General features: G+C 44.5%; 7 protein-coding genes, 3 long non-coding RNA genes and 1 other non-coding gene across 24 annotated transcripts; 6 read left to right on the forward strand and 5 right to left on the reverse strand.

Annotated features, from left to right (window-relative positions):
• The first annotated feature begins 14872 nt into the window (after positions 1-14872).
• On the forward strand, positions 14873-41217 carry terf2ip (telomeric repeat binding factor 2, interacting protein). 3 transcript variants are annotated; one of them, XM_073072566.1, is made up of 4 exons: positions 14873-15519; positions 20315-20457; positions 28691-28975; positions 35673-41217. In XM_073072566.1, exons 1-4 carry the CDS (start codon positions 14922-14924, stop codon positions 35877-35879), a joined length of 1233 nt encoding a protein of 410 aa, XP_072928667.1. In that variant the 5' UTR covers positions 14873-14921; the 3' UTR covers positions 35880-41217. The 3 variants fall into 3 exon arrangements, with proteins under 3 accessions (XP_072928667.1, XP_072928668.1, XP_072928666.1); XM_073072567.1 differs by lacking the exon at positions 35673-41217 and adding an exon at positions 30609-33712; XM_073072565.1 differs by lacking the exon at positions 35673-41217 and having other exon boundaries at positions 28691-29495.
• A 4837-nt stretch (positions 41218-46054) lies between these two features.
• LOC140741965 (uncharacterized) lies at positions 46055-116991 on the reverse strand. 2 transcript variants are annotated; one of them, XR_012102176.1, is made up of 4 exons: positions 116729-116991; positions 116368-116501; positions 108616-108791; positions 46056-47236 (listed from the first exon to the last, which is right to left on the reverse strand). It is a non-coding gene; the product is annotated as an uncharacterized lncRNA (long non-coding RNA). The 2 variants fall into 2 exon arrangements; XR_012102175.1 differs by lacking the exon at positions 116368-116501 and having other exon boundaries at positions 46055-47236.
• Positions 69674-69837, reverse strand: LOC140742170 (U1 spliceosomal RNA). Its single transcript, XR_012102244.1, has one exon. It is a non-coding gene; the product is annotated as a U1 spliceosomal RNA (small nuclear RNA).
• On the forward strand, positions 77774-111946 carry abhd14b (abhydrolase domain containing 14B). Its single transcript, XM_073072588.1, has 4 exons — positions 77774-77874; positions 101839-102076; positions 107880-108121; positions 110111-111946. Exons 2-4 carry the CDS (start codon positions 101863-101865, stop codon positions 110291-110293), a joined length of 639 nt encoding a protein of 212 aa, XP_072928689.1. The 5' UTR covers positions 77774-77874; positions 101839-101862; the 3' UTR covers positions 110294-111946.
• Positions 116194-145988, forward strand: gmppb (GDP-mannose pyrophosphorylase B). Of its 11 annotated transcripts, none has more exons than XM_073072577.1 (11): positions 116194-116219; positions 118940-119025; positions 120039-120212; positions 121173-121253; positions 122118-122166; positions 122750-122892; positions 123756-123914; positions 132321-132399; positions 135620-135747; positions 140856-141038; positions 144791-145988. In XM_073072577.1, the coding sequence occupies exons 3-11, from the start codon at positions 120045-120047 to the stop codon at positions 144920-144922; spliced, it is 1122 nt and encodes a 373-aa protein (XP_072928678.1). In that variant the 5' UTR covers positions 116194-116219; positions 118940-119025; positions 120039-120044; the 3' UTR covers positions 144923-145988. The 11 variants fall into 11 exon arrangements, with proteins under 11 accessions (XP_072928678.1, XP_072928679.1, XP_072928677.1 ...); XM_073072578.1 differs by lacking the exon at positions 116194-116219 and adding an exon at positions 116246-116265; XM_073072576.1 differs by lacking the exon at positions 116194-116219 and adding an exon at positions 116403-116533.
• Positions 145989-148529: 2541 nt separating this feature from the next.
• Positions 148530-584031, reverse strand: rnf123 (ring finger protein 123). The gene is made up of 39 exons (XM_073072589.1): positions 583900-584031; positions 583228-583334; positions 578385-578469; positions 551908-551987; positions 532538-532635; positions 529299-529353; positions 525732-525817; positions 511209-511295; positions 510163-510230; positions 482663-482791; positions 479857-479968; positions 477717-477821; positions 476810-476935; positions 476214-476306; positions 475945-476018; positions 459774-459891; positions 459569-459659; positions 455161-455222; positions 442243-442314; positions 434969-435089; positions 432839-432940; positions 412546-412646; positions 408296-408488; positions 401723-401868; positions 396608-396691; positions 388161-388268; positions 387615-387792; positions 374076-374150; positions 369980-370067; positions 367933-368020; positions 357058-357142; positions 333317-333456; positions 323134-323322; positions 306752-306827; positions 284414-284498; positions 183834-183970; positions 171217-171311; positions 154623-154708; positions 148530-151296 (listed from the first exon to the last, which is right to left on the reverse strand). The coding sequence occupies exons 2-39, from the start codon at positions 583310-583312 to the stop codon at positions 151197-151199; spliced, it is 3903 nt and encodes a 1300-aa protein (XP_072928690.1). The 5' UTR covers positions 583313-583334; positions 583900-584031; the 3' UTR covers positions 148530-151196.
• amigo3 (adhesion molecule with Ig-like domain 3) lies at positions 222088-225103 on the forward strand. Its single transcript, XM_073072569.1, has one exon. The coding sequence runs from the start codon at positions 222683-222685 to the stop codon at positions 224183-224185; it is 1503 nt and encodes a 500-aa protein (XP_072928670.1). The 5' UTR covers positions 222088-222682; the 3' UTR covers positions 224186-225103.
• On the forward strand, positions 583305-600745 carry LOC140741966 (uncharacterized). Its single transcript, XR_012102177.1, has 5 exons — positions 583305-583439; positions 589115-589304; positions 590137-590252; positions 597868-598041; positions 599237-600745. It is a non-coding gene; the product is annotated as an uncharacterized lncRNA (long non-coding RNA).
• An 8911-nt stretch (positions 600746-609656) lies between these two features.
• On the reverse strand, positions 609657-722363 carry ip6k1 (inositol hexakisphosphate kinase 1). Its single transcript, XM_073072574.1, has 6 exons — positions 722230-722363; positions 692736-693117; positions 662573-662777; positions 643256-643437; positions 623891-624066; positions 609657-614484 (listed from the first exon to the last, which is right to left on the reverse strand). Exons 2-6 carry the CDS (start codon positions 692956-692958, stop codon positions 613978-613980), a joined length of 1293 nt encoding a protein of 430 aa, XP_072928675.1. The 5' UTR covers positions 692959-693117; positions 722230-722363; the 3' UTR covers positions 609657-613977.
• Positions 722364-747422: 25059 nt separating this feature from the next.
• LOC140741969 (uncharacterized) lies at positions 747423-772484 on the reverse strand. Its single transcript, XR_012102178.1, has 4 exons — positions 771903-772484; positions 752989-753091; positions 749609-749726; positions 747423-748346 (listed from the first exon to the last, which is right to left on the reverse strand). It is a non-coding gene; the product is annotated as an uncharacterized lncRNA (long non-coding RNA).
• Positions 771219-825509, forward strand: LOC140741968 (aminoacylase-1-like). The gene is made up of 15 exons (XM_073072590.1): positions 771219-771350; positions 771473-771564; positions 775068-775132; positions 786598-786702; positions 786787-786881; positions 788387-788463; positions 793316-793405; positions 795018-795074; positions 804581-804654; positions 805237-805286; positions 814156-814300; positions 814468-814536; positions 815755-815834; positions 816496-816556; positions 824534-825509. The coding sequence occupies exons 2-15, from the start codon at positions 771474-771476 to the stop codon at positions 824696-824698; spliced, it is 1224 nt and encodes a 407-aa protein (XP_072928691.1). The 5' UTR covers positions 771219-771350; position 771473; the 3' UTR covers positions 824699-825509.
• The last annotated feature ends 296671 nt before the right edge of the window (positions 825510-1122180 follow it).

A 1122180-nucleotide genomic window follows, 5' to 3' on the forward strand; every position in this document is an offset into this window, starting at 1 on the left:
TCGAAATCGACTTTCCTCGATCTTTTAGCTCCCGATCTCCGATCTTCACCCTCCACTGATTTTTAACTGGCAGTATTATAAAGAAACTGCCAGCAATGACCTTTTAAACTTTAGGCATTAAATAAAACTCCACCTTTCAACCAAACTGCATCATAATATTGGACCACGCAGTGACATGGAGTCAAAATGGCAAATCCAGCCACGAACTGCCCCTCCTCACAGGGAGGGGTCCTCCTTTTATACCCTGTAAAAAAAACCTGTCACATGACCTCTACTGGTGGGAAAATGACATCACTCCACCATCACAAGACCACTACCTTAAGTCCAGTATAGCTGCAACACCACTGTCACGTGACAAGTACAAGATACCCACGGGTACGTAACACCTCCCTCCAAAAAAAAAATTTGGTCTGTCACGAACAAAATTTTAACAATTATTTACATGAACAAAAAACAAATGTATAAATTTTATAACATACACAGTATACATAGTATCATCATATAACATCTTACAACTTACAATACAGTAGGAGTGTTACAATTGTAAAAAAACACTCCATAAAAAAATTACATTGTACATTCAACATCGAGATAGACAATCAGCAACCACATTATCTTTACCTTTAATATGAGTTATCACAATATTGTACTCTTGTAACATCAAATTCCAATTTAATAACCTTCTGTTTTTGTTTTTCATCTTACTCAGAAACACTAATGGATTATGATCAGTGTAAACAATAAGTGGTTTTTGAGTTGTACCAACATATACCTCAAAATGTTCTAAAGCTAAAACAAGAGATAACAATTCCTTCTCTATTGTTGAATAGTTTCTTTGATGCTTATTAAATTTCTTAGAAAAGTAAGCTACTGGATGATCAACCTCATCACCCACATTCCTTTGCATTAATACTGCTCCTGCAGCCTCATCACTAGCATCTACAGCTAATGAAAAAGGTTTTTCAAAGTCAGGTGCCTTGAGCACAGTTTTCAATTTTTCAAATGCTTCTTGACAAGGCACTGTCCACACAAACTTCACATTCTTCTGCAAAAGGTTAGTTAATGGAAGGGCAACATTAGCAAAATTCTTACAAAATTTTCGATAATATCCTACCATTCCCAAGAATCTCCTGAGAGTTTTTTTCCCCGTTGGGGTGGGAAACTCTAAAATTGCCCGAACTTTTGCCTGAACAGGAGCTACCTTACCTTGACCCACAACATAACCAAGGTAAGTCACAGTGGCATGTCCAAATTCACTCTTGGCTAAATTAATAGTCAAGTTAGCTTTTGAAAGCCTTTCAAACAATTTCTCCACCTCAATAATGTGTGCTTCCCAATATCATTTCCTGTCACCAAATCATCAATATAAGCATCTGTATCTTTTAATCCCTGAATCACAGAGTTAATCACCCTCTGGAAAGTACCTGGGGCATTCTTCATCCCAAATGGAAGAACATTATATTCATATAGCCCAGATGGAGTTACAAATGCAGAAATCTCTCTACTTCTGTCCGTTAATGGAACACATCAATACCCTTTCAATAAATCAATCTTTGTAAGGAACTTTGCTTTTCCAACTTTATCTACACAATCATCTACTCTAGGAATTGGATATGCATCTGTTTTCGTTACAGCATTCACCTTCCTATAGTCTGTACAAAACTTAATACTACCATCTGGTTTTGGCATCATAACACAGGGTGAACTCCAATTCAAGTTAGAAGGTCTAATAATATTATTCTCTAACATATATTTAATTTCTTTCTCAGCAAGTTCACATTTTTCTATGTTCATCCTATATGGGTGTTGTTTAATGGGTCTGGCATCTCCAACATCTACATCATGTGAAGCTATAGTAGTCCTTCTCGGAACGTCTGGAAACAAATCCTTATATTTAAAAATTAATTTTTTCATCTGCTGTTTCTGCTCTGGCTGTAAATGTGCTGGTTTCTCATCAATATTTTCCAGAATGGTTGAATTTGGTAACCTGACAGAAACAATGTTGGATTTAGAATGAAATTCAGATGAATCATTTATCATGTTCCTAGTTAAATCAAATTCATTATCATTAACCACAACAGTCACAGTATCAGATTGTTTCTCATAATATGGTTTTATCATATTTATATGGCAAAGTTGTATTGGCCTTCTACGATCTGGAGTTTTTATCATGTAATCTACATCATTGATTTTAGACACAATTTCATAAGGACCATGAAATCTAGCTTGTAAAGGATTCGTTTGCACTGGGAAAAGAACCAGCACCTTATCTCCAGGCTTAAACATCCTCATTCTAACTTCTTTATTGTACCAAGTTTTCATTTTCTCCTGAGCCAATTTTAAATTTTCCTTGGCTAAGCTACAAGCTTTATGTAACCTGTCCTTAAATTTCAAAACATAGTCCAACAAATTAGTGTGTACTTCCTTACTAATCCACTGTTCTTTTAATAAAGCTAAAGGTCCTCTAACTCTATGCCCAAATACAAGTTCAAATGGACTGAAACCTAAAGAATCTTGTACCGATTCCCTTACTGCAAATAAAAGTAAGTTTATACCCTCATCTCAATCACTTTCATTTTCCACACAATATGTCCTAATCATATTCTTGAGGGTAGAATGAAACCTCTCCAAGGCACCTTGCGATTCCGGATGGTATGCAGACTAAGTGATTTGCTTAGCTCTCAATTTATAAACTATCTGTTGAATCAATCCAGACATAAAATTACTGCCTTGATCAGTTTGTATTTCCTTAGGTAATCCAAAATAAGTAAATAATTTTATAAGAGCCTTTGTCACAGTTTTAGCTGTTATATTCCTAAGTGGTACTGCCTCTGGAAACCTAGACGAAGTACACATGATAGTCAATAAGTACTGATAACCAGTTTTTGTCTTTGGTAATGGACAGACATAATCTATAATAACTTTAGAAAACGGTTCACCAAATGCTGGAATAGGTTGTAATGGAGCCACTGGTGTAACTTGATTTGGTTTACCCACAATTTGACAAGTATGGTACGTTTTACAAAACATCGCCACATCTTTTCTTAGACCAGGCCAATAAAAATGTTTTAAAATCTTGTCCACAATTTTCCTTACCCCTTGATGTCCACCTAAGGGCACACTATGAGCTAAAGTCAAAATCTCATTTTGATAAATTTTAGGGACAACTACCTGGTAAACAATATTCCATTCCTCACTTGCAGGAATTGTAGGTGATCTCCACTTCCTCATCAACACTCTTTTTTCCAAGTAATATCCTACTGGCACCTTCTCAATTTCACTATCTGGTAGAGCTTGTTCTCTTAATTTTATAATCTCAGGGTCTCTATTCTGCTCTGCTATCATCTCCTTCCGAGACAGAGATAAATCTTCATAGTCAGACTTACTCCAAGAATCTTGTTCAAACAATGAAGGTAAGAAAGTCTCTGACACATCCTCAAAACTCGAATCCTGAGTTGAACAGTCATGAGTAACAACCTCATTCTGCGCATCAATCTTTTTAGCCATAGCTCTACTCACAACACAGGAAGAATCTGTGTTAGAATTCATCTCTGGTTCCTCTGACTCCATTGACAAATGCACTTCAGGAAAAACTTGTCCACCTGCCAAGTCATTACCTAACAATAAAGAAATATCCTTCACGGGTAAGCTAGGCTGTAATCCTACTTTAACAAATCCTGTAACTAACCCTGACTTTAAATTTACTTTATGCAAATGTACAGGCATAAAGGCACTCCCAACACCTCGTATATAATTTACCTCACCAGTATCAGACTCTTCATTAAACTTCAATACACTGTCTAACATCAGTGATTGAGAAGCTCCAGTATCCCTAAGGATTTTTATTTGCACCGGAGTAGATCCTTCTTTCAAGGATACAAACCCTTCAGTTATAAAATGATCATATCCCTTTTTAACTTGGTCAGACTCTAACAAAACCTCATTTGTGTTTATCGAACCCTGTAATTTTACAGGTGCTTCACTATGTTGCACACAAGCAACTGGGACTGCTTCCTTCTCTTTCTTTTTCAATCGGAAACAGTTAGCTATTACATGGCCAGGTTTCTTACAATAGTTACAAATAGGACTAAACTGTCTTTCCTTCACAGGTTTTCCTTCCTCCTTACCTTTCTCATTAACTTCTGATTTACCTTGAGTCTCTGTGTTATTTTTCCTCTTAAAAATTCTGTCCTGAGGAAATTTATTCTTATGGATTAAAACATGCTCATCAGCTAATCTAGCAGAGTCCTGCAATGTATCAGTATCCCTCTCATTTAAGTAGGTCCTTACTTCAACAGGGATGCTTCTTTTAAATTCCTCCATTAAAATCAGCTCTTTCAATGTATTATAGTCCCCATTTACATTTTTAGAAGAAACCCATCTCTCAAAACACACAGCTTTATCATAGGCAAATTCCACATGTTTTTTCCACAGACTTCTTCAAACTTCTGAATCTTTCTCTATACACTTCTAGGACCAATTCGTATGCTTTCAAAATCTGCTGTTTCACAATATCATAATCAAGTGCTTGCACAGCAGTTAAAGCTGTCTAAACATGTTGTGCTTTGCCTTTAATTACACTCTGTAACAACACTGACCATTTATCTTTCGGCCATTCTGAAATCTGAGCAATCGTTTCAAAATGTTGAAAATATCTTTCCACTTCTGTTTCACTAAATGGAGGGACCAATTTAATTTCTTGACTAGCAACAAACGGTTTTCTAGAACCAGAAGACTGATTCTCAGACCTTAATTCCACCATCGCATATTCAAATTCCCTCTGTTTACTTTCAGCTTCTAACCTACAATGCTCCAACTTCATTTGTTCGATTTGCAACTGCATCTCCAGATTACTTATTGGAAACGACTCTAAAATCGATTTATCAAAATCACCCAAATCTAAATAGTGTGACGCGATTTTTCTCTGTATTAGAGCCTTTGATGTAGACCTCAAAATACCTTTAAATTCCAATCTACTAGCTAGATAGATAGATAGATAGATAGATAGATAGATAGATAGATAGATAGATAGATAGATACTTTATTCATCCCCATGGGGAAATTCAACTTTTTTTTCCAATGTCCCATACACTTGTTGTAGCAAAACTAATTACATACAATACTTAACTCAGTAAAAAATATGATATACATCTAAATCACTATCTCAAAAAGCATTAATAATAGCTTTTAAAAAGTTCTTAAGTCCTGGCGGTAGAATTGTAAAGCCTAATGGCATTGGGGAGTATTGACCTCTTCATCCTGTCTGAGGCGCATTGCATCGATAGTAACCTGTCGCTGAAACTGCTTCTCTGTCTCTGGATGGTGCTATGTAGAGGATGTTCAGAGTTATCCATAATTGACCGTAGCCTACTCAGCGCCCTTCGCTCAGCTACCGATGTTAAACTCTACAGTACTTTGCCCACGACAGAGCCCGCCTTCCTTACCAGCTTATTAAGACGTGAGGCGTCCCTCTTCTTAATGCTTCCTCCCCAACTATCTCAGACACCTCAGTTTTTTTCGCCTTCGCTAACAACTCCATGTCTGGTGAAGCCAGAAACTCATCAATATTCATTGTTGCTGAATACCACTCATAAGCCAATCAAACAAAAGAATCGAGTATTCCCCTTTTCCAAAACACTGATTCAAAATTGAACAAGCATTTAAACTCAAAAATGGTTGATCCCGGATGAGCCCCCATATTTATGTTACGGATTCAGCAACAATAAATATGTAAGTGTGGCAGGGTTTTTTTATAACAAATAAAACATTTATTAAACACTGAAAAACAAACCCCCAAAAGTAAACAAACCACTAACGTATCCGGAAATCAGCTGCTGTGCGGCAGCTTAAACAGTTCTTAAAGAAATAAAGCGAAAACAGTTCTTAAAGCGATGTTGCAAAAACAGTTCTTCAAAGTAGTACTGCAAAAGTTCAAAATGCTTACAGTCCATTAAAGGAGAGACTTTTTAGACGATTTAAATTCTCTTTCACATCGTGTTGCTGCGGTTCCCAGTCGAACTATACTTTTCCCAGAGAATTTATGAAGATTAAAATGAAATGGCTTAAAGGCACTGACCTTTTCTTTACAAAACTGTACCCAACCCTTTCTGTTATTATTTGTAGGGGTTACCACAGGGACAGCCAACAAATTCCTTCCGAATGAGGATCAAACAAGGTCGAACCTGTTTCACCGTCGGAATCGACTTTCCTCAATCTTTTAGCTCCCGATCTCCGATCTTCACTCTCCACTGATTTTTAACTGGCAGTATTATAAAGAAACTGCCGGCAATGACCTTTTAAACTTTAGGCATTAAATAAAACTCCACCTTTCAACCAAACTGCGTCATAATATTGGACCACGCAGTGGCATGGAGTCAAAATGGCAAATCCGGCCACAAACTGCCCCTCCTCACAGGGAGGGGTCCTCCTTTTATACCCTGTAAAAAAAAACCTGTCACATAACCTCTACTGGTGGGAAAATGATGTCACTCCACCATCACAAGACCACTACCTTAAGTCCAGTATAGCTTCAACACCACTGTCACGTGACAAGTACAAGATACCCACAGGTACGTAACACAATAGAAACATGGATGGGAAGGGTTAGATTGATCTTAGAGTAGATTTAAAGGCCAGAACAACATTGTAGGCCAAAGGGCCTGTACTGTGCTGCAGTGTTCTATGTTATTGTACAGGTACTATTACATAAGATCCATCATATTTTGAGATACTAAACAATCTTGATCATTTTTTGCACCTGTCCCATTTTCCAGCAATATGGCCTCTTTAGACATGTTCAGCAGGATAGGTTACACGTAAAAGAAAAAAATACGGCAGATAAATATGGCCAGCTCTTTTACAACCAGAAGGAAATAATAAATAATCTAATGCTGGTTAATTTGTTATCAAGTCCTGCAGGCTGCAATAACATGATGCTATTTCTCAAGCATGCAATGAGTCTTGTTGTAATAGTACTGGAGGTCACAGACAGGCAGATCAGAGTGAGAGTGGAATAGTGAATTAAATTGGCAGGAAATCAGAAGCTCAGGGTCATCTGCCTGGACAGGCACTGATACTGCACAAAGCGACCATGCAGTCTACATTAAGTTCCTCCAATACAGACGAAGACCACATTGTGAACACCAAATGCATCGCACTAGATTGGAAGAAGTGCTAGCGAATCATTGCTTCACTTGGAAAACCTGTATGGGTCCCTGACTGATGAGAAGAGGTGAAAGGAAAGGTATCACACCTCCTGTGGTTATAATGATGTACAATGGGGAATGGCAGGCAGGGGTCAGAGTGTGAATTAGGGAATCACCAAAGGACCAATCCTTCTGAAATACTGAAAGAGGAGGACAAGAGACTATGTGTCTGAAGGTGGAATCCTGGAGCTGGTGGAAATTGCATAGGACATTCTATTGAATGTGGCAGATGGTTGAATGGAAAGTAAGGACCATGAGAACTCTATTCTTGTCCTTTATATGATGAATTCAATAAAGGTTTAAATACATTGGCAAATCAGTTTATTATTGTCACATGTTCTTAGGTACAGTGAAAAATCTGTCTTGCAATATCATCCATTCAGATAAATTCTTTACAATAGTGTATTAGGGTAAGCAATAAAAGGGTGCAGAATAAAGTATTATATTTCAGAGAAAATGCACTGTAAGGTGAAAGTTTATAACAAGTTAGATTGTGAAGTCAAGAGTCTATCTTGTCACACAAGGGAAACATTCAAGTCTTATAACAGCAGCACAGTACCTGGTTGTATGTGCTTTTAGGCTTTTGGATCTTCAGCCTAATGGGAGATGAGAGAAGATGTCCAGCAGGAGCTTTGATAATTCTAGCTGCTTTACTGAGGCAGGGCGATGTGTAGTCAGAATCCATGGGCGGGGGGGGGGGGGGGGGGGGTTGGAAGAAGCTGGTTTCCATGATGCACTGTGGCCACAACTCTGCAGTTTCTTGCAATCACACACAGAGCAGCTGCCATACCAAGCTGTGATGCATCCAGATAGGATGCATTCAATGGTGCAACAATGAAAATTGGTAAGAGTCAAAGGGAACATTTCTACTGGTCAGTCATTGCATTGCTACAAAATAAGGGGCTGATGATTTGTAACTGAGGTGCAGAGAAATTTCTTCTCACAGAAGGTGTTGATTTCTTTGACTCCAAGAATAGTAAAGGCCAAATTATTAGATATATTAAAATAGACATGGACATATAGTTGAGGGTTTGAGATATTAAGCATTAAAGGGAACTGGCACAGAAGAAGTATTGAGTGCAGCAGAGATAAGCCATAATCATATTGAATGGTGGATCAGGGTTGAGGGGCTTACTGGCCTAATACTGCTGTACTTTCTTATATTCTCATGTGCTTTAGCTGGAAACATAGTCAATTAATTGATTTCTGTATTCTGCTATAGACTTCTGTTCTTTGTAGTTCCAGAAATTTAAATGTTTTTCCAAACTGGCTTCCTTAGAACCTTCATTTGTTGGATGAAGAGGAACAGCAGAAATCAGAAGAACACCAGGCATCACAGGAAGTGCACCACATCTAATAACCAATGCTGAAATATACAAAAGTTACTAACCAACTTCCTGACGCAAGGAAATACAGCTGGTATGTCTCACTCGTTGCTCTCCTCTGAGAATATAAAGATCAATTCAGGACTATCTCAATTCACGTTATCTTACTTCACTCTTTCCTGGAGCTCACATAAATGGTCTCATTTTTAAGATATCTGACCATACCAAACCATCTTTCTAAGGCAGGTAGCCTTTACTCCCTGTTACCACTATGAAACACTTGACTCAAATCCAACTTCATAGTTTAGGGACAGAATCTAAGATGTCATTTGAAGTAGTGATGAGGGAGTGTTACACTGGCCCTTTGGGGGGGGGGGTATAAAATCCTATACCACCAACTAAAGAAGAGTGTGAGATTTCTTTTCAATTGATAATTAAATCAGATGGCCTTCTTATTTTTTTGTGTGTGGATGCTATGAATAACTTCAAGGCATGTGCTGCTGTCTGGACAACAAAAATGTATAAGTGCCTTCCTTCCATGTCTTCCCCTGCAGGTGTTTGACTACATGGCTCTTTATCTGCAGGAAAGCTAGCATTACTTGATCAATGACTTAATGGCTGTCCTTAATTATTCACTAATCAATGAGACAACCAAATCTTCTCTGTAGCTTGTAACCTTTAATGATAAAAGTTTAAACTTGTTCCCAAATGGCTAGAGCAGAATGTGCAAGACCAGAGTGGATGGTGAGCCTCAAGTAAAATCGGTCACAATAACCTTGTGGAGAGGTGCCAAGCAAAACGGGTCGCCGCAACAGCAAAGAAGGAAAGCTATAGCAGTGATTCCACTACCAGATCCAGGACAGCTTCTATGTCTTTATTGTGGATGTCAGTGTCATGTTGCTCATAACTTGAACTCAACAGTCACCTTTGAATACACAACAAAAAACCATGCAAATCTAACTGTCATAGTCATTGAATGGACAACCATTCAATCAGTGCAGTCATAATTAGAAAATGAAGTTACGTTGATAAACCTATAGTTGCCAATATGTTTTATGTCCTTTTCTGTAGCCACCAATCACTGATTACTACCAGTGTTCTTATCCCTCTCTTAGTTGATGCTGTGGGCTGCTCAGTTTGCATACTCTTGGCTCTGAGTCAGGGAACTGGGAAATTAAATGATTTAAGTGAGGGCCATACCTTGCAAATTAGCATCAGAGCTGTGGCCTCAGTTTCAGTAATCCAGATTTGTTCTTGACCTCTTGGGCTGTCTATGTGGAGTTTGCATGTTCTCCCTATGACTGTGAGTTTCCTTCATGTGCTGTGGTTTTCTCCCACATGAAAAGACATACGGACTCAGGTCGCTTTCGGTGTGTGCTGCGATGTGAGGCTGGTTTCGACGGAGCTTTCATTGTCTGCTGCGTCTGCGAGGCTGAGTCGGGTGGCGCCGTGCAAGTCCATAGCGGGGGTATTCCCTTCTGCCGCTGGCGTGGGATGGCGAGTCTATTGAGACCCTGGGGACTTGTGGAAACTGTGGTGATTTCTTTTGAACTTATAGTCCTTTAACATCATGGACTATTTTTACTGTGCCCATAGTCTGTTTTTTATCAATTATGCTATTGCTTGCACTGTTGTAACTATATGTTGTAATTATGTGGTTTTGTGCAGGTCTTGTAGCTTTAGTTTTTTGGTCTTGTTTTTGTCTAGTGGATTTGGAGCTCCTTTCTGGGGAACGCGCTAGACAGTAGTGTGATATTAATATGCAGCAGCCTCTCTGGACTCTGGATTGGGGATTGCCAAACGTTATGTGGATTTTCTGGTGTAGTCTGTTTTGTCATATGCTTTTGTGATATCATTCTGGGGGAACGTTGTCTCATTTTTTAACTGCATTGCATTTGTGGTTTCTAAATGACAATAAACTGAATCTGAAGCTGAATCTGAATACAAGTTGGTAAGAAATTGCCTGGTGTAGATTTCCTCTGGTGTGTAGGTGAGTGGTAGAATCTAGGGGAGTTGATGGGAATGTCATGGAAAGAGAAATGTTGCAGGGAAAGTTTGTGGTGAAATGGAATTGTTTTGTGAGCAGCATAGACTAAGTGGGTCAAATAAACCTCCACCTGTGCCAGAAAGGAAATAAGAGTAAATATGAAATATGTAAATAAAATTTAACTTAATCTACATTAGAGGTTTAACTAAACTTTTCTAATGTGCATCCATGAACATTTTTAGCATTGGAAGGTAAAGGTTTCAAACCGAACTCGAGACTTGATCAAAGAAACAAGGCCAACATTTCAGCACACTCAAATGCTGAGACACTCGTCCAATCCATAGATTCTACCTGACCTGCTGAGTTCCTCCAACATCTGTTTGTGTTACTGCAGAATCTCTTGTGTTTAACATTTCAGCACAGAAGTCAGGAAATATTGCACTAATGACCCAACTCTAGAAAGTCCCTCCACTTGGATTCCCTTCTGGCCTTATACTCTCGGTCATTTTTTGGCTGAGACCAAAGCAAGTCTTGTCTTCTCTCAGATGGACTTGAAAGATTCTAAAGAACTGTTTCAAAGAAGAATGTGAAAGTTATTCTCTGATAACCTACCATATTTAGTCTCTCAGTCAATATCAGCAACATAGCTCAACTGATATTCTCAATGCTATTTGTGGGAGCTTGTAATATACAAAATGGTAATTATATTATCTGGATCACAACAGAATTTAATGCAAAATGATAGACTTGGTGCCAAGAAATGAGTCATTATTCTGATTTTACAAGAGTGTAGAAAGGTAAAAATGATCTAGACAAGATCCAGTTTATGATGACAAGAGACTGCAGATGCTAGATTCCAGAACAAATAAGAATTCAGCAGGTCACATCTGTGGAGACAAAAGTCACATGGGGATGAGATGGGGGGGACAGATGTGTGGGATAGAGGCTGAAATGAAATAGAACCAATTGGGAAGAGGTGGGGAATGGAGAGATTTCTTGCATTCCAATACCCCACCCCATGCCCTCTATTCTCTTCCCCTCATCTGCTCTAAGCCCTGCTATGTTTTTAATCATCCCTACACCTTAGTGATGTCTTGGCCAGATGCTGAGCTCTTCTTCTATAGCATCTGTCTCCATGCTTACTTCTTCAGCAAGGAATCTCCTCCACCACTCCCTGCTTCAGTAATTACGCATCTTCTGTAATCCCCTCCAGTTGGACTCTATACATCTTTTGATCATTTCATTTCCAATAGATGATGAGGCATTGATTTCTCCAATGCCCTCACCCACTCTAATCTCACCTCCACTGAACACATACTACTCCTCTCACTTCATCCAACCCCAATCCCACAGAAGGCCGGTTCTGTTGTAATCTAGTGCATTAATCTTTACCATGCATAACTCCCTCTAGACCACAATCCTACTGTTATGAAGGATGAACAGTTCTGATGGGCAGAAGGGTGCAGAGTTGCCCATGTTCCCCCCCCCCCCCCCGGGAGAATCAAAAATCATTACTGTTGCTATGCTGCTCATGAGAGAGAGAGAGATGGAAAAGAAAATATGCAAGAACATCTGCTACTGATAAGAGAGGGGAGAGAGACTTGTTGATTCACCGAATTATGACTTCTGAGAGAGTTATTTATCTTGTACCATTCTGTTCATTAACATTCCTCAGTGGACAGCCGGAGTGGGCTGGTTTGATGGACACAGCCATTCAAAATTGATTGACAACTGAGACCCCATGAGTAGGGATAAAAGTGAGGTCTGGAGAGACACCCTTCAGACACACCAGGAGACACACTAGTGGACACTGATTGAGTGTTGGAACCCACGTGAAGGTATGGGGCATCGGAGACCGAACACGGAGATCGGTCAGTAAAACTCACAGTGTTATAGCAGGGCTGGTGGGGACTTGTGTGTGTGTCCACTCATGCCAGAGTGACGAGTCCACTACAGAAGAACGGTCTAGCTGAAGGACAGAGGGGTCATTAACTGAATGGCCACAACAATGACACGATGGATCAAGAACGCAAAGGAAGGTTTGCCTGACTGTAGCTGTTACTTCTCACTTACTCTCTCTCTCTCTCTCCAACGATTACAACACAACAACCAATATCTACCTCAGCACGTATGAACTGAACTTTATACTTTTCTATGACAATTCATTATCCCCTAGACATCGATAGAGCTTGTTTATTATTGCTTATTATTATTCCCACACTTTTAGGTTTATTATTGCTAATGTGTATTATCTATATATTTGCATTATTGATATTGATTTGCTTATTTTACTAATAAACACTTTTAAATATAGTACCACTAGACTCCAACGAATTCTTCTTTCTCTGCTGGTTAGACACCCAGTTACGGGGTACGTAACACTACTAATAAACATCAACCACTATCTACAGGCCGTTACAGATCTCATTACATCAGGATCTCCCTTCCACAAATTTGAATAACAACCTCACATATTCATGGGTGGCTTCCCAACTCAAATATATCATTGAATATAATATATATATAATATAATGTAATATATATTGAATTTTCCTATACCTTTGGTGCTCTTCTTTTACACACTTCCTTGTTCACCCTGTTTTCTTCTCTTTGTTTGTCCTCCGTCACCCTGGTTCCATTTGCCCATCATCTCCTTGCTATCTGGATCCAAGAAGCATTAATCAGTCTCTGTCCTACCGTCACTCCGCCATCAGGTTCCATCTGTCCATCAACTCTTCCCCATCTGGTTCCACCTATCACTCCCACACATTTCATACTGCTAATTACTGAAATTCTTTACTGTTCCCTCTGTTCTGATGCAACGTCAAAATGTAGGTTTATGCCTCTGATGCTGGTTCCCCTACTGTTTTTTGTTCAAGATTCAATTAGATAGATTTACGATGTGGTAATGAGTATCAAGAACATAACTATACATACTAAGCCTAGAAATTTATTTTGACATTGAAGCATAGAACATTGATTTGTATTCTGTTGTAACATGATTTTTTGCATGTTTTATATAATGTTGATAACTCAAATACCTAACAATTGGAGTAATAACATAAGGAATAGGAAAAGGTGCCGGAGTTTAATTCATTACAATAGTCCAAGATGCTCCTCACCTCTGCTCAATATCAATTTCCCCTGATCTCCAGTGAGAACTTTCCTCATCACCATTTTAAATGGTCAACCTCTTATTCTGACAGTATGTTCCCTAGTTCCAGGTACCTAGAAGAAATACCCTCTCATCACCATCCTGTCGATCTCCCTCAGAATCTCATATCATTTAAAAAATATTATCTGTCATATTGCTAAACACCAACATTTAGGCCAATTCTAATGAACCCTAACGTCACAAAAATGAACCTAGTGCAACTTCTATACATTGTGTTCCACTGTCCAAAGATAAGCCAGTTAGTAGGTTAATTAATCATTGTAAATTAGACTCAGGTTAAATTGGTGGGTTGCTGAGTGGCACAGCTTGAAGGGCCTGTTCTGCACTCTATCTCTAAATAAATAAAATAAAAAAGACTGGTGAATAGTAAGGCAAGTCAATACCATTGTAATTTTTTAATCTTTCTCACCTTAAGTTCACATCTCACCTCTGAAAAGTTTCTAGGTGGAGTGGAACTTACAGGAAAGTATCCAACTTACATCACGTCCACTACTGACCAGCTACAAATATGCAGGCAACGCTTATCTCTGGCCATTTTCAGTCGTTACCATCAGGGCGTACACCAGAACATGCAAGAGGACAACATTCAACATCTGCAAAACAAGATCTTCAACTGAACTGCCTCCACTGTGCAACACTGCCTGCTGACAGCAATGGTCCAAATCAAGACTTTGAGAATGTAGTCCATTTCCTGACTCTAGTACATTTCAGGAGCCATCTCTCTCAGCAGACTTTGGCCACTTTATCATAAGTGTTTGCAATTGTGCTTATGGCAAAGGTGTATGGGTATACAGGGAATTAAGGAAGACTTTTATTTTACTTAAGTATTTGGCACGCACTGCCCGAGAAAGTGGTCAAAAACAATCAAGTATCCAGAATTTGAATTGGTAGGGTTTAGGCTGTGGGAAGGTGGTGGCAGGCTTCTAGAACAATCTCAAGCAGATCATCAGTTTGAGACACTTATGCCCGAGAGGTAGCTCGCCTTCTACCATCACTCCGCGGCTAACTTGTTTACGTGCCCTGCTTCGCAGTTTCGTTTCCAGCATGGTTCGCCACCAACCGAAAGCCAGCCTCGGGGCATTATCCTATCAGGAGCTCCGTTCCTTTACACCGCTTTGGACTATCCAATGAAAAGTAGAATCCTTGTTCATCTCGGCCTATCATATGACAAGACAGCGTCACCATGTGAGCGCGCGTGTTTTCTGTTGATGGTGTCAAGCTCGAGCTAGATGGCTACTAGTGAGAAGGCCGGAACATCTGGCCTTTTGTCTCACTCCAGGACACTCTTCCTGAGAAGCGACGGCTTACCGCTGCGCTTTTATATCAGGCCAGGGGCTGCCAAGAGTTTGCTACTGCCGCTAATATTGCACGGGGGCGGGGTAATGTGTCGAGTGCAGGAGCCGGGCGCCATTCTATTAATGGAGTCGGTGGAAGGGGAGGAGATGCCGAGTGGCTACGTCCGGACACAGTACGTGTTAGACTGCGTGCAGAAGAACCAGCAGTTAGCCATAGAGGATTACATGGCAGTCGGGATACCACCGCAGCGAAAGCGGCAACCGAGCAGGGTTGCCTACTCCAAGTCGGAAGATGTGGCTATCCTGATGTACGTGCGCGACCACGGCGGCGCGAACTCGACGTGCGGCAACGCGCTCTGGCGCGAGATGGAGCACGTACAGCTGACACGTCATAGCTGGCAGTCCATGCGGGCCCGCTACCTGCAGCAGCTGCGCGGCCGCGAGCATCTCTACCAGATCGACAGCCGCTCCGTCATCCCCACCGTCGTCGTCCACCAAGTGCTCGACGGGCCGCCGCCCAACCCAGAAGCGGGTAAGGGAGAGGGCCGCCCCGAGTCTTGCTGTGTGACGGGGCGGGTGGTAGTTACAGCCTGCCGGTGGGGAGAGCGGCCACTGCGCAGCCTCCAAACTACACGATCTTGCGCGTGTGCAGATCCCTCCCGCATAGTAACACCAGTTTTTTCTGTTACCTTGGTCTTTTCTTAGTCACCATTATTCCTTTTTATTTTTAAAGAAAGCACTTAATGTCATTCTGTTCCATATTTGCTGTGAATTCCATAGTTTCAGACGATTGATTGAAGTGTCAATTCATAGGAGAGCAGAGTCTGAAAAATAGTGTGGAGGATCACTGTATTTTCTAATCACTAAATATTCTAACCTCTAACATAATTGTGCTAATGTGATTGTCTACCCTCTTCCAAAAAATACCGGTAGATCATTGGTTCTCTCAACCATTTATTGTAAGCTGGCTCAAAGTTTGAAAGGAAAATATCACTGGAAAGAAGACCTTGCTCAAGTCTTGTAAGGTCTGATGGTAATGGAAGCAATTAGCTGTTAAATTTTCTAAGTTCCTTGTATAAATTGCACGTTGCAAAGATAGTCTACTAAAAGCATATTCATGATGACGTTGGAGAGAAGAGACTATCTGTTGGGAGTCTGGAGCAACAATCATTCCCTTTCCTCCCATAAGTGCTGCTTAACCTGCTGAATTCCTGCAGCAGATTCTCACAGTGATATTGTCATTATAGTAGTAACATAAAAAACCTACAGCACAATACAGGCCCTTTGGCCCACAATGCTGTGCCAAACATGTCCTTATCTTAGAAATTACTTAGAGTTATCCATAGCCCTCTATTTTTATAAGCTTCATGTACCTATCCAGGAGGCTCTTAAAAGACCCAATCGTTTTCTCCTCCACCACTGCTTCTGGCAGCCCATTCCACGCTCTCACCACTCGCTGCATAAAAAAAACGTACCCCTGACATCTCCTCTGTACCTACTTCCAAGCACCTTAAAACTGTGCCCTCTCATGCTAGCCATTTCAACCCTGGGGGAAAAGCCTCTGACTATCAACACGATCAATGCCTCTCATCATCTTATACACCTCTATTAGGTCGCTTCTCATTCTCCTTCGCTCCAAGGAGAAAGGGCCAAGCTTACTCAACCTTATTCTCATAAGGCATGCTCCCCAAACCATGCAACATCCTTGTAAATCTCCCCTGCAGGAGGGATATGGTTTCCACATCCCTCCTGTAGTGAGATGACCAGAACTGATTATGATCTATGTAAGTTATTTCAAACTGAGTTGGTGATAGTTTGCAGATAAAAAAGTTTGTAGATAAAGGAACAGTTGATACTTTGGATCAAGATACAGGAGTGAGATGTGCTGACAGGTGGGAAGGAGGAAGTGATGGGGTGGAACTGGGAGACTGGTTGGTGAGTGATGGGTAGAGAAAGGTTATAGGTGAAGGAGATGGGAGAGGGAAGGTAGAGACAGAGCCTGGAAAGTGATTTGGAGGCAAGAGTCTGGAATCTGATGAGTGATAAGTGAATCGTGCTGATCTCAATCTTGTCTATTGCATTTGGTGTTCTCAGTGACATAGAGTAGAAACTGTTTTGCTGAACTCCTGTGCTTTGTCTATAATAGTCTAGTGAGCTGCAGTGGCATGCTGTTTCAACTTCCTTTCCTATTCTCGTACCAAATTCTACCGTCAGCCTTTGTCTTATTCAACATCAGATTCCAGCTTCCACCTGTTTACCTCCATCCCCCTCCCGTACTCCAATCTGGCTCCATCTGAGCCTTTTCCTCTCTCACCTGTCTCTACTTATTAAACACCTGCAACTGTGTCCTGATTCCAGCCCTTCTCATCTGGTTCCAGTTATTGTCTGCCAGCTCCCGACTTGCCCTTTCCTGTTTGTGTCTCTCCTTCACACTCGGTCTGATGCAGGGTCTCAGCCTGACCACCAGTTGTTTTTTTTCTCATTCTGAACTTCAGCATCTGCACTCTTGTATGTTGTGGGTATTGGATCATTTGTTCATGTTTCCAACTTTGGGGTCATATCCTGATATTAACTCCTATGTGATGAATGTTTGGAATTCTTACGACAGAAGGCATTTGAAGCCAAATGCTTAAACATATTAAAATAGTTACAAGTAGTTCTAGGGTTAAATGAATCAAAAAATATAGTGAGAAAGGGGAATCTGTATGATAAGCTAAAACATATTGAATTATGGAATGGGTTTGAAGGGACAAATGGCCTATCCCAGCTTCTGTATTTCTCCTCACCTCTTAGCTGTATATACAACTGGTTTCCTACATAGAGTGTTTGCAAAATTGAAAGTGAGAATCCCCCTCCCAGGACTTGAGACCCTCGTATCCTTAGTTCTGGATTTCCCCACCATGGGAACTCCTTGCATCTCTAGGCTGTCCAATTCTATTATAATTGTAAGTTTTAGTGAGGTCCCTTATCATTCTTCAAAAAGCTGGAGAATACAAAGTCATCGCAGTCTATATATGCTATGGATAATACATTATATATTGATATAGATAACATCACCTGAGTGCTTGCTTTCATTGGCTTTTCTTAATCCCTCGTTGCTCAGGGAATTTGTCTAGTTTTGTAAGCCACTGAGGTAGAAAGCTTCCATCATTTATCGGTTTTATATTGCATGTGTGCTGGAGCCTTTCTGCAACCTCCTTCCAACTCTCGTTTACAGTTTAATGCCATCTGGAGATAACTTCAATTAATTTGTTTTTGTAAATCAGTAATATATTGTAAAGAGCTCAATCCAAAAACCAAATGCTGTGGCACCTATTGATTACTGCTTTCCAACTTTTGCAGTACCTATGTCAAGCAAACTCATCTATTCCTTCAATTTCTGAAATACAGATGACACCTAGGAATAGTGTTTATCGGACATTCTGTTACACAAGCTGATTCTGGGCATACAGCTTGCAGGTTATGGAATTCTGAAACTAGAAGATTTTTAGTTACTCTAGCTCAGAGGCAAGTTCAGCCAGGGAAATGGGAAATTTATTTCAAAAAACTCATTATTAAAACAAGGTAGCTTTTCCTTTGTTACTGCACAGGTAGCATACTTCAACTAAAGAATCAACTAGAATATTTCAATTTAATACATTGACATTATTTTCTGTAAAATAATCCCAATCTCTTTGAAAGTCTTGTAATTGAAACAAGACTTATTTAGATTTTTGAATCAAATAAGTAAAACCGGAAAAATTGCAGTGATACTGCAGTTGATAATGATACATAAAAAAGACACGTACGTTCAAATGCTGGTGGAGAATCTCACCTGACCCCTCAACACCAGCTCCATAACCAAGAAAGCCCAGCAGTGTCTCTACTTTCTGCGAAGGCTGAGAAAAGTCCATCTCCCACCCCCCCCCCCATCCTCACCACATTCGACAGATAATGTATTGAGAGCATCCTGAGCAGCTGCATCACTGCCTGGTTTGGGAATTGCACCGTCTCGGATTGTAAGACTCTGCAGCATATAGTGAGGTCAGTTGAGAAGATCATCGGGGTCCCTCTTCCCGCCATTACAGATATTTACACCGCACGCTGCACCCACAAAGCTAACAGCATTGTGAAGGACCCCACGCACCCCTCATACAAACGCTTCTCCCTCCTGCCATCTGGCAAAAGCTACTGAAACATTCGGGCTGTCATGACCAGACTGTGCAACAGTTTCTTCCCCCCAAGCCATCAGATTCCTCAATACCCAGAGTCTAGACTGACATCTACATCACTTATTATTATATTGAAATGTCTGCTACCGTGCCTATTGTCTTGTTTATTATTTATTTGTTTGTTTATTATTGTACTGCACTGTTTTGTGCACTTTATGTAGTCCTGTGTAGGTCTGTAGTCTAGTGTAGTTTTGTGTTGCGTCATGTAGCACCATGGTCCTTGAGGAACATTGTTTAATTTTAACTGTGTACTGTACCAGCAGTTTATGGTCGAAATGACAATTAAGAGTGACTTGACTCGACTAATGGCTGACACTGGATTAAGTCACATGAATGTAGGCAGAAAAGAAAGTTTCCTTATTTACTTTCTATTGCTATTTGCTAGTCAATTAGAAGATGTTTTGTCAGTCTGAACCTTAGCATTGTCTCATCAAATACTCTTGTGTATTTCATTGAAGTTGCCTCTTTTAAATGCTAAAGATAGGCTCTCATTTATGACTTAATTAACCAGTTAATTATTCTTTGTGGAGCTGCAGGACCTACAGTTTAACATCTCATTCTAAAAGCACTACCTCTATACGGTTTCAACCTGAATTTTTTACCTTTGGATGGCCGAAGTGGGACTTGAAGAGTGCTTTACTAACAAACTGTGCTTATGCTTATCATCTCTATGCAATGGTTAGAGGCCACATTTCCTGCTCGCATTGGTTCATCCATGGTGGGAAGATTTATTAAAGATTGCCTTAGACTTGCTTGTTAAGCAACTGGAAACAGGCCCTTCAGTGTAACTTGATTTTGCTGAGCCCATGATGCCTACCTGAGCTAGTCCTAGTTGTTTGTGTTTGACTTAGTATATCCCTCTAAGCCATTTCTATTGGTGTACCTATGTATTTTAAACATTACTATTTACCTGCCTATTGCCTTTGGCAGCTCATTCCACATTTCACTATGTGTGTGCTTGCTTATAAGCATTAGATGCAACTTTATATTTGTCAAAAATTGCAGTGACTTCTAAAGATCTAAGTAACCTATTGAGGTGATATTTCAATGATTATTGAATTAGCATTATACCACTTGTCTTTAATAGTTTCTCCTGTGGTTAAATGCATCTGATAGGTAAAAAGAATACTGACAGTCTCCAACATGCTGACCCAAAGTCGGTTGAGGGTGCATCTTTCCCAGATGAGCAGGAATCTGATGGTGTAAATTCAGAGGAGGAATTCTTCAACATATTTCCAGTTGCTATTCGGGAATTTGAGGTAGGCTTGTTATCCTGTTAATGCATACTTTGTTCTTTTTGAGGTTTGAAAGCTTTTCTTAGGATGCAAAGCAACCAAGTATTCCAGGTTGAAGATTATGCTTCGTTTGTCTCCTATTTTTCATCATAAGACCATAGATAAAGGAGCAGAAATAGGCCATTCAGACTACCTTGTCTGGCTGATTTTTTTTCCACCCCGTTCTCCCACCTTTTCCCTGTAACTGTTAACCCCTTTACCAATCAAAAACCTATCAATCTCTGCCTAAACTACATCAAATGACTTGGCCTCCACAGCTCTGTGGCAATGAATTTCAGATTTATCATTCTCTTGCTGAAGAAATTCCTCTTCATCTCAGTTCTAAAGAGATGTCCCTTTATTGGGACATCCTCTCTTGGCCACTCTATTTAGGTTTGGAAGGTTTTAGTGAGACCTCCCCATTTTTTCTGAACGGGTACAGGACCAGAACCATCGCTTTTCTAAGAACAACACCTTTTTTTGTGGATATGGACTCCAGAACTGTTCACAGTATTCCACATGTGGCTTAACCAATGCCTTGTAAAACCTCAGCAGTATATCCTTGCTTTTATATTCTTGATCTCTCAAAATGAATGCATTTGTCTTCCTTAACAATCTGCAAGTAATCTTAAGGGAATCCTGAACTGAGACTCCTATGTCCCTTTGCACCTCTGATTTCTGAACTTTCTCCCCACTTAAGAAAAAATAGTTTACACCTTTATTCTTCCAATTAAAAAGCATAACCCAATATATTCTTCCAATTAAAAAGCATAACCCAATATATCCTATACTGTATTCCATCTGCCACTTCCTAAGCTGTTTAAGTCTGCAAGCCATATGAGATATCCTGCACCAAGCAGGCAACACAACTGTCGGGACTCTGTATTCTGGCTATTGATAACAGTGTCTATTCTCCTGACTATATTAAAACTCTCTTCCCCACCTCTTGAATAGCACACTGCACCCTGTTAGATTACTTGTATTTCTTACAGACAGTGTTCTAGTCCACATATAGAGCAAGAATCTCAAACCTGTTAGAAAAGCTCAAGAACTAAGGAGGCTCCTTCAACACTACCTTCTGGATCTCCCTAGCTGCTCAGTAATACTCATGCCCTTCTGTCCCTGAGCACTGACCAAGTTTGACATGGTTAATCTCAGAGGCTTTCTGAAACACATTGCACAGGTAATTCTCCTCCCTGATGGGTCACAGCACTTGAAGCTCATATTCCTGCTCATCAACTTGGAACTAGAGTTCCTCAAGAAACCAACAACAGGGACCACAATGGGGCCACCTGCTCCCACATCATGCAGCTGTAACACATTATCTGCATTTCCACTTAATTTAGTTATGATCTTTTTTAATATCAAAATACTTTGTTTTTATCTCATTGATATTATTTAAATTACAGTAAGAGGTTTGCTAAGTTCAGGAAAGGGAAGTTAATGAACCTCATGCACTCGTATACCCACCCTCTTCTTGCCAAACCTTCCCTGCTCAGTCAATATAACTGCTCTGCCTGATTCTGCCATTTATTGACTGTTTTGTCTCCCAATTAGCCAATCCTGTTGATGCAATGCTTTATCCCTTCTCACCGTACCCTTGTTCAGCCTCAAGCACTTCCTGTGAATTGAGTTCCTCATTCTCTCCACACTATAGTTTCTTGAGTTTCCTGTTAGTTTTTATTTTGTGATTGCACTATAACGATGGCCTTTGTTCTGCAAACATGCTTTTTGTATCCACTCCTTTCAGTCATTCACACTTACACAGGCCTCTTACTAGTCACCCTCTTTCTCTTTTAGAGAGAAGACCCAATATGTTTTATTTTCTTGATTATGGATAGCTGTTTATTTTTGGTATCATCATTGTTGGTCTTCTGTACATAATTATTGCCTCTTGCCTTGTATTGTGACAACCAGGACTGTATTCAGCATTGAAGAACAGTGTGCAAGTTTAGCAAAGTGAAATATTAACAAGCTCACACGGACCTCTGATGCTTTAACTTTGACATGTGTAAAACATTTGTAGAGTAGAAATGACATATCTCCTGCATTGTGGCCTCCTTCACCCTCAAAAGTGGCTAGAAAGAACCCATGTAATAAATGAATTTAAGTGATACTGAGATTGGGGAATGCAGGTGTAACCCTCTCACTATTGGGTCGTAAAGAGTTCACTATTACTGTGCATACATGCTAAATGCAACATAATTTGACAATGCATGGGAATAATGAGAAAGCCTTTTCCAATAAATAAACACGCCTAGGGTAAATACAAAACATAAAAGTTTGAATGTTCCTTTAAGGGAAAGTAGGATTGATACTTGTATGAACACTGACACGCCCATGCAAATTTGCTGTTCGCCTGAAAGCAATAATTTACACCAGTATAAGCTTAGATTAAAGTTGTATTGACAAAATATTTTAAACTAACAAAGTAAAGAAAAATGCCCACTACACACATGATAGCCTAAAGCGTGCACATAATTGTTGGAGCTCATTGTTGTGTAGTCAATCCAGATTTGCGTCACTCCATTCACTGCCTGAAACATGGTCCAAGTGGAACATAAATATCCAACAACAAGGTGTCTCAAACATTCTCCAAAGTCATGTGATAAGTAGCTAATTAAGAGTTATTTGTCCATTCTCCGTGAGACCATTGTCTGCATGAGGACTTTGCGACAGCAATATCTGTCCTTCCAAATGGGTTCTGTCCGCATTTCACCATGTTCTTCACTCATGTTTGTCATTTCTTTCCATTCTTTCATCTCCCTCTTGCTTTCTTCAGCTCTCCAGAAAAATGGCTAACTCTGATCCCTCTAGAATGTTCTGCAGCATCTTGTTGGACAAAGTGTTAGCAAAATAAATCCTACTGGCTATTATAACAAGCCTAACTTAATCAACTGAATTATTATTTTAAACAGGAAAAAAAACTTGTTTTTACAATGTAATTAGAGGAACACATTGCATTTTGAGAAAACCTTCAGAAATAAAATGCCCAACAGCATAACTGTATTGATACAATAAAGCACGGTTTAAATGAGGATATTACATAAGAAAAGTGCTTAACATTGTGGGCACAGGAACTGTCAGTATTTTGACTCGTGTAAAGATAAAACATTTTACACAAACTGTACATTTAATAATGTTGAGTACCTGAGCTATAAGGAAAGGTTGAATAGGTTAGGACTTTATTCTTTAGAGTATGGGAGAATGAGGGGCGATTTGATAGAGGTATAGATAAGGCTAATTGCAAGTAGGCTTTTTCACTGAAGTTTGTTGAGACTGCAACTGGAGGTCATGGGTTAAGGGTGAAAGATGAAATGTTTAAGGGGAACTTCTTCACTGAGGGTATGGAATGAACTGCCACTAGAAGTGGTGAATGCTGGTTCGATTTCAATATTTAATAGAAATCTGGATAGGTACGTGGATGGGAGGGGTATGGAGCTCCAGGTTCAGGGCGATGGAAATGGGTATATCAGTAGTTTGGCATGGACTAGATGGGCTGAAAGACCTAAATCTTGCTATAGTGCTCTGACTCAACGACTGACTAATGCTAGCCGCTGACTTTATTTTTTTTTTAAAAAGTAGGTGGCACCTTATTTAATGTAATTTGAAATTGCTATGTGTACGTAGCACACTTGGCCTAGATTGGGATTTTAACCAACAATTGTCTGAAGCAGGGTTTCCCAATCTTTTTTGTTTTGCCCAATGCCCCTCCAAAGCACCTTCGTGCTTGCCAATACACCTCTTGGGCTCAATATACTTTCTGGCACCCCCATACTGTAAAAACATGTCTACCATATGCTAACATGAAAAAAATTATTCTGCTTTATTTGTCGTTAAACATAGTTTACACAGTACCTGTGTACTGTACAGCAACTTCAGTACTCCACATCTTCTGACCTAGAAGCTGTATCACTAGCTCTATGATCTGACCGACAGTAAGAATGTTCAGATTGGGTGTCAATGGGGTGAGAGATTGCATGTCTGCTGTGACGTTCACCTGTTTTTCTTCCCTCTATTTTTGGACACTGCCTTCACCCATGTCCAGTTAGGCCACACCTGTAGCATATCAACTCCTTTACCCTCCCATGTATATTCCAGCAGTTCCTTGCATTGTGCCCTGGCTGCTGCAGATAAAACAAACCCTCAGGGACATCACAGCAGCTACATCCACTGTAGCCTTTCTATGATTTCTCTTGCACTTTCTTTGGTCTATCTCACTGGCCCATGAAAATATTGCAGGGTAGGTCGACCCCACCGTTATTCCTAAATCTAAAATTTCCTGGTGGGCTGAGCTCAGGCTTTCCTTTATCATTTTCAGGAAGACTGAACTGTCCCTCCCTGGATTATCCAACTCGGAATACTCCTCATGGGCTTGGTATTTATGTTCTACATAATCTGTGACTGCTTCATCGGCTCTGTGAAACACTGCCATTATCATTCCCCACTTAGTCTCACCCCTCCCCAGTCACTGCTTTACTTCCCCTTTAAAAGAGAGATATCTATCTTCATTCCTGGTGTTCCTGGTAGTTCCCCATGTGCCATCCTGCATCCCCAGGCCATTCCGTCCCGCATATTCCTTGGGCACTTTGCTATTACCAACACGTGTATATCTTTAGGGTGCATCAGATGAATTTCAACCATTTCCTTGAGCTAGTGCCAGAATTCTGAATTCCCACATGCAGCTGTAAGTGAGGGCAACTCTGATAAAATGCTTTGTTTCTCCCTGGGGGTGAAGGGCTTATGAATTGTTGTAATCAGTCATAGGCTGGCTTGGATCACCAGGGTTCTTAGCCTGATGTTGCCTTACTTCAAGAGGTGCCATCCTAACAGATGTATCTGGGTAAAACCTCTCCCTGAATTATCTCCACACTAATTCCTACACTACGCAAAATATAAATAATGGGTATGAGTTAAACAGCCCATACTTAAAGCTGCAGAGTATGTACTCTGCAGTCTTCCTCTTTTGAGCATCTGAACTCCTGATGCCTGTTGTATGCCTTTGCATCACACTCGCAAAACGCAAATGCTGGAATGCAGTTCCCTGAAGGAGTATACATGCTCCCACTGTGGTGTCCTGAACCATCAGAAACCACCCTTCACAAGTGGTGGCTCCGACTCACCAAATTAACACGCAAAGTTTTGTCTCACATAAACTCACATGCACACACCACTTTTGTATCTACCAGCTAAGCTCTCTGTGTTCGTGGTATCTTGTGTACTAATGACCTGAACAGATCCAAGTGTGAGTGCTAATTTTTAAAAAATACTCACCCACCTAGACTGCTAAGATGGCTGGCCACATGATGGGTCACAAAGGTATCCCACTCCTGACCCAAATGTAATTGGTGTGAATGAAGCCACCAGAGAAAAATACTGGTCGATACAAAGTAGCTGCGTTATTCGACAAAACAAGGCATGATATGGAGACACTTTCGGTCGAAAGGTCTTGCTGGCCCAGTGTGGGGCTCAGTATTTTATGTGCTAAGATTCAAAGTACAATTCCATATTTACAAAGTATGCACATTGCTTTCTTTCTTTGAATCTACACAGAAACTTCACACCTTCATATTCTCACATACACCACAGACATTCAAATGAATTTTATCAGCATTGTCTGGTTTGAATTTCATGACTTTTAGGAACCCATTGCTCAGAGTTGCATTCCAAATTAAATCCACAGTACGTATTCAGATATGAAGACTGGTAGACAAAGTGATTTGATGAAAGTGCTAAACCCAAAAATTGTTCTAACATTTTCTATGCAGGGAAACTGAGAACATTCTTCTCCCAGTGTTTTGCTTTATATGTTTTTAATTTTCCAATAAAAGTGGACACTACACTTTTTGCCTGAGTTAAATTGAAATTTGCAATCTGCAGTTTCATTTTTAGAATGTTCATTTTGTCATATGGTTCAGCTAGGTATGCTGCATAGAAGTTCAGTAAATTCAATCACACTGTCAAAAAGGTCGAAATGTTTTAAGCAGCAGCTTTTTGACAGCCTTCTTCAGTGTGAAGAAGCAACATTTCAAGCCTTCCATCGTTATCTTAACTGGCAAAATAATCCATTTAATGGATGAGCTTTAATTTTGTTGATAGCATATATTACAAGAATTATGCTTGAAATAAGTTGCTGGCTGAGGTTTTTGGCTGCAAGATGTTGATGATTAATTAAACAAGCAATTGCAAACAGGCTTGGAATTTCTTTTTTTCCTAAATGCCACTAAACCAGCATGGCGACCTGTCATATATGATGCTCCATCTGTTACAAAAGAAATCATGTTCCTAATCAGAATACTTTAATCCTCAGTATACATTTTGAGCTCATCGTAGACTGATTCTCCGTTGATAATTGTTTCTAACTTTTTACAAAAGAGAATCTCTTCATAAACTTTTTAATTTTTGATAAATGGTACATGCCATTAGCAGTGCCTTGTTTTGCACAGTTGGTGCATCCGAAGTCTGAGTTTTGTAGCTCTGTGCGTAGTTGATACTTGGTGTCTTCACTCATTTTGTTAATACGATGAGCTATAGAGTTACTACTCAGAGGAATTAATTTTAAAATACTGGTATCCATTTTGAAAACAGTGGTAAGCACTTATGATTCAGCAGGCATTATTACTCTTTAGCCAATTGTATCAGATTTTCCACACTTCGCTATCACTTTGGAAATGTTATAAGAAGCAATGAGACCACTATTAAGGTCACTTTTAGCTTTCTTGGCAAATGACTCAAGTGTGCAACGCTTTCCATATGTTTCTTTCATCTTCTGGAACTGAGTAAGATCATAAGTAGCTTGTTCAGGGTGTCTTTTAAGTATTCCTGCAATCTTGATGGCTTCATTGGACAGTGCAGTATTAGAAATGAGAGACATGGGGTGTCACTGCTCTGACAGGAATGAAATACATTCCAGGTATGACACATTGTATTGATACACTTTCTGTAGTTTGTTTCTTAGCAGTATTAAAATTCAAGGTTCACTGCCTGCAGACTCAGAAATTGCACTGTACATATTTATCCATCAATAATGGGGCTAAATTAAAATAAAGAATTAACACAAATTGGGAATGCCTATTGGATGTTGACGAGGGTAGCGAGTTGACATGGATGAAACAATGGTAGCAGCCCACAAAGGAACAGCAAGGTGAAGATGATGATTACAACAGTGAAAATCATGTTGACAAGGATTCAGATTGGAATCTGAATGTTAGTCGGAACAGAGCTGATGTTTGGCAAGCTACCTTTATTCCAGTTAATGTGATTGACCAATCACGTAAGGTCTCATAATCCCCAAAGATGGTTCTTGACAGCACATCTGAAGCCGGGGTCACTTTGAACACCTCAAGAGGAAACCTTGGGTTGGCAGGCTAGCTGGCTCTATTTCACCATTTGGTTCTGGCCAGTGCTGTATTGTTGCATGACTTGTTTTCCAAAGATCTGTAAAGAAAGTTGAGAGGGTGTACTTACCAACTGTTAAATTGCATGAACTGGTTCTGTGCCATGAGTCAAGGGGAACTGTTGGGCACCTTAGTTGCTAATTTGTGCATTCCCACTAATGTCTGCTTGGTTAAGATTGCCAAGTTTCAGACACATTGTGGTGATGAGTGCTCATTGCCTGCAGGGCTATGGCTCATCCTGTGTTCCAGTGCCTCATCCAAAAAAAAAGGACGTGCCTGTCTCATGTCTCAAGTTGGGTACCATTTACTGCCTCTCTTCTCTCTCCCCCCCCCCCCCCCCCAAGAATCTTGAATGCCCCCGATGACTTCTATTTCCCCTAATGCTCCCTTAGGAGATGTTACCATCCCCTTTGGGAATTACTGCGCTAGAGTGCTGTGAGTTGAGCCATGTAGATTGTTATCCAAATTGTTATGATTGTTACCATCAGCAAAGAACATTGTGATTTATATTTAGTAAGATTTTAATTGCTCATGTTGTTTCATACATACCTGACTCAGCTGAACATGCTTTGTTGTTCAGATGTGAGAGATGTTACTGGTCCTTGGAGGTAGTGAGTCTGAGTCCCATGGATCAAAATGGAATTGATGGGCACGAGAGAATATGGTGTCAGGGTGTAGGATAATAACCGGTTTTGTCCCTTGCAGCTGGTATGAACTGAATAGCTTATTCTTTGTCATTGTAAGTATAAAATGAGATTCTTGAACTGTCCTGTATACTTTTTACCCTTTTTTTTAAAGCATCTTAATTTTCTTAATCCTAGGTTGATGAGACCTCTGAACAGCTGAAGGAGACTAGTGATGTTTCAGAGGTAAAAAATATCTCACAAGAACAACAGATGGAAACGGACAAACCACCAGAAGTGAGCAGTGATGAAAATTATCCTAAAAGGAAAGGAACTGTGGAAGAATTAAGTGCAGACAGTGTCCAAATGGAAACAGACAAACCACAAGAAGTTACCCTTGATCAGCCTTGTACTAAAATGAAAAGACCTACAGCAAAATTAATTGTGGACAATAAGCAGATGGAAGCTGCCAATCCTCCACAGGTGAGCATTGAGGACCACTGTACTAAAAAGAAAGCATTGTCAGAATTTGTCATGAACAACAAGAAGCAGTCAGACTCAGGCGCTCAGGCATTAATAGATGAGTTGTCCTTGCCCACAGCTTCACAGGATGAAGTGGAATGTGCAACCATGGCTATCAGTACACTGATGCAGACTCATAATTTAGATCTCTCTACAGCCACACAGTTGCTATTGAAAAACAATGGAGAACTGGCAGCAGCATTACATTTCATGGAAACTGGCCACCGCCCAGATGGTTATCCTATCTGGACACACCAAGATGACCTTGACCTTGAGAATGTTGATAGAAAAGTGCAGGAGAAGCTAACCCAGAAGTTTGGCTCTGAGAACCTCGCAAAACGCATTGCCTTTAGAAAAAGTTAACAATAAAGGGAGATAGGATTTGAGGAGTGACTATCATTGAGTCCTGCCTCCTCTGTTTCCTAAGAATTGAATTTACAGTTGCTTTGCTGAATAAAAATCCATAAGCTATAAAAATCAATTAATTTGGAGTCTCTTCTTGTATTGGTATACAAAACTGATTCTAATTTGCCACAAATATGGACGGAAGGTCATGCTTGTATGAGAAATAGAAATGAGGGTTAAAGGCCATAGAATGCTTCCCATATTCCCATCAACTTCCTCCAGATTCTGCACTTGTACACCAGAGGCAACTTGCAGTGGCTAGCTTGTCTACCAAACTGTATATCTGTGATGTGGAAGGAAACCGGAGCACCTGAGGTCGCAGGGAGAAAAGCAGACTCCATGCAGCAACACCAGATGTTGAGCCTGAGGACAGATCATTGCAACTATGAGGTAGCACCACTGCTACCCCATATTAGCTATTTAGATGAAGTTTTGCTGAAATTTAAATTTACTGTGCCCAATCAAAAATGCAGTTTTGGAAAATAATCCCTGAACAAATTTTTTTAAAGCAGTGGGTTTGAGTGGAATAAGTGCTTATGACACAAGAAAGGGAAACATTTGGGGGGCATTGATTAAAATATCAATTACAGAAATAAGCTAAAATTTGCAAATCATTTATATGTATAACTCAGACACTGATCTCTACAACAATATCCAAATCTTTCTTTTGTAAATTTAGTGAGATGCTGAAATGTACTTGCATAATATTATTTTTGCCTTTTTTCAGTGAGTTCTCTGCATGTTGTTCACCCCCTACTGTTGCTATCTGATATAACACTTGTTCTGTTTTAACACTGTTTTGAAGTACTGATAATTTTCCTAGCTTGTAATTGGAATGTGGTCTTGATACAATGGACTGATAGGAGAAAAGTTTCAGTGCTTTCTAGTGATGCCTCATGAAAAGTGTGGCTTTTGATGTGGATAAGATTGCATTTGTCTCCATTTCCTTCCAGTCTTTATAATTATGCTAATTGGTGAGAATGTTGATAAAAAGTGTCTGAGAGGCTAATCCTAAAACTGGGAAAAATGAAGTAATACAGTGAAACTACCCCTGTTTATCTTAATGTCACAGAGGATTTGCATTCCTAGAAAACTGCCCGTATTGCTGCAGGATGTTTTTTATTCTCTGATATTAAGCCAATTTGTTGGCGAAGACAAAATGATTTTCTGCCATTATTTCATTGCTAAGGCTAACGTTAAATTTGGGATCTACAAGGCTCGTGGAAGATGCAACAAATTGTGCCCGTCACAGTCACTTAAGATTTGGATACCACGTCAACTGGATTGGCACGCAGCGCTGATTCCCTCCTTTGCCACACGCTCTTAGCCACATGTTTGAGTGCAAGTGGACTGGTATTTCTGCAGCACTGTTGTGCTCCTTATCTGCAAGGCATTTTGTCTTGACCTGCAAAGCTTGTAGATTCAGAAAAGATTGATGAAATGGGGATTCAAAGAAAAGAGTGGGATTTGAGATTGGGGTTCTATTATCACTGATGTATGTAGTAAAATCTGTTGTTTTGCAGTTGAATTACAGTGCAATACTTAAGCTCTACAGCACAATACAACAAGAAATATTTTTTTTAAAAATGCAAAAAGAGAGCAAAATAGTTCATGGACCATGCAGAAATCTGGTAGAGGTGAAGGAACATAAAAACATAAGAAATAGGAGCAGGAATAGGCCATCTGGCCTGTCAAGCCTGCTCTGCCATTCAGTAAGATCATGGCTGATCTGGCTATGGACTGATCTCCCTACCTGCCTTTTTCCCCATAGTCCTTAATTCCCCTACTATGCAAAATCTTCCAACGTTGTCTTAAATATACTTACTAAGGTAGCCTCCACTGCTTCACTGGGCAAAGAATTCCACAGATTCACCACTGGAAAAAGCAGTTCCTCCTCATCTCTGTCCTAAATCTACTCCCCCGAATCTTGAGGCTATGCCCCCGAGCTCTAGTCGAACCAACTTTCCTGCCTCTATCTTATCTATCCCTTTCATAATTTTATATATTTCTGTAAGATCTCCCCTCATTCTTCTGAATTCCAGCAAGTACAGTCCCGGTGACTCAATCTCCTTGTAGTCTAACCCCCCTCATCTCTGGAGTCAACCTAGTGAACCTCCTCTGCAACACCTCCAAAGGTAGTATATCCTTACTCAAGTAAGGAGAGAAGAACTGTATGCATTCTCCAGGTGCGGCCTCACCAGTGCCCTGTACAGTTGCAGCACAACTTCCCTGCTATTAAACTCAGTCCCTCTAGCAATGAATGTTAACGTTCCATTTGCCTTCTTGATAGCCTGCTGCACCTGCAAACCAATCTTTTATGATTAAGGCACAAGCACTCCCAAGTCCCTCTGCACAGCAGCATGCTGCAGTCTTTTACCATTTAAATAATAATCTGCTCTGTTTCCTTCCAAAGTGGATGGCCTCACATTTACCAACATTGTACTCCATCTGCCAAACCCTTGCCCACTCACTTAGCCTATTTATATCTCTCTGCACACTCTCTGTGTCTTCTGCACAATTTGCTTTTCCACTCAATTTAGTATCATCAGCAAACTTAGATGCATTACACTCGATCCCATCTTCTAGATCGTTAATATATATCATGAACAGTTGCGGGCCCAGCACCGATCCCTGAGCTCACTGCTCACCACTGATTGCCAACAAAAGTAACATCTATGTAACCCAACTCACTACTTTCTATTAGTTAACCAATCCTCTATCCATGCTACTACAACACCCCAACTGTTTGCATCCTTATCTTATGGATTAGTCTCTTGCGGCACCTTATCAAATGCCTTCTGAAAATCCAAGTAAATAATGTCCATCTGTTCCCCTCTATCTACTAGGCTCGTTATATAAAAACATACATAACAATACAGGCCCTTCGGCCTGCAAAGCTGTGCCAAGCATGTCCCTAGGCTTTACCCATAGCCCGCTATTTTTCTAAGCTCCATGTACCCATCCAGGAGTCTTTTAAAAGACTCTATCGTTTCTGCCTCCACCACTGCTGCGGGCAGCCCATTCCACGCACTCACCACTCTGAGTAACAATAAAACTTACCCCCTGACATCTCCTCTGTACCTACTTAAAACACCTAAAACTATGCCCTCTCATTCTAGTCATTTAAGCCCTGGGGAAAAGCCTCTGACTATCCACATGGTCATTGCCTCTCATTATCTTGTACACCTATCAAGCCATCTCTCATCCTCCATTGCTCCAAGGAGAAAAGGCCAAGTTCACTCAACCTATTCTCATAAGGCATGCTCCCCAATCCAGGCAATAGCCTTGTAAATTTCCTCTGCACACTTTCTATGGTTTCCCTGTCTTCTATAGTGAGGCAACCAGAATTGAGCACAGTACTCCAGTTGGGGTCTGACCAGGGTCCTACGTAGCTGCAACATTACTCTCGGCTCTTAAACTCAATCCCACAATTGATGAAGGCCTTCTTAACCACAGAGTCAACCTATGTAGCAGCTTTGAGTGTCCTATGGATTCGGACCCCAAAATCCCTCTGATCCTCCACACAGCCAAGAGTCTTACAATTAATACTATATTCTGCCATCATATTTGACCTACCAAAATAAACCACCTCACACTTACCTGGGTTGAACTCCATCTGCCACTTCTCAGCCCAGTTTTGCATCCTATCAATGTCCCACAGTAATCTCTGACAACCCTCCACACTATCCACAATACCCCTAATCTTTGTGCCATCAGCAAATTTACTAACCCATCCCTCCACTTCCTCATCCAGGTCACTTATAAAAATCACGAAGAGTAGGGGTCCCAGAACAGATCCCTGAGGCACACTACTGGTCATCGGCCTCCATGCAAAATATGACCAGTCTACAACCACTCTTTGCCTTCTGTGGGCAAGCCAGTTCTCGATCCACAAAGCAATGTCCCCTTGGATCCCATGCCTCCTTACTTTCTCAATAAACCTTGCATGGGGTATCATCCTTTATTGCTCCCTAGTACCTTAGAAGCAGAGGCAACCTTTGAATAGGAAGTTGTGGAGGATTGTTGTTCCGTACTGATGTGGAACCTTTATTCTTCAAAGTCTCACCGCAACTTTGGGCCCTCCTGCCAAATGAAACTGGTAAGATGCTCATAGCTGAGTCACAAAAAGTGACCATCAACCCAACTGCTCCACTGCCCTGCAGGGCACACTACCCTCTTTCCCTGGAGGCTGAAGAAGGGTTTGGTAGATTGTATAAATCAAACATGGTATGCCAATGGTTTACTGCAATCTGTAAATCAACTTTGTGAATAATGTATGATATGTATTTTACAAAATCCAGGGAAACTCATGAAGATGGAAGGAAGAAAACTAATGAAGATACACTACCCTCAAATGGATTGTTTGTGCATTTACAGCTGGATTTTATACAATTACCTTTATGTTGATATAAATATTTATTGATTTCCATGATGGGTTGAATCCTCAAAGAACTCCAGTAAGTTTGTCAAACAGGACCTGCCTTTGCTGAATCCATACTGCATCTGCCTGCTGGATCTATTTCTTTCCAGATGCCTTGCTATTTCTTTAATGATAGCTCAAGTATTTTCCCAACTACTAACTGGTTTTTAAACTAACCTGCCTTTTGTCTACATCCTTTTTTGAACAGTAGCGTGACAATTACCATCTTCCAATCCACTGGGACCTGCCCAGAGTCCAGAGAATTTTGGTAAATTATCACCAAAGCCTCAGCTATACCTCTATACCTCTGCCATTTCTTTCAGTACCCTGGGATGCATTCCATCAGGACCAGGGGACTTGTCTATCTTCAGGCCCACAAGTTTGCTCAGCACTACCTCTTTAGTGATAGCTATTGTATCAAGGTCCTCATCTCCCATCGCATCCTTAACATCTCTTTGGCATCATAGACATGTCCTCCACCATTAAGACTGACACAAAATAGTCATTCAAAGCCTCTGCCATTTCCTCATTACCCAATATCAATTCCCCCTTCTTGTCCTCCAAGGGACCTACATTCACTTTAGCTACCCTTTTCTGCTTTATATAATTATAAAAAATTTTTACTATCTGTTTTTGTATTTTGTGCTGCTTTATTTCCATAATCCAACTTGCCTTTCTTTATTGCTCACTTAGTGTTTTTTTTTTTTGCTTTTTTAAAGATTTCCCTATCTTCCAGTTTCCCTCTACTCTTGATGACTGTATGCGCATGCTTTTAGTTTGATGCCACCTTTTATTTCATAGAACGTAGAATAGTACAGCACATTACAGGCCCTTCGGCCCACAATGTTATGCCGACCCTCAAACCCTGCCTCCCATATAACCCCTCACCTTAAATTTCTCCATATACCTGTCTAGTAGTCTCTTAAACTTCACTAGTGTATCTGCCTCCACCACTGACTCAGGCAGTGCATTCCACGCACCAACCACTCTCTGAGTGAAAAACCTTCCTCTAATATCCCCCTTGAACTTCCCTCCCCTTACCTTAAAGCCATGTCCTCTTGTACTGAGCAGTGGTTCCCTGGGGAAGAGGCGCTGACTGTCCACTCTGTCTATTCCTCTTAATATCTTGTACACCTCTATCATGTCTCCTCTCATCCTCCTTCTCTCCAAAGAGTAAAGCCCTGGCTCCCTTAATCTCTGATCATAATCCATACTTTCTAAACCAGGCAGCATCCTGGTAAATCTCTGTACTCTTTCCAATGCTTCCACATCCTTCCTATAGTGAGGCAACCAGAACTGGACACAGTACTCCAAGTGTGGCCTATCTAGAGTTTTATAGAGCTGCATCATTACATCGCGTCTCCTAAACTCTATCCCTCGACTTATGAAAACTAACACCCCATAAGCTTTCTTAATTACCCTATCTACCTGTGAGGCAACTTTCAGGGATCTGTGGACATGTACCCCCAGATCCCTCTGCTCCTCCACACTACCAAGTATCCTGCCATTTACTTTGTACTCTGCCTTGGAGTTTGTCCTTCCAAAGTGTACCACCTCGCAGTAAGGCTGGCTCACCCCACCCTTACTGCCCTTGCTTTCAACTGGAATATACTTTTGTTGAGCGCCATGAAAAATGTCTTTGAAAGTCTCTCACCGTATAGCCTGTGTTCCCAGTCTACGTTACCAAAATCCTCCCTCTTCCCATTGCAGTCTCTTATTTCGGCATATTACACTATTATTGCACCCTCCATTTCTATGAGAAACTCTGACGTCACTCTTTCTAAGAGAATCCCTAACTACAAGATCACTAATTTTACTTGTCTCATTTCACAGGACCAGATCCAAGATATTGCATTCCCTTGTGCATTCACTAACATGCTGTTCAAGAAAGCCATTATGGATGCATTCGATGAAGTCCTCAAGACTGCCTCAACCAACTTGATTCACCCAATCTATGTGCCATTTGAAGTCCCTCATGATAACTGCTGTTCCATTCTTGTATGTCTCAAATATTTCTGTTTATTGCCTATGCCACTGTAATGTTATTATTCGGTGGCCAATAGACAACTCCACCAGTGATTTTTTTTCCTTTACTATTCCTAAGCTCATCCTAAATGGATTCAACATTCTGCTCCCTAGATCTTGTATTGTGTCTCACCATTGCCCTGATCTCATCTTTAATGCCTTGTCCCACCTATCTTAACTTTATAGAAACATAGAAAATCTACAGCACAATACAGGCCCTTCAGACCACAAAGCTGTGCCAAACGTGTCCTTACCTTAGAAATTTCTAAGGTTACCCATGTCCCTCTATTTTTCTAAGCTCCATGTACCTATCCAAGCGTCTCTTAAAAGACCCTATCATATCCGCCTCCACCAATGTCACTGGCAGCCTATTCCACGCACTCACCACTCTGTGTAAAAACAAACAAACTTACCCCTGGCATCTCTGTACCTACTTCCAAGCACCTTAAAACTGCCCCCTCATGCTAGCCATTTCAGCCCTGGGAAAAAGCCTCTGACTATCCGCACGATCAATGCCTCTCATCATCTTGTACACCTCTATCAGGTTACCTCTCATCCTCCATCGCTCCAAAGAGAAAAAGCCAAGTTTATTCAACCTGTTTTCATAAAGCATGCTCCACAATCCAGGCAACATCCTTGTAAATTTTCTCTGCACCCTTTCTATGTTTTCTACGTCCTTCCTATAGTGAGGTGACCAGAACTGAGCGCTGTACTCCAAATGGGATCTGACCATGGTCCTATATGGTTGCATCATTACCTCTTGCCTCTTAAATTCAATACCATGATTGATGAAGGCCAATATGCCTTCTTAACCATAGAGTCAACCTGCACAGAAGATTTGAGTGCCCTATGGACTCGGACCCCCAAGATCCCTCTGATCCTCCACATTGCCAAGAGATTTGCCATTAATACTATATTCTGCCATCAAGTTTGACCTACCAAAATGAACCACATCACACTTATCTGCATTGAACTCTGCCACTTCTCAGCCCAGTTTTGCATCCTATCAATGTCCTGTTGTAATCACTGACAACCCTCCACACTATCCACAACACCCCCAACCTTTGTGTCATCAGCAAATTTACTAACCCATCCCTTCACTTCCTCATCCAGGTCATTCATAAAAATCACGAAGAGTAGGGATACCAGAACAGATACCTGAGGCACACCACTGGTCACTGACCTCCATGCAGAATATGACCCATCTACAACCACTCTTTGCCTTCTGTGGGCAAGCCAGTTCTGGGTTTACAAAGCAAGGTCCCCCTGGATCTCATGCCTCCTTACTTTCTCAATAAACCTTACATGGGGTACCTTATCAAATGCCTTGCTAAAATCCATGTACGCTACATCTACTGCTCTTCCTTCATCAATATGTTTAGTCACATCCTCAAAAAATCCAATCAGGCTCATAAGGTACAACAGGCCCTTGACAAAGCCATGCTGACTACTCCTAATCATTATGCCTCTCCAAATGTTCATAAATCCTGCCTCTAAGGATCTTCTCCATCAACTTCCCAACCTCTGAAGTAAGACTCATTGGTCTAAAATTTCCTGTGCTATCTCTACTCCCTTTCTTGAATAAGCGAACAACATCCGCAGCCCTCCAATTCTCCGGAACCTCTCCCGTCCCTATTGATGATGAAAAGATCACCATCAGAGGCTCAGCAATTTCCTCCCTTGCCTCCTACAGTAGCCTGAGGTACATCTTGTCCAGTCCCACTGACTCATCCAACTTGATTCTTTCCAAAAGCTCCAGCACATCCTCTTCCTTAATATCTACATGCTCAAGCTTTTCAGTCTGCTGTAAGTCATCCCTGCAATTGCTAAGATCCTTTTCCATAGTGAATACTGAAGCAAAGTATTCATTAAGTACCCCGCTATCTCCTCCGGTTCCATACACGCTCTTCCACTGTCACACTTGATTGGTCCTATTCTTTCACGTTTTATCCTCTTGCTCTTCACATACGTGTAGAATGCCTTGGGGTTTTCCTTAATCCTGTCAGCCAATGCCTTCTCATGGCCCCTTCTGGCTGTCCTAATTTCATTCTTAAACTCCTTCCTGCTAGCCTTATAATCTATTAGATCACTCTCATTACCTAGTTCTTTGAATCTTTCATAAGCTCTTCTTCTTGATCTGATTTACAACAGCCTTTATATACCACAGTTCCTGTACTCACCATCCTTTTCCCTGTTGCATTGGAACGTACCAATGCAGAACCCCACGCAAATATCCTCTGAACATTTGCTACATTTCGTCCGTACTTTCCCCTGAGAACATCTGTTTCCAACTTATGCTTCCAAGTTCCTGCCTAATAGCCTCATATTTCCCCTTACTCCAATTAAACACTTTCTTAACTTGTCTGTTCCTATCCTACTCCAATTCTATGGTAAAGGAGATAGAATTGTGATTACGATCTGCAAAATGCTCTCCCTCTGAGAGACCTGATGCCTGACCAGGTTCATTTCCCAATACCAGATCAAGTACAGCCTCTCCTCTTGTAGACTTATCTACATATTGTGTCAAGGAACCTTCCTGAACACACCTAACAAACTCCACCCCATCCAAACACCTTGTTCTAGGGAGATGCCAATCGATATTTGGGAAATTAAAATCTCCACCACAACAACGCTGTTATTATTACACCTTTCCAGAATCTGTCCCCCTATCTGCTCCTCGATGTCCCTGTTGCAACTGGGTGGTCTATTTAAAAAAAACACTCAGTTGAGTTATTGACCCCTTCCTGTTCCTAACTTCCACCAACAGAGACTCTGTAGACAATCCCTCCATGTCCTCTTCCTTTTCTGCAGTCCTGACACTATCTCTGATCAGCAGTGCCACGTCCCCACCTCTTTTGCCTCCCTCCCTGTCCTTTCTGAAACATCTAAAGCCTGGCACTTGAAGTAGCCATTCCTGCCCCTGCATCATCCAAGTCTCTGTAATGGCCACAACATCATAGCTCCAAGTGCTGATCTGTACTCTAAGCTCATCCACTTTGTTCATGATACACCTTGCAATGAAATAGACATACCTCCAACCATCAGACTGAGCACATCCCTTCTCCATCACCTGCCTATCCTCCCTTTTGCACTGTCTCCAAGCTTTCTTTATTTGTGAGCCAACCTCCCTTTCCTCCATCACTTCAGTTCAGTTACTACCACCCCCCCCCCCAGCATTTCTACAAACCCCATTTCCAGAAAAGTTGGGATATTTTCCAAAATGCAATAAAAACAAAAATCTGTGATATGTTAATTCACATGAACCTTTAACTGACAAAAGTACAAAGAAAAGATTTTCAATAGTTTTACTGACCAACTTAATTGTATTTTGTAAATATACACAAATTTAGAATTTGATGGCTGCAACACACTCGACAAAAGTTGGGACAGAGACATGTGTACCATTGTGTTACATCACCTTTCCTTTTAATAACACTTTTTAATCGTTTTGGAACTGAGGATACTAATTGTAGTAGATTTGCAATTGGAAATTTTGTCCATTCTTGCTTGATATAAGACTTCAGCTGCTCAACAGTCCGTGGTCTCCATTGTCTGATTCTCCTCTTCATGATGCGCCATACATTTTCAATAGGAGATAGATCTGGACTGGCAGCAGGCCAGTCAAGCACACACACTCTGTGTCTACAAAGTCACGCTGTTGTAGCCCGTGCAGAATGTGGTCTGGCATTGTCCTGCTGAAATAAGCATGGACATCCCGGGAAGAGACGTCGCCTTGATGGCAACATATGTCTCTCTAAAGTCCTAATATATGCCTCAGAGCCAATGGTACCTTCACATACATGCAACTTACCCATGCCGTGGACACTGATGCACCCCCATACCATCACAGATGCTGGCTTTTGCACCTTTCGCTGATAACAATCAGGATGGTCGTTTTAATCTTTGGCACGGAGAACTCGACGCCTGTTTTTTCCCAAAAACTAGCTGAAATGTGGACTCATCTGACCACAGCACACGATTCCACAGTCTTTCAGTCCATCTGAGATGAGCTCGGGCCCAGAGAACTCGCCGGCGTTTCTGCATAGAGTTGATGTATGGCTTCCTCCTTGCGTAATACAATTTCCAGTTGCATTTCTGGATGCAGCAACGGCTGTGTTAAGTGACAATGGTTTTCCTAACAATCTATCAGTTCTTTGTATTTTCAAAATTTGTCTTCTAGCCATAGTTGCTTTAAGTTGAGTGGCCAACAATTTACCTGACTTATCTCCATGTATATAAAATTGACTTTTAGATTTCAAAAGTTGCTGCTCAATGGGAAAAGTCAAAAGCAGATCATGCTGTTTGAAGTTTCACCCTTATATAAATCTTCAACAGGTGATACTGAATAAACTTTTATCTATTTATTTAATCCTGTTAGTAATTACTAAAAGCTTCACTTTAGTTTTCCTTCTTAAAGCTACTGAATACGAGATTATCTGTCCCCTAAGAAAAGATTTCATCACATCCCAAATATCCAAATTTGACATACCCTCAGTTGTATTTAATTCAAAAAATAAAGAAATTTGCACTTTAATAAAACTTACAAATGTTGAATCATGCAGTAGTGTAGCATTAAATCTCCACTGAGATGCATTCCATATATTATCAGGAAACTTCATTATTAGTTTTGTGGGTGCATGATCCGACAACGCAATAGCGTCATACGCACAATCAGCAACAAAAGGCACCAATCGCATATCCAAGAGAAAATAATCAATTCTTGAATATTTATGATGTACATGTGGAAAAAAAAGAAAAATCCTTATCTTTAGGATGTAGAAATTTCCAAATATCGACCAAACCGTATTCTAGTAAAAAGGAATTAATACAGGACGCAGCCTTATAGAGAGCCAATCAATCGAAGGATTGAGACAACAGTTGCCCATAACAACTGCCCATAATCAACTTATGTTCACTTAAACCTGGCAGTGCAGAGAATAACCTCTTAAAAAATTCAGGGCTATCTACATTTGGTGCGTACACACACACCAAAGCCACCTTTTGACCACATAATAAACCAGTAACAATTAAGTATCTTCCAATTGAATCAGTGACAGTATTAAAATGTACAAAAGAGACTTCAAAATTAATAAAAATAGACACTCCTCTAATTTTAGTTACTGATGAAGAATGAATCCCCTCCAAAATTTTTAAAAAACGGTTTTCATCCTCCCTACGGATATGGGTCTCTTTTTTTTAATCGAATTTTCAAATGGTTACAGAAGGAAAAAAAAATTATCAACCCTTCCCCCTAACATATCCCTGTAGAGAGAGGAAAAAAAAGAAAGAAAGAAGAAAGAATGCCTGGATATCTGAAGATCCCCACATGCTCCACGGAGTTCATAATAGCTTTAAAATATATATATTTATTTCTTTCCCCAAATAAACAATAGTTTTATCTTCGGAGCACCTATATATTTAATCCTATCTTTTGTAAATAAGAGCACCAAATTTTCAGAAATATTTCGTATTTATCTCTTAAATTTAAGTAATTTTTTTCAAATGGAATGCAGCTAAAAGCTATATCTATTTTCATTTTCTTAATGTACGTTAAAATTCTTTTTCTTTTCACCGGTCCATTAAGCCCATTAACATTAAAACTTTAAAAATTCAGTAAATTAGTCATTATTTTTAACAGGATTACTCTAGTCTAACTTTTCAACTTTCGTAGTACCTTGGGGAATCTTCTTTAAAATTCTCCGTGTTGCTATGTGTCTCCCCCCGATTGTCCAGGCAAAGAAAGAAAGATTAAAGAAAAATAGATTATAAAGAAAAAAAAAACCAAAATACCCCCCTACTAATGTTGTGAATAAAGAAAAAACACAACATTACCCCCCTCCATTGAGTGGGTCATGGCAATAGCCATGATTACACACGTGAATCCCGTAGCAATTTATCTGAAGTTCTCCCAGCTCCCCGTAACATAAAAATGTATATATGAGAAGAAAAAAATCACTACTCTCGATTAATATTTCTCAATTTTTATCTTTCTCCCCCTGTATCATATAATTAAGAATATATTTAAATATTCTTCTGTCCTTAAACATCCATCAACTCCATTCACTGTCCCTGTTTTCATCTTTAATCCATTTCACTTTTAAATCTTTGGCTGTGGTTAGCGAATATTTGGGAGTTCTTGTGCAAATTCTTCTGCAACACGTAAGTCGTTTCGAGACTAGTTTATTCAAATTTCGCGGCGCTGGCATTTAATCCCTCTCCGGGCGGAAATGACATCAGAGGTGCATTACCAAAGTCTCCCCCCGTGCACTGGCTATTTGTGAGCCGGTTCGCCTGCGCAGAAGGTAGGTCGCCACATAACCCCCCTCCCCCAGAATCGATGATACACCCCCCCAATGTCCACAGTCTGGATCAGCCTCTGTTTAGGAGGTCTGTCTCTGTGCCGCGGTGCCTGAACCTTGACCGGCTGCGCCAAGTCCACATGAGTTGGTCCACCGTGAAAATCTCCTCTTTCCCCCCAATGTCCAGAATGTACGTGGACCCATTGTTGTTGATCACTTTGAACGGCCCCTCATACGGCCGCTGTAGCGGTGCCCGGTGTCCGCCCCTTCGTACAAACACAAACTTACAGTTCTTCAGGTCTTTGGGAACATGGGTCGGGGTCCGTCCGTGCTGTGAAGTCGGTACAGGGGCCAGGTTGCCGAGCCTCTCGCGTAGTCTGTCCAGGACTGCTGTGGGTTCTTCTTGCCCTCTTGGGGCTGATATGAACTCTCCTGGGACGGCCAGGGGTGTGCCGTACACCAACTCGGCCGACGAGGCATGCAGATCCTCTTTGGGTGCTGTGCGAATTCCAAGCAGGACCCAGGGAAGCTCGTCCACCCAGTTAGGCCCTCTCAGGCGGGCCATGACAGCCGACTTCAAGTGACGGTGGAAGCGTTCCACTAGTCCGTTCGACTGTGGGTGGTAGGCAGTTGTGTGGTGCAGCTGCGTTCCCAACAGGCTGGCCACAGCCGACCACAGGCTGGAGGTGAACTGGGTGCCTCTGTCGGAGGTAATGTGGGCTGGTACCCCGAAGCGTGCTACCCAGGTTGCAATCAGTGCTCGGGCGCAGGAATCGGCTGATGTGTTGGTGAGTGGGACCGCCTCTGGCCACCTCGTGAACCGGTCTACCATAGTTAGGAGGTACCGCGCTCTTTGGGACACTGGTAGGGGGCCCACGATATCCACATGAATGTGGCTGAACCTCCAGTGGGTGGGTTCGAACTGCTGCAGCAGGGCTTTAGTGTGCCGCTGCACCTTGGCTGTTTGGCACTACACGCACGTTCTGGCCCATTCACTGACCTGCTTGCGAAGTCCGTGCCGCGCGAACTTGCTGGAGACCAACCGGACGGTTGTCCTGATAGATGGGTGCGCCAAACCGTGTATGGAGCTGAAAACTCGCCGCCTCCAGGCTGCCGGGACGATGGGGCGAGGTTGGCTGGTAGCCACGTCGCACAGGAGGGTCCTATCACCTGGGCCTACAAGAAAGTCCTGCAGCTGCAAACCCGAGACTGCGGTCCTGTAGCTGGGCATCTCGTCGTCTGCCTGCTGCGCCTCCGCCAGTGCTGCATAGTCCACCCCCAGGGACAGGGCCTGGACAGCTGGTCTGGAGAGTGCGTCCGCCACGACGTTGTCCTTTCCCGAGACATGCTGGATGTCCGCCGTGTACTCGGAGATGTAGGACAGATGTCGCTGCTGGCGAGCCAACCAGGGATCGGACACCTTTGTGAACGCGAAGGTCAACGGTTTGTGGTCCGTGAACGTGGTGAACGGCCTGCCTTCTAAGAAGTACCTGAAATGCCGGATTGCCAGATACAGTGCCAACAGCTCCCGGTCGAAAGAACTGTACTTGAATTCAGGTGGTCGTAGGTGCTTGCTGGAGAACGCCAAGGGTTGCCAGCGCCCCTCGATGAGCTGCTCCAGCACCCCACTGACTGCTGTGTCGGATGCGTCCACTGTGAGGGCAGTCGGAACGTCCGTTCTGGGGTGCAACAGCATCACAGCATCTGCCAAGGCTTCCTTGGCTTCAACGAAAGCAGCCGCGACCTCCTCATCCCAAGTAATGTCCTTGCCTTTACCCGACATCAGGGTGTACAAAGGGCACATGATACACCCTTTGAGGGGAGGAAATGGTGTTAGAAGTTCACCATACTAACGAACTCCTGCAAGCCTTTGACCGTGTTGGGCTGGGCAAAGTGGTAGATCGCGTCTATCTTGGCGGGCAGAGGTGTTGCCCCGTCTTTGGTAATCCTGTGGCCCAGGAAGTCGATGGTATCGAGACCGAACTGGCATTTGGCCGGGTTGATTGTGAGGCCGAAATCACTCAGGCGGGAGTAGAGCTGGCAGAGGTGGGACAGATGCTCCTGAAGATTACTGCTGGCTATAAGGATGTCGTCCAAATAGATGAACACAAAGTCCAAGTCGCGTCCCACCACATCCATTAGCCGCTGGAACGTCTGTGCGGCATTCTTCAGGCCGAACAGCATTCGGAGGAACTCGAACAGGCCAAACGGCATTCGGAGGAACTCGAACAGGCCGAACGGGGTGATGAGTGCTGTTTTGGGGATGTCTTCAGGGTGCACCAGGATTTGATGGTATCCCCAGACAAGGTCTACTTTGGAAAAGATTCTTGTCCCATGCAGGTTTGCTGTAAAGTCCTGTTTGTGCGGCACAGGGTAGCGGTCTGGAGTTGTAGCCTCGTTCAGTCTGCGGTAGTCACCGCATGATCTCCAACCCCCGGCTGCTTTGGGCACCATGTGCAGTGGGGAGGCCCATGGGCTGTCAGACCTCCGTACGATCCCCAATTCCTCCATCCTCTTGAACTCCTCCGTCAGGCGCAGCTTTTCCAAGGGGAGCCTTTGTGCGCGGGTGTGGAGGGGTGGTCCCTGGGTCGGGATGTGGTGCTGTACCCCGTGTCTGGGCATGGCTGCCATGAACTACGGTGCCAGAATCGATGGAAAGTCCGTCAGGATTCTGGTGAATTCATTGTCCAACAGCGTGATGGAGTTCAGGTGTGGGGCTGGCAACTTGGCTTCACCCAGGGAGAACGTCTGGAAAGTCTCGACATGTACCAGTCTTTTCCCTTGCAAGTCGACCAGCAGGCTGTGAGCTCGCAAGAAGTCCATCCCCAGGAGTGGTTGGGCCACCACGGCCAGTGTGAAGTCCCACGTGAACCAGCTGGCGCCGAACTGCAGCTGCACTGTGCGGGTGCTGTAGGTCCATATCGTGCTGCCGTTTGTGGCCCTCAGGGTGGGTCCTGGCTTCCTGTTGCGGGTGTCGTACCCTGTTGGGGGCGAGACGCTGATTTCCGCTCCGGTGTCGACCAAGAAGCGGCGTCCTGACTGTTTGTCCCAGACGTATAAGAGGCTGTCTTGGTGGCCAGTCACCATAGTCATTAGCGGCAGCTGGCCCTGGCCCTGGCCCTTGCAGGGTGAGTGACAATGGCGGGCTTCTGTGCCCCACCGCTGGTGGTAGAAACACCACTGTTCACTGTCCTCCTCACTCCTGCCTCTGTGTTGTGTGCGCCCCCCTGCCGGGCCTGGTTTGGTCCGCTGTTGAACGCATGGCCTGGTAATCTGACCAACGGACGCCATGCTTTCCCTCTTGGCTTTCCACAGCACGTCTGCCCGGGCCACCACCTTCCGGGGGTCACTGAAATCTGCGTCGGCCAGCAGCAGATGTATGTCCTCGGGCAGTTGCTCTAGGAATGCTTGCTCGAACATGAGGCAGGGCCAGCATCTCATTCATCAATGCTGACGGCAGTCTGTCTCCCAAACCGTCCAGGTGAAGCAGGTGGGCACCCTGCTCACGCCGTGAGAGGCCAAAGGTCCCAATGAGCAGCGCTTTGAATGCTTCATATTTGCCTTCTTCCGGGGGCGACTGTATGAAATCCGCAACCTGGGTGGCCGTCTCCTGGTCAAGGGCGCTCACCACGTGGTAGTAACGTGTGGAATCAGAAGATATCTGCCGAATCTGGAACTGGGCTTCTGCTTGGCTAAACCACACGCGTGGTCGCAGCGTCCAGAAAGTCGGCAGTTCTAGCAAAACTGTGTGAACAGATGAAGAGTCGGTCATCTTTGGTCCAAATCCCATTTGGACCGTCGGGGTCACCAATGTAGCGATGTGCTACACACAGTGCTGAAATAACGACACGCAGTCGGTAAGTCGTTTCGAGACTAGTTTATTCAAACTTCGCTGTGCTGGCATTTAATCCCTAGCGCCCGCCCTCTCCGGGCGGAAATGATGTCAGAGGTGCATTACCAAAGCCTCCCCCCACGTGCTGGCTATTTGTGAGCCGGTTCACCTGCGCCGAAAGTGGGTCGCCACAAGCTTGGAGTGTTTTTAATTCCTTAAAGATTTTTCTACGCTTAATAGGTTGGTTCAAGCCATTCTGTTCCAAGAAAGAAATTATATTAATTTTATTAACATCCATAATAAGGCTTTAATTTAAAGTTTTATAAAATAAGTTGGTGCACCGACACAGACCAAACCCACAGGGAAGAACAAATTATGGATTCGATCAAAAAGAAAAAACAACCTGAATGACAGGTAAACTTCTCAGGACTGCCCAGTCGAAAAAGCCTAAACAAATAGCCCCACCCCTCTCCCCCCAAAGCCCGAAAAATACCATCCAATAGGCGGACAGCTTGCTAAACTAAACACCCTAAACCCTTTGTCTCTAATAGGCAGACTTTTTTTTTAAGTTATACTCTAATACCACTGACTAAAGACATAACAACAGATACATAAAGAAATAAACAAATTCCAAATATTTTGATATTATGTCTAACAGAGGTTGAAACGTAGTTAACAGTGGCCATCTTAAAATCATTTAATAAAAATTGATCATATATTCAAAAAAGATAGATTCAACCAAATAATATGTTACAAATGGTGTTAAACTCTTACAAGTCCTAAAGAAACAGTTTATTCAAGCTTTTCATTAGCGTTGGTCAGTTTTAGTGTCCACCATTCCGATTTTGGTGTTAATATCTTGCATCAAAGAAAACATTCTTTCTGAAGTAGAGACGTCCTCTGCCTCCTTTGTTTGTTCAGTTTCAGAAACAATTTTGTCACCTCTTAATTTGATTCCAGTTCGGGTTCCAGCCATCGTAATTAAATCATAAATCCTTCACTAAAAGTAATAAATCTTCAAAGTTTAAACAAAACTAGCAGTGGAAAGTAAGTTGCTAAAGGGAGGAGCAGAGCCAACACGCGTCTTACTCCATGAGCTGCCGAGAAGAGACTCACATATATATCCAACTGTGATTGACTAACTTGACTGCCAGAGACGATCATCCCAGAAGCATTTGCCATTTCAGTCTTTTATTATTGAAGCGTCTCCTGCATACTGTCCATGTTATCCATTTTGATAACTGTGTGAGAAATGGAGTGAAAAGTGAAAAGCAATTCTGTTTATTTAAGCAGGTCTTCAATGGCTTGCTGTATTGCCCAGTTCCTTTGTAATTTTCAGCTTCCCCTAAAAAGACTTCCCATCTCTTGGTCCTTGATTTTGTAATATAATGAAGCAAATTAGGTAGTTACTGAAAGTAAATAAGTTATTTCCAGTTACTGCCCTAACTCCAGCCCCCTCCCCCAGGCTCAGAAGAACTAACTGAGGGAATGACCCTTGATTAAAGGTTAATCACTATTTCACAAGCATATTTCACTATTTCAACAATACATGTGTTCCATCTTATGAAACATTGAGTATTATTTACTGGAATGAATATGTATTACAAAAACATTACCCCACTTATTTTTAAGATTAACTGAAACTTCTGGAAATCTAGATGGCAAAGTCCAAGGACAGAATAGGTGTTCATTCAATGTTTTATCTGTTATTAAATCCACATTTTGAAGCAGTGATGTCACTGGCTGTATTTTTTTCTGTTACAATTTAGAAGTACGAATCATTGTTACTTCTGCAATGGTGAGACAAAACAACCTTAAAGCTGGTGAAATTGCCTTTTGTTTAAAGAAAAAGCAATCTGTTTGTAAACTCGGTCTTTTAACCATTATGTAAATTTGTTTCTTGGGCAAATGATAAAGTGTGCATCCTTTATCAAAATAGAATTTAATGCAGACAAGTGAGGTTTTGCATTTTGGTAGGACCAACTGTGGTGAACTACATATACCTGTCTGGACTGCTCCTGTGGCTCCTCCCACAGACCCCTATATAAAGGTGATTGAGGCCTGAGCCCGGCCTCATTCTCCAGGATGTAGTGTTGTTCATTCTTCCAGTCAATAAAAGCCGATATCTCGCTTCTTACGTCTCAGAGTGAATTATTGATGGTGCATCACCAACCAGGGTAGGTTTTACAGTGAATGGTAGGGCACTGAGGAGTGTGGTAGAACAAAGGTATCTGGGAATACAGGTACATAATTTGGTAAAAGTGCTGTCACAGGTAGATAGGGTCATAAAGAAAGCTTCTGGCACATTGGCCTACATAAATCAATGTATTGAGTACAGGAGATGGGATGCTATGTTGAAGTTGTATAAGATGCTGGTGAGGCCTGATTTGGAACATTTGCTTACATCTTTCCAGTAGGTAGGTGACCAAGGTTGAAAGAGTACAGAGAAAATTCACAAGGATGTTGCCGGGTCTGGAGGACCTGAGTTATAAGGAAAAATTGAGTAGATTAGGACTGTATTCTTTAGAATGTAGAAGATTGACAGGACATTTGATAGAGGTATACAAAATTATGAGAGGTATAGAAAGGGTAAATGCAAGCAGGCTTTTTCCACTGAGGTTGGGTGGGACTACAACCAGCGGTCATGGGTTAAGAGTGAAAGGACAGAAATTTAAGGGGAAGATGAGGGGAAACTTCACTCAGGGTTATGAGTGTGGAATGAGCTGCCAGCTCAAGTGGTGCATGCGATTTCTTGAATCTGATCCTTAGTTCTAGGCTCTCTGGCCAAGGGAAACAACTTCAGTCCCTCAGAACTGTTTGTCCATAGGTAAGTTGGTTTGTTACTCTCACATTTACTGAGGTACTGTTCATACAGATCAATTCATTACAACAGTACATTGAGGTAGTACAAGAGAAAATAGTGTTACATTTACATAGAAAGTGCAGTTATGAGCAAGGTGCAAGGACATAATGAGGTAGATTGAGGTCAACAGTCAATCTCAGCCTTGGGGACTGCTCAGTATGATGGGGATTGAAGCTGTCCTTGAGCCTGTAGCTACGTGCTTTCAAGCTTTTGTATCTTTATATTTGGTAGTGGGGGGAATATTGTTGGTTATGCTGGCTGCTTTGATGCACCATCAATAACTCACTCTGAGACGTAAGAAGCGAGATATCGGCTTTTATTGACTGGAAGAATGAACAACACTACATCCTGGAGAATGAGGCCGGGCTCAGGCCTCAATCGCCTTTATACAGGGGTCTGTGGGAGGAGCCACAGGAGCAGTCAGCAGGGGTCTGTGGGAGGAGTCACAGGAGCAGTCAGCAGGGGTCTGTGGGAGGAGCCACAGGAGCAGTCAGCAGGGGTCTGTGGGAGGGGCCACAGGAGCAGTCAGCAGGGGTCTGTGGGAGGAGCCACAGGAGCAGTCAGCAGGGGTCTGTGGGAGGAGCCACAGGAGCAGTCAGCAGGGGTCTGTGGGAGGAGCCACAGGAGCAGTCAGCGGGGGTCTGTGGGAGGAGCCACAGGAGCAGTCAGCAGGGGTCTGTGGGAGGAGCCACAGGAGCCGTCAGCAGGGGGTCTGTGGGAGGAGCCACAGGAGCAGTCAGCAGGGGGTCTGTGGGAGGAGCCACAGGAGCAGTCAGCAGTGGGTCTGTGGGAGGAGCCACAGGAGCAGTCAGCAGGGGTCTGTGGGAGGAGCCACAGGAGCAGTCAGCAGGGGTCTGTGGGAGGAGCCACAGGAGCAGTCAGCAGGGGTCTGTGGGAGGAGCCACAGGAGCAGTCAGCAGGGGTCTGTGGGAGGAGCCACAGGAGCAGTCAGCAGGGGTCTGTGGGAGGAGCCACAGGAGCAGTCAGCAGGGGTCTGTGGGAGGAGCCACAGGAGCAGTCAGCAGGGGTCTGTGGGAGGAGCCACAGGAGCTGTCAGCAGGGGGTCAGTGGGAGGAGTCAGCAGGGGTCTGTGGGAGGAGCCACAGGAGCAGTCAGCAGGGGTCTGTGGGAGGAGCCACAGGAGCAGTCAGCAGGGGTCTGTGGGAGGGGCCACAGGAGCAGTCAGCAGGGGTCTGTGGGAGGAGCCACAGGAGCAGTCAGCAGGGGTCTGTGGGAGGAGCCACAGGAGCAGTCAGCAGGGGTCTGTGGGAGGAGCCACAGGAGCAGTCAGCAGGGGTCTGTGGGAGGAGCCACAGGAGCAGTCAGCAGGGGTCTGTGGGAGGAGCCACAGGAGCAGTCAGCAGGGGTCTGTGGGAGGGGCCACAGGAGCAGTCAGCAGGGGTCTGTGGGAGGAGCCACAGGAGCAGTCAGCAGGGGTCTGTGGGAGGAGCCACAGGAGCAGTCAGCAGGGGTCTGTGGGAGGAGCCACAGGAGCCGTCAGCAGGGGTCAGTGGGAGGAGTCAGCAGGGGTCTGTGGGAGGAGCCACAGGAGCAGTCAGCAGGGGTCTGTGGGAGGGGCCACAGGAGCTGTCAGCAGGGGTCAGTGGGAGGAGCCACAGGAGCAGTCAGCAGGGGTCTGTGGGAGGAGCCACAGGAGCAGTCAGCAGGGGTCTGTGGGAGGAGCCACAGGAGCAGTCAGCGAGGGGTCTGTGGGAGGAGCCACAGGAGCAGTCAGCAGGGGTCTGTGGGAGGAGCCACAGGAGCAGTCAGCAGGGGTCTGTGGGAGGAGCCACAGGAGCAGTCAGCAGGGGTCTGTGGGAGGAGTCACAGGAGCAGTCAGCGAGGGGTCTGTGGGAGGAGCCACAGGAGCAGTCAGCGAGGGGTCTGTGGGAGGAGCCACAGGAGCCGTCAGCAGGGGTCAGTGGGAGGAGTCACAGGAGCAGTCAGCAGGGGTCTGTGGGAGGAGTCAGCAGGGGTCTGTGGGAGGAGCCACAGGAGCAGTCCAGACAGGTATATGTAGTTCACCACATGCTTTTTGGAGAGAATCCAAGGAGGGGGAGGTCAATTTCTGTGATTTGCTGAGCTGCATCCAGAATTCTGCTGTTTCTTGTGGTTACAGATAGAGCAATTGCCATACCAAGGCATGATGCATCTGGATAGATGCTTTCTAGGGTTTGTGGGAGTCGTATTTATTTTCCATCTGTATTGTATTTTGTGGTGTTTTATTAAGGTAATCTGTCAAGTGGGTTGGGGCATGGTAGAAGTAAATGAGCAGAATTATGTATTCACACTTTGCTAATTGTTTAGTGAATAAGCCAGAAGGAATTATATTTCTTGTTGACCATTAATTGGAATGTTATTGAATAATTTAAAGATGCTAACTTCACTAATTGGAATGATAATTTAATTCACCACTAATTACACTTAATTATGTTGCTAATTAGAAGGCTTAGTTACACTACTTTGAGTGCTAAAATCGCTGTATTGTTAATCTAGTTTCATTAGTTTTTTTATTGCTACAAGATAGTTTGGCTTTGGTTTCATAATAAAGGGTTGAACATACCTTTCTCAATTTGGAAGCACATCATACAGTGTCAAGTACCCTGGCTTAGTCTCTCAGTGGTTTTGGTTTGTTTTCAAGTAACTGCCACATTTTGTCAACAAAAAAAAAGTTATACCAACACCAGTTAAGGATTGCCACGGACCTGTTGGCAAAATTAGAATTGCAACATTGACGACAACAACACGCAGAAACTCGAGCACTTTGTGGTAGCATAATCTCCAACCCTTTCTTTTATTCATGTGTGTTTGTGGTTTGAGCACAGTTTTGAATGCTCAGCCATGGGGGACTGTTTAGTGTTTGCCTAAGGTTTTGTTGCAGGTAGTGTTGAGGGAACAGAGAGCCTGCAGAAAGACTTAGACAGTTTAGGGGAATGGGCAAAGAAGTGGCAAATGAAATACAATGTTGGAAAGTGTATGGTCATGCACTTTGGTGGAAGAAATAAACGGGCAGCCAGATGAGGAGAGAATTCAAAACGCAGAGTTGCAAAGGGACTTGGGAGTCCTTGTGCAGGATACCCTAAAGGTTAACGTCCATGTTGAGTCTGAGGTGAAGAAGGCAAATGTAATGTTGACATTCATTTCTAGAGGTATAGAATATAAGAGCAGGGATGTGATCTTGAGGCTCTATAAGGCACTGGTGAGACCACACTTGCAGTATTGTATTGTTACGAATGTGCCACAACTCTGAGGGGCCGAAGGGTACAAAGTAGCCCCCTCCTTTTTGAGAATCGCAAGATCGCTATTAATTCGGGTCTGGGACCCAGGAAATGAGAGAGAGACGTCCAGAATACACAGGGTTTGGAATGTGTCCTGGCCTCAGCAAGACGGAACCACTGATAACGGCTATTGTCTCTTGGAGACGGAATTGTGTATTGAGTACTGTACTATTCATTGAAGCCCTCGGGATGACCAGAGGGGGCTGGTTGAGGGATTGCATCATCCCAACCTGATTGACATCTGAGACCCTGTGAGTAAGGATAAAAGAGGGTCTGGGGAACAACCCCTTTAGACACACCAGGAGAAACTCTAGAAATCCCGTGACAGCGTTTAATAGCGACAGCCGGTGGGGCTCGCGTGCATCCTTTTCCCTTGCCTGGGAATTGGCGGGCTTGCCACAGAAGAACGGCTTTGGCTAAAGAAGAGGCCACACCAACGGAACTCGGAATCATTAAAAGGAAAAGCTGGCAAGTTTCTAAAAATCTCTCTGTTGACTCCAACCAAAGGCTGCAGCCTGAATGAACTGAGTGACTTTTATATTTCCATCAGACAATACATTATCCCCTAGACAACGATAGAGCTTATTTCTTATTGATTATTATTATACCTGCACTTTTAGATTTAGTATTGACGACGTATATTATCTGTATGTTTGCATTGATAGTATTTTTGTGTATTTTTACTAATAAATACTGTTAAAAATAGTACCATCAGACTTCAACGGACCTCTCTATCTTTGCTGGTAAGTGACCCAGTTACGGGGTTCGTAACAACGTGGGGCCTCGTCTCGAGATTTGATACCAAATTGGAGGGCCAGTGAATCGGGCTTAAGTCCAAACGTGGGTCTGGGTGCGTGGGTAGCCAGACAGGAAACCAGCAAAGATGGACATGGAGGAATTTATAGAAAACCTGACTCTGGAGGCGCTAGAGGCGGCCACAAAGTCGGAATTGATAAATATTGCGAAAGGACTAAAGCTCGTAGAGGTGAGGTTGTCAATGAAAAAGCCGGAGGTGCGGAGGACCATAACTCAGTATTATATTGTGAAGAATGTGTTTTCAGCTGAGGTATTGGAAAATATCCCTGAAAAGGTACCAGCCAGTGGGACGGCTCAGCTAGAGTTGGAGAAATTAAGGTTGGAACATGAAATTCAGTTAAAACAGCTGTAAGCAGCTGAAAAAGAGTGGGGAGAGAGCTGAGAAAGAAAAGGAAAGAGCCGAGAAGGAGAGGGAGGCGGAGAAACAGAGGCAACATGACTTGGATATGGAGAAGTTAAGGCAAGAGCGAAGAGTTCAAGGGTCAGACCGAGAGGAGCGGTTTAATGTTAGTCGGGAGTTTAGGTTAGTACCTCCGTTCGAGGAAACGGATGTTGATAGTTATTTCTTGCATTTTGAAAAGGTGGCAGTGAATCAGAAGTGGCCCAAAGAGCAGTGGGTGGCGCTGTTACAAAGTGTGTTAAAAGGGAAGGCACAACGGGCATATGCGGCGTTGTCCATGGAGGAGGAAGAGTCGGAAAATTATGAGAAAGTAAAGGAGGCCATTCTTCGGACCTACAAATTGGTACCTGAAGCGTATAGACAAAAGTTCAGAAATTTAAAGAAAGGGTGGAATCAGACGTATACCGAGTTTGCCTATGAGAAGGGTGTGCTCTTGGATCGCTGGTGTGTAGCAGAAATAGTGGACGAAGATTTTTGGCGTCTCAGGGAGTTAATTCTGATTGAGGAATTTAAAGGTTGTGTTTCGGATGATATCCGGATGTATTTGAAAGAGAAGCCGAATAAGTCCATCTCCGAATTTGCTAGGTTCGCAGATGAATATGCCCTAACCCACAAGACAAAGTTTTCCTTGAATAAAAGTTACTAGAGAGACCGTGAGAATGGTAGAGAAAGCCCGCCGGCTGAGGCAGAGATCCCGCTGGGAGCTAGTGGTAAATTTGAGGAGGAGAGGCAAGATGGCAGGAGAGGTCCTGGCTTGACTTGTTTTAATTGTGGAAAGGTGGGTCATATTGCATCTAAGTGCCTTGCTCCGAGGAAGGAGACAGGAAAATGGAAAGCAGCAGTCCCTATAAGATGTGCTGTGGTGATCAGTAAATCGACGAGAGAACCCCAGGTAGACAGAGTACGAGAAGGGTCTGAGACATGTATTTCAGAAGGAACCGTGTCTGTGAGAGAGGAAGACACACCAGTTCCAGTGCGGATCTGGAGAGACACGGGAGCTGAACTGACATTGATTAGCAGTAAGGTACTAGATTTTGGTCGCCAGACTGGAATGGTAGCTTTGAGAGGAATAGGAAAAGGGACAGAAGCGGTGCCCTTGCGTAGGATCATTATAAATTGTGATCTGGTATCTGGACCAGTTGAAATAGGGATGCAATCAGAATTCCCGAGAACTGACGTGGACGTCCTTCTTGGTAACGATTTAGCCGGTGGTAAGGTTTGGTCAGCAATGAAGCTGACGAGCCAGCCTGTGAGTGTTGAGGTCCCGCCCCTAGATTCCAAGATCTATCCCGCATGCGCGATCACTTGCAGCATGTCGAGAAAGGCAGCTGAGAAAGAGACCAGTTTAAATCCGGCCAGTATCGATTTGGCCGAGACGTTTTTACCGACCCTGTGCCAAGAGGGGTTAGAGGGTGGTAAAATGGAGAATAGGAAAGTGAAAGAGAGTAAGGGTGAGGAGGTAGTCCTGCCCTTAGCCAGGAGGAAATTTATAGAGGCACAAAGTAAAGATGAGAAACAGATAAGGCTGTTAAAAGGTCCAGGGTTGGACATGGATGATCTGTCTGGTTTGGCAGAACTGTTCGAAAAAGTTGAAAATTCTAAAGGTGTTCCCGATAATGAAATGAGGGCAGTCCTAGATGAAAAGGATGCCATTACCTTGAAGAAGTCTGCTGGGTTGGCAGATGAGGTTGTTTCAGGCCGCGGGGTTGAGTTTACTCCGGAAGGGAGTTGCCCAGAGAGTAGCTGGGAGGATCAGGGGAATTTAGAATTTGAAAAAGGTACGGGTATTGAAAGCCTGGAAGAGGCAAATGTCCCGTTTGAGTGTGTTCAAGATGTGGATGCACGTAGTACTGAACCTAGTAATGGAGCTCAGAAAAAGTCTGAGGTATTTGATTCAGTTGAAAAGGAATGCAGTCCTTGTGGGTCAGATGGACTTGGTTTAGTGAAGGAAGGGTTAACCTTGGTAATAGTGGGAAGTGAGAATTCCCAGTTGTTTGTGTTCGAAGGTGTGTTAAAAGTTAGTGAGGAGATAAAAGGTGGTGATGTGAATCTTATTATTGAAGGAAAAGGGAAAAGTGTAGTTCCTAAATTGAATGAAGAAATTTTAAAGTCTGGATTGATGTCAGAAGCAGCAACCAGGCTACAGAGACAATGGCTTGGTAACACGTTGCCTGCGAATCAATTACAGGTTGAGTTGGAATGTAAAGGTGCCCCACACGCTATTGTTATTCAAGAGTGTGGTGTGAAAAAGCAGAATTCGAAATGCTGTTTGAACAAAGAGGGATCGCTTGCAGATCTTAAATTGAGAATTAATAGCATGAAGGGTCCTGAAGAGAAAACTAGCAACTTGCTTAAACTTAAAGAATTGTGTGGAAATTCAGAAAATGGTCTAAGTTTGGAACACATTGTTGATAAAATAACTCCAATGAAAGGTGCAGGCGAACGCCTATTCCACACTGGTACACAAGCTCACCACGTGAGAGTTAACTGGAAAAGGGGCGAGGGTTGATGGGATGCCATTTTAACTAACAGGATCCGGGTTTAAGGGATTTCAACAAAGCATGTGAATAATAAAGACAACCCCCATGGAAGATTGACTGTTAAGTTTGAAAGTAACATAAAGATTAGTATTTGCATGAACTTTTGTAGTATACACGTAAGCTAAGATCACAACTCTTTAGTTTTTGTTTGCTGAAGGAAAGGAATGAAAATAGGTGGTTATTAAATTGAAGTCTGATGCTACAAGACTTTAGTAAGGTACAAGATGTTAAGATATTAAAGGAAGTGACAATGTAATTGCTATCTGTTTAGATGCTGAATGGAATGTATAACTGTATTACTCTGTAGTGGAAAAAAAACTCTTTTGTATTGTGTTAGATTCTAAAATCCTGGAAGACTCTGTATTAATTCATTTTTACCAGTGGTAAAAAGGCTTTGAAGGAAGGGGGTGTTACAAATGTGCCACAACTCTGAGGGGCCGAAGGGTACAAAGTAGCCCCCTCCTTTTTGAGAATCTCAAGATCGCTATTAATTCGGGTCTGGGACCCAGGAAATGAGAGAGAGACTTCCAGAATACACAGGGTTTGGAATGTGTCCTGGCCTCAGCAAGACGGAACCACTGATAACGGCTATTGTCTCTTGGAGACGGAATTGTGTATTGAGTACTGTACTATTCATTGAAGCCCTCGGGATGACCAGAGGGGGCTGGTTGAGGGATTGCATCATCCCAACCTGATTGACATCTGAGACCCCGTGAGTAAGGATAAAAGAGGGTCTGGGGAACAACCCCTTTAGACACACCAGGAGAAACTCTAGAAATCCCGTGACAGCGTTTAATAGCGACAGCCAGTGGGGCTTGCGTGCGTCCTTTTCCCTTGCCTGGGAATTGGCGGCTTGCCACAGAAGAACGGCTTTGGCTAAAGAAGAGGCCACACCAACGGAACTCGGAATCATTAAAAGGAAAAGCTGGCAAGTTTCTAAAAATCTCTCTCTTGACTTCAACCAAAGGCTGCAGCCTGAATGAACTGAGTGACTTTTATATTTCCATCCGACAATACATTATCCCCCTAGACAACGATAGAGCTTATTTCTTATTATTATTATACCCGCACTTTTAGATTTAGTATTGACGACGTATATTATCTGTATGTTTGCATTGATAGTATTTTTGTGTATTTTTACTAATAAATACTGTTAAAAATAGTACCATCAGACTTCAACGGACCTCTCTATCTTTGCTGGTAAGTGACCCAGTTACGGGGTTCGTAACAGTATGCAGTTTTGGGTTCCTTATTTTAGAAAGGATATACAGACATTGGAGAGGGTTCAGAGAATGATTCCAGGAATGAAAGGGTTACCGTATGAGGACCATCTGGCAGCTCTTGGACTGTATTCTCTGGAGTTCAGGAGAATGGGGGGGCGGGGTGGGATCTCATAGAAATATTCCAAATTTTAAAAGACCTGAACAGATTAGATGTGGCAAAGTTATTTCCCATGGGGATTCTTGGACAAGAGGACACAACTTCAGGATTGAAGGACATCCATTTGGAACAGAGATGTGGAGAAATTACTTTAGTCAGAGGGTGGTAAATCTGGAATTAGTTGCCACGAGTGGCTGTGGAGGCCAAGTTATTGGGTGCATTTAAGGCAGAAATGGATAGGTTCCTGATTAGCCAAGACATCAAAGGGTATGGGGAGAAGACAGGGGAGTGGGTATGACTGGAAGAATCAAATCAGCCCATGACTGAAAGGTGGTGCATACTCGATGGGCCAAATGGCTTACATCTCCTATGTCTTATGGTATCAAAGTGTGCAATTGGTGCCTACAACCCCGCAGTTGGGGCTTGTAAAGCACAAATTAAAGCTAGAGCTAAGGCTAATCTAATTTTAAAAGTATGAAACAAATGTGAACAAAATTAAAGGTTTAATACCATTAATTCATGATCTTATGAAAGTTAAAAGGAAGTGCCTTATAAGTGCATATTCCCGGAAGATGGCACTGGGTACAGCAGCTGTGTAATATGTTCCAAATCGCCATTGTTGTTCTCTGCTTATTTCTCTATTTTTTCAGCACTTCTCCTACAAGAAGCTGAAAGTCACATCAGGTACAATTGCCTGTCTCTACTGAACATCTGAAAGACAGCATTCATTTACAACAAGCTGGCTTTCTTCCACAGGGACCCCCTGCTCTTACAAAGCATGGGAGGTTTATTCATTACAACGTCGCCACTTCCGTGGTAGTGTTGGAGGCAAGGAAGAAGAACCAGCAGGACTCTTGGGTTGAGACAATGTGCTAATCGGTCACTGCTCTCCTGGCTAATGTACAGTCCCTGGACAACAAGCTGTGTTGGCTGACAGCCAGAATCTCCTAGCAGCGGAAACAAAGGACTGCAACGTCTTATCCTTCACTGAGACCTGGTTATTGAAGGAGATGCTGGGCCAAACCATCAATCCTACTGGGCTCTCAGTGTTCAAAGCAGACAGGTCTAAAGACCCATCTGGGAAAAGGAAAGGGAAGGGGTATGTTTCATGGTCAACAATGCTTGATGCGACCCACATTTAACGTGCACACCCTCAAATCCTTCTGCTTCCTGGATCTGGAGTATCTTATGCTGTTATGTTGGCCATTCTGGCTACCTAGAAAATTCATGGCTGTCATTATCACAGCCTGTGTATATTCTGCCACAGGCCAATACAGACCTGGCTCTTGAACTATACAAGACCATTTGCCTCCAGGAAACTACACACCCGGAGGCTGCTTTCATCATCACCAGAGAATTTAATCAAGCATCGCTGTCTAAAGCTTATCCGAAGTTCTGCCAACACATCCAGGTGAACACACGGGGAGGAAGCGTACTCAACCACTGCTACTCTCCCTAACGCAACATCTACAAAGTGCTCCTCTGACATTTGGGAAGTCTGATCACTCCTCCAACTTGCTTCTGCCCATGTATAGGCCGAAGCCGTAGTGGTCTGACCAATCAGATTACGGGAATGCTTTGATGACATCAGCTGAGATGTGTTCTGAGCTGAGGATGTCTCCAGGTACATGGAAGTGGTCACAGGCTTCATCCAGAAGTGCATTGAGAACGTTGTTCCCAATAATTGGTCCAGGTCTACCCAAAGCGGAAACCTTGGATTGATAGTTCCGTGCATGTCTCACTGGGCAAGACAAAGCTGTCGCCACTGAAAACCAACGAGCTCAAGAAATGTCACTACGATTTATGAGGAGCCATCAAGACAGCAAAACATTAATACAGGGACAAAATTCAGACACAACTCTGCGTCAATGACACACACAGCATATGGCAAGGTCTGCACACCATTTTAGACTTCAAGGGGAAACACAGTGGTGCAGCCAACATCATTGCCTCTCTCCTGGATGAGCTAAATATTTTTTATGCTCATTTCGAAGTGGTTAACACTGAACCCCTGATGAGAGCTGCTAACACAACAGCACCTTGGTCATCTCTGTGGCCGAAGTGCATAGGTCATTCCAACGCGTCAATAGCCGCAAGGCAGCGGGTTCGAGCGGTATCCCAGGGTGAGTACTTAAAGTGTGCATGGCACAGCTGGCTGGTATGTTTGCAGACATTTTTAATCTCTCCCTCTCCCAGTTTGAAGTGCCCTCTTGCTTCAAAACATCCACCATTGTCCCTATAGCAAAGAAAACTGAAGTAACATGTCTGAACGATTGGCGTTCTGTAGCTTTCACCTCAATCATAAGCAAATGCTTTGAGAGACTGGTCAAGGGCTACTTCTGCAGCACGTTACCACCCACACTGGCCCCCCTACAATTCGACTACCAACACAACTGATCAACGGAGTGCCATAGCCACAATCCTCACTCACCTGAAGAAAGATGCTTGTGTTAGAATGCTGTTCTTCGACTACAGCTCAGCATTCAGCACTACACGCCTCCCCCCCCCCCCCCCCCCAGGCTTGACAAGAAGCTCAGAGACCTTGGCCTGCACTCCCCCTTGTGCAGCTGGATCCTGGACTTCCTGTCGGATTGCCAGCAGATGGGAAGGATGGGCTTTCTCACTTATGCCCCTCTGATCCTCAACACAGGAGCCTCCCCAGGGCTGTGTCCTGAGCCCTCTCCTCTACTCCCTATATACCCATGACTGTGTGGCCACGTACGGCTCCAATCAGCTGATCAAACTTGTGGATGACATGACATTGATAGTCCTCATTCCAACAATGATGAGACAGCCTACAAAGGAGAAGTCAACACCAAGAAAACAACCAAGAAAACAACCTCTCCCTCAATTTTGAAAAAATGAAGGAGTTGATCATGGATTACAGGATGAACAGAGACAGGCTAACCCCTATTGATGCCAATGGGACTGTAGTTGAGAGGGTGAGTAGTTCCAAGTTTCTTGGTATACACATCACCGAGGATCTCACCTGGACTGTACGTACCGGCTGTGTGGTGATAAAAGTACAACAGCACCTCTTTCACCTCAGATGGCTGAAGAAGTTCAACATGAGTCCCCATATCCTTGGGAATTTCTGCAGGGGCACCATCAAGAGCATCCTGACTGGCCGTGTCACCGCCTGGTATGGGAACTGTACTACCCTCAATTGCAAGGTACTACATAGAGTGGTGCAGACAGTCCAGTAGATCTATGGATGTGAACTTTCCTCTATTCAGGACATCTACAGCAGCAGGTGCATAAAAAGTTCCTGGAGGATCATCAGGGACTCCAGCCACCCCAACCACAAACTGTTTCAGCTGCTGCCATCTAGCAAATGGTACCACAACATTTAAGGCCAGGACCATCAGGACAGCTTCTTTCACCAGGCCATCAGATTTGTCAATATACATTGATCTGATTGTACATTGTATTTGACTGTGCATATATGTATACAAAACAATCATGTCCTCCCACATTTCCTCACTTTATTGCCTTCTCCCCATATCCTTTCATGCCCTGACTATTCAAGAACCTATCAACCTCTGCTTTAACTGCACCCAGTGACTTAGCCTCCCCTACTGCCTGTAGCAACAAAATCCACAGATTCACCACCCTCTGGTTAAAGAAATTACTCCTCATCTACATTCTAAATAGTCGTCCCTCTACTTTGAGGCTGTGCCCTTTGTTCCTAGACTCCCCCCACCAAAAGAAATATCACCTCCACATCCACTATCTAGGCCTTTCAATGAGATTCTCCCCCCTCCCATTCTTCTAAATTCTAGGGAGTGTAGCCCAGAGCCTTCAATCACTGCTCATATGATAGCCCTTTCATTCCCAGAATCATTCTCCTGAACCTCATCTGAACCCTTTCTTAAATAAGGAGCCCCAAACTGCTTACAATACTCCCAAGAGAGGTTTCACCAGTGACTTATACAGTCACAGCATTACATCCTTGCTTCCTCATCAGATTCAACCTGCAAATTAACCTTTAGGGAATCCTGCACAACGACTCCCAAATCCCTTTGCACCTTGGATTTTTTTCAACTTTTTTCCCCATTTAGAAAACAGCCTGTGCTTTTATTCCTTCTACCAAAGTACATGACCCTATCCTTCCTCACACTGTGTTTCATTTGCCACCTCTTTGCCAATTCTCCTGATTCATCTAAGTCCTGCAACCTCTCTGCTTCTTCATCACTACCTGCCCCTCTGTCTATTTTTGCATTGCCCACAAACTTGGTCACAAAGCCATCACTTCCAAAATCCAAATCATTAATATGGAATGTGAAAAGAACCAGTCCCAACACAGACCCCTGTAGAACACCACTAATCACTGGCGGCCAATCTGAAAAGGTTCCCTTTATTCCCACTCCTGCTGATCAGCCAATGCTCCATCCATGCTAGTATCTTTCCTGTGATACCCTGGGCTCTTATGTTGTTTAGCAGCCTCACGTGTGGCACCTTGTCAAAGTCCTTCTGAAAATCAGAGTACTCAACGTCCACCAATTCTCCTCTGTCTTTGAAGAATTCCAACAGATTGTCAGGTAAGATTTTTCTTTAAGGAAATCATGCTGACTTTGGCCTATTTGTATCTCCAAGTATCCCAAAACCACATCCTTAACAACTTACTTCAACATCTTCCAAAGCACTGAGATCAGGCTGATCGGCCTTTAATTTTCTTTTTTCTGCCTCCTTCCCTCCTTGAAGAGTGGAATTACATGAAGGATTGCTAAGGGTATTGGGGAGAATTTAAACTAGAATTACTGGGGGGTGGGAACTGAACTGAAAACATAGAAAACCTACAGCACAATACAGGCCCTTCGGCCCACAATGCTGTGCTGAACATGTACATACTTTAGAAATTACCTAGGGCTACCCATACCCCTCTAGCTGGCAGTCCATTCCATGCACTCACCACTCTCTGTGTAGAAAACTTACCCCTGAAATCTCCTCTGTACTTGCTTCCAAGGACCGTAAAACTGTGCCCTCTCATGTTAGCCATTTCAGCCCAGGGAAAAAGCCTCTGACTATCCACACGATCAATGCCTCTCATCATCTTAGGCACAGCCACTGTCACTTCCCCCGGGTAGGCTGTCCCCCCCAACAGTACTCAAACAGTACTGTTGACAAGAACTTATTGTCAAGGGGTTCAGCCACGGGGGTACTCTCTAGTACCTGTCTCTTCCCCTTCCCTCTCCTGACTGTGACCCATTTCTCTGTCCCCCGTGGCCCCGGAGTGACCACCTGCCTGTAACTCCTCTCTATCACCTCCTCACTCTTCCTGACCAGACGAAGGTCATTGAGTTGCATCTCCAGTACCCTAACACGGATGAAAGGGAGGTTGGCCCACAAATAGAGAAAGCTTGGAGACAGTGGAAAGGGAGGATAGGCAGGTGATGGAGAAGGGATGTGCTCAGTCCAATGGTTTGAGATGTGTCTATTTTATTGCGAGGAGTATCATGAATAAAGCAGATGAGCTTAGAATATGAATCAGCACTTGGAACTATGATGTTGTGGCCATTACAGAGACTTGGATGGTGCAGGAATGGCTACTTCAAGTGCCAGGCTTTAGATGTTTTAGGAAGGGTAGAAAAGGGAGGCAAAAGAGGTGGGAGCGTGGCACTGTTGATCAGAGGTAGTCACAGCTGCAGAAAATGAGTAAGTCATGGAGGGGTTGTTTACAGAGTCTCTGTGGGTGGAAGTTAGGAATAGGAAAGGGGTCAATAACTCTTCTGCTGTTTTTTAAGGACCACCCAATAGTAACAGGGACATTGAGGAGCAGATAGGGAGACAGATTCTGGAAAGGAGTAATAATAACAGGGTTGTTGTGGTGGGAGAATTTGATTTCCCAAATATTAATTGGCATCTCCCTAGAGTGAGGGGTTTAGATGGGGTAGAGTTTGTTAGGTGTGTTCAGAAAGGCTTCTTGACACAATATGTAGATAAGTCTACAAGAGGAGAGGCTGTACTTGATCTGGTATTGGGAAATGAACCTGGTCAGGTATCAGGTCTCTTAGAGGGAGAGCATTTTGGAGATAGTGATCACAATTCTATCTCTTTTACCATAACACTGGAGAGGGATAGGAACAGACAAATTAGGCAAATGTTTAATTCGAGTAAGGAGAAATATGAGGCTATCAGGCAGGAACTTGGAAGCATAAATCAGGAACAGACGTTCTCAGGGAAACGTACGGAAGAAATGTGGCAAACGTTCAGGGGATATTTGCAAGAGGTTCAGTGTAGGTAAGTTCCAATGAGACATGGAAAGGATGGTAGGGTACAAGATCCGTGGTGTACAAAGGCTGTTGTAAATCTAGTCAAGAAGAAAAGGAGAGCTTATGAAAGGTTCAAAAAAGTAGGTAATGATAGGAATCTAGAAAATTATAAGGCTAGCAGGAAGGAGCTTAAGAATGAAATTAGGAGAGCCAGAAGGCGCCATGAGAAGGCACTGGCAGAGAGGATTAAGGAAAACACCAAGGCATTCTACAAGTATGTGAAGAGCAAGAGGATAAGACGTGAGAGAATAGGACCAATCAAGTGCGACAGTAGAAAAGTGTGTATGGAACCGGAGGAAATAGCAGAGGTACTTAATGAATACTTTGCTTCAGTATTCACTACGGAAAGGGATCTTAGTGATTGTAAGGGTGACTTGCAGTGGACCGAAAAGCCTCAGAATGTAGATATTAAGGAAGAGGATGTGCTGGAGCTTTTGGAAAGCATCAAGTTGGATAAGTTACCGGGACCAGATGGGGTGTACCCCAGGCTATTGTGGGAAGTGAGGGAGGAGATTGCTGAGCCTCTGGTGATGATCTTTGCATCATCAATGAGGATGGGAGAGGTTCCGGAGGATTGGAGGGTTGCGGATGTTGTTCCCTTATTCAAGAAAGGGAGTAGGGATAGCCAGGAAATTATAGGCCAGTGTGTCTTACTTCAGTGGCTGGTAAGTTGATGGAGAAGATCCTGAGAGGCAGGATTTATGAATATTTGGAGAGGCATAATATGATTAAGAATAGTCAGCATGGCTTTGTCAAAGGCAGGTCATGACTTATATAACCATATAAGAATTACAGCACAGAAGTAGGCCATCTCGGTCCTGCTAGTCCTTGCTGAATGCTTATTCTCACTTAGTCCCACCGACCTGCACTCAGCCCATAACCCTCCATTCCTTTCCTGTCCATATATCTAACCAAATTTTTTTTAAATGACAATATTGAACCTGCTTCTACCACTTCTACTGGAAGCTTGTTCCACACAGCTACCACTCTCTGAGTAAAGAAGTTCCCCCTCGTGTTACCCCCAAACTTTTGCCCCTTAACTCTCAACTCATGTCCTCTTGTTTGAATCTCCCCCACTCTCAATGGAAAAAGCCTATCCACATCAACTCTATCTATCCCCCTCATACCCTCAACGCTCCAAAGAATAAAGACCTAACTTAATCAACCTTTCTCTGTAACTTAGGTGCTGAAACCCAGGTAACATTCTAGTAAATCTCCTCTGTACTCACTCTATTTTGTTGACATCTTTCCTATAATTTGGTGACCAGAACTGTACACAATACTCCAAATTTGGCCTCACCAATGCCTTGTAACAATTTTAACATTACATCCCAACTCCTATACTCAATGCTCTGATTTATAAAGGCCAGCATACCAAAAGCTTTCTTCACCGCCCTATCCACATGAGATTCCACCTTCGGGGAACAATGCACCATTATTCCTAGATCACTCTGTTCTACTGCATTCCTCAATGCCCTACCATTTACCATGTATGTCCTATTTTGATTAGTCCCACCAAAATGTAGCACCTTACTCTTATCAGCATTAAACTCCATCTGCCATCTTTCAGCCCACTCTTCTAACTGGCCTAAATCTCTCTGAAAACTTTGAAAACCTACTTCATTATCCACAATGCCACCTATCTTAGTATCATCTGCATCTTACTAATCCAATTTACCACCCCATCATCCAGATCATTAATGTATATGACAAACAACATTGAACCCAGTACAGATTCCTGAGGCACACCACTAGTCACCAGTCTCCAACCTGACAAACAGTTATCCACCACTACTCTTTGGTATCTCCCATCCAGCCACTGTTGAATCCATTTTACTATTTCAGTATTAATACCTAATGATTGAACCTTCCTAACTAACCTTCCATGTGGAACCTTGTCAAAGGCCTTACTGAAGTCCATATAGACAACATCCACTGCTTTACCCTCATCCACTTTCCTAGTAACCTCTTCAAAAAATTTGAACCTGTTCGAATTTTTTGAGGATGTGACTAAGCACATTGATGAAGGTAGAGCCATAGATATAGTGTATATGGATTTTAGCAAGGCATTTGATAAGGTAGCCTATGCAAGACTTATTGAGAAAGTAAGGAGGTATGGGATCCAAGGGGACATCCAGAACTGGCTTGCCCAAAGAAGGCAAAGAGTGGTTGTAAACACGAGGAAATATGCAGATGCTGGAAATTCAAGCAACTCACATAAAATGCTGGTAGAACACAGCAGGCCAGGCAGCATCTATAAGGAGAAACACTGTTGATGTCTTGGCCTGAAACATCGACAGTGCTTCTCCTTAAAGAGTGGTTGTAGATGGGTCATATTCTGCATGGAGGCTGGTGACCAGTGGAGTGCCTCAGGGATCTGTTCTGGGACCCCTACTCTTTGTGATTTTTATAAATGACCCAGATGAGGAAGTGAAGGGATGGGTTAGTAAATTTGCTGATGACGCAAAGGTTGGGGGTGTTGTGGATAGTGTGGAGGGTTGTCAGAGGTTACAGTGGGACATTGATAGGATGCAAAACTGGACTGAGAAGTGGCAGATGGAGTTCAACCCAGATAAGTGTAAAGTGGTTTATTTTGGTAGGTCAAATATGATGGCAGAATATAGTATTAATGGTAAAGACTCTTGGCAGTGTGGAGAATCAGAGGGATCTTGGGGTCCAATTTCTTAGGACGCTCAAAGCTGCTGTGCAGGTTGAGTCTGTGGTTAAGATGGCATACGGTGCATTGGCCTTCATCAATCATGGGATTGAGTTTAGGCGCCGAGAGATAATGTTGCAGCTATGTAGGACCCTGGTCAGACTCCACTTGGAGTACTGTGCTCAGTTCTGGTCGCCTCACTACGGGAAGGATGTGGAAACCATAGAGAGGGTGCAGAGGAGATTTACAAAGATGTTGCCTGGATTGGGGAGCATGCCTTATGAAAATAGTTTGAGTGAACTCGGCCTTTCCTCCTTGGAGCGACAGAGGATGAGAGGTGACCTGATAGAGGTGTACAAGATGATGATAGGCATTGATTGTGTGGATAGTCAGAGGCTATTTCCCAGGGCTGAAATGGCTAGCGTGAGAGGTCATAGTTTTAAGATGCTTGGAAGTAGGTACGGAGGAGATGTCAGGGGTAAGATTTTTATACAGAGAGTGGGGAGTGCATGGAATAGGCTGCCGGTGGCACTGGTGGAAGCAGGAACGATTAAAAGACTCCTGAATAGGTACATGGAGCTTAGGAAAATAGAGCGCCATGGGTATAGCCTAGGTAGTTCTAAGGTAGGGACATGCTCGGCACAGTTTTGTGGGCCGAAGGGCCTGTATTGTTCTGTATGTTTTCTATGTTCTATGTTTTCCAGTTCTCCAGAACCATGCTGGAATCTATTGATTCTTGAAAGATCATTACTAATGCCTGCACAGTCTTTTTAGTTATCTGTTTTAGAACGCTGGGATGTAAAGTCCAATGGAACCAGTATTATGTGTGTACTCCCTGTTACGTATCCCGTAACTAGATCACTTACCAGCAAAGATAGAGAGGTCCGCTGAAGTCTGATGGTACCATTTTTAAACGTTTTTATTTATAAAGGGGCACAAAAGTAAGGTTAATACAAACATTCAGATAACATACGTCGTCAATACTCATCTAAAGCGCAGGTATAGTAATGATCAATAAGAAATAAGCTCTGTCGTTGTCTAGGGGTAATATATATATCGTCCAATGTATATCTAAAAGTCTCTTGCGGTCACTGCAGTTCCACCAGCTGCCGTCTTTTGGGGTGTCGTGGTGGTGCACTTTGTTGGAGAGAGAGAGATAGAGATTGCATGGAACAGTTACCCGGCGGGTTTTTCCAACCTTTATGAGTTCGATCAGTCGGAGTCTCGTTGGGGAATGGCCGCTCACTTGTGGCCTCCCCTGTAGCTAAGCCGTTCTTCCATGGTGAGGTTGCCAATCCCAGGCAAGGAAAAGACGCACACGAACCCCCCCCCCCCCCACCGGCTGTCGCTATTAAACGCTGTCACAGGATTTCTAGCGTGTCTTCTGGTGCGTCTGGGGGGCCGTCTTTACAACCCCTCTTTTATCTGAACTCACGGGGTCTCAGATGTCAATCAGGTTGGGATGATGCAATCTCTCTCCGTCTCTCCACCCACGTTGCCCTGAGGGTATACACGTAGTACAGTTCCCAATTCACAAAGGTGTCTCCATGAGACAATGACCACAGTCGCCAGCTTTTGCCTCGCCGTGAAACGAGGGACACTGCACGTATCTCTCTCTTCTCTTGGGTCATTGACCCCCCCTTCACTAGGGCTCTTGCGATTCTCACAAAGGAGGGGGCTGGGGTCATAACATCCCTAAATTATAGAAGTTACATTCAGTAGTATGACCATTTGCACAGAATAGAGGTTTTGTGTTTACAGAGCAAAAGGCAAGGGATTACAGTTTCCAGGTAAATGCTATGAGTTAAGCTGTTGTAAGCAATGTTATTTTATGTATAGGTCCAGGTGACTTATCTACCTTCAGACCTTTGTTTCCCAAACACCATCTCCCTAGTAATAGCAATTGTACTGACTTCTGCTTCCTTGACACTCTTGTGCTTCTGGTATACTACTAGCATTTCCATAGTGAAAAGTGATGCAAAATAGTATTCAGTTTGTCTGCCATTTCCTTGTTCCCCATTACTTTTTCTAGCATCATTTTCTGCAGAAACTTTTGGCATCCTGTTTAATATTAGCTGACTTGCCTTCATATTTTGTCTTTTCACCCTATATGGCTTTTTAGTTGTCTTCTGTTGGTTTAAAACTTTATTCCCAATCCTCTAACTTCCTGCTAATATTTGCTTTATTATATGCCCTCCTGTTTAGCTTTTATGTTAGCTCTGACTTCCCTTGTCTGCCACAGCTACATCATTCTGCCTTTAAAATACTTCGTCTTCTTTGGGATGTATCCTTTGCCTTCTGAATTGCCCCAGAAACTCCAGCCACTGCTGCTCTGCCATCATATCTGTTGGTGTCCCCTTCCAATCAACTTTGGCCAGTTTCTCCCTCATGCCTCTGTAATTCCCTTTACTCCACTGTAATACTGATGCATCTAACTTTAGCTTCTCCCTCTCAAATTGCATGATGAATTCTAACATTATTATCACTGTTTCCTGAGGGTTCCATTACCTTGAGTTCCCAAGTCATGTCTCGTTCATTACACAACACCCATGCCAGAATAGTTGTTCCCTGAGAAGGTTCAAACAGAAGTTGGTCCGAGTAATCTCAGAGGCATTCCACAAATTTTCTCTTGGGATCCATCATCAACTTGATTTTCCCAATCTATCCCCCACGACTAATTTAACATTCTTTATAACTTTTTCTATCTTCTGCTGTAATTTGTAGACCACATTCTGGCTACTGTTTGGAGGCCTGTAATGACTCCCATCAGGGTCATCTTTGCAGTTTCTTACCCACAAGGATTCTATGTCTTCAATCCTATGTCACCTCTTTCTTAAGATTTAATTTCATTTTTTACTAACAAAGCCACTCTTCCTCCTCTGCTGAGCTGTCTGTCCTTTTGATAGATTGTCTATCCTTGGATAATAGGCTCCCAACTACAATAGTCATTCAGCCATGACTGTGATACCCACAACGTCATACCTGCCAATCTCCAACTGCGCTACAAGATAATCTAACGTCAATAGGTTTCAATAGGTATGTTTAATGTCAGAGAAATGTATACAATATACATCCTGAAAGTCTTTCTCTTTGCAAACATCCATGAAAATGATAGTTGAATGTTAGAACCCCAAAGTCCCCCCCCCAGCTCCCCCCCCCCCACGCACAAGCAGCAGCAAGGCAATGACACCCCCCCACCAGCAGAAAAACATCAGCGCCCTCCACCGAGGGCACAGTACATTTTATAAACAATAGACAATAGGTGCAGAAGTAGACCATTCGGCCCTTCGAGCCTGCACCGCCATTTTGAGATCATGGCTGATCAATTACTATCAATACTCGGTTCCTGCCTCGTCCCCATATCCCTTGATTCCCCTATCCATAAGATACCTATCTAGCTCCTTCTTGAAAGCATCCAGAGAATTGGCCTCCACTACCTTCTGAGGCAATGCATTCCAGACCCCCACAACTCTCTGGGAAAATAGCGAACGCAGTCCCCCACTACCACAAATTTTGCAGTCGAGTATCCCGCATTTGGGGACATCGCAGGCGTCAGCACACCCGAAGTGCAATGGGATAGCCTCGTCCTGGGAAAACCACCTTCATGATCACGGTCTCTCCCCTGCCAGGTAAGTATACTGCGTGCATTCAAATATAACACTTCCAGTCTTGCATTTGTCACTATCAATTTTACCCGAACTGCCTGTTTTTCCTGACAGTCTCGCCTCTGCCTGTAAACCAACAACCCATCCTCAGCCATATCACTCCAGTTCACATCCCCCTGGCAAATTAGTTTAAACCCTCCTGAAGAGCTCCTGCAAACCTGCCCAGAAGGATATTGGTCACCCTCGGGTTCAGATGTAGCCAGTCCGTTTTGTACAGGTTGTACCTCCCCCAGAAGAGATCCTAATGATCCATAAATCTGAAACCCTGGCCCTGGCACCAGTCCCTCAGCCATACATCTTCCAAATCATCCTGTTCTTGCTCTCACTGGCACATTGCACAGACAGCAATCCAGAGGTTGTTACCCTGGAGGTCCTGCTTTTCAGCTTTCTACCTAGCCCTCGAAATTCTCTTTAGGACCTCCTCTTTTCCTTCCTAAGTCATTGGTATCAATATGTATCAAGATGTCCAGCTGCTCACCTTCCCCCTTTAGAATGTCGTAGACATGTGAGATGCCCCTGATCCTGGCACCTGGGATGCAACATACCATCTGAGTCTCTCTCGTGTCCACAGACTCCTATCTACTCCTCTAACTGTGAAAGCTGCTATCACTACTACATTCCTCTGCCCCCCTTCCGTTCTGAGCCTCAGTGCCAGAGACTTGGTTGCTGTGGCTCCCCCCAGTAGGCCAGTTCCCCTTTGGAGTTGTTACAAGTAATTCAGTGTTAATAGTGGACCCTATGCAATTAGAACAATTTTGGGTTGGACTGTGAATGGACCACTGAAAGGAGTCCATGGTCATGGAAGATACTGTGCGCAGCCAGAGCCTACAGTTAATAGGATCTGTTTTGAGCTTAGATGAGCTTTGGCGGTGGTAGTTCAAAGCAGAGTTCCCTGAATGCAAACAGGATGATCGACCTAGTTTGTCAAGAGATCACAAGTTCATGGAGCTGGTTACCTATTTCACAGAACTGGTGGATGGTCACTGCCAGATTTGTTTACCTTTGAGAAAGAAAGAGATGGCAAATAACAGGAGGATTTCAGAACAGTGTGCTCTCAATCTAAGAAAGAGACTTAAGAAGGATTGGTCATTTTGCACTGACTATATAGCTTCATAAAGGATGTCATTTCCAAAGGTTATGTTAATAGAATGCTAGCAGAGGATCTGGAATGCAGTGATGGGCAAGTCTAGTATATTCCACATCATTGTGTTTATCACCCCGGAAAAGGGAAACTTTCTGTTGTGTTTGGCCATGGAGTGACTTTTCAGGAAATGTCACTTAATGCTCAGCTTTCACAGGGACCAGATCTTACGAGCTCACTGATTCAATATCTGCCATTGATTACCACTGGTTCTTTTCTAAATCTGGTTATGACTCCAATCAATGTTTCATCAGGCTAAAATGTAGATCTGCTGAGGTTTCTTTGCTGGCTTGATAGTGACCTCAGCCAAGATATGGTGGACTTTAGAATGGTGATACATCTCTCTGGAGCAACTTCACCACTGAGCTGTGCCAACTTCACTCAGGAAATATGCAGAAGGCAGTGAAGAATAGTTCAACCACAAGACAGTGGATAAGGTTTTGCATTGTTTCTGTGTTGATGACTGCCTTGTGACAGTGTCCTCTGAGGAAGAAGTGGTGTCTCTCTATCATGACCTTGTATCCATTTATGCTAAAGGTGGCTTTTGACTCACAAAATGGATAAGCAACAGAGATAGTATGTGAGCTGTGATACTAGAAGAGCAAAGAGAGAAATAAATGAAGGGTTTAGAACAAGATGTACCTTCAGTGGAGAAAGTACTGGGTGTGCAATGGTGCATTCAGTCTGATACTTCGTTTAAGACCATGATTCAAGACAGACCACTCACCAGAAGGGGGATCCTCTCCACAATTAGTTCCATGTATGATCCTTCGGGAATCTTGAGTCTTTGTCATTGATTGGTCAAATTAATGCTATTAGGATGATAGTATTACCCAAATATTTATACTTATTCCAAGCATTACCAATTTTTATTCCTAAATCTTTTTTTGATATTGATTCCAAAATATCCTCGTATGTGTGGCAGAATAAAAATCCTAGATTAAGTAAAACATATTTACAGAAGCCTAAGAAGGAAGGTGGTTTGGCTTTGCCAAACCTGAGATTTTACTATTGGGCAGTTAATATTCGATATTTAATATTTTGGACACAAGAATTGATTACACTTTGTCCACAATGGGTAAATTTGGAATGTAAATCTGTACAAGATTTTTCATTGTTTTCTGTTTTAGGATCTTCACTTCCTTTTGCTTTATCTAAATTGAATAAACAAATAACTAATCCTATAGTTAAACATACATTGCGAATATGGTTTCAATTTCATAAATTCTTTGGCTTGAATAAGTTTATCTTATCAAGCGCTATCATATCTAACTTTTTTTTCAGCCCTCTTTTATGGATCAAGCCTTTGTATTATGGAAAACAAAGGTATAACATGTTTTCGTGATCTATTTTTAGATAACAGTTTTATGTCCTTTGAACAGCTATCCAATAAATATAATTTGCCTAAAACTCATTTTTTAGATACTTGCAAGTTAGAAATTTCTTGAATAATATGTTAGTCTTTTCTTAAATTATGTCCAATGGACATTACAGAATTTTTTTTTAGCTCTGAATCCTTGCCAGAAGGGTTTAGTAGCCATCATTTAAAATATGATCATGAAAATACAGCCAGGAGTATCAGAAAAAATTAAGAAGGAATGGGAAAAAGAACTTCATTGTCTGAGCAGTGGGAGAAAATTTTACAATTAGTCAATTCTTCTTCTATTTGTGCTAAACATGCCCTAATACAATTTAAGGTTGTACATAGAGCTCACATGTCCAAGGATAAACTTGCTTGATTTTATTCTTATGTTAATCCAACCTGTGACAGATGTCATTCTGAAGTCGCTTCATTGACCCACATGTTTTGGTCTTGCCCTTGCTTGCAAAATTATTGGAAAGATATTTTCGGTACTATTTCAACAGTTCTGAATATCAAATTGCAACCGCATTCTATTACTGCAATTTTCGGTTTAACAATGGTGGATAATAGTTGTTTATCCCCCTCAGCCCGGCGGATGATTGCATTTGTTACATTAATGGCTAGAAGATCTATCCTATTGAACTGGAAAGAAATTAATCCTCCAACTATATTTCAGTGGTTTTCTCAAACTATTTCTTGTTTGAGTTTAGAAAAAATTAGAAGTTTTGTCTTTGATCCTTCAGTTAAATTTGAAGAAACTTGCAGACCATTTATTCAACATTTTCATATGAGCTAAACTGACTTTTCCTAAACCTTACTTTTATTATCCTTAATTATTTGGATGGAAGTGCAGAGTTATTGATGCTACGGTGTATATTTGACATAATGCAATGGCCCATGTTGGTTAGGTTTTTTTTTCTTTGTTTCGGAGGGGTTTTTCTTATTTACTCCATTTTTCATAATTACTATGAGTTTGGGAGGTTATTATATATGGATTATCATCTATTTGTATTTATACCTTAACCTTTTAATTATGTACTCTCAAGCTCTCTGTATTCATGTTTCATTTATGTTTGCTTAAAATTAATAAAAAGATTTAAAAAAGGAATCTTGAGTCCAATGGTGTTATCTGCTAAGAAGATCCTCCAAGATCTATGTAAGAAAGAGCTTGGTTAGGATGACACTATATCAACATCAGTTGCTCATAAGTGGACAAGCTAGCTGGAAGACTTCAAGGTTGTTAGATGTTTGAAACCCCTGGATTTTGTGGAAGTTACTGCTGCTTTACAGATGCAGTGGAGATGACTATGGAGCAGTGGCACAACACACATTCTCTGGTGCACAGTGCTTTTATCATGGGATAATCTAGGGTAGCTCCATTGAAGTCAGTTTCCATCCCTCGTATGGCAAGCCTTATGGACACAATGTGGAGGAAGGAGTTGCACATGCAGCTTCAGGACTCAGTGTTTTGTACTGATAGTACTTCTGTGCTGAAGTATATCAAAAATGAAACTTCCAGATTCCAAACCTTTGTTGCAAACAGTATTTCAGGAATTCTTAAGGTCTGACAAGCATCTTAATGGAGGTATGTAAACACTTCAAGCAACCTGGCAGATATGGCCTCTAGAGGTTTGAAGGTCAAAGCATTCCTGAAGAATGAGACATGGGTGACAGGCCTCAGTATCTTCAGCCTGGAAGCAAAAAGCCTGTGAACACCAATTGCTCTGGAGAACTTCTGCCAGGTGATTCTGAAGCAAGAGGAGTGTTGCAATGAATGCATGCTGATTGAAGAGGAAGTGGATATGGTAACACATACAGTCCCTCTCCTCTTGTTGTGGACCTGTTTGAGGAAGACAATGGCCTGGATTATTAGATTTAAGAACCTGTTCTTGTTTCTAGTCAAAAGAGAGGAAGCAAGTGAACATCACTCTTGCTCAGTCTGAATTGGGTGAAGAACAAGGGTGTTCTTTGGAGAGAGATGAGAAGACCAAAGGTCAGATCACTCTCAGTGGAGGAGCTCAGAAATGCTGAAATGGAGACCATTGGGTTTTGCCAGATAAAGATTTCTAGATGAATTCTCATTTGCAAAGGGGAGAAAGTGTGAAAAGGAACAGCCATATTTTCAAACTCAATCCAGTGCTTGAAGGTGGTGTCTTGAGAGCTGGTGGACTGCTTGGTAGGGTAGTCATTCCTGAAGAGTCAAAACTTTGTTATACTGGGAAATGATTTCTTATTTCAGACCTCATCCTGAGGCATGTACATCAAGAGGTGGGACCTGGTGGCCATAACCACGTTATTGAGGTAGCACCAAAATACTGGATTCCCAGTACTAGCACAGCCAAAAGAAGAATCCTGTCTACGTGAATTTTTTGTTGACATTGCATGCAATTTCAGGATACCAGTGCATGTCAGATCTACCTCTGGACAGGGTCTTTCCAGAAGAACCTCTGTTTACACATGTAGGAGTGGACTACCTTGGACCTCTTGGGATGAAGAGCAAAAGGAGTACAGTGAAAAGGTATGGGGGTCGTGTTTACCTGTCTATTTATACGAGCTGTTTACAGTAATGACATGCTGAATCTCCGCAGACTCCTGAAGAAGTAGAGGCGCTGTCCTGTTTTCTTTGCAATTATTTGTATGATGGGTCCAGGACACCCAGGAATTTAAAGTTTCTGACCCTCTCCGCCTCTGATCCTCTGATTACTGGCTCATGGTCCTCTGGTTTCCCTCTCCTGAAGTAATGTTTAGCTTCTCCAATAGTACCTCAGCTGAAGTTTTGGGATCTAAAAAGTATGACTGGAGGTCCTTTTGAATACAATCACTTCCTAAACCAATGAGTACAGTACGTAAAAACATACTCTGCGCTAAAACTGGATCATATTTCAGACCAGGCTCCACTTCCTGTGAGGCAAACAGTATTGTTTGCTTCAGACCAAGACTACGTACCAAGAAATTTATGTGGCGTCTCTGTGCCGCATTGGACTTCTGCTTTCAGCTGCCTGTACGGTTCAGTCGCCCCATTCTCCAGATGATGTGAGGAAACGATCTGTCTAAGGGTAGGTAAGTTCAAGTCCGATTGATAACTGTGCAACTGGAGCCCAGGCATAATCACTGATCACTGCATCGCTTATCTCCTCAAGATAGCCTTTACTTAGCCTTCCTATCTGGCGAACAAGGCTAGAAAATGACAACTTGTCTTTCTGACCGGGCTCACCAACCTGATATTTTAAAGTCTTTGTGCCATGCTGGTGGGACAATTTCCCTCTGAACTAACCGCTGTAGATCACTAGAGTTCATCCTGTTAGGAGCTGACCTTTATATTGAATTGTGGGTTATTGTAATTTCCCTGTTTTCTTCCTTCGTTGCATCAACAACAGCAGTTGTAGCAACCACTAACTTAGCTCTAACCTGCAGAAGTTCAGACATGCCACTCTTCTCCAGATCACCCAGTTCCTCTCTTCCCAGATGGTGACTGGTTAGGGATATGAGAGACAAACGTGCTTTCTTAGCCATGTCCTCTCCTGGGAGTTGAAGGAAGCTACTGAGATCTTTGAGTAATTCACACATTTTCTCACTAATTTCTTCTTGAAGATTCCTAAGCACCTCCATGTTCTTTTCCCTTGGCAGTGGTGCAAGCTATTGTGGTGGCTGTAAGATTACCTGCTGCTGCTGCTGGGATTCTGCAGCCTCTAGCATTCACTGTGCTTAAGTGCGTGTACTGCTCCATCAGCCCTCAGCCTCAGCCACACCTTCACCTCAATCAACCCTCACTCTGCTGCTGTTCGAAGTGATTAAGAAAAGGCTGGGTGTGGCCTGGGTGAACTCAATCTGGCAAGGAGATGGTCTACCTGCACACCCATCCCAGCGGCATGTAATATTGAATCAGGTTCGCAGGTCTGGCGAGTGAGACAGTAAATGCACTGACTTTGAATAGCAATATTAATCATTTATTTACAAACATTTAAAATTGGACCAAACATTCATGTTCCCCAAGTTAGAGACACTACAAAGTTGAATATTCAACAAACATACATGAACATTCAATGAACATACTTAGAAGAGCATACCTTCCCAATTGTCATGTGGATCCTTGCCTTAAATAAAGGAAGAGAGAGCAAGCTCCTTCCATGTGCTATTTTATGTACCCAGATACTTGAAACTGGAACTAGGCAACTACTCAATGACAAAAGAACTGCAGTTTCTAAACTAACCAATCACAATGGAAGCAATGTTCGACAATCAGAATAGACATTCCCCCACAAGATATTCCACCCCTTGAAAGTTGCAAATGTGATGATCCAACCCTCAGACTTGTATAACTCTCAAAAACTCCCAATTAAGTTGCCCATAACATACAAGAGTACTGTAAACCCAATAGTCACCTCCCAATATACTACAGTAGTCCACCAGCCCCCCCTTTGTCCCAAAAGGCCACGAGTCGCACCCTGGAATGTAATAGCCAAAAAGCTGGTCCTCCCCACTTAATCTATGATCAACCAGTCAGTGATGTTACCCGACCCATCAGGAATGTAGTTGTAGTTCACCCACCAGTGAACCAGAGCTGCAGCATTCCACGTTACCAGGGTCTTGCGATCACAAGAAAAACGACTAAGACAATCACTCACTGTTAGACTGCACACTGCATTCGGGCACCGCCTCTGACCCTTTCTGTAGCAGGCAGCAATACCATCACACTCAGTCTAGCTCTGCCACTATTGATGCGGTAGACCTGCAGTTCTTAATGTCCAGCAGCATCTTCTGATCATAAAAAGACAATATCATCTTTAGTTGGCTCCATAGAGGCCGCTGTGTCTGAGTGTACTTCCCACTGTATGGGAACTTCTCAAAATCACGGGAAGTTTGGAGTAGAGAGAACTATCCAAAATCATGAAAAGTTTGGAATAGGAAGAGTTTGTTTCCTGTGACTTGTGAATCAGAAAATATGGCAATTGCCAAATAAATATATTATTCTTCCAACAACACACACAAAATGCTGGTGGAACACAGCAGGCCAGGCAGCATCTATAGGGAGAAGTGATGTCCACGTTTCGGGCCGAGACCCTTCGTCAGGACTAACCAAAAGGAAAGATAGTAAGAGATTTCCTTTCGGTTAGTCCTGACGAAGGGTCTCAGCCTGAAACGTCGACAGCACTTCTCCCTATAGATGCTGCCTGGCCTGCTGTGTTCCACCAGCATTTTGTGTGTGTTGTTGTTTGAATTTCCAGCATCTGCAGATTTCCTTGTGTTTGCTATTATTCTTCCTGAGGCTTCTGAGATCTGGATCACACAGGATGAAGCGGTGGCTAAAATCTCTAAACAGTAAGTAAATTGCGTGGGAAGAGCAAATTGTTTCATTTGCAGGGTTAACCTAGCAGTGGTGCTCGCGAGCAGTAGAGGGCGCTGACAATGACTTTCTTCATTCCCGGTCCCGGAACGAGCTGGCGATCCTCAAGAACGCAGTCTATGCCGAGTGGGCGACTTCAACGCTTCGCCAAAAGGACTTAGGTTGGTGCAACCTCTTCCTCGTTACTCTAATCTCTCGTCACTTCAGCATTCCAAATAGTTCCTTTCCTTTGTCTTTTCGCTTTAAACTTGCAATTTGTGGGGATTTCGCATGCGTGTCGGCCCTCGGAGTTTGAACGGACGCTGCTGCAACCGATTCGCCCTATGCCTCATTGAAGCCTCGGTTTCTGAGAATTGTACCACGCCGCCCCGGGTCTAGACTGGTTATAGATAGGTAAACGTAATCCAGCTAGTCCCACTCCTATGCGCTGTCCCTAAAGTTCTCCAAATTCCTTCAGGTACTTTTCGGAATTACATATCTAACCTGTGTATGTGTGAACTTCATGCACTATCTAACCTGTGTGTGTGTGTGTGTGTGTGAACTTCATGCACTATCTAACCTGTGTGTGTGTGTGTGTGTGTGAACTTCATGCACTATCTAACCTGTGTGTGTGTGTGTGTGTGAACTTCATGCACTATCTAACCTGTGTGTGTGTGAACTTCATGCACTATCTAACCTGTGTGTGTGTGTGAACTTCATGCACTATCTAACCTGTGTGTGTGTGTGTGTGTGAACTTTATGCACTATCTAACCTGTGTGTGTGTGAACTTTATGCACTATCTAACCTCTGTGTGTGTGTGTGTGAACTTTATGCACTAACCTGTGTGTGTCTGTGTGTGTGAACTTTATGCACTATCTAACCTGTGTGTGTGTGTGTGTGTGTGTGTGAACTTTATGCACTATCTAACCTGTGTGTGTGTGTGAACTTCATGCACTATCTAACCTGTGTGTGTGTGTGAGAACTTCATGCACTATCTAACCTGTGTGTGTGTGTGTGAACTTTATGCACTAACCTGTGTGTGTCTGTGTGTGTGAACTTTATGCACTATCTAACCTGTGTGTGTGTGTGTGAACTTTATGCACTATCTAACCTGTGTGTGTGTGTGTGTGAACTTCATGCACTATCTAACCTCTGTGTGTGTGTGAACTTTATGCACTAACCTGTGTGTGTCTGTGTGTGTGAACTTTATGCACTATCTAACCTGTGTGTGTGTGTGTGAACTTTATGCACTATCTAACCTGTGTGTGTGTGTGAACTTCATGCACTATCTAACCTCTGTGTGTGTGTGAACTTCATGCACTATCTAACCTCTGTGTGTGTGTGAACTTTATGCACTAACCTGTGTGTGTCTGTGTGTGTGAACTTTATGCACTACCTAGCCTGTGTGTATGTGTAACTTTATGCACTTTCTAACTTGTGTGTGTAACTTTATGCAATAGCTAACCTGTGTGTGTGTATTAACATTTGCATAGGAGCACATTCAGCCCATCAGGTCTGCTCCACCATTCCATCATGGCTGATCCTGGATCCCACTCAACCCCATACACCTGTCTTCTCGCCGTATCCTTTGACGCCCTGACTGATCTGGAAACAATCAACTTTCGCCTTAAATATACTCACAGACTTGGCTTCCACCGCAGTCAAAGGCAGCGCAATCCACAGATTTGCAAACACGAGGAAATCTGCAGATGCTGGAAATTCAAGCAAAACACACAAAATGCTGGTGGAACACAGCAGGCCAGGCAGCATCTATAAGAAGAAGTACAGTCAATGTTTCGGGCAGAGACCCTTTGTCAGGACTCCTGATGAAGGGTCTCAGCCCGAAACATCGACTGTACTTTTTCTTATAGATGCTGCCTGGCCTGCTGTGTTCCACCAGCATTTTGTGTGTTGTATTCCACAGATTCACCACTTCTGGCTAAAAAAGTTACTCCTTACCTCTGTACTAAAGGGTCACTCCTCAATTTTGAGTCTGTGCTCTCTAGTTGTGGATACCCTGACCAGAGGAAACATCCTCTCCACATCCACCCTATTTTGTCCTTTCAACATTCAGTAGGTTTCAATGAGATCCCCATGCATTCTTTTAAATTCCAGTGAGTACAGGCTCAAAGCTGCCGAACACACTTAATATCCTAACCCCTTTATTCCCAGATTCATCCTTGTGAATCTCCTCTGGACTCTCTTCAATGACAACACATCCTTTTTGAGATATGGGGCCCAAAACTATTGACAATACTTCAAGTGTGGCCTAACTAGTGTCTTAAAAAGGCTCAGAATTATCTCCTTGCTTTTATATTCTATTCCCCTTAAAATAATTAACAACATTGTATTTGCCTTCTTTACCACAGAGTCAACCTGTAAATTAACCTTCTAGGAGTCTTGCACGAGGACTCCTAAGTTCCTCTGCACCTCTGATGTTTGAACCTTCTCCCCATCTAGATAATAGTCTGCACTGTTGTTTTTATTACCAAAATGCATTATCATACATTTCCCAACACTGTATTCCATCTGCCACTGATTTGCCCATTCTTTCAATTTGTCTAAGTCCTATCGTAGTCACATTGTTTCCTTAGCACTACCTCTCTGTCTATCTTCGTTTCACCTGCAAACTTTGCTACAAAGTCATCAATTCCATTATCTAAATCATTGACAAACAATGTGAAAAGCAACGTTCCCAATACTGACCTCTGAGAAACAACACTAGTCACCAGTGGCCAACCAGAAAAGGCCCCTTTTATTCCCACTCGCTGCCTCCTGTCTGTCAACCAATCAGCTATCCATGCCAGTACCTTTCCTGTAAGCAGCCTCATGTGTGGGACCTTATCAAACACTTTATGAAAATCCAAGTAAGTGACATCCACTGCTTCTTCTTTATCCACCCTGCTTGTTACTTCCTCAAAGAACTCTAATAGATTTGTCCGGCAAGATTTCCCTTGACAGAAACCATGCGGACTTTGACCGATTTTATCATTAGTCTCCAAGTACCCTGAAACCTCGTCCTTAATAATAGTCCAACCACTGAGCTTAGGCTAATTGTCCAATAATTTTCTTTTTTTTTGCCTTCTGAAAGAGTGGAATGATATTTGTAATCTTCCAGTCCTCCAGGACCATGCCAGAATCAAGGTATTCTAGAAAGATCATGACCAATGCATCCGTTATCTCTTCAGCAACCTCTCTCAGGACTCTGGGATGTAGTCCATCTGGTCCAGGTGACTTATCCACTTTGTAAGAGCAATGGCATTTACTCCTGATCCCTGACACTCACAGACCTCTGACATACTACTAGTGTCTTCCATAGTAAAGACAGATGCAAAGTTCATCTGCCATTTCTTTGTTCCCCATTACTACCTCACCGGCATCATTTTCCAGTGGTCCAATATCAACTCTCACTCTTTATATAACTAGAAAAACTTTTGGTATCTTGCTTTATATTATTGGCTCATCTGCCCTCGTATTTTAAAAGCTTCCCAATCATCCAGCTTCCCACTCACTCTTGCTTCAGGGGTCTTCAGGACTTCAAGGGTCCTTCCCCTGGCTTTTATACATTCCTTAATTTCCTTTGTCAGCCATGGTTGCCTACCTCTGCCATTTGAGATCTTCTTCCTCTGTGGGACATATCTATCCTGCATCTTGTGATGAGGTAAATCCTGGTGGCAAGGGTGAACCCAGGACAACTGGTCCCACATCTTGGCTGCAGGAGGCTGCTGGGTCCTTGGTCTGTTAAGGTCCGTCTATTGCGTGCCGCCAGCGCATTGCTTTTCTGTCAGGGTGTGTTCCCTCAGCCTTGTCTCAACAGACTTACCACAAGGCAGTGGGGCTATTTACCCACAGCTGGGACAGTGGTTGATGGCTGCCAGGGCATATCCACACAGTCTCTGGGGCCCACTGCTGCTCCGAGATCCCCTGTAGTTTAGCCTGTGTCCGTAAGATACCCAGTTTCTGCGTGTGGCCCCGAGGAGGCACTGCAGGAGTCTTGGTGGTGGAGAGGCTCTGGACTGGCAGGAGGAGGCTTACACACTCGGCTCCTCTTTATACCCTCTGTTGAGAAGGCTAGTCAGTGGCAATAGCTGTAAGCAGAGAGTAGCAAGCAGAGAGCGCCATACGTCATGCAACATGCACTAGCTACAGGCACTACGACACTACTGCACTCAACACTTCACACACACCCTGTGAGCAAATACTCCACCTACACACAAGGCCATCTGCGGCAATAGTAGGGGCATATCACTCCTTTCTGTTGCTGGAAAGGTCCTGGCTAAGGTGATGCTTCAGAGGCTCATCAGCAACATCACCGAGTCAATGCTGCCTGAATCACAGTGTGGATTTAGGAAGAACAGGAGCTCGATCAACATGATCTTCACAGCCCAGCAGCTTCAGGAAGAATGCCGGGAACAACAACAAGACCCGTTTATGGCCTTTGTCGACCTCTCCAAAGCATTCGACACCGGGCAAAGAGAGCTCTTATGGGATGTCCTCCTCAAGTTTGGCTGTCCCAATAAATTTGTTAACATCCTCCGCCAGTTCCACGATGGGATGACTGCTCAGGTGACCATGGGAGGACAAGAGTCCGAGCCCTTCCTTGTATACACAGGGGTGAGGCAGGGGTGTGTGCTAGCCCCAGTGCTCTTTAACATCTTCCTCTTGTGTGTTACCAAGCTTCTCCACAACGAGATTGAGGACAGCAGCGGTGTGGCAGTGGACGTCAAATTAGATGGCAACCTCTTTGACATCAGGAAGCTCCACGCAACCACCAAACTCCACAGAGAACGGGTCCTGGAGCTGCAGTATGCAGACGACTGTGCTCTTGTGGCCCATACTCCGGAGGATCTTCAGACTGTGGCAGTGCTGTGGCAGTCTGAAGATGCAGGATGGGGCTGACCGTCAATACCACCAAGACAGAAGTGGTTTGCCAATGGGGTACCAGTGTCCCACCCACCCTACCAGCCTTCACTTGGTGATGAAAAGCTGTCAGCAGTGCCATCTGTCAAATATCTGGGGAGCATTCTCTCTGAGGATAGCGGCATTGACAACAACATCCAGAGCCGCATTAAACAGGCATCAGCTGCCTTTGGGAGACTTCGGCGTAGAGTCTTTCAGAACAGGAGCCTTCGTCCCTCCACAAAGGTCACCGTATACCAAGTGGTCTGTGTCACCACCCTTCTTTATGGCTGTGAAGCTCGGGTAACCTACGGCCGTCACATCAAGTCCTTGGAGCGCTTCCACATAAGCTGCCTTCAGCGCATCCTGGGAATTACCTGGCGTGAGCGGGTGCCTCACAGTGAGATACTTGTAAAGACCAACTGCAGAAGGATTGAGGCCATGATCACCCAGCGTCAGTTACAGTGGCTGGGGCACATGATAAGGATGCCCCCATGTCGGCTACCCACAGAGTGTTATACGGCCAGCTACATCATGGTTGACGCTCAGCTGGAGGGCCGAAGAAGTGATATAAGGATCAGATGAAGAATGCTTTAAGGAAGTACAAGATCAGACCCGAGGACCTGGAGGACGTTGCTGGCTGACCGTAACACTTGGCAACAGCTGAGTAGGGACGGGGTTCGTATTCTGGAGATGGAAAGAACAACCAGAAGAGAGCCAGGAGAAATGCAGCCATGATTGCCATCACTACCACCACTACCACATATACATGTCCCACCTACAACAGAGCTTGTGGGTACAGGATAGGACTGTATAGTCATCAAAGATCTCACCGTTAAAGGAGTGGATGTCGTCATCGGATTCTGATGGACAACCGAAGAAGGAAGCATCTTGTGAACTATTCCCAGAAACTTCAGTCATCTCTGTTCTGCCGTCATTCCTGCCAGTATCCTCCCCCAATCCACTTGGGCAAACTCCTCTCTCATGCCTCTGTATTTCCCTTTATTCCATTGTGATACTGATACACGTTAGTTATGCTTCTCCCTCTCAAACTGCAGTATGAATTCAATCATTATGATCACTGTCTCCTCTGGGTTCCTTTATGTTCCTTATGGAAGTGCTTGATGTGGCAACGTAGAGGAAACTTTATTGGCATGGCACTCTGGGGAGTGCTTTAATCAGTATTCTCTGACCCTATGTCACCTCTTTCTAAACATATAATTCCATCTCTTACCAACAGAGCCACACCACTGCCTATGCCTTCCTGCCTGTCAGACAGACAGACATACTTTATTGATCCCGAGGGAAATTGTGTTTCGTTACCAAGAATAGTGTAGAAATATAGCAATATAAAATCATAAATAATTAAATAATAATAAGTTAATCGTGCCAAGTGGAAATAAGTCCAGGACCAGCCTACTGGCTCAGGGTGTCTGACACTCTGAGGGAGGAGTTGTAAAGTTTGATGGCCACAGGCAGGAATGACTTCCTATGACGCTCAGTGTTGCATCTCGGTGGAATGAGTCTCTGGCTGAATGTACTCCTGTGCCTAACCAATACATTATGGAGTGGATGGGAGTCATTGTCCAAGATGGCATGCAACTTGGACAGCATCCTCTTTTCAGACACCACCGTCAGAGAGTCCAATTCCACCCCCACATCATCACTGGCCTTACGAATGAGTTTGTTGATTCTGTTGGTGTCTGCTACCCTCAGCCTGCTGCCCCAGCACACAACAGCAAACATGATAGCACTGGCCACCACAGACTCGTAGAACATCCTCAGCATTGTCCGGCAGATGTTAAAGGACCTCAGTCTCCTCAGGAAGTAGAGACAGCTCTGACCCTTCTTGTAGACAGCCTCAGTGTTCTTTGACCAGTCCAGTTTATTTTCAATTCGTATCCCCAGGTATTTGTAATCCTCCACCATGTCCACACTTTCGATACAAAGTATATTCTTTGATATTAAGCTCCCAACTATGGCCTTTTTTCAACCATGACATCAACATCATACTGACCAGTCTCTAAATGCACCACGAGTTCATCCACCTTGTTCTGATTACTTATGGGCATTTAAATACAGCATCTTCAGGCCTACATTCTTCACCCTTTGAATTTTGCCTCTGTGGTACAATTTAACACTGTGCTCTGTCTACATTTGTACCCAATCATTGACTTCTTCCTTACATTCATGTTACACCCATCATCTATTTGTAAACCTGCTGGCTCATCCTCAGCTCTATCATCCTGGTTCCAATCCCCTGCCTTATTCTGCATCTAATCTATGTAAATATTTGAATTATTTAACTGGGTATATTGAAGGAGCTTTAGTAACTCTTACAAACAGGGCAGTATGGTAGCGTAGTGGTTAGCACAATGCTTTACGGTACAGGTGACCTGGGTTTCATTCCCGCTGCTCCCTGTTTGTACGTTCTCCCAGTGACCACATGGGTTTTCTCCCATAGTCTAAAGTGTACTGGTTAGTATGCTAATTGGTGATTGTAAACTGTCCTGTGACTAGGCTAGGACTAAATCAGGGGTTTGCTGGCTCAAAGGGCCAGAAGGGCTTTCTCCGCACTGTATCTCAATAAATAAATCCCAGGCGGATTTTAAATGGGAATGTAAATATGGATTAAATCTCTACTCAGCTTTGCTGCTTCAGGCTATGTTTGATCTTCTCTTTGATCCTGGTGCTTTTGCTATTCAAAGGCTCTTGGGAAGTCACGAATGGGGCATAAATCTTGTTGATAATTTTATTAAGTGTGTTACAAGAGTGGAAAATGAACAAGAACGAGGAGTGAGAAAACAAAGAAATGAAATAGGAGAAACAGCCGTTGCTATGTCATAATCAGACTAGAGATAACAAAATTTACAGTGATTACCATTAACCTGTTAAATACCCAGATTCAAGCGATGTGATACATGCCACAGAAAACTAAGAAGTTTCTAGAAAAGCAACTGTACAATAATTACTAGAAAATGCACTGAATAATTACATGTATAAAGGTGATTATATAAAAATACAAGCAAGTATTGAGAAGATAAAGTTGCTTAACTTCTACAGAAGCACAATTGAAACCACCCTGACCAACAGCGCCACAGTGTGGTATGCCAGCTGCACAGCCGCTGAGCAACAAGACCTGTATCGCGTGATAAAGGCGGCCGGCGAATTGTCAGGATTGAGCTCCCAGGACTGGACACCATCTATTCCAGCAGACTCAGGAGGAAAGCAATCAGCATAACCTGAGACACCACACGCCCCGGCCAGAACAAATAGACTGAGGAACAGGGGACACATAGCGCAGCATCCATCCATCTTAAGTTTGGCTGGGCAGGGGGTTATCACCCCCTATATTAAGCTGCTAGGCAAAGCAAGAATTACAGTTGCAAACAAGCTATTGCCCTTCTTAAAGCAATGGCTACATTTGAAACACAAGAAGCTCTGCAGATGCTGGAAATTCAGAACAATGCACACAAAATGCTGCAGGAACTCAGCAGGTCAGCAGTGTCATGGAGGGGAACCAAGAGTTGAGGTCTTCATCAGGACTGGAAAGGAAAGAAGCCAGAATAGGATGTGGTGGGAGAGGAAAGGAGTATTCACTGGCATGTGATAGGTGAAACCAGGTGAGGGGGAGGGTAGGTGGCTGGGGATGAAGTGAGAAGCCAGGAGGTGATGGATGGAGAATAGAGAGATAGATACTTTATTGATCCCAAAGGAAATTACAGTGTCATAGAAATCACAGTAGCATTATAAGTGCACAGATATAAATATTAGAAGAGAACATAGAACATAGAAGTCGACAGCACATTACAGGCCCTTTGGCCCACAATGTTGTGCTGACTGTGTAACCTACTCTACAAACTGCCTAGAATTGCCCTACTGCATGGCCCTCTATTTTTCTAAGCTCCATGTACCTATCTAAGAGTCTCTTAGAAGACCTTATTGTATCCACCACCAGTGCATTCCACACACTCGCAACTCTGTGTTAAACTTACCCCTGATCTGCCTTCTGTACGTACTTGCAAGTACCTTTAAACTATGCCCCCTCATGTTAGCCATTTCAGCCCTGAGAAAAAGCCTCTGGTTATCTACACGATCAATGCCTCTCACCATCTTATACACCTCTGTTAGGTCACCTCTCATCCTTCGTCACTCCAAGGAGAAAAGGCCAAGTTAGTTGAAAGAATAAAAAATAAGTTACTACAAATGGTCTAACAGGAGGGGGTCATCACTTCCCTGGCTATAGGTTGACACATTATAGAGCCTAATGTCTCTCTGGAGCAGCACAGTTGTCTTAGCCTATTACTGAAAATGCTGCTCTGTTCAGCCAAGGTGGCATGCAGAGGGTGAGAAGCATTGTTCAGATTTGCCAGGATTTTCTGTAGGGTCCTTTGTTCTACCACAGCCTCCAGTGTGTCCAGCTTGTCTCCTATAACAGAGCCAGTCTTTCTAATCAGTCTGTCATCCAGGTGCACCTCAGGTACTTGTAGGTCTTCACCAAATCCATGTCCTCACCATCAATAGTAACGGAGCAATGCAGGGTTAGTCTTCCTGAAGCCCATCACCATCTCCTTTGTCTTACTGATGTTGAGCTGCTGATGACTCAGCTTGTATCATTTGATAAAGTCCTTCACCAGGGCCCTGAATTCCTGTCCTCCCTTTATACACCCAACTATTGCTGAGTCATGAGAATTTCTGCAGATGATATGACCTCAGTGTTGTATCTAAAGTCCGAGGTACACAGAGTAAAACAGGAGGGGTGCCACTGTAGTTCCCTCGTGGGGCCCTGGTGCTGCTTATAGCCATATCTGTCACACAGCTCTGAAGCTGCACATACTGTGGTCTGCCAGTCGGGTAGTCTCCTACCCAGGATACAATGGAAGTGCCAACCTGAATTTAATGGAGCTTTCCCCCAACAATGAAGAAGAAATCTGATAGGAGAGGAGAGGGGGTTATATTTTCAAAAAATTGAAAAGTGTTTCATTGGTTGTGAAGTGTTTTGAGGTGATCTTTTACTGTTTCACTCTTAAGTTTCTAATCTTATAACCGCTATGGAGATGGGAGGAGTACCAGATAGCTAGCAGTCAAAGTTCACTTTACACTTCACCATTAGACGAGTGCAACCCAGGTTAAATACTGATTAAAGCACTCCTCAGAGTGCCATGCCAGTAAAGTTTCCTCTACGTTGCCACATCAAGCACTTCTGGCAATGGATGGCTGTAGTTAAAACAAAAATAGATGGACCTGCACTTACATGATGCCCTTCATGCAACATTCAGATCTTTTGCGTCAAATTAACTCAGTGAGGATTGTGCTGGCTATCGTGACTTGCAGAGTCGTGTCAAAATAGCATGCCCATGACTCTGCAAGTCATGATAGCCTTTCTCACTGTTCACAACATCCCCAATCTTGGTGTCATCAACAAATTTGCTGATCTGGTTAATCGCATTATCATCCAGATTATTGATAGACCTGTAGATGACAAACAAAAATGTAATGACACAGTTGTAATGGGGGACTTCAATATGCAAGGGGAAAATCAGGTTGCTGTTGGATCACAAGAGAGGAAATTTGATGAATGCCTATGAAATGACTTTTTGGAACATCTCGTGCTTGAGCCTACTTGGGAAAAGTCTATCCTAGATTGGGTGTTGTGTAATAACCCAAATCTTATAAGGGAGCTTAACGTAAAGGAACCCTTATGAGAAAGTGATCATAATATGATTGAATTCTTATTGCAATTTGAGAGGGAGAAGCATAACTCACATTTATCATTATCGCAGTGGAACAAAAAGAATTACAGGGGCATAGGTGAAGAGCTTGCCCAGGTGGATTGGAGCAGGATACTGGCAGGAATGACAGCAGAGCAGAGATGGCTGAAGTTTCTGGGAATAGTTCACAAGATGCAGGATAGGTATGTCCCACAGAGGAAGAAGTTCTCAAATGGCAGGGGTAGGTAACCATGGCTGATAAAGGAAGTTAAGGACTGTATAAAAGCCAAGGAAAGGGCATATAAGATAGCAAAAGTGAGTGGGAAGTTGGATGATTGGGAAACTTTTAAAATCCAACAAAAGGCAATTAAAAAAGCTATAAGGAGGGAAAAGAAATATGAGGGCAGACTAGCCAATAATATAAAGCAGGATACCAAATTTTTTTTTCAGTTATATAAAGAATAAAAGGGAGGTGAGAGTTGATATTGGTCCACTGGAAAAAGATAATGATGAGGTAGTAATGGGGGACAAAGAAATGGCAGATGAACTTAATGGATACTTTGCATTTGTCTCATTGTGGAAGACACTAGCAGTTTGCCAGAGGCCCATGAGTGTCAGCAGGAGTGAGTGCCATTCCTATTACAAAAGGAAAAAGTGCTCTTCAGGTGGGTAAGTCACCTAGGCCAGATGGACTACTTCCCAGAGTCCTGAGAGAGGTTGCTGAAGAGATCATGGATGCATTGGTCAAGATCTTTAAAGAATCGCTCGATTCTGGTATGGTCTCAGAGGACTGGAAGATTGCAAATGTCACTCCACTTTTCAAGAAGGGAGGAAGGGGGGACATCACGTGATGACGTAGGATCGAGACGCAGGGACCCAGCTCTCCCGTAAAAAGTTGATAAATTAATGTTTAAATGAAGAAAAGTTAGTCAATACTTTCTAAAAGTTACTTATAAACGACTCCAGACTGTGTCAAGCTATGCCTCAAGGAAGGAAGATGAAGAAAACTAATACCGGGAAGACTACGCAAGTTGGAACAAGAACAAGGCCCACGTCTACCGAGGAACCGCGGTCTCAGGTACATTATATCACCGGCGATACGGAACAGGAGACTGTGGCGACACTGGCCACTTCCAAAGGAAAAAACCATCGTGAACTGCGCAAACGCGAAGGATGGAGCATGCGCAAACGGGAGCAACAAGAACTACAAAGCCCAGCTACCACTGCAACTGAAAGTGATAATGAATCAGAGGGAGAGTCAAATCTCTCGGAAGGATCAGATGAAGAAAGAGGTAAAAGTCCTTCTAGAAATATAGAAAAGACTTTGAGGCAAATAATGCGTAAATTAGACACATTAAAAGTAATTAAAAATAATCAAAAAATACTCAAAAAAAAAGACCAATATGGAGATTATGCTTGATAAAATGACAAAGAGACAGGAAAAAATGGAAAAAAGAATTACGGACTTGGAAACTACAACGGAAGACATGGTTGAAAGAATGGACAAAATGGAAAAGGAAAATACTGCTTGGACATCAGAAAGAAAACAATTTATGGAAAAAATTGATAAGCTTGAAAATCTCAGTAGACGAAATAATATTAAAATTGTTGGACTTAAAGAAGATATAGAAGGAGAAGATCCAATAAATTTTTTTCAAAAATGGATTCCTGAAAAATTGGAAATGGAAAGAGTAACTCCAATTGAGATTGAAAGGGTGCATAGATCTTTAAGGTCAAGACTTCGAGCTGATAAAACCCACGATCAATTTTGATAAAATGCTTACGATACCAAGACAAAGAAAAGATCCTGAAGGCCGCTGCCCAAAGTGCCAAAAATAGAAACGGGCCACTGATGATAGCAGGGAAACCAATTCTTTTTTATCCTGATATAAGTTACAACCTGTTGAAGAGAAAGAAGGAATTTAACCCAGCGAAAAAAGCCTTATGGGAAAAGGGTTATAAATTTACAATGCGTCATCCAGCAACACTGATAATTTTTTTGGAGGAGGGAAAAATTTTTTTTTCCGATTATCGAAAAGCGGAGGAGTTTGTACAAGAACTTCCATCTATTCGTTAATTACACATAGAGGCTTCCAAACGTAATGGATTAAAGATGAAGATAGACCCAAGGAACAGAAGTGATGGACATTTATGGATATTATAGAAGAGAAAAGCAAAATTTTAGAAATACTAAATGAGAATAGTAATACATATACTTTTTTATGTTGCGGGGGGGCTGGGAGGCTGTGGATCGGTTACTGCGGGATTCACGTGTGTAATCATGGCGGTTGCCATGACCCGTACAGCAGAGGGGGGTAATGTTGTGTCTTTTTTCCACAACATTAGTAGGGGGGTATTTTTTTTTTCCTTTATATTTTAATTTTTTTTCTATCTTTTTGTTTGGATGATTGGTGGGGACACACATAGCAACATGGAGATTTTTATAAAGATTTCCCAGGATACCACGAAAGTGGAAAGATTAGGTATTATTATAGATTGGAGTAATATAATAAAAAAAAATGACTAATCTACTAAATTTTTTAAGTTTTAATGTTAATGGGCTTAATAGGCCAGTAAAAAGAAAAATAATTTTAACATATATTAAAAAAAATGAGAACTCCGTGGAGCATGTGGGGATCTTCCAACATCCAGGCATTCCTTTTTTTTTCTTTCTTATTTTTTTAATAGGGATGTTAGGGGGGAGGGGTTAAGGGGAGGGGGGCTGGGCAACACTTTTTTTTTCATGCACATTTATTCTGTAACTATTTGAAAACAATAAAAAAAGTTTAAAAAAAAAGAAGGGAGGAAGGCAAAAGAAAGGAAATTATAGGCCATTTAGCCCAACCTCAGTGGTTGGGAAAGTGTTGGAGTCTATTATTAATGATGAGGTTTTGAGGTACTTGGAGACTACTGATAAACTAAGTCAAAGGCAATATGGTTTCTGTAAAGTGAAATCTTGTCTGATGAATCTATTAAAGAGTTTTTCGAGGAAGTAACAGCAGGGTGGACAAAGGAGAGGTAGTGGATGTCATTTACTTGGATTTTCATAAGGTGTTTGACAAGGTGCCTCACATGAGGCTGCTTAATAAGATAAAATCCTAGGGCGTTACAGGAAAGATACTGGCATGGATAGAGGAATGGCTGACAGGAGGAGATAGTGAGTGGAAATAAAAGGGCCCTTTCTAGTTGACTGCCAATGACTAGTGGTGTTCCTCAAGGGTCAGTACTGGGACCACTACTTGTCACATTGTTTGTCATTGATTTAGTTAATTGAATCGATGGCTTTGTGGCAGAGTTTGTGGATGATTTGAAGATAGATGGAGGGGTAGGTAGTGCTGAGGAAGCAGGGTGTTGCAGCAGGACTTAGTCAAATTGGAAGAATGGGCAAAAAGTGGCAAATGGAATACAGTGTTGGGAAATGTATGATAATGCATTTTGGTAAAAGGAACAATAGTATGGACTATTATCTAAATGGGGAGAAGGTTCAAACATCAGAGGTGCAAAGGGATTTACGAGTCCTTGCGCAAAACTCCCCGAAGATTAATTTACAGGTTGAGTCTGTGGTGAAGAAGACAAATGCACGTTGGCATTTATTTCAAAGGGAATAGAATATAAAAGCAAGGAGATAATGCTGAGCCTTTACTAGTCTGAGCACTTAGAACATTGTCAACAGTTTTGGACCCCATATCTCAGAAAGGATGTGTTGTCATTGGAGAGAGTCCAGAGGAGGTTCACAAGGATGAATCTGGGAATAGTTTAACCTATGAGGAATGTTTGGCAGCTTTGGTCCTGAACTCACTAGAATTTAGAAGAATGTGGGGGTTTTCATTGAAACCTATCAAATATTGAAAGGACTAGATAGGTTGGATGTGGAGAGGATGTTTCCTATGGTGGGGGTATCCAGAACTAGAGGGCACAGCCTCAAAATTGAGGGGTGAACCTTTAGAACAGAAGTAAGAAGCAATTTTTTTAGCTGGAGGGTTGATGTCGATCCAGTTAATCCTGTACCATCCGTGCCGGGTTGATGTTAAGCTCGCAACTTGACCTCGTAAAAAAAAAACCACTGCCACCTCCAGTTTAAATTCCCATGCGGAATATTGTGGAGGATCAAATACCAAAACCCAGCACAGCCCCCACTTGTCCCATTTAACCTGTCTCAGTGCGGTGGTCCTTAGGAAATTGTACAAAAGGGATGGGTTGCACCTTAACAGGTGGGGGACCAGCATTCTGGCAGGCAGGTTTGCCACTGCAACACAGATGTGTTTATTCTAAGTAATGGGGGGAGGGGATGAACTGGAAATATAAAGATGGACTTAAAGGGAAAGTGAAAATAAGAAAAGTTAAGAAGGACAACAGAATCAATGGAGCAGTAAGCTCAAGAAGAGATCATACAGTATGGCCAAGTGAAATAGGAATTGATATGAAAGGTGAGGGGAGTAATGAATTAAAAGTATTATATATGAATGCACGAAGTATAAGGAATAAAGTAGATGAGCTTGAGGCTCAGTTGGAAATTGGCAAGTACGATGTTGTGGGAATAACAGACCTGGCTTCAGGCGGACAGGGCCTGAGAAATGAATATTCAAGGATATACGTCTTATCAAAAGGACAGACTGATGGGCAGAGGGGGTGGGGTCGCTCTGTTGGTGAGGAATGATATTCAGTCCCTTGTGAGGGGGGACATAGAATCAGGGGATGTAGAGTCAGTATGGATAGAACTGAGAAATTCTAAGGGTAGAAAGACCCTAATGGGAGTTATCTACAGGCCCCCAAACAGTAGTCTGGATGTAGGGTGTAAGTTGAATGAAGAGTTAAAATTGGCATGTCACAAAGGTAATGATACAGTTGTCATGGGGGATTTCAACATGCAGGTAGACTGGGAGAAACAGGGTGATACTGGACCCCAAGAAAGGGAGTTTGTGGAGTGCCTCCGAGATGGATTCTTAGAACAGCTTGTACTGGAGCCTACCAGGGAGAATGCAATTCTAGAATTAGTGTTGTGCAATGAACCGGATTTGATCAGGGACCTCGAAGTAAAGGAGCCATTAGGAGGTAGTGACCATAATATGATATGTTTAAACCTACAGTTTGAGAAGGAGAAGGGAAAATCGGATGTGTCAGTACTACAGTTGAACAAAGGGAACTATGGAGCTATGAGGGAGGAGCTGGCCAAAGTTCAATGGAACAATACCCTAGCAGGGAAGACAGTGGAACAACAATGGCAGGTTTTTCTGGGAATAATGTAGAAGGTGCAGGATCGGTTCATTCCAAAGAGGAAGTAAGATCCTAAGGGGAGTAAAGGGTGCCCATGGCTGACGAGGGAAGTAAAGGACAGTATAAAAATAAGAGAAGTATAACATAGCAAAGATAAGCAGGAAACCGGAGGACTGGGAAGCTTTTAAAGAGCAACAGAAGATAACAAAAAAGGCAATACGTGGAGAAAAAAATGAGGTACGATGGTAAACTAGCCAAGAATATAAAGGAGGATAGTAAAAGCTTCTTTAGGTATGTGAAAAGAAAAAAAAATAGTTAAGACCAAAATTGGGCCATTGAAGACAGAAACGGGTGAATTTGTTATGGGGAACAAGGAAATGACAGATGAGTTGAACAGGTACTTTGGATCTGCCTTCACTAGGGAAGACACAAACAATCTTCCAGATGTAATAGTGGCCAAAGGAACTAGGGTAATGGATGAACTGAAGGAAATTTATATTAGGCAAGAAACGGTGTTGGATGGACTGTTGGGTCTGAAGGCTGATAAGTCCCCGGGACCTGATCGTCTGCATCCCAGGGTACTTAAGGAGGTGGCTCTAGAAATCGTGGATGCATTGGTAATCATTTTCCAATGTTCTATAGATTCAGGATCAGTTCCTGCGGATTGGAGGGTGGCTAATGTTGTCCCACTTTTTAAGAAAGGAGGGAGAGAGAAAACAGGGAATTATAGACCAGTTAGCCTGACATCAGTGGTGGGAAAGATGCTGAAGTCAATTATAAAAGAGGAAATTACGACACATTTGGATAGCAGTAGAAGGATCAGTCCGAGTCAGCATGGATTTACGAAGGGAAAATCATGCTTGACTAATCTTCTGGAGTTTTTTTTGAGGATGTAACTATGAAAATGGACAAGGGAGAGCTAGTGGATGTAGTGTACCTGGATTTTCAGAAAGCCTTTGATAAAGTCCCACATAGGAGATTAGTGGGCAAAATTAGGGCACATGGTATTGGGGGCAGAGTACTGACATGGATTGAAAATTGGCTGGCTGACAGGAAACAAAGAGTAGCGATTAATGGGTCCCTTTCGGAATGGCAGGCTCTGACCAGTGGGGTACCGCAAGGTTCGGTGCTGGGACCGCAGCTGTTTACAATTTACATTAAGGATTTAGATGAAGGGATTAAAAATAACATTAGCAAATTTGCCGATGACACAAAGCTGGGTGGCAGTGTGAAATGTCAGGAGGATGTTATGAGAATGCAGGGTGACTTGGACAGGCTAGGTGAGTGGGCGAATGTATGGCAGATGCAGTTTAATGTGGATAAATGTGAGGTTATTCATTTTGGTGGCAAGAACAGAAGGCAGATTACTATCTAAATGGAGTCAAGTTAGGAAAAGGGGAAGTACAACGAGATCTAGGTGTTCTTGTACATCAGTCAATGAAAGCAAGCATGCAGGTACAGCAGGCAGTGAAGAAAGCTAATGGCATGCTGGCCTTTATAACAAGAGGAATTGAGTATAGGAGTAAAGAGGTCCTTTTGCAGCTGTACAGGGCCCTGGTGAGACCCCACCAGGAGTATTGTGTGCAGTTTTGGTCTCCAAATTTGAGGAAGGACATTCTTGCTATTGAGGGAGTGCAGCGTAGGTTCACAAGGTTAATTCCCGGAATGGCGGGACTGTCATATGTTGAAAGATTGGAGCGACTGGGCTTGTATACACTGGAATTTAGAAGGATGAGAGGGGATCTGATTGAAACATATAAGATTATTAAGGGATTGGATACGCTGGAGGCAGGAAGCATGTTCCTGCTGATGGGTGAGTCCAGAACTAGAGGCCACAGTTTAAGAATAAGGGGCAAGCCATTTAGAATAGTGATGCGGAAAAACTTTTTCACCCAGAGAGTGGTGGATATGTGGAATGCTCTGCCTCAGAAGGCAGTGGAGGCCAAGTCTCTGGATGCTTTCAAGAGAGAGTTAGATAGAGCTCTTATAGATAGCGGGGCCAAGGGATATGGGGAGAGGGCAGGAACGAGGTACTGATTGTGTATGATCAGCCATGATCACAGTGAATGGCGGTGCTGGCTAGAAGGGCCAAATGGCCTACTCCTGCACCTACTGTCTATTGTCTATTGACCCAGCGGACCTCGGGAGCCAGTGGAGCTTGGGACCTGCTGCTCACAGTGTTTCTGTTCCATTGACAGGAAGTGATCGCGATTGAAAATAAAGTGGAAATAATAAAGCGTTTGGAAAGAGTGTTGGAAAGAGTGGAAAAGCGTTAGGCTACAGTCGGTCAATGATTGGAACAATTTTAAAGGATAACGGATAAAGTGAGGATAATGGAGCATGTGAAAGGCCCTGCCCCAATGAAAGCTACAATTATTACTAAGCAATGCAGTGGTTTAATTAATGGAATACATACGTTTCTTAAGTGTTTTATATGCATAGAAAGGTAAAATATATACTATATACTAAGACAAACGTTTGACTAACTGATGCTAAATAATACCAGATATATTTGTTCTGACTTACGTACAAATCCGACTTAAAGATGGACTCAGGAACGGAACCTGTACGTAACCCGGGGACTGCCTGTATTTAAACATTTTAATTGTATCTGCCTGTACCAGCTCCTGTGATGCCTGTTTCAAATAACTACCTCCCTCTTTTGGAAAAACTTCTCTCAAATCTTATGTCTTCTGACCTTAGGTTAAGTGAGCTAAGGCTTTTCTCTTTGGTGCAAAAGAGGGCTTTTAGAATGGTATAAGATGATAAGAGGCATAGATTGAGCAGATAGGCAAAGAGTTTTTCCCAGGGTAGAAATGGCTAATACAAGGGTGAATAATTTTAAGGTGATTGGAGGTATAGTGGGGGATGTCAGAAGTAAATTATTTACATTGAGAGGGTGAGTGTATGGAACACCCTGCAGGGGTGGTGGTAGAGACAGATAAATTTGGGACATTTAAGAAACCCTTAGGCACATGGATAATAGAAAAATGGAGGGCTACGTAGAAGGGGAGGATTGGATTGTTCTGAGAGTGCTTTAAAAGGTCAATACAACATTGAGGGCTGAAGGGCTTGCCTGTGTTCTAGAACTATTTTACATTTCTTCCCTCTCATTTTAAACCTGTGCCCCCTGCCTATTTTTGGAAAAAGACTCTTGACTGTCTGACCAAGAGATTTAGTTTAGTTTGGCATTGTGTTCAGTACAGGCATTGTGGGTTGAAGGGCCTGTTCCTGTGAAGTGCTGCTTTTTACGTTCTGTGTAGTGCAGTGACGAGGATTGTGCCTAGTACTGTGGCCTAACCAATATTGTGTACTGCTGCAACAAGACATCCCAACTCAATGACTCGATCCATGAAGGAAAGCATGCCTGTTGCCATCGTCACTATCCCGCTAACCGTGTCACTATTTTCAGGAGCTATGACCTTGCACATTAAAATCTCTCTATATGATGTCCAAAAATGTATTTTCCTTGTATCCTGTTCAGGTTCAAGTTTATTGTCATTCAGCCATACACACATACATACACATATACAGCCATATACATACACATATACACAGCTAGACCAAACACTGTTTTGGGGTCAAGTTGCAAAACACGATCCAGCCACCAAATAATACTCATGCAAATCTCTGAATGGAATGGCCTGAAGATGGACAGGTTGACATAAAGTATGACGTGCTTTTTTAGTGTTACTTGCACTATTATAATAATGTCTAACAGGGTCTTGTATTCATAAGAAAATGTGTAAGACAAACATTTGCACCATTTGTGGGACCCAGAGAGCAACTAAGCACACAACTATTTAAAATTATCTTTATTAATTTTGATGATAATTATAGAGAGAGCTTAATTTTGCATCAAACCCATGATATTGCCTGACCTGAAACCATTCGAAGAGGATGTGTGGAAGGACGTTTCCATATTAACACTATCTGCTATGAACAGTTTAGCAGGAGCTGGAGAGTCTGTATCATGTCAGTACTCAATCTGCTCTAGGGTTGTCTGATGGTCCCATGATTTACTTGCATACTTCCCACAAAATCCTAGGATGTGCCCTTGATGACTTCCTTACTTCAACCAACTTTTCTAATCCTCTATTCTATCTATATTTATCATATGCAGTATCACAGCTGTTAATTTGGAAAGCACCGTCTCCCTGGTGAAGATGCACCAAGTACTCATTTAGTACCTGAACTCTGCCCTCAGTGTCCATGTGCAAGTTCCTGTCATGGTCTTGAGTGGGCTCACTCCTTCACATAGAAAGCTTTTATTATTTATATGTTGATCAAACAGCTTTGACTCTCCTCCTGCATTTCAGCTAATCTTCATTTGCTCCTCTCTTATTTTTGATTACTTCCAATCTGGATCTTTTGTGGTCCGCTTTGTTTTTGATGATATTGACAATCCAACATCTACATTATCTTACCTTGCTTTATCTTCTACCAGTTAATATCTCACATCAATGTGGAGGGAGTCTCTCTCTCTATTTCCATCTATAATCCATGCTATAATGAATTAATCCATGAACACTACCTCAGAATTTTGCTTTCTTTTTGCATGACTTATTTCATTTTTTAATATGTATTCCGTATTGTAATTTACAGTATTTTATGTATCGCGTTGTACTGCCGCAAAACAAGAAATGTTGGTGATATTAATTCTGATTCTGATTAAGATGGTGGAGACATGAGTGTTCTAGGGGACAATGCTGAAAGGAGAGGGGAGGAAAATGTTCCTGGTGATAGGATCTTGATGGAACTGCAAAAATGCAGGAGGATGATCTGTTAAATCCAGCAGCTGGTGTTATGGAGGGTGAGGACCAAGGGAACACTGCTTTCACCCTCCTCCTCCTGGACAGAGCAAGAACAGAGATACAGGAAATAGATGAGATGGGGTCAAGGGCTGTGTCCATCGTGGTAGAGGATGCCACATTCAGCTAGAAGGTCACCGAGGAACTGGAAGATCATCTCTGTTCCTCTCTTTGCAGATGCCACTTGACGTTCTGTAACATTTATATGTTTTTATTTCAAACAAGAGAAAATCTGCAGATGCTGGAAATCCAAGCAACATACACAAAATGCTGGAGGACTCTTCACGATGAAGGATCTTTGCATGAAACGTTGACTGCTTACTCTTCTCCATGGATGCTGCCTGGCCTGCTGAGTTCCTCCAGCATTTTGTGTGTTGCTTATTTTTATTTCATTCTGTTTGTAGCTGGTGCTATTGTTGCTGGGATGGATGGGTAGATGTGCAACACCTTGTGTATCAGCCCCATGAGAATGACAGACTAATGTAGTGGGTTCTTTACTCACCATCTAACCATGGCGTACCTGCTTGAAGATGTCTGAACTGATCTAGAGGGATCTGTGATGTTCTGGTTGAAGGCTGAGACGATGTAAGGGAAGCCATGCACTATGCGTAACTTCCACAAAGAGGCATGATGCAGCAGTGTAGACCTTTCCCTATATCTATATCTGCCCTGGAATAGTTGGTTGAGATATGGAAATTTTACCCATGTTACCCTCTCTTTAACATACCATGAAATTATTTGCTTAAAGAAAGTGAAGGGAGTTTTACTGTGCTAAAAGTTAGCTGCAGGGGGATCTCTGCACATCAGGTAGCATCTGTGGAGGGATAGGGATTGTTGATAGGTGAGACAGGAGCTGGCAAGTGATAGGCAGATCCAGCTGAGAAGGGATTGATGGGCCAGTGGGCCTCTCCTCACCTGGTTCCACCTATCAGCTCTGAGAATCTAAAGGAAGATTAGCTTTATTTGTTAGATGTACTTTTAACGTACAGTGGAATGTGTCATTTGTGCCAAAGAGGTGCTGGGGGGCAGCCCACAAGTGTCACCATGCCAACATAGCACGCCTATAACTTACTAACCCTAACCCGTATGTCTTTGGAACATGGGATGAGACTGGAGTATCCGGAGGAAACAGGGAGAAAGTGCAAACTCACCACAGACACCAATGGAGATTGGACCCCAATCTTTCGATCCCCTTCAATGAAAATTTGAATAATATAAAATCGTAATTACTGCCAAATGCATTGCTGGCTGGTAGCCCAATTTTCTGGATTACATATCCATTTATGCTTAAATGAGAAAAATTTGGTCCGGTTGTGGGTGTATGAATGTTGTTCAAGGTGGTCAAACCCAACCTGGCAGAGAGCAGATTGTGCTTCAGTCCCCCCCCTTTCATCTCTTTGTACTAGCTATCTCCACTTTGTTACCTCAGTCCTGATGCCTGCCCCGCTGAGCTCCTCAAGCAGTTTGACTTCTTGCTCCAAATTCCAGAATCCGCCATTTCTAGTGTCTCCATTGTACCGTGCTAAGCCCACTTAGAGCCTTTTGTTTAGAGTGTGGAGGAGCTTTTCTTTGCATTTACTTTCAGCCTTATTGTAGGAAGGATTCGGAAGCCGTAGAGAGGATGCAGAGGAGATTTACCAGCACACTGCCTGGATTGGAGAACGTGTCTTATGAGGATAGGTTGAGCGAGCTGGAGCGAAGGAGGATGAGAGGTGACTCAGTGGAGGGGTACAACATGATGATGGGTATAGACTCTGGATACTCAGAGCCAGGGTGGAAATGGCAAGTACGACGAGGCATCATTTTAAAGTGATTGGAGGAAAGTATAAGGGAGATGTCAGACGTAGGAGCATGGTGGGGTGTGGAACACCCTGGCAGGAGTGGTGGTAGAGGAAGATACATCAGGGGCATTTAATAAATTCTTAGGCACATGGCTGATTGAAAAATGGAGAGCTATGTAAAGGAAGGTTTAGATTCATCTTATAGCAGGTCCGTACGGTGCTCTATTTTGTGTTCTAGCCCTTGGGCTGTTTATGAGTGCAGTCCAGTTTAACAGAACTTTACTCTGTACCTAATAGAAGATACTCCTGTATGGGATGTACTGTGGTTTTCATAATTCGTCTACTGTGCTCCATCTGTCCTATGTGTTTGATGGGATATTTTGAGTGATGGGGAGATGCAGCATGGAACAGATTCTTCAGCCCATTATGTACCTACCAAGCACCCGTTTACACTGTTTATACAAATCCCATCTTATTTTCCCCAAGTTCCTACCATACAACTACACATCTAGGACAACTTACAGTGGCCAATTCGCCATAAAACTGACACAAGTCTGGATGTGGGAGCACCCAGGGAAACATGGAGAATGCAGCAAGTCCCCACAGACCAAACCTCCGTCACTGGATCTGTGAGGTAACCCCTCTCGTAACCTTGCAACTGTGTGGTTTATATATCCAAGTATTGTTGATGGGGAAATCCAGTTGATAGTACTCTGTATGTAACCTGCGCCCTACTTGTCCTGGGAGTGTTTGACCGAACAGTATAGAGGCATACCAAGGGCAAAACAACACCAAACTGCAGAGAAACTTTGCACATCTAGCAGCGTCTGTGGAGGCAAAGGGATAGTCATCATTTCAGGTTGAGGCCATGCATCAGGACTGAGTGTGTAAAGGGGTAAAATTAGTATCAAGAGTTGAGGGGTAGGGATGAAGCAGGAGCTTGCAAGCAATAGGTGGAGCCACAGTGAGGAGGGGTTGATGAGCAGGTAGAGGTTGTGAGGTGATTAGTAAGATAAAAGAGCTGGAGGAGAAAGTACTGAGGAAAGCCATGTGGTGGTGGTCGTGGGTTTGAGAGAACAAGGCTGAAGAGCTGTATAAATTATAGTGAGGGAACAATGTGAGGGAGTCTCACAGAACTCCCATCAGAGAGAGGAGGAACCTTCACTGAAATACCTAATCACACGTTGTTCTATCGTGGAGAGTGTTTCACTCAGTATCTGAGCTCTGTTATACCTAGCCTGCCATTATCTATTTCTGCAGTGAGAGGGGGATCTTTAATATTTAACCAGTGCTATAGCTGGCCCTGGAGTGGGTGGTGGGTCAGGATAGAGGTTATTGAATGTGCATGTCATCTATGCTGGGAGCGTTTGTTGAGAGATGTTGGAGATTACGAAGACCAGATCTTGCAGTCTGTCTGGAAGTTGAGGCCCAATGACTGAAGACTGGAGGGTGAGATGTTTGTGTCCTGCAGTTGGAGGACTATCCATAGGTGTGGGTGGGAGGGAGGAAAGCGGCTTGTTTTGTTGCTGAATGTGGGTTGCTGTGATCAATGTGGGTATGCTATGTTGGCATCAGAGTGTGTGGTAACACTTGCACATCCCTAGGTTGTGTTGGTTGTTAATGCAAATGACTAATTTCACTGTCTTTCAATGTACAAGTGAAAAATAAATGCGACTCCTTGGGTGTACTGGATGGGGAATTTACTCTGTGCCATTTCATCCTTCTGTAGGATCTGTGTGTGTAGCTGGTGATTATGGCTGCTGCTGCTGCTGAGATAAAGGAAGGCAAGCTGAAGCTTGAAGGACAGGAGCTGTTTTACAGATGGGCGAGCCCCACCGAACAGCTCCCCAGGTTGTCTGTCCTGTTGCTCCATGGCATCCGGTTCTCCTCTGAGACCTGGCTGAACCTTGGAACACTCCAGGAGCTGGCAGAGGCAGGGTACCAGGCAGTAGCCATCGATCTACCAGGTAAGGTGGCTGTTCACTGTTAAACAGGCACAGCATCAGAGGTTGGCTACATATTGGGGGGGGGCCTTTGGGGTTCTAACGTTTAACTGTCATTTGTTCCGGGGCACTCCTCTGTTTTTGTGGATGTTTGTGAAGAAAAGGAATTTCATGATGTATATTGTATACATTAAATGAACCTATTGAAACGGATTGCAACACCCACTGCCCACTGCCTTCACTTCCACAGACACTGGCAGCTTTTATCTCCTGATCAATTCTCAGGATGTTGACCGGTCCTCCTGTGTAACCATGTGGCCACTTCAGGGAGCAGTTGAGAGTCTGAATTGCATGAATAGTAGTTCTTCCCTGAAGGGCATTTATTCCCCAGATGAGTCGTTACTGTAAGCCACAAACGAGAAAATCTGTTCGAGCAACACACACAAAATGCCGGAGAAACTCAGCAAGCCAGGCAGCATTTATGCAAAAGAGTACAGTCAACGTTTCGGGCTGAAACCCTTTGGCAGGACTCAGCCCAAAACACTGACTGTTCTTTTCTATTGATGCTGCCTGGCCTGCTGAGTTCCTCCAGCATTTTGTTTGTGTTACTGTAAACTAGTGGTCGCCCACCCGTCAATCGTGACTGGTCGATCTTTGAGGCTTTCCCAGTAGATCCCGAAAATATGAAAAATAAATACACAAATACTGTTGAGAGATTGTTTCTGGGTTGTGGGGTTTTAGTTCCGTTCTTTCTGCCCAGTGCGCATGCATGTAGCTCCTCTGCATTACACAGTGTACTTCAGTGGTCCCCAGTGGAGGAAACGATATGAATCAGCTGCACCTTTCCTCATCCGGTCACACCCACTGTTGAACTTGAACGCATGCGAGGTCATCAGTCACTTAAACGCAGAGATACCCTTGTGCCAGGGATCACTGGTTGGCCTTGCGCGGCAGGCGGGAAGTGCCGTTGCTTCCGGCCTGGAGCGTGGACAGATGGGCACTGCCTCTAAACCTGTTTACCACACCGAATGTCTGTGGGGAACCCGGTGCTAAAATATTTGCAGACCTAATTGGGGCTCAGGGTTTCGTAAGTAGCAGAGCAGCTACCTCACTGCGATCTACTGAAACAAACTTTTGTCGGCCGATAGATCCTGCTGGGGGGGGCGGTCTGTTGGACTCCTCACTTGGTCAGTCGCTCTCTCCAGACTGCAACCGCCGTGGCCCCGGTACAGGGACCTCCGGCCCTACCTTGTCCTCTCCCCCCACCTACAACTAGCCGCACCTGGCCAAGGCGTCTGGTGGTGGGCAGGCGGGAGGGTGGAGTTCGGGCCTGGAGGCTGTCTAATGAGGCAATGAAGCACTCAAAACTGCTTCAGCACCTTGAGTCCAAGCACCCCGCACTTAAAGACAAACCCACTGAGTTTTTTCAGTGGAAAAAACGTGAGCAGCGCAGGACAGAAGCTAAGTGCTGAGAGTCGTGAAAACTAATTTGCTTAATAGACTGGACATAAGGAACCTCCTTCAAGTATCGCTGTATTCCCATTGTGTTTAACACACCCCCCCCCGCCGGCCAGTCCGCAAGAATATTGTCAATATTAAACCGGTCCGTGGTGCAAAAAAGGGCGGGTACCCCTGGTGTTTATACATTATTTCTACTTCTGGGTTGTGGGGTTTTACTTCTGGTCTTTTCTGCCCCGGTGCGCATGCGTGTAACTAATCGATCTGGGGTTGATCTTTCCTTTCACTAAGGCTGAGGTAGGGGATCTTGGGCTTAAAAAGGTTGGTGACCACTACTGTAAACCAATGGGTTTGCTATCACTCCTCATGACCCCAGATTATTAAACCAAATAAAGACTTTGAAATTGCTGTGGTGCTTTGAGAATTAATTCTTTTTGGATTATTAATCAGTAACATAATCATTATGTGTGTATTGTAGCTCCATTGTTCCTCCTAATGTCATCATGACAGAGCACAAGTTTAAATCCCAATGTGGCAATATTATCAGCAAATTGAATTACATTAAGAGTGAATGTAAAATGCTGATTGGCTCATAATTACTGTTCAGTCATGTTTTTTGTGACTGTTCCTTTTATAAAACATCCATCTGAATCATGAAAAACATTCCCCAAGGAATGGTTTTGTGGGGTTCAACTGTTAACTTTGGAGTACCTATAGTCCGTTCTGGATAGATTATATTGACCATAAGAATTGCCCTACGTGGGTTTCTTTGGAAGTCAACTCTGTAATGAAATTTTCCATTACTTCTTTACTTGGATCCTCACTTCCTCTATCTTTAAATAAACTAACTGACAATGTGGTGGTCAAACATACTGTGAGGATTTGGTTACAGTTTAGAAAACATTTTGGTTTATTGAGATTCTCCCTCTCGAGTCCCATCTTTTCTAATTGCTTTTTTAAACCATCTTTAATGGACCTATCTTTTAAAGAATGGGATAGATTGGGTATTAAGTGATTTCAGGATTTGTTTGATGGAGGGAATTTTTCTTCTTTTGTGCAACTTCCAACGAAATTTCACCTTTCCAATACTCATGTTTTTCGATATTTACAGATTAGAGATTTTTTAAGATCCCAACTACATACATTTCCTACAAGCCCAGATAAGAATATAATAGATACAATTTTTAATCTGAAACCCTTTGACAACAGTTCAATATCTTACATTTACGGTCTGCTGTTGGGACTGAAAAAGGCCTCTTTTAGATAAAATTAAAGGAGACTGGGAAAAGGATTTACAGATTCTCCTATCTGAAGAGAACTAGAAGACTATTTTAAAATTGATTAATTCTTCATCATTTTGTGCTCGTCATTCTTTATTACAATTCAAAGTGGTACATAGAGTTTATATGTCTAAAGACAAGCTCTCTTGTTTCTACACAGATATTTCCCCCTACTGTGATAAATGTACTAATAGAGTGGCCACACTAATTCATATGTTTTGGACATGTCTGAGCCTTGAAAAATTTTGGAAAGGTGTATTTCAAACTTTTTCTGTACTCTTCAATGTTAGTTTTAAGCCCAGTCCCTTGACTGCCATGTTTGGTATTGTTGAGGATAGTATTACAAAACTGAAGCCATCTAATTTGCGGGTATTGGCCTTTATGTCTCTTATGGCCAGGAGGGCAATCTTGCTCAAGTGGAAGGAGGCTGCCCCGCTCACTCATGTTGAATGGCTATCTGAAGTTATGTTGTGCCTTGATTTAGAGAAGATTCATTGTTCGATTTCTGATTCTAAACATGATTTTCTAATGTTATGGGGACCCTTTCTGGGTTATGTTCATAATCTTTGAACTTCTATTGAAGTATGGTTCTGAGCCATCATTATTATAATATTATACAGTAAGGTATTTTGTTTTCTCTTTTCTTTTTCACCAACCAGCTCATTTTGGTAGTGGGGGTAGATTTTTTTATAATAAAATATAATCATTCTACTTTATTTCATTTCATAATTCATTCTTTTTTCTACATGATTGATTTGGAATATGGGATACTGTGATCATATTATTGTGATTTAAATGTAATGTATTTCATATTGTATCCTTATGAACTTTGTATTTATATCCATTTAGTTTAAATAAAATTAATAAAAATATTGAAAGAGAGAGTATTTAGCCCCCATGACCACCTATTTAATTCTACTTCTGATTCCCATTCCAACATATTGTGTCCACGGCCTCCTCGATTGCCACGACGAGGCCACTCTCAGTTTGGAAGAGCAACACTTCATTTTCCATCTGGGTAGCCTCCAACAACCTGACAGCATGAACATTGCTGGTTGTTGGTAATTATTGGTAATTTCTTCCCCCTCTGCTTCTCCCTTTTTCAAGTTCCCATTTTTTGCTTCCTTCTTAATCCTTTCCTTCTCCTCACCTGCCCAACGCCTCCCTCTGGTGCCTCCTCCCCTTCCTCTCCTATTTCTATTCTAATCCTGTCAAAATGAATGCTAACATTGCATTTGCCTTCCTCACCACTGACTCAACCTGCAAATTTACCTTTAGGGAATCCTGTACAAGGACTCCCAAGTCCCTTTGCACCTCAAATTTTTCAATTTTCTCTCCATTTAGAAAATAGTTTATGCTTTTATTTCATCGACCAAAATGCATAACCATACACTTCCTGATACTGTATTCTATCTGTCACTTCTTTGTCCATTCTCCTAATCTGTCTAAGTCCTTCTGTAGCATCTCTGCTTCCTGCCCCTCCACCTATCTTTATAATGTTCTGCAAACTTGGCCACAAAGCCATCAATGCCTTCATCCAAATCATTGACATATAATGTAAAAAGCTGTTCCACCACAGATCTCTGTGGAACACCACTAGTCACTAGCACTCAACCAGAAAAGGCTCCTTTTATTCCCACTCTTTACCCCCTGCCAGTCAGCCAATGCTCTGTCCATGCTAATATCTTTCCTGTAATACCATAGTCTTCTGTTAGGCAGCCTCATGTCTAGCACCTTGTCAAAGGCCTTCTGAAGATTCAAGTACACAACTGATTCTTTTTTGTCTATCCTGCTTGTTGTTTCTTCAAAGAATTCCAACAGATCTTGTCAGACAAGATTTTCCCTTAAAGAAACCATGCTGACTTTGGCCTACTTTATCATTTGTGTCCAAGTATCCCGAAACCACATCCTTAAGAGTTGACTCCGACATCTTCCCAAATACTGAGGTCAGATTGACTGGCCTGTAATTTCTTTTCTTCTGCCTCTCTCCCTTCTTGAAGTGAGGAGTGATATTTGCAATTTTCCAGTGTTCTGGAACCATGCCAGAATTCATTGATTCTTGAAAAGTCATTACTAATATCTCTACAATCTCTTCAGCCACCTCCTTCCGAACCCTGGGTTGTAGATCATCTGGTCCAGGTGACTTATCTACCTTCAGACCTTTCAGTTTCTCAAGCACCTTCTCCCTGGTAATGGCAACTTCACTCACTTCTGCCCCCTGACACTCTCAAGCTTCTGACATACTGCTAATGTCTTCCACAGTGAAGAGTGACACAAAATACTTTCCTTGTCCCCCATTATTATCTTTCCAACATCATTTTCCAGCTGTCCGCCATCTACTCTCACCTCTCTTTTACATTTGAAGAAACTTTTGGTATCCTCTTTAGTGTTATTGGCCAGCTTACCTTTGTATTCCATCTTTCTTTCTTTCTTAACATTTTTAGTTGCCTTCTGTTGGTTTTTAAAAGCTTCCCAATCCTTTAACTTCCCACTACTTTTTGATTTATTATATGCTCTCCCTTTGGATTTTATGTTGGCTTTTACTTCTCTTGTCAACCACAGTTGTGACATCCTGCCTTTAGTATACTTTTCCTTTGGGATGTATCTATCCTGCACTTTATGAATTGCTCCCAGAAACTCCAGCCATTGCTGCTCTGCCATCATTCCTGCTAGTGTTCCCTTCCAGTCAATTATGTGCCAGTAGAAATGCTGGATGCAGGTTTGCTTTTCAACATTTAAGAGGAGTTTGGTTAAGTACTGGAGGGGAGGGGTATGAAGAGATATGGTTCATGTATAGGTTAATGGGATAAGGCAGAATAACAGTTTAGCACCGATGATGGGCTGAAGGGCCTGTTTTTGTGTTTTAGTGCTTTATGACTATTTCTAGATTGCAGAGATGCTGGGAATTAATCGACATCAGTGACACCTACAAAGGCTGGTAATTGAGCTGCATTATTCTGCTTTGTCTGATTGCACTGGCTGAGTTGTTACTAATGGAGCACTCTTAGTGTTCTGGTGCAATGTGGTTTACTGATGAATATTTTCAGAGCTCTGGCCAATTTTCCTTCTGCTGTTTCCTCCCCTCTTAGGCCTGGGTAACTCTAAAGAATTCACTGCTCCAGCCAAAGTGGGGGATCTTGCTCCCGACAGTTTCCTCTTGAATGTGCTGAAGGGTTTGCAGTTGGATGCAGTGGTGATAATCAGCCCATCACTGAGTGGAATGTATTCACTGCCGTTCCTGTTTAGCCACAGTGATATGGTAAAGGGGTTCATCCCTGTGGCCCCCATCTGCACCGAGAAGTTCTCCGCTGAGCAGTACAGGAACATACAGGTAACCTGGCTCTATCACACAGATTACAGCAGAGTGCTCTTAACATTCTCGGGACGCTCCAGCATGTGAGACAACCAATGAAACACTGAGAAAGTTGGCCATATTATGCCACTTGCTACCACTGATCAATGGTAGCATCCTCTCCAATGATACCAGCGATGACTGCTCCTCCTGCCCTTGTATCTTTATTATAACAGAGCTAACAGCTCTGTACTGAGCCCAATTCTTCTCACCCATATTACTCTTGGTAAAGACATCTACATTGAAGGGACTGACGCCACTCACTTTAAAACTCCACTCTACCTTTCTGCTTTATGTCTGTCTGGCACCCAGTTATCACGTATCTCTAACTAACTCCACTTTGGCTCCCTGTCACAGACTTATCACATGCCATCAGTAGCCTCCAAGGCAAATGCCTGGGGTTGAACTAAAACTTACCAGGAGGCCCCACACCACCAGGTTCAGGAACAGCCGACATGGATAAGTTCACTCACCTCAACACAACTGATTTCACAACCTTTGCACCCACTTTCAAGGAGTTTACGTATCATATTCTCAGTATTATTTATTTATTTGCACGATTTGTCATCTTTTCCATATTGGTTGTTTTTCAGTCTTTGTTGATTTCTAGCTTTTCATAAATTCTGTTTCTTTATCTTCCTGTAAATGTCTGCAAGAAAGTGAATCACAATATAGTATATGGTTACATTATATCTACTTTGATAATAGATTTACTTTGACTTAGATCTAATTTCACCCAAGCTGAGCTTTCAACTCTACTGAATCTCAAGGACAAGAATTTTACATCTAAGGGGTTGAGAGATGTTGGGAACCAAGCTTGGACAGCAAGCAGTCAGCTGGGTAGAGTTTGGGCAGTTAAACCTCTCAGAGCAGAGATGTCAGATAAAGCAATGATATTAACAACCTGGAGGCTCTTTCCACTGAGGTTGGGTGAGACTAGAACTATAGGTCATGGGTTAAGGATGAAGAGTGAAATGTTGAAGGGGAGCTTCTTCACTCAGAGGGTAGTGTGAGTGTGGAACGAGCTGCCAGCATATGCGGGTTTGATTTCAGCATTTAAGAGAAGTTTGGATGGGAGTTGTGGGGTCCAGGTGCAGGTCAATGGGAGTAATCAGATTACTAGTTCAGCATGGACTAGATGGTCGAAGAGCCTATAACCAAGATAGAAACATACTGCATTGCAGAGGTGGAACTGAGTAGTCTTCATGTTTAAAGATGACCAACTTCTCATATGTCATATTCTTATCCTTGTGTTTTAAATAATTTCACAACCCCCTTCCAAGCCACTTTCATTATTCCATTATTGCTGAAATCTCCAGTTCCACAGTTTGTCAATAATCTCTCTCCCTTTCTGACCCATATCTTTCCTTTACCTTCCCTTCACTCTAACCCTAACTTCTGAGATTCACTTTTAGAAAATCTCAGATTCAGATTCATATATTTGTTTATCACACGTACATTGAAGTTAACAACCAACACAACCTAGGGTATGCTGGGGCAGCCTGTTCGTGTTGACATACATTCCAGCGCCAACATAGCATGCCCACCATGCTCAGAACAACACAACAAAACAGCAGCAAAAATGATCACCTTTCCTCCCTTCTACCCACCCACTCACATCATTATATAGTCCTCCAAACCCAGTCTCTTGCCCTTCCTTGTATATCCCCACCTTAGAACTATTGTAATTAAGAATTTGCTCACTTGTTCCCACCATCTCTTGCTTTGAGTTAATCTTGTGAAATGCTTTGATGTGTTTCTACATTCAACACCCAATATGGACACAAGATGTTGACACTGGTCCTTGTGGCCCAGTGAGTCATGACCTCTTTATCAGCTTTTGGAAATTTTTGTAAAACTAAACAGTGGGCAACATATGAGTGATAGCAGATGCTGTGGTGGACTTCACCGGCACTTTAACTGAATGACTGCACTGATCCAGTTACTGATCCGTTTTGTTTTTCACAGACCCCGACGTTGATAGTGTATGGTAGCAATGATAAACCAATGGGAGAGGAGTCGTTTAACAATCTGAAACACCTTTCTAACAACAAGGTGCATGTAATGAATGGGGCACCACATGCCTGCTACCTCAGCAATCCCAAGGAGTGGCATCAGACAGTGTTGGAGTTTCTACAGAATCTGTCCTAAACCCCCTTGGACATGGATCACAGCAACAGAACATTTTATTATTGAATTAATCGTTAATGTCAACCATTTATTATTACAACAATCAGAATACAGCTTGTTTGATCCCTGATATCTTTCCCTTAAAAATAATATAGATTTGTTACAGCTTCAGACCTTCATGCCGAACTACCTGAGCTTCTCACCACTTTGGACATTCAGCTGTCCCGTGTGTATGTTCACACAGAGGACTTTGAACCTTCCACAGAACTTTGTTTTCATTTGTCTGCTCTGGTCAGATTATGTAAATTAATCAGGAAGAAATGTTTATTTTTCAGTCCAGAACTGGCCTGGATGAGAGGGGTATGTAGGTCATTACAGGGGAACACTAAGTCTATTTACAGTGGGAATCAACATTCTAATAACTTGCACATTTGATCCATCTGTTCTTTAATCACTTTTCAAATCACCCCACTTGATTGCTTTTTGGCATACGTCATCTAGAATAGAGTATTACATGCAGCTCTGGTCACCTTCCTACAGAAAGATATCATTAAGATTGAAAGGGTATAGATAAAATATACAAGTATCTTGCCGGGACTTGAAGTTATAGTGAAAGGTAGAATAGGTAAGGACTTTATTCCTTGGAGTTTAGCAGAATGAGGAGAGATTTGATAGAGATAGTATCTAGAGGGCATAAGTTTAAGGTGAGAGGGAAAAGATTAAAAATGAATTTGGACAACTTGTTCTTTTAAAGAGAGGAAGAGTGATATCTATGAGAAATGGGCTGCCAGAAGAAGTGGTTGTGGCAGGAACAACAGCCTTTAGAAGGTGGTTGGATGTACATGGATTGTAAAAAGGATTTAACCGTCTGGTCATTTCTGCTTGTCTTTGGCCTCATTCACAGCTCCAAAACTACCATAGGCTTGAGGCATGGGGCCTTGTATTCTATCTGGGCAAACTGGTAATTCAACAGTTTCATCTGCACAGTTCTGATAATAAACCCATAAGCTCATATTTTTCTTTCTTGGGAGATGCTAATTGGGCTGCTGAGTATTTCCATTATTCTCATTTATGTTAGGTAACCAAACAACTGCTGTACACTGCTTCTTAGTACAACATTTCCCCCATTCCTTCTATCCCTCCACTCAGCACATCCTTCAGAAGCGTGATTGACCAGTCCTCCCATGCTCTTTGACAACACTTATGTAATGCCCTGGTTCATATTTTACTGTTATGCTGTATGTATTTCATTTTGGCAGTTCTGTTAGAGCAGTCTGTTCTGTTTTCATGCTTGTTTGGGTTACTGTTGAAGATGAGGGAGAGGAGAAATGGGTGCCATCCATTTAAGATGGTTGGATTAATGGGAGGTTTCTCTGGTGAGGGACACTAAGGCTGGGCTTGGTGCTTTTGTTCGAGAGAAGACGCTGGGGAGAACCGGTCATAGCATACGATCTGGTGGGAGACCCGTTTGTTCAAGATGGATTGTGAGTGACGTTTGGAAGGTGGAGTGTGCTTTCACATTGACCGAGGGCCCAGCACATGAGTGACAGAGACGTTCAAGATGAGCTCCAACTTGTGCACATTTGACTGTTTAATTAGAATGGGCTGTTTTCTTTTTGTTATTCTTTACTAACCCTTTAGTTAAGATTCATAAATATAATTCCTTTAATTGTAGACAGTGTACTGTCTGTTATTTTGCGGCATTAATTTGTAACAGGGTAGTAAATGACACAGCATCCACACAAACCGGGGTTTGGGGTGGGATCGAGCATGTCTCAATCTCACGAGTTTGGCGGGGCCGGAGGTTGTCTTCCCTAGACTTAGCAGCCAAGGAAACCAGGGTGTTTCACTTATGTCACATGGATTCACCTGCTACTCATCTTTGACGTTCCCTTTGTTCTACCCACACCCTTCCTGCAACATTAAACACATTTAACCTCCTCCCTCACTCATTGTAGTTCTGAATGATGATCATCCACCCAAAACACAATATACAGTATCCTCTTTATAGATAGTCTGCTGTGTTTCCAGCATTACTCATTTTATTTCAGATTTGCAGATGATGGAAGATCTGTTTTGTGCTTTTAGAAAAATCACGATTTTCGTTAATTTTATAAGATGCTGGAAGTGTTTTTTACACTACAGTAATTTTTGTCTTGCAGTGTACTGCTGCTGCAACAAATTCCGTGATGTATATCAATGATATACCTGAATCCAATTCCAACAGTGTGCAAGCACAACTGCACACAATATTCCAGATGCAATCTATCAGTCATGTATAGATGTAACACAACATCCCAACTATTGGAAGTGATTAGGATCAGAACATGGGTTACATCGACCAACTTGATTCACTGGTGAAGGAATAAACCATTTATTCACTACATTTGTTCAAATCCAAATTCGTTGGCCAAAAGAACAGAAATAACAACAATATCAGGGGAAATGGCTGAGATGAGAATGAATAATGTTGTTAATAAGACCAAAGCTAGTTGAGCAGATTAAGAATATCCTTAACAGGGATCCAAGATCAGATTGTTGGGAACTTTCAACAAACTATGTACCTGTATTTCCAGATCTCTTTGTTTTACCACACTCCTCAGGGCCCTACCATTCACTCTGTAAGACCTACCCTAGTTGGTCCTACCAAAGTGCAAAACCTTGCACTTGTCTGCATTACATTCCATCTTTCATTTTTCTGTCTGATGCAGATCCCTCAGCAAACCATGATAGCCAATATAACCCAAATCTTGGTGTCATTCACAAATTTGCTGATCCAATTAATCACATTATCATCCAGACCATTGATATAGATGACAAACAACAATGGACCTAGCATCATTCCCTGCTGCACACTAGTCACAGGCCTCCAGTCAGAGAGGCAACCATCTACTACAACTCCCTGGCTTCTCCCACAAAGCCAATGTCTAATCCAATTTCCTACCTCATCCTGAATGCCGAGTGACTGAATCTTCTTGCCCAGACTCCCATGTGGGACCTTGTTAAATGTCTTACTAAAAGTCTACGTAGACAACATCCACTGCCTTGCCTTCATCCACTTTCCTGGTAACTTCCTCAAAAGATCAGTTAGATGTGATCTACCATGCAGATTATCCTTAATCAGTCCATGTCTGTCCAAATACTTGAATATGTGGTCCCTTGGAATACCTTCCAATGACTTTCCTACAAATGATATCACTCACCAGCCTATAATTTCCTGGTTTCTGTTAAGAGCCTCATTTAAACAGAGGAACAACATTGGCTATCCTCCAATCCTCTGGTACCTCTCCTGTCACTAAGGATGTTTTAAATATCTCTGCTAGGGCCTCAGCAGTTTCTGTGCTTGCCTCCGTAGAGTCCAAGAGGACACCTTATCTCCCTGATTTGCAAACACCTCCTCTGTAATCTGTACAGGGTTCATGAAGTTAATGCTGCTTTGCATCTCTTCTATAGACTTTATCCATGCACAGAATGCATTTAAGATCTCCCCCATCTGTTTTGGACCTCCACACATGGATTACTATTCTGGTCCAATTTTGTTCCTTGAAATACTTTGCTCTTAACAAACCTGTAGAATCCCTTTGGATTCTCCTTCACCTTGTCTGCTAGAGCAACTTCATGCCTTCTTCGAGACTTCCTGATTTCTTTCTTGTATTCCATAGGTAGCTCATTTGTTCCTACCTGCCTGTACTTGCTAGGCACCTCCATTTTTTCTCTTAACCAGCACCTCAATATCTCTTGAAAACCAAGGTTCCCTACACTTGTTATCTTGACAATTTATTCTGACAAGAACAAGCTTTGTACTCTCAAAATTTTGTTTTTGAAGGCCTCCCACTTTTCAAGTACACTTTTGCCACAAAACAACTTGTTCCAATCCACACATTTCTGACACCATCAAAACTGGCCTTTCTCCAATTCACAATCTCAACCCGCAGACCAGATCTAGCTTTTTGCATATTTACTTTGAAACTAACGGCATTGTGGTCACCAGATGCAAAGTGTTCCCCTACACAAACTTCTGTCACCTGTCCTGTCTCATTCCCTAATTGCAGATCCAGTATCACACACACTCTCTCATTGGGACCTCCACGTACTGATGAAGGAAACTTTCCTGAACATTTGACAAACACTATCCTTTTATAGTACGTGATTCCCAGTCAATATGTGGAAAGTTAAAATCATCTATTATAACAACCTTGTATTTCTTGCAACAGTCTGCAATCTCTTTACAATTTTGTTCCTCTAAATCCCAAAGACTGTTGGGTGGTCTGTAACATAGCCCCTATTACCTTTCTTACTTCTCAGTTTCACCCATAACATCTCACTAGTCAAATTCTCCAGTCTGTCCTGACAGAGCACTAGAGTGACCTTTTCCCCGACTAGTAATGTCACCCTTCCTCCTGCTCTGTTATGTCTAAAACCCCCCCCCAATACTGAGCTGCCAATACTGCAACCAAGTCTCACTAATGCCTACATCATCATAATTCTAGGAGTTGATCCATACCCTGTACAAGATTTGTGAGACTGCAATGAGAATATTGTGTACAGTTCTGGTTGCACACCTTTGGAGTGAGAATCAGGTTTATTATCATTAATATACATTGTCTCACAAAAGAACATATTTCACAAATTACTGTTATAAAAATAAATAGTACAAAAGACAAATAATAAGGTGGTGTTCATGGACTGTTCAGAAATCTGATGATAGAGGGAAAGGAGCTGTTCTTAAAATGTTGAGTGAAGATCTTCTGGGTCTGGAACCTCCTTACGGATTTTAGTGATGCATGTACCAGATGGTGAAGACACTTGGAAATGGATGCTGCTTCTTGAGGCACTACCTCCTGAAGATCACCTTGATGGTGTGGAGGGTGGAACCCACTGTCTGAGTTTACAACACTGCAGCCTCTAACAACTGTGAGCATTGGAGGCTCCATACCAGACTGATGCAACCAGTCAGAATGCTCTCTACAGTACACCTGTACAAACTTGCCAGAGTTATGGTGACCTACCAAATTTCCTCAAACTCCTAATGAAAGATGCTGCTGTGGTTTTGTATGATTGCATCAATGTGTTGGATACAAATTAGATCCTCAAAGATGTTGATACCCAGGAACTTCTCTATCCATTACCTCCTCCTGGTGGTCCTTCACCTGCTTTTTCCAATGGTCCACTGTCCTCTCCTACTAGATTCCTTCTTCAGTCCTTTAACACTTCCACCTCTCCTCTCCCACTAGTGTGTGTTCTGACTTGCTGAAGGATGCAACTAAACTAGAGAGGGGTGAAGAAAAGATTTACCATCTAAAATAGGAATAGGTTTAAGGTGAGAGGGGCTCAAGCAGAAGATTTCTCCCATACACAGGTGGTGGGTCCAATTATAAGGTTGAAAGATATTTAGACAGCTCCCTGAATAGGAAAAGTTTAGAGCAACACTTTTTATAGACCAATGCCATTAACCAGGGATTTTGTGAACCCTGGTTTAGAACATTTCAGAGGCCTTGATAAATAGACCAGGACTTAAAGCCAAGATTTTTAATCACAGGAAACTGGAAGAAATATAGTTGAAACAAGTTTAGTTCAACCTGAAAGGACAGCATAAACTGCAATTAAGTGGAAGTGTCATACACCATTCAGAGAAGAATCTGGGGTTAATGTTGTGCAAAAATTACTTCTGAATTAATTATTAACTATATAGAAACATAGGCACAAAGTAAACACATGTAAACCAAACTTACTGCTGTAACAAGGAGATACAGAAGTGAACTCTGGTCTCACCCAGTTATATCCCAAAATCATTTACCCTCAGTCTATTCCTCATGCCTGCTTTATTTTATAAAGAATTTTTGTAGAGCTGGTTTAAAGTTTTAGAAAGGGTGGGAGTGACTAGGGCAGCTGACGGGAGGCCCCGTTTCTCTTCCAGTATCATTAACTAGAAGAATGCTAAAATCAGGTGCCGTGGATCAAGTCTTCAATAACACCTCCTGGTTTCATTTCAGGTTTTCAGCATTAGCGGTTATTTTCTATCTTAAGTCACCGTCTCTGTAGGGAAATCTTAGGAGATTTATGGTCAGCAGCTGTCATGAGCTCCTCTCACGCACCATTAAAAGAGATTCTGCAGATGCTGGAAATCCAGAGCAACAGATGTAAAATGCTGGAGGAACTCAGCAGGTCAGGCAGCATCGATGGAGGCGAATAAAGAGTCGATATTTCGGACCGAGACCCTTCATCAGGACTGAAAAGGCAGAGGGAAAACATCATAATAAGGTGGGTGGTGGGAAAGGAGAACAAGCTGGTAGGTGATAGATGGAACCAAGTGAGCGAGCATAAAGTGAGAATCTGGGAGTGATAAGTAGCAGATATAAAGGGCTGAGAGAGAATCTAACATGGGAGAAAGGGAAGGAGAAGGGGCATCAGATGGAGGTGAGGGGGGAAGAGAGAGAGAGAAAGAAAGAAAATTACCGGAAGTTACAGAAATCAATATTTAAGCCATTAGGTTGGAGGCGACCCAGAGGGAGTAAGAGTAGCCAGAAACGGGACCAAGCTGCTGGATGAAGCGGGTCTACGTCGGATGTGACAATGTCGAGTAGGCCGCACCACAACATGATCGCCACAGGCTCCCAAGTGACTTCTTCCGCTACCTCGGGAGGCCAAGGCCTCCGAACTCCACTCCTGACCCCATCTTGTCTTCCGTGGCGTCACGTCCGAAAGCTGCTGTCGCTCCCTGATTGGTCGATGCAGCCGTTATCTTATTGGGCGCGGGGTGGGGAAAAGCTCACGCTCCGCTTCTCATTGGCCGGCTGACGTGGCCGTTGCCACGCTACGGCGCGGCGGCAGTGCCACGTCTCGTGTGTTTGGGAGGCCGCGGGTGGCGGCTGCCCTCGGGTATTGACTGTACTCGGTGTGCGTGAGTCAGCGGTCACGCGTGGGGCTTCGATCATCCGCAGGTGAGTGTGGGGGCATTGGGAGCAGTTCGAGGGTTGGGCCCCGACTCGAACTGACCGCTGCCGGGCACGGCCGCTGCTCTGTGCTTTGCTCCCAGGCCTTGACCCTCATTCCTGCTCCAGGTGTCGCTGGCCATCAGGAGGCTCGCGGGTGAATAATAAGAGACTGGAGGTGCTGTGATCTGGAGTCCATGAGTTCTAATAGTTTCGGTTGGGGGCGGGTTGAGGAATGAATGGGTGACCTCTCAGGTTGAGATTCTGATAGTGTAGGGGGGAGATAGCCTCTACTGAGATAGGGTGAAAGGGAGGAGTTAGGAGGTGGTAGGTGGAACCAGGTGAGGGTAGGATGGAGGTAGATAGGCTGGAAGGTGACTAGTGGAGACTTTAGAATCTAGATGCTGGAATCAGAGGAGGAATTTCATCAACCAAAGCCTGGTGAATCTGTGGAATTCTTTAGGAGAACCATTAAAGTGAGGGCTGCAATGGGAAGCTGGGTGCTCAACAGTTTAATGGGAAGGAGTTGAGGATATGTGTTCTTTGTGAGGCATCACTTGGTATATGGATAGTTATATTAGAGCATTGTGGAGGCCAAATCATTGGGTGTATTTGAGGCAAAGATTGATAGGTTCTTGACAGATTCTTGATCAGTCCTGATGAAGGGTTTTGGCTGAAATGCCGACTGTACTTGTTTCCATAGATGTTGCCTGGCCTGTTGAGTTCCTTCAGCACTTTGTATGTTTTGCTCTTGATTGATAAGGTGGTTATGGGGAGAAAGCTGGAAGTAGGGGTAAAAATAACAACCAGGTGGTGAAGACTTGATGGGCCAAATGTCCTATGAGGAATGAGATTCGTGAAGGATGATGGGCAGATGAAAGCAATGGTGGGGAGAAATAAAGGGCTGGGGCAACAGAAGGAGGGAGAAAAGAGCACAGGAAATATGGGTTACCTGAAGCTGGAAAATTACACATTCATGCCTTTTAGTTGCAGACTCCCCAGGCAGATTATTGCACTGACATCCTAACAGTGGAGAGGGGTGGCAGATACTGCTGCAGTTGAGTAGGTTGTGTCTAACCATGGCAGAATTTATATTCTGACATTGAGTTGCTGCTGGACAGCACAGATCTCTGAGAGCTTTGGCAGTTGGAAGTTGTTGCAGGTTAGAGTTCAGCCAGCTGAGTTTTGGAGATGAAGTCAAGATTATGGAGGTGTTGGAAAAGTTGAGTTTGGAGTGAAGGTAGGTTTGGAGATGGTTTGACTAATAGATGAGCTTGATTGGGAAAATGTGGTTCTGTCTTCCTCTTTGAATAATATAACACAGTGTTGTGAACATTCTTTGTGGGTTGGGGAGAGTATAGAGACATTGACTAGGAAGTGAGAGTTGTTGATGACAATACATTTGGTCTCCCTAGTGTTTATTTGGTGGAAATTATTGCCCATCCATCGTTCAAAGCTGGACAAGCAGTGTGACAGATGAAATCTCTCACTATCTTTTCTTTCAGTTAGTCCTGACGAAGGGTCTCAGCCCGAAACGTGGACTGTGCTTCTTCCTATAGATGCTGCCTGGCCTGTTGTGTTCCACCAGCATTTTGTGTGTGTATCGTATCGGTCATTTGAGATTTGGTTATGGTTCCCTTACGCTCTTAGCCGAGAGTCCTGCAGGTTGTTGCCTTTCAATGCTTTTTCTAATTTTGTGGTGAAATTATTAAATCATCTCCTAATACCTTTTCAGGGAATACATTCCAAGTCACAGCTTGCAAGTTATCCAGAAAACTGCCGTGATCTTTTATTGCCAGTTAATGCACCAGTTAAAATCAGGTTAGTCTCTGACTTGAGTTGGTTCTCTCATTTTTTTTTGTAGTGTAGGTTCTGATGCTTTCATCAAGGAGAACAGTAAATATGAGGTGCTAAGAATGGAATTCTCTAGAATGTAATTTGTGAGTCTGACACAGTATAGAAACTCTGCCTTATTAAGTCCATCAGCCACCCAGTTATACTAACCCTACATTCTTCTCATTCTCCATGCATTCTGTCAACTCCCTTCCGATCCAACCACTCACCTACAAATCAGGGGCATTGTGCAGAGGCTAATTAACCTCTGGGATGTAGCAGGGAACAGCACCTGGAAGAAGTCCACATGATTACAGAGAGAACATTCAGACTCCACGCCAGAGGTCAGGATTAGGTTCTGTTCAGTGTGGATAGACGTTCAATGATAGTAACTGTGACAGTTGTGGAAACCTCAGCAAAGTGTTTGCACATATGAAGAATGGGAAGCAACGTGTACAATGACTTGGCGCCACAGTAGCGTAGTGGATAGTATGACACCAGTACAGCTCAGGCCGTCAGAGCTTGGAGTTTAATTTCAACATCACCAGTAAGGAGTCTGTGTCCTGCTTGTGGACTGCGTGGGTTTTCTCTGGGTGTTTCGGTTTTGTCCCACGGTTCAAAACTACCTGTTAGTAGTTTAATTGGTTATTGTAAGTTGTCCTGTGATTAGGCTAGGGTTCGATCGCTGGATGGTGCAGCTGGAGGGATTATTCTTCACTGTCTCAGTAAATAGATAAAGGTGGGGTGAATGTTGATGAGTGTTTGTTTTTGTTAATAATGATAATGAAAGATTTGGTGGAGAGCCATTAACATGAAGGTCACAATTGGAAGTTGGGTGTCCAACAGTCTAATGGGAAGGGGTTGAGGATATGTATTCCTAGGCATCTTTGTGGGGCAACGCTTCATATATGGGTTGTCATACCTGTTGTTGCAGCTGTATTGCGTCACTGTTACCTCTGAAATAATGAGTGCGAGGTCAGATTTCCAATTTTGTTTTACAGGTGAAGATGAAAGCATTAATTTTGGTTGGAGGCTATGGTACACGGTTACGACCTTTGACGCTTAGTGTTCCAAAGCCACTGGTGGACTTTTGCAACAAGCCAATTCTCCTGCATCAAGTGGAGGCTTTAGTAAAGGTACACTCACCATCTCAATGGCAGGATGGAGACCCGAATGTGAGAGAACAGTGCACATTATTACCAAGGCATGAATTCAAGCATCCTGCGGAAATGTGAGAGTGTAAAGTGATTGGTTGTCTATAGGGGAATTGTTCCCCAATTATCCTTTCATCATTTACCTCTTTCTTGCACAACCTTGCAAGCTTTCAGCATTGTACAAGCTAATTCCCCTCTGTGGGTGCTAACACGTATCAGGGATTATTACAGATATATCAATATAATACAGTGTCAGATATTCCCATTTCAAATGTATTAACATCAACACTACAGGGACTGCTTAGAGTGACTGGTAACTTTGAATTGGAAATAGAGCAGCTCAGGCTGTCCCTTTTGAGGAGTAACACATGTGGTTGGTATGACTATGTCTTTGCATTATATATGCTGTATCCAGCAAAATCTGGAGTAATTGTGCAATTTTTAAAAACGGTGTAATATTCATGCCCCATTCACTTATTTAATGCCGTGCCAGAAGAAATGTAGGTAATAACTGATATTTGTTGCCATAATTGGTGCATGTGTTTATCATAAACACAAGAAATTCTGCAGATGCTGGAAATGATGAATGGTCTTAGCCTGAAATGTCGACTCTTTATTTCTTTCCGTAGATGCTGCCTGACCTGCTGAGTTCCTCCCGCCCGTATTTTGTGTGTGTGTGTTGCATGTGTATTTCAGGAGTTTGGTACAGGTCCTCCCCACATTACAAGCACCTGTCTTACAGACAGCCTGTACGCATGAGCAAGTGTTTGAAATGGGTTTTCCAGCTGCTGCAGAATTGCAGGCATCTGGTTCACAACCACATTTCCAGCCTGAGAATGGTCCAAGTTCAAATAGTTCACAGGAATGGAGCCTTCTTGTAACCTGGGGATGACCTATATTATTCAGCCAAAAATGCAACCAGTAAGAAGAATGTTTTTACAGTTCTTTCTTGTGTTTAACTGTGTGTTCTGCTTTGAATAGGCTGGAGTATCACATGTGATTCTTGCCGTCAGCTATATGTCCGAGATGCTGGAGAAGGAAATGAAAGAACAGGAACAGAGGGTAAGACCATGAAGATGAACAGGGATGCTTCGGTACATTAACAGTTATTCCTGTGGTTATGATGGGCAGAACTGAAATCCCCTGTTTCTTCAAAAACTATGTGACACAGCCTAATTCTATGCAGGATAAATGTGTCTATTTTGCTTTCAAATGTATTTGATTTGTTCTTCAGCCTAAATCTAGTGCATACTTTCAAACAAAGTGGGTAGAAAATATTTGAGTTCAAGAGAATGACCAAGAATCATGTCGAAAATTGCTCCAGTGAAAAGTATAATATTCCGCAGCTACAATCAATAAGGGAGCTGTGTTCCAATGAGTCACAAAACAGAAAAGGTTCTCTGTTTACTTTTGTGTGTAAAAGAGAATTCATGAGCTTGCAATCATAAATTGCCTGTCACAACCTCAGTGTGCATACCTATGAAGGACAGTCATGCTGTAACATAGGAAAAGCATTGGCCATGTGCCGTATCCACAAAACGGAATTGTGATATTTTCCGGGAAATCTTTTTGTAATGTTGTTAAAGGGATCAAATGTTGGACGGACTTCTCTGTAAGAAATATCTCAAGTCCAGCTGAGTCTACAAATGAGAACTCTGCTTAATACCTGAAATGAAGGAAGGAATTTTAATGGTGTAGCATGCTCCAAGTGTTACCCAGGAAGTGTTTGTATGCATAATGTTCCCATGTGCCTTCCACCACAGGTTGGATGAGCACCTGATCAGGTCAGATCACTGATCATGTGTCCAACCCACCCCTTCCAATTAGCTCTGTATAGACTAAATGGCTCTAACAAGGTAGCAATGAAGGATCAGAGTCTTACAAGAGAAAAGGTGAAGTAACTGTATACTTCATTATTTCCTTTAGCTGAATATTCGTATCTCACTGTCTCACGAAAAGGAGCCCTTGGGAACAGGTAAAATATCTCTCTACATGTCAGTGGCAGCAACTCATTTGTTTATGAGCACTATAATCTGGATTGAATTTATTATAGTTAGATCCAATCAAACAATTAACGTTCTCTTCTGGACTGAAGTATTTTGTTTCTTTTGTAGTTCTTAGTGTTTCATTTTGTCCACTAAATGTTTCAGGAAACAAGAATTTTCTGAAATTTCAATAATATTCCCTTCTATTCAGAGATACAGTTCAGTAAGAGATAAAATGTACCCCTTCAAAGGCTGTTTATATTGTGCTTGATTAGTTATAGCAACAGGTATGGGCAACTTAGACTCTTGTGCACATGATTAACTTAACTCCTTTCCTCTGGCATATTCTTTCTTCATGGAAAAAAGTGTTAGTCTCTTGTTTATAAATTCCAGTTGGAAACCTGGATCACAGATTAGCTGTTTGCTATGTTTGATGTTAGCCTGTCTGTAGCAAGGGGAGAGAATGTAGGGTTCAGATAAATTTTGAAAGAGGGTTGTTTTACAGGCTGAGTCATTGACTGTTCTCTCGTGGGTAGTAACACACTGCCATTCTTTCCTCACTCTTGTTTGTAGCTGGACCTCTGGCTCTGGCCCGTGAGTTGTTTGCTGACAGTTCGGAGCCTTTCTTTGTCCTAAATAGTGATGTCATCTGCGACTTTCCCTTCCAGGAGATGGTCCGCTTTCACAAGCATCATGGGAAGGAAGGTACCATTGTGGTAAGTATAACACCCAGTAACACTGGGTTGGTAAGTAGTACATCAATTTTGCATCACAGCAGGGGAATAACCATCTCCAAGAAGGGAGAGTCGATCATTTTAGAGTCACCCAGCTGGGGTGACTAGAAACTTGACTTGATGAACCACATAAATATTGCAAGAAATGGATAGAGGCTAGGTCTGCTACAGTAAGTGACTTGAACTCCTGACACAGGTCACTTGGGCAGACCTCCAGAACCAGTGACTTCTACCAGTAAGAAAAAGAAAGGCAGTGAGTGTCTGGGAGCACCAATACCTGCTGTTTCCCTGCAAACTCATGCATCATCCTGACTTCCAACTACAGCCCTGGTCTTTTATTACCGATGGATCTAGAACTCCCTCCCCAAACAGTACCTCGGAAGCACCTTCACCAGTTAGAGAAGTTGCTTCTAAAGGGCAGTTAAGAATGCCAATAAATGTTGCCTTTGACAAAGACGCCCAGTTCACAAAAGATGAATAAAACCAATAGGCTTTGTCTCATGGTGTAATGATTGCTATAATATCCATTGAGGAATGTACCTCCTCAATGTCGCCAAAGTTACTGCTTTAAGGCTAAGTATGTGTGTGTGTGTAATACAAGATTACAAGACTTCTTTCTCAGCCATCACTGCCACCAGTCCCATGACTGAGTGAGACTCCAATCTCCCTACCACCAATTCCAGAACTGAGGGAAACAGGGATCTTCTACCACGCATAGAGTAGTGTGAGCAATTGCAATTGTGACAAATGAACTGTGAAGACTGAGAGGAAAATTTGTCTTTTAAAGGTTCTTGCTGCCCTTGGAGTATTTTAATGAACATGTCATCTGCCCCTTTATTTGACAGGTTACTAAAGTGGAGGAACCTTCCAAATATGGGGTGGTCATATATGAAGCAGAGATTGGGCGGATACACCGATTTGTGGAGAAACCTCAGGTGTTTGTGTCAAATAAAATCAATGCGGGAATGTACATCTTCAGTCCCTCAGTTTTGAACAGGATACAGGTATGGTCATCTTCACCAGAAGGGAAATCTCTGGTTCAAAGTGCAGTGGAGACTACAATGCTTTGTGTTCAAAGTCATTTGTATGCTGAAGGTGATGTGAATTTGGGTCCTATTACTGTACCAGATGACCAGGACATCTGGGGAACCCGTGATTCATTGTGAGAAACTTAATGCTGATGAATGAACATCAAATCATATCAGGACTGATGTTGTCATGACGGAAGGTGGAGTAAGGCTTCCACTATTTTGTCCTGTGAAGATCCCAGGGGAGGTACAGCAAGAATTAGATACAGCAGTTCACCATACTTCCCCAACTGTGAACATTACCTCCACCAGCCTGTTTCTGCATGGTTAATGTGTGCTGAATGACTCGACACTGTTACAGAAAGCTGCGTATTATATCCTCAGTCTGAAAGCTGTCCTAGTGAACTTTCAGCGTGGTCTGGAGTGCACTGGGGCCTATAATGCTTTGGTGTAGTTGCTGCTGGATATCACTTCTGTTAAGTGTCTGTTTGGTGTTCCACCAAATGACCCAGCAATGGGAAGATGGATATGGTTTGATGTTGCATTTAGCATGTAACAGTTTGCCTACTGACTGGTTCTAGGTATTGGTTGACGTACTAGTACCTGAGATCCAAAGTTAGATTGGAATTGCTGGTATAAAGATGGTTAAGAGGAACTTTGATGGAGTTATACAAGACCGTGATGGATTTAGACAGTGTAGCCATATGGGATCTGCTCCCCATTGCAGGTAGTTCAGGGATCAGGTTTAAAGTGATTAAAGGCTAAAGGCAGATGCAAGGATAAATGTTTTTTTGGAGTATGATGATAATGTGGAACTCACTGCCTGTAAGAATGATGGCTACAGAGTCAATATGGCACTTCAAAAGGGAATTTTTCTGTGCTCTTGCAAAATAATGCAGGAGAATGAAAGTAACTGGGAGCTGGTGTGATATATTGGTTGTGATTGTAAGCTGCAATCTTAAAACTGGCATTTGTTCTCATGGATGAATAGCTGTCAAATGAAAATGTGTTCACAAGACGTGCAATGAGGATATTTGGACTCGTAGATAGATTAAGAGAGTGGTTAATTATTTGGAAATGTAGTTTAGTGTGGGTTAAGTGTGAGGAATCTAAAGCAGACTAAAGAGTGAGACTACAAATGAGTGGAGTACAGAGAGATCAAGGTGCTTTAATGTATGGAGTCACAAATCAGTTAGCAGGTTAGGAAGATAAGTTTGATGTTAGACGTTGGATGCGGGAATTTGGAAATAAGGAAATTCATTACACCAATGCAGAATATTGCTGGAATCACACCTTGGGTACAGTGTATAGTCTTAAGTCCATTATAAAGGCTGTCTAAAAGAGATTGACTAGGCTAGTTCCTGAGTTGAGAGGATTGTCTTGTCACAAACAGTAAATCATTTGGATTCTTTGGAGTTCGGAGGAATAAGGATGAAGGAATACTTGGTTCAGAGGAGTACTGAAGCATAAAGATCGTTAGAGGTATAAAAGGTTTTCACAAGTGGGAGAGCCTTTAATATGGGGACATAGTTTCAAGATTTGGGGGTCGTCATTTAAAGATGAGGTTTGGAGGAATTCCTTCCTTGCAGAGGGTGGTGAATCTCTAGTATTCACTACAATAGAGTGTTATGGATATGAGAAATTTGGAGGTTAGAAATAAGTTATCCAACGCTGAAACAGATTCTTCAGCTCAACAGGTCCATCCCAACCAAGATGCTCCACCCATTTGCCAGTGTTTGCCCCATAACTTTCTAAACCTTTCCTATCCATCTTGTCTTTTTAAAATAGTTATTGTACCTTTCTTAACCATTTCCTTTGGCAGTTCATTCCACATATAAACAAGAGAAAATCTGCAGATTCTGGAAATCCAAAGCAAAACACACAAAATGCTGGAGGAACTCAGCAGGCAAGGCAGCATCTCTGGAAAAGAGTACAGTTAATGTTTCGGGCCGAGACCCTTCAGCAGGACTGGGGGAAAGAAGCTGAGGAGTAGATTTAAAAGGTGCGGGGAGGGGAGAGAGAAACACAAGGTGATAGGTGAAACCCGGGGGGGAGGGGAATGAAGAAAATACATGCCACTCTTTGAGTAATAAAAAAGTTACCCCTCAAATTCTTGTTAAATCTTCCCCTCTCACCTTAAACCTATGCCCTCATGTTCTTGATACCCCAACCCAGGGATAAAGAACTGGTTACATTCACCTTATCTATGTACTTCATGATTTTAACACCACGATGAGATCGCCTTTCCATCTCCTACACTCCAAGGAATAAAGTCCTAGCCTGTCCAACTCTCCCTGTAGCTCAATCTCTCAACACCTGGCATCATGCTTGCAAGTCCTTTCTGCACTCTTTCCAGTTTAGTAACCTTGCTGTAGCAGGGTGACCAAAACTGAACATAATACTCCCAAGTGCAGCCTCACCACCACACCTGGGATAGTCACCTACAACTGCACCTGCCTCCCAACTTTTATACTCAATGCCCTTGACTGGGAGTGCCAGCGTGCCAATACCCTTCTTCATCACCCAATAACTCCACTTTTATTGAATCATGTACTTGTATTCTAGGCGCTTCCTCTTTACAACACCCTCTGATCCTTACTGTTCATTATGAAAGTTCCAGCTCAACTTTCAAAGTTAGGGCGTCTTGCACTTAACTGAATTAAACTCTATTTGCCATTTCTCTGCTCACTTGCTCAGCTGATCAAGATCCCCCTGTAATTTTTTATAACCTTCTTCATTGTCCACTGTACCACCAATTTTTGTGCCATCCGAAGTCTTACTAACCATTATTGTTATGAGCAGAGAGACAACATCTGCCGGAAGTAAATTCCTTGTATGTGCATAGGTACTTGGCGATTAAAGTCTGATTCTGATTCTGATTTTGTACGTTCTTCCAACAGTGGGCTCAGCACTGACACCTGATGAACACAGGCCTCTAATCCAAGCAGCAACCATCATCGCCCTCTGCTTCCTGTCACCAAGCCAACTGTGTATTCAATTAGCCATCTCTTTTTGGATTCCATGCCATCTAACCTTCTAGAGTAGCCTACCATGTGGAACCTTATTAGAAAGGCCTTACTGAATCCACATAAACCACATACATTGCCGTGTCCTCATTGACTTCCTTGGTCACATTACCAAAAGCTCGAATCAGGTGTTTAAGACCTGATCTCCTATGCACAAAGCTGTGCTAACTATCTCTAATCAACCTGTCTTTCCAGATACAGATTCCTTGGAATGCTCTAGTAACTTACCTACGACAGATATTATACTTATTGATCTATAGCTCCTAGGTTTCTCTGCAGCCCTTCTTAAATAAAAGCACAACGTTCACCAGCACTTCACCTGTGACTAAAGATGATGCAAGTATCTCAGCCAGTACTTCCTAATTTCCTTCTCCAGCCTCCCACAGTGTCCTCGGACAAACTTGGTAAAGCCCTAGAATTTGTCCACCTTTATATCTTTTAAGACAACTGGCTCTGCACCTCCTCTACTGTAATGCTTACTATCCCAAGACCTTTACATTTAACTTTTTCTGAAATGTTCATTGTCTTCTACAGTAAATAAAAGAAGAAATATTCTTTAATTATCTTGTGCAGCTCCACACAAAGGTGTTCTCTTTGGTCTTTGAGGGCCCCTGTTCTCTCTCTATGACAATCAGTATGGCTTTGTTCATGAGCAGTCATATCTAAAAGATCTCTTGTTCTTTGAGGAGAATGAGAGAAAATGAGGGTAGGGTGGTGGATGTTGACTGTATGGACTTTAGAAAAGCCTTTGGCGAGGTGCCTCATGGCATGCTGGTCTGGGAGGTAAGATCACATGGGATTCTGAGAAGATCATGGATTGGATTTATAATTGGCTCAGAAGCAGCAGAGGTGATGGTCAAGAATTGTTTCTCAGACTGGAGGCCTGTGTCCAGTGGTGTGCCACAGGGGTCAGAGCTGGGACCTTTTTTTTATATATAAGTTATTTAAAGGATTTGGATTTTTTTTTGGCAACCTGCAATTGGCACGAGTGGTTCGTTGGTGATATAGCGCGGTTTAAAAAGAGCTCTGGTGCTTTTGCGACTTTTCATCAGGCTGCAATCGTAATGATCTATCAAACAGCAGGAGCCAATAGAATGAAGTGAGGTGTGAGTGAGTGGTCAAATTTGGGCAAGCACAGCTGGAGGGTCTCAGTAAGTTTCTAGTTTTTCTTTCTGTAAGTATATAGCTAATGTGCTGAGAATGTGGGTCCAGAGTTAGTGGTATGTTCCTTATGTGAGATGTGGGAAGTTTAGAAGATTCCTAGTCTCCCTGATAACTCCATCTGCACGAAGTGCAACGAGCTGCAGCTCCTTTGGCTCATTCAGGAAAATGAGGGGATAGGTAGGAGCTACAGAGAGATAGTCACTCCGAGGTTGCAAAAAGCAGATACCTGTGTGACTGTCAGGGGAGGAAAAGGGAATACACAGCCATTGCAGAGTAGCACCGTGGCTGTCCCCCTCAATAGTAAGTATACTGCTTTGGATGCTGTTGGGGTTGGGGTGGGAGAGAAGAAGCAGCAACCTGATCTCCGGTACTGGGTCTGGCTCTGGCTCTGAGGCTGAGAAGGGAAGGGGGGAGAAGAGGAGTGCAATAGTGACAGGGGATTCCATAATCAGAGAACAGGCTGCAGATTCTGTGGATGTGAAAGAGATACCAGAATGGTATTTTACCTCCCAGATGCCAAGGTCAGGGATGTCTTGGATCGAGTTGGCATGGATTAATTGGACTGAAGGGCCTATTCTGTGCTGTATTGCTCTGTGATTCTATGAATGTGAGTTTCAGAGCTGTGGTCCCAACAGCTGATGATATATTCCATGATGGAGCTCTTAAAGTTGGGGGGGGGGGGGGGGGGGTTGCAATAGGACCGACATTTGTGGACATTATTGAGTTGATATGAAGTATCATTAGAGTGAATAAGATTGGGGAGGTGATGGACAGGTTTGAAAACATCAATAAACATTTTAAAAATGCTTAAGCAGTAGCCATATTGTGAATGAGCATTAAGATGATAAATGAACAGGACTCGTGTGTGCACAGATAGCAGAGTTTTGGATGATAAATTTGTCATGAATGTATTGGAATCATTAAGTCTAGAGGAAACAAAAGACAATATTAGGGAAGTGGAAAGTAATGGTATCAGTATGATTCTGGTCTTAATTTGAGGTGGGATGTCACACCAGTGTAGGCTGTTGTCTTGTCGGTCTCCGCCAAGAAGCTGAATATCCACTTGATGGGCAAGGAATGGATTCAAGTAAGGGTTGAAGCCTCTGGCTTTGGTTTTCCCAGTAATAACTAAAGAAAATTTCTGCATATTCAGAATTGAGAGTTGGAAAACTAATGTGATAACTCTGAGATGGTGGATGAATCATGAATTACTGGTGAGCTAGATTTGGTATCTTCAGCGTATGTTTGCGTATGGTGGTACAAAATATCAGATGATACCACAATATATCTGATGGTACAGAAAAAGAGCACACTAGTAGAACTCAGCAGGCTAAGTACATCTATGGAGACAAAAGGTGTAAGTCGACATATCAGGTCAAGAAAGTGCATCAGAACTGAGAGAGTGGGGGAAGGATTGTCAGTAAAAACAGTACGAGAGCTGCTGGGATTCAGGTTGTTAGATGACAGGTGGAACCTGATGGGCAGATGGAACCAAATGGAGGATGTGTTGGGACAGAGGCTGGTCGGTAATAGGTAGGCCTTTGCTTGTCATTTTTAATTCTATTTTCCTATCACCATAGCAACCTACCTATCCTTGGACAAATGTAAACTGGATGCGCCTTATCTTGTATTCTGCTTGGGTGATTGCATCCCAGTGATTGAATTTTCCATTTTCAAATAACCCACACCCAATATTCTCCTCCCACGCATACTCACCTGTCCATATAGTTTGGCATCTGCAGTCTCTCATGCCTTTGATAAAGTGCAGACATGGATATAAGAACAAGACATTCATAGATCCGTGGGGGATACCCAGTCTGGGTAGAAGCTGTTGCAACCTGGTTCTCTAGATTGGTAAGAATTGAATCAAGCGAGTTTGGTCCCATCACAGAGTAAGAATTGGAGGAGCACGGTCAACTATTGTATTTTGTGCCTCTGAAGTGAACCATTTTAGCACAGTCATAGAGCACTACAGCACAAAAAGAGGCACTTTGGCCTATCTAGTCCATGTCAACCTGGTCTTCGGCTTAATCCCATATGCCTGCACCTAAACTAGAGCCCTCCATACCCCTCCCACCCCTATATTATCCAAGTTTCTTTTAGATGTTGAAGTCGAACCCACATCCATCACTTCTGCTGGCAGCTGGTTCCACACTTGCACCACTCTCTGAGTGAAGAAGTTCCCCTTCAGATTTCCCATGTATACAGTAAACTAATACCTTTAACCTATGACTGCAGGTTCCAGTCTCACCCGACCTGAAAGTAAAGTGTCCTATTTATACCCCTCATAATTTAGTATGCCTCTAAAAGATCTCCCTTCATTATCCTGTGCTGCTAAGAATAAAATCCTAACCTTTTCAACCTTTTCCCTATAACTCAGGTCCTCAAGTCTCTGCTCCCTTTCAATTATTGGTATTTTTTCCATAGGTAGATGACTGGAACTGCACATAATACTTCATATTTGGCCTCACCAACATCTTGTACAACTTCAACATAACATCCCAGGTCCTGTACTCAGTACTCTGACTTATGAAGTAACTTTGTTTTACCACTCACCTCAGTGTGTAAATTTAACTCTGTTGGTTTTACCCTGGTTTGTCCTCCTGAAATGCAACATGTCAGACTTGTCGGTATTGAATTCTGTCTTCCATTTTGCAGCCTTTTTCTGAAGTTGGTCCAGATCACTCTGTAAGCTTTGACAGTCTTCCTTGCTGTCCACTATGTACCCAATCTTGGTGTCATCTGGCAAACTTGGTGATCATGTTTACCACATTATCAATAAATCATTAATATAAGTGTTAAATAGCAGCACTGATCCCTGCCTCCAGTCTGAGAGACAACCATCTACTACCACTCTTGCCACCTTCTGCTAAGTCAGTGTTGAGTCCAGTTGAATGTTCATCCTGTGTCGTTTTGGGTCAGTCTTCGTGGTAGAGGACGTGCCCAAATTGCCAGAGAGATGTAATGAATGCAATGGGAGGTGAGGAACTCAATACAATCACAGAAGAGATAGTGCTAAGCAAACAAATGTGCTTCAAGGTAGTTAAGTCTCCTGGTCCTGTTGGAATGTACATCTGGGTATTGAAAGAAATGGCGGAAGTTATATTAACGGTGTTTGTGATAATTACCAAAGTATGCAGGATTCTGGGCAGGTCCCAGAATATTGAAAGACAGTATATGCCACTGTCCGTGAAGAAGTGTGAGACAAATTTTAAAGTCAGTTGTTGAAAGTTATGGTTCCAATTGATTTCATCAGGTCCAAAGGTTTGTCTCATAAATGCAAGTATATTGAGACTGGAACTCTGAACTGGTTACCAGCTGCCAATCTGTACTGACCCAAGTATTGGTATTTCTGTATGTTCCCAGTATCACTATTCCACCTAACTCCAATTGTGTGAGCTTTTGTTGGTCTTTATCAGAAATTCTTTGATAGTCTAAATATGCCACTTCTACTGCTTATTCATTTGCTTTTGAGGTACTTTTTTGATGCAAAATCTTTGGCAACTCCAAATTCCCTTTAATTAGACCATATTGACTCTGTCTAATCAAGTTATGTTTTTCTAAGTGTGTTTATCACTTACTTCATAATTCTATTTATTTCATATTCAAATTCTTCATATTTCTTTGGAATGTAGAGGGGGTCACTTCATCTTGTTGTGTCCATGTCAAATAACAGAACAATCTTATTTTCCTGATGATATTCCCTATTTTCCCCACATTTCCATCAAATCCCCCATCCCGTGATTCTACCACTTGCTTTGCATATTTAGGCCAATTAATAGTGGAACATTAACTTACCAACTTCCATATCTTTGAGGAATCCAGGGCACCCACCATCTCAGACAGAACATGCAAACTTCACACAAACAGCACCAGAGGTCAGAATGGAATCTAAGTCACTGGGGCTTTTAGAAAGCACCTCTCTTTGCTACAGTAAGTGCCAGCAAATGCTGTTGGCCCCAGTTCTCTTTTCTTCCTTCATTCCCTTATTTCTTGAATAGGGTGCTATATTTGTTGTTTCCTTAAATTGCTGGGGTCATTGGAGAATCTTTTTAGATCTCCTACTTGCAGTTACTGTCTGCACAATCTGCTGCTTAGACATAGAAATTCAGGGAATTTGTTAGCTTTAAGCTGCATTCATGTGAGGTGAAGTCAGTGGCATTGACTCTGCATGTTGTTTATTTTTCTGCAGCTCAGGCCAACATCAATAGAGAAGGAGATTTTTCCTGTCATGGCACAGGACGGGCAGCTGTATGCCATGGAGTTGCAAGGTGAGGAATTTGCCCAGAACAGGTTTGAAGTATGGCATTCAGATTCTTTATCACAATGCAACATCACTGGGCTTCAAGTTGGGTCACTTTGTTCTGTTGTAATGATAATCCTTCTTTATTACCACTAGTCAAGCTCATTTTCTCTCTGAAGTTGAGTGGTGAATGTCTGTGAACTGTTTGGCTTGGCAGAGGTTGTCCTCCTCCACTCTTGGGCACTCTCTTACTAATTGGAGGACCCTAGAGGAGAGGACATTTGGGGCAGGCCTTTTACCAAATCTACCATTTTAGTAGCTGCATCTCAGGATTGGCCAGGGTTTGAACTGGTAACTTCAGTCATTTTTTTAAGCAAGCGTTGTTTCTGCTTCTACCTGTAGGGTTGATGTTCCTGAAGGATATTCATACATTGGTTTCATGGAATCCTAATTATCTCTGTCTCCCTCTTGCACTTTCCCTCCATTGATTCATTCATAACCTGCAAAGGAGTCACTTTCACTGTTACACTATCTTCTGTCATTTTCAGCAGCACACACATCAGTGATGCTTTGGTCCGGCTGTGGAAAGCAGCATGGGAAACAGGCTGAGATAGAAATCCAGAAGAAAGCTTTAACAGAGCCGAATCTGGAAGTCTCTTCTCAAAAAAAAAAAAGCTGAGCATGTTCATTAATTGGAGCTTTCTTTTGGAGATTGAATTTTGGAAAAGGACAATGAAAGATGTGAATTATTGGATTCAAACATGTATGAGCATGTATAAGATTCTTGGTGCAGATCTAAGCACCATAGGGAAGTTGTCAAGGTGGTGGTGAGGATGCAGGGGTTTGCTGAACTGAGAAGATTGACAGAAGCATTTAAATCTGTCCATTTTCAATCTCCACCCATAGGCACACAGGTTATTCAAACTTGTGAATATTTAGTCTTAAAGATAACAATTCTGTTCCCATCAGCTACAGCCAGTAAATTTGAGAAGGTCATGCCTGTGCATAACAGAGAATATGTTTCCCCTCATGACTGTATGTTTTGTCCATGATTTTTAATCTAAGCACTCTGGTTGAATAAGTGGTAGCAGTATCCCTTCTCGTACACCTCTCATCTGCTTTTGTGCCAGGTTCTCTGATCTAAGATTCCTCATCCATGGAACAATCCTGGTAAAGTTTTTCTGCATCCTCTCAAGGATCTTTGTAACCTTAGGGTTACTGGAACCGGATAAAGAGGACTAACCAGATATTAAACAGGCTTATCCTCAGTTCTCTGCGTTTGTACAGGTAGTTCTGCTATCATGTAAGTTACATTTCTGAGAACCCTCATGTTATAGAAAAATTGTGATACAGCAGAACAGGCAGTAGTTGCCTTCAAAGCACAAATTTAAACAGTTTATTCTTATTGCTGTTGCACTATAACCAATGTGGCACATTAGTGCAAATAGGTTTCCATAATCCATCAATCCCATTATAACCAACATGTGTTATAGCAGAACTCTTTGTCTGCACTTATCATTCTCATTGTCCTCTTTCCACCTGTCCTGCCTTTTTGCATAATTTAAACATAGTGACGCTCAAGTGTCTCTGTTCTTGAACACAGCTTGGATCTGTGTCACTTGATCAATGTTCTTTCTTATTCTACCTACCATCTACCTCATATCTCCATTAGATTTCATTTACCATTCCAACCACAGGTGAGATCCTGGTGTACTGGCGAGTAGCTAATTCTGTACCTCTATTTACTAAGGGAACAAAGGCAAATCCTGGGAACTATACACTGGTGAGTCTCCATCAGTTGTAGGGAAATTGCTGGAGAAGTTTCTTAGGGATTGGATGTATGAGCATTTGGAAATCCATGGCCTGATTAGGGACGAGTCGTGTCTTACCAACTTTATTTAAGTGCTTTGACAAGGTGACGAGAGATTAATGAGGTAGGACAGTGGATGTTGTCTAATGGATTTTAGTAAGATGTTTGACGAAGTCCCTCATGGGAGGTTAATCCAGAAGATTAAGATGCATGGGATTTGCAGTGAATTGGCTGTTTGGATCCAGAACTGGCTTGCACATGGAAGACACAGGGTAGTGGTCGAAGCTACTTAAGCTGGAGGTCTGTGATTAGTGGTGTTCCACAGGGTCTCTGCTGCTTGTGATGTATATAAATGATCTGGATGAAAATGTAGGTGGGTGGGTTAGTAAATTTGTGGATGATACCAAGATTGGTGGAGTTGTGGATAGTGTAGAAAACTGGCAAAGAACACAACGCGATATAGATCAGTTGCAGATATGGGCAGAGAAATGGCAGATGGAGATTAACCCAGATAAATGTGAGGTGTTGCACCTTGGTAGGGCACAAGGAGACAGTACACTGTTAAGGGCAAGAACAGTGTTGCTGAGCAGAGAGATCAAGTTCACAGCTCCATGAAAGTGGCTACATGGGTCAATAGAGTGGTTAAGAAGGCTTATGGAATGCTTGCTTTTGTTAGTCGAAGCATAGAGTTCAAAAGTCAAGAGGTTATATAGCAACTTTACAAACCTCTAGTTAGATACAGTTCAGGTCACCTCACCATAGGAAGGATATTGAGGCTTTTGAGAGGGTGCAGACGTGGTTTACTAGGATGTTGCCTGTTTTAGAAGGCATGTGCCTTCTAATGAGAGGCTGGATAAACTTGGGTTGTTTTCTCTGGAGCGGTGGAGGCTGAGGGGAGATCTGATGGAGGTTTAAAAGATTATGAAGGCATAGATGGAGTAGACAGGGGAGTATCTTTTTCCCAGGGTAGAAATATCTGTACCAGAATGCATACATTGAAAGTGAAAGGGAGATGTGAGGGTTAAGTTTTTTTTACGCAGAGAATGGTGGAGGCAAATATATTAGGCTTTTAAGAGACATTTAGATTGGTGCATGAATAGGAGGAAGATGGAGGGTTATTAGTTTTTGGAGATTTTCGATTTACTTTTTAGCTGGTTCGGCACAACATTGTGTGTTGAAGGGCTGTTCCTGTGTTGTACTGTGTGCTATGTTTTATCTTCTGTACCTGCTCATCTGCCAGCCTTTATGGCTTGTCACAGGCTCTCAGGAAGAAGGTGAGTGGAGAATGTTGACTGAGTGTTAGCACAGTCACAGTCACATAGGCTGTTCTGACTCAAATGTAATTCCCATGATTGATAAGTAATTCCTGCTGACCCCACTTGAAACTGGTCCTGAATCTCTGGCCTTGGCAGCTCACGCAAACATCTTTTGTGTCTAGGATTCTGGATGGATATCGGGCAGCCCAAAGACTTCCTGACTGGGATGTGCATGTATTTGCAGTCCCTCCGACATAAAGCACCGGACAGATTGCACCAAGGGCCTGGTATTGTTGGAAATGTGCTAGTGGTAAGTTGCAGTCCTGGTGGGTTTCACACCTTTCACTCACATTTGTGAGCTTTGTTTCCTGGTTCCTGTCCTGGGGGACTGGTCTCGTACAAGCTTTTGACTTGTACTTTGCTCCCTGTCCAGTCTTTACAGCAGCAGTCAGTGGTCTTGGCTTTTTGCAGCAGCATGTTTGTTACATTTTGGGTTGGGTCAGATGTGGCCCCCAGACAGAATACTGGACCTTGTGCAAGGCCCACTAAGTCCATACAGCTTTTGTCTCCGTTATTAGAATCTTGAACAGACCTCTTGCACCATAAAGATGACCTGTTGATCTCTCTGTCTACATGCTCATGGTCCTTCACCTTATTTGTCTACCTGTATTCTGTTATTACTTAGACATAGGAGCAGAATCAGGCCATTCAACCCATCAAGTCTGCTCCATCATTCCATCATGGCTGATTTATTTTCCCCCTCAACCCCATTTTCTTGCCTTCTATTGTAACCTTTGACACCTTTACTAGTCAAAAACCTATCAACCTCAGTTTTAAATAATAGCCAATGACTTGGCCTCCACAGCGATAAGCCACCCTCTGGCTAAAGAAATCCCACCCCATCTGTTTTAAAGGGACATCCTTCTACTCTGGTACTAGATTCCCACACTATTAGAAATATTCTCTCCACTTCCACTCTACCTTGGCCTTCATCTACAGATTCACTCGTGTTGCCTTTGAATTCACTACTGCGAAGCCTCTTCCAGTGATGCCTACACTGAAGAAGTTCAGATCTTCTCTCCGACGAGAGTTCAGTGAGAGCCTCTCTCTCTGCTCCCAACCTACTATTTCTTCGGCCCTGAAACTTTTGGACCACACGCTAACCCAGACCCGGTATTATAGTCACATATCCTTCCTTGGTGCGTGTCTCTCCACCTTCCCCCTACCCCATTTTCTTTCAGCCTATAACTTCCCAGCTCTCTAGTTCATCCCTCCTCCAACTTCTTATCCCCCCTCGACCATCCCATGTTACTTCACTCCTGATGAAGGGTTTCAGCCCGAAACGTCACTACCTCCTCCCATAGATGCTGTTTGGCCTGCTGAGTTTTGCCAGCATTTTGTGTTTTTATTTATTTCCAGCATCTGCAGATTCACTTGTGTTGCCTTTCAATTTTTGGTAGGTTTCAATGAGATCCCCTCTCATTCTTCTAAACTCCAGTGAGTACAGACCCAGAGCCATTGAACACTTCTTGGACATTAACCCTATTATTTCTCGTAAACCTCTCCCGGACCCTCTCCAATGCCAGCACATCCTTTCTTGGATGAGGAGCTCAAAACTACTCAAAACTCCCAAGTCTGTTCTGACCAATGCCTTAAAGTATTTACGTTTGGCATGATTCACTGTCTCTTGATACATGTGACAATAATAAACCAATTACCAATGATTTCAGTAAATGCACCACTGCTTGCTCTAACCCCAGGGCCTAGATCCCTCTAGCCTAGTCTTCATGAAGGAGAGTGAAGGGAGAACTGCCGGTTTGGTAGTGGGCTGATTTGAGAAGTCACACTGAAACAGACCACAGAAGCCACTGCTTTGAGCTTGTAACTGCACTCACAGTCATAGATCATCACAGCACAGAAACAGGCCCTTCAGTCCATCTAGTTCATGCTGCCTAGTCCTATTGATGTGCACCTGGACTTCCATACCCCTCCCATCCGTGTACCTACTGAAGTTTCTCTTAAGTTTTGAAATTACCCTCCCAAGGTGCAACATCTCACACTTACCTGTATTAAACTCCATCTGCCATTTTTTAGCTCATTCTTCCAGTTGGTCCAGATCCTGCTGCACGTTTTGATAGCCTTCCTCTTTGTCCAGTACGTCCCCATCTGCAAATTTACTTATCCTGTTTACCACATTATCATTCAGTTTGTCGATATAGATGACAAACAACAATGAACTCAGCACCGATCCCTATAGCACCCCACTAGCCGCAGGTCTCCAGTCAGAGAGGCAACCATCTACTACCACTCTCTGGCTTCTCCCACAAAGCCAATGTTGAATCCGGTTTACTACCACATCTGAATGCCAAGCGACTGAACCTTCTTGACCATCCTGCCATGTAGGATCTCGTCAAAGGCCTTGCTAAACTAACTGCACTCTTGGGAGGAGGAGCCTTTGCTGCAGAATACAAGTTCCAGGCTGCCCCAAGTTCGGTCACATACCTACTCCAATTAAGGGTTTCCTTTGTGAGCATGTGATCATAGTGATCAATTGTGATTGGCCAGAAAGCCTAAAGCTATTTGTATTCTCTGTAATTTCACTGCAATTTGATTAAGTTTGGTTAATTAACCTTCCCTGTACAATTATAACTAAATACATACAATAATGTTTCAGCCTGGGTCTTACTGGTTTTGCCCTGTTCTGTGTGATTTGTGTGTGTTTGAGATGCTGGTATTGTAAACATTGAGAGTAACAGGATGGGGTTACAGGTATTGGTTAATTGTTCCCTTCCCCAGCAGATGGCAGTATCTGACCAATTTTAATAATGTAATGAACTAAAGCTGCAGCCTGGCCTAGGGCATTTCTCAGGGTCCTCGAATTGTACGTATGTTTGTGGGACTTGAGCAGACAAGGTCAGTGATTTCTTCCTGTAGTGATAGCAATCAATTGGTTGGGTTTATAATCACAGTCTGAGTTTTGTGGTTCTATTGAGTGGTTGTGTTTCATGATGGTCATAGACACAGGCCTTTCAGCCCACCGTGTTTATGTTGACCATGAAGAACCCACTTATACTGATCCTGTTACCAGCTCTTTGTTCACAGTTCACTGTGACGATTCAATCCGGTCTGCCTCTGTGAGTTGAAGTTCTTCCTCGGATCCCTCTTAAGCCTTTTATTCCTTACCTAGGACATCTGCTTTTAGACACCTCTGCTACAGGGAAAAGTTTCGAGCTATTTACCCCATCTGTCCCTCTCATTACTTTGTTCACCTCTGGTTCACCCCCCCCCCCCCCCCCCCACTAGTCCAGTGAAAACAGACCCACTCAAGCAACATCTTTCCTGTGCCGTTACTTTCAGTTCATCTGCATTGGGGTAGGGTGGGGAATGTGAGGTTGGTTGAGGCAGGACTGCTGCATCTTCCAAAGACCAGAAGCGAGGGCCTCTGGAAGTTATATACAGTGACATTGGGCACCCCTGGTCAAAATTTTCAGTTACTGTGAATAGTTCAGTGAGTAGAAGATGAACTGATCTCCAAAAGTCATAAAGTTAAAGATGAAACTTTCTTTTCAACATTTTAAGCAAGATTAGTGTATTATTTTTGTTTTATACAATTTTAGAGTGAAAAAAAGGAAAGGAGCACCATGCAAAAGTTTGGAAAAAAATTGAGCTATCAGATAACTTTTACCAAGGTCTCAGACCTTAATTAGCTTGTTAGGGCTATGGCTTGTTCACAGTCATCATTAGGAAAGGCCAGGTGATGCAAATTTCAAAGCTTTATAAATACCCTGACTCCTCAAACCTTGTCCCAACAATCAGCAGCCATGGGCTCCTCTAAGCAGCTGCCTAGCACTCTAAAATTAAAATAAATGATGCCCACAAAGCAGGAGAAGGCTATAAGAAGATAACAAAGTGTTTTCAGGTCGCTGTTTCCTCAGTTTGTAATGTAATTAAGAAATAGCAGTTAACAGGAACGGTGGAGATCAAGTTGAGGTCTGGAAGACCGAGAAAACTTTTTGAGAGAACTGCTCGTAGGATTGCTAGAAAGGCAAATGAAAACCCCTGTTTGACTGCAAAAGACCTTCAGGAAAATTTAGCAGACTCTGGAGTGGTGGTGCACTGTTCTACTGTGCAATGACAGCTGCACAAATATGACCTTCATGGAAGAGTCATCAGAAGAAAACCTTTTCTGCGTCCTCACCATAAAGTTCAGCGTCAGAAGTTTGCAAAAGAACATCTAAACAAGCCTGATGCATTTTGAAAACATGTCCTGTGGACTGATGAAGTTAAAATAGAACTTTCTGGCTGCAAAGAACACCTCTCCAACTGTTAAGCACGGGGGTGGATCGATCATGCTTTGGGCTTGTGTTGCAGCCAGTGGCATGGGGAACATTTCACTGGTAGAGGGAAGAATGAATTCAATTAAATACCACAAATTCTGGAAGCAAACATCACACAGTCTGTAAAAAAGAAAAAAAGCTGAAGATGAAAAGAGGATGGCTTCTGCAACAGGATAATGATCCTAAACACACCTCAAAATCCAGAATGGACTACCTCAAGAGGTGCAAGCTGAAGGTTTTGCTATGGCCCTCACAGTCCCCTGACCTAAACATCATTGGAAAATCTGTGGATAGACCTCAAAAGAGCAGTGCATGCAAGACGGCCCAAGAATCTCACAGAACTAGAAGCCTTTTGCAAGGAAGAATGGGCGAAAATCCCTCAAAAAAGAACTGAAAGACTTAGCTGGCTACAGATACTTGCCAAAGGGAGTGTTACTAAGTACTGACCATGTAAGGTGCCCAAACTTTTGCTTTAGGCCCTTTTCTTTTTTTGCTATTTTGAAACTAAAGGATGGAAATAAAAAAAAAAGTAATCTTGCTTAAGATATTAAAGAAATGTGTCATCTTTAACTTTATGCCTTTTGGAAATCAGGTCATCTTTTACTTGCTTAGCTATTCACAGTAACAGAAATTTTGACCAGGGGTGCCCAAACTTTTGCATGCCACTGTAGATACATTCTTGCTTTTGGAGAACTACTTCAAATGCCAAACCCTTCCTAAGCTCGTATAGTTAAACTAGATGCAGTATTAAGCACCATCCTCCTGCCTAAACTATCTATCTTGTGCCTCAGCTATCCTCTGCCATATTCTCCCACATCCTCCTTGAGTCCCATTCAGGCCTCTCTGAGTGACATTGATATACTGACTTCAGGGTGAAGCAGAGTAGGAATAGAGTTGGGACAGACTAGTTATTTCACATAGATCTTTGAAGCCTTTAGACATGACAGTTGCATTGAGGTCTGATATATGCTAGATTTTCTGTGTGATCCAGCCCAATCTACATACTTCAGCCTTTGCAGTTTTTGATTTTGTCTGTCCCAGACTCTGAGACTCATCATCAATGTGTTATTCTCTCTCTCAGGACCCAAGTGCACAAATTGGAGAGAAATGCTCCATTGGTCCCAATGTGACCATCGGCCCTGGAGTGGTAATTGAGGATGGAGTACGGATAAAGCGCTGTACAGTGCTGAAGGGCTCACGGATTCGCTCCCATTCCTGGCTGGAGTCCTGTATCATTGGCTGGAACTCTGATGTGGGTCAGTGGGTAAGTTAGGGGAGGGGAAAGGGTGGGGAAGAAAGAGGATTGTGAGGAGCAATCGAGGAAAAACATGGGATTGAAGTGTTCTTCCCCTTCTCTGCCTGTGCTCACTGCCCGGTGTTTCAGGGCAATGTTCACTATTGTCCTTGGGAGAAGTGCTGTTCAGTCATGGACAGCTGGAGTACCTGGAGATGATGAACTACTTTTAAGAAAAGCTCTAAAAATAAACCAGGAAATCATTGGCCGGTGGGCCGGTCATCAGTAGAGGGAAAGTTATAATTATTTGGATAGGCGTGGACTGACTAGGTATAGTCAGCATGACTTTGTGCATGGTAGATGGTATCTAACCAACCTTATTGAGTTGATCAAGGAAGTTACCAGGAAAGTGGATGAAGGCAAGGCAGTGGATGTTGTCCACGTGGTCTTTAGCAATGAATTTGACAAGATCCCACATGGGAGGTAGGTCAAGAAGTTTCAGTCACTTCACATTCAAGATGAGGTAGTAAATTGGATTAGACAATGATTTTGTGGGAGAAACCAGAGAGTGGTAGTAGATGGCTGCCTCTCTGACTGGAGGCCTGTGACTAGTGGTGTGCAGCAGGGAACAGTGCTGGGCCTGTTGCTGATTGTCATTCATATCAAAGATCTGGATGATAATGTGGTTAACTGGATGGCATGGATTAGAAGGGCCGAGATGGCCTGTTTCCATGCTGTAATTGTTTATATGTTATATGGATCAGCAAATTTGCAGGTGACACCAAGACTGACGGTGTAGTGGACAGCAAAGCAAACTGTCAGAGCTTGCAGCAGGATCTAGACCAGCTGGAAAATGGCAGATGGAATTTAATTCAGACAAGTGTGAGATGTTGCACTTTGGTAGGACCAAATAGGGCAGGTCTTACACAATGAACAACAGGGCAGTGAGGATTGTGGTAGAACAAAGGTCTATAATTCATTGAAAGTGGTGTCACAGTTAGATAACGCTGTAAAGAAAGCTTTTGACACATTAGCCTTCAGAAATCAAAGTATTGAGTTCAGGAGATGGATTGTTACGTTGAAGTTGTATAAGACACTGGTAAGGCCTAATTTGGAGTATTGTGTGCAGTTTTGGTCAGCTACCTGCAGGAAAGATGAAAATAAGGTTGAAAGAGTATAGAGAAATTTCCAAGGATGTTGCCAGTTCTGGAGGAACTGAGTTATAAGAGAAGGTTGAATAGGTTAGGACTTTATTCCTTGGAACATAGAAGATTGAGGGGAAATCTAATAGAGGTATACAAAATTGAGGTGCATAGATAGGGTAAATGGGAGCAAGCTTTTTCCACTGAGGTTGGGTGGGACTGCAGTTGGATATCATAGGTTAAGGGTAAAAGTTGAGAAGTTTAAGGGGAACATGACGGTTGTGAGTGTGTGGAGAGGGCTGACAGTGCAAGTGGTGCACGCAAGCTTCATTTCAACGTTTAAGAGAAGTTTGGATAAGTGCATGGATGGCAGGGATGTGGAGGGCTATGGTCCCAGTACAGGCCAATAAGAGTAGATGGAAAATGGTTTGGCCCTATCTACCTGTGCCACCACTTTTAATGAATTACGTACCTGTATTCCCAGATCCCTTTGTTCTACTTCAATCCTCAGTGCCTTACTGAGTTAGACTTGCCCTAGTTGGTCCTACCGAAGTGCAACACCTTGCACTTGTTCTCAGTAAATTCCATCTGCCATTTTTCAGCTCATTTTTCCAGCTGTTCCAGATCCCACTGCAAACCCAGATAGCCTTCCTCGCTGTCTACTACACCCCAATCTTGGTGTAATCCGCAAATTTCCTATTCGTTATTTCCTTAATGTTCACCAGTGAAAGGGATCTTGTTGAATGTAAGGCTAATATGTTGGAACATGTTGATGTTAAGAAAGAAGTAGTGCTGGAAGTTTTGAAAAACAATAGGATAGATAAGACCCCAGGGCCAGATTAGATGCATCCCACGTTACTGTGGGAAGCAAGGGAAGAGATTGCTGGGCCTTTGGTGATGATCCTTATGTCCTCTGGCCATAAGAGTAGTACTAGATGATTGGAGGGTAGTAAATGTTATTCCTTTATTCAAAAAAGGGAGTGGGGATAACCCTAGGAATTATAGAGCAGTGAATCTTACTTCAATGATGCGTGAATTATTGAAGATTATTAGACTGGACTTGAGTATTTGGAGAGCATCGTCTGATTAAGCACATTGATGTAAGTAGAGCAATGGATGTGATGTATATGGATTTTTGTAAGTTGATAACCTTCCTCATGGTAAGCTCATTCAGAAAGTCAGGAGGCATGGGATCCAGGGAAACCTAGCTGCATGGATTCAGAATTGGTAGAGGCTGGTTGTAGTTGGAGCATTTTCTAACTGGAGTTTGGTGACCAGTGATATTGCACAGGAACTTGCTCTGGAATCCCTGTTCTTTGTAATTCTTATAAATGACTTTGATGAGGAAGTGGAACCGTGGGTTGTTAAATTTGCAGGTGACATGAATATTGATGGTGGTGTGGATGGTTTTCAAAGTTGTGACAGGATGCAGAGCTGGGCTGAGAAGTGGCAGATGGAGTTCAATCTGGAAAAGTGCGAAGTGATTCATTTTAGAAGGTTGAATTTGAAGACAGAATACAGGGTTAACAGCAAGATTCTTAGCCGGGTGGAGGCACAGTGAGATCTTAAGAGTCCATATACACAGATCCCTCAAAGTTGCTGTGTAAGTTGACAGGTTTGTTTAAAAAGGTGTATGGTGTGTTGGTCTTCATTAGTTGGGGGATTGAGTTCAAGGGCTGCAATGTTGCAGCTCTGGTTAGACCACAATTGAAATATTGTAATCCGTTCTGGTCACCTCATTATAGGAAGCATGTGGAACCTTTAGAGAGGGTGCAGAGGAGATATGCCAAAATGCTGCCTGAATTAGAGGACATGTCTTATAGGTTGAGCGAGCTAGGGCTTTTCTCTTTGGAGCAAAGGTTGAGTGGTGACTTGATTGAGGAATAGATCGAGTGGATAGTCAGAGACTATTTCCCATAGCAGAAATAGCTATTGCGAGGGGGCAGAATCTTAAGGTGTTTGGAGGAAAGTATAGGTGCTTGTTAGTGTTGAGGTTTTTTACATAATGTTGGGGGTGTGTGTGGAACATCTTGTGAGAGGGGTGTGATAGAGGCAGATACATTAGAGACATTTAAGAAACTCTTAGGCACATGGCTGATAGAACAATAAAGGGCAATGTGGAAGAAAAGGGTTAGAGTGACCTTAGAGTAGAGTAGGTTAGGGTCAGCATAAAATCGTGGGCTGAAGGGCCTGTACTGTATTGTCTCTATTTCTCACAAGGATGCCTCAAATGCATACATTACATTTTACATCAATAAAGAGTCCAATTGATATATTTTTTAAGGACTCCTGCCAGGAAATGGCAGCACTGGGCAGTCATCAGCTGGATGAGCCACTGCCGACAATCAATAACATTCTAATTAGGCACAGTCCAACAAAAGCTTTCAGTGATTTGGAGAGTTTGCTGGCTCAGGAAGTTAGAGCAGGGGTAATAGAAGGGCTAGTTATTAGTGCATAACACACTTAAACGTTGAATGAGAAGGTGTTACAGCTGTTTAGTGAGCTCTTTGCCTGTGCTCTGGGATGCCTTCATTTCTTCCATCATGATTGTGTTGTACCTGGTAAGGCTGTCACAGGTGGTGAGGTACAGGTTTGCCACCGGCATTGTTGGGTTTGACCGGTGTCTTTATTTGTCTCCAGGTGCGGATGGAGAACGTTGCAGTCCTGGGAGAGGATGTGATTGTAAAAGATGAACTGTACTTGAATGGAGCTAACGTCCTACCTCACAAGTCTATCGCTGACTCTGTGCCAGAGCCCAAGATCATCATGTAGGTTGTGGCTGTTACCCGCACCCAAGCTGAAGGGCAGAGCACTCTTAACTTGCCAATGGATGGATCAGAGTAACGAATAAGGGTTGGGTACTTGGACAACTCCCCTTGCAGCACCTGGATTCAGACTGACAAATCACTAAAGATGCTTTTATTTAGGCTGCTTCATCCTACCAACTGTGTCAGAGGAGTTCAGCTTAAAATATGATTTGCCTTGAAGTACTTGCAGCTTGTAATTATTTCAGATGGCTCTGTGAAGGGAGTAGCTCTTATGCAAGATTAGATCCAGTAAATCATTTCCTAGGGAGGGTAGCTTTTGAAATATTACATGGGAAAGATGGATCCTTAAAGGCAAAGCACTATGTTAATTCTACAACATCTTACTAACAGTATCAAAATAAACCAGGGTCTTTGGTCACTACGTGGGTAACTTATCGATGGGGTTCCACTCTTGTCCACTTGAAGAAATAGTGAGTCCTATAAAACAGCCTTGAAGTCTACAGCCTTCACATGTTACAGAATTAAAATCAAGAGTCACACCCAGTTTTCAAGCTGCTGTGGCTGCAGGTGACAGCCAGCACCTTAACTGTAGATCCACATGATGTGGGCTCTGACATTATTGCACTGTGCTGATTAATATGAGATTAATGCAGTTTACTTGGTACCCTGCAGTTTCCCTACATGCATGTGCCTGTACAGGCTAGAATGTTTAGAAATGTAAGCATTTACGCAATGTGGTAAAACAAAGACCAATACTAATTGTGGGAGTTCAAATTTAATTCCTGATGGGTTTCTTAATGTGAATTATTTTTATTAATTTGTACACAGTTTCTATACTATGTCATTTATTTGGAAATGGAAGATTTCTTGCTATCAGAAGGCAACATTTAATTTCTTTAGTTGGAGTAGTTGTGAAATTGGCCATTGAAGTGCCTGTAAATGATTGGGGCCTCTTGTTCTATTTTAACATGATAAATCCTGAATTTTTGTGCAAATATACTTTAAAAGAATCATACCGGCTCTAGCAGTACTCTATGTAGTCTCTGTTAAATGTAATCCAATCCAAAGGCTCTTAATGTGTTAGTCTCATCATTAATCATGGCCTATGGCCACAAATGTTGTACAAAACAGATTATTACAATATTTGAAAATTAATTGAAAGTAGTTAATGGATAATCACAATGAATGAATGCAACATGTCCTTCTTGTATATTCAAGAGGTAACATGATGACATTGTCATCGATTCCTGGTTGCACCAAATCATTTTTTAATCAAATACTTTTTGAATATTTTAAATGAAAAGTGGAAGTTATATCCACTTATTTGCTTTTGTCACATTTAATGGCTATTCAAAAAAAAAGACTATAGTGCCTATAGTGTTAATATTCCAAAACATTTAAACAATTAAATTGCAGTTAAAGTAATAATATTCATTTAATTCTGGAAAGGAATAATAATAACAGGGTTGTTGTGGTGGGAGATTTTAATTTCCCAAATAGTGATTGGCATCTCCTTAGAGCGAGGGGTTCAGATGGGGTGGAGTTTGTTAGTGTGTTCAGGAAGGTTTCCTGACACAATATGCAGATAAGCCAACAAGAGGGCAATAAATAAGTCACAGTGTGACAGTGGAAAAGTGTGTATGGAACTGAAGGAGATGGCAGAGGTACTTAATACTTTGCTTCAGTATTCAGTACGGAAAAGGATCGTGGCGATTGTAGGGATGACTTGCAGGAAAAATTTGAACATGTAGGTATTAAGAGGTTGTGCTGGAGTTTTTGGAAAGCATCAAGTTGGATAAGTTACCGGGTCGGGATGGGATGTACCCCAGGGTACTGTGGGAGGCGGAGGAGGAGATTGCTGAGCCTCTGGCAATGATCTTTGCATCATCGATGAGAATGGGAGAGGTTCCGGAGGATTGGAAGGTTGCAGATGTTGTTCCCTTATTCAAGAAAGGGATTAGGGATAGCTCAGGAAATTATAGACCAATGAGTCTTACTTCAGTGGTTGGTAAGCTGATGGAGAAGATCCTGAGAGGCAGGATTTATGAACATTTAGAGAGGCATAATATGATTAGGAATAGTCAGCATGGCTTTGTCAAGGGCAGGTTGTGCCGTACGAGCCTGATTGAATTTTTTGAGGATGTGACTAAACACATTGATGAAGGTAGAGCAGTAGATGTAGTGTATATGGATTTTAGCAAGGCATTTGATAAGGTACCCCATGCAAGGCTTATTGAGACAGTAAGGAGGCAGGGGATCCAAGGGGACATTTCTTTGTGGATCCAGAACTGACTTGCCACAGGAGGCAAAGGGTGGTTGTAGATGGGTCATATTCTGCATGGAGGCTGGTGACCAGTGGTGTGCCTCAGGGATCTGTTCTGGGACCCCTACTTTTGATATTTGACCTGGATGAGGAAGTGAAGGGATGAGTTAGTAAATTTGCTGATGACACAAAGGCTGGGAGTGTTGTGGATAGTGTGGAGGGCTGTCACAGGTTACAGCGGGTATTGATAGGATGCAAAACTGGGGTGAGAAGTGGCAGATGGAGTTGTATCCAGATAAGTGTGAGGTGGTTCATTTTGGTAGGTCAAATATGATGGCAGAATATAGTGTTAATGGTAAGACTCTTGGCAGTGTGAAGGATCAGAGGGATCTTGGGATTTGAGTCCATAGGACACTCCAAACTGCTACGCAGGTGGACTCTGTGGTTAAGAAGGCGCACCGTGGATTGGCCTTCATCAATCGTGGGATTCAGTTTATGAGCCAAGAGGTAATGTTGCAGGTATATAGGAGCCTGGTCAGACCCCACTTGGAGTACTGTGCTCAATTCTGGTCGCCCGCAATACCGGAAGGACGTGGAAACTATAAAAAGGGTGCAAAGGATATTTACAAGGATGTTGCCCAGATTGGGGAGCATGCCTTATGAGAATAGATTGAGTAAACTCAGTCTTTTCTCCTTGGAGTGACGGAGGATGAGAGGTGACCTGATAGAGGTGTACAAGATAATGAGAGGCATTGATCATATGGATGGATAGAGGCTTTTTCCAAGGGCTGAAATGGCTAGCATGAGAGGGCCTAGTTTTAAGGTGCTTGGCAGTAGGTACAGAGTAGATGCCAGGGTTAAGTTTTTTTACGCAGAGAGTGTTGAGTGCGTGGAATGGGCTGCTGGTGGCGGTGGTGGAGGCGGAAACGATAGGGTCTTTTAAGAGACTCCTGGACAGGTAAATGGAGCTTAGAAAAATAGATGGCTATGGGTAAGCCTAGGTAGTTCCAAGGTAAGGGCATGTTCGGCACAGCTTGTGCTGTAGGTTTTCTATGTTTCTAACTTCGGAGACCTCAAAGCTGTGACCAGAGCAAGATTTAATGGTGGGGTCTAAGGGTTGGTTGGAGATGAAGTCCTGTCCTGAATTTTAGCATGTTAGACTGACATCTGGTAACTATGTAGATAGAGGCAGCAGCTGCCTCTTGTGTTTGAGTGCTCTGAATGTCAGTTTACATTTTAATTTGGGACCTTTGATGGTATTTATTAAGTGCTGAGTTGGAGGTGGTGTTGCTAGTCGGGGTACTAGATCAGATGTTGTAGAAGAGTTTCATGAAACAGCCCTCAGATGTAATGGGTAACTCATTTTTATTGTTCACGTCTGCAAGTAAACTCGCATGTAAGAACAGTTTATCAAATTCAATAACACAAGCAGCAGTTTCTCACACGCACTCCATTGTCCCCAACAAAAGGGAATCCCAAAGAACTAAAAGCAGAAATTGGCAGCTCTCACTGCATGCAGCGTCCTGGTGGATAGACAAAGGTTCTCCACTGCTGCTAACCCCCTCACCTTTAACATAGGGAACAGGGTCCTAGTACTCTACCAACTGATTAGACCAGTCACTTATAATAATTGTGAAATACATTTTGTAAATATAAACCTGCAATTCCGAACCTCCTTGGCAGGGACTATAATGATCTATCAGGGCCAGAGAGCAAGTTACAATATTAATTTATAAATGCTAAATCTTCAGTTTTTAACATGTGTTAAGATACAAGATCAGATAGTGAAAAACCAGCATCTTCACACACTCTATAGCAGCCAAGGGTTCAACAGTAACTCAGGCAGCAGAGGTGAGTACTCAACAACCAGAACTGGTGTGGTTGTAAGAAGATGATGACGGCACTAACCAGGTCACTATGTTCCAGCTTTACACAAGCCCAGCAGCACTAGTTGCAATGCACATATGCTGGTGCACTGGCAGGTGACTGTTTTTTGGCAAAATGCATGTTGTGGACTGATCACCAAGAATGAACAGTACTCAGGTACTGAGTTTTATTACTGGAAAAGAAAAAAATATAATCGAAATGCAGGAAAATCAGCTCTCAAATGAAAATACATCTCACACAGAGCTGTAAGCAGAGAAAGGGACAAGTTAGCCAGTTCCTTGAGAACTGGATGCTAATTCTCTGTCTACTTTTCCCATGCCCTTTTTAAACTTTGGTAATTTGTTACTTCTCACTGGTTAAGTCTGATGGCCACCTCACAAACTCTGGACTCCTGCATCAAGCACCATTTTAGTGCAAGTCATATAGTAAAGCTTTGAATCGGTAGTGCCATGACAACTCACAAGTGGCATTAAATTGTGAGAAAGTGTATCTTCTCACTACCGATGACATTGTTCTGTAGTGTGGTTTATAGTGTCAATGACCAACACAGTAACATCAGGTTTTGAAAGTAGGATAGGAAATTGAAGACACAAAGGCACTAACTCATGCATTATGCAGTGTCATTACAGATAGAGACACATGCGATTCTGCCTGGCATGGACATGTTGGCTGATTCATGTTTCATTTGAGGTACAGACTCATGGGATACTGGCTCATATTACCAGATGGACAGTATGGTTTTGGGCAATATTCAGCACGCAACATTAGTACCATGTTAGCCAGTGCCAGTACAGCCATCAGCAAGTTCACACCTGGCATCCTGATATGACAACAGATTCACACCAAGCAGGTGTCATAGCATTGGAGGTCACATGGACTTGCTCTGCATGTATAGACTGATGTTATCCAAAGTCACAGAAGGACTGTCTCACAATATTGGTCAGGATGTGAATGTGAAACTCAGATTCACAAAGGGCCGGTGTTTAACTATGGACAATGAACCCTAATTCTGCCTTCTCCAGCATCAGGCATGTGGCATGTGGTATGTCTTCCAGTATTAAACCAGGTATGGACAAATATGATCTTGATTTGATTGTTATACAATGCTAATACCAATTAATGAATTAAGAGTTGGGAAAATTTCTTACTTAAAATTGAGGATTAGATAATTGGTAAGAAACACTCCTGATGCCTGGAGCTATTGGGTCAGAGGACATGAACCTGGCACGGGGGGAATTCGGGTATGGTTGAAGTACAACGAGTTATTGTTCTCACCACGATAAAGTGGAGTCACTCTATTCTTCATTCCAGCCTTCCATTGTCAGCGGCTGCACTAGTTGCTAGACATCAAGGGACATCAATTCAAGGGGGAAATGAAACCAGGCAATCAGACAGTAAGTGCACAAAAACACTGTTTCCAAGTAGGAGTCTTTAGAAAAGCTTTAGGACATTGGCAGGGCCTGTGGATTAGTAGAAAATGCTCCCATCATTTTGACATAGGTTGGTTTGTAAAAGTCATGTCAAGGTGTAGGGTATCAGACAATCTGGCACTGTTGAGTTCTGCTGTTGATTAAAACGTTCCCACTAAAAGTCTCAATGTATGGCAAAAAGGGATCCGGGTAGCTTTGAACAATTTCCACAGGGCCTTAATACCACCTGCCGAAGACAAGTAAGTATCTTCTCATGGGTCGCTCCAAGCTCCTGCCAGACTCTAGTTCAAACAGCTGGAGTTACACAGAAAAATACGCTTCCTTTCCCATTTCTGCAAAAAGATTTTAAATCTCACAATGTCAATTTGCAGTAAATAAAGGTAGGGATTAGGACCCAAGAAGGGAATCAAAGCCAAGACACTAGATTAGTGTGTCAGGGACAGGGTGAAATTCAATCTGTAAATTGCCCTTCAGAACATGTTTGCCTCAGTCTAGCAATCAATATATGAAATTAAATAGCAATGTAACAAGTGCATCATTGCTTGATGAAGCACCAAGGATCATTCCCTTTTGTAAACATTGGATATTGAACATTCCAATCTCTGCATGTACACAGTTGCTAATGTCCTGAAGAGTATCTTTTCCTTTACCCTATCTTTGGAAGCAGGGAAATTGCAAAGTTGGTGGATCAGTGACAACTAGGAGGAAGATGGTTTTGTGTAGTCATCCACAGCAGTGATGGTGGCCTTGCAGAAGAAGCAGTCCTTGTTGTTCATCAGGTGCTGGTTGATGCAGGCCCTGAAATGACAAGAGTAACAGTTAAGTCCTCAAGCACTGACTCAAGAAATATCTTTTTCTGCTTGTGAGAATAGCCAGTTAATTCCACAAACAGTATCCTAATTCACTAATAATAAAAAAAAATGAAAATGCTACAGCAGTTCAGGAACTGTCTGTGGAAAGAATTCTGACATGAAATATTAACGGTTTCTTTCTCCACAGATGTTGCCTGACTGGCTGAGTGTTTCCAACATTATTTACCACACAGCTATCTATATAGTGTATTAAAGTGAGCATCTTTCTGATCAGTTTATGTTGTTCCAACTGAAGGACTAGATACATCAATCAGTACTTGGCATTCAAAAGGTGAGGGGAGTAAAACAGATTGAATATCCTTAAGTGCTGTCAGTTGGGAGCTTGCACATTCTCTCTATGACCATGTGGGTTTCCACTGGGTGCTTCAGTTTCCCCCCACATCCCATCCACATCAGTTAACTGGTCACTAATTTTTGCCATGTAGAATACTGGTATAATCTGGGAAGGCATGAGCGAGTTGATGGAAATGTGGGAAGCATGTCTTATCAGGGTAGGATGGGTGAGCTAGGTCTTTTCTCTTTGGAGTGAAGGAGGATGAGAAGTGAGAAGGATAGAGGCGTACAAGACGATAAGAGACATGGATAGAGTAGACAGCCCTGGGGCAGAAATCCCCAGGGCAGAAATGGCAAATATGAGGGGACAGAATTTTAAGGTGATTGGAGGAAAGTACAAGAGGGATTGCAAGTTTTTTTTACACTGAGAGTGGTGAGTGTGTGGAATGCCCTGCTAGGGGTGGTGGTAGTGACAGATACATTAGGGGCATTTAAGAAACTCTTAAATAGGCACATAGATGATATAACATTTTAAAACAAAGTGAACCTGGAAAAGTGTGAGATACATTAACGGAGGTGTTAGACGTATCAATACAATGTGCAGGGGTCTGTCCGTGTTGGGACCGTTTCTTTTTACATTTTCTGGATGATGGCAGAATTGATGACTTTGTGGCCATGTTTGTGGATGGAGGAGCATGTAGTGTCGAGAAAGCAGGGAGACTGCAGAAAGGCAAACAGATCAGCAAAATGGGCAATGTATGGAAGTGTATGATGTTGCTCTTTGGTAGAAGGAATAAAGGTACAGGCTATTTTCTGAATGGAGAGAAAATCCAAAAATTAGAGCTGCCAAGGGACTTGTGAGTCCTTGTGCAGGATTCCCTAAAAGTTAACTTGTATGTTGAGTCCGTGTTGTGGAGATAAAGCATGACATCCAAAACTTTGTCAGACTTCAATAGTGGAGTGTAGTGGAGAGTATATTGACTGGCCGCAGCACAGCCTGGTATGGAAACATCAATGCCCTGGAACAGAAAATCCTTCAAAAAGTAGTGGATATGGATATGGCTCAGGCTATCATGGGTAAAGCCCTTCCAACCATTGAGCACATCCACATGAAATGCTGTTGCAGGAAACAGCAGGGACACCCGCCATCTAGGTCATACTCTCTTCTCGCTCCTGTCATCAGGAAGAAGGTACAGGAGCCTCAGGACTCACACCACCAAGCTCAGGAACAGTGACTGCCCCTCAACCATCAGACTCTTGAACCAAAGGGATATCTGCACTCAATTTCACTTGCTCCATCCACAATCACAGCCAATGGGCTCACTTTCAAGGATTCTTCATCTCATGCTCTCAATATTTATTGCTTGCATGCTTATTTATCTATATCTATTTATTCATTCATTCATTTTTTTAATATTTGCATTTTGTCTTCACTCTGCTTGAATGCTCTAGTTGGGCAAACTTCCATTGATTAATTCTGTTATGGTAATTTTTCTATAGATTTATGGAGTATGCCCACAAGAAACTGAACCTCAGGGTTGTGTATGGTGATACTTATGTACTTCAATAATAAAATTTATTTTGAACTTTGGTAAGGAAGGCAAGTGCAAAGTTAGCATTCATTTTGAATCAAATTGAATATAAAACCAAGGATATAATTCTGTGGCTTTATAAGACATTGGTCAGACTGCACTTGGAGTATTGTGAGCAATTTTGGACCCTTAACTAAGAACGGATGTGCTGGCATTGAAGAGGGTCCAGAGGAAGTTCATGAGAGTGATCCCCGGAATGACAGGGTTACTGTATGAGGAGTGTTCGATGGCTCTGGGACTGTACTCACTGAGGTTTAGAAGAATGGTGGGGGGGGGGGGGGATCTTATTGAAACCTATCTAATATTGAAAGGTCTAGATTGAGTAGATGTGTGCAGAGGATGTTTCCGAGTGAGGGAGTCTAGGACCAGAGGGTACAGCCTCAGAATACAAGGACATCCCTTTAGTAACAGAGGTGAAAAGTAATTTCTTTAGCGAGAGGGCGTTGAATCTGCGGAATGGAGACAGTCATTGGGTATAAAGCTATTATGTTCTTGATTACTAAGAGTGTCAATAGTTATGGGAAGAAAACAGCAGAATGGGGTTTAGTGTGAATGGTGAAGCAACATACAAGTACAAAAAAAAATTAAATAATAAATAAACAAACATGGAGAACATGAGATGAATGCTCCTTGATGGGCTGAATGGCCTAATTCTGCTCCTATGTCTTAAGGATGCAGTTCATAAGCTAACGATACTTTAGAGAGGAGCTTCAAGTTTGCAGAAAGTCTTGAAATGGAAAGGATTCTAATGAATGAGGCACAGACCAATGCAGAAAGACTGATAGTTTTAGTTAGGCTAATGAATACCAGACTTGATGAAAGCAGGCATTAAAGTTAAAACAGTCATAACCGCTTTAAACAAACAAAATATCCCAGAAGTGTTTCACAGGGATGATATCAAAGAGAAACTTAACACCGGGCATTTTAGTGAACATTTTAGTCAAAGTGAATGTTTATAATGTGCAAGTTCCAGTATAACTGAGGGTACAGCCATCCATAGGGAATCGAAAGAAACTGGGAATGCACAAACGAGCACAATTTGAACTCGTTTATAAATGGAGTTGGAGGAAATTACACAACAGTCAATAAACAAGTGAAATGAGCAAAATGGGATTACCATACCGTACTGTACTGAATGGGTATATTGTGGATCCACTGCAGGAGATATTAGTACATTATGTGAGCTGCGGGTTTCATGCATTTAGGAGAAATAGAGAAATGTTATATAGAGAAAGAGGGGTGACTAAGTTAACAGGAAATGCATAAGGGCAGCATGATTCTGAGACATTTGACTTGTTAATGAGCCGAATATTCTTGGTAAGGATTACAGACAAGACCAAGGCCACTGTGGCATAATGTGGTCAAGCATAAGTCAAGTTGGACTTACTTGCAAGATTTGTGAGAACACGGCATGAAGATGGCAGAGATTGGATGTGCGTAACAGATGGGGCACAGATCTTCCTCACTGGTGGGCTGCAAGAAAACAGAAAGATATTATAACAATCAGCTTGCAGCGGTGCATACAGTCCCCACCCCAACCCTCCTGGCAAAGCTTTTGCAACATTCGGGATGTAGTGAAGGATTTCCCTGGGAAAGATCTGCCAGTTCTGAGGAACCTCACTGTTAAAACTTGGTACTAACAAAAGAAACTATAATTTAAACATACCGACCAGAGAGGAGATGCTAAGGTGTGAGGTAAACACCTCAGTTCTTCCTTTAGGTTGATTTTTGAATTGCTACCAAACCATTTTCATCACATGAAAGGTTGGAAGCTGCCGTTTCTGATCAGGACCCAAGATAAAGGGCAATGTGCCAAGTTTTCTAGTCTTTGAGGCAAACAACAGTTACTGTCAACAAAAGAGTCTAACCACCTCCTTAATCTTCTACAGTAAGTGCTTTAACCGCTGCCTTCTATCCGGTGAAGATGCTGCTGGATAGGAAGTTCCAAAATTTAGATCCAGTCGCAATTTGTTTCCAAGACAGGAATCTGCACGAGTTGGTGTTTCCATGGGCGTGGCCCTTGTTGGTTGCATAGGTTGGTGTTTTTGGGAGGTGCTGTCAGAGTAGTCTGTGTGAGTAACCCCAGTACATTGTGTAGATGGTATACACTGCAGGCTCTGCTGGGCTAGGGTGGAAGGAATGAAAGTTTAGGATGGTTGTACAGGAGCCAATTAAGTGGGCTGATGTGTGCTGGATGATGTTAAGTTTCTTGAAAGTGGTTAGAGCTGGATTCATTGATCTTGTTCCTGGAATAGCCTGTAGTCAGTTCAAAGATTTTGGGAAATCAGAAAGTAAGTAATTTACTGCAGAATATCCCTGACCTGCTGTCATATTTATATCAGAGGCACCATCTTCACCCTGCCCCAGGTGTTGACACAAGGGCACTTAGTGATGGCAATAATGTCACGGGAAGGTGATTCCCATCTTGTTATCAACAGTCTCCAAATGTCTCACATTTTAGAAAAGTGAGACGGTCTCTCACTCTTGTGAGTACAGGCATTATTCAGCCTGATCAATCCAGGCCTGAATGTTTTTCACCTCCATCTCCTGAGGCATTCCAAGTAGGGTTAGTAATCTGACCTTGTGATGAAAGGATGCTCCTGAGTTTTGGAAACATTGAATTCAACACCCAAAGTAGTGAGGGCTTAGAATGCCCTTTCTGGAAAGGTGAATGAGCTAATAAAACCTTCAACAGAATGGAGCAGAATCCTGATAAGTACTCGCCTATCACTTGCTACAAGGTGACAGACTGACTGCCCAAGTTTGGGCTTGAGTCAGCAGTTATTTTCTTTGATTGGTCCAGGCAAGCTGATAGGGTAAATGGCCTCCTAGGTTTCTATTCTCCTTGTGACGCCACTTTCAAGGAATTATGGATCTGTATTCGCAGATCCTTCTGTTCTACCGCACTCCCCAGTACCCTACTGCTCACCATGCAAGATTTACCCTGGTTGGCCCTCCCAACATGCAATACCTCACCCTTTAGATTCTGCTGCAAGCTTTGACAACCAACCTTGCTGTCCATTAAGCCCCCAATCTTGATGTCAACCGCAAATTTGCTGATCCAGTTTACTATCAGTTTACTTATCTTGATCGTTGATATAGATGACAAACAACAACAGATCCAGCCCCGATCCCTGTGGCTTCCAGTCAGAAGGCAACCATCTACTACCACTCTCTGGCTTCTCCCACAAAGCCAATGTCTAATCCACTTTACTACCGGATCCTGAAAGCCAAGTGACTGAACCTTCTTGCCCAACCTCCCATGTGGGACCTTGCTAAAGTCCATGTAGACAATATCCACTGTCTTGCCTTCATCAACTTTCCTGGTAACTTCCTCAAAAAAACTCTATATGATTAGTTAATCTTATTAAGATTGGTATAAGATCTACAAATCAGTGAACAGGAATGAGGAAAGGACAATGGAAACAGACAAAACAAAAGTCTCTGTTCTTGTCACATGGTTGCAGGAATGGAGGCAGCCATTTTGTGAGACAGTCTGCAGCCGTCATTTTGCAAACTATTTGGTGAACTCTTTGCTGCTCAGGGATAGCTTAATCAGAGCAACTGAACATGGCCACAATGAGTTTTCTGCTGATGATTTTTATTATGTAAAATGGCAATAATTATGTAATTTTCCAATAATTTACACATTAATGAAGTCAGGCTCACTGGTCTATAACTTTCCAACATATTCTTACAGCCTTTCTTAAACAACAGAACATTAGCCATCTTCCATTCCTCTAGCCCCTCACCTATTTTTAAGGATGTTTTAAATATCTCTACTAGACCCCTGCGATTTCTAAACAAGGGGAACACCTTGTCAGGCCCTGGGGATATATCCACCTTAATGTGGATGCCCAGAGTTGTAATGGATTTAGTCAAGAAGAAAAAGTATGTAAAGCTTTGGAAGTTAGGATCAAATGAAACACGAGGAGTATAAAGAAGCCAGAAAAGGAAGGCAATCAAGTAAGTCAGGAGGGGCCATGAAAAGTGCCTGGCAAGTAGGCTTAAGGTGAATCCCAAGGCACTCAGTACATACATCAAGTGCAAGAGGATAACCGGTGAGTATGGGACCACTCAAAGATAAAGGGGGAACATTTGCTTGGTTGCAGAGATAATGAGTGAGGTACTTTATGAGTACTTTGGTTCAAGGAAAAGGACCTGGAGATGAGTGTCGAGTGCATAAATACATTAGGGCATTTAGAGATCAAGGAGGAGGAATTGTTGGGCCCCCTAATCAGTATCAAGGTGGGTAAGTCCCCAGGGCCTGATGGGATTTACCTCAGGTTACTGAAGGAGGCAAGAGAACAAGTTGCTGGGCCCTTCACCAGTATCTTCATCTCCTCTCTAGCCACAGGTGAGGGCCCAGAGGACTGGCTAGTGGCTAATGTTGGCCCTCTATTTAAGAAAGGTACAAGGGAAAATTTTAGACCAGTGAGTCTCATGTCAGTTGTAGGGAAATTGCTGGAGAAAATTCTTAGTGAAAGGATATATGAGCATATGGAAACTCATGGGCCAGAAGGGCCTGTTCTGTGCTGTATCTCTAAATAATAATATCTAAATAAATAATACCATCACCTGGGGTGCCTAGGGGCAGCTCGAGTAGCAGCAGTACTCTGATTCAGATTCTGATCAGAAAAACCAAGGAAAGAAAAACTTCAGAAAGAAGCAGCCAGAGATCCATGAGCCAGTCCTCATCAAGGGAACGGAGGTGGAGCAGATCAGTAACTTTAGATTCCTTGGCGTCAACATATCAGAGCATCTATCCCGGGACCAGCACATAAATATCATCACAAAGAAGATAGACTTTCTTAGAAGTTTGCGTAGATTCAGCATGACATGTAAAACTTTGACAAACTTCTATGGATGCACAGTGGAGAGTATCCAAACTGCTTGCATCATTGTCTGTTATGGAAACACCAATACCCAGGAATGGAAAAGGCTAGAAAAAGTGGTGTAATACAACCCATTCTATCAGCAAGTGAAGCCCTCACTACCATTGAGCACATCTACAACATGTGCTGAGTCCTGCCACAAGAAAGCAGCATCTGACATCAAACACAATCACCATGCAGGCTGTGCTCTCTTCTTACTACCACAATCTGGCAGGAGATACAGAAGCCAAACCATTAGGTTCAGAAACAATTACTACCCTACAACCATCAGATTTCTGAACTGGCATGGATAAGTTAACTCATTTCTGACTTGATTCTACAGCCTAAAGACTTACTATCAAGGTAGTACGTACATTATAACACATACATAGTTTGATAATAAACTTACTTTGAACTTTGAACATGGGACACCATTTTGCTCTAAATCTGCCAGCACATTCCCTGTACATACAGAGAGATACACTTTAACTAAAAAAATGCATTGGGCCAAACCCTGTTCCTTAGACACAGCTTACATGACACCCTCAACACTCCAGTCAGACTAACACCACCAACAGATACAAAGGAAAGCTGCTGCCTCACAATGTCAGAGAGCCAGTTGAACTGTGACTTTTGGTGCTGTCTGTAGAATTTGCACGTTCTCCCTACAACCCCAAGGGCTTTCCTTGAATGCTCCAGTTTCAGTAAGACTACAAAACATAGGAGCTGAACTGGGCCATTCGGCCCATTGAGCCTGCTCTGCCGTTGCATCATGGCTGATTTATTATCCCTCTCAACCCCACTTTCCTGCCTTCTCCCTGTAACCTTTGATGCCCTTACTAATCAAGAACATATCAACCTCCACTTTAAATGTACCCAATGACAGTCTCTACAGCCATTTGTGGCAATGAATTCCACAGACTCACCACCCTCTGGCTAAAGAAAGTTGTAACACTGAGGGCATTGGAAAGTGTTTAAGTAGCCTGCAGTCACATCTGAAGCTGAATGGGAAGTTTCCACTGCAGCAGAGTGTCCCTCTAAACAAAGACAACACAACAAAGTGGGGTGATGTGTTCCCGTTATGCTACAGCCTTGGATCCCAGGGCTCCGAAGTGTGCTGGTAGGGCCAGAAGAGAATGTGTGATCAGTGATATCATTCCGTACTGATACCGGAAGAACATGAATGACAACTACTTCAATCAGACATATCAAAATCAATAACTTGCATCGCTATTGTTTTACTGATGACATCAGTAAAGATTGAATAATATGAAACAATTATTAAAGGACATCTTAATGGAGAGAGATTTAAAAATAACCTGGCCTGCTGGACAAACAGGAAATCTAACGTTACAGAGAATGACCCCATTGAATAACCAGGAATTATGAGCACTCACACACAGTGTGTAATCCTTACCACACCAACTTATCAGAACGTTTGGCACAGTGAGTGACTCCTACCTTATACATTCACAATGAGTTAATTTGCAAAGGGCCTATAAACATAAGTCTGCCAAAACATAGTGGATTTGTGATGCCTTAGAACTCTGCTGACCTGGATTCAACCATACCGTTGGGTGCCGTCTGTGAGGAGTTGTCACATTCTCCCTGTGACTGCATCAGTTTTCTTTGGGTGCTCCACATCTCAGAGAAGGCCAGTGGGTTAAGAGGTTACTGTAAATGACGACTAGTGTAGGCCGGTGATGAAAAGGAATAAGTAAGCTTCAGGATGACAGTGATAAGGAGAGGAGGAATGGGAACGATGGGGTTGCTTCACTGGTGTGGACACATGGGACTTGTGCATTGTCATAAGTGTGAGATGAGCTGGTGACTCGGATCAGAGAGGTAATTAGGTTTTGCAGATGACAGTCTAGTAAATCCTGTTGCATTTTCTTTTTAATCAGATGATTAGGTAAGACTAAAATAGGAGCAGAAATCAGGCTGTATATGAGGGTAATGGCCAGGTCTAGGGGTTTAGGGAAGAGGAAGAATGTTCTCTAACCAGTCGTTAAATAATTTAACATTGTGTGTAAATATTATTATTGTCCATCATTATTCCATCTATGAATTCCATAAGATGGTGCCTGCATACAACACACTCATCTGGATAGACCAAAGAACTATTTATTTCATTTCTTTTATGTCTTTTAATTTAATTTGTTTTTCATCTTGAATGTGTTTCTGGAGCTGCTGGAGCCTGTGATTTGCAGTTTGGAGATCGTCTGGTGATCCAGTGCATTGCCGTCTCAGATAGGATTCTGGGAGGCAGTGAGCATGGGCCTCGAGGCGAGGAGACTGCAGTGGGTGGGAGTGATGTTCACCTCCGCTAAACTTCCCCTGTTCGCTGATTAAAGCGACAAGGGAGATTGAAACATCGAGGTGAACGTGGAAGGCAAAGTGCCTGCATTCTGATCGCTGGTGGGATCACTCTGTTGCCGAACAGGGGAGCCTGTGTGGCCTGCCGCTGTGCCCGGAGGACATTACCGAGGTTTTCTGCATTTGTGATATCGATGTGGATTTGGACTATAGTCTATGGACTTTTTTTTCCAGCCTTTCAGTTTTTTTTTGTATTCTGTGTTTTTCAGCTGTGCTTTCCAGTGTGGAGAGGGGGACTTAGATTTGGGGGTCGATATTCTTGTGGTGTGGGGAGAGGGGATGACTGGGTCTCGATTTTGTTTTTTTTGTTAGTTTCTTTGTGCAGAATAAGGAGGGTTTGGAGGCTGATGTTCTTTTTGCATTTTGTGTGGAGGAGGGGGTTTGGGGGCTGATCTTTTATTTCCTGGTTTCATGGCCATCTGGTGAAGACTCTCAGAGTTGAATGCTTTGATAAGAAATGAATCCTTTGAATCATTAAGGACCATCACCATCCAGAATCAGTCAGTTTTAACATCACCAGCATACGTCATGTGCCTTCAGACTTGTGTACCTCCTTCCTGATGGTAACAGTGAGAAGAGAGCAGGTCCTGAGTGGTGGGGGTCCTTAATGATGGATGCCACCTTTTTGAGGCACCATTTCTTGAAGATATCTTGAAGATGCTAGTACCTATGATGGAGCTGACTAATTTTGCAACTCTCTGCAGCTTACTTCAATCCTGTATAGGGATTAAGGTAGAAGGACAAGGGCACAATGCTAAGAGTTCTGAGTTGATGAGGAAGGACAGGCAGGGAACAGAACATAACTGTAGCCAGTTAAAGGGGTTGAAATGTGTCTATTTCAATGCTAGGAGTATTAGGAACAAGGAGGATGAACAAGAGCATGGATTAGTATGTGGAACTACGATGTTGTGGCTGTTACTGAAACTTGGTTGGAGGAAGGGCAGGATTGGATGATGCAGGTCCCAGGGTTCAGGTGTTTTAAAAGGAATAGGATGGGAGGTAGAAAAGTGGGGGGGGGGGGGGGAAGTGACATTGCTGGTCAGGGATAGTATCACGTTATAGAAAGGGAGGACGCTCCAGAGGGAGTGTCCACGGAGTCAGTCTGGGTGGAAGTCAGAAATAGGAAGGGATCAATCACTGTGCTGGGAGTAGTCTATAGGCCCCCAAATAGCCCTCGGGACACCGAGGAGCAGATAAGCAAGCAGATTTTAGAATGGAGCAGGAAATACAGGGTAGTATTTATGGGTGATTTCAATTTCCCTCATATTGACTGGCACCTCCTGAGTGCAAGGGGGATAGATGGAGCTGAATTTGTCAGGTGTGTCCAAGAAGGATTCCTGACACAGTATGTGGACTGGCCGACGAGAGGAGAGGCTATACTGGATCTAGTTCTGGGTAATGAACCTGGCCAGGTGACAGACCTCTTGGTGGGGGAGCATTTTGGTGAGAGTGACCACAACTCCCTTAGCTTCAGCATAGCTATGGAAAGGGATAAAATCAGATGAAATGGTGAAGTGCTTAACTGGGGAAGGGCTAACTTCGAAGGGATGTGGCAGGAACTAGCGAGAGTAAATTGGAAACAGATGTTCAAAGGGGAAAGAACAGAAGTAATGTGGGAGAAGTTTAGGGACCACTTGAGCTGGGTTCAGGATAGGTTTGTCCCACTGCGGCAAAGAAAAAATGGTAGGAAAAGGGAACCATGGTTGACGAAACATGTGAGGTAACTCGTCAAGAGGAAAAAGGAAGCACATGTTAGATATATGAAGCAGGAAGTAGGAGGGGCTTATGAGAAATATAGGGTAGCCAGGAAGGAGCTAAAGAAAGGACTTAGGAGAGCTCGAAGGGGGCATGAGAAGGCCTTGGCATGTAGGATTAAGGAGAACCCCAAGGCGTTCTATGCCTATGTGAAGAATAGGAGGATGACGAGAACAAAGGTGGGACCACTAAAGGATAAAGAGGGCAACATGTGCCTGGAGGCAGAGGAGGTTGGGGAGGTCCTAAATGAATACTTTGCTTCAGTATTCACTAGTGAAAAGGATCTTGATTAGGATGAGGTTGAAGTAGAGCAGGCCTATGTGCTGGACAATGTGAAGATTAAGGAAGAAGAAGTGCTGGATCTTCTTAAAAACATTAAGATTGATAAATCCCCAGGGCCGGATATGATACACCCCAGGTTGTTGTGGGAATTGAGGGAAGAGATCGCTGGAGCATTAGCCATGATCTTTGAATCCTCTTTGGCTGCAGGGGAAGTGCCAGAGGACTGGAGAATGGCAAATGTAGTTCCCTTGTTTAAAAAAAGTAATAGGGAGAAACCTGGGAACTATAGACCGGTGAGTCTTACGTCAGTGGTATGCAAACTACTGGAAAGGATTCTCAAGGATAGGATCTATGAGCATTTGGAGAAGTACAGTCTACTCATGGATAGTCAACATGGCTTTGTGAAGAGAAGATCGTGCCTCACGAGACTGATTGAGTTTTTTGAAGAGGTAACAAAAGAAATTGATGAGGGTAGGGCAGTGGATGTGGTCTACATGGACTTTAGCAAAACATTTGACAAGGTCCCTCATGAGAGACTCATCCAGAAAGTCATGAGGCATGGGATAAGTGGAACCTTGGCTGTTTGGATAAAAAATTGTCTTAAAGGAAGAAAGCAGAGGGTAGTTGTGGAAGGAAAGTATTCTGCCTGGAGGTCAGTGACTAGTGGAGTGCTGCAGGGATCTGTCCTGGGACCCCTGCTATTTGTGATTTTTATAAATGACCTGGATGTAGAGGTGGAAGGATGGGTGAGTAAGTTTGCGGATGACACGAAGATTGGAGGAGTTGTGGATGGAGCTGTAAGTGGTCGAAGGTTACAAGAGGATATCTACAGGCTGCAGAGTTGGGCAGAAAAATGGCAGATGGAGTTCAATCCGGATAAGTGTGAGGTGATGCATTTTGGAAGGACAAACCAGAAGACTGAGTACAGGATTAATGGTCAATTACTTAAGAGTGTGGATGAACAAAGGGACCTTGGGGTTCAAATCCATACATCCCTCAAGGTCGCTGCACAGGTTGATAGGGTAGTTAAGAAGGCCTGTGGGATGCTAGGCTTCATTAACAGGGGGATTGAGTTCACGAGTAGAGAGGTCATGTTGCAACTCTACAAATCTCTAGTGAGCCCACACTTAGAGTATTGTGTTCAATTCTGGTCACCTCATTATAGGAAGGATGTGGAAGCTATGGAGAGGGTGCAGAGGAGATTTACCAGGATGTTGCCTGGATTGGAGAACAAGTCATATGAAGCAAAGTTAGCAGAGCTGGGACTTTTCTCGTTGGAGCGTAGAAGAATGAGAGGGGACTTGATAGAGGTCTACAAGATTATGAGAGGCATAGATAGGGTGGATAGTCAGTACCTGTTTCCCAGGGCACCAATAGCAAACACCAGAGGGCATATGTACAAAATTAAGGGAGGTAGGTTTAGGGGAGACATCAGGGGTAAGTTTTTTTTACACAAAGGGTTGTGAGTGCCTGGAATGACTTGTCAGAGATGGTGGTGGAAGCTAAAACATTAGGGGTATTTAAGAGCCTCTTGGACAGGCACATGGATGAAAGAAAAATGGAAGGTTATGGGGTAGTGTGGGTTTAGTACTTTTTTTAAAGGATTATATGGGTCGGCACAACATGGAGGGCTGAAGGGCCTGTACTGTGCTGTAATGTTCTATGGTTCTACAGTAGCATTCCACCCCCCACCCCCCCCCCCACATACCAGACCATGACAGAGCCAGTCAGAATGCCCTCCCTGCTGCATTTGAATATGTTGATGAGTGTTTCAGGTGACAAACCAAATCTCCTCAAACTCCTAATGAAATATAGCCGCTGTCATGCCTTCTTTATAGCTGTATCGATATGTTAGGACCATGTTAGGTCCTCAGTGATATTAACACCCAGGAACTTGAAATTGCTCACCCTTTCCAATTCTGATTCCTCTATCATGATTGGTGTGTCTTCCCTCATCTTCCCCTTTCTAAAGACCACAATCAGCTCTTTGGTCTTAATGACATCGAGTGCAAGATTGTTGCTGCAACACCTCTGAACTGGCTGGCATATCTTGCACCCTCTTGTCACCATCTGAGATTCTACCAACAATCATCAGCAAATTTATAGATGGTATTTGAGCTAAGCCTAGCCACACAGTCATGCCCTCTTCTCATTATTAACATCAGGGAGGAGGTACAGGAGCCTGAAGGCGCACTTTCAACATTTTAGGAACAGCTTCATCCCCTCTGACTTCAGGCTTCTGTACCTCCTTCCTGATGGTAACAGTGACGCCAAATTTCTGAATGGTCTTGAATCAGAGTTAGGTTTATTATCACTGATACGTATCATGCAATTTGTTGTTTTGCAGCTGAAATATAGTGCAATACATAAAACATAATATAAGTTACAATAAGAAATATATAAAAAATAAATAAGAAGTTAAGAAAGGGAGCAAAACAGTGAGGTAGTGGTCATGGACTGCTCAGAAATCTGATGGCAAAGGGAAGAAGCTTTTCCTAAAGCATTGAGCGTGTGTCTTCAGGCACCTGTACCTCCTCCCTGATGATAGCAATGAGATGAGAGCACGAGCACTACCTCACTGTTTCACTCTCTTCTTGCGCTCTTTACTTATTGTTATATTTCCTATTGTAATCTATAGTAATTACTTTATGTATTACACTGTCCTGCTGGCAGAACACAAAAAAATTCATAACACACAGTATGTCAGTGATAAAAAGCCTGATTCTAATCTTTGTTGGAAGTTGATCAAGCATGGTCAACTGACATTGTACCGATCATTGATAGCAGGACATGTTAATGAAATCACTTGCTTGCACTTGAGGCATCAGTGCGAGCCCAAACTGTATCTTCACAGTAAGGCAGCCAGGACACAGGCTGCAGTGGGACTAAGACATGCTGACTCAGTTCCATTCAGAAATGTGGAAACCACTGAATGCCTGTTGTGCTGTCAATTATTCATCAAGCCAGCGTCCTTCTAGGTCAGGCACTGCGCAGTTTGTGTGCACATCACTTCAAACTGCACTATCACTTTCAGGCAAATCATGGGAAGGTGACTCACCTCTGTGCTATACAAAGACTGCGACATTCATCAAAAAAATTCAGCGTGCAAAACACTGCCATGATTCAAGTGAGGATCACGCAAATCAAGGCACCAGCTTAAAACAAAATTCACAGGAAAAACTGCTTCAACTACTGAATCAGATATTGTCAGATACCAAGACAAAATCCAAAATACACTCTATCAGGTACTAGGACACAGTGAGACACACTGCCTGTGTGAGGTAACCTGTGCCACACACTATGTGTCTGATGCCCACTGCAGTGTCCAGAGACTGTGAACTTCATTGAATAAGAGGATAATTCACTTGTTTAATTTAATTTGTTTTCCTTAACCTTGCAGTTTTCATTTGCAGTGATAAACAGATGTTAGAAATTGTTAAACAAGTAACTAGGAAATACCCAGCTAGAACCAGTTGACATCCCAAGGGCTTTGAAAGGGATGGTAATGAAGAGAGTTTGTCATCTTCCAAATGGTTCTAACAGAGTGGAGGGCAGTAAATTTATCGACACCCAGGAACTTGAAATTGCTGGATGAGGACTCCCAAGTGTCTTTGCACCTCAGATTTTTGAATTTTCTCTCCATTTAGAAAATAGTCTATGCTTTTTCTTCTTCTACCAAAGTGCATGATTATACATTTCCAAACACAGTATTCCATCTTCCACTTCTTTGCCTAGTCTCCCAATTTTTCCAAGTCCTTCTGTAGCCTCTTTGCTTCCTCAGTACTACTTGATCCTCCACCTTCACGTCACCTGCAAACTTGGCCACAAAGCCATCAATTCCATCATCACAATCACTGACATATAAAGTAAAAAGAAGTGGACCCAACAAAGAACCCTGTAGAACACCACTAGTCACCAGCAGTCAACCTGAAAAGGCCCCCTTTATTCCTATTCTTTGCTTCCTGCCAATAACCAATGCTCTATCCATGCTAGTATCTTTCCTGTAATACCATGGGCTCTTAACTGGTTAAGCAGCTTCATGTGTGGCACCTTGTCAAAGGCCTTCTGAAAATCCAAGTACACAACATCCACTGATTCTCCTTTGTCTATCTTGCTTGTTTATTTCTTCAAAGAATTCCAACAGATTTGTCAGGCAAGGAAACCATACTGACTACAGAGTAAACATGAGGAAATCTGCAGATGCTGGAAATTCAAACAACACACACAAAATGCTGGTAGAACACAGCAGGCCAGGCAGCATCAATAGGGAGAAGCGCTGTTGACGTTTCGGGCCGAGACCCTTCGTCAGGACTACAGAGTATTTATCCTGTACCTCCAAGTACTCTGACACCACATATTTAACAATCAGCTCCAACATTTTCCCAACCACTGAGGTTAGACTAACTGGTCTACAATTCCCTTTCTTCACCTCTGCCCCTTCTTGAAGAGTGGAGTGACATTTGCAATTTTCCAGTTCTCCGGAACTATGCCAGAATCCATTGATTCTTGAAAGATCATTATTAATGCCTCCACAATCTTTTCAGCTACCTCTTTCATAATCCTGGGGCGTAGACCATGACCAGGTGTCTTATCTACCTTCAGACCTTTCAGTTTCCCAAACATCTAGTAATGGCAACTTCACTCACCTCTGCCCCTTGACACTCTCAAACTTCCAGAACACTACTAGTCTTCCACAGTAAAGACTGCTGCAAAATACTTATTCAGTTCAGCTGCCATAATCTTGCACCCCACTAGTACCAAATTTTCTAAAGGTCCGATATTGACTCTCACCTCTCTTTTACACTTTGTATCTCTGAAGAAACTTTTGGTATCCTCTTTAATACTATTAGCTCACTTACTTTTGTATTCCATCTTTTCCTTCTTTACGACTTTTTTAATTGCTTTCTCTTGGTTTTTAAGTTTCTCAATCCCCTAACCTCCCTCTAATTTTTGCTCTATTGTATACCATCTCTTTGGCTTTTATGTTGGCATTGGGGTTGAAGGTCTAGGTAGAGGTGACATGGAGAGGTTGTTTCCTATAGTAAGGGAGTCTGGGACTAGAGGGCATATCCTCAGAATAAGGGACACCCATTTAGAACAAAGATGAGGAATTTCTTTGGCCAGAGGGTGGTGAACTTATGGAATTCATTACCACAGACATTGAGTATACTTAAAGCAGAGGCTGATAGGTTCTTGATTAGATAAGGTGAATGGGCTTGGAAGGAATAATAAATCAGCCGTAATAGAATGGCAAAATAGACTCAATAGGCCAACTGGCCTAATCCTGCTCTGAAGCCTTATGGTTTTATATGTGGTCAAGGGAGTGTGGTGAAAGTCCACTGGACTTGATGAGAGATTCAGCACACTAGGGCTTCCTTCAGTTTAGGTGATCTTATTGAAATTCTTATAGGGTAGGTGCAAATATTATTTGACCCAGGTTAGGATGTCTGGTAGCAGGGGTCACAGAAGGAGCTCGTCACTGGACTAATTTGAGATCAGAGGATAATGAGTTTTTGGAAATCTTTTTGCAGGCCTCTGAGTTCTGAAGAATTTTGGAAATCAGAATCAGAAACAAGTTTAATATCACTGACATACTGGATGTTGTAAATTTGTTGCAGCAGTACATTGCAATATGTAAGAATAAAACACTATAAATTACAATAAGAAGTACATATACAAATTAAATTATATAAGTAGTGCAAAAAGAGAACCAAATTGTGAGGTAGTGTCCTTTCCGGAAACTGATGGTGGAGTAGAAGCTGTTCCTGAATCGTTGAGTGTGTCTCCCCAGGTTCCTGTACCTCCTCCTTTATGGTAGCAATGAGAAGAGGGTATGCCCTTGGTGACGGGGGTCCTTAATGATGGAAGGTGCCTTTTGCTGGCTAGGTTAGGCCTGTGATGGAGCTGGCTGAGTTTGTAACTTACTACAGTTTTTTTCCAAACCTATGCAGTAGCCCCTCCATACCAGACGGAGATGTCCTCACGGTACATCAGTAGAAATTTGAAAGTTTGGTGACATATGAAGTCTCCTCTAACACCTAATGAAATATAGCCCCTGTTGTGCCTTCTTTGTAATTGCATCAATATGTTGGGCCCAGGATAGATCTTCTGAGATGCTGATACCCAGTAACTTGAAACTGTTCACCCTGTCCACAGCCGATCCCTCCATGAGAACTGGTGTGTGTTTCCTTGCCTTCCTCTTCCTGAAGTCCACAGTCAATTTCTTGGTCTTACCAGCATCGATTGCAAGTTTGTTGCTGTCTCATTCCTGAATCATCTGAAATTCTACGAAAATAGTTGAGTTGTTGGCAAATTTATAGGTTGTGTTGAGGTGTGCCTAGCTATACAATCGTAGGTATAGAGAGAATACAGCAATGGGCAAAGCATGCATCCCTGAGCTGCACTGGGAGGAGGAAATATTATTTCTGATCCACACAGACTGTGGTCTCCCGATGAGGAAGTCATGAATCCATTTGCAGAGGGAGGTACAAGAGGCACTGATCTTGGTGCGTGTTGATTAGAATTGAGGGTATGATTGTGTTGAATGATCAGCTATAGTCAATAAGCAGCAGCCTGAGTAGGTATTCCTTTGTCTAGGTGATCCAAGCCGAGTGAAGAGCCAGTGATATTGCATCCACTGTAGACCTATTATGATGAGAGGCAAATTGCAGTGAGTCCAGTCCTTGCTTAGACAGGAATTGATTCTGGCCATGACCGTCCTCTCAAAGCACTTCACCACAGTAGATGCGAGTGCAATGGGAAGGTATTTGTTGAGGCAGCTCACCCTGCTCTTGTTGGGCACTAGCATGATCGTAGCCCTTTTGAAGCAGGTGGGAACCAATGACTGCAACAATGAGAGAGTGACCATGTCTTGAACACACCTGCTAGTTGATCTTCACAGATTTCCAGTGCTCTACCAAGTACACCATCAGGATTTCAGCTGTGGTAGTCCTAAAAGGGAATATTTGAGGATTCCCATCGGAACTTCAAGCAGAGTGGCCACTCAGAGTGCCATTCTGATTGTAGAAGGATTGATGAAGGAACAAGTTTCATGACCTTCTGCTTACCAGACTCTAATTATGATAACTGGTCTAGAGAATTTCAGAGGTTCTTAGTACCTATCATCATTACGGTCCGAAGATAAGTTCAAGGGGTAAAGGGATTTGGGTCAGGAAAGTGACACTAAGGTAAAAGATTAGCCATAATACAACCTGTTGACCAATATTGCTTCTCAAAGTCCTTCAGATGCGCATTTGACCAGATATACTCCTGAAACATTACAACTAAAAAGACTCAAATTTAAGCTTTTCTATTCAGAAGACAGGAATGAAACAGAGGTGCAGGAAATGGAGAAGTCAAGCATCTGTGATACTAGCTCAGCATTTTTAAAAATTCTGTTTTCTCTCTCTAGGAGTGGAGAACACACCCAGCCTGACCTGCCAAGCCTGTCTTCCTGCTCTGTATATTGCAACTCCTCCATTCCTTTGTCTATGTTCTTGCCCTCAATAAGCTGGTTACATTTTGAGTTTCTGAATTTCTCCAGTCTGTGGTCAGGAATATAGAAGGCACAGCAACAATAATCTCTGCCTTTGCTATGAAGCAGATTTTTAAAAAACAGAATAAACTTCAATCATAATAAATGATTTATAATAATAAATCATTTTTACATTCATAGTTAATACTTTGAATACTGTTCTGTAACTTTCCTTGAAACCAAAAGGACTGTTGCCACTCATGTGGCCCCCTGGGGTGCTACACTACTACTTCCTCATCCAACCCAGTCCTTCCCTGTCCAGTGGCAGAAATATCCTATCCTGCACCAAGCCTTTGCAGTGGCTGCACCAAATTCGAGTGCGCCCATCAGCTTGTACTCCTGCAGCCTGCAATGGCAGCATTCCTCCACGGCCATCTAAAGCAGATACAGGTTGCGTATCCCTTATCTGAAAACTGCTGAAATAACATCACAAATGGAAATTTCCATAAGGCAAAGGTTCTCAGGCAATGCGCAGATCTCTGCGTACAACTGTCAATTCTGAGAAGTTACCTCACATATGAAGTGAACAGTTAATGAAAATAGAAAAACACTACATAAAGTGAAACTTATTGTGTATTGAAAGAGTGGATTCGTCAGCGTTGGAGTGAATATATATAGTATGCTGATCATGAAACAACGAAGGATCTATCACAACAAACTGAAAGTTGAAGGTAATTGTGAATATTCACCAGGCTAGTTGCAGAAAGGGCACGGCATTACATTTTTAAAGATTAAAAACATTTTAAAGATAAAGTATCTGCAAATCACGAAGCAACAGAGAAATTCATTGATGAGTTTGCTGATGAAAATCTAACACCAGAACAAGCCTACAATGCTGATTGTTTTTATACCTTACATAAAACCTAAAAAAGAGTAAAATACAAATACAGTGTACTGTAACCTTTAATCAGAACACAGGATTGTAGGTGGAGACTGAAAGCCTGCCATTGTTTGTTGTTCAAGAGCTGATTCGGGTATTCTCCCGATGTTGCTGTGCTGCTTCTGTTACCCTACACACATTAACTTTCATTACATTAATGGTATGTAATCTTTACTAAATACATATGAGTGATGAACAAGTGTAATACAAAGACTGCTTACAAATGTAAAGTTAATAAAGAAGAGCAATGCTGTGGTGTGCTGCTGTCTGTGGTACTCACCAGTGCAGTGGCAGCAGCCTGCTTCGACTCACGCGTAAGATGAGAGAGTAAATTTTCAACCTTCATTAGCTCTTCCAGGCTGATATAATCAGGGTCTTTACAGGAAGAATCAGAGGGACATACAGTTACACAAATAACCAAAATCAATTTATTTTAAATCAGCATCATTTTAATGTCATTGGAGGAAAGTATAGGTGGGTTGTCAGAGGTAAATTTTTATGCAGATCTCTGAATAGTCTATGAACCCATTAACATTACCTCACTATTTCTGCTCTTTTTTCACTACTAATTTTTAATATACACATTTCTTATTGTAATTAATGGTAATATCTTATGTATTGTACTGTACTGCTGTCACAACATGACAAACTTCATGACATATGTCAGAAATAGTAAACCTAATTCTGATTCAAGCACAGGAGGCAATGGTATGATCAGACTCTGGCATCCTCAGAGCTGAAAGGCTAACCACTGGAGATGATTTCACCTTCAGCAAAGAGAAACTGTTCATCCCAAGATATAAATGCAGGTCTCTTTGCACTAATAGAACCTTAAGCTCATACAGAGATTAAAAAAACACTCACTGCCGTTGTAACTTTGCTATCATATTTCAAAGAAGATAATCAGAGTAACTTTAACAGCAATGATGTTCCCAAGAAAGAACTTCAGTGATGACATAAACATACAGTGCACCTTGACTGAAAATAGCCAAGTATACATTGGTATAATAGGATGGTATAGCAGTAACCACCCTCAAAGCCAGTTTCACCACTTCCTATCACTCCATCACCCAATACACAATTAAATACCCTATTGAATACCTCTGTCAAGTGGGGGGTGGGGGTGCAAATAAGAAAGTTGATGTTGATCTAAACTTAGCAAAGAGAAAAGTAACTAGTATGTTACTACAACTAGTAACAGATACTAGTAATAGTATGCTCCACAGTATGCACCATGCTCCACATGGTGTCAATTTATTGATTCCACTCTTTCTACTTACAATCTCAAATATTTCTCACTGATTTGTCAGAAGTTTTGGTTTGTAAATCCACATTGACTTTGCAAAATGCTGTTAGTATTTTCTAAGCACACTTTCCCACTTCATTAATAACTGATCTAGTATTTTCCCTGCTGCTTGGTGTGGTTGTCTGCCTACTTCACTTTGCTCTCAAATTTTAACATTTAATCTTTTTCTAACACAATTGCTTCTTTCAGAATAATCATTGTTTCTTTCCTCTATTCATTTCATTATTCATTCTCCTTCTCCTTCTTGCTCCTTTGTCCCTATTCCATAAGATACAGGAGCAGAATTGGGTCATTTGACTCATTGAGCCTGCTCCGCCATTCTATCATGGCAGATTTATTATCCCTCTTAACTCCATTCTCCTGCCTTCTCCCATAACCTTTGACACCCTTACTAAACTAGAACATGTCAACCTCAACCTCATCTATTGAAAAGAGTACAGTCAATGTTTTGGGCTGAGACAGGAGAAAATAAAGTTGAGGAGTCAGCGTTAGAATGTGGGGGGAAGGGAGGGAGAAACACAAGGTGAGAGGTGAAAGTGGGATGGAAGGGGCGAGGGGAACACTCATCTGCCTTTCCCTCTCTCACCTTACCTCTTTGCCTGACCATCATCTCCCTCAGGTGCTCCTCCCCCTTTTCTTTCTTCCATGGCCTTCCATTGGATTCCCCCTTCCCCAGCCTATCTCCCCAGCTCTTTCACCAATCAACTTCCCAGCTCTTTACTTCACCCCAGTTTCATCTGGTAGCAATGAGAAGAGGGCGAGAACACAGACAAAGGAATGGAGGGCTGGCTGATGGGGGTCCTCAATAGTGGCCATAAGATGGAGCTGACTAATTTTACAACTTGCAGTACCTTCTTTCGATCCTGCCAGTAGCCCCCACCACACAGAGATGTATCCTGTCAGAAGGCTCTCCATGGTACATCTACAGAACCTCTTCAAACTCCTAATGAATTATAGCTGCTGTCTTGTCTTCTTTATAGCTGCATCATTATGTTAGGACCAGGGTTAGTTTCTTAGAGATCTTGACACCCAGGAACTTAAAATTGCTCACTCTCTCCACTTCTGATCCCTCTATGAGGATTGGTTTGTGTTCCCTTGTCTTACCCTCCCTGAAGTCCACAATCAGCTCTTTTGTCTTACCGAAACTTAATGCAAGGTTTCTACTGCAACACCACTCAACAAGCTGGTATATCTTGCCCCTGCACACCCGCTCATCTCCATCTGAGATGACCAGCAATTACCAGCAATGGTTGCAAATTGATAGATGGTATTTGAGCTATACTAGTCACACAGTCATGAGTACAGAGGGAGTAGAGCAGTGAGCTAAAAACACGTCCCTGAGGTGTGCCAGTGTTGATTGTCAGTAGAGAGGAGATATTATCACCAATCCGCTCAGACTGTGGTCTTCAGTCTAAACCAGGGGTGTTAAACTCATTTTAGGTCACGGGCCGGATTGAGCAAAATGCAGCTTCATGCGGGCCGGATCAGTCGGACGCGTGCAAATGCAGTTTTCGTTGCCTCTGTTTTTTCAGCCTGCTCTCATGTGTCTCAGTCTCTGCTATAACTACAAAGTGTTTCACTTTACAAATTCCGTTTCTTATGAAGAAGACTGCCGAATAAACACTAAAAACCCTGAAAACCTGGTACCTGAATAAACTCAGCATTAGCCATATCATATGCCATAGGCGCTTCGATTACTGGGGCCAGCTTTAATAGTAATTAGATATTATCTCGCGGGCCAAAGATAATTCCACTGCGGGCCTTGAGTTTGACATATATGGTCTAAACAATGATGAACAGTGCAGAATTGAAACACAGAAGAGATTTCATGGTAACAGGTTTAGCACGGGTAGAAACTCTTCTTTTAATTTCCACATCTGATGAATCAGTACTCCTTCATGCTGGATACCACTTGGAAATTGTTCTGAGCAAGGCGAGGGCACAGATGCATTGAGTGAGAAGACTTCAAAGATCATTACTGAGTGGTGCTTAGTGGGACAACAATGGGTTAAGCAGGCCAAATCCTTAAGGATAATTTTGTATACCTCTCTTAAGTCTACCCTCATTCTCCTATGCTCCAGGGCATTAAGTCCTAACTTATTCAGCCTTTTCATATAACTCAGGTCCTCAATTTGTGGCTTGTAAATTTTCCCTGTACTATTTCAATCTTATTGATATCTTTTCTGTAGGTAGGTGACCAGAAAGGCACAAAATATTTCAAATTAGGCCTCACCGTCTTATACAACTTCACAATAACATATCAACTCCTGTATTCAGCATTTTGATTTATGAAGGCCAATCTGGCAAAAGTTCTCTTTATGAGCCTCTCTACCTGTGACACCATTTTCAAGGAATTATGGATCTGTATTCCCTGTTCTACGCAGTCCTCAGCGTACCACCATTCACTGAAATCCCCACCATCATAGAAGCCCGTCTTCAACCTGTCCAGTTCACTCCATGTGAAATAAAGTAAGAGCTGGATGCAGCAAGGCCCATGAGACCAGACAACATGCCAGCTGCATTACAGAACACCGTAAACACTGAAATTGAAACTGCTTCCACTGGCAACTTGTTCCACACTCTCACCATCCTGCATCCAGGTGTGCCTTCAGCCAAGGTGTTCCAGTACAGTTATATCATGAGGATCTGCTGAACAATGTATCAGAATTTGGGTATGCTTTGTCTATTAAAGTAGGAAAAACTAAATCTGACACATTACCACCCAATCTGTATGTTTTTGAACACTGAAACAAATTCATACAAACTTGATACTAAATTCTTACAGGCTTGAACAGGCTAAGTGCAGGGAAGATGTTATCCTTGACTGAGGATTTTGGAGCTAACTTGGGTAGGCAACGTTTCTCACACCAAAAATAATGGTTATCTGGTGGTAGAGGCAAATATAATAAGTGTTTAAAACAAATTTGGACATATACTATACTTGGATATGAAAGTTAAAGAGGGATCCAAGTATAATGCGGGAAAATGGGATTAGCGTAGATTGGCAAAACCGTTGGCACAACACAGACAAAGGTCCATTCCTGAGCAGATTGATTCTAAGATTCTGTAGCTTTTTTCTCATTTAGCTGGATGAAAGTGATCTTCTTCCCTGGTTTATAGTGTTATCTGTCTGGTTTAACCACAGAATGACCTGCAATGGCATATCTTCACACATAACTGACTCTGGTGTCCCCAGAAATCTATACTCAGGCTTGTCCTATCACTTATCTAGATATGATTGCTCTGGAGCATTAGCTAGCATCCCAAATTGGACACTCTTTTTGCTGACATTAACTCCAAATGAACAGGAATTTTCTCCAAACACACTCTCCATTCCCTAACCGCTGGTTCCATCGCTGGCAACAGCCTGATGTGGAATTAGATTGTCTGTGACCTTGGTACCATAGCGGACCTGAGGTAAGCCTCCAGCCACAGATCCATTTCATTCCTCAGACTGCTTTCTGTCCTCCTCTGTAGCATCTCTCTACCCTGACCTTGCCTCAGCTTATCACTGCTGAAATGTTATCCATGCCTTTATTTCCTCTCCTCTGTTTCTGTACTCTCCTGGCTAGCCTCCCATCTTCCAAATTAGACAAACTGCTCTCCAAACTTTAACTGGCATAATTACTTATTCATCTTTGCTTTCTGACACACACTGGCTCCACTTTAAAATCGTCATCCTTATTTTCAAATACCTCTATGGCCCAATGACTACATTAAGCAGCCAATGTCTGACAAACTGTGGCGCCCTGATTAATCCTCTAGCACAGTCTTCTAGGCTTTTATTCCCAAGTGCTGGATTCCCAACATGCTCCTCCTGCCTCATTTATAGACAATAGACAATAGGTGCAGAAGTAGACCATTCGGCCCTTCGAGCCTGCACCGCCATTTTGAGATCATGGCTGATCAATTACTATCAATACCCGGTTCCTGCCTTGTCCCCATATCCCTTGATTCCCCTATCCATAAGATACCTATCTAGCTCCTTCTTGAAAGCATCCAGAGAATTGGCCTCCACTATCTTCCGAGGCAGTGCATTCCAGACCCCCACAACTCTCTGGGAGAAGAAGTTTTTCCTTAACTCTGTCCTAAATGACCTACCCCTTATTCTCAAACCATGCCCTCTGGTACTGGACTCTCCCAGCATCTGGAACATATTTCCTGCCTCTATCTTGTCCAATCCCTTAATAATCTTATATGTTTCAATCAGATCCCCTCTCAATCTCAATTCCAGCGTGTACAAGCCCAGTCTCTCTAACCTCTCTGCGTAAGACAGTCCAGACATCCCAGGAATTAACCTCGTGAATCTACGCTGCACTTCCTCTACAGCCAGGATGTCCTTCCTTAACCCTGAAGACCAAAACTGTACACAATACTCCAGGTGTGGTCTCACCAGGGCTCTGTACAAATGCAAGAGGATTTCCTTGCTCTTGTACTCAATTCCCTTTGTAATAAAGGCCAACATTCCATTAGCCTTCTTCACTGCCTGCTGCACTTGCTCATTCACCTTCAGTGACTGATGAACAAGGACTCCGAGATCTCTTTGTATTTCTCCCTTACCCAACTCTACACCGTTCAGATAATAATCTGCCTTCCTGTTCTTACTCCCAAAGTGGATAACCTCACACTTATTCACATTAAACGCCATCTGCCAAGTATCTGCCCACTCACCCAGCCTATCCAAGTCACCCTGAATTCTCCTAACATCCTCATCACGTCACATTGCCACCCAGCTTAGTATCATCAGCAAATTTGCTGATGTTATTTTCTATGCCTTCATCCAAATCGTTAACGATTTCCCGTTTTAAGATCCCACGCAAAGCCTAACTCTTTCACCACGCTTATGTTCAGCTTTCCTAACAGATCCCTGTGACTTGGCATCAATATTTGATTGGTAATACCCTTGATTAATGCCTTGCATTTCTGCTGCCTCCTAGCTGTCTTGTTGCAGTTATACAATTTGACCAATTTATTTTGTTCAGCTTTTGCCTCCTATCTTACCCTGATAAATCTTTAAACAGGTGAAAGAAGTTTACTGAGCTTGAGTGTTTCTTTTTATATAAATGTTCTGGCTCCTCCTTGCCCAATCTTGCTGGGCTCCAAGGTGGCTGTGAATCAGAGCGTCATGTGCAACATACAGCAATTCCTCCCGGAGCAAAAAATGCTGGGCATGGTTCTAATCCCAAACAAGAGAAAATCTGCAGGTGCTGGAAACCTGAGCAACACACACAAAATGTTGGAGGAACTTAGCAGGCTAGGCAGCATCTATGGAAAAGAGTACAGCCGACATTTCAGGCCAAAACCCTTCAGCGGGACTGGACTGTTCTAGAGACACAGTTCTAGGAGCATTTCCCAACAAAATTTAGAAAATAGTCAGCAGATACTGGCACATCCTATACCCCTGCATTTTCCTCACAACAAACTTAGAACACAGAACATTATAGCACAGCACAGGCATTTCAGCCCATGATGTTATACCAACCTTTTAGGATCAATCCAACCCTTCTCTCCTACATAACCCTCCATTATTCTATCATCTGTGTACCTGTCTAAGAGTTTATTGAATGTCCCTAATGTATCTGTCTCTACTCCCACCCCTGGCAGGACAGTTCACATATTCACCACTCTGTGCAAAAAAACTTACCTCTGACATCCCCCCTGTACTTTCCTCCAATCACCTTAAAATTATACTCCAGTTAATCATTTCCACCCTGGGAAAAGATCTCTGAATATTTACTTGATCTATAATATGCCTCTTATCATCTTGTACATGTCCATCAAGTCAGCTCTCATCCTTTTCACTCCAAAGAGAAAAACCCTGGCTTGCTCAACCTATTCCTGCCCATTGAACAACACACAGAGAAAACTGAATAACAAGTGGTTTCTAAGGAATTTCACAAGCTAGCAACAGCCAGTATGGACATTTCAAAGAAGCTGCACACCTTTCTTCTTGCTCAGATGATACATGCAACATTTTAAAATCATTTCTCATCTTTTCAAGACGTATGTCACAACAACAGGACATTCCAAACCATTCAAGTAAATTTTATGATCGTTACTGTGATACATGATAAAGCACCCAATTTGAACAGAGCTAGGCACCTTCAAAGAGAACTGAGAAAACTATCATTACACGTTTTAGGTATTCAATGAGGGGTATTAACCAGGATACATCTTGTTCTTCAATGGAATCCTTCATGGCTACCAAACTGGCCGAGCAACAGTGGTAGTACAGCACATCTGTAGATCCTGAAAGGGAGCGTGAATTTGGATAATGACTTCAAGTCTTAAGACTAACTCTACAAACTTCAGGGTGCTGTATCAGCCAGAGTGAGTTTGAGTATCTCAACAGGCACTGGGAGGGGAAGGAGAGAAATAGGAGGGGAGGGGGAGAGGGAGGTAAGGGGTAAGAGAGGATAGAAGGGGTAGAGGGTAGAGAGGGTACAGGGGGTAGAGGGGGAGTGGGGAGAGGGAGGAGAGGGGTAGAGAGGTTCTGGGTACAGAATAAGTAAATAATAATGTTTTGGAAACTGACATTTTGTGGAGGAGACTGCAAAGGCAGGAACTGATGAATGAAGTAACCAAGGAACAATGCTAGCAAGAATATTAGGAATCCTACGAAAAGTAGTGGATATGGCCCAGTTCATCATGGTTAAAGGCCTTCCCACCACTGAACACATCTACATGAAGTGCTGTCATGGGAAAGCAGCATCCAACATCAAGGACCCAGGCCACATTCTCTTCTCTCTGCCATCATCAGGAAGGTGGTACAGGAGCCTCAGGATCCACACCACCAGGTTCAGGAACAGTTATTACCCCTTAATCATCAGGCTCCTGAATCAGTGGGGATAACTTCACTTGCCCCATCATTGAAATGTTCCCAAAACCTGCAAATTCACTTTCAAGGACTCTCCATTGAATGTTGTCAATATTTATTATTTATTTATTATTATTACTTATTTTTTCTTTTATATTTGCACAATTTGTTGTCTTTTGCATATTTGCTGTTTGTCCGTCCTGTTTGGTGCTTCCTTTCATTAATTCTGTTAAGAGTCTTGGATTTACTGCATATGCTTGGAAGAAAATGAACCACAGGGTTGTATGTTGTGACATATATGTACTTTGATAATAATAAATTTATCTCACTTTTAGGCAGTTAGCAAAAGACAAATTTATATGCTTAAGAATAAAATTATAATTGTATGACTGGCTATAAAGATTTAAGCAATTCTGGAAGGTATGTGAGGAAATGTTTAAAAATCTGCTTTATGAGATAACAGTGACTCCAGAGATCAACCTCTCAGGAAGACCCAGAGTTAAAGACTTGGAGAAGAACTTGAAAAGACTGAGCCCTTGCCTGGCTCATCAAGAGTGAGTTATATCTGAATACAGGGAGTGAGTTTTGTAAAGAATTGTGTAACTATAAAGTTGAGTTTCAGGGTTCTCAAATGAAAGAGTTAAAGAACTGAACACCAGTGACTCATTGCGTTGTTTAATCTAATCACAATTATTAAAGTAGTATTGATACTAGGCAAAATGTGTTTTATCGTTGCTACATTTACATGGCAATAATGCCATAGGTGATCATTTGCCCCTACTTGGTCAGGACAGTGCAGACATATACGAGCAGTCAGGCCTAGGATGAATGTCTACAGGACACCGTTTGTCCCATAGACAACTGAGCAATGACAGACAGTTCACTTCTACCAGCCCACTGAAGAATAGCGCTGTGTCTGCAGTTGACTCCTCGAAGCAGGACTGGGGTGCAGGAGGTGGTGCAGAGGTCCCAAAAGCTGTGGTGGCTATGGAGTCGTACAGGCAGTGGTAGTGGCTTGTAGGAGAGCCTGGATGCATTTTCACTAGATTAGGTAATGGAATCCTGAAGATGGCAGTGGCAGGATTGTGTACTGAATTTGGTACTCATGCTGTCTACTGAGGGAGAGCATTTAAGAGAGGTTCACTACATTCTAGTCCAGTATCAGGTCAGGTTTAATGCAGTATTTCATAATCACAATGAATAAACATCCCTGTGTTGCCTTTTTGTTAATAGATAGAGCTGTTCTCAACTGCTGTAAAAAAAAGACTTGCATTTACATTGTGGTGCTGGTGGGGATGTGCAAGGGGCTGGAGACTGCTGCAGTAAGAACAGAAATCACAGGTTCCTTCATCAGCCAGCTCAGATCAACTGTAATTTCCTGCTTAAGTCTCCTGCCTGCTTTCATTAAGAGCTAAACTTTTACTTGCAAGAATAAATCACTTCTTATTAGAGAAAGCAGTCTAAACCAGGCTTGATCCTAAGGCAAAGGACCTTCCTGTTCTCACTACCTTCTATGTCAGAAAACCATCACATAGAGTCACAGTCATTGTGGTTCCTTTCCGTGCCTTGTGGCGCATTGGGTGGCCACCTTGCTGTTTCTGTAGCATTTTTGACACTCAACCCAGCACGGATGGAAAGCGTGCAAGGATCTGGCCGGATTCGAACCTGGGACCACGCCTTAAGTCTGGTGCGAGAGTCACAGTCATACAGCACAGAAACAGGTCCTTCAGCTCAATAGGTCCATATCCATCCAATCCAACCTACCCCCCCCCCCCCATTTGCTCATGTTTATCCCATAATCTTCTAAACCTTTTCCTATTCATGTACCTACCTAACTAAATTGTTATTGTACCTGCCTCAGCTGCTTTCTCCGGCGGTTCATTCCACATACATACCACCATTAGTATAAAAAAAGCTGTTCCACAAGTTCCTGCTGATTCCTATCCTTGGGAAAAAGACTGAGGGCACTCACCCTCTCCAGGCACCTCATGATTCTTATGGACCTCTGTAAAATCATCTCTCAACCTCCCAGAAAAAAATCCTATACACAAGGTTCAAACAAACCCTGCTTGTAAAACTGACTAGACAATGTTCTACATTGTTTTAAATTGTTTATGCCCCACTTTTCCTTGAAAAAGATAGTGACATAAGGGTGACAAAAGATTTTTCTAGTGGCTATCATTCCAACTTCGAGTGTTGGCAGTCATTCATCAAGCAAAGTGCTTGATTATGGAAAGGCTGAATCAGATGCTGTCGGACTCAAAATGCAGAGGGGAGATGCTGTCGGAGTGAGCAACATGATCCAATTTGTACCTGAGATACTCTTCAGCTATGGAGAACACTCGGTGGAATGAAGGTAGTAGATCAGGTGTCAATCAAGTGGGCTGTTCTGTGAGTGCTGCCAGAACTGTAAGTGGAGACCATTTCATCACAATACAACATAAGAATAGAAGCAGGACTATGCCATTCAGTCCCTCATGAATGCACTACCATTCTGTAAGATCATGGATGATGTTTTGCCTCAACAGCACTCCTCTTGCTAACCCCTTGTCTTATGATGATAGGTTGAGCAAGTTAGGAGGATGCGAAGTGACTTGATAGAGGTGTACAAGATGATAAGAGACACAGATCGAACAGATAGCCACAGACCTTTTTCCCAGGGTGGAAATGGCTAATACCAGGAGGCATAATGTTAAGCAGATTGGAGGAAAGAATAGGGGGGATGTCAGAGGTAAGATCTTTACACAGCAAGTGGTGTGTGTGTGGAACACCCTGCCAGGAGTGGTGGCATTGGCAGATAAATTCGGGGCATTTAAGAAATTCAGATAGGTTAAAAGGTCGGCCCATCATGGGCCAAGGTATCTGTACTATACTGTAATGTTCTATGTTCTATATAATCCTACATCTCTTGATACCTTAATACATAAACATCTTGGTATTGAATATGCATAGCCATTGAGCCTCCACAGCTGCGTTGGGTGGTGAATGCTAATTCACTATTCTTTAGGTTAAGTAATCTCCTTTTATCTCTGTTCTCAATGGCTTATCCCTAACTCTAAGAGTGAAGCCCTGGTTCTAGAATCACCACGTAGAGATACCTCAACTTCATATCTACTCTGTTAATCACCACGACAATTTTCTACATTTCAATGAGATTGTCTCCCATTCTTCGAAACTCCAGACAGCGTCATCACAGTCTGCTTACTCTCCACTGATATGACCAAGCCACCATCACTAGAATCAATCTGGTGAATCTTTAATGAGAGTAAATCCTTAGATAACAAGAACATGGCTATAAATAATATTCCAGATGTGATCTCTCCTGAGCTTTATGTATCTGGTGTTGAGATGCTCTGGTTTAGATATTTGAATCCTCTTGCAGTACAGACTGACATATTGTTTTCCCTCCTAACAAGATGCTATCTTTCAGAGATTGATATGTAAGAAAAGCAGGTCCCTCTGAACAGCAGCTTTCAATCTCCCACTATTTAAAATCTTTATAGTTTTCCGACAAAGTGATTTTTTCCCCCGAAATTATATCCCAAGTACCATTCCTGCCCATATTCCCCAGAAGCCTCTCAGTATCCATTTTGTAAGGTCATTTAGCTATGTTACATCTTACTCATTATTACTCTGATATAGCTGGTGAACAGTGCAAGCCCGAGCACAGATCCCCAATGCACGTGATTGGTCACAGACTCTTAATCCACAAAAAAAAGACCCATTACTAACTCATTTTATTATTACAAATTATTGCTAATTTGTTTTCAATGGATACCAATCCCACTTGTATTACCCCACTTGTGTGGCAAAGGTCTTTTGGAAGTCCAAAGGTATTGTGTCAACTGGTTTATTCTCGTCTATTCTGCTCATTACAACTAAATTAATAGGTTTGTCAGATGTGACTACCCTTTCATAAATTCATGTTGACCTTGCTTACTGTATTATTGTTGCTTTATAAATGCTCTGTAAACAATCTTTAATAATTGATTTCAACATTTTCCCTAGTCTTGATGTTGGGCTAGCTTCTGCTGGTCTCCATTTTCTCCCTTTTGTTTTTTAAAATCATAAGATAACATCTGCTTTTCTCCAATCTGTAGGAACTAATCCAAAATCAATGACATTTTGAAAGATGACAATCAGTGAATCCAATAAAAAAAATCCTTCAAAACCTGAGGATTCAGATCATCAGGTCTTGGGGATACAGCAACATTTAGTTCATTAACTTCTCCAGTGTTAATTTTTTTTTACTAGTGCTAAATTCTTTCATCTTCCATTCACTCTAAACCTGCAGTGCTTCATCAATTCTATTACATTTTCTGTGACACAAAATAATCATTTAATTTCTCTGGTATTACTTTATTTCTCAATATAATTTCTCCTACGGCAGTCAATAAGGGACCTATAACATAATTAGTTTTTTTTTGTGTTAACATATGCATTTGGTAAGCCTTCGTGTTTCTTTGCATGTTCTGACATTTTCTCCAATCAGAGGTTCACTGTTCAACTTTGGCAACTTCATATAACTTTGATCTAATATAATCCTCTGATAACCATCGATGGACCACTTCTGCTGCCAATTGGTGCCTTGATGGTGATAGAAAGGAGTTTGGAAATCAACATCAAATGAAAATGCAAAGAATTTCCACATATCCTCTCTCAAACAGATAAACTAGAAATACCTACAGATTCTCCAGAAGGATATATGGAGTAGAACTTCTACTTTCTATGTTGTAACAATTCTAGTCCTTAATGCGCAAGAACTCATACTCACATGCTTGGAGTGAGAAGTGTTTCTTCACAGTCGGTGTTGCTCCCAGAGCAGAGAGCTCATTTTCTCCGAGGAGGTACTGTATTGATCGCAACTGAAAGCAAGGGTCAGCCAGGAGCACAGCTGTTCCTCGTTGGACCCTGGAAAGAAGCAAGAGATGAAACATTGTACAAGACCTTGAAGTGATAAAAAAAAGGAACAGATATCAACTATATTAGACACATCACTCACCTTTCAAGCATTTCAGTTCAAACACATTAGCTGTCAAGTATGTAAAGGAAGCCAGCCAACAGGAGCATTTTAGCTCCTAAGTTGTCAGGGAGTATGTAATGGTCAGTATAGTGAGCTAAAATGTGAGGTAAAAATAGGATCAAAATCAATTAAATGTATTCCTGGAGGGAGAAGAGATATGAAAGTGCGATTGATGACTTGGGTTTAGTGGGGCTAATAGCTTCTCAAGTATCACCTATTTGTCATCAGCTCAAGGGAACGAGAGCCTTGTGCTGACAAGGTACTGTCGGATGCAGTGTAGAATTGTTACTTTTCCTATAGTTTAACTTTGCTATGCATGCTTATAATCACCTATATAAGAACATAAGAAATAGGAGCAGGAGTAGGCCATCCGGCCCATCGAGCCTGCCCTACTATTCAATAAGATCTTGGCTGATCTGTCCATAAACTCAACTCCATCTACCTGCCTTTTCCCCATAACCCTTAATTCTCCTACTATGTAAAAACCTAGCTAACTGTTTCTTAAATATATTTAATGAGGAAGCCTCAACTGCCTCCCTGGGCAGAGAATTCCACAGATTTACCACTCTCTGGGAAAAAACAGGTGGGAGGGGGTGTGTGTGTGTGTGTGTGTGGTCAATTTTTTAGTAATTATGGTACCTTTGCTTCTGTAGTTTTTTTTAGAAAGCTACTTGAATCTAGCTATTTTATAGATTAAGAGTAATCACTGGAATTTCTGTTATACGTATCTAGTCTGGTAGGAGAAGACCATGACTATTTTTAGTCTGGTCTTTTCTTTGTTCTCTCAATGCTTTTTCTTGTTCTTCTTTGCTCTTGTAACATTTAATAAAATGAACATAAGTAACAAGTTTTATGTTTCATTCTTGGCTTCTGAAGAATCTTTGGATCTCAAAAACATCAGGATCCAGCAGTAGTCAGTAAAGACCAAATTGAGCAGCCATCCAGCACTGGTGTCATAAAACTACCCTGGTATTAGGAGCAAAGGTATTGTGATAGGTTCAATTTATATTTATATTAATGTTGGGAATTGTTGAAAGTCCTCCAGTGATTTACAAGTGTCACTGACTATACTTCACACCAGCAAAGAAGCAAATCCTTGGGAATGAGAATGCAATTTTGGCCATTCATTTGCACAAAATACTATAGGACACACATCACTGCTGATTTTTATGTGGTGAATACTGAATATGAAGTTTAATGTCTATTCCTTCACTTAGGTTCATGACAGACAACCTCCTTATAACACTTAAATCATTAGAACACTCATCCAATGAAGTGAATGGTTACACACCAAATGGATATACTGTATGTTCCAAGTTTACTGATAAATTGTCTCTGGCTCATGGCCTGGGATCTGGCTCTTTGTCCAATAATATAATCAGCATATTATTGTACCACTACTATATTATACCGTATAAATTAAACCTGCAACATTTTTGTGCAATCCTGCCAAAGCGTCTCGGCCTGAAACATCAGCTGTATTTTTTTTCCATAGATGCTGCCTGGCCTGCTGAGTTCCTCCAGCATTTTGTGTGCATTGCTTGGATTTCCAGCATTTGCAGATTTTCTCATATATTTGTGTCAGAAGGCTTTAAGATCAGGGCTCTCTGAAACTTCAACAGTCTTGTAATTCAGACGAAGTGCTTGAGAGCAGAGGTGTCATCTTCTCACAGCTACTGTCAGGCAGCCTGAAGTCCCACAGGTTCAAGAACAGCTACTTCCCTTCAACCTCTCGGTTCTTGAACCAACTGATACAGCCATCATCACTAGAGTTTAGCAACACTGTTTTGTGTGTTAATTACCTTAACACATGAAAAATGCTGGAGGAACTGAGCAGGTCAGACAGCATCTATGGGAAAGAATAAAAAGTTGAGACCTTTGGCCCAAAACACCGACACATTATTTCTTTCCATTGATGATGGCTGACCTGCTGAGTACCTGCAGCACTTCGTGTGTGTTACTCTGGACTTCCAGCATCTGCAGAATCTTTTGTGACTATAACCACTTTGATTACTTTGCACAAATGGACATTTTTTGTTTTATTTGTGCTCTTTACTGTAAAAATTATATTTTGTTTTTCTTCTGGATGTTGCCTATATGATGCGCTGAGTCTGTGATAATGCTGCAAGTTAGACTTCATTGCACCTGTGCGCACATGTACTTTTGCATTTGACAGTAAACTCCATTTTGACTTTGAGAAGAAAGCCTAGGTAATGTATGGCTACTATAACACCACCTCCTCCCCCCCGCCACACACACACCTCCCATAATGGTAGATTTAACTTTTCAGGTAACAGATGTCTGTGCCAATGAAGCACATGATACAAAGATTGTGCATGGAATTGAGGGAGACCATGACCTCTGGGCTCCTACTATGTGCTGTGTCGTAAATCCTGAAGGCCTAAGGCAGGCCATGAAATGGATTGTTTCCAAAACTTCTTATCTACCACAACTTTTCTAAAGACTATGCCCTGTGAAAATTTTGCATTAGTCCCTCTGTGATCTTAGGTGCTCCCACAAGACATAAATGAGCAAAGCCATCCAACTTTAGTCAACTGTTTAAGGTACTAAATACAGTACCTTAATACACCATGGTCAAACATAGACACAAATGTCCATGAATTTATCTTCTAGTCAGTACGGACTTAAACTTTACAGTGGAAAAAACATGCAGCATCTTTAATAAAGCAGTTGTGTAAAGTCAGATTAATATACAAAATAACTGAAAATACCTATCGTTATGAGGTGGGAACAATAGAACACAGAGCTAGGTCATGCCTCAGAGTCTGTAATGACAATTCTCACAAATATATAAAAATATGAAAGCTTATTCTGGCAAAATTAACAAGCATTTTTGAAGGAAAGAATGAGCCACAAGAAACAAGAGTTAAAATCAATGCAGCAGTTTCCAGAATTAGAACAAAGGTTAAGTGCAATTGACTAACAACATAAGATATTGGAAAGGAGTATGCCCCATCATTCATTAAAATCATGCACTGTCATTCTATTGACATCCAGAGATCTAGCCAACTAGTTTGAATGACTTAGCCAGCCCTCAGGGTTAAAGAGTTCCATAGTTTCATCATCTTCTATGGGAAGAAATAGCTTCTCATTTCATTCCTAAAATGCCTACCTTATTTCAGAGACTGCAAACCCCAACTTTAGACTCTCCAGTGTGGAGATCTATACTCCCTGCATCCATATTGCCAAGCCCCATGAGAACTGTTCATGCTTCAAAGAAATCTCCTCTCATGTTTCTAAATGACAGAGAAAATAGGCCTATTCTGCTAAATCTCATTTCAAAATGCAATTTCTCCAACCTTGGAATGGGCACAGTGAAACTGATACTGAGCAAACCTAAATTCTACCTCCTCCCATAGAGGCTGTCTGGCCTGCGAGTTCTGCCAGCATTTTGTGTTTTTAAACCTAAATTCTATACTGTGTCCTTCAGCCACATTAAATCATTATTTTTATTCCTGTATTTACCTTCCTAACTACTTATTGTTTCTGCTTATTGGCTTTCAGTGATGTGTGTTCAATGATATCTTGCTTTTGACCCAGCCCCTCACCATTTAAAAATTATTGCACCCATGGATAGCTTCATACTTTTCCACTGTATGTTGCATCCACTCACTCATTTTGTCTATATCACCTAGAAAGTCAAAGTCATTTATTATCCAAGTATGTACACACTGTGGCCATTTTATTAAGTACCCCCTGTACTTGTTTTGATGTGTTGTGTGTTTAGAGATGACTGTCTGCACACCACTGTTGTAATGCATGGTTATTTGAGTTACTGTTGCCTTCCTGTCAACTTGAACCAGTCCTGCCATTAGACTGTTTAAACTCAAGATTAAACTCTAGAGACTAGTGTACATGAAAATCCCATGAAATCAGAAGTTTCTGAGATACTCAAACCACCATGTTTAGCACCACCAATTATTCCACAGTCAAAGTCACTTAGATCACATTTCTTGCCCTTTCTGATGTTGGGTCTGATCAACAACTGAACCTCTTGACCATATTTGCATGCTTTTATGCATTGAGTTGCTGCCACACCATTGGCCGATTAGATATTTGTATTAGCAAATCAGTGTACTGAATATATATGTTACCATATACTCCCTTAAGATTGATTTTCATGCAGGAAGTTGAATTTAACAAAATTTATGAAGAACTGTACAAAACAACCTAATGTGCAAATAAATAAATAACACTGAGAACATGAGTTGTAGGGTCCTTGAAAATGAGTCTATAGGTTGTGGAATAAGTTCAGAGTTGAGGTGAGTGAAATTATCTCACACCCTACTCTCTGCTGACAGTCCCACTTGGCTTTGCACCATCAGCATTCTTGGAAATTTGATACTTGCTGCCTTGGCCAAAATGATGACATTGATCATGAAAAGCCTCAGAGCTGAGCACTGATCCCTGTAGTATCATAATCATCTCCTGCCAACTGAAGAACCATCCACTTATTCCCACTCTTTGTTCTCTGTCCAATAATCAATTCTCTGTTACTGATAACCAACCTCTTGATCAAAACCCTCTAAAAATCCAGAGGTGAAATGGCACAATGATGTAGCTAGTAGAGCAGTTGCCTCACAGTGCAAGAGGCACATCTTCAATCCTAATCTCATGTTGCATGTTCTCCAGCGACTGTGTGCATTTGTTTTCCTTCGGGTGCTCCCGTTTCCCTCCACAACCCAAAGACTCAAAGCCATATGGGTTGGTAGATTAACTGGCCACTGTAAATTGCCCCCAGTGTGTGGGTTAGAGGTAGAAATTGGGGACTGGGTGAATGTGGGGAGAATGCAGCAAAACTAGAAAAAGGTGAGTGCATGTGAATTATACTACTGATATCCAGTCTCTTGCTTGGGTTGATTATAGTGTCACACAAAATATGATTTCTACAGCTTGGTAGTATTAAACTCTTCCATCAGAGCGCCCAGAGGAAACTCACATGATTATGGGGAGAATAAACACATTTTTTAAGGACAGCGGTGGGATTTGAACTCAAATTGGTAATTGCCAACACCGTAGCTACACTATGATACCACCCTCTAAAGGGGGTGGGGGAGGCGTGGGGTGACACCAATCACAAACAAGAGAAAATCTGTAGATGCTGATAATCCAAGCAACACACACAAAATGCTGGAGGAACTCAGCGGGACAGGAAGCGTCTATGATAAAGAGCAAACAGTCGACATTTTGGGCTGAGACCCTTCATTAGGACTGGAAAAAAGATGAGAAATCAGAGTAAGAAAGTGAGTAGGTGATGGTGAAATTGGGAGGGAGGAGGGGTTAAATAACAAACTGGGAAGTTGATTGGTGAAAGAGACACAGGGCTGGAGAAGGGGGAATCCGATAGGAGAGGTCAGAAGACCATGGAAGAAAGAAAAGGGGGAGGAGCACCAGAGGGAGGTGATGGACAGGTAAGGAAACAAGGCAAGAGAGGGAAACAGGAATGAAAAGTGATGAAGGTGGTGGGGGGGAGGGGGAGTGGCAATTACCATAAGTTAGAGAAATCGATATTCATGCCATCAGGTCGGAGGCTGCCCAGATGGAATACAAGGTGTTGCTCCTCCAACCTGAGTGTAGCCTCGTCACGACAGTAGAGGAGGCCATGGACTGACTTGTTAGAATGGAAATGAGAAGTAGAATTGAAATGGGTAGCCTCTGAGATATCCCGCTTTTTCTGGCAGACTTGGCAAAGTCTGCTTGGCAAAGCAAGCTCCTAATTTACGTCAGGTCTCTCCAATATACAGCTGACCACACCAAGAGCGCCAGAGGAAGTAAATGACCTCAACAGAATCACAGATGAAGTGTCACCTCATCTGGAAGGACTGTTTGAGGCCCTGAATGGTAGTGAGGGAGAAGTTGTAGGGGCAGGTGTGGCACTTGTTCTACTTTCAAGGTTAAGTACCAGAAGGGAGATCAGTGGGGAGGGATGAATGGAGAAGGGAGTCGCATAGATAGCAATCCTTTGGAAAGTGGAAAGTTGGGGGGGGGGGGGGGAGAGAAAAATGTGCTTGCTGGTGGGATCCTGTTGGAGATGGCAGAAGTTGCAAAGAATTATGTGCTGAATGTGGAGCTAGTGGGGTGGTAGGTGAGGACAAGAGAAACTCTATCCCTGGTGGGGTGGCGGGAGGATGGGGTGAAGGCAGATTGCATGAAATGGAAGAGATGCGGTTGACAACAACATTAATGGTGGAGGAAGGAAAGCCCCTTTCTTTGAAGAAGGAGGACATCTTATTAGCTCTGGAATAAAAGTTTCATCTTGAGAGCAGATGTGGGGAGTCAGAAGAACTGAGAGAAGTGGATGGCATTTTTACAATTGACAGGGTTGGAAGAGGTATAGTCCAGGAAGTTGTGAGAATCAGTGGGTTTATAAAAGATATCAGTAGATAAACAATCTCCAGAGAAAGAGACAGAGAGATCATGCAGGGGGAGGAAGGTGTCAGAAACAGACCAGGTAAATTTGAGGGGCAGGGTGGAAGTTGGAGACAAAGTGGATGAAATTGCCAAGCTCAGCATGGGTGCAGGAATCAGCACCAATGCAGTCACTGATGTAGCATAGGAGAAGTTAGGGAGTGATACTGGTGTAGGCTTGGAACATAGACTGCTCCACATAGCTGATAAAAAGGCAGGCAAAGCTGGAACCCATGTGAGTGCCCATGGTTACACTTTTGGTTTGAAGGAAGTGGGAAGAGCCGAAGGAGAAATTATTCAGAGTGAGGTCCAGTTCTGCCAGATGGAGGAGAGTGGTGATGGAGGGGAACAGATGGGGTCTGTTGTCCAGAAAGAAACAAGAACTTTATGGCCCACCTGATGGGGGATGGAGGTGTAAAGGGGATGGACATCCACGGTGAAAATGAGATGAGCAGGACCAGGGAACATGAAAGCATGAGAGAGAGAGAGAGAGAGAGAGAGAGAGAGAGAGAGAGAGAGAGCGAGAGGAGAGAGCGAGAGAGAGAGCGATGAGAGAGAGAGAGCGAGAGAGAGAGAGAGCGAGAGGAGAGAGAGAGCGAGAGAGAGAGAGAGCGAGAGAGAGCGAGAGAGAGCGAGAGAGAGCGAGAGAGAGCGAGAGAGAGAGCGAGAGAGAGAGAGAGAGAGAGTGTGTGTGGTGTGTGTGTTGTGTGTGTGTGTGTGTGTGTAGTGTCACAGATGTAGGTAGGAAGGGACTGAACCAGGAGGAATGAAAAAACAAAGTTGAGGTAGCAAGATATAAGTTCAGTGGAGCAAAAACAAGCAGAAACAATGGGTCCTACTGAACAGCAGGTTTGTGGATCTTGGGTTGGAAGTAGAAACAGGAGGTGCGGGGTAACGGAACTATGAGGTTGGTGGCAGTGAATGGGAGATCCCCAGAGTTATTAAGTCAGTGATGGTGTGGGTGATAATGGCTTGGTGCTCCTTAGTGGAGTCCTGCTCAAGGGGTACGAGAAGGTGTCTGAGAGTAGTTGCCTGGCCTCAGCAAGGTAGAGGTCAGTTGACCAGACTACTGCAGCACCCCTCTTTATCTATGGGTTTGATGGTGAGGTTAGGGTTAGTACTGAGAGTGGAGAGCACATAATGCTCTGCAACTTCTGCCATCTCCAATGGATCCCACCACCAAGCACATCTTTCCCTCCTCCCCCCTACTTTCCACTTTGCTCAGGAATCGCTCCCTTCTCCATTCATCCCTCCCCACTGATCTCCCTCCTGGTACCTATCCTTGCAAGCAGAATAAGTGCCACACCTGCCCTTACACCTCTTCCCTCACTACCATTTAGGGCCCCAAACAGTCCTTCCAGGTGAAGCAACACATCACCTGTGAGTCTCCTTGGGCCATTTATTGTATTTGATGTTCCCGGTGTAGCCTGTATATTGGTAAGACCTGACATAGATTGGTAGACTGCTTTCCCAAGCACCTGAACGAGAAATGGGAGATCATTTTTTGCCAGAAAAAGCAGGATCTCCCGGTAGCCACCCATTTCAATTCTACTTCCCATTCTGACATGTCATTCCATGCCCTCCTCTGCTGCTGCAATGTGGCCACACTCAGGTTGGAGGAGCAACAATTTATAAACTGTCTGGGTAGCCTCCAATCTGATAGCATGAATTCTGATAATTGCCGCCCTCCCCTTCATCATTCCTGTTTCTCTCTTACCTTATCTCCTTACCTGCCCATTGCCTCCCACTGGTGCCCATCCCCCTTCCCTTTCTTCCATTGTCTTCTACCCTCTCCTATCAGATTCCTCCTTTTCCAGTCCTTTATCTCTTTCACCAATCAACTTCCTAGCTCTTTACTTTACCTCACCTCCCCGAGTTTCACCTATCACCTACTTCTTCCTCCCATCCCCACCTTCTTACTGATGTCTTATCTTTTCTCCCAATCTTGATGAAGGATCTTGGCCCAAAACATTAACTGTTTGCTTTATTCCATAGATGCCGCCTGACCTCCTGAGTTCCTCCAGCATTTTGAATGTATGAGTAGAGTTTGATAACTCTGGGTCTGAACTTGCTGGAGTTTCAAAGAATAAGGAGGGATCTCATTGAAACCTATGAGTACTGCACAGGCATGGAGAGAATGCTTCCTATAGTGGGGACCCTAGGACCAGAGGGCACAGACTCAGGACAGAGAGATGTCCAATTAGAACAAAGATGAGGAGAAATTTCTTTAGCCAGAGGGTAGTGAACCTGTGGAATTCGTTGTCACAGATGGCTGTGGATGACAAGTCATTGGGTATATTTAAGCAGAGGTTGATAGGTTCTTAATTAGTCAGGGTGTCAAAGGTTACAGGGAGAAGGCAGGACAATGGGGTTGTGAGGAATAATAAATTAGCCACGAAGGAATGGCACAACCACACTGAGGATTCATAAATTCCATGGAACCAACAAGCTACTAATGCCAGTTAGAGTGACTTCCCTGTTCACTGTGAAGAGGAAGGTGGGAAAAGCAATTCAATATTGTCTTCTCCCAGTTTAATAAAACGTACCCTTGCTCAGTCATTACCGTGCAGGCAGCAGCTCCAGAAACATGGCCAAGTGTTGCACAGAGGGAACTGGAGCTGGGGTTGTTTTAAGATTAGAGGTAAGCTTCCACAGGGGCAAATGCTCATGGAGTTGGAATAGCATGTTTCAGCAAACTTAAACCTCAGTTCCAAATTCAAGAAGAGAGTTTTATAAGCTTTGATAAGACATGGTACACATTTATTATCGGTATAAAATAATTTCCTCTTATGAAATTGGTTGCACAAAGAACTCTGTCTTGATCTTTTATAAAGTAGATCATTATTTATGCAAGTAATATTGAATGAACATCAAAGTTGAAGTGAGTACTCTGCATCAAGTGTAAAGCTACTCAGGGTTGTTTTCAGTACTTCCTCAACAATCGCTACATCAATTATTCAAAGATCTGTTCCACAAATATTCAGACTATGCTGTACATTCTGTTATATTAAAATACAGATGCAATTAGCCTGTACGTGACTTCCCACCATCAGGATTATGAACAAGAAGCAACTCATAAGTCTGATATTATACTATGGTAACAACAGAATTCTCAGGTAAAATATATTAAAGATGAATGCTTGTGTTTAAAGCTAGAAAGTTGATTTGTTATTAATTCTAGGTCAAAAAGTAGAACATAGAACATTACAGCATAGATGTTTTGCCGACCTTTTAACCTACTCTAAGATCCAACTAACCATTCCCTCCTACATAGCTCTTCACTTTTTCCTATCATCCATGTACTTAAGAGTTTCTTAAATACCCTTATCTGTCTCTAGTACCCACTTCTCTGCGTAAAAAAATATACTTCTGATATCCCACCCCTATACTTTCCTCTAATCACCTTAAAATTACACCCCCTGTTTCTACCATATATTATTATTAAGTATATTCAGGTCCAGGAGAGAAATGGGATAAAGTTGGTACTTTTTCCTTGATTATAACACACGATGGTGTCTCAAGTGGACAAGTTTATTGCATTTATTTGCAACCAACAGAAAGATATGCCAATAGAATTATGTCCAGTGAAGTACAGAATATAGCATTTCTTACAACCTGTGTTGTTTCCTAACAACACACTTATTAATCTGGCTCATTTACTGCTTGATAATCCTCAAATACATAAATAAATTAGCAATTTTATTTAATTAAATTTGTTCCTCAAAATAATAAGTTTGTGGAATGACATGGATAAAGATTTGAAGACAAAAGGCAAATGGTCCTATGCACAAAGAGAGCACTCAACAAGCTGTCAACTGGGAATAAATAAAATTCCATTTGTTCAACTCTTTCTCTCTATCCAATATATCTAAAAAGCTTCTAATGAACTGTGGCTGCATAGCACTCAGTGTATTTTGTCAGTACTGTATTTATACCAATATGAAAATTGGTTTGCAGTTCAAGCACTAGTTCACAGAACAGAGAGCATCTGCATTAGCACCTGAACATTCCAAACTAATGCCATAAGACCATTAACACATAGGATCAGAATTAAGCCATTCAACCCATTGAGTTTGCTCTGCCATTGGCTGATTTTTTATTCCTCTCAACCCCTTTCTGCTGCCTTCTCCCATTAACCTTTGACACAGTACTAATCATGAACCTGTTAACCTTGTGCTTTAAATATGCCCAATGACTTGGCCTCCACAGCCGTCTGTGGCAAGGAGTACCACAGATTCACCACGCTCTCTGGTTAAAGAAAATTCTCCCCTTCTCTGTTCTAAAGGGATGTCCTTGTATTCCAAGTCTGTGCCATCATATTCTAGACCCTCCCACAATAGAAAACATCCTTTACATGTCCACTCTACATAGGTCTTTTAATAGGTTTCAAAGAGATCTCCCTCATTCTTTTAAACTCCAGCAAGACCAGGCCCAGAGCCATTAAACACACCTCATGTACTGACCCTTTCATTCCCAGGATCATTCTCATGAACCTCCTCTGGACCGTCTCCAATGCCAGCACATCCTTTTTTAGATAGGGGGCTATAAACTGCTCACAGTACTCCAAATGCGGCCTGACCAATGCCACATTACATCCTTGCTTTTATATTCTAGTCCTCTCAAAATGAATGCTAACATTGCATTGGCCTTCCTTACTACCAACTTAACCTGCAAGTTAGCCTTTAGGGAAATGTGCACAAGGCTCTCAAGTCCATTTGCACCTCCAATTTCTGTATTTGAGAAAATAATCTATGCCTTTATTGCTTCTATAAAGGTGCATGACCATATACTTCCCTATACTATATTTCATCTGCTATTTCCTTGCACATTCTCCTAATCTGCCTGTCCTTCTGCAGAGTCACTACTTCTTCAAAATTATCTACCCCTCCACCTATCTTTGTATCGTCCACAAACCTGACCACAAAGCCATCAATTCTATCATCCAGTTCATTGATATATAATGTGGTCCCAACACCAACTCCTGCGGAACACCATTAATCACTAGGAATTAACCAGAAAAGGCCCCCTTTATTCCCACTCTTAGACTCCTGCCAATCAGCCAATACTCGTATCTTTCCAGTAATAACATGGATTCTTATCTTGTTACGCAGCCTTAGACATGGCACCTTATCAAAGGCCTTCTTGAAATCCAAGTAGACAACATCCACTGACTCTGCTTTGTCAATCCTGCTTGTTATCTCCTGAAAGAATTCCAACAGATTTATTAGGCAAGATTTCTCATTAAGGAAATCATGCTGACTTCAGCCTATTTTATCATGTGCCCCCAAGTACCCCAGGGGGACCAATATCCTGGCGGGGAGGTTTGCTAAGGCTATTGGGGAGAGTTTAAACTAGGATTGCATGGGGGGGGGGGGGTGAGAACTGGACTGAAGAGACGGAGATTGGCTCACAAATAGAGAAAACGTAGAAACAGTGCGGGAGGGAGGTTAGGCAGGTGATAGAGAAGGGATGCACTCAAACCAATGGTTTGAGATGTGTCTATTTTAATGCAAGGAGTATTATGAACAAAGCGGATGAGCTTAGAGCGTGGATCAGTACTTGGAGCTATGATGTTGTGGCCATTACAGAGACTTGAATGGCTCAGGAGCAGGAATGGTTACTTCGCGTGCCAGGCTTCAAATGTTTCAGAAAGTATAGGGAGAGAGGCAAAAGAGATGAGGGTGTGGCACTGTTGATCAGAGATAGTGTCACGGCTGCAGAAAAGGAGGGAGACATGAAGGGATTGTCTACGGAATCTCTGTGGGTGTAGGTTAGGAACAGGAAGGGGTCAATAATTCTACTGGGTGTTTTTTTTATAGACCACCCAATAGCAACAGGGACATTGAGGAACAGATAGGGAGATAGATTCTGTTAGTGTAATAATAACAGGGTTGTCATTATGGGAGATTTTAATTTCCCAAATATCAACTAGCATATCACTAGAGCGAGGGGTTTAGATGGGGTGGAGTTTGTTAGGTGTGTTCAGGAAGGTTTCCTGACACAATATATAGATAAGCTTACAAGAGGAGAGGTTGTACTTCATCTGGTATTGGGAAATGAATCTGGTCAGATGTCAGATCTCTCAGTGAAAGAACACTTTGGAGATAGTGATCACAATTCTCTCTCCTTTGACATAGCATTGGAGAGGATAGGAATAGACAAGTTAGGAAAGCGTTTAATAGGAGTAAGTGGAAATAAGAGGCTATCAGGCAGGAACTTGGACGCATAAATTGGGACACATGTTCTCAGAGAAATGTAAGGCGGAAATGTGGTAAATGTTCACGAGATATTTGCATGGAGTTCAAGAAGAAAAGCTTACAAAAGGTAAGAGCTAGGTAATGATAGACATCTAGAAGATTATAAAGCTAGCAGGAAGGAGCTTAAGAATGAAATTAGGAGAGCCGGAAGGGACCATGAGAAGGCCGTGGTGGACAGGATTAAGGAAAACCTCCAAGGCATTCTACAAATATGTGAAGAGCAGGAGGATAAGACATGAGAGAATAGGACCAACTCAAGTGTAACAATGGAAAAGTGTGTATGGAACCGGAGGAGAGAGCAGAGGTACTTAATGAATACATTGTTTCAGTATTCAGTATGGAAAAGGATCTTGGCGATTGTAGGGATGACTTACAGTGGGCTGAAAAAATTGAGTATGTAGATATTAAGAAAGAGGATGTGCTGGATCTTTTGGAAAGCATCAAGTTGGATAAGTCACCAGGACTGGATGAGATGTAGCCCAGGCTACTTTGGGAGGTGAGGAAGGAAATTGATGCAACTCTAGTAATGATCTTTGCATCATCAATGGGGATGGGAGAGGTTCCAGAAGATTGGAGGGTTGTGGATGCTGTTCCGTCATTCAAGAAAGAGAGTAGAGATAGCCCAGGAAATTATAGACCAGTGAGTCATACTTCAGTGGTTGGTAAGTTGATGGAAATGATCCTAAGATGCAGGATTTACGAACATTTGGAGGGCATAATATGATTAGGAATAGTTGGCATGGCTTTGTGAAAGGCAGGTCGTGCCTTACAAGCCTGATTGAATTTTTTGAGGATGTGACTAAACACATTGATGAAGGTAGAGCAGTAGATGCAGTGTATATGAATTTCATCAGGGCATTTGATAAGGTACCCCTTGCAAGGCTTATTGAGAAAGTAAGGAGGCATGGGATTCAAGGGATATTGCTTTGAGGGCCCAGAACTGGCTTGCCCACAGAAGGCAAAAAGTCATTGTAGACAGGTCATATTCTGCATGGAGGTCGCTGACCAGTGGTGTGCGTCAGGGATCTGTTCTGGGACCCCCCCCCCCCCCCTTCATGATTTTTATAAATGACCTGGATGAGGAAGTGGAGGGATGGGTTTGTAAACCTGCTGATGACACAAAGGTTGGGGGTGTTGTGGATAGTATGGAGTGCAGTCAGAGGTTACAGCAGGACATCGATAGGATGCAAAACTGGGCTGAGAAGTGGCAGATGGAGTTCAACCCAGCTAAGTATGAGGTGGTTCATTTTGGTAGATCAAATATGTTCGCAGGATATAGTATTAATGGTAAGACTCTTGACAGTGTGGAGGATCAGAGGAATCTTGGGGTCTGAGTCCAGAGGACACTCAAAACTGACAATGTGGTTAAGAAGGCATACGTCACATTGGCCTTCTTCAACTGTGGAATTGAGAGGCAATGTTGCAGCTATATAGGACCTTGGTCAGACCCCATTTGGAGTACTGTGCTCAGTTCTGGTCACCTCACTACAGGAAGGATGTGAAAACCATAGAAAGGGTGCAGAGGAGATTTACAAGGATGTTGCCCAGATTGGGGAGCATGCCTTATGAGAATAGGTTCAGTGAACTCAGCCTTTTCTCCTTGGAGCGGTGGAGGATGAGAGGTGACCTGATAGAGGTGTATAAAATGATGACAGGCATTGATTGTGTGGATAGTCAAGAGGATTTTCCCCTGGGCTGAAATAGCTAACATGAGAGGGTACAGTTTTTACAATGTGTGGAAGTAGGTACAGAGGAGATGTCAGGGGTAAGTATTTTTATGCAGAGAGTGGTGAGTGCATGGAAGGGGCTGCCGGTGACAGTGGTGGAGGCAGATATGATAGGGTCTCTTAAGAGACTCCTGGATAGGTACATGGAGCTTAGGAAAATAGAGGGCTATGGGTAACCCTAGGTAATTTCTAAAATAAGTACATGTTCAGCACAGCATTCTGGGCCGAAGGGCCTATATTGTGCTGTAGATTTTCTATGTCTCTAATTACAGTATATGTATATTGAATAGATTAAAAATTGTGTAGACAGAAATAATATATGCTCAAAAAATGAGGTACTGTTCTTGGGTTCAATGTCCATTTAGGAATCGGATGGCAGAGGGGAAGAAGCTGTTCCTGAATCGCTGAGTGAGAGCCTTCAGGCTTCACTACCTCTGACTTGATGGCAACAATGAGGAAAGGGCTGGGGCTCCTTAATAATGGACACTGCCTTTCTGAGAGACCGCTCCTTGAAGATGTCCTGGATACTTTGTAGGCTAGTATCCAAGATGGAAATGTACGGAAGAAATGAGGGGATGTTCAAGGGGATATTTGCGTGGAGTTTTGCATAGGTACGTTCCAATGATACAGGGAAAGGATGGTAGGGTACAGGAACAGTGGTGTACAAAGGCTGCTGTAAATCTAGTCAAGGAGATCTGGAAGATTATAAGGCTAACAGGAAGTAGCTTAAGAAAGAAATTAGTAAAGTCAGAAGGGGCCATGAGAAGGCCTTGACCTACAGGATTAAGGAAAATCCCAAGGCTTTCTACTAGTATGTGAAGAGCAAGAGGATAAGACCTGAGAGAACAGGACCAATCAAGGGTGACAGTGGAAAAGAGTGTCTGGAACCAGAGGAGATAGCAGAGGTACTTAATGAGTACTTTGCTTCAGTATTCACTAAGGGAAAGGATCGTGGCGATTGTAAGGATGACTTAGAGCAGGTTGAAAAGTTTGAGTTTGTAGATATTAAGAAAGAGGATGTGCTGGAGATTTTGGAAAACATCAAGTTGGATAAGTCACCGGGACTGGATGAAATGTACCCCAGGCTACTGTGGGAGGCGAGGTAAGAGGCTGCTGAGCCTCTGGCAATGAACCTTGCATCATCAATGGGGACGGGAGAGGTTCCAGAGGATTGGAAGGTTGTGGAGGTTGTTCCATTATTCAAGAAAGGGAGCAGAGATATCCCAGGAAATTATAGACCTGTGAGTCTTACTTCAGTGGTTGGTAAGTTGATGAAGATCCTGAGAGGCAGGATTTATGAACATTTGGAGAGGCATAATATGATTAGGAATAGTTGGCATGGCTTTATGAAAGGCAGGTCGTGCCTTACAAGCCTGATTGAATTTTTTGAGGATGTGCCTAAACACATTGATGAAGGTAGAGCAGTAGATGTACTGTATATGGATTTCAGCAAGGCATTTGACAAGGTACCCCATGCAAGGCTTATTGAGAAAGTAAGGAGGCATGGGATCCAAGGGGTCATTACTTTGTGGATTGAGAACTGGCTTGCCCACAGAAGGCAAAGAGTGGTTGTAGAGAGATCATATTCTGCATGCAGGTTGGTCACCAGTGGTGTGCCTTGGGGATCTGTTCTGAGACCCTTACACTATGTGATCTTTATAAATGACCTGGATGATGAAGTGGAGGGATGGGTTAGTAAATTTGCTGATGACACAAAGGTTGGGGGTGTTGTGGATAGAGTGGAGGGCGGTCAGAGGTTACAGCGGGACAATGATAGGATGCAAAACTGGGCTGAGAAGTGGCAGATGGAGTTCAACCCAGATAAGTGTGAGGTGGTTCATTTTGATAGGTCAAATATGATGGCAGAATTTAGTATTAATGGTAAAGACTCTTGGCAGTGTGGAGGATCAGAGGGATCTTGGGGTCTGAGTCCATAAGATGCTCAAAGCAGCTGCGCAGGTTTACTCTGTGGTTAAGAAGGCATATGGTGCATTGGCCTTCATCCATCATGGGATTGAGTTTAGAGTCGAGAGGTAATGTTGCAGCTATATAGATTGGCCTGATCAGACCCCACTTGGAGTACTCTGGTTGCCTCACTACAAAAAGGATGTGGAAACTATAGAAAGGGTGCAGAGGAGATCTAAGGGATGTTGCCTCGATTGGAGAGCATGTCTTATGAGAATAGGGTGAGTGTTCTCGGTCTTTTCTCCTTGGAGCGATGGAGGATGAGAGGTGACCTGCATTTTGACATTTAACATAAGATGCATTTACAACACAAGTTTAAAAAGTAAATAGTATAACACTACTGGCACTTCAAAAGTGATGAGACCTGGGTGGTGATCAGTAGGCTGATGGCCTGGGGGAAGGAGTAATTTCCCATCCTAACATTCCTTGACCTAATGCTACAGTACCTCCTGTCTGATGGTAGAAGTTCAAAGAGATTGTAGGATGGGTGGGAGGGATCCTTGACAATGCAAAAGATCCTGCATATGAGCGCTCCTGATAAATATCTTGGGTGGGTGATGATCCTCTCACCAGTTCTCACAATCTTTTATTTTGTCTTGTGGTCAGATGTCTTGTAATTCCCGTATCAGACAGTCAGGGCACTCTCAATGGTGCTCCTCCAAAGTTGGTTAGAATGTGGGTAGGGGAGGGGAGGGAAAGAGGAGCCCTGCTCTCCTCAATCTTCTCAGGAATTAGAGACACTGCTGTACTTTCTTGACTCAAGAGAAGGTGTTGACGGGCCAGGTAATATTGCCTGTTATGTGCACTCCCAGAAACTTGGTGCTCCTAACTCTCTCCACAAAGAAGTCGTTTATGTGCAGTGAGTAGCTAGTTTGCACCTTCCTAAAGTCCACAATCAGCTCTTTAACCTTATCCACATTGAGACTCAAGTTGTTGTGCTTGCACCATTCTACAAGCTACTCTACCTCCTCTCAGTACGCAGTCTCGTCCTTGTTGTTGATTAGGCCAATGACAGTTGGGTCATCAATAAATTTAAAAGATTCGATTTGAGCTGAATCTAAGAGTAGTCAGCGTGATAGAGCTAGAGATGTTGCTGCCTACACAGACTGACTGTGGACTTTCTGTCAAGATATCCATGGTCCAGTTACAGAGAGACGTGCTGAGACTCTGAGGGTTCTGAGGGCTTATCGTAGTAAATGCTAAGATGAAATCAAAAAATAGCATCCTAGCATATGAGACACCATTTTCCAGTTGGGACAGGGCTGAGTGGAGGGCAGAGGCTGTGGCATTATCAGTGGACCGATAAGCGAACTGGAAAAGGCCTAATGTAGAAGTAAAATGGGATCTAATGCAGTCCATAACCAGCCACTCAAAGCACTGGTCAGTGCTACTAGATGGTAGTCTGGTGACTGAACAGCTGACTGAACTGAAGAGCAGTGGAATAATGGGTCAACAGCATAAATGTATATACTTGTAATACACACAAAACACTAGAGGAAGTCAGCAGGTCAGGCTGACAACCCTAATCTATGGAGGGAAATTAATAGTCCGAATGAAGGGTGTCAGCCTGAAACCTCAACTCTTTATTTCCCTCCACAGATGCTGTCTGACCTGCAGAGTTCCTCCAGCATTTTGTGCTACATCTGCAGAATCTCTTGATTATACATATTGTTCCATCCACAAAAAGTGTAATTTACTGGTGGTGAACCATTTTAATTCTTATCCCCACTCCCTTACCAACATGCCAGTCCATGACCTCCTCTTCTGCCATGATGAGGCCACTTTCAAGTTGGGGGAGCAATAACTCATGTTCTGACTAGATAGCCTCCAATCTGATAACATGAACATTGATTTCACCTTCCACTAATTTTATCCTCACCCTTCTTCTATTCTCCCCTCTGGCCTCCTGACTCTTCTCCTCACCTGCCTTTCACCTCCCCTGGTGCCCCTCCTCCTTCCTTTTCTCTCATGGTCCACTCTCCTCTCCTATCTGAATCCTTCTTCTCCAATCCTTTGCCTTTTTTACCTATCAACGTGCAGCTTCTTACTTCATTCCCCTCCCCACCCACCTGGCTTCATCTATCATCTTCTAGCTTGTCCTCCTTCCTCTCCCTTCACCTTCTTATTCTGGCATCTTCCAGTCCTGATGAATGGCCTCAATCCAAAACATTGACTGTTTATTCATTTATTCATATGCTGCATGACCTGATCTTTAGCATTTTGTGTGTTTCATTTCTCTGGATTTCCAGCATCTGCAGTCTCTTGCATTTATTATATTGCAGTTTAGGCTGTTACGTACGTACATACATTCTTGCTGCTGACAGAATCTCATAAAGTGTTTGTTCTGTGTTGTGATTAAGAGTAGGATTTAGGATTTAGCATTTAGGATGGCGGTGAGAAGAAATTTCTTCACAGGAGGGTGATCAAGCTTTGGAACTTTCTACTGCAAATGGTCATGGAGCTTTAGTTATTTAGTGCATTCAACTGATAAACTTCGAAGTATTAAGAAAATGGGGCTGTTCTGGAAAATAGAGATTGGGTTATAGGATAAGCCATCCTCTTGTTAAGTGGCAGAAAAGGCACGGGGAATTGAATCCTGAATCTACTCCTGAATGATTCAGCCTAGGTGCTCTGCCACATAGGTGCTTGGCCTAGGTGCAGGCCAAGTCCATGGGTATATTTAAGGTGGAAGCTGATTGCTTCCTGATTGGTCAGGGCATCAAAGGATATGGTGAGAAGGCAGGTGTATGGTGTTGAGTGGGATTGGGATCAGCCATGATGAAATGGTGTAGCAAATTCAATGGGCTGAATGGCCTCATTTGTTCCTATGTCTTATGGTCTGATGGCTATAATGAGCATCCAGTGCTTTCATTAAAGATTTGAATAACAACTCTTCTAACATTTGAATCTTGAAGTAAAGTCAAAATGTATTATCTTTGTACAGTTTCAGTTAATTATATCATCATATTTTTAATTTCCAAGATGAAGGACGATAAAACACAACCTTTGCTAACTGAATTTTGGGAAGTTTGCACTGCTGACAAATGCATGAGACCAGTGCTCAGCAGCACAGCATTCCAGTTGCCCAGGTGTAACCCAAATCAGCAAGAAGTAAATTTATAACTGCATTTCTCAAAGTTCAAGGAGGCACAGATAAAACCTAATATTACACACAGGCAATATCACATTTGCTACCTATATGTTTGAGTATAGCTTTCAGGTACAACCCACATATTAGACAGTGTGGCAGGACTACACTGAATGGAGTGTGGAACATTGAGATAGTAAGAGGCCAAATGGCTCTCAATGATCCCTTACGTCTTGACTCATTTGATCCTGGCCTCAACACTTCTTTGACAGATATGCATGATCCATTTGGACATATAACTTAAAAATCTGCCAAGCTTGGTCTTGAATCAATGACACTTTCTCTGCAACTGTCTGTGTTAGAGAATTCCAAAGAGTTGTAACTCTCTGAGAGAAGAAATTCCTCCATATCTCCATCTAAAATGGGCAAGCTCTTATTCTGAAACAATTTCCTTAAATGAGAAACACCCTCTCAGAATATCCACTTAAAATCAAAAGGCACCATTACATTATTCTAAACTCCCAATCTGCTCAACCTCTTCTCCTCATCAGACACCCTTTTAATCCCAGGAATAAGCTCCAGTGAACTTTCTCTGAATTCCTTCCAATGCAAATATATCCCTAATAGACCCTTCCTTAAATAAGGATACCAAAACTGTCCACAGTACTCTGGCCATAATTCCACTGACATCCCATACAGCTGCAGCAAAACTTCCTACCTTCACTCGCCATGTCCTTTGCAATGAAAGCAATGATCCATTTGCCCATGCAATTACTTGCCATATCTTTGTGCTACTTTTGACACTTCTTCCAGAGCAGCATTCTATAGATGCTCACCAATTAAATAGTGTTCTGCTTTTTATTCATCGTGCCAAAGTAGACAACGGTTATATAGAATAGGAACTAGTGTATCAAAAATATGCTGCCGTATAGGTTTTATTTGCTAATAGGATAAGGGATTTCTTTAGCCAGAGGGTAATGAATCTGTCACAGAATTCATTGCCACAGATGGCTGTGGATGCCAAGTCATTGCGTATATTTAAAGCAGAGGTTGATAAGTTCTTCATCAGTCAGGGTGGTTGAGAGAGATAATAAATCAGCTATGATGGAATGGCAGAGCAGAATCAATGGCCCAAATGGCCTAATTCTACTCCTATGGCTTATGGTTTTAATACTATTATTCTTTCCTCCTCCACAACCTCCCCATCATTCATTTGATTTGGCTAACTTCGTAACATATTAGCACCTCCTGCTTATCATTCATAAATTGATGGGCTTGCGTATGATGCCATGTTTCTGTATATTAGAACAAAAATACTAGTTAAAGGTCAACTGTATATATTGCCCATAAATTAAATGTATACGTCCAGTTTATTCATTCACTATCAAATAAGGAGCAGCAAGCAGGCGTGACCAGCATTACTATCATCTGTAGATGAATAAGAAACACAACCTTGGAAATGAATCTCAGTTTATATGTGAGCAAATACAATATATTCTAGATATATCATCAAACTGGTAAACTATTGGCTCAAAGAAAGTCTTTAATTAGACCAGGGCACTCTGATAAAAATGCAGCAGTGCAACATTCACAAAGCCACCAGATGCCTGTTTTAAATCTACTGTTTGAAGAAAATAAAATGTGCAATTATCTGGATGTGAAAGACAACATAGCATCATAGCATGATAGAGTAGTGGCTAATGAAAGGTCACGGTTCAATTCCCACTGTGTTCTGTATGGAGTTTGTATGTTCTCACATGACTGCGTGAGTTTCCTCCAGAAGCTTCCGTCTCCTCTCACATTTCAAAGATCTGCGGATTAGGGTTAGTGAGTTGTGGGTATGCTACGTTGGTGCTTGAAGTGCAGCATGAAACACAATCCTTGCAGAGTTGATTTGATGCAAACAACACATTTTGCTGTGTGTTTTCATGTATATGTAACAAAGAAAGCTAATCTCTCTTTATTACATTAGATTTCAACAAATGTTTATATTTTGGTGTCTTTTATCTCCAGACACAATGATTTACTCTTCCGTTTCCAATAATAATATACTCCATTCCCATAACACCTGCCTGTGCAACCACAGGAGTTACAAAAGCTGTCCTTTGGACTGCTCCCTTCCCACCAGCCAGGTACCCACACACTTTTTTCCAGATGAAGCAACTATGCCTCATCCAATTTAGCACACAGTATCTACTGTGCACAATGTGGTCCATTTCATATTGGGTGATTAACCTCAGATTTGGTGACTGCTGTATGCTATATTTTGGTTCATTCCTCAAGTGTGACTTCAAGCTTTCAATTCCCTGCCACTTTAAATCTCTGAATCAGGTTCAGCATCAGTGGCCTATGCTGTGAAATTTGTTGCTTTGCAGCAGCAGTACATTGCAAAACATAATAAAAAAAACTATAAGGTACAAAAGCATATATAAAAAATAAATTAAATAAGGAGTGCAAAAAGACAGGAAAAAATAGTGAGGTAGTGTACATGGGTTCATTGCCCATTCAGAAATCTGATGGCAGAAGCAATGAAGCGCTTCCTGAAACATTGAGTGTATGCCTTCAAGTTCAGTACATCCTCCATGATGATAGCAACGTGAAGAGAGCATGCCCTGGGTGATGGAGGTCCTCAATGATGGATTTCACCTTTTCAAGGCATCACTTTTTGAAGCAGTTCTTGATGCCGGGGAGGCTGGTGCCAATGATGGAGCTGGCTGAGTTTATTACTTTCAACAGCTTTTCCCAATCCTGGACAGATGGTGATACAACCAGTTAGAATGCTCTCCAGAGTACATCTGTAGAAATTTTTAAGTGTTTTTGGTGACATACCAATTCTCCTCAAACTTCTAACGAAATGTAGCCACTGTCATGCCTTCTTTGTAATTGCATCATTATGTTGGGCCCAGGTTAGTTCAGGAAATTGAAACTGCTCACACTTTCCACTGCAAATCCTGCAATGAGGACTGGTATGCATTCTCTTGGCTTCCCCTTCCTGAAGTCCACAATCAATTCCTTGATCTTACTGATGTTGAGTGCAAAGCTGTTGTTGCAATACCACTCAACCAGCTGATCTACCTTGTTCCTGAATGCCTCTTCATCACCATCAGAAATTTTGCCAACAATAGCTGTGTAATTGGCAAATTTATAGAAAGCATTTGAGTTGTGTTTTGTCACACAGTTATGGGTGTAGAAAGAGTACAGCGGTGGACTAAGCACACATCCTTGAGGTGAACCAGTGTTCACTGTCATTGAGGAGGAGTTGTTATTTCTGATACACATAGACTGTAGCTTCCTAGTGAGGAAGTCTAGGGTTCAGTTGCAGATGGAGGTGCAAAGGCCCAGGATTTGGAGCTTGCTGATTAGAACAAAGGGTATGATTGTGTTGAATACAGAACTGTAATCAATAAACAGCAGTCTGATGAAGGAATTACTTTTGTCCAGATGCTCTAACGCTGAGTGGAGAACCAGTGAGACTGCATCTGCTGTAGACACATTGTGGTGATAGAAAAACTGCAGTGGGTCCAGCTCCTTGCTTAGCCGGGAGTTGATACTAGCCAAGACCAACCTCTCAAAGCCCTTCATCAATGTCAATACAAGTGCCACTGGGCAAGAGTCATTGAGGCAGCACACTCAGCTCTTCTTGGGCACTGGTATGATTGTTGCCCTTTTGAAACAGGTGGAAACCTCTGAGTGCAGCAATGAGAAACTGAAGATGTCCTTGAACACTCCTGCCAGTTGGTTGGCACAGGTTTTCAGAGCACTACTAGGTACACCATCAGGGCCTGATGCCTTGCGACAGTTCACCCTCTTGAAAGATGTTCTGACGTTAGCCTCCGAGACAGAGATCACAGGGTCACCAGATGCTGCAAGGATTCGCATAGGTGTAGTTTTATTCTCCCTTTGAGCTCATCTGGAAATGAAGCATCATGGCCATTCACAATGTTAGGTTTCACTATGTAGGAAGTAATGGCCTGCAATGCCTGCCAAAGTTGACATGTATCTGAGTCACTCTCTAACCTCAATAGGAATTATTTTATTGCTTTTAAAATAGCATTTCATAGGTCGTACCTAGATTTCTTGTATAGTCCTGGATCATTGGTCTTGAATACCACAGACCTAGCCCTCAGCAGACTATGAATATCCTTGTTTATCCACGGCTTTTGGCTTGGTATGTCTGGTATGTTCTCAAAGGCACACACTCATCAACATAGGTCTTCGTGAAGTCGGTGACAACTGTGGCGTACTCAATCAGATTCAAAGATGAATCCCTGAATATTGCCCAGTCCTGTAAGTGCTCCTTTGCACCTCCCTTGACCATACCTTCTTGCTTCTCACCAGTGGTGTTGTGGTCTTTAGTCTCTGCCTATACATTGGGAGTAGAAGTACAGCCAGGTGTGCGCATTTATCAAAGTATGGGCAAGGGATGGCACAAAGCATTCTTGATGATGGTACAACAGTGGTCAAGTGTATTGGCTCCTCTGGTTTCAGGAACTTCTTCAAGGTATGAAGGTGGAGCTTAGGAGATTTAATGGTGCCTAACGGCAACTCTTTTACTTGCATCTTCAGAAACAGCTCTATTTCCATCTTTAATATCTCTACTTTTCTCTTTCAGGGTTCTTTTGAAGACCCTGACCTGGAGTTACATGCTGACTACGGTTCTTTGCGGTAATGGGACCTGCACAGGGGGTTCCACCACCGGCCATTGTTATTCAGCTGGCCTAAGCTGCCGACTTGGATTCGGAAGCCTAGGATCTCGGGGCTATGGAGACGGGCGGATCGAGGGTCGGTGTCACGACAGACCTGTGTTTCACCGGGAGAGTCAGAATACCTGCAGTTCTGTGCCCAGTATTTTGGGCACAGAGCTCGAAAAAAGCAATGTGGCAGACTTTTAACATTGTAAACTAGGAGTTGTTTGTTATGTCTCCTCGCTCACTGTGAAAATGGAGATGCCTCTTTCTCCCTTATTAGGGAGAGAGAGAACCTGTGGTATGTTGAATACTGTGTGAAAGGTGAAGTCTCCGGGGTAAATGCAAGTCTGTGTCTTTGCTATAGCTTTGCTCACACTTAAGTGCTCCGTAACTGTGCCGATGCTTTTTTTTGCCAGTGGTGGGGTGGGAGGGGTTGTTGCTCGTTGCTGTTTACACATGGCAGGGGGAAGCTTGGGGTTCTAACATTTAACTGTCGCTCATTGTTTGGGGCACTCCTCTGTTTTCATGGATGGTTGCAAAGAAAAAGCATTTCAGGATGTATATTGTATACATTTCTCTGACATTAAATTGTACTTTTGAACCTTCGAAGTCTGGCTGACGTTGGCCTGAGGTGGAATGTACCACTATCAGGATAATGGAGAAAATTTCCCTTAGCAGATAAAATGGATGACATTTGACTGTTCAATGCTCCAGGTCGGATTAGCTGGACTGAGGCAGAACTGCCACATCTGTGCACCATGATGAATTAATCATAAGGCATACCCATGTCCTCTGCCTTGAAGAGACTGAGCTGTCCTATATTTGTGGAGAATGGTGAAGCCATTGGGCTGCAGTGCTGTGTCTGAAATGGCAGGGGATAGCCATGTTTCCATGAAGCAAAGTACAAAGCAGCCCGAGGTCTCGCTGGAGCAGCAATCTTGCTCCAGGATCTTCAATTCTATTTTCCAAAGATATACATTCGCCAACAGGATAGTCAGGTGTGGGCAGCGGGGGAGCGGTGTGTCTAAGATGTTTCAATCATACCTGTAAACCAACACACTGTTCAAGCTTCCACTTTATTAAAGGGGAAATGCACTCGCAACCTGAGTCTGCAGGCCAGGATCCATCAATTTAAAGTATCAATAGACTTTAAAAATATCTTAAAAGATTGCTGCTTACTGAAGTACCCATGGTTCTAACTATGGACTTCAGCTGTAGTAATCCTAAACGGGAATACTTAATGATTCCCAGAGAGTCAACACTTATCAGCGCCATTTTAACCAGAAGATCAACAATTCTTTAACAATTCTCTTCCACTGTACCAAGAAAGCTCAATGTTAACTCAAGGAACAGCAGCTCATCTTCTAAAGAGGCAAACTGCCTTTTGGAAGCAGCAATAAATTAAATCATTTCAAGTAATTAGCATTCTAAATATTTTATTTTGAATTTCCAACATTCATAGAACTTTTTCTTGCTAATTTGGTTTGGATTCTCCTCTTTACACCCTAAAAGGTTTACTTTGTGAATAGTGATGGCAGGAGGCATACAGGAGCATGACAGATCACCTTCTGTATGCAACAACAACCTTGCACTCAACATCAGTAAGACCAAGGAATTGATCGTAGACATCAGGAAAGGGAAGTCAAAGGAACACAGACAAGTCCTCATTGAGTGATCAGCAGTGGAAAAGGTTGGCAGTTTCAAAGTCCTGAGTGTCAACAACTTTGAAGATCTATCCTGGGTCCAACATAATGATACAATTACAAAGAAAGCTCGGAGCAGCTATATTTCATTAGAAGTTTGAGAAGTCTTGGTATGTTGTCAAGGACACTCGCAAATTTCTACAGGTGCACCATGGAGAGCATTCTATCTGGTTGCATTACTGTCTGCTATGGAGGAGCCTCTGCACAGGATCAGAAAAAGCTGCAGAAAGTTGTAAATTTAGCCAGCTCCATCATGAGCACCAGCCTCTTCAGCATCAAGAGCACCTTCAACAGAATGTGCCTCATCATCGAGGACCCCCCATCATTCAGGACATGCCCATTGCTACCATGAAGGAGGAGGTACTGGAGCCTGAAGCCACACACTCAACACTTCAGGAACAGCTTCTTCTCCTCTGCCATCAGATTTTTTGAATGAACAATGAACCCATGAACACTACTTCAATATTTTATTTTGCAATCTTTTTGCACTACTTAAATTTAATTTTTAATATATATTTCTTATTGTAATTTATAGCCTTTTATTATTTTGTACTGCAATGTACTGCTGGCACAAAACAACAAATTTCATGAAATACAGTTTGTCAGGCTCTGTTGCATGGATACTAAATCAATGGCCCAAAACCTAAGCCCCACTCCAGAAAGCCAGGAACAGAGATGATTATCAAAGATAGAACAGCAGTCCACTCCGGCTGGAGTACTGCAGCTAGAAAACAAAGTCAAATACAAGGAAATAAAAACACAAAATGCTGGCAGAACTCAGCAGGCCAGACAGCATCTATGGGAGGAGGTAGTGACGACGTTTCAGGCCGAAACCCTTCATCAGGAAGGTTTCTGATGAAGGGTTCCGGCTCAAAACGCGGTCACTACCTCCTCCCATAGATGCTGTCTGGCCTGCTGAGTTCTGCCAGCATTTTGTGTTTTTATTTATTTCCAGCATCTGCAGATTCATTCGTGTTGCCTTCAAATACAAGGAGATTTCTTTTATTATTTAGATCAGGTTTAATGGCTGCAATTATGTACAACTTTGTAGCTATTGTTTTAATCAACACCCCATCTGTTGTTTTGAGGATCAGCCATTGCTTTTAAACAACCTGAAACTTGTACAGCATTTTAAATGATTTTTTAAAAATATGTGTACAACTTAGAATGAAAATTGAAAAATTACATACTTTTGATTTTATTTATTAATTGAAGGGTGTAATGAAAAACAGCACAACAAAGAAAACCTTTCAAGCTTCATGAACTTTTTCTGGCTACATCCAATTCCAGCTGTGTGTCAGCAAAGGCTTTGAGCACAGAAGCATTTCCGTTACTGCACAGCTATGCAGCTTAGAGGGAACAGTGGTTTTAAGATATTGATTTTTCATGTTTAAAAGCATTTACTGCATTTTAATAGTTTTTAAATCTCTCTAAGTATTCAATAATAATTCTAGGTTTTATAGCTGCAAAGTATAGGTGTAGCTCTGCCAGAGGTCAAAGCATTGCGGGACAGACTTGGTCAGTGTGCCACCAGAGACCCGACTTTTACTGAGCCTACATTCTGCAATACTTTGAGTTAGCAAAGTACATGTGTGGAAGATGACAGGCAGTGATCTCAGGCCAATAGTATTTGGCCTATTTTATTTAAAAGAAAATTTACAAATATATTGCCAGGACCTGAGGGCCCGAGTTACAGGGAAAGTTTGAATAAGTTAGGATTTCTTTCCCTGGAGCACAGGATAATGAAGTGAGATTTGATAGAGGTATACAAAATTATGAGGGGTATAGATAGGGTAAATGCCATCAGGTTTTTTCCATTGAGTTGTTTGAGACCAGAACCAGTGGTCATAGTTTAAGGTTCTAAGGTGAAATGCTTAAGGGGAACACAAGGGGGAATTTCTTTACTCTGAGGGTGGTGAGAGTGTGGAACAAGTTGCTGGTGGAAGTGGTGGATGCAAGTTTTATTTCAACATTTAAGATAAGTTTTGATAACTACATGGGTGAGAGGGGTGTGGAGGGCTATGGTCCGGGTGCAGGTCAATGGGACTAGTTTGGCATGGATTAGATGGGCTGAAGAGCCTCTAGGACTCCATGACTCAATACTGCTCAAACAAGCAAGAGAAAACAAACATTGATGAGATTCTATGGATGAATAATAACAACTTGCAACTCTAAAGCAAGTTACAATTATCCGAAGTCCGAGGGAATATAGCAAAAGCATAATCGAAATTTGAAACAAAACCAAAAGGGAACATTAGGGCACGCATCAAAGGCTTGATCAACGTGATAGAACTTAAGGGGATGAGAATGGTATGGAGGAAGATAGGTTTCAGAAGAGAAATTCACAGTTTCCAGTGTGCAAAACTAGGATTATGAAGATTTGGAGCTGATGAAAGAGCTAGCATTAAGTGAGTGCAGAGAAAATTTTAGGAATGTAGTGGCACAAAGCATTCAAAGCAGAACATTGAGTTTAAGGAAGGGGAATGGCAAGGGGAAGATCTGACTGAAATTTTACAGGTCTGGGTAAGGCCACAGCTGAGAGCACATGGACAGATCCACTCTCCCTACCCTAGGAAATTCAGACCTCGTGATAGAAGGAGTGCAATAAAGCAGATTGATTCTTGGGATAGGTTGGTGCCCTTTGAGGAGAGAATAAGCCGACCGGGACAATACACCCTGGAGTTAAGAGAAATGAAATGGAATAGTGTGGAATATTTGGCCGACTGCCCAGTCTCTGAACTGCTTATTTAATACTATATGAAGAACTAAGAAAAACTGTGAATGATAAAAAATCACAATCCTTACCCTGCTGAACAATCACCAGTTTGATGTTAAAGAGAGAACCACAGTCTCAGGACTATCTCTGTGACTACAGCACAATACTTGAAATAACTAAGAATGATTTCAACATTTAAGAGAAGTTTGGATAAGTACATAGATGGGAGGGTAAAGCCCAGGTGCTTTATGCAATGGAAATAGACAGAAAAATAGAACAGCATGGACTAGATGGGTCTGTTACTATATTGTAATGCTCTAACCCTTGAATTTTTAACAATTTGGAAATGCTGTTAATCCATCTGCCTTGAACTGTTTCTACTAAAGTTTGTGAAGCCCAATTTAGAGTATTCTATGCAATTCTGGTCACCTACTTGCATATCTTGCATTGAAAGAATACAAAGAAAATTTACATACAAGGGTGTTTTCTAGGGCTTAAGGACCTGAGTTATAGGGAAAGGTTCCCGAATTCTTGCTACTGCCATGGGGTGGGAGGTGCAATAGTCTTTGGTCCAACGCCACAAGGTTCAGGAACTGTCGTTGCTCTTCAACCATTGGGCTCCTGAACTGACATGGCTTCACTTGCTTCAGCGCTGAACGGACTCCGCAGCCTGTGGACACACTTTCAGAAACTCTGGAGCTCATGTTCACAGAATTAATTGTTTATTTTTTTCTTATTTGCATGATTTGTCCTTGTTTTACACATTTGAATGTTTGTTGGCCTTTGTTACTTCTGTTTCTTCATGGTCCTATTGCATTTCTTTATTTTCCTGTAGGTGTCTGCAAGAAAACGAATCTCAGGGTTGTATATGGTATAAGAGGAGTATATATAGGACAAATGCAAGCAGGCTTTTTCCACTATGGATGGGTGAGACTAGAACTAGATGCCACAGTGAAAGCTAAAATACTTAAGGAGAACCTAATGGGGAGCTTTTTCACTCAAAAGATGGTGGGAGCGTGCAATGAGTCAACAAGAGGAAGTGGATAAGTACATGGATGGGAGGACTACAGTCTAGGTTCAGGTCAATGAGAATAGGCAGAATAACAGTTTGGCATGGACAAGATAGGCTGAAGTGCTGCTGTGCTCTATTACTTCACAAAATCTTCAGACAGTTACATTCCTTTTTAAACATAGCTTTTTTTTTGTCAGCTGAGTAACTGCAAGGAAAAATAACTGCCTTATTCAAAAACCTCTTAACCAGTTTCCTAAAAAATGCACATACCAGGTAGGAAAGAAAACACTGCATTAGTATGACATGTTTTTTTCATGTCAGTATGGACTTTCATGAAACACTTTTGAAATGCAACCAGTTGGTTACATTGGAAACAAGGCCGCCAGCCTGCACACAGCCAGGTACCACACATCCCAAGAAAAAAGTGATAATGACATGATAGCTGCTTTAGTGTTAATAGCTGAGGGATACCAGGGAAAACTCCTCTGTTCCTCTGTGATCATTACATTCAAATGATTAATACAGATGGGACCTTTGTCCCTTACCTCAACCAGAAGTCAATGCAGTACTGAAATGTCAGCTTAGATGCTGCATTCAAAGCTCTAGATAAGGACCTGAATCAACAACTGCCTGATTTGAAGCTGGACCGCTACAAATTACACCTGACAGTTTGTCAGTGTAATGTGGAGTGTGCATGCTTGCTTCCCCTAAACAGTCATACAAATAAAAATAGCTAAGGATTATTGTTTGCTGCAGAAATATTACTGAGGTTTAACCATAGTTTCCCAGTTGATTCAATACAAGCAAACAAGTTCAGAGCAGAAGTAGGCTACTCAGCCCTTTATGCCTGCTCTGCTATTCAAAGAAAAATCTTGCCAGAGCTGACTATAATTTCAACTCGGTATTGCTTTCTGCCTGTGTGACCCCGAATGCCAGATTCTACTTAAAAAGTATTCATTGTCTATATCTAGATTGTCAAAACATCTCAGGATCTTAAATGTTTCAATGTTCTAAACCTCACTGAATATAGGTTCAACATTGTAACATTTCCTCATAATTTACTCCATCCACTCAACATTAATTTAATAAATCTTCTCTGAACTCCAAAGTAAAGTTTAGAAATAACTACGAGTTCAAGGTGTTAGTGAAGGCACACTGGAATATTGCACAGTTTCAGTCCCCTTGCCTAAGAAAGGATATATCGGCTTTGGAAGCAGTCCAAAGGATACTCACCAGATTAATTACAGGGAAAAGAAGAAAGGTTAAACAAATTTGGTCTGCATTCTTTTGAGCTTGAATGAATGGGGGAGGGGTGATCTTATGATCCTGTGGGACCTTGAGTGGGTAAATGCTAAGATGTTTAGTTAGGAGAATCTCAAAGGGAGATAGATTCTGGATTAGAAGTCATTCATTTAAAACCAGAATGCAGAGAAGTCATTTCCTTTTGGAGGTACTGAACCTCTGTAATTCTCTAACCAAGAGAATGGTGGAGGCTAAATTAGTAGAAATGTTTAAAGCAAAAGTAGATTAATATTTTAATGACCAGGGAACTAGCACAGAAGAGGAATTGAAGCCTGTACAGATGAGCCTAAATTATACTGATTGGTGAGACAGGATTGAGGGCCTAGTGACGTCCTCCTGCTCTATTTTATTGTGCATTAATGCTTATAATATTTGATATATAACTAACAACTTGTAGTTTTGTGCTTTTTGTCTTAGATTTTCTTTTTTCCAGTCTAATGGAACATTACCTGAATCATGGGAATCTCATGAGCTATATTTTTGATGGCAGGACAAAATCCACCTCAAGTCAGGGACCTGCCAGCCCACAGCTCCAAACATTTGCTCATTCTTACTGCCCTGGTGATTGCAATCCTCCTGAGCTCTTCTTTCTTTCAAAGGCCTTTCCACACCATTTCTAGGATGTTATTTGTAACACTGATGTGGTATTTCTGTTTAATTCAACTGCCATCTTCTTGTATTCTGTTACTAAGTCTCCAAACTCACCTTAAATACAATCAACACTTTCTTCAACCTGATAAGAACATAAAAACAAGCCACCCTATGAACCAGTGAAAATTCAACAGCATCTGTCTATCTTGGTGGAACATGGTCTCAGTAGGTCCTGGGTAAAAGAACATTTGCTTCTCAAATATTGCCTCCTGCTCCATCTTCAACAGATATTATTCCATGGCTTAGAACTTCCCCATTAAGGATGAAATAATGCCCAGGATTTCAGCTCTTTTGCAGGGCATCCCATAGCATATAACAAGCAAAAAGTTACTTTTGAAAATTCCCAGTGCAGCAGATGTGGCAGTTGATTTGTGCACAGTTAATATTATACTCAAAGCTTTAATGTGGGACATAAATCTAGAAACTTTTAATTCAGAGGTGAGAATGCTCTCAACCCTATTGTTAATAAAACTAAGCCATAAAAATTGTCATGTTGGCAGCACCTCTCTTTAAAAGTAAAAGTTTCTGAAAGGTTCTTAGGCCTGTTGTAACAGGCATAAAAGCCTTTTCAAGCTTGAATATAGCAATGGGGCTGGCATTCCTTAACAACTTAAAATCAAACAGTCTTTGCTTCGTTTTCTGTGCCTTGGAGAGCAGAGTCCAACTTCCAAGTTTCTATCCTCACTAACACCTCAGTTCTACTCCATTACAATTAGTTGCTAACCTCCTACTCAGATTCTAATCCCCTGCTTCTTCTTTCCAAATGTTTCCCATCATTATCCAGTTTCATTTCCTCATTTAATTCCAATCTTTATTCTTTGAAATCATTCCCAACTCCCTCTATACAACAATTGGCACATTTTTTTTTCAAACATCTGTTATGCATCTTTTCCCCCTCTCTGTTAAATTTTCTCCTTCCCTATAAAATTCTGAAGTGTGCTGTGCTTTCCCCTACTACACTTTCTTTCTGAGGTCCAGCTTCCATCCTATCCACAACACTGCAAGATTATCAAAACCTCACCATCCTTTAGCCGGAAGGTGGTAAATCTGTGGAATTCATTACCACAGATAGCAGTGGAAACCAAATCACTGGGAGAAGGCTGGAGCATGGGGTTAAGGGAGATAATAAATCAAATATGATGGATTGGTGGAGCAGACTTGACAGGTCAAATGGCCTAATTCTGCTCCTATGTCTTATGCTCTTCATCTTATAAACCCAAAGCCCCAATGCTAATGGTTGAGAAATGTCCGAAATAAATGTATTTATAAAGGCTGCATAATGGTCTGACAAACGGAAGAAATCTGCTTTTAGTTAAAGGTAAATTGTGAGTATCTACACTTTGAAAGGTTTGTTGAGTTTAACACGACTGATACCATGCAGGCAGACTTTCAAAAGACTTTGACAAACAACCCCAATCAACTGTCTGGCATGAGTGAAATTATGGGATTAAAGAGAAATAGGCTGCATGGATTATAAAAAGGGCCAAGGGATAGAAAGCAAATAGTAGTGGTGAACAACGCACTTTACACAAAGAAATGCAAGTTTCTTACCTTGTATTTATATATGTATCCAGTACAAAATTACTATTATCTCCAGTTGTTCACTTGGATGGAGTAATGAGGGGATATTTGTTTAAGAAAACCCCAAAAATGAGAGGAAGGACTGGTGGAAAGCACTGACATGTGTCAGATGACATTTAATACAAGTGGTATGTTTTGGCAGAATCAATGAGAAGCAGCAATGTGACCCAAGTGATACTATTTTACAGGAGGTGGAGAAATAAAGATCTGGAACACAAGCACATAAACCTTTGAAAGAACAGGTGAGAAGGTTGTTAAGAGTATCAACATGTTTATAAAACAGAAATTCTGAGATTCAGACACTAAGGATGTTATGTGGGTTTTATGAGGGCAACAAGCTGTTGGCAAACAGTTATTTTTCTCCTCACCACAATAATGTGTGGTCAGAGGAGGGACAGCCTTGGTCTCCATAACAAACTCTTGGTTCAGGAGCCTAAATAACTGTTCCTGAACCTGGTGGAGTCCAACTAAGGCTCCAGAACCTTATTCCGAATGGCAACAGCAAGCAGAGAACATGGCCAGATGGTGGCGGGCCTGGATGATGGATGCTGTTTTCGTGCGACAGTACTCTATGTAAATGAGTTCAATGGTGCAAGGGTTTTGCCGGTGTTAGACTGGGCTACATCCATCACTTTCTGTAGACTTCTGTATTCCTGGGCATTGGTGTTTCCAGGCTGCTGGTGAACTGGACCAGAGAGAGCAAGTGGGGTGGACGTTGTGTCAAGGGCAATGTTGAGGAGGTTTGGTTGGGAGCTGAAGAAAATTGTTTCTAACTTCTCATGGTAAAGTTAGATGAATTTTTCAGTCATCCAGCCCTTAATTTCAGATACACAATTTTGCTTTTGGATCTTCTCCGTACTAGCTAGCAAGCCATGAGAAACAGTTGCATGTGTGAAAGCAAATCTGAATGCTGTATTTGATCTTGACAGGGAAGCCATCTTTCCCGTCAAACTAACAAGAAGCTGAGTGGAAAGGTGTGAAGACCTGACATAACAGTGTCAGAACTTAAACATTGTTCAGTAATTTATTTGGTTAATTTTCTATGTTATAAGTTAGAATTTAAGAACATAATAAATTAAGAACCAAGAGACCGTGTCCTATTCAGGCTGACCTCCTTTGCCAAAGTGCTGATACAAGACCATATCCCGTCCTAGATCTGGGATACCACATTGGAAAGTACAATCAGTTACTGTAAGAAGTCACACTAAAATATTTGACTGCACAGTGTATGATGATACACCTAGATCTATCACTAAACATCAATAAATTGCAGATGCTGGAAATCTTCATCAGCATGGACCAGTTGGGCCTAAGGGCCTGTTTCCAAGATGCATGACTCTCTGAAATAAAAACAGAAAATTCTAGAAACACTCTGGAGGTTTTGCAGCATCTCTAGGAGCTACACTAGTTCTGATGAAGGGTCTCAGCCCAAAACATCAACTGTTTACTCTTTTCCATAGATGTTGCCCGGCCTGTTGAGTTCCTCCAGCATTTCGTGTTTGTTGCTTGGATTTCCAGCATCTGTATATTTTCTCATCTTTGATCTATCGCTGTTTAACAAGGTGGTACTCTAGTGTGGGTACAGATATAAGCATGATGCTGCATGAGCCCCAAACCTGTTAGCTTATCCAATGCTGGTGCCAAGAAGAAACATCAAAGTTAATATCAGATAAAAGAAAAGGGCTGTAGATATTGCTAAAAGAAGCTGAGGAGTGGGATTATTTCAGAATTCAATAAAGAAAGTCAAAAGCATTATTAAGGAGAACAGGCAGAATATGGGAGCAACTAACCATAAACAGAAACAGAAACAAAGAGTAAAAGTTTTTTATAGATATTTAAAACGAGTAAGTTAATCTGGGTCGCTAGCAGAATGAGACAAGCGATATTATATTGGGAAACAAGTAAGTAGCAAGGAAATGAAACAAATATTTTGTATCCAACTTCGTGGAAGATATATAAAACATTCAGAAAATAGAGGAAAATATGTGAAGAGTGAATAAGGAGTTCATAGTAAGAAATCCTAGTTCATTTGCATCCTCGAGGAGAATGATGATGAGTGGCTCTCATGTGCAGCATATGCTCAAAATCTCTTAATCTTCTCAAAATTAAATTCTGTTGTAGATTATTAATAAACAGGTGTCTAAATACTCAATGTAATACCACTGACAGAATCTTGTTGCTCTGTTTGCTTGAATTATTCATATAGGAGGCTATTTGGCCCATCAAATAAGTGGCTGACAGAGGGATCTGAATCCCCCACTTAATTTCCCTGTAACCTATTCTCCCCAAATTGTGAAACTCCACACAGATTCAACCAGTATGTGTAAGGGCAACTGACTTCATTCAATTAACCTACAATCAGCAGATTTTGTTTTGCAGGAGAAAATAATCACAGACAGAATGTGCAAACTTAGCGCAGACATTAAGATTAAACCCAGGTTGCTTGGAGCTATGAGGCAGCAGGTATACCAGCTGAATCACTATTAAAAAAAAAGTTAACTTAGTTATAACCCTTCCAGTTTTTCAGGACTCAGCCATGTATTATTGAGCTATTTGGACCACAAGATCCCTAGTGTAATCTGCACTCTCATTTGGGGCTCAGCTCCAATTGCATTCTTTAGAATTGCCTCTCCTAGTTCAAGTTTGCAGGAACCAGTGCTGGACCATGCAAATAATGGGCATTATAGCTAGAAGCCTGGAGATGAATATCCTGCTTGTACTGGGCTCACATGTGGCTGCAGTATGACAAGTCGAAGGGTACCTGTAGAACTGTGCACCAATAATAGCTTCTCCACAAATGATGCAAAGGTAAAAAAAAGAGCAGAAAAACTATTATCCTGCCTGTCCTTGCTGATGCCCCATTACATTCCTCTGAATGTCACTTGGAATGTATTATGTAGTGAGCAGACATAACATAGGCAGCAGAGGTTACTGCTGGTTTCATATTACGGGATACATTTCACTGATACAGTACAGAACTCAGCAATTGCTAGAGAGAATAACACAACTACAATGATATTTATAAGCCATTAAGATGGTAGGTAAATATATTTTCTCTTTCTCCACAGGAGAGGATCCATTTTGTATTGATTGGTAGTCAATCTAAATTACTCAACTAAACAATTCAATTCAATATGTAGGGACAGGCTCCTCATTATGTAATAACGTATTGCAAAGCTATGACTTGGGAATAAGCTTTTACACACATTAGGAACTTTCCTAATCCAATCCCACAGATAACTTCAGTAGTCAGACTGAAATAAAGTAGCATTGGAAATGAACAAGGCAAGTCAACAAGCAAATTGTTAATTGTTAAGTGGTGAAAGATGCAAAAGCCCCCTCTCATTAGGTGCCGATTACCTGCAGTGTTTGCACTGTGCAATTCCATTTGGGTTTCACATAATTGGATCAAGGGACATTTGTGCCCATACAAGTTTTCCAAATGCTTCATGTTAGCCCTTGGAGGGCAGCTTAAGTGTTTCTGAACTCCACCTTGTAACAACTATGACGAGAATTTTCCATTTTCTTGGCATTTCTATAAATAGAGGCCTAAGCTATGTTGAGGAAGAGTGTTGTATGCAGGCAGACCTGCCCATGAGTGCCATGTGTTACTTAATAAGCTAAATTCCCCAATGCAAAGAGGGCTCTCCAAATGCTTCACAGTCAATTAAGTTTTATTTTCAGGTACGGTTTCTGCTGCAAGGAGAAATCTTGGAACCAACATGTTTGTAACAAAATCCTAAGAACAACAATGTGATAATGATTTGATAATCCTGATAATGATTTTCCTGAGGGATACAGCTTTGACTGGCAAGACCTTCAAAATATTGCCACAGGAACATTTTATACAAACAAGCAGACTGGGCCTTATCTTGCCACTCACTTCAAAGACAGAAGTTTTATGTAAGAGAACACACCAGCAGCCTGCAACAAGCAGATCAAAGTCATTGCTGCAGCAGATGCCAATTTGCTGCAGTGGAATCCTGACTTGCTGAAACAACAGTTTTCCAGGGAAAGACAATAAATTCTGATGCAGAGGAACCAGATATGTCTCCTGGTGCCCTGGAGACAGCAGTGTCTAAACTTTTCATATCGCTGTGATCATTCTATCACCGGGGCAGATGTACATGCTATGTAATAAGCAGAAAATGCAACATATTACCAACCAGTAGAAGGACAGAAGGAGCTAATGCATTTATACTCCAGTGTGATGAATCAGGAAGAAAGGGGCTGGGATTTGAGCCAACAATATGAGCCCAACAGTACATTTGAAGCAATGTATTCCAGAGCGAGTGAACCAGAACTCAACAATGGTACCCCTCTCTGTTTCATTTGGGACCTGGATCAAGGACAGCATCGAAAGATATCTGAGGACTGTCTGCTCTGTCTGGGAGTTCTGCACAGCACAATCAGATGGTCACCCATTCAGTAAGAAGCACCGAGCACTGGATCTCACACCCAATGTTGTTTATAAGTCTTAATGGCAACACATCGTGGAAAAGTGTGCAAACAAACTCCACAATAATCGTCATGAAATAGGAAGCACGTTTCTACTTCTCTTGTTATGGTGCCTTCACAATGACTCTCTTTCATTCAGGAGTTAGTCTCAATCCTTTTTTGTCCTTGAACCTTTATACATTCCTATTCCTTTTAAATCCCAGGGTATTATAGCAGCTTTAGGCTGCCTTTGACTTTACATTGCTGAGAAAAATGGGTGCTGTTTGCAGCTCACTCCCACCGACTAGTGGTGCACAGTGGTTGTGCACCACTGCATTAAGACCTATTTAAAACATTGCCCCAACTACTGGCCACCAATCAGCATCAAGCCTCACTCTCAGCGAGCCTCCTATCCACGCCAGTTTAAATTGAGAGAGATCAATTATATACAGGCTGTGGGATCGCACGGAGCTTCATAGTCGTTATGAGCCAAAGCAGAAAGTTATGAATTGCTGCCGAGGGATGATGTGTCGAGGTTTAAAGATCCGTCCAGAGGGAAACAAATGACCGAAGCAAAAGCATCAAGGGATAAGAGACTTCATCCTTTATTTTGCGCTTGCTACCTGCATGTTCTGTGCAACTTCATTTGCCTGGAGACTACAGAGAAGGGAATTTAACACTTGATGACACTGTATATGTGCAGATGTGCTCCCGAGTCAACAGCAGTCACAACTCTGCCAAGATGAAATACGGATATTAACTGGTATGAAGAAAATTATCAGCTGTAAGTACTTTCATTAAAAGGCAATGCAGGAAAATGTCCTGTGTGAATTGATATTATGCCATCACATTAATATATCCACAGTCTGTGTAGTTAGACATGCAGCAACCGAACTCTAAAAACCAGCAGCCCCGCAATATGCGGATCCCTGTGTAGTTCGCGGTCCATTGTTCAATGCCGAACCTGATGTGAAATAAAAGAGTATGATTAACTCCTGGTAAACTTCATCACAGCTCTCAAGAGTGGACCACTGAAGTTACACCATGAGTAGCCCCGGATTGGTGATTCTGGCTCTGTGGTGGCTAATAGCAGAGTTGTTATCGGATTCAGTCTCCAAGGGAGTAGAAGCCAGCCTCCATGCTTGTCCTGGGGTATGCATTTGTGCCTCGGACCTACTGAGCTGTGTTAGTCGGAGTCTGTCCATGCTACCTCCTGGACTCCCCAACACTGCAACTAGCTTGGACCTAAGTCACAACAGCTTCCATCAGCTGCAGGACAGATGGCTGGCTCAGCTACCTCGTTTGCACACGCTCCGAGTTGGGAACAACCACATCAGTCACATTGCAGTAGGGGCCTTCCGTAATGCCTCCCGGCTTACCCACCTGGACCTGTCCTCCAACAGGTTGCACTCAGTGGAGAAACACTTCTTCCAGGAACTGACCAATCTGCAAGAGCTGCTGCTTTACAACAACAAGATACAGCGGGTGGACAGCGACGCCTTGCCTGCCCTCAGCAACGTGCAGAAGGTGTACCTTAGCTGGAACCAGCTGACCGATTTTCCTTTCAGTGCAATGCTGGACAACAGCCTGCCTCAGCTGAAGATAATGGACATCTCCTCCAACAAGCTCTCTTCCATTCCCATTGATGAGGTGATTGCATTGCCTCAGACTATTAAGAATGGACTCTACCTTCACAACAACCCTTTCACATGTGACTGTACTCTATACAGCATGTTCCTGCACTGGGAGAAAAGTGGATTTAACTCTGTTCAGGACTTCCGGGAGGAGCACACCTGCCTGGTCCTTAGGCGGCCCGCAGCCTCACTGCGCTTCCTGAAGCACCGCAAAATGTTTGAGAACTGTACCCTTGTTGGCAAAGGACTGATCAGCATGGGAGATGCCAACTTCGTGGGGGAGGTGGGGAAGCCAGTGTTGATCACCTGCGAGACCAGCCTGCGGGGTAAGCAGACAACTTACCTGTGGATTTCACCAAACAAAGAACTTATCACAAACAACTTCAACCAGATGATCAAACTCCACTCCAACGGGAGTCTGGAGATCCGCAAGGCCCGTAAAGAGGACTCTGGTATCTACACATGCATAGCAACCAACAAGTGGCTGATGCGCAATGACACCCATGAGGTCAATGTCACCGTGCACCATGGAAAGCACAATAGCGAAGGCTTCAACACAGGACTCACCACTCTCCTAGGGTGTGTAGTGAGCCTTGTCTTGGTGCTCATATATTTATTTCTGACTCCATGCCGTTGCCGCTGCAGGCCACCGCAGAACCCCACCCCGCCAAACGAGTGCAGTGCCCACTCCTCGATACTAAGTGCCACCCCGCCCTGCAATGATGAAGCTGGCCGCAAAGCTGGCGGAAAGCATGTGGTGTTCTTAGAGCCCATAAAGGACTGCCAGAACGGCAAGATACGGCTTGCTATCAGTGAGGATTTCCCAGACATCAAAAACCCAAAAATCCTCCAACTGAAATCAGACTCAGACTCCATCAGCTCAGTCTTTTCAGACACTCCCATTATGCCCTAGGTTCTTGCGAGGATAGAAAGGTTTTCCATGCACTGCTAGTAATTCCTGAGTAACCCAATCTACTCACTGAGCATTGCTGGTGTGAGTCAAGTACCCAAGTGATGTTGTGCACCAGTACTCGATATCATACACCAAAATGCACTTCAATAAGTTTACGAGTAGTTCTGCACAGGGCTTTTAACAGTGTCGGGAAATGTAGGTAACAGTATTGTGCAAATTACAGCTCTTTGCGCTCCTCACAGGGTTGGAGTGGATCTCACCGCTCATCCTGGTGCCTTGTGTTCGGCAGAAGTCTCCCTCCAGCCAGTGACGGGAACAACAACAGGAAAGATGTGGGATAAGGGAGGTCAGACACTGACCAGAACTTTTCAACTGATGCTAAATTAAGGAACTATATCAAATATATTGTCCTAATTGCATACATAAGAGTATTTAACAAAGCATTGTATTATATCATGTATTCCATGTCCTCTGCAATGATGTAATCCTTAATAGGGCCTGATTTATAATAAATAATATGATTTGTTTCTATCCCTGTATATCTCATAGATCAGATGAGTGGAAAGAGATTAACAAAGGATGCATGTTATTGGTGCTGCTGTTACAAAATATGGAGGCGATCTCAGCTTCATTTTAGCCTATCTTTAGAAAGGGAAAAGTTTAGAAAGAGCTGCAAAATTGATTTGTTATAATTTTCTATCAACTCTTCTATCTCTTTTTTTTGCTGAACCATTTTGTAAAATCACAGCTTGATGGAACTTATTGGAAGGGAAGAGGTCACCTCAGGCATCAGGTGTTCTCTGAACATGTTGTAAACTACTCACAGAAAGGTAGAAAAAAAAGAGGACATGGAAAATAGGGAAAGAAATAAACACAGGGTTTTCTGTTTTTAAAGACAGCAATATTATTAATAGTACTTGAAGGAAACACATCAGAACTTTGATACTGGTTTACAAGCAGACTGCTGCATCACTAACTATTTTCCAATATAATCTGATTTTAACTCTCGAAATATCATGTAACTCTAAGACAGCAACATGTTACATTGCACAGATGTGATGATCAGATTATAATGATATAGAATGATTAATATTAGTCCAGATACTAAAAATCTTCTGGATATCAGAAACAGAATCAGGTTTATTATCACTGACACATATTGGGAAACTTGTTGTTTTGCTATATATTAGTGTAAAAAGGGAGCAAAAATAGTGAGGCAGTGCTCATGAATTCATTGTCTATTCAGAAATTTGATGGTGGAGGGGAATTGAATTGAATTGACTTTATTTCTTACATGCTTCACATACATGAGGAGTAAAAATCTTTATGTTACATCTCCGTCTAAATGTGCAATCATAGTAATTTATATTAATTTATAAGAAATAGGACAATCAACTTAACATAGAAATATATTCAAATCAGTGTGTTAATGAGTCTGATGGCCTGGTGGAAGAAGCTGTCCAGGAGCCTGTTCTTGGCTTTTATACTGTGGTACTATTTCCCAGATGGTAGCAGTTGGAATAGATTGTTTTGGGGTGACTCGGGTCCCCAATGATCCTGTGCGCTCTTTTTACACACCTGTCTTTGTAAATGTCCTGAATCATGGGAAGTTCACAACTACAGTGTCTGCACTACTCTGCAGAGTCCTGCGATTAAGGGAAGTACAGTTCCCATACCAGGCAGTGATGCAGCCAGTCAGGATGCTCTCAATTGTACCCTGTAGAAAGTTTTTAGGATTTGGGGGCCCATACCAAACTTCCTCAACTGTCTATGGTGAAAGAGGCGCTGTTGTGCCTTTTTCACCACACAGCTGTTGTGTACAGACCACGTGATGTGGATGCTGAGGAACTTCAAGCTGTTTATCCTCTCAACCCCAGATCCACTGATGTCAACAGGAGTTAGCCTGTCTCCATTCCTCCTGTAATCCACAACCAGCAACTTTGTTTTTGTGATATTGAGGGAGAGGTTGTTTTCTTGACACCACTGTGTTGGAGAGATGACTTCTTCGCTGTAGGCCACCTCGTTATTGTTTGAGAGAACGCCAATCAATATAGTATTGTCCTAAATGGTAGAAACTTCCTAAATGCTATAGTGTGTCTCTTTAGGTTTCTGTACCTCCTCTCTAATTGTAGTAATGAGAAGGAGGTATGTCCTAAGTCATATATGTCAAACTCAAGGCCCGCGGGCCAAATCCGGCCCGCGATGGAATTCTCTTTGGCCCGCGAGATAATATCTAATTACTATTAAAGCTGGCCCCAGTAATTGAAGCGCCTATGGCGTATGATATGGCTAATGCGTCCGACTGATCCGACCCGCATGAAGCTGCATTTTGCTCAATCCGGCCCGTGACCTAAAACGAGTTTGACACCCCTGTGACCTAAGTGGTGTGGGTCCTTACTGATAGATGCTACCTTTTGGAGCCACTGTCGTTTGAAGATGTCCTTGATGGTGGGGAGGCTAGGGTCCATGATGGAGCTGGCTGAGTCTACAACCCTTTGCAGCTTTTTCCAATCCTGTGCAGTGGCGTTACAGGAAAGATATTGACATGGATAGCAGTATGGCTGACAGGCAGGAGGCAGTGAGTGGGAATAAAAGGGGCCTTTCTGGTTGGCAGCCGATGACTAGTGGTGTTCCTCAGGGACCACTGTTTTTCATATTGTTTGTCAATGATTTAGATAATGGAATTGATGGCTTTGTGACAAAGCTTGCGGATGATACGAAGATAGGTGGAGGGTTAGGTAGTGCTGAGGAAGCAAAACAATTGCAGTGGGTCAAACAACTTGGAAGAATGGGCAAAAAAGTAGCAGATGGAATATAGTTTTGGGAAATGTATGATAATGCATTTTGGTAAAAAGAATAATAGTGCGGACTATTATCTAAATGGGGAGAAGGTTCAAACATCAGGGACACAGAGGGACTTAGGAGTCCTCATGCAAGTCTCCCAGAAGGTTATTTTACAGGTTGAGTCTGTGGTAAAGAGGGCAAAAGCAATGTTGGAATTTATTTCAAGGGAAAAAGAACATAAAAGCAAGGAGATAATGTTGAGACTTTATAAGACACTAGTCAGGCTGCACTTGGAGTATTGTCAACAGTTTTGGGCCCCATATCTCAGAAAGGATGTGTTGTCATTGGAGAGAGTCGAGAAGAGGTTCACGAGGATGATTCCAGTAATGAATCAGTGGAATGCTCTGTCACAGACTGTGGTGGAGGCCAAGTCCGTGCATATATTTAAGGCGAAAGTTGATTGTTTCCTGATCCGTCAGGACAACAAAGGATATGGTGAGAAGGCAGGTGTATGGGGTTGAGTGAGATTCAGGATCAGCCATGATGGAACGGAGGAGCAGACTCGATGGGCTGAATGGCCTAATTCTGCTCCTATGTTTTATGGTCCAATGGCCCCTCCATACCAGATGGTGATGCAACTAGTTAGAATTCTACAGATATTGTTTTAGGATCAGTTACCCGTGTCTGAGAGGGAAGACATGGTTCTGGTTTGAAGATGGGAGCTCTGACCGTGCACCATGCCTTCAGTACTGGAATCTTAACTAGAATCTCTGTATTCAAATCTTTGAAATGTGACAAACTATTACTTTTTCCACTGGTGCACCTCAGGGGTGTGTGCTTAGCCCACTGCTCTACCTATGACTGTGTGGCTAAGCAGAGCTCAAATACCATCTATAAATTTGCTGATGATACACCCATTGTTGGTAGAATCTCAGATGCAGACAAGAGGGCGTACAGGAGTGAGATATGCCAACTACTGGAGTGGTGTCGCAGCAACAACCTTGCACTCAACATCAGTAAGACAAAAGAGCTGAATATGGACTTCAGGAAGGGCAAGACTAAGGAACACATACCAATTCTCATAGAGATATCAGAAATGGAGCGAGTGAGCAATTTCAGTTTCCTGGGTGTCAAGATAGCAACTATACTGCATTGGGAGTTTGAAGAGATCTGGTATGTCAACAAATACACTCAAAAACCTCTGTAGATGTACCATGGAGAACATTCTGACAGGCTGCATCACTGTCTGGTATGGGGGTGGGGGTGGGATGGCTGCTGCACAGGACCGAAAGAAGCTGCAGAGGATTATAAATTTAGACAGCTCCATTTGGGGGGGGGGGGGGGGTGGGGGGGTGTGTGTGTGTGTGTGTGTGTGTGTGTGTGTGTGTGTGTGTGTGTGTGTGTGTGTGTGTGTGTGTACACGTGTACACGCACGTGCCCTCAACTCCCAGTAGAATTTTTGCACTGATCTTTTTGGTGATTGATCATCATACAGTGTGTTTTGGGCACCTGAAACCTGGCAGAGCCCATCCCTCCCCAGGATTTTTTGGAGCCAGCTGGATTTGAACTCGGGAGCCTTCGCTCTGAAGAGCGCCACTATGCCACCAGCCGGCTGCTAGTACATCTTGGGTACTAGCCTACAAAGTACACAGGACATCTTCAAGGAGCAGTGCTTCAGAAAGGCAACATCCATTAGTAAAGCCCCCAGCATTCAGGGTATGCCCTTTTCTCATTGTTATCATCAGGTAGGAGATACAGAAGCCTGAAGGCACACACTGAGTGATTCAGGAACAGCTTCTTCCCCTCTGCCATCCAATTCCTAAATGGACATTGAACCCATGAACCCTACCTCACTTTTTAAATATATGTTATTTCTGTTTTTGCATGATTTTTAATCTATTCAGTATATGTAGACTGTAATTAGAAACACAGAAAATCTACAGCACAGTATAGGCCCTTTGGTCCACAAAGCTGTGCCGAACATATACTTAATCTAGAAATTACCTAGGGTTACCCATAGCCCTTTATTTTTCTAAGCTCCATGTACCTATCCAGGAGTCTCTTAAAAGAGCCTATTGTATCCACCTCCACCACCATTGCCGGCAGCCCATTCCACGCATTCACCACTCTCTGCTTCAAAAACTTTCCCGACATCTCCTCTGTACCTACTTCTAAGCACCTTAAAACTGTGCCCTCTCGTGTTAGCTATTTCAGCCCTGGGGAAAAGCCTCTGACTATCCACACAATCGATGCCTCTCATCATCTTATATACCTCTATCAGGTCACCTCTCATCCTCCGTCATTCCAAGGAGAAAAGGCCAAGTTCATTCAACCTATTCTCATAAAGCATGCTCCTCAATCCAGGCAACATCCTTGTAAATCTCCTCTGCACCCTTTCTATGGCTTCCACATCCTTCCTGTAGTGAGGTGACCAGAACTGAGCACAGTACTCCAAGTGGGGTCTGACCAGGTCCTATATAGCTGCAACATTACCTCTCGGCTCCTAAACTCAATCCCACAATTGATGAAGGCCATTGTACCATGTACTTTCTTAACCACAGAGTCAACCTGTGCAGCAGCTTTGAGTGTCCTATGGACTCAGACCCCAAGATCCTTTTGATCCTCCACACTGCCAAGAGTCTTACCATTAATACTCTATTCTGCCATCATACTTGACCTACCAAAATGAACCACCTCACACTTATCTGGTTTGAACTCCATCTGCCACTTCTCAACCCAGTTTTGCATCCTATCAATGTCCCACAGTAACCTCTGACAGCCCTCCACACTATCCACAACATCTCCAACCATGGTGTCATTAGCAAATTTACTAACCCATCCCTCCACTTCCTCATCCAGATCATTTATAAAAATCATGAAGAGTAAGGGTCCCAGAACAGATATCTGAGGCACACCACTGGTGAACAACCTCCATGCAGAATATGACCTGTCAACAACGACTCTTTGCCTCCTGTGGGCAAGCCAGTTCTCAATCCACAAAGTAATGTCCCCTTGGATCCCATGCATCCTTACTTTCTCAATAAGCCTTGCATGTGGTACCTTACCAAATGCCTTGCTGAAATCCATATACACTACATCTACTGTTCTACCTTCATCAATGTGTTTAGTCACATTCTCAAAAAATTCAGTCAGGCTCGTAAGGCACGACCAGCCTTTGACAAAGGCACGCTGATTATTCCTAATCATATTATGCCCCTCCAAATGTTCATAAATCCTGCCTCTCGGGATCTTTTCCATCAACTTACCAACCACTGAAGTAAGACTCACAGGTCTATAATTTCCTGGGCTAGTGCTAGTCCCTTTTTGAATAATGGAACAACATCCACAATCCTCCAATCTTCCGGAACCTCCCCCATCCCCAATGATGATGCAAAGATCATCGCCAGAGGCTCAGCAATCTCCTCCCTTGTCTCTCACAGTAGCCTGGGGCACATCTCATCCGGTCGCAGTAACTTATCCAATCTGATGCTTTCCAAAAGCTCCAGCACATCCAATTTCTTAATATCTATATGCTCAAGTTTTTCAGTTCTCTGTATGTCATTCCTACAATCACCAAGATCCTTTTCCATAGTGAATACTGAAGCAAAGTATTCATTAAGTACCTCTGCTATCTACTCTGGTTCCATACACACTTTTCCACTGTTACACATGATTTGGTCCTATTCTCTCACATCTTATCCTCTTGCTCTTCACATATTTGTAGAATGCCTTGGGATTTTCCTTAATCCTGCCCACCAAGGCCTTCTCATGGCCCCTTCTGGCTCTCCTAATTTCATTCTTAAGCTCCTTCCTGCTAGCCTTATAATCTTCTTGATCTCTATCATTACCTAGTTTTTTGTAAGCTTTCCTCATCTTCTTGACTAGAGTTACAACAATCTTTGTACACCACGGTTCCTGTACCCTATGATACCTAGTTTTTTGGACCTTTCATAAGCTTTTCTTTTCTTCTTGACTAGATTTACAACAGTCTTTGTACACCACAGTTCCTGTACCCTACCGTCCCTTCCCTGTCTCACTGGAACATACTTATGCAGAATGCCATGTAAATATCCCCTGAACATTTGCCACATTTCTGCCGTACATTTCCCTGAGAACATCTGTTCCCAATTTATGCTTCCAAGTTCCTGCTTGATAGCCTCATATTTCACCCTACTCCAATTAAACACTTTCCTAACTTGTCTGTTCCTATCCCTCTCTAATGCTATGGTGAAGGAGAGAGAATTGTGATCACTATTTCCAAAATGCTCTCCGACTGAGAGATCTGATACCTGACCAGGTTCATTTCCCAATACCAGATCAAGTACAGCCTCTCCTCTTGTAGGCTTATCTACATATTGTGTCAAGAAACCTTCCTGAACACACCTAATAAACTCCACCCCATCTAAACCCCATGCTCTAGGGACATGCCATTCAGTATTTGGGAAATTAAAATCTCGCACCATGTCAACTATTATTATTACACCTTTCCAGAATCTGTCTCCCTATCTGCTCCTCGATGTCCCTGTTACTACTGGGTGGTCTATAAAAAAACCCAGTAGAGCTATTGACCCCTTCCTCCTTTTCTACAGCCGTGACACTATCTCTGATCAGCAGTGCCACACCCCTGCCTCTTTTGCCCTTCTCCCTGTCCTTTCTGAAACATCTAAAGCCTGGCACTATAAGTAATCATTCCTGTCTCTGAACCATCCAAGTCTCTATAATGGCTGTAACATCATAGCTCCAAGTACTGATCCACGGTCTAAGCTCATCCGCTTTGTTCATTTACTTATTACTTTTCCCCCTCTTCTTCTATATTATGTATTGCATTGAACGACTGCTGCTAAGTTAACAAATTTCACAACACATTGGGGTGATAATAAACCTGATTCTGATTCTGAGTGGTAGATTTAGCCAACTTCAAGATTCACATGCAGAGTTCACTCACAGGCCTGGACACTGACATTACTGGCAATGAACACTCCTGCCTGATGGGGCACCTGACTTCCAGCCAATGCACAGGAGATGGAGATAATGCAGTGATATTATTTCTCTGTCTTCTTCCCCTTACCCTGCCCGGGTCTTTCTCCAGAAAGGAAAGCCTGTGCTCCTTCTCTGTCCCATTGTGGAAATTCCGGCTGTCAAACCGATCACAAGCATGAGTCAGAATGCTCAGGTGTTTAAGTAGGCATTAATGTCCACACCTCAAGATTAACACAGCAAAAAGGGGTGAAGAGAGGCTGCTAAACAATATGACAGATGGAACAGGAGGTCCAAAAGTCCTGTAACCAGTGTATGAGGCAACACGACAGCTCACATGATGCTCCAGATCATGACCCAGCTAAGTCAGCAATTTACTTTATCCCAATGCAGAAAAAGCTAATATAAGGCTGTGTAATTTGAAGAATTTGGGAGGAAAGTAAAGGGGGATGTCAGAGATAAGTTTTAACAGAGTGGTGGTGCAAGGAATGCCCTGCCAGGGGTGGTGTTAGAGGCAGGTATATTAGGGATATTTAAGAAAAATTTTGGCACATGGATGATAGAAAAATGGAGGGCTACATAGGAGAGAAGGGTTAGAATGTTCTTAGAGTAGGTTAGAAGGTCGGCACAACATGTGGGCAAAAGGGCCTGTACAGTGCTGTAATATTCTATGTTTTGATGTTGTAATCCCACTTGCGGTCATGACCTACAGCTTCAAAAGCTCTAAATTAGAGCCCCACAGAAACTCTGGTGTCCAATTACCCTTTTTAATGGTCTAATCATTTTTATACATATGATGAACCATTCATTTATCTTTCCTCCCATTTCAAATTGATCCTAGATACAACAATATTCTCAGTTATGTTTAGTAGGCAGTAATACTCTGTGCTCTAAAGGCAAAGGCACAGCACAGTTAAATTATACAAGCCTATTTCCACCAACCTCTGAATATTAACATCATTTAATCATAGGCAGCTGTCAACAGAGATAATAAGCAATTCTGACACAAACATCCATCAACACAGAAATCTGCAAATTAGATTAACCCTTTGCTCACCCAACTGGTTACTCATAAAAAGAATCCAAGTCAATTTTCTCCCAGTTTCTTCCTCACAGGTACTTACACAATGTAATGTGGACAGGAATTTTTCTACCAGACTTGATCTGTTGATGCACTAAAATTTAAAACACTCTCAGTTCCAAGTATTGTTTGCATTTGCAGCCAGTGTAACTCTAAACACTAGTTTCTCTGGAAGAATTATTATTTTGCAATGTGAAATTTAAGGAAAAGTGATTTAAATGTGTGTTATAGTATGGAAAATCTACTGGTTTTTAACCACCTAAGCCTTGAGTGTGTTTGTTTAATGGAGTTTTACTGTAGTGTGATTAGAGTCAACCGCACAGAATAAATCTCCACAGCAGTATTACCACAGAGTGAAATACACCGTCTCAATTAGCAATCAGAATTGGAAAGGAAGTTTCGGAGTCTCTATTATAACCAAGGGTGAACTGCACAATATCACACTGCCCTGTAGTATATTTGTAGTTCGCACTGAATAAAGTTATTGAGAGTGTGATGTACTGAGCGACACCAGACAATAACTTAATCAGAAACTGATTTGCTATGGTCCAGTAGGAGTGAGCCACATGGGCTCATGCCTCTTATTAATGGAATCAAAAAACATGCAGCACCAGGTGTAGGCATAACAAGGGAATGAACTTGAGGAGTGATTGTACACATGAATACAACCATAGGGAGAAAGCTCTCTGGCCACAGGTGTTACGGCACCAAGGTTATTCTAAATTGACAACTTGGCAGCAATGGCACCAGTAAATGAACCGTGCAGTCACATTGGTTATAAATAGGAGAAAGGTGTGTGTTTACAAAGTCACACTAAATATAAGTAAAATAATTATGTCCTTTACACCAAGTTAAGAATGCATCTGAGGATTGAGTTTGATGGAATCACACTGAAATGTGCCTTTGGAAACAAAACCAGGTAAGTGTCAAGGGAGTGCAGACAACAGAATCACCTGAACTTAAACAGTTCAAAGTTTAAAAAGTAAAAGTAAATGTCATCATATACTGCCCTGAGATCCATTTTCTTGCAGGCATTCACAGTGAAAAACTATACACAAAAAGACTGACAAGCAACCAAAGTGCAAAAGACAAACTATGCAAATAAATAAATAAATACCGACAATGTTGAGAACATTAGTTGTAGAGTCCTTCAAAGTGAATCCATAGATTGAGTTCAGTGATCAGTTCAGTGTTGAGGTGGGTGAAGTTATCCCCGCTGGTTCAGGAGCCTGATGGTTGAGGGGTAATAATTGTTCCTGAACCTAGTAATTTGGGACCTAAGGCTCCTGTATCTCCTTCCCAATGACAGCAGTGAGAAGACAGCATGGCTTGAATGGTGTGTGCCCTTTATAATAGATGATGCTTTCTTGTGGCAGCCCTCCTTGTCAATGGTGGGGAGGGTTTTTCCTGTGATGGACTGGGCTGTATCCACTACTTTCTCTAGGCTTTTCCATTCTTGGGGGTGGGTGCTTCCATACCAGGCTCTGATGCAACCAGTCAGGATATTCTCCACTGTACATCTATAGAAGAGAGTGTGAGAACCAGAGCTCCAGTGAGCAGGAAGGACGTGCAGGAAACATCACCTGCGGAGCCAGATGCTGAACCATTGAACCATCAGACCTACAAATATCTGGGTGTACAGTTAGATGAGAAGCTAGACTGGACTGCCAACACAGATGCCTTGTGCAGGAAGGCACAGAGTCGACTGTACTTCCTTAGAAAGTTGGTGTCATTCAATGTCTGTAGTGAGATGCTGAAGATGTTCTATAGGTCAGTTGTGGAGAGCGCCCTCTTCTTTGTGGTGGCGTGTTGGGGAGGAAGCATTAAGAAGAGGGACGCCTCACGTCTTAATAAGCTGGTAAGGAAGGCGGGCTCTGTCGTGGGCAAAGTACTGGAGAGTTTAACATCGGTAGCTGAGCGAAGGGCGCTGAGTAGGCTATGGTCAATTATGAATAACTCTGAACATCCTCTACGTAGCACCATCCAGAGACAGAGAAGCAGTTTCAGCGACAGGTTACTATCGATGCAATGCTCCTCAGACAGGATGAAGAGGTCAATACTCCCCAATGCCATTAGGCTTTACAATTCTACCGCCAGGACTTAAGAACTTTTTAAAAGCTATTATTAATGCTTTTTGAGATAGTGATTTAGATGCATATCATATTTTTTTTTACTGAGTTAAGTATTGTATGTAATTAGTTTTGCTACAACAAGTGTATGGGACATTGGAAAAAAAGTTGAATTTCCCCATGGGGATGAATAAAGTATCTATCTATCTATCTATCTAATGGCTGGCATCACTTATCTTGTAAAGACACTGCCCAGAAGGAGGCAATGGCAAATCACATCTGTAGAAAAAATTGCCAAGAACAACCATGGTCGCCCACATCATAACTGTTTCCATAATAATGTTGATGACGATTTATGTCATAATAGTGAGTTTGAAAAATTAATAGAACCACTTAACTTGAAAATAAGTTTTGGGGAGGAGAGTGATTCTGTGGAAGAGTTAAGATGTCTTTAATAAAGGCATCACCAGCACATGAGCAGCAGTCAAGAAACCTACCAGGCATACCGCTCAGATCAGTGCAACCTGGGATTTGCCAAAGGGAGTGAAATCTGAACCTAGGCATGCTATTCTCAGATACAAAGCTGGTGAGGTACAGTCAAGGTATTCCACAGTCTAACGTTACATGCCTGGTGTGACTCTGGGTACCTCACTACTCGCAATGTTTCTAGCCATCTCACGACGCATGGTATGACTGGGCATCTCACTACTCACTGTGATCATGGGGTGCTAACTATTCTATAGTTTTCCTCTCTCTATTACACCATTGTCTGTTGCAACTTTGTGAATGTCTTGCTACAAATTACATTTTGTAAGACACTAATAATTTATGTAAACTATACTAAGATCCTTGCAGAAATTACATGGAAGAATAACTCTCTCTCAACCAAAGTGGCTGAAAACATCAATGCTTTGTGAAGGACCTGGGAAATGCAAAGTCCTCTGTCAAAGATAGAGTCATGGTATACATGATTTCTCTATTGGCAACCATTTATCAGCTACTTTAACCTGTATGTCAAATCTAAAGCACAGAAAAGGACTCTCTAATGTATCTGGTCTGTGAGTGCTTATACTCCATGAGATTTCTCTCAGTTTAAATGCCTCATCCCAAAATATCTCCAGTATCCAACTTTTATCTTCTTTATGGCTGTACCAATCCTCTCACTGGGCGAATTAGCACCCTTTGCTTCAACAAACCCATACTGAACTAATTTGGCACTCACATCATATAAACAAATTGCCACTAAATGATTTACTTGTTCCATTTATATTTATATCCCCTTGTTCTGGATGAACCATCAAGAGGAGATAGTTCTGCTGCATCCATTTGATCAAATCCCTCCATAAGAGTAAAGAAATTTTCATTGTCTTTAAAACATTGTTCTAACTAAATCAGCTTTGGTTTTTCTAACATCAATGTGTCTGTTCCCTAGCTATAGCATTGAATCTTTTCTGCATAATCAGGCTGAGACCTACTTTCCAAAGTAGATGTGTATGTACACTCAGTGTTCACTTCACAAGGTACCTCGTGTTCATGGTCTTCTGCTGCTATAGCCTATTCACATCAAGGTTTGATGTGTTGTGCATTCAGAGATGCTCTGCTGCACACCATTGTTGTAATGCATGGTAATTTGAGTTACTGTCATCTTCCAGTCAGCTTGAACCAGTCTGGCCATTCTTCTGTCTTCTCTCATTAACAAGATATTTTTGCCCACTGAACTGCCACTAACTGGATGCCTTTTATTTTTTGCATCATTCTCTGTAAACTGTGGAGACTATTGTGCATGAAAATCCCAGGAGATCAGCAGATCCTGAGATACTCAAACCACCCATATGGCACCAATGACCATTCCACAGTCAGTCACTTAGATAAAATTTCTTCCTCATTCTGAGCTTCTTGGCCATGTCTGCATTCTTTTATGCTTTGAGTTGCTGCCACATGATTAGCTGATTAGATATTTGCATTGATGAGCAGGTATACCTAATAAAGTGAGTGTACATACATAGTGAGACACACAAAGAGTTTGTGTTCAATAATCTCTTTAGCATTTTGATTACACAAAAACCTACATAAAAAGTTATTAAACTTTTGCTTTGTTTAGTTTCTATAATGTTCCTTAGAAACTTTGCACCAGTATACACTGATTAACTCCTTTAAACAAATTCAGCAGAAATGATCTTCCACATACAATGTCTGATTCCATCTGTAGTTTGTAAGTTTTATTTACAGGATCAAATAACTGAGAGGCACCAGTTTGTGCAATGATACTCCTAGCTTTTATACCTATGGCCTGTTTGATAGTATACTCTTCACTCTTGGTGTTAACAGGCAAGGTTCAATTGAGGTAAGTTTGTCATTTAGCAGTAAAAGTGTTTTGATGTAATCATTCACAGACCTGGCTTCTCTTTTACACATATTGGAACACTTTCCCTCACACAGAAATGACATGACAATAGTCAGGTCCAAAAAGCTAAGAGACCAGCGGTGTTACTGCTGGAGAGTGCAATATCCCATTTCTGGAGAGGCGACTGATGAAGAACCTTGTGGATTTATGTGGAGCCACCACGGTTATTTATTTATTGCCTGGCAAATGGTTGTTCAAGTGCAAAGTGCAGCTGTAATAAATGCACAACTGTACTGCCTTGACTACTCTCATGCCGACATACAGTCATACCACATGGAAACAAGCCCTTCGGCCCAACTCATTCACGTCTATCAAGTAGTCCATCTAAGCTAGTCCCAATTGCTTGCATCTGGCCCCTGTCTAAACCTTTTCTATCCAAGTACCTGTCCAACTGTCCTTGAAATTTTTCTCACCACTTTCTCTGGTAGTTCGTTCCACATATGCACTTCTCTCTGCTTGAAGAAGTCACCCCTCAGGTCCCTTTTCAATCGTTTTCCCTCACCGTAAACCTAAGCCCTAGTTTTTGATTTCCTTTACTTGGGAAAAAGACAGTGTATTCACCTATCTATACTCCTCATGATTTTATATACCTCTGTAAGATCACCCCTCAGTCTCCTATCCTCTAGTATATAAAGTCCTAGCCTGCCCAACCTCTCCCTCAGGCCTACTAGTCTTGACAACACTGGTAAATCTTCTTTGCAGTCTTTTCAGCTTAATGACATCTTTTCTACAGAAGGGTGACCATAAGTATACACAATACTTCAAGTGCGGCTTCATCAATGTCTTATACTGAATAATTTGTGATCTGGGGGCAATTTAAGTTTGAACTCCAAAAACACCCTGTTGCAACACTTTAGTTCCTTGCACCTGATGTTAACAGAGGGTAAGGAAGGTCTTTAGTGTAACCCAATTCAGGGAAGGGCTGAGCTTAGGCTATAGATTCAGTGCATTTGCGTATTATTTTAATGATAAGAGTTTAATGTACGTAACTGGAGATGGACGATACAAGCTGTGATGCATCATTTCGAAATGTCATTTCTGTGTTTCTGTAATCTAAGCTGTAATAAGAACTTCAGAGTCATTGTGGAAGCATTGTCACTGATGTAACGCATGGCAGCTAAATTGTATTCAGGAAAACCTAGCATGATCAGGTTTGGTGAAGTTGATTTAGGATTTGTATTTGGCTTAAATTTTTCTTAGCAAGATTCACTCTGACCCCCCTTTTCCAGTCAGCACGGCCCCCACTTGTCCCATTTAACCTGTCTCAGTGCGGGTGGTCTTTAGGACCCGGGGCAGCTCAGCACCCGCCGCCCACAGCTGCTGCTGAATCCACAGTGTTTCTGTTCCATTGACGGAAAATGATTATGATTGAAAATAAAGGTCATTGGAAAAGCGTTAGGGTACAGTCGGTCAACGATTGGAACAATTTTAAAGGATAAAGGATAAAGTGAGAATAATGGAGCATGTGAAAGGCCCTGCCCCAGTGAAAGCTACAATTATTACTAAGCAACACAGTGGTTTAACTATTGAAATACTTAAGTTTCTTAAGTGTTTTATATGTGTAGAAAGGGAAAATATATACTATATACTAAGACAAACGTTTGACTAACTGATGCTAAATAATACCGGATGTACCTGTTCCAACTGACATACAAATCTAACTTAAAGACGGACTCAGGGACGGAACTCGTTCAGAACCCGGGGACTGCCTGTACTTAAAGAGGCAAGAACAGACCACTCGGCCCCCTTTGCCTATTTCATTAGTCCATAATCTCTGTTCTTTTCCTGTGGTGCCATTTTCCAGCACTGACCCTGTGATTCCCAGAATACCTAAAAATCAATCGGTCTGTATCTTGAATAAGCTTAGTAACTGATTCATATCAGCTTTTTTGGGTAAAGAATTCTTAGCACTGACCATCTCTGAGAGAAGAGATTTCTTCTTATACATGACCATAAGATATAAGAGTAGAATTAAGCTATTTGGCCCATCGAGCCTGCTCAGTCATTCCAATTCCTTTTCAGCCCCAATCCCCTGCTTCTCGCCATATCCCTTTATGCCCTGATTAATCAAAAATCTATCAACCTCTGCCTTAACTATACTCAATGAATCACCCTCAACAGCTGCTTGTGGCAACAAATTCCATAAGTTCACCACCCTCTGGCTAAAGAAATTCTTCCTCATCTCTGTTCTAAATGGACATCCCTCTATTCAGAGGCTGTGTCTACTGGTCTTAAGACTCCCCCATCAGATCAAATATCTTCTCCACATCCACTGTATCAAGGCCTTTCAACATTTGATAGGTTTCAATGAGATCTCCCCTCATTTTTCTGAATTCCAGTGAGTACATGTCCAGCGTTATCAAACAACTCCTCATATGATAAGCCTTTCAATCCCAGAATAATTTTTTGAGAGGGTTCAAAGAAAGTTCACAATGTCAGCACAAATTTTCTTAGATACGGGGCTCAATACTGCTCACAATGCTCCATGTGAGGCCTCACCATTGCCTTATAAAGCCTCAACATTACATCCCTGCTTTTATATTCTCGTCCCCTCAAAATGAATGCTAACATTGCATTTGACTTCCTCACCACAGACTCAACTGGCAAATTAACCTTTAGGGAGCCCTGCATGAGGACTCCCATGTCCCTTTGCACTGCAGATTTTTGAATTTTCTCAGCATTTAGAAAATAGTTGACACTTTTATTTCTTCTACTAAAGTGTATGACCATAAACTTCCCGACTGTATTCAATCTGCTACTTCTTTGCCATTCTCCTAATCCGTCTAAGTCCTTCTGTAGTCTCTCTGCTTCCTCAACATTACCTGCCCCTCCAATCTTCGTATTGTCCATACACTTGGCCACAAAGCCATCAATTCCATCTTCATATCATTGACGTATAACATAAAAACAAGCAGTCCCAACATCGATTGTGGAACACCACTGGTCACTGGCAGCTAAGTCGAAAAGGCTCCCTTTATTCCAAATCTTTGCATCCTGCCAACCCATGCTAGTATCCTTCCTGTAATATGAAGGGCTCTTAATGTGTGGCACCTTATCAAAGGCCTCCTGAAACTTTAAGTACAGAACAGTCATCGATTCTCCTTAGTCTATACTGCTTGTTATTTCCTCAAAGATTCCAACAGATTTGTCAGGCAAGATTTTTTCTTCAGGAAACATGCTGAACTTGGCCTATTTTATCATGTGCCTTTAAGTACCACAAAACAACATCCTTGACAATTGACTCCAACATTTTTCCAACCACTGAGATCAGACTAACTGGCCTATAATTTCCTTTCTTCTGCTTCTCTCAATTCTTTAAGTGTGGAGTGACATTTACAAATTTCTAGTCCTCCGGATCCATGCAGAATCCATTGATTCCTGAAAGATCATTACTAATGCCCCCACCATCTCTTCAGTCTCTCCCTAGTAATGGCAGCTTCACTCATTTCTGCCCCCTGACACTCTTGAACTTCCAGCATACTGCTGACATATTCAACAGTGAAGATAGATTAAAGTAAAATTAAAAAATTGATTAAAATAATATTCGCCATTACTACTTATCCAGCATCATTTTCCAGTAGTCTGATATCTTTTCTCGCCTCTCTTCTACACTAAATATATCTGAAGAAATTTTTTTATTGTCTTTAAATATTATTGGCTAACTTACCTTCATATACCATCTTTTCCTTCTTTATGACTTTTTTATGCCTTCTGTTGGTTTTTAAAAGCTTCCAAATCCTTTAACTTAATTTTTGCTCTATTATATGCCCTCTCTTTGGCATTTATGTTGGCTTTGATTTCTCTTGTCAGCCATGATTGTGACACTCTACCTTTAGAATACTACTTCTTCCTTGGGATATATCTATCTTTCATCTTCTAAATTGCTCCCAGAAACTCTAGCCATTGCCTCTTTGCTGTCATCCTTGCTAGTGTTTCTTTCCAATCAATTCTGGCTAGCTCCTCTCTCATGCCTCTGTAATTCCCTTTACTCCACTGATACATCTGACTTTAGCTTCTCCTTCCCAAATTATAGGGTGAATTCTATGAACATTGTCCCCTAATGCTTTGGGCAGCATCTGTTGAAATGAGTAGTCAACGTTTCGGGCCGAGACCCTTCATCAGGACTGAAGAAGGTAGGGGCAGGGGCTCTATAAAGAAGGTGGGGGGAGGGTGGAAGGTGCCAGGTGAAAAACCAATCAGAGGAAAGATCAAGGGGTGGGGGAGAGGAAGCAGGGAGGGGATAGGTGAAGAAGGAATGAAAGGGGAAAGCACTATGGATAAGGTGAAAGTGCTTCACCTGTCCCTACACCTCCTCCCTTACCAATATTCAGGACCCCAAACAGTCCTTCCAAGTGAGGCAACACTTCACTTGTGAGTCAGTTGGGGTAATCTATTGCAACCGGTGCTCCCCGTGCGGCCTCCTCTACATCAGTGAGACCTGATGCAGATTGGGAGACCGTTTCGTCAAGTACCTCCACTCCGTCTGCCACAACAGACAGGATCTCCTAGTTGCCATCCACTTCAACTCTACTTCACATTCCCATTCGGATATGTCCATACATGGCCTCCTCTACTGCCATGATGAGGCCAGACTCAGGTTGGAGGAGCAACACCTCATATACCGTCAGGGTAGCCTTCAGTCCTTTGGTATGAACATTGAATTCTCCAACTTCTGGTAATTCCCTCCCTCTCCCTTCCCCCATCCCACCTTCACTCTGTCTCCTCTTCTAGTTGCCTATCACCTCTCTCATGATTCTGCCTTCTTCTACTACCCATAGTGCTTTCCCCTTTCATTCCTTCTTCACCTCTCCGGCCTATCCCCTTCCCCACCCCTTGATCTCTCCTCTGATTGGTTTTTCACCTGGCACCTTCCACCTTCTTTATAGGGTCCCTGCCCCCTCCTTCTTCAGTCCTGACGAAGGGTCTTAGCCCAAAACATTGACTGCTCATTTCAATGGATGCTGCCCGACCTGCTGAGTTCATCCAGCTTGTTTGTACTTCTTGATTTGACCACAGCATCTGCAGTATACTCTGTGTCCCCTAATGGTTCCTTTACCTTATGCTCCATAATTAATTCTGATTCATTGTGCAACATCCAATCCAGAACAGCTGATCCCCTAGTAGGTTCTACCACAAGCTGCTCTATAAAGCCATCTCATAGGCATTCTACAGACTCCCCCTCTTGGGATCCAGCACCAACCTGATTTTCCCAATCTACCTGCATATTGAAATTCCTTCATACCTATTGTAACATTGCCCTTTTGACATAAATCTTCTATCTCCCATTGTAATTTGTAGGCCATATCTTTGCTACTGTTCGGAGGTCCTTGTAGCTCTCATCAAGGCCTCTCTACCCTAGAAGTTTCTTAGCTCTACCCACAATGATTTTACACCTTCTGATCCTATGTGTCCACTTTCGAGTGATTAGATTTTAGTTTTTACCAACAGAGCCACGCCATCCCTCTGCTTACTAGCCTGTCCCTTCGATACAATGTGTATCCTTGGACATGAAGCTTTCAGCTAAAATATTCTTTTAGCCATGATTCAGAGATGCCCAAGAGGTCATATATGCCAATCTGTAACTGAGTAACAGGACCTTCAGTCCTGTATTTACCCTTTTTGACTTTGTTCCCCTTTTACATTGCAACTCAGCCTGTTGACTGCACTTTTGCCCTATCATCAGCCTCTCCTAGCTAGAAGTCTCACTACTCATTGCCTCTGTTTGTAAACCAACCACCCCATACTTAGCCCTATCACACGAGTTTCCATCTCCCTGCCAAATTAACCATCTTGAACAGCTCTAGCAAACCTGCTAGAGGTTCAGGTGTAACCCTCCTTTTTGTATAGGTCGTACCTTCCCCAGAAGAGATCCTAATGATTCAGTAATCTGAACCCCTGCCCTCTGCACCAGTTCCTCAGCTAAGGATTCATCTGCCAGATTATCCTATTCTTACTCTCACTGGTACATGGCACAGATTACTACACTGGAGGTCCTGCTATTCAGTTTTCTACCAAGCTATCTAAAATCTCTCTTCAGGACCTCCTCATCTTTCCTATCTATATCACTGATGCCATTACGTACCAAGACTTCTGGCTGCTCACCCTTTCCCTTTAGAATGCCATGGATTCTATTTGAGACATCTCTGACCTTGGCTCCTGAGAGGCAACATACATTCCAGGTGTCCCTATCGTGCCCACAGAATTTTGTCCCTATTGCTTTATATTATCCTTAATAGAACCTCCAATCACTACTGCAGTCCCCTGTCTTAAGTAATCAGACCCTTTGTAACTGACATCCCAATGAGTAATCCCTCCCAATGATGCCTCCCTCCCAGATGCGCTGAATAACTTCTACGCCCGGTTTGAGGCGGAAAATGACGTGGCGGCGAGGAAGTCCACCCCTCCTACAAATGACCAAGTGCAGTGTCTCACCATGGCCGATGTGAGAAGAACCCTGTGCAGGGTCAACCCACGGAAGGCTGTTGGACCAGACAACATCCCCGGTAGAGTGCTCAGAGGATGTGCAGACCAGCTAGCAGATGTTTTCACTGACATCTTCAACATCTCCCTGAGCAGTGCCACCGTTCCACTGTGCTTCAAGGCCGCCACCATCCTCCCCGTGCTGAAGTAGTCTTCAGTGTCCTGCCTAAATGACTACCGCCCCGTTGCACTTACATCCATTCTCATGAAGTGTTTCGAGAGGCTCGTCATGAGGCATATCAAGACCCTGCTGCCCCCCTCACTGGACCCCCTGCAGTTCACTTACTTACTATTTAAAATATAATTCCACTTTCTAAAAGCTTTTCACTAAAGTGGATGAGCCCACTTTTCTCTCCCACATTATATCTATCATCCAATTTATTCTGTTCTGTTTGTTAACTCATTATCTATTCATGCCATTATATTAGACATGATACTAAGAACTTTAATTTTGTTTACTTTTGAAGATCATGTGAAAATCCAAATACACTATATAAAATCACTCATTGTTAGTCTACTTGCCAGCTGCAAGCTCACAGAATTCCATAGGATTTGCTAAACAGGAGCTCCATGCAGATGCTGCCCAACTGGATGCCATGGTACTGCAGCGGTTAGCATGACGCTATTACAGCTCAGGATTTCGGCGTTCAGAGATCAGTTCCGGCATTGTCTGTAAGGAGTTTCTTTATGTCTTCCCAGTGGAATATGTGGGGTTTGCTCAGGTGCTCCAGTTTCCTCCCACAGTCCAAAATGTACCAGGTAGGTTAATTGGTGATTGTAAATTGTCCTGTGATTAGGTTAGGGTTAAATTGGGGGTGGTTCACTCAAAGGGCCAGAAGAGCCCACTCCACGCTGTATCTCTACATAAATCCTATTCTTATTTTTAAGTGCCCTTATTTAACAGATTGCAGCTGATGTCAGGCTAAGTATTCCCTAATTTTTCTTACCCTGCTCTCTTAAATAATATGGTTACATTGCTACCTTGAAATCTGTAAGAACCATTTGAGAATGTTGTAGCAAATAAAAATTAATGCACTTACTTTTTCTGTAGCCTGTTCCTTCAAGGCCCTAGCACCCAGGTCTTCAGATCCTGCAGATGTATCAGCTTTCTGTCCAATCAATTAATTCATTGCATTTTAACTAAGGCCAATTTCTTTCAGCTGCTTGTTACTCTAAACATAGTTCTCCATTATTTCTGTGGGGTTTTCTGTATGATATATACATGCTTAGTTTCTGCACAACTAAAACAGTATAGGCATTGTACCGATCACTTGTGAGTCACCTAACCAACACAATATAGGCTTTGCAAATATTACCACTGAGCCATAAAATATAGGAGCAGAATTAGGCCATTTGCCCAACCAACAGAGTACAGGCATTTAGAAATAGTTGCACGTATCATGATCAGAGTGCAGCACCCAGCCCTCTGTCTCAGCATTGAGCAGTTGTACACTTTGAGTCAACTGACTCAATTCCAGCCCTCACAGGCATTCTGTCTGGGGCGGTGGGGTGCGGAGCATGCTTCATGGGCCTTTCATTAGTTCACAGGCACCACCAGAGAGCAGGCATTTACACTAATTTCTTGACAAAGAGGTACTTCTCTAATTGCTATAATGACCATTTATAGTGAAGTAGCATGTACATTAAAAACCATCTGCTGAACTTCAACAAAATGCTGGTGGAACGCAGCAGGCCAGGTAGCACTTATAGGAAGAAGAACAGTTGATGTTTTGTGCTGAGACCCTTCGTCAGGACTAACTGAAAGAAAAGATAGTAAGAGATTTGAAAGTGGGAGGGGGAGGGGGAGGGGGAGATCCAAAATGATAGGAGAAAACAGGAGGGGGAGGGATGAAGCCAAGAGCTGGAAATTTGATTGGCAAAAGGGATACACAGCTGGAAAAGGGAAAGTATCATGGACAGGAGGCCTAAAGAGAAAGAAAGGGGGAGGGGAGCACCAGAGGGAGACGGAGAGCAGGCAAGGAGTGATTGTGAGAGGGGCAAGAGAGAGAGGAAAAAAAGGGGGTGAATAAATAAATAAGGAATGGGGTAAGAAGGGAAAGTGGGGTGTTAACGGAAGTTAGAGAAATCAATGTTCATGCCATCAGGTTGGAGACTACCCAGACAGAATAGAAGGTGTCGTTCCTCTAACCCGAGTGTGGCCTTTGCCAATCAACTTTCGAGCTCATGGCTTCATCCCTCCCCCTCTTGTCTTCTCCTATCATTTCGGATCTCCCCCTCCCCTTCCCACTTTCAAATCTCTTACTATCTTTTCTTTCAGTTAGTCCTGACGAAGGGTCTCGGCCCGAAATGTCAACTGCACTTCTTCCTATAGATGCTGCTTGGCCTGCTGCGTTCCACCAGCATTTTGTGTGTGTTGCTTGAATTTCCAGCATCTGCAGATTTCCTCATATTTGCGTGCTGAACTTCAACTCTTGTTTCAAGAACTTTAGCTGGAAATGTACTTAAAAGTTGCTGAATAACAGTTTGCAATCCTTGCAAACTAAAGAATTTAGTATGAGCCATCTACCTGTTCTCTGATGCCCTCTTAATTGCTACTTTTTAATGACTAGAGAGTTTGAGTATGTTTAACACCACCAAGACTGAATTCTGTCCTAAATCTCCAGGGCAATTTTCCACATACGTACCTAATAAATAGAAAATTGAAATATTCTGATCCCATATTTATTTATGCAGCTCCCTGGCATTACCAGTTCTGGCAGAAGCTGTAACTATGCTGAGAAGCTCACCAAGGCAGTTCTCATTATAAATAGGAGGCTACAGATGCTCACACTGACACTTTCTGTCCCATGTGATATTGCATTAAGATCATCAGAAGACTCCAGGCCAGCAACCTTCCCTCATCTTTGAGGGCCACAAACAACAAAAAAATAGAAAATTCCCTGGGTTCAATCTTCCTCAGATTTTAAATAGTCACATCAGAAGCAATAAAAGCTCATAGATCACACAGAATGAAGATGATAACACTTTGAAAACATGGATGAATACAGTATTTGGCATTCTTACCCTGCGTAATACCTACAAGCCACACTCAAGTGGGGGTTGAGCTGTTTTGTCTGTTTTCATTGTAATGCAGCAGCCTGCCTGCCCAAGCAAGCTTGTTCAAGGAATGCAAGTGCCTAAGGATCCTTGACTATAAACACGAAGAGTCTAGACGGATAACAGAATCATTGTGCTGGCAGTCAGCTAGAGCTTGCGGCATCACTCTTTAAAGTTAGTTGTCACCATAGAGATCATAGAGTAAGTAATATGGTAGCCTTCAGCTTGCTGAGGGCCAACAATTTTTAAATGTACACTGCAGGTTCCTCAAATAAATGCTTACTCATAGAGTCATAGAAAAGTACAGCACAGGAACAGGACCTTTGGCCCATCTAGTTCGTGCCAAACCATTTAAACTGCCTAGTCCCATTGACCTGCACCCGGACCTCGGCTCTCTGTACCCCTCCCATCCATGCATCTATTCAAACTTCTCTTAAACATTAAAAATGAGCTCAGAAACACCACTTGTGCTGGCAGCTCACTCCACACTCATGACTCTCTGAATGAAGAAGTTTCCCCTCATGTTTCCCTTAAATATTTCACCTTTCACCCTTGACCCAAGACACCTAGTTGTAGTCCCATCCAACTTCCAATTCCTCCACCTCTGCTGCATCTGCTCTCAGGATGAGGCTTTTCATTTCAGAACTAAGGAGGTGTCCTCCTCCTTCAAAGAAAGGGGCTTCCATTCCTCCACCATCAATGCTGCCCTCAACTGCAACTCTTCCATTTCGCGCACACCTGCCCTCACCCCATCTTCCTTTCACCACCTTACCAGGGATAGGGTTCCTCTTGTCCTCACCCACCACCCCATCAGCCTCCAGGTCCAGCACATAACTCTCCATAACATCCACCATCTCCAACAGTACCCCACCACTAAGCACATTTTTCCCTCTTTCTCACTTTCTGCAGGGATTACTTCCTGCCCGACTCCGTTGTCCATTCATCCTTCCCCACTGATCTCCTTCCTGACACTTATCCTTGCAAATGGAACAAGTGCTACACCTGCCCCTACACCTCTTACCTCACTACCATTCAAAGCCCCAAACAGTCCTTCCAGGTGAGGTGACACTTTTATCTGTTGTGGTCATCTATTGTATCTGCTGTTCCTGGTGTGGTCTCCTGTATATAGGTGAAATCTGATGTAGATTGGGAGTCCACTTCATCGATCACCAGAGAAGACAGGATCTCCCAGTGGCCACCTATTTTAATTCCACTTCCCATTCACATTCTGATATGTCTATCCATGGCCTCCTCTACTGTTGCAATGAAGCCACACTCAGGTTGGAGGAGCAACACCTTATACTCTGTCTGGGTAGCCTCCAACCTGATGGTATGAACATTGATTTCTCAAACTTCTGGTAATGCCTTGCCCACATTCCCATTTCCCTCTCTCACCTGCCCATCACCTCCCTTTGGTGCTTCTCCCCCTTTTCATTCTTCCATGGCATTCCACCCTCTCCTATCAGATTCCCCCTTCCCCAACCCTATATTTCTTTCACCAATCAACTTCCCAGCTCTTTATTTCACCCCTCCCTCCCCTCCTGGTTTCACCTATCACCTTGTGTTTTTCCTCCCTTCCCCCTACTTTTTTTACTCTGACTCCACATCTTTTTTTCTCCAGTCATGACGAGGGTTTTGGCCTGAAAAGTCGACTGTACTTTTTTTAATAGATGCTGCCTGGACTGCTGAGTTCCTCCACCATTTTGTGCGTGTTACTTGTAAAAAGCCTGCTTGCATTAACTTATCCATACCACTCATAATTTTGTTTATCCCTATCAAATCACCTCTCAATCTTTTATGTTTCAAAGAATAAAGTCCTAACCTATTCAACCTTTCCTTATAACTCAGGTCCTCCAGCCCTGGCAACACCCTTGAAAATTTTCTCTGCATTTTTTCAACCTTATTTACATCTTTCCTGTAGGTAGATGACCAAAACTGCACAAAATACTCTAAATTACAAAGCAGGACTCACCAACATCCCATCTCCTGTACCCAATACTTTGAATTATGAAGGCCAATGTGTGAGAAGCTTTCTTTACAATCCTATCTACCTGTGCTGCCATGAACTATGGACCAGTATTCCCAGATTACTTTGTTCTACCACACTCCTCCATGCCCTATTTTTCAACCTACCCTGGTTGGCTCTACCAAAGTACAACACCTCACACTTGTCTGCACAAAATTCCATCTGGCACTTTTCAGCCGCTTTTCCAGTTGGTCCAGATCTCGTTGCAAGCTCTGTTAGTCTTTCTTCTCTGTCCACTACACCTTCAGCCTTGGTGTTATCTGCAAATTTGCTGTCTAGTTAACCACATTATCATCTAGATCATGGATATAGATGACAAACAACAATGGACCCAGCACCAATTGTTTAAAAAAGGCTCAAAAAGTAAGCCAGGAAATTATAGGCCGGTAAGTTTGACATCGGTAGTAGGTAAATTATTGGAAGGAATACTAAAAGATAGGATATACAAGTACCGTATTTGGATAGACAGGGACTTATTAGAAACAGTCAGCATGGCTTTGTGCATGGTAGATCATGTTTAACCAATCTATTAGAGTTTTTCGAGAAAGTTACCAGGAAAGTGGATGAAGGGAAGGCAGTGGATGTTGTATACATGGACTTCAGTAAGGCCTTTGACAAGGTCCTGCATGGGAGGTTAGTTAGGAAGATTCAGTTGCTAGGTATACATGGAGAGGTAGTAAATTGGATTAGACATTGGCTCAATGGAAGAAGCCAGAGAGTGGTAGTGGAGGATTGCTACTCTGAGTGGAGGCCTGTGACTAGTGGTGTGCCACAGGGATCAGTGCTGGGTCCATTGTTATTTGTCATCTATATCAATGATCTGGATGATAATGTGGCAAACTGGATCAGCAAATTTGCTGATGATACATAGACTGGAGGTGTAGTGGACAGTGAGGAAGGTTTTCAAAGCTTGCAGAAGGATTTGGACCAGTTGGAGGAATGGGCAGAAAAATGTCAGATGGAGTTTAATGCGGACAAGTGTGAGGTATTGCACTTCGGAAGGTCAAACCAAGGTAGAACATATAAGGTAAATGGCAGGACACTGAGGAGTGCAGTTGAACAGAGGGATCTGGGAGTACAGATACATAATTCCCTAAAAGTGGCATCACAAGTAGATAGGGTTGTAAAGAGAGCTTTTGGTACATTGGCCTTTATAAATCAAAGTATTGAGTATAAGAGTTGGAATGTAATGGTGAGGTTATATAAGACATTGGTGAGACCGAATTTGGAGTATTGTGTGCAGGTTTGGTCACCTAATTACAGGAAGGATATTAATAAGGTTGAAAGAGTGCAGAGAAGCTTTACAAGGATGTTGCCGGGACTTGAGAAGCTGAGTTACAGAGAAAGGTTGAATAGGTTAGGACTTTATTCCCTGGAGCGTAGGAGAATGAGGGGTGATTTGATAGAGGTGTACAAAATTATGATGGGTATAGATAGAGTGAATGCAAGCAGGCTTTTTCCACTGAGGCCAGGGAAGAAAAAAACCAGAGGTCATGGGTTAAGGGTGAAGGGGGAAAAGTTTAAAGGGAACATGGGGGGGGGGCTTATTCACGCAGAGAGTGGTGTGAGTGTGGAATGAGCTGCCAGATGAAGTGGTGAATGCGGGCTCACTTTTGACATTTAAGAAAAACTTGGACAGGTATATGGATAAAAGGGGTTTGGAGGGATATGGCCCAGGTGCAGGTCAGTGGAACTGGGCAGAAAAATGGTTCGGCACAGCCACGAAGGGCCAAAAGGCCTGTTTCTGTGCTGTAATGTTCTATGGTTCTATGGTTCAATCCCTGCAGCACTCCATGAGTCCCAGGCCTCCAGTCAGAGAGGCAACCACTCTCTGAGCTTCACCCACAAACCAATGTCTAATCCAATTTACTATCTCATCTTGAATGTCAAGCAACTGAATCTTCCAGATCAAACTCTCATGCGAGACCTTGTCAAATGCCTTCATAAAGTCCATGTAGACAACACCCACTGTCTGGTAACTTCCCCTAAAAACTCCATAAGATTGGTTAGGCACGACTTACCACGCACAAAGCCATGCTGGCTATCCCTAATATAGACAGACAGACAGACAGACACAAAGTACACTGCAGATGCAGTGGTCAAATCAAGACATACAAAAAAGCTGGATGAACTTAGCAGGTCGGGCAGCAACCGTTGAAAGAAGCAGTCAACATTTCGGGTTGAGACCCTTCGTCAGGACCCTTGACCTGAAACGTTGACTGTTTCTTTCAATGGATGCTGCCCGACCTGCTGAGTTCATCCAGCTTTTTTGTACGTCTTGACAGACATACTTTATTGATCCCGAGAGAAATTGGGTTTCGTTACAGTTGCACCAATCAAGAATAGTGTAGAAATATAGCAATATTAAAACATAAATAATTAAATAATAAGTAAATTATGCCAAGTGGAAATAAGTCCAGGACTAGCCTATTGGCTCAGGGTGTCTGACACTCTGAGGGAGGAGTTGTAAAGTTTGATGGCCACAGGCAGGAATGGCTTCCTATGACGCTCAGTGTTGCATCTCGGTGGAATGAGTCTCTGGCTGAATGTACTCCTGTGCCTAATCAGTACATTATGGAGTGGATGGGAGACATTGTCCAAGATGGCATGCAACTTGGACAGCATCCTCTTTTCAGACACCACCGTCAGAGAGTCCAGTTCCACCTCCACAACATCACTGGCCTTACGAATGAGTTTGTTGATTCTGTTCGTGTCTGCTACCCTCAGCGTGCTGCCCCAGCACACAACAGCAAACATGATAGCACTGGCCACCACAGCCTCGTAGCACATCCTCAGCATCATCCGGCAGATGTTAAAGGACCTCAGTCTCCTCAGGAAATAGAGACGGCTCTGACCCTTCTTGTAGACAGCCTCAATGTTCTTTGACATCCCTATCTATCCAAATACTCATATCTGGACCCGTGGAATACCTTCCAATTAATTTCCTACTGTAATGCTGTTATCCTCCAAACCTCCAGTACCTCACCTGCCACTAAGGATGATTTAAATGTCTCTGCTCAGGCCCCTGCAATTTCTCCACTGGCTACCCAGGGGATCTGAGGCAACACCTTGCCAGGCCTTGGACATTCATCCACCCTAATTTGCCTAAAGATAGCAAACACTTCCTCCTCTGTGATTTGTTGTGTCCATGACCTCACTGCTGCTTTGCCTCACTTCTATAGACTCTGTGTCTGCCTCCCAAGTAAATAAAGAAGCAAAAAATCCATTTTAGATCTTCCCCCATCTCTTTTGGCTCCATGCATAGATCACCTTTCTGATCTTCCAGAGGAACAATTCTGTCCCTTGCAATCCTTTTGCTGTTAATGTATCTGTAGAATCCCTTAGGGTTCTCCTTCACATTATTTCTTGGGCAACCTCATGCCATCTTTTAGCCTTCATGATTTCTTTCTTCAGTGTTCTCTTGCATCTCCTATACACCATAAGCACCTCTGACATGCTATGCACTTCCTCCTTTTTAACCAGGGCTTCAATATCTCTTGAAAACTATGGCACATAGTTATATCTTTATATATATTATATCTTTACCTTTTATGTAGGCATGTACAAGCTTTGTACTCTCAAAATTTCATTTCTGAAGGCCTCCCAATTACCAAGTACACCTTTGCCAGAAAACAGATTGCTCCAATTCACACATTTCAGATCCTTTCTGATACCAGCAAAATTGGCCTTTCTCCAATTTAGAATCTCAAACTACATACCAAACCTATCTTTTCCATAATTACCTTGAAATTAATGACATTATCATCACTAAATGTGAGGTGTTCCCCTACACAGACTTCTGTCACCTGCGCTCTCTCATTCCCCAATAGGTGATCAAGTATCTCACACTCTCTCATTGGAACTTCTATGTACTGATTAAGTAAACTTTCTTGAACACATCTGACAAACTCTTTCCCATCTAGTCCTTTTACAGTATGGGCATCTCAGTCGATACACGGAAAGTTAAAGTCACCAATTGCAACAACCTTGTGTTTCTTGCAACAGTCAGCAATCTCTCTATAAATTTGTTCCACTAAATCTCGCAATACTGTTGGTGCCATTAACATGGTTGTACCTTTTCTCCCATCCCAGTTCTGCCCACAAGGTCTCACTAGACAGGTTTTCCAGTCTGTCCTGATTGAGCCCTGCCGTGATACTTTCCCTGACTAGTAACACCACCCCGCTGCTCTGTTGCATCTAAAACAACTGAACTCTGGAACATTGAGCTTCTTGTCCTGCCCCTCCTGCAGCCAAGTCTCACTAGTGGCTACAACATCATAATTCCATATGTTGATCCATGCCCTGACCTCATCTGCCTTTTCTACAAGACTTCTTGCATTGAAATATACACAGCTCAGAGCATCATTCACATCGTACTCAACCTTTTGATTTCAGACTTTGCCTGAGGTTCCAACATCTGCCTCCACAACCTCTCCACTATCAGTTCTGGCACTCTGGTTCCCACACCCCTGCAATTCTAGTTTAAACTCCTCCCCATACAGCACAGGCAAACCTTCCTATTAAGATATTAGTCCCCCTCCAGTTCAGATGCAAGCTGTTTCTTCTGTACGGGTCCCACCTTCCCTGGAAGAGAGACCAATGATCCAAAAATCTGATGCCCTCCCTCTCTGTTTCACCAATTCCTTAGCCACGTGTTAAACTGTATGATCTTACTACTTCCAGCCTCACTAGCATGTGGCATGGGTAGCAATCCTGAGATCACAACCCTGGAGGTCCTGTTCTTTAACTTCGTACCTTACTCCCTGAACTCACTTTGCAGAACCTCTTAACTCTTTCTACCTATGTCACTGTTACCTACATGGACCACGATCTCTGGCTGCTCACCCTCCCAGTTAAGAATGCTGAAGACTCAATTTGATGTCCCGAACCTGGCACCCAGGAGGCAACATACCATCTGGGAATCTCGTTCACACCCACAGAACCTCCTTTCTGTTCCCTTAACTAACAAATCTCCTGTAACTACAGCTCGCCTCTTCTCCCCTGCTTTCCTTCTGAGCCAGAATTGGACTCAGTGCCAGAGACCTGGCCATTGTGACTTTCCTCTGCAAGGTCATTCCCCTCAACAGTATCCAAAGTATACCTGTTGTCGAAGGGAATAGCCACAGGGGTACCCTGTACTGGCTGTTTAACCTCTTTCCTTATCCTGACTGTCACCCAGTTTCCTGTGTCCTACGCCTTAGGTGTAACTATCTCTCTATATGTCCTATCTATCACCCCATCAGCCTCCTGAATGATCCAGAGTTCATCCAGTTCCAACTCCAAGTCCTGTTAGAAGCAGCAGCTGGATTCAGTTTTTGCAGGTGAAGTTGTCAGGGACTCTGGAAGTCTCTTAGCCTTCCCACAAACCAGAAGAGGAACATTCAGTTATCCTGCCTAGCATCCCTTCTGTTCTAATTGTGCAAATTAAAGGAAACAATAAATAAACTGGAAAAAATATTACCTACAGCTTTTTACTTTCCCTCACTCAAGCCTCTCCTCGCTGAAGCCTCAAAGAGCTGGTCTCAAGTAACTCTAACAGTGTCCACTCCAACAATGGCCAGTCTACTTGCCCCACCTTATTTTTATTTGTTTTTGCCAATCAATCCCAATTGCTGACACCAAATTGCTGCAAAATGATGCCTATGTACTGAATCAGCAAATCTGAGTGATCTGCATTTCCTCACTTTCCTGATTGCAGCTGTTCTAATATGCTGAACTGCCACAAATCGATGCCTTATGTACTCAATCGACAAACTTGTGAGAGCTACATATTTTCACACTCTGGATCACTGATTGGTCGCTGCTCGAAGAACTTTAGTTGAAAAATGAGGTGCATAGCTAAAGAGATTGATGAGGCTCTCTCTTCACATAAATTGTTCAGATGTTTTTCAGTACTAAGAATACAAGGCAAAAAGTGCAAAAATGTGCTGTTGCATTGTAGCATAAAAACAAGTTTCCAACTTGACATGCAACTAAATCCTATATTTGAAAATAGCAGTGGCAAAGCTATTGTCTTTCATTAATTAAAATCCATTACCATTAGTTGAAGACCAAAAAAAAATTGCAGATGAGTAATGGAAGATGATTCAATCTATTATTTTTTTCCACATCTGAAAAACTTTGCTGTGTTTCAGCATAGGCACAAAAACGAAAATAAGAAGTTGACCTGTTGTGGTTCCCTTGAAGTTCCTTTTTGAGTTTTGTAACATTCTGCAGCTGGGAATACCCATCGCCAGATTTTCTTGTCTATCGTCCAGGATGATGAATTGATCACACATAATTTGGTTGCAGAAGAAACAGGGCGGGGGAGAGTTGATGAGGATGCAAGAGGAAAAATGGCAATAATATAGGATTACATGGATGTTTAGGGTAGGTGTGGACGCAATGGGTCAAACACCCAGTTTCCTTGCCATATGACAAGAAATAAATGGGGAAATGGGACTTGTGGGAATTCTCCAAGGACCACATTAAGTCAAGTCAAGCTGAGACAATTGTTATATAAAGAAATATAACAAAACCTTCTTGCAGCAGCAGCACTGGTGCATTGCTTCAGAAGTCAGAACAGATTTCAAAGTTTAAAAGAAGTTTGGACAGGTACATGGATGGTAGGGGTTTGGAGGGCTATGGTCTCGGTGTAGGTTGATGGGAGTAGGCAGTTTGAATGGCTTAGTGTGGATTAGATGGGCCATAGGGCCTGTTCTGTGCTGTATTTTTATATGTATAGAAGTTGATAGGGTAAAGGGATTTTTCTATACTGTAAGAAAATGTGAAAAATTATGTCACGTTACTAAGTCAAGCCCTCCCCACGTTACGGTAAGGATATGGTCCTGTGAACTTGTTGTGTTGTGTTCCTGTGATGCATACATCAGGATGCTCTTTATCAATTACAGTGCAGTGTTTAAGACCATCACCCCTTCAAAACCTATCAGTAAACTCCAAGACCTGGGCCTTAATACCCCCTTGTGCAATTGAATCCTGGATTTCCTTATTTGTAGACCCCAGTCAGTCCGGATTAGCAAAAACATCTCCTCCACAATCTCCATCAACAAGGAGCACTGCAAGGATGTGTACTTATCCCCCTGCTCTACTTGCTTTGCACCTATGACTATGTGGCTAAATACAGCTCCAAAACCATTTACAAGTTTGCTGCTGACACCACTGTTGTGGGCTGTATCAGAAGTGGTGATGAATCAGCATACAGGAGGGAGATTGAAAATTTGACTGAGTGGTATAATAACAACAACCTCTCAATCAAAATTAGTAAGACCAAGGATCTGATTTTAGACCAGGAGAGGGAAACCTTGGCAAACTTCTATAGATATGTGATGGAAAGTGTGCTGACTGGCTGCATTACAGCCTGGTATGGGAACACTAATGCCTTTGAGCACAAAATCCTACAAACAGTAGTGGATTCTGCCCAGTACATCACAGGTAAAGCCCTCCAAACTATTGAGCACATCTACATGAAACATTGCCATAGAAAAGCAGCATCCATCATCAAAGATCCTCACCACCCAGGCCATGCTCTTTTCTCACTGATGCCATCAGGAAGAAGGTACAGGAAGCTCAGGACTTGTACCACCAGCTCAAGAACAGTTACTAACCCTCAGCTGTCAGGCTCTTGAAAAAAAGAGGATATCTGTACTCACTTAAGGACTCTTTTATCTGTTATTTGATACTTGTTATTTATGACTATTTCTTTGTATCTGTACTTGCAGTTTGCTGTCTATTGTTTATGGTTACATAGAAACACAGAAAAACTACAGCACACTATAGCCCTTTCTTGAATAAGGAAACAAAATCCAAAACCCTCCAATCCTCCAGAACCATTCCCGTCTGAATGGTAGGTACAGGAAAACAGATTATTATCTGAATGGTGGCCAATTAGGAAAAGGGGAGGTGCAACGAGACCGGAGTGTCATTGTACACCAGTCATTGAAAGTGGGCATGCAGGTACAGCAGGCGGTGAAAAAGGCGAATGGTATGTTGGCATTCATAGCAAGAGGATTCGAGTACAGGAGCAGGGAGGTTCTACTGCAGTTGTACGAGACCTTGGTGAGACCACACCCGGAGTATTGTGTGCAGTTTTGGTCCCCTAATCTGAGGAAAGGCATTCTTGCCATAGAGGGAGTACAAAGAAGGTTCACCAGATTGATTCCTGGGATGGCAGGACTTTCATATGAAGAAAGACTGGATCGACTAGGCTTATACTTGCTGGAATTTAGAAGATTGAGGGGGGATCTTATTGAAACGTATAAAATTCTAAAGGGATTGAACAGGCTAGATGCAGGAAGATTGTTCCTGATGTTGGGGAAGTCCAGAACGAGGGGTCACAACTTAGGGATAAAAGGGAAGCCTTTTAGGACCGAGATGAGGAAAAACTTCTTCACACAGAATTCACAGAAGTGAATCTGTGGAATTCTCTGCCACAGCAAACAGTTGAGGCCAGTTCATTGGCTATATTTAAGAGGGAGTTAGATATAGCCCTTGTGGCTAAAGGGATCGGGGGTATGGAGAGAAAGCAGGTACAGGGTTCTGAGTTGGATGATCAGCCATGATCATACTGAATGGTGGTGCAGGCTTGAAGGGCTGAATGGCCTACTCCTGCACCTATTTTCTATGTTTCTATGTCCCCACTTATGATGCAAAGATCATTGCCAGAGGCTCAGCAATCTCCTCCCTCGCCTCCCACAGTAGCCCGGGATACATCTCATCTGGTTCCAGTGACTTACCCAACTTGATGCTTTCCAAAAGCTCCAGCACATCCTCTTTCTTAATATCTATGTGCTCAAGTTTTTCAATCTGCTGCAAGTCATCCCTACAATTGCCAAGATCCTTTTCCGTAGCGAATACTGAAGCAAAGTACTCATTAAGTACCTCTGATATCTCCTCCAGTTCCACACACACTTTTCCACTGTCACACTTGATAGGTCCTATTCTCTCACATCTTATCCTCTTGCTCTTCACATACTTGTAGAATGTCTTGGGGTTTTCTTTAATCCTACTTGCCAAGGGCTGCTCATGGCCCCTTCTGGCTCTCCTAATTTCATTCTTAAGCTCCATCCTGCCAGCCTTATACAATCTTCTGGATCTCTATCATTACTAGTTTTTTGAACCTTTCGTAAGCTTTGCTTTTCTTCTTCACTGGATTTACAACAGCCTTTGTACACCATGGTTCCTGTACCCTACCATCCTTTCCCTGTCTCATTGGAATGTATATATGCAGAACGCCACGCAAATATCATCTGAACATTTGCCACATTTCTGCCGTACATTTCCCTGAGAACACCTGTTCCCAATTTATGCTTCCAAGTTCCTGCCTGATAGCCTCATATTTCCCCTTACTCCAATTAAACACTTTCCTAACTTGTCTGTTCCAATCCCTCTCCAATGCTATGGTAAAGGAGATAGAATTGTGATCACTATCTCCAAAATGCTCTCCCACTAAGAGACCCGACACCTGACCAGGTTCATTTCCCAACACCAGATCAAGTACAGCCTCTCCTCTTGTAGGTTTGTCTACATATTGTGTCAGGAAACCTTCCTGAACACACCTAACAAACTCCACCCCATTTAAACGTCTTGCTCCAGGGAGATGCCAATCAATATTTGGGAAATATTTGGGAAACAACAACCCTGTTATTATGACAACTTTCTAGAATCTGTCTCCCTATTTGCTCCTCAATGTCCCCGTTACTATTGGGTGGTCTATAAAACACACGCAGTAGAGTTATTGACCCCTTCCTGTTTCTAACTTCCACCCACAGAGACTCAGCAATCCCTCCATGACTTCTTCCTTTTCTACAACCATGACACCATCTCTGATCAGCAGTGCCACACCCCCACCTCTTTTGCCTCCCTTCCTTTCCTTTCTGAAACACCTACAGCCTGGCACTCTAAGTAACCATTCCTGCCCCTGAGCCATCCAAGTCTCTGTAATGGTCACAACATCATATCTCCAAGTACTGATCCACACTCTAAGCTCATCCACTTTGTTCATGATGCTTCTTGTATTAAAATAGACACATCTCAAACCATCGGTCTGAATGTATCCCTTCTCTATCACCTGCCTATCCTCCCTCTAGCATTGTCTCCAAACTTTCTCTATTTGTGAGCCAACCGCCTCTTTCTCCATCTCTTCAGTTCAGTTCCCACCCCCCCCCAGCAATTCTAGTTAAAACTCTCCCCAATAACCTTAGTAAACCTCCCTGCCAGGGTATTGGTCCCTCTCAGATTCAAGTGCAACCCATCCTTTTTGTACAGGTCACGCCTGCACCAAAAGAGGTACCAATGATCCAGAAATCTGAATTCCTGTCCTCTGCTCCAATCCCTTAGCCACACATTTATCCTCTACCTTACTCTATTCCTATACTCACTGTCACGTGGTACAGGCAGTAATCCTGAGATTACTACCTTTGAGGTCCTGCTTCTGAACTTCCTTCCTAACTACCTGTAGTCTTTTTTCAGGACCTCCTCCCTTTTCCTACCTATGTCGTTGGTACCAATATGTACCACAACCTCTGGCTGTTCACCCTCCCACTTCAGGATATCGTGGACGCGATCAGAAACATCCTGGACCCTGACACCTGGGAGAGTTACTGTTCTATAGATTTGCTAAGTATGCCTACAGAAAAAGAATCTCAGGGGTGTATGTGGTGACATGAATGTACTCTGATAATAATTTTTTATTTTAACTTTGAACTGTTTGTAACTAACCAAATAGTATGCAAGTTGTAAATACGGTTGCGAACCGAGTCTCCACGTGGCAGAAGACAATGGCAGTCCCACAGCAGCCAGCACATCCATCCCACCAGTCTTTCAAATGTTTTCTTATATGCAAGGTTCTGTACATAATTGGGTTCATAAGTTGCGGAGATCTGTATGATCACAGTTAACTTAATTCTCTTTAAAAGGGCTGGCATAGTAGTGTTCCAATCACAAACAAGAGAAAATCTGCAGATGCTGAAAATCTGAACAACACACACAAAATTCTGGAGGAACTCAACAGGCCAGGCAGCATCTAGGAAAAGAGTACAGCCAACGTTTCGGGCTGAACCCCTCCAGCATAGTAGTGTAGCAATTAGCATAACGCTATTACTGTGCCAGCAACATGGGTTCAATTGTCAAACTGTCTGTAAGGAGTTTGTACATTCACCCCATGATGGTGTGAGTCTCCTTCGGGTGCTCCAATTTCCTCCCACATTCCAAAGACGTACAGGTTAGTAGGTTAAATGGCACATTGGTGTAATCCAGTGCCACAGTCTCATTGGGACGAAGGGCTGCTTACCATCATGCATCTCCAAATATAAAAATAAATTAAATAAAAAATGTAAACAAAAAACAAAACTACAGATGCTGGAAATCTGAAATAATAGCTGTAAATATGGGAATATTCAACAGGACAGGCCGTATTTGCTGAACGAAGTGAAGAGTTAACACCTGAGGTCAAAGACTCTGCCTCTGACCTGAAACATTAACTCTGTTTCTCTTTCTACAAATACTGCCTGATCTCTGTTTTTTTATTTTCTATTAGTTTAGGTCTGTACACCTGCCTTTGGTAGCTATGAGCACTAAAGGATGATGAGGGAGGACTTGCTCAGGTTGTTTGGTCTGGTGGCTGGTGATACACCTTATTATCCTTCTGTTTATTGTTCTACAATTGGTGTTTTCTGTTACATTATAACAGAAAAACTTTGGACCTTCTTGCGCATCTTGGTGGCAGATTATTCATCCACCACCCCTTCAAAAAGTCACCTACCATAGTGCACTGCTTACCACACAGCCCTGGTGGCATTGCTCACAAGCTCGATTTCTTCATCCCTTCCTAAAGATTCCTTTAAATGTTTGCAATCTACATGCATCTTTCTTGAAAAGTGAAATTAACTTTGAATGACTCCTCATGTCTGTCCGGCTGTCTCAAGGCAACTCTATTGAGATAATTGGCTTTCATCAAATTTAAACTCTTGTATTTATTTACTACAGGTTGAAACTTCTGTGTTCTGGTTTTCCTGTGCTTCAGCATGCTCTCCATCTGTAAGTATAGATCTGTAAGTAAGTAACTAATAGCTAAAATCTAAAATGAGTTCATCTGTACAATCAATCGAACTAAACTTCCAGTGCCACTTCTACAAATTCAGCTGACTGCATTTCTGAGGTACAGAAATTTCAGATCACAGAGAGGTCAGGTCTTGAAACCCTGAGTGCAGTGTTCATACTAAAAAATAACTTCTCAAGGAAGATGATTACGGGGTAATGTCTGTGGTTTGGATTTCCTGTGGTCCAGCACCAGTCAGGTCCCAAGGGTGCTGTACTAGAAAGTTGCAATCTGTATTAGCATCAAAATCATTTCCTATTGCACCCACTATATAACCATCTTCTTCCTCCATAGCTCAACACATTTCTTAAGTTCATGAAACTCAAAATAACTTTAATTTATACATAATATTTAACAGAGGAAAGTGTTGCAAGTCACTTTATTATAAGCAACACAAAATGTAGCATCAGTTGTTATTTGTTTTTCGTACTTTCATGAATACACTGTTTTAAAAAAAAGGAACTGTAATAAATTATAACACTATTCAGTCCATCATGTACATGTTATCCAACATCAACTATTGTGATGTACCTTTTCACATATTTCGTAAGTCTTCCCCACACCCTCTGTGGTGAGATCACATTCTTGTTGTATGATTGTACATGATGCTGTAGCTGTGACCTAACTGGTGTTTTATACAGTTCTAGAATGACCTGCCTACTCAATTAGTTTACATCTTGGCCAATAAAGATAGGCATATGTATAGCTTCTCAACCATCTGATCTAACTGTCCCTCCAACTACAAGGTTGTGTGCACATGAACTTGAGAAGTCCTTGCTCCTCTGCACTAGGTACAATGCATTCCCTTGCCTTGCCAACATCCTGGGGCTGTAAGGAATGCTCAGTAAAATAAAATTCCTGAAGAGAATAGAACCCTGTTTGATATTCAATATTTACTGATTTTGATTTAATACTTGCAGGTACCACACATTCCTGGAATTTCTTGGAAGATAATTTTAAATCCTACAGATGATTGGGTACACCCTGATGGATATCCTAGCAGCTCTCCATTATAGTAGCCCTGTCGATATAGGGAAAACCTTAAAAACAGTCTAGTGAGACACACACACAGAAGAAGTACGTAAATACCAACATCTATATTCATTTAATGGACAATCCAAAGAAAGATCTGTACCCTCAGTGAAGCGATTATCTGCTTTACTTAATAAATTTCCATCCATTTCAAGTGGATAGATGGGTGCCTTTGAAATTGGGGTAGATTTTCTGTGAGAGTTCCCTTATCTCCAGCTGTAACTTCAGCCAGAACTCTGCAGAAACTATACCACCGCTGAAACTGAAGATGAGAACAGTTCCTACGAAAATTGTGATTTGTTGAACCCTGGTGTGTGCAAATTAGCTGGCTTGATTCCTACATTACACCAGTGAATACATTTCAAAAGTAATTAACCGGCTGTGAATTGCTTTGAGAGACTAGATATTCAGGAAAGATTCTATAAAAGTACACAATCTTTCTTATCGCAGAAAATGCCAGCTTGCTGGATCCCCAGAAGAGTGCGAGCCAGCCAAAGGCCACACTATAAAACCAATGAAGTGCTTCTTAAAGAGCTGTCATTGGTTTTGCAGAGAAAGATGGTGGACAATGTTTACACAGCATGGTCTCCCAAAAGACGATGAATAAAATGTCTAATTAAACTATTTTTGTACAGTTGGTTGAGGCATCAATAATATAGGACACAGAAGAGAGCAGCAGTCAGCCTTGAAACGAAAAGTTAGATCAGCAGTCACTGCATGAGCTAAGCGAACCAGTACAGGAATGGAAATTCAGTTATAATTCATTAATTTCTCTCAACATCCTCTTTCGTGATTTTTACAATTGAGTGATCAGCCGAAGTTCCAAGAAGTCTCTAAATCTGATAATGGAAAACACAGGGTTTTCAGTCACTTCTGACACTTATTAAAACACCAGGAGAGTAAATTTTTGTGCATGTGGACCATAGAGAAAGGCCAGATTATAGCCATGCACTAGTGGTGCTGGATAGCTAAAGAATTATTGAACAATTTTGTAAATTAATTTAGCTTTATTAAAAACAAACAAGCGCAGGAGTAGGTCACCCATGCCTTTCAGCCTGCTCCACCGTTCATCAAAACTATGATGAGTCAAACTCAGCTCCATTTCCCAACATTATCCGCATATCCCTCAATGTCCTCAATATTTCAAAATCCTACAACTTGTTTTGAATGATCTCGATGACCAGGTCTGGAGTAGAGAATTCCAAACTTTAACGACCCACTATGTGAAGAAATTTCTCTTCATCTCAAACCTGTAGAGATCCTTTTTTGTCTGAAACTGTGAAATCATTTCTTGGGCATTTCAGTCAGGAGAAATATCCTCCACACATTCACCCTGTGAAATCCTGTAACAATTATAAGACCTATAAGATATAGGACCAGAATTAGGCCATTTGGCCCATTGAGTCTATTCCATTTCATCATGGCTGATCCATTTTTCCTCTTAGCCCCAATCTCCTGCCTTCCCCCACCTCTATATCCCTTCGTACTCTTATCAATCAAGAATATATAAAATTCTGCCTTAAATATATATAAAGGGCCACCACAGTCAAGTCGTCATTTTTATTGTCATTTCGACCATAACTGCTGGTACAGTACATAGTAAAAATGAGACAACGTTTTTTTCAGGACCATGGTGTTACGTGATACAGTACAAAAACTAGATTGAACTATGTAAAAAACACAGAAAAAAACCTACACGACTACAGACCTATCCAGGAATGCATAAAGTGCACAAAACAGTGCTGGCATTACAATAAATAATAAACAGGACAATAGGGCAGTAAGGTGTCAGTCCAGGCTCTGGGTATTGAGGAGTCTGATAGCTTGGGGGAAGAAACTGTTACATAGTCTGGTTGTGAGAGCCCGAATGCTTCAGTGCCTTTTCCCAGACGGTAGCAGGAAGAAGAGTTTGTATGAGGGGCACGTGGGTCCTTCAAAATGCTGTTTGCTTTGCAGATACAGCGTGTAGTCTAAATGTCCATAATGGCGGGAAGAGAGACCCTGATGATCTTCTCAGCTGACCTCACTATCCGCTGCAGCATCTTGCAATTCCTAAATGATGCAATTTCTGAACCAGGCAGTGGCGCAGCTGCTCAGGATGCTCTCAATACAACCCCTGTAGAATGTGATGAGGATGGGGGGTGGGAGATGGACTTTCCTCAGCCTTCGCAGAAAGTAGAGACGCTGCTGGGCTTTCTTTGCTATGGAGCTGGTGTTGAGGGACCAGGTGAGATACTCCGTCAGGTGAACACCAAGAAATTTGGTGCTCTTAACAATCTCTACCGAGGAGCTGTCGATGTTCAGCAGAGAGTGGTTGCTCCATGCCCTCCTGAAGTCAACAACCATCTCTTTAGTTTACATTCAGAGACAGGTTGTTGGCCCTGCACCAGTCCGTTAGCCGCTGCACCTCCTCTCTGTAAGCTGATTCGTCGTTCCTGCTGATGAGACCCACCATGGTTGCGTAATCGGCGAACTTGATGATATGGTTCGAGCTGTGTGTTGCAGCACAGTCATGGGTCAGCAGAGTGAACAGCAGTGGACTGAGCACACAGCCCTGGGGGGCCCCCGTGCTCAGTGTGATGGTGTTGGAGATGCTGCTCCCAACCTAGACTGACTGAGGTCTCCCAGTCAGAAAGTCTAGGATCCAGTTGCAGAGGAAGGTGTTCAGGCCCAGTAGGCTCAGCTTTCCAGTCAGTTTCTGAGGGATGATTGTGTTGAATGCTGCACTGAAGTCTATGAACAGCATTCGAATGTATGTGGCTTTTTTGTCCAGGTGGGTTAGGGCCAGGTGGAGGGTGATGGCAATGGCATCGTCTGTTGAGTGGTTGGGACGGTACACAAACTGCAAGGGTCCAGTGAGGGGGGCAGCAGGGTCTTGATATGCCTCATGACAACCTCTCGAAACACTTCATGATGATGGATGAGAGTGCAATGGGACAGTAGTCATTTAGGCAGGACACTGAAGACTTCTTCAGCACGGGGACGATGGTGGCGGCCTTGAAGCATGTTGAAACGGTGGCGCTGCTCAAGGAGATGTTGAAGATGTCAGTGAGAACATCTGCTAGCTGGTCTGCACATCCTCTGAGCACTCTACCAGGAATATTGTCTGGTCCAGCAGCCTTCCACAGCTGCCTGTGGCATCGAATTCCACAGATTTACCACTTCTGGCTAAAGAAATTCCTCCTCATCTCCATTCTAAAAGGACACCCCTCTATTCTAAGGATGTGTCCTCTGGTCTTAGACACTCCCACCATTGGAAATATACTCTCCACATTCACTCTATGAAGGTCTTTCACCATTTGACTGGTTTCAATTAGGTCACCCCTCATTCTTCTGAATTCTGGTGAATATAGGCCCTGTATACGACAAACCATTTGATCCTGGAATTTTTTTCGTGAACCTCTTTCGAAACCTCTCCAATTATGCAAATGTCCACCTCTCATTCTTCTATACCCTGAATACACCATAAGACCATAAAATATAGGAGTAAATTAGGCTATTTGGCCAATTGAGTCTGCTCCACATTTGAGCTACTGCAAATCCTTTCTTCCCCTCCTCAACCTCATTCCCTGACCTATTCCCTGTAATCTTTGATGCTGTGTCCAATCAAGAACCTATCAATCTCTGCCTTAAATACACCCAATAACCTGGCATCCACAGCTGCATGTGGTACAAAATCCACAAATTCACCACCCTCTGGCTAAAGAAATTTCTCTGCATCTCTGTTTTAAATGGTAGCCCCTCTATCCTGAGGCTGTGACCTCTTGTCCTAGACTCCCCCAACATGGGAAACTTCCTTTCCACATCTACTCTGTCTAGGCCTTTCAACATTCAAAAGGTTTCAATGAAATCCCCCTCACCCTTCTAAATTTCCAGCAAGCAAAGCTGCCAGCAAAGAACTAATCTCCTATACCTTCATTGTACTCCTTCTACAATAAACATTTACTTTTTTATGCAAGGTGACCAAAACTGTATATTTTACTCCAAGTACAATCTCATCACAGCCCCATATAAATGCAGTAAGCTATGAAATTGTGTACTCAAAACATCGGAGCGGGTATAGGAACTGCTGATATTTCAGGTCGAAACCCCATTTCAGGATTGCTTGTTTGTTTGTTTGTCTTCTAAATTACTGGTCACAACTTCACGTTAGCATTTTTTGACTTGTATACAAGTACACCAGGTTAGTTCTGACAATCAACCTCTCCAAATAGGGTATTTTATAAAATACTGCCTTTCTGTTATATTCATCAAAATAAATAACCTCATAATTTTCTGCATTATATTCTATCTGCCAGACTCTTGCCTACCCTTTCTAAGAAGGGATGGAGACGAAAAGCTCATAACCATTGGGCAGCTAACCTATCATAGAACATAGAAATGCCAACCATGTAACCTACACTAGAAACTGCTTAGAATTACCCGATTGGACAGCCCTCTATTTTTCTAAGCTCAATGTACCTATCTAAAGGTCTCTTAAAATACCCTATTGTATCCACCTCTACCACCATTGCTGGCAGTGCGATTCATGCACCCACCACTCTGTGTGAAATACTTACCTCTGACATCCCCCCTGTACCTACATCCAAGCACCTTAAAACTATTTCAGCCCTGAGAAAAAGCCTCTGGCTATCCACACGATCAATGCTCCTCATTACACCTCCCACTGGAAAAACTCCTGATTTCATTATTAATAGCAGGACATCTAGAATATTGTGAAATATTTGGCAAAGTCAATTTGGGCTTTAGACAATTCTCTTAGTACTGTGACTAATACTTGATGCGTGCCTGCTCCAGGATTAGCAGTCTAAATAAAATTAACGACATCCTTAGAGCCACTGCTTTGGGTTTTGGAAATACAGACAGACAAGACAGATACACAGAGACACATCATGTGTGATAAATGCATCCATCATGCTGCAGCAACAGCTCAGTACACTGGGCATGTGATTAAATATACTTCCAACTGAATCAGGACTGAAGAGCAAACCCAGAGCAGCTTCTGGCTAATAGGCTTCCACCACCACCTAGTCTCTTTAAACCTACATTTAAACTATTCTCCAACTGAAACTGAACGTTGAACTAAATGATTGCCAACTAAGTTACATTCCACTAAAGAAAGTCAGTGGACTAACTCTGAACCCAGCAGTGGAGTGAAATCAGTAAACCCATTACAGAATACTTCTTATAGTTAAGAATGAAATCCTTCAAAAATAAGTCATTATCTTGAACAAAGCAATTGATTGGAATTGTGCTTCGTTGAAGTTCAAGTCACAGAACAGGCCCTTTGACCCACCTGCCAATCTATTATACTACTTTGCGTCACTCGCACCTAGACCATGGCCTTCCATAACACTCCCATCCATGTACTTATCCAACCTCTCTTAAATGTTGAAATTGAACCCGCACCCACCTCTTCCGCTGGCAGCTTGTTCCACACTCTCACCAACCTCTGTGAAGAAGTTCTCCCACATGTTCCCCTTAAACCTTTCACCCTTAATCTATGACCTCTGGCTCTAGTCTCACCCAACTTCAACGGAAAAAGCCTGCTTGCATTTACAATATCTATACTCCTTATACTTGAGAACTGAGGTGAGCAGCAATTGGACAGATAAGTAGATCAGCAAAAAGCTAAGTGTTTGAAATCTACAGCGTAATAATTGCTTAAATATTAGTAGCTGATATATTGGATGGGGCCATGAAAAAAGGCCCATTTCTGGATTTAGTCCAGTGCAATAAAGTAATTGCACTGTCACAATTAGAAAGCATCTTCAGAACAGTAATGAAAAATCTGGACTAATTATCGAGGACAAGGAACAGCCTACAATGTTCAACAGCCGGTGAACTTAATTTACTGAATTAAAAAGTGATATATCCTGGGAAAATTGTTACCATATACTGAGACAGGCTGGAACCATGAGCTGCTTTATAATCTAGATATTCTTTCTGGGGGAGAAACACAGGCAATCAATGCCTCCTGGATGGTAAACATTCCTGGACTGTTTCAATAGCTTGATGTTTTATATTCTATTTTTCACTCTGCGCAATTTTTTTTTGTACATTGGGTGTTTGATGTTTTCTTTGAACATGTTCTATGGTGTTTCTTTGTTTCGTGGCTGTCTGCAAGGGGAGCAAATCTCAGGGTTGTATACTGCATACATACTTTGATAATAAATCCACTTTTTGAAGCTTTGAATAAAGAGTTAAACAGTAGAATGAAACAAAAAAATCTCATCAGAAAATGCTCCTGTACACAGCAAAATTCCTCTGTCCTGATCCATTCAACACAACAAATAACAGATTCAGCAGCAGAATCTGCTGAATGTAAAAATGCATGGGATAAATGAAATTGCATTAAAAAGAAAGTAAGAGAAGCAAAGATACAGAGCAAAATAAACAGGCAGCTAAAAGTAAGGCAATCTGATGATCTTCTCCAGGATATCAAGAAGGCTGTCAGACAGTTATCAGAGCTGATAACAGACAAAAAAGCAACAGCAGGCATGGTAGAGGTATTAAATCAGCACTTTGAAATAAGTAGGCCACTGGAATATCCAATGAAATACAATTAGATAAAGGGGTATTGGCAGAAAGCTGATAGTACTTCAAGTGGATGTCACCCACCATAAGAAAAGGAGACATTTGTCTCCTTAAGACCATAAGACACAGGAGCAGAATTAGGCTATCGAGTCTGCTCTGCCATTCAATCATAGCAAATCCTTTTTCCCCCTCCTCAACCCCATTCCCTGGCCTTCTCCCTGTAACCTTTGATGCTCTGTCCAATCAAGAACTCTGCCTTAAATACAGCCAAAAACTTAGGCTCCACAGTTGCCTGTGGTAACAAAATCCACAAATTCACCACCCCTGGCTAAAGAAATTTCTCTGCATCTCTGTTGTAAATGGACGCCACTGTATCCTGAAGCAGTGCCCTCTTGTCGTAGATTCCCCAACCATGGGAAACATCCTTTCCACATCTACTCTGTTTAGGCCTTTCAGCATTCGAACAGTTTTAATGAGATATCCCTCATCCTTCTAAAATTTCAGCAAGTAAAGCTGCCATTAAATAACTAATCTCTTACATCTTCATTGTACTCCTTCTACCTACTTTCATATGCTTGGCATGAGGATTTCTTGTCGAACTGGTCAATGGGAATCATGGAGAGTACCTCATACAAAGGAAGAAGGTTTTGATCACTAATTGATTGTCTCAGCCGCAGAGCATCACTGCAGAAGTTCTTCATGACAGTGTCATGGGTACAACTACCTCAGCTGCTCCAACAACACTCAACCAGTGTAACACCATCTAATACAACACAGCTTGCTTAATTGGTACTCTATTCACCATTCTAAACTTTGACTCTTTTATCTACAAGTAACCCATGGCTGCACTGTATTTACTTGCCTAGGTTACTCTGGCAACTACTAGTTTTGCAGTAGCAGTACAGTGCAATACATAAAATATACTATAAATTACAATAAGAAATAGATGGAAAAAATTAAGCAAGTGGTACAAAAAGAGAGCAAAAACAGTGCAGTAGCATTCATGGGTTCATTGACTGTTCAGAAATCTGATGATAGAGGGGCAGAAGCTGTTTCTTTGGGCTCCTGTACTTCTTCCCTGATGATTGTACTGAAAAGAGGCCATGTCCTGGATGGTGGGGATCATCAAGGATTATTGCCACCTTTTTGAGGCATTGCCTTTTGATGATAAAGTGCATAAGATATTTACAGAGACAGTTGCAAGGAAGAAGGACTTTAGTTATGTGGACAGACTGGAAAAACAAGGGTTGTCCTCTTCGGAACAGAGCATTATTTAAATCAAGGGCATAGACAGTGTATTAGACAGAAACTTAACCAATTCGAAGAGGGCTCAAGAACAAAAGGGATATAGAATGAGAGTAATTGACTGAAGAATCAAAGGTCACAAATGAAAGTATTTTGTTTTAAACAGTGATACAGTGCCTAGAACTGCTAGGGAGAGTCATGCTTAAAAGGGAACTGGGCATGAGAATAGATAGCTTGATTGCTCTTGCATTAATCCAATGAATAATCAATGGGCTAAATGCACTTCTACATTATAAAAGTTCTGATTCATGATCATCATGTGCTTAACCCTACTGTGTTTCTAGAATACTTCAGGGAAAACTAACTGTGTAATGCTGTCCTGACAGTTTAAAAAATTGCTGTCATGCTTTATTATATTCCCACCGTACAGTTTCCCTCATTTTTACATCACAGATACTGTGGATTGACAGTGTTTAAGAAGTGTCGAGATAAGCACTTGAATCACCTTTGTACCAAGAACTGGGAATGGGGTATTTGGGAAGTGCCTAAAGATCAGAGTGGATATGTTGAGCCACATAGTGTACAATTCTATGATTCTCAAGGACAAGCTGCATTTCAGCAAGAATCATTCTTTGTGAACTGCTTAGTGTAGCTCACTCGGAAAAGACCTATATTTTCCATGATGTATTTTCAAGGGTAGCCTGGTTGGTAGCACACTTTGGCAACAGCTGATGCATGCACAGTTAACTGTCATAATGGCCCAGCCCAGACATTGCAGCGAGTAAACATTTCTCCTCTCACAGGATGTGTGGATCTGTCCTGACGCCACAGGCTCTGAGATAATACTCTCTCGCCTATACACCAGAGCTCACTTCTCAGTTGGGATGTTGTATTCTGCAGCTGCTGCATCAAGGGCAGAACTATATCATGGGGCATAAGCACCCACGGAAGACATCAAAAATTCCCAGTCTGGAGGAGACCAGCCTTCCAGCAATCTGACAACAGCCACAGGGGTAAGGCCATAAAATAGTAGGAGAGGATTTAATGAAAAGAGAGGCTTTAGCAAAGACTAAACTGTTATTCTGAAAATCACTTTGGAAATACAACAATCATATTCGTGCCACATCACACCACAATATATCAAACACTCCAACAATACATCATTCCTAATGCCTTCTCAGGGTTGAAATGTCTATTGTTGGTAGAATGGCTCACAGAAGGTTCCATTTACACTGCTGTCCGTAAGGAGTTTGCATGTTCTCCCCACGACCTCATGGGTTTCCTCCAAGTTCTCCGGTTTCCTCCTACATTCCAGACATATGGGTCAGTAGTTTAATTGGTCACATAGGTGTGATTGGATGGCATGAGCTCATGGGTCGGAGGGGCCTATTACTGTGAAGTATCTCTAAAGAAGACACATACATTCTTGAAGTACAAAGTTCAGAGCTACAATATCCACTCTTCCCCAGTATTGGTGTTGGGGCATTATTACCTATGTATTCAGTATCATGTGTTAACTTTCTTCTATGAACCTACAAACAGATTAATATTATAGGCTGAAAATTCTTCCACCACCTATAAATAATGTCACAAGGTTAATGAATATGAGCTTCGAACATATGGAACAATCAGCATTTGTTATGGTGCCTCACTATGGCATGACATCTCAATGAGTTACCAAATGCCACTATTTCAGACCTCACTAAGTAGCCCTGTTGTTTTGTGTTGCAGTCAGCCACAAGATCCATTAGGCATTTTCTTACAAGTTTTCTTAAGTGAGCTTTCTTATCAATCTGGGTTTTGCCAGGGCCACTTAGTTTCAGACCTCATCACAACCTTGGTCCAAGCATGAGTCGAAGTGCTGTGGGTGAGAGGGATCTCCCTTGACTTCAAGATAAGCACTGTCAGAGCATCAGGAAGCCTGGTAAAACTGATGCCACCAGGCAATTATAAAAGGGAGATCATTTCAATGGCTGGTGAAAAGCTCATATAAGTAAAATCTGATTGTGTTTTTTGTAGGCCAATCATCCTGGTCCCAGGACACTGTTGCAGGAGTTTTTCAGAGTATATTCAACATGAGGTTAGGACTTAAGACATTTGTTGATGATTGCGCAGTATTCAACTTCATTCACAACTTCTCAACAAATAAAGCAGTCCATGCCTGCAAGCAGCAAGACATAATTTGGCTGATGTTGATTTGTCACAAGCAATATTTCTGATGAGCAATATTTTTGACAAGTCATAAAAGTACCAGTCAATGGCCATCTCCAATGAGACATAGTGTAACCACCAACTCTTGACGTTATCAATGCTGAGTTCTCACCACATCAAGATCAGAGTTGGGGGAGGGGGAGGTGATTTACCATTGTCTAGAAGCTTAACTGAAGCAACCATGATGTTGCTAGAATGGGTCAGAGACGGGAGATATTGAGATGAGTAACACACAGATTTATTGGCTCACACTAAATATTCATTCCACCCATTATCAGTGCACAGGAGCACAGCATCAACAATCTATAAAATGAGATGTAGTTAAGTACTTAGGCTACTCCACCATTAGCACTTTAACCCATGACCTCCACCAGCGGCAATTACAAGGGCAGCAGGCATATGACATCACTCAGAACTGCAAACTCCACTCCAAATTATATATTGTCCAGACTTGTAAATGTTCTACTGGTTCATCTTTGCCACCGTGTCAAAATCTAAATTCCAGAATCTCTTACCTAACAGAAGAAACTGAAGTGATTCAAGAAGTAGCTCACTACCAGCTCATCACGATGAACTAGGTTTGGGCAAATACTGGCCTTGCCAGCAATGCCCACATCTATAAGTCAATTTTAAAAAGTAAGCGTTCTTCTCTCTGATGAGATTAATAATATAATCAGCAGGTGATGTGCACAACCTCGATGTGAGTGGATGGCTGTAATTTCAAATAACCTTTATGGAATTGGACACAGTCAGCTGAGATCAGAATAAGGACAACAAATCAATGCAGTGTAGTGTAGCTCCTCTGTCAGCTGGTTGTCAGAAAACGACAACTATGTAAGTGATTTAGTCGTTTATGTGCAAAAGAGAGAAACCTCCTGTGTGGGACCTTATCAAAAGCCTTCTGAAAATCAAAATACATCCTTTCTATGTAGCCCCTTGTCAAGACTACTCATTACATCCTCAAAGAGTTCCAGAAGATCTGTCAAATATGATTTTATTCCGTAAGTTCATGCTGACTCTGTTCAACTCATTTCAAAGGGTTCTGTTATAAATCCTTCATTACAGATTACAGCATTTTCCTCACCATTGACATTAGGCTGACAGGTTTCCTCTTTTTTTTCTTCAAGGGTAGGTTACATTTGTTGCCCTTCGATTTGTAGAAACTATCTCAGAATGTCTAGAATTTTAGAAGCTGATGTCCACAGTGTTTGCTATATATTCAGTGGCCACTTTATTAGCTACACCTGTACACCTTCTCCTTATTACAAATATCTAATCAGCCAATCATGTGGCACCAATACAGTTCATAAAAGCATGCAGACATGGTCAAGAGATTCAGTTGTTGTTGTTTCAACCAAAAATCATATTGGGGAAGAAATGTGATCTATGTGACTTTAACTGTGGAATGATCATTGTTGCCAAGACAGGGTGGTTTGACTATCTTAGAAACTGATCCCCTGGGATTTTCACACACAACAGTCTCTAGAGTTTACAGAGAATTGTGCAAAAAACAAAAAACAAACACCCAGTGGGGGCAGTTCTATGGGCAAACTCACCTTGTTAATGAGAAGTCAGAGGAGAATGGCTAGCTTAGTTCATGCTGTCAGTAACTCAAATAACCAAGTGTTACAACAGTGGGTGCAGAAGAGCATTGCTTAAAGCACAACATGTCAAACCTTGAAGTGATACCTAAAAAGGTGGCCATTGGGTGTATTTCTAACTATAAAGTCAAAACTTTGGGATGCATGCCATTATCGGAATTGTTGGCTTTTAGTCTTATCTACTTCCAGAGTACTATTTAGTTTACCAGTGCTTCTTCCTTATTCCCTCTAAACTTTTGATTATCTGACACTTTCGTGTCTTCTATGAAGACAGACACAAGGTAGTTGCCATTTCCTCATTCCATAATGAATCCTTCCTGGCTCTGTCATTAAGGCATTCACATTTCACATGGCATTGTTGTTTCCTCTTTATATAGCTATTGAGACTCTCGTAGCATGTTTTGTTTTGTTTCTTAACATAGTCTTATATTCCACCTTTCCTTTTGTCAATTTCCTGGTCTCACTTACAGAGTTCTAAAATTTTCCTCATCCACTGTGATTTTTGGTAACTGTATAATCCTCATCCTTTGATTTAGAACTCAGTCATGGATTGACCACCTGTCCTGTTGGTTTTTAGTGCTTTGACTTATTAGATCTTAACTGGAAATTAATATTGCTTTAAAATCTAGGCATTGTCTGTCCACAAATTTATCTGTAAATATTTGTCCAATCAACCAACAATGTTCCTCTCATGCCTTCAGTTTTCTTTTAGTTCCAGATTGAACTACATCACCTCAAACTTAATGCAAAATTCTATAATATTTTGATTATTCTTTTCAAAAGCAACAATTGACACACAAAAATGCAGAGAACTCAGTAGGAAATGCAGCATCTATGGAGGGGAATAGACAGGCAATGTTTTGAGCCAAGAACCTTTATCTGGTCTGCTTGAAATGTCGACTGTCCATTTCGCTCCATAGCGTTTTGTGGATTGCTTCAGGCTCCAGCATCTGCAGTCTCCTGTGTTTCCAGATCATCAACTGAACCTTTCTCACTGCACAAGATCTTCCCTACTTGGCTCCTTAACAAATTTATCAGAAAATAACCAGAAATATATTCAATTAATTTGAATTTCATTATACTACTAATTTGATTTGTCCAGTCTATATGTACATTAAAGTTCTGCATAATATTTATAAGGAACACTCTTTATAACTAAATGTAGTTATTTAAATTGCCCTTTACAACCAAGCTTACATCTGAAACATGCACATCTAATTTCTTGATTAGTACAGAGCACAACTATTTGGTTGTTTCTCATTAACTATTACCAATATTCACTGATCCTAACCTTGTTGTTTATCAGATAAAGGATAAAACACACAGTTCAACCCTAAATCTTAAAAAGCACCATCCAGCTTATGCTCTCTTCCCATTCCTGTCATTGGGAGTGAGGTACAGGAGCCTGAAGATCCAAAGTCAATGATTTTGGACCAGCTTCATCCACTCTGCCATCAGATTTCTGAACGGTCCATGAAAGCTACTTCATTATTTTACTCTCTTTTTCCACTATTCCTTTATACACGCTTGTTATTGCAACTTTTAGTAGTTTTGATGCATTTCACTGTACTGCTGCCACAAAATTACAAGTTCTATAATATACACCTGATTCCGATTCAGGTCCACGGGCGATCACCAACCACACATTTCTGGACCAATGTAGCTTAAAATTAAAACATATCAGCACGATTGTGGTAAGTACTGTTTGTCTTTTTGGTGCTGAAAATCTAAATTCTGACAGGAAGTCCCAGAACATGCTTGCAGTGTGCTGTGATGTGACCCAGGAAGAGTCACTTCAGTGCTCCACTCTAGGTTAAGCTAATTTTCACCTCCATTCTGCATTTCTTCAGTGCCATGCAATCAGATGTTTTGGGGCTTGAATTTAATAATTTGCTTATTTTCATGAATTTTGAGTCCAGGCTCTATATCTATACATGCACTATTAATGGAGAAAAAAACCTCTGAGTCTTTGATTGCCTTACAAGACTTAATGCATTTGTGTTTAAAAAGGAAGCCACATCTACCACTCTAATGACTTTGTATTCCTGTCAGAACAGCAATTTCAATGAGATATGTTTAATTTTTTTAAGCACATTCTTGAACCTTTTCCTCTGCTCACCAAGTAATCCATTTCTGTGACAAACCTTGGAATACAGTGCCTGTTTTGGGAGCATTAAGATTGTGAAAATCATCGCACACACAGCCATTGTGCACAAACACATCTGGATGCTTCAAGAATTGTCCCTGCTGTAGGTCAGGCAGTCTCACTGTCTTGCTGGAAGGAGTGTGCTCGAGCCAGAGACACAGGAGATTCACTGTCAGTAAAACACAGGCAGCATTTGCAAGTCACCGTGACAATTTCTCAAGTGCAGTTCCAGCTGCCAACAGTCTGCACCTGAGCTCATCAGCATACACTTACAATCTCAAGTGATTGTGTGCACTAATTTGTAAGGAAACAGAGTGTGGGACTTAAATCTACTTATTGTAAAGTCTCAGCTGTTGACGAATAAAGTCCTGCAGCAATAGGTAAGTGACGAAAGGGGCAGATGAGTCTCTCATTGAAAGTTCCCAGCTGACTGACAGCTCCAGTACGATGGTCATTTGCCTCTTCACCCCAGGTCAATGGAGTAAGTTTGTGTGCTACTGAAGTGACAGAGCAAACCTTTCCAGGATGCTGCCTCTCTCTCCACAAAAACAAAACATGAGAAAAAGATTCTTATTTATTGTTTGCTCAGTGTGCTAGTTGGTTGGTCATGGTTATGGTTATCTGCATATCCCAAAACTTAATAAAATGATAAATCTGAAAGGAGAGTTTAACTTAACACCCTGGAGCATGTATACAATTGTTAAACAGTGAAAAATCTGTAAATAACAATCAAAAGTGAGAGCAACGCACACAAAACATTGGAGGAACTCAGCAGGTCAGGCAGCATCTTTGGAGGGGAATAAAATCACAATGTTTCAGGCCGGGACCCTTCATCAGGATATCATTGATGGGAAATGTATCAACACTGCTGTATAAATTAAGATGAGAGCCTCTGATGTAATTTCAATTGTGGAGCATACCCTCATCTGTGCTGAACATCTGTGGATGAATTACAACAAGATTCACTGTCACATGTACTCTCACTCACAACCTTGTGGTATTACTCCTCTCCCAATGACATTGCAGCTAGAATTCTTATGCAGCACTTGTCACTGTTTATGCAGCTGGCTCCTGATAATGTGAAGGAGGTTCTTTATATAAGCTTTAATTACTGCTTTTTTCAATGCAGTCCCTAGTATCAAATATGTCTAGCTTCTGCTCTTTTTGTGCAAGATGATAAGAGGTGTAGATTGAGGAGACAGCCAGACACTTTCTTCCAGAGTGGAAATGGCTCATACAAGAGGGCATAATTTTAAGGTGACTGGAGAGAAGTATGGAGGATGTCAGAGGTAATTTTATTTTCTACAGAGTGGTAAGTGCATGGAGAGGTGGTAGAGGCAGATACATTAGGGACATTTAATAAACTCTTAGATAGGCACACAGATGACAGAAAAATGGAGGGATATGTAAGAAGGAAAGGGTGAGATTGATCTTGCACCTCACTCCTTTAATGATAACTATGTGCATTTTTTGGACAGGAGAACCGGTAGTTTGAAAGATGGGTTAAAGTAGCCATCTTTGTCAAACTGGAAAACCCATCCCTGAACAGAGACACCACCGATCAGCTACTTACAATGTGGTTCTAACACCTCTACCCCTGCATTTCCACTACAGTTCACAGCTCCATTCATGCAAAGGTAAGACTACATGACCCTCATCTTCCTCTATGACTCTTAACGACCCTGATGTGATTGCAATACCTTTAAACAACTCACAGGGTTTGTAAGCTGGAAAACTACCCATCATGGATCAGAGTTGAAGAAGCCTCTCGGTTGAGTGGCGAATTGTCTTCTAGACAACACAGCAAGTCCAGTTGCCTTGATTTACTACTGCTTGAGATACAATGACCTGGATGATTGAGAACCTTCATAGATATTTTCTCTAGATGGACAAAATGATTTAACCATTTTGCATTACTAGCTAAAGATAGCTGCAACTATTTCTGCCTTCATTTAGCACTCAAAAGTCCTATCAAGGTAGTGAATGGTGATTTCCTTAGATTCTCCTCTGTCCAGCTGACTCCCAAAACATCAACCATAAAATAACATGTACTGCTGCTCAGATACAATGATAAGAGTGGAGCAGATGTGCATTCTCATCTTTGGAATCCCAAAGCCTATTTATCACCAAGGCATACAGCAGGAGTGCAGTGAAATATCCCCAAAACACTTGCTTGAGCAGTACAGTTCCAACTACAGGTAGTCCCCGAGTTACGAATGTCCGACTTATGGACAACTCGTACTTACGAACCGAGGAAGGAGAACGCCATTTGCCATTTTAAGTTGGATTGCGACGCCGTCCACCATTTTAAGTTGTTGCCATTGACACTGTGTTGAGTGTTTAACTTTGTATTTGGCTGAAATTATTCTTGGTAAGATTCACCTTGACACCCTCCCCCCCCACCCCAGTTCGGGTCGGCTGGTGGCGCAGTGAGATCAGCGCCGTGCTGGAGAACGGAGGTTCCCGACTTCGATTCAGTGACAGACCGCTCCTGTGCCGGGTTGATGTCGATCCAGTGACTCTCGTACCATCCGTGCTGGATTGATGTTGAGCTCGCAACTTGACCTCATAAAAAGAAACACTGCCACCTCCAGTTTAAACTCCCACGCGGAATATTGAAGAGGATCAAATACCCAAACCCAGCACAGCCCCCACTTGTCCTATTTAGCCTGTCTCAGTGCGGTGGTCCTTAGGACCCAGCGGACCTTGGGAGCCGGCAGAGCTCGGGACCCGCCGCCCGCAGTGTTTCAGTTCCATTGACAGGAAGCGATCACGATTGAAAATTAAGTGGAAATAACAAAGTGTTTGGAAAGAGGTGAAACGCCATTGGTCATTGGAAAAGCATTAGGCTACAGTCGGTCAACGATCAGAACAATTTTAAAGGATAAAGGATAAAGTGAGAATAATGGAGCATGTGAAAGGCCCTGCCCCGATGAAAGCTACAATTATTACTAAGCAACGCTGTGGTTTAATTATTGGAATACATACGTTTCTTAAGTGTTTTATATGCATAGAAAGGTAAAATATATACTATATACTAAGACAAACATTTGACTAACTGACGCTAAATAATACTGGATGTACTTGTTCCGGCTTCGCACAAATCCGACAAAGACAGATTCAGGAATGGAACTGTACGTAACCTGGGGACTGTCTGTACACACAAGAAGCTGTGAGAGACTCAGGGCAAAGCAGCTAGTTTGACCATCATTCTCTGGATCACTTTAAAAGCTACCCTCCCTCCACACCCAACAAATACACTTTACAGCTGATTCCTCAACATTCAAAGTTTGAAGTAAATTTATTATTAAAGTATATATATATATATATATGTATGTCACCATATACTACCTTGAGATTCATTTTCTTGCAGGCATTTACAGGAAAATAAGAAATACAATAGAATTTAGGAAGAAGCATACGTTACAAAGATTGACAATCAATGTGCAAAAGATGACAAATCATAGAAATAGTAAATAAACAACACTGAGAACCAGAGCTGTAGAGCCTTTGAAAGTGAGTCAGTTCAGAAGTTGTGGAATCAGCTCAGAGTTGAGGTGAGTGAAGTTATCACACTGGTTCAGGAGTTTGATGGCTGTAAGATAATCATGGTGGCCCTCCACAGATTGGGGTTGACCATGGATGTTGTGAGCTAGTTGACAAAGTTGATATGCAAGCCAGGGCAGTACAATATGGAGAGCAAGCTGTTGCCCATACAGCAGGCTCTCTCCACTATGCAGAGGTTGAGTTCAAAGGAATGGCAGAGATTGATACAGTTTGGCACCAGTAGTGAGCAGGAGATGTCAGTCAGTGTTGAACTCATCTTAGGGTTCCATCTCCAGATTTTTCCTCTTACTCTTGAAGCTTTCCTCATGAGTGAGTATAGCCACAAGGCAACAGAGGTTTGAGATCAGAGTTCTCCTTTTCCTTGATGAGCTGCCAACCACAATGGTGTGGGACCTAAGGCTCCTGTAACTCCTGCCTAATGGTAGCAATAAGAAAAGAGCATGGCCTAGATGATGGGGGATTCTTGATAATAAATGCTGCTTTCTTGTGGCAGCGCTCCTTGTAAATGTAATCAATGATTGGGAGGGCTTTGTTGGATTGGACTTTATCCACCACTTTCTGCAGAATTTTCTGTTCCTCAGCATTGATGTTTCCATATCATTATGCTGACCACAGGAATGTACTTTTCACCCTTCTTTAAGGAGGGATGTGATGTTAGACAGATTAGTTATCTTTTTCATTCCTAAATTAATTTTAAAGTTTTCAATTACTTTGCAAAAGGTAATAGTATTTTATATAAATTTATTATACTTTAATTTTAAAGTAATTATGAACATTTTTAATTATTTAAGTGCATTTTAATTTTCTTTAAGCACCTCCAATCTTTGAAGTTGTTCAGAAGCAGCACTCTAACAGCACACTTCTCCAGGCAGCCAGGTAGTCTAGGGAAAACCCTGATGATTGAGCCAGATTGTTAGTGTAATGCTATTTCAGAGCCAGCTGTAAGATCAGGATTCAATTGCTGCCATTATTTGTTAGGAGTTTATATGTTCTTCTCATAACTGTGTGAGTTTCCTTCAGGCTCTCACTCCGGTTTCCTCCCACATTCCAAAGACATAGGATTAAGGATAGTGAGTTTTGGACATGCTGGAAGCGTGGAACCACTTGTGGGCTGCTCAGCAGAATCTTTGTTTTGATTTCATGCAATGATAAATTTCACTGTATGTTTCAATGTGCTTGTTACAAATAAAGCTAATCTTTATCTTTAAGTCCGGCAGCAAGACCTCAGCAGACTGGGTACTACATGGCTGCAGGTTAGTGCGGGCAATGCCACGTGCAGGCCAAGCACAATCAGACCCATACTACAGGCTGGTAAACCAAAGGCAGCAAATAGAGTTTGGTATGTTAATTATTCTGAAGACAGCCCCATATATGTCACCTTTGCTGCGAGATCCTGTTCAGCTGACTGGACAAAATTTTTACATATATTCAATGGTGCATTCAGCACTGTGTGCAGTAGTATGTCCAGAGATATATCCAAAACAGTGAATAAGGGAGAAGATTTGGAAAATAAATAAATGCAAATTGAGAGTATGTCATAGAATCATACAGTGAGGAAACAGGCCCTTTGGCCCATTGAGCTTACGCTGACCACCAACTACACATTTACATCTATCCCATTTATTTTCCAAATTCCCATCAACTCTGCCAAATCTACCACTCACCTACACACTAGGGACAATTTACAGTAACCAATTAACCTGGGAGGAAAGCAGAGGGCCCAGAGGAACTAATGGAGAATGTGCAAACTTCACACAGACTTCACCAGAGATCAGATTTGAACCTAGGTCACCAGATTTGTGATGCAGCAGCACTACCACTTTACAACACCCCACAATGTGACATGATAGAGTCCAAAGTTACTCTGATAATGCCTTGGGATGTGTGAGGCATTTAGCTGTCAGAACAATTCATGGCAGCGCCACTAACCTCAGGACAAGGAAATCACTTCAGCATGAAATGACATTCAAGTATAAAAATGGAAAACTGGGAAGAGTGTTTCACAATGCTCTCATGAGAGAGCATTCAGTCATTAAATCTACTGTTCTACTCCAATAAATAAACCAGCATGTAATGGAAACTGATGGCTCCGGGCCTGTTTTTATGGTCTCCCAGTGTTTGCTTGCTGATTTTCTCCTTTGAGAAAGGCATGTGCTGTTAATACTTTCCTGGGAGGATTTGCTACAAAGTGTTTCTAGACCACAAGAGATCATTCTCTTCACGAGTCTCTCCCCTTCCTGCAATGATGTATCTGTGTCGTTACACTGCCATCAGTTTTGCACTGTTTCCATACAACAGAGGAGGTCAATTTGTCCCATTAAATCTATGCCAGCTGACAGAACCCTCCTATTCGCTGCTAACTCTTCCCCTGGTAACCTATTGCTCCTCACAGTCAGAACAGCTGCAGGAAGATGGAAGATGGAGCAGGCAGAGTCCAGAAGGACAACGCCAAAGGTCAGTTTTAAACCAAGATCACTTGAATTGTTCTACCAGCTGTGCCGCTCCTTCCATTCACAGAGAGAGTGCAGCCCATTAGCCATTTCATGAATTGGTTTCTCAGCCTCAATTAGCAGAATTCTGTTTCTGCGCAGAACACCCAGGGACTGCTGGGCTGGTAATGCTATATTTTCCCCCCTCCACCTTCATCTGTTGTTTCTTATTGTGGTGTTTTTGCTTCTCTATATTTCTGCAGAGCTATCTTGAACCTCATGCATGAATGCTCTTGCAGCCCTCAAAACCCACTGTTAGTCTCAGTGCAGTGTTGAAATGGATCTGTGAACTTTTATATATTAATATTCACCTACATCTTTGCAGTTTGCTTCACGCCCCACAGAGGTCAGGAAGTCAGCTGTTAGATGCAGGTATAAGAACTGACTGACAGTTAACATGAGGCAGAAGACCATAAAACCACATAATAAAGAACACAATCAGGCCATTCCGTCCATCAATCCGCTCTGCCATCCAATCATGGCTGATTTATTATCCCTGTCAATTCCATTCTCCTGCTTTTCCCCTACAACTTTTGGTGCTCTGACTAATCAAAAACCTATTAACCTCTACTTTAAATATACCCAATGACTTGGCCTCCACAGCTGTCTGTGGCAATGAATTCAACAGATTCACCACCTTCAGAAGGCATAGCTGAAACATAAAATGCTTAATCTGTATCTACCTTGGTCAAAAAAGGCATTGCTGCTACAGTCTTAGCATAGATGGGATCAACATTGATTGGGAGGAAGTACCAGAAAACTGACTATACTTAGATATGAAAAATCACATGGTCAAGTTTGGATGCATCGCACTTTGCCAATCAACTGCAGATGGATATTTCAAAAATATTGTGTAGAATCTTGGAGTCTTCACTAGGGACAGGGTTGGTACCAAACATGGTTGAATGGGAAACATTACAATTTCGTTCACGACGACATAAATAAACTCAACAGGTGCAGGCTGGTCACTTAACTTCACGAATACATCAGCTTTTACAAATAATAACCAACAAGAAGAAAAATAACAGTAATTTGGAGAGGTGTGAATTATTAACGGAGAACAGAGAACCGTGTTTGACTAACTTAGTTGAATTTATTGACAAAGTAATGAAGGAGGCTAATGAGTATAATGCAGTAAATATCACAGAATTAACTTTCAAGTGGCATCCAAAAACATCTCTCAAAAGAGGTTGTTCTAAAACTGAAACTGATGGAAGTGAAGAATCACTGATGGCATTGGTAAGAGGTTGGCTCAAGGATTGTAAGCAGAGAACCATTGCAAATGGCTACTTCTCAAACTGGTAAGAGATAAACAATGGTGTGGGTTCTTACCAGACAAGCAGCCAGAGTTCTGGACTATTGTTCCATTGGCAATTTAAGGTAGCCAGGGAACTTAAACTAAATAAAAAAAAAGACCTTGAATTTAAAAAAAATCTCAGCAATAACTGTAGCCTCGTGAAAGGCAAAAAAGTTACTTAGAAACTTTATAAAACAAGAGTTTAACATCCCATTTTACTCATCACCATGTAAAAAGGAATATAAAATCCCAGAGAATATGAACAGAGAGATAATCAATGTCAATTGCAAGAACAAGGCTTATATTGTTCTTAAAGCTGAGCAGGTTAGGAAGACAATACCATGATGGGTTTAAGTACGCAAAAAGAGACAGGAACTGTTCCCATTTGTAAAAGGCCAAGGATACAGATTTAAAATAACTGCTAAAGATCCAGGCTAACAAGAATAAAATCTCCATGACACAGCAGGTAGTTATGATCTAGAATTCTGAAAATGTGGAGGGTATCTATTAAATTGAGGCTTACAAAAAGGAACAGATAAAATCATGAGGGACAAAGTATTAAAGTAGAGCAGGTAAATTAGACTGACGAGATGCCCTGGCAAAGCTGGTATGAACCTGCTGGGCTGACTGGTGTCTTTCAGTGTTGTAATGTTTCTGTGATTCTAACAAGTTTTGTAGCCAGTTAAAATGGAGGAATATAGCTGAACTTAACATTGCTTTTATTGGGGTTCTGTGCAGCTCTGAAGTTTGGATCGATCTTTAGAATTAATTCTAACCATATACTGTGAACAATAAATCCAAACCTGAGAACTGACACAATTCAAGTTATCCAAATGGTTCTTTAACCAAAACTTCACAGACTGTTTTGTTATCATGCTTGAATAAAGAACTAAGAAAAATGGTCAAAACTTTCTTTCAATCATGCACACTAATATTTATCTAACATTATATCACGGTGTAAAATGTACCTCCAAAAAGATACTTTACTCTGTTAAAACTAGCATTTTGTAATTTCCCACATCAAATACACTGTCTAACCAAGTGACAGCCAATATACAAACGTTTGTACATAAATCATTATATTATAGCCTAACAATCCTTCTATTCAACACTTAGCAAACAGTTTCTTACCCCTGAGCATCAGAGTCAACTAGGATGCGGACAAGAATTCCTGTCACAGCTACCAATATTGGATAATGGTCCACGCTTTCCAAACCTGAGGAAGTAGGAGTGAAGAAATAACATCACTAGTACATTGTTTTTTTATAATACAATTTCTAGCATGCCACATTGATCTACATTAAATCAAGTGTGCAATGAAGTATGAAATGTGTGTGTGTTTTCATAGCCAAGCTTTAGACTTTTGGATTTGAAGAGAATTAAGGAATATGGGGATTAAACAGGAATGTAGGGTTGAGTCATGACTTGAGTGCACACCATTTAGTTAATCTCTGCTTTTCTTGATATTGCAGGACTGGGGTATAAAACCCTCCAACCTATTGAACTACAATATAATCTTAGGCTACTCACATGCTTAGGTCACATGATATTTTCCAGAATTTTACTCATGCCTATCTATGGGTCAGTCTGACCACTTCCTCCACTGTGTTTTAAGTAGCACCTATGCACATGTACCACTAAGACATTAATGCAATCCACTTCAGCACTGGAATGTTCACTACAGCAAAAGAACACATTTTTGCCATAGAGAGCATTCTGGTGCTTATGACACCTACACACCGCAATAACAACACATGCACTTAAACATTGAGCTGAACAGCACTGAAATGGCCCATCATGTCCTTGCAGACCTTTCTGCATATCTACACTGATCCCATTTGCCTGCATTAGTACATAATCCTTTTATGCTTTGCCTTTCTAAGTGAATATAGCAAATGTAACCACTTCCTCCACTAGTGTGTTCCAGGTATCAATTACTCACTGTAATGTAATCACAGTAATATAATCAGATTAAATCTAACAATTAGCTATGTAGAGAAGAGACAGCCAAACACTGCTCAAAGTTAGACAATAAAGAGCATCTTAATGACAGGAAACAAAAAGGTTTAGGAAGGGATTTCCAGAGGTTATGCCCAAACACGCCAGGCAAGCTCATTAACACCAAGATGAACTGATACAGTAAAAAAATGATTTATAAACACAACTCATCAAAATAATTTGAGGGACTAAAAGAGATGAAAAATGTTAAATCTGAAGCATTAGCAAAACTGAAAGCTGGTGCAGCTGATGAGCATAGGTGAGAGGTGAGTGAGGCTCAGGAGGCAGGGATGGAGGCAACAAAATTCTGGATAATCTCAATGGAAAGCTGTTGAAAATTTGAAATAAAAACAGAAAATGCCGGAAACATTCAGCAAGTCAGACAGTGATTGTGAAAAGACAGGCCAGTTAATATTTCTGGGCCAAAAACCTTTGTCAGAACTGGGAAATGGGCTAGTTTTCAAAGTAAATTTATTATTAAAGTACACAGATGTCAGCATATACAATCCTGAGATTAATTTTCTTGTGGGCATACTCAGTAAATCCATAACAGAACAATAGCCATCAATGAATCAATGAAAGACCACACCAACTGGGTGTTCAACCAATGTGCAAAGTACAACTGTGCAAATACAAAAAGAAATAAATAATAATAATAAATAAATAAACAATAAATATCAAGAACATAAGATGAGTCCTTGAAAGTGAGTCCATGGGTTGTGGAACATTTCAGTGATGGGGTAAGTTAAGTTGAGAGAAGTTATCCTCTTTGGTTTAAGAGCCTGATGGTTTAAGAGTAGCAACTTCCTGAACCTTTTGGTGTGAGTCTTGAGGTTCCTGTACCTTCTTCCTGATAGCAGCAGAGAGGAAAAAAGCTTTACCTGGGGGGTGGGGGTCCCTGATGATGGATGTTGCTTCCTTGTGACAATGCTTCATGTAGATGTGCTCAATGGTGGGAAGGGCTTTACCTGTAATGGACTGGGCCATATCCACAACTTTTTGTAAGGTTTTCCATTCAAGGGGATTGGTGTTTCCATATCAGGCAGTGATGCATCCAGTCAATATGCTCTCCACCACACATCTTTAGAAGTTTGTCAAAGTTTTAGATGTCATGCTGAACCTTCACAAACTCCAAAGGAAGTAAGAGGTGCTGCCATGTTTTTTTCATAACTGCACTCGTGCCGGACCCACATACTAAAAGACTGCTAGTCTTGGGAATCAATTTCCCTCAGAGAAATGCAAATAATTACAGATGTTTGTAATCCAAGAATATGTGAGAATTAGAACGGAAAATGGAAGTGAGGTGGATTATCCGCCATGATCTTGATGAGTGGCAGACTAAACATGCCATTGACCGAACTGAGTGATAAGCAAACTGATTATTCTGAACATAGCTAGATTAGACAAATATATGGGGTTTCCGCTGTTGGAAACCACTGGTTTTTAATACATTAATTCATCTAATATCTTATAAAAAGTAAGACTAAAGTCGTAGTTTAATCATGATTTGTACTTTTTTAACGAACTCGTGTATTTTTCACAGAATATATGGTGGTTCGTCTCCACTTACTGGCAGAAAGTGGTATAGGAGTTACCCACACCTTTTAATTTTTCATTGGTTAAGTGTTAGCAACATTATCCACGTGATGTAATTGTGCAACCACTGATTGGTTTATTTTTATCTAAGGAATTTTCTCATCCTCACTGTAAAGTTGATGGAATTTTCAATGGTGCCATTGTTCTTCTCTTTGCCTTTTTCTTTTTTATCCTCGGCTTCTTTGCTTTTCATTGAATCTCTGTTTTGTTTGCCAGCTCTTCACTTAGTTTGCTTAGTATTTGTATGTTTGTTTAAACTTTAAAATAAATGATTGTTAAGAATCAGGATTGCTTGCCATTCTTAGCCCCTTAAGGATAACAAAAATAACTGAGCTCCAATGCCACATTGCCATACTAATTAATTAAATACAACAGAATCTGAATTATTTATACTTTTATAATAGTTGTCATTTACCTATTGCAATAACAGACACATTGATGCAAACAACACATTTCACTGAATGCTTCAATGTACATGGACAAGTAAAGCTAATCTTTGAAATCTTGCTAAGTTTTTTGCTGAGGCAGTTTCTATAACTGCTAATATTTTATTAGATCAATAACTCAGAGAAATCTACTAATGACAGAACTAAATATACAATAAAGATTATCATCAAAATACAACTAAGAGGCTACGAATGCTAGAATCTGGGGAAGAAATTCACCGGGTTTAGCATTATCTGCATCAGTAGCAGGAAGATAATATTTACTATTCACCCACTGTGAATTCAGGGTTTTGACCAAAAATGCTGACAATTCCTTTACCCCATCAGATTCTGCTCATCCCAGAGTTCCTCCAGCAAACTATATAATTTAATAGGAAGGGTGGGGGTTTGTTAAATTCTTGCTTTCTACAATTATCAGGGGTGCAGTTCCTAAAGAAAGTTCAGTTCTGATGCTGAGTTGGAATCTGAGATGCAGACATAACAATGTACTGGGCTGCTTGATCCAGGAGGGTGTCAAACCCTTCTAGTCAGGTAGAAGTTTAGAGACACAGAGACAGGTGGTATGACTACAAAGCAGAGAGAGACACACACACACAGACAAAGAGAAAGACAGACAGACATTAGCCACTGACTGTGCAGTATATCACAAACAACAAAGGTCACAACACTGATCATCGAAGAACACCACTGGTCACGGACGTCCAGCCAGAATAACAACCTTTCACTGCTACTGTCTATCTTCTACAGGTAAGGCAGTTTCAAAACCAACCTTGCAATTCACCCTGGATGCCATGCACCTTTATGCTTTGAATCAACTTACCATGAGGGACATTATCAAATGACTTACTAAAATCACTAAGACAACATCCACTGCCTTACCCTCATCAAGCTCCTTTGTCACATCCTCAAAAAAGTTGTTAAGGTATGACTGTTATGCTGACTGTTCCTAAGCAGGCCGTGTCTATCCAAATGCACATGGATCCCTAATCCTTAGCATCCTCTCCAATAGCTTCCCTACCACTAATACAAAGCCCATAATCACATGGATTATTCTTAATTTCCTTCTTAAGCAGAGGTACAACACTTGCTACTCTTCAGTTTTCTAGGACCTCAGTTGTTGCAAATGAGGACCCAAAGATCCTTGTCAAAGTTCCAGCAATCGCCTCACTTACTTCTTCCAGTATTATGGGATGCCATCCAGTCCTGGTGCAATATACCTGTCACAAATGGCTACAGTATCAAATGACAGTGCTGGTCACACACAGAATCTTAAAGACTAGTGGAACAAACAATCTGCCAAAGAAACTCAGAGGTCAAGTAGCATCTGTGGACAAAGGAATTTGGATGTTTTGTGTTAAACGCTAGTAACGGTTTCTACAGTTGCTCCAACTTAAATAGGAATTCGGTGGTTAATGTGTACAATCCTACACAGTGGTACAATGCTCCAAAAGCACTCATTCTCAAACACAGAAACCATTTAATTCCTCAGGCACTTTAACCTTAGATGTAGTTATGTAGAACAAGTAGAGGCCATTTCATAATATATATGTATTTCAATGCCTTTGACAGTAGTTTATCAATTTCAGTTAAATGACATCTTTCAGCCACTGGCATTTGTAGAGTAAGGATACTAGCCCTTCAGAAATCCTCTACTAGCTAGACCAATCTCTCTAGTCCTAGACTCGCCAATGAGTAGAAAATATTTCTCTCCAACCATCCAATCGGTTCCACTTAACACTTTCTAAAAGATTAAATCATCCTGAGCTTTCAAAGTTCCAAATCATAGCACTGAACTTTATGCACCTTCTCCTCAGACCTTAACTTTCAAATGTAGCATTATTCGACATCTCACTCCCTCCAAGAGCATCATGTGCTTCCTGAGCTATGATGCCCATAACTGTTGCCAATGCATTATCTGACCAAGACTTCGTAGAGTCTTCCTTGTACACCCATCCTTTGTGTAAAACAAGTTCAGCTTTTTTTCCATTATTTTCCTGCATTGATCCATAGAAGCCAAGATCTCCATGGTCAGTATATCTTTCCCAATGGGATCACCTGTGAGACGATAAGACACAGGAGCAGAATTAAACCATTTGGACCATCAAGTCTGCTTCTCCATTCAATCATGGCTAATACTTTTCTCCTCTCCTCAGACCCACTCCCTGCTCTTTTCCCCGTAACCTTCCATGGCATGTCCAACCAAAAATCAATCAAGCTCTGCCTTAAATGCACGCAACGACCTGGCCTCCACAGTTGCCTGTGGTAATAAATTCCACAAATTCACTACCCACTGGCTAAAGAAATTTCTCTGCACCTATTTTAAATTGATACCCCTCTATCCTGAGGCTGTGCTCTCTTGTCCTAGATTCCCCCACCTTAGGAAACACCCTTTCCACATCTTCTGACTTGGCCTTTCACCATTTGAAAGGTTTCAATGAGATCTCCCCCTCATCCTTCTAAATTCCAGCGAGTACAGACGAAGAGCTATCAAACATTCCTCGTATGATAACCCTTTCATTCCTGGATTATCCTTGTGAACTTCCTCTCAACACTCTCCATTGCCAGCACATCTTTTCTTAGATGAGGAGCCCAACACTGTTCACAATGCTCAAGGTGAGGACTCACTAGAGCCTTATAAACCCTCAGCATCACATCCCTGTTCTTGTATTCTAGACCTTTTGAAATTAATGCCAACATTGCATTTGCCTTCCTCACCACCGACTCTAGCTGCAAGTTAACCTTTTGGGTGTTCTACACAAGGACTCCAAGGTTCCTTCGCATCTCAGAATATTGGATTTTACCCCCCATTTAGAAAAATAGTCCACTCATCTATTTCTATTACCAAGGTGCATGTCCAGGTATTTTCCAACATTGTATTTCATTTGTCATTCTCTGGCCCATTCTCCTAATTTGTCTGACCTTCTGCAGCCTACCTATTTCCTCAACACTACCTGCCCCTCCACCAATCTTCTTATCATTTGCAAACTGGGCAACAAAGCCATCTACTCCATCATCTAAATCATTGATATACAGCATAAAAAGCAGTCCCAACACCAAACCCTATGGAACACCACTAGTCACTGGTAGTCAACCAGAAAAGGATCCTTTTATTCCCACTCCCAGCCTCCTACCAATCAGCCAATGCTCTAACCATCCCAGCAATTTAGATTTAAATCTAAGACTTTTACTGGAACAAGTTATTGGAATACAACTTCCACATAGCCCAACATTATTTTTATTAGGCGATATTGAAGGGATAATACCAAAACCTAAACTGAATAAATATCAGAATTTTTAAAAAAAAATTGCATTGGCAGTAGCCAAAAAAGCTATTGCAGTTACTTGGAAATCAGATTCATACTTAACTATGGACCGTTGGAATAATGAAATTATAGCTGCATTCCACTTGAAAAAATTACTTATAATTTAAGAAATGAATATGATATATTTTTGAAAATTTGGCACCCCATCTACAAAAGATAGGATTAAATATATAGGTCATTTGAAGATAAGATTATTAGTTATTTGGGGAAAAAAATAAAGATATATACTAAAGTTATTTTGAACCCCATGGAGCATGTGGGGATCCTCCGATATCCAGGCAATCCTTCTTTCTTTCTTTTTTTTCTTTTTTCTTTTTTTTAAGACAGGGATGTTAAAGGGGGAAGGGTTAAGGGGGGGAGGGCTAATATTAATTTTCATTACTCTATTATTCTATTATTGTATGTAATTCTCTTAAAAATTTAATAAAAAATATATTTTAAAAAAACCATCCTGTAATACCATGGGCTCATAACTTGGTAGTCAGCCTCATGTGTGGCACCTTGTCAAAGGATTTTTGAAAGTCCAAATATACATCACCCACTGCATGCCCTTTACCTACCCTGCGTATAATCTCCTCAAAGAATTCCAACGGGTTTGTCAGGCAAGATTTTCCCTTAAGGAAACCATGCTGAATTAGTCTTATCTTGTCCTCTGTCACCAAGTACTCCATAACCTCATCCTTAACAATTGACTCCAACTTCTTCCCAACCACTGAGATCAGGCTAACTGGTCTATAATTTCTTTTCTGCTGCCTTCCTCCTTTCTTAAAGAGTGGAGTGACATCTGCAATTTTCCAGTCCTCTGGCACTATGCCAGAGTCCAATGATTTTTAAAAGATCATTTCTAATGCCTCCATATTCTCTACCACTACATCTTTCAGAACCCTAGGGTGCAGTTCATCTGGTCCGGATGACTTATGTACCCTTGGGTCTTTCAGCTTTTTGAGCACCTTCTCCCTTGTAGTAGTAACTGCACTCATTTCTCTTCCCTCACACCCTTCAACATCTGGCACACTGCTAGTGCTTTCCAAAGTGAAGACTGATGCAAAATACGCATTTAATTCATTTGCCATCTCCTTGATCCCATTATTATTTCTCCAGTCTCATTTTCTAGCGGTCCTATATCCACTCCCATCTCTCTTTTATTTTTTTACATACTTGAAAAAGCTTTTACAATCTATCCACTTAGATGTGGTTTGCTAGCTTGGTTTCACATTTCATCTTTTCCTTCCTAATGATTCTTTTAGTTGCTGTCTGTAGAGTTTTACAAGATTTCCATTCCTTTGTCTTCCCATTAATCTTTGCTTTGTTGCATGGCCTCTGTTTTGCATTTACACTAGCTTTGCCTTCCCTGTCAGGCTGGGTTGAACTATTTTGCCACTTGAGTATTTCTTTGTTTTTGGAATACATCTTGTCACGTGCACATAACCCTGTAAAAGTATCAGCAACAATAGAACACACCTGGAGTCTGGTTTTGCTGTTAACAAAACACTATTTTATTAGTGACTACGTAATATAGTAACTTAAACCAGTTAAATCAAGAGTTAATGGTGTTATGCATATATAGGTGTAAATATATAAATCCCCAAACTTCTTCAAGCTTAGGTGGTAAGTGATACAGTCTTACGATGGTATGTAAGAAAAGTTCAGTTCAAATGCATAGTTTATTCAGTTTGAATGTGAAAGGGTTAAATCATCCTGTAAAATGGAATAAGATCTTTGCGTATATTAAAAAGTTAAGGGCCCCCATTATTTTTCTACAAGAACCGCATGTACGTAGTTGTGATAATTCACGCCTTTTTAATCTGTGGAAGGGTTTATAATTTCATTCTTCATTCAAAGCACAATCTCGTGGAGTCTCAATTTTTATAGATAATACAATTTCTTTTGTTCAGCATAAAGTTGTCTCTGACCCTAATGGGCGATTTGTTAGTGTCAAGGAAACTAGATAATAAATTAATTGTATTTGCCAATGTGTACCCAGGATTTTTTGAGCGTTTCTTTTCATTCTTGCCAGATTTGAGCTCTTATTCTTTAGTGATGGGAGGAGATTTTAATTGTTGTCTAGATCCAGTATTAGATTGTTCTTCTTTTAAATTAGCTATGCCTAATAAATCAGCTTAATTTATTCAATCTTTTCTAACAAAATGCGATATCGTTGATGTCTGGCGTTTTCTTCATCCAGCAGAAAGGGAGTATTCATTCTTCTCCCATGTCCATCATTCCTATAGTAGGATTGATTATTTTATTGATAGTCAATTGATTCTATTAGTTCGATCCATTGAATATAAAGAAATAGCTATATCCGACCACTCTCCTGTATTTTTATCTTTAAATCTTCCAGGTTTCACTCATATGAACAGATCATGCCATTTTAATTCAACTTTATTATCTGACAAGGACTTTCTAAAATTCCTGAAGAATCAAATTACTCTTTTCTCTGAAGAAAATGCGTTGGAAGAGACCTTTAGTCATATCATTTGGGACGCTTTTAAGGCCTATATCAGAGGACAAATTATCTCCTATACTGCATATATTAAGAAAAAGCTAATAAAGAGAGAACTGATTTAGTTAATCAATTAAAACAGTTAGACCAGAAATATGCTCTGGTACCAGACCCTGAATTATACAAAAGACATATTGAAATTAAAACTAAATATGATCTTCTTTTAAAGATAGAAGCCAATTTTATATACATGGAGAAAAAACCAGTAAATTACTGGCTAATCAATTGAAGACGTTTATAGCTAAACGGAAAAATAAAGAAATTTGCAAAACAAATGGCGACATGACAACTGACCGTTCTGAAATATATGACAATCTTAGAGAATTTTATTCTAAATTGTATAGTTCTGATTCTATTAAAGATACTAGAATTTGGAGAAGGAAGTCTGAGAATCTGAACTGGAGTGCTGCAGGAGCCATTTTGATTTTTTCTTCTCATCAGGGTTGAGAGAGGCGGGACTGTGCAGGCGTGTGACGTCGGGCAGTGAAGAATGGAAGATTTAAAAGGAACAGCCTTATACAGCGGGTATCATCCTTTGCGGGCAGCAGAGTGAGCTGGGAGCAGAGTGAAGGCTTAGGGGCTTTGGCTCAACGGGCTTAGGAGGAAACGGGCAAGGCAAGGTAGGTTTAGTTTTCAATTTTTCCTGTTATTTGAGGAAAGGGGGAATTATGAGTGTGAGCAACACACAAAATGCTGGTGGAACACAGCAGGCCAGGCAGCATCTATAGGGAGAAGCACTGTCAACTTTTTGGGCCGAGACCCTTCGTCAAGACTAAATGAAAGGAAAGATAGTAAGAGATTTGAAAGTAGGAGGGGGAGGGGGAAATGCAAAATGATAGGAGAAGAGCAGAGGGGTGGGGTGAAGCTGAGAGCCGGAAAGGTGATTGGCGAAAGTGATACAGAGCTGGAGAAGGGAAAGGATCATGGGACGGGAAGCCTAGGGAGAAAGAAAGGGGGAGGGAGCACCAGAAGGAGATGGAAAACAGGCAGAGTGATGGGCCGAGAGAGAGAAAAAAAAGAGGGGGGAAGAAAACTAAATATATCAGGGATGGGGTAAGAAGGGGAGGAGGAGCATTAATGAAAGTTAGAGAAGTCAATGTTCATGCCATCAGGTTGGAGGCTACCCATCCAGTATATAAGGTGGTGTTCCTCCAACCTGAGTGTGGCTTCATCTTGACAGTAGAGGAGGCCATGGATAGACATATCAGAATGTTGTTGCTCGGTAGCTTGTTGTTCTCGGTGTCAGTGTGGGAGGTCCTGGAGTCTTCTAGTCTCCCGGACGTCCACATCTGCGCCAGGTGCGCCGAGCAGCAGCTCCTAAGGGACCGTGTTAGGGAACTGGAGCTGCAGCTCGATGAACTTCGTCTGGTCAGGGAGAGTGAGGAGTTGATAGAGAGGAGTTACAGGCAGGTGGTCACACCAGTGCCACGGGAGGTAGACAAGTGGGTCACAGTTAGGAGAGTGAAAGGGAAGAGTCACCTCTTGACAATAAGTACTCCTGTTTGAGTACTGTTGGGGGGGAGGGGGAGGCCTACCTGAGGGAAGCGGCAGTGGCCATGTCTCTGACACAGAGTCTGGCCCTGTGGCTCAGAAGGGTAGGGAAAGGAAGAGAATGGCAGTAGTAATAGGGGACTCAATAGTTAGGGGGTCAGATAGGCGATTCTGTGGATGCAGTCAGGAGACCCGGATGGTAGTTTGCCTCCCTGATGACAGGGTCTGGGATGTTTCTGATCACGTCCAAGATACACTGAAGTGGGAGGGTGAAGAGCCAGAGGTCGTGGTACATATAGGCACCAATGACACAGGTAGGAAAAGGGAAGAGGTCCTGAAAGAAGAATATAGGGAGTTAGGAAGGGAGTTGAGAAGAAGGACCGCAAAGGTAGTAATCTCAGGATTACTGCTGGTGCCACGCGACAGTGAGAGTAGGAATGGAATGAGGTGGAGAATAAATGCGTAGCTGAGGGATTGGAGCAAGGGGCAAGGATTCAAGTTTCTGGATCATTGGGACCTCTTTTGGGGCATGTGTGACCTGTACAAAAAGGACAGGTTGCACTTGAATCCTAGGGGGACCAATATTCTGACGGGGAGATTTGCTAAGGCTACTGGAGAGAAGTTAAACTAGAATGGTTGGGGAGTGGGAATCAAATTGAAGAGACTAGGAGAGAGGAGGTTAGTTCACAAATAGAAAAAGCTTGTAGACAGTGTGTGAGGGAGGATAGGCAGGTGATAGAGAAGGGGAGCGCTCAGACCAAAGATGTAGGGGAGAAGGAAGAAAGAAAAGATAGTAAAGTTGTTTGCACCGTTAGGGATAAACAGAGAATAAGAGGTGGAGAATTTCTTAAATGCATTTATTTTAATGCTAGGAGCATTGTAAGAAAGGTGGATGAGCTTAGAGCATGGATTGATACCTGGAAATATGATGTTGTACCTATTAGTGAAACATGGTTGCAGGAGGGGTGTGATTGGCAACTAATCATTCCTGGATTTCGTTGCTTCAGGTGTGATAGAATTGCAGGGGCAAGAGGGGGAGGTGTTGCATTGCTTGTCAGAGAAAATACTACAGCGGTGCTCTGGCAGGATAGATTAGAGGGCTTGTCTAGGGAGGCTATTTGGGTGGAATTGAGGAATGGGAAAGGTGTAGTAACACTTATAGGGGTGTATTATAGACCACCTAATGGGGAGCGAAAATTGGAGGAGCAAATTTGTAAGGAGATAGCAGATACTTGTAGTAAGCACAGGGTTGTGATTGTGGGAGATTTTAATTTTCCACACATAGACTGGGAAGCCCATTCTGTAAAAGGGCTGGATGGTTTGGAATTTGTAAAATGTGTGCAGGATAGTTTTTTGCAGCAATACATAGAGGTACCGACTAGAGAAGGGACAGTGTTGGATCTTCTGTTAGGGAATGAAATATGTCAGGTGACGGAGGTATGTGTTGGGGAGCACTTCGGGTCCGGTGATCACAATGCCATTAGTTTCAATGTAATTATGGAGAAGGATAGGTCTGGACCCAGGATTGAGATTTTTGATTGAAGAAAGGCTAACTTTGAGGAGATGTGAAAGGATTTAGGAATGTATTGGGACAATTTGTTTTATGGGAAGGATGCAATAGAGAAATGGCGGTCAATTAAAGGTAAAATTTTGAGGGTACAGAATCTTTATGTTCCTGTTAGGTTGAAAGGAAAGGTTAAAAGTTTGAGAGAGCCATGGTTTTCAAGGGATATTGGAAACTTGGTTCAAAAAAAGAGAGAGATCTACAATAAATATAGGTAGCATGGAGTAAGTGAGGTGCTCGAGGAATATAAAGAATGTAAAAAGAATCTTAAGAAAGAAATTAGAAAAGCTAAAAGAAGATATGAGGTTGCTTTGGTAAGTAAGGTAAAAATAAATCCAAAGGGTTTCTACACTTTTATTAATAGCAAAAGGATAGTGAGGGATAAAATTGGTCCCTTAGAGAATCAGAGCGGAATCAGACAGCTATGTGTGGAGCCAAAAGAGATGGGGGAGATTTTGAATAATTTCTTTTCTTCAGTATTCATTAAGGAGAAGGGTATTGAATTGTGTAAGGTAAGGGAAACAAGTAGGGTAGTTATGGAAACTATGATGATTAAAGAAGAGGAAGTACTGGTGCTTTTAAAGAATATAAAAGTGGATAAGTCTCCAGTTCCTGACAGGATATTCCCTAGGACCTTGCGGGAAGTTAGTGTAGAAATAGCAGGGGCTCTGACAGAAATATTTCAAATGTCATTAGAAACGGGGATGGTGCCAGAGGATTGGTGAATTGCTCATGTGGTTCCATTGTTTAAAAAGGGTTCTAAGAGTAACCTAGCAATTATCGGCCTGTAAGTTTGATGTCAGTGGTGGGTAAATTAATGGAAAGTATTCTTAGAGATGGTATATATAATTATCTGGATAGACAGGGTCTGATTAGGAACAGTCAACATGATTTGTGCGTGGAAGGTCGTGTTTGACAAATCTTATTGAATTTTTTGAAGAGATTACTAGGAAAGTTGACGAGGGTAAAGCAATGGATGTTGTCTATATTGACTTCAGTAAGGCCTTTGACAAGGTTCCACATGGAAGGTTAGTTAGGAAGGTTCAATCGTTAGGTATTAATATTGAAGTAGTAAAATGGATTCAACAGTGGCTGGATGGGAGATGCCAGAGAGTAGTGGTGGATAACTGTTTGTCAGGTTGGAGGCCAGTGACTAGTGGTGTGCCTCAGGAATCTGTACTGGGTCCAATGTTGTTTGTCATATACATTAATGATCTGGATGATGGGGTGGTAAATTGGATTAGTAAGTATGCAGATGATACTAAGATAGGTGGCGTTGTGGATAATGAAGTAGATTTTCAAAGCTTGCAGAGAGATTTAGGCCAGTTAGAAGAGTGGGCTGAAAGATGGCAGATGGAGTTTAATGCTGATAAGTGTGAGGTGCTGCATTTTGGTAGGACTAATCAAAATAGGACATACGTGGTAAATGGTAGGGCATTGAGGAATGTAGTAGAACAGAGTGATCTAGGAATAATGGTGCATAGTTCCCTGAAGGTGGAATCTCATGTGGATAGGGTGGTGAAGAAAGATTTTGGTATGCTGGCCTTTATAAATCAGAGCATTGAGTATAGGAGTTGAGATGTAATGTTAAAATTGTACAAGGCATTGGTCAGACCAAATTTGGAGTATTGTGTACAGTTCTGGTCATCGAATTACAGGAAAGATGTCAACAAAATAGAGAGAGTACAGAGAAGATTTACTAGAATGTTACCTGGGTTTCAGCACCTAAGTTACAGAGAAAGGCTGAACAAGTTAGGTCTTTATTCTTTGGAGCGTAGAAGGTTGAGGGGGGACTTGATAGAGGTATTCAAAATTATGAGGGGGATAGACAGAGTTGATGTGGATAGGCTTTTTCCATTGAGAGTAGGGGAGATACAAACAAGAGGACATGAGTTGAGAGTTAGGGGGCAAAAGTTTACGGGTAACATGAGGGGGAACTTCTTTACTCAGAGAGTGGTAGCTGTGTGGAATGAGCTTCTAGTAGAAGTGGTAAAAGCAGGTTCTGTATTGTCATTTAAAGTAAAATTGGATAGGTATATGGACAGGAAAGGAATGGAGAGTTATGGGCTGAGTGCAGGTCGGTGGGACTAGGTGAGAGTAAGCGTTTGGCATGGACTAGAAGGGCCGAGATGGCCTGTTTCCGTGCTGTAATTGTTATATGGTTAATACTACAATGAACAATTTTTTAGATCAATTAAATATTCCGGGTCTTTTGGTTGATGATCGAAAGCAGTTGGATCAACCTATTTCGCAGGAGGAAATTACTGAGGCTATACGTTCATTTCATCCTGGGAAATCTCCAAGACCTGACAATTTCTCTGGAGAATTTTATAAGTCCTTCCCCTCATTGCTTATACCTTATTTATGTTCTACCCTCACTGAGTCTTGCAAGGTCGGTAGGTTGCCAGTCTTTTTATGAAGCTTCCATTTCGCTTATTCTTAAAAAGAATACAAATCCCACTGAATGCTCCTCATATAGACCAATCTCTTTACTCAATGTTGATGCTAAGATCCTATCTAAAGTTCTGGCCCATAGACTCAAATATATTGTACCTTCTATAATATCTGATGATCAGACAGGATCTATTAAAAATCGATATTTCCATTTTAATATACAGCAACTGTTAAATGTTATGCATTCTCCATCCAAGGAAATAACGGAATGTGTGATTTCTTTAGATGCGGAGAAGGCTTTTGATCGAGTCAAATGGAATTAATTATTTAAATCCTTAGAAAAATTTAATTTTGGGCCCAATTTTATTCATTGGATTAAATTACTTTATTTATCTCCCTCTGCTCAGGTCCTTACTAATTTTCAGACTTCTAAACCAAATAAACTTCAACATGGAACCAGACAAGGATGTATGTTGAGTCCTTTGCTTTTTGGTTTGGTGCTAGAACCTTTAGCAATTGCCTTTCGAGAGTCTAAAGCTATCACCAGTATCTTAAGGTACTATTAAGTCTCGCTTTATGCTGATGATCTATTGCTTTTTATATCTAATGTTACAACTTCTTTACCCTCTGTGTTTCGTTTACTAACTAATTTTAGTCAGTTTTCAGAATATAAATTGAATTTACATAAGAGTGAATTGTTTCCTTACCAACTGATATTAACCTTCCTTTCAAAATTGTAAGAAAACAATTTACATATTTGGGCATAACAATCATTAAGAATTACAAAGATTTATTTAAAGAAAATGTTTTAACTTTAATGAATTATGTGAAAAAGACACTCTAATTGGTCACCTCTCTCTTTATCACTAATTGATCGAATTAATTCTATTAAAATGAATATTTTACCTAAATTTATATACCTCTTTCAAGCCGTACCTGTTTTTATTACCAAGTCTTTTTTTGATTCTTTAGATTTGATTCTTTCTTCCTACATATGGAAGAACACAAAATCTCAATTAAATAAAGCCCACCTTCAAAATAGCAAAAAGAATGGTGGTTTTGCTTTACCTAACTTTAGGTAAATTATATTATATTAATCGTGAGGATTGTCCAATATGGGTCTTTTTGGAAGCCAATTCTGTTACCAAATTTTCTATTATTTCTCTTCTTGGATCCTCTCTTCCTTTATCTGTAAATAAATTAACTGACAGTTTGGTGGTTAAACACACTTTGAGGATCTGGCTACAGTTTAGAAAACATTTTGGTTTATTGAGATTTTCTCTTTCCAGTCCTATTTTTTCTAATTTTTTTTAGACCATCTACGACCGATCTGTGTTTTAGAGAATGGGATAGATTAGGCATTAAACGATTTCAGGATCTGTTTGTTGGAGGGAATCTTTCTTCTTTTGAACAGCTCTCAGTGAAATATAACCTATCTAATACCCAATTTTTTTTATATCTACAGATTAGAGATTTTTTTAAGATCTAAATTACACACATTTCCTACTAGCTCGGATAAGAACATAATAGTTGTAATTTTTAATTTGAAACCTTTTGAAAATGGCTGAATTTCTTATATTAATGGTCTGTTATTGGGATTGAGAATAGCTCCTTTAGATAAAATTTTTAAAAAATTGGGAAAAGGACTTACAGATCTCATTATCTGATGAGACCTGGAGGGTTATTTTCGAAATAGTTAATTCTTCATCATTACGAGCTTGTCATTCCCTTCTACAATTTAAAGTAGTACATAAGGCTCATATGTCTAAAGACAAGCTCTCTTGCTATATTGCAGATATATCTCCTTACTGTGACAGATGCAATAATGGAGAGGCTTCATTAATTCACATGTTTTGGTCATGTTCGAGCCTTGAAAAATATTGGAAAGATGTATTCCAAACTTTTTCTGTACTTTTTAAAGTTAGTTTTAAGCCCAATCCTTTAACTGCCTTATTTGGTATTGTTGAGGAAAGAACTTAATTTTTGAGCCTTCTCATTTGCGGGTACTGGCTTTTATTTCTCCTATGGCTAGGAGGGCAATCTTGCTTGAATGGAAGGAGATTGCCCCCCCACACATGCTCAATGGTTATGTGATGTTATGTCATGTTTAAATTTAGAGAAGATTCGTTGTTCGATTTCCGATTCTAACTAAGATTTTCAAACGTTATGGGGACCTTTTCTGAACTATTTTAAAAATCTTTGAATTGTTATTAAAATATAGATCTGGGCTATCACTATAAAATGCTATATGGTAAAGTACTCTTCTTTTTTTCTTATTTTTCTTTCTTCAACCAGCTTTGTCTTGGTAGGGGTATAGATTTTTAAAATAATATAATCAATCATACCAATGTATTTCATTACTCAATTTATTTTATTTGATAGATCATCAATATGGGATACTGTGATTGTATCACTATGATTTATATATAATGCATTTTGTGCTATCTTAGTTTGATATATAATAAGTATCCTTATGAACTCTGTATTTGGGTAGGTAGGTAGGTAGGTAGGTAGGTAGGTAGGAAGGAAGGAAGGAAGGAAGGAAGGAAGGAAGGAAGTTAATTAATGCGAGATGTTTGTAATCCAAAGGCGAATGTTGTGAGAAGGCAATTACGTCAATATTCCACGACAGCAATACAAAATAACAATAGCAGTAGGTTTTATCTCCGAAGTTGTTCCACTCCACACACGAAGTATCACCGACAGTGATCTTCAACAAATATCCTTTCAACACAAGTGGTACCACACCCAAATTCAGCTACGGAACATCTCAAAGTGATTGCCACAGGATACTCAAACAGAATTCACATATGGATTATCACGAAGGGGACCATCTTCAAGGGAACCACCACCCAGGCAAGGGTAGACACACCGGTAGATTCCACAATGTTACCCCAATCTCTCACAAGGTGATAGCCACTTATCCAGCTCCATGACATACGAAATAACTCCAACAGTGATTTACCACAGAGGTGCCTTTCTTCAGTGAACTACCACACCCAGACAAAGGGTAAACACACACGTGATATTCACAAAGGTTTTCACCTCACCAGAGAACTCACTCCTGCAGATTAACTAAGTGACAATCACACTTCCGTAGCTGAATGGAAACAAACTCACCCTCACGGGCTACTTGGAGAGAGAGTCCAAACAGTGAACTCTTTGTCACTAGGTTTCTTCTGTTTCAAACCTTCCTCTCCCCTCCTCTCTCTGCAAACTTGTTCTAGTTGCAGAAACCTGTGAAAGTCACTTATCAATACTCTGGATCTATCTCAACTTGCCCCTTTGGGCTACTGAAAGTTTAAACCAGCGACCGATTCACTGGTGCCTTCCACTGACCGAATCCAACTTGACTCTAACTGTGTAGTATGTGTCTGTGACTGTTCTTGTATATTCAAAACAAGCTGCAGAGAAACCATAACATCGATTGTCCATCAAATAATTCCACCTCTCTCTCGCTCTCTGAAGCAGCTCAAACAGTGTCCAAAAGTCAGTCTCATTCTCCTGGCGTTTTAAAGTGTCAGTCCACAGAAAATATGAACCTTAGGGGTACATAACAATCTATCCTACACTTTCCTCAGTTTTCACAGAAATTCATGCCATTGCTGTTCTGCTGTCATTCCAGCCAGCATCTCCTTCCAACTTACTTTGGCCAATTCCTCTCTCATACCACTGTAATTTCCTTTATTCCACTGAAATATTGCTACATCAGACTTTACTTTCTCCCTATCAAATTTCAAGTTGAACTCAATCATATCGTGATCACTGCCTCCTAAGGGTTCTTTTACCTTAAGCTCCCTAATCACCTCTGGTTCATTACACAACACCCAATCTAGTAAAACTGATCCTCTGGTAGTCTCAATGACAAACTGCTCTAAAAAGCCACCTCGCAGGCATTCAACAAACTCACTCTCTTGACATCTATTACCAACCTGATGTTCCCAATCAATCTGCATGCTGAAATCTCCCATGACTATCATAACATTGCCCTTTTGACATGCCTTTTCTATTTCCCATTTAATCTGTGGTCCACATCCCAGCCACTGTTGGGAGGCCTGCATTTAACTGCCATCACGGACTTTTTAATCTTACAGCTTCTTAACTCAACCTGCAAGGATTCAACATCCTATGTCACATCTTTCTACTGATTTGATGCCATTCTTTGCCAGCAGAGCCATGCCACTCTCTCTGTCTACCTTCCTATCGCTCTGACCTTGGACATCCAGCTCCCAACTGCTGATGGCCGAAACATCAACCCTGACAATCTGTAATAGTGCAACAAGTTCATCCACTTTATTTCTTATACTCCTTCCATTGAGGTATAACACTTTGAATACTGTATTTGCTCTCCTTTTTGATTCTGCATCCCCAATGTACTGATATTCACCCTGCTAGCTGCAATTACATCCTATCATCTGCCTGCCCTTCCTGACAGTCTGACTGCTCATTATCTTTACATTTTTACCATATGTCCTATCCTGAGTCCCTTCACGCAGATTCCCCCCCCTAACAAATTAGTTTAAACCTTCCCCAACAGCTGTCACATACCTGCCTGTGATAATATTAGTTCCCCTCAGATTCAGGTGCAATCTATCGCTTTTGAATAGGTCATACCACCTCCAGAAGAGATCCCAATGATCCAAGAACCTGAAGCCTTGCCCCTGCACCAGCTTCTGAGCCATGCATCAATCTGCCAAAACATCCTGTTTCTACCCTCACTGGTGTGTGGCACAGACCACAATCCAGAAATTACCACCCAGGAGGTTCTGCTTCTAGGCCTTCTACCTAGCTCTCTAAATTCTCTTTTCAGGACCTCTTTGCTTTTCGTCCCTATGTCATTGGTACCAATATGTACCAAGACATCTGGCTGCTCTCCCTCCCTCTCCAACATATTGTGGACCTGATCCCTGACCTTGGCACCTGGAGGCAACATACCATTCAGGTGTCCCATTCACATCTACAGAACCTCCTGTCTGATCCCCTGACTATTGAGTCCCCTATCACTATCACCTCCCTCTTCTTTCTCTTTCCCTTCTGCACCACACACCTATGTTCAGTGCCAGGAACCCGGTCTCCGTGGCATTCCCCTAGGAAGTTATCCCCCATAACAGTATCCAAAATAGTATTCATATTATTGAGGGGAATGGTCACAGGGGTGCTCTGCACTAATTGCCCATTCACATTTCCATTTCTCCTGACAGTTACCCAGCTACTCGCCTCCTGCAAATTTGACGTGTCTACTTCCCTGTAACTCTGATCAATTATCTCCTCAATCTCCCATACAAGCCGAAGGTCATTCAGCTATTGCTCCAGATCCCTAACAGGGTCTTCAAAGAGCTGCTGCTGGATGCACTTCACACAGACGTAGTTCCTGGGCTACTCTTCAAGCACTAGTTGATACAGAGGCTTCTTTACTCATTGACTAATTTTACAGCATGCTTGCCAACACTCCCCTCCAACCCAGTTTTGGACTACCAAACCAAGATAAAACCAGCCTTGTCAACATTCCCCAGAACTAAGCTGGAGAATTTCACCCCAGCTCCATGACCATATACACATACAAGGGATTTACAGGGCTTTGGATTCAGAGGCATATTAAGCTTTTTCTTTTCAATTGCTTCATAATAATTCAATAATTTTTTATTTTGCATTATATATTCTGAAATAGTCAGTCAAGAAACAGAAATCTTACTGTAGTAAGATTTCTCTGCTCTCTGCCACAGGGTAAACCTTGGTCAGGATCATTCTCAGTCACCTCCTATTGCAGGAGCTCCTCCTCTAAGTACGGCATGGACCCTGCATACCAGTCACATTGAACGTAACCTCCTCTGCAGTGTCAGTTTCAAGAGATATGCAGGCGGACAGCTTTCACCACTAAACCTGCCAATTTGGGCCCTGACAACAACAATTAAATCCACCATTGGAAAGAACTGTGGCACATCTTCCTAAATTTGCCTGTCTGAAAAATTTCATCACCATTTATAGCTATAACATAATGACATGCAAGCCATGATCTTAACACAGGCATGCCTTAAAGACGTGTACTTAGCTGACCGCTCTATTCTCTCTACACTCATGACTGTGTGGCTAAGCACAGCTCAAATGTCATCTCAGATGGCGATGAGGAGGCGTACTGAAGCAAATTGGTAAGCTGGCTGAATAGTGTCACACCAACAATCCTGCATTCAACTGATTGTGGATGTCAAGAAGGGCAAGTCAGGAGAACACACATCAGTCCTCATTGAGGGGTCAGCGATGGAAAGGGTGAGTGGTTTCAAGCTCCTGGGTGTCAACAGCTCAAGAGTATCTACCTGGGCTCACCATTTTGATGCAAACACAATAAAGGCACACCAGTGTCTATATGTCATTAGAATTTGAGGAGATTTGGTATGTCACCAAAGACTAGCAAATTTCTGTAGATGTACTGTGGGCATAATTCTGACTGATTGCATCACTGTCTAGTACTTGGGGGCCAATGCACAGGATTGTAAGAGATTTCTGAGGGTGGTAGACTCATCCAGCTCCATCAAGAGCACAAGCCTCGCCACCATTGAGGACGTCTTCAAAAGGCAGTGTGCCACAATAATGTGGCATCCATCATTTGGATGTTCACCATATGGACATGTGCTCTTCTCATTAATACCATCAGGGTGGAGGTACAGCAGCCAAAGACCCACACTCAACACTTATGAACAGCTTCTTTCCCTCTGCCATCAGCTTTCTGAATGGCACAGAAACATACCCTGCTATTCCTCTTTTGCACTATTCATTTATTTATTTTCTTATTGTAACTTATAGTGATTTGTTATGCCTGCGCTGTTATAGAATAAAAAATTTCATGACTGATGTCAGTGATAATAAACCTGATTCTGATTCCAACTAATGCATCAACAATAGACAGAATTTTGGTGCAGACCAGAGTCAAACAAGGCTGCATCATTGCCCTAAAACTTTTTTTTGCTATATAGCAACCCTTTTTGCTTAAAGTTGGCACTACATCTTAACAAGTTTCTCAATGGAAAAGAGTTAAACAACATATCAAATGGGAAGCTGTTCAACCCATATTGTCTTCACTACGAAACAAGGATATCTGAACTTCAGTCATTGAGTGTAGTGCATGCATAACGGTTATGTATTCCATTTTCCAAACCTTAACTCTAAATCATAGCTGATTAAATAATGGCCCTATGGATCATGCCTCTCCTGCTGTAGAACATCACCCAGCAACATCAATGGTTGACAATAAGAACGTTGAAAATATGGCCCATTTTCCAAGTCTCAACCAAAACAGATATTGAAGATGAAGATTGATCATCAGGTTTAGTGTATTAGTACAACCTTTAGCCTTCTGGGGAGAAGACTATTCAAAAGCAGAGACCTCAAACCTGGTACAAAGCTCACCATCCATTTGGTAACATTGCCCTCTGCTCTAATGTATTGAAAATTCCTGAGATATCAATATCGATATCTACAACAGGCAAGTCAAAGCACTGGAGAGATAACACCAATACTCCCTTTATAAAACTTTGAATCCACTGGCAGAATAAGTGAACTTTAACATCCTTTCCTATACCAGTATCCCCAACACAAGGTCTCTAGTTACACTCAGTCACCTCCAGCAGGCAGGTCACATCACTCTGCACCAGACCTGCAAGGAAGGCACATTGTTCCACATTGCTCTGTCATGGCCTGAGACCGCCTTGTGGATAAACAATTCAAGATATTCTCAAGGCTCCTTGAAAACTTGTGACAGCCATACTGATCTGTGGAAATCCTCTTCAGCTTGGCTGCTCAGAATGGAGAAGCATTCAAAATGGCACTGAGAACTTTTATAGCAAACAACACATCTCCCAAAGCACTCAGCTACCTGCCAAAGCACTTCCTGTTCCACTGCAGTTCCCACATTAGCTTCATCAGCCACTTCAGAACCCACAGCTGAATTGGAAACAAGTCATGGTTAGCTCCAAGGAAGAAACAGAGGAAGTATATGCTATGTATCATGCACAACTAGTTGTTAGATTTTGAAAGGTAGATTTACCTTCAAATTCTAACAAATTGAAGGTAGCTCACAAGTTGGCAGGCTACACAGGTATCCTTCATAGGTCTTACTAAAAGCATTTCTGAGAAAGGGTCAAGGAGGATACCACTCACCAGGCAAACGCAGATTAACCACACGATCAAAGAGATTCTTCTCTGCTGTCACTCGGTTCAGTACTTGGTTTATCAACTGAGGAAGAAACAAATGAGAATGGATCAGCAGGAAACAAACTCCTTTATTGAATGAAGTCAAGTGACTTCTATCACTTTTAACATTTCTTCGTGGCTCTGCTTCCCCAATTATTATGCAAGAATTAACACAAACCCATAATAATCCCCTAAACGTGCACTTATATTTAATACCTTCGTACCAAGATATCTTTTCAGGCTAGCTTGGAACATTTAAAGGCACAGCTGAAAACTACTGACAAACAATCAATGTGCAAAAGGCAACAAATTGTGCAAATGCAAAAAGAAAAAAAATAGAGGTAATAATTTAAAAAATAAACAATAAATATCGAGAACATGAGATGCAGAGTCCTTAAAAGTGAGTCCATAGGTTGTGGGAACAGATCAGTGATGGGGTGAGTGGTTGAATGAAGTTCTCCCCTCTAGTTCAAGAGCCTAATGGTTGAGGGGTAATAACTGTTCCTGGACTTGGTGGTGTGGGTCCTGAAACTCCTGTACCTTTCTTGCTGATGGCAGCACTGAGAAGGGAGCATGGCCTAGATGGTGGGGTCCTTGATGATGGATGCTGTTTTCCTTCATGTAGATGTGCTCAATAATGGGAAGTGTTTTACTCATGATGGACTGAACCGTATCCACTACTTTATCTAGGACTTTCCATTCAAGGGTTGTGCATTTTATATGATATGCATTTCCATATCAGGTCATGATGCAACCAGATAATATACTCTCCACCACACATCTATAGAAGTTCGCCAAAGTTTTAGATGTCATGCTGGATCCTTGCAAGCTTTTAAGGAACTAGAGCTGCTGCCAGCACTTTCTTCATAATAGCACTTGCATGCTGAGCCCAGGACACATCCTCTGAAACGATAACACCAAGGAATTTAAAATTGCTAACCCTCTCCACCTCTAATCCCCCAATAAGGACCAGCTCATCAATAATCAGCTCTTTGGTCTTGCTGACATTGAGTGAGAAGTGGTTGTTGTGGCTCCTCTCAGCCAGATTTTCAATCTCCCTCCTATATGCCGATTCATCATCACTGTTGATTCAGCAAAGTTAAATATGGCACTGGAGATGTGCTTAGCCTCACAGTCATAAGTATAAAGAAAGTACAGCATGGGAGCTAAGCACACAGTCTCATAATGCACCTGTCCTGATGGAGATTGTAGAGATGTTTTTGCCAATCTGAACTGGCTGGAGTCTGTAAGTGAAGAAACTGAGGTCTTGAAGCTTATGATTAGTTTTGATGGGATGATAGTACTGAATGCCAAGTTGTAGTCAATAAAAAGCATCCTGATATATGCATCTTTGCTGTCCAGATGTTCCAAGGTTGAGTGAAGAGCTATTGAAATGGCACCTGCTGTTGACCTGTTGTGACCATAGGCAAATTGGAGTGGATCCAAGTCACTTCTCAGAAAGGAATTGATATGTTTCATCACCAACTTCCGAAAACACTTCGTCACTGTGGACATAAATGCTACTGAACGATAGTCATTGAGGTAGGTTATCACGTTCTTCTTAAGCACGGATATAATTGAAGCCTGCTGGAAGCAGGTTGAAAGTGAGAGGTTACAAATATTGGTAAACACTCCAGCCAGTTGATCAGCACGGTCTTAAGTACTCGGCCAAGTACCGTAATCTGGGCTAGAAGTTTTCTGTGCGTTCACCCTCCCAAAAGGTGCTCATACATCGTCCTCAGACTGAAATCACAGGCTCATCAGAGACCATGGGAATTTGTGAAGATGCCTCCATGTTCTGTCGGTCAAAGCAAGCATAAAAGGCATTGAACTCTTTTGTGAGCAAAGTCTCATTGTCACCTATGTTGCTTGGTTTCACTCTGTAGGTGATAGCATTCGGTCCAGAATTGTCTTTTCACATGTGAGATGGCTTTCTGGAGATTGTACCTGGACCTCTTGTACTTTACTTAGTCACCAGACCTGAATGCCACTGATCTGACTCTCAGCAGACCGCAGTGTAATGGTTTATCCAGGACCTCTGGTTGGAGAAGATTCTTAATGATTTTGTGGGAACACATTCACGCTTGAATAAAGTCCATGACAACTGTGGCTTGTTCATTCAGATTATCTGATGAATACTTGAACACAGCGTGGTTTACCAACCCAAAGCCACTCCTCTGTCTCCCGCAACCACCTCTTTGTTGTTCTTACCTCTGGAACCTTGCTCTTTAGTCTCTGCCCGTAAGCAAGTAGGTGAAAGACAACCAAGTGATCAGATTTCCCGAAATCTGGGATGGAATGGTAGGCATTCCTAATTGTAGAACAGCAGTGGTCAAGTGTGTTGGGACCTCTGATGCTGCAGGTGTTATGATGATGATAATTGGGTAGAGATTTCTTCAGGCGAACCTGAATGAAGTTCCTGACAATCATTTGAAAGATGTTGCAGTAGGCTGGTTTGTTTAGCGATGGCAGCATTCAATATCGAGTGCCTGATTAATGTTGGCTTTTGGCAGTATATAAACTGTGGTCAGAATCAGAGAGGAAAACTCTCTAGGTAAGTAGAATAGTCAATATTTAAGTGTTAAAAGTTCCAAGTCAGGGAGAACAACAGAGTGACAAGCCCACTATATCCAAAACACGGACCCCTCCTTCCAACCCTTTTGCCTTCTCTGAATCAGCAGTCCACTCCATCTTGTGAATTGAGAAGCCTTCAGTCTTACCAACGTATCCAACCTGTCTGGAGTGAGCCATATTTCCATGAAAAACTGAAAGCAGCAAGTCCTCATTTCTCTCCATTACAGCAACCTTGACCTTAGGTCCTCAGTCTTGTTCTCCAGCGACTGTACATTTGCTAACAAGATGCTGGGTAGAGAAAGTTTTATTTCTTGGCTTTTTGGTCTGGCTTGGAGCCCTCCCCTTCCCCCTCTCTTTCGACCATGCCAATGTACCTTCCTCTGTTTAAAGGTGCTGTACCTGCATGCTTGAGAGTCCACCAAGTCCTTCAGGTTCTTTTTCATAACTGTTGCCTGACCCACTGAGTTCCTCCAGCATTTTGTGTATTTCTTTTGTGTTCATTGCTGTCTTCCTTTATAAATCCCCTCTCCTCAAAAAACCATGCTGTTTTTCATGGCCTTTCGATTCAGACGATAACTTGTTAGACTTCACTAACAAGGCAGAATCCAATATTTTTTTCCCACTCACCTCTTACTCCCCATCTCCAAACAAATCCAACTTTCAGTGTAGGTGCTTGCAAAATAACTCACCCAAATCCTTTGAAAATACAATTTCACCTTGCTGTTTACTTAGCCACTGATTTGTCATGATATTCTCTCCTCTCCCTAATTAAAACCATTACTTTTCTTTTACCCAGATCAAATTATTTTATTTAGAAATACAGGCCCTTCTGATTCAATAAGCCCACAGCACCAATTACATTCGTGCAACCAGTTTAACTTACTAACTTGTATAACCTTAGAATGTGGGAGATAGCCCAGATGGTCACATGGACAACATATAAACTCCTTACCAACAGTGGTGGAATTGAACTGCTACACTATCGTGCCACCCTTCTTAGCCCAAGCAAATGATTTTTCAAGATTTGGATATGGCAGCAAGGCTAGAATTGAGTTTCCATTTCTAACCGCCCACAAGAAGATGGCAAATCGCCTTCTTAAACACTGCAGATCCTGATGAAGGGACTTCCACAATGGTCCTGGATAAGGGTACTGGGATTTAGATGCAGCAGTGAAGGAGTGGGATAATTATATTTTAATGATCCACGGCCCTCATGGATGCCCAGAAATGACCTGCCAGGTCTGCTCTGAATCTTTACAATTAAACAGAACTGTAGTTCTGAGAAACACCTTCAAGGCTGTCCTCATTGTGAAAACAAAACCTTGTCTCCTCAAGGGCTGTGAAACAGTTACTTCTATCTTTGATGAAAATCATAGGCAGATGCATCAGTTGCAGGTAAATCTGTGAGTAAAAGTAAATATGCCACCACACCCCCCCCCCCACTACCTCCGTGTTCATTCAAACACTACCTGCGACAAACCCAGGCATGGAGCAGCCCTGACTCATCATCTGAGGGAGGGTGGCAGGTGGTACTCTTTGCTCACATTTCACCTATGCCACGAGTCTATGCACCAGGAGCTAATGCTGAAGATTCAGAGGAACACACTCTCATACAGCGGCATGTAAAAGCTTGGGCACCCCTGGTCAGAATTTCTGTTACTGTGTATAGTTAAGTGAGTAGAAGATAAACTGATCTCCAAAAGTTAAAGATGAAACATTCTTTTCAACATTTTAAACAAGATTAGTATATTATTTTTGTTTTGCACAATTTTAGAGTGGAAAAAAAGGAAAGGAGGACCATGCAAAGGTTTGGGCACCCCAAGGGATTTGAGCTCTCAAATAACTCTTACCAAGGTCTCAGACCTTAATTAGCTTGTAAGGGCTATGGCTTGTTCACAGTCATCATTAGGAAAGGCCAGGTGATGCAAATTTCAAAGCTTTATAAATACCGACTCCTCAAACCTTGTCCCAACAATCAGCAGCCATGGGCTCCTCTAAGCAGCTGCCTAGCACTCTGAAAATTAAAATAAATGATGGCCACAAAGCAGGAGAAGGCTATAAGAAGATAGCAAAGCATTTTCAGGTAGCCGTTTCCTCAGTTCGTAATGTAATTAAGAAATAGCAGTTAACAGGAATGGTAGAGATCAAGTTGAGGTCTGGAAGACCAAGAAAACTTTCCGAGAGAACTACTCATAGGATTGCTAGAAAGGCAAATCAAAACCTCTGTTTGACTGCAAAAGACCTTCAGGAAGATTTAGCAGACTCTGGAGTGGTGGTGCACTGTCCTACTGTGCAATGACACCTGCACAAATGTGACCTTCATGGAAGAGTCATCAGAAGAAAACCTTTCCTGTGTCCTCACCGCAAAATTCAGCATCAGAAGTTTGCAAAGGAACATCTGAACAAGCCTGATGCATTTTATAAACAAGTCCTGTGGACTGATGAAGTTAAAATAGAATTTTCTGGCTGCAAAGAACACCTCTCCAACTGTTAAGCATGGGGGTGGATCGATCATGCTTTGGGCTTGTGTTGCAGCCAGTGGCATGGGGAACATTTCACTGGTAGAGGGAAGAATGAATAAATACCAGCAAATTCTGGAAGCAAACGTCACACCGTCTGTAAAAGAGCTGAAGATGAAGAGGATGGCTTCTACAACAGAATAATAATCCTAAACACACATCAAAATCCACAATGGACTACCTTAAGTGGCGCAAGCTGAAGGTTTTGCCATGCCCCTCACAGTCCCCCGACCTAAACATCATTGAAAATCTTTGGTAGACCTCAAAAGAGCAGTACATACAAGACGGCCCAAGAATCTCACAGAACTAGAAGCCTTTTGCAAGGACAAATGGGCGAAAATCCTCCAAACAAGAATTGAAAGACTCTTAGCTGCCGGGGAGTCATGTGACACAATGGCAGAGATGGCTGCTTAGAACAGTGCTCTGCGCTGGCAGTATATAATTATTCTTTAAAAATTCACTTTCACAGTCTATTTAATCACTGTTGCAGCTCTAAAGTGTTACTGTCCATGTACGATGTCAGAACAACTTAAAACGAAGGCTTCCGGAGATATTAAGAGGCATTTGAGGTCGCAGTGCTCCAGGCTGACAGCGTCTGATCAAAATGGCTGAGGACCATTGTCTGAGGGAGACCAACAAGAGGTGAGGCATGACTTGGCTGACATATATGCGGCTTTGAAAATAATCTCGGACGGCCTGGTAGGCCTTGAAGATATATGCTGATCTATATCGTTATTGGAGTCAAAGCTGTCATCGCTGTTAGCCAGGCTCGCAGATGTCGAGAAGCGGGTTGACTATCTAGAAGCGGCAGATAGGAAACGAGAAATCAACCCATTGGCTTCCAAAGCAGATATTGACCAGCTAACAGATAAATTGGAGGACATGGAGAACCATAATTGGCACAACAATCTCTGATTCATTGGCATTTCAGAGGGAAAAGAGGGGCAGGATATTATTACGTTCATGGATAAACTAATCTTGGAGCTTGTCAGCAATTGGGAGGAAAAGTTTGAAATAGAACACACACACAGAGCACTGGGCCCTAGACCCAGTACCGGAGATAGGCCTCAGCCTATCCTCGCAAGGTTCCTCAGGTCAAAGGATTTGAGATTTTGTTCTGCGAGTGGCGAGGGTCAAGGGTAAGTTTTCCTGGGACAACAATCATGTTATGATCTTTCCTGACTTCTCCAGACCCACGCAAGTAAACCGAGGAAAGTTTAAAGAACGTAAGAAGATGCTTCGGGGGTGGAACGTGAGCTTTGCACTGCTTTACCCAGCCAAGCTAAGAATAGAGACTAAGGATGGTTTCAGGTTTTTTTTGAGTGCAAGAAAATTTATTGAGGAGAGGGGGTAGTTTAACTACACAAGTTAAATTGAGCAAGATGTGAGTTGGGTTGTGTTTGTTATTTTTTTTTAATCTTGCCAGATTGTATTGTACTGAAGCTACCTTATTCTCACTAGGGCTAACATGCTGTTAAGTGTGCTATGTTGATTGTGAAATTGCACTGTTGTTTCTGAGCAGTTAAAACTGGTCTGGGCTTTTCATGGAACATAATCCTTTGTGGAAGGGACGTTTGGTCGTGTTCTGTGGCCACTGTTGCGCGCGGGAGAGCTTTACGCGCCATTTTGTTACTTTTCAGTTTAAACGGGGGTTTATGAGTCAGTGTCAAAATGTTGCAGTGTATTTGTTTGATTGTCCTAACTATGAAATCTCTTAATTCAGATAAAATATGTTTCACCACATGGCATGTTAACGGACTGGGGAATCCTATAAAAAGGAGAAAAGTAATGAATAAGCCTAAGAGACAAAAATGGGATGTGGTATTTCTACAGGAAACACACTTATCAGCAGAGGAATCACTAAAGCTATTGGAGGGGTTTTACAGATCATGTTTTTTTTTACAGTGCAGGGTCAACTAAGAACAGGGGCGTTATAACTCTTACCAATAGGCGGCTGCAGTTTAGATGTGAGAAACAGATCAAAGATGAAGCAGGGAGAATTCTTATTATTTTGGCAGAAGTACAGAAGCAACATATTATTTTAGCAAACATATATATAGAAGATGCAGGATTTTTTGTTGATCTTGAATGAAAGTTACATTCTAATGGAGTTTATGATATCATACTTGGGGGAGATTTTAACTTGGTAATGGATCCAATCATCGACCGTAGTAAGATGTTGTCATATAGAACCTCAAAACTCACTGTGACGGTGCAAAAATATGTAAAGCCCTCGGGCTTGTGGATGTTTGGCGCCTTATGAATCCCAATGGGAGGGATTACACATTTTTTTCTGCAGTTCATAAAACGTACACAAGGATTGATTTCTTCCTAATATCCAAGTCACTTATTCACTCTGTCTCTCAATGTGCATAATATTGAGAGTGTGGTAATATTATAATATCAGTTCATGCTTGGGTTTGTCTAGAGACAATACCTCAGTATAAGGGAATGCAGTAACATAGATGGAAATTTAATTCTTCCTTGTTACAAGATCCAATATTTAGGCAAGCTATGAGACCACAAATCAAGGAGTATTTAGAGATAAATGCACCTACGGCACCTCAGCAGGGACTAACTGGGAAGCCCTGAAGGCAGTTTTGAGGGGATATACTATTCAACATACTTCTTATATAAAAAATAGAATAATCAGTAAATTACAAACTTAGAAAATAAAATCAAAGAGATTGAGACAAAATTGAAGCAGCGGATGTCATCCAAAGATTTCAGAGAACTAATATGGCTGAAATATCAATACAATCTAATATTAACCCAGAAAGTAGAATTTTGGCTTTTCACGGCAAGACAAAGGCAATTTGAATCGGGGGAGAAAGCTATAAAACAGTGAGAATCAATATCTATCATCCCAGCTATTAGATCAGCAACAGGGGATACTTTGACGACACCTAAAGATGTTAATGATGCATTCCAAGAGTTTTATAAGGACTTATAAAACAGCGAGGACAGAAGAGGACAGCGAGGCTTTGAGAAGAAGTGCGGCGGCGGCCATTTTCAAATTGCTTCTCAGATCGGAGTTCTGAGAGGCGGGACTGCGCAGGCGCGTGAAGGAGGGAAGATATAAAAAGGAGAGGAGTGAGGTAGTTCTCTTTTGGAAGAGGACAGCGAGGCTTTGAGAAGAAGTGCGGCGGTGGCCATTTTCAAATTGCTTCTCAGATCGGAGTTCTGAGAGGCGGGACTACGCAGGCGCGTGAAGGAGGCCTGGGAAGGAGGGAAGATATAAAAAGAACGCAACCTTAAGCAGCGGGCAGCTTCGTTTGCGGGCAGCGGAGTGTGCCGGGAGCAGAGTGTAGGGCTTGGGCTCAGAGGGCTTAGGCGGAAGAGGGCACAGTAGGCTTATCTTTTAGTTCGTGTTATTTTCAGTTATTCGGGAAGTATGAGTGTGAGGGCAGCTTGTTGTTCTCGGTGTCGGATGTGGGAGGTCCTGGAGTCTCCGAGCCTCCCAGACGTCCACATCTGCGCCAGGTGTGTCGAACTGCAGCTCCTGAGGGACCGAGTTAGGGAACTGGAGCTGCATCTCGATGACCTTCGCCTGGTCAGGGAGAGTGAGGAGGTGATAGAGAGGAGTTACAGGCAGGTGGTCACTCCGGGGCCACAGGAGGCAGATAGGTGGGTCACGGTCAGGAAGGGGAAGGGGCAGGTACTAGAGAGTACCCCAGTGGCTGTACCCCTTGACAATAAGTACTCATGTTTGAGTACTGTTGGGGGGGACAGCCTACCTGGAGGAAGTGACAGTGGCCGGGCCTCCGGCACAGAGGACGGCCCTGTAGCTCAGAAGGGTAGGGATAGAAGAAAGAGGACCATAGTAATAGGGGACTCGATAGTCAGGGGTTCAGACAGGCGGTTCTGTGGAGGTGATCGGGAGTCCCGGATGGTAGTTTGCCTCCCTGGTGCCAGGGTCCGGGACGTTTCTGATCGCGTCCAAGATATCCTGAAGTGGGAGGGTGAGGAGCCAGAAGTTGTGGTACATGTAGGTACCAATGACATAGATAGGAAAGGGGAAGAGGTCCTGAAATGAGAGTATAGGGAGTTAGGAAGGCAGTTAAGAAGAAGGACCGCAAAGGTAGTAATCTCGGGATTACTGCCTGTGCCACGCGACAGTGAGAGTAGGAATGGAATTAGGTGGAGGATGAATGTGTGGTTGAGGGATTGGAGCAGGGGGCAGGGATTCAAGTTTCTGGATCATTGGGACCTCTTCTGGGGCAGGCGTGACCTGTTCAAGAAGGACGGGTTACACTTGAATCCTGGGGGGACCAATATCCTAGCGGGGAGGTTTGCTAGGGCTACAGGGCAGACTTTAAACTAGTAAGATGGGGGGGCGGAAATCAATTTGAGGAAACTATGAGAGAGGAGGTTAGTTCACCAGTAGAGCAAGTAAGTAGACAGTGTGTGAGGGAGGAAAGGCAGGTGATGGAGAAGGGATGCGCTCAGCCCGAAGTTGTAGGGGAGAAGAAAGAAAAGGATAATAAATTTGAATGCATTGCTAGGGATGAAAAGAGAGGAGGAGGTGGAGAGTATCTTAAATGTATCTATTTTAATGCTAGGAGCATTGTAAGAAAGGTGGATGAGCTTAAAGTGTGGATTGATACCTGGAATTATGATGTTGTAGCTATTAGTGAAACATGGTTGCAGGAAGGGTGTGATTGGCAACTAAATATTCCTGGATTTAGTTGCTTCAGGTGTGATAGAGTAGGAGGGGCCAGAGGAGGAGGTGTTGCATTGCTTGTCCGAGAAAATCTTATGGCGGTGTTTTGGAAGGATAGATTACAGAGCTCCTCCAGGGAGACTATTTGGGTGGAATTGAGGAATGGGAAAGGTGTAGTAACACTGATAGGAGTGTATTATAGGCCACCTAATGGGGAGCGTGAGTTGGAAGAGCAAATGTGTAAGGAGATAGCAGATATTTGTAGTAAACACAAGGTGGTGATTGTGGGAGATTTTAATTTTCCACACATAGATTGGGAAGCTCATTCTGTAAAAGGGCTGGATGGTTTAGAGTTTGTGAAATGTGTGCAGGATAGTTTTTTGCAACAATACATAGAAGTACCGACTAGAGATGGGGCAGTGTTGGATCTCCTGTTAGGGAATGCGATAGGTCAGCTGACAGATGTATGTGTTGGGGAGCACTTCGGGTCCAGTGATCACAATAGCATTAGCTTCAATATAATTATGGAGAAGGACAGGACTGGACCTAGAGTTGAGATTTTTGATTGGAGAAAGGCTAACTTTGAGGAGATGCGCAGGGATTTAGAGAGAGTGGATTGGGTCAAGTTGTTTTATGGGAAGGATGTAATAGAGAAATGGAGGTCATTTAAGGGTGAAATTATGAGGGTACAGAATCTTTATGTTCCTGTTCGGTTGAAAGGAAAGGTTAAAGGTTTGAAAGCGCCATGGTTTTCAAGGGATATTAGAAACTTGGTTCGAAAAAAGAGGGATGTCTACAATAGATATAGGCATCATGGAGTAAAGGAATTGCTCGAGGAATATAAAGAATGTAAAAGGAAACTTAAGAAAGAGATTAGAAAAGCTAAAAGAAGTTACGAGTTTGGTTTGGCAAATAAGGTGGAAGTAAATCCAAAAGGCTTCTACAGTTATATTAAAAGCAAGAGGATAGTGAGGGATAAAATTGGTCCCTTAGAGAATCAGGGTGGTCAGCTATGTGTGGAGCCGAGGGAGATGGGAGAGATTTTGAATGATTTCTTCTCTTCGGTATTCACTAAGGAGAAGGATATTGAATGGTGTAAGGTGTGGGAAACAAGTAAGGAAGTTATGGAACCTATGACAATTAAAGAGGTGGAAGTACTGGCGCTTTTAAGAAATTTAAAAGTGGATAAATCTCCAGGTCCTGACCGGATATTCCCCAGGACCTTGAGGGAAGTTTGTGTAGAGATAGCAGGAGCTCTGACGGAGATCTTTCAGGTCATTAGAAACGGGGATTGTGCCGGAGGATTGGCGTATTGCTCATGTGGTTCCATTGTTTAAAAAGGGTTCTAGAAGTAAGCCTGGCAATTATAGACCTGTCAGTTTGACATCAGTGGTGGGTAAATTAATGGAAAGTATTCTTAGAGATAGTATTTATAATTATCTGGATAGACAGGATCTGATTAGGAGTAGCCAGCATGGATTTGTGCGTGGAAGGTCATGTTTGACAAACCTTATTGAATTTTTTGAAGTAGTTACGAGGAATGTTGAAGAGGGTAAGGCAGTGGATGTAGTCTATATGGACTTCAGCAAGGCCTTTGACAAAGTTCCACATGGAAGGTTAGTTAAGAAGGTTCAGTCGTTAGGTATTAATGCTGGAGTAATAAAATGGATTCAACAGTGGCTAGATGGGAGATGCCAGAGAGTAGTGGTGGATAATTGTTTATCGGGATGGAGGCCGGTGACTAGCGGGGTGCCTCAGGGATCTGTTTTGGGCCCAATGTTGTTTGTAATATACATAAATGATCTGGATGATGGGGTGGTAAATTGGATTAGTAAGTATGCCGATGATACTAAGGTAGGAGGTGTTGTGGATAATGAGGTGGGTTTTCAAAGCTTGCAGGGAGATTTATGCCGATTAGAAGAATGGGCTGAACGTTGGCAGATGGAGTTTAATGCTGAGAAGTGTGAGGTTCTACATTTTGGCAGGAATAATCCAAATAGAACATACAGGGTAAATGGTAGGGCATTGAGGAATGCAGTGGAACAGAGAGATCTAGGAATAACAGTGCATAGTTCCCTGAAGGTGGAGTCTCATGTAGATAGGGTGGTGAAGAAGGCTTTTGGAACGCTGGCCTTTATAAATCAGAGCATTGAGTACAGAAGTTGGGATGTAATGTTAAAATTGTACAAGGCATTGGTAAGGCCAAATTTGGAATATTGTGTACAGTTCTGGTCACCAAATTATAGGAAAGATATCAATAAATTAGAGAGAGTGCAGAGACGATTTACTAGGATGTTACCTGGGTTTCAGCACTTAAGTTACAGAGAAAGGTTGAACAAGTTAGGTCTCTATTCATTGGAGGTTGAGGGGGGATTTGATCAAGGTATTTAAAATGTTGAGAGGGATAGTTAGAGTTGACGTGAATAGGCTGTTTCCATTGAGAGTAGGGGAGATTCAAATGAGAGGACATGATTTGAGAGTTAGGGGGCAAAAGTTTAAGGGAAACACGAGGGGGTATTTCTTTACTCAGAGAGTGATAGCTGTGTGGAATGAGCTTCCTGTAGAAGTAGTAGAGGCCAGTTCAGTTGAGTCATTTAAGGTAAAATTGGATAGGTATATGGACAGGAAAGGAGTGGAGGGTTATGGGCTGAGTGCGGGTAGGTGGGACTAGGTGAGATTAAGAGTTCGGCACGGACTAGGAGGGCCGGAATGGCCTGTTTCCGTGCTGTGTTTGTTATATGGTTATATGGTTATATACATCAACATCCAATTCTGGTGAGGAAGAAATTGATAGCTTTCTGAGGCCATTAGGGTTACCAAAGTTGACGAAAGAACAACAACAATATCTTGATTCCGCTATAACATTGGAAAAAATTATATCAGTGATTAAGACTTTGCCTACTGGGATAGCTCCTGGCCCAGATGGGTTTACAGCAGAATTTTTTAAATGCTATGTGGAGGAGCTAGCTCCTGTACTGCTGAATATGTACAATGAGTCTATAGAGTGGGGTAATTTACCCCCTACTTTATCACAAGCGTTAATTACATTGACTCTGAAAGAGGGTAAAGATCCGTGTGAATGTAAGAATTATAGACCCTAATTCCAATAGATGTGAAAATTTTATCAAAGATCCTTGCAAACCGTTTAGATACAGTAATAACACGGTTGATACATAGTGATCAGGTGGGAGTTATCAGGGACAGCAGCTCATCTGATAACATAAGGCGTCTTGTGAATATTATGTGATTCGTGGCTGATAATCAGTCACCTATAGCAGCTATCTCACTGAATGCTAAAAAAGCATTTGATCAGGTGGAATAGGGCTATCTGTTCAAGATTCTTCAATTTTTTGGATTTGGACCCATCTTTTTAAAATGGATTAGATGGTTATATAATAACCCTGAAGAGCGGTTCAAACTAGTGCTTACATTTCACCTTACTTCTCTCTCAGAAGGGGTACCCGACAGGGCTCCCCACTTTCCCCAATGTTGTTCTGTCTGACTTTGGAGCCCCTGGCAGCAGCTATCAGAGAGAATGAGAACTTTATAGGGATATCTGTGGGAGGACAGGTTCATAAACTGATGCTTTATGCAGATATTTTAATATTTGTGTCGGACCCTAGTCGGTCGGTGCCATGTTTTTTTAACATTAAAAAGTCTTACTCTAGATTCTCAGGTTATAAGGTTATTGGACAAAATCAGAAGCACTACTGTTGACTGCATATTGCCCTGCACCTGCTTTTTACCCAGGCCACTTTCACTGGCGAAAGAAGGGTATACAATATTTAGGTATTAATTTTCCCTGTCAACTAAAGGATTTAGTAAAGGTAAATTTTGATCCATTATTGCAGAAAATTTCATGTGATGTAGACAGATGGTCATCATTTTATTTGTCAATGTCAGGAAAAGTAAATACCTTGAAGATGAATAGCATTCCAAAGATTAATTATCTGTTCCAATCGTTACCAGTTCAAATCCCATTAACATATTTTAAGCAATTTGATAAAATAATTAAGGCTTTCATTTGGAATGGTAAACGCCCACACCTAAACTTTAACAAATTACAACTGCCAGTTGAAAGGGGGGGGGGGGGGGCTTAGGTTTGCCAAAGTTAATATACTATTACTTTACTCTTAAGCATTTAGCACATTGGTCTCTCCCTCTAGAGAGAGCGCCTCCTTGGTATCGTATTGAGTGTTCTGCTCTTCCTCCTATCCCTCCATTACAGTGTTTGTCTATCAAGTTACCTCCTGAGGCAAAGTCTCACCCAATTATATTGCATATGCATTTGTTCCGGAATAAACTAGCCAGATTATTTAAATTTAATCTATATTTGAATAAAGCCTCGAGTATCTGGATGAACCCAAAGTGTTTGCCTTTCTTCTCGAAGGAATGGCACGGGAAAGGTATAATTAAATTGGGAGACCTCTATTAAATCTTTTAATCAATTAACCCAACAGTATGATATCTCTAGGTCACAATTTTGGAGATATCTTCAACTGCGTCATTTGCTACATACAACTTTTGGTTCTACTCAGCAACCCCCACAAGTTGCTACGATACTGTCTTCTGTACTGGCTGCAGATGGTAAAGGTCACAAAGCCTCAGCTTCTTATTCAGCTTTAACATAAATCTCCAGGGACAAATTTCCATTGGGTCTTAAAAGAGCATGGGAAAAATACCCGGGTGTGACTTTTGAGACAAAGGAGTGGGACAACATTTGCAAAAATGTCAAAACAATATCAAGAGACCTGAGGGTGCGCCTTATTCAGTTTAAGATTCTACACAGTTTTCATTGGACTCCAGCAAGGTTACATAGATTAGGGTTGAAAAACACCCCTGAATGTTGGTGTTGTGAGGCAGATAAAGGGGACTAAGTACATGCACTCCGATCCAATATAATAGTTATTATATTGATATTTATTTCTGCCATGTTTTTTATTTTATGGATAATTTTAAGTTTTGTAAGCTATGATTTACATAATTTCAACACTGACTCAAGGGTTTGGGGAAAATTTGTAAAAGAATTCAATAAAATTTAAATCATAAAAAAAAGAAAGACTCTTAGCTGGCTACAGAAAGCATTTAGAAGCTGTGATACTTGCCAAAGGGGGTGTTACTAAGTACTGACCATGCAGGGTGCCCAAACTTTTGCTTCGGGCCCTTTTCCTTTTTTGCTATATTGAAACTGTAGAAGATGGAAATAAAAAAGTAATCTTGCTTAAAATATTAAAGAAATGACTCATCTTTAACTTTATGCCTTTTGGAAATCAGGTCATCTTTTACTCACTTAGCTATTCACAGTAACAGAAATTTGACCAGGGTGCCCAAAATTTTGCATGCCACTGTATCTGTACAGAGGAACTGAGGCAGACTCTGACATGTGATTCTGTGAGCATGATAATGCCAAGTCTTTTGGCCACTAGTCCTCAGATGTAGAGAGGAGGTGACTGCATCTGAATTCAATGCTAGTGGTGCACACAATTTTATATTTTTGTGCCTTTTCATGCAATTTCTATATGACCAAGTGGCTTGCTTGGTCATTTCAGAGGAGATTGTGGAGTCAGCGAAGTACTGTGGGTCTGGAGTCACTGAGGAAAAACAGGGTTTTCTTTAGCAGCATCTTGCATACCTGTGATATCTACCACCTGGAGGGACAAGTACAGCAAGCACCATCTGATCACAAATACAATCTCATTCATTCAAGTATCAGAACACCATTGCAGAAATACCTTCATCACGGGTACTGCACAGGTGCAATAAAACTGCTGACCAATTTCCAATTGAAAGATTACAGACTGTCATTATGCTCGGTGCTTTGAGCAATGCACCAATCTGTATCTATAAGCTATTAAAGGCTCAGTAAAACTGAGTTGTGATACATCAGGAGGAAATGAAAAGATTATATAAGATTTCAAAGCCTTTAGGTTGTAGGGAGTATGAAAACTTGAGGGAGATGAAGAGTTCAACAACTGTGAAAGATAATTTTCACAGTACTGTGGAGCAAATTGGAGCAAACATTATTCCCAGTGGTGAAGACACAGTATAAGACTCCCTTGTTTCCTTGTACTAAAATGTTACCGAATGCAATTAAACATTACTGCAGTTTATAATTATTGCAAAAAACATTGAGTTATGATTTATTTTAGGAAACTTACTGATGGGCTATATCAAAGCCTATGTACAGGATTTGACTCTAAGGCACAACTTTATCACAAGCAGAAACATATTCTGCTCATAAGGTCTGGGTGAGTAACAAGCCCATATATTGAGACCTAGGGAGACAGTGATTCAAAATAAGCAGAAATGATTGTCTGGCTCACAAGAGACATGGAAATTAAGTCTACCATCAGAGACACACAGAACTAATCCCCAAGGTACTGAAAATGATCATCAGAAATATCAAATCATGATTGGTTCATGTACTGTAACAAAATTTAGTTCCATAATTTCTGGGCAAACAGATTTTCTGAAACCATAACAATTCTAAAAGCATAGAACTGAGAAAACGGACTTCAAGTTATTTTGAGTGAAATGCACATCAGTAACCAGCAAAGGTGAACGTACATGCGGGGAATAGGTCTGGAGCTTACCTGTGCAAGACGTCTCAACAGCAGTTCTGCAGACTGTCTGGTCCAGTTCAGAAAGATCTCGGGGACAAGAGTGACGGTCATTTCCAGAACTCTCAGCAGGCTTACAGAAAGGTCAAAGCAGGTAGCACAAACTTTCAGCTGGCGACTATCGACAAAGTTCCGTTCTGGTCGCTCAGCAGCCTGTTGTATCTGCCAGGGCAAGGAATAGGCAGCATGACCTAACACAGAAGGCTTCCTTATCAACAACAAAACTACAGTTAAACTGTTCTTACACCTGGCTGTGATAGGACAAGGAATTTACAGCAAAACTTAATAGAGGTGGAGGGATAAGTTAGTAAATTTGCTGATGACGCAAAGGTTGGAGATGTTGTGGATAGTGTGGAGGACTGTCAGAAGTTACAGCAGGACATTGATAGGATGCAAAACTGGGCTGAGAAGTGGCAGATGGAGTTCAACCCAGATAAGTGTGAGGTGGTTCATTTTGGTAGGTCAAATATGATGGCAGAATAGAGTATTAATGGTAAGACTCTTGGCAGTGTGGAGGAACAGAGGGATCTTGGGGTCCGAGTCCATAGGACACTCAAAGCAGCTGCTCAGGTTGACTCTGTTGTTAAAAAGGCATAGAGTGCATTGGCCTTTATTAATCATGGACTTGAATTTAGGAGCCAAAAGGTAATGTTGCAGCTATATAGGACCTTGGTCAGACCCCACTTGGAGTACTGTGCTCAGTTCTGGTTGCCTCACTACAGAAAAGATGTGGAAACCATAGAAAGGGTGCAGAGGAGATTTACAAGGATGTTGCCTGGATTGGGGAGCATGCCTTATGAAAACAGGTTAAGTGAACTCGGCTTTTTCTCCTTGGAGTAACGGATGATGAGAGGTGACCTGATAGAGGTGTACAAGATGATGAGAGGCATTGATCGTGTGGATAGTCAGAGGCTTTTTTCCAGGGCTGAAATGGTTGCCACAAGAGGACACAGGTTTAAGGTGCTGGGGAGTAGGTACAGAAGAGACGTCAGGGGTAAGTTTTTTATGCAGAGAATGGTGAGTGCGTGGAATGGGCTGCCAGCAATGGTGGTGGAGGCGGATATGATAGGGTCTTTTAAGAGGCTTTTGGATGGGTACATGGAGCTTAGAAAATAGAGGTGCTATAGGTAAGTAATTTCTAAGTTAGGGACATGTTCGACACAAATTTGTGGGCTGAAGGGCCTGTATTGTGTTGTAGGCTTTCTATGTTTCTAGAGACCATGCTATTTCAGCAAGGATCAAACTGGAAATACACATAATGATGATCCTAACAGTGCAAATTCATGCATACATAAGGTATGTGTTGACCACCTTAGAGAGGGTCATGAACCTTGCAAATAAAAGGCAGAGATTGAAAGGTGGCAAAATTATTAAATAATTGCCTATTTATCTGGGGAACAGATCTAGGATGCATATTGCACTAGAGGATGAGACTAAAAATGACTTAACCACATTTATAATTAAATATTAACTGGAGAATGTTAAACCCTTGTTTTAGAGATGGCAGGGCCACTATTATATTAATTTAATAATTTATAAAGTGCAAGTGATAGTACCAAAGGACAAATCAGAATCAAGTTTATTATCACAGTCTCACATGATGAGAAATCTGATGCTTTACATCACCAGTATTGTCAGAGATCACTATAAATTACTATTTAAGTACCGTTTAACATCCTACAGGTAACAACAACCTACTAACAACTGAGGAGAAGGTTGAGAAAGAATATCACCTGCCTATCATGGCCCCGTGGTGCTCTACCTTCTTCTCCTTCTCCCACGGTCCACCCTCTTCTCCTATCAGATTCCTTATTCTTCAGCCCATTACCTTTTCACCTATTACCTCCCAGCTTCTCACTTTATTTCTCCACCCCCTACCTTCTCCCTCACCTGGCTCCACCTATCGCCTGCCAGCTTGTACTCTTTCCCCTCTCCCCATCTTCTTATTCTGGTTTCTTCTCCCTTTCTTTCCAGTCCTGATGAAGGGTCGTGGCTCAAAATATTGACTGCTTATTTCTCTCCATAGATGCTGCCTGACCTGCCGAGATGCTCTAACATTTTGTGTGTGTTATTTTTAAGACATATGTTCAGGGATTCATAGACCAAAATGCAAAAATACACAATTAACAATAAATGCTGTTTTTTGTAGACAGGGCAGTGAGAATGAGTATTAATGTTGGCCTTAGTTAGTCTGAGTAGCTTGCCTGTGCTTATTCTCCATGTCCTTCCTTGCTATGTTATTGAAACCATACCAACATCCCACTTCTACTCCATCTTCCCCACAATGATTTTCTCGTTTCTTAGGCCTTTCTGTCCCTTTCACTCTCATGTACTGAACAAAACCGCGACACAAGTCTGCCTTTCTGCTCAACCTGAGTACTTTCCTCCCACTAACCCAGTGACCAATATCATGAAATACCTTCATCTCTTCTGCCATGCTTACAGCACCTATCAAGAGCAGTGGTCCCAACTCTCCCAGATCACTTCCTTGCCCACATTCACACTTGGTGCACATGCAGAAGTTGATTCATTTCAAAGTTCAGAAAACAAACTTGCTATCAAAGTACATAAATGTCCATATACAACCCTGAGATTTGTTTTCTTATGTACAATCTCAGTAACTACAAGAGGCACAACAGAATCCAAGAAAAACTGCACCAACAAGACAGACAAGCTATCAATGTGGAAAAAAACAGGCTGTGCAAATACAGAAGAAAAGAAAATAAATAAACATCAAGAAAATGAGTCGAAGAGTCCTTGAAAGTGAGTTCATAGCTTTTGGCAACAGTTCAGTGATGGGGCAAGTAAAGTTATTCCTTCTGGTTGAAGAGGCCAATGGCTGAGGGGTAATAACTGTTCCTGAACCTGGTGGTGTGGGTCTTGAGGCTCCTGTACATTCTTCCTGATGGCAGCAGTGAGAAGAGAGCATAGCCTGGTTGTTGGGGTGTCCTTGATGATGGATACTGCTTTCCTGTGATAGCACCTTTCTTCCTATTTCACTCGCCCTTTCCAACATTGATCTAATCAATGTCAGTATAAGACATAGGAGCAGAATTAGGCCATTTAGCCTATCAAGTCCGCTCCGCCATTTCACCATGGCTAATCCCGGATCCCATTCAACCCCATACACTTACCCTCATACCATATCTCTCGATGCCCTGACCAATCAGGAATCTATCAACTTCCACTTTAAATATACCCACAGATTTGGCCTCCGCCACAGTCTGTGGCAGAGCATTCCACAGATTCACCACTCTTTGGCTAAAAAATTCCTCCTTACCTCTGCTCTAAAAAGTCATCCCTCAATTTTGAGGCTGTGCCCTCTCGATCTGGATACCTCCACCAGAGGAAACATCCTCTCCACATCTAGTCCTTTCAACATTCAGTAGTTTTCAATGAGATCTCACTGCGCACTCTCCCTAATTCCAGTGAGTACAGGCCCAAAGCTGCCAAACGCTTCTCATATATTAACCCCACCATTCCCAGAATCATCCTCATGAACCTCCTCTGGACTTTCTTCAATGATACATCCTTTCTGATATAAGGGGCCCACAACTGTTGACAATACTCCAAGTGTGGCCTGACTAGTGTCTTATAAAGCTTCAGCATTATCTCCTTGTTTTTATATTCTATCCCCTTAAAATAAATGCTAAGTTGCATTTATCTTCTTTACCACAGACTCAACCTGTGAATTAACCTTCTAGGAGACTTACAATGAGGACTCCTAAGGCCCTTTGCACCTGTGATGGTTGAACCTTCTCCCCATTTAGATAATAGCCTGCACTGTTGTTCCTTTTATGAAAATGCATTATCATACATTTCCCAACACTGTATTCCATCTGCCATTTTTTGGTCCATTCTTCCAAGTTGTCTAGGCACTGCTGTAATTGCATTGCTTCCTCAGCACTATCTACCCCTCCACCTATCTTTGAATCATCTGCAAACTTTGCCATTAGGCTATCAACTCCACTATCTAAATCACTGACAAACAATGCTAAAAGGAGCAGTCCCATTACTGATCCCTGAGGGACACTGATTGTCACCAGCAGTCAACCAGAAAAGACCCCTTTTATTCCCACTCACTGCCTCCTGCCTGTCAGCCATTCCTCTATCCACAGCAGCATCTTGTTAAACAGGCTCATGTGTAGCACCTTATCAAATGCCATCTGAAAATCCAAGTAAATGACATCCACTGCCTCTCCTTTGTCCACTTTGCTTGTTACTTCCTCGAAGAACTCTAACAGATTTGTCAGGCAAGATTTCCCTTTACAGAAACCATGCTGACTTTGACTTATTTTATCATTAATCTCCAAGTACCCTGAAAACTCACCCTTAATAATAAATTCCAACACTTTCCCAGCTACTGAGGTTAGGCTAACTGGCCCATAATTTCCTTTCTTTCGTCTTCCTCCCTTCTTAAAGAAGGAAGTGACATTTGCAGTTTTCCAGTCCTCCGGGACCATGCCAGAATCAAGTGATTCTTGAAAGATCATGACCAACGCATCCGTTATCTCTTCAGCAAACTCTCTCAGAACTCTGGAATGTAGTCCATCTGCTCCGGGTGATTTATCCACCTTAAGACCTTTCAGGCAGGTTGCCTAGCACATTTTCCTTTGTAATAGCAATGGCACTCACTCCTGCCCCCTGATACTCACGGGCCTCTGGTATACAGCTAGTGTCTTCCACAGTAAAGACTGAAGCAAAGTATTTACTAAGTTCATCTGCCATTTCTTTGTCCCCCATTACTAACTCACCAGCATCATTTTCCAGTGGTTCAATACCAACTCTCAGCTCTCTTTTATTCTTTTTATGTAACAGAAAAAACTTCTGATATCCTGCTTTATATTATTGGCTAGTTTGCCCTCATATTTAATCTTTTTCCCTTCTTATGGTTTTTTTAGTTGCCTTTTGTTGCATTTTAAAAGCTTCCCAATCATCCAACTTCCTACTCACTTTTGCTACCTTATATGCCCTTATCTTGGCTTTTATGCAGTCCTTAACTTCCCTCGTCAGCCATTGCCATTTGAGAACTACCTCTTCTGTGGGACATATCTATCCTGCACATTGTGAATTATTCCCAGAAACTAGTCACTTCTGTTCTGCCATCATCTCCCTCCAATCGACCTGGGTAAGTTCCTCTCTCATGCCCCTGTAATTCCCTTGTTATGATACCAGCCCCCTCCTTCCTGAGAATCGTCAGATCGCTATTAATTCGGGCCTTGGACTCAGGAAATGAGAGACAATGCAACGGATTTTGACCATTGTTCTTAGAGACACCTGTGTGGATAGCGACTCTATACTACGTGCCAGCTATCATGGCTACATGGACACCCTCGGGCAATGTGGGGTGGGGATTGTATTACCCTACCTTGATTGACATCTACAACTCTGCAAGTCAAGATAAAAAGGGGGCTGCAGGAAGCAGTAGCCCAGCGACGCACCAGAAGGAGAGACCATCGCTCATCGCTCCCGTGATGACGGGAAGCTATTCGGGAGCCACGTGTGATTCGGTTCCCCTAACCTGGGGAACGAGTGGCTGATAACCCCGAAAAGAACTTCGAACTGACAACGGGGAACCCACGTTCCCGATTCAACGATTTGAGTCCAAAAGGCTGGCAAGTTTATTTTCTCACCAAAAATTCTCTCTCTCTCCAACATGTGAAACCCCAGCGGTCCCGAAAAGGCTAAAAGCCTGCATGAACTCCAGAGACTTTGATATTTCCATCGGACAATATTTTTACCCCTAGACAAACGATAGAGCTACTTCTTATTGTTGATTATTACTATACCCGCGCTTTAGATTGAGTATTGACGACGTATATTATTTGAATGTTTGTATTAACCTTACTTTTGTGCCCCTTTATAAATAAAAATGTTTAAAAATAGTACCATCAGACTTCAACGGACCTCTCTATCTTTGCTGCTAATTGACCCAGTTATGGGATTTCGTAACACCCTTTATTCCACTGTGATACAGATACATGTGCTTATGCTTCTCCTTCTCAACCATCACTTCACAAAATTTATTCCATACATTTCATATTTGCTTTGACTTAGGACAGCCTTTCAGGCTATTAAGTCCATGTCAGTTCCAAGACCAATCCCATTCACCACTCAATGAAGTAATCAATTGGGAGGGAACCAAAAAATATCCATCACAATGAAGATCATTGATTTCATAACTATACAAGAAAACCACTTAAAATCTGACAGCATTTGGACTGTGATTTTAGTAGTGCATTTGCACTGAGTAATGTGTGTTTTTAGAAGCAGCAGTGTTAGGTGTCTTGCACTCATCGGATTTTTTCTATCTCTTATTCTCAATTGGTCTTAATATACAAGATGGAACCAGAGCAAGGAAAGGGGTTGTTTGCTAAATGAAGATCTCAAAATGAAAAACAGATTTAGGAGCAAGGATAGACAATTACAAGAGTGGCTGCTGCCGAAGCCTCCCTCAACAATGGATAACTAATTACGCTGAAGTACATTCGGTTCAAAACAAAATAATTTGTTCTTATTGCAGAGCAAACACTAGGAAATCTGCAGATGCTGGAAATTCGAACAACACACACAAAATGCTGGTGGAACACAGCAGGCCAGACAGCAACTATAAGGAGAAGCACTGTCGACGTTTCGTGCCGAGACCCTTCGTCAGGACTAACTGAAAGGAAAGATACGAAGAGATTTGAAAGTAGTGGGGGGAGGGGGAAATGTGAAATGATAGGAGAAGACCGGAGGGGGTGGGATGAAGCTAAGAGCTGGAAAGGTGATTGGCGAAAGTGATACAGAGCTGGAGAAGGGAAAGGATCATGGGACGGGAGGCCTCGGGAGAAAGAAAGGTTGGGGGGGGGAGCACCAGAGGGAGATGGAGAACAGACAGTGATGGGCAGAGAGAGAGAGAAAAAAAATACAAACAAACAACTAAATATGCCAGGGATGGGGTAAGAAGGGAAGGAGGGGTATTAACGGAAGTTAAGGTTGTCTGGCGTACTGACCTCTACCTGGTCGAGGCACAGCGACAACTCTCCGATACCTCCTCTTATTTACCCCTTGATCATGACCCCACTAAGGAGCACCAGGCCACTATCTCCGATACCATCACCGACCTTATCAGCTCTGGGGATCTCCCATCCACTGCCACCAACCTCACAGTTCCCATACCCCACACTTCCCATTTCTACCTCCTACCCAAGATCCACAAACCTGCCTGTCCAGGTAGACCTATTGTCTCAGCTTGCTCCTGCCCCACCAAACTCATTTCTGCATACCTTGACACTGTCTTATCCCCCCTTGTTCAATCCCTTCCCACCTATGTTCATGACAATTCCCATGCTTTGAATTTTTTCAATGATTTTAAGTTCCCTGGCCCCCACCGCCTTATTTTCACCATGGACATCCAGTCCCTAAATACCTCCATCCCCCACCCAGACGGTCTCAAAGCTCTTCGCTTCTTTTTGGATTCCAGACCTAACCAATTCCCCTCTACCACCATTCTCCTCCGTCTAGCGAAATTAGTTCTTACTCTCAATAATTTCTCCTTTGGCTCCTCCCACTTCCTCCAAACCAAGGATGTAGCCATGGGCACCCGCATGGGTCCCAGTTATGCCTGCCTTTTTGTTGGCTTTGTGGAACAGTCCATGTTCCAAGTCTATACGGGTATCCGTTCCCCTCTTTTCCTTTGCTACATCGACAACTACATTGGTGCTGCCTCCTGCACGCGTGCTGAGCTCGTTGACTTTATTAACTTTGCTTCCAACTTTCACCCTGCCCTCAAATTTACCTGGTCCATTTCCGACACCTCCCTCCCCTTTCTTGATCTTTCTGTCTCCATCTCTGGAGACAGCTTATCTACTGATATCTACTATAAGCCTACAGACTCTCACAGCTACCTGGACTATTCCTCTTCCCACCCTGTCTCTTGCAAAAAGGCTATCCTCTTCTCACAATTCCTCCGTCTCCACCGCATCTGCTCTCAGGATGAGGCTTTTCATTCCAGGACAAAGGAGATGTCTTCCTTTTTTGAACAAAGGGGCTTCCCTTCTTCCACCATCAACTCTGCTCTCAAACGCATCTCTCCCATTTCCTGCACATCTGCCCTCACCCCATCCGCCCGCCACCCCTCTCGGGATAGGGTTCCCCTTGTCCTCACCTACCACCCCACCAGCCTCCAGGTCCAACGTATAATTCTCCGTAACTTCCACCACCTCCAACGGGATCCCACTACCAAGCACATCTTTCCCTCCCCCCCTTCCTGCTTTCCACAGGGATCGCTCCCTACGTGAATCCCTTGTTCACTCATCCCCCGCCAATCCCTTCCCACCGATCTACCTCCTGGCACTTATCCTTGTAAGTGGAACAAGTGCTACACCTGCCCTTACACTTCCTCCCTCACCACCATTCAGGGCCCCAGACAGTCCTTCCAGGTGAGGCGACACTTCACCTCTGAGTTGGCTGGTGTGGTATACTGTGTCCGGTGCGGCCTTTTATATATTGGTGAGACCCGACGCAGACTGGGAGACTGTTTCGCTGAACACCTATGCTCGGTCCGCCAGAGAAAGCAGGATCTCCCAGTGGCCAAACATTTTAATTCCACGTCCCATTCCCATTCTGATATGTCTATCCATGGCCTCCTCTACTGTCAAAATGAATCCAAACTCAAGCTGGAGGAACAACACCTTATATACTGGCTGGGTAGCCTCCAACCTGATGGCATGAACATTGACTTCTCGAACTTCCGTTAATGCCCCTCCTCCCCTACTTACCCCATCCCTGGCATATTTAGTTGTTTGTATTTTTTTCTCTCTCTCTGCCCATCACTCTGCCTGTTCTCCATCTCCCTCTGGTGCTCCCCCCCAACCTTTCTTTCTCCCAAGGCCTCCCGTCCCATGATCCTTTCCCTTCTCCAGCTCTGTATCACTTTCGCCAATTACCTTTCCAGCTCTCAGCTCCATCCCACCCCCTCCGGTCTTGTCCTATCATTTTGCATTTCCCCCTCCCCACACTACTTTCAAATCTCTTACTATCTTTCCTTTCAGTTAGTCCTGACGAAGGGTCTCAGCTCGAAACGTCAACAGTGCTCCTCCTTATAGATGCTGCCTGGCCTGCTGTGTTCCACCAGCATTTTGTGTGTGTTGTTTTTATTGCAGCATTGCCAGTCAGTTGTCCAGCTGAATTGTGTGCAACAATCACCAAAGTTTGCTGCTTCCCACTTCATAGGAGATAAAACACCTATCGAATACCCAGCAAGGGCTAATTGCTATAAGGTGAAATCATCAGTTGCATTATGAGAGCTATACGTATTAGCCTGATACACGTGGGGATCAGTGGATTTGCTGACTTCCCCCATCACGACAGGCAAATGTTGGTACTTTACATCAAAGGAGGTAAATGAAAATAGTCTGCTGCAACCTAAAGAGCTGGATCACAACCAGCTTACATCCACATTCTGTAAATACATACAAAAAAAAATCTGACTTGAAAGGAAGGAAATGAAATAACTTTCCTTTGCACAGGCCAGAGGAAGTATTTTGATTAAAGTGTTTTATTCACAAAACAAAAAACATCCAAAAGAAGAAATGTAGGTGTGTTTGATGAGACCAGTTAAATAGTAAAAATGGATGTGGTACATCTGGTAATATTTATTTGTCTTACAGTCAGGACTGCAGCACTGAAACTTTATCCTCAACTCAAGTCCATATCAGTCACTTGTCCAGCATTGTACTCTCAAAGTTCTGTCCTGCATTCTGTCACCAGAGAGATTACCAGGTGGACAGATGAATCAGTTCAAGGATGTGTCCAGAAAACTCCTTGACAAAAAATGCAACATTTCCACCAACCCCTGGTCCACAGCTGCTCAAAATAGAGAATAAATATTTGGATGGCAATGAGAATCTGGACCTGTGCATCAGGAACATACAGCAGCTCTGCATAAACTAAAGGAGTGTATCACCTCACAAGTTACCCATCCAACCACCAACTCTGTAGGCACCCTCCTGCCCCATCTGTGCAAGCATCTCCAGATCTCAGATTGGCAAATTAATTCCAAAGAGCAAGTCCTCCTCCATCCCAAAGAGCTGTTTAAGGAGAAGAATGAGCAGTTAAGAGTGGACAAGTGCACTGTTAGATTTTTTATTGCAAGGTTACCCCTGGTCCTTACCTCCTGGATCATGCCTATGAACTCGGAGAAGGCCCAGTTCAGCTGGTTGAGCACACTGTTGAGAAAACTGGCTGCCATTTCACAGTCAGATCGCAGCAGGTCCGCCATGTGTTGTTGTAGCAGACTAGAAGGACAAGGTTCTGAAAGGAAGCAGAACTACAAAGTTGGTAGTGAATATAAAGTTACTGAAGAAACAAACATAATCAGAGGATCAACAGCATTCACCCAAGCACAAGATCTCTGAGGGGGATGTTCCAGTAGTCACTTTGCCCAGCTCTTTGGGTACCCATGCTTCACTGACTCAGAAGGATGAAGTTGGGTGGACAGTTATGATTCAGAACAGGAAGACTTAATGTGGTAAACTGGCTCAGCAAACTTGACGATGGCACCAAGATTGTTGATGTAGGGGACAACAAGGAAGATTATCAAAGTTCTCTAGTGGGATCTGGACCTGCTGAGAAAAATGGGCTGAAAAGTGGCAGATGGAATTTAATGCAGACAAGTGTGAGGTTTTGTACTTTGGGAGGACAAACCAGGATAGGACTTAACACAGTGACCAGTAGGCCACTAAGGACTGTGTTAGAATAGAGATCTGAGAATACAGATCCATGTTTCCTTGAAAATGACGTCATAGGTAGATAGGTTCGTAAAGAGCACTTTTGGTACATTGGCCTTCATAAAACAAAGTACTGAGTACAGGAGTTGGGATGTTATATTGAAATTGTACTGTATAGGACGTTTGTAAGGCCAAATTTGGAGTATTATGAGCTGTTCTAGCCAGCTACCTACAGGAAAGATGTCAATAACATTGAAAGAGTGCAGAAAAAAGTTACAAGGGTGTGCTGGGACTTAAGGACCTGAGTTGTAGGGAAAGACTGAATAGATTAGGACTTTTATTCCCTAGTATGTAGAAGACCAACGTAATAAAGAATACAGAATTATGAGAGGTATAGATCGGATAAATGCAATCAGGCTTTTTCCACTGAGTTTGGGTGAGACTACAACTAAAGGTCAAAGGTTAAATGTAAAAAGTGAAATATTTACGGGGAACCTGAGGGGGAGCTTCTTCATTCAGAGCGTGGTGCAGGTGTGGAATGAGCTGCCAGCAGAAATGGTAAATGCAGGTTTGAGTGCAACATTTAAGGTTGGGTAAATACGTGAATGGGAGGGGTATTGAGGGCTAAGCTCTAGGTGCAGGTCATTGGGATTGGGAGAATAACAGTTCAGCATGGACTAGACAGGCCGAAGGGCCTATTTCTGTACTGTAGTGCTTTATGACTTTCCTCCCCTTCAGAAACACAAAATTCTCAACTACAGATAAAAAAGGTGGACTGTGAAATGAAAAATCTCTGCTCTTCTACTGGAACATACAATACTTGTGTTTCTGAATGAACACTTCTAAACCTAAGGATTTTGTATTGATAAACATTTTGATATACAGTAAAAGATAGATAGCTGTACACTACCCTTCTCCAATCTGATATCCATCAACAACATGCATAAAATATTTTTTGTGACTTCATGCAACAGTCTTGTTTCAGAACAAGAACAAATGAGTTCAATTATTACACCAGCATGCCACTACTTTTTGGAAATGCAGTGTCTTGTCTCTCTGAGCAAAAACGAATGCCTATTCAGCCAAAGTGTCACAACCTAACTCACCAATCTTTTATACTGGTGGTTTCAATGTGGGACATATGCCCCCCCCCCCCCCAGGAGGCCACACTGGATTTTGTACAGCCACAAGTAAAAAAAAAAGAAACTGGCAGCCACAGGAGTTTCTGAAAGTTTACAGGTAAAATAAAGTATTTTTAAATTAAAAAGAAATGAATACAGTATATGTATCGGAACCCTGAATGAAATGAGTGGGAAAATATGCCAGATGTTGCAAATGAGACAGCAGAACAGTTTAATCTTTATGAGGGTACTGCAGATTAGGCAGAGATGTCTGCAGCAAGGCTAATCAGCGAGTACTGAGCAGGAGGCAGGTTCTGCTTGCCTTCACTCACCCACGCATGTTATAATACTTACAAAACGTGACACAAAGGCTGCAGTTACTGCAGAGGGGTCACCTACCAGAAACGGCTACACTGTAGAGAGGCAAGACTCTACCACTGCAGCACTATCTATCACCACAATTTCCAGTAAATTCCTGATATTTATCTTAGTTTGAAAGGAAGTTCAATTCAATTTTCTTGCTGAGTACATGCTCTTTATTGCCACATGGAATTCGCTTATATAAAAACATTTTTAAAAGTATTTGCCTAAAAAAATTTATATTTAAAAAATACTGCCTAAAACCCTAGTTTTAATTTTTGAGGGAATGATTTTTGCCCAAAAGCTCAAGAAAGCTACCAAAAATGAAACTATTTTTGAAGTCAAGAGTTATTTCATGGAAAACAATATTCTGCTGGAAAATATAATGGTTTAAGCAACTGATGTTGCTACTTCAATGGTAGGAAGATACAGAGGGTTCATTCCTCATTTAAAAAATGCTGTTTCTGACATTTTTTCACATACACTATGACATCAGGTCAGCACTTGGTTGCAAAAAAAATTGGGAGGATTTTTGCATGACACCCTTCCTGCTGTACTAATGGCAGTCAACTTCAGCAAATCAAATGCACTTCAAGATAATCATCTTTAACAATTTTCTGAGGAAAACAAAGATGATTCTGAACAGCTACTAATGTATACAGAAGTCTGACAGCTATCAAAAGAAAATTGTCTTTGTCGCTTTGTTGCACTTTGAGATAGTATTGTAGCATTTCTAAGTGATAAGTAGCTTGTAGAACAAGCTGCAAGGACAAATTTTACCTGTCAGATATATTTGAGAATCTGTTTATTAAACAAACAGTTACAAGGAAAAAAGTGCAATCTCATATCACTCAAAGAGACCTTTACCACTTCCCTTAGATAACTCAAACTTTTCAGCAGCAATATTAGATGTCACGAGTTCACGCAATTTCCTTCTCTTACTTCTCTTAAAACAGAATTGCAAGATGATGATCTTGATCATGTGAAACAACTGCACACTGATATGGAATTTCAATTTTGAGACCTGCTGGAGATATATATTCCTGATTGGGTGGTGGATCCATCTGTGGTAAATGTGAATGATGCTGACACCACATTATAAGAATGTCATATTGAGATTGCAGTGATATAACCATTCAACCAAAACTCATGCACAGTAAGCAAACTTTCTGGATAACTAGTGATATTCAAAGTAAGTTTCCACAGCTCTTAGAGAAAGTAAAGTTGGTTTTAATTGGATTTCCCATCTCTTATCGAGTTGAATGTGGCTTTAGTCAAGCTCTTCAACTGCTATCAAAAGCTCATAATCATCCTGATATTGTGAAAAGAGGTGGTCTTTGATTATCTTTAACCTAGTTGCAATCAAATATTCAGTGTTTTTCCATTGCTGTTTGGAAGAATTTATACGTATTATAAATAAAGTATCCTATTCAAAGCTTTTCTATTTTTCCTATACACCTGTAATATTATATTTAAAATATAATACCTATTATCTGTTAAAACATAAGTATTGGCTGCATATTAGAATAATTAGTACAGTTGACCAAAAAAAAACTTTAGCAACAAATGGAGAAATTGAAGGGTGGGGCCCACAGAGTTAAATGAAAGTCACAAGTGGGCCATAAGCAGAAAAAGGTTAAGAACCACTGCTTTATAGTGCACATTAGGTTCTGCTGCTCATAAACTAACCTAGAGATATAATTAAAAAATTCAGTTAGCTTAAATTAATGGAAGAATTAAACAAGAGCAAAAGTGACCAAAAAGTGCAAAAAGAGGATATGTTTTCAGATACTCAACTCAGAACAATAAAATTGCTGAGACCATGCTGAGAAAGTGGAACCCATGGCAAGCGGAATATCCTCATTGACTAGTCACCCATGGCCCTCTTGGATAAGAGCATTCTCATTCCCACTCCACAGCTTTCAATATCACAAAACTGTGGTCAAAGATTTTGTGCAATAAATATGGGGTTAGGTCTAGAAAGTGGAGTTGTACAAATTCACCCACAGTGAATAACGGGGCAGGTTTGAGTTCTGTGTTCCTCAGACTGGGGGAGGGGGCACAGTGGTGCAGCCGCAGTGCCAGGGACCCGAGTTTAATCCTGACCTCAGGTACAGCAATTGTAAGGAAGATTGTTTAATGTCAATTCCTGTACACAAATGTAAAGAGAATGAAATAGTTGTTACTCTGGATCTGATGCAGCACAAAAAAAACATGAAAGATCAAGAACACAACAATAATAAGAAAAACACACAAAAATATAAGTATGTAAAATAGCTTACATACTTTGTACATAGATTACGTTCCATGAAATGACTCTGGGTTGTACATAAAGTGACCAGTGGGAAATAATAAACTAGTGGTGCAGTTAGTGGATGGAGGTGTTGATCAGCCTTACTGCTTGGGGAAAGTAACAGCTTTGGAGTCTAGTGGTCCTGGTGTGGATGCTACGTAGCCTTCTCCCTGATGGGAGTGGGGGAAATGGTCCATGAGGAGGGCGTTTCTGGCCATTTTCTGGCACCTTTCTGTATATATGTCCTTGATGGCAGATAGTCTGGTGCCAATAATGTATTGCTGTTTGCTTGGAGTTTGCATATTCTTCTATTGGGTGTTTGTTTTCTCCCACATCCCAAATATGTGTGGGTCCGTTGTCAGTCAACCACTGTAAATTGCCCAAGTGTAGGTGAGTGGTAGGGAGGCAGAAGGGAATTGATTACAATGTTGGAAGAAGAGCAAGTTAACCATAGAACCATAGAACACTACAGCACAGTACAGGCCCTTCAGCCCTCGATGTTGTGCCGACCCATATAATCCTTAAAAAAAAAGTACTAAACCCACACTACCCCATAACCCTCCATTTTTCTTTCATCCATGTGCCTGTCCAAGAGGCTCTTAAATATCCCTAATGTTTTAGCCTCCACCACCATCCCTGGCAAGTCATTCCAGGCCCTCACAACCCTTTGTGTAAAAAACTTACCCCTGATGTCTCCCCTAAACTTCCCTCCCTTAATTTTGTACATATGCCCTCTGGTGTTTGCTATTGGTGCCCTGGGAAACAGGTACTGACTATCCACCCTATCTATGCTTCTCATAATCTTGTAGACCTCTGTCAAGTCCCCTCTCATTCTTCTACGCTCCAAAAAGAAAAGTCCCAGCTCTGCTAACCTTGCTTCATATGACTTGTTCTTCAATCCAGGCAACATCCTGGTAAATCTCCTCTGCACCCTCTCCATAGCTTCCACATCCTTCCTATAATGAGGTGACCAGAATTGAACACAATACTCTAAGTACGGTCTCACCAGAGATTTGTAGAGTTGCAACATGACCTCTCTACTCTTGAACTCAATCCCCCTGTTAATGAAGCCTAGCATCTCACAGGCCTTCTTAACCACCCTATCAACCTGCGCAGCGACCTTGAGGGATGTATGGATTTGAACCCAAGGTCCCATTAATCCTGTACTCAGTCTTCTGGTTTATCCTTCCAAAATGCATCACCTCACACTTGTCCGGATTGAACTCCATCTGCCATTTTTCTGCCCAACTCTGCAGCCTGTCTATATCCTCTTCTAACCTTCAACAACCTACAGCTCCATCCACAACTCCTCCAATCTTCGTGTCATCCGCAAACTTACTCACCCATCCTTCCACCTCTACATCCAGGTCATTTATAAAAATCACAAATAGCAGGGGTCCCAGGACAGATCCCTGCAGCACTCCACTCGTCACCGACCTCCAGGCAGAATACTTTCCTTCCACAACTACACTCTGCTTTCTTCCTTTAAGTCAATTTTTTATCCAAACAGCCAAGGTTCCACTTATCCCATGCCTCATGACTTTCTGGATGAGTCTCTCATGAGGGACCTTGTCAAATGTTTTGCTAAAGTCCATGTAGACCACATCCACTGCCCTACCCTCATCAATTTATTTTGTTACCTCTTCAAAAAACTCAATCAGGCTCGTGAGGGACGATCTTCCCTTCACAAAGCTATGTTGACTATCCATCAGTAGACTGTACTTCTCCAAATGTTTGTAGATCCTATCCTTAAGAATCCTTTCCAGTAGTTTGCATACCACCGACATAAGACTCAACAGTCTATAGTTCCCAGGTTTCTCCCTATTATCTTTTTTAAACAAGGGAACTACATTTGCCATTCTCCAGTCCTCTGGCACTTCCCCTGCAGCCAAGGAGGATTCAAAGATCATGGCTAATGCCCCTGCGATCTCTTCTCTCAATTCCCACAACAACCTGGGGTGTATCATATCCGGCCCTGGGGATTTATCAATCTTAATGTTTTTAAGAAGATCCAGCACTTCTTCTTCTTTAATCTCCATGTTGTCCAGCACACAGGCCCGCTCTACTTCGACCTCATCCTGATCAAGATCCTGAAGCAAAGTATTCATTTAGGACCTCCCCAACCTCCTCCACTTCCAGGCACATGTTGCCCTCTTTATCCTTTAGTGGTCCCACCTTCGTTCTCGTCATCCTCCTATTCTTCACATACACATAGAACGCCTTGGGGTTCTCCTTAATCCTACATGCCAAGGCCTTCTCATGCCCCCTTCGAGCTCTCCTAAGTCCTTTCTTTAGCTCCTTCCTGGCTACCCTATATTTCTCATAAGCCCCTCCTACTTCCTGCTTCTTATATCTAACATATGCTTCCTTTTTCCTCTTGACGAGTTGCCTCACATGTTTCGTCAGCCACGGTTCCCTTTTCCTACCATTTTTTCCTTGCCTCAGTGGGACAAACCTATCCTGAAGCCAGCTCAAGTGGTCCCTAAACTTTCCCACATTACTTCTGTGCTTTCCCCTTTGAACATCTGTTTCCAATTTACTCTCGCTAGTTCCTGCCTCATCCCTTCAAAGTTAGCCCTTCCCCAGTTAAGCACTTCACCATTTTGTCTGATTTGATCCCTTTCCTTAGCTATGCTGAAGCTCTGGGAGTTGTGGTCACTCTCACCAAAATGCTCCCCCACCAAAAGGTCTGTCACCTGACCAGGTTCATTACCCAGAACTAGATCCAGTATAGCCTCTCCTCTCGTCGGCCGGTCGACATACTGTGTCAGGAATCCTTCTTGGACACACCTGACAAATTCAGCCCCATCTATCCCCCTTGCACTCAGGAGGTGCCAGTCAACATGAGGGAAGTTGAAATCACCCATAATTACTACCCAGCATTTCCTGCACCATTCTAAAATCTGCCTGCTTATCTGCTCCTTGGTGTCCCGAGGGCTATCTGGGGGCCTATAGACTACTCCCAGCACAGTGATTGATCCCTTCCTATTTCTGACTTCCACCCAGACTGACTCCGTGGACACTCCTTCTGCAGCGTCCTCCCTTTCTATAGCCGTGATACTATCCCTGACCTGCAGTGCCACTCCCACCCCCCACTTTTCTACCTCCTATCCTATTCCTTTAAAAACACCTGAACCCTGGGACCTGCATCATCCAACCCTGCCCTTCCTCCAACCAAGTTTCAGTAACGGCCACAACATCGTAGTTCCACGTACTAATCCATGCTCTAAGTTCATCCTCCTTGTTCCTAATACTCTTAGCATTGAAATAGACACATTTCAACCCCTTTAACTGGCTATAATTATGTTCTGTCCCCTGCCTGTCCTTCCTCATCAACTCAGAACTCTTAGCATCATGCTCTTGTCCTTCTACCTTAATCCCTGCACTCACATTCTGATTCCCACCCCCCTGCCAAACTAGTTTAAACCCTCCCCAACAGCTCTATCAAACCTGCCCGCCAGGATATTGGTCCCCCTGGGATTCAGGTGCAACCTGTCCTTTTTATACAGGTTACACCTGCTCCAAAAGAGGTCCCAATGATCCAGAAATCTGAATCCCTGCCCCCTGCTCCAATCCCTCAGCCACGCATTTATCCTCCACCTCATTCTATTCCTATTCTCACTGTCGTGAGGCACAGGCAGTAATCCCGAGATTACTACCTTTGAGCTCCTGCTTTTCAACTTCCTTTCTAACTCCCTGTAGTCTTCTTTCAGGACCTCTTCCCTTTTCCTATGTCATTGGTACCAATATGTACCACGACCTCTGGCTGTTCTCCCTCCCACCGCAGGATACCTTGGACGCGATCAGAAACACCCTGGACCCTGGCACCTGGGAGGCAAACTACCACTCGGGTTTCTTTCCTGCATCCACAGAATCGCCTGTCTGAACCCCTGACTATAGAGTCCCCTATCACTACTGCCTTCCTCTTCCTTTCCCTACCCTTCTGAGCCACAGGGCCAGACTCTGTGCCAGAGGCATGGCCACTGTCACTTCCCCCAGGTAGGCTGTCCCCCCAACAGTACTCAAACAGGAGTACTTATTGTCAAGGTGTACAGCCACAGGGGTACTCTCTAGTACCTGACTCTTCTCCTTCCCTCTCCTGACTGTAACCCATTTCTCTGTCCCCCGTGGCCCCGGAGTGGCCACCTGTCTATCACCTCCTCACTCTCCCTGACCAGACGAAGGTCATCAAGCTGCAGCTCCAGTTCCCTAACACGGTCCCTTAGTAGTTGCATCTTGATGCACTAGGTGCAGATGTGGCCGTCCGGGATGCCGGGAGACTCCAGGACCTCCCACATCTGACACCGACCACAGAAAACTGGCCTCACACACATACTACCTCCTTTTGCAATCAACAACTGCCTCACCTCGTCCCGTTACCGCCGAAGCCCGTGGAGGCAAAGCCCTTTCACTTTGCTGCCTCTCACTCCACTGCCCACTGAATATGGCTGCCTTCTTTTTAAACTGTTCACGCTCAACTGGCGGATGTCACGCGCCTGCGCAGTCTGGCCTCTCTCTTCCCCCGAGAACTCAAAATGTCTTCCCGCTGGAAATCCTTAGGTGCTCTCCCGCTGCCTCCTTGTTCCGAATCGACAAAAAGATTACCAACAAAAAGAACCACCAAAGGTAGCAGTAGAAAAGAGAGGAAATAGCTCTGGGAATGAGTTAACAATGACTCCAGTCTCTGAGAAATCCCACACCAACAGACTAAATAAGGACAAGAAAGCTTCCTGCTGATCACTCTGTTGCTTTGTCCCAACAGATGAATCAGTGGCCCTCTGCTTTACAACGTTTGCATGTTGCAGTGGGAATAGATAGGGGACAGAGGGGCAGTTTCAATGTCCAAAGATCAAGCAGCTCAGCAATACAAATGATCAAGCTGGACAAAGGACTTATCTGCAGAACTAGGTCTGTGGCAAGTGAGTGCATAAAGCAACACAAGAGACAAACCCACAATCCTCACCAATCTATTTATTTACATAACAGATTAACAGATTTACATAAATCTGTTCATGTCAGTTTAAAGGAGTGACCAACAAGGGCCCAAAGAAACAAAGCCACTCCTCACACTGAGGACACTGCCCATCCTACTGTGTGGGACCACCAGCAATGAAAGTTGGATGCACTCAGAACAGACTGGGCAGCTAAAACCTGTGGAGCCAGAATCACACACAAATACAATCTGCAGGCTCACGACCCAGGATATCCCTCATTCTGCAATCACTATCAAGCCAGGGAATCAACTTAGGTTCAGTGAGCAGTACAGGAGAAAAACAATAATAAATACTTAATGCAGTTACCATCGTTCCTGTGCTAAACAGCAAAATGCAGCTTTCAATATGCAATCCGTGAACTAATGGATCTTATTAATCATATGCAGCTATGCCAATCAGTTTAATCAGTTTAGAGTAAATATCCACACAATGTTCCATCTAGGCATAGCATGGCATTGTACAAACTTTATCAGAACATTACAACTATCCTTGAAAGATGCTGACACCACCACAAATAAAATGTTGAGTCCTCAAACCGTCAAGCAATTTTGTACAATGAATGATTAGGATGAAGGGAGATCAGACTGCACACTGCATTGACATGATGACATCTCTGCAGGATCACAGTGTGAAGAGCAGTGCAGTAGATCTGGGTATTCGTTTCACTTAACCCCTGATAAGCAAAATTTAACTACACATTGACATGGCACATACTTGGGCACCCTGCACTGAGTGTCACATCTTTCAAATGAATCTGGCAAATTAGGTCGAAGAAACCCCTTTATTTGAGGGCAGTGCAGCAATGTTAATGGTGAAAAGATGGATGTGATTTTCAATTACCTTGCTTTAACTGGTCGTTAATGCACTATGAACAAGAGTACAAACCAAACCTGTTGTCTACACGTGTTTTTTCAATTCGTCTTTATGACCTGGGCATCGCTGTGAAGGCCAATAATATTTACCCTCCCTAATCTTCCATGTTGTCTTGTAGGAGCCAAAGTTGTCAATTCACTGGAAAAGCATGGATAAAGATAAAGCTACAGTCAGTGGCCACTTTATTAGGTACAGGAGCTACCTAAAAAAAAAGCCACTGCGTATACTTTTGTATGTCTGTGGTCTTCTGCTGCTATAGCTCATTCCCTTCAAGGTTCAACATGCTGTGCATTCAGAGATGCTCTTCTGCACACCACTGTTGTACTATGCGGTTAGTTGAGTTACTGCCACTTTCCTGCCAGCTTGAACCAGTCTGGCCATTCTCCTCCGATCTCTCTCATTAACAAGGTGTTTTCGCCCATAGAACTGCCACTCACTGGATCTGCTTTTGTTATTTGCACCATTCTATGATCAAAATCACTTAGATCACATTTCTTCCCTATTCTGATGTTTGGTTTGAACAACAATTGAACCTCTAGACCATGCTTTTATGCATTGAGTTACTGCCACAGATTAGATGATTAGATATCTACATAAACAAGCAGGAGTACAGATATACATAATAAAGTGGCTACTGAGTGTAGTTCTGGACCATAAATCCTCAGTCCTTCTTCTGGGACGTTATTGAGTTCCACGGCTTTATTTTAATCTAGAATTCTCAGTTGTCACTTGATATTCTGTGCAGTGGTTCTCAGAAGGAGCCATGATAGATTATCCACTCTGTACATCTAGATGAACCTTCATCCTTGTTGATAAGATGCATGTGCTGCACCACAATCTGTTTATTATGAATAATTTCTTTCTACTCAAGGCAAGGTACAACTTTAGAAATTTGTAGCGATTCTGAGTGGCACAGTAGCACGGGAGGTAGCACCTATTACAGTGGCAGCTGTAAGATCAAGGTTCAATTCCCACTACTGTCTGTAAGGAGTTTGTACATTCTTTCCATGACTGTGTGAGTTTCCTCTGGGTGCTCTGGTTTTCTCCTACGTTCCATAGACATACCGGTTCGGGTTACTAAATTGTGAACATGCTTTGTTTGTGTCAGAAGCGTGGTGACACTTGCAGGCTGCTCAGCACAATCCTTGCTGATTTGATTTGACATTAACAATGCATTTCACTGTATGTTTTGATGGACGTGTCACAAATAAAGCTAATCTATAAATCTATATCTTTAAAATAATCAGTATTCCCACCCCATAACATCGAAGAAAGTGTCAGATAAGATCCAAGATGGCATGGAAAGAAAAAAATCTGCTCTTCATCCCAATGTGTCCCCTCCCTTCAACAGACCACTAATAACTTGCTCTGTAGTCTTGTCAATTTTCTGGAAGACACTAATAAGGCACAGAAGTCTCTGTAGCATCAACCTAACTCTTAGAAATTACCTGGTCTGCAGATGAAATGATTATGGGAAATTCACAAAAAATTTGATAAAATCCAAGAAAACTTCTTGATACCATTTAGTTAAATTTTCATGCCATATAATTCAACATCGTCAAAATTGGAATCTGGTGATCTGAGCCTTATATTACAGGAAAGTATGACAAGAGGACACATAAAATATTTCAAGTGGATGTGGTGAATTTGGGTTTTAGAAGGCCTTCAATAGAGAGCATATGAAATTAAAACACATGGGATCAGAGCTGACAGATTAGTATCTGGCTGACAAAAAAGGGCAGAAATAAATGGAGGTTTCTCAGGGCTCAAAGTTAAAAGTGCACACATTATCAAAGTACATAAATGTCACTTCATACAAGACTGAGATTTGTTTTCTTACAGGCATACTCGGTAAATCCAAGAATCGATGAAAAACTGTACCCAACAGGACAGACAAACAATAAAATGTGCAAATATAAAAGAGAAAAAAAATGATAATAAATGAATAAGCAATAAATATCAAGGACATGAGATAAAGAGTCCTTGAAAATGAGTACATAGGTTGTGGGAGCAGTTCAGTGATGGGGCAAGTGAAGTTGAGAGGTTATCCCCACTGATTCAAGAGCTTTATGGTTGAGGGGTAATAACTGTTCCTGAACCTGGTAGTGTGGGTCCTGAGGCTCCTGTATATTCTTCCTGATGGCAGCAGCAAGAAGAGAAATGGTGGGGAAGGCTTTACCCAAGATGGACTGGGCCATATTCACTACTTTTTGTAGGATTATACTTTGACGGGCATTGGTGTTTGGTGGTAAGTAGTAACTGGTGAGGTACTGCAGGAAATATTGCTTGGGCACTTGCTGCTCACAATATACATAAATGCATTGGGAAAAGGAATTCAATGTAATGTTACTAAGCTTGCCAGTGACACAAAACTACACAGGATTGAAAGCTGTGACAAGTATGCATAGAAACTTCAAAGCAACTTAGGCAAGTTATCACTTTTTTGGAGAAAGACTAAATAATACTCAAATGATAATAAATTGGGTAGTGTTGATGTATGAAGGGATCTGGATGTCTTGGTATACCACTCACTGAAAACAAACATGCAGGTATAGCATACCTGTTAAGAAGACTAATGGTATGTTGGCCTTCATTGCAAGTGCTTTTGAGCACAAATACAAGGATATCTTGTTACAATTCTGTAGTAGCTTGATGGAATCACACTTGGAGCATTGTATGTAGTTGGATCTCATTACTTTAAAAAACAGAGAGAATGCAGTGAAGATTCACCAGACCGATTCCTGGGACAGCAGGATTGTAGCACTGGTTCAACTAGTCCATAAGAGCTTGGAGACATAAAAAGGTATTTCACTGAAATGTACAAACGAGTAACAGATGTACAAGACTTGGTGAGGATGTTGCCCTGACCCAGGGGATTGGGGTTGGGGATGGGTGCAGGATAAAGAGTCATACTCTCAGGACCCAGGGCAAGACATAGACTAAGGCAACAATAAATTTCTTTATCCAGAAGGTAGTGAACTTATGAAATAGCATCCAAAGGATATACGGGAGGCCAAGTCACTGAATATATTTAAGGAGGATTTTAGCTTTGCAGACATAAAAGTAATGAAGGGCTACGGGAAGAAAACTGAAATAAGGTAGGGTTTTACCAAATGTCCAGACAGGCTTGAAAGCAGAATGAGCTTTTCTTCCACATCATTACAGCGATCAATTGGTGAGCTGGTAGTCTGCTTTAATAATGTGACGTTTGTTCTCCAAATATTCATTGTATGACCTTTTCTTCCAAAAGTGCAATAAGAATAGCGGATAAGTGTGATCTGTTAGCTGAACAGCTGTGCTTCTAACTTTGCTGGGACTGGAGATTTTTGCTATAAAATTGATTACAGTTCATTATATGATTCAAGAAATCAAAAATGTTTCATTGAATGGGGTACTGAGTCTGCACTAACAATCAACAAGGTCACTGAGTCAACCTTTACATGACCCAGTGAGCAGGGAATCTGTGAGACATGATACCCGAGGCATCACAACAGTATGGGGAATACTGAATGAACAACCCTGTATTTTCCTCTCCACTATTTTGTCTAACATACCACATGTTCACTGTGGTATTATAGGAAGGATGTGGAAGCTTTAGAGCGTGCAGAGGAGATTTACCAGGATGCTGCCTGGATTGGAGAGTATGCTTTAGGGGATAGGTTGAACAAGCTAGAGCTTTTCTCTTTGGAGCAAAGGAGAATGAGAGGTAACTTGATAGAGGTGTATAAGATGATAAAAAGGCATATATCAAATGGATAGACAAGATACTTTTTCCAAGGGTGAAAATGACTAATACAAGGGAGCATAATTTTAAGGTGATAGGAGGAAGGTTTAGGGAAATGTCAGATGTAAGTTTTAAAGAGAGTGGTGGGTGTGTGGACTGCTCTGACATGGGGTGGTGGTAAAGGCAGATACATTGGGGCATTTAAAAGACCCAGGCACAAAGATGACAGAAAAATGGCAGGTTATGTAGAATGGAAAGGTGAGTTTGATTTGGAAGTAGGTTAAGAGGTAGGCACATCATGGGCCAAAGGGCCTGTACTATGCTGTAATATTCTATGCTCTAACTATTTTCTATAGTACCTTGCCTAGCTTGACTTTGGACTAACAATCTATATGCCTGAAGGTACTTTGTCCAGGCTGTAATTTTAGAAACATTAAAATCCAAGGCCTCCTAGGAACAAAAAACTCAAATTCAGATCTGAGAGCTGTTTATGAAAATGGAGAAAAGATTTTCCCAATAAACCCACAGTAATTTTCTTAATACCACTAATTGCCCTGTTGATTGTGGTGTACTTATGTTCCTTAACCAGACTCAGTAACATTAAGCAGTTATCATGTGCAGACATAAACAATATGCAAGACAAGCAATTCACTGTATCTTGGTACATGTGACAGTAATAGATCATAAAAAAACAAAAAAAAGTATACAAGAGGTAAAACTCAGGTCACATTCTGTCAATGCTTCTGGGATTGGACATGAGTGGCCATATACTAAGCACAAGTGGGAAACCATTGGTTAACAGACAGCAAGTCAATATTTGGTGGAGACATAAGAGATGCAGATGCTGTAATCAAGTACAAAAAGAAAACAACTGCTAGAAGAACGCAGACCCTGCATCATATTTTCCTGGAGTTCATTCAACTCACAATATACCAGAAACAAGAGAAAATCTGCAGATGCTGTAAATTCAAGCAATGAAATGCTGGAGGAACTCAGCAGGCCAACATCTATGGAAAATATACCAGATTTTGAAGTGAGTTCAGGGCCATGATTACATTACAGAGATACAAAACGGAAACAGGCACTACAGCCCACCAACTCTGTGCCAAACAGCAACTATCCAACTACACACATTACACATAGATTGCATTTTTTATTCTCCCATCTGGCTGCTACAGCAGTATGATACCAAGGGAATGCTCCATTATCAGTGGAATTGTCATTCTAATGAGACTTGCATCCAAGCTCCCACCTGCCTATTAAAGTGGATAAAAAAGGTAGAAACATAGAAACACAGAAAATAGGTGCAGGGGTAGGCCATTCGGCCCTTCGAGCCTGCACCACCATTCAGTATGATCATGGCTGATCATCCAACTCAAAACCCTGTACCTGCTTTCTCTCCATACCCCCGATCCCTTTAGCCACAAGGGCCATATCTAACTTCCTCTTAAATATAGCCAATGAACCGGCCTCAACTGTTTCCTGTGGCAGAGAATTCCACAGATTCACCACTCTCTGTTTGAAGAAGTTTTTCCTCATCTCGGTCCTAAAAGGCTTCCCCTTTATCCTTAAACTGTGACCCCTCGTTCTGGACTTCCCCAACATTGGAAACAATCTTCCTGCATCTAGCCTGTCCAATCCCTTTAGAATTTTATATGTTTCAATAAGATCCCCCCTCAATCTTCTAAATTCCAGCAAGTATAAGCCTAGTCGATCCAGTCTTTCTTCATATGAAAGTCCTGCCATCCTAGGAATCAATCCGGTGAACCTTCTCTGTACTCCCTCCATGGCAAGAATGTCTTTCCTCAGATTAGGGGACCAAAACTGCACACAATACTCTAGGTGCGGTCTCACCAAGGGCTTGTACAACTGCAGTAGAACCTCCCTGCTCCTGTACTCAAATCCTTTTGCTATGAATGCCAACATACCATTTGCCTTTTTCACCGCCTGCTGTACCTGCATGCCCACCTTCAATGACTGGTGTACAATGACACCCAGGTCTCGTTACACATCCCCTTTTCCTAATCGGCCACCATTCAGATAATAATCTGTTTTCCTGTTCTTGCAACCAAAGTGGATAACCTCACATTTATCCACATTAAATTGCATCTGCCATGAATTTGCCCACTCACCTAACCTATCCAAGTCACCCTGCATCCACTTAGCATCCTCCTCACAGCTAACACCCAGCTTTGTGTCATCCACAAAGAAAGAGGTGAAATCATCGGACAAAGTCAGCATGGATTTGTGAAAGGAAAATCATGTCTGACGAATCTTATAGAATTTTTTGAAGATGTAACTAGTAGAGTGGTTAGGGGAGAGCCAGTGGGTGTGGTATATTTAGATTTTCAAAAGGCTTTTGACAAGGTCCCACACAGGAGATTAGTATGCAAACTTAATCTTTTTCTTTTCACATATCTATAAAAGCTTTTACAGTCAGTTTTTATGTTCCCTGCCAGCTTTCTCTCATAATCTTTTTTCCCTTTCCTAATTAAGCCCTTTGTCTTCCTCTGCTGCACTCTGAATTTCTCTCAGTCCTCAGGTGTGCCGCTTTTTTTTGGTAATTTATATGTTTCTTCTTTGGACTTGATACTATCCCTAATTTCCCTTGTCAGCCACGGGTGCACTATCTTCCCTGGTTTATTCTTTTGCCAAACTGGGATGAACAATTGTTGTAGTTCATCCATGCGATCTTTAAATGCTTGCCATTGCATATCCACCGTCAACCCTTTAAGTATCATTTGCCAGTCTATCTTAGCTAATTCACGTCTCATACCTTCAAAGTTACCCTTCTTTAAGTTCAGAACCTTTGTTTCTGAATTAACTATGTCACTCTCCATCTTAATGAAGAATTACAACATATTATGGTCACTCTTACCCAAGAGGCCTCGCACGACAAGATTGCTAACTAACCCTTCCTCATTGCTCAATACCCAATCTAGAATGGCCTGCTCTCTAGTTGGTTCCTCGACACGTTGGTTCAGAAAACCATCCCGCATACATTCCAAGAAATCCTCTTCCTCAGCACCCTTACCAATTTGGCTCACCCAATCTATATGTAGATTGAAGTCACTCATTATAACTACTGTTCCTTTATTGCACGCATTTCTAATTTCCTGTTTAATGCCATCCCCAACCTCACTACTACTGTTAGGTGGCCTGTACACAACTCCCACCAGTGTTTTCTGCCCCTTAGTATTATTCAGCTCTACCCATATCGATTCCAAATCCTCCAGGCTAATGTCCTTCCTTTCTATTGCGTTAATCTCCTCTCTAACCAGCAATGCTACCCCAACTCCTTTTCTTTCCTGTCTATCCCTCCTGAATATTGAATATCCCTGGATGTTGAGCTCCCATCCTTGGTCACCCTGGAGCCATGTCTCTGTGATCCCAACTATATCATATTCATTAATAACTATCTGCACATTCAATTCATCCACCTTGTTACGAATGCTCCTCGCATTGACACACAAAGCCTTCAGGCTTGTTTTTACAACACTCTTAGCCCTTATACAATTATGTTGAAAAGTGGCTCTTTTTGCTTTTTGCCCTGGATTTGCCTGCCTGCCACTTTTACTTTTCACCTTACTACTTTTTGCTTCTCCCCTCATTTTACACCCCTCTGTCTCTCTGCACTTGTTGCCATCCCCCTGCCACATTAGTTTAAATGTGTTTAAAAAGGTAGTTTAAAAGGTAAACACATTAGTTTAAATGTGTTTAAAAATTAGTTTAAAAGGTAAAAAGCTAGGAATTTCTCTTCAGATCATTAACTATTCACATTTTAATCAATATCTCAACAAAGAGTTAACCTAGTTATTTGCTGTGTGCATATTGGCTGGTCTGTTCACCAGAAGTAGTATTCATTGATAAGAGAACATGGTAATCATTAAAATAAGTAAAATTTATTTCCACTGCCTTCTCTGGTCTCCTCTCTTCCACTATCGATATCCCCTCACTGCCCAAAATATTTAACTTATTTGTAACCATCACTGCCCAAGCCCTGTCTTCTACACTCAAAGATTTCTTCAATGAGCACACGATCTTTTCTCCAACACGGACTCCAAATTCTAGTCCTTCAATAGCTGCTCTGGCATTTACCTGATGCTCAGATTTGTGAATTTTAAATTAAACGTATGTGTACTTTCCATTGTTATTCTACTGTGGTTGACTTAATATTTAGTTTCCCAACTTCGGCTACAACCTAGTCCAAGCTGAAAATGTCTCTGAGCTAAAATATCATTCTCCACAACCACCAACATTTTATTTTCTGCCATGCAACTTCAAATAGTGGTTCAGGCGTTCCAGATCATTCATGAAAATACTGATGGATGCTCATATTTTGTGTGAATTACACATCAATGTTCCACATGGTAGGCTTATTCAGAAAGTCAGAAGGCATGGGATCCAGGGAAGTTTGGCCAGATGGATTCAGAATTGGCTTACCTGCAGAAGGCAGAGGGTCATGGTGAAGAGAGTACATTCAGATTGGAGGGTTGTGACTAGTGGTGTCCCACAAGGATCTGTTCTGGGACCTCTACTTTTTGTGATTTTTATTAACGACCTGGATGTGGGGGTAGAAGGGTGGGTTGGCAAGTTTGCAGATGACACAAAGGTTGGTGGTGTTGTAGATAGTGTAGAGGATTGTCAAAGATTGCAGAGAGACATTGATAGGATGCAGAAGTGGGCTGAGAAGTAGCAGATGGAGTTCAATCTGGAGAAGTGTGAGGTGGTACACTTTGGAAGGACAAACTCCAAGGCAGAGTACAAAGTAAATGGCAGGATACTTGGTAGTGTAGAGGAGCAGAGGGATCTGGGGGTACATGTCCACAGATCCCTGAAAGTTGCCTCACAGGTAGATAGGGTAGTTAAGAAAGCTTATGGGGTGTTAGCTTTCATAAGTCGAGGGATTGAGTTTAGGAGACGCGAGGTAATGATGCAGCTCTATAAAACTCTAGATAGGCCATACTTGGAGTACTGTGTCCAGTTCTGGTCGCCTCACTATAGGAAGGATGTGGAAGCATTGGAAAGGGTACAAAGGAGATTTACCAGGATGCTGCCTGGTTTAGAGAGTATGGATTATGATCAGAGATTAAGGGAGCTAGGGCTTTACTCTTTGGAGAGGAGGAGGATGAGAGGAGACATGATAGAGGTGTACAAGATATTAAGAGGAATAGACAGAGTGGACAGCCAGCACCTCTTCCCCAGGGCACCACTGCTCAGTACAAGAGGACATGGCTTTAAGGTAAGGGGAGGGAAGTTCAAGGGGGATATTAGAGGAAGGTTTTTCACTCAGAGAGTGGTTGGTGCGTGGAATGCACTGCCTGAGTCAGTAGTGGAGGCAGATACACTAGTGAAGTTTAAGAGACTACTAGACAGGTATATGGAGGAATTTAAGGTGGGGGGTTATATTGGAGGCAGGGTTTGAGGGTCGGCACAACATTGTGGGCTGAAGGGCCTGTAATGTGCTGTACTATTCTATGTTCTATGTTTAATGTAGTCAGAAAGCCGTCTCTCCATATACATTCAGTGGTCACTTTATTAGATACCTCCTGTATCTAATAAAGTGGCCACTGAGTGTATGCTCATGGTTTTCTGCTGCTGTAGCCCACCCACTTCAAGATTCGATGTGCTGTGCATTCAGAGATGCTCTTTTACACACCACGGTTGTAATGTGTGGTTATTTTAGTTACTGTTATCTTCTTTTCAGTTGAACCAGCCTGGCCATTTTTCTCTGACCTCTCTCATTAACAAGACAATTTCACCCACAGAACTGCTGCTCACTGGATGTTTTTTATGTTTTTTGCACCATTCTCTGCAAACTCCAGAAAATGTGATGCATGCAAATCACAGATCAGCTATTTCTGAGATACTCGAATCACCTTGTCTGGCACCAACAATCATCTCACTGTCAAAGTCATTAAGATTACATTTCTTCCCTATTTTGACATTTGGTCTGAATAACAATTTGACTACGTCTGCATTCTTTTATGCATTGAGTTGCTGCTACATGATTGGCTGATTAGATATGAGCAGGTGTACAGGTGTACCTAATGAAGTGGCCACTGGTCAGAGTCTTTCTCCCAGCGTACAAATGCCATAGCTTTAAGGTGAGAGGAGTTTTAAGGATATTTATGATGCAAGTTTCTTTACACAGCAATAGATGCCTGGAAGTAGGAGAAGCAGAAATGATGGAGAAATCAAGCCAACATAAAAGTTAAAGAGAGGACATATAATAGAGCAAAAATTATTGGGAAGTTAGAGAATGTGGAAGCTTTTAAAAATCAACAGAAGGCAACTAAAAATGTCATAAAGAAGGAAAGGTGGAATACGAAAGTAAGCTAGCCAATAATATTAAAATGGATACCGGAAGTTTCTTCAGATACATAAAGTGTACAAGAGAGGCGAGAGTGAATATTGGACCTCCGGAAAATGATGCTGGAGAGGTAGTAATAGGGAACAAGGAAATGGCAGATGGATTGAATAAATATTTTGCATTAGTCTTCACTGTGAAAGACACTGGCAGTATGGTGGATGTTCCAAGAGTCGGGGTCATGAAATGTGTGAAGTTACTATTACTAGAGAGAAGGTTATTGGAAAACTGAAAGGACTACAGATAGATAAGCCACCTGTTCCAGATGGTGTACACCTCAGTGTTCTGAAAGAGGTGGCTGAAGAGATTGTGGAGACATCAGTAATGATCTTTCAAGAATCTTTTTTATTCAACATTCAAATGCTTATTAAATTGGAATACTGTTGTTGGGAAGGGTTCCACTTAAAATATTTCTAAGCCTTGTCTATTCCTCATAGCTGACTAGTTGTTTTATAGTTATTAATAAAACTCAGACAACCACTAGATTCTGGCATGGTTCCGAAGGACTGGAAAATTACAAATGTCACTTCGCTCTTCAAAAAGGAAGAGAGGCTGAAGAAAGGAAACTATTGGCTAGTTAGTCTGACAGTGTTTGGGAAGATGTTGGAGTCAATTATTAAGGATGAGGTCTCAGGATACTTGGAGGCACATGATAAAACAGGCTGTAGTCAGCACGGTTTCCTCAAGGGAAAATCTTGCCTGACAAATCTGTTGGAATTCTTTGAAAAAATAACCAACAGGATAGACAAAGGAGAATCAGTTGATGTTATGTACTTGGATTTTCAGAAGGTCTTTGACAAGGTGCCACACATGAGGCTGCTTAACAAGTTAAGAGTCTATGGTATTACAGGAAAGATACTAGCATGGAGATAGCATTGGCTGATTGGCAGGAGGCAGAGTGGGAATAAAGGGATCCTTTTCTGGTTGGCTTCCGATGACTAATGCTGTTCCACAGGCATCTGTGTTGGGACCGATCCTTTTTACATTATATGTCAATGATTTGGAAGATGGATAGATAGATAGATAGATAGATACTTTATTCATCCCCATGGGGAAATTCAACTTTTTTCCAATGTCCCATACACTTGTTGTAGCAAAACTAATTACATACAATACTTAACTCAGTAAAAAATATGATATGCATCTAAATCACTATCTCAAAAAGCATTAATAATAGCTTTTAAAAAGTTCTTAAGTCCTGGCGGTAGAATTGTAAAGCCTAATGGCATTGGGGAGTATTGACCTCTTCATCCTGTCTGAGGAGCATTGCATCGATAGTAACCTGTCGCTGAAACTGCTTCTCTGTCTCTGGATGGTGCTATGTAGAGGATGTTCAGAGTTATCCATAATTGACTGTAGCCTACTCAGCGCCCTTCGCTCAGCTACCGATGTTACACTCTCCAGTACTTTGCCCACGACAGAGCCCGCCTTCCTTACCAGCTTATTAAGACGTGAGGCGTCCCTCTTCTTAATGCTTCCTCCCCAACACGCCACCACAAAGAAGAGGGCGCTCTCCACAACTGACCTATAGAACATCTTCAGCATCTCACTACAGACATTGAATGACGCCAACCTTCTTAGGAAGTACAGTCGACTCTGTGCCTTCCTGCACAAGGCATCTGTGTTGGCAGTCCAGTCTAGCTTCTCGTCTAACTGTACTCCCAGATACTTGTAGGTCTTAACCTGCTCCACACATTCTCCATTAATGATCACTGGCTCCATATGAGGCCTAGATATCCTAAAGTCCACCACCATCTCCTTGGTCTTGGTGATATTGAGATGCAGGTAGTTTGAGTTGCACCATATCACAAAGTCCTGTATCAGTTTCCTATACTCCTCCTCCTGTTGATGGCTTTGTTGCAAAGTTTGCAAACGATATGAAGACAGGTGGAGGGGCTGGTAGTTTTGAGGAAGTAGAGAGGCTACGGAGGGACTTAGACAGATTAAGAGAACGGGCAAAGAAATGGCAGATGGAATACAGTATTGGGAAGTGTATGGTCATGCACTTTGGAGAAGAAATGGAATGGCTGACTATTTTCTAAATGGAGATATAATACAAAAAACTGATGTGCAAAGGGAGTTGGGAGTCCGTGTGCAGGATTCCTCAAATGTTAATTTGCAGATAGATTCGATGGTGAGGAAGGCAAGTACAATGTTAGCATTGATTTCAAGAGGACTAAAATGAAGGCTGTAATGCTGAAACTTTATAAAGCACTGGTCAGGTCTCAGATGGAGCACTGCAAGCAGTTTTGGGTCCCTTATCTTAGAAAGGATGTGCTGAAACTGGAGAGGGTTCAAGGTAGGTTCACAAAAATGATTCCAGGATTGAATGGCTTGTCATATTAAGAGCATTTGATACCTCTGGGCCTGTATTCACTAGAATTCAGAAAAATGAGGGGTGACCTCATTGAAATCTATTGAATGGTGAAAGGCCATGACAGAGTGAAGGTGGAGAGGATGTTTCCTATGGTGGGAGAGTCTAAGACCAGTGACACAGCCTCCGAATAGAGGGGTGTCCTTTTAGAATGGAGATGAGGAATTTCTTTAGCCAGAGAATAGTGAATCTGTGGAATTCTTTGCCACAGGCAGCTGTGGAGGCTAGGTCAGTATGTATACTTAAGGCAAAGGTTGATAGATTCTTGATTGGTCAGGGCACGTAGGGATACAGGCAGAAGGCCGGAGATTGGGGTGGAGAGGAAAATTGGATCAGCCATGATGAAATGGCAGAGCAGACTTGATGATCCAAATGGCCTAATTCTGCTCCTATATCTTACGTTCTTATGAAGTTTAAGAGGCACTTAGACATAAGCAAGTCAGGGAAATGAAGGATATGCGGCATGTGCAGCTTAAATTGGCATCATGGTCAGCGCAAATATAGTGGAACAAAGGATCTGTTCTTGTGTTTTACTGTTCTATGTTCTATTCCTACCGCAATTCACAAGCTGAAAACACATCTGTCTAAACTCCTCTACCACAGAAATCCTTAACCAATCTTTATTACCTCTAGATTCAATTATTCCAACCTACTCTTGACCTGCTCCTTTGTAAGATATTATCTAAACTCTACAACCATCGTTGACTCACACCAGCTCCAATTCATCCATTTATTCTGTCCCCAGAACAAAAAAAAACAATATATGTAAGAAATTTCCACTACTAGCTAGCTTAATAATAGCCATGGTTTTAAAGTTACCTTGCTGCAGTTAAGCACACTCATGTAAAGAAATGCAACTACAAACTAGTAAGACTACTGAGAGTATGGTGGACTAAAGGACGACTTTAAACTCAGAGAAAACCATTTTTTTAAAAGTAGAGTAAGGGAAGTAATTTTGCTTCACTTCATTTGTATGTAAAAGAAAAATAGGGAAACTGCTGGCTGGAGACAGTGTTAACAGATAAAACAGTCACAGAATAAGTTGCCAGTGAAGTTACAGTTTGGCTTATACTCACTCTGCAGGCTTGGCATGTTGGCATCTTCTGGTTTGCTTTTCAACAAGTGAGGGAGCCGTGTGTATCTGTATCCAAACCCACATCCCTAGAAATGAACAGATAATTACATCAAACCAAAGCCCCTAAGCATTTGTTTCACATCATTAGTCATGAACACCACATCGCTTCCAGCTTCAGTTATTACTCCACAACCATCAAGCTCCTGAACAAGCGAGGATAACTTCACTCACCACAACTCTGAACTGATTTCACAATCTACAGACTCACTTCCAAGAACTCTGCAATTCTGATTCTTAGTATTATTTATTTACTTTATTATTTGTATGATTTGTCTTCTTTTGCACATTGGATGGCTGGCACTCTTTGTTATCTAGTTTTTGTTCAATTCTATTGTATTTCTTCATTTTCCTGTAAATGTCTGCAACAAAACAAATCTGGTGTATGGTGACATTTATATACTTTGATAATAAATCTACTTTTAGCTTTCTTACTCAGGTATTTAAACTGATGACTACAATAAGGCTCCAAATTCACAGCAATCGTCTGTAGGGGTGAATGAGATTTTGCAGTTAGCCACTGCTTCATTAAACATGACAACTAATCTGCTTCTTTGCAGGCTGGCTCAATGTTTCGATCCCTCCAGACGATCAAAGTCATCTCAGTTCATGGCCAGTTAACCTCTAAATACTCTGTTTTGCATGGGAATAGTCCATGCTTCCTTGATTCAGAAACTGACATGTTGCTCAAACAAACAAAATGTCAGTCTTGTTAACATCAACCTACCTTCGTGTTGGCTACAAATTATATTGCAAAGAAAGTCAAAGAAAAATTACTAAATATTAAAGAAGGTTGACAACAGCTGGGCAAACACAAGGAATTCTGCAGATGACAGCAACACACAAAATGCTTGAGAAACTCAGCAGGTCAGGCAGCATCTGTGGAGGAGAACTAACAGTTGATATTTTAAGCCAAGACCCTTTATCGGGACACAGGTTACGTGCTCCAGAGTGGGAATACTGATGTGAATTCTATCACTCACCTACGTTAGCAGTATGGGATATGATATCACCTGACAGGATCTGAATGAGGCATGCACTCATGCCTTATCCTGCTTGAGAGATTAGCCTGGTAGAAAATGATTACATTATAAAATACCTTTAGCCACCTAAGTGCCAGTACTAATAATCAAATAAATGACACAAATATGTAAGCAAATTTATTATTAGACCTAAAAACCCTAAATCTAAATGTAAGATCGCCCCTTTTAAAATGTGAATAGGTCAGCTAGGAACTCATACTTTAAAAAGGCAATGGCAACTCTAAAAAACCAAAAACGAGAGTGGGAATGAATGACAGGACAATAAACAGACCAGACAACTCACCACCTATCCATCTTCTCCAGCTCACTGCCATCACCTCGAGTGTGCATCAACTTACAAACAATTAACTTCAATTTTAAAATTACTTCAAAATCAACAAAACAGGACAATTTAGTTACATTAAAATTCAAGAAATGGAAACTGCTTGAAATTATTAACAAGAATTCAAAGTACAGTAGTAACAATTTTGTTAAACAATGCAGTAGAATTTGTTTATAACTATCAGGGACAGATGTGTGCAGAAGTAGTTTTTAAATTTCAAAAGCATATTCCAATTAAATGAGCATGTGGTAAATTAATCAGTAATCAAACAATATTCCAAATTATAAAACACACATTTTAACATTCCTGTATCAACTAGAACTTAACAACTGGGAAGAGGAAGGAACTATTTGGCTCCTTGAGCCTGCTTCAATCCTTAAAAAGCACGTATCACTGTACAATTTACATTTCAGTTAATTCTTTCTGCAACCATCTATTGATCTCCAATTTGAATGCCATCAGTGCTTTACCTTTGGAGACACTCAGCTCTCACTTGTGGCCCCAAGTACCTGCTTACATATGACAGCACCCTGTTTCACCACTTCCGACACTTAGGATAAAGCAGGTGAGGGTAGCTGACGGGTCTCGTACCCTAGTGAAATACAGACAGGCCTGTCCTAACACGTGAAGTCAGCTCTGGCAGACTGGACAGATAAGTGAGATTTTACAGCTAAGAAGGCAGTTCTGCAACAAAGGGTATGGTATGGCACAGAAGAAGCCATGGTTATCCACTGCAACCAAGGAAGATTTCAGTTTGTGACTGCTTATACCACTGGACCTGGAGTTCCGAGGTGGAGAGAGTGAAACTGTATTAGTGCAATAGCTTTTTTACTTAAAAACTCTCCCATACAGGTTTCACTGTCATTATCAGGTACAACAGACAACCAAGACACTGCTGTGTTCTTTTGATTGACTGCAAATAAACAAATTTGGTTCAGCCACCTAGTGCAAATAATGGACTGTCTTCAAGCAACATTTTCAACATTGCATCCTCCAAATCTTCATTTTCATTGTAACCTTCAAGAAGATTGCTGATACCTTCAAATTCTTCGTAGTTATTAATTTGTTGAAACAAACATAGAAAACCCACAGCACAATACAAGCCCTTCGGCCCACAAAGTTGTGCAGAACATGTCCTTACCTTAGAAATTACAAGGCTTACCCATAGCCCTCTATTTTTCTAAGCTCCATGTACCTATCCAAAAGTCTCTTAAAAGACCTATCATATCTGCCTCCACCACCGTTGCCGGCAGCCCATTCCACACACTCACCACTCTCTGAGTAAAAAACTTACCCCTGACATCTCCTCTGTACCTACTCCCCAGCACCTTAAACCTGTGTCCTCTTGTAGCAACCATTTCAGCCCTGGGAAAAAGCCTCTGACTATCCACACGATCAAAGACTCTCATCATCTTATCTCACCTCTATCAGGTCACCTCTCATCCTCTGTCACTCCAAGGAGAAAAGGCCGAGTTCACTCAACCTATTCCCTTGAGGCACGCTCCCCAATCCAGGCAAATTCCTTGTAAATCTCCTCTACACCCTTTTTATGGCTTCCACATCCTTCCTGTAGTGAGGTGACCAGAACTGAGCACAGTACTCCAAGTGGGGTCTGACCAGGGTCTGATATAGTTGCAACATTACCTCTCGGCCCCTAAATTCAGTTCCACAATTGATGAAGGCCAATACATCGTACGCCTTCTTAACTACAGAGTCAACCTGCACAGCTGCTTTGAGTGTCCTATGGACTCGGACCCCAAGATCCCTCTGATCCTCCACACTGCCAAGAGTCTTTACCATTAATACTAAATTCTGCCATCATATTTTTCCTACCAAAATGAGCCACTTCACACTTATCTGGGTTGAACTCCATATGCCACTTCTCAGCCCAGTTTTGCATCCTATCAATGTCCCATTGTAACCTCTGACAGCCCTCCACACTATCCACAACACCTCCAACCTTTGTGTCATCAGCAAACTTACTAGCCCATCCCTCCACTTCTTCATCCAGGTCATTTATAAAAATCACGAAGAGTAAGGATCCCAGAACAGATCCCTGAGGCACTCCACTGGTGACCAGCCTCCATACAGAATATGACCCATTTACAACCACTCTTTGCCTTCTTTGGGCAAGCCAGTTCTAGATCCACAAAGCAATGTCCCCTTGGATCCCATGCCTCTTTATTATCTCAATACGCCTTGCATGGGGTACCTTATCAAATGCCTTGCTTAAATACATATACACTACATCTACTGCTCTACATCCGAAAACTTCGAACCTCCGACCAGCCCCTCCGATACAGCCTCCCGAGCGCCATCCTCTGCTGAGCGCCTTCGACCTCGTCCCGGCTGCCGAAACAAGCAAAACCGAGGTCTCAGAGGCCTTCTCCGAAGATTCCGGACCGCACAGTAGCAGCAGCAGCGAAGCGGGCATTTCAGAAGTTTCTCCAGATGTTCCTCCACGCTCTCACATCTGCCTCCATCAAATCAGGATTGCGCATGGATCCCTACTATTTTTCTCAATCTAGCCTGTAATTGTTTAGATGCTATACTGATGCTGTATTGATGAAAAGAAGTACAATTATTTGTGTTATTAGTTTAGGCAGATTGTGTTTGCCCATTATTGTGACTTAGATGAAGATTCAACCACATTTTCTGAGTAATTAATGCAGAAAACCAGGTAATTGCAAAGGGTTCACAAACTTTTTCTTGCAACTGTATAGCTCAAGTTTCCATTTTTTAATGAAACAATAAAGTTTATATTTCTGCTTTAGAAATATTATTTCTGAAGGTGAATGTGCATGAAAGTTTTGGAATAAAGGGCCGAAGGGAAGCCATTATTTTGATTTTCACCACAAGTAATCCACTATCCTCTAAGATTTTCACAGTCAAAATACTGAGAAAGAAATGGAATCTGGAGAATTTGTGCTTTTGAAGCGTAGTACACACTCTCCCTCCCTACATGCCATGGTCTTCTGCACTTATATGCTTGCAAAAGCAAAAACTGCAAATTCTAAAAATGTAAAATTAAAGCAGAAGACTGAGGAAACACTGTCAGACAGAAAATATGGAAAGAATAAAAACAGAATGATTCACATTGATGACCATTTGAAAAATTACTGTCTTGAAGTGTCCCACTTCTTCCTACACTGATTTGACAAATACCTCCAGCATTAGAGGCAAATTTCCTAAATGCACTCATGTGAGGTTGAAAGGAGCTGGAGATCACTAACTATGCAAAAGTATCCACAAGAAGACACCACAAAATAACAGGAGTAACCCTCCTACTTAACATCTTGTCAAAAGCTGTGAAGAGGTTATAATTTCACATCTCTGGACCACATCATACGAAAACCAGAGCAGTAAATACAGTTGTTAACTAAACAACCAGGATTATTTTAATGGCAATATGGTCACTTTTAGTGAGTCACTGAGTCAGTGCCCTTGTTTGCCAGATGATCAATTATGAGCTATCAATTAGTAAGTAAATTAGAAATCATCCTCTCAGATAGACAGAAACAATTCCAAACCTGAGGGGATGGGGAAGTTCTCAGATATGCTAACCAACTTTTACCTCTGTACTAACATTAATAAAATAAATTAATCTCCAAATAAAACTCATGCCATATTTATTCACTGCAAAGTACCTGACGACATCCTAAAAACACTATGTCATAACTATCCTTTAAACCACAACCAACAATTTTGGTATACATTGGATTTTGTGTATAAATTTACACCTATCTGTTCCCCTAATATAACTAATTGGCTATAAAGCACTTTGGTACATCTCAAGGATAAAAAAATGACTATGTTCATTTGTATTTACTTACATCTTTCATGCAGTGTTTAGCTAAATAAGTCTGAACTAAATAAGCACTATATATAGGACATCCAAAGATGCTCAGCTTCAATGAAAATGACATCACATCATTGAATCTCAAATCCGCAAAATAAAATAGAAAAGTTTACAATTTCAAATAAGAGGCTTAAAGGTTGTCAAAGAAAATAGTGGATTATAGATCAGAGACAAATATGGGTGGAGAAAGTGCAGGTGAAAATTAATCCAAGCAGGTGTTGCACTGTGAGAGGCCATATGTAAGGGGAGAGTACACGGATAGTGACAATACTTTAAAAACACACTGCTGTACTGAGAGATCTTGGAGTCCAAATATGTAGCTTACAGAAAGTGGTCACACCCAGCAAATAACAGAGGGATAAATAAGCCATATTTGCCTTCATTGGTTAGGGCATAAGAGTAATGAAGTCATGTTACAGCTACAGTGGCATGCAAAAGTTTGGGCACCCCTGGTCAAAATTTCTGTTACTGTGAATAGCTAAGTGAGTAGAAGATGAACTGATCTCCAAAAGTAAGAGTTAAAAATGAAACATTCTTTTCAACATTTTAAGCAAGATTAGTGTATTATTTTTGTTTCATACAATTTTAGAGTGTAAAAAGGAAAGGAGCACCATGCAAAGGTTTGGGCACCCCAAGTGATTTGAGCTCTCAGATAATTTTTACCAAGGTCTCAGATCTTAATTAGCTTGTAAAGGCTATGGCTTGTTCACAGTCATCATTAGGAAAGGCCAGGTGATGCAAATTTCAAAGCTTTATAAATACCGACTCCTCAAACCTTGTCCCAACAATCAGCAGCCATGGGCTCCTCTAAGCAGCTGCCTAGCACTCTAAAATTAAAATAAATGATGCCCACAAAGCAGGAGAAGGCTATAAGAAGATAGCAAAGCAGTTTCAAGTAGCCATTTCCTAAGTTTGTAATGTAATTAAGAAATGGCAGTTAACAGGAATGGTGGAGGTCAAGTTGAGGTCTGGAAGACCAAGAAAACTTTCCGAAAGAACTACTCGTAGGATTGCTAGAAAGGCAAATCAAAACCCCCGTTTGACTGCAAAAGACCTTCAGGAAGATTTAGCAGACTCTGGAGTGGTGGTGCACTGTTCTACAGTGCAGCGACACCTGCACAAATGTGACCTTCATGGAAGAGTCATCAGAAGAAAACCTTTCCTGCGTCCTCACTGAAAAATTCAGCGTCAGAAGTTTGCAAAGGAACATCTAAACAAGCCTGATGCATTTTGGAAACAAGTCCTGTAGACTGATGAAGTTAAAATAGAACTTTCTGGTTGCCAAGAACAGCTCTCCAACTGTTAAGCATGGGGGTGGATCAATCATGCTTTGGGCTTGTGTTGCAGCCAGTGGCATGGGGAACATTTCACTGGTAGAGGGAAGAATGAATTCAATTAAATACCAGCAAATTCTGGAAGCAAACGTCACACTGTCTATAAAAAAGCTGAAGATGAAAAGAGGATAACTTCTACAACAGGATAATAATCCTAAACACACCTCTAAATCCACAATGGACTACCTCAAGAGGCGCAAGCTGAAGGTTTTGCCATGGACCTCACAGTCCCCTGACCTAAACATCATCGAAAATCTGTGGATAGACCTCAAAAGAGCAGTGCATGCAAGATGGCCCAAGAATCTCACAGAACTAGAAGCCTTTTACAAGGAAGAATGGGCGAAAATCCCACAAAGAAGAATTGAAAGACTTAGCCGGCTACAGAAAGAGTTTACAAGCTGTGATACTTGCCAAAGGGGTGTTATTAAGGACTGACCATGCAGGTTTGGCCAAACTTTTGCTTCGGGCCCTTTTCCTTTTTTGTTATTTTGAAACTGTAAAGGATGGAAATAAAAAAGTAATCTTACTTAAAATATTAAAGAAATGTGTCATCTTTAACTTTAAGCCTTTTGGAAATCAGGTCAGCTTTTACTCGGTTAGTTATTCACAGTAACAGAAATTTTGACCGGGGTGCCCAAACTTTTGCATGCCACTGTATATAAAACTTTGGTTATGCCACACAGTATATTGTGTGCAATTCTGGTCACCTCATTACAGGAAGGATGAGGAACATTTGGAAAGGGTACAGAAGGGGTGTACTAGGATGCTGCCTGGATTAGAGGGTCAAGCACAGCAACAGATTAGATGAATTTGGGTTGTTTTCTCTGGAGCAGAGACTGAGAGGAGACTTGATATCAGTTTTAAAAAGGTATAGATAGCGTAAACAATTCAAATCCTTCTTTCCCAGGGTAGAAATGTCAAACACTAGAAAGTCATGCATTTAAGTTGAGAGGGGACAGCTTAAGGAAAATCTACAAGGCGAGTTGTTTCTTGTTTGCAACAGGTTGATAAATGCCTACAATGAGCTGCCTTGGGGAGCGGTGGAAGCACATATTATAGTGATATTTAAGAGGCTTTTACACAGAAACATGAATATGCAAAAAAATGGAGGGACATGGATTGTGTGTAGGCAGAGCAATTTAGTTTAAATCGGGATGGCGCTCTGCAGGGACATTGAGGGACGAAGGGCCTGTTCCTGTGCTGTAATGTACCACGTTCAATTCTCTACAAGATGGGATGCTCACTATTTTGCAAATATCCTCCAAAATGAATTTTTTCAAATTTCTGGTTCTCTGTTCATCCACTGTGACAGTAAATGAGGAGGCTATTCAGCTTATCAGGTTCATTCTGGCTCTTAACAGACAAACCAGCTCAGTACCATACCCACAGTTTATTCTTTCTCACACATACCCATCAACTCCCCTTTGATTCTTTTGCTTTATATCTACATTATGGTGTAAATTATAGTGGTCTTTGTATATTGGAAGGAAACTGGACCAACTGGAAGAGAAATACAGAGGTGCAGCTAGTGGAGATTCTGCCAGACTCCTGAGTTCAATACAACTTTGGTGTGCTGTCTGCATACAGTTTGCACATTCTCTCTATGAATGTATGCACTCTTCTCACATAGTGTAATGCTGTTACAGTGCCAGCAATCAAGGATCATTTTTGGCACTATCTGTAAGGAGTTTGTACATTCACTCATGACTACCGAGTTTCCTCTGGGTGATCTGGTTTCTCCCACATTCCAAAGATGCATGGGTTAGTAATATAGGTTAATTGGGCGGCGGAGGGTTGTTGGGCTGGAAAGGCCTGTTACTATGCTGCGTCGCTAAATAAACAAATAATTCCCAAAGATGTGATGCTTGGTAAGTTAATTACCCATTGTAATCATCACTAGTAAATAGGAATCTGCAAGGATTTGATAAGAATAAAATAGGTTAATATAGGGATTGTATAAATAGATGACTGACGGTCAACATGACTGCAAGTCTATTTCCATACTGCTTCTCTCTGTGAAATGTAGAATATGCAACTCCACTGATGGATAACCTGAGATTGGGACTGAAGTCAGGTCAGGTGGAATCAGAAGCACCAACTGTTGTTTTTCACCCATTACCATGTAACCAAAATAAGAATGAGACCAGTCAACACTGAATACCTCCCATGGGAGTCCCTAAGAGTCACATTCAGGCCAACGCCAGGAACAATGAATACAAACAAGAGACTGCAGATGCTGGAATCTGGAGCAACAAGCAATCTACTGGAGGAACTCATTACATCGAACAGCACCTGTAGAGGGACAGGAGATGTCAACATTTTGGGTCAAAGCCCTGCTATCAAGACTGCACTGGATGAAACTTTGTTGGGAAATTTGAATAGTTTCACATGGGTGGGTGTTCAGCTGGAATATAAAGAAACAATCATATATCCTACCATCCTGATTAAATTATACAGAAGAGTTATGCTGACTAATCATGGCAGTCAAACTCTGTCAATGTCTAATGGCAAAACTGGAGGTGATGCAACAGTAACTCATGCAAATAATCCGTTCCTCTCAAGTTCCCTACAATGACCACATGAATTCCAAGAGATGAAATTATTTCCATGTAACATGATTGAAATAAACAACGGACACAGTGAATTGCAATATCAACAATATCCAGATTATTTTGTCTGGAAACTCAACTCAGAATTTTCCAAAAGTCTTGGGAATGACATCTGCACATTCAATGTCATTGCCTGATAGAAATCAAACCCGGTTTTGAATGGATCAATACTGACTTCTTCCATCATCTTATTTAGGAGCCTCTCCTTTTGCTTACTCACTCACTGAATAAATTATGCTCTTACAGATCAGTTCTGAATTTACCTTTCTGCCTTTATTTCCAACACAGGCTATGTCCTTAACATCAAGGTGAAACAGTTTTTTATGATCCTTATCATCTGGTCTATTTAGGATTCTAACTGCAGCAAAACCAATACCATTCAAGTCTTTGCCTTTCTCGAGAGAATATGCTCCATTTACAGTTATTTCTCATACTTCAAAATCCTTCATGCCCGCCTCATTATGCATGCATTCTTCTATATTTTTTCAAAAGCTGCAACATTTATTGTACCATGATAATGGAAAATGCAGACAATACTCTGAGTAAGGCAGTACCACAATGGTGGTGCTGCAGTCCGAGAACAGAATACCTTACTCGGAGTTCAATATTGACCAGTTAATCTACCCTAACATCTGATCTTCTTTCCTTATCACTGAGTATCATTGTGACAGTTGCAAGATAATGCCAAACTCCAGATCCCTCTTGAAACAATTATGCATGACTTTGTCCACAGATGAGGCTCACCGCATTTAATGTCTGGGTACCACTGTTAGAAGTCACCACCTCCCTAGCTTTACACTGTCGATGAATTTAGCCATTGAGCAGATATGACAACAGCTCCAGATTAGACCAAAATAAGAGCAGAATTAGGCCATTTGGCCCATCAAGTCTGCTTCACCATTTCATCAAAGCTGATCCATTTTCCCTCAGTCCCAATCCCCCGCCTTCATCCTGCATCTTTCCATGCTTTGACTAATCAAGAATCTATCAATGTTTGCCTTAAATATGCTCAATAACTTGCACTCCACATCTGCCTGTGACAACGAGTTACACAGATTCACCACTCTCTGATTAAAGAAATCAGAATCAGAATCATGTTCCATGTTCTAAATGGACATCACTCTATTCTGAGACCGTGTCCTTTCCACATCCACTCTATTAAGGCCGTTCAACATACAACAGGTTTCACTGAGGTCTCCCAGTTCTTCTGAATTCCAGTGAGTACAGATACAGAGCTGTCAATCGGTCATTATATAGTAACCCTTTCATTCCCAGAGTCATTCTCCAACATCTTAGCAATCAACTCAAACATCTTCCCAACCACTGAAGTCAGACTAACTGGCCTACAATTTCCTTTCTTCTGTGTCTCTCCCTTTTTGAAGAGTGGAGTGCCATTTACAATTTTCCAGTCCTCCAGAACCATGCCAGAATCTAGTAATTGTCTGAGTTTTAATAATAACTATAAAACAACTGGGGAGCTATGAGGAAAAGGCAAGGCTTAGAAATATTTTTAATGGAACACTCTCCAACAACAATATTCCAATTTATTAAGTTGATTGTCAAATTGAAAACAGGAAAAATAAAAAAAACTTAATTGTATTGAGTTATTTTGCTTTAAAACTGTAAGTAAAATCTCTGTGCAATAAGCCTACCCGCCAGAGTCGCACAAGAATCCAGTTGGTCTGTGCCCATGGTCGCTGTTCATAGGGAGCCAAGAGATTCTTCATCATGGCTATACGTCTGTAAAAGCAAAGGCACAAGGCTCCAGAAGTAACAATATTTCTTAACAACTTGCAAAAACCGTCTTTGCCTTTGAACATGAGTGAATGTGACAATGTATTTGTAGAAATGAAAGGCTGCCGACTGCGCAATGTTTATAGAACAACAAACTCGTATTGCTAGTGTTACATCTTCATCCATCAGAAAGAAATCCCAATGGAAAATGTGGCATGTTTCTGGATCAGTGCTGCCTTCTGAACAGAAAGTAACAACAAACTAAAAAGCACAAACTGCAGCTAATAAACAAAAGAATAATATTTTAACAGATTCACCATACTTTCATGTACCAGCATAGTTATAAAACAACACATTAGAGTTTAGTATTCTTTGGGTCACTACTTCTATTCTTCAGGTTTCCAAAGTTCAGCTTGTGCTTCAGTTTGTTTTGGAATGAAACTTACCAGGTTTATTAAACAAAGGTTCACTACATGAGTGACTGTTACCTTCAAAGTTTGTAACAACTGAAGTTTCTAGCTCACACTATTAAAGTTTGCTATCTTAAGACTATGAAAGCTTACAGCAGGATCTGGACCATCTTGAAAATGGCAAGTGGAATTTAATGCAGAGAAGTGTAAGGTGTTGTACTTTGGGAGGTCCACCAGAGTACGTCTCGCATGATGAGCAATGGGGCACTGTGGAGTGCAGTAGAACAGAGGGATCTGGGAATAGAGGACCATAGTTCTTTGAAAGTGGCAGTGCAGATAGATAGGGTCATAAAGAAAGCTTTTGGTACACTGGCCTTCATAAATCAATATATTGAGTACAAGAGATGAGATGTTATATTGAAATTATACAAGATGTTGGTGAGGCCTAATTTGGAGTATTGTGTCCAGTTTTGGTCACCTACCTACAGGAAATGTGTAAATAAGATGAAAGAGTACAGAGAAAATTTAACAAGACTTGATGACCTAAGTTATAGGGAAAGGTTGAATAGGTTAGGACTTTATTTTCTAGAACTCAAAAGATTGAGGGGAGATTTGATAGAGGCAAAAAAAAATTAAGAAGGGTTTTGATATGGCAAATGCAAGCAGGCTTTATCCCCAGAAGTTGGATGACACTACAACTAGAAGCCATGGTCATCAATTAAGGGTGAAGGGGGAAATGTTTAAAGGAATATTTAATTTTCTTTTTAGGCCCAATCTCCTACCTTCTCCTCATATCCCTTCATGCCCAGTCCAATCAAGAATCTATCAAACTCTGTCTTAAATATACATAGATTTGGCCTTCATAACTGCCTGTGGCAACAAATTTCACAGATTCATCACTCTGGCTAAAGAAATACCTCTTCACCTCCATTCTAAATGGATGCCCCTCTATTTTGAAACTGTGTCTTCTTGTCTTAAGACTCTCCTACCATAGGAAAAATCTCCTACACATCAACTCTACCAAGGCCTTTCACCATTCGATAGTTTCAGTGAGATCACCCCTCATTCTTCTGAATTCTTGTGAATATAGGCCCAAAGCCATCAAACGCTCTTCATATGACAAGCCATTCAATCCTGGGATCATTTTCACAGACCTCCTTTGACCCTTATCCAGTTTCAGTACATCGTTTCTAAGATAAAGGACACAAAACTGCTTACAATACTCCAAGTGAGGCCTCATCGGTGCTTTACAAACTTTCAACACTACATCCTTGCTTTTATATTCTAGTCCTCTTGAAATGAATGCTAACATTGCATTTGCCTTTCTCATCGGACTTAACCCTAACCCTAATTTCTCTTTTACTCACACTGCAAGAGTGTGTCACCTTAGTCAAAAGCTCCCACCATATTGAAGTTAAATTGTTTTCCAGCGTCAGCAATACGAATTACAATTTCACCTGCACTAGACAACAACCAAGGCAAATCTATCCATTGGTCAGAATGTGTTCAGTGTGTGTCGATTGCAGATGCAGTAACCAATGGTGTTTGTACTTACTGATCCTCTGGGATGCGCTCAACAGCTCGCAGAGAGTGTGGATAGCAGACATAGCTGGCAAGAGCCTGCATCAGAGAATCCTTAATATCTAAACGGGGAGAGAAAGAGAATGAGAGAGGATCAAAGCTTTTTATTAACTTAATTAATGCGGTGAATAATTTCCACCAATGCATACAAAACTTACTCAGTACTGTACACTACATCCTTGGGAGGAGATGTCAATCTCATTAATCAGGGATGGATTGGCATAATTGAAGTAACTGATAGTAGAAGTTACAGATTAAGCCAAGAGGACATCATTCAATTCAACCTCCTCAGTACATGAGAACTGTTCAGTGTTTGTGGTTATCTACGCCGTCATGAAACACCAGTGGATTCCTGCTTATGGATGTATTGGTGAAAGCAGTGGAGATGGTAGCTTATTTGGTAGTCAAGGAGTTAAAACAGCCAGCCCCCAAATAGAGAAACATGCAATGTTTTAGTGTGAACCAAAGTTTCAAGGTTGCCACATGCAAGGAGTTAATGTCTTGTGAAGATCAGAAAATAAACACAAGGAGATTGATAACTTAATTAACAAAATTATCTTCAGGATTGATTAATTACTGGATGAACTAATCTGGCATGAGATAATGAACATACCCCAAAGTAACATTGTCTTCGCTCCACTAAGCTGCAGCTATAAATTGGGAAGACAGCTCACTTTATTAAAACCCAAGGACTAAAACGACTAATTAATTGGGAAGTGGACATCTGGTTGTAGTAAAATATAAAACAAAGTTTTTCTTCTAATGCATCCCTATTGGCATGAAGGGCCTAAATGACAGAAGAGCTGGCTGCTACTATAGTAACAATAAATAGCTAGAGGCCTAGGTACCCAGTCAAGATGGCTCCAGCAAACAAGGCTACCACGGGTGACATCTTCCAGACAGTAAACTGTTTCTTTTCTTTCTTTTACATCTTTTTCTTTTAAATGTGTTTCTGGTAATGTTGGAGCCTATGATCTACAGTTTTGATGGTAAGTTTTCAGGCCGACTGAATCAACTGGCATTTTGCTGTCTCCGAGAGATTCCAGGAGACAAGCGACCTTGGGGTCAAGACAATCGACTCCATTTCTTGCCGAACTCACGATTAAAGTGTTGAAGAAGACTGAAACATTTAAGGTGAGTGCAAAAGGCAAATGAATGTTCAATTCTGTCTACCAGCCTCACTCGCTGCTGCCAGAGAAATATGTCTGTGTGTGGTGGTCTCTCTCTCACCCGCGATGCTGTCGGAGGATGGTTTTGAAGTTCAGGGTCTACGGTTTGCAGATTGGACTGTAGTTTGATTTTGTGTTTTTATATTCTGTATTTTTGCTCATCCTTTCTTGTTGCCATTTGCATGATTTGTTTTTTTACGTGTGGGGGAGGTCAATGTTCTTGCTACCATTTTCGCAATTTGTTTTTTGCACATGGTTTGGTTAATGTTCTTATAACCATATAACAATTACAGCATGAAAACAGGCCATCTCGGCCCTTCTAGTCCATGCCAAACGCTTACTCTTACCTAGTCCCTGACCTGCACTCAGCCCATAACCCTCCATTCCTTTCCTGTCCACATACCTATCCAATTTTTTTTTAAATGACAATATCGAACCTGCCTCTACCACTTCTACCGGAAGCTCATTCCACACAGCTACCACTCTCTGAGTAAAGTTCCCCCTCGTGTTACCCCTAAAGTTTTTCCCCTTAACTCTCAACTTATGTCCTCTTGTTTGAATCTCCCCTACTCGCAATGGAAAAAGCCTATCCACGTCAACTCTATCTATCCCCCTCATAATTTTAAATACCTCTATCAAGTCCTCCCTTAACCTTCTACGCTCCAAAGAATAAAGACCTAACTTGTTCAACCTTTCTCTGTAACTTAGGTGCTGAAACCCAGGTAACATTCTGGTAAATCTCCTCTGTACTCTCTCTATTTTGTTTGCATCTTTCCTATAACTCAGTGACCAGAACTATACACGACACTCCAAATTTTGCCTTGTACAATTTTAACATTACATCCCAACTCCTATATTCAATGCTCTGATTTATAAAGGCCAGCAAAAGCTTTCTTCACCACCCTATCCACATGAAGTTCCAAAATTCTTGTTGCCTTTTGCACGAATTTGTTGTTTTTTGGTGGGGGACCAAGTTGATGTTTTTCTTTGAATGGACTCCATGGTATTCTTTGTTTCATGGTTGTGGAGAAGACAAACCTCAGGGTTTTATACTGAATACATGTATGTATGGCATCCATTAGTCTTGTGAGACCATGAATCTGTGCCTGGAAAGTCTTCTCCAGGGTGCAGGCCTGGGCAAAACCGCATACATACTTTGATAATAAATGTACTTTGAAGCAATTAGAACTGGTCAAGATACTGATGTGGGGAATGGGACCTTTATATGAACTTCCAGGAGCAATTGATTCCATGTTCTATACCTGACTTGGTTAGTACCAATAACTAGAGTGATACACAACTGGTGAAATCAGTAATGGGGTGGTACTGTGACAACTAACGTCCATCTGCAAAGGGACGATGGTGGACAAAAATGGCAAGAGTACCATCCAATTCACGAGGAACAGGAAGAGTAAGTGGGAGATGAGTCCTGGAAACCTAGAACAGTATGAGAATCTAAAACCAACACTCAGAAAGGTGAAGTGCTGAATATGGGATTCAGAGAAAGCTGGAAGTGATTGCCTTGCATCTTTATTTGTGAAGCAATTAAGAACGAATAATACAAAAAATACTTTTACTAGATGTTAGTGAATTCAGCACAACACAAGGTAATACCAGCAGCCTCAAAACAATGAACACCAAAACCACACTACACTACAAAACTTGTTCCACTGTGTACCCAGCTCAATCTTCTGCTGCTCATTTAGCTCCAAACACTGCAGCATAACTTGGAGCCTTGTGGCTGCTTCAACAAAAGTAGTCTGATGGACTCTGGAATGGCCTGGATAGAGAGGAATCTCTGTGTCCCCACCAGTCTGATGGACTCTGGAATGGCCTGGATAGAGAGGAGTCTCTGTGTCCCCACCAGTCTGATGGACTCTGGAATGGCCTGGATAGAGAGGAGTCTCTGTGTCCCCACCAGTCTGATGGACTCTGGAATGGCCTGGATAGAGAGGAGTCTCTGTGTCCCCACCAGTCTGATGGACTCTGGAATGGCCTGGATAGAGAGGAGTCTCTGTGTCCCCACCAGTCTGATGGACTGAAAAAGCTAACCATATGTTTGGGGAATGTTTAACATTCACAAATATTCAGTAACAATTGGATCATCTTACAAAACAAACTTCGTTTTAAATCAGAAATATTATGTATCCTTAAAATTACAGATACAATAATCAAATTAAATCATTAAAACAAACATAAATAAATAATAATGGAATGAACATAATGTTGTGTCAATCTTATAATCTACTCCGAGATCAATCTAACCCTTCCCTCCTACATAGCCCTCCATTTGACTAATATCCACATGCCCATCTAAGAATTTCTTAAAAGTCTAATATATCTGCCTGTACAACCACCCAAAGTATTGGTGAGTTCAAACTACCTGCACACAGACCTGGGACCTTCAACAATTTGTTCATCTCAACTGAATCAAAAGCTACACCCAATAGCAAACCTGTAGCTCCAAAATTTCCTAACTGTTGCTGAGTTGGAGCAACAGACATTGACCTTTAACTTCCAAGTCAAAACCCATAAAAGTCTACCTCATTACCTTAAAAAGATCATTTTTGCTTTAGAAGGTAAAGGGTGTACGGGCTGGGAAATGAAACACTATTCAATACAAGTAACTACTCGCATTTGAGCTGAGCAGAGCCACTCATTGTTCTCCTCCAAAGAAATGCCTTAGCAACATCCTCAGATGACCACAAGTTCCTCATCCCTCAGCCTGCAACCAGAGTAAAGCATTTCTAAATCTGCATCAAACATGTCATGTAGACAGAACATACTAGAAGACTAGGCAATTGGCTTGTACAACTTGATCACCTTCATTCCAGCAGCCATAGTGAACTTCACCCAAAAGACTGACCTGAATCAAGTAAGAGCTGACCCACAATGCCTCACCTGTTCCAATGATTCGAGAGTCAGCAAAGTGCTTGGCGAGGATTGCAGCTAATCGGCTCAGTGTCTCCTGATACCCTGTGGAGAAAGAAATTACTTTAGGCCTGTTGCATCTGAACAAAACCAGATTCTTCTAGCCAGACACATCACAAATATCAGCGAGAAATGTACAACTAACTAAAGACTCAACTCAAAACATTTGTTCTGTGCTGGTTTCTTATTTTGAAAATGCATTCCCCCCTCCTCCCCGGTATAGTTTTGGACATGCCAACTTGTGTCCTTGTTTACTTTTCATCTGAACAGTGTCGCCAGCCCTGTTCCCAGGTACTGGGCCAACCAATACAAAATATCAATGCCTCCAGAATGCTGGCGTGCCATCTCAATTGGGTAATTCCTCACTACAGCCTCACAGTGATATACTAGAAACTGGTGATACTATTCCTTCAATCTTGTATTGCTGAAACAGTAAAAATAAACAGGAAAGATATTTTCTCTCCTAATCTGACTGCTGATGCTGAGAAAACTCCCTCTGTTTGAAGACAGCCTTCTATCAGATCTCTGGCAACACTAGTTAAGGGCATCTCACATTAATAAGTATCACTGAAATAAGAGAGCTCCATTGGATTATTGTTTTTTTACAATATTTCTGTCAGGTTTGGTGTATGATCCTCTCACTATACAAAAACTACAGCTCACTTGACTGCAATCTACCATCACCACAGGACTTGTATGTGTCCAGGACAAAGAAGCAAGCAAAAAAAAACCCACTGTGAGCACCACCCACCCTGAAAAACTACATTTTCCAGAAGTTCCCTTCTGAAAAGCACTACAAAACTATTAAAACAAAAACTTAATGCAATCTTAAAGTTTTCTTCCACCAGGCAGCTAATCAACCATTCTAGTTAGCTCCATCCCAAACCTCTCTATTTTCCCCATCACTGCACTGCAAACACTTCAACCCAACTTCTATAACACTGTTTACATTGTAAATACATGCTGGTATTTATTACTTATGCACATTTTATTGCATATCTGAACTTTAAATTAAATTTATTTTTTATATAATTCTTTATTCTATATAATTGTTGAGGGTAGTTTTTTTGTTCTGTTTTATACCCCCAGGGTTAACTTTTTCTGTGGATTGGCACTTTAAAACGCCGAGAGAATGAGACTGGCTTTTGGACATTGTTGGATTTCTACTGACTACAAAATTGTTTGGTTACTATGCTGAGAGAGGTGGAGTTATTTGATGGACAATGAATGTTTACATTTTTTCTGCAGCTTGTTACAAGGACACAGAGACACACACAGTCTGAGTCGAGATGGATTTGGTCAATGAAAGACACCAGTGAGTGGGGTCGCTGGTTTAAACCTTCAGTAGCCCAAAGGGGTGAGTTCAGATCGATCCAGAGTATTGACAAATAACTCTCAGAAGTGCTGCAACTGGAAGAAGTTTGAAGAGAGGAGAGGAAGGCTTGAAACAGAGGAAACCTAGTGACAAAGAGATCACTGTTTGGACTCTCTCCAAGTAGCCCGTAAGTGTGAGTTTGGTTCCATTCAAATACGAAATGTCACATAGTTAATCCACAAGAATGGGTTCTCTGGTGAGGGGGAAACCTTTGTGAATACCACCTGTGTGTTTACCCTTTGTGTGAGTGTGGTATTTCACTGAAGAAGATACCCCTCTGGCAAATCACTGTTGGAGTTACTTCGCGTGTCGTGGAACTGGATCAGTGGCTGTCACAGTGTGTGTAAGGGTGACCCGATAGGAACCACTGGTGTGTTTAGCCCTTGCCTGGGTTGGTAGTTTTACCACTTGAAGACGGTAGCCTTAGTGGAGTCACATTTGGCTAACTTGAAGAATTCGGCAAACGGGAAAATCGACGACACCTGTTTATTTGGATTATAAACTTCTCTCTCTCACCTCAGTTTTGTGGATTGAACTGAACTTTCTTACATACCATCGTAAGATTGTAACTCTTGCCACCTGAGCTTGAATGATCTTGGGAACTTTATTTTTTACACCTATATATGCCGCTAACTCTTGGTTTGCTTGGTTTAAGTTTCTATATTTGGTAGTTACTAATAAAAGAGTGTTTTATTAACAGCAACACAGACTCCAGGTGTGTTCCATGGCTGCTGATACTTTTATAGGGTTGTGTGTACGTGACAGTTGCATGTTACGTTCTCACCAACTCACCACAGCAATTCCTAATATATGTAAGTGTACAGAATATGGCAAATAAAATAGACCCCTGATCCTTTCTGGAGAAAGACTGAAGCATCAGCTCAGCATTTGCCCCATCACAACCTCCTTTGGACACAGGGCATTACTAACTTTAACCTTCCGGCTCATTCTGGCAGCCTAACCAGTGGCAGGAGCATGCCACAGCGACAAGGTTTCTCACAGGTCAGTGATGCTTGTTTAAAAGCCGTTGATGAGGTGGCCATTGTTGGTTGTAGGCCAGCGGTTAGAGTAGGAGAGCTAGGCATTGGATCAAAGGAGGCTTCAGCTCGAAAAACACATTGGCTCTGGGTACGTTTCTGTTAAGGTTCCCTTTTGGCTTTCTCTTGCTGCACTTAGTGTAGTAAATGCCTGTTGTATGTTCTTCATGCCAGATGTTGGAGTCCTCGGAGACCCAGAGTCTCCCAGCAAACTGATCTGTGTCAAGTGCAAACAGCTGCAGCTGGATGACCTTTGGCTTGTATGGGAGAGTGAGGAGATAATCAATCAGAGTTACAGGGAAGTAGTCACCCCGAAGTGGCAGGAGGCAAGTAGCTGGGCGACTGCCATGAGAAATGGAAATTTGAATAAGCAGTTAGCGCAAGCACCCCTGTGGTCATTCCCTTCCAATAATAAGTATACCATTTTGGATACTGTTAAGGGGGATAACCTCTCAAGAGAATAGGACGGATGGTAAAAAAGCAGAGATACCATGCAATCAGACTATCAGCAAAGGCAGGCAGATGATAGAACATAATTGCAGCCAGCAGGGTGTGTATCAGTGCAACATGGATGCAGAATCAAAACGGTAGCAAATACAATACTCAGTGTTATATCTCAATGCACAGAGATATAAGAAATAAGGTGGATGATTTTGTTGCACTATTACAGATTGGCAGGTATGATGTTGTGGCCATCAGTAAATCATGGCTGAAGGATGGTTGTAGTTAGGAGCTGAATGTCCAAGGTTACACATTATATCAGAGGGATAGGAAGGTAGGCAGAAGGGCTGGCGTGGTTCTGTTGGTAAAGAATGGCATCAAATCAGTAGAAAGATGTGACATAGGATCAGAAGATTTGAATCCTTGTGGGTTGAGTTAAAAAACTGCAAGGGTAAAAGGACCCTGATGGCAGTTACATACAGGCCTCTCAACAGTAGCTAGATGTGAACCACAGATTCCAACAGGAAATAGAAAAGGCATGTCAAAAGGGCAATGTTATGTTGGTCATGGGAAATTTCAACATGCAGATTGATTGGAAAAATCAGGTTCGAAATGGATCTCAAGAAAGTGAATTTGTTGAATACCTATGTGATGGCTTTTTGAAGCAGTTCATCATTGAGTCTACTCAGGGATGAGCTATACTGGATTGGGTGTTATGTAATAAGCCGGAGGTGATTAAGGAACTTAAGGTAAAAGAACAGGCAGTGATCACAATATGATTGAGTTCAACTTGAAATTTGATAGGCAGAGAGTAAAGTCTGATGTAGCAGCATTTCAGTGGAGTAAAGGAAATTACAGTGGTATGAGAGAGGAGTTGGCCAAAGTAAATCAACAGGGATGACAGCAGAGAGCAACGATGTGAGCTTCTGGGAAAAGTGAGGAAGATGCAGGACAGATGTATTCCAAAAACAAAGAAATACTCCAACGACAAAATAGTATAACTGTGGCTGACAAGGGAAGTCAAACCTAATGTAAAAGCAAAAGAGAGGGTATATAAAAAAAAGGCAATATAGAGGTTTGGGAAGCTTTTAAAAACCTACAGAAAGAATCTAAAAGAATCAATAGGAGGGAAAAGCTGATATATGAAAGTAAGCTAGCAAACAATATCAAAGTGGATAGTAAAAGCTTTTTCAAGTATGTAAAAAAAGAGAGGAAAGATTGAAGAGGATATAGGATCACTGGAAAATGAGACCAGAGAAATAATAACAGGGGACAAGGAGATGGCAGATGAACTGAATGAGCATTTTGCATCAGTCTTTACTATGGAAGACATTAGCAGTGTGCCAGATATTGAAGGGTATGAGGGAAGAGAAGTGAGTTCAATTAGATAGATAGATAGATAGATAGATAGATAGATAGATAGATACTTTATTCATCCCCATGGGGAAATTCAACTTTTTTCCAATGTCCCATACACTTGTTGTAGCAAAACTAATTACATACAATACTTAACTCAGTAAAAATATGATATGCATCTAAATCACTATCTCAAAAAGCATTAATAATAGCTTTTAAAAAGTTCTTAAGTCCTGGCGGTTGAATTGTAAAGCCTAATGGCATTGGGGAGTATTGACCTCTTCATCCTGTCTGAGGAGCATTGCATCGATAGTAACCTGTCGCTGAAACTGCTTCTCTGTCTCTGGATGGTGCTATGTAGAGGATGTTCAGAGTTTTCCATAATTGACCGTAGCCTACTCAGCGCCCTTCACTCAGCTACCGATGTTAAACTCTCCAGTACTTTGCCCACGACAGAGCCCGCCTTCCTTACCAGCTTATTAAGACGTGAGGCGTCCCTCTTCTTAATGCTTCCTCCCCAACACGCCACCACAAAGAAGAGGGCGCTCTCCACAACTGACCTATAGAACATCTTCAGCATCTCACTACAGACATTGAATGACGCCAACCTTCTAAGGAAGTACAGTCAACTCTGTGCCTTCCTGCACAAGGCATCTGTGTTGGCAGTCCAGTCTAGCTTCTCGTCTAACTGTACTCCCAGATACTTGTAATTATTATTACAAGGGAGAAGATGCTCAAAAAGCTGAAAGACCTAAGGGTACGTAAGTCACCCAGACCAGATTAACTACACCCCAGGGTTCTGAAAGAAGTAGCTGTAGAGATTGTGGAGGCATTAGTAATGGTCTTCCAAAAGTCATTGAAATTTGGCATCATGCCATGGCACTGGAAAATTGCAAATCCCACTCCACTCTTTAAGAAAGGAGGAAGGCAGCAGAAAGGAAACTATAGACCAGTTAGCCTGATCTCAGTGGTTGGGAAAATGTTAAGAGTCAATTGTTAAAGATGAGGTGATGGAGTACTTGGTGACACAGGACAAGAAAGGACAATGTCAGCATGGTTTACTTAAGGGAAAATCTTGCCATATGTTCGAATTCTTTGAGGAGATTACAAGTAGGATAGATAAAGGGGATACAGTGGATGTTGTATATTTGGACTTTCAGAAGGCCTTATGACAAGGTGCCACATAAGAGACTGCTTACCAAGAGCCCATGGTATTACAGGAAAGTTACTAACATGGTTAGTACATTGGCTGATAGGTAGGAGGCAGTGAGAGGGAATAAAAGGATCCTTTTCTGGTTGTCTACCAGCGACTGGTGATGTTCCACAGGGTCAGTGTTGGGACCACTTCTTTTAATACTATATACCCTTTGTCAGCCACAGTTGCCTACTCCTGCCATTTGAGAACTTCTTCCTCTGTGGGTCATATCTATCCTGTCCCTTGTGAACTATTCCCAGAAACCAGCCATCTCTGCTCTGCCGTCAACCCTGCCAGTATCCTCCTGCAATCCACCTGGCAAATTCCTTTCTCATGCCTCTGTAATTCCTTTTATATCATTGTGATACTGATTCATGTGACTTAAGCTTCTCCCTCTCAAACTGCAGAATGAATTCAATCATTTGGGGAGAAAAACTTTATTCAGAATTGGTTAAGAGATGAAGCAAGTTAGTTTTATGATGCAAAGAGTGTGGTGGAGAGAGTTAAGGACTCTGGCTGCTGGGATAAACACAAAGTTATTTTATTGCTAGGTTACTTAGGGCCATTAGAAGGAGAGAACATAAAGTAATGTAAAAACTGTGAAATGCTGGTTGTAGGAAAGGCGCAGGTCAATCCATGCTAGTAAGAGAGAAAAAGTGAGCCAATGTTACAAATGGATGGCCTTTAGCAGAATTGCAGGATCTAATACAACTGAAAAGGCAAGTTATTTGAAACTCTTGAATTTGTTATTGTTTCTGGAGGTTTGGGTATCAAGCTCAGACAAAATTCAAGATGCTATCCTTCCAGCTTACATTGGACAGGAGGTCACAAAGGCATCAGAGGGCATATGGGGTGGAGATTTAAAGTGGTAACCACCAGGAAGTATTGGGTCATCCCAATGGATTGAAGAGGCATTCCAAAAAATCAGATGTCAAGTTTCACCAAATTGCAAAGGGTGATCCACTGAATCCAGAAGCTGAATGGTTGGAAAATGAGGCCCAAGGAACTCTTCTCTTACTCTGTCCAGTAGAGGGGATGAGAGCAGATGTGTGAGAATCAGATGAGATGCCATCTAGAATGCTATCAATCATATTATCCAGCTTAAAATCTGTTATTGAAGATATAACACTGACTGTCTTGATTTTTCCAGATCTTGCTCACTGTAACCTATCCTTATCCTTAAGGAGATTGAGAGGGGATTTGATTGCAACATATAAGATTATTATGGGATTGGACAAGATAGAGGCAAGAAATATGTTCCAGATGCTGGGAGAGTCCAGTACCAGAGGGCATGGTTTGAGAATAAGGGGTAGGTCATTTAGGACAGAGTTAAGGAAAAACTTCTTCTCCCAGAGAGTTGTGGGGGTCTGGAATGCGCTACCTCGGAAGGCAGTGGAGGCCAATTCTCTGGATGCTTTCAAGAAGGAGCTAGATAGGTATCTTATGGATAGGGGAATCAAGGGATATGGGGACAAGGCAGGAACCGGGTATTGATAGTAGATGATCAGCCATGATCTCAAAATGGTGGTGCAGGCTCGAAGGGCCGAATGGTCTACTTCTGCACCTATTGTCTATCTGAACAAGCAATACTCTGTTCACTATGAAGCAACTTTGATAACATCATCAAATTTCATCAGAATCAGGTTTATCAGCATAGAACCATAGAATATTACAGCACAGAAACAGGCCTTTTGGCCCTTCTTGGCTGTGCCGAACCATTTTTCTGCCTAGTCCCACTAACCTGCACCTGGGCCATATCCCTCCAAACCCCTCTCATCCATATACCTGTCAAAGTTTTTCTTAAATGTCCCGCATTCACTACTTCATCTGGCAGCTCATTCCACACTCCCACCACTTTCTGCATGAAGCCCCCCCAATGTTCCCTTTAAACTTTTCCCCCTGCACCCTTAACCCATGACCTCTGTTTTTTTTTCTCCCCTGGCCTCAGTGGAAAAAGCCTGCTTGCATTCACTCTATCTATACCCATCATAATTTTATATACCTTTATCAAATCACCCCTCATTCTCCTACGCTCCAGGGAATAAAGTCCTAACCTATTCAACCTTTCTCTGTAACTCAGCTTCTCAAGTCCCGGCAACATCCTTGTAAAGTTTCTCTGCACTCTTTCAACCTTATTAATATCCTTCCTGTAATTAGGTGACCAAAACTGCACACAATACTCCAAATTCGGTCTCACCAATGTCTTACACAACCTCATCATTACATTCCAACTCTTATACTCAATACTTTGATTTATAAAGGCCAATGTACCAAAAGCTCTCTTTACGACCCTATCCACCTGTGATGCCACTTTTAGGGAATTATGTACCTGTACTCCCAGATCCCTCTGTTCTACTGCACTCCTCAGTGTCCTACCATTTACCTTGTGTTCTACCTTGGTTTGACCTTCCGAAATTTAATACCTCACACTTGTCCGCATTAAACTCCGTCTGCCATTTTTCAGCCCATTCCTCCAACTGGTCCAAATCAATGACATGTTGTGAAATTTGTTGGTTTGTAGCTACAGTACAGCACAATACATAAAATATACTATAAATTACAATAAGATTATTATATATATGCAAAAATGAGCAAAAATATTGAGATATTGTCCATTGTCCATTCAGAAACCTTATTCAGGGGAAGAAACTGTTCTTAAACTGTGGAATGTCTGTCGCCAGGCTTCTGTACATCCTTCTCCTTGCTGGTAGTAATGAGAAGAGAGCATGGCCTGCGTGACCCATGTATTTCATACAATCAGCTGCTACACTTGACCAATATGAACATAATATACTGAACTTTCAATAGACAATAGGTGCAGAAGTAGACCATGTGGCCCTTCGAGCCTGCACCGCCATTCTGAGATCATGGCTGATCATCTACTATCAATACCCGGTTCCTGCCTTGTCCCCATATCCCTTGATTCCCCTATCCGTAAGATACCTATCTAGCTCCTTCTTGAAAGCATCCAGAGAATTGGCCTCCACTGCCTTCTGAGGCAGTGCATTCCACACCCCCACAACTCTCTGGGAGAAGAAGTTTTTCCTTAACTCTGTCCTAAATGACCTACCCCTTATTCTCAAACCATGCCCTCTGGTACTGGACTCTCCCAGCATCTGGAACATATTTCCTGCCTCTATCTTGTCCAATCCCTTAATAATCTTATGTTTCAATCAGATCCCCTCTCAATCTCCTTAATTCCAGCGTGTACAAGCCCAGTCTCTCTAACCTCTCTGCATAAGACAGTCCAGACATCCCAGGAATTAACCTTGTGAATCTACACTGCACTTCCTCTATAGCCAGGATGTCCTTCCTTAACCCTGGAGACCAAAACTGTACACAATACTCCAGGTGTGGTCTCAGGCCCTGTACAAATGCAAAAGGATTTCCTTGCTCTTGTACTCAATTCCCTTTGTAATACAGGCCAACATTCCATTAGCCTTCTTCACTGCCTGCTGCACTTGCTCATTCACCTTCAGTGACTGATGAACAAGGACTCCGAGATCTCTTTGTATTACTCCCTTACCTAACTCTACATTGTTCAGATAATAATCTGCCTTCCTGTTCTTACTCCCAAAGTGGATAATCTCACACTTATTCACATTAAACGTCATCTGCCAAGTATCTGCCCACTCACCCAGCCTATCCAAGTCACCCTGAATTCTCCTAACATCCTCATCACATATCACACTGTCACCCAGCTTAGTATCATCAGCAAACTTGCTGATGTTATTCTCAATGCCTTCATCTAAATCGTTGATGTAAATCGTAAACAGCTGTGGTTCCAACACCGAGCCCTGTGGCACTCCACTAGTCACCACCTGCCATTCCGAGAAACACCCATTCACTGCTACCCTTTGTTTTCTATCTGCCAACCAATTTTCTATCCATGTCAATATCTTCCCCCCAATGCCATGAGCTCTGATTTTACCTACCAATTCCTATGTGGGACCTTATCAAATGCCTTCTGAAAATCGAAGTACACTACATCCACTGGATCTCCCTTGTCTAACTTCCTGGTTACATCCTCAAAAAACTCCAATAGATTAGTCAAGCATGATTTGCCCTTGGTAAATCCATGCTGGCTCGGCCCAATCCTATCACTGCTATCTAGATATGCCACTATTTCATCTTTAATAATGGACTCTAGCATCTTCCCCACCACTGATGTTAGGCTGACAGCATGATAGTTCTCTGTTTTCTCCCTCCCTCCTTTCTTAAAAAGTGGGATAACATTAGCCATTCTCCAATCCTCAGGAACTGATCCTGAATCTAAGGAACATTGGAAAATGATTACCAATGCATCCGCAATTTCCAAAGCCACCGCCCTTAGTACCCTAGGATGCAGACCATCTGGACCTGGGGATTTGTTAGCCTTCAGTCCCATAGTCTACTCATCACCGTTTCCTTCCTAATGTCAATCTGTTTCATTTCCTCTGTGACCCTATGTCCTTGGCCCATCCAAACATCTGGGAGATTGCTTGTGTCTTCCCTAGTGAAGACAGATCTAAAGTACTTATTAAATTCTTCTGCCATTTCTCTGTTTCCCATAACAATTTCACCCAATTCATTCTTCAAGGGCCCAACATTGTTCTTAACTATCTTCTTTCTCTTCACATACCTAAAAAAGCTTTTGCTATCCTCCTTTATATTCCTGGCTAGCTTGCGTTCTTACCTCATTTTTTCTCCCCGTATTGCCTTTTTAGTTAAATTCTGTTGTTCCTTAAAAATTTCCCAATCATCTGTCTTCCCACTCACCTTAGCTCTGTCATACTTCTTTTTTTTTTAAATGCTATGCAATCTCTGACTTCCTTTGTCAACCACTGTGGCCCCTTTCCCCCCTTTGAATCTTTCCTTCTCCGGGGGATGAACTGATTTTGCACCTTGTGCATTATTCCCAAGAATACCTGCCATTGCTGTTCCACTGTCTTTTCTGCTAGGATATCCGTCCATTTAACTTTGGCCAGCTCCTCCCTCATGGCTCCATAGTCTCCTTTGCTCAACTGCAACACTGACACCTCCGATCTGCCCTTATCCTTCTCAAATTGCAGATAAAAACTTATCATATTATGGTCACTACCTCCTAATGGCTCCTTTACTTCAAGATCGCTTATCAAATCCTGTTCATTACACAACACTAAATCCAGAATAGCCTTGTCCCTGGTCGGCTCTCGTAGAAGCTGTTCCAAGAATGCATCCCGTAGGCACTCTACAAACTCCCTATCCTGGGGTCCAGCACCAACCTGATTCTCCCAGTTCACCTGCATGTTGAAATCCCCCATAACTACTGCGACATTACTTTTGCCACATGCCAATGTTAACTCCCTATTCAACTTGCACCCAATATCCATGCTACTGTTTGGGGGCCTGTAGACAACACCCATTAGGGTCTTTTTGCCCTTACTGTTCCTCAGTTCTATCCACACAGACTCTACTTCTCCTGATCCTATGTCCCCCCCCTTGCAAAGGACTGAATCTCATTCCTCACCAATAGGGCCACCCCACCCCCTCTGCCCACATTTCTGTCCCTATGATAGCATGTATACCCTTGTACATTCATTTCCCAGGTCTGATCTCCCTGCAGCCGTGTCTCCGTTATCCCAACAACATCATAGTTACCCATTCGCACCTGAGCTTCAAGCTCATCCGCCTTATTTCTGACACTTCGTACATTCAGATATAGAACTTTTAGCCCATTTCTCTTCTCTCTGTTTAAATCGCTGCCTATTGTGCTTAACCCAGCTCCCCGAACTCTCATCTGGCTATACGCCCCTTGAATTTTGTTGTCCTTCCTAAATTTACTTATTCTTTCTGCACATTTAACTCCATGTCCCGTCAGACCATCCCTCTGTACATGAGTCCTCCTTATCACTTGTTCCGCCTCACCTTTCTCTACTACACACTTAATATTCCGGAACCGTGTAGTCCCCACCTGTCCTTTATTCTTCATTTCGCTATCCTCTCTCACATTCTGGATCCCTGCCCCCTGCAAATTTAGTTTAAACCCTCCTCGAGCAGCACTAGCAAACTTTCCTGCAAGAATGTTAGTACCGCTCCAGTTCAGGTATAAACCGTCCCGTCGGAAAAGATCCCACCTTCCCTGGAACAAAGCCCAATTATCTAAAAACCTGAAGCCCTCCCTCCTGCACCATCCTCTCAGCCAGGTATTAATCTGTATAATCCTTCTGTTCCTTGCCTCACTCACACGTGGCACAGGTAGCAATCCTGAGATTGTTACCCTGGAGGTCCTGCCCTTCAGCTTCGCACCTAACTCCAAAAATACACATGGAATCTATGACTTATCTACACAAGTGTCTGGAATCTTGAGGTTTTCTCAGAAATGTGTTTGATGTACAAAGTTTGTACTTGTTGCTGTGCTTTGCTACCATGCATTGCCACTAAGTAGCATATGTAGACCAATGAGAAGCACTAGTATCCAGTATTGAACAGCACTGAGACTGGGGTACATGCTTTCTGAACTAGTATTGGATTACAGCTGCCTTATGTTCAGCAACTCCATTTAGTTTAATATGCAATGGCTGCAATGGAGAATGCAATGGAGTGCAAGACTCCCAGAAGGTTACGTTACAGGTTGAGTCTGTGGCAAAGAAGGCAAATGCAAGTTTGCCATTTATTTCAGGGGAATAGAATATAAAAGCAAGGAGATAATGCTGAGCCTTTATAAGACACCAGTCAGGCCACACCTGGACTATAGTCAACAGTTTTGACTATAGTAGGGACCTATGACAACTTTGGAGGAGTTACAAGGTTCAATGGCTGAGATGGGAGAGACTGCGCATACAACAACTGTTGCCCAGGTGCTTCATCAGTCGCAGCTTTATTGGAAAGTGGCAAAGAGAATCCAATATTGGAAAAAGTACACATGAAATCTCAGTTAGAGTTTGCCAGAAAGCATGTGGGAGATTCTGAAGTCAGCTAGAAGGTGAATCTATGGTCTGATGAAAACAAACTGGCCATCAGACCAAACACTGCACATCATCAAAACCACACCATCCCTACTGTGAAACACAGTGGTGGCTGCATCATGCTGTGCGGATGCTTCACTGCAGTCAGAAGGCTTGTGAAGGTAGAGGGTAAAATGAATGCAACAAATACAGGGAAATCCTGGCGGAAAACCTGATGCAGTCTACAGGAGAACGGCAACTTGGGAGAAGGCACGAGGAAATCTGCAGATGCTGGAAATTCAAACAACACACACAAAATGCTGGTGGAACACAGCAGGCCTGGCAGCATCTATAAGGAGAAGTACTGTCGACGTTTCGGGCCGAGACCCTTCGTCAGGACTAGGAAGATTTCTTTTCCAGCAAGACAATGACACCAAGCATAAAGTCAAAGCTATACAGGAATGGCTTAAAGACAACAATGTTAATGTCCTGGAATGGCCAAGTCATAGGCCAGACCTCAATCCAATTGAGAATTTGTGGCTGGACTTGAAAAGGGCTGTTCACTCATGATCCCCATGCAATCTGACAGAGAGTGAGTAGGTTTGTAAGAAAGAATGGGGAAAAATTGCAGATGTGCATAGCTGATAGAGACCTATCCACACAGACTCAAAACTGTAATTGCTGCCAAAGGTGCATCTACTAAACACTGACTTGAAGGGGATGAGTAATTATGCAATCGGTTATTTTGTGTTTAATAATTGTAATAAACTCAATTTGTAGAGATTTGTTTGAACACAAAAGTCTTTTCTGTTGATCAGTCTCAAAAAAGCCAAATTAAATCCACTGTGATTCGTATGTAAAACAGTAAAACAGGAAAATATCCAAGGTGGGGGGGGTTGGGGAATACTTTTTATAGGCACTGTAATAAACTCTTAGGCACATGGATGATCAAAATATAAAGGGCTATGTAGGAGGGAAGGGATGATTGATCTTAGAGTAGGTCAAAAGATGAAAAAGTTAACAACATTGTGAACTGAAGGGCTTGTACTGCGCTGTAGTATTTTATTTTCCATGTTCTAATGTCTGAAAAATATCCAACTGTGCAAGGAAGTTTATAGTGAACTTAGACAAATCCTCCAAGGACAGGCACTCTTTTCCAAATCGTAGAACAAAGCTAGTGGTGCTACCGACTGCACTTACCAGGCAGCTCATCCATGCTGTTGACTGGACTGAAGTAATTTTTCAGAGCACTGTAGCTGTTCATGGCAACATTCATGTAGAACTCTGGCATGAATGCAAATAATGTCTTAGTCCGGTCGCTGTGTTCAATTACTCTTATGCACACCTGCAGCAGCCAGTAGATGTCCAACATCTTCTCCTGAAACAAGTAATAATTTCATTCAACCATGGACAAAGAAAGTTAACGTTTTGAAAACTGCCTAAATTCTACCTAGCCTAATCTTTGGGTAAATTATTTGCTCGACCATTGTTTTAAATAAAACTATTAAAGTTAATGTGACTCATTTGGTGGTGACAATACACTGAAGATACGAGTGCTCCAGTGGGGTTCTCTTTCCCACTGACAGCACTTCCGCAAACAAAAAAATCATCCAGTTATGTGTAGTTGAGCATTTCACTCTGACCAACTCAAATCAAACCAGCGACTGGTGTTACCCAAGTCAAGACTTCATGCAAAAGGAGAATGGCTCTTTACATCAACATTCACAACTGTAAGACTCACTTTACCTTGGAGTAGATAGTGGCATTTATCCAAGCTAGCCGGCGGCTCAGATGATTCAGCTTCTCAGAGAAAACCTTCTGACTCTTTGTTAATTCATCTAGAATATCCTTCCTCTGAAAGGAAGCAAAAAAGGTACAAATTAATACTGGAATTGACTAACTGAATGGGATACAAAAGGAAAAAAAGCTCAAGGACATAAAAGGGATTTATAGATTGATAGATAGATAGATAGATAGATACTTTATTCATCCCCATGGGGAAATTCAACTTTTTTTCCAATGTCCCATACACTTGTTGTAGCAAAACTAATTACATACAATACTTAACTCAGTAAAAATATGATATGCATCTAAATCACTATCTCAAAAAGCATTAATAATAGCTTTTAAAAAGTTCTTAAGCCCTGGCGGTTGAATTGTAAAGCCTAATGGCATTGGGGAGTATTGACCTCTTCATCCTGTCTGAGGAGCATTGCATCGATAGTAACCTGTCGCTGAAACTGCTTCTCTGTCTCTGGATGGTGCTATGTAGAGGATGTTCAGAGTTTTCCATAATTGACCGTAGCCTACTCAGCGCCCTTCGCTCAGCTACCGATGTTAAACTCTCCAGTACTTTGCCCACGACAGAGCCCGCCTTCCTTACCAGCTTATTAAGACGTGAGGCGTCCCTCTTCTTAATGCTTCCTCCCCAACACGCCACCACAAAGAAGAGGGCGCTCTCCACAACTGACCTATAGAACATCTTCAGCATCTCACTACAGACATTGAATGACGCCAACCTTCTAAGGAAGTACAGTCGACTCTGTGCCTTCCTGCACAAGGCATCTGTGTTGGCAGTCCAGTCTAGCTTCTCATCTAACTGTACACCCAGATATTTGTAGGTCTGATGGTAGAATGGCTTCCTTCTGTGCTGAAGGTATTCTCTCCTGATGTCCCAATGAAGAGCCTCAGCCCAAAATGTCGAATCTTTATTCCTTTCAATAGATGCAGCCTGACCCGAGTTGTTCCTGCATTTTGTGTATATTTCTCTCCTTCTGATTCAACTTGTGATAAACCAACAGAACTAGTCTCCATTTTATAAGAAAGCCCAGATCTTCTGCAGAAAAAGCTTGCCATCCACACTCATTGATCGCTTGCCCACTAAATCCACCCTTAATATAGAGTGGGTCCACTGACACAAATCTCTACCTGACTTTCCAACCCTTGCATAACACAGCAACCTCACATGTACTAGAGCATATGAAGAATGAGCAACACCATGTCCAACATTTCTGCTCTGCCATTCAAAAGGATTATAACTGATATTATAATCTTATAATTATAACTGGGCTTTTCTCAGTGGTGCAGTCACAGTCAAATCTGTGCAGTAGTCTTCACACAGATCAGGGAGAAAAAGATTCAAATAAAGGAGCTTTTGGGGAATTTTGGCCTTTTTCAGCAGTGAAGTCATGATTTGTTAGCAACAGCAAATAAAAATAAGGCAGGAAAAAATAGAGGGGCCACTGTGTGAGTGGACCAGGGTTAGAGTGGGGAGGTTTTGGCACATCAAGCTTTGGTAGAAACAGGTTTGTGCAAGGTAAGTATCTGCTAAGTGTCTTCTTATTCATTCTTCAATCTTTGTCTGTCAGTACATAGTTCGAGCAGTAAGATTGGCTCCAGAGGCTGTATTATGTTTTTTTTTTCTGTGAGGTGTGGGAATTCTGGGAGATCTCCCAGACAACCACATCTGCAACAGGTGGACTGAGCTGCTACTCTTCAAGGAACTTGTTAAGGAACTGGAGCAGCAGCTCGATGACCTTTGGCTCATATAGGAAGCTGAGGAGATGACAGATAGTAGCTACAGTGAGTAACCTCAAAGTTACAGGAAGGCTGGAAAATGGGTGACTGTCAGGAGAGAGAAGGGAAATGGGCAACTAGTACTATGGCCATTCCCCTCAATAGTAAGTACACTGCTTTGGATACTGTTGAAGGGGATGACTTCCCTTGGGGGGGGGGGGGGGGGGAAGCGACTGGGTCTCTGGTACTGAGTCTGGTGCTGTGGCTCAGAAGTGGGGGGGGGGGAAGAGAGAGAAAAAGAGGACTACAGTAATGATAGGGGATTCCATAGGAGACATGGATGTGATAGAAACACCCAAATGGAATGTTGCCTCCCAGGTGCCAGGGACAGGAATGTCTCAGACTGTGTCCATGAAATTTTACTGACACCGATACGGAAAAGTGAGGAGGTCCTGAAGACAGAATTTAGGGAGCTAGGTAAGCGGTCAGTCAGAATGTTGGAGAAGAAGCCAGCCAAGGTATTGAAGAGACTGGCTGGGATGTTAGAGGGTGTTATGACCTCGGCCCCCTCCTTTGTGAGAATCGCAAGAGCCCTAGTCAAGGGGGGGGGTCAACTGACCCAAGAGGGGGAGAGACGTGCTGAATAGACACAGGAAATGGGAGAGAGAGAGGGAGACGTGCGGAAGACCACGTTCTCCCGAGAAGCAGAATAAAGGCGACATTGACTATTGTCTCATGGAGACCACGTGAAAAGCCCTCGGGCAAAGTGGGCTGGTTGAGAGAGAGATCACATCACCTGCAACCTGATTGACACCTGCGATCCCGTGAAGAAGTATAAAGGAGGGTCTGAGGGGGGGACAACCCTCAGACGCACCAAGGAAGCACGATACCGATTCCCGTGGGAGCGGGAAGCCATTTTGAAGGAAGCCACGTGCGTTAGATTCCGAATTTTGAATCTGTGGCTGGAACCAACGGAAGACCGCTTTTAGCTAACAACGGGGAAGCCTGCTCCCCTGATTCCAAGGATTTGCTCTGTAAAGACAACGGGCAAGTGTTTATCCTTTCTCAACCATCTCTCTCTCTCCACAACGTGAAACCCCAGCGGTTCCCAAAAGGGAAAAGCCTGCAGACTTCTGAGTGACTCTTTATATTTCAATTGGACTCAGTATTATCCCCTAGACAACTATAGAGCTTATTTCTGATTGATTATTATTACACCGGTGTTTTAGATTGAGTTCTGACGATGTATATGATCTGAATGTTTTGTATTAACCATACGTTTGTGCCCCTTTTTGAATAAAACGTTTGAAAATAGTAGCATCCGACTCAGCTGATCCCGCTATCTTTGCTGGTAAGTTACCTGGTTACGAGGTTACGTAACAAGGGATATCAGGAAAGGAGGTGGTCGGGATCTCGGAGAAGCTGGTTTGGGTTCAGAGGAGCTGACCTGGCTGCAGACAGTGTTGCTGTTCACTACTCAGAAACATCGGAGTTTGTGCAGAATAACCATGGGAGATTGTCTCGGACATTTCACTTGCTGCAGGCCTGTTACTCTTGTCTGGTAGAGGGACAGATCACATGGGAGCTGTGTAGCTTCGGTTCTAGTGAGGACTAAGCCTCAAGCCTCAGACTTGCCTGTTGCAGCAGACCAGGTGAGAAGATAGTGAAATGTTACAACATGGCATCCGCACTTGGCGGGGGCTGGCCTCGCCTGTTGGTGCTGCCCCCAGTGTTCGAGTGGTGGAATGACAGACTGGAGTGTGTGTACTGTGTCTGCACACTACTGGGAGACTGTACTATCAATTCTCGGACACTGGCACTCAGGGTCCTGGACTATATACATATTTTTTTTCCGAGTGAATACGTTTCTTTGCTCAGTATTTTGAATTGTGTTATTTTGAATATTTGCTTGCTATTTTGAATGTTTTGCACCTTTGCCCCAGAGAAACAGTGCCTCGTTCAGCTATATCTATGCATGGTTGAATGATAATTTAACATGATTTGATTTGACTTTACTTTGATTTGAGGGTGCATATAGATACATCCCAAAGAAGTGTTCTAAAGACAGGATGATGCAACTGTGGCTGACAAGGAAGTCAAAACCAACATAAAGCAAAAGAGAGGGCATATAAAAGAGCAAAAATTAAAGGGAAGTTAGAGGATTGAGAAACTTAAAAAAAAACATAAGGGGATTAAAAAACCCATAAGAGGGGAAAAGATAAGGTAAGGTAAACAAGAGAAAATCTGCAGATGTGGGAAATGCAAGCAACACACACAAAATGCTGGAGGAATTCAGCAGGCCAGGCAGCAACTAGAGGAGTACAGTCGATGTTTCGGCCGAAACCCTTTGGCGGGTCTGGAGAAAAAAACCTAAGGAGTAGATTTTTAAAAGGTGGGGGAAGGGGAAAGAGACAGACAAGGTGACAGGTTAAACCTGGAAGGGGAGGGATGAAGTAAAGAGCTGGGAAGTTGTTTGGTGAAAAAGACAGAAGGCCATGGAAGAAAAGGGGGGAGGTACACCAGACCACAGGGAGGCAATAGGCGGGCAAGTAGATAAAGAGGGTATGGGAAATGGTGAAGGGGGGGTGCAGGGGGGAGGGTGGGCAGCATTACTAGAAGTTTGAGAAATTAATGTTCATACCATCGGGTTGGAGGCCACCCTCCAGCCTAAGTACGGCTTCATCACGACAGGGGAGAAGGCCATGGATGGACATATCAGAATGGGAATGGGATGTGGAACTAAAATAAGTAGCCACTGGGAGAATCTGCTTTTTCTGGCAGAAGGAGTGTAGGTGCTTGGCAAAGTGATAGGGGTAGGAAGAAGTATAGTCCAGGTAGCTGTGGGAGTCTGTGGGTTTATAATAGACATCGGTGGATAAGCTGTCTCCGAAGATAGAGACAGTGAGATCGAGAAAGGGAGATATTGGAAATGGACTAGGTAAATTTTAGGGCAGGGTGGAAGTTGGTGGTAATGTGGATAAAGTCGACGAGTTTAGCCTGGGTGTGGGAAGCAACACCAACCCAGTCTTCGATAAAGCATAGGAAAAATGCGGGACGGTCACCAGTGTAGGCTTGGAACATAGACTGTTCCACGTAGCCAACAAACAGGCAGGCATAGCTGGGACTCAGACAAATACCCATGGCTACCCCTTTTGTTTGAAAGAAGTGGGAGGAGCCAATGAGAAATTATTTCAAGTCAAGTCACTTTTTATTGTCATTTCGACCATAACTGCTGGTACAGTACACAGTAAAAACGAGACCATGGACTATGGTGCTACATGAAACAATACAAAAACTACACTGAACTATGTAAAACACAGAAAAAACTACACTAGATTACAGACCCACCCAGGACTGCATAAAGTGCACAAAACAGTGCAGGCATTACAATAAATAATAAACAAGACAATAGGCACAGTAGAGGGCAGTAAGTTGGTGCCAGTCCAGGCTATGGGTATTGAGGAGTCTGATGGCTTGGGGGAAGAAACTGTTACATAGTCTGGTCGTAAGAGCCCGAATGCTTCAGTGCCTTTTCCCAGACAGCAGGAGGGAGAAGAGTTTGTATGAGGGGTGTGTGGGGTCCTTCATAATGCTGTTTGATTTGCGTATGCAGCGTGTAGTGTAAATGTCTGTAATGGTGGGAAGAGAGACCCCGATGATCTTCTCAGCTGACCTCACCATCCGCTGCAGGGTCTTGCGATCCAAGGTGGTGCAATTTCTAAACCAGGCAGTGATGCAGCTGCTCAGGATGCTCTCAACACAACCCCTTTAGAATGTGATGAGGATGGGGGGTGGGAGATGGACTCTCCTCTGCCTTCGCAGAAAGTAGAGACACTGCTGGGCTTTCTTTACTATGGAGCTGGTGTTGAGGGACCAGGTGAGATTCTCCGCCAGGTGAACACCAAGAAATCTGGTGCTCTTAACGATCTCTATGGAGGAGCCATCGATGTTCAGCGGAGAGTGGTCACTCCGTGCCCTCCTGAAGTCAAAAACCATCTCTTTTGTTTTGTTCACATTCAGAGACAGGTTGTTGGCTCTGCACCAGTCCGTTAGCCACTGCACCTACTTTCTGTATGCTGACTCGGCATTCTTACTGATGAAACCCACCACGGTCATGTCATCGGCGAACTTGATGATGTGTTTCGAGCTGTGTGTTGCAGCACAGTCGTGGGTCAGCAGAGTGAACAGCAGTGGACTGAGCACACAGCCCTGTGGGGCCCCCATGCTCAGTGTGATGGTGTTGGAGATGCTGCTCCCGATCCGGACTGACTGAGGTCTCCCAGTCAGGAAGTCTAAGATCCAGTTGCAGAGGGAGGTGTTCAGGTCCAGTAGGCTCAGCTTTCCAATCAGTTTCTGAGGGATAATTGTGTTGAATGCTGAACTGAAGTCTATGAACAGCATTCGAACGTACGTGTCTTTTTTGTCCAGGTGGGCTAGGGCCAGGTGGAGGGCGATGGCAATCGTCTGTTGAACGATTGGGACGGTACACAAACTTCCATCTTTCCAACGTGCTTCAAGGCCACCACCATCGTCCCCGTGCCAAAGAAGTCTTCAGTGTCCTGCCTAAATGACCTCTTCTGAACTGGTCTGGAGCGCCTGACAAGCAGTCTATATGCTGGGATTAGCATAACAGAGATGTGGTCTGAGTAACCGAGGTGGGGGCGGGGCTCCACCCGGTATGTGTCAGGGATGTTTGTGTAAACAAGGTCCAACACGTTCTCCCCTCTCGTTGCAAAGTCCACATATTGATGGAATTTGGGGAGCACTGACTTGAGGCTGGAGTGAGGAGAAGTTCTGCTACGCAGTGGAGTGTGGCGGCGGAGGGTAACTGATTAGGTCTGGTGTCCCGAAGAAAACGGAGAGCTTTGAGGCCATCCTGGTGGGGGATGGAGGTGTACAGGGCCTGGACATCAATAGTGAAAAAAAGATGATGGGGGCCAGGGAACCTGAAATCATTGAAAAGATCGAGAGCATGTGAAGTGTCACGGATGTAAGTAGAAAGGGACTGAACTAGGGGGTATAAAACAGAGTCAAAGTATGAAGATAAGCTAACCAATAATATCAAAGAGCATACCAAAAGTTTTTTCAAATGTATGAAGTGTAAAAAGAGAGGTGAGAGTAGATATTGGACCACTGGAAAATGACGTTGGCGAGATAGTAATTGAGGACACAGATGAACTGGCAGATGAACTGAATCAGTATTTTGCATTAGTCTTCACTGTAGAAGATACCAGTAGCGTGCCATAAGTTCGAGATTGTCAAGTGGCAGAAATGATTGCAGTTGCCATTACTCGAGAGAAGATGCCTTAGAAACTCAAAGGTCTGAAGGTAGATAAGTCACCTGGACCAGATGGTTCTGAAAGAGGCCGCTGAAGAGATTGTGGAGACATTAGTGATTCTCCTTCTAGAATCCATGGGTTCTGGAGGACTGTAAAATTGCAAATGTCACTCGACACTTCAAGAATTGAGAGAGGGAGAAGAAACAAAATTATAGGCTAGTTAGCCTGACTTTAGTGGTTGGGAAGAATTTGGAGTCAATTAAGGGTGTGGTTTCAGAGTACTTGGAGGCACATGACAAAATAGGCCAGTCAGCATGGCCTCTTTAAGGGAAAATTTTGCCTGACAAATCTGGAAGAATTCTTTGAGGGAATAACAAGCAGGATAGACAAAAGATAATGAGTGGATGTTTTGTACCTGGATTTTCAGAGGCCTTTGACAAGATGCCATACATGAGGCTGCATAGAGAGGATGAGAGCCCATGGTATTACAAGAAAGGTACTAGCATGGATAAAACATTTGCTGATTGACAGCAGGCAAAGAGGGGGAATAAAAGGAGCCTTTTCTGACTGGCTGTCAGTGATTAATGGTGTTCCACTGGGGTCAGTGTTGGGACCGCTTATTTTTAATTTGTATATCAATGATTTGGATGATGGGATAGATGGCTCTGTGACTAAGTTTACAGACAATACAAAGATAGGTGGAGGGGCTGGTAGTATTGAGGAAGCAGGGAAGCTATAGGAGGACTTGGACAGATTAGGAGAATGGGAAAAGAAGAAGCAAATGGAATTCAGTGTTAAGAAGTGTATGGTTATGCACTTTGTAGAAGGAATAAAAGCATAAGCCATTTTGTAAACGGGGAGAACAGGGTCTTGGGAGCTCTCTTGCAAGATTCCCTGACGTTAATTTGCAGGTTGAATTGGTGATGAGGAAGACAATGTTAGGATTCATTTCAAGAGACTAGTATATAGAAGCAAGGATGTAATGCTGAGGCTTTATAAGGCACTGGTGAGGCCTCACTTGGAGTATCGTGAGCAGTTTTGGGCCTCTTATTTAAGAAAGGATATGCTGACATGGAAGAGGTTTCAGAGGAGGTTCACAAGAATGATTCCAGAAATGAAAGGCTTATTGCATGAGGAGAGATTGATGAGTCTGGGTCTTTACTTGCTAGAATTAAGAATGAAAGATGATCTCATCAAAACCTATCAAATGTTGGAAGAACTAGATAGAGAGGATGTGGAGAGGATGTTTCCTATGTTGGGGAAGTCTAGGACCAGAGAGCACAGCCTCAGAATAGAGGGACATCCATTTAGAACAAATACGAGGAGGAATTTCTTTAGTTATATGTGCATCATCACAGATCACTGTGTGTCACTAGAAAAAACGGTTCATTTATTTACCTTTGCAGGGCAGCGTGCAATTTTATCTTCAGTGTCTTTCAAGGCCACTGCATATTCATGGACATCATCGGACACACCCACCATCTGCAAACAGAGAGAAAGTTGAGCTGAGCACGACTTATCCAACCAAGCAACAGACACAAAATCAAGGTTTGCATAAGAACATGCTACACCAAAAAAAAAATCACACCAAACTTAACAGGAGTTTAATTAATAAAAATCCCATTGTCTTTTTGACTCCAACCAGCTACTCATCAGTCAATTTTCGCTGAACCACATGGCAGAGCCTTGCTTGGTATTTGCTGAGCTTTGGATCTGATAGCCCCATTCACCATTCCATTTCATACTGTTCTCCAGTCCTTATAACTGATAGGTTCCTCTTGCACTTCATTCGAAGGAAGAAGTATCTCCTTGAACTTTCTACTTTGCAACTTCATTTCCTCCCTTAAAAAAACTTTCTATTACAAACATGTTTTGAGATATTGCCAAATTCTCTGCTTTCCTCTCTCTGTCTATTTGCAGGTACAATTTTAAGAGATTTTGCTGCATTAAAGATAAAGTAGGAAAGCAATAATTGATGAGCCTTGCATCACACAGCAGATAATGCCATAAATAACTAGATCATCTGCCTTATTCATCTTGACAGGATCACTTATTGAGGAATGGTTATATATCAGTGGTCACCAGGTTCAGGAGCAGTTGTTGGCCTGAAGCCACTGGATTCTTGGACCGGCTTCACTCACATCAGCACTGAACTGGCCCCATAACTGTGGACTTGCGTTCAGGGATTCTCTGTGTTATTTGTTTACTTTTTTATTGTCTGCATAATTTGTTCTTTTTTTCCACACATTGGGTGTTTGATGGTCTTTGCTATGTGGTTTTTTTTTAATGGGTTCTATTGTTCCTTTGTTTTCTGGCTGCCTGCAAGAAGACAAACCTCAAAGTTGTATCTAGTTTATATACTGATAATAAATGTACTTGGAACTTCAACAGTCCCTTCTGGCCCAATAAGATGCACTGTACTGCAACTTACCCACTTAATGCTAGCCTGATCACAGGACAATTTACAATAATCAACTAATCTACTAACTGGTACATCTTTGGACTGTAGGAGGAAACTAGAGTACCCAGGGGAACTCACATGATCACAGGGAGAACGTACCTCCAGTACCTAATGAAGTGGCCACTGAGTGTATGTTTGTGTTCTTGTGCTGCTGTAGCTCAGCCACTTCAAGATTCATTCTGTTGTAGTACACTATTGTAGCTCGTGGTTATTTGGGTTACTGTTGTCTTCCTGTCAGCTTAAACCAGTCTGGCCATTCTCCTCTGATCTCTCTCATTACAGCACCACCACTCACTGGATATATTTTGTTTTTCACACCACTCTCTAACTCTAGAGACTGTTGTGTGTGGAAAAGCCAAGAGATTAGCAGTTTGAGATACTCAAACCACCCCATCAAAAATCATTCCACAGTAAAAGTCACTTAGATCACATTTCTTCCCCATTCTGATATTTGGTCTGAACAACAAATGAACCTCTTGACCATGTCTACCTGATTGACCGATTATTTAAATTTGAATTAATAAGCAGGTGCAGATGTGTACCTATATGTTATGTTGTTTATCTGTACTTCATTGTTTAGAATGGAACTGAGCCTACAACTCCTGCACCATTCTGTGAGGAGTCTCTGCATGTCCTCCCTGTTGAATGCTTGGTTTTTCCCCGGTGCTCCGGTTTCCTCCCACAGTCCAAAGGCGTACTGGTTAGGCTAGTTAGTCATAGTAAATCAGATTAGGGTTAACCGGGGTTGTGAGGCTGCTGGGGCAGTGTGGCTCGAAGGGCCTGTTCCACACTGTATCGCTAAATTTTAAAAAAAAATCTTCTGATTAGTAAGGTCATAACAACACACAAGGAAGGAAACAGGTCCTTTGGTCCAACACATCCATTCTGTGTTGCTCAGGGAGCTAATCCCATCTGCCCACTTTTGGCCTATAGCCCTCTAAACCTCTCCTGTCCGTGTACTTACCTAGATGGCTTTTAAATATTCCCACCACCCACCCCCTGCCTATTTCTGGCAGCTCATTACAAATACTCAGCACACTTTGTGGGACGAAACTGCCCTAATGCCTCTTTTAAATCACATGCCTCTTATCTTACACCTATGCCTTCTTGTTTTTAGTAACACCTCACCGGGGAAAAGACTACATACTTTCACCCTGTATATGCCCCTCATGATCTTATTTACCACTATCAGATCACCCCATCATTCTGCTACGCTTCAGGAAATAAAGTTGCAGTCTACTCAAGCTTCCCATAACATCTCAGGCGGCCAAGTCCAGATAAAATTCTGATAAATCTTTTCTGCATTCTTTCTCTTATAACAACATCTTTCCTATAACAGGGTGACCAAACTGTACACAACACTGTAAGTGTGGCCTCACCAATGCCTTTATAAAACTGCAACATAACTCCCATCTACTATACTCAGTGATCTGACTGATGAAGGCCAGTCTTCACCACCCTATTTACCTGAGATACTGCTTTCAGCGAAACCTGCACTCCCACTCCCAGGTCCTCTGCTCCATAACACTCATATGTCCTAACCTGGTTTCATCTTCCAAAGCTCAAACCTCAGATATCTGGATTAAAAACTATTTTTCACTCCTCTGTCCACATACCCAGCAGATCAAAATCCCCTTGCAACTTCTCATAACCTCCTACGCTACCTACAACATCACCTATTTTACTTTCATCCACAAACTTACTAAATGCCTTGTATACTCACATCCAAATCATTTAAATTGCAAACAAAGGTCCCAGCACACTCCTATGACACACCACTAGTCACAGGCCTTCAGCCCGAGAAAGAATCCTTGACCACTGCCATCTGCTTCCTACCAGCAAGTCAATTATGAATCCAATCCAATCTATCTACCCATGGATTCCATGTGACCTAGCCTGCCATAAAGGAGGACCTTGTCAAAGGCCTTGTCAAGTTCATATAGATAACATCTACCACCTTACCCTCATCTATCCTGTTTGTTACCATCTGAAAAAAGCAGGAGATATGTCAAACACGACTTCCCACCATGCACAAAGTCATGCTGACTTTTCTGAATCAAACCCTGTCTCTCCAAATGTAGATCACGTCCCTCAGAATCCCCTCTAGCATATGATCAACCATTGATGTCAGTCTCAGTAGCCTTTAGATTCATAGCTTGTATTTGCTGCCCTTTTTAAACATTGGTACCATATTAGCCACTCTCCAGTCCTCTGGAACCTCATCAGAGTGACAGAAAAATCTCTGAAAGGGCCTCTGCAAACTCTTCTCTAGCTTCTAATAAAGCTTAATGCACTCTACGGCCTCCAATACCTCCTTTCAACTGATTCGTATGTGGCACAAGACAACACCACTCATTTCCTCAATTTCCATTGTTTATTCCATAGTAAAAATTTAAGAGAATTGTGCATTAAAAATCCTACTTATTTCCTTTGATTTCGAACTCAAGACAGCCATGCTGATCTTTAAGGGGGTCTATAACATGCAAAACTCTCTCCACCACTGAGCACATTTACATGGAGCACTGCCACGACAAAGCAGAATCCAAAAACAAAGATCTCCACCATCCAGCCCATACCCTCTTCTCTCTACTACCATCAGGCAAGAGGCACAGAAGCCTTAGGTCCCACACCACCAGCTTTAAGGACAGTTATTACCCTACAACCATCAAAGTTCCTGAACCAACATGGATACCTCCATTCACTATTACTTTGAACTCATTCTACAATCTAGACTCACTTTCAAGGACTCTTTGCAACTCATGTTCTCAGTATTATTTTTATTTGCACTGTTTGGAAGTCTTTGTTTATGTATACCTTTTTAATATAAAATTCTACTTATTTCTTTTTTCCCTGTAAATATTTGCAACAAAATGAATCTCTGTAATATGTTGATAGTAAATTTTCTTTGAACTTTGTTTCCTATTAAAAATATAACCCAATAATAACTGAAAATTGCAGTGATGCAGAGAAATTTCTCAATATTAGGAATCTTGTATCTGCATGCAGTTCCTACAAAATTTTTTAGGTTATATCTTGTTTGTTTCTATTAATAATGAAGTTGCATGTAACCATCAGTTGAAGATGGACCCACGATTCCAGTGAGGTTACCGGTGAGTGAGTGGGTGTTGTTACTGCTAATAATTTCACAAGGTCATTCCCACTAGACATGTAATAATAATATTGGTAATAATCAAAAAGTATGGTCTGAATAGCTTTAAAAATAGAGATTAAATTAAGTACATACAGTACATCTGGTGCCGGTATTCCCACCATCCAACTCCAGATCACTTTAGTACTACATACAGTTTTGATTCTATCATGACTAATTTCAAGGATAATCAACTAGCAAATAAATTAAAATTTAATTACTTGCAAAGAAGCTGCCAAGTCTCAGAATTACAAAACAACAAGGTTTCATTGTGCCATAGAGTGCTGAAGTGGTAACTATTCGAATTTGTTACTAAATGCAGTCCGTTTTCAACTAAATAGTTTTAATTTTAACTATCTGTATATTACAGAGCATGACACTGAAAGACAATCTCAAATCAATGTCAGGAGAAAAGTACGAGCAAAGAAAAAGAATAAAATCCTTGGACTGCTCACTGGATTGTAACACTTAATTTATTGTTAAAAGTAAAAGCTATGCAGGAATAATATAAAATTGTACAGAATTTGACACATCCACAATTTCAGAATGCCAAACAAGGTATTTCTAATATTTCTGTTAGCTTTTGGTAATACTTTGAATGCAGGCTGGCTTCAGCTCCTTCTACTTTTACTATAGAGTGAGAGATCTCAGGATTGCTTGAACCATAGCAGACAGTGATGCTTTGAAATCCCAGCATACGCTGGCTGAATGACAGGGAGAGAACAAATAAAGCATGGCTTCAGCTGAGTACTGGGACAGTGCTGTATGTTGGAAGTACTGGCTCTGGAAGAGTGCTGAATCAACCAATTTGCCTTCCAAGTGTTAAGTTAAATGATGATACTTTTAAGAGGAGCAGGACTGTTCTGGGCACTCACAACAATTCTCCAACTAACTATGGTGTTACCTTGCCAAGCTGCTGGTGCACACTGAGGTTGTACATCATGATAGCTCCATCTAGGATTTCCAGCAGCGATTTCTCTGTGATTGGGTGCTCTGGTTCATCAGGTGGGCGCCCTAATAACAACCCATCACTTCCGTGTGTTCCTTCAACTGCAATGAGAAGTTACCACATTACATCAAATCCCATCACTCTTGATGGAAAAGGTACCACCATCCATTTGAGTACAGATGCTGAAGAGACTCCAGCAAAATACAAAGTTACCTCTACAAGTGTTATATGGATGCTAACATGTCACTGTAACTCACCTGTAACTGCCTAAATATTTTAGATAACAATGTTACAAACATATTAATAATCATTCCATTGCTCAACTGCACAGAGTACAAAATATCACACGTATTATATTTATGGATGATGACTATATTGCAGCTACTTAAACATTCTCCTCAATCAATTGGCAATGACCTTGTGTCTTTAAATCCTTAAGGAGGTTTCCATACTGTAAAAATACAGTGCACAAGTATAGTTTTATGAAAGGATTTATTTAGATGGAGTTAGTGCAGGGATCACTGTAGGTATTCTGTAAGAAGGAAATGGCACACACTATTGTTGCAGCTTTAGATTCTGTAATTTATCCAGTGTCCGCTGAAACCACTTACATGGGATGGACCATTCTTCCCCTCATGTAGTCTAATACTGTCACTTCATGCCTTCTTCACCATTCCAGTTCTGATCTGTCTCATTGTAAGCCTTCCCCTATTGTCCCTTAATGCCCCAACCTCAAAGGTCATAAAGTCTTAAAGTGATAAAGAAATACAGATCAGTTCATGCCAAAACCGTTTAAGCTTCACATACCCAATGACCTGCATAGGGACCATAGCCTCCATATCCCTACTATCCATGTAGCTATCCAAACTTCTCACAAAGGTTGAAATCGAGCTCGCGTGGACCACTTGTGCTGGCAGCTCATCCCACACTCTCACAACCCTCTGAATGAAGACATTTCTCCTCATGTTCCCCTTAAACATTTCACCTTTCAACATTAAGCCATGACCTCTGCTTATAGTACCACAACCTCAGTGGAAAAAACCCGCTGGCATTTACCCTATCTATAATCCTCATAATTTTGTATACCTCTATTAAATCTCCTCTCAATCTTCTACGTTCTAAAGAATACAGTCCTAATCTATTCAACCTTTCCTTATAACTCAGGTCCTCCAGACCCAGCAACCCTTGTAAACTTCCTCTGTATTCTTTCAATTTTATTTACATCTTTCCTGTAGGTAGGTGACCAAAACTGTACAAAATACTCCAAATTAGGTCATAACAACATCTTTTACAACTTCAACATCACATCCATTGTACTCAACACATTGATGTATGATGGCCAATGTGCCAAAAGCTTTCTTTATGAATCTACCTGTGCTGCCACTTTCAATGAATTATAGTCCTGTATTCCCAGATCCCTTTGTTCTACCACACTCCACACTCTTACATTGCTCACTGTGTAAGACCTATCCTGGTTGGTCCTACCAAAGTGCAAAATCTCACACTTGTCAGTATTAAGTTCCATCTGCTATTTTTCAGTCTGTTTTTCCAGTTGGTGCAGCTCAGCTCTATCCCTCTGCAAGCCATGATGGTCTTCCTCACTGCTCACTACACACCTCAGGGTAGCAAACGCTTCTGTACAGGGTCCATGCAGTTGATGCCACTTTGCCTCACTTCCATAGAATCTGTATCAGTCTCCCGAGTAAATACAGATGCAAAGAATGCATTTAAGATCTCACCTGTTTTGGCTCCACACATAGATTACCATTCCGATCTTCCAGAGGACCAATTTTGTCTCTAGCAATCCTTTTGCTTTTCACATATTGCTCAGGATACTCCTTCACCTTGTCCACTTGAGCAACTTCACGCCTTCTTTTAGCCCAATTTGTTTCTTAAGTGATTTCTTGCACTCTAATCACCTCATTTGTTCCTACCTGCCTAGACTTGCTATGCTATTCTCTTAACCAGGGCCTCAACATCTCTTGAAAACCACGGTTCCCTATAGATGTTAACTTTGCTTTTTATGACAGGCATATACAAGCTTTGTACAGGCAGTCCCGAGTTACGAATGTCTGACTTACGAACAACTCGTACTTACGAATGGAGGGAGGAGAACGGCGTCCACCATTTTAAGTCGGATCATGACTCCATCCACCATTTTAAGTCAGATCACGACGCCGTCCACAATTTTAAGTTGTTGCCATTAACACTGTGTTGAGTGTGTAACTTTGTATTTGGCTTAAATATTTCTTAGCAAGATTCACCCTGACCCCCCCGCTTTTCCAGTCAGCACAGCCGCCCCTTGTCCCATTTAACCTGTCTCAGTGCGGGTGGACTTTAGGACCTGGGGGAGCAGAGGACCCACGGCTGCTGCTGAATCTGCAGTTTTCTGTTCTGTTGACAGAAAACGATCGCGATTGAAAATGAAGTGAAACAATAAAGCGATCGGAAAGAGGTGAAACGCCATCAGTCATTAGAAAAGCGTTAGGCTACAGTCAGTCAACGATCGGAACAATTTTAAAGGATACAGGTAAAGAACAATGGAGCATGTGAAAGGCCCTGCCCAGATGAAAGCTACAATTATTACTAAGCAAAGCAGTGGTTTAATTATTGAAATACATACGTTTCTTAAGTGTTTTATATGCATAGAAAAGTAAAATATATACTATATACTAAGACAAACATTTGACTAACTGACGCTAAATAATACCAGATGTACCTGTTCTGACTTGCGTACAAATCCGACTTAAAGACGGATTCAGGAACGGAACTCGTTCGTAACCCGGGGACTGCCTGTACTCTCAAAATTTCATTTTTGAAGGTCTTCCACTTTGAAAGTACACCTTTGCCAAGAAATGACTGGTCCCCATCCACACTTGCCAGATTATTTCTGATAACATTAAAATTGGCCTTTCTCCAATTTACAATCCCAACCCACAGACCAGACCTTTCTCTTAGTTTATTTACTTTGAAACTAATTGCATTGTGGTCATTCAATGCAAAGTGCTCCCCTACACAGACTTCTGTCACATGCTCTGTTTCATTCCCTAACAGCAGATCCAGTATCGCACACTCTCTTTTTGAGACTTCTACGAACCGATGAAGGAAACTTCCCTGAACACATAGAAACACAGAAAACCTACAACACAATCCAGGACCTTCGGCACAACTTTGTCCCAACCTCAGAAATTACTAGGCTTACCCATAGCCCTCTATTTTACTAAGCTCCATGAAACTGTCCAGGAGTCCCTTAAAAGGCCTTATCATATCCGCCTCCAACACTGTTGCTGGCAGCCTATTTCATGCACTCACCACTCTGCATAAAAAACTTACCCCAACATCTCCTCTGTACCTACTTACAAGCCCCTTAAAACTGTGTCCTCTCATGTTAACCATTTCAGCCCTGGGAAAAAGCCTCTGGCTGTCCACACGATCAATGCATCTCATCATTTTATACACTGATTAGGTCACCTGTCATCCTCCACCACTCCAAGGAGAAAAGGTCGAGTTCACTCAACCTATTCTCATAAGGCATGCTCCCCAATCCAGGCAACATTCTTGTAAATCTCCTCTGTACCCTTTCTATAGTTTTCACGTCCTTCCTGTAGTGAGGCAACCAGAACTGAGCACAGTACTCCAAGTGGGATCTGACCAGGGTCCTATGTAGCTGTAACATTACCTCTTGGCTCTTAAACTCATCCCACAGTTAATGAAGGCCAATGCACCATATGCCTTCTTAACCACAGAGTCAACCTGCGTAGCAGCTTTGAGTGTCCTAGGGACTCAGACCCCAAGATCCCACTGATCCTCCACACTGCCAAGAGTCTTACCATTAATATTATATTTTGCCATCATATTTGACCTACCAAAATGAACCACCTCACTCTTAACTGGGTTGAACTCCATCTGCCACTTCGCAGCCCAGTTTTGCATCCTATCAATATCCTGCTGTAACTTCTGATAGCCCTCCACACTATCCACAACACCCCAAACTTTGTGTCATCAGCAAATTTACTACCTATCCCACCACTTCCTCATCCAGGTCATTTATAAAAATCACGAAAAGCAGGGGTCCCAGAACAGATCCCTGAGGCACACCACTGGTCACTGACCTCCATGCAGAATATGACCCACCTTTGCCTTCTTTGGGCAAGCTAATTCTGGATCTACAAAGCAAGATTCCCATGGATCCCATGACTCCTTACTTACTCAATAAGCCTTGCATGGGATACCTTATCAAATGCCTTGCTGAAATCCATAAACACTACATCTACTGTTTTACCTTCATCAACATGTTTAGTCACATACTCAAAAAATTCAATCAGACTCCTAAGGCACGACCTGCCTTTGATAAAGCCATGCTGACTATTCCTAATCATATCATGCCTCTCCAAATGTTCAATAATCCTGCCTCTCAAGATCTTTTCCATCAACTTACCAACCACTGAAGTAAGACTCACTGGTCTATAATTTCCTGGGCTATCTCTACTCCCTTTCTTGAATAAGGGAACAACATCTGCAACTCTCCAATCCTCTGGAACCTCTCTTGTCCCATTGATAATGCAAAGATCATTGCCAGAGGCTCAGCAATCTCCTCCCTCACCTCTCACAGTAGCCTGGGGTACATCTCATCCGGACCTGGAGACTTATCTAACCTGATGCTTGGTCCTATTCTCTCATGTCCTATCCCTGTGCTCCTAACATGACTGTAGAATGCCTGGGGGTTTTCTTTAATCCTGCTTGCCAAGGCCTTCTCATGGCCCCTTCTGGCTCTCCTAGTTTCATTCTTAAGCTCCTTCCTGCTAGCCTTATAATCTTCTAGATCTCTAACATTACCTAGTTTTTTTGAACCTTTTGTAAGCTTTTTTCTTATTGATAGATTTACAACAGCCTTTGTACACCATGATTCCTGTACCCTACCATCCTTTCCCTGTCTCACTGGAACGAACTTATGTAGAACACCATGCAAATATCCCCTGAACATTTGCCCCATTTCTGCCGTATATTTCCCTGAGAACATCTGTTCCCAATTTATGTTCCAAGTTCCTGCCTGATAGCCTCATATTTCCCCTTACTCCAACTAAACGCTTTCCTAACTTGTCTGTTCCTATCCCTCTCCAATAGTATGGTAAATAAGAAAGAATTATGATCACTATCTCCAAAATGCTCTCCCACTGAGAGACCTAACACCTGACCAGGTTCATTTCCCAATACCAGATCAAGTACAGCCTCTCCTCTTGTAGGCTTATCTACATATTGTGTCAGGAAACCTTGCTGAACACACTTAACAAACCCTGCCCCATCTAAACCCTTTGCTCTAGGGAGATGCCAATCAATATCTGGGAAATATTTGGAAAACAACTACCCTGTTATTATTACACCTTTCCAGAATCTGTCTCTCTATCTGCTCCTCGATGCCCGTTACTATTGGGTGGTCTATAAAAAACACCCAGTAGAGTTATTAACCCCTTCCTGTTTCTAACTTCCACCCACAGAGACTCAGTAGACAATCCCTCCATGACTTCCTCCTTTACTGCAGACGTGACACTATCTCTGATCAACAGTGCCACGTCACCACCTCTTTTGCCTCTCTCCCTGTTCTTTTTGAAACATCTAAAGCCTGGTACTCGAAGTAACCATTGAGCCATCCAAGTCTCTGTAATGGCCACAATGTCATAGCTCCAAGTACTGATCCGCGCTCTAAGCTCATCCGCTTTGTTCATGATGCTTCATGCATTAAAATAGACACATCTCAAACCATCGTTCGGAGCATATCCCTTCTCTATCACCTGCCTATCCTCCCTCTCGCATTGTCTCCAAGCTTGCTCTATTTTTGAGCCAACCACCCTCTCCTCCATCTCTTTAATTCGGTTCCCACTCCCCAGCAATTCTAATTTAAACTCTCCCCAACAGCCTTAGCAAACCTACCTGCCAGGAGATTGGTCCCCCTCGGATTCAAGGGCAACCCATTCTTTTTGTACAGGTCATGCTTTCCCCAAAAGAGATCCCAATGATCCAGAAATCCGAATCCCTGACATGACATACACTATCCCATCTAGTCCTTTTCCCAGTCAATAGCTAGGAAGTTAAAATCACCTACTATAACAACCTTATGTTTCTTGCAACAGTCTGCGATCTCTTTACAAATTTGTTCCTCTGAATCCCATGGTCTGTTGGGTGGGGTCTATAATACATCCCTTTCTTATTTCTCAGTTCCACACATAACACCTCAGTAATCGATTTCTCCAGTTTGTCCTGACGGAGCTCTGCTGTGAAATTTTCCCTGACTAGTGACTTTAATCCCTCCCGCTCTGTCATCTTCAGAAAACTTTATTTATCCCGCTAGAAAACTGCCCAATCTAACAAATGTTTTACTGCATTTTGTAGTTTTATTCCCCAAAATCACTTACTTTTCACATGCTAATACTTTGCAGATTTAAAATCAATCAGGATATGTTATCATTTTGATGCAAAAACTACAGTTTTTCTATGTATATGCAACTAACTACCTACTGAATGAATACTTACTGTCTTCCTCTGTCCTCTGCTCCACACTCAGAGTACGAACCTTCACCTTTTCCACAGTAGCCAGGGATCGGCGGGGATTCATCAGACTCACTGCTGCTGTACTTAGGAACCTATTGGCTCGGCCTAATGTCGGAGAACTCAACCAGCTTGGCCTGGCAAGAGCTCCACCTCCAGCGGTAGCACCACCCAACCTCTGTCAAGGCAGAATCCAAATTCAAAAATGGAACAAGAGACTGAAGTTACATGTAAAGCATGACCCTCAACAACCACTGTATTAGGTACACCTGTACACCTGCTCATTAATGCAAATACATATAATTGGCCAATCATGTGGCAGCAACTCACTGCATAAAAAGCATGCAAACATGGTCAAGAGGTTCTGTTATTGTTCAGACCATACATCAGAATGGGGAAGAAAAGCGATTTAAGTGACTTTGACTGTGGAGCAATTGTGGTGGTGGTTTGAGTATCTCAGAAACTGCTGATCCCCTGGGGTTTTCACACACAACAGCCTCCAGAGTTTACAAAGAAGGGTGCAAAAAAAACCAAAGTCACTCAGATTGCTTTTCTTCCCCATTCTGATGTTTGGTCTGAACAAAAGTGAATTATTTGTGCGTTGATACTAGTATGATCACACAGTCCAGAAAATCTGGCAGTCACAAGGTTAATAGATTAATTCTTTGAAATCTTGTGAAAAGACCATGTAATCTCTGAACTCCTCTCTTCAATTCCATTAGTATCACTATTTTAAAATGTAACTAACTTTTATTGTCCAGAATCCAAGTCATTGGTTTATATGAGTTGTAGCAGTGGCCTCACAGTATGCCCAGATGACTTTAGAATCAGAATAAAAATCAGGCTTATTATCATGAAATTTGTTGTTTTGTAGCAGCAGTGCAAGGCATAAAATACACTATAAATTACAATAAAAATATGCTTCAAAATTTGTGCAAAAAGTAGTACAAAAAAAGAGCAAAAATAGTGAGGTAGTGTTCATGGACCATTCAGAAATCCGATGGCTGAAGGAAAGAAGCTGCTCCGAAAAAAGTTGATTAACTTCACAACTACAGATTTGCTGTTCATCCCCAAAATTTAAACTGGATTACCAAAGGGTTATTCTTACAGAAAACATACAAGTTTACTTATCATGAAATTCCATTAGTACAAATGGAATTGGAAGAAGACCAATGTTAATAGCTGTCTGGTTTTATTTAGTCTCCCATTCAGAATATGGATACCACAATGAACAGTTCTAATTAACAAATACCTCACTTCTATCCAGCACCTCACCTCACCAACATCCTTCTCAAAACTGCGTTGTATCAGACTACCACTGAAAAAAATATTTAGTTTGGTCAATTTAAGTAATCTAAGATTCTCATCTTAAAGAGATTGCCACTTTATTTACCTCTTCTTATTGCCTTCCCTAAAGAACATATGAACAACATTCAAAATATTTCTGATTTTGTTTTCATTTTGATTTAGTACTTTCACATTTTTCATAGCTTTCACTGTGAAATAGTTACACTTTTCCTCCATTCCTATGTACTTTTCTAGATTTATCATAGCTCTCCTCTTGTGTCTTACAACATATTTGTGGACACACCTGGATTTTCCTATCTTGTATGTGCTCCATGTGATTGTTGGTACTGTGTTTTGCACCTTGGCCCCAAAGTAACGCTGTCTCGTTTTGCTGTATTCAGGGGTATTCACGTACAGTTGAATGACAATTAATCTTGAATTGAATTGAATTCACCTTTGTTTTTGCCCTCACAGGATGTTTGAAAGTAATGTTTTCCTCTTTATATTGTTATTAAACCTCTAGAGTTACTCTTGTTTAGAATGAACTTACTGACTTTGTTTAAATGTCTGCCCTACATGCTTGGCAATGTTTCTTTTAAAAAGTGTTTCAATCACTTTCTTCTACTCTGGCTTATATGCTTTTGACATTCCCTTAATATTTTGTTTTTAGTTATTATTGGTCTTTGTTAAAATTGATAATTTAGTATTTCAACAACCAATAATATGAATCATGTATGTTTGAAATGTTCTTGCAAGATCTCTCCGGGCTTTCATGACTTGCTGGATCATGAAGATAGCATCTAGGTATTTCAGTTTGAATAGTGTTCATAAGGCTGGATTAATACTCTATGAGGTCTTCTTCCCTACAGAATCCTCCTAGAGTAGCAATAAACTACTTTAGGAGGTGGGAAGATGTGCCTGGAGGCTGTGGAAGTGAGTGAGGTCCTTAATGAATACTTATCTTCGGTATTCACCAATGAGAGGGAACTTGATGACAGTGAGGACAATATGAGTGAGGTTGATGTTCTGGAGCATGTTGATATTAAGGGAGAGGAGGTGTTGAGAGTTGTTAAAATACATTATGACGGATAAGTCCCCAGGGCCTGATGGAATATTCCCCAGGCTGCTCCATGAGGTGAGGGACGAGATTGTTGAGCCTTTGGCTAGGATCTTTATGCCCTACTTGTCCACGGGAATGGTACCAGAGGATTGGAGGGAGGCAAATGTTGTCCCCTTGTTCAAAAAAGGTAGTAGGGATAGTCCAAGTAATTATAGACAGTGAGTCTTACGTCTGTGATGGGAAAGCTGTTGGAAAAGATTCTTAGAGATAAGATCTATGGGCATTTAGAGAACCATGGCCTGATCAGGGAGATGGCTTTGTGAAGGGCAGATCATGTCCAGGCATATAGATGAGGGTAGTGCAGTGGATGTGATCTACATGGATTTTAGTAAGGCATCTGATGAGGTTCCACATGGTAGTCTTATTCAGAAAGTCAGAAGGCATGGGATCCAGGGAAGTTTGACCAGGTGGATTCAGAATTAGCTTGCCTGCAGAAAGCAGAGGGTTGTGGTGGGTGAAGTACATTCGGATTGGAGGGTTGTGAGTAGTGGTGTCCCACAAGGATCGGTTCTGGGACCTCTACTTTTTGTGATTTTTATTAACGACCTGAATGTGGGAGTAGAAGGATGGGTTGGCAAATTTTCAGACGACACAAAGGTTGGTGGTGTTGTGGATACTGTAACAGATTGTCGAAGATTGCAGAGAGATATTGATAGGATGCAGAAGTGGGCTGAGAAGTGGCAGATGCCGAATTCAACCCAGAGAAGTGCGAGGTGGTACACTTTGGAAGGACAAACTCCAAGGCAGAGTACAAAGTAAATGGCAGAATACTTGGTAGTGTGGAGGAGCAGAGGGATCTGGGGGTACATGTCCCAGATCCCTGAAAGTTGCCTCACAGGTAGATAGGGTAGTTAAGAAAGCTTATAGGGTGTTAGTTTTCATAAGTCAAGGGATAGAGTTTAGGAGTCACGAGGTACTGATGCAGCTCTATAAAATTCTGGTTAGGCCACATTTGGAGTACTGTGTCCAGTTCTGGTCGCCTCACTGTAGGAAGGATGTGGAAGCATTGGAAAGAGTACAGAGGAGATTTACCAGGATGCTGCCTGGTTTAGAGAGTATGCATTACGATCAGAGATTAAGGGATCTAGGGCTTTACTCTTCGGAGAGAAGGAGGATGAGAAGAGACATGATAGAGGTATACAAGATATTAAGAGGAATAGATAGAGTGGACAGCCAGCGCCTCTTACCCAGGGCACCACTGTTCAATACAAGAGGACATGGCTTTAAGGTAAGGGGTGGGAAGTGCAAGGGGGATATTAGAGGAAGGTTTTTTACTCAGAGAGTGGTTGGTGCATGGAATGCATTACCCGAGTCAGTGGTGGAGGCAGATACACTCATGAAATCTAAGAGACTACTAGACAGGTATATGGAGGAATTTAAGTTGAGGCTTATATGGGAGGCAGGGTTTAAGGGTCGGCACAACATTGTGGGCCGAAGGGTCTGTACTGTGCTGTACTATTCTATGTTCTATGTAAACATTGCACAGTATTAAAATATTCTTGTTATCACAAAGCTTAAGTGAAGCACAACCATATAAAGATAGCATAATTTCCAGAAAAAGCTACTTAACATGATGAGTGGCTTCAGATTCTGCAATCAATATAAGTCACAAAGAGTATTTGTGAATCTAAGAATAAGATGTTGCACTCACTAGAATATCAGCTAATGTATTACTTTTCAATCAGTTGATGTCAGAATATCAACAATAGATTGTCCACATTTTTTATGGTATTCTTAGTTAGTAGTAATTACATCAACACTTCCTTTGGAATCTAACAACTACAGCAAACTGTGCAAAATCAAACAAAGTTACACAATAGTTCTGTACCTGTTGAGTTAAACTCTCATCATCCTCATCCAAGTCATCCATTGAGATGGCGGAGATCTCTGCAGGATCAATGATAATGTTGGCCTTTGATGCAAGATCATCTATGAAAAATACAGCAAATGTTAGAGCCTTCAATGCCACACACGCGCTAATGTCCCAATAACAGACATTAGGCAATTGAAACTGCTGTGGTGCCTTATTATTATAGCTCATCATATCTCCCTTCCTCAACCATCTGTATCCCCTTCCTATTATTATGCTGAGAACCACTCTATCACTCCTTCTAAGTTTGCCGTATGATTAGAGCTGAGTCTGACTGAGCCCATGTGTCGAACACACTCAGGTGAATATATGCAAAACTATCTAAACAATAACACAACACATTCTTCATTTGTCATTTCCTTCCCCCAAGGCACAGAGCTCATCCCATCTCCCTGCCTCAAAAGAGGTCCCAATGATCCAGAAACCTGAATCCCTGACATGACATACTCCATCCCATCTAGTCCTTTTCCCAGTCAATATGTGCAAAGTTAAAATAACCTTATATGACAACCTTATGTTCGTTGCAACAGTCTGTGTCTGTACATGTTATTTTTTTATAACCCATATAACAATTACAGCATGGAAACAGGTCATCTCAGCCCTTCTAGTCTGTGCCGAACGCTTATTCTCACCTAGTCCCACTGACCCACACTCAGCCCATAACCCTCCATTCCTTTCCTGTCCATATACCTATCCAATTTTACTTTAAATGACAATACCGAACCTGCCTCTGCCACTTCTACTGGAAGCTCATTCCACACAGCTACCACTCTCTGAGTAAAGAAATTCCCCCTTGTGTTACCCTTAAACTTTTGCCCCCTAACTCTCAACTCATGTCCTCTTGTTTGAATCTCCCCTACTCTCAATGTTACCAAAATCCTACCTTAGCCTCCACCTCTCCTTGCCGAAGCCTTATGCTCTCCACGCTAACACTGACCATTTATACAATTGCCACAGAGCCAGACTCAGTGCCAGGGACCTGACTGCTGTGGCTTTCCTCTGCTTGATCACCAACCTCCCCCCCTCAACTGTATCCAAAGTGATATACTTGTTATTGAGGGGCACAACCTCAGGGTTATCCTGTACTGACTGCCTATCCACTTTCCTTCTCCTAATGGTCACCCTGTTACCCATATCTTGCACCATTAGGTGGAATTTGTAAGTTTGATCACTTTGTAGAGATCAGTTTTTACTTTGACATGAAAGAGTCTTTTTCTTTTGATCAGTCTCAAAAAAAAGCCGAATTAAATCCACTGTGATTCAATATTGCAAAACAATAAAACATAATAACTTACAAAGGGGGTGAATACTCTTTATAGGCACTGTATATGGAGTTCTTAACTAAAGAAAGTGTGTACTGGATCTCTTATTAGGGAACAAGAAAGAACAGGTGACAGAAGTTTGTGTAGGGGAACACTTGCATCTAGTGATCATAATGCCATTAGTTTCAAAGTTCAAAGTAAATTTATTATCAAAGTACATGTATGTCTTGTGGGTATAGTCAATTATGAAAAAGGAAATGCCTGATCCTTGGGTTGAAATTCTAAATTGGTGAATTGTGTGATGGTAAGTATGGATTGGGGTGGGTTGCTTTCTGTCAAACGAATGACTGATAGGTGGGAGTGAAATTTTGCGAGTAGAGTTTGTATGTTTTTGGCAGAATAAAAGATGAGGCTAACAGGTTAGGAAACCTTGGTTTTTGAGAGATATTGAGACCCTGGTTTAAAAAAAAGTGTATAGCTGGTATAGGCAGCAAGGAACAAATGAGGTACCTGAGCATAAAAAATGTAAGGGAACAGTTAATAAGGAAACCAGGAGGGCAAAAAGAGGCATGAGGTTGCTCTAGCAGAAAAGATGAAGGAGAATCTCGAGGGCTTCTACAGATATACTTAGAGCAAAAAAAGAGCAAAGAACAAAATTGGTCCTTCTGAAGATGAACATGGTCATCTATGCATGGAGCCGAAAGAGGTGGGGGAGATTTTAAACAGATTTTATTGCATGTGTAATTACTTGGGAGATGGACACAGAGTCTATACAACTGAAGCAAAACAGTATTGAGATCATGGATCATATGCAGATTACAGAGGAGGAAGCGCTTGTTGTCTTGAGGCAAACTAGGGTAGATAAATCCCCAAGGCCTGACAGGGTGCTATCTCAGACCTTGTGGAAGCCCCAGCAAAACATCCTTAGCTGTGGGTGAGGTCTAGAGGATTGGAGAATAACTAATGTTGTTCAAGAAAGGTTTTAAGAATAAGACAGGAAATTAGAGGCCAGTGAGACTGACATCAATAGTGGGTAAATTATTGGCAGGTATTCTAAGGGACAGGATATATAAGTATTTGGATATACAGGCCTGATGAAGGATAGTCTATTATAATTTTTCAAGGAGGTTGCCAGGAACATTAATGAAGAGAAGGCAATGAATGTTGTTCACATGGATTTTAGCAAGGCCTTTGACAAAACAGTACATGGTAATTGGTCTGTCACTTGGCATTCAGGATGCGATAGTAAATTAGATTTAACATTGGCTTTGTGGGGGAAGACAGAGTGATAGTAGATGGTTACAGTTCTGAATGGAGGCCTGTTTTGTGGTGTGCTGCAGGGATCAGTGTTTGCTACTCAGTATCCTGCATTTTTGTATTAATAGTGCAAGCCTTATGCTGAAGGTTCTTTGACTTCCATAGGTGATGCTTGAAGTAATGCACTGCAGTCCTGCAGGTTCTATATCCTGTAACTTTGTCGTCGTGGCTGTACTCAGGTCCAGATATTTAGATTAATTCTGAGCAAGTCTATGCATCTCTTCCACAGACTGACCTGACCTGCTTGTATTTGATGTAGTCAGTACATCATAATTGAGAAGCAAGTGAATGTTGGTGTAAAGAATCTGGTTCATGAAATGTAGGAACAGAAAACAATTAGGAAAACATGCTGTAAAGACATTGCAGTGTAGAAGGAACAAAATCTAACTTCAAGGACATTGATGAGGCTAGACCTGGAGCACTGGCTGTGTTTCAGCCTTGACCTGAAGACTATACTTGTGGGGAATCCACTGAGGCTTTACTAGATTGATTCCTAACTGATGTTCTAAAAGGAACATTGAACTACACTCACTGATGTTTCAAAGAATGAGACAATATTATTGAAATATCTGATTCTGAAAGGGACTGACAGTAAATGCTAAGAGTCTAGATTGGAGACAAGATCTCAAGAAGAGAGAGGAACATTTTTTGGATTAAGTAGAGCAGTTCCCCCACTCAGTGTTTAAATCATTGGAATTCCCTGCCTCTTTAGGTTCTGAATGTTTAACACAAGAACATGTTGCACCAAGATAGCGTAGTGTTTAGCATGACGCTGTTACAAGAGGAGTTTGCACGTTCTCCCCATGGAATGCTGAGGTTTTCTCTGCATTGTCTGGTTTCCTCCCACAGTCCAAAGATGTACCAGGTAGATTAACTGGTCGTTGTAAATTGTCTCGTGGTTAGGTTAGGGTTAAGTTGAGGTTGTCAGGTTTTCCTGGGCCAGATGGGCTGTATCACTAAATTAAAAATAGAACATTTGGCACGAATTCCAAGAGATAAGAAAGGAATGCTGGAGAATAAATCAATCAAGAGAGTGAGTTTGAAATTTCAGGTAATTTAAGATATTCAATGACAATACAGATTTAGAAGTTCATGTCTAACTCTATCATGTACTTTTAAAAGATTTCTACATTTCCATTCTGGCCTGTTCTGTGATGCCCGTTTGAAGTACTGCATTAGTGAATTTTTTTTTTACCTGCACTGAACTCTAGAAATCCCTGCTCAAGTATTTCTTCCTCTCATTTTCTACAATGTATCTATATAACCATATAACAATTACAGCACGGAAACAGGCCATCTCAGCCCTTCTAGTCCATGCCGACGCTTACACTCACCTAATCCCACTGGCCCGCACTCAGCCCATAACCCTCCATTCCTTTCCTATCCATGTACCTATCCAATTTTACTTTAAATGACAATACCGAACCTGCCTCTACCACTTCTACTGGAAGTTCGTTCCACACAGCTACTACTCTCTGAGTAAAGAAATTCCCCCTCATGTTACCCTTAAACTTTTGCCCCCTAACCCTCAACTCATGTCCTCTTGTTTGAATCTCCCCTACTCTCAATGAAAAAAGCCTATCCACGTCAACTCGATCTATCCCCCTCATTATTTTAAATATCTCTATCAAGTCCCCCCTCAACCTTCTACACTCCAAAGAATAAAGACCCAACTTGTTCAACCTTTCTCTGTAACTTAGGTGCTGAAATCCAGGTAACATTCTAGTAAATCTTCTCTGTACTCTCTCTATTTTGTTGATATCTTTCCTATAATTCGGTGACCAGAACTGTACACAATACTCCAAATTTGGCCTTACCAATGCCTTATACAATTTTAACATTACATCCCAACTCCTATACTCAATGCTCTGATTTATAAAGGCCAGCATACCAAAAGCTTTCTTCACCACCCTATCCACATGAAATTCCACCTTCAGGGAACTATGCACCATTATTCCTAGATAACTCTGTCCTACTGCAATGCCCTACCATTTACCATGTATGTCCTATTTGGATTATTCCTACCAAAATGTAGCACCTCACACTTATCAGCATTAAACTCCATCTGCCATCGTTCAGCCCACTCTTCTAACTGGCCTAAATCTCTCTGCAAGCTTTGAAAACCTACTTCATTATCCACTATGCCTCCTACCTTAGTATCATCTGCATACTTACTAATCCAATTTACCACCCCATCATCCAGATCATTAATGTATATGACAAACAACAGTGGACCCAATACAGATCCCTGAGGCACACCACTAGTCACCTGCCTCCAACCTGACAAACAGTTATCCACCACTACTCTCTGGCATCTCCCAACCAGCCACTGTTGAATCCATTTTACTACTTCAATATTAATACCTAACAAATGAACCTTCCTAACTAATATTCCGTGCTGAATCTTGTCAAAGGCCTTACTGAAGTCGATATAGACAACATCCACTGCTTTACCCTCGTCAACTTTCCTGGTAACCTCTTCAAAAAATTCAATTTTTGTGCATGTATTTGTGTGTGTGTGTGCTTTTCCACATGTGTGGGGTTGCGGAGAAAAGATGGTTAATGGTTAAGATGGAGGGCAAGCAACTAAAGAAAACATTGATAAAATTTCATTTGCAGCAGGTAAAAATTAGTGGAAGTCAGGTAGCCTAAGCAAAGTTCATCTTGCTCCATTGAAAAGCAGAGTGTATGTCAAAACATTACTTCATTTGCCTTTTAATTACCTCAAATTTATGGCTTATTTTGCAAAGTGCCTCTTATTCCCAAATGGACTCAAATATGTCAGCCTAATAAAATAAAAATAGGCTGTGAAATCTTTCCAAATTATACAGAGTTCCAGCAAAATAGCTGCAACTCGGCAAAATTAGATTCACTAATAGTCCAGCAGACTAAACGACTTAAAAGCTCAAATTCACCAGGGCACTTGCACTCCTAATCATCAATATTGGTAAACTGAACCAGAGCCAGGCAAATGCCAATGAGCCTGTTTATGGAGATAGTCATCAAATGTACTAGGGAAAAGTATCCCTTCAGAAGCAGGTTTATTGTCACTGACATACTGTACACCATGAAATTTGCTCTTTTGCGACACAAGTACAGTGCAATATATAAAAAATACTATAAATTACAGTAAGAAATATAGTATATATACATATATTGTGTGTGTGTGTGTGTGTGTGTATATATATATATATATATATATAAATAATCAAATAAGTAGTACCAAAAAAAAAATAGTGAGGTTCTGTTCATGAGTTCATTGTCCATTCAGAAGTCTGATAAGAGGGGAAGAAGCTGTTTCGAAAATGCTAACTGTGTGTCTACAGGCTCCTATACCCCCTCTCTAACGGTAATAATGAGGAAAGGATACAAAACTGGGTTGAGAAATGGTAGAGTTCAATCCAAAATTAAGTGGTTCATTTTGGTAGGTCAAATATGATGGTAGAATATATTATTAATGGTAAGACTCTTGGCAGTGTGGAGGATCAGAGGGATCTTGGGGTCCAAGTCCATAGGACACTCAAAGCACCTGCGCAGGTTGACTCTGTGGTTAAGAAGGCGTACGGTGTATTGGCCTTCATCAATTGTGGAATTGAATTTAGGACCCGAGAGGTAATGTTGCAGCTATATAGGACTCTGGTCAGGCCCCACTGTGCTCAGTTCTGGTCGCCTCACTACAGGAAGGATGTGGAAGCCATAGAAAGGGTGCAGAGGAGATTTACAAGGATGTTGCCTGGATTGGGGAGCATGCCTTATTGAGAACAGGTTGAGTGAATTTGGATTTTTCTCCTTGGAACGACGGACGACAGGTGATCTGATAGAGGTGTATAAGATGATGAGAGGCATTGATCGTGTGGATAGTCAGAGGCTTTTTCCCAGGGCTGAAATGGTTGCCACAAGAGGACACAGGTTTAAGGTGCTGGGGAGTAGGTACAGAGGAGATGTCAGGGGTAAGTTTTTTACTCAGAGAGTGGTGAGTACGTGGAATGGGCTGTCGGCAACAGTGGTGGAGGCGGATGATAGGGTCTTTTAGATAGGTACATGGCGCTTAGTAAAATAGAGGGCTATAGGTAAGCCTAGTAATTTCTAAGGTAGGGACATGTTCGGCACAACTTTGTGGGCTGAAAGACCTGTATTGTGCTGTAGGCTTTCTATGTTTCTATGTTTAACCTTTGTAGATAGTTTCGGCTTTGTAAAGGCAGCTGTTGGATTCTGGCAAGAACAGGGAGGTGACATTTTGTGTGTTGAGTTTGTGGGATAAGATTTAGAACAATGATAATGTGGTGTCATGATACAAAAGAAGACTTCATTGGAAAGAGGTAGAGATTTTCATGGTGAAAACAGTTGATCTTGATGACAGATTGGACATTGCTTTTTTTCAGATTGTATATCTAAGGCAGGAGTAAGGAACAGCATGTGGTAGAGATAGGCCTTCAGACTTGCCAACATCAAGACAAATAATTTACACATTTCAGAATTTAACTGTTCCACCAATAAAGGCTGTACCATCAGCTTCTTTGTTCCCTGTTTCTTCAGCTTCTCAGTACCACTATCTAAGTACCTACAACTTTAACCAAGCTCTTGGTCATCTACCCTGCTCTTATTTTCAGGGTTTAATATGAAGACAAATGGTTAAGTGCTTAGGAAAGTTTATTATAATAAACTTCCCAAGCATTATAATGTTCCCTAGATGTTATAATAAACTTCCCAATGGTCATATCCAATGACCATGCAACTTGAAACACCCCCAGAACCACTGAGGTTACTTAAATGGTCAGATTGACTGTATCTGCCACAATTATAACAATTTGCAATATTGGAAAAGTTGCTTGCCAGTCATATAAATCAGAATCAAGTTTATCATCACTGACATTTGTCCTGAAGTTTGTTGTTTTGCAGCAGCAGTACAGTGTAATACATAAAACATATAAGTTACGATAAGAAAATATATTAAAAATCATTTCATTTTTTTTCCATTTTCAATGTTTCTCTTGACTCGGGAGCCTTCTCTCAGTCTACCCTAAGTTAGCACTTATTAAGCTATTATTGTATCCTGCTGTCTATGCTGCATTGCCACAACTAAGGGTAAAATGCAGTAAAATACCACCACACCAAATTAGGTATTTATAATTTTTTAACAGATTTTCTATGAATATTTAGCCAAAAACAGAAACCATCAACAACATTGAATTTGTTATCCTCAAATGGAATAATTATTACATTAAAATTTAGAATACAGCTTGTACTGCTATTTTACCAAGGCTCATAATGCTCAAAAAGAAAAAATATATATAGCTGCTTGAAATCTGAAATAAAAAAAAGAAAATGTATATTTGAAAAGTCATATAGCATCCATGGAGAGGGAAACAGAGCAAACCTTTCATTACTCAGAGCTGTGCAGCTCTTTGGCTTGATTTGCCCACATCAACAACATTGCCCACCTGAGCTAGTCACAATTGCCTTCATTTGGCCAGTATCTTTCAAACCCTTCCTACCCATGCAGCTGTCCACATGCTCTTCAAACATTATAATTGTAACTGCCTCTAGCACTTCTTCTGGCAGCTCATTCCATATACCCATCTTCTGCTCTGTGGAAAAGTGCTTCCCCTCAGGTTCCTTTTACATTTTTCTCCTCTCACATTAAACATATGCTTCTTAGTCTTGGAATCCCCTACCTGGGGAAAAGACTGCAACATCCACCTTATCTATGCCCCTCATGGATTTATAAACTTCTAAAAGGTCACCCCTCAGTCTCCTTTGCTCCACTCCCTGCCTATCTAGTTTCTCCTTATAACTCAAGTCCTCCATTCTCAGTAACAGCTTTATGAATTTTTCTGCACTCTCTCCAGTTTAATCATATCCTCCCTATAACATGGCAACAAGAATTGCACAAAATACTCCAAATGTGGTTTCACCAACATCTTGTATAGCTGCAACATGACATCTCAACACTTGTACTCAGTGCACTGTCTGATAAAGGCAAGTATACTGTATGCCTTCTTTACCATTCTACCTAAACTATCATGTTCAGGGAACTATGTATTTGTACACCTAGATCTCTCTGTTCTGTGACACCTCCCAAGGCTCTGTGCAAATCCTGCCCTGTTTTAATTTCCCAACATGCAACACTTCACATGAGTCTAAGTTAAAATCTATTTGCTGTTCCTTTGTCCATTTTCCCAATTGATCGAGATTCCAAACCTTTACACAACTTTCTTCACTCACCACCAGATCACCAATTTTGGTGTCATCCACAAACTTACTAACCATTCACATCCACATCATTAACATAGATGACAAACAACAGGGACCCTGTACTGATCCCCAGCTGCACAATACTGGTCATAGACCTCCAATTTGTAAAATCCTCCACTACTATCCTCTGTCTCTTTCCATCAACTAATTTTCAATCCATGGATCTCATCTCATGTTACCTACCAGGCCAGTCTACCATGCAGGATCTTGTCAAAAGCCTTGTTACTGCTTTGTTCTCAGCAATCTCCTTGGTTACCTCTTCAAAAATCTCAATCAAATTGGTCAGACACAATTTCCCACACACAAAGGGCGTGCTGACTACCCGTAATTATTCCTTGCCTTTCCAAATGCAGGTAGATTTAGAACCATGTCTATTAACTCTTCCACCACTGATGTTAGGCTAACCAGCCTGTAGTTCTTTGGCTTGTCCTTGGAGCCTTTTCTAAATAAAGGCACAACATCAGCCACACTCCAGTCGCTAAAAAAGACACAAAAATCTCTCAACAGGCCCCTGGAATTTGTTCCTGTTTTTGCCACAACATCCAGTGATACACTTGGTCAAGTCTCATCCACATTTATATGCCTCAGACCACCAATAACTCCTTCAGAATATCAATACGTTTCAGAATATCACTGTTCTTTTCCCTGATTTCCATGCCTTCTTTTAGTCTAAATACAGACCAGAACTATTTATTTAAGATCTCACGCATCTTCCATGGCTCCACTCAGATGACCACAATGATCTTCAAGAGGGTCTATTCTCTCTCTGGTTATCCTTTTACTCTTAACATATAATTATAGAATCTTTTAAAATTCTCCTTTACCTTGTCTACCAAGGATATCTCTCATCTCCCTTTTGTATACCCTCCTGATTTCCTTCTTAAGTGTACTCCTACCTCTCTTATATTCCTTAGGGATTTCCTGCTGTTTCATTTCAAGTTGTTATGTGATGTGGACATTTAAAAGGAAGTTTACAGAGAAGCACTTAAGAATAGATAGCTTGTGTTGACATATTCACCACAGTTACGATAGCCTAAATGATCATCATGGTGCTGACATTCTTGTAAGAGGTTAAAACTTAAATAGCTGCTTTCTCTCACCAACTAGAAACTATTGTATATGTTTATTTCATTCTCCACAGATGCTGCCTAACCACAATTTCCAATAATTTTGGCTGTATCTTTTTTGAAATGCTAGAGGTTCAGCTTTAATAAACACTCCACTTTCTAATGTGCAGAGAATGCAACTAACAAAAGCAGAGATGCTAAAATATGGGAGGTGAAACACAGAGAACAGCTCCCAGGTGGTATGGAAAAGCATATTCCAGACATTCCCAGCACTGGTCTTGGCACTATACAGAGTTAGTTCAGCATATGCAGTTGCTACAGTATACTACTAAAAGTTGCATAGGAAGATGATGTAATTTTAGGTCCTGATTAAGAACTAATGATTCCCGAACCATGCATGAATATATACAGCATAGAAACTGGCTCGTTGGCCCAACTCATCTACCTTGCTAACCAAGGCACCATCTTGAGCTAGTCCCATTTGCTTGCACTTGGGCCATGTCCCTCCCTCCAAGCCACAAACCTATCCAAATGTCTTCTAAACATTTAATTGTGTCTGTCTCTACCATTCCCCTATGCCCTCCACCCTCAGTATGAAAACCTCAGCCCACAGGTTCTCCTTAAAACTTTCCTCTCACACAAACCTATGACCTCTAGTTTTGGAGACCCCCCTCTACCAGGAAAAAAAATACTGTCACCATTCACCTCTTCTACAGGGAAAACAGTCCCAGCCCAACTAGTTACTCTTTATAACTCAAACCCTCCAGTCCCAATAACATTCTTGTGAAGCTTTTCTGCCCCCTCTCTTCAAGATGGCGGCGCGACACAGTCCGCAGCGGCCTCTCCAGAGTTGATATCTGTTATATGTCAAGCGGAGTGCCGTGCACAATCCTAATCTGATGAAAAACAGACGTGGAAGCTCAGAGGAACATCTTGAAATCTGGAAATCTCCAGGAAGGCCTTCTTCGTTGCTGCTGCTGCTGTGAGGTCCGGGTCTCTACTGAGAAGAACAGGCCCCCAGTCCTCGGGGTCGCATTGCCAGTGGCTGGTGGCGGGGGCATCTTAATACGCTCGGCAGAGGATGGTGCTCGGAGAAGCTGTGCTGGAGGGGATGGTCGTCGGCTCGGAGGTTCGACGAACTCGGGAGTCCATTGTGGTCAGGTCGCTTTCAGTGTGTGCTGTGCCTGCAAGGCTGGGTTCGACAGAGCTTTCATTGTGTGCTGCATTTGCGAGGCTGAGTTGGGCAGCACCATGGAAGTCCATAGCGGGGGTATTCCCTTCTGCCGCCGGCGTGGAATGACGGGTCTGTCGGGACCCTGAGGACTTGTGGAAACTGTGTGGTGGCTTCTTTCGAACTTATAGTCTTTTAACATCTTTGGACTATTTTTACCGTGCCCATGATCTGTTTTTTTTTATCAATGATGGTATTGTTTGCACTGTTGTTACTATATGTTGTAACTATGTGGTTTATGTGCAGGTCTTGTAGCTTTAGATTTTGGTCTTGTTTGTCTGGTAGGTTTGGAGCTCCTTTCCGGGGAATGCGTTAAGATGGTAGCGCGATATTAATAAGCAGCAGCCCCTCCAGACTCTGGATCGGGGATTGCCAAACGTTATGTGGATTTTCTGGTGTAGTTTATTTTGTCATGTGCTTTGTTGATATCATTCTGGAGGAATGTTGTCTCATTTTTTTAAACTGCATTGCATTTGTGGTTTTTAAATGACAATAAACTGAATCTGAATCTAGCTTGATTCCCCCAATCTATGTGGATCTCACCAATGTAGAGGAAGCAGCATACAGTAGACGTACAAACCTAGACTGAGGGACTGCTTTGTTGAGTACCTCAGCTCCATCTGCAAAAGATGAATTTCCCAGTGTCCAACTATTTCAATTCCGATCCCCATTCCCGTTCCATCAGGTCAGTCCAGGACCTCCACTACTGCCATGATGAGGCCACTCTCAGGTTGGAGGAGCAACACTTTATATTCCGTCCAGGTAACACCCAAGCTGATGGCACCAACATTGATTTCTCCAACCCACTCCTCCTTTCCTCACTCTGGTCTCTTACCTTTTTCCCCTCACCTATCACCTCCACATGGTGTCTCTCATCCTTCCCTTACTCCCATGAAATACTCTCCTCTCCTATCAGATTCCTTTGTCTCTTGCTCTTTGCCTTTTCCACTTATCTCCCAGCTTCTTACTTCATCCCCCCCTTCCCCACCTACCGGGCTTCACCTATCACCCTCTAGCTTGTCCTCCTTCCCCTCCTTTCACCTTCTTATTTTGGCATCTTCCCCCTTCCACTTCAGTCCTGAAGAAGGTATCAACCCCAAACATCAACAGCTTGTTTCCATAGATGAGCTGCTGAACTCCTCCAGAATGTTATGTGTGTTGCTCCACATATCATCATTCACTCAGTGGCTACACAAAATTGCTACCATCATAAAAATCTGATTGTTTTAGCCATTCATATAATTTTATTTGAAGCATACATTTTAAAAGGCTTGGGACAGGTTTTAAACAGATATCCATCCTGTTAGGTGTGATCTTTCATTGATTCTATTCTGTTTCTTGTATTTAATGTGGATTTACTGCGATTGTCCGCAAGAAAATGAATCGCTAGGTTGTATATGGTGACATTAGTGTACTTTTGATAATAAATTTATTTTGAACTCAGTACTGAATATTATGGATTGCTCCCGCTGCTACAGTGGCCCCTACTGACAGTGGTGCAATTCATACGAGTTCAAAATCCACACACTAAATGGGGAAAAAGGTTGCTTTAAAATTCCCTTTGGGATTAATTGTGACAAAAATAATAAATAACTGTTGATGACTGTCTAGTGAGGCTATCAGCCTTCATAAAACAAAAATCAAAGAACTTTGCTTAGTTAAAATTGCCCCATTGAATCTAATGTTTTTAGATCAATCCAGTCTCAGTTTTTTTTAAATCACTAGAACCAGCTATTCCCATTCTTCAATTGTCAAGCAACTGTCTAAACTCATCTTAAAGCATTCAAAAAGCAATAAAAAAGTAAATGCTATAAATCTGAACCAAAAACAATGTTCCCAACAGGTGAAGCAATACCTGTGTCAAGAGAAGTGCAGTAACATTTCATCAGAACTATGAAAATTGGAAAAGAGGAATGTGTTCAGCTTCAGAGAAGTGGGAGGGATAGGGAGAACAGTGGGGACACACACACACACACAGAAAAACACACACACACACACACACACACACACACACACACACACACACACACACACACACACACACACACACACACACACACAGAGAAAAACACACACCTCAATCATTCTTCATATGACAATGCTTTAATTCCGGGAATCAATCCACTGCCTGTGTCCAAAGCAAGTGTATTGTCCCCTCCCCAGCCCCACAAACCAGAGACCAAAACTGTACATGCTCAAGACATGTTCTTATCAATGTCCTATAAAGTTGAAGCAAGATTTCATTGAATCATACAGCACAGAAACAAGTCCTTTCAGCCCAATGTTTGGTGTTGACAATATTGCTGAACTACAGATCCCATTTGCCTGTATTAGGCCCATATCCTTTTATTTTCTTATCTAAGTGCCCATCCAAATACCTTCTAAATACTGTAAATGTATCTACTATACCTCGCTGTTTGGCAGCTTGTTCAAAATAATCACCACCCACTATATGAAAAACTTACCTGTCAAATCTTTAATTTCTCTTCTCTTACATTAAACCTCTTTCTAGGCCCTCTGCCCTGGGGGAAAGAACTATCTATTCTAAAGACTCTAACTTCCTTCCTTTTATACTTCATCACTTATAATTCCATCTACTTTCCAATAGGAATTCAAAAGTAACTTAGTTTTCTTTCCCTTTTTAAAATGCAAGCCAACCTCTTCCACTGCCTACAAGAACAAGGAGCTCATGGACTTCTTTTGTATAAAGAATGGAATTACCGATGACCTCCATTCCCTTAGGCTAAAGGCACAACCCAAACTTCCCCCCAAAACTTCACAAAAACACTCACCTACTTCACAATTCCTTTCCCACTGAACTGACTACACAGCATCGGCCCCTGTACCCACATTAGTGAATATAAATATACACTCTTCACAAACTGTCACCCTTTTCTTTAAGGCAAACACAAGGAAATCTGCAGATGCTGGAAATACAAGCAATACACACAAAATGCTGGTGGAACACAGCAGGCCAGGCAGCATCTATAGGAAGAAGCACTGTCGATGTTTCAGGCCGAGACCCTTTGTCAGGACTAACTGAAAGGAAAGATAGTAAGGTTTTTGAAAGTAGGAGGGGGAGGGGAAATGCAAAATGATAGGAGAAGACCGGAGGGGGTGGGGTGAAGCTGAGAGCCAGAAACCATTTCGCTGAACACCTACGCTCTGTCCACCAGAGAAAGCAAGATCTCCCAGTGGCCACACATTTTAATTCCACATCCCATTCCCATTCTGATATGTCTATCCATGACCTCCTCTACTGTCAAGATGAAGCCACACTCAGGTTGGAGGAACACTACCTTATATACCGGCTGGGTAGCCTCCAACCTGATGGCATGAACACTGACTTCTCTAACTTCCGTTAATGCCCCTCCTCCCATTCTTACCCCATCCCTGATATATTTAGTTTTTTTTCTCTCTCTGCCCATCACTCTGCCTGTTCTCCATCTCCCTCTGGTGCTCTCCTCCCCCTTTCTTTCTCCCTAGGCCTCCTGTCCCATGATCCTTTCCCTTCTCTAGCTCTGTATCGGCCGGTGTGTGACTGGCTCAGGGTAGGCGTGGAGCTTTGAGGCTTTGGCTCGAGAGGCTTCGGTGAGCAGAGGCTGAGGACAAGCTTGCACCTGGTGAGGTAAGGCCGGGCAAGTTCCTTTAAATAATTTAATTAACTTAGGAGTAGGTAATGGAGGCAGCAGTTAGGGCAGTCGAGTGCTCTGTATGCAGTATGTGGGAAGTCAGGGACAGCACTGTTGTCCCTGATGACTACACCTGTAAAAGGTGCATCCAGCTGCAGCTCTAACAAACTGAGTTAAGGAACTGGAGCTGGAGCTGGATGAACTTCGGATCATTCGTGAGGCAGAGGCAGAAATAGAAATAGACAGGAGTTTCAGGGAGAAAAGTCAAGAGGCAGGTAGCTGGGTGACTGTCAGGACAGGGAAGGGGAATAGACAGAAAGAGCAGAGCACCCCATCAACAATAAGTATACCGTTTTGGATACTGTTGGTGGGGATGACCTACCAGGGACAAGTTGTAGTGGTCGTGTCTCTGGCACCGAGACTGGACCCTCAGCTCAGAAAGGAAGGAGGGAAAAGAGGAAAGTAGTAGTGATAGGGGATTCGATAGTTAGGGGGATAGATAAGAGGTTCTGTGGGAGAGATCGAGAATCTTGGATGGTCTGTTGCCTCCCTGGTGCCAGGGTCCGCGATATCTCAGATAGAGTTCTCGGTATTCTCAGGAGGGAGGGTGAGCAGCAAGAGTCGTGGTCCATGTAGGAACCAATGACATGGATAGGAAGGAGGAGGTGGTCCTGCAAAGAGAGTTTAGGGAGTTAGGTGCAAAGTTGAAGGACAAGACCTCCAGGGTTGCAATTTCAGGATTGCTACCCGTGCCACGTGCCAGTGAGGCTAGAAATAGGAAGATACTGCAGCTAAATACGTGGCTAAAGAGATGGTGCAGGAGTGAAGGCTTCATGTTTCTGGACAATTGGGCCTTCTTCCAGGGAAGGTGGGACCTGTTCCGACGGGGCGGTTTGCACCTGAACTGGAGGGGGACTGACATCCTTGCGGGTAGATTTGCTAGTGCTGCTCCAGGGGGTTTAAACTAGATTTGCAGGGAGAGGGGAACCAGAGTGTTAGAGCAGGTAGTGAGGTGGAGGAGCATAAAGGTCATGTGAGGACTGCATGTATAGACAGAAATCAAAGGTTTGTACATGATAAAAATGTTCTCAGGTGCATCTATTTCAATGCAAGGAGTATTGTAGGTAAGGCAGATGAGCTTAGGGTGTGGATTGGCACGTGGGATTACAACATTATTGCTATTAGTGAGACTTGGTTGCAGGAGGGGCAGTTTAATGTTCCGGGGTTCCACTGTTTCAGATGTGATAGAGGGGGAGGGATAAAAGGGAGAGGAATGGCATTACTAGTCAGGGAAAATATCACAGCTGTGCATACACAGGACAGCCTGGAGGGCTTGTCGACAGAGGTCATATGGGTGGAGCTGAGGAACGGGAAAGGTGGACCACACTAATAGAGTTGTATTATAGACTGCCCAATAGTCAGAGAGAATTGGAGGAGCAAAAATGTAGCGAGATAGCAGACCAATGTAAGAAACAGAAAGTTGTAATAGTAGGGGATTTTAACTTTCCACATATTGACTGGGACTCCCACACTGTGAAAGGGCTAGATGGCTTGGAGTTTGTCAAATGTGTTCAGGAAAGTCTTCTAAATCTATATATAGAGGTACCTACGAGAGAGGACGGAATACTTGATCTCCTATTAGGGAACCAGACAGTTCAGGTGACAGAAGTATGTGTAGGCGAACATTTTGGGTCCAGTGACCATAACGTCATTAGTTTCAAGTTAATTATGGATAAGGGTAGGTCTAGTGAGTTGAGGTTCTAAATTGGAGAAGGGCCAATTTTGTGGAAATGAAAAAGGATCGAGGAAGAGTGGATTGGGATAAGTTGTTTTCTGGCAAGGATGTGTTCAGTAAGTGGAAGGCCTTCAAAGGTGAAATTTTGAGAGTGCAGAGTTTTCATGTTCCTGCCAGGATTAAAGGCAAAGTTAACAGGTATAGGGAACCTTGGTTTTCAAGGGATATTGGCAACCTGGTTAAGAAAAAGATAAAGGTGTATAGCAGGTATAGGCAACAAGGAACAAGTGAGGTACTTGAAGAGTATAAAAAATGTAAGAAAATACTAAAGAAGGAAATCAGGAAGGCAAAAAGACATGAGGTTGCTTTGGCAGATAATGTGAAGATAAAGCCAAAGGGTTTCTACAAGTATATTAAGAGTAAAAAGATAGTAAGGGACAAAATTGGTCCCCTAGAAGATCAGACGATCACGTCTATGTGTGGAGCCTCACGAGATGGGGGAGATCTTAAACAGTTTTTTCGCATCAGTATTTACTCAGGAAACTGGCATAGCATATATGGAAGGAAGGGAAACAAACAGTAGTGTCATGGAACATATAGAGATTAAAGAGGAGGAGGTGCTTGCTGCCTTACAGCGAATAAAGGTAGATAAATCCCCCGGGCCTGACATGATATTTCCTCGGTCCTTAAGAGAGACTAGTGTAGAAACTGCAGGGGCCCTGGCAGAAATATTTAAAATGTCCTCAGCCACGGGTGCGGTGCCGGAGGATTGGAGGGTTGCTCATGTTGTTCCATTGTTTAAAAAAGGCACCAAAAGTAAACCAGGTAATTACAGGCTGGTGAGCCTGACATCAGTAGTAGGTAAATTATTGGACGGTGTTCTGAGAGATCGGATATACAAGTATTTGGACAGCCAAGGGGTGATTAAGGATAGTCAGCATGGCTTTGTGCATGGTAGATCAGGTTTAACAAATCTTGTAGAGTTTTTTGAGGTGGTTACCAAGAAAGTAGATGAAGGAAAGGCTGTAGATGTTGTATACATGGACTTTATTAAGGCATCTAACAAGGTCCCACATGGAAGGTTAGTTCAGAAGGTTCAGACACTAAGTATCCATGGAGAGGTTGTAAACTGGATTCAAAATTGGCTCTGTGGGAGAAGACAGAGAGCGGTAGTGGATGATTGTTTCTCAGACTGGAGGCCTGTGACTAGTGGTGTGCCTCAGGGATTTGTGCTGGGACCATTGTTGTTTGTTGTCTATATCAATGACCTAGATGATAATGTGGTAAATTGGATCAGCAAGCAAGGCTTTCAAAGCTTGCAGAGGGATCTGGACCAACTGGAAAAATAGGCCAGAAAATGGCATTTAATGCAGTCAAGTGTGAGGTGTTGTACTTTGGAAGGACAAATCAAGGTAGGACATACACAGTAAATGGTAGGGTACTGAAGAGTGCGGAGGAACAAAGGGATATAGGAGTTCAGATACATAATTCCCTGAAAGTGGCATCACAGGTAGACAGGGTTGTAAAGAAGGCTTTTGGCATCCTGGCATTCATAAATCAAAGTATTGAATATAGGAGTTGGGATGTTATGGTGAGGTTGTATAAGACATTGGTGAGGCCAAATTTGGACTATTGTGCGCAGTTCTGGTCACCTAACTATAGGAAGGATATCAGTAAGATTGAAAGAGTGTAACAAGATTTACTAAGATGTTGCTGGGTCTTCAGGAGTTGAGTTACAGGGAAAGATTGAACAGGTTAGGACTTTATTCTTTGGAGCGTAGAAGAATGAGGGGGGATTTGATAGAGATTTACAAAATTATGAGGGGTATAGACAGAGTACATGTGAGTAGGCTCTTTCCACTTAGATTAGGAGAGATAAATACAAGAGGACATGGCTTTAGGGTGAAAGGGAAAGGTTTCTAGGAATAACAGTGCATAGTTCCCTGAAGGTGGAGTCTCATGTAGATAGGGTGGTGAAGAAGGCTTTTGGAATGCTGGCCTTTATAAATCAGAGCATTGAGTACAGAAGTTGGGATGTAATGTTAAAATTGTACAAGGCATTGGTAAGGCCAAATTTGGAATATTGTGTACAGTTCTGGTCACCGAATTATAGGAAAGATATCAATAAATTAGAGAGAGTGCAGAGACGATTTACTAGGATGTTACCTGGGTTTCAGCACTTAAGTTACAGAGAAAGGTTGAACAAGTTAGGTCTCTATTCATTGGAGGTTGAGGGGGGATTTGATCAAGGTATTTAAAATGTTGAGAGGGATAGATAGAGTTGACGTGAATAGGCTGTTTCCATTGAGAGTAGGGGAGATTCAAACGAGAGGACATGATTTGAGAGTTAGGGGGCAAAAGTTTAAGGGAAACACGAGGGGGTATTTCTTTACTCAGAGAGTGATAGCTGTGTGGAATGAGCTTCCTGTAGAAGTAGTAGAGGCCAGTTCAGTTGTGTCATTTAAGGTAAAATTGGATAGGTATATGGACAGGAAAGGAGTGGAGGGTTATGGGCTGAGTGCAGGTAGGTGGGACTAGGTGAGATTAAGAGTTCAGCACGGACTAGGAGGGTCGAGATGGCCTGTTTCCGTGCTGTGATTGTTATATGGTTATATGGTTTGGGGGGACATAAGGGGGAACTTCTTCACTCAAGAAAGTGGTGGGAGTGTGGAACGAGCTGCAATCTGACGTAGAAATGCAGGCTCACTCTTAAGATTTAAGAGTAAATTAGATAGATACATGGATGGGAGAGGTCTGGAGAGTTATGGACTAGGTACAGGTCAATGGGATAGCAGAATAAAGCTTCGGCACAGACCAGAAGGGCCAAATGTCCTGTTTTATGTGCTGTAGTGTTCTATGGTTCTATCCTTTGAGATATGGGACCCAAAACTGTTGACAATACTTCATGTGCAGCCTGACTAGTGTCTTATAAAGGCTCAGCTTCACCTCCCAGCTTTTATATTCTATTTCCCTTGAAATAAATGCCAACATTGCATTTGCCTTCTTTACTACAGACTCAACCTGTAAATTAACCTTTTGGGAGTCTTGCATAAGGACTCCCAAGTCCTTCTGCACCTCTGATGTTTGAACCTTCTCCCCATTTAGATAACAGTAAACTATTGTTCTTTTTACCAAACTGCATTATCATATATTTCCCAACTCTGTATTTCATCTTCCACTCTGAAGGAAAAGTGGTTTGATATTTCTCTGATGAACTTGTTTTTTTCCAGCCCTCTTGCAAGCCATCAGTCACACTGCAGCATTTTACTGCCTCAGCTTATAGATCGGATAGAATTTATAGGTATTTAAGTAAATCCAGATGACTTGCCTCATCCCTATCCCTTCTTTGGTCTTTAGCTTTGGCTCATAACTTAGAACAGTTCATTTGATGTTGATATAAGGTGACATGGTGGCGAGCTTTTCCGAGCTTGCATTCAACAGTATTTGTGATCGTTTTGCACTCTCGTGCATGGCTATTTTGTTGTGCAAAGAACATTGAGAATTTATGCAGTAAAGGACAGGATTAACTTGTTGCAATACAAATACATCCAGTACATTCAACCTATCAACTAATTTGTTCAACAAAAGTACCATTGGAAGCTGGATAGATGTCCCATGTATAATAAATAAGAGATATCGTACTGCACCGAGCAGATATGATGTTTTTTAAACCATGATGAGTTCCATTTCTGATAAAGTATACGTTAGCACTGGTAACTGAATGCCAAGAAGGATGCAGACTGTTGCCTCACCTTTTAGAGTTTTCTTTAAATGGGAAAGAAGACCACCAAGTCTCTGCTGGTCGAAGTAATCCACCTTCCCATTGAAGAAGAGCTGAGGGGGGACATATGCATCTGCAAGCACAAAAACAGAGTAACCAACAACATGGATAACGGTTCACCTTGGAACAATGAAATGCCATTCCACACGCAGCCACAGTCAATGGATCATCACTGTATGTACACACACACACACACACACACACACACACACACACACACACACACACACACACACACACACACACACACACACACACACACACACACAAATGAATTATTGCTCCATACACACCCTGTCAACAGATCACCACTCCAGACACACAAGCACACACTCAGTAGATCTCATCTGAACAAACCCTGTCAATGGATCACTAATCATGGAAAAGGGGTCACAACTTATGGTTAATGGGTTACATCACACAAGGAAACAGCCATCTTCTGGTTTTGTGGTTGAGACTTTTTACTTCAATTAAGAGCATGAACAGTCTAGTGGACCCTTTATTTCAAACATTCCAATGTAAGTGGCAATAAAGCTACCTCAGTTTATCTTTCCATGGACACTAAAAGAACAGTTGACAAGTGTCTCATCTGCAATCTATAAACAAGAAATTTCCTAGCTGCTGAAACCTTGTACTCATGGTCTCCAAGGAGTTTAAACTGCTTAACCCACAACTCAATAAAGCAATTAAAAGTGTTCAGGAAAATTGAGCTGCTTTCCACTCCTATCAAACATCCCACCTCTGCAAAACAAAAGAGCATCAAACATCTCCAACTAGCTCAGCTAACTGCCCAATTCTCACACAGAGCTGGAAAATCTATTTATAATTAAAATTTTCTACGTATCAAACAAAGGATCAAGAATATTTGTTTGTGTACCCATAGTCAACGGGTCAGTGATTAGAACACACCCTCAATCAATGGGTCACTGCTCAGCACACACTCACAATCGATGGGCCAGTGCTCAGCACACAACCACATTCAATAACACATACCAAATGATAATTCAACACACTACCCAGTTAAATAGTTTCTGTTTATCACAGACGCCTCACTCAAGGGGTCACAAGTCATCATACACCCGTTTTTAGTGGATTGTCATTCAGCCAGCACACACCCCAGTCAATGGGACACTATTCATTTAACACGTGTAGTCAATGATTCAGGTCACCACTCAATGAAGTCATGGCTGGCTTGAACTTTGATTTCAGCTTCACGTTCCCACCCAGTTCCCATTGCACTTAATTCCCTTAAAATCCAATAATCCATCATATTCTTGAATACAAATTGTTAATCAGTGGTCACAGAACTCCAAGCTGGACAATTCCAAAAATTCGCAACAGTGTTAAATGACAACCCTCATTCTGAGAGTATACTCTAAAATTAGACACTCCCCACAAGAAATATATTCCTAGCAGCCAAATGGTCAACAGGTTCAGAACGTTATGCCCCTGTATAGTCACTCCCCACTCTTCCATACTCCAGTGAGAATAGGCTCATCTAGATCCATAAGACATAGGAGCAGAACTGGGTCATTCAGCCCATTGAGACTGCTCTTCCATTCCATCATGGCTGATGATTTATTGTCCCTATATCTCCGTCACCGTTGACATCTTTACAAATCAGAAACCTATCAACCTTGGCTATAAAAATACCTAATGACTTGCCCTCCATAGCTGTCTGTGACAATGAATTCCACAGTTGCACCACTTTATGGCTATAGAAATATCTCCTCATCTCTGTTCTAAAGAGATGTCCTTCTACTCTGAAGCTGTGCCCTCTGGTCCTACCTTCTCCAACTATAAGAAACATCCTCTCCACATCCACTCTCTCTAGACCATTCAATATTGGATAGGTTTCAATGAGATCCTCCCTCATTCTTCTAAACTCTATCAAGTGCAGGCCCAAACCTTTATATTTCTGGGACCATTCTCGAGAACCTTCTCTGGATCCTTTCATTATTCTTGTATCACAGAAGAAACATTTAACAGGTTTTAGGAGGAAGTTCATGCTTTGGGATAAATTTCAGTTGCGGGTCCTTATTTCCCACATATAAGTCAGTTACTGACCCAAATGCACACACAATTAAACACTGATCTATACCTTCACTGGGGATTGCTGATGAACTTCTCAATCTGTACTCATCCCAGTAACTTCGGAAAGCAGCAATTAGTCGGTGCAAGAAGCAGACCATATATTCAGGAGGGCAAAGAATTGTTGGATTCTGTAAAGGCAGAGAAGTGTTTCTGACTTAGTACAGTAGCATTTGAGCAACAAATGGTAGCTAGCAAAATAAAGGCAAGATGACCTCCTGAAGTGAAAATATTGCTACATTTTCTTCATAATGTTGGATCGCAAACAGAGATCCAGCAAGCCGTTCAAGATTGAGACCAAAGGTGGGCAGAGTAGGGCTTGGAGACAGACAGTAACATTCAGAATCAGATTTATTATCACTGATATGTGTCATGAAATTTGTAAACTTAGCAGCAGCAGTTCAACCAGAAGGCTGAGTACAGAGTTAATGGCTGGTTACTTAAAAGTGTGGATGAACAAAGGGACCTTGGGGTTCAAATCCATACATCCCTCAAGGTTGCTGCACAGCTTGATAAGATAGTTAAGAAGGTCTATGGAATGCGAGGCTTCATTAATAGGGGGATTGAGTTCAACAGTAGAGAGGTCATGTTGCAACTCTACAAATCTCTAGTGAGACCACACTGTGTTCAGTTCTGGTCACCTCATTGTAGGAAGGATGTGGAAGCTATGGAGAGGGTGCAGAGATTTACCAGGATGTTGCCTGGATTGGAAAACAAGTCTTATGAGGCAAGGTTAGCAGAGCTGGGACTTTTCTCTTTGGAGCGTAGATGGATGAGAGGGGACTTGATAGAGGTCTACAAGATTATGAGAGGCATAGATATGGTGGATAGCCAGTACCTGTTTCCCAAGGCATGAATAGCAAACACCAGAGGGCATATGTACAAAGTTAAGGGAGGGAAATTTAGGGGAGACATCAGGGGTAAGTTTGTTTTTGTTTTTTTACACAGAGGGTTGCGGGTGGCAGAGGCAGGGATGGTGGTGGAGGCTAAAACATTAGGGGTATTTAACAGCCTCTTGGACAGGCACATGGATGAAAGAAAAATAGAGAGTTACAGTGTAGTGTGGATTTAGTACTTTTTTTAAGGAATATATGGGTCAGCACAGCATCAAGGGCTGAAGGGCCTGTACTGTGCTGTAGTATTCTAGTGTCTTCTAGTGTATAAATAAATAAGTAAATCAATTACAGTATACAGGCAGTCCCCGGGTTACGAACGAGTTCCGTTCCTGAGTCCATCTTTAAGTCGGATTTGTACGTAAGTCAGAACAAGTACATCAGTATTATTTAGCGTCAGTTAGCATATAGTATATATTTAACCTTTCTATGCATATAAAACACTTAAGAAACGTATGTATTTCAATAATTAAACCACTGCATTGCTTAGTAATAATTGCAGCTTTCATCCGGGCAGGGCCTTTCACATGCTCCATTACTCTCACTTTATCCTTTAAAATTGTTCCGATCATTGACCGACTGCAGCCTAATGCTTTTTCAATGACCAATAACGTTTCATCTCTTTCCAAATGCTTTATTATTTCCACTTTTTTTTCAATCATGATCGCTTCCCGTCAATGGAACAGAAACACTGCAGGCAGCAGGTCCCAACCTCCGCCGACTTCCGAGGTCTGCTGGGTCCTAAGGACCACCACACTGAATTCCCCAGGTCCTAAACTCCACCACAGGTTAAGTGGGACAAGTGGGGCCCATGCTCAGTTTGGGTATTTGATCCTCCTCAATATTCCGCGTGGGAATTTAAACTGGAGGTGGCAGTGTTTTTAACGAGGTCCAGTTGCAAGCTCAACATCAACCCAGCACACTCAGGAGAAGTCTGTCACTGGATTGAACTCGGGAACCTCCTTCTCAAGCCCGGCGCTGATCTCACTGCGCCATCAGCCGACCATTAAAAGGGTGGGGGGGGGGGGGGGGGGAGGAAGGGTGAATCTTGCTAAGAAAAATTTAAGCCAAATACAAAGTTAAACACTTGACACAGTGTCAACAGCAATGGCTTAAAATGGCAGACGGCGTTGCGATCTGACTTAAAATGGCGGACAGTGTCACGATCCGACTTAAAATGGCGGACGGCGTTCTCCTTCCTCGGTTTGTAAGTACGAGTCGGACGTTCCTAACTCGGTGACTACCTGTATGTATATTGAATAGATTAAAAACCATGCAAAAACAGAAATAATATATATTAAAAAGTTCAGATTCAGTTTATTGTCATTTAGAAACCACAAATGCAATGCAGTTAAAAAATGAGACAACATTCCTCCAGAATGATATCACAAAAGCATATGACAAAACAGACTACACCAGAAAATCCACATAATGTTTGGCAATCCCCAATCCAGAGTCCGGAGAGGCTGCTGCGTATTAATATCGCGCTACCGTCTTAGCGCGTTTCCCGGAAAGGAGCTCCAAATCCACCAGACAAACAAGACCAAAAACTAAAGCTACAAGACCTGCACAAAACCACATAGTTACAACATATAGTTACAACAGTGCAAACAATAGCATAATGGATAAAAAACAGACCATGGGCACAGTAAAAATAGTCCAAAGATGTTAAAGGACTATAAGTTCAAAAGAAATCCACACAGTTTCCACAAGTCCCCAGGGTCCCGACAGACTCGCCATCCCACGCCGGCGGCAGAAGGGAATATCCCTGCTATGGACTTCCACGGCGCCGCCCGACTCAGCCTCGCAGACGCAGCACACAATGAAAGCTCCGTCGAACCCAGCCTCGCAGACGCAGCATACACAGAAAGCAACCTGACCGCAGCAGACTCTGAGTCCGTCGAACCTCCGAGCCGACAACCATCCCCTCCGGCACAGCTTCTCCGAGCACCATCCTCTGCCGAGCGTATTAAGACAGCACCACCAACGGCCTTCGGCAACACGACCCCGAGGACTGGGGGCCTGTACTTCCCAGCAGAGTCCTGGACCTCGCAGCAGCAACGAAGAAGGTCTTCCTGGAGATTTCTCGATGTTCCTCCATGCTCCCACATCCGTTTTCAATCGATTATGATTGCGCATGGCACCCCACTTCACAAATAACAGATAATCAGCTCCAGAGTGGCCGCTGCAAGCTGCGTCACGCCACCATCTTGGAAAAATGAGGTAGTGTTCAGGGGTTCAATGTCCATGTAGGAATTGGTTGGCATCAGGAAAGTGGTACAGGACCCTCAGGACCCAGACTACTAGGTTCAGAAACAGTTATTACCCACAATTGTCAGGCTCTTGAACTAGACGGGATAACTTCATTCAACTTCACTTGTCCCAGCATCGTATTGCTCCCACAACCTATGGACTCACTTTCAAGGACTCTGTAACTCACTTTCTCGAATTTACTGCATATTTATTTATTTACTCATTTTGTATTTGGATAGTTTTTTTGCTTTGGCACATTGATTGCTTGTCCGTTCTGTTGGGGCAACCTTTCATTGATTCTATTGCATTTCTTGTATTTACTGTGAATAAACTCAATCAGATGGAAGACCAGCTGGGTGGTGAAGGATTAAACAAAAGAGTAAAAGGTCCAGCCAAGGCAATGGAAGTGGGAGGTGAAGAAGAGTGTTGGCAGAAACCTTGACAGTTGAGTGACTGGGGACCAGGAGAGGAGAAACTTCCTTCCAACAGTAACTGCTGGTAACTTGAATTCCTTGCATGTCAAAGTGCAATACAAAACTAGATAAATAATTTACAACCAACTGGTAGGAAGTGTCTGATACCACAGTTTTCTCATTTAAGCCATCAATAATCCTACAACCCACTGATGCTCACCTTGGAAATGCAGTCATAATCCCTCAGTTTGCACTGAAGAAAGTACCATGAGCTTCTCTGTTAGTACCTCCTTTATGATGCATACCTTTCCCTGTCTATACTAATCTTAATAAATCTTCTTCTTATCTATCTCCCTCTGCTGTAAGACTCACACTCAACTAGCTGCTTCCACTCTACATTTGCAACTAATAGCCCCTTGAAGGTCACTCCCTACTCTTCCATACTCCAGTGAGAATAGGGCTCATCTATTCTACCTAAGCCTTTAATTATTCAATAGGCTTCAATAAGATCTCCCCCCTCATGCTTCTAAATTGAAAAGAGACACCCAACAACCTAATCTCCCTTTCCTCCACTCTTCATAATTCTGAGTTTCTAAGCGCGGTTCTCCAAGGGAATGACCGCTACATTACTTCTGCTTCTGGTTTCCTTCTATCCAGGTATCTTCATCCCCAACATTCTCTTCTTCCTTGAACTTCACCCATTACCACACACTCACCAGCCTACCAATGGTCTTATGAATTCAGATTCCGCCTTTACCCTAAAATTCCAGTTTTCAGTCATCAATTCATTAGCTTCCATCTTCCAACACCCCCAAATCTCCTCAGAATTTAAATACAAATAGTTCCTGGTTCATGTGAGAGTTCTTATCTGAGAACAGTCCTTGCCGATTTATCCATGGTAGAAACCTGATTTTTATGAATACCATATCATATAATTGCCAAAACTCTTTCTTTTCATTATAAACGCTATGCATGAGTAAACTAATACAGCATATACTATAACCATTCAGTAATGGACACTATGAAACCTTTTATCTTTATAACCTGGAGAGATTCTGTAAATTGCAAACTTTCATCCTCTCCAAACCCATAACTTTAAGCATATTGCATCATACTTCCCCGGTCCACACCACCACCAGCAGGAGTCCTGCAATCAAGCCCTCAATCAAATGTCCTGCAATATTTGACCTACCCATTCACTTGCCAGCTAAGTCTCAAACTCTGACCTCATATTCATGCTACCTTCTTTCAGTATATCCTACTCAGTCTGTCCCCTCCCCTGGGAATTGGATGTCTGTGTAGATGTAGGAAGGCTAATGCCAACAACACCTTAATATCACCCCCTTGAGCAAGAATGCACAGCAGCAGCACCACCACTTTCTAAGAAGATTGAGGCAAACGAGGCTTCCCCCACACTCCCCACCCACCCCATCTTAACTGTGTTGTAAAGGAGCACCATTGAGAGCATCCTGACAAGTTCCATCTCTATCTGGTAAGAGAGCAGTCGAGCATCGGACCAGAAGTTCCTCCAAAGGATTGTGAGTACAATTGAAAGGATCATAGGGTCACCCTACCATCCATCAGGGACATTTTTCAGGAGCGCTGTATACGCAGGGCCATTAGTACCATTAAGGATCCCAGCCATCCATCCAGCATCCTCTGACTTTCTACCATCAGGCAGGACAGTATAAATCATAGAAAACAAGAATGGTCAGGATGATAAATGGTTTCTTCCCCCAGGCCACTGGGGCTCTGAGCTCCCTGCACATCATATTCAAAGTATCACTGGTTAATCTGTTCCATGCCTTACAATATTTAATATTAATGGACTTCAGTTTGTTAATTATGTGTGATTCACCTGTAGATTTTATCTTTACCTTCATAAGTTATCGTGTGTTATGTGTACTACTATGCTGTACAACCTAGTTCAAAGAAATGTTGCCTCATTTCTATATACATTATATGGTTATATACATTATATACATGCATATGGTTAAATGACAATATATTTGACTTGACTTGAACTCCCCCATGATTCTACTACACTAGAACTTTACAGAGACCAATTAACCTACCAAGCACACACCTTTGAGATTTAGAGCAAAACCGAAGCAGCTGGAGGAAACTAAATCAGTCACGAGGAGAATGTACAGTCTCCATGTAGGCAGCACCCCAGGTCAGGAATGAACCCAAGCCTCTGGTGCTGCTAGGCAGGGACTCTACCAGCTATGCCATTGTGCTGCTGAAACTTGAATTTATTTAATACTTTCAGGACAAAAGAATGGTCGCAAGACACAAGACATTTGGATATATACATGCATATAAGTTTAGAGGGAAATGGGCGAATGTGACTCGCTTAAATGGACAGCTTGATCAGCTTGAATGAGTTAAGCTGAAGAGCCTGTTTCTGTGCTGTATTACGTTAGGACTCTCTGACTTTGCTGTAGACTCATTAAAGATGATCAACACTGAGAAACTTTAAGACAGGATAGCAGAACCTTGGTTTCAGAGGTAGATGAGAGTTCATAAAAATTGTTTGAAAGGGCAAGAAAGAGAGGCAGAAGAATTTAAAGAGGAAGTTTCAATGCTTTGGGTTTCCTATCTGCCTCTTGCAGTTTATTTTGGGCACTCACCACTCTGCGTAAAGATAATTGACCTGCACACCTTTGAACTCTCTCCTCTTGCTTTAAATGCACGCCCTCTAACTCTTCTCATCAGATACTCTGCTTTCCCATTTCTTATCAAAGTCATGATCCTTTGGTGAATTCTGGAATTCTTTTCTATCCGCAGGCTTCTTGTTCATTTTTAACCAGGTTCCTTTGATCTAATGTTATATTTCACCAATGCCTGATTATAGTTCTTAGCTCCACCCAAAACTAACTCTACTTTTTGATTTTCCAGGCAAAGATCTTCTTTCACAACTGTGTTTATTCCATTTGTCATTATCAATACCCTATCAAGACCAAATTTCCTCTTTTTATTTTTATAACATGCGTGAAAGCTAAGAGTCATGGAATATTTGTTTCCCAATTTGATCATTTACAACCTTGGCTAATAATGGCTCATATACATTCATTTCCACACACACAATTAATCCACTTACCCTGTATCAAATGCTGTATGGATTCAGATAAATAACCATGAATTTTCCTCTTTCCCTGATACTGTCATCAGCATCCTATGAATTGAAACCTAGGCACAGTCTTTGAACCATGGATTCAACTCCTTGATCTTACTCACCCCATGCCAACTAGAATGTGATTCTGAGATAAAGGAGCAACATTAGACTTGGTCAGTATTGTGGAGATGAATGTAGAATGATAAAGAGAATACATGGTCAGAACTTGGCTCAATGTTACATGGGGTACCAAGACTGTGAGTGGCCTGGTTCAGACCTAGATGTTAGCTTAGGATAACAATGCAGTAATATAGTGGCTAGAAACAGGACTTGTATTTCCCTTTGTCTTCCAGATGGTGGAAATTTGTGCTCATCCAATCTGAAACACCAAACAAGGAGCTTAGTAAAAAAAAACAGATGGCCAGTGGATTCAAAGCAAGTAATAAGTATTATTGATGCTGTGGAAGATCAGGATTTAAGATTAGAAACAGGAAGGATGGATCTTTAACGGACTCCAGAAGTAACACTAAAATATCACAGAACACCTTATACAGATTTGGTTAGAAATCTATCTCGGACAAACAACAAGGTGCTAATGAGTACTCACTCCCCGATTGCTGGCATTCTCCTGTAAAAATTTTCTGAATTTATTCAGAAAAATGTATCTGGATGCTTCGCCCTGAAATGAAAAGAGTTAAACATGTTTGAGTGTTGAATTTGTCATTTATCATTTGAACATTTGGCTATAGTCTCATCTTCCAATTAGATGGAACATCAGATTCTATGATGGGAGATTTTCATTGAAAGTTTCAGACTCAACCTGTTAACAATCACCACTAAAGCCTCTTTGCTTCTCTGCAACTTGTCCACCACCAGCACTTCCTACAACTGAGGTGGACTTTATTAACAGTCTTCAGTACAACCCTTGTGACCTGCATCCCACTAACAGCATGTACACACATTAAAAACTAGCGGCCAGATAGAAGAGACTAAGCTATTGTTGACCTGCATTGCAATAAGCTTAAATACGAGAATAAGACATGCTTCTGACACAAGCAGTTAAGGTACCAGACTTCAAGTGGGATATATTAAGTTTTTTGGTACAGTAAAGACTCTTAAGATTAATATCAGCTTTTTAAAAGGTTGAGGGGTTGTTGAATAACATTGTTTCAAACAAAATGTTTAAAATGAAGAAAATATTTAATAAGGAAGAGGGAATTGTTTTGACTGGAATAGGAATCCTTAATAATGTAGACAACACACAAAATGTTGGAGAAACTCATCAGGCCAGACATCATCCATGGAAAGGAGTACAGTCAACGTTTCAGGTTCATCAGGACTGGAGGGGAAAGAAATGAAGAGTCAGAGTAAGAAGGTGGGGGGGGGGAAGGGAAAGAAGAACGCAAGGTGATAGGTGAAACCAGGAGGAGAGGAGGGGTGAAGAAAAGAGCTGGAAAGTTGATTAGTGAAAGAAATAAAGGGCTGGGGAAGGGGGGAATCTGATAGGAGAGGATAGAAGGCCATGGAAAGAAAAGGTGGAGGAGCACCAGAGGGAGGCAGGTAAGGAGATAAGATGAGAGGGGATGGGGAATGTTGTAGAGTGGACAAGGGGGCATTATTGAAAGTTCCTGAAATCAATGTTCATGCCATTAGGTTGGAGGCTACCCAAACTGAATATAAGGTATTGCTCCTCCAATCTGAGTGTGGCCTCATCACAACAGTAAAGGAGGCCATGGACACTCACATAGGAATGGGAATGAGAAGTGGTATTAAAATAGGTGGCCACTGGGAGAATCCGCCTTTTCTGGTGGATGGAGCATAGGTGCTCGTCGAAGCAATCTCCCAATCTACGTTGGGTCTCACTGATATACAGGAGATCACACCGGGAGAACCAGATGCAGTGAGAAGAAGTAGAAGAAAGCCCTAACTCTAAATGGAGTCACTGAGACGCCGTCGTGACAGCGATTTTTTAGCAGGCTTTCTTGCTTTTACAAGGCCGAGTTGCTAGTTCAATGCTCAACCCAGCACTGATGGAAAGCGTGCAAGGGAGCCGGCTGGATTCGAACTCAGGAGCCTTTGCTCCGAAGTCTGGCGCTGATGCTGCTACGCCACCAGCCCACTCACCAGATGCATTAGATGACCCCAAAAGACTCACAAGTGAAGTGTCGCCTCACCTGGAAGGACTGCTTGGGGCCCTGAATGGTAGTGAGGAAGGTGGTGTAGAAGCAGGTGTAGCACTTGTTCCACTTGCATGGATAAGTGCCAGGAGGGAGATCAGTGGGGAGGGATGAATGGTCCAGGGAGATGCAAAGGGTGCAATCCCTGCAGAAAGCTGGGGGTGGGGGGCAGAGTGGAAGATGCGCTTGGTGGTGGGATCCCATTGGAGATGGTGGAGGTTGCGGAAAATTACGTGCTGGACACAGAGGTTGGTGGGATGATAGGTGAGGACAAGAAGAACCCTATCCCTAGGGACGTTGGTGGTGGGAAGATGGGGTGAGGGCAGACATGGACAAAATGGAAGAAATACGGTTGAAGGCAGCGTTGATGGTGGTGGAAGACAGGCCCCTTTAGAACCATAGAACACTACAGCACAGTACAGGCCCTTCAGCCCTCCATGTTGTGCTGCCCATATAATCCTTAAAAAAATGTACTAAACCCACACTACCCCATAACCCTCTATTTTTCTTCCATCCATGTGCCTGTCCAAGAGGCTCTTAAATACCCCTAATGTTTGAGCCTCCATCATCATCCCTGGCAAGTCATTCCAGGCACTCACAATCCTCTGTGTAAAAAACTTACCCCTGATGTCTCCCCTAAACTTACCTCCCTTAATTTTGTACATATGCCCTCTGGTGTTTGCTATTGGTGCCCTGGGAAACAGGTACTTACTATCCACCCTATCTATGCCTCTCATAATCTTGTAGACCTCTATCATGTCCCCTCTCATCCATCTATGCTCCAAAGAGGAAAGTCCCAGCTCTGCTAACTTTGCTTCATATGACTTGTTCTCCAATCCAGGCAATATCCTGGTAAATCTCCTCTGCACCCTCTCCATAGCTTCCACATCCTTCCTATAATGAGGTGACCAGAATTGAACACAATACTCTAAGTGCGGGCTCACCAGAGATTTGTAGAGTTGCAACATGACCTCTCTACTCTTGAACTCAATCCCCCTGTTAATGAAGCCTAGCATCCCATAGGCCTTCTTAACTACCCTATCAACCTGTGCAGTGACCTTGAAGGATGTATGGATTTGAACCCCAAGGTCCCTTTGTTCATCCACACTCTTAAGTAACTGACCATTAATCCTGTACTCAGTCTTTTGGTTTGTCCTTCCAAAATGCATCACCTCACACTTGTCTGGATTGAACTCCATCTGCCATTTTTCTGCCCAACTCTGCAGCCTGTCTATATCCTCTTCTAACCTTCGACCACCTAAAGCTCCATCCAAAACTCCTCCAATCTTCGTGTCATCCGTAAACGTACTCACCTATCCTTCTGCCTCTACATCCAGGTCATTTATAAAAATCACAAATAGCAGGGGTCCCAGGACAGATCCCTGCAGCACTCCACTAGTCACCGACCTCCAGACAGAATACTTTCCTTCCACAACTACACTCTGCTTTCTTCCTTTAAGCCAATTTTTTTTATCCAAACAGCCAAGGTTCCACTTATCCCATGCCTCATGACTTTCTGGATGAGTCTCTCATGAGGGACCTTGTCAAATGTTTTGCTAAAGTCCATGTAGACCACATCCACTGCCCTACCCTCATCAATTTCTTTTGTTACCTCTTCAAAAAACTCAATCAGGCTCGTGAGGCACGATCTTCCCTTCACAAAGCCATGTTGACTATCCATGAGTAGACTGTACTTCTCCAAATGCTCATACTTCCTATCCTTTCTTTGAAGAAGGAGGACATCTCCTTTGTTCCAGAATGAAAAGCTTCATCCTGAGAGCAGATGTGGCAAAGACAGAAGAATTGAGAGAAGGGGATGGCAGTTCTACAAATACCAGGGTGGGAAGAGGTATAGTTCAGGTAACGTCAGTAGATCTTTAATAGACATCAGTAGATATGCTGTCTCTAAAGAAAGAGACAGAGAGAACGAAAAAGAGGAGGGAAGTGTTAGAAAGGGACCAGGTAAATAAGAGGACAGGATGGAAGTTGGAAGCAATGTGGATGAAATCAATGAGCTCTGCATGGGTGCAGGAAGAAGCAACAATGCAGTCATTGATGTAGTGTAGGAAAAATGCAGGATGGTCACCAGTGTAGGCTTAAAACATGGACCGTTCCACATAGCTGACAAAAAGTCAGACATAGCTGGGACCCATGCGAGTGCCCATGGCTACACCTTTTGTTTAAAGGAAGTGGGAGGAACCAAAGGAGAAATCACTGAGAGTGAGGACAAGTTCTGGCAAATGTAGGAGAGTGGTAGTGGAGGAGAACTGGCTGGATCTGGTGTCTAGAAAGAAAGGAGAGCTTTGAGGCCACCCTGGAAATTGGGTGATTAAGGAAATGGCTGAGGCATTTAACAATTATTTTGTGTCGGTTTTCACAGTGGAGGACACGTCTAATATGCCAAAGAAAGATGTTATAGATGAAATGGGAGGTGAGAACCTTGATAAAATCACTGTCACTAAAGATATAGTGATGAGCAAACTAGAGGGCCTGAAGGTAGATAAGTTCCCTGGTCCTAATGGGATGCATCCAAGGGTGCTGAAGGAACTGGCGGAGGTTATAGTAGATGCGTTGGTAATCATTTATCAAAACTCTCTAGTCTCTGGGCAGGTCCCAGCAGATTCGATGACAGCAAATGTTACGCCACTTTTTAAAAAAGGATGTAGGCAAAAGACAGGCAACTATAGGCTTAACATCTGTAGTCGAAAAAATGCTTGAAGCTGTCATTAAGAAGGAAATAGCAAAACATTTAGAAAGGACTGGTTCCATTAGACAGACGCAGCATTGATTCAGAAAGGGCAGGTCCTGTTTGACAAACTTACTGGAGTTCTTTGAGGACATGATGAGTGCAGTAAATAGAGGGGAACAAGTGGATGTTGTATACTTGGATTTCCAGAAGGCATTCGATAAGGTGCTGCACAAGAGACTTATAAATAAGATACTGATGCATGGAGTCGGAGGAAGTTTATTGGCATGGATAGTGGATTGGTTAACCAATAGATGGCAGAGAGCTGGTATAAATGAGTGTTTCTCTGGTTGGCAGTCCGTGGTGAGTGGGGTGCCGCAGGGGTTGGTGCTGGGCCCGCAGCTGTTTACCATTTACATTGATGATTTGTGTAACGGGGGTTTTTTTCTTTTTCTTTGTTACTGTGTATGTAATCAAAATGGCGTCTTTGCTTTGTTAAAAGTAGGAATGCTGGCGCCTGTGTTAATAGTAGGAATGCTAGCGTCTTTGTTATGATAAGTGCTGGAAGCTTGTTTGGGACTGTAAACTGATTGTTGGCGGGATTTTGGGGAGTCGGGGCGATGGAGTGAGAGAGAGAGGACGGGATGCTGGAAGCTGGGCGATGGTCCCCGGCCCAAGGTTTTCGGTGATGAGAGAAGTCGGAGACAGAGGAGTGTGGAGCGTCTGGTCGACCACCGTGGGGGTCCCAGGAGGCGGGTCGAGGAATTCGGAGGGGATCGAATACCAGAAGACTTCAGTAATTGAGCTCCAACGGTTGTGCACGAAGTGGTTTGGACTTTGATAAGTTTGGCGCCTTTTCTTTTTTTTCTCTTATTCATATATACTGTATCATTAGTAATCGCTTAGTTATAGTAATCTTTATAAATTGTACTCATTTAATCGCATAAGGTGTACTGTCTGTTTGTTGGGCGAGGCGGGGACATCACACAGCATCCACACCAGCTGATTACCCAGTTTGGCGGGGCCGAAGGCTGCTCCCCCTAGACTAGAACGAGTTTGAGCGATGCCTGAGGCGACCCAGGGGTTACATTGTGGGGTGCTGGTCCGGGATTGATTTCTGTGGAAGCTGTGTGATCGCCCTCTTTGAATTGTGTCTGCGGTGAAGAGCTGGTGTGCCTTTGTGGGTGTGCGATTGCCGGTTATCTCGGCATGTGTGTTGGGTGGGGTGGCTGCTGTTGGTAGCCCGGAGGTCGTTGTTCGAGTTCCGACTAGCGCTGACGAAAAGGTGGTGGGGCTATGGGCTGTCCATGCTGTTAAGAGTGCGAGGAAGGTCTGGTTGGAATGTTTCAGCAGAGGTGGGCTCCGCCCGGCTGTTGGAATAATGTCCAGCCCTAAAGCGGCGGAGACGTGGGCGGAGCAGACCGCTCAGTTGTTGGGTGAGTGGCAGTGCTTGGCTGAGGGAAAGCGACAGGGATTGGTTGAAAGTTTGAGTAGGCGGGCTGGTAGCGTTGTTAGAACTGTCGGGCGCAATTATCTCGAAGTGACAGCTGCCAGTTCTGGGAAAGTGTGGGAAAATGTGTGTGGTTCGACTGGAAGTCAAATGCCGCAGCTGGGGGGCTTATCATATCCGTGGCAGGAGATTGGTGGGAAGTTTTTAGGGTATCCCTTTTGGTTAGGAGGGCAGATAAATTGCTTGCGGAGACAGGGGGATTTGTCGAGGGGATCAGTTGTTCCGTTGATCCGAGAGGTGTCGGGAAACTTAGAGGAGGCCCAGTGGGGGAACGGCTTGGGGTCTCTGGGGGAGCACGTTCCCAGCAATGTACCAAGGAACTCCCGCAAGGAACAGACCCTATTCCTGAAGGCTTAGAGGGACCACGCAGTCAGGTGTTGTTACGGATGGATGGAAGTCAAGTTAAAGCCATCCTCGGCACCGGGGCACCGGTTAAGTTGCTGTACAGTTTGTGTTATAACCGTTTTTGGAAGCCTTTACCCTTGATGACATTGACGGCACTGGAGATTTGGGGTACCAGTGCCGGTGATTATAAAGACGACGGTTGTTGGTCAGTGAAAATGGAGTTCTTAGAGGCAAATGTGGAGGTGACTGAGGTTCGTGAATCGTTAATGCTGATGTGTCCGGACACTGTTGAGACGGGCAGCGTTTCGGTTATGGAGAGAACCAATATCCTGTTGGTGCGCTTGGGGGCCTGCCCGGAGGAGGCAGGTGAGAGCTGTTTGGAGGCATTATCGATGCACCCAGAGTTTCAAGCTGCTTGTGCGGACGTGTGTAGCAGTATTGGGTCGATACCGAATTCAAACAAGAGCCATTGGTGGCATGGCCTGGAGGAGTATCTGAGGGTGAGACCCTCTTAGTGGACGCTGCGAAATACCACCAGGGAGGGGAGTTGACTGCTGAAGACACCTCGGTGAGGCAGAGGTTGCGGCGACTGGCCCCTACAGCGTGGCAGACGTAGGCAGCGTGTGTGTGGATTATATTGGGCCGTAGAGGCGATGGCCTATCTGAGTGGTGCGAAGAGGTTTAAGGTGCTGGATCTGAGGAGTGGATGTTGCCAGATCCCGATGAGCGAGGCCGCCAAGGAGAAGACGGCGGTTAAAAGTTTCCTAGGAGTCTTTCCGGTCCGAAAAGATACCACAGGGTATCTCAGGAGCCCTTGCAACCTTCCTGCAGGGCATGTGGAAGACCATGGGGTGTGGAGGCGTTTGGAATTTTGACGTATGTGGATGATCTCCTGGTATTTGGATTTGCCTCAGGAGAATATGAAGTGAGGTCGTTGCAGGAGCGGCTGAGAACTACAGAGTTAAAGTGTTTTCTGGACACGTGCCAGAGCTGGCGAAGGTCGCAGCTCGTGAGTGTCTGTCTCTACGGAATCAAGTTTGAAATGAAGACTGAGAGACCGGAGAGAGTGATCTGGAACCATTTGAAAGACTTACAAGTTGGAGAGAATGAAGAAAGTTGTTTGACTGAGGGCCACAGCAAACAGAGCCTGGAGAAGGGAGTTTGCGGAGGTGAAGAAATTGCGGACAAATCTTGGAAGGGGGAAGCGGTAGCTTGAAGGGAACCTGAAGATGACCATCGACAGTTCAAATGAAGTGCAAAACCTGAAGGTTGATCTGGAAGAAGTTATGAGGAGAAAAAAAGCTGGAGAGAAGTGCAGTGAATACTGAACTGGAGGGTGACCAATCTTTAACTGCTGCTTTTCAGGTCGGGGTGGAAGAAGCTGTTGGAGTAACTGCATTCCAGATTGAGATGGCCGGGATGCAGGAGTCAGAACTGCTGAGCCAGGGGCCAGAGAAGATGACAATCTCAATTGCAGGAAGCTGAAGAGACTGCAGGAGCAGTGCAGGTCACGTGTTTCCGTTTGAAAAAGATCAAACGGCAGCTACCGATCAAAGAAATGAGGAAGAATACGGATTCAAAGGCTGATGTGCTGGATGTGTGGTACATGCTGCCTTTTGCTGACTTTCCCTCGATTGAGGAAGAGACCTTTGGCCCTTCTTCCACTGAGTCAGGTGTAGTGGGGAGGGTTAGCTGTGTGCAGTGTGGGGCATGAGTGAGAGGTTGAAAGAGGAGTTGGTAGTGGACCCAAGGTATCCCCAGCTGTGTCCTAGCCTAAGGGTTTAGGTGAGGGGGGTACGGAGGTCTCAGAAGGGTTTGGGAACGCCCAGATAGTTGGCCTATATAGCGCCTAAGGAACAGGGCGTGAGGTTTACTGTGTGGGGAGGAGATGTCACTGCTGGTGTTTGGGTTATGGTGTGTTGGCAGGAAAGGTGACGAGTTATCTAATAGTCATGAGGACATGACTTTTATTTGGTGGGGGGAGAGTGTAACGGGGGTTTTTTTCTTTTTCTTTGTTACTGTGTATGTAATCAAAATGGCGTCTTTGCTTTGTTAAAAGTAGGAATGCTGGCGCCTGTGTTAATAGTAGGAATGCTAGCGTCTTTGTTATGATAAGTGCTGGAAGCTTGTTTGGGACTGTAAACTGATTGTTGGCGGGATTTTGGGGAGTCGGGGCGATGGAGTGAGAGAGAGAGGACGGGATGCTGGAAGCTGGGCGACGGTCCCCGGCCCAAGGTTTTCGGTGATGAGAGAAGACGGAGACAGAGGAGTGTGGAGCGTCTGGTCGACCACCGTGGGGGTCCCAGGAGGCGGGTCGAGGAATTCAGAGGGGATCGAATACCAGAAGACTTCAGTAATTGAGCTCCAACGGTTGTGCACGAAGTGGTTTGGACTTTGATAAGTTTGGCGCCTTTTCTTTTTTTTCTCTTATTCATATATACTGTATCATTAGTAATCGCTTAGTTATAATAATCTTTATAAATTGTACTCATTTAATCGCATAAGGTGTACTGTCTGTTTGTTGGGCGAGGCGGGGACATCACACAGCATCCACACCAGCTGATTACCCAGTTTGGCGGGGCCGAAGGCTGCTCTCCCTAGACTAGAACGAGTTTGAGCGATGCCTGAGGCGACCCAGGGGTTACATTGGGAAGAGGGGACTGAGTGTAGCGTAGCAAAATTTGCTGATGACACTAAACTGTGTGGAAAAGCAAATTGTACAAAGGATGTGGAGAGTCTGCAGAGGGATATAGATAGGTTAAGTGAGTGGCCAAGGTCTGGCAGATGGAATACAATGTTGGCAAATGTGAGATCATCCACTTTGGAAGGAATAATAGAAGAGCAGATTATTATTTAACTAGTGAAAAATTGCAGCATGCTGTTGCGCAGAGGCACTTGGGAGTGGTTCATGAATCGCAAAAGTTTGGCTTGCAGGTACAACAGGTTATTAAGAAGGCAAATGGAAGGTTGGCCTTCATTGCTAGAGGGGCTGAATTCAAGAGCAGGGAGGTCATGCTGCAACTATACAGGGTACTGGTAAGGCTGAACCTGGAGTACTGTGTGCAGTTCTGGTCTCCATACTTGAGGAAGGATATACTGGCTTTGGAGGCAGTGCTGTGGAGGTTCACCAGGTTGATACCACGGATGAAGGGGTCAACCTATGAGGAGAGATTGAGTCGCCTGGGACTATACTCTCTGGAGTTCAGAAGAATGAGAGGGGATCTTCTAGAAACATACAAAATTTTGAAAGGGATAGATAAGATAGAAGTAGGAAAGAACTAGTGGACATTGTCTCAAGATTCAGGGAAAAAGATTTAGGATAGAGATGAGGAGAAACTGTTTTTCCCAGAGAGTGGTGAATCTGTGGAATTCTCTGCCCAGGGAGGCCGTTGAGGCCTCCTCACTAAATATATTTAAGAAACAGTTAGATAGGTTTTTACGTAGTAAGGAATTAAGGGTTATGGGGAAAAGGCAGGTAGATGGAGCTGAGCTTACGGACAGATCAGCCATGATCTTATTGAATGGCGGGGCAGGCTCGATGGGCCAGATGGCCTACTCCTGCTCCTATTTCTTATGTTCTTATGTTCTGATGGGGATGGAGGTTCACAGGGACTAGACATCCATAGTGAAAATAAGATGCTCGGGGCCAGGGAGCTTGAAATCATTGAAAAGATCAAGAGCATGTGAAGTGAGACAGATGTAGGTAGAACGGGACTGAACCAGGGGGGATAAAACTGAGTCAGGGTATGCAGATTTGAGTTCAGTGAGACACAAACAAGCAGAAACAATGGGTCTACCTGGACAGGTAGGTTTGTGAATCTTGCGTAGGAGGTAGAAATGGGAGGTGCAGGGTGAGGGAACTATGAGGTTGGTAGCAATAGATGGGAGATCCCCAGAGTTAATAACATTTGTCCTTTCACTCAAACTCATTAATAAATTCTCCTCTTCTTTTAAAAATCTTTCATAAAGCAGCTCTCTGGAAAGTGACCTCACTGCTTTAGCCTCTTACCTTACTATTTTGCTCCCTTTTAGCACTGCTTTTTAAAAATATTTCTTATTGTAACATATAGTAGTTTTTATGTCTTCCACTGTACAGCTGCCACAAAGCAACAAAATTCATGACATATGTCAGTGATGATAAACTTGATTCTGATCTGATTCTGCATTTTGGTCACCTCACCCAATGCTTTTTCTGCTGCCAAGTGAAGTTCAACTTGGGCCTCTAGTACACTTTGCAGAATTTTACAGAGACAAAGGCAATTTAGCTGTCGGTTTAAGTGCTACAGTGCAAAACCAGGTACCAAAAATAAAAACGTAATGAACGTGCAACACTTAATCACAAACTCCTGAGGAGCATCAACAAAAAACAAGTAAACACAGCTTATTTAAATCAGAGAATACTGGCCATTCTAGCTCAAACACAGTGCAAACTCAAAGAAGAACATTCATAACACTAAGAACATTAACCTGTAACAAAGCACATAGCACTTAGAAAGCAATATTAAGATGCAAAGTACTAAACCATAATCTACCAAAATGGGAAAAGAATGAACAGAATCAAGAGTAATCAGTTCCAATTTGAGTTTACAGCAGAAGCTGGAAATGAATCTTAAATCATATGCATTTAGAGTAGGAATTGTCTACAGTCCTGCTTTTGCTACCACTATATCTACAGCAGGTACTTCACTGACATAGGATATAAAAGCAGAAGCTGCTGGAAATACTGAGCAGCTCAGGTAGCACCAGTCAGAAAGAAACAGTTAACTTTTCGGGTCAAATACCTTCCATCAAAAAAATAGTTTTAAGTTAACAGAAATTGGGGAGAGGCAGGAAGGTGTCCAATAGGTCAGCAGTCTAGAGAGATGAAATGAGAGAGGTGGCTATAAAAGCTAGCGCATTAACTAAGCTGTGTCTAAACCAGGTGCTATTTGGGAGGAGACAGAAGAAATCTGTATATTATAAAAGGGGAGAGGGAAGAAAAATATCATGCATGCAAAGAGTTGTGCTTAGAAAGAATAGAGATAGTACAGTGGATTCCAAATATAGTACTGACAGTGGTTGGCCTGTTCTACACACCAATATAAAAACAGTGCAGTGAGTTTCAGATAGGAATTTACAGAGCAGGCATTATGTTCTACACAGAAATATAGAATTTGAATCAGATTAAGTTGACAGTTGAAGTTGACAGTGATGCAGGTGGATGCTTCCCTGGTGTTATGGATTATTGATTACCTGACTGGCAGACCACAGTACGTGCGCTTGCAACATTGTGTGTCAGACAGAGTGGTCAGCAGCACTGGGGCTCCACAGAGGACTGTCCTGTCTCCCTTTCTCTTCACCATCTACACCTCGGACTTCAACTACAACACAGAGTCCTACCATCTTCAGAAGTTGGATGCATCAGCAAGGGAGATGAGGCTGAGTACAGGGCTACGGTGGGAAATTTTGTCACATGGTGCGAGCAGAATCATCTGCCGCTTAATGTGAAAAAGACCAAGGAGCTGGTGGTGGACCTGGGGAGGGTTAAGGCACCGGTGACCCCTGTTTCCATCCAAGGGGTCAGTGTGGACATAGTGGAGGATTACAAATAACTGGGGATACAAATGGACAATAAACTGGACTGGTTAAAGAACACTGAGGCTGTCTACAAGAAGGGTCAGAGCCGTCTCTATTTCCTGAGGAGACTGAGGTCCTTTAACATCTGCCGGACGATGCTGAGGATGTTCTACGAGGCTGTGGTGGCCAGTGCTATCATGTTTGCTGTTGTGTGCTGGGGCAGCAGGCTGAGGGCAGCAGACACCAACAGAATCAACAAACTCATTCGTAAAGCCAGTGATGTTGTGGGGGTGGAAACTGGACTCTCTGACGGTGGTGTCTGAAAAGAGGTTGCTGTCCAAGTTGCATGCCATCTTAGACAATGACTCCCATCCACTCCATAATGTACTGGTTAGGCACAGGAGTACATTCAGCCAGATACTCATTCCGCTGAGATGTAACACTGAGCGTCATAGGAAGTCATTCCTGCCTGTAGCCATCAAACTTTACAACTCCTCCCTCGGAGTGTCAGACACCCTGAGCCAATAGGCTGGTCCTGGACTTATTTCCACTTGGCATGATTAACTTATTATTATTTAATTATTTATAGTTTTATATTGCTATCTTTCTTCACTATTCTTTGTTGGTGCGGCTGTAACGAAACCCAATTTCCCTTGGGATCAATAAAGTCTGTCTGTCTGTCTGCCTGTAATATAACTGATACGTCTTGGAATTTGTTGTTTTGTGGCAGTAGTCCAGTGCAATACATTAAAAACTATAAATTACAATAAGAAATATATATTAAAAATTAAATTAAATAAGTAGTGTAAAAAGAGCAAAAGTAGTGAGGTAATGTTCATGGGTTGGTTGATCATCAGTTCAGAAATGGCAGGGGGGAGGGGAAAGTAGCTGTTTCTGAAATGGTGTGTGCATGTCTGTCTTTAGGCTCCTGTACCTCCTTTCTGATGGTTATAGTAAGAAGACAGATGTCTTGGGTGATGGGGGTCCTTAATGATAGATGGCACATTTTTGAGGCGTCACCTTTTGAAGAGCTGAAGAAAGCGAGATTCAGACGTAAATATAGATACCGTGCATGAAGTTCGAAACAAAAATGTGGAAGCATGCCGTGAGTTCTAGACAGTTCACAGTGAATCCGAAACTGTTAATGGGAAGTATGATTTTGCACTTAAAATAAGACCCTCTGTGGTGATTTCTTAATCAAGAATGTAGATAGTAGTCAGTAGTGTAAGCTCTTCCTGTAGGTTTACTCACCACTCCCCTGTCTCTGTTGTTGAGAAGTAATTTCAGTATTTGAATCTGTAGTTCTTCCACAACTACAAAACAAAACATTGCAGGTTATCAGTGATTTCTGCCCATCACAATGTAGTTCTATATTTCACACTAATCCTTCAATTGCATTCTCACAGAATTTCACAGCAAACTGCACAACATTAAACTTGTATCAAAAGGACATCAACTGACTGATGACATTGTCCATTACAAGGTACAAAGCCCGACTTGGTTTCAACTATATGCCAGACAGGGCAAAAATGGGCACAGAAACAGGTATAGAGTGAGCTAGCAAAGGCATCTCATAAATACAAGAGGTTTTGCAAATGCTGGAAGTCTTGAGGTACACATACAAAACGCTGGAGGAACTCAGCAGATCAGGCAGCATCACCAAAACTGATAAAGGGTCTCTACCAAAACACTCACTGTTCAATCCTTTCCACAGATGCTGCCTGATCTGCTGAGTTTCTCCAGCATTTCATGCGTGTTACTCAGGGAAAAGCCTCTGAGTGACACTCACCCGAATAGAACTTTATCACCATTTTTTTGTAGCAGAATCCTAAAGAAGAAACCATTCCTGAGGTAAAGATCAGAATGATCAGTGGCAGTAGATTTGTATCTTATCAGTTATCAACCTTTGTGGAGTTGTCCATCACCAACAGCCAGTGCAAGTGGCACTGAAGAAAAGTTCCTCATATTCTGCATCCCAATAGCATGGATACTGGGATTTCCGTGGATTATTTCCATCCTCCCTTCCCCCTTCTCCTTCTGATCTTCCTTCAGTCCTCCCCATTTTGCTCTCTTTTCCTCAAATCTTCCACCACCTCTACAGCTCCCCATCGCCTAGCTTTGTCCCCAATCCCCTCATGGTTTTACCCCACCAGACTCCCTCCCCTATCCGGATTTGGATTCACCTGCCATTCACTTCTCCCCTAATGATTTTCATGATCACCTCCTTGCTTTAAGAGTCCAACACTGGTAGCCCTTTGTACTCCTGCTTATCTTTCTCCAGCAGCTATCTCATATCTTCACATTCCTTTCCCCACACTTGCTCCCACTGCATCTCAAACATTTTTCTCTCTGTCTTTGTCTGCCTCCATCATCACCCACATGTCACGGTCTCCAAGCTCCACTCCCCTACCTGGCACAACCTGCCTGTCATCTATCACCACTCCTCAGTTTACCAGCCACCACTCCCTTCCCTTCTCCATGCTAACCATTTCACCTCTCCACCCTCAGTCCTGAGGAAGGGGAATGAAATATCGACAACTCCTTCCCCCCACCACCCCACAGATGCTGCTTAACTGCAGGGTTCTTGCAGCAGATTGTGTTTAACTCCAGATTCCAACATCTGCATTCTCTGGTGCCTCCAGCGGATACATATCTGAATGGTCCATGAGCCCTATGTCATCATTCCTTTATTTCACTTTGTTTATTTAGAAATGTATGTCTTTGCACTATACTACTATCACAAAACAATAAATTTCACATCTTAGAAGGCAATTATAATAAACCTGATTCTTATTCTCTCCATATCCAATATAAATGGAGCACATTGGAGCTGTACTTTACCAATAACCAGTGCCTAGCAAACTGAACTTAACCAATCACCAGTGCCAATATTAACTGTCCTTCAACAATATCCATTATCATTGGATCTGTGCCTCACCAATATCCAGTGTCCATGAATCTATCCCTCACCAATCTCGTGTCCATGGATCTATCCCTCACCAATATCCAGTGTCCATGGATCTGTCCCTAACTAATATCCAGGTTAGATCCTCAGAGATCTTGACACCCAGGAACTTGAAGCTGCTCACTCTTTCCACTTCTGATCCCTTTTTGAGGATTGGTATGTGTTCCTTTGTCTTACCCTTCCTGAAATCCACAATCAGCTCTTTCAGCTTACTGATGTTGAGTGCCAGGTTGTTGCTACGACACCACTCCACTAGTTGGCATATCTCACTCCTGTACGCCCTCTCGTCACCACCTGAGATTCTACCAACAATGGTTGTATCATCAGCAAGTTTATAGATGGTATTTGAGCTATGCCTAGCCATACAGTCACATATATATAGAGAGTGGGCTATGCACAAACCCGGGGTGCACCAGTGTTGATCATCAGCGAGAGGGAGATGTTATCACCAATCCACACAGATTGTGGTCTTCTGGTTAGGAAGTCGAGGATCCAACTGCAGAGGGAGATACAGAGGCCCAGGTTCTGCAATTTCTCAATCAGGATTGTGGGAATGATGGTATTAAATACTGAGCTATAGTCGATGAACAGCATCCTGACATAAGTGTTTGTGTTGTCCAGGTGGTCTAAAGCTGTGTGAAGAGTCATTGAGATTGCATCTGCCATTGACCTATTGTGGTGATAGAAAAATTGCAATAGGTCCAGGACCTTGCTGAGGCAGGAATTCAGTCTAGTCTAGTTGATGGGAATACGTGAAACAATAGGTTAAAGGGAAGAGGAGGAATGAAACTAATAGGGAGGCTTTGAGACTAACATTGAGACAATAGTCTGAATGATATCTTTCCATAACCCGAGAAAATATAAATAATATGAAAATGTAGTTGGAAGGGACAGACATTCTGTCAAGGAAACAGGAGAGGCTAATGACAAGCATGAGTTTTCAGAGCTGTAACAGCAATCTATAAACCCGACACTCAAGGCCCTACCCGACCAAGCTACGAGAGCGGAGGTGAACAGATCAGGAACAGTGACGCAGTTAAAAAATGCTGGAAAGAACATTTTGAAGACCTCAGGATCCCCTGCCCTTGAAGTGAGTACTCTTGACTCCATCCCAAAGCAACATACTCAGAGGTGAGAAGCTCCACTCACAAATCATCAGTTATGTCTAGGACAAGCAAAGCATACCAGGAAACCTTAGTGATGGTGTAATCATGATCATCTTCAAGCAAGAAAATATCAGGCTGTTATAACTAGAGTGAGTTATATCTATCTACCATAGCAAAGTCATCCCCAGGGTCCTTCTAAATCTTCCTGCCTCAGTGGCTGAATAACTACACCGTGTGAGTTCTATCCACCTGCAGGTTCAGTGGACATGATTTTCATTGAACAGCAACTCTTTAGAGTACAGGAATCACCGCCATGATCTCTTTCAAGCTCACCAAAGCCTTTGAGTCCATGAATCAGGAGAGACTGTAATATTTACAAACAGCTCTACGACAGAGGTACTCTCAGCAAAAACTGACTCTGTCATTACTGCATTGCAACTTAACCTTTTTGCTGCATTATTTTGCTTTGCCCCCAACATTCTAGCAGCACTGAAGACATTCAGAACTAATAGGAAGGTGTTCAACCTACAGCAACTACCTTCCAAAACCAAGGTCATCCAAACCTTAGTGAATGAGCTGCAGAATGCAGTCAATCCACATGCTTGCACAGACTGGAAGGCTGAGCTCCAGATCATTGTCAACTCATGGCTCCAAATGAATTTTGAAAGAACATTACTAATGTCTCCACAATCTCCACCACTACCTCTTTCAGAACCCAAGGGTACAGTTCATCTGGTCCAGGTGACTTATGTACACTTAGATCTTTCAGCTTTTTGAGCACCTTCTCCCTTCTAATAGTAACTGCACCCACTTCTCTTCCCTAACACCCCTCAACATTTGGCACACTGCTCATGCCTTCCACAGTGAAGAATAATGCAAAATATTCATTTAGTTCCTCTGCCATCTCCTTGTGCCCCATTATTATTTCTCTGCCCTTTTTTCTAGCCGTCCTACATCCACTCTCATCTCTCAAAGGTATTTCTCAAGTATTTTTACATGTTTGAAAAAGCTTTTACTATTCACTTTGATATTGTTTGGTAGCTTGCTTTCATATTTTATCTTTTCACTCCTAATGATTTCTTCAGTTGCTCTCTGTAGGTTTTTAAAATCTTCCAAAACCTCTATCTTCCTGCTAAATTTTGCTTTGTTGTATGCCCTCTCCTTTGCTTTTACATTTGCTTTGACTTCCCTTGTCAGCCATATTTGTACTATTTTGCCATTTGAGTATTTCTTTGTTTTTGGAACACATCTATCCTGCACCTTCATCATTTTTATCAGAAACTCACACCATTGCTGCCTTGCTGTCATCCCTGACAGCAGTTCCTTCCAATTTTCCTCTCTCATACCACTGTAATTCCCTTTACTCCACTGAAATACTGCTACATCAGACTTTACTTTCTCCCTATCACATTTCAAGTTGAACTCAATTATATTGTGATCACTGCCTTCTAAAGGCTTTTTTACCTTAAGCTCCCTAATCACCTCTGGTTCAATACGTAACACCCAATCCAGTATAGCTGATCCCCTAGCAGGCTCAATAAAGGATACAACTCCAGCCATCAGAATCCTTCAGCCAGTAAGTATTTACCTTCAATCCGCTTCTTCAATCGCTGACAACCACGTTCATAAGCACGTCGTCTCAGTCGCTCCTCAGCACTTTCTTCCTTTATCTCCTTGCCCTGAAGTGAAATAAATCCAGCTTCTGTTAAAATGATAAAATTATTTGGAAATTTCTGCTGTCCCCAACTTCTCCTCATTCACAAAGATCATGAAGGTTAAACAAAGGATCCTACCTCTTTATCAAACCTGGTTGGCCACCAAGTAGTGGGAATGAGCTCCTCTAATCCTGCTTCTTCCACTCGAAGAGGAGTTTTAATATAAAAAAACACAACTGATCGAAGCACATCAAATGTAGTTTCAAGTTAAGGGTCATTAAGACAATGATTATTACTTTAAAAATTCTCAACCATCTTCCCTATTGTTTACAATATCTCCAACTCCAATACCCCAAAATTTTCCTAATTTATTTCACTCATCTCAAACAGAAAAAGGGAAAGAATATTTCAGTCTTGCCAGGTTTTTAGAGACAAGGTTAAAAGCAAAGGGTCGATCTTTAAAAAGAACAAGAGCACAAAAAGAGCACTTGACCTCAGTTCTGCTACTCAGCTAGAACTGACTATGGAAGCATTTTCCAGTGGTGAGTTCATCTGTTGCTGAACATTACATCACAGCAAACAGACTATGAAGAATGACAAGAGTCTAGATCATTTCCAAATCCACAGCAGCCATACAACTGTTTGTCCAACTCCAAAAGACAAATGAAAGTTATTGAATGTTGTTTGCTTGGATTTTCAGAAGGCCTTTGACAAGGTACCACACATGAGACCGCCAAACAAGAATCCATCCTATTACTGGAAAAACACTAGCAGAGATAGAGAATTGGCTAACTGGCAGGAGGCAAACAAAGAGAATGAATAATGGGGGCTTTTCTGGTTGGCTTCCAGTGTCTAGTGGTATTCTGCAGGGGTTGGTGTTAGATCCATTAATTTTCCCGTGAAAGATTAATGATTTGGATGAATGAATTGATGGTTTTGTGGCCAAGTTTGTGGATGATATAAAAATAGTTGGTGGGTCAGGTAGTGTTGAGGAGGCAGGAAGTTGCAGAAGGACTTGTGTAAATTCAGACAATTGGCAGATGGAAACCAGTATAGGGAAGCGTATAGTCATGCACTTTGGTAGAAGGAATAAAAGTGTAGACTGTTTTCTAAATAGGAACCAAATTCAGAAATCAGAAGTGCAAAGGGACTTGAGAGTCCTAGTGCAGGATTCCTGAAAAGTTAACTAACAGGCTGAACTGTTAGTAAGGAAGGGCCAATGCAATGTTAATATTCATTTCGAAAGGACTAGAATATAAAAACAATGCTGTCATGCTGAGGCTTTGTAATTTTATTTATTTTCTTTTTAAGATACAGCATGGTAACCGACCCTTCTGACAAGCCAATGCTTGGATACAAATGCACACTGAGCAAAGAGTTAAATTGTACCACAGACGCAAAATTCAAAAGGGCAAAGAATGTAGGACTGAAGGTGCTGTATTTAAATGCGCATAGTATTTGGAATAAGATGGACAAACTCCTGGCGCAATTAGAGATTGACACTGTGGGCATCACTGAATCATGGCTGAAAGGAGGCCATATTTGGGGGTTTAACCTCAAAGGATATACTTTGGGTAGAAAGGACAGGCAGGAAGGAAGGCATAGGTGGTGATGTGGATCTGTTGATAAGAGATGGAATTACATCTTTAGAAAGAGGTGGCATAGGGTCAGAGAATGTTGAACCTTTGTGGGTAGAGTTAAGAAACTGCAAGCGTAAAAAAAATTATGGGAATCATATATAGGCCTCCAAATAGTAGCCAAGATGTGGGGTTGAGATTGCAAAGGTAGCTGCAAAAGGCATGCAATAACAGTAATGATACAATTGTAATGGGGGACTTCAATGTGCAAGGGGATTTCGAAAATCATAAGACCATAAGATATAGATAGATAGATACTTTATTCATCCCCATGGGGAAATTCAACTTTTTTCCAATGTCCCATACACTTGTTGTAGCAAAACTAATTACATACAATACTTAACTCAGTAAAAAATATGATATGCATCTAAATCACTATCTCAAAAAGCATTAATAATAGCTTTTAAAAAGTTCTTAAGTCCTGGCGGTAGAATTGTAAAGCCTAATGGCATTGGGGAGTATTGACCTCTTCATCCTGTCTGAGGAGCATTGCATCGATAGTAACCTGTCGCTGAAACTGCTTCTCTGTCTCTGGATGGTGCTATGTAGAGGATGTTCAGAGTTATCCATAATTGACCGTAGCCTACTCAGCGCCCTTCGCTCAGCTACCGATGTTAAACTCTCCAGTACTTTGCCCACGACAGAGCCCGCCTTCCTTACCAGCTTATTAAGACGTGAGGCGTCCCTCTTCTTAATGCTTCCTCCCCAACACGCCACCACAAAGAAGAAGGCGCTCTCCACAACTGACCTATAGAACATCTTCAGCATCTCACTACAGACATTGAATGACGCCAACCTTCTTAGGAAGTACAGTCGACTCTGTGCCTTCCTGCACAAGGCATCTGTGTTGGCAGTCCAGTCTAGCTTCTCGTCTAACTGAACTCCCAGATACTTGTAGGTCTTAACCTGCTCCACACATTCTCCATTAATGATCACTGGCTCCATATGAGGCCTAGATCTCCTAAAGTCCACCACCATCTCCTTGGTCTTGGTGATATTGAGACGCAGGTAGTTTGAGTTGCACCATATCACAAAGTCCTGTATCAGTTTCCTATACTCCTCCTCCTCCTCCTCCTCCTGTCCAAAAGGAGCAAAAGTAGGCTATTCAGCCCATCAAGTCTGCTCTGCCATTCAATCAATTCATCCAGTCATTCCCACTCCCCTAACTTCTCCCCATACCCTTTGGTGCCCTGGCTAAACAAGAACATATCTATCTCTGCCTTAAATGGCAAACTTGGCCTCCACAGCCACTCACGGCAACAAATTCCAGATTTACCACTCTCTGCCTAAAGTAATTTCTCTGCAACTCTGTTCTAAATGGACATCCTTCAATCCTGAAGTCATGCCCTCCCAGAGTTCCCACATTTCACACAAAAAACATACCACTACCTCCATTCTCAGTACACTAGCTACGTACTAACAAAAACAACTTTGCAGAAGTTTATTTAACCTCGGCCTGTGCTTGCCCAAGCTTGTCCTCGCCTAAGTCTGTTGAGCCACTAACACTATCCGCTCACACAATGGCCGGCCCACAATTATAGCCTGCTGAGAAAGAGTTAAAAAAGCACCTCATGCTGCGTCAACTACGGATGATGTCTCGTGTTGATTGCAACTCACCTAAAAAGTTGTCTCTCAAATAAATGTTGGCAAAATGGGGGCAATGGGGGCAAAAAAACAAATATTTGTAAAAACAATATGATTCTACTTGCTGTGTTCTGGGAAAAACTGGTCTATCTCTGAGCCTGATCTTGTGGAGGCAGCTGAATTCACATGCAGTGCAAACAGTAATACCCTCAGGAACAAATTGCATGGAGAGGGTTAAGGGAAAGCAATTCCTTACTAATAATGATGACTGAATTTAATTTATAGTGCTCATTGCCATCTCCAAGAACTCTGCATCTTGAACATGAAGATGCAACATTAAGCATTTTCCTAGATTCATTTGTTGGCAAGTCCTCTTCCCACCCTGTCTCTTGCAAAAATGCTATCCCTTTCTCATAATTCCTCTGTCTTCGCCACATCTGCTCTCAGGATGAGGCTTTTCATTCCAGGACAAAGGAGGTGTCTTCCTTTTTTAAACAAAGGGGCTTCCCTTCTTCCACCATCAACTTTGCTCTCAAACGCATCTCTCCCATTTCCCGCACATCTGCCCTCACCCCATCCGCCAGCCACCCCACTCGGGAGAGGGTTCCCCTTGTCCTCACCTACCACCCCACCAGCCTCCAGGTCCAACGTATAATTCTCCGTAACTTCCGCCACCTCCAACAGGATCCCACTACCAAGCACTCCCCCATCTTTCTGCTTTCTGCAGGGATCACTCCCTACGCGACTCCCTTGTCCACTCGTCTCCCCCATACCTTCCCACCGATCTCCCTCCTGGCACTTATCCTTGTAAGCAGAACAAGTGCTACATCTGCCCTTACACTTCCTCCCTCACCACCATTCAGGGCCCCAGACAGTCCTTCCAGGTGAGGCGACACTTCATCTGTGAGTCGGCTGGTGTGGTATACTGCGTCCGGTGCTCCCAGTGTGGCCTTTTATATATTGGTGAGACCCGATGCAGACTGGGAAACCGTTTCACTGAACACCTACGCTTGGTCCGCCAGAGAAAGCAGGATCTCCCAGTGGCCACACATTTTAATTCCACGTCCCATTCCCATTCTGATATGTCTATCCATGGCCTCCTCTACTGTTAAAATGAATCCAAACTCAGGTTGGAGGAACAACACCTTATATATCGGCTGAGTAGCCTCCAACCTGATGGCATGAACATTGACTTCTCTAACTTCCGTTAATGCCCCTCCTCCCCTTCTTACCCCATCCCTGACATATTTAGATGTTTGTTTTTTCTCTCTCTCTCTGCCCATCACTCTGCCTGTTCTCCATCTCCCTCTGGTGCTTCCCCCCCACCTTCTTTTCTCCCGAGGCCTCCCGTCCCATGATCCTTTCCCTTCTCCAGCTCTATATCACTTTCGCCAATCACCTCTCCAGCTCTCAGCTTCATCCCACCCCCTCCGGTCTTCTCCTATCATTTCGCATTTCCCCCTCCCCCCACTACTTTCAAATCTCTTACTATCTTTCCCTTCAGTTAGTCCTGATGAAGGGTCTTGGCCCGAAACATCAACAGTGGTTCTCCTTATAGATGCTGCCTTTCCTGCTGTGTTCCACCAGCATTTTGTGTGTGCTGTTTGAATTTCCAGCATCTGCAGATTTCCTCGTGTTTGCTTTACATGCTTGTTTGACTCTCTGCTATGTTTAATTACAAACTTTAAATAGCTGTCTTCTAATTTGTCATTGTTTATCGTCACCATTTTTGCAACCATCTGTAGTGAATGCTCATTTATGAATCACTTTTGCCCCATTGATTTCTTCAGACCATAAGATATAGGAGCAGAAGTAGGCGATTCGGTCCATTGAGTCTGCTCCGTCATTCAATCATGGGCTGATACAATTCTTCCAGTCGTCCCCACTCCCCTGCCTTTCCCCCATACCCTTTGATGCCTTGGCTAATCAAGAACCTATCTACCTCTGTCTTAAATGCACCCAATGACTTGGCTTCCACAGCTCCTCGTGGCAACAAATTCCACAGATTTATCACCCTCTGACCGAAGTAATTTCAACACATCTCTGTTCTAAATGGATGTCCTTCAATCCTGAAGTTGTGCCCTCTTGTCCTAGACTCCCCTAACATGGGAAATGTCATATCTAATCTGTTCAGGCCTTTTAACATTCAGAGTGTTTCTATGAGATCCCCCCTCATTCTCCTGAACTCCAGAGATTACAGCCCAAGAGCTGCCAGATGTTCCTCAAATGGTAACCCTTTCATTCCTGGAATCATTCTCATGAATCTTCTCCAATGTCAGTATATCCTTTCTAAAATAAGGAGCCCAAAACTGCACACAATATTCCAAGTCTGGTCTCACTAGTGCTTTCTTATATTTGCTGCTCTTATATTCTATACCTCTAGAAATGAATGCCAACATTGCATTTGCCTTCTTCACCACTGACTCAACCTGGAGGTTAACCTTTAGTGTATCTTTTAGAATGGAGGTAAGGAGGAATTTCTTTGGCCAGAGAATAGTCAATCTGTGGAATGCTCTGCACAGACTGTGGTGGAGGCCAAGTGCATGGATATATTTAAGGTGGAAATTGAAAATTTCCTGATCGGTCAGGGCATCAAAAGATATGGGGAAAAGGCAGGTGAATGGGGTTGAGTGGGATCCGAGATCATCCATAATGAAATGGTGGAGCAGACTCAATGGGCTGACTGGTCTAATCTGCTCCTATGTCTTATGCTTTTATAGAACCAATGAGTCCGTGTCGCCCAATTGCACTCACGTGACCAACTAACCTACTGAACTCTAAGTCTTTGGAATGTGGGAGGAAAGCGCGGAGCACCTGGAGAAAATACAAGTGGTTATGGGTATAGCATACAAACTCCTTGCAGACACCAGCAAGAATTGAATCCAAGTCATTAACACTGCAGTAGCATGATACTCACCACTACACTACCATGACACATTTGGTCAGAATGCATTTCATGCATTGTGAGCAGTTACAGGCCCCATATCTAAGAAAGGATGTGCTAGCATTGCAAAGGGTCAGAGGAGGCTTAGGGGAATGATCATAGAAATAAAAGGTTTAACCTGTGAAGAGTGTTTGATAACTCTGGGCATGTACCCATTGAAGTTTAAAAGAATGAGGGGCATTTCACTGAAACCTACCGAATATTGAAAGGCTAAGACAGAGCAGACATGGCCAAGATGTTTCCAATAATGGGAGAGTCTAGGCCCTGAGGGCACAGCCTCAGAATAGGAAATCCCTTTCAGCACAGTAGGGTGAATCTGTTATACAGATTGCTATGCAGGCCAAGTCATTGAGTATACTTAATGTGGAGGTGAACAAATTCTTGATTGGTAAGCGCATTAAAATTTACGGGAGAAGGCAGGAATAAGACAAATTAGCCAAATTAGTCCATTGGCACATTAAGTCTGCTCTGCCATTTCATCATGGCTGATTCATTTTCCCCTCAACTCCATTCTCCAGCCTTCTCCCAATAAACTTTCAAATCTGCTCATAGTACTCCAAGGTCTCACTAGTGCCTTATATAGCCTCAACATCACATCATTGCTCTTATATTCTAAACCTTTGAATGCTAACATTGCTTTCACCTTACTCACCACTGATTCAACCTGCAAATTAACCTTTTTTTTTTCTTTTTTTTTTAATTGGGTTTTTTTTAAAATGCATTTTCTACATCACTACAGATAGGAAAAAACCCCAAACCAAAATGAAGAAAATTAATACAGTGCAAAAATAAACATACAATAATAATATAATACAAAAAAGATAATTGAGAAAGCACCCAAATTGAAATCATGTAAAGTTAGTATCCTCCCCAAGCCCCGCAACAAAAAACTCCAGACCAACCACAACACAATATAGAGAATATAAATCAGGACATTCAAACCCCCAAAACTGTAAATACACTTGAAAACAGAAGATAATAATGCCTACTACCAAAAAAAAGAGCTGAAAGCAAGGGACCGAAAAAAAAACCTTAATTAAGAGGAAGGTTATGAAAGTACTCAATAAAAAGTCCCCAGACCTTATGGAAATTTATATCCGAATTAAGAACTGAATAATGAATTTTTTCAAGGTCTAAGCAGGACATAATATCATTAAGCCATTGAGCATGCATGGGCGGGGCAATATCTCTCCATCTAAGGAGGATTAAACGTCTAGCCAGGAGAGAAGCAAAAGATAATATTCGACACTTAGTCGAACTCAAACGTATATCTGTCTCACCCAAAAAAACAAACAAAGCAATTAAAGGGTTAGGTTCTAAGTGGTGATTCAGAATATAGGATAAAGTTATAAAGACATCTTTCCAAAATTTCTCTAAGCTAGGACAGGACCTGTACATATGAATAAGAGAGGCCTCGCCCCTTTTGCATTTATCACAAAGAGGACTAATATTAGGGTAAAATCGAGATAATTTAGATTTAGACATATGGGCTCTATGAACAATCTTAAACTGTAAAAGGCAATGGCGAGCACAAAGAGAGGTTGAATTAACTGATTTGAGAATCAAGTCCCAAGTCTCATCAGATAAAGAGATATTTAAATCATGCTCCCAAGCCATTCTAATTTTATCCACAGGGGCTAATTTAAGAATGCTAATTTATCACAAATAAATGATATTAAACCTTTACCCAGTGGATTAATAGAAAGAAATAAATCCATAACATTTTTCTCAGGCATTTCAGGGAAGTTAGGAATTAAAGGATTAAAGTGTCTAATTTGGAAATATCTAAAAAAATGGGCATTAGGCAGATTGAACTTAGCAGAGAGCTGTTGAAAAGATGCGAAGCGATTATCAATAAAAAGATCTTCAAAATGTCTAATGCCCTTCCTATACCAATCATGGAATGTTGAATCATACATAGTAGGTAAAAAAAAAGGTGATTATGTAAGATAGGACTAGAAGAGGAAAAACCATAGAAACCATAAAATTTCCTAAACAGAGCCCATATTCGCAAAGTGTGTCTAACAAGAGGATTAACAATTAACCTAGACAAACTACTAGGGAGTACAGAGCCAAGAAGTGCAGAAATAGATAAATCTTTAGTGGAACTCAACTCCATTGCCACCCAATTAGGGCACTCGGGTTGGCTATGGAAAAAAGACCAAAAGGTAGCACAACGTATATTGGCTGCCCAATAATATAAACGAAAGTTAGGTAAGGCCATGCCACCCTCTTTTTTAGATTTTTGGAGATAAACTTTATTAATTCTGGAACGTTTATTCTTCCACAGATATGACAAAATAATAGAGTCTAAGGAATCAAAAAAAGTTTTAGGAATAAAAATTGGGATTGATTGAAATAAATATAAAAATTTAGGGAGAACATACATTTTAACAACATTAATACGACCTACCAAAGACATAGATAGAGGTGACCATTGTGACAGACTCTGTTTTGTAGTATATAAAAGATTGGCAAAATTTTCACAAAAAAGATCTTTAAACTTCCTTGTAACTGTAATCCCAAGATAAGTAAATTGATTATGAACTACTTTAAAAGGGAGGTCACGAAATGCTAATTCTTGTGCTTCTTTATTACTTGGGAAAAGTTCACTCTCATGTAAATTAAGGTTATAGCCAGAAAACTGGCTAAACTGATCAAGAAGTGAAAACATTGGAGGTAAGGATGCAGACGGATTTGAAAGAAAAAGTAATAAGTCATCAGTATAAAGAGAAACTTTATGCTCAACACCCCCCCTCCAAATCCCGGTCAATTCAGGACAGCTTCGAAATGCTATCGCCAAAGGTTCTATAGCCAAATCAAAGAGAAAGGGACTTAAAGGGCATCCTTGACGGGTGCCACGTTTGAGGTTAAATAACTGGGATTTCTGAAAATTAGTCAAAACAGAGGCAGTAGGACACAGATACAGCAATTTGATCCAAGAGATAAAACTTCGACCGAAGTCAAATTTTTCTAAAACTGCAAAAAGGTAGTTCCACTCTATATGATCAAATGCTTTCTCCGCATCGAGGGAAATAACACATTCAGGAATCCCAGTTGAAGGTGAATATAAAATGTTAAATAAACGCCAAATATTAAAAAAAGGAAGACGGTTTTTAATAAAACCAGTTTGATCCTCAGAAATAATAGAGGGATTAACAGTTTCTAATCTATAAGCCAAAACTTTGGCCAAGATTTTAACATCAACATTAAGCAAAGAAATCGGCCTGTACGAGGAACACTCTGTTGGGTCTTTACCCTTTTTTAATAAAAGAATAATAGATGCCTCATTAAAAGAGGATGGCAATTTACCATAATTAAACGAGTCAGATAGTACTGAGAGTAACTGAGGAGAAAGAAGTGAAGAGAATGATTTATAAAATTCTACAGGGAACCCATCAGGTCCAGGAGATTTCCCTGAAGACAATGCAGAAATTGCAAAAGATATTTCTTCTGATGATATAGGCGCATTAAGTTTGGCTTTAAAATCAGATGAAAGTGAAGGAATATTCAGATTATTTAAAAAAAGATCAACAGAAATATTCTCATTCAGAGATTCAGAGGAATAAAGTCGAGAATAAAAAATTTTAAATACGTCATTAATTTCTAAGTGATCCGATGTAAAATCTCCATTTTCCTTCCGGATCTTTGTAATATGTTGTTTAGCTTTAGAACGCCTCAGCTGATTAACTAGAAATTTACCAGATTTGTCACCATGAATATAAAAGCGACTCTTACTTTCAAGAAGTTGGCGTTCAACAGGTTGAGTAGACAGAAGATTAAATTTAGTTTGAAGTTCTACATGCTTCTTGTATAATTCAGGATTCTTAGTTTGAGCATACAGTTGATCTAATTCTTTGATCTGATTAATGAGGTCTAATCGATCTGTACAGGACTTTCTATTAAGATTTGCTGTATAGGAGATTATTTGACCCCTCAAATATGCTTTCATGGCATCCCAGACAATCTGGGATGACATTTCAGATGACATATTGGTGTTAAAATAAAAGGTTATCTGATCCTTAATAAATTTTAGAAAATCATCATCCGATAATAAAGTCGAGTCAAGACGCCAGTGTTTATTCCTCTGAAGGAGACCAGGAAAATTTAAAGACAAAGTAATTGGGGCATGGTCAGAAATCAGTATACTCTGATAATCACAAGAATAGACAAATGGAATAAGTTGATTATCAAGTAAAAAATAGTCAATTCTATTAAAGGTATGGTGAACATGTGGAAAAAAAGAATAATCTCTCTCAGTGGGATGAAGGAAACGTCATATATCTGAGATACCATAATTAGAAAGAAAAGAGTGAATAGCTAAGGCAGATTTAGTAGGTGATCTAGTAACAGAGGACGATCGATCCAAATTAGGATCTAACCAACAATTAAAATCACCACCCTGTATAAGAGAATATGAGTTTAAATCCGGTAGTGAGGAGAAAAAACGTTCAAAAAAATTAACATCATCAAAATTGGGAGCATACAGGTTTGCTTGTACAACTTTAGCATTATATAATTTACCAGAAACAATAATAAAATGGCCATTTGTATCAGATATCTTATTATGGAGTTCAAAACGAATATTTGAATTAATAAGGATGGAAATCCCCCTAGCTTTGGCGGCAAAGGATGAATGAAAATGCTGACCCGCCCACTTTGACAAAAGCCGAGAATTATCAGAACTACGAATATGAGTTTCTTGAAGGAAAGCAATGTCAGGTTTGAGTTGTTTAATATGAGAGAAGACCTTCCTTCTTTTAACAGGATGATTCAATCCCTTTACATTCCAGCTCACAAATTTAAGTGTATTAACCATTATCGATTGTTAGTGCATAGAAGGTAGCAGACATATAAAAAATCAAGCAGTACAGTAACAGTCTGGGAGCAAAAATGTAAACATAAATCAGTAGAATCAAAACAGAGACATGTCCTGAATAACAAGGGAAAACAAAAGAAACAGTGAGTAGTGTTGGAACTGGAGAATCCACCCCATCCTCGCAACCCAAAACTAGACGGCTACCCGAAAAAGCAGCTAGCTCTACAAAAAAAATTAACCCAAAAATGACTTCCAGTTCTGTATCGTTAACAAAAGTTCTGTATAAATAATATAGCAAATAATAGCTAATTTATGCACTAGAGAGCAGAATTACAAATAGGAACAACTTCAACAGAAAAAATATAAAACTTAATACAAAAAAAATCAGAAAAGAAAACTAAAACTAACCTACCCGCGAAAAATTATAAAAGGTTGAAAGAAAAAAAAAGGGGGGGAAGGGGGAAATTATAAATTTAAAGAGAGTACTTATCAACCGTTTACAGAAAAAAAAAGCAAAACTTAAACTATAAATCAACCAACAGGGAGGCCTTCAATAAAAACTCCAAACCTCCAAAACAAGTTAAAATCAATTGTAGTTCTCTATAGATAAAGTTATACAGAAGTAAAATAGATTACACGAGTAAAATCTAAAAGTCTGCAGAGAAACATTAAACTTAAATCATCTATTTAGAAAAAACGCACCGTCCAGGGAGCGATTAACTACAGCCCTTAGAGTTTCAATAGTTAATGTCTGAATTATTCAAGTAAAGTCTGAGTTCAGAAAAAATAACTTTACTTCGAGAAGTACTTATCAACCATTTTAGAAGGTCAGACCGGTTCCGAAGAAGACGAGATGGCTGGAAGACTTCCAACAAATGCCTCAGCCTCCTTCACTGATTTAAACCACTTATATTCTCCAGTAGTAAGCGTAATTCGAAGATCGGCTGGATTTCGGAGAGAGGGCCTGAATCCGCGATCAAAAAGCACTTTCGTTACACCTTTAAACTCAGCACGCATCTTCAAATTAACCTTTAGTGAATCCCATATGAGGACTCCCAAGTCCTTTTCCACTTCAGATTTTGGAATTTTCACCCCATTTTGAAAATAGTCTATGCTTCTATTCCTTCTACTAAAGTGCATGATCATACACTTCCTGACACCGTATTCCATCTGCCAATTCTTTGTTTATTCTCCTAATCTCTTTGTCCTTCTGCAGCCTCTCTGCTTCCTCAATGCTACCTGCATATTGTCCTTAAACTTGGCTATAAAGCCATTAATATCATCCAAATCATTGACATACAACTTAAAAAGCAGTCCCAACACAGACCCCTGTGGAACACCACTAGTCATTGGCAGCCAATCCAAAACAGATCCCTTTATTCCCATCTTTGCCTCCTACCAATCAGCCAATGCTCCATCCTTGCTAGTATCTTTCCTGTAATACCCTGGACCCTTATCTTTTTTAGCAGTCTCATGTACAGCTCCTTGTCAAGGGCTTTCTGAAAATCCAATTACACAACATCCACCGGTTTTTCTTTGTCACACTAGATTTTTCCTTAAGGAAACCATGCTGACTTTGGCCTATTTTGTCATATGCCTCCAATTACCCTGAAATAGCATCCTTAACAATCGACTCCAACATCTTCCCAGGCACTGACATTTACAATTTTCCAGTCCTCATTACTAATGAAGATCATTACTAATGCCTCCACAACCTCTTCAGCTACCTCTTTAAAACGCAGAGCTCCATTTGATCCAGGTGACTTATCTACCTTCAGACCTTTCAGTTTCCCATGCAACATCTCTATAGTAATAGCAACAGCACTCACTTCTGCTGCATGACACTCATGAACTTCCACTATATTGCTAGTGTTTTCCACAGAGAAGACTGAGGCAAAATACTTATTCATTTCGTCCAACATTTCCTGGTCCCCCATTACTATCTCTCCAGCACCATTTTCCAATGGTCCAATAACTTCTCTCATCTTTCTTTTACACTGTAAATATCTGAAAGAAAAATTTTAGGATAAATTTTGATATTATTGGCAAGCTTACCTTCATATTTCATCTTGTCCCCACCCACTTATTGTTTTATTAGTTGCATTCTGTAGTTTTTAAACATTTTCCAATCCTCTAACTTCACCCTAATTCTTGCTCTATTATATGGCCTCTTTTGTGCTTTCATGGTGGCTTTGACTTCCCTTGTCAGACATAGCTGCAACATCTTGCCTTTAGGATACCTCTTTGAGATGTATCTATCCTGCAGCTTCCAAATTACTCCCAGAAACTCTAGCCATTACTATTCTGCGATCATCCCTCTAGTGTCTCCCTCCAATCTACTTTGGCCAGCTCCTCTCTCATGCCTCTGTAATACTGATACAGCTGACTTTAGCTTCTCCTTTTCTAATTTCTAATTTCCAATATTATGATCACTGTTTCCTAACGGTTCCTTTACCTTAAGCTCCTGAATCATATCCGGTTTATTACATAACACCCAATCCAGAATTGCTGATCCCCTAGCGGGCTCAACTACTCGAATCGACAAACAACAGCCTGAGACGATTTGCTGCTATCCAGGTGGTCCAAGGCCAAATGAAGAGCCAGTGAGATTGCATCCGCTGTAAACTTGTTGTGGCAGCAGGCAAAGGCCCGGGGTCATTGCTCAGGCAGGAGTTAATACTAGCTGTGACCAAACTCTCAAAGCACTTCATCACAATAGATGTGAGTGCTACAGGCCAATAGTCGTTGAGGCAGCTCACCCTGCTCTTCTTTTTTGAAGTAAATGGAATTGCAACAATGAGAGGTTAAAAATGTCCATGAACACCAGCCAATTAGTCAGCCCAGGTTTTCAGTACCCTACCGGGTACACCATCAGGGCCCGACAAGGATTCTCCTTTTTGAAGGATGTTCTGATGTTGGCTTCTGAAACAGAGCTCACAGTGGGGATTTGCACAGGCATAGTGTATTCTCTCTTTCAAAGTATGGATAAAGGAAGTAACAGCATGCATACACTCACAGCTGTTATGCATCTGATTGTGCATCTAACTTCACACGGAATTGCCCTTTTGTTTTCACATTGGCCTTGTTCTGGATCAGCAGTCTTGACACTACTGATCTAGCCATCAATAAGGCAGCATACTCTTATCCACACAGATCTTTATGAAGTCAATGACAATTGTGGTAGATTGATTCAAATCCCAAGATGCATCCCTGAATACAGTCCAGTTGACCAAATCAAAGCATTTTGTAAATGCTCCTCCACTGCCCTCACCATAAGTGCAGAATTACAGCCAGGTGATTTTCTTTCTTACCTTATGACATGGTAAGTGTTCTTGATCGAGCTTGTTGGCTCCTCTGATTCTGCAGGGGACATGTTGATGATAGTTTGCTACCCATTAGAATTCTCTCTTCTCCCCCATTCCCAATGGGCAAAAGATACAAAAACCTGAATGGACATACAATCAGGCTCAAGGATGGCTTCTATCCACTTGCACAAGACTATTGGACAGTTACAATGAGATGGACTCCTGACCTTACAATCTACCTTGTTATGACCTTTCACCACATTGTCTGTCCGCACTGCACTTTCTCTGTAACGATAACACTTTATTTTCCATTTTGTTATTGCTTTAACTTGTACTACCTCAGTGCACTATCGCAATGAATTGATCTGCGAGAAGTCTTTGACTGTACCTCTGTATATCTAACAATAATAAACCAGTTTACCAACTCGAACATTAATTTCCTCCAACACTGACATACTGTACATGCAGAATAATCCATCTGTAAAATGCAATTCAGTTACTCATCTAAGCAACTCCCAAATCACCTGCTTCAGTCACCAGAAAAGTATCAGAATCAGGTTTATTATCACCAGCACGAGACATGAAATTTGTTAACTTAGCAGCAGCAGTTCCATGCAATACATAATTTAGCAGAGTAAAAAAAAATATAATAATAAGTAAATCAATTATGGTGTGCACATATTGAATAGATTTTTAAAAAGTACAAAAACAGAAATACTGTATATTAAAAAAAGTGAGATAGTGTCCAAAGATTCGGTTCATTTAGGAATCAGATGGCAGAGGGGAAGAACCTCTTCCTGAATTGTTGAGTGTGTGCCTTCAGGCTTCTGTACCTCCTACCTGATAGTAACAGTGAGAAAAGGTCATGCCCTAGGTGCTGGAGGTCCTTAATAATGGATGCTGCCTTTCTGAGACACCACTCCCTGAAGATGTCCTGGGTACTTTGTAGGCTAGTACCCAAGATAGAGCTGACTAGATTTACAACCTTCTTCAGCTTCTTTCGGTCTTATGCAATAGTCCCTCCATACCAGACAGTGATGCAGCCTGTCAGAATTCTCTCCACGGTACTATAGAAGCTTTTGAGTGTATTTGTTGACATGCCAAATCTCTTCAAACTCCTAATAAAGTATATGACTACATCAATATGTTGGGACCAGGTTAGATCCTCAGAGATCTTGACAACCAGGAACTTGAAACGGGTGAAGAATAGTAAGTGCATGAAAACACCCCTACTCGCAGGTCCCACTCTCCACATTCTAATATTAAAAACAACAGCCACTGTGCCACCCTACCCCACCTTCATGGAGAGTAGTGGATTGTCAACAAGTCTAAAAATAAACAAATAATAAATCACGTCTAACCAATCCATTTATAATCCTGGGTTTACTCACATTTCCATCTATTGATGCTATACTGCAGTACTTCAATGTTGTTAGATCACAATTTAAGAACTCCTTACCCAAAAGTACTGTGGAAACACTTCTCCAGAACCATAACTGTTTGAGGTGGTAGGTCACTGTCTTCTCTGGGGCAATTACGGATGGGCAATAAATGCTTACCTTGCTAACAATACTCACGTTCTGAAAAAGGAATACATTTTAATTTTTTTCTAAGCATAACTTCTGATGGAAAGCTGCAATACTTTCAATGATCAACAGTTGCAGTGAACAATATAGAGGAATCAACGGAAGACAATTATATAAACTTTCTCCCCATCCTCGATAGACCCAAATCCCAGCAGCAGTTGCATGGCAATGCAGAAACATTAACTCACCACAATCAACACCACCAAATCCTCTCAGATTCGAATGGACTGTAGTCACTTCATTGGAGAGTAGCCAAACATTTCCTGAAAAAACAGGCAATGACATTGTACTTCTTCTATTTGCCATTATAACACGAGCAAAGGCCTGAATACAAGATAACCTTCCACTAGAACGATTAGACCTCACATCATGGGATAATTGAGCAGAGGTTCTAGCCTAGCACTTATTAACCACAGGAGATTTTCAAAGGATATAAGACATTGCTGAGCAAATATTTCCTGGTTTTCTCGTGCTTCAGAATAGCTATGGTAAGGCGCAAGTAGTGGATCTGAAAAGAAATACAAATGAAGAAAGTTAGCACAACAAAGTTCTTTTTATATCAAAATAAACTTTATTCATAATAAAAAGTTATTTTCAAGAATAAACCATGCAAGCCTTTTCATTTCTACATTCACAGTCAATGCAATCAGTAGTGTTCTATTAAGTTCAGATGGTATTGCCATACAGGACGGGAAGGCCTCACCTGCAGCCCTAAGTCAGGAATAATTGGAGAAAACCTGTAGGCACGAAGTAGTGACATCATCAGCTGTTTCAAACATTCCTGTACTTCATAGTCCTGCAACAGATGATAAAATATACTCAAAACTGGGTCCAGGCAACAAACAAGAAAGATGATGAATAAAACACATCACAATGATTTACCTCTTGAAAGAGCCCAAATACAGTCTATTAACTTAATGGTAGTTAAGACACAATACAGTCTCAGGAGTACCAAAAGCCAATGAAAAAGCAGCAGTATAGACCTAGCAATACACTACATGATTCAAATACAGACTGGTCAAACCACTAATTAGATAGAACAACACAGATTGGTACACTGATCTCATAGAGAACAGCAGATACAAACAAGGCAACTTACTAATGACAGGTGCATATATCCCCATGGTGAGTGAAATTGCATACTCTGTATTAATCCAACGCAGGCCACAAATTGTTACTGTGCACTTAGCGCAACAAAATGGACAAGCTGTATTCCACTCTGCTCCATACAGCCCATCCCATCTGCCCTCCCAACTTTTGTTTGAACCATTTGGTAAGTCTTTCATTATTCATACTCACCTCCATAAGAAGCCACATCAGGTCCAGCAAGCGTTGGATCAATGGGTGCTCATCTATTGACCCACCCTTCTCCAACATAGTCAGAAAATAGGACATCAGTACTTCTTCCACAAGGTAAACTTTACACTGTTTATAACAAGGAAATATGAATTAAAGAGAAAAAACACCTCTGACCTTGTCAGTACTATGAACATCTACTGTGAATTGTGAAAGTACTTCCAGAGACAGCAATGATAGATACAAGGAGGATAGAGATGGCAAAGTAAGAGATCAGTGGCCAAAGCGGGGATGGAAAAAAAAAGAATCAACAGTGAAAAATGGCAAGAATAATTTATATAACATAATTGCAGAAAATAAGCCAGGGTGGAAATGGCTAATACACAGTGGGGGGGGGGGGGGGGGGCGGAATTTTAAGGTGATTGGAGGGAAGTAAAGGGGGGATACCAAAGATAAGTTTTTGCACAGAGTGTGCTGGGTGCATGGAACACCAGCAAATACACCAGGGACTTTTAAGAGATTCTTAGATAGGTACGTGAACAATTGAAAAATCGAGGATTATGTAGGAGGGAAGGGTTAAAATTGATCTTACACTGTAGATTAAAAAGTCAGCACAATACCATTGGTCAAAGGGGCTGTATTGTGCCGTAATGTTCTATTCTATACTATGATTATATGTCAAAATCATCTTCACTCAAAGATCACTACACATTACTTTAATATTTGAAGAAAATATAGCGCAATCCCTGATTGACATCTGTGTTGGCAGGTTCTCTAGGTTTCTCTGAAATCTGGAGATACTATCCTTCAGCATATCATGCTAGAGTCAGTATGGTTGACCTTGGTCATCCAGGGGTTATTAACTCTCTCCAACACGTTTGACAGCTATGAATTCCTAACTGGTACTTGCCATTAGGGGTGCGAAGTAGTTGAAGATGTGTGCAAGAGTAACAAGCACAGTCGGTTCTCCCTCAGCTTGCCACGATGCAGGGTCCTTCTCCATCAGCTTTCCTTCCTTTAAATAAATGAGCAATGTTATCACCTCCTCCACTGTTGCTCCATGATGTATTAGCTGCTAGGTGCTCTGCAGCAATTCTATACTGAGCATCTTCCAAGCATTTACTCCCCCTCCAAGTCACTACCATATTCTCAACAGCAACTACAGATGAGCAATAATGATGGTCTTTCTATCAAAGCCCAGATCCCATGAATGAATGAAGTGTGGTTACTGCTCACAGGCTGGCAATATACCCAATTGTTTTCTCAAACTTAATTTTCCTTTGACTATCTCCAGGTTACAAATCTAACACACTAACTCAAAAGGTGAACGTGAAGCCCTTTTGCAAATACAGGCTAGCACCAGGAAGATTTACCAAATCCTCCACTAAGGATTATGCATCGGTCCCCCTCTTTTCCTTCGCTACATCGACGACTGCATTGGCGCTGCCTCCTGCACGCATGCTGAGCTCGTTGACTTCATTAACGTTGTCTCCAACTTTCATCCTGCCCTCAAATTTACCTGGTCCATTTCCGACACCTCCCTCCCCTTTCTTGATCTTTCTGTCTCCATCTCTGGAGACGGCTTATCTACTGATATCTACTATCAGCCTACAGACTCTCACAGCTACCTGGACTATTCCTCTTCCCACCCTGTCTCTTGCAAAAATGCTATCCCCTTCTCACAATTCCTCCGTCTTCGTCACATCTGCTCTCAGGATGAGGCTTTTCATTCCAGGACAAAGGAGATGTTTTCCTTTTTTAAACAAAGGGGCTTCCCTTCTTCCACCATCAACTCTACTCTCAAACGCATCTCTCCCATTTCCCGCACATCTGCCCTCACCCCACTCAGGATAGGGTTCCCCTTGTCCTCGCCTACCACCCCACCAGCCTCCAGGTCCAACGTATAATTCTCCGTAATTTCCGCCACCTCCAACAGGATCCCACTACCAAGCACATCATTCCCTCCCCCATCTTTCTGCTTTCCGCAGGGATCACTCCCTACGCGACTCCCTTGTCCACTCATCTCCCCCATACCTTCCCACCGATCTCCCTCCTGGCACTTATCCTTGTAAGCAGAACAAGTGCTACACCTGCCCTTACACTTCCTCCCTCACCACCATTCAGGGCCCCAGACAGTCCTTCCAGGTGAGGCGACATTTCACCTGTGAGTCGGCTGGTGTGGTATACTGCATCTGGTGCTCCCGGTGTGGCCTTTTATATATTGATGAGACCCGACGCAGACTGGGAGAACGTTTCACTGAACACCTACGCTCTGTCCGCCAGAGAAAGCAGGATCTCCCAGATGTCACACATTTTAATTCCACATCCCATTCTGATATGTCTATCTATGGCCTCCTCTACTGTCAAAATGAATCCAAACTCAGGTTGGAAGAACAACACCTTATATACCGGCTGGGTAGCCTCCAGCCTGATGACATGAACATTGACTTCTCTAACTTCCGTTAATGCCCCTCCTCCCCTTCTTACCCCATCCCTGACATATTTAGTTGTTTGTTTTTTTTCTCTCTCTCTCTGCCCATCACTCTGCCTGTTCTCCATCTCCCTCTGGTGCTTCCCCCTCCCCTTTCTTTCTCCCGAGGCCTCCCATCCCATGATCCTTTCCCTTCTCCAGCTCTGTATCACTTTCGCCAATCACCTTTCCAGCTCTTAGCTTCATCCCACCCCCTCCGGTCTTCTCCTATCATTTCACATTTCCCTTTCCCCCCACTACTTTCAAATCTCTTAGTATCTTTCCTTTTAGTTAGTCCTGACGAAGGGTCTCGGCCCAAAACGTCAACAGTGGTTCTCCTTATAGATGCTGCCTGGCCTGCTGTGTTCCACCAGCATTTTGTGTGTGTTGTTTGAATTTCCAGCATCTGCAGATTTCCTCGTGAAGGATTATGCATAGTGCATTCAAACACAGTGGAGATATCGTAATATCCATTCCGACACCTAACACACTGCCTTTCGAGGACTCCAGGCACATGGATAATCATGGCTCGCAGTGGTAACTAAGCAAAATATTAATGAAGTAAAACCAATTTCCTTACTTGGATATCTAAGCCGATTGTGAACACATTCTTCAGGTACCCCAAGAGCTTGTGTGCCTTCACAAGATCTGCCTCTGGTGGGTCTTGCATGGGGCGATAGCCTTCTACTGGGTATGTGTAAATAGGTTAAAAGAAAATAATGTGAATTTGTTCAAACAGTAAATGGTAGAGCTTTGGCAAACCGCAGGCTGCTGGCATGACTGATGGTAGAACCAGTGTGACATAATGCAATCTCAATTTGCTGTATCTGGATTAGTATGCGATTTCAAAAGCAATGAGTTAGTTAACCCAAGCAACAACTGGTTGAGTACTACAACAAAAATTACCTATTGAACAACTTCAGCAAAACTAAAGAGCTGATTATTAATTTTTGGATGGGGAAGGAAGACAAACGTATGCCATTCTACATTGGGGGATTGACAGTGGAGTCAGCAGTTTTAACATATCAGGTGATATGTCTTGGACTCAGCACAAGGAAATTGCACTAGCATCTTTACTTTACAATCATGCCAGTGTTCGAGAAGAGCAGGGTGAGCTGTCTTAATGACTCTCATCCAGTAACATTCACATGAGTAGAATGGTTACGGCTAGAGTCAACTCCTGCTTGATCAAGGACCTGGACCCACTGCATTTTGCCTGTCACCACAATATGTCGACAGTGGATGCAACTTCCATGGCTCTTCATGTGGCCTTGGATCACCTGGACAATATTAATACTTGTGTCAGGATGCTGTTTATTAACTACAGCTCAGCACTTAACACAATCATTCTTACAGGTCTGATCAGAACCCTGGGCTTCTGTACCTCCCTCTGCAAATCGATCCATGACTTCCTCACTGGAAGATCACAGTCTGTGCAAATTGTTAATAACGTCTCTACCTCTCTGATCAACACAGGCATGTGTGCCTGACCACCATTCTACTGACTCTATACCCACGTCTACGTGGCTAGATACAGTTCAAATGCCATCTATAAATTTGCTGATGACACAACTATAGTTGGCAGAATTTCAGAAGGTTACAAAAAGGCATACAGGAGCGAGATAGATCAGCTAGTAGAGTGATGTCGCAGCAATCACCTTGCTGCACTGGACTGAAATAAGCTGCAGAAAGTTGTGAACTCAGCCAGCTCCATCATGGGCACTAGTCTCTCCAGCATCCTGGACATCTTCAAGGAGCGGTGCCTCAAAAGGATGGCATGCATCATTAAGGACCCCCATCACCCAGGACATGCCCTCTTCTCATTGCTACCATCAGGAAAGAGGCACAGAAGCCTAAAGGCACACACTCAACAATTCAGGAATAGATTCTTCCCCTCTGTCATCAGATTTCTGAATGAACAATGGACCCATGAATACTACCTCACTACTTTTTTTTTCTCTTTTTGCACTATTTATTTAACTTGTTAAATATATATACTATGGCAATTTACATGTTTTATCATTATGTATTGCATTGTACTGCTGCATAACAACAAATTTCAAGACATATGCTAGTGATATCAAACCTGATTCTGATCCTTAGGCGGTTAAGGTGGTTCAGCTTGTCACTGAATACTAATACACTTCAATGGATGTACTGTTGAAAGCACCCTGAATGTTTTACATTATGGTGTGCTGCAAGCAATTCGAATGCGCAGGAACACAAGAAGTTGCAGAGTGTAGTGGACTCTCTGCCCAATACATCACAAGCACATCCCTCCCACCATCTGTAGCATGCATAGGAGGCATTGCCTCAGGGAAGCAAGATCTATCAAGGATCCCCATCATCTGGATCATACCATCTTCTTCTAGCTACCATCGGGCAGGAGGTACAGAAGCCTGAAGTCCCAGGTTCAAGAACAGCTACGCCCCATCAGGCATTCTGTTCTCGAACAAACTAGCATAACGTTAATCACTAAACTTTAGCAACACTATGACGACTCTAATCACTTTGCCATAAATTATTCCATTTAACAAATCTATGTTGAATTTGCATTTTGTGAATGCTGCTGATCTGATGCTCTGTGCCTGTGATGCTGCTGCAGATATTATTTTTGTCACACCTGTGCATATGGCAACAAATTCAACTTTGACCTTGAATCACAGAAATGAGGAACTTTGAAGTTGCACTGATTTGCACACCTCACTCTGGTCTGAACTGGCATATAGGAGGGAGTCTGAAAATCTGGTTCAATAGTGCCACATAAATAAACTCTCAATGTCAGCAAAACCAAGGAGCTGATTATTGAGGAAGAAATCAGAGGTCCATAAGCCAGTCCGTCTTAAGGGGATTGAAGGTGGAGAGCGTCAGTATCATTTCAGAGGTTCTGTCTCGGCTCCAGCAAGCAAGTGCGATTACACAGAAGGCGAGACAATGCCTGTACTGTCTCAGAAGTTTGCACAGATTCTGCATGTCATTTAAATCTTGCCAAACTTCTATAGATGTACAGTGGATGCATTATGTCCTAGCATGGAAACATCAAGCCCAAGAACAGAAAAGCCCACAAGAAGTGGTACAAACCAGTACAAAACAGGAAAAGCCCTCCCCATCATCAAGGACCCCCCCCCCCCCAAAGTTGAAGAGCCCTTGAAAGTGAGTCCAGAGGTCGTGGAACCAGCTTAGTATTGAGGTAAGTGTAGTTATCTGCAGTGGTTGAGGAGAATGATAGTTGAAGAATAATAACTCTACCTGAACCTGGTGGTGTGGGACCTAAAGCTCCTATACCTCCTTCTCAATGGTAGCAACAAGAAAAGATCGAGTTGTCACATTCCACACAGTTACCAATAATATGGGTTCTACACCTGTGTTGGACAACCTAAAAAGGATATCGAATAGGCCGGCTGCCAAAGTTGAAAGCCACTGACTCTTTGAAGGATAAGCTGATTGCTGGGAAGTAGGCTACACCAGGGCCTGATCTTATGTCTTCAAACGCAATTCCCAAGGATATTCCATTTCTGGAAAAGGAAAAACACTGATTATTCTCAGTGGGACGCCATTGATTCCATCTGATTAACATAACTTAATGTCGTGGTCTACAGTTATGAATTACACAAAGTTGCAGTCCATTTCAGAAAAATTAAGCAAACAAAATTTCCACAGCAATGCTCAAGAGGTTAAAATGATAACCTGTATTCCAATACCCACCACAATGGTGACCTAGGCAAACACATAGGCTGGTTTAAAATTGAAGTTAGATACATCAGTAACAGAGTAACATTGCAGAAGGTGAGAATATATCATGGGAAGGAGCATCTGGGAGAAACAGAGCAGAATGGGTGGTAGAGGAAGAGCAACCAGAGTGAGAAGGATCAATTATAAAATACTACAGCACAGTACAAGCCCCTCTTCCCACGATATTGTGCCGACCTTTAAACCTACTCCAAGATTAGTCCAATCCTTCCCTTTCACAAAGTCTTCCATTTCCTTCCATCCATGTGCTTATCTAAGAGTCTTTTAACTATTCCTAACATATCTGCCTTTACTATCACCCCAGGCACAGTGTTCCTCACACCCACCATTCTCTGTGTAAAAATCCTACCTCTGGACATCCTCCCCCTCATATTTTCCTCCAATCATCCAAAAATTATGCCGTCTGGCATTAGCCATTTCCGCCCTGGGAAAAAGGCACTGGCTATCCAATCTATTTATGCCTCATTATCTTATGCACCTCTATCAAGTCTCCTCTCATTCCCCTTCGCTCCAAAGAGAAAAGTCTTAACTTACTCAACCTTTCCTCAATAAATATGCTCTCTAATCCACTCAGCATCCTGATAAATCTCCTCTGCACCCTTTCTAAAGCTTCCACATCCTTCCTATAAATTAGAACACCAGAATTGAACTCAATACTCCAATTGTGGTCTCACCAGGCTTTTATAGTGTTGCAACATTACCTGGATAGGGGTATAGGGGCTCTGGATAGAGGTAGCACCCTTGATGTCTGGCATGCTACTCCCTACCAGACAGGGTGGACAGGCAGCACTGGTCCTCATCCATCCCCTAAATTTCTCACGTGTTGGCTCCAAGCGCCAGAGCCTGGTGAACCGCTTCAGCTGACGGGCTAAACCACGTGAGGGGGTGGTGCTAACATGACACCACTGGGCGAATAACTTCCATGATGAAGTCACCGGCCGGGGCGGAAAGGTTCTCAGATGAACTATAACGGCCACATGTTCATGACCAAGGTGAGCCACCTAGTTGGAGGAAATCGGCTGTGGTCAAACCTGGAGAGGGATGGGCTCCACCAGGTTTCAGATGCTCAAGACACGTCGCATAATGAGCACACCAGAAAGCTTGTCATGATGGCAGCCCGACAACTCCACCAGGAGTTAAGAGGGCAAGAAGAAGAACATTACCTCATGAGTCTTGAACTCAATTCACTGACTAATGAAGGCTAGTACATCATATGCCTTCTTAACAACATTGAGGGATCTATGCATGTAGACCCCAAGATCCCTCTGTTCCTCTAACTCTTCAGGACCCTGCACTCTGCCTTCCAAGCAATATCACTTCACACTTTTCTGGATTGAACATCTCCCACTTCTCTGTTCATCTCTGCATCCTATCAATTGAAACCTACGTAACGACCTGGGAAAGGTTTCACTGCTAATGTAACGGTTTCTCTGTAGCGCAGTGTTTGGGTTATGACTAGAGATACCGGGGACTTTGGAATGTGCACTGGCCAATGAGGAGAGGTATTTTTCTTTCTTGTGTGCCCAAAAGAAGGTTTCACGGTCTTTTGTTCAGCAGAAGATGGAGAGAGAAGATGCCAGAACGGGGAAGTCGTAGACTGCAGGACAGAGTGGACTTGGAATGGGGTCAGGAGTCGATGATGCCTGGGTGGGGTGGGGGGGGGGGGAGGGGGAGAAAATCGATGGAAGAACAAAGAGATGGGAAAACAGTGAGCTCCAACATTGTGCATTACAGTGTTTCATGAGAATGGGCCCTTTTTCTTTTTTGTTTTCCTTACTAACCCTATGGTCAAATTAACAATTGTAAAGCTCAATTGTTAATTGCATATTGTGTACTGTTTGTTATTTCGTGGTACTGATTTCTAACAGGGAAACACATCACGCAGCATCCACCCAAACAAAATTTCTCAAGTTGGGCCAGGCCAGAGGCGGTCTTCCCCTCGATTAAGCCACTAGCCGAACCTGAGGGTTACAATTGTGGGTGCACGTCTGGGATTGATTCTGTTGGATGCTGTGTGATTACCCTGAGCATTGAACCAGTGGGGTAGATACTCGTACTCCAGATGAAATGTTAAGTACTGTTAAAGTGGCAATTGCGAGGCGGAGGTTTGATAAAATGGCAGGCACAGGCACAGCTCTCGTTTTAATGTAGCGCTGATGTAGCGGCAGCAGGGCAGGCCTAATCACGTCGGGTTTCCCAAGGACAGGGTTCTATTGTTTCCGAGAAATGAGGGGAAGGAGTGGTTGGATCTGGAATGTCTAATTAGTCCCCATCTCCAGGGGAGAGTGAGAATTCTGAGGTAGTATACGCCCTTACCTCTTTGGCGAGTAAATGCAAAAATGCCCCAGTCCAAAGTCCCAGCTATGACAGGCTCCGCCTATTCTCTGGAATAATGCCACCCCTAAAGGGGACATGAGACTTGGGCGGAGCAGACCTCTCAGTTGTTAGATGAGTGGCAGTGCTCTGATGACATAAAGTGACAGAGACTGGTTGAAAGTTTGAGTGGACAGGCTGCTGACATTGTGAGAGCCGTCAGATTATGGAACCCCGTAGCTAAAGCTGTTGATTACATGAAAGCACTGGAAAATGCCATTGGCACGACTAGGAAGCACAATGGAGCTCATGGCAGGATTTCAGAACATACGTCAGGAGCAGGTGGAGTCAACATATTGGACATCTGTTCGACAGTTACAACTGTACCCGAAATGAAGCTATTGGGTACTTACCATACTATCTGATGTTTGGGTGTGAGGTGAGGTTGCCCAGTGACCTTTGTTTTGGGATTGACAAGGGTGACTTAATACCGAAGACTTATCTGAAGTACATGTCTGATTTGAGAACAGAGCTGAAAAGGGCTTATGAATTAACTGGGGTCACATCTGCCAAGCAGAATCAAGGAAATAAGAGGAGGTATGATCAAAAAGTGAGGTTCTCCCAACTCCTGCCGGGAGACTGAATCCTCATAAGTCATTTGGGGCTACCTGGGAAGCATAAGTTGGCTGATCAGAGGATGGGAATGGGCTTGTCAAGATTCTCCATCGGAACCACCTTCTGCCTCAGGGACAAGAGGTGCAGGTTGACCCAGAGCCCGACCTGGAGCCTACACCTAGTAAGAGAGCCCTGCGGCGATGCAGGGCGACTGCAGGACCAGCAGCAGGAGAGATTAGACCGCCCCCCGCCCCTGAGAGATATGCTTATTCGGAGGATGAGGACCTGGAGGAGCTGCCTTTTGCTAACTGCCCATTGATTGAAGAAGAGACTCCCAGCCCTTTTCCCGCTGAGTCACGTGAAATCAGGAGGGCTATCTGTGGACAGCCTGGGTTGCAGCGGGACCCTGCAAGGGATGAAGCGGGGTTAGCCAAGGGACAGAGGGATCCAAGTTGCAGGTGGGCAAGAGTGATGGACCAGGGGAGGCCTCGTCCAGTAGACCAGAAGTATCCCCAGTAGTGTCGGAACATGAAGAGGTAGATGAAGGGGTATGGAGGTCTCACAGAATCAGGAGACCACTTGATAGGCTGGCCTATGTAGCACTGGGGGAACAGAGTGTGTCCCCTACCATTTTGGGGTGCTATGTCACTGCCTTTTACACCTGGGTTGGACTTTGTGTTTTACGGGAAGGATTGGCAAATTATCTCAAAGTCATGAGGATATGACTAAGTTTGGTGGGGGGTGGGGGGGGGGAGAGTGTAATGACAAGATCCCTCTGTTCCTCTAACTCCTCAGAACCCTGCACTCTGCCTTCCAAGCAATATCACTTCACCCTTTTCTGGATTGAACATCTCCCACTTCTCAGTTCATCTCTGCATCCTATCAATTGAAACCTACATAACGACCTGGGAAAGGTTTCACTGCTAATGTAACGGTTTCCCTGTAGCGAAGTGTTTGGGTTATGACTAGAGATACCGGGGACTTTGGAATGTGCTTTGGCCAATGAGGGAAGATGGTTTTCTTTCTTGTGTGCCCAAAAGAAGGTTTCGCGGTCTTTTGTTTGGAGGAAGATGGAGAGAGAAAATGCCAGAACAGGGAAGTCGTAGACTGCAGGACAGAGTGGACTTGGAATGGGGTCAAGAGTTGATGACTCCTGGGGGGAAATCGATGGAGAACAAACAGACAGGGAAACAGTGAGCTCCAATATTGCGCATTACAGTGTTTCATGAGAATAGGCCCTTTTTCATTTTGTTTTATTACTAACCCTATAGTCAAACTAAGAATTATAAAGCTCAATCGTTTAATTGCATATCACGTACTGTTTGTTATTTCATGGTACTGATTAGTAACAGTGGAACACATCATGCAGCATCCACCCAAACAAGATTTCTCAAGTTTGGCCTGGCTGCAGGCCGTCTTCCCCTAGATTAAGCCATTAGCCGAAACTGAGGGTTACACCTACAATAACCTTCTATACTATCCACAATACCATCAACTTTCATGTCATCTGCAAACTTACTAATCATATAATCATATAACAATCACAGCACGGAAACAGGCCAACTCGGCCCTCCTAGTCCATGCTGAACTCTTAATCTCACCTAGTCCCACCTACCTGCACTCAGCCCATAACCCTCCACTCCTTTTCTGTCCATATACCTATCCAATTTTACCTTAAATGACACAACTGAACTGGCCTCTACTACTTCTACAGGAAGCTCATTCCACACAGCTATCACTCTCTGAGTAAAGAAATACCCCCTCGTGTTTCCCTTAAACTTTTGCCCCCTAACTCTCAAATCATGTCCTCTCGTTTGAATCTCCCCTACTCTCAATGGAAACAGCCTATTCGCGTCAACTCTATCTATCCCTCTCAAAATTTTAAATACCTCGATCAAATCCCCCCTCAACCTTCTACGCTCCAATGAATAGAGACCTAACTTGTTCAACCTTTCTCTGTAACTTAAGTGCTGAAACCCAGGTAACATCCTAGTAAATCGTCTCTGCACTCTCTCTAATTTATTGATATCTTTCCTATAATTCGGTGACCAGAACTGTACACAATATTCCAAATTTGGCCTTACCAATGCCTTGTACAATTTTAACATTACATCCCAACTTCTGTACTCAATGCTCTGATTTATAAAGGCCAGCGTTCCAAAAGCCTTCTTCACCACCCTATCTACATGAGACTCCACCTTCAGGGAACTATGCACTGTTATTCCTAGATCTCTCTGTTCCACTGCATTCCTCAATGCCCTACCATTTACCCTGTATGTTCTATTTGGATTATTCCTGCCAAAATGTAGAACCTCACACTTCTCAGCATTAAACTCCATCTGCCAACGTTCAGCCCATTCTTCTAACCGGCATAAATCTCCCTGCAAGCTTTGAAAACCCACCTCATTATCCACAACACCTCCTACCTTAGTATCATCGGCATACTTACTAATCCAATTTACCACCCCATCATCCAGATCATTTATGTATATTACAAACAACATTGGGCCCAAAACAGATCCCTGAGGCACCCCGCTAGTCACCGGCCTCCATCCCGATAAACAATTATCCACCACTACTCTCTGGCATCTCCCATCTAGCCACTGTTGAATCCATTTTATTATTCCAGCATTAATACCTAACGACTGAACCTTCTTAACTAACCTTCCATGTGGAACTTTGTCAAAGGCCTTGCTGAAGTCCATATAGACTACATCCACTGCCTTACCCTCTTCAACATTCCTCGTAACTTCTTCAAAAAATTCAATAAGGTTTGTCAAACATGACCTTCCACGCACAAATCCATGCTGGCTACTCCTAATCAGATCCTGTCTATCCAGATAATTATAAATACTATCTCTAAGAATACTTTCCATTAATTTACCCACCACTGATGTCAAACTGACAGGTCTATAATTGCTATGCTTACTTCTAGAACCCTTTTTAAACAATGGAACCACATGAGCAATACGCCAATCCTCCGGCACAATCCCCGTTTCTAATGACATCTGAAAGATCTCCGTCAGAGCTCCTACACAAACTTCCCTCAAGGTCCTGGGGAATATCCTGTCAGGATCCGGAGATTTATCCACTTTTAAATTTCTTAAAAGCGCCAGTACTTCCACCTCTTTAATTGTCATAGGTTCCATAACTTCCTTACTTGTTTCCCACACCTTACACAATTCAATATCCTTCTCCTTAGTGAATACCGAAGAGAAGAAATCGTTCAAAATCTCTCCCATCTCCCTCGGCTCCACACATAGCTGACCACCCTGATTCTCTAAGGGACCAATTTTATCCCTCACTATCCTCTTGCTTTTAATATAACTGTAGAAACCTTTCGGATTTACTTCCACCTTATTTGCCAAACCAAACTCGTATCTTCTTTTAGCTTTTCTAATCTCTTTCTTAGGATTCCTTTTACATTCTTTATATTCCTCGAGCAATTCCTTTACTCCATGATGCCTATATCTATTGTAGACATCCCTCTTTTTCCGAACCAAGTTTCTAATATCCCTTGAAAACCATGGCACTTTCAAACCTTTAACCTTTCCTTTCAACCGAACAGGAACATAAAGATTCTGTACCCTCATAATTTCACCCTTAAATGACCTCCATTTCTCTATTACATCCTTCCCATAAAACAACTTGACCCAATCCACTCTCTCTAAATCCCTTCGCATCTCCTCAAAGTTAGCCTTTCTTCAATCAAAAATCTCAACTCTAGGTCCAGTCCTGTCCTTCTCCATAATTATATTGAAGCTAATGCTATTGTGATCACTGGACCCGAAGTGCTCCCCAACACATACATCTGTCAGCTGACCTATCGCATTCCCTAACAGGAGATCCAACACTGCCCCATCTCTAATCAGTACTTCTATGTATTGTTGCAAAAAACTATCCTGCACACATTTCACAAACTCTAAACCATCCAGCCCTTTTACAGAATGAGCTTCCCAATCTATGTGTGGAAAATTAAAATCTCCCACAATCACCACCTTGTGTTTACTACAAATATCTGCTATCTCCTTACACATTTGCTCTTCCAACTCACGCTCCCCATTAGGTGGCCTATAATACACTCCTATCAGTGTTACTACACCTTTCCCATTCCTCAATTCCACCCAAATAGCCCCCCTAGAGGAGCTCTCTAATCTATCCTTCCAAAGCACCGCCAAATGCATCCTTCCACTTCCTAATACAAATCTTTTATAAAAGTTCCAAAGAGCAGGGTACCAGAACAGATCACAAACCTCCTGGAAAAAATATGCACCATCTAGTATGACTCTCTGCCTTCTGTGGGCAAGCCAAATCTGAATCCACGCAGTCATGTTTCCTTGGATCCCTCTGCTGAGATTATGAATGAGCCTAACTTGAGGGGATCTCGTCAAACATCTTACTAAAATCCATAAACTCCACCTCCATACGCTATCTTCAATTAGTTTTGTCACTTCCTCAAATAATTCAATTGGATTTGTGAGGCATGACCTGCCCCTAACAAATCCATGCTGATTATCCCTAATCAGACAATGTTTCTTCAAGTGCTCATTATCCTCTCCAGTAGTTAACCCACCACTGATGTAAGACTGACTGGTCTATAATTTTCAGGATTATCCCTGTTACATTTCTTGAACAAAGGTATACATTTGCCATCCTCCAATCTTCTGGTGCTACTCCTGCATCTAGTGCGGACACAATGACCATGCCAAAGGCACAGCAATCTCTTTCCTTGGTTCCCATAGTAACCTGGAATATATCCTGTCTGGTCCTGGGGACATATCTATCCTAATGTTGTGCAAAAGTTCAGCACATCTTCTTCCTTAATGTTGACATGTGCCAGCATATTAGCCTGTTTTTAGCTGTCCTCTCATTTGTCAAGGTCCCTCTCACTGATGAATACTGAAGCAAAGTATTCATTAAGGACCTCCCTATCTCCTCTGACTCCAGACACATTGTCATTAATCCAAATTGGTCCTACCCTCACTCAGTCATTCTCCTGTTCTTTATAAATGTTGAGATTGCCTTTTGGGGTTTTCCTTAATCTTATTTGCCATTGTTTTCTACTGCTGTATGTCTCAGCCCTAAGGCTGACAGAATTTACTCAAGGCTGGAAAAGACCTGAGGAATGGAAAGATGCAGTTGTCATATTCCACGCACATAGATAACAATAATATGAGTTGTCACGGAATTTATACAGATATGCATGAACATGAGTGTCTCCACAAAATTATTCAGAGTCCTCCCCAACCAGATGCCCTGGATGAACCAAAGGATTTACCATCTGCTGAGTGCTAGATTAGTGATGTTTAGGACTGCTGATGAAGTTCTAAGGGAATTGGGGGACGTAAGAAATGATTCTTGCACTCTTGTAAATAACAGGTTAAAATTAAGTGGCAGCTTGTGTGTGCTCTGTTCTGGATAGTGTGCAGAGTTTGTCCTTCGCTGAGAAATCTGCCTTCAGCTTGTTTAGATTAACGACTCACAGCTGCCCCTTTGGGAATGACATGAGGGCTGAGTTCACAAGGTCACTCTCACCATGTCTCACAGTTTGCACCACTGAACTAAGCTCCCTCCTTGTTTCTAACGAAAGGAAATAACTGATAAAGACTGGACAGAACATTCCTTTTTTAATTAAAGCTCTGATTTAGTGGACTCTCTTATCTAAGTAATTAAGTTTTGCGCCAACAGGCCTGGTGAAGAATACCAGTTTCTGTAAGTGCTTTTTGTTTCACTAGTTCTATAAATTAGGGAGAGAGAGGGGGAGAGAGAGAGAGAGGGGGGGGGGGGAGAGAGATTGGCAAATTTAAGTTTACACTGCGATACAGGATAGTACAAAAGGTCCAAGCATGATTTCTGGATCTCGCATGCTATTCCAGACTAAACTTGAATCATACAGATACGCTCAACAACTCTGGCAGGGCTTGAATGCCATCACCTCCTACAAAGCAAAACCAAGCAATATAAATGGCAACAAGGTTTCTCTCAAAGACTTTTATGCTCACATTGACCAACAGAACATTGAAGAATCCTCACGAACCCCCACAGCCCCAACAACCCTGTGATTGCGGTCTCTGAGGTGAAAGCATCCTTCAGGAGGGTGAATCCACAGAAAGCATCTAACCCAGACCGTGTACCTGGCCAAGTAGTGAAGACCTGTGCGAAACAACTTGTTGAGTTTACAGACATCTTCAATATCTCACTTCAGCATTAAGAGGTACCCAGCTGCTTCAAGCAGGCATCAAGCATACTGATGCCCAAGAAGAACGTGGTAACCTGCCTTAATGACTATTGTCTAGTAACACTTACTTCATCTTATATCAACTCCTACCTGAGGAGTGACCTGGATCCACTTTAATGTGCCTACCTTCACAATAAGTTAACAGCAGATGTGATTTCATATCCTTGTTTACATATGTCCTGCTGCTACCTAGAAGTGTTCCCCTTGCCAAGAGTAACTTTGTCACATTATCATTTCCTGTCAGTCACTTTATGATTAGATACTTTTACAGCTAACAAACCTATGTACATACAATCATTCTATGAATATAAGCTAACTTTATGAATATACAGCCAAACTTATCAGTTAATTGTACATAGTGTTTTATAGGATAGTTTTTACATTTATACTTAATATGTTTGTAATGCTTACTGTGCTTTTTTTATGCTGCATTGGATCCAGAGCAACAATCCTTTCCTTCTCCTTTACACTCGTGTACTGAAGACTGACATAAACAATCTTGGATCTTGAATTTGATTTGCTCTTCATTCAGTTCTGAAACACCTGGACAACGAAGATGCATTCACCAGGATGCTCCTCATTGTTTACAGCTCAGCATTTACCACTATAATCCAATCAAAACACATCACTGAGCTCCAAGTTCTAGGCTCGATACCTCCCTGTGCAACTGGATCCTCAATTTCCTTACTGGCAGACCCCAGTTAGAACAGATTGACAACATCTCCTTCACAATCACCATTAGCACAGGCTGTGTGCTTAGTCCCCTGCTGTACTCACTTAATACTTAAGACTGTGAATCTAAGTACAGCTTCAATGCCATATTTAAGTTTGCTGACAACACAAATGTTGTTGCCTGAATCAAGGCTGGTGACAAATGGCAAATAGGAGGAAGGTTGAAAATCTGGTTGAACGGTGCCACAACAACCTCTCACTCAACGTGAGCAAAACCAAAGGGTTGATCATCAATTACAGGATGAAGCTGCTAGAGATCCATGAGCCACCTTCATTAGGGGATCAGAAGTGGAGAGGGTCGATGGCTTTAAATTCTTGAAATTATTATATCAGAGGATCTGTCCTGGGACTAGCACATACAGTACTGTGCAAAAGTCTAAGGCACATATATGTAACGAAGGTGCCTAAGACTTTCACACAATACTGTAGTAATTTTATGTATTGTACTGTTCTGCTGCCACAAAATAAAACAAATTTTATGATGTGTGAGTGATGATAAACGTGATTCTGATATAGGTCTCTATTGTGGACTGACAGTGGGAGAGGGGAATCATGGTTGGGAAAAGAGGAAAGGAGAGGCATTGGGAGGTAGGAGGTGAGTTACTCACCACAGGATTCATAATCTCTAAACTGTTCTTGCAGCCATTTGTGTATATGGCTACTCCAGTCCAGTTTCCTACCCCAGCATATCAACGGTGAGGGAATTCAGTGTTAATGCCATTAAATGTCTGGGAATGATAGCTGGATTCTCTCTTATTGGATATTGTTATTGCCTGAGACTTGTGTGGTGTAATTTGCCTAAGCTGCTCCTAATATTCCTTGGAATGATATATACACCAATATACTTTTTCCTGGTTTGCCAAGAGTTAAACTTTATGAATGCCTGCATCTTATATTTTATACTACAGTTTATTTGAATGATGCTGCACTTTTAATGAGTATAGAGTACATCTCCAGTAAGGATTCTGTGCATCATTTATCTTATGGTTTCTCTGTTTTCCTTATTAACATGCAGTATATTTAATGAAAGTACTCCTGCACTATGCCATTTAAATCATAAAGATAATCAAATAACTTGCTTTAAATGGACCACAACCTAGGTATGACACTGAGGAAATGGCTTTCACATACATTCACCACTGATTGAAAAGCCAAAAATCATCCAGCTGCCACTGAAATTGTTTTAATCTTAATCCACAACTTCACTGCACTTTGAAACACCAAACATTACTTCACAGATGGTTGGTAAATAACTAGAAAGCGTCATTGTGGATTTACCTTTGGAACTAAACAAGTTACAAGATTTGTAATTTAAATCAAAATTTGGAAGCAGTTTAAGAACACGGGCAAAAATGGATGCTATTATTGACCATGAACTGAACATAAATAAGTGTTCATTCAGGTATTCTCATTCAACCAACAAAGGAAAAATAGGGCTAAAAGAAAAATGTTTTCTGATTAAATGGCAGAAACCATTGTGTTTGTTTCTCCTCATTTCTTTTGCTTGGTTGTCAGTCTTCATGTATAGTTTTTCATAAATTCTATTGTATTTCTTTATTTTCCTGTAAATGCCTGCAAGAAAATGAATCTCAATGGTGAAATTCACTGAAGTTACATATATAGGTGATTACATAAAAATACAAACGAACATAAGAAAGGTAAACTACAAGAAAAGTAATAATCCTACACTCTAATCCAACAATGGCTTGTCAAGAGTCCGTTTCTGTGCTATACGGTATGTCTCTGTGAGATTTTATAGATAAGGCCATCTTTGTCTGGAATTTAATGTTAATCTCTGGTACCTCCTGAAAACAGCTAAATAAGCGTCAGCCACAGTATATATTTAGAGTAACACGTAGATGATTCCTTCCCTGAAGAACATCAGTGAACCAATAACAATCCAGTAGCTTCACAGTCTCATACTGACTCACAATACACATTAGTTGCCACTGCAAGTTAGTGGTAATGCTGCTGCACATTGACAACAGCTGCTCTCTGAACCAGTATCTGAATGAATCTCCTCAAAGTAGACCATGGACAAACATTCATCTACCACTTCTTCCCAGATGGCCCCTCCCAAATATACAAGGACCTACCTCTCATATCACAATCACTATGCTGCCTCTTCACTTGTCATGTACTGCCAGCCACGGTGAACAGCAATTCTTCTAACAGGCATATTCTTCCACACGCAATGGAACAATGTCAGCATCCCATATAACAATTACAGCACGGAAACAGGCCATCTCGGCCCTTCTAGTCCTTGCCGAACGCTTACTCTCACCTAGTCCCACCGACCTGCACTCAGCCCATAACCCTCCATTCCTTTCCTGTCCACATACCTATCCAATTTGTTTTTAAATGACAATTTCGAACCTGCCTCTACCACTTCTACCAGAAGCTCATTCCACAAAGCTACCACTCTCTGAGTAAAGAAATTCCCCCTCATGTTACCCTTAAACTTTTGCCCCCTAACTCTCAACTCATGTCCTCTTGTTTGAATCTCCCCTACTCTCAATGGAAAAAGCCTATCCACGTCAACTCTATCTATCCCCCTCATACCTTCTACGCTCCGAAGAATAAAGACCTAACTTGTTCAACCTTTCTCTGTAACTTAGGTGCTGAAACCCAGGTAACATTCTAGTAAATCTCCTCTGTACTCTCTCTATTTTGTTGACATCTTTCCTATAATTTGGTAACCAGAACTGTACACAATACTCCAAATTCGGCCTTACCAATGACTTGTACAATTTTAACATTACATCCCAACTCCTATAGTCAATGTTCTGATTTAGTCCTGATTTATTTTGATTAGTCCTAAAATCCCAATGGTATTCCTTATGTTATATTTTCATTATGCAATTTTGCTATATATTATAACTAGATTGCCAGGAAGGTCTGCGTACCTCCCTGAATGGTTTTACACGTAAAGGAAAATAATCAAGATTTTCAGCTCTGTCGCACATACATTAATGTCTGAACTAAAAATACGAGACTATAAGATCAGAAGGCACAAGAGCAGAATCAGGCCATTTGGCCCAACAAGTCCACTCCTTCAATCAGAGATGATTTATTATTGCTCTCAAAACATTCTCCTGCCCTCTCCCCATAACCATTAACACCCCAACAAATCAAGAACCTATCAACCTCTGCTTTAAATATATACCAATGGCTTGGCCTCCCTCTCACTGCCATCTGCGGCAATGAATTCAACAGATTCACCACCCTCTGGCTAAAGAAATTCCTCCTCATCTCCATTCTAAAGGGATATTCTTCTATTCTGAGGCTGTGCCCTCTACACCTAGATTTACCCACAAAAGGAAACATCCACTCCACATCCAATCTAATTAGCATTTTCAATATTCAATATGTTTCAAGGAGATCGCCCCCCCCCCCATCATTCCTCCAAATTCCAGAGAGTACAGGCCCAGAGAAATCAAACACTCCTCAGGCATAAACCCTTTCATTCCTGAGATCATTCTCATGAACCTCCTCTGGATCCCTCCATTGCCAGCATATTCTTTCGTAGATACGGACACAAAATTGCTCAAAATGCAGTCAGACCAATACCTTATAAAGTCTCAGCATTATATCCTTGCAGTTATATTCAAATCCTCCCAAAATGAATGCTAACACTGCATTTGCCATCCTTAACACTGACCATACACTTCTATACACTATCTTCCATCTGCCACCTCTTTGTTCAGTGCCTAATCTGTCTAAATTATTCTGCAGACTCCTTGCTTCTTCAGCCATTCCTGCTCATCCACCTATTTTTGTATCATATGCAAACTTGGCCACAAAGCCATCATCCAAATCATTGACGAGTAACATGAAAAGAAGCAGTCTCAACACCAACCTCTACGACACACCGGCAGCCAACCAGAAAAGGCCCCCTTTATTCCCCCTCTCTCTCTCCTGCCGCTCAGCCAATCTTCTATCCATGTTAGTATCTTTCCTGCAAGATACTATGGGCTGTTATCTTGTTTAGCAACCTCATGTGAGGTACCTTGTCAAAGGTCTTTTGAAAATCCAAGTAAACAACATCCACTGACTTCCCTTTGTCAATCCCGTCTGTTATTTCCTCAAAGAATTCCAACAGATTTGTCAGGCAATTTGTCAGCATCATTCTCCTGAAATGATGACAACTTTGGCCTATTTTATTATGTGCCTTCAAGTACTCCAAAGCCTTATTCTTAATAATGGATTCCAACGTTTTCCAATAATTTCCTATCTTTGCCACCCTCCCTTTTAAAGAGTGGAGTGACATTTGCAATTTTCCAGTCCTCCGGAACCATTCCAGAATTTAGTGATTCTTAAAATATGACTGCTAATGCCTCCATAATCTCTTCAGCTACCACTTTCAGAACCCTGGGGTGTAAACCATCTGGTCCAAGTGATTTATCTACCTTTAGACCTTTCAGCTTCCTAAGTACTTTCTCCTTTGTAACAGCAACTACACTCACTTCTGCCCTGACACTTTCAAATTTCTAGCATACTACTGGTGTCTTCCACAGCAAACACCGAGTCAAAATAGTTATTGAGTTCGCTCACCATTTCTTTAATCCTCCATTACTACTTCTCCAGATTAATTTTCTAGTAGTCTGATATCCACTCTCAGCTGTCTTCTACTCTTTATGTACCTGAAAAAAATGCTGATATCCTTTTTTATATTGTTGGCTAGCTTACCTTCATATTTCATCTTTTTTCTCCTTATTGCATTTTCAGTTGCCTTCTGCTGTTTTTAAAAACTTCCCAATCGTCTAACTTCCCATTAATTTTTGCTATATTGCATGCCTTCTCCAAAGAATATACCTTACCTCATGATTCCATCATAATTTGTTCAAAATCAACTGATAATGGATTTTAAGAGAAAATTGTATTTACTGGTACTATATTTTCCATAACCTCTTGAAATGGTTTTAAAGACATTATACAAGAAACAGGCCTACAATACCAGCCATTACCCCCGGTGACTTTATAATCACTGGTTGTTTTTACTAATTGCACTTACTTGGAAATCTCTGAAAAAAGTTTAAAAAATTACAGAGGGTCTACAATTTACTGTCAGTCAATAAACTGTAAATAAAATGAACAAAGTGTATGTCTGGACACACAGTAAATAGCTGATTGTGTAAAGTCAATCTACTCATAAAACAAATTCTGTCTAAACACGTTGAGAACAAACAGCCTCTCCAAATGAGAAAGAATATAATTTACTTGGCTAATATCACCAGAAGCTTAGAAGAACTTAGAAGAGTTAGAAGAGCTTAGGAGAATCAATGGCGCCTAACGGCAACTCCTTTGTTTGAATCTTCAGAAACAGCTCTATTTCCACCTTTAATATCTCTATTTTTCCCTTTTCCCCCCCTTTCAGGGTTCTTTTGAAGACCTTGACCTGCATATACACTGACTACGGTTCTTTGCGGGAATGGGACCCATTGTCGGGGTTTCACAACTGCCGCTATTTAGTACGCCAAGAGTGCAGCCTAAGAGCTTTCCTCGCCTTTGGAGGTCCAAGATTTTGGGGCTCTGGAGATGGGGAGAATCGGAGGTTGCTGTCCGGGCAGGAGATCGATGTGTTGTGGGAAATGGAAGATCTAAGGCTGTGTGCCCAGAGACCCAAGATCTTTGGGCACAGAGCTCGGAAAAAGCAACGCAACAGACTTTTAACATCGTAAACCAGTGAGTTATTTGTTAAGTGAGTTCTTTTACCCTTATCAGGGAGAGAGACAGAGCTTGTAGTGTGTCGAATACCGGGTGAATGAGTAGTCTTTGGAGTACTGCAAGTCTGTGTCTTTGCTGCTACTTTGCTCACACTTGAGTGCTCGGGTGGTGGGTGCGGATGTTTCTCGGCTGCCGCATACATGCAGGAGGGAGGGCAGCTGGGGGGGGGGTCTTTGGGGACCTAACATTTAACTATCACTCATTTTTGGGGCACTCCTCTTGTTTTGTGGATGGTTGCAAAGAAAAAACATTTCAGCATGTATATTTTGTATACATTTCTCTGATACTAAATGTACCTTTGAAACTGCATTGAGTGAGGAATTTTTTTAAAAACTGTATCATGAAATAAAATCTCAGTTATTTGTGGCAAAGTGGCAGCAAAATTTGATTGGTAGGGGAATGATCCAATCATTATTGCAATGTCTAGGTATAGAACTGTCATAATACACAATCCAAAATTCAGAAGCTATGAAAGCACCGAAATGCTTTCAATGTATTTTTCCTTTTAAATTTCCTGTGAAATTGATCATCCACACCCAAAGTAATCAGAAAATAACTGAAAAACATTTTAAACACAAGAGATTCTGCAGGTGTAAATTTTGAGCAACACACACAAATGCTGGAGAAACTTGGCAGGTCAGGCAGCACCTATGAAGACGAAGAAACAGTCTACGTTTCAGGCTGAGACCCCTTATCAGAACCGGAAAGAAAGGGGGCAGAAGCCAGAATTTTAAAAATGGGGTGGGGGGAGGAGTACAAGTTGGCAGGTGATAGGTGACACCAATTAAGAGGTAGGTGGGTAGTTAGGGGAGGACTGCATGATGTGAATAACTGGGATTTGAGAGGTGAAAGAGGTAGACAGCGCAAAGAAGGAATCTGATAGGACAGTGGAGTTATAAGGAAGTAGGGGAGAAACTGGAGGGTGATGGTGAGCAGGTCATGGGGGTGGGGCAGAGGAAAATGGTGGGAAGGCCACCAGAATGAGCACTTTCAACTTTTCACAATTTGTGAGAAAACAAATAGCAACGATGCCTCCATTAACATCTTTGCCATCGGGTACTTCATGAGAATATTAACATATTAGCTGCAGAATGAGCTATGTAGAAGGCAGATGACCAAAGGTTTGTTCAGAAGTAGATTTAAGGAGAATTGAGAGGTTGACAAGCATAAAGGTTTCAGGATGAAATTACACAGATTAGAGATCCGTCAGTTGAAAATGATACCATAATGCCAGTAAGATATTAAGATAGCAGATATCTCAAAGGATTTAAGATGGAAGAGATTACAGAGATACAGAGGGACTATATCAGAATAGGTTTTAACTGCAAAGTCTTTTTCTTTCTTTCTGTCAGTATCATACCTGGTCATTTCTACCAGTCATCCATCTGTAATAGTAGCTCAGTCTTTTTTACTTGCTATCAATAGAGCCTGGTCAGTTAAACATGACCTAGAGCCTTGCTACTAACACCACGTAAATCAAACAGAAGAGGCACAATCTAAATGCAAGTCATATGACTTGATGGGGTGAAGTCATACGACCTCACCCCAGCAAGTATAGTTCTGGAAAACTGATTTGTTTTATCTCTCTCTGCAATGCTAGAGCTGTTGGGAGTGGTTTAAACTAAATCATACTGTAATCAATTTTTCCAAGAGGATCCCTAACTACAAGATCACTAATTTTACCAGTCTCATTGCACAGGACCAAATTTAAGACAGCACATTTCCTTGTAGGTTCAGTAACATGCTGTTCAAGAAAGCCATCACGGATGCATTCTATGAAGTCCTCCTTAAGACTGGCTTGACCAACTTGATTCACCCAATTTATCAGCAAGTTAAAGTCCCCCATGATAACTGCTTTTCCATTTTTACATGCCTCAAATATTTCTGTTTATTGCCTGCGCCACTGTAATGTTATTATTTGGTGGCCAGTCCCTATATACCTCCATCCCCCACCAGGAAGCTCTCCACTTCTTTTTGGATTCCAGTTCCGCTCTACCACCTAGTCTCTCCTCTGTCTAGTGGAATTAGTCCTTACTCTTAATAATTTCTCTTTTGGCTGCTTAACCTTGCTCTGTATTAATGCTCCTCATTGGGATTTGGGGTTTTTAATTTTGTAAAATGTTTTGAAAAACTAATTAAAAAATTTAAAAAATAAAATAAAATAATAATTTCTCTTTTGGCTCCTCCCACTTCCTCCAAACCAAAGGTGTAGCCATGGGTACCCGTATGGGTCCCAGCTATGCCTGCCTTTTTGTTGGCTTTGTGGAACAGTCCACGTTCCAAGCCTATACGGGTACCCACTTTTCCTTCGCTACATCGACGACTGCATTGGCGCTGCTTCCTGCACGCATGCTGAGCTCGTTGACTTCATTAACGTTGCCTCCAACTTTCACCCTGCCCTCAAATTTATCTGGTCCATCTCCGACACCTCCCTCCCCTTTCTTGATCTTTCTGTCTCTATCTCTGGAGACAGCTTATCTACTTATACCTACTATAAGCCTACGGACTCTCATAGCTACCTGGACTATTCCTCTACCCACCCTTCCTCTTGTAAAAATGCCATCCCCTTCTCGCAATTCCTCCATCTCTGTCGCATCTGCTCTCAGGTTGAGGCTTTTCATTCCAGGACGAAGGAGATGTCTTCCTTTTTTAAAGAAAGGAGCTTCCCTTCCTCCACTGTCAACTCCGCTGTCAAACGCTTCTCTCCCATTTCACACACATTTGCTCTCACCCCATCCTCCCGCCACCCCACTTAGGGTTAGGGCTCCCCTTGTCCTCACCTACCACCCCACCAGCCTCCGGGTCCAACATACAATTCTCCGTAACTTCCGCCACCTCCAACAGGATCCCACCACCAAGCACATCTTTCCCTCCACCCTTCTTTCTGCATTCCACAGGGATCGCTCCCTACGCGACTCCCTTGTCCATTCGACCCCCCGTCCCTTCCCACCGATCTCCTTCCTGGCACTTATCCTTGTAAGTGGAACAAGTGCTATACCTGCCCTTACACTTCCTCCCTCACCACCATTCAGGGCCCCAGACAGTCCTTCCAGGTGAGGCAACACTTCACCTGTGAGTCGGCTGGTGCTCCCGGTGTGGCCTTTTATATATTGGTGAGACCCGACACAGACTGGGAGACTGTTTCGCTGAACACCCACGCTCTCTCCACCAGAGGAAGCAGGATCTCCCAGTGGCCACACATTTTAATTCCACGTCCCATTCCCATTCTGATATGTCTATCCATGGCCTCCTCTACTGTCAAGATGAAACCACACTCAGGTTGGAGGAACAACACCTTATATTCCGTCTGGGTAGCCTCCAACCTGATGGCATGAACATTGATTTCTCTAACTCCTGTTAATGACCCCCTCCCCTTCTTACCCCATCCCTCATTTATCTATTTATTTATTTATTTCCCCTTTTTGTTCTTTTCTCTCTCTTTTTTCTCTCTCTGTCCACCTCACAATTACTCCTTGCCTGCTCTCCATCTCCCTCTGGTGCTCTCCTCCCCTTTTCTTTCTCCCATGGCCTCCCGTCCCATAATTCTCTCCCTTCTCCAGCTGTGATTCCCTTCTGCCAATCAACTTTCCAGCTCTGAGCTTCATCCCTCCCCCTCCTGTCTTCGCCTATCATTTCGGATCTCTCCCTCCCACTTTCAAATCTCTTACTATCTCTTCTTTCAGTTAGTCCTGACGAAGAGTCTCAGCCCGAAACGTCAACTGTACTTCTTCTTATAGATGCTGCCTGGCCTGCTCCGTTCCACCAGGTTTTTGTGTGTGTTGCTTGAACTCCCAACAGTGATTTTTTTCCCTTTACTATTCCTGATCGCTACCCAGATGGATTCAACATTCTGCTCCTTAGATCTTATACTGTCTCTCACTATCACCCTGATGACACCTTTATTTCAGAGCACGACCCCATCTCCCTTACCTTCCTGCTTATCCTTCTGTACTACCTGATATACTTGGATATTTAATACCCAATCCTCTCGATCCTGCAACTACGTCTCTTTAAAATCATACCCCTTTTTGTACTGATTTGTGCCACAATTTCACTGACCTTGTTTCAAATACCACAGGCATTCAGAAAAAGTGCTCTTACACTCATTGTGCTTTTAAAATCTTGTAATCTTTTACTCTTTTGCACTTGACTTTTCTTCACTCCGCTCTTACTTTTCTCTTTTTATCTTTTGCTTTTATTTTACCTCTATCCACACTTTTTTATTTTATCCATACTTCTCCAATCTGTTGAACCCACCTCCTACTATTCAGTTTAAAGCCCTATCCACAGCCTTAATTATGTGATTCACTAGGATCCAGATCCCATCACAGTTCAGGTGGAGCCCGTCCCACTGGTACAGCTCCTTCCTGGTGCCAATTTCTCATGAACTCAAACCCACTTCTCCCACATCAATCCTTGAGCTACGCATTTAACTCTCTAATTTTCTTGACCGTAAGCCAATTTGCATGTGGCTCAGGTAGTAATCCAGAAATTACCACCTTTTGGTTCTGCTTTTTAATTTACTGGAACTGGAGTGATAGTGCTGGAGGTAGTTGGTTTACAAACAAAAGCAGTCTACAGGGAGACTCCTAGCAAGGAGTGTCTGATAAGGCAACATTGCAGTCAACAGGACAGACAAAAATCAAAAAGAGTGAATACAGGACTGAATGTGCTACATTTGAATGCACACAGTATACAGAACAAGGTAAATTAACTTGTGACACAGTTGCAGATTGGCATGCATGATGTTGTAGGCATCACTGAATCACGGCTGAAGGAAAACCATAACCGGAAGCTTAACGTCCAAGGACACATACTGTATCAAAAGGACAACAGGTATGTAGTGGGGGTGGCATGGCCCTGTTGGTAAAAAGTTACATCAAATCATTAGTAAGAGATGGGTTAGAGGGTATTGAATCGTGAGTAGATCAAAGGAACTGCAAGGACAAAAAGAGCCTGATGGGAGTGGTATACAAACTTCAAACAATAACAAGGATGTGGCTTACAAATTACAATGGGAGATAGAAAATGCATGTCAAATAGTTACAATAGTTACAATGTTACAATAGTCATGAGGGTTTTCAATATGCAGGTAGATTGGGGGGAAAAAAAGGTTGTTGCTGGATCCCAAAAGGGGTTATTTCTAGAATGCCTACAAGATGGCTTTTTAGAACATTGAGGTTGGAGCCCACTGGTGGACCAGCTGTTCTGGAGTGGGTGTTGTGCAATGAAGCAGAATCGATTAGAAAGCTCAAGGTAAAAGAACCCTTAGGGAAAGTGATCATAATATGATCAAATTCACCCTGAAAATTGAGAAGGAGAAGCTTAAGTCAGATGTATCCATATTGCAATGGAGTAAAGGGAATTACAGAGGCACGAACAATTGGAAAAGAACACCAGCAGGGATGATGGCGGAGGAGCTATGGCTGAAATTCCTGGAAACAATTCGGAAGAAGTATTGCATCCCAAAAAGGAAGGAGTATTCAAAAGGCAAGATGACACAACCATGGCAAAGAAGAGAAGTCAAAGCCAACATAAAAGCCAAACAGAGGGCATAAAATAGAGCGAAAATTACTGGAAAGTTAGAGGACTGGGAAGATTTTAAACACCAACGGAAGGCAACAAAAAAAGTAATTAAGAAAAGATGGAATACAAAAGTAAGCTGGCCAATAATATTAAAGAGGATACCCAAAGTTTCTTCAGATACATAAAATATAAAAGAGAGGCGAGAGTGGAAATCAGACCACTGGAAAACGAAGCTGGAGAGGTAGTAATAGGGGATAAGGAAATAATGGACAAACTGAATAAGTAGTTTGTCTCAGTCTTCACTGTGGAAGACACTAGCAGTATGGTGGAATCTCCAGGGTCAGACTGAATGTAAAGTTACCATTACTAGAAAGAAGGTTCTTGGAAAACTGAAAGGTCTGCAGGTACAAACGTTTCTACATAAATACCAGGACCTCAGAATCTTGAAAGAGGTGGCTGAAGAGATTGTGGAGGCATTAATAATCTTTCAAGAAAGACTGGATTCTGGAATGGTTGCAAAAGACTGGAAAATTGTGAATGTCACTCCACTCTTCAAGCAGGGAGAGGGGCAAAAGAAAGGAAACTATAGGCCAGCAAGTCTGACCTCAGTGGTTGAGAAGATGCTGGAGACAATTATTAAAGATATGGTTTCAGTGTATTTGGAGGCACATGATAAAATAGGCCATAGTCAGGATGGTTTCTCAAGAGAAAATCTTGCCTGACAAATCTTTTGGAATTCTTCGAAGAAACAACAAACAGAAAAGACACTGGGCCTTGTTCCCGGGAAGGTGGGACCTGTTCCGACGGGACGAGTTGCACCTGAACTGGAGGGCAACTAACATCCTTGCGGGAAGGTTTGTTAGTGCTGCTCCGGGGGGGGGTTAAACTAGATTTGCAGGGGGAGGGGAACCAGGGTGTTAGAGCAGATGGTGAGGTGGAGGAGGATAAAGGTCATGTAAGAGCTGCAAGTATAGTGCATGGAGTAAAGCCTAATCTAACATATAAGGAGGCTTTGAGGAAAGAGAAACAGAATAAAGGGTGTAAAGGTAGTAAGGTAGAAGGGCTAAAGTGCGTGTACTTCAATGCAAGAAGCATTAGGAACAAAGGTGATGAACTGAGAGCTTGGATACATACATGGAATTATGATGTAGTGGCCATTACAGAGACTTGGCTGGCACCTGAGCAGGAATGGATTCTCAATATTCCTGGATTTCAGTGCTTTAAAAGGGATAGAGATGGGGGGGAAAGGGGGAGGAGGGTGGAATTACTGGTCAGGGATACTATTACAGCTACAGAAAGGGTGGGTAATGTAGCAGGATCCTCTTTTGAGTCAGTATGGGTAGAAGTCAGGAACAGGAATGGAGCAGTTACTCTATTGGGAGTATTCTATAGGCCCCCTGGTAGCAGCAGAGATACCGAGGAGTACATTGGGAGGCAGATTTTGGAAAGGTGCAAAAATAACAGAGTTGTTATCATGGGTGACTTTAACTTCCCTAATATTGACTGGCACCTGATTAGTTCCAATGGTTTAGACGGGGCAGAGTTTGTTAAGTGCGTCCAGGATGGATTCCTGTCACAGTATGTTGACAGGCCGACTAGGAGGAATGCCATACTAGATCTAGTATTGGGTAACGAACCGGGTCAGGTCACAGATCTCTCAGAGGGTGAGCATCTGGGGGACAGTGACCACCGCTCCCTGGCCTTTAACATTATCATGGAAAAGGATGGAATCAGAAAGGACAGGAAAATTTTTAATTGGGGAAGGGCAAATTATGAGGCTATAAGACTAGAACTTGTGGGTGTGAATTGGGATGATGTTTTTGCAGAGAAATGTACTATGGACATGTGGTCGATGTTTAGGGATCTTTTGCAGGATGTTAGGGATAAATTTGTCCCGGTGAGGAAGATAAAGAATGGTAGGGTGAAGGAACCATGGGTGACAGGTGAGGTGGAGAATCTAGTCAGATGGAAGAAGGCAGTATACGTGAGGTTTAGGAAGCAAGGATCAGATGAGTCTATTGAGGAACGTTGGGTAACAAGAAAGGAGCTTAAGAAGGGGCTGAGGAGAGCAAGAAGGGGGAATGAGAAGGCCTTGGCGAGCAGGATAAAGGAAAACCCCAAGACATTCTTCAATTATGTGAAGAACAAAAGGTTGACAGGAGTGAAGATAGGACCGATTAAAGGTAAAGATGGGAAGATGTGCCTGGAGGCTGTGGAAGTGAGCAAGGTCCTCAATGAATGCTTCTCTTCAGTATTCACCAATCAGAGGGAACTTGATGACGGTGAGGACAATATGAGTGAGGTTGATGTTCTGGAGCATGTTGATATTAAGGCAGAAGAGGTGTTGGAGTTGTTAAAATACATTAGGACGGATAAGTCCCCGGGGCTGACGGAATATTTCCCAGGCTGCTCCACGAGGTGAGGGAAGAGACTGCTGAGCCTCTGGCTAGGATCTTTATGTCCTTGTTGTCCACGGGAATGGTACTGGAGGAATGGAGGGAGGTGAATGTTGTCCCCTTGTTCAAAAAAGGTAGCAGGGATAGTCTGGGTAATTATAGACCAGTGAGCCTTACGTCTGTGGTGGGAAAGCTTTTGGAAAAGATTCTTAGAGATAGAATCTATGGGCATGTAGAAAATCATGGTCTGATCAGGGACAGTCAGCTTGGCTTTGTGAAGGGTGTCTAACAAGCCTGATAGAGCTCTTGGAGGAGGTGACCAGGCATATAGATGAGGGTAGTGCAGTGGATGTGACCTACATGGATTTTAGTAAGGCATTTGACAAGGTACCACACAGTAGGCTTATTAAGAAAGTCAGAAGGCATGGGATCCAGGGAGGTTTGGCCAGGTGGTTTCAGAATTGGCTTGCCTGCAGAAAGCAGAGGGTCGTGGTGGAGGGAGTACATTCGGATTGGAGGGTTGTGACTAGTGGTGTCCCACAAGGATCGGTTCTGGGACCTCTACTTTTCGTGATTTTTAGTAATGACCTGGATCTGGGGGTGGAAGGGTGGGTTGGCAAGTTTGCAGACGACACAAAGGTTGGTGGTGTTGTGGATGGTGTAGAGGATTGTCTAAGATTGCAGAGCGACATTGATAGGATGCAGAAGTGGGCTGAGAAGTGGCAGATGGAGTTCAACCTGGAGAAGTGTGAGGTGGTACACTTTGGAAGGACAAACTGCAAGGCAGAGTACAAAGTAAATGGCAGGATACTTGGTAGTGTGGAGGAGCAGAGAGATCTGGGGACACATGTCCACAGATCACTGAAAGTTGCCTCATAGGTAGATAGGGTGGTTAAGAAAGCTTATGGAGTGGTAGCTTTCATAAGTCAAGGGATAGAGTTTAAGAGTCGCGGGGTAATGATGCAGGTCTATAAAAGTTTGGTCAGGCCACACTTGGAGTACTGTGTCCAGTTCTGGTCGCCTCACTATAGGAAGGATATGGAAGCACTGGAAAGGGTACAGAGGAGATTTACCAGGATGCTGCCTGGTTTAGAGAGTGTGCATTATAATCAGAGATTAAGGGAGCTAGGACTTTACTCTCTGGCGAGAAGGAGGATGAGGGGAGACATGATAGAGGTATACAAGATATTAAGAGGAATAGATAGAGTGGACAGCCAGCACCTCTTCCCCAGGGAACCACTGCTCAGTACAAGAGGACATGGCTTTAAGGTAAGGGGTGGAAAGTTCAAGGGGGATATTAGAGGAAGGTTTTTTACTCAGAGAGTGGTTGATGCGTGGAATGCACTGCCTGAGTCACTGGTGGAGTCAGATACACTAGTGAAATTTAAGAGACTACTAGACAGGTATATGGAGGAATTTAAAGTGTGTGATATATGGGAGGCAGGGTTTAAGGGTCGGCACAACATTGTGGGCCAAAGGGCCTTTACTGTGCTGTATTGTTCTATGTTCCATGTTCTATGTAGGACAAAGGAGAATCAATTGATGTAGAGCACTTGAATTTTCAGAAGACTTTTGACAAGGTGCCACACATGAGGCTGCTTAACAAGTTAAGAGCCCATGGTGTTACAGGAAAGATCCCAGCAAGGATAAAGCAGTGGTTGATTGGCAGGAGCCTTTCTTGGTTGGCTGTCAGTAACCAGTGATGTTGGGATCACTTCTTTTTACATTACATGTCACTGCCTTGGATGATGGATTGATAGCTTTGTGGCAAGGTTTGCAGTGGAAGGGCAGGTAGTTATGAGGAAGTAGAGAGACTACAGAAGGGCTTAAACAGATAAGGAGAATTGGCAAAAAAGTGACAGATGGAATACAGTGTCGGGAAGTGTATGGTCATGCAGTTTGGTAGAAGAAATAAAAGGGTAGACTATTTTCCAAAAGGAGAAAAAATTCAAAAAGCTGAGGCGCAAATGGACTTGGGAGTTCTCATGCAAGACTCCCTAATGGTTAATTTGCGGGTTGAGTCTGTGGTGAGGAAGGCAAGTGCGATGTTTGTATTCATTTCAAGAAGACTAAAAATATAAATGCAAGGATGAGGTTGAGGCTTTATAAATGACAAGTGAGGCCTCTCTTAGAGTATTGTGAGCAGTTTTGGGCCTCTAATCTTAGAAAGGATGTGCTAACACTGGAGAGAGTTCTAAAGGGTTCACAAAAATGATTCCAGGGTTGAACAGTTTGCATATATAGAGCAATTGATGGCTCTGGGCCTGTATTCGCTAGAATTCAATAGAATGAGAGGTGACCTCATTGAAACTTAACAAATAGTGAAAGGGCTTGATAAAGTGGATGTGGAGAGGTTATTTCCTATGGTGAGAGAATCTAGGACCAGAGGACACAGCCTCAGAACACAGGGGACACACAGAAAATGCTGGAGGAATTCAGCAGGCCAGGAAGCATCTATGAAAAAGAGTAGAGTTGACTTTCCGGGTTGAAACCATTCATCAAGACTAGCTAAAAGATGAGGAGTTGGAGTAAGAAAGTGACGGGAGCAAAGGAAGAATACAAAGATGTCCTTTTAGAATGGAGTTGGAAAGGAATTTCTTTAGCCAGAGAGTGGTGAATCTGTGGAATTCGTTGCCATGGGCAGCTGTGAAGGAAGAAGTCTTTCAGAATATTTAGGCAGAAGATGATAGATTACTGATTGGTCAAGGCATGAAGGGATATGGGGAGAAGGCAGGAGATTGGGGCTGAAAGGAAAAAGGATCAGCCATGATGAAATGGCCGAGCAGACTCAATGGACCAAATAGCCTAATTCTGCCCCTATATCCTATGGTCTTATACTGACCTACTGTGTACGTTCAGCTTCTGCTTTTGATTTCAGAATTTCAGTGCATTGCTTTAAATGCAGACAACAGGAATTGTGAATAATGTGAATGCATCGATTTAGTTCAACAACAATTTCTTGTACTTGACGTGTTGTATCTAATTTCCATGGATTTGACAGTGAGTCAAAGCAGGAAAAGATGAAACCATGTGGACACTGGTCTTAAGTGAGAGGCAGCTCCAAAGTTGAGGACCTTGTTGTCAATCTTGATATGAAAAAAATTAAAGGGTGAGAAGTTTGGTGGCTCTTCAGAAAATTATCACCTTAACTTAAAGGAGTTCAACATGCATTGGCATCAAACATGACATTAATACACAAACAAAAAGGATTGATACTTCCATCCAGAGTAGCATATCTAAGTACCGGAGAATATTTATGTCAAATAGTTGTCTGCAATTGCATGGTTCTCACAAATATTAAAAGTGACAGTACTTTGATGCAATAAAATTCAACAGAAACCACTGGATCCTTAGGAAGCAACAATCTTAGACAATTTATTTTAATGCCATTTTCATCAACTTCATCGCCTTCATCAGAATAACTGATGAGTGCAAGAATAAGGGACCATACCCAAAATACCCATTCGTGAACATCATCTGCAAAAACCGTTGAATATCAGCATTTTGGAACAGGGTTCCTTGTTGCTCTTGAATACCGGCTTCAGATTCAGTACCCAATTAAGCAATGAATATTTAACACTCTACTCACAGGCAAAAGCCAATCTTCCCTTCGTCCAGGTCTATCACACAAGTCACAATATCTCCAGCTGCCCAAGCCTGAAAAAAAAAATGAAGTATAGACAATAGTTTGCAAAGAAAACTAAATTTGCTTTAACATTCCATTGTCAGATACTAGATGTCAATCATCTCGCCATATCATGATTGAGTGTGGCAAAGGTACAGGCTGAGCAGGAAATTGCTCAGCCTTGGTCATCACCACACTAGAACCAAGGTCACGCCAAGCTCAGTCATTTATCCGGCTCTTTGAACCCCAACATCCAGCAACCCCCAACAACCCCAATTTAACCATAACCTAATCAAGAGACAATTTACAATGACCAGTTAACCTATCTGGTACGTCTTTAGACTGTGGCAGGACAGTGGAGGGCCCAGAGAAAACCCACGCATTCCACAGGGAGAAGGTTACAGAGGACACTGAGAAGGAACTCCAAACTCCAATGCCCCAAACTGTAGTAGTGTCACACTAACCACTACACTACAGTAGTAAGGTGCAGTATGTGCCGCACATAAGCACACTCAGAGTCTGAGCTGCAAGTGATCATTGACTCCTCCTCTGAAGTTTGCAAGAGAGTGTGCATCACAGAGAATATCTGTAAAACAAATATTTTATCAAGCAAGCAATGTAACCCTGAAAACAATTCACCACATTCTTCAGTACACCAAGCACAATCTCTGCCAATCTGGGGGGGGGGGGGGGGGGAGTGCTTAGAGATTATAACAGCAAACTCATTGTCTACTGGGCAGCAATGGTCAACACACTCCCATAAGCTTCCAGAACCTGGAGAAAGATGAAGGCAAAAATGAGGATGAAGAGAGAATAAACAATATTTGGTAACTGAAAGAAAGTAAAAGGATTGGATGTAGAAAAAAAGATAGAGTGAGCACAAGAGTGCACACCTGCAGGAGTAGAAAGAGATAGCATGCACATTTGTGGAAGTAAAAAACAAAAAATATGACAAATGTATTTATCTTAACACTGACACATACTGAACTCTAAATCCACAAGTCACTTACTTTCCCATAATTAGTGGTGGTAACATTCCACTTGCGAACTCTATTTCCATCATATGCGTAAGAATCTGAGGTGTCACCGACCCCCTCCTGTTGAGTAGACAAGCAAACATCAACAACATATACTGGCAATTTCTGAAGCAGCAAGAAAACTGCTTTATAACCATATAATCATATAACAATCACAGCACGGAAACAGGCCATTCCGGCCCTCCTAGTCCGTGCCGAACTCTTAATCTCACCTAGTCCCACCTACCCGCACTCAGTCCATAACCCTCCACTCCTTTCCTGTCCATATACCTATTCAATTTTACCTTAAATGACACAACTGAACTGGCCTCTACTACTTCTACAGGAAGCTCATTCCACACAGCTATCACTCTCTGAGTAAAGAAATACCCCCTCGTGTTTCCCTTAAACTTTTGCCCCCTAACTCTCAAATCATGTCCTCTCATTTGAATCTCCCCTACTCTCAATGGAAACAGCCTATTCACGTCAACTCTATCTATCCCTCTCAACATTTTAAATACCTCGATCAAATCCCCCCTCAACCTTCTACGCTCCAATGAATAGAGACCTAACTTGTTCAACCTTTCTCTGTAACTTAAGTGCTGAAACCCAGGTAACATCCTAGTAAATCGTCTCTGCACTCTCTCTAATTTATTGATATCTTTCCTATAATTCGGTGACCAGAACTGTACACAATATTCCAAATTTGGCCTTACCAATGCCTTGTACAATTTTAACATTACATCCCAACTTCTGTACTCAATGCTCTGATTTATAAAGGCCAGCGTTCCAAAAGCCTTCTTCACCACCCTATCTACATGAGACTCCACCTTCAGGGAACTATGCACTGTTATTCCTAGATCTCTCTGTTCCACTGCATTCCTCAATGCCCTACCATTTACCCTGTATGTTCTATTTGGATTATTCCTGCCAAAATGTAGAACCTCACACTTCTCAGCATTAAACTCCATCTGCCAACGTTCAGCCCATTCTTCTAACCGGCATAAATCTCCCTGCAAGCTTTGAAAACCCACCTCATTATCCACAACACCTCCTACCTTAGTATCATCGGCATACTTACTAATCCAATTTACCACCCCATCATCCAGATCATTTATGTATATTACAACAACATTGGGCCCAAAACAGATCCCTGAGGCACCCCGCTAGTCACCGGCCTCCATCCCGATAAACAATTATCCACCACTACTCTCTGGCATCTCCCATCTAGCCACTGTTGAATCCATTTTATTACTCCAGCATTAATACCTAACGACTGAACCTTCTTAACTAACCTTCCATGTGGAACTTTGTCAAAGGCCTTGCTGAAGTCCATATAGACTACATCCACTGCCTTACCCTCTTCAACATTCCTCGTAACTACTTCAAAAAATTCAATAAGGTTTGTCAAACATGACCTTCCACGCACAAATTCATGCTGGCTACTCCTAATCAGATCCTGTCTATCCAGATAATTATAAATACTATCTCTAAGAATACTTTCCATTAATTTACCCACCACTGATGTCAAACTGACAGGTCTATAATTGCCAGGCTTACTTCTAGAACCCTTTTTAAACAATGGAACCACATGAGCAATACGCCAATCCTCCGGCACAATCCCCGTTTCTAATGACATCTGAAAGATCTCCGTCAGAGCTCCTGCTATCTCTACACAAACTTCCCTCAAGGTCCTGGGGAATATCCGGTCAGGACCTGGAGATTTATCCACTTTTAAATTTCTTAAAAGCGCCAGTACTTCCACCTCTTTAATTGTCATAGGTTCCATAACTTCCTTACTTGTTTCCCACACCTTACACCATTCAATATCCTTCTCCTTAGTGAATACCGAAGAGAAGAAATCATTCAAAATCTCTCCCATCTCCCTCGGCTCCACACATAGCTGACCACCCTGATTCTCTAAGGGACCAATTTTATCCCTCACTATCCTCTTGCTTTTAATATAACTGTAGAAGCCTTTTGGATTTACTTCCACCTTATTTGCCAAACCAAACTCGTAACTTCTTTTAGCTTTTCTAATCTCTTTCTTAAGTTTCCTTTTACATTCTTTATATTCCTCGAGCAATTCCTTTACTCCATGATGCCTATATCTATTGTAGACATCCCTCTTTTTTCGAACCAAGTTTCTAATATCCCTTGAAAACCATGGCGCTTTCAAACCTTTAACCTTTCCTTTCAACCGAACAGGAACATAAAGATTCTGTACCCTCATAATTTCACCCTTAAATGACCTCCATTTCTCTATTACATCCTTCCCATAAAACAACTTGACCCAATCCACTCTCTCTAAATCCCTGCGCATCTCCTCAAAGTTAGCCTTTCTCCAATCAAAAATCTCAACTCTAGGTCCAGTCCTGTCCTTCTCCATAATTATATTGAAGCTAATGCTATTGTGATCACTGGACCCGAAGTGCTCCCCAACACATACATCTGTCAGCTGACCTATCGCATTCCCTAACAGGAGATCCAACACTGCCCCATCTCTAGTCGGTATACACACATTTTGTTGTAGTCTGAGCATCTTAATTTATTGTGACAAATAAAAAAGCATCATGACTACAGAAAGAGTGCAGAGTAAAGCTTGCAAATACTGCCACTAACCTTTCAGTTCCCACCCTCCCCCCCACCTTCAATTCCAGATTTTACACTGAATTACCCATAACCATATTGTGAAGTACCTGAAATTTCCTCTGATTTACTTACCGTAGCTTAGTGTTCCAAGAATGCTACACCTATCAGCGGCATTTATATATTTCCAGATGCATCGTATATGTCAGTCAAGCAAATCTCACAACAGGGCAATCCAATTGTTAATTAATTAGTACGTGTGTGCTTTAATCATAATCGAACACATTCCCCAGTGGTTGTTGTGAAATAATAGAAGCACAGTAGCATAGCAGTTAGCATAACAGCGCCAATGACACAGTTCAATTCTGCCACTGTCCGTAAGGAGTTTGTACATTCTACCCATGACTGTGAGTTTCGTCTGCATGTTCTGGCTTCTCCCACATTTCAAAAAAGATGTACAATTTAGTACAGTAATTGCTCATATGGGTGTAATTGGGTGATGTGGGCTCATTAGGCCCAAAGGGCCTGTTATTGTGCTGTATTCCTAAATAAATAAAATGAAATAAATTAACCATAGTCAAATAGCTATGAACAACCTCTGTAAAACAGTGTGAAAATTAATCTCATTGATTTCAATAATCTTTAAACTTCAAAAATACTGCAGAGGCTGGAAACCTGGAACAAAAACAAACAACCTGGAACCTGGCTCAAAACCACAGCCAGTCAGACAGCATCTGTAGAAAGAGAAACAGTCAACAAATCAAGTCTATGGTCTGACAAAGAGCTGCAGACCCAGCATGTTAACAGCTTCTCCTTCTACAACTGCCTGGTCTGCTGAGGTTTTTTAGTGTTTTTTTAAATTTTTTGTTTCAATAACACTTCATTCACAACACATGAACATGGCTGGAAAGGCCAGGATGTAACATCCATCCCTGATTGTCCTTGAGAAGGATGATGTGTGCTGGACACATTCCACTGCTTTCTCTGTGATGAAGGTATTCCAGTGCTTTAACTGCCACCACAATACACCTGTACTTGCGGTTGAGTATACTTAAGAAAGTGGATCGGGTAGCAGTTAAGTGGGTCACTTTGTGCTTCTTGGCACTGCACTTCATGTTGTTACTTACACACATCCAGGCAAATTACACCATGCAGATGGTGGACAGAATTTGAGGAGTCAAGCAAAACAGGTACTGCAGGCTTCTTAGTCTCTCAGATGTTCCTGAAATCTTAACATTAACATGGCTAATCCAAGAAGTTTCTATTCCTAGGACAATGGTGGTCAGGAAGCTAATGGTGGTAACATCATTGTCTGTCCAGGGGTAGTGGCTAAAATCCCTCTTGTAGGATCTTAACATTATCTGGCACTCGACAAATCAAAAGGCAGATCAAATAAGTGGAAGAAGACTGCAAATTATTGAAGCACAGAGGGATCTAGTTGTTCTTCTGCATGAATTGTAAAAGATTATCAGGCAGGTACAGAAACAAGAGGCCAAATGGTATATTGACCTTTATAGTAAAAAAGGATAGAGCTTAGAAATAGGAAAGCTTTGTCACAACTGCTCAGGGTGTTGTTGAGGTCTGAAGTACCACACACAACTCTGGTCACCTTATTCACTTTAGAGATTCACCAGGCTAATTCCTGGGATGAGAGGATAGGTCTTTGGAATTTCGACAAATGAAGGGTGATCTTATTGAAAGATGAAAGAAACCAATGGAGCTTGACAGGGTAGATATCATGATACTTTCACACGTGGATTAGTCTATAACTGCTTTTATAAAGTCCATGACAACCGTGGCACATTCATTCAATCCTATGACGAGCCCTTGAATAGGGTCCAGTCCACCCACTGAAAGCAATCCTGTAGCTACTCCTCTGCCTCCTGTGACCACCTTCTTTGTTGCCCTCATCTCTGGAGTCTTGCTCTTCAGCTTCTGCCTGTATGCAGGTAGGAGGAGGACAGCCAGATGTCAGATTTTCTGAAACGCAGTCTAGGGATGGAATGGTAGGCATTCCTAATTGTATTATAATAGTGGTCGAATGTGTTGGGGCCCTGGTGCTGCAGGTGATAGGCAGATGACAACTGGGCATATATTCTTCCAACAAGCCTGATTGAAGTCCTCTACAATGATCTGAAAGGCATCAGAGTAGGTGGTTTCTTGTTTGCTAATCGTTGCATTCAATACCTCGAGTGCATGCCTAACATCAGCCTTTGGTGGTACATAAACATATGTGGTTAAGGGCAGAATGAACAAACTCCTCAAAAAAGGCAGTGGTAATCGAACTGAGGTTACTGGCACTGCAATAGTGTTACACTAACTGCTGTACTACCATGCCACCCAAAATATTACTCAGACTTTTGCTCTCTACCTATTCCATTTTATCATTTCCCATATTAATAGCTTTCTCTTCACCATGTCTGTGCTTGGTTTACTACATCTTTGCTATTTTGACTGCTTTCCTCAAGTAATTATTTTTAAATTGTCTGTTGTTCTCATAACGTACTCACTAATACACTTCCAAAGATACAAAGTACATTTATTATCAAGGAATGTATAAATTATATACCCTGAGATTTATTACTACACTGCAGGTCCTCACTACAGAAAGGATGTGAATACTATAGAGAGATTGCAGAGAAGATTTACAAGGATGTTGCCTGGATTGGAGGGTGTACCTTATGAAAATAGGTTGAGTGAACTTGGCCTTTTCTCCTTGGAGCGATGGAGGATGAGAGGTGACCTGATAAAGGTGTATAAGATGATGAGGGGTATTGATCATCTGGATAGCCAGAGGCTTTTTCCCAGGGCTGAAATGGCTAACATGAGGGCACGTAGTTTTAAGGTACTTGGAAACAGATACCAAGGGGATGTCAAGGGCAAGTTTTTCACAGCTGGTGGTGGTGGTGGTGGTGGAGGCGGATACGATAGGGTCTTTTAAGAGATTCTTAGATAGGTACATGGAGCTTAGAAAAATAGAGAGCTATACGGTATGGAAATCCTAGGCAGTTTCTGGAATAGTTTACATGGTCAGCACAACATTGTGGGCCGAGGGCCTGTATTGTACTGGAGATTTCTATGTTTCTTACAGGCAGCCACAAAGCAAGAAACCCAAAAGAACCCAATTTTAAAAAAAGACCATAACCACTGCACAGGGATAGAGGGAAACAAGCTACACACACATCATGCAAACAAAAGGAGCAAATAAGATTATTCTGAACTAGAATGAGTCCTTAGATCTGCTCCCAGAGCAGCCAGAGTAGGCTCAAGCCTCAATCTCAGTTCATCAAACTAGCAGGGCAAAAACACCACAAAACCCGCAGAGACGACAGCCACTGGAGCAGTTCACAGCCTTGGCGCCGCAGAGAGAGGAATGAACATGCTGGAGAGCAAGCAAAAACAACCTGATTCTCGCCTCTGGTCCTAACATCCAAGCTTTCCAGTCTAGCTGGACCAGCATTTAAATTGTCCAAGCATCAGGCAGTCTCTAACTCTAGGACCCAGATCCCAGAGCAGCGACACATTTGGGCTGCACAGCCTGAAGCCATTCTCGATCAAACCAAATCGGCTCAGTGCTTGGAGTGATCCAACTTTACACCTGGGTTAGGTGGACAGGCATTGAAAGTCTTCCACATCGACTCCTCTCCAAATCGCTCTCTCCATCTCCAAGAGCAGCACCAACTCCACCTGCAAACCCGTCTTGAACATGCTGCGCCTGGCTTTGTGATGCACCGCCCAGCCCATCTTCAAATATGGCCCTAATTTGGTTCAGTACGGTGCCAGATGCCTATGAACTAAAACTTATTGCTACCAGACAAGTCTTTGAGTACCTATTCAATTCTTTAATAATTATGCTGCTGTTCCCCCATGAATTAATCACCCTCGTCAATCACCTCTACATTAGCCACAATCAGCCACATTTCTCAATTTTCTATAATACATTTATCCCAGTGATGCCTGCAAAAACAGAGTTAATCGAAGTCAAACACAGCAACTCATGTTACTCACAGAAACTCATTTGCAACTATTCAACAATAAATATATGCCTATGTATACTCTCTCTATACCCATGACTGTGTGGCTAGGCATAGCTCAAATTTGCTGACGATACAACCATTGATGACAGAATCTCAGGTGGTGACAAGAGGGTGTACAGGAGTGAGATATGCCAACTAGTGGAGTGGAGTTGAGTTACAGCAACAACCTAGCACTCAACGTCAGTAAGACCAAAGAGCTGATTGTGGACTTCAGGAAGGGTAAGATGAAGGAACACATACCAATCCTCATAGAGGGATCAGAAGTGGAAAGAGTGAGCAGCTTCAAGTTCCTGGGTGATAAGATCTCTGAGGATCTAACCTGGTCCCATCATATCAATGTAGTTATAAAGAAGGCAAGACAGCGGCTATACTTTATTAGGAGTTTGAAGAGATTTGGCATGTCAACAAATGCACTCAAAAACTTCTAAAGTTGTACTGTGGAGAGCATTCTGACAGACTGCATCACTGTCTGGTATGGAGAAGCTACTGCACAGGACCAAAGGAAGCTGAAGAAGGTTGTAAATCTAGTCAGCTCCATCTTGGGCACTAGCCTACAAAGTACCCAGGACATCTTTAGGGAGCGGTGTCTCAGAAAAGCAGCATCCATTATTAAGAATCTCCAGAACCCAGGGTATGCCCTTTTCTCACTGTTACCTTCAGGTAGGAGGTACAGAAGCCTGAAGGCACACACTCAGCGATTCAGGAATAGCTTCTTCACCTCTTCCATCTAATTTATAAATGGACAGTGAAGCTTTGGACACTAGCTCATTTTTTTAAAATATAGAGTGTTTTTACACGATTTTTAAATCTATTCAATATATGTAATTGAGTTTTATTATTATGTTTTATTTTATATATTATTATTTTTTTCTCTCTGCTAGATTATGTATTGCATGGAACTGCTGCTGCTAAGTTAACAAATTTCATGTCACATGCCGGTGATAATAAACCTGATTCTGAGTACCCAAGGAGAAATTCCACTTCGTTGCACATTTCCCAAGCTAAATTAATGAGGGGAGCATAAATTGAAATGAAGTTTTCTATCCTTCAACTCAGTGACAACAAGCATTGAATATTTGATTCTTGACAGCAAAACGATCAAATGTAGAATATAACAGTACACCACAGGAACAGGCCCTTTGGCCTACAATATTGTGCTAAACTAATTAAACTAGTAACTAAATGCCTAATTAAATAAACTATTCCATCTGCTTACACATTGTGCATATTCCTCTGCTTTCTGCACATTCTGTGCCTACTTTAGAGCTTCTTAACTGCTTCTATCATATTTGCCTCCATTACCTCCCTGGCAGCACATTCCAGACACCCACCAGTCTCTGTAAAAATAAAAATTCTTGCCCCACTCATCTATTTGAATTTAGCCCCTTTCACCTTAAATGCATTTCAGCCCTAAGAAAAATATACTGACTCTATTATATGCCTCTCATAACCTTATAACTTCTATCAAATCACTGCTCAGCCACCATCACTTCAGGAAACAACCAATTTACCTAATTTCTCCTTATAGCACATGCCCACTAATCCAGATTCTACATGTATAACAAAATATTAAAATTATTAGCTGTATCCCATGAATAGGGGAATTCTACATAAAGTTTTGAAATATTTGATTTTCCATTCTGCAGTTGTATCCATAATCTCCCACTGTGTACGTAAGGTCATCCATATGAAGTTAATGTAACTCAATGCTAGACAAAGAAGCCAGAGAGATGTGGCTTCTCCACTTGTGGTGAAGATTTTCAGCTAGCAGCTTTTGATCTATTCTCTACATAAGTTCACAGCCTCAAAATATAAGGACATCCCTTTAGAACAAAGGAAGAATTTCTATAGCTAGAAGGTGGTGCTTCTGTGGAATTCATTGCCACACATGGCTGTGGATGCCAAGCATTTGGTATATTTAAATTGGAGGTTGATAGGTTCTTGATTAGTAAAGGCATCAAAGGCAGGAGAACAGGGTAGAGGGGGAAAAGAAATCAGCCATGATCAAATGCAGGAGCAGACATTATGGGCAGTTGTGCTGATGCTTGCATTTTCAGCAGCTGAATACAGTTGACAGTTCAGCCAGCAGCCTCTCTACATTTCTGGTTGTCATCCAGTTAAATGACACAATACATCTGGTCTTGCTTGTGCTGAGGCTAACAGCTGATGGTTATTGTAAATGTCCTTTGCCTCAAATGCCACCTTAATATAAATATAACAGAAACTGTACACAACAAACCCACGCTAGGTTTGTCCCTATCGTTATTATGTTGAAATAACAACCTGCCAAGTCAATCCTTAAGATGTAGGAGCAGAGTTAGGCCTTTTGGTCCATTGTGTCTGCTCCTGCATTTGATCATGGCTGATTTCTTTTCCCCCTCTACCCTGTTCTCCTGCCTTTGATGCCTTTACTAATCAAGAACCTATCAACCTCAACTGCACATAATGTGTTATCTCTGTATCCCTAATACCAGGTAGTTTATTTATGTTGGGTCTTACAATTTTCTAGCAACAGTCCCCACATACGTGAAGCTCAGAGCCAGTGCACTTACAAGTCAACATGGGCAGCTATCATGGTAATTTACTTTCCCAACTACAGTTCTATTACTGCTTCACACTGGTTTGGTGAAAGTTCAAGCAAACATACTTTGCTGGGTTGGGCTCTCAGTGCAAACACCAACTGCTCTACTGAAATAGATACTGTGATTGCCTGGGTAAGCAAATTTTCAGCTGGAGGTCGACGATGTCAGTAACATCCAGATTAATGAAGCAGGGGGAAGCACAGCATCATGGGAAGTCCATATTAAGCTACGATGATCTCCAAGCTGTATTCAGAACTGTTCAGACAACAGATCTGACCCTGATGTGCCCCTTCCACAGATTAATAATTGTTTTTAATCACATCTGCATAATTATGTTCTAATGAACATCAACAGCATGGACATCCAGAGACATCTTCTGGAAAAGAAAATTAGCGATTAATTAATTAACTGAATTAACAGGCATCAAAACTGCCTTCCATGGCCTACCTCACTGACGTGCATGCCAGTCCTGTGATGTCAATCTAATCTTATTTCTGTTCTTCAACATATAAAATTTAAAATTATTGAAGTATAAAATGGGCTTCAATTTTCAGTATTTTTTACTACAATTTGGGGAAATTTTACTGATCAATAGAAATCACTAAATAAACAAAATAAAAACATAATCATCCAAATTGTTGATACAGATGATTAACAACAATAGGCACGCAGCACAGCTCTCTGCAACACACTATTGGTCACAAGCTTCAAGTCAGAGAGGGAACTATCTCCTACCACTTTCTAGATTCTCCCACGAAGCCAATGTTGAATCAAATGTATTACCTCATCCTGAATGGCAAATGACTGTACCTTCTTGACCAACCTCCCACGTGGGATTTGGTCAAAGGCCTTGTTAAAGAACTTGTAGACAACATCCACTTCCTTTCCTTCATCAACTCTCCTGGTAATCTCTTTGAAAAACTCTATAAGATTGGCTAGACATAACCGAAAATGTACAAAGTCACAATGACTATCCTTAATCAAACCCTGTATCGAAATACAGTGGATTCCAATTAACTGGGACACATGGGGGTCAGTACATTCTGAACCAATTAAGTGGCTGCCCCAATTAGCTAGAGATTCATGGAAATAGTTAAAAGGGTATAAAAATACAAACTACCATTTAACTATACTTAAATGAAAAACAGAACAATTTAGAACACTACCAATAATACTGCAGTACAATAAAAATGTGTATTTGTTTCAAATAGCTATCAACTATGGAATTCAAAGTTCAAAAGTTCAAGGTTTAAAGTAAAATTTATTATCAGAGTACTTACATGTTACCACATACAACACTGAGATTCTTTTTCCTGTAGGCATACTTAACAAATCTATAGATTAGTAACTGTAAACAAACTGTGCAAATGCAGATAATAAATAAATAGCAATAAATAACGAGCATGAAATAACAATAAAACCGAGTCTTAAAGAGAGTAGCTATCCCCTTTTGTTCATGACCTTGATGATTGAGGGGTTGTAACTGCTCTTGGACCTGCTTCTGCAAGTCCTGAGGCACCTGTTCCTTCTACCTGTTGGCAGCAGCGAAAAACAAGCATGGCCTGGGTGGTGAGGATCTTTGATGATGAATACTGCTTTTCTATGGAACTATTTCATGAAGATGTGCTCAGTGGTTGGGAGAGCTTTACTTGTGATGTGCTGAGCCAAATCCACTACATTTTGTAGGATTTTCAGCTCAAAGGCATTGGGGTTCCCATACTAGGCTGTGATGCAGCCACTAAGGACACTTTCCACCACACATCTATTAAAATTGGCCAAAGTTTTCAGTGACATGCCGAACCTCCGTAGACTCCTGAGGAAGTAGAGGTGCTGTCAGGTTGCTTCGCAACAATATTTATATGATGGGTCCAGGACAGGTTCTCTGAGACAGTGACACCCAGGAATTTAAAGTTACTGACCCTCTCCATCTCTGATGATTACTGGCTCATGGACCTCTGGTTTCCCTCTCCTGAGGTCTACAATCAGATCCTTGGTCTTATTGACACATTGTTGTTATTACTCCACTGAGACAGGTTTTCAATCTCACTCCTGTATGCTGATTCATCACCACCTTTGATACAGTCCACAACAGTGGTGTCATCAACAAATTTGTATATGGTGTTGGAGCTGTGCTTAGCCACAGTGTACACTGCAGCGTTCATTTGACTGACTGGTGCAGATAATGACTACATTCATACAATGCTTTCGATGATTGCATCCTCCAAATTTTCATTTTCATTGTAACAGTCAAGATGATTGTCATTACCTTCATATTTGTCATGGTTCCTAACTTGCTGAATAGGTGAAAATGTTTTATTTTCACTCTCGCTCATTTCTAGCATCTCCAAACCTGAATGCTTGAAATTGCAGTAAGCAAAACAGTTCTGAATTGTCTCTCTGCTTATTTATTAACTACCAGTGACAAAAATCACTGCTTTTTGAACACTAACACATGCAACTAACGCTATTTAAAAATTATTCACTCTAAGCACGTGTCGTATCTAAAGGCCACACAACTGATGCTGGTTAGAAACTATCTAATAACAGTCTCCTGTCCCAGTTAAGGGCATAGTGTTTCAAATAAATGAAGGGAATCCTGTCTACTTTCTCAATCAGTATTGTTCTTTAAACATTAACTCAATTAAGTGGCTGCCCCCGATCTACCAATGGCCCAATTAACCAGAATCCACTCTACTTGTACATCCAATTCCTAAGTATACCTTCCAATAACTTTCCCACTACTGATGCCAGGCTCACTGGCCTATTCTTAGAGCCTTTGTTGAACAATGAAACAACACTAGCCATGCTGCAATCCTCTGCCACCTCTCCCGTGGACTAGGACATTTTAAATACCACTGCAATTTCTGTACCAGCTTCCCACAAGCTTCAAGGGGTCACCTTATTAGGTCCTGTGGATTTATCCACCTTAATTTGCTTCAAGAACATAGGCACCTCTTCTTCTGTATTCCATATATGGTTCATGACCCTAATGCTGCTTTGCCTCAGTTCTTAGACTCTGTGCCATCTCCCAAGTAAATACAGATGCAAAAAAATCCTTTTAAGATCTCCCCCATCTCTTTCAGCACCATGCATAGATGATCATCCTGTTTCAGGAGGACCAATGTTGTCCCTTTCTGCCCTTTTGCTTGTAATATATCTGTAGAAGCCCTTGGGATTCTCCTTCCCCTTATCTGCTCGAGCACCTCATGCCTTCTTTTAGCGTTCTTGATTTCCCTCTTAAGTATTCTCTTGCATTTCTTATACTCCTCAAGGATCTCACTTGTTCCTCCCTGTCTATATACTGCTTTGCACCTTCTTTTTCCTAACCAGGGCCTCAGTATCTTTCGAAAACCAAGGTGCCCTAAACCCGTTAGCCTTTTATTCTGACAGGAACATACAAACTTTGAACTCTCAAAATTTCACTTTTGAAAGCCTCCCACTTACCAAGATGCCATCAAAATTAGCCTTTCTCCAAGCTAGAATCTCAATCCAAGGATCAGTCCTGTTTTTCTCCAAAAGGGCAAGTTGAATCTGAAAAGAGGATGCTGTCCAAGTTGCATGCCATCTTGGACAATGACTCCTATCCACTCCATAATGTACTGGTTAGGCACAGGAGTACATTCAGCCAGAGACTCATTCCACCGAGATGTAACACTGAGCGTCATAGGAAGTCATTCCTACCTGTGGCCATCAAACTTTACAACTCCTCCCTCTGAGTGTCAGACACCCTGAGCCAATAGGCTGGTCCTGGACTTTATTTCCACTTGGCATGATTAACATTATTATTTAATTATTTATGGTTTTATATTGCTATAATTTTTCACTATTCTTGGTTGGTGCAGCTGTAACAAAACCCAATTTCCCTCGGGATCAATAAAGTATGTCTGTCTGTCTGTCTGATAAGGAAAGCAAATAAAATGTTGACAGAACTAAATTGTAAAAGCAAGGCTGTAATGCTAAGACTTTATAAGGCATTGGTCAGACTGCACTTGGAGTTTTGGGTCCCTTGTCTTAGAAAACATGTGCCAGCATTTGAGAGGGTCCAGAAGAGATTCACAAGAATGATTCTGTGAATGAAAGGGTTAACATATTTGGAGATTAACAGATCTGGGCCTCTACTCCCTGGAGTTTAGAAGAATGAGGGGGAATCTTACTGAAACCAATCAAATATTGAAAGGCCTAGGTAGAGTGGGTGCTGAGAGGATGTTTCCTATACTGGGTGAGTCTAGGACCAGAGAGCACAGCCTCAGAAATAGAAGAGCCACCATTTAGAACAGAGATGAGGAATAATTTTTTTAGCCAGACGATAGTGAATTTATGGAATTTATTGCCACAGACATCTGTGGAGGAAAGTCATTGGATATACTTAAAGCAGAGGTTGACAGGTTCCTGATTAGTCAGGGCATCAAAAGTTATAGGAAGAAGGCAGGAGAATGGGGTTGATGGGAATAATAGATCAGTCATGATGGAATGATGGAACAAATTTGAGGGGCCTAATGGTCTTATGGACTGAAAAAGGAGAGCTATGCAGGAGGGAAGTGTTAGATTAATCTGGTTACTAGGTTAAAATGTTGATACTGTCATTCAAACAACTTGTAGTCTGCTGTAGTGTTCAATGTCATCTTCAATTCCTCTGCAAAATCTTCACTTTCTTTCACATACTCCACACATCTTTTGGTTTCTGCTCCATTTTTGCCCATGCTTTCCCCCCACCCTCATCACCTTCAGGTAACCACCTAGCACATCACACAGCCAAATGGGAATGGTGAGAAGTCTCTGTGCATGTCTCACAAGGCATATTCAGCATTTTAAAGCAAACTGTGAGGTCTGCATGGTTGACATATATTCCAGGTAGGAAGCTTTAACAGTGGGAGAAAAAATCTAAACTTATTTTCAAAGTAGGCCCTCAGGGTGCTTTATTCATATTTGATTTGTTAAAAATGTTCAAGCCCAGTCCTTCCCCTCTGTATTCTGCACAGACCCATAAACCTCAGAATCTGTTCTCCTCTGCCTCACAAAGTCTGCGTGCCCTAAAATTAGCACTGAACCTTTGACTGACTTCAAGAGCTCTGGAATTGCTCCCCTAATCTCTCCAGCTGTTTTTGAAATGATCACTCAAACTAATCTCTGACTATATTTTTGTTCACCCAACCACATCATGCTTATGTAGCTCAATGTCAAATTTACTTGTTAAATCTCCTGCAAAGGACTCCAGTACATTTGGTGTTGAAGTAACTACATAGAGGCAAGTGCGTCAAACGATATCACCACCCACCTTGCATTGACATGAGAGTAAAATATCGCCTCACCTCCTGATTGAACTTGCAGTTCAAGGTACACCAACCGATCTGCATAAGCCCCTGAGAGGAGATCAGAACTTCATACATCCACTTGCCTGTGATACAAAAATCAAAGGACAAGGTGAGCTGGATATCATAACATCAGCAAATAAAGCATGCAGGATTTACATCTTCTCACAAGTCACACATATGTATCAGACCTTTGCATCATAATCTCAAACCGTAGAATAACAGCTGTCTGTAAATGACTCAAAAACATGGAATCAATGTATATGTTGTAACTGAAAACTGGAAAGAGAAAATTGATAAACTGAATTCCTATCTAGACAATTAATTTGTTTATTTTCCTAATACAAAGTTACAATGGAGGGTGATAGCAGGCAAAAATGAAAAATTTGATTCAAAACAAATGATATTCATTTTTATTTAGCTCGCTGCAGTTCACTCTCTGTTTCCCTGTGCTGATTAAAGTTCACTGACCTAAAAACCATCAGCACATCATTTCTGAGATGAGGAGCCCAAAACTGTTCACAATACTCAAGGTGAAGCCTCGCCAGTGCCTTATAAAGCCTCAGCATCGTATCCCTGCTCATATTCAGGACCTCTTGAAATGAATCCTAACATTGCAGCTGCCTTCCTCACTACCGACTCAACTTGCAGGTTAACCTTTAGCGTGTTCTGCACAAGGACTCCCAAGACCCTTTGCATCTCAGATTTTTGGATTTTCTCCCCATTTAGAAAATAGTCTGCACATTTATTTCTACTACCAAAGTGCTTGACCATGCATTTTCCAACATTGTATTTCATTTCCCATTTTCTTGCCCATTCTCCTAATCTGTCTAAGTCCTTCTGCAGCCTACCTGGTTCCTCAACACTACCTGCCCCTCCACCACTTGTCGTATCATCTGCAAACTTGGTAACAAAGCCATCTATTCAATAATCTAAATCATTGATATACGGCATAAAAAGAAGCAGTCCCAACACCGACCCCTGTGGGATACCAACATCCAGTTGAGTTCCTAGTAAGTAATAACTCACAGGACATTGATGGTGGGGAGCTGGAATGGATTTGTCCTGCTTTGTGTGAACAAGATGTACCTTGCCAATTCTGCACATTGTCAAGTGGATGTCAACACTGTAACTGTACTAGAACAGCCTAGGTGAAAATGCAGCCAGATCTGGAACACAAATCTTCATTACCACGGCTAGGATGCTTCATAATCTTTGCAGCATTGGTGCTAACAACTTTATTCTGAATTCACAGGGAGTGAATAAAATTGAATGGCGACTGGTTTCCAAGATGGTTGGAAATTTGTGATTATTTAAAATCTATATTTATAATTTTGATGTACTGTTGTCCTGCCATCCAGACTTAAATGAATTAGAAATTACAGAGGATACAAAGGGGTAAAGGGAGATTAAGAAAAAGGCAAGGAATTGACACACAAATACAATGTTGCTTATAGACAATACACTCATATTGGGAGGAAGAACAGAAAGACTCTATTAAAGGGCAACTATTAAACATTGGCATTGAATGAGTTTCAAGTGCTCCCTGCATACACACCACAAATACAGCTGCAGTTTTTAATATGCAAGGAGCAAATAAACAAGATGAAGGAAACCCTGCTGTTATACAGGACTTATGTGAGACTACACTTGGGAATACATACTTACTCTGAGGCAGAGGTAAGATTTATTAGGTTGATTTCCGGGGAGTGGAAAAGCCAATTAAGAAAGATCAAGTACAAAGGAAAATGTGGCTGGGTCTTAGAAGAAAGAAAGATATAACTAAGGGGCTATACTGGGTCTGTACTACAATATAATTTTCCTTAAATTGTATTAAATTGTATTCCAGAAATAAGGGCCATAGAGTTTCAAGAGGTCTTTCAGGTCTAAGATTCAAAGTTCAAAGTAAATTTATTATCAAAGTACATATATGTCACCATACACAACTCTGACATTCATTTTCTTGCGGACATACTCAATAAATCCATAATAGAATTACTGAAAGAGCACGCTAATTTGGATGTTCAATCAGTGAGCAAATGACAACAGACTGTAAATACAAAAAGAAATAATAATAATAATAATAATAAATATGTAAGCAATAAATATCGAGAATATGAGATGAGTCCTTGAAACTGAGTCCATAGGTTGTGGGAACATTTCAATGATGAGGACAAGTGAAATTATCCCTTTTGGTTCCAAACATGATGGCTGAGGGGTAATAACTATTCTTGAACCTGGTGGTGTGAGTGCTGAGGCTCCTGCACCTTCTTCCTAATGACAGCAGCAAGAAGAGAGCATGGTGGACGTCCCTGATGATGGATGCTGCTTTCCTGCAACAACGCGTTGTGTAGATGAGGCCGTTACCAGTGATAAACTAGGCTGTATCTCTACTTTATATGTAAGATTTTCCGTTCAAGGGCATTAGTGTTTCCATACTAGGCTGTTATGCAGCCAGTCAATATACTCTCCAACACATATCTATAGAAGTTTAACAAGGTTTTAGATGACATGCTGAATCTTCACAAACTCCAAAAGAAATCAAGGCGCTGCCATGCTTTCTTTGTAACTGCACTCCTGCTGGGCCCACGAGGAACATGAACATACTAAAAGACTGCTAGTCTTGAGAATCCTTGAAAAATGCATATAATGACAGTTGTTTTTAATCTAAGAACATGTGAGAATTAGAATGGAAAGTGGAACTGAGGAGAATTATCCAATATGATCTTGATGAGTGCCAGACCAGTCATAAGATACTCACATCTCTTATGTCATCAGCCAGTAAATTCAGAGATGCTCAGAGGACAGACTGAGGAAGTATTTATCTCAGTGAGTTATAATGTTGGTACATTTTACTGCAGTAGATGAGGGCAAGGCAATGGAAAAGAAGGATGAGAATTTTACAACCAAAATACTATTTAAATGAGAAACAGTGTAAATCGGCAAAGGGAAGTCTTAACGAGTGAGTACGATGGGTAGTTTGGATATGGATAGCAGAACTTGGATGATATTGTTTAAAGATCATCTAGTTTGTAGAAAGGGATTTTTTTGGCCAGAGATACATTAGATAAAATCAACCTGAGGTAATTAAAGTATGGGCAAGAATTTTAGCAGCTGATGAGTTGGGGGGGAGGGGGGAATTAAATGGTCTTATAGTGGTGGAGATTGGAGGTCTCAGCAATATCATGGATCTGTTGAACTCTCTTCGGAATCAGATAAGAACATCAAAATTGGAAGAGAGTGATTAGCCACTCTAATTAGTGATTAGCCACTAGCTAGGTAGCTGAGTTTATGGTCACTGTGTAACGCAGCATGCAAACAGGCCCTTTGGCCCAACTTGTCCATACCAGCCTTCAAGTCAGTCCAATTTGTTTGTATTTGGCCCTATCCCTCTAAGCCCCTCTTACCCCTGTACTTTTCCAAATGTCTTTTAAGCGTTGTTATTGTACTTGCCTCAAACACTGTATCTGGTAACACATTCTGTATACTCACAACCCACAAGCTATGGACTCACTACAGTAATCCAGTGTCACATCACTTTGACAGCGAGGCAGGACCATCACTCACCTTTGTACACACACGAGGTGGCTCTGATTGAGCTAAAATTACTGTGGCCAACAACCTAAAAAGGGAGAAAAGCAGAGCGAGTACCATAATTATTCCTCAGCTACAAAAGGGAGGGTTACAGTAATCTCAAAGTAACTTCACATTCATGAAATAAAATGCAGGAACACTCAGGGAAACATTGAAAGTGGCAGTGAAGGAGTAGCAGTGTGGCCAGTCTGGATCTGAGGGCATGGCCTCAGAATAAAGGGATTCCTTCAGCCAGAGTGTGGTGAATCAGTGGAATTCGTTGCTATAGAGGGCTATGGAGGACAATCATTAGGTGCATTTAAAGGAGACAGGTTCTTAATTGGTAAGAGGGTTAAGGGTTATGGGGAGAAGGCAGAAAAATGGGGTTATAGAAAACATCAGTCATGTTTGAATGGTGGAGCAGACTCAATTGGTCAAAATGGCCTAATTCTGCTCCTTCAAAGATTCAGTGTAAAAGAATGGGAGGTAGAAATCTCAGCAAGCATGACCAAGAATGACCAAGGCCAGCAAATGCAGTAAAATTTAAATAAAGGTCACATCTGAACTATGCTATTATCTCAGGCCAAGAAAAACATCTTCAAAGTCACTCCATGTTGAGTCAGCTAATCTCAGCCAGTGCCATTTCTACTCAGCAACTATAAACCTCTCCTCCGCATCCTCCCCAAAACACAAGCATGTGAACCCTGGAGGAGAGCCAGATTTTACTCAACATGATCTGCAGCATATTCAAAGAGCATACCATTTGCTGCCAAATCGGATGGAGGAATAACAGGCACATTCACTACCTGTGAAACTTATTTTTTTCTCATGACAGGGGAGACAGCTGTACAAGTATGCACTGGTGGTCAGACCAATGCTATCAGTCTCGCTCCACAACTTATTTCTCTGTAACCTATTCTACCTCATATTCCCACTGCCTCCAGCCTGATTCTCCTACCAGCCATGTACAGTAATTGTAATTTATGTAACCAATTGATCTAGTAACCCACAAACAAGAGAAAATCGCAGATGCTGGAAATCCGAGCAACACACACACAAAATGCTGGAGGAACTCAGCAGGCCAGGCAGCATCTATGAAAAATATACTTTTTTCCCCCATAGATGTTGCCTGGCCTGCTGATCTCCTCCAGCATTTTGTGTGTGTTGAACTAGTAACCCACATTTCTTCAGGATTGGGGAGGAAACCAGAGCACTCAGATGAAATTCCTGCCTCCATAAGGGAGCATGCAATTTCCACAAGACAGTAGATCAGGTCAGGTAGGTCACTATAGTTGAGGCAGCAGCAATACCTGCCACACCACCATGCGGCTGCACATGACCTCAACAAGAAATTCAAGTCCATCAGAGGGAAAATTAACAAATCATTGCATAACTAATGCTCTGCCTCTTTTAAGCCAAAGAACTACAGGCCAGAGAGCCTCATATAATGGGTAATGGGGAAGTTACGGCAGGGAATTTTGACAGACAGGATTAATTTGCATTTGGAAAGGCTAGGACGGATACAAAATTATTGGGTTTATGCCTGGGAAATGGTGTCTCAGAAGTTGGATCAAGTTTGTTTTTGAAGAGCTTATCAAGAGGATTGATCAGGGCAAGACTGTCCACATTAACTACTTGAAGTTTAACAAGGCTTTTGATAAGATTTTGCATGGCAAGGTGATCCAGGGTTAGCTAGCTAACTAGTTACAAACTTAGTTTAGTGGAAGGAGTCAGGGGGTGATAGTGAAAGGTCATTTTTTCAGATTGGAGGCCTGTGATCAATGGTATGCCACAAAATCAGTGCAGGGTTCTTTGAGGTTTGTCATGTATATTAATGATTTGGATGAGAAAGTAAGTGATTTGGTTTGCAAGTTTGCAAATGCACTCAAACTTGGTTGGGGGGGATGAACATTGATGAAATTATCTAATGTATAACAGATCAACTGGCAAAGTAGGCAAAGGAATGGCAGAAGGAATTTAACTCAGACAAGTGTGCACTGATGCATTTATGCATTTTGGAAGTTAAGCTACAGCAGGACATACATAGTGGGGGCCTGGGGAATTCCATAGAACAAAGAGATCTTGGGGTACAAATGCATATTCCTTGAAGATGGAAACACAGGTAGACAGGATGATAAAGAAGGCATATGGCGTGTTTCAAAGCACGAAATACAAGAATAGGAACGTCCAGCTCCATTTGCACAATATGTTGGTTGGGCCCATTTAAGGTATGTTGCTCTGATCACCATATTAGAAGAAAGACATGATCAAGCTTTGAGGTAATGAAAATATGGGCAAGGATTTTAGTTAGGGAGAGTTATATGATCTTATGGAAAACATAATGGATGCAAATCACCTGTCAAGCTTAGTAACCAATATTAGATTACAGAAAACAATATTTGATAGATAATTATAACACAGGTGTCTGTTTATTTATTTTAATCCCCAAACCAAAAAGGGAAATGCAATTTCTAATAATTGAACTGCTCAATAAAACTGCTTTCAGGAATGTATAAGAAAACCCATTTTAGAAGATGGAGAAATGATTCACAGGGTATTGCTTGAATATCAGGAGAAATTGGATGGACTAGATTTGTTTTCACTAAAGGGAAGGAAGCTGAGAAGTGACGTGATAGAAGTATATAAATTTATAAAAACTATAGATGGGGTAGACAGCCAATGTCTGTTTCACATGGTATGGATGTTTTAAACTTAAGATCATGGGTTTAAAGACCATCTTTAAAGAAGATTAATTTTTCACAGAGTAGCTAGAACTTGGAATGACTTGCAGTTAGTGGAGGGGACACCAACATATGAGGTACCTGGACAGGACATAGAGAATACGTAGACAAATAGGATTGGTATAGACAGGCATAATGGTAAGCTCAGACATGGTGGGCCCAAAGGTCATGCTTCTATGCTTACAATTCAGATGTGTTTATTGAAAAATAGTGAAACGTGTCATTTGGGTTAACGACCAACATACTCAAGGATGTGCTGAGGGCAGCCCTTATGTGTCATCATACATTCCAGTGCCAACATAACATGTTCAGCAAAACAAAAATAAAACAAACCCCTTTCCTCTCTCCCACAGAACATAGAATTGGGCCTCTTGGCTCATCATGTTCATGTAGAATTTAAAGAAGAAAACATGATGAAATGGAAGAAATTGGCTTCATAACTTGTACTTAAAATTAGGAAGTATTCTTGAAATAATTCTTTTGAGTACTTACCCCGAGCAAATCATCATCCACAAGCAGCAATCCCTCAAACCCACTGGTGTGATCCAGGACCACTGTGTCTGGGCCAAGACGCCCGTCCACATTTTGATCTGAAATATAGAACAAACAATCCAACTGTCAGCAATTCAGTAAATTGACACAAATTACAAAAATACAAAATATAGAGATGGGTAGAGCATAGATATCTGAAAATGAATTAGCATTGCTATCTGATAAGCAGTTTGAGTGCAGGGAAGAACAAATACTCAGGGATGGGTCCAGTCTTTTGGGATTCTGGTCATGCACATATAGTAGGGACCAGAAAATCTGACCCTGAAAATATTTAAAATTATACTCAAGATAAGCTATAATTAAAACAAAAGGGCAATAACTCAATTCTTGGCATTCCCAAAAAACCTCGCTGCCTGATGTACCAGACACAGAGATTATTTACATACCTAATTACAGTCAAAAAGATTCTTCATTCTAACTAAGGCGGAGAAAGGCAGGATTGTGCTGACTGAATGATTTAGAAATATCTGTACATCTCTGGCATCAGTCACTGGCTATAAAATGTGCTTGATACCTTTTAGTTGGCTGTGTATACAGGCTTCACAGTAACTTTGATCATTAAATGCAATACCATGTGAGATCTGTGAATCACTCTGCTGCTAGGGAGTGGAGGACCACACGTCATTAGAAGGCTTCACTAAATCCATGTCATAATTCTGGCTCATCAACACTTCTCATCTCATGAGTTTGTCTTCCAAGTTGGCACTCCATCTTTCTAAGCCTGGTTGCTCAAGAATAGATAAACTCAAGAAACTAGATCAAAGATACCAAAACATATGAGCAGAATTAGGCTATCGGCCCATTGTGTGTGCTCCACCATTCTGTAAGCTAAACTGAAGCAGCTTTCCATGCCAATTACATTGCCTCCAGTAACAGCTGCTCACACCCTGTCCAACAAACCAATTGTTAAGGAATAGGAAGTTTGTGCTCATTTGGCTTTTAATGTACTAACCCAATCCTGGCACACATTTGGGAGACTGTTTCAAATCAAGATTAACCAACCTTTCTACCCTGAAACTGACTCTCTTCAACAGGTGACCACTTATTTTTTTAATATCAAAAGACAGTCTAGTTTTGGCTGAGATACATGGGAAAGAAAGAACCAGACAACTATCAAAATGGTTACTGAGATTTTATTGTCCGCAGATAGCCTTCAAGAAAAAACTGCTTTTAATTACAATGGGAAAGTGTAACAAAAAATGAATAGGGCTAAATAAGATTTTTCTTCCACAAGATGTAAGCACTATTGACAAGGTCATAATGTTTACCCATATTTATCCAACCTTACTAATGCACTTCAAATAATCATTAATACTCAACCACCTTGCTCTCAACCCAGAGTCACACTGAGCCAAACTCTGTTCAGGACTGCAGATTTCCTAGCTTGAAGGACATTACTAAAACAGATGGACTTTCACTACATTCACTTTTATCACCACTACTGATAATAGCAATGCATTCCAGATTTATTTAATGAGTTGAATTTAATTTCACAGTTGTCATGTTGGGGGTTAAATTTTAATAGAGATCATTCATTCAGGAATCTGTCCTTCAGCAGAGCTGTTATCTTCTTAGAATTGCTGAAGAAAAGAAGATAAAGTTTAGGGAGAGTATTAGAAACAAAAAGGGAAGGGTCACCCTCATGCAGTTATATTATAGAACCCCCAATAGTCAGTGGGAACCTGACAAGCAGATGTGCTTGAGAAGTTGCTCAATTGTAGGAATAATAGAATTGTATTAGTCAGAGATTTCAATTTCCCCAGCATTGACTGGACTGCCCAGAGTGTTAAAGGCCTGAATGAGGTGGAATATGTAAAATGTGTTCAGTAGTTTTCTGAATCAACATACACAGGGCCCTACTCAGGAGAGTTTAGGGAAGGAGGCAGGACAGGTAACTGAAACGGCAGTTAATTGGCTCAGAGCTAAGAAACAGAGGGTGGTGGTGGAGGTTTGTTTCTTGGAATGGAGGCTGGCGACTAGTGATGTGCCATAGGGGTTGGTGTGGGACCCTGTTATTTGTCATTTATATTAATGATTTGGATTCAAATGTACAAGGCTTGATCAGCAACTTTGCAGATGACATGAAATTAGATGTCCTGCATAGTGAATATTATTGTAGTTTGTGACTAGATGCATTTTGGAAAGTCAAACCATATACCATGAATAGTAGGGCACAAGGGAGCGTAAAGGAACAGAGAGACCTAGAAGCATGTGTGCAAAGTTCGTCGAAAGCGACATCATAGGTTGACAAAGGCATTTAGCACATTGGACTCCATCAGTCAGGGCTCAGAGTTGGGACATTATGCTACAGTCTATGAGTCTTTGGTAATGCTGCACTTGGAATACTGTTATAGGAAAGATGTGGTTAAACTGGAAAGAATGGAATAAAAGATTTACAAGATGCTGCCAGGACTAGAGGGCCTGATTGTAAGGAGAGTTTGGTAGGCTAAGTCTTTATTCCTGGGAACTTGGGTGAATGCAGCAACCTTAGAGGAATATTTAAAATTATGAAAGGTGGATGATAACAGTCTTTTCCCCAAGGGTAGGGCAGCATAGGTTCAGGGTGAGAGGAGAAAAGGTTTAAAAGAGACCTGAGGAGAAACACTTTCATGCAGGGGGTGGAAAGTATGCTGGCAGAAGTGGTTGAGACAGGTACAATAGTGTCATTTAAGAAGCACTTGGATAGGTACATGGAAGGGCAGGGCTTTAAGGAGTAAGGGCCAAACACAGGAAATTGGGGCTAGCTGAACGCACACTGTAGTCAGCATGGACTCACGAAGAGAAAGATTGATTTAAGAACCAGTGCATGGAGTGCAGGCAACAAGTCACAGAGGTCAGGGAGGGGTTCTTTATAAACTGAAGAAAGTGAGGTATAGGGAAGTAGGAAATGGCAGACAAACACAAAAAATACTGACTATAACTCTGAGGGAACTGCTATATACAAACCTATTTGCTTCCATTAAGACCACATCCTTCTATGCCTTGCCAATTTAAGCGTCTATCTAAACGCCTCTGAAACATAGATTCCAGCACCTCCTTTGGTAATGAGTTCCAGATATTAAAACAGCATTTAAAAAAGCTTACCACTCAGGTCCCCTCTAAGTCTTGTCTCTCACCTTAAAACTATGCCTTGTTGTGTTTGATACCCCTATTGCAGGAAAATGATTTTGATTACTCACCCTATCTTTGTTTACTATAATGAAATATTTCTATCAGATTACACCTCAGTCTTCTAGTACAAGCCCAGTCTATCCAATCTCTTGCCATAACCAAAGTCCTCCAATCCAGAAAACACCCTGGCAATTCTCCTCAGCATGGTCTTTTGCACAAACACATGCGTCTTTTAGTGTGGCAGCCACTAAATACTCGTAATACACAGAATCCTTAGTTTACAAAGGCAGGCATGCCACATGACTTCTTCATCTGTAATGTCATTTTTAGGAAACTGGGGACTTGAACTCCTAGATGTCTCAATATGTCTTAGGAAGCTATCATTTCCTGTATATGTTCTAGACCAATTGAATTTCCCAAAGTGCATTAGTTACAATAGACAATACACAATAGGTGCAGGAGTAGGCCATTCGGCCCTTTGAGCCAGCACCACCATTCAATGTGATCATGACTGATCATCCACAATCAGTACCCCGTTCCTGCCTTCTCCCCATATCACCTGACTCCGCTATCTTTAAGAGCTCTATCTTTCTTGAAAGCATCCAGAGAATTGGCCTCCACTGCCTTCTGAGGCAGAGCATTCCACAGATCCACAACTCTGAGTGAAAAAGTTTTTCCTCAACTCCATTCTAAATGGCCTACCCCTTATTCTTAAACTGTGGCCTCCGGTTCTGGACTCCCCCAACATCGGGAACATGTTTTCTGCCTCTAGCGTGACCTCTCCCTTAATCATCTTATATGTTTCAATCAGATCCCCTCCCATCCTTCCAAATTCCAGTGTATATAAGCCCAGTCACTCCAATCTTTCAACATATGACAGTCCCCCCATCCTGGGATTTAACCTCGTGAACCTACGCTGCACTCCCTCAATAGCAAGAATGTCCTTTCTCAAATTTGGAGACCAAAACTGAACACAATACTCCAGGTGTGGTCTCACCAGGGCCTTGTACAGCTGCAGAAGGACCTCTTTGCTCCTATACTTAACTCCCCTTGTTATGAAGGCCAACATGCCATTAGCTTTCTTCACTGCCTGCTGTACCTGCGTGCTTACTTTCAGTGACTGATGAACAAGAACACATAGATCTCGTTGTACTTCCCCTTTTCCTAACTTGACACCATTCAGATAGTAATCTGCCTTCCTGTTCTTGCCACCAAAGTGGATAACCTCACATTTATCCACATTAAACTGCATCTGTCATGCATCTGCGCACTCACCCAACCTGTCCAAGTCACCCTGCATTCTCATAACATCCTCCTCACATTTCACACTGCCACCTAGCTTTGTGTCATCTGCAAATTTGCTAATGTTACTTTTAATCCCTTCATCTAAATCATTAATGTATATTGTAAATAGCTGCGGTCCCAGCACCGAGCCTTGCGGTACCCCACGAGTGACTGCTTGCCATTCTGAAAAGGACCCGTTAATCCCTACTCTTTGTTTCCTGTCTGCCAACCAATTTTCTATCCATGTTAATATCCTACCCCCAATACCATGTGCTTTAATTTTGCCCATTAATCTCCTATGTGGGACCTTATCAAAGGCTTCCTGAAAGTTACCTTGCACTTGTTAGGATTAAATTCCATCTTTCCACCCAGTTTTCTAAATGATCTACTGTATATCCTGCTGTAACCTTTGACAACCTGCCTCACTATCCACAACACCACCTCCAAGTTTATGCACCAGTAATTGTTGGGTTACAGTGGCAGTTTACAAGCATACATAAAACATTCAAATTCAGGGCTTAACTGATTAAGGTAACAGTTGAAATTCGTCATGGAGAAAATATGGGACTAAAAGCAGAGGACTGCAGAATGCTGACACTTACGACGAATCTGATTTCATCTGAGACGACAGCAAATAATGGAAACAGAATCAGTAGCAGGAGGTTGGGGAAGAAGCTGAAAACAATAGCTTTGGTCTTAGATTTGTGGTTGAAGAACACCACAGCTCAGCCACACAGGAGACAGAAAAGCAGAGTGAAAATCCACTTGCAGTGAGTGATGGTTAAGAGAAGAATGTTTCAAGATGCACAGGATTATACAGCCCTGGTGAAAAACACTCCCAACTATCCTAGTATGCATGTAATGTCATCTGCTGTTCCTCCAGTATATTTTTCCAGTAAATTTGCTCACTTTTTTATTATTTAATCCTAGAATTTAGGGGTTTTGAGCAAGGCAAATACCTTTTCAACTCATCAGTGTCTACAACTCTATCAGGTACAGTACAAAGGTCCAGGCTTTTGATCCAACAGCAATGAAGTTAACAAATATCCACATCAGAATCAGGATAATTATCAGTAATATATGTCATGAAATCTGTTGGTTTTCAGCAGCAGTGCAGAGCAATACTTAAAATATTATATATATTTTAAGAGATATTGTCAGTACAATATAGTGCTTCAAGATGATGGCACGACGCAGTTTGCAGCGACCTCTCTAGTGTTGATATCTGTTATTTGTCAAGCCAGATGCCGTGCACAATCCTAATCTGATGAAAAATGGACGTGGGAGCACAGAGGAACATCTGGAAATCTCCAGGAAGGCCTTCTTCGTTGCTGCTGCTGTTGTGAGGTCCAGGTCTCTGCTAGGAAGAACAGGCCCCCAGTCCTCGGGGTCGCATTGCCGGTGGCGGGGGCGTCATAGTGCACTCGGCAGAGGATGGTGCTCAGAAAGGCTGTGCAGGAGGGGATGGTCGGAGGCTCGGAGGTTCGATGGACTCAGAGTCCGCTGTAGTCGGGGTGCTTTCACTGTGTGCTGCGTCTGCGAGGCTGAATCCGGCAGCGCCGTGGAAGTCCATAGCAGGGGTATTCCCTTCTGCCACCTGCATGGGATGACGAGTCTATCGGGACCCTGAGGACTTGTGGAAACTGTGTGGTGGTTTCTTTTGAACTTATAGTCTTTTAACATCTTTGGACTATTTTTTGCTGTGCCCATGGTCTGTTTTTATCAATTATGGTATTGTTTGCACTGTTGTAACTATATGTTGTAACTATGTGGTTTTGTGTAGGTCTTGTAGCTTTAGTTTTTGGTTTGTTGGGTGGTAGAGTTGGTCTCCTGACTTGGTGTGTCTGGGTAGTCTTGTTTTGTCTGGTGGGTTTAGACCTCCTTTCCGGGAAACGCGCTAAGATGGTAGCACAATGTTAATACGCAGCAGCCTCTCCGGACTCTGGATTTGGGGATTGCCAAACGTTATGTGGATTTTCTGGTATAGTCTGTTTTATTGTGTGCTTTTGTGATATCATTCTGGAGGAACGTTGATTCATTTTTTAATTGCATTGCAGTTGTGGTTTCTAAATGACAATAAACTGAAATTCAATTCAATTCAACAAGTTATTCCTAAAACATTGAGTGGGTCTCTTCTTACTGCTGGACCTCCTCCCTGAAGGTAGGAATGAGAAGAGGGCATATCCTGGGTGGTGTGAGTCCTTAATGATGGATGCCACCTATTTGAGGCATCGCCTTGAAGATGTCCTCATTGGTGTAGAGGCTTGCACCCATGATGGAGCTGGCTGAGTTTACACCCCTCTGCAGCTTTCTCCAATCCTGTGCAGTGGCTCCTCCATACCAGATGATGATGCAACCAGTTAGAATACTCTCCATGGTATATCTAGAAATTTTCTAGTGTCTTTGGTGACATACCAAATCTCCTCGTCCCTAGCAAGACATAGCCATTGGTGTGCCTTCTTTGTAATTGCATCAATATATTGGGCTTAGGATATAAATCTTCAGAGAAGTTGACACCCAGGAACTTGAAACTGCTCACTCTTTCAGCTGCAGTCCTCAGTAAGGACTTGTATGTATTCCCTAGATTTCCTCTTCTTGAAGACCACAACCAATTCTTTGGTCTTACTGATGTTGAATGCAACATCGTTGTTGCAACACTACTCAACCACCTGATCTATCTCACCCGTATACACTTCCTCATTACCGTCTGAGATTTTGCCGACCACAGTTGTGTCATCGGCGAATAGTGCAGATCTCAAAGCAATACATCACTGGCTGCCCCACTTGTAAATGAAACAGCAGGTGATTCCTGGTAGGTGCATCATGGCATCTTCGTCTGCCTCCTCTAGACTCCATGTGTCTGGTGGTTTTGGTACTGAAAGACGATGGTCATGCAGCACAGGTCTCATGCCTGAAGGGATATTGGGGTATTCGATGGATTCTTGGCTTTAGCAGAGCAAACAGACTCACTGGTCAGACAGAAGTGGTAGTCTGTCACATAATCCTGCTCTTGCCATATCGTCAGGACAGCAAATGGCATTGACTTCAGAGTGCTAAGGAATCTCATTACATTAAAAAGGATTGGCCACTCCATAAACAATTGGTTCCAGGGCAGAAAATTGTGGCACATAAGACACTTGAAGAGAAGGCATTGAGCTTATCTGGAAGTGAAGCCCTGCTGTCTCCTATGTCGGTTGATTTAACTTTATAAGAGGTGATAGTATTCAAGCCCTGCCACGACTGTCAAGCATCCTTCATTGATTCAAGTTTGGTCAGGAATTGCGACTTCACCCTTAAGATGGCTTTCCAAAGATCGTACCTGCACCTCTTGTAACTTTCTTGGTTACCAGACTTGAATGCCTCTGATCTGGATCTCAGCAGATTGCGGATCCAGGACCTTCTGATTGGGGAAGACTCTGAATGACAGAGCAGGTGACAGAAGCTTGTGAAATTCTGAGAATTCAGAGTTTGTATGTTGTTTAGGGCACCTGGATTTTCAAAAGATATTGAGGCCCTGGTTAAGAAAAAGATGCGCGCAGGTACAAGACCATAAGACATTGGAGCAGAATTAGGTCATTCAGCCCATCAAGTCTGCTCTGCCATTTCATCATGGCTGATTGCAGATCCCAGTCAACCCCATACACCTGCCCTCTCATCATAACCCTTGATGCCCTGACCAATCAGGAATCTATCAACTTGCACTTTAAATATACTCACAGACTTGCCCCTCAATTTTGAGGCTGTGCCCTCTAGTTCTGGGCACACCCACCATAGGAAACGTCCTTTCAACAATCGGTAGGTTTCAATGAGATCCCTGCACATTCTTCTACACTCCAGTGAGTACAGGTTCAAAGCTACTAAACATTCCTCGTGTTAACCCAGGCATGGGCAAACTACGGCCCGGGGGCCATATGCGGCCCGTTAAGCTTTTTAATCCATATAACCATATAACCATATAACCATATAACAATCACAGCACGGAAACAGGCCATTCCGGCCCTCCTAGTCCGTGCCGAACTCTTAATCTCACCTAGTCCCACCTACCCGCACTCAGCCCATAACCCTCCACTCCTTTCCTATCCATATACCTATCCAATTTTACCTTAAATGACACAACTGATCTGGCCTCTACTACTTCTACAGGAAGCTCATTCCACACAGCTATCACTCTCTGAGTAAAGAAATACCCCCTCGTGTTTCCCTTAAACTTTTGCCCCCTAACTCTCAAATCATGTCCTCTCGTTTGAATCTCCCCTACTCTCAATGGAAACAGCCTATTCACGTCAACTCTATCTATCCCTCTCAACATTTTAAATACCTCGATCAAATCCCCCCTCAACCTTCTACGCTCCAATGAATAGAGACCTAACTTGTTCAACCTTTCTCTGTAACTTAAGTGCTGAAACCCTGGTAACATCCTAGTAAATCGTCTCTGCACTCTCTCTAATTTATTGATATCTTTCCTATAATTCGGTGACCAGAACTGTACACAATATTCCAAAATCCGGCCCGCAGAACTTGATGAAATTATATTAATAAACCTTGTTAACGTTTTTTTCCCCGCAATTCTGGTGTTTTCGCCACAACAAAACTAAATCCAGACTTTGATGCGCTGGCTAAAAAGGGAGACCAACAACACTGTTCCCACTGAAATTAAAAATAAGTTTCTTCGTTGTGTTATGTAAAAAATGCATTTGAAAATATTTTTTTCAATAAGCCTTACATGTTACATGTCATTTCTGTTAAGTGATGGACATGAGTAGTGCGCAGGTGCACGTACGTTCTCAAAATAAAAAATGCGCTCCAGATCAAATAACGCGCTCCGCATACTGGCGCGCTGTCACTGTTCTGTCCTTGTGCTGGTCGTTGTTGAGTTTTGGCACAGGGGACAATTGAATAAGAAGGAGCAGGACAAGTAGACCTGCATCTCCTACCGTTTTTGAAATAAAGACAGTCAGGAGGAGTGTGATGATGATAATATCTTGAAGGATAACAGAATTTTCAGTGCTTTAAAATAATAACTGTTACTATTTAATAAAGCTGTATTTTATTCGTTTAATTTTCAGTGTTTTAAAAGTCATTTCAATAAATAGCTAAATACCATGGGACTTCAAAGACAGATATTTTGTTGTAATGCATTTGTTCATTTTCAATTGAAATTAAAGCACACGTTTTCTACATATCCCATGATATTTTATTTTCTCTTATGAGGTGTATTACCAAAACACTCCGTCCATCTGCTCCTGGTCCGGCCCCTCTGTCAAATTTTAGAACCCTTTGTGGCCCACAAGTCAAAAGGTTTGCCCACCCCTGTGTTAACCCATTCATTCCCAGAATCATCCTCGTGAACCTTCTCTGGACTCTCTGCAACTCTCTCCAATGACAATACATCCTTTCTGTGATATGGGGCCCAAAACAGTTGACAATACTTCCAAGTGCAGCCTGACAAGTGCCTTGTAAAGCTTCAGCATTATCAGCTTGCTTTTATATTCTATTCCCCATGAAATAAAGGCCAACATTGCATTTGCCTTCCTTACCACAGACTCAACCTGGGAACTAACCTTCTGGGAGTCTTGCATGAAGATTCCTAAGTCCCTTTGCACCTCTGATGTTTGAATTTTCTCCCCATTTAGATAATCGACTGCTCTTTTGTTCCTTTTACTAAAATGCATTATCATACATTTCCCAACACTGAATTCCATCTGCCAATTTTTTGCTTATTCTTCCAATTTGTCTAAGTCCTGCTGCAATTGCATTGCTTCCTCAGCATTACTTACCCTTCCATCTATCTTTGTATCATCCGCAAACTTTGTCACAAAGCTATCAATTGCATCATCTAAATCATTGACAAAACTGACCCCAATGGAACACCACGTGTCACTGGCAGCCATTCCTCTTATCCATGCCAGTATATTTCCTGTGACACCATAGGAGTTTATCTTGTTAAGCAGCCTCATGTGTGGCACATTCTCAAATGCCTTCTGAAAATCCTAGTAAATTACATCCACTTCCTCTCTTTTGTCCACCCTGCTTGTTACTTCCGCAAAGTCCTCTAACAGATTTGTCAGATAAGATTTCCCTTTACAGAAACCACGCTGACTTTGACTTATTTTATCACTAGTCTCCAACCTACCTTGAAACCTCATCCTTAATAATGGACTCCAACTCTTCCCCAACCACTGAGGTCAAGCTAACTGGCCTATAATTTCCTTTCTTTTCCCTCCCCCCCCACTTCTTAAAGAGTGGAATGACATTTGCAATCTTCTAGTACCCTGGGACCATAATTTCCAGTAATTCTTGAAAGAACACGACCAATGCATCATTAGCTCTTCAGCAGCCCCTCTCAGAACACTCCAGTCCCTCCAGTCTAGGTTACTTATCCACGTTAAGAGCTTGTCTCACAATTTTTCCTTTGTAATAGCAATGGCACTCACTCCTGCTCCCTGACACTCACAGACCTCTGGCATACAGCTAGTGTCTACACAGTAAAGACTGAAGCAAAGTTCATCTGTCATTTCTTTGCCCCCATTACGACCTCACCAGCATAATTTTCTAGTGGTCTAATATCAACTCTCAACTCCCTTTTGTAACCGAAAAATCTTTCAGATCCTGCTTTATATTATCAGCTAGTTTGCCTTCATATTTCATCTTTTCCCTTCTTACAGCTTTTTTAGTTGCCTTTTGTTGGATTTTAAAAGCTTCCCACTCACTTTTGCTACCTTATAAGCCCTTTCCTTGGCTTTTATACAGTGCTTAACTTTCCTTATCAACCACAGGTGCCCACTCCTGCAACAACTTCTGTGGGACATATCTATCCTGCACCTTGTGAACTATTCCCAGAAACTTCCGCCACCTCTGTTCTGCCGTCATCCCTGCCAGTATCCTCCTCCAATCCACCTGGACAAGCTCCTCTCTCATGTCTCTGTAATTCCCTTTGTTCCACTGCGATACTGATACATGTGACTTATGCTTCTTTCTCTCAATTTGCAGTATGAATTCAATTATTTGATGATCACTGCCTCCTAAGGGTTCCTTTATGTTAAACTCCCTAATAAAATCTGAATTATTACATAGCACCCAATCTAAGATAGCCTTTCCCCTCGTAGGGTCGAGCGCAAACTGCACTGAACAGCCATCCCGTAGGCATTCAACAAATTCCCCCTCCTGCAATCTTACACCAACCTGGTTTTTTCCAATCCCTTCCATATTAAAGTCCCCCATTACAATTGTATCATTACCCTTATTATATAACCTTTTCAGCTCCCTTTGCAATCACAACACCACATCCTGGCTACTTTTTGGATAATTGGATACCTATAATGGTTTTTTTTTTACTCTTGCAGTTTCTTAACTCCACCCTCAAAGATTTGACAGTATCTCACCCTATATCACCTCTTTCTAAAAATGTAATTCCATCTCTTACCAACAGAACCACATCACTGCCTACGCCTTCCTGCCTGTCCTTTCTATACAAAGTATATCCTTTGATGTTAAGCTCCAACTATGGCCTAGGCAAACAGGAACAAATTAGATACTTGCAGAGTATATGAAATGCAAGAGAACACTTGAGAAGAAAATTATGAGGGCTAAAAGGCAGCATCAGGGTGCTCAAGCAGACAAGATGAAGGAAAAACCAAAGAGCTTCTACAGATATATAAAAAGCAAAAGGATAGCAAGTAACAAAATTTGTCCTCTGGAATCACCAGATCTTCTATGCATGGAGTCAAAAGAGATGGAGTTAACAGTTCAGCACGAACTAGTTGGGCAATGGGCCTGTTTCTATGCTGTAGTGTTCTATGACTGTGACTTATTATGTATATGAATACTGATGAATACAGCCGAACAAAATAGTGTTCCTCCAGGGCCAAGGTGCAAAATACAGTACCTACAGTCACACACAGCACAAGGCACATAAAGCACTGGTAGAATGCAGTAAACATACAGTCACACAGTATACCCCAAGTCCCTGAGTGACATATCCTGCAAATTGATGGTGCAAGGGTGTTCTCAGCAAGAACAAGCATCTCTGCAGTCTGTAGACAAATGTACGCACAGACATAATTCAGCTCACCCTTCACCGAGCAAACAATGGAGAGCAACACCGACAGGAGGGGCCAGCCCCCCATCCAGCATGGACACTGCGCCACACCGCCTCCAGTGTCTCCCCTCCTGGTCCGCTGCCACAGGCAATCCGAAGGCATAAGGTTAAAACCTCGACTATGCAGCTCTCCCACCATCGGTCTCGCCAATAAACCAGCAAACTGGACTTGCAGTACTTTAAATTCCTAATGTCCAACCAGGCCTTGCGATAGCAACAACAACATCCTAGACAATCACTCGCTGTTAGACTGCACTCTGCTTTTGAGCACCGACTCCAATGGCTTTCTGTAGCAAGCAGCAACACATTCTGCAACAAGTCCAGTTCCTCCGCCAATGAGCATCTAAAACTTTGACAAATGTCTATGGATGTGTGGTGGAGAGTATATTGACTGGTTGCCTCATGGCGTGGTATGGAAACACTAATGCCCTTAAACAGAAGAGCTTGCAAAAAGTAGCAGATACGACCCAGTCCATCAGGGGTAAAGCCCTCCCAACCATTAAGCACGAGCACTGTGGCAGAAAAGTAACATCCATCAAGGACTCCCACCATCCATGCTGTGCTCTCTTCTTCCTGATGCCATGAGGAAGGCTGCACAGGACCCTCAGGACCTGTACCACTAGATTATTATCCCTCAACCATCAGGCTCTTCAACCAGAGGGGATCACTTCACTCACCCCATCACTTAACTGTCCCATAACCTATGGATTCACTTTCAAAGACTCTTCATCTCGTTCTCAATAGCTAATGCTTATTTATTATTATTTCTTTTTTTCTTGTTGTATTTGGACAGTTTGTTTTTCTTTGCACATTGGCTGGGTGGTCTTTCATTGATTCTGTTGGGGTTCTTGTATTTACAGTGAATGCCCACAAGAAAATGGATCTCAGGGTTGGATATGGTGACAATAAATTTACTTAGAATTTCAAAACTCCATACGATTTCCTTGTTTTCGATTGATGTTGCCTCTTTTGTAAAATGAAACTCATTTGCTTTTCCAATGTCTTTAAGAAAAGCACTCACCGCTGAACACAGTGGGCATGCTCTGTAGGCACTGGAATGTTTGGCGATACCTGTGGGCTGCCCCCAGCACATCCGTAGTTGGGCTGGTTGTTAATGCAAACAGCGCATTTCACTACAGTATACATTTCCATGAACACGTGATAAATAAATAAATCTGAATTTGAAGCACTGGGATAATTATCACATGGGTCAAAATGTACACAAACACTCGGGGATAACACAGTCAAAAGCAGATCTGGTCACACTCACCAATGACATGTTGATATTTTATGGCAAAGGACTTGGGATTCACAGTTAGGACTGAGAGCTACAACTGATTTTCTATTTAATTTTAGAATTCCAATTTCTTTGCCAAGAAAACTTGGGTTAATTTTAGAAGCCCAATCAAAAGTGTGCACCTCATCACAAGCCAGCAGCAGTTTGGCAGCCCATGAGCTTACAGGCAGACCCTCAGCAACTATTAAAGATCATTCAAGAGAGGAGCCAGCTTGCTGCACTTTAAGACTTCCTGCACTGTACAGGTCCTCACCAAACAGCTGGCAGTTCCCTCCAAAGGAAAGCTCAAGCACCAGACCGTGCTAGAAGACACACTGTGCTCCAAGGGCAGAAAAACAGAATGCTCAGACCACTCACTGCTCATAGAAAGACTGGCACCATTACAGCAAGTAACCAAAGTAATGGTTAAGGGCAGATTTGAACAGTAGTAAATTGGATTCAACAGTGGCTAAATGGGAGATGCCAGAGAGTAGTGGTGGATAACTGTTTGTCAGGTTGGAGGCCGGTGACTAGTGGTGTGCCTCAGGGATTTGTATTGGGTCCAATGTTGTTTGTCATATACATTAATGATCTGGATGATGGAGTGGTAAATTGGATTAGTAAGTATGCAGATGATACTAAGGTAGGAGGCGTTGTGGATAATGAAGTAGGTTTTCAAAGCTTGCAGAGAGATTTAGGCCAGTTAGAAGAGTGGGCTGAACGATGGCAGATGGAGTTTAATGCTGATAAATGTGAGGTGCTACATTTTGGTAGGAATAATCCAAATAGGACATACATGGTAAATGGTAGGGCATTGAAGAATGCAGTAGAACAGAGTGATCTAGGAATAATGGTGCATAGTTCCCTGAAGGTGGAATCTCATGTGGATAGGGTGGTGAAGAAAGCTTTTGGTATGCTGGCCTTTATAAATCAGAGCATTGAGTATAGGAGTTGGGATGTAATGTTAAAATTGTACAAGGCATTGGTAAGGCCGAATTTGGAGTATTGTGTACAGTTCTGGTCACCGAATTATAGGAAAGATATCAACAAAATAGAGAGAGTACAGAGAAGATTTACTAGAATATTACCTGGGTTTCAGCACCTAAGTTACAGGGAAAGGTTGAACAAGTTAGGTCTTTATTCTTTGGAGCGTAGAAGGTTGAGGGTAGACTGGATAGAGGTATTTAAAATAATGAGGGGGATAGATCGAGTTGATGTGGATAGGATTTTTCCATTGAGAGTAGGGGAGATTCAAACAAGAGGACATGATTTGAGAGTTGGGGGCAAAATTTTAAGGGTAACATGAGGGGTAATTTCTTTACTCAGAGAGTGGTAGCTGTGTGGAATGAGCTTCCAGTAGAAGTGGTAGAGGCAGGTTCGGTATTGTCATTTAAAGTAAAATTGGATAGGTATATGGATAGGAAAGGAATGGAGGGTTATGGGCTGAGTGCGGGCCAGTGGGACTAGGTGAGAGTAAGCGTCGGCACAGACTAGAAGGGCCGAGATGGCCTGTTTCCGTGCTGTAATTGTTATATGGTTATATAGATACATTGTAGAAAATGAGAGGAAGAAATACTTGAGCAGGGATTTCTAGAGTTCAGTGCTGGTAAAAAGAAGTCACTAACGCTAAAGTCACTTCATATGGGCATCACAGAACAGGCCAGAATGGAAATATAGCAATCTTTTAAAAGTAAATGATAGAGTTAGACGTGAACTTCTAAATCTGTGTTGTCATTGAATATCTTGAATTACCTGAAATTTCAAACTCACTCTCGATTGATTTATTCTCCAACATTCCTTTCTTATCTCTTGGAATTCGTGCCAAACATTCTATTTTTAATTTAGTGATACAGCCCATCCGGCCCAGCAAAACCTGACAACCTCAACTTAACCCTAACCTAACTATGGGACAATTTACAACGACCAGTTAATCTACCTGGTACATCTTTGGACTGTGGGAGGAAACCAGACAATGCAGAGAAAACCTCAGCATTCCATGGGGAGAATGTGCAAACTCCTCTTGTAACAGCGTCATGCTAAACACTACGCTATCTTGGTGCAACATGTTCTTGTGTTAAACATTCAGAGCCTAAAGAGGCAGGGAATTCCAATGATTTAAACACTGAGTGGGGGAACTGCTCTACTTAATCCAAAAAATGTTCCTCTCTCTTCTTGAGATCTTGTCTCCAATCTAGACTCTTAGCATTTTCTGTCAGTCCCTTTCAGAATCAGATATTTCAATAATATTGTCTCATTCTTTGAAACATCAGTGAGTGTAGTTCAATGTTCCTTTTAGAACATCAGTTAGGAATCAATCTAGTAAAGCCTCAGTGGATTCCCCACAGGTATAGTCTTCTTCAGGTCAAGGCTGAAACACAGCCAGTGCTCCAGGTCTAGCCTCATCAATGTCCTTGAAGTTAGATTTTGTTCCTTCTATACTGCAATGCCTTTACAGCATGTTTTCCTAATTGTTTTCTGTTCCTACATTTCATGAACCAGATTCTTTACACCAACATTCACTTGCTTCTCAATTATGATGTACTGACTACATCAAATACAAGCAGGTCAGGTCAGTCTGTGGAAGAGATGCATAGACTTGCTCAGAATTAATCTAAATATCTGGACCTGAGTACAGCCATGACGACAAAGTTACAGGATATAGAACCTGCAGGACTGCAGTGCATTACTTCAAGCATCACCTATGGAAGTCAAAGAACCTTCAGCATAAGGCTTGCACTATTAATACAAAAATGCAGGATACTAAGTAGCAAACACTGATCCCTGCGGCACACCACAAAACAGGCCTCCATTCAGAACTGTAACCATCTACTATCACTCTGTCTTCCCCTACAAAGCCAATGTTAAATCTAATTTACTATCGCATCCTGAATGCCAAGTGACAGACCAATTACCATGTACTGTTTTGTCAAAGGCCTTGCTAAAATCCATGTGGACAATATTCATTGCCTTCTCTTCATTAACATTCCTGGCAACCTCCTTGAAAAATTATAATAGACTATCCTTCATCAGACCTGTATATCCAAATACTTATATATCCTGTCCCTTAGAATACCTGCCAATAATTTACCTACTATTGATGTCAGTCTCACTGGCCTCTAATTTCCCGTCTTATTCTTAAAACCTTTCTTGAACAACAATAGTTATTCTCCAATCCTCTAGACCTCACCCACAGCTAAGGATGTTTTGCTGGGGCTTCCACAAGGTCTGAGATAGCACCCTGTCAGGCCTTGGGGATTTATCTACCCTAGTTTGCCTCAAGACAACAAGCACTTTCTCCTCTGTAATCTGCATATGATCCATGATCTCAATACTGTTTTGCTTCAGTTGTATAGACTCTGTGTCCATCTCCCAAGTAATTACACATGCAATAAAATCCGTTTAAAATCTCCCCCACCTCTTTCGGTTCCATGCATAGATGACCATGTTCATCTTCAGAAAGACCAATTTTGTTCTTTGCTCTTCTTTTGCTCCAAATATATCTGTAGAAGCCCTCGAGATTCTCCTTCATCTTTTCTGCTAGAGCAACCTCATGCCTCTTTTTGCTCTCCTGGTTTCCTTATTAACTGTTCTCTTACATTTTTTATGCTCAGGTACCTCATTTGTTCCTTGCTGCCTATACCTGCTATACACTTTTTTTAAAACCAGGTTCTCAATATCTCTCAAAAACCAAGGTTTCCTAACCTGTTAGCCTCATCTTTTATTCTGACAAAAACATACAAACTCTACTCGTAAAATTTCACTCCCACCTATCAGTCATTCGTTTGACAGAAAGCAACCCACCCCAATACATACTTACCATCACACAATTCACCAATTTAGAATTTCAACCCAAGGATCAGGCATTTCCTTTTTCATAATTGACCATACCCACAAGACATACATGTACTTTGATAATAAATTTACTTTGAACTTTGAAACTAATGGCATTATGATCACTACATGCAAGTGTTCCCCTACACAAACTTCTGTCACCTGTTCTTTCTTGTTCCCTAATAAGAGATCCAGTACACACTTTCTTTAGTTAAGAACTCCATATACAGTGCCTATAAAGAGTATTCACCCCCTTTGTAAGTTATTATGTTTTATTGTTTTGCAATATTGAATCAGTGGATTTAATTCGGCTTTTTTTTGAGACTGATCAAAAGAAAAAGACTCTTTCATGTCAAAGTAAAAACTGATCTCTACAAAGTGATCAAACTTACAAATTCCACCTAATGGTGCAGGATATGGGTAACAGAGTGACCATTAGGAGAAGGAAAGGGAATAGGCAGTCAGTACAGGATAACCCTGAGGTTGTGCCCCTCAGTAACAAATATATCACTTTGGATACAGTTGAGGGGGGGAGGTTGGTGATCAAGCAGAGGAAAGCCACAGCAGTCAGGTCCCTGGCACTGAGTCTGGCTCTGTGGCAATTGTATGAATGGTCAGTGTTAGCGTGGAGAGCATAAGGCTTCGGCAAGGAGAGGTGGAGGCTAAGGTAGGTTTTTGGTAAGTTTCTTTCTTTCTTATTGTAAAATTAGAGGAGTGGGAATGCCAGGCAGGACAGTGGAATGCTCTTCTTGCATGATGTTGGAAGGTGGGGAGATCTCCAATGTCCCTGACAACTACACTTGCAGCAAGCTTCTTACAGACGCTAGATAACTGGAGATGGAATCAGATGAACTCCGGACCATTTAGAAGGCCGAAGGGTTGATTGACAGGAGATAGTGCAGTTCCAGTGCAGAACCCAGAATAAGGTTGGGGAGGGAAAGAAGTACAAGTTGGCAGATGATAGGCGAGACCAGGTGAAGGGGAAGGAGGGGAATGAAGTAAGAAGGTGGGAGTGGATAGGTGGAAGATGCTGCTGACTGGACCAGAAAATTATAACTCTAAGGAAAGATGGACAGGCCAATTTATTTGAAACAATGAGGCTCAGGGAAAATTTAAGTGTATAAAACTGTGAAAGGCCTAGATGGAGAAAAAAGGGTAGATTTTTTCTAATACCAGATGAGAAAACCATGGGAATTGGGGGTGGGGGAATATTTAAACTAATTCATGTAAGAATTAAAAAGAGAGATGAGAAAAGATATTTTCATCTAGAAGGGTTGTATGACCTCAGTATACAGATGGAAGTCAGCATGATACACTTAGCTTTTCCTAAAGGATAGATGAAAAATATGAGAGCTCCATGGACAGATGCTTGAGGATCAGAGAAGTGCAGAGCAGGAGCAGCAGAAAAACCTTTGCAGGAGATATTATAGCCATAATGGATCAGGTAAGAATGGAAATGATGAAGGCAGCTGAACGATGGAGGAGAGGCTTTATTATACAATAGTACATTCAACTATGTCAAAGACTGTAGACAAGAGGAGGAAGAGAATGAGGCATCACGCCATATTATTCCAAGATGATAAATGGTTATGAAATACAGCAGCATTCAGAAAAATAAATAACCTCACCAGCACACAAGCCTATATATCTGGATTTATCAACCTCACTCTCAAAAAACATGATGCCACTTCATTGACACAATTTTCCTACCCTTGTCTGCCTGAGTGTCCAGTCCTTCAGTCAGTAGTCGATCCAAATGTTCATTCAGATTCTGAAAGTTCAATGGCTTTCTGAAACAAATGTACAAAATAATGACAATAGAATAAAAATAACAAAAATAGTATTTCCTCTAGCTTAAACTAAACTACAGAATAAATTTGTAACCTTAAAGCCTTTTAAGTAACTCAGTTTTATTTTAGATACACGGTTTGTACCAGATCCCAATCAGGGGGTGAAAAACTGTATTTCTTATCCTTGCACTTCCCCTAATTACCCCATGAGAATAGTGCTGAGCCTCTTACACCCTTTTGGTGAAGATGCTCCCACAGTATTGTTGGGGAGGGGTTCAAAGTTCAAGACCCAGCAAAGAAGAAGGAATGACTGTGTTTCCAAGTCAGGAAGTTAGAGGGGAATCCATTGCTGGTGGTTCCCATGTACTGGCAGTTGAAAAGTTCATAACTTTGAAAGGGAAGTTACAGGCTATTGATTGCTGTGATCTTTTTCCCAGAGAAAGTGTGATAATAGAGTAGTTAGCAGTTTGCTGCCAGTAAGGCGTCGCTGTGTCTCTCCAGCACTGCCTTAAAACAGGTCGAGGATGATTCTGTTCCACAACAGTTCTGTGGGTTCCAAGGTGAACACTGAGGCAAAAGTGGGAAAGATGGGTGGGCATTTTAGGAGGTAGTGTACTCCTTCCAGTGCTTATGCTAAGCTTCTGTGTGCTCCCACATGATTTGACATTCTCAATTTTATCCTGGATGTTTCTTCTCTGCTTCAAAAGCCCAAAGATCATGTGACCTAGTGAGAACCTCCAAGAACATCCTTGAAACATTTCCTCTGTCTGTCTGGAAATTTTTTGCCGTGTTGGAGCTTTGAATAAAGTGTCTGTTTCAGGAGTCTGGTGTCAGACCCATAAAAGACAGGAACTGTCCAACAGAGCCAAACCAATGTAATGTGGGACTCACTGCTAGAGATGTCAGCCTGGGACAAGACACTGACAATGATTCACTGATTCTGCCTGTGGATTTTGAGGATTGTGCAGGGACAGTGTTGGTAATATCTTTCCACTGCTCGGGAAAGATATTACCAGCACTAGTGACATATTAAATAGTAATTAGCTGGACTGGATTTGCCCCATTTCCTGTGAACAGATACAACTTGGCAATATTCCACACTGCCCTGTAGATTCCAAAGTTCTATCAGCTTGTGAGAGATGCGGCTGTCTCTGGAGAGCAGGTCTTAATTACTTCAGACAGTATATTTTCTTGCTGCATCGAATACTTTCAGCTTTTTCTTGATACCACCTGGAATGAGCTCAACTGGTTGTTACTGTGACAGTGGGGATTTGTGGAGAAAGTCACATCCTTCATTGAACCAGTGTAGACTTTTGGCTGGATTTTGACAGCAGAGTCTGGTCCATGAGATTGCAACAGTGTACCTTCCTCCAGCAGTCCTTCAGGATCGAGGAGGACTTGTTTGTACTCCAGTTTTCTGGGTTCCATATAATTGGCATCAGTGTTCCAGAGGGAAAAAAGTGTTCCGGAATTTAAAAATAAGGTGTCCCAGGGTTGAACAGAAGTTCATGGAGTTCAGCCTGGTTGTGAAGAAGTGAGTGTTGGAACACTATGAAGCAACACAGATATAGTGAGGCAGTCTGAGCCATCACCTGATGAGAACAGGAAAGGAAAAACAAAAGGTTTCAACTTTTGAGACAGAGCTATTTGAGGAACAGAACTGAATTCAGACACTGATTCCCAAAGATTTAATCATTCAATGCCAAGTACATTAGAAATAATAAATACTGCATAAAACACAGAAAATAAATCCAAAACTGCATTGGCACGATAGCAATATTTCAACACACAGCAGCTCGGGAGGGCATGCTTAAAAAACCAAGCAAACATAAGGAATGTGACAAAGGTAACCAGTCAGTTGGAAAAGAGAGGTAATGAAAAATTGCTCAAAGAGATCCAAATATTTTGTCAATTTCAACTCTACTTCGCAAAATATAATTTTTTAAAAAGACATTTAGCCAAGTAGTCTGTGCTGTTGATTATTCTCTGGATATCTCCTCACTTAATTTCTCTTAAGGGGTGTTCTTTTTTCCTTCAAGTTTCTATGCAACTTTCACTTACGCTATTTGCTTCAATTGCTCCACGTGTGAGAATAGGAGGGAACTATACATTGTTCAAAGACAACAAAGCATTAAAATGGCACACTAAAATGTATTTTACTACTGCAAACTGACTGAATTGCCAAAAATGATTAGAGCCATCAAAACAATGATGAATTAAACCTGGTGCAAAAGGATGCATGTTGCTGCCCTGACATCACTATCGTCCTCCACAATCATTTTCTGCATTGTGTGAGCACAAATCTTTTGGGAACAATGTTCTAGAGGTCCTATAAAGAATTTTGACCCAAAGCACAACGATTCTGTCTCAGCAATACATGCTGCTCAGTCTATTGAGTTCCTCCAACAGATGGCTTGTTGCTAATGTCTGCTTTTAGTTTCATTGCCCTCAATACCACCATATGCCTTCAAATCTGACCTTCCAGGACCCAACTACTGTTCCCTCAATAACACCATATGCCTTCAAATCTGACCTTCCAGGACCCAACTACTGTTCCCTCAATAACACCCTATGCCTTCAAATCTGACCTTCCAGGACCCAACTACTGTTCCCTCAATAACACCATATGCCTTCAAATCTGACCTTCCAGGACCCAACTACTGTTCCCTCATTACCACCATATGCCTTCAAATCTGACCTTCCAGGACCCAACTACTGTTCCCTCAATAACACCATATGCCTTCAAATCTGAACTTCCAGGACCCAACTACTGTTCCATCATTTTCTGCCTTGTGTGCAATTTAAAAACATGGGAGAAAGGGAAGGGAGTGAAGGAGGAGCTGGTGGGTCATGCATAGAACTAGGTGATTAGGAAGATGATGGGCAGATGGAATCAGGTAGCAGTGAGGGTTGAAGCTGGGAGACAACAGCTGGTAGGTGCTAGGTTAAAACATCAAGGGAGAGAAAGAATGGGAGTAGGCCATAACTTCTCTCATCATTTCATTGGCTATGTGGGAAAATCCTCGTTCCAAACCAACACTGGCACTACCCGACAACTTCAACTACTGCATTGGTGCAGCCTCCTTAATTCACACAGAACTCAATTTTATCACCTTCATTCTAATCACTTGGACCGTTTCTGATAGTTTTCTCCATTTTCTGTATCTCTTACTCCATCTCAGAAGACAAACGATCCACTAACATTTACTTTAAATACACCAACTGAATCCCCCATCCTGTCAACCCTCTCTCGGTTTTTCCATCTCCACCATGTCTACACTCAGAATGAGGCCTTCTATTCCAGGGCAGCTCAAATGTCCTCCTTTTTCAAGAAACGTAGCTTCCCCCCTACTGTGGCTGATTGCGAATAATACCCACCCTAAAAGCTGCTTTTACCAAAACTCCATTCAAGAGAGCATTATAATGCTTCCATCAGGCAGTTAATCTGATCAATCATTCATTTTAGCTCCTCTGCCACCACCCTGTATTACCCATATCACTACACTGTAAACACTTCTAATCACTTTTTATAATTTATTTTATTTATTTTTATTTACTGATACAGCATGGAACAGGCCCTTCCAGCACAGTAACTAATGCACTGTATTAACCCTAGTCTGATTACACGACAATTTACAGTGACCAGTTTACTAGAGTTGTAGGAGGATGGGAATCAAGAGTGCAAAAACAAATAGTGGAATGGTTGTGGAGAAAGGTGTTGTTAAAGCTACACAGTAGGTCAGGAATCAAAAACTTGAGTACGATGGGATTAATATTCTGAGCTGTATATATTTCAATGCAGTATTATAGGTGGGGGATGGCTTTGCTAGTCAGGGAAAATACTACAGCAGTGCTTCGGCAGGACAGATTAGAGGGCTTGTCTACTGAGGCTATATGGGTGGAGCTGAGAAACAGGAAAGGTATGACCACATTAATAGGGTTGTATTATAGACCACCCAATAGTCAGTGAGAATTGGAGGAGCAAATCTGCAGAGAGATAACAGACAACTGCAGGAGACACAAAGTTGTGATTGTAGGGGATTTTAATTTTCCACACATTGATTGAGACTCCCATACTGTTAAAGGTCTAGATGGGTTACAATATGTAAAATGTGTTCAGGAAAGTTTTCTAAATCAATATATTGATGTACCAACTAGGGAGGATGCAATATTAGATCTCTTATTAGGAAATGAGTTAGGGCAGGTGACAGAAGTGTGTGTAGGGGAACACTTTGGTTCCAGTGATCATAACACCATTAGTTTCAACTTGATCATGGATAAAGATAGATTTGGTCCTCGGGTTGAAGTTCTAAACTGGAAAAAGGCTAAATTTGAAGAAATGAGGAAGGATCTAAAAAGTGTAGATTGGGACAGGTTGTTCTCTGGCAAGGATGTGATTGGTAAGTGGGAGGCCTTCAAAGGAGAAATTTTGAGAGTGCAGAGTTTGTATGTTCCTGTCAGGGTAAAAGGCAAAATGAATAAGAACAAGGAACCCTGGTTCTCGAGGGATATTGGAACTCTGATAAAGAAGGAGAGAGAGAGATGTATAACACGTATAGGCAACGGAGGAAATAAGATGCTTGAGGAGTATAAAAAGAGTAAGAAGATACTTAAGAAAGAAATCAGGAGGGCTAAAAGAAGACATGAGGTTGCTTTGGCAGTCAGGGTGAAGGATAATCCTAAGAGCTTCTACAGGTATATTAAGAGCAAAAGGATAGTAAGGGATAAAATTGGTCCTCTTGAAGATCAGAGTGGTCGGCTATGTATGGAGCCAAAAGAAATGGGAGAGATATTAAATGGATTTTTGCATCTGTATTTACTAAGGAAACTGGAATGGAGTCTATGGAAACAAGGCAAACAAGTAGGGAGGTCATGGAACTTATACAGATTAAAGAGGAGGAGGTGCTTGCTGTCTTGAGGCAAATCAGAGTAGATAAATCCCCAGGAACTGACATGGTATTCCCTCGGACCTTGAAGGAGACTAGTGTTGAAATTGCAGGGGCCCCGGCAGATATTTTTAAAATGTCAATATCCACGGGTCAGGTGCCAGAGGATTGGAGGATAGCTCATGTAGTTCCGTTGTTTAAAAAAGGCTCAAAAAGCCGGGAAATTATAGGCCGGTAAGTTTGACGTTGGTAGTAGGTAAATTATTGGAAGGAATACTAAGAGATAGGATCTACAAGTATTTGGATAGACAGGGACTTATTGGAAAAAGTCAGCATGGCTTTGTGCGTGGTAAGTCATGTTTAACCAATCTATTAGAGTTTTTCGAGGAAGTTACCAGGAAAGTGGATGAAGGGAAGGCCCTTACATGAACTTCAGCAAGGCCTTTGACAAGGTCCTGCATGGGAGGTTAGTTAGGAAGATTCAGTCGCTAGGTGTACATGGTGAGATAGTAAATTGGATTAGACATTGGCTCAATGGAAGAAGCCAGAGAGTGATAGTGGAGGATTGCTACTCTGCGTGGAGGCCTGTGACTAGTGGTGTGCCACAGGGATCAGTGCTGGGTCCATTGTTATTTGTCATCTATATCAATGATCTGGATTATAATGTGGCAAATTGGATCAGCAAATTTGCTGATGATACAAAGATAAATACTCTGTGGATATTTGTGATATGTATGATTATATGATATATATGTCCAATGTCTAAAATACATCTTATGGAAATGTTTGTTTGATGATGAACTTCAATAAAAAAAAATTACAAAAATAAGATTGGAGGTGTAGTGGACAGTGAGGAAGGTTTTCAAAGCTTGCAGAGTGATTTGGACCAGTTGGAGGAATGGGCTGAAAAATGGCAGATGGAGTTTAATGCGGACAAGTGTGAGGTATTGCACTTCGGAAGGTCAAACCAAGGTAGAACATACAAGGTAAATGGTAGGACACTGAGAAGTGCAGTAGAACAGAGGGATCTGGGAGTACAGATACATAATTTCCTAAAAGTGGTGTCACAAGTAGATAGGGTAGCAAAGAGAGCTTTTGGTACATTGGCCTTTATAAATCAAAGTATTGAGTATAAGAGTTGGAATGTTATGGTGAGGTTGTATAAGGCATTGGTGAGGCCAAATTTGGAGTATTGTGTGAAGTTTTGGTCACTGAATTACAGGAAGGATATTAATAAGGTTGAAAGAGTGCAGAGAAGGCTTATAAGGATGTTGCCGGGACTTGAGAAACTGAGTTACAGAGAAAGGTTGAAGAATGAGGGGAGACTTGATAGAGGTATATAAAATTATGATGGGTATAGATAGAGTGAATGCAAGCAGGCTTTTTCCACTGAGGCTAGGGGAGAAAAAAAAACAGAGGACATGGGTTAAGGGTGAAGGGGGAAAAGTTTAAAGGGAACATTAGGGGGTGCTTCTTCACACAGAGAGTGGTGGGAGTGTGGAATGAGCTGCCAGATGAAGTTGTAAATGCAGGCTCACTTTTAACGTTTAAGAAAAACTTGGACAGGTACATGGATGAGAAGTGTATGGAGGGATATGGGCCAGGTGCAGGTCAGCGGGACTAGGCAGAAAAATGGTTCGGCACAGCCAAGAAGGGCCAAAAGGCCTGTTTCTGTGCTGTAATGTTCTATGGATAAATTCCCAGAGCCTGAAAAGGTGTTCACTTGGAGCCTGTGGGAGGCTTGTGCATAAATTGCAGGGCCCTAGCAGAGATATTTAAAAATCCTTAGCCACAGGTGAGGTGCCAGAGGATTGCAGGATAGCTAATGTTGTTCTGCTGTTCAAGAAAGGTGTTCAGAATAAACCTGGAAAACATTGGCTAGTGAGCCTGACATCAGCAGTGGGAAAGTTATTGGAAGTGTTCGAAGGGACTGGATATACGAGTATTTGGGTAGACAGGGACTGATAAGGGATAGTCAGCACGACTTTGTGCATGGTAGGTCATGTCTAAGTAATCTCATAAGAGTTTTTGAAAAGGTTACTAGGAAAGTTGATGAAGGCAAGGCAGTAGATGTTGTCAACAAGGAAAACCTTTAGCAAAACCTTTGACAAAATCCCATGTGGGAGGTTGGCCAAGAAGGTCCAGTCACTTGGCATTCAAGATGCAATAATAAATTGGGTTAGACATTGACTTCGCAGGAGAAGCCAGAGAGTTATTGTAGATTATTGCCTCTCTGACTGGAAGTCTGTAAGTACAACTGTGCCGCAGAGATCAAAGCTGGGTGCATTGCTGTTTGCTGTAAACTGGGTTAGCGAATTTGAGGATGACACCAAGATGGGGGGTGTAGCATACATTAAGGAAGACTGTGAAAGCCTGTAGTGGGATTTGGACCAGCTGGAAAAATGGGTTGAAAAATGGCAGATGGAATTTAATGCAGACATGTGAGGCAATGCACTTTGGGAGAACCAAGCAGAGTAAGTCTTACATGGTGAGTGTCAGGGTACTGAGGAGTGCGGAAGAACAAAGAAACCTGGGAATACAGATCCATCTTGAAAGAGATATCACAGGTAGATATGGTTGTACAGGAACCATATGAAGGCACATTGACCTTCATAAATCAATGTATTAAGTTCAGGAGTTGGGATGTTATGCTGAAGTGTATAAGATGTTGATGAGGCCTAACCTGGAATATTCTGTGCAGTTTTGGTCATCTACCTACAGGAAAAATGTAAATAAGATTGAAAATACGCAGAGAAAATGTACAAGGATGTTGCCAGGACCTGAGTTTTAACTAAGGATTGAATAAGTTAGGACCCTAGAACATAGAAGATTGAGGGGAGATTTGATAGAGGAATATAAAATTATGAGGGGCATAGATAAGGTAAATGCAAGCAGGCTTTTTCCACTGAGATTGGGTGAGACAACAATTAGAGGTCATGGGTTAAGGGGGGGAAGGCGAAATTTTAACAGGAACTTTAAGGGGAACTTTTCCCACTCAGAATGTGGAATGAGCTGCCAGCATAAGTAGCAAATGAGGGTTCAATTTCAATACCTAAGAGAAATTTATATTGGTACCTGGATGAGAGTGGTATGGAAGGCTATGGCCCAGGTGTAGGTCAATGGGACTAGGCAAATCAATGGTTCAGCAGAGACTAGGTGGGCTGTAGGACCTGTTTCTGTGCTGTAGTGTTCTATGACTCTATGACCAATTAACCTACTTAATCCATACCTCTTTGCACTGTGGGAGGAAACTGGAGCACCCGAAGGAAATCCACACGCACACAGGAAGAACGTACAAACTTTCCTATAGAGAACGCCAGAATTGAACACCGAACTCCGATGTCCCAAGCTGTTTACATTGTAAAAACATGCTGGTATTTATGCATATACGCACATTTTATTTCATATTCATATTTTAAACCCTAACTTTATTTTTTATATAATTCTTTATAATTAAGTGTTGAATGCAATTTCCTAATACATGTAAATGTAAATGATGAATAAAGTTGATCATTAATAGACACCTCTCTCATCTCTCTTCTGTTTCGCATATGTCTGCTCTCAACCCATCTACCACCTTGCCAACAGAACATAAATAGAGTTACCTTAATCTTTAGATTTCACCCCATTAGCCTTCTCATCTGGCAAGTCATTCTTCATCATTTTAACCAACAGCAAATGGATCCCACCAGCAGTCACATCATCTCTTCCCATTCCTTTCTGCCTTCCACAAGAACCACATTTTCTGTGACTCCTGGTTCCCTCACCCCTCCAAATCTCCTGATATTTACCCTGCAACCGCAGGAGACGCAACACTTATTCTTACACCTCCCTGTGAACCACCTTAATGTGTATGTATTTTATCATATACTCACTTAACAATATTTCCTATTTCTCGCTATTCTAATGTTTTATTATTTCAATCAGTTCTGATCCCACTAATTAAAGTTAAATTGGAGTAACATAAATTAGTGTTTAAATATCAAATCATGCACTGAGATATATTAGCCGTTTCTATCAAAATAGCTTACCACTTTCTCTTTTATAGTTGACGACTGTTCTGCTTTCATCAGTGTAATCCAAATTTTCATCATTCACCAAACTTCTGATTGCAGAAAAGTGCAAGGATTTTACACTTGTATCTCCTGTTTTGTATACAAGTGTCAGCACAATGCTTTTCTAGTATGGAAAATAGCTGGGATGGATATCTCTTTCACTTATGCAATCAAGAGAAAGGAAGAGGGAGATAGATACTTCCTTCTGAGAGCTTGTATTGTCAGCACTGGCCAACTTCAGCTGAATGTTGAATATTGCATTAATTAAAAAGAAGTTTCAATAGAACCTTGAGATTTTTAATATGAACTCAAGTGGTGCAGTGTGAATTTAAATTCTGTCTCAAAGCAGAATTCACTCTTTAAATTAATCTATTGTAGGCCTACTCCTAACACACATTAGTGAAAAATGGTCTTCAATCTGAAACAATTTTGCTTCTCTCTACAGCCACAGACTGACCTGCTAAATTTTTTTCAATATGTTTTGATTATACTACACAAGAATATCGACACCGTATTGAAACTGACTGGAAAAATAATCCAGCAATGCATCGGCAGAGGGATGGGAACTGGAATCATAGGGCTGAGGATGGAGCAGTTGGTATACAAGTAGATGCAGTGTGTAGTGAGACTGTGAGGAAGGACAAACAGATGACAGGGTAAAATTGTAGTCATGTGGGGGCAAAATTGAAAACAGTGATGAAAACAGGACTGAGGGTGTTATATTTAAATTCACGCTGTATATAGAATGAGCTAAATGACCTTGTAGCACAGAGAGAAATTGAGAGTGTGAAAGACCCTGATGGGAGTTATAAACAAGTCAGAATCAAGTTTAATATCACTGGCATATGTTGTGAAATATATTGTTTTGTGGCAGCAGTACTTTACAATGCATAACAATAAAAAAATATAATTTACAACATCTATAAATTAATAGTGCAAAAAGAGCAAAAAAAAAAGGTGCTATAGTGTACATAGATTCATTATCCATTCAGAAATCTGATGACGGATTGTTTGGGGGGGGAGGAGGAGAAGCTGCTCCTAAAAATGTTGAGTGTCTCTTTTCAGGGTCTTGTACCTCCTTCTTGATGGTAGCAATGAGAGGAGGGTATGATGAGAGTTTTTATTGGCAGCTGCTTTTGAATGTGTCCTCAATGCTGAGGTGGTTAGTCCCCACGATGGAGCTAGCTGAATTTGGAACTTTCTGCAGCTTTTTGCAATCATGCACAGTGCCCTCTCCATACCAATCAGTGATGCAACCAATCAGAATGCTTTCCACTGTACATCTGTATAAATTTGCGAGAGTTTTTGGTGACATACCAAGTCTCCTCAAACTCCTAATGAAATATAGCCACTGTTGTGCCTTCTTTGTAACTGTGTCAATATGTTGGGCCCAGGATAGATCTTCAGAGATGTTGGCACCCAGGAACTTGAAACTGCCCTCCCTTTCCACTGTTGAACCCTCGGTGAGGACCGATGTGCATTCCCTTGACTTCCCCTTCCTGAAGTTCACAAACAATTCCCTGGTCTTACTGATGTTGAGTGTAAGGTTATTCTTTTGACATCAACCAGCTGATCTATCTCACTCCTGTATATCTCTTCATCACCACCTGAAATTCTGCCAACAATAGTTGTGTCATGGGCAAATTTATAGATGAAATTTGAGTTCTGCCCAACCACAGAGTTGTGGGTGTAGATACAGCAGTGGGTTAACACACATTCTTGAGGTGCACCAGTGTTTTTGTCAGCAAGGAAGAGGTGTTCTATCTGATCTGCAATTACCGTGGTCTCCCAATGGTGAAGTTAAGAATCCAAACAAGAGCCAAGATGTGGGTACAAATTACAATGGGAAATAGAAAAGGCATGTAAAAAGGACAAAATTCCAATAGCCATGGGAGATTTCAATATGCAGATAAATTGGGAAAATCATGTTGGTGTTGCTTCCCAAGAGAGGGAATTTGTAGAATGCCTGTGAAATGACTTTTTAGAGCAGCTTCCATTTGAGCCCACTAGGAAAAAGACAATTCTGGATTGGGGACTGTGTAATGAAACAGATTTGATTAGAAAGCTTAAAGTAAAAGAAGCTTTAGGAGTCAGGGATCTTAACATGATAGGATTCGCTCTGCAGTTTTAGAGGAAGAAGCTAAAGTCAGATTTGTCAGTAAATCAGTGAAGTAAGGGAAATTACAGGGGCATGAGAGCAGCGTGCCAAAGTTGACTGGAAGGAGACATTAGCAGGGATGACAGCAGACACCAATGGCTGGAGATTCTGCAAGCATTCAGAAGGCACAGAATAGACACATCCCAAAGTATTAGTATTCTAATGGGAAGCTGAGGCAACCATGGCAAACAAGGAAAGTCAAAGACAGCATAAAAGCAAAACAGAGGGCGTATAATAGAGCTAAAATTAGTGGGAAGTAAGAGACTGGGAAGCTTTTAAAAAACAATTTAAGATAACTAAAAAAAAACATGAGAGAAAAGGTGAAATGTTAAAGTAAACTAGCCAGTTATATCAAAGAATTATTACATTAGAGGCTTTTAAGAGATGCTTAGAAAGGCATATGGATGTAAGGTGGATATGGACATAGTGTAGGTAGGAGGGATTAAAGTTTGGGTGTTTTTGATTTGCTTTTTTGCTGGTTCGCCACAACACTGTTTTGTGCTGTTCTATGTTCTAAAGATACTATGGACCCGCTGCAGGTCAGTTGTAATAGGTAGTTGGAATGGTTCTGTATGGCCTACATAGGCCAAAGGGCCTATTTCTGTGCAGCACTTTTCTATGACTCTTCTATGACACCAGGGGCACAATACAAGTTTTTTTTCCAGAGATATGAAGTAAAGAAGAGGGAAGAGTGGATATCGGACCACTGTAAAGTGATGCTGGAGAGGTAGTAATGGAGAACAAAATAATGACATACGAACTTAATAAATATCTTGCATCAGACTTCACTGTGGAAGAAACTAGTAGTATGCCAGAAATTCAGGAGTGTCAGGAGCCAGAAGTAAATGCAGCCTCTATTACTTAGGAGAAGGTGCTTAGGAACCTGAAAGGACTGAACCAGATGGGCTACACCACAGGTTTCTGAAAGAGATAGCTGGATTGTTGAAGCATTGGTAATGGTCCTTCAAGAATCACTAGATTCTGGAATAGTTCCAGAGGACTGGAAAATTGCAAATGTTACCCCAATCTTTAAGAATGTAGGGAGGCTGAAGAAAGGAAATTATAGTCTGACTTTAGCGGTTGGGAAGATCTTGGAATCCATTATTAAGGATGAGGTTTTGGGGTACTTGGAAGCAAATGATACAGTAGGCTGAAGTCAGCATGGTGTCCTTAAAGAAAAATCTTGCCTGACAAACCTGTTGAAACAGACAGGATAGACAAAGGAGAGTCAGTGGATATTGTTTACTTGATTTTCAGAAGGCCTTTGACGAGGTGCAAAACATGATGCTGCTTAACAAGATACGAGCCCATTGTATTACAAGAAAGATACTAGCATGGATAAAAGATTGGCATTCTGGTAGAAGGCAGAGTGTGAAAAAAAAGGGACCTTTTCTGGTTGGCTGCCAGCAACTAGTGGTGTTCCACAAGGGCCAGTGTTGAAGTCACTTCTTTTCACATTATACGTCAATGCTTTAGATGATAGAATTGATGGCTTTGCCGCCAAGCTTGCAGATGATATGAAAATAGGCAGAGAGGCAGGTACTATTGAGAGGCCTGTAGAAGTACAGACAGATTAGGAGAATGGGTAAAGATGTGTAGGGAAGATAGAGCAGATTGTGTTGGGAAGTATATGATCTTGCACTTTGTTAGAAAGAATAAACAAGGAGAAAATTAAAAAATCTGAGGCACAAAGTGGACTTGGGAGTCCTTGTGCAGGGGTTCCCCACCTGGGGTCTACAGACCCCTTGCTTAATGGTATTGGTCCATGGCATAAAAAAGGTTGGAAATTCCTGCCCTAAGGTAAACTTGCAGAGCAAGTTGGTGGTAAGGATGGGAAAAGCAATGTTAGCATTCATTTTGAGGGGACTAGAATATAAAAGCAAAGATGTAATGCAGAGGCTTTATACGGCATTGGTCAGAGTGAACTTGGTAGTATTGTGAGCAGTTCTGGGCCCTTTATCTAAGAAAAGACATACTGGCATTGGAGAGGATCCACAGGAGATTCACAAGAACAATTCTGGAAATGAAAGGATTAATATATCAGCATCATTTATTGGCTCTGGGCCTGTATTTGCTGGGGTTTAGAAGAACGGGGGAGGGGGGCGATCTCATTGAAATATATCAAAGACTGAAAGACCTAGATAGAGTGCATGCAGAAAGGATGTTTCCTATAGTCAAAATAGAGGGACGCCCATTTAGAACAGAGATGAGGAGGAATTTCTTTAGCCAGAGGGTGGTGAATCTGTGGAATTCATTGCCACAGACAACTGTGGAGGCAAGTCATTGGATATATTTAGAGTGGAAGTTGATAGGTTCTTGATTAATCAGCGAATCAAAGGTTAACGAGAGAGAACTAAAGAATGGGGTTGAGAGGGATAAAGTCAGCCAAGGAGGAATGTCAGAGCAGACTTGATGGGCTGAATGGCCTAAATTTGCTCTTTTATCTTATGGTCTCCTCCTCCTCCCCCACTATCCAGGGAGCTAATAAATTCTTTTAGGTAAGGCAGAGATTCACATGGCCCTCCTCCCACCCTACCTAGAATATTCAGTGCTCTTGATGCGGCCTCCTCTACATCAGCAAGATCGAGTGCAGTTTATGCTTATGACAAACACCAAGGTCATCTTGAACTCCAAGTCGCATGTCATTTCAACTCCCTTTCCCACTTCAACTCTGACCTATCAGTCCTCAGCTATCTCCACTGCCACAGGAACACCAGAAACACAATTCAGGAAGAGCAGCTTATTTCCACCTGGGTAGTCTCTAACCCAGTGGGAAGAACATGGATTTCTCCGATTCCAGGTAGCCAGATTCTCTGTGTTCCAAGCTCTCTCGCTCTGATCCACCCAGGTTCTTTTACCTCCCCCACTCCACTTGTTTCCAAATCCTCCACAAGGTCTCCATCAGCCAGTTCTGTTCTCCTCCTCCAACTAACTCCATCTGCCCATTATCCCTCCCCTGTCTGGATCCAGTTATTAACTTCCTTCCTTACCAGATTCCAACCTCAGCAGCCTCGTCTACACATCTTTTCCCAGCTTCTCTCTATCTCTCTTCCACCCCTACCTGACCCCACCTGCTCCATTTTCTCTCAAAGTCTGCCTCCAACAGCCAGTCCCTGACTCCATCTGTCCATCATCGGCTACTTCAACTAGTCCCAACTATCAACAGGCAGCTCCTATCTCACCTCACCCCTTCCTCTCATTTCTTTATACTGGTGATCACCCCAATGCAGAAACATCAATCATTCCTCTGCCTCCATAGATGCTGTCTGATCTGTGCAGTACTTCAGCTTATACTTTTGTTTCAAGTAACATACAATTTTGCTTTTGAAATCACCCAGTTTCCTACATCTTCTTTGCTTGAGGCCAATCCAACCTCCTCAACCCAATCTAACTTCCACCACCACCCATATTGAATTCACCCTTCAACTTCTCAGCCTTACATCCAGAAGCTACTACCTACCCATCCACAATATGCATTTCCATTCTGGGACTTCTGATCTCATCGGGGTACTCCTAAGCCTCACAGAAATACGGAAAGTAACACTTACATTTATAAATTGTCTTAAATAGGAAAGAAATAGAACAGTACTAGACAGGAACAAGCCCACAATGTCTGTGCCAACTACACAGCAAATCATCCCAAGGTACCCCCAGGAACTTCAGGCAAAATATGAGAGTCACAAGAGAAGATTTTTGAACAAATGACCAAAGGTTTGGAAAAAAAAAAGTAGGCCATAAATAACAGAAAGATACAAAGGTACGATTCTTAGAAAGGGAATTCCAAAGCTTTGTTCCTAGTTTGCAGATGATTGAGTAGTATGCAGGTCCAAGAGAATCAGGGATGCTAACAAGAAAAAAAATTAGAATGAAATTGAAATAAAAGGAGCATAGGGTTAAAGAAAGAGTTAAAATGTAAGGAAAATATTGCATTCAACATTCTGCAGGAATTGCCTTAGTTGCCACTACTAACACATAATAAAAAGGGTATAATAAGTTCATCTTTTTAAACAAAATTATCATCTAGGTTTGTATTTTAAACTTTAATAAATGTCAACTTGAAAAACACAAATAGATCAAGCTAAGGGATTGACAGGAATCTCACTGGAAAAGATCTGCACCGTCAGGGCTTTGTAATGTGAGCTGGATCATCCAGTTGCACTGTCAAGCTATTATTAGTGAATGTAGACTCACAAAGTCCGAGGCAGGTACACAGAAAAGTCAAGCAGTTTACACACTCTGTAAGGTGTTCACAGAATACATTAGCTTCCTTATACATACACCCTGACACCTTATGTTCTTCCATCATATAGACTAAAATCTGAATACTGAGAAACAGACTTAAATCAGAGAATGTTAGCTTAACATCCATAGTGCATAGATACACTGTTACATTCAGAACAAATGTTTATATTGTTTAAAAGATTCATCAATATGCTGAACTATACATTCACAATTCCCTCTAGAAATGACTCAAAGATATTAACAGCCTTTGAGCTCATGCCCAAGTGTAATGGGCAAATCTAACCAACAGCTATCACCTGCAAGTTCAAACAGTCCTAATCTTGTCCTCTTCAAATCTGTTGTTCACACACAGGGTGCTCTCCAGCTCAGTGACAATAAGCCATTTGGTCTTTTAAATTTTACCACTTGAGATCAATTTTGCCACCATTTGAGGCTGTTTTAAACAAATACCAGAGTCCTTTGCAACACGTACAACACGCTGGAGGAACTCAGCAGGTCAGGCAGCATCCGTGGAAACGAGCCACATTTCTGCCCGACCTGCTGAGTTCCTCCAGCGTGTTGTACGCGTTGCTTTGACCACAGCATCTGCCGTGTACTCTGTGTTTACCAGAGTCCTTTTGCAGGTACCACTACAGCTAGTCTAGACAGGGAACTTGAATTGTTTTGCTATAATACAATTTCATTGAGTTTCAATGGAATAAAGTACAGAAGCATTAGTCGACGTCTCACATCAACTGAGGCATTAATTTCTTTTGGGATCAATGAAATATCTATCTATCTACATGAAACTAGGTGATCATAGTGCACAATGGAGTGCATCCAAACACAAACTCCAAAACTGATCACGCACTTTATCCCCAAAATAATGTACAACAGTTATTCCCAGCAGGGGCAGTTGTGTGTCCTAAGGGGGCACCAGGGGAAACAGAAGTCGGGGGGGGGGGTGACATTCAAGATTCTTGGGGGGAGGGGGCAGTAGGCAGCACGCTAACTCGAGGCATGAGACCTGACCAACTGTGCCAACTCGCTGCCATTGTCAACATCCGACAGGCAATCCCAGTTTGTGTTAATTTTTAATTTTAATTTAGTCCCATTAATGATGGATAAATACATATGCCTTGATCTCAGAGTCTGAAGGCGGTGAAGCTTTGAATTCTAATCCTGCTAAGAAACAGAAACTACAGAAAATGTGCCAGTTCTATGTTACATACATGGAGTATGATTTTATTCTGTTCCCGTCAGATAAGTGACACCCTGTGTGTCTTATTTGTAATACTGTACCATCTAATGAAGACATGAAGCCATCAAGATTCCAGAACATTTCCATAAAAGACACCCTCAAAAGGCTATTTATGGTATTACTCAGTTCCAGTAGATGAAAGAAACATTTTTTTTTATTAGTTTTTCAAAACATTTTACAAAATTAAAAACCCCAAATCCCAATGGGGAGCATTAATACAGTGCAAGATTAAGCATACAATAACAATATGCTACAAAGGAAGAGAATTTAACAAAAAAGCACCTAAATTAAAGACAAGTGAGCTTAGTGTCCTCCCCAAGCCCCACAACACAAGAAAAAAACAACAACTCCAGACCAACCACCACACAGTATAAAGAGTATAAGTCCGGACAGTCAAACTCCCAGACTGTGAATACACTTAGTAACAGAGGATAATAATGCCTACTACCAAAAAAAAAGGGAGCTGAAAGCAAGGGACCGAAAAGAAGAAAAAAAAAGAAAAAAAAACCCTAGTCAAGAGGAAGGTTATGAAAGTACTCGATAAAAGGTCCCCAGACCTTATGGAACTTTAGATCCGAATTAAGAACTGAATAATGAATTTTTTCGAGGTCCAAGCAAGCCATAATGTCATTAAGCCATTGTGCATGAGTGGGCGGGGCAACATCTCTCCATCTAAGGAGGATCAAGCGTCTTGCCAGGAGAGAGGCAAAGGATAGTATTCGGCATTTGGTCGGACCCAGACATAAATCTGTCTCGCCCCAAAAACCGAACAGAGCAATTAAGGGGTTAGGTTCTAGGTGCTGATTCAGAATACCCGATAATGTAGTGAAGACATCTTTCCAGAATTTCTCCAAGCTAGGACAGAACCAGTACATGTGGATGAGAGAGGCCACACCCCTCTTGCATTTATCACAGAGCGGACTAATGCCAGGGTAGAATCGAGATCGTTTAGATTTAGACATATGGGCTCTATGAACAATCTTAAACTGTAAGAGGCAATGGCGAGCACAAAGGGAGGTTGAGTTAACCGATTTGAGAACTGAGTCCCAGCTCTCCTCGGATAAGGAGATATTTAAATCCTGCTCCCAGGCCATTTTAATTTTATCCACAGGGGCCCGTCGTAAGGCTGCTAGTTTATCTCGGATAATTGAAATTAAACCTTTACCTAGTGGATTAATGGAAAGAAATAGGTCCATAGCATTTTTCGCAGGCATTTCAGGAAAGTTAGGAATTAAAGGAGCAGTAAAGTGTCGGATTTGGAGATATCTGAAAAAGTGAGCATTAGGCAGGTTGAACTTAACGGAGAGCTGCTGAAAAGAAGCGAAGCGATTATCAATGAAGAGATCTTCAAAATGTCTAATGCCCTTCCTGTACCAAACATGGAATGCTGAATCGTACGTAGTAGGTAAAAAAAAGGTGATTATGTGCGACAGGGCTAGAAACGGAAAACCCCTGGAAACCATAGCATTTCCTGAACTGAGCCCATATACGCAAAGTGTGTCTAACCAGAGGATTAGCTATTGATCTGGGCAGACTGCTAGGGAGTGCAGAGCCAAGAAGTGCAGATATAGATAATTCTTTAGTGGAGCTCAACTCCATTGCCACCCAGTTAGGGCACTCGGGTTGACCGTGGAAGAAAGACCAGAAGGCAGCACAACGTATATTAGCTGCCCAGTAATATAAGCGAAAGTTAGGTAAAGCCATGCCACCCTCTTTTTTAGATTTTTGGAGGTGGATTTTATTAATTCTAGAGCGTTTATTCTGCCACAGATATGACAAAATAATAGAGTCTAAGGAATCAAAAAAAGATTTAGGAATAAAAATTGGAATAGATTGAAATAAGTATAAAAATTTGGGGAGAACATACATTTTAACAACATTAATACGACCTACCAAGGACATAGATAGAGGTGACCATTGTACCAGACTCTGTTTTATAGCATATGAAAGATTGACAAAGTTTTCACGAAAGAGATCTTTAAACTTCCTTGTGACTGTAATTCCAAGATAAGTAAATTGGTTATGGACTACTTTAAAAGGGAGATCACGAAATATTAGTTCTTGTGCTTCTTTATTAATTGGGAAAAGTTCACTCTTATGTAAGTTGAGTTTATAGTCAGATATCTGGCTAAACTGGTCAAGAAGTGAAAACATTAGAGGTAAGGATGTAGACGGATTTGAGAGAAAGAGTAATAAGACATCAGCATAGAGAGAAACTTTATGCTCAACACCCCCTCTCCAAATCCCGGTCAGTTCAGGACATTTTTGAAATGCTATCGCCAGAGGTTCTATAGCCAAATTAAAGAGAAAGGGACTTAAGGGGCATCCCTGACGGGTGCCACGTTTGAGATTAAATACTTGGGATTTCTGAAAATTAGTTAGAACAGAAGCAGTAGGACACAGGTACAGCAATTGGATCCAAGAGATGAAACTTTGGCCGAGGTCAAATTTTTCTAAGACTGCAAAAAGGTAGTTCCACTCTATACGGTCAAATGCTTTCTCCGCATCGAGGGAGATAACACATTCAGGAGTCCCAGTTGGAACTGAGTATAAAATATTAAATAGACGCCGAATGTTAAAAAAAGGAGACAGTTTTTAATAAAGCCTGTTTGGTCATCAGAGATAATGGAGGGAATAACGGTTTCTAATCTATGAGCCAACACTTTAGCTAAGATCTTTACATCAACATTGAGCAGAGAGATCGGCCTGTACGAGGAACACTCTGTTGGGTCTTTGCCCTTTTTTAAAAGAAGAATAATAGATGCCTCATTGAAAGAGGGTGGCAATTTGCCGTAATTAAACGAGTCAGATAATACTGAAAGTAACTGAGGAGAAAGAAGTGAGGAGAATGATTTATAAAATTCCACAGGGAACCCATCAGGTCCAGGAGATTTCCCTGAGGACAGTGCAGAAATTGCAAAAGATATTTCTTCTGGTGATATAGGCGCATTGAGTTTGGCTTTGAAATCAGATGAAAGTGAGGGGATATTCAGATTCTGTAAAAATTGATCCACAGAGATATTGTCATTCAGGGATTCAGAGGAATAAAGCCGAGAATAAAAAATTTTAAATGCGTCATTAATTTCTAAATGATCCGATGTAAAGTCTCCGTTCTCCTTCCGGATCTTTGTAATATGTTGTTTGGCTTTGGAACGCCTCAGCTGATTGGCTAGGAATTTATCAGACTTATCCCCATGAATGTAAAAGCGGCTCTTGCTTTCGAGAAGTTGGCGTTCGACAGGTTGAGTGGACAGAAGGTTAAATTTAGTTTGGAGTTCAACGCGCTTCTTGTATAATTCAGGGTTCTTAGGTTGGGCATATATTTGATCCAAATCTTTAATCTGGTTAATGAGGTCTGCTCGATCTGCACAGGATCTTCTATTGAGATTTGCTGTGTAAGAGATTATTTGACCCCTCAGATATGCTTTCATGGCATCCCAGACAATCTGGGATGGCACTTCAGGTGATGTATTAGTGTTAAAATAAAAGGTTATCTGGTCCTTAATAAATTTTACAAAATCATCATCCGATAGTAAAGTTGAATCGAACCGCCAGTGTTTGTTCCTCTGAGGGAGACCAGGAAAGTTCAGAGAGAGGGTAATTGGGGCATGGTCAGAGATCAGTATACTCTGATAGTCACAAGAGTGGGCAAATGGGATAAGTTGGTTATTGAGTAAGAAATAGTCAATTCTAGTGAAGGTATGGTGAACATGTGAGAAAAAAGAATAATCTCTCTCCGTAGGATGGAGGAAACGTCATATATCAGAGATACCAAAATTAGAGAGAAACGATTGAATAGCTAAGGCAGATTTAGTAGGTGATCTGGTAACAGAGGACGATCGGTCCAGTTTAGGATCCAACCAACAGTTGAAGTCACTACCCAATATAAGAGAGTATGAGTTTAAGTCTGGTAGTGAGGAAAAAAACCGTTCAAAAAAGTTAACATCATCAAAGTTGGGGGCATACAGGTTTGCTAGTGCAACTTTAGTGTTATATAGTTTACCAGAAACAATAATAAAACGGCCATTTGTATCAGATATTTTATTATGGAGTTCAAAAGGAATATTTGAGTTAATAAGAATGGAAACTCCCCTAGCTTTAGCGGCAAAGGATGAATGAAAATGCTGACCCGCCCACTTTGACAGAAGCCGGGAGTTATCAAAACAACGAATATGAGTTTCTTGGAGGAAAGCAATGTCAGCTTTGAGTTGTTTAATATGTGAGAATACTTTCCTCCTTTTAACAGGGTGGTTCAGTCCCTTTACATTCCAGCTCACGAATTTAAGTGCACCAGCCATTATCAATTACTAATGCATAAAAGGCAGCAGGCATATAAAAAATCAAGCAGTACAATAGCAGTCTGGAAGCAGAGATGTAAACATAGATTCGTAAGGTCAAAATATAAACATGTCCTAAGCAATAAAGAGATGTTGGAACTGGAAAATCCACCCCACCCGCACAACCCAAAACTAGACGGCTACCAAAACAAGTAGCTAGCTCTACCAAAAAAATTAACCCAAATACAACTTCCAGATCTGTGTCATTAACAACAGTTCCGTATAAATACTATAGCAAATAATAACTAGTTTATGCACTAGAAAACATAACTACAGATTAGAACACCTTCTGCAGAAATATACAACTTAATACAGAGAAAATCGGAAGAAAACCAAAACTAACCTACCCGCGAAAAATTATAGAAGAATAAAGTAAGAGAAAGGGAAAAAAAAGGTAAGAAGGAAAAAGAAAAAAGAAGAGGAAGGGGAAAATTATAAATTCAAGATGAGTATTTATCAACCATTTCCAGAGAAGGGAGAGAAAAATTCAGAGATTGGAAAAAAGGGGTGAAGAAAAGAAAAAGATAAAATAAATAAATATTTAAAGCAAAGGAAAAATAAATCAGCAGTTGAACTGTGAACCGACAAACAGGGAGGCCTTCACTAAAGACTTCGAACCTCCAAAACAAGTTAGAATTAGTTGTAGAACTCTGTAGGTAAAGTTATACAAGAATAAAAATAGGTTACACACACACCAAATCCCAGGAGAGATTGTCAACAGCCCTTAAAGTTTCAATGAATAATGTCTGAGTGATTCAAGTGAATTCCGAGTCCAGAGAAAGTAATTTTACTACGAGGAGTACTTATCCACCATTTTAGGAGGTCCGATCAGATTCCGAAGATGACTGGATAGCCGGAAGACTTGCCACAAACGCTTCAGCTTCCTTTGCTGATTTGAACCACTTGAAATCCCCGGTATTAAGCTTGATTCGTAGATCAGCAGGGTTACGAAGGGAAGGTTTGAAACCACGATCAAAAAGCACTTTTATTACGCCTTTAAACTCAGCGCGCATCTTTAAGGTCTGGGGTGCAAAATCTTCCACAAAGCAAATGGTTGTATCCTGGAAAGAAAAAGAACCTCTGCGACATGCCTCCACAATCAGACTGTGTTTTACCTGGTATTGATGGAAACACAAGACTACTGGTCGCGGACGGGAGCCCAGAATTCTGGGGGGAACGTAAACTCTGTGTGCCCGTTCGAGCTCGGGCGGCTTCAGAAGCAAATCTTTCCCGAATAACTCACAGAGAAACTCGGTGAAAAACTTCACGGTTGGTCCCTTTTCAGTCGCCTCTGGTAATCCCAGAATTCTGATGTTGCAGTGTCTGCTACGATTTTCAAGATCCACCATTTTGGAAAGAAGTTTATTAGATTTTTCCTCTAAGCTGGAACAGAGAGTCTCCAAGTATCGAACACGACTTTCTAAATCTTCAGAAGTCGAATCGATGCGAGATAAGTGTTCAGCATGTTTGTCCACTTTATCGTTGATCCGATCCAGTTTGTCTTCTAACTGTTTGAAAGCGGTTTTAAATTCCTTTAAGATTTCGTCTCAGAGCTTTCCCAGCGCAGCCAGGGTCTCGTCCGACGGGGTCATAGCTTCTTTTCTCCCGGATTTAGAACTCTTGCTAGACATTGTAAGTTAGATATATTCACAGGCAAGTAAGAGATACCGAAATAATTCCTAACTAAGGTTTAAAAAATTGAGACATTTAGTGCAAAGGTAGCGACAGTAACGGAACAAAAGTTCGGATCAGCTAAACAATCGCCATCTTACCGGAAGTGAAAGAAACATTTGAAAAGTGTTACACATTAGATTCATTTGCCAAGAAAACTAAATTGACCTTGATAGATCCAGCACATAATTCTCTGCAACTTCCAACATCTCCAACAGGATCCCATCACCAAGCACATCTTTCCCTCCCCCCACTTTCTTCAGGGATCGCTCCCTACACTATTCCCTTGTCCATTCATCCCTCTCCACTGATCTCCCTCCTGGAACTTATCCCTGCAAGTGGAACATGTGCTACACCTGCCCCTACACCTCCTCCATCACTACCATTCAGGCCCGAAACAGTCCCTCCAGGTGAAGTGATTCACTTGTGAGTCTGCTGTTGTCATATAGTGCGTCTGGTGCTCCTGGTGTGGCCTCCTGTGTATCGGTCAGACCTGACGTAGATTGGGAGATTGCTTAGCCAAGCACCTATACTCTGTCCGTCAGTAGATGTAGGATCTCCCAATGGCCATCCATTTCAGTTCCACTTCTCATTCCCATTCTGATTTGTCCATCCATGGCTTCCTATACTGTCACGATGAGGCCACAATCAGTTTGGAGGAACAACACCTTATATTCTGTCTGGATAGCCTCCAGATGTCGGCATGAACATCAATTCTCAAACTTCCAGTAATGCCCTGCACCCACTCCCTTCACCATTTCCCATCCCCTTTTCCCTCTCTCACCTTAACTCCTTGCCTGCCCATCGCCTCCCACTGGTGCTCCTCATCCTCCCCTTTTCTTTCTTCCATGGCCTTCTGTCCTCTCCTATTAGATTCTCCCTTCTCCAGCCCTGTATCTCTTTCACCAATCCACTTCCCAACTCTTTACTTCACCCCTCCCCCTCCAGTTTCACCTATCACCTTGTGTTTCTCCCTCCGCTCACCCCACCTATTAAATCTACTCATCTTTTTTTCTCCAGTCCTGCTGAAGGGTCTCGGCCCGAAACATCGACTGTACTCTTTTCCATAGATGCTGTCTGGCCTGCTGAGTTCCTCCAGCGTTTTGTGTGTGTTGTTTGGATTTCCAGCATCTGCAGATTTTCTCCTGTTTGTTGATAATAGTCTCATTGCTCCTTATCACATTTCCAAAATGACAGCAAAGTGTGGAAAGCCTCATATAACTGGCGAAAGATTAATAATGCTTGCTGTATCAGAAGTGCTCACCAGTGTTCTCAAAGTAGATACCAGTATTTTAAAATCAATTCCTCCGAGTAATAACTCTGTAGCTTGTCGTACTGACAAAATGAGTGAAGATACTGAATATCAACTATGCACAGAAATACAAAAAGCAGAATTTGGGATACAACTGGATGAGTCAACTGTGCGAGACAGGCATTGCTAATGACGTGTACAGTTAATCAAAAATGGAAAAGCTTATGAAGAGATTTTCTTTTGTAAAAAGTTAAAAACAAATATCAATGGTGAATCCATCTACAACAATCTCAAAATGAATATTGACAATAAAAGTATTCTGATTAGGAATATGATTTCTTGTGCAACAGATGGAGCACCATATATGACAGATTGCCATGCTGGTTTAGTGGCATTTATGAAAAAAGAAATTCCAAGTCTGTTTGCAATCCATTGTGTAATACATTGTCAACATTTCGCAGCCAAAAACCCAGCCAGCAACTTTTTTCAAGCATGATTCTTGTAATATCTGCTATCAACAAAATTAAAGCTCATCTATTAAAAGCAGAATATTTCCTCAGTAATGCCAAGATAATGATGAAGAGATTGCACACTTGCTTCTTCACATTGAAATGTATTGGCTGTCAAAAGGCTGCTGCTTAAAATGTTTCTTTGATCTTTTTGACACTGTGGTTGAATTTTTGCTCAAAGTCAACAAGAGCTTGGGAAACAAGACTGAACTTCTACGTGGAGATGTGGCATAACTAGCCGATCTGTGTGACAAAATGAACATTCTAAATATGAAACTACATGGTGAAAATTTCTATTTAATCCAAGCAAAAAGTGCAGTCTCTACTTTTAATCAGAAAATTGGAAATAGATAAGCAAAACATTGGGATAAGAATGTTCTCAGTTTTCCTGCATGAAAAGTATGGCACTCACTTTCACAGACAGTGATTTGCAAGAGTACTTCAGTATTGAAAAAAGATTTTCAGAATCAATTCAAGGATTTAAATGATCTGGAAATTCCAGACTGGTTAATTAACCCATTCCTTTGCAAGGTGAAAGAACGAGAAGAGAGATTGCAAGAAGAAATTATCAAAATTCAGAATGATGATGAAGCAAAAATGCTTTTCAAAATTGTTGGCTTTTGTGGTGTGTAGCTACACAGTCATACAAAGTTTCCTGGTCTTTGGAGAACAGCCAAACTGCTCTTCATTGTATTTCCATCCTCCTACCTTGTTGAGAGAGACTCAGTGCAGTGAACCACATACAAAAAACAGAAACAGCTTGGACATTGTTACACATGGGGACTTAAGGTTTTTGTTATCACGACTCGAACCAACTCTTGCTAAAGACCAACAAGCTCAAGGATCACATTGATATCGAAGCTGCTATAAAGCATACAGGTACTGTGTAAGCTAGGTTTAAAGACAAATAAAAATTTAAAGCAGAATCATTTTTCTCATGTTAGCATATGGTAGACATGTTTTTACAGTATGGGGGATGTCAGAAAGTAGGAGCATTGGCAAGTACAAAAGCACTTTGGTGTGTTATGAATGTACCACAGCTCTGAGGGGCCGAAGGGTGCGGGACCAGCCCCCTCCTTCCGGAGAATCGCAAGATCGCTATTAATTCGGGTCTTGGACCCAGGAAATGAGAGACAATTGTTCTTAGAGGCACCTGTGTGAATTGCAACTCTATAGTACGTGCCAGCTATCAGGGACATGGACACCCTCGAGCAATGTGGGGTGGGGATTGTATCACCCTACCTTGATTGACATTTACAAATCTGCCAGTCATGATAAAAAGGAGACTGCAGGAGGCAGTACTCCAGTGACGCACCAGACGGAGACACCATCGCTCATCGCTCCCGTAAGGATGGGAAGCTGTTCGGGAGCCACGTGTGATTTGGTTCCCCTAGCTAGGGAATCGAGTGGCTGATAACCCCGAAAAGGATTCCGAACTGACAACGGGGAACTCACGTTCCCGATTCCATGATTTGAGTTCAACAGGCTGGCAAGTTTATTTTCTCTCTCCAACACGTGAGCCCCAGCGGTCTCCAAAAGGCTAAAAGCCTGCATGAACTTCAGAGACTTTGATATTTCCATCGGACGATAGTTTTACCCCTAGACAAACGATAGAGCTACTTCGTATTGTTGGTTATTAATATACCCGTGCGTAGATTGAGTATTGACGACGTATATTATCTGAATGTTTGTATTAACCTTACTTTTGTGCCCCTTTATAAATAAAAACGTTTAAAAATGGTACCATCAGACTTCAGCGGACCTCTCTATCTTTGCTGGTAAGTGACCCAGTTATGGGGTTCATAACAGGTGGGGGTGTTAGGCTAAAACAGGTTGGGAAACACTGATGTACAGGGTCAACATTGGAGAGTCTCAACAAAATTAGCCATCGAACAGAGCACAAGATTGCAAGCTAACAGGAACCTTTAGGCCACCTTAGTCAGAAACTGCAAAGTGCAGCCAGAAATTGGACATCACACATCTACACACCTCAGTAGCCAAGTCTGTCGAAACAGTGTACAGAAGCACTTTATCAAACATTGTGTACCTGGATGTAGCAGACAACTGAGCATTCTCAGAGGAAGGGAATACGTGGTGGAGGTAGTTGCTGAGGAATCTGTCATTCACAAATCCTGCCAAAAATAAAATTATTAAATCAGATACATTCTCCTGAATTATGATACCTAATACTATTCATTCTAATAATATTCATTTATGTTGTGTTACTTAAATGCACTTTTTGTATAAAAAAGTAGTTTTCCATTCCATTCTAAATCAGCTCCTTGTCTTTCAACCTTTCATTCTCAATTCCCTAAATGTAATATTTTTGATGTATCTACTTTATTGTTCCCAATCAGAAGTGGACAGTATGATAAATGCTGACTACTAACCAATAACTCATTACATACCCAAATCCTTAAGAGCTATTTAATTATCGACAGACTAAGGTAAGCTGCTCACTCTTTTTAACTTCATTCATTGACAATGATCAGAATTAAGTTCTTGATCATTCTCTGGCACGAGGGACATCAATGTCAATATACCATCATCTTCACTATCCCTCAAGGTTAGATGAAATAGGAACAGCTTGCAAATTAAAGTGCTTTCCCATTAGCCCATGTGACTCAGGAACACAACGTGTGAAGATTTCACCCAAGAACAAAGCAATAAATCTAGCCACAGAAAGCAAGTTTCACCAATGCCTCTAATTCCCCAGGAGGCTGTCAAACCTAATCAATTTTTATGATGCACTACAGAAAGCACAATGGCATGCTGTGGTAACTGCTCTACATGTGACCGCAAGAAACTGCAGAGAGTTGTGTGTACCACACTGGAAACCAACCTCCCCTCTATGGACACAATATCCACAGTTGACCCCAACCAACAAAGGTCCTCATGTGAACACCAGCACATTGCTAGCTCTCATTTTTGCAGTAGCGCAGTGCAGGATGACCTCAGCACATGTAATGAAGTGGGAGAGCTGATGCTCATCTCTACAACCATCCATACATCCAGCTAATGGTTCTCTTTTCTCATTTATTCATCTTCCGAGAATGTGGGAGTCACTATCAAATCCAGCATTTATTGCCCATCCCTACCTATACTTGAAAAAGTGATGGTGAGCCAACACCTTGAACCTATGAGATACTCCCATAATGTTGAAAGAGTTCCAGAATTAGACCTGGCAGTGAAAGATGAGCATTATATTTCTATGTTTTACACATCTCATATTTGGGCGCCACTGTAGCATAGCAGTTAGTGTGATGCTATTACAGCTCAGGATGTGCTGGAGTTCAGAATTCAATTCCAGCACCATTCTGTGAGGAGCCTCTGTACATCCTCCCCATGCACGGGTATTCTCCAGGTTCTCGGGTTTCCTCCCAGCCCAAAAGATATACTGGGCAGGTGAACTGGTCATTATAAATTGCCCCATGATTAAGTTCGTGTTAACAGGGTTTGTTGGGAGTTGCTGGAGCAGCATGCCTTGAATGACCAGAAAGGCCTACTCATGCTGTATCGCTAAATAAATAAATTTCCAAATCAGAATTACATGCAATGTGCAGTCAAACCAAGAGATGATGCTCCACGCCCCTGCTGCCTTTGATGGTATATCTGACTGGTTTGGGAAGTGTGTTGGAATAGCCCTGTGAGAATAACAGCGATGGTATGCCCTAAAGCCATTGTGTACTCGTGGTAGGGAGGGGGTTGCTGGATGGGTTGCCAATCAAGCCAAAAATTCTGCCTGAACAGTATCAAGATCTGGTATGATGAGGCCAAACACGAGGGTTCTTTACTGCCACGATGAGGCCAAACTCAAGGAGCAACACCTCATTTTCTGTCTGTGTGGCCTCCAACCTGATAGCATGAGCATCAATTTCTTTAACTTCTGATAATTACTTCCTCTTCTTTTTTTCCATTCTGCATTCTGGTTACCCTCTCAATCCGTCTCTTCTCCTTCCCTGACTATCACCTCCCTCCAGTGCCCCCCTCCTTCCCTTTCTCATATTGTCCACTCTCCTCTCCTATCAAATTCTTTCTTATTCAGCCTTTTACCTTTTCCACCTATCACCTCTCAGCTCCTTATGTCATGCCCCTACCCCACCCACCTTCCCCATCACCTATCACCTGCCACCTTCTTATTATGGCTTCTGCCCCCTTCTTTTCCAGTCCTGATGAGAGGTCTCAGCTGTTTATTCACCTCGTTGATGCTGCCTGACTTACTGAGCACCTCCAGCACTTTTGTGTGTTACTCAAGCTTTTCAGCATCTGCAGAATTTCATGTTTGAGAGTTAGCAAGGTGGACTCAGCTGGACAAGTGGGGAGAGCTCTCCTCATATTCTTGAATTGTGTTGATAGAAAGATTTTAGGGTGCAGGAGGTGACTCACTGTAGCCACGATATTTGGGTGACAGGGGTGAAAGGTTGCACCAGCCTTGCACCAAATCCACAAACCTCTCTTCCCAATCTGTCCACACTTCTGCTTGAATAACTAATATTTTGATCCCTTTATTGAAAACAATTACAAGTACTAATTCTGCGTTGCTGTGTTTCCCAGCACTAGCTTGAATTTGATGTGGATGAGATGTGAGATGTGATGAAATGTGATATTTGATATAGACCTGTGGATGGGAATGTACAAAGCACAGTTAGTATGTTTGCAGATAATAGGTAGTGTTATGGTTATCGTGATTTACAGAGGGATCTTGATCAGTTGGTAAGTGGGCTGAGAAATGGCAAATAAAGCTTAATTTACAATGAATAGTAGGCCCCTGAGAAATGGTGGGAGTACAAATACATGGATTCCTGAAAATGGCATCAGAGAGTGATTAATATGGGTTTGGCATGATGATCTTTACTGGGCAGGACACTGAGTACAGAAGTTGTGATGTTATGTTGCAGTTCTACAAGACATTGGTCATACTGCATTTGCAATATTGTGTTTCGTTTTGGTAACTCTTATAGGAAAGATGCCATTAAATGGAAAGAGTGTGGAGAATATTTATAAGGATGTTGACAAGACTGTGGGACTGAATTATGGAGGCAGATTGAGTAGGTTGGGACTTTTAGAGAGGTGGTCTTAGAAAAGGGCATAGATGGGGTAAATGTGCACATCATTTTCCTGGCATGAGGAAATTAAGAACTAAAGGACAAACAGAAACACAGGAAACATACAGCATAATACAGGCCCTTCATCCCACAAAGCTGTGCCGAACATGTCCCCATCTTAGAACTACCTAGGCTTTACCCATAGCCCTCTATTTTCCTAAGCTCCACGTAGCTATCCAGGAGTCTCTTAAAAGACCCTATCATTTCCACCTCCACCGCCAGCAGCCCATTCCACACATTCACCACTCTCTGCGTAAAAAAAACTTACCCCTGACATCTCCCCTGTACCTTCTTCCAAGCAACTGAAAACTATGCCCTCTCGTTCTAGCCATTTCAGCCCTGGGAAAATAACCTCTGACTATCCACACGATCAAAATCTCTCATTATCTTGTACACCTCTATCAGGTCACCTCTCATCCTCTGTCGCTCCAAGGAGAAAAGGCCAAGTTAACTCAACCTATTCTCATAAGGCATACTAATCCAGGCAACATACTTGTAAATCTCCTCTGCACCCTTTCTATGATTTCCCTGTCCTTTCTATAGTGAGGCAACCAGAATTGAGCACAGTACTCCAAGTGGGGTCTGACCAGGATCCTATATAGCTGCAACATTACCTCTTGGCTCTTAAACTCAATCCTACGATTGATAAAGGCCAATGCACTGTATGCCTTCTTAACCACAGAGTCAATCTGCCTAGTGGCTTTGAGCGTCCTATGGACTCGGACCCCAAGATCCCTCTGATCCTCCACACTGTCAAGAGTCTTACCATTATAGCTATATTATGCCATCATATTTCACCTACCAAAATGAACCATCTCGCACTTATCTGGGTTGAATGCCATCTGCCACTTCTCAGCCCAATTTTGCATCCTATCAATGTCCCATTGTAATGTTTAAGTTGAGAGGAGAGAGTTTAAATAGGAACCTTTGGGATAACTTTTTCCACCAAGAGCGTGGTCAGTAACATGGATCGGTTGGGCTTAAAGGCCTGCATGCCTCTGCAATTTAACAGCTCTCAGAATCACAAAAAACTCCTAGTAACAAAAAGCATAACTAAAAGAGGAAGAAATCTATCTGAATTTGAACAAGGACATCAGAACACCAAAATGTGCTGACTGCCCATGGAAAATGCATTGAACACCTTACTGCAGGGCTATTAACTGAGTGGAATCACGGATAAGTGAGACAAGGACAGAGGTCCCATTCTTGTAACAACCTCAGCATTATACTCGAATTACAGAAACCAACTGTGAACACCGTCCTCTAGTAATATCCAAATCAATGATTCAGGAAACTTACAGTCATATCATACCACACAAGTACATCAGCACTTTAGCTACTAAAGTTTAACAGGTCTTGCATGATTTACATCTCAATTCTTGACTTAAGCTTCTTGGAAACTGACATACCCAAAAGGTCAAACACGAGGAAATCTGCAGATGCTGGAAATTCAAACAACACACATAAAATGCTGGTGGAACACAGCAGGTCAGGCAACATCTATAGGAAGAAGTACAGTCGACATTTAGTGCCGAGACCCTTTGTCAGGACTAAGTTAGTCCTGACAAAAGGTCTCAGCCTGAAACGTTGACTGTACTTTTTCCTATAGATGCTGCCTAACCTGCTGTGCTCCACCAGCATTTTGAGAGAATTTGATATCCTTTTTTGGGCACCAGACAGTCAAAACTTCATCCCATTAAGGAAAATATTTTATACAAAACAGCAATGCACACTCCAAACAGCATCTTCACTCTTTCAACAAACAGTATATGGACCCAAACATACCCGTGACCTTTGACTTTTCATTGTCGGTGGGCAGCCGATAACTCTTCCGGGAGTATGCTGCACTGGTTCCTCCTTTCGATGTCATTTTCCACCTAGACGACTCTAGACTGAACAAATGGAGCATGAGGGGCAACTACAAGTATTGTACTGTGATAGGTGGACGCAATTCCGGATGACAAATTCCACTGAGCAACAACCAATAAAACGGAAAAGTGTGTGTAAGAGGGAGGGGATGGTGAGATTGGGGGTGTTGAGATAGAGGGGTGAGTGTGAGGGGGGTGTGGCGCCGGTGAGGAGGGGGGTTGGCGGTGAGGTGTGGGGTGGGGTTGGTGAGGGAGGGGTTGGTGGTGAGGGGGATGAGGTGTGAGGAGGTTGAAGAGGGGGGGTTTGAGGAAGGTTGTTGAGAAGGGGGGGTTGAGAGGTGAGGAGGGGAGAGTGAGTGGAGGTGGTTGTGGGAAGTTGTAGGAGAGTGGATGGGAGGAGGGCAGTAGGGTGTGGGTGGAGGGAAATTGGAGAATGGGGTGGGAGGGGGTTGGTACCGTTTAGGGGAGATCTCGACAACCGCACACTTCTTGTTCATGTATCGGCCCCCACATCTGTCCCACCAAGCGTCCAGCTGCGGCCCCAACCGTGGGTCCCACTCTCTTTCTGACCGTGTCCTGGTCTCCCTACCTGCCTCGCCGGCCGACCAGTCCCGATCCCGCACCCGCTCGTCTCCCAGGTAACGTCCCACCCGCTCGACTCAAGGCGCCGGCTGCACCGCCATGATGCCGTACGGTGGCCGCCTTGGCCGTTAATTCAAAACGCGATCAGCCACCGCGCGCGCACTGCTGTAGTCGTGGACGCGCAGCTTCGACCACGAGCATGCGTGCGCATTCTGGTAGCCGCTCTCAGCATCCAAGAGTCGCTGATTCTAATGCCAGAAGCGAGCTGATAGCGTTGTTAAGAATGTGTATAGTGCGTTACCCTTCATTAATGTTGGTGACTGACTTCAAGAGCCGTGAGTCAATGTTGCACCTCTGGTTATCAAGGATATTGTCTTTAGTTCTGGTCGCCTCAGTGAAAGGATGTGGTGCAGAGATTTACCGGGATGCTGTCTGAAATAGAAATCACGTCTATCAGTTGAGTGAGCTAGGGTTTATGTCTTTGGAACAAAGGAGGATGAGAGGTGATTTGACAGAATTGTACAAGATGATAAGAGCCAAATTGATTGATAGAAGTGAGTAATACAAGGTGGCATCCGTTTAAGATGAGGGGGACGCCAGGGGTAAGTTCTTTATATAGAGAGTGGTGGGTGAGTGGAGGCCTGGTGTAGTGTCAGAAACAGATACATTAGGGCCATTTAGAAACTCAGATAGGCACATGGATGAGGGCTATGGAGGAGGGAAGAGTTAGATTGATCTTGGAGTAGGTTTGAAGTTCAGCACAACATCGAAGGCCTGTACTGTACTGTAGTGTTCTGTATTCTACGTTTAGTTTTTGTTTCACCTGTAAAATGTTGTACCATCTCCAGCACTTCAGTATTATTAATGAAGATAACAAAAGTGAGGGATGAAAAGGGTGTGAAAAAGGTTCACAAGGGTTTTGCCAAAACTGGAGAGGTTGAGTTACAATAAGAGATTAATTCACCATCTTGTGCACCTGTGAGCCGTGTCCAACACTCCCCGGGGCTCCTCTGTTCACTGTGGAAGTCCTACCTTTGAGCCTCGAGAGACTGCAGATGCTGGAACCTGGGGTAACACAAGCAACACTTCTGCATGCTGCCTGGTCAGCTGAGTTCTTCAAGCATTTTGTGTGATGGTCCTACTCCTGTCTGTAACTTCCTGTCACTTAGAATTGACTCCAATAATTTTCTCACCACTGAAGCTGAACCAATTACTTTGTTTATGTCCTCTCTTTTCAAATCATGGTACAATATGAGAAATTCTCCAATTTTCTGCCATTCCAGGTGTAGTCAAAGATGATCAAAAAATTGTACTTGGAGCCTTTGCCACTTTTTGCCTTCTTAATAGCCTGGGATGTGATTTCATAGCTGAAAACCCCTGCTTGTTTGTTCTTTATCACATCTAGTGACCAGTACTCACTGCAATGTTATCTTTATCCCCCTAGTGAAACAGCAACAGTGTATTTATCAAAACTCAACTCACATCCTCCTCCTGCACAAACACATTACAATTTTATCCCCTAAAAGCTCTGCTCTTTCCTTGGATCTTTATGTACATGAACCATCTATACATTTTCATTTATCAGCCTATATCTCCCCTTTGCTTTTCTAATTTGCCTTTTGAAGTTATCCCTGTAAATTCTCATTACTTCCGGGCTTTCTGCCATGCCATAGTTGTTCAATATTGAATCTGGTCCTTTAGCCCACTGAATCCACACCAACCGTCAACTACCCATTGACTCCAATCCCATTTTATTCCTCTCCCCCCCCCCCCCCCGGATTCCTGTTGATTCCCCTGGGATTCCGGTTTAAGATGGTGCTACCAAACGTGTGTGACAGCTCGCTAAAAACATTACTAATAACACCTTTTCTGAAGTAAATTGTGGTAAATTATCACACAAACAATGAGGAGGCGAGGGAAGGCGAAACTCATTCAAGGGATGAATTGAGTATAGGAGTAAAGAGGTCCTTCTGCAGCTGTACAGGGCCCTGGTGAGACCCCACCTGGAGTATTGTGTGCAGTTTTGGTCTCCAAATTTGAGGAAGGACATTCTTGCTATTGAGGGAGTGCAACGTAGGTTCACAAGGTTAATTCCCAGAATGGCAGGACTGTTATATGTTGAAAGATTGGAGCGACTGGGCTTGTATACACTGGAATTTAGAAGGATGAGAGGGGATCTGATTGAAACATATAAGATTATTAAGGGATTGGACACGCTGGAGGCAGGAAGCATGTTCCCGCTGATGAGTGAGTCCTGAACTTGAGGCCACAGTTTAAGAATTAGGGGTAGGCCATTTAGAACAGAGATGAGGAAAAACTTTTTCACCCAGAGAGTGGTGGATATGTGGAATGCTCTGCCCCAGAAGGCAGTGGAGGCCAAGTCTCTGGATGCTTTCAAGAGAGAGTTAGATAGAGCTCTTATAGATAGCAGGGTCAAGTGATATGGGGAGAGGGCAGGAACGGGGTACTGATTGTGTATGATCAGCCATGATCACAGTGTGAGGTTATCCACTTTGGGAGTAAGAACAGGAAGGCAGATTATTATCTGAATGGTGTAGAGTTGGGTAAGGGAGTAATACAAAGAGATCTCAGAGTCCTTGTTCATCAGTCACTGAAGGTGAATGAGCAAGTGCAGCAGGCAGTGAAGAAGGCTAATGGAATGTTGGCCTTTATTACAAAGGGAATTGAGTACAAGAGCAAGGAAATCCTCTTGCATTTGTACAGAGCCCTGGTGAGACCACACCTGGAGTATTGTGTACAGTTTTGGTCTCCAGGGTTAAGGAAGGACATCCTGGCTGTAGAGGAAGTGCAGCGTAGATTCACGAGGTTAATTCCTGGGATGTCTGGACTGTCTTATGCAGAGAGGTTAGAGAGACTGGGCTTGTACACGCTGGAATTAAGGAGATTGAGAAGGGATCTGATTGAAACATATAAGATTATTAAGGGATTGGACAAGATAGAGGCAGGAAATATGTTCCAGATGCTGGGAGAGTCCAGTACCAGAGGGCATGGTTTGAGAATAAGGGGTAGGTCATTTAGGACAGAGTTAAGGAAAAACTTCTTCTCCCAGAGAGTTGTGGGGGTCTGGAATGCACTGCCTCGGGAGGTAGTGGAGGCCAATTCTCTGGATGCTTTCAAGAAGGAGCTAGATAGGTATCTTATGGATAGGGGAATCAAGGGATATGGGGACAAGGCAGGAACCGGGTATTGATAGTAATTGATCAGCCATGATCTCAAAATGGCGGTGCAGGCTTGAAGGGCCGAATGGTCTATTTCTGCACCTATTGTCTATTGAATGGTGGTGCCGGCTAGAAGGGCCAAATGGCCTACTCCTGCACCTACTGTCTATTGTCTATTGAACCGTGCTGGTACGTTGCAGAATCGACACAGATGGAGCGAGCCATTTGGAGAGCAGAAGCCAAAGCAGTGGAGTCCCGATGCCCCTGCGAGCGATGTTGGATTGCTCTGGGCGTCAAGCCAATTTGGAGAAATCAAGAGCGGCTCCGGGTTGGGCGGCAAAATCTGGGCACGGAGCAAGTCACCGTGCAGCCTGCTCTAGGCCCAAACTTTTTCACGGCAGTGGAGCTCGGCTCCTACTGTGAGGTACAATACACTGTTGGGACGATTTAAACAATAGTCTGGAAAAACATGGCATCAGGACCAGAGGCGAGAGCCGATTTCACTCGTTCTCTCACTCCTCTGTCCGTGGTGCTGAGGCTGTCCCCAGCCGCTGTGCTCCATGCCTGCTAACATGATGAACTAATACTGAGGCTTTGGGCCTACTCCGGGGTTCGGAGCTAAGGGCTCATTTTGGTTTGGAATGCTGTTGTTGTTGCTCACTTCTTTTGTTTACATAATTTGTGTTTGTTTTTCCTCTTTCTCTGCACATTGCGTATTGGTCTTTATCTTTTTTTTCATTGGGTTACTTCCAGTTTCTTGTTTTGTGGCTGCTGTGAGCAAACAATCTCAAGGCTGTACAATTTTTACATTCTTTGATGATAAATGTACTTTGAAAGCTTTGAAATTCTATCGCCCACACACCAATCAACATATCTTTGGCATGGGAGAAAATACAATTCACAGGGAAAATGTACAGACTCTGCACAGACAACATCAGAGGTCAAGACTGAATTGGGGTCTCTGGCACTGAAATTGTCGTCATGAGAGGGAAGCTTCCCCATCTTGCCTTATCCTACCTACTGTGCATCTTGTCATCTGGGGCATTAGATTTGACAGTTCTGTCCTTTGTGGGAACTTCTACCCTGACCCTCTGAATCTTTTCCTCAAATGACTGACACTGGTTTGAAACTTAGAACAACTAATGCTTTAAGGTAGTTTGAAAAGTTCTAAATTAGGCTAAGGACAACAAAATGAATTTACAAAGCACAAGTAGGAACCAGCTCCTTGAGAGTAGCTGAGACCGCTGCTGCACTCCCATTGATGATCCTTCCATGTCCCAGCTGGGTTGCCCAACAGGGCCTGCAGCTGATAGAACTGTGTCTGTGTTCAGTCCTCACCACCTCTATTCAGAGTTTGCACGTTCATCCTGGGGTTCCCCAAAGCTTGCAGGTTGGTAGCTTAACAAAGTGATGTAAAGTGGTGTGAAAGTGGGTGTTGGAAGTTGGAGAGGGTTGATGAGAGCATGAGGAGGATAACATGGGATTGATGCACGTGACATCAGCACAAACTCAAAGGTTTATTTTATTGTCAAAGTTTGCATGTACAATACAACTCTGATATTTGTCTTCTCCAGGTAGCCATTAAATACAGAAAGACCATGGGTGTTGGTGAAAGAAAAGACATCAACTCTGACCCCCCACTGGCACAAAAAAGAAAAGAAACAAAACTCACAGGCCCCAAAATCCCCCCTTCCCCACAGGAAAAAAGCAACAATAACAGTCCCCAACCCACTCACTCACAGAAAAAAACAGCTACAATAACCTTTGAACCTTGTAAAGATACCGCCCAGAAAAAGGCAATGGGAAACCACTTCTGTAGAAAAATTTGCCAAGAACAATCATGGTCACGGAACGACCACGATCACCCACATCATATGACATGGCGCATAATAAATGAACAAATTCACACCACTATGGTGTTAGATCTGCTCTATACTGGTTCTGAATAAATTTGAATAGTTAATATGGGTAATTTAAATTCCTTATTAATACTACATGAATACTTTTGCATTGGTCAGAAATTTGCTTTTTTATTTCCCTCAGATAATAGTCTGCGAATCAACGTTACTTTCCTGACAGTCTGTTGACCTTTCAATTTGAAGCTGATGAGGGATCGGCCACCTCACTTTGAACAGCAAATACCGGATCATTGAGCAATGGACTCCACTGTTTCTACAGCCCTTGCTTTGAACTGTGGCAAACCAGATAATTCTGGTAATCTACTTCCTGAAAGGTTAGCAGAATGCTTTCAAAGTGCCAGTGACCTGTGGTTCTACTCCCACCGCTGTCCATAAGGAATTTTGTACGTTCTCTCCGTGACCACATGTTTCCCCCAGGTGCTCCCATTTCCAAAGACGATGGGTTAGGGTTATGGAGTTGTGGACATACAATTCCATAAGCACAGTGACACTTGTGGGCTGCCCTCTGCACATCCTTGACACAAGTGACCAATTTCACTGTATGTTTCGACAAATAAAGCTGATCTTTATCTCTCCCTCCCCCCAACCCCACCAATCCCTTTTACCTCCTGATCTACCCAGTTCTTATACCCACACTCACTCTTTGATGACATAACCTTGAAAAGGGATGTTGTAAAACCATAAGACAGGGGCAAAATTAGGCTAACCGGCCCATCGAATCTTCTCTGCCATTCCATCATGATTTATTATCCCTCTCAAACCCATTCTTCTGCCTTCTCCCCATAACTTTTACTAATTGAGAACCCATCAAGCTGTGCTTTAAATATACCAGATGACTTGCCCTCCACAGATTCACCACCTTCTGGCTAAAGAAATTCCTCCTCATCTCCGTTCCAAAGGGACATCCCTCTATTCTGAATCTGTGCCATTTGGCCCTAGACTCCCTGAGAAATAGAAATAGTTCTTCACACGAAGTTCAGTGGAAATAGTCAAGTCTTTCTCAGTTGGTTCCATCCACCTACACCCAGACCCTGCAGCTCAATTTATAATACAGAGATGTATCATCTAATTGAATGGCAGAACAGGTTTGAAGGACAAAATTTGTTCCTAAATTCCTGTGCTGTCTTTCCTCATTCCTATCTACAGGGAGAGATGCGAAGTAGAAAACAATGAAGATTTCACTTTTGAGCAGTGAAAGGAAATTAATCCTGAACGGAAGGCCTGTAGGTGAGGTGAAGGGTCAGGAGGACCTTGGCTTGCAGGTACAAACATAATTTGGGCTGTGTTAATTTGGATTTAGGAGGCTGAGAAGTATTAAATCCACAAGATGTAGGAACAGAATTAAGCCTTTCAGTCCATTGAGTCTCCCCTGGTATTCAAACATGACTTTTTTAAGAATTGAGATTTTCTCATTGAATCGTTTGTAATCTGAAAGACAAATTGATCTGAATGTGACTTTCTTCTGTTGTGGAATCCACATGAAGGGGCAACAATCTCTACATGCATTTCTGCTTTCAGCAGTGAAAGCAGGAAGAATATTTCACAGTCTGGCAGAAGTTGAGGCTCTAGTCTGAATCTCTGCAGAAGCTGGAGTGGCTGGAGGGTGGCGGGGAGACACTGGACTTGTCCATTGTGAAATCAAGAGATTTTTATAAGTAAGGCCATAGAGGATAAATAATTGACCTAGTGGTAGAGTTTAGTTGTGAACCAATTGGTTTGAAATAGCTTAAAAAGCTAAGCAGCCTACTACTATACAACAAGCTGAACGAACTGGATGAAGTGTCCTTATCCCAATCGATTACTTTATCAACGGTGATGGTAGACTTGCCTTGACCTACCAATGAAATTCCCTTTTTCCAGCTGTACATCCTCCTCCAAACCTCCACACCCCTCCCCCTAATTTACCTTCTTAAATTTAATGTTCCTCCCTCTTTCTCAATCCTGACCAAGGTCTTTGAACTGAAATACAGTATAAACTTTGTTTCACCATGGATGCTGCCTGGTCTGCTAAGTATTTTCTTTTCTGATTTCATGTTTTCCCCCATTTGCTGGCCACATCCACCTACACCCGGACCCCTCACTGAATGGGTCCTATCCCCCTGACATCTGTTCTTCCTCTCTACCCTAATGGTTCCCATTATCCTCTTCCTTACTGATTAGATTCCACCACAGGTAGTTCTTTGTGACCCTCTAATCACCTATCTAGCTATCTCCACCTTCATTTTTAACCCTTGTTGGTTGTTCATTCAGCCCGTTTCACCCCTCCGCACTCAGTTCTGAAATACCAACAACTCCTCTTCCCTCACAGATGCAGCTCAACCCACTGAGTTCCTCCAACAGATTTTTTTTCACCACCTGAAGGGCGATATCACTGAAGCTTTGGTTCCACCTCAGTGGATGGGTCCCAAACTAAAGATTGTAATTTCCTGTATCCTTTTTTGAGAATAGTAGTGATTTTTTACATTTCCCTTATCTGGCACTCCAACTCACCCTTCACCAGGTCTGGTAATCATTTGGGACTGGTTGTGGTGCCTCTGTCTGTAAATTACACCTACTTTTTCAGAAGGATAAAATTATTGCACTTTAACATCTGCTTGCACCTGCTGATGTGCTGGATTTGCAGTGAAATTAGGGAATCCATGTAGAATTGTTACATCTAAATCTCTTTAATGTGTGACCATCAATGACTTTGACAACCTTGAGCAGAGGATTCAAAATCATTCGATATCATTTCCAGGACACAAATGTAATGGGAAATTGTTACTCTGGATCCAATGCAGCACAAAAAGAAACACAATAAGATAAGGAACACAATAATAGAAAAACAATGAATATAAATACAAAAGATACTTTAGCTTACATATGGAGATTGAATTTGTGTATGTAAAGTGACTCTAGGCACTGGAGTGTCTGTATGTAAGGTGACTGACAGGAAGTGGTAAGGTAGTTGTGGAGGGGTAGGCGGGGTTGTTGATCGGCCTTACTGCTTGGGGAGAGTAACTGTTTTTGAGTCTGGTGGTCCTGGTGCAGATGCTGTGTAGCCTCCTCCATGATGGGAGTGGGACAAACAGTCCATGAGCAGGGTGGGTGGGATCTTACACAATGTTATTGGTCCTTTTCTGTATATGTCCTTAATGATGGGTAGGCTGGTGCCGTGATGCATTGGGTAGTTTTGATTACCCATTGTAGAGCCTTCCAGCCTGCCGCAATACATTTTCTGTACTATGCAGTGATGCAGCTTGTCAGGATGCTCTCCTCTGTGCATCTGTAAAATGTCACAAGTATGGATGTGCACAGTCCAGCTCTCTCCAGCCTCCTCAGAAAGTAGAAGCATGGATGAGCTTTCCTGATTGTGTGTGTTCTGGGACCATGAGAGGCTGTGTGTGATGTGCACCCCAAGGAATTTGAAACTGCCTGCAGTTTCTGCTGCTGTGCCACTGATTTGAAAAGAGGTGTGAGTTCTCCTGGTCAATAACCATCTCCTTGGTCTTGTTCACATTGAGGAAGAGGTTACTTCCCTGGCACCAGGCCTCGAGTTCTTCCCCCTGCTCTCTGTAGACAGTCTCATCATTGTTGATGAGCCCCACCACCATCAGCCAACTGGACAATGTGATTGCTTGGTTGAGCAAACAGGTATAAGCAGCAGTGGGCTCAGTGTTGAGGCTGATGGGGAAGGAGGAGCAGTGGTGCATCCTGATTATCTGAGGTCTGTTGGTTAGGAAGTCCCTTCGTCAGGTCTCGGCCCAAAACGTTGACTGTTCATTTCCACGGATGCTGCCCGACCTGCTGAGTTCCTCCAGCGTGTTGTGCATGTTGCTTTGACCCCAGCATCTGCAGAGTATTTTGTGTTTAGTTCACCAAGGTCTGTGGGACAACAGTGTTGAAGGTGAACTGAAATCCAGAAACAGCATTCTGACATAAGCATCCTTGTTTTCTGGGTGTATCAGGGCTGGGTTCATGATAAATGCTTTGGCATCTGTCGTAGAACAGTTCTGCCAGTAAGCATTTTGGTGAGAGTCCAATGTGGCAGGAATTGGAGTTTTTGATATGTGCCATTACCAGCCATTCAAATCACTTCATGATGTACCACTGGGCAATAGTCGTTTAGTTCTGAAGGTGTAGAGTTCTTTAGAACATAGAACATGGACCAGTACAGCACAGGAACAAGCCTTTTAGCCTATAATATTGGGCCAAACCAATTAAAAATCTTGTCTCTCACATCTCCTTTAAAATTACCCCCGCTCACTTTAAATACATGCCTCTGTTATATGGCATTTCAAAGGTTCAAAGGTACAATTTAATGTCAGAGAAACATATACAATATACACCCTGAAATGCTTTTTCTTCACAACCATCCACAAAAACAGAAGTGCCCCAAAGAATGAACAACAGTCAAATGTTAGAACCCCAAAGTCCCCCCCAGCTCTCCCCCCTGCGCATAAGCGGCAGCGAGCAACAATCCTCCCTTCCCCCACTGGCAAAAAAAGCATCAGCACCCACCACCAAGCACTCAAGTGTGAGCAAAGCAGTAGCAAAGACACAGACTTGCAGTTACCCCAGACTTCATGTTTCACATACCACAGGTTCTCTCTCTCCCTAATAAGGGAGAAAGAGATGTCTCCATTTTCACAGCGAGCGGGGAGACATAACAAACAACTCGTTGATTTATGATGTTAAAAGTCCGTTATGTCACTTTTTCAAGCTCTGCCTGAAGATTGCAAAGATCCCAGGTCTCCAAGCACACAGCAGGTATTCCGACTCCCCCAACGACACACGAGTCTCCTGCCGTGACACCGACCCTCGATCCACCCATCTCCAGAGCCCCGAGATCCTAGGCTTTCGAATTCAAGCTGGACTCTTAGGCCAAGCCTTTGGTGTGCTTAACAACGGCCAGTTATGGAACCCCAAGAACGGGTCCCATTCCTGCAAAGAGCCAAAGTCAGCATGTAACTCCAGGTCAGAAAGAAAGGTATGTCGCATCTGGAATTTCTCCGGTTAGTAGACGACTTCTGCTGATGTAGACAGAAGTCGCATACGAGGAAAGTTACAGCAGTGGTTTGCCATTGCCTTCTGCCGGGTGAGTTTCCAAAGAGATCACCAGCTCGTAACCCAGCACGGATGGAAAGCGTGCAGGGGAGCTGGCTGGATTCGAACTCGGGATCTTTCGTCCCGAAGTCCAGCACTGATACCACTACGCCATCAGCCAGGTCAACTCCAGGTCAGGGTCTTCAAAAGAACCCTGAAAGGGAAAAATAAAGATATTAAAGATGGAAGTAGAGCTGTTTCTGAAGATACAAGCAAAGGAGTTGCCATTTAGTGCCATAGTCACTATTTAGGGCCAATCCTCAGGGGAAGATACTGTCTGTCTACTCCATCTATGGCTCTCGTAATCTTATAAACTTCTATCAGATCTCCCATCACTCTCCCCCACTCCAGAGAAAAGAACACAAGTTTGTCCAATCTCGCATTATAACACATGCCCTCTAATCTAGGCAACATCCTAGTAAAACTTTTCTGCACCCTCTCCAAAGCCTCGGCGTCCTTGTAATCGGGTGTGCAGAATTGTAGGCAATACCCAGATGCAGCCTAACTCGAGTTTTATGAAGCTGCAACATAGCTTCCTGACTTTTGAACTCAATGCCTCAACTAGTAAAGGCAAGCATGCCATTTGGCTTCTTAACCACCCCATCAATCTACATAGCCATTTTCAGGGAGCTGTGAACTTGGACCCCAAGATCCCTCACCTCATCGACACGATTAAGGATCCTGCCTTCAGTGTACTGTCTCTTTACATTGGACCTACCAAGGTACAATGCTTCACATTTGGCTGAGTTAATCTCCGTCTGCCTTTGGATGAGCCTCTCATGAGGGACCTTTCTAAAACCCATGTAGCCAACATCCACAGTTCTACCTAAATCAACCTCATCAAAAACTCAATCAAGTTAGTCAAACACGACTTGCCCTGTACGAAGCCATGTTGGCTCTCCCTAATTAGGCCGTGGTTTTCCAAATGCTCATAAATCCTATCCCCCAGGAATTCTCTCTAATAACTTCCTACCACTGACATGAGTCTCACTGGTCTATAATTTCCAGGATTATCCCTGGTTCCCTTCTTGAATAATCGAACAACATTAGGTACTCATCAGTCCTCCAGGACTTCATCTGTAGCTCAAGAGGGCACAAACATATTGGTCAAGGTACTTGCAATCTCCTCACGTGTCTCTCAATAACCTCGGGTATACCCTATCAGCCCCTGGGGGCTTATCCACCTTAATGCTCTCTAAGAGACCCAATGCTACCTCCTGCTTTATTTCAAAATACCTTAGAATATTAATACTCTTAGCATTGATCTCCTATCCTCCAAGCCCTTCTCCTAGGTAAAGACTGATATAAAGTACTTACTAAAGACCTCACCCACATCCAAGCAAATATTCCCCCCTTTATTCTTGAGTGGTCCCCCTCCCTTGTTATCTTCTTGCTCTTGATGGATGTATAGAATGCCTTGGATTCTCTTTAATCCTTGCCAAGGGCTTTTCATGGCCCCTCCTGGCTTTCCTAATTCCTAATTCCCTGGCTTCTTTATGATCCTCCAGGGCTCTGTTTGATTTTACCTTCTTTAGCTTTACATACTTTTCCTTTCTCTTCTTGACTTAACTCATCACCTCCCTCGATATCTAAAGTTCTCTAACCTTGCCATGCTCGTCCTTTGTTCTGTCGGGAACATACCTGTCCTGTACTGAGCAGTTGATCTAAAAAAAAAGCCTCCACATGTCTGAAGTGGACCTGTCCAAAAACTGCTGTTTCCAATTGGCTCTCCCTGCTTCCTGCCTAATGCTCTCATAATCTGCCCTGCTCCAGTTTAATACTCTCCTTCAGGATCCATGCTTCTCCTTATCAACAGCTATCTTAAAATGTAAGGAGTTGTGGTCACTGTTCCCTAACTGCTCACCCACTGAAAGGTCGGTCATCTGTCCAGGCTCATTATTCAACACCAGGTCCAGTACAGACCCTCCTCTTGTTGGACTTTCTACATTTTGATTAAAGAAACACCCCTGGATGCACCTAACAAATTCTGCCCCATCTAATCCATTTGCAGTAAGAGGGTCCCAGTTTATATTAGAAAAGTTGAAGACTCCATGACAAAACCTTATTGTTTTTACACCTTTCCTTAATCTGCCTGCTTATTTGTTCTTCAGTGTCCTAGTGTCCTGGTAGTACAATCCATCAGTGTGATTGCACCCTTCCTGATTTTTGAGTTCTACCCATAAAGACTCATTAGACAAGCCCTCCAATATGTCCCCTCAAACTGCAGCTGTAGTATTGTCCCAGAGCAGTGAAACTCACACCCCTCCCCACTTTACCTTCCTATCTTTTCTAAAACGTCAAAACCCTAGAACATGAAGCACCCATTCCTGTCCCACTCTTAACCAATAATGGCCACAATATCATTGTTCCATGGACTGATCCATGCTCTAAGTACATCACCTTTACCCATGATACACCTAGCATTAAAATACACACATTTCAAACTCTCCATTCCATCGTACCTATTACTTTGGTACAGTGTTGATGGTGGCTGATGTAGGGACAGCAGTCTAGATGAGGGAAGTGTTGACGTCAGAGTACTCAGCCTGGCAGTCTTATGGGGAAATTGACAGTCTCAGAGCCACCAGGTGGCAGTTGAGCGCTACAGTTCTCCAGATCAGTGTGATGCCCAGGCAGCCTTTCAAAGTTCAAAGTAAAGTTATCATCAAAGTACATATATAAAGAAAGGAAGAATAATAATAAATAAATAAGCTATAGGTAGAGAACATGAAAGGAAGAGTCATTGGAAGTGAGTCCTTATTGGTTGTGGGAACATTCTAATGATGGGGCAAGTGAAGTTATCCCCTCTGGTTCTGGACGCTGATGGTTGTGGGGTAACAACTGGTCCTGAACCTGGAAGTGTGGGTTTTGAGGCTTTTGTACCTTCTCCCTGACGGCAGCAGCAAGAAGAGAGCATGACCTGCTGGTGTGGATCCCTGATGACAGATGCTGCTTTCATGTGATAATGCTCTGTGTAGATGTGCTTAATGGTGGGGAGGGCTTTACCCGTAATGGACTGGGCTGTATCCACTACTTTTCTGTAAGATTTTCCATTCGAGGGCATTGGTGTTTCCATACAGTGATGTAGCCAGTCAATATACTCTCCAACACACATTTAAAGAAGTTGTCAAAGTTTTAGATGTCATGCCAAATCCTTACAAACTCCCAAGGAAGTAGGGGTGCTGTTGTGCTTTCTCTGTAATTGTCCTTACATGCTGGGCCCAGGACAGGTCCTCTGAAATGATGACACTGAGGGATTTAAAGTTGCTGACCCTCTTCACCTTTGATCCTCCAGTGAGGACTGGCTCACGGACCTCTGGTTTCCTTCTCCTGAAGTCAATAACCAGCTCCTTGGTCTTGCTGACATTGAGAGGTTGTTGTGACACCACACAGACAGATTTTCAATCTCCCTCCTACATGCTGATTCATCACCACCTTTGATTCAGGCTACAACAATGGTGTTGACAGCAAACTTAAATATGGCATTGTAGCTGTGCTTAGATACACAGTGTGAAGCGAGTAGAGCAGGGGGCTAAGCACAGAGCCTTGTACTGCATCTGTGTAAATGGAGATATTGTTGCCAATTTGAACCACCCAGGGTCTGCAATTGAGGATCCAGTTGTACAAGGAGGTATTAAGGCCAAGGTCTTAAAGCTTATTGATTAGTTTTGAGGGGATGATGGTATTGCATGCTGAACTGTAGTCAATAAGGAGCATCCTGAAGTACTGTATGTCATTTTTGTTGTCCAAATGTTCCAGGGTTGAATGAAGAGCCTGTTTTTTTACACACAGCAGGTGGTAGATAAATGGAACCAGCTACCAGAGGAAGAGCAGCACACACAAAATGTTGGAAGAACTCAGCAGGGCAGGCAACATCTATGGAGGGAAATAAGCAATGTTTCAGGCCGAGACCCTGCATCAGGACTGGAAAGAAAGGAGGCAGAAGCCAGAATAATAAGCTGGAAGGTAATTGGTGAAACCATGTGAGTGGGAAGGTGGGGAATGAAGTGAGAAGTTGGGAGGTGAAAGGTGGAAGAGGTGAAGAGCTGAAGAAAGAATCTAATAGGGGAGGAGAATGGACCGTGGAAGAAAAGGAAGGAGGGGGAGAACCAGAGGGAAGTGATGGGCAGGTGAGGAGATGAGAAGGGCTGAGAGGATAGCTACCTATTGGTAAATAAGGTGTTACTAAATTATGATCTCTTTCATTGCTCTCTTTTTGATGTTCCTTCTACCTCCCAGCTTGATTCCCTAAAATGGGCAATAAAATTGCTCAGCTGTTACCTCACAGTGACTAGAAGAGGGAAGGGGAGGTGGGGGGAGTAATCACCAGAGGTTACAAAAATCAACTTCATACCATCAGGTTGGAGGCTACCCAAACCTGTTGTCCTCTAACCTGAATTTGGCCTTATTGTGGTAGAAGTGGAGCCTCATATCATTCCAGCTCTCCAGAAGGAAACTGATGAGAGAGCATAAACACAAGAGATTTTGCAAATGCTGGAAATCCAGAGTAACACACAAAATATGCTTGGAGGAACCCAGCAGGTCAGGCAGCATCTGTGGAGAGGAATGAAGAGTTGACATTTCAGGACAAAACCCTTCACCAGAAGAGTAGACCAATAGAGAAAGGGAAAGGGAAAGGGGAGGGGCACCAGCTGTAAATGATGTCAGCTTGTAAAAGGTTGAAACAGTCAGTAGGAAGGCATGGGGATTGTTGCTTTTAATTGAGGCACAGGGGAGGTTGTAGAAGGGATTTACAAGTGTTGGCTGGAATGAAAAACATATTATTAAAGATTGTGTTATTTTGGGGGGAGAAACATAACTGAGGTACATAAAATTATGAAGGACCCAGAGAGAGAGGGAGAGGGAGAGGAAGAGGGAGGGGGAGAGAGAGAGAGAGAGAGAGAGAGAGATTCAGAAGGCTCATTTCCCCCAGTGTTGTACTTCAAATATCCTTTGACTATTGTATGTCATCACATAGTCCTGCTAAGCACCAATTCAATCATCCATTTTGAGTGTTATATGTACTTCCAGCACTAGTTATGTAGAAATGTGTCTAGTATTGTGAGATCTGCTGTAATCAAAACAGTGGTAAATATCTAGTCAATAATCCGGTAGATATATTACTGAATTATGATCGCTGTGCTTTGTAATTTCTTTCAAGGAGGTACTTTTGAACTGACAAAACAATCTTGCATTTTCGCGAACTAGACTCTCAGGAGTGGAGGTATGAGTGCGGTGACCATCCCTGGGGGTGTGTACTGCATCAAGGCTTGACGGCAGACCAACCCCTGGTCACCTCTGTTACTCCACACTGAGCAAGATTAAAGTGTTCGAGGATGAGAGCGGTATTCAGTACAGTCTGTCTGGGTTTGACCGGACTGCCTCTCTTCTCGCTACTACTGTCAGGCGGAAGGAGCGGGAGTCTTGGTTCATCGTCGCCAACTTCGGGAGCAGTTGTCACCCTGCAGCCACCAGGCTCCCGGGCGGGCTTCACTCGTCTCAGCCTCGAGCGGGCTCCGCAGCTGTGGACTCACTTTCGGGACTCTGCAGTTCAGCGTGTTTTTTGGTTTTTTTTCCTTACGATCTGAGCGATTTGAACCTATATTCAACTGTGAGAAGAACACGTTTCAGCGCTGAACTGGTCCACTGAGCTTCTGGACGGGCTTCGCTCACCTCAGCCCTGGATCGGCTGTGTGACTGAGGACTCACTTTCTCGGACTCTGCGGTTCATGACATTTATTTACATTTTTATTGTCTGTGCAATTTCTCTACAAGTTTACCTTCAATAAAACATGAAGGAAAATGTCCAACCCTTCGCAAGGAATGAAAAAAAAAACCCAATTCACCCAGTGGAAACAATATTTAGACATAAGATTTAAGCAGTACAGTACTGTGCAAAAGTCTTAGGCATATTTACACGGCGAGGGTGCTCAAGACTTTAGTACAGTACTGTACTTGTCAAGAAGCACACACAACATGCTGGAGGAACTCAGCAGGCCAGGCAGCATCTCTGGGAAAGAGTACAGTCAACGCTTCGGGCAGAAACCCTTTGGCGGGACTGGAGAAAAATAGGCTGAGGAGTAGATTTAACAGGTAAGGGAGAGGAGAGAGAACCACCCGGTGATAGGTGAACCCTGGAAGGGGAGGGATGAAGTAAAGTGCTGGAGGTTGATTGAGAGAAAGAAAAAGCGGGAAGGTGCACCATAGGGAGGTGATGGCGGGTAAGGAGATGAGGTGAGAGAGGGTGGGGGAGCATTACCAGAAGTCTGAGAAATCGACATTCATGCCATCAGGCTGGAGGCTGATATAAGGCGTTGTCCCTCCAACCTGAGTGTGGCCTTATTCTGACAGTGGAGGTGGTCATGCATGGACATATCAGAATGGGAATAGGAAGTGGAATTAAAATGGGTGGCCACTGGGAGATCCCGCTTGTTCTAGCTGACAGAGCGTACAGGCTCAGTGAAGCAGTCTCCCAATCTACAGGAGGCCACCAATGCAGTTGTCGATGAAGTATAGGAAAAGTGTGGGACGGTCACCAGTGTAGTCTTGGAACATAGACTGTTCCATGTAGCCAACATATAGGCAGGCATAACTGGGACCCATGTGAGTGCCCATGGCTACCCCTTTTGTTTGAAGGAAGTGGGGGGAGCCAAAAGAGAAATTATTTAGAATTGGGATAGGTTCCACTAGGTGGTGGGGGGGGGGGTGGAGCTGGTTGGGTCTGGTTTCTAGAAAAAAATGGAGAGATTTCAGGTCTTGCTGCTGGGGGATGGAGGTGTATAGGGGCTGGACATCCACAGCAAAATGACCTGGATGAGGAAGTGGAGGGATGGGTTAGTAAGTTTGCTGATGACACAAAGGTTGGGGGTGTTGTGGATAGTGTGGAGGGCTGTCAGAGGTTACAGCAGGGCATTGATAGGATGCAAAACTGGGCTGAGAAGTGGCAGATGGAGTTAATCCCAGATAAGTGTAAAGTGGTTCATTTTGGTAGGTCAAATATGATGGCAGAATACAGTATTAATAGACAATAGGTGCAGAAGGAGGACATTTGGCCCTTCGAGCCAGCACCACCATTCACTGTGATCATGGCTGATCATCCACAATCAGTACCCCGTTCCTGCCTTCTTCCCATATCCCTTGACTCCACTATCTTTAAGAGCTCTATCTAATTCTTTCTTGAAAACATCCAGAGAATTGGTCTCCACTGCCTTCTGAGGCAGAGCCACAACTCTCTGGGTGAGAACATTTTTCCTCAACTCTGTTCTAAATGGCCTACCCCTTATTCTTAAACTGTGGCCCCTGGTTCTGGACTCCCCCAACATCGGGAACATGTTTCCTGCCTCTAGCATGTCCAATCCCTTAATAATCTTATATGTTTCAATCAGATCCCCTCTCATCCTTCTAAATTCCAGCATATACAAGTCCAGTCGCTCCAATCTTTCAACATATGACAGTCCCGCCATCCTGGGAATTAACCTCGCGAACCTACGCTGAATAGCAAGAATGTCCTTCCTCAAATTTGGAGACCAAAACTGCACACAATACTCCAGGTGTGGTCTCACCAGGGCCCTGTACAACTGCAGAAGGACCTCTTTGCTCCTATACTCAACTCCCCTTGTTATGAAGGCCAACATGACATTAGCGTTCTTCACTGCCTGCTGTACCTACATGCTTACTTTCAGTGACTAATGAACAAGGACACGTAGACCTCGTTGTACTTCCTAACTTGACACCATTCAGATAGTAATCTGCCTTCCTGTTCTTGCCACCAAAGTGGATAACCTCACATTTATCCACATTAAACTGCATCTGCCATGCATTTGCCCACTCACCCAACCTGTCAGTCACCCTGCATTCTCATAACATCCTCCTCACATTTCACACTGCCACCCAGCTTTGTATCATGTGCAAATTTGCTAGTGTTACTTTTAATCCCTTCATCTAAATCATTAATTTATAATGTAAGTAGCTACAGTCCCAGTACCGAGCCTTGTGGTACCCCACTAGTCACTGCCTGCCATTCTGAAAGGGATCTGTTAATCCCTACACTTTGTTTCCTGTCTGCCAACCAATTTTCTATCCATGTCAGTGCCCTACCCTCAAAACCATGTGCTCTAATTTTGCCCACTAATCTCCTATGTGGGACCTTATCAAAAGCTTTCTGAAAATTCAGGTACACAACATCCACTGGCTCTCCCTTGTCCACTTTCAAAGTTACATCCTCAAAAAATTCCAGATTAGTCAAGCATGATTTCCCCCTTCGTAAATCCACGCTGACTCGGACCGTTCCTGTTACTGCTATCCAAATGTGCCGCTATTTCAACTTATATAGACTCCAGCATCTTCCCCACCACTGATGTCAGGCAAACTGGTCTATAATTCCCTGTTTTCTCTCTCCCTCCTTTCTTAAAAAGTGGGATAACATTAGCTACCCTCCAATCCTCAGGAACTGATCCTGAATCTTTAGAACATTGAAAAATGACTATGATTTCACGACTACGAGTCCACGATTTCTAGAGCCACCTCCTTAAGTACCCTGGGATGCAGACCATCAGACCCTGGGGATTTATCAGCCTTCAGTCCCATCAGTCTACCCAACAGCATTTTCTGCCTAATGTGAATTTCCTTCATTTCCTCAGGCCACTATTACATCTGGGAGATAGCTTGTGTCTTCCCTAGTGACGACAGATCCAAAGTACCTATTCAACTCATCTACCATTTCCTTGTTCCCCATAATAAATTCACCCGTTTCTGCCTACAAGGGTCCAACTTTGGTCTTAACTAATTTTTTCCTCTTCACATACCTAAAGAAGCTTTTACTATCCTCCTTTATATTCTTAGCTAACTTACCTTCATACCTCATCTTTTCTCCTCGTATTGCCTTTTTAGTTTTCTGTTGCTCTTTAAAAGTTTCCCAATTCTCTGGCTTCCTGCACATCTTTGCTATGTTATACTTCTCTTTTATTTTTATACTGTCCTTGACTTCCCTTGTCAGCCACGGTCTGCCCCTACTCCCCTGAGAGTCTTTCTTCCTCTTTGGAATGAACTGATCCTGCATCTTCTGTATTATTCCCAGAAATACCTGCCATTGTTGTTCCACTGTCATCCCTGCTAGGGTATCCTTCCAGTCAACTTTGGCCAGCTCCTCCCTCATGGCTCCACAGTCCCCTTTGTTCAACTGTAATACTGACACTTCCAATTTTCCCTTCTCCCTCTCAAATTGTAGATTAAAGCTTATTATATTATGGTCACTACCTCCTAATGGCTCCTTTACCTCGAGTTCCCTTATCAAACCCGGTTCATTGCACAACACTAAATCCAGAATTGCCTTCTCCCTGGTAGGCTCCAGTACAAGCTGCTCTAAGAAGCCATCTCAGAGGCACTCCACAAACTCCCTTTCTGGGGGTCCAGTACCGACCTGATTTTCCCAGTCTACCTGCATGTTGAAATCCCCCATAACAACCATAGCATTACTTTTACGACATGCCAATTTTAACTCTTGATTCTACTTGCACCCTATATCCAAGCTACTGCTTGGGGGCCTGTAGGTAACTCCCATTAGGATCTTTTTGCCCTTACAATTTCTCAGTTCTATGGTAAGACTCTTGGCAGTGTGGAGGATCAGAGGGATCTTGGGTCCGAGTCCATAGGACGCTCAAAGCAGCTGCGCAGGTTGACTCTGTGGTTAAGAAGGCATATGGTATGTTGGCTTTCATCAATCATGGAATTGAATTTTGGAGCCAAGAGGTAAGGTTGCAGCTATATAGGACCCTGGTCAGACCCCACTTGGAGTACTGTGCTCAGTTCTGGTCACCTCACTACCAGAAAGATTTGGATGTTAGTGTGAATTTTGAATTTTTGGGTTTAGGTCATTCACACTTAGTAAATGGCTTCCGTCACCAGTCTTCTGTTCTTTGACAAAGTACTGTGGATTGAGTTCATAACAATACATTTCCTAAAAGCTGTGAATACTGGAATACTAGCCCAGATGCTGCGGATGGAAGTGTGAAGTTTACAGGTAGTTTTGAAGACAACATTGTAAATATGAATTGTCCTCTATGTTAGCAGGTAAAATACCAAATAAATGTATTCTGGATTTAACTTGTATTCCTAAAGGCTGTGAATACCAGCCCGGACATGTGGGCGTCGGGAGGAATGGATGAAGTCAGAAAGTGTGAGGCTTCAAAAGAATGGATTGTCTATACTTGTAAATATGAATTGACCTTTGTATTTAGCAAATAAATATCGAGCCCACATTGGGCTAGCAGACCTTTTCCACCAAAGGGTCTCCGTATGATGCTTGCTGTACCTTCTTGTGTCGAATAAAGCTGCTGCTTTGTACCTACCAGTAACTGTCTCTCCGGTGACTTCATTCACGCCACAGCATTTGGTGTCAGGAAAGGGATACCTTCGTGACCCATCGATTCTAGTAGTCTCAGTGGGTGAGTATTTTTTTTCTAAAATTGCACTCACACTTGGATCTGTTCGGGTCGGTGGTACACGGGAACACGAGGTATCACGAACGCGGAGAACTGAACTGGTAGATATGAAAGTGGTGTGTGCGTGTGCATGTGTCTTTATGCAAGTGTGGAAACTGCGTGTTTACGTGGTGAGACGGAGCCACCAGTTGCGAAAGGTGGTAACCGATGGTTCGGGATCGAGACGCCAGAGTAAGGGGGTGTACACTCGTTCGGGGAAGTGTATTTTCTTGTACGTTTTACAAGTGTGATGCAAAGGAATACAGCAGGCACCATGAGTTCAGGTGCTCAAAAGTGGCAAGTTGTGGAATATATATTTTGTGGTTTTAAGTATGTACTGTTTAACTGGTACCCGTCTTTGCTATTTTGCGCAGTGTGGTAGTAATTCTATGTATTGCACTATATTACTGCCACAAAAAAAAACAATTTCATGACGTGATTTTTTCCTTAAACATAGGTGCAAAAAATTGTTAATTTGGCTCATCAAGTCCGGTCCACCATTCAATCACGGCTGATTTGGGGTGGGGGTGTGGGGAAGAAATTGTGGAGTGGTGGTGGGGGAATCGGAGACGGGGTTTCCAGTGGCTGCGAGTGAAGACCCAGCCTGGAGATTGCGCCATCGGCACCCTGGCGCTGACCGAGGTAGTTGGAAACTGCATTGATGGCGGTGGAATCAGCGTTTTGATTCTCATCTGGATTGTTAGCGGCGTTGAGGTCAGCAGCAGGGATGGCAGTCTTCCAGAATCAGCAGGTTCGGTGGTCTGTATGCGGGCGATCTTCCGATCCTTGTACATGTCAACGTGGAGAGGGCAGCTAGTTTGTAAATCTGGTGAGAACAAAGCAAGTTTTAAATGGTGTGGGTGGAGTGCCGTGGGAGGGGTACGGAACAGATGGCAGCGCAGTGCCAAGGGTGAGGGGTAGCAAGCTTGCTGATACAGCCGGCCCCGAGACAATTGATTCCAAACAATTCGTTTATTGATCATTACAAAGTTTCTGTTACTTCCCACTCCCTTTTCCCCGCCATGTCCACTCTCAGTCCACAATAGAGACCCGTATAGGAACCAGATTTATCTCTGATGGTAAAGAATAGCATCAAATCAATAGAAAGATGTAACAAAGCATCGGAAGATGTTGAATCCTTGTTGCTTGAGTTAAGAAACTGCAAAAGTAAAAGGACGTTGATGGCAGTTATATACAGGCCTCTCAACACTGGCTGGGATGTGGACCACAGATTACAACAGAGAAAAAGAAAAGGTGTGTCAAAAGGGCCTTTTGTGAGATTTCAACATGCAGGTCGATTGGGAAAACCAGGTTGGAAATGGATCACAAGAGAGTGAGTTTGTTGAATGCCTGTGAGACGGCTTTTTAGAGCAGTTTGTCGTTGAGCCTACTCGGGGATCATTTATACTGGATTGTAATGAACTGGAGATGATTAGGGAGCTTAAGGTAAAAGAGACCTTAGGACACAGTGATCACAGTATGATTGAGTTCAACCTGAAATTTGATAGGGAGAAAGTGTGATGTAGCAGTATTGAAGGAAATTACAATGGTATGAGAGAGGAGATGGCGAAAATAAATTGGAAGATGCTGGCAGGGGTGACAGCAGAGAAGCAATAGCATGAGTTTCTAGGAAAAATAAGGAAGGTGGAGTATAGATGCATTCCAAAAAGAAACTCAGGTGGCAAAATAGTACACCATGGCTGACAAAGGAAGTCAAAGCTAATGTAAAAGCAAAACAGAGGGCATACAACAAAGCAAAAATTAGTGGGAAGAAAGGGGATTAGAAAGCTTTTACAGAGTAACTAAAAGAATTATTAGGAGGGAAAAGGAGGAAAATTTTGCAAACTATATCAAAGTGGATAGTAAAAGCTTTTTTTAAGTATGTAAAAAATAAAAAGAGTTGAGAGTGGATATAGGACTGCTAGAAAATGAGTCCAGAGAAATAATTGGGGGGGGGGGCACAAGGAGATGGCAGATAAACTAAATGAGTAATTAGCATCAGTCTTCACTGCGGAAGACACCAACAGTGTGCCAGATGTTAAAGGGTGTGAGTTCAGCTACTATTACAAGGGAGAAGGTGCTCAAAAAGCTTAAAGACCTGCCAGATGAATGCACCCAAAGGTTCTGAAAGATGTAGCAGTAGATTGTGGAGATATTAGTCTCATAGGCATCCATTAGTCTCGTGAGACCATGGATTTGCGCCTTGGAAGGTTTCCAGGGCACAGACCTGGGCAGGGTTGTATGGGAGACCAGCAGTTGCCCAAGCTGCAAGCCTTCCCCTCTCCACGCCTCCGATGTTGTCCAAGGGCCCAAGCAGCTTGGCACCGGTGTCATCGCAGAATAATGTTGTTAAGTGCTCAAGGACACAACATGCTGCCTCAGCTGAGGCTTGAACCAGTGACCTTCAGATCACTAGACCGATGCCTTATCCACTAGGCCACGCGCCAACACAAGGCATTAGTAATGATCTTTCAAAAATCATTGGACTCTGGCATAGTGCCAGAGGACTGGAAAATTCCAAATGTCACTCCACTCTAAGAAAGGAGAAAGGCAGCAGAATGGAAATTATAGAGCAGTCAGTCTGACCTCTGTTGGGAAAATGTTGGGAGTCAATGTTGAGGATGAGGTTATAGAGTACTTTGTGACACAGGACAAGATAGAACATCATGGTTTACTTAAGGAAAAATCTTGCCTGACAAACCTACTAGAAACCCTTGACATTACACGTAGGATAGATAAAGGGGATGCAGTGGATGTTGTATATTTGGACTTTCAGAAAGCTTTTAACAAGCTGCCACACAAGAGGCAGCTTATCAAGTTAACAGCCCATGACATTCAAGGAAAGTTACTGGCATGGTTATAGAGTATTGGCTGATTGGTAAGGGGCAGCAAGTGGGAATAAAATGATCCTTTTCTAGTTGGCTGCCAGTGACTACTGAGGTTCTGCAGGGGTCAGTGTTGGGACCACTTCTTTTTATGCTGTATATCAATGATTTAGATGATGGAATAGATGGCTTTGTTACCAATTTTGCAGATGATACAAAGACTGGAGAAGGGGCACGTAGTGTTGAGGAAATAGATAGGTTGTAGGAGCACTTAGACAGATTAGGAAAAAGTGGCAAATGAAATACAATTACGAGGAAATCTGCAGATGCTGGAAATTCAAGCAACACACACAAAATGCTGGTGGAATGCAGCAGGCCAGGCAGCATCTACAGGTAGTACAGTTGACGTTTCAGACCAAGACCCTTTGTCAGGGCTAACTGAAAGATGAGACAGTAAGAGATTTGAAAGTTGATTTTCAAGGAGGGGGAGGGATGAAGCTAAGAACTGGAAAGTTGATTGGCAAAAGGGATACAGACCAGGAGAAGGGAGAGGATCATGGGATGGGGGGGTGCAGGTCAGTGGGACTAGGCAGAAAAATAGTTCGGCACAGCCAAGAAGGGCCAAAAGGCCTGTTTCTATGCTGTAATGTTCTATGGTTCCTAGGGAGAAAGAAAGGGGGAGAGGAGCACCAGCGGAAAATGGAGAGCAGGGAAGGGGTGATTGTGAGAGGGACAGAGAGAAAAAAGAAAAAATAATAAATAAGGGATGGGGTAAGAAGGGAAGGAGGGGCTTTAACAGAAGTTAGAGAAATCAATGTTCATGCCATCAGGTTGGAGGCTACCCAAATGGAATATAAGGTGTTGTATTCCTTCAGTTAGTCCTGATAAAGGGACTTGGCCTGAAATATCGACTGTACAATGAAATACTATGTTGGAAAATGCATGGTCATGCACTTTTGCAGTAGAAATAAATGTGCAGACTGTTTTCTAAGTGGGGAGAAAATCCAAAAATCTGAGATGCAAAGAGACTTGGGAGTTCATGTGCAGAACACCCTAAAAGTTAACTTGCAGGTGGAGTCAGTGGTGTGGAATTCAAATGCAATGAACATTCATTTCAAGAGGTCTAGAATACAAGAGCATGGATGTGTTGCCGAGGGCTTATAAGGCACTGATGAGGCCTCACCTTGAGTATTGTGTACAATTTTGGGTTCCTCATTTAAGAGAAGATGTGCTGGCATTGGAGAGGGTCCAGAGGAGGTTCACAAGGATGATTCCAGGAATGAAAGGGTTATCAAATGAGGAATGTTTGATGGCTCTGGGTCTGTACTCACTGGAATCTAGAACGATGAGGGAAGAATCCCATTGAAACCTTTCGAATCTTGAAAGACCTAGACAGAGTAGATGTGGAAAGGATGTTTCCCACAGTGGGAGAGTCTAGCACAAGAGGGCACAGCCTCAGAATAGAGGAGCGACAAATATACAGAGAAATTTCTTCAGCCAGAGGGGGGTGAAATTGTGTAATTTATTACTAAAGGCAGCTGTGAAGGCCAGGTCGTTGGGTGTATTTAAGGAAGAGCTTGCTTAATAGGTTCTTGATTGGACACAGCATCAAAGATTATAGGGAGAAAGCTGGGGAGTGCGGCTAAGGAGGGGGAAAGAGAAGGATCAGCCTTGATTGAATGGTGGAGCGGACTTGATGAGCCAAATGGCCTAATTTCTGCTATATTTAAGGAAAAAAAATCACTCACTTATGTCATGAAATTGTTTTTTTTTGTGGCAGTAATATAGTGCAATACATACGATTACTACAGTACTGTGCAAAAGTATTAGCACCCTAGCTATATTCTGTATATGCATCTAAAGCTTTTGCACAGCACTGTATATCTCAAGGAAATTCCCACCATCTTAAAGTAAAAATTGCAGGACTGACATTGTATAGGTGAATGTACTTTAACCTTCTCTCCCACTGAAAGAGATTGGAACCTCAGTGATACCAGGGTCAGGCCCAATTGGAACCTAGAGACCAACAGCCTCCTTACTCAACACCCCATTCCTAACTACCTGTGGAACATCACTAGTTTCAGCGACTGTGCAGAAGAACTTACCTCATCTCCTGTCCTTCCTCATGACTATCAAGTTATATTCCATGTTAAAATGGTCATTAAATTGCTTTTGCTGCATATACAATACTTATTTGTTAGCCAGAACCTATATTACCCGTCTTTTCCTGGAATTATCTAACTACCAGACAAAATAACCAATGAAAAATCAAGCAGAATTATATGACTCCTAAATGTATTTATTTCATACAGTGACAACTTGGAGGTAATACTATCAAACACAGATCACAGGAATACAGTATGCTCATGCTCATGGATTCCTGAAGATAGATTAGCGTTAAAGATATAGACGCGCAACAGAAACTAGAGAAACACTGAATAAATTAGTCATGTATAAAACAAATCCCATACCTTGCTGGCATCGAGGGGCTTTACCTTGGGTTGCAGAATATTAACATTTCCCTATATCAACAAATGTTTTAGCATGACTTTCAGAAGCCTTAACTTTAGCAACTTTATGGTACAAGAATAATGTTTTTAGCTTCGTCTTTCCCACATTCTCTCCACTTACCAATAGCAAGCATTATATTAAAACAGCATCCCTTCTTGTTAGGCAGGTTCAGGTCTTAGTTGGGTAAAGAAAAAGGCAAAGATATCACAGCTAGCCCCACCCTTTCTCAGTGCAGTGCAGTGATTTAAATGTCAGTCTTCAGGGATAACAGTGAATATTAAGAGAAAGTTACCTGTTGCAATGTCACAAAAGGTAAATTTCACACTGATTAAGAAAATGCATTTGCCAGCAGAGTCTGGGGGAAACATTAGCTTTCAAGTAATAGTTGTGTGCACTTTGAAACCCACCTGGTTTGGAAATGATTAATAACCAGGTACTCCGAAATTCTACCAATGCTTCTCACCTCTTCGATTCTCTACATTTGTCACTTTTGCTTGAAATAACTGAAAACACACCCAAGTCTGAGAAACCTAATTGAGCTGGACAGAATACCTGGATTGGGCTGTACTGTCACAACAATTACATCTGCAAGCCTCAAAGACATTTAACCATACTTTACCTTCGAGCTAAGTACACACACACACACTCATACATGAAACTTCAACTCTGGCACTTACAAATCTTGGAATAACCAGGTCTTCCTTGGCAATTGTTCCAGGATGAGAAAAGACAGCAATCCACAACACTGTTCCAAAATCAAGCCTTATGATAATGTATTCCTTCACTTTCCGAGTTTAAATTGATGTTTTTTTTGGTCGGAAAGCTAATCTTCTACCTTCATTTCTTCCTTGAGAGAATAACTGATAAGAAAAATTGACTTTTTTTTTAAAAAAAAAGATGGTTGTGGGTGATGAGGATGTCATATGTTATGCTCTGGTAGAGCACAGTACAATGCCACGTTAACACTTGCGTGCTTTCCCTTCTATAACACACAGCTTCTAAATCAGAAAGGTGGGCACAGTTCATAAGTCAAGCACTTCTAGCTTACTTGCAATTCTTTTAAAGAAATTATTTAAGCTAACATACAGGCTACACTATTCCAACATATTTCATTCACTGCCTATGACTTGGTTCCAGGCCTGTTCAAATCCACCTGCCAGATGCAGATTTGTGTAAGGTATCTTAACTGATATATTGTCTGTGTGCTAATTGTACTGAGGATTGCAACACCATTTTAACAACACAGGTAATTTTTCCTACAGGAGGTCAAAGTAGTGACTTAGCATTGTGACCTTACCAATAAGTTGTGCCTGTCTTCTGTGCTGCACAATAAAAGACTTCCAATAATCAGCCAATTAGCAACGAGCAGTTGCTTCTAAAGAAAGCCAAAGATGCCTCAAATGTTCCCAAACTTCTGGTGGTTGCACTGGCCCAGACATATCCAGTTACACCTGAAAGTAAAATATACTGGAAAAGCAGTGCTAGGTTTTAGAAATCACCAGTAGCCTAGAAAAGGATCTTTGCTCTTTTCCATGCTCTCCAGTTTATCACCCATTTCCAGCTTTTGGATCGTTGGTTTCCTGTGCCTCAGTGAATTGAGACCTCTGCATCAGTGCTCAGTCCTAACCTCAGAATTGCTTCCAGCATATCACTACATACAAAGATCCCGAACAAGGTTTTATCTTCTCAGCACTGAATACAGTGCTGTTGCTGAATGCAGTGGGTTACACATCTTGAGGGCAATGGATTAAGTTTCCTTTGTTCCTTGCTTCATTTGGGGCTCCACTGATGTGAGACAGTGTAATTTTCCCTGAAATTGGGTCACCATGCCTTTTCTGTCAGCTCTTATCAAATTGACCTAGGCACTACAATGACAGTTATGCTCCTGAGTATTAATTCCTGCAGAAAGTAGAAACTCTGATATGGGACAGGCACAAGGAAAGACAAACTGATCTATGAGTCAAACTGAAATTCATGTTGAGTTGCTGAGCAGCATTCAAAGACATCTCAGAATCTAGGATTATGTTCTCTACTGAACATCAAAAGGACAAATCTTCAATTATGTGCTTGCAAAATATGGGAAACCATCTAATCTGTCTATAGGGCAAAAAGGATGTAAAACACTCAAACTAATATTCATGTTGTTATGTACAACATAATGGTCCATGGCTCATGCTCCATTCTAACCACAAGCATAAGAGACCAACTCATAGTTACTGAATTCACCGGAGGTATCACCTGCTCAAACAAGTTAAAGCAAGTCAGCAAAAATGTGTCAACTGTTTAGAACTGTCCATAGCTCTCCCTAGCAAATGGTGCAGACTCATCCCTACCTGTTCCATTATCCTTACGCTCCATACAAAGGGACAATTCAGTCCTTATCACAGAATATAACCCCAAAATGAGATTGGTTATAGGTAGAAACCTATCAAACCTGAGCAAATGGCAGAGCTAGAAAAGTCTCAGAAGTTTGCAGTAAAACATTGGTCACAAGCAACCCAAGAAATAGGATTGTGAAGTTAACACAGCTTTCCCTTTGGTGACATGAAGTAGCCCAATGATGGGAAAGAGCTAAACAGGCAGATCCAAAACGTAATGACATTCTTGAGTACAATAGACATTTAAACAGGTCTGAACCTGCCCTGGACTCAGGGCAAAACACTCATGGGCCTAGACTTTAAGCAAGCAGTTATCCATCTTCATCAGACTTGTTTTACAATATGTTCTCCCACCTCAGCTACTTGGGCAGTGTTCTTAGCTGTCAGGCATCAGGACTTTAATACTGGAGCAAACTGAGCTGAGCCAATCCATGCCTCATTCTGGAACAAGCCACTGCCACTCTCCCACTCTCAACCGTTCTTACACACACCACAGCAAGGGGATGGACAGCATTCTGCAAGGCAGGGCTCTTCAGTACACCATGATCTAGACTCTGAAACATGCACAAAGACAAAAATAAAGATCTAGGATAATATAGCAATAACAGCAGTCTTAAAAATTACACAGCAAAATTCATTAAATATTGGAAATATTTGTACACAAAGATGTATAAAATAAACATACTCTAAACAAGAGGATGACAAGATAAGTGCTTTATATTAAGGTACAGGGCAATGTGCTTTCTGTCAAATGACTAAATGTTTCCTCTATAACATCGAGATGTATAAATACAGTAACACAAATAACAGGTGAAAGTTAATTCCATGTAATGAACAATGGGAAGTATATCTACATTTATACCACACCCAGTAACATTCACAGGAAACCTGCAACAGAATTGAGTTTATTTTTGTCTGTTTACATAGCCAGTATTGACAAGTTTGTGCTAATCAGCAAAAATCTCTTGCATTGGAACATTTATATAACCACTGTAAAGCTCTGACATTGTGACACGAACAGTCCTTTGCAGTAAAATGATGTTGGTCCATGATCCAACTCTTGGAACGATACTCTGATCTGTCTTCTGAAGAACATGCAACGTCTTCGAAAAAGCAGGTGAGCCACAGGCTCTATGCATTAAATTACAGGCAAATTAAACATTAACCCCTGGCAAAGTACAGAAGGGAATAATATATTCAAGGGAAAAGTAAAAGACGAAACAAACCCACACACCTGTCAGCTAAAGAACCTGAGTGCTAGATTATGGAGTTCTTTTCTCACATTCAGGTGGTCGTAAATGAGGAAGTTTGTCCCAGCATTTACAAATATACAGCTATTCATGCAGCCAGTCTTTGGGAACCGTACAGGAATTACCTGGCCTGTTTGCTACTTTGGTATTGAGTGGCTACCCTCACACAGGCAACTCTACTGCAAGACTCAGCGATGGCATTGCTCCCTTGCACTAGTGTCAATACAGGCAGTGCTGCTTCACACAACTATATAACAATTTTATTTATACACTGGGGTATAACAAACAGCTCAAACAACAAACTCCGTTTTTTGTCTAATAACCTGCCAGAAATCGACAGGAGTTGGTTTTTTTTCTGTGATGTTATCTCATCGCTACGATGAGCAAAGTGTGCTTAAGAGGCAAGGTCACACCCCTCCCCAGAGTAAAAGATAAAGAAATAGGAAAGATATCGAATATGCTACTGATTCTGAAGTTGAATATTTTCTAGGATATTAATGAGATTCTCTAGTCCAAAGATGTAGCCTCGGTCTGGGCCGTCATGCACAGTTTGGTCATCCCGGAACCCCTTGTATGTACTGTGGGCAAAGTCTATCATCCTCACATCGATTTTGGGCAGGCTCCCAGTATTTGGTGAGGAGAAAGATGAAGATGGCAAGGAGCTGCTGTCTTCCTGGATGTTGCCCTGGCTCAGTACCTCTGCAGAGTTCTGCTGCATTTCCAGATTCTCTTCCTTTCCATCGTAGATGATCAGTAAGGAGCTGGAGTAGAAGCGATAAGAAGCCTGCCTCTCTAGAACCCCTTTCAGACTTCGAAGTTTCTGCAGAATTGGATCAAACAAGTCTTTTCGCAGGTACCTGCCATTGTGCAGGAACTCGTACAGAGCATTCCCAAACCCTTCAATAGAAAGGCTACGACCATAGTACTTGTTCCTACACACATAATGCCCTGAGTCTAACTGATATACCTGGAAAAAAAACACAAAAAATACTGCTCAGTTTGACATTTGAGATGACCAATTATCAGCACAAACAAATGGCAACTTTAAATACTCTACATTTGATTTTAACATTTGCATTCAGGATGAGCAAATTCCCACCACAGTGAATTATACATAGCTATAAATTTCACAACATAAAACTAAATTAGCTGCAAAGAATTACAATTTACTCCAATGATTTTTAGAAGTTCTGCTGATTTAAGGAGAAGAGTGGGGAAGAATGTTAGTTCTGATGATTACAATTAGTATGGAAAATTTCAGAGGCATAACAATGAATGAGTTTTGACCTGACCTACTGAAATAATTCCAGTTCCTTCTGTTCTTACAAGGTTAAGTGATATTGTTAGGAAGTGGTTTCTGAGTGAGGAAGCAAGCACTTTATATAAAGAAATGTTCAGGGCAGTAACTGCACAAGTAGCAGATGTAATCCAAATCCTCTTTGGAATGACAGTGCAAAGGAGGAGACGAACTCTTATCATTTTCCAGTTCTCCTTGGCATCAGGCAAGTTGGAGCTAATGAGCAATTCCACAAATGGTATGAGAAAGGAGTCCATCAACAAAGACCTGCAACTTGCAAATAGACTTCAGCAAGGCACTTGATGAAATCTGTAAACTAGATTAATCAGGAATGGGATCCAAGGAAAAATTGCAAGTAAAAGGAAAAAAAATTGGTTCAGTACAAGAAAACAAAAGTTAGAGTATTTATTGGTTTTAGTATTTATAACTAATTTGAATATTTGCTGATAATACCAAAATAGGGAACATAGCTAAAAGTGAAGCAAATTCTTGGCAGCAGGAAGTAACAGACTGGTTAGGTGGGCATGGAAGTATCAAAAGGAGTTCTAACTAGAGAACCATGAAATTATCAATTGGGGAGGACATACAAGACAAAGGAATAAACAATAAATAGAAGAATACCATCCAGTGCAAAGAAAGAAACTCATAGGTCACTTAAGGTAGTGGGATAAATAAATGACATGGTTAAGGGAGCATTTGGAAGAACATCCAACAGAAAGGTAAGAATAATCACCAATTAAATCACAGATGGAGCTCTAGGCAGCTTTGGTCGATGCACTATAGAAAGGATGTTACAACATTAAAGTAGCCACAGGGGAGATTTCCAAGGACGTTGAGAAATTAAGAAAATTAAGACGTTGAGTTATTAAGAAAAGTCAAACTACACCAGGGCTGTTTCAAGGAAAGGCAATTTATTGAGGTGGACAAAATTATACAAATGTGAGAGTGAGAAACAGAAAAGACATATTTACTTTGGCAAAGTGGGTGTCCACTAGGGGACATTAATTGGTGGATTGATTAAAAGGAAGTTGAGGAAATATTTTAATCAAAGAATGGATCTGAGACTAACCATTTGAAAATATGATGGAAGCAGAAGTCCTGAGTCACTCTAAAAGGTACCTGGATGAGATGAAGAACTGAAAAAGTTATACAGTGAATGTATAAATAATGGGAATTGCTCCATTTTTGGATGCAAAAGCACAATGGGCTGAATGGTCTCCACTGCTGTAAATTCAAAGGTTAAGATTTGGTAGAGACACGGGCAGTAACAGGGTGGTTACTAAGAGGGGTACTGTGCCTTGACAGGTGTTGAATTATCAGAAGATTCACTGCTGTCATGAGGGGATAATATTTTTAAGTGCAACTTAGAATTACCTGGAACATGTGCCTTAAAAATGTGTTTAAGCAAATTTAATGGCTTGCTGCAAATGGGATCATTTCAGGGAAGTATTTGCGTGCAATGGGCAGAGGATGATGGAACAATGTAGAGCAGACTGTATCACTGTCTGGTATGGGGGGGGAGGGGCGCTACTGCACAGGACCAAAAGCTGCAGAGGGTTGTAAATTTAGTCGGCTCCATCTTGGGCACTAACCTACAAAGTACCCAGGACATCTTCAGGGATTAGTGTCTCAGAAAGGCAGTGTCCATGATTAAGGACCTCCAGCACCCAGGGCATGCCCTTTTTTCACTGTTACTATGAGGTAGGAGGTACAGAAGCCCGAAAGCACACACTCAGCGATTCAGGAACAGCTTCTTTCCCTCTGCCATCCAATTCCTAAATGGACATTGAAGCTTTGGATACTACCTCACTTTTTAAAAAATATACAATATTTCTGTTTTTTTGCACGATTTTTAATCTATTCAATATACATATGCTGCGTAATGTATACTAATTTATTTTTTTCTTCTATATTATGTATTGCATTTAACTGCTGCTACTAAGTTAACAAATTTCATGTCTCATGCTGGTGATAATAAATCTGATTCTGATCCACTTTTCAAACATGGTTTCCTATGCAATATCATTCTGTATAATTTAGGGCGGACAGACAAAGTAAGGTAACTGGAATATCAGTCAAGGCAGAGGCAATAACATAGAGGTGTTAGTGAGTGACACAGAGTGTGGAAGGTAGATATCACTTAAAAGACAGTACACTCTTTTTCCTAGCTGTGTCATTACTGCATTAATTACCAAATTGGATGCAAACTACAATCTGGCTGGTCAGGTACAGAACAAAAATGCTTGTCAAACCAGCTGTGCAGATACACATTTCCACAAACTCTAGATGGAATGAGTAGGATAAGTGGTGTTTAATTATATTGTCAATTGCAGACATTCTTATCCGTATGAGAAATATAGTTGATGCTCCAGGCCTGAGACTCTTCATGAGAATGGTCACACTGGAAACACTAACTATATCTCTCTCTCTGCAGATGCTACCTCATCTGCTGAATGTTTCAGTATTTTCTGTTTTTATTTTAGATTTCTGCACCACTTGCACATTTGTACTGCACTGTCAGCTCTCCAGGACCCCAGTTCTGGCAGGACTTTCATGTCTTACCTGAAGACAAAGTATTTAATTCCTCTGCCATTTACACATCCCTGCTAAAAATTTTCCCATTTGCATAAGGAACCTACATTTCACCTTGATGATCTTTTCCTTTATACATCCCTATGAGAACTTTTAGTCTGTTTTTGGTTTGTTGCTAGTTTATTCCCATATCCTTTTCCTTTATCAAATTATTGATCATCTGTTATCCAATTCTGAGACTTCCAATCATTTTATAAGCTTTTTTCCTTAAGATTTAATACTCTAAATCATGGTTGAAATTTTTTTCCTGTTTGGTCTTTAAGCCTTAAAAGCAATGTATATTTGTTACAAATCGGGCCTAAATCTCAGTTTTTGAACGCAGCATTCCAAACTATGACAGCCTCCCAGACCCTCATATAACACCTATTCTAGAATGGTTCTTATAAGAACATAAGAAATAGAGTAGGAGTAGGCCATCTGGTCCATCGAGCCTGTTCCACCATTTATGGCTGATCTGGCCAAGGACTCATCTCCACCTACCTTCCTTTTCCCCATAGCCCTTAATTCCCCTACAATGCAAAAATCTATTTAACTTTGTCTTAAATATATTTACTGAACCTCCTCAAGTAAGGAGACCAGAAATGCAAGCAGTTCTCCAGGTGTGGCCTCACCAGTACCTTGTACAGTTGCAGCATAACTTACCTGCTCTTAAATTCAATCCCTTTAGCAATGAAGGCCAACAATCCATTTGCTTTCTTGATAGCATGCTGCACCTGCAAACCAAACTTTTGTGATTCATGCACAAGCACTCCAAAGTCCCTCTGCACAGCATCATGCTGCAATTTTTACCATTTAAATAACAATCTGCTTTTTCTGGCAGCTTGGAGGATAGCAAAAGGGCAGAGATAAAGGAGAACTACCACATGTTCACCAGATACTGGTAGCTGAGAAAATGCTGTAATTGATGTTAAAGAATAGATATAAAGTTAACTAGAAAAGGTAGAAATGACTCAGAGTCAACACTGACTTAAGGAAATCAGCTTTGGACAATCTATTGAGTTCTTCAGGGATGTAATTAGCAGATTAAATGAAGGAAAATTGGAGGAGTTGTTGACTATAAAGGTTGTCAAAGAATGTAACAGATCTGTAGGTGGAGAAATGACAAGAGTTTAAACCAGATAAATGTAAGAGAATGAACTGTGGGAGGTCAAACGTCAAGGGGAAGTACAGGCAGTCCCCGGGTTACGTACGAGTTCCGTTCCTGAGTCGTCTTTAAGTCGGAACAAGTACATCCAGTATTATTTAGCATCAGTTAGTCAAATGTTTGTCTTAGTATATAGTATATATTTTACCTTTCTATGCATATAAAACACTTAAGAAACATGTATTCCAATAATTAAACCATTACGTTGCTTAGTAATAATTGTAGCTTTCATCGGGGCAGGAACTTTCACATGCTCCAGTATTCTCACTTTATCTGTTATCCTTTAAAATTGTTCCGATCGTTGACTGACTGTAGCCTAATGCTTTTCCAATGACCAATGCCGTTTCACCTCTTTCCAAACGCTTTATTATTTCCATTTTATTTTCAATCGCGATCGCTTCACGCCAATGGAACAGAAACACTGCGGGCAGCAGGTCCTGACCTGCGCCAGCTCCCGAGGTCTGCTGGGTCCCAGGGACCACAGCACTGAATTCCCCAGGTCCTAAACTGTGCCACACTGAGACAGGTTAAATGGGACAAGTGGGGGCTGTGCTGGGTTTGGGTATTTGATCCTCCACAATATTCCGCGTGGGGATTTAAACTGGAGGTGGCAGTGTTTTTTTTAAACGAGGTTGAATTGTGAGCTCGACATCAACCCGGTACGGATGGTACGGGTGTCACTGGATCGACATCAACCCGGCACGGGAGCGGTCTGTCACTAAATTGAACTCGGGAACCTCCATTCTCTAGCCCGGTGCTGATCTGACTGCGTTATCACCCGGGGGGGGGGGGGGGGCGTTAGGGTGAATTTTACTAAGAAAAATTTAAGCCAAATACAAAGTTAAACACTCAACACAGTGTCAACAGCAACAACTTAAAATGGCGGATGGCATTCTCCTTCTTCGGTTCATAAGTACGAGTTGTCCATAAGTCGGACGTTCGTAACTCGGGGACTACCTGTATACAGTAAATAGGAGTATTGATGTACAGAGCTATGTTGGGGTGCAAGTTCCTGCTCCATTAAAGTAGCAACAGTAGATAGGATGGTAAAGGCATACAGCATGCTTACCTTCACTGGATGGGGTATGAGTTATAAAGGTCAGGAAGTCATGTTGGAACTGTATAAAAATATGGTTCAGCCATATTCCGAGTATTGTGTATTGTTCTGGTTGCCGTATTACAGAAAAGATATCCAGGCTTTGGAGAAGGTGAAGAACAGGTTCATCAAGATGTGGCCTAGCTTAAGAAGAGGTTAGACAAACTTGGATAGTTTTCTCCGGAATGTCAGAGTCTGAGGGAATTGAAGGTTATAAAATGAGAGGCTCGCCTTCATTGGATGGGTACGAGTATAAAATTCACACTCACTGGGTAGACAGAAGTGTCAAATGCCAGAGGATACAAGTTTAAAGTAAGAGGGAAAAGTTTCAATAATGTAAGGTATGGGGCAAGTTTTATTTCAACTCTGAGATGGCAGATGCCTGAAATGCACTGCTAAGGATGGTGATGGACACTCACAGTAGTGACATTTAAGAGGCACATGAACAGGCAGGTCTTAGAGGGATATGGATCATGTGCAAGTAGATGCAATTAATTTAATTTGGCATCATGGTCACCAGACATCATGGGCTAAATGGCCTGTTTCTGTGTTGTACTTTTCTATATTCTTAATGGAAATCACCTGATGTAGTGGCTTTGGACCGTCACAAAATTTCTCGAAGATCCTTTATAGATTGGCGAATGACATTAGAGCATATGGAATCGAGGGCAATTATTTTAGCAGATTGAAATTTATTAACAGAAAGAAAAGAGAAACAAACAAGAACTTGCCAGGATAGTACAGCTTTGAATAGGGATTGGTGCTTGGGTCCCAACCACTGATATCAATAATTTGGCAGAGGGTAACAAATAAAACATTCCCAGGGTTACTGATGGCACAAAACTAAATGGGGTCAGAGTGATAAAGATGCAAAGAGGCTTTGAGAGGAGCAGATGGGTTGAATCCTTGGCAACGATATAACAAATGAGAACAATGTGGAAAAGTGCAGTCATCACTGGCAGAAAAATACAGAACTACTGAGCCATATTTACATGTCTAAGAGTTGACATTCAGGGACACAGTGGATGCACTTGTACGTGAATTACTGAAATCTAAGTTACATCAAGTACTACAGAAGACAAATTATATACTGGCCTTTATTGCAAAAGGATTTGAGGATGACGGTAAAAGTACCTTCCAACAATTACACAATGCCTTGGTGAGACCACACCTGTTATTGTTCAGTGCCGAGAATAACTTTCTATCTCCTTTACCATAGCATTGGAGAGGGATAGGAACAGAAAAGTTTTTAAAGCATTTAATTGGAGTAAGGGGAAATATGAGGCTATCAGGGAGGAACTTGGAAGGATAAATTGGGAACAGACGTTCTCTGGGAAATGTACGGAAGAAATGTGGCAAATGTTCAGGGGATATTTGTGTGGAGTTCAGCATAGGTACGTTCCAATGAGACAAGGTAAGGATGGGAGGGTACCCATGGTGTACAAAACCGTGGTGTACAAAGACTGTTGTAAATCTAGTCAAGAAGAAAAGAGCTTACAAATGGTTCAAAAAGCTAGGTAACGATAGAGAGCTAGAAGACAAGGCTACCAGGAAGGGTACCTTGGCAAGTAGGATTAAAGAAAACCCCAAGATATTCTACAAGTACGTGAAGAGCAAGAGAATAAGATGTGAGAGAAGAGGACCAATCAAGTGTAACAGTGGAAAAGTGTGTATGGAACCGGAGGAGATAGCAGAGGTACTTAACGAATACTTTGCTTCAGTATTCACTACAGAAAAATATCTTGGCGATTGTAGAGATGACTTACAGTGGAGTGAAAAGCTTGAGCATGTATTAAGAGATTAAGAAAGAGGATGTGCTGGAGCTTTTGGAAAGCATCAAGTTGGATAAGTCACCGGGACTGGTCGAGATGTACCCCAGGCTACTGTGGGAGGCAAGAGAGGAGATTGCTAAGCCTCTGGCAATGATCTTTGCCGCATCAATGGGGACTGGAGAGGTTCCAGAGGATTGGAGGGTTGCTGATGTTTTTCCAATATTCAAGAAAGGGAGTAGAGATAGCCCAGGAAATTATAGACCAGTGAGTCTTACTTCAAGTGGTTGCTAAGTTGTTGGAGAAGATCCTGACAGGCAGAATTTAAGAACATTTGGAGAGGCATAACATGATTAGGAATAATCAGCATGGCTTTGTCAAAGGCAGGTAATGCCTGACAAGCTTGACTGAATTTTTTGAGAATGTGACTAAACACATTGATGAAGGTAGAGCAGTAGATGTAGTGTATATGGATTTCAGCAAGGCATTTGACAAGGTACCCCATGCAACGCTTATTGAGAAAGTAAGAAGGCATAGGATCTAAGAGGACATTGCTTTGTGGATCCAGAACTGGCTTGCCCACAGAAGGCAAAGAGTAGTTGTAGACAGGTCATATTCTGCATGGCGGTCAATGACCAGTGGTGAGCCTCAGATCTGTTCTGGGACCCATACTCTTCATGATTTTTATAAATGACTGGATGAGGAAATGGAGAGATGGGTTAGTAAATTTGCTGATGACACAAAGGTTGGAGGTGTTGTGGATATCGTGGAGGGCTGTCTGAGGTTACAGTGGGATTTTGCTAGGATGCAAAACTGGTTTGAGAAGTGGCAGATGGAGTTCAAACCAGATAAGTGTGAGGTGGTTCATTTTGGTAGGTCAAATATGATGGCAGAATATAGTATTAATGGTAAGACTCTTGGCAGTTTGAAGGATAAGAGGGATCTTGGGGTCCTAGTCCATAGGACACCCAAAGCTGCTATGCAAGTTGACTCTTGTGGTTAAGGCAGCATATGGTGCATTGGCCTTCATCCATCGTGGGATTGAGTTTAGGAGCCGAGAGGTAATGTTGCGGCTATATAGGACCGTGGTCAGACCTCACTTGGAGTACTGTGCTCACTTCTGGTTGCCTCACTACAGGAAGGATGTGAAAACCATAGAAAGGGTTCAGAGGAGATTTACAAGATGTTACCTGGATTAGGGAGCATGCCTTATGAGAATCGGTTGAGTGAACTCGGCCTTTTTTCCTTGGAGTGACGGAGGATGACAGGTGACCTGATAGAGGTATACAAGGTGATGAGGGGCATTCATCATGCGGATAGTCAGAGGCTTTTTCCCAGGGCGGAAATGACTAGCACAAGAGGACACAGTTTTAAGGTGCTTGGAAGTAGGTACAGAGGAGATGTCAGGGGTAAGTTGTTTTTTTTTAAAAAAACGCAGAGAGTGGTGAGTGCATGGAATAGGCTGCCGGTGACTGTGGTGGAGGTGGATACGATACAGTCTTTTAAGAGACTCCTGGACAGGTACATGGAGCACAAAAAAATAGAGGGCTCTGGGTAACCCTAGGTGATTTCTAAAGGTAAGGACATGCTTGGCACAACTTTGTGGGCTGAAGGGCCTGTATTGTCCTGTAGGTTTTCTATGTTTCTAGAAGTGCAGCAAAGGTTCACCAGATTGCTTCCAGGGTTGTAATAAAGGACTTATATAGCAAACACAGGTACCAGAGGTCACAATTCCAAAATTGGCCATTTAGATATGAGATTAGGAGAGAGTTTTTGTAATTCTCTACACAAAGGGCTAAAGTTATCAATTACTGTAGACAAAATACAGAATATGCTTCTAGATATTAGAGGAATCACAAGAACATTAGTAAAGAGCAGGAAATTGATGCTGAAGTCACGTCATGACTGAGCTGAAAATTAAAGTTCACTTTTTTAGTAGAGCCTGCAGATTTGACAAGTTTGCATTGTTAACCATCTTAATTTGCCCAGAAGTAAAGAAAGGTGGCAGAGGTCTGAAGAGCAAAACTCTGCAGTACCTCATTTGGCATATCCTCTTTCCAGCAGCCTCCAGCCCAATCAAATCTATTGCAACTTCCTTAAGTAATTGGCTCTTCTCATTCTTAAGCCAAGTGTCCGACCCTCAGGTTTTGAACTGAAGCAAAATGCGCGAAATGTGTCCATTTTGTGAATAATGAAATCAATTCAATAGCAGGATTCTACATCAAATTTGAATGGCTTTCTCACCCATCCCCACTGTAACCAAAATTAAGTTCCATTGTGGGAAATTCTTCCGGGTTTTGGTCTCCTTGAATAACATGATAATTTGGATCTGTTTGGAAGACTGTGGTAACCAAAAGAATGACTACAATAGTTAAAATTATTTTTAGTAGATTTAAAAAAAAATAATTCACCTTACTTGAGAAGACTAGGTTGAAGTGAATGGCAGGGATTTTAAAGCTTAAATCAGCCACTGACCTGCATCCCACAGACACGCACACCCAGTGCTCCTGATGTGCTCAGTTCACACTTCTTTATCTGACGTGCTGCTTTTTCCTCGGATGCATCATCTCCATGCTGCCTGGTCCCCATCTTTAGATCAAGAATACAAGGGTACCCAAAGTGATGAACCACATTCTCCAACAGCAGGAACTCTAGGAGGAAGCTTTGTTAAGGAAAATCTCTGACAAGGAATTTTGAGCTTATTCTATTACAAGATATCCCAAAAACATGTTTCTTATTAGGATACTACTCATCAACCAAAAAAATACACTTAAGTATGTTTTTAAAACATCAAACTACAAGTAGCAACCCTGAACTATTACTCCTGAACTGATCTCAGAGAAACTGGAAACTCTTTCTATCTTAGTAGAAACGTTGTGATATATAAACTCATCTGACCTTCAGGGACACCAAATATTTTTTTTAAATTCATTTGTAAGTTGCACTGAAAGTTTCTGAAAAAAATGCAATGATAAATAATTTACAAAAGGACAGACTACATGATAGAATATGTGGGGAAGTTCAAGGTTATCTACTTCGGAATAAAGAATCAAAGAGTAGAGCATTGGTTACATACAGATGACCGCCAACATTAGTGATTGGGGAGAGGAGGCTTCCTAGAAAATAGTATAACAATATTCTGTAATGTGAAGCTGCATCACTGGTACACATCAAGAAATGAGAGCTAAGAACAAATTTTATATTTACATCCCCCCCCCCACCCCCGATAAATTCTATAAGACTGAATTTTATTCTGCACTTTAATTCTTTGGAGACTGATTTGTGAATTCTATAAAAGTAAATTTCTGTAACCCAATGGGCATAATGTACAATGAGATTACAGAATGATGCTCTAAACAGAATCTGGGTTCCTTGCTCATAAAACAAAGTCTGCATACATAAAGGGAAAATAATGTGGTCTTTACTGGAATGGAGATGAAGTAAACAATTAGTTGTGTGGTAAGAGCACACCTGTACACAATTTTTTATAAAGAATATGCTCATGTGGGATGCAGTTCAGAAAGTTTTGTTAGGTTGATTTTTGAGATAAAGCTGACAATGCAGAAAGGCTGAGCATTTATAAATTGGAGAGTAGAGTGATATGAACTGAAACATGCAAGATTTTGAGGAAGCTTAATGAATTAACTATCAGCAAGTGATAGTTGAGGAATCTCAAAATTGGGTTGGAATGAGGAAAGATTCAGAATGTGTTGCCCATTTCAGATGAGGAGAAATTCTTTGTCGATCAGACTGGAGTTCTCCACCTCGAGAGCTGTGGAGGCAAAATTAATGAATACATTCACACTAATGCAGGCTGTGTTTTGGTCTATAGAGTTGAGAACTCTGAGGAAAAGGCAGGGAAGGAGAGTCAAGGCCAAAATTGGATTCACTGAGGCTTTATTCAATAGACAATACGTGCAGAAGTAGACCATTCGGCCCTTCGAGCCTGCACCGCCATTTTGAGATCATGGCTGATCAACTACTATCAATACCCGGTTCCTGCCTTGTCCCCATATCCCTTGATTCCCCTATCCATAAGATACCTACCTCCTTCTTGAAAGCATCCAGAGAATTGGCCTCCACTACCTCCCGAGGCAGTGCATTCCAGACCCCCACAACTCTCTGGGAGAAGAAGTTTTTCCTTAACTCTGTCCTAAATGACCTACCCCTTATTCTCAAACCATGCCCTCTGGTACTGGACTCTCCCAGCATCTGGAACATATTTCCTGCCTCTATCTTGTCCAATCCCTTAATAATCTTATATGTTTCAATCAGATCCCTTCTCAATCTCCTTAATTCCAGCGTGTACAAGCCCAGTCTCTCTAACCTCTCTGCGTAAGACAGTCCGGACATCCCAGGAATTAAACTTGTGAATCTACGCTGCACTTCTTCTACAGCCAGGATGTCTTTCCTTAACCCTGGAGACCAAAACTGTACACAATACTCCAGGTGTGGTCTCACCAGGGCTTTGTACAAATGCAAGAGGATTTCCTTGCTCTTATACTCAATTCCCTTTGTAATAAAGGCCAACATTCCATTAGCCTTCTTCACTGCCTGCTGCACTTACTCATTCACCTTCAGTGACTGATGAACAAGGACTCTTAGATCTCTTTGTATTTCTTCCTTACCTAACTCTACACCGTTCAGATAATAATCTGCCTTCCTGTTCTTACTCCCAAAGTGGATAACCTCACACTTATTCACATTAAACGTCATCTGCCAAGTATCTGCCCACTCACCCAGCCTATCCAAGTCACCCTGAATTCTCCTAACATCCTCATCACGTCACACTGCCACCCAGCTTAGTATCATCAGCAAATTTGCTGATGTTATTTTCAATGCCTTCATCCAAATTGTAAACAGCTGTGGTCCCAATACCGAGCCCTGTGACACCCCACTAGTCACCACCTGCCATTCCGAGAAACACCCATTCACCGCTACCCTTTGCTTTCCATCTGCCAACCAGTTTTCTATCCATGTCAATGTCTTCCCCCCGATGCCCTGAGCTTTGATTTTACCCACCAATCTCCTATGTGGGACCTTATCAAATGCCTTCTGAAAATCGAGGTACACTACATCCACTGGATCTCCCTTGTCTAACTTCCTGGTTACATCCTCGAAAAACTCCAATAGATTAGTCAAGCATGATTTACCCTTGGTAAATCCATGCTGGCTCAGCCCAATCCTATCACTGCTATCTAGATATGCCACTATTTCATCCTTAATAATGGACTCTAGCATCTTCCCCACCACCAATGTCAGGCTGACAGGTCGATAGTTCTCTGTTTTCTCCCCCCCTCCTTTCTTAAAAAGTGGGATAACATTAGCCATTCTCCAATCCTCAGGAACTGATCCTGAATCTAAGGAACATTGGAAAATGATTACCAATGCATCCGCAATTTCCAGGGCCACCTCCTTTAGTACCCTAGGATGCAGACCATCTGGACCTGGGGATTTGTCAGCCTTCAGTCCCATCAGTCTTCTCATCACTGTTTCCTTCCTAATGTCAATCTGTTTCATTTCCTCTGTCACCCTATGTCCTTGGCCCATCCATACATCTGGGAGATTGCTTGTCTTCCTTAGTGAAAACAGATCTAAAGTACTCATTAAATTCTTCTGCCATTTCTGTTTCCCATAACAATTTCACCCAATTCATTCTTCAAGGGCCCAACATTGTTCTTAACTATCTTCTTTCTCTTCACTTACCTAAAAAAGCTTTTGCTATCTTCCTTTATATTCCTGGCTAGCTTGCATTCGTACCTCATTTTTTCTCCCCGTAATGTCTTTTTAGTTAAGTTCTGTTGTTCCTTAAAAACTTCCCAATCATCTGTCCTCCCACTCACCTTAGCTCTGTCATACTTCCTTTTTTTTTTAATGCTATGCAATCTCTGACTTCCTTTGTCAACCACTGACCCTTTCCCCCCTTTGAATCCTTCCTTCTCTGGGGGATGAACTGATTTTGCACCTTGTGCATTATTCCCAAGAATACCTGCCATTGCTGTTCTACTGTCTTTTCTGCTAGGCTATCCGTCCAGTCAACTTTGGCCAGCTCCTCCCTCATGGCTCCATAGTTTCCCCTGTTCAACTGCAACACTGACACCTCCAAGCTGCCCTTATCCTTCTCAAATTGCAGATAAAAACTTATCATATTATGATCACTACCTCCTAATGGCTCCTTTACTGCAAGATCGCTTATCAAATCCTGTTCATTACACAACACTAAATCCAGAATAGTCTTGTCCCTGGTCGGCTCTCATACAAGCTGTTCCAAGAATGCATCCCGTAGGCACTCTACAACCTCCCTATCCTGTGTCCAGCACCAACCTGATTCTCCCAGTTCACCTGCATGTTGAAATCCCCCATAACTACTGCAACATTACCTTTGCCACATGCCAATGTTAACTCCCTATTCAACTTGCACCCAATATCCATGCTACTGTTTGGGGGCCTGTAGACAACACCCATTTGGGTCCTTTTGCCCTTACTGTTCCTCAGTTCTATCCACACAGACTCTACTTCTCCTGATCCTATGTCCCCCCCTTGCAAAGGACTGAATCTCATTCCTCACCAACAGGGCCACCCCACCCCCTCTGCCCACATTTCTGTCCCTACGATAGCATGTATACCCTTGTACATTCATTTCCCAGGTCTGATCTCCCTGCAGCCATGTCTCCGTTATCCCAACAACATCATAGTTACCCATTCGCACCTGGGCTTCAAGCTCATCCGCCTTATTTCTGACACTTCGTGCATTCAGATATAGAATTTTTAGCCCATTTCTCCTCTCTCTGTTCGAATCGCTGCCTATTGTGCTTAACCCAGCTCCCCGAACTCCCATCAGGCTATACGCCCCTAGAATTTTGTTGCCCTTCCTAAATTTACTTATTCTTTCAACACATTTATCTCCATGTTCCGTCAGACCATCCCTCTGTACGAGTCCTCCTTATCACTTGTTCCGCCTCACCTTTCTCTACTACACACTTAATATTCCAGAACCGTGTAGTCCCCACCTGTCCTTTATTCTTCATCTCGCTATCCTCTCTCACATTCTGGATCCCCGCCCCCTGCCAATTTAGTTTAAACCCCCCCAAGAAGCACTAGCAAACTTCCCTGCAAGAATGTTAGTACCACTCCAGTTCAGGTGTAAACCGTCCCTTCGGAACAGATCCCACCTTCCCTGGAACAAAGCCCAATTATCTACAAACCTGAAGCCCTCCCTCCTGCACCATCCTCTCAGCCACGTATTAATCTTTATAATTTTTCTGTTCTTTGCCTCACTCGCACGTGGCACAGGTAGCAATCCTGAGATTGTTACCCTGGAGGTCCTGCTCTTCAGCTTCGCACCTAACTCCCTGAACTCCCTACACAGGACCCCCTCACTCATCCTACCCACGTCATTGGTCCCTACATGGACCACAACATCTGGATTCTTGCCCTCCCTCTCGAGAATAACCTGCACCCGATCTAAGATGTCTCGAACCCCGGCACCAGGGAAGCAACATACCATCCGAGACTCCCGATCTTCCCCACAAAATCTATCCGCCCCCCTGACTATAGAATCCCCTATCAATACCGCTCTCTTCTCTTCCCTCCTCCCCTTCCTAGTCGATGGTCCAACCTCAGTGCCAGAGACAGGACCACTGCAGCTTGTTCCTGGTAGGTCATCCCCACCAACAGTATCCAAAACGGTATACTTATTTTTGATGGGAACGGCCACAGGGGTGTTCTTCTCTCTCTGTCTGCTCCCCCGATTATTCGATTAAGGGGCTGGGATGGGTGTTATCACTCTTACTTCTTATGTCCTTATAATCAAGTAAATAATTTTCAAATAACTTTTCATCACAGCTTTCTACTTTTGTTGCGAGCTAAGTACCAATGAACTAACATTTCAGAATTAAAGGGAAGTTTAGGGGAGACATCAGGGGTAAGTTTTTTTTTTCCCCCACACAAAGGGTTCTGAGTGCCTGGAATGACTTGCCAGGGATGGTGGCGGAGGTTAAAACATTAGGGGTATTTAAGAACCTCTTGGACAGGCACATGGATGAAAGAAAAATGGAGGGTTATGGGGTAGTGTGGGTTTGGTACTTTTTAAAAAAAGGATTATATGGGTCAGCACAACATGGAGGACTGAAGGGCCTGTATTGTGCAGCTTCAAGTTCCTAGGTGTCAAGATCTCTGAGAACCTAACCTGGTCCCAACATATCAACCCAGTTATAAAAAAAAAGGCAAGACAGCAACTATACTTCATTAGGAGTTTGAAGAGATATGACATGTCAACAAATACATTCAAAAACTTCCATAGATGTACCGTGGAGAACATCCTGACAGGATGCATCACCGTCTGGTATGGGGGCGGGGAGGGTGCCTACTGTACAGGACCAAAAGAAGCTGCAGAGGGTCGCAAATTTAGTCGGCTCCAACTTGGGTACTAGCCTACAATGCAGACAAGACATCTTCAAGGAGTGGTGTCTCAGAAAGGCAGTGTCCATTATTAGACCTCCAGCACCCAGGGCATGCCCTTTACTCACTGTTACCATCAGGTAGGAGGTACAGAAGCCTGAAGGCAAACACTCAGCAATTCAGGAACAGCTTCTTGCCCTCTGCCATCCGATTCCTAAATGGCCATTGAATCCGTGAACTTTTTGAAAAAAATATATTATTTGTTTTTGCATGATTTTTAATCTACAAACCCCATTTCCAGAAAAGTTGGGATATTTTCCAAAATGCAATAAAAATAAAAATCTGTGATATGTTAATTCACGTGAACCTTTATTTAACTGACAAAAGTACAAAGAAAAGATTTTCAATAGTTTTACTGACCAACTTAACTGTATTTTGTAAATATACACAAATTTAGAATTTGATGGCTGCAACACACTCAACAAAAGTTGGGACAGAGTTAAAGTAAGATTGAAGAGTGCACAGAATATTCAAGTAACACCATTTTGGAAGACTCCACATTAAGCAGGCTAATTGGTAGCAGGTGAGATATCATGACTGGGTATAAAAGCAGCATCCATCAAAGGCTCAGTCTTTGCAAGCAAGGATGGATCGCAGCTCACCCCTTTGTGCCAAAATTCGTGAGAGAATTGTTAGTCAGTTCAAAAGGAACATTTCCCAACGCAAGATTGCAGAGAATTTAGGTCTTTCAACATCTACAGTACATAATATTGTGAAATGATTCAGAGAATTCAGAGACATCTCAGTGCGTAAAGGGCAAGGTCGGAAACCACTGCTGAATGCGCGTGATTTTCGAGCCCTCAGGCAGCACTGCCTAAGAAACTGTCATGCTACTGTGACAATTATAGCCTCCTGGGCTCCGGAGTACTTTGGAAAACCATTGTCACTTAACACAGTCCATCGCTGCATCCAGAAATGCAACTTGAAACTGCATTGTGCAAGGAGGAAGCCATACATCAACTCTATGCAGAAACGCCGGTGAGTTCTCTGGGCCTGAGCTCATCTCAGATGGACTGTGGAACTGTGTGCTGTGGTCAGATGAATCCACATTTCAGCTAGTTTTCGGAAAAAACGGGTGTCGAGTTCTCCGTGCCAAAGATGAAAATGACCATCCTGATTGTTATCAGCGAAAGGTGCAAAAGCCAGCATCTGTGATGGTATGGGGGTGCATCAGTGCCCACGGCATGGGTGAGTTGCATGTATGTGAAGGTACCATTGACTCTGAGGCATATATTAGGATTTTAGAGAGACATATGTTGCCATCAAGGTGACGTCTCTTCCCGGGACGTCCATGCTTATTTCAGCAGGACAATGCCAGACCACATTCTGCACGGGCTACAACAGTGTGGCTTTGTAGACACAGAGTGCATGTGCTTGACTGGCCTACTGCCAGTCCAGATCTATCTCCTATTGAAAATGTATGGCGCATCATGAAGAGGAGAATCAGACAACGAAGACCACGGACTGTTGAGCAGCTGAGGCCTTATATCAAGCAAGAATGGACAAAATTTCCAATTGCAAATTTATGACAATTAGTATCCTCAGTTCCAAAACGATTAAAGTGTTATTAAAAGGAAAGGTCATGTAACACAATGGTAAACATGCCTCTGTCCCAAGTTCTGTTGAGTGTGTTGCAGCCATCAAATTCTAAATTTGTGTATATTTACAAAATACAATTAAGTTGGTCAATAAAACTATTGAAAATCTTTTCTTTGTACTTTTGTCAGTTAAAGGTTCACGTGAATTAACATATCACAGATTTTTGTTTTTATTGCATTTTGGAAAATATCCCAACTCTTCTGGAAATGGAGTTTGTATTCAATATATGTATACTGTAATTTATGTTTTCTTCTAGATTATGTATTGCACTGAACTGCTGCTGCTGAGTTACCAAATTTCACGACACGTCAGTGATAATAAAGCTGATTCTGACTGAGCTTCTGGAGTGGAGGTGAAACAGAATGAGGAATTTTCTGTTACTCCTCCAAGGCAGTCAGAAGTGAAGTACAGCACTGAGGGTAGAAAGACTGAGAAAGTCCATGAGACATGATGTAGCCTTACCTGACCCCAGTCTGAACCCATTGGTACAATCATAGTTTGCATGTTATCATGTAGCAGACGAAGCAAAATGCTCAGTAGGCTTAGCATGACTTAACCACTAGGCTGTAATACTTGAAAACATCACAAAAATATCACAGAAGGCTGGATACACAAATATGAATGCAAATAAGGAAGTAGTATTTAAAAGACAAATGACACAAAAATGAGACAGTCAAGTATGTAGACAATAGCTGGACAAATTCACATTAACACTGAACCTGCAGTTCCCAATGTTTTTGTGCAGCTATTAAGGCAGTTAATCCAATTTAAAATCCACTGTGGCATTAGATAATGCTCACCTGACCCAATGTGGCACATTTTACTACTTTAAAGGCATCATGTTACTTGCTGTTATTGGAAATTTGAAACTGAAAGGCATGAATGCCATAGAAAGCAATATTCTCAGTTATTTTGGTGTTTAATTCACTAAAAATTCTCCACTTATAGCATTGCTTTGGTAAAGCTGACAAGTCCTGTCATATGCAGCAAAAGCCAAGATATCAATGAGGTCTAGCACTTAACGGGTTGACCAATAAAGATATAACTCCTTCTAGAGTGCACATTAAAACTACTGGATTTGTGGTTGATTCAAAGTTTTCCTTTGAAATGGCCTGCAAATCATTTAATTGCATCCAACCCACTGAGACCAAGCAGCATATAAACAAAATCAGACAGACCTTCCGGGACTGAAATGATTGTTGACTTTGGATAGACAAAAATCAGTGGCAAACAACTTGGCTCTGCAAAATCCTTAACATGAACACCTGGGGTCATTTGCACTAATTAAGAAAGTTGTCACTCAGACTAGTCAAGCCAAAGACAGAACCATATTTTACAGCCAAAGAGTAAATTCCTCCATCATAATTGCTGTCTACAGAATGAGAAACAGGTTTATTATCACTGATGTTTGTTGTTTTGTGACAGCAGTACAATGCAAGACAAAAATTACTGTCAGTTACAAAAAGCAAATGCTGACGTTGAGTGCAAGGTTGCTGTTGCAACACCAACCACCTCACTCCTGTACGCCTCCCTCGTCACCGAGATTCTGCCAACAATGGTGGTGCCATTGGCAAATTAATAGACACTGTTTTGCAGTGCTTAGCCACATTCATGAGTGTAGAGAGAGTATAACAGTGGGCTATAATGCATCCTAGAGGTGCAGCTGTGTTGATTACCCACTCACATGGCATCTTCTCTAGTGCTTTTGTGACTGTAGGTAATTTGTAGTGGGTCCAGGTCTTTGCTTAGGCAAGAGTTAATTCTAATGATGACCAACCTTTCAAAGCATTTCATCACATAAGATGTATGCGCTACCAGGGAAAAGTCATTGAGGAAGCTCATCCTGCACTACTTGGGCACCAGTATCATTGATGTCCTTGAACACTCCAGCCATTTGGTAGGCACAGATTTTCAGTACCTCGACAGATACACCATTGGGGCCTGATGCCTTGCAAGGGTTCACCCTCTTGAATATTCTGACATCAGCCTCGAAGACAGATCACAGGGTCACCAGATGCTGTGGGGACCGGTAAAGTGTTATTTTCCCTTTCAAAACACACATAACATGCATTGAATTCATCAGCATTACTGCCAATGTATTGCAAACTCCTAGGTAAGCAGTCTCCAATACACTGCAAACTCCTAGGTTTCACCTGATAGTGAGTACAGCATGCAAATCCTGCCACAGCTGTACATCTAATTGGCTTTCAGTTCACACATAACTACCTTTTTGCTCTCATGATGGCCATCCAGGCTTACCTGGACACTGTGTAAGGTTCTGGATCGTCGTATTTCAACACCACAGATCTAGCCCTCATCAGACCGTATCTCCTGGTTCATCAAGGGCCCCTAGCTGGCCAAGTTCTTGAAGATACACATTCATCCATGCAATTCAGAGATGATGTAGCATATTCATTCAGATCCGATGATGAATTCCTGAATATGGCGCTGTCCATTGATTGGAAGCAGTCCTGTGAATGCTCCTGCATTTCCCTTGACCACAGTGGTGCTGTGGCTTTCGAATCAGAGCTTGCTGCTTCATGACTGATGAGGTTTGGGAGGGGAGGGGTGAACTGGGGGAGAAGGACTGAGACAGAATGGCCAAATCTATCCACCACGATGAGCTAATCATGAAGCAAATACTGCTACCTCTGCCTTTAGCTGCTGCCGTCTGGTCCATGCAGTGGAAGGTGAAGCCCTTTGGCTGAAGCATTGTATCTGGAATGCTTTGGAGTGAGCTCTGTTAAGCAAAGTATGCAGCAGTCCCTGATGTCCCTCAGGAACTGCAGACTAGCTCATTGGCAGGATATGTGCGCAGTGACATGACAGTACAACAAACGCAGGCAGGAGGAAGGCATATTGGAATTGATCCAAAATGAGCAAACCCCACAGTTTTATGGCATCAGGTGAAATGAGTCAATTCTGAACATTTTACCATGCTCACTGATGCAATATATTAGAAAACTATAGACAGGCTCTACAGCAGGGGTTCCCAGCCTTTTTGTATACCATGAACCAATACCATTAAGAAAGAGGTCAGTGGACCCCAGGTTTGGATCCTCTGCTCTCAAGGGTGGCAACACAAATTTCCATTTTTCTTTTTTATTAAATTGCATGCACAGAACTCTAAAAGTAAGCAGTCTCCATGATAGGGGAAAATCTGCATTTCATCATTCCTACATCTCCTTTTGTGAAATCTGATGTCTCTGTAGACATTGTATTTAGCTGGCTGCTTCTGATCTCAGTGTTAACAAATCTCTCCACCTTCATACATCGTTTATTTCAGACTTACTTCTGACCAAGCTTTTGGTCAAATATTATTACGTTCTCATGGAGTCAGTTATACTTTACCTGAGAAAGCTTAATCATTTCATTAGCGTGGGATGTGAACATCAATTGCCACTCATGCATTTATTACATCCTGTCTGCTGCTTCTTGAACTGCTGCACTTCATGTGAAGGTAATATGCCCATGGTTAGGAAATGAACAAAATTCCTACTCAGTAGCTCAGAACGTGCGACTTTGATGGAAACTTAAGACCTGATGTTTCTGAGGCCCTGCTGCACTCTTCTCAGGGGTCATGGGATTCAGTGATTCTGCAAAGAAACTTTCATAGATTACATGCACAGCATCACACTCCACCATTAGTGGGTATGCACTTTCTAATGAGAGATTGGACAAACTTAGGGATGTTCCTTTGGAGTAGCAGAGGTTGAAGGGAGACTTGATAGAAAAATTTAAGGTAATGAGAGGTATCCAGAGTTGACAGCCAATATCTTTTTCCCCTGGGTCAAAATGTCTAATACTTGAAGACATGCATTTAGGGTGAGAGGGTTAAAGTTCAAAGATTTGTGAGGCAGGCTTTTGAAAAATACAGAGTGCTGAGTGCTTGGAACGCAAGCGGCAATTACGCACATAAATATGCAGAGAATGGAGGGATAGACAGTATGCAGGCTATAAGGATTAGGTGTTATTAGTTTCATTAGCTCAGCACAACAGAAGTTCTCAATGGCAGGGGTGGGCAACCATTGCTAACAAGGAAAGTTAGGGATTGCATAAAAGCCATGGAAGGGGCATAATGTTTTTAAAATCCAACAAAAGACAACCAAAAAAGCTAGAAGGGAGAAGATGAAATATGAGGGCAAACTAGCCAGTAATATAAAGCAGGGTACTAAAACTTCTTTGTTATATAAAGACTAAAAGGGAGGGGAGAGTTGATATTGGACCACTGGAAAATGATTCTAGTAAGGTAGTAATGGGGGATAAAGAAATGGCAGATGGACTTAATGGGTACTTTGCAACTTAATTCACTGTGCAAGACACTAGCAATGTGCCAGAGGTCAGCAAGTGTCAGGGAGCATAAGTGAATGCCATTACTATTATAAAGGGAAAAATGCTTGGCAAATTAAAAGGTCTTAAGATGGAAAAGTCACCATGATCAGATGGACCTAGTTCCAGAGTTCTGAAAGAGGTTGCTGAAGAGATAGCAGATGCATCAGTTATGATCTTTCAAGAATCATTTGATTCTGGTATGGTTCCACTAGACTGGAAAACTGCAAATGTCACCACCCTAAGGAGGGAGGAAGGCAAAAGAAAGGAAATTATAGCCCAGTTAGCCTAACCTAACTGGCTGGGAAAGTGTTGGAGTTTATTATTAAGGATGAAGTTTCAAGCTACTTGGAGACTAATGATAAAATGTCAAAGTCAGCATGGTTTCTATAAAGCAAAATCTTGCCTGATGAATCTGTTAAAGAGTTCTTCGAAGAAATAACAAGCAGGGTGGACAAAGCAGAGTCAGTGGATGTCATTTACTTGGATTTTCAGAAGGTATTTGATAAGGTGACACACAAAGCTACTTAACAAGATAAAATTGAACATTGAAAGGACTAGAGAAGGTGGATTTGGAGCCTCAAAATTGAGGAGCGACCCCAACAGAACAGAGGACAGGAAGATTTCTTTGCCAGAGAGTAGCGAATCTGTGGAATGCCCTGCCACAAACAGCTGTGGAGGTCAAGACTGTGGGTATATTTAAAGCAAAAATTAATAGTTTCCTGATTGATCAGGGCATTAAAGGTTACTGTGAGGGGTCGAGTGGGATTCAAGATCAGCCATGATGAATGGCGGAGCAGACTCGCTGGGCTGCATGGCCTAACTTTGTGGACATATGAGCTATTCTTATTTTATACTGTTCCAATAAGCTATACTTCAAGTTGCCATGATTCTGTATTCTGGTCTGCAAACTTCAGGCCCATAGCTTTCATTCAAAATTTTGAATGATAAATCAACACATCAATGCTGACCTTATTTCCTATTTACATCCAGATATTGCCTGAAAGGGCTGTGCCATGCCAGGGGGTGGTGGAGATAGACAGACAGACATACTTTATTGCTCTCGAGGGAAATTGGGTTTCGTTACAGTCGAACCAACCAAGAATAGTGTAGAAATATAGCAATATAAAATCATAAATAATTAAATAATAATAAGTAAATTATGCCAAGTGGAAATAAGTCCAGGACCAGCCTATTGGCTCAGGGTGTCTGACCCTCTGAGGGAGGAGTTGTAAAGTTTGATGGCCACAGGCAGGAATGGCTTCCTATGACGCTCAGTGTTGCATCTCGGTGGAATGAGTCTCTGGCTGAATGTACTCCTGTGCCTAATCAGTACATTATGGAGTGGATGGGAGACATTGTCCAAGATGGCATGCAACTTGGACAGCATCCTCTTTTCAGACACCACCGTCAGAGAGTCCAGTTCCACCCCCACAACATCACTGGCCTTACAAATGAGTTTGTTGATTCTGTTGGTGTCTGCTACCCTCAGCGTGCTGCCCCAGCACACAACAGCAAACATGATAGCACTGGCCACCAGAGACTCGTAGAACATCCTCAGCATCGTCCGGCAGATGTTAAAGGACCTCAGTCTCCTCAGGAAGTAGAGACAGCTCTGACCCTTCTTGTAGACAGCCTCAGTGTTCTTTGACCAGTCCAGTTTATTGTCAATTCGTATCCCCAGGTATTTGTAATCCTCCACCATGTCCACACTGACCCCTTGGATGGAAACAGGGGTCACCGGTGCCTTAGCCCTCCTCAGGTCTACCACCAGCTCCTTAGTCTTTTTCACATTAAGCTGCAGATGATTCTGCTCACACCATGTGACAAAGTCCACCATAGCCCTGTACTCCGCCTCAGCTCCCTTGCTGATGCATCCAACTATGGCAGAGTCATCAGAAAACTTATGAAGATGGCAAGACTCTGTGCAGTAGTTGAAGTCCGAGGTGTAGATGGTGAAGAGAAAGGGAGACAGGACAGTCCCCTGTGGAGCCCCAGTGCTGCTGACCACTCTGTCTGACACACAATGTCGCAAGCGCACGTACTGTGGTCTGCCAGTCAGGTAATCAATAATCCATGACACCAGGGATAATGGACGCATCAAGAAAAAAATATTTAGGGCTGTGTTATGTCCACATAAACTCAGTTCATAATTTCGTAAACATATGTCCAATTCCTCGTTGTAAAAGACCAAGAGTGCAGTCTATACGCTGACAAGCAAGCCCATCTGCCAGCTGGAAAAGAGCCAGCAGACTACACGAAAACAAACTTACTAAACAGTAACTATTCTTGGGTCCTTAAAGAATTCATTATGACTAAGCGAATTTGTCTAAACCAGTATAATTTTAGCCTACTTGCTGCATTAGAATCCCAGTCTGAAGTTCAGCAATAACTAAATGCTCATTCATTTCACAATGGAGCCAGGTGACAAACAAGAAAACTGGACTGCCTCCACTGAAGCAGAGATTCCTGATGAGTATCTATCTGTGAATTACAATCATGGAGGAGATTAACTCCGTTTGTGGAAGCTTGTGTGCAAATTGACTGCTGTATTTCCTATGTATTAACAAATGCACTTTAAAACTACTTAATAATGCCCTGAAAGGGATATGAATAATGTTCTAAAATGTAAACTACAGAGCAGCAATCTACCAACTTCATTTCTCAGGTACAGAGGCAGACAAGAGGAAAGGAGAAAAGAAAACCACTGCATCATACATTAAATTCTGAGGGTGCTATTAGAGTGTGCTATTGGACAGTTATTCCAGATAAGTACTAAGCCCCAGGTCATCATCCTTCGCCTTCATTCTAAGGGACCTCCCCTATCACATGAACCTTGAACTCTTATGTTCGTCAAATAGAAATATACTGGCTATAACAAAACACTGATTTTACAACCCAATTTGCATGTCATAATTAATCTCACACCATTCTTACATACCATTAACCAACCTTGCTTTGTAATCTTCAGGTAGACACAGTTTGTGGCTCTACAGAAATGGTAATAAGGAATATTACATCATAGTAGCACACAAACCTACAGCCACACTACGCCAGTGTCTATCAGTAATAAAAGACCCCCCCCCCCTTTACCTACAACGCACAGAATGAACACCATATACAAAATTCTATGCGCCAACTGCAACAAGTATTATATTGGACAGACTGGTAGGAAGCTATCAACAAGGGTACATGAACACCAACTGGCTGTAAACCGTCATGATCAACTTTCCCTTATATCTATACCGGTTTCCCCCACTATTCGAAGGTAGAGCATTCCTATGAAATGGTTTGTAAGCCGGAATGTCGTAAAGTGAAGAAGCAATTACCATTTACTTATATGGCAAAAATTTGTGAGCGTTCGCAAACCCAGAAAATAACCTACCAAATCATGCCAAATAACACATAAAACCTAAAATAATAGTAATATATAGTAAAAGCAGGAATTATCTGATAAATACACAGCCTACATAAAGTAGGAATACTTTTCTGCAATTATTGCTGCACTGTCCACCATAGCGAAAATCTCACGCAAGCGCTCTCGGCAGTGCTTGCTGCAAAAACACTCGGCGCAAGCGCTCTCGGCAGTGCTTGCTGCAAAAACACTCGGCGCAAGCGCTCTCGGCAGAAACACTCGACGCAAGCGCTCTCGGCAGAAACACACGGCGCAAGCGCTCTCGGCAGAAACACTCGGCGCAAGCGCTCTCGGCAGAAACACTCGACGCAAGCGCTCTCGGCAGAAACACTCGACGCAAGCGCTCTCGGCAGAAACACTCGACGCAAGCGCTCTCGGCAGAAACACTCGACGCAAGCGCTCTCGGCAGAAACACTCGGCGCAAGCGCTCTCGGCAGAAACACACGACGCAAGCGCTCTCGGCAGAAACACTCGACGCAAGCGCTCTCGGCAGAAACACACGACACAAGCGCTCTCGGCAGAAACACTCGACGCAAGCGCTCTCGGCAGAAACACACGGCGCAAGCGCTCTCGGCAGAAACACACGGCGCAAGCGCTCTCGGCAGAAACACACGACGCAACCGCTCTCGGCAGAAACACTCGACGCAAGCGCTCTCGGCAGAAACACACGGCGCAAGCGCTCTCGGCAGAAACACACGACGCAAGCGCTCTCGGCAGAAACACACGGCGCAAGCGCTCTCGGCAGAAACACACGACGCAAGCGCTCTCAGCAGAAACACTCTTTCCAGTAACCTTTAAGCTATGAAGCTGCCAAATCATACCAAATAACACAAAAATACACAGCCTATATAAAGTAGAAATAATGTACATCCAGTGTAGTTTCACTTACCAGAATCGGGAAGACAGTGAGCACACTGATGGTATGTTAGGCTGAGTCATCGGAGGTTGGGGTGATGGGAGACTGGGGTGTGATCTCATCGTTGTCTGTTTCAATCAGGGCAGGCAGGTCATCTCCTTCTATGACTGCCTGCCTCGATGTTGAAGGTCGACTTTCGTTGTCTGCTGTGGCTGATGTGGAAGGCTTGAAAAACGACAGTATGCTTGACTGCTTAGCCTCGCTCACTTTTCTATCATACAGTTCTTTGTAAGCACTCAAACCATCCTGCAAATATGCCCTAAACCTATGTACCCTTTCAAAATTAAAGTCACATTTTTCTGCAATCATTGGAGCGCTGTCAATCGCAGCGAAAATCTCACAAAATTGCTTCACATTCAGTTCCTGGATGACTTCACTTTTGGGCTGTTTGCTACTGCGTTTGGTTTCAATTGTTATCCTTTCCTCTTCATCAGTTCTTCATTTGTCAGTTCTTGGTCATGGGATGCCAAAACCTCTTCAACATCATCTTTGTCAACTTCCACAAACCCTTAGCCAAACTCACTGTATCCTTACTTTGTTCACCACAATCAAAACATTTTATTATGCTTAGTTTTACACTAAGTGTAACACCCTTACGCGCTCTTTTAGGCTTTTCCGATACCTTAGAACTCATCTTGCTAACGGATGTACAAAATAAATCGACATAAAGCACAGATGCCCACATGCTGTGTTTAAGCAATGCCGGCCAGAATGCAGCTCCGGGGGATGAGGTTGGCTGCTCGGCGTGCACGCTGCCCTTTTTCACACGCTACGTTTTTTCGTAACAGTGAAAACACCTTCTGTTAGTGAAAACAGGTAACTAATGTAGGTCTTTCGTAACAGCGAGGTGTCATAAAGCGAATGTTCGAAAAACATTGCAACAGCGAAGCACATCAATTTGACTGGACCATTGTCACTATCCTGACACAAAGCTGAGTAGCAGTGTGAAATGTGAGGAGGATGTTTGAGAATGCAGGGTGACTTTGACAGGTTGGGTAAGTGGGCAGATGCATGGCAGATGCAGTTTACTGTGGATAAATGTGAGGTTATCCACTTTGGTGGCAAGAACAGGAAGGCAGATTACTATCTGAATAGTGTCAAGTTAGGAAAGGGGGAAGTACAACGAGATCTAGGTGTCCTTGTTCATCAGTCACTGAAAGTAAGCATGCAGTTACAGCAGGCAATGAAGAAAGCTAATGGCATGTGGGCCTTCATAACAAGGGGAGTTGAGTATAGGAGCAAAGAGGTCCTTCTGCAGTTGTACAAGGCCCTGGTGAGACCCCACCTGGAGTATTGTGTGCAGTTTTGGTCTCCAAATTTGAGGAAGGACATTCTTGCTATTGAGGGAGTGCAGCGTAGATTCACAAGGTTAATTCCCAGGATGGCAGGACTGTCATATGTTGAAAAATTGGAGTGACTGGGCTTGTATACACTGGAATTTGGAAGGATGAGAGGGGATCTGATTGAAACATATAAGATTATTAAGGGATTGGACACGCTAGAGGCAGGAAACACGTTCCCGATGTTGGGGGAGTCCAGAACCAGAGGCCACAGTTAAAGAATAAGCGGTAGGCCATTTAGAACAGAGTTGAAGAAAAACTTTTTCACCCAGAGAGTTGTGGATCTGTGGAATGCTCTGCCTCAGAAGGCAGTGGAGGCCAATTCTCTGGATGCTTTCAAGAAAGAGTTAGATGGAGCTCTTAAAGATAGCGGAGTCAAGGTATATGGGGAGCAGGCAGGAACGGGGTACTGATTGTGGATGATCAGCCATGACCAGTGAATGGCGGTGCTGGCTCGAAGGGCCGAAGGGCCTACTCCTGCACCTATTGCCTATCCTAGGCCAAGCCCAAGAATTCTTTGAGGTTTTGTTGTCCACACAGAATTCTATCAACAAGTATGTTGAAATGAACCCAGTTTACATCCCACTTCGGTGTCAAGTCGTCAGTCTAGAGCCAAGTGCCTATTCGCACCTGATTACAAGTGTCTGTCAATGAGAATGACGTTAATCCTACATAATGGTCAACTAACACAGTCCAACTAACACAACTAACAATGTTAATAGTTAACATTGTCAACTAACAATGATCACCTAACTGGATTTTTAACAAACCAATCGTAGATTACATAATCAGTAACCAATAAAAATGGCACATATACCCATACACATACACACACACACACACACACACACACACACACACACACACACACACACACACACACACACACACACACAAACGGACTCATAACAGGACACATAAAAGACGAGCAATGTAGATCACCCATATTTCATTCGAAGTTGCACTGATGATGTTGCCTAACTGGGTAATGAAACGTCTGCAAGCTAACAAGCCAGCTCGGCAAGCCACTCAACAGCAACATCCTCAACCCGAGCTACAAATCTTTTCCAACATCTTAAAGGAATATTTCTTCAGTATCGTTCCCTTCCCCATTCTCTGCATGGGAAATCCCTTTCCAAAACTAAATTACATCATCTCTGAACCCAACAATTCCAAAATTTGCCCAGCAGCTTCTCATCCGTCACAGGTTTCAATATCCAAATGCTATTCCCCATGAGTTAACCCTATACTATAGCATGCTTAACCTGTCAATCACTCACCCACCCACGTTGACCTGCTTGAATCTTCAATTATCCTTTCATCCCTATTCCTTTCTAGGAGGGAACACATCCAGTTCAGCAACATTTATCCACCCCATTTTCCTCTCACATGACTTCCCTCTTGTGGATCGATAGCCACCATGCCTTCTGTTTCCTGCACCACACTCTGGTATTCCTCCTTACACCTTTATGCCTCTTCTTCAAAACTCATCTTGTTCACCAGACCTCTGGTTACTGTCTTGACCTGCCAACTGTCTTTAGCCATTAGACACTTTCTGTTAATGTACGTTACATTGATGCAAACTTTTATCATGTCTTGGAATTGTTGCACTAGTACCTTAAGTGCATTCAGATGTAGATGTAGTGTGCTTGAATGACTAGACCTTTTGAGGTACTGCAGTTATATTAAGTTGTAGCAAGAGGAATTTGCATGGAATGGTAACTAGGATGTCACAACATTGACCCTGGCATATTACACACGTGTATTTGAGCAGAGGATACTATACAATTTCCGTTCCTTGGATTCAGATCGCATGCGATTTAGCTGTTGTTTGTGGCAGCGTAAGCTCCAAGGGTTGAAGCTGATCTTCTCTGAAATCAGTGTACTATTGCTATCCAGCATCTGGAAGGGAATGTCAGACGAAATCTGTAACTCCATCTTTGGACTCTTCATCTCCTGAGAGCTATGGGAAAAACCAGAGAGCTATTAACATCATGAAGTGAGGAGACAGTGATTCATTTATCCGACAATTTAACCAACACTTCTACACATTAATTAAACACGGGACTGGGATCTTTCTAGATACGTTGATCTAATGGAATCACAGCAATGAGTTATTAATTTTAACTTAAAAGATACAGCATTGAATTGGGCCTTTTGGCCCTTTAAGCTACATTGCCCAGCAACCCCAGCCTAATCACAAAACAATTTTAAAAAATTACTAATTAACCTAGTAACTAGTATGTCTTTGGATTGTGGGAGAAAGCCCGTGAAAAACTATATATTCCACAATGAGGAGGTATTAACTCCTTACAGAAGACGCCAGGATTGAACCCTGAACTCCGATGCCCCGAGCTATAATAGCGTTGCACTAACCATTATGCTACTGTGGCATCCTAGATAAGAAATGGCATCCCATACTACAATAATTCACATCATTCCATACTTGGATTACTGTTTTTCTTTATTAAATGCACATTTATTGCACCAAAAGTTAAAATACTTTATATTAAAACCTCTATTACAAAACTAGCTCAAATAGATCAGTAAATAATCTGACTTCCAAAGCACTAATAGGGTTTATGAGCTGCTCTGTGAAGAATGTGTATCTTAAATACCAAGTTAATGGCAACTCAAATTGGTCACACCCAATGTCTGAGTAGTATTCACTTCATGTCAGCCTCCTTAACTGTAAGGCCTGCTGCCTTACTTACTGTGCATCAAGGCAGCCGAAGTGAACTAATTTACATGCCTTGCAACTACTTACATAATCTTTGCAACTCATGTTCATATGTTCAGGACAATACCAACACATTGTCAAGTATGCTATGTGAGACTTAGTTTCTTCAAATGTTTGCCTGAAGTTTCAATTACCTTCACAATGACAGCAAATGGTGTCACATGCTGAAAGTTACTGTCCACATGCAGCTGTGGAAGTAAACAATTTCAAACAGAATTCAGAACGACACCTTGATTCTATTACTTATTCATGCAACCACTGTCAGAATTATTTTCATTAAAGCAGAAACTTTGCTGTCTTTCTGAGCAATGACCACAAGCCATGCTGCCCCATGACATGCAAATTCACTTCTCATCAACCCCAAATTCTCAAAGCCAATGCCTACTAGCAGATTTGCTCTAACAGCTGGGGTTTTCTGTACTGAGAGTTTAACTTGCGGCTAAGGCACAGAAACATCATATAGCCCTCTGGCCAAGCTGTATATTATGGTATTCCCTTGGACTGCCTTCTCCATCTGCTTACCTAGATCCTTTAAATACACACTGTGGTCACTTTATTTGGTACACCTGCTCATAAATACAACTATCTAATCAGCCCAAAATATCACAGCAACTCAATGCAAAAAAACATGGTCAAAAGGTTCAGTTGCTGTTCAGGCCAAACAAAATGGGGAGGAAATGTAAACTAAGGGACTGACTGTGCCAGATGGGGTTTGAGTACCTCAGAAACAGCTCTCTCCTGAGACTTTCACGCACAATAGTTTACAGGGAATAGTGAAAGAATCCCCCCAAAAAATCAAGTGGCAGTTCTGTGGGCAAAAATAACTCATGAATGACAGGTTAGAGGAGAGTGGCCAGACTGATTCAAGCTGACAAGAGAGCAACAGCAACTCAAGTAACCATGCATTCCAACAATGTTGTGCAGAGGAGCATCTCTGAATGCAAAACAAGTTGACCTTTGAAGTGGATGGGCTACTGCAGTAAAAGATGAAACTGGGTTCCACTCACGTACCTAATAAAATGGCCACTGAGTGTATCTGCACCACCTGTCTCAATTGGAGATACTGAGTACAGACATTCTTTCACATATGGAATACCATCATCCTCCTCAAACTTCAGTCCAGTGTTTCTAGTATTTCTCTAAAGTGCACCAATTAACAACTATCAGATTTAAAACCTCTCTTCACTAAATACCTCATTTCTTCATATATGTTGGCAAAGGAACATTCATTGCATTGAAAGCCAATTGCCCCACCATTCTTGTGTGTCAGAAGTACTATAGATACAGTCATAGAGGAACTGCAAAAGGAGTAACAAATATTAAATACTGGAGAATGCGCAGGACAATCACAAATCAATGCAACATTACAAACATATTTAATTAACTTCTCATAAATATTAATACAGTACCACCTAAGTAATCCCAGTGTTAGTAGCAGACGTCTGCTGAGCCTTATGTCTGGGTGGCACATCTGCATCCACACTGTACCCTACTAATATCATAGTGACAGTAACGCAACCTGGTACAAATAACAGCCTGATAGTCTCCACCATTTTACCACAATATCCCTCTGTAACAGACTCCCCGATACTGTTAAGCTTTTAATCGTGTCCTTTAATGACCTATCTTCATACATCACTTTTTTCACACTTTTAAAAATTCCGTTTGGGGTATGAGCATCACTGGCAAGACCAACTTTTGCTGCTATCGAAAATGCTCTTGGTAACGTAGTGGCAAAACACCTTAAACAGCTCAAGCCCTTCTGGTATCTTGTTTTTGTTATGCAGATACTTCCAAGATTAGACCCAGTGAGAATGAAAGAATACTTATATTTTACCAAGTTGGGATGGTTTATGATATAGCAAAGTGTGGAGATTGTTTATGTTCCCATGGAATTGCTGTGCTTGTCTTCTTGCTGAAAATAGCTTGGGTTTGGAAGGTACAGCTGAATTAGCCTAGGCACCTAGTGGCATTTTATAAATGGTGCACTTCAGCCAGAGTGTACCAATGGGAGAGAGAATCAATGTTACGGTGATGAATGCAGAAACACTTAAGTGAGTGTTTCCATCTCATCTATGCCCCTCAATTTTGTTTACCTCAGGTTCCCCTCAAACTTCTCGGCTCTGAAACAAGCCCAGCTTACCCATGCAACATCTTGGCGAATCTCTTCTGCATCCTCTCTAGGGCAATCATGTCTTCCCTATAGTCAAGCAAACAGAACTGGATATACTACCGGTTGAGTACTCCTATTGTAAATGCTTGGGGCCAGAGGAGTTTCGAATTTTTTCAGATTTTGGAATATTTGGAACAATTTACAATGATCAATTAACCTACTTAACCTGTACCACTTTGGACAATTGGAGGAAACCAGATCACCTGCAGAAAATCCACGTGCAAACAGGAAGAAGGTACAAATTTTCTTAGAGGATGCTGAAAATGGAACTCTGAACTCTAACACCCCAAGCTGTAATAGCATTGCACTGATCACTATGCTAGCTTTGTGCCCCAATTGGCAATAATGATTCAAACTGAAGTGCAAACCTATCATATTCAGCAATGTAACTGTTGCCTAGCTAAAAACGTTTTGTTATAAACTTTAAAAAAATAACAGTTTTGTGAATCTCTCAGCAATGTAACAAAATAGCTTTCATATTTCATGTGGCTATTAAAATCGGTATTAAAACTTCATTCTACAAATATTAAAAGAAACTAAATATAGCAACCCAATGTTACATTCTAGAAAACTGTCCATATTGCCACTTTCTGTAATAGAAGCTATGCCATCTGCACTTGCATCAGGAAATGTAAATTATGTACTTCTTTTCCCTCCTCTCATTAATTTTGTAGGAGTAATACTTTAAATGTGTACCCAAGTTTTTTGATAGTGATTTCTGAATTCCCCAAGGGTAAATTTCTGTTACCTGAACTCAATAATGAGGGAGTTATCTTGACCTAGCACAATGCCTGCTTTATATTAATCATTTTTCTTTTTGTTATAAAGGGACTTTGGGAGTACAATGGAACTGAAAGAAATCAATGGGACAAAAGTGATTTATGAAATAGCATTCACTACAAGTAAGTTGCAAAAATGGTGATGATAAACAATGACAAATCAGAAGGCAGCTATTTAAAGGTTGGAACTAAACATAGCAGAGCCAAACAAGCATGTAAAGCATTTGGCAACAAATGAATCTAAGAAAATGCTTAATGTTGCATCTTCATGTTCAAGATGCAGAGTTCTTGGAGATGGCAATGAGCACTATAAATCAAGTTCAGTCATCATTATTAGCAAGGAATTGTTTTCCCTGAACCCTCTCCATGCAATTTGTTCTTAAGGGTATTACTGTTTGCACTGCAATTGAATTCAGCTGCCTCCACAAGATCGGGCTCAGACCAATTTTTCCCAGAACACAAAAATAGAATCATATTGTTTTTACAACTTTTTGTGCTCCCCCCATAAAAACATTTGAGAGACAACTTAATAGATAAGCCTCAATCAACGTGAGGCATCATCTGTAGTTGACGCAGCATGAGGTGCTTTTTTTTTTACTCTTTTTCAGCAGGCTGTAATTGTGGGCCGGCCATTGAGTGAGCGGATAGTGTTAGTGGTTCAGCTTTTGCCCAACAGACTTAGGCGAGAACAAACTTGGGCAAGCACAGGCAGAGGTTAAACAAACTTCTACAAAGTTGTTTTTTGTTAGTAGGTAGCTAGTGTACTGAGAATGGAGGTAGTGGTATGTTTTTTTGTATGAAATGTAGCAACTCTGGGAGAGCTCCAGTTTCCCTGGTAACTAAATCAGCACCGTGCATCAAGCTGCAATTCCTTAGAGACCATTAAGGAACTGGTGCTGTACCTCACTAGCCTTCGGCTCATACTGGAAGATGAGGTGGTATTAGATTGGAGCTACAGGAGATAGTTACCCCCAAGTTGTAGGAGGCAGGTACTTGGGTGACTGTCAGAAGAGGGAAAGGAAATAGGCAGCTAGTGCAGAGCAACTCTGAGGCCATTCAGGCATCCTGCTTTGGACCCTGTTGGGAGTGGGTTAATGACCTACTGGGGGAAGACGCAGCAACCAGATCTCTGGAACAGAGTCTGGCTCTGTGGCTCAAAAGGGAAGGGGAGAGAAGAAGAGTGCAATAGTGATAGGAGATAGGAGATTCCATAATTAAAGGAACACAGGGAAGAAACCTGACGAAGGGTCTCGGCCTGAAACGTTGACTGCTCATCTCAGTTGATGCTGCCCGACCTGCTGAGTTCATCCAGCTTGTTTGTATGTGTTGATTTGACCACAGCATCTGCAGTGTACTTTGTGTTTACAGGGAAGAAATTCTGTGGATGAGAAAGAGACACCTAGCTGGTACACTGTTCCCCAGGTGCCAAGGTCAGGGATGACTTGATTGGGTCTAAGTCATTCTAAAGGGGTGGGGGGCAGGGTGAACAGCTAGAAGTCATGGTACATATTGGTTCTAATGACATAGGTAGGAAATGGTAGGAGGTACTGAAGAAATAATATAGGGAGTTAGGTAGAAAGCCAAAAAGCAAGACCAGCAGAGTAGTAATCTCCAGAGTACTGCCTGTGCTAAGTGCCAGTGAATATGATTTGGCAGATAAATGCATGGCTGAAATATTGGTGCTGGGGACCGGGTTTCATATTTCTGCATCACTGAGATCCCTTCAGGGGAAGCTATGACCTGTACATAGAGGACGGATTATACCTGAACCAGAGGTGATCAGTATCCTTGCAGGCAAGTTTCCTAGATCAGTTAGGGAGGACTTAAACTAATTTGGCATGGATATAGGAACTGGAGTGATAGGGCTGAGGATGGGGTAGTTGGTGTACAACAAGATGCAGTATGTGGTGAAACTGTGAGGAAGGACAGGCAGATGACGGGAAAATTGCAGTCAGTGGTACAAGTTGCAGCATAGCAGGGGGACAAAATCTAAGAGTGATGAATACAGGACTGAAAGTGTTATATTTGAATGCATGCAGTAAATGGAATAAGGTAGATGATCTTGCAGTGCAGTTAGAGATTGGTAAATATCACGTTGTGAGCATCAGTGAGTTGTGGCTGAAAGAAGATCATAGTTGGGAGCTTAACATCCAAGGATACACATTGTATTAATATGATAATATATAGGAGCAGAATTAGGAAATTTAGTCCATCAAGACTGCTCCACCATTTCATTGTGGCTGATCCATCATTTCTCTCAGCCCCAATCTCCTCTCTCCCCCCCCTCCCCCCCCACCAATCAAGAATCTATCAACCTCTGCCTAAACAAACAGATCTGGCCTCCACAGCTGCCTGTGGTAACTGTTATGAAACCAGTAACTGGTTTCACTTACCAGCAAAGATAGATATGTCAGTCGAAGTCCAATGGTACTATTTTCAAACGTTTTATTCAATAAGGGCACAAACGTATGGTTAATACAAAACATTCAAATCGTCAAAACTCAATCTAAAACACCGGTGTAACCATAATCAATCAGAAATAAGCTCTTTCGTTGTCTAGGGTATATAATACTGAGTCCAATTGGAAATATAAAGAGTCACTCTGAAGTCTGCAGGCTTTTCTCTTTTGGTTTCACGTGTTGGAGAGAGAGAGAGATAAAACGGAAAAACTTGCCCAAAACATCCGTGGAATCAGGGGAGCGATCTTCCCCGTTGTTAGTTAAAAAGCGATCTTCCGTTGGTTCCAGCCACAAACCCCGCATTCGGAATTTAACGCACGTGGCTTATTTCAAAATGGCTTCCCGTTCCCACGGGAAGCATTATCGTGCTTCTTGGTGTCTCCTTGGTGCGTCTGAGGGTCGTCCTCTTTCAGACCCTTCTTTATACTGCCTCACGGGATCTCAGGTGTCAATCAGGTTGCAGGTGATGCAATCTCTCTCTCAACCAGCCCACTTTGCCCGAGGGCTTTACAATGTCCCTGTGAGTTGGCACGTCTGCAGTTCCCAGGTGTCTCCTGAGAACAATGCCACAGTCACCAGCTTTTGTCCCAGTGGAATGTCTTTCCATTTCCTGTGTCCATTCAGCCTGTCTCTCTCTCTCTCTTGCTCTCTCTCTCTCGGGTCATTGACCCCCCTTTCACTAGGGCTCTTGCAATTCTCACAAAGGAGGGGGCTGGTATCATAACACCTCCCCTCTTAAAAAGGTTTTTACCAGCGGTTAAAACCCAGAGTGGTACAGTCTTACAGAAATTTTGAATCTAATACAATACAGAAGCTTTTCTTTTCACTACAGAGTAATACAGTTATACATTCAAGTCAGCATCTAAACAGTTAACAAGTACAGTGCCCCTTTCCTTTAATACCTTAACCTCACATGCCATGCTAACGCCTGGCAGCATCAGACTTCAGCTCAATAACCAGCTTATTTATTTGCTTTCTTCAGCAACATAACTAGGGAGGTGTGATCTTAGATTAGGTACATCTACAAAAGTTTATGCGAATAATAATCGTTTCGGTCGGTTTACTTCGCCGGCAGGTCTCCAAAGGTCTGTCTTTATTATTCACAGGCTTTGGCGCAACCCGTAAAACCTGCTTTGCTGTTTAAAAAAAAAATGGCATCCCCATTAACCGTCACCTCTTTTCTGGCGAGTTCCCCCATTGGGACTTTGAGTAATTTGGCGTGGTGAACTCCCGCCCGCCTCGTTCATCGGGGCTATTTTTTCAACACCATGCCCCAAACTGTCAAGACCCTTCAGGCTATTTGTTTTTAATTCCAACTCCTCTTTCAGGTAGCATTTCGAATGCAACCTCTTCACACCCCACCCTGGCGTAACAATAGAGTGGGGGGCCCCGCTATTTCCCGACTCACTCTGTGAGCGATCTGCCAGGTTTAAAATTTCTTCCTTCGACTTGGGAACTACAGACTTTCCGTTTCCTTCAATAACAATCCTCATTCCCCCCTTAAATTCGGCATTAACCTTGGCCCCACTCTCGAATACAAACACCGTGGAACTCACACTTCCCACGGTTACCAAGGTTAACCCTTTTCCTACTGAACCAACCCTATCTGATCCACAAAGACGGCCGCCCCGTCCCCCTGAATCAAACACCTCAGACTTCCCCTGAGCTCTGTTACCAGGTTCAGCACCACGTGCGCCCCCATCTTGGACACACTCAAACGGGACATTGGCCCCTTCCAGGCTTTCAATACCCGTACCTTTTTCAAATTCTAACGTCCCCCGATCCTTCCAGTTACTCTCTAGGCAGCCCCCCGTTGGGGAAGGCGCAACCCTGCGAGCTGAAACAACCTCCTCGGCCATTTCAGCTGACTTCTCCACAGCAAGGATACCCTTCCTCTCTAAGACTGCCCTCATTTCACTCTCGGGACCATCGAGAACACCTTTAGAACTCTGAACTTCTTCAAACAATTCTGCCAAACCAGACAGATTAACCATGTCCAACTCTGGACATTTTAACAACTTTATCCGTTTCTCAACTTTAGTTCCTACCTCTAGGACCTTTCTCTTCACTAAGGGCAGGGCTATTTCCTCTCCCTTACCCCCCTTTACTTTACTGCTTTCTGTTTTACCACCCTCGGAACCCTCATGGTACAGGGTCGGTAAAAACATCTTGGCCAGATTACTGCTGGCCCGATTTAAACTGCTCACTGCTTTTCGGGACAGGCTGCGTGTGACCGCGCATGCGCGATAGCTTTGGGACTCTAGGGGCGGGGCCACCGCACTCGCCCGTCTGCGGGTCGGCATCATAGCTGCCACCGTTTCAAAAAACAAGAAATAACTATCAACATCCGTCTCTTCGAACGGAGGTACTACTCTCAGCTCCCGACTAACATTAAACCGCTCTCTCCTTAGCTCCTCCCTCTCTCTTTCTCTCCCCGCTGCCGCTCTCTCGGCTGCTGCTAACTCTCTGATCCGAATTTCATGCTGTCTTTGCCTCTCAGCTTGATCCTGCTCGTTTTCCACCTCCAACCCCTTCGCCAAATTTAACAAGTCTGATTTGGTGCTCATAAATTCACACACGTCCATCTTTGCTGGTTTTTCTGTCTGGCTACCTGCGTACCAGATCCAAATTATTTTGTTTTGACTTACAATCCCGATTGACTGACCTCCCCCTTTTTGGTGTCAGATCCCGGACGAGCCCCCACTTGTTATGAAACCAGTAACTGGTTTCACTTACCAGCAAAGATAGATATGTCAGTCGAAGTCCAATGGTACTATTTTCAAACGTTTTATTCAATAAGGGCACAAACGTATGGTTAATACAAAACATTCAAATCGTCAAAACTCAATCTAAAACACCGGTGTAACCATAATCAATCAGAAATAAGCTCTTTCGTTGTCTAGGGTATATAATACTGAGTCCAATTGGAAATATAAAGAGTCACTCTGAAGTCTGCAGGCTTTTCTCTTTTGGTTTCACGTGTTGGAGAGAGAGAGAGATAAAACGGAAAAACTTGCCCAAAACATCCGTGGAATCAGGGGAGCGATCTTCCCCGTTGTTAGTTAAAAAGCGATCTTCCGTTGGTTCCAGCCACAAACCCCGCATTCGGAATTTAACGCACGTGGCTTATTTCAAAATGGCTTCCCGTTCCCACGGGAAGCGTTATCGTGCTTCTTGGTGTCTCCTTGGTGCGTCTGAGGGTCGTCCTCTTTCAGACCCTTCTTTATACTGCCTCACGGGATCTCAGGTGTCAATCAGGTTGCAGGTGATGCAATCTCTCTCTCAACCAGCCCACTTTGCCCGAGGGCTTTACAATGTCCCTGTGAGTTGGCACGTCTGCAGTTCCCAGGTGTCTCCTGAGAACAATGCCACAGTCACCAGCTTTTGTCCCAGTGGAATGTCTTTCCATTTCCTGTGTCCATTCAGCCTGTCTCTCTCTCTCTCTTGCTCTCTCTCTCTCGGGTCATTGACCCCCCTTTCACTAGGGCTCTTGCAATTCTCACAAAGGAGGGGGCTGGTATCATAACATAACAAATTCCACAGATTCAGCACTCTCTGGCTAAAGAAATTCCTCTTCATCACTGTTCTAAAAGGACTACGCTCTATTCTGAGGCCGTGTCCATAAGCAACCATAGGCAACATCCGCTCCACATTCACTCTATCAAGGCCTTTTACCATTCAATAGGTTTTGATTAGGTCACCCCTCATTCTTCTGAATTCTAGTGAATACTGGTCCAGAGCCATCAAACAAGCAGTATAACAAGCAGTTCAATCCTCTAATCATTTTGTGAACCTCCTTTAAACCATCTCCACTTTCAGCATATACTTTCTAAGATAAAGGGTCCAGAACTACTCATGATACTCCAAGTGGGGCTTCAACATTGCTTTATAAAGTCTCTTTGTTTTTTATATTCTAGTATTAAAAGGACAGGCAGGTAGGCAGAAGGGATGGTGTGGCTATGTTGATTTAAAAAAATGAAACCAAATACTTAGAAAGGTGACATTAGTTACAAATATAAAACAAAATAATTGACACCACAAACATTCACCCCTTTCAAGTCAGTATTTAGCAGATGCACCTTTTGAGGCAATTACAGCCTTGAGTCTGTGTGGATAGGTCTCCAACAGGCTTGCACATCTGGACACTGCAATTTTTCCCTATCCTTCTTTACAAAGCTGCTCAAGCTCTGTCAGATTGCATGGGGGATTGTGAGTGAACAGTCCTCTTCAAGTCCAACCACAAATTCTCAATTGGATTGAAGTTCGGACTCTAACGCAGCCACTTCTGGACGTTAACTTTGTTTTAAGCCATTCCTGTTGTGGTGAACTACATATACCAGAGTGGTTTGCTCCCAACAGACCCCTGCTGACTGCTCCTGTGGCTCCTCCCACAAACCCCTGTATAAAGGCGAATGAGGCCTGAGGCCTGCCCTCCAGGATGTTGTGTTGTTCATTCTTCCAGTCAATAAAAGCCGATATCTCACTTCTTACGTCTCAGAGTGAGTTATTGATGGTGCATCACCTGTGTAGCTTTGGATTATGCTTGGAGTCACGTTTGCTGGAAAACAATTCTCCCAAGTCACAGTTCTCTTTTTTACCCTGTACCTTCACAAGCTTTCCAGGGCTTTGAAGCATCCCCACAGCATGATGCATTCACCATCATACTTCACAGTAGGGATGGTGTGTTTTTGATGATGTGCAGTGTTTGGCTTATCCCAAACAGTGTTTAGTCTAATGGCCACAATTTTTGGTTTCATTAGGCCATAGAACCTTCTTCCAGCTGACTTTAGAGTCTCCCACATGCCTTTTGGCAAACTTCGTAGAGATTTGTTTTCACTTTGACACAAAAAAGTCTTTTTCTGTTGATCAGTGTTAAAAAAGCTAAATTAAATCCACTGTGACTCAATGTCATAAAACAATAATAAAACATGAAAACTGGGGGGGGGGGGGGGTGAATACCTCTTATAGACACTGTAAATTCCAAAGATGTAGAATCCTTGTGGGTAAATTTGAGAAACTGCAAAGGTACAATGATTCAGGCCTTTGAACAGTAGCCAGGATGTGGGCTATAAAATTACAATGGGTAGACAGAAAAGGCATGTAAAAAGGGCAATATAATGATAATCATGGGGGATTTCACTATATAGATAGATTAGAAAAATTAGGTTGGTGCTGGATTCCAAGAGAGGGAATTTAGAATGCCTATGAATTTGCTTTTTGGAGCAATTTATGGTTGAACCCACTATCAGAACAACAGTTCTGGATTATGTGGCATTTCTGGGGAAATTCAGAAGATGCAGTAAAATAAAGGGAGGATGAGGCAACCATAGCTGTCAAATCAATGACAGCATAAAAGCTAAACAGAGGACATCTAATATAGCAAAAATTAGTGGGAAAGTAGAGGAGTGGGAAGCTTTTAAAGACTAACAGAAGGCAACTTAAAAAAAAATGAAATATGAAGGTAAGCTAGTCAATACCATAAAAGGTACAAAACAATTTTTCAGATATATAAAGAGTGAAAGAGAGTGGATATTAGACTGAGGGAAAATGGTGCTGAAGAGGTGGTAATGGGGACAAAGAAGTGGCAGACAAGCTGATTAAGTACTTGGCATTAGACTACACTCTGGAAGACAAACAGAATGCCAGAAATACGAGTGTATCAGGAGGTGGAAATGAATGTCAACATTTTCAACATTATATGTCAATATTATTAAGAAGGTGGTGCTTGGGAAGCTGAAAAGTTGGAAGGAAGGTAGGTAAGTCACCTGGACCAGATGGACTATACCCTAGGGTTTGGAAAAAAGGTAGCTGAAGAGATTGTGGAAGCATCACTTAATAATCTTTCAAGAATCACTAGATTTAGGAGTGGTTCCGGGGACAAAAAATTACAAATGTCACTTCACTCTTTAAGAAGGGAGGAAGGTAGAAGAAAGGAAATTATATGCCAGTTAGCCTAACCTTAGAGGTTGGAAAGAAATTGGAGTTTATTATTAAGGATGAGGTTTTGGAGTACTTGGAGGCACATGATAAAATAGGCCAAAGTCAGCAAGGCTTTCAAAAGGGGTAATCTTGCCTGACAAATCTGTTGGAATTTTTTAAGGAAATAACAGGGATAAAGAAGGGTCAGTGGATGCTGTTTATTTGGATTTTCAGAAGGACTTTAAAAAAGTGCAACACGAGGCTGCTTAATAAGATAAGAACCAATGGGGTACTACAGGAAAGGCACTAACATGGATAGAAGGCCAACTGACTGGCAAGAGGCCAAGTGTGGGAATAAAGGGGGCTTTTCAGGTTAGCTACCAGTTAAGTAGTGGTACCCAATTTCCCTCGGGATCAATAAAGTATGTCTGTCTGTCTTAGGGGTTAGTGTTAGGACTGCTTCTTTTCAACATTATATGTCAATGATTTGGATGAAGTAATTGATGCCAAGTTTGCGGAAGATATGAATAAGGTGAAGGGGCAGGTAGTGTTGAGGAATCTGCGTGTCTGCAGAAGGACTTACACAGACTGGGGGAAATGGGTAAAGAAGTGGCAGATAGAATATTAGTGTAGGGAAGTGTATGGTCATGCACTTTACCAGAAGGAATAAAAGCACTGACTATTTTCTAAATGAGGAGAATATGGAGTTCACATTCAGGATTAACTTGCAGGTGGAAAGAGAGGCAAAGCTTCATTTCAAGAGAACTAGAATATAAAAGCAAGGATGTATGGCCATTTATCTACCAAAAGATGTGCTGGCTTTTGAGAGGGTCCAGAGAATGATCCCCGGAATGAAAGAGCTAACACATGAGGACCATTTGATGACTACGGGCCTGTACTCACTGGAGTTTAGCAGAATGGGGAGGGGGGTACCTCATTAAAACCTATCAAATATTGAAAGACCTATATAAAATAGACAATAGGTGCAGGAGGCCATTCAAGCCAGCACCGCCATTCACTGTGATCATGGCTGATCATCCACAATCAGTACCCCGTTCCTGCCTTCTCCCCATATCCCTCGACTCCATTATCTATAAGAGCTCTATTTAACTCTTTCTTGAAAGCATCCAGAGAATTGGCCTCCACTGCCTTCTGAGGCAGAGCATTCCACAGATCCACAACTCTGGGTGAAAATGTTTTTCCTCAACTCCACTCTAAATGGCCTACCCCTTATTCTTAAACTGTGGCCTCCGGTTCTGGACTCCCCCAACATCGGGAACATGTTTTCTGCCTCTAGCGTGACCTCTCCCTTAATCATCTTATATGTTTCAATCAGATCCCCCTCCCATCCTTCCAAATTCCAGTGTATACAAGCTCCAATCTTTCAACATATGACAGTCCCGCCATTCTGGGAATTAACCTTGTGAACCTACGCTGCACTCCCTCAATAGTAAGAATGTCCTTCCTCAAATTTGGAGACCAAAACTGCACACAATACTCCAGGTGTGGTCTCACCAGGGCCTTGTACAACTGCAGAAGGACCTCTTTGCTCCTATACTCAAATCCCCTTGTTATGAAGGCCAACATGCCATTAGTTTTCTTCACTGCCTGCTGTACCTGCATGCTTACTTTCAGTGACTGATGAACAAGGACACCTAGATCTCATTGTACTTCCCCTTTTCCTAACTTGACACCATTCAGATAGTAATCTGCCTTCCTGTTCTTGCCACCAAAGTGGATAGCCTCACATTAATCCACATTAAACTGCATCTGCCCACTCACCCAACCTGTCCAAGTCATCCTGCATTCTCATAACATCCTCCTCACATTTCACACTGCCACCCAGCTTTGTGTCATCTGCAAATTTGCTAATGTTACTTTTAATCCCTTCATCTAAATCATTAATGTATATAGCTACAGTCTCAGCACCAAGCCTTGCGGTACCCCACTAGTCACTACCCTACCATTCTGAAAAGGACCTGTTAATCCCTACTCTTTGTTTCCTGTCTGCCAACCAATTTTCTATCCATGTCAGTACCCTACCCCCAAAACCATGTCTCTAATTTTGCCCACTAATCTCCTATGTGGGACCTTATAAAAGGCTTTCTGAAAATCCAGGTACACAACATCCACTGGCTCTCCCTTGTCCACTTTCAAAGTTACATCCTCAAAAAATTCCAGAAGATTAGTCAAGCATGATTTCCCCCTTTGTAAATCCATGCTGACTCAGACCGATCCTGTTACTGCTATCCAAATGTGCCGCTATTTCATCTTTTATAATTGACTCCAGCATCTTCCCCACCACTGATGTCAGGCTAACTGGTCTATAATTCAGTTTTCTCTCTCCCTCCTTTCTTAAAAAGTGGGATAACATTAACTACCCTCCAATCCTCAGGAACTGATCCTGAATCTACAGAACACTGGAAAATGATTACCAATGCGTCCACAATTTCTAGAGCCACCTCCTTAAGGACCCTGGGATGCAGACCATCAGGCCCTGGGGATTTATCAGCCTTCAGTCTACCCAACATCATTTTCTGCCTAATGTGAATTTCCTTCAGTTCCTCCGTTACCCTAGGTCCTCTGGCCACTATTACATCTGGGAGAATGTCTGTGTCTTCCCTAGTGAAGAGAGATCCAAAGTCCCTGTTGAACTCGTCTGCCATTCCTTGTTCCCCATAATAAATTCACCCATTTCTGCCTTCAAGGGCCCAACTTTGGTCTTAACTAATTTTTTCCTCTTCACATACCTAAAGAAGCTTTTACTATACTCCTTTATATTCTTGGCTAGCTTACCTTCGTACCTCATCTTTTCACCCCGGATTGCTTTTTTAGTTATCTTCTGTTGCTCTTTAAAAGTTTCCCAATCCTCTGGTTTCCCGCTTATCTTTGCTACGTTATACTTCTCTTTTATTTTTACACTGTCCTTGACTTCCCTTGTCAGCCACAGTCACCCCTTACTCCCCTGAGAATCTTTCTTCCTCTTTGGAATAAACTGATCCTGCATCTTCTGTATTATTCCCAGAAATACCTGCCATTGTTGTTCCACTGTCATCCCTGCTAGGGTATCCTTCCAGTCAACTTTGGCCAGCTCCTCCCTCATGGCTCCACAATCCCCTTTGTTCAACTGTAATACTGACACTTCCAATTTTCCACTTCTCCCTCTCAAATTGTAGATTAAAGCTTATCATATTATGGTCACTACCTCCTAATGGCTCTTTTACCTCTAGTTCCCTTATCAAACCCGGTTTATTGCACAACAATAAATCCAGAATTGCCTTCTCCCTGGTAGGCTCCAGTACAAGCTGCTCTAAGAATCCATCTCGGAGACACGCCACAAACTCCCTTTCTTGGGGTCCAGTACCGACCTGATTTTTCCAGTCTACCTGCATGTTGAAATCCCCCATTACAACTGTAGCATTACCTTTGTGACATGTCAATTTTAACTCTTGATTCAACTTGCACCCTATATCCAGGCTACTATTTGGGGGCCTGTAGATAACTCCCATTCGGATCTTTTTGCCCTTACAATTTCTCAGTTCTATCTATACTAATTCTACATCTCCTGATTCTATGTTACACCCCACAAGGGACTGAATTTCATTCCTCACCAACAGAGCCACCCCACCCCCTCTGCCCACCTTTCTGTCCTTTCAATAGGATGTATACCCTTGAATATTCATTTCTCAGCCCTGGTCCTCTTGCAGCCATGTCTCTTATTCCTAAGACATCATACTTGCCAATTTCCAACTGAGCCTCAAGCTCATCCACTTTATTTCTCATACTTTGTGCATTCATATATAACACTTTTAATTCATTACTCCCCTCACCTCTCACTGAATGGATGTGGAGAGTATGTTTCCTATAGCAGGGGTGTCTAGGACCAGAGAGCACACCCTCAGAATTGAGAGACGCCCATGTAAAACAGGTATGAGGAAAAATTTCTTTAGCCAGAGGATGACAAATCGCTGCAATTCATTGCCACAGACTGCTGTGCAGGCCCAGTCACTGCATACATTTCAGGAGAATGATAGGTTCTTGATTAATCGGGGCATCAAAGGCCATAGGAAGAAGGCACAAGAATGGGGTTAATAGGGATAATAAATCAGCCGTGATGGAATGGCGGAGCAGACTAAACGGGCCAAACCAAATCAAAATCAAATCAAGTTTAATCATTCAAACCATACATAGATACAGCCAAACAAGACAACATTCCACAAGGCCAAGGTGCAAAACATTCAAAATAGTGAGTAACACGATTCAAAATAGCAAGCAAAGAAGCACATTCACTCAGGGAAAAAGAACATACATAAAGACCTAATTTTGCTCGTGTCTTATAATGTTATGGTTTAATTTGAGCCTAGCTCAAAATTGAGCTTCAGTGCAGTTTAAAAAGAAATGAAGACAACTAAACTAAGTTGGTTAAAGCTGATTGAGAAAAAAAATAGATTAAAAGTTAAATTAAAAGCTGCAACAGGCACTTAAGAATCCTCAGATACAATCCACTGGAAATAAAAACTCCATGAGGAGAATCCATCCATAACTGAAGAAACAAAGCTTGCAAATACAAATACTAGGCACTTGCAAATGATTAAAAATAATAAACAGGGAGAAATTAGATCATGAGTGTAAGAATAAATGCAAAATACTGACAACAGTTTCTAAAAGTATGTAAAGAATAGTTATTGGTCCCTGGGAGGATGAAGCTAGAGTTAATGGGAAATACTCTACAAGAGAAAAACAGTGGGTGGCACCGTGGTACAGCTAGAAGAGCTTCTTCACAACACCAAAGACCTGCCTCAATCCCGACTTCAAGTACTCCCCATGTAAAATCTGCACAAGCTCTCGTGACCATGCAGATTTCCTTTGGGTGCTCCACTTTCTTCCCTCATCCAAAAGCATGCCAGTTTGCAGGTTAGTCACTGTAAGTTATCCCTAGTGTGTAGATGAACAGTAAAATCAGAATCTAATTGAGAGGGGGCTGGGGTGAGTTTACAGGACTAATGCAAGATTGGCGTGGTTGGCTGGTAATCAGCGTAGACCTGATTGGCTAAAGGACCTATTTCTATGCTTTATCCATCTCTACAAAGAAAATTAATGGAACTAAAAATAGACAAGTCCCTTGGACCTAGTGATTTGTATCCAAGATTGTTAAAAGGATTGGCTGCAGAGATAATAAGACCATAAGACATAGGAGCACAACTAAGCCATCTAACCCATTGAATCTACTCTGCAATTCCATCAAGGCTGATTTATTATCCCTCTCAACCCCAATCTCCTTGCTGTAACTTTTGACACCCTGACTGATCAAGAACCTATCAACCTCTACTTTAAATATACTCCAACTTGGCCTCCACAATGAATTCCACAGATTCTGGCTAAAGAAACTCTTCATCTGCTCTAAATGGATGCCCCTGTAGTCTGAGGCTGTGCCCTAAAGTTTTATACTCACTCAATATAAGGAACATCCTCCCAACATCCACTTTATCCAAACCTTTCGGTATTCAATAGGTTTCAATGAGATCCCTCCACTTATTCTTCTGAACTCCGGCGAGTAAAGACCCAGTGCGATCTAACACTCCTCATACATTAACCCTATCATTCTCGTGAACCTCCTCTGGACTCTCTCCAATGCCAGTACATCTTTTCTTAGATAAGGGGCTCAAAACTGTGCTTAATACTCCAAGTGTAGTCTGACCAATGCCTTATAAAGCCTCAGTATTACATCCTTGTTCTTTCATTCTAGCCCTCTTGAAATGAATGTTAACGTTGCATTTGCCTTCCTTACCACCAACTCAATCTGCAAATTGACCTTTAGGGAAACCTGCACAATGATTCCCAAGTCCCTTTTAATTTTAAAATGAAAAGGGACTTGGGAGTCTGATTTTAAAATTTTCTATATTTAGAAAGTAGTCTACACCTTTATTCCTTCAACTAAAGTGCATGGCCATACACTTCCCTACACTACATTCCATCTGCCACTTCTTTGCCAATTCCTCCAACCTGTCTGTCCTTTAGCAGACTCCATTTCCTCAATCCTATTTGTTCCTCCACTATCTTTCGTATCATCTGCAACTTGGCCCCAAAACCATCAATTCTGTCATCCAAACATCTCATACACCATGAAAAAAGGCATTCTCAACACAGACCCTTGCAGAACACCTCTGGACCTGGGCAACCAACCAGAAAAGGCCCCTTTTATTTCCATTCTGTCTTCTACCAGTCAATCAATCTACTCACAGTTCTAGTACCTTTCCTGTAATAGTATGGGCTCTTATCTTGTGAAACAGCCTTATGTGCAGCATCTTGTCAAAGCTGAGAAACTCTTACAGAGAAGTAATGACCAGTGCATCCATTATAGTGTTATCCACTAACCCTTAGGAAGCATTGATCATAAATGATTCCTGCTTTCGTTACTGTCTGTAAATGGTTCCCAAATCTCTATTTGATACACGATATTTACTAAAGGCTTTCTAAAGTTCAAATACATGCATCCATTTACTTCAAATCTGTACTGCCCGTTACAACCTCAAATAAGTCCTGGTCAGACCTCTAGGCCTGAACCTTCAGAAGGTTGATACATCACACATTTAATTAACCAAATATGATAAGGTTTACATAATAGAGATACTCAAATGCAGCCTGGATCCAGCTGCTCTCTTGATATACTTCCACATCCATTAGTCAGTTCATTGCTCACTCTGAATTACTCACTCTAGGATAGGCTTTTGAAAATCCAAGCTCTTCCTAACATCCATTACATAAATACAACAGGCCACTGAAATTGACACTGTTAGTCCTGCTGTCACCTTTCTGCATTGCCTCATGACAAATTTACTCTGTGATCTGGCTGAGACCAGAAGCACAACTTATGAATAAATAACAAGTACAGGTCTGGCCTTAGATTAGTTTTAGAGCTTACTTGGAGTACTCCGAGCAAAGCTTTTGATGGAATTTGGGCTCTTGATATGATCACTAACACAATCCAAAAGAAGCATACTCAAACATCCTGAAACCACTCCACCTACCTCTCTGCGCTGTCAGAATTGTCTATCTGGATCAGATGTTCATTGCTACTAGCTGACCGGTAAAGGCTTCTTCGTGAATGTTTCCTGCGAGGTTGTTCTCTCTCTTGAACTTCTTCCTGCTCCAAATTTTCACTTTCCATGTATGGGTATGCGACTAAGTTAATGTAACCATCACGACCTCCTTCGAAACACACTGAGACAACACCTAGATGGGAAGAACATTGAAAAACTAGCAAATTTGCTTTAAGTGAATTTTGTTTCTTAATTTTCTTGAGAAACTCATTGTAAATTAAGTACATGCATGTATTTGCAACATCAGATGGTCCTCGCATTACTAAAGCACAAGATAGTAATCTCAAATCTGAAACTTAAAAATTGCTATTAAACACTTGGGTCAATCAGCACCTATAAAGAGAAAAATTTCACATCGTATAAGTGATAAAGTTGATTCTGATTCAAATTGGACAGTTGCTATAAAAATATATTAATAACAGGTTATTTGATTTATTAAATATAGACACATCCTAATTGCTCTAAAGACAGTAGCTATCTGACTTCCTGAACTATTGGCAAGGATTGTTGTTCCTTTTTGCGCCTTGTGGTGTTTCGGGCAGCACTTTTGCTATTTCTGTAGCATTTGACTTTTTTTTTGTAGGTGGCAGAGTTCCTAGCTTAACGCACAACCCAGCACGATGGAAAACGTGCAAGGAGCCAGCCAGATTTGAACTCAGGACCATTCATCTCAAAGTCTGGTGCTAATGCTACAACAACACCGGCTGACTAAATATAGTCAAGGATTGCCAAGCTTTTAATCTCGTGACAATTAGGAATTCACAATAGATTCCAAATTAGGATTGTATAAATCTTAGAGGAAGTTAGAGGAGATTCTATGCAGATTAATGTCAAAAGATGTTTGGTGAATAATTCTTCTGCATGGTGTGTTTGCCACTAACTGTAGATAAAGCTGAGTGGAGTGGAGGAAATGAAAGCTCGGAATGGTGCATCGGGTGGCAATCAAACTACCGTAGATTCCGGATTTTAAGCCGCTACTTTTTTCCCACATTTTGAACTGCTTTGAACTTTGCGGCCTTTAATACGGAGCGGCTAATGCATTATTTTTTTTCATGCCGCCTCGTAAACATTTTGCCTCGTAACAGTAGACCAATAAAATTGATGAGTAGTTCACAGAGGTCCAATGAAATTGTACGATAAATCAAGCGCACTTTCACAATTAAATTATTGTAAATCCGTCATTTGTACTCACCCTCATCAACATGGAAAACACTCGAAGAAAAGCATTGTGCTGCCTTTATGGCAGTTATTTAGTTTATAATATTTTCGCTTAGTAATTCATTTTCTAGTTAAAGTTAGAAGAGTTTTAACTATATTTGTTTTCTGTACTACATCGCGGGATGCTATGACGTCACACCCGGTTTCGCCGCGTCTTGTGGGATACCAGTTTGCGATAAACGGAAAGGAGGGGGGGAGCGGCGGAGCCAAAACGCTGCTTTTAAGTTAAAGGCGATCAATAACTTTTCCTGGTAGGCTGCAGTATATATATTTTTTACCAGTCGTTAGGAGATATTGGAATGTTGTTCAGTAAAGAAGTATACGCAACGTATATTTAAAAGTAGCCGCGTTACGGGCACGGTTCGAAAAAAAGCATTTGCAATATGTATTTGTTTTTGTTACCATATGGATTTAATTAAAAGTTAAAAAATCCTCACGTGTAATATCTTTCTGTGTAAATATCTCATATTACAACGTGGGACACCTGCGGCCGAAAATCCGGTGCGGCCTTTACAAGTAAAAAATTGATTTTATTTCTAAAATTAGAGCCAGCGGCTTTTAATCAGGTGCGCTCTGTAGTCCGGAATCTACGGTAGCTGCTTTGCTTGGATAACTTTGAGATTACGTGTTGTTGGAGCTGCAATCTTCTAGGGAAATAAATCATGCTACTATTCTAAGTAGAGTTTTGTAAATGGAAAGACTTCAGGGAAATTAAGACATGACTCAGCATTACAGTAGTTATGATGGCGGGCTAATTATGACTTTTCAGTGAGGGCACTGAACAGTTTTGCTTTTGAATGTCAGGGAGAGATGTTTACTCTCTGCTATTGGATATTGCAAAAGCAATTGTGTGGCATGAACAATCTGACATTTTCTGATAATGCTCTATGCAGTCATGGGTAGCTGCATGATCTGAAGAGTTACTGTTATTATCAATCCCATGCATAAAGAAAGCTATTAATACCACAGTTTATACAAGGCTTTAGCATTCACAGACAGAGTCTGGACTGGAAAGGTCACAGTTTTATCAGTCTCAGTTCATCCACCTAACTCCCAAAATCATTCATCAACACACACAGTAATGTCAACAAATAGTTCAGGTGGGGAGGGTGGTGGGAGGGGTGTAAACAACTGATAACATCACGTGATGTTGATTCTTTCCACTATTTTTATCTTAGTCTTGAAGCCCTGCAGACAGTAATGAATTATGAAACCCAAAGGAATTAGAGGCTAGAACTTGGCACAAATTCTGCAAAGCTGTGCTGATCGGAATTTTCATAATACTGACTGATATAATAAATAAGCAGCATATTGCTTGAGATAAGATATTGCTATTTCTGTAGCATTTGACTTTTTTTTTGTAGGCGGCAGAGTTCCTAGCTTAACATCCTTTTGTACTACTCATTCGCATATGTGAACAGCAGCCTCCTTGAATTGCTTCGATTCCTGTGGTAAACTAGTACTATATGCTTATTAAGGAAGGTGGCTACAGGATTTTGCCATGATGAAAGAACTGCAATCCCTTCCCAAGTTAGGATATAGTATCATGTGGAGATAACAAAAATCGATTGCAGATGCTGCAATCTAGAACAAAAACAGAATCTGCATTTTGACATTTCTGGCTCTAACTCTGCATCAGGATCAGATGCAGGACCTCAACATGAAACATTTTGCTTCCATAGCTGTTGCTTGACCTAAGTTCTTCCAGCATTCTGCTTTTGTACCATTTGGAAATACTTACATTTCCATTGGGTAATACCGTTGTTTTGTTGAAAGTGGCTAAACTGCAATGCATTTTTGGAAAAAGGATATTATGCAGCACATTTTAGAAAAGGTACATAAAACAGCCAGCGAGAGAACACAGAAAATGTTGTGAATGGCTTGCCAATCAAGCAGGCTACTTCATCCCCATGATGTGCACATTCACAAGCATCATTGGAGCTGCACTCTTCCAGGTAAGTGGAGAGTATTCAATCACATTTTCTCCGATCTCATTTTTCTAGACTTGGGATATTCAAGATTGTTTAATGTCATTTCCTGTACACAAGTGCAAAGAACAAAATAATTGTTACTCCAGATCCAATGCAGCACAAAACAACAATAAAGAACACAATTAAAAACAATACATATATGTGTATATATGTATATACACAAGATAGATTACATAATGGATTGATTGTATGTACAGTAGGTACAGAAGTGTCTGTGCATAAGGTAACTGACAGGAAATGATAAAGTAGTGCTGGTTGAGGTATGGAGGGATGGGTTGTGGGTAGAGATGTTGATCAGCCCTGCTGCTTGGGGAAATTAACTATTTTTGAGTCTGGTGGTCTTGGCATGGATGCTATGTAGCCCCCTCCCTGATGGGAATGGGAGGAACAGTTCATAAGATCCTTCATGTTACTAACCCTGTTCCAGCACCTTTCTGTATACATGCCCCTGATAGCAGGTAGAATGGTGCCAGTGATAGGCTGGACAGTTACAATTTCTTGCACATTCATGTGCCTTTCTAAGAGGCTCTTGAATACCTCTATCATATTTGTCTCCACCAGCACTCCATGCAACACATTCCCTGCACATCAGCTTTGTCTTACTGGCTCTCTCTCACCTTAAATGCATGTCATCTGCTATAAGACATTTCAACGTTGGGAAAAAGATATCAGCCATCTACCCCATCTATGCTTATCATAATCTTATACAACTGTCAGTTCTTGTCTCAGCCTCCACCACTCCGGAGAAAACCCAAGCTTGTCCTTGTAGTACATACCGTTTAATCCAGGCAGCATCCTGGTAGCATTTCTGCATCCTTCCAAAACCTCCACATTCTTCCTATAATGGGGCAATCAAAACCTCCACATTCTTCCTATAACAGATGCATCCTAGAGAGTTCTATAAAGGTGAAACATCACATCCTAACTCTCAGCTTTCAGGGAGCTATGGACTTGGACCCCAAGATTGCTCGGTATAGCAACACTCTTAACAGTCTGCCATTAATAGCATACTGTCCCTTTATATTTGTTCTGCCAAAATGCAATACCGCACGTTTGACCAGATTAAACTCCATCTGCCATTTCTCTGCCCATATCTGCAACTGATCTATATCTGCTTTTTTGGCAGTCTTCCATGCTATCCACAACACCACCAATCTTCATATTATCTGTAAACTTACTGATCACCCACCTACATTTTCATCCAGGTCATTTATATTTATCACAAACAGCTGAGGTTCTAGTACAGATCTCTGTGGAACAAGACTAGTCACAAATATCCAGCCAGAATAAGTCCTGTCTTTTAAGAAGAAGCCAATTCTGAACCACAACGACCAATTCACCTTAGATCCAATACATCTTAATCTTCTGGATGAACCTACCTCAAGGTAGACCCAATCTACCTTCATCACTTGCTAGAAATACTCAATCAAGTTAGTAAGACACAACTTGCCCTGCACAAAGCCATGCTGTCTGTCCATCCTGGATGGACCTAACAAATTCTGCTGTCTAAACCTCTTGCACTAAGGAGGACTGAGCCTGCATGGGGAAATTTGAAGTCACCCCCTCCAATAACCCTGTTGTTACTACACCTGTCCCTAACCTGCCTGCATGCTCCAATATCCTGGAGGCTGTTGGGGGATCTGTAGTATAAACATAGAATTATTACACCTTATTTTTGAGTTCTTAGTGGATGAGCAAGCCCCTCATAATGTCCCCTCTAAGTGCAGACATGCTATTGTCCCTGATTAACAGCACAACTCTCCTCTACCCCATCCCCCTTACCTCCACTAACATTTCCAAACCATCAAAATACTAGAATTCTTGCCCCTCTCTAACCAAGTCTTTGTTATGGCCACAACATAATAGTACCATACACTGACATAAGCTCCAAGTTCATCAGCCTTACCTATAATACTCTTAACATTTATACACACTTCACCTGTCCATCCTATTATGTATATAATCCTGCTCCTACATGTTTCAACCGGTCATGATATCTACCTTCCTTTCAACACCTCCACTTCCCTGACCTGGTGCTGCCCCTTGCCAAACTAGTTTAAACCCTCCTGAACATCCACTTGATGCTTCCTTCTACATCATATTGAAATATGGACTCCCTTGAACTACTGCTAGGTAAAACTTCAGTCAATGGTGTGCTTCTGACCCGCATTTCCAAATGATCTGTTCCACAATTGACGTACTGCCAAATGTTGCCTTGATGTCATAGAAAGTTACCCTCACATTGATTGGGTAACACATTAAGGGCATTTTCAAAGACTTTGCCTTCATTTGCCAGGCTTCAGTGCCTGACTCCTCAGGCATTTCTTCATCATCTCCTGCAAGGATGAAATTACAAAGCACAATAATTTCCCTCCACTTTTGAAAGCCTTTTTAAATGTGTTTTCATTAGACTCTGCCAACATGGCTTTCATCTGAAGGATCTTAGACCAAAATATCAGCCATTTACTCTTTTCCATATGTACAATGTCCTGTGTATGTTACTCAAAATGGCTTCTTTGGTTTGTTACGAGTAGGAATGCTTCTTTGTCTGATAAATGTTTCTCTCACCGTTGTTTTGCTTTAGAATGGCTGATATGGTAATTGTATTCATTTGTTAATCAATGGGAAATGTTATTGTGTTTTGTGAGGCTGGGAACTTGGGGGAGGGGTTGCGCGGGCTTGGGGGTGAAGGGAGTCGGGAGGAAGACGGGTGAGGAAGGCGGACGGGCGCTGGACTGCTCGTAAGACCACCGGGGTGGTCCCAGGTGCGACGACGTGGCTGTCGGATGATTCGTTGATTGAGCTCCTACGATGTGCACTACACTGACTGAACTTTGATAAGTTGGCGCCTTTTGTTTTTTTCTTTCCTTGTATATATATATATATATATATATATTGTATTGCCTAATACTTCTTTAGTTAATGTTAGTAAACTCTATAAAGTGTATTTCATAACGGTATTTGGTGTGAAGTTGATACGGTGGGCGGCGCAAGGCATAAACTCGATTCTCACAGCACCTGCGTGTACGGGAGGTGGGTTGGTGTGTGGCTGGATCTCCTTCTCCCCTAGATATATACCAGCCTTTTGGGTAAGTGTTACACATAGATGCTGCCTGGCCTGTTGAATTCCTCCAGCATTTTGTGTGCTGCTTGGACCAGTACATAAACCTTGAGAAAACAGAGTGAGGAGAATTCATCCTAAGCACCTCAGTGCTTAGGTTGAGAAGGGATCTAACCCTCTGGCAGGCTGTTTTTGGCAAAGGTTCTTGACAAAATTATTGCAATGTTGCTGTGTCATGATGAGCCCATTTTGTCAGATGTAAAGCACAGGACAACATGGCAACATACCAGGACCAAGCACAGGCAGCTGCTGTATTGTCCCATCATTTGTGCAAAATAACCATGAGCAAGAGAGATTTATTAGAAAAGACCAATAAAAATAATTTGTGCAAGTGCAGCAGTCAGTCTTGAAGCAGCCTTTCCTTTGAGTGTGTCAGTCTTAAGAGTGGCTTTGGCTATCAGGTTTGGGAGGGGTAAATTGTCTTGAAAGTTACTTTCGCCCTCTCTGTATTTATTTGTCTATAGGTCACAGTAGTGTAGTGTGCATGGCTGCAAGGGCACTGTTTTATACTGTGTGGGGGATGTGGGAAGTCTAGGAGACCTCCAGTCTCCCAGATAAACACATCTGTACCAGGTGCACTGAGCTACAGCTCCTGAAAGAATCTATCACGGAACTGGAACTGCAGCTCAGTGACCTTCGACTCATTCGGGAGAATGAGGTGGTGAAAGACTGGGGCTACAGGGAGGTAGTCACCCCTAAATTGCAGGGGACAGGTAATTGGGTGACTGTCAAGAGGAGGAGAAGAATTGCACAGGCAGTGCAGAGTACACCTGTGGCTGTTCCCCTCAATAATAAATGTATAACTTTAGATACTATCGAGAGGCATGACCTATCGGGAGGATCCACAATGAAAAGATCTCTGGCACTGAGTCTGGTGTTGTGGCTCAGGCGAGCAGAGAAGTGAAGAGGACAGCAGTGTTGATAGGAGATTCCCTAGTTAGAGGAACATAGACGAGCATCTGTGGGTGCGACAGAAACACCTGAATAGTATGTAGCCTACCTGTTTCCTGGATCAGAGTTGTCTCAGATCCATGGCATTCTCAAGAGTGAGGGTGAGCAATAAGTCTTGCTGTATATTGACACCAAGGGCATACATAAGTAGACACGGTAAGGAGGTTCGGAAGAGAGATCTGAGGGAGGTAGGTAGAAAGCTAAGAAATAGGACCTCCAGAGTAGTAATCTCTGGACTGCTGCCTGTGCCACGTGCCAGTGAGGGTAGGAATAGGATGATTTGGCAGGTGAATGCATGGCTGAGGACCTGGTACAGGGGTACAGATTTATGGATCAGTGGAGTCTCTTCTGGGGAAGGTATAACTTGCACAAAAGATACAGGCTACATCTGAACTAGTGGGGGTTCTAATATACTTGGCTAGAGTTATTGGGGGGGGGGGCGGGTTTAAAACTAATTTGGCAGAGGAATGGGAACCGAAGAGCTAGAGCTGAAGGGGTAGCTGCTTTACGAATAGAGACAATGTGTGGTGAGAAGAGGCTTTTGAAAGGGCAAAATTGCAGTCAACAAGATGAGATGCAACGTAAAAGGTGGACAAAATCGAAAAGAATGAGTACAGGACTGAACGTGTTATATCTTAATGTGTGCAGTATATGGAATAAGGTAGATGAACTTGTAGCACAGTTAGAGATCGGCATGTATGATGTAGGCATCACTGAATCATGTCTGAAAGAAAATTGTAACTGGGAGCTTAATGTCCAAGGATACGCATTGTATCAAAAGGACAGGCAGAAGGCAGAGGGAGTGGCTTTGCTCCATTGGTTAAAAAAATGAAATCAAATCATTAGAAAGAGGTGAGATAGAGTCAGAAGGTGTTGAATCATTGAGGATGAAGCTAAGGAACTGCAAAGGTAAAAAGATGCTGATGGGAGTTGTATCGACACTCCCAAACAGCAGTAAGGATGTGGTCTACAAATTACACCAGAGGATAGAAAATGCATGTCAAAAGGGCAACATTACGATTGTCATGGGGGATTTTACGGTGCAGATAGATTGGAAAAATAATGATGGTGCTGGATTACAAGGAGAGGAATTTCGAGAATGCCTACAAGATGGCTTTGTAGAACAGCTCATGGTTGAGCCTACTAGGGGACCAGCTATTCTGGATTGGGTGTTGTGCAATGAACCAGATAGATGCAAAAGCTTAAGGTAAAAGAACACTGAGGGGTAAATGATCATAACATGATCTAATTCACCCTGAAATTTGAGGAGGAGAAGCTAAGGTCAGTGAATAAGGGAACTACAGAGCTATGTGAGAAGAGTTGGCCAGAATTGATTGGAAAAGAACACTGGCAGGGATGACAGCAGAGCAGTAATGGTTAGAATTTCTGGAAGAAATTCGGAAGGCAAAGGATATAAACATTCTAAAGAGGAAGTTTCTAAAGGAAAGATGACACAACCGTGGCAAACAAGAAAATTCTAAGCAAACATAAAAGCCAAAGAACGGGGAAATAATAGAGCAAAAGTTAGTGGGAAGTTAGGGGATGGGAAGCTATTAAAAGCCAACAGAAGACAATTAAAAAATCATTGAGGTAAAGATGCAATGTGAAAGCTGAGTGATAATATTAAAGAGGATGGCAAAAGTTTCTTCAGATACATAAAGTATAAAAGAGGCAAGAGTGGATATCAGACCATTGAAAACAATGCTGAAGAGGTAATAATGAGGGGCAAGGAAATGGCAGATGAATTGAATAAGCATTTTTCATCAGGCTTCACTATGAAACTATTAGCAGTTTGGTGGAAGCTCCAGGTGTCAGGGGTCACGAGATGTGTGAAGTTACCATTACTAGCGAGAAGGTTCTTGGGAAACTGAAAGGTCTGAAGATAGATAAAATCACCAGGACCAGATGGTGTACATCCTAGGGTTCTGAAAGAGTTGGCTGAGGAGATTGTGGGGGTATTAGTAAAGATCTTTCAAGAATCACTAGATTCCGGTATGGTTCCAGAAGACTTGAAAATTGCTCATTTTACTCCTCTCCAAGAAGGAAGAGAGGCAGAAGAAAGGAAACCATAGGCTAGTTAGTCTGACCTTAATGGTTGGGAAGATGTTGTAGTCGATTATTAAAAGATGAGGTCTCAGAGTATTTGGAGGCAAAAGATAAAACAGGCCGAAGTCTGCATAGTTTCTTTAAGGGAAAATCTTTCCTCACAAATCTGTTGGAATTCTTTGAAGAAATAACAAGCAGCATAGACAAGGCGAATCGGTTGATGCTCTGTATTTGGGTTTTCAGAAGGCTTTTGACAAGGTGTCACACATGAGGCTGCTTAACAAGAGGCAAAAAGTGGGAATAAAGACAGCATTTTCTGCCAGAGACTAGCGGTGTTCCACAGGGTTCTATGCTGGGAGTGCTTCTTTTTACACAATACATCAATGATTTGGATGATGGAATCTATGGCTTTGTGGCCAAATTTGCAGACAATATGAAGATAGGTTAAGGGGCAGGTAGTTTTGAGGAAGTAAAAAAGACTACAGAAAGACTTAGATTGGGAGAATGGGTAAAGTAATGGCAGATGGAACACAGTGTCAAGAAGCATATGGTCATGTTCTTTGGTAGAAGAAATAAAAGGGTTGACAATTATCTAAATGGTGAGAAGATACAAAAAAAAACAGAGCCACACAGGGACTCAGGAGTCCTTGTGGAGGATTCCCTAAAGGTTAATTTGCAGATTGAGTCTGAGGTGAGGAAGGCAATACAATGTTAGCATTCATTTCAAGAGGACCAGAATATAAAAGGATATAATTGTGAGAATTTATAAAGCACTAGTGATGCCTCACAGAGTATTGAGAGAAGTTTTAGGCCCCTTGTCTTAGAAAGGGCGTGCTGAAACTGCAGAGGGTTCAAGAGATTCATGAAAATGATTCCAGGATTAAATAGCTTGTCACACAAAGAACATTTAATGTCTCTTGGATTGCATTCACTAGAATTCAGAAGGAAGAGGGGTGACCTAATAGCAACCTATTGAATTACAGTTGGCCCTCCTTATCCGCGGATTCCGCATGCGCGAATTCAACCAACCACGGATCGCGAAAACCCAGAAGTGCTCTTCCAGCAATTGTTGTTCCAGCATGTACAGACTTTTTTTTCTTGTCATTATTCCCTAAACAATGCAGTATAACAACTATTTTACATAGCATTTACATTGTATTAGGTAATATAAGTAATCTAGAGATGATTTAAAGTATACGGGAGGACATGTGTGGGTTATTGTGGATCGGGATCGAAAAAAATTGGAAGTTCTCTTACTAAGTCGGAGCAGGTACATCCGGTATTATTTAGCGTCAGTTAGTCAAACGTTTGTCTTAGTATATGGTATATATTTTACCTTTCTATGCATATAAAACACTTAAGAGTGCATGTTTTAGTGCCGGGCTTGGGAACGGAAATTCTCGGGACTCGGGACAAATCGCTCCCGAGTGCACTTTCCACTGTGCCGGGTTGATGTGGAGGATCAAAAACCCAAAACCCAATAATTAAACCACTACGTTGCTTAGTAATAATTGTAGCTTTCATCGGGGCAGAGCCTTTCTCACTTTATCCTTTAAAATTGTTTCGATCGTTGACCAACTGTAGCCTAATGCTTTTCCAATGACCGATGGTGTTTTACTCTTTCCGAACGCTTTATTATTTCCACTTTATTTTCAATCGTGATCATGATTATTTTTGTGAACAGAAACACTGTGCATTCAGAGCTCTGGCACTGGGTCCTAATGTCCAGCGCACTGAGACAGGTTAAATAAGGTCTGGGGTTCCGCTGGGTCCTAAGGTCCACTGGATGGAGACAGTTTGCATAAGGGACTTGAGCATCCGCAAATTTTGGTATCCGTGAGGGGTCCCGGAACCAATTCCCCGCAGATCAGGAGGGCTGACTGTATGGAGCAGATGTTTTCTATGGTGGAAGAGTTTAAGACCAGAAGACACAGCCTCAGAACAGAGGGGCATCCTTTTAGAACAGAGATGGCAAGAGAGTGGAGAATCTGTGGAATTCTTTGCCACAGGCAGCTGTGGAGGCCAAGTCTATATGTATATTTAAAGCAGAGGTCAATAGATTCTTGAATGGTCAGAGCATGAAGGGGAATGAGGAGAAACCAGGAAATGGGGGCTGAGAGAAAAATTGGATCAGCCATGATGAAATGGCAGAGCAGACTTGATGGGCCAAGTGGCCTAATTCTGCTCCTTTATTTTGTGGTCTAATGATGCAAGGTGTGCACATCATACCATCAGGATGAGGTCACTCCCAGACTGAACACTGACTGCACAATCATTGCCATCAACCAAGTCCAAAAACATCAGAAACAATGCAGCAAATAGTTCTATGTCAAAGTTCACAAAAACAGCTCTTCTCAGACAGCACCTCACAGATTTCTTCAAGAGCCAATAGGTGCAGCAGTGCCTACAGATAATTGACTACTCTGAAGTATATTATAATTGGCACCCATGAAGAGACTCTTGCCTCCTCTACCAAACAAATGAAATAAAATCAGTTTTAATATCACATATATACACAGTCCTGTCCCTTTGCCTTTAAAACTGCTTCAAACTCACAGGTTCACTGTTGTGCAGTTTTATAAGAAAATTGGCTGGTAGGTTGCTCCAAGCATGAAGAACTTGTCACAGTTCTGTAGACATTGCTTCTCACTTGCTTCTGTCTCTCCAGGTAATCCCAAACAGCCTCAATGATGTTGAGATCAGGGCTCTGTGGAGGCCATACCACCTGTTGCAGAACTCCTTGTTCTTTTTGCTGAAGATGGCCCTTTATGACCTTGGCCATGTGCTTGGGGTCATTGTCCTGCTGCAGGATGAAGTTGGGACTGATCAGATGCCTCCCTGATGGTTTCGCGTGATGGATGAGAATATGCTTGTACTTCTCGGCATTGAAGATTCCATTAACTCTGACCAGATCACCAACTCCATTTGCAAAAATGCAACTCCAAACCTTCACGGAACCTCTGCTATGCTTCACTATTGGCTGTAGACACTCTTCCATGTAGCACTCTCCAGCTCTTCTATGGACAAACTGCCTCCTGTTTGAGCCAAAACTTTCAAATTTTGACTCATTAGTCCAGAGCACTTATTGACATTGCTTAGCACCCCAGTCCTCGATTTTGTTTGTAGGTGAGTCAATTGGCTTTGTTGCCCCCTTAAAGGAATGGCTTTTTCACAGCAACTCTTCCATGAACAGCACTTCTGACAAGATTTCAACTGTAGAGGGGTGCATTTAAGTGCAGTGGTTTCTGTGAGTTTAGAGCTGATAGCAGTGTCAGACATCTTCCAGTTTAGAAGGAAGGTATCTCATCTGTTGCAATACACACAAAATGCTGGAGGGACTCAACAGGCTAGGCAACATCTATCAAAAAGAGTACAGTCGACATTTAGGGCAGAGACCCTATGGCAGTCCCAGAACTGAAATGGCTAACCTGAGAGAAGATAGCTTTAAGATACTTGGAAGTAGGTACAGGACGGGATGTCAGGGGCAAGTTTTTCCACACAGAGAGTGCTGGATGCATAGAATGCACTGCTGGCAACGGTGGTAGAAGCAGATACAATAGGGTCTTTTAAGAGACTCTTAGATAAGTACATGGAACTTAGTAGAGGGCTATGTGGTAGGGAAATTTTAGGCAATTTTAGAGTAGGTTACATGGTCAACACAACATTGTGGGCTAGGGGGCCTGTAATATGCTGTAGATTTCTATGTTCTATGCATCAAAATGTTGAGCCCAGGCTAGATCCTCAGATGCTGACACCAGGAACTTGAAACCACTTACTCTTTCCACTTCCGATTCCTCGATGAGAACTGGTGTGTGTTCTCTTGACTTCCTCTTCCTGAGGTCCACAATCAATTCTTTGGTCTTACTGATGTTGTGTGGAAGGTTGTTGCTGTGACACCACTCAACTAGCTGATCTATCTTGCTCCTGTAGGCCTCCTCACTATCATCTGAAATTCTGCCAATAATAGTTGTGTCATCAGCAAATAAATAGATGGCATTTGAGCTGTGCCTAGCCACATAATCATGGTTGTAGAAAAAATAGAGCAGTGGGCTGAGCACGCATCCTTAAGGTGCGCCAGTGCTGATTGTCAGCAAAGAGAAAATGTAATTTCCCATCCGTACAGACTGAGGAAGTCAAAAACCCAGTTGCAGAGGGAGCTACAGAAGCCCAGGTTTTGGAGCTTGTTGATTAGAACTGACGGCATGATTCTGAGCTCATCTGGTCTGATGAGAATGATGTAAAGAATACTTATATCTGTATGTACTTGGTGGCAAGGAAGGCAAATGCAAAGTTAGCATTCATTTCAAGACGACGAGCAAGGATGTAATTCTGAGCCAAGGCAGCAGTCAAACCACACTTGGAGTACCGATAGCAGTTTTGGCCTCTTATCCAAATTATCTGATGCATTAGAGACAGTCTGGAGGTGGTTCACAAGAATGATCCTGGGAATAAAGGGTTAACATATGAAGAGTTTTTGAGGCCTCTGGGCTTGTACTCACTGGAGTTTAGAAGAATGAAGGGGGATGGGATCTCATTGAAAACTAGCAAATATTGAAAGGCCTAGATAGGGTAGATGTGGTTTTCTTTTGTGTGCGTGGGGGAGGAGAGCACAGGACTAGAGGGCACAGCCTCAGAATACAAGGACGTATCTTTAGAAAGAGAGGAAGAATTTCTTTAACCAGAGGGAAGGAAATCTGTGGAATTCATTACCACAGGTGGCTATTGAGAGCATGTAATGGGTATATTTAAAGGGGAGGTTGATTTGTCAGAGTCAAACATTATGAGAAGGCAGGAAAATGGGGTTGAGGGAAATAAATCAGCCTTGATGGAATGGCAAAGCAGACTTGACGGGTCAAAAGGCTTAACTCTGCTCCTACGGTTTTATTCAGAGAACAGACATCAAAGCATTATCAACTCCTTCACCAAAGCACAGATAAGCTTCCAACCTGCTCTTACTGCATCACTGAGCAATTAAGGCTCACAGCAAGCATCTGGAAAACGCCCATCTCAGGACCATCTTAGGAGCCAACTCTCAGCAGAGGCAAATGTCGATGACGAAATTTACCAGGACCTTCAATTGGGATTGAGGATGACTATAAACATCTCATATGTAATACAAAACCCAAGTAGCAGTGATTCTGTCCTCCCGCATGCTTCAGAGACCAAGATAACTTACTGCAGAGACACTCTGGAAAAATATAAATCCCACTGCTCCAAAATCTTTCAAATCCAATGAAAGGATAACCAATGTGATTGGGTGCATTGGCTTGAGAGAAGCAGCTGACATTGGTTGTCCTTCCACAAACAAGAGAAAATCTGCAGATGCTGTAAATCCAAGCAACACACACAAAATGCTGGAGGAAGCATCTATAGTCAACGTTTCAGGCAGAGTCCTATGAAGGGTCTCGGCCCAAAATGTCGACTGTGACTCTTTTCCATGGATACTGCCTGGCATGTTCAGAAGTTGCATGATTTGCATGCCTGACCCCAGATCCCTGAAGCAGACACTTCATTCCAAGCTGTCATGGTGGACAGGGATGATGAATCAACAATATACTCAATTTACATGCTCCTTTTAAATACAACTCCTACCGACTCCTGGGAACATCTCCCCCATGAACACTCAAATTAAACAATTTGGGATAATATTGAAAACCTCAAATGAGGAGCACACAGAAGTCATCATATGAAGCATTATCAGTTTCTATCTCTTAAACCCATCAATATCATTCCCATAGTGGCCTCAAATTCCTGCAGAATCCAGATGCTAGACATCCTTAATCTTTGGGGGACTGGGGGAGGTGATAGCACAAGAGGAGATAAAAAATAAGTTTTGACTTTCCTACTTTAACTCTTGAGAAATTGAGAATAGGGACAACCCCTGTCCTCAGGGAGAATCAATGCTACAAACGTCTCCGTATGGCTGAGTAACTAGCATAAATGTTCTTAAAATAACATTACTAAATCCATCAAGCTTTCAAAGTAAATATAGGCTGTCTTATTTTAGCATTAGAATGTGATACAGGTATCAGAACCCAGAGAAGACTACTGTTTGACTGCAGTAGCACCGTCACCACTTTGGAAATTATCTCACTTGTATTAAGCTGCATCTACATAGGGACATTGGGAACATGTTGCAGCTCACTCAGTTTTAGTTTACTTAACCTGCTAATAGCCAGCCCAGCATATTTTCATTTAATAGCTGCTCCAATGAAATGTGTGAAAACACATGCTGACTAATTAACAAGTAAATTGAATATATACAGAGAATGCTGGAAGCACTCTGCAAGCCAAGCAGCTGCTGTGGAAGCTTAACATTTCAAGTTGAAGGTGCATTCCCAATATTTCCTGTTTCTATTTCAGATTGTAGCATCTGCAGATACTGGACTTTGACGCAAAGCTAATACAAAATTATCCTTTATGAGTTATGCAAATTGTTGTTGGACTGACTCTTAGTTGCAATAATAAGAGCACTTTGTTTTGCAGGAAAGATACTATCATGTATTGAAGATTAGCTGTCTGACAAGAGGCAAAGAGTAGGAATAAAGGGTCAATTTCTGGTTGGCTGCAGGTGATGAGTGGTGTTCCACAGGATTCCACAGCTTTAGGACTGCTTCTTTTCACATTATACATTAATGATTTGGATGAATAAATTAATGGGTTTGTGGCCAACTTCGCAGATAATACAAAAACTGCAGGAGGGGCAGGTATTGTCAAGAAAGCTTTAAATATAACCAATGACTTTGCCTTCACAGCCGCCTGTGGCAAAGAATTCCATAGATTCACCACTCTCTGGCTAAAGAAATTCCTCCTCAATTCCGTTCTGAAAGGACAACCCACTATTCTGAGGCTACGTCCTCTGGTCTTAGACTCTCCCACCATAGGAAACATCTTTTCCCCACTCACATTCTCAAAGCCTTTCACCATTCGATAGGTTTCAATCAGGTCACCCCTCATTCTTCTGAACTCCAGTGAATTCAGGTCCAGAGCCATCAAATGCTCTTCATTTAACAAGCTATTCAATCCTGGAATAATTTCCGTAAACCTCCTTTGAACCCACTCCAGTTTCAGCACATCCTTTCTAAGGGGCCCAAAACTGCTCACAATATTCCAAGTGAGGCTTCACCAGTGCTTTATAAAGTCTCAACATTACATTCTTGCTTTTATATTCTAGTTCTCTTAAAATGAATGCTAACAGTGTACTTGCCTTCTTCACCACCTACTCAACCTGCAAATTAATCTTTAGGGAAATCTGCACAAGGAATCCCCAGTCTCTTTACGTATTGTCTCTCCAGTTTGAAAATAGTGAACCCTTTAATTTCTTCTACCAAAGTGCATGTCAGACACTGCATTCCATCTGTCACTTCTTTGCCCATTCTCCTAATCTTTTTGTACTCACTCCACTTCCTCAAAACTACCTGCCCCTCTACTTCATATTGTCTGCAAATTTGGCCACAAGGCCATCAATTCCATCATCCAAATCATTGACATATAACATAAAAAGAATTGCTTCCAACACAGAACAGTCACCGGAAGCCAACAAGGCTCCTTTCATTCCCACTCTTTGCCTCCTGCCAAACAGCCACTGTTTTATCCATGTTAGAATCTTTTCTGTAACACTATGTGCTTGGGGCTTGTTAAGCAGCCTCATGTGTAGCATCTTGTCAGGCCTTCTGGAAATCCAAGTACACAATTTCCACCGATTCTCCTTTGTCTATCCTGCATGCTATTTCTTAATATTCCAATAGATCTGTCAGAGAAGATTTTCCATCGAGGAAAACATGCTGACTACGACCTATTTATTATGTGCCTCCAAGAACTGAGACCTCATCCTTAATAATCGACTCCAACATCTTCCCAAACACTGAGGTCAGACTAACTGGCCATATAGTTTCCTTTCTTCTGCCTCTCTCCCTTCTTGAAGAGCAGAGTGACATTTGCAATTTTCCAGTCTTCCAGAACCATTCCAGAATCTAGTGAACTTGAAAAATCATTACTGATGCTTCCATGATCTCTTCAGCCACCTCTTTCAGAACTCTGTGGTGTACACCATCTGGTCCAGGTGACTTGTCTACCTTCAGGCCTTTCAGTTTTTCAAGAACCTTCTCACTAGTTATGGTAACTTCACACACTTCATGACCCATGACAGGTGGAACTTCCACCATATCCTGCACAGTGAAAACAGATCCAAAATACTTACTCAGTTGGTCCGCCACTTCCTTGTCTCCCATTATTTGTTTTCCAGTAGTCCGATATTCGCTCTCACCTCTTTTAAACTTTAGGTACCTGAAGAAACTTTTGGTATCCTCTAATATTATTGGCTAGCTTACTTTCACATTCCATCTTGAACTTCTTAATGATTTTTTAAATTGTGTTCTGTTGGTTTTTAAAAAGCTCCCAAATGTTCTAACTTCCCACTAACTTTTGCTCTATTATATGTCCTCTTTTTGGATTTTATGTTGGCTTTGACTTGTCTTGTTAGCTACTGTTATGTTGTCTTTCCTTTATAATACCACTTCCTCTTTGGGATGCATATATTCTGTGCTTTCCGAATTACTTCCAGAAATTTCAGCTGTTGCTGGTCTGCCATCATCCCTGCCAGTGTTCTTTTCCAATCAATTCTGACCAACTACTCTCTCATGCCTCTGCAATTCCCTTACTCCACTGTAATACTGAAACATCTCACTTTAGCTTCTCCTTCTCATATTTCAGGGTGAAACTGATCATATTATGATCACTTGCCCCTAAGAATTATTTTAACTTAAACTCCCTAACCAATTCAGGATCATTACACAACATCCATGCCAGAATAGCTGGAGACAAATGCAATGTTAGAATTAATTTCAAGAGGACCAGAATATAAAAGCAATGATGTAATGCTGAAGCACTTTTTTGGCATTGGTCAGACCATCTTTGGAGTTTTGTGTGCAGTTATGGGCCCCTTATCTAAGAAAGAATAGTTCAGAGAAAGCACTGGAGAAAGTCTAGAGGACATCCACGAGAATTAGTCCGGGAGTGAAGGGGTTAAAGTATTGTATGAAAAGTTTTTGATTGCTCTGAGCCTGTAATCACTGGAATTTATAAAAATGGGATGCGGGCGCAAAATCTCACTTAAACTTATTTAATATTTAAAGGCCGAGATACAGTTGACGTGGAGATATGTTTCCTATAGTAGGAGAGTTTAGGACCAGAGGGCACAGCCTCAGAATAGAAGACGCCCCTTTAGAATAGAGGAATTTCTTTAGCCAGAAGGTGATGAAAATTCATTGCCATGGTCAAATGATTGAGCAAATTTAAAGCAGAGAATAATAGTTTCTTGATTAGTAAGGGTATCAAAGATTACAGGGAGAGGACAGAAGAATGGGGTTGAGAGGAATAATAGATCAGTCATGGTGGAATGGCAGAGCAGACTCAGATTCAGATTCAGTTTATTGTCATTTAGAAACCACAAATGCAATGCAGTTAAAAAATGAGACAACATTCCTCCAGAATGATATCACAAAAGCGTATGACAAAACAGACTACACTAGAAAATCCACATAACGTTTGGCAATTCCCAGTCCAGAGTCCAGAAAGGCTGCTGCGTATTAATATCACGCTACCATCTTAGCGCGTTCCCCGGAAAGGAGCTCCAAATCCACCAAACAAGACCAAAAACTAAAGCTACAAGACCTGCACAAAACCACATAGTTACAACAGTGCAAACAATAGCATAATTGATAAAAAACAGACTATGGGCACAGTAAAAATAGTCCAAAGATGTTAAAGGACTATAAGTTCAAAAGCTTTCAATGGCTTAATTCTGCGAAGAGTCTTAATTCTATAGTCTAATATTTTCAGTATCAATATAAAATAATTATCAACACAATGAAATAGTACTAAGCATGCTCAAGATTCAAAGGAGTTACAGAAACTGAGTGCAAAAGGCCAGTATAAGTAGGAAATAGAGTAAATACTTTTCCAAATTCAAACTTGCACTTCATTAACTATGGTGGACCACTTAGGGGAGTAGAACAAACAGGTGGGAGAAAGGAGAAAGGGAATAAGAAAGAAGGAGCAGAGAGAAAACAAAGCTAGACAATTAAGAGAATGTGCGGATATGGAACATGTTCAGACAGGAACAATTAGTTTAATCACACATCAGAATATTGAGAGCCAAAAGGCCTGTTCATATCTGCATTGTCCTATGTTCTATATCATGGTTACTAGAGCTTTCAGTTCAACTCCCTCTGCACCCACCCTACCATACAGAGAATCACATTCAATTCAGAAAATAAACTATTCTTGGAACAGGAATGATACTTAGACCAAAATGATAAATAATAAAGCTGTAGATTTGCAAGACTTACCTTGCCTTCAGAAAAAAAATGATAGAATGAATATATTTGAGATTATTAAGAAGTTTCATAAAGGCAACCAAGGTATCACCCATCCCATATCTCTCAACATAAACCAGGGTTGCTTTCTTACTACTCCAGTTCTTATCAATGTTCATTGATTTGAAAGATTGCCTGTTTTTCTCCCTCTCTACTCCCTTCCAACACGCACAGTACTTGAGTATTCCCAGCCACTTGTTTTTGTAGCTGAAAATTTTCCTTTTATGGAAGGACTGAGAACTGGGAACCAAAACCCTAAATTTAGAGTTAGGTCATTTGATTACAATATCAAGCACTATCCTCCCTCAGGCACAAAACATGGTGTAAATTCGGAAATATCCACAAGTAGATTTTGAGGTTGTCAGTCAAATGAAAATTTATAAACTGAAATATCTTAAGAATTTTGTTAAGCATGGGTATTAAAGGTTACAAAAACAAATAGAGTTAAGTGGAGTTAAGATGTTGATCCATTATGAATTAAATAAATTATGGAGCAGCACCAAAGGACTGATTAATTTCCTTGTGATTGTAAGAACAAATAAATGAAATAAATAATACATTCATTACAAATGTCAGACTGTTAGCACATTTGATATTACTGAGCACAGTACAGACTTAGAAACACTAAGTAGTGTTTTACAATTTTAAAAATGCAGATGTTGGAAATTTGAAATAAAAAAACAGAACACCTTTACTTGGAAATCGCCCAAGCCAACACCATCCTGACTTGGAAAAATATTGCTGTGAATATATATAACAGCTACCATATCAGTGGGTTTTCGCACACCTCAAGGACTGCAGTAATTTAAGAAGGCAACACACCACCTTCTCAGGACAGCTTGGGATGTGCAATTAAATACTGGCTCAGCCTGAAAAACTCATGTCGATTAAATAAAAAAACCTCATTTAAGTGGGAATTACAAAAGATGACCATCGAGCAAACAATAGTGACTGATAAGCCATTGGATGTGCAACCAGAGATAATATTTGCTTACTGGACCAATGGTTGGTCAGTTAACCTCTTAATTATTAAGCCATCGATCTGATCATGCTCTCAGCTCTAACCTACTTTGAATATTTCAGTTGATTTTCAGCACCATAACGTTTTGGGTAGAGTTTGAGATTTCTTGAATCCTCAGACTAAGGAAGTCTTTTGTCAAATCTACCCCATCAAGATGATTTGTCCATTGCCTTTAGATAGCCTCTATCTTTGACGCTTGTGGAACACAAACCCAAGTTCCTGTTTCTATAATACAAGTACATTCTTGAGCTTTCAAACCAGCAAATATAGTGAGATCTGCCAACATCTCAGGCTGGTGGGTCTGTGTTCACCAATTATACACATAGTACCACAAACAGCCATGGCCTCTCCATTCCATTCCTTGTGCAATGCATATTTTGATAAAAGTCTATTCCAGACTAGCATGACAACCAAATCTCATCACCCCCTAGACATAGTAATTCAGTAAAAAAAAATCAAGATAGAAACTCAGACGAGGAGCAGCCATTTTCATTAGATACCAGACGGTGTGTCACACCCATAATTCAAAGAATACCTGATTTTGTGATCAGGAATCCCGATCGTGCTGGTATCAATTACTTTAATGGACCAAAGGAAGCTGGATTAATCCACTGCCAGGACACAACACTTGTAATTTTTTTCTCATTTGTTTGGATGCCAAAGACCAATCAAGCACCCAGGAAATATTCAATAAAGCCTCAGAAGCAAGTAAGCTCAGGGAACAGCGTTTGAGAAGATGCAAATCTGGGTAAGAGCCAGTTGCTTTGTAAAACATTTAAATGAATCTAATGTGACATTTGAAATTTAGATAGATTTAAATGAAGTAAAAATTAACAACCTACAAGAATTAAAAATAGTGAAATACTAAAAAATTATTCAAGTTATTAAAATAAATGTAAAAATGACTTAAACTCTGAAACCTAATTGCCAGGAATCCCAAACACACAGCTTTTCAACCCTACACCACAGTACAAGCAAACTCCATTGCTAGGTGCCATGTGGGTCTAAGTTCTGGGGCCTGCTTATCTGACTTCTCAATAAAAGCCTACAAAAAGTAGTGGATACAGCCCAGCCCATCACGGGTAAAGCCCTCACCAAAACTGAGCACATCTACAAGGAATGCTGTCACAGGAAAGCAACATCAAGGACCTAACCATACAGTCCATGTTCTCTTCTTGCTGCTGCCTTCAGGAAGGAGGTTCAGAAGCCTCAGGATCCACATCCCCAGGTTCAGGAACAGTTATTACCCCTCTTGAACCAGAGATCACTTCACTCAACTTCAAATCATCACCCCATCAATGGACAGTTCCCACAACCTATGGACTCACTTTCAAGGGCTCCTCATCTCATGTCCGATATTTATTGCTTATTTATTATTTTTCTTTTTTCTTTTTGTGTTTGCAGTTTGTTGTCTTTTGCACATTGGTTGCCTGTCCACTGTTGTGTGTATTTTGTTCATTGATTCTTTGTATTTACTGTGAATGTCCACAAGAAAATTAATCTTGGGTTGTAAATGGTGACATATGTACTTTGATGAGTTATTTCAAACTTTTAAACTCCGAATTTTAACTAGTAGCCAAAACCAGCATTTTCCACATTAATGAAAGACAGCCTTACACTTGTGTGCACTTACTCAAACCAGAATGCTGCAAGCACTATTGGATTATTGTATTACTTCAGAACAGGAAACCAAGCATAGCAAGCTATTATTTAAAATAGTAGTCGCCAACCCATTGATCGCGATCGACTGGTCGATCTTTGAGATTTTCCCAGTAGATCCCGGGAAAAAATGAAAATACACAAGTACCGCTGAGAGATTGTTTCCGGGTTGTGGGGTTTTAGTTCCGTTTATTCTGCCCAGTGCGCATGCGTGTAGCTCCTCTGCCACGCACTACAGAGTGTACTTCAGTGATCCCCAACCACCGGGCCACGAGGAAACGATGATTTGGCAATATGAAACGATATGAGTCAGCTGCACCTTTCCTCATTTCATCACGCTCACTGTTGAACTTAAATACATGCAAGGTCATCAGTTGCCTAAACGCAATGATACCCTAGCGCCAGGGATCACTGGTTGGCCTCGGGTAACCGGCCACCTCACACAGCTGACGGGAAGTGCCGTTGCTTCTGAACTAGAGCGCGGACTAGGGTGCTGCCTCTAAACCTGTTTAGCACACCGAATGTTCGTGGGGAACACGGTACTAAAATAGTCACAGACGACCTAATTTGGACTCCAGGATTTCATAAGTAGCAGAGCCACTACCTCACTGCGATTTACTGAAAGTCATCCTGAGACAAACTTTTGTCAGCCGATAGATCCTACAAGGGGGGGCGGGCACACACCCTGTCGCACTCCTCGTTCGGTTGGTCACTCTCTCCGGACTGCGTTTGCCACTGCCCCGGCACGGGAACAGCCGCACCTGGCCAAGGCATCTGGCGGAGGGCGGCTGTCTAATGAGGCAATGAAGCACTCAAAACTGCTTCGGTACCTTGAGTCCAAGCACCCTGCATTAAAAACAAACCCGTTTGAGTTTTTTTCCAGCGGAAAAAACGTGAGCAAGCAGGACAGCAGCTAAGTGCTGAGAGCCACGAAAACTAAATTGCGGAATAGACTGGACATAAGGAACCTGCTTTGAGTATCGCTTCGAGTCTATTCCGGTCGTGTTTAACACCCTCCACCCTCAGCCGGACCGCAAGAATATTGTCAATATTAAACCGGTCCGCGGTGCAAAAATGGGTGGTGACCCCTGGTGTTCATACAAACCCCATTTCCAGAAAAGTTGGGATATTTTCCAAAATGCAATAAAAAAAATCTGTGATATGTTAATTCACGTGAACCTTTATTTAACTGACAAAAGTACAAAGAAAAGATTTTCAATAGTTTTACTGACCAACTTAACTGTATTTTGTAAATATACACAAATTTAGAATTTGATGGCTGCAACACACTCAACAAAAGTTGGGACAGAGTTAAAATAAGATTGAAAAGTGCACAGAATATTCAAGTGACACCATTTTGGAAGACTCCACATTAAGCAGGCTAATTGGTAGCAGGTGAGGTATCATGACTGGGTATAAAAGCAGCGTCCAAAGACTCAGTCTTTGCAAGCAAGGATGGGTCGTAGCTCACCCCTTTGTGCCAATGAATTGTTAGTCAGGTCAAAAGGAACATTTCCCAACGCAAGATTGCAGAGAATTTAGGTCTTTCAACATCTACAGTACATAATATTGTGAAAAGATTCAGAGAATTCAGAGACATCTCAGTGCGTAAAGGGCAAGGTCGGAAACCACTGTTAAATGCGCGTGATCTTTGAGCCCTCAGGCAGCACTGCCTAAGAAACTGTCATGCTACTGTGACAATTATAGCCTCCTGGGCTCTGGAGTACTTCGGAAAACCATTGTCACTGAACACAGTCCGTCGCTGCATCCAGAAATGCAACTTGAAACTGCATTGTGCAAGGAGGAAGCCATACATCAACCCTATGCAGAAACGCCGGCGAGTTCTCTGGGCCCGAGCTCATCTCAGATGGACTGAAAGACTGTGGAACTGTGTGCTGTGGTCAGATGAGTCCACATTTCAGCTAGTTTTCGGAAAAAACGGGTGTCGAGTTCTCCGTGCCAAAGATGAAAATGACCATCCTGATTGTTATCAGCAAAAGGTGCAAAAGCCAGCATCTGTGATGGTATGGGGGTGCATCAGTGCCCACGGCATGGGTGAGTTGCATGTATGTGAAGGTACCATTGACTCTGAGGCGTATATTAGGATTTTAGAGAGACATATGTTGCCATCAAGGCGATGTCTCTTCCTGGGACGTCCATGTTTATTTCAGCAGGACAATGCCAGACTACATTCTGCACGGGCTACAACAGCGTGGCTCTGTAGACACAGAGTGTGTGTGCTTGACTGGCCTGCTGCCAGTCCAGATCTATCTCCTATTGAAAATGTATGGCGTATCATGAAGAGGAGAATCAGACAACGGAGACCACGGACTATTGAGCAGCTGAAGTCTTATATCAAGCAAGAATGGACAAAATTTCCAATTGCAAATCTACGACAATTAGTATCCTCAGTTCCAAAACAATTAAAAAGTGTTATTAAAAGGAAAGGTCATGTAACACAATGGTAAACATACCTCTGTCCCAACTTTTGTTGAGTGCGTTGCAGCCATCAAATTCTAAATTTGTGTATATTTACAAAATACAATTAAGTTGGTCAATAAAACTATTCAAAATCTTTTCTTTGTACTTTTGTCAGTTAAATAAAGGTTCACGTGAATTAACATATCACAGATTTTTGTTTTTATTGCATTTTGGAAAATATCCCAACTTTTCTGGAAATGGGGTTTGTACATTATTTCTACTTCCGGGTTGCGGAGTTTTACTTCTGGTCTGTTCTGCCCTGGTGCGCATGTGTATAACTAATTGATTTGGGGTCGATCTTGCCTTTCACTTAGGCCAAGGTAGGGGATCTTGGGCTTAAAAAGGTTGGTGACCACTAATTTAAAATGTGAAAGACTGCAGCATGCTGTTGTGCAAAGGGAGTCAGAAATGCTGGTGAATGAATTACAAAAGATTGGCTAGCAGGTGCAGCAGGTTATCAAGGCAAATGGAATACTATCCTTCTTTACTACAGAGAGCAGGAGGTCATGCTGTAATTGTAGAGAATATTGGTGACGACATACCTGGTCGCCCTGCTTGAGAAAAGATGTACAGTTTGAGTACCTCATATGAAATGTTTGGGGGCAGAAGTGTTTCGTATTTTGGAATATATATTGAGATAGCTTGGAATTGCTATCTGTTCTGACTTGGAATTTACGTGCTCCCAGTAAGCAGTCTTTGTCTTACACTTGTTTATCACATATATGCACTTAGTAAAAATTACATACCATTAAAATAATGAAAGTATAATGTGTGTAGGGTAACAGAAGCAGCACAGCAACATCGGGAGAATACCTGAATCAGCTCTTGAACAACAAATAATGGCAGGCTTTCAGTCTCCACGTACAATGCTTGTGTTTTGATTAAAAGGTTATGGTACACTGTATCTGCATTTTATTTTTCTTATGTTTTATGTAAGGCATAAAAACAATCAGCATCGTAGACTTGTTCTGATGACAGATGATCAGTAGATTATTTAAAAATTTAATGCCATGCCTTTTCATAAATTTCTGCAACCAGCCTGCAGAACATTCACAGTGTAGTGTACCTTCAATTTTCAGCTCGTGATAGATTTTTGCTTATTTCATGATCAGCACACCCTTCACGCTGACACTAATGATACATGATCAAGATCTTCATTTCTCACTTTATGCAGTGTTATTCTATTTTTCATTAATCTCTGTTCATTACATGTGAGGTCAAATTTCAGAAACTTTTGGATTTTGGATAAATGGTAGTCAACCTATACCAGCTTGAGGTGGTGCAGAGGAGGTTTATCAGGTTGAGATAAGGGAAGAGGCTGAGTACATGGGACTATACTCAGTAGAATTCAGAGAAATGAGAAGCAATCATATAGAAACATAAAATTATGTAAGTCATAAGTAATAGAGGCAGGAAAGCTGTTTCCACTGGTAGGTAACATAGCATTAGGATTGAGGGGATAGATTTTATATGCAGATGAGAATGCACTGCTTTTGCAATGAATCTATGGAATTCTCTGCCCAGGGAAGCAGTAAAGTCTAGTTCACTAAATATATTTAAGGCATTTTTGCACAGTAAAGAAAATAAAGGTAAAAGGGGAAAGGCAGGTAGGTGGCACTGAATCCATGGCCTTTCAATGTTGATCTTGTTGAATGCCAGCGCAGGCACGACAAGCTCGATACTCTACTCTGGACTATATTTCTTATTTTTATGGAGAATATGCTAGAACCAATATTACAAGTTTGGTGAGTACAATATACATCCACTAATAAAACCTGGAGCTTGACTTAACAAACATTAAGGATGAATTTTTTTAACAATCCTGTTCTCTAGTGTTGAAACTACTTTATGTGGTCATACACACATCCATTTAATACTTCTGAGATCAACAGATTCATTGAATAGTCAAAAATCCTCTTCTTTTCAATCTTTTTATTATTATTATTATTAATATCAACATAAGATTAGTACATAAATAGTGGGATTACAAACTTACAAAGTTAAACTGAACATAAAAAGATACACAAGCAATAGGTACAATGTAGTTAAGTCTTCCCAAATCATGAATGATACAAATATCATATAAACAAAACAAAACTAGGTGTATCATATATATATTAAAAACAGAAAAGAGAAAAAGAAAAAAAAATTAACCCTAAGAAAAACTAATCTAACAACCTAACACTAACTATTAAAGAGAAAAAAAAGAAAAAAGGAAAAAAAAGTGTATATTAAAAAAAGTACAAAATCATCAGTGTCGCCAACTCCAATCCTCTCAACATATAAAATCAAAATCCGAAAAAACGAATAGGCTTGGAACAGGGTCAAATTACATCATATGAAGATATTAAATAAATGGTCTCCATGTCTTTTCAAATTTAATAGACGGGTCAAATACAACACTTCTAAATTTTCTCCAAATTTAGACATAACATAGTTTGAGAAAGCCAATGAAATACGGTAGGGGGATTAATTTCTTTCCAATTCAACAAAATAGATCTTCTAGCCATTAATGTAAGAAATGCAATCATTCGACAAGCAGAAGAAGATAAATGGATTGAGTCCATCATTGGTAAACAAAAAATTGCAATAATAGGATGAGGTTGTAAATCAATGTTCAGTACCGTGGAAATAATATTGAAAATGTCTTTCCAATATTTTTTCAAAAGCGGACATGACCAAAACATATGAGTTAAAGACGCTATCTCAGAATGACATCTGTCACATATAGGATTTATATGGGAATAAAAACAAGCCAATTTATCCTTGAACATATGAGCCCTGTGCACAACTTTAAACTGTATTAATGAATGTTTAGCACATATAGATGATAAGTTAACTAATTGAAGAATTTTATCCCAATTCTCAATAGGGATAGTAAGGTTAAGTTCTCTTTCCCAATCATTTTTAATCTTATAAAAGGCCTCTGAACATATTTTCCTAATTATATTATAAAGTTTTGATATTACACCTCTCTGAGAAGGATTTAGTTGTAACAAATTCTCCAAAATACCCGAAGACTCAAGATTTGGAAAGGTAGGAAGTACAGTATTTAAGAAATTCCTAATCTGTAAATATCTAAAAAAAAAATGAAATCTAGGCAAATTATATTTATTAGATAATTGTTCAAAAGACATAAAACAATTAGCCAAAAATAAGTCAGAAAATCGTAGTAATCTTTTAGTCTTCCAAGCTGAATAAGCTTGGTCTATAAGAGAAGGATGAAAAAAGAAATTGGATACAATAGGAATAGTTAAAACAAATTGATTCAACCCAAAAAATTTCTGAAATTGAAACCATATACGTAAAGTATGTTTAACTATCAGATTGTCAATTCGTTTCTGCAATTTAGAAAGAGCGAAGGGAAGAGAAGTCCCTAAAATAGAAGCCAATGAAAATCCTTGTACAGATTTAGTTTCCAGGTTTACCCAATGGGGCTAAAAGATAAATCCCAATCCTTTAACGTTGATATCAAATATCGGATATTAATTGCCCAATAATAAAATCTAAAATTAGGCAATGCCAATCCACCTTCCCTCCTTAGGTAAATTGTTTTTTACCTAATCTAGGATTTTTATTCTGCCATATATATGAGGAAATTTTTGAATCAACATTGTCAAAAAAAGATTTCGGAATAAAAATTGGTACCGCTTGAAATATTATAAAAACTTGGGTAAAATAATCATCTTAATAGCATTAATCCGACCTATCAGAGATAAAGATAATGGTGACCATTTAGTGAACAAACATTTAATCTGATCAATTAAGGGTAAAAAATTAACCTTAAATAACTCCTTATGATTTTTTGTAATTTTAATCCTTAAGTATATAAAAGAATCATTAACTAATTTAAAAGGTAAATTTTCATAAATTGGAACCTGTCTATTTAAGGGAAACAATTCACTCTTATTAAGATTTAATTTATACCCGGAAAAATTACTAAATTGAGCCAACAATGATATAACTACAGGAATGGATTTCTCAGGATCAGAAATATATAATAACAAGTCATCTGCGTATAATGATAACTTATGTGTATCCATCCCACGAGTAATGCCAAAAATGTTCGGTGAGTCTCTAATAACAATTGCCAAAGGTTCTAAAGCAATATCAAATAATAATGGACTAAGAGGACAGCCTTGCCTGGTACCCCCGAAATAAACGAAAAAAGGGAGATCTTTGATTGTTAGTAAAGACTGAGGCTACTGAAATATGATATATCAGTTTAATCCAGGATATGAATGTCAAACTAAAATTAAACTTCTCAAGCACCGTAAATAAGTATGGCCATTCAACTCTATCAAATGCTTTCTCCGCACCTAATGAAATGGCACATTCTGAGGTGTTAGGTGAAGGAGTATAAACAATATTCAATAATCTCCTAATATTGAAAAAAGAATAGCGATTTTTAATAAAACCAGTTTAATTTTCCAAGATAATTTAAGGTAATACCTTCTCCAGCCTGGACGCCAGTAACTTGGAAAACATCTTGGAATCTACATTCAATAAGGATATTGGTATATAGGATGCACGGTCGGTGGGGTCTATCTTTTTTCAATATTAAAGAAATGGAAGCTCTATAAAAAGATTGTGGCAGTTTACCTAATCTAATTGCTTCTTCAAAAACCCTGCATAACCAAGGAGAAAGAGTAGAGGAAAAACACTTAAAAAATTCTACTGTAAACCCATCTGGACCTGGTGGTTTCCCAGAATTCATAGAGGAAACAACCCCTTTAATTTCTGCATCCGTAATAAAAGTTTCTAATATTGAAAGATCATCTAATGATAATTTTGGAAAATTCAATTTCCCAAGAAAATCATGCATGATATTATGATCATGAGGGAATTCAGAATGATACAGGGAGGTATAAAAATCTTGAAAAGATTTGTTTATCTCATCATGGTTAACTGTCAATTCACCATTCTGTTGACGAATCTTAATAATCTGACGTTTAACCGAAGCATTCTTCAATTGGTTAGCTAACAGTTTACCCGATTTATCACTATGTATATAAAAATCAGATCTGGTTTTCATTAATTGATTTTCAATCAAAGATGTAAGAACAGTCAAAAATCCTGCCAAATTGTTCTCCTTTCATCTGAGTAGCAAATATCATTCAATCTTACCTTGGGATTTGCACTTAAAATCATTTGACAGATAAAAAGGAATTAGAAAAACTCCACTGGATTACTATTAATTTATGTTAAAGGAATTTTGACATCTCACCTTTGTATTCTGGAGTAAATTCTTTCATTTCTGGTGGCAGTGACTCATAGAAGCGCTGCTCCCGGCTGATGAGGGGCTTACAAACAGTATGGTCATCATAGCGCATCATGCTGGTGTGCCCACCAACCTGATGATTGAAGGGCTCCAAGAGAACTCCTTTGCTTCTCTCTGGAACTGCGTTGTTACTATATTTCCCCACTTCCATGGTGTCCAAAAGGCACATTGCGTTACTGAGCCACAACTCAGAGGAGACATGAAGCACAGCGCATAGGCCTGGCTACACTGGCTGCAGATGTACAGGCCACAGGACCAGCAGCCAGGACCAATATCTTCAGGGAAGAGCTGTTCCAAATTCCACAGAAGTCCTGCTCAGTGTTTGCTTCTAAAAAGAAAAGGAAAATTAAAAATATAAACTCAAGATGCCACTGTCTGGAACCTCACTTCTAAAACGTTTGCATTGCCTACAACTAACTAGTCACTGAAAAGTCTTAATCAGCTTCCAGCAGCCCTAAAACTAATACAATCCTCAGAGAGGCTGCAAGACAGCCTCATACCTTTCATAAATTTGGAACTGATGAAGTAAAATGAATTTTACTCATAATTTTACCAAGATGCTTAAATTCTAATTTTTGAAATGGAAAATGAACATTCCTCAATATCTCTAGCTTTTTCTAAACATTTTCATACAAAGTCAATACTAGTACAAGTAGGCAGACAACAAAAGGATATGAACAAGAAATCAGTGCAATCACCATTAACCCTGCAACACATGTACTATTTGAAAAGTCACTCGCTTAAACCAAACAGAAGTTCCGCTCAATGCACATTAGGAATATTCGATCTGTTCCTCTTGTGGCAATGTTTCCATTTCTAACAGAATTTTAAAGCAGCCTGAAAATGACAAGCAGGACATTGTGACTAGCAAGGCAAGTGATGATGTAAGCTACTTAGAAAGACTACTGAAAATACAACACGACAGCTCTTCAAACAAACAAGTTGTCTATTTTTACAAACAGGAACTCTCCTATAGAAAGGCAGATAATGCAACAGCTTAAAATAGTGAGAGTGATATGAGATTTATTCTGTGGGAACTGATGGATGTTGCAATTAAGTGGTCCAATTAAATTGCATTCCAAGTCTTCAACGAAGCAATTTTCTCCAGCTTAACATAAAATATCATTGTTTCTTGAAATCAGTGCTTTTTTAAAAAAAATCCTCCTCCATCAGCTTTTGCTCAATAAATTAAACTTGAAATCCTGAATCTTGCTGGAAGAGCTCTCAGCTCACTCCTCATCACTACTCAGTTGCTGGATCTTCGGTTCTGATTCAATGTGCTAGGTAGTCCCTTTTTAACGAGAAACATTTAAGGAATGGCACACCTAGCCTGCCCACAGTTTTCCATATTCCTAAGTGTGAGGCCACTTGATGTTCTTCAGAACCAAGATGTAGTATGTATTTTCTGAAATTATTACCGAGCACAATTCATTAAACTGTTGAAAACTGTATTATTGAGCAAAATGCTATTGAGATTACAGTAGTAGGATAACAAGGTCGAAAAAAACTGGGTGCTGTGAAACTACATACTGTATTTGTTAAAGCTTCTGACCACGGAGGAGGAAATGAAAACCAGAGGAGTCATTCTGAATCTAATTGCTATTCAGGTCAAAGACTGCAGAATTCAGATGAGAACTGATCAAGTTCATACCAATGCTGACTGACAAGGTTGAACAGACAGTGTACCAGACTGGCAAAGAGAAAAAAAATTCAAGAGAGTGCAAAAGCTTATGAGAACCAGTTACGAGAACAAAGGAAGGAAAGGTTAAATGAAACTTGGACGAGAAAAAGTAGAAACTGTAAGGTAATGTGGTTAACCAAAAGTTTCCTTTAGTAAATCCAAATATCACTAGAAAATTCGATCTTGGATGTTTCAATATTACAAAAGCCCCATATTCCAACCAAAATTACCTGATTTCTGATCAGTTTCTTCAACAGAACTTTCCAAATGCTGTTGTGGTTGACGTTAATCAAACTGGCAGAGTCCAGAATATGAACTAGCAACTGCCTTTGTGGTGCATAGACTGGATATAACAAGCAGTCAGGAACTGCAGTTTTGCTTTGCCATTCCTCTCTCTCAAATCACTGAATTACAATGACTTCTGTATATTTACTTAATGGAAGGGTCACTTGGTGGATTAGAATGCAGGCTTTCGATGCTATAATGATTAAGGTAGACAGATGATTATTATGACAGACATTGGCAGCTACACTCACACATTCTATGGTGTGCAGCGCTGTTACACGCTTCAGCTCTTTATAATTCCCGGGCCACATCCATCTGTATGAACATACAGAATCTTCCCGTTTAAGATGGTGCTACTGAAGGTGTGCAACAGCCTACTAGTAGTTCAAAAGCAAAGGAATTCAATTAAAAGCATTAATAATTTTTTGAAGAAAGTAAATTGTGGTACACTATCATCGCAAACAATGAAGAGGTGAGCGAAGGTGAAGTGAAATCAAGAGACGTGCCATGCTGGTGCGCTGCAAACCCGATGCACTTGGAGCTGAAGCAGTGCTGGTTGGAGTGAAGGATTTGGAGAGAAGGTGAGGCAGTGGATTTCCCATGCCTGTCCAACTAACACAGGTGCGAGGGTGGATCACGATGAATCAGGCCGTTTTGGAGAGGTCGAGAATGGGTTCTTCGGCAGTGAAACTTAGGCCCGAAACGAATCACTGGGTGGCATGTTCCAGGCCTGGAACAATTCGCCGTGGCAGAGCCCAGTCCGAATGTGAGTCACAATCCGCTGGTTAAGACAATTTAAATGCTGGCCCTGATAGACTGGGGACTCCTCTCTCCAAACGGTGAGGCTGTGAGACTGCCCTCGGCTGCTGTGCTTTATGTCTGCAAACTTTGTGACAATTTGCTCTGCTAATATAATGAACTGATACCAAGGCTTTGGGCCTACTCTGGGCTGCTCTAGGGATTTAGATTTAAGGACTCCATTTGGTTCAGAATGCTGATGTTGCTGCTCACTCGCTTCTATTGTTCAAAGGTACAATTTAACATCTGAGAAATGTATACAATATACATTCTGAAATGCTTTTTCTTGGCAACCATCCACGAAAACAGAGGAGTACCCCAAAGAATGAATGACAGTTAAATGTTAGAACCCCAAAGTCCCCCCCACAGCTTGTAAGCAGCAGTGAGCAACAATCGTCCCTCCCCCCACTGGCAAAAAAAGCATTGGCACTGCCACTGAGCACTCAAGTGTGAGCAAAGCATCAGCAGACCACTAAGACTTCGCATTTCACCCAGCATTCGATATACCACAGGTTCTCTCTCTCCCTAGTAAGGGAGAAGGAGGTGTCTCCATTCTCCCAGCAAGCGGGGAGACATAACAACTTGCTGGTTTATGATGTTAAAAGTTCGTTAACGTCACTTTTTTTCGAGCTCTGTGCCTGAAGATCGCAAAGATCCCAGGTCTCCAGGCACACATCATTTGCATCATTTGTATTTTTCCCCTCTTTCTCTGCGCATTAGGTATTGGTCTTTATTTTTTAATATAATTGGGTTCTTTGGTTTTTTTTGCTTTGCAGCGGCCTGTAAGCAGACAAGTCTCAAAGTTGCATAATTTATACATTCTTAGATAATATATATTAAATAGTTCAATTTAAAAAAGTGCAAACATAGAAATAGTGAGTTAGTGCTCATGGGTTCAATGTCCATTCAGAAATTGGATGGCAGAGGGGAAGGAACAGGTACAGAAGCCTGAAGGCACTCATTCAACAATTCAATTACATCCTTCCTGATGGCAGCAATGAGAACAAGGCATGACCAGATCAAGGTGCCTTTCACCCCTCTAATCTTATTTTATACTTCTAATGACATGGAAGGAATCTGCTGAACCCATCAGGACCAACCAGCTCCCAAAGAAACAATCCTATTAGTCATCATTACATTACTGTATCACTGCAACTTAAGCAACACACACACAAAATGTTGGAAGAACTCAGCCGGTGAGGCAGTATCTATGGAAGTAAATAAACAGCCAACATTTTAGGCCTAGCCCTTTCATCAGGAAGAGTCATACTTTCATGTAGTTCAGTGATCTCCTGCAAATTATTCACTCTCACATATTGGGCAACACCCCTTTGAATCTTTTTGCCATTAATCTAAGTGGTAATTGATGGTAATTAACATACCACCCATGTCTTGGGATGTTGGAGTGCACCCAGAGAAACATTCAGAAAGGAAACACACAGGTAGCTCCCAAGGTCAGGATCAAGTTGGGTGTCCAGAGCTGAGAAACAATAGAACTAATTACATTAAACTCTAGCAGATACAAGCCTAGTCTGCCCAATCTTTGTAAGACAACCTGCTTATTCCACGTAATAGATTAAGAAACTATCACTGAACTGCTGCCAACACATCTACATCCTTTGATGAATGATGAAAACAATGTTGCCTAATTACTTGCACTGATTACTGGTCTTTAGCAAATCATGATCAGGGCATCATAGGATACCTTGATCCCTTTGCGCATTTAGCCCATACTTCCATTCTATATACCACATTCAGCCAAAGTCTATATTGATTCACAGCAATTATAGTCCCCTATAAATTTTCCCCCTGTAGCTCATTTTTTCCATATTCCAATCAATTTCCCCCCTCCAGCCCCACATTCCACTGATCACCAACTATATTCCCATGGTATATTACCATGGGAAACATACAGCGGCCAATTTACCTACCAAACTAGAACTTGGGAGGAACTCAAAGCACTCAGAGAAAACTCACCAGGTCAGAGGGATCACTATTCCACAAAAACACCAATGCAGGTCAGGACTGAACCCGATTAATAGTGCTGTGAGACTGCAGCTCTAACTGTGCTGCCCTGCCCCAGATTTTTCAGCTCTACAATCCTTCATTTTGTTATTAATTTTTCTTTTAAAAAGAGACAAGTTTGAGTTTTCTCACATTAACTCTGTATTCTTAGTGGTGTCTCTATGTCTTCTTCAGAATCTAAGCAGAATAGTTCAGCACGGACTAGATAAGCTAATGGGCCTGTTTCTTTGCCATACTGCTCCATAACACTATAAATACACCAGGCAATACTATCCAAGAACCTTCAAACCACTCTGGGTCCCAACATAACTACAATGCTAACACTGCTTCTGATTCCAGAGAAAATTTCAGCTGAGTAATAGGCTATTATTACAAGTTACTTTCATGAAATGTCAGTAAGACCACAATCTACTTACTTGCAGATGCATCCAGATACAGCAGCTGTTGACAGATCGAAACAGTCAATCAGGCCACTTCAGAGTGAAGCTGTCACCGTGAAGGTGACTACTACAATGAACTCATTTCAACTGCGGTATTGAGCACACCAGACATAAACACACACTAAAAGACCACCTCTCTAATTAGGCATGTCCATTGCTTGGAAATAATACAAATCGACTCAAGGAAAACATGCCCACTGAATCAATCACTTGATTCAAAAGAATACAAAGGTGACCTGATTGAGAGGCTTTATTGCTCAGATAAACTAGCTGCTATAGATTAAGTGCTTTGCTGAAGAAGCTCTACCCACTTTAAATCTTTTCCATTACTGCTGATCCTTCTACTTGTCAATGCCTTCCCTTGCTCAACAATATTTTTGATTTGTATAGTGTCTTAATCATAGCAAAAACACCCCAATGTGCTTCATAAGACAGCTATCAAATGAAAAAATACATTAGAACAGGTGAACATAAACTTGGTGAGGAAGAGGTAGATTATAAAGGCAAAAGTTGGAGAGGTTTTAGGATGGAATTTTGACATTGAAGGCCTTCAAATATAAAATTTGGGAACAGGTAAAGAGCATTGCTATCTCAAGACTCATCAGTCTCAAGACTGATGGTCAGATCACAAGACAAGCTTATAAATAAAATGACAACTGCCAATGTATTTCCTGTATCATCTCCCTACCCACTTCTGGAAGGATACACATGCTCCTGATTATGTAGGGCTTGATGAAAATGAAATCTTGAGTAAGCAAGTAAGTGAACATGCATCTACTGTAGTGTGGCCAAAATATTTCACAACCGCCCAAGTTTACCCCAGAAAATAACTTGTCAGTCAATCCCCTTATCTCTTACAACGTGGTTCATAGATTCTAGGAAACACAAGTGCAAAATAAATAGCAGGACTACTTATCATGCCACTTTGACCTTCATAGCATTCATAATATGGCTGATTTACCAACACAGCTTCCCTGCTTGATCCCCTTAACTCTACTCCCTTGCATTCTAATGTCTCTCAATCTGAAACTTTAATGTGCTAACCTCTTTGGGGGTAGAAAAAGGCAAGATTTGTTAACCAATGAACGAAGTCATTCTATAACCACAGTGATAAATCTCTACTCCTCCTCGGTTATATACTCTCTGGCTGATTGAAACCTTTCAATATTCATACTACAAAGTTGTTTCAACTTTGTACTTTACTTTCAACTCTCAAACTTCGAAGAACATAAGCTCATTTAATTATTCTCACCCCAGTAATCAGCACTTGGAACCTTTAATGCACCACTTCCAAGTTGGTCGCATTGCAGTAACTTCTTAATCTTGTCATCTAAACCTTTTGCAATGAAGTCCAACATATTATATACGCTATCCTAATTTCTTTCCGTACATGCATATTACATGATGTACAAAGTGACTTAAGTGTTTCTCAACATCAGCTGATCTCCATTTAATAGAGAACATTTTAAAAATGCAGATACCAGAAACCTGAAGTAAAACAAGGTCAGGTAAAATCTGTAGAGAGATGAAGTCTTCAAGCTGAAACAAGCATTTTCCTCTTCCCACATATGCCATCTGACACTGCAGGCCACTACCAGTCACATTATATTCAATACACACAGAAACCTCAAGGCCTGTTTATGTACATCTCATCCTCCTCACAGCAGACCAGAAATAGGGGCAAAATTAGTCCCATGTGGCCAATCGAGTCTGCTCTGTCCTTTCATCACGGCCGATGCACTTCCCTCTCTACCCCATTCTCCTTGTAACCTTTCATGCCCTGACTAATCAAGAACCTACTGGCCTCCACATTAAATATACCCAATAATGAGCTGGCTCTTACAGCCCTTGCAGCAACAAATTCCACATTCATCACCTTCCAGCTGAAGAAATTCCTCATCTCCATTCCAAACAAATGTTCTCTATTCTGAGACTGTGCCCTGTGGTCCTAGACTACCCCACCATAGGAAACATCCTCCCACATCCACTCTATCTCAGCAGACAAACACTTGAGCATATAGACATTATGGAAGAGGATGTGCTGGAGCTTTTGAAAAGCACTAAGTTAGATAACTCACTGGGGCCAGACGAGATAAACCCCAGGCTAGCATGGGAAGCGATGAAGGAGATTGCTGAACGACTGGTGACGATCTTCATATCAATAGGGATGGGAGAAATATCGAAGGATTGGAGAGTTGCAAATGTTGTTCCCTTGTTCAAGAAAGGGAGCAGAGATAACCCAGGAAATGTTGGCCAGAGAGTCTGATTTCATGTGGTGGACAAGTTTGTTGGAGAAGATCCTAAGAGGCAGGATTTATGAGCACTTGGAGAGACATAATCTGATTCTGGATAGTCAGCATGGTTTTGTAAAGAGCAGGTCATGCCTTATGAACCTGATTGAATTCCATAAGATATAGGAGCAGCAGTAGGCCATTCGGCCTTAATAAGAGTTTGCTCTGCCATTCAATCATGGGCTGATGCAATTCTTCCAGTCATCCCCACTCCCCTGCCTTCACCCCATACCCTTTAATGCTCTGGCTAATCAAGAACCTATCTATCTTTGCCTTAAATGTATCCAATGATTTGGCCTCCACAGCCGCTTGTGGCAACAAATTCACAGATTTACCACCCTCTGACTAAAGTAATTTCTCCGTATCTCTGTTCTAAATGGACATCCTTCAGTCCTGAAGTCGTGCCCTCTTCTCCTAGACTCCCCTACCATGGGAAATAACTTTGCCATATCTAATCTGTTGAGGACTTTTAACATTTGAAATGTTTCTATGAGATTCCCCCCCCCCCCCTTTCTCCTGAACTCCAGGGAATACAGCCCAAGAGCTGCCAGACATTCTTTATACAGTAACTCTTTCATTCCTGACTCATTCTCATTAATCTTCTCTGAATCCTCTACAATGTCAGTATATCCTTTCTAAACTAAGGAACCCAAAACTGCACACAATACTGCAAGTGTGGTCTCACGAGTGCCTTATAGAGCCTCAACATCACATCCCCGCTCTTATATTCTATACCTCTAGAAACAATGCCAACATTGCTTTTGTCTTCTTCAGCAACTCAAGCTGGAGGTTAACCTTCAGGGTATCCTGCACAACTCCCAAGACCCTTTGCATCTCTGCATTTTAAATTCTCTCCCCATCTAAGTAATAGTCTGCTTGTTTATTTCTTCCACCAAAGTGCATGACCATACATTTTCCAACATTGTATTTCATTTGCCAGTTCTTTGCCCATTCCCCTAAACTATCTAAGTCTCTGTTTCCTCAACACTACCCGCTCCTCCACCTGTCTTTGTATCATTGGCAAATTTAGCCATAAATTCATTAATCCCATAGTCCAAATCATTTACATACCGTGCGGTTCCAACACCAACCCCTGTGGAACTCCACTGGTAACTGGTAGCCAGCCAGAATAAGATCCCTTTATTCCCACTCTCTGCTTTTTGCCGATCAGCTAATGTTCCACCCATGTTAGTAACTCCATGGGCTCTCATCTTGCTAAGCAGCCTCATGTGCGGCACCTTGTCAAAGGACTTCTGAAAATCCAAGTACACCACATCTACTGCAACTCCTTTGTCCACTCTGCTTGTAAATTCCAAAAACAATTGCAGTAGGTTAGTCAGGCAGGATTTTCCTTTCAGGAAACCATGCTGGCTTTGGTCTATCTTGTCATGTGCCTCCAGGTATTCCGCAATCTTATCCCTAACAATCGATTCCAACAACTTCCCAACCACTGATGTCAGGCTAACAGTTCTATAGTTTCCTTTCTGCTGCCTCCCACCCTTCTTAAATAGCAGAGTAACATTTGCAATTTTCCAGTCATCTGGTACAATGCCAGAATCTTTGAGGATGTAACAAAACACATTGATGAAGGTAGAGCAGTGGATGTAGTGTACAGTCGGCCCTCTGTATCCACGGGTTCCGCATCAGTGGATTCAACCAACTGCGGATCGAAAATATTCAAAAAAAATTCCAGAAAGTTCCAAAAAGCAAAACTTGAATTTGCCACGTGCCAAACACCATGCTGAATCCACGCAAATGAAGTGATGTGTAGGCATACCCTACTGTAGCCTCCTGCCATTTCACAGATCCTCAAGTCTCTCTCCAGCATTCATAGCTTGAGCATTGTTCATTTGGTATTTGTGTTGTGAGCGAGAGGAAGGAGTTTAAGGCTAGTAAGGGATGGCTGGCTAGCTATGTAAAGCACTACAGCCTCAAGAATTTAAAGATCACGGGAGAATCAGCATTGGCTAATGCCGATGCAGCATCAGTGTTCCCAGAAGAGCTACGATGGTTGAGTCTGTACTGAACATGTACAGGCATTTTTTTTCTTGTTATTATTCTCTAAACAATACAGTATAACATTGTATTAGGTAGTATAAGTAACCTAGAGATGATTTAAAGTATACGGGAGGTTTTAGATGGTTAGTATTCTGCACAGAGGTCGGTGACCAGTGGTGTGCCTCAGGAATCTGTTTTGGGATCTCTCCTCTGTGATTTTTATAAATGACCTGGATGAAGAACTAGAAGTGGGGGTGGGTTAGTAACTTTGCTGATGACACAAAGGTTGGGGGTGTTGTGGATAGTCTGGAGGGCTGTCAGAGGTTAGTGGGTCATCAATAGGATGCAGAACTGGGCTGAGAAGTGAGAATTGGACTTCAACCCAGTTAAGTGCGAAGTGGTTCATTTTGATAGGTCAAATTTGAATGCTAACATTCTTGGTAGCGTGGAGGATCAGAGAGATCTTGTGGTCCATGTCCATAGGACACTCAAAGCTGCTGCGCAGGTTGACAGTGTTATGAAGGCATACATTGTACAGTTAGCCCTCAATATCCGAGGGAGTTTGGTTCCAGCACCCCCCCCCCCCACAGATACCAAATTCCGTGGATGCTCAAGTCCCTTGTATAAAATGGCGTAGTATTTGCATATAACCTACGCACATCCTCCCGTATGCTTTAAATCATCTCTAGATTACTTATAATACCTAATACAATGTAAATGCTATGTAAATAGTTGTTATACTGTATTGTTTAGGAAATAATGACAAGAAACAAAAATCTGTACGTGCTCAAACAACAAGTGCTGGAGAGAGAACTTCCAGGTTTTTTTTCGATCCTCATCCACAATTCGTTGAATTCGCGGATGCGGAACCCGCGGATACTGAGGGCCAACTGTATTGGCATTTATCAACTGTGGGATTCAGCTCAAGATCCATGAGGTAATGTTACAGCTATGCAAGACCTTGGCCAGACCCCTCTTTGAGAACTGTGTTCAGTTCTGGTCACCTTACTACAGGAAGGATGTGAATACTATGAGATTTACAAGGATATTGCCTGAATTGGAGAGCATGCTTTATGAGAATAGGTTGAGTGAATTTGGCCTTTTCTCCTTAGAGGGATGGAGGATGGAGGTGACCTGATAGAGGTGAGAAGCATTGATCATGTGGATAGTCAGAAGCTTTTTCCCACGCCTGAAATGGCAAACACGAGGTGGCATACTTTTAAGGTGCTTGGAAGTAGGTACAGAGGGGTCAGGGGCAAGTTTTTCCACAGAGTGGTGGGTGTGTGGAATGCACTGGCGGCGACAGTGGTGGAGGTGGATACAACACGGTCTTTTCAGATGCTCTTAGATAGATACATGGAGCTTATAATAGAGGGCAATGGTGTAGGGTAATTCTAGACAGTATCTAGAGTAAGATACATGGTCAGTACAACATTATGAGCTGAGGGGCCTGTAAAATGCTGTAGATTTCTATGTTCTAACAATGGCCTTTCAACATTCAATCTGTTTCAATGAAATCCTCGCATTCTTCTAAATTCTAGAGTATAGGCCCAGAGTAATCAATCGTTCCTCATACGATAAGCCTTTCATTCTCATGAACCTCCTCTGAAACCCCTCCAATGTCAGCACATTCTTAAATAAAGGAACCAACACTATTCAAAATACTCAATCTGTAAACTTGGCCACAAAGTCATCAATTCTGTCATCTACATCACTGACATCCAATGTAAAAATAACACAGTCCCAAAACTGCCCCTGCAGAGCACCGCCTGTCACTGGCAGTAACTAATTAGAAAAGACCCATTTAAGACCATTAGACATAGGAACAGAATTAGGCCATTTGGCCCATCGAGTCTGCTCCACCATTCAATCATGCAAGATCCTCTTTCTCTTCCTCAAGCCCAGTTCCCGACCTTCTCCCCATAACCTTTGATACCATGTCCAATCAAGAACCCATCAATCTCTGCCTTATATACAACCAATGACCTGACCTCCACAGCTGTACGTGGCAACAAATTCCACAAGTTCACCACCCTCTGGCTAAAGAAATTTATCCGCATCTTTGTTTTGAATGGATGCCCCTCTATCCTGAGGCTGGGCTCTCTTGTGGTACATGCTCCTACCATGGGAAATATCCTTTCCACATCTACTCTGTCTAGGCCTTTCAACATTCGAAAGGTTTCAATGAGATCCCATCTCATTCTTCTAAATTCCAGTGAGTACAGACGCAGAGGCATCAAACATTCCTTGTATGATAACCTTTTCATTCCTGGGATCATCCTTGTGAACCTCCTCTTAAAAGGTAGTGCATAGTTAAGACAGCATTGAACGGCAATTCCTTAGCTTGCATCTTTGCTATATTTCCATCTTTAACATCTTTATTTTTCCCTTTCAGGGTTCTTTTGAAGACCCTGACCTGGCGTTACATGCTGACTTCAGTTCTTTGCAGGAATGTGACCCGTTCTCTGGGTTTCGGGACTGGCCATTGTTCGTGCCGAGGGTTCGGACTGAGAGTCCGGCTCGGATTTGGAAGCCTAAGATCTCGGGGCTCTGGAGACAGGTGGATCAAGGGTCAGGAGACCAATGTGTCGCCAGGGGAATCGGAAAATCTACTGCTGAGGACCCAAAGACCTGGGATATTCAGGCACAGAACTTGAAAAAAAACGACACAACAGACTTTTAACATTGCAAACCAGCGAGTTGTTTGCTCGCTGGGAAAATGGAGACACCTCCTTCTCCCTTATTAAGGAGAAAGAACCTGTGGGATGTCAAATTGCCGGGTGAAACACAAAGTCATTGGGGTAACTGCAAGTCTGTGATTTGATTATTGCACTCAAGCGTGAGCAAAGCTTGATGGTAGTGCAGATGCTTGCTTTTTTTTGCAAGTGGAGGGAGAGGAGCTGGCGGGAACTTTGGGGTTCTTGCCTTTAACTGTCATTCATTCTTTGGGGCACTCCTCTGCATCCCTGGATGGTTACAAAGAAAAAACATTTCAGGATGTATATTGTATACATTTCTCTGACATTAAATTGCACCATTGAACCCTCTCTAATGCCAGCACATCTCTTCTAAGATGAGGAACCCAAAACTGTACGCAATACTCAAGGTGAGGCCTCAGCAGTGCCTTATAAAGCTTCAGCATCACATCCATGCTCTTGTATTCTAGAATTCTTGGAATTAATGCTAACATTGCATTTGCTTTCCTCACTACCAACTCAACCTGAAAGTTAACCTTTAGGGTGTTCTGCACAAGGACTCCCAAGTCCCTCTGCATCTCAGATTCCTGGACTTTCTCCCGTTTAGAAAATTGTCTGCACATTTATTTCAACTATCAAAGTGCATGACCATGCATTTTCCAACATTAAATTTCATTTGCCACTTTCTTGCCCATTCTCCTAATCCAAGTCCATCTTAATCCTACCCGGTTTCCTCAACACTAACTGCCCCTCCACCAATCTTGGTATCATCTGCAAATTTGGCAACAAACTCATATTTCATCATCTAAATCATTTATATATGGTGTAAAAAGATGTGGTCCCAAAACCAACCCCTGTGGAACACCACTATTCACTGGCAGCCAACCAGACAAGGATCCTTTTATTCCCACTCGCTGCCTTCTTTCAATAAGCCAATGCTCTAACCATATTAGTAACTTTTCTATAATGCCATGGGCTCTTAACTTGGTAAGCAGCCTCATGTGTGGCACCTTGTCAAAGGCCTTCTGAAAGTCCAAATAGACAACATCCACTACATCCCCTTATCTATCCTACTTGTAATCTCTTCAAAGAATTCCAACAGGTTCGTCAGGCAGGATTTTCCCTGAAGGAAACCATGCTGACTTTGTCCTATCTTGTCCTGTGTCACCAAGCACTCCATCACCTCATCATTAACAACTGACTCTAACATCTTCCCAGAACCGAAGTCAAGCTAACTGCTCTATAATTTCCTTTCTGCTGCCTTTCTCCTTTCGTAAAGAGTGGAGTGACATTTGCATTTTCCAGTTCTCTGATTTTTGAAAGATCATTTGTAATGCTGCCACAATCTCTAACGCTACCTCCTTCAGAACCCTAGGTTGCAGTTCATCTGATCTGGGTGACTTATGTACTTTTAGGTCTTTCAGCATCGTCCTGCCTTCAGAACACTAGAATATAATATGTATAGTTTAGGTCACCCTGTTAGAAGGAACATGTCATTAAGGTGGAAAGAGTGCAAAGAAAATTTACAAGAACATTGTCAGAACTCTACTGTCTCAGTTATGAGGAAAGGTTGGGCACAGGACTATCTATGCAGTCCTTGGAATATGGACAATTGAGCAGCGACCTTATTTACAGACATGAATAGATAGGGGTGTAGATAGGGTGAGTGCAGTCTTTTTCCCAGGGTACAGGAATCAGAAAGTAAAAGGAATAAGTTTAAGGTCAGAAGGGAAAGATTTAAAAGGGACCTGAAAACAACCAGAGGGTCATTATAACCAGTTGCATTTTTTGTTTCATGGAATCTTGGTTAACCCCCTCTACCCCAGACACAGCGATACAGACTGACAGGTTCACAGTACACCACCAAGATAGGACTGCCGAGTCTTTCAAAAGCAAAGGAGATGAAGTATGTTTCATGATCAATTCCTTGTGGTGTACAAATGATGCGGTGCTATCTCAGTCGTGCTCACTCAACCTGGAATACCTCACGATCAAGCATTGTCCATTTTATCTGCCGCGGGAGATTTGAGCAATCATCTTGGTAGTGGTGTACATCCCACCACAGGCTACTGTTGAACAGGCTCTAGATGAAGTGGGTGATGCAATGAACAGGCATGAAATAGCACAACTTCATGCCTTCCCAATCATTCTGGGGGATTTTAAACCAGGCAAGCTTGAAAGAATTCTGAAATAATTATTACCAACAAATCACTTGTAATACCAGAGGAACCAACACTGTTACACCATCAAGAGTGCTTATTGTGCTATTCCACGTCCACACTTTGGAAAGTCTCATCATTTGCCTGTACTTCTACTCCCCAACTATAGGCAGACTGAAGACTACAGCACCAGTAGTGTGGATGATGAAGGTATGGACAAGGGAGACATAGGAGTGCTTACAGAACTGCTTTGAGTTGGTGGACTGGACTGTATTCAGGGATTCAGTTTCAAATCTGAATGAGTATGCTACAGCTGTCATCGACTTCTTTAAAACCTGTGTGTGCCTATGACAACTTACTGTACATACCCAAATCAAAAGCCATGTATGAACATGGAGTCCCATAGTCCAGTGAGGGCTAGATAAGACCATAAGACATAGGAACAGAATTAGGTCATTTGGTCCATTGTGTCGGCTCCACCATTTCATCATGACTGATCCATTTTCCCCCTCAGCACCTATCTCCTGCCTTCCCCCTGTAGTATGTGGCATTCGAGTCTGGCTACCCAAGTCTGTATAAGAAAACCATGTAGGACTTGCACAGGGCTATTTCAAGACCTAAGGAACCATTCTAAGCGAGGTTGGAGGCTGAATCGAATGCACATCAACTCTGCCAGGGTACATGGGCCATTACTTCCTACAAAGCGGAACTTAACATCATGAATGGTAGTGACACTTTACTCCCAGATGAGCTCAACATCTGTTTTGCTCACTTAGAAAAGGAAATAAAAGCTCAGCTATGCAGATCCCTGCTGTACCCGGTGACCGCGTAAACTGTCTCAAGAGAGTGAACCCCCAACAAGGCAGCAGGCCCCAGTGGAGCATCTGGTAAGGTTCTGAAAACCTGTGCCAACAAACTGGCAAGGATGTTCAAAGGCATTTTCAATCTTTCATTGCTACAGTCGAAAGTTCCCAACTGCTTCAAAAGGGTATAATGAAACCATTAGCCAAGAAGAGCAAGGTAAGCTGCCTTAATGACCATTGTCCAGTTGCTTACATCTATGGTGATGAAGTGCTTTGAGAGGTTGGTTATGGCTAGAATTAACTCCCGGTGGTACTCAGCAAGTACCTGGACCCACCACAATTCGCCTATTGCCACATTAGGTTGCAATCTCACTGGCTCTTCACAAAGTCTTGGACCACCTGGACAATGTCAGGATGCTGTTTATTGACTACAGCTCAGCATTTAACAATCATTCCTACAGTCCTAACTGAAAAGCTCCAGAACCTGGGTCTCTGTACCTCCCTCTGCAACTGGATCCTCGACTTTCTAACCAGAAGACTACAAACTGTGTAGATCAGAAACAACACCTCACTAACAATCAACACTAGTACACCTCAAGGTGTGCTTAGTGCACTGCTCTACTCTCCCTAAGCCCATGATAGTGTGGCTAGCCACAGCTCAAAGGCCATCTATAAATCTGTTGTCAATACAACCTTCGTTAGCAAAATTTCAGATAATGTCGAGAGAATGTACCGGAGCAGTACCACACATTGTAGTTCACAGTTTCCCCCCCACTATTATGCATTGCATTGTACTGCTCCTGCAAAGTCAAATTTTGTGACGTATCCCAGTGATATCAAACTTGATTCTGACTTACTTCACACAGAGGATGGTCTGCATATGGAAGGAGCCAGCAGAGAAAGTAGTTGAGGCAGGTACAATAGCGGCATAAAAAGACATTTTGACAACTACATGAACAAGAAAGGTTTAGAGAGATATTGGCCAAGTGCAGGCATAAGGAACAAGCCTTTATGGGCTCCATGGTTGAAATGGATGAGATGAGCTGAAGTGCTTGCTTGCACTGTATTGCTCAATGAACAAGGTTGTGAATAGCATGGAAACAGCAGGTAACCCACCAAGGGTCACTATCAATACCATGGGAACAGCACTTAACCCACTAAAGGCCACGATCAATACCATGGGAATAGCAAGTAACCCACTAAAGGCCACGATCAATACCATGGGAACAGCACGTAACCCACTAAAGGCCACGATCAATACCATGGGAATAGCAAGTAACCCACTAAAGGCCACGATCAATACCATGGGAACAGCACGTAACCCACTAAAGGCCACGATCAACAGCATGGGAACAGCACGTAACCCACCAAGGGTCACTATCAATAGCATGGGAACAGCACATAACCCACTAAGGGCCACTATCAATGAATCCAACTGCAACTCTGCAAACCTGCCATGAATGGTCGTGTACAATTGAACAGTTGATAAGTAGGCAACTCAGGAAACATTCTCAACATCAAAGATGGGTAGGTTCAGGTTCCTTCCTGTACAGATAGAACACTGACATGAGACCAACATAATGGAGAATTGCCCATGTATGACCCATCTACAAGGGAAAAAAGGAAAACCATTCTATTCTGGCCAATTTGTACATTGTGAACAGAGATGGTGTTTATACTCAGCATTCTTACTTCAAGTTACCCCATCAACATACTGACCAATTTCTTTCCTCCCCTTCTACCCACATCAATTTGTCTCCATCTAATCTGATGTTTAGCAAGAAAAATCAGTGCATTGTTGATCAGAAGGCAACAGGCATAGAAGGAACTTTCAAGTACTGTACACCTCTCTGGGAACTTGTGGGGTGTAGGGGAGACAGGAAAGGAAGTATTAGCAGAAACAGAAAAAATAATTCAACAGCAAAGACCAGCATTTGTCAACATTTCTTTAAGCACGGAGAAGAAAATTAAAAGAAACAGTGAAACAGATTCTGTCACAAACACATGACTGAATTCCATAAGGGTACATTTAACAAAGTCACATTCTTTATAAATTTTATGTTGTAAATTCAGGCAGTGTTGAAAGGTAGATGCCATTTCAGATGTGAGAAGATTGGCTGAATAATCCACATGCATCATTAGTAATTGCCCATTACAACTCCCACATGAAACTGGAAAGGGCAACATTTAATAATCTTCATCCAGGTACTATTTGATCTAGAAGTCAGTTTACATAAAATCCTGTAATAGACGTTTAGTATTTTGCAAACTAAGGAAAAAATCCAAAATGTTTATAAAATGCCACCTTCCATTATTATTCAATGTAGCTGGGGCTACGTCCACACTAAACCGGGTAATTTTGAAAACGCTGGTTTTGCATAAAAACGATAGGCATCCACACCAAGCGTTTATGAAAATACCTCCCTCCATAGTAAAACAGGTATTTGGGCGAATCTCCTCCTACTGGGCATGTGCAGGACACATCTATAGAAAACAAGCGACATGTTTGGAGTTGAATCTCGTTGTGAAGGTATTCATTTGTGCAGTTACAGACTAGAAAAACTTAAAACTTAAAAGGAAATTACCAAATGATGGACTGGCTCTTGCGCAGAAGGACTTAAAACTTAAAAAAAAATATTGGAGCGTACTGAGGCAACTGACAGGGAGTTCACGGACAGTATGAGCCGGCTGACAACGAACATTGAAAAACTGACTAACTCTGTTGTTTTAATAAAGCACCCTATTAAATGTATAAAACATGTCTGCATCTGTGTTATCTTGTATTTCTATACAATGTTACATTAGGCTGTTACACATCTATTGTCAGAGAAGTACTTGCATAAATAGGTAAACCACCTTCATACAAGCAAGGACAGAAAACAGGGCAAAGTGAGTATACTTATTTATTCAGTAAGCTATGGGTCAAAGCATTTGGTGAGTACATTTCTAACTCATCTGGCTTCAGTCTCGTTGTCGTCTGTTCTGAAATTGTTAGGTTGCGTTCAGGAAACCAATGAAATGCCGTGCTGCCGTCACCATCTGTTCTGGCATGTCATGACCGCATTTTTAAAAATATCCGGTTACCCTGACCACATTACTCTGCCCAACTGGCGTTTTCAAATTTACACACTCTGGAGGGTGTTTTAGAAAAGCTCCATTTTCGGGGGAGGAAAATGCCGTTTCAATGTGGACGGAGAGTCAAAACGAAGAGAAAAAGCTTCGGTTACAGATTTATCCGGTCTAGTGTGACTGTAGCCTGGGGGCAGAATTCCTCATGCTCTTAGGAACTAAAAGCTGAGCCTCCCAACAGCTTTTGTGGGAAAATAAACAAAACCATCATTCATTCAGCTATACTGCAAGATGTGACCTCAAAAATGGAAAGGTAACTATGCCATGGAACATTGAAAATGCAAATTCTGTTGCAATGTTTCCAAAGGCTAGTATTGAACAAAGTCATCTTTAAAAAAAAAATCATACAAAACATAACCACAATGGCTACTAAGTCAATGATCATATTAGGTTGGCAAGCAAAATACAGGGTAGTTAAGTGGCAAGAAATATTGGGTACCCAGCTTTGGAAGTCCAGGTACCACCTGTAGCCTTTAATGTTTACAGAATATCTTTCACATTCAATGAAGTACTTGTTTGGCCCATGTTGTTTTCAAACAAATGTGACAACCAAGTTGCAGACAGCAAGCGCTCACGAACAGCATTAAAATAATTTCAGTTATATTGGTTTAAGAATGCTGTATATAGATTTGCATAATAGGTAAATCTACCTTGCTCTTTTTTAATATAGGTTACTTGGGGTGCTCCGATTGGAGACGTTTCTCTATAACCTCTGTGTAGTAAGCTCTTCCAACAATGTAACTGTTCAGTGCAAAAGTAACATACATGAGGTTCACTGCTGAGAAATTTCATGTCGATCCTCCTTACTAGTGTTACTATGCTGAGAAGGCGTTTGATAGGGTGGACAACTACCTTTCTCGGACTGTGCAAGCATTCAGGCACAGAACACATTTTTTGGCCTGCATCCGACTGCTGCAGAGAGCCCAGTGAAGGTCAACGGGTCCTTGACAGCACCTTGTGCTTTGGGGGGAGGGGGGGGTCACAGCTCATGTCAGCACAGTTTATTCAGTTTGGGTGGAGCCATCCCTGTGTCTTCTCCGCAACAGGTTAATGGGTTTGGTTCTGTGCAAACCTGATGTGGAGGTCATCCTGTTGACTTATGCTGACAACACTCTCCTTATGGTCACCAACCCAGTTGACCTGCAGAGGATGCGAGAATGCCAGCAGGTCTTCTCAGCAGCGTCCTCTGCAAGGGTCAACAAGGAGAAGAGTGTGGGCCTCTTGCTGCACTCCCTACCAGAAGGGTTAAGGCCACTTGCGTGGAGCACCACACAATTCCTCTACTTGGGGGTCTACCTGAGCTCGACTGAGGAAGCCTGACTGGTGAACTGGCAGGATTTGGAGTTGCATATCTCTGCCCGTCTGGGGCGCTGGTTGGGCCTCCTTCGTGCAATCTCATACAGGGGAGGGCTTTAAGTCATTAATCAGCTGGTCACCTCCATGGTGTGGTACCTGCAGTCTGCATTGATCCCACCCATGGCATTCATGTCCAGGACCCAGAAGAAGCTGGTGGACGACTTCTGGCGAAATAGGAGGCGTTGGGTCCCTGCAGCAGTCCTGAGTCTTACAATCGCGGAGGGCAGCCAGTCCTTAGTGTGTGTGCACACCCAGCTAGCAGCTCTGCCTCAGGACCCTGCAGAGACGCATGTACTGCAACCAGCCACCGAGATGACACGCTGGCAATGCACTTTCTCCGCTGGGGACGCCACCTACAGGAGGGCACGCGGATCCCGGCAGACGGCGTTGGCCGTGCCACTCTGTGGGACCTACCCTGCTTCTACTGGGAAATGTGGAGGTTTTGGGGTCTGGCCTCATCCAGGCAAGGGTGCTCTGGCTGCTGGACGGACTGGTCCCAATCCTATTACAGTGGATGTCGGGAGGGCGTGGGGAAGTGGAGGGGTTCTGGCAGCACCACCACTGGAGGTGTTCCTCGGACCCAGGCCCCGGGAGACTACGCGAGAGAGGGTCCCACATAACGTGAGCCGTCTCGCAGGGTTGCCCACCGTGATGCTCCGAAACATTTCTTGTGTGGCTGCTCCTGCACACCTTTCACTTCCTCACCTTCGTCTGCCGACCTGACTCACCTAGGCAGCTCGTGTTACCGTCTGGCAGCGGAGGAGGTCCCCAGTGGAAGTCACTTTACGCAGGGATCCCCCCCCCGCCCCCCGTACATTGGGGACCTGGAGTGGGAGGTGTTGCACCAGGCAGTCCCGTATAGCAGATTCCTGAGCAGGTTCATTGTCCACCTGTCCATTCTGCGGGTGGGAGGAGTCAGTATACCACACGTACACAGAGTGCAAGAGGTTGCATCCGCTCTTTGAATTTCTCAAGGGTCTCCTGCTGAGGTTCTGGCTGCACTTTAGCCCCACGCTCCTCATCTTCAGGCACCTAGCTCGGAACATGAGGAGAACCCTGGTGGGCTTGGCCCTGGGCCTGGCCAAGATGGCCATCCACGGGTCTAGGCAGCAGAAAGTGGAGGGTGCTGCCCAGGCCAAATGCCTGCCCCTTTTCCGAGGATACGTCCCTGGCAGGCTGATCTTGGAGAGAGAATGTGGCCTCGATGGGCACATCGGGGGATTTCCATGTATTGACTGTAGTAGCCATATTGCAATTTGAGTGTAACTACTGCCTTATAAATATTGTTTGCCTGTACCTTTGTGCATGTGTTGTAAATAAATTTTTATAGTTTATCCTCAGGCACACTACTGATTGAGAATGTGAACATTAAACTGTATCATCTGTCCTCAAATACAGGAGATAAAGGTTTTTGTTAAATTCCTAGATTAACTCTGAAATTTCTCATCATCATTATTTAAAATCTTAAAAGCAGAGTCAAAGGAAAATCTATAAACTCCTTGCAGGTAGTGGCTGAGTTGAACACAGGTCGTTGGTACTGGAATAGTATCATGCTATGCTACTGTGTGGCAGTTACAGAATGTCACAATGTACTGGGAGCTCATGCAGCATTTGTCAGTCCTCCATTATTAACTGAGTGGAGTGAACAGCTGGCCTATCAGTCCTTTAGCCTATACAAGTTATTTCAAGTATGTAGCAAATAATATACAATATTTAGACAGCACAGTAGAGTAGTTAATAGTGTGACACTATTATAGCACCAATGACCCGGGTTCAATTCTGCCACTATCTCTAAGGAGTTTCACCATGACTGCGCGGATTTTCTCTGGGCGCTCTGGTTTCCTCCCACAGATGAGGAGGTTAACTGGTCACATGGGTGTAATTGGATAGCACAGGCTCGATGGGCCAGAAAGGCCTGTTGACACGCAGTACCTCTGCAAAATATAAACTTGGAATTGAACACAGTGAAACAGACAATCACTGTATCATACTCCTGATGGGAATCAAAGGAAACAGGTGAAACAAATCAAAATTCTAAACTGAATATACTCAACTGAGGCATCCAAGGTAGAATATTTTGAATGTTTCTAATCTTTTGTTAAAAAAACCCCTTTTTATCCTCATCAAAAACAGCCAACTTCTCAGCCCCTAATTTCAGGGCTGAAAAAAGAAAATTGCTTTACATTTCACCTATCAATCCGCCAAAACATTTTGCACTTCAATGATATCACCTCATTCTTATAAACTTACTTGTCCTTCACAGGACAGACTCCTCAGCTCTTAAACCAATCTCATGAATCTGTGCTGCACTGACTCCTAATCACTTTTAGAGATCAAAGCACACTCAGCTCTCCAGTTCAAAGACTTGTACAATATTAGCAATTTCTATACTTCCACCATGCAACCACCTTGGTATGGAAAATCCAACATTTTCTTAACTTCTTAAACTAATTACCTTACTTAGAAATTTACTTTCTACATCTTATGAACTAATACACCGTTGCACATTATTAATAAAGCACTGCTTTCCATTCTCTCAATTATACTTATTTTCCTCCATTTTACCCATCTGCCATTGTCCTGCCCTATTGGTTACTCATCTAAGTCACTTTTGTGTCTTCCTCAGCTCATGCATCCATTTAAGCAACGTATCATCTGCAAACTTGTATGCACTACACTACCTTTTCATCTAAATTATTAATATCAATTGACAGTTGAGAAGCAAAACCTTGACTGTTGTACCACAACCCTTTATTCCTATTCTGCTGCTTGATTTAACTCATCTTCTAACAATACTGTTGATTCACAACTCCTGAGCACGATGTAGCAGCCGTATCTATCAAAAGCTATTAAATTTGTCAAACGCAATTTTCCCTTTGATTCTAATCATATTATGAAATGTCATTACCAGTTCATTAATAATGGCTCAGCACCTTCCAACAGCTAATGTCAAGCCACCTGATATATGGTCCTTTCTGTCCCCTTTTCTTAAAGCATTACAGTTTCCAACATCCAATGTAACAGGACTGATCAGAATCCAAAAAACCGTTGAATTATTACATAATTTTACTGAAGGTGGTTAATTTTTCCCCGCAGGGTCCTTGCCAGAGCCTGGCATGAAATCCCCTCAAGCCAATTCCCTGTGCATTATTCTCTGTATCCCTGTAATCAATTTTCTCACACAAATGCCTACCAATTCCTCTTTGGTTCTCCTTGTTATTAATGTACAAACACTGCGCCCTAGGTCAATACCAAACTTGACTATGAGGCAGCAGCCTAACTGTGGCATCTTGACCTTGCAAACCTGTTTTAGAACCCTGATGTACATGATTTCAGCTAAGCCATATATAACCATTTAACAATTACAGCACGGAAACAGGCCATCTCGGCCCTTCTAGTCCGTGCCGAAATCTTACTCTCACCTAGTCCCACTGGCCCGCACTCAGCCCATAACCCTCCATTCCTTTCCTGTCCATATACCTATCCAATTTTACACTAAATGACAATATCGAACCTGCCTCTACCACTTCTACTGGAAGCTCATTCCATACAGCTACCACTCTGAGTAAAGAAATTCCCCCTCGTGTTACCTTTAAACTTTTGCCCCCAACTCTCAACTCATGTCCTCGTTTGAATCTCCCCTACTCTCAATTGAAAAAGCCTATCCACGTCAACTCTATCTATCCCCCTCATAATTTTAAATACCTCTATCAAGTCCCCTTTCAACCTTCTAAGCTCCAAAGAATAAAGACCTAACTTGTTCAACCTTTCCCTGTAACTTAGGTGCTGAAACCCAGGTAACATTCTAGTAAATCTTCTGTGTACTCTCTCTATTTTGTTGACATCTTTCCTATAATTCGGTGACCAGAACTGTACACAATACTCCAAATTCAGCCCTACCAATGCCTTGTACAATTTTAACATTACATCCCAACTCCTATACTCAATGCTCTGATTTATAAAGGCCAGCATACCAAAAGCTTTCACCACCACCCTATCCACATGAGATTCCACCTTCAGGGAACTATGCACCATCATTCCTAGATCACTCTGTTCTACTGAAGCCGCAGGGTATGTTTGCTCCTCTAATTTCTCCTATCTTGCTTCCTAAAGCACCCAATCCACATATTTCACTTCTTCTCAGTCATCAATCACCCTGGTTCCTGTCTCAACATAGTTACTCTCCTCTTTGTACTGGCTATCTCTCCTCTTCATGCAGTGTTTTGACCCAAAATGTTAACAACTCCCTCCCAACCTTCACCCCCAATAAATGCATCTCTACCCTGATGAGTTATTCAGCAGCTTGTTTATCTCAATCCTCAGCCTTACGACACAATCTGGCAACATAGCTATAGCTAACTGTAATTGAATAATATCCTTAAATTCTTCAGCTCTCAAAATGCATATAAAATTATTCCATATTTTCCCAGAGGATTCCTTACAATAAGCTTAGCAATTTAACTCCTGTTTCCACAACATACTCTTTCAGAAAATGGTCCAGCATTGCTCTCCAGTAAACACGAGGAAATCTGCAGATGCTGGAAATTCAAGCAACATACACAAAATGCTGGTGGAATGCAACAGGCCAGGCAGCATCTATAGGAAGAAGCACAGTCGACATTTTGGGCAGAGACCCTTCGTCAGGACTAACGGAAAGAAAAGACAGTAAGAGGCTCTCCAGTAGCTAGCCCTGTGACCAGATGCACCCAGAGACAAAGCAATGGCTTCGCTTCATGCACTCTAGTGTTCTACAGGGATCTAGCCACAATCACCCCCAGTTTGTAGTAAAATCAATGTAAGGAATTAGTGTATCAGTGCATTCCTATCTGCCACTTAGGTTGTAGCGGAGTACTTTCATGTGCAGCTGAGTCCAGATCCAGAGGAAATAAAGACACTGTCATGTACACTGTGTGGCCACTTTATTAGGTATAACCACTTGTTAATGCAAATATTTTTTCAGCTAATCATGCAGCAGCAACTGAATACATCAAAGTACGTAAGTATGCTCAAGAGGTTCAATTGCTGTTCAGATCAAACACCAAAATGAGGAAGAAATGTGATCCAAATGTCTTTGACTGTAGAAAGATTGTTATTTAGAATCCTTCCCTGCAAATTCTGGCACTGTCAGTGACGAGCAATGTGAAAGGTTTCACCAGGACATCATGGTTACTGAATGGTTTTTCATGCAACTAGAATCCATCAATGCTGGCTGAATATTGATGGACACTTATGCGAGAAGCCTCAGACACGGAGAACAAATGAAAATCAACTCAATCCTCAGGCTTACGACACAATCTGGCAACATAGCTATAACTAACTGTAATTGAATAACTTTTAGCTTAATTGAACTACAGGTATTGCAAAGCGTCAATACCGTTATGCAATTAAACGCATTATATGCAATAAAAATCCATTCCTTATTTCTCCAAATTCCTGTGTGATACAAGTAGTCTGAAATTATGTGTTCAGCTTCAAGTTATTTATCATAAACAAGAAATTTTTGAGGAAGCAACACTTTCAAAAAAGTTTGCTGTCCAGTGTATTCAACAGGTTTCAATGAGATGCTCCTCAGTCTTCTAAACTTCAGCCAGTTCATGCCCAGAGCTATCAAACACTCCTCATATGTTAACTATTTCATTTCTGGGATCATTCTTGAGAACCTCCTCTGGATTTCTCCAATGCCAGAACATCCTTTCTTAGATAAGGGACTCAACACTGCTCTCTACAAATATGGTCTGCTCAATGCCTTAGCATTACATCCTCCCTTTTATATTCTAGTCCTCTCGAAATGATGCCAACATTGCATTTGCCTTCCTTACTAGAATTTTCTCCCCATTTACAAAATAGTCCATGCCTTTATTCCTTCTGCCAAAGTGCATGACCATGCACCTCCTTACATTATATTCCATTTGCCACTTCTTTGTTCATTTCTCCAATCCAAGTCCTTCTGAGGACACCCTGCTGCTTCAACATTTGACCTTCCACCCATCTTCATATCATCCACCATCCATTAAATCCTTCATCCAAATCATTGACATACAATGCAGAACAAGCAGTCCCAACACTGACCCCTGTGGAACACCACTAGTCACCAGCAGCCAACCAGAAAAGACCCCTTTATTCCCACTCTTTGCTTCCTGCCAGTTAGCCAATCTGCTATCCATTCAAGTACATTTCCCGTAATATCATGGGCTCCTATTTTGTTAGGCAGCCTCACATGCAGCATCTTTGTGAAAATTTAAAATAAGAAGCCACTGACTTTCCTTTGTCTAATATGCCTGTTATTTCCTCAAAAGAATTCCAAAAGGTTTGTCAGGCAAGATTTCCCGTTTAGAAAACCATGCTGACTTTGGCCTACTTTATCATGTGCCTAAAAGTACATTGAAACTTTATCCTCAACAATAGACTCTAAAATCTTTCCAGTTACTGAAGTCAGGCTAACTGGCCTATCCTACAATTTCCTTTCTTCTGCCTCCCTCCCTTTGAGGAGTGGTGTGACATCTGCAATTCTCCAGTCCTCCAGAAACATTCCTGAACCTCGCAATTCTTAAAAGATCATCATTAATGCTTGCATAATCTCTTCAGCTACCTCTTTCATAGTCCATCTGGTCCACCAGGTGACTTATCTACCTTCAGACCGTTCAGTTTCCTAAGCACCTTCTCCTTAGTTATACCAATGATATTCACTTCTGCCTCCTGACATTCTCACATTCTGCTATAGTCTTCCACAGTGAACACTGACAGAAGATACCTCCTAAGTTCCTCTGCCATTTCTTTGTTCCCCCGTGACTACCTCTTCAGCATAATATTCCAGCAGTCCGGTATCCACTGTTGTCTCTGTTTCAGTCTTTATATATCTGAAAAAGCTGTTCGCATTCTCTTATGTTATTGGATAGCTTACCATATTTCGTCTCTTTAAGGCTTTTTAGTTGCCTTCTGTTGGTTTTTAAAGGCTTCCCAATCCTCTACCTTCCCACTAATATTTGCTACAGTACATGCCCTCTCTTTGACTTCCCTTGTCAGCCATGTTGTCTCATCTTCTCTTTAGAATACTTCATCTTTGGAGTGCATCTTTCCTGCACCTTCTAAATTGTCCTAGAAACTCCAGCGATTGTAGTTCCCTTTACTCCACTGTAATACTGATACATCCAATTTTAGTTTCTCCTTCTCAAACTGCAGAGTGAATTCTATGTTAGGATCACTGTCTCCTAAGGTCTCCTTTACCTTAAGCGTCCTAATTGAAACTGGGTCATACCCTAACAGAATTGCCATTCCCTTAGCGGGCTCAACCACAAGCTACCCTAAAAAGCTATCTTGTTGGCATTCTACAAATTCCCTCTCGGGACTCAGCAAACTGATTTTCCCAATCAACCTGCAAATTGAAATTCCCATGCTTATCATAACTTTTTTTACATACATTTTCTATCTCCTGTCATAACTTGTATCCCATATCCTGGCTTCTCTTCAGAGGCCTGTATATAACTCCCATCAGGTTTTTTTTTACCTTTACAGTTTCTTAACTCTAAGAAGGATTCTACATCTCCCAATCCTAAGACCTACTCTGTTATCAATCTAACTCTCCCCTCCTACATAGTCCTCCATTTCCTATCATTACAGCTGAAACTACTTGTCAACCCAAGATCCCTCTGTAGAAAGTTCCTAAGACTCTGCCATTTGCTGTATAATTTCCTGTTGCACCTGCATCCCAAAAATACATTTTTACTTGTGGGATTAATTTCCATCAGCTATTCCTCTGCCAAAATGTTTAACCAATCTGTATCTTGACACTGATCCAAACTATGCATGTAATCACTGTCATATTTTACAATGTTAAATTTAGAGTTCATATCCAAAATGTCACAAATGCAACATGGCCAGAATGGCCTTGTATCAGCTCATCAGCTGCTTTCCCCCCCCCCCCCACCACCCCCCCATCAAAGTTGAAGATCTTAGTAAATAGAATAAACTAGAAGAAAGCATTTTTGAGTTTGGTTTCTCAGAAGGCACAAGGTGCTAGGTCAAAGATTACTGCTCAAGAACACAAGGCTGGGGTGAATATATCTTGGCATGGAAAGGGGAGGGGCTAACAAACAGAAGAGTTGGAATAAATGGGTTGACACCATATTAGTAATCAGAGTAAGAGCCCTTTGGCACAACTCATCATGTTGTATTACACACCAAGTTGTTCCATGTCCCCGCATTTGGCCCATCTCCTATCCATTGTACTTACCTAGATGGCTTCTAAATGTTGCTCACGTGCCCAGTGCAAGCAACTATTTCCAGCAACTGTTTCCAAATACCAACTATGCTTTGCATGAAGCTGTCCCTTTTAAATCTCACATGTCTGACGATAAACTCATGTCAATGTAACAGTAACTAATAGGGCATTGTAGGGTCTTAATTATTTAGAATCTACACTGATGATTAGAATGAAGAACCAAATTTGCTGATGACTCAAAGTGGGGGGGGGGGGTCGCAAAAGTTGGCAAATGGAGTATGTGGGACAATATGAGACTATCCACTTAGGAAGAAATAATGAAAAACTATTTAAAGAGTGAAACTATGTATTACTGCATTACATTGACAGAGACTTAAATTAGGATGGGATCAGGGGGACAACATTAAGAGCTCAAGACTGGACTAGTCAGGACCCATCTGAAAGGCAGACTTGGCCACAGGAACTGACTAACATACTCCTACAACTACTATTAATGCTCTATTCCCTGCAAAACTATTCCAAAATGTCTGGGCTGAAAAATTATTGCTAAAATTGTCAAATGGTTTCTTGCCACTACATCCCATCACTTTTTACTTCACAAATTTGTCTTTTAAGTATCCTCAAATTTTATTGCTCCACAATACAAGAACAGAAGTACATTCTCCATTATTCAATAAGATCATAGCCAATCTTTCATCTGAGCGTCACTTTTCTGAAGTAACCCCACGTGCCTCAAAATCCAAGTATCCAAATGCTTATTAGCAGCTAGTAAGGCCATAAACACCAGTGTTGTCGCTGCAATCTCTTCCTTCTACTTAAAGGATGTTCCTCGTGGGCTAGCCAGAAGGACGACTCTCACGAAGATCACACTTTTCACCATACTCCTCTACGTGGGACCACTGGCCTTGCTCCCTGGCCGTTTTCCATTCCCCTCGCTGTCCCGGACGCTCTCCACCCAACTAACCGCCGGGACACAGCCACTCGCCCAGCCCCAAGCCACCCCCACAAAACCCCTCTACCCGAGACACCATCCACTCCCCAGCCCACAAATTCCCTCTACCCAGGATGCTATCCACTCCCTCTATCCCAAACCCCCTGTTCCCAGGACTGTAGCCACAAACCCCCCCGGCCTTTTCCTGGGACACCATCCACTATCCCCTCAGTAAGTGTCCCTCACCCGGATACCAGCCACACTCACCCAAACCCTCATTCCCTAGCCATCACCCAATCTCTACCCGGGGCACCCACCCCCTTAACCCCATCTTCCCGAGGGACCCCGCGATATCCACATTCCCCAACCTCCCCTACTCCCTCCCTATCCTCCATCTGCTCACCCCTCTCCGGGACAATCCAAACTTAATGTCCCTCTCTCGGTTCACCTCCCCCCCCCCCCCCCCGCCCATTCCAGCCAAACCCCTGTCCCCGGGATAAACCCTACTCCCCAAAGGACCTCCACCCCGAACAGGCCGCACGGCTCTCACTGACAAGGTGCCTGACTCTTCCCCCAACGGTGACTCCATTACTGCCGAGCCCAGGGTGGAACCGTGCCAGGTGCACTTACCGTGCCGAGGGGCCGGCTCCCGGCCTCCCTCACTCGGCCACAGGACTACGGGCGCCCGCCCACCGCCGCCTGGAAACCCAGACACAAACAAACAAGATGGTGGCCAAATCCGCGCGGCCACCTCATCACGTTCAACGACCCGCGCATGCTTCCTCCTGACGCAATCACGTTCATCAATATGCAGTCAGACGTCCGCTGATTGGAGGAGAGAGGGGGAAATCGCTTTACTGTTATGAATATTCATAGGCTGGCCCTATGGTACCGCCTCCACGCCGCAGTCCCTTAGCGAGTCGAACCCCATTCATTCATTCCAGTCCTGAATGAGGCTATTTATTCTCTGTTCCAAGTCTCTTCCCCTTTGCTTCTCTCATACTTTCCTAGAGAAGGCAACACGAATGAATCTGCAGATGCTGGAAATAAATAAAAACACAAAATGCTGGCAGAACTGTGTTTTCCTAGAGAAGGCTCCGTTTGTTATACTGGGAGTTCAGTGCATCTTCATTCCAGGGTATGCCTGCCGGTGAAAGGTTTGAGCTCGGGTGAAGTATTCAACAAGAATTGTTCATGGAGTAAACGTTATACACGACTCGTGGGCAAACTACCTGCAGGCTCTGCAAATCAAACTTTGCTAACAACGGAGATGGGTTTTTTAATCAGTACGTGGAGACTGCAGATGCTGTAATCTAGAGCAAAAACAAGCTGCCGGGGGAATTCAACGTTTTAGCCAATATGAAAGGAAACTTTTAATTTCGAAAATAAACTTTGTTCATAATAAAATACATGTACAAAAATACAGTGCAAAAACCTTTACATTCTTGGTGTCATTTGGTGTTATTCAGTCGTGTTACCACTTTTAAAAGTATAACACCATTTTTGGGATACTTGTACAGAGGTCGACCATGGATACACCAGCCAGGGCAGCACAATACGGAGAGCACGCTGTTGCCCAAGCGGCAGGCTCCCCCTCTCCTCACAACTGATAAATCCAAAGGAACGGCAGAGACCGATACAGTCTGGCACCAGAGACGTTGCGAACATTGCCGGTCTGTGTTGAACTCAACATCGGGGACTCAGCCTCTGGATTTTATCCCTGGGTTTACTCCCTAATACCTTCCCTGTCAGAAACGAGCCACGCTCCCGAATAATGGCTTCAAGACAAATTCAAGGAAACAAAGTTTATTGACAGTTCTGCAGAGCTGGGCCCCCTCAGAGAAGGGAACCCTGAACCTTACAGGGCAGCAGGTTTTATCCTTCTTCCTTACCACCCCCCTCCCTGACTCGGGAGGTACTCAGTGTTTTCCCATTCCATATTTGGAGTTGTTTTTTTACACGTTTCTGTAAAACAATAGTCCATATCTCAGGACTTCAATGATTCCACAAACAGTTAATTTTGTCAAGGCTTCTGCATTCATAATTAGATCACACTTGTTTACAGACTTTAACCCAGACATAATTAAATCACATTTGTCCCTAAACATAATTAAATCACATTTGTCCTTTGACTTTAACCCGGACCTGTCAGAAACGCACATCTTAATTTTGAATCTTACAATACCACCCTTTTTCTTTTTAAGATGTGCGTTTCAGCTAGCATTCTCTCACTCCCAGGGGGCCCACCACCCTTTTTCTTTAATAGCATAAGTTTTAGCTCGTTTGTCCCATGATGGGATATCGCTACTGCCTGGAGCTGGAATATACTGCGCCTGATCAGTGTTCGTATACAAGGAATCAAACACGGCAAAAGTAAGAGAATCATTAGACCCCCGCCTGCTACTAGGAGAGCGGTGCGCCACCAACTACCTCCCAGTAGCCCGTCTAGCCAACTGATGTTCCCCAGGGATCTCCAGGTTTGTACTGGCACGTGGGCCAGTTTCCGAATTTTGTCGGATATTTTTAACACGGCCTTTCCACTGTCATCTATCTTAAGGCAACAGTTTGTAAGATTGAACTTCCCACATACCCCGCCTTCAGAGGCCAATAGGTAATCCACAGCCAGCCTGTTCTGGTATATTGCTGTTCGCATCTGACTCTGCTGTTTTGCCAACAGCTCCAATGCCAGTGCCGTTTGATTGGTTATCACTTCCACCACCGCCTGCAGTCTAATAATTCGGTTTAACATGTAGACAGGAGTGCGATACCCCCACGACCCATCCTGGGCCCAGGTCGCTGGCCCATAGTATTCAATGATGCGAGCCGGTGGCCACTCATCACCCCACTCGCCCCCCTTTATCTCCCGTGTTTCTCTCCTTAATGAATCAAACAGCTTAATTCCCAGCTTCCGGTCACCCTCCTGATGCAGGAGGAAGAACTCCGGTCTTTCCTGGGACAGCTGAGACTTCTCATGGTTCCCCCCCCTGTCCCGTGTATCCTTTATTATAGACTTGGTAATAAGGTTTACTATTCTCCCAACATGTTTCTCTCTTGCTTAGATCATAGCATCGATCATTCACATGCGAGTGGGACACAAATGATCCTGGGAACACCCTCTGCCCCACTCGTACCACGGTTCTGCACTTGTTACATTTCCCTTCAATTTCCCCGACATATAGAATCAAATATATTACAGTCAATAATGTTACAGTCCACATAGAGTTCATTTTTGCTGCCTTTTTAGCCTCACCACCATCGGTTCTTCACCGGGAACACAGGTCCACTCAGTGCGGCTTTCGGGCTTCACCGGTCCTTTTACCCTGGATGCGTGTGTCCACCCTTTTTCTTTTGTCCGTACAGCCGCCTCTGTTGTTAGCAGGACCTGGAAAGGGCCTTCCCACTGTGGCTGTAACTTCTCCGGCTTCCAGGTCCTTACCAGAACCCAATCTCCAGGCACGATCTGATGTAAAGCAAAATCGAGCAGCGGAGTCTGGGCCAAGATACCCTTTTTCCGCAGTTCTGCAAAGGAACGGGACAGTGCCAGTAAATAGTCCCTTACAAAGATATCACCCCCTTGTAGCGTGGGGTACCCTTCCACCTTATTCCAATAAAGGAGTCCGAACAACATCTCATATGGGGATATTCCTATGTCCTTGCGGGGCGCTGTTCGTATTGTTAAAAGGGCAATAGGGAAACACTTAGTCCATGGTAGTTTGGTTTCTAACATCAACTTGGTCAGTTGTGCCTTTAGGGTGCTGTTCATTCGTTCTACTCTTCCCGAACTCTGGGGATGCCACGGGGTATGGTACTTACATTCGATATCAAGTGCATCGCAAATTAACTGGTGCGTATCTCCTTCTTGGTACGTGGTAGTGACATTCCCGTTATTCCAGCTATCCTTTCTGGGGTAATGCATCACTGTCCTTTACTGACCCGGTGTCCCAGATACCTTACTTCCTTTTCTACAAATTGTAACTTTTTCTTTGAGACCCGTAGCCCCTGCTTCCCCAGGAAGTTCAGTAGTCTGATGGTGTCTTCCTGCACCCCTTCCTGTGTTGGCCCGGATAGTAATAGATTGTCCACATACTGTAGCAGTTGGCTCTCTGGAGCACATTGGAATTCTGCTAGTACTTGCTCCAAGACCTGCCCAAATAGGTTAGGTGATTCGGTGAACCCCTGTGGCAGGACCGTCCACCGGAGTTGTCTTTTCCGCCCCGTCGTAGGATTTTCCCATTCGAACGCAAACATGTCACAACTACTCTCTTCTAGCGGGCAACTCCAGAAGGCATCTTTTAGATCTATTACACTGAACTATTCATGGTCAGGGGAGATCTTACTCATCAGTGTGTAAGGGTTAGGCACTACCGGGTATCGGGTTTGGACTACTGCATTTAGATACCATCAGATAAGTCCCATCTGGCTTTCGCACCGGGAGTATTGGGGTATTATACGGTGACATACATTCCTCCAGTAGTCCGTCAGCGATCAGTCCTTCAATCACCGGCTGCAGCCCTTTTCTTCCTTCCATTGAAATAGGGTACTGTTTTCTCCGTACTGGCGAACTGTTAGGTAATAGTGAGATTTGCAAGGGGGGACGTTCAAACCCCCCCGGTTCCCTTCCTGGTACCATACCTCCGGGCTTATTTTCCTATCGTCTTCTTCCCTGAGGGCAAACAGCTGTACCATTATCTTCCCGTTCCTGGGCACAGTCCCGATGCCTAGCCTGACTTGCAGATCCCGCCCGAGCAGGTTGAATCTCGCAGAGGGTAACAAAAGTAGGTCCTGTCCCGTTACCTTATCCTCATGTTCAATTTTCACGTTTTCTATAACAGGTACTTGTATTATTTTGCCTCCAATACCGGATACTCCCATTACCTTTGTTCCGGTTCGGGCGCCGGGAGGTATCTGGATTACGCTAGATCTTTCGGCACCCGAATCTATCATAAAGGTTGTATCTGATCCTTGGGGACCTACTTTTAAATTTACCAGGGGTTCCTGCCGATAATTCATCCCCAAGGGGTGGAACCCCCGACCTCCCTAGTCTTCATCTTCCATCATAGCATACGAGCGCACTTCCCGTCGGTATCTGGGGCACTCGCGCCTGAAGTGTCCTTCTTCGTTGCAGTGAAAACATCTTAAAGCCTTCCTTAGCCCTCCTCCTTGCTCCTGGCTACTACCTCAATCCAACCATGGTCCCCGTCTCTCTCTCTACTATCTGCGGTTACTTGTCGCACTGTCTGGACCATTATCCTTGCCGTCTTCTGCTTCTCTTCATCCCTTCTTACAAACACTTTCTGTGCCTCCCTAAGTAGTTCACTTAAGGGTTTAGTATTCCAATCTTCTAGTTTTTCCAGTTTTTTTTTTCTGGCCATGCTTTCGATACAAATTCAACACGAATCAGCTGTTGGCCAACCTCCGTCTCAGGGTCTTCGATTTGCGGAGCGGTAGGGGGCACATATGGGGCGGCAGGTGGTCGAGCACCTCCCATGTATTCTTTTTCTGTCCCCCTTCATTTATCATTTTCAATTTATAACTATTTGTCGTTGGTAACCAGCATAGGGCATAATCACTTTCTTCGGGTTTAATGTTAGGTTTTGAATTCACGTACAGATTAAGGGCTTGTTGTACCCAATCCTCGCTAGACCCGAACTTAGGCCATCACACAGCCGACCCTTGGATCGGCTGGCGGGACCAGAATTCACAGTACTGTATCATTTTTTCTTTGACTTCCCTTTTCGCCTCCCATAATCCCAATTTTCTAACATCCGTCCCAACGGGGTATTTTTCATCATTGGCGCCTGGATTTCCTTTACCCTTTTCCCTCTTAGACCCCTTATTCCCCATCTCGAGGACTTGCTCGGTTCCAATCCACCCGCAGGCACCCCGTAATTCCACAATTCTCGTGCACTACGTCTCTGCAGAAATTTAATTTGAATGTGACCCACCTAGCTCGGTCACTCCTGTCCAATTCCGGAACCTGTATTCCCGCGATCGCCCAGGAATTCACCTGCAGGCACCCCGCAGTTCCACAATTCTCGTGTACTACGTCTCTACAGGAAGAATCACCTGCAGGAACCCCGCAGTTCCACAATTCTCGTGTACTACGTCTCTACAGGAGAAATCACCTGCAGGAACCCCGCAGTTCCACAATTCTCGTGTACTACGTCTCTACAGGAGAAATCACCTGCAGGAACCCCGCAGTTCCACGATTCTTGTGTACTACGTCTCTACAGGAATTCAATTTCTTACCTGGGTCCTGTGCACAGAAATTACTCGATCGCTCACTGTCTCAACTGCCTCGACAACCCCTCTTTGTTTCCTTGAGTCCGCCGGATATCACTCGCTCAAGCCGCACGGGGCGACGAGCAAGGAATCAGGGACTGCCGAACTCGGCAGGGTGCACCTTCTCCGATGTCCTTCCTTGCCCCCCTCACGGCTGGAGTGTGGATCCCGGACGAGCCCCCAAGTTGTCAGAAACGAGCCACACTCCCGAATAATGGCTTCAAGACAAATTCAAGGAAACAAAGTTTATTAACAGTTCTGCAGAGCTGGGCCCCTTCAGAGAAGGGAACCCTGAACCTTACAGGGCAGCAGGTTTTATCCTTCTTCCTTACCACCCCCCCCTCCCTGACTCGGGAGGTACACAGTGTTTTCCCATTCCATATTTGGAGTTGTTTTTTTACACGTTTCTGTAAAACAATAGTCCATATCTCAGGACTTCAATGATTCCACAAACAGTTAATTTTGTCAAGGCTTCTGCATTCATAATTAGATCACACTTGTTTACAGACTTTAACCCAGACATAATTAAATCACATTTGTCCCTAAACATAATTAAATCACATTTGTCCTTTGACTTTAACCCGGACCTGTCAGAAACGCACATCTTAATTTTGAATCTTACATTCCCCATGAGAGAGTATAGCTACAAGGCAGGGGAGGTTTGAGATCAGAGTTTTCCTTTTCCTAGATGAGTTGCCGTCTTCCCGAAGTGACTGGTTTTCAGTTCTTCTGTCCTGAAACGGTTCTGCTAGTAGCAAAGCCACAAGCGAAGGTCAGGAGCTGGACTTGGTTGCCAGAGGCTATTTGAGACACATGTTATTAGGAGCTTTGAACACGTAGTTGGAGCTTATCACCACTACGTGCCCTGGATACGACAACCTTAACGAAACAGTATATATTCTGGTGAATTGGGCCATCAGTCAATCGGGACAGTCACTTATTTGGGACAACTCTTAAGGATCAAAAACTAATTGAGAAAATAATCAGGATTCCCTGCACAAACAAGAAAAAATCCGCAGATGCTGGAAATCCAAGCAACACACAAAATGGCTGGAGGAACTCGGCAGGCCAGGCAGCTTCTGTGGAAAAGAGTACAGTCGTGGCTTCAGGCTGAGTCCCCTCATCAGGATGGGAGAAAAAAACATGAGGAATCAGAGTAAGAAAGTGGAGGAGGGGAGGAAGAACCACAAGGTGATAGGTGAAACTGGGAGAGGGAGGGGTGAAGTAAAGAGCTGGGAAGTTGACTGGAGGAAGAGGTACAGGGCTGGAGAAGGGGGAGTCTGATAGGAGAGGACAGAGGCCATGGAAGAAAGAAAAGGGGAGGAGCAGAGGGGGAAGATAGGCAGGTAAGGAGATAAGGTGAGAGAGGGTGAAGGGGATGGGGAATGGCAAAGGGAGGGGAGCATTACCAGAAGTTTGAGAAATCAATGTTCATGCCATTAGGTTGGACACCCAAATGGAATATAAGGTGTTGTTCCTCCAACCTGAGTGTGGCCTCATCACGACAGCAGAGGAAGCCATGGACTGACTTGTCGGAATGGGAAGTGGAAATAAAATGAGTGGCCACCGGGAGATCCCACTTTTTTCTGGTGGATGGAGAGTAGGTGCTCAGTGAAGTGGTCTCCCAATCCGGTCTCACTGATATACAGGAGGCCACACCAGGAGCACCGGATGCATTAGATGATCCCAACAGACTCACAGGTGAAATATCACCTCACCTGGAAGGACTGTTTGGAGCCCTGAATGGTAGTGAGGGAGAAAATGCAGGGGCAAATGCAACACTTGTTCCACTTGCGAGGTTAAGTGCCAGGAGGGAGATCAGTGGGGAGGGACGAATAGACAAGGGAGTCACGTAGGGAGCAATCCCTGCAGACAGCAGAAAGTTGAGGGGGGAGGGAAAAACGTGCTTAGTGGTGGGATCCTGTTGGAGGTGGCAGAGGTTTCGGAGAATTATGTGCTGGACCTGGAGGCTGGTAGGGTGGTAGGTGAGGATAAGAAGAAGCCAATCCCTGGTACGTTGGCAGGAGGATGGGGTGATGTTCATGAAGTGGAAGTTGTTGAAGCATTTCATGAAGCAGTTGAGGGCAGCGTTGATGGTGGAGGAAGGGAAACCCTCTTTCTTTGAAGAAGGGGGACATCTCCTTCAGTCTAGAATGAAAAGCCTTTGTTTATTTGGGACACTATGCCACTTAATTGAGGCTGGAGACTGTGGCTGAACATTCTCTAACTGGTCAGTCGCATGCACATCATGTGGCCATTAAACACTACAATGAGTTTAGAGTGAACAGTTTTTAAATTGAACCAGTTGAATATGTTTGTGTTGAAAAAGTAGTGATTTTTGTCATTGATAGTCGAAGAGAAATAAGCAGTAAGACAATTTGGAACTGTTTTGCTCACCGTTTTCTGGCATTCAGACTTGGAAATGACAAAACTAGCTGGGAGCGAAAATAAAATTATTTCACTGCTTCAACAAGTTAAGAATTACTGTACAAAGAATTTTAAGGCATTGACAATCATATTGAATGTTACTCTTGGTCCCCACCAGACACTCAGCTCTTACCGATGGCTCCAAGTTATCTGTTAGCATGTGACAGTGGCCACACTTTGGTACACCATTTCAACAAGTGGGCTAAACCACGCGAGGGTAGCCAGTGGGTCTGTTACGAACTGCAACATTTTAGAAACGAACCAGCAGCAATAGATTTCACATGGAGTCTGGTTTTGATGTTAAAACCAGTATCTTTATTAGTATCTACTTATAATATAGTAACTCAACCAAGATAAACAAAAGTTAACAGTATTATGTGTGTAAATATAACTCCCAAACTATTGAGCTTGGGGGAACAAGGCTTAGAGTCTTGAGACGGTAAAGTAGGAAAGTTCAGTAATCTACAAAATAAATGATCTGTAATCCACGTTGTAATGGAGAGAGAAGGTAAGCACGAAGTATTCCACAGGTTCCACTATGGTAAAACGAGGTAATAGTCACCGTAGATCTTGTCCATCGCGACGTTCCAAATACACATATGAATTATCACTGAAAGTGACCTGTCGCAGGAATATCATCTTCCAATGATTAACATACAACATACCCAGGCAAGGGCTACACAAGTGGTCCCAAAAGATATCCCCAAAATCTGCTCTATGGATTATGTGAAGTGATAGTCACACATTCATTGTGCACCGTGTGCCAATGTTTAACCCAATCTTTTGAGCTTAAAAGAGTTCCAAACCATCATAGTGACCAGCTGAAATTCCGGCAGCTGGTCTCCTCTCTCTTCCTCTACTATGACTGAAGGTCCCCCTCTCTCTCTGTCTGTGTAAAATTCCAAAACAAACTGCCTGAGCCCATGAATGATATCATAGTCCCGCCTCACTCAGGCACTTAAAGCGACAGTCCACAGTAAACAAAACCTGTGGGTTCGTAACAGGTCTCATACCCTGGATAAGATGGGAACATGCCTGTCCTAGCATGCAAAGTCAGCTCCAGCAGACTGGGCAGATGAGATCTATAGTGAGATCCAACAGCCAGGAAGGCGGTTCTGCAGCACTATGTGGGGAGTGAAGGACACAACAAGGCACAGGAGTAGTCATGGTTATCCACTGCAACCAGGGAAGACCCAGTTGTGATGTCTACTCATCCCACTAGACCCAGATTTCTGAGGTTGAGAGAGTGGAACTGCCCCAATGCAACAGCTTTTCCACTTTAAAAACTCTCCTGCACAGGTTTCTGTCATCATCAGATATGATAGACCATCACCAGAAATACTGGTAGTGTTCTAATTTGTTCTGTATTTAATTTAAATAAGTAATATGTTATTAGGTTAAACAGTAGTTTGTCTTTTTTGTAACTTTTTAATGATTTCCACGAAACTTGGGCAAATTGGAGCAGCTGCTTATTTGGGTCAAATATTCTGGTTCAGATGTGTCCTGATTAAATACAATCCACTGTAAGTATAAACTTTTTATATAATTACACCATTATTTACACACAAAAAAACTGCACAATGCCTTTTCATTCTTAGATTCATTGTCAGTGAGGACTGCTGCCACCCTGGGGTGGTAGACTACTACAATAATGGAAGGGCTTCCTCACCCTCTCCAGCAGCAGTAGAACCTGGTACAATGGTCCCTCCCCACTACTGGAGGAATTTCAGATCACGAGCCTTCATCTCGACTGAAAGGTAGAACGGAGGTGGTAGAGTGAGCTGAGAGGAAGGAGCAGAGCAAAAGCTGGAAAGCAATTGGTGGATCCCTTGTGAGGAGGAAGGAGTGACAGAGATTGGGAGGTGTTGGATGGAGGCTACAAAGGAATGAAGATGATGCAATCTACTACGAGAGGAAGGTGGAGCATGGTATCAAATAAGGGAGGAGTGGTGAGAAAATCAGGTTTATTATCACTGACGTATGTCATGAAATTTATTGTGTTGCAGCAGCAGTACAGAGCAATACATAAAATATACTATAAATTATAATTAAAATATATGCAAAAAATAAAATAAGAGGTACAAAAAGAGAGTAAAAGATAGTGAGGTATTGTTTATGGATTCATTGTCTGTTCAGAAATCTGACGGTGGAGGGGAAGAAGCTGTTCCTAAAGTCTTGAGTGTATGTCTTCAGGCTCCTGATCATAGTAATGAGAAGAGGGCATGGCCTGGATGGTGGGAGTTCTTAATGATGGATGCCACCTTTCTGAGGCATCACCTTTTGAAGATGTCCTCGATGGTGGGGAGGCTAATGCCCATGATGGAGCTGTCTGAGTTTACATCTCTCTGTATCTTTTTCCAGTCCTTTTCAGTGGCCCCTCCATACCAGGTGGTGATGCAACCATTTAGAATGCTCTCCACAGTACATCCGTAGAGTCTTTGGTGACGAACCAAACCTCCTCAAACTCCTAATGAAATATAGCCACTGTTGTGCCATCGATATGCTGGGCCCAGGATGGATCCTCAGAGTTGTTGATGCCCAATAACTTGAAACTGCTCACCCTTTCCACTGCTGACCCCTCCATGAGAACTGGTGTGTGTTCCCTCGACTTCTCTTTCCCGAAGTCCACAATCAGTTCCTTAGTCTTACTGACATTGTTGTTGCAACACCACTCAACCAGCTGATCTGTAACACTCCTGTACACCTTCTTGTTGCCTTCTGAGATTGTGCTGACAACAGTGGTGTCATCAACAAATTTATAGATGGTGTTTGTGTGCGCCTATCCACACCATCATGGCTGCTGAGAGAGTAGAGCAGTGGGATAAGCACACGTCCTTGAGGTGCACCTGTCAGCGAGGAGGCAGATGGCAACAGTGGAGATGAGGAAGGAGTGTGGGTAAAGGAGGTGGAAGAGATAGAGTGATGGGACTAGTGCGGGGGTATGAGGAACTCGGTAAATAGGAGAAGCAAGATGAAAAGGGAGAGCAGTTTAGCAGACGTTGCGGAATTCAATATTGTAGACTACTCAGGCAGAATGTGAGGTGCCATTCCTCTAGTTCATGTTTAGCTTCACCATTGCAGTGGAAAAGGCGGAGGACAGGCATGTTGGTGTGGAAATGAGGAAAGGAATAAAAATGGCTCACAAACAGAAGCAGTCTAGATGTCGGCAAGGAAGTGTTGAATGCCTGGCTCAGAGTTGGAGACCTCTTCCCAGAAACAGAAGGGTTCCTTGTCTCAAACAGGATCCTGCAGCGGTTTAACTCAATCTGATTACTTACACAGGCACAATCAAGTTAGAGACATCATTCATCAAAATCTTTCTTTAAAATACAAACTCATAAAATAAACCACACCTTACTATAAATACAAGCCTGATCCAGCTTTAGGGACAGAGTGACACAAATTATATTATTAGAAATAGGACAATCCATAATAAATATCGGGATATAATATTACAGGGTAAATAAGCAAGAACTTATTTAATAGAGATAGTCATCCCAAACACACATAACATACAGAAATCAATAAATGAAAAAAACACCTGAAATAAGCTGAGTTAGAAGAGGAAATTGAAACACTATGGAACATGAACATGTCCTAATAGTAATGTCTACAACTGGTAGCATCCCGAAGTCACTACACAACAGCATTAAACAATTATGGCTACACAGTAATAGCTGTGTAAATCTTCAGAAAGCCACAATACTAAACACCACTAGAATAGCCAGAAAATTCCTAGTAATTGAGAAATGAGTGTGTTCGGCTATGCTCATACCTCAGGTTTTACAAGCTTAAGCTGAGAAAAAAAATTACAATGTAATAATAAATAATTAAGCCATAAATATCAAGAACATGAGATGAAGAGTCCTTGAAAGTGAGCCCTTGGTTGTGGGTACATTTCAGTAATGGGGCAAGAGCCTGATGATTGAGGGGTTAAACTGTTCCTGGACCTGAGGGGGTGAGTCCCAATGCTCCTCAACCTTTTTCCTGATGGCAGCAGTGAAACGAGAACATGATTAAAACATTATCAGGATCTAACAAGGTGATTGGCAAATGGAACCAGGTGTGGACAAGTAGCAGATCTAGGTAAAGGGGAGGGATGGATGGAAAAGATGAACAAAGGGAAAGAGACACTGGGTGAACTGGTGGAGGTGGGCAGGGAACACAGGGCAGTGGGTTGCTGAAAATTCATAAATTAATTGTTCTCACTATTGAGTTGTCAGCTACCCAAGTGGAATATGTGGTGCTGTTCTTTTAGCTTACATTTGACCTCACCCTGGCAGTAGAGAGGGACAATTATAGACAGGGTGGTGTGAGAATGGGAAGGGGAGATGGAATGCAACTGGAAGCTCAAGATGGCTGTTGTGAGCCAGTCACTCAGCCTATACTTGGTCTCACCAATGTAGAGGAGGCCACATAGAGTCATAGACAAGTACAGCACAGATACAGGCCCTTCAGTCCCATCAAAACCAATTAAACTGCTTTCTCCCATTGACCTGCACTGGGACCATGGCCCTCCTTACTCTTCCCATCCAAATTTCACATCGTCAGCACTGAATTCAATAGATGACGTTGAAGGAAGTGAACACGAATCTTTGTCTCTCTGCAAGGGCTGTCTAATTCCCCGAATGGTGGTGAGGGAGGAACTAGGAGGCCTAGCTTTACACCTCCTACAGTTTTAAGGAAAAGTGCCAGTGTTCAGGGATTAGTGAACCAGGGGGTCAGACAGAGTGGTCCGCGTGGAAAGCAGAAAGGCAGGGGGAGCATGGGGAAAGGTTGCGTGATAATTGGATCGCGTTTCAGTAGGCGTAAATGACAAAGTGTAGCGGGGTGCTACGCGCAGCGCTGAAATTACGACACGGAGTCGATAAACTGCAACCACAGAATAAGTTTATTTCAAAAACACAGTCTTGCTTTAAAGCCTGTCTCCCCCACTCGATACTTCGAGAGGCACGTAACTGAAACTCCTTGAGGCTATCTACCTTTGTCTCTGGCTCTGGCTAATTGTCAGCCGGTTCGAGTGTGCTAGTGATTGGGTCGCCACATAACCCCCCCCCAGAACCGGCGGTAGACCCCCCAATGTCCACAGTCTGGGCCGGGCCCTGTTTGGGAGGTCGGCCTCTGCGCCGCGGTGCTGGAAACTCGACCGGTTGCGCCAGGTCCACATGGGCCGGTTTGAGTCGGTCCACCGTGAAAACCTCCTCTCTCCCCCCAACGTCCAGCACGAACGTGGACCCGTCATTTCTGATCACCGTAAATGGCCCCTCGTAGGGCCGTTGCAGCGGTGGCCGATGCCTGCCCCGGCGTACAAACACAAACTTACAGTTCCGCAGATCTTTGGGTACGCAGGTCGGGTGCTGCCCATGCTACGAAGTGGGTATGGGGGCCAGGGCACCGAGTCTCTCGCGTAGTCTGCCCAGGACCGCTGCGGGTTCTTCCTCTCGCCCCCTTGGGGCTGGTATGAACTCCCCGGGAACGACCAGGGGTGCGCCGTACACCAATTCAGCCGACGAAGCGTGCAGATCGTCTTTGGGCGCCGTGCGGACGCCGAGTAGGACCCAGGGAAGCTCGTCCGCCCAGTTAGCTCCTCGCAGGCGCGCCATGAGAGCCGACTTCAGGTGGCGGTGGAAACGCTCCACCAGTCCATTCGACTGTGGGTGGTAGGCAGTGGTGTGGTGCAGCTGAGTCCCCAACAGGTTGGCCATCGCTGACCAGAGGCTGGAGGTGAACTGGGCGCCTCTGTCGGAGGTAATGTGGGCCGGGACACCAAAGCGGGAAACCCAGGTGGCGATCAGCGCCCGGGCGCAAGATTCGGAGGTGGTGTCGGTGAGTGGGATCGCCTCTGGCCATCTTGTGAACCTGTCCACGATAGTGAGGAGGTGCCGCGCCCCGCGCGACACTGGCAGTGGGCCCACGATATCCACATGAATGTGGTCGAAACGCCGGTGGGTGGGGTGGAACTGCTGCGGCAGAGCTTTGGTGTGCCGCTGCACCTTGGCCGTCTGGCAGTGCAGGCACGTTCTGGCCCAGTCACGGACCTGCTTGCGGAGTCTGTGCCAAACAAACCTGCTGGAGACCATCCGGACGGTAGTGCGGATGGAGGGGTGCGCTGAGTTATGAACAGAGTCGAAAACACGTCGCCGCCAAGGTGCCGGAACGACGGGACGGGGCTGGCCGGTGGCGACGTCACAGAGTAGGGTCCTCTCACCTGGGCCTACGGGGAGGTCCTGGAGCTGCAAACCGGAGACTGCGGTTCTGTAACTCGGGATCTCCTCATCTGCCTGCTGTGCCTCTGCCAGCGCCTCAAAGTCTACCCCTTGGGAAAGGGCGTGAATGTTAGGGCGAGAGAGCGCATCCGCCACGACATTGTCCTTACCCGAGACGTGCCGGACATCCGTCGTGTATTCAGAGATGTAGGACAGATGGCGCTGCTGGCGGACGACCAGGGATCGGACACCTTTGTGAATGTAAAGGTAAGCGGTTTGTGGTCCGTGAACGCGGTGAAGGGCCTACCTTCTAAGAAGTACCTGAAATGCCGGATTGCCAGGTATAGCGCCAACAGCTCCCAGTCGAAAGCACTGTATTTGAGCTCGGGTGGCCGCAGGTGTTTGCTGAAAAATGCCAGGGGTTGCCAGCGGCCCGCGATGAGCTGCTCCAGTACCCCACCGACTGCCGTGTTAGATGCGTCCACCGTGAGGGCGGTAGGGACGTCCATTCTGGGGTGCACTAGCATCGTGGCATTCGCCAAGGCCTCCTTTGTTTGAATGAAAGCGGCGGCGGACACCTCATCCCAGGTAATATCCTTGCCCGGACCGGACAGCAAGGCGAACAGGGGGCGCATGATCCGGGCAGCTGAAGGGAGGAAGCGGTGGTAGAAATTGACCATACCTACGAATTCCTGGAGGCCTTTGACCGTGGTGGGTCGGGGGAAATGGCGGACCGCATCTACCTTAGCGGGCAGAGGGGTTGCCCCGTCTGTGGTAATCCTGTGGCCCAGGACGTCAATGGTGTTGAGCCCGAACTGGCATTTGGCCAGGTTGATCGTTAGACCGTAGTCACTCAGCCGGGCAAAGAGTTGTCGGAGGTGGGACAGATGCTCCTGACGACTGCTGCTGGCTATGAGGATGTCGTCCAAATAGATGAATGTGAAGTCCAGGTCGCGTCCCACCGTGTCCATCAACCGCTGGAACGTCTGTGCGGCATTCTTCAGGCCGAACGGCATGCGGAGGAACTCAAAAAGGCTGAACGGGGTGATGAGAGCCGTTTTGGGGACGTCGTCGGGATGCATCGGGATTTGATGGTATCCGCGGATGAGGTCTACCTTGGAGAAGATCCGCGCGCCGTGCAGGTTTGCTGCAAAGTCCTGAATGTGCGGCACAGGGTAGCGGTCCGGTGTTGTAGCCTCGTTCAGCCTGCGGTAGTCGCCGCACGGTCTCCAGCCCCCTGTCGCCTTGGGCACCATGTGCAGGGGAGAGGCCCATGGGCTGTCGGACCGCCGAATGATCCCCAATTCCTCCATCCGCTTGAACTCCTCCTTCGCCAGTTGGAGCTTGTCCGGGGGAAGCCGCCGAGCGCGGGCATGGAGGGGTGGTCCCTGGGTCAGGATGTGGTGCTGTACACCGTGTCGGGGCATGGCTGCCGTGAACTGCGGTGCCAGAACCGATGGGAAATCCGCCAGGACCCTGGTGAAGTCGTTGTCGGACAGCGTGATGGAGCCGAGGTGAGGGGCTGGCAACTGGGCTGCACCCAGGGAGAACGTCTGAAAGGTCTCGGCGTGGACCAGCCTCTGCCTCGGCAAGTCGACCAGCAGGCTGTGAGCCCGCAAGAAATCCGCACCCAGAAGCGGTTGGGCTACGGCGGCCAGTGTGAAGTCCCACGTGAACTGGCTGGAGTCGAACCGTAGCTGCACCGGACGGGTGCCATAAGTCCTTATAGTGCTGCCGTTCGCGGCCCGTAGGGGGGGACCCGGCGCCCTGCTGCGGGTGTCGTAACTCGTCGGAGGTAAGACGCTGATCTCGGCTCTGGTGTCGACCAAAAACCGGCGTCCCGACCGCTGGTCCCACACATACAGGAGGCTATCCCGATGGCCAGCCGTCGTAGCCATCAGTGACGGCTGGCCCTGGTGTTTCCCGGGAACTGGCAGGGCGGGCAGCAACGGCGGGCTTCTGCGCCCCACCGCTGGTGGTAGAAACACCAGTGCTCGTTGGGCTCCACACTCCGGCCTCTGGGTTTAGCGGGCTCTGCAGCCGGGCCTGGACTGGTTTGCTGCTGGGAGCGTGGCCAGGTGATCTGTGCGACGGACGCCCCACTCACCTTCTTGGCGTTCCACAGCAAGTCCGCCCGGGCTGCCACCTTCCGGGGGTCGCTGAAATCCGCGTCGGACAGCAGCAGGCGTATGTCCTCGGGCAGCTGCTCCAGGAAAGCCTGCTCAAACATGAGGCAGGGTGTGTGTCCGTCGGCCAGAGACAACATCTCATTCATTAAAGCTAATGGAGGCCTGCCTCCCAAGCCATCCAGGTGCAGTAAACGGGCAGCTCGCTCGCGGCGGGAGAGCCCGAAAGTCCTTATGAGCAGGGCTTTGAATGCCGTGTACTTGCTGTCCGCCGGGGGAGACAGTACGAACTCTGCGACCTGGGCCGCTGTGTCCTGGTCGAGGGAGCTCACCACGTAGTAGTAACGGGTGTCCTCTGAGGTTATTTGCCGAACATGGAATTGGGCTTCTGCTTGCTGAAACCATAGGTGAGGTTGTAGCATCCAGAAGCTTGGCAGCTTCAAGGAAACCGCGTTAACAAACGCAGCGTCTGCCATCTCCGGTCCAAAAAAACGTTTGGACCGTCGGGGTCACCAATGTAGCGGGGTGCTACGCGCAGCGCTGAAATTACGACACGGAGTCGATAAACTGCAACCACAGAATAAGTTTATTTCAAAAACACAGTCTTGCTTTAAAGCCTGTCTCCCCCACTCGATACTTCGAGAGGCACGTAACTGAAACTCCTTGAGGCTATCTACCTTTTTCTCTGGCTCTGGCTAATTGTCAGCCGGTTCGAGTGTGCTAGTGATTGGGTCGCCACAAAAGGATGATTTTCTGGATGTGGTTTCCAGTGGAGTGAACTGTATCTCTGTTCTGTCTGGGGGAAATGAGGACAAGATCAGGAGTTTGAGAAGTGGAGAAAATACAGTGAGGGCTGGCTCAACTACAGTTCAGGAATGTACTTGGGAACGGAGTGTTTAAGATCTAAAACTGTATGGAGTAAGAGTTAATTCATTTTGTTGTAAAGAAGGCCCCTAGATAGAATGATGACAATATGATAGACTTTATATAAGTTCGAAAGTAATGTTGACACATCTGAAATGAGGGCATTATTGATTAACAAAAGAGATTAGATTAGCTTCACTTGTCACATGTATAAAAGACGCAGTAAAACACATTGTTTGCATCATTGTTTGTGATGTGTTGGGGCGGCCCACAAGTGTTGCTATGCTTCCAGTGCAAACATAGCAAGTCCATGTGTACTGGATCTAAAACTATGAGAGGTACAGATATGGTATACAGTCAGAGTCTTTTTCCCAGGGTGGAAATATCATATACTAGAGGATATCAGAGGGGGAAAGTTTAAAGGAGATGAGTGGGGCAACTTTTTTACATGGAGTGTGGTTGTCAAAGTGGATAAGAGTTAACAAGGTCTAAAAGGTGTGGAGACAAGCATCTGAACAGACAAGAAATGGAGGGATCTTGGCCATGTGCAGTTTAAATTGACGGCCAGATATCATGGGCCAAACTGCCTGTTCTGTGCTCTCTATGTTCTCTAGTGTTCTTCTAAGCAGCATTGTGATACTCGTTCCTAAATTACATGCTAAACCCTCTATGTCCTGGAGCCCTAAGCTGCCCGTCCCCTTCTTGTTTCAACCACTTCTCTCTGATAGAAATGTTAATACATTCTGATGGGTTGACCCTTGCTCTATTTGTCTTTCCTATCTGTTTCCAGATGAGTGGTGTCCCTTTCTTGAGTCACTGTCTCTTGATGATGTGTTAGATGACAGGGAGGGTTGTACTTATAATGGAGTTGGCTAAATCTGCAACACTGTTCCCTCTAGGCTGTGCAGGTGCATGGCTGTGCAGTAAATGAAACATTCCTGTACACACATCCTTTGTTGCCACTCAGCTGGAACTTTCTTTTATATAATGTTAATAGAATTATGAAATTTATTTAAATATAAATGTGAAACACCCTGTAATTAATTATGTTAATTAATATAATCTGTAAATTTTCTAAATAATAAATGTACTTTACTTTGGTAAGGTACCTTTACTTTGAAACATTTTAGAGCTTCAATCTATTTACAGTGTTAGTATTTCAAGCTACAACATTGTTACAAATCGTAACAATAAACACAGAACGAAAGTTGGTAGCTTATTGTTAATAAACCGCCAGCCTGCTGAATGCCGATACAATCTAGTCAAAACATTTTACTTTTGCCATTATGCCTCTCAGTTGCTTTTACTGTATGATATTGTTTACTTGTGTTAGTTATGGTTTGTGTTTGTTCGATGTGAAAAATTTGTGACTTCTTGGCATCATTGGAACATTTCAAGCTTCTAATTCTGACTGCAAACATAGATTCAGTCTTATGAATTAAATCAAAATAAATCCAGAAACAGACTAGAAGTGGAATATTTGGATGATCTAATGAGGATTACGATGCATCTTTCATCTGGATATGAAATTAATCTGGACAGTGTTTATAGACAGTGGATTTGTAACAAAGACATGAAAAAAAATTATGTAACTTGAAAGATTTTCTTTATTGTACTATATTTCATTATACCCTTCAGTTAATAAGCAAAATCAAAAGTATGCAGTTTTTCCAATTTTCATTATAAATATTCATGGTTTACATATTACAAAAAAAAGCATTTATGGTGCTGTGCAGTTTTCAGGCTGTGTAGGTATTTCCTATTCAGTACAATGGCTGGACTGTGCAGCTGTAAAAGAGAATGAGAGAGAATGTTGGTCTGCAATCCTCTGCAGCCTCTTGCAAACCTGTACGTTAGAGGCTGCAAGCAGTCTGAATGCTCATCACAGTACATCTGTAGGAATTTACTAGTCTTTGGTGACATAATAAATCTCCCCCAACTCCTAATGAAGTACAGCCACTGGTGTGTTTCTTTTGATCACATCTATTTGTTTGGTTCAGGGTAGATTCTCTGAGATGTTGATCCTCAGAACTTGAAACTGCTCACTCATTCCACTGCTGAACCTTCAGTGAGAACTGATGTGTTCTCCGATTTCCCCTTCCTGATGTCCACAATCAATTCCTTGGTCTGCTGACGTTGAGTGCAAGGTTGGTGTTGCAGCATCACTCAACCAGCTGATCTCTCTCACTCCTATATGCCTCTTTGTCAACTTTGAGATTTTAACAATGGTGGTTGTATCAGCAAATTTGTAGATGGCATTTGAGCTGAGCCTGGCCACACACTCATGAGTGATGAGAGAGTAGAGCAGTGGGCTAAACACACATCATTAAGGCACACCTGTGTTAACCATCAGCAAGGAGGATGCTATTACATTCTGCACTGACTGAGGTCTCCTGATGTGGAAGCCGAGGGAGGTTCAGAGGCCCAGGTTTTGGAGCTTGTTGATTAGAACTGAGGGTTTGATTGTAGACTGATCAGCTCTAGTCTGATGAGAATGACATAAATATCTCCTCCATTCTTGAGCTTCAATATGCAAACAATACTTATATTTGCATGTACTCTGTGGTAAGGAAGGCAAATACAATGTTAGCATTCACTTCAAAAGGACAAGAATGTAAAAGCAAGGATGTGCTTGATCTGGTATTGGGAAATGAACCTGGTCAAGTGTCAGATCTCCTGGTGAGAGAGCATTTTGGAAATAGTGATTACAACCCTATCTCCTTTACCATAGTGCTGGAGAGGGATAGGCGCAGACAATTTGGGTAGGGGGAAATATTAGGCAGGAACTTGGGAACATAAATTGGGAGCAGATGTTCTCAGGGAAATGCACGGCAGAAATGTGGCAAATGTTCAGGGAACATTTGCATGGAGTTCTGTATCGGTGTGTTCCATTGAGGCAGGGAAAGGATGGGAGGGTAAAACAACCATGGTGTACAAAGGATGTGGAAAATCTAGATAAGAAGAAAAGAAAACTTTATTGAAGGTTCAAGAAACTCGGTAATGCTAGAGGTCTGGAGAATTACAAGGTGCCAGGAAGGAGCTCAAGAATGAAATTAGGAGAACTAGAAGGGGCCATGAGAAGGCCTTGATGAACAGGATTAAGGAAAGCTCCAAGGCATTTTACAAGTGAAGAATAAGAGGATGAGCCATGTGAGAATAGGACTGAGAGTGGAAACATGTGCATGGAGCTGGAGGAGGTAGTGGAGGTACTTAATGAATACTTTGCTTCAGTATTCACTAGTGAAAAGGACCTTGGCAATTGTGGGGATGATTTATAGTGGATTGAAACGCTTGAGTATATAGAAATTAAAAAAGAGGATGTGCTGGAGCTTTTGAAAGGTATTAAGTTAGATATGTCACCGGGACCGGATGAGATGTACCCCAGGCTACTGAGGGAGGTGAGGGAGGAGATTGCTGAGCCTCTTGCAATGATCTTTGCATCATCAATAGGGGCGGGAGAAGTATCAGAGGATTGGAAGGTTGCAAATATTGTTTCCTTGTTCAAGAAAGGGAGTAGAGTTAACCCAGGAAATTATAGACCAGTGAGTCTTACTTCAGTGGCAAGATTTATGAGCATTTGGAGAGACATAATCTGATTAGGGATAGTCAACATGGCTTTGTCAAGGGCAGTTCATGCTTTACAAACCTGATTGAATTCTTTGAGGATATAACAAAACACAGTGATGAAGGAAGAGCAGTGGATGTAGAGTATATGGATTTCAGTAAGGCATTTGATAAGGTTCCCCATGCAAGGCTCATTCAGAAAGTAATGAGCCATAGGATTCAAGGAGACCTTGCTTTGTGGATCCAGAATTAGCTTACCTATAGAAGGCAAAGGATGGTTGAAGATGGTCTGTATTCTGCATGGAGGAGGATGACCAGTGATGTTCCACAGGGGTCTATTTTGGGACCCCTCTTCTTTGTGATTCTTATAAAAGATCTGGATGAGGAATTAGAAGGGTGGGTTAGTAAGTTTGCTGATGACATAAAAGTTGGAGGTGTTGTCAATAGGCTGGAGGGTTGTCAGGGGGTACAGCATGGCATTGATAGGATGCAGAACTGGGCTGAGAAGGGGCAGATGGAGTTCAATCCAGATAAGTGTGAAGTGCTTTATTTTGGTAGGTCAAATTTGAAGACAGAATATAATATTAATGGTAAGACTCTTGGCAGTGTGGAGGGTCAGTGAGATCTTGGGGTCTGTGTCCATAGGACACTCAAAGTTGCTGAACAGGTTGACAGTGTTGTTAAGAAGGGGTATGGTGCGTTGACCTTCATCAATCATGGGATTGAGTTCAAGAGCTGTGAGGTAATGTTACAGCTATAAAGACCTTAGTTAGACCCCACTTGGAATACTGTGTTCAGTTCTGGTCACCTCATTAAAGGAAGGATGTGGATACTATAGTGAGAGTACAGAGGAGATTTACAAGGATGTTGCCTGGATTGGGGAGCATGCCTTATGAGAATAGGTTGAGTGAACTTGGCCTTTTCTCCTTAGAGTGGTGGAAGATGAGAGCTGACCTGATAGAAGTGTATAAGATGATGAGGGGCATTGATCGTGTGGATACCCAGAAGCTTTTTCCCAAGGCTGAAGTGGCTAACACAAGGGGACATAGTTTTAAGGTGCTTGGAAGTGGGTACAAGGGGGATGTCAGGGATAAGTTTTTCACAAAGAGAGTGGTGGGTGCATGGAATACACTGCTGGTGATGGTGTCGGGGCATGGCTGCCGTGAACTGCGGTGCCAGAACCGATGGGAAATCCGCCAGGACCCTGGTGAAGTCGTTGTCGGACAGCGTGATGGAGCCGAGGTGAGGGGCTGGCAACTGGGCTGCACCCAGGGAGAACGTCTGAAAGGTCTCGGCGTGGACCAGCCTCTGCCTCGGCAAGTCGACCAGCAGGCTGTGAGCCCGCAAGAAATCCGCACCCAGAAGCGGTTGGGCTACGGCGGCCAGTGTGAAGTCCCACGTGAACTGGCTGGAGTCGAACCGTAGCTGCACCGGACGGGTGCCATAAGTCCTTATAGTGCTGCCGTTCGCGGCCCGTAGGGGGGGACCCGGCGCCCTGCTGCGGGTGTCGTAACTCGTCGGAGGTAAGACGCTGATCTCGGCTCTGGTGTCGACCAAAAACCGGCGTCCCGACCGCTGGTCCCACACATACAGGAGGCTATCCCGATGGCCAGCCGTCGTAGCCATCAGTGACGGCTGGCCCTGGTGTTTCCCGGGAACTGGCAGGGCGGGCAGCAACGGCGGGCTTCTGCGCCCCACCGCTGGTGGTAGAAACACCAGTGCTCGTTGGGCTCCACACTCCGGCCTCTGGGTTTAGCGGGCTCTGCAGCCGGGCCTGGACTGGTTTGCTGCTGGGAGCGTGGCCAGGTGATCTGTGCGACGGACGCCCCACTCACCTTCTTGGCGTTCCACAGCAAGTCCGCCCGGGCTGCCACCTTCCGGGGGTCGCTGAAATCCGCGTCGGACAGCAGCAGGCGTATGTCCTCGGGCAGCTGCTCCAGGAAAGCCTGCTCAAACATGAGGCAGGGTGTGTGTCCGTCGGCCAGAGACAACATCTCATTCATTAAAGCTAATGGAGGCCTGCCTCCCAAGCCATCCAGGTGCAGTAAACGGGCAGCTCGCTCGCGGCGGGAGAGCCCGAAAGTCCTTATGAGCAGGGCTTTGAATGCCGTGTACTTGCTGTCCGCCGGGGGAGACAGTACGAACTCTGCGACCTGGGCCGCTGTGTCCTGGTCGAGGGAGCTCACCACGTAGTAGTAACGGGTGTCCTCTGAGGTTATTTGCCGAACATGGAATTGGGCTTCTGCTTGCTGAAACCATAGGTGAGGTTGTAGCATCCAGAAGCTTGGCAGCTTCAAGGAAACCGCGTTAACAAACGCAGCGTCTGCCATCTCCGGTCCAAAAAAACGTTTGGACCGTCGGGGTCACCAATGTAGCGGGGTGCTACGCGCAGCGCTGAAATTACGACACGGAGTCGATAAACTGCAACCACAGAATAAGTTTATTTCAAAAACACAGTCTTGCTTTAAAGCCTGTCTCCCCCACTCGATACTTCGAGAGGCACGTAACTGAAACTCCTTGAGGCTATCTACCTTTTTCTCTGGCTCTGGCTAATTGTCAGCCGGTTCGAGTGTGCTAGTGATTGGGTCGCCACAAAAGGATGATTTTCTGGATGTGGTTTCCAGTGGAGTGAACTGTATCTCTGTTCTGTCTGGGGGAAATGAGGACAAGATCAGGAGTTTGAGAAGTGGAGAAAATACAGTGAGGGCTGGCTCAACTACAGTTCAGGAATGTACTTGGGAACGGAGTGTTTAAGATCTAAAACTGTATGGAGTAAGAGTTAATTCATTTTGTTGTAAAGAAGGCCCCTAGATAGAATGATGACAATATGATAGACTTTATATAAGTTCGAAAGTAATGTTGACACATCTGAAATGAGGGCATTATTGATTAACAAAAGAGATTAGATTAGCTTCACTTGTCACATGTATAAAAGACGCAGTAAAACACATTGTTTGCATCATTGTTTGTGATGTGTTGGGGCGGCCCACAAGTGTTGCTATGCTTCCAGTGCAAACATAGCAAGTCCATGTGTACTGGATCTAAAACTATGAGAGGTACAGATATGGTATACAGTCAGAGTCTTTTTCCCAGGGTGGAAATATCATATACTAGAGGATATCAGAGGGGGAAAGTTTAAAGGAGATGAGTGGGGCAACTTTTTTACATGGAGTGTGGTTGTCAAAGTGGATAAGAGTTAACAAGGTCTAAAAGGTGTGGAGACAAGCATCTGAACAGACAAGAAATGGAGGGATCTTGGCCATGTGCAGTTTAAATTGACGGCCAGATATCATGGGCCAAACTGCCTGTTCTGTGCTCTCTATGTTCTCTAGTGTTCTTCTAAGCAGCATTGTGATACTCGTTCCTAAATTACATGCTAAACCCTCTATGTCCTGGAGCCCTAAGCTGCCCGTCCCCTTCTTGTTTCAACCACTTCTCTCTGATAGAAATGTTAATACATTCTGATGGGTTGACCCTTGCTCTATTTGTCTTTCCTATCTGTTTCCAGATGAGTGGTGTCCCTTTCTTGAGTCACTGTCTCTTGATGATGTGTTAGATGACAGGGAGGGTTGTACTTATAATGGAGTTGGCTAAATCTGCAACACTGTTCCCTCTAGGCTGTGCAGGTGCATGGCTGTGCAGTAAATGAAACATTCCTGTACACACATCCTTTGTTGCCACTCAGCTGGAACTTTCTTTTATATAATGTTAATAGAATTATGAAATTTATTTAAATATAAATGTGAAACACCCTGTAATTAATTATGTTAATTAATATAATCTGTAAATTTTCTAAATAATAAATGTACTTTACTTTGGTAAGGTACCTTTACTTTGAAACATTTTAGAGCTTCAATCTATTTACAGTGTTAGTATTTCAAGCTACAACATTGTTACAAATCGTAACAATAAACACAGAACGAAAGTTGGTAGCTTATTGTTAATAAACCGCCAGCCTGCTGAATGCCGATACAATCTAGTCAAAACATTTTACTTTTGCCATTATGCCTCTCAGTTGCTTTTACTGTATGATATTGTTTACTTGTGTTAGTTATGGTTTGTGTTTGTTCGATGTGAAAAATTTGTGACTTCTTGGCATCATTGGAACATTTCAAGCTTCTAATTCTGACTGCAAACATAGATTCAGTCTTATGAATTAAATCAAAATAAATCCAGAAACAGACTAGAAGTGGAATATTTGGATGATCTAATGAGGATTACGATGCATCTTTCATCTGGATATGAAATTAATCTGGACAGTGTTTATAGACAGTGGATTTGTAACAAAGACATGAAAAAAAATTATGTAACTTGAAAGATTTTCTTTATTGTACTATATTTCATTATACCCTTCAGTTAATAAGCAAAATCAAAAGTATGCAGTTTTTCCAATTTTCATTATAAATATTCATGGTTTACATATTACAAAAAAAAGCATTTATGGTGCTGTGCAGTTTTCAGGCTGTGTAGGTATTTCCTATTCAGTACAATGGCTGGACTGTGCAGCTGTAAAAGAGAATGAGAGAGAATGTTGGTCTGCAATCCTCTGCAGCCTCTTGCAAACCTGTACGTTAGAGGCTGCAAGCAGTCTGAATGCTCATCACAGTACATCTGTAGGAATTTACTAGTCTTTGGTGACATAATAAATCTCCCCCAACTCCTAATGAAGTACAGCCACTGGTGTGTTTCTTTTGATCACATCTATTTGTTTGGTTCAGGGTAGATTCTCTGAGATGTTGATCCTCAGAACTTGAAACTGCTCACTCATTCCACTGCTGAACCTTCAGTGAGAACTGATGTGTTCTCCGATTTCCCCTTCCTGATGTCCACAATCAATTCCTTGGTCTGCTGACGTTGAGTGCAAGGTTGGTGTTGCAGCATCACTCAACCAGCTGATCTCTCTCACTCCTATATGCCTCTTTGTCAACTTTGAGATTTTAACAATGGTGGTTGTATCAGCAAATTTGTAGATGGCATTTGAGCTGAGCCTGGCCACACACTCATGAGTGATGAGAGAGTAGAGCAGTGGGCTAAACACACATCATTAAGGCACACCTGTGTTAACCATCAGCAAGGAGGATGCTATTACATTCTGCACTGACTGAGGTCTCCTGATGTGGAAGCCGAGGGAGGTTCAGAGGCCCAGGTTTTGGAGCTTGTTGATTAGAACTGAGGGTTTGATTGTAGACTGATCAGCTCTAGTCTGATGAGAATGACATAAATATCTCCTCCATTCTTGAGCTTCAATATGCAAACAATACTTATATTTGCATGTACTCTGTGGTAAGGAAGGCAAATACAATGTTAGCATTCACTTCAAAAGGACAAGAATGTAAAAGCAAGGATGTGCTTGATCTGGTATTGGGAAATGAACCTGGTCAAGTGTCAGATCTCCTGGTGAGAGAGCATTTTGGAAATAGTGATTACAACCCTATCTCCTTTACCATAGTGCTGGAGAGGGATAGGCGCAGACAATTTGGGTAGGGGGAAATATTAGGCAGGAACTTGGGAACATAAATTGGGAGCAGATGTTCTCAGGGAAATGCACGGCAGAAATGTGGCAAATGTTCAGGGAACATTTGCATGGAGTTCTGTATCGGTGTGTTCCATTGAGGCAGGGAAAGGATGGGAGGGTAAAACAACCATGGTGTACAAAGGATGTGGAAAATCTAGATAAGAAGAAAAGAAAACTTTATTGAAGGTTCAAGAAACTCGGTAATGCTAGAGGTCTGGAGAATTACAAGGTGCCAGGAAGGAGCTCAAGAATGAAATTAGGAGAACTAGAAGGGGCCATGAGAAGGCCTTGATGAACAGGATTAAGGAAAGCTCCAAGGCATTTTACAAGTGAAGAATAAGAGGATGAGCCATGTGAGAATAGGACTGAGAGTGGAAACATGTGCATGGAGCTGGAGGAGGTAGTGGAGGTACTTAATGAATACTTTGCTTCAGTATTCACTAGTGAAAAGGACCTTGGCAATTGTGGGGATGATTTATAGTGGATTGAAACGCTTGAGTATATAGAAATTAAAAAAGAGGATGTGCTGGAGCTTTTGAAAGGTATTAAGTTAGATATGTCACCGGGACCGGATGAGATGTACCCCAGGCTACTGAGGGAGGTGAGGGAGGAGATTGCTGAGCCTCTTGCAATGATCTTTGCATCATCAATAGGGGCGGGAGAAGTATCAGAGGATTGGAAGGTTGCAAATATTGTTTCCTTGTTCAAGAAAGGGAGTAGAGTTAACCCAGGAAATTATAGACCAGTGAGTCTTACTTCAGTGGCAAGATTTATGAGCATTTGGAGAGACATAATCTGATTAGGGATAGTCAACATGGCTTTGTCAAGGGCAGTTCATGCTTTACAAACCTGATTGAATTCTTTGAGGATATAACAAAACACAGTGATGAAGGAAGAGCAGTGGATGTAGAGTATATGGATTTCAGTAAGGCATTTGATAAGGTTCCCCATGCAAGGCTCATTCAGAAAGTAATGAGCCATAGGATTCAAGGAGACCTTGCTTTGTGGATCCAGAATTAGCTTACCTATAGAAGGCAAAGGATGGTTGAAGATGGTCTGTATTCTGCATGGAGGAGGATGACCAGTGATGTTCCACAGGGGTCTATTTTGGGACCCCTCTTCTTTGTGATTCTTATAAAAGATCTGGATGAGGAATTAGAAGGGTGGGTTAGTAAGTTTGCTGATGACATAAAAGTTGGAGGTGTTGTCAATAGGCTGGAGGGTTGTCAGGGGGTACAGCATGGCATTGATAGGATGCAGAACTGGGCTGAGAAGGGGCAGATGGAGTTCAATCCAGATAAGTGTGAAGTGCTTTATTTTGGTAGGTCAAATTTGAAGACAGAATATAATATTAATGGTAAGACTCTTGGCAGTGTGGAGGGTCAGTGAGATCTTGGGGTCTGTGTCCATAGGACACTCAAAGTTGCTGAACAGGTTGACAGTGTTGTTAAGAAGGGGTATGGTGCGTTGACCTTCATCAATCATGGGATTGAGTTCAAGAGCTGTGAGGTAATGTTACAGCTATAAAGACCTTAGTTAGACCCCACTTGGAATACTGTGTTCAGTTCTGGTCACCTCATTAAAGGAAGGATGTGGATACTATAGTGAGAGTACAGAGGAGATTTACAAGGATGTTGCCTGGATTGGGGAGCATGCCTTATGAGAATAGGTTGAGTGAACTTGGCCTTTTCTCCTTAGAGTGGTGGAAGATGAGAGCTGACCTGATAGAAGTGTATAAGATGATGAGGGGCATTGATCGTGTGGATACCCAGAAGCTTTTTCCCAAGGCTGAAGTGGCTAACACAAGGGGACATAGTTTTAAGGTGCTTGGAAGTGGGTACAAGGGGGATGTCAGGGATAAGTTTTTCACAAAGAGAGTGGTGGGTGCATGGAATACACTGCTGGTGATGGTGGTGGAGCCGGATACAATAGGGTCTTTTAAGAGACTCTTAGATTGGTACATGGAGCTTAGAAAAATAGAGGGCTATGCGGTAGGGAAATTCTAGGCAGTTTCTAGAGTAGGTTACATGGTTGGTACAACATTTTGGGGTGAAGGGTCTGTAACGTGCTGGTAGATTTCTATGTTTCTATGATGTAACTCTGAGCCGGGAGTCTTGTGAGCAGTTTTGGCCCCTTATCCAAGAACAGATGAGCCAGCAGTGGAGAAGGTCAAGAGGAGGTTCACAACAATAATCCTGCGACCAAAAGAGTTAACAAATGAGGGCCCTGGGTTTGTGCTCTGGGAGTTTAGAAGAATGAGGGGAGAATCTCATCAAAACCTAACAAATATTGAAAGCCCTAGATGGATGGAGAGGATGTTTCCTACGGGGGGGAGTATAAGATCAGAGGTCACAGCCTCAGAACAAGGACATACCTTTAGAATAGAGAAGGAGAAAGAGGGGAGAACGCATTGGACCTGGTTTACACAAACATTCCCGACGCGTACCGGGCAGAGCCCTGCCCCACCTCGGACCACATCTCTGTTATGCTAATCTCAGCATACAGACCGATTGTCAGGTGCTCCAGACCAGTTCAGAAGCAGGTGAAAACCTGGCCAGTAGGAGCCATCTCTGCTCTTCAAGACTGCTTTGAGCACACTGACTGGCACATGTTCAGGGAGGCTGCAACCGGTAGCGACTCTACCAACTTAGAGGAGTACACAGCATCAGTGACCAGCTACATCAGCAAGTGCATTGATGTTGTTACTCTGTCCAAGACCATCACTATACGTGCCAACCAGAAGCCATGGATGACCGCGGAGGTGCGTGTGCTGCTGAGGTCCTGCGACTCCGCCTTCAGAGCAGGCAACAAGGCAGCTCTAACAACAGCAAGGGCCAAACTGTCCCGAGCCATCAGAGGGGTAAAGCGTGCACATGCCCAGTGAATCTACAGTCACTTCCAGGACAGCGGCGACACGCGACGCATGTGGAAGGGCATCAAGGACATCACCAATTACAAGACAACATCAACTGACTGTGCAGGTGATGCCTCCCTCCCAAATGCGCTGAGTAACTTCTATGCCCGGTTTGAGGCGGAAAATGACGTGGCGGCGTGGAAGTCCACCCCTCCTGCGAATGACCAGGTGCTGTGTCTCTCCGTGGCTGACGTGAGAAGAACCCTGTGCAGGGTCAACCCACGGAAGGCTGCTGGACCAGACAACATCCCCGGTAGAGTGCTCAGAGGATGTGCAGACCAGCTAGTAGATGTTCTCACTGACATCTTCAACATCTCCCTGAGCAGCGCCACCATTCCAACGTGCTTCAAGGCCGCCACCATTGTTCCCGTGCCGAAGAAGTCTTCAGTGTCCTGCCTAAATGACTACCATCCCGTTGCACTTACATCCATCATCATGAAGTGTTTCGAGAGGCTCGTCATGAGGCATATCAAGACCCTGCTGCCCCCCTCACTGGACCCCCTGCAGTTCACATACTGTCCCAACCACCATTGCCATCACCCTCCACCTGGCTCTAACCCACCTGGACAAAAAAGACACGTACGTTCGAATGCTGTTCATCGACTTCAGTTCAGCATTCAACACAATCATCCCTCAGAAACTGTTTGGAAAGCTGAGCCTATTGGGCCTGAACACCTCCCTCTGCAACGGGATCCTAGACTTCCTGACTGGGAGATCTCAGTCAGTCCGGATCGGGAGCAGCATCTCCAACACCATCACACTGAGCACGGGGGCCCCCCTGGGCTGTGTGCTCAGTCCACTGCTGTTCACTCTGCTGACCCACGACTGTGCTGCAACACACAGCTTGAACACTCGACTGTGGTGGGTCTCATCAGCAAGAACGATGAGTCAGCTTACAGAGAGGAGGTACAGTGGCTAACGGACTGGTGCAGAGCCAACAACCTGTCTCTTAATGTGAACAAAACAAAAGAGATGGTTGTTGACTTCAGGAGGGCACGGAGCGACCACTCCCCTCTGAAAATCGACGGCTCCTCGGTAGAGATCGTAAAGAACACCAAATTTCTTGGTGTTCACCTGGCGGAGAATCTCACCTAGTCCCTCAACCCCAGCTTCATAGCAAAGAAAGCCCAGTGTCTCTACTTCCTGCGAAGGCTGAGGAAAGTCCATCTCCCACCCCCCATCCTCATCACATTCTACAGGGGTTGTATTGAGAGCATCCTGAGCAGCTGCATCACTGCCTGGTTTCTTCCCCCAAGCTATCAGACTCCTCAATACCCAAAGCCTGGACTGACACCTTGCCCTGCTGTCCTGTTTATTTTTTATTGTAATGCCGGTACTGTTTTGTGCACTTTATGCAGTCCAGTGTAGGTCTGTAGTCTAATGTAGCTTTCTCTGTGTTTTTTTTATTACGTAGTTCGGTCTAGTTTTTGTACTGTGTCATGTAAACCATGGTCCTGAAAAACGTTGTCTCATTTTTACTACGCACTGTACCAGCAATTATGGTCGAAATGACAATAAAAGTTGACTTGACTTGAGTTTCTTTAACCAGAGAGCAGATGCCATCTCCTCAGCTTCACACTCACCTCTGGAACATCTGGAAAGTAAAGACAAAGATATCTATGTTAGCATATAGTTTATATTTCCACCTTCAATACCATAATTCCAAACAGACTCATTACCAAAATCCGGACCCTGGAAGTCACAAGCTCCCTCTGTAACTGGATCCCTGACTTTCTGAGCAATAGACCACAATCAGTTAGCATAGACAGCACCACGTCTGCCACAATTACTTTAAACACTGGTGGTCCACACTTGTCGGCCCCACTGCTCTACTCTGTTGTTGGCCAGAAAGAACTGCAGTCAGTGGTTTCAGATGACTCAAGGACAGTGGAGTAGACAAACCAATTGACTTTGTTCTTGCCATGAGGTCAAAGGAGATGGAGATGGGTATTTTGTGAGACTTTGTCCTTGCAGTTCACCCCCCCCCCCCCATTTTTTCAACATTTTTCCTCTGGGGTAATCTAATCAGAGCAATTGAATGTGGACACAGGGAGCTCCAACTAATGACCTGCTAAACCTGAGACCATTCTCAGGTGAGCAGCTATTTATTATTAAAGTGACAGACCTACCAGAGAAGCAATCTGTAATCTCATTAGACTCAGTGTCTGGGTCACATAGTTTAAGGGGTTTGAACCAGTCAGAGTTGAAAAGAAGAAAGGTACAAGGATGGGGGCAGGGCAGAAACATGGAACAATGCCGGTTGTAGCCCTGGACCAGAACCAGTAAGGTGACCTTGAGCCAATGTGATGGAGATCAATTCAACTGATCAGGAACATTATAAGAGTCAGGAGCTCCAAGTATGTAGCAGTGATTACTCCTCAGCAGATATTGTGGATGGGAAAAATTCATGGACACGTGGAGATCGGGATCACGAGGAACACCTGGCCAGCATAGACTCCTTTCCCAGGGAATACCTTTTCTTTTCATTTTTTTTTATAAACTTTTTTTTATTGAGTTTTCAAATAATTGCAGAAACCTTTTCTTTTCATTGACAGTTCTTGGAGGGTCAGGGACTCTAACGGGGTGCACACAGGTAGTTTGTTTGTGAATCCATGTGCCTTTAGCTGGGATAATTAAGGTTACTTGTCAGTAAATACAGATTCCCTCTGTTGTTCTCTGACCATTGTTACTATGGGCTATGTCCTAATAACACTATGTACACTCATGATTGCACGGCCAGATTCTGCTCCATCTCCATCTGCAGATGATACTACTGTAGAGGGCCATATCTCAAATAACAATGAGTCAGAGTACAGGAAGGAGACAGGGGGCTTCGTGATAGCGTGTCATGACAAAGATAATTCTCTCAATTTAAGCAAAACAAAAGAGCAGGTCATTGACTTCAGTAAGGGGGGGAGTGTACCTGCTCCTATCTATAACCAAGCTGTTGAGGTTAAGAGGGTTGAGAGTTTCAAGTTCCTAGAAGTGAAAATCACCAGTAGCCTTTCCTGGTCTATCCATGTAGGTGCCATGGATGAGAAAGCTCACCCATGCCTCTACATCCTCAGGAGACTAATGAAATTTGCCATGTCTCCATCAACCTTTATCATTTTTATCGGTGCACCATAGAAAACATCCTATCTGGATGCATAACACCTTGATGTAGCAACTGCTCTGCGTGTGACCACAAGAAATTTCAGAGAGCTGTAGATACAGCTCAGCACATCACAGGAACCAGCCTCCCCTCCATGGACTCTTTCTAAACTTCTTGTTACCTCAGGAAAGCAGCCAGTGTAATAAAATACCCCCACCTACCCCAGACATTCTCCCCCTTCTTTCTTTGAGTAGAAGATACAGAATCCTGAGAGCACCATGCTCGAGCACAGCTTCTACCCTGATCTAGCACTACTCAATAATTCCCTAGGATGAAGAGATGAACCCTTGACCTCACAATCTATCTTGTTATGACCTTGCACTTATTGTTTACCTGCATTGCTCTTTCTCCTAAGCTGTTACGTTTTATTATGTATTCGTATTCTTTTACCTTCGACTACCTTGGTGCACTATGTAATGATTTCGTCTGCATGAAGAGTATGGAAGACAATCTTTCCGATCAGTGTACAGTCAGTGGCCATGTTACAAGACCATGAGATATAGGAGCAGAATTAAGCCATTTCGCTCATCAAGTCTGCTCCACCATTTCATTATGGCTGATCCAATTTTCCCCTCATCCTCAATCTCCTTTCTTCTCCCTGTATCTCTTCATGCCCTGACCAATCAAGGATCTATCAATTTCTGCCTTAACTGTACATAAAAACTTTGCCTCCACAGCTGCCTGTGGCAAAGAATTCCACAGATTCACCACTTCCTGGCTAAAAGGACGCTCCTCTATTCTGAGGCTGTGTCTTCTGGTCTTAGACTCTCCTACCACAGGAAACATCCTCTCCACATCCACTCTATCAAGGCCTTTCACTATTTGATAGATTTCAATGAGGTCATCCCTCATTCTTCTAAATTCTAGTGAATATAGGCCCAGAGCCATTTAAAAAATGGTCTTCACATGACAAGCCATCCAATCCCGAAATAATTTTCATGAACCCCCTTTGAACCCTCTCCAGTTTCAGCACAACCTTTCTAAGATATGGGGCCCAATACTGTTCACAATACTCCAAGTGAGGCCTCACCAATGCTTTATAAAGTCTCAACATCACAACATTACATTCTTGCGTTTATATTCTAGTCCTCTTGAAATGAATGCTAACATCACATTTGGCTTCCTCACCACAGACTCAATTTACAAATTAACCTTTAGAGAATCCTGTACAAGGATCCAATCCAAGTCCTTCTGTGCTTCAGTTTTTTGAAATATTTTCTCATTATTTAGAAAATAGTCAACCATTTAATTTCTTGTACCAAACTGCATGACCGTACATTTCCCGACACTCTATTCTATCTGCTGTTTCTTTGCCCATTCTCCTAATCTGTACCAGTTCTTCTGTAGCCTCTCTACTTCCTCAAAACTATCTGTCCCTCCACCTATCTTCATATCGTCTACAAACTTTTCTTTTTTTTTGTAATTTTTTTATTGAAGTTCATCATCAAACAAACATTTCCATAAGATGAATTTCAGACATTGTACATATATATCATATAATCGTATATATCACAAATCTCCACAAAGTATTTATCTGAGGTATACACTTATAGAAAAGAGTGGAAAGAAAAACCAAACAAAAGGAAAGAACTATGTACAAGTAGGGAGTGATCTTTTTTTTTACAACAGATCCATTGATTTGTGAGAATAAAATCAGGCCTATGAGGCATTATGTAGTTAAACCATTTTCCCCAGTATGAATCAAATTGTTCCAGCTTATGATTAACAGATGCTGTTATCTTCTCTATTTTGTAAATGTCCATTGTAATTTCCATCCATGTATTTAAAGTTGGGCTCTCCTGTGATAACCATTTCCTAGTAAGTCTTTTTACCAGCCACCAACAGTACATTCATTAAATATTTATCTCTTTTCAACCATTCTTGAGGTATATATCCAAAATATATGGTCTTACTCTCTAAGGGTATTTCACATTTAAAGATGTCTTGTAGGACATTGTGTATCCCCCTCCAATAGTTTTTGATAACAAGGCAGTCCCAAAAAAGATGATGATTTGCATTTTGATTTCCACAATTTCTCCAGCAAACAGGGAGGTTACTATCATAGTGGGATTTCTGAGAGGGTGTGATGAAATATCTTATCAAGTTTTTCCATCCAAACTCCCTCCATTTCTGTGAACTGGTACACTTCCATTGATACCTCCATATTGTTGTCCATTCTTCCTCAGATATAATTATCCCTCCTTCCTTCTCCCATCTTGTTATAATGTATGAAGTCGAATGTGTTTTAAGATTTGACAATCCCTTATATGTGCTTGAAATGATTCTACTACCATTATCTGAATTATATGCTTTTTTAAAGAGCTCTATCAAGCATGTACTTGCCTTGGTTACATTTTTAAGCATCTTATTAACAGATTGTCTCATCTGTAAATACCGATAAAAATCTTGTTTTTCTAATAAGTGTTTCTCTTTAAGCATTTCAAAACTGAACAGTGTTCCTTCTTTCATTATGTTGCAAAGAACTGTTATTCCTTTAGCTGTCCAGTCCTTAAATCTAGCATCTGATTTATTTGGTGTAAAGTCCAAGTCATATGCACACCATTTAAGAATTGCAATATCTCCCTCTAGATTATATTCTTTTATAGTAGCTTTCCATATTTTAAGAGTCAATTTCACCCATGGGTTATCAATAGTATTTATGTACCTTTGCAGGTTGTAATCAGCCAAAATTGCTTGTATGGGGATGGGAAGTACCCGCTCCTCAATGTTTTTCCATTGAGCATCATATGATGGGTTGCACCAACATATCACAGCTCTCAAATGTGCTGCAAAATAATAATCTCTAAGAGAAGGTAGGCCCCATCCCCCCCCCCTTTCCTTTGCTAATTGCAAAGTTTTGAGACGAACTCTAGGCCTTTTACCCTGCCAAATATACCTTGATAGCATCTTGTTCCATTCATTGAATTGATTTTGATTAATCTCTATTGGTAGGGTCTGAAAGAGATATAACAGTCTGGGCAGTATATTCATTTTAATAGACTCAATCCTTGAACTGAGACTGAAAAAAGGAATCAGGTTCCATCTTGCCATATCTTCCTTAATTTTTTTTATATAAAGGCTGATAATTACATTCTGATAATTTTGCCAAATCTTTTGGCATAATGATGCCCAAATATTTGAAAGACTCTGTGCGCCATGCCTAGGGGTATCTACTTTCAATTTCTCTTGGTGGGCTATCGTAATATGAAAGTAATTGGGTTTTATCTATGTTGATCTTGTATCCTGATAATTGACCATATTGTTCAAAGGAATGCATCAATTTAGGTAAAGAGTAGTTGGTTGCCCTAGATAGATCAAAATGTCATCCGCATAACAAGCCAATTTATGCTCTGTCCCTTTAATAGTAATTCCCCTGATATCTTCATTTTGTCTGATGTATTGAGCTAATGGTTCCAGATATAACGCGAAGAGTAGTGGTGACCATGCACAACCCTGTCTCGTGTCCCTTTCTAGGGTAAGAATATTTGATAAATATCCATTGATTTTAATCCTAGCAGTAGGATTGTCATATAGTGTCTGTATAGTTTTAATAATTGTGTCTTGGAAACCAAATCTATGTAAAACTCTGTAAAGAAAATTCCAATTAACTGAATCAAATGCTTTTTCAGCTTTTTTTTTATCACTATTGCTTCCATTTTATTTTTTTGTATATGATCCATAATGTGAAGTGTCCTTTGTATATTGTCTAGTGTCTGGCGTTGCCGTATAAAACCTGTCTGAACATTACGTATCAGTATGGGTAGAAACTCCTCTAATCGTTTGGCCATGATGGAGGTAAATAATCTATAATCTACAGTAAGAATGGATATTGGTCTAAATGACCAGCATTCCATTTTATCCTTGCCTTCTTTCGGTATAGCTGAGATTATCACTTCCTTCCAACTGAGTGGCATTTGTGCCTTTTTTAGAGCCCAGTTCAGTGTGGGGAGAAAAACAGGAATTAACTCATTTTTAAATTCTTTGTGCCACTCTGCCGTATACCCATCTGATCCTGGTGACTTGCTTAATTTAAGCCTACTAATTGCAGCTTTTAATTCAACTTCAGTTATGTCAGCAGTCATCCTTCTATTTTGTTCTTCGCTTAAAGTGGGTAACTGTAGAGAATTCAAGAAGGTGTCGATTTGGGTTATGCTTCCCCCTGGAACTTTGGAATATAGAGTTTGCAAAACACTTCAAAAGCTTCTTGAATTTCACTTAGCTTATTTTTTAATCATTTTCGTTCTTGGGTCCCTAATTCTATGAATTGTATTTTCTGCTATCTTTTTTTTTCAGTTTCCACGCCAGTATTTTCATAGATTTCTATCCACTTTCATAATGTCTCTGTTTCAGAAACATTAAGCTTTTCCTGATTTCTTGCGTAGCCAAACTATTTATTTCATTCCTAACTCTTTTAATTTCCCCTAATGTATCCTGTGCTAAATTCAATTTGTGTTTTTTTTCTAGTTCCTTCAGCCTATTTTGTAGTTCCTCTAATGTTTTATTCCTTATTTTTTCTTATTAGAAGATATTGCTATAATTTTCCCTCTTAAGACTGCCTTCAGAGTATCCCATAAAATGGGAGGTGAAACCTCTCCATTATAATTAAATTCTAAGCAGAGACCAATTTCTTTTTTAATTTGTTCCTTAAAGTACGGATCATTGAGTAGACTTGAATTTAGTTTCCAAATAGTATTCTTTGGTTGTAGGTCAAAATCAACAGATAAATATATAGGTGCATGGTCACTTACATCTATTGTCCCAATTCCACAGGTGTTTATTTTGTCTCTGTCTTTTCCAAATGTTATGAAATAGTCTATTCTTCTATATACAAAATGGGGAGCAGAATAATGAGTGTAATTCCTTCTGTTGGGGAAAGGGTCCCTTCATATATCAATTAAACCAACATCCTCAAAAAGTGTATTAACTTTCTTAGGTAAAGATTTTTTTTCATAGGTTTTTCTATTGGAAGAGTCTAAGTTTGGTTGTAATTGTAAATTTAAGTCTCCCCCACATATCAGAAGACCTTCTGTTTTCGTTACCATATCAGTAATTTTCTAAAAGAAACCAATATCACTTCCCGGGGGTGCGTATATATTCAATAGAGTAACTGAATTTCTGTCTATATTCCCCCTTACCAGAATATATCTGCCCTCTTTATCACCCATTTCGAATACTTTTTCAAAATTTAGCTTACTTGTGATAAGAATAGCAACTCCTCTCCTATGTCCTGATTTACATGAGGAGAAAAACAAATTAGTGAAGCCCATTCTCTTTAGTTTTTTATGCTCATTATCACTTAAATGAGTTTCCTGTAAATATACTACCTGGGCTTGTTCTTTTTTCATTTTGGATAAAATTCTCTTACGTTTGATTGGATTTAATAGTCCTTTGACATTAAAAGAAATGAATTTTACCTTGCCCTTAGCCATCTGTATTTATCTGTCAATGTATCATTGAAATTAGAATAAAACTTAATCGATCTACTCCCTGAACAAATAAGAACAAAAATGGCAACGGACATGTGATTCCAAGGCTGAGGTCTTGAGTAGATGACCCTGCGTTGAGCTAGAGGAAAGGTCTAGCTGTGGGGGATAACCCCTCCAACTTGTGAGTTGAGGGCCCCCATTGCAGTATTCATAAAAGTCAGTACACAGAAAAGATTTCCCTATGTACTCCTCCTATACACACAAACACACACACACACACACACACATATATATATTACATACATACAAACAAATATATGCACATATATATATATATATATATATATTCTCATTTTGGTGGGGAAAAAGGAGTAAGTGAGCGAATAAAGAATAACAACTTAGTAATATAAAATCCACATTATAATAAGTATTTCTTGAGATAGGTATATCACCATCTACTTTTGCTTCCATTTTGCTTCTCAACATTTTTACAGTTAGCCAAACCTTATGGCTCTTCTGAAGGGGGTGAGAACTGTCTTTGGGAAACTCCCGGTCTCTTCCTGGTATATTTCTCTCGGCCTCCTCCCGTCTCCTGCCTTCTCGATTCTCGCACTATTTCCCAAGCGGAGCGAGATAATTCCTCAGCCAGGCTTTCCCTCGTTTTGGTCACGCTGATGGGCAACCCTCTGTCCTTCATGTCTGCAGTCGCCTCTTCCACTGCCTGGTACAACTGCGTCCCGTCGTCATAAAACACTTGAAGTTTCGCAGGGTACAGAGTTTGAAATCTAATCTTTTTTTGCTTTAGTACTCGCTTTACTTCAGAGCATTCTTTGCATTTCTGCAGGACCACGGGGGGGGGGGGTAATCTTGGTTGAAATATATTAATTTATCATTTAAAAACACTCTCTTCTTACCCCAGGCCCTTTGTAGAATCTCTGCCTTGGTGCTGTACCGAAGGAATTTAATTATTATTGAACAAACATGAGGAAATCTGCAGATGCTGGAAATACAAACAACACACACAAAATGCTGGTGGAACACAGCAGGCCAGGCAGCATCTATAGGAAGAAGCACTGTCGACGTTTCGGGCCAAAATCCTGACCAAGGGACTCGGCCTGAAATGTCGACAGTGCTTCTTCCTATAGATGCTGCCTGGCCTGCTGTGTTCCACCAGCATTTTGTGTGTAATTATTATTGAACGTGGCTTATCTTGGGTAGACTTCGGGACTAACACGCGATGGGCTCTTTCGACTTCCAGCTCCATAGCCAAGGGAAGCTCCAGCACGTCCCGCAGTAACTTTCCGACAAACTCCGTCATAGATGAGTCCTCCACTCCTTTGGGAACGTTGTAGATTCTGATATTTTTCCACTGTGATCTTCCCTCCAGGTCAAGCAGTTTACCTTCTTGGTGATTTAATATTTTTATCGTCTTACTCAGTATCCGTTCCATGTTTTGAACGCGATCTTCCACCTTCTCAATTCGAGTCTCTGCCACCGCTATTTTTTGATTGACGCTGGCGAGCTCTGCCTTAATATCATGGAGCTGCTGCTTTATTTCTTTCTGAAACTCCCTTATCTCTTTCAGGATTTCGATCATATTCACTGGTTCGCCTGAACGAGGCCCAGTGTCCGCCTCGCTAGCACGCGGTTGGGTCGAAGAGCCGCTCGCTGCACTCCTCTCGGCCGCAGGCTCAGCAGTGTCGCTTTTTTTATTTCCATTCCTTTTCCCCATTCTTGCCTCTCTTTTCAGTTCAAATATTTTTCGAAAAATACTATATTCGATGGGTTAACGGGGCTTAATACGCGTTTTTCCAGAGGAGCTAGTGACTTAAGCTGCCGTTCTTGACGATGATGTCACCGTAAAAATCGTCTACAAACTTTTCAACAAAGCCATCAATTCCATAATCCAGATCATTGACATATAATGTAAAAAGAATCAATCCCAACACAGACCCCTGTGGAACATCACTAGTCACTGGCAGCCAACAAGAAAAGGCTCTTTTTATTCCTACTCTTTGCCTCTTGCCAATCAGCCACTGCTTTATCCATGCTAGAATCTTTCCCTGTAATACCATGGGCTCATAGCTTGTTAAACAGCTTCATGTGTGGCACCTAGTCAAAGACCTTCTGAAAATCCAAGTACAGAACATCAACCAATTCTCTTTCGTTTATCATGCTTGTTATTTCTTCAAAGAATTCCAATAGATTTGTCAGGCATGCTGACTGTGGCTTATTTTATTGTGTGCCTCCAAATACCCTGAGACCTCATCCTTAATAATTGACTCCAACATCCACTGAAGTCAGATTAACTGGCCTATAGTCTCCTCTTCAGCCTCTCCCTTCTTGAAGAACGAAGTGACATTTGCTATTTTCCAGTCTTCCAGAACCATTCCAGGATCTAATGATTCTTTGAAGATCATTACTAATGCCCCCACAATCGCTTTAGCCACCTCTTTCAGAACTCTGCTGTGTATACCATTTGGTCCAGGTAACTTATCTACCTTCAGACCTTTCAGTTTCCCAAGAACCTTCTCTCTAGCTATGGTAATATTACACACTTCATGACCCCTGACACCTGGAATTTCCATCATACTACTAGTGTCTTCCACAGTGAAGAATGATGCTAAATACTTAATCAGTTCATCAGCCATTTTGTTGTCCCCCATTACTACCTCTCCAGCATTGTTTTCCAGTGGTCCGAGATCCACTCTCACCTCTCTTTTACACTTTATGTATCTTAAGAAACTTCTGGTGTGCTCTTTAATATTATTGGCTAACTTATTCCATCTCAATGATTTATTTAGTTCTCTAACTTCCCCCTGATTTTTGCTCTATTACATTGCTCTATTACTCTTTAGCTTTTATGCTGTCTTTGACTTTTCTTCTTAGCACTGGCTCCTTAACCCCGTTCCCCTTCTGGACTGTCACCCAGTTTCCTATGCTCTGCACCTTGGGTGTTACTATCTCAGTATATGTCCTATTGGTCACCCCTCTGCCTCCCGAATGATCTGGATTTCATCCAGTTCCTTCTTCAGCTCCTGAACACGGATTGTTAGAAGCTGCAGCTTGATGCACTTCTCAAAGTTGTAGCCATCAGGGACACTGGAGGTCTCCCTGCCTTCTCACATCCTACACGAGGAGCATTCAACCATCCTGCCTGCCATTGCTACTGTCCTAATGGAGCAGATATAAAGAAGGGAAGGAAAACAAACTTGAGCTTTTATTTCCTTTGCTTTCTCTGACTGAAGCCTCTCTTCACTGAAGTCTCGAAGAGCTAAAGCCTCAAGATCGCCACTCTGACTCTGTCCACTCAGACTGCACTTGCCCCTGCCTTCCTTTAACTTGATCTCGCTTATCAATCCCAAATGCCGATTGGTCACTGTGTACTTGCTCATTAAAACATGTTTCTAATCAGCCAATCATGTGGCTGCAACTCAATGCATAAAAGCATGCAGACATGGTCAAGAGGTTCAGTTGTTCAGACCAAACACCAAATCGGGGAAGAAATTTGATCTAAGTTACTTTGATAGTGCCATGATTGTTGGTGCCAGATGGGTTTCGAGGATTTCAGAGTCTGCTGCTCCTGGCATTTTCACATGCAAAAGTCTCTATAATTTATAGTTAATAGTGAGAAAAACAAAAACCATCCAATGAGCAGGGGTTCTGTGGGCAAAAACACCTTGTTAATGAGAGCAGTCAGAGCAGAGTGGCCAGATTGGTTCAATCTGACAGGAAGGCACAGTAACTCAAATAACGACGTGTTACAGCAGTGCTGTGTAGAAGAGCATCCCTGAACGCACAACATGTCAAATCTTGAAGTGGATGGGCTACAGCAGCAGAAGACCACAACAGATTCCAATCCTGTGAATAGAGTGGCCACAAGTGTATGTAACAAGAACACACCAATTCCACTTTCATTACGGACTTCCGTACGTTGTAACTGGACTTCCTGAAGGTTCTAGATTGCCAGTATTGAATGCCACAGGGCTAGCCCACAGCAGACTGCAAATCTTCTGGTTCATCCAGGGCAATGATTTGGGAAGACTTTGAATGTTCTAGAAGGCAAACAGTCATACACACAGTTCTTGTTGAAGTTGTTGATGGCTTTGATGATGAATACTGGAATATGGCCAGCTTACCAATTCAAAGCAGTACAGTAAACACTCCTTCACCGTCATCATCACCGGGCTGTAGGCTTCTGTCTCTGGCCGTATGTCAGAAGCAGTTCAGTCAAATGATTGGACCTGCCAAAGTGCAGGCGGTACGGTGAAATTTATTATCAAAGTGTGTATATATGTCATGTCACCATTGACTGCCTTGAGATTCATTTTCTTGCGGGCGTTTACAGGAAAATAAAGGAATGCAATAACATTCATGAGAAAACTATAGATAAACCAAGACTAACAAGCAACCAATGTTCAAAAGAAGACAAGGTGTATAAATAAATAAATAAATAAATAATACAGAGAACATGAGATGTAGAGTCCTTGAAAGTGAACTTGTAGGCTGTGGTGAATGATGTTATCCTCACTGGTTCAGGAGCCTGATGGATGTAGGGCAATGTGATCGAGAAACCATTGCAGGACAAAGAGGATGAGCGAAGGGCTCGTGACAGCGCTGAGCACTGGGAAGCAGTATTTTAAAAAGGCGCATGCAGTGGGTACTCGGGACAGTGTGATCAAGAAACCACTGCAGCAGGAACAGGATGAGTGAAGGGCTCGTGAGGTAATTGGCAGGGACAAATCAAAGGATGGGTAACTGAAAAGGAGCAGCCAGTGGTGTGAGTGGCTCAGGGTAGGAGAGGAGTCTTGAGGCTTTGGCTTGAAAGGCTTCAGCGAGCAGAGGCTGAGGATGAGTTTGCTCCAAGTGAGGTAAGGCCGGGTAAGTTCCTTTAATTAATTTAATCAACTTAGGAGTAGGTAATGGAGGCAGCAGTTAGGGCAGTTGAGTGCTCTGTATGCAGTATGTGGGAAGTCAGGGACAGCACTGTTGTCCCTGATGACTACACCTGTAAAAGGTGCATCCAGCTGCAGCTCCTGACAAACCGTGTTAGGGAACTGGAGCTGGAGCTGGATGAACTTCGGATCATTCTGGAGGCAGAGGCAGAAATAGACAGGAGCTTCAGGGAGATAGTCACCCCTAAAAGTCAGGAGGCAGGTAGCTGGGTGACTGTCAAGAGAGGGAAGGGGAATAGACAGGAAGAGCAGAGCAGCCCTGTGGCTGTTCCCATCAACAATAAGTATACCATTTTGGATACTGTTGGTGGGGATGACCTACCAGGAACAAGTTATAGTGGTTGTGTCTCTGGCACCAAGAGTGGACCCTCAGCTCAGAAAAGAAGGAGGGAAAAGAAGAGAGCACTAGTGATAGGGGATTCGATAGTTAGGGGGACAGATAAGAGGTTCTGTTGGAGAGATCGAGAATCTTGGATGGTCTGTTGCCTCCCTGGTGCCGGGGTCTGCGATTTCTTGGATCAAGTTCTCAGTATTCTCAGGACGGAGGGTGAGCAGCCAGATGTCATGTAGGGACCAACGACGTGGATAGGAAGAAGGAGGACGTCCTGCAAAGAGAGTTTAGGGAGTTAGGTGCAAAGTTGAAGGACAGGACCTCCAGGGTTGCAATCTCAGGATTGTTCTCCATGCCACGTGCTGGTGAGGCTAGAAATAGGAAGATACTGCAGCTAAATACGTGGCTAAGGAGTTGGTGCAGGAGGGAGGGCTTCATGTTTCTGGACAATTGGGCCTTGTTCCAGGGGAGGTGGGACCTGTTCCGACGGAACGGTTTGCACCTGAACTGGAGGGGGACTAACATCCTTGCGGGTAGGTTTGCTAGTGCTGATCTGGGGGTTTAAACTAGATTTGCAGAGTGTTAGAGCAGATAGTGAGGTGGAGGAGGATAAAGGTCATGCAAGCACTGCTTGTGTGGACAGAAATCAAAGGTTTGTATGTGATAGAAATGTTCTCAGGTGCCAAACTGTAGAGACTGTGGAAGAGGTGTCTGGCTCTCAAATAGAGAAAGATAGGAGACAGCGTGTGAGGGAGGATAGGCAGGTGATAGAAAAGGGATGCGCTCAGACTGAAGATTTGAGATGTGTCTATTTTAATGCAAGGAGTGTTGTGAACAAAGCGGATGAGCTTAGAACGTGGATCAGTACTTGGAAATATGATGTGGTGGCCATTACAGAGACTTGGATGGCTCAGGGACAGGAATGGTTACTTCAAGTGCTGGGTTTTAGATGTTTCAGAAAGGACAGGGAGGGAGGCAAAAGAGGTGGGAGCATGGCACTGTTGATCAGAGATAGTGTCATGGCTGCAGAAAAGGTGGACGTCATGGAGGGATTGTCTACAGTGTCTCTGTGTGTGGAGGTTAGGAACAGGAAGGGGTCAATAACTTTACTGGGTGTTTTTTGAGGAGCAGATAGGGAAACAGATCCTGGAAAGGTGTAATAATAAGAGTTGTTGTGATGGGAGATTTTAATTTCCCAAATATAGATTGGCATCTCCCTAGAGCAAGGGGTTTAGATGGAGTGGAATTTGTTAGGTGTGACAGGAAGGTTTCTTGACACAAAATGTAGATAAGCCTACAAGAGGAGAAGCTGTACTTGATTTGGTATTGGGAAATGAACCTGGTCAGGTGTCAGATCTCTCAGTGGGAGAGCATTTTGGAGATAGTGATCATAATTCTATCTCCTTTACCATAGCATTGGAGAAAGATAGGAACAGACAAGTTAGAAAAGCGTTTAATTGGAGTAAGGGGAATTATGAGGCTATCAGGCAGGAAATTGGAAGCTTAAAATGGAAACAGATGTTCTCAAGGAAAAGTACGGAAGATATGTGGCAAATGTTCAGATAATATTTGTGTGAAGTTCTGCATAGGTACATTCCAATGAAACAGGGAAGTTATGGTAGGGTGCAGGATCCGCGGTGTACAAAGGCTGTAATAAATCTGGTCAAGAAGAAAAGAAAAGCTTACAAAAGATTCAGAGAGCTAGGTAATGTTAGAGAACTAGAAAATTATAGGGCTAACAGGAAGGAGCTTAAGAAGGAAATTAGGAGAGCCAGAAGGGGCCATGAGAAGGCCTTGGCGGGCAGGATTAAGGAAAACCCCAAGGCATTCTACAAGTATGTGAAGAGCAAGAGGATAAGACATGAAAGAATAGGACCTATCAAGTGCGACAGTGGGAAAATGTGTATGGAACCGGAGGAAATAGCAGAGGTACTTTATGAATACTTTACTTCAGTATTCACTATGGAAAAGGCTCTTGGTGATAATAGTGATGACTTGCAGCAGATTGAAAAGCTTGAGCATGTAGATATTAAGAAATAGTATGTACTGGAGCTTTTGGAAAGCATCAAGTTGGATAAGTCGCCAGGCCCGGATTAGATGTACCCCAGGCTACTGAGGGAGGTGAGGGAGGAGATTGCTGAGCCTCTGGCGATGATCTTTGCATCATCAATTGGGATGGGAGAGGTTCCAAAGCATTGGAGGGTTGTGAATGTTGTTCCTTTATTCAAGAAAGGGAGCAGAGATAGACCAGGAAATTATAGACCAGTGAGTTTTATCTCAGTGGTTGGTAAGTTGATGGAGAAGATTCTGAAAGGCAGGATTTATGAACATTTGGAGAGGTATAATATGATTAGGAGTAGTCAGCATGGCTTTGTCAAGGGCAGGTTGTGCCTTACGAGCCTGATTGAACTTTTTGAGGATGTGACTAAATATATTGATGAAGGAAAAGCAGTAGGTGTAGTGTATATGGATTTCAGCAAGGCATTTGATAAGGTACCCCATGCAAGGCTTATTGAGAAAGTAAGGAGGCATGGGATACAAGGGGACATTGCTTTGTGGATCCAGAACTGGCTTGCCCACAGAAGGCAAAGAGTGGTTGTAGACCGGTCATATTCTGCATGGAGGTCGGTCACCAGTGGAGTGCCTCAGGGATCTGTTCTGGGACCCTTACTCTTCGTAATTTTTATAAATGACCTGGATGAGGAAGTGGAGGAATGGGTTAGTAAGTTTGCTGATGACACAAAGGTTGGAGAAGTTGTGGATAGTGTGGAGGGCTGTCAGAGGTTACAGCGGGACATTGATAGGATGCAAAACTGGGCTGAGAAGTGGCACCATGGTGTTCAATGCAGATAAATGTGAAGTGGTTCATTTTGGTAGGTCAAATATGATAGCACAATATAGTATTAATGGTAAGACTCTTGGCAGTGTGGAGGATCAGATGGATTTTGGGGTCCGAGTCCACAGGATGCTCAAAGCAGCTGCGCAGGTTGACTCTGTAGTTAAGAAGTCGTACGGTGTATTGGCCTTCAACAATCATGGATTTGAATTTAGGAACCAAGAGGTAATGTTATGGCTATATAGGACCCTGGTCAGACCCCACTTGGAGTACTGTGCTCAGTTCTGGTCACCTCACTACAGGAAAGATGTGGAAGCCATAGAAAGGGTGCAGAGGAGATTTACAAGGATGTTGCCAGGATTGGGGAGCATGCCTTATGAGAATAGGTTGAGTGAACTCGGCCTTTTCTCCTTGGAGCGACGGAGGATGAGGGATGACATGATAAAGGTGTATAAGATGATGAGAGGCATTGATCATGTGGATAGTCAGAGGCTTTTTCCCAGGGCTGAAATGGTTGCCACAAGAGGACACAGGTTTAAGGTGCTGGGGAGTAGGTACTTTACAGAGGAGATGTCAGGGGTAAGTTTTTTACGCAGAGAATGGTGAGTGTATGGAATGGGCTGCTGACAATGGTGGTGGAGGCGGATACGATAGGATCTTTTAAGAGACTTTTGGATAGGTACATGGAACTTAGAAAAAGAGAGGGCTATGGGTAAGCCTAGTAATTTCTAAGGTAGGGACATGTTCGGCACAACTTTGTGGGCTGAAGGGCCTGTATATTGTGCTGTAGGTTTTCTATGTTTCTAATATTTTTTCCTAAAGCTGGTGGCGTGGGGCCTGAAACTGCTGTACTTCCTGCCCGATGGCGGTACTGTTATGAAGGATGAACAGCTCTGATGGGCAGAAGGGTGCAGAGTTGCCCATGTCCCCCTCCCCTGGGAGAATCACAAACCGTTACTGTTGCTATGCTGCTCATGAGAGAGAGAGATGAAACGAAAACATGCTGGAACATCTGCTACAGATCAGAGAGAGATAAGGGAGGGGAGAGAGACTTGTTGATTCACCGTATTATGACTTCTGAGAGAGTTATTTATCTTGTACCATTCTGTTCATTAACATTCCGGACAGCCGGAGTGGGCTGGTTTGATGGACACAGCCATTCAAAATTGATTGACAACTGAGACCCCATGAGTAGGGATAAAAGTGAGGTCTGGAGAGACACCCTTCAGACACACCAGGAGACACACTAGTGGACACTGTTTGAGTGCTGGAACCCATGGGAAGGTATGGGGCATCGGAGACCGAACAAAGAGATCGGTCAGTAAAACTCAGTGTTATAGCAGGGCCGGTGGGGGCGTGTGTGTGTCCACTCATGCCAGAGTGACGAGTCCACTACAGAAGAACGGTCTAGCTGAAGGACAGAGGGGTCATTAACCGAATGGCCACAACAACAACACGACAGATCAAGAACGCAAAGGAAGGTTTGCCTGACTGTAGCTGTTACTGCTCACGCTCTCTCTCTCTCTCTCTCTCTCTCTCTCTCTCTCCAACGATTACAACACCACAACCAATATCTACCTCAGCACGTATGAACTGAACTTTATACTTTTCTATGACAATTCATTATCCCCTAGACATCGATAGAGCTTCTTTATTATTGCTTATTATTATTCCCACACTTTTAGGTTTATTATTGCTAATGTGTATTATCTATATATTTGCATTATTGATATTGATTTGCTTATTTTATTAATAAACACTTTTGAATATAGTACCAGCAGACTCCAACAGATTCTTCTTTCTCTGCTGGTTAGACACCCAGTTACGGGGTCTGTAACAGCAGCGAGAAGGGACTGTGGCCTGGATGGTGGGGTCCCTGATGAATGTGCTGCTTTCCTCCGGCAGTGCGTCTTGTAGAGGTGGTGTGTGATACCCAGGTGTCACACACTCAGGTATTACACTCCCCAGGTGTCACACTTCCTGGCAGAGGTGATGAAGGTTCACCAGATTGATTCCTGGGATGGCAGGACTTTCATATGAAGAAAGATTGGATAGGCTTATACTCACTGGAATTTAGAAGATTGAGGGGGGATCTTATTGAAACGTATAAAATTCTAAAGGGATTGGACAGGCTAGATGCAGGAAGATTGTTTCCGATGTTGGGGAAGTCCAGAACGAGGGGTCACAGTTTAAGGATAAAGGGGAAGCCTTTTAGGACCGAGATGAGGAAAAACTTCTCTGGAACTTCTCTGAGGAAAAAATCTGTGGAATTCTCTGCCACAGGAAACAGTTGAGGCCGGTTCATTGGTTATATTTAAGAGGAAGTTAGATATGGCCCTTGTGGCTAAAGGGATCGGGGGTATGGAGAGAAAGCAGGTACAGGGTTTTGAGTTGGATGATCAGCCATGATCATATTGAATGGCAGTGCAGGCTCGAAGGGCAGAATGGCCTACTCCTGCACCTATTTTCTGTGTTTCTATGAACTGGGTGGAAGCCACCACATTCTGCAGACCTTTTCTTCCTGAGATTCAGGTATTACACTCCCAGTAATCACACTTCTTGGGATCAGACTTCTGGCAGTCACACATTTTTCCAGGTGTCACACACTCAGATATTTCACTCCCCAGGTGTCACACACTCTGGTATTACACTCCCCAAGTGTCACACACTCAGATATTTCACTCCCCAGGTGTCACACACTCAGGTATTTCACTCCCCAGGTGTCACACTCATCTGAGTTAGAGCATACAGCGCTCAGGTAATATACTCACAGCGACTGAGAACTAGTTATGGACCGAAAGCAAACAGTGGCAATAAAGAAATCGTTTTTGGGTTGAGAGACTGTTATTCAGGCTATTGCAGAAACCGGTCACCGACAAGATGTTACTTGTGGAACACTCAATCTCTGTCACGCTAGCATTCAGACCGCTTATGTGTGATAGTTGGTACCGGATAGTGAGTGTCATAGCCTGGGATTATTGCACATAGTCACGGTGCTCACAGTTCGAGGTCTAGGAACTTCCCCTCCTTCACTCCACCTCCGGGCGGAGCGAAAATCCGGACGCTTCCGCCTTAAGTGTCTATTTCTGTTCGATCGCAGTCTGGGTCGGGCCCAGTGCACGGGAGTGTAGCGGAGGAGAGCACCGGCTGAGTGAGTGAGGCAGCAAAGGAGTGAAGGGTCGGGAGTGAGGGAGAGGGATAATATTGTTTGTAGTTTGGTCGGTCGCGGCTGAGTCTGTGCTGCTGTAACCCGCACCTGTTGTCTGTCTGCAGGATGGGTGGCGCACAGGACGAGGAGCATCCCGCTGTTGGATTGTTCCGGGAGTATCTGAGGATCAGGACGGTGCACCCTCAGCCGGATTACAGTAAGGGCTAGCCTGCAGCTCTGGAATGCCACAGGTCCAAGCGCACCCTGCAAACGTGCCCGCCTCCTGCCCAACTACCCTTTTACTGGTGGCATGAACATTGATTTCTCCAACTAACCGTAATATTGCCCCCTTTTCCATTCTATTCCCCTCTCACCCCTCATCACCTCCCTCCGGTTCTTTCACTGCCGTCTCCTATTAGATTCCTTCTTCAGCCCTTCACCGCTTCCAACCGCCCAGCTTCGTACTTCACCCTCCAGCCCCGCCATTCACCCACCTTCTCTCTCCCCTGGTTTCACCCATCACCTGACAGGGTATGCTCCTACCCCTCCACCTACCTGCTTCTTCTGGCTTCTGCCTCCTTCCTCTGCAGTTCTGATGAAGAGTCTCTGTTATTCCCCTCCGTAGATGTCATCAGACTTGCTGAGTCCCTCCAGGATTTTGTGTGTATTATCCTTCTTTTACTTACTCTGGCAAAGTGTTTGCAGTTTTTCTGAATTAATTTATAGTGAAAAATATTCTCTTCTATTTACAGCAAAACATTAGTTGGTTTACATTCCTGATTAGTCTGAGGGATTTTTTTGCATGTTCTAGTTTCAGCCTGTGCAACCGGAGAGAGCCTTCAGCAGTGGCCTTTCCAAACAGAACTTCAGCAAACTTAAGAGTCGATGTAGCAAATCTGCAGAGTGTTTTAACTTCAGCAGAGAGATCCTGGTAGCATTAAATTAAGCTGAGATATCCAAGATTCAAAGTGGGTGGGGGTGATGGGAAGGATTTACCTGGAGTCTGGAACATTCTCTTCAGAGGAGGGAGGCACAAGAGACTGCAGATGGTGGGACTGAGAGAAACTCACCAGGTGGAGTGTCTGTCAGGTTAAAGATGTTATCTACCTTTAGGATGGAACCCCTTTGTCAGGGGTTGGATTCAGAGAAAACCGGTACGATGAGGAGAGCTTGTTGGAGTGGGACAGGGACAAGAGGAGTTGGTGACCTGGGAAGCAGAGGTTGGTATTGAAGGGTGACAGACAGCTTGAATTAGGTAGGGAAGTGGCTGGAGCTGTGGGTCATGGCAGGTGGAAGTGGTAGATGGAAGCACACAAAGGCCCCTACACTCTCAGTCTGATTCAGGATCTTGACCTGAGCCAATTACCATCTCCCTGAACTTCTATCTCCACAGATACTATCTGACCTGCTGAGTTCCTCCAGCAGTGAGTGGAATGCCCCATCAAGGGTGATGGTGCGTGGCCAAGTGGTTAAGGCTTTAGGCTAGCGATCTGAAGGTCGTTAGTTCGAGCCTCAGCCGAGGCAGCGTGTGTGTCCTTGAGCAAGGCACTTAACCACACACTGCTCCTGCATGTTTTTATGGCCCAGTGGCGGTGGTTGGTGCTGTATGGACAAGACAAGATGTTAGAGGGCCTGTGGAAGTCATTGCCATGGGCGGTTGTGGAGGCCAAGTCATTGGGTACAGCTAAGGCAGTGGTTGATAGACTCTTGATTGGCCGGGACATGCATACGGGGAGCAGGCAGGAGATTGGGGCTGAGGGGAAATGGATCAGCTGTAATGAAATGGCAGAGCAGACTCGATGGGCCAAATGGCCTGATTCTACTCCTACATCTTATAGACATGATCAAATATATTACAGGCATCTAAGGAGTTCTTAGGCACATGGATGATAGAAAAACGGTGGGCTACGTAGGAGGGAAGGGTTAGATTGATCTTAGAGTAGGTTAAAAGGTTGGCACAGCATTGTGGGCCGAAGGGCCTGTACTGTTCCATGTACTCTGCTCAGATTATTTTCAGCATCTGCAGTTTCACCGTCATAGTCGTCAGATCTGATGTGGATTGGTAAAGCCATTGTCTGCCACGTTAGTGTAAGCTTGCATCTATTAGAGTTGGTGGAGCAGGAGTGAGGGGTGCATTTGGACATTGGCAGTGGTGTAGGGAAAGAGGACAAGCAGATTGTGTTAAAGAAGGAAGTATGAATGAGGTGAACTGTGGTTGGAAAATTGTTGTGTTGGATGGAGTTCGAATGTCGAGAGGTTCAGGTGTGATTGAAGTCTTCGAAGGAAGCAGTGAGGCTCTGTGGCGAGAATTGACCCTGCCTGGGAGTAAGGGGAGCATGTTAAGCCATTGAAGAGGAAAGAGGCTTAGACACAGCTCGGACTTTCATTTTTGGCTCTGTTTGTTAACTGGCAAATGGTCAAATTCATGCAAGATGTACCAAAGCTAGTAGTGGAACATTAATGGATGAGTTGTGCAAGAGCTCAGTGCTGGCAGCCAAATGCAATTAAACATTGGCACTTCTTGTTTTTATTTGAAGTCAGCATTATATGTTCTTTGATAATAAATGTACTTTGGATTTGTTTAGAATCTGATGGCCCAGATTTATTTGCTGGGAATGTTTGGGCCAAATTCACAGTGTCCCTGTCTGAAATAACCTTTCACTTTTGTTGACAGTTGTACCTGGTGAATTGGCATGGATGCCATCCTTTGACTGTGAACAGCAGCAGACTGCTGGTTCCAAATGCTCTGTCTCTGTCTCACGCTCTCTTGCGCTCTCTCGCACTCTCACACTCACTCATTCACTCACGCTCTTGCTCTCACTCTCTCCCGTGCTCTCTCACACTCACTCTCACTCTCTCTCACACTCTGTGAATCATTGTGGTTGATGGTTTTTACAGAATCCCAGCCTCTAGATCCAGCTTGAGCTGACTGAACATTACTGCCCAGTAAAGGCACTTTGGTCCACCACGTTGTGCCAAGCTTTTAACCCACTCTAACACTTCCCTCCTACGTAGCCCTCCATTTTTCTATCAAACACGCACGTGTCTGCCTCTACCAAAACCCCTGGTAATGTGTTCTCTGTGTGTGTTAAAAAAAAACATACCTCTGACATCCCCCCCCCCCCTCCCCCAGCCGTTTACTTTCCTCTGATCACCCCAAAGTTATGCCCCTTATATTGGCCATTTCCACCCTGGGAAAAAGTCTCCAGCTACCCAGTGATCTATCATCATGTACAGCTCTATCATGTCACCTCTCATTCTCATTTACTCCAGAGAGCAGAACTCTAGTTTGCTTAACCTATCCTCAAAAGATATGCATGCTGTTCCAAGCAACACCCTGGTAAATAGCCTCTGCACTCTCTCTAAAATTTCCACATCCTTCTTGTAATGCGGCAGCCAGAACTGAACACGATATTCCGAGTGTGGATTGTTGGACACTGGAGGATGAAGCTGCTTTTGTTCCGGGTGGTCAGGCTGCTGGTGTTGTATAAGTGGACGTACTGAACTTGTAGATGTTGCGGAGTGAACGTTCAGTGCAGTACTGTGCCTTGGTGTTGAGCTTCACCTTACAGGAGAGTATTCCTGTCTTTGTAGGTGTTGGTACGACCTTGGACTCTCAGGAGGTGGGTCAGGATAGTCAGCCTCTGAGCTGCTCATTTCATGTTAAGCACTGTGTCTGTGAGCACTGCCGGACAGACTGTGTACTCTGTTTTTTTCCAGATGGTGCCATTGAATTCCTTGAGAAGCTTGGTACAGAGCTGGGTCTTCCCTGTACGAAGATTGAGGTGAGAGATTTTTCTTTAACTGTCCCCGCCCATCACTGTAAAGCAGATTTACAAGACTGAGTTTTGATTGTGTTCATGCATGTATTTTGGGAAGGGAAGGGAAAGGTGATGTGTTACAACTATTGGAGGTAACGTATGGAATAGGAGCAGGAGTAATCCATCTGCTCTTTGAGCTTTCTCTACCGTCAGTCACCAATCTGCCTCAGCAGAAGTCGGGGTTATGGGTTTGATTTCAACATTTAAGAGGAATCCATGGATGGGATGGGTATGGCAGGCTATGGTTCAGATGCAGGTTGATGGGATTAGTAGATTAGCACAGACTGGACGGGCTGAAGTTTTTGTGCTGTAGTACTCTACGACTCAGCCGCTTCCTCTGCCAGCTCGTTCCATCTTGTTATGTAACCTCGTAACCAGGTAACTTACCAGCAAAGATAGCGGGATCAGCTGAGTCGGATGCTACTATTTTCAAACGTTTTATTCAAAAAGGGGCACAAACGTATGGTTAATACAAAACATTCAGATCATATACATCGTCAAAACTCAATCTAAAACACCGGTGTAATAATAATCAATCAGAAATAAGCTCTATAGTTGTCTAGGGGGTAATACTGAGTCCAATTGAAATATAAAGAGTCACTCAGAAGTTTGCAGACTTTTCCCTTTTGGGAACCGCTGGGGTTTCACGTTGTGGAGAGAGAGAGATGGTTGAGAAAGGATAAACACTTGCCCGTTGTCTTTACAGAGCAAATCCTTGGAATCAGGGGAGCAGGCTTCCCCGTTGTTAGTTAAAAGCGGTCTTCCTTTGGTTCCAGCCACAGATTCAAAATTTGGAATCTTAACGCACGTGGCTTCCTTCAAAATGGCTTCCCGCTCCCACGGGAATCGGTATCGTGCTTCCTTGGTGTCTCCTTGGTGCGTCTGAGGGTTGTCCCCCCCTCAGACCCTCCTTTATACTTCTTCACGGGATCGCAGGTGTCAATCAGGTTGCAGGTGATGCGATCTCTCTCTCAACCAGCCCACTTTGCCCGAGGGCTTTTCACGTGGTCTTCATGAGACAATAGTCAATATCGCCTTTATTCTGCTTCTTGGGAGAACGTGGTCTTCCGCACGTCTCCCTCTCTCTCTCCCATTTCCTGTGTCTATTCAGCACGTCTCTCCCCGTCTTGGGTCAGTTGACCCCCCCCCTTGACTAGGGCTCTTGCGATTCTCACAAAGGAGGGGGCCGAGGTCATAACACCTCCCCCCCATAGCAGGTTTTTTACCAGTGGTTAAAAACAGGTTGGTACAGGACTTTTTTTTTTGAATCTACATACTACACAAGCTTTTCTCTTCACAGAGTACTACTGTTATACATTCAAGTCAGTATCTAAACAGGTAACAAGTACAGTGCCCCTTTCTTTAATACCTTAACCTCACGTGCCATACTAAAGTCTGGTAGCATCAAACTTCAGCTCAATAACCACCTTATTTATTTGCTTTCTTCAGCAACATAACTAAGGAGGTGTGATCTTAGCTTAGGTGCATCTACAAAAGTTTATACAAATACTAATCGTTTCGGTCGTGGTATTTCACCGGCAGGTCTCCCAAGGGGTGGTCTTTATTATTCACAGGCTTTGGCGCGAACCCGTACAACCGGCGTTGTGATTTACAAAGGGCATTTCTATTACCCATCGCCTTTTCCCGGTGAGTCCCCCCGTGGGGACTGCGAGTAATTTGGCAAGGTACTCTCCCGCCTTTCCTTCCCACAAGGTTTATGCTCTTAACTCCGCGTCCACCCAGGTAGTTAGCCCTTCTGCCAAGACCATACAGGCTGATGTGTTTCAGGGCGAACCTTTCCCCCTGGCCGCATTTAAATTTTGGCTTCCTCGCAGCGCTTTCTTGAATAACAATAGCGTGTGAGGCACCTTTACATTCCAAATCAACCCGTAATCAGTGCGTAGGCATCATTTTAGACTTTAACCTTTTTCCCTTCGAGTTGGGAACTACAGATTTACCGTTCTCCCCCACAACAACAGTTATCTCCCCATTCATAAACTCCACATTAACTCTGAACACTCCCCTCAGCACAACCCTCTGGGGACTCGCACTCCCCAAGGTTAACCCTTTTTTCCCTGAACCAAGCCTATCTGATCCAAAAGGACGGCCGTCTTGTCCAGCTGAGTCAAATACCTCAGCTTTTTCCTGAGCTCCGTGACTAGGTTCAGCACCACGTGCATCCCCATCTTGGACACACTCATACGGGACATTGGCCTCTTCCAGGCTTTCAACACCCGTACCTTTTTCAAATTCTAACATCCCCCGATCCTTCCAGCTACTCTCTAGGCAGCCCCCCGTTGGGGAAGGTGCAACCGTGCGAGCTGAAACAACCTCCTCGGCCATTCCAGCTGACTTCTCCACAGCAAGGATACCCTTCCTCTCTAAGACTGCCCTCATTTCATTCTCGGGACCATCGGGAACACCTTTAGAACTCTCAACTTCTCCAAACAATTCTGCCAAACCAGACAGATCAACCATGTCCAACTCTGGACCTTTTAACAGCTTTATCCGTTTCTCATCTTTATTTCCTACCTCTAGGACCTTTCTCTTCACTAAGGGGGGGGGCTATCTCCTCACCCTTACCCCCTTTCACTTTACTACTTTCTGTTTTACCACCCTCTGAACCCTTGTGGTATAGGGTCGGTAAAAACGTCTTGGCCAATTCACTACTGGCCCGATTTAAACTGCTCTGGTTCTCAGCTGCTTTTCTCGACAGGCTGCAAGTGTCCGCGCATGCGGGATAGCTCGGGGACTCCATGGGCGGGGCCTCAACTATCAGGGCGGTTCCCATCTTCCCACCCGCGAGGTCATTACCCAAAAGGAGGTCCACGCCCTCCCCCGGTAACTCCGGCAGGACTCCTAGTTCCACAGGTCCCGACACCAACTCGCAATCGAGAAGGACCCTATGCAAAGGCACTACTTCGATCCAGTTCCCTAGGCCTCTCAGGGCTACCTCGCCCGTCGGAGGTCCGAAGGGTAACACGTTACAGCTAATTAATGATAGCTCCGCCCCCGTGTCTCTCCAAATTCGTACGGGGATGGGGGGGTCCCCTTCCTTCAAAGACACGGTTCCTTCGGAACTAAATGTCTCCCGCCCCTCCTGTATTCCATCTACCTGGGGCCCTCTTGTTGATTTCCTGATTACCACTGCACGCCCGATAGGGATCGCTGCTCTCTCCCTCTCTGGCTCCTTTCTCGGAGCAAAGCATTTTGATGCGATATGACCCACCTTCCCACAATTAAAGCAGGTTAAACCAGGGGGTCTCCAGGTTTCCTGTCTGTTATCCTCACTTTTTCTGCTAGCTCCCGGCGGGATCTCCGCCTCAGCCGGCGGGCTTTCCCTGCCGTTCCGACAGTCTCTCGGGTAACTTTTTGGCGAGGAAAACTTTGGCTTGTGGGTTAGGGCATATTCATCTGCGAACCTAGCAAGTTCTGAGATGGACTGATTCGACCTCTCATTTAAATACATTCGGATCTCTTCTGGAACACAACCTTTAAATTCCTCAATCAAAAATAACTCCCTGATACGCCCATAGTTCTCGGCCACCTTTTCCGCGGTGCACCAACGGTCCAAGAGCACACCCTTCTCATGGGCTAGCTCGGTATATGTTTGATTCCACCCTTTCCTTAAATTTTGGAACCTTTGTCTATACGCCTCAGGTACTAACTCGTAACCTCGGAGAATGGCCTCCTTTACTTGGTCATAACTCCCTTCCCTTTCCGGGGGCAACGCGGCATATACCCGCTGTGCTTTCCCTCGTAACACACTTTGTAACAACACCACCCACTGCTCTCTGGGCCACTTCTGATTCACTGCCACCTTCTCAAAAAGCAAGAAATAACTATCAACATCCATCTCCTCGAACGGGGGGACCAACCTCAACGCCCGACTAACATCAAACCCCTCCTCTCTCTCTTGCCCTTGAGCTCTTCACTCTTGCTTTCGCCTGTCCAGCTCCAATTCATGGCTCCTTTGTTTCTCTTTCTCTTCTGCTTCTGCTTCTAGCTGCTTTAGCTGGAGCTCATGACCCGTTTCATCTCTAATTCCTTTAGTTTGAACATATGCTCTCTTTCCTCAGCCTTTTCCTTTGCCTTTGCAGCTCGTTCCTCAGCCTTTGCCTTTGCAGCTCTTTCCTCTGCCTTTTCAGCTGCTTCTAGCTGCTTTACTTTAAGATCATGGTCCAACCTTGCTTTCTCCAACTCTGCCTGATCTGTCCCACTCGCTAATCTCTTTTCGGGGATAATTTCCAAATCCTCAGCTGCAAACACCTTCTTCCCAACGTAATACTGTTGTATGACCCTTTGCACTTCCTGCTTTTTCATTGCTGGCTTCACCGCTGTGAGGTCTAACGCCTGCGCCAAATTTACCAAGTCTGATTTTGTAGCCTTCCCTAGCGCCTCTACCGTCGGGTTTCTCGTAAATTCATCCACATCCATCTTTGCTGGTTTCCTGTCTGGCTACCTGCGTAACCAGATTTAAGTTTGGACTTACAGCCCTATTTACTGACCCTCCCCTTTGGTTTCAAATCCGGGACAAGAACCCCACTTGTTACGTAACCTCGTAACCAGGTAACTTACCAGCAAAGATAGCGGGATCAGCTGAGTCGGATGCTACTATTTTCAAACGTTTTATTCAAAAAGGGGCACAAACGTATGGTTAATACAAAACATTCAGATCATATACATCGTCAAAACTCAATCTAAAACACCGGTGTAATAATAATCAATCAGAAATAAGCTCTATAGTTGTCTAGGGGGTAATACTGAGTCCAATTGAAATATAAAGAGTCACTCAGAAGTCTGCAGGCTTTTCCCCTTTGGGAACCGCTGGGGTTTCACGTTGTGGAGAGAGAGAGATGGTTGAGAAAGGATAAACACTTGCCCGTTGTCTTTACAGAGCAAATCCTTGGAATCAGGGGAGCAGGCTTCCCCGTTGTTAGTTAAAAGCGGTCTTCCATTGGTTCTAGCCACAGATTCAAAATTTGGAATCTTAACGCACGTGGCTTCCTTCAAAATGGTTTCCTGCTCCCACGGGAATTGGTATCGTGCTTCCTTGGTGTCTCCTTGGTGCGTCTGAGGGTTGTCCCCCCCCTCAGACCCTCCTTTATACTTCTTCACGGGATCGCAGGTGTCAATCAGGTTGCAGGTGATGTGATCTCTCTCTCAACCAGCCCACTTTGCCCGAGGGCTTTTCACGTGGTCTTCATGAGACAATAGTCAATATCGCCTTTATTCTGCTTCTCGGGAGAACGTGGTCTTCCGCACGTCTCCCTCTCTCTCTCCCATTTCCTGTGTCTATTCAGCACGTCTCTCCCCGTCTTGGGTCAGTTGACCCCCCCTTGACTAGGGCTCTTGCGATTCTCACAAAGGAGGGGGCCGAGGTCATAACAATATACAGACCACTGAGTGAAAAAGTTACCTCCCAGGTTCCTGTTAAAGCTCTCCTCCCCTTTAACCTGTGGCTTCTAGTTGTTGATTATGATATGGCAACAATGAATATAAAATTGAGACAGGTTTTTTATAAACAAATAAAACATTTATTAAACTCTGCTCAATAAAAATGAAAAGTAAACAAATGACTAACTTAACCGGAAGTTAACTGCCATATGGCATCTCGAACAGTTCTTAAAGTGGTAAATGCAAAAGTCCAAGTGATTTATGAAGTCAATTAGGAGAAACTTTCCTGAAGTAATGAATTCCTCAATGACGTGACATTACTGCTGATCCCAGCCAAAATATGCCTTGCCCGAAGGATTTGCAACGAAGGAAATAAAAACGGCTTAAAGGCACCGACCTTTGTCTTCGCGTATAACGCTGTGCCCAGCCCTTTCTGCTTTCACAATGCAGGTTACTACCTCCTTGAACGAAGATGAAATAAGGTCGATCCTGTATTACTACCGACAACACCAACTTTTCTCGATCCTTCGGGTTTTCGTACTTCAGTAAATTCTTCACTCTCCGACTGGACTAAAACCGGCAGCGTTGTGGCGAAACTGCTGTCAATAACCTTTGAGACTTAAGATAGAAAGTAAAACTCCACTTTAAAACAAAAATGCGTCATGAGACGAATACGCAGCATAATGGAGTAACTAATGAATTAAACAACGAACTAATCTGCATCACAGCAAGGCTTTCCCGTTTTATACCTGTTGAAAACAGGCCATCACATGACCTCTCACTGGTGGGAAAATTACATCACGTGACCTCACACTGGCAGGAAATTACATCACCCCACCACCACAAGACCATTACATCATGCTCACCAGATACTCAATTACATCATGGTCATGAGACAGTCACAAGATACCCACGGGGTATGTAACACTTCAACTGGGGAGAGAAGACTGTGCATTAACCCTATCTATGCCCTTCATGAGTTTATACATTTAGAAGATCACTGCCCACTCTTTGCTCAGGAATAGTCCTAGCCTGCTCAAACTCTTGCCATAAATTGGTCCCTTGAATTCTGGCAACTTCCTGGTAAAGTTTTTCTGTATTCTTTCTAGTTTAATAACATTTTTACAATAGCAACATAACAAAAACTGAACACAATATGCCTCACCAACATCTTGTGTAACTGTAACGTCCCAACTCAATCTCAGGGTTGTATATGCTGACATACGTGACTTTGAACTCCTATATGTAAAGCCCAGACTGATGGTGACCAACATGCCAAAAGCTATGTACCATGGTGCCACCTTCAGTGAGGTTACCTCTCAACGTTCTATACCTTTCAGTTTAGAAACCGACTCCACTCGACTTCTCTATTGATAGACCTGCCACTCCTGGAACCAGTCTGGTTAATCTTTGCTGAACTTCTACCGTAGCCTATACATACTTTTTTAGGAAAGATACTTCAGTATAATTCATCTTTATCACAATGTGCCTATCACCTCAACCTTAATCAGTACTTTAGACGTGGCTTCCCAAGGGTTATGTATTATTATGCATAATTATATAACTATGTATAATTTTGTAAAATACAACTTTCTGTTCTCCTCAGGAATACCAATCACTTTTTACACCAATAACTTAGAAACCTGAACCAACAATCTGCAAATTTGTGTTCAAATTCCACCAAGGCAGCTGTAGAATTTAAATTCCATTAGAAATGATGATCACCAGTTTACTTGATAGAGATAAATCTCATCTGGCCCATTAACTTCCCGAGGAGAGGAAACTCTACTATCTTTACCCAGTCCGGCCAGGTTCAGATTTGGATTTTGTTTGTTACGTGCACATTGGAACATGCAGTCAAATGGATCATTTACATTAACAATCAACAGAAACTCGGGTGTGCTGGGGCAGCCTGCGAGTTTTGCCACACATTCCAGTGCCAACATAACATGCCTACAATTCTTGGCAGAACAACACAGAACACAATGAGCAGTAGCAAGATCAGCCCGTTTCCTCCCTCCTGCGTACGCACACGTGGCAGACTTCCAACTCCAGGACAGGCCTCCAGGCTGTAGACATCGCAGTTCGGTTTACGGACTTCAGATCAACCGTCAGGCTCTGGTCTGTAGGATCAACTCCTGGCCTAGATGATGATGAAACTGTGACTCCAGACAAACTCCGAGTGTGCCAATTATCTGGTCTCGTGTGGCCTATGAGCACAGTGTGGAGGCCTGGACTTCCTCACCTGTCCATGTCACTCTATGTCTTACGATTCCTGGGCTTTGAATGCGGCACGGAGTCTATCAGCATCTCCAACTCTAAATTGTCCTCCTGATGTTTAAAACTTTTCATCACCTGGCCAACGTAGATTTATCTCCACAATCTCCATGACTTCCTGATAATTCTTTCTGTTGTTTCCTTTCTGGTAGTTACTGATTTTCACCTGTCTTCTGTTGATGGTGAATAACAGAGGGGTGCAGCTAGTACAACTGCAGCCCTCACAGCCCCAGGTCCACTGACCAGGGTTCAGTGCCAGCCTCCAGTGCTGTCTATCTGGAATTTGCATTGCTTTCCTGTGACAATTCAGGGTGCTTCGGTCTCCTCCCACATCCCAAAGACCTCTGGGTTGGTTATTGTAGATTAAGTAGCAAAGGGATCAAAAGGGAATTGATGGGAAGGTGTGAAAAGAAATAAGGAGAGGGGAACAGCACTGATTGAATTGCTCAGCTGAGAGCTGGCATTACTCTGAGGTGCTGAATGGCCTCCTGCTCAGTAAAACACAAGCAAGTGCATTTGGCTGTCAGCTCTGGGTGGGTCTTCACCTTCCGGGTCATGTCCTCTTCTCACTGCTGTCGTCAGGTGTGAGGTACAGAAGTCTTAAGGGGCCACACCACCAGGTTCAGAAGCAGCTACTTTCTGACACCATCGGGTTTTGAATAACCCAAAACCCACCACGTGCTGATCCTGCCCATGTCCCGTGGTCTTCGGTCAATTTCCCTCGGGATCAGTAAAGTATGTCTGTCTGTCTGTCCAGTCCTGGCACAATATACCTGCCACAAATGGCTACACTATCAGTTGCAGTGCTCCATAAACTTAAAGAATCCTAAACAGGTGAACAGTGCTGATCACACACAGAATCTTAAAAGACTAGTGGAACAAACAATCTGCCAAAGGAACTCAGAGGTCAAGTAGCATCTGTGGGCAAAGGAATTTGGATGTTTTGTGTTAAAGACTGGTAGTAGGTTCTACAGTTGCCATTCCTTCTACCAAAGTTCAAATTAAATTTATATTCAAAGTACATACACAACCCTGAGATTCGTTTACTTGTGGGCATACCTGATAAATCCATAATAGCATAACAACATACCAGAATCTATGAAACACCACAACAACTTGAGCTTTCAACCAATGTCTAAAACTGTACAAATACAAAAATAAATAATAATAATAATAATTAATAAATATGCAATAAATATTGAGAACATGAGATTTAAAGTCTTTGAAAGTGAGTCCATAGGTTATGGGAACAGTTCAATGATGGGGCAAGTGAAGTTGAGTGAAGTTATCCCCTTTGGTTGGGGGGTGATAACTGTTCCTGAACCTGGTGTTCTTGAGGACCCTGTACCATCTTCCTGATGGCAGCTGCAAGAAGGGGGCATGCCCTGTGTGGTGAGGGTCCCGACTGGTGGACGCTGCTTTTCTGTGACAACGCTCTGTGTAGGTGTGCTCAATGGTGGGAAGGGCTTTACCCATGATGGACTGGACTGTATCCACAACTTTTGTAGGATTTTCCATTCAAGGCATTGGTGTTTCCATACCAGGCTGTGATGCAGCCAGTCAATGTACTCTCCACCACACATCTGTAGAAGTTTGTCAGAGTTTTAGATGTCATGCCAAATCTTCATAATTCCCGAGGAAGTAGAGGTGCTGTCATGCTTTCTTCGTAGTTGCACTTATGTCTGGGCCTGGGACAGGTCTCTGAAATGATAACACTGAAGAATGTAAAGTTGCTGACTCTGATCCTCTGAAGAAAATGTTGTTGCCAATCTGCACTGACTCCGCAAGGGAGGGAGTGAGGAACCAAAGTACGTGACCGTACTCTTCCTGCACCATTCTCCTAATCTGTCCAAGTCCTTCTGCTTCCTCGTCTACAAGCTTGGCCACAAAGTCATCAATTCTATGATCCCCATTATTGACAGATAGTGTGAAAAGAAACAATCCCAACCCCTGCGGAACACCACTAGTCACCGGCAGCCAACTAGAAAAAGTCCCTTTTTTTCCCACTCTTTGCCTCCTGCCAGTCAGTCAGATTGGTTGAGTGAGCAAGGACTTTTCTCTTTAGAGCGAAAGAAGATGAGAGGTGACCTGATAGAGGTGTACAAGATGATAAGAGACATGGATAGAGTGGATAGCCTGAGACCCTTCCCCAGGGTGGAAATGAGTTATAAAAGGGGCCATATTTTAAGGTGACTGGAGGAAAATATAGGGGAGAATGTTAGAGGTAAGTTCCTTATAGAGATATTGGTTGGTGTGTGAAATGCCCTCTGGGAGTGGTGGTAGAGTCAGATATATTAGAGGCATTTAGAGCTGGGTGGAGGAATGGAGTACAAATTAAAAGGTGATAGTTGAGGGGGAGGTGTGAAATATTAATTTCGGAGGTGATAGGTGGAAAAACTCAAAGGCTGGAGAAGAAGGGATCTGATAGGAGAGGAAAGTGAACAATGGGAGAAAGGGAAGGGTTGGGACACCAGGGGGAAGCAGAGAGGAGGCCATGGAAGAGGAGCTCCGCATACAGTAGGTGGTCCCAACAGATTCCCAGGTGAAGTGTTGCCTTACTAGGAAGGACTGTCTGGGGCTCTGAATGAGCTGAGGGAGAAGGTGAACGGGCAGGTGCAACACCTCTTCCACTTGCAGGAAGTTGGTCCATGGCCTTCTCTTCTGCCATGATGAGTCCACTCTCATGTTGGAGAAGCAACACCTCATATTGTTTCCAACCTGATGGCATGAACTTTGATTTTTCCAAAGTCCAGTAAATTTTCCTCCTTACCCCTCCCCATCCCTCTTCTTCAATTACCTACTCAAGCTCCCCCTTATCACTTCTCCTTACCTGCCAATCGTCTTCACTTCGTGCCTTCTTTATCACTCCTTCCGTACAACCACTTGTAGGGAGCTATGGACTTGGACCTCGGGATCCCTCTGTACATCAAAACCTCTGTACCTTTCTTCAATTCAATTCAAATTTAGTTGTCATTCAACCGGACACGAATATCCATGAAAACAGCCAAACGAGACAGTGTTACTCTGGGACCAAGGTGTAAGACACAGGACGAACAGTCACACAGTACAAAGAACACACAGCACAGACAAGGTAGTAAGCACATGTAAGATATCAATAAGATAGAGCCACACAAGAAAATAGTCCAGACCTGAACCACAGAAATCCGCAGTTGACCCTAATCCAGCTTGTCTTCTGCCAAGCAAACACTGGGGGGGGGGGGCAGCACCGACTCCAGCCCGGATACCACACCACATTGCCCCCGGTGGAGCACACTGGCTTTGATGCTTCTCTCCTGGCAGCTGTAAACAGGCAGCACCGTGGCTTGAGGCCTAGTCATTGGTACGACCGAGGCCTCGCAGCTCCCCTGCCATCCACCCCTGCACACCGCCAATACGTCAGTGAATCGAACCACATTAACAATGTCCGAAGGAGTCTTGCAAGCACAAGAATAGCAGCCAAGATGGTCACTTGATATTGGACTGTACACCTCCTTCAATGCAGGCAGTAGCATGACGTGCACCTGCTTCATTTTCTCCACCAGTGAGCAACTTGCTGATGGGGTAGACCTGATACTTTAAGTTCTAGTGCCTAGCAGGATCATGTGACCATAAAAGGGACGATGGCTCCTTTTGTTGACTCCAGAGAAGCCACTGCCACCTTACCGAACTCTTCTGTGTGATTATGTCAGAGGTGCTACGTTAAGTTCTTGTTACTGGGCACAGCCAGCACTAATGTTCTTGTTCTTCTTCCCCAGGTTAGTCCTGGCCGCAGAGTCCTCATTCTCACCTGGGAAGGGACTGACCCCAAGCTGAAATCTATCCTCCTCAACTCCCACATGGACGTGGTTCCAGTGTTCGAGGTGAATGACCTGGGAAGAGAGATGGGGTCTGCACGGGGTGGGAAGGTGTGACGAGCTGACCTTATTCCTCTCTTGTATGTACAGGAGCACTGGAAATTTGATCCGTTTTCAGCCCAGAAGGATGAAGAAGGGAATATATATGGCCGAGGAACTCAGGACATGAAGTGTGTGACCATTCAGTGAGTTCAGCAACCGGAGTGCTCTGCACTAGTAGTGATGTAAGCAAACGAAGGGGTCTCTCGTAGTGGAGAAGCAAAAAGCTGCAGATGATGGACATCTGAAATTAAAATAGAAAATGCTGGAATAGTTCATCAGGGTAGTCTGCAGCTGTGGGAAGAGAAGCAATTAATGTTTCAGGCCAGTGATGTTTCATTAGAATGGGCGCTGTCCCACTTGCTGAGTAACTCAAGTCAAGCATTCTCCGTTCTTGGGGCTTCTTGTTGGATTCTCAGACTGAGCTCATGTAAACCTTTCTGTCTAATGAGCAGATCAAGTTGCTGTATTGGTAGGAGGGCAAAATCAGCTGGGCCTCCGAGTCTTGATTGCTGATTCATGGTTGTAAATAGGAAATGAGTTCTGAGCTGTTTGGTAAGCAGCTGTGATCCAGTTCCATAACGTGCAATGAAGTTGGATAAAGCAACTTGAGAATTCAAAACTCAGCTGTAAATGCTGCAAACCTGATGTAAAACTGATCATGTTCTAAATACTCAAAAGGTTAGGCAGCATCTGTAGAGCAAGAAACAATGTTTCATGTTGAATACCTTTCATCAGAACAGTCTGTTTCTTCAGAGCTTTTCAGTGTTTTCAATGTTAATTTTGGGCTAAGCTGCTGTTGGCTTATTGGTCAGTGGTGATCCGGTTTGAATACAGGCTTTTTCCACAGCCCTTTCAACATACAGTATAACTGAAAAGCCATGGAAGAGATGGACGGATAGGATGAAGGTTACTGCTGTCTTTTGGGACCCTTGAATTAGAATCAGGTTTATTATCACTGACATATGTCATTAAATTTGTTGTTTTGGAGCACAAGTGCAATGGAATACATAAAATTTACTATAAATTATAATAAGAAATATATTTTAAAAAATAATAGTGCAAAAAAAAGAACAAAAAATTGAGGTAGTGTTCATAGGCTCCTTGTCCATTCAGAAATCTCGTGTCAGAGGGGAAGAAGCTGTTCCTAAAATGTTGAGTGTGTGTCTTGAGGCTCCTGTGCCTCCTCCCGGATGGTAGTAATGAGAAGAAGGTACGTTCTGGGTGGGTGGGCTTCTTCATGACGGATGTTGCCTTTTTGAGGCATCGTCTTTTGAAGACGTCCTCAATGATGCCTGTGATGGAGCTGGTTGGGTTTCCAATCCTCTGTAGCTTTTTCTGATCTTGTGCTGTGACTCCTTCACACCTAAGGACAATGCATCCAGCTAGAATGTGCTTCGACCTGAGTATGTTGACAAGATTGGACAGGAGTGGGAGGGAGAGCGCATGGGCATCTAGTCCAAACTCTACCTGTCCTGGGAATGATGATGGACCTTAGGTACACTGGCCCCTCCCACTTTGATGCTTTCACCTTCCCACACCGAATTCGTACAGTGGTACCCCTGACGTCATTTGTTGTGGCTTAGACAATACTCTGATCTTGCTTCAAGTCCAGTAGATTTTTGAATCACTTATCACCTGTTTCTTCCAGGTACATTGAGGCCATTCGAAGGTTGAAATCAGAGGGCAGAAGGTTTCCACGGACAATTCACCTGTCGATGGTTCCTGGTACGAGATATAGTTCAGAATTTTTGATGCCATGACTTCTAATAATTGTGATGGTGTATCTGAAAATGATAAAACATGCTGTCTGATTGTGGAATGTGGTGCTCCCAGAATTCTGTGACAGCAGATTTGGAGTCTCGAAGAGTTTCTGCCTGAATCTGTAGCCATCCTAATATGGTACAGATGTTGCTTTAGTTACATCAGGAACCTTTGATTCCAGGAGTAATCTGACCACTTATTCCAAATGTTTTCTATCTAGCAGCACTTCGACAAATTGTTCTAGAACATTTTGTGGAATGAGCAGACATAACTGGACATTGGGGACCTGGATAAGATAAAGTGAATGGTCACAGTAAGGTTGTTGGAGTTGTGGTTAGAATGTTGTAGGTTACAGTGGGACACTGATGGGGTGAAGAGCTGGGCTGAGAAATGGTTCAACCCGGAAAAGTGTGAAGTTATTTACTTTGGAAGGTAGAATGCAGGGTTAATGGCAGGATTATTAACAGTGTGGAGGAACAGAGGGATCTAGGGGTCCACCTCCATAAACCCTCAAAATTGTTGTGCAAGTTGGTCTTCATTAGTCAGGGACTGAGTTCAGGAGCCGTGAGGTAATGCCTTGATTAGACCAGACTGGGAATATTGTGCTCACTTCTGGTCACCTCATTATAGGAAGGATGTAGGCACCTTTGTCAGCATGAATGAGTTGGGCCGAAGGGCCGGTTTCCATGCGGTATGACTTTATCTCACTATTGGACAGAACAAAATTTTAAGACCTGGACAAAAGCTTGGGTAGATATTTCCAAGGAGCAGTTGAAGAGAGGTAGAAGAGGGAGAGGTGAGCTGGAGAAGGATGTAGGAGAAATTCAGGAGTTGAACTGGAAGTGATGGTGGGCAGAAGGATTACAGGTGGAGGATGTGGCTGGGATTGGAAGTGCACTCATTGTTCCCGCTTGCTAAATCTGATCTAAGGCAGAGTCTAATGAAAAACCAGAGAGGAGAAACAAGTAAAATTGAGGAGGAAGATAAACCTAAGAGCAAGTCCTGTTCCTGTGAAAAGATTATTTCATTTTGTTCCCTCAGGTGAGTTGAAATTTAAAATTTGAGTGGAAATTCAAGAGTGAAAGCAAATGTTGACTCATTCGCCATGTACATTTAGATGCATTAGAAATTTGCTGTGGTGTGTTGGTCAGGCTGCGACATGCAGCAAAAAACAACTTGCAACAAATACAAAGAATAAACAATTATATAAAAATAAAGTTAGAGGTTAAACAGATTTGGAATAAATACATAAATAGCAGTGTGTGCTTACAATGTAAATAACATCGATTTAAAGTGTTGACAGTGCAGGGGTGGGTGTAATAGACAGAGGGGAGTGGGGGCTGGTCTAACTAGAATGGTTAATCAGATTGACTGGGGGTAGAAAGATGGTGTGAAGGTTTTGTTTTAATAGCCCTATAGCATTTTACAGAAGGGAGCTTTTGGAAAAGGCAGTTTGCAGAGTGGGTAGAGTCTACAATGTTTTTTTTTGTCCTGGACACGTAAAAGCCCTGTAGCGATGGTAGACTGTAGCCGATGACCTTTTCTGCTGACCGGACAATTTGTTGTAGTTTTTGTGTGTTGTATATTGCACGAAAGCAGACAGTAATGGCTGATGTAAGGGTGCTCTCTATGATGGCAGTGTAGAATTACACCGGTATGTTCTGGGGAAGTTGGAATTTTATCCACTGACGCAAGAAGTACGTTTTCTGCCGAGCCTTTTTGTTAAGGAAAGAGATATGGTTTTCCCACATGGAACATGTTGAAACGGAGCTAACTGTAGAGTTGTGAAGTATAGACCGGGGTGAACAGGATACCAAAACAGAGGCTCTGGAATGCTGTGAGTTTGGGCAACGGCTTCTCTCAAATACCTCGAACTGTTTTACAGCTTCAGACTTTATCCTGCCATTGGATGAGATGCTGCCTGTCCGTGTAACCTTGTCTCTGTTCACTGAAATGAGCTGCCAGAGAGATCAGTGAGGTCTCGGTGATGGCGGTCAGACTGTGTCGGGAGTGGCGTGGCACAAACCCGTGCAGTAGTTAGAGTTTGCTGGCTATGTTTTGGTGTCATCATACCAAGGCTCTATCTGGATTTGAAAACCTCTGCAGCATTCTTTTGGAAGAAGAGAGATAGTATACCCTGCAGTCTGTCGAGATACAGTGTCATTGAAATAAATAATCTAAATGTTATCAAGCTGTTTGCGAGAGCAATGGAGGAAAGCCGAAAATTTTAAAAAAAGGCTGCGTCTGACATGGAAACAGATAAGGTTTTGAGTTGAAAACCCTTCATCGGAAGTCTGACAAAGGGTCCCTGACTCGAAACATTGATTCTGTTTCTCTTTCCAAAGTCATTACCATGACCGAGGGAGAGTTTCCAGAGTTTTCTGTTTGTATTTGTGAAGGAGTGCCTTCCTTTCCATCCATCAGTCCTGGGGCACTGACTGACTTCCAAAAGCACAACTCCGTAGCTTGTTGCTTCATGTGAGGCTGGAACTGGAACTGGCTTATTGTCCAGTGAAAAGGTTTCCTTGCATGCTGTTCATGCAGATCAACTCATTACGCAAGGTCGAACAATACAGAATGTGGAATAAAGAGTACCAGCCGCAGAAAAAGTGCAGTGCAGATAGACAATAAGGTGCACGATTATAATGAAGCTGTTTTGATTTTCATTGATGTGGTTGTCCCTGTTTTCACCTGATATCTGTTTGTATGATTTATATTTATTTTTCTCTCTCAGCTCAGCTGGGTGTGGTTAATGGATAACTGGTAATTGGTTTATTATTGTCACATGTCCCGAGCTGCAGTGAAAACCTTTTGCCTGTGTTTGCGTCATCCAGACAGTCACTACAAACAGAAGCACGTTGCAGTAGAGCGAAGGGGAGGCAGTAACAAATGTAGAACGTCGTTACCGGTTCCGTGCAGGCAGACAAAGAGGGGCAAGAGCTATCATCAAGTAGACTGGGAGATCAGGACTTTGTCTTTAATTTACAATAGGAATGTTCGAGCATCTTTAACCAGGGGGCAGAAGGGAGGTTTTGGAAAAGGCAATTTGCAGGGTCCACAATGATTTGTCCTGTAGTCATCTTGGTGGTGTGTGTTTTCTAGCTTTTGCCTGATGGAAAGGGGAGAAGAGGAGAGGGAGAAGATATCCTTCATTATGTTGGCTGCTTTCCTGAGGCACTGAAGTTAATTTTTCAATCCGTGACCGTAGTCTCTGAGCAGGTTGTTAGCATGGCCTGCAGCTTCAGCAGGGAGTGTTGCCTGGGTTACCGAATGCTCTTCTGACTACTAAACCAGAGTCATGAGACTGTTCAGTCACAGATACAGTAGGCAGTCAGGCTACGTCCACACTAGACTGGATAATTTTGAAAACGCCGGTTTCACGTAAAAACGATAGGCGTCCACACGATGCATTTTTAAAAATATCTCTGTCCACATTGAAACGGAGATTTCGGTGAATCTCCTCCTACTGCACATACACAGGACATATCTACCGAAAACAAGCAACATGTTTGGTGTCGAATCTCGCTGTAAAAGTGTGCGTTTTTGTAGTTACAGACTAGAAAAACTTAAACGACAGACAGCTGTTGGCTCTCGCGCAGGAGAACTTAAAAGTGAAAAAAAAAAACAAATACTGGAGCGTACAGAGGCAACCGAGAGGGAGTTCACGGACAGATTGACCCGGCTGACGACGAATATTGAGAAACTGACTAACTCTGTTGCATTAACAAAGCAGCTTGTTAAATGTATAAAACATGTCTACATCAGTGTTATCTTGTATTTCCATACAATGTTACATTAGGCTGTTACACATCTATTGTCAGAGAAGTACTTACATAAATAGGTAAATCACCTTCATACAAGCAAGGACAGAAAACAGGGCAAAGTGAGTATACTTATTTATTCAGTAAGTTATGGGTCAAAGCATTTGGTGAGTACATTTCTAACTCATCTGGCTTCAGTCTCGTGGCCGTCTGTTCTGAAATTGTTAGGTTGCGTTCAGGAAAACAATGAAATGCCGCGCTGCCGTCACCATCTGTCATGACAATGTTTTCAGATTTCTCCGGTTACCCCGTCCACACTGATCTGCCCAAGCGGCATTTTCAAAAATACACACTTTGGAGAGTGTTTCTGAAAAACTCAGTTTTTGGGGGAGGAAAACGCCGTTTTAGTGTGGACGGAAGGTAAAAACGAAGAGAAAAAGTTTCGGTTACGGATTTATCTGGTGTAGTGTGGATGTAGCCTCAGTATCCTCTTCCTAAGGTTGAACTGTTCAATGTCAGAGGGCATGCATCTAAGATGAGAGGGGCAGTTCAAAGGAGATATACAGAGGCAAGTGTTTTTATGCAGAGGGTGGTGGGTGCCTAGAACAGGCTGAAAGGCTGGTGCTGGAGGCACGAGAATCTTGGAGAGAATGGAGGTACTGTATATGGAGCTTGTGCAGACAAAACAGATTAATAAATCGGCATCACTGCTGTACTTCAGGAGATTACCCTCCACCATTCATCTTCAGATGATGTCCTGGGTTGATTCACATGTTGGAGGTTGGTTCAATGTGCCGTCTGGAAGACAGCACTCCCTCAGCACACACTGACTGCATTAGGTGCTGGTTCCAGGGCCAGGTCTTGAACCCACAACCTTTTGATGGGGTGAACAGGAGAGAACGGGATCAGAAGGGCACCTCCCCTCACCATCACTACCCCCTGACAGGGATGGATAGGCAATAGGATTAGTCATTCTAAGAGCTTTGTGTGGGGGGGGGGGGGGGGGGTTAGTTGGTGGTAGAGCACTTTGTTGACGAAAGTTTCCTTTGCTTTAGATGAGGAGATTGGGGGTTACACTGGAATGGAAAAGCTGGTTAAGCGTGAAGAGTTCCAGGTGTTGAATATTGGGTTTGCGCTTGATGAAGGTAGGAATTGTTTCTTCCCGCTTCAGATTTCTGTTTATCATTCTGTTTTTAAACTCTTGGGCGTTTCATCAAGACCTCTCTATGTTCTCCGTACACACACCCACACCATCGTCTAGCCATCTCCCTGTGCTTGTCTGACTCACTGGGTAAGCAGAAATCCCTTCCAACCAGAGTCCAGGCTATTCCACTTCTCCATGAAGTACCTGCTGTCTTTTTTTCCTTTGGGAGATGCAGCTTTAAAGGACGAGCTGCTCATTGCTCCCATCACACGGCATGGTGAGGAAACCAGCCCCTCCTTTGTGACCCCTCAGGTTCCCCCAGGCTGGAGTTAATCATTCTCTCTTTGCTGGCCCAGCCCTGGTGCCAGACCTTTGCACATGTCTGCACCAGCACTGACTGGGGCCCAACAAATCACACCTCAGTGATGGTAGTCCTCTCCCACAGCACACTCTGCTCTACCCTGAGGTGTCCTGGTTCACTCACCTGTGTCATCTTCACCTACCCCACACTGCCTGCCTTCTGTACTTGTCAAATACATGCTAGTTCCTCCTCCGGTCACTCCCTCTCAATCCCTGTCACGTAGTCCCCAAACCCACAGGACATCCGCAGTCCTCTGCTCCACAACTAGGAGCCCATGCGAGTGGGAAGCACAAGGTCCAGTCGGTCGGCGCACATGGAGTTCGAGCCTGAAGCTCGTCTGGCGTTTGGGGTTTCGTCACCTCCTAGTTCGGGGGTGGATACCAAAGATCAGAGCCTGAAAGTCGATCGGAAGTCCAGAAAGTCAAAGCCCGATTGCTAGAGGCTGGAGGCCTCCCTGGGAGATGGAGGACTGTGTTTGAGGGAGAGGGAGGGAGGGAGGAAAGCGGCAAGTTTTGCTGTTGTTGTTTTGTTGCTTGTTCTGTTCTGCAGAGCATTGTGGCATGCTATGTTGGCTTTGGAATATATGGTGATGTTTGCGAGCTGTCCCCAGCACAACCTTGCATATTAGTTGCTAGCACAGGCGACACATTTCACTGTATGTTTCGATGTAGGCGTGATAAATAAATCTAAATCTCAATCCTTCCCTTGTTACCCATCTCCTTTGCTGCCTCACCCAAACTGTCTGCCACAGGATTAGCAAGGGAGGGGTTTTATTTTGTCCGGTAGCAGTGTTGACCCTTGAACTTTACCTCACTGCAGACAGATCTTGGAGGCCTCAAGATTCTCTGTGCGTTGCCTGTCAGTAGAGCCCCTGGGCTTGTGGCTGCTCTGTTTCTCAGGCCTTAGGACTGTGGCTGCACTATCCTCAAAGGCTGCACGTAATCTATTTAAAACGTAAAGGTCTGTGCTGGATTAAGCTGCTTTTTAGGCCTCTGATGATCCAGAAGTCATGTCTCTGTTTGCTGGGCTGCAGTTCAGTGCATTAACATCATTTCACTCTCCTACACTCGTGCTTCTTAGGATCTTTCTTCATTTGAGCCCCATAGTGCAGGCCAGACATCGATTTTGTACCCCTTGTTTATTCATTCCTGCCACAGATTTACCCACGTGCCCCTCTGCCTCAAACATCTAGACCACATTTAATTATGGAATTCTGAGTACTGTCACTAACTCCTGACCTTTGTGTCTACAGGTTTGGCCAACCCTGGTGACGCCTTCACAGCATTCTACGGCGAAAGAAGGGTGTGGTGTGAGTAACTGTGCACTCTTTGGCATTGGCTGCTTGTTATAGTAGCTGTTGATTAAAGATCAGCTTTATTTGTCACATGTACATTGAAACGTACAGTGTACTGTGTTGTTTTGTGTCAAATCAAATCAGCGAGGATTGTGCGGGGCAGTCCATGAGTGTCGCCACGCTTCCACCGCCAACATAACATGCCAACAACCCGCTAGCCCTAACCCTAACCTTTGGAATGTGGGAAGAGACCAGAGCACCCTGAGGAAACCAACATGGTCACTGGGAGAACATACAAAGCCCTTACAGGCTGTTGTGAATCAAACCCTAATCTTACAGCTGGCTGCTATAAAGTGTTGAACACTGACCGTCAGTCACTTCGTTACCCCGTAACGCCACTCGCGTTGAACGCTGACCGTCAGTCACTATGTTACCCCGTAACGCCACTCGCGTTGAACGCTGATCGTCAGTCACCCTGTTACCCCGTAATACCACTCATATTGAACGCTGACCGTCAGTCACTACGTTATCCTGTAACGCCACTCGCGTTGAACGCTGACTGTCAGTCACTACGTTATCCCGTAACGCCACTCGCGTTGAACGCTGATCGTCAGTCACCCTGTTACCCCGTAATACCACTCATATTGAACGTTGACCATCAGTCACTATGTTACCCTGTAACGCCACTCGTGTTGAACGCTGACCGTCAGTCACTACGTTATCCCGTAACGCCACTCACGTTGAACGCTGACCGTCAGTCACTATGTTATCCCGTAACGCCACTCGCGTTGAACGCTGATCGTCAGTCACCCTGTTACCCCGTAATACCACTCATATTGAACGCTGACCGTCAGTCACTATGTTACCCTGTAATGCCACTCGCGTTGAATGCTGACTGTCAGTCACTATGTTACCCTGTAACGCCACTCATGTTGAACGCTGAACTGTAGTCGAGGGGTTGGGACAGTTCAGTATCATGCTGCACCCATTCCCTGTGACTGAGATCGCTGATGTTGTGCCCAGTGGTCTGTCCAGTACTTGACTTTCCAAAAGATGGCAAACTACCGGGGGGGGGGGGGGGCGTGGGGGGCAAGAAAGGAAAATACTTCAGGCAGTGGTAGAAGTACTCAGTGGGCCAGACAGCAGATGTGGGGAGGAAAGGAGGGAGTGAGTTTCAGCCCAAGGGCGAAAGAGATTTCACTGTGTTGGGGGTTTTCTGTAGGAAGAGAGATGGACAAAACTGTGGCTTCTTCATAAGGGCAAGAGATGGTTGTCAGAAATGGGCTCATGATGAATTTATTTAACAATACAACGTAGAGTCAACTAAACCACCAACCCTAATTACACTCACCTCATCACGGGACAATTTATTTCGACCAATTAACCTACCCAGTGCATCTGGGAGGGAAGCAGAGCATCCAGGGAAAAGCCACACATTCCACGGGGAGAATGTACAGGAACTCTACAGAACAGCACTGGAATTGAACTCTGTAATAAGGCTGAGCCGACCACTATCACTGACAAATGTCGTGAAGTATGTTGCTTTGTAGCAGTACTTTGCAATACATAAAACATACTATGATTTACAATATGCTGTGTGTCTCAAATAGCCTCTGACAACCAGGTCCAGCTCCTGGCCTTCACGTGGGGCTTAGCCCAGCAGCACCGTTTCTACTGACAGGAGAATGGGCAAAGGCAGGTTATTGGCACCTTAAAACCAGTCGCTTTGGGCAGATGAGGCTTGTCAGCCGAGGTTGGCAGCTCATCTAGGAGAAGGAAAACTTTGATCTCAAACCACCACTGCCTTGCGGCTATACCTACTTATGGGGAAGCTTCAGGAGTAAACCCTGAGGGAAAAATCCAGAGCTGAAGTCCGTAAGGCAGTCCAACATTGAGTGCAATGCTGGTGGCAACTCCTGCAACACTTCTGGTACCAAACTGTGTCAGTCTCTGTCTTTCCTTTGGGTTCATCAGATGCATGTTGAAGGGGAGCCTGTTACATGGGCAACAGTTTGCTCTCCAAATCATACCGCCCAGGCTTGTGTATTTAGACAGCTGGGGCGCGACATCCATGGTCAACCCTGACTGATGGAGGTGGACGCCTCACTCACTCACAATATGAAATATTTAAAGAATTAAATTAGTGCAAAAGAGAGCAAAAATAGTAAGGTAGTGTTCATGGGTTCATTGTACGTTCAGAAATCTGATGGCGGAGGCAAAGAAACTGCTCCTGAAACATTGAGTGTGTGTCTTCAGGCTTCTGTACCTCCTCCCTGATGGCAGCACTAAGAAGAGGGCATGTTCTCGGTTGAGGGGGTCCTTCAAGCTGGATGCCACTTTCTTTGAGATACTGAACAGTGGCGCTTTGTCAGGGCAGAAGATGTTTGGCAGTTCTCACAGTCTCCTGTGAATTGATTGACTCGGGGTCTGCAACTGGAAAACTTCTAAAAGAAAGATTGGAAAAGTAGGAAAAGCAGTACAAAAAATTACAGCTGTATTAAAAATAGTAGATATAAAGACAAGCCAGGTCAAATGTTCTACGGCAAACCAATGAGATGAAGTTGGGTGCAAGTGCATAGCTTGCTAACTATGATGACACGGGCAGACTGAAGGCATTCATTATGCTGCTTGTCTTTGTAGGCCAACGTATTGAGTCTAAGACTTGGGATATCATGATGCAGCTTTACAACACAGTGGCTAGGATGTACATAGAGTATTGTGTACAGTTCTTCTTGCTGCACTGTGGGAAGCACTCGGTAACAAGAGACAGTGCAGAAGAGATTCACTGGGGTATCACCTGGAATGGAGGGCTGTAGGTAGAAACATAGAAAACTTACAGCACAATACAGGCCCTTCAGCCCACAAAGCTGTGCCAAACATGTCCTAACCTTAGAACTACATAGGCTTTACCCATAGCCCTCTATTTTTCTTAGCTCCACGTAGCCATCCAGGAGTCTCTTAAAAGACGCTATCATTTCCACCTCCACCACCGCCACTGGCAGCCCATTCCATGCACTCTCCACTCTCTGTGTGAAAAAAACTTACCCCTGACATCTCCTCTGTACCTACTTCCAAGTACCTGAAAACTATGCCCTCTTGTCTAGCCATTTCAGCCATGGGAAAAAGCCTCTGACTATCCACATGACCAATGCCTCTCATCATCTTGTACACCTCTATCAGGTCACCTCTCATCCTCCGTCACTCCAAGGAGAAAAGGCCGAGTTCACTCAACCTATTCTCATAAGGCATGCTCCACTATTGACAATACTCCAAGTGCGGCCTGACTAGTGTCTTATAAAGCCTCAGCATCATCTCCTTGCCTTTATATTCTATTCCCCTTGAAATAAATGCCAACATAGCATTTGTCTTTTTTACCACAGACTCAACCTGTAAATTAACCTTCTGAGAGTTTTGCACAAGGACTCCTAAGTCCCTCTGCACCTCTGATGTTTGAACCTTCTCCCCATTTAGTCAACAGTCTGCACTTTTGTTCCTTTTACCAGAATGCATTATCATACATTTCCTAACACTGTATTCTATCTGCCACTTTTTTGCCCATTCTTCCAATTTGTCTAAGTCCTGCTACAATCGCATTACTTCCTCAGCACTATCTACTCTTCCACCTATCTTTGTATCATCTGCAAACTTTGCCACAGGCCATCAATTCCATTATCTAAATCACTGACAAATAATGTGAAAAGCAGCGCTACCAATACTGACCCCTGAGAAACACCACTAGTCACTGGTAGCCATGCAGAAAAGGCCCCCTTTATTCCCACTCTCTGTCTCCTGCCTGTCAGCCATTCCTCTATCCATGCCAGTATCTTTCCTGTAACACCACAGGATTTTATCTTGTTAAGCTGCCTAAACAAAAAGTATTCTAAAGGAAGAATGATGCAACTGTGTTGACAAGGGAAGTCAAAAACAACAGAAAAGCAAAATAGAGCAAAAATTACTAGGAAGGGAGAGGATCGGGAAGCTTTTAAAAACCAACAGACGTCAACTAAAAAACCATAAGGAGAAAAAGATGAAATATGAAGGTAAGCTAGCCAAAATACCAAAAAAGGATACCAACAGTTTTTTTCAGATATATAAAGAGTAAAAGAGGTGAGAGTAGATATCAGAGGCTGGAAAATGAGGCTGGAGAGGAAGTAATGGGGAATGGTGGATGAACGAAATAGAAGTGTGCTGCATCCATCTTCACTGTGGAAGTCATGAGCAGTATGCTGGAAGTTTGAGAGTGTCAGGGAACAGAAGTGAGTGCAGTTACTATTACTAGGGAGAAAGTGCTTGGGAAGCTGAAAGGTCTGAAGGTAGATAAGTCACCTGGATCAGGTGGACTACATCCCAGGGTTCTGAAAGAGATGGGGGTAGAGATTGTGGGGGCATTGGTAATGATCTTTCAAGAATCACTAGATTCTGGAATGGTTCCAGAAGACTGGAAAATTGCAAATGTCACTCCACTCTTCAAGAAGGGAGGGAGGTAGAAGAAAGGAAATTATAGGCCAGTTAGCCTGACCTCAGAGTCAACTGTTAAGGATGAGATTTTGGGGCACTTGGAGGCACATGATAAAATAGACCAAAGTCAGTATGGTTTCCTTTAGGGAACATCTCAACTGACAAATCTGTTGTAATTATTTAAGGAAATATGAAATAGGAGAGAGAAAAGGACAATTTGTACTTGGGTTCTCAGAGGCTTTTGCTGCACATGAGGCTGTTTAACAAGATAGGATACTAGCATGGATAGAGCATTGGGTGATTGACAGGAAGCAAAGATTGGGAATACAGGGAGCCTTTTCTGGTCGGCTGCCTGTGACCAGTGGTGTTCTGCAGGGATTGGTGTTGGGACTGCTTCTTTTTCCATTGTATGTCAATAATTTGCATGATGGAATTGATGACTTTGTGGCCAAGTTTGCCGAAGATACGAAGATCAGTAAAAGAGCAGGTAATGTTGAGGAAGGATTCAGGTTGATTAGGAGAATGGGCAAAGAAACGGCAGATGGAATACAGTGTTGGGAAGTGTATGGTCATGAGCTTTCGTAGAAGGAACAACAGTGTAGACTATTTTCTTAACAGGCAGAAAAATAAAAACCCAAGGTAAAATGGGACTTGGGTGTCCTCGTGCAGGATTCTGTAAATGTTAACTTGTAAGTTAAGTCAGTGGTGAGGAAGGCAAATGCAATGTTAGCATTCATTTTGAAAGGACTAGAACATAAAAACAAGGATGTCATGCTGAGGTTTTATAAGGCACTGGTGAGGCCTCACTTGGAGTATTGGGAGCAGTTATCCAGGAGAGGATGTGGAGAGGGTTCAGAGGAGGTTCACCAGGAATGTAAGGTTTATCATATGAGGAGCTTTAGGCCTGTACTTATTGAGGTAAGTAGAATTAGGTTGGATCTCAAAACCTATTAAATGTCGAAAGGCTGTGATAGGGCGGGTGTGGAGAGGATGATTCCTATAATAAGGGAGTCTAGGACCAGAGGGCACAGCCTTAGAATTTTGGGATGCCAACTAAGAACAGAGATGAAGAGGAATTTCTTCAGTCGGGGGTGGTGAATCTATGGAATTCACTGCCACAGGCAGCTGTGGAGGCCAGATCATTGGGTGTATTTAAGGTGGAGGTTAATAAGGAAAGCTTATGGAGAAGAGGCAGGAAAATGGGGTTGAGAGGGAAAATGGATCAGTCATAATAAAAAGGTGGAGTAGACTCGGTGGGTTGAATGATCTAATTCTGCTCCTATATTTTATGGTCATTTGGTTATACTACAAAGAAACCGGCCCTTCCATGCTGACCAAGATGCTTATCCGAGTTTGTCCATCTGCCTGCGTTCCACCCTCTAAATCTTTCCTATCCATTTGCCCACCCAAATTATTTTAAATTGCCCTCTTCATACTGTATCTGCTCTTTTAGCTAATTTGAAGCCACTCCAAGGCCTCCCAATCTCTGACTCTGAATTTACTGCATGCCATCATTAAATACATGTTTAAAATCAACACGTGACAGCTGAGGGCAACTGAGTCCAAAGGCACTCAAACAGTTACATCTTTCAAAATCACAGTACCCAGGTTAACCTTGCTATTTCAATTTAGTTAACTGTAGTGAGCCATCACACTCATCCAGCTCTAGTACCTTATGGGCTTCTATCACGTTATTACATCTATTGAATGGATCTCATGTACAATAAAGATGACCTCGAAACTTCACAATCTACCTGATGGCACTTGTACATTATTGTTGGTTGCACTGCATTTTCCTGGAACTGTGACACTGTTTGCTGCATTCTGTTGGAACCACGGTGCCAGAAACTTGGCTTCAAGTCTAAGCCCAGGAGCTCTCTCTGTGGAGCTTGCATGTGATACGAGTTTCCTCTCAGACACTAAAGAGGTGCTGATGTGTCAGTGAGTGGAAGAATGTGCTATCTCACTGTATCCATGTTGTGAAATGATCTGTGGGGATGGCATGCAAACCCAAAGTTTTCACTCTACCTTGGTACATTTGACAATGTCGAACCAATTACCAATAATCAAATGCCTCTTGGAAACTAAATGCACCACATGCATCCCCATAGTTAATTTCCCTATTGCTCGCCCGGGCTGATTCTAGTTAATTCTCCTTTGGTTTTCCAAGACCGTTTCCTGAATAATTGATTCCACCTACTTCCTGTACCGGAGTTCAGACTAGTGAGTTCAGACAGGGAAGTGATGGCCAGGCAAGGAGATAAAATAAGAGAAGGATAAGGAGATGGGAAATGGTGAAGAGAGGAGGGGGTGGAGGCTTTACTGGAAGCTTGAGAAATCAATGTTCATGCTATCAGGTTGGAGGCTACCCAAATGGAAGATAAGGTGTTGTTACCCAGCCCAAGTAGTTTTTGATGTACACATGATAAGTAATCATGATTTTGATCTTGATACATCCCCTTCCTCTTGACCCTAAAATGCAGGTGGACAGGTTCCAAGCATTTGTCAATGTTCGTTGTAATCACAGAATCATACAGAGCAGGCCTGTCTCATCCATGTAGACAGTGACGCCTTGCTCTGTTAACCCCATTTGATCAGGCTAGGCATACATCCCCCTACTCAATTTCTATTTATGTATCTGTCCCAACACCTTCTAAGTATTGTAATTATATTCATCCCCACCACCTCCTCTGGCAGCTTGTTGTAGATATCCACCACTGCCTGTATGAAAACCTTACCCCTCAGATCTCCTTAGGGTAGTTACAGCACCAGCAGTAAATCAAGAGTTCAATTTCTGCCGCTGTCTGTAAGGAGTTTGTACGCGCTCCCTGTGAGCACCTTTGGGTGCTCTGGTTTCCTCCCACACTGTAAAGGTGTACTGGTAAGGTCAGTGAGTTCTGGGCTGATTTGATTTGACACAAACAAAATATTTCACTGAGTTTCGATGCACAAGTGCAAAATAAAACAAATCTTTCATCTTTAGTCTTTAATCACCTCTTATTTTAAACCTGTACACTCTGGTTCCAGACCCTTTCGTCCTGGGAAATAGATTCCAAACATCTATCTGATCAGAGCTCCTCATAATTGTATAACTCTCCATAATGTCAGCCCTCATCCTCCTATGAGAATAAACCCAGCCTATCCAATACATCCTTATATTTTTTGAGGATGTGACTAAACACATTGATGAAGGTAGAACAGTAGGTGTAGTGTATATGGATTTCAGCAAGGCATTTGATAAGGTACCCCATGCAAGGCTTATTGAGAAAGTAAGAAGGCATGGGATCCAAGGGGACGTTGCTTTGTGGATCCAGAACTGGCTTGCCCACAGAAGGTAAACGGTGGTTGTTGACATTGCTTTGTGGTTCTTTCAGAACCCTAGGGTGCAGCTCATCTGGTTCATTGGCCTTCATAAATCAAAGTACTGAGTACAGGAGATGGGATGTTACGTTGAAGTTGTATAAGACATTGGTGAGGTCTAATTTTGATATTGTGTGCAGTTTTGGTCACCTTCCTACAAGAAAGACGTAAATAAGGTTGAAGGAGTTCTGAGGAAATTTGTAAGAATGTTGCTGGGACTTGAGAACCTGGGTTATCAGGAAAGATTGAATAGATTAGGACTTTATTCTTCAGAACATCAAAGATTGAGGGGAGTTTTGATTGAGATGTACAAAATTATGAAGGGTATAGGTAGGGTAAATGCAAACAGGTTTTTTCCACTGAGGTTGGGTGGGACTACAACTAGAGGTCATGGGTTAAGGGTGAAAGGTGAAAAGTTTAAGGGGAGCATGAGGGAAAACTTCTTCACCCAGAGGGTCTTGAGAGTTTGGAACAAGCTTCCAATGCAAGTGGTGCATGCATGTGAGCTTGATGTCAATGTTTAAGAGAAGTTTGGGTTGGTATGTGGGCGGTAGGGTTATGGAGGGCTCTGGTCCCGGTGCAGGTCAATGGGAGTAGACAGTTTAAATGGTTTGGCATGGATGAGCTGGGCCGAAGGGTCTGTTACTGTGTGGTGCTTTTCTATAACTGTACTTGATTACTAATTTAATTATTTCAGCACAACATTGTGGGTTGAATAGCCTATTTCTGTGCTGTACTATTCTGCCTTCTACAGTAGAAAATGTTGGAAATATTCAGCAGATCAGGAAGCATCTTCCATAAACATGGACAGTATTCCGATCTGCATCTTCCGTAAACATGGAGGGTATTCCTACAAACATGGAGGGTATTCCAATCTGTATCTTCTGTAAATGTGGATGGTATTCCGATCTGCATCTTCTGTGAACATAAACAGTATTCCGATCTGCCGTAAATGTGGACGGTATTCCGATGTGTAGCAATAATCAGGGAAGTGGAGCAATCAACAGGTCAGGCAGCATCTGTGCAGGGAAATGGACAGTTGACCCTTCGGGTCAAGCTCCTTCATCAGCACTGAGAGATATAGCCGGTATAAATTGGTAAAAAGAAGAGGTGGAGGAAAAGATGGCAGGTAATAGGTGGATCCAAGTGAGGTGGGGTGCTAGGCTTTATCACCGGCTATCTTTTGTTTCTCTTTCAGCCGCGATGAAATGTCTTGACCCAACATGTTGACTCCCCACACAGATGCTGCCTGACCTGATGAGGTCTTCCACCTCCTTATTTTTTGCTTCAGTTTACAACATCTACAGTGTCTTGTGCCTCCTCTGTACTTTGATCTATGGAGATTCCTCAACACGGACCCTCGAACACACTGTGTGGCAAACACTTTGGCCTGCTACAGCAGAAGTTGTACCGTGTAATGGATGTCCTGATATGGTATCTAGATATCTGGATTAGGTTCACAAACACGAGAAAGTCCGCAGATGATCGAAATCCAAAGCAACACATTTGAAATGCCAGGGGAACTCAGCAGGCCAGGCAGCATCTGTGGAAAAGAGTACAGGCACGGTATCTGGATTAAGTGATCAGCTGCCAGAGGTAATGCATTGTGACTGAGCTGAAAATCCTGAAGGATAGGGTGCAAGCAAAGGAGAACTGAACTCTGGCGATTGTTAATCTGCACCATCTTGTGTTTGTCTGCTCAGGGGTGACAGTGAGGTGTTCAGGTAGTCCAGGACATGGGTCTCGCTTCATCGAGAACACAGCAGGAGAAAAGTTGGTAAGTGTCGCATTAAAGCAGAAGGTCTCCAGGCCTCTCTCTGTTCCTTCAGAGACACCTCCATTTCCACCTGCTTAAACCCCCCTGCTTCATCCCTACAGCCAAATCCTCTTCAATTTTTTAACCTTCTGTTCCTCTCGAGTCCTCCCCGCCTGACCTTTCCGTCATTCCTTCCTGACCTGTCCTCTCACCTGCAGATCTTTAGACTCTTTATGACCATCCATTTGTTGTCTCCGTGCCTATTCCTGTGCATCCTTCTGTGAGGACAAAGACAGTGTTGCAGTGCGGGTTGTTGGTAAGGGTGAAGTTGGGGTGGTTTATGGGGATAAAGGAGAGATGAAATGTTACAGTGAGGATGTGCGAGGATCACCAAGGCAACATTAAGGGCAAGAGATTGGTGAGATCATAGATTGGGAAGGTGAGAGTCTCCATACTCAGTGGGTGTGGACCAGGTCATCTGGAAATATGATTCCAAGGGTTAAGGAGAAGGGCTAGGGACGTGGAGGGCATGGATTTCATGTTGGGTAGCTGAACATAAACAAGTTTAAGATTAATTCTTTCTCTTTTTTTAAAACGTCAAAGCGTCGAGTTCTCAATTCGTTCTTGGACTTCCGGGAGAAAGAGAAGAAGAGGTGAGGCTCTGTGTCTTATTCTCTGTTTAGTTTGGGGCAAATGTTGCTTTTTATCCAGAACAAAATGTATCTCCTTCTGGCCATTCACCCCAGACATTGCATCGATATGACTGGCATGCTTGTGTAGGGGTGAGTTTGTCATCTTTTGGGAGATGCTAAATTACAAAGCATCTGCCTATCTTGGTAACATCAGATATGTTTCAAGGTGAACAGAGAGTTATTCTGGGACTTAGCTGGCTATTAAGCCACAAAAGTAGACTCTTGTTAAGGATCTTGGAGCTAAATTAATAGGGGATCTCTTTCAAGGAACTGAAACAAACACAAGAAGTTTTGCAGATGCTGGAATTCCAGAGCAACACACACAAAATGGTGGAGGAACTCAGGCAGCGCCCATGAAGAGGAATAACCGGTTGACATTTAAGCCAAGACCCTCCAACCTGGCTGACACTGAGCTATGCAGAGAGACAGTGACCAAAAGCACAGGAAAGAGTGTGAAGAGTGTAGAACTGATGGGATGGAGGAGATAGAAAGGAGGGTCTTAAAACAAACAGCACGTTTAAAAATGGATATAAGATTCTGCAGATGGTGAAAATCCAGATTAACACACACAAAATGCTGGAGGAACACAGCAGGTCAGTCAGCATCTATGGAGAGGAATAATGAGTCGATGTCTCAAGACAAGACCCTTCATGGATGTGCTGCCCTTGTGGAACTGTTTCAGGCTGTTGGGTAGCGGTGGGAGATAAGGACAGGGTTGAATAGAAGAGGGGATGTTTATGTTGTAATTCTTTAAAAGTACTCTCAAGTGATTGTTAATTGTCCTTCATAATCTGTGAAAATAGGCCACAATTCACCAAGAGTTTAGAATACTTAAAGATTAGCTTGATTTATCGTCAAAGCTAACTGTGGAATGTCTTGTTTTTGCATCAATGACCATCACAGCCTGAGAATGTGCTGGGACAGGCTGCCAATGTTGCCATGTTTCTGGCACCAATGTAACACGGCCACAACTCACTAACCCTGCTCACGGGGTAGCCATGGGGCTCAGCTATGCCTGTCTTTTCGTTGGCTGTGCAGAACAGATCATGTTTCCAGCCTTTCCTGGTAATGCCTCCAACTCTTCCTCTGCTAGATTGATGACTGCATTGGTGCTGCTTCATGCACCCACTCTGAGCTCGTCGGTTTCATCAAGCTCTCTGTCTCCATCTCTGGTGACAAACTGTCTACTGACATCTTTTATAAACCTACCGATCCCCATGGCAACCTTGATTATCTCTTCACATCCTGATAACTGTAAAAATGCCATTCCCTTTTCTCAGTCCCTTTTCTCTACCACATCAGAAACCAGGATGAGGCTTTCCTTTCCAGAACATCAGCGATGTCCTCTTTCAAAAGATGGGGTTTCCTTTCCTCCACCATTGATGCTGCCTTCACCAGCATCTCCTCCATTTCCTGAACATCCACCTTCACTCTATCTTTCCACTGCCTTAACAGTAACAGAATTCTTCGTGTCCTTACCTACCACCCCATGAGCCTCCGCATCCAACACGTCATTCTCCACAACTTCCACCATCTCCAAAGGGATCCTGCCACCAGACACTTCCCCTCCCCACTCTGCTTTCTGCAGGCATCACTCCCTCTCTGATTCTCTTGCTTGTTTGTCCCTCCCCACTAATCTTCCTCCTGCCACATGTCCCTGCTAGTGAGAGAAATGCTACACCTGCCCATTCACCTTCTCTCTCACCTGCAAACAGTCCTTCCGGGTGAGGCAACACTTCACCTGGGAACCTGTAGGGGTTGTCTACTGTGTCCGATGCTCCTGATGCAGCCTCCTCCACATTGATGAGGCTTGATGTAAATTGGGGGACCTCTTTGTCGAGCACCTCCACTCCGCCCGCCAAAAGCAGAATTTCCTGGTGGCCAACCATTTTGATTCCTGTCCCATCCCTGTACCGACATGTTTGTTCACGGCTTCCTGTTGTGCTTCTCTCTTGGTGAAGAAGCAACACCTCATATTCTGTCTAGGCAGCCTCCAACCTGATGACAAGAACATCAGTTTCTCCTTCTGGTAATTTTTATCCTCTTTCTTTTTACCTCCCCCTTCCCTCTTCTTCTATTCCCCACCCTGGCCTCTTGCCTCCTCCCCTGCCCCTCCTTCTCCCCTTTCTCCCATTGTCCTTGTATGGTAGTATGAAATTTACAGAGAAAGTTACCGGCAAGTGAAGTGCATGGTGCAAAGTGAGACGTATCTGGAGATCAGGTGTTCATCTCATGGTATACAAAGTCTGTTCAGAAGCTGTCCTTGAGCCCAGTGGTTTGTGCTTTCAAGCTTTTGTACCTTCTGTCTGACGGGAGGGGAAATCAGAGAGTGACCAGAGTGGGAGGGGCCCTTGGCTGCTTTATCAAGGCAGTGGGAGGTGTAGACTGATTTCTGTGATAGACTGGGTCACAGTCACAATTCTGCAAACTCTTGCGATCTTGGGCAGAGCAGTTACCAGATTTAAACTGTATCTTTGCCTGTGTGTGGTCTGTATCCTCTGTAAAGGCTGGTGTGTGTTCCCATGAATTCCCCTTCCTGAAGTCTACAATCAGTTCCTCCCTAACATCGGCTGTGAAATTGCAGTTGTCACACTGCTCGGTCAGCCCACCTAACTCGCCCCTGTACGTCTCCTGAGACTTGTGCAACAACTATGGTGTCATCAATGAATTTATAAATGCCAGTTGAGCTGTACTCAGCCACACAGTCATGAGTGTAGAGAGAGTAGAGCAGAGTGCTAACAGCACATCCGTTGCACCTGTGTTGGTTGTTAGCCAGGAGATGTTATTACCAATCTGGGGCTTGTTTCACTGTTAGGAGGAAACCAGGCAACTCTGAGGAAACCTGTGTGGTCACGGGCCCGACCCGACAGTCTTGCCTCTCAGTAATGTGGAGTATATCCCATCAGGCCTGTTTACCTTAATGAGACCCACCACTAGCTCTTCCTTTGTCTCAAAAGCCCTACATATTGGCATCCTCTACACTGATATCACTACCCTCCAGTCCTTCTCCTTGGATGCCAAGTACTTATTTAGGACCTTGCTCCTCCAGCTACACGTCCCCTCTTTTATCCCTCAGTGGTTTCCCCTTTCCATAGTTTTCCTTTTGCACTTAATGTAGGTGTGAAATGCTATGGAATTCCCTTTAATCCTACGAGCCAACAATTCTTAATGGGCTTTCTGAATTCCCTTCCCAACTTCATTTTTAACTTCCTTAAAATCCCCAAGGGACCTGTTTGATTTGCCTGGATTAGAGGGCACATACCATAAATACTTGTAAAATATTAGAGCCACAGAGATTCTAGGAGCAAACACGAGGCAATCTGCAGATGCTGGAAATTCAAGCAACACACACAAAATGCTGGTGGAACACAGCAGGCCAGGCAGCTTCTATAGGGAGAAGCAATGTTGAAACGTTGACAGTTGAAAATTCCTGTAGATGCTGCCTGGCCTGCTGCATTCCACCAGCATTTTGTGTGAGTTGCTTGAGATTCTAGGAGACTGCTTTGATTCCACTGATTTGAACTAGTATCGACACCTTTGATGAAAGCACTGACACAGTTACCTCCTATATCAGCTTTTATTGAAGGTGCCTGCATCCCTACTTCAGCAATAATAAACCCTGGTTCAACGCAGAGCTTGGACAACTTTATTTGAAGGAGGAGGAGGCCGACAGGAGTAAAGGGGAATTCAGAAAGGTCAAGTACACCTTGGTCAGACCCCACTGTGTTCAGTTCTGGTCATCTCACTGCAGGAAGGATGTGGATGCTATAGAGAGGGTGCAGAGGAGATTTACAAGGATGTTGCCTGGATTGGATGGTGTACCTTATGAGAATAGGTTGAGTGAACTTGGCCTTTTCTCCTTGGAATGATGGAGGATGAGAGGTGATCTGATAGAGGTGTATAAGATGATGAGTGGCATTGATCGTGTGGATAGTCAGAGGCTTTTTCCCAGGGCTGAAGTGGCTAACATGAGGGGGCATAGTTTTAAGGTGCTTGGACATAAGTACTGAGGGTTTGTCAGGGGTAAGTTTTTCCACACAGAGTGGTGAGTACGTGGAATGCACTGCCAGTGATGGTGGTGGAGCTGGATACAATAGGGTCTTAGATAGGTACATGGAGCTTAGACGGCTATCCAGTAAGGAAATTCTAGGCAGTTTCTAGAGTAGGTTACATAGTTGGCACAACATTGTGGGCCGAAGGGCCTGAAATATGCTGTAGGTTCCAGGTTCTATGTACATGCTGGAGGAACCACTCAGAGCTGCTGATTACCAAACTGGAAAGCCGGTTTTCTGCAGACGACTGTTCTTCAGTCTGGAAAGGCCAACACCAGCCATCTAAAGAAGGTACCCCCCACCTCCCTAAATGAGTTTGACTGCAGATGTGACTCACAGATCACATGTCAAAGACCCATTCAGCCATACCATTGCCAGTACCCCACACCTTTGTTGTAAAGGAAGAGGAGGTGAGGAGGTGAGGAAGCAAAATATCAAGCAGGGAGCTGGCCCTCACTCTTTCTCCCCTGCCAGCGTTAAACACTGTGCTAACCAGCTGTCTACAGTCTTTACAGACGTTCCCTATCAGTATCTTAAACTATGCACAGCTCAAATAACCTGATATTATTTGTTCCTAAAAATATCTACGATTACTGTGCTCAGTGACTACAGGCCAGATGCACTCACATAATGAAGACTTCTTGAAAGGCTGGTCATGCCATGTCTCAAATCCATTACTCACAGATTTTCTACATCAGTGGCAGTTCACCTACAGAGCCAGCAGAGGTGTAGATGATGCAGTTAACATCGGTCTGGGCTTCATACTGCAGCTGCTCGATTCCCTTTCAGTTCTGCATTCAATACCATCGTCTGAGCTCTGCAACAGAAACATGATGTACCAGGTTCCATACAAACAAGAGGCAGAGTGTGAGACTGGGAAGCACATCTCTATATCCTGGTGTGGTCTCTATATACCAATGACAGCACCTCCAGTGATCTATCAGTGAAGGCTGCAGATGACAAATGCAAATAGCACTAGGAAGTAAGCAAGTTTGTGTCTAGGAGCTAAATACCCTCAAAACTGTGGAGATGCGTATCGACTTGAGGGGTGTGTCTACATACTGATCGCTAACAAACAACTCTGCAGCTAGCACTGTTTCAACATTCAGTTTGCTGAGCATTATTACTTCTCAGGACCTCATAACCCCTCGTTAACAAAAAGGCTCGGCAGAGAATGGACTTCTTGTGACAGCTGGTAAAATTAAAGGGCATGTGGAATGAGATTGCAGGGAAAGCAGTTGAGACTGGCACTTGCTTGCATTAAATTCCATCTGTATAAATTCCATTTATCAGCCCATTTTTCCGGCTGGTCCAGACCTTGCTGCAAGCTTCGATAGTCTTTCTCACTGTCCAGTACATGGCACAGAGGGGTATGGCCGAAGGAAGGAAATTGGGATGGGCTGGGTGGGATTTGTAGTCAGCATGCTCTCATTGGGCCACAGAGCCTGTCTTGATGCTATATTGCTCTATATGTATCTGCGAGATGCTGAAGAGTGCCGTCGACCCAGAGCAACCACTCTGACTGCCAAAGCCATCTTGCTAACCTTGTGCCGTTGTGTAGAGATGAATGCCAAGCAAAAGGGTTTCAGTATGCTTTAGCATTTTAGAGTAGATGTCCCTCATGTGTTCACTCCTGGTAATGAAGCACCACACCTGAACACAGTGCTGGAGCAACTCAGCAGGTTGGGCAGCACCTATGGAAAGGAACAAACAGTTGCCATTTCGGGCCAAGTCCCTTCATCGCTTTGTAATGAGTGTAATTTAACTCTGATCAGCCTGTCCGTGCTGTGGCTGTAGAGTGATCTAACATGGACTCAGGCCTTTTGGCCCAACTCGGCCTTGCTTGCCTATTTGAACTAGTCCCATTTGACTGCGTGTGGCCCATATCCCTGTAAACCTTTCAGATCCATGGACCTGTACAAACTGTTGTAATTGCACCCTCCTCTGGTAACATGCCCACCATCTTCAGTCTTTCCCTCTTTTCCTCTCGCCCTCGATCTATGCTCTCTAGGCCTGGATTCTCCTACCCTGGAGAAAAGACTGACCAGAGATGAGATAAAGCCCCTCATGATTTTATAAGCCTCTCTAGATAGATAGATACTTTATTCATCCCCATGGGGAAATTCAACACTTTTTCCAATGTCCCATACACTTGTTGTAGCAAAACTAATTACATACAATACTTAACTCTGTAAAAATATGATATGCATCTAAATCACTCTCTCAAAAAACATTAATAATAGCTTTTAAAAAGTTCTTAAGTAGTTTACTCAAATACATTAATACAATCAACCCCAGCACTTTAACATATCTTACTCCTGGCGGTTGAATTGTAAAGCCTAATGGCATTGGGGAGTATTGACCTCTTCATCCTGTCTGAGGAGCATTGCATCGATAGCAACCTGTCGCTGAAACTGCTTCTCTGTCTCTGGATGGTGCTATGTAGAGGATGTTCAGGGTTTTCCATAATTGACCGTAGCCTACTCAGCGCCCTTCGCTCAGCTACTGATGTTATACTCTCCAGTTCTGTACCCACGACAGAGCCCGCCTTCCTTACCAGCTTATTAAGACGTGAGGTGTCCCTCTTCTTAATGCTTCCTCCCCAACACGCCACCACAAAGAATAGGGTGCTCTCCACAACTGGCCTATAGAACATCTTCAGCATCTCACTACAGACATTGAATGACGCCAACCTTCTAAGGAAGTACAGTCGACTCTGTGCCTTCCTGCACAAGGCATCTGTGTTGGCAGTCCAGTCTAGCTTCTCGTCTAACTGTACTCCCAGATACTTGTAGGTCTTAACCTGCTCCACACATTCTCCATTAATGATCACTGGCTCCATATGAGGCCTAGATCTCCTAAAGTCCACCACCATCTCCTTGGTCTTGGTGATATTGAGACGCAGGTAGTTTGAGTTGCACCTTATCACAAAGTCCTGTATCAGTTTCCTATACTCCTCCTCCTGTCCATTCCTGACACACCCCACTATGGCCGTGTCATCAGCGAACTTCTGCACGTGGCAGGACTCCGAGTTATATTGGAAGTCTGATGTGTACAGGGTGAACAGGACCGGAGAGAGCACGGTCCCCCGCGGCGCTCCTGTGCTGCTGACCACCGTGTCAGACCTACAGTCTCCCAACCGCACATACTGAGGTCTATCTGTCAAGTAGTCCACTATCCAATCCACCACGTGAGAGTCTACTCCCATCTCCGTTAGTTTGTGCCTTAAGATCTTGGGCTGGATGGTGTTAAAGGCACTAGAGAAGTCCAGGAATGTAATCCTCACAGCACCACTGACCCCATCTAGGTGAGAGAGTGATTTGTGCAGCAAATACGTGATAGCATCCTCCACTCCCACCTTCTCCTTATACGCAAACTGAAGAGGATCCCGGGCGTGCCTAGTTTGTGGCCTCAGATTCTGTATTATCAGCCACTCCATGGTCTTCATTACGTGCGATGTCAAGGCAACAGGTCTGAAGTCATTCAACTCCTTTGGTTGTGGTTTCTTCGGTACCGGGACAATACAGGATGTTTTCCACTGTCTGGGTACTCTTCTCTGCTCCAGGCTCATGTTGAAGATGCGCTGTAGTGGTTCTCCCAGCTCAGTCGCACAGGCCCTCAGTAATCGTGGGGAAACTCCATCCGGTCCCGCTGCCTTGCTGGTACAGATCTTCCTCAGTTGACCTTCCACCTGTGCAGCCATAATCCTGGGCATGGGCAAGGTCTCCTGTGAGTGGCTATTTTCCTGTGAGGGAAGTAAGCCTGGTGTGGAGTCTAGCATCCTCCTCAGCCTTTTCCACTTCAGGAGAGAAAAAAGTCCCAGCCTATTTGTTCTTCTTTGTAACCCAGTCCCTGGCACATCCTCCTGAAACTTTTTTCGTGCCCTCTCCAGTATTATGTACTCTTCCTATTGCAGGACGAGCAGCACAGTCTGCCGCACTCCAAATGGGTGTTCTGTTGACATCTTGTACAACTGGAATAATGAATGACTGTAGCATACTGAGAAAGGAGGTTAGCAACACAAAAAGGCATTCTCTAGATTTATGGAGGTGGGCCTAGAGTAGGTGACAGGTGCTGAGGACTGGGTAGTTTGTGAACAGAACTCACAGCAATCAATCCAACCCCTGTTGAAGTTGTACAAACCCAGGGGTAGGATCCATTCGGGTGCAAGGAGTGACATTTTTATAATCACACCTGACAATAGGTGCAGGGTCACAGGAGTCAACCACAGGACCAAGAGACATGCAGAGAAGACACAGAAGAAGACCGTAAGATATGGGAGTAGAATTAGGCCATTCAGCCCATCGAGTCTGCTCTGCCTTTCCATTATGGCTGTTATCACTTCCAACCCCATATTCTCCTGCTTTTCCACATAACCTTTTAATGCCCTTTACTAATCAACAACATATCAACCTCTGCTTTAAATATATCCAGTGACTTGGCCTTCACAGCCGTCTGTGGCAGTGATTCACCACTGAGAGATAAACACAAGGTCAGAGGACAGAGACCGGAGGATGGTCACTGTGTGGCCACAAATAAAGGAACAAAATGCGCACAGTAATGGCAATGAAAGGTGAGACAGCACTGTGGGCGGGACGTTGTGCTGACAGCTGCAGCACTGGCCAGTGAACAACCAGGGTGAACTATCCAGCCAGCCAATGGCAGCAGCACAGAGAGCTCCTGCTAATGGGGCTCGGCATGGCACCGAGAGTGGAGAAAGTGGCTGCATCGACACAGGCCCTGGCTCTGAGTGTAACCATACTGTTGTGTGTTTCTAGGCTCAATCAGAGTGTGTGCCTGACCCTGGGAGATGTCACCACCATCAACCTGACCTCCTTAAAAGGAGGTGTGGCCTACAACGTTGTCCCTGATGAGCTAATGGCCAGCTTTGACATCCGGATCCCTCCCAGTGTAGACCTCAAGGTATGTCGTGGTCTGTTAAGTGGTCTACCATACCAGAAGGAAAGGGAAGTGCTGTGTGTGTGTCTATTAGAGGGCAGAGAAAGACCTGTTCTTCACTGGCCCGTGATGGAGAGTCTAATCTCGTACGTCCATGGACGAGAGCAATGTCACCTTCTGTCTTGTTTCAGGCATTTGAGGAGCAGATGATGGAGTGGTGTCAGAACGCAGGGGAAGGCGTTTGCTGTGAGTTTATACAGGTAATGGTTGACATCTGTGAGAACCTGTGTTTATTACTCTGATAGCACGTGGTCACCTACAACAACATGGTGGTTTGTGTGGTTTGTGTGCATCTTTCAGCTCAGAACTTGTGTACTGTGTATCTCTCCCCACTACTGCTCTGCTGAGTGATGTGTCTAGACAGCCGTCTGTACATGCAGAGACAGTATGTTAGGACTGATCCCACTCTGGATGACACACGCACGCACACACACACACGTCTACATTGCTCTGGGTGACGTGTCTACAAACATTGCTTCCTGTACTGACACAGTTTGTCAGCCTGGTCACTCCTCTATCTAGACAGTGATGCTGCACATTACTGGGGTGTCTGGACTGGCTCTTGTCTAGACTGTGATGCTGCACATTACTGGGGTGTCTGGACTGGCTCTTGTCTAGACTGTGATGCTGCACATTACTGGGGTGTCTGGACTGGCTCTTGTCTAGACTGTGATGCTGCACATTACTGGGGTGTCTGGACTGGCTCTTGTCTAGACTGTGATGCTGCACATTACTGGGGTGTCTGGACTGGCTCTTGTCTAGACTGTGATGCTGCACATTACTGGGGTGTCTGGACTGGCCCTCGTGTTGTCCCACTCCCCATGAGCCCAGGTACAGATTCAGATTCATTTATTAGGTTACATCGAAACATACAGAGAGACATGCCGTTTGCATTAACGACCAGCGGGGGCAGCCCACAAGTGTTGCCACACATTCGGGCACCAACAGAGCATGACCACAGTGTTGAGCAAAACAACAACAGGTCAACAATACAACAAAACACCAAGAGCCGATCAGCAGATACCCTGCAGTAGATGACAAAAGCTTGATATGTTGATGTCTGAGGCAACAGAGGGCTGGTGGTGGGCTTCACAATGCCAGCGGGGTCACTTCCACAACTGAGGAAGTTTGATTTGAGGGGGGGGGAGGAATCAGAAGTTTGGGCCCAGAAACCACTCAGGATGTTTGCAATGAGTTACATTCAGTAGCTGGGTTTGGGATGGGAGTCACTGATGGGGACGGTATTGTACTGTGCTTAGTGATGGGTCTGTGTTGTGTAGCAATGTGGACCGTGTACTGAGTGTGTGTACTGAGTTTGCATACTGGTCTGTGTCCTGGATCTGTGTACTGAGGTTGCATACTGATCTGTGTACCGGGCTGTGTTTTTGGATACTCACTGCTCTGAATTTCCCTCCCAGAAAAGCATGAACAAGGAGCTGACTTCTATTGACCAGTCGGATCCGTGGTGGAGCACCTTCAGTAACGCCTGTGTCCAGATGTGCGTGGGTGTACGTTGGGGGGAAGGGTGGGGGGAGTGGGGGGCAAAGTCCGGATCTCAGCGTTCCTTCGACGCAGCACCGTGCCGCACCATCTTCCCTCTCCTCCCCGTCACTCTTGTCCCTCCCTATCTCTACTCTCTGGCTGCCTTCCTCCCACTCTCCCTCCCTCAGCTTTCTTGTGTTTCCCCTTCCTGTACCTTTGACATGACCCTCTCTCTTTCCTGAATCCACTCCTTTAACACAGTCCACCTCTCACACTGCCCTCATCCCACATCCATTTTGCACTTACTCCCACTTCTCACCCCCAGCTTTTTAATCCCTTGTCCCTCCACAAGCCCTCTTCACTCACTCCCCTCACCCCACTCATCCCTTCACTGAGGAGGATGTATTTTGATCCAGCCCCAGGGTACTTCTGAGCATTTGTTCTGCATATTTGGGTAACTGCCTCGTGCCCTCTGACCCCTGACCCTGAAGGTATGCACTGCTGAACTCTTTGGCACTGTAGGGGCTGTATACAGTCTCAGATCTGCGTTCCAGTAGGGGTCTGCATATTGACCTGTGCCTGGGTGTATGGCGAGCAATGGGTTCCTGTGTCTGGGTCAGGGATGTCCTTACCTGCCGATCGTGAGCCCACATTCACTCACACTTCCTCTGTTCCAGGGGCATGACTGTGCAGACTGAGATCTTCTCTGCAGGCACCGACAGCCGATTTATTCGGGAGGTAAGTCCCATTGCGGCAGCCCAGAATTCACCCATCGCTGGGGAACGTGGATAAAGTGTACCACCATTGTGTGGGTCGTGTGTATGTGTCATGGGATCAAAACCCAAAGTAAAATTTATTACCAGAGTACATACATGCCACCCTGAGATTCTTTTTCCTGAGGGCATACTCAGCAAATCAAGAGAACAGTAGCTATAAGCAGGATCAATATGTTTCAATAGGTACATTTAATGTCGGAGAAATGTTTACAATATACATCCTGAAATTCTTTTTCTTCACTGACATCCACGAAAACAGAGTGCTCCAAAGAATGAATGACAATTAAATGTTAGAACCCCAGATTCCACCCCCAGCTTCCCCCCACACGTAAGCAGCAGCAAAGCAACAAACCCCTTCCCCACCAGCAAAAAAAAGCATCGGCACCCCCCACTGAGCACTCAAGCTTGCAGCAAGCATCAATAAAGACACAGACTTGCAGTACCCCAAAGACAACTCGTTCCCCTGGTAATTTGACATAGGCTCTCTCTCCCTAATAAGGCAAAAAGAGGTGCCCCATTTCACAGTGAGGGGGGGGGGACATAACAAACAACTCACTGATTTATGATGTTAAAAGTCTGTTGCGCTACTTTTCTTGAGCTCTGCGCCAGAGAGTCTGACCCAGGGCTCAGGTCCCCGGACACACAGCCCCTGGCAGCTAACACTCTGCTCCCGATGTTCCGTGTTCTCCCACGACGCCTCAGTCAGGGGCACCAGCCTTGAATTAGCCTGTCTCCAGAGCCATGAAAATCTGGCACCCTGAAGGTGCGTTAGTCTTCCAGGCTGTGTCCTTGGGATATCAAAAAGCGGCTGGTCGTGAGGCCCCGAGAATGGTCCCATTCCTGCAAAGAATTGAAGTCACTGTGTAACTCCAGGACAGGATCTTCAAAAGAATCCTGAAAATGGAAGAAAGAAATAGAGCTGTTTCCAAAGATGCAAGCAAAGGAGTCGTCGTTTAGCGCCATCTTGACTTTGCTCCATCTCCATGGGATCAATGAAAGAGCGAGTAGAGCATAGAAAATTACAAACTGCAAATGCAAATGTAAATAAATAACGAGATAAAGAGACATTAATGTGAGATTATTGGTTGTGGGAACATCAGAATTAGAATGAGTGTAGTTGTACAAAACACAAAATGCTGGCAGAACTCAGCAGGCCAGACAGCATCTATGGGAGGAGGTAGTGACTCATGATGAAGGGTTTCGGCCCGAAACGTCGTCACTACCTCCTCCCATAGATGCTGTCTGGCCTGCTGAGTTCTGCCAGCATTTTGTGTTTTGTATTTATTTCCAGCATCTGCAGATTCACTCGTGTTGCCTTTGAGTGTAGTTATCTCTTTTTGTTCAAGGGCCTGATGGTTGAGGGGTAGTAACTGTTCTTGAACCTGGTGGTGCGAGTCCTGAGGCTCTTGTACCTTTGACCTGATGGCAGCAGTGAGAAAAGAGAATGGCCTGGGTGATGAGGATCTTTCATGATGGATGCTGCATTTTTTATGGCAACATTTCATGTAGATGTGCTTAACGGTTGGGAGGGTTTTACCTGTGATGTACTGGGCTGAATTCACTACCATTTGTAGGATTTTTTGCCCAGAGGTATTGGTGTTCCCATATATAGGGTGTGCAAAGGGCATAAATAGCGTGTATGTAGTGTACATATACAGTACCTATAAGAAGTATTCAACCCCCTTGGAATTTTTCATGTTTTATTGTTTTACGCCATTGAATAACTTGACTATTTGGCTTTTTGTGACACTGATCGACAGAAAAAGACACTTTTGTGTCAAAATGAAAACAGATCTTTACAAGTGATCTAAATTAATTACAAATGTAAAACACAAAATAATTGATTGCATAAGTATTCACCCCCTCCAAGTCCATATTTAGTAGATGCACCTTTGGCAGCAATTACAGCCTTGAGTCTGTGTGGATAGGTCTCTATCAGCTTTGTACATCTGGACACTGCAATTTCTTCCCATTCTTCTTTACAAAACTGCTCAAGTTCTGTCAGATTGCATGGGGATCGTGAATAAACAGCCACTTGCAAGTCCAACCACAAATTCTCAATTGGATTGAGGTCTGGTCCCTGACTTGGCCTCTCCAGGGACATTAACTTTGTTGTTTTTAAGCCATTCCTGTGTAGCTTTGGCTTTGTACTTGGGGGTCATTGTCTTGCTGGAAAACAAATCTTCTCCCAATTTGCAGTTCTCTTGCAGGCTGCATCAGGTTTTCCTCCAGGATTTCCCTGTATTTTGCTGCATTCATTTTACCCTCTACCTTCACAAGCCTTCCAGGGCCTGCTGCAGTGAAACATCCCCACAGCATGATGCAGCCACCACCAAGCTTCACAGTAGAGATGGTGTGTTTTTGATGATGTGCATGTGGTGTTTTGGCTTATGCCAAACATAGCATTTAGTCTGATAGCCAAAAAGCTCAAATTTGGTTTAATCACACCATTGAACCTTCATCCAGCTGACTTCAGAGTCTCTTTTTCCGGCAAACTCTAGCTGGGATTTCATGTGAGTTTTTTTTCCCCAACAGTGGCTTTCTCTTTTCCACTCTGCCATAAAGCTGTGACTGATGAAACACCTGGGCAACAGTTGTATGCACAGTCTCTCCCATCTCAGCCACCGAAGCTTGTAACTCCTCCAGAGTTGTCATAGGTCTCTTGGTTGCCTCCCTCACTAGTCCCTTCTTGCACAGTCACTCAGTTTTTGAGGACAGCCTGCTCTAGACAGATTTACAGCTGAGCCATTTCTTGATGATTGACTTAACTCCAAGGGATATTCAGTGACTTGGAAATGTTCTTGTATCCATCTCCTGACCTGTGCTTTCCAATAACCTTTACACAGAGAGGCTTGGAGTGTTCTTTAGTCTTCATGGTATAGTTTTTGCCAGGATACTGACTCTCCAATTGGACCTTCCAGATACAGGAGTATTCTTACTACAATGGAAACACCTCAACCGCACACAGGTGATCTCCATTTAACTAATTATGTGGCTTCTAAAACCAATTGGCTGCACAGTGATGATTTGGTGTGTCGTATTAAAGGGGGTGAATACTTATGCAATCATTTATTTTGTGTTTTATATTTGTGATTAATTTAGATCACTTTGTAGAAATCTGTCAGTGAGTCCTGCTGAAGAGTTTCGACCCAAAACATTGACTGTACCCTTTTCCATAGATGCTGCCCAGCCTGTTGAGTTCCTCCAGCATTTTGTGTGTGTTGCTTGGATTTCCAGCATCTGTAGATTTTCTCTAGTTTGTAGAGATTTGTTTTGACTTTGACACAAAAGAGTCTTTTTATGTTGATCAGTGTCATAAAAGCCAAATTAAATTCACTGTGATTCAATGTTGTAAAACAATAAAATATGAAAAGTTCTAAGGGCGGCTAAATACTTTTTATAGGCATGGTATGTGTGTGTGTGTGTGTAAATTAGTTTATTATTATCAAATGCAGTGAGGTACAGTGAGAAACCTGTTCATACATATCAAATTAGTTCAGCAGGGCATTGGTACAAGATGTTAGCTATTTAAGGAGAACCCAAGGGGAGTTTCCTCACTCGGGGTGGAACGAGCTGCCCGCAGAAGTGGTTGATTCGGTTTGGTTCAACATTTAAGGGAAGTGTGTACGTGGAAGGGAGGGGTATGGAGGGCTGATGGGACAAGGAAGGGTAATAGGTCACCATGGACGAGGTGGACACATTGCCTATTTCTGTGCTTCATGCTCTCTGGCTATTGCAGTAACAGGCGCAGAGGAAAGTGTTACATTACAAAGAAGGTGCAAGGTCATAATCAGGGTGAAGGGTGAGGTCAAAGTTCATCTTGTTGCCCTAGGGAGGTGTTCAATTGTCTTATAACAGTGGGATAGATGCTGTCCTTGAGCCTGGAGGTATGTGCCGTCAGGTTTTCGGATCTTCTGCTTGATGTGAATGGGCAGAACAAGATCTGGTTTATTAACAGCGACATACGGTGTGTTGTGAAATCAGTAGTCTTGCAGCAGCAGTACAGTGTAAAGACATAAAATGACCCAAATATCACAAAGTAATGAATAGTGCAGAAACAGTAATAATGAGGTAGTGTTCATGGGTTTATAGTCTGTCAGAAATCTGATGGCCAAGTGTAATAGTGATTTCAGAATCATTAAATTTGGGTCTTCAGGCTCCCCTACCTCCTCCCTGACAGTAGTAATGAGAAGGGGCATGCTGGGAGAGACGCTGCCGTCTTGAGGCACTGACCCTTGAAGATATCTTCACGGTGGGGACGCTTCTACTGGCCGAGTTTGCCACTTCCTGCAGCCTCTGCCAGCCCTGTGCGTCGGAGCCTCCATACCAGATGGTGAAGCAACCGGTCACCTCTAACCATGCATAGAGTCTTTGGTGGCGTACCAGCTCCTAACGAAGAGCCTCTGCTGTGCCTCCTTCGTGATTGCATTGTTGTGGTAGATTTACTGAGATGCTGGCACCCAGGAACTAGAAGCTGCTCAGCTTTTCCACCGATGAGGATAGGCGTGCCTTCTCCCAACTTCCCCTTTGTCTCCCACGATCAATTGCTTGGTCTTGCTGACACTGAGTGCGTGGTTGTCATTGCAACACCCGGTCTGGTTGTAAACAACAGAGCACCAGGAGCCATATTCCAGTCTTCAGGAACTTTTCCAGTGCTAACGTTGAAGCGAATACACTCATAGAGTAGTATAGCACACAAACAGGCCCTTCAGCCCATCTAGTCCATGCTGAAACTATTTAAACTGCCTACTCCCATCAACCTGCACCGGGACCATAGCCCTCCATAATACCTCTACCATCCACGTACCTATCCAAACTTCTCTTAAACACTGAAATTGAGCTTGCATGCACCACTTGTGCTGGCAGTTCATTCCGCACTCTCAGAACCCTCTGAGTGAAGTTTCCCCTCATGTTCCCCTTAAACTTTTCACCTTTCACACTTAACCCAGGACCTCTGGCTGTAGTCCCACCCAACCTCAGTGGAAAAAGCCTGCTTGCATTTACCCTGTCTATACCCCTCATAATTTTGTAATCTCAATCAAATCTCCTCTCAATCGTCTACGTTCTAAAGAACACAGTCCTAACCTATCCAATCTTTCCTTATAACGCAGGTTCTCCAGACCCAGCAGCATACTTGTAAATTTTCTCTGTACTCTTTCAACCTTGTTTACATCTTTCCCGTAGGTAGGTGACCAAAACTGCACACAATACTCCAAATTAGGCTTTACCAGTGTCTTATACAACTTCAACATAAAGCCCCAACTCCTGTACGCAGTACTTTGATTTATGAAGGCCCATGTGCTGAAAGTTCTTTATATGATCCTATCTACCTGTGATGCCACTTTCAATGAATTATGGATCTGTATTTCCAGATCCCTTTGTTCTACCTCACTCCTCAGTGCCACCATTCACTGTGCACGACCTACCCTAGTTGGTCCTACTGAAGTGCAACACCTCACGCTTGTCTGCATTAAATTCCATCTGTCATGTTTCAGCCTATTTTTCCATCTGATCCAGATCCCACTGCAAGCCATGATAGTCTTCCTTGCTGTCCAGTACACCCCAAATCTTGGTGTCATCTGCAAATTTACTGATCCAATTAACCATATTATCATCAAGATCATTGCTACAGATGACAAACAACAATGGACCCAGCACCGATCCCTGAGGCACTCCACTAATCACAGGCCTTCAGTCAGAGAGCCCACCATCTACTGCCACTCTCTGGCTTCTCCCACAAAGCCAATGTCTAATCCAGTTTACTACCCCTTCTTGAATGCCAAGCGACTGAACCTTCTTGACCAACCTCCCATGTGGGTTCTTGTCGAATGCCTTAAAGTCCTTGTAGACAACATCTGCTGCCTTGCCTTTATCCACTTTCCTGCTAACTTCCTTGAAAAACTGCAAGATTGGTTAGACATAGTCTACCATGCTGACTATCTTTATTCAGTCCATGTCTGTCCAAATACTTATACAGTATATCAGTCTCTTAGAACACCTTCCAATAACTTTCCCACAACCGATGTCAGACTCACCGACCTATAATTTCCTGGTTTATGTTTAGAGCCTTTTCTAAACAGCGGAATAACATTAGCTGTTGTAACACTTACCCAACAGGCTGGTATATCTAGGGGAAAAGGAGATCCAGCCACTCATCAACCCCACCTCCCGTACACGCAGGTGCTGTGAGAATCAAGTTTATGCCGCACGCACACACACAATATCAAACTCACACCAGATACCGTTATGGAATACACTTTAAAGATTTTACTAAAACTAAAAGAGTACTATGCAATGCAGTATATATGAAAGAAAAGAAAATAAAGTAAAAGGCGCCAACTTATCAAAGTTCAGTCAGTTTAGTGCACATCGTTGGAGCTCAACCATCGAACCATTTGACCCCTCGTCACTTTTCTCCGACCTCCACGTCCTCGCACCTGGGACCACCCCTGGTGGTCGACCGAGCAGTGCAGCGCACGTCCACCTTCCTCGGCGTCTTCTTCCCGACTCCCCTCAAAAGACCGCGAAAACCCCAAGCTCCCAGCCTCACAAGACAAAATAACATTCCCCATTGGTTAAAAAATGAATACAATCCCCATATCAGCAAGTCCAAAGCTAAACAACTGCGAGAGAAAACACTTAACAAACATAAAAGCATTCCTACTCTAGCAAACCAAAGAAGCCATTTTGATTAACATACACAGTACATTGTATACTGTCTTCCAATATCTCTGCAAGGACCTCTGCAACTTCCTCTCTAGCTACCCACAAATTCTGGGGATGCACTCAGCCAGGCCCTGGGATTTATCCACCTTAATGCACTGTAAGGTTGTGAATAACTCCTTCCTGGTAATAGATATGATATATCCTCCAAAACATCTGCCCTTGTTTGTCTTATATCTTGAGCAACCAGGATTTTCTCCTCAGTAAATGCCAATAAGAAATTTGCAGCTGGAGACATGGGCTGCCCTACTGATCTTAAGGGTGCCTACTCTCTCCTTAGCTAGCTTTTTACTCGTAATATTGCTATACTCTTGGGCTTTTCCTTAACCTTACCTGCCAGATCCATCTCATGCCCTCTCTTTGTCCTCCTGATTTCTCTCTTAAATTTATTCTTAACCTTTTTTTGACCAGAGCTTCAATATCTCTCATCATTCACCCTTCTTTAAACTTGCCAAGTTTAGCCTTCACCCTAACCTGTGGATTGGGTCTATCTTTCTCCATCACTACCTTGAAACTGATAGAATTATGGTGCTCTAAAGTGTTCCCTGACTGTCACTGTCTCTGCCTCGCCCCGTTAGAGAAGGCCCTGTTTTGGGCCCTCCTGAACGGAGCTGTCCAGATACTGACTCAGGAGAATGTCCTGGACACATTTCACAAACTCGGACCCGATAAGGCCTCGACTCTCTGGGTGGCTTCCTGGGGAAATTAAAATCTCTCACTAATACATCTCTGTTATTCTTAAAATTATTAGTAATTTTTTTCTACACACCTGCTCTTTAAATTGCCACTGTTTGGTGAGAGGGGTAGGGGGTCTATAATGCAGCCCCTCTGGAGCAACCCTATTTTTCTTCTTTCTAATTTCTAACCATTTGGCCTCACTGGACGATCCCCCAAGAATGTCACTGCTGTTACTTCCACCCTTATCAAAACGGCTGCACCCTCTCCTCGTTTACCTGTCCCTCTGCCATGCCTGTAACATCAGTATCCCTGAACAGTCCTGCCTGTCTTTCAGCCATGTTTCTGTTATGGTTACCACATCCCAGCCCTCAGAATCAATCCACACTGAGTTCATCAGCCTGACCTGTCATGCCTCATGCAGTTTAACTGAGTTTTCCTTTCTGGCTATCCTGATTAACTGAGATTGCTTCCACTGGCTGTGTGTGTGGTGAGCTGGATGGTGTGGAGGTTATCTGTGACCCTGGTCTCTCTCTCACAGATGGGGTACCCAGTGATCGGATTTTCGCCCATGAACCACACGCCGATCCTGCTGCATGACCACAACGAGCACCTCAACGAGAAGGTCTTCCTCAAAGGGATCAACATCTACTCCAACCTCATCTCTGCCCTTGCCCAGGTCCCAACCCTCGCAGGGGAGGCCTGAGGGAGCAAGGGTCACTACACACTCTGCTCCACCCTTCCTGTTCACCCCTCCTCCTCCCCCCAGTCTCCTATCCCACTGCTCCTCCTCCTCCTACCCCACTCCTCCTCCCCTCCTACTACCCCATTCTCCTGAGCAAACTCTGCACACTCTATTACCTCACTTTGACACTTTCAGGCTCATTAGATTTACCTTTAGGCCTTCCTCTGGCCCATGACTTGTCTCCAACTTTTTCCCTCTGTCCAGTCAGCTGCCTTGAGCTCAGGGATACCTTTATACATTTTGAAGCTGAAACTACCACCAGGCTCCTCCAGCAAGTTTTCCCGTGACCCAGGTAACACCAGGCCTCCAACAGGTGCCAAGGCCCCAGCTTGGCGCAAGAGGCTGTGCCTTTACCACAGGCTCCCTCTCTGGCAGAGCAGCCGCCCTCCCAGTCCAGTGAGGGCTCTGGATCGGGGCGGAGTGCCAGGAAAACCCCAAGAATTGGGGCTACTCCACATTTTGCAGGCGGGGTTGGTGTAACTGGTAATATAGCCATCCATACCCCATCTTTTTATACATTCCTGAAGGGAGGACCATGTCTGGGGAGAGAGGAATTTGTGAACCTCCCAGAGAAGAGGGCTGGGTCTGTGAACCCCCCCTCCCCCCGGAGAGGAAGAGGGCTGGGTCTGTGTCCCCTCCCCCCCCCCCCCCCCCCCGGAGAGGAAGAGGGCTGGGTCTATGAACCCCCCCTCACCCGGAGAGGAAGAGGGCTGGGTCTGTGAACTCCCCCTCCCCCGGAGAGGAAGAGGGCTGGGTCTGTGTCCCCTCCCCCCCCCCCCCCCCCCCCGGAGAGGAAGAGGGCTGGGTCTGTGTCCCCTCCCCCCCCCCCCCGGAGAGGAAGAGGGCTGGGTCTATGAACCCCCCCTCACCCGGAGAGGAAGAGGGCTGGGTCTGTGAACTCCCCCTCCCCCGGAGAGGAAGAGGGCTGGGTCTGTGTCCCCTCCCCCCCCCCCCCCCCCCCCCCCCGGAGAGGAAGAGGGCTGGGTCTATGGGATTCTTGGACCCTCACAATTCAGCCAATGGAGGCAGGTGCATCATTGTCAATGACTGAGTTGATGCCCTAGGCCTCTCCTCCATCCACTAGGCACGTCAAGAAAGGGACGGGGCACTCCCCACTTGCATACCCAAAACGCTCAACACCATTCAGGACAGAACAGTCATTCGAGTGACTCCCCATCCACTAACCTTCACGTTCCCTCCCTCCACCAAGACGCATAGAGACTGCAATGGGCACCATTTTCAGCTTGCAGTGGAATTGTTCACCCTAGCTAGTCCGACTGTGCCTCGCAAACCCAGCTTGTGGGATTCCCGTCCACTTCTGCAGGACCTGTCCTAGTCACACGCCGACGACCTAACTGCTCCTGGGTTTCCCTCCCTGACAGCACTGGGAATACCTTCCGCCAGAGGGCAGCGGTGGTTCCCAAAGAGTCCCTCGCAGAGAGCCGGGATGCAGGTCTCACTGACAGTGCCTGGAGGGAAAGGGGCGGCTCCCAGAGACTGGAGTGGAGTTGCAAAACTCTGAGAACTCTGAAGGATAAATGTATGTTCTCAAGGCCGTGGAAATAAATAAACATTGTGTTCTTCCAAAATGAAGCATTGTGCAGCGTATACACCATACAGCCTGCTGTCTCTTGGTTTTTATTGCTCTGATGTTACTGAAGAAATATAAAATATTTATAGCACAGAAAGTGACTAAACAGAAGATCATAAGGAAGAGGAACAGGAGGCTCTTCTTTCCTTGGACCATGATCTGCCAGTCCAATCTTGCCCTCTGCACCACTTCCCCACTCTTTCTCTCCAAAACTCTCAAATCACTTGTAGTTCTAAAGTCTAAAACCAGATCTGCAGATGCCAGAAAGGGTCCCGGCCCAAAACGTCGCCTGTACTCTTTTCCCTAGATGCTGCCTGGCCTGCTGAGCTCCTCCAGCATTCCGTGTGTGTTTGTTGCCTAGTTCTAGCAAGTGGTTAAGGCGTTGGTCTAGTGACCTAAAAGTTGCTAGTTCGAGCCTCAGCTAAGGCAGCATGTTGTGTACTTGAGCAAGGCACTTAACCACACATTGCTCTGCGATGACACCAGTGCCAAGCTGTATTGGCCTAGTGCCCTTCCCTTGGTCAACATCAGTGGCGTGAGAGGGGAGAATTGCAGCATAGCCAGCTGCTGGTCTCCCATGCAACCCTGCCCAGGCCTACACCCTGGAAACTATCCAAGGTGCAAATCCATGGGCTCTCGAGACTAACAGATGCCTATTTATTCACAATGAGCATGTTCACTGGCTCCATACCCTCAGTTTTCTGAGGACGGGAATTCCAAAGGTGTAGTGCCGGCTCTGACAGGAAATCTCTTCACAAAGGGTTATGCATCAAGGATACAGGCCCTTCGGCCCAACCAGTCCAGACTGACCTCCCACCGTGTCCCAATTTCCTCTTCAGCCCATATCCCTCTAAGCCCTACTCCTCCATGTACCTGTGCAAGTCCTTAAATGCCCAGCCTGGGTACCCCAACCCTCTTGGCCCCAGGTGTTTACTGTTCAGTTCCCTCCATAAGTGCTGCCTGACCTACTGAGTTCCTCCAGTTTGTGTGTGTTGCTTCTTATTTGATGCAACCGGACCTTTCTCAACCATTCCATATACTCACCACATAAAAAAGCAATGCCCTCAGGGTCCCTTTGAAACCTTTACCCTCTGCCTATGCCCCCTTAGCTTTGACTCCCCCGGTCCCAGGGAAAAGGCTTTCATCATCCTTATCTCGGTCTGAAATAAGCATCTGGTTATTCTGAAACAATGCCTCCCACGATGGGCCCGAGGGATGGCCTTATTGAGGTATGTATATAAAATCACAAAGGGATCTTGCCTAGCTGTGCAGTCTGGATATCCAGCAGCTGCCAGCTCCAGGTGTATGTTGTACTATTTACAGCAGGGTGTCAAATTCCATCTCTGAGCAGTGCTGTCCCTGCTTTACAGAATCAGAGGAAATGTGTACTGTGCCACAGAAGGTGGCAGTATTACTTTGCTTTGCCCAATGGATCCTATATATCCTGCTGTCACTGTGAGAAGGCAGCGTGCAGTGCACCGTCCTGGCATTGAGCACAGGGTGAAGGGAACTGACACCCCAAGAACAGGAGCAGCAAGCCTGCAGGTTACTGCAACCCCAGCAGGGGGCGCACAGGCACTGGCAGACCGAGTGGACAGAGCACTGCTGTGAAACACAGTCTGTCTGTGTCAGAATCGGGACCAGGTTTTTCATCACTGACATTGCCGTAAAGTTTGTTGTTTTGCACAGCAGTACGGTGCAATCCATAAAATATACTACCAATTATGATTAAAAATACGTTCTGTAGATGGACAAGGACCAGATGTCAGATGGTGAGTGAGATTAAAAGAATGAAATGACTGGAGATAGGAAGTTCATGGTTACAAAGTTTCTAAGTAAATCTATTACTTAGATTATGCACTCATGGGCATTTTCTTTGTTACACCTTAAACCTGCTTGGTAATGCAAGTATCTAATCAGCCAATCATGTGCCAGCAACTCAGTGCATAAAAGCATGCAGACATGGTCAAGAGGTTCAGTCATCATCCAGACCAAACATCAGAATGGGGAAGAAATGTGGTTGAAGTGACTTTGACCGTGAAATGATTGTTGGTGCCAGACCGGGTGGTTTGAGTATCTCAGAAACTGCTGATCTCTTGTGATTTTCACGCACAACAATCTAGCACAAGTTTTCCCAACCTTTTGATGCCATGGACCAACGCCATTGAGTGAGGGCTCTGTGGACCCCAGGTGAGGAACCCCAGCTCTGGAGCTTACAGAGAAATGTGTGAATGTAATCCTGTCACCATGGCTCATAACAAATTAGGCTCGCTAGCTACCGCTGCCGAACAGCCATGTGACTCAGCAATGCATGGGTAATGGTGAGATGGCCGTCTCCAATCAACAACATACATCTGGGATCAGTATGATCTGGGTTCAACCGAACAGGAAAGTTGGGATACTCCATTGAGGGACCGAAAGTTATGGTGAAAGCTGTATAAATACAGCCCCATGAAAAACTTATCATTCATCAGGAAATAATGGAGCTTACACAAAGTGGAAGTATATTTACAAATAGTTCAACTTCAACACAGTTAACAGAAAAAGTTCGACTAGTCTATAATGTACACATAACATCAACGTAGTTGGGTGCTTCGCTTTAGTTATTCACAGTGCTGAACCCATGTTCTGTGTGAAAGACACCAATCACAATTCAAACTTTCCTCAAATTCTGTTACAAACTAACTGGCTAACTCAGAAGTATTTACACTTCCTGCATGGAACCATTTGTCTGCATAAAGAACTTCTTACAACGGTGTCTGTCCATTGGGCAGGGTTCAGCGAGCGCCTTCCAATTGTGCTCCTTGCCGCACTTCACTTCTCCACCAACCCCAGCAAAAGAGCCAAAACAAACCCACGTTCTCCTAGAAATTTGATGCAACCAATTTCTCTTGAATGTTCCATGGCATCCCACTGGACAGAATGTTATCAAGACAAACCTGATTGGCTGATACTACAAATGACTGCTTATCTTAACAGAAACCCAGATTCAGGATTGTAAAGTCTGACTATCAGAAAAGCTGAAGAAAATAAAATAACCAACAGCATAACTCTAGTAATACAATAAAACAAGTTCTTAACCAGAGAATTACATGAAAAACAACAAAAAAAAATCCAGTGAGCAGCTGTTCTGTGAGCAAAAATGCTTTGTTAATGAGAGAGGTCAGAGGAGAATGGCCAGACTGGTTCAAGCTGACAGGAAGGAGTCAGTGACTCAGATAACCATGTTACAACAGTGGTGTGCAGAAGAGCATCTCTGAGGTACCTAATGAAGTGGCCACTGAGTGTCTATAGTACACATACTGTATATCTAAAGAGGTGCAGATAGAGCAGAAATAGTGAGACCATGTTCTTCAGTTCATCTTCTGAATAGACACTTGATGGCGGAGGGGAAGAAGCTGATTTGAAAACGTTGAGTGTGTGCCTTCAGCTTCCTGTACCTCCTCTCTCAAAGTAAATTAATTATCAAAGTACATAGATGTCACCAAATACTACCCCAAGATTCACTTTCTTGCTGTCATTCACAGTAGAATAAAGAATACAACAGAAGCAATGAAAAATCCATTCAGAGATGGACCAACATGCAAATAAAGACGAATGGTGCAAATACGAAAGAAAACAGATAAATAACACTGAGGGTGTGAGTTGTACGGTTCTTGAAAGTGAGTTTGTAGGTTGTGGAATCAGTTCAGCGTTGAGGTGAGTGAATTTATCCATGCTGGTTCAGGAGCCTGATGGTTACCTGCTCCTGAACCTGGTGGAGTGGGACCTGAGGCTCCTGTACCCACTTCCCAATGCAGCAGCGAGAAGAGAGCCTGGCATGGATGGTGGGGGTCCTTGATAATGGATGCTGCACTCCTTGTAGATGTGCTCAGTGGTAAGGAGGGCTTTACCTGTGAGGAGCTCTGATGGTAGTAATGAGGCATGTCCTGGGTGGGGCGGGTTTTTCATGAGACATCACCATACTGTGGGTGTTTCAACCTCAAGCAGATCACACGTGCACCATGAAAGTTTCTGAGGAACAAGATCACACTTGGTAGTCAACGGGTCTGTTAGGAGAAGATCCAGTTTGACTCATCTGAATGAACATTTTGAAGAGGCAGTAATGTAGTGGTCACCTCTCATTTTGTAGTGATGAGGGCAGAGTGGTTGATGCAGCTCATAGTACAGACTTTGACAGAACTCCAGGTTAGAGCTGGTGAAATCCAAGCAAACTAGATCCAAAATATGCTTGCTCATAGGAGGCTGGTGGTTGCCTTTCTGATTGAAAGCCTGTGAAGTTCCACAAGGATTGGTGCTGGCATCCCTGATGTTGATGATATATATTAACAACATGGATGTAAATGTCGGCCAAATGTCCTGCGGGGGGAGTGGCTTATTCTGATTGTCAAAGATCACTTCTCTTGTGATTGGATAGTTTAGACACTGCTGCTGCTTTCCCCATTGGTTGGCTGCCTGGAGGGTAGAGTGGTTTCAAATACCCTGGGTATATAGACAGCACGTGTGGGAGGTATAAGGCAAACGGTGGAAGGTATGCTCTGGTATACTTCTCTAACTTGGGGAACATGAATGTTTGGTCGAACTTTTACTGTTTGTAAATAAATGATTAATATACTTATTCGCAGTCAGTGTTTTCATTTTCACTTGCTGGACCTGCAATCCTGGTTCAACGTTACACCAAGTCATTGGGTGAATTTAAAATGGAGGTCTGTAGGTTCTTGATTAGTAAGGGCTTCAAATGTTATGTGGAGAAGGCTGGAGAATCAGGTTGTGAGGAACAATAAATCAACCATGATGTGACAGTAAAGAAGACATGATGGGCTCAATGGCCTAGTTCTGCTCCAATCCCTTATTGTCTAATTATGAAAAAAAAGATGATGATGTTGTCAGTCCTGACAAAGGGTCTCGGCCCGAAACGTTGACAGTGCTTCTCCCTATAGATACCGCCTGGCCTGCTGCATTCCACCAGCATTTTACGTGTGTTGCTTGATGTTGTTGATAACAAGGAGTGTAGTCTTAGGCTACAGGATGTTATCAATGAATTGGGGAAATCAGATAGAACAATTTAAATGGTAGATGCAGTTTAATCCTGAGAATTGGATGTGGGAGGACTACAATAAGAATGGTAGGTCCCTAGAAGCATCGAGGGGGCTTGATGCACATTTCCACAGTTCCCTGACAGTATAGGTAGATAGGTAGTCTGCTGAATAAGGCACATGTGATATTTGACTTCATTAGCCAGGACATAGATGGTAAAGCCATGGACACCACTGTACAACCTTATTAAACGTAGGTCTCACACACAATTCAAATCTACAGGAGCATAAGAAGTTGCAGAAAATGGTGGACATTGTCTGCAATGTCGGTAGTATCTGTATGAGGCATGGCCACAGGAAGGCAACATTGATCATCAGAGATCCCCATCGTCTGGGTCACGTCTCCTTTGCATAGCCACCATCTGACACCGCCAGGTTCAAAAGCAGCAGCTTCTCTTTCACCATTCGGCTCATGAACCAACAGCCACAAACCTAATCATTCCAGTTTAGCAGAACTATGATCACTTTGAACAATTTGCACTAAAATGGACATTGATTTTTTGTTCTCATTGTGTTTTTTCTGGTAAAAATTATGTCTAATTTATGTTTAATTGATGCCTTTTTTGTAAATGTTGCTGTTATGATGGTATTTGTTGGTGAAGTAAATTTTACATTGCACCCGTGCATATATGTGCTTATGCACATGACACTAAACTCGACACCTCCTTCAGACAACATCCACTCCAAGGAGTAAAGACCGAGCCCAGCCAACCTCTCCCTTAACTCAAGATCTTTAGTCCTGGAAACATGCTCGTGAACATTTTTTTCAATTTAAAATGATGAGCACGGTGGTGTGGCTCTGTTGTTAAGAGATGGAGTTAGAAAGAGGTGACAGGGTCAGAGAATGTTGAATCTTTGTGGGTGGAGTTAAGAAACTGCGAGGGTTAAAAATAAACAATGTGGGAATCATATATAGGCCTCCAAATAGTAGCCAAGATGTGGGGGTGAGATCACAAAGGGAGCTGGAAAAGGCATATAATAAGAATAATGACACAATTGTAATGGGGGAGTTCAATACGCAAGGGGGTTGGGAAAATCAAGCTGGTGTTGGATTGCAAGAGAGGGATTTTGTTGAATGCCTATGAGATAGCTTTTAGAGCAGCTTATGCTTGAACCTACTCGGAGAAAGACTATCTTAGATTGAGTGTTGTGTAATAATCCAGATCTTAATAGGGAACTTAATGTAAAGCAAACCTTAGGAGGCAGTGACCATAATATCATTGAATTCATACTGCAATTTGAGAGGGAGGAGCATAACACATGTATCAGTATCACGATGGAATAAAGGGAATTACAGAGGCATGAGAGAAGAGCTTGCTCAGGTGGATTGGTGAAGGATACTGGCAGGGATGACAGCAGAGTAGAGGAGCCTGAAGATTCTGGGAATAGTTCACAAGGTACGAGATAGATATGTCCCAGAGAATTTCTCAGTTGGCAGGGGTAGACATCTGCAGCTGACAAAGGAAGTTAAGGACTGTATAAAAGCCAAGGAAAGAACATATAAGGTAGCAAAAGTGAGTAGGAAGGTGGATGATTGGGAAGCTTTTAAAATCCAACAAAAGGCAACTAAAAAAACTAAAAAAGGGAAAAGGTAAAATATGAGGGCAGCCTAGCCAATAATAAAATAGCAGGATCTAAAAGTTTTTTTCAGTTATGTAATGAATAAAAGGGCGGTGATACTGGAAAATGATGCAAGTGAGGTAGTAATGGAGGACAAAGATATGGCAAATGAACTTAATGGGTGCTTTGCATCTGTCTTCACTGTGGAAGACACTAGCAGTGTACCAGAGGTCCGTGTGTCAGGGAGCAGGAGTAAGTTCAAAGGTCAAAGGTCCAATTTAATGTCAGAGAAATGTATACTATATACATCCTGAAATGCTTTTTCTTCGCAAACATCCACGAAAACAGAGGAGTGCCCCAAAGAATGAACGACAGTTAGACGTAAAAACACGAAAGTCCCTCCAGTTCCCCTCCCTCTCGTGCATAGGCGGCAGCGAGCAACAATCCCCCCTCCCCCACTGGCAAAAAAAACAAGTATTGGCACCGCCACCGAGCACTCAGCATGGGCAAAGCTACAGCAAAGACACAGACTTGCAGTTACCACAGAGACTTAGTGTTTCACCTGGTATTCGACATACCGCAGGTTCTCTCTCCTTAATAAAAGAGAAGGAGAAGTCTCCATTTTCCCAGCGAGTGGAGAGACATAACAAACAACTCGCTGGTTTACAATGTTAAAAGTCCATTACATCACTTTTCTCTAGCTCTGTGCCTGAAGATCGCAAAGATCCCGGGTCTTCGGGCCCACAGCAGTGGATTTTCCTACTGCCCCAATGACACACGGGTCTCCTGCCGTGACACTGACCCTCGATCCACCCGTCTCCAGAGCCCCGAGGTCTTAGGCTTCTGAACCCAAGCCAGACCCTCAGGCCAAACCCTTGGCGTGCCGAACAACGGCCAGTCCTGAAACCCTGAGAACTGGTCCCATTCTCGCAAAGAACTGTAGTCAGCGTGTAACTCCAGGTCAGGGTCTTCAAAATAACCCTGAAAGGGAAAAATAGAGAAATTAGAGATGGAAATAGAGCTGTTTCTGAAGATGCAAACAAAGGAGTTGCCGCTTAGCGCCATCTTAACTTCACTCTGCCTCCCCGAGTGCCACTGCTATTGCAAAGGAAAAAGTGCTAGGCTAACTAGGACCTTAAGAAAGTGCTGGTCTTAAGGTGGATAAGTCACCTGGACCGATGGACTACATCCAAGAGACCTGAGAGAGGTTGCTGAAGAGATAGCTGATACATTGGTCATGATCTTTCAAGAATCACTTGATTCTGGCATGGTCCTGGAGGACTGGAAATTTCCAAATGTCACCTCACACTTTAAGAAGGGAAGAAAGCAAAAGAAAGGAAATTATTGGCCAGTCAGCCTGACCCCAGTGGTTGGAAAATGTTGGAGTCTATTATTAAGGATGAGGTTTCGAGGCACATGGAGACCAATGATAAAATAAGCCAAGGTCAGCATAGTTTCTATGAAGGGAAATCTTGCCTGACAAATCTTTTAGAGTTCTTCGAAGAAGTAACAAGCAGGGTGGATAAAGAAGAACATACATAGAACATACATAGAATAGTACAGCGCATTACAGGCCCTTCGGCCCACAATGTTATACCGACCCTCAAACCCTGCCTCCCATATAACACCCACCTTAAATTCCTCCATATACTTGTCTAGTAGTCTCTTAAACTTCACTAGTGTATCTGCCTCCACCACTGACTCAGGCAGTGCATTCCACGCACCAAACACTCTCTGAGTAAAAAACCTTCCTCTAATATCCCCCTTGAACTTCCCACCCCTTACCTTAAAGCCATGTCCTCTTGTAAAAGGAACAATAGTGCAGACTATTATTTAAATGGGGAGAAGGTTCGAACATCAGAGGTGCAGAAGGACTTGGGAGTCCTTATGCAAGACTCCCAAAAGGTTAATTTATAGGTTGAGTCTGTGGTAAAGAAGGCAAATGCTATGTTGACATTTATTTCATGGGGAATAGAATATAAAACAAGGAGATAATGCTGGGGTTTTATAAGACACTAGTTAGGCCACACTTGGAGTATTGTCAACAGTTTTAGACCCCATATCTCAGCAAGGATGTGTTGTCATTGGAGAGAGTCCAGAGGAGGTTCATGAGGATGACTCTGGGAATGAAGGGGTTAACATACGAGGAGCATTTGGCAGCTTTGGGCCTGTACTCACTGGAATTTAGAATGTATGGGGATCTCATTGAAACCTTCCAAATGTTGAAAGGACAAGATAGGGTGGATGTGGAGAGGATGTTTCATATGGTGGGGGTATCCAGAACTAGAGGGTACAGCTTCAAAACTGAAGGGTGACCTTTTAGAACAGAGGTAAGGAGGAATTTTTTTAGCCAGAGAGTGGTGAATCAGTGGAATGCTCTGCCACAGACTGTGGTGGAGGCTAAGTCTGTAGGTGTATTTAAGGTGGAAGTTAATCATTTCCTGATCAGTCAGGGTATCAAAAGATATGGTGAGAAGGCAGGTGTATGGGGTTGAGTGGGATCCAGGATCAGCCATGATGGAATGGTGGAGCAGACTCGATGGGCTGAATGGCCTAATTCTGCTCCTACACCTTTTGGTCTTATGGACCATAACTATACACAGTCCTCCAACTGTAGCCTTGCCAATGACCGTAAGATTAAAAGATTATGTCTTAACTCCTACACTCAGTATCCTGACTGCTGAAGTGCTAAATGACTTAGTCACCACCTTGTCTACCCGTGACACTACGTTCAATGAACTAATGACTTCTCCACCTCAGTCCCTCTGTTCATTGTACCCCCTAGTGCTCTACCATTCATGGTAAAAGTCCTACACTGGTTTGCCTTCCCAAAGTGCCTCACCACACACTTACCTGTATCGAAATCCATTTGCCACTCCTCGGCCCTCTTCCTGAACTGGTCAACCTGATATGACCTAAAATTTTCCTATCAATATCTCTTACATGTCATCATTGTCCTTGCCTCCACCATATACTCTGCCATCTTGTTCCATAGGCATACCACCCTCTGCATGAAAAAGTTAGCTTTCAGGTCCCTTTTAAATCCTTCACACCTTACTTTAAACGCGGACCGTTGGAAAATGACACTGGAGAGGTAGTAATGGGGGACAAAGAAATGGAGGACAAACTCAATAAGTACTTTGTGTCGGGGCAGAAGTGAGTGTAGTTGCTATTACTAAGGAGAAGGTGTTTGGGAAGCTGAGAGGTCTGCACCAGATGGACTACACACCAGGGTTTTAAAAGAGGTAGATGATGAGATGAAGGCCAGCTGGTGGTGCAGTGACATCAGCGCTGGACTCCAGTGTGAAGGTTCCCAAGTTCGAATCCAGTAGGACTGCTCCCGGACATGCTTTCCATTTGTGCCGGGTTGAGTGTTGAGCTCGCAACTCGGCCTCGTAAAAAAACAACAATACTGTGCTATGAGAAGGACGTGGGGGACCACTCACAGAATCTTTCCTCCAAGACAACAACTTGAAAAAAAAGTGGTCGCCAAGGCTCTGGCAGAGTATGGCACAAAAAAAAATGATGAGACTGTGGAGGCTTTAATAATGATCTTTCAAGAATCACTACTTTCTGGAGGACTGGAAAATTGCAGATTCACTCCACTCTTTAAGAAGGGAGGGAGGCAAAAGACAGCAAATTATAAGCCAGTTAGCCTAACCTCAGTGGTTGGTAAGATGTCGGAGTCCATCATTAAGGATAAGGTTTCAGGTTATTTAGGGACGTATGATAAAACACACCAAAGTCAGCATGGTTTCCTTAAAGGGACATCCTGATGGACAAATATGTTGGAAATTTTTGAGGAAATAACAGGCAAGATAGACAAAGGAGAGTTAGTGCATGTCGTTTACTTGGATTTTCCGAAGGCCTTTGACAAGGTGCCACGCATGAGGCTGATTGGCAGGAGGCAAAGAGTGGGAATAAAGGAGGTCTTTTTTGTTTGGCTGCCGGTGACTAGTGGTGTTCCTCAGGGGCTGGAATAGCAGAATCAAAGGGAATGGAAATCTGTTTCAGCATACATGGCTGCATTGAAGAAGTTGCCTGAGCATTGTTAGTTTGGTAATGGGGTTAATGATGCATCAAGAGATTGTTTAGTTTGTGATATCTTACACAAAAGCACCAGCTCCTAACTGAAGCACAACTTACATTTTAAAGAGCAGTTGAAATAGCTGTATCAATGGAAACAGCAGGTAGAGACACAATTGAGTAGCAGCCAGGAATGAAAGTACATGTGAACAAAATTGGCCACCCTTAACCTACCCCCCAACACCCTAACCATGACTATTTTATCAGTTCCTGTCAGTCACGTTATGTACAGACACTCCTGTCTAATGATAAAAAAGGGCTTTACCATTATAACAGGATTATTTTTGGAGTAGCATCTGCACCTGCACTCTGGCAGAAAGCTATGGACCAGGTACTGCAAGGCTGCCCAGGCAGTCAGTGTTACCTGAATGAGATCATTTTTACTGTATGACAAGAAACATCTCCAAAATCTCAGAACAGTGTTAACATAGAAAGATAAAAAAGATAAAAAGATTTTGAGCTCAAAGCATGACACAAGTGTGAATTCTTTAAACCAAGCCACACTTATTGTGATCAAACAGCAACACACAGGGATTACACAGGTGTAAGTCTAAACATAAGCCAGCCTGGCCAAACAATAGTAAGTCAAGTTGCAGTTTCAAAAAGAGCACTAAACTGCATATTTTTGATGAAAAATCTGGTAATGATGAGAGTGACACAGAACTGAGTGGCCTTGAGATTTGCAACGTGAAAACTAATGATAGCCAAGCACTGTGGTTTACATCAGAAGTGAACTGCAAGTTAATTAAAATGGAATTGGACACTGCCTTGGCTGTTTCAGTCATTCCACAGTGGTGGATGCCCCAAGGCCGAAGGATGTGTCGCAGTGCATCATATTTAGGATTTGTCAATTACTATAACAGATTCCTGTCAACCTTGGCTACTTTGTTCCTCCCTTGAACTCATTGCTACAGATGGGGAATAAATGGCAATGGACAAAGCAGTGTGAGGTGGTTTTCCAAGACAAAGGAAATGGTGATGTCAGACTCTGTACTCACATTGTCCAGTTAGGCTTGTCAGTGGAGCTGTTTGAGATGCTTACAAATCCAGAAGAAAGGTATCCAGAACTGTCAGAACCACTTCCTGCAGTCAGAATTCCTACCAGCCCCAGAACCTGAGATTGTTTCACAGCCATAAGTCTCACAGGCCAAGCAGAGTGACCCCTTCTCCCCCACCATCAGGAAAGATGTTATCACACAAGACTAAGAAATCCTCCACAGTGATTAAATCTTTAGGCCTGAATGGGACAATTTCAAATTTATATGATGTGGATGTCTATGTAGTAAGTTGCATTATCTTGTTTACTGTATAGATATTTAGAGTTGTGATACTTTCTATATTGAGCTGGAGTTCATAGCTAATGTTTGAGAAATATTGTAAATATATTGTATGATTAAGCATTCTGGTACATTTAAATAGTTAATTCCAGGTTATATGTAAAAGTATGTGAATGGCACACGTCATCACGCCAATGTGCCTTGCTTAAACTAACATACACACATTTCAGACACTTTTTATGTTTTGGAGTTACAAAACTTAACAGGAACAAATTAGAAATCAGAGGTGCAAAAAGACTTGGGAGTCCTAGTGCAGGATTCCCTAAAAGTTAACTTGCAGGTTGAGTTGGTGGTAAGAAAGACAAATGCATTCGTTTCCAGAGGACTGGAATATAAAAGCACAGATGTAATGCTGAGTCTTTATAAGGCATTGGTCAGACCTGGAATGGAGCATTGTAAGCAGTTTGGACCCTTTATCTAAGGAAGGATGTACTGGCATTGGAGAGGGTCCAGAGGAGGTTCATGAGAATGATTCTGGGAATGGAAGAGATAACATATGAAGAACCTTTGATGCCTTTGGACCTGTACCCACTGGAGTTTAGAAGCATAAGAGTAGATCTCATTGAAACCCTCACACTGAGGCTCATACACCAACGTAGCTCGTTAGCCGACTCCGTCGACAGCCACGTGACTCAGCGGTGAGAAGGACATCTTTCATGAGCAACGGCTCGGTATGATTTGGGGTTCAAACAGACAGGAACATCCAAATATAGGAACCTCAATTTGAGCAAATGCTGTGTAAATACTGCTCATACACAGTTATCAGTAGCCCAGAACTGACAGATTGTACACCAGCATAGAATTATAGAGGAAATATACTTGCCAATTTTCAATGTAATCAAACAGCTAACAGAGAAAGATAAAAGGGCCATTACAGTTAAACCAGTCTAAATGTGCACATAAACATTGGAGCTCATTTCTGTAGCAGTTGGGTGTATCACTTTACTCATGGTGCTGAGTTCTCATCATCAGCTGCAGGAAGAACTTCCCTTCTTGGAATCCTCCGCCTCGTGCAACACTCCCCTTCGGATGAGAGCCTCCAGGCGTCTCTCCAAATCAGACTACTGTCCTTCAGAAAACTCTTCCCACCCCACTCTCCAGAATGTTCTCTTCCTGATTGGCTGACGCAACATTCCTAAATTGGACAACATGACTCCTTATCTTTAGCCAAAGCCAAAGCACTCTTACCAGCAGAACATACTGTTTTTACAGAAAACTGCTAAAATTGAATAGTCATGGTTAGGGTGGGAGGGGTAGGTTAATAGTGATGATCTGTCTTAATGCTTGGGGAAAGTAACTGTTTCTGAGTCTGGTGGTCCTGGTACAGAAGCTATGTAGCTTCCTCTCTGATAGGACTGGGACCAACAAGGTGGGCAGGGGCCTTCATGATACTGCTGACCTTTTCCAGGGGCAATAAGATGTACACTCCCAGGAGTTTGAAACTGCTGCGCCAGCAATGTGAAGAGAGGTGGTTGTGGTACGAGTTCTCCCGAAGTCAATAACCATCTCCTTTCACCTGTTGACATTGAGCAAGAGGTTATTTGCCTTCCACCAAGCCTCAAACCCTTTGCATGGCTTTGTGGGTGGTTGGTCATGTCCAGCCGATCTTACAGAGTTTTTCAAGGAAGTTACCAGGAAAGTGGATGAAAACAAGGCAGTGGATGCTGTCTACATGGACTTTAGTAAAGCATTTGAGAAGGTCCTGCATGGGAGACCATTTCATTGTTGTTGGTAATGAGCCCCATCGGCACACTTGACTCTGTGATTACTTGGGTGTTTGGCTGTGCAGTCATGTACAAACAGTGGACTCAGCACACAGCAACGGGTGGGGGCATGCGATGGGGCGGAAGAAGCAGTTGTGCATCCTGGCTATCTGAGGTCTCCTGCTTAGGAAATCAAATCCCCGGTTGCACTGTGGGGCACTGGAGTAGGAGTTTGTTCACCAAGGTCTGTGAGATCATAGTGTTAAATACCAAACTGTAATTCAGAATCAGCATAAATGTTTTCTAGGTGTGTCCTCCGTGGCTTCAGAAGCATCTTGGGAGAGTCAACAGTCCTGATGAAGGGTCTCAGCTTGAAATGTTGTCTGTTTATTCCTCTCCAGAGATGCTGCCTGACTTGCCGAGTTCCTCCAGCATTTTGTATGTGTTAATAATCCAAATTTCTCTTCAGAGTTGAAATCAAGCCTACATCCACCAATTCCAATCATTCCATAAGACCTTAAGACCTAGGAGCAGAATTAGGCCTTCTGGCCCATCAAGTCCGTTCCACTCTCTCGCTGTTATGGTTTGTAACTTCAAAGCATTAAACTAATTCAAATGAAGACTAGGGAGTCCGAAATGTGGATCTAACTTTGAGTTTACATTAAGCGAGGTGACCGGGGGTAGCATGATAACATAAGCAATTAACATATTTTTACATATACCCCATAACGAGGTTTGAACACTGACCCCTCCAGAGCACTACTAGTCACCAGCAACCAACCAGAAAAGGCCCGCTTTATTCTCACTCTTTGCTTCTTGCCTGTCAGCCAATCTTCTATTCATGTTAGTAGCTTTCCTGTAATACTATAGACTCCTATCTTGTTAGCAGCCTCATGTGCAGCATCTTGTCAAGGCCTTCAGAAAATCTAAATAAACAGCATCCACTGACTCTTCTTTGTCTATCTTGCCTATTATTTCCTCAAAGAATTCCAGCAGATTTGTCTGGCAAGATTTCCTCTTAAGGAAACAATGGTGACTTTGCCCTATTTTATCACATGCCTCCAAGTACCCTGAAATTATATCCTCGATTTCAACCACTGAGGTCAGGCTAACTGTCCCACAATTTCCTTTCTTCTGCCTCCCTTCCTTCTTAAAGAGTGGAGTGACATTGGTAATTTTCCAGTCCTCTGGATCCATTTGAGAATCTATTGATTCTTGAAAGATCATTATTAATGTCTCCACGCTCTCTCTAGCAGTACAATAACAAACACAGCAACAAGCACAGAGCAGCAGAACGAGACAAAGGTTATAGTGTGATCTGAAGTGGTGTAAGAAATGCTCAGGTGCCAATAACAGAGAGGCCTAGAAAGTGACAGAAACATGGTGAGTGTGTCAGGAACACAGGAAGTGTGACAGAAACACAGAAAATGTGACAGGAACACAGAATGTGTCAGAAACACAGAGAGTGTGACAGAAACACAGAATGTGTCAGAAACACAGAGAGTGTGACAGAAACACGGGGAATGTGACAGAAACAGAATGTGACAGAAACATGGGGAGTGTGACAGGAAAATGGGGAGTGTGGCAGAAACACAGGGAATGTGACAGAAACATGGTGAGTGTGGCAGAAACACAGGAAATGTGACAGAAACACAGTGAGTGTGACAGAAACACAGAATGTGACAGAAACAAGGGGAGTGTGACAGAAACACAAGGAGTGTAACAGAAACACGGTGAGTGTGACAGAAACACGGTGAGTGCGACAGAAACACAGAGAATGTGACAGAAACACGGTGAGTGTGACAGAAACACAATGAGTGTGACAGAAACACGGTGAGTGTGGCAGAAACACAGAGAATGTGACAGAAACATGGGGAGTGTGACAGGAACATGGGGAATGTGACAGGAACACAGGGAGTGTGTCAGAAACAGAGAATGTGTCAGAAACACAGGGAATGTGACAGAAACAAGGGGAGTGTGGCAGAAACATGTGTAAGAGATGAAAGGTTCACAATTGTATTAGCAGTGGACAAGGTTGGAGAATTCAGAAAAACAGATTCTTCATATGCTGGAAATGCAGAGAAATGAACAAAATACTGGAGGAACTCAGCAGGTCAGGAAGCACCTGTGGCAGGAAGTAACAGTTAAAATTTCAGACTAAGACACTTCATCTAGACTGCAAAGGAAGGGGAAAGAAACCAGAAAAAGAAGGTGGGGGGGGGTGGGGAGAGTGGGAAAGGTGTATAAACTGGGAGGTGATAGGTGAAGGTGGGGGTGGGAAAAGTGTTTGAACTGGGAGGTGATAGGTGAAGGGGAAGGTGGGGGGGTGGGAAAAGTGTTTGAACTGGGAGGTGATAGGTGAAGGGGAAGGTGGGGTGGGTGGGAAAAGTGTTTGAACTGGGAGGTGATAGGTGAAGGGGAAGGTGGGGTGGGTGGGAAAGGTGTATAAACTGGGAGGTGACAGGTGAAGGGGAAGGTGGGGTGGGTGGGAAAAGTGTACAAAACACACTGCGCATGGTGAAGGATTTAGTCCCAGCAACTAAAGGAGTAGTTACAGATTTCCAAAAGTATGTTTTAGAAAAGTACTCTCCTGGTTGTGAAAGTCCAGTGGTTGGGCAGGTTGCTGAAGACCCTTCTGTCTAGTGTTTCTGTGATTGTACAGGAAAAGAAAAATGTGCTTTAACACAAGCCGCTACAGACCGCAAAGAAATCACTACTTGTTACAAACCAAAAGTAATCTATCTCCATTTTGAATAGAGGAGGAATCACAGTTAAATGAGAAGCTTGACCCATTCAGTGAGATAAAATCAAAGAGTTAATAGGTTTGCCAGACTGCCCGGCACCAAGGTTGGGAGATAATGAGATGCTTTTCACACTGAACTCATCCCTAGCGTTTGAACAAGATCTTCATTATGACAGTCTGTTAGATAAAGAGTGACTTTAATTAATTCTCAATATAAATATTATTATATTAACAAAGCTCAGTTTCCATTAGTGGCAGGAAGCATCTCGTTGACATTCTGATTGTTAACTGACAGTTCATCGAGATTCACAGTGGAGTCTGTTCATATGTACGTAACTGTCGCAGACTGCCACTCTGCCTGAGTGACGCCACACACAAACCCAGTGAATGCTGGTCTCACTGCTGCATGGGGAATCTCATTACAGATCTTATCCATTCTTTCCCTTTTGTGCTCTAATCTTAAACACAAGAGATTCTGCAGGTACTGGAAATCCAGAGCCACAAACACAGAAAGCTGGAGATACTCACCAGGTCAGGCAGCGTCTGTGAAAGGGGATAAACAGTCGACGTTTCAGGCCGAGGCCCTTCATCAGGACTGGAAAGGAAGGAGAAGAAGCCAGAGGAAGAAGATGGGGAGAGAGGAAGGAGTACAAGCAGGAAGGTGATAGCTGAGGAGGAAGCTGTGAGGTGATAGGTGGGAAAGGTAAAGGGCTGGAGAAGAAGGAATCTGATAGGTGAGGAGAGTGGACCATGGGAGAAAGGGAAGGATGAGGGGCACCAGGGTGAGGTGATAGGCAGATGAGGTGAAAAGAAGAGGTAAGTGGGGAATGGAAGAAGACCATAAGACCTAGGAGCAGAATTAGGGCATTAAGATTCCCAAATCTGCTCTGTCATTTCATCATAGCTGATCCATTTCACTTTCAACCCCGTTCTCTTGCCTTCTCCCCATATCCTTTCACACCCTTACTAATCAAGAACTTATCAACCTCCATCTTAAGTGGACCCAGTGACTTGGCCTCCACAGCTGCTGAGACAACGAATTCCACAGGTTCACTACCTCTGGCTAAAGAGCTACTTCCTCATCTCTGTCCTAAATGGACGTTCCTCTATTCAGAGGCTGCATCTCTCGCCTTAGACTACACCACCATAGGAAACACTCTCTTCACATCCACTCTTTCTAGATCTTTCAACATTCGATGGGTTTCAATGAGATTCCCCCCCCACCCCTTTCTTCTAAATTTCAGCGAGTACAGCCTACTAACGCTCCTCATGATAAGTTTTCCATTCCTTAAATCATTCTTGGAACCTCCACTGAACTCTTCCCAATGTCAGCACATCCTTTCTTAAATAAGGGGCCAAAACTGTTCACAATACTCCAAGTGAGGCCTCACCAGTGCCTTATAAAGCTTCAGCATTACATCCTTGCTTTTATATTCTAGACCTCTTGAAATGAATGCTAATATCGCATTTGCCTTCCTCGCCACTGATTCAACCTGCCCATGGACCTTCAGCGAATCCTGCACGAGGGCTCCAACTTCCTTTAGCACCTTTGATTTTTGCATTTTCTCCCATTTTGTAAAGTAGCCTACGTTTTTATTCCTTCTACCAAAATACATGACCATACACTTCCCGACAAAGTGCCAGCTCGTTGCTTATTTTCCTAATTTGTCTAAGTCCTTCTGCAGCTTCTCTGCTTCCTCAACACTACCTGCCCCTACACCTACCTTCAAATCATCTACAATCTTGGCCAGAAAGCCATCAATTTCATCATCCAAGTTATTGATATATAACACAAAAAGAAGTCTGTCCCAACACAGACCCCTGTGGAACACCACTGGTCACTGGCAGCCAGTCCAAAAAGGTTCCCTCTATTCCCACTCTTTGCCTCCTGCTTTATCCATGCTAGTATCTTTCCTGTAATACCATGAGTTCTCACCTTGTTAAGCAGCTTCATGTGCGACACCTTGTCAAAGGCCTTCTGAAAATCCAAGAACACAACATCCACCAATTCTCCTTTATCTATCCTACTTGTTATTTATTCAAATAATTGTTACAGATTTGTCAGGCAAGATTTTGCCTTAAGGAAATCATGCTGACTATGGCCTATTTTATCATGTTTCCCCCAAACCACATCCTTAATAACCAACTCCAACATCTTCCCAACCACTGAGGTCAGACTAACTGGCCTATAGTTTTCTTTCTTCTGCCTCTCTCCCTTCTTGAAGAGTGGAGTAACATTCGCAATTTTCCAGTCTTCTGGAACCAGTCTAGTGATTCTTGAAAGATCATTAGTAATGCCTCCACAATCTCTTCAGCCACCTCTTTCAAAATCCTGGGATGTAGTCTGTCAGGTCCAGGTGACTTGTCTACCTTCAGACCTTTCAGTTTCTCAAGCACCATAATAGCAACTCTACTCACTTCTGCCTGTTGACACTCTTGAACTTTCATTATACTACTAGTCTCTTCCACAGTGAAGACTGAGGCAAAATACTTACCCAGTTTATCCAGCATTTCTTTGGCCCCATTACTATCTCTCCAGCATCATTTTCCTGTGGTCTAATATCTACTCTCGCCTCTTTTTTACTCTTTATATAAAGACTTTTGGTATCATTTTTGATATTGGTTATTGGCTCACTTGCCTTCATATTTCCCAGACCTCTTACCTCCCACTAATTTTTTGCTCTCTTTTGCTTTATGTTGACTTTGACTTCCCTTGTCAGCCACAGTTGTGCCATCCTCCCTTTAGAATGCTTCTTCATCTTTGGGTTGTGTCTATCTGCACTTTCTGAATTGTTACCAGAAACTCCAACCATTGCTTCTCTGCCATCATCCCTGCTAGTCTTCCCTTCCAATCAACATAGGCCATCTCCTCTCTCATGCCTCTGTAATTCCCTTTACTCCACTGTAGTACTGATATATTTGACTTTAACTTCTCCCTATCTAATTGCAGGGTGAATTCTATTAGACTATGATCACTGTTTCCTAAAGTTTCCTTTACGTTAAGCTCCCGAATCATATCCAGTTCATTACACAATGCCAAATCCAGAACTGCTGATCCCCGAGTGGGCTCAACCACATGTTACTCCAAAAAAACCCCTCAAAGGCATTCCACAAATTCTCTCTCTTGGGATCCAGCAAACAACTTAATTTTCCCAGTCTACCTGCATATGGAAATGCCCCATGATTATTGTAATATTGCCCTTTTGACATATCTTTTTCCATTTTCCGCTGTAATTTGTGAACTGCATCCTGGCTACTGCTTGGGGGCCTGTAAATAACTCCTATCAGGGTCTTCTTATCTTTGCAATTTCCTACCCACAAGGGTTCTATGTCTTCTGATCCTGTATCACCTCTTTCTAAAGATTTGATTTCATTTTTTACTAACAAAGCCACTCCTCCTTCTCTGCTTAGCTGTCTGTCCTTTTGATAGATTGTCTATCCTTGGATAATAGGCTCCCAACTACAATAGTCTTTCAGCCACGACTGTGATACCCACAACGTCATACCTGCCAATCTCTAAATGGCCATCGACCTTATTCTGTATACTGTACACATTCAAATAAAACACCTTCAGTCCTTTGTCCCCCGATAGACTTCACCCCATCCCACCAACCGCAATTTTGCCCTATCACCTGCTCGTCCTTCCCGGCAGTCTCACTATACACTCCCTCTGCTTGTAAACTAACATCCCTATGCTGAGGCCTGTTACTCCAGTTCCAATCCCCCTGCCATAGTAATTTGAACCGTCCCCAACAGCTCTAGCAAACCTGCTGGCAAGGATATCGGTCACCCTTGGGTTCAGGTGTAGCCCGTCCATTTTGTTCAGGTCATACCTTCCCCAGAAGAGATCCCAATACTGTAATTCATAAATCTGAAACCCTGCCCCTGCACCAGTTCCTCAGCCACGCATTCATCTGCCCAATCATCCTATTCTTGCGCTGACTGAAGAAGGAAGGAGGGGGAGAAATCACCAGAAGTTAGAGAAATTAATGTTCATGCCGTCAGGTTGCATCTGCATTGGAGTTCTAGGGGAGTGGTCCCGGGTTCGAATCTGGCCGTCTCCTTACACACTGTGCTGGGTTGAGCATCGAGCTAGCAACTCACCCTCATAAAACCAGACAAATGTTAAAGAAATGGCAAGATTGCCTTCTGACATGCCACAACAGAACAACAATGCCATCAGGTTGGAGGCAACCTAGACAGAATAGGAGGTGTTGCTCCTTCACCCTGAGCGTGGCCTCATTGCAGAGGGCAGATGAGGCCACTCTCAGTCTGGGGGAGCAATGTGGTGTATTCAGGTAAAGGGAAAGCTATAACAATGCCAACCAGTATGGATTACAAGTGCTCCACTGTGACAATAATAAACCAACACTAATACCCTCTAGATCATAGAACACCACAGCACAGAAACAGGCCCTTTGGCCCATCTAGTTCATACCAAACATTATTGTTGATTTGGCCAACTGGGGGCTTCCAACAACTGGACTCTTCTGTAGAATAGGTTAAAAACATAGAAACATAGAAAAGCTACAGCTCAATACAAGCCCTTCGGACAACAAAATTGCTGAACATGTCCCTACCATAGAAATTACTAGGGTAATTTTTTTAAGCTCCATGTATTTATCCAAAAGTCTCTTAAAAGACCCTATCGTATTGCCTCCAGCATGGTTGCCAGCAGCCCATTCCACGTATGGTTCTTCTGATTGAGGGCAGATTTGGAATTTCTTCTAATTGAGAAAGACAAGCCTTTCTTTTGTTCTTCATTCCTTGCACTGGGATTTCCTCACTAATCCTCAGATATTACCCCCTTCCTTGTGACAGTGCACAGTTGTGGGGGCTAGTGAAAAGAGAAGAACCTCTTGCCCTCTTGACCCCTGGGTGAAGGAGGGGGTGATGGGTGCAGGGCTGGGATGCAAAAGCAATACATACAAAATGCTGGAGAAACTCAGCGGGCCAGGCAGCATCTATGGAAAACAGTACAGTCAATGTTTCGAACCGAGACCCTTCGCCAGGGCTGGAGAAAAAGATGAGAAGTCAGAGTAAGAAGCTGGGGGAGGGGAGGAAGAAACACAGGATGACAGGTGAAGTCTGGCGTTGGGGGAAAGGTGAAGTAAAGAGCTGGGAAGTCGATTGGTGAAAAAGGTATAGGGCTGGAGAAGGGGGAATCTGATAGATAGATAGATACTTTATTCATCCCCATGGGGAAATTCAACTTTTTTCCAATGTCCCATACACTTGTTGTAGCAAAACTAATTACATACAATACCTTAACTCAGTAAAAAATATGATATGCATCTAAATCACTATCTCAAAAAGCATTAATAATAGCTTTTAAAAAGTTCTTAAGTCCTGGCGGTTGAGTTGTAGAGCCTAATGGCATTGGGGAGTATTGACCTCTTCATCCTGTCTGGGGAGCATTGCATCGATAGTAATCTGTCGCTGAAACTGTTTCTCTGTCTCTGGATGGTGCTATGTAGAGGATGTTCAGAGTTTTCCATAATTGACCGTAGCCTACTCAGCGCCCTTCGCTCAGCTACCGATGTTAAACTCTCCAGTACTTTGCCCACGACAGAGCCCGCCTTCCTTACCAGCTTATTAAGACGTGAGGCGTCCCTCTTCTTAATGCTTCCTCCCCAACACGCCACCACAAAGAAGAGGGCGCTCTCCACAACTGACCTATAGAACATCTTCAGCATCTCACTACAGACATTGAATGACGCCAACCTTCTAAGGAAGTACAGTCGACTCTGTGCCTTCCTGCACAAGGCATCTGTGTTGGCAGTCCAGTCTAGCTTCTCGTCTAACTGTACTCCCAGATACTTGTAGGTCTTAACCTGCTCCACACATTCTCCATTAATGATCACTGGCTCCATATGAGGCCTAGATCTCCTAAAGTCCACCACCATCTCCTTGGTCTTGGTGATATTGATTGGAGATAGGAGAGGACAGAAGGCCATGGAAGAAAGAAAAGGGGGAGGAGCACCCCCTCGATGGAATGTAAGGTGTTTTTCCTCCAACCTGAGTGTGGCCTCATCACGACAGTAGGGGAGGCCATGGACTGACTTGTTGGAATGGGAATGGGAAGTGGAATTAAAGTGAGTGGCTACTGGGAGATGCTGCTTTTTCTGGTGGACGGAGTGTAGGTGCTAGGTGAAATGATCTCCCAATCTATGTTGGGTCTCACCGATGTACAGGAGGCCACTCCCTCCCTCACCTTCTTACTCTGACTTCTCATCTTTTTTCTCCAGTCCCGATGAAGGATCTCAGCCTGAAACATCGACTGTTTACTCTTTTCCATAGATGCAGCATTGCCTGCTGTGTTCCTCCAGCATTTTGTGTGTGTTGCTTGGATTTCCAGTAGATTTTCTCTCATTTGTGATTGGACTGCAAAGTCTCTTTCAAGGATGCCTTCCCTGAAGAAGTTTAAATCTTCCCTTCGGTGGGAGTTCAGTGAAACTCTCTCTCACTGCTCCCCCACTGTGATCCCTGCTGCTCCCTGACTGTTTGACCACGTGCTCACCCAGACCCACTACCACACCAAGTATCCTTCCTGGGACCATGTCTTTGCCGCCAGTTTATACCACACAGTTTCCAGATTTGTTTTCAAGCTGCTTGATTTAGATCCTCTGAGGACGCCAGGTACTCTCGTTCCACTGACTGTTTCTTCTGCTGCTTCTCCCATCGCGTTCCACGCGCTACGATTTCCGCCATGTGGAGGTATCTGGGGTCCTTATCCCAGTCACTCCGGGATTCTCTCTCCGCCGCCTGTAATGGACCTGTCCGCTACTTTATCCTCCGCCAGATAAATGCTTTCAATCACCGGTTCTTTGACTTGAATTGGAAGATTGCCCTTCTGCAGACCACAGAACTTGCCATCTCCACCACTGGCAGGTCTGCAGACCATGATCCCCGCTACTGACCTCAACGGCTCCAGCAATCCAGAGCAGACTGAAAACCTGGACTCCTCCGCCATCAATGCAGGCTCCAGTGACCTGGGACATCGCCAAAGAGCTGATTCCTCAACCAACTCCGACTCCGGTCTTGACCTTCAGGTTGGGTCTTCACTTGCAGCTGCTGGAACCCCCATCTCCCCTTTCCCTACCACCACTCTGCAATTCTGTCTCTCTCAGGTCCCACCATGAGCTCTTGGGCCCTCGGAGACTCCATCTTCCTCTCACCCCACCATCCCTGAGCACCCCAAACTTCCCTCTTCTCCGACACTACTAACTGTCTTCCCCCTTCCGATTCTAGCTCTCATCCGTGCCAGGTCTTTACTATTCCCTCTGATCTTCCCCTCTCTGAGGCAGAACATTCTGTCCTCAGTAAGGGCCTCACCTTTGTCCCCCAGTGCCCACACCTCAGAGAACTCCACACCTGCCATGACACCGAGCTCTTCTTCCACTGTCTCCGTCTCCAAGCCTATTTCTTTGGCAAGGACTCCCCAACTCCGCACCGATGACCCCTTCTCCCATCTTCAACCTTACTTTTCTTCCTGGACACCCTGCCCTGGATCTTTTCATTGCCAACTGCTGATGGGACATCAACCATCTAGACTTTAACACTCCTCTCTCCCTCCAAATGCTCTGCTCTCCACTCCCTCCATACTAATCCTAACCTCACCATCAAACCCTCAGATAAGGGAGGTGTTGTGGTAGTCTGGTGTACTGACCTCTACCTTGCTGAGGCCCAGCAACATCTCTCAGACACTTCCTCTTTCTTACCCCTCGAACAGGACCCCACAAGGAACACCAGGCCATCGGTTCCCACACCATCACAAACCTTATTGACTCTGGGCATTTCCCATCCACCGCCACCAACCTCATAGCTCCCCAACCCCACACCTCCTGTTTCAACCTCCTACCCAAGATCCACAAATCTCCTTGTCCAGGTAGATAGATAGATAGATAGATAGATAGATAGATACTTTATTCATCCCCATGGGGAAATTCAACTTTTTTTCCAATGTCCCATACACTTGTTGTAGCAACACTAATAACATACAATACTTAACTCAGTAAAAAAATATGATATGCATCTAAATCACTATCTCAAAAGCATTAATAATAGCTTTTAAAAAGTTCTTAAGTCCTGGCGGTTGAATTGTAAAGCCTAATGGCATTGGGGAGTATTGACCTCTTCATCCTGTCTGAGGAGCATTGCATCGATAGTAATCTGTCGCTGAAACTGCTTCTCTGTCTCTGGATGGTGCTATGTAGAGGATGTTCAGAGTTTTCCATAATTGACCGTAGCCTACTCAGCGCCCTTCGCTCAGCTACTGATGTTAAACTCTCCAGTACTTTGCCCACGACAGAGCCCGCCTTCCTTACCAGCTTATTAAGACGTGAGGCGTCCCTCTTCTTAATGCTTCCTCCCCAACACGCCACCACAAAGAAGAGGGCGCTCTCCACAACTGACCTATAGAACATCTTCAGCATCTCACTACAGACATTGAATGACGCTAACCTTCTAAGGAAGTACAGTCGACTCTGTGCCTTCCTGCACAAGACATCTGTGTTGGCAGTCCAGTCTAGCTTCTCGTCTAACTGTACTCCCAGATACTTGTAGGTCTTAACCTGCTCCACACATTCTCCATTAATGATCACTGGCTCCATATGAGGCCTAGATCTCCTAAAGTCCACCACCATCTCCTTGGTCTTGGTGATATTGAGACGCAGGTAGTTTGAGTTGCACCATATCACAAAGTCCTGTATCAGTTTCCTATACTCCTCCTCCTGTCCATTCCTGACACACCCCACTATGGCCGTGTCATCAGCGAACTTCTGCACATGGCAGGACTCCGAGTTATATTGGAAGTCTGATGTGTACAGGGTGAACAGGACCGGAGAGAGTACGGTTCCCTGCGGCGCTCCTGTGCTGCTGACCACCGTGTCAGACCTACAGTCTCCCAACCGCACATACTGAGGTAGACCCATTGTTTCTGCTTGTTTCTGTCCTACTGAACTCGTACCTGCATACCTTGACTCAGTTATATCCCCCCTGGTTCAGTCCCTTCCTACCTATATCCATGACACCTCACACACTCTTGATCTTTTCAAGGATTTAGTTCCCTGGTCCTGATCATCTTATTTTTACTATGGATGTCCTCCATTCCCCACCAGGAAGGTCTTGAAACTCTCCGTTTCAGACCCCCGCCACCACTCTCCACCGCCTAGTCTTCACTCTTAATAATTTCTCCTTTGGCTCCTCCCACTTCCTTCAAATGAACGGTGTAGCCATAGGCACTCGCATGGGTCCCAGCTATGGCTGCTTGTTTGTCAGCTACGTGGAACAGTCTATGTTCCAAGCAGACACTGGTGTCACTCCATAACTTTTCCTGCGCTTCATCGATGACTGCATTGGTGCTGCTTCCTGCACCCATGCGGAGCTTGTTGACTTCATCAACTTTGCCTCCAACTTCCATCCTGTCCTCAAATTTACCTGGTCCATTCCCGACACCTCCCTCCCTTTCTTGATATCACTGTCTCTATCTCCGGACACAGCTTATCCACAGATGCCTTTTACGAACCCACAGACTCTCACAGCTACCTAGACTATAGCTCTTCCCACTTTGTTTCTTGTAAAAATGCCAACCCCTTCTCTCAATTCCACCATCTCCACCGCATCTGCTCTCAGGATGAGGCCCTTCATTGCAGAACGAAGGAAGGGATTCCCTTCCTCCACCATCAATGCTGCCCTCAACCACGTCACCTCCATTTCGCATGTCTGCCCTCACCCCATCCTCTCGCCACACTACCAGGGATAGGCTTTCTCTTGTCCTCACCTACCACCTGCCAGCCTCTGCATCTGGCACATAATTCTCTGAGACTTACATCATATCCAATGGGAGCCCACTACCAAACACATCCCTCCCACCCCCCCCCCCCCCCCCCACTTTCTGCTCTCCGCAGGGATCACTCCCTATGCAACTCCTTTATCCATTCGTCCCTCCTCACTGATCTCCCTCCGGGTACTTATCCTTGCAAGTGGAACAAGTGCTACACCACCTCCCTCACTACCATTCAGGGCCTAAACAGTCCTTCCAGGTGAGACGACACTTCACCTGTGAGCCTGTTGAGGTATCTGCTGTATTCGGTGCTCCCGGTGTGGCCTTGTTTACATCACTGAGTCTCAATGTAGATTTGCAGACGACTTTGCCAAGCACCTACCTGATGGCATGAACATTGATTTCTCAAATTTCCAGAAATGGCCCCCTGCCTTTACCATTCCTGATTCCCATTTCCCTCTCTCACCTTATCTCCTTACCTACCATCACCTCCCTCTGGTGCTCCTCCCCCTTTGCTTTCTTCCATGGCTTTCTGTCCTCTCCTATCAGATTCCCCCTTCTCCAGCCCTTTATCTTTTTTACCAATCTACTTCCCAGCTCTTTACTTCACCCTCCCACCTCCCGGTTTCACCTATCACCTTGTATTTCTTCCCCCCCTCCTAGCCCCCCCCCCCCCCACCTTCTTACCCTGGCTTCTCATCTTTTTTCTCCAGTCCTGGTGAAGGGTCCCAGCCCAAAACATTGACTGTACTCTTTTCCATAGATGCTGCCTGGCTTGCTGAGTTCCTCCAGCATCTTCTGTGTTGCTTGGATTTCCAGCGTCTGCAGATTTTCTCCTGTGTGGGACAGGAAAACCTGGACTGGACATCAGAGTAAGTGCTTGGGATTTCTCCCATTCTCCAGTGGCTCACCACTGGTCTGTTCAGAAACCTGATGGTGGAGAGGAAGAAACTGTTCCTAAAATGTTGAGTATGACTTCAGTCTCCTGAACCTCCTGATGGTAGTAATGAGAAGAGGGAATGTCCTGGATGGTGAGGGTCCCTACTTTCTTTAGTACCACCTTTTGAAGGTGTCCTCAGTAGTGGGCAGGGTAGTGCTCTGATAGAGCTGGCTGAGTTTACAAACTTTTGCAGCTTTCTATGACCCTCTACATTGAACCCTCCATGCCAGTCGATGTAACTAGTCAGAGTGCTCTCCAAAGTACATCTGCAGAAATCTGCTGGAATCTTACCAAATCTCCTGAAACCTCACTGGTGGCCTTCTTCATAATTGAATCAGTATGTTGGGATCTTCAGAGATGCTGACACCCAGGAACTTGAAACTGCTCACCCTTGCCACTGCTGACTTCACCGTGGGGACTGGTGTGCGTCTGCTGCCCAGGTATTTTTCCACTGTTTCAGACACACTGAAACACTGCAGCCCACAAAGTTAACTACTTTAAAACAAATTCACTCTGCTTCTGTTTGAATCAGAATTGCATTCCCACTTGATTTCCTTATCTCACACTAAAATGCCATCGTTTGCTGTGGAGTAGAAGTCACCACTCTCCTGGAATGCCAAATCTGTTCATTATCGCTCTTTATAGAGTTGTGGTTGTAAAACGTGACACAGAGGTGCAAACCCCCGAGAGCCTTTTGCAGATTTTTGCACTCAATCTATCTCAGACAATAGAAACGGCGATGCTTTTGTAAAGCTGACATTTCTGTGACTCAGTCTGGAGGTACAGCGACTGAGATTGAAGCGATGTGGGTAATTAGCTTTTCAACTGCTGTTTCATGCAGCAGGAAAACTGATAACCTGCGTTCAGTGGCAGAAGGACACCAGATCTCTTAGGGTTGGCACTGACGTACATCCTAGTCTGAACATTTAGAAAGGATGAAGATGATTCATTATTGAAGCACGTTCTAAAGTAACTGTCCTATTATTTTTATTAACCATATAACAATCACAGCACGGAAACAGGCCATCTCGGCCCTCCTAGTCCGTGCCGAACTCTTAATCTCACCTAGTCCCACCTACCCGCACTCAGCCCATAACCCTCCACTCCTTTCCTGTCCATATACCTATCCAATTTTACCTTAAATGACACAACTGAACTGGCCTCTACTACTTCTACAGGAAGCTCATTCCACACAGCTATCACTCTCTGAGTAAAGAAATACCCCCTCGTGTTTCCCTTAAACTTTTGCCCCCTAACTCTCAAATCATGTCCTCTCGTTTGTATCTCCCCTACTCTCAATGGAAACAGCCTATTCACGTCAACTCTATCTATCCCTCTCAACATTTTAAATACCTTGATCAAATCCCCCCTCAACCTCCAATGAATAGAGACCTAACTTGTTCAACCTTTCTCTGTAACTTAAGTGCTGAAACCCAGGTAACATCCTAGTAAATCGTCTCTGCACTCTCTCTAATTTATTGATATCTTTCCTATAATTCGGTGACAGAACTGTACACAATATTCCAAATTTGGCCTTACCAATGCCTTGTACAATTTTAACATTACATCCCAACTTCTGTACTCAATGCTCTGATTTATAAAGGCCAGCGTTCCAAAAGCCTTCTTCACCACCCTATCTACATGAGACTCCACCTTCAGGGAACTATGCACTGTTATTCCTAGATCTCTCTGTTCCACTGCATTCCTCAATACCCTACCATTTACCCTGTATGTTCTATTTGGATTATTCCTGCCAAAATGTAGAACCTCACACTTCTCAGCATTAAACTCCATCTGCCAACGTTCAGCCCATTCTTCTAACCGGCATAAATCTCCTTGCAAGCTTTGAAAACCCACCTCATTATCCACAACACCTCCTACCTTAGTATCATCGGCATACTTACTAATCCAATTTACCACCCCATCATCCAGATCATTTATGTATATTACAAACAACATTGGGCCCAAAACAGATCCCTGAGGCACCCCGCTAGTCACCGGCCTCCATCCCGATAAACAATTATCCACCACTACTCTCTGGCATCTCCCATCTAGCCACTGTTGAATCCATTTTATTACTCCAGCATTAATACCTAACGACTGAACCTTCTTAACTAACCTTCCATGTGGAACTTTGTCAAAGGCCTTGCTGAAGTCCATATAGACTATATCCACTGCCTTACCCTCGTCAACATTCCTTGTAACTTCTTCAAAAAATTCAATAAGGTTTGTCAAACATGACCTTCCACGCACAAATCCATGCTGGCTACTCCTAATCAGATCCTGTCTATCCAGATAATTATAAATACTATCTCTAAGAATACTTTCCATTAATTTACCCACCACTGATGTCAAACTGACAGGTCTATAATTGCTAGGCTTACTTCTAGAACCCTTTTTAAACAATGGAACCACATGAGCAATACACCAATCCTCCGGCACAATCCCCGTTTCTAATGACATCTGAAAGATCTCCATCAGAGCTCCTGCTATCTCTACACAAACTTCCCTCAAGGTCCTGGGGAATATCCGGTCAGGACCTGGAGATTTATCCACTTTTAAATTTCTTAAAAGCGCCAGTACTTCCACCTCTTTAATTGTCATAGGTTCCATAACTTCCTTACTTGTTTCCCACACCTTACACAATTCAATATCCTTCTCCTTAGTGAATACCAAAGAGAAGAAATCGTTCAAAATCTCTCCCATCTCCCTCGGCTCCACACATAGCTGACCACCCTGATTCTCTAAGGGACCAATTTTATCCCTCACTATCCTCTTGCTTTTAATATAACTGTAGAAACCTTTCGGATTTACTTCCACCTTATTTGCTAAACCAAACTCGTATCTTATTATGCTTTTTATTTTGTTGTATTTATTTATTATTTGCCCAATTTGTGGAAGCCATAGAAAGGGTGCAAAGGAGATTTACAAGGATGTTGCCTGGATTGGGGAGCATGCCTTATGAGAATACATTGAGTGAACTTGAGTGGCGGAGGATGGAGGTGACCTGATAGAGGTGTATAAGATGATGAGAGGCATTGATCATGTGGATAGTCAGAGGCTTTATCCCAGGGCTGAAATGGCTGCCACAAGAGGACACAGGTGCTGGGCAGTAGGTACAGAGGAGATGTCAGGGGTAAGTTTTTTACTCAGAGTGGTGAGTGTGTGGAATTGGCTGCCAGCAATGGTGGTGGAGGCGGATACGATAGGGTCTTTTAAGAGACTTTTGGATAGGTACATGGAGCTTAGGAAAATACAGGACTATGAGTAAGCCAAGTAATTTCTAAGGTAAGGACATGTTTGGCACAACTTTGTGGACTGAAAGGCCTGTATTGTGCTGTAGGTTTTCTATGTAAATTCTATGTAAATCTATGTAATTTGTCATTTGTCAGTCTTTGTTTATGTGTAGCTATTGTGTTTCTTTATTTTCCTATAAATGCCTTCAAAAAAGTGAATCTCAAGGTAGCATGTACGTACTTGGATAATAAATTAATTTCAAATTTGATTTTGTGTAAAGCGACAGGATCGGAGCCATTTCTGGGAGTGGAAACTGCTGGAGCCACACATCCTCATGGTGTTCCAGATTCAAGATTGTTTGTTGTCATTCTTCAGCATGCAAGTGTAACGGAGAACAAAATGATTGTTACTCTGGATCTGATACAGCACAAAAGCACAGTGAGCATTAAGTTCATCTGCCCCGATTACTACCTCACCAGCATCATTTTCCAGTGGTCCAATATCAACCCTCACCTCCCTTTTACTCATTATATAACTGAAAAAAATTTAGTTTTTAGTATATTAGTTTGCCTAAGCTAGTTCATTTTCATATTTCATTTTCCCTTCTTATAGGTTTTTTAGTTGCCTCGTGCTGGACTTTAAAAGCTTCCCAATCATCTAGCTTTCCACTCACTTTTGCTACCTTGTATGCCTTTTCCTTGACTTTTATGCAGTTCGTAACTTCCCATGTCAGCGCGGTTGCCTACCCCTGCCATCTGAGAACAACTTTTTAGAGAAGTTTGTGCTCGACCCTACGAGGGGTAAGGCTCTCTTAGATTGGGTGTTGCATAATAACCCAGATCTTATTAGAGAGCTTAATGTAAAGGAACCCTGAGGGGACAGTGATCATAATATCATTGAATTCATTCTATAGTTTGAGAGGGAGAAACATAACTCACATGTATCAGTTTCACGATGGAACAAAGGGAATGACAGAGGCATGAGAGAGGAGCTTGCCCAGGTGGATTGGAGGAGGATACTGGCAGGGATGACAGCAGAGTAGAGGAGCCTGAAGATTCTGGGAATAGTTCATAAGGCACAGGGTAGATATGTCCCACAGAGGAAGAAGTTCCCAAATGGCAGGCTATGTAACCGTGGCTGACAAAAGAAGCTGAGGACTGCATAAAAGCCAAGGAAAGGCATACAAGGTAGTGAAAGTGAGTAGGAGCCTTTAAAATCCAACAAAAAGCAACTAAAAAGCTATAAGAAGGGAAAAGATGAAATATAAAGGCAAACTAGCTGATAATACAAAGCATGTCTCTGTAATTCCCTTTATTCCATTGTGATACTGATACAAGTGAGCTATGCTCCTCCCTCTCAAACTATAGAATGAATTCAATGATATTATGATCACTGTCCCCTCAGGGTTCCTTTACATTAAGCTCTCTAATAAGATCTAAGTTATTACACAACACCCAATCTAAGATAGCCTTTCCCTGAGTAGGCTCAAGCATAAGCTGCTCTAAAAAGCCATCTTGTAAGCATTCAACAAATTCCCTGTCTTGCGATCTGACACCAACCTGATTTTCCCAATCCCCTGGCATATTGAAGTCCCCCATTACAAATGTGTCATTACCCTTATTACTTGTCTTTTCCAGCTCCCATGCAATCTCAATTCCACATCTTGGCTACAATTTGGAGGCCTATGTATGATTTCCATAATGGTTTTTTAACCTTTGTAGTTTCTTAACTTCACTCACAAAGATTTGACATTCTCTGACCCAATGTCACCTCTTTCTAAAGACGTAATTCCATCTCTTACCAACAGAGCCACACCACTGCCTCTGTCTTTCTGTTTTTCCTTTTGATACAAAATCTATCCTTTGATGTTAAGCATGGTCTTCTTTCAACCATGACTCAGTGATGCCCACAACGTCATACCAGGCAATCACTAATTGTGCCATGAGTTCGTCCACCTTATTCCGAATGCTACACACATTGAAGTACAGCACCTTCAGTCCTGCATTCTTTGACCTTTTGAATTTTGCCTCTGTGGTACAACTTAACTCTTTGCTGTTTGCATTTGTGCCCAATCATTGGCTTGTTCTTCACGTTACACCCATCATCTACTTGTAAACCTGCTGGCTCATCCTCAGCTCTATCATCCTGGCTCCATCTCCCTGCCATATGAGTTTAAACCACTCCCAACAGTTCTAGTAAATCTGCCTGCAAGAATATTGGTCTCCTTGGATTCAAATACAACCCGTTCCTTTTATACAGATCACACCTGCCCCAGAAGAGGTCCCAATGATCCAGAAATCTGAATCTTTGCCCCCTGCTCCAATTCCCCAGCCATGTTAAGAAATCTGAACTTATATGTTTATAGAACAAGGTCACAACAATCAAGCAATATTTTGGTGCAAACACGAGGAAATCTGCAGATGCTGTAAAATCAAGCAACACACACAAAATGCTGGTGGAACACAGCATCTATAGGGAGAAGCACAGTTAATGTTTCGGGCCGAGACCCTTCGTCAGGACTGACTGAAAGAAAAGATAGTAAGAGATTTGAAAGTAGGAGGGGGAGGGGGAAATCCAAAATGATAGGAGAAGACAGGAGAGGGTGTGGTGAAGCTAAGAGTTGGAAAGGTGATTGGCAAAAGGGATACAGAGCTGGAGAAGGGAAAGGATCATGGGACGGGAGGCCTGGGGAGAAAAACACCAGAGGGAGATGGAGAGCAGGCAGAGTGATTGTGAGAGGGGCAGAGAGAGAGAGAGAAAGGGGGGGAATAAATAAATAAATAAGGGATGGGGTGAGAAGGGGAGGAGGGGCATTAATGGAAGCTAGAGAAATCAATGTTCATGCCATCAAGTTGGAGGCTACCCAGACGGTATATAAGGTGTTGTTCCTCCAACCAGAATGTGGTTTCATCTTGACAGTAGAGGAGGCCATGGATAGACATATCAGAATGGGAATGGGACATGGAATTAAAATGTGTGGCTACTGGGAGTCTTGTGAGTTGGCTGGTGTGGTATGCTGCGTCCGGTGCTCCCAGTGTGGCCTTTTATATATTGGTGAGACCCGATGCAGACTGGGAGACCGTTTCGCTGAACACCTATGCTCTGTCCACCAAAGAAAGCGGGATGGCCCAGTGGCCACACATTTTAATTCCACATCCCATTCCCATTCTGATATGTCTATCCATAACCTCCTCTACTGTCAAGATGAAGCCACACTCAGGTTGGAGGAACAACACCTTATATACCAGCTGGGTAGCCTCCAACCTGATGGCATGAACATTGACTTCTCTAACTTCAGTAAATGCCCCTCGTCCCCTTCTCACCCCATCCCTTATTTATTTATTTACTCCCCCCCTCCTTTTTTTCTCTCTCTCTGCCCCTCTCACAATCACTCTTTGCCTGTTCTCCATCTCCCTCTGGTGCTACCCTCCCCCTTGCTTTCTCCCCAGACCTCCTGTCCTAATATCCTTTCCCTTCTCCAGCTCTGTATCCCTTTTACCAATCACCTTTCCAGTTCTTAGCTTCACCCCACCCCCTCTGGTCTTCTCCTATCATTTCACATTTTTCCCTCCCCCTCCTACTTTCAAATTACTTACTATCTTTTCTTTCAGTTAGTCCTGACGAAGGGTCTCGGCCCGAAATGTCGACAGTGCTTCTCCCTATAGATGCTGCCTGGCCTGCTGCGTTCCACCAGCATTTTGTGTGTGTTGCTAATACTTCGGTGCAACCTACTGATTTTGTAATTTTTTCATAAAGTATGTGTTTTTCCTGTCATTACTTAGTTTTTGTCAACACGGTCAGACACAACAAAAAGCTAATTATCTCTATTTATTTAGTCTGATACAGATTTAGAGCTTTTACATCACTGTGTCTGCACCTATATGTGTACACCTATATGCTGTTAAATGTTGAATACTCACTTTTGTTCATTTTTTATACTACTTCACGTGTACTGCTTTAAAAACTCTCACATCATGCAACTTTTATCATTAGCTTTAAATATACAAAATAACAATTTTGGACGTAAAAACACATTTTTAATTTTAAAGAGACAATTATTTTAATAAATCAACTGTTTTGGAGGAATAGACTGTAAGCAGATTAATTTAAAACAAAGAAAGTTCCATCTGACGGTGGTGACTGAGGCCTAATTACAACAAACATTTCCAACCTTTTTCCTACTCAAGTCAATGCTTCCTTGCTTAACAACTTTATTTAACAATTTGGTACAACAAATAACAACTTGTCATGTACATTTTATCCTTCTGTAAATATTAACAAATTCTGGAAAATAAAAACTACAGTACAACTGCAATGTTTAAGCATAAACATCAGAAAACACACCAGGAACTAAAAAAAAATTTCCATCCATTTCTGGGCTTGAAAATCTTTGAAAACGTTCAGTCAGCTTTATCAGGAAGTAGATGATTAATATGCTCCTCCTCTATGAAATCTGTGACTTCAGCAGACAGGTGGTAGATCTCCCTCATCCTGCTTGGATGATGGCTCCATCAGTTTGACCAGAACTGGTACGAAGCACATATCCTTTCCACCTGGTTTTGGATGGAAGCACATGTTGGGCCCATGAGGGTGGAAAAACTTCACTGGAACATCTTGATGAAGTGACAGCCTTTGCTAACCACCAATTTTGGTCATAAATGACTGCAAGCCGATCTCCACAATTAATGACACCGGCAGATATATCTGTCGTGGTCGTGCTGGGGTTCCTGCTCCATTTCCTCCATCAGCATTGCCAAAGGCCCTCTGTTCTTTCCCATTGTGGTCGGGCCATCATTCTCCTCAGCCTGTACCCTGGCATGTGTATTTTCAGTCAACTGAAATGTTGTTGGGCTGAAACACTGGCACATCAGTGGCTCACTGCAGAAGCACGACACTGATCTGCAATGGACGCTGTTTCCCTAAGGTACGACCTGATGGACTTTCCTCGTTGCTGGTACAGGTCTCAATGGTTGAGAAAGGAGTGCATATGTCTGCACGTCACCTTCAGCAATATGATAGAGCTAAGTACTGCAAAGGCTTCTCCCGGCCGTCTCATGGAAGATGTAGCGTCTGCTCTGTTTATTTTCTTGTGTTTTTTTATTTCTAGTTTGCTGTCGTTGCCAATGCTTCTTCAGTTTGTTCCTATCTTTTATTATCTCTTGAAGTTTGTTTTTCAAAGCTTTCATCTCTCTCAAATACCTTGCTCTTGTTTTCTTTCTTTCCCTTTCCCCTGCTATAGACTGCCGACTGCGAGCTGGCTCCTGTATAGTCTGATCCAGTGGACTATCTGGGGGAGTTTCTGGGCCCTTTCTCTCACACTCTCCTGCTGTCTACGTTTCCATGCCTTTCTCTTACTCCTCTTTTCCCTTTCATTCAAATCACTGGTAGTTTTTATCTTCCCACCCTCTATCTACTCTCTTCTTCCATCTTTGCTTTTCCTTTCTCAGGTATTCCTCCTTTAACTCTGGCTCACTATGTATTTTCTCCCTCCGCTTATTCTGGCATTCCCTGTTTCTTCCCCTTCACTCCTCCACTGATTGCTGCTGCCTAGCCAGAACTTGCTAAAATACATAAAAGGAAGGTCAGAATTTAATGGAATTAATATGAAATTGTGCAAAATTACTATTAATTATGTTTAATTTGGTGAAATTTTATAAAATGGTTATGAAATGGTGCAACTAAATTCACTTATAGTCTTAGTCATTGGGGATACATATACTCAGGAAATATTGTAGGCCTGTGTGTGGAAGAAATAAAAAGGAAATTATGTATATTATGAATAAAGAGGTTAATGAAACATTAAAAACCATATTACTATTTATTATGATCATAAATTATATTCAAACCTCCATTGAGGATGATTTGGATGTTTTGTCAACACCGTCAAACTATGTGTCACCACCGTCAGACAGAAAACCTGACGGTGGTGAGAAAACAAATTTTTTTACACGACATGCATGATTTGTATACAGGAGCCATCTTATTTTCCCTCTGTTGCTAGCTGCCTCTGGCCTCTACTTAAAATGCATAAATTTATGTCATAATTTAAAATAATTCTTTCTATACAAAAGAGGCAGTATTGACATGTCATGGTTGTGACAGTAGCAACATCAATAAGTAAGTAAAAATGACTGAAAAAATAGCAAACTTACAGGAGCTTGTTTGACCTTGTTGCATTTAGCAGATGTGGAGGGTGGAAAGGGAATATAGTTGACCATGTGGTTGCCCGATTTTATTGCTTTTTTTCTAAATATCTGATGGTGTTGACAAAAACTTGGGACACATTTTGAGCAACCACAAAATAAGAGTAAATATTGTTAAAAATTCACTGCTTTTAGTTTTAAAGAGGTTTCTCACTCTACTCTTTCATCTGGCACATATATTATATATTTTAAATTATTTTTTTCACACATTTTTATCAAATTGAAATGATAATCTCTTGTCTGAGGACAACTGATTTTGCAGGTACTGGGCTATCATATAATCATGTAATTTATAAAATTAAAAACAAACATATGAAAAAATGTTGCATTTGTGCAAAAGAGCATCAGATAATCAACCCTGATTATTTTAAATAAGAAAATGTTATTCATTTTCAATGAAATTAGCACTTTTCTTAGTGGGACATGTTTTCACCGAAGTCTCAAGAATCAGTGCTATGTTGGTGTGTGTGTGCGTGTGCGTGTGTGTGTGTGTTTGCGTATGTCTATATGCTTGTAAGTGTGTAACCGTGCACCTATGGGCAGGTACTGTATATCATATCGGGTCTGTGTCTGGCTCCACATACAATAGCTGCAGGGATCTTTGCCCACTATGTCTTTACCTACGGTACCATTTCCAGCTCTCAGCCACACCCATCTGCTTGTAAGTGGGGATTGGGCTGGAGGATATAGATTTATGGGTCACTGCCTCGTCACTGACACCGGATACACTACCTGCTGCTGATCCCAGAATAATAGAGCACAATCAAACTGTACAAAGAAAGGAATTATTTTGCAGCCACTCCACTGAATAGAATGTGTTACCGGCAGACAAGTAGCATCACTTGGAAAGAACGAGGAGGTAATTTAGCTGTGAACAAGGCTGATGAAATTCTGTCAACTTGATACCATGCTGACATCTTGGCTCAAACCCAGCTTTACAACCCTGCTGTCAGTTTCCAAACTACTCGTGTCTGTGTGATAATCATTGTGCTTCTCCCTGACAATCCACTCAGCATCACTTCAATTAGTTCACACTCAGTAATTGCAATCAACTTTACAAACCACATTCAGTGCCGACTGAGTTTCAAACCATACTGTGCATGTGTGTGTGTGTGTGTGTGTGTGTGTGTGTGTGTGTGTGTGTGTGTGTGTGTGTGTGTGTGTGTGTGTGTGTGTGAGTGAGGTGTAAGATGCATCCATTATGCACCTTGAGTGTTTTTTTTGGTTGATCAGTGTATCCGGGTTGGCCCAACACTGGGGTACCAGACACATTGCCTCTGTCGGCTTTCTATTGTTACATCCGCTATGAATATTGCAGTAAACAATGGACTGAGCAGGTTCACTGAGCCGGACCGTATGAAGTGGATGTCACTGCTGACTACCCGATAGAGGAACCTGTCCATGCCATTTCCCCTTTTTACACCTGTTCATACCAACGTACCCTCCTGTGTTGTATTACAAGAGCATCTGAGGCTCAGCTACTTGTGTCCTAATGCTCTCCGAGAGTTCTTCACTCACTCTGACCTGTGCTTGCTTCCATTCAAGGCTGGCCTTGACTTTAAAGTTCACATCCTCCTGTTTTCAAACCCGACCTGTAGGTACCCTTGGTGAGCAATCACAAGGAAATGAAACAGACCTGGATCGCAATTGTTTGGTGTTTGCTGTCGGAAGGAGAGAAAAGAGAAAATTAATCACCAAAAGTTGGGTGTGAGTGACACTCCTGCTCGTATCAATGGTACTGAGGAGGAGGGTGTACAGAGCTCCCTGTTCCTATAACCAATAACTTGTCCTGGCCCAACTACATGGCCACGGGAACACACCAGCACCTTTACCCCCTCAGCACGTCCGACTGGTTTTACTGATGCACCATTGGAAGTGCCCCAGCCAGATGCACCGAGGCATCTACTCTGCTCAGGACTACCTGCAGCTGCAGAGACTTGTGGCTGCAGCCCAGCATGTCACTGGAAGCAGCATCCCCTCCATGGACTCCTTCTACACGTCTCACTAATATATTCCAAGCAGCCAACATCAAAGTCTCCACCCACCCCAGGCATTCTCTCTGCAGAGGGTACAAAAGCTTGAAAGCATGCAGCACCATGTTAGTCAGCTTCTGTCACGGTATTATCAGACTCTTGCCCAGACCGCTAGGATGAGAAAAGTGGACACTTGACCTCACAATCTGCTTCGTCTTGGCCCTTGCATCTTATTGTCTGATTGTACTGCACTTCCTGTCTGACTGGGACGCTACGTTCTACATTCTGTTATTGCTTCTCTCTTGATGTCCTTATGCTTTGAATAATCTGTCTGGATGAGACGCAAACAGGTAGTTCACTGTACCTCAGTACGCATAACCATAACGACCCAATTACCAAATGTGCCTCATGGGGGAGTAAAAGCAGAAATGGCTTGAATTACTCAACAAGCCAGGCCGTATCAGAGGAGAGAGAAACAGCTAATGTTTCAATGACCTTTGGTCAGAATTGCAGAAATTGATAATAGACCTTAAGCAAGACGAAAGGCAGGAAGAATGGGGGCAGAGGAGGGGAGGGTATCAGTGAAGGGCTGTGCTTTGAGTGAATGACTGAGAAGCTTCAGTGACAAATCAAATTTGTTGAACTTCATGCTGAGTCTAATTAAAACTGAGGTGCCATCCCTGGAGTTTATCTTGACTTCCACTGGAACAATGTCCTCTACATTATTCCAAATTAATAATCATTTCTGTGGTAGCTTGGGCTTATCTGTGAAACAAATCAAACATGAACTCCAATAAAGGTCCATGGAGCTGAAATATTAACTCTGTTTCTCTCTCCACAGACGCTGCCTGAGCTGCCGAGTGTTTCCAAAATCATCTGCTTTTATTTCGGATCTACAGCAGCATCAGCAGCGTTTTGCATTTCAAATCTGTTAATCAGTTCTGGTTGAAGTTAGTGCAATCATACGTAATTGTAAGGCCATGAATTCACGCAAAACCTTACAAAATCATTGGTCCCAGAAACCTCAGCCACAAAAGAGCATTCCCTTCTTCCAGTTGTGGTGGAAGAATGTGACATGGTGTGATATCACAGTTTAAAAAGAACCATTGTGATCATGATTTTCCACTGCAAGATTATTAAGTATTATTGTCTGGTTCTCTGATGTACAAACTCTTCTCCCTCCTGCCGTCCGGGAAAAGGCACCGAAGCATTCGGGCTCTCACGAACAGACTATGTAACAGTTTCTTCCCTCAAGCTATCAGACTCCTCAATACCCGAAGCCTGGACTGACACCTTACTGCCCTATTGTCTTGTTTATTATTTATTGTAATGTCTGCACTGTTTTGTGCATTTTATGCAATCCTGGGTAGGTCTGTAGTCTAGTGTAGTTGTTTTTTCTCTCTCTGTGTTGTTTTTTACATAGTTCAGTCTAGTTTTTGTACTGTGTCATGTAACACCATGGTCTTGAAAAACGTCTCATTTTTACTATGTACTGTACATAGCAGTTATGGTCGAAATGACAATAAAAGTGACTTGACTTGACTTGTAACGACAGCCAGTTTGTGCACCAGTGAACGGTGGAATGAATGCAGACTGTAACCCCCCTGCACCCACAGAAACATCATCACTATGCTCTCTGTTAGATCACACCCTCCCCACCACAACGTCTTGATGACATTACAAAGAACACACATCAGTGGCTATATTTCACCAGGAGTTTGAGGAGATTTGGTATGTCACTAAAAACTGTAGCAAGTTCCTACAAATGTACTGTGGAGAGTGTTCTAACTGCTTCCATTGCAGTCTGGATGGTAGGGCCGATGCACTGGATTGGAAAAAGCTGTGGAGGTTTGCGAACTCAGTCAGCTTCATCAAGGGCGCTAGCCTCGCCAGCATTGAGGAAATCTTCAAAAGGTCCTGCCTCAAAAAGGCAGCATCCATCATCAAGGACCCCTCACCACCCAGGACATGTCCTCTTCTCATTGTTACCATCAGGGAGGAGGTACAGGAGCCTGAAGACACACACTCAATATTTAGGAACAGCATCTTCCCCTCCACCATCGGATTTCTGAACGGACCATGAACCCGTGAACACGTCCTCACAATTTTTGAATGGATTTTATATATATAACATGTTGTGCATTTGGAGATGCTCTTCTGCACACCACTGGTGTAGCGTGTGGTTATCTGAGTCACAGTCACCTTCCTGTCAGCTTGAACCAGTCTGGCCATTCTCCTCTGACCTCTCTCATTAACAAGGCATATTCTCTCACGGAACTGCCACTCACTGGATGTTTTTTGTTTTCACACCACTCTCTGTGAACTCCAGAGTCTGTTGTGCATAAAAACCCGAGGAGATCAGCACGTTCTGAGATACTCAAACCACCCTGTCTGGCACCAGCAATCATTCCCTGGTCAGTCATTTCTTCTCCATTCTGATGTTTGGTCTGAACAACAGCTGAACGTCTTGACCATGTCTGCAGGCTTTTACACAATGAGTTGTTGCCGTGTGATTGTCTGATTAGATATTTGCATAAATGAGCAGGTGTACAGGTGTACCTAATAAAGTGGCCACAGACAATAACACACGCACAAAGTGCTGGAGGAACTCAGCAGGCCAGGCAGCATCTATGGAAAGGAGCACAGTCAATGTTTTGGGCCGACCCTTTGGCAGGACTGGAGTCAAAAAGAGAAGAAGTAGATTTAAAAGGTGGGGGGAGGGGAGAGAGAAACACAGGGTGACAGGTGAAACCGGGAGAGGGGGAAGGGATGAGGTAAAGAGCTGGGAAGTTGATTGTTGAAAGAGGTACAGGGCTGGAGAAGGAGGGCAGAAGACCATGGAAGAAAGAAAAGGGAGGGGAGGCAAGGAGTTAAGGTGAGAGAGGGAAAAGGAGATGGGAGATGGTGAAGGGGTGGAGGTGGGAACATTATTGGAAGTTTGAGAATTCGATGTTCATGCCATCAGGTTGGAGACTACCCAGATGAAATATAAAGTGTTGTTCCTCCAACCTGAGTGTGGCCTCATCACGACAGCAGAGGAGTCAATGGACTGACATGTCGGAATGGAAAGTGGAATTAAAATGGGTGGCCACCGGGAGATCCTGCTTCTTCTGGTGGGTGGAGTGTAGGTGTTCAGCGAAACGGTCTCTCAATCTACATCTGTTTCTATTCCTGTATATCGGTGCTGAATCAATCAAACATAATCTGCCCTGAAAAGCCATTCAACAAATTCCCTCTGTTATAGTTCGACACCAACCTGATTTTCCAGTTGCATACTGAAGTCCCCAATGTATGTGCCTGCATGTACCCCATTGTAACTGATAGTATATTTTACACTGAATTGCTGCCAGAAAACAACAAATTTCACAACATAAGTCAGTGATAATAAACCTGATTCTGATTTAGATTATCGGAGCTTTATTGTGCTGTCATCTGTGACATTGACTGCAAAAGAGCCTGAGACCATGGTTGTGAGTCGAGAAATTGGAAGTGTTTACCCATTGCACACAAAGATTGTCCACACATGCCCCTCGCCCCTCACTCTCCAACGCTAGGCAGCCCTCAGCAAGTGCAGACCACCCTCTCTCCTCATCCCTTCAAGCTGATCCAGTGGTTGGGAAGCAACTTTTGTACATATAACTTCTTAGGCATCATCTAGTTCAAATTTTCCACGTGGATTCTCTCGAACATTTACAGATATGGCATAGAAAGTTCCCCGATGAGTTGCACCCCAGGCTAGATTACAAAGTGCTCCACTGTGGACCAGCGGAACCTACGGAGAGTAGCAAACACTGCCCAGCCTATCAGAGATTCATCACTCCTTTCCATCCAGACCATCTTCATAGTGCATTGCATCAGGAGGCTAACAGTCTCATCAAGGACTTCTGCCACCCTTGAAAGCCTAGATGACCAGACAATTCCTTCTTCACTGCTATCAGACTTACGAACCAATCACCCCTTTCACATTCCCTTCCTAGTGACTCTCAGACCCTCAATTCCCCCCTTTCACATTCCCTTCTCAGTGACTCTCAGACCCTCAATTCCCCCCCTTTCACATTCCCTTCCCAGTGACTCTCGGATTCTCAATTCCCCCCTTTCACATTCCCTTCCCAGTGACTCTCAGACCCTCAATTCCCCCCCTTTCACATTCCCTTCCCTGTGACTCTCAGACCCTCAATTCCCCCCCTTTCACATTCCCTTCCCAGTGACTCTCGGATTCTCAATTCACCCCTTTCACATTCCCTTCCCAGTGACTCTTGGACCCTCAATTCCCCCCTTTCACATTCCCTTCCTAGTGACTCTCGGATTCTCAATTCACCCCTTTCACATTCCCTTCCCAGTGACTCTCGGACCCTCAATTCCCCCCTTTCACATTCCCTTCCCAGTGACTCTCAGACCCTCAATTCCCCCCTTTCACATTCCCTTCCTAGTGACTCTCAGATCCTCAATTCCCCCCTTTCACATTCCCTTCCCAGTGAGTCTCAGACCCTCAATTCCCCCCTTTCACATTCCCTTCCCAGTGACTCTCAGACCCTCAATTCCCCCCCTTTCACATTCCCTTCCCAGTGACTCTCAGACCCTCAATTCCCCCCTTTCACATTCCCTTCCCAGTGACTCTCGGATTCTCAATTCACCCCTTTCACATTCCCTTCCCAGTGACTCTCGGATTCTCAATTCCCCCCTTTCACATTCCCTTCCCAGTGACTCTCGGATTCTCAATTCCCCCCTTTCACATTCCCTTCCCAGTGACTCTCAGACCCTCAATTCCCCCCTTTCACATTCCCTTCCCAGTGACTCTCAGACCCTCAATTCCCCCCTTTCACATTCCCTTCCCAGTGACTCTCAGACCCTCAATTCCCCTCCATCTGTTAATTCTGTTGTTGTCACTTCAGTTTTCCCTGCAGCACCTCACACTGTTCTGTTGTTCTGCACACATCACTCTGTTCACTGATTTATTATTACTGTGTGTACGGTTTACTCTGACCATTGCGGTAACATAGCTGTTACTGTGACTGCTCAGGGTGTTGAAGTTCAGAGTTCAGTTCCGGTGTCCGCTGTCACAGGAAGTTTGTGCGTTCCTTCCTGCGTATGTGTGGGTTCCCTCCAGGCATTCCCCTTTCTTCCCTCGGTCCAAAGACACACTAGTGAATTGGATAGTTGGTCATTGTATGTTGTCCCATCATTAGGCTCGGTTTAAATCGGCGGGTAGCTGGGCAGTGTGACTCAAAGGGTCAGAAGGGTCAATTCTGCGCTGTATCGTCAAATAAATGGATCTCTGTTATGGGAGGGTTTAGGAATGCATTCTGCTTTGGTTTTGCTGTAGTGTTTGACAGGTGGGTAACAGGCATAACTGAGAGGGTAAACACAAAGTTCACTGCAGGTGCTATGGTCAAATGAACACGTACAAACACGCTGGATGAACTCAGCAGGTGGGGCAGCATCCATTGAAATGAGCCGTCAACGGATGCTGCCCGACCTGCTGAGTTCAGAACTGAAGGGGTGTTTGTTGGGCAAGATCCCAGTCAATGAGGGGGCAAAGCCACACATTTGTGACTATCTCTTCACACTGGGGCCTGGCTTTCATACCCTAACACCAGGCCTGTGAAAGTGGGCATCAGCAGGCTGCTGGGATTTTATCTCCCACTCGCCATTCTTGGCAGCGCTGTGGAGCGGGGGAGGGCATGGTGAGTGTTCACCATGGCCAAAGTGATTTATCTAACATTCTGGAATTTAGTTTTGTAGCACGGCTTGGTAGGGGTGCAGTAGAGGTGTGCCGAGAGTCCAGCCCTAATCTCTCCAGGGTTGGGAGATGTACAGGCTCTGTGGTGTGACTGTCTGGCTCTCCCGAGCGACTCTGACTTCCTTCTTGCGAAAGCTGACAAATGGAGATGGTGTATCTGCAGGGTCTGACTGGAAATCCTCCGGTGAAAAGACTGTGATACCCCACTGACTCAGTTGTAGTGTGACGAGAGTCCTTAACGAGGATGGTTTGGACCCAAACTCCAGAGTATCTGAGGCTAGGTCAAGTCACGGAATAAAACTAGATTGAGAACTGAGCACAAATCAAACGCTAGACAATATCTCTGGTTGGGTTCACCATCGAACACTGTTCAGGTGCTCTTTAAAAACTCAATTCTTGGCATCCAGAACACGATTGCCAATTAGTGGGACAGTCCTGAATCTTTAAAGGGGCTGTGCCAGCTGTCCATATCCCAGAGAGTTCGAGCGTGTGAACCCCAGAAGCTGGTTTGGTTGGGTGTGTGTCGTACAGGCGGAAGCTGGGAAATAGGTAGATCAGTTTATTTTGCTCATAAGTATCAAGGTAGAGTGAAAAACCTGTCTTGAAGACTGTTTATACAGATCTTTTCATTACTGTGGTACTTTAAGGTAGCCAGTCCAGTCCATCACAGGCAAAGCCCTCCCCACCACTGAGAGCTTTTACAAGGAGCAATGCCGCAGGAAAGCAGCTTCCATCATCGAGGACCCCACCATCAGGGCCAGGTTCTTTCTCACTGCTATCACTGGGCAGGAGCCCGAGGTCCCACGCACCAGGTTCACGAGCAGCCAGCAGGCATGGACACCTTTGTTCACCACCACCCTGAACGGATTCTACACGCATTTCCCACTCGTTCTCAGCGTTACTTTTATTTACATGGCTTGTCTTCCTTTGCACATTGGTGTTCATCCATTTTCCATCATGATAGTACTTTCTGTAAAATTTTATTGCATTTCTTTTTTTCCAGTAAATGCCTGCAAGAAAATAATTCTCAAAGTTGTATATGGTGACGTAAAATAAATTTGTTAATAAATTTACTCCGAGTACTTTGAAAAGGTCAAACTATAAATGAGTGCAGAAAAAGTGTAGGAGAGTGGAGGGGACAGGACAGTGTAGGAGAGCGAAGGGGACAGGACAGTGTAGGAGAGCGGAGGGGATGGGACAGTGCAAGAGGGTGGAGGGGAAGGGACAGAGTAGGAGAGTGGAGGGGACAGGACAGTGTAGGAGAGTGGAGGGGACAGGGCAGTGTAGGAGAGTGGAGGTGATGGGACAGTGTAGGAGAGTGGAGGGGACAGGACAGTGTAGGAGAGCGGAGGGGACAGGACAGTGTAGGAGAGTGGAGGGGATGGGACAGTGTAGGAGAGTGGAGGGGATGGGACAGTGTAGGAGAGTGGAGGGACAGGACAGTGTAGGAGAGCGGAGGGGACAGGACAGTGCAGGAGAGTGGAGGGGACAGGACAGTGTAGGAGAGTGGAGGGGATGGGACAGTGTAGGAGAGTGGAGGGGACCGGACAGTGTAGGAGAGCGGAGGGGACAGGGCAGTGTAGGAGAGCGGAGGGGACAGGACTGTAGGAGAGCGGAGGGGATAGGACAGTGCAGGAGGGTGGAGGGGAAGGGACAGTGTAGGAGGGTGGAGGGGATGGGACAGTGTAGGAGAGTGGAGGGGATAGGACAGTGCAGGAGAGTGGAGGGGACAGGACTGTAGGAGAGCGGAGGGGACAGGTCAGTGCAGGAGGGTGGAGGGGAAGGGACAGCATAGGAGTGTGGAGGAGACAGGACTGTAGGAGAGCGGAGGGGACAGGACAGTGCAGGAGGGTGGAGGGGAAGGGAGAATGCAGGAGAGTGGAGTGTACGGGAAAGTGTAGGAGGGTGGAGGGGATGGGACAGTGTAGGAGGGTGGAGGGGAAGGGACAGTGTAGGAGAGTGGAGGGGACAGGACAGTGTAGGAGAGTGGAGGAGACGGGACAGTGCAGGAGAGTGGAGTGGACGAGACAGTGTAGGCGGGTGGAGGGGACGGGACAGTGTAGGAGGGTGGAGGGGATGGGACAGTGTAGGGGATGGGACAGTGTAGGAGAGTGGAGGGGACAGGATAGTGTAGGAGAGTGGAGGAGACGGGACATTGCAGGAGAGTGGAGTGGACGGGACAGTGTAGGAGGGTGGAGAGGATGGGACAGTGTAGGGGATGGGACAGTGTAGGAGGGTGGAGGGGACGGGACAGTGTAGGGGATGGGACAGTGTAGGAGAGTGGAGGGGACGGGACAGTGTAGGAGGGTGGAGGAGATGGGACAGTGTAGGGGATGGGACAGTGTAGGAGGGTGGAGGGGACGGGACAGTGTAGGAGGGTGGAGGAGATGGGATAGTGAAGGGGATGGGACAGTGTAGGAGGGTGGAGGGGACGGGACAGTGTAGGGGATGGGACAGTGTAGGGGACGGGACAGTGTAGGAGGGTGGAGGGGATGGGACAGTGTAGGGGACGGGACAGTGTAGGAGGGTGGAGAGATGGGACAGTGTAGGAGGGTGGAGGGGACGGGACAGTGTAGGAGGATGGAGAGGATGGGACAGAGCAGGGGACGGGACGGTGTAGGAGGGTGGAGGGGACAGGACAGTGTAGGAGGGTGGAGGGGATGGGACAGTGTAGGGGATGGGACAGTGTAGGAGGGTGGAGAGGATGGGACAGAGCAGGGGACGGGACGGTGTAGGAGGGTGGAGGGGACAGGACAGTGTAGGAGGGTGGAGGGGATGGGACAGTGTAGGAGGGTGGAGGGGATGGGACAGTGTAGGGGATGGGACAGTGTAGGAGGGTGGAGGGGATGGGACAGTGTAGGAGGGTGGAGGGGATGGGACAGTGTAGGAGGGTGGAGGAGATGGGACAGTGTAGGTGATGGGACAGTGTAGGAGGGTGGAGGGGATGTGACAGTGTAGGGGACGGGACAGTGTAGGAGGGTGGAGCGAATGGGACAGTGTAGGAGGGTGGAGGGGACGGGACAGTGTAGGAGAGTGGAGGGGATGGGACAGTGTAGGGGATGGGACAGTGTAGGAGGGTGGAGGGGACGTGACAGTGTAGGAGCGTGGAGGGGACGGGACATTGTAGGAGGGTGGAGGGGATGGGACTGTGTAGGGGATGGGACAGTGTAGGAGGGTGGAGGGGATGGGACAGTGTAGGAGGGTGGAGGGGATGGCACAGTGTAGGGGACGGGATAGTGTAGGAGGGTGGAGGAGATGGGACAGTGTAGGGGATGGGACAGTGTAGGAGGATGGAGGGGACGGGACAGTGTAGGAGGATGGAGGGGCGGGACAGTGTAGGACGGTGGAGGGAATGGGACAGTGTAGGAGTGTGGAGGGGAAGGGAAAGTGTAGGAGAGTGGAGGGGAAGGGACAGTGTAGGAGAGTGGAGGGGACAGGACAGTGTAGGAGAGTGGCGGGGACAGGACAGTGTAGGAGAGTGGAGGGGATGGGACAGTGTAGGGGATGGGACAGTGTGGGAGAGTGGAGGGGACAGGACAGTGTAGGAGAGCGGAGGGGATAGGACAGTGTAGGAGAGTGGAGGGGACAGGACAGTGTAGGAGAGTGGAGGGGACGGGACAGTGTAGGGGATGGGACAGTGTGGGAGAGTGGAGGGGACAGGACAGTGTAGGAGAGCGGAGGGGATAGGACAGTGTAGGAGAGTGGAGGGGACAGGACAGTGTAGGAGAGCGGAGGGGACGGGACAGTGTAGGGGATGGGACAGTGTGGGAGAGTGGAGGGGACAGGACAGTGTAGGAGAGCGGAGGGGATAGGACAGTGTAGGAGAGCGGAGGGGACGGGACAGTGTAGGAGAGTGGAGGGGACGGGACAGTGTAGGAGAGCGGAGGGGACAGGACAGTGTAGGAGAGCGGAGGGGATAGGACAGTGCAGGAGAGTGGAGGGGACAGGACAGTGTAGGAGAGTGGAGGGGACAGGGCAGTGTAGGAGAGTGGAGGGGACAGGACAGTGTAGGAGAGCGGAGGGGACGGGACAGTGTAGGAGAGTGGAGGGGACAGGACAGTGTAGGAGAGCGGAGGGGATAGGACAGTGTAGGAGAGTGGAGGGGACAGGACAGTGTAGGAGAGCGGAGGGGATAGGACAGTGCAGGAGAGTGGAGGGGACAGGACAGTGTAGGAGAGCGGAGGGGATAGGACAGTGTAGGAGAGTGGAGGGGACAGGACAGTGTAGGAGAGCGGAGGGGATAGGACAGTGTAGGAGAGTGGAGGGGACAGGGCAGTGTAGGAGAGTGGACGAGACAGGACAGTGCAGGGGGTAGAGGGGAAGGGACAGTGTAAGAGAGTGGAGGGGACAGGGCAGTGCAGGAGAGTGGAGGGGACGGGACAGTGCAGGAGGGTGGAGCGGAAGGGACAGTGCAGGAGGGTGGAGGGGAAGGGACAGTGTAGGAGAGTGGAGTGGACGTGACAGTGTAGAAGATCGGAGGGGATGGGACAGTGCAGGAGAGTGGAGGAGACGGGACAGTGCAGGAGAGTGGAGTGGACGTGACAGTGTAGGAGAGCGGAGGGGATAGGACAGTGTAGGAGAGTGGAGGGGATAGGACAGTGCAGGAGAGTGGAGGGGACAGGGCACTGTAGGAGAGTGGAGGGGACAGGACAGTGTAGGAGAGTGGAGGGGATAGGACAGTGTAGGAGAGTGGAGGGGACAGGGCACTGTAGGAGAGTGGAGGGGACAGGACAGTGTAGGAGAGTGGAGGGGATAGGACAGTGCAGGAGAGTGGAGGGGACAGGGCACTGTAGGAGAGTGGAGGGGACAGGACAGTGTAGGAGAGTGGAGGAGACAGGACAGTGCAGGAGAGTGGAGTGGACGTGACAGTGTAGGAGAGCGGAGGGGATGGGACAGTGTAGGGGAGTGGAGGGGACAGGACAGTGTAGGAGAGTGGAGCGGATAGGACAGTGTAGGAGAGTGGAGGGGACAGGGCACTGTAGGAGAGTGGAGGGGACAGGACAGTGTAGGAGAGTGGAGGGGATAGGACAGTGCAGGAGAGTGGAGGGGACAGGGCACTGTAGGAGAGTGGAGGGGACAGGACAGTGTAGGAGAGCGGAGGGGATAGGACAGTGTAGGAGAGCGGAGGGGACGGGACAGTGTAGGAGAGTGGAGGGGACGGGACAGTGTAGGAGAGCGGAGGGGACAGGACAGTGTAGGAGAGCGGAGGGGATAGGACAGTGCAGGAGAGTGGAGGGGACAGGACAGTGTAGGAGAGTGGAGGGGACAGGGCAGTGTAGGAGAGTGGAGGGGACAGGACAGTGTAGGAGAGCGGAGGGGACGGGACAGTGTAGGAGAGTGGAGGGGACAGGACAGTGTAGGAGAGCGGAGGGGATAGGACAGTGTAGGAGAGTGGAGGGGACAGGACAGTGTAGGAGAGCGGAGGGGATAGGACAGTGCAGGAGAGTGGAGGGGACAGGACAGTGTAGGAGAGCGGAGGGGATAGGACAGTGTAGGAGAGTGGAGGGGACAGGACAGTGTAGGAGAGCGGAGGGGATAGGACAGTGTAGGAGAGTGGAGGGGACAGGGCAGTGTAGGAGAGTGGACGAGACAGGACAGTGCAGGGGGGTGGAGGGGAAGGGACAGTGTAAGAGAGTGGAGGGGACAGGGCAGTGCAGGAGAGTGGAGGGGACGGGACAGTGCAGGAGGGTGGAGCGGAAGGGACAGTGCAGGAGGGTGGAGGGGAAGGGACAGTGTAGGAGAGTGGAGTGGACGTGACAGTGTAGAAGATCGGAGGGGATGGGACAGTGCAGGAGAGTGGAGGAGACGGGACAGTGCAGGAGAGTGGAGTGGACGTGACAGTGTAGGAGAGCGGAGGGGATAGGACAGTGTAGGAGAGTGGAGGGGATAGGACAGTGCAGGAGAGTGGAGGGGACAGGGCACTGTAGGAGAGTGGAGGGGACAGGACAGTGTAGGAGAGTGGAGGGGATAGGACAGTGTAGGAGAGTGGAGGGGACAGGGCACTGTAGGAGAGTGGAGGGGACAGGACAGTGTAGGAGAGTGGAGGGGATAGGACAGTGCAGGAGAGTGGAGGGGACAGGGCACTGTAGGAGAGTGGAGGGGACAGGACAGTGTAGGAGAGTGGAGGAGACAGGACAGTGCAGGAGAGTGGAGTGGACGTGACAGTGTAGGAGAGCGGAGGGGATGGGACAGTGTAGGGGAGTGGAGGGGACAGGACAGTGTAGGAGAGTGGAGCGGATAGGACAGTGTAGGAGAGTGGAGGGGACAGGGCACTGTAGGAGAGTGGAGGGGACAGGACAGTGTAGGAGAGTGGAGGGGATAGGACAGTGCAGGAGAGTGGAGGGGACAGGGCACTGTAGGAGAGTGGAGGGGACAGGACAGTGTAGGAGAGTGGAGGAGACAGGACAGTGCAGGAGAGTGGAGTGGACGTGACAGTGTAGGAGAGCGGAGGGGATGGGACAGTGTAGGAGAGTGGAGGGGACAGGACAGTGTAGGAGAGCGGAGTGGATGGGACAGTGTAGGAGAGTGGAGGGGAAGGGACAGTGTAGGAGAGTGGAGGGGACAGCACAGTGTAGGAGAGTGGAGGGGACAGGACAGTGTAGGAGGGTGGAGGGGACAGCACAGTGTAGGAGAGTGGAGAGGACGGGACAGTGTAGGAGGGTGGAGGGAATGGGACAGTGTAGGAGAGTGGAGGGGACAGGACAGTGTAGGAGAGTGGAGGGGACGGGACAGTGTAGGAGAGCGGAGGGGACAGGACTGTAGGAGAGCGGAGGGGATAGGATAGTGCAGGAGGGTGGAGGGGAAGGGACAGTGCAGGAGAGTGGAGAGGACCGGACAGTGCAGGAGGATGGAGGAGACGGGACAGTGCACGAGAGTGGAGTGTACGGGACAGTGTAGGACGGTGGAAGCGATGGGACAGTGTAGGAGGGTGGAGGGGACAGGACAGTGTAGGAGAGTGGAGGGGACAGGACAGTGTAGGAGAGTGGAGGAGACGGGACAGTGCAGGAGAGTGGAGTGTACGGGACAGTGTAGGATGGTGGAAGCGATGGGACAGTGTAGGAGGGTGGAGGGGACGGGACAGTGTAGGGGATGGGACAGTGTAGGAGGGTGGTGGGGACGGGACAGTGTAGGAGGGTGGAGGGGATGGGATAGTGTAGGGGATGGGACAGTGTAGTAGGGTGGAGGAGATGGGACAGTGTAGGGGATGGGACAGTGTAGGGGACGGGACAGTGTAGGAGGGTGGAGGGGATGGGACAGTGCAGGAGAGTGGAGGGGATAGGACAGTGCAGGAGAGTGGAGGGGACAGGACTGTAGGAGAGCGGAGGGGACAGGTCAGTGCAGGTGGGTGGAGGGGACAGGGCAGTGTAGGAGAGTGGAGGGGACCGGACAGTGTAGGAGAGTGGAGGGGACAGGGCAGTGTAGGAGAGTGGAGTGTACGGGACAGTGTAGGAGAGTGGAGGGGACCGGACAGTGTAGGAGAGTGGAGGGGACCGGACAGTGCAGGAGGGTGGAGGGGATAGGACAGTGTAGGAGAGTGGAGGGGACAGGACAGTGTAGGAGAGCGGAGGGGACAGGGCAGTGTAGGAGAGCGGAGGGGACAGGACTGTAGGAGAGCGGAGGGGATAGGACAGTGCAGGAGGGTGGAGGGGAAGGGAGAGTGCAGGAGAGTGGAGAGGACAGGACAGTGCAGTAGGGTGGAGGGGACAGTGTAGGAGGGTGGAGGGGACGGGACAGTGTAGGAGAGTGGAGGAGATGGGAGAGTGCAGGAGAGTGGAGTGGACGGGACAGTGTAGGGGAGTGGAGGGGATAGGACAGTGCAGGAGAGTGGAGGGGACAGGACTGTAGGAGAGTGGAGGAGACGGGACAGTGCAGGAGAGTGGAGTGTACGGGACAGTGTAGGACGGTGGAAGCGATGGGACAGTGTAGGAGGGTGGAGGGTCGGGACAGTGTAGGGGATGGGACAGTGTAGGAGGGTGGTGGGGACGGGACAGTGTAGGAGGGTGGAGGGGATGGGATAGTGTAGGAGATGGGACAGTGTAGTAGGGTGGAGGAGATGGGACAGTGTAGGGGATGGGACAGTGTAGGGGACGGGACAGTGTAGGAGGGTGGAGGGGATGGGACAGTGCAGGAGAGTGGAGGGGATAGGACAGTGCAGGAGAGTGGAGGGGACAGGACTGTAGGAGAGCGGAGGGGACAGGTCAGTGCAGGAGGGTGGAGGGGACAGGGCAGTGTAGGAGAGTGGAGGGGACCGGACAGTGTAGGAGAGTGGAGGGGACAGGGCAGTGTAGGAGAGTGGAGGGGACAGGACAGTGTAGGAGAGTGGAGGGGATAGGACTGTGCAGGAGAGTGGAGGGGACAGGGCAGTGTAGGAGAGTGGAGGGGATGGGACAGTGTAGGAGAGTGGAGGGGACCGGACAGTGTAGGAGAGTGGAGGGGACAGGGCAGTGTAGGAGAGTGGAGGGGACAGGACAGTGTAGGAGAGCGGAGGGGACAGGGCAGTGTAGGAGAGCGGAGGGGACAGGACTGTAGGAGAGCGGAGGGGATAGGACAGTGCAGGAGGGTGGAGGGGAAGGGAGAGTGCAGGAGAGTGGAGAGGACAGGGCAGTGTAGGAGAGTGGAGGGGACAGGACAGTGTAGGAGAGCGGAGGGGACAGGGCAGTGTAGGAGAGCGGAGGGGACAGGACTGTAGGAGAGCGGAGGGGATAGGACAGTGCAGGAGGGTGGAGGGGAAGGGAGAGTGCAGGAGAGTGGAGAGGACAGGACAGTGTAGGAGTGTGGAGGGGACAGGGCAGTGTAGGAGAGTGGAGTGTACGGGACAGTGTAGGAGAGTGGAGGGGAACGGACAGTGTAGGAGAGTGGAGGGGACAGGGCAGTGTAGGAGAGTGGAGGGGACAGGACAGTGTAGGAGAGCGGAGGGGATAGGACAGTGCAGGAGGGTGGAGGGGAAGGGACAGTGTAGGAGGGTGGAGGGGACCGGACAGTGTAGGAGTGTGGAGGGGACAGGGCAGTGTAGGAGAGTGGAGTGTACGGGACAGTGTAGGAGAGTGGAGGGGAACGGACAGTGTAGGAGAGTGGAGGGGACAGGGCAGTGTAGGAGAGTGGAGGGGACAGGACAGTGTAGGAGAGCGGAGGGGACAGGGCAGTGTAGGAGAGCGGAGGGGACAGGACTGTAGGAGAGCGGAAGGGATAGGACAGTGCAGGAGGGTGGAGGGGACAGTGTAGGGGATGGGACAATGTAGGAGGGTGGAGGGGACGGGACAGTGTAGGAGAGTGGAGGAGATGGGAGAGTGCAGGAGAGTGGAGTGGACGGGACAGTGTAGGGGAGTGGAGGGGATAGGACAGTGCAGGAGAGTGGAGGGGACAGGACTGTAGGAGAGCGGAGGGGACAGGTCAGTGCAGGAGGGTGGAGGGGAAGGGACAGAATAGGAGTGTGGAGGAGACAGGACTGTAGGAGAGCGGAGGGGACAGGACAGTGCAGGAGGGTGGAGGGGAAGGGACAATGCAGGAGAGTGGAGTGTACGGGAAAGTGTAGGAGGGTGGAGGGGATGGGACAGTGTAGGAGGGTGAAGGGGAAGGGACAGTGTAGGAGAGTGGAGGGGACAGGACAGTGTAGGAGAGTGGAGGAGACGGGACAGTGCAGGAGAGTGGAGTGGAAGGGACAGTGTAGGAGGGTGGAGGGGACGGGACAGTGTAGGAGGGTGGAGGGGATGGGACAGTGTAGGGGATGGGACAGTGTAGGAGAGTGGAGGGGACAGGACAGTGTAGGATAGTGGAGGAGGGGACAGTGCAGGGGAGTGGAGTGGACGGGACAGTGTAGGAGGGTGGAGAGGATGGGACAGTGTAGGAGGGTGGAGGGGACGGGACAGTGTAGGAGGGTGGAGGAGATGGGACAGTGTAGGGGATGGGACAGTGTAGGAGGGTGGAGGGGACGGGAGAGTGTAGGAGGGTGGAGGAGATGGGATAGTGAAGGGGATGGGACAGTGTAGGAGGGTGGAGGGGACGGGACAGTGTAGGGGATGGGACAGTGTAGGGGACGGGACAGTGTAGGAGGGTGGAGGGGATGGGACAGTGTAGGGGACGGGACAGTGTAGGAGGGTGGAGTGGACGGGACAGTGTAGGAGGGTGGAGAGATGGGACAGTGTAGGAGGGTGGAGGGGACGGGACAGTGTAGGAGGATGGAGAGGATGGGACAGAGCAGGTGACGGGACGGTGTAGGAGGGTGGAGGGGATGGGACAGTGTAGGGGATGGGACAGTGTAGGAGGGTGGAGAGGATGGGACAGAGCAGGGGACGGGACGGTGTAGGAGGGTGGAGGGGACAGGACAGTGTAGGGGATGGGACCGTGTAGGAGTGTGGAGGGGACGGGACAGTGCAGGAGAGTGGAGTGTACGGGACATTGTAGGAGGGTGGAAGCGATGGGACAGTGTAGGGGATGGGACAGTGTAGGAGGGTGGAGGGGATGGGACAGTGTAGGGGATGTGACAGTGCAGGAGAGTGGAGGGGACGGGACAGTGTAGGGGATGTGACAGTGTAGGAGGGTGGAGGGGATGGGACAGTGTATGGGATGTGACAGTGTAGGAGGGTGGAGGGGACAGGACAGTGTAGGAGAGCGGAGAGGACGGGTCAGTGTAGGAGAGTGGAGGGGACAGGACAGTGTAGGAGAGCGGAGGGGATAGGACAGTGTAGGAGAGTGGAGGGGACAGGACAGTGTAGGAGAGCGGAGGGGATAGGACAGTGTAGGAGAATGGAGGGGACAGGACAGTGTAGGAGGGTGGAGGGGATAGGACAGTGTAGGAGAGCGGAGGGTATAGGACAGTGTAGGAGAGTGGAGGGGACAGGACAGTGTAGGAGAGCGGAGAGGACGGGTCAGTGTAGGAGAGTGGAGGGGACAGGACAGTGTAGGAGAGCGGAGGGGATAGGACAGTGTAGGAGAGTGGAGGGGACAGGACAGTGCAGGAGAGCGGAGGGGATAGGGCAGTGTAGGAGAGTGGAGGGGATAGGACAGTGTAGGAGAATGGAGGGGACAGGACAGTGTAGGAGGGTGGAGGGGATAGGACAGTGTAGGAGAGTGGAGGGGACAGGGCAGTGTAGGAGAGTGGACGAGACAGGACAGTGCAGGGGGGTGGAGGGGAAGGGACAGTGCAGGAGAGTGGAGGAGACGGGACAGTGCAGGAGAGTGGAGGGGACGGGACAGTGTAGGGGATGAGACAGAGTAGGAGGGTGGAGGGGATGGGACAGTGTAGGGGATGGGACAGTGTAGGAGGGTGGAGCGGATGGGATAGTGTAGGAGGGTGGAGGAGATGGGACAGTGTAGGAGGGTGGAGGGGACGGGACAGTGTAGGGGATGAGACAGAGTAGGAGGGTGGAGGGGATGGGACAGTGTAGGAGGGTGGAGGGGACGGGACAGTGTAGGGGATGGGACAGTGTAGGAGGGTGGAGGGGACAGGACAGTGTAGGGGATGGGACCGTGTAGGAGTGTGGAGGGGACGGGACAGTGTAGGAGGGTGGAGGAGATGGGACAGAGTAGGGGACGGGACCGTGTAGGAAAGTGGAGGGGACGGGACAGTGTAGGAGGGTGAAGGGGATGGGACAGTGTAGGGGATGGGACAGTGTAGGAGGGTGGAGGGGATGGGACAGTGCAGAGGACCGGACAGTGTAGGAGGGTGGAGGGGATGGAACAGTGTAGGGGATGGGACAGTGTAGGAGGGAGGAGGGGATGGGACAGTGTAGGAGGGTGGAGGGGATGGGACAGTGTAGGGGATGGGACAGTGTAGGAGGGTGGAGGGGATGGGACAGTGTAGGGGACGGGCCAGTGTAGGAGGGTGGAGGGGACGGGACAGTGTAGGAGGGTGGAGGGGATGGGACAGTGTAGGGGATGGGACAGTGTAGGAGGGTGGGACATTGTAGGGGATGGGACAGTGTAGGAGGGTGGAGGGGATGGGACAGTGTAGGGAATGGGACAGTGTAGGAGGGTGGAGGGGACGGGACAGTGTAGGAGGGTGGAGGGGATGGGATAGTGTAGGGGATGGGACAGTGTAGTAGGGTGGAGGGGACGGGACAGTGTAGGAGGGTGGAGGGATGGGACAGTGTAGGGGATGGGACAGTGTAGGAGGGTGGTTGAGATGGGACAGTGTAGGGGATGGCCAGTGTAGGGGGGTGTAGGGGATGGGACAGTGTAGGAGGGTGGAGGAGATGGGACAGTGTAGGGGACAGGACCGTGTAGGAGAGTGGAGGGGACGGGACAGTGTAGGAGGGTGGAGGAGATGGGACAGTGTAGGGGATGGGACAGTGTAGGGGACGGGACAGTGTAGGAGGGTGGAGGGAATGGTACAGTGTAGGGGACGGGACAGTTTAGGAGGGTGGAGGGGGCGGGACAGTGTAGGAGGGTGGAGCAGATGGGACAGTGTAGGGGATGGGACAGTGTAGGAGGGTGGAGGGGATGGGACAGTGTAGGAGGGTGGAGGGGATTGAACAGTGTAGGAGGATGGAGGAGATGGAACAGTGTAGGAGGAAGGAGGAGATGGGACAGAGTAGAGGACTGGACGGTGTAGGAGGGTGGAGGGGACGGGACAGTGTAGGAGGGTGGAGGGGATGGGACAGTGTAGGGGATGGGACAGTGTAGGAGTGTGGGACAGTGCAGAGGACGGGACAGTGTAGGAGGGTGGAGGGGATGGAACAGTGTAGGGGATGGGACAGGGTAGGAGGGTGGTGGGGATGGGACAGTGTAGGGGATGTGACAGTGTAGGAGGGTGGAGGGGACGGGACAGAGTAGGGGACGGGACGGTGAAGGAGGGTGGAGGGGACGGGACAGTGTAGGAGGGTGGAGGAGATGGGACAGTGTAGGGGATGGGACAGGGTAGGAGGGTGGAGGGGATGGGACAGTTTAGGGGATGGGACAGTGTAGGAGGGTGGAGGGGACGGGACAGTGTAGGAGTGTGGAGGGGATGGGGCAGTGTAGGGTACGGGCCAGTGTAGGAGGGTGGAGGGGATGGGACAGTGTAGGGGACTGGACGGTGTAGGAGGGTGGAGGGGACGGGTCAGTGTAGGAGGGTGGAGGGGATGGGACAGTGTAGGGGATGGGACAGTGTAGGAGGGTGGGACAGTGTAGGGGATGGGACAGTGTAGGGGATGGGACAGTGTAGGGAATGGGACAGTGTAGGAGGGTGGAGGGGACGGGACAGTGTAGGAGGGTGGAGGGGATGGGACAGTGTAGGGGATGGGACAGTGTAGGAGGGTGGGACAGTGTAGGGGATGGGACAGTGTAGGGGATGGGACGGTGTAGGAGGGTGGAGGGGACGGGACAGTGTAGGAGGGTGGAGGAGATGGGACAGTGTAGGGGATGGGACAGTGTAGGAGGGTGGAGGGGATGTGACAGTGTAGGAGGGTGGAGGGGATGGGACAGTGCAGAGGACGGGACAGTGTAGGAGGGTGGAGTGGATGGAACAGTGTAGGGGATGGGACAGGGTAGGAGGGTGGAGGGGATGGGACAGTGTAGGAGGGTGAAGGGGATGGGACAGTGTAAGGGACGGGACAGCGTAGGAGGGTGGAGGGGATGGGACAGTGTAGGAGTGTGGAGGGGATGGGAGTGTAGGAGGGTGGAGGGGATGGGACAGTGTTGGGGACGGGACAGTGTAGGAGGGTGGAGGGTTCGGGACAGTGTAGGAGGGTGGAGGTGATGGGACAGTGTAGGGGACGGGACAGTGTAGGAGGGTGGAGGAGATGGGACAGTGTAGGGGATGGGATAGTGTAGGAGGGTGAAGGGGACAGGACAGTGTAGGAGGGTGGAGGAGATGGGACAGTGTAGGGGATGGGACAGTGTAGGAGGGTGGAGGGGATGGGACAGTGTAGGAGGGTGGAGGGGACGGGACAGTGTAGGAGGGTGGAGAGGATGGGACAGTGTAGGGGATGGGACAGTGTAGGAGGGTGGAGGGGATGGGACAGTGTAGGGGACGGGACAGTGTAGGAGGGTGGAGAGGATGGGACAGTGTAGGGGATGGGACAGTGTAGGAGGGTGGAGGGGATGGGACAGTGTAGGAGGGTGGAGGGGATGGGACAGTGTAGGGGATGGGACAGTGTAGGGGATGGGACAGTGTAGGAGGGTGGAGGGGACCGGACAGTGTAAGAGGGTGGAGGGGATGGGACAGTGTTGGGGATGGGACAGTGTAGGAGAGTGGAGGGGACGGGACAGTGTAGGAGGGTGGAGGGGATGGGACAGTGTAGGGGACGGGACAGTGTATGAGGGAGTAGGGGATGGAAAAGTGTAGGGGATTGGACAGAGTAGGAGGTTGGAGGGGATGGGACAGTGTAGGGGATGGGACAGTGTAGGAGGGTGGAGGGGACGGGACAGTGTAGGAGGGTGGAGGGGATGGGACAGTGTAGGAGGGTGGAGGGGACGGGACAGTGTAGGAGGGTGGAGGGGATGGGACTGTGTAGGGGATGGGACAGTGTAGGAGGGTGGAGGGGATGGGACAGTGTAGGGGATGGGACAGTGTAGGATGGTGGAGGGGACTGGACAGTGTAAGAGGGTGGAGTGGATGGGACAGTGTAGGGGACGGGACAGTGTAGGAGGGTGGTGGAGATGGGACAGTGTAGGGGATGGGACAGTGTAGGAGGGTGAAGGGGACGGGACAGTGTAGGAGGGTGGAGAGGATGGGACAGTGTAGGGGACGGGACAGTGTAGGAGGGAGGAGGGCATGGGACAGTGTAGGAGGGTGGAGTGGATGGGACAGTGTAGGGGATGGACAGTGTAGGGGATGGGACAGTGTAGGGGATGGACAATGTAGGGGACGGGACAGTGTAGGAGGGAGGAGGGCATGGGACAGTGTAGGAGGGTGGAGTGGATGGGACAGTGTAGGGGATGGACAGTGTAGGGGACGGGACAGTGTAGGAGGGTGGAGGGGATGTGACAGTGTAGGGGATGGACAGTGTAGGAGGATGGAGGGGATGCAACAGTGTAGGAGGGTGGAGGGGATGGGACAGTGTAGGAGGGTGGAGCGGATGGGAAAGTGTAGGGGATGGACAGTGTAGGAGGATGGAGGGGATGGGACAGTGTAGGAGTGTGGAAGGGATGTGACAGTGTAGGAGGGTGGAGGAGATGGGACAGTGGAGGGGATGGGACAGTGTAGGAGGGTGGTGGGGACGGGACTGTGCATGAGGGTGGAGGGGATGGGACAGTGTAGGGGATGGACAGTGTAGGAGGATGGAGGGGATGGGACAGTGTAGGAGTGTGGAAGGGATGTGACAGTGTAGGAGGGTGGAGGAGATGGGACAGTGGAGGGGATGGGACAGTGTAGGAGGGTGGTGGGGACGGGACTGTGCATGAGGGTGGAGGGGATGGGACAGTGTAGGAGGGTGGAGGGGTCGGGACTGTGCAGGAGGGTGGAGGGGATGGGACAGTGTAGGGGACTGGACAGTGTAGGAGGGTAGAGGGGACTGGACAGTGCAGGAGGGTGGAGGGGATGGGACAGTGTAGGAGGGTGGAGGGGATGGGACAGTGTAGGACATATATGTCAAACTCAAGGCCCGCGGGCCAAATCCGGCCCGCGGTGGAATTATCTTTGGCCCGCGAGAAAATATCTAATTACTATTAAAGCTGGCCCCAGTAATCGAAGCGCCTATGGCGTATGATATGTCTAATGCTGAGTTTATTCCAGTACCAGGTTTTCAGGGTTTTTAGTGTTTATTCGGCAGTTTTGCTCGGCAGTCTTCTTCATAAGAAACAGAATTTGTAAAGTGAAACACTTTGTAGTTATAGCTGAGACTGAGACACATGAGAGCAGGCTGAAAAAACGGAGGCAACGAAAGCTGCGTTCACACGCGTCCGACTGATCCGGCCCACATGAAGCTGCATTTTGCTCAATCCGGCCCGTGACCTAAAATGAGTTTGACACCCTTGGTGTAGGAGGTTGGAGGGAATGGGACAGTGTAGGAGGGTGGTGGGGACGGGACTGTGCAGGAGGGTGGAGGGGATGGGTCAGTGTAGGAGGGTGGAGGGGACGGGACTGTGCAGGAGGATGGAGGGGATGGGACAGTGTAGGGGACGGGACAGTGTAGGAAGGTGGAGGGTTCGGGACAGTGTAGGAGGTTGGAGCGGATGGGGCAGTGTAGGGGACGGGACAGTGTAGGAAGGTGGAGGGGATGGGACAGTGTAGGGGACGGGACAGTTATGAGGGTGGAAGGGATGGGACAGTGTAGGGGATGGACAGTGTAGGGGATGGGACAGTGTAGGAGGGTGGAGGGGATGGGACAGTGTAGGAGGGTGGAGGGGATGCGACAGTGTAGGAGGGTGGAGGGGATGGGACAGTGTAGGGGATGGCCAGTGTAGGAGGATGGAGGGGATCGGACAGCGTAGGAGTGTGGAGGGGATGGGACAGTGTAGGAGGGTGGAGGGGATGGGACTGTGCAGGAGGGCGGAGGGGATGCGACAGTGTAGGAGGGTGGAGGGTTCGGGACAGTGTAGGAGGGTGGAGGGCATGGGATAGTGTAGGGGATGGGACAGTGTAGTAGGGTGGAGGGGACGGGACAGGGTAGGAGGGTGGAGGGGATGGGACAGTGTAGGGGATGGGACAGTGTAGGAGGGTGGAGGGGATGGGACAATGTAGGGGATGGGACAGTGTAGGAGGGTGGAGGGGATGGGACTGTGTAGGGGATGGGACAGTGTAGGAGGGTGAAGGGGACGGGACAGTGTAGGTGGGTGGAGTGGATGGGACAGTGTAGGGGATGGACAGTGTAGGGGATGGGACAGTGTAGGGGATGGACAATGTAGGGGACGGGACAGTGTAGGAGGGAGGAGGGCATGGGACAGTGTAGGAGGGTGGAGTGGATGGGACAGTGTAGGGGATGGACAGTGTAGGAGGGAGGAGGGGATGGGGCAGTGTAGGAGGGTGGAGTGGATGGGACAGTGTAGGGGACGGGACAGTGTAGGAGGGTGGAGGGGATGTGACAGTGTTGGGTATGGACAGTGTAGGAGGATGGAGGGGATGGGACAGTGTAGGAGGGTGGAGGGGATGTGACAGTGTTGGGTATGGACAGTGTAGGAGGATGGAGGGGATGGGACAGTGTAGGAGTGTGGAGGGGATGGGACAGTGTAGGAGGGTGTAGGGGATGGGACAGTGTAGGGGACGGGACAGTGCAGGAGGGTGGAGGGTTCGGGACAGTGTAGGAGGGTGGAGGGGACGGGACAGTGTAGGAGGGTGGAGAGGATGGGACAGTGTAGGAGGGTGTAGGGGATGGGACAGTGTAGGGGAGGGGACAGTGTAGGAGGGTGGAGGGGATGGGACAGTGTCAGGGATGGGACAGTGTAGGAGGGTGGAGGGGATGGGACAGTGTAGGAGGGTGGAGAGGATGGGACAGTGTAGGAGGGTGTAGGGGATGGGACAGTGTAGGGGAGGGGACAGTGTAGGAGGGTGGAGGGAATGGGACAGTGTCGGGGACGGGACAGTGTAGGAGGGTGGAGGGGACGGGACAGTGTAGGAGGGTGGAGAGGATGGGACAGTGTAGGGGACGGGACAGTGTAGGAGTGTGGAGGGGATCGGACAGTGTAGGAGGGTGGAGGGGATGGGACAGTGTAGGGGATGGACAGTGTAGGGGATGGGACAGTGTAGGAGGGTGGAGGGGATGGGACAGTGTAGGGGATGGCCAGTGTAGGAGGATGGAGGGGATCGGACAGTGTAGGAGTGTGGAGGGGATGGGATAGTGTAGGAGGGTGGAGGGGATGGGACTGTGCAGGAGGGTGGAGGGGATGCGACAGTGTAGGAGGGTGGAGGGTTCGGGACAGTGTAGGAGGGTGGAGTGAATGGGACTGTGTAGGGGACGGGACAGTGTAGGAGGGTGGTGGGTTCGGGACAGTGTAGGAGGGTGGAGGGGATGGGATAGTGTAGGGGATGGGACATGGTAGTAGGATGGAGGGGACGGGACAGTGTAGGAGGGTGGAGGGGATGGGACAGTGTAGGGGATGGGACAGTGTAGGAGGGTGGAGGGGATGGGACAGTGTAGGGGATGGGACAGTGTAGGAGGGTGGAGGGGATGGGACTGTGTAGGGGATGGGACAGTGTAGGAGGGTGGAGGGGATGGGACAGTGTAGGGGATGGGACAGTGTAGGAGGGTGGAGGGGACAGGACAGTGTAAGAGGGTGGAGTGGATAGGACAGTGTAGGGGATGGGACAGTGTAGGAGGGTGAAGGGGACGGGACAGTGTAGGTGGGTGGAGAGGATGGGACAGTGTAGGGGACGGGACAGTGTAGGAGGGAGGAGGGCATGCGACAGTGTAGGAGGGTGGAGTGGATGGGACAGTGTAGGGGATGGACAGTGTAGGAGGGAGGAGGGGATGGGACAGTGTAGGAGGGTGGAGTGGATGGGACAGCGTAGGGGATGGACAGTGTAGGGGACGGGACAGTGTAGGGGGGTGGTGGGGATGTGACAGTGTTGTGTATGGACTGTGTAGGAGGATGGAGGGGATGGGACAGTGTAGGAGGGTGGAGGGGATGTGACAGTGTTGGGTATGGACAGTGTAGGAGGATGGAGGGGATGGGACATTGTAGGAGTGTGGAGGGGATGGGACAGTGTAGGAGGGTGGAGGGTTCGGGACAGTGTAGGAGGGTGGAGGGGACGTGACAGTGTAGGAGGGTGGAGAGGATGGGACAGTGTAGGGGACGGGACAGAGTAGGAGTGTGGAGGGGATGGGACAGTGTAGGAGGGTGTAGGGGATGGGACAGTGTAGGAGGGTGTAGGGGATGGGACAGTGTAGGGGAGGGGACAGTGTAGGAGGGTGGAGGGGATGGGACAGTGTCGGGGACGGGACAGTGTAGGAGGGTGGAGGGGACGGGACAGTGTAGGAGGGTGGAGAGGATGGGACAGTGTAGGGGACGGGACAGTGTAGGAGTGTGGAGGGGATGGGACAGTGTAGGAGGGTGGAGGGGATGGGACAGTGTAGGGGATTGACAGTGTAGGGGATGGGACAGTGTAGGGGATTGACAGTGTAGGGGATGGGACAGTGTAGGAGGGTGGGGGGACGGGACTGTGCAGGAGGGTGGAGGGGATGGGGCAGTGTATGGAACAGGACAGTGTAGGACGGTGGTGGGTTCGGGACAGTGTAGGAGGGTGGAGGGGATGGGACAGTGTAGGGGATGGGACAGTGTAGGAGGGTAGAGGGGACTGGACAGTGTAGGAGGGTGGAGGGGATGGGACAGTGTAGGGGACGGGACCGTGTAGGAGGGTGGAGGGGATGCGACAGTGTAGGAGGGTGGGGGGGATGGGACAGTGTAGGAGGGTGGAGGGGATGGGACAGTGTAGGGGATGGACAGTGTAGGAGGATGGAGGGGATGGGACAGTGTAGGAGTGTTGAAGGGATGTGACAGTGTAGGCGGGTGGAGGAGATGGGACAGTGGAGGGGATGGGACAATGTAGGAGTGTGGTGGGGACGTGACTGTGCATGAGGGTGGAGGGGACGTGACAGTGTAGGAGGGTGGAGGGGATGCGACAGTGTAGGAGGGTGGAGGGGATGGGACAGTGTAGGGGATGGACAGTGTAGGAGGATGGAGGGGATGGGACAGTGTAGGAGTGTGGAAGGGATGTGACAGTGTAGGAGGTTGGAGGAGATGGGACAGTGGAGGGGATGGGACAGTGTAGGAGGGTGGTGGGGACGGGACTGTGCATGAGGGTGGAGGGGATGGGACAGTGTAGGAGGGTGGAGGGGTCGGGACTGTGCAGGAGGGTGGAGGGGATGGGACAGTGTAGGGGACGGGACAGTGTAGGAGGGTAGAGGGGACTGGACAGTGTAGGAGGGTGGAGGGGATGGGACAGTGTAGGAGGGTGGAGGGGATGGGACAATGTAGGGGATGGGACAGTGTAGGAGGGTGGAGGGGATGGGACTGTGTAGGGGATGGGACAGTGTAGGAGGGTGGAGGGGATGGGACAGTGTAGGGGATGGGACAGTGTAGGAGGGTGGAGGGGACAGGACAGTGTAAGAGGGTGGAGTGGATGGGACAGTGTAGGGGATGGGACAGTGTAGGAGGGTGAAGGGGACGGGACAGTGTAGGTGGGTGGAGAGGATGGGACACTGTAGGGGACGGGACAGTGTAGGAGGGAGGAGGGCATGGGACAGTGTAGGAGGGTGGAGTGGATGGGACAGTGTAGGGAATGGACAGTGTAGGGGATGGGACAGTGTAGGGGATGGACAATGTAGGGGACGGGACAGTGTAGGAGGGAGGAGGGCATGGGACAGTGTAGGAGGGTGGAGTGGATGGGACAGTGTAGGGGATGGACAGTGTAGGAGGGAGGAGGGGATGGGACAGTGTAGGGGATGGACAGTGTAGGGGACGGGACAGTGTAGGAGGGTGGAGGGAATGTGACAGTGTTGGGTATGGACAGTGTAGGAGGATGGAGGGGATGGGACAGTGTAGGAGGGTGGAGGGGATTGGACAGTGTAGGGGAGGGGACAGTGTAGGAGGGTGGAGGGAATGGGACAGTGTAGGAGGGTGGAGGGGACGGGACAGTGTAGGAGGGTGGAGAGGATGGGACAGTGTAGGGGACGGGACAGTGTAGGAGTGTGGAGGGGATCGGACAGTGTAGGAGGGTGGAGGGGATGGGACAGTGTAGGGGATGGACAGTGTAGGGGATGGGACAGTGTAGGAGGGTGGAGGGGATGGGACAGTGTAGGGGATGGCCAGTGTAGGAGGATGGAGGGGATCGGACAGTGTAGGAGTGTGGAGGGGATGGGACAGTGTAGGAGGGTGGAGGGGATGGGACAGTGTAGGGGATTGACAGTGTAGGGGATGGGACAGTGTAGGGGATTGACAGTGTAGGGGATGGGACAGTGTAGGAGGGTGGGGGGACGGGACTGTGCAGGAGGGTGGAGGGGATGGGGCAGTGTATGGAACAGGACAGTGTAGGACGCTGGTGGGTTCGGGACAGTGTAGGAGGGTGGAGGGGATGGGACAGTGTAGGGGATGGGACAGTGTAGGAGGGTAGAGGGGACTGGACAGTGTAGGAGGGTGGAGGGGATGGGACAGTGTAGGGGACGGGACCGTGTAGGAGGGTGGAGGGGATGCGACAGTGTAGGAGGGTGGGGGGGATGGGACAGTGTAGGAGGGTGGAGGGGATGGGACAGTGTAGGGGATGGACAGTGTAGGAGGATGGAGGGGATGGGACAGTGTAGGAGTGTGGAAGGGATGTGACAGTGTAGGCGGGTGGAGGAGATGGGACAGTGGAGGGGATGGGACAATGTAGGAGTGTGGTGGGGACGGGACTGTGCATGAGGGTGGAGGGGACGTGACAGTGTAGGAGGGTGGAGGGGATGCGACAGTGTAGGAGGGTGGAGGGGATGGGACAGTGTAGGGGATGGACAGTGTAGGAGGATGGAGGGGATGGGACAGTGTAGGAGTGTGGAAGGGATGTGACAGTGTAGGAGGTTGGAGGAGATGGGACAGTGGAGGGGATGGGACAGTGTAGGAGGGTGGTGGGGACGGGACTGTGCATGAGGGTGGAGGGGATGGGACAGTGTAGGAGGGTGGAGGGGTCGGGACTGTGCAGGAGGGTGGAGGGGATGGGACAGTGTAGGGGACGGGACAGTGTAGGAGGGTAGAGGGGACTGGACAGTGTAGGAGGGTGGAGGGGATGGGACAGTGTAGGAGGGTGGAGGGGATGGGACAATGTAGGGGATGGGACAGTGTAGGAGGGTGGAGGGGATGGGACTGTGTAGGGGATGGGACAGTGTAGGAGGGTGGAGGGGATGGGACAGTGTAGGGGATGGGACAGTGTAGGAGGGTGGAGGGGACAGGACAGTGTAAGAGGGTGGAGTGGATGGGACAGTGTAGGGGATGGGACAGTGTAGGAGGGTGAAGGGGACGGGACAGTGTAGGTGGGTGGAGAGGATGGGACACTGTAGGGGACGGGACAGTGTAAGAGGGAGGAGGGCATGGGACAGTGTAGGAGGGTGGAGTGGATGGGACAGTGTAGGGAATGGACAGTGTAGGGGATGGGACAGTGTAGGGGATGGACAATGTAGGGGACGGGACAGTGTAGGAGGGAGGAGGGCATGGGACAGTGTAGGAGGGTGGAGTGGATGGGACAGTGTAGGGGATGGACAGTGTAGGAGGGAGGAGGGGATGGGACAGTGTAGGGGATGGACAGTGTAGGGGACGGGACAGTGTAGGAGGGTGGAGGGAATGTGACAGTGTTGGGTATGGACAGTGTAGGAGGATGGAGGGGATGGGACAGTGTAGGAGGGTGGAGGGGATTGGACAGTGTAGGGGAGGGGACAGTGTAGGAGGGTGGAGGGAATGGGACAGTGTAGGAGGGTGGAGGGGACGGGACAGTGTAGGAGGGTGGAGAGGATGGGACAGTGTAGGGGACGGGACAGTGTAGGAGTGTGGAGGGGATCGGACAGTGTAGGAGGGTGGAGGGGATGGGACAGTGTAGGGGATGGACAGTGTAGGGGATGGGACAGTGTAGGAGGGTGGAGGGGATGGGACAGTGTAGGGGATGGCCAGTGTAGGAGGATGGAGGGGATCGGACAGTGTAGGAGTGTGGAGGGGATGGGATAGTGTAGGAGGGTGGAGGGGATGGGACTGTGCAGGAGGGTGGAGGGGATGCGACAGTGTAGGAGGGTGGAGGGTTCGGGACAGTGTAGGAGGGTGGAGTGAATGGGACTGTGTAGGGGACGGGACAGTGTAGGAGGGTGGTGGGTTCGGGACAGTGTAGGAGGGTGGAGGGGATGGGATAGTGTAGGGGATGGGACAGTGTAGTAGGATGGAGGGGACGGGACAGTGTAGGAGGGTGGAGGGGATGGGACAGTGTAGGGGATGGGACAGTGTAGGAGGGTGGAGGGGATGGGACAGTGTAGGGGATGGGACAGTGTAGGAGGGTGGAGGGGATGGGACTGTGTAGGGGATGGGACAGTGTAGGAGGGTGGAGGGGATGGGACAGTATAGGGGATGGGACAGTGTAGGAGGGTGGAGGGGACAGGACATTGTAAGAGGGTGGAGTGGATGGGACAGTGTAGGGGATGGGACAGTGTAGGAGGGTGAAGGGGACGGGACAGTGTAGGTGGGTGGAGAGGATGGGACAGTGTAGGGGATGGGACAGTGTAGGAGGGTGAAGGGGACGGGACAGTGTAGGTGGGTGGAGAGGATGGGACAGTGTAGGGAATGGACAGTGTAGGGGATGGGACAGTGTAGGGGATGGACAATGTAGGGGACGGGACAGTGTAGGAGGGAGGAGGGCATGGGACAGTGTAGGAGGGTGGAGTGGATGGGACAGTGTAGGGGATGGACAGTGTAGGAGGGAGGAGGGGATGGGACAGTGTAGGGGATGGACAGTGTAGGGGACGGGACAGTGTAGGAGGGTGGAGGGAATGTGACAGTGTTGGGTATGGACAGTGTAGGAGGATGGAGGGGATGGGACAGTGTAGGAGGGTGGAGGGGATTGGACAGTGTAGGGGAGGGGACAGTGTAGGAGGGTGGAGGGAATGGGACAGTGTAGGAGGGTGGAGGGGACGGGACAGTGTAGGAGGGTGGAGAGGATGGGACAGTGTAGGGGACGGGACAGTGTAGGAGTGTGGAGGGGATCGGACAGTGTAGGAGGGTGGAGGGGATGGGACAGTGTAGGGGATGGACAGTGTAGGGGATGGGACAGTGTAGGAGGGTGGAGGGGATGGGACAGTGTAGGGGATGGCCAGTGTAGGAGGATGGAGGGGATCGGACAGTGTAGGAGTGTGGAGGGGATGGGACAGTGTAGGAGGGTGGAGGGGATGGGACAGTGTAGGGGATTGACAGTGTAGGGGATGGGACAGTGTAGGGGATTGACAGTGTAGGGGATGGGACAGTGTAGGAGGGTGGGGGGACGGGACTGTGCAGGAGGGTGGAGGGGATGGGGCAGTGTATGGAACAGGACAGTGTAGGACGGTGGTGGGTTCGGGACAGTGTAGGAGGGTGGAGGGGATGGGACAGTGTAGGGGATGGGACAGTGTAGGAGGGTAGAGGGGACTGGACAGTGTAGGAGGGTGGAGGGGATGGGACAGTGTAGGGGACGGGACCGTGTAGGAGGGTGGAGGGGATGCGACAGTGTAGGAGGGTGGGGGGGATGGGACAGTGTAGGAGGGTGGAGGGGATGGGACAGTGTAGGGGATGGACAGTGTAGGAGGATGGAGGGGATGGGACAGTGTAGGAGTGTGGAAGGGATGTGACAGTGTAGGCGGGTGGAGGAGATGGGACAGTGGAGGGGATGGGACAATGTAGGAGTGTGGTGGGGACGGGACTGTGCATGAGGGTGGAGGGGACGTGACAGTGTAGGAGGGTGGAGGGGATGCGACAGTGTAGGAGGGTGGAGGGGATGGGACAGTGTAGGGGATGGACAGTGTAGGAGGATGGAGGGGATGGGACAGTGTAGGAGTGTGGAAGGGATGTGACAGTGTAGGAGGTTGGAGGAGATGGGACAGTGGAGGGGATGGGACAGTGTAGGAGGGTGGTGGGGACGGGACTGTGCATGAGGGTGGAGGGGATGGGACAGTGTAGGAGGGTGGAGGGGTCGGGACTGTGCAGGAGGGTGGAGGGGATGGGACAGTGTAGGGGACGGGACAGTGTAGGAGGGTAGAGGGGACTGGACAGTGTAGGAGGGTGGAGGGGATGGGACAGTGTAGGAGGGTGGAGGGGATGGGACAATGTAGGGGATGGGACAGTGTAGGAGGGTGGAGGGGATGGGACTGTGTAGGGGATGGGACAGTGTAGGAGGGTGGAGGGGATGGGACAGTGTAGGGGATGGGACAGTGTAGGAGGGTGGAGGGGACAGGACAGTGTAAGAGGGTGGAGTGGATGGGACAGTGTAGGGGATGGGACAGTGTAGGAGGGTGAAGGGGACGGGACAGTGTAGGTGGGTGGAGAGGATGGGACACTGTAGGGGACGGGACAGTGTAAGAGGGAGGAGGGCATGGGACAGTGTAGGAGGGTGGAGTGGATGGGACAGTGTAGGGAATGGACAGTGTAGGGGATGGGACAGTGTAGGAGGGAGGAGGGCATGGGACAGTGTAGGAGGGTGGAGTGGATGGGACAGTGTAGGGGATGGACAGTGTAGGAGGGAGGAGGGGATGGGACAGTGTAGGGAATGGACAGTGTAGGGAATGGACAGTGTAGGGGATGGGACAGTGTAGGGGATGGACAATGTAGGGGACGGGACAGTGTAGGAGGGAGGAGGGCATGGGACAGTGTAGGAGGGTGGAGTGGATGGGACAGTGTAGGGGATGGACAGTGTAGGAGGGAGGAGGGGATGGGACAGTGTAGGGGATGGACAGTGTAGGGGACGGGACAGTGTAGGAGGGTGGAGGGAATGTGACAGTGTTGGGTATGGACAGTGTAGGAGGATGGAGGGGATGGGACAGTGTAGGAGGGTGGAGGGGATTGGACAGTGTAGGGGAGGGGACAGTGTAGGAGGGTGGAGGGAATGGGACAGTGTAGGAGGGTGGAGGGGACGGGACAGTGTAGGAGGGTGGAGAGGATGGGACAGTGTAGGGGACGGGACAGTGTAGGAGTGTGGAGGGGATCGGACAGTGTAGGAGGGTGGAGGGGATGGGACAGTGTAGGGGATGGACAGTGTAGGGGATGGGACAGTGTAGGAGGGTGGAGGGGATGGGACAGTGTAGGGGATGGCCAGTGTAGGAGGATGGAGGGGATCGGACAGTGTAGGAGTGTGGAGGGGATGGGATAGTGTAGGAGGGTGGAGGGGATGGGACTGTGCAGGAGGGTGGAGGGGATGCGACAGTGTAGGAGGGTGGAGGGTTCGGGACAGTGTAGGAGGGTGGAGTGAATGGGACTGTGTAGGGGACGGGACAGTGTAGGAGGGTGGTGGGTTCGGGACAGTGTAGGAGGGTGGAGGGGATGGGATAGTGTAGGGGATGGGACAGTGTAGTAGGATGGAGGGGACGGGACAGTGTAGGAGGGTGGAGGGGATGGGACAGTGTAGGGGATGGGACAGTGTAGGAGGGTGGAGGGGATGGGACAGTGTAGGGGATGGGACAGTGTAGGAGGGTGGAGGGGATGGGACTGTGTAGGGGATGGGACAGTGTAGGAGGGTGGAGGGGATGGGACAGTATAGGGGATGGGACAGTGTAGGAGGGTGGAGGGGACAGGACATTGTAAGAGGGTGGAGTGGATGGGACAGTGTAGGGGATGGGACAGTGTAGGAGGGTGAAGGGGACGGGACAGTGTAGGTGGGTGGAGAGGATGGGACAGTGTAGGGGATGGGACAGTGTAGGAGGGTGAAGGGGACGGGACAGTGTAGGTGGGTGGAGAGGATGGGACAGTGTAGGGGACGGGACAGTGTAGGAGGGAGGAGGGCATGGGACAGTGTAGGAGGGTGGAGTGGATGGGACAGTGTAGGGGATGGACAGTGTAGGGGATGGACAATGTAGGGGATGGGACAGTGTAGGAGGGAGGAGGGCATGGGACAGTGTAGGAGGGTGGAGTGGATGGGACAGTGTAGGGGATGGACAGTGTAGGAGGGAGGAGGGGATGGGACAGTGTAGGAGGGTGGAGTGGATGGGACAGTGTAGGGGATGGACAGTGTAGGGGACGGGACAGTGTAGGAGGGTGGTGGGGATGTGACAGTGTTGTGTATGGACTGTGTAGGAGGATGGAGGGGATGGGACAGTGTAGGAGGGTGGAGGGGATGTGACAGTGTTGGGTATGGACAGTGTAGGAGGATGGAGGGGATGGGACATTGTAGGAGTGTGGAGGGGATGGGACAGTGTAGGAGGGTGGAGGGTTCGGGACAGTGTAGGAGGGTGGAGGAGATGGGAGAGTGCAGGAGAGTGGAGGGGATGGGACAGAGTAGGAGTGTGGAGGGGATGGGACAGTGTAGGAGGGTGTAGGGGATGGGACAGTGTAGGAGGGTGTAGGGGATGTGACAGTGTAGGGGAGGGGACAGTGTAGGAGGGTGGAGGGGATGGGACAGTGTCGGGGACTGGACAGTGTAGGAGGGTGGAGGGGACGGGACAGTGTAGGAGGGTGGAGAGGATGGGACAGTGTAGGGGACGGGACAGTGTAGGAGTGTGGAGGGGATGGGACAGTGTAGGAGGGTGGAGTGGATGGGACAGTGTAGGGGATGGGACAGTGTAGGAGGGTGGAGGGGACAGGACAGTGTAAGAGGGTGGAGTGGATGGGACAGTGTAGGGGATGGGACAGTGTAGGAGGGTGAAGGGGACGTGACAGTGTAGGTTGGTGGAGAGGATGGGACAGTGTAGGGGACGGGACAGTGTAGGAGGGAGGAGGGCATGGGACAGTGTAGGAGGGTGGAGTGGATGGGACAGTGTAGGGGATGGACAGTGTAGGGGATGGGACAGTGTAGGGGATGGACAATGTAGGGGATGGGACAGTGTAGGAGGGAGGAGGGCATGGGACAGTGTAGGAGGGTGGAGTGGATGGGACAGTGTAGGGGATGGACAGTGTAGGAGGGAGGAGGGGATGGGACAGTGTAGGAGGGTGGAGTGGATGGGACAGTGTAGGGGATGGACAGTGTAGGGGACGGGACAGTGTAGGAGGGTGGTGGGGATGTGACAGTGTTGTGTATGGACTGTGTAGGAGGATGGAGGGGATGGGACAGTGTAGGAGGGTGGAGGGGATGTGACAGTGTTGGGTATGGACAGTGTAGGAGGATGGAGGGGATGGGACATTGTAGGAGTGTGGAGGGGATGGGACAGTGTAGTAGGGTGGAGGGTTCGGGACAGTGTAGGAGGGTGGAGGGGACGTGACAGTGTAGGAGGGTGGAGGGGATGGGACAGTGTAGGAGGGTGTAGGGGATGGGACAGTGTAGGAGGGTGTAGGGGATGGGACAGTGTAGGGGAGGGGACAGTGTAGGAGGGTGGAGGGGATGGGACAGTGTCGGGGACGGGACAGTGTAGGAGGGTGGAGGGGACGGGACAGTGTAGGAGGGTGGAGAGGATGGGACAGTGTAGGGGACGGGACAGTGTAGGAGTGTGGAGGGGATGGGACAGTGTAGGAGGGTGGAGGGGATGGGACAGTGTAGGGGATTGACAGTGTAGGGGATGGGACAGTGTAGGGGATTGACAGTGTAGGGGATGGGACAGTGTAGGAGGGTGGGGGGACGGGACTGTGCAGGAGGGTGGAGGGGATGGGGCAGTGTATGGAACAGGACATTGTAGGACGGTGGTGGGTTCGGGACAGTGTAGGAGGGTGGAGGGGATGGGACAGTGTAGGGGATGGGACAGTGTAGGAGGGTAGAGGGGACTGGACAGTGTAGGAGGGTGGAGGGGATGGGACAGTGTAGGGGACGGGACCGTGTAGGAGGGTGGAGGGGATGCGACAGTGTAGGAGGGTGGAGGGGATGGGACAGTGTAGGAGGGTGGAGGGGATGGGACAGTGTAGGGGACGGGACAGTGTAGGAGTGTGGAGGGGATGGGACAGTGTAGGAGGGTGGAGGGGATGGGACAGTGTAGGGGATTGACAGTGTAGGGGATGGGACAGTGTAGGGGATTGACAGTGTAGGGGATGGGACAGTGTAGGAGTGTGGAAGGGATGTGACAGTGTAGGCGGGTGGAGGAGATGGGACAGTGGAGGGGATGGGACAATGTAGGAGTGTGGTGGGGACGGGACTGTGCATGAGGGTGGAGGGGACGTGACAGTGTAGGAGGGTGGAGGGGATGCGACAGTGTAGGAGGGTGGAGGGGATGGGACAGTGTAGGGGATGGACAGTGTAGGAGGATGGAGGGGATGGGACAGTGTAGGAGTGTGGAAGGGATGTGACAGTGTAGGAGGTTGGAGGAGATGGGACAGTGGAGGGGATGGGACAGTGTAGGAGGGTGGTGGGGACGGGACTGTGCATGAGGGTGGAGGGGATGGGACAGTGTAGGAGGGTGGAGGGGTCGGGACTGTGCAGGAGGGTGGAGGGGATGGGACAGTGTAGGGGACGGGACAGTGTAGGAGGGTAGAGGGGACTGGACAGTGTAGGAGGGTGGAGGGGATGGGACAGTGTAGGAGGGTGGAGGGGATGGGACAATGTAGGGGATGGGACAGTGTAGGAGGGTGGAGGGGATGGGACTGTGTAGGGGATGGGACAGTGTAGGAGGGTGGAGGGGATGGGACAGTGTAGGGGATGGGACAGTGTAGGAGGGTGGAGGGGACAGGACAGTGTAAGAGGGTGGAGTGGATGGGACAGTGTAGGGGATGGGACAGTGTAGGAGGGTGAAGGGGACGGGACAGTGTAGGTGGGTGGAGAGGATGGGACAGTGTAGGGGACGGGACAGTGTAGGAGGGAGGAGGGCATGGGACAGTGTAGGAGGGTGGAGTGGATGGGACAGTGTAGGGAATGGACAGTGTAGGGGATGGGACAGTGTAGGGGATGGATAATGTAGGGGACGGGACAGTGTAGGAGGGAGGAGGGCATGGGACAGTGTAGGAGGGTGGAGTGGATGGTACAGTGTAGGGGATGGACAGTGTAGGAGGGAGGAGGGGATGGGACAGTGTAGGGGATGGAAAGTGTAGGGGACGGGACAGTGTAGGAGGGTGGAGGGAATGTGACAGTGTTGGGTATGGACAGTGTAGGAGGATGGAGGGGATGGGACAGTGTAGGAGGGTGGAGGGGATTGGACAGTGTAGGGAGGGGACAGTGTAGGAGGGTGGAGGGAATGGGACAGTGTCGGGGACGGGACAGTGTAGGAGGGTGGAGGGGACGGGACAGTGTAGGAGGGTGGAGAGGATGGGACAGTGTAGGGGACGGGACAGTGTAGGAGTGTGGAGGGGATCGGACAGTGTAGGAGGGTGGAGGGGATGGGACAGTGTAGGGGATGGACAGTGTAGGGGATGGGACAGTGTAGGAGGGTGGAGGGGATGGGACAGTGTAGGGGATGGCCAGTGTAGGAGGATGGAGGGGATCGGACAGTGTAGGAGTGTGGAGGGGATGGGATAGTGTAGGAGGGTGGAGGGGATGGGACTGTGCAGGAGGGTGGAGGGGATGCGACAGTGTAGGAGGGTGGAGGGTTCGGGACAGTGTAGGAGGGTGGAGTGAATGGGACTGTGTAGGGGACGGGACAGTGTAGGAGGGTGGTGGGTTCGGGACAGTGCAGGAGGGTGGATGGGATGGGATAGTGTAGGGGATGGGACAGTGTAGTAGGATGGAGGGGACGGGACAGTGTAGGAGGGTGGAGGGGATGGGACAGTGTAGGGGATGGGACAGTGTAGGAGGGTGGAGGGGATGGGACAGTGTAGGGGATGGGACAGTGTAGGAGGGTGGAGGGGATGGGACTGTGTAGGGGATAGGACAGTGTAGGAGGGAGGAGGGCATGGGACAGTGTAGGAGGGTGGAGTGGATGGGACAGTGTAGGGAATGGACAGTGTAGGGGATGGGACAGTGTAGGGGATGGACAATGTAGGGGACGGGACAGTGTAGGAGGGAGCTGGGCAAGGGACAGTGTAGGAGGGTGGAGTGGATGGGACAGTGTAGGGGATGGACAGTGTAGGAGGGAGGAGGGGATGGGACAGTGTAGGGGATGGACAGTGTAGGGGACGGGACAGTGTAGGAGGGTGGAGGGAATGTGACAGTGTTGGGTATGGACAGTGTAGGAGGATGGAGGGGATGGGACAGTGTAGGAGGGTGGAGGGGATGTCACAGTGTTGGGTATGGACAGTGTAGGAGGATGGAGGGGATGGGACAGTGTAGGAGTGTGGAGGGGATGGGACAGTGTAGGAGGGTGTAGGGGATGGGACAGTGTAGGGGACGGGACAGTGCAGGAGGGTGGAGGGTTCGGGACAGTGTAGGAGGGTGGAGGGGACGGGACAGTGTAGGAGTGTGGAGAGGATGGGACAGTGTAGGGGACGGGACAGTGTAGGAGTGTGGAGGGGATGGGACAGTGTAGGAGGGTGTAGGGGATGGGACAGTGTAGGGGAGGGGGCAGTGTAGGAGGGTGGAGGGAATGGGACAGTGTCGGGGACGGGACAGTGTAGGAGGGTGGAGGAGACGGGACAGTGTAGGAGGGTGGAGAGGATGGGACAGTGTAGGGGACGGGACAGTGTAGGAGTGTGGAGGGGATGGGACAGTGTAGGAGGGTGGAGGGGATGGGACAGTGTAGGGGATGGACAGTGTAGGGGATGGGATAGTGTAGGGGATGGGACAGTGTAGGAGGGTGGAGGGGATGGGACAGTGTAGTGATGGCCAGTGTAGGAGGATGGAGGGGATCGGACAGTGTAGGAGTGTGGAGGGGATGGGACAGTGTAGGAGGGTGGAGGGGATGGGACTGTGCAGGAGGGTGGAGGGGATGCGACAGTGTAGGAGGGTGGAGGGTTCGGGACAGTGTAGGAGGGTGGAGTGAATGGGACTGTGTAGCGGACGGGACAGTGTAGGAGGGTGGAGGGTTCGGGACAGTGTAGGAGGGTGGAGGGGATGGGATAGTGTAGGGGATGGGACAGTGTAGTAGGGTGGATGGGACGGGACAGTGTAGGAGGGTGGAGGGGATGGGACAGTGTAGGGGATCGGACAGTGTAGGAGGGTGGAGGGGATGGGACAGTGTAGGGGATGGGACAGTGTAGTAGGGTGGAGGGGATGGGACTGTGTAGGGGATGGGACAGTGTAGGAGGGTGGAGGGGATGGGACAGTGTAGGAGTGTGGAGGGGATGGGACAGTGTAGGAGGGTGTAGGGGATGGGACAGTGTTGGGGACGGGACAGTGCAGGAGGGTGGAGGGTTCGGGACAGTGTAGGAGGGTGGAGGGGACGGGACAGTGTAGGAGGGTGGAGAGGATGGGACAGTGTAGGGGACGGGACAGTGTAGGAGTGTGGAGGGGATGGGACAGTGTAGGAGGGTGTAGGGGAATGGATAGTGTAGGAGGGTGTAGGGGATGGCCAGTGTAGGGGAGGGGACAGTGTAGGAGGGTGGAGGGGATGGGACAGTGTCGGGGACGGGAGAGTGTAGGAGGGTGGAGGGGATGGTACAGTGTAGGGGATGGACAGTGTAGGGGATGGGACAGTGTAGGGGATGGGACAGTGTAGGAGGGTGGAGGGGATGGGACAGTGTAGGGGATGGCCAGTGTAGGAGGATGGAGGGGATCGGACAGTGTAGGAGTGTGGAGGGGATGGGACAGTGTAGGAGGGTGGAGGGGATGGGACTGTGCAGGAGGGTGGAGGGGATGCGACAGTGTAGGAGGGTGGAGGGTTCGGGACAGTGTAGGAGGGTGGAGTGAATGGGACTGTGTAGGGGATGGACAGTGTAGGGGATGGGACAGTGTAGGTGTGGAGGGGATGGGACAGTGTAGGAGGGTGGAGGGGATGGGACAGTGTAGGGGATGGACAGTGTAGGGGATGGGACAGTGTAGGGTATGGGACAGTGTAGGAGGGTGGAGGGGATGGGACAGTGTAGGGGATGGCCAGTGTAGGAGGATGGAGGGGATCGGACAGTGTAGGAGTGTGGAGGGGATGGGACAGTGTAGGAGGGTGGAGGGGATGGGACTGTGCAGGAGCGTGGAGGGGATGCGACAGTGTAGGAGGGTGGAGGTTTCGGGACAGTGTAGGAGGGTGGAGGGGATGGGATAGTGTAGGGGATGGGACAGTGTAGTAGGGTGGAGGGGACGGGACAGTGTAGGAGGGTGGAGGGGATGGGACAGTGTAGGGGATGGGACAGTGTAGGAGGGTGGAGGGGATGGGACAATGTAGGGGATGGGACAGTGTAGGAGGGTGGAGGGGATGGGACTGTGTAGGGGATGGGACAGTGTAGGAGAGTGAAGGGGATGGGACAGTGTAGGGGATGGGACAGTGTAGGAGGGTGGAGGGGACAGGACAGTGTAAGAGGGTGGAGTGGATGGGACAGTGTAGGGGATGGGACAGTGTAGGTGGGTGAAGGGGACGGGACAGTGTAGGTGGGTGGAGAGGATGGGACAGTGTAGGGGACGGGACAGTGTAGGAGGGAGGAGGGCATGGGACAGTGTAGGAGGGTGGAGTGGATGGGACAGTGTAGGGGATGGACAGTGTAGGGGATGGGATAGTGTAGGGGATGGACAATGTAGGGGACGGGACAGTGTAGGAGGGAGGAGGGCATGGGACAGTGTAGGAGGGTGGAGTGGATGGGACAGTGTAGGGGATGGACAGTGTAGGAGGGAGGAGGGGATGGGACAGTGTAGGAGGGTGGAGTGGATGGGACAGTGTAGGGGATGGACAGTGTAGGGGACGGGACAGTGTAGGAGGGTGGAGGGGATGTGACAGTGTTGTGTATGGACAGTGTAGGAGGATGGAGGGGATGGGACAGTGTAGGAGGGTGGAGGGGATGTCACAGTGTTGGGTATGGACAGTGTAGGAGGATGGAGGGGATGGGACAGTGTAGGAGTGTGGAGGGGATGGGACAGTGTAGGAGGGTGTAGGGGATGGGACAGTGTAGGGGACGGGACAGTGCAGGAGGGTGGAGGGGACGGGATAGTGTAGGAGGGTGGAGGGGATGGGACAGTGTAGGGGATGGGACAGTGTAGGAGGGTGGCGGGGATGGGACAATGTAGGGGATGGGACAGTGTAGGAGGGTGGAGGGGATGGGACTGTGTAGGGGATTGGACAGTGTAGGAGGGTGGAGGGGATGGGACAGTGTAGGGGATGGGACAGTGTAGGAGGGTGGAGGGGACAGGACAGTGTAAGAGGGTGGAGTGGATGGGACAGTGTAGGGGATGGGACAGTGTAGGAGGGTGAAGGGGACGGGACAGTGTAGGTGGGTGGAGAGGATGGGACAGTGTAGGGGACGGGACAGTGTAGGAGGGAGGAGGGCATGGGACAGTGTAGGAGGGTGGAGGGGACAGGACAGTGTAAGAGGGTGGAGTGGATGGGACAGTGTAGGGGATGGGACAGTGTAGGAGGGTGAAGGGGACGGGACAGTGTAGGTGGGTGGAGTGGATGGGACAGTGTAGGGGATGGACAGTGTAGGGGATGGGACAGTGTAGGGGATGGACAATGTAGGGGACGGGACAGTGTAGGAGGGAGGAGGGCATGGGACAGTGTAGGAGGGTGGAGTGGATGGGACAGTGTAGGGGATGGACAGTGTAGGAGGGAGGAGGGGATGGGACAGTGTAGGAGGGTGGAGTGGATGGGACAGTGTAGGGGACGGGACAGTGTAGGAGGGTGGAGGGGATGTGACAGTGTTGGGTATGGACAGTGTAGGAGGATGGAGGGGATGGGACAGTGTAGGAGGGTGGAGGGGATGTGACAGTGTTGGGTATGGACAGTGTAGGAGGATGGAGGGGATGGGACAGTGTAGGAGTGTGGAGGGGATGGGACAGTGTAGGAGGGTGTAGGGGATGGGACAGTGTAGGGGACGGGACAGTGCAGGAGGGTGGAGGGTTCGGGACAGTGTAGGAGGGTGGAGGGGACGGGACAGTGTAGGAGGGTGGAGGGGATGGGACAGTGTAGGGGACGGGACAGTGCAGGAGGGTGGAGGGTTCGGGACAGTGTAGGAGGGTGTAGGGGATGGGACAGTGTAGGGGACGGGACAGTGCAGGAGGGTGGAGGGCTCGGGACAGTGTAGGAGGGTGGAGGGGACGGGACAGTGTAGGAGGGTGGAGGGGATGGGACAGTGTAGGAGGGTGTAGGGGATGGGACAGTGTAGGGGAGGGGACAGTGTAGGAGGGTGGAGGGAATGGGACAGTGTCGGGGACGGGACAGTGTAGGAGGGTGGAGGGGACGGGACAGTGTAGGAGGGTGGAGAGGATGGGACAGTGTAGGGGACGAGACAGTGTAGGAGTGTGGAGGGGATCGGACAGTGTAGGAGGGTGGAGGGGATGGGACAGTGTAGGGGATGGACAGTGTAGGGGATGGGACAGTGTAGGAGGGTGGAGGGGATGGGACAGTGTAGGGGATGGCCAGTGTAGGAGGATGGAGGGGATCGGACAGTGTAGGAGTGTGGAGGGGATGGGATAGTGTAGGAGGGTGGAGGGGATGGGACTGTGCAGGAGGGTGGAGGGGATGCGACAGTGTAGGAGGGTGGAGGGTTCGGGACAGTGTAGGAGGGTGGAGTGAATGGGACTTTGTAGGGGACGGGACAGTGTAGGAGGGTGGTGGGTTCGGGACAGTGTAGGAGGGTGGAGGGGATGGGATAGTGTAGGGGATGGGACAGTGTAGTAGGATGGAGGGGACGGGACAGTGTAGGAGGGTGGACGGGATGGGACAGTGTAGGGGATGGGACAGTGTAGGAGGGTGGAGGGGATGGGACAGTGTAGGGGATGGGACAGTGTAGGAGGGTGGAGGGGATGGGACTGTGTAGGGGATGGGACAGTGTAGGAGGGTGGAGGGGATGGGACAGTGTAGGGGATGGGACAGTGTAGGAGGGTGGAGGGGACAGGACAGTGTAAGAGGGTGGAGTGGATGGGACAGTGTAGGGGATGGGACAGTGTAGGAGGGTGAAGGGGACGGGACAGTGTAGGTGGGTGGAGAGGATGGGACAGTGTAGGGGACGGGACAGTGTAGGAGGGAGGAGGGCATGGGACAGTGTAGGAGGGTGGAGTGGATGGGACAGTGTAGGGGATGGACAGTGTAGGGGATGGGACAGTGTAGGGGATGGACAATGTAGGGGATGGGACAGTGTAGGAGGGAGGAGGGCATGGGACAGTGTAGGAGGGTGGAGTGGATGGGACAGTGTAGGGGATGGACAGTGTAGGAGGGAGGAGGGGATGGGACAGTGTAGGAGTGTGGAGTGGATGGGACAGTGTAGGGGATGGACAGTGTAGGGGACGGGACAGTGTAGGAGGGTAGAGGGGACTGGACAGTGTAGGAGGGTGGAGGGGATGGGACAGTGTAGGAGGGTGGAGGGGATGGGACAATGTAGGGGATGGGACAGTGTAGGAGGGTGGAGGGGATGGGACTGTGCAGGAGGGTGGAGGGGATGGGACAGTGTAGGGGACGGGACAGTGTAGGAGGGTGGAGGGGATGGGACTGTGTAGGGGATGGGACAGTGTAGGAGGGTGGAGGGGTCGGGACTGTGCAGGAGGGTGGAGGGGATGGGACAGTGTAGGGGACGGGACAGTGTAGGAGGGTAGAGGGGACTGGACAGTGTAGGAGGGTGGAGGGGATGGGACAGTGTAGGAGGGTGGAGGGGATGGGACAATGTAGGGGATGGGACAGTGTAGGAGGGTGGAGGGGATGGGACTGTGTAGGGGATGGGACAGTGTAGGAGGGTGGAGGGGATGGGACAGTGTAGGGGATGGGACAGTGTAGGAGGGTGGAGGGGACAGGACAGTGTAAGAGGGTGGAGTGGATGGGACAGTGTAGGGGATGGGACAGTGTAGGAGGGTGAAGGGGACGGGACAGTGTAGGTGGGTGGAGAGGATGGGACAGTGTAGGGGACGGGACAGTGTAGGAGGGAGGAGGGCATGGGACAGTGTAGGAGGGTGGAGTGGATGGGACAGTGTAGGGAATGGACAGTGTAGGGGATGGGACAGTGTAGGGGATGGATAATGTAGGGGACGGGACAGTGTAGGAGGGAGGAGGGCATGGGACAGTGTAGGAGGGTGGAGTGGATGGTACAGTGTAGGGGATGGACAGTGTAGGAGGGAGGAGGGGATGGGACAGTGTAGGGGATGGACAGTGTAGGGGACGGGACAGTGTAGGAGGGTGGAGGGAATGTGACAGTGTTGGGTATGGACATTGTAGGAGGATGGAGGGGATGGGACAGTGTAGGAGGGTGGAGGGGATTGGACAGTGTAGGGGAGGGGACAGTGTAGGAGGGTGGAGGGAATGGGACAGTGTCGGGGATGGGACAGTGTAGGAGGGTGGAGGGGACGGGACAGTGTAGGAGGGTGGAGAGGATGGGACAGTGTAGGGGACGGGACAGTGTAGGAGTGTGGAGGGGATCGGACAGTGTAGGAGGGTGGAGGGGATGGGACAGTGTAGGGGATGGACAGTGTAGGGGATGGGACAGTGTAGGAGGGTGGAGGGGATGGGACAGTGTAGGGGATGGCCAGTGTAGGAGGATGGAGGGGATCGGACAGTGTAGGAGTGTGGAGGGGATGGGATAGTGTAGGAGGGTGGAGGGGATGGGACTGTGCAGGAGGGTGGAGGGGATGCGACAGTGCAGGAGGGTGGAGGGGATGGGATAGTGTAGGGGATGGGACAGTGTAGTAGGATGGAGGGGACGGGACAGTGTAGGAGGGTGGAGGGGATGGGACAGTGTAGGGGATGGGACAGTGTAGGAGGGTGGAGGGGATGGGACAGTGTAGGGGATGGGACAGTGTAGGAGGGTGGAGGGGATGGGACTGTGTAGGGGATAGGACAGTGTAGGAGGGTGGAGGGGATGGGACAGTGTAGGGGATGGGACAGTGTAGGAGGGTGGAGGGGACAGGACAGTGTAAGAGGGTGGAGTGGATGGGACAGTGTAGGGGATGGGACAGTATAGGAGGGTGAAGGGGACGGGACAGTGTAGGTGCGTGGAGAGGATGGGACAGTGTAGGGGACGGGACAGTGTAGGAGGGAGGAGGGCATGGGACATTGTAGGAGGGTGGGACAGTGTAGGAGGGTGGAGGGGATGGGACTGTGTAGGGGATGGGACAGTGTAGGAGGGTGGAGGGGATGGGACAGTGTAGGGGATGGGACAGTGTAGGAGGGTGGAGGGGACAGGACAGTGTAAGAGGGTGGAGTGGATGGGACAGTGTAGGGGATGGGACAGTGTAGGAGGGTGAAGGGGACGGGACAGTGTAGGTGGGTGGAGAGGATGGGACAGTGTAGGGGACGGGACAGTGTAGGAGGGAGGAGGGCATGGGACAGTGTAGGAGGGTGGAGTGGATGGGACAGTGTAGGGGGATGGACAGTGTAGGGGATGGGACAGTGTAGGGGATGGACAATGTAGGGGATGGGACAGTGTAGGAGGGAGGAGGGCATGGGACAGTGTAGGAGGGTGGAGTGGATGGGACAGTGTAGGGGATGGACAGTGTAGGAGGGAGGAGGGGATGGGACAGTGTAGGAGTGTGGAGTGGATGGGACAGTGTAGGGGATGGACAGTGTAGGGGACGGGACAGTGTAGGAGGGTAGAGGGGACTGGACAGTGTAGGAGGGTGGAGGGGATGGGACAGTGTAGGAGGGTGGAGGGGATGGGACAATGTAGGGGATGGGACAGTGTAGGAGGGTGGAGTGGATGGGACAGTGTAGGGAATGGACAGTGTAGGGGATGGGACAGTGTAGGGGATGGATAATGTAGGGGACGGGACAGTGTAGGAGGGAGGAGGGCATGGGACAGTGTAGGAGGGTGGAGTGGATGGTACAGTGTAGGGGATGGACAGTGTAGGAGGGAGGAGGGGATGGGACAGTGTAGGGGATGGACAGTGTAGGGGACGGGACAGTGTAGGAGGGTGGAGGGAATGTGACAGTGTTGGGTATGGACAGTGTAGGAGGATGGAGGGGATGGGACAGTGTAGGAGGGTGGAGGGGATTGGACAGTGTAGGGGAGGGGACAGTGTAGGAGGGTGGAGGGAATGGGACAGTGTCGGGGATGGGACAGTGTAGGAGGGTGGAGGGGACGGGACAGTGTAGGAGGGTGGAGAGGATGGGACAGTGTAGGGGACGGGACAGTGTAGGAGTGTGGAGGGGATCGGACAGTGTAGGAGGGTGGAGGGGATGGGACAGTGTAGGGGATGGACAGTGTAGGGGATGGGACAGTGTAGGAGGGTGGAGGGGATGGGACAGTGTAGGGGATGGCCAGTGTAGGAGGATGGAGGGGATCGGACAGTGTAGGAGTGTGGAGGGGATGGGATAGTGTAGGAGGGTGGAGGGGATGGGACTGTGCAGGAGGGTGGAGGGGATGCGACAGTGCAGGAGGGTGGAGGGGATGGGATAGTGTAGGGGATGGGACAGTGTAGTAGGATGGAGGGGACGGGACAGTGTAGGAGGGTGGAGGGGATGGGACAGTGTAGGGGATGGGACAGTGTAGGAGGGTGGAGGGGATGGGACAGTGTAGGAGGGTGGAGGGGATGGGACTGTGTAGGGGATAGGACAGTGTAGGAGGGTGGAGGGGATGGGACAGTGTAGGGGATGGGACAGTGTAGGAGGGTGGAGGGGACAGGACAGTGTAAGAGGGTGGAGTGGATGGGACAGTGTAGGGGATGGGACAGTATAGGAGGGTGAAGGGGACGGGACAGTGTAGGTGCGTGGACGGGATGGGACAGTGTAGGGGATGGGACAGTGTAGGAGGGAGGAGGGCATGGGACATTGTAGGAGGGTGGGACAGTGTAGGAGGGTGGAGGGGATGGGACTGTGTAGGGGATGGGACAGTGTAGGAGGGTGGAGGGGATGGGACAGTGTAGGGGATGGGACAGTGTAGGAGGGTGGAGGGGACAGGACAGTGTAAGAGGGTGGAGTGGATGGGACAGTGTAGGGGATGGGACAGTGTAGGAGGGTGAAGGGGACGGGACAGTGTAGGTGGGTGGAGAGGATGGGACAGTGTAGGGGACGGGACAGTGTAGGAGGGAGGAGGGCATGGGACAGTGTAGGAGGGTGGAGTGGATGGGACAGTGTAGGGGATGGACAGTGTAGGGGATGGGACAGTGTAGGGGATGGACAATGTAGGGGATGGGACAGTGTAGGAGGGAGGAGGGCATGGGACAGTGTAGGAGGGTGGAGTGGATGGGACAGTGTAGGGGATGGACAGTGTAGGAGGGAGGAGGGGATGGGACAGTGTAGGAGTGTGGAGTGGATGGGACAGTGTAGGGGATGGACAGTATAGGAGGGTGAAGGGGACGGGACAGTGTAGGTGCGTGGACGGGATGGGACAGTGTAGGGGATGGGACAGTGTAGGAGGGAGGAGGGCATGGGACATTGTAGGAGGGTGGGACAGTGTAGGAGGGTGGAGGGGATGGGACTGTGTAGGGGATGGGACAGTGTAGGAGGGTGGAGGGGATGGGACAGTGTAGGGGATGGGACAGTGTAGGAGGGTGGAGGGGACAGGACAGTGTAAGAGGGTGGAGTGGATGGGACAGTGTAAGAGGGTGGAGGGGATGGGACTGTGTAGGGGATGGGACAGTGTAGGAGGGTGGAGGGGATGGGACAGTGTAGGGGATGGGACAGTGTAGGAGGGTGGAGGGGACAGGACAGTGTAAGAGGGTGGAGGGGATGGGATAGTGTAGGAGGGTGGAGGGGATGGGACTGTGCAGGAGGGTGGAGGGGATGCGACAGTGCAGGAGGGTGGAGGGGATGGGATAGTGTAGGGGATGGGACAGTGTAGTAGGATGGAGGGGACGGGACAGTGTAGGAGGGTGGAGGGGATGGGACAGTGTAGGGGATGGGACAGTGTAGGAGGGTGGAGGGGATGGGGACAGTGTAGGGGATGGGACAGTGTAGGAGGGTTGGAGGGGATGGGACTGTGTAGGGGATAGGACAGTGTAGGAGGGTGGAGGGGATGGGACAGTGTAGGGGATGGGACAGTGTAGGAGGGTGGAGGGGACAGGACAGTGTAAGAGGGTGGAGTGGATGGGACAGTGTAGGGGATGGGACAGTATAGGAGGGTGAAGGGGACGGGACAGTGTAGGTGCGTGGAGAGGATGGGACAGTGTAGGGGACGGGACAGTGTAGGAGGGAGGAGGGCATGGGACATTGTAGGAGGGTGGGACAGTGTAGGAGGGTGGAGGGGATGGGACTGTGTAGGGGATGGGACAGTGTAGGAGGGTGGAGGGGATGGGACAGTGTAGGGGATGGGACAGTGTAGGAGGGTGGAGGGGACAGGACAGTGTAAGAGGGTGGAGTGGATGGGACAGTGTAGGGGATGGGACAGTGTAGTAGGATGGAGGGGACGGGACAGTGTAGGAGGGTGGAGGGGATGGGACAGTGTAGGGGATGGGACAGTGTAGGAGGGTGGAGGGGATGGGACAGTGTAGGGGATGGGACAGTGTAGGAGGGTGGAGGGGATGGGACTGTGTAGGGGATAGGACAGTGTAGGAGGGTGGAGGGGATGGGACAGTGTAGGGGATGGGACAGTGTAGGAGGGTGGAGGGGACAGGACAGTGTAAGAGGGTGGAGTGGATGGGACAGTGTAGGGGATGGGACAGTATAGGAGGGTAAAGGGGACGGGACAGTGTAGGTGCGTGGAGAGGATGGGACAGTGTAGGGGACGGGACAGTGTAGGAGGGAGGAGGGCATGGGACATTGTAGGAGGGTGGAGTGGATGGGACAGTGTAGGGGATGGACAGTGTAGGGGATGGGACAGTGTAGGGGATGGACAATGTAGGGGATGGGACAGTGTAGGAGGGAGGAGGGCATGGGACAGTGTAGGAGGGTGGAGTGGATGGGACAGTGTAGGGGATGGACAGTGTAGGAGGGAGGAGGGGATGGGACAGTGTAGGAGGGTGGAGTGGATGGGACAGTGTAGGGGATGGACAGTGTAATGGACGGGACAGTGTAGGGGGGGTGGTGGGGATGTGACAGTGTTGTGTATGGACTGTGTAGGAGGATGGAGGGGATGGGACAGTGTAGGAGGGTGGAGGGGATGTGACAGTGTTGGGTATGGACAGTGTAGGAGGATGGAGGGGATGGGACATTGTAGGAGTGTGGAGGGGATGGGACAGTGTAGGAGGGTGGAGGGTTCGGGACAGTGTAGGAGGGTGGAGGGGACGTGACAGTGTAGGAGGGTGGAGAGGATGGGACAGTGTAGGGGACGGGACAGAGTAGGAGTGTGGAGGGGATGGGACAGTGTAGGAGGGTGTAGGGGATGGGACAGTGTAGGAGGGTGTAGGGGATGGGACAGTGTAGGGGAGGGGACAGTGTAGGAGGGTGGAGGGGATGGGACAGTGTCGGGGACGGGACAGTGTAGGAGGGTGGAGGGGACGGGACAGTGTAGGAGGGTGGAGAGGATGGGACAGTGTAGGGGACGGGACAGTGTAGGAGTGTGGAGGGGATGGGACAGTGTAGGAGGGTGGAGGGGATGGGACAGTGTAGGGGATTGACAGTGTAGGGGATGGGACAGTGTAGGGGATTGACAGTGTAGGGGATGGGACAGTGTAGGAGGGTGGGGGGACGGGACTGTGCAGGAGGGTGGAGGGGATGGGGCAGTGTATGGAACAGGACAGTGTAGGACGGTGGTGGGTTCGGGACAGTGTAGGAGGGTGGAGGGGATGGGACAGTGTAGGGGATGGGACAGTGTAGGAGGGTAGAGGGGACTGGACAGTGTAGGAGGGTGGAGGGGATGGGACAGTGTAGGGGACGGGACCGTGTAGGAGGGTGGAGGGGATGCGACAGTGTAGGAGGGTGGAGGGGATGGGACAGTGTAGGAGGGTGGAGGGGATGGGACAGTGTAGGGGATGGACAGTGTAGGAGGATGGAGGGGATGGGACAGTGTAGGAGTGTGGAAGGGATGTGACAGTGTAGGCGGGTGGAGGAGATGGGACAGTGGAGGGGATGGGACAATGTAGGAGTGTGGTGGGGACGGGACTGTGCATGAGGGTGGAGGGGCTGTGACAGTGTAGGAGGGTGGAGGGGATGCGACAGTGTAGGAGGGTGGAGGGGATGGGACAGTGTAGGGGATGGACAGTGTAGGAGGATGGAGGGGATGGGACAGTGTAGGAGTGTGGAAGGGATGTGACAGTGTAGGAGGTTGGAGGGGATGGGACAGTGTAGGAGGGTGGTGGGGACGGGACTGTGCATGAGGGTGGAGGGGATGGGACAGTGTAGGAGGGTGGAGGGGTCGGGACTGTGCAGGAGGGTGGAGGGGATGGGACAGTGTAGGGGACGGGACAGTGTAGGAGGGTAGAGGGGACTGGACAGTGTAGGAGGGTGGAGGGGATGGGACAGTGTAGGAGGGTGGAGGGGATGGGACAATGTAGGGGATGGGACAGTGTAGGAGGGTGGAGGGGATGGGACTGTGTAGGGGATGGGACAGTGTAGGAGGGTGGAGGGGATGGGACAGTGTAGGGGATGGGACAGTGTAGGAGGGTGGAGGGGACAGGACAGTGTAAGAGGGTGGAGTGGATGGGACAGTGTAGGGGATGGGACAGTGTAGGAGGGTGAAGGGACGGGACAGTGTAGGTGGGTGGAGAGGATGGGACAGTGTAGGGGACGGGACAGTGTAGGAGGGAGGAGGGCATGGGACAGTGTAGGAGGGTGGAGTGGATGGGACAGTGTAGGGAATGGACAGTGTAGGGGATGGGACAGTGTAGGGGATGGACAATGTAGGGGACGGGACAGTGTAGGAGGGGAGCTGGGCAAGGGACAGTGTAGGAGGGTGGAGTGGATGGGACAGTGTAGGGGATGGACAGTGTAGGAGGGAGGAGGGGATGGGACAGTGTAGGGGATGGACAGTGTAGGGGACGGGACAGTGTAGGAGGGTGGAGGGAATGTGACAGTGTTGGGTATGGACAGTGTAGGAGGATGGAGGGAATGGGACAGTGTAGGAGGGTGGAGGGGATGTCACAGTGTTGGGTATGGACAGTGTAGGAGGATGGAGGGGATGGGACAGTGTAGGAGTGTGGAGGGGATGGGACAGTGTAGGAGGGTGTAGGGGATGGGACAGTGTAGGGGACGGGACAGTGCAGGAGGGTGGAGGGTTCGGGACAGTGTAGGAGGGTGGAGGGGACGGGACAGTGTAGGAGGGTGGAGGGGATGGGACAGTGTAGGGGACGGGACAGTGCAGGAGGGTGGAGGGTTCGGGACAGTGTAGGAGGGTGTAGGGGATGGGACAGTGTAGGGGACGGGACAGTGCAGGAGGGTGGAGGGCTCGGGGACAGTGTAGGAGGGTGGAGGGGACGGGACAGTGTAGGAGGGTGGAGGGGGATGGGACAGTGTAGGAGGGTGTAGGGGATGGGACAGTGTAGGGGAGGGGACAGTGTAGGAGGGTGGAGGGAATGGGACAGTGTCGGGGACGGGACAGTGTAGGAGGGTGGAGGGGACGGGACAGTGTAGGAGGGTGGAGAGGATGGGACAGTGTAGGGGACGAGACAGTGTAGGAGTGTGGAGGGGATCGGACAGTGTAGGAGGGTGGAGGGGATGGGACAGTGTAGGGGATGGACAGTGTAGGGGATGGGACAGTGTAGGAGGGTGGAGGGGATGGGACAGTGTAGGGGATGGCCAGTGTAGGAGGATGGAGGGGATCGGACAGTGTAGGAGTGTGGAGGGGATGGGATAGTGTAGGAGGGTGGAGGGGATGGGACTGTGCAGGAGGGTGGAGGGGATGCGACAGTGTAGGAGGGTGGAGGGTTCGGGACAGTGTAGGAGGGTGGAGTGAATGGGACTTTGTAGGGGACGGGACAGTGTAGGAGGGTGGTGGGTTCGGGACAGTGTAGGAGGGTGGAGGGGATGGGATACTGTAGGGGATGGGACAGTGTAGTAGGATGGAGGGGGACGGGACAGTGTAGGAGGGTGGACGGGATGGGACAGTGTAGGGGATGGGACAGTGTAGGAGGGTGGAGGGGATGGGACAGTGTAGGGGATGGGGACAGTGTAGGAGGGTGGAGGGGATGGGACTGTGTAGGGGATTGGGACAGTGTAGGAGGGTGGAGGGGATGGGACAGTGTAGGGGATGGGACAGTGTAGGAGGGTGAAGGGGACGGGACAGTGTAGGTGGGTGGAGAGGATGGGACAGTGTAGGGGACGGGACAGTGTAGGAGGGAGGAGGGCATGGGACAGTGTAGGAGGGTGGAGTGGATGGGACAGTGTAGGGGATGGACAGTGTAGGGGATGGGACAGTGTAGGGGATGGACAATGTAGGGGATGGGACAGTGTAGGAGGGAGGAGGGCATGGGACAGTGTAGGAGGGTGGAGTGGATGGGACAGTGTAGGGGATGGACAGTGTAGGAGGGAGGAGGGGATGGGACAGTGTAGGAGTGTGGAGTGGATGGGACAGTGTAGGGGATGGACAGTGTAGGGGACGGGACAGTGTAGGAGGGTAGAGGGGACTGGACAGTGTAGGAGGGTGGAGGGGATGGGACAGTGTAGGAGGGTGGAGGGGATGGGACAATGTAGGGGATGGGACAGTGTAGGAGGGTGGAGGGGATGGGACTGTGCAGGAGGGTGGAGGGGATGGGACAGTGTAGGGGACGGGACAGTGTAGGAGGGTGGAGGGGATGGGACTGTGTAGGGGATGGGACAGTGTAGGAGGGTGGAGGGGTCGGGACTGTGCAGGAGGGTGGAGGGGATGGGACAGTGTAGGGGACGGGACAGTGTAGGAGGGTAGAGGGGACTGGACAGTGTAGGAGGGTGGAGGGGATGGGACAGTGTAGGAGGGTGGAGGGGATGGGACAATGTAGGGGATGGGACAGTGTAGGAGGGTGGAGGGGATGGGACTGTGTAGGGGATGGGACAGTGTAGGAGGGTGGAGGGGATGGGACAGTGTAGGGGATGGGACAGTGTAGGAGGGTGGAGGGGACAGGACAGTGTAAGAGGGTGGAGTGGATGGGACAGTGTAGGGGATGGGACAGTGTAGGAGGGTGAAGGGGACGGGACAGTGTAGGTGGGTGGAGAGGATGGGACAGTGTAGGGGACGGGACAGTGTAGGAGGGAGGAGGGCATGGGACAGTGTAGGAGGGTGGAGTGGATGGGACAGTGTAGGGAATGGACAGTGTAGGGGATGGGACAGTGTAGGGGATGGATAATGTAGGGGACGGGACAGTGTAGGAGGGAGGAGGGCATGGGACAGTGTAGGAGGGTGGAGTGGATGATACAGTGTAGGGGATGGACAGTGTAGGAGGGAGGAGGGGATGGGACAGTGTAGGGGATGGACAGTGTAGGGGACGGGACAGTGTAGGAGGGTGGAGGGAATGTGACAGTGTTGGGTATGGACAGTGTAGGAGGATGGAGGGGATGGGACAGTGTAGGAGGGTGGAGGGGATTGGACAGTGTAGGGGAGGGGACAGTGTAGGAGGGTGGAGGGAATGGGACAGTGTCGGGGATGGGACAGTGTAGGAGGGTGGAGGGGACGGGACAGTGTAGGAGGGTGGAGAGGATGGGACAGTGTAGGGGACGGGACAGTGTAGGAGTGTGGAGGGGATCGGACAGTGTAGGAGGGTGGAGGGGATGGGACAGTGTAGGGGATGGACAGTGTAGGGGATGGGACAGTGTAGGAGGGTGGAGGGGATGGGACAGTGTAGGGGATGGCCAGTGTAGGAGGATGGAGGGGATCGGACAGTGTAGGAGTGTGGAGGGGATGGGATAGTGTAGGAGGGTGGAGGGGATGGGACTGTGCAGGAGGGTGGAGGGGATGCGACAGTGCAGGAGGGTGGAGGGGATGGGATAGTGTAGGGGATGGGACAGTGTAGTAGGATGGAGGGGACTGGACAGTGTAGGAGGGTGGAGGGGATGGGACAGTGTAGGGGATGGGACAGTGTAGGAGGGTGGAGGGGATGGGACAGTGTAGGGGATGGGACAGTGTAGGAGGGTGGAGGGGATGGGACTGTGTAGGGGATAGGACAGTGTAGGAGGGTGGAGGGGATGGGACAGTGTAGGGGATGGGACAGTGTAGGAGGGTGGAGGGGACAGGACAGTGTAAGAGGGTGGAGTGGATGGGACAGTGTAGGGGATGGGACAGTATAGGAGGGTGAAGGGGACGGGACAGTGTAGGTGCGTGGAGAGGATGGGACAGTGTAGGGGACGGGACAGTGTAGGAGGGAGGAGGGCATGGGACAGTGTAGGAGGGTGGAGTGGATGGGACAGTGTAGGGGATGGACAGTGTAGGGGATGGGACAGTGTAGGGGATGGACAATGTAGGGGATGGGACAGTGTAGGAGGGAGGAGGGCATGGGACAGTGTAGGAGGGTGGAGTGGATGGGACAGTGTAGGGGATGGACAGTGTAGGAGGGAGGAGGGGATGGGACAGTGTAGGAGGGTGGAGTGGATGGGACAGTGTAGGGGATGGACAGTGTAATGGACGGGACAGTGTAGGGGGGTGGTGGGGATGTGACAGTGTTGTGTATGGACTGTGTAGGAGGATGGAGGGGATGGGACAGTGTAGGAGGGTGGAGGGGATGTGACAGTGTTGGGTATGGACAGTGTAGGAGGATGGAGGGGATGGGACATTGTAGGAGTGTGGAGGGGATGGGACAGTGTAGGAGGGTGGAGGGTTCGGGACAGTGTAGGAGGGTGGAGGGGACGTGACAGTGTAGGAGGGTGGAGAGGATGGGACAGTGTAGGGGACGGGACAGAGTAGGAGTGTGGAGGGGATGGGACAGTGTAGGAGGGTGGAGGGGATGGGACAGTGTAGGAGGGTGTAGGGGATGGGACAGTGTAGGGGAGGGGACAGTGTAGGATGGTGGAGGGGATGGGACAGTGTAGGGGACGGGACAGTGTAGGAGGGTGGAGGGGACGGGACAGTGTAGGAGGGTGGAGAGGATGGGACAGTGTAGGGGACGGGACAGTGTAGGAGTGTGGAGGGGATGGGACAGTGTAGGAGGGTGGAGGGGATGGGACAGTGTAGGGGATTGACAGTGTAGGGGATGGGACAGTGTAGGGGATTGACAGTGTAGGGGATGGGACAGTGTAGGAGGGTGGGGGGACGGGACTGTGCAGGAGGGTGGAGGGGATGGGGCAGTGTATGGAACAGGACAGTGTAGGACGGTGGTGGGTTCGGGACAGTGTAGGAGGGTGGAGGGGATGGGACAGTGTAGGGGATGGGACAGTGTAGGAGGGTAGAGGGGACTGGACAGTGTAGGAGGGTGGAGGGGATGGGACAGTGTAGGGGACGGGACCGTGTAGGAGGGTGGAGGGGATGCGACAGTGTAGGAGGGTGGAGGGGATGGGACAGTGTAGGAGGGTGGAGGGGATGGGACAGTGTAGGGGATGGACAGTGTAGGAGGATGGAGGGGATGGGACAGTGTAGGAGTGTGGAAGGGATGTGACAGTGTAGGCGGGTGGAGGAGATGGGACAGTGGAGGGGATGGGACAATGTAGGAGTGTGGTGGGGACGGGACTGTGCATGAGGGTGGAGGGGCTGTGACAGTGTAGGAGGGTGGAGGGGATGCGACAGTGTAGGAGGGTGGAGGGGATGGGACAGTGTAGGGGATGGACAGTGTAGGAGGATGGAGGGGATGGGACAGTGTAGGAGTGTGGAAGGGATGTGACAGTGTAGGAGGTTGGAGGGGATGGGACAGTGTAGGAGGGTGGTGGGGACGGGACTGTGCATGAGGGTGGAGGGGATGGGACAGTGTAGGAGGGTGGAGGGGTCGGGACTGTGCAGGAGGGTGGAGGGGATGGGACAGTGTAGGGGATGGGACAGTGTAGGAGGGTGGAGGGGACAGGACAGTGTAAGAGGGTGGAGTGGATGGGACAGTGTAGGGGATGGGACAGTGTAGGAGGGTGAAGGGGACGGGACAGTGTAGGTGGGTGGAGAGGATGGGACAGTGTAGGGGACGGGACAGTGTAGGAGGGAGGAGGGCATGGGACAGTGTAGGAGGGTGGAGTGGATGGGACAGTGTAGGGAATGGACAGTGTAGGGGATGGGACAGTGTAGGGGATGGATAATGTAGGGGACGGGACAGTGTAGGAGGGAGGAGGGCATGGGACAGTGTAGGAGGGTGGAGTGGATGATACAGTGTAGGGGATGGACAGTGTAGGAGGGAGGAGGGGATGGGACAGTGTAGGGGATGGACAGTGTAGGGGACGGGACAGTGTAGGAGGGTGGAGGGAATGTGACAGTGTTGGGTATGGACAGTGTAGGAGGATGGAGGGGATGGGACAGTGTAGGAGGGTGGAGGGGATTGGACAGTGTAGGGGAGGGGACAGTGTAGGAGGGTGGAGGGAATGGGACAGTGTCGGGGATGGGACAGTGTAGGAGGGTGGAGGGGACGGGACAGTGTAGGAGGGTGGAGAGGATGGGACAGTGTAGGGGACGGGACAGTGTAGGAGTGTGGAGGGGATCGGACAGTGTAGGAGGGTGGAGGGGATGGGACAGTGTAGGGGATGGACAGTGTAGGGGATGGGACAGTGTAGGAGGGTGGAGGGGATGGGACAGTGTAGGGGATGGCCAGTGTAGGAGGATGGAGGGGATCGGACAGTGTAGGAGTGTGGAGGGGATGGGATAGTGTAGGAGGGTGGAGGGGATGGGACTGTGCAGGAGGGTGGAGGGGATGCGACAGTGCAGGAGGGTGGAGGGGATGGGATAGTGTAGGGGATGGGACAGTGTAGTAGGATGGAGGGGACTGGACAGTGTAGGAGGGTGGAGGGGATGGGACAGTGTAGGGGATGGGACAGTGTAGGAGGGTGGAGGGGATGGGACAGTGTAGGGGATGGGACAGTGTAGGAGGGTGGAGGGGATGGGACTGTGTAGGGGATAGGACAGTGTAGGAGGGTGGAGGGGATGGGACAGTGTAGGGGATGGGACAGTGTAGGAGGGTGGAGGGGACAGGACAGTGTAAGAGGGTGGAGTGGATGGGACAGTGTAGGGGATGGGACAGTATAGGAGGGTGAAGGGGACGGGACAGTGTAGGTGCGTGGAGAGGATGGGACAGTGTAGGGGACGGGACAGTGTAGGAGGGAGGAGGGCATGGGACAGTGTAGGAGGGTGGAGTGGATGGGACAGTGTAGGGGATGGACAGTGTAGGGGATGGGACAGTGTAGGGGATGGACAATGTAGGGGATGGGACAGTGTAGGAGGGAGGAGGGCATGGGACAGTGTAGGAGGGTGGAGTGGATGGGACAGTGTAGGGGATGGACAGTGTAGGAGGGAGGAGGGGATGGGACAGTGTAGGAGGGTGGAGTGGATGGGACAGTGTAGGGGATGGACAGTGTAATGGACGGGACAGTGTAGGGGGGTGGTGGGGATGTGACAGTGTTGTGTATGGACTGTGTAGGAGGATGGAGGGGATGGGACATTGTAGGAGTGTGGAGGGGATGGGACAGTGTAGGAGGGTGGAGGGTTCGGGACAGTGTAGGAGGGTGGAGGGGACGTGACAGTGTAGGAGGGTGGAGAGGATGGGACAGTGTAGGGGACGGGACAGAGTAGGAGTGTGGAGGGGATGGGACAGTGTAGGAGGGTGTAGGGGATGGGACAGTGTAGGAGGGTGTAGGGGATGGGACAGTGTAGGGGATGGGACAGTGTAGGAGGGTGGAGGGGATGGGACAGTGTAGGGGATGGACAGTGTAGGAGGATGGAGGGGATGGGACAGTGTAGGAGTGTGGAAGGGATGTGACAGTGTAGGCGGGTGGAGGAGATGGGACAGTGGAGGGGATGGGACAATGTAGGAGTGTGGTGGGGACGGGACTGTGCATGAGGGTGGAGGGGCTGTGACAGTGTAGGAGGGTGGAGGGGATGCGACAGTGTAGGAGGGTGGAGGGGATGGGACAGTGTAGGGGATGGACAGTGTAGGAGGATGGAGGGGATGGGACAGTGTAGGAGTGTGGAAGGGATGTGACAGTGTAGGAGGTTGGAGGGGATGGGACAGTGTAGGAGGGTGGTGGGGACGGGACTGTGCATGAGGGTGGAGGGGATGGGACAGTGTAGGAGGGTGGAGGGGTCGGGACTGTGCAGGAGGGTGGAGGGGATGGGACAGTGTAGGGGACGGGACAGTGTAGGAGGGTAGAGGGGACTGGACAGTGTAGGAGGGTGGAGGGGATGGGACAGTGTAGGAGGGTGGAGGGGATGGGACAATGTAGGGGATGGGACAGTGTAGGAGGGTGGAGGGGATGGGACTGTGTAGGGGATGGGACAGTGTAGGAGGGTGGAGGGGATGGGACAGTGTAGGGGATGGGACAGTGTAGGAGGGTGGAGGGGACAGGACAGTGTAAGAGGGTGGAGTGGATGGGACAGTGTAGGGGATGGGACAGTGTAGGAGGGTGAAGGGGACGGGACAGTGTAGGTGGGTGGAGAGGATGGGACAGTGTAGGGGACGGGACAGTGTAGGAGGGAGGAGGGCATGGGACAGTGTAGGAGGGTGGAGTGGATGGGACAGTGTAGGGAATGGACAGTGTAGGGGATGGGACAGTGTAGGGGATGGACAATGTAGGGGACGGGACAGTGTAGGAGGGAGCTGGGCAAGGGACAGTGTAGGAGGGTGGAGTGGATGGGACAGTGTAGGGGATGGACAGTGTAGGAGGGAGGAGGGGATGGGACAGTGTAGGGGATGGACAGTGTAGGGGACGGGACAGTGTAGGAGGGTGGAGGGAATGTGACAGTGTTGGGTATGGACAGTGTAGGAGGATGGAGGGGATGGGACAGTGTAGGAGGGTGGAGGGGATGTCACAGTGTTGGGTATGGACAGTGTAGGAGGATGGAGGGGATGGGACAGTGTAGGAGTGTGGAGGGGATGGGACAGTGTAGGAGGGTGTAGGGGATGGGACAGTGTAGGGGACGGGACAGTGCAGGAGGGTGGAGGGTTCGGGACAGTGTAGGAGGGTGGAGGGGACGGGACAGTGTAGGAGTGTGGAGAGGATGGGACAGTGTAGGGGGACGGGACAGTGTAGGAGTGTGGAGGGGATGGGACATTGTAGGAGGGTGTAGGGGATGGGACAGTGTAGGGGAGGGGGCAGTGTAGGAGGGTGGAGGGAATGGGACAGTGTCGGGGACGGGACAGTGTAGGAGGGTGGAGGAGACGGGACAGTGTAGGAGGGTGGAGAGGATGGGACAGTGTAGGGGACGGGACAGTGTAGGAGTGTGGAGGGGATGGGACAGTGTAGGAGGGTGGAGGGGATGGGACAGTGTAGGGGATGGACAGTGTAGGGGATGGGACAGTGTAGGGGATGGGACAGTGTAGGAGGGTGGAGGGGATGGGACAGTGTAGTGATGGCCAGTGTAGGAGGATGGAGGGGATCGGACAGTGTAGGAGTGTGGAGGGGATGGGACAGTGTAGGAGGGTGGAGGGGATGGGACTGTGCAGGAGGGTGGAGGGGATGCGACAGTGTAGGAGGGTGGAGGGTTCGGGACAGTGTAGGAGGGTGGAGTGAATGGGACTGTGTAGCGGACGGGACAGTGTAGGAGGGTGGAGGGTTCGGGACAGTGTAGGAGGGTGGAGGGGATGGGATAGTGTAGGGGATGGGACAGTGTAGTAGGGTGGATGGGACGGGACAGTGTAGGAGGGTGGAGGGGATGGGACAGTGTAGGGGATGGGACAGTGTAGGAGGGTGGAGGGGATGGGACAGTGTAGGGGATGGGACAGTGTAGTAGGGTGGAGGGGATGGGACTGTGTAGGGGATGGGACAGTGTAGGAGGGTGGAGGGGATGGGACAGTGTAGGAGTGTGGAGGGGATGGGACAGTGTAGGAGGGTGTAGGGGATGGGACAGTGTTGGGGACGGGACAGTGCAGGAGGGTGGAGGGTTCGGGACAGTGTAGGAGGGTGGAGGGGATGGGACAGTGTAGGAGGGTGGAGAGGATGGGACAGTGTAGGGGACGGGACAGTGTAGGAGTGTGGAGGGGATGGGACAGTGTAGGTGGGTGTAGGGGAATGGACAGTGTAGGAGGGTGTAGGGGATGGCCAGTGTAGGGGAGGGGACAGTGTAGGAGGGTGGAGGGGATGGGACAGTGTCGGGGACGGGAGAGTGTAGGAGGGTGGAGGGGATGGTACAGTGTAGCGGATGGACAGTGTAGGTGATGGGACAGTGTAGGGGATGGGACAGTGTAGGAGGGTGGAGGGGATGGGACAGTGTAGGGGATGGCCAGTGTAGGAGGATGGAGGGGATCGGACAGTGTAGGAGTGTGGAGGGGATGGGACAGTGTAGGAGGGTGGAGGGGATGGGACTGTGCAGGAGGGTGGAGGGGATGCGACAGTGTAGGAGGGTGGAGGGTTCGGGACAGTGTAGGAGGGTGGAGTGAATGGGACTGTGTAGGGGATGGACAGTGTAGGGGATGGGACAGTGTAGGTGTGGAGGGGATGGGACAGTGTAGGAGGGTGGAGGGGATGGGACAGTGTAGGGGATGGACAGTGTAGGGGATGGGACAGTGTAGGGTATGGGACAGTGTAGGAGGGTGGAGGGGATGGGACAGTGTAGGGGATGGCCAGTGTAGGAGGATGGAGGGGATCGGACAGTGTAGTAGTGTGGAGGGGATGGGACAGTGTAGGAGGGTGGAGGGGATGGGACTGTGCAGGAGCGTGGAGGGGATGCGACAGTGTAGGAGGGTGGAGGTTTCGGGACAGTGTAGGAGGGTGGAGGGGATGGGATAGTGTAGGGGATGGGACAGTGTAGTAGGGTGGAGGGGACGGGACAGTGTAGGAGGGTGGAGGGGATGGGACAGTGTAGGGGATGGGACAGTGTAGGAGGGTGGAGGGGATGGGACAATGTAGGGGATGGGACAGTGTAGGAGGGTGGAGGGGATGGGACTGTGTAGGGGATGGGACAGTGTAGGAGGGTGAAGGGGATGGGACAGTGTAGGGGATGGGACAGTGTAGGAGGGTGGAGGGGACAGGACAGTGTAAGAGGGTGGAGTGGATGGGACAGTGTAGGGGATGGGACAGTGTAGGTGGGTGAAGGGGACGGGACAGTGTAGGTGGGTGGAGAGGATGGGACAGTGTAGGGGACGGGACAGTGTAGGAGGGAGGAGGGCATGGGACAGTGTAGGAGGGTGGAGTGGATGGGACAGTGTAGGGGATGGACAGTGTAGGGGATGGGATAGTGTAGGGGATGGACAATGTAGGGGACGGGACAGTGTAGGTGGGTGGAGAGGATGGGACAGTGTAGGGGACGGGACAGTGTAGGAGGGAGGAGGGCATGGGACAGTGTAGGAGGGTGGAGTGGATGGGACAGTGTAGGGGATGGACAGTGTAGGGGACGGGACAGTGTAGGAGGGTGGAGGGGATGTGACAGTGTTGTGTATGGACAGTGTAGGAGGATGGAGGGGATGGGACAGTGTAGGAGGGTGGAGGGGATGTCACAGTGTTGGGTATGGACAGTGTAGGAGGATGGAGGGGATGGGACAGTGTAGGAGTGTGGAGGGGATGGGACAGTGTAGGAGGGTGTAGGGGATGGGACAGTGTAGGGGACGGGACAGTGCAGGAGGGTGGAGGGGACGGGATAGTGTAGGAGGGTGGAGGGGATGGGACAGTGTAGGGGATGGGACAGTGTAGGAGGGTGGCGGGGATGGGACAATGTAGGGGATGGGACAGTGTAGGAGGGTGGAGGGGATGGGACTGTGTAGGGGATTGGACAGTGTAGGAGGGTGGAGGGGATGGGACAGTGTAGGGGATGGGACAGTGTAGGAGGGTGGAGGGGACAGGACAGTGTAAGAGGGTGGAGTGGATGGGACAGTGTAGGGGATGGGACAGTGTAGGAGGGTGAAGGGGACGGGACAGTGTAGGTGGGTGGAGAGGATGGGACAGTGTAGGGGACGGGACAGTGTAGGAGGGAGGAGGGCATGGGACAGTGTAGGAGGGTGGAGGGGACAGGACAGTGTAAGAGGGTGGAGTGGATGGGACAGTGTAGGGGATGGGACAGTGTAGGAGGGTGAAGGGGACGGGACAGTGTAGGTGGGTGGAGTGGATGGGACAGTGTAGGGGATGGACAGTGTAGGGGATGGGACAGTGTAGGGGATGGACAATGTAGGGGATGGGACAGTGTAGGAGGGAGGAGGGCATGGGAAAGTGTAGGAGGGTGGAGTGGATGGGACAGTGTAGGGGATGGACAGTGTAGGAGGGAGGAGGGGATGGGACAGTGTAGGAGGGTGGAGTGGATGGGACAGTGTAGGGGACGGGACAGTGTAGGAGGGTGGAGGGGATGTGACAGTGTTGGGTATGGACAGTGTAGGAGGATGGAGGGGATGGGACAGTGTAGGAGGGTGGAGGGGATGTGACAGTGTTGGGTATGGACAGTGTAGGAGGATGGAGGGGATGGGACAGTGTAGGAGTGTGGAGGGGATGGGACAGTGTAGGAGGGTGTAGGGGATGGGACAGTGTAGGGGACGGGACAGTGCAGGAGGGTGGAGGGTTCGGGACAGTGTAGGAGGGTGGAGGGGACGGGACAGTGTAGGAGGGTGGAGGGGATGGGACAGTGTAGGGGACGGGACAGTGCAGGAGGGTGGAGGGTTCGGGACAGTGTAGGAGGGTGTAGGGGATGGGACAGTGTAGGGGACGGGACAGTGCAGGAGGGTGGAGGGTTCGGGACAGTGTAGGAGGGTGGAGGGGACGGGACAGTGTAGGAGGGTGGAGGAGATGGGACAGTGTAGGAGGGTGTAGGGGATGGGACAGTGTAGGGGAGGGGACAGTGTAGGAGGGTGGAGGGAATGGGACAGTGTCGGGGACGGGACAGTGTAGGAGGGTGGAGGGGACGGGACAGTGTAGGAGGGTGGAGAGGATGGGACAGTGTAGGGGACGAGACAGTGTAGGAGTGTGGAGGGGATCGGACAGTGTAGGAGGGTGGAGGGGATGGGACAGTGTAGGGGATGGACAGTGTAGGGGATGGGACAGTGTAGGAGGGTGGAGGGGATGGGACAGTGTAGGGGATGGCCAGTGTAGGAGGATGGAGGGGATCGGACAGTGTAGGAGTGTGGAGGGGATGGGATAGTGTAGGAGGGTGGAGGGGATGGGACTGTGCAGGAGGGTGGAGGGGATGCGACAGTGTAGGAGGGTGGAGGGTTCGGGACAGTGTAGGAGGGTGGAGTGAATGGGACTTTGTAGGGGACGGGACAGTGTAGGAGGGTGGTGGGTTCGGGACAGTGTAGGAGGGTGGAGGGGATGGGATAGTGTAGGGGATGGGACAGTGTAGTAGGATGGAGGGGACGGGACAGTGTAGGAGGGTGGAGGGGATGGGACAGTGTAGGGGATGGGACAGTGTAGGAGGGTGGAGGGGATGGGACAGTGTAGGGGATGGGACAGTGTAGGAGGGTGGAGGGGATGGGACTGTGTAGGGGATGGGACAGTGTAGGAGGGTGGAGGGGATGGGACAGTGTAGGGGATGGGACAGTGTAGGAGGGTGGAGGGGACAGGACAGTGTAAGAGGGTGGAGTGGATGGGACAGTGTAGGGGATGGGACAGTGTAGGAGGGTGAAGGGGACGGGACAGTGTAGGTGGGTGGAGAGGATGGGACAGTGTAGGGGACGGGACAGTGTAGGAGGGAGGAGGGCATGGGACAGTGTAGGAGGGTGGAGTGGATGGGACAGTGTAGGGGATGGACAGTGTAGGGGATGGGACAGTGTAGGGGATGGACAATGTAGGGGATGGGACAGTGTAGGAGGGAGGAGGGCATGGGACAGTGTAGGAGGGTGGAGGGGATGGGACAGTGTAGGGGACGGGACCGTGTAGGAGGGTGGAGGGGATGCGACAGTGTAGGAGGGTGGAGGGGATGGGACAGTGTAGGAGGGTGGAGGGGATGGGACAGTGTAGGGGATGGACAGTGTAGGAGGATGGAGGGGATGGGACAGTGTAGGAGTGTGGAAGGGATGTGACAGTGTAGGCGGGTGGAGGAGATGGGACAGTGGAGGGGATGGGACAATGTAGGAGTGTGGTGGGGACGGGACTGTGCATGAGGGTGGAGGGGCTGTGACAGTGTAGGAGGGTGGAGGGGATGCGACAGTGTAGGAGGGTGGAGGGGATGGGACAGTGTAGGGGATGGACAGTGTAGGAGGATGGAGGGGATGGGACAGTGTAGGAGTGTGGAAGGGATGTGACAGTGTAGGAGGTTGGAGGGGATGGGACAGTGTAGGAGGGTGGTGGGGACGGGACTGTGCATGAGGGTGGAGGGGATGGGACAGTGTAGGAGGGTGGAGGGGTCGGGACTGTGCAGGAGGGTGGAGGGGATGGGACAGTGTAGGGGACGGGACAGTGTAGGAGGGTAGAGGGGACTGGACAGTGTAGGAGGGTGGAGGGGATGGGACAGTGTAGGAGGGTGGAGGGGATGGGACAATGTAGGGGATGGGACAGTGTAGGAGGGTGGAGGGGATGGGACTGTGTAGGGGATGGGACAGTGTAGGAGGGTGGAGGGGATGGGACAGTGTAGGGGATGGGACAGTGTAGGAGGGTGGAGGGGACAGGACAGTGTAAGAGGGTGGAGTGGATGGGACAGTGTAGGGGATGGGACAGTGTAGGAGGGTGAAGGGGACGGGACAGTGTAGGTGGGTGGAGAGGATGGGACAGTGTAGGGGACGGGACAGTGTAGGAGGGAGGAGGGCATGGGACAGTGTAGGAGGGTGGAGTGGATGGGACAGTGTAGGGAATGGACAGTGTAGGGGATGGGACAGTGTAGGGGATGGACAATGTAGGGGACGGGACAGTGTAGGAGGGAGCTGGGCAAGGGACAGTGTAGGAGGGTGGAGTGGATGGGACAGTGTAGGGGATGGACAGTGTAGGAGGGAGGAGGGGATGGGACAGTGTAGGGGATGGACAGTGTAGGGGACGGGACAGTGTAGGAGGGTGGAGGGAATGTGACAGTGTTGGGTATGGACAGTGTAGGAGGATGGAGGGGATGGGACAGTGTAGGAGGGTGGAGGGGATGTCACAGTGTTGGGTATGGACAGTGTAGGAGGATGGAGGGGATGGGACAGTGTAGGAGTGTGGAGGGGATGGGACAGTGTAGGAGGGTGTAGGGGATGGGACAGTGTAGGGGACGGGACAGTGCAGGAGGGTGGAGGGTTCGGGACAGTGTAGGAGGGTGGAGGGGACGGGACAGTGTAGGAGTGTGGAGAGGATGGGACAGTGTAGGGGACGGGACAGTGTAGGAGTGTGGAGGGGATGGGACAGTGTAGGAGGGTGTAGGGGATGGGACAGTGTAGGGGAGGGGGCAGTGTAGGAGGGTGGAGGGAATGGGACAGTGTCGGGGACGGGACAGTGTAGGAGGGTGGAGGAGACGGGACAGTGTAGGAGGGTGGAGAGGATGGGACAGTGTAGGGGACGGGACAGTGTAGGAGTGTGGAGGGGATGGGACAGTGTAGGAGGGTGGAGGGGATGGGACAGTGTAGGGGATGGACAGTGTAGGGGATGGGACAGTGTAGGGGATGGGACAGTGTAGGAGGGTGGAGGGGATGGGACAGTGTAGTGATGGCCAGTGTAGGAGGATGGAGGGGATCGGACAGTGTAGGAGTGTGGAGGGGATGGGACAGTGTAGGAGGGTGGAGGGGATGGGACTGTGCAGGAGGGTGGAGGGGATGCGACAGTGTAGGAGGGTGGAGGGTTCGGGACAGTGTAGGAGGGTGGAGTGAATGGGACTGTGTAGCGGACGGGACAGTGTAGGAGGGTGGAGGGTTCGGGACAGTGTAGGAGGGTGGAGGGGATGGGATAGTGTAGGGGATGGGACAGTGTAGTAGGGTGGATGGGACGGGACAGTGTAGGAGGGTGGAGCGGATGGGACAGTGTAGGGGATGGGACAGTGTAGGAGGGTGGAGCGGATGGGACAGTGTAGGGGATGGGACAGTGTAGTAGGGTGGAGGGGATGGGACTGTGTAGGGGATGGGACAGTGTAGGAGGGTGGAGGGGATGGGACAGTGTAGGAGTGTGGAGGGGATGGGACAGTGTAGGGGACGGGACCGTGTAGGAGGGTGGAGGGGATGCGACAGTGTAGGAGGGTGGAGGGGATGGGACAGTGTAGGAGGGTGGAGGGGATGGGACAGTGTAGGGGATGGACAGTGTAGGAGGATGGAGGGGATGGGACAGTGTAGGAGTGTGGAAGGGATGTGACAGTGTAGGCGGGTGGAGGAGATGGGACAGTGGAGGGGATGGGACAATGTAGGAGTGTGGTGGGGACGGGACTGTGCATGAGGGTGGAGGGGCTGTGACAGTGTAGGAGGGTGGAGGGGATGCGACAGTGTAGGAGGGTGGAGGGGATGGGACAGTGTAGGGGATGGACAGTGTAGGAGGATGGAGGGGATGGGACAGTGTAGGAGTGTGGAAGGGATGTGACAGTGTAGGAGGTTGGAGGGGATGGGACAGTGTAGGAGGGTGGTGGGGACGGGACTGTGCATGAGGGTGGAGGGGATGGGACAGTGTAGGAGGGTGGAGGGGTCGGGACTGTGCAGGAGGGTGGAGGGGATGGGACAGTGTAGGGGACGGGACAGTGTAGGAGGGTAGAGGGGACTGGACAGTGTAGGAGGGTGGAGGGGATGGGACAGTGTAGGAGGGTGGAGGGGATGGGACAATGTAGGGGATGGGACAGTGTAGGAGGGTGGAGGGGATGGGACTGTGTAGGGGATGGGACAGTGTAGGAGGGTGGAGGGGATGGGACAGTGTAGGGGATGGGACAGTGTAGGAGGGTGGAGGGGACAGGACAGTGTAAGAGGGTGGAGTGGATGGGACAGTGTAGGGGATGGGACAGTGTAGGAGGGTGAAGGGGACGGGACAGTGTAGGTGGGTGGAGAGGATGGGACAGTGTAGGGGACGGGACAGTGTAGGAGGGAGGAGGGCATGGGACAGTGTAGGAGGGTGGAGTGGATGGGACAGTGTAGGGAATGGACAGTGTAGGGGATGGGACAGTGTAGGGGATGGACAATGTAGGGGACGGGACAGTGTAGGAGGGAGCTGGGCAAGGGACAGTGTAGGAGGGTGGAGTGGATGGGACAGTGTAGGGGATGGACAGTGTAGGAGGGAGGAGGGGATGGGACAGTGTAGGGGATGGACAGTGTAGGGGACGGGACAGTGTAGGAGGGTGGAGGGAATGTGACAGTGTTGGGTATGGACAGTGTAGGAGGATGGAGGGGATGGGACAGTGTAGGAGGGTGGAGGGGATGTCACAGTGTTGGGTATGGACAGTGTAGGAGGATGGAGGGGATGGGACAGTGTAGGAGTGTGGAGGGGATGGGACAGTGTAGGAGGGTGTAGGGGATGGGACAGTGTAGGGGACGGGACAGTGCAGGAGGGTGGAGGGTTCGGGACAGTGTAGGAGGGTGGAGGGGACGGGACAGTGTAGGAGTGTGGAGAGGATGGGACAGTGTAGGGGACGGGACAGTGTAGGAGTGTGGAGGGGATGGGACAGTGTAGGAGGGTGTAGGGGATGGGACAGTGTAGGGGAGGGGGCAGTGTAGGAGGGTGGAGGGAATGGGACAGTGTCGGGGACGGGACAGTGTAGGAGGGTGGAGGAGACGGGACAGTGTAGGAGGGTGGAGAGGATGGGACAGTGTAGGGGACGGGACAGTGTAGGAGTGTGGAGGGGATGGGACAGTGTAGGAGGGTGGAGGGGATGGGACAGTGTAGGGGATGGACAGTGTAGGGGATGGGACAGTGTAGGGGATGGGACAGTGTAGGAGGGTGGAGGGGATGGGACAGTGTAGTGATGGCCAGTGTAGGAGGATGGAGGGGATCGGACAGTGTAGGAGTGTGGAGGGGATGGGACAGTGTAGGAGGGTGGAGGGGATGGGACTGTGCAGGAGGGTGGAGGGGATGCGACAGTGTAGGAGGGTGGAGGGTTCGGGACAGTGTAGGAGGGTGGAGTGAATGGGACTGTGTAGCGGACGGGACAGTGTAGGAGGGTGGAGGGTTCGGGACAGTGTAGGAGGGTGGAGGGGATGGGATAGTGTAGGGGATGGGACAGTGTAGTAGGGTGGATGGGACGGGACAGTGTAGGAGGGTGGAGCGGATGGGACAGTGTAGGGGATGGGACAGTGTAGGAGGGTGGAGGGGATGGGACAGTGTAGGGGATGGGACAGTGTAGTAGGGTGGAGGGGATGGGACTGTGTAGGGGATGGGACAGTGTAGGAGGGTGGAGGGGATGGGACAGTGTAGGAGTGTGGAGGGGATGGGACAGTGTAGGAGGGTGTAGGGGATGGGACAGTGTTGGGGACGGGACAGTGCAGGAGGGTGGAGGGTTCGGGACAGTGTAGGAGGGTGGAGGGGATGGGACAGTGTAGGAGGGTGGAGAGGATGGGACAGTGTAGGGGACGGGACAGTGTAGGAGTGTGGAGGGGATGGGACAGTGTAGGAGGGTGTAGGGGAATGGACAGTGTAGGAGGGTGTAGGGGATGGCCAGTGTAGGGGAGGGGACAGTGTAGGAGGGTGGAGGGGATGGGACAGTGTCGGGGACGGGAGAGTGTAGGAGGGTGGAGGGGATTGTACAGTGTAGCGGATGGACAGTGTAGGGGATGGGACAGTGTAGGGGATGGGACAGTGTAGGAGGGTGGAGGGGATGGGACAGTGTAGGGGATGGCCAGTGTAGGAGGATGGAGGGGATCGGACAGTGTAGGAGTGTGGAGGGGATGGGACAGTGTAGGAGGGTGGAGGGGATGGGACTGTGCAGGAGGGTGGAGGGGATGCGACAGTGTAGGAGGGTGGAGGGTTCGGGACAGTGTAGGAGGGTGGAGTGAATGGGACTGTGTAGGGGATGGACAGTGTAGGGGATGGGACAGTGTAGGTGTGGAGGGGATGGGACAGTGTAGGAGGGTGGAGGGGATGGGACAGTGTAGGGGATGGACAGTGTAGGGGATGGGACAGTGTAGGGTATGGGACAGTGTAGGAGGGTGGAGGGGATGGGACAGTGTAGGGGATGGCCAGTGTAGGAGGATGGAGGGGATCGGACAGTGTAGTAGTGTGGAGGGGATGGGACAGTGTAGGAGGGTGGAGGGGATGGGACTGTGCAGGAGCGTGGAGGGGATGCGACAGTGTAGGAGGGTGGAGGTTTCGGGACAGTGTAGGAGGGTGGAGGGGATGGGATAGTGTAGGGGATGGGACAGTGTAGTAGGGTGGAGGGGACGGGACAGTGTAGGAGGGTGGAGGGGATGGGACAGTGTAGGGGATGGGACAGTGTAGGAGGGTGGAGGGGATGGGACAATGTAGGGGATGGGACAGTGTAGGAGGGTGGAGGGGATGGGACTGTGTAGGGGATGGGACAGTGTAGGAGGGTGAAGGGGATGGGACAGTGTAGGGGATGGGACAGTGTAGGAGGGTGGAGGGGACAGGACAGTGTAAGAGGGTGGAGTGGATGGGACAGTGTAGGGGATGGGACAGTGTAGGTGGGTGAAGGGGACGGGACAGTGTAGGTGGGTGGAGAGGATGGGACAGTGTAGGGGACGGGACAGTGTAGGAGGGAGGAGGGCATGGGACAGTGTAGGAGGGTGGAGTGGATGGGACAGTGTAGGGGATGGACAGTGTAGGGGATGGGATAGTGTAGGGGATGGACAATGTAGGGGACGGGACAGTGTAGGTGGGTGGAGAGGATGGGACAGTGTAGGGGACGGGACAGTGTAGGAGGGAGGAGGGCATGGGACAGTGTAGGAGGGTGGAGTGGATGGGACAGTGTAGGGGATGGACAGTGTAGGGGACGGGACAGTGTAGGAGGGTGGAGGGGATGTGACAGTGTTGTGTATGGACAGTGTAGGAGGATGGAGGGGATGGGACAGTGTAGGAGGGTGGAGGGGATGTCACAGTGTTGGGTATGGACAGTGTAGGATGATGGAGGGGATGGGACAGTGTAGGAGTGTGGAGGGGATGGGACAGTGTAGGAGGGTGTAGGGGATGGGACAGTGTAGGGGACGGGACAGTGCAGGAGGGTGGAGGGGACGGGATAGTGTAGGAGGGTGGAGGGGATGGGACAGTGTAGGGGATGGGACAGTGTAGGAGGGTGGCGGGGATGGGACAATGTAGGGGATGGGACAGTGTAGGAGGGTGGAGGGGATGGGACTGTGTAGGGGATTGGACAGTGTAGGAGGGTGGAGGGGATGGGACAGTGTAGGGGATGGGACAGTGTAGGAGGGTGGAGGGGACAGGACAGTGTAAGAGGGTGGAGTGGATGGGACAGTGTAGGGGATGGGACAGTGTAGGAGGGTGAAGGGGACGGGACAGTGTAGGTGGGTGGAGAGGATGGGACAGTGTAGGGGACGGGACAGTGTAGGAGGGAGGAGGGCATGGGACAGTGTAGGAGGGTGGAGGGGACAGGACAGTGTAAGAGGGTGGAGTGGATGGGACAGTGTAGGGGATGGGACAGTGTAGGAGGGTGAAGGGGACGGGACAGTGTAGGTGGGTGGAGTGGATGGGACAGTGTAGGGGATGGACAGTGTAGGGGATGGGACAGTGTAGGGGATGGACAATGTAGGGGACGGGACAGTGTAGGAGGGAGGAGGGCATGGGACAGTGTAGGAGGGTGGAGTGGATGGGACAGTGTAGGGGATGGACAGTGTAGGAGGGAGGAGGGGATGGGACAGTGTAGGAGGGTGGAGTGGATGGGACAGTGTAGGGGACGGGACAGTGTAGGAGGGTGGAGGGGATGTGACAGTGTTGGGTATGGACAGTGTAGGAGGATGGAGGGGATGGGACAGTGTAGGAGGGTGGAGGGGATGTGACAGTGTTGGGTATGGACAGTGTAGGAGGATGGAGGGGATGGGACAGTGTAGGAGTGTGGAGGGGATGGGACAGTGTAGGAGGGTGTAGGGGATGGGACAGTGTAGGGGACGGGACAGTGCAGGAGTGTGGAGGGTTCGGGACAGTGTAGGAGGGTGGAGGGGACGGGACAGTGTAGGAGGGTGGAGGGGATGGGACAGTGTAGGGGATGGGACAGTGCAGGAGGGTGGAGGGTTCGGGACAGTGTAGGAGGGTGTAGGGGATGGGACAGTGTAGGGGACGGGACAGTGCAGGAGGGTGGAGGGTTCGGGACAGTGTAGGAGGGTGGAGGGGACGGGACAGTGTAGGAGGGTGGAGGAGATGGGACAGTGTAGGAGGGTGTAGGGGATGGGACAGTGTAGGGGAGGGGACAGTGTAGGAGGGTGGAGGGAATGGGACAGTGTCGGGGACGGGACAGTGTAGGAGGGTGGAGGGGACGGGACAGTGTAGGAGGGTGGAGAGGATGGGACAGTGTAGGGGACGAGACAGTGTAGGAGTGTGGAGGGGATCGGACAGTGTAGGAGGGTGGAGGGGATGGGACAGTGTAGGGGATGGACAGTGTAGGGGATGGGACAGTGTAGGAGGGTGGAGGGGATGGGACAGTGTAGGGGATGGCCAGTGTAGGAGGATGGAGGGGATCGGACAGTGTAGGAGTGTGGAGGGGATGGGATAGTGTAGGAGGGTGGAGGGGATGGGACTGTGCAGGAGGGTGGAGGGGATGCGACAGTGTAGGAGGGTGGAGGGTTCGGGACAGTGTAGGAGGGTGGAGTGAATGGGACTTTGTAGGGGACGGGACAGTGTAGGAGGGTGGTGGGTTCGGGACAGTGTAGGAGGGTGGAGGGGATGGGATAGTGTAGGGGATGGGACAGTGTAGTAGGATGGAGGGGACGGGACAGTGTAGGAGGGTGGAGGGGATGGGACAGTGTAGGGGATGGGACAGTGTAGGAGGGTGGAGGGGATGGGACAGTGTAGGGGATGGGACAGTGTAGGAGGGTGGAGGGGATGGGACTGTGTAGGGGATGGGACAGTGTAGGAGGGTGTAGGGGATGGGACAGTGTAGGGGATGGGACAGTGTAGGAGGGTGGAGGGGACAGGACAGTGTAAGAGGGTGGAGTGGATGGGACAGTGTAGGGGATGGGACAGTGTAGGAGGGTGAAGGGGACGGGACAGTGTAGGTGGGTGGAGAGGATGGGACAGTGTAGGGGACGGGACAGTGTAGGAGGGAGGAGGGCATGGGACAGTGTAGGAGGGTGGAGTGGATGGGACAGTGTAGGGGATGGACAGTGTAGGGGATGGGACAGTGTAGGGGATGGACAATGTAGGGGATGGGACAGTGTAGGAGGGAGGAGGGCATGGGACAGTGTAGGAGGGTGGAGTGGATGGGACAGTGTAGGGGATGGACAGTGTAGGAGGGAGGAGGGGATGGGACAGTGTAGGAGTGTGGAGTGGATGGGACAGTGTAGGGGATGGACAGTGTAGGGGACGGGACAGTGTAGGAGGGTGGTGGGGATGTGACAGTGTTGTGTATGGACAGTGTAGGAGGATGGAGGGGATGGGACAGTGTAGGAGGGTGGAGGGGATGTGACAGTGTTGGGTATGGACAGTGTAGGAGGATGGAGGGGATGGGACATTGTAGGAGTGTGGAGGGGATGGGACAGTGTAGGAGGGTGGAGGGTTCGGGACAGTGTAGGAGGGTGGAGGGGACGGGACAGTGTAGGAGGGTGGAGAGGATGGGACAGTGTAGGGGACGGGACAGAGTAGGAGTGTGGAGGGGATGGGACAGTGTAGGAGGGTGTAGGGGATGGGACAGTGTAGGAGGGTGTAGGGGATGGGACAGTGTAGGGGAGGGGACAGTGTAGGAGGGTGGAGGGGATGGGACAGTGTCGGGGACGGGACAGTGTAGGAGGGTGGAGGGGACGGGACATTGTAGGAGGGTGGAGAGGATGGGACAGTGTAGGGGACGGGACAGTGTAGGAGTGTGGAGGGGATGGGACAGTGTAGGAGGGTGGAGGGGATGGGACAGTGTAGGGGATTGACAGTGTAGGGGATGGGACAGTGTAGGAGGGTGGGGGGACGGGACTGTGCAGGAGGGTGGAGGGGATGGGGCAGTGTATGGAACAGGACAGTGTAGGACGGTGGTGGGTTCGGGACAGTGTAGGAGGGTGGAGGGGATGGGACAGTGTAGGGGATGGGACAGTGTAGGAGGGTAGAGGGGACTGGACAGTGTAGGAGGGTGGAGGGAATGGGACAGTGTAGGAGGGTGGAGGGGTCGGGACTGTGCAGGAGGGTGGTGGGGATGGGACAGTGTAGGGGACGGGACAGTGTAGGAGGGTGGAGGGGATGCGACAGTGTAGGAGGGTGGAGGGGATGGGACAGTGTAGGAGGGTGGAGGGGATGGGATAGTGTAGGGGATGGACAGTGTAGGAGGATGGAGGGGATGGGACAGTGTAGGAGTGTGGAAGGGATGTGACAGTGTAGGCGGGTGGAGGAGATGGGACAGTGGAGGGGATGGGACAATGTAGGAGTGTGGTGGGGACGGGACTGTGCATGAGGGTGGAGGGGATGTGACAGTGTAGGAGGGTGGAGGGGATGCGACAGTGTAGGAGGGTGGAGGGGATGGGACAGTGTAGGGGATGGACAGTGTAGGAGGATGGAGGGGATGGGACAGTGTAGGAGTGTGGAAGGGATGTGACAGTGTAGGAGGGTGGATGAGATGGGACAGTGGAGGGGATGGGACAGTGTAGGAGGGTGGAGGGGTCGGGACTGTGCAGGAGGGTGGATGGGATGGGACAGTGTAGGGGACGGGACAGTGTAGGAGGGTGGAGGAGATGGGACAGTGTAGGGGACGGGACAGTGTAGGAGGGTAGAGGAGATGGGACATTGGAGGGGATGGGACAGTGTTGGAGGGTGGTGGGGACGGGACTGTGCATGAGGGTGGAGGGGATGGGACAGTGTAGGAGGGTGGAGGGGTCGGGACTGTGCAGGAGGGTGGAGGGGATGGGACAGTGTAGGGGACGGGACAGTGTAGGAGGGTAGAGGGGACTGGACAGTGTAGGAGGGTGGAGGGGATGGGACAGTGTAGGAGGGTGGAGGGGATGGGACAGTGTAGGAGTGTGGAAGGGATGTGACAGTGTAGGCGGGTGGAGGAGATGGGACAGTGGAGGGGATGGGACAATGTAGGAGTGTGGTGGGGACGGGACTGTGCATGAGGGTGGATGGGATGTGACAGTGTAGGAGGGTGGAGGGGATGCGACAGTGTAGGAGGGTGGAGGGGATGGGACAGTGTAGGGGATGGACAGTGTAGGAGGATGGAGGGGATGGGACAGTGTAGGAGTGTGGAAGGGATGTGACAGTGTAGGAGGTTGGAGGAGATGGGACAGTGGAGGGGATGGGACAGTGTAGGAGGGTGTTGGGGACGGGACTGTGCATGAGGGTGGAGGGGATGGGACAGTGTAGGAGGGTGGAGGGGTCGGGACTGTGCAGGAGGGTGGAGGGGATGGGACAGTGTAGGGGACGGGACAGTGTAGGAGGGTAGAGGGGACTGGACAGTGTAGGAGGGTGGAGGGGATGGGACAGTGTAGGAGGGTGGAGGGGATGGGACAATGTAGGGGATGGGACAGTGTAGGAGGGTGGAGGGGATGGGACTGTGTAGGGGATGGGACAGTGTAGAAGGGTGGAGGGGATGGGACAGTGTAGGGGATGGGACAGTGTAGGAGGGTGGAGGGGACAGGACAGTGTAAGAGGGTGGAGTGGATGGGACAGTGTAGGGGATGGGACAGTGTAGGAGGGTGAAGGGGACGGGACAGTGTAGGTGGGTGGAGGGCATGGGACAGTGTAGGGGACGGGACAGTGTAGGAGGGAGGAGGGCATGGGACAGTGTAGGAGGGTGGAGTGGATGGGACAGTGTAGGGAATGGACAGTGTAGGGGATGGGACAGTGTAGGGGATGGACAATGTAGGGGACGGGACAGTGTAGGAGGGAGGAGGGCATGGGACAGTGTAGGAGGGTGGAGTGGATGGGACAGTGTAGGGGATGGACAGTGTAGGAGGGAGGAGGGGATGGGACAGTGTAGGGGATGGACAGTGTAGGGGACGGGACAGTGTAGGAGGGTGGAGGGAATGTGACAGTGTTGGGTATGGACAGTGTAGGAGGATGGAGGGGATGGGACAGTGTAGGAGGGTGGAGGGGATGTCACAGTGTTGGGTATGGACAGTGTAGGAGGATGGAGGGGATGGGACAGTGTAGGAGTGTGGAGGGGATGGGACAGTGTAGGAGGGTGTAGGGGATGGGACAGTGTAGGGGACGGGACAGTGCAGGAGGGTGGAGGGTTCGGGACAGTGTAGGAGGGTGGAGGGGACGGGACAGTGTAGGAGTGTGGAGAGGATGGGACAGTGTAGGGGACGGGACAGTGTAGGAGTGTGGAGGGGATGGGACAGTGTAGGTGGGTGTAGAAGATGGGACAGTGTAGGGGAGGGGGCAGTGTAGGAGGGTGGAGGGAATGGGACAGTGTCGGGGACGGGACAGTGTAGGAGGGTGGAGGAGACGGGACAGTGTAGGAGGGTGGAGAGGATGGGACAGTGTAGGGGACGGGACAGTGTAGGAGTGTGGAGGGGATGGGACAGTGTAGGAGGGTGGCGGGGATGGGACAGTGTAGGGGATGGGACAGTGTAGGGGATGGGACAGTGTAGGAGGGTGGAGGGGATGGGACAGTGTAGGGGATGGACAGTGTAGGAGGATGGAGGGGATCGGACAGTGTAGGAGTGTGGAGGGGATGGGACAGTGTAGGAGGGTGGAGGGGATGGGACTGTGCAGGAGGGTGGAGGGGATGCGACAGTATAGGAGGGTGGAGGGTTCGGGACAGTGTAGGAGGGTGGATTGAATGGGACTGTGTAGCGGACGGGACAGTGTAGGAGGGTGGAGGGTTCGGGACAGTGTAGGAGGGTGGAGGGGATGGGATAGTGTAGGGGATGGGACAGTGTAGTAGGGTGGATGGGACGGGACAGTGTAGGAGGGTGGAGGGGATGGGACAGTGTAGGGGATGGGACAGTGTAGGAGGGTGGAGGGGATGGGACAGTGTAGGTGGGTGGAGGGCATGGGACAGTGTAGGGGATGGGACAGTGTAGGAGGGTGAAGGGGATGGGACTGTGTAGGGGATGGGACAGTGTAGGAGGGTGAAGGGGACGGGACAGTGTAGGTGGGTGGAGGGCATGGGACAGTGTAGGGGACGGGACAGTGTAGGAGGGAGGAGGGCATGGGACAGTGTAGGAGGGTGGAGTGGATGGGACAGTGTAGGGAATGGACAGTGTAGGAGGGAGGAGGGCATGGGACAGTGTAGGAGGGTGGAGTGGATGGGACAGTGTAGGGGATGGACAGTGTAGGAGGGAGGAGGGGATGGGACAGTGTAGGGGATGGACAGTGTAGGGGACGGGACAGTGTAGGAGGGTGGAGGGAATGTGACAGTGTTGGGTATGGACAGTGTAGGAGGATGGAGGGGATGGGACAGTGTAGGAGTGTGGAGGGGATGGGACAGTGTAGGAGGGTGTAGGGGATGGGACAGTGTAGGGGACGGGACAGTGCAGGAGGGTGGAGGGTTCGGGACAGTGTAGGAGGGTGGAGGGGACGGGACAGTGTAGGAGTGTGGAGAGGATGGGACAGTGTAGGGGACGGGACAGTGTAGGAGTGTGGAGGGGATGGGACAGTGTAGGAGGGTGTAGGGGATGGGATAGAGTAGGGGAGGGGGCAGTGTAGGAGGGTGGAGGGAATGGGACAGTGTCGGGGACGGGACAGTGTAGGAGGGTGGAGGAGACGGTACAGTGTAGGAGGGTGGAGAGGATGGGATAGTGTAGGGGACGGGACAGTGTAGGAGTCTGGAGGGGATGGGACAGTGTAGGAGGGTGGAGGGGATGGGACAGTGTAGGGGATGGGACAGTGTAGGAGGGTGGAGGGGATGGGACAGTGTAGGGGATGGACAGTGTAGGAGGATGGAGGGGATCGGACAGTGTAGGAGTGTGGAGGGGATGGGACAGTGTAGGAGGGTGGAGGGGATGGGACTGTGCAGGAGGGTGGAGGGGATGCGACAGTATAGGAGGGTGGAGGGTTCGGGACAGTGCAGGAGGGTGGAGTGAATGGGACTGTGTAGCGGACGGGACAGTGTAGGAGGGTGGAGGGTTCGGGACAGTGTAGGAGGGTGGATGGGACGGGACAGTGTAGGAGGGTGGAGGGGATGGGACAGTGTAGGGGATGGGACAGTGTAGGAGGGTGGAGGGGATGGGACAGTGTAGGGGATGGGACAGTGTAGGAGGGTGGAGGGGATGGGACTGTGTAGTTGATGGGACAGTGTAGGAGGGTGGAGGGGATGGGACAGTGTAGGGGATGGGACAGTGTAGGAGGGTGGAGGGGACAGGACAGTGTAAGAGGGTGGAGTGGATGGGACAGTGTAGGGGATGGGACAGTGTAGGAGGGTGAAGGGGACGGGACAGTGTAGGTGGGTGGAGAGGATGGGACAGTGTAGGGGACGGGACAGTGTAGGAGGGTGGAGTGGATGGGACAGTGTAGGGGATGGACAGTGTAGGGGATGGGACAGTGTAGGGGATGGGACAGTGTAGGGGATGGACAATGTAGGGGACGGGACAGTGTAGGAGGGAGGAGGGTATGGGACAGTGTAGGAGGGTGGAGTGGATGGGACAGTGTAGGGGATGGACAGTGTAGGAGGGAGGAGGGGATGGGACAGTGTAGGAGGGTGGAGTGGATGGGACAGTGTAGGGGATGGACAGTGTAGGGGACGGGACAGTGTAGGAGGGTCGAGGGGATGTGACAGTGTTGTGTATGGACAGTGTAGGAGGATGGAGGGGATGGGACAGTGTAGGAGGGTGGAGGGGATGTGACAGTGTTGGGTATGGACAGTGTAGGAGGATGGAGGGGATGGGACAGTGTAGGAGTGTGGAGGGGATGGGACAGTGTAGGAGGGTGGAAGGTTCGGGACAGTGTAGGAGGGTGGAGGGGACGGGACAGTGTAGGAGGGTGGAGGGGATGGGACAGTGTCGGGGACGGGACAGTGTAGGAGGGTGGAGGGGACGGGACAGTGTAGGAGGGTGGAGAGGATGGGACAGTGTAGGGGACGGGACAGTGTAGGAGTGTGGAGGGGATGGGACAGTGTAGGAGGGTGGAGGGGATGGGACAGTGTAGGGGATGGACAGTGTAGGGGATGGGACAGTTTAGGAGGGTGGGGGGGGACGGGACTGTGCAGGAGGGTGGAGGGGATGGGGCAGTGTATGGAATGGGACAGTGTAGGACGGTGGTGGGTTCGGGACAGTGTAGGAGGGTGGAGGGGATGGGACAGTGTAGGGGATGGGACAGTGTAGGAGGGTAGAGGGGACTGGACAGTGTAGGAGGGTGGAGGGGATGGGACAGTGTAGGGGACGGGACCGTGTAGGAGGGTGGAGGGGATGCGACAGTGTAGGAGGGTGGAGGGGATGGGACAGTGTAGGAGTGTGGAAGGGATGTGACAGTGTAGGAGGGTGGAGGAGATGGGACAGTGGAGGGGATGGGACAGTGTAGGAGGGTGGTGGGGACGGGACTGTGCATGAGGGTGGAGGGGATGGGACAGTGTAGGAGGGTGGAGGGGTCGGGACTGTGCAGGAGGGTGGAGGGGATGGGACAGTGTAGGGGATGGGACAGTGTAGGAGGGTAGAGGGGACTGGACAGTGTAGGAGGGTGGAGGGGATGGGACAGTGTAGGGGACGGGACCGTGTAGGAGGGTGGAGTGGATGCGACAGTGTAGGAGGGTGGAGGGGATGGGACAGTGTAGGGGATGGGACAGTGTAGGGGATGGACAGTGTAGGAGGATGGAGGGGATGGGACAGTGTAGGAGTGTGTAAGGGATGTGACAGTGTAGGAGGGTGGAGGGGATGTGACAGTGTTGTGTATGGACAGTGTAGGAGGATGGAGGGGATGGGACAGTGTAGGAGGGTGGAGGGGATGTGACAGTGTTGGGTATGGACAGTGTAGGAGGATGGAGGGGATGGGACAGTGTAGGAGTGTGGAGGGGATGGGACAGTGTAGGAGGGTGGAGGGTTCGGGACAGTGTAGGAGGGTGGAGGGGACGGGACAGTGTAGGAGCGTGGAGAGGATGGGACAGTGTAGGGGACGGGACAGTGTAGGAGTGTGGAGGGGATGGGACAGTGTAGGAGGGTGTAGGGGATGGGACAGTGTAGGGGAGGGGACAGTGTAGGAGGGTGGAGGGGATGGGACAGTGTCGGGGACGGGACAGTGTAGGAGGGTGGAGGGGACGGGACAGTGTAGGAGGGTGGAGAGGATGGGACAGTGTAGGGGACGGGACAGTGTAGGAGTGTGGAGGGGATGGGACAGTGTAGGAGGGTGGAGGGGATGGGACAGTGTAGGGGATGGACAGTGTAGGGGATGGGACAGTGTAGGAGGGTGGGGGGGACGGGACTGTGCAGGAGGGTGGAGGGGATGGGGCAGTGTATGGAATGGGACAGTGTAGGACTGTGGTGGGTTCGGGACAGTGTAGGAGGGTGGAGGGGATGGGACAGTGTAGGGGATGGGACAGTGTAGGAGGGTAGAGGGGACTGGACAGTGTAGGAGGGTGGAGGGGATGGGACAGTGTAGGGGACGGGACCGTGTAGGAGGGTGGAGGGGATGCGACAGTGTAGGAGGGTGGAGGGGATGGGACAGTGTAGGAGTGTGGAAGGGATGTGACAGTGTAGGAGGGTGGAGGAGATGGGACAGTGAGGGGATGGGACAGTGTAGGAGGGTGGTGGGGACGGGACTGTGCATGAGGGTGGAGGGGATGGGACAGTGTAGGAGGGTGGAGGGGTCGGGACTGTGCAGGAGGGTGGAGGGGATGGGACAGTGTAGGGGACGGGACAGTGTAGGAGGGTAGAGGGGACTGGACAGTGTAGGAGGGTGGAGGGGATGGGACAGTGTAGGGGACGGGACCGTGTAGGAGGGTGGAGTGGATGCGACAGTGTAGGAGGGTGGAGGGGATGGGACAGTGTAGGGGATGGGACAGTGTAGGGGATGGACAGTGTAGGAGGATGGAGGGGATGGGACAGTGTAGGAGTGTGTAAGGGATGTGACAGTGTAGGAGGGTGGAGGAGATGGGACAGTGGAGGGGATGTGACAGTGTTGTGTATGGACAGTGTAGGAGGATGGAGGGGATGGGACAGTGTAGGAGTGTGGAGGGGATGTGACAGTGTTGGGTATGGACAGTGTAGGAGGATGGAGGGGATGGGACAGTGTAGGAGTGTGGAGGGGATGGGACAGTGTAGGAGGGTGGAGGGTTCGGGACAGTGTAGGAGGGTGGAGGGGACGGGACAGTGTAGGAGGGTGGAGAGGATGGGACAGTGTAGGGGACGGGACAGTGTAGGAGTGTGGAGGGGATGGGACAGTGTAGGAGGGTGTAGGGGATGGGACAGTGTAGGGGAGGGGACAGTGTAGGAGGGTGGAGGGGATGGGACAGTGTCGGGGACGGGACAGTGTAGGAGGGTGGAGGGGACGGGACAGTGTAGGAGGGTGGAGAGGATGGGACAGTGTAGGGGACGGGACAGTGTAGGAGTGTGGAGGGGATGGGACAGTGTAGGAGGGTGGAGGGGATGGGACAGTGTAGGGGATGGACAGTGTAGGGGATGGGACAGTGTAGGAGGGTGGGGTGGACGGGACTGTGCAGGAGGGTGGAGGGGATGGGGCAGTGTATGGAATGGGACAGTGTAGGACTGTGGTGGGTTCGGGACAGTGTAGGAGGGTGGAGGGGATGGGACAGTGTAGGGGATGGGACAGTGTAGGAGGGTAGAGGGGACTGGACAGTGTAGGAGGGTGGAGGGGATGGGACAGTGTAGGAGGGTGGAGGGGATGGGACAGTGTAGGGGACGGGACCGTGTAGGAGGGTGGAGGGGATGCGACAGTGTAGGAGGGTGGAGGGGATGGGACAGTGTAGGAGTGTGGAAGGGATGTGACAGTGTAGGAGGGTGGAGGAGATGGGACAGTGGAGGGGATGGGACAGTGTAGGAGGGTGGTGGGGACGGGACTGTGCATGAGGGTGGAGGGGATGGGACAGTGTAGGAGGGTGGAGGGGTCGGGACTGTGCAGGAGGGTGGAGGGGATGGGACAGTGTAGGGGACGGGACAGTGTAGGAGGGTAGAGGGGACTGGACAGTGTAGGAGGGTGGAGGGGATGGGACAGTGTAGGAGGGTGGAGGGGATGGGACAGTGTAGGGGATGGGACAGTGTAGGAGGGTAGAGGGGACTGGACAGTGTAGGAGGGTGGAGGGGATGGGACAGTGTAGGGGACGGGACCGTGTAGGAGGGTGGAGTGGATGCGACAGTGTAGGAGGGTGGAGGGGATGGGACAGTGTAGGGGATGGGACAGTGTAGGGGATGGACAGTGTAGGAGGATGGAGGGGATGGGACAGTGTAGGAGTGTGGAAGGGATGTGACAGTGTAGGAGGGTGGAGGAGATGGGACAGTGGAGGGGATGGGACAGTGTAGGAGGGTGGTGGGGACGGGACTGTGCATGAGGGTGGAGGGGATGGGACAGTGTAGGAGGGTGGAGGGGTCGGGACTGTGCAGGAGGGTGGAGGGGATGGGACAGTGTAGGGGACGGGACAGTGTAGGAGGGTAGAGGGGACTGGACAGTGTAGGAGGGTGGAGGGGATGGGACAGTGTAGGAGGGTGGAGGGGATGGGACAGTGTAGGGGACGGGACAGTGTAGGAGGGTAGAGGGGACTGGACAGTGTAGGAGGGTGGAGGGGATGGGACAGTGTAGGAGGGTGGAGGGGATGGGACAGTGTAGGGGACGGGACCGTGTAGGAGGGTGGAGGGGATGCGACAGTGTAGGAGGGTGGAGGGGATGGGACAGTGTAGGAGTGTGGAAGGGATGTGACAGTGTAGGAGGGTGGAGGAGATGGGACAGTGGAGGGGATGGGACAGTGTAGGAGGGTGGTGGGGACGGGACTGTGCATGAGGGTGGAGGGGATGGGACAGTGTAGGAGGGTGGAGTGGATGCGACAGTGTAGGAGGGTGGAGGGGATGGGACAGTGTAGGGGATGGGACAGTGTAGGGGATGGACAGTGTAGGAGGATGGAGGGGTTGGGACAGTGTAGGAGTGTGTAGGGGATGTGACAGTGTAGGAGGGTGGAGGAGATGGGACAGTGGAGGGGATGTGACAGTGTTGTGTATGGACAGTGTAGGAGGATGGAGGGGATGGGACAGTGTAGGAGTGTGGAGGGGATGTGACAGTGTTGGGTATGGACAGTGTAGGAGGATGGAGGGGATGGGACAGTGTAGGAGTGTGGAGGGGATGGGACAGTGTAGGAGGGTGGAGGGTTCGGGACAGTGTAGGAGGGTGGAGGGGACGGGACAGTGTAGGAGGGTGGAGAGGATGGGACTGTGTAGGGGACGGGACAGTGTAGGAGTGTGGAGGGGATGGGACAGTGTAGGAGGGTGTAGGGGATGGGACAGTGTAGGGGAGGGGACAGTGTAGGAGGGTGGAGGGGATGGGACAGTGTCGGGGACGGGACAGTGTAGGAGGGTGGAGGGGACGGGACAGTGTAGGAGGGTGGAGAGGATGGGACAGTGTAGGGGACGGGACAGTGTAGGAGTGTGGAGGGGATGGGACAGTGTAGAAGGTGGAGGGGATGGGACAGTGTAGGGGATGGACAGTGTAGGGGATGGGACAGTGTAGGAGGGTGGGGGGGACGGGACTGTGCAGGAGGGTGGAGGAGATGGGGCAGTGTATGGAATGGGACAGTGTAGGACTGTGGTGGGTTCGGGACAGTGTAGGAGGGTGCAGGGGATGGGGCAGTGTAGGGGATGGGACAGTGTAGGAGGGTAGAGGGGACTGGACAGTGTAGGAGGGTGGAGGGGATGGGACAGTGTAGGAGGGTGGAGGGGATGGGACAGTGTAGGGGACGGGACCGTGTAGGAGGGTGGAGGGGATGCGACAGTGTAGGAGGGTGGAGGGGATGGGACAGTGTAGGAGTGTGGAAGGGATGTGACAGTGTAGGAGGGTGGAGGAGATGGGACAGTGGAGGGGATGGGACAGTGTAGGAGGGTGGTGGGGACGGGACTGTGCATGAGGGTGGAGGGGATGGGACAGTGTAGGAGGGTGGAGGGGTCGGGACTGTGCAGGAGGGTGGAGGGGATGGGACAGTGTAGGGGACGGGACAGTGTAGGAGGGTAGAGGGGACTGGACAGTGTAGGAGGGTGGAGGGGATGGGACAGTGTAGGGGATGGGACAGTGTAGGAGGGTAGAGGGGACTGGACAGTGTAGGAGGGTGGAGGGGATGGGACAGTGTAGGGGACGGGACCGTGTAGGAGGGTGGAGTGGATGCGACAGTGTAGGAGGGTGGAGGGGATGGGACAGTGTAGGGGATGGGACAGTGTAGGGGATGGACAGTGTAGGAGGATGGAGGGGATGGGACAGTGTAGGAGTGTGGAAGGGATGTGACAGTGTAGGAGGGTGGAGGAGATGGGACAGTGGAGGGGATGGGACAGTGTAGGGGGGTGGTGGGGACGGGACTGTGCATGAGGGTGGAGGGGATGGGACAGTGTAGGAGGGTGGAGGGGATGGGACAGTGTAGGGGATGGGACAGTGTAGGAGGGTAGAGGGGACTGGACAGTGTAGGAGGGTGGAGGGGATGGGACAGTGTAGGAGGGTGGAGGGGATGGGACAGTGTAGGGGACGGGACCGTGTAGGAGGGTGGAGGGGATGCGACAGTGTAGGAGGGTGGAGGGGATGGGACAGTGTAGGAGTGTGGAAGGGATGTGACAGTGTAGGAGGGTGGAGGAGATGGGACAGTGGAGGGGATGGGACAGTGTAGGAGGGTGGTGGGGACGGGACTGTGCATGAGGGTGGAGGGGATGGGACAGTGTAGGAGGGTGGAGGGGTCGGGACTGTGCAGGAGGGTGGAGGGGATGGGACAGTGTAGGGGACGGGACAGTGTAGGAGGGTAGAGGGGACTGGACAGTGTAGGAGGGTGGAGGGGATGGGACAGTGTAGGAGGGTGGAGGGGATGGGACAGTGTAGGGGATGGGACAGTGTAGGAGGGTAGAGGGGACTGGACAGTGTAGGAGGGTGGAGGGGATGGGACAGTGTAGGGGACGGGACCGTGTAGGAGGGTGGAGTGGATGCGACAGTGTAGGAGGGTGGAGGGGATGGGACAGTGTAGGGGATGGGACAGTGTAGGGGATGGACAGTGTAGGAGGATGGAGGGGATGGGACAGTGTAGGAGTGTGGAAGGGATGTGACAGTGTAGGAGGGTGGAGGAGATGGGACAGTGGAGGGGATGGGACAGTGTAGGAGGGTGGTGGGGACGGGACTGTGCATGAGGGTGGAGGGGATGGGACAGTGTAGGAGGGTGGAGGGGTCGGGACTGTGCAGGAGGGTGGAGGGGATGGGACAGTGTAGGGGACGGGACAGTGTAGGAGGGTAGAGGGGACTGGACAGTGTAGGAGGGTGGAGGGGATGGGACAGTGTAGGAGGGTGGAGGGGATGGGACAGTGTAGGGGACGGGACAGTGTAGGAGGGTAGAGGGGACTGGACAGTGTAGGAGGGTGGAGGGGATGGGACAGTGTAGGAGGGTGGAGGGGATGGGACAGTGTAGGGGACGGGACCGTGTAGGAGGGTGGAGGGGATGCGACAGTGTAGGAGGGTGGAGGGGATGGGACAGTGTAGGAGTGTGGAAGGGATGTGACAGTGTAGGAGGGTGGAGGAGATGGGACAGTGGAGGGGATGGGACAGTGTAGGAGGGTGGTGGGGACGGGACTGTGCATGAGGGTGGAGGGGATGGGACAGTGTAGGAGGGTGGAGTGGATGCGACAGTGTAGGAGGGTGGAGGGGATGGGACAGTGTAGGGGATGGGACAGTGTAGGGGATGGACAGTGTAGGAGGATGGAGGGGTTGGGACAGTGTAGGAGTGTGTAAGGGATGTGACAGTGTAGGAGGGTGGAGGAGATGGGACAGTGGAGGGGATGTGACAGTGTTGTGTATGGACAGTGTAGGAGGATGGAGGGGATGGGACAGTGTAGGAGTGTGGAGGGGATGTGACAGTGTTGGGTATGGACAGTGTAGGAGGATGGAGGGGATGGGACAGTGTAGGAGTGTGGAGGGGATGGGACAGTGTAGGAGGGTGGAGGGTTCGGGACAGTGTAGGAGGGTGGAGGGGACGGGACAGTGTAGGAGGGTGGAGAGGATGGGACTGTGTAGGGGACGGGACAGTGTAGGAGTGTGGAGGGGATGGGACAGTGTAGGAGGGTGTAGGGGATGGGACAGTGTAGGGGAGGGGACAGTGTAGGAGGGTGGAGGGGATGGGACAGTGTCGGGGACGGGACAGTGTAGGAGGGTGGAGGGGACGGGACAGTGTAGGAGGGTGGAGAGGATGGGACAGTGTAGGGGACGGGACAGTGTAGGAGTGTGGAGGGGATGGGACAGTGTAGAAGGTGGAGGGGATGGGACAGTGTAGGGGATGGACAGTGTAGGGGATGGGACAGTGTAGGAGGGTGGGGGGGACGGGACTGTGCAGGAGGGTGGAGGGGATGGGGCAGTGTATGGAATGGGACAGTGTAGGACTGTGGTGGGTTCGGGACAGTGTAGGAGGGTGGAGGGGATGGGGCAGTGTAGGGGATGGGACAGTGTAGGAGGGTAGAGGGGACTGGACAGTGTAGGAGGGTGGAGGGGATGGGACAGTGTAGGAGGGTGGAGGGGATGGGACAGTGTAGGGGACGGGACCGTGTAGGAGGGTGGAGGGGATGCGACAGTGTAGGAGGGTGGAGGGGATGGGACAGTGTAGGAGTGTGGAAGGGATGTGACAGTGTAGGAGGGTGGAGGAGATGGGACAGTGGAGGGGATGGGACAGTGTAGGAGGGTGGTGGGGACGGGACTGTGCATGAGGGTGGAGGGGATGGGACAGTGTAGGAGGGTGGAGGGGTCGGGACTGTGCAGGAGGGTGGAGGGGATGGGACAGTGTAGGGGACGGGACAGTGTAGGAGGGTAGAGGGGACTGGACAGTGTAGGAGGGTGGAGGGGATGGGACAGTGTAGGGGATGGGACAGTGTAGGAGGGTAGAGGGGACTGGACAGTGTAGGAGGGTGGAGGGGATGGGACAGTGTAGGGGACGGGACCGTGTAGGAGGGTGGAGTGGATGCGACAGTGTAGGAGGGTGGAGGGGATGGGACAGTGTAGGGGATGGGACAGTGTAGGGGATGGACAGTGTAGGAGGATGGAGGGGATGGGACAGTGTAGGAGTGTGGAAGGGATGTGACAGTGTAGGAGGGTGGAGGAGATGGGACAGTGGAGGGGATGGGACAGTGTAGGAGGGTGGTGGGGACGGGACTGTGCATGAGGGTGGAGGGGATGGGACAGTGTAGGAGGGTGGAGGGGTCGGGACTGTGCAGGAGGGTGGAGGGGATGGGACAGTGTAGGGGACGGGACAGTGTAGGAGGGTAGAGGGGACTGGACAGTGTAGGAGGGTGGAGGGGATGGGACAGTGTAGGAGGGTGGAGGGGATGGGACAGTGTAGGGGACGGGACCGTGTAGGAGGGTGGAGGGGATGCGACAGTGTAGGAGGGTGGAGGGGATGGGACAGTGTAGGAGTGTGGAAGGGATGTGACAGTGTAGGAGGGTGGAGGAGATGGGACAGTGGAGGGGATGGGACAGTGTAGGAGGGTGGTGGGGACGGGACTGTGCATGAGGGTGGAGGGGATGGGACAGTGTAGGAGGGTGGAGGGGTCGGGACTGTGCAGGAGGGTGGAGGGGATGGGACAGTGTAGGGGACGGGACAGTGTAGGAGGGTAGAGGGGACTGGACAGTGTAGGAGGGTGGAGGGGATGGGACAGTGTAGGAGGGTGGAGGGGATGGGACAGTGTAGGGGATGGGACAGTGTAGGAGGGTAGAGGGGACTGGACAGTGTAGGAGGGTGGAGGGGATGGGACAGTGTAGGGGACGGGACCGTGTAGGAGGGTGGAGTGGATGCGACAGTGTAGGAGGGTGGAGGGGATGGGACAGTGTAGGGGATGGGACAGTGTAGGGGATGGACAGTGTAGGAGGATGGAGGGGATGGGACAGTGTAGGAGTGTGGAAGGGATGTGACAGTGTAGGAGGGTGGAGGAGATGGGACAGTGGAGGGGATGGGACAGTGTAGGAGGGTGGTGGGGACGGGACTGTGCATGAGGGTGGAGGGGATGGGACAGTGTAGGAGGGTGGAGGGGTCGGGACTGTGCAGGAGGGTGGAGGGGATGGGACAGTGTAGGGGACGGGACAGTGTAGGAGGGTAGAGGGGACTGGACAGTGTAGGAGGGTGGAGGGGATGGGACAGTGTAGGAGGGTGGAGGGGATGGGACAGTGTAGGGGACGGGACAGTGTAGGAGGGTAGAGGGGACTGGACAGTGTAGGAGGGTGGAGGGGATGGGACAGTGTAGGAGGGTGGAGGGGATGGGACAGTGTAGGACATATATGTCAAACTCAAGGCCCGCGGGCCAAATCCGGCCCGCGGTGGAATTATCTTTGGCCCGCGAGAAAATAACTAATTACTATTAAAGCTGGCCCCAGTAATCGAAGCGCCTATGGCGTATGATATGTCTAATGCTGAGTTTATTCCAGTACCAGGTTTTCAGGGTTTTTAGTGTTTATTCGGCAGTTTTGCTCGGCAGTCTTCTTCATAAGAAACAGAATTTGTAAAGTGAAACACTTTGTAGTTATAGCTGAGACTGAGACACATGAGAGCAGGCTGAAAAAACGGAGGCAACGAAAGCTGCGTTCACACGCGTCCGACTGATCCGGCCCACATGAAGCTGCATTTTGCTCAATCCGGCCCGTGACCTAAAATGAGTTTGACACCCTTGGTGTAGGAGGTTGGAGGGAATGGGACAGTGTAGGAGGGTGGAGGGGATGGGACAGTTTAAGAGTGTGGAGGGGACGGGACAGTGTAGGAGGGTGGAGGGGATTGGACAGTGTAGGAGGGTGGAGGGGACGGGACAGTGTAGGAGGGTGGAGGGGATGGGACTGTGTAGGGGATGGGACAGTGTAGGAGGGTGGAGGGGATGGGACAGTGTAGGGGACCGGACAGTGTAGGAGGGTGGAGGGGATGGGACAGTGTAGGGGATGGACAGTGTAAGGGTGGAGGGGATGGGACAGTGTAGGAGGGTGGCGGAGATGGGTCATTGTAGGGGATGGGACAGTGTAGGAGGATGGAGGGGATGGGACAGTGTAGGGGTGTGGAGGGGATGGGACAGTGTAGGAGGGTGGTGGGGACGGGACTGTGCAGGAGGGTGGAGGGGATGGGACAGTGTAGGAGGGTGGTGGGGACGGGACTGTGCAGGAGGGTGGAGGGGATGGGACAGTGTAGGAGGGTGTAGGGGACGGGACAGTGTAGGAGGGTGGAGGGGATGGGACAGTGTAGGGGACGGGACAGTGTAGGAGGGTGGAGGGGATGGGACAGTGTAGGGGATGGACAGTGTAGGGGATGGGACAGTGTAGGAGGGTGGAGGGGATGGGACTGTGTAGGAGGGTGGAGGGGATGGGACATTGTAGGGATATGGACAGTGTAGGGGATGGGACAGTGTAGGGGATGGGACAGTGTAGGAGGGTGGAGGGGATGGGACAGTGTAGGGGATGGACAGTGTAGGAGGATGGAGGGGATCGGACAGTGTAGGAGTGTGGAGGGGATGGGACAGTGTAGGAGGGTGGAGGTGATGGGACTGTGTAGGAGGGTGGAGCGGATGGGACTGTGTAGGGGACGGGACAGTGTAGGAGGGTGGAGGGTTCGGGACAGTTTAGGAGGGTGGAGCGGATGGGATAGTGTAGGGGATGGGACAGTGTAGTAGGGTGGAGGGGACGGGACATTGTAGGAGGGTGGAGGGGATGGGACAGTGTAGGGGATGGGACAGTGTAGGAGGCTGGAGGGGTCGGTACAGTGTAGGAGGGTGGAGGGGACGGGACAGTGCACGAATGTAGAGAGGCAGAGCAGTGGGGCTGATGATGCAGACGTGTGAGACTCAAGCACTGGGAATAAACATTCCAGGGGTGTCACTCTCTGTCCTTACTGTTTGCAGTCTGCTGACCATTTTGACTCTTTGGAAAGGAACTAACTTGCAACAGTAATATCTCCCCGAGGTGATGAACAGGACTGCCTTCAATTGTTGGAAGTGGTACATTTGGTCTTTTGGCCGCATCTTATTGCAGACTCCCTAACAGCAGCAGGCAGAGAAAGATGATGAGTAGCTGAGCGGACACACGTTCCCTTACACTTTCCTGAAGGGGATATGCAATCTACTGGTCGATGTGGATCAGTAGCCACTGAACAATTGACGAATCCCACGTTGTCCACTTATGGAGCTAACACAGCTGGGCTCTTCATGGCTGAGTGACCCACATCTCCTACAGCGCACATTTTCCATCTGGTGGAGATATAACCCCACCACTCCATTAAACTAGAGAGAACAGACGTAGCAAATGGAAAACCCTTGCTCAGGGTCTCTGGGACGTTCGCAGTGTCAGGGATTCATACTCCTTCGTCATCACCGACACTGGGGCCCTTTGTTAATGCGGCAACAGGTCTGATAACCGTTCAGGTCTTGCTCGCACTCGTGTCTTGAGCCCTGCGGGTTAAGTCCAGCCATTTTTGCAACTTCGTATGTGCGTTTGAATTTCTGTGCCGGACTACAATGCAGGCAGTTGGGATACCTCAAGCAGTGGGTCAGTGTAACTTTGCGAGGTGCCGTGTCCCTCCCACGGCCTGCACTGGGCTTCCCTGGGCTGACGTAAGGGCGTGTGGTGCTCAATACCTTGTTTCTGGAGCTAGACCGTGGGTTGAATGTTTCCACTTAGTTCTGACGTACCTCATGTCTGGCCATTCGGGTTACTGAAACTTGCCTCTACAATACAAGACACAAGAGCTCCAGGTACGATGTTTGGAGAGACATCGCACGTGTGAAGTGCAATTCTGGACCAAACTTGAATCACTGAAGGATGCTCGACCACGGTGGTGGGGCTTGAATGCTGTCACCTCCTACAAAGTGAAATCACCTCTTCCAGCGTGACATGGAAAGGATAAAGTCTGCAGATGCTGGAAATCCCAGGAAAAACACACAAAATGCTGGAGGAACTAAGCAGGTCAGGCAGCATCAATGGAAATGAATAAACAACTGACGTTGTGGACTGAGACCCTTCATCAGGACTGGAAAGGGAGGGGAAAGATGCTATAATAACATGGTGAGGGGAGGGGAAAGAGGCTAGCTAGAAGCTGGGTGGGAAAGCTAAAGGGCTGGAGAGGAAGGGATCCTATCTGACAGGAGAGGAGAGTGGACCATAGAAGAAACGGAAGGAGGAGGGGATCCAGGGGGAGGTGACAGGCAGGTGAGAAGAAGTAAGAGGCCAGAGTGGTGAATAGAAAAAGAGGGGAGGGTGGAGGGAACACTTTTTTTACTGGAAGGAGAAATCAATTTTCATGCCATCAGGTTGGAGGCTACCCAGATGGAATATAAGGTGTTGCTCCTCCACCCTCATTGTGGCACACGAGGAGGCTATGGGCCGACATGTCAGAATGGGAATGGGAATTTAAATGTTTGGCCACCGGGAAGTTCCACTTTGGCGAATGGAGCAGAGATGGTGCTCGGTGAAGTGGGCAATTTATGATGGGTCTCATTAATGTAGAGGAGGCCAGAATGGGAGCACCAGACACAATAGACAACCTCAGCAGACTCGCTGGTGAACCTGAAAGGACGATTTGGGGCCCTGAATGGAGATGAGGGAGGAGGTGAATGGGCAGTTGGAGCACTCTGAGCACTTGCAGGGTAAGTGCTGGGTGGGAGATTAGTAGGGAGGGATGAATGGACAAGGGAATCACAGAGAGAGAGAGAGAGAGAGAGAGAGAGAGAGAGAGAGAGAGAGAGAGAGAGAGAGAGAGAGAGAGAGAGAGAGAGAGAGAGAGAGAGAGAGAGAGAGAGAGAGAGAGAGAAATCCCTGTGGAAAGTGGAGGTGGGGGTGAGAGGTAAAGATATGTTTTGTGGTAGGATTCTTTTGGAGATGGTGGAAGTTGTGGAGAATGATGTGTTGGGTGTGGAGGCTGATGCAGTTGTAGGTAAGGACAAGAGGGAATCTATCACGGCTAAAGCGACAGGAAGATGGGGTGAGCACAGATGTTCAGGAAATGGTGGAGATGCAGCACCAATGGAGGAAGAAGGAAAGTCACCATTCTTTCAAGAAGGAGGACATCTCTGGACGGGTGAGAATGAGGCTTCGCTCTCAAATGAGTTCAATGCCTTCTATGCTTGCTTTCACCATCAAAACATGGAGGAGTCTCCCACAGCCCCCAATCACCATGTGATCTCAGTCTCTGACACTGATGTGAGAACATCCTTCAGGAGGGTGACCCCACAGAAAGCATCTGGCCCAGATGGGGTACCTGGCCGAGTACGAAGGAGTTGTGCTGATCTATTAGCTGATCTATCTTTGACCTCTCATTTGGCAGTCTGATGAAACCCAGCTGCTTCAAGCAGCCTTCAATTATACCAGTGCCTAATAAGAATGTGGTAAACTGCCTCAATGACAATGACTAGGAGCATGTACATCCACAGTGATGAAGCATTTTGAGAGGTTGGTGATGAAACATATCGACTCCTGCCTAGGATGCAACTTGACCTGCTCCAATTTGTCTGCCATCACACCAGGTCAACCCTGGGGCATCTGGACAGTGAGGATATCTCATCTCACCTCGCTCTTTATCGACTACAGCTCAGCATTCAATGCCATCATCCCCTCAAAACCAATCAATAAGCTTCAAAGCCTTGGCCTCAATATCTCTTTGTACAATTGGATCGTCGATTTCCTCACTTGCAAACCCCAGACAGTTTGAATTGGCAAAAACATCCCCACAATCTCCATTTGCACAGATGCTCCGTAAGACTGTATGCTTAGCCCCCTGCTCTGCTTGTTTTATATTTACGACTTAAAGACTAAGAATGGTTCCAATATCATACATAAAGTTTGTTGACAACACCACTGTCATTGGCCAAAAATAAGATGGTGATGAATCAGCATATAGGAAGGAGACTGAAAATCTGGCTGAGTGGAGCCACAACAACCTTTCTCTCAATGTCAGCAAGACCAACAAGCTGATTATTGATGATTGGAGGTCCATGAGCCAGCCGTCATTGGGAGATCAGAGGTCGAAGGGGTCAACAACTTTAAATTTCTCAGTGTTATCATTTCAGAGGACCTGTCCTGGGCCCAGCACGCAGGTGCTGTTATGAAGAAAGCACAACAGTGCCTCTGCTTAGAAGTTTGCTCTCCTCTTGTTGCTGTCATCAGGAAAGAAGTACAGGAGACTCAAGACCCACACCAACAGGTTCAGGAATAATTATCACTCCTCAACCATCAGGCTCTTGAACTAGAGGAGATAAATTCACTTGCCCCGTCACTGAACTGTTCCCACAATCTATGGACTCACTTTCAAGGACTACCCATGTTCTTGATATATATTGCCTATTTATTTATCATTATTATTATTATTTAAATTTTCTTTTCTTTTGAATTTGCAGATTGTTGCCTTTTGCATGTTGTCTGTTTGTCCATCCTGTTGGGTGCGATTGTTCATTGATTCTATTGTGTCTTGGATTTACTGAGTATGCCTACAAGGAAATGAATCCCAGTGTTGTATATGGTTGGTGACATATATGGTGAATCTCAGCGTTGTATATGGTTGGTGACATATATGGTGAATCCCAGCGTTGTATGTGGTTGGTGACATATATGGTGAATCTCAGGGTTGTATGTGGTTGGTGACATATATGGTGAATCCCAGCGTTGTATGTGGTTGGTGACATATATGGTGAATCTCAGCGTTGAATATGGTGACATACTGTACTTTGAACTTTGAATTCTCTAATCACTACCTGAAAATTTGAGATGCAGAATAACATTCACTCTCATGAGACTTAGGTTATAAAATTAAGTAAAGCAATACTAACACCTTCTTCAAATCACATTTCCTGACACAGTCGCAGTCTTCCCTTCACTTAACATCATGACGCTGCTTGTGTTCCGGGAATGTAAGCTCCTGTAACACAGGGTTTGTTGGAGATCACACACAATGTTTTTGTAACAATATTGGGGAAGCACCCATCCTTATCTGCTTTCAGTTTCTGGGTGGTATTGGTTCTGCTGCAGAATCTGTGGTCAGGCTCCTGTTTGGATGCTGGTTACTGAGACCGCTGGTTTGGTGAGTTTGAAGAAGGCCATGGCTAGTGGCTGGTGCTGCTTTTGGCATTTGTCATAGAGTTGTCACATGATACAGATCACGGCCGGTACGGTAGTGCAGTGCTTTAAAGTACCAGCGGCCAGGTTCAATTCCTGCCACTGCCCCTACCTTCTCCCTGTAACTGTATGGGTTTCCTCAGGGTTCTCCACAGTCCAAAGGCGTAAGTGGCCATTGCAAAACTGTCTGTGATTAGGCTGGGATTAAACCGGGGGACCGCTGTGTTGCATGGCTCAAAGGGCCAGAAAGGTTACATCTCAAAGGCCACACTCTAATCTCACTAAATAAATAAAGAAATGTCCAGCATGCCTCTGTGGATGAAATCCACACTCTGACTCGAGGCCATATGGGTGGAGCTGAGAAGCAGGAAAGATATGACCACGTGTATTATAGACCACCCAATAGTCAGCGAGAATTGGAGGAGCAAATCTGCAGAGAGGTAGCAGACAACTGCAGGAAACATAAAGTTGTGATAGTAGGGGAGTTTAATTTTCTGAATATTGATTGGGACTCCCATACTGTTAAAGGTCTAGACAGGTTAGAGTTTGTAAAATGTGTTCAGGAAAGTTTTCTAAATCAATATATAGAGGTAGCGACTAGAGAGGATGCAATATTAGATCTCCTATTAGGAAATGAGTTAGGACAGGTGATGGAAGTGTGTGTTGGGGAACACTTTGGTTCCAGCAATCATAACACCATTAGTTTCAACTTGATCATGCATAAAAATAGATCAGGTCCTCGGGTTGAGGTTCTAAACTGGAAAAAGGCTAAATTTGAGGAAATGAGAAAGGATCTAAAAAGCGTGGATTGGGACAGGTTGTTCTCTGGCAAGGATGTCGTTGGTAAGTGGGAGGCCTTCAAAGGAGAACTTTTGAGAGTGCAGAGTTTGTATGTTCCTGTCAGGATTAAAGGCAAAGTGAATAAGAATAAGGAACCTTGGTTCTCTAGAGATATTGGAACTCTGATAAAGAAGAAGAGAGAGAGATGTATAGGAAACAAGGAGCTAATAAGGTACTTGAGGAGTATAAAAAGTGCAAAAAAAAACTTAAGAAAGAAATCAGGAGGGCTAAAAGAAGACATGAGGTAGCTTTGGCAGTCAAGGTGAAGGATAATCCAAAGAGCTTCTACAGGTATATTAAGAGCAAAAGGATAGTAAGGGATAAAATTGGTCCTCTTGAAGATCAGAGTGGTCGGCTATGTATGGAACCAAAAGAAATGGGAGAGATCTTAAATGGGTTTTTTGCATCTGTATTTACTGAGGAAACTGGCATGGAGTCAATGGAAATGAGGTAAACAAGTAGTGAGGTAATGGAACCTATACAGATTGAAGAGGAGGAGGTGCTTGCTATCTTGAGGCAAATCAGAGTAGATAAATCCCCAGGACCTGACAGGGTATTCCCTCGGACCTTGAAGGAGACTAGTGTTGAAATTGCAGGGGCCCTGGCAGATATATTTAAAATGTCGGTATCTACGGGTGAGGAGCTGAAGGATTGGAGGATAGCTTATGTTGTTCCGTTGTTTAAAAAAGGCTCAAAAAGTAATCCGGGAAATTATAGGCCGGTAAGTTTGACGTCGGTAGTAGGTAAATTATTGGAAGGAGTACTAAGAGATAGGATCTACAAGTATTTAGATAGACAGGGACTTATTAGGGAGAGTCAACACGGCTTTGTGCATGGTAGGTCATGTTTAACAAATCTATTAGAGTTTTTCGAGGAGGTTACCAGGAAAGTGGATGAAGGGAAGGCAAACACGAGAAAATCTGCAGATGCTGGAAATTCAAACAACACACACAAAATGCTGGTGGAACGCAGCAGGCCAGGCAGCATCTATAGGGAGAAGCACTGTCGATGTTTTGGGCCAAGTTAGTCCTGACGAAGGACTGTGTTGAAGGGAAGGCAGTGGATGTTGTAGACATGGACTTCAGTAAGGCCTTTGACAAGGTCCCACATGGGAGGTTAGTTAGGAAGATTCAGTCGCTAGGTATACATGGTGAGGTAGTAAATTGGATTAGAAATTGGCTCAATGGGAGAAGTCAGAGAGTGGTAGTGGAGGATTGCTTTTCTGAGTGGAGGCCTGTGACTAGTGGTGTGCCACAGGGATCAGTGCTGGGTCCATTGATATTTGTCATCTATATCAATGATCTGGATGATAATGTGGTAAATTGGATCAGCAAATTTGCTGATGATACAAAGATTGGAGGTGTAGTGGGCAGTGAGGAAGGTTTTCAAAGCTTGCAGAGGGATTTGGACCAGCAGGATAAATGGGCTGAAAAATGGCAGATGGAGTTTAGTACAGACAAGTGTGAGGTATTGCACTTTGGAAGGACAAACCAAGGTAGAACATACAAAGTAAATGGCAGGACACTGAGGAGTACAGTAGAACAGAGGGATCTGGGAGTACAGATACAAAATACCCTAAAAGTGGCATCACGGGTAGATAGGGTCGTAAAGAGAGCTTTTGGTACATTGGCCTTTATAAATCAAAGTATTGAGTATAAGAGTTGGAATGTTACGGTGAGGTTGTATAAGGCATTGGTGAGGCCGAATTTGGAGTATTGTGTGCAGATTTGGTCATTGAATTACAGGAAGGATATTAATAAGGTTGAAAGAGTGCAGAGAAGGTTTACAAGGATGTTGCCGGAACTTGAGAAACTGAGTTACAGAGAAAGGTTGAATAGGTTAGGACTTTATTCCCTGGAGCGTAGAAGAATGAGGGGAGATTTGACAGAGGTGTATAAAATTATGATGGGTATAGATAGAGTGAATGCAAAACCAGAGGACATGGGTTAAGGGTGAAGGGGGAAAAGTTTAAAGGGAACGTTAGGAGGGGCTTCTTCACACAGAGAGTGGTGGGAGAGTGGAATGAGCTGCCAGATGAAGTGGTAAATGCGGGCTCACTTTTAACATTTAAGAAAAACTTGGACAGGTACATGGATGAGGGGTGTATGGAGGGATATGGGCCAGGTGCAGGTCAGTGGGACTAGGCAGAAAAATGGTTCAGCACAGCCAAGAAAGGCCAAAAGGCCTGTTTCTGTGCTGTAATGTTCTATGGCTCTATGGTTCTATGGAAGTTCTGGTGGCTGAGGTGGACCTTAACAGGTAGCAGGGAGAGTCACTACAGTCAGACTCATCCTTTTCATGTATCTCTTCCCAGTTGCGGGCAGATTGTCGATTTGTATCTGGGGTCTGGGGCTCTTCACCACTAAGATTTAGGACTCTGGGGGGGAGAGCCATTTTCTCCCTACACACATACATAACACATTAATGCTCTTTCTCTCTCTCACAGTCACGCGCACTCACACGCAAGCTCTCTCACATCAGACACACACAGACTCTCACATATACACTCTCTTTCTCACACACACATACACACACTCTCTCTCACATATACACACTCCCTCACACACACATACACACACTCTCTCTCTCACACTCTCTCTCACACGCTCTCTCTCACACTCTCTCACTCTCTCTCTCTCACATGCTCTCTCTCACACTCTCTCTCTCACACTCTCACACACTCTCTCTCACACTCTCTCTCTCACACATTCTCTCTTGCACACTCTCTCACTCACTCTCTCTCACACTCTCTCACACACACACACATATACACACACTCTCTCACACTCTCTCTCACACTCTCTCTCACTCTCACACACTCTCACTTTCTCTCACACACTCTCTCTCACACTCTCTCTCACTCTCTCTCTTACACATTCTCTCTTACACACTCTCTCACTCTCTCTCACACTCTCTCTCTCTCACTCTCTCTCTCACACTCTCTCTCACACACACATATACACACACTCTCTCACACTCTCTCTCACTCTCACACACTCTCACTTTCTCTCACACACTCTCTCTCACACGCTCTCTCTCACACTCTCTCTCACACTCTCTCTCTTACTCTCTCCTCACATTCTCTCTCACACTCTCTCTCTCACACACTCTCTCTCACACTCTCTCTCACACTCACACACTCTCTCTCACTTTCTCTCACACACTCTCTCTCTCTTACACACTCTCACTCACGCTCTCTCACACTCTCTCACACACACATCCACACACTCTCTCTCTCACTTCCTCTCACACACTCTCTCTCACACTCTCTCTCACTCTCTCTCACACTCTCACTCTCTCTCTCTCACTCTCTCACATTCTCTCTCACTCACACACTCTCTCTCTCTATCACACACACACACAACTAACTATAACACACTTGTCCTACAGAACCCATAAACACACACAGTTGATGTTCCCTGCATTTTGATTCACTCCGTTCAGATTTGGTGCCACATCAGAGACCTGAGGATTTATTCAGTCTGAGCACAGAGCTCTGCTGCGAAATGATTGGACGGAGCAGTGTAAAAGGCAACAATCAGTAATGGGCCACTGCCATTGAATCTGCCTGCTGCCGAATTCACAAATTACACACCATGGGTGAATGGGTGTAAACACAATGATTGGTTGCTTATTATCTGTGAGTTTAGCTGTGGTACATTTGTGATTCAAGGACCTCTCAAGCTTTCACAGATAAATTTCCCAGCAAGGCCACATTCATTAACATAAAACTCCATTTATGCTAATATTCCTGCAGCTATAATGAATAATCAGCTCCACTCGAATGCTCAAGGGCTTGTATCCATATTAAGGCTCCTTCTGTCCACCTCTTAGTCTGGCAGCCTCCCATTTCCTCTTCAGCATTCAGTTTGCCGTCTAATTTGACCCCTGGTTACACCATTTCTGTGCATTTGTTCACAATGAGAGTCTGGTTGGAAAAGGATCAAATTGTAGCAACATTGAAATTCAGCATCAGTGATCAGGACATAGAGAGACTGACTGATTCACCAGCATTTCAATCATCTGCTGTGTATCTCAGACACAACGATCTGTTTCTAACAATCCTGCAAAAGCAGGATCACATAATTCACTTCAATGTGCGGGTAGGATTCGGTGTTGAATAGTGAAAGGGACATATTAGCCTTTCTGCTCAGTATGTGAAGCAACAGTCTAACAGGTCCCGCACTGTGGGTGCACTGTGTAAACACAGGTTAGCGGTGATGGGCCTCTCTTACTGAATCACGATTCTATTCAGTTTACAGCTTACTCACTGGGTGAATGCTTTGTAAATGTTTTCTTTCCAATGATTCAGGAAAATTGCAACCAAACTTGAGTCAGACAACTCAAGTTCTCTGGGGTATAATGATATCTGAGTGTTGTCCAGTCCATTACTATGATTTAAATCTCTGACACATTGAATCGTCACTCAACCATACCCATGAATACTGCCAAATGAAACAGCATTCCTCTGGGGCCAGGGTGCAAAGCACAGAGCCAACAATCACAGAGCGCACGGCACATGGCACTTATAGTATGACACAGAAAATCATACAGAGACAAAACGTAATACAGCTCCAGTCCCTGAGAGGCAGGGCCTGTGCATGGGATGCAGTCCCAGAGCCACGTTTCTGCAACAACAGTCTGCATCAGTTCCTCATCACGTGCCAGTACAGCCGTGGACGAACATGATCCAGCTTCTCTTCCATCAGTGGGTGAAGGCAGCACTAACGGGAGAGGCCCAATCCCAAGCCAGTTCGGAATATAGCTGTTCCTCTCTTTGCGGACGCTGACTGACCTGCTGAGCCTTGCTTTTCCAGCAGCTTCTGCTTTCAACTTCAATCTCTGTTCTTCGATGATCAGTTCTCCAATTTATGTGTGTGTGTGTCTGTGTACACAAGTGAGTGTACATGGGTTCGATTTCAACATTTAAGAGGTTTGGGGAAGTACATGTATGGAGGGCTATAGTCCCTGTGCAGGTCAATGGGACGAGGCAGACTTGCCTCTCATGGAGTGATGTATAATTTTTACTGAGGCCTCTGTCCTTACAGTTTATCCTGACTAACCTTCTCACAATGTCATACAGCTCAACAAAGCCCCCTTCGGTTTTCTGTGCTCTAAACGATACAACCTGAGAAACTCCTTATAACTCCAGCTCTGGCAACCTCCGAGCCAAGCTGGAATGCAGGTGCAGTTCGACAACCTTCTCGACCACCCACACACGTCCTTGCCCTTCCTCCGAGCCAAGCTGGAATGCAGGTGCAGTTCAACAACCTTCTCGACCACCCACACATGTCCTTGCCCTTCCTCCGAGCCAAGCTGGAATGCCGGTGCAGTGTCCTCTGTCCTTCCAGAGGATGGTGTAGCATTTTGACAGGGCAGCCAAAGACATCAAGTGCCATGGAGCATCATTTTGGGAAGGCTGTCCCTGCCTATTTCAGTTATTGGAGTTATTGGGTTATTTAGAGTGATGGAGGCTTAGAATACTACTGCACAGAAACATGCCCTTCAGCCTATCTAGTCCTTGCTGAACTGTTTTTCTGTTTATCAACCCACACCAGGACTATAGTCCTCCTTCGCCCTCCCATCCATGTCCTCATCCAAACTTCTCTTAAATGTTGCAGTAGAACCCGTATCCACCATGTGCTGGCGGCTCGTTCCACACTCTCCTCGCCCTCTGAATGAAGAAGCTCCCCTTAAATACTTCACCTTTCATCCTCTAACCCATGACCTCTAGTTGTAGTCTCACCCAACCTCAGCTGAAAAAGCCTGATTGCATTTAACCTATCTATAAACACGAAAAGTCTGCCTGAGAGTCAATACTTTGATTTATGAAGGCCAATGCACCAAAAACTCTCTGAATGGCACACCCTACCTGTGGGGGTGGAGGTACAGAGATCATTCAAGACCCGTCTTGGCCTTCATGACTACCTGGGCTGAGAGTTTGGTAAATTTCCACAACTACCTGGGCTGAGAGTTTGGTAAATTTCCACAACTGCCTGGGCTGAGAGTTTGGTAAATCTCCACGACTACCTGGGCTGAGAGTTTGGTAAATTTCCACAACTACCTGGGCTGAGAGTTTGGTAAATCTCCACAACTACCTGGGCTGAGAGTTTGGTAAATCTCCACGACTACCTGGGCTGAGAGTTTGGTAAATCTCCACGACTACCTGGGCTGAGAGTTTGGTAAATCTCCACGACTGCCTGGGCTGAGAGTTTGGTAAATCTCCACAACTACCTGGGCTGATGGCCAGAGGCAGAATCAAGCTGCAGTAATTGGAAGTGCTGTTGTTCATTATGAGGCATGTCAGAAACCTGGGATTGACAGGCAAGGGTGTTTGTTTTGACACTAATACCAACCACATAGGTCATATTCTGCTTGATTGTCTCCAGAGAGAACACGTGTAGCTCTGGGCTACCCAGCCAATCCCCCATCTCAATCAGCCACACTTGAAAAACCCCAACATCACTCTCAATTAAAATCTCCATCCCTTTCTTTGATTTGAAAGACTTTCTATCACAAATAGTTTTTGTAACACTGGCAGGCAGGACTGGCTCTTAACTGTTTGTGCGTCTTGCTGTTACACTCTGCAGTGAGGGATGCCACACTGCATCAGTAGCAAAGGAGTCCTCTGTCCAGCTTTTGTAGCATGGAGGAACGTTAGAGAGCAGACAGATATCAGGCTCCAAGACCATTGTTCCTTGAAAGGGGCAACACAGGTTGACAGGGTGGTGAAGAAGGCAATGGCATGCACACCTCCATAACTCAGGGCATAGAATACGAGTTGGCACTTTATGCTCCAACTTCACAAAGCACCGGCTAGACAGCACTGGGAATGTTGTGTGTAGCTCTGGTCATCACACGAGAGGAAGGAGGTAGTTGCGCTGGAGAGAGTGCAGAGGAGGTTTGCCAGGATGCTGCCTGGTGAATCTCCTCTTAGTTACGAGCAGTGATCAGATGGCTTGTGTTTTTCCCTGGAGTGAAGGAAGCTGGGTGGTTCCTGACGAGGCACAGATAACAGAGATAGGCAGAGTCTTTTATCCCCGTGGTAGAGGTATCAGAAACACGAGGGAATAGGTTAAAGTGGGAAGAAAGAGAATTTAGTCTTGATGATGGTCTTTTCCTGAAATGGTGCTTTATTCCTGCCTGACCTGCTGAGTTCCTTCAGCATTTTGTGTGTGTTGCCTTGCGAGGAGATTTAAAGGGGATTTGAGGGGAATTGTTTTTTATACAGGCAGTGGTTGATATCTGGAATTCACTGCCAGAGGAGGTGTTGGAGTCAGATACAATCACTGCTTAAGAGACATTTAGAGAGGCATTGGAATAGGCAAGGCAGAGAAGGATGTGGTCCTAATGCAAGTGTTGCAGGGGAAAGAATAGCGAGGGCCAATAACTAGTAAATAGTGACGTGGATTGTGCAAGTGTGAATCGCAGGCAAAAGTAAAGACGTGAAATGCAGCAGCAACAACACCCAAATTTCAGGAACTTCACTGATAACATTTTAGTGCGCACCCATTGTTGTGACAGAAAATAGGATTTGCTGCCAGACCTGTGGATAATCATTTTACTCTGTAATCAGGATCTAGTCTGTTACTTAATTAAGTCTTCCTGTAGCTGCTACTCGGTTATCAAAATGTAGTTTTGCTGGTAATTGTGTAGAATGAGACTGTAAAAGCTGCATCAAATTCATGCTCCGATAGATTCGATTCGTCTCCTGGTGAGCACCAGTTTTTAATAAACGTCATTTCACACACAAACTCTGTGTGATCTTTCTGTGTGCTCCCACAATAGGCAAACGGGTGGCCCGAGAGGCCTGCTGTACTGATCTACAATGGAGCTGTATACAGTGGGCTGTATGACCTTGAGTTTGGATTTGAAAACACACAGAGTGATGGTGAAAGTCATTCACTCTGTGAGCACACCATTGTTAGTCATCTGGTTCCCCCTTCATGCTTCCGTTAGTGCACAAACAGGGCCCTGTTCACTTGCCTCCCCCACGAGTTTATGGAACATCAAACAATCTGTTGGAGGAACGAGCAGCATCTTTGGAGGGGAAAGAGTTTCAATGCTTTGCGTGAAAACCTACTCCAGCACTTTGAGCTGAGATGTGCACAATTCCCTCCCTCCCATGGATGCTGCTTGACCTGCTATGCAGGGTCTGCACGGTAGTGTAGTGGTCAGTGTAATGTGTTTACAGTGATAGATTGGGGTACAATTAGTGTCACTGCCTGTAAGAAGTCTGCATGTTTTAACCATGACCACGTGGGTTTCCTCCCACGTTTTAAAGATGTACGGTTAAGATTACTGAGTTGTGGGCAGGCTATGTTGGTACCAAATGTGCGGCTACCCAGCATAATTCTCCCTGATTTGATGTGATCAATGCACTTTGCTGGGTATAGATGTGAAAGTTAATAAAGCTAATCTTAAAAAAAACCGTACAGTTTGTTGCTTCATATTCCAGCTCCTGCAGTCTCGTGAGCGTGGCAGGTGTGTTGTGGTAGTGGCTGTTGAGAAATACATATCGGCTGGGTCCACCTTGTTCTTTCTCCATGAGCTGTCCAAGAGCATTTAACTTCACCTCAGAGAGAGGGTCCAGCCTTACATCAGTGTCTTGGCTGAGCCGCATGGCTCTCTGTGGTCAGATGTCGGGCTGCCAGACCACTGTGATGAGGTCTGGTGCACTCACTGCCCTCACCAGGTCATCAAGATACAGGGGGGTTCTGAAGTTCGATTGCCATGCGGGCAGGAAGAGAATGGTCAGACGACCCCCTGGGTACGTGGTCGACAAGACTGGAGTTTGAGGGCAAGAATTCAGGGTCCCATCACTGGCAAATCCAGAGTTTGAGGCCTGTAGTTCAGTGATTGGTGGGTCCTAGGATTGAGGCCCGAGGGTCTCAATTAAGACCCTGAATCTGTGCTGGGAAAGTCGAAGGCTCAATGTCTGCTGGAGGCTGGAGGTGGGAGAAGTTGGGCTGTCCTGTGTTTGTGCGTGGGCGGGAGGGTGGGAGGTGGGGCTCGTTTGGTTGCTTGATATGTTGTGCTCTCTGTTGTTCTACTGAGCGTGATATGGATGAAATGTTGGTGCCAGAACGTTGTGGGCCTTTTGGGCTGCCCCCAGCACACCCTTGGGTGGGCTGGTTGTTGAGAAAGATGATACGTTGTCATGGTGGTTCCACGTATACGTGATGAATATACTCGAGTCAGGGCTCTTGCAGCCTTTGGAATGAGTTAGAACGTATGTTGTGGTGTGTGAGAGTTCACGACCTCCCCTGACAACATTCAAAGTTCAAAGTGCATTTATTATCAAAGTTATGTATGCAGTATACAGCCCTGAGATTTGTCCTCCCACAGTCAGTCAGGAAACAAAGAAAAACCTTGGGAACCCGTTCAAAAACATCAAACACCCAATGTGCAGAAAAAAAAGAACAAATCATGTGAATAACAAACAAATTAGCCTAATGTTAACCATCAAACCACAGAGGCATTAAAGCTCAGTTCAGTTCTGTTCAGCTCCATGATGGTGGGGCTTCAGTCTGAATGCTGAAGTTTGCTGTTAAATCAGGCGTTCTCACTGCAGTGAAGTATGTGCATGTTAGGGGTGTGACGTGGAGTTCTCACATACCCATTGGCCTTATAAAGTGTCTAACCTTTTCACAGCCCCTCACCTCTCACATAATCACAGACAAACCATTTCAGCCTGAGTCACTCATCCTCTCCAGCCTTGTGTTCAACTCTACAAAAATCTCTCTTCTATCCATTCTCTGCATTTTCTAAATCCCACTCATCTGGGCTTTGTGCACTTTGTCTACACTTCCACAAAGTTGGGAAAGCAGCCAACATAACCAAAGGCGTCTCCCACCTGAACCATTCTCGCTTTCTTCCCCTTTCCTGTAGGGCAGAAAATTCAAAACTATGAGAACATGTAGAACCAGGCCACCTTCTATCCTGCTCTTCTGAACTGGCTTTTCATATGCTAAATGTCAAACTCCAGATCTCTCAATCTACCATGTCACGGCCGATTTGTCTATCTGCACCATGTTTTCTCTGGAAATGTGACACTGTCCTTTGCTTACTGTCTTTTCCCTTTTGATGTACATACGTAGGAATGATCTGGCTGAGCAGAATGTGGCAAAGCTTCTCCCGTATCATGGTCCATGTGACAATAATAAACCAGGTACCAGTGAACATTGCTTGCTGTGTCCTCCTGCCCCACATCCTGCCAGCAGTGAATACACTGCAGTTATTTCCATTCAACCTGGGAGAAACCATCATTTTATACTCATCCCCCACTGGCCTTGGGAAGGTGATAGTGAACCAAAGCCTTTATCTGCTGGAGCCCTTCCAGTGAAGGTGTTCCCCCCCCCCCCCACTTGCTGATGGGAGGGAGTTCCAGGATTTAAAACACAGAACATAGAACACCAAAGCACAGCACAGGCCCTTTGGCCCATAATGTTGTACCAACCTTCTGGCCAACTCTAAGGTCGATCTAACCCTTCCTTCCTACCAACCTTCCATTTTTCTTTCCTCCAGCTGCTTATTTGAGAGTTTCTTAAATGTCTCAAATGTGTCTGCCTCTACCTCCACCCATGACAGAGCATTCCACACACCCACCACTCTCTGTGTAAAGAACTTACCTCTGACAACACCCCCCCATACTTTCCTCCAATAACCTTATGACCTCTTGTACTAGCCCTGGATAAAAGTCTCTGGCTATCCACTCGGTCCGCACCTCTTATGACCCTGTCAAGGCCACCACTCACCCCAGCTCAATCAACCTGTCCTCATACCGGATGCTCTCTCATCCAGGCAGCACCCTGGTAAATCTCCTCTGCACTCCCTCTTCATCCTTCCCGTGAACCGAACACAGTTTAGACCAGTGATGTGCCTCCCTATTGTTGATTAATGTGTCTGCAACGATCTCTCCAACCACTTAACAGTCTCCCACATCTCCTTCACCCGCACTTCAATAGAAAGTGTGGAAATCTCAGTAGTCCTGGCAAATTTGTCTGTGGGTTTCTTCATCACAGGTGTCACTATTGTTACGTTCCCCAGTAACCGGGTGACTTAACAGCAAAGATAGAGAGGTCCGCTGAAGCCTGATGATACTATTTTCAAACGTTTTTATTTATAAAGGGGCACAAACGTATGGTTAATACAAAACATTCAGATCATATACGTCGTCACAACTCAATCTAAAGCACAGGTATAGTAATAATCAATCAGAAATAAGCTCTATCGTTGTCTAGGGGTAATGTATATATTGTTTGCTGTATATCTGAAAGTCTCTTGCGGCCACTGCAGTTCCACCAGCTGCCATCTGTTGTGGTGTTGCGTTGGTGCACTTTTGTTAGAAAGAGAGAGAGATTGAATGAAACAGTTACCCGACAGGTTTTCCAACCTGTAGGAGTTCGGTTCGTCGGAAGTCTCGTTGGGGAATGGACTGTCATCTGTGGCCTCCCCTGTAGCTAAGCCGTTCTTCTGTGGTGAGGTCGCCAATCCCAGGCAAGGAAAAGACGCACACGAACCCCACCACCGGCTGTCGCTATCAAAACGCTGTCGCAGGATTTCTAGCGTGTCTTCTGGTGCGTCTGAGGCCCCGCCTTGGCAGCCCACCTTTTATCTGGACTGGCAGGGTTGTCGATGTCCATCAGGGTCAGGGGGCGAGGCAATCTTTCCCCCATCACCCATCTCACCTTGCCCTGAGGGTCTGCACGTAGGCCAGTTCCTTATTCCACAAAGGTGTCTCCCAAGACAATGGCTATGTCCGAGGCTTTTGTCTTGCTGAGCGACCAGCCCACATTCCAAACTGGAAGGCTCTCTCTCTCTTGCGATTCTCACAAAGGAGGGGGCTGAGGTCATAACACTATGTAGGGTTATTCCACGACTGGACGTGGTGGAGCCAGCTTACGTAGGGAAGTCCCTCAGTTACTGTAGCAGGGAGTCGCCCAGGGAGCAATATGAGAGTCAACAGTCCAGTCGGCTTTCAGTAGAGCACCACCTAATGCACTGACTATGAATGTAAGAATGAGAAAAGGCATTGTGCAGTTTATTTACTTAAATTATGAATTTTGATATAAAAATGCAACTCTCAGCATAATATAGTATAATGTGCAGTTTCATGGGCTGTGGTGCAGCAGACAGCTGGAAGAGCTCCCTAAACATATCATAGCCCGAGTGGGCACTGGGACGCTGAGGCAGGCTATAAACATTTGGAAGTTCATCGTGATTCATACTCAGAATATGAAGAATTAGAAAATCAAGCCTCAGGCATCAGCGATTGCTTGGCCTTGGAGTATGTATCAAATATCAAAACAATATTAAATCGTATGTAGCAATCTGTAAAGAGAAAATTGATTTCAGAGTAAGACATTGTATATCCTACAAAGAAAGCCAATCACACAGTTTGAGTTGATCGACCTGGGGCTACAAATTTATCTGTCCCAGACTCAGAAGTGGCTGCAGGATGCAGAGGCAGAGTCACATTAGCCCAGCAGTTCCCCAGGAAAGTTCCCGACGTTCCAACGCAAGGCATGAAATGTTGAGGTCAGTATTGTAACTGAACAATAAAATATGATCATTTTAACACTCACAGCATCCAAGTTGGAACTGGCAGTTTTTACAAAGGTGCTGTACAATTGTAAATGGATGCAACTGCATAGCAGATAATGGACCATCAGGGATTAGGAAATTATAGATATCATAATATGGATTAACTAAAGTGAGAACTGGTCTTTGTTTCTTAGTGTAAAGCAATAAGCTTCAAGACCTTGACCCCAATACCTCTTTGTGCAATTGTATCTCAATTTCCTCACTTACAGACCCCAGTTAGTTCAGATCCTCCACGTCTCCATCAATGCAGGAGCACCACAAGACTGTATGTTTATCCCCTGCTCTGCACACTTTACACTTATGACTGAGAGGCTAAGGACAGCTCCAATGCCTTATTCAAGTTTGCTGATGACACCACTGTTGTAGGCTGAATCAGCATATAGGAGGGAGATTGAAAATCTGTCTGAGTGGTGTCATAACAACAACCTCGCACTCAATGTCTGTAAGACAAGGAGCTGATTATTGACTTCAGAAGGAGGAAACCGGAGAGCCGTGAGCCAGTCGTCATTGCAGGCTCCAGAGGTGGAGAGGATCAGCAACTTCAAATCCCTCGGTGTTATCATTTCAGAGGTCCAGCACATGAGTGTTATTACAAAGAGAGCACAGCAGCGCCATACTTAAAAATTTGTGAAGACTCGGCATGTCATTTAAAACTTTGACAAACTTCTATGGATGAGTGGTGGAGATTATATTGACCGGTTACATCACAGCCTGGTATGGAAACACCAATACCCTTGAATGGAAAAGCCAACAAAAGTACAGCCCAGCACACGTAAAGCCTTCCCCACCATTGAGCCCATCTACACGGAGCGCTGTTGTAGGAAAGAATTATCCATCATCAAGAAACCCCACCATCCAGGGCATGCTGTCTACTCACTGCTGTCATCAGGAAGGAGGTACAGGAGCCTCAGGACCCACACCGTCAGGTTCAGGAAAAGTTATTACCCCTCAACCATCGGGGGAGGGGGGTAACTTCACTCAATTTCACTCAGTCCATCACTGAACTGTTCCCACAACTTCTGGATTCACTTTCAAGGACTCATGTTCTTAATATTTATTGTGTATTTACTTGTTATTAATATTCTTTTGTTTTCTTTTTGTATTTGCACATTTTGTCTTTTGCGCACTGGTTGTCTGTCCACACTGGTTCTTTCATCGATTCTATTGCTTTTCTTGTAGTACTGTGAATGCCTGCAAGAAAATAGATCTCAGGGCTGTGGGTGCTTCGCCATCATGGATTCAGCTGCATCCAGCACTTTCTGTGCCTTTTCCATTCACAGGCAAAGGCTGTGATGCACCCAGTCAGTATACTCTCTCCCCTGTGCATACATAGAAGTTTGTTAAAGTTTTTGATGACATGACAAATCGACAAAACCTTCTAAGAAAGTAGAGGTGCTGCTGCATCTTCTTTGTGATTGCACTGACAAGGTGGCCCCAGGATAATTCCTCAGATATGATAACGCCAAGGAATTGGTGTGGTGATACGTTTAAAAAGTAAAGGGCTGAAGAAGAAGGACTCTGATAGGAGAGGACAATGGATGCAGGAGGGGAAGGAGTGGGCAGGTGTGGAGAAGAGAGGTGTGAGAGGGTAACCGGAATGGGCGCTGGAAAAAGAGATAAGGAGGGAGGGGGGAGGAGGGAGAAATTATCGGAAGTTACAGAAATCATTGTTCGGACTGTCAGGTTGGAGTCACCCAGACAGAATATGAGGAGTTGCTCCTGCAACTGAGTGTGGCCTCACGTGGCATTGGAGGAGGCCATGGACAGACTGTCAGAATGGGAATGGGAAGATGAATTGAGATGTGTGCCTACCGGGAGATCCTTCCTTTTGCAGCAGACCATTTATTCATATTCTATTTGAAAGCCTTGGAGAGGAAGGAGAAAGGGGATGAGAGGGATAATACATCAGACAGGATGGAATGGCAGAGAAGACTCGATGGGCCGAATGGCGTAATTCTGGTCCTATTCTTATAGTCTCAGTGGTCTTGTTGCCTTTATTCATCTTGATAGGCAGACATTCTCATGAAGACCCTCCTGGTAGAATCTCCTGGATTCGAAATCCTTTAAACTATGTCTCAGTGCTAACAGTGGGTGATTCTTACAAGTTCAACAACTACAATAACATCTTTTATTTTAATACTTTGCATCTGACAAATGTTTCCTTTGAGGTACATATTTACAGTGGGAGCAGGAGATGTCTGTAGATTCAAATTAATTCACACAGATGCTCTAAAAGCATCTGCGGACGGAGAACCTGATGGCTTCCCTGTAACTCAAATACCATATTCTGCATCCTCTGATTGTTTCCCTGGTACTATTTCAATGCACTGTTGAAATGATCTGTGAAGATGGTACTCAGAGTAAAATTATTCACCGTACCTCAGTATATGTTCCAATAATAAACCAATTTACCACAAAGATGAGAAAATCTACAGATGCTAGAAATCCGAGCAACACACACAAAATGCTGGAGGAACTCAGCATCCCTGTTGAAGGGTTTTGGCTCAAAATGTCAACTGTTTACTTTTTTCCATAGATGCTGCCCGGCTTGCTGAGTTCCTCCAGCATTTTGTGTGTGTTTCTTGAACCAATTTACCATTTTCTTTCCCAATTTGCATGTTCAAAATGAACAAAAGAGTAAATATGATGAGAAGAAAGTCTCATCAAGGTCCAGCATCTTTCTCCTGCAGGTCCTTGGATTGGATAAACACCAGTGTAGGAGAGACTGTGATAATCCCCGCTGTCCTCTTGTCTATCAATGTGATCTCACCCCCCTGCAATTTCATTAAGTCTAGATAAATCATAAAGAATTGCACTGGGCTCGTAAGAAACACTTGGCTATCACCAAATTCGCAGTCCACAAGCTTGATTCTTCTAAGTGCCAGAGTCTACTGACTTCAGGAAAATCCATTTCTTCTGACAGTGGTTAACCCCAGACATTTTCAGAAGTATTGGAGAGCTGTCAGTAACCATTTCAATTCACTCCATCACTAATAGAAATTACACATCAATTTAATCTCTTTAGTTTAGCTCAATCCATCACAGAAGAAAAACCAGACATTGATGTAAATCATTCCATCACCAAATCAGTTCAGAAAGCAACACTGTCTCATTGAAATTTCTGCTGTCAGAGATTCAAATCCGAGAGCTCTTCCTGTAAAATCTCTCGATCAATGACACCCATAAGCATCAGGGCATAAGAAACAGCCACTCAAACCAGTTCCAACAATCAATTCTGGTTTAACCATGGTCACGGCTTTACTCTCCCGTGTGTTCCCCATCATCCCCGACTCCTCTTTCAACCCAACATCCACCTTGAAACTATTTAATGTCTACACCATCACTGCTGTCTGGGGTCAAGGATAACCCTCTGGAGGAAGAATACCTCATCATCTCTATCTCAGCCTTCAACCTCATCATCTGAAGCACTAACCTACTGAATCTTTTCTGCTTTGCCTCCAGCACAAGTATGTTCTTCCCTAACAACGTTTGTAGAACACAGTGCAGCCGCAGTAACTTCCCACACAATTGTAGCAAGATTTCCTCTTTTTATACCGTCCTGCAATGCAGACTGATGTTCCACTTGCCTTCTCAATTGCTCGATGTACCGGCATGCCAATGAAAGTGTCCATCACGGCGTGATATGCCTGAGACTGCAAGAAGCTGCAAAGTTGTGGACACTGCTCAGGATGTCACAGAAACCGACCTCCCCTCCGTGGACTCTGTCTACACCCCTCACTGCCTCGGTAAAACAGCCAGCATAATTAAAGATCTCACCCGCTCTGGGAGTTCTTTGTTTAATTGTGTTCTTTCTTATATATAAATTTGTATACTTACAGTATGCTTATACATTTCTTGTAAACACATGCATGAACTTGTGCATAGGACAATAATCTGGTCAAAGAACCTTCCCACCCTGGACACTCTCTCTTCCCCCTCACCCATCAGGCAGAGGATACAAAATTACACATACCACCAGGCTCGAGGACAGCTTCTATCCCGCTGTCATGGACAATTGAACGATAAGACAGACTCTCAACATGACAGTGTGCCTGTCTGCACTGCGACTGTAACAATAACACTTTTCTCTTGTGCTTTCCCTGTACTACTTCAATGTACTAAGGTGACGGCCTGATCTGTAAGAATGGCCATTCATGCAAAGCCATTCTGTCAAACTCAGTACATTTGACAATATAAACCAATTTAGAATGATCAATTAATGCTGGTACAGATAGCTTTGCTTTAACACGATCACCATCAGCACAGGTGTACTGCAGGGCTGTATGCTCAGCCCCCTGCTCTACTCACTCTATACTTATGACTGTGGGGCTAAGCACAGCTCTAATGCCACACTTAAGTTTGCTGACGACACCACTGTTGGCTGACTAACTGGCACCTAGGAGGGAAACATAGAAAAACATAGAAAACCTACAGCACAATACAAGCCCTTCGACCTACAAAGTTGTGCCAAATATGTCCCTACCTTAGAAATTACTAGGCTTACCCATAGCCCTCTCTTTTTCTAAGCTCCATGTACCTACCCAAAAGTCTCTTAAAAGACCCTATTGTATCCACCTCCACCACCGTTGCCGGCAGCCCATTCCACTCACTCACCACTCTGAGTAAAAAACTTACCCCTGACATCTCCTCTGTACTTACTCCCCAGCACCTTAAACCTGTGTCCTCTTGTGGAAACCATTTCAGTCCTGGGAAAAAGCCTCTGACTATCCACACAATCAATGCCACTCATCATCTTATACACCTCTATCAGGTCACCTCTCATCCTCCGTTGCTCCAAGAAGAAAAGGCTGAGTTCACTCAACCTATTCCCTTGAGGCACGCTCCCCAATCCAGGCAACTTCCTTGTAAATCTCCTCTGCACCCATTTTATGGTTTCCACATCCTTCCTGTAGTGAGGCGACCAGAACTGAGCAAAGTACTCCAAGTGATGTCTGACCAGGGTCCTATATAGCTGTAACATTACCTCTTGGCTCTTAAACTCAATCCTACAGTTGATGAAGGCCAATACACCATATACCTTCTTAACCACAGAGTTAACCTGCGCAGCAGCTTTGAGCGTCCTATCGATTCAGACCCCAAGATCCCTCTTATCCTCCACACTGCCAAGAGTCTTACCATTAATACTATATTCTGCCATCATATTTGACCTACCAAAATGAACCACTTCACACTTATCTGGGTTGAACTCCATCTGCCACTTCTCAGCCCAGTTTTGCATCCTATCTCACTGTAACCTCTGACAGCCCTCCACACTATCCACAACACCTCCAACCTTTGTGTCATCAGCAAACTTACTCACCCATCCCTCCACTTCCTTATCCAGGTCGAGTACAGGTCCCAGAACAGTTCCCTGAGGCACTCCGCTGGTGACCGACCTCCATGCAGAATATGACCTGTCTACAACCACTCTTTGCCTTCTGTGGGCGAGCCAGTTCTGGATCCACAAAGAAATGTCCCCTTGGATCCCATGCCTCTTTACTTTCTCAATAAGCTTTGTATGGGGTAGTTTATCAAATGCCTTGCTGAAATCCATTACATCTATTGCTTTTCCTTCATTAATAAGTTTAGTCAAAAAATTCTATCAGGCTCGTAAGGCACAACCTGTCCTTGACAAAGCCATGCTGACTATTCCTAACCATATTATACCTCTGCAAATGTTCATAAATCCTGCCTCTCAGGATCTTTTCCATCAACTTACCAACCACTGAAGTAAGACTCACTGGTCTATAATTTCCTGGGCTATCTCTACACCCTTTCTTGAATAAAGGAACAAAATTCGCAACTCCAATCCTCCGGAACCTCTCCCGTCTCCATTAATGATGCGAAGATCATCGCCAGAGGCTCAGCAATCTCCTCCCTCACCTCTCAAAGTAGCCTAAGGTACATCTCATACTGTCTTGGCAACTTATCCAACTTGATGCTTTCCAAAAGCTCCAGCACATCCTCTTCCTTAATATCTACATGCTCAAGCTTTTCAGTCTGCTGCAAGTCACCACTACAATCACCAAGATCCTTGTCCATAGTGAATACTGAAGTAAAGTATTCATTAAGTACCTCTGCTATTCCCTTCAGTTCCATACACACTTTCCCACTGTCACACTTGATAGTGTCATAAGGGGACAGGAGGCTGGACCCAAGCGCAGAACACAGGCACTGAAGTACTAGGGGCAGGACAGGGACAATTAAACGATAGACAAGACGAGGTGACTGTGGTGTGCGTGATGGACGTGACATTCAAAGTGATTCTGGGGTTCCGGGAGAGTCTTAGAGTTCAGGCAGGCAGGAGGATCCCAGAGTTCAGGCAGGCAGGAGGATCCCAGAGTTCAGGCAAGGTCTAGGAGTTCACTGGGCAGGCCACATAACTCCTAGGCAGGACCCAGACCTCCCAGGCAGGAACACAGGGGCCTGAGCAGGTCACAGGCACCTGGGTAGGTTGCAGGGCACAACCCATCAGCAGCAAGGGATGGAAAGGGGCAAAGTCCCCTGCTAGGCTTGTCCAACAGAGGCAAGGGAACTAGGTCCAGGGTGACTGCCAGACTTACTTGAAGAATTCATCTTTAACAAGGGGAACTCCAAGCCAGGGCAACCAGAGGAACAGGATGGTCAGAGCACGCACACCAACTCTACTCAGCCCCCAGAGCCCTCTATATACACCACCAGCCAATGGGCATCAGGTGCGCCTCCTTGAGTCCAAACAAGCCACGATGATCCACAGGTGTGACTAATTGGGCTCAAGGGTGAAAGGAGGGACAGCTACAAGACCTGGAGTCCAGAGTCCACAGACCGGATCAAGAACCGGAATGCGGGCTCCGGACCGGACCATAACAGATAGGTCCTATTCTTTCACGTCTTATCCTCTTGCTCTTCACATACTTGTAGAATGCCTTGTGGTTTTCCTTAATCCTGCCCGCCAAGGCCTTCTCATGGCCCCTTCTGGCTCTCTTAATTTCCTTCTTAAGCTCCTTCCTGTTAGCCCTATAATCTTCTAGTTCTCTAACATTACCTAGCTCTCTGAACCTTTCGTAAGCTTTTCTTTTCTTCTTGACTAGATTTATTACAGCCTTTGTACACCATGGTTCCTGCACCCTACATAAACCCCACACAAACATCTCCTGAACATTTGCCACATTTCTTCCATACTTTTCCCTGAGAACATCTGTTTCCAATTTAAGCTTCCAATTTCCTGCCTGATAGCCTCATAATTCCCCTTACTCCAATTAAACACTTTTCTAACTTGTCTGTTCCTATCTCTCTCCAATGCTATTGTAAAGGAGATAGAATTATGATCACTATCTCCAAAATGCTCCCCCACTGAGAGATCTGACACCTGACCAGTTTCATTTCCCAATACCAAATCAAGTACAGCCTCTCCTCTTGTAGGCTTATTTACATATTGTGTCATGAAACCTTCTTGAACACAGCTAACAATCTCCACTCCATCTAAACCCCTTGTTCTATGGAGATGCCAATTGATATTTGGGAAATGAAAATCTCCCATCACGACATCTCTGTTATTATTACACCTTTCCAGGATCTGTTTCCCTATCTGCTCCTTGATATCCCTGTTACTATTGGGCGGCCTATAAAAAACACCCAGTAAGTTATTGACCCCTTCCTGTTCCTAACTTCCACCCACAGAGACTCCGTAGACAATCCTTCCATGGCGTCCACCTTTTCTGCAGCTGTGACACTATCTCTGATCAATGCCCCCACCTCTTTTGCCTCCCTCCCTGTCCTTTCTGAAACATCTAAAACCCGGCACTTGAAGTAACCATTCCTGTCCCTGAGCCATCCAAGTCTCTGTAATGGCCCCCACATCATATCTCCAAGTACTGATCCACGCTCTAAGCTCATCCTTTTTGTTCACAACACTCCTTGCGTTAAAATAGACACATCTCAAATCTTCAGTCTGAGCGCATCCCTTCTCTATCACCTGCCTATCCTCCCACTTGCACTGTCTACAAGCTTTCTCTATTTTGCAAGCCAACTGCCTCTTCCCCAGTCTCTTCAGTTCTGTTCCCATCCCCCAACAATAGTTTAAACTCTCCCCAGTAGCCTTAGCAAACCTCCCCGCTAGGATATTGGTCCCCACTGGGATTCAAGTTCAACCCGTTCTTTTTGTACAGGTCACACCTGCCCCAAAATAGGTCCCACTGATCCAGAAATCTGAATCCCTGCCCCTTGCTTCAATCCCTCAGCTACGCATTTATCCTCCACCTCATCCTATTCCTATACTCACTGTCGCGTGGCACAGGCAGTAATCCCGAGATGACTACCTTTGATAGATAGATAGATAGATAGATAGATACTTTATTCATCCCCATGGGGAAATTCAACTTTTTTCCAATGTCCCATACACTTGTTGTAGCAAAACTAATTACATACAATACTTAACTCAGTAAAAAATATGATATGCATCTAAATCACCATCTCAAAAAGCATTAATAATAGCTTTAAAAAGTTCTTAAGTCCTGGCGGTAGAATTGTAAAGCCTAATGGCATTGGGGAGTATTGACCTCTTCATCCTGTCTGAGGAGCATTGCATCGATAGTAACCTGTCGCTGAAACTGCTTCTCTGTCTCTGGATGGTGCTATGTAGAGGATGTTCAGAGTTATCCATAATTGACCGTAGCCTACTCAGCGCCCTTCGCTCAGCTACCGATGTTAAACTCTCCAGTACTTTGCCCACGACAGAGCCCGCCTTCCTTACCAGCTTATTAAGACGTGAGGCGTCCCTCTTCTTAATGCTTCCTCCCCAACACGCCACCACAAAGAAGAGGGCGCTCTCCACAACTGACCTATAGAACATCTTCAGCATCTCACTACAGACATTGAATGACGCCAACCTTCTTAGGAAGTACATTCGACTCTGTGCCTTCCTGCACAAGGCATCTGTGTTGGCAGTCCAGTCTAGCTTCACGTCTAACTGTACTCCCAGATACTTGTAGGTCTTAACCTGCTCCACACATTCTCCACTAATGATCACTGGCTCCATATGAGGCCTAGATCTCCTAAAGTCCACCACCATCTCCTTGGTCTTGGTGATATTGAGACGCAGGTAGTTTGAGTTGCACCATATCACAAAGTCCTGTATCAGTTTCCTATACTCCTCCTCCTGTCCATTCCTGACACACCCCACTATGGCCGTGTCATCAGCGAACTTATGCACATGGCAGGACTCTGAGTTATATTGGAAGTCTGATGTGTACAGGGTGAACAGGACCGGAGAGAGTACGGTTCCCTGCGGCGCCCCTGTGCTGCTGACCACCGTGGTTCTGCTTCTCAACTTCCTTCCTAACTCCCTGTAGCCTTCTTTCAGGACCTCTTCCCTCTTCTTACCTATGTCATTGGTACCAATATGTACCACGACCTCTGGCTGTTCTCCCTCCCACCGCAGGGTACCTTGGATGTGATCTGAAACATCCTGGACCCTGGCACCTGGGAGGCAAACTACCATCCGAGTTTCTTTCCTGCGTCCACAGAATTGCCTGTCTGACCCCCTAACTATACAGTCCCCTATCACTACTGCCTTCCTCTTCCTTCTACCATTCTGAGCCACAGGGCCAGACTCTGTGCCAGAGGCACGGCCACTGTCGCTTCCCCCAGGTAGGCTGTTCCCCCCCCCACCCTCAACAGTACTTGAACAGGAGTACTTATTGTCAAGGGGTACTCTCTAGTACCTGACTCTTCCCCTTCCCCCTTCTGACTGTGACCCATTAGTCTCTCTCCCCGTGGCCCCGGTGTGACCACCTGCCTATAACTTCTTTCTATCACCTCCCCGCTCTCCCTGACCAGGCGAAGGTCATCGAGCTGCATCTCCAGTTCCCTAACTTGGTCTCTTAGGAGCTGCAGCTCGACACACCTGGTGCAGATATGGCCATCTGGGAGGCTGGGAGACTCCAGGACCCCCCACATCTGACACTGAGCACAGAAAACTGGCCTCACACACATACTTCCTCCTTTCCGCAGTTAACACTGGTAAATCTACCTTGCCTCGTCCCGTTACCACTGAAGCCCGTGGAGCCAAAGCCCTACCACCCTGCTGCCCGTTCCGATACTGCCTCTCACTCCACTGCCCGGTCCGATGCTGCCTCTCACTCCACTGCCCGCTCCGATGCTGCCCTACCACTCCACTGCCCGGTCCGATGCTGCCTCTCACTCCACTGCCCGGTCCGATACTGCCTCTCACTCCACTGCCCGCTCCGATGCTGCCTCTCACTCCACTGCCCGGTCCGATGCTGCCCTACCACTCCACTGCCCGGTCCGATACTGCCTCTCACTCCACTGCCCGCTCCGATGTTGCCTCTCACTCCACTGCCCGGTCCGATGCTGCCCTCTCACTCCACTGCCCGGTCTGATACTGCCTCTCACTCCACTGCCCGGTCCGATGCTGCCTCTCACTTCACTGCCCGCTCCGATGCTGCCTCTCACTCCAATGCCCGCTCCGATGTTGCCTCTCACTCCACTGCCCGGTCCGATGCTGCCCTACCACTCCACTGCCCGGTCCGATACTGCCCTCTGACTCCACTGCCCGGTCCGATGCTGCCTTTCACTCCACTGCCCGGTCCGATGCTGCCCTCTCACTCCACTGCCCGCTCCGATGCTGCCCTCTCACTCCACTGCCCGCTCCGATGCTGCTTCTCACTCCACTGCCCGGTCCGATGCTGCCTCTCACTCCACTGCCCGGTCCGATACTACCCTCTCACTCCACTGCCCGCTCCGATACTACCCTCTCACTCCACTGCCCGGTCCGATACTGCCTCTCACTCCACTGCCCGGTCCGATACTGCCTCTCACTCCACTGCCCGGTCTGATATTGCCTCTCACTCCACTGCCCGGTCTGATACTGCCTCTCACTCCACTGCCCGGTCCGATGTTGCCTCTCACTCCACTGCCCGGTCCGATGCTGCCCTACCACTCCACTGCCCGGTCTGATACTGCCTCTCACTCCACTGCCCGGTCCGATGCTGCCTCTCACTCCACTGCCCGGTCCGATGCTGCCTCTCACTCCACTGCCCGGTCCGATGCTGCCCTCTCACTCCACTGCCCGGTCCGATGCTGCCTTTCACTCCACTGCCCGGTCCGATGCTGCCCTACCACTCCACTGCCCGGTCCGATACTGCCTCTCACTCCACTGCCCGGTCCGATGCTGCCTCTCACTTCACTGACCGGTCCGATGCTGCCCTACCACTCCACTGCCCGGTCCGATACTGCCTCTCACTCCACTGCCCGGTCCGATATGCCTCTCACTCCACTGCCCGTTCCGATGCTGCCTCTCACTCCACTGCCCGTTCCGATGCTGCCTCTCACTCCACTGCCCGGTCCGATACTGCCTCTCACTCCACTGCCCGGTCCGATACTGCCCTCTCACTCCACTGCCCGGTCCGATACTGCCCTCTCACTCCACTGCCCGGTCCGATACTGCCCTCTCACTCCACTGCCCGGTCCGATGCTGCCTCTCACTCCACTGCCCGGTCCGATACTGCCTCTCACTCCACTGCCCGGTCCAATACTGCCCTCTCACTCCACTGCCCAGTCCGATGCTGCCTCTCACTCCACTGCCCGGTCCAATACTGCCCTCTCACTCCACTGCCCAGTCCGATGCTGCCTCTCACTCCACTGCCCGGTCTGATACTGCCCTCTCACTCCACTGCCCGGTCCGATACTGCCCTCTCACTCCACTGCCCGGTCCGATGCTGCCTCTCACTCCACTGCCCGGTCCAATACTGCCCTCTCACTCCACTGCCCGGTCCGATACTGCCTCTCACTCCACTGCCCGGTCCGATACTGCCTCTCACTCCACTGCCCGGTCCGATACTGCCCTCTCACTCCACTGCCCGCTCCGATGTTGCCTCTCACTCCACTGCCCGGTCCGATGCTGCCCTACCACTCCACTGCCCGGTCCGATGCTGCCTCTCACTCCACTGCCCGGTCCGATGCTGCCCTCTCACTCCACTGCCCGGTCCGATACTGCCCTCTCACTCCACTGCCCGGTCTGATACTGCCTCTCACTCCACTGCCCGGTCCGATGTTGCCTCTCACTCCACTGCCCGGTCCGATGCTGCCCTACCACTCCACTGCCCGGTCTGATACTGCCTCTCACTCCACTGCCCGGTCCGATGCTGCCTCTCACTCCACTGCCCGGTCCGATGCTGCCTCTCACTCCACTGCCCGGTCCGATGCTGCCCTCTCACTCCACTGCCCGGTCCGATACTGCCTCTCACTCCACTGCCCGGTCCGATGCTGCCCTACCACTCCACTGCCCAGTCCGATACTGCCTCTCACTCCACTGCCCGGTCCGATGCTGCCTCTCACTCCACTGCCCGGTCCGATGCTGCCCTCTCACTCCACTGCCCGGTCCGATACTGCCTCTCACTCCACTGCCCGGTCCGATACTGCCTCTCACTCCACTGCCCGCTCCGATGCTGCCTCTCACTCCACTGCCCGGTCCGATACTGCCTCTCACTCCACTGCCCGGTCCGATGCTGCCTTTCACTCCACTGCCCGGTCTGATACTGCCTCTAACTCCACTGCCCGCTCCGATGCTGCCTCTCACTCCACTGCCCGGTCCGATACTGCCCTCTCACTCCACTGCCCGGTCTGATACTGCCCTCTCACTCCACTGCCCGGTCCGATGCTGCCTCTCACTTCACTGCCCGGTCCGATACTGCCCTCTCACTCCACTGCCCGGTCCGATGCTGCCTCTCACTCCACTGCCCGGTCCGATACTGCCCTCTCATTCCACTGCCCGGTCCGATGCTGCCTCTCACTCCACTGCCCGGTCCGATACTGCCTCTCACTCCACTGCCCGCTCCAATGCTGCCCTACCACTCCACTGCCCGGTCCGATGCTGCCCTCTCATTCCACTGCCCGCTCCGATGCTGCCTCTCACTCCACTGCCCGCTCCGATGCTGCCCTCTCACTCCACTGCCCGGTCCGATGCTGCCCTCTCACTCCACTGCCCGCTCCGATGTTGCCTTTCACTCCACTGCCCGGTCCGATGCTGCCCTACCACTCCACTGCCCGGTCCGATGCTGCCTCTCACTCCACTGCCCGGTCCGATGCTGCCCTCTCACTCCACTGCCCGGTCCGATACTGCCCTCTCACTCCACTGCCCGGTCTGATACTGCCTCTCACTCCACTGCCCGGTCCGATGTTGCCTCTCACTCCACTGCCCGGTCCGATGCTGCCCTACCACTCCACTGCCCGGTCTGATACTGCCTCTCACTCCACTGCCCGGTCCGATGCTGCCTCTCACTCCACTGCCCGGTCCGATGCTGCCCTCTCACTCCACTGCCCGGTCCGATACTGCCTCTCACTCCACTGCCCGGTCCGATGCTGCCCTACCACTCCACTGCCCAGTCCGATACTGCCTCTCACTCCACTGCCCGGTCCGATGCTGCCTCTCACTCCACTGCCCGGTCCGATGCTGCCCTCTCACTCCACTGCCCGGTCCGATACTGCCTCTCACTCCACTGCCCGGTCCGATACTGCCTCTCACTCCACTGCCCGCTCCGATGCTGCCTCTCACTCCACTGCCCGGTCCGATACTGCCTCTCACTCCACTGCCCGGTCCGATGCTGCCTTTCACTCCACTGCCCGGTCTGATACTGCCTCTAACTCCACTGCCCGCTCCGATGCTGCCTCTCACTCCACTGCCCGGTCCGATACTGCCCTCTCACTCCACTGCCCGGTCTGATACTGCCCTCTCACTCCACTGCCCGGTCCGATGCTGCCTCTCACTTCACTGCCCGGTCCGATACTGCCCTCTCACTCCACTGCCCGGTCCGATGCTGCCTCTCACTCCACTGCCCGGTCCGATACTGCCCTCTCACTCCACTGCCCGGTCCGATGCTGCCTCTCACTCCACTGCCCGGTCCGATACTGCCTCTCACTCCACTGCCCGCTCCGATGCTGCCTCTCACTCCACTGCCCGCTCCGATGCTGCCCTCTCACTCCACTGCCCGGTCCGATGCTGCCCTCTCACTCCACTGCCCGCTCCGATGCTGCCCTCTCACTCCACTGCCCGGTCTGATACTGCCTCTCACTCCACTGCCCGCTCCGATGCTGCCCTACCACTCTGCTGCCCGCTCCGATGCTGCCCTACCACTCTGCTGCCCGCTGGATATGTCTGCCTTCTTTTTAAACCTTTCGCGCTACATTGTTTGGAGAGTTTCTCTTGCAGAAGCTCAGAGGCGATGGTGTTGAATCACCGAAGAGATTTCTGATGCACAGTATGTACCAGGGGATTTGAGGTGCTGTAGTATGAAGCCCTGACTGATGCTAACTGCATTGTCTACAGATCTATTGGCTCCATTGGTGAAATGCAGTGATTCCTTGGGTATTCTGGCAATGCATTCTCAGGAGGTGGCTGAAATCACTTTATCGACAGAAACACTAAATAGAAGCACCAGGGTCTTACAAATTACCATCTGTATAACACAAGCACTAAGCACCACTTACAGGTTTGTTAATCAAATGTACTGTCTCACGAGCCACACAAGACCGTATCTGGAGCTCTGTGTTTTACTCACACCAGGACGCTAGGCCCAACCTATGCATTTGTTGATGGCTACCGAACTGCAGGGTAGTCTGGGCAGAGCAGAGAGGTGGAGAGTTCAGAAGCACATCAGCATTTTGTAGGACTCTGAAATTCCTCATTCCCGTCAGCCAACAGCCCCTGTGGGTCAGGGGATGATGAGCAAACAGCTCAGCCCCTCCCTGTACCGCAATGATTTCAGAGAACCAGGTAGAGGGCAGGAACTACGAGTTATCCAGTGTAAACACTGATTCAGTTCTACCAGTGATGCACCATCAATAACTCTCTCTGAGACGTGAAGACGAGATATCGGCTTTTATTGACTAGAAGAAAGAACAAGCAGTAGTTGACCACCATACTACATCCTGGAGACTGAGGGCCGGGCTCAGGCCTCAATCGCCTTTATACCGGGGTCTGTGGGTGGGGCCACAGGAGCAGTCAGCAGGGGCCGTGTCCAGACAGGTATATGTAGTTTACCACAACCAGGATCGGAGCATGTCTGCTGATTGTAGATAAGCTGAAGATGAAATTGCCCAGTCACGACTGAAAATTCTTCCACTCCTTCTGAGGAAGAGAGAAATGCTAATGTTTGGGAGGGTCCTCTGGGGAATAAATGTCTGCTTCTACACAAAGCTGACACCATGCTTTAGAAGGTAGACCTGTGGGATGTGGCACCAGGCCAGCAAAAAGGCAGCAATGCTGTGCAGAAGAGTTTTATCACTATAGCAACGAAACAACTTTTACAAGCCCCCGCTCCTGATTATGAAATGTAATAAGATTTTATTTCCAATAAACTTAGAAATGAATTTGGCTGTGATTCAGGTGATCCTGAGACAACAATGAATCTTCAGTTGTGCAGGCAGACGAGGCCCAGGCATTGAAGTGGCCCGCCTGATGTGCTGGGACAGATTCGTGTCTTCCAGAACTTTCATCTCTGGGAACCATATCTTTGAGCTATAGAGCTACATCCCTGTCGTTATTCTGTCGTAAAGAGAGATTAGTTGTGGTGTCAGTCAATGGATCTGGTATCATTGGTCATGAGACTGCATAACAATGCAGAGGTGGTGTTCATCTGGAGAGTGCCTGACTCCGTGTGCAATTCAGTGTCTGGGATCCCTGGAGAAGGAATAGTGGCCCCTTTCTCCTGAACACAAGGTGATCTTGCATCCCTTCTCCCACAGGACACACCTTGCTGTTCTGAAGAAGTGGGAAGTTATCCCACTCCTTGAGTCTGCGGTGTTACACAATAAAGCATAACATAATTTGGCTCAGTAACTATCTGTGGCCCAGGTGTGGGTTGATGATACCAGGCAGAACAACATGAACACAAGAGGCTCTGTAACTGCTGGGAATCGAGAACGGCGCACACAAAATGCTGGAGAAACTCAGCAGGACATGCAGCATCCATGGGAATAACCAGTTGACCTTTCCGGGCAGGACCCTTCATCTGAGTCAGTTTCTGCTCTGTTACACTCTCTCTCCATGCCTCAATGACTCTGACTATGTCCCTGAATCAAAGCCTGGCATAGGAGGAGTACTGGCCTGTGGCAGGGAAAGAAATGTTGTGCACTCACATTAACACATCACGGAATCATAGAGCACCACAGCACAGAAACAGGCCCTTTGGCCCATTTAGTGTGTACTGAACCATTAATCTGTCTAATCCTAGTAACCTGCACCTGGACCATAGACCTCCACACCCTTTAATCCATGTACCTATCCAAATTTCTCTTAAATGTTGAAATTGACCCCGCACCTACCGTTTGTGCTGGCAGCTTGTTCCACACACTCACCACCCTCTGAGTGAAGAAGTTCCCCTTAAACATTTCACATTTCACCCTTAACCCATGACCTCAAGTTGTAGTCTCACCCAACCTCAGTGGAAAAAGCTTGCTTATATTTACCTCACTATACCTCTCATAATTTTGTATACCTCTATCAAATCTCCCTTCAATCTTCTACACTCTAGGGAATAAAGTCCTAACCTATTCAACCATTCCCTATAACTCAGATCTTCAAGTCCTGGCAACATCATTGAAAGTAAGCTCTGTACTGTTTCAAATTTATTTAAATCTTTCCTGTAGGTCGGTGACCAAAACTGAACAGAGTCCTCCAAACAGGAGAAAATCTGCAGATGCTGGAAGTTCAAGCAACACACACAAAATGCTGGTGGAACACAGCAGGTCAGGCAGCATCTATAGGGAGAAGCACCGTCGACGTTTTGGGCCGAGACCCTTCGTCAGGATGAAATTGACGAACCTGACGAAGGGTCTCGGCCGGAAACGTTGACAGCGCTTCTCCCTATAGAGTACTCCTAATTAGGCCTCACCAAGCTCTTATATAATTTCAACATAACATCCCAACTCTGGTACTCAATACACCGATTTATGAAGGCTAATGTGCAAAGATAATTACTGCCCTATCTAATTATGACCCCACTTTCAATGAGAGATGGTCCTGTATTCTCAGATCCCTCTGTTCTACCGCACTCCTCAGTGTTCTACTGCTCACCATGTGAGACCTACCCTCTCAAAGTGCACCACCTCACACTTGTCTGCATTAAATTCCATCTGCCACTGTCAGCCCATTTTTCCAGCAGGCCTAGATCCCACTGCAACCTATGATAGTCTGCTTCGCTGTCCCTAACAGCCCCAATCTCGGTGTCATCCACAAATTTGCTGATCCAGTTAACTTCATTATCATCAAAATCATTGCTATAGATGACAACCAACAAAGGACCCAGCACCGATCCCCACGGCACTCCACTAGTCACAGACCTCCGGTTAGAGAGGCAACCATCTACTGCCACTCTCTGGTTCTCCCACAAAGCCAATGTCTGATCTAATGTCCTACCTCAACCTGAGTTCCGAGTGACTGAGCCATCTTGACCAGCCTCCCATGCAGGACCTTGTCAAAGGCTTTGCCAAAGTGCATGTAGTTAACTTACCCTGGCTTACTTTCATCCCCTTTCCCAGTTAGACATGACACACACAAAGCCACGCTGACTATCCCTAATCAATCCCTGTCTATCCAAATACTCATATATTCAGTCCCTTAGAACACCTTCCAATAACTTTTCCATTACTGATGTCAGACTCACCGGCTGTTCATTTCCTGACTTATTCTTAGAGCATTTCTTAAACAACAGAACAGCATTAGCTATCCTCCAATCCTCCTGCGCCTCACCGTGGCTAAGGACGTTTTAAATATCTGAGCGAGGGCCCCTGCAGTTTCTGCACTACCTCCCATAGATAATAGGTGCAGGAGTAGGCCATTTGGCCCTTCGAGCCAGCACAGCCTTTCACTGTGATCATGGCTGATCATCCACAATCAGTACCCTGTTCCTGCCTTCTTCCCTTATCCCTTGACTCCGCTATCTTTAAGAGCTCTATCTAACTCTTTCTTGAAAGCATCTAGAGAGTTGGCCTCCAATGCCTTCTGAGGCAGAGCCACAACTCTCTGGGTGAAAAAGTTTTTCCTCAACTCCGTTCTAAATGGCCTACCCCTTATTCTTAAACTGTGGCCTCTGGTTCTGGACTCCCCCAACATCGGGAACATGTTTCCTGCCTCTAGCATGTCCAATCCCTTAATAATCTTATACGTTTCAATCAGATCCCCTCTCATCCTTCTAAATTCCAGTGTATACAAGCCCAGTCGCTCCAATCTTTCAACATAGCAAGAATACACTTTACACGTTACCCTAGGCCCTGGGGATACACCTTGCTAGGCCCTGGGGGTACACCTTGCTAGGCCCTGGGGATACACCTTGCTAGGCCCTGGGGGTACACCTTGCTAGGCCCTGGGGATACACCTTGCTAGGCCCTGGGGATTTATCCACCCTAATTTGCCTCAAGACAGAAAATGACTCAACCTCTGTAATTGGTAGTGTTCGTGACCTCGCTGCTATTTTGCCTCACTTCTATAGACTCTGTGTCTGCCTGCTGAGTAAATACAGATGCAAAATATCTATGTAAGATCACCTCTTTCAGCTTCATGCATGAATTATCACTCTCAGCTTCCTGAGAACCAATTTTATCCCCTGCTAGCCTTTTGCTCATAATATATCTATGGAAGCCTTAGGATTCTCCTTCACTTGGTCTGCCAGAGAAGTCTCATGTCTTCTTTAAGCTGTTCTGATTTCCCTTTTAAATGTTCTATTGCATTAAAAAATACAGCACAGAAACAGGCCTTTGGCCCATCTAGTCCATGCTAAACCTTTTAAACTGCTTACTCCTATCGACCTGCACCAGGACCATTGCCCTCCTACCACCCACATACCTATCCAAACTCCTCTTAAACTTTGAAATCAAGCTTGCATGGACCACTTGTGCTAGCAGCTCATTCCACACTCTCATGGCCTCCGAGTGAATAAGTTTCCCCTCATGTCCCCTTAAACTTTTCACCTTTCACCCCTAACCCATGACCTCTGGTTGTAGTCCGACCCAACCTCAGTGGAAAAAGCCTGCTGGCATTTGCCCTACCTACATGCTTCACAATTTAGTATATCTCTATCAAATCTCCCTTCAAGCTTCCACATTCCAAAGAATCAAGTCTTTCAAACCGGTTTCCTGTAGAAATGTGACCAAAAGTTCACTCAATACTCCAAATCAGGCTTCACCAACATCTTACACAACTTTAATATAACATTCCATCTCCTGTACTCAATAAAAGGTATAAAATATAAAGATATAAAAGGTTGATTTATTATCAAAGCGTACTACTCTGAAATTCTTCTTCTCCCAATAGCCACGTAGCCAAGAAAGCAAAGAGTAGAGCTTGATCATCAACTCCTAAACCCTCCTCCACTGCACATAAAAATGGACAAAAATGGACCAGGCACATTGATCCCCAAATCCCTTTCATTGACCCCGTAGAAGCTGCTGCAACCAGGCACGCCACCATCTTGCTGGAAGTGGGACTAGTTCAGTTAGGCAGTTTGCTGGGTGTGGACGATTTGGACCAAGGAGCTTGTTTCTATTTTGTATATCTTTCTGACTGTGTAACTACAAGGGTTTCGCATTTCCTTGTAAAGCATAATACAGAAATGATTATGTTCACGTGTGCTTTCAGTTCTGTGCATCACAGACAGAGCTTCAGAACTAGTGATTGGTGATCAAGAAAATCTTTGCCATTCAAAACTTCCACTGACGAGGATTGGCACTTGAAAAGTACTAGGCGATTTAAAGGAGAGTTTGTTTATCTTGGTCATATCAGACAAAGAAGAGCTCTGTTGTTCTCAGTTTGAAAGTTTCTTTTAGACCATAGGAGCAGAATTAGGTCATTTGAACTATCAAGTCTGCTCTGCCATCCATCATGGCTGATTTATTATCCCTCTCAACTCCATTCTCCTGCCTTCTCTCCATAACCTTTGACACTCTTTTTAACAACTTCCATCCAACGCCTGGCATGAGAAAATATCACAGGAGTTTATTTCTCCACTGAGGGAAACATCTGACTTGCAATGCGAATGTTTCATCAATCGGCTGAGGAAACTGACACAAGAGACATGCTGGTTGCATTTTGCACAGGTAGCATAAACAGGTTCACGTGTGTTGGAGGTGCCATGTAGACTGCAGGAAGCAATTATAGACCCAACCTTCTCAATATAAAACGAGACAGCCTGGCCCCAGATGACCCAACCTTCTCAATATAAAACGAGGCAAACTGACTCCAGCAGAACCAGCCTTCTCAATATAAAAGAGGGTCATCTGAAGCCACTGCTCACTTTTCTACGATGTTTTGTTCCTAAGTTGGCTCAGACTGCATTGACTTCATTGAAATAATTTTAAGAGACAAACAGACCCTACAGAAGATCGCTTCAATGAAGAATGTGTTTTGCCTTGAAGAAGAAAATCTAAGATGTGGCCTCTCAGGGGTGACTGTATGCATCCATTTAGGACTACTACATCTGAAACCCACAGTCACAGCCATGGGTACGTCAGTAAGCAGCATCCTTTTAAGACAGTTAAAAAAATCCATCGCTAGACAAAATCGATGAATCTCGGATGGCACACTGGGATTGCAAATGGAAGTGGGGACAGTGTGCCAGTTTGCAAGTATGATGGAAGCACAAGTGCCCTCTCCCAACTATCCCTGTTGGCAAATGTCCAAACTCTGGAAAATAAAATTGAAGTGCTCAGAGTAAGACTGCTGTACCAGAGAGACATCAGGGACTGCTGTGTAATTTGCTTCACAGAAACATAGCTATACCCCCGCCATTTTGGACATAGCTCTACAGCTCAATGGCTTCACAATTCTCCACAAAGACAGGACAGCTCAGACTTTAAAAGGTAGAGGAGGAGGAATACGCATTATAATTATCATGGTGCATAAATGTGGTGTTTCTCAGTCCTGCTCATCTGACCTGGAGCATATAGTAGTCAAGTGTCGCCCATTTTATCTGCTGAGGGAGATTTCTGCCATTATCCTGGCACCTTCGTCTCAGGTCAACGTCAGTCAGGCACTGGAGGAATTGAGTGACATAATCAGCAGGCATGAAACTACACACCCTGATGCCTTCCCTGCCATTGTGGGAGATTCCAACCAGGCCAGCTTGAAGAAGTCATGGAACACCCACCACCAACATATCAGCTATTGTACCAGAGGAGCCAACACATGTGTCCACTGTTATATCACCATCAAAAACGCTTACCATGTCATCCCATGCCCACTCTTTGGAAAGTCTGATCATCTGGCTGTACTTCTACTCTCAGTCTATAGACAGCATCAGTGGTGAGCCATGGTCAAGGGAGGCAGAGGCAAAGTCTGATCATCTGGCTGTACTTCTACTCTCAGTCTATAGACAGCATCAGTGGTGAGCCATGGTCAAGGGAGGCAGAGGAGCACTTACAAGACTGCATTGAGTCGATGGAATGGACAACGTTGGAGTTTCATCTTCGAGTTTGAATGAATGTCATTGACTTCAGCAAGACCTGTGTGGATAAGTGTGTGCCTTTGAGAAAATACTGGACATACTCAAACCTAAAGCCACGGATGAGCAAAGAGATTCATAGTCTGCTGAGGGCTAGATCTGTGGCATTCAGGGTCAGTAGTTCAGAAATATACAACAGCTGCAGGTACTAAATGCTACTAAAAACAATTCTGATTGAGGTTAGAGACAAAATTGGATGCACATCAGCTCTGCCAGGACTTGCAGGCCGTTTTTTCCTACAAAGCAAAACCTAACATCATGAACGGCTGTGGTGCTTCACTCCCAGATGAGCTCAACACTTTCTATGTTCACTTTGAAAGGGAGAATAAACTACACCTGTGTGAATCCCTGCAGCATCTGGTGGTCCTCTGATCTCTGTCTTGGAGACTGATGTCAGAACATCTATCAAGAGGATGAACCCTCGCCAAGCACCGGACCCTAATGGTGTTCCTGGTAGGTCTCTGAAAACCTGTGCCAACCAACTGGCGGGAGTGTTCAAGGACATCTTCAGTCTCTCACTGCTGCAGTCGGAGGTTCTTACTTGCTTCGAAAGGGCAACCATCATACCAGTGTCCAAGAAGGACTAAACTTGAATCAATGAAGGACGCTCGGCAGTTGTGGCTGGGCTTGAATGCTCTCGCCTGCTATAAAGTGAAATAGGCGACAACAGGGCCTCACTACCAGATGAGCAACTGTCAAAACATGGAGGGACCATCACAAACTCCCACAGCCCCCGATGATCCTGTGATTTCAGTCTCTGAGGCCAACATGAGAGCATTGATTAGGAGAGTGAAGCCACGGAAAACATCCGGATCAGATGGGCTGCCTGGCCGAGTACTAAAGAGTGGATAATCTGGCTGGAGTGTTCACTGAGATCTTTAACCTTTCACTTCAGCAGTCTGAGCTACCCAACTCCTTCAAGCAGGATTCAATTATACTGGTACTCAAGAAAAACATACAGCCTGCCTCAATGATTATTGTCCAGTGGTACTTACAGTTGCAGTGATGAAGTGCTTTGAGAGGTTGGTGATAAAACATAATAATTTCTGTGACTTGGATCCACTCCAATTTGCCTACTGTGACAACAGGTCCACATCAGATGCCATCTCATTGGCTCTTCACTCAACCCTGCAACGTCTGGACAGCAAAGATACATATATCAGGATGCTCTTTATTGACTACAACTCGGCATTCAATACCATCATCCCCTCAAAACTAATCAATAAGCTTCAAGACCTGGGCTTCAATACCTCTTTGTGCAACTGGATCCTTGATTTTCTCATTTGCAGATCCCAGTCAGTTCAGATTGGAGATAACATCTTCTCCATGATCTCCATCAGCACAGGTGCACCGCAGGGCTGTGTGCTTAGCCTCCTGCTCTACGCGCTTTACACTTATGACTGTGAGGCTAAGCACAGCTCCAGTACCATATTTAAGTTCCTAAGAACACCACTGTCATAAGCCAAATCAAAGGTGGAGATGATTCAGCTTTGAAAACCTGGCTGAGTGGTGCCACAACAACCTCTTACTCAATTTTAACAAGTCCAAGGAGCTGATATTGAATTCAGGAGGAGGAGATCAGAGGTCCAGGAGCTAGTCTCCATCGAGGGATCATAGGAAGCTTTAAATTCCTCATTGTTATCATTTCATAGGACCTGTCCTGGTCCCAGCACGTAAGTGCAATTATGAAGAAAGCGAATCAGTGCCTCTACTTCCTTAGGAATTAGAACATTTGGCATGGCATTTAAAACTTTGACTAACTTCTATATATCAGTTATGGAGAGTATATTTACTGGCTGCATCAATCTGGTATGGAGACATTAATGCCCTTGAACAGAAAATCTTACAAAAAATAGTGGATACAGCCCAGCCCATCATGGGTAAAATCCATAAGACCATGAGATAGTGGAGCCCTCTTGTCCTAGACTCCACAACCATGAAAAACATCCTTTCCACATCTACTCTGTCTAGGCCTTCCAACATTCAAAAAGTTTCACTGTGGTGCCCCCTCATCCTCCTAAATTCCAGTGAGTACAGACCCAGAGCCGTCAAACGTTCCTTGTATGATAACCCTTTCATTCCTGGAATCATTCTTATGAACCTCCACTGAATGCTCTCCAATGCCAGCACATCTTTTCTTAGATGAGGAGCCCAAAACTATTCACAATACTCAAGGTGCAGCCTCACCAGTGCCTTATAAACCCTCAGCATCGTATCCCTGCTCTTGTATTCTAGACTTCTTGAAATGAATGCTAACATGGCATGTGCCTTCCTCACCACCGACTCAACCTACAAGTTAACCTTTAGGGTGTTCTGCATAAGTTCCTTTGCATGTCAGATTTTTGGATTTTCCCCTTGTTTAGAAAATAGTCCACACATTTAGTTCTATTACCAAAGTGCATGACCAGGCATTTTCCAACATTGTATTTCATTTACCACTCTCTTGACCATTCTCCTAATCTGTCTAAGTCCTTCTGCATCCTAGCTGTTTCCTCAACACTACATGCCCCTCCACCAATCTTCATATCATCTGCAAATTTTGCAGCAAAGCCATCTATTCCATCATCTAAATCATTGATATCCAGCATAAAAAGAAGTGATTCCAACAACGACCCCTGCTGAATACCACTAGTCACTGGCAGCCAACCAGAAAAGGATCCTTTTATTCCCACTCGCTGCCTCCTACCGATCAGCCAATACTCTAACCGTTTTAGTAACTTTCCTGTAATGCCACGGGCTCTTAACTTGGTAAGCTGCATCATGTGTGGCACCTTGTCAAGGGCCTTCTGAAAGTCCAAATATACAACATCCACTGCATCCCCTTTATCTATCCTACTTGTAATAGAAACATAGAAACATAGAAACATAGAAAAACCTACAGGGCAATACAGGCCCTTCGGCCCACAAAGCTGAGCTGAACATGTCCTTACCTTAGAACTACCTAAGCTTACCCATAGCCTCCTATTTTTCTAATAGAAATGAGTCTTCTCAAATAATTCCAACAGGTCTGTCAGACAAGATTAGGAAACCATTCTGACTTTGTCCTATCTTGTCTAGCAGTCCTATACCCAATCTCATCTCTCTTTTATGTTTTAAACACTTGAAGAAGCTTTTACCATCAACTTTGATATCATTTGCCAGCTTGCTTTCATATTTCATCTTTTCCCTCCCAATGATTTTTTTAGTTACTCTCTATAGGTTTATAAAAACTTCCCAATGCTCTATCTTTCCACTATTTTTTGCTTCCTTGTATGCCCTTTCTTTTGCTTTTACAATAGCTTTGACTTCCCTTTTCACCACGGTTGTACTATTTTATCATTTGAGTATTTCTTCATTTTTGGAATACATCTATCCTGCATCTTCCTCAATTTCCCCAGAAACTCAAACCGTTGCTGCTCTGCTGTCATCCCTGACAGCATCTCCTTCCAATTTATCCTGCCTAACTACTCTCCCATACCACTGCAATTTCCTTTACCCTACTGAAATACTGCCACATCAGACTTTACTTTTTCTCTATCAAATTTCAAATTGAACTCAATCATATTGTAATCACTGCCTCCTAATGGTTATTTTATCCTAAGCTCCCTCTACATGGAGCACTGTTGCATGAGAGCAGCACCATTCATCAGGAATCCCCACCACCTGGAACATGCCCTATTCTCATTATTAGCATCAGGGAGGAGGTACAGGAGCCTGAAGACACATGCGATGTTTTAGAAGCAGGTTCTTCCCCTCCACCGTCAGATTTCTGGGCAACCCATGAACCTGTGTACGCTGCCTCTCTTTTTGTATCACTTGTTTTTTTTATTTTATCTGTTGCTGCAGCAAAACAACACATTTCATGATGTATGTTGGTGGTAAGTGGTGTCAGTGGTACCGGAGGATTGGAGGACAGCTAATGTTGTTCCGCTGTTTTAGAAAGGCTCTAAAGATCAGCCAGGAAATCATAGGCTGGTGAGCCTGATATCAGTAGTGGGAAAATTATTGAAAGGTATTCCAAGGGATTGGATTAATAAGTATTTGGATAGACACAGACAGATTAAGGATGGTTTTGTGCATGGAAGGTCATGTCTAACCAATCTTACAGAGTTATTCGAGGAAGTTACCAGAAAAGTGGCTGAAAGCAAAGCAGTGGGCGTTGTCTACATGGACTTCAGCAAGGCAGTTGACAATTTCTTGCATGGAAGTTTGGTCACGAAGGTTCAGTCACTTGGTATTCAAAATGAGATAGTGAATTGGATTAGACGTTGGCATGCAGGAGAATCCAGAGAGTGGTAGTAGATGGTGGCCTCTCTGGCTGGAGGCCTGTGACTAATCGAGTGCCACAGGGTTCAGTGCTGGGTCCATTGTTGTTTGTCATCTATAGCAATGATCTGGATGAAAACATGGTAAACTGGATCAGCAAATTAGCGGATGACACCAAGACTGGAGGTGCAGTAGACAGCAAGGAAGACTGTGAAAGCATGCAGATTGATCTGGACCTGCTGGAAAAATGGGCTGAAAAATTGCAGATTGAATTTATTGCAGACAAATGCAAGGTTTTGCACTTCAGTCAGACCAATTAGGGTAGGTCTTACACAGTGAACGGTAGGGCACTGAGGAGTGTGGTGGAACAGAGGGATCTGGGAATACAGATCCATAGTTTCTTGAAAGTGGTGTCACAGGTAGACAGGATCATAAAAAAGCGTTTGGCACATTGATCTTCATAATCTAAATATTGGGCACAGGAGATGGGATGTTATGTTGAAGTTGTATAAGTTGGTGAGGCCTAATTGGCAGTATTGCGTGCATCTTTGGTCATCAATCTACAGGAGGTTGATGACGCAGTGACATTAGTGCCGGACTCTGGAACAGAGGTTCCCGGATTAGAATCCAGTCGGGCCGTTCCCGAAAATGCTTTCCATCCGTGCCGGGTTGAGTGTTGAGCTCGCAACTCGACCTCGTAAAATAAAGAAAAAAAACTGCGAAATGTCTGTGTGAGGAGTGGCGTGCCACACAGTCTTTTGTTCCGTGCCTTGTAAGGCCTCTCAGGCCTGAATCGACGTCATCATCATCATCATCATCATCATCAACCTACAGGAAAGACGTAAACAAGGTTGAAAGAGTACAGAGAAAATTTACAAGGACGTTGCCAGGACTGGAGGACCTGAGTTATAAGGAAAGATTGAATAGAACTTTATTCCTTGGAATGCTGAAGATTGAGAGGAAATTTGATAGAAGTATACAAAATTATGAGGGGTATTTATAGGGTAAATGCAAGCAGGCTTTTTCCACTGAGGTCACATGGGGCTATAGCCAGAGGCCATGGGTTAAGAGTGAAAGGTGAAAGGTTTAAGGGGAACATGAGGGGAAACTACTTCACTCAGGGGGTTGTGAGAGTCTGGAATGAGCTGCCAACACAAGTGGCACATGTGAGCTTGATTTCAACATTGAAGAGAAGTTTGGATAGCTACAATGGATGCAAGGAGTATGGAGGGCTATGGGCCATGTATGGTTAGGCGGTTTAAATGGTTCAGCATGGACTAGATGGGCCAAAGGGCCTGTTTCTGTGCAGTACTTCTCTATGACTCTGTCTCTATGATAATAAACTTGTCTTTGATTTGTATTTTCTACGGTTTTGAAGACTGAGAATAGAGATCTCATTGAAGCTTGCATAATTCTTGCAAGGCTCAACAGGATGGATGCAGTCAAGGTGTTTCTCTAAATGTGGAGTTCAAACAAGGGAACTGCACACAGATCTCCAGATGCAGTCTCAGCAATGACTTGTGTTGTCGTAACACGATATCCTGTCTCTTATAGTCAACACCCTGCCTGACAAAGATAAGCAGGAACCTATGTGCAGCAATATCTGTTCCACATGAACTCACTGACTAAGCCACTGAATCTTCAATCTCCTAGGTCAGCACCCTGAGATACTGCCAGAGAGTTTGTGGAGCAAGCTAGCGAAGGGTTTTATTGACCAACATAACTTACAGAGAGAGATGGGTGATGTATTTTCTGTGAGCCCACTCCCAGACAGTTAACTGTTTTTGACGAAGGAACTCCAGCTGGAAACAATGACTGTTTTTCTCTCCTCAAGTGCTGCCTGACCTGCTGAGTGTTTCCAGCATCCACTGTTTTCAGTCTGAGAGGAGCCGGTCATGTCAGGTGATTTCTAATAATACAAAAGCCACATCCAGTATAATCCCCAGACCCCCTAATGGAATCTACGCCCACCCCGTTTCACCAGCTTTAAAGCTTTAAAGTACATATATCACCTTGAGATTCATTTTCTTCCAGGCATTCAGAGTGGAGCAAAGCAATACAGTTGAATTGATGAAAAGCAGCCAATGTACACAAGATACACATTATGCAGATACACAATAAATAAGCAATACTGAGAACATGACTGTAGAGTCCTTGAAAGTGAATCCATAGATCGTGGAATGAGTTCAGAGTTGAGATGAGTGAAGTTGTCTTCACCGGTTCAGGAGCCTGATGGTTGAAGGGTAATAACACACCTGCTGGTGTGGTCCTAATGCCTCTCTGCCAATGGCAGCAGCGAGAGGAGAGCATGACCTTGGAGGTGGGGATCTCTGATGATGGATGCTGTTTCCTGTGGCAGCATTCCATGTAGATGTGCTCAGTGGTGAGGAGGGCTTTATCCATGACGGACTGGGCCAAATCCACTACTTTTTGTAGGCTTTTCCGCTCTTGGGCATTGGTATTTTCATACCAGGCCCTAATGCAACCAGTCAGGACACTCTCCAATGTGCATCTATAAAGGTTTGTCGAAGTTTTAAATGGCATGCCAAATCTGAGCAAGCTTCTAAATAAGCAAAGGTGCTGTGGTGCTCTAAGTGCCGGTCCTAGGGCAGGTCCTCTAATATGATAACGTAAGTTACTGACCCTCCCTGCTCCCGACCCCCTGATGAGGACTGGCTGATAGACCCCCGGTTCCTTACCCCTTGATCTGGTGCCCACCGCGCTTTAGCCAACCCCACCGATCCTGGGTAGCAATGGAACTTCATCCGCTGACCAGCACTGGTGCACATTAGTCTTGTTGTACTAACTCAGAAAGGAACAATTTCCTATTGTAGGTCAGCTGGAAATGGTCGGCAGTTTCTCAGGCCTCAGCTACTAAGTTCATTTATTCATTTTAATTTTATTTTATTTAGAGATACAGCATGCAACAGGCCCTTCCGGCCCAATGAGCCGCATTGCTCTGTGGCTCACAGGCTTAGCGGTTAACGCTATGGTGGCACGGTAGTGTAATGGGGTGGCACGGTAGTGTAATGGGTGGCACAGCAGTGGTAATGGGGCAGAATGGCAGCGTAGTGGGGTGGCATGATAGAGTAATGGGGTGGCACAGCAGTGGTAATGGGGCAGAATGGCAGTGTAGTGGGGTGGCATGATAGAGTAATGGGGTGGCACGGTAGTGTAATGGGGTGGCACAGCAGTGGTAATGGGGCAGAATGGCAGCGTAGTGGGGTGGCATGATAGAGTAATGGGGTGGCACAGCAGTGTAGTGGTTAGCACAAAGCTTTACAGAACCAGTGGCCTGGATTCAATTTCCACCGCAGCCTGTAAAGAGTTTGTATGTTTTCCATGTGACTGTGTGGGTTTCCTCCGGGTGTACATTTGTAGAGATTTGTGAGTGTCTTTAGTGACATACCAAACCTCCTCAAACTCCTATTGAAATACAGCTGCCATCATGCCTTCTTGATATTTGTATTGATATACTGGATCCTGGATTGATCCTCAGAAATGTTGATACCCAGGAACTTGAAACTGCTCACTCTTTCCAGTTCTGATCCCTCTGTGAGGTCTGGTGTGTGTTCCCTCATCTTACCCTTTCTGAAGTCCACAATTAGATCTTTGGTCTTTCTGACGTTGTGCAAGGTTACTGCTGCAACACCACTCAACCAGCTGATCTATCTTGCTCCCGTACACCTTCTCATCACCATCTGAAATTCTGCCAACAATAGTTGTGTGGTCAGCAAATTTATAGATAGATAGATAGATAGATAGATAGATACTTTATTCATCCCCATGGGGAAATTCAACTTTTTTTCCAATGTCCCATACACTTGTTGTAGCAAAACTAATTACATACAATACTTAACTCAGTAAAAAATATGATATGCATCTAAATCACTATCTCAAAAAGCATTAATAATAGCTTTTAAAAAGTTCTTAAGTCCTGGCGGTAGAATTGTAAAGCCTAATGGCATTGGGGAGTATTGATGGTGTTTGTGTCTAGTTGAACAGTCATGGGTGTAGAGTAGAGCAGTGGGCTAAGCATACATCCTTGAGGTGCACCAGCGATGGCCGTTGGCGAGGTGAAGGCATTCTTTCCGATCTGCACAGACGTGGTTTTCAGTGAGTAAGCTGAGGATCCTGTTGCAAAAGGAGGTACAGAAGCCAAGATTTTGGAGTTTTTTTTATCAGACCTGTAGGAATCATTGTGTTAAACGCTGAGCTATAGACAATAAGCAGCCGCCTGACATAGGTATTAGTATCGTCCAAGTGATTCAAGGCTGCATGAAGAGCCAATGAGATCACATTTGCTGTAGACATATTGTTGCAATAGGCAAATTGCAATGGGTCCAGGTTCTTGCTGAGACAGGAGGTGATTCTAGCCATGACCAACCTCTGTAAGCACTTTATCATCGTTGATGTGACTGTTACCAGATGATAGTTGTTAAGGCAGCTCACCCTGATCTACTTGGACTTGTGTATAGTTGTTGCCCTTTTGAAGCAGGGAGGGAACTTCCATCTGTAGCAATGAGAGATTGAAAATGTACTTGAACACCCCCGTCAATGGAAACCTTTGATGGGGTGACGATGAGCTTGTCCAAATCTAGACTTTTCAATCTGTACAAAAAAGGAATTTTGTCTCTTCAACTTTTACTAAAGAACTAATAACCGGTTTTTCACAGTCCTGCCTGGTACCCCATCGAGGCCTGTCACCTTGCAAGGGTAAACTCTCTTGAGAGACGATCTGATGTCAGCTTCTGAGACAGAGACCACGGGGTCCCTGGGTGCTGCGGGGATCCTTATAGCTGTAGTTTCTTTCCTTTCAAAGTGAGTATAAAAGGAGTTCAGCTCGTCTGGGAGTGAAGTGTCACTGCCATTCATGATGTTAGGTTCCACTTTGTAGGAAGTAATGGCCTGCAAACCCTACATCCAATTCCGTTTCCAACCTCATTTGGAATTGTTCTTTTGTGCTTGAGATAGCCCTCCATAGGTTGTACCGAGCCTTCTTGCATGGTTCTAGATCACTAGCCTTAAATGCCACAGATCTGGCCCTCAACAGACTTTGAATCTCCATGTTCATACATGGCTTTTGATTTGGGTATGTACAGTAAGTTCTTGTAGGCACACACTCATCAACACAGGTTTTAAAAAAGTCAATGACAGCTGTAGCATACTCATTCAGACTCGAGACTGAATCCCTGAATACAGTCCAGTCCACCAACTCAAGCTCCGGTGTCCCCTGTGTCCATACCTTCATGTTTCACACTACTGGTGCTGCAGTCTTCAATTTCTGCTTACACACAGGGAGTAGGAGTACAGCCAAATGATCAGACTACCTGAAATGAAGGTGTGGGGTGGCATGGTAAGCACTCCTGACTGTGTAACGGTTGTCCAGTATGCGGCTCCACAAGTAATGTGTTGGTAATGATTATTTAGGGACTTTTTCAAACTGGCATACACTGGAGTACTGGAATATTGTGTTCATTTCTTGTCATCTCAGTATAAAGTTTTTCCCTGACATTTCTCCCCAGAGAGACCTGTTGGTGAATCTGCATGAGCTCAGAACACGGTTAATTACTCATGTTTAACCAAGTCTCTTCTCAAAGCAGTCACTCTTTTCCAAGGAATTGCACTTAAACTACTCTGACCAATTTGTAAATTCAGACTCTGGCCCCTGCTGTAGTTAATCACAACATCCATTATCTCTGCATTGCAATGACATACTGAATTGTCCGTACAACCTTTGCAGAGTGTGACTCAGGCTCAACTCAGGAGATTAGATTTATACGTGTCTGGAGGTGTCCAATTGCACAGCTTTAAATATGGTTGTGATTTATAATTAGTTAAGTATGTTCCTTATATAAATAGTGGCTTGGTTCTCTCCTGATGAAGTAGACTGGTGTTTTCCAAACTGATTCGGGAAGGACAACTTCATTCATCTGCCTGGCGGCTTGAAGCTAATCTGACCAGGCACCAGCAACTGCACATGCATCAGAACTGATTAGTGTGAGATGGACTGAGTTGCTGAGACATGCATTGCTCATCCTCGGACTTTAACCGGGATGTGAAAAGTCAAACAGTTCCTTAGAGAGAAGGTTGAAGCAGGCGATCAGGATCTCCTTCTTCCATGTTATGCAATTCTCTGGACACCAAAGGGCAGCTTAAAAAAGTGCCTTCCTGGTCACCTGCCTCACCTTCAGGGAATTGTGTTCAGGAGCTGCGAGGTAATGTTGCAGCTCTATAGACCCCAGGTTAGACCACACTTGGAATATTGTGTTCCAAGGAAGGATGTGGAAGCTCTGGAGAGCGTGCAGAGGAGATTTACCAGGATGCCGTCTGTCTCATGAAGGTAGGTTGAGTGAGCTCCATCTTTTCTCTTTGGATGAGGGGCGACCTATCAAGATGCAGAAGGTGAAAAGAGGCATAGATCAAGTAGACAGACAGTGACTTGTACCCAGGGCGGAAATGGCTGATATGAGGGGTTATGATGGTTAGAGGAAGTATGGGGGGGGGGTGTCAGAGGTCGGTTGTTTACAGAGAGAGTTGTGAGTGTGCGGAACACCCTGCTAGAGCAAGATACATTTAGGAACATTTAAGGAATACTTAAGTGGGCATGTTGATAATAGAAAAATGGAGGGCTATGTAGAAGGGAGGATTAGATTGATCATAGAGTAGGTTAAAAGGTTGGCACAAAGTCATGGTCTGAAGGGACTGTGTTCAATGTTCTGTGTTCTATCTTCTTCCATAATCTGTATTTCCTTACAGCAAACAAGGCCAGTCAGCCCATTGAGTTAATACCAGCTCTCAGAGAGATGCTGTCCATCCCATCTCTGGCCAAGGGCTGTTCCCAGAGTCACACATGGACATGATCATCATGCCCGTTAGTCTGCCAGCACGGTGAGAGGAGGAACGGTGCTGGCTGGGACATTCCAGGCTGCCAGACGCCCTGAGGCTTGGTGCAGCAACACAAAGGCTCAGTGGGAGACTAGGGTTCTTCTGCTACTGGACGGGGAGAGGCTGGCTTGGGTGAGGAGAGTACAGTGCCGAGGACCGGAGGAGTGGCAGCTGTGCTATTGGAATGTGATAGAACACACTGACTAGGAATGTAAGAATGAAAGGCATTGCAAACCATTTATATTATGGATGAAGTTATTTTGATATATAAAAACACTCCACCCATCCCATGCCTCACTGATATCCCCGGAAATGTTCTCTCTCAATTGCCCATCAACTCTCCCAGTTCTCCTGCCGCTCACCAACAACAAGGGACAACTGGCTGTGGCCTATTAATGTACCTTTGTGGCTTTGGAACGGGAGGGGGACCGGAGCATCAGAGGAAACCAAGACAGCCACAGTGATGCCGTGCAGACTCCACACAGAGGTTAGGATTGAATCTGGGTGATGGGAACTGTGAAGGGAGTGTCAGTGGCCAGTTCCTGATGCCAAGTTGCCCTTGAGAATGTGAGAGGTGAGCCACCGCCTTGGCTGCTTCCACCCCTCTAATGAAGGTACCCCACGGTGCTGTTGGAGAGGGGTTCCGGGATGTAACCTCAGTGGTCACTTTATTAGGTACACCTGCACAAAGCTCAAAGTAAATTTATGATCAGAGTATATAGATGTCAGCATATGCAACCCTGAGATTCATTTTCTTGTGGGCATACTCAATAAATCCATAATAGAACAACAGCCATCATTGAATCAATGAAAGACCACACCAACTGGGTGTTCAACCAGTACAACTCTGCAAGTAATTATAAAAAATAAATGAACAATAAATATCAAGAACATGAGATGAAGAGTCCTTGAAAATGGGTTGTGGGAAAATTTTAATGATGGGGCCGTTCCATCCATGTACCTGTCCAAACTTCTCTTAAATGTTGAAATGGAGCTCACATGCTCCCTTGTGCTGGCAGCTTGTTCCACACTCTCACCACGCTCTGAGTGAAGAAGTTTCCCCTCATCTTGCCCTGAACATTTCATCTTTCATCCTTAACCCATGACCTCTTGTTGTAGTCTATTTCCATTTACCTTTTCTATGATGATGGCATTGAAGGACAGTGAATGAGCGATCTCTCCAGGCCACAAGCCTGGGTGGAAAGTGTGGAGATCCTGGGATGGTCAGTTGTCAGCATCCTCCTCTCAGCCTTACCAATGTAGTCTAAAAGAAAGTTTATGAAGCAATGCGCTTGGCACCAGCTTGGCTGCTGGAGCTGCCGGAAGGATGTTCAATGACATGCGTCGCATTGGGGTCTCCACTCTGGATTTACTCCCGTAGCCTTTGTCTCCTCCGAGGCTGCCCACAAAGCAGTGGGGCTACTTACCCATAGTTGGGGATCTGGTCCACGAGCACCAGCACGTGTCCACACACCAGTGGGCCTACATGCTACGTGTGCAGGGGCCAGACCTCCTCCCCGTCCTCTGTAGTTCAGCCTGAATCCGAAAGGAGTTCAGTTTCTGTGTGTTGCCTGCGAGGAGGCACTACGTGAGGCTTGTTGTTGCAGAGACTGTGTACTGGTGGGGAGAGGCTTACATTCAGCTCTCCTTTTCTCAAGACCGCTAGGCAGTGGTAGAAGCTGAAAGTGAGAGTGACAAGCACTACCCACTACCCTACCACACTAGACACGTCACAACAACCAACTGACAGACATCCTATCTATACCTCTCATAATTTTGTATAGCTCCGTCAAATCTCCCCACAGTTTTCTCTGTCCTGGGGAATGAAGTTCAGAAACAAGTTTATTATCATTGACATGTGTCGTGAAACTTGTTAACTTAGCAGCAACAGTTCAATGCAATACATAATGAGAGAGAAATAATAAATAAATAAATTACAGTAAGTCTATGTATGTATATTGAATAGATTAAAAATAAAGCAAAAGCAAAAATTATATATAAATTTACATTTCCTTATAACTCAGGTCCTGTTTCTCCGGAGGACTGGTTCAAGCTGACAGGAAGGTGACAGTAACAGAAACAACAGTGGTGTTGAGAAGAGCATCTCTGAGTGCAAAACATGTTGACCCTTGATGTGGATGGGCTGCAGCAACAAAAGACCACGAACATGCACTCATTGGTACAGAAGGAATCGAGTAAAGTTGTCACTGAGTCTATTTCCAAGTCATGATGGTGTGTGACTTGACGAGGAACCTACTGGTGGTGGTGCTCCAATATGGCCTGTGCCTTTGCCTTTCTTGCTGGTGGGCTTGGTTGGTGTTCGGGAAGGCTGAGCAGTAACTGCAGTATATTTTATGTGGGGTGCACATAGTAGACTTGGAGCACTGATGAGGGTGGTAGGAGGGAACTAATCCTGGCTAGATAGACAGTCTTCTGACTTGTGCCTTACAGATGGCAAAAATGGGTATAGGGTGTCAGGAGGCGAGTCATTTCTGCAGGATCGACCCTGAAGGTCAACTGGAAGTCTGGATGGAAGCTTGACGGTCAGAGCCCTGAGTCTGTCAGTTCCTGCAAATCCACTGTGGAGGTAATTAATAAACCTAGAGGATCCTCATCTTCTCGCCATCCCTTGTGGTCACAGTACTTATGCGACTGGTTGAGGTGATCTCTAGGATGTCAATGGTGGGGGTGAAGGGAATGTGGTTAGACTTCTTTTGCTGGAATAGTCTTTGCCTGCCACTTTTGTGCTGTGAATTTTACTTGCTGCTCTCAGCTGCTCTAATTAAAAGCATGGATATTCAGATTAAAATGCGAAAAGATCTTGAAGATGAATTAGTTTAGGTGATATAGTCTACAGTCACACTGGCAAGAGTTGACTACAGTCACACTGGTGAGAGCAGTCTACAGTCACATTGGTGAGAATAGTCTACAGTCACACTGGTGAGAATTGTCTACAGTCACACTGGCGAGTAGACTACAGTCATGCTGGTGAGAGTTGTCTATGGTCACACTGGCAAGAGTTGCTACAGTCACACTGGTGAGAGTAGACTACAGTCATACTGGCGAGAGTAGTCTACAGTCACACTGGTGAGAGTTGTCTACAGACACACTGGTGAGAGTAGACTGTAGTCGCACTGGTGAGAGTAGTCTACAGTCGTACTGGTGAGAGTAGACTACAGTCACACTAGTGAGAGTTGTCTACAGTCACTAGTGAGAGTAGACTACAGTCACACTGTCGAGAGTAGACTACAGTCACACTGGTGAGAGTATACAGTCAAACTGGTGAGAGTTGTCTACAGGCACACTGGAGAGAATTTCTACAGTCGCACTGATGAGAGTAGTCTACAGTCACACTGGTGAGAGCAGTCTACAGTCACACTGGTGAGAGTTGTCTGCAGTCACACTGGTGAGCATTGTCTACAGACACACTGGTGAGAGTAGACTGCAGTCGCACTGGTGAGAGTAGCCTACAGTCATACTGGTGAGAGTAGACTACAGTCACACTAGTGAGAGTTGTCTACAGTCACTGGTGAGAGTAGACTACAGTCACACTGGCTAGAGTAGACTACAGTCACACTGGTGAGAGTATACAGTCAAATTGGCGAGAGTTGTCTACAGGCACACTGGAAAGAGTTGCTACAGTCGCACTGATGAGAATAGTCTACAGTCACACTGGTGAGAGTAGACTAGTCACACTGATGAGAGTAGACTACAGTTACATTCATAAGGGTAGTCTACAGTCACACTAGCGAGTAGACTACAGTCATGCTGGTGAGAGTTGTCTATGGTCACACTGGCAAGAGTTGCTACAGTCACACTGGTGAGAGCAGTCTACAGTCACACTAGTGAGAATAGTCTACAGTCACACTGATAAGGGTAGTCTACAATCACACTGGCGAGTAGACTACAGTCATGCTGGTGAGAGTTGTCTACATTTACACTGGCAAGAATAGACTGCAGTTGCACTGGTGAGAGTAGACTACAGTCACACTGGTGAGAGCAGTCTACAGTCGTATTGGTGAAAGTAGTCTACAGTCACACTGATGAGAGTTGTCTACAGTCACAATGCTGAGAATAGTCTACAGTCACACTGATGAGAGTAGACTACAGTCACACTGGTGACAGTTGTCTAGTCACACTGGTGAGAGTATACTGCAGTCACACTGGTCAGAGTAGACTACAGTCACACTAGTAAGAGTTGTCTACAGTCACACTGATGAAAGTAGACTACAGTCACACTGGTGACAGTTGTCTAGTCACACTGGTGAGAGTATACTGCAGTCACACTGGTCAGAGTAGACTACAGTCACACTAGTAAGAGTTGTCTACAGTCACACTGCTGAGAGTAGTCTACAGTCACATGGTGAGAATAGTCTACAGTCAAACTAGCGAGAGTTGTCTACAGGCACACTGGAGAGAGTTGCTACAGTCGCACTGATGAGAGTAATCTACAGTCACACTGGTAAGAGCAGTCTACAGTCACACCGGTGAGAGTAGACTACAGTCACACTGGTGAGAGTTGTCTACAGTCACACTGGTGAGAGTTGTCTGCAGTCGCACTGGTGAGAGTAGTCTACAGTCATACTGGTGAGAGTAGACTACAGTCACACTGGTGAGAGCAGTCTACAGTCACACTGGTGAGAATAGTCTACAGTCACACTGGTGAGAGTAGTCTACAGTCACACTAATGAGAATAGTCTACAGTCACACTGGTGAGAGTTGTCTACGGTCACACTTGCGAATGTAGACTACAGTCACACCGGTGAGAATTGTCTACAGTCACACTGGCGAGTAGACTACAGTCATGCTGGTGGGAGTTGTCTACGGTCACACTGGTGAGAGTTGTCTGCAGTCACACTGGTGAGAGTTGTCTACAGACACACTGGTGAGAGTTGTCTACAGACACACTGGTGAGAGTAGACTGCAGTCGCACTGGTGAGAGTAGTCTACAGTCATACTGGTGAGAGTAAACTACAGTCACACTGGCGAGAGTAGACTACAGTCACACTGGTGAGTGTAGTCTACAGTCAAACTGGCGAGAGTTGTCTACAGGCACACTGGCAAGAGTGGACTACAGTCGCACTGGTCAGAGTAGACTAGTCACACTGGTGAGAGTAGACTGCAGTCGCACTGGTCAGAGTAGACTAGTCACACTGGTAAGAGTTGTCTACAGATACTAGTGAGAGTAGTCTACAGTTGCACTGGTGAGAGTAGACTACAGTCACAATGGTGAGAGATGTTTACAGTCGCACTGGTGAGAGTAGACTACAGTCACACTGATGAGAGTTGTCTACAGGCACACTGGAGAGAATTGCTACAGTCGCACTGATGAGAGTAATCTACAGTCACACTGGTGAGAGCAGTCTACAGTTACACTGGTGAGAGTTTTCTACAGACACACTGGTCAGAGTAGACTGTAGTCGCACTGGTGAGAGTAGTCTACAGTCATTCTGGTGAGAGTAGACTACAGTCACACTAGTGAGAGTTGTCTACAGTCACTGGTGAGAGTAGACTACAGTCACACTGGTGAGAGTATACAGTCAAACTGGCGAGAGTTGTCTACATGCACACTGGAGAGAATTTCTACAGTCACACTGATGAGAGTAGTCTACAGTCACACTGGTGAGAGCAGTCTACAGTCACACTGGTGAGTGTTGTCTGCAGTCACACTGGTGAGCGTTGTCTACAGACACACTGGTGAGAGTAGACTGCAGTCGCACTGGTGAGAGTAGCCTACAGTCATACTGGTGAGAGTAGACTACAGTCACACTGGTGAGAGTATACAGTCAAACTGGCGAGAGTTGTCTACATGCACACTGGAGAGAATTTCTACAGTCACACTGATGAGAGTAGTCTACAGTCACACTGGTGAGAGCAGTCTACAGTCACACTGGTGAGAGTTGTCTGCAGTCACACTGGTGAGCGTTGTCTACAGACACACTGGTGAGAGTAGACTGCAGTCGCACTGGTGAGAGTAGCCTACAGTCATACTGGTGAGAGTAGACTACAGTCACACTTGTGAGAGTTGTCTACAGTCACTGGTGAGAGTAGACTACAGTCACACTGGCTAGAGTAGACTGCAGTCACATTCATAAGGGTAGTCTACAGTCACACTGTTAAGGGTAGTCTACAGTCACACTAGCGAGTAGACTACAATCATGCTGGTGAGAGTTGTCTATGGTCACACTGGCAAGAGTTGCTACAGTCACACTGGTGAGAGCAGTCTACAGTCACACTAGTGAGAATAGTCTACAGTCACACTGATAAGGGTAGTCTACAATCACACTGGTGAGTAGACTACAGTCATGCTGGTGAGAGTTGTCTACAGTTACACTGGCAAGAATAGACTACAGTTGCACTGGCGAGAGTAGACTACAGTCACACTGGCGAGAGCAGTCTACAGTCGAATTGGTGAAAGTAGTCTACAGTCACACTGATTAGAGTTGTCTACAGTCACAATGCTGAGAATAGTCTACAGTCACACTGATGAGAGTAGACTACAGTCACACTGGCGACAGTTGTCTAGTCACACTGGTGAGAGTATACTGCAGTCGCACTGGTCAGAGTAGACTACAGTCACACTAGTAAGAGTTGTCTACAGTCACACTAGTGAGAGTAGTCTACAGTCACACTGGTGAGAGCAGTCTACAGTCACACTGCTGAGAGTAGTCTACAGTCACATGGTGAGAATAGTCTACAGTCAAACTAGCGAGAGTTGTCTACAGGCACACTGGAGAGAGTTGCTACAGTCGCACTGATGAGAGTAATCTACAGTCACACTGGTGAGAGTTGTCTACAGACACACTGGTGAGAGTAGACTGTAGTCGCACTGGTGAGAGTAGTCTACAGTCGTACTGGTGAGAGTAGACTACAGTCACACTAGTGAGAGTTGTCTACAGTCACTAGTGAGAGTAGACTACAGTCACACTGTCGAGAGTAGACTACAGTCACACTGGTGAGAGTATACTGCAGTCGCACTGGTCAGAGTAGACTACAGTCACACTAGTAAGAGTTGTCTACAGTCACACTAGTGAGAGTAGTCTACAGTCACACTGGTGAGAGCAGTCTACAGTCACACTGCTGAGAGTAGTCTACAGTCACATGGTGAGAATAGTCTACAGTCAAACTAGCGAGAGTTGTCTACAGGCACACTGGAGAGAGTTGCTACAGTCGCACTGATGAGAGTAATCTACAGTCACACTGGTGAGAGTTGTCTACAGACACACTGGTGAGAGTAGACTGTAGTCGCACTGGTGAGAGTAGTCTACAGTCGTACTGGTGAGAGTAGACTACAGTCACACTAGTGAGAGTTGTCTACAGTCACTAGTGAGAGTAGACTACAGTCACACTGTCGAGAGTAGACTACAGTCACACTGGTGAGAGTATACAGTCAAACTGGTGAGAGTTGTCTACAGGCACACTGGAGAGAATTTCTACAGTCGCACTGATGAGAGTAGTCTACAGTCACACTGGTGAGAGCAGTCTACAGTCACACTGGTGAGAGTTGTCTGCAGTCACACTGGTGAGCATTGTCTACAGACACACTGGTGAGAGTAGACTGCAGTCGCACTGGTGAGAGTAGCCTACAGTCATACTGGTGAGAGTAGACTACAGTCACACTTGTGAGAGTTGTCTACAGTCACTGGTGAGAGTAGACTACAGTCACACTGGCTAGAGTAGACTACAGTCACATTCATAAGGGTAGTCTACAGTCACACTGTTAAGGGTAGTCTACAGTCACACTAGCGAGTAGACTACAGTCATGCTGGTGAGAGTTGTCTATGGTCACACTGGCAAGAGTTGCTACAGTCACACTGGTGAGAGCAGTCTACAGTCACACTAGTGAGAATAGTCTACAGTCACACTGATAAGGGTAGTCTACAATCACACTTATGAGTAGACTACAGTCATGCTGGTGAGAGTTGTCTACAGTTACACTGGCAAGAATAGACTACAGTTGCACTGGCGAGAGTAGACTACAGTCACACTGGCGAGAGCAGTCTACAGTCGAATTGGTGAAAGTAGTCTACAGTCACACTGATTAGAGTTGTCTACAGTCACAATGCTGAGAATAGTCTACAGTCACACTGATGAGAGTAGACTACAGTCACACTGGCGACAGTTGTCTAGTCACACTGGTGAGAGTATACTGCAGTCGCACTGGTCAGAGTAGACTACAGTCACACTAGTAAGAGTTGTCTACAGTCACACTAGTAAGAGTAGTCTACAGTCACACTGGTGAGAGCAGTCTACAGTCACACTGCTGAGAGTAGTCTACAGTCACATGGTGAGAATAGTCTACAGTCAAACTAGCGAGAGTTGTCTACAGGCACACTGGAGAGAGTTGCTACAGTCGCACTGATGAGAGTAATCTACAGTCACACTGGTGAGAGCAGTCTACAGTCACACTGGTGAGAGTAGACTACAGTCACACTGGTGAGAGTTGTCTACAGTCACACTGGTGAGAGTTGTCTGCAGTCACACTGGTGAGAGTTGTCTACAGACACACTGGTGAGAGTAGACTGCAGTCGCACTGGTGAGAGTAGTCTACAGTCATACTGGTGAGAGTAGACTACAGTCACACTGGTGAGAGCAGTCTACAGTCACACTGGTGAGAATAGTCTACAGTCACACTGGCGAGAGTGGACTACGGTCACACTGGTGAGAGTAGTCTACAGTTACACTAGTGAGAATAGTCTACAGTCACACTGGTGAGAATAGTCTACAGTCACACTGGCGAGAGTGGACTACGGTCACACTGGTGAGAGTAGTCTACAGTTACACTAGTGAGAATAGTCTACAGTCACACTGGTGAGAGTTGTCTACGGTCACACTTGCGAATGTAGACTACAGTCACACCGGTGAGAATTGTCTACAGTCACACTGGCGAGTAGACTACAGTCATGCTGGTGGGAGTTGTCTATGGTTACACTGGCAAGAATAGACTACAGTTGCACTGGCGAGAGTAGACTACAGTCACACTGGCGAGAGCAGTCTACAGTCGTATTGGTGAAAGGAGTCTACAGTTACACTGGTGAGAGTAGTCTACAGTCACACTGCTGAGAATAGTCTACAGTCACACTGCTGAGAGTAGTCTACAGTCACATGGTGAGAATAGTCTATGGTCACAATGGCGAGAGTTGTCTAGTCAAGCTGGTGAGAGTAGACTGCAGTCGCACTGGGCCGAGTAGACCATAGTCACACTGGTAAGAGTTGTCTACGGTCACACTGGTGAGAGTAGACTACAGTCAGATGGTGAGTGTTGTTTATAGACACACTGGTGAGAGTTGTGTACAGTCATATTGGTGAGAGTTGTCTACAGTTGTATTGGTGAGAGTTGTCTACAGTCGTATTACAGTAGCTGTGCTATTGTACTGAGAACCAATCAAGAAAAATAAAGGATTTTGTGACAATTTCAGTAGCAACAGGTGACCGTAAACTCTATATAAATTGATTAAATCAAATCAGCCAATGTAGCTTTGAGAATGAGTTTTTGGAATACAGACGACTGGAACTATAGATTGGAAATAAAAAGGCTTATAACGTGTGTAATGTGAAAGGATAGTACCTTTGCAGAAAATGGCTCCTTTGGGAAAGATATATGATACCATTTCACCTTGGAGTCTGAATGACAAATTTAGTCCTAGTGCTCTTACTGTAAGTAATCTTAAATAATAGATTTAAGAGCATTACAGCAGATAAGCTGTGGAAGTGAGTTATTAAATATTTTATCATTCACAATGAATATTAATTCTATTGATAAATAAAAAACCTGGAAAATGTGTCACCTATGACTAATGAATGAATGTTATAGACAATGTAAGGCTGAAGAAAGAGGCTCATCGAGGTATAAACCTTTGTAATAACGTAGAGATCAGGATAATTTTGGAAATCAGCAAAGGGTGACAAAAATATTAATGGAGAAAGAAACAAATATGAGAGCAAATCATCAGAGGTAAAATAACAAATTGTTGGCATAGTTACTAGTATTAAGAAATGGAGAAGTAAATATTGGTAATGTAAGTAAACATCGGTGCTGTTGAAGGGTCTTGGCCCAAAACGTCAATTGTTCCTGTTTTCCATGGATGCTGCCTGGCCCACTGCTTTCCTCCAGCATTCTGTGTGATTTGCAAGTAAATATTGGTCCCTTATTTAACCCTAGGCAGAAGAATTAGCAGGAAACTATCTACCAAGGGATATTAGACAGGCTAAGTGAATGGGCAAAAAGATGTTCGATGGGGTATAAGTTGGAGAAATGTGAAGGCATTCAGTTTCATGAAAAGAAAGAAAGGGCGGAATATTGATTAAAAATACGAGATTGATGATATTCAGAAAGATCAGGGCATATCTGCACTGGATAAAGGGAAATATTAACATGCAGTTACAATAAGTTATTAAAGAAAAATTAAAAATTAACTTTATTTTTTGCACACAGTGAAATAAGCTGTTAACAACAAATCAGATCAAATCAGCGAAGATTGCGCTGGACAGCTCACCAGAGCTGCCACACTACCTGCATGGCCACAACTCCGTTACACTAACGGTACGTCTTTGGAATGTGGGAGGGAACTGGAGCGCCTGGAGGAAACCCATACGGTCACAGGAAGAACGTATCAACTCTTTACAGACAGAGGCGGGAATCAAAAGCAGCTGCTGCAATGCATTGCGCCAACTGTCCTGCTACTGTTCCACCCAAAGAAGGCAACTTGAATTGAAGGAGGTGGAGTTAGAGATTAGGTCCTCAGTTGTGTAGGATTTTGGTGAGAGTGTAGGCGCAGTGAGTGGAGCCTCTGCTTCTCAGTGACTGGGGGTCAATCCGACCTTCGGTCTGCCTGCATGGAGCCTGAATGTGGCTGTGTAGCTTTCCCCCAGGCGCTCTGGCACCCTCCCAGCTCCTAAAGATAAGCTCGTTGTTAGGTTAACTGGCCACTGGAAATAGCTCTCGACGTAGGTGGGTAAAGGAAGCACAGGAGGTCGTTGATAGGAATGTGGGAGGAAAGATGGTGTGGAAGGGCTGTTTCCTTTCTGAAGGACTCTGTGGCACTATGGGTATATTCTCATTGGTGCCTAGGCATTAACTATCCACAGATTATCTTTGCAACTGGACTGAGGGAACAAACATCATAGTTCCATGTTAGCTGATAATACAAATTTAGGTGGGTTTCTGAGTAGGAAGTACTGTATATTTAATATTCAGTCATATTTGACTAATATTGTAAATAGATTGCTTGATTAATCATTATGGTTCAGTTTAATAATCCATGACAGGTTATATGTAAAAGATGTGAATTACACATGTCGTGGTGATATGGGCGTGCCTTGCTGAAAGTGAAAAACCAAGTACACACATTTGCTTCCTGGTTCCTTGTTTTTGTTTTAATTAATTTAATGTTTTAGAGTTACAAAACACAACAATGATGATGAGGTATGTTTAAACAAACCTGAGATGACTGCCTACCTGTCGAAGCGCAGAAACACATTTGAGTTAAAAGCAAAGCAATGGAGCACATGTTCTTCAGAAGGGAAGGCACGACCAATTTTTAAAAAAAGCAGAAAATTGAAAAACTCATGAATTTTTATACAGTGAGTAATAATAATCATAAAAAGAGCAGAAATGGTTGGCTACATTGGAAAGATAGACACATTCCACTACACAACAGATACTCTATATGGAACAGATTGAGCAGAATTTAAAGCAAATGGAATAGCCAATGAGAAACAGGTACCAATTTCGCTGAGTGCTTTGGATTTAAAGGAATACAGTTTGTTTAGAAGATTATTTGCTCGAACCAAACCAGCTGAAATGAGATCTACTGATATCTTGAAAGTGATGCAGGAGCAATTAGAATTGAAGCAATTGTTGATTGTTGAAAACACTTTAGGTTTCATAAGCAGAATCAAAATGAAGGTGAGTCTATTTCAGCTTATGTGGCTGAATTGAAGAAATTGTCTGAGCATTGTCAGTTCAGTGATGGGCTGGCAGATTGTGGAGTCTTACAGGAAATCAGCTAGCTGAAGCACGACTTACATTTAAAAGAGCCGTGAACTCGCTGCATCAGACACAGACGCAGTTGAGTTGCAGTCAGGAATGAAAGTGAGCATGAGCAAAATTGCAACGTCTAAACTGAAAGCAACCTGGCCGAACAAATTGTGTTTCCATTGTGGCAGAGGCTGACATGCCCCAGACCAATGCAGGTTTAAAGTTGAAAATTGCAGAAAATGCATCAAGGTAGGACACATACCAAGAGCATATCGGACAGAGAAGAGAAAAAGCTAAAATATCAATTTGCAGTTTCAAAAAGAGCACTAATCTGCATGCTGTTGATGAAAAATCTGATAATGATGAGAGTGACCCAGCACTTTGTAGCTTTGAGATTTACAATGTGAAAACTAACAATAGACAAGCAATATGGTTTACGCCGGAAGTGAAAGGGAAATTAATTAAAATGGAATTGGACACTGGGCTCAGCTGTTTCAATCGTTCCACAAAATGAGTATGAATGGTATTTCAAAAATACTTAACTGAAGCCTGCAGATATCCAACTATGAACTTATACTGGAGAAAAAATAATTCCTGTGGAAATGGCATTTGTAACAGTGAAATACAACAACCAACAAGCCACATTGGGCTTGTATGTGGTAAAAGCAGGAAGGCCAGCATTGTGGGGATCTGATTAGCTGAGACAACTACAACTTGATTGGAGCTAACTGAAAGAAAATTAAGAAAGATACTGGATGATGCCACAACTGTCTCTTTCCTGTATAACATGAATGGTTGCCATGAACAAAGGAAAACAGGTGTAGGTGCCTTCTCTATGCCTCTGGTTGGAAAGTGTATTGGAGCAAGGAAGGACTGTGCTGCTCAGAGGAATTGTGGGAGTGATGAAAGCAGTTGTCCAACTAAAACCACACTGTAGTGCTTCCACATCTCTCACCTGGTCGGCAGAAGCAGGCAAGCCCAAGGCTTGAGGCCTAGTTCTCATTACATCTGAGCCTGCACAACTCCCATGTTGTATGTCCCTCCACCAGACAAGGGCAACAGGCCTGCAGCAACTTACATTATCACTGTCCAACAGAGTCCTGTGATCGCAAGTGAAATGTCCGAGACAATCTCCCACGGTTATACTGTACCAACTCCGATGATTCTGAATAGCATGCAGCAACACGGTCTGCAGCCAGGTCGGTTCCTCTGTACTCAGAACAGCCCCTCTGATATCCCCATGGGCTCCTCCATTCCCAAAGTGGTTCCTCCAATATCCTGACCGTCTCCTTTCCTGATATCCTGACCGATTCCTTTCCCGATATCCTGACCGACTCCTTTCCCGATATCCTGACTGTCTCCTTTCCCGATACCCTGACCGTCTCCTTTCCCGATATCCTGACCGACTCCTTTCCCGATACCCTGACCGACTCCTTTCCCGATATCCTGACCGTCTCCTTTCCCGATATCCTGACCGACTCCTTTCCCGATACCCTGACCGACTCCTTTCCTGATATCCTGACCGTCTCCTTTCCCGATATCCTGACCGACTCCTTTCCCGATACCCTGACCGTCTCCTTTCCCGATATCCTGACCGACTCCTTTCCCGATACCCTGACCGTCTCCTTTCCCGATATCCTGACCGACTCCTTTCCCGATATCCTGACTGTCTCCTTTCCCGATATCCTGACCGACTCCTTTCCTGATATCCTGACCGACTCCTTTCCCGATACCCTGACCGTCTCCTTTCCCGATATCCTGACCGACTCCTTTCCCGATATCCTGACTGTCTCCTTTCCTGATATCCTGACCGACTCCTTTCCTGATATCCTGACCGACTCCTTTCCCGATATCCTGACTGACTCCTTTCCCGATATCCTGACTGTCTCCTTTCCTGATATCCTGACCGACTCCTTTCCTGATATCCTGACCGACTCCTTTCCCGATACCCTGACCGTCTCCTTTCCCGATATCCTGACCGACTCCTTTCCCGATTCCCTGACCGACTCCTTTCCCGATATCCTGACCGTCTCCTTTCCCGATATCCTGACCGACTCCTTTCCCGATACCCTGACCGACTCCTTTCCTGATATCCTGACCATCTCCTTTCCCAATATCCTGACCGACTCCTTTCCCGATACCCTGACTGTCTCCTTTCCCGATATCCTGACCGACTCCTTTCCCGATACCCTGACCGTCTCCTTTCCCGATATCCTGACCGACTCCTTTCCCGATATCCTGACTGTCTCCTTTCCTGATATCCTGACCGACTCCTTTCCTGATATCCTGACCGACTCCTTTCCCGATATCCTGACTGACTCCTTTCCCGATATCCTGACTGTCTCCTTTCCTGATATCCTGACCGACTCCTTTCCCGATACCCTGACCGTCTCCTTTCCCGATATCCTGACCGACTCCTTTCCCGATATCCTGACTGTCTCCTTTCCTGATATCCTGACCGACTCCTTTCCCAATACCCTGACCGACTCCTTTCCCGATATCCTGACCGACTCCTTTCCTGATATCCTGACTGTCTCCTTTCCTGATATCCTGACCGACTCCTTTCCCGATACCCTGACCGTCTCCTTTCCCGATATCCTGACCGACTCCTTTCCCAATACCCTGACCGACTCCTTTCCCGATATCCTGACTGTCTCCTTTCCTGATATCCTGACTGACTCCTTTCCTGATATCCTGACCGACTCCTTTCCCGATACCCTGACCGTCTCCTTTCCTGATATCCTGACCATCTCCTTTTCCGGTATCCCAAACGTCTCTTTCAGTGCCTCGGCTGACCCCTCGACACCTCAACTGGCTCCACCGCCGACACCAGTCCAGCTTCTCCGAACAACAAGCAGCTCACTGATGGAGAATCCGACACCCGGTGTTCTTGGAGTAGAATTGGCTTTGGACTATAAAAAAACAAATGTTACAAAGACAAAAAGCAGCTTAGTTGGCCCCTGAGACTGCTGCATTTGCACAGAAAGTGTAGTGTGCAAGTGAGAGCAGATGGAAGCTGTAGAACTGAACTCTGCGGCACCAAATGGAAGAACTGGGTGCGTTTTTAATGGTGAGATATTAGGTGATGTTGATGCTGAAGAGGACTAGTCTCTGAAGTCATCAAGCACAGGAGAGAAAGATTGTGCTTGTCTGCATTCTGGGAAGTTTCAGTTACAGGACCCTGGTGAGCCTGGGCATATTCTAGACACTAACTTCCAACTTCAGCCCTGCTGACCTTCCCTACACCCCTCCTCAGTCCCCAATCACCTTGGAATTCTATCTTGCTACTCGCGTTGTGCTTTCTATGCTGGCCACTCCCATCTCCACTCTCAGTCCCAATCCTTTCCTCCCACAGGTGCTGCTCATCCCATGCAGTTCTTCCAGCAGTTTGTCTGTTGCTCCAAATTTCATTCAGTTCTGATGCAAAAGCATCAAGCTGAAACATTACTTCTGTTTCTCTCTTCACAGATGCTGCCTGACCTGCTGAGTGTTTCTACCATGCTTGGCCATCATTTCTTGATTCCGGCCTCTGGGAGTTTGTATCTTCTCCCCGTGACCACGTGCCTATCCTCCGTGCTCTGGTTTCCTCCCACAGTCCAGAAAGTATGGTAAGTTGTGGGCGTGCTATGTTGATGCTGGAAGCAGGGTAACACGTGCAGGTTGCCCAGCGAAATCCTCACTCACTTGATTTGATGTAAATGACACATTTCACAAATAAAGCCAATCTTCTCTTTAATCTTATCATTGTGCACAATGTAGGTAAGGCTCTGCTGTAGGAAGGATGTCAGTGAAGTGGAGAGGGAGCAAGAAAGATGAACAAGGATCTTCCTGGGACTGGAGAGTTTGGGCAATGACTAGATAGGTGGGACTTTCTATCCTGGAGTGTAGGATCACCCTATAAAATAGTGAGGGGCAGAGATGAGGTGGATGGACACAGTCTTGTCCCCTTTGTGGGAAAGTACAGAACTTTCAGAAGGGTCATATGGGGTAAATTTTTCCATATGAAGGGTGGTGGGTAAATGGAACGAGGGTATGGATACAATTGAAATGCACGTAGACAGGAACCAGGATAGGAAAAGTTCCATGGGTTGTGGGCCAAACATGGGCAAATGGGACCAGCTGAGGTAGACACCTTGTTCAGCACAGGCAAATGGGCCGGAGGGCCTCCGAGCTAAATATTTCCTCAGCTTAATCAAAGCAGCCATGAATAAATTGAGTGGTGGTGCTGGCTGAAGGGGATAAACAGCCTTTGACTGTTTACATCAGTGCTGATCAGATAGCAACAGAGACTTGGACATTGGGCCTGCCCAGCGGGAGTGGACAAATCACTCCAACACCGGCATTTCTGCTCTACTGGTTTGCAGTCCTTCCCCCTTTGTGACTGAACCTCATGGCAGAGGGGAGGAATGATGGTAGTAGATAAGCGTGTAAAGAATACAAAGCAGAAAGTGTGAGTGTGTGTGTGTGTGTGTGTGTTGTGTACATGTGGGTGGGTGAGTGAGTGTGAGCATGTGTTGGTGTGTGTGTGGGTGAGTGAGTGTGAGCATGTGCTGGTGTGTGTGTGGGTGAGTGAGTGTGTGTTGGTGTGTGTGTCTGTGAGTGTGTGTGAGCATGTGTTGGTGTGTGTGTGTAACAGAGAATCAGAGTGCTTTGGTTATTCAGCTAGAGGAAACAATTGTAAAATACTTTGTTATTAATTCTTCAGCAATGTAATGCTCTGCGATGTCCTAGAGGTGCTTTACGATGATACATGGCTGTTTGCTTTTCCATAGTTTCACAGTGTGTGTCTGTTGGCTATATTTTACCTGTATTCCTGTCACATCATGTTCATGAGCTGTGAGTGCGTCTGAGCCACTGCGACTGATATAGCATCTTACAAAAATCCAATAAACATTCTTCTACAAAGGTTGCAGAGTGGTCTCTGTTTTCTAAACAACATTACCTTGATAAATTTCTCCTGAAGATGCGTGAATTGATTTTTCTGGCGGAGAAGGCACACTGCACATTTTGATGGATTCCCCAGCTCTGCCGCCTTGCTCTCTGCAGCTGTCAAAATGAACTGATCTCACAGAATATCTTCTCAAATGAATTTACCACCTCATTTAAGAAAATCTGTACCCAGGGGATGGAGCTGAACTCGGCTTGTCGCGTTTCTAACTCCGTTGCTGATTTCTGATAAGCTCCTGCGGTTATTCTTTCTCTGGCTGTTCGTGCTTTGCAAGTATATGGGCTGCTGCAAAATGAGTTCAATTCTGCCCGGTGTCTTTATGCCCACTGCATACTCACCTGCCTCCCTTGTTCAATGACAACTCACGTTCCACATAGCCAGCAAGACCAAGGGGATAATAGACTTCAGGAAGGGTAAGTTGAGGGAACACACACACCAGTCTTTATCAAGGGGTCAGCAGTGGAAACAATGACAAATTTCAAGGACCTCGGTGTCAACATCTCTGAAGATCTCTCCTGGGCCCCACTTATTGATGCGATTATGAAGAAGACATGTTGGCAACCACAGTTCATTCAGAGTTTGGGGAGATTTGGTACATTTATACTGTGGAGGGGATTCTGTCTGGTATGGAGACACCAATGCACACGATTGGAAAAAGCTGCAGAGGCTGTAAACTCTGCCGACTCTCTCAGGGGCACTAGCCTCCCCACCTCCCCAGCATCAAAGACATTTTCAAAAGGCATCTTTAAAGACCCCCACCACCCAGGACAAACTCTCTTCCCAGTATTACCATGAGAGAGGAGGTACCGAAGCTTGAAGACACACACTGAACATTTTACCAAAAGACCATAAGGCACAGGAGCAGAATTAGGCCATTCAGCCCATCAAGTCTGCTCTACCATTCCATCATGGCTGATCCCCGATCTCACTCAACCTCATACACCTGCCTTCTCGCCATATCCTTTGACGCCCTGACCGATCAGGAAATGATCAACTTCCGCCTTAAATATATCCATGGACTTGGCCTCCACCGTAGTCTGTGGCAGAGGATTCCTCAGATTTACTACCCTCTGGAAAAAAATCCTCATTGCCTCAGTTCTAAAGGGTCACCACTCAACTCTGAGGCTGTGCCCTCTGGTTCTGGATACCCTCACCATAGGAAACATCCTCTCCACATCCACTCTATCTTGTCCTTTCAATATTCAATAGGTTTCAAAGCGATTCCCCTGCATTCTTTTAAGTTCCAGTGAGCACAGGCCAAAAGCTGCCAAACACTCCTCATATGTTAACCCCTTCATTCCTGGGATCATCCTTGTGAACCTCCTCTGGACACTCTCCCAAAACAACACATCCTTTCTGAAATATGGGGCCCAAACCTATTGACAATATTCCAAGTGTGGCCTGACCAGTGTCTTATAAAGCCTCAGCATTATCTCCTTGTCTTTATATTCTATTCCCCATGAAATAAATGCCAACATTGTATTTGCCTTTACCACAGAATCAACCTGTAAATTAACCTTCTGGGAGTCTTGCACGAGGACTCCTAAGTCCCTCTGCACCTCTGATGTTTGAACCTTCTCTCCATTTAGAAAATAGTCCGCACTATTGTTTGTTTTACCAAAATGCATTATCGTACATTTCCTAACACTGTATTGCACCTGCCACATTTTTGCCCATTCTTCCAATTTGTCTAAGTCCTGCTGCAATCGCATTGCTTCCTCATCACTACCTACCCCTCCACTTATCTTCATATCATCCGCAAACTTTGCCACAAAGCCATCGATTCGATTACCTAAATCAATGACAAACAATGTGAAAAGCAGCGGTCCCAGTACTGACCCCTGAGGAACAACACTAGTCACTGGCAGCCAACCAGAAAGGACCTCCTTTTATTCAGACTCGCTGCCTCCTCCCTGTCAGCCATTCCCCTATCCATGCCAGTATCTTTCCTGTAGCGCCATAAGATTTTCTCATGTTCAGCAGCCTCATGTGTGGCATCTTGTCAAATGTCATCTGAAAATCCAAGTAAATGACATCCCTGCCTCTTCTTTGTCTACCTTGCTTGTTACTTCCTCAAAAAACTCTAACAGATTTGTCAGGCAAGATTTCCCTTTACAGAAACCATACTGACTTTGACTTATTTTATCATTAGTCTCCAAGTACCTCAAAACTTCATCCTGAATAATAGACTACAAAACTTTCCCAACAACTGAGGTTAGGTTAACTGGCAAATCATTTCCTTTTTATTTGCCTTCCTCCTGTCTGAAGGAGTCGAGTGACATCGACACAAAATGTAGATAAGCCTACAAAAGGAGAGGCTGTACTTGATTTGGTATTGGGAAATGAACCTGGTCAGGTGTCAGATCTCTCAGTGGGAGAGCATTTTGGAGATAGTGATCATAATTCTATCTCCTTTACAATAGCATTGGAGAGGGATAGGAACAGACAAGTTAGAAAAGCGTTTAATTGGAGTAAGGGGATTATAAGGCTATCAGGTAGGAAATTGGAAGCTTAAATTGGGAACAGATGTTCTCAGGGAAAAGTACAGAAGAAATGTTCAGGGGATATTTGTGTGGAGTTCTGCATAGGTATGTTCCAATGAGAGAGGGAAGTTATGGTAGGGTACAGGAACCGTGGTGTACACAAGGCTGTAATAAATCTAGTCAAGAAGAAAAGAAAAGTTTACAAAAGGTTCAGAGAGCTAGAGAACTAGAAGATTATAAAGCTAACAGGAAGAAGCTTAAGAAGGAAATTAGGAGAGCCAGAAGGGGCCATGAGAAGGCCTTGGTGGGCAGGATTAAGGAAAACCCCAAGGCATTCTACAAGTATGTGAAGAACAAGAGGATAAGACGTGAAAGAATAGTACCTATCAAGTGTGACAGTGGGAAAGTGTGTATGGAACCGGAGGAAATAGCAGAGGTACTTAATGATTACTTTACTTCAGTATTCACTATGGAAAAGGATCTTGGTGATAGTAGTGATGACTTACATGTTCATGCTAAAAAGCTTGAGCATGTAGATATTAAGAAAGAAGAAGTGCTGGAACTTTTGGAAAGCATCAAGTTGGATAAGTTGCCAAGACAGTATGAGATGTACCTCAGGCTATTGTGGGAGGTGAGGGAGGAGATAGCTGAGCCTTTGGCGATGATCTTTGCATCATCAATGGAGATGGGAGAGGTTCCAGAGGATTGGAGGGTTGCAAATGTTGTTCCTTTATTTAAGAATGGGAGTAGAGATAACCCAGGAAATTATAGAACAGTGAGTCTTACCTCAGTGGTTGGTAAGTTAATGGAGAAGATCCTGAGAGGCAGGATTTATGAACATTTGGAGAGGTATAATATGATTAGGAATAAGCAGCATGGCTTTGTCAAGGGCAGGTCATGCCCTACGAGCCTGATTGAATTTTTTGAGGATGTGAATAAACACATTGATGAAGGAAGAAAAGTAGATGTAGTGTACATGGATTCCAGCGAGGCATTTGGTAAGGTACCCCATGTAAGGCTTATTTAGAAAGTAAGGAGGCATGGGATCCAAGGGGACATTGCTTTGTTGATCCAGAACTGGCTTAACCACAGAAGGCAAAGAGTAATTGTAGACAGGGCATATTCTGCATGGAGGTCGGTCACCAGTGGTGTGCCTCAGGGATCTGTTCTGGGACCCTTACTCTTCGTGATTTTTATAAATGACCTGGATGAGGAAGTGGAGGGATGAGTTAGTAAATTTGCTGATGACACAAAGGTTGGAGGTGTTGTGGATAGTGTGGAGGGCTGTCAGATGTTACAGCAGGACATTGATAGGATGCAAAACTGGGATGAGAAGTGGCAGATGGAGTTCAACCCAGATAAGTGTGAAGTGGTTCATTTTGGTAGGTCAAATATGATGGCAGAATATAGTATTAATGGTAAGACTCTTGGCAGTGTGGAGGATCGGAGGGATCTTGGGGTCTGAGTCCATAGGACGTTTAAAGCAGCTGCACAGGTTGACTCTATGGTTAAGAAGGCGTATTGTGTATTAGCTTTCATCAATTGTGTAATTGAATTTAGGAACCGAGAGGTAATGTTGCAGCTATATAGGACCTGGTCAGACCCCACTTGGAGTACTGTGCTCAGTTCTGGTCGCCTCACTACAGGAAGGATGTGGAAGCCATAGAAAAGGTGCAGAGGATATTTACAAAGATGTTGCCTGGATTGGGGAGCATGTCTTATGAGAACAGGTTAAGTGAACTTGTCCTTTTCTCCTTGGAGTGACGGAGGATGAGAGGTGACCTGATAGAGGTGTATAAGATGATGGGAGGCATTGATCGTGTAGATAGTCAGAGGCTTTTTCCCAGGGCTGAAATGGTTGCCACAAGAGGACACAGGTTTAAGGTGCTGGAGAGTAGGTACAGAGGAGATGTCAGGGGTAAGTTTTTTACGCAGAGAGTGGTGAGTGCGAGGAATGGGCTGCCGGCAACAGTGGTGGAGGCGGATATGATAGGGTCTTTTAAGAGACTTTTGGATAGGTGCATGGAGCTTAGAAAAATAGAGGGCTATGGGTAAGCCTAGTAATTTCTTAGTTAGGGACATGTTTGGCACAACTTTGTGGGCTGAAGGGCCTTTATTGTGCTATAGGTTTTCTATGTTTTTATGTTTCTATTTGCAATCTTCCATTTCTCCAGGACCATGCCAGAATCAAGTGATTCTTGAAAGATCATGACCAATGCATCCATTATCTCTTCAGCAACCTCTCTCAGGACTCTGGGATGTAGTCCATCTGGCCCAGGTGACTTATCCACCTTAAGACCTCTCAATTTGTCTAGCACTTTTTCCTTTGTAATAGCAATAGCACTCACTCCTGCCCCCTGACACACTGCTAGTGTCTTCCACAGTGAACACAAATGTAAAGTACTTATTAAGTTCATCCACCATTTCTTTGTCCCTCATTACTACCTCAGCAGCATCATTGTCCTGTGGTCCGATATCAACTCTCCCCTTCGCTTTCACTCTTTATATGTCCGAAAATACTTCTGGTATCCTGCTTTATATTATTGGTCTGTTTGCCCTCATATTTTATCTTTTCCTTTCTTATAGCCTTTTTTATTTGCCTTTTGTTGGATTTTAAAAGGATTTCATGACATATGAGAGTGATAGTCAATCTGATTCTTGTGTCATAAAACACAACAAAGTTCTCCACAAGAGATTCCTCCAACAAAGTCTCACACCATATCACAGAAGGGGAACCTAGGACAACTGATTAAAGACTTAGTCAAAGTTAAGGACCGTTGCCAAGAACACCAGAGATGCAGGGAGAGGACGCCAGAGCACAGAACCTGGTTACTGGAGGTACCACGAACAACAGCAGTAGCAGAGTTATCTTGGAGGGTTCTAGGGCTGGAGGGATAAGGAGCAGCCATACAGTGAAGGGATTTGAAAACAGGGGTGAGAGTTTTTAAATCTAGGCATTGCCGAACCGCAAGTCAAGCTAGGTCAGTGTGAGGTTCTTTACCTCAATGTTAACTCTGCAGGGGCTTGATGAAGTAATTTATTAGAACTTTATTCCCTCTCAAGTAGAAGAATGAGGGAGATTTGATAGAGCTACGCTGAATTATGAGAATTATAGATAGGGTTTTTCCACCGAGGTTGGGTGAGACCAGAAGTAGAGGTTATGGGTAAAGTGAGAAAAGTGAAATGTTTAACCAGAACATGAGGGAAAACCTTTTCACTCGGTGGTGGTGAGGGTGTGGATCGAGCTGCCAGCACAAGTGATGGATGTGGGGTTGACTTCCATATTTCAGAGAAGTTTGGATGGGAGGGGAGTGGAGGGTTACAGCTGAGCTGCAAGTCAATGAGATGAGGCAGAATAATATTTCAGCATGGACTAGATGGGCTGAAGGGCTTGTTTCTGAGTTGTAGTGCTCTGTGACTCTACGATGAGGGTGCTGATGGTGGAGTTCTGGAATATTCTGGGCTCGATGAAGGGCAGAATAGCCAGGTGTGCGGTGGAACACTTGTCGAAGCTTCACAAAGGTCATGGGGGAGACGTTCGGTAGTGGCTCCTGGGTGGGGTGGACTCTGCCAGGGTTTACCGGGAGGACCACTCTCCTGGCTACTATCAAGACTTCTGATCTGTCAACAGGAGGCGGGATATTGAAATTCAGTTATGATTGTGAACCGCGCTGATGTCAGTGATGGACAGTCACAGAGAGAAATGTAGCACAGAAACAGGTCCTTTGCTAACTGACCCCGCATTTGGCCAAAATCCCTCTCAACCTTTCCTATCCACGTGCCTGTCCATTGTGATTTTATCTGCCTCCATCACTTCTTCTGACAGCTCCCTAATGGAACAGGGAGGCAACGATGACAGACAGTGGATGGCCAGTATGTGGACTCAGACAGTGCAAGTGGCTGAGGCCGGAACATTAACAACACGTAAAAGGATTTAGTCAAGTATGCGGATGGGAAAGGTTTCGAGGGATATGGACCAAATGTGGGCAGATGGGACTAAAGTAGATAGGAAACTGGAATAAAATCTGCACAAATACATAAATACCAGAAGTATTTACAACATAAGCAGCATCATGCAAAGCGGGTTAACATGTTTACGGAGCAGTGAAGGACAGGGTTAATGGAGGGGGTGTAGGGAACTAGAAAGTTTTGATCAGATAAACTGCCTGGCTACAGACTCCAGGCTTGCCAGTGACCATTGCAACACAGCCTGTATGCAGTCTGCTGGGTATGTGGTGCTAACTTTCTTCATGTCTGTAGGTCATTGGCAGTTTGTAATCTTAAACATACCAATGACCCAGCACACTTCGTAGGAAGTAAATATGAAACCCTGCAGTTGATAGGAATCTGAAATAAAAGCAGGGAATGCTGGAAGCACTCAGCAGATCAGGCAGCAACTGCGTAGAGTGAAACTAACTTTATGTTTCAGATCAGGGAACCACTGGATTTGAAATGTTAGCTCTGCAGTATGTTAGCGAGTGAAAGCAACACACTGAGTCGAGCAGGGTCTGGTTGAACTGTTTACTTTTTCAATCCGCGTGTGCTTAAGCGCCCGCTCCCAGCATCCCCCGCTCTTTGTGGAAGTGACATCGACTTCTGGGCCGAGGTCTGCCCTGCACTCAGAGCCCTCTCAATTGCCATCGGCTGCGGACTCGCCTGCGACTGCTGGAGCCGGTTCGCTTGCCACGTGGGTGAGCCGCCACATGACCCCCCCCCCCCCCCACCGAACCGGCACTAGGAGGTCCACAGCCTGCACACTGTCAGTTCTTTTAGGTGGCCGGCCTCATCATCGTGGGGGTGGCACCACAACCGGGTGTTCAAGGTCTAGATGCGCCGGTTTGAGACAGTCAATGGTAAATGTCTCCACAACCGTCGATGTCGAGAACACAGGTCGTCCCATTATTGCACACCACCTTGTAGGGTCCTTCATATGGTCGCTGCAGGGGTGGTCTGTGCGCGCCATGGCGAACAAAAACGTACTTGCTCTGTTGTAGGTCCTTGGGCACGAAAGAGGGTGTTGTTTCATGATGGGACGTCGGGACTGAGGCAAGTGTTCCAAGCCGCTCCTGAAGTTTAGTTAGGACCGCCGTAGATGTGTCCTTCTGGCCATGAGGTGCTGGCACAAACTCACCGGGAACTGTGGGTGGAGCACCGTAAACAAGATGATGCAGCCAGGTCCTCCTTGGGCGCTGTGTGGATGCCAAGCAGCACCCAGGGGAGTTTGTCAACCCAGTCTGGCCCTCAGAGGCGTGCCACCAGGGCTGACTTCAAGTGCCTGTGGAAACGTTCCACCAGGCCATTGGACTGCGGGTGGGAAGCAGTCGTTTGGTGGAGCTGGGTTCCGAGGAGTTGTGCCAGTGCGGACCACAAAGCCGATGTGAACTGCACACCCCTTTCTGAAGTGACGTGGGCTGGGAGTCCGAACCATGCCACCCAGTGGTAATCAGGGCTCTGGCGCATGTCTCCGTGGCCGTGTCGGCGAGTGGGATGGCTTCCGGCCACCTCGTGAACCTGTCCACCATGGTGAACAGGTATCTCGCTCCTCTTGAAACCAGCAGTGGGCCGATGATGTCCATGTGGACATGTTCAAACCTCCTATGTGTCGGCTAGAAGGGTTGCAGTGGGGTCCTCACGTGCCTCTGGATTTTGGAGGTTTGACAGTGCGTGCATGTCCTGGCCCAGTGCCCAACCTGCTTGCATAGGCCGTGCCACACAAACCTGGCTGCGATCAGCCGGATGGTCGCCCGGATGGAAGGGTAGGCTAAACCGTGCAAGGCGTCGAAAATGCGGCACCTCCAAGCGGTCTGAAGTTGCCCGGTGGACACATTGCAGAGGAGCTCATTACCTTCGGACCAATGGGTATGTCTTCGAGGCGGAGTCCTGAGACTGCGGTTCAGTACGCCGGCATCTCGCTGTCCGGTCATTGCTCCTTAGCTAACGCCACATAATCCACCCCTGGAGACAGAGAGTGCACTGATTGGACGGAGGTGCATGACAGCGCGTCGGCTACCACGTTGTTCTTCCCGGAGACGTGCTTGACTACGGTGGTAGGCTCCAAGATGTATGGCAGGTTGCGTTGCTGGCGGCCCGACCACAGGTCCGAAACTTTGGCAAACGCGAAAGTGAGGGGCTCGTGGTCTGTGAAAACCGTGAACTCTCTCCCTTCCAGGAAATACCTGAAGTGCCGGATGGCAAGGTACAGGGCCAGCAGCTCCCTGTCGAAAGCGCTGTACTGAAGTTCCAGGGGTCGTAGGTACCGGCTAAAGAAAGCGAATGGCTTCCACAGCTGCTCGAGCTCGCCGCCAACTGCCGTGTCGGAGGCATCCACAGTGAGGGCAGTGGGGACATCGACCCGGGGGTGGACCAGGAGTGTGGCGTTTGCTAGCATGTTCTTGGCTTGTTCGAAAGCTGCCGTTACCTCCTCTGTCCAGGTGACCTCTTTGACCTTGCTGGACATCAAGCCAAAAAGGGGCCGCGTGATCCTGGCCGCTGAGGGCAGGAAACGGTGGTAAAAGTTAACCATCCCAACAAATTCCTGCGGGCCTTTAACAGTGCTGGGTCTGGCTAATTGGCGGATGGCTTCAACTTTTGATGGCAGGGGCACAGCTCCATGGTGGTGATCCGGTGTCCCAAGAAGTCGATGGTGGGTAGGCCGAACTGGCACTTGGCGGGGTTGATAGCCAGGCTGTAGTCACTGAGGCGGCGGCAGAGCAGGCGTAAATGTGCTAGATGTTCCTGGTGGGACTGGCTGGCGATAAGAATGTCGTCCGGGTAGATGAACAGAAAGTCCAGATCTCGCCCTATTGTGTCCATCAGGTGCTGGAACGTCTGCACCGCGTTTTTGAGCCTGAACGGCATCCTGAGGAACTCGAACAGGCCAAAGGGGGTAATGAGTACATCGTCCCGGTGGACTGGGATCTGCTGATACCCTCGGACCATCTTCGAAAAGATGCGTGCCCCATGCAGGTTGGCCGTAAAGTCCTGGATGTGTGGTACCAGAAAGCAATCGGACGTGGTGGTGTCGTTCAGCCTCCTATAGTTGCCGCACGATCTCCACCCTCCTGTGGACTTGGGCACCATATGGAGTGGGGAGGCCCACGGGCTGTTGGAACGCTGCACAATCCCCATCTCCTCCATCTTCTTGAATTCCTCTTTTGCGAGGTGGAGCTTGTCGGGCGGTAGCCTGTGGGCCTGGGCATGAAGGGGAGGTTGCTGTGTGGGGATGTGGTGCATCACACCGTGCTTGGGGTCTGTTGAGGAAAACTGTGGCGTGTTGATAGATGGGAACTCTGATAACACTCTGGCGAACTCGTTGTTGGAATACATGACGGAGTTCAGGTGCAGGGCCAGTAACCTGGCCTCACCGAGGGAGAAAGTCTGGAACATCTTCGCATCGATCAATCGTCGTCCCTACAAATCCACAAGCAGTGCGTGCGTAGGAAGTCCGCACCCAGCAATGGCTGTGATACTGCGGCCAGCGTAAATGTCCGTGTAAAACGGCTGGAACGGAACTGCAAGGGGATTGTTCTTGTGCCATAGGTGCAGATGGTGCTGCTGTTGGCTGCTTTAAGTTCCAGTCCTGTTCTTCTAGTTCACGTATCGTGGCTCGAGGAGGGTAGGACACTGATTTCCGTCCCCGTGTCCACCAGGAATCTACGCCCGGAGTGCTTGTCCCAAAGGTAGAGGAGGCTATCACAGTGACCAGCCGCCGTAGCCATCAGCAACGGCTGGTCCTGGCGTTTCCCCGGAACGAGCATGGCAGTCGGCAGCGGTGGGCCCCGGAACCCCACCTTTGATGATAAAAACACCAAGACTCAGAAGTGGTGCCGTCCCTTGGTGTGAGTGTTACGTGCTCCGTTGCTGGGGTGTGGGAGGGCTGGGCTTTCGGCCGTGCTGCAGCACTGATTTTGATGGTGGTTCCGCCATTTTGTTTGGCGTGCCAAAGCACGTCCACGCGGGCAGCCACCCTGCGCGGGTCTCTGAAGTCTTCATCTGCTAGCAGAAGGTGGATGTCTTCTGGCATTTGCTCCAAGAAGATCTGTTCAAAAAGGAGGCAAGGTTTATGGCCGTCTGCCGGTGCTAGCATGTTACTTATCAGGGCTGATGGTGTGCGGTCGCCCAGGCTGTCCATATGCAGTAACTGCACAGCCTATTCGTGGCGGGAGAGGCCAAATGTGTGGATTAACAGGGCCTTGAGTGCCTCGTACCTGTCTGTCGCCGGGGGCTGATGCAGAAAGTTGATAACGCGGCCCGCTGTCTCCTGGTATATGTAGTAATATGTAGTAATGCTGTCTCCTGGTATATGTAGTAATACCTGGTGGCGTCTGAGACAATTTGCCTGACCTGGAACTGGGCCTCTGCTTGCTCGAACCAGACCAGGGGTTGAGTGGTCCAGAAGGTTGGCAGTTTAAGGGAAACTGCATTCTGCAGAGCCGAGTCGTCGTACTTAAGTGCCCGCTCCCAGCATCCCCCGCTCTTTTCGGGGCGGAAGTGACGTTGGCTTCCGGGCTGAGGTCTGCCCCGCACTCAGAGCTCTCTTGGCTGCTGGAGCTGGTTTGTTTGCCGCGTGGGCGAGCCACCACAAATGGGTTAAATTCTGACGGGAGCAGCAATGGGCATGGGATGTTTCAGTGCCTTTGTGGCAGCTGCCTTTAGCCAGCCCAGTTGTGAAATTCAAGCTTGTACTTGGTATACATACATTGATAATAAATTTACTTTTAACTTAGAGCTAAGGTGACTGGTGTCAAAGCAAAGAGAAGCTGTCACTCCTAACCACTCTTCGATAGGCTGGTTAAGAAGGCACGTGGCACGCTTGCCTTTACTGGCCGAGTCACTCCGTCCGAAAGGCAGGAAGTTATGTTGCAGCTTCCATCATGGGCACGGGCCTCCCAGCATCCAGTACTCCTTCAAAAGGTGACGTCCCCCATCACCCGGGACATGCCCTCTTCACATTGCCATTGTCAGGGAGGAGGAGCAGAAGCCTGAAGGCACACACTCAATGTTTCAGAAACAGCTTCGTCCCCTCTGCCACCGGATTTCTGAATGGACAATGAACCCATGAACACTTTCTCAGTATTTTTTATCCTCTCTCTTTGCACTATTACTTAAACTTAATTTTCTTTTTAAAATATACTTCTTATTGGAGTTTATGTTTTTATTACTCTGTGTTGAAATGCACTGCTGCAACATAACAACAGGTTTCACAGTGTGCCGGTGATGTTAACCCAGATTCTGATCCCGACTCTGATCTCTCATCGGGACGCACCTGGAGCACTGCCTTCAGTTCTGGTTGACCAGCTAGGTGGCGCTTCACCAGGGTGCGCCTGGATGAGAGGGCATGACCTACCAGGGGATGCTGGACAAACCTGGGTTTTCACCCCCGGCTCAGCATATCACAACATCATGGACCAAAGGCTCATTCTGTGCTCTGTACCTTGATGTTTGATACTGAAACTGGTGACTGAGAGAATGGTGTAGAGTGTCACTGTACAGTGATCTCCTAATAACACGCACACTGGACACTGGGGCTAGTAGAAGAGACTGACCAGCAAGAGGTGGGGGAAAAAATGACAAGAAGACTCTTCCTGCTTTTGGTGGATGTGATGTGCTTGAGAAATTACCATCTACATCTATAGCTCAGAATTAAATTCTTCAGCATGAGTACAGGGCCAGCTGTAACCCTCAGCTCTGCCCTATGGTTTAGCTCTTTGTGAAATACAAAGATGCAAAATGCAGAATATCTCTTTCCACTGAAAATCTAATCCTATCCTGAAAAATTACCTTGAGTTTCGTCTGTCTTGAGTACAATGAACAACAACAGAACACACAGAAAGATTCTAACAGTCACCCTAGACAAGATGTCACTGTAATCACTGGTGTCCTCACATGAATTTACAAAAGAGCCTCCCACAAGGAGGAGGATTAAAGCTCCATGCACTGTCTCGAATTGCGGAGAATTGCAGAGTGATGACCGGCACCTTACAGGGGAATCGGCCATCCAGAATGCAAGGGAGACATGTTGTAGACACTTTGATAAATGGTTGTCACATCAGCTTGAAAGGGGAATCTCATAAATCACTCTGGCAGTGAGAGAGAGGGGTTCAGGGCAGCTTCCTTACAAAGCTCTCAGCTGAGGAGAGGTCACAGGGCAGAACGTGGAATGAAGACAGTACCTCAGATCAGAGCCCAAAGAGCATTGATTTTTGAGCAGGGTGCTCAGAATCCTGGCTCACATTTAACACATTCAGATCAAATGATCTATTAGAGTGTGGCACATTTGGCTTTCATTGCAAAATTGTTACAACGTCAATGAAAACTGGAGGTGCTAATGCTACAAAATCACATTTGGAACTGCTAATTAATTGCAAGTTCAATGCATTAGTGCAAACTAGGCAAAAAAGCAATTGGATTGGTATGGTTTCAGAGCTGCCCAGCTCAGAAACAGGCCATTTGGCCTCCATGTCCATGCTGGTCATTCTCACCATCTGTGCTAATGCCACTGGCTCACGTTAGGGCCGTCTTCCTCGATGTCTTGCCTACTAAGTGCCTGTCTAATTGCCTCTTAGGCACAGTAAGGTAACAGATTACATTACCTCCTCTGGCAGTAAATAACAGATATCGAGAACTCTCCCTTCCCTCTCCTTTTAAAACTTCTTCCTCTCACACAAGCATCTGTGGATTTTCTCTTGTTTGTGATTAATCCTATGGCCTCTTGTTTTTAACACTGACTGGGAAAAGATTTTCACTATCTATCCTATCTGAGTCTTTGACATAGCTCTATCAGGTGACCCCTCTTTGCTCCAGAGAAAACCAGCCCATTCTATCCAATCTCTCCCCATAGCTTAGATCCTCCAGTCCAGACGACATCCTGGTGAAGCTCCTCTGCAGTCTTTCCAGCGTGATAATATCCTTCCAAGAGATCGGTGACCAGAATGCAACCCAATATTCCAAGTGCAATTTAATCAGTATTTTGTGAAGTTGCCGCATTCTGACCCGGCTCATACATTCTATGCCCCACCCAATGAAGGCAAGCACGCCATTTGCCTTCCTCATCACCGTGACTACAGTACCCGTGTTGTCACTTACAGGCAACCACAGACTTAACCCCTAGATCTCCCCGTTCATCAACATTCCTGAGAAATATACCATTCATCCAACTCTTATCTGACTTTACAAAATGCACCTGCTTGCACTTAATTCCACCGGCCAATGCTCTGCCAAACTTCCATCTGTTCCCTATCCTGCTGTAGTCTTGGATGACTGTGCTCACTATCCACAACACCGTCAATTTCTATTAACCTAACCATACCTCCTGCATTTATATCCATCTGACCATAAGATACAGGAGCAGAAGTAGGCCGGTCTGCTCTGCCATTCAATCACAGGCTGATCCAATTCTTCCAGTCATCCCCACTCCCCTGCCTTCTCCCCATACCCTTTGATGCCTCGGCTAATCAAGAACCTATCTTTCTCTGGTCATGAACCTATCATCCCAGTCGCCAATATACAGTAAATCACAAATAACTGGGTCCCAGCACCTATTACCAGGGTACATCCCTGGTCACAGTCGTTCAATCAGGAAAACGTTCTTCCACCACCACCTTCTGCTTCCTACAGAGACAGGGAGTTGTACAGCACAAGGACAAGAATCCAGCAAAGCTGGTTCCACTTGCCCGTGTTTGGTCCATTTCCCTCTAAATCTTTCCGATACATGCACTTGTACAAATACTGTGTCTTTTACATCTTTATATTTACCTGCTTCCTCTGACGGTCAATTCCAACATACACCCAATCTTTGTGTAAAAAACGGTCCCCCTCAAGTTCATATTAAATCTCCCCTCTCACCTTCAGCTTGTTCCAGACTCCCCAGTCTGCGTGCATTCAGCAAGCTAACTGTGGATGCTGAAAGCCAGTTCACTTCAGATCTCCTGTGCACTAGCCTGCCATCTGAGCACTTTCAAATACCTGAGTAAAGTCCATAGGGAGAATACCTACTTCACTCCCATCATCAATCTTCTTACTTACCTCCTCAAAAACCAGACAAGAGACAGGTTTTCCCCAACAGAGACTGTGCTACCCCTGGTAAGCTCCTCCCTTTCCAAGTCTTCAAAAGGCAGTGTCACAAGATGGAGGCATCCATCACTAAGGACCCTCACCACTTGGGACAGGCCCTCTTCCTGTTACTACCATCAGGGAGAATGTAGGCACACACTCGGTGTTTCAGAAACATCTTCCTCTCTGCGATCAGATTTCCGAACCCATGAACACCACCTTGTTGTTCCTTCGTTTTGCACAATTTATTTAGAGTCACAGAATTACAGAAACTGACAGCACAGAAACAGGCCATTCAGCCCATCTAGTCTTTGCCAAAGCATTTAGAATGCTTACTCCCATCGACCGGCACCTGAAACACAGCCCTCCATACCCCTACTGTCAAACATTGAAATTGAAATCACAATCACCACTTGAGCTGGCAACTCGTTCCACACTGTCACAACCCTCTGAGTGAAGTTTCCCCTCATGTTTCCCTTAAACTTTTCACCTTTCACATTCCCATGACCTCTGGTTGTAGTCACACCCAACCTCAGTGGAAAAAGCCTGCTTGTATTTACCCTGTCCACATCCCTCATAATTTTGTATATCTCAATCAAGTCTCCTCTCAATATTCTACATTCTAGGGAATAAAGTTCTAACCTATACCAATCTAAACCTATACTAATCTAAACAACATTTGGGTCCAATGTTGTTTGTCATATACATTAATGATTTGGATGATGGGGTGGTAAATTGGATTAGTAAGTATGCAGATGATACTAAGGTAAGTGGTGTTGTGGATAATGAAGTAGGTTTTCAAAGCTTTCAGAGAGATTTAGGCCAGTTAAAAGAATGGGCTGAAAGATGGCAGATGGAGTTTAATGCTGATAAGTGTGAGGTGCTACATTTTGGTAGGCCTAATCAAAATAGGACATACATGGTAAATGGTAGGGCATTGAGGAATGCAGTAGAACAGAGTGATCTAGGAATAATGGTGCATAGTTCCCTGAAGGTGGAATTTCATGTGGATAGGGTGGTGAAGAAAGCTTTTGGTATGCTGGTCTTTATAAATCAGAGCATTGAGTATAGGAGTTGGGATGTAATGTTAAAATTGTACAAGGCATCGGTGAGGCCAAATTTGGAGTATTGTGTACAGTTCTGGTCACTGAATTATAGGAAAGATGTCAACAAAATAGAGAGAGTACAGAGGAGATTTATTAGAATGTTACCTGGGTTTCAGCACCTAAGTTACAGAGGAAGGTTGAACAAGTTATGTTTTTATTCTTTGGAGTGTAGAAGGTTGAGGGGGGACTTGATAGAGGTATTTAAGATTATCAGGGGGATAGATAGAGTTGACGTGGATAGGCTTTTTCCATTGAGAGTAGGGGAGATTCAAACAAGAGGACATGAGTTGAGAGTTAAGGGGAAAAAGTTTAGGGGTAACAAGAGGGGGAACTTCTTTACTCAGAGAGTGGTAGCTGTGTGGAACGAGCTTCTAGTAGAAGTGGTAGAGGCAGGTTCGATATTGTCATTTACAGTAAAATTGTATAGGTATATGGACAGGAAAGGAATGGAAGGTTATGGGCTGAGTGCGGGCCAGTGGGACTAGGTGAGAGAAAGCGTTCAGCACGGACTAGAAGGGCCGAGATGGCCTGTTTCCATGCTGTAATTGTTATATGGTTATATGTTATATGGTTATACCATCTTTCCCTATAACTCAGTTCCTCCAGTCCCAGCAACATCCTTGTAAATTGCCTCTGTATTCTTTCAATCTTATTTACAACTTTCCTGTAGGTAGGTGACTAAAACTGCACACAATACTCCAAGTTACACGCTGACTAAAGTTCTTTGCAGGAATGGGACCCGCACTTGGGGTTTCACAACTGGCTGTTGTTTGGCATGCCAAGGGCTCGGGCTAAGAGCTCAGCTCACCTCCGGTAGGCCGAGATCTCGTGGCTCTGGAGACGGGCAGATTGAAGGCAGGAGACCGGCGTGTCATGGGGGAATGGAAGATCTAAGGCTGTGTGCCCAGAGAGGAGATCTTTGGGCACAGAGCTCGGAAAAAGTGATGCAATGGACCTTTAACATCATAAACCAACGAGTTGTCTGTTATGTCTCCCCCGTTGCTGTGAAACTGAGACAACTCTTTCTCCCTTATTAGGAAGAGAGAGAGAGCCTGTGGTGTGTCGAATACTGGGTGAACAAGTACTCTTTGGGGTACTGTAAGTCTGTGTCTTTGCCGTTGCTTTGCTTGGTGGTGAGCACTGATGTTTTTTTTGCCGGTGGGGGGAGGGAGGAATTGTTGCTTGCTGCTGCTTGCATGCAGGAGGGAGGGGAGCTGGGGGAACTTTGGGGTTCTAACATTTAACTGTCGTTCATTCTTTGGGGGCACTCCTCTGTTTTTGTGGATGGTTGTGAACAAAAAGCATTTCAGCATGTATATAGTACACATTTCTCTGACGTTAAGTGTACCTTTGAAACCTTCGAATCTTTGAAATTAGGCCTCATCAACGTCTCATACAACTTCACATAACATCCCATCTTCTGTACTCAGTACGAAGGCCAATGTGCCAGAAGATTTCTTGTCCAACTCTATCTACTTCGGACACCACTTTCCATGAATTCCCAGATCCCTTTGCTCTACTGCCCTCCCCAATGCCCTACCTCTCACTGGTTGGTCCTCACAAAAGTGCAACTCCTCACACTTGTCTGCATTAAATTTCATCCGCTACTTTTCAGCCCTTTTTTGATCAAGCTGCAAGCTTTGATAGTCTTCCTTGCTATACCCCTAGTCTTGGTGTCATCTGCAAATTTACTGATCCAGTTAACCACATTATCATCCAGAACATCGATATAGATAACAAACAACAAAGGACCCAGCACTCCACTGGTCACAGGCCTCCGTCTACCACCACTCTCTAGCTTCTCCCACAAAGCTAATGACTAATCCAATTGAATGCCATATGGGACCTTGTCAAATGCCGTGCTGAAGTCCATGTAGACAATATCTACTGCCTTGCCTTCATCACTTTCTTGGTAACCTTTTCAAAAAAACTCTTATGAGATTACTTAGACATGACCTACCATGCACAAAGTCGTGCTGACTATCCCTGATCAGTCCCTGTCTACCCAAATACTCGTATATCCAGACCCTTCAAACACTTCCAATAACTTTCCCATTGCTGATGTCAGGCTCACTAGCCAACGTTTTCCAGGTTTATTCTGAACACCTTTCTTGAACAGCAGAACAACATTAGCTATCCTGCAATCCTCTGGCACCTCACCTGTGGCTAAGGATTTTTAAATATCTCTGCTAGGGCCCTGCAATTTATGCACAAGCCTCCCACAAGCTCCAAGTGAACATCTTGTCAGGCTATGGGAATTTATCCTCTCTAATTTTCCTCAAGACAGCAAACCCCACCTCCTCTGTAATCTGTATAGGATCCATGACCTCACTGCTGTATTGGCTCATATTTATAGACTCTGTGTCCATCTCTCGAGTAAATGCAGATGCAAAAAAAAATCTCTTCATCGCTTTTAGCTCTGTGCATAAATTACCACTCTGATCTTCCAGAGGACTAGTTGTGTCCCTTGCAATCGTTTTGCCCTTAACATATTTGTCGAAGTCCTTGGGCTTCCGCTTCACCTTGTCCGCAAGAGAAACCTCATGGCTTCTGTCACTAGCCTTCAAAGGTACATTTACTGTCAGAGAAATGTATACAATATACCTCCTGTAATTCTTTTCCTTCGCAACCATCCACAAAAACAGAGGAGTGCTCCAAAGAATGAACGACAGTTAAATGTTAGAACCCGAAGTGCCCCCCAGCTCCCCCCTCCCACACACAGGCAGCAGCGAAGCAATGCCCCCCCACCCCCACCAGCAAAAGAGCACTCTAGTGTGAGCAAAGGATCAATAAAGACACAGACTTGCAGTATCCCAAAAACTATCTGTTCACCCAGTAATTCGACATGCCACAGACGCTCTCTCTCCCTAATAAGAGAAAAAGAGGTGCTTCCATTTCACAGCGAGAGGGGAGACATAGCAAAGAACTTGCTGATTTATGATGCTAAAAGTCTGTTGCCCTGGCAGCTAACCTGATATTATGTGGTCTCCCGCGACGCCTCAGTCAGGGGCACCGGCCTAGAATCAGCCTGTCCCCAGAGCCACTAAGATCCGGCACCCTGAAGGTGCATTAGGCTTCCAGGCCGCGTCCTTGGGATATCAAAAAGTGGCTGGTCGTGAGGCCCTGAGAGTGGGTCTCATTCCCGCAAAGAACCAAAGACAGAGTTTCTCCAGGTCAGGGTTTTCAAAAGAACCCTGCAAAAGAAAAACAGAGATATCAAATATAGAAAAAGAGCTGTTTCTGAAGATGCTGGCAAAGGAGTTGCTGTCTAACACCATCTTGACTTTGTTTGGCCCCTCCAAGTCCACCTCATTTCTTTCTTGTGTTCTCTTGCATTTCTTATACTCCTCAAGTACCTCAGTTGCTCCTTCCTGTCTATACCTGCCATGCACCTCCTTTTTTAAAACCATGGCCTGACTATCTCTCAAAAACCAAAGGTCATCCTTGCCCTTTATTCTGATGGGCACATACAAGCTTTGTACTCTCAAAATTTCATTTCTGAAGGCCTCCCAGTTACCAAGTACACCTTTGCCAGAAAACAGCTTGCTCCAATTCACACATTTCAGATCCTTTCTGATACCAGCAAAATTGGCCTTTCTCCAATTCAGAATCTTAAACAGCATACCAAACCTATCTTTTCCATAATTACCTTGAAATTAATGACATTATCATCACTAAATGTGAGGTGTTCCCCTACACAGACTTCTGTCTCCTGCGCTCTCTCATTCCCCAATAGGTGATCAAGTAACTCACACTCTCTCATTGGGACTTCTATGTACTGATTAAGTAAACTTTCTTGAACACATCTGACAAACTCTTTCCCATCTAGTCCTTTTACAGTATGGGCATCTCAGTCGATACACGGAAAGTTAAAGTCACCAATTGCAACAACCTTGTGTTTCTTGCAACAGTCAGCAATCTCTCTATAAATTTGTTCCACTAAATCTCGCGATACTGTTGGTGCCATTAACATGGTCGTACCTTTTCTCCCATCCCAGTTCTGCCCACAAGGTCTCACTAGACAGGTTTTCCAGTCTGTCCTGATTGAGCCCTGCCGTGATACTTTCCCTGACTAGTAACACCACCCCGCTGCTCTGTTGCATCTAAAACAACTGAACTCTGGAACATTGAGCTTCCTGTCCTGCCCCTCCTGCAGCCAAGTCTCACTAGTGGCTACAACATCATAATTCCATATGTTGATCCATGCCCTGACCTCATCTGCCTTTTCTACAAGACTTCTTGCATTGAAATATACACAGCTCAGAGCATCATTCACATCGTACTCAACCTTTTGATTTCAGACTTTGCCTGCAGTCCCAATATCTGCCTCCACAACCTCTCCACTATCAGTTCTGGCACTCTGGTTCCCACACCCCTGCAATTCTAGTTTAAACTCCTCCCCATTCAGCACAGGCAAACCTTCCTGCTAAGATATTAGTCCCCCTCCAGTTCAGATGCAAGCTGTTTCTTCTGTACGGGTCCCGCCTTCCCTGGAAGAGAGACCAATGATCCAAAAATCTAATGCCCTCCCTCTCTGTTTCACCAACTCCTTAGCCATGTGTTAAACTGTATGATCTTCCTATTTCTGGCCTCACTAGCATGTGGCATGGGTAGCAATCCTGAGATTACAACCCTGGAGGTCCTGTTCTTTAACTTCGTACCTTACTCCCTGAACTCACTTTGCAGAACCTCTTCACTTTCTACCTATGTCACTGGGACCTCTGGCTGTTCACCATCACACCTAAGAATGCTGAGAACTTGATCCAAGATGTCCTGGACCCTGGCAACCGGTAGGCAACATACCATCTGGAAATCTTGTTTTTGTCCATAGAATCTCCTTTCTGTTCCCATAACTAATGAATCCCAAGTCACCACAGCTCACCTTTCCTCTCTCCAGACTGTCTTCCTGGCTTTGCATATCTTGCAAGAGGAGCATTCATCAAATTGAGAATGCTTGCAGACAGTGTGAGAGGGAGGATAGGCAGGTGATAGAGAAGGGATGTGCTCAGACTGATGGCTTGAGATGTGTCTATTTTAACGCAAGGAGTGTTGTGAACAAAGCAGATGAGCTTAGAGCGTGGATCAGTACTTGGAGCTATGATGTTGTGGCCATTATAGAGTCTTGGATGGTTCAGGGGCAGGAATGATTACTTCGAGTGCCAGGCTTTAGATATTTCAGAAAAAGCAGAGAGGGTGGCACTGTTGATCAGAGATAGTGTCACGGCTGCAGAAAAGGAGGAAGTCATGGAGGGATTGTCTACGGAGTCTCTGTGGGTGGAAGTTAGGAACAAGAAACTCTACTGGATGTTTTTTATAGACCACCCATAGTAACAGGGACATCGAGGAGCAGATAGGGAAACAGATTCTGGAAAGGAGTAATAATAACAGGGTTGTTGTGGTGGGAGATTTCAAATTCCCAAATATTGATTGGCATCTCTCTAGAGTGAGGGGTTTAGCTGGGGTGGAGTTTGTTAGGTGTGTTCAGGAAGGCTTTCTGACACAATATGTAGATAAGCCTACAAGGGGAGAGACTGTACTTGATCAGGTATTGGGAAATGAACCTGGTCAGGTGTCGGGTCTCTCAGTGGGAGAGCATTTTGGAGATAGTGATCACAATTCTATCTCCTTTACCATAGCATTGGAGAGGGATTGGAACAGACAAGTTAGGGAAACGTTTAATTGAAGTAAGGGGAAATATGAAGCTATCAGGCAGGAACTTGGAAGCATACATTGGGAACAGATGTTCTTACGGAAATGTACAGCAGAAATGTGGCAAATGTTCAAGGGATATTTGTATGGAGTTCTGTATAGGTACATTCCAATAAGACAGGGAAGTTATGGTAGGGTACAGGAACCGTGGTGTACAAAGGCTGTTGAAAATCTAGTCAAGAAGAAAAGAAAAGCTTATGAAAGGTTCAAAAAACTAGGTGATGATAGAGATCTAGAAGATTAGCAAGAAGGAGCTTAAGAAGGAAATTAGGAGAACCAGAAGGGGCCATGAGAAGGCCTTGGGAAGCAGAATTAAGGAAAACCCCAAGGCATTCTACAAGTATGTGAAGAGCAAGAGGTTAAGACGTGAGAGAATAGGACCAATCAAGTGTGACAGAAAAAAAGTGTGTATGGAACTGGAAGAAATAGCAGGGATACTTAATGAATACTTTACTTCAGTATTCACTATGGAAAAGGATCTTGGTGATTGTAGGAATGACTTACAGCAGACTGAAAATCTTGAGCATGTAGATATCAAGAGCTGGAGCTTTTGGAAAGCATCAAGTTGGATAAGTTGCCGGGACCATATGAGATGTACCCCAGGCTACTGTGGGAGGTGAGGGAGGAGATTTCTAAGCCTCTGGCAATGATCTTTGCATCATCAATGGGGATGGAAGAGGTTCCAGAAGATTGGAGGGTTGCAGATATGGCTCCCTTATTCAAGAAAGGGATTAGAGATAGCCCAGGAAATTATAGACCAGTGAGTCTTATTTCAGTGGGTAGTAAGTTGATGGAGAAGATCCTGAGAGGCAGGATTTATGAACATTTGGAGAGGCATAATATGATTAGGAAGAAAAAAACATTTCCGGATGTATATTGTATACATTTCTCTGACGTTAAATTTGACCTTTGAACCTTTGAACCTTTGAATAGTCAGCATGGCTTTGTCAAAGGCAGATCATGTCTTATGAGACTGAATTTTATGAGGATGTGACTAAACACATTGATGAAGGAAGAGCAGTAGATATAGTGTATATGGATTTCAGCAAGGCATTTGATACGGTACCCCATGCAAGGCTTATTGAGAAAGTAGGGAGGCATGCAATCCAAGGAATCACCAAGGTCGATCCACTATCAGGCCAGTCGCCAATTGCCTGCACCTTTAACCAGATTAACCAGGTGCCTGTACTCTCAAGCTAGACACGATAGGCCTGCACTCTCAGGCCTGACACCAAGGTCCTACACTCTTGCGCCTGTCAACTTGGGCCAGCACTTGGGGGTGTCACCAAGGGTCTGCATTCTCAGGCCTTTTACCATGGGCCTATACTTCCAAGCCAGTCACCAAGGGACTATACTCTCATGCCAGACACCAACAGCTTGCACTCCCAGGCCCGTCACCATGGGCTGCTCTCTCGGGTCTCTCACTAAGGCCCAGCACTCTCAAATCAGTCGCTATGCACTTGTACTCTCGGGCAAGTACAGGCAGTCCATTCTGAGTTCAACCTCCTGCTCAAAATCATTGCTGTCACTGTTTACTTTTTAACTTGCCCCATCACCGTCATTACCTTAAAACAGGCAGATAAGATCATTCAAAGTGATTTCTTTTCAGTCCATTGGTGGTACGTGGGATTGACTGGGAAGGCACAGAATGCTGAGCAGTGGATTGGATTTACTCAAAGAGGAAAAAATCTTGCAATGCATTTACTTTTGTGTTTCTGCATTAGAAGTAGAATGTTTGGTATCTAATTTCTCAGAGTAATTGAACATTGGAATACATGACACCCCATGGGACAGGATCGGGGTACGGTATTTGAGGGGTCCCACTTATGGGAGAGTCTCAAGTAAAGGGATGTGTTTGCATAACTAAGGATGTCTATTTCAAACAGAAGTGTGTAGATACAGAGGGTGGTGAATTTCTGAAACAATGCACACAAAATGTTGCAGATTGAAAATCAACAATTATAAAGGATAAAGAATTACATAAAAGTTAAAAGATTAAAGTACTGATATGGATATGATGTGCCTGAAGACATAAATGTCAGTGTGTACTTGCAGTGTAAACAGCGTTATAAACAATGGTTTACAGTGAGGGTTATAGATGGGGGAGGTGGGTGTAGGGGCTAGGGGGTTGATCAGATTAACTGCTTGGGGAAAGAAACTTTTAAGATGGTGTGAAGTTTTTGCTTCACACCTTGAAAAGAAATCACCTTGAGTGATCTCATGTGCTTGTTTTGCTTAATATTTGAATCGTATTAATGATGGGTTCGAGGCCTTTAATGTGCCTGGACTGAGCGCTTGCCAGCACTTTGACCCATTGGAGTAAAGGGGGATAATTTGTGATGGGTGATTGGACACTCCAGTCGCTTGTGGACTGAATGGAACAGTTTTACAAAGTGGCCAGAATTTGGCTTTTGTTTCACTTATGCCAAAGAAAGCACTTGATGAGCAGTGGGTGCATAAAATCAGATAGACTTTGCCCCTGCCTTGGAGCTGCAGCTCCTCAGAGCAAGCCACTGTAGGAACACTGGTCATTGCCAGCAATGGAGAATGTTCCTCCACAGGCGCTGCCTGTCCTCCTGAGCTCAACCAATTCTTGTTTCATGCTTTAAAACAAATGTCTCCAATTAGTGTATCATCTATCCCAAATTACTAACAGAGAGACAGCACATATTCGTATGGTGTTGATAAACATTAGAGGAGTTACTCTGCTGTTTGAATATTTTGCATTTCTCCAAGTAGTGTCAAGGGCAAAGTAAACACCAATCGCATGAAATAGAAAGTTGTTGTGATGAAATGTTTAATTAGAGCAGAGTTGCATAACACAGAAACCGGCCATTCTTCCCAACTGGCCCATGCCAACAAAGATTCTGATTTAAGATGATACTTAAAGGAACAGTGATTGTGTTGAACCCTGACAAGAAAAGAAGCCTCCCAAGGATGCTCATTATTTTTTGTTTAACATGATATCTGCTCAATGAGGCATAGTGGTGGTTAAATCCATTCAGTGACATCATCCAGGAAACAAATGTTGGGGAGCATCTTGAGAACAGTGATCAATACAGAATAGGTTCTGAATTAGTTATGGAACAGAATTAAGGGAAATAAATTAATTTAACTGGAGTAGAATTAATTTCAGGCTAAGATAAAAGGGAATCAAAGACCTAGTTGGGAGGGGGGAATGGGGGAGTAAAACAGGGTAATAGAAAGGATTAAATAGGATGCTATGACATGGTGGGGTATCTGTCACAAGGTATAAGGGAATGAAGTTATGCCAGGGCTTATTTGGCAAAGGATAGAGTAGAGCAGACGAAGTGAGCACATGACAGGTGCCAGAATCAGGTTAAATATAGCATTTTTAAGTAGCGATATGAAAAGGGAAATGATAGCGGGAATTAGACAGCACAAGAGAAGATTGACAGCTAACATAAGTAGAATTCTAAGTTCTTCTATTGGCATGTTAACAATGATAGAGTTGTCAAAGGAGTGGTCATGTCACTTAATGAGCAGGTTTGAAATATATTTGCAGATAAACAGCTGATTCACTTTGCAGGGTGTTTACAGCAAATGAGAATATGAAAATTCTGGGAATTATTTCCAATTAGGCCTGCATCTAGAACTGAGGAATTAGTGTGTCACAATGAAAGATACCTTGACATTTCCTTTTTCAGCAAAAGGCATGTTTAGGTTTCCAATCTTCAGGTCAGAGCCAATGAAGCTGGCTGAAGTTTGTAAAGTGGAGACCAATTAGATAGATAGATAGATACTTTATTCATCCCCATGGGGAAATTCAACTTTTTTTCCAATGTCCCATACACTTGTTGTAGCAAAACTAATTACATACAATACTTAACTCAGTAAAAAATATGATATGCATCTAAATCACTATCTCAAAAAGCATTAATAATAGCTTTTAAAAGGTTCTTAAGTCCTGGCGGTTGAATTGTAAAGCCTAATGGCATTGGGGAGTATTGACCTCTTCATCCTGTCTGAGGAGCATTAGTGAAGAGAGTAACATATACAGGGAACTTGGCAAGGAATGTGGGTGTGTCACACAATATCTATTTTGGCAGGAAGGTGGGTGTGTCACACAATATCTATTTTGGCAGGAAGGTGGGTGTGTGTCACAATATCAACTTGAGAAGGAAGGTGGGTGTGACATACAATATCTACAGGAATGGAAGGTGGGTGTGAAACACAATATTTACGGGATGGAAGGTGGGTGTGTCACACAATATCTACAGGGATGGAAGGTGGGTGTGTTACACAATATCTACAGGGATGGAAGGTGAGTGTGTCACACAATATTTACTTGGGATGGAAGATTGGTGTGACACACAATATCTACAGGGATGGAAGGTGAGTGTGTTACACAGTATCTACAGGGATGGAAGGTGGGTGTGTTACACAATATCAACAGGGATGGAAGGTGGGTGTGACACACAATATCTACAGGGATGGAAGGTGAGTGTGTTACACAGTATCTACAGGGATGGAAGGTGGGTGTGTTACACAATATCTACAGGGATGGAAGGTGAGTGTGTCACACAATATTTACTTGGGATGGAAGGTTGGTGTGACACACAATATCTACAGGGATGGAAGGTGAGTGTGTTACACAGTATCTACAGGGATGGAAGGTGGGTGTGTTACACAATATCAACAGGGATGGAAGGTGGGTGTGTTACACAATATCTACAGGGATGGAAGGTGAGTGTGTCACACAATATTTACTTGGGATGGAAGGTTGGTGTGACACACAATATCTACAGGGATGGAAGGTGAGTGTGTTACACAATATCAACAGGGATGGAATGTGGGTGTGAAACACAATATTTACTTGGGATGGAAGGTGGGTGTGTCACACAATATCTATTTTGGCAGGAAGGTGGGTGTGTCACATAATATCTACAGTGTATTTGGGATGGAAGGTGGGTGTGTGTCACAATATCTATTTTGGCAGGAAGGTGTGTGTGTCACACAATATCTATTTTGGCAGGAAGGTGGGTGTGTGTCACAATATCAACTTGAGAAGGAAGGTGGGTGTGACACACAATATCTACAGGGATGGAAGGTGGGTGTGAAGCACAATATTTACGGGATGGAAGGTGGGTGTGTCACACAATATCTACAGGGATGGAAGGTGAGTGTGTCACACAATATTTACTTGGGATGGAAGGTTGGTGTGACACACAATATCTACAGGGATGGAAGGTGAGTGTGTTACACAGTATCTACAGGGATGGAAGGTGGGTGTGTTACACAATATCAACAGGGATGGAAGGTGGGTGTGTTACACAATATCAACAGGGATGGAAGGTGGGTGTGACACACAAAACTTCAGACAAAGGTGAAGCAATGCAACCAAATACACGTTATTGACCCAGTTGGGATATTACCAGGACTCAAACATAGAAAATAGGAGCAGGAGTTGGCCATTCATTGCTTGTTCCACAGTCAATGCCATCTTGGTCTTCCACAGTCCCCACTCTCTCATCAAACATCGTGGTATATCTAGTGTTGAGATATTTAATTAACTCCTTATGAATTATACTGGTTGACTTGCCCCACAAACGTCAATGGTAGTGAACTCCATAGTCCTCTGAATGAGGAGGTTTCTCCTCATCTCAGTCCTGTGAACTCACTGGGGAGGAATGCATTGCAGTCAGTGATACTGTTCAACTTCATTTTGCAGCCCATTATAGCAGGGACAGCTGATGTTTGCCTGGGACTCTGTCATCTCTTGCTACCCCCTGTCATACTCAGTGAGACTCAGATTGATTGTTACAGGCCTTGGCCTCAGTAACATAGAGCCAAACACTGTCTCCCTGCCACCCCCTGGCAATACACCTCCTCCTCCAGAATTATTATGCCAAGTGATTCTAGGAGACAACTGACCTCAGCAGGTCACAGAGTCTGTTTCATTGTGAAATAATGTTGCTTTTGCTCTACGAGGAGGACCCACTGATAGTAATGGAACCCTTCACCATCTCTGCTGACCTGGTCACCAGGTGATTTGCTGAGTCAAGATGTTGCAGACTTTGATTGAAGAAGTTACCAGAAGGCAGATGTGAGGAGGGAGTGAAAAATGCCCAGCACAGCACAGAACAGTTGATGGGATCATAAGATCATATGGCATATGGGCAGAATTCGACTATTCGGCCCATTGAGTCTGTTCTGCCATTGGATCATGGCTGATCTATTATACTGTATATGTGTACAGTACTATCCCTCTCAACTCCATTCTCCTGTCTTCTCTCCATAACCTTTGATGCCCTTCCTAATCAAGAACCTATCAACCTCCACCTTCAATAGTCAGAGGCTTCTTTTTCCAGGGCTGAAATGGCTGCCACAAGAGGGCAGAGGAATAAGGTGCTTGGGAGTAGGTACAGAGGAGATGTCAGGGGTAAGTTTTTTACTCAGAGAGTGGTGAGTGCGTGGAATGGGCTGCCAGCGACAGTGGTGGAGGCGGAAATGATAGGGTCTTTTAAGAGACTCCTGTATGGCTACATGGAGCTTAGAAAAATAGAGGGCTATGGGTAAAGCCTAGGTAGTTCTAAGGTAGGGACATGTTTGGCACAGCATTGTGGGCTGAAGGGCCTGTATTGTGCTGTAGGTTTTCTATGTTTTTATGTTATATACCCAATGACTTAGTTTCCACAGCCATCTGTGGCAACAAATTCCTTTGGCTAAAGAAATTCCTCATCTCTGGTCGAAAGGGATGTCCTTGTATTCTGAGGCTGTGCCCTCTGGTCCTAGACACCCCACTATCGGAAACATCCTCTCCATGTCCACTCTATCCAGGCCTTTCAATATCTGATAGGTTCTCGTTCTTCTAAAGTCCAGGGAGTACAGGCCCAGAGCCGTCAAACGCTCCTCATACGTTAACCATTTCATTCCCATGAACACCTTCCCCAGTGCCAGCAGACCCGTTCGTGGATAAGGGACCCAACACCTGAACACCTGTGGAACAGGTCCTGATGTTGTACAATTGTCAGAGCACTATATTGTTTTAAAGTGATCACCTTCTGGAATCCCGGTCAATGTTTACTACCCATTTCCAGTCCTAAGTTTCCAGTTCCAGGGGCTTATTTCTATGCTGTACAATTCTATGTCTTTACCGCCCATCTTAAACCTCCCTGGAGAGGTAACGAACTGAGCTTCTTGAAGAGCTGCAGCCCTCCTGGGAAACGAGCTCCCACAGTGCTGCTGTGTTTAGGCCCAGCCACGATGAAGAACCAGCAATAACTTTGTAGGCCACAATGGCAGGTGACCTGGAGGGGAACCTGCAGGCGGTGATGTACACAAGAAGACCTTGTCCTTCCCGGTGGAACCTCTTGTTTCAGCAGGCTGGAATAATGAACTTTGTAGATGGTGTACGCTGCAGCCCTTTAGAGGGAGGGAACACTTTGGAAAGTGGTGGATGAGGAGTGATGCAGCATGTTAGGATGCTCTCTCCTGTACATCTACAGAAGGATATGAGTATTGATATGCAAAGTCCAGCTCTCTTCATCCTCCTCAGGAAACAGAAACACTGGTCATAGAGTCATAGAACAGTACGGCACACAAACAGGCCCTTCAGCCCATCTAGTCAATGCTGAAGCTTTTTAAACTGCCTACTCCCATCGACCTGCACTGGGACCATAACCCTCCATGTCCTTGCCATTCATGTACCTATCTCGACTTCTCTTAAACACTGAAATGGAGCTCGCACGCACCACTTGTACTGGCAGCTCATTCCACACTCTCACCACCCTCTGAGTGAAGAAGTTTCCCCTCATGTCCCTTTAAACATCTCACCTTTCACCCTTAACCCTTGACCTCTGGTTGTAGTCCCACCCAACCTCAGTGGAAAAAACCTGCTGGCATTTACCGTATCTATACCCTCATAATTTTGTACACCTCTATCAAATCTCCTCTCAATCTTCTACATTTTAAAGAATACAATACTAACCTATTCAATCTTTCCTTATAACTCAGGACTTCCAGCAATACCCTTGTAAATTTTCTCTGCACTCTTTCAACCTTCCTTACATCTTTCCTGTAGGCAGAAACATAGAAACACAGAAAACATACAGCACAATACAGGCCCTTCAGCCCACAATGCTGTGCCAAACATGTCCCTACCGAAGAACTACCTAGGCTTTACCCATTGCCCTCTATTTTTCTAAGCTCCATGTAGCCATCCAGGAGTCTCTTAAAAGACCCTATCGTTTCCACCTTCACCACCATTGCTGGCAGCCCATTCCACACGCTCACCACTCTCTGAGTAAAAAACTTACCCCTGACATCTCCCCTGTACCTACTTCCAAGCACCTTAAAACTATGCCCTCCCGTGCTAGCCATTTCAGCCCTGGGGAAAAGCCTCTGACTATCCACACGATCAATGCCTCTCATTATCTTGTACACCTCTATCAGGTCACCTCTCATCCAAGGAGAAAAGGCCGAGTTCACTCAACCAATTCGTGGACGCCATGGAGGGATTGTCTACAGAATCTCTGTGGGTGGAGGCTAGGAATGGGAAGGGGTCAATAACTTTACTGGGTGTTTTTTATTGGCCGTCCAATAGTAACAGGGATATCAAGGAGCAGATCGGAAAACAGAGCATAGGAAGGTGTAGTAATAACAGAGTTGTCCTAATGGGAGATTGTAATTTCCCAAATATCAATTGGCATTTCCCTAGACCAAGGGGTTTAGATGGAGTGAAGTTTGTTAGGTGTGTTCAGGAAGGTTTCTTGACACAATATGTAGGTAAGCCTACAAGAGGAGAGGCTGTACTAGATTTGGTATTGGGAAATGAACCTGGTCAGGTGTCAGATCTCTCAGTCAGAGAGCATTTTGGAGACAGTGATCATAATTCTATCTCCTTTACACTAGCATTGGAGAGAGATAGGAACAGACAAGTTAGAAAAGCATTTAATTGGAGTAAAGGGAAATATGAGGCTATCAGGCAGAAAATGGGAAGCTTAAATTGGAAACAGATGTTCTCAGGGAAAAGTACAGAAGAAATGTGACAAATGTTCAGGGGATATTTGTGTGGAGTTCTGTACAGGTACATTCCAATGAGACAGAAGTTATGGAGGGTACAGGAACTGTGGTGTACAAAGGTTGTAATAAATCTAGTCAAGAAGAAAAGAAAAGTTTACAAAAGGTTCAGAGAGCTAGGTAATGTTAGAGAACTAGAAGATTATAAGGCTAATAGGAAGGAGCATAAGAAGGAAATTAGGAGAGCCAGAAGGGGCCATGAGAAGGCCTTGGCAGGCAGGATTAAGGAAAACCCCAAGGCATTCCACAAGTGTGTGAAGAGCAAGAGGATAAGACGTGGAAGAATAGGACCTATCAAGTGTGACAAGTTGATAAGTGTGTATGGAACTGGAGGAAATAGCAGAGGTACTTAATGAATACTTTACTTCAGTATTCACTATGGAAAAGGATCTTGGTGATGACTTTCAGAAGACTGAAAAGCTTGAGCATGTAGATATTAAGAAAGAGGAAATGCTGGAGCTTTTGGAAAGCATCAAGTTGGATAAGTCACTGGGACCAAATGAGATGTACCTCAGGCTACTGTCGGAGGTGAGGGAGGAGGTCGCTGAGCCTCTGACGATGATCTTCGCATCATGAAATGGGGATGGGAGAGGTTCTGGAGGATTGGAGGGTTGCGAATGTTGTTCCTTTGTTCAAGAAAGGGAGTAGAGATAGACCAGGAAATTATAGACCAATGAATCTTAACTCAGTGCTTGGTAAGTTGATGGAAAAGATCCTGAGAGGCAGGATTTATGAACATTTGGTGAGGTATACTATGATTAGGAGTAGTCAGCATGGCTTTGTCAAGGGCAGGTCGTGCCTTATGAGCCTGATTGAATTTTTTGAGGATGTGACTAAGCACATTGATGAAGGAAAAGCAGTAGGTGTAGTGTATATGGATTTCAGCAAGGCATTTGATAAGGTACCCCATGCAAGGCTTATTGAGTAAGTAAGGAGGAATGGGATCCAAGGGGACATTGCTTTGTGGATCCAGAACTGGCTTGCTCACAGAAGGCAAAGAGTGGTTGTAGACTGGTCATATTCTGCATGGAGGTCGGTCACCAGTGGTGTGCCTCAGGGATCTGTTCTGGGATCCTTACTCTTCGTGATTTTTATAAATGACCTGGATGAGGAAGTGGAGGGATGAGTTAGTAAATTTGCTGATGACACAAAGGTTGGAGGTGTTGTGGATAGTGTGGAGGGCTGTCAGAGGTTACAGCGAGACATCGATAGGATGCAAAACTGGGCTGAGAAGTGGCAGATGGAGTTCAACCCAGATAAGTGTGAGGTGGTTCATTTTGGTAGGTCAAATATGATGGCAGAATATAGTATTAATGGTAAGACTCTTGGCAGTGTGGAGGACCAGCGGGATCTTGGGGTCCAAGTCCATAGGACACACAAAACAGCTGCACAGGTTGACTCTGTGGTTAAGAAGGCGTACGATGTGTTGGCCTTCATCTATCTTGGAACTGAATTTAGGAGCTGAGAGGTAATATTGCAGCTATATAGGACCCTGGTCAGACCCCACTTGGAGCACTATGCTCAGTTCTGGTTGCCTCACTACAGGAAGGATGTGAAAACCATAGAAAGGGTGCAGGAGGAGATTTACAAGGATGTTGCCTGGATTGGGGAGGATGCCTTATGAGAATAGGTTGAGTGAACTCGGCCTTTTCTCCTTGGACCGACGGAGGATGAGAGGTGACCTGATAGAGGTGTATAAGATGATGAGAGGCATTGATTTTGTGGATAGTCAGAGGCTTTTTCCCAGGGCTGAAATGGTTGCCACAAGAGGACACAGGTTTAAGGTGCTGGAGAGTAGGTACAGAGGAGATGTCAGGGGTAAGGTTTTTACTCAGAGAGTGGTGTGTATATGGAATGGGCTGCTGGCAATGGTGGTGGAGGCGGATACGATAGGGTCTTTTAAGAGACTTTTAAATAGGTACATGGAGCTTAGTAAAATAGAGGGCTATAGGTAGGCCTAGTAATTTCTGAGGTAGGGACATGTTCAGTACAACTTTGTTGTTCCCCAATCCAGGCAACATTATTGTAAATCTCCTCTGCACCCTTTCTATGGTTCCCATGTCCTTCCTATAGTGAGGCGACCAGAACTGAGCACAGTACTCCAAGTGGGGTCTGACTGGGCTCCTATATAGCTGCAACATTATCTTTCAGCTCCTAAACTCAATCCCATGGTTGATGAAGGCCTCCACACTGCCAAGAGTCTTACCATTAATACTATATTCTGCCATCATGTTTGACCTACCAAAATGAACCACCTCACACTTATCTGGGTTGAACTCAATCTGCCAAATCTTCACGCAAAACTCCAAATTAGGCCTCACGAATATAAAACTTCAACATAACATCCTGTCAGTACTTTGATCTATGAAAGCCAATGTGCCCAAAGCTTTCTTTACTACCCTATCTACCCGTGACACCTCTTTCAATGAATTATGGACCTTCTATTCCCAGATCCCTTTGCCCTAGTACACTCCTCCCTGCCCCACTGTTCACTGTATAAGACCTAGCCTGGTTGGTCCTATTGAAGAGCAAAATCTCACACTTGTCTGCACTAAATTCTATTTGCTATTTTTCAGCCCATTTTTGCAGCTGTTGCAGATCCCTCTGCAAGCCATGATAGCCTTCCTCACTGTCTACTACTCTCCCAACCTTGGTGCCATCCACAACTTTGATGATCCAGTTAACCACATTATCATCCAGATCGTTGATAAAGATGACAAACAACAAAGGACCCAGCACCGATCCCTGCAGCACACCACTAGTCACAGACCTCCGGTCAGAGAGACAACCATCTACTACCACTCTCTGGCTTCTCCCACAAATCCAATATATTAACTCACCCTGAATGCTGAGAAACCGAACCTTCTTGACCAGACTCCCATGTGGGACCTTGTCAAATGGCTTATTCAAGTCCGTGTAGACAACATCTACTGCCTTGCCTTTATCCACTTTCCTGGTAACTTTCTCGAAAAACTCTATTTGCTTAATCTGTCCATGTCTTAATCCTTAATCTGTCCATGTCTATCCAAATACTTGTATATCCAGTCCCTTAGAATACCTTCCAATAACTTTTGCAGAACTGATATCAGACTCACTGGCCTATAATTTCCTGGTTTCTGTTTAGAAACAACAGAACAACATTACCTATCCTCCAATCCTCTGGTCCTCTCCCGTCGCTACAGATGTTTTAAATAACTGTGCTGGGGCCCTGTTCTTGTTCTCCATAAGCAACTCATCACAGGAGAATTGGCATCGGTTAATGCCGAGGCCACAGCAGCGTTCCCAGAGGAGCTGCAATTCTGCAATTCTGAAGTCTTGACGTTCAACGCTTGAAGATCCTCAGCCCTCAACCTCCACAGTTCCTGACTTCAGTATTATTGAGCCTCCTCCAAAGCATCCTTATTCCCTAAACAAGACAGTGTAACAACTACTGTACAGGTATTACAAGTTTTACTCGTTGTTTGATCATCGTTCACCTTGCGTCTCGTTCGTTCGTTGCTTGTGTTGTGAGCGAGAGGAACATGTACAGTTCTTTTCTTATCAATATTCCCTAAACATTACAGTCTAACAACTATTTACATAGCATTTACATTGTATTAGGTAGTAATCTAGAGATGATTTAAAGTATACAGGATGATGTGCATAGGTTATACGCAAATACTACATACACCATTTTATATAAGGGACTTGAGCATCCGCATTTTTTGGCATCTGCGGGAGGTCCCGGAGCCAATCCCTTGCAGATAAGGAGTGCCGACTGTATCTCAATTCTCTGCACTTGTTATCTTTACCTTTCATTGTGATGGGCACATACAAGCTTTGTACTCTCAAGATTTTATTTTTGATGACCTCCCACTTACCAAGTACACATTTGCCAGAAAACGGTCTGTGTCTCAATCCACACTTGCCAGATCATTTCTGATACCATTAAAACTGGCCTTTCTCCAATTTAGAATCTCAACCTGCAGACCAGATCTAGCTTTTTGCATATTTACTTTGAAACTAACGGCATTGTGGTCACCAGATGCAAAGTGTTCCCCTACACAAACTTCTGTCACCTGTCCTGTCTCATTCCCTAATAGCAGATCCAGTATCACACACACTCTCTCATTGGGACCTCCACGTACTGATGAAGGAAACTTTCCTGAACACATTTGACAAACACTATTCCATCTAGTCCTTTACAGTATGGGAGTCCCAGTCAATAAGTAGAAAGTTAAAATCACCTACTATAATAAATCTGGGGTGTCTGGGGTGTCTAGGGAGGGGTAGCACCTCTGGTGGGGGGGCCTGCAGCGTCCACCTTTGATCCCCACCTGGTGCTCAGCTCTCACCTGTGGCTCCAAGTAGATGTAACATGTACAGCGGCCACACCCCGGTAAACCCTCTCGGGCCAAACCAGGTCTTCAACCCTCAGTGAAGTAGGGGATCTGTCTGTCCCAGAGTGTGAAGTCTGGCCATGGCAGATTGAATGGAGAAGACTGATTAATGGTCCAACGGTCAAGAAGGCAGGTCAGCAGGCATTGGTGCAGCACTAAGAGCACTTAGATGTCCTGGTCATCCACTGCAAGAGATGGTGATCTCCTTAAACTCACCCGGCAGAAGGCAAAGGCAAACCACTGCTGTAACCTGTCGAGTACACGATTTCCCAATATGTCAGAGCGGCGTGGAGGGAAATCGTCCGCCAACTGGAAATTCCACATGCGATCTAACTACAACAATAATAAATTCATGTTTCTTGCAACAGTCCATGATCTCTTTACAAATTTGTTCTCTAAATCCCATGGTCTGTTGGGTGGTCTATAATACATCCCCATTAATGTGATCATACCTTTCTCATTTCTCAGTTCCACACATAACACCTCACTAGTTGAGTTCTCCAGTTTGTCCTAATGCCGTGACATTTTCCCTCACTAGTAATGCATCCTCTCCTCCTTTAATCCATCCCGCTCTGTCACATCAAAAACAATGGAACCCTAGAATATTGACAAGAGAAAATCTGCTGTACAGTTGACATTTGAGTCTCAGCCACAGAAGTCAACTGTACTCTTTTCCATAGGTGCTTCCTGGCCTGCTGAGTTCCTCCAGAATTTTGTGAGTGTTGCTTGGAACATTGAGCTGCCAGTCCTGCCCCTCCTGCAACCAAGTCTCACTAATGGCTACAACAGCATAATTCTAGGTGTTGATCCATGCCTGAGCACATCTGCTTTTTCTGTGATCCTTCTTACATTGAAATATACACAGCTCAGGAGACTAGTCGCACCATGTTCAATCTTTTAATTCCTGACTTAGTCTGAGGTCTTACCAACATCTGTCTCCACCACCTCTCCACTAACTGTTCTGGCACTCTGGTTCCCATCTCCCCGCAACTCTAGTTTAAACCCCAGCATCAACAAACTTTCCCGCTAGGGTATTAGTCCCCCTCCTGTTCAGGTGCAAACCATCCCTTCTGTACTGGTCCCATCTTTCCTGGAAAAGAAACCAATGATTTAAAAAGTTTAGTCCCACCATCCTACACCAACTCCTTAACCACGTATTAAACTGTATAATCTTCCTAGTTCTAGCCTCACTAGCACGTGGCATGTGTAGCAAATCTGAGATCACAACCCTGGAGGTGCTGCCTTTTAACTCAGCACTCTGTGCAAAACCTCATCACTCATCCTACCCATGTCATTGGTTCCTACATGGACCCTGACTTCTGGCTGTTCGCCCTCTCACTTAAGAGTGCTGAGGACTCTACCTGAGATGTCCTGGGCCCTGGCAGCTGGGAGGCAACATACCATCTCCTTCCTGCCCACAGAACCTCCCGTGCATTCCCCTAAGTAACAAATCCCCTATCACCACAATGTGCCTTTCTCCTCTCTTCTCTCTGAGTCACAGATCCAGCTCAGTGCCAGAGACCCGACCACTGGGACTTCCCTCTGTTAGGTTAACTTCCTCCCCCCAAAAGAATCTAAAGTGATATACCTGTTGTTGAGGGGATGGCCACAGGGGTACTCTGCACTGGCTCCTTTACCCCCTTTCCCCTTCCTGACTGTCACCCAGGTTCCTGTTCTGCACCATGGGTGTAACTACCTCCTCTATATGTCCTATCTGTCATCCCTCCTGAATGATCCGGAGTCCATCCAGTTCCAGCCCTGACTCCTTAACACAGTTTGTTAGAATCTGCAGCCGGACGCACTTCTCGCAGCTGCAGTCATCGGGGTCAGGATCCCATTTAACTATCCTACTCAGGATCTCTACTGTCCTAACTGAGCAGGAAACAAAAACTGAACTGATTTAAGAAACTGTTAGATAGACACAGGGGTGATAGAAAACTGGAGTGCGATTAGGACGGAAAAGTTAGATTGATCCTAGAATAGTTAAAAAGTAGGCACAACATCATGGTGTGAGGGACCTTCTCTCTGCTGTAGTGTTCTATGATTTGTCCACCCTACGCACTTTGGCAGTTTCAGAAAGAGAGCCCATTACTGTCAAAGAGAGCAGAGCTTATTACACACTTTCTCAACAAGAATGCTATTACATCCTGGTGAGGTTTTGAAAGGTAAAAGCTGCAAGAGAGTTGGTAAGATCAGACCAACATGAGTGTGATAGAAGGGAAGGGTAAGTGTTTCCTCCCAGAGTGATTGGAAAGCAAAACCAGTGATCACTGCCTCTCATCAGGAATGCTGAGGGGGGGATCCTGCTCCCAGTTACCCCGTATAGCTCAACACACCAGCTCCCCCCACCCCCACCTTCCATTGGTAATATCTGGATCTCAGGAGGGCCAGGAGCTGAGGTGCTTAGTGCAACTGTCCCAGGGCAGGCAAACGGCAGATTGGGTAACGTATGGAGGCAGCTGGGGCTCGCTCAGGGTTATTCTGGTGCTGTGAAATCTGGCACATATTAATTCAAGTGAGAACCAGTCATCAGCTCTTCATGTCAATTCCAAACAATACTCAACGTAACCCTCAGGTCCTGTTGGCTGTGTAAGTCCCGGGATGACAATCTCTGGACCCACCAAATGTATGAGATTGAGATGCAAAACCTCCGGTTTGAGTGGATGCTGTGTGTTGTGTCACCCTGTTATAACTCAGTACCACGAAATAACAGACAGTACACCATATGCAATTAACCAATTTAGCTCTATAATTCTTAATTTGACTAGAAGGTTAGTAAAGTAAAACAAAAAGAAAAGGGCCCATTTTAAAGAAGCAGTCTAACGTGCACAAGTTGGAGCTCACGGCTTCCCTACCGCTGGTCCTCCATCGATTTCCCTGGGCTTCATCGACTCCCGGCCCCACTCCAAGTCCACTCCTTTCTAGTGTCTATAACACCTTTCTGACATCTTCTCTCTCCATCTTCCGATGACCAGAAGACCCAGATCACCTCAGTCTCAGACACACAACAAGAAAACACACTCCCTTCATTGGATGGCGCACATTCCAAAGCCCCGTTATCTCCAGCCATAACCCAAACACTACTGCTACAGAAAAACCATTACAATTCGCCTATCAACACAACTGATCGACTGACAATGCAATAGGCACTGCTCTACATACCATCCTTACACATCTGGAGAAGAGGGATGCTCATGTGAGAATGCTGTTCTTGGACTACAGTTCAGCATTCAACACCATAGTTCCATTCAGGCTCAACAAGAAGCTCAGAGACCTCGGCCTTGACTCTGCCTTGTGCAGCTGGATCCTGGACTTCCTGTCAGATCGCCAGGAAGTTGTAAGAGTGGGCTCCCTCATCTCTGCCCCTCTGCCCCTCAACACAGGAGCCCCTCAGGGCTGTGTACTAAGTCCCCTCCTTTACTCTCTGTATACCCATGACGGTATCACCACCCACAGCTCTAATCTGCTAACTAAATTTGCTGACGATGCTACATTGATCGGCCTTATCTCAAACAATAACAAGGTGGCCTACAGAGAAGAAGTCATCTCTCTGACACAGTGGTGTCAAGAAAACAACCTCTCCTTCAATGTCGCAAAAACAAAGGAGATGGTTGTGGATTACAGGAGGAATGGAGATGGGCATCAACCTATTGACATCAATGGATCTGGGATTGAGAGGATAAACAGCTTCATGTTCCTTGGCATCCACATCACCGAAAACCTCATGTGGTCTGTACACCAGTTGTGTGGTGAAAAAGGCACGACAGTGTCTCTTTCACCTCAGACAACTGAGGAAGTTTGGCATGGGCCCCTAAATCCTGAGAACTTTCTACAGGGGCACAATTGAGAGCATCACTGCCTGGTATGGGAACTGTACCACCTTTAACCGCAGGACTCTGCAGAGAGTGGTGTGGATGGCCCAGCACATCTGTGGTTGTGAACTTCCCATGATTCAGGACATTTACAAAAACAGGTGTGAGAAAAGGGCCCGAAGAATCATGGGGAACCGAGTCACCCCAACCACAATCTATTCCAGCTGCTACCATCCGGGAAGTGATACCACAGCATAAAAGCCAGGACCAATAGGCTCCGGGACAGCTTCTTCCACCAGGCCATTAGACTGATTAATTCACACTGATCTGAGTGTACTCTGTATTACATTGACTGTTCTATTTGTTATAAATTATTATAAATTACTATGATTGCACATTCAGATGGAGACGTAACGTAAAGGTTTTTCCTCCTCATGTATGTGAAGGATGGAAGTAATAAAGTCAATTCAATTCAATTGAAAACATTAGCAGTGAAACCTTTCCCAGGGTGTTACATCAGTCTGAAGTTACAGGGACCGTTTGCAAATAGGCAGTACACTCTATAGAGCACAAGTAGCTGATCTGCGGCAGGGCAATCAATGGCTGTTAAGTGAGCTGTTCTCGTTTGCATTGGCCAAACATAGAACAATGGTGTTACATTAGTTGGGTCTTCATCAAACTAGGAACACTATGCTTAGTTATTTGCACCATTGTAAACATGTTCAAGGAAGCTTGCAGACCAGATTCATTGTGCCAATTAGCACATCAAATGTGCTGGTGGCGTAGTTTGTCAATTAATAATTGGGTTATTTGTGTACTCTCAGAGTCCGCCTCGACAACATTAATGTTGGGCATCTGGAGTCTCTGTTGCTAGAACCTTTTAGATCATCTGTGTGAATTCTTACCCCAGCAAAGTTGTTTCAACATTCACAAGAGCCTCCCACTCTAGATACATAACTCAAACCCAAGATACTGAAGTAAATAATGCCATTGTAACTTCTGAAGTCGTACTCAATCATCTTCTGTTATCTTTGACTTAAAGGGTATCAAAACTGATGTACTTTGTGTTCAGAAAATACAAATGTGACATACTTTGAGTTTGGGATCTCCAGGAGAATGTTTGCTTGTGGTGATGAATACAGGTCTTTGTATCAGCAGCCTCAGTGTCTGTCCAGTGACTCAGATCACAGCTACAGGACGACTCTGGGTAGACGGTTAGCAGGACTCCCACGTACAGGCACCACTCCTGTCTGCTCAGGTCTAGTGTTAGCTACCTCTGTTGTACTGGGGAGCAGTTGTTTGAGAGGACTGTTGTCTCTAGGTGCTGTGTAACACCACAGCGCTAGTGAAGAAGCACACTTGCACGACAGGTCACGCGCTGCTCACGTCGGGTAACATAACACAGTCCCAATGGTTTTGACTCAAGCCGTCATGCCTGTTTCCTTACAGCTCCTAGCAGGGTGCCAATAGGTGTAACGGGGGCAGCGGATCCCACTGGAGCTGGCAAAGTCAATCTGCAGTGCAACAGGCAAGAAAAGGCCACAATCCTCGGGTGTGCTAGGTAGCACCTTGGGGAGGGGCAGTGACCCTCCCTCGCGCTCTCAGCCCATCGCTGCATCTTTATAAAGTCTTGATCTCTGCTCCTGCCGTTCCGACTGTGGTTCGTGGAAGAATGTTTCCTGTCCTGCTGTAAAGCTGCTTGTGAGAGCAGCTGGGAAATCCCACTCAGGCCGTTCTCTCACCAGTTACCACGCTGAATGAATCCTGGTGCCAACCTCAAACGCTTCTCCCTCACCTCCTGCCGCATCTCAGCTGCTCCATCGGCCCTGCCTGAACTTTGATATCAGACGCATTGAGGGGGGAAGGAATGGCGAAGAACCAGGCTTGATGGACACAGTGGTTCACCAGGAGGGAAACTGGAGACAGTAAAGATGAATGAACAACACCCAGATTTATTTATCGTGTGCAAATTGAGGCATACAGTGAAAAGTATCAACCAACACAGCGAGGGAAGTGCTGGGGGCAGCCCACACCAGTCCCCATGCACCGACACCAAAACCATTGGGACTGTGTTATGTTACCCGACGTGAGCAGCGCGTGACCTGTCGTGCAAGTGTGCTTCTTCACTAGCGCTGTGGTGTTACACAGCACCTAGAGACAACAGTCCTCTCAAACAACTGCTCCCCAGTACAACAGAGGTAGCCAACTGTGTCCAAAATACACAGCAGACCAAAACAACAACCCCCAACAAAAGCCCTTTTCCTCCCTCTCACCCACCCACATGCAGACAGTCCAGGTTAGGCTGGTCTTCTGTCATGGTCCGGTCTGTTAACTACTCATTTCAGTTAATTTCCTTTTCCCCGTGTTCCACTGGGCACCTTGATTACAGCACCTGATCCTCATTCGAAACAGCAGCATAAAAACTCCGACTTACATCTACTCGCTGCGGGTTCGTCACCTCAGCAGGGCGGCAATGCTCGCTCCGAGCTGTCAAGAATGAGTCGAGTCGAGAGCCTACCGTCCCCAGTTCCTGGGTCGAGTCGAGAGCCTGTCGTCCCCAGTTCCTGGGTCGAGTCGAGAGCCTGTCGTCCGCAGCTCCTGGGTCGAGTCGAGAGCCTGCCGTCCCCAGTTCCTGGGTCGAGTCGAGAGCCAGTCGTCCCCAGTTCCTGGGTCGAGTCGAGAGCCAGTCGTCCCCAGTTCCTGGGTCGAGTCGAGAGCCTGTCGTCCCCAGTTCCTGGGTCGAGTCGAGAGCCTGCCGTCCCCAGTTCCTGGGTCGAGTCGAGAGCCTGCCGTCCCCAGTTCCTGGGTCGAGTCGAGAGCTTGCCGTTCAGCTGAGTTTTGCTGGCCATTTGCTGCTTCATGTGGTACTTGGAGTTGAGATACAAATGGACTGTCATTGTTTGTTTTTGTTGTCTGGGGTCTAGCTGAGGTTGCTGGCCGTTTGCTTCTGCTCTGAGCCAAGATGCGAATCGCCTGCCTTTGTTTGGTGGTGTTGTCTCCATGTCCAAGTTCCAGGCTCCTTTTCCAGGCTCCGAGTCCAAGTCAAGTTCCAAGTCCCAGCTCCAAGTTCTGAGTCCCAGCTCCAAGTTCTGAGTCCCGGCTCCAAGTTCTGAGTCCCGGCTCCAAGTTCTGAGTCCCGGCTCCAAGTCAAGTCCCGAGTCCAAGTCAAGTCCGAATCCGTCTCCGTGCCTGTGTCCTGCACCTGGGTCCGCTACCAGAGTCGCTCCAGCCGCTCACTGCAACTTCTTCGGCCATCAGATTTTGATTTTTGGACTTCCATTCAAGCTTCAGGCTTAGACCTTCAGTGTCAATTCCCAGACTTGATGATGATAGGACCCCGAATTCTAGGCCATATTGAATGACCAGCCCATGAACCTCCTCGGTCTGATCCCAAGCCCCCTGAGCCTGGGACAGCCCGACATCCACATCTCTGGCCTTCGGGCACGGAGCCCTTGAGATAATTGACTAAATCTCACAGTTCTAAGGGAAGTGGTTGCAAGGATAGTGGTAATGATTGTCCAGAATTCCTCAGATTTTGGACCAGTCCTTAGTGGGCAACATGGCGGACTGGGAGCATCACAGCCTTATTATCCTAGTGTAATGCCCTGGCTATGATTTTCACTGCTATGCTGTAGTCGTTTCATTTTAGCATTTCTGTAAGAGCAGTCTGTTCTGCCTTCAGCATGTTTAGGTTTGAGCTAAAGTTAAGGAACTATGTTGTTCAGCTTAGGAATGTTGTGTTAGCTAGTCAGGATGGTGGAAATGGGAGAACATTCCAGAGACGCTGGGTGGAGAGGTTTTTGTGACAGACACTGGTGTGGGCCGAGGTCTTTTGGAGTGAGCTGGGAGAGGACAGGAGGGCTGAGGATGCAGTCCCTGTTGCACAAGGTGCTTTGTGCAGATGAATGGCTTCAAGGAGGAAGGAACAATGTCCTGTGGGGGAGCCCATTTGTTCGAGATGGATTTTGAGTGGTGTGTTCATTCACTCAGAATGTGGGTCCAGCACGTGAGTGACAGACACTTCAAGATGTGTTCCAACTCATGTGCACATTTCAATTGCATTACCTGTAATAGGCCTTTTTATTTTTTTTCTTTTTCTTACTGTTCAGTAAAGCTGACATTAGTAAATATACTTTCTTTATGCAGTGTACAATCTGTTTTTTTTGCTGATGGCTAATTACATGGGAGCAGTATTTATACAGTATTCACACAGAAGGGTGTTAGAGACATACCTGTTTTGCTGGGACACAAGTCACACCAACCCTAGAGGTCTGGAGTTTGATAAAGGTGGATTTCTCACCGTTGTTAGTGAGAGGCTCACAGGCTGTGTTTCTACAGATGCCTGGTGAAAAGGGGTTTCATTAGGTTCAATTGCATGTCCTTCCTGGCACTCTGGTTTCCTGCCTCGTCAGAAACTCTAATCACTGACGCCATGAAATTCAGTCTCTGTGTGACTGTGAGCCCAGGCATGTTCCAGCTCACCCGGGAGAGCACGAGGGTGGGGAGGGACTGAGCCATGGATTCACCATCATAACGAATATAATGATGATAGAGGCAGCTGAGCTGGGGGTCTGGGCAGGTACCCAGCATCTGGGGTCCAAACACATTCCCAGCTCTGGGACAAACACGAGGAAATCTGCAGATGCTGGAAATTCAAGCAACACACACAAGATGCTGGTGGAACACAGCAGGCCAGGCAGCATCTATAGGGAGAAGACCGAGACCCTTCGTCAGGATTAACTGAAAGCTTGATGAGCACATGCCCAAAGTTCAAAGTTCCAAGTTCAAATTTAATTTATTATCAAAGTACTTATATGTCACCATATACAGCCCTGAGATTCATTTTCTCATGGTGATACTCAATAAATCCGTGATAGAATAACAACTGTAACAGAATCAATGAAATACCACACCAAGTGTGCAAAAGACAGCAATCTGTACAAATAAACAAATAAACAAACAAACAAGTAAATAAGTAAGCAATAAATGTCAGGAACATGAGATGAAGAATTCCTGAAAGTGAGTCCATTGGTTATGGGAATAGTTCAGTAACGGGGCAAGTGAAGTGGACTGAATTCATCCCCACTGGTTCAGGAGTTTGATGGTTGAGGGGTAATAACTGATCCTGAACCTGGTGGTGTGAGTCCTGAGGCTCCTGTACCTTCTTCCTGATGGCAGCAGAGAGGAGAGAACATTGCTTGGGTGGTCAGTGTCCCTGATGATGGATGCTACTTTCCTCCAACGATGCTCTGTGTAGATGTGCTCAATGGTGGGGAGGGCTTTACTCGTGATGGACTGGGTCGTATCCACTACTTTTTGTTAGATTTTCCATTTGAGGGCATTGATGCAGGTCCGGACACTGGGGCACTGGGCAGGTTCCCAATACTGGGGGTCCGGCAGGTACCCAACACTCAGTGTCCAGACACTAACAACGGTGAGAGAAAACTGAAAAGCCTGGAGGAATCCAATAAAGAGAAACCTGCAGACTCCATTCAGATAGCACCAGAGCTTCAGGTTAAACTGGGGTCTCCAGGGCTGTGAATAGTATATCATAGTCCACTGTATCTAGGGCCATGAGGCTCTCTGTGCTATATGGTGGTATACTTCGTATACAATATTCAGGGCTGTGAGGCAGTGGTATATGGTGCTATTCCACAGTATATGATATACAGGGCCACGAGACTCTCTGTGCTATATGGTGGTATACCATGTATATGATATACAGGGCCACGAGACTCTCTGTACTATATGGTGACATACCATGTACCCAGTATACAGGGCCACGAGACTCTCTGTGCTATATGGTGGCATACCATGTACACAGTATACAGGGCCACAAGACTCTCTGTGCTATATGGTGGTATACCATGTATATGATATACAGGGCCACGAGACTCTCGGTGCTATATGGTGGCATACCATATACACAGTACACAGGGCCACGAGACTCTCTGTGCTATATGGTGGCATACCATGTACACAGTATACAGGGCCATGAGACTCTCTGTGCTATTTGGTGGTATACCATGTATATGATATACAGGGCCACGAGACTCTCGGTGCTATATGGTGGCATACCATATACACAGTACACAGGGCCACAAGACTCTCTGTGCTATATGGTGGTATACCATGTATATGATATACAGGGCCACGAGACTCTCTGTGCTATATGGTGGTATACCATGTATATGATATACAGGGCCACGAGACTCTCTGTACTATATGGTGGTATACCATGTACACAGTATACAGGGCCACGAGACTGTGCTATATGGTGGTATACCATGTATATGATATACAGGGCCACGAGACTCTCTGTGCTATATGGTGGCATACCATGTACACAGTATACAGGGCCACGAGACTCTCTGTGCTACTGGTGGTATACCATGTATATGATATACAGGGCCACGAGACTCTCTGTGCTATATGGTGGCATACCATGTACACAGTATACAGGGCCACGAGACTCTCTGTGCTACTGGTGGTATACCATGTATATGATATACAGGGCCACGAGACTCTCTGTGCTACTGGTGGTATACCATGTATATGATATACAGGGCCACAAGACTCTCTGTGCTATATGGTGGTATACCATGTACACAGTATACACAGCCGCGAGGCTCTGTGTTAGTAACTAAGCGTGGGTAACACTCGGCCTTGCTACTGGCGTTCACATCCCCTGAACAAAAGCAAGCCCCTTTGGCTCTGAGTAGTGGTGATTTCCTTCGATCGTCTGGCATTGACCCCCTGTATCTCACTGACACACATCAGAAGCAGTAATGATCCCAGAACCCCAGGACTCTGGGCCAACTCCCCAAACAACTACCCTTTGCCACCTAAAGTAACTAGTTCCTCAATCACTTTAAGAGCTCATTTTATTCAGCATTTTCCTCTTCCTAATGTAATTTCCCATGTGAGATTTTATCAAAGGCTTTGAGTACATGAAAGCTTTTGCATTCCCTTTTACAACTGTATATATCTTCAAAGAGCTCTGGCAGTTTTCCTAAGCAAGATAGGCCATCTTTAAATTGACGTTAATTACTTCTTGGTTGGCTGTTTTGAACAGAGTCCATGGTTGCACTCCCAAATGTTTGGTTTGTCAAGGTTGTAAAAGGCACTGCTGCGTTTTCCTTCCAACTCCCTCTGGCAAATCATAATTGACAACCCTGTTGTACTAGGCATTAATCCAATAGCTGGTGATAAACGTAACACTCTTTAAGTTCTGTCTCATTTGTTTTCAAAGCTTCTGAGCCAAGGTAATGCGCTCTGCTGACAGTGCCTCTCGAACAGCGCATCTTCCACCCGGCTGTCCCTTGCCTGACATGAAGTGCTCACATCGAACCTGTACTATGTGACGTAGCTCCTCTCTCTACTGCAGCTTGATAACAATAGCAGCCATTTCCAAACACATTGTAGTTTTTGCACATTGTATGTTCTTGCAGTCTTTGTCTGTTTAGAATATAGAATACCACAGCACGGTACAGGCCCTTCGGCCCACGATACTATGCCAATCTTATGACCTACTCTAAAATCAATCTAACCCTTCCCTCCCACATAGCCCTCCATTTTCTATCATCCACATGTCTATCTCCTCTGCACCCTCTCTAATCCAGGCAGCATCCTAGTGAATCTCAACTGCACCCTCTCTAATCCAGGCAGCATCCTAGTGAATCTCCTCTGCACCCTCTCTAATCCAGGCAGCATCCTAGTGAATTTCAACTGCACCCTCTCTAATCCAGGCAGCATCCTAGTGAACCTCCTCTGCACCCTCTCTAATCCAGGCAGCATCCTGGTAAATCTCCTCTGCACCCTCTCTAATCCAGACACCATCCTGGTGAATTTCCTCTGCACCCTCTCTAATCCAGGCAGCATCCTGGTAAATCTCCTCTGCACCCTCTCTAATCCAGGCAGCATCCTGGTAAATCTCCTCTGCACCCTCTCTAATCCAGGCAGCATCCTGGTAAATCTCCTCTGCACCCTCTCTAATCCAGGCAGCTTCCTGGTGAATCTCAACTGCACCCTCTCTAATCCAGGCAGCATCCTGGTGAATCTCCTCTGCACCCTCTCTAATCCAGGCAGCATCCTGGTAAATCTCCTCTGCACCCTCTCTAATCCAGGCAGCATCCTGGTAAATCTCCTCTGCACCCTCTCTAATCCAGGCAGCATCCTGGTAAATCTCCTCTGCACCCTCTCTAATCCAGGCAGCATCCTGGTGAATCTCAACTGCACCCTCTCTAATCCAGGCAGCATCCTGGTGAATCTCCTCTGCACCCTCTCTAATCCAGGCAGCATCCTGGTAAATCTCCTCTGCACCCTCTCTAATCCAGGCAGCATCCTGGTAAATCTCCTCTGCACCCTCTCTAATCCAGGCAGCATCCTGGTAAATCTCCTCTGCACCCTCTCTAATCCAGGCAGCTTCCTGGTGAATCTCAACTGCACCCTCTCTAATCCAGGCAGCATCCTGGTGAATCTCCTCTGCACCCTCTCTAATCCAGGCAGCATCCTGGTAAATCTCCTCTGCACCCTCTCTAATCCAGGCAGCATCCTGGTAAATCTCCTCTGCACCCTCTCTAATCCAGGCAGCATCCTGGTAAATCTCCTCTGCACCCTCTCTAATCCAGGCAGCATCCTGGTGAATCTCAACTGCACCCTCTCTAATCCAGGCAGCATCCTGGTGAATCTCCTCTGCACCCTCTCTAATCCAGGCAGCATCCTGGTAAATCTCCTCTGCACCCTCTCTAATCCAGGCAGCATCCTGGTAAATCTCCTCTGCACCCTCTCTAATCCAGGCAGCATCCTGGTAAATCTCCTCTGCACCCTCTCTAATCCAGGCAGCATCCTGGTGAATCTCAACTGCACCCTCTCTAATCCAGACACCATCCTGGTGAATTTCCTCTGCACCCTCTCTAATCCAGGCAGCTTCCTGGTGAATCTCAACTGCACCCTCTCTAATCCAGGCAGCATCCTGGTGAATCTTAACTGTACCCTCTCTAATCCAGGCAGCATCACGGTAATTCTCCTCTGCACCCTCTCTAATCCAGGCAGCTTCCTGGTGAATCTCAACTGCACCCTCTCTAGAAATACAGTTGTGTCAGCATGAATTAATCAGTCTGATGGCCTGGTGGAAGAAGCTGTCCTGGAGCCTGTTGGTCCTGGTTTTTATATTGCAGTATCGTTTCCCGGATAATAGCAGCTGGAACAGTTTGTAGTTGGGGTGACTCAGATCCCCAATGATCCTTCAGGCCCTTTTTTCACACCTGTTTTTGTAAATGTCCTGAATCATGGGAAGTTCACAACTACAGATGTGCTGGGCTGTCCACACCACTCTCTGCAGGGTCTTGTGATTGAGGGAAGTACAGGACCAACAGGCTCCGGGACAGCTTCTTCCACCAGGCCATCAGACTGATTAACTCACACTGATTTGAGTGTATTTCTATGTTACATTGACTGTTCTATTTATTATAAATTATTATAATTACTATGATTGCACATTACACATTTAGACAGTGTAAAGATTTTTACTCCTCATGTATGTGAAGGATGTAAGAAATAAAGTCGATTCAATTCAGTTCAGTTCCCATACCAGGCAGTGATGCTCACAATTGTGCTCTCAGTTCACATGTTTATCCAGATCATTGATGTATATCACCAACAACTGAGGTCCCAGTACCGATCCGTATGGAAAACCCCTGGTCACAGACCTCCAGCCAGAATAAGAACCTCCTATCCCTACTCCCTGTCTCTTTGGGTATGTCAGTTCTGAATCCACACTTGCAATCCACTCTGGCTCCTATCAAACTGCTATGGAGTTACCCTTTCTCACCAATAAGCTGCTCCCCAATGTCCGGTAAGGTCTTGTTGAGGATCATTCAGCTCCAGACCACATCACCGTCTCGGTCTAAAGCATGAAACGAGGAACGAGCACAAGGGGCAATGTGAGAACAGCAGCCCTTGACATCAATGAAGCTGTCACAGGTTTGACTTTGAGGAATCCTGAGGTCTGGAGAAATATTCCAATGGGCAGACTCCTTCCCCACACTAAGGAAGATGGTTGGAGGATCAGTCAATCACTAGAGCCAGGACATCACCACAGATGATCCTAACGGGAGGGTGCTGGATAAGCCATCTTCTTCAGCTTCATCAAAGATCATAAATTCAGAAATGGAGATGTTCACCGATAGTGTTGGTCACCTGAATAGAAAATACGTTTTAACAGATTTTGCATCAGATTGTAAACAATATACCTATTTATTCAGTATTTTACAAACCAGTGATCAGTGCTTAATGCAAAGAGAACATTTCAGGAAATGTCACAAGTACAAAGGAATTTGTCCTGTGGTAACTCTCAACATTCGAATGAACCTTCAGGCAAGATCAGTCACTTCCATGGTGAGTAACTCCATATCCCAGTTGGGAAATGAAAAGTGACTGGTGTAATCAGCCTTAATTACAGCATTCAATGTACAATGAGACAGCTGAGATTACTACTACATTTTTCCATAATGTTGAATTATAGAAATCAGTCTGTAGTTTACCATCAGCTCTGATTTGATATATTTGAAAGGTTATTGCCTCATGAGGCACATTATTGATACTGACAGGAAACAGAATCAGAATCAGCTTTATTATCTCTGACTTCCTTGTGAAATTTGTTTTGTGGCAAAAGTACAGTGCTAGAGCATTAAAATTCTATAAAGTACAAAATAATTGTTACAACTAAATAGGACCCTGGTCAGATCCCTCTTGGATCTGTGCTCATTTCTGGTCACTACAGGAAGGATGTGGAAACCATAGAAAGGGTGCAGAAGAGATCTACAAGGATGTTGCCTGGTTTGGGGAGCATGCCTTATGAGAATAGGTTCCCAATCCTCTATCTTCTCACTAATTTTTGCTTTGTTGTATGCCCTTTCTTTTGCTTTTACATTAGCCTTGACTTCCCATGTTGTATTATTTTGTCATTTGAGTATTTCTTAATTTTTGGAATACAGTTGTCCTGCACCTTCCTCATTTTTCCTAGAAACTCACACCATTGCTGCTCTGCTGTCATTCTTGTCAGCATCTCCTTCCAATTTATTTTGGCCAACTCCTCTCTCATACCACTGTAAGTTCCTTTACTTCACTGAAATACTGCTACATCAGACTTTAGTTTCTCCCTATCAAATTTCAGATTGAATAGAATCAGATTGTGATCACTGACTCCTAAGGGTTCTTTTACTTAAGCTCCTGAATTACCTCTGGTTCATTACATAACACCTATCCAGAATAGCTGATCCCCTAGTAGGCTTAACAAACTGCTCTAAGAAGCCATCTCATAGGTGTTCAACAAACTCACTCTCTTGACATCCATTTCCAACCTGATTTTCCCAATCTATCTGCATGTTAAAATCTCCCATGATTATCCATTGTTCCCATTGCTCTTTTGACATGTCTTTTCTTTTTCCTGTCATAATCTGTGGTCCACATCCCAGCTGCTGTTGGGAGGCCTGTATATAACTGCCATCAGGGTGCTTTTACACTTGCAATTTTTTAACTCAACCCACAAGGATTCAACATCTATGTCACATCTTTCTACTGATTTGATGCCATTCTTTACCAGCAGAGCCACATCACCCTCACTTCCTATCCCTCTGATACAATGTGTAACCTTGGACATTCAGCTCCCAACCACAACCATCCTTCAGCCACGATTCAGTTATGGTCACAACATCATACCTGACAATCTGTAATAGCGCAACAAGCCTTATTTCTTGTACTTTGTACATTAAGATATAACACTTTGAGTACTGTATTTGCTACCCTTTTTGATTCTGCATCCCTAATGTACTGATACTCACCCTGCTGGCTGCAATTACATCCTATCACCTGCCTGCCCTTCCTGACAGTCTGACTGCATGCTATCTTTGCTTTTTTTTATCATCTGTACTATCCTGAGTCCCTTCACTCCGGTTCCTGCCCCCCCTGCCAAATTAGTTTATACCCTCTCCAACAGCTCTAACAAACCTGCCTGCGAGAATATTAGTTCTCCTCGGGTTCAGATGCAACCCGTTCCCTTTGAACAGGTTGTACCTCCCCCAGAAGAAATCCCAATGATCCAAGGACCTGAAGCCCTTCCCTCTGCACCAGCTTCTCAGCCATGCATTTATCTGCCAAATCATCCCATTTCTACCCTTACCTGCACGTGGCTCAGGTAGCAATCCAGAAATTACTGCTCGGGAGGTCCTGCTTCTCAGCTTTCTACCTAGCTCTCTAAATTCTCTATTCACGATCGCATTGCTTGTCCTTCCTATGTCGTTGGTACCAATATGCACTAAGACATCGGGCTGCTCTACCTCCCTGTCCAAACTGCTGAGGATGTGATCTGAGACATCCCTGACCCTGGTACCTGGGAGGCAACATACCATCCGGGTGTCCCATTCACGTCCAGAAAATCTCCTGTCTGTTCCCCTGATGATTGAGTTCCCTATCACTATCGCCTCCCTCTTCTCCCTCTTTCCCTTCTGTACCACGGACCCATGCTCAGTTTCCATGGCATTCCCCTGGAGGTCATCCCCCACAACAGTATCCAAGACTATTTACTTATATTTGAGGGAAGTGGCCACAAGAGTGCTCTGGCTCTTGAAGATTATTTCTGCAAACCCTTTAGAAGACCCTGAATACTGCACACCGAGATAGACACCAGTAAATTGTGAACTTCTGTTTTATATTTAACATTGCTCATAACTTCCCAGCTTCTCAACTGTGGCACCATACATCTCTCCTGGATCTGTCAGCATGACCTTGTCTGAATAGACAGTGAATCCCTGGTCTTTGTTCATTCAGTATGAACCTTTCCCTCTCCACACTGTCCATATGCAAGCTGATCAGAATTCAGTAAGTTGCTGCTCACAGTCTGGGGGAATTAGCTATCAGTGTCTAATTAATAAACTCGCTTCTTGTTGCTGCTGCCTATTGATCAATGCCTATTCTCCATCAGATGAGTCCAATACAGATTAATGTCCCCTTCAAAGACATTGAATGTGTAAGAGCTGAGTTAGTCAGACATTCAGTGTTTACACCACCCTTTTTATTTACTGCATTGTGTACAACACTGTCATGTTCTGTTTGATGGGGACTTGGTATATAGGCAATGACGGTGCAGATGATCACTTCTGTCATTGTCAATAAATCACACATGAGCACAATCCAATCTAATAACATTCATTGTCAACAGAACCAGGTGTAACTGCGTGACATATTTGCCGATTCAGATTCACATTTTTTTATCATGTGTGCTTCAAGACATGTCAACAACTAACACATTCAGGGATGTACTGGGGCTGCCTCTCCGTGTTGCCACGTACTCCTGCTCTGACAGTGTAACGGTACATTTTCACTAGATATTCTGCCCATTGAAAAAGCCCCCAAGGTGGCCAAGGTGCGATCTCACATTGAGCAATGGACCTAGCAGGAATTTCTCGCATGTGATGACTTCATGCTAAGAGCAGCCACCTAGAGGATTATTACTCAATCCATTGCCACCAAAATGTTCGCAGCATCCATCAGCGGGCCTTGGCTGTATTTGGAACCCTGCTGTCCATGACCAACAACTGAAAATCCTGAGTCTAACTCAATAGTCACCCTTTTACATCCAATCCAATCATGGAAAGAGCATACTTACCCCTCAGGTCTCTGCCTGCTCCCATCCCATCATTCCCACCATGCTTACCCCACAACCCTTCAGAGTTTTACTTTCAAATAATGATCCAACTTCTTTCTAATTCATGCAATGAATTCCAGGCCATAGGCTTTTAAACCTGCACCCCATTTCCTCTGCCCTACCCTATCCCCTCGGCTAGTTGGAAGAGTTTCTTTCAATTCACCCACTCAACGTTCAAAGTATATTTATTATCAAAGTGGGTATATGTCACCTATACTACCCTGAGATTCATTTTCTCATGGGCATTCCAGTAAGATGGTGGAGTGTTCGATTGCAGCAGCTTCTATGAGATCAATTGAATCTGTTATTGTCTTTTTAAGATGTATTTGTTACCATTGCAAGCCTATAATGGACATTATGAACTACCCCATCAGCGAGTTCTCGTTGGCAGAGAAGCTTGGTGTGGATCGTGCTTCTGCCTGTATCAGAGGGGTTGGTGTGGGTCGTGCTTCTGCCTGTATCAGAGGGGTGTCAGAGGAGTCGGTGTGGATCGTGCTTCTGCCTGTATCAGAGGGGTGTCAGAGGAGTCGGTGTGGGTCGTGCTTCTGCCTGTATCAGAGGGGCCGGTGTGGATCGTGCTTCTGCCTGTATCAGAGGGGTCGGTGTGGATCGTGCTTCTGCCTGTATCAGAGGGGTGTCAGAGGAGTCAGTGTAGATTGTGCTTCTGTCTGTATCAGAGGGGTGTCAGAGGAGTCGGTGTGGATCGTGCTTCTGCCTGTATCAGAGGGGTGTCAGAGGAGTCGGAGTGGATCGTGCTTCTGCCTGTATCAGAGGGGTGTCAGAGGAGTCGGTGTGGATCGTGCTTCTGCCTGTATCAGAGGGGTGTCAGAGGAGTCGGAGTGGATCGTGCTTCTGCCTGTATCAGAGGGGTCGGTGTGGATCGTGCTTCTGCTTGTATCAGAGGGGTCAGTGTGGATCGTGCTTCTGCCTGTATCAGAGGGGTTGGTGTGGGTCGTGCTTCTGCCTGTATCAGAGGGGTGTCAGAGGAGTCGGTGTGGATCGTGCTTCTGCCTGTATCAGAGGGGTGTCAGAGGAGTCGGAGTGGATCGTGCTTCTGCCTGTATCAGAGGGGTCGGTGTGGATCGTGCTTCTGCTTGTATCAGAGAGGTCAGTGTGGATCGTGCTTCTGCCTGTATCAGAGGGGTTGGTGTGGGTCGTGCTTCTGCCTGTATCAGAGGGGTGTCAGAGGAGTCGGTGTGGATCGTGCTTCTGCCTGTATCAGAGGGGTGTCAGAGGAGTCGGTGTGGATCGTGCTTCTGCCTGTATCAGAGGGGTGTCAGAGGAGTCGGTGTGGATCGTGCTTCTGCCTGTATCAGAGGGGTGTCAGAGGAGTCGGTGTGGATCGTGCTTCTGCCTGTATCAGAGGGGTCGGTGTGGGTCGTGCTTCTGCCTGTATCAGAGGGGTCGGTGTGGGTCGTGCTTCTGCCTGTATCAGTGGGGTGTCAGAGGAGTCAGTGTGGATCGTGCTTCTGCCTGTATCAGAGGGGTCGGTGTGGATCGTGCTTCTGCTTGTATCAGAGGGGTCAGTGTGGATCGTGCTTCTGCCTGTATCAGAGGGGTTGGTGTGGGTCGTGCTTCTGCCTGTATCAGAGGGGTGTCAGAGGAGTCGGTGTGGATCGTGCTTCTGCCTGTATCAGAGGGGTGTCAGAGGAGTCGGAGTGGATCGTGCTTCTGCCTGTATCAGAGGGGTCGGTGTGGATCGTGCTTCTGCTTGTATCAGAGGGGTCAGTGTGGATCGTGCTTCTGCCTGTATCAGAGGGGTTGGTGTGGGTCGTGCTTCTGCCTGTATCAGAGGGGTGTCAGAGGAGTCGGTGTGGATCGTGCTTCTGCCTGTATCAGAGGGGTGTCAGAGGAGTCGGTGTGGATCGTGCTTCTGCCTGTATCAGAGGGGTGTCAGAGGAGTCGGTGTGGATCGTGCTTCTGCCTGTATCAGAGGGGTGTCAGAGGAGTCGGTGTGGATCGTGCTTCTGCCTGTATCAGAGGGGTCGGTGTGGGTCGTGCTTCTGCCTGTATCAGAGGGGTCGGTGTGGGTCGTGCTTCTGCCTGTATCAGTGGGGTGTCAGAGGAGTCAGTGTGGATCGTGCTTCTGCCTGTATCAGAGGGGTTGGTGTGGGTCGTGCTTCTGCCTGAATCAGAGGGGTGTCAGAGGAGTTGGTGTGGATCATGTGTCTGCCTGTATCAGAGGGGTGGCAGTGGAGGCGGTGTGGATCGTGCTTCTGCCTGTATCAGAGGGGTCGGTGTGGGTCATGCTTCTGCCTGTATCAGAGGGGTGTCAGAGGAGTCGGTGTGGATCGTGCTTCTGCCTGTATCAGAGGAGTCGGTGTGGATCGTGCTTCTGCCTGTATCAGAGGGGTGTCAGAGGAGTTGGTGTGGATCGTGCTTCTGCCTGTATCAGAGGGGTCGGTGTGGATCGTGCTTCTGCCTGTATCAGAGGGGTTGGTGTGGGTCGTGCTTCTGCCTGTATCAGAGGGGTGTCAGAGGAGTCGGTGTGGATCGTGCTTCTGCCTGTATCAGAGGGGTCGGTGTGGATCGTGCTTCTGCCTGTATCAGAGGGGTGTCAGAGGAGTTGGTGTGGATCGTGCTTCTGCCTGTATCAGAGGGGTGTCAGAGCAGTCGGTGTGGATCGTGCTTCTGCCTGTATCAGAGGAGTCGCTGTGGATCGTGCTTCTGCCTGTATCAGAGGGGTGTCAGAGGAGTCGGTGTGGATCGTGCTTCTGCCTGTATCAGAGGAGTCGGTGTGGATCGTGCTTCTGCCTGTATCAGAGGAGTCGCTGTGGATCGTGCTTCTGCCTGTATCAGAGGGGTGTCAGAGGAGTCGGTGTGGATCGTGCTTCTGCCTGTATCAGAGGAGTCGGTGTGGATCGTGCTTCTGCCTGTATCAGAGGAGTCGCTGTGGATCGTGCTTCTGCCTGTATCAGAGGGGTGTCAGAGGAGTCGGTGAGATTCGTGCTTCTGCCTGTATCAGAGGGGTGTCAGAGGAGTCGGTGTGCAACGGTGTTATGCAGTCCAACCATGAGTGATCATCTCAGTCAGTCTTCTTGTGATCGCAAGACCCTGTTGGACATTGTTAATGTGGAATGCTGCAAGTCCGATTCACTGATTTATTGGTGGATGTGGATGGCGGGGGAGCTGTGTGGCCTCGGTTGTAGTGAGGACACTGCCTCGAGCCACAGTGTCGCCTGTTTATAACCACTCAGCAGAGAGTGTCGGAGCTGATGCACTTCACCGGACGTGTCACAGCTGGAGTCGGTGCTTCCCCCCAGTGTTCGCTCGGCAGAAGACAAGCCGTATTGTGTTCAATTGCAGACTGCGGCAACATTCATGGACTTAGGGACTTGGACTATGTATTTTTTGTGTGATTGTATTTTACTGATATCTTAAAATAAGCAAGTTTCTTAACTCCACCCACAAGAAGATTCAAAAAAGCATTTGATAAAATGTTCCATCTAATGTTATTGTGGAAAATGAAAGCTTAGAGTTTAGAGGTAACATTTTAGAATAGAACATAGAACATAGAATAGTACAGCACATTACAGGCCCTTTGGCCCACAATGTTGTGCTGACCCTCAAACCCTGCTTCCCATATAACCCCCCACCTTAAATTCCTCCATATACCTGTCTAGTAGTCTCTTAAATTTCACTAGTGTATCTGCCTCCACCACTGACTCAGGCAGTGCATTCCACGGACCAACCACTCTCTGAGTGAAAAACCTTCCTCTAATATCCCCCTTGAACTTCCCTCCCTTTACCTTAAAGCCATGTCCTTTTGTACTGAGCAGTGGTGCCCTGGGGAAGAGGCGCTGGCTGTCTACTCTGTCTATTCCTCTTAATATCTTGTACACCTCTATCATGTCTCCCCTCATCCTCCTTCTCTCCAAAGAGTAAAGCCCTAGCTCCCTTAATCTCTGATCATAATGCATACTCTCTAAACTAGGCAGCATCCTGGTAAATCTCCTCTGCACCCATTCCAATGCTTCCACATCCTTCCTATAGTGAGGCGACCAGAACTGGACACAGTACTCCAAGTGTGGCCTAACTAGAGTTTTATAGAGCTGCATCATTACATCACATCTCTTAAACTCTATCCCTCGACTTATGAAAGCTAATACCCCATAAGCTTTCTTAACTACCCTATCTACCTGTGAGGCAACTTTCAGGGATCTGTGGACATGTACCCCCAGATCCCTCTGCTCCTCCACACTACCAAGTATCCTGCCATTTACTTTGTACTCTGCCTTGGAGTTTGTCCTTCCAAAGTGTACCACCTCACACTTCTCTGGGTTGAACTCCATCTGCCATTTCTCAGCCCACTTCTGCATCCTATCAATGTCTCTTTGCAATCTTTGACAATCTTCTACACTATCTACAACACCACCAACCTTTGTGTCATCTGCAAACTTGCCAAACCACCCTTCTACCCCCACATCCAGGTCGTTAATAAAAATCACAAAAAGTAGAGGTCCCAGAACAGATCCTTGTGGGACACCACTCGTCACAACCCTCCAATCTGAATGTACTCCCTCCACCACAACCCTCTGCCTTCTGCAGGCAAGCCAATTCTGAATCCACCTGGCCAAACTTCCCTGGATCCCATGCCTTCTGACTTTCTGAATAAGCCTACCGTGTGGAACCTTGTCAAATGCCTTACTAAAATCCATGTAGATCACATCCACTGCACTACCCTCATCAAAATTCCTGGTCACTTCCTCAAAGAACTCTATCAGGCTTGTTAGGCACAATCTGCCCTTCACAAAGCCATGCTGACTGTCCCTGATCAGACCATGATTCTCTAAATGCCCATAGATCCTATCTCTAAGAATCTTTTCCAACAGCTTTCCCACCACAGACGTAAGGCTCACTTGTCTATAATTACCTGGACTATCCCTACTACCTTTTTTGAACAAGGGGACAATATTTGCCTCCTTCCAATCCTCCAGTACCATTCCCGTGGACAATGAGGACATATTGATCCTAGCCAGAGGTTCAGCAATCTCTTCCCTTGCCTTGTGGAGCAGTCTGGGGAATATTTCGTCAGGCCCCGGGGACTTATCCGTCCTAATGTATTTTAACAACTCCAACACCTCCTCTCCCTTAATATCAACATGCTCCAGAACATCAACCTCACTCATATTGTCCTCACCGTCATCAAGTTCCCTCTCAGTGGTGAATACCAAGGAGAAGTATTCATTGAGGACCTCGCTCACTTCCACAGCCTCCAGGCACATCTTCCCACTTTTATCTCTAATCGGTCCTACTTTCACTCCTGTCATCCTTTTGTTCTTCACATAATTGAAAAATGCCTTGGGGTTTTCCTTTACCCTACTCGCCAAGGCCTTCTCATGCCCCCTTCTTGCTCTTCTCAGCCCCTTCTTAAGCTCCTTTCTTGCTACCCTATATTCCTCAATAGACTCATCTGATCCTTGCTTCCTAAACCTCGTGTATGCTGCCTTCTTCCATCTGACTAGATTCTCCACCTCACTTGTCACCCATGGTTCCTTCACCCTACCATTCTTTATCTTCCTCACCAGGACAAATTTATCCCTAACATCCTGCAAGAGATCCTTAAACATCGATCACATGTCCATAGTACATTTCCCTGCAAAAACATCATCCCAATTCAAACCCACAAGTTCTAGCCTTATAGCCTCATAATTTGCCTTTCCCCAATTAAAAATTTTCCTGTCCTCTCTGATTCTATCCTTTTCCATGATAATGCTAAAGGCCTGGGAGCAGTGATCACTGTCCCCCAGATGCTCACACACTGACAGATCTGTGACCTGACCCGGTTCATTACCTAATACTAGATCTAGTATGGCATTTCCCCTAGTCAACCTATCAATATACTGTGACAGGAATCCATCCTGGACACACTTAACAAACTTTGCCCCATCTAAACCCTTGGAACTAATCAAGTGCCAATCAATATTAGGGAAGTTAAGGTCACCCATGATAACAACTCTGTTATTTTTGCACCTTTCCAAAATCTGCCTCTCAATCTACTCCTCGGTATCTCTACTGTTACCAGGGAGCCTATAGAATATCCCCAATAGAGTAACTGCTCCCTTCCTGTTCCTGACTTCCACCCATACTGACTCAAAAGAGGATCCTGCTACATTATCCACCCTTTCTGCAGCTGCAATAGTATCTCTGACCAGTAATGCCACCCGTCCTCCCCTTTTCCCCCCTCTCTATCCCTTTTAAAGCACTGAAATCCAGGAATATTGAGAATCCATTCCTGCCCTGGTGCCAGCCAAGTCTCTGTAATGGCCACTACATCATAATTCCACCTGTGTATCCAAGCTCTCAGTTCATCACCTTTGTTCCTGATGCTTCTTGCATTGAAGTACACACACTTTAGCCCTTCTACCTTACTACCTTTATACTCTTTATTCTGCTGCTCTTTCCTCAAAGCCTCTCTATATGTTAGATCTGGCTTTACTCCATGCACTTCTTTCACTGCTCTATCGCTCCGGGTCCCATCCCCCTTGCAAATTAGTTTCAACCCTCCCGAAACATGCTAGCAAACCTACCTGCAAGGATATTGCTCCCCCTCGAGTTCAGGTGCAACCCATCCAATCTGTACAGGTCCCACCTTCCCGAGAAGAGATCCCAATGATCCAAAAACCTAAAACCCTGCCCCCGCGCCAACTCTTCAGCCACACATTCAACTGCCATCTCCTCCAATTCTTACCATCACTATCACGTAGCACTGGCAGCAATCCTGAGAACACCACCCTTGAGGTCTTTGAGGAACAGAATAGAATAGAATGTTATTGTCATTGCTCAAGGCAACGAGGTGACAGTGCTACTCCAGTCCGTGCACAAACAGACACTTACAATGCATGCAGAACGGCTTAATTTTAAAAATCCTGTATTTACATGTAATAAGTGACTTCCATAGTCCATAACACTCAAAGGCCTGAGAAAGAACTGTTTTCCAGTCTTACTGTCTTGGCTAAGATGTTTCTGTATCTCCTACCAGATGACAATTGAACAGACAGTGTCTGGAACGGGTGGGTTGTTATTGATGTTACGAAGGCACCATAGGCATTGAGAGTTGTAGATTGTTACCAGGTCTGGTAGTTGAGTCCCAGTGATGTGCTGAACCATCCTGATCACCCATTGGAGTGCTTTGTGATCTGCCTTGCTGCAGCTTGCGACCCACACTGTCATTCTGTATGTTCAGTATGCTCTCTATCGCATATCGATAAAAGAAATTTTTGAAGCAGATTAACTCTCCTTAAGCACCTCAGGTAATATAGTCGCTGTTGTGCCTTCCCCACTTTCGAGGTGGTGTTGAGGGACCACGAGGGTCCTCAGTGGTGTCCATCCTCAAAAACGTAATACTTTCCACTCCTTCACCATCAATAAGTAGAGGGGCTTGTTCAGGACCTCTTGCCTTCCTGAAGTCAGTTATCATTTCTTTTGTTGCCTTGATGTTGAGTGATAGGTTGTGGTTCCTGTCCCAATTGGACAGTTTCAGCACCTCCTCTCTATATGCAAATTCATTATTCTTTGTGATTAGACCAATCATCATTGTGTTGTCTGCAAATTTGATGACCGAGTTGGTAGCATGAGTGGTTGTGTAGTCATAGCTGACGAGAGGTGGACTCAGTACACACCCCTGCAGGGCACCAGTATTCAGGGTTGGGGGGGGGGCTGATAGGCACTTGCCCAGTTTCTCTGTCCAGGTACAGTTAGTGAGGAAGTCCAAGATCCAATTACAGGTTGATGTGCTAGGACCTCGATTGTGGAGCATGGCAGTCAGCTTGTTTGGCTGTACGGTGTTAAAGGCTGAGCTGTGATCAATGAAAAGCAACCTGATGCAAGTGTTCCAAGGCAGTGTGAAGGGTGATGGAAATGGCACCTTCCCAGCTGATCTTTTTGAATTGTAGGCAAACTGGTGCTGGTCCAGGGTAGCTGGGATTATGTCCTCGATGTAGGGTGTGAGCAATCTTTCCAAGCACTCGGCAACTACAGGAGTGAGTCACTAAGACATGTTGCTGCTCGTGTCTTGGGGATTAGTATATGATGGCTGCTGCTTGTGCTGGAACCATAGCCTGGGATAGTGAGAAGTTGTGAATGCCCATCAGAACTTCTGCCATCTTGTCAGCGCAGTCCGGGCCTGCTCTCCATGCAGTGACACGACAGAGTTCACACTTCACCTTGTCTGCTCAGTGTCAGCACTGTTCCTCTGTCAGCTGGTAAAACCCTCATCACTGGCTCCTTATTGTCTTCTCAAAGCCAGCAAAGAAACTGTTTAGTTCATCAGCTGGTTTGGTGTCACTCTGAGCCGAGCAGGAGAGCTTTCCTTTGTGGTCTGAGATTGGGCTTCCTAAGCACGTTGGTGGTGTTACAGAAATGTGACTCGATCGGTACTTTATGTCTATACTCGGTGGTCTTGATGCTCTTTGAGATTCGATCTGGCTTTGGCATTACCAGACCTGTAAGCTCTGAGCAGGCTCCATACCTTTGGGCATGGATATGAAATTCACTGGTTAACAGGAAACACCAGACTTGCATTTTTCTGCTGCTTGGCAACGTAAAAGAGCAGTGCTTCAACATTACGAGCTTCATAAAGAATCGGATGAAGGCAGAAGAGTAGATTGTAAGGAGGACAGAGGGACATGAGGCAATACCGGGATGTGAGTAGGTCAGGTGAGCGGGCAAATATACTGACACATCCTGGCATCTAAGAACCAGGAAATTATAGCCAGTTCCTCTGCATTTTCCAGCTTACTACCTCAGAAATCAGGAAAGCACCCTGCCTGACATGGTGACGACTGCTTCACATGGAGCTTTGTTGCTCTCTTTGTTACCTGGTGGCTCTGCCACAGACCGCGGTGGAGACCAAGTCCATGCCTATATTGTTTCCAGATCAGTCAGGGCATCAAAGGATATGGCACAACGGCAGGTGTATGGGGTTGAGTGGGATCCGGGATCAGCCATGATGGAATGGAGGAGCAGACTCAATGGGATGAATGGCCAAAATCTGCTCCTATGTCTTATGGTCTTATATGTGCTTTGTGCTGTGTATGACTGTTGGTGTTGTGTTTTGTATCTTGGCCCGGAGTAACACTGTTTCATTTGGCTGTATCATGGGTATTCCAGTATGGTTGAATGACAATTAAATTTGATCTTGATCAAAGAAATACAATAGAGTCATTGAAAAACTGCACACAGACTGGCAAACAACAACTTGCAAAAGAAGACAAACTGTGCAAATGCAAAAACAAATAATCTGAACAATAAATTAAAAAAAACTGAGAACAAGAGCTGTAGAGCCTTGAAAGTGAGTCCACAGGTTGTGGAATCAGTTCAGAGTTGAGGTGAGTGAAGTTGCCCATGCTGGTTCAGGAGCCTGGTGGTTGTAAGGTGAAACCTATTCCTGAACTGGTGGCATGAGTCCTGAGGCTCATTGTGGTGAGTGAAGTTACCCACCCTGGTTCAGGAGCCTGGTGGTTGAGGGGTAATACCTGTTCCTGAACCTGGTGGTGTGGGATCAAAGGGTGCTACCTCCTTCCTGATGACAGCAGTGAGAAGAGAGCATGATCTGGATGGTGGGGTCCTTGATGTTGCTTCTGCACCACTTCAACAGTTTCTAATTCCATGGCCTCTACTGCCTCATCTTCACCACGGACATTCAGTCTTCATACACACTTACCCGATCAGGAAAGTCTCCCCTTCTTTCTGGAACAAACCCCCTGCACTAACCCTATTACCTGCCTTCAGAGTTCGGAAATACGCTGAATGCTTTCTGGTTACAGTTACCTCACTTTCTACAAGCCATGGGCACTCACATGGGCTCTAATAACACTTGTCCACATGGGCCAGTCCTTGTTCCAGGCCTATCCTGGCCACCTCCACCCGCTAACTCTTGCTTCACTACATCAGTGCCTGCTTTCCAGCAGGCGCCGAGCTTGTCGGTTTATTGCCATCACTGCAAATGCTCACCCTACACTCTGACATCTTTCTCCTTTCTGTGAGGAGACAAACTATCTACTGACATTGACTAAAACCCACTGATCCCACAGCAACGTGACTGCACCTGTCATAACCATGGACTCGGCGCCCCGCAGGCGGGCTGTGTACGGGGTCAGCAATTGTGCTTGTGACTGTACAAGTTCCAGCTAATCATGGCTTCATTGTGGATGTATTTAACTCCCTGCTTTTGGTTATAGTCTTTCGAGACGTGATCAGAAGCGCAGCATTCTTATGCTCCCAGCTTATCCTCGTACTGGTCTGGGGCGTTCCGGCGTTTTGAGTGACGCCGGAAAAGAACACCATTCCTTCAGTGCTTAGAAATTGCTTTCAGCCTCGGTGTTGGCATTTAACTCTCAGCTTGAGTGTCTTAGTTAACGGCCCTATGGGCTAGTGTTTATTGTTTGTCTTCTAAATTCTGCAACAACTCTAATTAAAGTTGGCAAACTCTCGACCCGCTTCCGCGTTTTTCTCTCTTTCCGCACCTAGGCCATATCCAGACACGTTTTCCACCCAGACTCTTGTACAATACTGAGGAGCATTGCCTTTTCTCAGTTCCTCCCTATTTGTCATACCTGAAGCTTTTTGCTCTCGGAAACGTGTTCACCTTTCTTGTTGGAGTCTTAAATCACATTTACTCCATTTCCTGGATTTCCGCCCTCGCACAGAGACAGCTTTCCGGTCCTCCTCTTTGAAAGTCAAAGTCGAAGTAAATTTATTATCAAAGTACAAATGTCACCAAGTACCACCCTGGCATTCATTTTCTTGCAGGCATTCACAGGAAAATTAAAAAAAAATAGAATTTTTGAAAATTCTATGAAAATTAAAAATTATGAAAATAGAATTTATGAAAATGAAGACAAATGACCCATGAAAACAAATTATGCAAGTTAAATATAAATAAACATAGAAGCAGGAGTTGTAGAGTCCTTGGAAGTGAGTGATAGCAGTTCGGAGTTTTCATGGGTGGAGTTATCTCCGCTGCTTCAGGATCCTGATGGCTGAAGAGTAATATTTGTTTCTGAATCTGGTGGTGTGGAACCCAAGGCTCCTGTACATCCTGTCCGATAGCTGTAGTGAGAAGAGAGCGTGTCTGGGATGGTAGGAAACCTTGATGGTGGATACTGATTTCATGTGACACTAGCCCTTGCTGTCAATGGTGGGGAGGATTTTTCCTGTGATAGACTGGGCTCTATCCATCACTTTTTGTAGATTTTTCTGTTCCTCAGTATTGGTGTTCCCATACCAGGCTGCAATGGAACCATTTAGGATACTCTACATCTATAGAAGCTAGAAGAGCTGTGAGGTAATGTTGAAGCTATACAAGACCTTGGTCGGACCCCTCTTGGGGTACTGTGTTCAGTTCTGGTCACCTCACTACAGGAAGTTGTGGATACTATAGAGAGATTGCAGAGGAGATTTACAAGAATGTTGCCTGCATTGGAGGGTGTACCTTATGAGAATAGGTTGAGCGAACTCAGCCTTTTCTCCTTGGAGCTACGGAGGATGAGAGGTGACCTGATAGAGGTGTACAAGATGATGAGAGGCATTGGTCATGTGGATAGTCAGAGGCTTTTTCCCAGGGCTGAAATGGCTAACATGAGGGGACACAGTTTTAAGGTGCTTGGAAGTGGGTACTGAGGGGATGTCAGGGGCAAGTTTTTCACACAGAGAGTGGTGAGTGCATGGAATGTACTGCTGGTGAAGGTAGTGGAGGCAGATACAATAGGGTCTTTTAAGAGACTCTTAGATAGGTACATGGAGCTTAGAAAAATAGAGGGCTATATGCAAGGGTAATTCTAGGCAGTTTCTAGAGTAGGTTACATGGTCAGCATGACATTGTGGGCCGAAGGGCCTGTAATGTGCTGTAGATTTCTATGTTCTATGACTTGTCGAATCAGCACAAACTTAGAAGGAAGTAGAGGCGCTGACATGCCTCCTTTGAAAGGTTCTTGCTTGCTGGAAGCAGGACAGATCCTGTGATATGATTGCGCCAAGGAATTTAAAGTTATTGACCCTCTCCACCTCTGATTGCCTAATGAGGATTGGATCATGGATTCCCGATTTCTTCTTCCTATAGTCAATAAATAGTCTTTGGTTTTGCTGACATTGAGTGAGAGGTGGTTGTTGTGGCACCACTCAGACAGATTTTCAATCTCCCTTCAAGCCGCTTGTTAGTCTTGCTTATTTCCATCAAATCCCTCAAACCTCTCTGCTCCCAGACAAAAATCCACACACTGGTTTCTCCTTCTAACTGAAATCCCTCCTCCCTAGGGCCATTCCAGTAAATCATTTCCCCTTTTTCACTCCAGTTCCGTCTGTTCCTTTTGCTCCTTCGCTTTCTCAAACTTTCCTTCAGCTGCTTCGGGCAAGATGGTGGCATGCCTGGTTTCAGCGGCTTCTACGGGGTCAATGAAAGGTGTTACCGTTCTACTGAAACGTGCTTCTAATGATCACAAGATCCTGCTGCACATTAAGAACACAAAGAACTACTGGTCTACACCATCAGCGAGTTGCTCGCTGGTGGAGATAATGAGGGAGCTGCTGCCTCAGTTGATGGAGGCTGACAGTCAAATAGTGAGTGACTGTCATGGTCGCCTTTCTTGTGATTGCAAGGCCCCTTTGGACATTGTTAATCTGGTATTCTGCAAATCCGATTTGCTGATTTATTGGATGTGAGCTGGGGCGAATGGAGGGTCTCTGGTCCTCGGTGGTAGTGAGGATCGGCCTGAAGCCAGTGTCGCCTGTTTGTGGCTGTCCAGAGTGATGGGTGAAGCCGTTGTGTTTCACCGAGGGGTGGGGGGTGTGGCACGGTGTCCGGAACAGAGTTGATGCCCTCCCAGGGTTTCCCTCGGCAGAAGACCAGCTCTGTTGTGGCCGCCTGCAGATTTTTTAGCGACGTTCAATGGACTCGAGCCTCAAGCTGCGGGGTTTCTTGCTTTTGAGCCACTGAAGGAGAGACATCATGCTCGACCATGGTGGGTGTAGTGCAGTTGTGACGACTGAAGGTCTAAAATGGACTGAGGGGACTGGACGATACACATAGATATTTGTTAGGTTGTGTGTTTGCTAATATTCTATGTGTGCCTGTATATGCGAGGACGGGCCACAAAGCCGTGGATTCTCCTATCGGGAGTTGAGTGTCAGGGCCTCAAAGCCGCGGTGTCACCTAGCGAGAGTCAGGGGCCAGACAACAAATGATATCAGTGGGCTGGGGGGGTGGGTCTGACCTCCCTCCATCATTGTGTTTTTACTGATATTTTGTGTGGGTTTGTTGATGTATGCATCAAGCCGTGGGTTCACGTGGGGGGGGGGGGTGATCTTCGGGAGTCTTATTGCGTGATTGTGATCTAGTGTGTGCTTACTGTGTGTGACTGTTGGTAATGTGTCTTTGCACCTTGACCCCATAGTAATGCTGTCTCGTCTGGCTGTATTCATATATGGTTAAATGACAATTGGCCTGAATTGATATTTCTCTTTGTAGATACCAAGTCTCTTTATTCTTCCACCCCATTAGAGTTCATGTGATATTTCCTGTATTAACCTCATTTGAGAAAAACGCAGTCAAGTTGAAATAAACAGACAAAGATTAGCTATATTGTGTACAGTTCTGGTCACCAAATTATAGGAAAGGTGTCAACAAAATAGAGAGAGTACAGAGGAGATTTACTAGAATGTTACCTGGGTTTCAGCACCTAAGTTACAGAGAAAGGTTGTCCAAGTTAGGTCTTTATTTTTTAGAGCATAGAAGGTTGAGGGGGGACTTGATAGAGGTATTTAAAATTATGAGGGGGATAGATAGAGTTTATGTGGATAGGCTTTCTCCATTGAGAGTAGGGGAGATTCAAACAAGAGGACTTGAGTTGAGAGTTAAGGGGCAAAAGTTTAGGGGTAACACGAGGGGGAACTTCTTTACTCAGAGAGTGGTAGCTGTGTGGAACGAGCTTCCAGTAGAAGTGGTAGAGGCAGGTTCGATATTGTCATTTAAAAAAAATTGGATAGGTATATGGACAGGAAAGGAATGGAGGGCTATGGGCTGAGTGCTGGTCGGTGGGACTAGATGAGTGTAAGCGTTCGGCACGGACTAGAAAGGCTGAGATGGCCTGTTTCCATGCTGTAATTGTTATATGGTTATATGGTTATATTTGCCTATGTGCATCAAAACATGCAGAGGACTGTGTCAGCGGTACCGTCACTTCCGTGACAATTGTGCTGCGTAGTCCGAAAGATTTGCCACTAACGCAGGATGCCAGCAATTCACCAAACAAAACCCGAAGTGCGGACTGCAGAAGGAAACCATGAGGAAAGCTGTGCTGTCACAGGGAGAACGTGCAGACTCCTCACAGATCAAGGTGGGAATCAGGCTGCGAAGTTACAGCGGGAGGTGTAAAGTGAGCATTTCGCTAATCACTACGCCACCATCATGACAGGGTGTACAGAGCCACTCAGAGTGTCAGTGTTCATGCTCAGCAAGCCTGGGAACACGGTGGTGTCCTGTTAAACCTGAAATATTTTTTCAGCCGAGCAATCAACGCAACAATCCCTCTTTGAGTAAAGGAGCTGGAGCATCAGGTCAAAACTGTACACGACATCAGTGAAATGACAATTTGATTATCATGTCCAGTTCTGATCACGTGGGTATGGTAAGAAAAGGATGCAGAAAATATTCAGAAAGATGTTACTGGGACTGGAGAGTTTGGATTAGGAGAGGCTGGTGAGGTTGGGCCTTATTTTCTCGGTGTGTAGGAAATTGACGATGACCATAGACTGACCATGAGACCATAGCTCATAGGAGCAGAATTAGGCCATTTGGCCCATCAAGTCTGCTTTACCATCGTGGTTTTTAACACCTCTCTCAATCCCATTCTCCTGCCTTCTCCCTGTATCCTTTGATGTCCTTACTAAACAAGAATCTATCAATTGCCACTCTAAATAACATGGCCTCCACAACTGTTTGTGGCAATGAATTCCACAGAATTCCACCACCCTCTGGTAAAGAAATTCCTCTTTATCTCTGTTGTACTCTGAAGCTGTGCCCTCTGGTCCTAGACTCCCTCAGTACAGGAATCATCCTTTCCTTGTTCATGCCATTATAAAGGCCTTTCAGTATTCAATAGGCTTCAATGAGATTCGCACCCTGCCCACTTATTCTTCTGAATGCCTGTGAGTACAGGCTCAGAGCCGTCAAATGCACCAAAATACATTTATTATCAAAGAATGTATACATTATACACCTTCAGATTTGTCTGCTTACAGACAGCCACAAAGCAAGAAATCCAACAGAACCCAATTAAAAAAATAACAACTGCACAGAGAAAAAAGTAAACACACTCACACTCACACACAGACACACTCACGCCCACACATACACACTCACACTCACACACAGACACACTCAGCCACACACAGGCACACTCACACCACTCACACTCACACACAGACACACTCAGACACACACAGGCACACTCACACCACTCACGCACATACTCATGCACACACACATACACTCAGACACACTCATACTCACACACACTCATGCGCGCACACACTCACACACACACACTCTCACTCACTCATGTACACACACACACACACACACACACACACACACACACACACACACACACACACACACACACACACACACACACACACACACACACACACACACACACACACACACACACACACACAAAACAATAGATGCAAACAAGAGCATTTTGAACCAGATTTTGTCCTTAGATCTGCTCGCCAGAGCAGAAGGAGTAGTAGGCCCAAGACCTGACCTCAGTTCATCATACTAGAGGGGCTAAAATGTTGTGAACTTGCAGAGACAATAGCCATCGGAAAAAGGAATGAAGATCGCGGGAGAGCAGGCAAATCAGCCTGTCGTTTGTCTCCGTGCTTGGGCTTTCCAGTCTATCTGGGCCGGTATTTAAATTGTCTAAGCACCAGTAGGGCCTCGTTCTAGGACCTGGGCCCTGGTGCAACAACACACCCTGAAGGTGTTCTCCATCTCACCTAATTGACTTGGTGCTTGGACCGATCCAACCTCACACCTGGGTTAGGTAGACAGGCATCGAAACTCTTCCACATCACCTCCTCTCCAAATTGTTCACTCCAACAGCGACAGTGTCCTGATCGGATTGCATTCCAGCTTTGCAATACACCAGTATGGTTCATCCCTCAAATCCCGCTTGCTTCTTCAATGTTTGTGGAGATGACTGGTCACAATTTACTTCAGAAAAGATGTGATTTGTGATGTTTTTAGTCATATCTCTTGCTTCTGAACTTCTGAAGCACTACTTCAGTGGGACCGCCTTAAAGTGAAATGCTCCTTATACCTTAACTCTTTCATTCCTGGGTTCATTTATGAATGTTCTCTGGACTCTCTCCAATGTACGGACATCCTTTCTTAGATAAGGGGCCTAAAACTGCTCACAATCCTCCAAGTGTAGTCTGACCAAAGCCTTATAAAGCCTCAATATTGATGATGACGATAATGATGACATCCGTCTTTCTAGAAGGACAATGGAGTGTGGCACGGAGTGACCTCTCCAGGGCACAGGCCTGGGCAGAGGGTACGGAGATCCAGGGATGCCCAGTTCTCAAGATCCAAATGTGTAGTCTAAAGGAAAGTTTATGAAGCAATGCGCTTGGCACCAGCTTGGCTGCTGGAGCTGCTGGAAGGATATTCAATGACATGCGTTGCCTTAGGGTCTCCATTCTGGATTTACTCCCGTAGCCTTTGTCTCCTCCGAGGCTGCCCACAAAGCAGTGGGGCTACTTACCCATAGTTGGGGATCTGGTCCACGAGCACCAGCACGTGTCCACACACCAGTGGGCCTACATGCTACGTGTGCAGGGGCCAGACCTCCTCCCCGTCGTCTGTAGTTCAGCCTGAATCCGAAAGGAGTTCAGTTTCTGTGTGTTGCCTGTGAGGAGGCACTATGTGAGGCTTGTTGTTGCAGAGACTGTGTACTGGTGGGGAGAGACTTACATTCAGCTCTCCTTTTCTCAAGACCGCTAGGCAGTGGTAGAAGCTGAAAGTGAGAGTGACAAGCACTACCCACTACACTACCACACTAGACACGTCACAACAACCAACTGACTCAGCATTGTGTCCTTGCTTTTATTTTCTAGTCCTCTTGAAATTAATGCGTTTGTCTTTCTCCCCACTGACTCAACCTGCAAGTTAAGCAAGTCCTGCACTAGGACCCCCAAGTCCCTTTGCACCTCTGATTTCAGAATTCTCTTCCCATTTAGAAAATAGTCTACGCCTTTATTCCTTCTACCAGAGTGAATGTCTATACACTTCCCCACACAATATTCCATCTGTTACTTCATTGACCATTCTCTTAATCTAAGTCCTTCTGCCAACTCCCTGCTTGCTCAAAACCATCTGCCCCTCCACCTATCTTTGTATAAACCACAAACTTTGCCACAAAGCTATCAATTCCATCCAAGTCATTAACATACTGCATAATGTGAAAAGAACCGGTCCCAACATCATCTCCTGCAGAACACAGGCAGCCAACCAGAAAAGACCTTCTTTATTCCCAGTCTTTGCCTCCTGACAGTCAGCCAGTCCATCCCCATCCATGTTGATATCTCACCTGTAATACCATGGATTCTGATCTTGTTAATTCCTCAGAGAATTCCAACAGATTTATCAGGCAAGATTTCCCTGAAGGAAACCATATAACCATATAACAATTACAGCACGCAAACAGGCCATCTCGGCCCTTCTAGTCCGTGCCGAACGCTTACTCTCACCTAGTCCCACCGACCTGCACTCAGACCATAACCCTCCATTCCTTTCCTGTCCATGTACCTATCCAATTTTACTTTAAATGACAATACCGAACCTGCCTCTACCACTTCTACTGGAAGCTCGTTCCACACAGCTACCACTCTCTGAGTAAAGAAATTCCCCCTCGTGTTACCCTTAAACTTGGGTGGATAGAGAGAGAGGAAGGGAGAGATAGGGAGGGGCGGAGTGGAGGGACAAGGAGGGAGAGAGAGGCAAAGCAAGAGAGAGGGAGGGAGGGAGGGAGGGGAGAAGGAGGTGAGAAAGGGGGAGATGGAAGGGAGGGACAGAGGGGAAGGACAAGGAAGGAGGAAAGGGAGGTAAGGAAGAGGGAGGGCTGCAGACATGTTGAGGTGTGAGAGGTAGACTAGTGAGCTGTGAGAGTTGGAGGGATGGGTGTTTGAGACAAATGGCAGGGATGTACAGTTTCCAGAAGGTAGGGCATATGACAGATTCCTTGCTGGGTCCCATGATCTCCCAATCTTAATGCAGTGTATCTGCAGCTTCCTATTGTGTGCTGGGCAACAGCCATCACCGCTGGTTCCTACACTACCGCATCTGATTGTTGGACCAGAGCTGGCCCAGTGGACACCCTGCTGATGGGAAGTTGTATGCTGGAGACATTGACAGCACCAATGTTATCTGTAATGGTGCTGTAACAAACTGCAGCTCTGACCTCAGTCTGCATCCAGCTGGGAACTCGGGCATGTAGGAGTGTGGAGTGTGTGCTGAGCTGGTGTTGATGACCAGATTCTCTAGGCCCCAGCCACAAATCTCTCATCCTGCAGAATACAAGCTCCCAGCCCTATTCAGCTCGGGGTTGTGCAGTACCAGACTGCAGATGCTGGAACCTGGACGATACACAAGTTACTGGAGAACTCAGCAGGTCAGGCAGCATCTATGGAGGGAAATAACCAGTTGATGTTTCAGTCAAGGGCCATTGTTTGGGATGTGATGACAGAAATCCATTTGCAACTAGGCCAATGGCCCAGGCAAAAGATTACAGCAGACACAAAGTCATCACCAGAGGTATTATTGAGTGCTCAGGGTGGGACAGGGAAGGAGAGGGATAGGGAGGGTGGGGTCAGAGGGATGGAGTGGACTGTGAGGTAGGGAGGGATAGGGGAGGAAGAGGAAGAGCAAGGGGGGAAGAAGGTGGGAGGGAGACGCAGGTGAGTGGTAGGTGAAAGGTGGTATGGGGAACTGGGAGGGGACAGGCAGGTTTAGGGCCTTGAACAGGATGGGCAAGGAGAAATGGGAATGAGGGAATGAGGATAGGTAAAAGGAAGGGAGAGATAGGGAGGGTCATGAAATGGAGGGGTAAGAAGTGAGGGGAAAAGGAAGATAAGAAGGAGTGGAGATACAGTGAATGAGGGGGAGAGAGAGAGAGAAGGAGTGAGAGGGAAAGAGAGAAGGAGAGAGAGAAGGAGAGAGAGAGAGAGAGAGAGAAGGGGAGAGAGAGAGAGAGAGGGGAGGGATGGGGAGAGGATAAAAAAAGGTTATCAGATGTTATCTGACTGGTCCCTGCTCCTTACCCAATTCTGTAGCAGTGAGGTTTGTGCATCGAGGAAGGTGAAGTTTAGGGAATGTGGGGGTGGAAAATGGGCAGATATTCCAGTTGCTCATTGTGATGTTAGGAGTGCATGTAATTCACCAGGGAATGTTACAACCTGTCTAAGCTCATCTGTTCCCATCTCAAATGTGGACCATAAAAAGGCATTTTTTTGAGCAATCTTTAACAATAGGGCCCATCAGCTCAAATCTTTCTATTTATTCTCATGAGTTAGAAAGTGGTTTGAGAGTCAGATTGGAATTTCTTGTTTTTAAAGCGAGAACCTGGAGCATTTTCCACATTGCCACTGGTGTGGAATAGTTAACCAAGAACATAGAACAGTGCAGCCCCTTCAGTGCACAGTGCTGTGCCAATCTTTTAACCTGCTCTAAAACCAATCTACCCTTTCCCTCCTACATTTCCACTATGTTTCTATCGCCCAGTGCCGACCTAAGGACCACTCAAATGCTCTAACATATCAGCCTCTAGCACCACCTCCCATAACATCTGATGCGTGCAGGACTGCTGGACGTTGTTCTTACCTACCATAGAGAACCGGTTGTCTGAAGATGCTTGTGAATAATTGGGAATTGGGCTGTTTTCGTCACATGCACCAAGATACAGTGAAAAGCTTTTGTGTGCATACCACCCAGACAGGTCATTCCAGATAAGCTGGTGAATTGGTTTACTGGTGTCACGTGTACCAGGTTCCAGTGACAAATTAGTCTTGCATTCCACCCAGACAGATCAGTTCAGTACTGCAGTGCATTGAGTAATACAAGGCAAAACTACAGAAGCAGAAATTGCAGAATGAAATGTAACAGACCAGAGAGAGAGAGAGAGACCAGTGCAAATAGACACAACTTGCAAGGTCACAGCAAGGTAGATCATGAGATCGTGGCAATCTTATCATCCTAGGGAAACATTCAATAGTCTTTTAACAGTACAGTACAAGCTGTCCTTGAGCCTGGGTGTACGTCCCTTCAGCCCTTTGTATTTTCTGCTCAATGGGAGGGGTGAATACAAGTCCATTACAGTACAATAAAAAAGACATTAACAGAACCGATAATACTGTTACTGAGAAAGTGCAGTGAAGCTAGACAATAAGGTGCAAGGGCCATCACGAGTTCATCTTTATCATACAAGAACTCCATTCAAGAGTTATGTAACAGTGGGATAGAAGATGTCTTTGAAAGTGGTAGTAGGTGTCTTCTAGCTTTTGTACCTACTGCCATTTGGAAGCGGGGAGAAGAGAGTATGTTTGGGGTGGGTGGGATCTTTGAATATTGGGTTTCTTTCCTGAGGCAGAACAAAGTGAAACTGGAATTGGAATTGGTTTATTATTGTCACATTACAGAGGTCCAGTGAAAAGCTTGTCTGGGGCATACTGTTCATGCAGGTCAATTGATGACACAGAGTGCTGAGGTAGTACAAGGTGAAACCACAAAAGAATAAAGTGTAACGCATACACAGAAAGTGCAGTGCATGTAAGCAATGAGGTGCAAGGTCATAATGAGGCAGGTTGTGATGTTAAGAGTCCATTTTATCATAGGGGACTATTCAATAATCTTACAACAGGGGTAGAAGCTATCCTTGAGCCTGGTGTATGCGCTTGCTTTCAGCCTCTTTTACCTTTTTCCCAAAGATAGAGGCAAGAAGAAAGAAGGTCAAGGTTATGTGGGGTTTTTGATTCTGCTGGCTACTTGTCTGAGACAGGGAGAAGTGTAGAGAGTCCATGGAGAGATTTGTTGGTTTCCACGATGTGCCGACCTGTGACCATAATTCTGGGCCCTTTTTTTGTGGTCATGGGTGGAGCAGTTGCCATTCTGAGCAACATAGGATGCTGTTCCTGGTGCAACAATGAAAATTGGCAAGCGCCAATGAGAACAAGCCAAGTTTCTTCAGGCTCTTGAGGAAGGAGAGGTTTGGTGAGCTTTCTTGGCAATGGCATCCAGGTGGCTGGACCAGGACAGGCTATAGGTGATGTTCACTCTCAGCCTCGGCTCTGTTGACGTAGACAAGAGCATGTGCAACCCCCACCCCTTTTCTGAAGTTAATGACCAGCTCTTCTGTTTTGCTGACATTGACTATAAGAGTCCATGGAAGCCAGGTTTTTTGTGATAGACTGGGTTGTAGAAACAACTGTTTGTAATTTCTTGTGATCTTGGGCAAAACAGTTGCCATACCAAGCTATAATGCATCCAGACAGGAAGCTTTCTATGGTGCAGCTGTAAAAGTTGATGAGGGATATTGGGGACACAAAAAATTTTCTTAGTCTCTTGTTATGGAGAATTCCCACTGGGACTGATTAACTGTGAATTACAACCTTTATGTTAAAATTTCTTAACTGATTTCCTGACATTGCTAATATCAAATTTAATGCATAGAAATTAATAAAAAATCACACAGAAGGACAACTTTATTAGATAGGATAATGTCCCTGGCAGCTCAGAGACTCAGCTATTTTAAGGATCCTGTCAGCAACCTCCCATTTTCTTGAGTTAACTACATTGCAAATGGGTAAATATTGTGAATATCTGCAACGGATTACAAAATGTAAATTCGATATGAAATGCCAATGACAACGAAAATCAGCGATGTTTGCCTCTTCTTTTGTTGTGGCCCTGTATGAAGCACAATCAAAGCAGAACCAAAAGAAAGGAGGTAGCTGTCAGGATAACCTTGAGCCCCCAAATTGCCCATACATTGGGTTTTATATCAGATGTAGGCCAATGCTAAGACATCTGCATGGGATACCTTCTGGCTTTCTCTAGATTGAATAAGACGCCACTTTGACATTTTTAAAAAATTATTTCAGCTTTCTAAGAAACCTGAATTTTCAATGTACTTGTGAGATACATTTTCAAACAGTCCATCCCAATGCATTTTAAATCATAGTTGGAGACTTCAACCAGGCTTGTTTGAAGAAAACCCTACCCAATTACCATCAGCATACAACCTGTAGAACCAGAGGTCCCAACACACTAGACCATTGTTATATTAAGATAAGGAATGTCTACTGTTCCATACCCAGATCGCATTTTGGTAAATCAGATCACTTGGCTGTCCTTCTTTTACCTGCATGCAGGTAGAGGCTAAAGAACAATGGTCCAGAGGTTAGGACAGCAAAGAATTAGTGTTTTGAGAGTTTGATAATGAAACATATCAACACCTGTCTCAGAACCAACTTAGATCAGCTCCAATTTGCCTACTGGAGCAACAGTCCACAGCAGATGCCATCTCACTGGCTCTTCACTGAACCCTGGAACATCTGGACAGCAAAGATGCAAACATCAGGATGCTCTTTATCTACTACAGCTTGGTATTCAATACCATCATCTCCTCAAAACTAATCAATAAGCTTCAAGACCTTGGCCTTGTGCAATTGGATCCTGGATTTCCTCGTGCAGACCCCAGTCAGTTCGGATTGGCAACAACATCTCCTCCACAATCCCTATCAGCACAGTTGCGGCACAACTCTGTGTGCCTCGTCCCCCTCTCTACTGGCTTTACATTTTAGACTGTGTAACTAAGCAGAGCTCCAATGTCATACTCAAGATTGCTGATGACACCACCATGGTGGGCTGAATCAAAGACTGTGATGAATCATCATACAGGAGGGAGATTGAAAATCTGGCTGAGCGGTGTCGTAACAACAACCTCTCACTCTATGTCAGCAAGATCAAGGAACTGGTTATAGACTTCAGAAGAGGGAAACCAGAGGTCTTTGAGCCAGTCTTTGGTGTTACTATTTCAGAGGGCCTGTCCGAGGCCAATACAGAATTCTGATTGTAAAGAAAGCACAGCAGCACCTCTACTTCCTTTGGAGTCTGTGGAGTTTTGGCATAACATCTAAAACTTTGACAAACTTCCATAGTTGTGTGGTGGGGAATATATAGACTGGCTGCATCACTGCCTGGTATGGAAACACCAACAGCTTTGAATGAAAAATCCTATAAAAGGTAGTGGATTTGGCCAAGTACATCAAAGGCAAAGCCCATTGAGCACATCTACATGAAACGCTGTTGTATGCAAACAGCACCCATCACCCAAGATACCCACCACACAGACCATGCTCTTTTCTCGCTACTGCCATCGCGTAGAAGATACAAGTGCCTCAGGATACGTGCCACCAGGTTCAATAACAGTTTCTACCCCTCAACCATTGGGCTCTTGAACAAAAAGGGATAACTAGACTCACTTGCCCCATCATTAAAATGTTCCCATAACCAATTATCTCACTTTAAGGACTCTATCTCAAGTTCTTGTTATTTATTGCTATTTATTTATATCTGCATTTACACGGTTTGCTGTCTTCTGCACTCTGGTTGATCTTTCACTGATTCTGTTATAGTTACTGGCCATTTAGCCCTTCCAATCCAGGCAACATCCTTGTGATTTGGTTTTTGTACCTTCCTGAGCTTAATCTCATTGGTCTTGCAATGTGGTAACCAGAACTGCAAGCATTACTCCAGCTTTAGACCAAATATGAAGAAATAGCTTTGTTTGTCACACGCACATCAAAACATTCAACAAAACTGGAGCAACAGGTCCACTGCCATCTCATTGGCTCTTCACTCAATCCTGGAACATCTGGACAGCAAAGCTGCCAACATCAGGATGTTCTTGATCAACTACAGCTCAGCATTCAATACCTTTATCCCTAAAAACTAATCGATGCACTCAAGGACCTTGGCCTCAATATTTCCTTGTGCAATTGGATCCTGGATTTCCTCGTGCAGACCCCAATCAGTTCGGATTGGCAACAACATCTCCTCCACAATCCCTATCAGCACAATTGTGGCACAAGTCTGTGTGCCTCGTCCCCCTCTCTACTGGCTTTACATTTTTGACTGTGTAACTAAGCAGAGCTCCAATGTCATACCCAAGATTGCTGATGACACCACCATGGTGGGCTGAATCAAAGACAGTGATGAATCATCTTACAAGAGGGAGATTGAAAATCTGGCTGAGCGGTGTCGTAACAACAACCTCTCAGTCAATGTCAGCAAGATTGAGAAAGTGGTCATAGACTTCAGAAGGAAACCATAGGTCCATGAGGCGATCCTCATCGGAGGATCAGAGGTGGAGAGGTTAGCAACTTTAACTTATGCGGTGCTATCATTTCAGAGGACCTGTCGTGGGCCCAGCACAAAGAAAGCACGGCAGCACTTCGACTTCATAAGGAGTTTGTGAAGATTTGGCATGACATCTAAAACGTCTATAGATGTTAGATGGAGAGTATATTGACTGGTTGGAAATACCAATACCCTTGAATGGAAAAAGCTACAAAAAGTAATGGATACAGCCTAGTCCATCATGGGTAAACCCTCCCCACCATTGAGCACACCTACTGAAACGCTGTTGCAGCAAAACAGCATCCTTCATTAGGGGCCCCCGCCACCCAGGACACCCAGGCTGTCAGCAGATAGAAGGTACAGCAGCCTCAGGACTCACACCACCAGGCTCAGGAACAGTTATTGTCCCACAACCAGCTGAAGGGGGTAACTTCACTCAGCTTCACGTGCCCCATCATTGAAATGTCCCAACAGCCAATGGGCTAACTTTCAAGGCTTTTTGTCTCATGTTCCCGATATTTATTTACATTATTCTTACATTATTTATTACATTATATTATATTTATTTACATTATTGTTTCTTCTTTCTGTATTTGTAGTTTTTGTCTTCTGCAAACTGGTTGAACAACTTGGTTGTTGTCTGTCATTGATTCTGTTATGGTTATTATTATATGCATTATTGAGTATGCCCGCAAGAAAATGAATCTCAGGGTTGTATATGGTGACATATACATACTTTGATAATAAAACTTTAAGATTGATTTCTGGATTAAGTTCAAGAACTCCACCTTCAGACTTCTGAATGGACCATGAGCCCAAGAACAAACACTACTTCACCTTTTGCTCTCTTTTCGCATTGCTTATTGTTTCACACATTTCTTATTGTAACATGGTGATTTTTAATGTATTGCACTGCCTCAAAAAGACCAATCTCATGCCAGTGTAAACCTGATTCTGATTCTGGTATTCAAATATAAATAGACAATAGGATGTTAGCATTAGATCAATAACCTACAGCCTCATCCCTCATGGGCAGTCAATTCCAACTGAGTGATTCACGGATGGATTTCAGATTTCAAATGAATTGTTAAACCAGGCTCCATCTGCCCACTCAATTATCTCTCTGTCCAAGAGGCAGATGAGGAAGGCTATTGTTCGTACACCCTGGACAGCAGTTAACACTAAAACAACTGCAACCACAGCCATTATTGGCTGCCAGATGTGATTTTCAATTGCACTGCAATATGCAGCTGCAGTCCTAATTCTTTCAACAAAGTAGAAAGGAATTGCAAAATAAAAGCAGAGGCAGGCAGGTGGAAAACACCCAGCAGAAACAATCGCAGCGAGTCTGCAAATTCAGAAATACCACAAGCAATCTGAGCTACCTATGCAAACAGGGTTAGTGCAGATAGGAATCAGGTAAGTAGAATTATAGCTGGTAGGCATCATTGGTAGGTGAAGAGGACCCCTTGTTGTGCTGTAAATTTGATGATAGCCCTTAGGTATGGACAGGCAGAGTGCTGATGATCAGGTAGCAAATGTTTAATTTTTGGAGCTCAGAACCGCTGCTTCTGGAAATCCTAATATTAATATATTTGCATAAATCACAATAGCTGTAAATACACTAGAATCTAATTGAGCATCGGTTGGCGTGGCGATCCATCAGAATCAGAATCAGATTTACATGTATTATCAAGATTCAAGATTGTTTAATGCCATCTTCTGTAGACAAGTGTAAGGAGAACAAAATGATCACTAACTTACGAGATGAAATTTGTGGTTTTGTAGTAGCCAAACAGTGCAATGATGTAAAATTACTACGAATAGCAAAAAATCAGTACATTGTGCAAAAAAAGGAATAATGGGGACTATTCAGACATCTGATTACAGAGAGGAAGAAGCTGTTCCTGAACCACTGAGTGTGAGTCTACAATTTCCTGCACCTTCTTCACAATGTTAGTAAAAAGAGCGTGTCCCAGATGGTGAGGAATGCTGTCTATTCTCAGTGGTGGAGTGGGGATTGAACCTGGTTGAGCTATATATATATATATATTCATTGATGAAGATGTAGATGGGAGGGTAGGTAAGTTTGCAGAAGACATGCAGATGGGAGGAGTTGTGGACAGTGTAGACTGCTATCAAATGATACAGTTTAATACAGATCAGTTACAGAGAAAGGCAGGAAATTGCGGGTGGGTCTAATCCAGGGAAGTGTGACTTGTTACACTTTAGTAAAGGGAAATACACAGTTAATGGCAGCAGCCTTAACAGCATTGAAGTACAGAGAAATCTCAGGGTCCAAATCCATTGCATTGAAACTGGCCAGACAGGGAGATAGTGCGGTGAACAAGGTGCACAGCTTGCTTGTCTTCATTGGTCAAGGCACTGAGTTTAAGATTCAGGATGTCATGTTGCAGCTAAGTAAAACTTTGATTTGGAAAACTGTGTATCCCATTCAGGAAGGATGTGAAGGCTTTGGAAAGGCACAGAAGAAGTTCACCGGATGTTGCTTGGATTAGAAGATAGAAGCTATTAGGAGAGGATGGACAAACTTGGGTAGTTTACTCTGAGGATCAGAGACTGACCTGATAGAAGTTCATAAAATTATGAGAGATAGTCTTTGTCCCAGGTAGAGATGTTAAATACTACATGATATGCATTTAAGGTGAGGGGGGCAAGCTTAAAGGAGATGTGTAGGACAAGTTCTTTTACACAGAAAGCAGCAGGTGTTTGGAATGATCTGCCACTGGCAGAGCTGGAAAAATAGAAGAGTGTTTAGAAGAGCTTGAATATGCAGGGAGACAAATTACATACAGGCAGAAGAATTAATTAGGTGTCATGTTTGACACAGACATTGTGAGCCAAAAGACCAGTTCCTGTGATGTAAACATAGAAACATAGAAAAGCTACAACACAATACAAGTCTTTTGGCCCACACTGCTGTGATGAACATGTAGTCAAGGAGAATCAAGGATCAACTTTATTCACTATTTACAATTACATGGATTAGGAATTTGCTGTGTTGTTTTGGTCAGGATACGATACGCAACAAAAAAACCACAATACTGTATTCAATAATTATAAAGAACAAAGAATTATATAAAATAAACTTGGAGGTTAAAGTCTTGGTGTGGAGTAAATGTGAATAAACACATAAGCACCAGGATGTATTTACAATGTAAACAGCATTATAAGCAGAGGTTTCAAGTGTTTACAGTGCAGAGCAGTGACTGAGGTAATAGATAGATAGGATGTGGGGGGTGTGGGGGCTAACTAGAATTGTTGATCAGACTTGCTGCCCGGGGGTAGAAATTTTTAAGATGGCATGAAGTTTATGTTTTAATCGCTCTATAGTGCTTTCCTGAAGGGAGATTTTGAAAAAGACAGTTTGCAGGGTGGGTAGTGTCCACAATTATATTTCCTGCCCATTTCTTTGTCCAGGACACATACAAATCCTGCAGTGACGGTAGAGCCCAGCCAATGACCTTTTCTACTGGCCGGGCAGTTTGCTGTAGCATTGGTATGTTGTGAGAGGGTAGTGCACGAAACCAGACAGTGATAGCTGATGTGAGGATGTTCCACAGCCCCATGATAGTTTGTAATAAACCCAGATACAATCATTAGTACAAAATGGCAAACTGTGGGAAGTAAAGAGATGACGATCATCGTCTGGTACAGAGTCACCAATTCACAGGATCGGAAGATGGTTGCAGAGGCTTGTAAACTCAGCCAGCTCTATCCTGGGTACCAGCCTCCCCAGCATTGAAGAGATCTTCAAAAGTTGATGCCTCAATAAGGCAGCATTCATCATGAGGGACCCTTATCTTACTGGAGATGCCCTCTTCTCATTGCTAATATCAGGGAGGAGGTAAAGGAGCCTGAAGATACAGCCTCTTCTCCTCCACCATCAGATTTGTGAATGGACCATGAACATTTGATCTCTTTTTACTCTCTTTTTGCACTACCGATTATATATATAAATTAATTTGTGGTTAGAAGGCAGCAGCATTGTCCTACAGAGCAGGTGCTGCTAACAGATATGGTTTGTAAAGTGAGATGTTCTCACTCTCATATGCATCAGCCAAACTAAGACAATGGGGTTGTGTTAATTGGCCTGCATCAAACCAGGCAACATGGATAAGTTATTTGCAGCATTGTAGGTGCAAGGATTTTACAGACACAATCTAAGTGTCTGTAAAGTGATTGTGTCACTTAGCATATCAAAGGTGGTCACTGGTATAGCTGATCAATCAGTAGTCGGGATATTTATGAATCAAGAGAGTCAGTCCTGACAACATTAATTTTGGGTCTCTGTTATCTCTGTCCCAAGAAGCTTTTCGACCATCTGTGTGAATTACTTTGTCTGCTAATTGTATTTGAACATTCAGAGGCATCTGCCACTGTAAATATGTAATTCAACATCAGCATTGTCACCCCAAAATATTGAAGTAAACAGTGTAATTGTAAATATTGAAACTTTATTGAATGTTCTGCTGTGACGTATACAAGAGTACGTAGTGTTTGAGAGACTCCACTGAGAGGGTCTCCAGTAGAATATCTGCTTAACATGATGAATAAAGACTTCTCTATCACCAGCCTCAGTGTCTCACTAGTCACTCAGATCTCAGTTACAACAGTAACTTATGGTAATTCTCAGATCTGTATTGCACTTTGTTGACACAAATTCACAATGCTAGTGTTTATGTCAGTGATAGTAATCCTGATACTGATTGTGATTCTTAGAGAAGTGGGAAGATAACTCATTAGCTGGCTTCCTGTTTGCTATAACAAGCTCTCTCCTGGACCCTCACATGATGAGATGGCTGAATTGTCACAGCTGCATTTCACTCGTGCATACCCACACATCTGCTTCAACTGATGTAAACAAAGGAAGCATTGTTTTCACAAGCTTATTACGGGCTCAAGTTGCGAGATTCACTGGGCAAAAGGATGAAACAGGTGAATTGATTTGAACCTGAACAGTGTTGCAGATACATGGTGCTAAATAGAATAGGTTTCGATTTGCTCTTGCCATGCAACTCCAGGCTGAACCAACCCTTTAATGGTTTAAAGCTTTGTGTCAATAAAGCAGATCAATGCACATTCGGTCCTGTTCAGTATGCCCAGTTCAAGGCCATCGGATGAAATTCTAACCTGCCCGGATACCGTAATCATATAGAAATGTCTGCAATGAATTGTCCTGGGAACCTAAAATCAGATCTCACACACTGAGAATTTTATTTATCATCCCGCTTTGTAAGGACAGTCAAGAGGCTGAGTGATGATGCGATGAGGACACACATGGTTGTAATGAGAAGAGGGCATGTCCTGGGTGGCAAGGGTCCTGAATGATGGATGCCACTCCTGAGGCATCGCCCATTAAAATCACCTGGTGAAGAGGCCGTTAACGGTGAGGAGGCTGGTCCCACGATGGAGCTGGTTGAATTTACAGCCCTCTGCAGCTTATCTGATCCTATGCAGTGACCTCTCCATGCCAGACAGTGACTCAACCAGTCAGAATTCTCTCCATGCTACATCTGTAAAAGTTTGGTAAATACTCCATCTCTTGCCAGAAAATGTTTCCATGCTTCCCCTCCTTCCCCATGATGACGTACCCACGTCTCTGCTGTTCTACCTGACCCGGTGCGCACCACACAATTGCTGCTTATCCTTTCACGTGACCTGCTGTACATGAAGTGCAAGCTACTCACACTGATGTCAGCACGCTGATCCTGTGTTAACCGCAACGTATCAATGACGAGAGAGCTCAGCACGCTGGCATTTTGCAAAGGCAGAAGCAGCTGCTGACTAGTTTCAGAAGTTCTATATATCCTCGGTGGAAAGCTAGGTGCAGAGGGGGCACGACTGCCGACAACTCAGGTATTCACAACCCGCTGAAAAGGCAGCTCTTGCACCCACTAACACCGAGCAGACCATAGATGCATATCCACCCAAAGTCATAGACTTGTAATGTCATTAAATTAAATGCAAACAGGCTTTTTCCTCTGAGGTTGGGTGAGACTAGAACTAAAGGTCATAGGTTAAGGGTGCAAGGTGAAATATTTAAGGGGAACATGCATGGGAGCTTCTTCACTCAGAGGGTGGTGAGAGTGTGGAACGAGCTGCTGGTGCCAGTGGTGGATAAGAGAAGTTTGGATAAGTACATGGATGCGAGGGGGATGGAGGGCTATGGTCCAGGTGCAGGTCAATGAGACTGGGTAGAATAATAGCTTAGCATGAACCCGATGGGCTGAACGGCCCTTTGCTGTGCTGGACCACTCTGTGAGTCTGGCTCTTCTGTAACTCTCTCTCTGCGTCGATCCCCAGTGAGTATAAACTAAGCTTTCTCCATCACTCTGACCTCAGTGGGGAAACCAGGAATGAGCTCTGTGATGCACACACTGAGACAGGCATTTCCTTCCTCAGGACACCAGCACTACGTGCATAGTCTCACCTCACGAATTCCCCTCCCACTGACCCTCCAGCGATGGTGTTCAGCCCTTTATCCCCCCCACCCCCGACTGCTGGTGAAACTTGCATCTCCTGAGCCAGTGTTCCCAGATCCCTCCTCTACACAAATCTTTAACTGATTCTCAGTGCCTGAAAAATGCTCTGCCTCTCAGTACTTGCTCTCAGTGTCCACCCCGCATATTCCAGCTGCCACTAGCATTCCACTTATTTAACCAGCCTGTCAGTCTGTGGCTTTTGGCAGATTCTATGCTCCTCATAGCTTTTTATCAGCAAATTTAGATCCATCCACTTTCCATGTTGTACCAAAGACATCTCTAGGTAGTGAAGGTCTGTGAACTGAGTACTGATACACATCAACCAATCTGAAAATGAGTCCATTCACTCCTACTCTGTAACCAGTCTCCTGCCTGTGGTAAATGTTATTGCAAACCACTTGTAAAAATTTTAATATAGTACCTCTATACCTCCCTCTGCAATTGGATCCTCGACTTCCTAACCGGAAGACCACAATCTGTGCAGATTGGTGACAACATCTCCTTGCTGACAATCAACACTGGAGCACCTCAAGGATGTGCGCTTAGCACACTGCTCTACTCTATATACACAAGACTGTGTGACTAGGCATAGCTCAAATACCATCTATAAATTTGGTGATGATACAACCATTGTTGGTAGAATCTCAGGAGGTGACGAGAGGGCGTACAGGAGTGAGATATGCCAACTACTGGAGTGGTGCCGCAGCAACAACCTGGCACTCAGTGTCAGTAAGATGAAAGAGCTGATTGTGGACTTCAGGAAGGGTAAGATGAAGGAACACATACCAATCCTCATAGAGGGATCAGAAGTGGAGAGAGTGAGCAGTTTCAAGTTCCTGGGAGTCAGGGTCTCTGAGCATCTAACCTGTTCCCAACATATCGATGCAGTTACAGTGGCTGTATTTCATTAGGAGTTTGAAGAGATTTGGCATGTCAACAAATACACTCAACAACTTCTATAGATGTACCATGGAGAGCATTTTGACAGGTTGCATCACTGTGTGGTATGGAGGGGCTACAGCACAGGACCGAAAGAAGCTGCAGAAGGTTGTAAATTTAGTCGGATACAGCCTAGGCACTAGCCTACAAAGTGCCCAGGACAGCTTCAGGGAGCGGTGTCTCAGAAAGGCAGCATCCATTATTAAAGATCTCCAGCACCCAGGGCATGCACTTTTCTCACTGTTACCATCAGGTAGGAGGTACTGAAGCCTGAAGCCATACACTCAGCAAGAACTCTGTGCTGGTTTCCAGATACTCATCGCTAGTGGAGTTTGTGGCTGTTAGATGCAGACCATTTTATTTGCCACGGGAATTCACCTCTGTCCTTATATTCGGTGTCTACATTCCCCCCCAGTGCTAATCCTAAGGAGGCACTCTGTGAACTGTACGGGGCTATTAGCGAACTGCAGAACGCACTCCCTGATGGACTGTTTATTGTCGCTAGTGATTTTAACCACGCAAACTTTAAGTCAGTGCTCCCCAAATTCCATCAGTATGTGGACTTTGCAACGAGGGGGGAGAACGTGTTGGACCTAGTTTACACAAACATTCCCGACGCATACCAGGCAGAGCCCCGCCCCCACCCCGGTTACTCAGACCACATCTCTGTTATGCTAATCTCAGCATACAGACCGATCGTCAGGTGCTCCAGACCAGTTCAGAAGCAGGTGAAAACCTGGCCAGCAGGAGCCATTTCTGCTCTTCAAGACTGCTTTGAGCACACTGACTGGCACATGTTCAGGGAGGCTGCAGCCGATGGCGACTCTACCAACTTAGAGGAGTACACAGCATCAGTGACCAGCTACATCAGAAAGTGCATTGATGATGTTACTCTGTCCAAGATCATCACTATACGTGCCAACCAGAAGCCATGGATGACCGCGGAGGTGCGTGTGCTGCTGAGGTCCCGCGACTCCGCCTTCAGAGCAGACGACAAGGCAGCTCTAACAACAGCAAGGGCCAAACTGTCCCGGGCCATCAGAGGGGCAAAGCGTGCACACGCCCAGTGAATCTACAGCCACTTCCAGGACAGCGGCGACACACGGCGCATATGGAAGGCAATCCAGGACATCACCAATTACAGGACAACATCACCTGACTGTGTGCGTGATGCCTCCCTCCCAGGTGTGCTGAATAACTTCTACGCCTGTTTTGAGGCGGAAAATGACGTGGCGGCAAGGGAGTCCACCCCTCCTACAAATGACCAGGTGCTGTGTCTCACCGTGGCCAACATGAGAAGAACCCTGTGCAGGGTCAACCCATGGAAGGCTGCTGGACCAGACAACATCCCCGGTAGAGTGCTCAGAGGATGTGCAGACCAGCTAGCAGATGTTCTCACTGACATCTTCAACATCTCCCTGAGCAGCACCACCATTCCAACGTGCTTCAAGGCCACCACCATTGTTCCCGTGCCAAAGAAGTCTTCAGTGTCCTGCCTAAATGACTACCGTCCCTTTGCACTTACATCCATCATCATGAAGTTTTTCGAGAGGCTCGTCATGAAGCATATCAAGACCCTGCTGCCCCCCTCACTGGACCCCCTGCAGTTCACATACTGTCCCAACCACCATTGCCATCACCCTCCACCTGGCTCTAACCCACCTGGACAAAAAAGACACATACGTTTGAATGCTGTTCATCGACTTCAGTTCAGCATTCAACACAATCATCCCTCAGAAACTGTTTGGAAAGCTGAGCCTATTGGGCCTGAACACCTCCCTCTGCAACGGGATCCTAGACTTCCTGACTGGGAGATCTCAGTCAGTCCGGATCGGGAGCAGCATCTCCAACACCATCACACTGAGCACGGGGCCCCCCAGGGTGTGAGCTCAGTTCACTGCTGTTCACTTTGCTGACCCACGACTGTGCTGCAACACACAGCTCGAACCATATCATCAAGTTCGTCGATGACTCGACCGTGGTGGGTCTCATCAGCAAGAACGACGAGTCAGCTTACAGACAGGAGGTACAGCGGCTAACGGACTGGTGCAGAGCCAACAACCTGTCTCTTAATGTGAACAAAACAAAAGAGATGGTTGTTGACTTCAAGAGGGCATGGAGCAACCACTCCCCTGTGAAAATCGACGGCTCCTCGGTAGAGATCGTAAAGAGCACCAAATTTCTTGGTGTTCACCTGGCGGAGAATCTCACCTAGTCCCTCAACCCCAGCTCCCAGCAGCGTCTCTACTTTCTGCGAAGGCTGAGGAAAGTCCATCTCCCACCCCCCCATCCTCATCACATTCTACAGGGGTTGTATTGAGAGCATCCTGAGCAGCTGCATCACTGCCTGGTTCGGAAATTACACCATCTCAGATCACAAGATCCTGCAGCGGATGGTGAGGTCAGCTGAGAAGATCATCGGGGTCTCTCTTCCCACCATTATGGACATTTACACTACATGCTGCATCCGCAAATCAAACAGCATTATGAAGGACCCCATGCACCCCTCATACAAACTCTTCTCTCTCCTGCCATCCGGGAAAAGGCACCAAAGCATTCGGGCTCTCACGACCAGACTATGTAACAGTTTCTTCCCCCAAGCTATCAGACTCCTCAATACCCGGAGCCTGGACTGACACCGTACTGCCCTATTGTCTTGTTTATTATTTATTGTAATGCCTGCACTGTTTTGTGCACTTTATGCAGTCCTGCGTAGGTCTGTAGTCTAGTGTAGTTTTTTTCTGTGTTGTTTTTACGTAGTTCAGTGTAGTTTTTGTACTGTGCCATGTAACACCACGGTCCTGAAAAAAAGTTGTCTCATTTTTACTATATACTGTACCAGCAGTTATGGTCGAAATGACAATAAAAGTGACTTGACTTGACTTGATACTTTTCCCAGTCAACCAGGTACTGCACACCCCATACATGATGGTGTGAATCTATCAGCCCAGTCACATACCATCTCCAGCTGCCACCATCCCTCAGGATCACACCTACCCTCCACCTGTCCTGCCTCAAACCTGTTGTCCATGGACCACTCAACCCACCTGAGCCAGCACCTCCAGAAGCAAAGATCGTGGAATATGGCCCACTCATCCTGTCAGGAAATGTAAGGGAGGCTTGACCCAATCACAGAGCAGTGAGCAATAACTTTTATAATAAACTGTAAAATAATTAGCTATGAGGGGCTATGAAACAAGAGAGAATGGATACAAAATATGACAAGGGGACAAGGTAACTGAAGCTGAGGAGCAACTGGTGCCTGACAGAAGGGGAGTTGGAATGGCATGCGTAGTGAGATGCTCAGTAAATCAGCCTATCCTTCATCTCGCTGATGTAGAGAGGCCACATTGAGAGCACACTGAATGCAGTTGACTAGGTGGTAGAGATGGAGTTCAGCAGAATTACTTGGAACACTGACTATCCCTTCCTAGTGTCAGACGTTGTCTGGAGATGGGGACAGTGGACTGGTTCACAAAGAGAAGAAGAGAAATTTCAAAGTGGTACTCAGACCATAGCATCATATGACATATGGTGAGAAGGCAGGGGTATGGCGTTGGGTGGGATCTGAGATCAGCCATGATGGAATGGCAGAGCAGACTCAATGGGTCAAATGGCCTATTTCTGCTCCTATGTCATACGGTCTTATGGTCTAACACCATAAACATAGGAGCAGAATCAGGCCATTTGACCCATCGAGTCTGCTCCATGATTCCATCATGACTGATTTATTATCCCTCTTAACCCCATTCTCCTGCCTTTGCCCCAAACCTTTGAATCCGTTACTAATCAAGAAACTATTGACTTCCACTTTAAATATACCCAGTGACTTGGTCTTTACAGCCATCAGTGGCAAAGAATTCCACAGATTCACCACCCCCTGGCTAAAGAAATTTCTCCTCATCTCTGTCCTAAAGAGACATCCTTATATTCTGAGGCTGTGCCCCCTAGTCCTATACTCTCCCGCTATTGGAGAGGTACTTGTAGGGGATGGGTGTTTGGAGAGATAACTGAGGGTACCCAAAGGAAGCTTGGTGACTGGTGCTTACGTGAACAAGATTGAAATGAATTTGGAGAGGAAGATTGTGCAGCCCAATCTCACGTATGGTAGAATGTTTCGAAGAACTAGATGGACTTATGGTTGTAATTCCTCAATAGTTTTAAGATGTTTTTCGACTAGGCCTGAAACAAATCGCTGGGCATTGTGTTCTTGGCTTGGACTGATTTGCCACATTGGAACCGAGTCCTAATGTAAGGTACGATCTGCTGTTTGGACAATTTAAATGCCAGCTCAGATAGACTGGAAAGGCAGGTTGTTGAGAGTCAGGCCACTTATGCTAACTCTTCTGTGATGTTCACTTCTCTCTCCATGATGTGGTGGCTGTGAGACTGCTGTGCTTCATGTCTGTGAACTGTGAACTGATACTAATGACTTGACCCATTAGTATGATGAAATGATTCCAAGGCTTTGGGCCTAATCCGGGCTGCTCCAGGAATGTGGACCTGTGGACTCAATTTGGTTTGGAATGCTGTTGTTGTTGTTCATTTCTATTGTTTTCTCTGCACATTGGGGGTTGGTTTTTGTGGTTTTAAATTGGGTTCTTTTGGGTTTCTTGCTTTGTGGCTTCCTGTAAGCAGACAAATCTCAAAGTTGTAACATTTATAGGTTCTCTGATAATAAATGTACTTTCAATCTTTGAACCTTTTGAATCTGGATTGTACAGACACCAATAGTCACATTGCTCTGGCTCCCCTCTCTATCTCACTCCATAGCAGACTCCATTTCCAATCTGGATTATGTGCTGATTTTAACATGTGAGCTGAGACACTGTGTCATTGCACCTTGAGGGAGCAGTAGGTCAAGTGTTCAAGCTCGTCAGCTATCAGTAGCACAAGTTGTGATGCTGCTAATTAATGTCCTGTTGTGATCAGTGTCCCATGATAAGCTACTTACATTGACCCAGATCTGTGCAACGTCACATCAAGGATTTGACCCTTCCCAGCGAAAGGCGGCACCCACAGGATGCCTCAAATGATGATAATCTTGGTCGGCATGGGGGAAGGAAGGCTGATAGGTTTGTTTCTGTGATTCTGAGAGTTCTTTCTGCAACCCAGATCACATGATTTCTGTTGGAAAATTCCATCCGTGTTATGTTTTTAATGTTTGTTGCAGCGACTTCTGCCTTCCTTTCACGTTCTTCTTTGCAACGTTCGAACCATCTGCTGAAGATCCAGAAACTATCACTAGCTATTTCAGTGCAGTGGTGAGCCCTCGCTGGGGAGCCAAAGGGCAAGTGTTGTCCTGCTGACGATGCTAGAGCAAAGTAAAGTTAACTCTCTCCATTCCTCAAATACCTGCTGGATGCTGGAATCTCACTGGGATTCATCTCCTGTTTCTCTCAGTCCCCCAGCTCACAAAGGCACCAAGTCTTTGCTTAGACAACACGAGTGAATCTGCAGATGCTGGAAATAAATAAAAACACAAAATGCTGGCAGAACTCAGCAGGCCAGACAGCATCTATGGGAGGAGGCAGTGACGACGTTTCGGGCCGTTTTGTCACCCGCAGTGCTGTTAGTGAGGGAATTCCATGACCTTAACCCAGTGACAATGAAGGAATAGTGATACGGAATGTTACCAAGTCAGTGTGGTGAGTGATTTTCAGGGTGATTTACAAGCGCTGGTGTTCCGAGATATCTGCTGTTCTTGTCTTTCTAGATAGTAGTGGTCATGGGTCTGGAAGGTGCTGCCTTAGGAACTTTGGTGTGTTGTTGCAGTACATCTTGTAGATAGTACACACTGCTGCAACTGTTTGTCAATGGTGGAGGGATTGAATGCTTGTGGAAGCACGTTCTCAGTGCTATCTTGACTTCTTTTTCACATTGAGCATTCATGGGAGAAGGTTCGCAGAAGTGAGTGGGAATGTTCCACTTCTTCAGCTAGACTGTGAGCACACTGATACACCTGTCCCTCTGGCTGTCCAGCCATCACCTTCCAAGAAAGGACAACGAATAAAGTGTCCTTTATAGAACATTATTAAACGCATAAATTTCTGAAATAAAACCAAAACCTGTAAACCAGCACCTACACAAAGATAAACAGAGTTAATGTTTCATCTCATAAGCCTTTCACCAGACAGCTCAGTACTGATGCAAGATTGTCCAACTGTAAGATTAATTCAGTTTCTGTCTCTCCGCAGCTGCTGCCTGACCTGCATTATCCATTGTTATTTAACTCAGGTTGAAGATGCTTTTTGGTGTTTGATTACATTAATTTCTGAACCATTTCGGCGTAAAACAAAGCGTTTTAGTGCACTAGTACACTGTGTAATCTGTGATCTTCAGCAGGTTCCTTGGGAGATGTGAAATTCTCTTGACACTGACATAACTGTGAGATCAGCTTCAAGAAAAGCATTACAGACCTAAAAAACAATCTATTCTCATGCCAAATGAAATAAGGCTGATAGACATCTGAAGTTTGTGTGCTGAGACTGGCACTATCAATAACATTGCCTTCCATATAAGAACTTTCAAAAGACATGCTATATGCAGTTTAAACTGAAAGTCTAACAACTCAAGGAGAACTTCAGCACAATTACAGTTGCCAAGAAGGAAAGAAACTTTACCACTGCTCTTACCAAAAATGGATTTCAAAACAATAGCAACCAGCTGGACTTGATGCTAATGTGTGGAGGATGGTGTCGCTACAGCCAGAAATAGTGGGACAAACATGTAAGTTGCTAAGATTTTAAGACATAGGAGCAGAATTAGGCCATTCAGCCCATTGAGTCTTTCATGTCATTTCATCATAGTTGGTCCATTTCTCCCTCTCTTGCCTTCTCCCTGTAACATTTCACATCCTGATTTGTAAGAATCTATCAACCTCTGCCTTAAATACACCCAATGACTTGGCCTCCGCTGCTACCTGGGGCAGACTCACCACTCTCTGGCTAAAGGAATTCCTCCTCATCTCCATTCTAAATGAACATTCCTCTTTTCTGACATTGTGCCCTCTGGTCCTAGACTCCCCACAACAGGAAACATCCTACCCACATCCACTCTATCTAGATCTTTCAATGTTCAGTAAGTTTCAATGAGATCATTCATCATTCGTCTAAATTCCAGCGAGTACAGGCACAGAATTATCAAATGTTCCTCCTATGATAAGCCTTCTGTGAACCTCCTTTGAACCGAGGTAATATCAGCTGTAATATCAGCACATCCTTTCTTAGGTAAGGAGCCCAAAATTGCTCACAATACTCAAAGTGAGACCTCATCAATGGTTTATGAAGCCTCAACATTATACCCTTGTTTTAAAATGCTACCCCTTTTGAAATGAGTCTTCCTCACCTCACCACAGACTCCACCTGCAAATTAACCATTAGGGTTTCCTGCACAAGGACTCCCATGTTCCTTTCCATCTACTATTTCTTTGCCTAGGCTCTTGATCTCTCTAAGTCCTTCTGTAGCTACCCCGCTTCCTCAACATCACCTTCCCCTCCACTTATCTTCATACCATCCGCAAACGTGGGCACAAAGCCATCAATTCCATCATCCAAATCATCGACACATAACATAAAAAGATGCAGTCCCAATACTGACCCCTGTGGAACACCACTAGACACTGGCTGCCAATCATAAACGACTCCCTTTATTCCCACTCTACTTCCTGCTGATCAGCCAGTGCTCTATCCATGCTAGTATCTGACATACTAGAACATCTGGCGTACTGCTAGCATCTTCCACAGTGAAGACTGATGCAAAATACTTACTCAGTTCATCTGCCGTTTCCTTGTCTCCCTCTCTAGAGTAATTTTCCAGTGGTTCACAATCTGGTCTTGTCTCACTTTTATACTTTATATAGCTGAAAAAAAACTTTTGGTATCCTTTTTCACAGATTCCCCTTTTATATCCTGCCTGTTCTTTCATCAAAGAACTCCAACAGGCAATATTTTTCCTTCAGGAAACCTTGCTGACTTTGCCCCATTTAATCATGTGCCTCCAAGTACCTCAAAACCTCATCCTTAACAATTGACTCCAGCATCTTCCCAAATAACTGGCCTATCATTTCCTTTCTTTTGCCTCACTCCCTTCTTGAAGAGTGGAGTGACATTTGCAATTTTCCCCTTCACAGGAACCAATTTAGTGACTCTTGAAAGATCATTACTAATGCCTCCACAAATCACTTCAGCCAGATCTTTCAGAACCCTGGGGTGTAAACCATTTGGTCCAGGTGACTTACCTACCTTCAGACCTTTCAGCTTCCCAAGCACTTTCTCCTTAGTAATAGTGTCATTTTCCAGTTGTCCAATACCTACCCTCGCCTCTCTTTTACTCTTTATATACCTGAAAATAGCCTGCTAGTACCTTCTTTGATATTATTGGATAGCTTATCTTTAAATTTCATATTTTCCCTCCTTGTAGCATCTTTAGTTGCCTTCTGTTGGTATTTAAAAGCTTCCCAAACCTCTAACATCCAGCTAGTTTTTACTCTATTACACACCCTCTCTTGCTTTTATGTTGGCTCTGACTTCCCTTGTCAGCCACGGCTGTTTTATCCTGCCTTTAGAATAGCTCTCTTTCTTTTGGGATGTATCTATCCTGTGTCTTCCGACTTGCTCCCAGAAATACCAGCCATTGCTGTTCAGCTGTCATCCCTGCTAGTGTCCCTTTCCAATCAACTTTGGTCAGCTCCTCTCTCAAGCCTCTGTAATTCCCTTTACTTCGCAGTAATACTGATAGATCTGACTTTAGTTTCTTCTTCTCAACTTGCGGGGTGAATTCTAACATATGATCACTGTTTCCCAAGTGTTCCTTTCCCTTAAGCTCCCTAATCAAATCCGGTTAATTACACATGCCCAATGCAGAATAACAGATACCCTAGTGGGCTCAACCACAAGCTGCTCTTTAAGGCCACCTCGTAGGTTTTCTAAAAATTCTTTCAGGATTCAAAATCAGAACCAATCTGATTTCCTAGTTTTACTGAATATTGAAAACTTGTGGCTACTGTAACATTGCCCTTTTGACATGCATTTTCTATCTCCCATTGTAATTTGTAGCCCACATCCTGGCTACTGTTCAGAGTCTGTATATAACTCCCATCAGGGTCTTTTTACCCTTGCAGTTTCTTAACTCTACCCACAATGATTCTACATCTCCCGAGACGTTGTCACCCTGCCATCATTCTGCCTACCTGCCTGTCCTGTTGATGCAATGGCTATCCTTGGATGTTAATCTCCCAACCTCGATCTTTAAGCTGCAGCTCAGTGATGCCCACAACGTCATAACCGCCACTTTCTAACTGCACTCCAAGATCAGTTACCTTATTCTGTATACTTCATGAATTCAAATATAACATCTTCGTCCTGCATTTGTCACCCTTTTCAATTTTGTCCCCATTACACTACACCTCGTCCCGTTGACTACAATTTTGCCCTATCATCTGTCTGTCCTCCTGACAGTGTCACTACATTCTACCTCTGCTTGTAAACCAACATCCCTATCATCAGCCCTATCGCTACAGTCACATCCACTTGCCAAATTAATCTGAACCCTTGCCAATAGCTCTAGCAAACCTGTCTGTGAGGATATTGGCCCTTCTTGGGTTCAGATGTAGTCTGTCCCTTTTGTAAAAGTTATACCTTCCCCAGAAGAGATCCCAATGATTCATAAGTCTTAACCCCTGCCCCCTGCATCAGTTCCTCAGCCACACATTCATCTACCAAATCATCCTATTCTTGCTCTTTCTGAAGAGAGAAGGCAAAGGGGAAGAAATTGATGTTCATGCCATCAGGCTGGAAGTTACCTGGACAGAATATGAGATGTTGCTCCTTCAACATTTCATATTCTCACATTGCTTGTGGCAGTAGATGAGGCCACACTCAGCTCGGAGAACCAACACAGTGTATTCAGATAAAGAGAAAACTAGAACGGTACAAGTGCTTCACCATATCTCGTTCTGACTTGTTACATCTCCTCTAAACCTTCCTCCACTCACCTTAAATAGATGTCCTCTGGTATTGGCCATTGCTGCCCTGGGAAAAGGGTGTTGGATGCCACTCTACCTCTGCCTCTCGTAATCTTATACACCTCTATCAAGTTACCCCTCAAATTCCGTCATTCCAAAAAAAGAAAATACCAAGCTCACTCAACCTTTCTCTCATAAGACATGTTCTCTAATCCAGGCCACATCCTGGTAAACCTTCTCTGCACTAGTTGTAAAGTTTCCACATCTTTTCTGTAATAGGGTGACCAGATATTAACACAATATGCCATGTGTTCTCCAACCAGAGTTGATGGGACTGCAACATTACTTAATGGCTCTGGAACTGTATCCCAGGACTAATGGAGGCCAGCACATAATACACTTTCTTATCCATCCTACCAACTTGTATGACAACTTTGAGTAATCTATGGACCTGGATTCAAGATCCAGCTCTTCCTGCATATTGCCGAGTCCTGACTTTAACCTTGTATTTCACCTTCAAGTTCACCCCTCCAAAGTGAATCAGTTCATCCTTCCCTGTGTGGAACTCCATTTGCCTCTTTTCTGCCCAAATCTGCATCCTATCCATATCTTATTGTAATGGACAACAACTTTCTACACTATCCGCAACATTTACAACCTCCATGTTATCTTCCACTTCTTCATCAAAGTCATTTATAAAAATCAGAAAGAGCAGATGCCCCAGAACAGATCCCTGTGGAACTCCGCTGGTCACCAACCTCCAGGCAGACATGCTGCATCTACTGCCACCCTCTGCCTTCTGAAGACAAGCCAGCTCTGAATCCACGCAGCATCTCATGCCTCATCAGTTTCTGGATGGGCCTACCATGGGAAACCTTGTCAACATTTTACTGAAATCATGTACACCGCACGCACTGCCCTGCTTTCATCAATTTATCTTCTCACTTCCTCAAAGAGCCTAATTAGGCACGTGAGGCATGAAATGCGCCTCATAAAGGCATACTGTCTATCATTAATAAGGCTGCTTCTCTAAATGCTTGTAAATCCTGCCCCTAGCAATCCTCTCCAGTAACTTGCCAACCACTGATGTAAAGCTCACTGAGATATGATCCCAGGATTAACCCTCTCATCTTCCTTGAACAACAGAACGGTATTCATCATGATCCAGTCCTCTGGGGCCCCTCCTGTGGTCAGTGGGGACACAAAGATCATCACCAATACACGGGCAGTCTCTCTCATCACTTCCTGTAGTATCCTGGGTTGACCTCATCCAGCCCCACTTTTATCTGTAGTATCCTGGGTAGACCCCATCTAGAGAAACATAGAAACATAGAAAACCTACAGTCCAATACAAGCCATTTGGCCCACAATGTTGAGCCAAACATGTCCTTACCTTAGGAATTACCTAGGGTTACCCATAGCCCTATATTTTTCTAAGCTCCATGTACCAAGAATTTATCTGCCCTCCGTATATTGCCCTTCATCTGCAGATGGTATGACTTTTAGTTACTGTCACACGTATCAAGATAGAGTGAAACACTTTTGTCTGCACGCCATCCACACAGATAATTTCTGCTCATACAAAGTACATCAAGGTGGTAAAGAAGGAAATGAAATGCAAAATACAGAGTTACCGTGACAGTCAGCAGAGACAAATGTCACTCTGGTGCTATGATGTGGTGGACTGAGATTAATTCATCTTTTAGCTTTTGAGAGTTTGGTTGGAGCAGAATGGGAGCTGTCCTTCAGTCTGGTGGTACATTGTTCCAACCATTTGTACTTTCTATCTGATGGTGGGGGAGAAGGGAGAGTGACCGGGCTGTGAGAGATCCTTGATTACTTTGGCAACTTTTCCGAGTAGCAAGAAGTGCTGGTTTTCATGATAGACTGAACTAAATTCACAACTGCTCCCTGGCTCCTTCCTGTACTCCATCTTGTCATTATATGAGATTTGGCCTTTTACTGTTGTGGAACCTGTGAACTTGTAGATGGAGTTACATAGTCACAGGTGTATAGGGAGCAAAGTAAAGGGCTGAGGGTGTAGTCTTGTGTGGGATTGGCTCTTTGGTAAGAAGGGTGGAGTACAGGATTGAACACTGTTTGTCTACTGAGGTCTAACTGGTAACACAAGAGATTCTGCAGATGCTGCAAATCTTGAGCAACATACAAATCTTGAGCATTGGGATGTAATGTTAAAATTGCTCAAGGCATTGGTGAGGCCAAATTTGGAGTATTGTGTACAGTTCTGGTCACCAAATTATAGTAAAGATGCCAACAAAATAGAGAGAGTACAGAGGAGATTTACTAGAATGTTACCTGGGTTTCAGCACCTAAGTTACAGAGAAAGGTTGAACAAGTTAGGTCTTAATTCTTTGGAGTGTAGAAGGTTGAGGGGGGACTTAATAGAGGTATTTAAGATTATCAGGGGGATAGATAGAGTTGACATGGATAGGCTTTTTCCATTGAGAGTAGGGGAGATTCAAACAAGAGGACATGAGTTGAAAGTTAAGGGGCAAAAGTTTAGGGGTAACACGAGAGGGAACTTCTTTACTCAGAGAGTGGTAGCTGTGTGGAACGAGCTTCCAGTCGAAGTGGTAGAGGCAGGTTCGGTATTGTCATTTAAAGTAAAATTGGATAGGTATATGGACAGGAAAGGAATGGAGGGTTATGGGCTGAGTGCAGGTCGGTGGGAGTAGATGAGAGTAAGCGTTCAGCAAGGACTAGAAGGGCCGAGATGGCCTGTTTCCGTGTTGTAATTGTTATATGGTTTACACAAAAATCTGGAAGAGCTCAGCTGATCAGATGACATCTATGGAGGGAAACAAACAGATAACATTCCAGACCGAGGCCCTTCACCAGTATCCAACGAGTCTAACCAGTATCTTTGTAAAGGTTAGTGTTGCTTCCTTTTGTATTTTGTCCCTTTATTAAAAAAGCCACAGATCCCATCTGATTTACTTAACATGATACTCAAATTTTTTTCAAAGTGTATTCATTTACGGCCAGCATTTATTGCCCATCCCTAGTTGTCCTTGAGAAGGTGGCAATGAGAGGCCCTCTAGAACTGCTGTAGTCCCTGAAGTGTAGTTACACCCACAGTAGTGTTAGGGAGGGAATTCCATGATTTTGACCCAATGATAATGAAAGAACGGCAATATATTTCCAAGTCAGGATGGTGAGCAACTTGAAGGGGAACTTGCAAGAAGTGGCGTTCCCAGGTCTCTGCTATTCTCTCACTTTTGTTAATAATGTCTCAGGTCTCTCCTTTTTAAAATGTTTCATTCACATTCAATTTCCTGTCCTCGTTGGTTCCACCAATATAAACCATTTCATACTTCCCCCATGTTAAACGTAATTCCCTCATGCTAAATTCCACACCCCCGCATGTTAAATTCCATACATTCTACATTCCCCCCCCCCAATAAATCTAATTCACCTCATGTTCATTTCACTCCTCCTGTCGAGCACAGAGCCATGGAGACAGACAGCACAGAAACAGGCCCTTTGGTCCATTGAATCACTCAATAACACCATTCCTAACATTCATCCATTTTTGTTTACAGCAGCCTGCCTGCCTTTGGCATGTATGAGGAAACCTGAGCACCCCGAGGAAATTGGTGCAATCACAGACACAACATGCAAACTCCACACAGACAGTGCCTGAGGTCAGGATTGAGTCAAAATCACTGGCATTTTGAAGCAGAGGATCTACCAGATGAACCATTGGGCCACTCAAAGCCGTCACTTCCTGCCTCATTCTGCATTAAAGTATATCATCTTCAACCTCTCAGAAATACTCAGCTCGGTCATTAACATATCAAAACAACGGAACCAGCAGCCACATGGGTCTATACTTCCCCTAGACTGATGCTAGACTTTCCATCCTCGACGAATTCTGGATCCCCTCTGCTCTGTCCATTTAATCTTACTGCCTGGTTTTCTCCAGCAAGACTCTGAGAAACACCTTTGGAAAGTCAATAAGCCCCACAGTATCTTGGTTACTTGCAGCAACCTTTTGTTACTGCTGCACACTTCATCAAATCCTTTAATCACCTTAAGCACTTCAATTAGAGCAGTCCGCAATCTTTGGCATGCAAGAAGAGTCTATGCTGCCAGACTCTGTAGCCTCAGAATGTAATCCTTTTTAACATTATATCAATATGATTATCACAGAACATAGAGCACTACAGCACAGCCCAGGCCCTTCAGCCCACAATGTTGTGCCAACACCTTAATCTATTTCAAGATCAATATAACTCTTCCCTCCAACATAGTCCTCCACTTCAATTCCTTCCAAGAGTCTGTGTTCCTGATGTATCTAACTCCACCCCAACCCGGCAGCACGTTCCACACCTCCCCCCACATTCCACATACCCCCCACGTTCCACACCCCCCCCCACATTCCACACACCCACCACGTTCCACACCCCCCCACGTTCCACACCCTCCCACATTCCACACCCCCCACGTTCCACACCCCCCCCCACATTCCACACCCTCCCACGTTCCACACCCCCCACGTTCCACACAACCCCCACATTCCACACCCCCCCACGTTCCACCCCCCCCACATTCCACACCCTCCCACATTCCACACCCCCCACGTTCCACACCCCCCACGTTCCACACCCCCCCATGTTCCACACCCCCCCACATTCCACACCCCCCCACGTTCCACACCCCCCCACATTCCACACCCCCCACGTTCCACACCCCCCACGTTCCACACCCACCACATTCCACACCCCACCACATTCCACCCCCCCCACATTCCACACCCTCCCACATTCCACACCCCCCACATTCCACACCCCCCCCACGTTCCACACCCCCCACATTCCACACCCCCCACGTTCCACCCCCCCCACATTCCACACCCCCCACGTTCCACACAACCCCCACATTCCACACACCCCCACATTCCACACCCCCCCACATTCCACACAACCCCCACGTTCCACACCCCCCACGTTCCACACAACCCCCACATTCCACACCCCCCACGTTCCACACCCCACCACGTTCCACACCCCCCCACATTCCACACACCCCACCACGTTCCACAAACCCCAACATTCCACACACCCCAAATTCCACACACCCCACCACGTTCCACACAACCCCCACATTCCACACCCCCCCACATTCCACACAACCCCCACGTTCCACACCCCCCACGTTCCACACAACCCCCACATTCCACACACCCACCACGTTCCACACCCCCCACGTTCCACACAACCCCCACGTTCCACACCCCCCACATTCCACACACCCACCACATTCCACACCCCCCCACATTCCAACACACCCACCACGTTCCACACACCCCAAATTCCACACACCCCACCACGTTCCACACAACCCCCACATTCCACACCCCCCCACATTCCACACAACCCCCACGTTCCACACCCCCCACGTTCCACACAACCCCCACATTCCACACACCCACCACGTTCCACCCCCCCCCACGTTCCACCCCCCCCACATTCCACACAACCCCCACATTCCACACACCCCCCCACATTCCACACCCCCCCACATTCCACACAACCCCCACATTCCACACCCCCCCCACATTCCACACCCCACCACATTCCACACCCCCCCCACATTCCACACCCACCACATTCCACACACCCACCACGTTCCACACCCCCCACGTTCCACACCCCCCACATTCCACACCCCCCCACGTTCCACACCCCCACATTCCACACAACCCCCACATTCCACACCCCACCACATTCCACACACACACCACGTTCCACACAACCCCCACGTTCCACACCCCCCACGTTCCACACAACCCCCACGTTCCACACCCCCCACATTCCACACCCCCCACATTCCACACCCCCCACGTTCCACACCCCCCCACATTCCACACCCCCCACATTCCACACAACCCCCACGTTCCACACCCCACCACATTCCACACACACACCACGTTCCACACCCCCCACGTTCCACACAACCCCCACGTTCCACACCCCCCACATTCCACACCCCCCACATTCCACACCCCCCCCACATTCCACTCACCCCCACTTTCTACACCCCCCACGTTCCACACCCCCCACGTTCCACACCCCCCCACATTCCACACCCCCCACGTTCCACACAACCCCCACATTCCACACCCCCCCACGTTCCACCCCCCCCCACATTCCACACCCCCCACATTCCACACCCTCCCACATTCCACACACCCACCACGTTCCACACCCCCCACGTTTCACACACCCCCACGTTCCACACCCCCCACGTTCCACCCCCCCCACATTCCACACCCTCCCACATTCCACACACCCACCACGTTTCACACACCCCCACGTTCCACACCCCCCACGTTCCACACCCCCCACATTCCACACCCCCCCCACATTCCACACCCCCCACGTTCCACACCCCCCACATTCCACACAACCCCCACATTCCACACCCTCCCACATTCCACACACCCCCACGTTCCACACACCCCCACATTCCACACACCCCCACATTCCACACCCCCCACATTCCACACCCCCCCACGTTCCACCCCCCCACGTTCCACACCCCCCCACATTCCACACCCCCCCACGTTCCACACCCCCACCACGTTCCACCCCCCCACGTTCCACACACCCCCACATTCCACACACCCCCACATTCCACACCCCCCACGTTCCACACACCCCCACATTCCACACACCCCCACGTTCCACACACCCCCACGTTCCACACACCCCCCACATTCCACACACCCCCACGTTCCACACACCCCCACATTCCACACACCCCCACGTTCCACACACCCCCACATTCCACACCCCCCCCACATTCCACACCCCCCCACGTTCCACCCCCCCCACATTCCACACCCTCCCACATTCCACACCCCCCACGTTCCACACCCCCCACATTCCACACCCTCCCACATTCCACAACCCCCACGTTCCACACCCCCCACATTCCACACCCCCCACGTTCCACACCCCCCACGTTGCACACCCCCCACATTCCACACCCCCCACATTCCACACAACCCCCACATTCCACACCCCCCACGTTCCACACCCCCCACATTCCACACCCCCCCACATTCCACCCCCCCCACATTCCACACCCTCCCACATTCCACACACCCACCACGTTCCACACCCCCCCACGTTCCACACCCCCCACGTTCCACACCCCACCACGTTCCACACAACCCCCACATTCCACACAACCCCCACATTCCACACCCCCCCACGTTCCACCCCCCCCACATTCCACACCCCACCACGTTCCACACAACCCCCACGTTCCACACCCCCCACGTTCCACACACCCCCCACGTTCCACACCCCCCACGTTCCACACAACCCCCACGTTCCACACCCCCCCCACATTCCACACAACCCCACATTCCACACAACCCCCACATTCCACACCCCCCCACGTTCCACACCCCCCACATTCCACACCCCACCACATTCCACACACCCCCCACGTTCCACACCCCCCACGTTCCACACCCCCCACATTCCACACCCCCCCCACGTTCCACACACCCACCACCTTTCCACACCCCCCACGTTCCACACAACCCCCACGTTCCACACCCCCCACGTTCCACACACCCCCCACGTTCCACACCCCCCCACGTTCCACACCCCCCACATTCCACACCCCCCCACGTTCCACACCCCCCACATTCCACACCCCCCACATTCCACACAACCCCCACATTCCACACACCCCCCACGTTCCACCCCCCCCCACATTCCACACACCCACCACCTTTCCACACCCCCCACGTTCCACACAACCCCCACGTTCCACACCCCCCACGTTCCACACACCCCCCACGTTCCACACCCCACCACGTTCCACACCCCCCCACATTCCACACAACCCCCACGTTCCACACCCCCCCACATTCCACACCCCCCCACATTCCACACCCCCCCACATTCCACACCCCCCACGTTCCACACCCCCCACATTCCACACCCCCCCACGTTCCACACCCCCCACATTCCACACCCCCCACGTTCCACACACCCCCCACGTTCCACACCCCCCACATTCCACACCCCCCACGTTCCACACACCCCCCACGTTCCACACAACCCCCACGTTCCACACACCCCCCACGTTCCACACAACCCCCACATTCCACACAACCCCCACATTCCACACACCCCCCACGTTCCACACACCCCCCCACGTTCCACACAACCCCCACATTCCACACACCCCCCCACGTTCCACTCCCCCCCACATTCCACACACCCACCACCTTTCCACACCCCCCACGTTCCACACAACCCCCACGTTCCACACCCCCCACGTTCCACACACCCCCCACGTTCCACACACCCCCACATTCCACACCCCCCCCCACATTCCACACCCCCCACATTCCACACCCCCCACGTTCCACACCCCTCCCACATTCCACACACCCACCACGTTCCACACCCCCCACATTCCACACCCCCCCACGTTCCACACCCCCCACATTCCACACCCCCCCATGTTCCACACCCCCCACATTCCACACCCCCCACATTCCACACAACCCCCACATTCCACACACCCCCCACGTTCCACACCCCCCACATTCCACACCCCCCCATGTTCCACACCCACCACGTTCCACACCCCCCACATTCTACACCCCCCACGTTCCACACCCCCCCCCCACCCCCACATTCCACACCCCCCCATGTTCCACACCCCCCACATTCCACACCCCCCACATTCCACACAACCCCCACATTCCACACACCCCCCACGTTCCACACCCCACCACATTCCACACACCCCCCACATTCCACACCCCCATGTTCCACACACCCCCCACATTCCACACCCCCCCACATTCCACACCCCACCACATTCCACACACCCCACATTCCACACCCCCCACATTCCACACAACCCCCACATTCCACACCCCACCACATTCCACACCCCCCACATTCCACACCCCCCACATTCCACACAACCCCCACATTCC

Source organism: Hemitrygon akajei, chromosome 19 (assembly GCF_048418815.1).
Source record: "Hemitrygon akajei chromosome 19, sHemAka1.3, whole genome shotgun sequence".
Taxonomy (NCBI): Eukaryota; Metazoa; Chordata; class Chondrichthyes; order Myliobatiformes; family Dasyatidae; genus Hemitrygon; species Hemitrygon akajei.

Excerpts from the sequence above, each read along its gene's own strand:
- terf2ip (XM_073072565.1), top strand. The coding sequence starts at position 14,922 with ATGGCTACTAGTGAGAAGGCCGGAACATCTGGCCTTTTGTCTCACTCC. Across the intron at positions 15,520-20,314 it reads GCCGCCCAACCCAGAAGCGG|GTAAAAAGAATACTGACAGT; the intron begins GTAAGGGAGAGG and ends TGCATCTGATAG. Across the intron at positions 20,458-28,690 it reads TTGCTATTCGGGAATTTGAG|GTTGATGAGACCTCTGAACA; the intron begins GTAGGCTTGTTA and ends TCTTAATCCTAG.
- abhd14b (XM_073072588.1), top strand. The coding sequence starts at position 101,863 with ATGGCTGCTGCTGCTGCTGAGATAAAGGAAGGCAAGCTGAAGCTTGAA. Across the intron at positions 102,077-107,879 it reads AGTAGCCATCGATCTACCAG|GCCTGGGTAACTCTAAAGAA; the intron begins GTAAGGTGGCTG and ends CTCCCCTCTTAG. Across the intron at positions 108,122-110,110 it reads AGCAGTACAGGAACATACAG|ACCCCGACGTTGATAGTGTA; the intron begins GTAACCTGGCTC and ends TGTTTTTCACAG.
- gmppb (XM_073072577.1), top strand. The coding sequence starts at position 120,045 with ATGAAAGCATTAATTTTGGTTGGAGGCTATGGTACACGGTTACGACCT. Across the intron at positions 121,254-122,117 it reads TGAAAGAACAGGAACAGAGG|CTGAATATTCGTATCTCACT; the intron begins GTAAGACCATGA and ends TATTTCCTTTAG. Across the intron at positions 122,893-123,755 it reads GGAAGGAAGGTACCATTGTG|GTTACTAAAGTGGAGGAACC; the intron begins GTAAGTATAACA and ends TTTATTTGACAG.
- amigo3 (XM_073072569.1), top strand. The coding sequence starts at position 222,683 with ATGAGTAGCCCCGGATTGGTGATTCTGGCTCTGTGGTGGCTAATAGCA.
- rnf123 (XM_073072589.1), bottom strand. The coding sequence starts at position 583,312 with ATGACATCGAAAGGAGGAACCAGTGCAGCATACTCCCGGAAGAGTTAT. Across the intron at positions 459,892-475,944 it reads TATTTGCTCAGCAATGTCTT|ATTTGATGTGCTTCGATCAG; the intron begins ATATCCTTTGAA and ends ACTTGAAACTAC. Across the intron at positions 171,312-183,833 it reads ACACTTCTCACTCCAAGCAT|ACCCTGATTATATCAGCCTG; the intron begins GTGAGTATGAGT and ends CTTCCTGTAAAG.
- ip6k1 (XM_073072574.1), bottom strand. The coding sequence starts at position 692,958 with ATGTGCCTTTTGGACACCATGGAAGTGGGGAAATATAGTAACAACGCA. Across the intron at positions 624,067-643,255 it reads CAAGGAACGGAAATTGTATA|AGTTCCTGCTGTTGGAGAAT; the intron begins GTATCCTCTGCT and ends GCTTCCTCCTAG. Across the intron at positions 614,485-623,890 it reads TGCGTGTCTGTGGGATGCAG|GTATATCAGTTAGACTCAGG; the intron begins GTCAGTGGCTGA and ends TTTTTTTTCCAG.
- LOC140741968 (XM_073072590.1), top strand. The coding sequence starts at position 771,474 with ATGGGTGGCGCACAGGACGAGGAGCATCCCGCTGTTGGATTGTTCCGG. Across the intron at positions 786,703-786,786 it reads ACGTGGTTCCAGTGTTCGAG|GAGCACTGGAAATTTGATCC; the intron begins GTGAATGACCTG and ends TTGTATGTACAG. Across the intron at positions 788,464-793,315 it reads TCACCTGTCGATGGTTCCTG|ATGAGGAGATTGGGGGTTAC; the intron begins GTACGAGATATA and ends CCTTTGCTTTAG.